This window comes from Scyliorhinus canicula, chromosome 11, assembly GCF_902713615.1.
Source record: "Scyliorhinus canicula chromosome 11, sScyCan1.1, whole genome shotgun sequence".
NCBI classification, from domain to species: Eukaryota; Metazoa; Chordata; class Chondrichthyes; order Carcharhiniformes; family Scyliorhinidae; genus Scyliorhinus; species Scyliorhinus canicula.
In genome coordinates, this window is record NC_052156.1 from 121088035 (window position 1) to 122241467 (window position 1153433).

General features: G+C 46.8%; 6 protein-coding genes and 1 non-coding gene across 13 annotated transcripts; 5 read left to right on the top strand and 2 right to left on the bottom strand.

The window, feature by feature from the left end:
- Positions 1–689: 689 nt before the first annotated feature.
- LOC119973338 (ATP-binding cassette sub-family D member 2-like) lies at positions 690–123457 on the bottom strand. Its single transcript, XM_038811221.1, has 10 exons — positions 122361–123457; positions 106677–106857; positions 95577–95701; positions 81125–81290; positions 79095–79189; positions 43157–43302; positions 37808–37953; positions 18178–18262; positions 8571–8696; positions 690–3728 (listed from the first exon to the last, which is right to left on the bottom strand). Exons 1-10 carry the CDS (start codon positions 123264–123266, stop codon positions 3518–3520), a joined length of 2187 nt encoding a protein of 728 aa, XP_038667149.1. The 5' UTR covers positions 123267–123457; the 3' UTR covers positions 690–3517.
- Positions 123458–150235: 26778 nt separating this feature from the next.
- Positions 150236–346934, top strand: LOC119973666 (uncharacterized protein C12orf40-like). 3 transcript variants are annotated; one of them, XM_038812050.1, is made up of 10 exons: positions 150236–150321; positions 175468–175507; positions 208918–209059; positions 239353–239485; positions 241784–241853; positions 293762–293950; positions 299703–299821; positions 333226–333746; positions 335830–335915; positions 345952–346934. In XM_038812050.1, the coding sequence occupies exons 1-10, from the start codon at positions 150299–150301 to the stop codon at positions 346384–346386; spliced, it is 1758 nt and encodes a 585-aa protein (XP_038667978.1). In that variant the 5' UTR covers positions 150236–150298; the 3' UTR covers positions 346387–346934. The 3 variants fall into 3 exon arrangements, with proteins under 3 accessions (XP_038667978.1, XP_038667979.1, XP_038667980.1); XM_038812051.1 differs by having other exon boundaries at positions 346614–346934; XM_038812052.1 differs by having other exon boundaries at positions 345956–346041.
- On the top strand, positions 229625–229814 carry LOC119974038. The gene has a single exon (XR_005462434.1). It is a non-coding gene; the product is annotated as a U2 spliceosomal RNA (small nuclear RNA).
- Positions 346935–363818: 16884 nt separating the features above from the next.
- Positions 363819–630304, bottom strand: LOC119973339 (proton myo-inositol cotransporter-like). 5 transcript variants are annotated; one of them, XM_038811222.1, is made up of 12 exons: positions 629592–630304; positions 589646–589805; positions 523733–523941; positions 497155–497263; positions 433539–433702; positions 431438–431549; positions 424467–424592; positions 403290–403411; positions 397907–398059; positions 390736–390885; positions 390409–390465; positions 363819–364022 (listed from the first exon to the last, which is right to left on the bottom strand). In XM_038811222.1, the coding sequence occupies exons 1-12, from the start codon at positions 630142–630144 to the stop codon at positions 363898–363900; spliced, it is 2040 nt and encodes a 679-aa protein (XP_038667150.1). In that variant the 5' UTR covers positions 630145–630304; the 3' UTR covers positions 363819–363897. The 5 variants fall into 5 exon arrangements, 3 of the variants coding, with proteins under 3 accessions (XP_038667150.1, XP_038667152.1, XP_038667151.1); XM_038811224.1 differs by lacking the exon at positions 363819–364022 and adding an exon at positions 389540–390080; XR_005462283.1 differs by having other exon boundaries at positions 363876–364022; positions 390409–390885.
- A 61224-nt stretch (positions 630305–691528) lies between these two features.
- Positions 691529–876260, top strand: lrrk2 (leucine-rich repeat kinase 2). The gene is made up of 52 exons (XM_038812210.1): positions 691529–692123; positions 692270–692352; positions 696194–696303; positions 715435–715523; positions 721833–721967; positions 729051–729185; positions 729538–729669; positions 729786–729905; positions 740054–740163; positions 745800–745879; positions 749917–750022; positions 750063–750241; positions 753860–753984; positions 766685–766812; positions 778844–778985; positions 782016–782155; positions 784454–784570; positions 784677–784847; positions 790290–790551; positions 793147–793338; positions 793430–793456; positions 794018–794106; positions 795165–795237; positions 799636–799853; positions 801770–802014; positions 804135–804283; positions 805668–805761; positions 812357–812543; positions 812796–812977; positions 815522–815757; positions 820815–820942; positions 822018–822236; positions 823370–823571; positions 826861–826949; positions 827614–827801; positions 831540–831694; positions 837296–837448; positions 837870–838061; positions 840774–840920; positions 841359–841471; positions 845455–845645; positions 846959–847119; positions 847411–847581; positions 849494–849594; positions 852560–852754; positions 855593–855786; positions 858064–858136; positions 867677–867858; positions 872048–872200; positions 874300–874472; positions 875384–875464; positions 875785–876260. Exons 1-52 carry the CDS (start codon positions 691988–691990, stop codon positions 875904–875906), a joined length of 7575 nt encoding a protein of 2524 aa, XP_038668138.1. The 5' UTR covers positions 691529–691987; the 3' UTR covers positions 875907–876260.
- A 13033-nt stretch (positions 876261–889293) lies between these two features.
- Positions 889294–931901, top strand: LOC119973787 (mucin-6-like). Its single transcript, XM_038812211.1, has 15 exons — positions 889294–889342; positions 896730–896759; positions 900359–900421; positions 900547–900772; positions 907070–907187; positions 911126–911222; positions 911381–911466; positions 912686–912890; positions 913076–913201; positions 924504–924624; positions 924722–924860; positions 924973–925065; positions 925158–925230; positions 925311–925448; positions 931777–931901. The coding sequence occupies exons 1-15, from the start codon at positions 889294–889296 to the stop codon at positions 931899–931901; spliced, it is 1689 nt and encodes a 562-aa protein (XP_038668139.1).
- Positions 931902–932446: 545 nt separating this feature from the next.
- LOC119973788 (mucin-19-like) lies at positions 932447–1061829 on the top strand. Its single transcript, XM_038812212.1, has 54 exons — positions 932447–932633; positions 932958–933049; positions 933312–933450; positions 934914–935069; positions 937996–938090; positions 946946–947072; positions 953309–953555; positions 953637–953695; positions 953787–953875; positions 954892–955040; positions 955137–955275; positions 957889–957990; positions 959878–960063; positions 963580–963819; positions 963933–964089; positions 966712–966840; positions 969619–969760; positions 975996–976115; positions 980666–980694; positions 989705–989740; positions 990992–991009; positions 1002278–1002334; positions 1002425–1002478; positions 1004012–1004068; positions 1004158–1004214; positions 1005837–1005893; positions 1006156–1006212; positions 1006490–1006546; positions 1006637–1006690; positions 1008226–1008282; positions 1008372–1008428; positions 1015825–1015881; positions 1016159–1016215; positions 1016306–1016359; positions 1017895–1017951; positions 1018041–1018097; positions 1019721–1019777; positions 1020040–1020096; positions 1020187–1020240; positions 1021776–1021832; positions 1021922–1021978; positions 1023602–1023658; positions 1023921–1023977; positions 1024240–1024296; positions 1024387–1024440; positions 1025976–1026032; positions 1026122–1026178; positions 1027801–1027857; positions 1028120–1028176; positions 1034209–1034267; positions 1035857–1035958; positions 1045728–1045779; positions 1051687–1051795; positions 1061408–1061829. The coding sequence occupies exons 1-54, from the start codon at positions 932447–932449 to the stop codon at positions 1061565–1061567; spliced, it is 4701 nt and encodes a 1566-aa protein (XP_038668140.1). The 3' UTR covers positions 1061568–1061829.
- Positions 1061830–1153433: the final 91604 nt, after the last annotated feature.

A 1153433-nucleotide genomic window follows, 5' to 3' on the forward strand; every position in this document is an offset into this window, starting at 1 on the left:
CAGAGTGGGAATTTCCGTTTGAGACAAAGGCAGCAGAAAGCACAGCCATCATTGGCGGTGCAAAGAAAACATAGGGTGTGCAAGATACCATAAAACTTGGGGCACAGAAATCAAAGGGGGTTGTGTGTGACAGCCCCTTAATTGCAGTCCACATCTGATTAAGATAATTATGATTCTCCATTTTCTAAAAACTGACCAAATTCAATCTGTTGAAATACACCAGTTTTAAAATATTTAAAGTGAGTGTTAGCACTTTCATCTTAGAATGTTATGTTCAACCCTCACTGCACAGACTTGATTAAATAATACAAGCTGAAGGTGTTAAATTGTGTCCATCACATAAAGAAGACAGAGCCACAAAGTTTCCTTTGCCACGATTCAACTAATGGGGTTGGGAGTTCCCCATGCCCCGCCTAATATTTATCCCTCAACCAACTTAAGTAAAACGTGAATTATTAGTATATTATCTCATTGCTGATTGTGGGACCATGTTGTGCTCATATACCTGAGTTTCTATACATTTACATTACAACAGTGACTACTTCACAGGTACATCCCCGACTATAAAGCGTTTGGGGAACGCTAAAGCTATGAAATTTCCAAACTTGCGTCTTACAAATGTTATGTCCTTTTTGTTTTTAATTACTTCAAAGGTCACAATACTTTATAGTAAAAATTATGGAAAAATGTTAATGGTAAATCAGAAATTTTAATTATTGTAATATAACAGTAAATCTATTGTGTTCTCTGAAATACAATACACATTGTGCATTTACGTACAGATTAAATAAAACAGCAATTTAAATGTCAAAACAGAGTTCATATTCATTTGACGTAAATTTTTGACTCTTTTTAGATTTGCTCTCTGACTGTTTGGTCAAGATATTCCTCTTGAAGATATCTACAAGTCAGATTAAAGTATTAATCCCAAACAGTACAAAATGGAAGTTGAATATAGTGGTATTTCAAGTATACTGCAATTTGGCATCATTTACATATATTGCCTCTGTCGGTAAACCTGTGTGACATATTAAAAATATTCTACGCTATACTTATGTATTACATTTGTGCACGTTTATCCAATTCTCTTACCAATCCTAACACTTCAAAGGAAACTGGGCAATATTAGCTGGCAGTAGCAGAATACTGCATTTGAAATGTTTCAGATAACTTGGATTATTTTTTAAACTACAAATGTGCATCACCTCATCTACATTCGTCATAGTGTGACTATATCGGTCAACGGTAAGTGAGCCTTGATCAAATATATAGCTTCTCTGTAATATTTATCTACTGACAAGAATATTAAGTTTGGCCTACAATTTCCAAACTTGCAATTTGGTATTTGATCTCACATATCCGAATTACCACCTCAAAAATTATAGACATGCAATACATGTAGAGGTAGAAATTTGACTCAGCCGTTGGCACAAAACAGGCAGTAGTTCAGCCACCCATTTCAAAACAGAAATCAATATTCAGTTTCATTGAATATGAATGTCAAATGAATATCAAGTGCTGCATATAACTGGCCATTTTGCATCACCACCGGAGATGAATTTCTACCCATAGTTCCTTGAATTTATTTTCTGTCACAATATAAAATGCAATGAATTTGTAATTATAAAGCTCTTTCAAAACATTACAGGAAGAAACGGCCTTGCTTGTTTCTGATGTACATGCATTTTCTTTCTCTGTCACATCCTGGTCCAGCCATATGAATATTTTGTTGTTGGAGCTAATCACACCGTAATGTTTTCACAGAAATGCATGATCAAAGTTAATTACTGTAAGATTACATGCATCATGCAAAAGATATTTTAAAATACGAAGTTGGTGTTGAGGTACCGTAGTATGATTAGTTAGACCAGAACAATACTTTGTGAAAACCAATATTTTACAGCATACAAACATGCAGTCAAAGACAGAACATTACTGGCAATTTATGTCCCAAGTATACAAACAGTCCATTCATTGTGTTTTACAGTGAAGCAAACTTTATCATGGATATATAAATTACCAGTTTATTTAGAAGTCAATCTTAGTTACACAAAACACTAAGAAATTATAATGGACTAATGACAATTTAATACAATTGATAAAAAAATACAACTCCAAACTTAACATCTTTTGTAAAATCTAAAAACAAATAGAAAGGACACTCACGAGCTTTGGGCAGTACATTTCTGGCTGCCATTTGTATCTTACAATTTAAATACTGGCTTTGATTGTCATTTGAGCTATAACTTTCCTCAGTACACATGTTCCAAATATTCTAAATGGAACAGTTTGCACCAGCAGCATTTTCTGCATCAGGAGAGGTACAATGGAAACATGAACAGCCCTGCACCACAGAAGCATACCTCCAGTTGGCCAACTAATTCATGGTCCACACCATCCTGCATCCTGATAGGGAAGGAAATGGGGTGAAATAAATAGCGATTCAGATGCTCCAGTCGGCAAAGAATTTAAAACTTTAAACACTACAAAAACTTGATATCACAATCTGAAGAGTACCAAACACAAGAGAAAATTGTTTCTGTCCAGAAGAGTTTGGACTCTGATCTGGATAGGTTCTAGTCTATCCATGAACGCTTTTGAAAAGACCAAGTGAACTCAAACATTGTTTTTTTTTTAACAAATTATTAGACTTCAATGGTAAAATGCAGATACAATAAATACAAATAATACTTCCTTTGTTGTAGCAAAAAGTCTGCATTTTATATAAACTGATATAGTATTTATTAATATTTAAGGTAGACCATCATTATTTTGAAAAAGCCACAGAATCAGTAAGCAGAAATTGGTAATTGGGAGCTGCAAGAAATCCAGTTGTGTTCAGAAGTGTTCTATAGTAGTAACAAATAGGGAATTAACATTTCATGCTAAAGCATGGTTAGAATTCTGGACCTCATGCTGTTGAGATCCGTTACAATTCTATTTTTAAAAACTATAAGTATATTTAAGAACCCCTCCTGATCCCTTCTCTTCTCCTCAAACAATGGGTTCTCAGAATTAAAATAAAATACTGTTTGCGGTTGTTGCCCTTCCTGGGCAGAGTGCTGCAGAAGATGATGGTATGGCATCATCCTTGTCAAAATCTAGGCTGGTCACTTGCTGTACTAGATGAAACCTGTTGCCACACTTTTGTTAAAACAAAATAAGGCTCTTTCAATTTGGGCAGAGCCTTGAATTACATTTTGAGAATGGGAACTAATTCCTTGCAAATGTAAATTCTAGTTTCCCTTTAACATTCATAACATTTTTAAGAAAATGCTTCCAAAATAACTGCTAAATGCTCAAATTTCAATAATATAAACCTGGGAAAGAAAGTTAACACATCACAGTATTCAAAAGGAATGACAAAATTACTTATTTAAAAACTAAACTTTATCGTTCCAGAAGAAGCTAGTTAATGATTCTTAATAAATAGGAAATTGTTTGTATTCATTTTGTTTGTCATGCAATTTTTGCGTAGCTCTTCTTGTCACGTTATTCACATTCATCATCAGTGTCATTATTCTTCAATTCTAGTGGTTCGTAGCACAGAGTCTTCTCCCAAAACCCTGCACAGTTCATTCAGTCGCTGTTGCATTTGAGGGACTCCGGCCAGTTGAGACTCGAGTCTCTGCTTTTCTTCAGCCAGTGAAAGTCGTGTAGCAGTGTCCAATTGTTCAAATCGCCAACCACCCTCACCATCAAACTGTAACAAGTGTGTGTGATATTTCCTACAAAAGTAAATCAAATTAACCTCATAAATATTCCTTCCATTCTACAAATGTTCTACTGAAACATCCAGATAAAAATGAAGGACTAGGTTTACTTTTGGTGTTGTTCTGCAACATGATAATTTACTTTGAGGATATGCATCAGCTTCCTCTATATCATTCAGTAACTCAACAAAGGCCACTTACATTTTTTAACTGCTCTAGCATTCAGGAAGAAGTTAGAACAGCTCTTAGTAGTTATCATGGAAGATACAGGGGGACTTTAATTATCGGAGAATGGACAGGGGTAGTAGTACTGTAAAGGTCAGGGCAGAGAGAGTAAGAGTTCTGAGAATTTGATCAGGAGAATTTTCTACAGCAATGGCTGGATTCTTCCGACCCGCCCATTGCAAGAATGCCACAGGCAAGACGTGGACAATGGAGAAGTCCATTGACCTCGGGCAGGATTCTCCGGTCGTCGGGTGGTTGCGGTCGGAAAATCCCACCCAATATGTTTCCAGTCAATGGAGAAGATGACATTGCTACACCCGGTTCTTGAGAATGAGATGGGTCCTGTGGATCAAGTGTCAGTAGGGGAACATTTAGGGGATAGTGATCATTGTATCATAAAGTTTAGGTTGGCGATGGAAAAGGTCAAGGAACAATCCAAATTAAGAATAATTAACTGGGGTCCAAAGAGGTGGAAAAATGGAAGTGTGGTTCTGATGCATATAAATGGGAATCAAAAGTAGACGGCAAGACTGTGACTGAATAACAGGCCAATTTTAAAGAACCAATAGTTCGGGAAGAGTTACTTATTATTCCCTTGAATGGGAAAGGTAGGGCAAAAGAATCCAGAACTCCCTGAATAGCAAAAGAGAAATCAAGAAAATAAAGTATGCTTATGACAGGTAGAGAATCCACAACTTAGAAGCATGCCAAAAATATATGGTGATTGGGGGGGGGGGGGGGGGGGGGGGGGGGGGGGAGAGATGAAAAAGCTAATAAGAGAAGCAAAGAGAGAGTATGAGAAGAAAGTGGCAGCTAACGTGAAAGGGCACAAAAGTGACTTCTGAAGGCATATAAATAGTAAAAGGGTGACTGGGTCCACTTAGGGAGCAAAAAGTGGATTTATGCATGAAAGCAGGCTCATGTTTGAGGTGTTAAACGGATACTTTGTATTGGTCTTTGCCAAGGAAGAGGTTGTGCAGGTCATGGTGGAAGAGGAGGTAATTCAGACACTTGAATGGTTTAAAATTGATGAGAAGGCATTGGTCAGGCTGTCTGCTTAAAGTCGATGAAGCACTAGACTAGATTAGATGCATCCAAGGATACTAAGGGAAGGGAGAGTGGAAGTTATGGAGGCACTGGTCATAATTTCCAATCTATGTTCGACTCGGGGATGGTGCCAGAGGACTGGATAATTGCAAATGTCACACACTTGTTCAAATAAAGGGGTAAAGGTAAGCCTACCACCTACAGATCAGTCAATTTTATCTCTCATGGGAACGCTTCTACAAATGATAATTCTGGACAAAATTAATAGTCACTTGGGCAAATGTGGGTTAATTAGGAAAGGCAGCACGTATTTGTTAAGGGAACACTGTGCTTGAAGTTTCTGATGAGGTAACAGAGTGGGTTAATGATTCTAATACTGTTGATGTGGTGTACATGGACTTCCATTTGGTGAAGTGTTCCACTACAGGTTCGTGAGCAAAGCTAGAGATCATGGAATAAAACGGACAATTGCAACACGGTTACAAAGTTGGCCAAGTGACAGGAAAGAGCATAGTGGTGAAGGGTTGCTTTTCAGACTGGAGGATGGTTTACAGTGGAGCTCTCAGGAGAATGGTGTTGGGGCCCCTGCTCTTCTCGATATAGATTAATGACCCAAATAGGCACAACTTCAAAACTTGAAGTATTGTCGAATGCGAGGAGGATAGTCAAAAGGACACAGACAGATTGGTGGAAAGAGCAGACAAATAACAGATAGAATTTCATTCACATAAAAGTGTGAAGTGATTATTTTGGTACGAAGAACGCAGAGAGACAATATAAAATAAAGAGTAGAATTGTAAAGGTGGTGGTGGAGCAGAGGCAGCTGGGTATAAATCGTTGAAGGTGGTAGGACAGATTGAAAGAGCATAAAGCATACCGCCTTTATCAATGTGGGCATAGAGAATGAAACCAAGGAAGTTATGTTAAACCACTGGCTTCGGTCTCAATTGAGGTTTTGTGCCCAATTCTAGGTACCATACTTTAGGAAGTATTGGGGGCAGCAGGGTAGCATGGTGGTTAGCATAAATGCTTCACAGCTCCAGGGTCCCAGGTTCGATTCCCGGCTGGGTCACTGTCTGTGTGGAGTCTGCACGTCCTCCCACTGTGTGCGTGGGTTTCCTCCGGGTGCTCCGGTTTCCTCCCACAGTCCAAAGATGTGCGGGTTAGGTGGATTGGCCATGCTAAATTGCCCGTAGTGTCCTATTAAAAGTAAGGTTAAGGGGGGGGGGGGGGGGGGTTGTTGGGTTACGGGTATAGGGTGGATACGTGGGTTTGAGTAGGGTGATCATGGCTCGGCACAACATTGAGGGCCGAAGGGCCTGTTCTGTGCTGTACTGTTCTATGTTCTATGAAGGATGTGAAGGCATTAGAAAATGTTCATGAAAATGGTTCCAGGGATGAGAAACTTCAGTCATATAGAAAGGTTTGAGAAGTTGAGACTGTGTCCTTAGAGAAGAGAAGTTCAGTGGAGATTTGATAGAGATGTTCAAAATGAAGAGAGTTCTGGATAGAGTAGAAAGAAGAAACATCCCATTGGTGGAAGGATTGAGAACTAGAGAGTACAGATTTAAGGTAACTAGCAAAAGAAGCAACAACAACATGAGGAAAAATGTTTCTGGGACCCTGGAGCTGTGAAGCATTTATGCTAACCACCATGCTACCCTGCTGCCCCATTTGTCATTTGTCTTAGATCATAGATCATAGAATTTACAGTGCAGAAGGAGGCCATTCGGCCCATCGAGTCTGCACCAGCTCTTGCAAAGAGCACCCTACTTAAGCACACACCTCCACCCTATTCCTGTAACTCAGTAACCCCAGCTAACGTTTTTTGGACACTAAGGGCAATTTATCATGTCCAACCCAACTAACCTGCACATCTTTGGACTCTGGGAGGAAACCGGAGCACCTGGAGGAAACCCATGCAGGCACAGGGAGAATGTGCAGACTTCGCACAGTGACCCAAGCCCGGAATCAAACCTGGGACCCTGGAGCTGTGAAGCAACTGTGCTAATCACTGTGTTACCACGCTGCCCAATGCACTGTCTAACAGTGTGGTGGAGGCAGGTTTCATTGAAGCAATCGAGAGGGAATTGGATTATCTGAGAGCGAAAAATGAGCAGTGATAAGGGAGAAGGCAGCAGAGTGGCACTAAGTTAATTCTCCTTCAGACAGCCAGCACAAACACGACAGGCCAAATGGTCATTTTCTGTTTGTAACTGTTATATAATTCTAAGCAATTATATAGTTATTGGTAAAGAAGAGTGGTCGATACCAAATTAAGAATTATGGAAAACAACAAAGAAAATGTGTTTATATTATCGTGACAGGTACTGGTATTAGCTGAATTGAGGTTGTCCAGGAATTGCTACAGCTTGTTGAAAAGAAAGTGGAGTGTTGGAGCTGGGGTAAGTCAAGAGAGATAGTGAGCAGTGACGGTCAAGGTCTGGAAAGAAGCCGATAGCTTTCATTTGGAAGCATGTTAGAAGAGATAATGGCAACAATAATTGGATTGCCGCAGAGCTTGAACGTTCTCTCCTCTCCTCCCCCCCCCCCACCCACTCAATGCTGCTGTGCATTTATTATGGGGGTCTTCTGGCCCCGGCTACCACAGAAATATACAGTACAGCGTCCATCAAGAACTCCCTTAGAGCACAGCTGAGTTGGGGGTAGTTAGCACATGCCACCTTTTAATGGCACTAGCTGCAATATGATAAGTTAAAGATCTAATCTGAATGGGTGAGTGGACAAATGGGTGAGTTGAATGGGTAGGTGAGTCGGATGGGTTAAGTGAGTGGATAGGGCAAGGGTTAAGTGGGCCTGTAGTTATGATGGGTTTGTAGTCGGGTCAGGGTGTGGGTAGTTGGGCCAGGTTCAGGGAGGTTTGTAGTGGGGTTGGGCTGGGGGTTAGTCGGCTTGGGGTGGGCAGGTAGTCGGGTCAGGGGGTTGTCAGGTCAGTTTTGGGGTAGTCAAGTTAGGTTGTGGAGTGTAGACAGATGAGTAGTCTGGTCAGTGTGGGGTGGGTATAGTGTCACGTTAAATCAGGGGAGGTGATTGGGAGATTGTGGATTTACTCAGATGTTAGACTAGGTTTTAATCTTTCTCTCCAAAATTTCTGGTTAACTACATAGCTAAATAAAGCAGAATTGTCCGTAGTCTATCTCTGGCATTTTGTATGCTGGACCGTGAATGTAACTTGCAGTAAAAGCCATCACAACTGTGATTTGAATTCTGTTCATCAAGTTATTTTCCAAGCGGTAAATTCATGCAGAAATTGATTGCTGATTATGGAGGCTGCATTTCAGCACAACATTTTCAACACATGAATACATTATACCAAAACATTGGGAACATATTCTAATTCCTATTAATATGATTAACCATTTGTCAGAGTCTGATATATTTATTCAGGCATGAAAAACTAAAATATAAATTAAATTAATTCCTCCATTTCTGCACTATTGTGAGGTTGAGTCCGACAACAAAGTTCTGCCAACAAATTTGTTAGTAATGGAAATATTTGATGCAAACAGAACATAGTATGTGTGCATTTTTCTTTCCAGCTTTTGTAAGGGGGTAGGTACTCACCACAGGGATGGCCTGTGAGTAATTGAAAGCAACGAGATTCCGGAATCCTTCGCTGTTTGAAATATCTTCCCTTCAACATCAATGCTTACAGCACTTGTGCATTCATCCAACAATGCATATTTTGGTCTAAACAAACAAATTAACTAAACTTAGTATAGTTCAAAAAACACTAGTACATTTTCAATAATGCATACATGAGCCTGTTTTTTGTTAAACGTCAGCTATTCAGCCCAACTAGTCCATATCATTGTTTATGCTCCAACTGAGACTTCTCCCACGTCTCTTCACCAAACCCTAACAGCATAAACTTTTATTGCGTTCTGCCTCTTGTGTTATCTCTTAACTGTTTTTCATCTCAATATGACTGCAGCTCTTTACTTCATTACTCCCTTCCTCTTTCTTTTTTACCTCCATGTCTATATATACTGCTTCATCTTGCCAACTTGATCCAGCTAAAAACAAGTTTGGATACGATCACTGTCAATTCCAGTCATTGTGAAAAAGAAATGTAATCAAGAAATAAAGAAGGAAAGAATTGCATTTACTTAGCATTCATTTATACTGCCTATCAAGGCCACAGAACATCCCCAAAGCCATTTACAGCCATTGAAGTACTTTTGCAACATGGTCACTATTGCAATGCAGGAACCATGTAGCCAATTTGCACAGAACAAGCTCCCACACGCAGCAAATAATGACCAGATCATTCTTTGTCATAATGACAGAGGGATAAATGTTGGCCAAGATACCAGGGATAACTTAACTATTCTTGAAAATAGTACCATAGGATCTATTATACCTACCTGATAAGGTAGAAAGGGCATTGGGTTAACATCACATCTAAGAGTCAATGGTCTGGATTTTCAATTGCAGGACTGGAGACTGCCACCTCCAGGAAAGTTTGCAATTTTAAAGGGGCCTGCAAGGGGAAGGGGAAAGGGAAACCAGCTTGTCATCAACTAACAGCTTCTTACAGAGCATGTTCAGGGGCATGTCCAGAACAGAATGGGATTTTCGATCTTTATCCCCCCAAACATATCTGAATAGTCTGGTGCACATTAATGCACAGCTGCCAGGATTGCCGGGGAGGGGGCAAAAGAACGTTTTTTAAAAATAATTTAAGGGATGTGGGCCTTGCTGGAAAAGCCAGCATTTATTGGCCACCCTCATTTCTCTTGAGAAGGTGGTGCTGAACTGTCTTTCCAACCACTGCACTCCATGTGGTGCAGGTGCTCACACAGTTCTTTTGAGGGTCTTTTTCCAGGATTTTGACCGAGCGATAGAGAAGGCTGGCGATATATTCCCAAGTCAGGATGGTCAGTGGCTTAGAAAGGAACATCCAGGTGGCGGTGTTCCCTTGTATTTGCTGAACCTATTCTTGTAGATTGCAGTGGTCATGGGTTTAGCTGTCTCAGAGCTTTGGTGAGATCCTGTAGCCTGTCTTTTAGATGGTACACACTGCTGCCACTGTGCGTTGGTGATGGAGAGAGTGCCAACCAAGTGGGCTGCTTTGTCCTGATTGTGTCAAGCTCCTTGAGCATTGTTGCTGCATCCAAGTATTGGGAGAGTGTTTCATCCCACTCCAGATATGCCTTATAGATTGTGGACAGTCATTGGGGAGACAGGAGATTTGTTGCCTCTTGTTTTTTTGTGAAACCTGAGGGGTGAACTGACTCCGGATCAAGCGCTATACCTTGACATGGTTAACATTGGGATCCATTGCCACTTTGTGTTATATTTATCCTCCTGGACTGTTCATGAGCTGCCTGCTTACCCCCCAACATGGCTGCTGTCTGGCTTCACTGCCGAGCTCGCGTCCTGCCAATGAGTCCATTTACATTTTAAATTTTTGCAGCAAGAGCAATACAGTTCAGGCATGAAGTGGGGGACCCAGAATTCATCTGGGTGTCAGATTTTCAACCCCGTTTAGAAAGTCCAGCCCAACATCTGACAGTGCAGCACTCCCTCAGCCTGGATTTTGGCATTCAGGTCCTGGAGTGGGACTTGAACCAACAACCTTCTGACTAAGAGGTGAGAATGCCACCAATACGGCATGGCTGACACAGCAGGTACAAAGATGCACTCAATACAAGCCTAAGCAAATCATTTGAGTCTTGTATGTATAAAGTCACATATGAAATATTTATGTGGTTTTGAAAATTCTGCCTGTAAAAGCTAATGAATTAATTTCAAAATGTTCAGAATTGCACAAGGACCAATAAAATTTACTTGTTTCCATGGCAGAGAATATAACTAAGAAGAAAACATGATCCAGGTCTTCAAAATGTTGAAAACCATAATTTGGCAGCAGAGTTTTTTAAACTTGAGATACAATAATAAAACTAGGCAATGCCAATATTAAGTTAAAGCGCTCAAAAGGTAGCAATAAGATTGCCCCTCCAACGGAGCAGCAAGTTGAACCAAAACCCAGAAAAACAATTTATGCTGTGTCAATTACCACCTTAAAAGAAAGAGTTGAATGGATATCTGGCCAGAAAGGGGACTGTGAATTGTAACTGAAAGTGGAGAGTAGCATAATATATAATAATAATGTTTATTGTTACAGGTAGGCTTACATTAAATGAAGTTATTGTGAAAAGCCCCGAGTCGCCACATTCCGACTCCTGTTCAGGTACATGGAGGGAGAATTCAGAATGTCGAAATTACTTACTGGCACATCTTTCGGGACTTGTGGGAGGAAACCGGAGCATCTGGAGGAAACCCACATAGACACGGGGAGAACGTGCAGACTCTGCACAGACACTGACCCAAGCCGAGAATCGAACCTGGGACTCTGGCGCTGTGAGGCCAGAGGGCTAAATAGGTATGCTACCATGCTGCCCCTATTTTGAGCTCGCAGCCCTGATGACACATCGTCTGCCATCTTTTCCGGGCGCCATATTGAAAAGGCACCCAACATCATTAATCCACTATTGAAGAAAAAAGATGGACCTCCTGAGAAAGAAGATGGACTTCTTGAAGCTGGAAGACGGACCGCTTTGATGACACTGACTCTGGAAATCCACTTGAGATGCTCCCCCCACCCACTGCTGTGGTGTTCCAGGGTCCAGGATTGCTGGCGGCCTCCACTCCGAACTCAGCCCCGGGTATCCTTCAGTGAGTCCCGATATCTGCATGCCACATTGTTCCCTATATGTTTCGCACCTGCATGTTTTCCTGCTGGTCTTGCGGAGAATTGGACATGGGTAGAAGATTCTGGTCACGCCTTCATCTGTATAATATTAGTGTGATGCAGATCAGTTTCACAATCGCCTACAGCACAATTTGAAAATCAGCCTTGGGGGCTGGCACCAGCAGAAGATACTGTGGGAAATTCATGCCGGCATGAAACTGATATTTGCTCTCCCACCAAATTCTCTCCCCTCGCCCGCCATGTGAATCTGGCAGTGGTGCCATGGGAGAATTCCACCCAACGTTTCAGTTTTGACCCATAAAGCAGTATTCCAATACAAGCGCAAATTTGTGGTGTAAATAAAACTAAAAAATGGGCTTCAGACAGCGCTCCCATTCAGATCAGCATCACCGTACTAAATAGTTAAACGAAATAGGGCATTCTATACAAGGTCCACAAACGCTGCAAGGTAATCTAATGCCAAGAACTGTACGGATTTCCATGGAAAAAAATCTTCACATTACATGCTTTAAGAGGATTAAATAATGGACACAAAAATTGGTTGAACTATATCAAGTTCTGAACAGAAAGCATTGAGGATTTAAAAAGGCACAATTTGCAAACAGCTTACATAAAACAGGGCTGTAAAAACCCCAAGTGTAGTTGGGCCATTAAAAACTGAAATACTCTCTACAAATGCCCAAATAAAATAAAATTTGAAACCAACTTTGAAACGGTGCTGAAAGTGATATAGGCTATCACTTGAGAGGACTAACCAAATTGGAAGAATCGCATTACACAAGCATTTTACATTTTTAATTTTAATCTTTATTAACAGAGGCTTTTCATGAACTATTGAGGTTATCTCTGCGAGTGGGAGATCCTGATTTAACAATCATCATCTTTCAATGCAGGCTATCGACTGGAATGCAGGCTTGGATGCAACATTTAACCACCACCCACACCATCACTGGTAAAAGAAGATTTTGCTGATAAGAAAGAAGGATCTTGCTTCTGCTCATGAATAACAATGTGTGACAAATTATGATCTATCACTTTGTCTGATTACAGCATTTAAACTGCACATGGAATTATGATCATGATTTTACCCACTTCCGGGATTAACCTGGGCAGGTTTGCAGGTGAGTGGAGAATCCATGGAGATGTCAGGTATAAATACAATATTCCAGGAGGCAATTAACTGTGAAGTTAACCCATCACTCTGGTTTAGCAGCCAGCAAAAGGGGTTTTCTAAATTGTGTGAAACTCGCCTGACCACCATCTACCAGGCACAAGTCAGCATTGTGATGGAATAGTCTATACTTGTCTGGAGTGCAGCTCCAACAACACTCAAGGAGCTCAACACCATCCAGGACAAAGCAGCCTGCTTAATTGGTACCCCATCAATCCCCTTCAAATTCACTCCCTCCTCGATCGATGCAAAGGCAAGTGTTACCATCTGCAAGGTGCACTTCTGCAACTCACCAAGGATCTTTTGACCGCATGTTCCAAACCTGTGACTTGAACACCTAGAAGGACAAGGACACCAGATACATGGGAAAACCACCACCCGGAAGTTTCCCTCCCAGCCACTCACCATCCTGACTTGGAAATATATGACCATTCTTTCACTGTCATTGAGTCAAAATCCTGGAACTCCCTCCCCAACAGAATTGTGGGTGTGCCTACACCACATGGAGTGCAGCGGTTCAAGAAGGAGGCTCACCACAACCTTCTCAAGAGTATTTAGGAATGGGCAATAAATGCTAGCCTAGCCATCACTGCCCACATCCCATGAAATAATTTTAAAAAGTCAACCATATTGATGGAGGTCCAGTCACATTTAGGCCAGACAAGGTAAGGATGGCAGACTTTCTTCTCTGAAGAACTTCAGTGATCCAGATGGGTTTTTACAATAATTGATGATAGTAAAGCTGTTGATGTGGTGTATATGGATTTCAGTAAGGCATTTGATAAGGTTCCCCACGGTAGGCTATTGCAGAAAATAAGGAAGTATGGAATTGAAGGTGATTTAGCGGTTTGGATCAGTAATTGGCTAGCTGAAAGACAGAGGATGGTGGTTGATGGCAAATGTTCATCCTGGAGTTCAGTTACTAGTGGTGTACCGCAAGGATCTGTTTTGGGGCCACTGCTGTTTGTCATTTTTATAAATGACCTGGAAGAGGGTGTAGAAGGATGGGTTAGTAAATTTGCAGATGACACGAAGGCCGGTGGAGTTGTTGATAGTGCTGAAGGATGTTATAGGATACAGAGGGACATAGATAAGTTGCAGAGCTGGGCTGAGAGGTGGCAGATGGAGTTTAATGCGGAAAAGTGTGAGGTGGTTCACTTTGGAAGGAGTAACAGGAATGCAGAGTGCTGGGCTAATGGCAAGATTCTTGGTAGTGTAGATGAACAGAGAGATCTCGGCATCCAGGTACATAAATCCCTGAAAGTTGCCACCCAGGTTAATAGGGCTGTTAAGAAGGCATATGGTGTGCTAGCCTTTATAAGCAGGGGGATTGAGTTTCGGAACCACAAGGTCATGCTGCAGCTGTACATAACTCTGGTGCGGCCGCACCTGGAGTACTGCGTGCAGTTCTGGTCACCACATTATAGGAAGGATGTGGAAGCTTTGGAAAGGGTTCAGAGGAGATTTACTAGGATGTTGCCTGGTATGGAGGGAAGGTCTTATGAGGAAAGGCTCAGGGAATTGAGATTGTTTTCGTTAGAGAGGAGAAGGCTGAGAGGTGACTTAATAGAGACATATAAGATAGTCAGAGGGTTAGATAGGGTGGACAGTGAGAGTCTTTTTCCTCGGATGGTGATGACCAACACGAGGGGACATAGCTTTAAATTGAGGGGTGATAGATATAGGACAGATATCAGAGGCAGTTTCTTTACTCAGAGAGTAGTAGGGGTGTGGAACGCCCTGCCTGCAACAGTAGTAGACTCGGCAACTTTAAGGGCATTTAAGTGGTCACTGGATAGACATATGGATGAAAATGGAATAGTGTAGGTCAGATAGGCTTCAGATGGTTTCACAGGTCGGTGCAACATCGAGGGCCGAAGGGCCCGTACTGCGCTGTAGTGTTCTATGTTCTATGTTCTGTGGTCATTAATGAGACTAGATTTATATTCCAGACTTAATTGAATTTAAATTCCACCAGCTACCTTTGTGTGATTTGAATCCATGTCACCAGAGCATTAGCTTGGGCCATTACTAATCCAGCGACATTACCATTGCACCATAATCTCCCCTCATTTTCTGGCAATTTTATGTTGATCCATCACTTTCCCAGCGTCATTATATCTCTTTTTCTTCCATGTCTTTATCAAAATAATGTTCTGTTTCCTCTTCTTCATGCGAGTCCATAAGATGTGCTATCCACAAGTTGTTGCTTCAGATAAGGTAGCTGATCACATTATGGGTGCCTACCGTATGGCTGAAGAAATGGTGTGGTTTTCTCACATGTTTACCTGCTTTGCATCACCTGGTTACAGCTGATTCTTCCTCACTGGGGCCTCTAAGGAGAGCATCATGACCTTATCAATGGTTCGCATCTGAAGACTGACCCTTAAGTCACTCTTGATTCTGTTCGTAAGAAAAAAGACCTCTCCACTTTGGCTACAGTCAGTGGTATTATTTGCATTATCTCCAGTAAATGGAAAAAGTTAGAAAACTCGTCTTGCCTTTCTTTGAAGAGTCTACTCCGCAAGGTATGTCATGGCATTGCACTATTGTATTTTTGAACTATCTTCTTTAACCATAGCTCCATCAACCTTGCATCCATTGCAAGGATATCTTTGAAGAGGTCCAGCAGCATTTTCACATTTCCATGATCTTACAGCTCCCGAGACCAGATTTTTGATTAGTTTTTGTCATAGCTACAAGGACGGTGTTGGCTGGCATTGAGCTAAATTACTCTTGTAAGCAGTGGACCAATGGCTCAATATGGTTTCTGCTAAATTGGGAAAAGCCAACTTCACCTTCTGCAACCTCGCAGCACGGTTCGATTCCCGTAACATCCTCCCCGAACAGGCGCCGGAATGTGGCGACTAGGGGCTTTTCACAGTAACTTCATTTGAAGCCTACTCGTGACAATAAGCGATTTTCATTTCATTTCATTTCAATGCCTCTGTCGGTCCCTTAATGGCACTCTTCTCCTATGGATTGTAGCTTATGATCATCACATTCCTGTGTCATGTCAAGAAGGACATCTTGGGCCATTATACTACTGCTAGCCACCTCAAATACACTTACACGGTCTCTCTGGAAGAACAAAGAGAGGGGAGGTTACTCCTCCAAAATGCTGTGGAGGCCAGGAGTGATGTCCTGCTCCCCCAAAGGTCCAGGAGAGTCAGCATAGGGCAGCCAGTGCTGCCTGGGATGAGGTGGCAGCGGCTATGAGTGCCAGGTGTGTGACCAGGAGGACTGGCATCCAGTGCCGGAAAAAAGATCAATGACTTTTGTTGTTACACAAGGTTAAATCTCACGGGATCCAGAGTGAGGTAACCACTTTGGTCCCCAGTTCGTCCTCTCATTTTTGGCTGGCTTTGTACTTCGGTAGTCTTGCCCTGTCCAGTAACAGTCCATTGATGTTCCCACAGTTTCCCCCCCTTCCTTACAGTCTCTGTTTATCAGTTCCTCTAATAGTGAGAGCAGGAGAATAGGGGGCAGCACGGTAGCATGGTGGTTAGCATAAATGCTTCACAGCTCCAGGGTCCCAGGTTCGATTCCCGGCTGGGTCACTGTCTGTGCGGAGTCTGCACGTCCTCCCCGTGTGTGCGTGGGTTTCCTCCGGGTGCTCCGGTTTCCTCCCACAGTCCAAAGATGTGCAGGTTAGGTGGATTGGCCAGGCTAAATTGCCCTTAGTGTCCTAAAAATAAGGTTAATGGGGGTTGTTGGATTACTGGTATAGGGTGGATACGTGGGCTTGAGTAGGGTGATCATTGCTCGGCACAACAACGAGGGCCGAAGGGCCTGTTCGTGCTGTACTGTTCTATGTGAGTCTCGGGGCCCTGGGGTATCCTGCCGTTTCCTTGCAGAAAAAGTGTTTGATTTGGAGGTGCCTGGGTTCCTGTCCTATTGGTGGTTCCAAGTCTCCTGTCAGTTCATTCAGAGTCGCTAGTCTGTCCCCTATGCAAGGACTTTTAAGAATTTTTTTTTTTTTTTTTTTTTTTAAGTACTACAGTCCCAATAATTATGAGCCTTATAGTTAAAAAAAAAATGTACCAGTCTTTTATGGAGAACCTTTCACAATATCAGGCAAAAGGAGCAGTTTTCTACTTTGGATAACTTTCTTTTTGGAAGAAGTTTGCATATAGTATTTGGAACATTTTGCATTTCTAAATTTAGAAATATTCTACTGACTTATTCTAATATCAAGACACACTTGGAAATACATGCCAGTAATTATGTATTTTCACAAGGGCTTATATGTTATTGTCCCATCTCTGGAAACATTTGTTGAGCTTGATGGCGAACCTGCTCTCAAGCTTCTGCCAGTGTCACTCTTGGGCAAAGCTCTGAGCAGAGGATGAGAGTTGCCTACACACAAACCTGTCCCATTTAATGGGTGGCATGGCAGCACAGTGGTTAGCTCTGTTGGTTCACAGCACCAAGGACACGGGCTTGATTCCCGGCTTAGGTCACTGTTTGTGCGCAGTCTGCACGTTCTCTATGTGTCTGTGTGGGTTTCCTCTGGGTGCTCCGGTTTCCTCCCATAAACCCAGATGTCGTGCTTGTTTGGTTACTTTGACATTTTGAATTCTTCCCGTGTACCCGAACAGGCGCCAGAATGTGGTGACTATGGTATTTTCACAGTAACTTCATTGCAGTGTTAACGTAATCCTGCTCGTATCAATAATAAAGATTATTATTACCGAAAGGGTGATCTGGAACTGAGCGCATGTAGTTATTATAGAAAATGTTGTAATACTCTTATGGTTCAACACAACGATGCAGCAATTTTCTGCTGCCAGTAAAACACTGAAAAAAACAGTTCATATTAATGATAATTTAAAAACACTGAATCTCTACAGTGCAGGAGGCCATTCGGCCATTTCCACAAACCCTCTCAAAAAGCACCCTACACCTCGGGTCAGGCCCCACACCAATCTATACCTGTAACCCCACCAAACCTTATGGACACAAAGGGACAATTTAACATGGCCAATCCACCTAACCTGTACATCTTTGGACTGTGGGAGAAAAACGGAGCACCCGGAGGAAATCCATACAAACACGGAGAAAAAGTGCAAACTCGAGACAGTCACCTGAAGCTGCAATTGAACCGGGGTCCCTGGCGCTGTGAGGCAGCAGTGCTAAGCCATTGTATCACCCTGCCGCCCTTACATGGCATAGCATATGACAAAGGATTACAGCAAGTAGAGTTCATATTACATGCCATTTAAATAAACATCTCTGCTCTTTTTGACCAGCTTCCAACATTTCCCTTACACAACACTCACTTGTGATAAAACATTCGTGCCATGCCCATCCTTTGTTTCTCACCCCCAGACAAGACATCCTTCCAGTCAGTAACTGCATCCCATCCTATAGCAATGACAAATAAAACACTATGTAAAATAAGGAAAGAACATGTACTATTGGAAAAGAATCAAAATTCTGTCAAATATTAACAATACAGTCAGTAAAATTAAGCATAATTTCTATTTTTCTTTTAAAAAAAATATCTTTATTCAATTTTACATCTGTACACTACATAATAGGTGAGGAAGATGGTTCATATGTATAATTTACATGCTCCCCTTTCGTCGGCTTTCCACTACCTCCCTTCCCCCCCCCCCCCGCCTTTTTTTGTTGTTTGTGCTCCATCATGGGCCCTTTTTTCCCTCGTAGATACTGTAGGTTCTCTTTTGTTTTGTATTTGTTACTGCTGCCCCTATGGCTTTGTTGGGGAGGGGCCCTCTGGCCCCCTCCTTGGTCTTTTCCCGTGTCCTGTCCTGATGTCTCCCTGGGTCCTGTCTATGCTGCGCCCCCTCCCATCACTTTGTTCCTATCTGTTCTGTGTGGTCCTTTTCTCTGCCCTCATCGACTCCCTTCCTATCCCATATTGGCCTCGAACAGGTCTTGAAACCGGCTGATGAATAACCCCCATACTTTGTGCAAGACCTCATCCGACCCTCAGATGGTGTATTTGATCTTCTCCAGATGGAGAAACTCCAGCTGGTCCACAGTGGTGTGTGGTGCTGCTGATCGCCAGCCGAGCAAGGTTCAAATGCAAGGGCATCAGCCCTCTTCCCCATATGTAGTTCTGGCTGGTCTGAAACCCCGAAGACTGCAACTCTCAGGCATGGCTTCACCCTCGCCCGCACAATCTTGGACAACACCTCAAAGTAGGCTGTCCAGAACCTGGCAAGTCTGAGGTAGACCCAGAACGTGTGGGCGTGGTTGGCCGGACTCCCTGGCACCGTTGACACATGTCCTCCACCACCTGGAAGAACCTGTTCATTCGGGTTCATGTTAGGTGCGCTCTGTGCACCACTTTGAACTGCATGAGGCTTAGTCTTGCTCAGGAGGACGTGGAGCTGGCCCTGCTCAGAACTTCACTCCAGAGTCTGCCCATCCTACTTTTTGAGTAGAATTTTCATCTTTTATTGCTGGCATTTAACTTGTTTGTAAGTATTAGAACATAGAACAGTACAGCACAGAACAGGCCCTTCGGCCCTCGATGTTGTGCCGAGCAATGATCACCCTACTCAAACCCACGTATCCACCCTATACCCGTAACCCAACAACCCCCCCCACCTAACCTCACTTTTTAGGACACTACGGGCAATTTAGCATGGCCGATCCACCTAACCCGCACATCTTTGGACTGTGGGAGGAAACTCACGCACACACGGGGAGGACGTGCAGACTCCGCACAGACAGTGACCCAGCCGGGAATCAAACCTGGGACCCTGGAGCTGTGAAGCATTTATGCTAACCATTGTTCTGGAATTTCCTCCTGCCCTTCACATACTCAAACCCAGTTCAAAATTGCCATCAAAGGAAAATTCACAGTTAAAAAGAATACTCAAATGTTAAAGATTATTGATGAAAAATAAACCAATATTTCCAGGGAAACAGAAAAGACCCGTAGCTCTGACTTTACTAAGGAACAGTTTTTTTGTCTGCTGAGTTTAAAACTCTCCCTTTGCAGTAGAAGTGAAGCAGTGGGATTTGAACTATCATTTTTCACTGGGTGCACAATTGAAAATTGCTATCAGGTCCGGATCATATAACTGGGTTTGAAAAGCATATGCCAAGAAGTATCCATCACTTTGAGTGCATGGTCCTGATGTTCAAGATAAAAATCCCCCGCAGGTTAGCTCCTACCGAGGGCAGCACGGTGGCGCAGTGGGTTAGCACTGCGGCCTCACAGCGCTGAGGTCCCAGGTTCGATCCCGGCTCTGGGTCACTGTCTGTGTGGAGTTTGCACATTCTCCCCGTGTCTGCGTGGGTTTCGCCCCCACAACCCAAAAATGTGCAAGCTAGGTGGATTGGCCACTCTAAATTGCCCCTTAATTGGAAAAATGATTGGGTACACTAAATTTATAAAAAAATAAAAAAAAGGTTAGCTCCTACCGGTTTTAGGTAGGACAATTTAGCTGGGGAGGTTCTTCACTGTCCAGCCTGGAAACCTCCATTTTTTATTTTTTTTTAAAATAATTTTTATTGAAATTTTTACAAAATATAAATGTCTTAACGTCTTAACTCTATTAACAAACAACCGCGGTAACACCCCAAGAACAATACCCCCCAACTTCAAGAGCAACTTCAAACAAAAGGAAAATGAAAAAAAAAAACAAAAGAGCACCCAAACAACAAAAGGGAAAGAGATAGCACCCGCCACCTCCCACAGACCCATGTACACAGTTCTCCCTCCCCCCAATCCAACCCCCCCCCCCCCCCCCCCCCCCGGGATTGCTGCTGCTGTCGGCCTATTTCCCTACCGTTCCACCAGGAAGTCCAGGAAAGGCTGCCACCGCCTGAAAAACCCTTGGACTGATCCTCTCAGGGCAAATTTCACCCTCTCCAATTTAATGAACCCCGCCATATCATTGATCCAGGCCTCCACGCTTGGGGCCTCGCATCCTTTCATTGGGGCAAGATCCTCCGCCGGGCTACTAGGGACGCAAAGGCCAGAACACCAGCCTCTATCGCCTCCTGCACTCCCGGCTCCACTGCAAACCCAAAAATTGCGAGTCCCCAGCCTGGCTCAACCCTGGATCCCACCACCCTCGACACCGTCCTTGCTACCTCCTTCCAAAACTCCCCCAACGCTGGGCACGCCCAAAACATATGGGCGTGGTTCGCTGGGCTCCCCGAACACCTAGCACACCTGTCCTCGCCCCCGAAAAACCTACTCATCCTCAACCCAGTCATGTGGGCCCTATGCAGCACCTTGAACTGTATGAGGCTGAGCCTCGCACAGGAAGGAGGAATTCACTCTCTCCAGGGCATCCGCCCACGTCCCCTCCTCAATCTCCTCACCCAGCTCCTCATCCCATTTACCCTTCAGTTCCTCCACCGAGGCCTCGTCTACCTCCTGCATTACCCGGTATATGTCCGAAATCCTCCTTCCTCCAACCCACACCCCCGAGAGCACCCTGTCCCGTACCCTACGTGGGGGCAACAAAGGAAACCCCTCCATCTGCCGCCTGGCAAACGCCCTAACCTGCATGTACCGAAACATGTTCCCCGGGGGGGAGCCCAAACTTCCCCTCTAACTCCCCCAAGCACGCGAACCTCCCCGCCACAAACAGGTCCCTCAACCTCCTAACCCCTGCCCTGTGCCAGCCCAGAAATCCGCCATCAATGGTCCCTGGGACAAACCGATGGTTCCCCCGTATCGGGGCCTCCATCGAGCCCCCTATTTCTCCCATGTGCCGTCTCCATTGCCCCCAAATTTTGAGGGTAGCCGCCACCACCGGGCTCGTGGCATACCTCGTTGGAGGGAGCGGCAACGGCGCCATTACTAGCGCCTCCAAGCTCGTGCTTACACAAGACGCCGCCTCCATCCTCTTCCATGCTGCCCCCTCCTAGTCCATTACCATCGCTGCGTTGGCAGCCCAATAGTACCCACAGAGGTTGGATTACGCCAGCCCCCCCCCCCCCATCCCTGCCTCGTTCCAGGAACACTCTTCTAACCCTCGGAGTCCCATGCGACCACACAAATCCCGTGATACTCCTGTTGACCCTCCTAAAAAAGGCCTTCGGGATAAGGATGGGAAGTCACTGGAACAGGAACAAAAACCTCGGGAGCACAGTCATCTTAACGGACTGCACCCTCCCCGCCAGTGACAGCGGTAACATATCCCACCTCTTAAACTCCTCCTCCATCTGCTCCACCAACCTTGTGAGGTTGAGCTTGTGCAGGGCCCCCCAGCTCCCTGCCACCTGGACCCCTAGGTACCTGAAGCTCTTCCCTGCCTGCTTCAATGGCAGCCTACCAATCCCCTCCTCTTGATCCCCCGGATGTACCACAAACACATCACTCTTGCCCAAGTTCAACTTACACCCCAAGAAACCCCCGAATTCACTAAGAATCCTCATCACCTCCGGCATCCCCCCCACCGGGTCCGCCACATACAGCAACAGGTCGTCCGCGTACAGCGACACTCGATGCTCCTCCCCACCCCGCACCAGGCCCCTCCAGTTCCCTGACTCCCTCAATGCCATGGCCAGGGGTTCAATTGCCAACGCGAAGAGCAAGGGGGATAGGGGGCACCCCTGTCTCGTCCCCCGGTACAGCCGAAAGTACTCCGACCGCCTCCTATTTGTGGCTACACTCGCCATCGGGGCCTCGTAAAGCAGCCTCACCCACCGGATAAACCCCTCTCCAAACCCAAACCTCTCCAACACCCCCCACAAATACTCCCACTCAACCCTATCGAAGGCCTTCTCCGCATCTAATGCCACCACTATCTCCGCCTCCCCTTCCACAGCCGGCATCATAATAACGTTGAGGAGCCTTCGTACGTTTGTATTCAGCTGCCTTCCCTTCACAAACCCCGTCTGGTCCTCATGAATGATCCCGGGCACGCAATCCTCTATTCTAGTGGCCAGGATCTTTGCCAGCAGCTTAGCATCGGCGTTCAGCAGCGAAATCGGCCTATATGATCCGCACTGCAGAGGGTCCTTGTCCCGCTTCAGGATCAAGGAAATCAGCGCCCGTGACATAGTTGGGGGCAAAGCCCCCCCCTCCCTTGCCTCGTTAAAGGTCCGGACCAACAGGGGGCCCAACAGGTCCAAATACCTTTTATAAAATTCCGCCGGAAACACGTCCGGCCCCGGCGCCTTCCCCAACTGCTTGCTCCCTATCCCTTTGACCACCTCCTCCAGCTCGATCGGCGCCCCTAGTCCCTCCACCTGCTCCTCCTCCACCCTCGGGAATCGCAGCTTGTCCAAGAAGCGTCCCATTCCACCCCCTCCACCGGGGGCTCCAGTACAGTTCCCCATAGAAGTCTCTGAAGACCCCATTAACATCTACTCCCCTCCGCACCACCTTCCCAGCCTTATCCGTCACTCCCCCAATCTCCCTGGCCGCTTCCCGCTTTCGGAGCTGGTGTGCCAGCATCCTGCTCGCCTTCTCCCCGTATTCATACACCGCCCCCTGTGCTTTCCTCCACTGAGCTTCCGCCTTTCTGGTAGTCAATAGGTCAAATCTGGCCTGAAGGCTACGCCTCTCCCCCAGAAATCCCTCCTCTGGGGCCTCCGCATATATCTCCTATCCACCTGCACCATCTCCCCTATCAGTCTCTCCCTCTGCTCCCCTCTCTCCCTGTGGGTTCGGATGGAGATCAATTCCCCCCTCATCACAGCCTTCAATGCCTCCCAGACCGTCCCCACTCGAACCTCCCCGTTATCATTGGCCTCAAGGTACCTCTCGATACACCCCCGAACCCTCTCGGCCGCCACTTCATCTGCCAACAGCCCCACCTCCATGCGCCAGAGCGGACGTTGGACCCTCTCTTCCCCCAGCCCGAGGTCCATCCAGTGCGTGGCATGATCTGAAATGGCAATGGCGGAGTATTCCACATCCTCCACCCTCGACACCAACCCCCTGCTCAGGACAAAAAAAATCAATCCTCGAGTAGGTCTTATGTACGTGGGAGAAAAACGAGCATTCCCTGGCCCTTGGCCTCGTAAACCTCCAGGGATCCACACCCCCCCCCCCCCCCCCCCCCCCCCATCTGGTCCATGAATCCCCTCAGCACCTTAGCCGCCGCCGGCCTCCTACCCGTCCGGGACTTGGATCGATCCAATGGGGGATCCAGTACTGTGTTGAGGCCCCCCCCCCCCCCCCATGATCAGGCCCCCCACCTCCAGGTCCGGAATGCGGCCCAACATACGCCGCAAAAACCCCGCATCGTCCCAATTTGGGGCATAAACATTCACCAACACCACCCGCTCCCCCTGCAGCTTGCCACTCACCATCACATATCTCCCGCCAGGGTCAGCCACCACATTTAACGCCTCAAACGACACCTTCTTCCCCACCAGGATCGCCACCTCCTTCCTCTTCTCATCCAGCCCTGAGTGGAATACTTGGCCCACCCATCCCTTCCTCAGCCGAACCTGGTCCACCACTCTCAGGTGTGTCTCCTGGAGCATGGCCACATCCGCCTTCAGTCCCTTCAGGGCCCGTTTGACCGGCCCATTCAGCCCCCTCACATTCCAGGTTATCAGCCGGATCCGAGGGCTCCCTGCCCCCCTCCCCTGCCGATTAGCCATACCCCATCCCTTGCCCACCCCAGCCAGCGTCCCCCGCTCTGCCAGTTTCCCACGGCGGCAACTCCTCCCCCCCTCCAGCACCCCCTGCGTCCTCCAGCTCCTTCCTGACCGTTTCAGCAGCAACCCGGTACCCCCCCCCCCTCCCACACTAGGCTAGGACCCCTCCTAGCCGCGCCCCATCTCCACAGCACTCCCGTGAGCCAGCTAACTTCTGCTGACCCCGGCGACTCCCGCCCTACCTTCGGCTCCTCCCCCCGTGGGACTGCCCCTCCTCCATTGTGCCCATCAACGGGTCCACCCTCCCCCCCGCTCTTGCGCGGGAAAGGAAAACAGCCAGCAACGACCCGCGCTTCTCAGCCCCGGCCCCGCCCCCACCATCTCACAGCGCGGGAAACCCGCAGAAAGCCCGCGCTTTCGCCCTGCCCCACAGACGCACCAGCTGCAACATGCCGAACTTCACACTCCGTCTGTGGAGCACCGTCTTCGTCTGGTTAAACCCGGCCCTCCGCCTCGCCACCTCCGCACTCCAGTCCTGGAAGATCCGCACCTCCGGGTTCTCCCACTTGCTGCTACGCTCCTTCTTGGCCCACCGGAGCACACACTCACGATCCACGAACCAATGAAACCTCACCAACATCGCCCGCGGCGGCTCGTTCGGCTTGGGCCTCCTAGCCAGAATTCTGTGGGCCCCCTCTAACTCCAGGGGCCCCTGGAAGGACCCAGCCCCCATCAGCGAGTTTAACATAATCACCACATAGGCCGCTAGGTCCGACCCCTCCAGCCCCTCCGTGAGGCCCAGGATCCGCAAATTCTTCCTCCTCGACCGGTTTTCCAGCTCCTCGAACCACTCCTGCCATCTTTTATGGAGCGCCTTGTGCATCTCCACCTTCCCCGCCACGGCCACGACCTCGTCCTCCCTTTCGGAGGCCTGCTGCTGCAGCTCCCGGATCGCAGCCCCCTGGGCTGTCTGGGTCTCCATCAGTTCCCTGTTAGTTACCTTCAGGGACACCAGCAGCTCCAACTTCAGCTCCTGGAAGCAGCGCAGCAGAATCGCCTGCTGCTCCTGGGCCACTTCCTCAGCTCCTCGAGGCCTCCGCCGGCCGCCATTTTATCTTCCTGCCACTGTTTTTCAGAGGTGCTTTCTTTGGTTTTTTCTCTGCCCCACTCCTGGTCCGGACCATGGGACCGTTGGGGTCGACCCCTGTCCTCTTCCCCAGTTGGGATTTGCCGCTACAGCTCCGTTGGGGGCCCTGAAAAGAGCCCCAAAGTCCGTTCTCCGCGGGAGCCGCCAAATGTGCGGCTTAACTGCTCATTGCCGCCACCGGAAGTCCTCCATTTTTTTTTTAAACCTACTCCATTCACCTCTATGTGCATGTGTTAGTGCATTGATCAGATCATCCTTTGTGTGACATAATTGTGCTATCTAATCGAAGACAAATGTGCATCGCCTTTTACATCAGCATAAATATTAGGTTCCCTGTTTCGGATGGAAAAGTGGCTCGAGCAGGGGAATTTCCACTGGAGAAAACCTTCGATTAGGGTGAAAACACAAAGATTTACATAATTTATTTTTCCATCTCTTTAGTTTTAAAGAGGCTAAATTCTGGATAGGAGGTCTATTGGAGGCATCCATCCAAATATTAATTAATCTTTCTCAGGTGTGCACTCATGTGTAGATTTCCAACATTTAATATCTTTGCATGGACTTTCTTCACAGATGTTTGCTATTTGCACATTGTTGCAGCTTTGAAAGCTATGTGTCAGCTGTATCCATCTCAGTTCTTTATCATCTCTGTTCTCTCTATTACATGTGTTGTAGAGTTCTATGGAAATACTTTGATTTATTCTAATTCCCCATTTAAAATCCGGCTAGAATAAGTCCCTTTGCATCCCAGAAAATATCCTCATATTATGGGATATTTTAAATGCAACTGATTCTGCATTGAATATCTGTGAGTGGATGAAAGAACCCTTCTTAACTTTTACTTTCCTTTTTCACCCATACACATCGTTGCTCAAAGGAGAGAGCAGCTGGCGAACTAGTTAAGGTACGATAATAAGCCATCCAGGGGAAAAGCCCAGGTTGGCTTGCCCTATTGGGAAGCAGATGGTCTCCACACAGGCCTCAGTCTCACCAACCAAAACCCTGCCAAGCTGCCACCTGTATTGATTGCATTACCACCAGCTGAACAAAGCTCAGGAAATTGCTGGTGAATTAGCTGCAAGCATGATTACATATCCTGCCACTATATGTACATTACTCTATACATTGACATGTTGCATCACAAGTTAGCCCTGAATTAATGGAACTTGTTGAGAAAATTCAGCTTTCCTTTGGATTTTGGGGGTAAGCAAAATAAATAACTGCAGTTTTGAACTCTACCTGAAATCTATATATTTTTTTTAAAGTATTTTTATTAAGGCATTTATATAAACATTAAACACAAACCATCACAGGAGTAAGAACAAACAGAAATCTCATACAAAATAAATAACTACCCGAACACCCTGAACTCCCTGCCGTTCCCCTTCTCCTGACCTGCCTTTCACATTTTAACTCCATTATCCCCCCGATGAACGGTTTCCATCTCCAGGTAAACCCTTCAACTGACCCTTTTAAGGCAAACTTGATTTTCTACAACTTTAGGAACTCCGCCAGGTCGCTCACCTACACCCCCAGCTTCAGTGGCCCCTAATCCCTCCACTCCAGCAAAATCAGTTTTCGGGCTACCAGGGATGCAAAGGCCAAAACTTCAGCCTCTCTCGCCCCTTGGGTCCCAGGTCTTTCCACTTCTGGACTGAGGGCCACCTTCACCACCTCGGACATTACGTCCGTAAACCCCTGCCAGAACCCCTTCAGCTTCGGACATGCCCAAAACACGTGGACACGGTTTGCGGGCCTCCCCTGTGCACTACCCACACCTGGCCTCTACCCTCTCCCCCCTCAAAGAACCTACTCATTCTGGCTACTGTCATATGCACCCTGTGAATGACCTTAAATTGGATAAGCCCAGTGCATCTACACATTTTTACTTTGCCTGGGTTAACATCATTAATTACCATTTCTAAGAGCCCACAAAAGTTAACTGACTTTTTTTTTAAAAACACACTTGCAGACATAGGGGTGAATTCTCAACTTGAGAGACCATGGGCGGGATTCTCCATCCTGCCGCAACCGTTTTCTGGCGCGGCACATCCTCCCCCACCCCCCGGCAGTGGGACCCTCCGTCCCGGCAGCCAGCCAATGAGGTTTCCCGGTGTGGGCACCCCCACATTGTCAGGAAATCTGCAGGCGTGAGTGCGCTGCCAGCAAAGCGGAGGATCCCGCCAATGGAGAATCCAGCCCAATGTTCTCCCGCCAGAGGAGAATTGCACCCGTTTTATGATCCCCCAGGAGCGCAAATTGGGATGCAATTCCGCATCCCTTACCATGCAAATTTATGCATGGAGCAGAATACGAGGTATTCCCACTATCGAGCCGCCATTTAGAGCGGGCATCCCCTCCCCCCCACAGGGACACCTGCAATAAGAAGACCTTCCTCACCGAGATCCCGGCAATAGGGAGAACTGCCTACCCAGGGACACCTGCAATAGGAAACCCCCCCCCCCCCAATATCACTAAGTACTGGGTTCCATGGCGCATGTCCCACTAATTGCAATGACAGGAAATCACACCCAATTTTGTGCTTGGTAGCTCATTAATTAAGCACAGACTTGTAGCTCTCCAAATCACCTGGAGGGTCGGGTACTGATTCATCCATCCCACCATTATCTGGAGATGCCGGCGTTGGACTGGGGTGAGCACAGTAAGAAGTCTTACAACACCAGGTTAAAGTCCAACAGGTTTGTTTCAAACACGAGCTTTCGGAGCGCAGCTCCTTCCTCAGATGAATTCACCTGAGGAAGGAGCTGCGCTCCGAAAGCTCGTGTTTGAAACAAACCTGTTGGACTTTAACCTGGTGTTGTAAGACTTCTTACTGTTATCTGGAGGGGCCGACGGTCTGGGTGTCATATTTAAATGACACTTAAACACACCCCTCTCCCTCTCGCCAGGACACACACACACACACACACACACACACACACACACACACACACACACACGTCAGTTAGCCACTGGAAGAAATTTGCACCCTACTCCTGCCACGACGCCCTAAGGCCTTGATTCAAGGAGTGCAGCAGCATAGGGATGTGCAGTTTCACAGAATAATAAATACAGCACAGAAGAGGCCCTTCGGCCCATCGAGTATGCACCGACGCATGAAAAGCACCTGACCTGTCTACCTAATCCCATTTGCCAGCCACTTGACCCATAGCCTTGAATGTTATGACGTGCCAAGTGGTCATCCAGGTACATTTTAAAGGATGTGAGGCAACCCGCCTCTACCACGCTCCCAGGCGGTGCATTCCAGACCGTCACCACTCTCTGGGTTAAAAAAATGTTTCCGCGGGGACTTCCGGTGGCGGCGATGCCTGAGTGAGCCGCACATTCGGCGGGCTCTCACTCCGGCGGAGCTTTGGGGCTGATTCCCCACGATAGCGGGACCATGGGGCGGCAAAAAGGCTGCCGCGAAAGAACTGGAGAGCGGGCTGCAGCTGATGGAATCGTGGGAGGCCAGCAGGTAGGGGAAGAGAGAGAGAGAGACGGAGGCAAGGAGCAGAGGAAACTGACCTGAAACGTAAGAAGGCGGACCCACAGACCTTCCTTCCTCCAGGAGAAGAAAAAAAGGTTTGGAGTCGCTGAAGCAGGACAACTTGGACCCACTTCAGATGCCCAGAAGGTAAAATTTAAGGAGCTGGGCGAAGGAGGGCGGCAGCGAAAGTGCTGAGGATCGGGCTGCGGCACATGGAACAGCAGGAGTCCAGAAGGCAGAAGAAGGAGGAGAAAAAGGGACAGAGACAAGGACCTGAAGAAAATTACCTGGGACCTAAGATGGCAGACACACGGACCTCGGACTCAGCAATCCAGCAGGCGCTGGATAACATGCTCCAGGTAATGAAGTCCAGTTTTGAAGCGCTGAAGCGGGACAGCTTGGACCCAATCCAGAAAGCGGTGGATCAGCTGAACCAGAGGCTGGATGCGCAGGATGTTAAAGTTAAGGAGCTGGGAGAGGCGGTGGAGGAGCAGGCAGATGCGCAGACGGTCGCAGCGCTAGAAGTTGACGGCCTGAAAGAGCGACAGAGAAGACTGCTGGACAGAGTGGAGGAGCTGGAGAATAGAGTCCGCAGGAACAACCTGAGGATGGTCGGCCTCCCGGAGGGGGCTGAGGGAGCTGATGCTGCAGCGTTTGTAGCAGACCTGCTGAAGCAGCTGATGGGGGTCAAAGCCTTTCCGCGACCGCCGGAGCTGGAGGGGGCGCACAGAGTGCAGGCAAGGCAGGGGCGGCCGGGCGGACACCCCCCCCCCCCGCCGCCCGATGGTGATTAGGTTCCACAGGTTCGTGGACAAGGAGCGGGTGCTGCGGTGGGCAAAGAGCGCCAGGAGCAGCACGTGGAACACAGTTATCCGCATTTACCAGGACCTAAGCCAAGAGGTGGCTCGGCGGCGATCAGCCTTTAAGAATGTCAAGGAGGTGCTGTTCAAGAAGCACGTGAAGTTTGGTCTGCTGTTCCCAGCTCGCCTATGGGTCACGCACCAGGGTCAACACCACTACTTCTCCGAGCCCGAAGAAGCGATGGATTTTGTGAGGGACCAGGGGCTGGTCCCGAAAGGAGGCCCCAAGGACGCGAATTAGGGCCCGAGGATTACGGTGGGAAGGTACGCCGAATGGGCCTGGACTGCTGCTCAACGGTTTGCTGGGCCAAAGGTGCCGAGCGGAACATTTGGGACTCTTTCCTTTGTTCATGGACATTAGTTTGGGGGGTTAACCCTTTTATGTTGTCTCTCTTTTTTCTTATGGGGGTTTCTTTTGTGCTTTTTCCTCTTTTTTCTGTTTTTTCCTGTTTGGGCTGATTTGTACTTTTTGTGCAGCTCGCGGAAGACACTGGAGCCGGCTTGCCCCAGTGGGTTGGAGAGGGGGATGTGGCACCGGGGAGTGGGGAGGAGGACGGGGAAACAATGGGAATGAGACAGGAAGGCGCCGGAGTGTTGAGTCACCGGGCTAGCAGATTGGCTAGTCAAGGGAGTCAGGTGGGGAGGGGGGGGGGTCACAGCCAGTAGATGGCAGGGGTGGGGGTATCAGGGATGTGGTTTGGGGGGGGTTATTCTGCTGACATGGGAGGGACTTGAAATAGGCACTGGAAAGGAGGTAGAGGGTGGAGGCAGCCAAAGGGCGGGCCAGGAATAGCGCGATGCACGGGCCGGGGGCCGGCCCGAGAAAGGCTATGGCTGACCGGCGGGGTGGGGGGGTGGGTTGTGCCCCCCGACCAGGCTGATCACCTGGAACGTCAAGGGACTGAATGGGCCGGTTAAGAGGGCGCGGGTGTTCGCGCACTTGCGGGCTCTGAGGGCGGATGTAATTATGTTGCAGGAGACACATCTGAAAGTGTCTGACCAACCAGGCTAAGGAAGGGCTGGATTAGCCAGGTCTTCCACTCGGACCTGGACTCGAAGTCCAGAGGGGTGGCAATCATGATCAACAAGCGGGTGCAATTTGAGGCAGAGAGCATATCCGCAGACAGGGGGGGCAGATACCTGATGGTACGGGGCAGACTGGAGGGGAGAAGAGTGGTGCTGGTGAATATATATGCCCCGAACTGGGATGACGTGGACTTCATTAAAAGAGTGCTGGGGAAGATCCCAGACCTGGATTCTCGCAGGCTAATAATGGGAGGGGACTTTAACATGGTCCTTGACCCGACTTTGGATCGGTCATGTCCCAGAACGGGTAGACTCTCAGCACTGGCAAGGGAGCTGAAAGGGTTTATGGAGCAAATGGGGGCAGTGGACCCCTGGAGAGATAGACAGCCAACAGGAAGGGGCTACTCATTTTACTCGCACGTCCATAAAGTATATTCCAGGATAGATTTCTTTGTACTAAGCAGGGACTGTATGGGGGAGGTAAAGAACATGGAACATTCGGCAATTACTATCTCAGACCATGCCCCGCATTGGGTGGACCTGCAGATCGGGGGAGCGAGCCACCAACGCCCGCAATGGAGGCTAGACGTGGGACTGCTGTCGGAGGAGGGGATCTGCGAGAGGCTTCGGAGATGTATGCAAAATTACCTGCAGGTGAATGACACGGGGGAGGTCATAGAGGCGACCCTGTGGGAGGCGCTAAAGGCAGTAGTGCGGGGGGAGCTGATTTCAATTGGGGCCCATAGAGCCAAGGCAGACGGGGCAGAGATGGATAGATTGGTCAGGGAAATGGGTCGGATAGATGAAGAGCACGCGGAGTCCCCGGGGGAGGTTTTACTCAGGGAGAGGCAGAGACTACAGGCGGAACTGGGGGCACTATCCACGAGTAGGGCCGTGGAACAGCTTAGGAAGGCGAGGGGAGTGGTGTACGAGCATGGGGAAAAGGCTAGCAGACTGTTAGCGCAGCAACTCAGGAGGAGGGAGGCGGCCAGGGAAATAGGTAGAGTGAGGGACGGGGGGGGGGGCGCAAAGTGGAGGACCCGGCAGAATTGAATAAGGTATTCCGGGACTTCTATCGTAAGCTGTATACTTCAGAGCCGCCGGAAGAGCCGGAGGGGATGAAAAGGTTTCTGGGCGGGTTAACCTTCCCAACAGTAGGTGGGGGGCGAGTGGAAGAGCTGGGGGCCCCGATTAGAGTAGAGGAGGTATTGGGGGGCCTAAAGGCCATGCTGTCGGGGAAGTCCCCGGGGCCGGATGGATACCCAGTAGAGTTCTATAGGAAGTTCTCTGAGCTGGTGGGCCCGGTCTTGGCGAGGGTTTTCAATGAGGCAAGGGACAGAGGGACCCTGCCGCCGACAATGTCACAAGCCACTATATCACTGATATTGAAGCGGGGTAAAGACCCGGAGGCGTGCGGATCCTACAGGCCAATCTCCCTGATTAATGTAGACGCCAAGCTCCTGGCAAAGGTACTGCCGGTTAGAATGGAGGACTGCGTACCGGAGGTGATTGGGGAGGATCAAACTGGGTTCGTGAAAGGTAGGCAGCTGGCGGCCAACCTGAGAAGTTTACTTAATGTGATAATGATGCCCCCAGTGGGTAGGGAGGTGGAGGTAGTGGTGGCAATGGACGCCGAGAAGGCATTTGACCGGGTGGAGTGGGACTATCTATGGGAGGTGCTCGGATGGTGTGCGTTCGGGGAGGGATTGGTGGATTGGATCAAATTATTATATCAGGCCCCGAGAGCCAGCGTGAGGACCAACAGAGAAGTGTCGGAGTACTTTAGGTTGTACCAAGGGACCAGACAGGGCTGCCCGCTCTACCCGCTGCTGTTTGCGCTGGCCATAGAGCCACTGGCGATTGCGCTGAGAGCCGCAGAGGGATGGAAGGGGATGATGAGGGGCGGGGTTGAACATAGGGTCTCTCTTTATGCAGACGACCTGCTCCTGTACGTGTCGGACCCAGTGGCCGGGATGGGAAGTATACTGGGAATGCTGAGGAAGTTCGGCCAGTTCTCAGGATACAAATTAAATACGGTCAGGAGTGAAATGTTTGTGGTCCAGGCAAGGGGCCAGGAGAACAGATTGAGGGGGCTACCGTTTAAGCTGGTTGAGGAAAATTTTCGGTATTTGGGAATCCAGGTGCACGAGACTGGGGCAGGCTGCATAAGTTAAATTTGACCAGGGTGGTGAAGCAAATGAAGGGAGAGTTTCGAAGATGGGATGCAGTCCCGCTGTCGCTGGCAGGGAGGGTGCAGACTGTAAAGATGACAATCCTCCCTCGATTTCTGTTTATTTTTCAGTGCCTCCCGATCTTTATCCCACAGTCCTTCTTCAAAAGAGTTAACGGGATGATCATGAGCTTTGTCTGGGCGGGAAAATCCCCGCGGTGAAGGCGGCGATGTTGGAGAGGAACCGCAGCGAGGGAGGGCTGGCTTTGCCGAGTCTGATTAATTATTACTGGGCGGCCAACATCGCTATGATAAGGAAGTGGATGGTGGGTACGGGGTCTATTTGGGAGCGGGTGGAGGCGGCTTCGTGCAGGGGCTCCAGCTTGGCAGCCCTGGTCACGGCTCCTCTACCGCTGCCGTCGGCCAAGTACACCACCAGTGGTGGCGATCCTGCGGATCTGGGGCCAGTGGAGGAGGCATGTAGGGGAGATGGGGGCGTCTGTCTGGGCGCCAATCTGCGACAACCATCGGTTTGCCCCCGGGAGTATGGATGGGGGGTTCCGAGTATGGCGGCGGGCGGGGGCGGGAAGGGTGGGTGATATGTTCCTGGAAGGGAGCTTTGCGAGTTTGAGGAGCTTGGAGGAGAAATTTGGGTTGGTAAGGGGAAATGATTTTAGATACCTACAGTTGCGGGACTTTGTTCATAGACAGGTCCCATCTTTCCCACGCCTCCCGCCAATGGGATCCTAGACAGAATAGTCTCTAGGAGGGAAGAAGGGGAGGGTAGAGTCTCGGGTATTTATAAGGTGCTCATGAGGGAGGAAGGGTCCCAGACAGAGGAACTGAAACTTAAATTTGAGGAGGAGCTAGGCTGGGAAATGGAGGATGGGCTGTGGGCAGAGGCCCTGAGTAGGGTAAATTCGACCGCGACATGTGCTAGGCTCGGGCTGATTCAGTTTAAGGTCGTTCACCGGGCCCATATGACGGTGGCTCGGTTGAGCAAATTCTTCGGGATAGAGGACAAATGCGCTAGGTGCGCGGGAGGACCAGCGAACCACGTTCACATGTTTTGGGCATGCCCTAAGCTGAGGGGGTACTGGGAGGGATTTGCGGTGGTCATGTCCCGGTTGCTAAAAACAAGTGTGGTGATGAGTCCAGGGGTGGCAATGTTTGGGGTTTCGGAAGACCCGGGGGTCCAGGGGGAGAAAGAGGCCGATGTTTTGGCCTTTGCTTCCCTGATAGCCCGGCGACGAATACTATTGGCGTGGAGGGACTCAAAGCCCCCAAAGGCTGAGTGGTGGCTTGCGGACATGTCGAGTTTCCTGGGTATGGAAAAAATTAAGTTCGCCTTGAGGGGATCTGTGCAGGGGTTCGCCCGGAAGTGGCAACCATTTATTGACTTCTTTGCGCGAGAGTGAGCGTCAGCAAGGGGTGGGGGGGTAGAGTAGAGTTGGAGGGAAAATATGGCGGGTAGTACCGGTGGGAGAGGAGCGGGCTTGTGCAATATGTTACGATGGAAGTATTGAAAGTACATGGATGTTTGCACATTTTTGCCTTCTTTCTGATGATGTCTGTAACTGTTTATAAAGCCAAAAACTACCTCAATAAAATTGTTTATTAAAAAAAAAATGTTTCCTCAAATCTCCCCTAAAACTTCTGCTCCTAATCTTGAACTTGTGTCACCTTGTAACTGACACTTCAACTATGGAAAGACTGCTCTCTATCCACCCTGTTCATGCGCATCGTAATCTTGTACACCTCGGTCAGGTCACCCCTCAATTTTCTCTGCTCAGCGAAAACAACCCAAGTCTATCTCTTCATAACTTAAATGCTCCATCCCAGGCAACATCCTGGTGAATCACCTCTGCACCCCTCCAGTGCAATCACATCCTTTCTATAATGTTGGAACCAGAATTGCACAGTAATCCAGCTGTGGCCTCACCAAAGTGCTGTACAATTCCAACATGACCTCCCTGCTTTTGTAATCTATGCATCGATTGATAAAGGCAAGCGTCCCATATGCCTTTTTCACCACCCTATTAACCCGCCCTTCTGCTTTCAGAGATCTATGGACAAACATGTCACGGTCCCCTTGTTCTTTGGCTTGTTTATCCATAGAACTGTACCAGGAAATACCAGGAAACTCACCTCTTGTGCCGTGAGAGCAGAGCAGAATAATAAAGGGGGTAAGCGTAGCCTAGATTTTGATAAGGTTCCTCAACGAGGACCATTGCGCAGCCACTGTTGAATTCACTGGATAGGCGTGATTATCACACTGGGGGGCTCGGAGGCCTTTGTAGCCCGGGGTGATCAGGGGCATGGTTGGACAGTGCCCTGGCACTTCTATGACATCAGCGGGCAATGTCAGGGTGGCACTGCCATTGGGAGGGGCCTGAAGGTGGGGCCTTTGGCAACTCCAGAACAGGGTGTCTCTCACTTTGGGGGCGGGGGGGAGGGAGGTCTGATGACAGTGATGGGGAGGGGTCTTTGTTGGATGGGGAAGGTGGTCTTTGCCAGTGAGAAGGGTTTTATATAGTATCGATTTATTCATAATTTTAGGTACTAATTGATGCAATCAGCTGAGTGGTAAAATTAAAAGTATCTTGATTGTGAAAATCCAGTCAATGTTTCACATAATGGAATTAGCCATTATAGTCTAGTGTCTTGACTGTGGGAACCCAGACATTGTTTCAGTCAATGTTTCATATAATCAATCAGCCATTGTTTTCCAGTATATTCAGCGCTAAAAATGTATCAGTTAATCAGTTACAGCAAGATCTCTGGGCCGAGCTGTGGCGTGAGAAACCCATACAGTAATTTTCCTAAGACTGTGCACGCAGATGCAGAGGTAATTTTGATAGGCACCAGTCAATCTTAAATAATGTTCAATGTGTGATGAATAAATCATCCTTTAAGTAACAAACATCATTTTGAACAAACTAGGAGGTCTTAGCTGAGAATTAAAAACCAATGAGAGTAAATGAGGGGTTAAACCAGAGATAAGAATTCCCTTATAATTAGGACCTTGTGGTCAAGGTCTTGATCCTGAATTCCTGCATTTCTGAATTCTTGGATCATCTATCTTTTTGTGTGTGTTCAAAATGATTTCTTTATGCTTTTTCCTGGAGTCCGACCCTTTTATGTCTTGTTTAATATCTCATTTCTAAAGTTTGATTCAGTTGTTAACCAAGTGTATTCAAGTGAATAATTAGCAATAAAATTGTATTTTGATACTGCTAATCCATCGGACTATCGACTCTCATTAGAAGGTAAAATAAGTTTCCCAACAGGGATTCTTAGGGTTTCTCCGAGATCAGGGCGCCCTCGGTCTGATGATCCAGCCTTGTTGGTGACTTCGGTTCCTACAGCGCCACTCCCCCCAGCTCCAACACAATTTTGAAGTGTGGGTAGATTGCAATTTGGATCGCACCAATCTACCCCGCACTCATTTCCCCCAGAGACCACCCTTGGATATTGTTTGAGGGAATTGCGCCCAATATCAGTGACTATTCTTCTAAAAGCTAAGTGACAAGGTATGTAAATCTACCCTTTGGAATTGAGTGACACAATTGTCAGGAATCTGGAGCAAAGCTCTGACAGGAATAACAACAGCTACATAAATTTCATGTGACAAACTTAATACGGTCATTAAAAAAATGTTTCAATATTTATAATTACTGAAAACTGAAACAGAAAGAGCAATGACAGCTGATAAACATTTCAGTATTTCAAACCACTTTTGTCTGATTATTCTTCAATCAATGGTGTAAAAAAAACTAAGGTAGATTTCAAAATGCAATAAAATCTTTGTGTATCTGGCATGTCCGGGAAATGGGTGGTTCCGGTTGAACAAAATGCCAGCTAATGGGGAGTTACATTACTCCAGATACAGGATAAAGTGCAGTATACATTTGCTTAGGCACAGTAATCAAAACTGACTCAATAATTTAATAATTTAAACGCAAAGCCCAAGAATAACTTCTGCAGATTTACAATCTTTCGTGATAACATTTTCTTTTTACAGAATGCATTATCCGAACGCTGAAAGTGATCGGCTCTTAAAACCAAAAAAATCCAGCTGTTGAAAATTCCGATTACTAAACTAGTAAAGAATACTAGTTGGTAGGATGCTGGATAACTGAACCTTTACTGTTTTTTCGATGTTTATCAGTGTTTTAAAAATACCTTGAGTGAATACATGTCTATACAAAAAGAATTCACATATAATCCTGTGCAATCAGCCTTTATGTTATGCTTTGACAAAGAGCCAACCAAACTCGAAATGTTAGCTCCCTTCTCTCTCCACAGATGCTGTCAGACCTGCTGAGATTGCCCAGTATTTTCTGTTTCAGTTTCAGATTCCAGCATCCGTAGTAATTTGCTTTTAGCTTTTATATTTGCCTCGAATTCATGTAACATCAGATTCCCATGGTGTTACTAATGAGTTGGACAGTATACTGTTCTATAACTATTGGGATGACGTTAATATAAACCTATTTGTGACAATAATAAAGATTATTATTATTAGGGTCACTGAATAAAGTTGCGACCATGAGATCAAATCCATCTATGAAATTCAAACGTGGAAGCAAGCTGCAAGAATTAAAGTATCTTACATAAATGTTCTCTAGTAAAATAGCAGTCATTGGTAGAAACCCACTCATACCTCCCTCTCTCTGTACTATTTGGTTCAGGTGAACAATGTCTAGAATATGCTCCAGATCCAGATCTGTGTACTCTTTCTCGTTCATGTCTTCCACAGAGTCTGGGTAGATAACTTGGTCTCTTAGAGTTCCAACAGACATGTAAGGCCTGTGAATCAGATGAAAATAAATAGTTAACCAATTGATAAAGAATGCAATGCATAAATTACCTGCAATTAAAATAGGGTAAATGATTGGGGATTGTCTCAACAAGTGCACAAATCAGACATAGAGATCTGCACATCCAATTTCCAGTGTTCCAATGAACAGGAATCTGCACACCCCCCGCCCCTCCAACTGCCAAGGGGCCAGATTAACTCACTTGGTTCATGATGCAGAGCAAGACCAACAGTGTGGGTTCAATTCCCGCCCCGCCTTCGCAACCTTGCCCCTAGCCCGAGGTGTGGTGCTCCTCAGGTTAAATCACCAGTCAGTTCTTCCGCCCCCCACTTCAAAAGGGAAAATCATCCGATGGTCATCTGGGACTAGTAGTTGAGCCTCCATGGATTTCTTAGTGAGAATACTCTTTATGGAGGCAATGCAACCTCTCCGGACTCAATTCCCAGATTCATTGAGCAGAATTTTATTTACACTAGCCAGGAGTGGGATGGGAGTAAGAGATGGTCAGGAGCCATGAACTGCTTGGGAATCAGTGTGTGATTGAAGTGGGCTTTACAGTAGGTCTTCAATTCAGCCGTGACATTTCTATCTTTCGTGACGACAGAGTCTGAGACAAGTGGATAACAGAAACTACTTTTATTACGAAGTTATCGTATGCACAATACTCCCCAGATCCCAGCCAGGTCAGAGGTGTCAGTACCAAAACTGGCAGTCCCCTTTATTACAGATTATTCGAGTTCCATGAGCTCCCCGCCGCTCAGTGGGGGAGTTCGTACTCCATGAGATTCACGGGGATCCACGAGATTACTTCTACTGGGTAAGTCTCTTACAGGTTACAACATCCCTCCCCTGCCAAGTCCAAAGACTCTTCCAACAATGGTGGAGTAGGAAGATGTCTGGGCATCTTCGTTCGTGGTTGCACCTCTGGTGCCTGCTGGGCCAGACCATGCGGTGTATACCTAGACGGTGAACATTGTTTCGCCACCAAACGCCGCAGTGGAGGTACTGGTGAAGACTTCTGAATGGCGTGTTCCCAGTTGGAGACTTCTGACGCCTGGGTCTCTATGGTCGGAATCCTTATCAACGACCTCTTGTATCTCCGTATCCTGTCCCGTTTGGGGCAATGTTTTCAAGTCTCAAAGAGTCAGAGTAGGCTGGTCAGCAATTGGCTGCTCCCGAGGAGCCCTGGCACTACTGGTCTCCTGTTTCAGATATGATCAACGTGTTTTCTCATGACACGACCTTGAGCTTGAACTTGGTACGATACCAGCCTGTTCTGGTGAAGAATCGTTCCCGAGATCCACTAGGCGCCATCTGCAAAGTTCCAAACATAGACTGCATCTCCTGGTACAAACAGTCTGATCTGCTCGTGTCCATCTGGGCAACACCCTTGCTGCCCTTGGCTGTGGCATGCTTTCCCTCCAATATCTGGAAACGTAAGACTGAGACAGGTCCGTAGTCACCGGTTCATCGACAATTCCACCGGTGCTACTTGGTCGTGGCACGTTGTGTGGTTCGTTGTGTGAGGTAAGGAAGTCACCAGGCCTGGATGGGATGCATCCTCGATTGCTGAGAGAGGCAAGGAAGCATATTGTGGAACCGTTGACAGAAATTTTCCAGTTCTCTCTGAATACAGCATTAATCCTGGAGGGTTGGAGGATTGAAAATGTGGTGCTGTTGTTCAGAAAGGGGAAAAAGATAACCTAGAAAACTACAGATCAGTCAGCTTGACATTAGTGGGAAAACTGATGGCCATAATATGGGATAAGATAAATATACATTCAGAGAAAAATAACTGAATACTAGACAATCAACATGGCTTTCTCAAGCGCAGCTCGTGTCTGACAAATTTTGACGACGTAACACAGGCAGTGGATGAGGTAGTGCCATGGATGTTGTATATTTGGACTTTCAGAAAGAATCTGTTACAGTGCCACATGGCAGGTTGGATAGCAAATTAAAGGCGTATGGGATTGATGGGTCCTTGGCAGCATGGAATGGAAGTTGGCTAAGAGATAGGAAATGGAGGGCAAATATAGATGGGCATTTCCCAGTCTGGAGATGAGTTGAAAATGGGCTCAGTGTTGGACCTTTGCTTTTCTGATTTATATAAATAATTTAGAGGTGGGTGTTGAGGGCAAAATCTCTAAATTTGCAGATGATATAATAATAATCTTTATTGTCACAAGTAGGCTTACATTAACACTGCAATGAAGTTACTGTGAAAAGCCCCTAGTCGCCACATTCCGGCACCTGTTCGGATTTACTGAGGGAGAATTCAGAATCTCCAAATTACCTAATAGCACATCTTCCGGGACTTGTAGGAGGAATCCGGAGCACCTGGAGGAAACCCACGCAGACACAGGGAGAACGTGCAGACTTCACACAGACAGTGACCCAAGCCGGGTATCGAAAATAGGACCCTGGAGCTGTGAAGCAACAGTGCTACCCACTGTGCTACTATGCTGCCCTAATTGCCTACTTCTGCTCCGAATTCCTATGTCAAAGTGAATGTTCACATTTTTTCATATTACACTGCTACCAAATTGTTACCCACTTACTTAACCTTTCTATATCCCTTTGTAGACTCCTTATGGCCTCTTCACAACTTACTCTCCTCGTGTCTTCAGCAAATTTAGCAACCATACATTTGGTCCCTTCATCTAAGACATTGCTATAGATTGTAAATAGTGGAGGTCCCAGCACTGATCCCTGTGGCACTCCATTAGTTCTAGCCTGCCAACCTAAAAATGACCCATTCATCCCTACTCTCAGCTTCCTGCCATTTTACCAATCCTTAATAAATTACCCCCTACGCCATGAGCTCTTATTTTGCTTAGTAACCTGATGTGGCATCTTGCCAAATGCCTTTTGAAAATCCAAGACCACATCCCTTTGTACATATTGCTTGTTACTTCCTTCAAGAGCTCTCTAATTAATTGGCCAAATCTAATTTCCCTTTCACAAAATCAGCTGACTCTGATTGCTTTGGGATTTTCTAAATGCCCTGCTATAACCTCCTTAATAACAGATTCTAGCATTTTCCCTCTGACAGATGCGAGGTAACCAGCTTTCTTGCCTGGTCTATACCTCATTGATTAGGAGTTTCATATGCAGACGGTGACTGGCTCCTAGCCCTCTGCTTTGACCTTTACATCCCAAAATTTCACGATCATAACCTCTCTGTCGCAGTCTCGCTCTTCTAAACTCACTGTTCCAAAGTCTCGCTGCTCCAACCTCCCGGTCTTGAGGTCTAGCTCTTTTAACTTGTCAGTGCCACAATCCCACTGTTTTAACTTCTCAGTCTTGAGGTCTCGCTGTTTTAACCCCTCAGTCTTACAATTTTTGCTATTTTTAACCACTGGGAAAGTCTCATTATTTTAATGTCAGTCCTTAAGTCTTATTGTTTTAACCTCTCTGCCCTGAAGTCTCCTATTTTAACCTCTCTGTCGTGAAGTTTCGCTGTTCAAGATACGAGTCTGTTGTTGGTATTTTTCTTTGAGGGAGATGTGTTAGATTTTCACAGTAACTTCATTGCAGTGTTAACGTAAGCCTACTTGTGACACCAATAAAGGTTATTATTAGAATCACTCTTGTTCAGTTACCATTGTGGGATCTTTTGCGTTCATGTAGAGGGCAGACAAGGCCTCAGTTTGATCGAAGACGCCGCCAACTGCATCGCACTTCTTCACTGACATGTCAACCTAGATTGCATCCTGAATCATTTGGAATGGAGTTTGAACCTATGAGCCTCTGTCTAGTAGCAACTGTGTACAACAAAGAATGATTCACAGCTGGCTGTTTTGGATTGTGATGTTCCTGGATTATTTAAAAAAGGCTCAATAGTTTTAATGGCTCTGGTATCATGCTGAACTCCCCATGGATGATTCCTTTTTGTCTTATCTTCCAAACATGCACACAGCAAAATAAAAACATTATTTCCCATCCTTGCAAAAGACTCCGATTGAACATATTTACGCTCTTTTGAAAGGAACATCTTACAGCAAGTAATCTAATTGACGGGTAATTTGATAAACTTAATTATTCAAACATCTCTATGATCTACATCGAGCCAACAAAATTGAAGAATTATGCAGTATAATTGGGAATATTCTTGAAGTCAGACAACACAATCATTACCTAGCGTATAATTGAAGCACATATCTAAACATATCTTAGCTCCAACATAGTGTTCACACTGGGTGGAACAAAGATCAACCGACGTGAAAAAGACTGGGGTGAAACCAAATGATCCTGCAGTAATATCATTCCATGAACAGAAGATTAAAATTGATATGTATATGCTAAACAGGCAGACTTTATTTCAACATGATTAGTGACTGGTGCCAAGCATCAGGTGCAGTTTGTTAATTTTAGGTTGAGGCCAGGAATATTTTGATTCTAGTGATCCCAGCAGAATGAAACACTGTTTGGGTGTTTGCAAGGCAGCTCCTGTATCAGAAAACTGATAATATCTGTACCAAGGAATGGAGGCAGAAAAAGAGCAAAAGAACATTGCCCAAGGTGGTTTGGTTTCTGTTTTTCTTCTATGGGAAGATTTTGCTGACTACTTGTGGTTGATTTGATTGTTTCTTATGCTCTTAGTTTCTCCTTATAATTATTTTTCTACTTGCTTGCCTCTCATTTCATAAATATCCTTCCTCCAGTTGTTCTGTTTTACAAATCCAAAATTTAAACCATTCAGCTGAAAGAAATATGCACAAATACATGCAATGAAAACAAACCAAATAATTGACCAATATACAACATGTTAGACAAAATGCAAAAAAAATGTTTTTGAAAGATGCAGTATCCACTTATGGATCATCATATGAAAATGAGCTTAAAGTGTGACAGGATTGGTTTCTCATTTGGGGAGGCTGCTAGTTTCTATAATATACCTTCTAATCTTACTGAGGCAACACCACTGTTAATTAAATAGTAAATGCACTTTATGCAGCCAACTACTTAATTATGACTTGCAGAAGCCAACTTTTAGGAAGAATGTATAGATCCAAAATGTCTTGCACCACATAGTCACGTTTTAAAATTTATTCAATAGTACTCTATCTCGGTTTATTTTATCAACAGAAATAGGACTATTTAAAATGGTAGTTGTTGACAAATTGACAACGTTCACAGAATAACAAAACGCTAAATAAAAATTGTTCCAGTGAAACGGAAGTCCTCACCTCTGTGGAATGTAGAACATGTGCTGAGGAGGAGGTTTATACAATAACCCTCCATATACAGGCCACAGACCGCTCAGTATCCTGAATAAAGAACTTTTTCCACAGCCATTTGGACCGGTAATAAGGAGATGCATGCCTTCATCAACCTGCAAAATAATAATCAGATGAACAATTGCAAATTATTGTTCAAGTGTTATTGTATACAAATAATGTCTTTGGGACATGCTTAAGAATAATTTGCAGAAATATATTTTTTAAATCTGTAAGAGATTTGGTTTTACTCTATGGTAGCATACTTTATGAATCTTCCAAATAATATGTTGATAATAGTTGAATTATCCTACACATATTAAGCCTTTGCTTTGGGATGATGAATAGCAGTTGAAAATATAACGGGCGAAATTCTCCGACCCCCAGCAGGGTCAGAGAATCGCCTGGGGCCGCCGAGAATCCCACCCCCGCTGTGGCAGAGATTCGCCGCCACCCGGGAATTGGCGGGAATCATGCACCGCCGATCGGCGAGCCCCCTGCGGCGATTCTCCGGCCCGCGATGGGCCGAAGTCCCGTCGCTGGGAGGCCTCTCCCGCCATCGAGGTTTGAACCACCTCTGGTGGCGGCGGGATCGGCGGTGCGACCGGGCCCCTTGGCCCCCGGGGGGGGGCGCGGGGCGATCGGACCCCGGGGGGGTGCCCCCACGGTGGCCAGGCCCGCGATCGGGGCCCCCCGTTCAGCAGGCGGGCCAGTGCCATGGGGGCACTCTTTCTCCTCCGCTGCCGCCACGGCCTCCGCCATGGCGGAAGCGGAAGAGAATCCCCCAGCGTGCATGCGCCGGTGGTGACTTCAGCGGCAGCTCCCGCTGACATCACCACCGGCGCATGCGCGAACCGGCAAAGGCCTTTCGGCCAGCCTCGGGCCTGAAAGGCCGCTGGTGCTGGTTTTGGCGCCAGTCGGCGTGGTGCCAACCGCTCCGGAGCGGGCCTAGCCCCCAAAGGTGCGGAGAATTCCACAACTTTGGGGAGGCCCGACACCGGAGTGGTTGGCGCCACTCCCCTACGCCGGGACACCCCGTCCCGCCGGGTAGGGGAGAATGCCGCCCCTGATCTTTAAAATCAGAAATAAACCCAATGTATGATTAGTGACGGTCTTCACTTCCATACAGAATTTATTAATATTGCAATGCAGAAATTACACTCGTTCCATTGACAGCCTTTAGTCTCATGATGATGGTTTGTGCAGTGATGGTCTACCCTGTGTTACACATTGCACGGTGTAGCTCAGCATGAGTCCCACTCTGGCATGGCAATCTTTGCCCCATTTGCTGCAAAGAAAGACAACCGTCTGAGAAGGTGCAGAAATACATGCCCTTGGTTTTCTGAGCCCTCTTCCTGACAGCGGAGCTATTTGTTTCTGCTCACCTCTTCCAATACCCTTCTCTGAACAGTCAGCTTCCAGAGGTCTCTGCCGAGAAGTGTTGTCAGTGTCAATGCCTGCCAACTTCATATCTCGCTTGCAGGTGTCCTTGTAATGGTGATATGGATGCCGTGGACAACGTGACCCAGTGGTCAGTTCACTATACAGGAGGTCTTTGGTATATGGCTATCATCCATCCAATGAATATGGCCAACCCAACAAAGACATTGTAGGTTCAGCAAGAAGTGTATGCTGACGGAATGAGCATGCTGTAGGACCTCAGTGTTGGTGATCTCATTCTGCCAAGAGATGCTGAGGATACATCTGAGATAGCAACGGTGGAAACTGTTCAGCTTTTTTCTCCAGGCTGGCATGTGTCATTCAGGCATCACTACTGTAGAAGAGTGCACTGAGGATGGAGATTTGATAAAACACAGTTTGGTGTTCTCAGTCAGGTTGCTCTTGCTTTGCACACTCATATTCAGCTTACATACAACAGTTGCACAATAAAGACTGAAATTGGCAGCATATATCAGAGAGCCAGAGATGTCAATCAAATAATGCTTTCTCTATGGCTCAGATGTTTTAGGACTCTAATGGATGTCTGGGCAATCAACCAAGAATACACAGTGAGACTTGGTTGAGCCCAGAAATCCATTAGACGTTTGAAACACTTGATGACCCAAAGGTCTATGGCAGCAGCAAAGATAAGAGTTTGCAAGCATTCTCTAATTTAAATTTAATGGACATCATAAAATTATGTCAAATTGAGAATCTAAGAAAAACCTGGACAAGTCAAAAGCAAATAAGGGTATTTTTCATAAGAACATTAAGGTCGTAAAGTCCCCAGGGCCTGATAGGATCTACCCCAGAATACTGAGGGAGGCAAGAGAGGAAATTACTGGGGCATTGACAGAAACCTTTGTATCCTCTCTGGCTACAGGTGAGGTCCCAGAGGATCGGAGAAGAGCTAATGCTGCTCCTTTGTTTAAGAAGGGTAGCAAGGATAATCCAGGCAATTACAGACCGGTGAGCCTTACTTCAGTGATTGGGAAATTACTGGAGAAGATTCTTCGAGACAGGATTTACTCTTATTTGGAAGCACATGGACATATTAGCGAGAGGCAGCATCATTTTATGAAGGGGAGGTCGTGTCTCACTAACTTGATCAAGTTTTGAGAGGAAGTGATGAAGATGATTGATGAAGATAAGGCAGTGGATGTTGACTACATGGACTTCAGGAAGGCCTTTGACAAAAGTCCATCATGGAAGACTGGTACAGAAGGTGAAGTCACATGTGATCAGAAGTAAGCTGGCAAGATGGATATAGAACTGGCTCGGTCATAGGAGAGAGAGGGTAACAGTGGAAGGGTGCTTTTCTGAATGGAGGGATATGACTCGTGGTGTTCCACAGGGATCAGTGCTGGGACATTTTCTGTTTGTAGTATATAAATGTTTCAGAGGAAAATGTAACTGGGTCTTATTAGTATAGAATATATAGAACAGTATAGCACAGAACAGGCCCTTCGGCCCTTGAGGTTGTGCTGAGCATTGTCTTCTATCCATCAATAATTAATCTGGTGAGAGCCACAGTGTTTGTGGTGTGATATGATATTGAAATAAGAACCTTGAGATCTTGGTCCCCAAATTATAAGTTTGCGGACTACACAAAGGTGGGTGGAATTGTGATGAGGACTTTAAGAGGCTACAGCAGGATATAGATTGGCTGGAGACTTGGGCGGTGAGATGGCAGATGGAGCTTAATAAGGACAAATGTGAGGTAATGGATTTTGGAAGGTCGAATACAGGTGGGAAATATACAGTAAAAGGCAGGACCCTTAAGAGTATTGACAGGCAGAGAATCTGGGTGTACAGGTCCACAGGTCACTGAAAGTTACAACACATGCAAAGAAGGTAGACAAGAAGGCATACAGCATGCTTGCCTTCATCGGCCAGGCCATTGAGTATAAAAATTGGCAAGTCATGCTGCAGCTGTATAGAATCTTAGTTAGCCAACTCCTGGAATATAGTGTTCAATTCTGGTCACCACACAACAACAATAATAATCTTTATTATTGTCACAAGTAGGCTTACATCAACATGCAACAAAGTTACTGTGAAAAACCCTAGTCGCCACACTCAGGCACCTGTTCAGGTACACTGAGGGAGAATTCAGAAGCTCCAGATTACCTAACAGCACGTCTTTTGGGACATGTGGGAGGAAGCCGGAGCATCCAGAGGAAACCCACGCAGACACGGGGAGAACGTGGTGTGATATGATATTGAAATAAGAACCTTGAGATCTTGGTCCCCAAATTATAAGTTTGCAGACTACACAAAGGTGACCCAAGCGGAGATCGAACCTGGGACCCTGACGTTTTGACGCAACAGTGCTAATCACTGTGCTGCTGTGCCACCGACAACCAGAGGAAGTGGCAGCTTTGGAGAGGTACTGAAGAGGTTTACCAGGATGTTGCCTGGTATGGTGGGCATTAACTATGAGGAGAAGTTGGATAAACTCGGTTTGTTCTCACTGGAACGAAGAAGGTTGAGGGGTGACCTGATAGAAGTCAACAAAATTATGAGGGGCATGGACAGAGTGGATAGTCAGAAGCTTTTTCCCCCAGGGTGGAAGAGTCAATAACAAGGGGTATAGGTTTAAGATGTGAGGGGCAAAGTTTAGAGATGCGCAAAGGAAGTTTTTTTTACATCTAAGGTAATGGGTGCCTGAATAAAATGAAATGAAAATTGCTTATTGTCACAAGTAGGCTTCAAATGAAGTTACTGTGAAAAGCCCCTGGAACAGGCTGCTGGAGGAGGTGGTGGAAGCAGGTGCGATAGTGACCTTTAACGGGTGTCATGACAAATACATGAATAGGATGGAAATAGAGGGATACAGACCCCGGAAGTGTAGACGGTTTTAGGTTAGGCGGGCAGCATGGTCAACGCAGGCTTGAAGGGCCGTAGGCCTGTTTCTGTGCTGCACTTTTCTTTGTTCTTCGTTTTTATTTGAGGTGTAATTATGTATAAAAATGTATTATGGGGAAATAAGGAAGAGGAAATGGAAGGGAAAGAAAATGACAGAAAAATACAAACACATTGGTACATCTGTGTAGTCAAGGCCACGTTTAATCGAAAATTAGCCAGGGTTTTCAACTCCCATTCACATCAGGTGACTTTGCAATGAGAGCAGAAAATTGCATGAAAAGGCCATGTCAAGTTTCAAGTCGGTGTAAAAGCAAGAAGCGATCATCCGCTCACCCTGTCAGTGGCAGGCCATATTTCCCCACTGTTAAATGTTGGGAATCTCCTTGTAATAAATCAGCATCTTATTATCAGTCCTCACATCAAATAATTCATCCACGACGATATGATGTCAAAATGGCGTGATGCACAACTGGTCTCAAAATGCATGCACCTGGCGAGTGGTACTCCCAAGGGTGCTCAGAGGTCAGCACGGCACTCATGGGGGGAAAAAGAATGCCATGTCATGATGATGCTGGGAGTGTGAGCTTTATGCCAGGGTGGCGACAAGGGGTGATTCTGGGTGAGGACCATTTCCTGATGTGCTCACTGTGCACTAGGGAAGCCTCTAAAAACGGCACCTGGATCATCGATTCATTTGAGTTGATGGTGGCCGAATCAGATTCCACCCACCAGTGATATGACGTGGAACCTCTGCCTGCCTTCTTTTTATTTAAAGTCCCACTCTATAAAGCGGAAAAAAATGCAATTGTCGTCAGCGGCCTCAATGGCACTTTTCCCACCCGATATTGTTCTTTGCCGATATTAGAGAAAATCTTGCCCTCCGTATTTATTTTGCTTAGAAGGTTGAAATGTTAAGGCAATAAAGCTGCCAGCTGACATGACTTTCACCCCCCATCATTCATGTTAAAATCCCGTGGGGACCGAAATAACCAAATTTACTGAATTACGCCCAAAATAAGAAATTAGCAACAAAATTCCGCTTTATATAGATTCAACTTTTAACACGAATCAGAACCAGAGCTTGTTACACATGAATGAAGAGACAAATGATACTCAAATAAAAAGGTAAATTTCACTTTGGTCGATAAAGATATGCATTACATGACCACAAGCGATCACATCACTTCCCGCACAAATGCAGCTCCACAATGTGCTGTTCTTTCTTCATGTAGGTTAGTCCAAGAATCCTATTTAACAATATCTTTCCCCTTTGATTTTCGAGATATGATTATCATCACCAGGGCAAATTGTGAACCCTCTCTCCCTCAGGTCACAACAGTCCTGATGGTGTAGCTTTCTATAGTTCATTATCAGCTGGGCCACCCTTTAAGACCCAGTTCGTGATCTGGTCCTCTAACACAAGCTCTCATCTATTTCACATGCCTCAGATATTAATTTCTCTTTTTAGGATTCAGTCCCGTTTCGATTGCTTGTACATCGCTTCCCATGAGCTTCTAGAATTCTGTTTTCCTTCTTACTGCCAAAAAGAAAACCAAACTTCTTATAGAGTTTGTTGGCTTCCACTCACACAAACTTTGTGTTCATTTGTCTGTCTCTACCTTGTTTCTCTTTATGTCTGCATCTGTGCGCTGATTACCTTCATTCTCCAGTTCCTCTTGTTGTAGCTCTCCTGAGTCTGCCACAGAACCTCTATCTTAACCGCCTTCATGCCCAAAGATCACCAGGACACATAAGACTATAAGATCTTGGAGTAGAATTAGGCCATTCTTCCCATCGAGTCTGCTCCACCATTCAATCATGGCTGATATGTTCCTCATCCCGATTCTCCTGCCTTCTCCCCATAATCCTGATTCCCTCATCAATCAATAACCAATCTTATCTTGGTCTTAAAGACCCTCAATGATTTGGCATCTACAGCCTTCTGTGGCAAAGAGTTTGACAGATTCACCATCCTCTGGTTGAAGAAATCCCTCCTCATCTCAGTTTTAAAGGATCGTCCCTTCCTTCTGAGGCTGTGGCTTCGGGTTCTCGTTTGTCCTAATAGCGGAAACAGCCTCCCCACGTCCACTCTATCTAGCCAATCAGTATTATGGCTCAGTATTTCATATTATCCAAGAGAATTGATCCCTTCACAACTGCAAACTCCGACAAGTCATTTTCAGACAGTCGCAATAAAAAACAATTTGAGATTCCAGACATTTTAAATAAATTACAATTTTTCCTTAACTCAGTGACTTCTGGCTCAAAAGTCATTGCATAGTCAAACCGAGGTCACCACCATTAGTTCAATGTTTATTGAAAGTGATTGACACCAAGAAGGAGCAAACATTGAAGTCCATGCATCACCAGGTTGATAAAAATTGAGGATTTATCTTGAGAATTAAAAGTGGTGTCTTAACATTAAAAGCATGCCCGAGAGGCATATGTGAAAGTGAGAAGACGAAGGGTTGCCGAATAAAATTATGATGGAGTTTAATCGAGTAGGTGTAAATATATTTCGACTTGTGTGAAGTCCATAACTGTGGGTCAGAAATATAAGATTGTCACAAATAAATCTAATCGCAAATAAAGTGGATTTCTTTCTATGCAGACAGTGGTTAGAATATGTAACTCACCATCATAACCAGTGGCTGAGGAAAATAGAGTAGATGCATTGAAGATGATAAACAGATCAGGGAGAAAGACACAGAAGCAAATATGGATGAGATTAGATAAAGTAGAAGGGGACGATCATGTGGAGCACAAACACCACCCTGTGTGTTGAAAATTCAATTGAAATAGGACGCAAAAGAATTTAAGAACCTCAAATGCAGCTGACACATTGGTGGAGAGCCACCTGGTGGCCAATGCAGACTAAAATAATCATATTTGCCGATTTCTTGAATTGTTATCGACCAGAAAGGTTAACTCTGATTATCATTCTTCGAATACCAGTTGACCAGCACTTTCCTGCATTTTCTACTTCTATTTTTATTAGGAGAAAGGTTGCTTTCAGTGACGAGAGCTAATATTTGCAATTCTTCTTGGGCTGCAGCTTGACTTTGAGATGGAGTGCAGGAATCAAAGGGAAGCTGCCTACCTCCACCGCAGCCAGCATTGTCTGAGGTGCCTTCTTTTCCCCAAGGAGATGTGATATGCCACATTCTGCAACTGTACTTACAGCCGTAAAGCAGGACGAAAGCAGAATTGCCAGCGGCGAAGATAACCGTAGTCCTCAATTTATATTGCAAGAAGTCTTACAACACTAGGTTAAAGTCCAATAGATTTGTTTTGATTCACTAGCTTTCAGAGCACTGCTCCTTCCTCAGGTGAATGAAGAGGTAGGTTCCAGAAACATATATATATATATATATATAAAAAGATAGACAAAGTCAAAAATGCAAGACGGTACTTTGAATGTTAGTCTTTGCAGGTAATTAAGTCTACAGGTCCAGACGGAGCAACTGGAGAGAGGGATAATCACAAGTTAAAGAGGTGTGAATTGTCTCAAGCCAGGACAGTTGGTAGGAATTTGCAAGCCCAGGCCGCATGGTAGGGGGTGAATGTAATGCAACATGAATCCAAGGTCCCGGTTGAGGCCGTACTCATGTGTGCGGAACTTGGCTATAAGTTTCTGCTCGGCGATTCTGCTTTGTCGCGCATCCTGAAGGCCACCTTGCAGAACTCTTACCCAAAGATAACAGGCTGAATGCCCTTGACTGCTGAAGTGTTCCCCGACTAGAAAGGAACATTCCTGCCTGGTGATTGTCGCGCGATGTCCATTCATCCGTTGTCGCAGCATCTGCATGGTCTCGCCAATGTACCACGCTTCGGGCCATCCTTTCCTGTAGCGTATGAGGTAGACACACTACTCAACCACCTCGTTCAACAGCTCTGCAGCAGACGCTGCAACCTGGAAACCAAGATAGAGTCCATATTCTCAACTTGTGCTCAGGACGCAGCAGACCAGCTGCGAACACCGCCAAACAGATGAGGCAACGATACTACACCACTTATGGGCAGCACAGTAGCATTGTGGATAGCACAATTGCTTCACAGCTCCAGGGTCCCAGGTTCGATTCCGGCTTGGGTCACTGTCTGTGCGGAGTCTGCACATACTCCCCGTGTGTGCGTGGGTTTCCTCCCACAGTCCAAAGATGTGCAGGTTAGGTGGATAGGCCATGATAAATTGCCCTTAATGTAAAAAAATTGCCCTTAGTGTTGGTGGGGTTACTGGGTTATGGGGATAGGGTGTTGACCTTGGGTAGGTGCTCTTTCCAAGAGCCGGTGCAGACTCGATGGGCCGAATGGCCTCCTTCTGCACTGTAAATTCTATGATATGCACACCAAGAACAGGCAGCTTGAGAAACCCGACATCACCACCATCAGCAACCAAGCCTCCCATACAGTACAGGGAAATCTATTGTCAACTTGTTGGACTACACTCTTCAACCAGACAAAATCGAAGTCCTCAGCAGAGGGCTCAATTTCTGCACCACCACCAAAATAGACCCCACCAGTCTCACGGCAGACACGGCGGAATTCATCAGGCGAATGAGGCTCGAGGCTCAGCTGTATTTCATACCAGGTAACACGATGAAGTGGGATTTGAGAAACGGCAAAAGACAGGAACATATCATCATCCTAAATGGTCTTGGCCTAGCTAGATACAATGGCTTCAATCAAACCCCATGTCTCCTTCACAGGACTTGAGATATATAGGCGTGCCCGTCTCCCACCAATACTCTGTGGCTCTTTGCAGTTATGTGCAAATGTGTCCTGCAAGAGAAATGAAGAATGAGAGTGGTTGTCAGGTGTTTGGTGAAGTGCCTACCATATCAAATGACTGCAAGTATGTGGAAGTTGGCAAGGGGTGCTTTAGAGGCTGGTCACACTGACATGTTTATGAGGGTGATGTGGAACATTTGAAATGTTAGGTTTGAGAGCTCTGATTGCTGAATGATTGGTGATGGGACTGTGGTACACTGAACAGCATGAGAGGCTCGTGGTTCAGTGGATAGGAGATTCCCTTTGAAGATGCATTCACTGACTTTGGCCACAGCTGCAAGATCATCGAACTGTATATGGCAATGCAGCCACGTTCCAATGGTCAATCTTTGGAAATTGACCGTCGCCTTGCCTGGTCATATTCCCTCTGCAGAGTGCGCCATCTGAATCCTTTGGTACCCTGCGAAAACATAGCTTTTGTCCTCTTTTTGACTGCCATCAATAAGGCTTCCAAGAACCATGAAGCCCTCACTCTACTCTGCTGCTGCATTACCACTCACTTCCACCACAGCTTTCCTGAAACTGTTCCAGCTGCTGGGGTCTGAGCTCACCTAACCTTTAAGAGGGGTAGGTTGCCTTTACGAAGAGGAGGCTAAATGTATATCATGCTGATTATGGTGCTTTGAAAATGTGTTCCTTCTTCATCAACCGTGATTTCCCACCTACGGTTGTTGACAGGGCCCTCAACAGTGTGCAGTCCATCTCCCTAGCCACTACCCTCGCCCCCTCCCCTCCCTTCCAGAACAAGGATAGAGTCCCCCTCGTTCTCACATTTCATCCCACCAGCCTCCGTATGCAAAGAAAATCCTCCGCCATTTTCACCAACTCCAGTATGATGCCACCACCAAACTAATTTTCCCTTCACTCCCTCTGTCATCACTCCACAGAGACGGTTCCCTCTGAGATAATCTAGTCCACTCCTCCACCATACCCAGTACCTTTCCCATCACCCATGGCACCTTCCCATGCAATCGCAGAAGGTGCAACACATGCCCCTTTACCTCTTCCATGCTTAACATCCCAGGCCCAAAACACTCATTCCAGGTAAGTAGCGTTTCACTTGCATCTCTTCCAATTTGGTCTACTGCATTCGCTGCTCCCAATATGGTCTCCTCTATATCGGAGAGACCAAACGCAGACTGGGTGATGCTTTGCTGAGCATTTTCGGTCTGTGCGCAATCAGGACCCTGACCTTCCCCATGCTTGCCATTTTAACAAAAGACCCTGTTCCCATGCCCACATGTCTGTCCTTGGCCTGCTGCAATGTTCCAGTGAAACTCTAAGCAAGCTGGAGGAACATCTCATCTTCCGGTTAGGCACGCGACAGCCTTCCGGTCTCAACATCGAATTCAACAACTTCAGATGATTAGCTCTACCCCACCTCGACCCATTTGTTTTCACCCCATTACATTTTAACTGTCTTTTATCATTTCTTTCTTTCTTGTCTTTCTTAATATACATTAAACCCCCCCCCCCCCCCCCCCCCCCCCCCCGGCATCTTATCCACCTTTCCTTACCCTTTCTCCTCTTGGCTTCCCCCTTCCCCTCCCCCCACATCTACAGTTCATAATCTGATGTTAGTTTCTCTGCTGTTTGACCTTTCACATCCTTTGTTCTCTCTGGGGACTGCCATTCGCACTCTTTCCCTTTGGTTCCTGTGGCCATTAGCACCCGGTTTCCGTGGGTTTCTGTGGCTATGACTCATCTTTCATTCTCACACCACAGTATAAATATTCCCCACTTTCTCTGTCTGTTAGCTTTGACAAAGAGTCATCGGACTCGAAACGTTAGCTCTTTTCTCTCCCTACAGATGCTGCCAGACCTGCTGAGATTTTCCAGAATTTTCTCTTTCGATGCTGATTATGATTGCTGCCCGCTCCCAGCAGCTGAGCATGAAGCCAGTGAGCAGTATGCTTAATGCTGGGTAGCACTCTACAATCACACTGATGAGCAGTCATCAGCAAATTTACATATGTTTGCCTAATGAGTAATGTGGGTAACCACACATCACAATCCCCACATCTTATGTGGGACTAATCAAATTTCCCCTTATAAAGTTACATTACATTGAAGCCTTCCCGACTAGCACCACCTACAGGACTAACAGGTATTACAGAGGATTTGGTAACCCACTTGTGGATTTCCATAGATATCTTAGATGGTAGAATCAAATATATCATGAGATGAACTAGTTACAAGCAGAATAGCATGGAAAACACCTGCGACGGGGGGGGGGGGGGGGGATAAGTAGGAGAACAAAATAAAATACCTCACTTTAAAATTTTGCTTAAGATAGGCAACAATGGTGCTGTGATGAAGGAGGTCTGGGAAACAGTGGAGACAAGAGATGAAATGATAAAACAGTCCATGTTGATTGCAAGAATCTAATTTTCCAACATTTCTTTGAAGTGAATAGATATTTTCAAATCTAATTAAATGTGCTTGTAACAATAAACATGCCAAAGTTGTGGAAATGGCATTCTGGGTCACACTCAAGAGTCAAATCATTCGAAATAATTAGTTATAAACATTACAGCACATGCCTCTCCCTTCAGAGGGTGATCTTTGAGACCTCTTCCCCACCCCCACAGACCGTGACTTTCCCCCATCTCCGGAACTAATGCCTTCAGGATCGCGACTGTCACCCTGAAACACTGTCACAGCGTTCACTTTACCATCAGTTAAATTGCCGCATTTTTCTTTAATGCAGCTTCCCTTTAAGAGTGGCATCCTGTCTTCAAGAAGAGCAGGCTAGCTGCACCACACAATTTCTGAACAACGGTGTTAAAAAGAATACAGAGGCACAGGACGACTAGGCCAGAAATGACAATCCTGCAGGCAAGTTATGCACCAATCTTACAACCTGCTCGCCTCATTCTGAAAGAGCACAGACAGTTCGTGAATCACAATCCACACATCCAAAAACTGGGTATTCCAATTTATAGATCATTCATTCTTGTATTATGGGCTAACATGCCATATTCTCTCCTATTTGCTTGCTGTAACTGCATGTTAATTTTCTGTCATTCATGTAAAAGGGCTTCCAGGTCCCTCACCAGCTATTAAATATTCTGCTTTTCTATTGTTCCTTCCAAAAGTGGATAACACACTATATTCCATCTGCCATATTTTTTCTCCCTCATTTAATCTGCTGATATCCCTTTGTAGCCTCTTTACATCCCCCTCACAGCTTACTTTTGGGTTCAATACCCATCCTGGCTGAAGTTAACGGATCATGTATGCATGTGGGTGGGAGGCAGGGGTGGAGAGGATGAAGAACGGAGAAGGGGCTTGGAGGTGGTAAGTGGGGAGAAGGGAGGTTGAGGGAAGATCGGCGGGGGGGGGGGGTTTCTGAGCATGGACTGGGAAAGATTAGAGGGGTTTTAGCGGGGTGGTTGGAGCGGGAAGAGGTCACAGTATGGGCTGGTGGGGGGGTTAGAGGGAGGTTGGAGTGGGCTGCGGTGCTGGGTTTAGTAAAGTTGAATTGTTCTGTAAATGCAGTGATTTATTTGCAACCACTTTCCGAACACTGATTGCTCTGTGTCTCCATTTCACCATGGTTACATTCACTCTGCCTACTGCATGTCGGTGTAATGCAAGAAAGACCCTCCAAAAGAGCACCCTACCTAGGCCCACTCCGCTGCCCTATCCCCACAACCCCACCCTATCCAGACATCTTTGGACATTAAGGGGCAATTTAGCATGGCCAATCCACCCACCCTGCACATCTTTAGACTGTGGGAGGAAACCGGAACACCTGGAGAACATGCAAACTCCACACAGATAGTCGCCCAAGGCCAGAATCAAACCAAGGACCCTGGTGCTGTGAGACAGCAGTGTTAGGAATAGGTTAAGAGACATTCAAATTGCATGTCAAGTTGAGTTCAAGTATCCAATAATTGACACCGATATGTAAAGAGGTTGCAGGTGGCACTTGAAATGAAATGAAATGAAAATCGCTTATTGTCACGAGTAGGCTTCAATAAAGTTACTGTGAAAAGCCCCTAGTCGCCACATTCCGGCGCCTGTCCGGGGAGGCTGGTACGGGAATCGAACCGTGCTGCTGGCCTGGTGTGTGTGGTGATAAAGTTTTGTATAGAGTGTGTTCAAAGAAAATAAAAGTGTTTGGGAAAGGAGCAGAACTCCTGACTCTTTGCTCAACAGCAGCCAGTAGTCAACCGTGGTAGCAGAGGATGGGGTTACTGTGAAAAAGTAAAGGGTTGAAAGATACAACTTTTCTAGAAGAAGAAAAAAAAAATTCTGCATCAACCAAGGAGTGGGGAGAAAAATATATGGCTGAACCTAGACTAAAGATGAAGATATGACTATCCGCCATTATTTTCTGAAAGGCAATCGTACAACCAATGGAGAAGTGCAGTTGTTATGTGGACTAAGGTAACAGCCTTGGGAAACAGGAAACAAGGTATGGCATTGGCTCTTTCTCTACCTTACGAGAGTAAAATCCAAAGCAAGTGTTTCTGAACTGGAATTGGAAAAGTTAGACTCAGGAGGAGGTCTGGAGACTCTATGAATAAGATTTATCAAAAGGATGATTTATTAAGTACTTATGAAGCCTGGTCAGAATTTGATAGATTTCGGAAAATGGATGATATCTCTGTTGAGAACTATATAATGGAATTTAGCAGACTATACAAAAGGCTGCACAAACACTGCCTGGAATTTCCACAGTCTGTGTTGGCATTTAAAATACTGGACTGTGCTAGGGCGGGGGCAATATGGATAGGCCTCTGGTTAAGTTTGCAAATAATGATACCTTATTCGACTAGATGATAAAGACCTTAAAAAAGTTCCTGGGGAAACAGTCAATTCCTATGGCTCTTATGGCACAAACGGGTCAGTCAGAAATAAAGCAGACTGTGAAAGATACACTACTGACAGATTGGCAAGATCGTATGGTTACAAACAGGTTAACAGAGTATGGAAGAAGATTGGGACCCAGAAATCACGAGCACAGAAACCCATTTCAATCCTATAACAGGAGGAGGGGCATGGAGAATAGTAATAGGAAAATGAACCCCAGAAATGCCGGGGTATGATAAATCGATATTTTCGGTGTGACTCTCAATATCATTACGCTTTCAATTGTCCAACACGTTATAATAGAGTCTTTGAAGCTAAAAATGACACGGAAGAGTCAGAAAAAGAAAAATATAGACACCAGAAAGACGGCATTGCCCTATTAACGAGCAGTTTTACTCCAGTAAGTTAGTGTTGGTTGCAGAATCCTTCAATTGTGCTGTATTGAACAGTGGCTGCACATCTACTGTGTGTGGAATCGACTGGTTAAAATGTTACCTAGACTCTTTGAATGTTGAAAATCGTAGCAAGGTTAAGGAATTTGAAAGTTACACAAGTTTCATGTTTGGGGATGATAATACCCTGAAGTTGCTGATATTGCAATATTGCCGGAGTTAATTATTTCATTAGCACAGATGTTGTACCAAGTGAGATACCTTTGCTTCTGAGCAGACTGTCGATGAACAAAGCACACATGAAATGAAATTGGATATGGAACAGGATACGGTAAGTTTTTGGAAAGACGGTGGACTTACAATTTACACAGTCGGGACACTATTGTATTCCATTATTGGCAAATAATATTTCAGGTGCCGTTGTTAAGGATGTGTTATTAGCAGCTGGAAATAGGACTTTAGCTGATAAAAAGCTTGTTATATTTAAACTGCATAGGCAATTTGCACATCCGTCTCCTCGGAGAGTGAAAAATTTATGAAAGGATGCAGGGGTAAGGGATGAAAACTATACTAAGCGGATATAACAGGTTAGTGATCGCTGTGAGGTTTGTTGGAAGTACAGCATCATGATTGATAGTAACCCTACCTTTGGCCAGGGATTTTAACAACATTCTGGCCATGGACCTTAAGATCTGGGATAAAACTAGCAATATATTTATTTAGCATTTTGTAGATTTAGCAACCAGAATTAGTCAATCAACCATTGGATGTAGGAAAGAAAAGAGTAATCCTGGGTCAGAACATGGAAAAATGTATAGGGACAGGAATGGGCCCACCAGCAAAATTCCATACAGACAACGGGGGGAGAATTTGCTAATGATGAGTTTAGGAATATGTGTGAAAACACGAATATCACAGTTATGATACGGCCGCAGAAAACCCATTTAGTAATGGTGTGTGTGTGAAAGAAACCATGCTGTAATAGATGGCATGCTCCAGAAAAGTTTGGCAGATCGCAGATCAACCAAATTGTAAGTTAAATTCAGCCTGAGCATGGGTAGTACATGTGAAGAATTTGTTGCAGATGGTTGGGGGATCCAGTCCCCATCAATTAGTGTTTGGTAGAAATCCTAAAATTCTATCCATTTTTGATGACCAGCCTCCAGTTTGGGAAGGGACTACAATTAGCTTTGCCTTTGCTCAACATTTAAATGCATTATATAGCAGTAGAAAAGTTTTTATGGAAGAAGTCTCTGAAAGAATTTGCAGAGCTTAAAGGCATAATGTACGGCCACCAAATACCATTTTTCAGCAAGGAGACATAGTCTACTATAAGAGAGACAATTTTAATGAATGGAAAGGCCCAGGGAAGATCATAGACATAGATGGCAAAACAATTGTTTTGCAACATGGCAATCAGACTATTAGGGTACATTCATCAAAGATAATGGGTACAGATTACAAACTTTCAAATTTAGACAGAGTACACGAACATGATGAGGAACCACGGTCATCTGGTACACACTTGTTACAGAACTATGAGGACCAGTTAACTGATATAGATAGGATTTCTTGTAGAGGGACACAATACATCTGATGAATTTGAACAGGCCATTTTTCCGAAATGACAACTGCCAAAAGTTGATCCAAAAGTGGCATACATTCCTGAAGGGTCCAGTCAATGGAAGGATGCAACTGTTATTAGTAGAGCAGGGAAGGCCACTGGAAAGTATAAACACTGGTTGAATGTACAGCATACAGGGGAGGCGGTCAAGACAATGGATTGGGAACACGAAGTTCAAAAATGGAGGGCACAGAAATGCAGTGCCAGTTCAGACAGTAAATCGGATAGTGAACAGGTTCACAAGAAAAGGTCGAGGACTATTGAAAGGGAAAGATCAAGCAGTAGCAATACAGAACGTGATCCCAGGCGAGATAGGTTGACAAGATCTCGGAACATGGATAAGGCTACAAATGCTACTAGGAGCAGAAGCCCACATGCTCGTGAGATTTTGGTGGCCTCCGATAAATTTGATGAAAAAGTTATGAAAGATGCCAAACAGCAAGAACTGCACAGTTGGGAGTGAACTTCGGGTATATATGGAAGTACTGATAGGGGACAAAGAACTCTATCCCACAGGTGGATTTGCACAGAAAAGGTTCTTCCACGGAAAAGGTTCTTCCGGATGGAACTTATAAGGCAAAAGCCAGGCTCGTGGCAAAGGGTTTGAAGAAAACTTGCAAGATCAAGATTTAAGGGTGGATTCACCCATGGCAGGAAAGGTTATTTTAAAGACCTTCTTGGCTCTATTAACAACAAAGGCAATGCAAATCTATGGATATAAAAGCTGCCTTTTTGCAGGGGCATCAGCTTCAGAGAGACATTTTTCTCCGTCCTCCTAAAGAGGCAGCTAAGATAGAAGGGGTACTCTGGAAGTTGAACAAATGTGTATAAGGATGAAATGATGCGTTTAGAGTCTGGTATTTTACGGTAAGGTCAGTTTTGTTAAAGTTGGGCTGTTGCCAGTTGAAAGCAGATCCGGCAATGTTTTACTGAAACTATAAAGAAATCTTTCTGGCATCTTTATGATGCATGTCGATGATTTTTTGTGGGGTGAGACTAGTGATTTTGTTGGGTTACGGGTATAGGGTGGATACGTGGGTTTGAGTAGAGTGATCATTGCTCGGCAAAACATCGAGCTCAAAACATCGAGCTGTACTGTTCTATGTTTACGTCAGCAATGTTATTTGCAGAGCATCAGCCCAATAGGTCGGGTTTCACAAAAAGACGCAGTGGTTTCAAAGATGGAAAAAGAGCAATGCAAAGTTTGACTGGGCAAATTAATTGGTTAGGTGGAAGACTGGAATGGATGTTAGTTTTGATGTCTTAGAGTGGAATACAAAAATGAATGATCCTAAAGTGAAAGACACAATGAGAGAAAATAAAGCGCTGGTCAAACTAAAAATGTAGGAGTGTGTTTTGAGGTTCCCGGTTTTAGGTGATCTTAGGCAGTTGAAACTCATAGTTTATAGTGATCCGTCCTATGCAAATTTATGTGATGGGGTTTCAAGCACAGGAGGTTTTATAATTTTCCTTTTGGGGAACAGTGGTAAATGTTGCCCCCTTGTGTGGGAAACAATGAAAATAAGGAGAGTGGTCAAAAGCACTTTGGCCACTGAGATGTTAGGCCTTGTAGAGATGGTGGATATGGCCTTTTATATATCCCAGATATTGATAAGACATTTTGGGATTAGGGGATTTGGGTAACATACCCACTTTGTTTAAAAGTGGTATCCTGGGTCTTTAAGAAGAGCAGGCTAGCTGCACCACAACTTCTGAACAGCGCTATTGGGCGTTAAAAAGAATACAGAGGCACAGGACTTGGCCAGAAATGACAATCTGCAGGCAAGTTATGCACCAATCTTTTATGCTGCTCACCTCATTCTGAAAGAGCACAGGCAGTTCGTGAATCACAATCCACACATCCAAAAACTGGGTATTCCAATTTATAGATCATTCATTCTTGTATTATGGGCTAACATGTCATATTCTCTCCTATTTGCTTGCTGTGACTGCATGTTAATTTTCTGTCATTCATGTAAAATGGCTAACTAAGCATGAATATGGACTAAAAGTCTATGTGTAGCTCTCAAATTTTAAATGATTTAAGACCATAATAAATAGGAACAGGAATAGGCCATTCAATCCCTCGAGCGTGCTCTGCCAGTAAAAAAGATGATGGCTGATCCAACATTCCTCACGTCCACATTCCTGCCCTCTCCCTGTAACTCTATTTCCTTACTGATCAAGAAACTGTCCACCCAGGGCAGCATGGGGGTGCAGTGGTTAGCACTGCTGCCACATGACACCGAGATCCCAGGTTCGATCCCGGCTCTGGGTCACTGTCCGTGTGGAGTTTGCACATTCGCCCCGTGTTTGCGTGCATGTTCCAAAGACTCAAAACCATCAGAGAAGAAATTCCTCCTCACTTCAGTCTTAAATTGGCACCCCTTTATTCTGAGATTACACCCGCTGGTCCGAGATTCGCCAGTGAGGGGAATCCTCTCCACATTTACCCTGTCAAGCCACCTAGAGTCCTATATGGTAACAAGACTCCCTCTCATTCTTCTAAATTCCAATGAGAAGAGTCCTAACCTGCAGGATTGTTGGATTTGTTTATCACCATGGGTACCGGGGTACAGTGAAAAGTACTGTTCTGCATACAGCTCAGCCAGATCATTCCGTACATGAAAAAAAATACATAATAGGGTAAACATAAAATACACAATGTAAATATATAGACACAGGCATCGGGTGAAGCATACAGGAGTGTAGTATTACTTGGTAGAGATGTGTGAAGAGATCAGATCAGTCCATAAGAGGGTCAGTTAGGAGTCTGACAACAGCTGGAAAGCTGTTTTTGATTCTGTTAGAGCGTTCTCAGACTTTTGTATCGCTTGCTCGATGGAAGAAGTTGGAAGAATGCGGAAGCCGGGTGGGAGGGGTCTTTGATTATGCAGCTGGCTTTCCCAAGATAGCAGGAGGTGTAAATGGAGTCAATAGATGGGAGGTGGGTTCGTGTGACAGACTGGACAGTAGTTTCTTGCGGTCTTGGGCCAAGCAGTTGCCATACCAGGCTGTGATGCAGCCAGATAGGATGCTTTCTATGATGCATCTTGGTAAGAGTCGATGTGGAATCCGAATTTCACAAGGAAAGATTTTTGGTGATGAGCATACCTAGGAATTTTAAGCTGTCAACCATCTCCACCTCGACCCCGTTGATGCTGACAGGGGTGTTATAATACTTTGCTTCCTGAAGTCAATGACCAACTCTTTAGTTTTGATGACATTGAGGGAGTGATTGGTGTCATGACACCACTCCAGTAGGTTATCTATCTCCCTCCTGTATTCTGACTCATTGTTGTTCGAGATCCGACCCACTACGGTCGTGTGGTCAGCAAACTTGTAGATGGAGTTGGAGCCAATTCTTGCCACACAGTCATGTGTGTATAGGGAGTATAGTAGGGGCTAAGTACTCTACCTTGTGGGGCCCCAGTATTGAGGGCTATCGAGAAGGAAGTGTTATTGTTTTTCCTTACTGATTGTGGTCCATGGGTCAGAAAGTAAAGGATCCAGTTGCAGCGTTGATATGAGCTTAGCTAAGAGTATGGTGTTGAAGGCGGAGCTGTAGTCAATTAATAGGAGTCTAATGTTAGGAGTCCTTGTTGTCGATATGCTCCAGGGATGAGTGTAGGGCCAGGGAGATGCCTTTTGCTATGCACCGGCTGCGGCAGTATGTGAATTGCAGTGGATCTAGGCATTCTGGGAGTATGGAGTAGATGCGCCTCATGACCAACCTCCCGAAGCACTTCATTATGATCGATGTCAAGGCCACCGGACGATAGTCATTGAGGCACGTTGTCTGGTTCTTCTTTGGCACCTTTGCCTAACCTTTGCTCACAAGATAATCCCTTCATACCTGGGATCATACTTATGGGATCATCCCACCACTTATGGTGCTGACATCGTGCTCCAGGGTCTCCACCGCGTTCGCCACCCTAGCAGCATTGGCCTTGGTGCCATGCATTGCCGAATCCATCTCCTGCACCCGTAACCTTTGGGACCATCTGGATTGTCACTGACATCCCCTCTGAATCTCATGGACGCACTCTAGCGGCTGCATCAGAATAACCTGGTCCAGAGGCTCAGCATCTGACTGGGACCAAGTTGGGTCCTGGGGTTCAGCAGACATCAGACTGCTGTCCCCACGACGTCCCTGCCTCCACTGATGTGCATCAGTAACTGCATGGTGCTCACCAGATTGTATCCCAGAAGCCTGTCCACTATTTCCAACCACCAAGGTGTAACTCTGCGCTGGTGGATGGTGGATTTTAATGTCAGACATGAAGAACACATGCGTGAGGGGTCAGCTGGGTGAGCCAGTGATTACCTCTGCTGCGCAGGCCGATCTCGACGTTGGCGCCTGATCTGTTCTCAGCTACCCCCACAACCTCCAGGGCCCGTTCCTTGTAGAGTATGTAGACTCTGATGTCCAGCGCCCCATCACCCATTTTGGCCCTTTCCTGTCTCTTATGGGTCAGCATCTCCTGTGGGGACAAAGAGAGGGCATCTTGAGCCACTTGGGTGCCAGGGTGTGCTGGTGCACAGGCGTGGTATTGTGCTGAGGGACAGGGTTGTGCAGTACCAACCGTAGGCCGCTGAGGTTGAATGGTAGTGTGGCAGGCGGAACCAGTTTCAGGGAGCCGATGCCAACTTACGAGTGCAGCCCAGTGGAGGTCGTTGAGCTTCTTGTGGCATTGGGGCGCGGTCTTCCTGGTTAGACTCCTAGGTGGCACTGGCTGCCCTGTGGCTAAGGTGTCCCCTATGGACTCCACCGTGTCCAACAGTCTGTATCACTGAAAGTGGGGTTGGTCTGCACAGTGGCATGGCTGTATGCTGTCTGGAGGTTTCTGTGGGATCGGTTTAAAAGTTGTCCCCCTCCCCCCACCCCTCCAAACCCATTAATGGGGAGCTGCCAAATGCGGTCCAGGCAAATCAGCTGGCGAGACAGTCATTTCTGGGGTGAAGCCCATGGGGCATTACGTGCCAGAATTAACGTTAGATACCAGTGACAGCCTCATCGGGTCGGCCGTTGGGAAACACCTGGCAATTCCCGATCACTACCACACTTGGAAACTTTTCCGTTAGATTGTGCCCAATATCTTTCCTTAAATAAAGGGACCAAAACTGCTCGTTGTATTTTAGATGTGGTCTCACCATTAGCTTGTACAGTTGCGGCAAGTCTTCCCTACTCTTATACTCCAACACCGTTGAAATAAGTGCCAACATTCCATTAGCCTTCCTGATTACCTGCTGTATCCGTGTGTTAACTTTGTGTTTTGGGCACAAGTAACCCCAAGTCCCTTTGCGTTGCAGCTTCTGCAGATTTTCTACATGTAAATTTGTTTTCCCTTCCAAAATGAACAACTTCACATTTTCCCAAATTATACTCCATTTGCCAACTTTGTGCCCACTTACTTAACTATCAATATCTCTTTGCAAACTGTCTGTATCCCTCTCGCAACTTGCCTTTCCAACTATTTTTATGTCCTTTGCAAATTTGGTTACAGTATATTTGCTTCCTTTCTCCAAGTTACTAATAAATATTGTAAAATGTGCAATTCCAGCACCGATCCCTGTGGAGCCCCATTAGTTACAGGTGGCCAACCTGAAAAAGAGTCCCTTATCCTCATTCACTGTTTCCTGCCCAATAGCCAATTCTCAATCCATACCAAGATATTATCACCCAACACCATGGGTTCTTATCTTATGACAATGTTTTGTGAAATACCTTGTCTGACATCTTCTGGAAGTCCAAATACAACACATCTACTGGTTCCCCTCTATACTTTACATCATCCGAGTCGAGATCGTCTCTCACAATTGTCCTCCTTTCATCTCTTATTAAGAATGTTCCCCCACCAGCTTTTCCTTCCCTCCTGTGCTTCCGAAAGGTCAAATATTAGAACGGTACAGCCTCCCGCTGTCGCTGGCAGGGAGGGTGCAGACTGTAAAGATGACAATCCTCCCTCGATTTTTGTTTATTTTTCAGTGCCTCCCGATCTTTATCCCACAGTCCTTCTTCAAAAGAGTTAACGGGCTGATCATGAGCTTTGTCTGGGCGGGAAAGTCTCCGCGGGTAAAGAAGGCGATGTTGGAGAGGAACCGCAGCGAGGGAGGGCTGGCTTTGCCGAGTCTGGTCAATTATTACTGGGCGGCCAACATCGCTATGATAAGGAAGTGGATGGTGGGTACGGGGTCTATTTGGGAGCGGGTGGAGGCGGCTTCGTGCAGGGGCTCCAGTTTGGAAGCCCTGGTCACGGCTCCTCTACCGCTGCCGCCGGCCAAGTACACCACCAGCCCGGTAGTGGTGGCGACCCTGCGGATATGGGGCCAGTGGAGGAGGCATGTGGGGGAGATGGGGGCGTCTGTCTGGGTGCCAATCTGCGACAACCATCGGTTTGCCCCCGGCAGTATGGATGGGGGGTTCCGAGTATGGCGGCGAGCAGGGGCGGGAAGGGTGGGTGATATGTTCCTGGAAGGGAGCTTCGCGAGTTTGAGGAGCTTGGAGGAGAAATTTGGGGTGGTAAGGGGAAATGATTTTAGATACCTACAGTTGCGGGACTTTGTTCGTAGACAGGTCCCATCTTTCCTGCGCCTCCCGCCAATGGGGATCCTAGACAGAATAGTCTCTGGGAGGGATGAAGGGGAGGGTAGAGTCTCGGGTATTTATAAGGTGCTCATGAGGGAGGAAGGGTCCCAGACAGAGGAACTGAAACTTAAATGGGAGGAGGAGATAGGCGGGGAAAATGGAGGATGGGCTGTGGGCAGAGGCCCTGAGTAGGGTAAACTCGACCGCGACATGTGCTAGGCTCGGGCTGATCCAATTTAAGGTCGTTCACCGGGCCCATATGACGGTGGCTCGGATGAGCAAATTTTTCGGGATAGAGGACAAATGCGCTAGGTGCGCGGGAGAACCAGCGAACCATGTTCACATGTTTTGGGCATGCCCTGAGCTGAGGGGGTACTGGGAGGGATTTGCGGGGGTCATGTCCCAGGTGCTAAAAACAAGGGTGGTGATGAGCCCAGGGGTGGCAATTTTTGGGGTTTCGGAAGACCCGGGCGTCCAGGGGGAGAAAGAGGCCGATGTGCTGGCCTTTGCTTCCCTGATAGCCCGGCGACGAATATTATTGGCGTGGAGGGACTCAAAGCCCCCGAAGACGGAGTGGTGGCTTGCGGACATGTCGAGTTTCCTGGGGATGGAAAATATCAAATTCGCCTTGAGGGGTTCTGTGCAGGGGTTCACCCGGAGGTGGCAACCATTTATTGACTTCTTTGCGGGAGAGTGAGCGTCAGCAGGGGGGGGGGGGGTTAGAGTAGAGTAGGAGGGAAAATATGGCGGGTAGTACCGGTGGGAGGGGAGCGGGCTTGTGCAATATGTTACGGTGGAAGTATTGAAAGTACGTGGATGTTTGCACATTTTTGCCTTTTTTGCTTCCTTTCTGATGATGTCTGTAACTGTTTATAAAGCCAAAAACTACCTCAATAAAATTGTTTATTAAAAAAAAAGAACAGTACAGCACAGAACAGGCCCTTCGGCCCTCGATGTTGTGCCGAGCAATGATCACCCTACTCAAGCCCACGTATACCTATCCCAGTAACCCAACAACCCCCATTAACCTTATTATTTTTTAGGACACTAAGGGCAATTTAGCCTGGCCAATCCACCTAACCCGCACATCTTTGGACTGTGGGAGGAAACCGGAGCACCCGAAGGAAACCCACGCACACACGGGGATATTCCTGAATGTTAAGTTCCCAGTTTTGATCTTCTTGTAACCATGTCTCCGTATTGGCTGAGATCATAGCCATCTACCTTGATTTGCGCCGTTAGTTCATCTACCTTACTCGGAATGCTTTGTGCATTATAATACAACGCCTTTAGGCTCGCCTTTTTGCCATTTTTGATCAACCATAATTATTCTTTGTAATGTGGTCCTATTTGCCTCTCACCCTTGATTAAACTATCTGCCATTTTACTGTTCTTTCCTTTATTACTGCCCTTGTATCCAGTTCTCTAGGGTGCTTCTTCCCTTGTTCTTGCTACTACAGAATATCACCCTTTCAAACTATAAACCAAAAAAGGCCTTACAGACTATAAGTAATAAAAACAGTAAATATATACCTGACCTTGCCTACTACTTACCAATCAGCTCTCTCCCCTGTAACCTCTACTGCTGCAGCAGGGCAAGACCACTCTTTGCAGATTTAAAAAGTTAGAAAGGAAAGGGGAAAAAAAGCACCACTTTCCCCTCTGCACCGCATTCCCACTGTGCCCCAAATTCCCAAGATCCACACTCACTCTGGTTGTGTCTCACTCAGGAAGTGTTTTCTCCCGTTGCTCCTGCACAATGCTCATTGTTTTGTGCAATCTTTGGCGATTGCAATGACGGAAGAGGTAGCAATCAATACCCAGGTTATGGGTTTATATTGGTGCGGCATTGACTATTAAATTGGAGGAATTGTGAAAAGACTGGGATTTTACACCAAACAAAAACCGACCTGCAGGCTTTTTTGCAGCAGCAGCTACAGAAGACAGCCATTAGGACCGGTCCACCAACAGAAAAAATAGCGAGCATTTAAAGCGGGTCCCTAGTTGTCATTCAGTCTGAGGTCATTGCTGCCGTAGAGCTTGTAACCCCAAGATTTAATCTCGCAACCCCAATGGGATTGAGACCCACTGTTTTGGAAGCCCTGGCTTAGAAGGACAATGGCAGTGAGTGCATGGAAATACCGCCACCTCCATGTTTCTCTAACCCCTACCTGCAAACACTGGCATTCCGACATCAACACTGGTCAAAAGACTACAAGTTTCTACCTAACATTCCTGCAGGGTGCAGTGGTTCAAGAAGGTAGTTCACTAATAGCTTCTCAAAAGAAATTAGAGATAGGCAATAAATTCTGACCTTGCCAACAGTGCCCACGGCCCATGAATTAATTTTTAAAATATGAACGATATTCTTGGTTGCTAAGTACTTCAATAAGATCTCTCAAGCCACTAATTCTGAAAAATAGCCACTGAATCTACTTCAGGATAATCTAATTTGGTGGAGACAGGATCTATAACAAGTTCAGCATGAGGATAACGTTACACTTCATTGGAAACCTGCTCTCACATTCCTTTGATTCTTTTGTGTCAAAAACATAATCTGATATCTACAGTACACATGCCAGCGTGAGTTTCTGATTTGTTGTTAAATCTGATGATGATATATTGTCTGTCCAAACACATATTGCCCAATTTTGTTTCCAAACTAAATGGAGCAGTAGCGATATAAATGATTCCTAAAGATTATGGTACCAAATATTGTTTTCTTAAATATTTTTATTCAGTTTTATATATAAAACAAAACACAAAGAAAAAGGAGCAACAGAAGAAACCGCCCCCCAACTCTACTAACGAGTAACTCAATCGTCCCTCCTCAAGGTGAACTTAACCTTCTCAAGATACAGAAACTCCATCAGGTCCCCAGCCACACTGAGGAACACGCGGAGAAGCTGACCTCCACCCCAACAGGAGCCGCCCGTGAACAATCAGCAACATCCACCCCACCTCCTTTTGCAGCTCCAGCAGGTCCGACATCCCAAATATAGCATCCAGCAGATTGGCCTCCAACACCAAGTGCAAGCAAGAAGACCGGTAAACACTGGAATAAAAATAAAAACCATGGCAAAACATTCATCTTTACTGACTGTACCGGGCCAGCCAATGACGGGGGAGACTGTCCCACCTCAACAGATCCGCCTTGACCCTGCCCACCATGCTCGTGAAAGTGAATTTACAGAGCAGTGCCCAATCCCTAGGCACCCCCACCCGCAGATACCTGAAGTGAATAGTCGTCATATGAAATGGCAATACCCCCCAGGCCAGCTCCCATGCCAGGCGGGTGGGGGGGGGGGGGGGGGGGACCAAAAAGCACTTGCTTGTCTCCAAATTCAATGAGTATCCCGAAAACGGCCCAGATCGCTTGAGCAGCCCATTATATCCCCCAACTGTGGGAACGGTTGGAAATACACAGCAGAAGGTCGTCAGTATACAGGGACACCTGACGATCCAACTCCCCATCCTCCTCCCATTTATCAGAGCTCCTCAGCGCAATGGCCAAGAGCTCTACCGCCAGCGTAAATGAAAGGGGGGGGGGTACATGGGATATCCCGGTCTCATTTCCCTACGCAGCTGAAAATATCCTAAGTTCACCTCATTCGTACGAACAGTGGCCTTCGGATCCTTGTATAACTTGACCAATGCCACAAACTTAGGCCCAATCCCAAACCGCTCCAACACCGCAGCCAAATAACTCTTCTCTACCCAATCAAACATCTTCTCCGCATCCAGCACCAGCACCAGCACCACCACCACCTCCTGCTTCCCCCTGTTAATGAGGAGAGCACCATGTTCAGCAAGCGCCACACATTCAAGGCCAACTTCCTACTCTTTACAAATCCCGTCTGATCCTCCCCAACCACCTGCGGGAGGAACCCCTCCAGTCTCAGTGCCAACACTTTGGCAAGAATTTTGGCATCTATATTTAACAGGGATATTGCCGATATAATCCACTCCACTGTATCCTTTTTTTAAAAAAAAAATCTAAATAAATGCCTGTCCCATCGTCTCCAGAAGCGCCCCCCAAGTATCGGGTCCTCAAACATCTCCACCAACATCTGTGCCAGCCTGCCTGAAAACCTCTTACAAAATTCCACTGGGAACCCATCTGGTCCCTGTGCTTTACCCGTTTGCATTTTCCCTATCGCCACCCAAACCTTCTCTATCTCTGTGGGATACACCAGCCACTCCAAAACTCCCTTGTATCCGACTCTACTCCCGGGGGCTGCAATAGATACAAACCTCTTTTAAAACTCCTCAAATAATAATAATAATCGTTTATTGTCACAAGTAGGGTTCAATTAAGTTACTGTGAAACCCTATGCAGCTGCTCTGGCTCGGTCACCAGGCCCTTCACCTCATCCCAGACCTGAACAATCTCCTGGGAGGCTGCTTTCCAGTGGAGCTGTCCCGCTAGCAAGCGACTAGCCTTCTCCGTGTACTCATGCACCACACTCTTTGCCCGTCTCAACTGGCGTACCGTTTTGCCTGTGGATAAAAGATCAAACTGCGCCTGCAGTTCCCTTCTACTGGCCAAAAGGGTGGGACCTTTCTCATACCTCTCCAACTTCCAAAATTTTGTCCACCAGCCAACAGCATTCCCCTCTTGCCTCCCTATCCACCTGCGCCTTACAAGAGATAATCTAGCCACTTACCACCGCCTTCAACACCTCCCATACCACCGACAGCAAGACCGCCCCATATTTATTGAAACCCACATAATCGTCAATCATCTTTGCCACCCTTACACAAAAAAACAGAACCCAAGCAGCCCCACATCCATCCTCCACACAGGCCTCTGTGCAGGCCCTTTCTCCAAGACAACATCGACCAGGTGCGGAGCGTGATCTGAAATAATGATCGCCGAGTATTCCGCTGTCCTCATCCCCGACAACAATGACCTCCCCATAATAAAGAAATCAATCATGGAATATACATTTGCACTGGCCCGGATGGCCGCCAACATCGTCTTCATAAACGCTACCTCATCCCAATTCGGTGCTTACACACTAAACAACACCACCAACCTCCTCTCCAAATCGGCCATTACTATAATGTATCTTCCCCCTGATCTGCCATCGCCTTCTCCATCTCTGAAACGTAATTCTCTTACCCACTAATACCCACTACCCTCCGAGCCCTGCTATCAAAGCCCGAGTGAAAAACCTGGTTGACCCAATATTCCGACGCCTTACCTGATCCTTCACTCTCAGATCGGTCTCCTGCAGTAGCACCACATCTGCTCTCAAGCTCTTTAAATGCGAAAAAACCCTCGCCTGTTTCACCGGCCCACCCAACCCCAGCATGTTCCACGTTACCACTCTGACTGGGGGTCTTTCACCACATCCCCCCTTCTCCTTGCCAAGATCACAATGTGGGGCATATCTGCTTCCCCCATCCCAACCCCCCCCCCCCCCCCAAACATCTTAGGTCCACCATGCACCCAAAATGGCTCCCAGATCCACCCCAAGAATGGGACAAAGCTCTGTCCCTAGTCACCGTCAACCAACTAGCCCCCCCCATCCCAGAAATACCCCAACCACTTCCTCCAGAAATCACTCCTCTCTGCATCTCCCCCCGTTCATATCTCTAGGCCCGTCAAAACATGGCCACACAGGCTCGGCTGGCTGCAGCCTCTCCCTACACCTCACTCCCATTCACTGGGTAAATTAAGTTTGCTGGCAAGGTGGCCCCCACCAGAGCCCAGTCCCCTCCCACATACCTAACACAAAATCCAATACTAAAAACCTCCAGACCCAATCTTTGTAAACAATAATGCATCAACACAAAACAGAGGACGAAACCCCCAACACATTATCACACTGTCCAAAAACCACCCCCTCCCAACCTTAACATGAGAGATCAAATTTCAAACTCAATTCAGCCCCAGTCTTTCAGCCCTCACCAACGCCTCCTCAAAGAAATGGTCCTTGGAGTTTTACGTAACCCTCAGCTTCCCCGGGTAGACCACCCCTCTTGTAAACACCACTCTTGTAAAGAGCTTCCTTTAACCTGTTTAAGGCCATCCACCTTCTTGCCAGCTCCTGGTATATACGAATACCACTGCTTTCCCACCTCACCTCCTGATTCTGCTTGGCCCACCTCAAAGCCCTCTCCTTCATCGGATAGCTGTGAAAGCAGACTATCACAGCTCTTGATGGATCATTCACCTTTGGCTTCGGCCTAAATGATCGATAAACCTTATCCAGCTCAAAGAGGGAGATGTTCTCCTCCTTCCCCAACAATTTGGTGAATATCCCTGAAAAGTACTCAGCTGGCCTCAGGCCGCCCCATGATCCGACGATTCTGCTGCCGTGACCTGTTCTCCAGGTCCTCCACTTTGGCTCTCAGCCCTTTATTATTTTCCTCCACTTTCAGCAGTTCCTCTTCCGAGGAGAGCTGGCTGTTGTGCTCAACAATGCCTCCTCCATCCCTTTCAACACCTCACCGTGCACCCGCACCATTGCCGACATCTAGGGGCCTCACGGTAGCATGGTGGTTAGCATCAATACTTCACAGCTCCAGGGTCCCAGGTTCGATTCCCGGCTGGGTCACTGTCTGTGTGGAGTCTGCACGTCCTCCCCGTGTGTGCGTGGGTTTCCTCCGGGTGCTCCGGTTTCCTCCCACAGTCCAAAGATGTGCGGGTTAGGTGGATTGGCCATGCTAAATTGCCCGTAGTGTAAGGTTAATGGGGGGATTGTTGGGTTACGGGTATACGGGTTACGTGGGTTTAAGTAGGGTGATCATTGCTCGGCACAACATCGAGGGCCGAAGGGCCTGTTCTGTGCTGTACTGTTCTATGTTCTATCTTATCGTATCGTATCGCCAGCGTATCGTCCACTGACTGTTTGAGCATTCCCATTATCTGCTTCTCATGCTGCTCAAAATGCTGAACAAACTGCCACTCAAACTCCACTGCCATCACCTCAGCCAGCATACCCATCATAATGAGTGTAGCCCCGCCTGGCGAGCTTGATATGTAATATACTGGCCAAACTCTGCAACCTACTGTCGAGGTGGAAAATTTAAATGGCCTTAAGATTATTTAGCTCGAGAGATAAAGTGCTTCAAGAACACAAGAAATAGGAACAAATGTCAGTGGTGGGATCCCTCTATCATTCAATAAGGTTATGGTTGATCTTGCACCCCAATTCCACTTTCCTGCCTGATCCCATAATCTTGATTCCTTTAGAGTCCAAGCATCTATCCATCACAGCCTTGGCTAAACTAGAAATGAAGCACCCATAATCTTCTGGGACAGAGAATTCCAAAGCTCACATCATTCAGAAAGAAGAAGTTCTCCATACTTCGGTCTAAAATTATCAACCCCTTATCTTGAAACTATGCCCCCTAGTTCTAGATGCTCCAGCCAGGTTAAAGAATCGATGACTATCCACCTTGTCAAGTCTTCTCAGAACCTTTTAAGATTCAATGAGATCACCTTTCTTTCTTCAAAGCTCCAGAGAGTTATAGGCCCAATTTACTCAACCATTCATCACAGTACAACCTCTCATCCCAGAAACCAACGTGATCCACCTTCCCTGTACCAACTCCAAAATAAGTACATCTTTCCTTAGAGAAGGAGATCAAAACTGCGCACCAGTGTGCCTTATGTAGTCTTGCCAAACGCTAGACACAATTGTTAGCAGGACTTCTACTTATACTCCTGGCTCCTTGTAATAAAGGCTAAAATGTCAACTGCCTTCCTTAATGCTTCCCATATGCATATGCTCATTTTCTCTCAATCTCTTGTACAAGCCACCAATTTCTCAGAATAAACATTATTTTCCCACCATTTAAAAATATTCTGTTGTCCTGTACTTGAAATGAAAAAATGAAATGAAAATCGCTTATTGTCACAAGTAGGCTTCAAATGAAGTTACTGTGAAAAGCCCCTAGTGGCCACATTCCGGCACCTGTTCGGGGAGGCTGTTACGGGAACTACCAAAGTGAAGAACCTCATTTATTCCCAACACAATATTCCATCTGCTGCTTTGTTCCTCACACACCTAATCCCAGGATATCTATTTCAAGCCTCTGTGTCCTTTTCGCAGCTTACTGTCCCACCTAGCTTTGCACTGTCAGCAACTGGATACATCATTCTGTCACTTTGTCGTAAGTAATTTATAAAGACTATTAATAGCGGAGATCACAGCAAAGATCTTTGTGGCAATAGACTAATTACAGCCTGTCACATTGAAAATAACCCGTTTACTCTTGCTCTCGACTTTCTGCCTGCTAATTAATCCTCTATTCATGTTAATATGTTACCCTTACCTTGTGTAATAACTTTCGTGCAGCATCTGATCAAATGCCTTCTGGAAATCCATATATACTATATCCACCGGTTTCCCTTTATCTACCCTGTTAGTTACATCATTTTTTATGATATTGTAAGTGCCCTGTTGTCACATCCCAAATAATTGGGGTTCTTTTCTTACTACACCCAGTGGGTCCTAAACTATGCGGACAAGGCCCGCCCACTCATCCAGTCCACCCTTTTTCCCCTGACGGCCGAGGCTTAACAGGCCTTCAACCGTATTAGAGCCGACATCGCCAAGGCCGCGATGCACACAATCGACGAGACGTTGCCCTTTCAAGTGGAGAGCGACGCATCAGACGTCGCTCTAGCCGCCACGCTCAATCAGGCAGGCAGGCCCGTGGCATTCTTTTCCCGCACCCTTCATGCCTCCGAAATTCGGCACTCCTCTGTCGAAAAGGCCCAAGCCATCGTTGAAGCTGTGCGGCATTGGAGGCATTACCTGGCCGGTAGGAGATTCACTCTCCTCACTGACCAACGGTCGGTAGCCTTTATGTTTAACAATACACAACGGGGCAAGATCAAGAACGATAAATCTTGAGGTGGAGGATCGAGCTCTCCACCGACAACTACGAGATTTTGTATCGCCCCGGTAATCTCAACGAGCCCCCAGATGCCCTATCCCAAGGTACATGTGCTAGCGCACAAGTAGACCGACTCCGGACCCTGCACAACAACTTTGTCACCCGGGAGTCACACGGTTGTACCTCTTCATCAAGGGGCGCAATCTGCCCTACTCGTCGAGGAAATCAGGACAATCACCAGGGACTGCCAGGTCTGTGTGTAGTGCAAACCACACTTCTACCAGCCGGATCGCGCACGCCTGGTGAAGGCCTCCCGCCCATTTGAACGGCTCAGCATGGACTTCAAAGGGCCCCTCCCCTCCACCGATTGGAACACATATTTCCTCAGTGTGGTCGATGAGTACTCCAGATTCGCCTTCGCCATCCCGTGCCCCGACATAACATCTGCCACCGCCGTCAAAGCCCTCAACACAATCTTCGCTCTGTTCGGCTTCCCCGCCTACATCCATAGTGACAGGGGATCCTCATTCATGAGTGACGAGCTGCATCAGTTCCTGCTCAGCAGGGGTATCGCCTCCAGCAGGATGACCAGCTATAACCCCACGGGAAAATGGGCAGGTGGAGAGGGAGAACGGGACGGTCTGGAGGGCCGTCCAGCTGGCCCTACAATCCAGAAATCTCCCAGCCTCCCGCTAGCAGGAAGTCCTCCCTGATGGACTGAACTCCATTCGGTCGCTCCTATGCACTGCAACTAACGACACACCCCATGAACGTCTCTTTGCCTTCCCCAGGAAGTCCACATCCGGGGTGTCGTTCCTGGCTTGGCTCGCAGCTCCAGGATCCGTACTCCTCCGTAAGTACGTACGACTCCACAAGGCAGACCCGTTGGTTGAAAGGGTGCAGTTACTCCACGCTAACCCCCAGTATGCCTACATAGCATACCCCGACGGCCGCTAGGATACTGTCTCCCTCAGGGACCTGGCACCAGCAGGTTCCCCACACACACACCCCTCCGGTCCGCGCACCCAGCAGCACCCCTCCCGGAGTCACCGAGGATCAGACCACCACCGGAATAGCCGCCACCACTGCGTCGCTCCCAACGTCACATCAAGGCCCCGGACCGGCTAAACCTGTAATTGGTTTGGGACTGTTAAAGCACCTTGTACTGGACTTCAACATTTTTTGTGCCTCTGTATATTAAACTTGTTCTGTATATAGTTCTCCGCCACCCCCGTCGGACTCAATTTTAACAGGGGGTGAATGCGGTAATCACCACTGTTGTATATATTACATGTGTGATAAGACCCTATACTGCAGGTACGGGGGTAGACCCTGCTTGCTGCCTCCGCCCAGTAGGCGGAGTATAAATATGTGTGCTCCCCATACAGCAGCCATTTCGCCAGCTGCTGTAGGAGGCCATACATCTTAGTGTAATAAAGCCTCAGTTGTATTCAACTCTCGGCTTTGTGCAATTGATCGTGCATCAGGAGAAGACCTAAGTGGGATCCCTCCTGGGTCCTTTTGTTCTCCAACCTACCTGGTACAGTTCAAGCCCTGTTTGCTGACTGTGATCATCTAGGGATGCCCTGCTGCAGACAGACACGTCTTAAAAGTGCCAAATTCAGCATTACTGTCTCCAAGTCGTCCACATCTTCAAATTGGAAGCATCGAGATCATCAAATTCAGCCTGAAGCCATCCAAGTCATCCAACTACAGACTATTTTTTTATGAACTCTGACAACCTACACTTCCCCATTCTGTAATCTGTGAGTGTATGCGCGCTTGTGCGTGAGAAAGGCGATGCATATTTAATTAATTTAGTTAGATTGGTTTCAGTATTGGTTTCAGTATAATAAAGTTAACCTCTTTGTTGCGCTCAAGAACACCTGATCTATTGGTTCCTTTATGATCACAGCAATGTAATCAGTTAAGTATGAAACAAATCGCCAAGTTCAAATAAAAAGTAAAAGAATTCAACTAAAAAAACCTGCTGCAGTCAGAGGAGAGGGCAAAGTGTGGAGCCACTTCGCCCTTCCTCAGTTAGTTGGTCTTAAGCTAACTGGCCTGCTTTTACCTACTTTTTTTGTCTTCTTCCTTTCTCGACTATGGAAGCTGCTTTGCTATATTCCAATCTGATGGGACCTTTCCAGATCAAGGAAATGTTGAAAATTAAAACCATGCATTTATTATCTCTGCAGCCGCTTCTTTCAGAATGCTAGGATAAAGTCCATCAGACCCTGGTGACTTGCTAGCTTTTAGTTCTAATTGTTTTCCCTGTGCCCTTTCCCAGGTGATGGTAATTGTTTTAAGTTCTTCCTTGACTTTCACCAGCTGATTTTAAAGTATTTTTGTATGTTATTTGTGTCTTCTACGGTGAAGACAATGGCTGAAATTCTCCGGTCATCAGGGTTCACTTTCCTGCTGGCAGTGCACCCCCGTCACTGGATTTCACAGCAGCATGGGGTGACTTCAATGGGAATTCCTGGCCGCGAAACACACGACTGGGGGACTGGAGATTTAATACTTCTGTCATTTGTATTTCCCATTATTAATTCCCCTAGACAAGCTCTCCAGAGGATGGACATTCACTTTAGTTACCTTTTTCCCTTTTAAATACTTTTATATTTCTGGCTAACTTTTGCTCATTCTCCCTAGCACCTCTTCCTCATTACCTTTTTAGTCATTTTTGCAGGTTTTTAAATTCTGGCTTATTTTCTGATCTATCACTAATCTTCACAGAATTGTACACTTTTTCCTTTAAGTTACTGCTATCTTTAACATCCCTCGTCGATCATGAATGGTTCAGTTGTCCTCTGTTCTTTCTATCTCACACGAGTATATCTTTGCTGAACATCATGAAATATCTCCTTAAATGTTCCTCATTGCATTTCCACAGAACCTACCGTTAATCTATTTCTTAGTTCACTTTCATCAGCTATGTCTTTATACCCTTCTATTTATCATTGTTTAAATTTTAAAAGTTAGTGAGACCGACTCTTTGCCCACAAACTGAATGCAAAATTCAATAATGTTATGGGATCACTGCTACCTAGAGGTTCCTTTATTATGCGCCCATTAATTAACACTGCCTCATTGCATACGAGTCATGAATAACCTGTTCCTCAAAGGAATTGTCCTGAAAAACACTCATGAACACATCAGCCAATCTATATGTAGATTAAAGTCACCCATGGTAATTGCAGTGCCTTTCTTAGAAGCCCTCATTATTTCTTCCCATGTACCCCATCCTAGAGTGTCATTATTATTTGGGGGCCTATAAACTATTCCCACTAGTGACTTCTTCCACTTGCTATTTAATATTTATACCCAAACTGATTCTACATCTTGATCTTTAGAAAAAGGTCATCTCTCACTATGGTACTAATATCATCCTTAAGTAACAGAGCAACGCCACCACCTTTTTCTAGTCTTATGTCCTTCCAAAATGTCAAGTACCCATGACTATTCAGGTCCCAGCATCGGTTACTTAGCAACCATGTCTCTGCAATGGCTATCAGGTCATTTATATTTACTTCTACTTGAGCCGACAATTCATCGGTTTTGTTACGAATGCCATAGACATTGAGGCCATTTCGCTATTTTTGCAAACTCTGGCCTACTCTGCTGTCTTAATTTTGTACGTTCTGCCCCTTCCTGCCAACTCCCTTTTTGGCATTGCTCTTATTTCTACCTTGCTCTTTTACCTTGTCCTCTAATTTATCATATTTTCTTTCTAGTGATCCCTCCTCCCCATTATTTAGTTTAAAGCCTCTCGACCTCCCTATTCATACAGCTTGCCAGAATACTGGTCCCAGCACAGGTTCATGTGAAGACTGCCCCAACAATATATCTCCCACTTTCCCCAGTACTGATGCCAGTTTCCCATGAATAGAAACCCATTTCACCCACACCAATCTTTCATACACATTAAATTTCCAAAACTCCCTTTGAGGTTCTGCTTTTTAATTTAGCTCCTAAATAATCTTCGAAATAAAACTCCTTGGCATTAACCATGCCTCTTGTCATCTGATTCCACCTATATTTTCATTAATTATACACAAGCTTTCATCTTGTATCTCCTTGAACAGCAAGAAAAAATAAAAAATGATTTAGAAAAACATTTATTGCAAAACTAGAGACTCCTTGTTTTCTGACTGTTGTGTTGTTAGAAACTTTTCAGGAAACTACTGCTCCATCTTAAAAACCACATATATCTTCCAAACTTTCAACCAGTCTATCAGATAAAAACGGGGAGAGAAAGTTTGTCTATATTTACATTACCAATGCCTTTCCAAGAATCACTTAATTTATATATGTTTCATGCTGACAACAAGATTATCATGAGTGTGAAATAAATTTGCAAGTTAATTAACTACTCCTTCTGAATGTTCATACATATACGAAATAAAGTAGCTGACGTTGAAGGCTTAAAAACAATACACCACAAGTTGTTCTAATGCACAATAATGCAGTGTTATTGTCCAACCAACATTACATTAAATATGCTCAGTTTGAATACTTAAAGCTTACCTTGAAGTTTAAGCTGGAAATAACAACCTCCCCATTTGGGGTAATAATTGGAACATTCTCACAGACAATTCCCACATCAACGTCGATAACTTGTCCTGACAGACAAAATAAAATGAAAGAATTGTTCCAAATAGTACAGAACACCATCGGGCCATTACGTTTGTATCTGCTTGAAAATTCATTAATCGTGCTCAACTTGGCTCCAATACCTACTGCTGTGAAGTATTTCATATCCATACAATTTCTTGCTTGAAAAAATTCCTCTTAATCACCTCTCTGTTCTTTAGTACTAACCCTAAATCGATACCTCCTTTTTACCAATTTACTAACCAATTAAGCAGTCTTTCATATTATCTTAAAGATTTTCATAATGTGACTACAATTTTCTTTTCCCTCCATCTCTACGAATTTGAATTTAAGAACATCTCCCACCATAGCTAGGTTTTTATTCCTCATATCATTCTTGTGAATCCCCATTACTTTTCCATTGGCTCTGATAAACGTGTATACGATGTGGTGTCCAGAACTGAGTAGGATTACAATGTCACTGAACCAAAGCCTTCTATAGGTTCCTCATAATTTCCACGTTTTTGTATGAAATTCTCCTATATATAATATCCAGTATCCAATTTGCCTTGATATGCCAGTTTTCACTGACACTCCCATATTTAAAGATGTTTGTAATCAGAGATTGTGCTGTTCCTCGCTTCCATTACAGGTTCATCTCTTTTTTCCCATATTTATCTACTTCATATTCATCAGTTGAATGATATTTGGTGGTTCAAAAATGCACATCTTATCATGAACCTTTGCACATGCACATTCCAAATCAGAATTTGCATTGCAGTTGAATGTTGAGGGAAAAGCTGTTTTGAGTTTACTGGACATGTGATCATTATTGGGGAGGAGGTCAGGGCATTAGTGAGCTCACATTTCAAAAACAAAATTGTAGCTTTAAATTTCTCGATAGCTAGGGCGGCACAGTGGCTAGCACCACTGCATCACGGCACCGAGGACCCGGTTCGATCCCGCCCACGGGTCTCGGTCCGTGTGGAGTTTGCACATTCTCCCAGTGTCTGCGTGGGTCTCACTCCACAGCCCAAAGATATGCAGGATTAAGTGGATTAGCTACGCTAATTAGCCCCTTAATTGGAAAAAAAAATGTTTTTTTTGTAAATAAAAAATTCCTAGACATCCACTTCCAAATTCAATGATTTCTGGCAATAAATGGCTCACCCAGCTGTTCATCATTCCGTTCAAGTCTGCATCCCCAGGACTTAAAGGAGCAAAGATGAGGGTGGTATCGGGGGAAATGGCCAGGGTTAAAGGCAACAATGGTTTTAATGGGGGTTGGGTGTCAAAGGTGGAAGTGAGGGTGTGGTTGAGCAGATCGGTAAGCTGCAGAAATGTCCTGTGCAAATAGCTGGACAGTTGGAATTTTGAAGGTGTGGTTGTGAATTAATTGAGAAGGAGTTGCTTCTAGGGGTGGGCACAAAAGGCAGGAGGGTTGCGAGGTGGAAGGTGGTGTTGGTGGATAGCAAAGCCAATAAGAAATCCCCTCTCTCAACTGCATCTCCCACTCCCAATAGCCACTCTCCTACCTCCAATTTCCTGACCTACTCTGTCAAGCTGATATAAAACAGCTGGCAGCAGGGAGGAAACATGCTGCAGGACACATTCCAAAGTCTCTGGCCAGGCGCATGTGCAGCATCAATATTATCTTGCACATTTAGTGTGGTGGTGGTGTGGGGGTGTGGGGGGGCAAGGTACTTGGGATGAGTCTTCAGACATCATGCCAGCAGTCACAGTGAATCTAGTGTGGAAATTATGCAGAACATGTCAGACATGTATTAAAGGCAGTAGAGCCAACATTCAAGGTCATCGTTCAAAAACAGATTATGGGCAACAGTTATGAGAAAATATATCCTGATCAGCAATTTTATATTAACATATTTGAATTAATGCATTTGCAGATTTTAAATTCCTAACACAGATCTGAAACCTGGTGTTTTACTTAAACCACTGATTACCTTTTTGTTCCAAAGGACCTTCAATGTGTAATCCATGTTTCACTTTGGTGCAGTCAGTTTCAATTTCCTGATCGACTGTGGACCTCTTATATATTCCCCTCTGAACTTCATCAAAAACAGAAAATAAGTTGTGCACTCGAGCTGTGTAGCCTGCCAATTCAGTGATCTACCAAATTACAATTAGAGTAAAATTAGATACTCTATCATTTGGACAAAACATTATTTCTTTTAAATACAATGGATGATTTACTGAATTGTTTTCTTTATTTCTGGGAAGAAATTTGTTTGTGTTCTGCCACATCAATTCCTGTAAGCCGGTTGCTACCTGTGCAACCCACACAGCTTCCATCATTAATATCTCTGAAGAACACCACACAGACATAGCAAGACAAATATGTCTTCCCATGACTTTAATTTTCATGGTGAGGTAGTACTACAGTGTTGAAGTCATCCTGATACTGAAAAATGCACATAAAAGAATACTTTAAAGGTAAATCCACGCAAATGTCTTTTCTTGCAAGTACTAATAACATTTCAAATCAATTCGCACATTTTATCTGCAGACTGAATGCAGAAAAATGTTGTTGGGCCTAGATCACCCCGTCAGGATTGCTGAGCCATATTGTCCATTTCTTCTGTGGTCTTCAGATTCGAAATAGGCAGAAAAGCATCTCCTGGAGAAGCTCAAAGGACTGATTACATTTGGGGGGAGGAGAGGCCATGTCCCCTTTTATGGTAACTCACATTCAGGTACATTTTTAAATGTACAAACTATGAGTGAGTGAACGGGGGCATGAGCGAGAGAGTGGACGGGGGCGCGAGTGAGAGAGCGGACGGGGGGCACGAGCGAGAGAGCGGACGGAGGCACAAGCGAGAGAGCGGACGGGGGCGCGGGCGAGAGAGTGAACAGGGGCGCGGGCGAGAGAGCAGACGGGGCGCGAGCGCGAATGGGGGCGCGAGCAAGAACGTATGGGGGCACGAGAAAGAGCGGATGGGGGGGCGCGAGCGAGCGAGCCAAGGTGGCAATGCCAAGATGCAAGCTTGTTTCAGGGGGAGGACCAGGGGATCACCCTGCACTGTCCCTGACCACGCTGGCCCCCCCCCCCCCCCCCCCCCCCAAGATGTTTCACCCAAGGCAGTATTCATGCGAGAACCAGCATTTAAATAGCATACTGATTTGATTTAATTTATTATTGCCACATGTATTAGTATACAGTGAAAAGTATTATTTCTTGCATGCTATACAGACAATGCATACCGTACAAGGGAAGGAAGGAGAGACTGCAGAATATAATGTTACAGTCATAGCAAGGTGTAGAGAAAAGATCAACTTAATACGAGGTAGGTCCATTCAAAAGTCTGATGGCAGTATGGAAGAAGCTGTTCTCGAGTCGGTTGGTATGTGACCTCAAACTTTGGTATCTTTTTCCTGACGGAAGAATTTGGAAGAGGTATGTCCGGGGTGTGTGGGGTCCTTAATTATGCTGGCTGCCTTTCCGAGGCACCGGGAATTGTAGAAGAGTCAATGGATGGGAGGCTGGTTTACGTGATGGATTGGGCTACGTTCACTACCTTTTGTAGTTTCCTGCGGTCTTGGGCAGAGCAGGCTCCATACCAAGCTGTGATGCAACCAGAAAGAATGCTTTCTATGATGCATCTGTAAATGTGGGTGAGGGGCGTAGCTAACGTGCCAAATTCCATTAGTCTTCTGCGAAAATAGTCGTTGGTGGGCTTTCTTAACTATTGTGTCGGCATGGAGGGACCAGGACAGGCTGTTGGTGATCTGGACACCAAATAACTTGAAGCTCTCGACCCTTTCTACTTCATTCCCATTGATTTTTTATTTTCTTTTAAAATAATTTCTATTGGAATTTTTTTGAAAAATATGTATCAACAGAACAATAATAACAATAATAAACACCCCCCGGCACCCGTAACAGCGCATGTAACAAACCCCCCCCCCCCCCCCCCCCCCCCCCAAACCCAATAAACAACAAAATAAATAAGCAAATTAACTTAAACAATACCCCCCCTGAGACCGACCCACCCCACCTTTCCCCCCCGGGTTGCTGCTGCTGATGACCTAGTTCCTTATCGTTGAGCCAGAAAGTCGAGGAAAGGCTGCCACCTCCTAAGGAACCCTTGTACCGACACCCTCAGGGCGAATTTGACCCTCTCCAGCTTAATGAATCCCGCCATGTCATTGATCCAGGTCTCCACGCTCGGAGGTCTCGCATTTTTCCACTGCAGCAAGATCCTCCGCCGGGCTACCAGGGACGCAAAGGCCAAAACATCGGCCTCTTTCGCCTCCTGCACTCCCGGCTCCACCCCAACCCCAAATATCGCGAGTCCCCAGCCTGGCTTGACCCTGGACCACCCGCGACACCGTCCTCGCCACCCCCTGCCAGAATTCCCCCCGTGCCGGGCATGCCCAAAACATATGGGCATGGTTCGCTGGGCCCCCCGAACACCTAATGCACCTGTCCTCACCCCCAAAAAACTTGCTCATCCTCATCCCGGACATATGAGCCCTGTGCAGTACCTTGAACTGGATGAGGCCAAGGAGTTCACCCTCTCCAGGGCGTCCGCCCATGACCCGTCCTCAATCTGCTCCCCCAGCTCCACCTCCCACTTAGCCTTCAGCTCCTCTACCAACGCCTCCTCCACCTCCTGCATCACCTGGTAGATGTTAGACACCTTCCCATCCCCGACCCACACCCCGAAAGCACCCTATCCTTTACCGCCCGCGGGGGCAGCGAAGGTAACCCCTCCACCTGCCGCCTAGCAAACGCCTTGACCTGAAGGTACCTTAACATATTCCCCAGGGGGAGCTCAAACTTCTCCTCCAGTTCACCCAGGCTCGCAAACCTCCCGTCAATGAACAGGTCTCCCAACTTCCTAATGCCCGCCCTGTGCCACCCCAGGAACCCGCCATCAATGTTTCCTGGGACAAACCGGTGGTTTCCCCCGCAGCGGGGCCCTTCATTCCCATTGATGTAGAACAGGGGCATGTTGCATGCTCTCCACTACGCTTCCTGAAGTCGATGACAATCTCCTTCATTTTGTTGACATTGCGGGAGAGATTATTGTCGTCGCATCAATTCACCAGATTCTTTATCTCATTCCTGTACTCTGTCTCGTCATTGTTTGAGATCCGACCCACTACGGTGGTGCCATCAGCAAATTTGAAAATAGAGTTGGAGGGGAATTTGGCCACACAGTCATAGGTGTATAAGGAGTATAGTAGGGGGCTGAGGACACAGCCTTGTGGAGCACCGGTGTGGAGAATGATCGTGGAGGTGTTGTTGCCTATCCTTGGTGATTGTGGCCTGTTGGTTGGAAAGTTCAGGATCCAGTCACAGAGGGAGGAGACGAGGCCCAGGTGTTTGGAGATGAGTTTTGTACGAGTAATGGTGTTGAAGGCTGAGCTGTAGTCGATAATTAGAAGTCTGACATATGTGTCTTTATTATTTAAGTGTTCCAGGGTAGAGTGCAGGGACATGGAGATGGCATCTGCCATGAACCTGTTGCAGCGGTAGGCAAACTGTATTGGATCAAGGCAATCCTGGAGTCTGAAGTTGATTCGTGCCATGACTAACCTTCCAAAGCACTTCTGTATGGGCCAGGGTTTAGAGAACCCCAAAGTGTATCATGGAGTTCACCTGACCCACAACTTTTAATAGGTTGTCGTATGGGGATCACGGCCCACTCTACAGGTGCGGTACAGCAGAAATGGAAAAGTATTTTTTAAACCAAAACAATATTTATTCTATGAACTCAAGTTAACCTTTTTAAAACATAGTGAACATCTTAGCAACCATTAATTCCAAAGACTACAACACTAAGTAAACCTTTAAGCTTTCCTTTTTAACATCCATACGACTCAAAACAAAACCTTTATCAGAATCACATCAGGTTAGTCACTACTGAAAACATTTATAATTCTGAATTCACCAAATGATCAAGAGATAGTCTTTTGATGGCAGAGGGAACAGCAGTACACCTGCTCGGTCTGGCTTCAGCTCCAAAACTGAAAACAAAAATAAAAAGCTGACAGACAGCCCAGCTCCACCCACTCTCTGACATCACTGCAGTAGTAAACACCCATTTCTTAAAGGTACTCTCACTACAGATATTTATATACATATCCATTTATAAACACCCATTTCTTAAAGGTACTCTCACATGACACTTTATAATGATGGCTGTCAGAGCCACTGGACGAGTCATCAAGGCACGCTGCTTAGCTTTTCTTTGGTACAGGGATGATGGTCGTCTTCCTGAGGCAGATAGGGAGCTCAGATTGTTGTAAAGAGAGGGTGAAGATGTCTGCGAATACCCCCGCTAGCTGATCCGTGCAAGACCGGAGTGCTCGTCTGGGTACTCCATCCGGGCCAGTGACGTTCTGTGGGTTGACCTTTGAGAAGGCTGCTCTGACATCTGCAATGGTGATCTCAGATACAAGTTCATCTGAGGCTTCTGGGGTGGAGGACATGCTCTCGCTGACCTCTTGCTCAAAGTGTGCATAGAATGCGTTGAGCTCATCAGGGAGGGGTGCGCAGGAGCCGCCGATTTTACATGCCTTCATCTTGTGGCCCGTTATGTCTCGCAGACTTTGCCGTGGTTGGCGGGGGTCCGTGTGGCTAGCCTGGGATGCGAGCTTGGTCCGGTACTGTCTTTTGGCATCTTTGGTGGATCTCCTTAGATCATATCTGGCTCCTTAGATCATATAATAATGATATCAGATGTCCTAAGGTGCTGTGTAAATGCAATACAGAGGAACACAATGATCGTCCAGCAGAGGGCAGTAGAGCAGAGCTACTGATTGGCTGATGCGGGAGAAATTTGCATACGTGCATTGCGGTCAGCGGAACCTGAAGGTGTACCTGTGCAAGAGACCCTAGGTGTTCAAGTGAAGGCAAGCATCCAGCAGAGGGCAGAAGAGCGGAGCTACTGATTGGCTGTTGCGGGGAAAATTTGCATACGTGCATTGCGGTCAACAGAGCTTGAAGGGGATTTGTGGTGGAGCTGTTGTCAAGTGACAGTTAAACCTGAAACACTTCTTCAGTGTTTCCCCCCCCCCCCCCGACCCCCTCCTCTAACCAAAAAAACCTACCCCCTCCTCTAAGCAAAAAAAAAACAACCGCTGTAAGGATCCCAGCTGAGTAAAGATCAAGGTGAAGGCTCGAGGGCAGGTATAAGTAGAAAGAAGTTGAACCGTGATGTCACAGCCTGCACAAGCAGCCTTCAGATTTTCAGCGGGAGCAGTGGCGAGGGGTCGTCGGGAAGGTAAGTTTACCTCTTTAAAAACTTACCTTGAAGAGTGACATCACAGCAAAGCAGTGACCTGATTGGCTGGTAAGGAAATTGCTCCAATTAGCAGTAGCTGGGAGAAATTTAACTCTTTGTGTGTTGGTAAGTATTGTGATTGTTAAGTAGAATCCTTATTCCTTTCACTTATTCATTATTTGATATTACATTTGTAATCAGTTAAGGTAAAGTGTAAAAATGGCAGTAGATCCCAGACCCGTGTTATGCTCCTCGTTCTCAATGTGGGAGTTCACGGACACGGCCGATGCCCCCGACGCCTTCATGTGCAGGAAGTGTGTCCAGCTGCAGCTCCTGTTAGACCGCATGATAGCTCTGCATCTGCGGATGGACTCACTTTGGAGCATCCGCGATGCTGAGGAGGTCGTGGATAGCACGTTCAGTGAGTTGGTCACACCGCAGATTAGAATTGGTGAAGGAGACAGGGAATGGGTGACCAAAAGGCAGAGAAAGAGCAGGAAGGCAGTGCAGGTGTCCCCTGTGGTCATTTCCCTCCAAAACAGGTATCCGATTTGGATACTGTTGGGGGAGATGACTCACCAGGAGAAGGCAGTAGTAGCCAGGGTCATGGCACCGTGGCTGGCTCTGCTGCACAGAAGGGCAGGAAAAAGACTGGCAGGGCTATAGTCATAGGGGATTCAATCATAAGGGGAGTAGACAGGCGTTTCTGTGGTCGATAACGAGACTCCCGAATGGTATGTGGCCTCCCGGGTGCACGGGTCAGGGATGTCTCAGATCGGCTGCAGGACATACTGAAGGGGAGGGTGAACAGCCAGTTGTCATGGTGCATATAGGCACCAATGATATAGGTACAAAACGGGATGAGGTCCTACAATCAGAATTTAGGGAGTTAGGAGATAAGTTAAAAAGTAGGACCTCAGAGGTAGTAATCTCAGGATTGCTACCAGTGCCACGAGACAGTCAGAGTAGAAATTCAAGAATAGTCAGAATGAATACGTGGCTTGAGAGATGGTGCAGGATGGAGGGGTTCAGATTTTTGGGACATTGGAACCGGTTCTGGGGGCAGTGGGACCATTACAAATCGGACAGTCTACACCTGGGCAGGACTGGAACCGATGTCCTAGGGGGTGCTTTTGCTAACACTGTTGGGGAGGTTTTAAACTAATGTGGCAGGGGGATGGGAACCAGATTAGGAAGTTAGAGGTCAGTAAAGAGGCAGCAACTAAAGCCAGTAAGGTACTAGATAATAAACTCAATGTGACTAAGGGGAAGAGTAGACAGGGAAGAGTAGACAGGGAAGAGATAACGAATGCAAAGGGACAGGAGGTCTGAGGCGCATTTGTTTTAATGCAAGAAGTGTAGCAGGTAAGGCAGGTGAACTTGGGGCTTGGATCAGTACCTGGGAATATGATATTATTGGTATTACTGAGACTTGGTTGAGGGAAGGGCAAGACTGGCAACTAAATATCCCAGGGTATAGATGCTTCAGGAGGGATAGAGAGGGAGGTAAAAGGGGTGGAGGAATTGTATTACTAGTCAGAGATGATATCACAGCTGTGATTAAGGAGGGCACGATGGAGGATTTGAGCACTGAGGCAATATGGATAGAGCTAAGAAATAGGAAAGGTGCAGTAACATTGTTGGGACTTTACTACACGCCTCCCAAAAGCGAGCGTGAAGCAGAGGTACAAATATGTAGACAGATTATAGAACAATGTAGGAGCAACAGGGTGGTTGTGATGGGAGATTTTAACTTCCCCAACATTGAATGGGACTCGTGTAGTGTTGGAGGAGCAGATGGTGCAGAATTTACAAGGAGCATCCAGCAGAGATTTTTAGAGCAGTATGTAAATAGTCCAACTCGGGAAGGGGCCATACTGGACCTGGTATTGGGGAATGGTCCCGGCCAGGTGGTTGAAGTTTCAGTCGGTGATGACTTTGGGAATAGCCAAGTATAACAAAATTCGGCAGGAGCTAGGGAATGTGGATTGGGAGCAGCTGTTTAAGGGTAAATCCACATTTGAAATGTGGGAGTCTTTTAAGGAAAGGTTGTTTAGAGTGCAGGACAGACATGTCCCTGTGAAAATGAGAGATAGAAATGGCAAGATTAAGGAACCATGAATGACGGGTGGAATTGTGAGACTAGCCAAGATGAAAAAGGAAGCATACATAAGATCGACGCAACTCAAAACTGATGAAGCTTTGGAGGAATATCGGGAAAGTGGGACAAATGTCAAACGCGCAATAAAGAGGGCTAAAAGGGGTCATGAAATATCTTTGGCTAGCAGGGTTAAGGAAAATCCCAAAGCCTTTTATTTGTATATAAGAGCAAGAGGGTAACTAGAGAAAGGATTGGCCCACTCAAAGACAAAAGAGGGAATTTATGCGTGGTCAGAGGAAATGACTGAGATTCTTAATCAGTACTTTGCATCGGTATTCACAAAGGAGAGGGACATGACGGATGTTGAGGCTAAGGATGGATGTTTAAATACTCGAGGTCATGTTGGCATAAGGAAGGGGGAGGTTTTGGGTATTCTAAAAGGAATTAAGGTGGACAAGTCCCCAGGACCGGATGGGATCTATCCCAGGTCACTGAGGGAAACGAGGGACGAAATAGCTGGGGCCTTCACAGGTATCTTTGCAGCATCCTTGAGCGCGGGTGAGGTCCCGGAGGACTGGAAAATTGCTAATGTTGTCCCTTTGTTTAAGAAGGGTAGCAGGGGTAATCCAGGGAATTAGAGACCTGTGAGCTTGACGTCAGTGGTAGGCAAACTGTTGGAGAAGATACTGAGGGATAGAATCTATTCACATTTGGAAGAAAATAGATTTATCAGTGATAAGCAGCATGGTTTTGTGCAGGGAAGGTCATGTCTTACAAACCTAATAGAATTCTTTGAGGAAGTGACAAAGTTAATTGATGAGGGAAGGGCTGTAGATGTCATATATATGGACTTCAGTAAAGCATTTGATAAAGTTTCCCATGGCAGGTTGATGGACAAAGTGAAGTCGTATGGGGTTCAGGGTGTACTAGCTAGATGGATAAAGAACTGGCTGGGCAACAGGAGACAGAGAGTAGTGGTGGAAGGGAGTGTCTCAAAATGGAGAAAGGTGACTAGTGGTGTTCCACAGGGATCCGTGCTCGGACCACTGTTGTTTGTGATATACATAAATGATCGGAACGAAGGTATAGGTGGTCTGATGAGCAAGTTTGCAGGTGATACTAAGATTGGTGGAGTTGCAGATAGCGAGGACTGTCAGAGAATACAGCAAAATATAGATAGATTGGAGAGTTGGGCAGAGAAATGGCAGATGGAGTTCAATCCAGGCAAATGTGAGGTGATGCATTTTGGAAGATCTAATTCAAGAGCGGACTATATGGTCAATGGAAGAGTCCTGGCGAAATTATAGCTAAATTAGTAACAAATTGGAAATAATACATATTTTAGAAATCAGGAATCTTCAGGGAAACAATTCAAGAGTGGACTATACGGTCAATGGAAGAGTCCTGGGGAAAATTGATGTACAGAGAGATCTGGGAGTTCAGGTCCACTGTACCCTGAAGGTGGCAACGCGGGTCGATAGTGGTCAAGAAGGCATACAGCATACTTGTCTTCATCGGACGGGGTATTGAGTACAAGAGTCGGCAGGTCATGTTATAGTTGTATAGGACTTTGGTTAGGCCACATTTGGAATACTGCGTGCAGTTCTGGTCACCACATTACCAGCTTAAGAGACGGTGCAGAGGAGGTTCACCAGGATGTTTCCTGGTATGGAGGGTGCTAGCTATGAAGAAAGGTTAAGTAGATTAGGATTGTTTTCGTTGGAAAGACGGAGGTTGAGGGGGGACCTGATTGAGGTCTACAAAATTATGAGAGGTATGGACAGGGTGGATAACAACAAGCTTTTTCCAAGAGTGGGGGTGTCAATTACAAGGGGTCACGATTTCAAGGTGAGAGGGGGAAAGTTTAATGGAGATGTGCGTGGAAAGTTTTTTACGCAGAGGGTGGTGGGTGCCTGGAACGCTTTGCCAGCGGAGGTGGTAGAGGTGGGCACGATTGCATAATTTAAGATGCATCTGGACAGATATATGAACGGGCAGGGAACGGAGGGAAGTAGATCCTTGGAAAATAGGCAATAGGTTTAGATAAAGGATCTGGATCGGCGCAGGCTGGGAGGGCCGAAGGGCCTGTTCCTGTGCTGTAATTTTCTTTGTTATTTTGTACTTTAGACAGGGATCTGCTGTTCATAATTGATGGTGAGCATCTAGGTAAATAACCCATAATAAATAATAAAATCTGATTTACATAATTTGTTCTAATTATAAATTGTTATACCATAGGCTTGCCTTTAAAAAGCCTGTTTTCCCCACAGGTATAATCTTCTAGTCTGGACGTGAAGTCTTAAAGAAATTAGATGCAACTGATGTTCTCTGAAAGCATCAAAATAATGCGGCAATCCAGCTATGCTGGACATAAAGATAATTAGCTCCAGACAGCTCAGAATATTCGTGAAAGTTCTACGACATGATTACAAGTTCTGCGACAAAAACTATACTTGGCGCAAACAGATGATAAATAATGCACCAAAAAGCTTTGCAACCCCTAATAACTCACTTACCACATGCATTATAAAGATACTTGACCAGAATTTACCCATTCTTGGGTCTCGCATAAGTCAGAAAACAGCTCAAGCATTGTGGGCTAATTTCATGAGAGAAGCATAAACTCAGAGGAAATACGATAGAAGTTGTTTTAAATTATGTATGGATTAGATACTATGCAGCCTGCTGGCTATTTAAGATGCATATCAATGGAAGGAGCTGGGGGTCATGCATAGAAGATCCTGAGGAACAGATGTTGGATAGATGTTTCTTAACAGTGGGTATAGATCCCTGGGATAAACTATTGAAGCATGTGATGAGTCATGCAAGTTCCGGCAAGAGGCAGACCTTTCCAGTTATGAAAGCTATGTTGTGGGTTTGCTGCAAAAAGCAGCATTTATGGATTATTGTGCTGACATTTGAGCTTTGAGAGAATTTTCTTATGCTTTAATTTTTTTGCCTTTTCTAGAAGATTGCAGAACTAAGGAAGTGGGCCAAGATATACCAAGCTATACGTGGCTTCCAAGTATCTGCCGATCTCTCACAATGCTTTAGTCAATTTGTACAGATCAGTTTATGAGGAATGAAAATGTTCCTGCTGCTATAATAAAGTAAAGTCACAATCAGCAACATCAGGGATCAGCAGCCTTTTCCCCCCTAAAGAGCATTTTTTTTAAATTGGGACCCGCAAGAAAAAAATTCAGTATTTCTAAGCCAAATTCTTGGCAAATTACCAAGTGTCTCAGGTAAAAAGCAGAATTTGCAAATATATTAAATCAAATACATATATTGAATGTGGGTATCAATAGGAGGGAATAGGAGGGAAAAAAAGCTAAATTAAAATGAACCTAACTTTGAATTTACCCATTTATTGACTTTTTCTTCAATTATAATTTTGCCAGTCAAGTCTTTAAAGTAAACTTCAACTTAAGATGCAAAGGATTAATTAAGATGACTTTTCGGCTATTGATTCTTCAGTTAGAAAAAAATTCCAACACAAAGAATATGATCACCTTCGCGATATTCAAAACAATAATAGTGGAAATCCTAAAACCTGTTGAACCAAAAGCATTATCTGTAAACATGGTGTAGCTACACCACTTCAACAGTTTCAGAACACACTGATGCTCTTCATTAAAATTATTATTTGAAAACAGAAAGCGCCTAATAATTAGCTTTATAACCTTGCAATAAAAACATGGCAGGGGGACTGGAGAAGGGGGTAGTATCGGTGTACGGGGCTATTTTGGAAGAGGAGAAGGCACCGCTGGAAGGGATCAAGGCAAAGTGAGAGGAAGAGTTGGGAGAGGGTATGGAGGAGGGGTTCTGGTGTGAGGTGCTCCGGAGGGTGAACGCCTCCACCTCGTGTGCGAGGCTGGGGCTGATACAGCTGAAGATGGTATATAGAGCACACCTTACAAGGGCAAGGATGAACTGGCTCTTTGAGGGGGTAGATGAGATGTGTGAACGTTGCGGGGAGAGGGGGGTGGGCTCCGCAAACCACGTTCATATGTTTTGGTTCCGTCCAAAGTTGGAGGATTACTGGAAGGAGGTTTTTCGGGTAATCCCTAAAGTGGTGCACGTGAAACTGGACACGGGCCCCGGGGAGGCCTTATTCAGGGTGTCAAACCAGCCGGGGTGGGAAACGGGTGCGGAGGTGGGAAACGTTGATCACCCAAAGGTGGACCCTGTTGAGCCCTGACGTGGCGGGGGGGCCTATTGGAATTCTTGACTCTTGAGATGGTTACGTTTGAACTGAGGGGAAAGATGGAGAGGTTCTACAATTCATGGGCGTTATTCATTATGCACTTTTGAGAATTGGATCACAACAAACATTTTGGGGGGGGGGGGGGGGGGGGGGGGGGGGGGACTGTATGCTTTAATGGTGACTATGGGTGATTCCTGATTCCTTTTTATCATTTGTTTATGTTAACATGCGGACTAATGTTTGGGGGTTTGGTGGGAGGATGGAATCATTGTTATTGATATGGGGATTGGCATTGCATTGGTTACTGATTGTTGTTTATTGTTGGATGTAAATTCGGGAGAAAATGTGAAAAGGAGAATAAAAATATATTTTTTTAAATAACGATGAAAAATGTGGGAAATCCAGTAATTTGGAAAGTGTTCTGCTGGTTATATGTTTTTAAAACTATTTTTAAAAAGTTGTTTAATGGAGGGACAGTTTGGCTAGGTTAATGGATCTAGTGTTTTTGATATGTTGAGCCAAGCAACACTGCAAGCAGATGTTTATAAAGTTGGTAACAATGGGGATAGAACATTAAGGGTTTAAAATGTCAGAAGTTCAAAGGAGACGACAATGTGCGAACATTCCACCCCTTCACATCAGGAAGGAGGTTGCAATAAGAAAGCACCTGCAGAAGGTGTACATCAACAAGCCTGCTTCTGCACAAGGACCTTATCAGTCCACCTGCTGCTCACCTCCCATCACGCCAGCCTGTATGACTAAGACCACTGTGCCAACAAACAACAGCAGAGGCCTGCAGCAGGAATGGAACCAACATGCGGCACCCTTAAAAACCATTTCCTCAAAACAGATCCCACCATCCACCCACAAGTTTCAACCTGCCTCGTCAAAATCGGGCACTTCTCAACCGTGTCCGTACTGATCAAGTCCTTTCTGCAGCAAATTGGCACAAGTGGGGCGTTACGGGGAACCTTGGCTGCAGCTGTGGTGCACCCCAATCAATGACTCAGATAACTCAAGACATTCCCCTCCCGGCAAAGTTCAGCCAAGCTCAGAGAGCTCCAATTAGCTATTGTGGAAACTTATTATTATTATTGCCTGGTTTGGTGTATGCTGCACATGCTTAAAAAAAAAGCAGGAATAACTGTTTGAACTACAATCAAGCTGTGTCTGTGAAGAAAGCCTGCTCGAACAACCAGTTGTTTTGTCCTACATCACAAGCAAACCCAACAGAATAACTGCTTGGTGTGGTAACTACTACTAGATGGTGCTTATATTTTATAAAAACCTATAGGTGTTGTTGGGGAGATTTCGCTCTGAAATTAGAGAAATAGGTGTTTGAAAGTGGGTAAAGTTAAGGATACTGTGTATAACCATTGAGTTAGTTCAGCGTACTTCTAGTTGACTATATTATTTATTTTATTGTGTAATAAACATCTATTTTATTTAAAGTCATACAAGTAGTGGGGCCATCATTCTCTGGTTTCCAAATCTTTCCTCACATTACACTAAATTGCAAAATACAGTTGAGACCAGGTGTTTCAGGTTTTCCTTCTGGGATTTGGAAAACCCTGGCATTTACCATCAGCTATACTCTTAACACCAATCACAAAGATATATCAGGACAGATTGTTTAAAAGATAGGTTTTAAGGAAAATCTTAAAGGAGAGGAGAGGTAGACAAATGAGTAGGTTCAGGGAGGGAATTGAACAGCTTAGGAGTTCCTTGATTTTAAGTAAAGTCACCAATGTGAAGTTAAAAAACTGGTATTGCTCAGGTCGGAATTGCTGGAATGCAGAGATCTCAGAGTTGTAGGGCTGGAGGAGGTCACAGGGATAGGGAGGGGTGAGGCCTCCGAGGAATTTAATAACAAGTATGAGAATTTGAAAATCAAGGCATTGTTGGACTGGAATGCAATGTTGGTTAGGGGCAAGTATAGGGGTGGTGGGCAAGCAGCACTTGATGCAAATCAGGACATGGGCAGTAGGGTTTTTGAATACCTCAGGTTTATGGAGAGCAGAGTTTGGAAAATGGGGCATGAGTGCATTGCAGTACTTGGATTTAGAGGAAACAAAGGCAAAGGCAAATAGGGTTTCAGCAGCAAGTAAGCTGAGCGAGTGACAAAGACATGAAATGTTACAAAAGTGGCAGTAGGAATTCTTGGAGCGGGCATGGGGTTGGAAGCTGAGCTGAGGACTAAATATGAGACCAAGGCCGCAAACAGTCTGATTAGCATAAACCAAGAGCAGGAGAAGACCATACAGCCCACTGAGCCTGCCCCACAATTTTCTCAACATTAATTGGAGGAAATTTCTGTTCATCCAATCAACAAGACTGCTGCGTAATTCAGACTATTCAGCTCTGCAACAGTATTGATACAAGTGAAAATTACCAGGCCATTTCTTTTTCTGCCTGCATGTGGATCATTACTGGGGCCTTTAGATACAGCACAATGCAGAGACTGAGGGTGAAGATTTCTTATGTGCTTCTAAAAATAAAATCTACAAGTTTCAGACTTACATAAAAACAGGACAATTAAATTGTCATGCATTTTCTCTGTGTTGTCACAAAATTTTGTCTGGCCACTGCATGTAGGGGACTAATTGCTTTTGCATGCCTGGGGGATTGTAATGTTAATGTAATTGCAAAACAGCAAAGTGAGCTTCCTCATTTTTTCTGGAGGGACTAGATCTCCTTGAAACACTGCTTTTCGGACAAAAGTTAAAATTATATACACTGCACTGCACTTTTCTGGGTTTTTTTTTACAAACACATGAATAAAGCCACCTACATAAATTGCCATTTATTGTGGAAATGGACTGGAACTTCATTCATACTCTTGTGGTGCACAATACCTCTTTGTATGAAGACATAATTCTTTCAATCGCATCAGCTCCAGCAGCCAGCAGATTGCGCGCAGTGGTGAAAGCTTCAGTTCGTTCACTAACCAAACTTACTTGCTTGTGTCCATCTTCTGACTCTTGAAAAACATATAATTATACATATTAAACTATATTTTATGGAAATTAATAAACTGTTTTAATCATATCTGCTCTAAACATGTAATTTCCCTGTTACAGAATATAGCAGCACTGTAAGAGCGTGCAGAATCTAAATTCAGGACAATGCTTTGATGATCCATTTGGTTTTAATTGGAGAACATCGCATTTGTTTTAATCAGTCTTCTTGATATTTGTTGCAAACTAATTTTCAATGCATATACAAGATTTCTTGTTTTCCATCAAAAACACACCATGAATTTTCCTAGAGTTATACAGCATAGCGAGTCATAAAAGGCTTAAAAGTATTTTACAGTTCTGTGATAAATAACAGAGCCAGAAATTGAATTTATCCTCTTTCTCAAGTAATACCAATAGATGCAAACTGATATCCTGCAATTGTGCTTTAAATTGTTCGATGCCTTACAGCACTGACTGTTTTATTAAATGTCGGGGTAGTTGTCCCTACAAAAACTATTATATAACTCATACCCTTCTGGTTTGTTGTGCTGTATGTGGTAATTCCAATTTAAACTAAAAACCGCTGATTAACCAGTACAGTAATGAAAAGTCCTCAAATTAGATACAACATAAAAAACATACTTATTCTGCCAATGATAATTTCCAAATATATTCTATGCTCTTGTTATGAAGCCAACTTGCCTGCTCATCGAGAGCAGAGATTGGGAACTCCAAGTCACGGCAGGCTGGGAGTGGGTTGGGCACGCGCAGTTCACCATTTTGAGTTTTTTGGGCCAAGGATGGGCCCAGCATGTCTGTGTAGAAAGGGAAAAATGGTGCAAAATCATGGGTCAGGATCAGCAGAGCTTCATTGAAGACAAGAATCCCAGACAGGGGACAGGAAAGAGGCCCCAAAAGGGAGAAGGGACAGGTGGAGGTCCCAGTTAAGTTAAGAAGAGAGGAGCAGAGAAAGAGACTCCAAGTAAGAAATGGGTTGTAGTTAGCAAACTTTAAATAAAGTGGGCTCAAGAGCAGCCGTGAAAATCCAAAAAACAGCAGATGGTTGGCGACTCCACGCTCCTGGGGTGAAGGTACCCCTTTGGAGTGGTAGTGTTCTGCTCAGCATGGCCAAAGAGCTGAACTTGTACTTGTGAGTTGGTAACTGAATGCACACTTGGGGAATCAAGGAGATTGGAAGGATATGTGTCCCAAGGGTATGTGTCCTATTGAAAGGACAGGCAGATAGACAAAATGGGCAGAGTTGTATTGTAGTAAGGAATGAAAGTACATCGATAGCAAGAAACGATATAGCGTCGGAAGACATAGAATCCGTGTGGGTAGGGTTGAGGAATCGCAAAGGAAAAAATACGCTGATGGAAGTTATGTACAGGCCCCCCCAGCAGTAATCAGGATGCGGGGCAGAAGATAAACCAGGAGACAGAAAAAATATACAAGAAAGTTAATATCACAGTAATCATGGGGGACTTCAATATGCAGGTGGACTGGGGAAATCAGGTTGGTGGCGGATCCTTGGAAAAAGAATTTGTGAAATGTCTGCATGATGTTTTTTTGGAGCAGCTTTTGGTACAGCCCACTAGGGGACAGGCAATTCTGAATTTGGAGATGGGTAATGAGGCAGACTTGATTGGGGATTTTAAAATGAAGGAATCCTGAGAGGGCAGTGGCTACAATATGATAGAATTCACCTTGTAGTTTGAGAGGGAGAAGCTGGAATCAGATGTAATGGTATTACAACTGACTTCAGTCGTTTGTAAGATTTTAGAGTCCATTATTAAAGATGAGATTGTGGAGTACTTGGAAGTGCATGGTAAAATAGGACTGAGTCAGCACAGTTTTGTTAAGGGGTGGTCATGCCTGACAAATCTGTTAGTATGCTTTGAGGAGGTAAAAAAGAAGTTAGACAAAGGAGGGCCAGTGGGCATAATCTATTTGGATTTCCAGAAGGCCTTTGACAAGGTGCCATACAGGAGACCGAGAAGAAAGACTCCATGGCATTAGGAGTGTAGCCACCTAAGATGGACACTGGGCTACAAAATGGAGAACTGCTAAGGCTGCAGGGAGAAAACAGTCTTAGCAAGGACAAGCAGTTTGCAGAAGACTAATTAGCATTCTGCACTACAGAAACCAGTTTGTGGCCAGGTGCAGAGTGTCAGCCAAAGGTGTAAATGGCAACAAGATCTACATAGTAATGAGGTGATCCAGATCCAGGCCCGCACAATAGAAACATTTAAGTATGAATGGATACTTTTGAGTAGACGCCCAGACAGAACGGCACCATAGTATCCAACACAAAGAACCATAGGTACCGCCCCACCCATCGAGAAGCGACCCTCAGATTGGGGGGTTTGGAAGATATCGATTGGGAAAAGGCCCAATCGATACATGGCAGGTAAAAGACCGCCCCGAAGGGGCACGGACTTTGGGGGACCTATAAAAGTAGACCCCGCACATGGTTCGGTCTGTTTTTGGCTCCGGCTCCCTGCTGTTTTCATCGCTTTGCTGATACATCGCATCCTGACTCCAGTTCCATCACCAGCCGTTGAGCCATCAGCCATCGAACTGTAAGTGCCACTACGACGATCGCTACGGGATCCAGACTTTGCTAGACCCTGACAACTTTAAATACCTGAGAGTTGCAGACCAAGAACGGGACGAAGGCCTTGCTCCCTGACCTTGCCTGTTCCTGTCTAGATAAGTATTTTAGTTGTTTAGTATTAGAAGTAAGTTAGTCTCTTTAGCGTATGCATGTGTATTTATTATATTTGTCATAATAAATATCAATCGTTTGGACTTACTAATCGGTGTACAGATTTATTACTTTGAACCTGACCTTGATATACTTGTGAGGTGTCTAAATACGGCACCTGGCGACTCCTGAGCATAATTACATACACAGAGCCATAGCAGTGTTAAGCACACGGCCTTTAAACGGAGGCGTGTTAATACACTCCAGTAAAACGCGCAACAGGAGCAAGGATAGAGGATTGGCTGGCTGGCAGAAGGCAAAGAGTGAGGATAAAGGGGCCTTTTCCAGCATGGCAGCCGGTGACTAGCGGTGTTCCGCAGGGGTCAGTGTTGGCCCACAACTATTCAGGATATACATTAACAATTTGGAAGGCGGAACTGAGGGCATTATTGCTAAGTTTGCAAAAGATACAAAGATTTGTAGAGGGGCAGGTAGTGTTGAGGAAGTAGGGAGGCTGCAGAAGGACTTTGACAGGCTCAGAGAGTGGGCAAAGAAGTGGCAGATGGAATACAATGTGGAAAAGTGTGAGGTTATGCATATCGGCAAGGAGAATAGAGGCATCGACTATTTTCTAAACGGGAAAAGGCTTAGGGAATCTTAAGCAAGTAGGAGTCCTAGTTCAGGATTCTCTTAACGTTAACATACAGGTTCAGTTGGCAGTTAGGAACACAAATGCAATATTAGCATTAATTTCAAAAGGGCTAGAATACAAGAGCAGGGATGTTCTGCTGAGGCTGTATAAGGCTCTGGTCAGATCCCATTTGAAATTTTGTGAGAAGTATTGGGCCCCGTATCGTAGGAGGAAGCACTGGCCTTGGAGAGGGTCCACAGGAGGTTCACAAGAATGATCCCAGGAATGAAGGGCATGTCATAGGAGGAGTGGTTGAGGACTTGATGGGTGTTTAGAAGAATGATTGGGGGGGGGGGGGGGGGGGGGGATCTCATTGGAAATTCTAGAATACTGAGAGGCCTGGATAGAGTGGACATGGAGGTGTTCCACTAGTAGGAGAGACTAGAACCCCAGGGCACAGCCTCAGACTTTAAAACTGAGATGAGGAGGAATTTCTTCAGCCAGAGTGTGGTAAATCTGTGAAACTCATTGCTGCAGACATCTGTGGCGGCCAAGTCACAGTGTGTCTTTAAGACAGAGATAGATAGGTTCTTGATTATTAAGGGGATAAGGGGTTATGGTGAGAAGGCAGGAGAATGGGGTTGAGAAACATATCAGCAATGATCGAATGGCGGAGCAGGCCCGATGGACTGAATGGCCTAATTCTGCTCCTATACCTTATTATCTTATTATATAGCTGATACCACTGATGGGGAGCCCAAGAAAGATGCAATTGAAGTCACATGAGCAGCAGTTATAATTAAGCATGCAATCTCAATGTTAAGTTGCTATTCACGCGCCTTAACTATTTCTCAGAGCGTCCTTCAAAATGCAGAAACTAGGGCTTCTGGAGTCAGTGGTTGCTGCGCTTTGCACAACATTATAGAGCAGCAAGGACTGCAACTCCAGGTGGGAGGTAATGAGCGCTCAGCATCTTTCGAGGAAGAGCGTGATGGGGAAAACACACCAGCAGCCACACACATTGCTGTCATGGACAGCCTGTTTCAAGCATGTTTCGGTTAAACTGACAGTACAGCCACAGCAATTCTAAACTCACTGTACTCCCCGGCGTCCCACAAACAAGTCATCCTTTCACAGACGCCCATTACTCCTCTTTAAATGATACCATCCTTTTACAAGACAGAAAGCCACTGGCAGACGACACACAAAAATGGGCAATACAAAATAGAGCGGTGAAATTTATTTTATGGTACATAAATATGAAACTGAAATGTGACAATGTAGCACTGTTAATACACCCAAGCGGATATCCCTATGCAACAACAAATAATCTTCCTTTGTCTACTTACTTCTACATAGTGCAGCCCTTGTGGTTGCAACAGGATGAGAGGCAGGCTGCTCATATCGTTACTGCTCAGATGCTCTTGGACGATGTCCTTTGCGTTTGAGAGGCTGGGAAGACCCTGTCGAAGACTTCCCCACCTGCATCTGTACCATCAAGTCAAGAGGCAGCAGGTGGGGCTCAGAATGAGGGGACAGGAGCAAGGAATCAGAAGTGGAAGTGCTTTGAACAAGTCCAACCCTACAAGTGCCCTTTCTCCATCTTCCCGCTCAAGATCACACGCACTTAACCTGCTAGCCAAGAGCTGGAGAGCTCTCTGCTGAGTTTTTCTGCCACATTTTATGTTCCATAAAGGTGGTCACTCTTTCCATGTATGTAGACATCAGTGCCAATGTCTGAGACATCCTAGCACTCGTATTAGAGATGAACTGTTCCAATCATGTACATTGCAGCCTGAAAGACTGACAGGACTTCACACATTTTCCGCTACTGTTCCAAAATACCCTCCTTCATTTGTGGACTCTGAAGCTCAGCGTCTGCATTAAGCTGAGCAGAGCTTTATGGGTTCCGCAGCATTTCATGGGGAATTTCCACTGCTGTACTTGTCTCCACCACTTGCTCTTGCTCATTTCTGCTGTGTGTGATTTTCCATATGACACCCCAAATAGCTGCACTGACTGCGCAAAGAGCTGTGCCTAACTGAGCATCTGAAGGATACACTTGAGTCCTGTGATGGCACATTCTCAAGAGTGACTGGACACCTCTGAGGAATCTTTGTCCTTCTCCCACAACAGCCCTGAAGGGCACGTGAAGAACCCATTGGAGATTAAAGGTATCGACGAATTGAGGCTTCTAAGTCATCGTTGTGCACATTATCGTTTTTATTACCTGCTGACGTCGAGTCAACATTCTGCTGTGAGATATTTAATTTTGTTAGCAAGTAGCCATCTCCAGTGGCCAGGCATGCTGGTGCTCGGTTTATCTCCAGCAGCTCCTTTTGTACAGTTGTCAAGTTGGTGATGAATGAAAAGCCAGCTCCAATCACTGCCTCTCCCTCGTATTGTGTGCTCTCTTCTGCAAGGAGAGAAGAACCTTAAAAGTGTAAGAACACTTTGAGCAATGGAACATTTGTGGAGAGTCACTGCTGTGAGAGACATGTGTGACATTGCAATAATATACGGGTAAGTGTCAAATCCGGATGGAAGGTCGTGTCTTTAGAGAGGAATGGATGAACTTTCATTGGTATGAGTGATGTACAGAAGACATGGGAAAGTAGAGGGCAGCACGGTAGCACAGTAGTTAGCACTGTGGTTTCACAGCGGCAGGGCCAGAGGTTCAATTCCCGGCTGGGTCACTGTCTGCAAGTTCTCCCCATGTCTGCATGGGTTTCCTCCGGGTGCTCCGGTTTCATCCCACTAGTCCCGAAAGACGTGCTGTTAGGTAACTTGGACTTTCCGAATTCTCCCTTGGTGTACCCAAACAGGCACCGGAATGTGACGACGAGGGGCTTTTCACAGTAACTTCATTTTGAAGCCTACTTATGACAATAAGCGATTTTCATTTCAACTTCATTGCAATGTGAGCCTATTGTGACAATAAAGATTATTATTATTATTATTATTAAGGGGTTTATAATTGAATATTCCATGCCACTCACCCTTCCTGCCCTGGTTAGATCATTGAACATTTTGAGGTATTTATCCTCTTTTGTCATTTCCAACCTGCCTGTCTTTATGGCAATCTTCACCCCTCCCATCTGCAGGGAACACAATCCCTGGAGGCCCTTACAGTCCACAGTATCATCTTCAGAGACACATCACTGAAACATGGCCATGCCACATTGAGCCTCCATGTTTACTAGTTTGGGTTGTGTTTACACACTTTTACTATCCTTCATCTAATTCTTGCAGGGTTTCTTCAACCAGTGAAGCTCAGGGACACTGCTCTGGGTCATCATCAAGCCAGTTTGCTCTAATTGGCGAGGAACTCTGGAAATCTAAACACACTGTTTAAACTTGGTGTTCTCACCACACACTGCTGCCAGTGCGAACAGGTTAGGAAGTGAAACTCAACCATATATTTATAGCTCTGTACAAGCAGGCGTCTAGGCAAACACAGAACTCAAGAAGTAAAATTCCAACTCGGCAAAAAACAATAAATGTGAATGGGTGTGTGTGCTGGGACCCAAACTGCAGCCATTAGTCAGTGCAAGTGTAACAAAGTGACTATAAATATTTGTATATTTGAAATAGTAAGTAAAAAGACTTGAGAAAATATTAAAATGAAGAATATTTTACATGCTGCAGAAACACTGGACTTGCTTTCAGATCAGGAGCCATGAAAACCAGAATGTATGTTTGCTTTCATTCTTGTAAGCAACTTCAAGAGGGGCCACTTAAAATATAAAATTTTTAACAAAATCGATTAAAATGTTTCCTCTTCCATGACTGTACCTTCTTGGACACACTCTGAAACCCCTATCAAATGCAGTTTTGCTTTTGTCAATCTAACAGTGTTTAATCCTATCACACAATGTCAAATAGAAACCAAAAACTGAGCCAACAGCCAAACTAGTGTGGGGGGGAAAAAGGCTTTTTTTCCAAGAATGAAAAGGGGAGGCACTGAATGATAAGCTTGTATGTTTTCGGGGGCGGGATTCTCACGTACCCGGCGGGGCGGGGGGTCCCGGCGGGATGGAGTGGCGTGAACCACTCTGGCACCGGCCCGCCCCAAAGGTGCGGAGTCCTCTACACCTTTAGGGGCTAGGCCGGCGCCAGAGTGGTTTGCGCCCCGCACGGAAGGCCTTTGGCGCTACGCCAGCCGGGGCCGAAGGGACGCCGCCGGCGCGATTCCGCGCATGCGCAGGGGAGGGTTCACCTATGCGTCGGCCATCGCGGAGGCTGACACGGCCGACGCGTAGGAAAAGGCCCGCCTGCGGATCGGTGGGCCCCGATCGCGGGCCAGACCACCGTGGGGGCACCCCCCGGGGCCAGATCGCCCTCCGCCCCCACCCCAGGATCCCTGCACCCACCCCCGCCGCCAGGTCCCGCCGGCAAGGGACCTACCTAGTGTAATCTACGACGGCAGGACTGGCAAAGAACCAGCGGGACTTCGGCCCATCGCGGGCTGGGGAATCATCGGGGTGGGCCACTGCGAGCAGCAGCCGACTGGCGCAGTGGGATTCCCGCCCCCGCCGAATCTCCGGTGCCAGAGAATTCGCCGGCCAGCGAAGGGGGATTCACGCCGCCACCACACCCCCCACCCCCACCCCCAGCGATTCTCCGACCCGGTGGGGTGGGGTCGGGGAATCCCGTCCTATATCTTTCCACTCTTCCCCATTTGGAGAATAGTGTGGATTATTGAAAAGATTCAAAGGCTAATTAGCAACCTGATTGGCCATGTTATGAACACATCTTTTGTGGCCATCTTCATGTCCTGGAGTAGGACATGAACCTAGATGATAAATCCAGTAATCATATGTTGAGGAAGAATGAGTCTGTACCTAATCTGTAACTTTAACAGGTCAGTTTCCAAGACGACAAAAGCCAAGTCACAGACTCCCTCAGTTTCTCCCCTCAGTGTCCCTAAGAGCTCCAACTGGGTCGCAGAGGATCTCTTCAATATAACAGCGCCTTTTTGAATGAAAAACAACCATTTCTCAATAAACTGGATTGTCGCGATTCTCCCAAAAGGAGCTCACCGTGCAGAGAAACTCAGATATTCAACGTGACTCGCATTGTATAAGGAGCCTGAACAGGGAACATAACCTTGTTTTGTACAGTGGGGAGGTTTGCTCACCGGACCTCCCCAGTGTAGCCAGAGATTTAAAAATAGCGTCCCAATCTCCGAGGTCCCCAAAATTAGCCCAGATCACTTCGCCGCCACCCGCTAAAGCTAACTCTAATATGCAGATTTGCCAAAAGGTGATCCCGCCTATTGGACCTTGTGAGGCGTGGCAAGCCAGGTCTATCCCGGGAGCAGGTTCTACTGGCTTTCATCGGCCACGCTACACCGCGGCGTGCTACGTTTCTGGTGAAGCGTGGCCATTGGATTTCGCCCTTTGAATTACAAGAACAGAAAAATACAATCTCACCACAAGAATAGAGACGCTACTGCACGTTTTGCTACAATCTTTCACAATTTTGGAGATCCTCACAGAAGTGAGAACGGCAGAAGGCAGTTTGAGGACATGTGGACACAAATGGACTGGAATTTGCATTCTTTTCATAATAACAGCACTGACCTTTCACACAGATAGAGTTCTATGTGAATTAGTAACCAACTAAGACAAAGTACTATGGCATTTTCAAAACCTTGATGCTTGTAAAACATTAATGTTGCTTGACTTGAGTACCAGATTAGAGTTGCATTTTCGTAGAGCACAGGAGGTCATTTGATCCATCTTGTTTGCACCGGCTCTCCAAACGAGCATCATGGCTTAGTGCCATTCCCCTGCCTTTTCCCCGTATCTCTGCACGTTGGTTCTATTCTAGTAACCATCTAATGCCTCAATTGAATCTGCCTCCACCACACTTCCAGGCAGTCCATTCCAGACCCAAACCACTCGTGTGAAAAAGTTCTTTCTCAGATCACATTTCTTCTTTTGCAAATCATTTTAAATCTGTGCCCTAATTTCCAGCAAACTTTGACTTGAAATCTTACTGTGAATTGTTAAATACTGCACCTTCGATTTCAATACATATAATTTATTTGTAAATCTAATCTCAAGACCACTAACATTTTTGGGGGGTAAATCTCTACTGAAACCAAAGAGTTTTGGACAAATACTGTGTGAAAACTCCAATTCCTTCTAGCTGCATTACAAATACTGAATTCTGGTTCCGTACTGAGGTCAACAACTTTTAAACTCAAAGATAAACCAAACCAATAGTCCTGAAAGAAAAAGATTCTAATTTGCCCACATACAAAACATCATAAATAAGAAATATTAATCAGCAACTCTCATTAAGCTAAACATATTAAAACATCATATTTTCAAAGAGAATTTTAAAATTCAGGAACAGGTAATTGAGAAATTAAACACTGATTCTTGGAGGCCGCACGGTAGCACAGTAGTTAGCACTGTTGCCTCACGGCATCAAGGACCCGGTTTGATCCCAGCCCCAGGTTACTGTGCGTGTGGAGTTTGCACATTCTCCCCATGTCTGTGTGTCTCACCCCACAATCCAAAAAGATGTGCAGGATAGGTGAATTGGTCACTCTAAATTGCCCCTTAATTGGGAAAAAAAGAATTAAGTACTCTTTAAATTAAACACCGATTCTTAATTTGGTTCAGTGCAACACCACTTTTTTTTCTTTGGTTAGATATCTAAAAATAAAACTCGAAAGATCACTTGGCATCACATTCAGAAGTCCTCTTCGCTAACATCTGGGGACTGGTGCCGAAATTGGAAGAGCTGTCTCACTGAATGATAATAGTCAGACTCACAGAATCACAATTTGCAGCCAATATCCCAGACTGCTCCATCACCATCCTGGGTATTTTCTTTCCCAACAGCAGGATAGACCCTTGAAGATGATGAGGGCAGGGTGGTGTACCATTTGAGGGAGTGGCCCTGAAATGGGAGTCCGAGACACTGACTCTTGACCCCATGAATTCTCATGGCATCAGGTCAAAAATAGGCAAGTCAGCCTCCTGTTGATTACCACTTGCCACCCTTGTTCAGCTGATGAGTCAGTGCTCCTCCATGTTAAACATCATTTTGAAGAAGCAATCAAGGTGCCATGTAGCACGTAAAACAAAATAAATCAGCAGAGGTACACGGAGACTGTAAACAGTTGATTTTTCCATTCTGTTTGAACTGGCAAGGTTTGTGTTCAGTGGATATACAACATAGTGGGATGTATAAAACATCTTTACTGAGAAGACTGGCATGGCCAATCAATGTTGGATGCTGCAGTGGTCTGCGAGAATTAATAACATTTGCGCTGAGACATAAATACTTGCCTAATGGCTTATTTGTGCCACAGAATCTCAATTTAACATCTCCCAAAAGATCTATTCCATTTAGAGCCCTGCACATTGATGTCTTCAAAGAAATATTACTTTGTCCTACTGGGATGTATTTTTTATATATCTTCTGCACCTACTACCATTGAGCAGAACCAGCACTGTCAGTCTCTAATAAGTATATGGGAGCAGTCTGAATGTTGTTGTGGGGTGCTTTCTGCAGTGGCTTTCCCATAATAGCATCAGTAATCATTAACCAAGCACATTATATAATCGGTCGTAACATTCTGGGGCTCAATACAACACCAAGTTTTTAATCAATTGCTGAAAATTTGCTTCATTACCATTGTCTGCAAAACCTGTTGCTGTGATGATTGGTACTGCTACCATCACTAATCCACTCCCACTCCACACATACTTCATTAGAAACTGCTCCAACATAATGTACCAAAGTCTTTTGGACAAAATAAGATTCATCTGGGCAGCAAGTGACTTGTAGCTTTTTTGTAGCTGGTTCATTTCCACCTACAAAAACAAAATAGAAGACAACAGAAGTATAAATGTTACATATACCAACATTATTTGAAAGTAGTGAAAGTTACAAGTGTAGAACTTCAAACACATGCATGAACGTGTAAGGTTGCTGGAAGTTTGAGCAGTGACTTGAACTTTTGAAGCAACAACATGAAACAAAATAAATACAACTGCAGAATACTAATGGAACATATTACGACATTCTGGGCCACTTGACCCGGAATCACAACACAATTGAAATTAACTATTCATAGAACATACAGTGCAGGAGGCCATTCAGCCCATCGAGTCTGCACCGACCCATTTAAGCCCTCACTTCCACCCTATCCCCATAACCCAATAACCCCTCCTAACCTTTTTTGGACACAAATGCAATTTAGCATGGCCAATCCACCTAATCTGCATGTCTTTGGACTGTGGAAGGAAACCGGAGCATCCGGAGGAAACCCACACAGACACGGGGAAAACATGCAGACGCCGGACCCAGCATGAAATCAAGTCTGGGACCCTGGCACTGTGAAGCCACAATGCTATCCACGTGTGCTACCATGCTGCCCATTCATTTTATTAAAATATTTTGAATATACCTAAAAACTTTGGTGCCCAATAACTACACTCACCAGGTTTGTAAATTTAAACAGAATTAACTTTTATTAATAACTATAATTAAATAAGCAACAAATACAACTGGATAACTATCATCTCACTTCTAACACCCCGCCTTTAACTCGCCCCCACCCTCTACACACAAGACAAACATTGAAGGGAAAGAGGGGTATGAACATCATTAAACTAAAAGACAAAGTCTGTGTTTCAGATGGATGCCTTCCAGTTAGATTTTTTCTCAGTCCATGCAGCTACACCTGCTGAGTATTTCCAGCACTTAGTGTTTTTGTTTTCCAATTATATGGTGCCCAGCTTGGAGTGCAAAACAAGGAAAACATAATTGTCAACAGCAACAGGGGGAATTGTTTTTCCAACAAGTTAGGTTAAAAAACTACGGCCTAGATTTTCACCATGGCAGATGGCCTCCAACATACCACCTCCAATTTCTACGGGGTGGTTCACATTTTGCGCCTGCATGGTTTAGAGATGCAGCTGGCCAGTTAAACCATAAGCTGCCTCCAATGAAGTCGGGTTTTGGTGCTCGAAGCGTATGAAATCCCAGGGGCAGGATTCTCCACCCCGCCAGCCCCATTTTCCTGCGCTGTGCACCCTCGTCGATAACGGGGATTCTCCGTTCCTACAGCCAGGCAATGGAGTTTCCCATTGTGGGCCATCCCATGCTGTTGGGAAACATGCATGCATAGGTGCACTGCCGGTGGTGAGGAGGGTCCCGCCGGAGACTCCAACAAATGCCAAATCGATCTGGTAGGAGGTCTATTCTTCGTGCATTCATTTGCATAGCCAGGGACCACTTAGAAGAGGTGAGGTAACCCTTAGGACCAGGTCTCAGGACATCTTTGAGGAGGGTCTGGAAGTTTAAAAGTGGGCAATGAAATAATATATAAAACTCATTAACTGTCAACCTCTTTGGAATGGGCAACAGATCTGTCAAAACCAGTTGTCAAAAGCACTTGTCGTTTGTGTCAATGGGACCTGTCAAAAATGTAGAAAGGAACTGTCAAAAGCACCTGTCAAAGGGAGCTGTCAAGCCATCATTGCATATAAAAATGCTAGCCTTCAAATCTTTGAAAAGAAATATTTGAAGTTGTAAAAAATCATTGCTTGCCATTTCACTGCATGCTGGCAAAAGCCCTAGGTTTCTATTCCAGGATTGGTGTCGCATGAGTAATTTCACAACAATCCCATTATCACAGAAGGGGGCCTATTATTTCATAGTTTGATTGACAGCTACTAGTGGTTATAAATGTTTTGAAGTGGGACTCCAAATAACATTGCTTATTACATTAAGTGATTGTACATTTGAATGAAATGTTTATTGTAATCAAGGTTTATGTTGTTTAAAGAATGTAAATGTGGTAAACGGGTTGTTAATAATGCATGTGCTTTTTTCGCTCAGTGAATTCTACAGTTGACACTTCAAATTTTATTTTCTAGAACATTGGGGGCAATTCTCCAGCAACATTGCACCCGATGCAAACCCCGCTATCTCGGGAAAATTCCAGGAGAGGCCCGAAATGGAATTTGCGCTGAGCGTCAAACAGTTTCCTATGCTCCTAGCTGATATGATCAGGATCTCAACCAATAAGGGCAAGAAACTGATCAGAGCTCACTCGCATTCATTTTAATCTCAGTAGTGAGATTAAAATTGAACGCACTGACCTCCCGGTATGCGCCTAGCCATCTCTTCCTCCGCCTGCCCCTAGCGGGAGGTTACCCAGGCAAAAATGTCTACAGATCCTTAAGAAAGTGGGGATCAGGCACCATGGAATCCAAGGGGGAGCAAGGTGTGCAAGGAGGTGAGTACCCCTCTCCTCAGACCTCCAGGGAGCACAAGGGCACAGCAGCCACTGGTGAGATGCAATGGGAAGGTCTTCCAACGGAGCGTGGGCTGGAGTGGCGCAGGTCAGGGGTCTGCCCAGGGATGGGGGTCACTTTGGTTCTGTGAATCCTGCTTTCTTCCATGTTCAACACTCCATAACAGGGCAAATCACAGCTCCAGCCTGTCTGTCCCAAAGACCTCTCACAGGACAGAACCATTCTGCAGCATGTCTCTTGGAGAGGTATTTCATTCCCCTTGAAGTTTCAATGGGCTCTGTGGTTTCATTTTTGCAGTATGCCTTGTTTATTTATCTTTCCCTTCACGCTTCAATGCATCTCCATTATGGCTAGCATCAAAGCAGAGTAATGTTTATAAACACACTTGCTCTGATTGACAGCTGCTCACCACATCAAGACTTAACTACTGTGGATGTGGTGAGGAACTGTCAATCATAGCAAGTGTTTATAAACATTGGGAACATCAAAGCAGGATACTTTAGATGTATTTAAGCATGAAGGGAAATATAAATAAACAGTCCACCATGCATCATTGACCAATAAAAATGTTAATCACTGGATAGTGAAATGTATTACTGTGTGAAATTGAATGGAAGATTTGCATTTCAAAGGCCGTCATTGGGACTAAAGCCCTTTCAAGTGTACTTGGCTTTCTAGTTGTAACTTCTACTGCTTTAAAGGTTTCTGTCTGAGCCAGCAGATGTTAGGAAAGGGTAAGTGAGAGTGCAGTGATTTTTCACTGGACTACCCTTTAACTTTCAGGGTGGGGGTCACTGATTTGGGGGGAGGGGGGGTGTTGGGTCACCCTCATGCGTGCGTGCCATGGGAAGGGTTAGCCACTATCCAGTTGTGGAGGGGGGGAATGCCAGATCTTGCCAGCTTGGGGGGGGTCGGGGGACTACCGCAAATGGTGGGCAATACCAGGATTCTGATGGAATTCGGCAAACTCTCCCCATATATTTGCAAGCTTAAGGAGTGACCCTCGCACCTGGGCCCCATTCCCAACGGACACCAGTCCTGGTACTCCACTGGAGGGAGCACTTCGGTTCCAAAATGGAGAATCCCAGCCATTTTGCCTCGCTAGCAGAAATCTGCAAAATATGTGTGTCAAATTGCTAACTTTATTGCAACAGTTCACCTTTAAACACAGAATTTCTAATTCTTTCACCAAAAACGTTTAATAATCAAAATTTCTCACTCAGGAAATAACTACTTAACACCGTTCTTGTGTAAAATCAGGCATAAGAATATCAACACAAATTCTGTCCCGAGTCTGATCTTGTCACTTGTTTATAGTTACAGGATATGAAAGTCGAATTGGGAACGGTTTCCTCCTAAATCTGATGATCACAATATTAGGGGAGGGATAAAAACTATTTCCTTGAAATCTGTGTATTATGATCACAGCATCTATCATTGAAGGGCAGGACGGTAGCACAGTGGTCAGCACTGTTCCTTCACCACGCCAGGTGCTAGGGTCATTGCTTGTGCAGAATCTGCACGTTCGTCCCGTGTCTGCAAGGGTTTCCTCCAGTTTCCTCCAACAAGTCCTGAAAGACGTGCTTGTTAGGTGAATTGGGCACTCTGAATTCTCCCTCCATGTATCTGAACTGGCGCCGGAGTGTGGTGACTAGGGGATTTTCACAATAACGTCACTGCAGTGTTAATGTAAGCCTACCTGTGACACAAATAAAGATTGAAAAAAAACAGCTTCCTGACTCCCAATCTTATTCCTCAACATGTCCTTGTTCAGGTTTCAAATTTTGATGCACTGCCATGTCCATGAATACCACATGTACTGTTCTATCGTTAATGACCTGCTGCTGTTACTCATCAAACAACTCAATCAGGTTAGTCGTACACAATTTGTCTTCAATAAATCTGTGCCAGCTATACTTTATTGGCCCATCCTTTTCCAAATAAGTTAGTTTTGTCCTTGGCAATGGTCTTCCCCCATTAGTTTTCCCACCACTGATGTTTGACTGATTCCCCTTAGTTACTTGATTTATCTCTCCCCTTTTGTGATTAGGGCTCTCACATTTGCAGTTCTCCGGTTTTCTGGTGCCACCCCCATTTGCTTCTTCTAACCTAGAATGTATCACATCTGGACAGGTGACTGCTTACATTTTTGAGTGCTGCCCATCTATTCAGCACTTCCATTTGATCTATTTTTTAATCCTATCCTGTACCCTTTCTTCCTTCTCGTCAATTGTGGCATTAACTTTATTCTCTTCTTCTGCAAGAGGTTGACATAAATGTCTTATATGAAGTAAGTCAACAAGCAAATAGTGACATTCACTTATTTTCAGGGTTGTGAAGGACAAATGGTCTTTGCTTCAGTGTCAACTATTGCTGCCCCAACATCAAACTTTAAAGTTCAAGGATACAATTCTTAACTTTTCTCAATTTAGTACCCAAAATAGAAGTATTTGCAGTTGTTCGAAAAAAGATAAGTTGTGAAAATACTTGGGGATTAACGAGTGAAAATTAAATCTTCCACGTTAAATTTCAGCTCCAGCAGCAGGGCATTACAAATGGAAAAATTAAATGGCTCCTGCAGGAATTGTAATGGTTCAGGGTGCAGTCATACCTAACCATCAATCTTATGGTAGTCACCAAATTCATTCACAATTTGCAGTACTTTGTTACACTAACTGGCTGCAATTCAAATAAAACCGAGACTTTCATACATATACAATTAATTGCTTGAAGAAAGCTACGCTCCCAGCTCACATTCTTCAGTACATTTAAACAAGCACTGATTGACTTTATACCACATAACATGCTATGAATAACACAGAATATTCAGTGGACCAGTTTCCCGCTAATGGAATTACACGGCGGTCAAATGCAAACATTGTGAACCTGCAATTTCTCACCTGCCTGGAAACCATTTGATTCCCAGGAACCAAAAATCTGTCTCCTTAAAGATATTTAATGATAGATCATACGGGTAGAAGAAAGTTCTCCACATCTGAGTTTTAAATAATTGTCCCCTCATCCTGAGATCATGTTCCAGGTTTTCCAGCCAGGGGAACCAACCTCTCAATATCCACCCTATCAAGCTCATTTAGAATCTTGTATGTATTAATGAAATCATCTCTGAAATCCAGAGCCTAATTTATTCAGTCTGCCATCAGGTCAATCCTCACATGCCAGGAACCAATCTAGTGAATTTTCACTGTAGCGCCTCCTAAGCAAAGTAAATATTTTCTTTGATATGGAGAGCAAAACTGCAGTGGGCAAGGAGTGGTCCCACCAAAGCCCTATTGTGGTTGTCACCACTGTTGTATATATCACATGAGATGTAATACGTTAAGGCTCCTGTACTACAGGTACGGAGGCAGATCCCTGCCTGCTGGCTCCGTCCAGTAGGCGGAGAATGAATGTGTGTGCTCACCGAGCTGCAGCCATTTCGGCAGCAGCTGCGGGAGGCTACACATCTCTGCTGAATAAAGCCTCGATTACACTCTACTCTCCTCTTAATTGATAGTGCATCAATTTTTTAAGCAGAGATTTTACAACGATGGATCTCCGCATCAGGCCGGATCGCCTGCAGCTGCACCCTCAAGTAGACAAAGCCTAGTCGGCCTTTGCACATTGGCTAGCTTGCTTTGAAGCCTACATCGGATCTGCGACAGAACCACCCTCAGGAGGCACAGAAGCTCCAGATCCTGTATACACACCTGAGCTCCGATATCTTTCTCCTCATCTGGGACACGCCTACCTACACTGAGGCCATAGCGCTACTGAAAGAGAATTACACCCAGCAGACCAACAAACTGTACGCCAGGCACCTCCAGTCCACGCGGCATCAACTCCCTGGTGAGTCTAACATTCCGAACTCCTAATCAGGGACGCTTTCATTATGGGCATACAGTTGGCGTACATCCGCCAGCGCCTCTTAGAAGGGGCTACCCTCAACCTCACAGCGACCAAGAAACCCGCGATCTCACTAACGGTCGCCTCCCGTAATGTACAAGCGTACGCCCCCGACCCCACGGCACCCCCTTCCTGGACATCATGGACCCCACAATCAAACACCCCATCATGGACCCCACCAGCCAACCCCAAGCCTGCGCCACGCAGCAGCCAGCCAACCCCGGGGGGCCCAAATGCTACTTCTGCGGACAAAGCACCCCCGGCAGCGCTGCCCAGCGTGGAGCGCACTCTACCAGGCCTGCGGGAAGAAAGGACATTTCGCTGCAGTGTGCCAGGCCCGCTCGATCGCCACTGTAACCAGGCCCATTGTTCCTGCACCTCCCACATGTGGCCCGTGGGTGCCGCCATCTTCCTCGCCTCAGACCACGTGCAGCCCGTGGGCGCCACCATCTTGCTTGCCTCAGGACACACGTGCAGCCTGTGGGCACCGCCATCTTCCCCCCCCCATGAGGCCTCGTGCGGCCCACGGACACCGCCATCTTTAACGCCACCCACCACGTGCGCCCCCTGGGCGCCGCCATCTTCCCCACCTCAGGACCAATGCTCGTCGGGCAACTCATCAGGACGCTCATTGCCTGCAACCGCCGCCGACCAGCCAGGGGCCTTCCAACACCAGCTACAGCTTGCCTCCATCACTATCGACCAGTCCCGGCCGCACAAGCTCGCAACCAGTCGACGACGGTAAAGGTCTATAGGCACAAGACATCATGCCTTCTTGACTCCGGGAGCACAGAGAGCTTCATCCACCTTGATGCTGCTCCCTCGCGGTACACCCCATCAACCAGAGAATCTCCCTGGGCTCCGGATCCCACTGCATAGAGATCCAGGGGTACTGCACCACCACGCTAACCATCCAGGACGTAGAGTTCAGTGACTTCCAGCTCTACGTCCTCCCCAAACTCTGCGCTGCCTTGCTACTCAGCCAGGACTTCCAGTGCAACCTCCAAAGTCTAACCCTGAAATTCCGCGGGTCCCTACCATCCCTTACTGTATGCGATCTCACGACCCTTAAGGTCGACCCACTTTCTCAGTTTGCAAACCTCACCCCAGATCGCGAACCCGTCACCACCAGGAGTAGACGGTACAGTGCCCAGGACAGGACCTTCATCAGGTCGGAGGTGCAGCAGCTGCTACGGGAAGGCATCATCGAGGCCAGCAACAGCCCCTGGAGAGCCCAAGTGCTCGTTGTGAAAACTGGGGAGAAAAACAGGATTGTCGTTGACTACAGTCAGACCATCAATCAGTACACGCAGCTCGATGCGTACCCCCACCCACGCAGATCAGATATGGTCAATCAGATTGCACAGTATCGGGTCTTCTCGACAGCGGGCCTGAAATCTGCCTACCACCAGCTCCCCATTCGCATGGCGTACTGCCCGTACACCATGTTTGAAGCAAACAGCCGCTTTTACCACTTCCTTAGGGTTCCCTTCGGCATCCCTAATGGGGTCTCGGTCTTCCAACGGGAGATGGACCAAATGATTGACTGGTATGGACTGCGGGCTACCTTCCCGTACCTGGATAACGTCACCATCTGCAGCCACAAATAGCAGGAGCATGACGCTAACCATTCCAAATTCCTCCACAAAGCCAAACTCCTCAACCTAACGTACAACAAGGAGACGTGCGTGTTCAGCACCAACCGCTTAGCCATCCTCGGCTATGTGGTGCAAAATGGAGTTCTAGGGCCCTCCCCCGATCACATGCGCCCCCTCAGGGAACTCCCCCTCCCCCACTGCCCTGGAACAATGCCTGGGGTTCTTCTCATACTACGCCCAGTGGGTCCCTAACTATGCGGACAAGGCCCGCCCACTCATTCACTCCACCGTTTTACCCCCGACAGCCGAGGCTCACCAGGCCTTCAACCGCACCAAGGCCGCGATGCACACGGTCGGTGAGACGCTCCCCTTCCAAGTCGAGAGCGATGCATCAGACGTCGCTCTGGCCGCCACCCTCAACCAGGCAGGCAGGCCTGTGGCATTCTTTTCACGCACCCTACATGCCTTCGAAATTCGGCACTCCTCCGTCGAGAAGGAGGCCCAAGCCATCGTAGAAGCTGTGCAACATTGGAAGCATTACCTGGCCGGCAGGAGATTCACTCTCCTCACTGACCAACGGTCGGTTGCCTTCATGTTCAATAACACATAGCGGGGCAAGATCAAAAATGATAAAATCTTGAGGTGGAGGATCGAGCTCTCCACGTATAATTATGAGATTTTGTATCGCCCCGGTAAGCTCAACGAGCCCCCCGATGCCCGAGGTACATGTGCCAGCGCACAAGTGGACCAACTCCAGACCCTACACGACACTCTCTGTCACACCCAGGGGTCACCCGGTTCTTCCACTTCATAAAGGCCCGCAATCTGCCCTACTCCATTGAGGTGGTCACGGCTATCACCTGAGACTACCAGGTCTGCGCAGAGTGCAAACCGCACTTCTACCGGCCAGACCACGCGCATCTAGTGAAGTCCTCCGGCCCTTTGAACGCCTCAGCGGGAATTCAAAGGGCCCCTCCCCTCCACCGACCGAAACACGCACTTCCTTAACGCGGTCGACGAATACTCCAGATTCCCCTTTGCCGTCCCATGCCCCGATATGACGTCTGCCACCGTCATCAAAGCACTCAACACCATCTTCGCCCTGTTCGGTTTCCCCGCCTACATCCACAGCGACCGGGGATCCTCATCGTCAGTACCTGCTCAGCAAGTGCATCGCCTCGTGCAGGACGACCAGCTACAACTCCCGGAGAAATGGGCAGGTGGAGCGGGAGAATGGGACGTTCTGGAAGACCGTCCAGCTGGCCCTACGGTCCAAGAATCTCCCGGTCTCCCGCTGGCAGGAGGTCCTCCCTGACGCCCTCCATTCCATCTGATCGCTATTTTGCACTGCGACTAATGCAACCCCCCCATGAACGTCTCCTTGCCTTCCCCAGGAAGTCCACCTCTGGGCTTTCACTCCCCAAAATGGCTGGCAGCTCCAGGTCCCATTCTCCTCCACAAGCACGTGCGGCTCCACAAGGCGGACCCGTTGGTCGAGAGGGTACAGTTACTCGATGCAAACCCGCAGTACGCCACGTGGCGTACCCCGACGGCCGCCAAGATAGTCTCCCTCAGGGACCTAGCACTAGCTGGGACCCCATCCCCCGTCCTTGCCCCGGTACCACCCATCCTCCCCCAGCACACCTCACCACAGCCCCTGCTCCAGGACGATCCGTCCCCCCCTTGGTCCCACCCGGGGATGAAGATGAGGTCTACACGCTCCCGGAGTCAGTGGCGAGCAAGCCGACGTCTGCATTGCCACTGGGACTGCGGCGCTCACAACGGAGGATCAAGGCACCTGATCGGCTGAATTTGTGAACTTTCCCCAAAATGTTAACCTGTGCATGTAAATAGTCTTCCACCATCCCCGCTGGACTCTTTATTTAACAGAGGGTGAATGTGGTAGTCACCACTGTTGTATATATCACATATGAGATGTAATACAGTAAGGCTCCTGTACTACAGTATAGGAGTAGATCCCTGCCTGCCAGCTCCGCCCAGTAGGCGGAGTATAAACTTGTGTGTTCACCGAGCTGCAGCCATTTCGGCAGCAGCTGCGGGAGGCTACACAGCTCTGCTTAATAAAGCCTTGATTACACTCTACACTCGTCTCGTCGTAATTGATAGTGCATCACCTATACAACTGCAGCAATGTTTAATTAGTCTTGTACTGAAAACCCCTTGTAACAATTGCCAGCATGCCTCCTTAATTGCTAGCAGTTCCTGCATGCTAATTTTCTTTGTTCCTTGTACAAGTTCCCCCCCCCCAAATCCCACTGAACATCATTTTCAAGTTTCAAACCTTGTAAAAAGAAATTCTGCTTTCCTATTCTACCATAGTCATCATATTTCTCCATACTTTCCGTTCGCCGTCAGAGAGAACAGAAACGTGGGCGGAAAACCTGTAGAGAATCGAGAAACACTATTCTCTCTGAAGAGATCGCATTTTCCGATTTTCGACTCTATCAACTCTCTCCCTCTCTCCATCATCCCACCCCTCCATCTCCCCCCCCCCCCCCCCCACCCCACGGAGGGACAGTGTAATCCATGCCCAGTCATTTCTTTTCTTTCAGAAGTTGAGATCTGGAGCGAAAACTGGTCTGTGAAACTGGACAGCTGCACGCATATTTTCAGTCTGACCTGATAATTTGAAACAATATAGTAAGATTCCATCGAACATCACTTTGTGTCTTCTTTACAACGGAACGGTAGCAGAGTGGTTAGCACTGTTGCTTCACAGCTCTTGGGTCCCAGGTTCGATTCCCAGCTTGGGTCACTGTCTGTGTGGAGTCTGCACATTCTCCCCGTGTCTGCTTGGGTTTCCTCTGGGCGTTCCAGTTTCCTCCCACAGTCCAAAGATGTACAGGTTAGGTGGATTGGCCATGCTAAATTGCCCTTAGTGTCCAAAAAAGGTTAGGTAGGATTACTGGGTTACGGGGATAGGGTGGAGGTATGGGTTTAAATTGAGCACTCTTTCCAAGGGCTGGTGCAGACTCGATGGGCCGAATGGCCTCCTTCTGCACTGTAAATTCTATGGTTCTATGAATATATTCCCACCTAGTTTTGCATCTTCAGAAAACTTAACAATTTACAAGCTATATTAATGACTTCAACAAAGAGACAGATGAATGTATCCAAAGTTCCAGCACTGATCCTTGTAACACTGTACTGGTCAATTTGCCAACTTAAAATACTTTGTTCCTCAACTCATTGCTTCCTCTCTGTTAGCCAATCCTTTATGTATGCTAATATATAAACCCCAACTGCATGAGAACCTAACATGCCTATTAGCCTTTTGTGTGGAACGTTACCGAATGTCTTTTGTAAATCCAAGTGTGCTACATCTACTGTTTCCCCTTTATGTACATCACCATCGTGAAAATAACTAATTGCTCAATTTTTAAGATGTGCCATTGCTTGCTCTAATATCTGTTCAGGGACATTTGCCCCAGTGCAAACACAGGAATCGGCCCTTCCCTCTCAATGTTTGAACCCTTGAGAAACACAACAAAATATCATGAGAACAAACTTGGGAGTAGAAGCCAATATCATGCTGAGAGTTCCCAATGTAGTGGAGTCTTTGGCATCCTGGTGGACAGGCTGATATGCCCTGCATGCCCTTAATTTACATATCTGTTTTTATTCACCCTCTCCACTATGTAGGTCCATCTCGCCTTCCCCACTCTGCTGATGGTCAGCGATCTTCGCATTATCCATTGCACCTTGCCTCCATTTGCAGTGCTGCAACTGCCAATTGGCAGCCCCAGCTGCCTTACAACCAATTAACTGGCTGCCTCCAGAAAATTCAAGACCAAATTACAGTTCACCGTGGGTCCTGGAACAATCCTGAGATTTGTTTGCTGACCTCAGAAGGAAAGTCAGGCCTGAACTACAGAAACACCTCTTGTTATTCCTCAGGTACCAGGTAACAAGGAAAATATCCAGCCTCCATCTGGACATGTGTCCTCTTAATCTCATACTTTGTCCAACTGGTCCAGTCCATCAACACCTCCCCCTTCAGTATTTCCGTAGCGTACCTATGGTAACATAATGCCATCAACTTCTTTACAGTATATTCGAAACACTTCTTACTACCACACGAACAATCATCACAGTTAGTGCCTGCTGCTTTTCTAAACTGGCTCTCCAGATGTTCAGAAAAAAAAAATTAAACCAGTGCTTTGGGAAGAGCATGCACCTGAAAATTAAAATATCTGCGCTTTTTCAAAGACAACTAATGAACTAAGCAGAAGCTGGGTGTTCTGCAGGGATCTCCCGATTCCCCAAAGCCTTTGTACCATCTATAAGATTTATGTCAGGAGTGCCATGAATTACTTGCCACTTGCTTGATGAGTGCAGCTTCAATGACACTCAAAAAGCTTGATACCATCAAGATAACGCAGCACACTTGATTGGCATCCCATCTATCATCTTAAACAGTCCCTCCACCAAGTGTGTACCATATACAAGGTGCATTGCAACAATTTGCCATAACTTCAATAACACTTCCAAATCATCTCTATTGTCTCGGATAGGGGTAGAAGGTACATGGGAAAGCCACCACCTCCAAATTCCCCTTCAAGTCACACTTTCCTGCCTTGGAAACATACTGCAGTTCCTTCATGGTTGCTGGGCTAAAAATCTGGAACTCCTTCAAAGAGCACAGCGGTTCAAGAAGGTGGCTCATTCGGGATGGGAAATAAATACAGGCCTTGCCAATGAGGCCACATCTCACAAATGAATTAAAAGTAAAGGCGCTGACTGAACTGCTGCTTTATGATTCTAGCGTTTTCTGTTTTGGATTTCCAGGATCGACAGTATTTTTACTTTTATTTCAAAAGAGAAATGTTATAGTTTCCAAATGCATTTAACAATTTTACATTTCAAATAAGACCTGTAGAAATGTTTCATTCAGTGACTTATTTTAGCCTTTTGAGATATGAAGTAAATATGATTGAAAAATCTAAGGTGCTAAACTTTTATGGTCATCTCAATCATTTAAAGAAAGGATCCTCCTGTTTTCAGGAAGTAATGTTCCATAGGGTTTCACTTTATTTTAGTCAGGGTCTGCAGCAGAGGTTAGAGGTTTGCAAGTATCCTAGTTTGACCTCCAGTCCATAAATTGTGCCATCTGTTTGAAGTTGTATTTGGATGTATTGCAACTTGTAAATGCAGGCAATTAGGGAGCCACTTCTCAGAAGACTGTGCCACCAGACTCACTATCAGCAAGTCTGGGCTTGGAACCAGCTGTATGATCCTGGTGACAAGAATCCAAAGCCTACAAACCCTAGCGCCTGTGTCAAATATTCTCAGTCAGATAGAACATTTGCTTGATATAAGTTTTCTTAAGTCTGCATCGAAATGTGCCTTTACTCCAATGTCATTCTGCACAAGCTCTCTACTACATGAATGCAACATTTATATCTTGCACACTAGTTATCTGATTTCCAAGATTAAGACTCCCAAATGGTCTACAATTATGACCAATTTTGTATTGTGTACTCACCTGGGACAGGAGCTGGATTCAGAATATCCAAATTCACTCCACTTAGGATTCTGATATTCAGCCCCACAGTTTGTGCAGGATTCAAACCCAGTATTCAAAACCACTGTGAACCGATATCCTCTACAATCAAAATAACTGCTATATTTAAAGAATGAGGAAAGTACCGCCAATTCAGCTAGCCTCTAGTCAGTTGGAGTGACAGAGTGGACCAATCATTTGTCACTGGATTAGAAAAACTAGGTCACAGAAAGACACAGCCACTATCTGCTCAGCCTATCCTGTAAAAATGTGACTCCAGTAAATAAGCATATACACATTTGTGTGAAGCACAGACAATAATATGGTGCTTTTTCCTCCATCAATCAAGGTCATAATTGGTCGAATGCCACAGCATAACGAAGTGACAGTAAATTTTGAACCAAATTGAAAGCATTAATGAGAAAGGCTACAACTATAGCTGGTACTGCAAATGATATCATTGCAACGGTTCTGAAGAAAGGTCATCAACCTGAGACTTTAATCCTGCTTCTCTTTCCATGACGCCTGGCCTGCTAAATATTTCCAACATTTTCTCTTTTCATTTCTGATTTTCAGTGCCAGTAGCATTTTACTTTTGCATCACGCTGATTCAGTTAAGGATGTTCTTTGAAGTGTAAAAAAGTACATTTGGGTTGTCATTGCAGCAGTACAGATATAGCTTAACCCTGATCAAATCCATGCTACACCTGACTGTATATTGATACCATTGATCAGAAACTGAACTGGACTAGCCAGATTAATACTGTGGCTAGCAGGGCAGGTCCAAGGCTACGAATCCTACGGCACGTAACTCATCTCCTAACCCCCCAAAAACCTGTCAACCATCTACAAGGCACAAATCAGGAGTGAATTGTAATACTTTCCACTTGCCTGGATGAGTGCAGCTCCAACAACACTCAGGAAGTTCAACACCATTCAGGACAAAGCAGCCTGCTTGATTGCTTCTTCTTCCATAAGCATTCAAACACTCCAACATCAACGAAGAGTGGCAGTCATGTGTACCATCTACAAGATGCACTGCAGGAACTCACCAAAGTTCTGTAGACAGTGCCTACCAAACCCATAACCATGACCATTTAGAAGGACAAGAGCAGCAAATACCTGGGAACCCACCATCTGGAGATTCCCCTCCAAGTCACTCACCAGCCTGATCTGGAAAAAAATCGTTGTTCCTTCACTGTTGCTGGGACAAAATCCTGGAACTCCTTCCCTGACAGCACAGTGGGTGTCCCTACACCTGAAGGACTGCAGGGGTTCAAGGCAGCAACTGATCACCACCTTCTGAAGGGCAACCAGAGCTGGGCAATAAATACTGGCCGAACCAGCAATGTCTACATCCCGTAAATGAATTAAAATATATTGCTCATGCAAAAAATGGCAAAATCCTTCCTCTTTAGCATGCACAAAGCATGTCATTGGCAGAATCATAACAATTCTATTCTAATCTCAAATTAATATTCAAAACAAATCTAGAAAGGAAGCTATGTTTTCATAAAGCTTTACTGCTCTGACTCTCTTCTGGGCTACATTACAAACCAAATTTGCCATCACTACAGGGAGGGAAAGCTCAAAACTCGAACATGGAAGTCACTGGGGATTGCTAAAACATTACAAAGCAACAGTTAGAACCTTGCAAACCTCAGCAAAATGTGCTCCAGTGTAAAGTTAATGAATCTTAAATAGGCACTGAAACCAATTCAGCATCTTTTTCAGAAGTCGTATAAATTGTCCAGGCTTTCAACCAGGGATTGCAGCAAAACATATTACACCTATTATTACAACAAAGGGGCAGAAAGGAATTCGTTTTTCCAAAAACATTTTTGTAATGCAAATAATCTAGTTGCTAACTGGCTCATCTTTGAATTCAAGGTATTAGAGTAATTGTAAGGTGTCAGGTGGTGTCTAGAACAATACGCTAATGGCTTCGGTGGTACCATCTTTCATTGTCCTGACAGCCTTTGAACCATCAGTTTAATGAGCTCCAGTTTCACTGTGAAAGTCCTTACCCTGTGTCCCCTGTAAAAAGCAATCTCTTCTGCATTGGCTATAATACGTGAATGGATGTATCTCAAGTATCCCTTCCTCTGGGCTTCTTCGGCCACCAGCTTACCAAACCTCGGAGAGAAGGCTCTCAGCACCCTGGCTGTGGCGTACACCACAAGCCCCGCAAGGAGCGTGGGTCCGGTGGGGTTGGCTCCCCGCGAAGTGGCGGTCTGGATCAGGGTGTAGGAGGTCAGCATCACGTCCAAGATGGGCTTGGTCAGGTTGGAGTAGAGATGCGCGATGGACTGGGAGAACATCATGATGTCCTCCGTCAGCGACTGGTCGGGGTTCTCCAGCCTCCCGTCCATGTTGCTGACCTTGTAGTAGGTCTGGTCGGTGAAGTAGGTGCGGTAGGCGTGATCCACCAGGCGGGTGCGGAATGCCAGAGCCAGCTTGCACTCCAGGTAGCGGATCATGCTGTTGACGAAGGTGGCCGGGATGGCCACCAGCAGCCACTTGACCAGCTTCAGCACGAAGCTCCTGGGCTTCTTCTCCACGATGGTCTTCACGATCTTGCCGTCCAGCCCGGCCACGTAGATGGAGAGGAAGGTCCTCGAAACCAGCGCCAGCGAGTGCAAGCACAGCAAGGCCAGCTCCTTGGTGAGCAGCTTCGGGAAGAGGATCCTGCCCAGACCCACCAACTGCTGCCAGAAGTCGGCGTCGACGGCCGGCGCTTTCTTGGCGGGGCAGCTGGCACCCGCGTGCCGAGGCGCCGGGCCCCGGGGCCCTGCTTTGCCCGGCAGCTGCTGCCAGAGGAGCGGGTACAACCTCCGGGCGCCGTAAGCGGCGGCGAGCAGGAAGGCGGCTCTCCGGGTGGCCCGGGACTTGCTCCATTTCGCCCCGGCCGCGGCGCCCAGCAACTGGTACATTTGCGGCGCCTTTCCGGGGGGGCGGGGAGGGAAAATCAGTCCGAGAGCCGGCGCTGCGGGCGGGCGGTGTTGGCGGAGGGCGAGGGGTTACCGAGTGTCATGGTGCAGAGCGCCCAGTCCGAGGATCCGCACTGGACAAGCTGCCCGCCGGCTCGATCACGGGCGCTGCGGCACCGCGTTCGCCTCCGTCATTCAGCGGGAACGCGCCCCCCCCGTGCGCGCCACCCAGTGTATAGCGGCCACGCGCTCGCGCGCCGCATCCCCTTCGTCACCTTCACCCAATCATAGAATCCCGACAGCGCGGAAGGAGGCCATTCGTCCCGTCGAGTCTGCACCGACCATTCTGAAAGAAAATCCGGCCCTATCCCTGCAACCTCGTAATTACACTTAACCCTGCGCATCCCCGGACCCCCAAGGGGGCAATTTAGTGTGGCAAATGCAGTCTCAAGTAATTCCATATTTCATGTTGGACAATTTCTTGAAGAGTAAAATTCTGGAGGTGAATTCACATGAAAGAGGAAATTATTCAATTGAGAGTAAAATAATCAACCAGCAATCAGAAGTAGACTATACGCAGCTACCAACCTCAACCGTAAGACTTTAACAAATCCATGCTGACTTATTTATTGGCCTGTACTTTTCTAAATGCTAATTTATTTTGTCCTGGTTTATTGTTTCTAAAACATTTCCCATTACTAACACTCTCCCCTTGTTTTTATTATTTGCAATCCTCCAGTTTTCTGTCACTATCCCCATATCTAAACAGAATTGTGGCCAGAGCCTCTGGTTTCTACCTTTATTTCCCTCAGTAACCTCAGATGCATTTGATCTGGATGGGATGGATGAATTTTCCATTTTGAGAACTACCAAACTTTTAAGTTCCTCTTTTTTTCCTATCCAATATCACTCTGACCACCTTTACTGCTACATTGGCAGCATCCGCTTCTCTAGTGAAGACAACGACAAAGTACTCATTTAGTACCTCAGCCATGTCCTCGATCTCGCAAGACTAACATCTTGGGACTGAATTTGCATAAATTTATGACAAACGTCATTGGGGCATACTTGGGTTTGGATTTGTTTATTTTCACGTGTACTGAGGTACAGTGAAAAGTATTTTTCTGCGAGCAGCTCAAACAGATCATTAAGTGCATGGAAATAAAAAAATATAAAATACATAATAGGGAAACACAAGGTACACAATGTAAATACATAGAAAATGGCATCTGGTGAAGCATACAGGAGAGTAGTATTAATCAAGTCAGTCCATATCATAGAATCATAGAATTTACAGTGCTGAAGGAGGCCATTCAGCCCATCGATTCTGCACCGGCCCTTGGAAAGAGCACCCTACCCAAGCCCACACTTCCACCCTATCCCCGTAACCCAATAACCCCACTTAACCTTTTTGGACACAAAGGGTAATTTAGCATGGCCAATCCACCTAACCCGCACATCTTTGGACTGTGGGAGGAAACCGGAGCACCCGGAGGAAACCCACGCACACATTGGGAGAACGTGCAGACTCCTCACAGTCACCCAAGCCGGAAATCAAACCTGGGACCCTGGAACAGTGAAGCAACTGTGCTAGCCACTATGCTACCGTGCTGCCATTGAGGGCATATGAGGGTGGTTTAGGACTCTGGTAACAGCGGGGAAGAAGCTGTTTTTGAATCTGTTTGTGCATGTTCTCAGACTTTTGCATCTCCTGTCCAATGGAAAAAGTTGGAAGAGTGAGTAAGCTAGGTGGGAGGGGTCTTTGATTATGCTGACTGCTTTCCCCAACCAGCGGGAGGTGTAGATGGAATCAATTGATGGGAGGCAGGTTATGTCATGGTCTGGGCTGTGTTCATGACTCTCTGAGGTTTCTTGCGGTCTTGGACCGATCAGTTGCCATACCAGGCTGTGATGCAGCCAGATAGGATGCTTTCTATGGTGCATCTGTAAAAGTTGGTATGAGTCAGAGTGGACATGCTGAATTTCCTTAGTTTCCTCTGTTGTGCTTTCTTGGTGGTAGCGTCATAGTGGGAGAACCAGGACAGATTTTTTGGTGATGTGAACCCCTAAGAATTTGAAGCTGTCAACCATCTGCACCTCAACCCCGTTGATGCAGACAGGGGTCTGTACATTACTTTGCTTCCTGAGGTCAATGACCAGCTCTTTGGTTTTGCTGGCATTGAGGGATAGATTGTTGTCATTGCACCAGTCTACAAGATTCTCTATCTCCTTCCTGTATTCTGACTCGTTGTTATTCGAGATCTGACCCACTATGGTCGTGTCATCAGCAAACTTGCAGATTGAGCTGGAACCAAATTTTGCCACGCAGTCATGTGTGTACAGGGAGTATAGTAGGGGGCTAAATACGCAGCTTTGCGGGGCCCCGATTTTGAGCACTATCGTGGCGGAGGTGATTTTGTTTATTCTTACTGATTGTCGTCTGTGGGTCAGAAAGTCGAGGATCCAGTTGCAGAGTGATGAAGCAAGGCCTAGTTTTTGGAGCTTTGATATGAGCTTGGCTGGGATTATGGTGTTGAAGGCGGAGCTGTAGTCAATAAATAGCAGTCTGATGTAGGAGTCCTTGTTGTCGAGATGCTCTAGGGATAAATGTAGGGCCAGGGAGATGGCATCTGCTGTGGACCGGTTGCGGTGGTATGCTAATTGCAGTGGATCTAGGCGTGCTGGGAGTATGGAGTTGATGCGCTTCATGACCAACCTTTCGCAGCACTTCATTATGATTGATGTCAGGGCCACCGGACGGTAGTCATTGAGGCACATTGGCTGATTCTTCTTTGCCACCAGTATGATAGCATTGTATGACTTCTTACAGTGACAATGGAGGAGACCTCCTCAAGCCTGAGTGGACGTGTGTCACAGGGCATGCTATGATGTGTCCTTTCTTTTTTAAAAAATATTTTTATTCTCCTCATTTTCCACTTTTTCATCAAATATACGACAAACAAAACATAACAAACAAGAACAAATACAATAACAACCACCAAAACCAGCATCCCCTTCAACGTACAAATCCAAACATCTCCCCTACATTCCAAATGCAACAAAACAAAAAAGACCAAAAGACAACCCACGGTCATCCAACCATAGTAATCAATAAAAATGTACTCCCCCCCCCCCCCCCCCCCCGCTCCCGATGGCCACTCCCTCTAACGTTCAATGGCATCCAATTCTTGAAAGTGCAAGATAAACAATTCCCATGAATTGTAGAACCCTTCCATCCTCCCCGTCAACTAAAACTTCTTGAGTGACGAAAATTCCAGCAGGTCGCCCCGCCAAGCTGAGGCGATGTGTCTTTTCACAGACAGAATGGTCAGTTCCTTGGAACACGCTCCAATCAAATTAAGATTATGAAATGAAATGAAAAATGAAAATCGCTTATTGTCACGAGTAGGCTTCAATGAAGTTACTGTGAAAAGCTCCTAGTCACCACATTCCGGCGCCTGTCCGGGGAGGCTGGTACAGGAATTGAACCGTGCTGCTGGCCTGCTTGGTCTGCTTTAAAAGCCAGCGATTTAGCTGAGTGAGCTAAACCAGCAAGTATTAACTGCAGCTGTGTGGGCTCTGGATGATTAAAAAGACTTCCCCCTTGAATAGGCTGGCAGATACCATAGCCTTTGCCTTACAGTGTTGCACTATTCTCTCCAGTTGCTGGGGAGAGGAATAATTACAAAAACATATAAAGTGGGGACTTCACTCAAAGCTTTTGCACTTCTCGTCTGTCACCAACCTCACTCTACACAATGAGTAGCCCACATGTGAGAATCATCAAATGGTTACAGTACAGAATGAAACCATTTGATGCTTTGTGTGTGGAGCAGCTCTCTGCAAGAGCAACTCAGCCAATTCCACTCCCTCACTCTTTCACTGTGACCCTGCATTTTTCTTTGATCCAATTCCCTTTTGAAAGCCATGATTGCATCTGCCTCCACCATGTCTTCAGTCCCATCACTCATTGGGCATAAAAGTTTTAACTCAACACCTTTGGTTCTTTTGCCAATCAGTTGAAATGAGTATCTTCTGGTGTTTCCACCAATAGGATCAGTTTCTCTCTTGTGAACACCTCTATGCCACAGGGGGTAAAAGCATCACTCCAGCTTCATTGGAATCTCGCACACACCTGAAGAAATATTTTTTTGTCATTGTACTATAGAGTGGAAGACCTCACAATTGATGAATATTTCTAGTTGGTTTTGGGGTGCACGGATTGCCACAAATGTCGATTCAACAATGCCATGCACCTGTGGGAAGCCAACTAGAGCTGCAAACCTGAGGAGTATGTCGAACACGGGACACTCTTCGGACCAGGAGGACATGCATGGCGCAGCAGAGGAAAAGATGGCAGAGGGACCCATGGCATCATTGCCCGCACAGTGGTCAACAGAGCAGTTTATCCAATTTCTATCGACTGAATTTGGGAAGCAGAGGCTAGCAATCTCAGAGGATTTGCCGAGAGTGGCAGAGCCAATTTGGGCTGCCTATAGAGAGTGGAACAGAGGTTGAAGGCACAGAATGCAACTCTCCAGAAGGTGGAGGAGATGGTAGCAGATCGCAAAGATCGGATTGCCTCCTTGGAGGTAGAAATGCTGATGGTGGCGGACGGGCAAAAGAGGTTGGAGGAGAAGGTCGATGACTTGGGAAAATCGCTCAAGGAGGCATAACTTGAGGATTTGGGGCTTCCAGAGTTATTGAGGGTACAAATGCCATGGAATATGTGGTGAGAATGTTTGGAAATTTGGTGGAGGGGAGGGTCTTTGACCACCCTCCAGAAATCAATCGCAGCCATTCATCATTGAGGAGGAGGCCGAGACTGGGGAGCTGCCACTGGCAATCATCGTACGACTTCATCGGTATTTGGATGAGGAGGGCAGAGGAGACTTGGGAATGTATCTGGGAAGGGCATACAGCCCTACAGTCTGGGCATCTACCCAGAGCTGGGTGTGGAGCTGGGCCAAGAGAAGGGCCGGATTTAACAAGACCAACGCTGCTCTTTTCAGGGACAAGGTTTTACTGGTTTCTTTGTTTTTTTTGTGTGGGTTGGGACAGCAAGCCTGAGCGATGGAGTTTTCTTTGATTGGGTTGGGGTAGGGGATGGGGGGTGCGGTGGGGTGGATTGCTGATGTTGAAGGTTTCTTTATGGAGTAGTTCGCTGCGGGACATCTTTGGAGAACTGGGAGGAGGGCGAGATGGGAGCTTGGTGGAGTCCATTCAGATTTTGATATGACTGACCGTGGTTTTGGGGAGAACATGGGTGTCCCCGACCAGACTGATCTCATGGAATGTCAGGGGACTAAATGGGCTGGTTAAGAGGTCTTGGGTATGCGCCCATTTAAAAAGTTTGAAGGCAGACGTGGTTTTTATGCAAGAGACTCACCTGAGGGTTAAAGATCAAATGAGACGGAGGAAAGGGTGGGTGGGACAAGTGTTTCATTCAGGATTGGATATGAAGGCGATGGTGCTGATTAGTAACAGAGTGGCTCTCTTAGCGAGTAACATAGTAGGGGACCCAGGGGATAGATATATGAAGGTTAATGGAAGGTTAGAGGAAGCGCCTGTGGTGTTGGTGAAAGTATACACCCCTAACTGAGACAATGTGGACTTCATGAAGAAGGTCTTAGCGAGGACACCGGACTTGGACACGCACTGGTTGATTTTGTGGGGGGGGGGGGGGAGAGGATTTTAACATGTTCTTGATCCTAGGTTGGATCAGTTGTGCCCTCAGTCCTTGGAGGTGTCAGGAATGGCAAAGTAGCTGCTGGAATCTATGGAGAGAATGGGGGGGGGGGGTTTCATCATTGGTGGCTGGGTTCCCGGGGCAGCAGGAATTTTCTTTCTTTTCATATGTGCATCAGGTGTACTCCTGTATTGACACTTTGGGTGTGGACAAGGCTTTGCTGGTAAGGGTGGTGGATTCAGAATATTCGGCGATTGTTGTGTCAGATCATGCGCTGATTTTTGTCAACTTGTGCTTGGAGAAGGAGGGCTCCCAGTGGCCAGAGTGGAGGTTGGATGTGAAGCTATTGGGAGATAAGGGGGTATGTGAGAGAGTGGGGGCGCCTATAGGCACCTATGTTGAGCTTAATAAGAGTGAGGGGGTCTCTCCATCGGTGTGGGAGCTTTGAAGGCGGTAATCAGGCTCATTTCGATTAAGACGCATGGGAATACGGAAGATAGGTTGAAGAGGCAGAGGTTGGTGGAGGCATTTTAGTGGTGGACTGGCTGTACCATCAGCCCCTGGAGAGGGGTTGTTGAAGGAGTGGAATAACCTCGAGATGGAGTTTGATCTGGTGTTAACGGGGAAGGTGGTGGGACAGCTATGCCAGTGAGGGGGGACTTTTATGAGTATGGGGAGAAAGCAGTAGGCTATTGGTGCACCAGTTAAGGTGGCAGGCGGCGGCAAGGGAGATTTGGCAGGTTAAGGACTCTGGGAGCAGGGGGGTCACCGAGCCAGGGAAGGTGAACCGAGTGTTTGAGGCCTTCTTTCGGGGGATGTACAGGTCGGAGCCCCCGGAGAGGGACTCGGGCATGAAACAGATTTTGGATTTCCTGCAGGTAGAGGAGGAGAGGTTGGGTGCTTCATTTGGGTCAGAGGAGTTGATGAGGTGCATTGGGTTGTTGGAGTCTGGGAAAGCCCAGGCCCGGATGGATTCCCAGCGGAATTTTACAAAAGGTTTGTGACAGAGCTGGGCCGGCTCCTAGAGGAATTGTTTAACGATTCATTTGATAAGGGGAAGCTTCAACCTACACTGGCACAGGCTTCAATTGTGCTTATTTTAAAGAAAGATAAAGATCCGGAGGAGTGTGAGCTGATATCGCTTTTGAATGTGGACACAAAGTTGTTGGCGATGCGCTTGGGGGATTGTGTACCAGGGATGATAGCCGAGGATCAAACAGGGTTGGGGAAGGGGCGGCAGTTGTCATTGAAGATTAGGAGACTGTTGAATGTGGTGATGATGCCCCCGATGGGTCAGGAAACAGAGGTCATAATATCTGGGGCTGTTTAGCACAGGGCTAAATCGCTGGCTTTGAAAGCAAACCAAGGCAAGTCAGCAGCACGGTTCGATTCCCGTAACAGCCTCCCCGAACAGGCGGCGGAATGTGGCGACTAGGGTCTTTTCGCAGTAACTTCATTGAAGCCTACTCGAGACAATAAGCGATTTTCATTTCATTTTCATTTCATCTATGGATGTGGAGAAGGGATTTGACCAGGTTGAGTGGGAGTACCTTTTTGAAGTACTGGGGCAGTTTGGTTTGGGGCTGGAGTTTCTTGGTTGGATCAAGATGTTGTACAGGGCCCCCAAAGTGGTGTACGCACAAATACTATAAGTTTGGGGTATTTTTGCCTGCGTCAGGGAACAAGGCAGGAGTGTCCACCGTCACCATTGCTTTTTTCATTGGCGATTGACCCATTGGCGACAGCACTTAGGGCTTCAGCAGATGCCGAGGTATAGAGAGAGGGAGGGTGGAACATCGAGTGTCCATAAGTGCACGACCTCCTACTATATGTCACGGACCTGATTGAAAGTATAGATAGCATTATGGGGATCCTGACAAAATTTTGGTAATTTGCTCCAGGCAAATGATGTGGCTCAGGGTCGGGTTCATCAGCCATGCAAGTATCCACAGAACCCGTGACCAGTAACACAGAGCTTCTTAGTGGATGATCATACTCGTTAGCAAGTGATCACCACATTCTATCTATTATAGTTCCTTTAATGGAATAACATCATCATGACAAACCAAAGTTTAAAACAAAAACCTTCTTTCACTTTCTGTGACTCCAAACTCATTTTATACAGTAAAGTACCTTATTAATGGAATTAAGAGCCTCATGACAAACAAAGTTTTAAAAATAGATATATCTTCCTTTCACTTTACTTGCATTTTAAACATATTTATAAACGCTAAACACAAATAATATAAAACATTATCCTACCAAACAAATGGCTTCCGATGTCTCCTGCCTCTGCTCAATGATAATAATAATAATCGCTTATTGTCACAAGTAGGCTTCAATAAAGTTACTGTGAAAAGCCCCTAGTTGCCACATTCCGGCGCCTGTTCGGGAAGGCCGGTACGGGAGTTGAACCTGCGTTGCTGCCTTGTTCTGCTTTACAAGCCAGCTGTTTAGCCCACTGTACTAAACCAGCCCCTCCTGGACCAAGAATTAGAAGAGCAAATAAAAAGGTGTAAAAACCTGCCTAACATCAGGACAAGTCGACCATGTTAGCGCTGTCCCTTTAATTTACATTCAGCAGGTCCAGTGAAGCACCTCACCCAATCTGCCAAAGACAAGATGGCCAGGAATTTATGTCTGCACATCTGGGTCATCGCGCGACGCATTTGCGGCAGTCCAGCGATGTAAGTCAGGAATCCTACATAAAGTTACAGGCCATTATACCAAAATCATTACTTAAGAAACTTGTAATGATCAACATTACATCAGGGAGACTCTTAAGACGGATATATGCTTAAAATACATAGCAAAATCCAAATGAACTTTAGCTGAAGCTTATTACAGACACTCCAACCCCACTTTTTTATATATGAAAGTACTTCTTAGTGGAATTAACAGTCATGACAAACCAAAGTTTAAAAATGTATTCATATCTTACACTTTCTGTGCATTTTAAACATCTTTTGAACACATTTACAAAAGATTAGCACACCTAAACTATCTCGCTGATATGTCTCCTGTCTCTGCTCGCTGCAGCTAGAACAAAAAAAGCTCTGTAAGTAAGCAGGCATAAATACTTACCTGATATCGGGGCAAGCAGGCAAAGTTACTGTTGTCCCATTTATTTTCATTAAGCTTGTCAGCGCAGCACTTCCATGTGGACACTTAAAACAAAACCGAGTCAGGAGTTTAAACGTGGCATACTTTCAGTGCTCATGTCCGTGCATCGGGACTTCCGCATGGTCCTGATGCACATGTGCAGTGTATGATCTCCACATGCCTGAATATTTAATGGAAGTATGAGCCGAAATTAAGCTCTTCTAAAACTATACCCTAATGTTTACTAATACAAATATAAATCCCTTAAAACTACTGTATCTTTCTTTTCCGAACACAAATCCATACTGATCTTCATTGGTCTATGCTTTTCCAAATGCCAATTAAATTTGTCCAGAATAATTGTCAATAAAAGTACATGTTCCTGAGAGACACAAGTCCCACACTTACCTTATTATGGCTGTCCCCAATGTATTATTGCTGCAGAGCAGCCTTTATAAAAGTTGGTTGGCACACAACTGACTTTTCTCTCAGCCCGTCCATAATATTCAATCCAAGGATAAAATTCTTCACTCACAAGTGAATAACTGTAATTCACGACCTCACCAGGTTGCGGATGGTCCACAGTTGACTGTATTTAAGGCTGGAATAGACAGATTTTTGATCCCTCAGAGAGTCAAGGAATATCAGAAGCAAGCAAGAAAGTGGAGTTGAAGCCCAAGGTCAGCCATGATCACATTGAAGTAGTACAAGCTTGACAGGCTGCATGGTCCACACCTATTCCTTTCCTTGATGTTCTTGTATGTACTGGCACAGTGGCATGATGGTTAGCACTGCTGCCTCACAACTTCAGGGTCCCGGGTTTAATTCCAGTCTCGGGTGACTGTCTGTGTGGTGTTTGCACGTGTTCCCTTTGTCTACGTGGGTTTCCTCTTGGTGCTCTGGTTTCCTCCCACAGTCCAAAGATGTGCAGGTTAGGTGGATTGGCCATGCTAAATTGCCCTTAGTTTCCAAAAGGTTAGGTGGGGTTACTGGGTTATGGGGATCAGGTGGAGGTGTGGGCTTAAGTGGGGTGCTCTTTCCAAGGGCTGGTGCAGACACGATAGGCCATATGGCATCCTTTTCCACTGTAAATTCTATGATTCTGTGAATAACTGTGAACCCAAGGTTAAATATCGCAAAAAAATATGAGTTTACAGGTGAAACGTCTGCATGTTGCAGTACTTTGTGGAAATGATAAGTGAGTGCTGGCTGTGGAACATTCCTCCTTTTACTTTGCAGGTTTAGGTTCAGTGTAAATTCCAAAGATTTTTAACATATATATATGGCAGCACGGTAGCATTGTGGATAGCACAATCGCTTCACAGCTCCAGGGTCCCAGGTTCGATTCTGGCTTGGGTCACTGTCTGTGCGGAGTCTGCACATCCTCCCCGTGTGTGCGTGGGTTTCCTCCAGGTGCTCCGTTTTCCTCCCACAGTCCAAAGATGTGCAGGTTAGGTGGATTGGCCATGCTAAATTGCCCTTAGTGTCCAAAATTGCCCTTAGTGTTGGGTGGGGTTACTGGGTTATGGGGATAGGGTGGAGGTGTTGACCTTGGGTAGGGTGCTCTTTCCAAGAGCCGGTGCAGACTCGATGGGCTGAATGGCCTCCTCCTGCACTGTAAATTCTATGATTCTATGATATTCAGTGAAATATCTGTGGCGGTGGGTGGTGCAGATTGTTGTTGGTGAAAAATCATTATTATTTCTCCTGCTTTGCTGGGTGTCTCTTCAAATCCATGGTCAATCTTCCTGGGAAAAGAATACATCACAATGCACTTTATTTCCAGTTTTGAGACAATAATCAATGTGGATACCACCATCTGATGCTGAAAATAAAGCTGTCATCACAGAGCTGCTTAGGTCACATGTTTGTGAATATTATTTCATTTATAACACCCACATTTAACAAACCATGGACTCTAAATTTAGGCAGTCCACCTAGGGGGGCAGCAGAAATACTAGAAAGAAAGCAAATAGTAAAATATGTGGCTTTTAGCCTGTTGTAGCTATGAGTCACACAAATCCAGTGAGCCCTGCACTCGTAGATAGCAATTTTATTCCATGAACATCAGCATGAATTCACCAATGCTCCAAAGCTTGAGCTGCAAAATTTCCAAATATTTGAAAAGTGTGATCATAAATAGTGGCTTTGAGAGGTTTACATTTCCCATCAGCATGATTTGTGTGAATTTAATTTCCTCATAATGGTTGATTTAAAATACCTTTTTGAGGGGTACATCGAGGTGAATGATACGGGGGACGTCCAGGTGGGGATGGTCTGGGAAGCCCTGAAGGCAGTGATTCGTGGGGAGCTGATATCCATCCGGGCACACAGGGAGAGGAGTGAGAGGGATAGACTGGTGGGAAAGATGCTGGAGGTAGATAGGAGGTACGCAGAGGCACCAGAGGAGGGACTGTTGGGGGAGAGGCGCAGCCTACAGGCTAAATTTGATTTGCTGACCACTAGAAAGGCGGAGGCATTTCGGTGGGAGGGATGCCGGGGGTGATGGAGCTGCTAGCTGAGTTTGGGACCTTTTCAGTCTATAAACTAAATTTAGGCAAGAGTGAGGTGTTTGTGGTGCACCCTGGAGACCAGGAGGAAGGAATTGGTAGGCTCCCGCTTAGGAGGGCAGGGGAGAGTTTTAGGTACCTGGGGGTGCAGGTGGCCAGGGACTGGGGGACTCTTCACAAGCATAATTTTATCAGGCTTGTGGATCAGATGGAGGAGGCGTTCAAGAGGTGGGACATGCTGCCATTGTCGTTGGCGGGGAGGGTGCAGTCCGTCAAAATGACGGTGCTTCCGAGGTTCTTGTTCCTCTTTCAGTGCCTGCCCATCTTCATGCCCAGGGCCTTCTTTAGGAGGGTGACTAGCAGTATTTTGAGCTTTGTGTGGGCACATGGGACTCTTGAGAGCGAAGAGGGTTTTCCTGGAGCGAGGGAGGGATAGAGGCGGGCTGGCGCTGCCCAGCCTTTTGGGGTACTATTGGGCGGCCAATGTGTCAATGGTGCGTAAATGGGTGATTGGGGGGGGGGGGGGGGTGGGGGGGGGGGGGGGGGGGGGGGGGGGGGGGGGGGGGGTACGAGCCTGGGTGCCTTGGCAACGGCGCCGTTGCCGCTCTCTCCTAAGAGGTATACCACAAGCCCGGTGGTGGCAACGACCCTAAGAATCTGGGGACAGTGGAGACGGCATAGGGGGGAAACAGGAGACTCGATGGAGGCTCCATTGGGTGGAAATCATCGGTTCATCCCGGGGAACACTGATGGCGGATTTAGGGGGTGGCAAAGGGTGGGCATCAGTAAATTGAGGGACCTGTTTATTGGTGGGAGGTTTGCGGGCCTGGGGGAACTGGAAGATAAATTTGGGCTCCCCCAAGGGAACATGTTCAGATACTTGCAGGTAAAGGCGTTTGCTAGGCGACAGGTAGAGGAGTTCCCTTTGCTGCCTTCGCAGGGGGCAATGGACAGAGTGCTTTTGGGGGTGTGGGTCGGAGAGGGGAAGGTGTCTGACATTTATAAGGTAATTCAGGAGGTGGAGGAGTCGTCAGTGGAGGAGCTGAAGGCTAAATGGGAGTGGGAACTTGGGGAGCAGATGGAGGAAGGGACTTGGGCGGATGCCTTGGAGAGAGTCAACTCTCCCTCTTCATGTGCGAGGCTTAGTCTCATCCAATTCAAGGTGCTGCACCGGGCCCACATGTCCGGGACTAGGATGAGTAGGTTCTTTGGGGGTGAGGACAGGTGCACCAGGTATTCGGGGAGTCCAGCAAATCATGCCCATATTTTCCGGGCATGCCCGGCACTGGAAGAATTCTGGAAGGGGGTGGCGGGGACGGTGTCGAGGGTGGTTGGATCCAGGGTCAAACCAGGGTGGGGACTCGCGATTTTTGGAGTTGCGGTGGAGCCGGGAGCGCAGGAGGCGAAAGAGGCCGGTATCCTGGCCTTTGCGTCCCTAGTAGCCCGGCGGAGTATCTTGCTGCAGTGGAGACCTGGATCAGTGACATCGCGGGATTTATAAAATTGGAGAGAGTCAAATTTGCCCTGAGAGGATCCATACAAGGGTTCTATAAACGGTGGCAGCCTTTTCTGGACTTCCTGGCTCAAAGATAGGTATCTTTCAATAGCAGCAGCAACCCGGGGGGTGGGGGAGAGGGGGAGGAGAGGGGAGGAGAGGGGGGGAGAGGGGGAGGGGGAGGGGGGTGGGAGAAGGGGAGGGGGAGGGGGGTGGGAGAAGGGGGGGGTTCCTTATTATAGTTTCTATTTTTTTTTTCTATGGTCATGTAACTTAACACTGTGTTAATTTAAGTTGTTGTTAATATGTTGTGTTGTTCATTGAGGAGGGGCGACTGTTTATGATTGCTATCATTATTGTTATTGTTGGTATTTTATTATGGTTCGATGCTGTTGTATAAATACAAAATTTTTCAATAAAAATTACTTTAAAATACCTTTTTGACGTACAGCAGGGAGCATTCCACTTTTCTTACCTGTAGCACAGTTCTTGATGTTAAGTTAAAATTCGTAACCTTTACAACTGAAGATAGTTTGGTTTCATTTCCATACCCACGGCTGTAATTTTCATTTCCTTACCTGTATCACATACGTCATGTGCACAATTAGTGGGCAGAAATTTCCATTTTTCAGTTGGGGACGGTTCCAGCGATGCCCTTCCTACTGACCAGAATGGTGGAAACTTGCGCTCAATTCTGCGCTTGGACACTCATTAATTATGCACTGGCGAGTAACAGGCCAAATCACTTGGCAGGGCGGGAGCTGAATCATCCGCCCACCATCAGCTGGTGGGTTCAATGGTCTGGGCACCATATTTCAATGTCAGTCCACCAGTCATATTGCTCTCTCCGGCCCATCTGTTGCTAGGACACTGTACAGGATGACTGGAACCCGGAAGCAAAAGGCTAGAAGCCTCAAGACGTCTGCACCCTGATTCAACCAACGTACCCTGGAGGCTTGGATTTGAGGATTCTGGGTGCAGAGGCATGTTCTCGACCCAAGTGTGGTGGTTCCAGGAAGCACAGCAACCTCACCTCTCTGACCTGGGATGACATCGTCCAGGAGGTCAGGGTGGCTAGCGCCACATAGTGCAGGTAGTACATAAATGATTTAATTGCTCCACTAAGGTAAGTCCTTTCTCAAGTCTCTCCACTGTCAAACTCTCATCATGGCACAATGTACTCAACAATTGTTCTCTTCACAGATCTCACACATTAATTCACGGGTGACACATATCATCACTCATTCACATCACCACCATCCTTGTCATGTTGTTCACACTCCATCCTCTGTCTCTTGAGGGGAAGGTTCACCACACTCGGGGACAGGCATTTCCACCAATTGCTGCTCCATCCCCTCTGACCACATGCTTTTCTTTTGTCTTCATACAGGCCAGGTTGGCGCATAACAAACAAGAGACAGCTCAGACCTGGGGAGGGACGGCAATATCACTGTCCTCAATGAATTTAAGTAGACTACAACCAATGTTGCTGGTGAAGATAGAGATAATGCCTTTGGTGACATGGGTATTGGCCCCTCCCAACAACCTAGCATATATCACAGCTCCATCACTTCATTACATTGTGACAACCGAAGTGAGGCAAATGTACTCTGAAATAACCTCAGCTCATTCACTTAAACTGTCATCTATTTCTTGCAGGCACGAGCAGATTGTAGCCAACCAGGCAGCTGAGCGGCAGCCCTAGCCCCCAAAGCAGTCTGAGGATGAGGAGCTCAAGAAGATTCATCACAGCGCTCACTCATTCCCTCTACCAGCACAGAGACACACACCTTGGTGCTGGGTGGCTACGTCCTTATGGTGCCCGTCAGGGTGTGTGGCAACGGAGCGCAGAGCTGAGCCCAAATCCAGCAATACCTGCTCGACCAAGGTCTCCATGGTGGCCACCAACCTTCCCATGGTGGTCTCGAGGTGCACACATGTCGGAGCAATGACATCAGATAGGATTCCTCTTTTGTTCACTCTAGTCTGATGAGTGACTCTTGAATTTTTGCCTCACGTTGCATGAATCAACAATGATTTGGCTATTCCCTGAGATGACAGACAATGGCTTTGATGGCGAGCAGAGATGTTTCCAGATGACCTCACTTAATTTTACTCCTCTGGAGCCAGTCAACAGTTAAAGTACCATGGGCATGTCCCTGCACCTTCCCTCCTCCATGCATCAGCAAGCTCATACTGTCCCTCAGCAGGCCCCTGGTTTTATTACACCCCCCCCATCTTCATCTTCCAATGAGTTCTCATCTCTGACAAAGATCACCTCTGCCATAGTCAGATTGTGAAGGGCACAGCAAGCTGCCATCATGTGGGAAGCACTCTCCAGTGTGTAATACAGACATCCACATGAGCAGTCAGGCATTGGAATTGCAAATTCAAGGGGACTTCCGGTTGCGGCTATGCGGAGCTAAGCCGCACGTTCGGCAGCTCCCGCCAGGAACGGACTTTTGGGTTCTTTTAAGGGCCCCCAGCGGTACTTGCTCGACGGTTCTCGACGTGGGAAGGTGTCTGCAGCGGATCCCCAGTGGTCTATGGTCTTGATCAGGAGTGGGGCGAGCAAAATAGTGGTGGCAGCGCCTAAGAAAAAGCGGGGGAAGAGAATCAAGATGGCGGCCGGCGGAGGCCTCGAGGAATGGAGGCAGTGGGCGCAGGTGCAGCAGGAGACTCTCCGGCGATGTTTACAGGCGCTTAAAGTGGAGCTGCTAGACTCGCTGAAGGCGAATGCAGACAAATTGATGGCGACCCAGGGGGTGGAGATACTGGAGCTCCGACACAAGCCTCCGAAAGAGAGGATGAGGCTGCGGCCCTCGAGGTAAAGGTGGAGATGCATGAGGCGCTCCATAAGAAGTGGCAGGAGCGGTTCGAGGAGATGGAAAACCGGTCGAGGCGGAAGAATTTGCGGATCCTGGGCCTCACGGAGGGGCTGGAGGGGTCAGAACTGGGGGCCTATGTGGTTGTTTTGTTGAACTTGCTGATGGGAGCTGGGTCCTTCCAGGGGCTCCTGGAGCTGGAGGGGGCCCACAGAATACTGGCCAGGAAGCCCAAGCTGAATGAGCCGCCAAGGGCGGTGCTGGTGCGGTTCCACCGGTTCGCTGACCAAGAGTGTGTGCTTAGGTGGGCCAAGAAGGAGCGGAGCAGCAAGTGGGAGAACACGGTAGTGCGGATCTACCAGGACTGGAGTGCGGAGGTGGCTAAGCGGAGGGCCGGGTACAACTGGACGAAGGCGGTGCTCCACAGAAAGAGTGTGAAGTTTGGCATGTTACAGCCGGCACATCTGTGGGTCACTTTCAAGGACCGGCACTTTTATTTTGAGTCCCCGGAGGAGGCATGGGCCTTTGTGCAGGCCAAGAAGTTGGACTCTGACTGAGGGTCGGGGGTTTGTAAATAACTGTGTTAACTTTTGGTGGGAAGGGTCTCTGTTTTATTGTGTTTTCTGCTGTTTTAAGCTGGTTGTGTGTTGGTTCTTGGGCGGGTGGGGTGCTGCCTTTTTTTCGTGGGCGGGGTCGGGCAGAGGGAAAGTGCGGGCTTTTCTTCTGTTTCCCGCGTTGAGGGTGGATGGGGGCGGGGTCGGAGCTGAGAAGCGCGGGCTTTTATCCCGCGCGAGAGCGGGAGGGGGAGGAGGAGGGTCTGCTGATGGGTCTGGGGGAGGAGGAGTATCCCCACGTTGGGGGGGGGGGGGGGGTCGGAGGTGTGGCGGGAGTCGCCGGGGTCAGCAGAAGGTAGCTGGCTCACGGGAGTGCTACGGAGGGAGTAACGCGGCTGGGAGGGGTCCTAGCCTGGGGGGGGGGGGGGCATGGGGGGGTACCGGGTTGCTGCTGAAATGGCCAGGAAGGAGCTGGAGTATGCAGGGGGGGCCGGGGTGGGGGTTTGCCGCCGTGGGGAACGGGCTGAGCGGAGGGCGCTGGCTTGGGGCGGGCAGGGGATGGGTTATGGCTAGTCAGCAGGGGAGGGGGCAGGGAGCCCTCTGATCCGGCTGATAACTTGGAATGTGAGGGGGCTGAATGGGCCGGTCAAACGGGCCTGGGTGTTTACGCACCTGAAGGGGCTGAAGGCGGACATGGCTATGCTCCAGGAGACGCACCTGAAGGTGGCGGACCAGGTTAGACTGAGGAAGGGCTGGGTAGGCCAGGTGTTTCATTCGGGGCTGGATGCAAAAAATCGGGGGGGGGGGGGGGGTGGCGATTCTGGTGGGAAAAAGGGTGTCGTTTGAGGCGTCAAAGGTGGTGGCTGACAGTGGAGGGAGGTATGTGATGGTGAGCGGCAAGTTGCAAGGGAGCGGGTGGTGCTGGTGAATGTCTATGCCCCAAATTGGGACGATGCGGGTTTTATGCGGCGTATGTTGGGCCGCATTCCGGATCTAGAGACGGGGGGCCTGATACTTGGGGGGGGGGGGGGGACTTTAACACAGTGCTGGATCCCCCATTGGATCGATCCATGTCCAGGACGGGCAGGAGGCCCGCGCGGCTAAGGTGTTGAGGGGGTTGATGGACCAGATGGGAGGGGTGGATCCTTGGAGGTTCGCGAGGCCGAGGGCCAGGGAGTATTCATTTTTTTCCCACGTGCATAAAGCCTATTCCTGGATCGATTTTTTTGTCCTGAGCAGGGGGCTGATTTCGAGGGTGAAGGATGCCGAGTATTCGGCCATAGTCATTTTGGACCATGCCCCGCACTGGGTAGACCTTGAGCTGGGGGGAGGAGAGGGACCAGCGCCTGCTCTGGCGCCTGGAGGTGGGACTGCTGGCGGATGAGAAGGTGGGCGGGCGGGTTCGGGGGTGTATCAAGAGGTACTTAGAGGCCAATGATAATGGGGAGGTCCGGGTGGGGACGGTTTGGGAGGCACTGAAGGCGGTGATTAGAGGGGAGTTAATTTCCATCCGAGCCCATAGGGAGAGGGGAGAGCAAAGAGGGAGAGGTTGGTGGAGGAGATGGTGAGGGTGGACAGGAGATAAGCGGAGCCTCCAGAGGAGGGACTGTTGGGGGAGCGACGTAACCTTCAGGCCAAGTTCGACTTGCTGACCACCGGAAAGGCGGAAGCTCAGTGGAGGAAGGCACAGGGAGCGGTGTACGAATATGGGGAGAAGGCGAGTAGGATGCTGGCGCATCAGCTACATAAATGAGACGCGGCCAGGGAGATTGGTGGAGTGACGGATAGGGGAGGCAATGTGGTGCGAAGGGAGGTGGACATTAATGGGGTCTTCAGGGACATTTATGGGGAACTGTATCGGTCCGAGCCCCCGGTGGAGTGGGGGGGGGAATGGGGCGCTTTTTGGATAGGCTGAGATTTCCGAAGGTGGAGGAGGGACAGGTGGAAGGGCTGGGGGCGCCGATTGAGCTGGAGGAGCTGGTCAAAGGGATAGGCAGCATGCAGTCGGGGAAGGCGCCGGGGCCAGATGGGTTTCCGGTCGAATTTTACAAAATGTATGCAGACCTATTGGGCCCCCTGTTGGTTAGGACCTTTAATGAGGCAAGGGAGGGGGGGCTTTGCCTCCAACCATGTCATGGGCGCTGATTTCCTTGATCCTTAAATGGGACAAGGACCCCCTACAGTGTGGATCATATAGGCCGATCTCGTTGTTAAATGTGGATGCCAAGCTGTTGGCGAAGATCTTGGCCACAAGGATAGAGGACTGTGTGCCGGGGGTCATTCATGAGGACCAGACAGGGTTTGTGAAGGGAAGGCAGCTGAACACCAATATACGTAGGCTTCTGAATGTTATAATGATGGCGGCGGTAGAAGGGGAGGCGGAGATAGTGGTAGCATTAGACGCGGAGAAGGCCTTTGATAGGGTTGAGTGGGGGTACTTGTGGGAGGTGCTGGAGAGGTTTGGGTTGGGGGAGGGGTTTGTTCTTGAAAATACAGAAAAATGTGTCATTTGAAACATGGAAGTCTGGCAATATCTGGTCTGAGAGGATACAGGGAAAGATCCCACAAATGGTTAATAGCAGCTGCAAAGAGCAGGATTATAAAATGCAGATTCTTTCTCACAAGCAGGCTTATCAAACACACAGGATCATTGTGGTAAGTTAAAACAATGGCTCACACCTTCATTGAAAGTAGCTATCTCAGGAAGCATCTGGAAAGGCATGGATGAGAGTTTCAATTGAATTAAGTGACGAATGTTTAAAACAGGCAAATCTTTCAAGTCATAACCAAGTTAAATTTTAGCATACAGCTAAAAGCAAAGTTTCACACCTTAATTGAAATAAACTCTCTTAGTAAACAGCTGGAAAGGATGGATGATGCTCAGTCGAATTTGGTGTCAATTCTAAGTGTAAAATTCTATGAACATCAAGTCAATTAAAAGAAAATTGGAGACGACCTGTCTACGAGAGACATAATTTAAAATCAAAATCAAAGGCAAAGTTATGAGCTGGGGACAATTATATAATTAAATTATTCGAAAGACAGAAATTAAAAGTAACACCTATTGAAACCAAAGGAACTTTGAACATCACAAAGGATAATGTAATCAGATCTGAGAGGTGACTTTATGCCCAAATTGAATAATTAGTTGTATTAGAATGTTTACATCAAAGATACTTTTTAACAATCAAAGGAAAATAAGTTAATTTACAATAAGGCTCTAAAAACTTAATAATTGTTAGAAAGAGAATATAAACCCGAAGAAAGGGGACAGCCAGCAGAGCCAGCTCTCACAGCTCGGTACATGGGAAGGATAGGACACAGCAACGGAGTTCACCAGCGAATACAACTCAAGAAGACCAGATTTTAAAGAAGATTGATTGTCAAGGTGGGCCTGAAGGTCCCTTCAACCAACAGGAAGGATCCAGAAGCAAGATCTTTTTACCTTTCTGTAAAGAAAGTGTTTGCAGCTTTTAAAAGAAAAAATATATAATAATAAAATAACTTAAACTTTTTAACCTGAAACAGTGGTTATTAGCCTACTTTACTTACTTAATAACGCAGGACCCAGGACATCGATGCTACTAAGGGGTAAGTAGGTAAAATTCTTCGGTGAAGGTATGGGTTATATCAGGGGATAACTTGAAAATATAGTTTGACCTGAATAGCACCCACCGAAGCCTGCATCGGAGTCAGGGAGTGAGAATCCCTGTTCACCGTTTAGAATATCGACCCTTTTTGGTATAGGGGGAATTCTAAGAAGAGTGGTGAGTTTTCAAAAACAGGTTTGTCAGTTGGGTGAGGCTGTTATATGAGGCCCCGATGGCGAGCGTAGCCACAAATAGGAGGAGATCGGAGTACTTTCGGTTGTACCGGGAGACGAGGCAGGGGTGTCCCCTGTCCCCTTTGCTCTTTGCGTTGGCAATTGAGCCGCTGGCCATGGCGTTGAGGGAGTCGAGGAATTGGAGGGGTCTGGTCCGGGGTGGGGAGGAGCACCGAGTGTCATTTTATGCAGATGACTTGTTGCTTTATGTGGCGGACCCAGTGGGGGGAATGCCGGAGGTGATGCAGATCCTTAGGGAATTTGGGGGCTTTTCTGGGTACAAGCTCAACCTGGGTAAGAGTGAGCTGTTCGTCGTGCACCCGGGGGATCAAGAGGAGGGGATTGGTAGGCTCCCGCTGAAAAGGGCGGGGAGGAGCTTTCGGTACCTGGGGGTCCAGGTGGCTAGGAGCTGGGGGGCCCTTCATAAGCTTAATCTCACTAGGCTGGTGGAGCAAATGGAGGAGGAGTTCAAAAGATGGGACACGTTGCCGCTGTCGCTGGCGGGCAGGGTGCAGTCCGTCAAGATGACGGTACTCGTCTAGATGAGGACTCGTCTACTGAGGTAGTATGGGCCGAGGTTAGGAACAGTAGAGGGGAGGTCACCCTGTTGCGAGTTGTCTATAGACCTCCGAATAGTTCCAGAGATGTAGAGGAAAGGATTGCAAAGATGATTCTCGACAGGAGCGAGAGTAAGAGGGTAGTTGTTATGGGGGACTTTAACTTTCCAAATATTGACTGGAAATACTATAGTTCGAGTACTATAGATGGGTCAGTTTTTGTGCAGTGTGTGCAGGAGGGTTTTCTGACACAGTATGTAGACAGGCCAACAAGGGGCGAGGCCACATTGGATTTGGTACTGGGTAATGAACCCGGCCAGGTGTTAGATTTAGATGTAGGTGAGCACTTTGGTGATAGTGATCACAACTCGGTTATGTTTACTTTAGCAATGGGCAGGGATAGGTATATACCGCAAGGCAAGAATTATAGCTGGTGGAAAGGCAATTATGATGCTATTCGGCAAGATTTAGGATGTATAGGATGGGGAAGGAAACTGCAGGGGATGGGTACAATCGAAATGTGGAGATTTTTCAAGGAACAGCTACTGCGTGTCCTTGATAAGTATGTACCTGTCAGGCAGGGAGGAAGTTGTCGAGCAAGGGAAACGTGGTTTACTAAGGAAGTTGAAGCACTTGTCAAGAGGAAGAAGAAGGCTTATGTTAGGATGAGACATGAAGGCTCAGTTAGGGCACTTGAGAGTTACAAGTTAGCCAGGAAGGACCTAAACGGAGAGTTAAGAAGAGCGAGGAGAGGACACGAAAAGTCGTTGGCGGATAGGATCAAGGAAAACCCTAAGGCTTTCTATAGGTATATCAGGAACAAAAGAATGACTAGAGTAAGATTAGGGCCAATCAAGGATAGTAGTGGAAGTTGTGTGTGGAATCAGAGGAGATAGGGGAAGCGTTAAATGGATATTTTTCGTCAGTGTTTACACTGGAGAAAGACAATGTTGTCGAGGAGAACACTCAGGTTCAGTCGACCAGGCTAGATGGAATTGAGGTTCAAAAGGAGGAGGTGTTAGCAATTTTGGAAAATGTCAAAATAGATAAGTCCCCTGGGCCAGATGGGATTTATCCTAGGATTCTCTGGGAAGCCAGGGAGGAGATTGCAGAGCCTTTGTCCTTGATCTTTATGTCGTCTTTGTCGACAGGAATAGTGCCGGAAGACTGGAGGATAGCAAATGTTGTCCCCTTGTTCAAGAAGGGGAGTAGCGACAACCCTGGTAATTATAGACCTGTGAGCCTTACTTCGGTTGTGGGTAAAATGTTGGAAAAGGTTATAAGAGATAGGGTTTATAATCATCTTGAAAAGAACAAGTTGATTAGCGATAGTCAACACGGTTTTGTGAAGGGTAGGTCATGCCTCACAAACCTTATTGAGTTTTTTGAGAAGGTGACCAAACAGTTGGATCAGGGTAAAGCTGTTGATGTGGTGTATATGGATTTCAGTAAGGCGTTTGATAAGGTTCCCCACGGTAGGCTATTGCAGAAAATAAGGAAGTATGGAATTGAAGGTGATTTAGCGGTTTGGATCAGTAATTGGCTAGTTGAAAGAAGACAGAGGGTGGTGGTTGATGGCAAATGTTCATCCTGGAGTTCAGTTACTAGTGGTGTACCGCAAGGATCTGTTTTGGGGCCACTGCTGTTTGTCATTTTTATAAATGACCTGGAAGAGGGTGTAGAAGGATGGGTTAGTAAATTTGCAGATGACACGAAGGTCGGTGGAGTTGTGGATAGTGCTGAAGGATGTTATAGGATACAGAGGGACATAGATAAGCTGCAGAGCTGGGCTGAGAGGTGGCAGATGGAGTTTAATGCGGAAAAGTGTGAGGTGGTTCACTTTGGAAGGAGTAACAGGAATGCAGAGTACTGGGCTAATGGCAAGATTCTTGGTAGTGTAGATGAACAGAGAGATCTCGGCATCCAGGTACATAAATCCCTGAAAGTTGCCACCTAGGTTAATAGGGCTGTTAAGAAGGCATATGGTGTGCTAGCCTTTATAAGCAGAGGGATTGAGTTTTGGAACCACAAGGTCATGCTGCAGCTGTACATAACTCTGGTGCGGCCGCACCTGGAGTACTGCATGCAGTTCTGGTCACCACATTATAGGAAGGATGTGGAAGCTTTGGAAAGGGTTCAGAGGAGATTTACTAGGATGTTGCCTGGTATGGAGGGAAGGTCTTACGAGGAAAGGCTCAGGGACTTGAGGTTGTTTTCGTTAGAGAGGAGAAGGCTGAGAGATGACTTAATAGAGACATATAAGATAGTCAGAGGGTTAGATAGGGTGGACAGTGAGAGTCTTTTTCCTCGGATGGTGATGACCAACACGAGGGGACATAGCTTTAAATTGAGGGGTGATAGATATAGGACAGATGTCAGAGGCAGTTTCTTTACTCAGAGAGTAGTAGGGGTGTGGAACGCCCTGCCTGCAACAGTAGTAGACTCGCCAACTTTAAGGGCATTTAAGTGGTCACTGGATAGACATATGGATGGAAATGGAATAGTGTAGGTCAGATAGGCTTCAGATGGTTTCACAGGTCGGCGCAACATTGAGGGCCGAAGGGCCCGTACTGCGCTGTAGTGTTCTATGTACTCCCAAGGTTTTTGTTCCTGTTCCAGTGCCTCCCCATCCTTATCCCGAAGGCCTTTTTTGGGAGGGTCAATAGGATCATTACGGGATTTGTATGGGACTCCGAGGGTGAGAAGGGTGTTTTTGGAGCGGGGCAGGGATAGGGGGGGCTGGCGTTGCCCAACCTCTGTGGGTACTACTGGGCTGCCAACACAGTGATGGTGTATAAGTGGGTAATGGACGGGGCAGGGGCAGCATGGAAGAGGATGGAGATGGCGTCCTGCATGGACACGAGCCTGGAGGCGCTGGTAATGGCGCCGTTGCTGCTCCCTCCAACGAGGTATACCACGAGCACGGTGGTAGCGGCTACGCTCAAAATTTGGGGGCAATGGAGACGGCATGGGGGGAGGTGGGGGGCTCGATGGAGTCCCCGATACGGGGGAACCACCGGTTTGTCCCAGGGAGCATCGATGGCAGGTTTCTGGGCTGGCACAGGGTAGGTATTAGGAGTTTGAGGGACCTGTTTGTGGATGGGAGGTTTGCGAGCCTGGGTGAGTTAGAGGGGAAGTTTGGGCTCTCCCCGGGGAACATGTTTAGGTACATGCAGGTTAGGGCGTTTGCCAGGCTGCAGGTGGAGGGGTTCCCTCTGCTGCTCCCACGTGGGGTACGGGACAGGGTGCTCTCCGGGGTGTGGGTTGGAGGGGGGAGGATTTTGGACGTGTACCACATCATGCAGGAGGTGGATGAGGCCTCGGTGGAGGGGCTGAAGGGTAAATGGGAGGAGGAGCTGGGTGAGGAGATTGAGATGGGGACGTGGGCGGATGCCCTGGAAAGAGTGAATTCCTCCTCTTCCTGTGCGAGGCTTAGCCTCATACAGTTCAAGGTGCTGCACAGGGCCCACATGACTGGGACGAGGATGAGTAGGTTTTTCGGGGGCAAAGACAGATGTGCTAGGTGCTCGGGGAGCCCAGCGAACCACGCCCATATGTTCTGGGCATGCCCAGCGCTGGGGGAGTTTTGGAAGGGGGTAGCAAGGACGGTGTCGAGGGTGCTAGGATCCAGAGTCAAGCCAGGCTGGGGACTCGCGATTTTTGGGGTTGCAGTGGAGCGGGGAGTGCAGGAGGCGAAAGAGGCCAGTGTTCTGGCCTTTGCGTCCCTAGTAGCCCGGCGGAGGATCTTGCTTCAACAGAAGGAGGCAAGGTCCCCAACTGTGGAGGCCTGGATCAATGATATGGCGGGGTTCATCAAGTTGGAGAAGGTGAAATTTGCCCTGAGGGGATCAGTACAGGATCTTTAGGCGGTGGCAGCCTTTCCTGGACTTCCTGGCAGGATGGTAGGAAAATAGGCCGGCAGCAGCAGCAACTGGGTTTGTTTCGGGGGAAGGGAGAAATGTGTATATGTGTTTATTGGCTATGCCGGGTGTTTATCTATCTCTCCTTTTTGTTGTTACTGGGGGGGGGGGGGGGGGGGGGGGGGGTTGGTTTTGGGGGTTAGTGTGTTTTTCTTTTTGTTGTTGTTAATATTGTTTTCTTCTTGTTATTTTCTGTTTTGGATATGTTTTTGAAAATCTCAATAAAAATTATTTTTTAAAAAGGAATTGCAAATTCAAAAGTCCTGTGGTCTGCTCTATGAGGTACTATGTGGAGGTGTGAGCAGCGTTGTACCTCTTCTTGGCACATGTCTGAGGGCGACATATCGGAGTCATCAGCCAGTGTTTAAATGAGTAGCCCTTATCTCCCTGCAGATGTTCTGGCCCCTAAAAAATCCCAAGCTGTATGTGTCATAGAAACTCCCAGGGTAATGTGCACACATGTGCAGGATGTACTTTTAATGGTCACATGAGTTGCATGTTGATGGATAGGTAATGTTTGCGGTTTATAAATATTGGCAGCTGCTGCCAGGGAGCTCGCATAGCCATATGGGTGCAGCCTATTGAACTCTTGGAAAGCTTGACATAGTTACAAAGCCCATAAATCTTTTAGCCTGGCCATCCTCGCCCAGAGCAAACCTGAGATAATAGTGGGTTTTTCTCCAAAGGGCATCGATCATCTCATTTATGCAGTGATGCATTGCCGCACAGGTCCCCTGTTGTTACCTGGAAAGACCCAGAGCAAATAAATTGAATACTGTCACCACTTTCAAGGCCACTGGGCGGGGAAGCCTCCAAACCCATGTGGATCAGGTCTTCACGAAAACGGTGGCATATGTGATGTCTGAGGTCTCTGATGCATCGCAGGAATACAGGCACCGCCTCTCATTCATTTGTAAGGAGACGACTCTTCGCCGATAAACTTTGTGTGTGGCGAGTCATCCCCATTGCCTAGGCCTCTCCTCCTCAGCTTCGTGTTCATACTCAGGCTCCTTTTGGCCTTGGTGTCCAGGTGGTGCCTCCTGCTGGAGCGGCACGTGCCAATTCCTCTCTCCTTCCTCTCCTCCAAATCTCTTGAGAAATGCAGTTGGGGCCCTGGATCCGTTTGATCTTTTGCCTTAAAGAGATGGTCATAAGGTTCAGAAAGGGAAGCTGATTGAAAGACCTATGGGAGATGTAAGGCTGAGCAGCTTTGGGTGAATTGATTGCAGTGTGCCTGGAGGTGAGCAACATTACATTCCAGAGATATTTCATCTGGAGCCCTCTGGGGTATGATAAGGTGTGATTGAAATTATTAAACCAAAGTAGGTCTGCAGCCACTCTGAATTGGTAGAACAATGACCTTTCAGTTGTTCATAGTCAATGAATTGAATCCATTTGGCCACTGGTGAATAAGATTAATTGTTAAACCATGACTCCCCTTCACTGATGAGATTCTGGAAATGATGCTTTTGTGCCTCCTTCACTATTGCCTTCACTCTCCAAAGCTGCATTCCTATCTTAAATTTTGCTGAGGTTGAAACTTTGATATGAAGCTACTGAGTTCTGCTTATCCCTTTAACAGCAGAAAATGAAATGATTGGCTTGCTGTTGCTTCACGGGCAACAAGGTCGCTGTCCTATGTAACAGATTTTGATCATGACCACTGTGGTGGCACCAACAAGTGAGTATGCATCTCGAGTTGGAGCTTTATAGCCCAATGCAGTGCTCCTCCCACACTGCCTCATTCACCTCCCAATGGAGTCATTGTTCTAGGTTATCAAGTGGTTCACCTTTACTACAGGACAGAGTTTGGCTTTCTTTCCCTCACTGTCCACATGACTCTGGTTTACCTGAAGCCTCAAGATGTGCAGGTAGAACTGCACATTGGCAATTGATTATCTATGTTTGGGGGGGGGGGGGCTATTGGGGAATGATTATCTGTGTGTGTGTAGTGGGTGGGGGAGTTATTGGGATTTGATTATCTGTGTGTGTGGTAGGGGTTTGATTATCTGTGTCTGTGTGGGTGGTGTTAGTTATGATTATCTGTGTGTGTGGTGGGGTATTGGGTTTGATTATCTGTGTGTGTGTGTGGGGGCTCATTGGGGTTTGATTGTGTGTGTGTGTGGTGGGGGGGGGGCTCATTGGGGTTTGATTATTTGTGTGTGGGGGAGTTATTGGGATTTGAATATCTGTGTGTGTGGTGGGGGGCTATTGGGTTTTGATTCTGTTTTTGTGGGAGGGGATTATTGGGGTATGATTATGTGTGTGTGGCTGGGTTGGTTATTGGGTTTTGATTATTTGTGTGTGGGGGGGTTATTGAGATTTGGGTATCAGTGTATGTGTGTGAGAGTGGTTTTGGGGTTTGATTACTGGGGCGGGGCGGTGTGAGGGTGGAGTTGAGATTTGATTACGGGGGGGGGGGGGGGGGGCGCTATTGGGTCTCGAGCTCCCTCCCCCTCCCCCTCCTCGCGCGCTTTTAACGGTCGCCAACCCCGCGCGCTGCATCAGGACCAGGAAAAATCCCGCCGGTTTGGTGGAGCGGGGAAGTGAAGCTGCCGCCATGAACTGGGTTGGGGGGGTTCGGTGAGTTCCCGACAAAGAATAGAGGGGTTGCGGGAGAAGATGAAAGGGCAGAAGTAAGGCAGGTGGTAATGGTGGTGAGTAAAAGTTAGGGGGAAGAGGGAATGAGTGGGGATTGCGAATGAGGGAGGGCAATGAGATGTGAGTGGGAATGGAAGTGGAATATGGGGAGGAAGGGAAAGAGGATTGGGAATAAGGAGCGGGAGGTGGAAGGGAAAGAGGATTGAGGGCACATGGAATAATGGAGAGAATAAGAAGGTGTGGGATGGAAGGTTGGAGGAGGAGGAAAGGGAAATGGGGCGGAGGCAAAAGCAGGGAGGTGAGGAGAATGAGAGATAAAGTAGAGGGAATGAAAATGGGAGAAGGGGTAGAAAGGAGGAGGGAGGAAAGGGAAATGTGAGAACAAGGGGAGGGAGATAAAGGGAGGGAAATGAGAGAGCGAGGGGAGGGAGATAAAGGGAGGGAAATGAGAGAGCTAGGGGAGGGAGATATAGGGAGGGAAATGAGAGAGCTAGGGGAGGGAGATAAAAGGAGGGAAAGAAGGAATTGGGAATAGTGTAGAGGGACTTTAGAAGGGTTTCACAGGACGGTGCAACATCGTGGGCCGAAGGGCCTGTACTGCGCTGCAATGTTCTATGTTCTATGACACAAAGGGTGGGAAGAGGAGGGAAGAACGGAAGAGAAGAGGGATAAAGTGTAGAGGGGCCAGAAGGAAAGGGAGTTTAGGGATTGTGAAAGGAGATAAATGTTAGCTGGAGAGGTGCAGGGGAGGAGGGAAAGGAGGTGGATGGCAAGGGAGGAATGGAGGGAAGAGGGCAGGATGAGAGGTAGAGGGGGTAAGGCTGGCAATCGTAATTATAACTATTATACTGATGAACAATTTAATATGATTGTGAGTTTGGAAGCTGTATTATTTATTCATTTCAATAGTAGAAGTTGAAGTGCAAACTTTCAGACGATCAAATATCTTTGATTATTTGGTAACGGTAAGTAAATACCCAGGTTAATATATGGGAGCTAGTGGCGTAGTGCAGGCATTTTCAAAGTGGGGTCGGGACCCGGATGGGTCGCGGGAGGGTTGCAGAGCCATCCATCACGGCGTTCCCGATCGCGGGTATTCACGCACAACAGCCGCAGCAGCCGAATTTTAACAATGCTGGCTGCGAATGGCTTTAAGAAGACGACCGTGACAAGCCAAAAAAATAGGGGCGCACTGCGCATGTATGCCCGCTCATCAGTGCCCATGCGCGAAGCGCAGCGAGAAGCACCGACGACTCCTGACCCAGGAGAAGATTTTATTTTTTAAAATTCAGTGCAATCTTCCTGCCTGAAATGAGGCGGAGAGCAGGTCACACGCCCCAAACACGGATGTCACGTGCTTTGGGCGTGATTGTGAATCCTCCATTTTGTCAGCAACAAACAAATAAATGAGGACCAAGCGGGCTCATCTCTTGCATTAAAGGTAAAAGAAAATGGCGGGTCGAGAATGTCGACTGGTGTGGGTTGCGAAGGTTGGCCGGCGTGGGTCACTAATGTTGGCTGGCATGGGTCCCGTAGGTTGGCATGCTGGTAAAAATGGGTCCCCGGACAAAAAGTTTGAAAAACATTGGTGTAGTGGTATTTCACTGGACGAGTAATCCAGAGACCCAGGTTAATGGTCTTGGGACCCGTGTTTGAATCCCATCATGGCAGGTGTTGGAATTTAAACTCAATAAAATATTTGGAATTGAAAGTCGAATGTTGACCACCAGTGTTGATTGTCATAAAAACCCTTCTGGTTCACTAATGCCCTTTAGGAAAGGAAATCTGCCGTCCTTACCTGATCTGGTCTGGCCTTCTCGTGACTCCAGACCCACAGCAATATGATTGACTCTTAAATGGCCTAGCAAGCCACTCAGTTGTATTCAACCGTAACAAAAAAACAAAAAAGTAATGAAACAGGACGGACCCAAGCACCTGAAATGACAACTGCAAACGCAGCCTTGACGACCCTGTAACACCCTCCTTGCTAACATCTGTGGCCTTGTGCCAAAGTTGGGAGAGCTGTATTACAGACTAGTCAAGTAACAGCCTTCCATAGTTGTACTCAGAATCATACCTTACAGACGGTGTCCGAGACACCACTCCATTTGTGGGTATGTCCTGTCTCACCGCAAGACAGACCGAGCAAAGGTGGAGGCACAGTGGTATATAGTTGGAAGGGACTTGTCCTGGGAGTCCTCCACATTGACCCTGGACCCCATGAAGTTTCATGGCTTCAGGTTAAACATGGGCAAGGAAACCTGCTGATTACCACATACTGTGCACCATCGTGAATCAGTGCTCCTCCATGTTGAACACCACTTGGAAGTACTGAGGATGGCAAAGTCGCAGAATATACTCTGGGTGGGGGGCTTCAATGTCCATCACCAAGGGTGGCTCGGTTGTACCACCACAGACCGAGCTGGCTGGGTCCTATAGGACATAGCTGCTAGACTGGGACTGCAGCAGGTATTGAGGGGACCAACAAGAGGGGAAAATATACTTAACCTCATCCTCACCAACCTGCCTGATGCAAATGCATCTATGACGGTATCAGTAGAAGTGACAACTGCACAGTCCATGTGGAGACAAAGTCCCATCTTCACATTCCTCCATCGTGTTGTGTGGCACTACCACTGTGCTAAATGGGATAGACTTCAAACAGATCAAGCAACTCAAAACTAGGAATCCATTAGGCACTGTGGGCCATCAACAGCAGCAGAACTCTACTCAACCACAATCTGCAACCTCATGGTCCAGCAGAAGCCCCATTCTCGAGAGCATCCTATCCAGTTGCATCACAGCGTGGTATGGCAACAGCTCAGCCCAAGATCTCAAGAAACTGCAGTGTGGTGAACTCAGCCCAACGCATCACACATGCGTGCCACCCTCCCGTTAATTCTGCCTACACCTCCCGCTGCTCAGGAAGGCAGACAGCATTGTCAGAGACCCCTCCCACACAGGTTTTGCCCTCTTCCAGACCATTCCATCAGGCAGAAGATACAGATGTCTGAAGACCCATACATCCAGACATAGGAACAGCTTCTTCCCCACAGCTACTGGACTCCTCAACGACTCTCGCTCGGATTCATCTGTTCCCTGTAAGAACACTATTCACGACACACAATGCTGCTCTTGCTCATGTATTTGCTTTGTTTGGCCCTTGTTCTGCAGTGTAACCAATCAGTATTTGTCGATGTACTTTGTTGATTATTCATTTTGTCTACTGTGTACGTTCCCTTGGTCGCAGAAAAATACTCGCCCCCAAAAGATGTGGTGCCAGGTCCGTCGTGAACTCCTTATGGGATTCCGCCGGGTAACCATTGGGCCCGGGCCTTCCCTGACTTTATACCCCTGATACTATCCAATACCTCCCTCATCCCCTGTCTCTTCTCTTCCAACTGTGCAAACTCCAGTTCGTCTCAGAACCGTCCCATGTCCACCTCTTCACCACCTGAGTCCGCCCTGTACAGCATTTTATAGTAACGGCTGAACACGTTGTTTATCTTCCCCGGCTCTGACACCACACCCCCTGCCCCAGTCAGTATCTTCAATGTTTTCCTGGACTCGGCCACCTCCGTAGCTGATGTGCTAACATTCGACTTGCCTTCTCCTTGTATTTGTACTGCACCCGCTTGCTCTACGCAGCTGTCCCACCGTCATCCCTGTCGTTAACTTATCAAATTGCCCCTGTAATATTTTTCCTCCTCGTGAATCCCTTGTGGTGGGTGCCTCTAGTACTCCCTATCTACCTCCACTATCTGACTCATTAGCCATATTCCTCCCTCCTTTCCCTATCTGCATGAGCCTTGTATGAGTTAATCTGCCTTCAGACCACCACTTTTAGCACTTTCCAAAATGTGGTCACTGACACCTCCCTGTTTTGGTTCAATTCTACATAATCTTGAAAATGAAAATTGAAAAATGAAATGAAAATCGCTTATTGTCACAAGTAGGCTTCAAATGAAGTTACTGTGAAAAGCCCCTAGTCGCCACATTCTGGCACCTGTTCGGGGAGGCTGGTACGGGAATTGAACCGTGCTGCTGGCCTGCCTTGGTGTGCTTTCAAAGCCAGCGATTTAGCCCTGTGCTAAACCAGCCCCTAATGTTTAATCACAGCTCGCACTTTGTCACAAAACCCTCTATCTGCCAACAATCCCAAATCGAGCCTCCACCCCGGCCTTTGCTCCTGTCCCAATCTAAGCCAAATCTCCAGCCGAGATTACTATCTCTGCGTATTCTGCCTCTTGCATCCCAACCAAAACCTCGCGGCTCACCACAAAAAGTTGATTCTTAAATGCACCAATGCACATGTGATAAAAAGGAATACCAAAATAATTGAGTACTCTTAAATTTTTTTAAAAAGGAAAGAAATCCGTACTCTAAATTTATTAAATAAAAGGAATACTTAATTCCCCCAGGGATCTTGAAGTGCCACGGGTCCACCATATCCATTGTTTCCATAAATCTGCCCAGCTCGTTTGCCATTCATATTCTACCCATTAACCTGGGGCTTGACCTATCTACCCTCTGCTCTAGGACACAAGTAAAATCTCCTCCCATAATCAACTGGTGCATGGCCAAGTCCTGGATTGCTGCCAGCAACCCCCTCATAAAACCTTCATCGTCCCAATTTGGCACATACACATTCATCAATACCACCGGTGCTCCTTCTAATACCCCATTCACCATCACATATCTCCCACCCGGGTCCCTCACTTCCTTCACGCTCATAAACCCTGTTTTCCTACTCATCAAAATTGCCACCCCCGCGACTTTGAATCAAACCCAGAGTGGAAAACATGACCCACCCATCTCTAACCTGGTCCTTCACAGGGAGGTGTGTCTCTCCGCTTTTAAACTGGTTAGGTGCGCAATGTCCCAAGATCTCTTCACCGGTCCATTGAGCGATCGCAAGTTCCATGCTATCAGCTTGATGCACGATCAATTGTACAAAGACTAAGGTTGGATACAACTGTGGATTTATTGCAGTAAGAAGTGTGGCCTCCCACAGCAGCTGGCGAAATGGCTGTTGAATAGAAGACACGCATATTTATACTCCTCCTTCTGGGCGGAGCCAGCAGGCAGGGGCTACCGGCGAACCTGTAGTACAGGTCCTACCTTACATCACCGAGTACAGGTGTAACATTGGTTTACCATATTCACCCCCTGTTCAAAAATGAGTCCGGCGGGGGTGGTGGAGAACTACATAGAGTAGTGAATTTATGTACAGTGTTTTATCAGGGAAAAGAAAAGAAAATGTCAGTTGAAAGTCCGGTGCCACTTAGAGATTCAACTGTCTGGTGTTGTGACGTTCTGCTGGGAGCGACGGAGCGGTGGCGGCGACGTCGATGCTGGCGATGTCGATGCTGGCCTGATGTTGGATGACTCCGGGAGTGTGCCGAAATCCTCTTCATCCTCTGGCGTGGGCAGGGGAAGGAGAGATGGTCCTCGTGGGGTTAATGTTGGGAGCGCCGGGGGAGGGGAGGGTGGCGCCAGGCCGGAGAAGTGTGTATGGGTGGAACCTGCTGGTGCCAGGTCCCTGAGGGAGACGGTATCTTGGCGGCCGTTGGGGTACGCCATATAGGCATACTGGGGGTTGGCATGTAGCAATTGCACCCCAACCACCAAAGGGTCCGCCTTGTGGAGTTGGACGTGCCTACGGAGCAGGACCGTCCCTGGAGCTGCGAGCCAAGTCGGGAGCGACACCCCAGATGTGGACTTCCTGGGGAAGGCAAAAATACATTCATGGGATGTGTTATTCGTAGCGGTGCATAGTATTGACCGGATGGAGTGTAGTGCATCAGGGAGGACCTCCTGCCAGCGAGAGGCTGGGAGGTTCCTGGACCAGTTGAACGGCCCTCCATACCGTCAGTTCTCGCTCTCTACCTGCCCATTTCCCCGGGGATTATAGCTGGTCGTCCTGCTGGAGGCGATACCCCTGTTGAGCAGGAACTGACACAGCTCATCATTCATGAACGAGGATCCCCTGTCACTGTGGATGTACGCGGGGAAACCCAACAGAGCGAAGATTGTGTTTAGGGCTTTGATGACGGTGGCAGACATCAAATCGGAGCATGGGATGGCGAAGGGGAATCTGGAGTACACATCGACCACACTGAGAATATACGTGTTTCGGTCGGTGGAGGGGAGGGGCCCTTTGAAATTCACACTGAGGCATTCAAAGGGGCGGGAGGCCTTCACCAGGCGCGCACGGTCCGGCCGATAGAAGTGCGGCTTGCACTCCGCACAGACCTGGCAGTCCCTGGTGACTGTCCGTACTTCCTCGACAGAGTAGGGCAGATTGCGGACCTTTATAAAATGGTACAACTGTGTGACTCCCGGGTGACAAAGGCTGTCGTGTAGGGCCCGGAGTCGGTCTACTTGTGCGCTGGCACATGTACCTCGGGATAGGGCGTCTGGGTGCTCGTTGAGTTTGCCGGGGCGATACAAAATCTCGTAATTTTGATTTTGCCCCGCTGCGAGTTGTTAAACATGAATCCTACATGAAGGCTACCGACCGTTGGTTAGTGTGGAGAGTGAATCTCCTGCCGGCCAGATAATGCCTCCAATGCCGCACAGCTTCAACGATAGCTTGGGCCTCTTTTTCGACGGACGAGTGCCGAATTTCTGAGGCATGATGGGTGCGGGAAAAGAATACCATGGGTCTGCCTGCCTGATTGAGGGTGGCGGCAAGTGCGACGTCTGATGCAACGCTTTCTACTTGGAAGGGCAGTGTCTCGTCTACTGCGTGCATCCCGGCATTGGCTATATCAGCTCTGACACGGGCGAAGCCCTGTTGTGCCTCTGCCGTAAGGGGAAAGTGGATGGACTGTGTGAGTGGGCGGGTCTTGTTCGCATAGTTTGGGACCCACTGGGCACAGTAGGAGAAGAACTCCAGGCAGCGTTTGAGGGCCTTGGGGCAATGGGGGAGGGGGTCGGGAACGGGGCCCAGAACTCCGTTCTGGACCACATAGCCGAGGATAGCTAAGCGGGTTGTGCTGAACACTCACTTCTCCTTGTTGTAGGTGAGGCTGAGGAGAGTGGCGGTGTGGAGGAATTTGGCAAGGTTGGCATCGTGGTCCTGCTGATCGTGGCCGCAGATGGTGACGTTGTCTAGGTACGGGAAGGTGGCCCGTAAATCGTATCGGTCGACCATTCGGTCCATCTCCCTTTGGAAGACTGAGACTCCGTTAGTGACGCCGAAAGAAACCCTGAGGAAGTGATAGAGACGACCGTCCGCCTCGAAAGCAGTGTATGGATGGTCCGATTTACGAATGGGGAGCTGGTGGTAGGCGGATTTGAGGTCTATCGTTGAGAAGACCCGGTACTGCGCAATCTGATTGACCATATCAGATATGGGAGGGGGTACGCGTCGAGCTGCGTGTACCGATTGATGGTCTGGATGTAGTTTTAACGACTACCACTTGGGGTCTCCAGTGGCTGTTGCTGGCCTCGATGATGCTTTCCCGAAGCAACCGCTGGACCTCAGACCTGATGAAAGTCTTGTCCTGGGTGCTGTACCGTCTGCTCCTGGTGGCAACGGGTTTGCAATCCGGAGTTAGATTGGCAAAGAGGGAGGGTGGTAGGGTCCCTTTACGGTCTTTAGACCCTTTAGGGTCGCGAGGCTGCACACAGTGAGGGGTGGTAGGGGCCCGCCGAATTTGAGGGTAAGGCCCTGGAGATTGCATTGAAAGTCCAGGCCTAGTAGTAGTGCAGTGCAGAGATTAGGAAGGACGTAGAGGTGGAAACCGCTGAATTCTACACCCTGGACCTTGAGAGTGACCGTGCAGAACCCCCGGATCGCGACGGAATGGGATCGGAGGCCAGGGAGATTCTTTGATTGGCGGGGTGGACCGCGAGGGAGCAGCTCCTTACTGTATCCGGGTGGATGAAGCTTTCGGTGCTCCCGGAGTCCAGCAGGCAAGAGGTCATGTGACCGTTGATTCTCATACTGGTCGAAGCGGTCGCCAGGTTGTGCGGACGAGACTGGTCGAGCGTCACTGTGACGAGCTGCGGTCGGTCGTCGCTGGCGTCAGAAGACGGAGAGTGTGGGGGCCCCAGGTCGTGGAATGCTGTCGGCGTCCTTGCCCCGTGGGGAAGACAAGATGGCGGCACCTGAAGATCCTGCGGGGGACAAAATGGCAGCGCCCATGGGCTGCACGTTGCGGGGGCTGGACAAGATGGCGGCGCCCATGGGCCGCGCGTGGTCCGGGAAGGTGAAGGTGGCGGCGCCCACTGGCCGCGTGTTGCCAGGCCGAAGATGACGCTGCCCATTGTGTGTAGGTCAGGGGGGAGGGGGCGATAGCGGCGACAGCGCGGGCCTGGCACACTGCGGCGAATGTGCCCCTTTTTGCCGCAAGCCTTGCAAATGGCAGTGCGGGCCGGGCAGCATTGGCGGGGTGCTTCTGCTGGCCACAGAAGTAACATCAGGGACCCGCGGGGTTGGCGTGTGACTCAGGCGTACTGGCTGGGTAAAGGCCCGGCTGGGGTGGCCGTCTGTGGTGTCCATGAGGGATTGAAGGGGTGGGCCACGCAGCCGGAGGGGTAGGCCTGAGCATTACGTGAGCCGACCGTCAGGGAGAGTGCCAGCTTTTTAGTCTCAGCTAGGTCGAGCGTGGCCCCTTCTAGCAGTCTTTGGCGTATGAGGTCCAACCCAATCCCCGTTACAAACTCATCTCGCACAAGAAGGTTGGAATGTTCGGTGGCCATAGCGGCCTGACAGTCACAGTCCCGGACGAGTTGGATTAGGGCCCAACCGAAATCTTTTTTTTTTTTTTTAAATAATTTTTATTGAAAGAGTTTTTCCATACAGACATTTACCCCTACTAATTTTTAAATTATTTACAACACAATCCCTCTAGGCAAATGTCCCTCCCTCGCCCGCCCACTCGCGCGCACCAGTCCTCCCCCCCCCCCCCCCCCCCCAGGCAACCTTAACAAACAAGGCAGCCTACAGTTTCAGACATGAGCAGCGAGCAGACTTGCCCGCGTTACAGTCGTGCATGTCCCCCCACGACCCTTGCTGCCCCCCCTCCCTCCCCCCCCCCTCCCCTCCCCCCCTCCCCTCCCCTCCCCTCCCCCCCCCCCTCCCCCCCCTCCCCTCCCTCCCCCCCCCCCCCCTCCCCCCCCTCCCCTCCCCTCCCCCCCCCTCCCCCCCCCTCCCCTCCCCCCCTCTCCCCCCCCCCCCTCCCCCCCCCTCCCCCCCCCCCCCCCTCCCCCCCCCCGGGTTGCTGCTGCCACGACCCCAAACGTCTATCTCTGATCTAAAAAGTCAAGGAAAGGTTGCCACCGCCTGGCGAATCCCTGTACCGACCCTCTCAGGGCAAATTTGATCCTTTCTAGCTGAATATAGCTAGCCATATCGTTAATCCAAGTTTCAACGCTTGGAGGCCTCGCGTCCTTCCATTGAATTAATATCCTTCGTCGAGCCACTAGGGACGCAAAGGCCAGTATTCCAGCCTCCCTAGCCTCCTGTACCCCCGGTTCTACCCCGACCCCAAAGATCGCAAGCCCCCATCCTGGTTTAACCCTGGACCCCACCACCTTCGACACCGTCCTTGCCACCCCCTTCCAGAACCCTTCCAGCACCGGACATGCCCAGAACATATGCACATGGTTCGCTGGGCTTCCCAGACATCTGACACACCTGTCCTCACCCCCAAAGAACCGGCTCATCCTTGTCCCCGTCATGTGAGCTCTATGCAGCACCTTAAATTGAATGAGGCTCAGTCTCGCACACGAGGAGGAAGAGTTGACCTTCTCCAGTGCATCCGCCCACGTCCCGTCTTCTATCTGCTCTCCCAGCTCCCCTTCCCACTTGGCTTTCAGCTCCTCCCCTGATGCTGCTTCCGCCTCCTGCATTATCTTGTAGATGTCTGATATCTTCCCCCCTCCGACCCAGACCCCCGAGAGCACCCTATCACTCGCCCCCTTACTGGGGAGCAGGGGAAACCCCTCCACCTGCCGCCTAGCAAATGCCTTCACTTGTAAATATCTGAACATGTTTCCCGGGGGGAGCTCAAACTTCTCCTCCAGCCCTCCCAGGCTCGCAAACCTCCCCTCTATAAACAGGTCCTTCAGCTGCCGTATGCCCACCCTGTACCACCTCTGAAATCCCCCGTCGATGTTCCCCGGGATGAATCTATGGTTCCCTCTTATTGGCGCCGCCAACAGACCTCCCATTTCCCCCCTATGTCGCCTCCACTGCCCCCATATCTTGAGGGTGGCCGCCACCACCGGGCTCGTGGTGTACCTCGTGGGGGGGAGCGGCCATGGTGCCGTTACTAGGGCCCCCAGGCTTGTGTTGCCACAGGACGCCCTCTCCATTCGTTTCCAAGCTGCCCCCTCCCCTTCCATCATCCACTTGCGCACCATTGACACATTTGCCGCCCAGTAGTACCCCGAGAGATTGGGCAGTGCCAGCCCTCCACTGTCCCTACTCCGCTCCAAAAAGACCCTCCTCACCCTTGGGGTGCCATGCGCCCACACGTAGCTCATGATGCTACTCGTCACCTTTTTGAAGAAGGCCCTAGGGAGGAAGATGGGCAAGCACTGAAATAAAAACAAGAACCTTGGGAGGACCGTCATTTTGATTGACTGCACCCTCCCCGCCAGCGACAACGGTACCATGTCCCACCTCTTAAATTCCTCCTCCATCTGTTCCACCAGCCTGGAAAAGTTCAACTTGTGGAGGGTCCCCCAGTTCCTTGCCACCTGCACCCCTAAGTACCTAAAGCTCTTTCCTGCTCGCTTGAAGGGGAGTCTCCCAATACCCTCTCCCTGGTCCCCCGGGTGTATCACAAAAACCTCGCTTTTGCCCAAATTTAGTTTGTACCCCGAAAAGTCCCCAAACTCTGCTAATAGTTCCATTATCTCCGGCATTCCCCCTTCTGGGTCTGCCACGTACAGCAGTAGATCATCCGCATACAGCGATACTCGATGTTCCTCCCCTACCCTAGTCAGTCCTCTCCACCCCCCTGAACCCCTCGGTGCCATCGCCAACGGTTCAATCGCCAGTGCGAAAAGTAGGGGGGATAGGGGACATCCCTGCCTGGTCCCTCGGTGGAGCCCGAAATACTCCGACCTCCTCCCGTTTGTCACTACACTCGCCGTCGGGGCCGAGTAGAGCAACTTCACCCACTTAATAAACCCTTCCCCAAACCCAAACCGTTCCAACGTCTCCCACAGGTACTCCCACTCCACCCTATCGAATGCCTTCTCCGCGTCCAGCGCTACCACTATCTCAGCCTCCCCCTCCACTGCCGGCATCATAATTACATTCAGCAATCTCCGCACGTTCGTGTTGAGCTGCCGCCCCTTCACGAACCCCGTCTGGTCCTCATGGATTACCCCTGGCACACAATCCTCTATTCTAGCTGCCAGGATCTTTGCCAGCAACTTGGCATCCACGTTCAGAAGCGAGATAGGCCTGTAGGACCCGCACTGCACGGGGTCTTTATCCCGCTTCAATATCAGGGAGATCAGAGCCTGCGACATTGTCGGGGGCAGAACCCCCCCCTCTCGCGCCTCATTAAAGGCTCGTACCAGTACCGGTCCCACCAAGTCCACATTTTTCTTATAGAATTCCACCGGGAACCCATCTGGCCCCGGCGCCTTCCCCGCTTGCATCTGACCTATTCCCTTGACTAGCTCCTCTAGCCCTATTGGCGCCCCCAGCCCTTCTACCAGCCCCTCCTGGACCCTTGGGAACCTCAATTTATTTAGGAAGTCCTCCATTCCCCCTCTCCTCGTCGGCGGCTCAGACCGATACAACTCCTTGTAAAAATCCCTGAAGACCCCGTTCACTTCTTGCCCCTTCTGCACTACCTTCCCGCCCCTCTCCTTCACTCCCCCAATCTCCCTAGCCGCATCTCGTTTGCGAAGCTGGTGTGCCAGCATCCTGCTCGCCTTTTCCCCATACTCATAGACCGCGCCCTGTGCCCTTCTCCACTGCGTCTCTGCCTTCGTGGTGGTCAGCAGGTCGAACTTGACCTGCAGGCTGCGCCGTTCTTCCAGCAGCCCCTCCTCTGGTGCCTCCGCATATCTCCTATCCACTTCCAATAGCTCCCCCACCAGCCTCTCCCTCTCCTGCCTCTCCTTTCTTTCTCTGTGCGCCCTTATGGAGATCAGCTCTCCCCTGATCACTGCCTTCAGGGCCTCCCAGACCATCCCCACCTGCACCTCACCCGTGTCATTCAAGTCCAGATAGCTCTCAATGCTCTTCCGGACCCTTTTACACACCTCGTCGTCCGCTAACAGCCCCACATCCAGCCGCCACAGCGGGCGCTGGTCCCGCGCCTCCCCCATTTCCACATCCACCCAATGCGGTGCATGATCAGAGATCGCAATGGCCGAGTACTCAGCTTCCCGTACCCTCGGGATCAGCCCCCTGCTCAACACGAAGAAATCGATTCTGGAGTACACTCTATGGACGTGGGAGAAAAAGGAATACTCCCTCGCCCTCGGCCTACCAAACCTCCATGGGTCTACTCCTCCCATCTGCTCCATGTACCCCCTCAGCACTTCTGCCGCTGCCGGCCTCCTATTGGTCCTTGAGCTCGATCTGTCTAGCCCGGGGTCCAGCACTGTGTTAAAGTCCCCCCCCCATGATCAAGCCCCCTGCCTCCAGTCCCGGAATGAGGCCCAATAGGCGCCTCATAAAACCCGCGTCATCCCAGTTCGGGGCATATACGTTGACCATCACCACTTTCTCCCCCTGCAGCTTACCCTTCACCATCACATACCTACCCTCCTTATCCGCCACCACCTCCTCCGCCACGAACGACACCCTCTTTCCCACCAGAATCGCCACCCCCCCGGTTCTTTGCGTCCAATCCAGAGTGGAACACCTGTCCCACCCACCCCCTTCTCAGGCGAACCTGGTCCACTACCTTCAAATGGGTCTCCTGTAACATAGCTACATCAGCCTTCAGTCCCTTCAGGTGTGAGAATACCCTTGATCTCTTGACCGGCCCATTCAACCCCCTCACGTTCCAAGTGATCAGCCGGGTCGCGGGACGACCCGCCCCCTTCCCCTGCCGATTAGCCATGTCCTGTTCCCTGCTCGCCCCGGGTCGACCCTCCCCTACTGACCCGCTCCCCATGGCGATGTCCCCCTCCCCCCACCTCTCCAGTCCTCCACTTCCCGTTTCTGGTCTTTTCAGCAGCAACCCGGTGTCCCTCCCTAACCCCCCTCCCCCCCCCCCCCCAGGCTAGGACCCCTCCTAGCCGCGATGTACCCTCCATCGTACTCCCGTAAGTCAGCTGGTTCACGCTGACCCGGCTGCTCCTGCCACACTCCGACTCCCCCCGGCTCGGGGGGGGGGGGGGGGGGGGGGGCCTCCCCCCCCCTTGCCACTCCTCCCTGGCCCCGCTCCAGCGCGGGAAAGGTCGCCATTGCTAGCCACGCCCCGCACTCCTCCCCTCCCCCCTCCTCTGCCCCGCGCGCGGGAAAACAGAGGAAAGCCCGCGCTTTCGCCCTGCCACACCCCACCCCGCCATCTTCAGCTCCACCCCCGTCCCCGTCCATGCCTGTAAAGGAACCCCCCCTAGGGGCCCATATCCCCGATCTGCTCTCCCCCCCGTCCCACCTCCCCAACTTAACATTATAAATAACAGATAAATAACAAATAACAATGTACTTAACAGTCGCCCTCTACCAAACAGCATAAATAACCATAAATAACCATGAATAACCACAATAACAATAACTAAGGGAAGTTGGCAAAGGGGGAAAAAACATCAGAAGAAAAACCACAGCAAGAGTTCAAAATCCAAACAGAGAATTCAGCTGAAAGTACCCGAGCGGCTACGGCCGCCAAGTATCCCCTGGGTCTAATTCGAGTCCAGTTTCTCTTCCTGTACAAAGGCCCACGCCTCCTCTGGGGTCTCAAAATAGTGGTGTTGGTTCCTGTAGGTGACCCACAAGCGCGCTGGCTGCAGCATTCCGAACCTGATCCGTTTTGCATGTAGCACCGCCTTCGTCCGGTTGTACCGGGCCCGCCGCTTTGCCACCTCCGCACTCCAGTCCTGGTAGACCCTCACCGTCGAATTCTCCCACTTGCTGCTCCTTTCCCTCTTGGCCCACTCCAGCACTCTCTCACGGTCGCTGAGTCGCTGGAACCGCACCAGCACCGCCCTCGGGGACTCATTTGCTCTTGGCCTCCTAGCCGTGACCCTGTAGGCCTCTTCCAGCTCCAGGGGCGAGGGGACGGCCCCTGCCCCCATCAGGGAGCTCAGCATTTCTGCTACATATCCCGGGAGGTCTGACCCCTCCAGGCCTTCTGCCAGGCCCAGGATCCTCAGGTTCTTCCGCCTCATTCGGGTATCCAGCTCCTCAAACCGGCTCTGCCATTTCAGGTGGAGTGCCTCGTGCACCTCTACCTTTCCCACGAGGACCGTGGCCTCCTCCTCCCTCACAGTCATCTCCTGTTGCAGCTCCCGAATCGACGCCTCTTGGGTCGCCTGGGCTCCCATCAGCCTGGTGGTCGTCGCATTCATTGACTCCAAGAGCTCCATTTTCAGCTCCGTAAAGAAGCGCAGGAGAGCGGCCTGCTGCTCCTCCGCCCATTTCCTCCATTCCTCGGGTGCGCCACCGGCCGCCATTTTGGTCTTCTTCCCCCGCTTTTTTTTGGGAGCTGCTGTTGCTTTCTTTACCACCCCACTCCGGGTACCGACCATAAAGTTGGTCTGGTTCTCTTCAGGGAGCCTTCCCCCACCGGGATTTGTCCTTACAGCGCCGTTGGGGCCCTCCAATCGGCCCGAAAACACCTTTGTAGCAGGAGCAGCCAAACGTGCGACTTAGCTGGTCATAGCCGCAACCGGAAGTCGCCCAACCGAAATCTTCTATGGACTCACCAGGGAGTTGAGAATGAGTGGCGAGTACGTGCCTGGCGAAGAGTGTGTTCGTTTTCTGTGTGTAGTTTTCTTTGAGGAGTGCCATGGCGTCTGCGTAGTTCAGGGCGTCCTTGATCAGCGGAAACACGCTGGAGCTCAACCTTGAGTACAGGATCTGTATCTTCTGAGCCTACGTCGGAGGGATGGTCGCTGAGTTGATATTGGCCTCGAAGCAAGTTAGCCAGTGATTAAAGTCCTTTTTGGCGTCGCTTGATTGCGGATCCAGTTGCAGGCGATCTGGTTTGATTTGAAGGTCCATCTTTTAGAAAATCTTACTGCAATAAATTGATGCACGATCAATTGTACAAAGACTAAGTTTGGATACAACTGTGGCTTTATTGCAGTAAGATGTGTGGCCTCCCACAGCAGCTGGCGAAATGGCTGTTGAATAGAGGACACGCATATTTATACTCCTCCTACTGGGCGGAGCCAGCAGGCAGGGGTTACCGGCAAACCTGTAGTACATGTCCTACCTTACATCACCTAATACAGGTGTAACAGTGGTTTACCACACAGCTATACCTGGGGCTTACGCCTCCATTCCCTTCCACTGTCCGTCATCCTGATCTTTCAGATCTACCCATCCAAGATGGCCCCTTTCTCTGCCCCTGACCATGTTTCCTCTCCAACCTCACTTTGGTGCATCGCCCTCTCTTTACACCCATCTCCTGCCTTTGCCCCCACCCTCACCCTACAATTCCCTCTCTCGGCCTTCTCCCCTCCCTCACTTCCGTTCACCAGCATCACCTGCCAGCATTGCGACTCCTGCCAAAGGCTCCTCCTGCTGTTCCAACCCCCACCCCACCCTCACCTCTCTTCTGTGAAGAAAGGCCCCCGCTGACCTCCCCCTCCCCCACCCAAACAAAGCTTCATCACAGGTCACCTCCCCCAAAGACAAACAAAAAGAAAAAACATAGCCCCAGGAACAGGAGGGGGTGGTGTCCCCTTACAAACTTTTCACCCCTGTTACCCTTTGTCGACCCGACAGTAAGAAAATGAAAAAACCCTCCACATCAGAGGAAAAGAAAAAAAGAACCCTCCTCCAAACCCCACTCTACCCGTGTTCTCAATTACTTCAAAGTGCCAGCACCTCTGCCTCCCAAAATTGTTCAGTTCAGTTCTCCCCAGATTATGCTCCTTGATAAAGTAATTGGCTGATTCTGGGGTCTCAAAATAGTATTCACGGTCTTCATAGGTTCCCATAGTTTCGCTGGTTAGAGCACCCAGACCTCATCCGGCGTCGATACAGGACCGCCGTGGCCATGTTGAACCCCGCACGCCGTTTTGCTAGCTCAGCTCAAATGTCCTAGGATGTTTGGACATGGTTCCCCTCCCATTTGCATTTGCACTTCTTCCTGGCCCACTGCAGAATGTTCTCCTCCATGAATTTGTGGATCCTCATGATTGTGGCGGTGACCCTGCTCTAGGTTTCTGCCTCTGACCTGTGCGCTCTGTCCACCTCAGGGCCTTGTCCAACACCCTCGTCGCCACGAGCCCCGCCAGCATCCACAAACTGTACTTCATGGCACTCGCACATATCACTCCTTCAAGCAGGCCCACTATCCGCAGATTCTACCATCTGAACTTATTTTTCTGCTCCTCCGCCTTGGTTCTCAATGTTTTGCTACGGTCTCCTAAGAGCCCCACCTCTGCCTTCAGTGCCACCACCCGATCGCTGTGATCCAACATCATCTCAATCTCTCAGATCTGCGAGCTCTGTGCCCCCATGCATCTCTGCATCCTCTCCATTGATTCCTTTGGGTGCCACTGCCCATTTGATGGCCTTCGAGCGATGCTCCTGCATCTTCTTCCGCTGCTGGTGGAACTCTTCCTTGATGAAGGCCATCAACTGTTCCATCTGGGGCTTTGCTACTTGCACTGACCCTTCCCTCTCCGCCATCCTTACTCTGGCTGTTGCGCCTCAGGTCCCTTCCAACTCCTTGGCCAGGTCCTTCACCTGCTGGGTTTGATAACCAATAGACATACCACTCCTGGGGGGTGCCTCTGACCTTCAGAAACCCCCGATTTCGGGGAAAAAGACCTTTTTTCTATGCCTTCAAGCAAGAACTGCCCTGTGTGTGACTACTTGCACCATGGCTGTCACTGGAAGTGTCAAACCTTTTCTGATCTTATCAAAATATCTCAAAATTCTTGCTTATCTCTCCACGTCTGGCCTAGATGTCTTGGGTGGTGACCAGAGTATCAAACTTTTGTTCTTTTAAATAAAAGCATAGACAAGGACACGAGCATTACCAAGAGAAAGTTTATCAATTTACTATCCTCCTCTAAACTTCCCCTTCATATTAATGCCAGATTGAAATATTCCATTGAATTCCACCCAGTCTTCCAATTTCCATTTCTTGTCTTGATTTACTGTCTCTATCGTCTACCCTTAATTACTTAATCCTGCCCCAATAATGAGCCCTGGAGAAAACTTGCAGTACAATAAAATATAAAGAACAAAGAACAATACAGCACAGAAACAGTCCTTCGGCCCTCCAAGCTTGCGCTGACCATGGTACCTGCCTAAACTAAAACCGTGTGCACTTAACGGAGTCCATATCCTTCCATTCCCACCATATTCATATATTTGTTTAGATGTCCCTTAAATGCCACTATCGTACCTGCTCCCACCACCTCCCCAGGCAACGTGTTCCATATATTTACCACCCACTGGGTAAAAGAACTTGCCTCGCACATCTAAACGTCTTCATGTTTGAAACATAAGTCAAACATTTCCATTTGATTCCAGGCAGTAACATTTTGATTGCTTTTTCTGTCTTGAATTGCATCTTTTTTTCAAGGTAACTTGCTAAATTATATTGCTTTTTCATATCCCAGAAGTGTCTCAAATTTAAACAACAGTGTTGTTGGCTTTCAGATTTTTGTTAATGTCCAGTTCATCTTTTCTTTGTCTTAAGTTGTAGGATCTCTTCTTCAAAAGAGGCTTTGTACTTATGCCCATGGACACCAGCTAATCTGTATGGTTTTTTTTGGTAAAATATTTTATTACGGCATTTGCGATTTTATAACAGTAACAGTAAGCCATATACAATCAACTATAAACATAATATTTTTTTTTTTACGTCATTGTTCTCGTTACCTGTCAAATAAATTGCACTTTTAATTTCATCCCACCTTGTTCGCTATTACCCATCTTGTTCTTGGTTCTTCATTCACTCTGCCGTATCCTGTCATCACAATGGCCTCCTCTAATCGCTCTTCTCCTACCCTACTCATGTCCTCAACTCCAATCTTCCATAATGTTCATATCCCACTTGGTTGTTCTTCTCGTCCGTAAATACTGTAACCCACCCATTTAAGAAATAGACACTCCCCTTGATCCTTTCTCTGTGTAGAGTCTGCACGTTCTCCCATGTCTGTGTGGGTTTCATCCGGGTACTGCGGAAGTCCTGAAAGACGTGTTTGTTAGGTGAATTGGATATCCTGAATTCTCCCTTAGTGTGCTCGAACAGGCTCTGTAGTGTGGCGACTGGGGGATTTTCACAGTAACATCATTGCAATGTTAATGTAAGAGCACTTGTGGCAATAATAAAGATTATTCTAAAAAGTTTTTTATTATAGCATCTGAGATCATTTTCAATCTTCCCATGTTCAGAATCTGCACTAAGGGGTTTTCAATATGGATTTCCTATATCCAACAGCAACTGCTGATTGCCTGTTGAAGTAACAGACTACAGGTCACTTATAATCTCTATATTGTTGGGTTAGTATGGCAATCTGATCATTCCCATTATTATTACCACGTATGTGGAAGGGGCAAGTAAAATCTGGCAACCCTATTGATAATGCTGTTGCTAGGTCTTGTCCAAGACTGGTGAATGCGACCTAACACCTCTCCATCTATTCTGTCTTTTACAACTGCTCACTGAATGCCCACCCCCGCTTTCACTGGATTTTAAATCAGGCCGAGCATTGCTGCAAAATTGAAGTCTTACAAAGGGGGCGGCACTGTGTTTAATACTGCCCCTCCCAGAGCCAGGGTCTCGGGCTCCACTCCAGCCTTGGGTGACTGTCCATTGGGAGCTTGCACTTTCTCTCTGTACCTGCATAGTTGTCCTCCCACAGCCCAAAGATGTGCAGGGTCGGTATGTTGCCTATGATCAATTACCCCGTAACATCTAAGGATGTGTAGACTAGGTGGGTATATGGGGATAGAGCGGGAGAGTGGGCCTGTGTAGGACGCTCTTTCAGAGGGTTGTTGCAGACCCGATAGATAAATGGTCTCCTGCACTGTTGTGATTCAATGAAACACATTCTCAAATTCCTGAAGCTACTGCAAATCTTGTTCAACTTGCAGTTACCTGTAAAGTCAAATACACAAGATCAATTCTGCTTGGCGCAACATGGGTAATTTCCAATTCCTGTAAAAATATAAATACATCTTCAGCTGTTAACAGGCAAGGATTAATTCTCTGCTCATTTGAAAAAGGTGTGGAGTATAAGTTTCAACTGGACGTCATTATGTCTCCATCTCCCTTTGTTTTGACCTAACCAGGGATCCATTTCCTCTTTACACTCTTTATTTCTTTCGATCTCAGAATTTTTTCTGTCTGTCTTCATGTGTCAGTTGTGTGAGGAATACTTTTTTTTCAACCTGACAAGTTTCAACACAGATCAATCTAACACAGGAATGGCCATAATCATTTTAGATATTCCAAATTCCAATAAATCTTATTGAATTAAAATGATCTCACTCTTATTTGTGTGAATTTGTATCCGGATTAAAATTGTCACATGTTGATCACAAATATCCTGGAATCATGCCTCTGGCCGGAAAAACGTGACTCCAGGTTTTGTTAGATGTTTGCTCAAAGATTACAATTTTGTCAGAAAACATAAACACTTGAAACAGACACACATGAATATCATTCACAGAGAAGCAGCCTCACCATATCAGATGCTTTAAAACACAAATGAATTACATGTGTTTCTGTTGTAAAGTTCCAAGAGTAATTAAAATCTCCAGACAAGGTTAATTCCCCAGTAAGCTATACCTTAACGATAACATGACTCTACGAACATCCACATAAACAAACAAAACTCACAGATTCTTCTGTTCATAAAGTTCAAACAGTTAATCATCAGCCTTCTCTCGCTGTTGCAAATTCTTAAAGAGACACAGGACTACAAACTCTCACTCTCTTGGCAAAAACAAGATACTCCATTCTGCTGTATGATGAAAATTAAATTCATTATTTGATCCATTTATCTTTTTCTTTTCATTTAAGTCAATCTTCAATATCTAATTTCACAGGCATCACTTATTCTTTATAAAATTCAGATCACAAAGACATTTTCAACCAAACTTGTTATGATCTACAAAACCTTTGTTCCCTTATGGGGGTGATGCGATTGCACAACAAAATTCTCCCATTTGTTCAAAGTTTCTATAGAGCGTGCTTGGAATTTCTGCTATTATTATCATTGAGTTCCCATAAATCAAAAATTAAACCTTGTATCAAGTAATTTAGACTGGGAAATTTACAAACCAATCAATTGCCTGCTAAATAGTTAACTTTGTGCTCTAATTTATTTTCCTTTAAACCAATTTCTACTTTGTTATTTAACCAAATTTGTACAAAATCTTAACATTTCATTTTTAACTTGTTTTGAAGAATTTAAATTGGATCACTGCCAAACTGCAAGCTATAAACTGACCTTGACTCAGAACAATACAAGCTTCTATTTCATCTACAACCCAACTCATTCTTTATTTTTTTTATTTTATTTTTATTTAAATTTTTTTTTTAGAGTACTCAATTATTTCTTCCAATTAAGGGGCAATTTAGCATGGCCAATCCACCTAACCTGCACATCTTTGGGTTGTGGGGGCGAAACCCACACAGACACGGGGAGAATGTGCAAACTCCACACAGACAGTGACCCAGGGCCGGGATTCGAACCCGGGTCCTCAGCGCCGTAGGCAGCAATGCTAACCACTGTGCCACCATGCTGCCCAACTAATTCTTTATTTAATAATTTTGTTATGGCATGTTTCTCTCCGCAGGCCACTGTTTCAACAGTCCTGGTCTGGATATGTTTGCGCAGTACTTTCAGTTTGTCTTTCATACGGGTCATTTTTTCCCAGGCCCTTTTAATATCTTCCAAGGATCATTGTCCGATGGACGTACCATATTTTTCCATATTTTTAGGGATTTGAGCCGACTACCAAACCGGAGAAGCTCGAGGTTGTGAAAGAGGGTTACCAAGTCTAAACAACGGCCAAGGATTTTTTTCAATAAAGAGGTGTCCTTACCTCTAGGGCCTGGTATAGGTCCGATGTCCAGATCTCTGGTTTCTTTTCCTCTAACAACCCTGCTTGCAGTGCCAAATTGTTGGACCTCTTGGGCTGGATTCTCTATCCCACCGTGCCACATTTCTGCCGGACCTGCCGGCGGGACTCTCCGTTATGCTGGCCGGTCAATGGGGTTTCCCATTGTGGGACAGCACCACGCCGCCGGGAAACCCCCGGGCACCGGCAAAACGGAGAATCAGGCCGGTTATTTTCTAATAAGAGTCGGGGTCTGGTGATAGGTTTCAAATATAAACAAGTGGGGCAAAAGAAAGAGAACAAAGACGAGAGATAGCACCACGTGCACCAAGGGTTTATACCTGCACGTTTTGGTACCGCCCCCTCTCTGCCTCCTTATTGGCTTACAAATTTTGAATTGTGACTTCTGATTGATGCTCCATACCAGCACTCACATTGGTTTCTAACTTACTGTCTGAGCTTACATTGTTACATTGTCACATTTATAGTCTGGATTCTGAAAAGCTGATGTGTTCCCACAGTGTACTTTCCCACAGTTACAATATTTTCAAAAACTTGGTATTATTTCCCCACCACTGGGGATCTGTTGAAATTTTCAGGATACTGAGAGGCTTAGATGGAGTGGACATAGAGAGAATGTTTCCACTAGTAGGGGAAACTTGAACCCACAGCCATAGCCTTATTCTGAGGGGACAATCCTTTAAAACTGTGATGAGTAATTTATTTAGCCAGAAGGTGGTGAATCTGTGGGACTATTTGCCGCAGAAGGCTGTGGAGACCAAATCACTGATTGTCTTTAAGAGAGAGATACAGAGGTTCTTGATTATTGAGGGTATCAGGGGTTATGGGAAGAAGGCAAGAGAATGGGGATGAGAAATGTATCAGCCATGATTGAATGGCAGAGCAGACTTGATGGGTCAAATGGCCTAATTCTGCTCCTATGTCTTTTGGTCTTATGAGAGTGACTGCCCTTGACATTGAGGCAGGATTTGATCGAGAATGGCATCAAGGAGCCCTCTCAAAACTGGTCAATGGGAATCGTGTACATTAAAACCATCAATGACTCTCATTCCACCCCCCACACCCCCGTCTTCCATCATGAGGTCAGAGGTGTGGATGTTCGCAGATGACGCCACAGCGTTCAGCACCATTCACAACTTCTCTGATAATGAAGCAGTCCATGTCCAAAGTAACAAGACCTAGACAATATCCAGGCTTGGGCTGACAATTGGCAAGTTACAAATGCCAGGCGATGACCATCTCCTACAAGAGAGTATCTAACCATCGCCCCTTGACATTCAATGGCATTATCATCGCTCAATCCCCCACATTCAACATTTTGGGGTTACCATTGAACAGAAAATGAACTGGACTAGCCATATTAATATTGTGACTACCAGGGCAGGTCAAAAGCTAGGAATCCTACGGGGAGTAATACACCTCCTTTATCCCCTCCCAAAGCCTGTCCACCATCCACAAGGCACAAATCAGGAGTATAATGGAATACTGTCCACTTGCCTGGATGAGTGCAGCTCCAACAATACTCCGGAAGCTCAACACCATTCAGGACAAAACAACCCGCTTGATTGCTACCCCTTCCACAAACATTTAATCCCTCCACCACAGTGTCAGCCGCGTGTACCACCTTCAAGATGCACTGCAGGAACTTGCCAAGGTTCCTTTGGCAACACCTTCCAAACCCATGACCACTGCCACCTAGAAGGACAAGAGCAACAGTAATCTGGGAACGCCCCCCACCTGGAGATTCCCTTCCAAGTCAGCCACCACCCGAACTTGGAAATATGTTGCTGTTCCTTCACTGTTGCTGGGCCAACATGCTGGAACTCCCTCCCTAACAGCATTGTGGGTGTACCTGCACCTCGGGGACGGCACCGGTTCAAGAAGGCACCTGAGGATCGAAATAGGGAATGAAGCACTGCATAGGGTCAACTCCACCTCCACGTGCGCAAGGCTCAACCTGACGCAACTAATGGTGTTACATAGAGCAAACTTAACAAGATTCCGAATGAGGAGATTCTTCCCTGAGGTGGAGGACAGATGTGAACGGTGCCAAGGAGGCCTGGCCAACCATTCCCACATGTTCTGGTCTTGCCCCAGACTTGCTGGGTACTGGACAGCCTTTTTTGAGGCAATGTCCAAAGTGGTGGGGCTGAGGGTGGAGCCATGCCCAAAAGTGGCGGTCTTCGGGGTATCAGACCAGCCAGATCGCTTCATGGAGAGGAGGGCGGACGCCCTTGCCTTTGCCTCCCTGATCGCCCACCGTAGAATCCTGCTAGGCTGGCGGTCGGAAGCACCACCCAAAGCTGTTGACTGGCTATCCGACCTATCAGAATCTCTCCAAATGGAGAAAACCTAATTCGCCATCCAAGGGTTGGACGACGGCTTCCAAAGAACGTGGGAGCCATTCGCCCATCTGTTCCGGGACCTGTTTAGCCAACGAACAAGCTGAAGAATAATCAGGTCGCCAAGAGCCAGGGGGAAGTAGCCAAGGCATGAGAAGGAGGGAAAGACCTGGGCGGGTGAGCGGGCAGGGGGGGGGGGGGGGGAGCAATGCAAGGGGATAGCAAACTCGAGAAAAGAAATGTGAACTGCAGGGAAGGGGGGGGGGGGGGGGGGCAGAAGGAAAGATTGGAGGCACAGAATAATAGAGAAGAACCAGAAGGGGAGGGGGAAAGACGAGGGAACACAAACTGGAAGCACACGATATGACAACAACTATGGCAAACACAGTAACGGAGAGTAAGAAAGTACAGGAGGAAGGAATGACGAATGGCCAAAGCAGGGGCGAACGCGCAAGCAACGACAGCAGCGAAGACCGACCGGGAGAAGCAAGAAACAACATCAGGGGCGCCATCCCGCACCCTCTCCCCAACCTCCTGCTACCCAGATCCATGTTTTGTACTACCGGGGGGGAGGTGTTCAATCTCTCTGTACTGGACAAAAAAAATGTATAAAAATGAAAGAAGGCACAAGACAGGCATACAGATGTACTGTAATTGTCTCCCCAGTACCTCAATGTATATAGACCCTCTCAGTTCCCCCACGACGTTTTTATTTACTTGTTAATCACGTGATTTTGCTAACTATATTGCGTTTTTTTAAATCTTGTGTACGATATCTTCTCAGTTTTTTCTTTCTCGTTTATGTACATCTGTAAATACACTATGTTCGAAAACCCAATAAAAACCATTTATGAAAGAAAAGAAACAAGCCTGCTTGCTTGGCACCCCTTCCACAGACACTCCCATTGCCGATGAACAGTGACAGCAGTGTGTACCATCTACACAATGCACTGCAGGATTTCACCAAAGCTTCTTAGGCAGCACCCTCCAAATCCGCGGTCATGGACACCTCGAAGGTCAAGGGCAGCAGCACATGGGAACACCACCACCTAGACGTTCCCCTAGTCACTCACCAACCTGACTTGGAAATAAGTTGCCCGTTCCTTAACTTTTGCTGGTTCCAAATACTGGAACTCTCTCCCTAGCAGCACTGTAGGCGGACCTATACCACAGGGACTGTAGCAGTTCAAGAAGGCAGTTCATCACCATCTTATCAAGGGCATTTAGGGTAGGGCAATAATTGCTGGCCTAGCCAAAAATGCTCACATACCATAAAGAAATATTAAAAAAATGATTATGCTGTACCATACTAGAGTTTATAATTGGGATCTTTTTGATTTACCTTGCTCAGTATTACACCACAGGATCCATCAAATGGTCAGCTTCAAAAAGAATCCTAAAGGAATATATGTTGAAGTAATTTTTACGTCAAAATATTTATTGTTGATTATAGAAAAGGAATGGAAACATTTTCACAAAATTTCCATTGGGGGCGAGTGTTTCGCCCCATGGCTAAAATGATTAACGCATCAGAATTCACTGTAAGTAATTATATTTGTTATTTTATCATAGAAATAGAATCAAGTTGAAGCAACAGAAAAAGCAGCAAAAGGTAAGAGTGAATGGAATATAAAGGGTGATTACCAGCAAAAATTAAAATTATTAACTAGAAAGTTGTAATAAGAGATGCATGTTTTCTCAACATATAGTCCTTATAGAATTTTCCACAAATTGAAAAATGTTGGTCTTGAATTGATAGATAACTATGACCTGATACGTGTGCTATGTATGTAGATTGTGCAGGCACAAGCCCTGCATAATAGGAGCAAAAAATTAAGAGTTTGATCCCCGAACTCGTTCTGCAGTTTTACCAGGCTTTGTATTGGATCTAAATTGATGGCAAAATGTGTATGTGCTCCTTCACATAGTACGTGTATGGATTTTGGGGTGTTCCGGAGTTTGTCTTCACTGTCTTTGGAAATTGTACTAATTTGCTATATCTGGGTATGCCAGAAAATTGCTGGTGCATTTTTAAGCCTGCCAGTTCACAGGCACAGGAATTAGTTTTCCACTTAGCTTAAAGATGCATCAAGTTTGGATTAGTAGGTATAATTTTATTTAAAATTTTCACTTTATGGCTTTCATTTATTTGCTATATTGATTTTAAAACACTGTCAGCCCCTTTGACTTCTGGGCGCTAGAGGATAAGGAGGATTTCCAGAGTTTTCATCAGAAGAATATCTAATATCTTCTTGGACCTGAGGCAGATGGCAGAGTTCCACTAATTGGCTTTGGTCATTTGACAGATTTGACAAAGAAAGCCATTCTCTAGGCTGTAAGTTGGTTTTCTCAGCAGAGGACTCATCTTGAGAGGTTTAAGAAGCAAATGCACAATAACAAACATGCAGGACCAGACTCTATCATCCCAACCCTGAGAAAACTGCCGTTGGGAAGTGTTACAACCTGCCTGCTTACCACTGGCTGGGGACTAATGGCAATCCCACAATCCTTTGGATGTATGAGCTTCCCCAATGAGGGGGCTGAGAAATCATTAGCAGATTCCCTGCATAAATAAAGCTGGCCAGTTTGGAACTGGGGAGAGCAGAGCGAGCAGCAAGGGAAGTTGCTGCTGCTGCTGCTCTTGTTGTTGTGTATATATATCTTACTGTAAATAACTGTTATTTCTTTCTATCCTTCAACTCGTTCTGGATTCTTCGTGGCCCTCACAAAACTGGCGACGAGGGTTAAAGTGAATAGCTGTCTGCACTGCTGAAGTCACCTACCTGGATTTTTGTTGGATACAGGTTGGAAGTTGTTTTCTATTACACCATGCCTCTGTATGGACGTTTGGATGTTTTTGATGCTGCGGTGGAAAGCTGGAACCAGTACGCACAAAGGATGCGTTACTATTTCCGGGCAAACAACATCACCGAAAATGAGCGTCAGGTGGTGATATTGCTCACTGCCTGCGGCCCGCATACATTTGGGGTGATTAGGAGCCTTACGTGCCCAGCTTCCCCGGATATCAAAACGTTTGATGAACTTGTGAACTTAGTGGGGCAACATTTTAACCCAACCTCATCCATGATAGTCCAACGTTACCGGTTTAATACCGCTGAGAGGACCCCAGGAGAATCACTTGCCGAGTTTCTATCCAGGCTACGCAGGATTGTCAGAAATGTTACGTGACCGTTTGGTTTGCGTTATTAACAATGAGGCCACCCAGAGAAAGTTGTTAACTGAGCCAACATTGACTTTTCAACAGGCCATTCAAATAGTATTGTCCCGAGAGGGCGCAGAACGGGGAGTGCAGGAGCTAGAGGCCTTGGAGGTGCATGCCTTGGGGCACAACCCCTTCCGTCCGAAAGCGCCCCCCCCTCCCGCAACCCTGTGGTACCTTGGACGAGGCGACGTCCAGATCGACGCCAGTGGCTGTCGGACATTCCTCCCCGAAGGGAGCCTTCTCCAGAACCAATGGATGAGGAGCCATGTCCGTGTCTGACTTGTGGGCGCCGACCCCATCGCGAACGCTGGTCCTGGGGAGCGCCAGAGGTGCTGTCGTTCTGACAGAAACTGGGGCCAGCCCAGGGGCCATACCTTCCATTTGGATGAACCTGCGGCGACTACTCCCGAGGACATGGAGACGGAGGACGATTGCATGCAGCTGCATTGTGTGGCAGCTCTCCGTGTGGCCCCCATTAAGGTGACAGTACGGGTCAATGGTCACCCGCTTGAGATAGAGTTGGACACTGGCACAGCAGTCTCTGTGATCGCCCAGAGGACATTCGATCGCATCAAGCTGGGTATACAGACCCTTACATTAACCGACACACAGGCCAGATTGGCCACCTACACGGGGGAACCATTGGACATTGCAGGAACTACGATGACCCCTGTTGTTTATGGATGTCAGAAGTGGCGTTTCCCACTTATCGTGGTGCGCGGCCACGGGCCCAACCTAATGGGTCGGGACTGGTTGCGCCGTTTGCGGCTGCAGTGGCAGCACATCCTCCAAACAATTTCTGGAGGGTTGACTGAGGTGCTGGGACGATACCCAGTTTATTCCAGCCCGGTGTGGGGAAAATAAAAGGGTCCGTAGCCCGTATCCAAGTCGAACCAGGAGCCACGCCGCGTTATTTCTGGGCGTGCCCGGTGCCTTACGCCTTACTCGAGAAGGTAGAAGCGGAGCTCACTCGTTTGGAGACTTTGGGTATTATCAGGCCCGTCCGTTTCGCTGACAGGGCAGCACCAATTGTACCTGTAATGAAGCCAGATGCCACATTTCGCTTGTGTGGCGACATATAAACTTACAGTGAATATGGCTTCCCGACTCGACCGATATCCAATGCCTCGCATAGAGGATCTCTACGCGAAGCTTGCAGGTGGATTCTCATTCATGAAATTAGATATGAGTCACGCCTACCTACAGTTGGAGCTGGACCCTGCTTCCCAGCCACATGTAACTATTAATACACACCGGGGCCTGTATGAATATACACGGTTTCCCTTTGGAGTATCCTCTGCCTGCGCTATTTTTCAACGCGTCATGGAGGGCATTTTGAGAGGTTTACCGCATGTCGCTGTCTACTCAGATGATGTTTTGATTACAGGGACGTCGGAGCAGGAACATTTGGAAAATTTGGAGGCTGTCCTTAGACGCTTTTTGGAGGCTGGAGTCCGTTTTCGTCGCATAAAGTGCGTGTTTCAGGCGAAGGAAATAGTCTACCGGGGTTATCGGGTGGACTGCGAAGGTTTGCACCCCGTCGCAGCGAAGGTGCATGCAATTTAACAGGCCCCCGCCCCGACTGACACTTCGCATCTTCGTTCTTTTCTCGGACTCGTAAACTATTATGGGAAGTTCCTCCCCAATCTGGCAACTACGCTGGCCCCGTTGCACCTTCTGCTAAAGAAGAATCACACTTGGGTTTGGGGTCAGCCGCAAGAAACTGCTTTCTGGTGGGTAAAACAATAATTGTCGTCGTCTGGGTTACTAACCCACTATGATCCTGGAAAGCCTTTGCTCATCACATGTGATGCATCCCCGTATGGTACTGGGGCCGTCCTGTCCCACAAGATGGAGAACGGGGCCGAGCGGCCGATAGCTTTCGCCTCCCGCACATTGACTGCAGCAGAAATGAAGTACGCGCAGATCGAGAAGGAGGGCCTGGCAGTGGTCTTTGCGGTGAAACGCTTTCACCAGTACGTGTATGGCCGCCACTTCACTATCGTGACTAATCATAAGCCTCAGCTGGGAATTTTCCGAGAGGGTAAGCCAAAACCGCCCATTGCTTCCGCACGGATCCAGCGCTGGACTTGGTTGCTTGCTGCCTACGAGTATTCTCTGAAGCACAACCAGGAACCCAGATAGGGAATGCCGACGCACTGAGCCGATTGCCTTTATCGACCGGCCCCATGTCGACCCCCACGACTGGTGAGGTGGTTGCAACCCTAAATTTTATTAATACCTTGCCTGTCACAGATCCGTGAGTGGACCCAGACGGAGCCAGTCCTGTCGAAGGTTCGACACATAGTCCTGTATGGTGGGCAGCATAGACAGCTCCCAGGTGAGTTGCGGGCACTTTCCTCCAAGCTGTCAGAATTTAGAGTGCAAGACGGCATCCTCTTGTGGGGGACGCGTTTGATTGTCCTGGAAAAAGGACAGGAGCTGATACTAGACTTGCATAATGGGCATCCAGGTGTGACCAAAATGAAAATGTTGGCCCGGAGTTATGTCTGGTGGCCAGGCCTCGACACCGACATTGAGAAGGTTGCCCAAAACTGCTCCATTTGCCAGGAGCATCAGAGGCTTCCGCCGGCTGCACCCCTACATCACTGGGAATGGCCAGGGTGGCCTTGGGCACGCTGCATGCGGTATTCGCCAGCCGTTTTCAAGGATCCATGTTCCTTCTGTTAATCGATGCCCAGTCTAAATGGCTAGAAGTGCATAAGATGGTCGGCACAACCTCCTGCGCAACAATCGAGAAGATGCGTTTGTCTTTCGGTGCGCATGGCTTTCCCCGAGGTGCTGGTCACGGATAACGGCACTCCGTTCACAAGTGAGGAGTTTGCGAGGTTCATGAAGATGAACGGCATATGCCATATCCGCACTGCTCAATACCACCCAGCTTCAAATGGATTGGCGGAGCGCGCAGTGCAGACATTCAAACGAGGCCTAAAGAAGCAGTCTTCCGGGTCGATGGACACGAGACTGGCTCAATTTCTGTTTTCATATAGGACCACCCCACATGCGGTAACTGGAGTAGCTCCCGCAGAACTCCTAATGGGCCGGAGACTTCGCACCCGCCTTAGCATGGCTTTCCCGGACATTGGCGCAAAAGTACGCAGCACAGAAGAACGGCAGGGACATGGTTTTTCTCGGCATCGGGCGATTCGGCATTTTGCGCCCGTTGACCCAGTGTTCGTTCGGAATTTTGCTGGTGGTGCCCAGTGGGTCCCTGGCGTAATCTTTCGTCAAACGGGCCCTATCTCTTACCAGGTGCAAGCCCAGGGTCGTCTCCAGCGCAAGCATGTCGACCACGTTCGGTCCAGAAGACAATCCCTTCCAAAGATTCCTGCCCCCAGAGGTCATTTCTGCAGCCACAGAGACCAAACACAGTGGAAAGTATTCCTCACAATATTCCTCTGGTGCTGCACTCAAAGCCTGCGCAGGTCGTTGCAGAACCGCGTGGAGATAGAGACGGCGAGATGACGGAGGCAGCAGACTCCGACTCCGAGATGGAGACCCAGGACGCCTAAGAGGGGGAATCATCGGGCTCATGGGCCGTGGATGTACAACCGTTATGCCGTTCATCACGGAAGCGCCGTTCTCCGTCTCGTTACACCCAATCCAGCACTTCGTGCAAACGGTGTCTGGCCTGCGGCAAAATGAGTCAGACGCCCTCCTTCGCCAGGGTCTTCAATGGATTTCTTGGACTTTGGCGGGGAGGGATGTTATTACCTGCCTGCTTACCACTGGCTGGGGACTAATGGCAATCCCACAATCCTTTGGGAGTATGAGCTTCCCAATGAGGGGGGGCGGAGAAATCATTAGTGATGTGTTAGGTACTCTGGATCTGTGGAGACTGCGTTCACCCTAGCAGTAACACATACAGGCTACCAACACTTGAAATAGTACAACACTATTTTATTAAACTAGGAACTGTTGAACATACTTTCACTGTGGGTCGACATTATGTTAGATTAAACTGAAGACCTATGCCTATCCTGACCAGTCTAGACTATCAGCACATGGTAAAGTTCTGTGCTACAAGCTGTGAGCTCTGTCCTTCTCAGAGCCTCATCCCGAATGAGCGGGAAAACTAGTGCCCTCTGGCTTTATAGTGACCGTGCTCTAACTGGTGATTGGCTGCTGTGTTGTGTGTGTTGATTGGTCTTGCAGTGTGTCAGTCATAATATACACATCAGTATATAATGGTGCAGTGTGTGTCTGCACCATTATTTTTTATTTTTTTAATTTTTTTTTTATTATAAATTTAGAGTACCCAATTATTTTTTACAATTAAGGGGCAATTTAGCATGGCCAATCCACCTATCCTGCACATCTTTTGGGTTGTGGGGGTGAAACCCACGCAGACACGGGGAGAATGTGCAAACTCCTCACAGACAGTGACCCAGGGCCGGGATTCGAACCCGGGTCCTCAGCGCCGTAGGCAGCAATGCTAACCACTGTGCCACCGTGCTGCCCATGTGTCTGCACCATTATATACTGATGTGTACATTATGACAATTAGCAGATTCCCTTCTTTAATAAAGTTTGGAACCGGGGAGAACAGAGCGAGCAGCAAGGGAAGTTGCTGCTGCTGTTGTGTATTTATATATGTTATTGTAAATAAATGTTATTTCTTTCTATCCTTCAACTTGTGCTGGATTCTTCTTGGCCCTCACAAAAGGAAGCCAAAAATGAAGAGGAGGTGGATGGGGAAACATAAATTTAAATTTCCCAATCAATTCCCAGCGGCTGCCAATTTGACTGGCATGGAAAATAGGACGTGTTGCGACCTGACACACACTTAAAGTGGGTTCAGCTTTATAAATGTCTACCTTAACTTTGAATTTCCCTGAGTTTGACATATTCAGCAAGGCAGTTGGGTTCTTGTAGCCTGTTTGAAACGTGCTAGGTAATTCAGTTTGTGAATCTTAGGTGAAGTCTGTTGTGGCATCAAGAATCTTTTCCAGGAACATTTAAAAGGTCTTGCCAATTTCAGATTTCATAATTATATGTCATGGTAAGTGAAGTATGTTTTTGATGCAGTGATTGATCTCTATCCTTAAAAGATAAGAAAACATGAAATTGTTCAAGTGGTCCAGATGCATGAGTACCTTCTCCTATGGATACAGGGCATTTTTGCATTGAATAGTATTGAAAATCAGATATTAATGTTTCACCTGAATCCTGTGTTTTAATTTTTAGATTAATTTGAATTCCAAACATTTGTTGAGCCTTTGAAATAAGCTGAACAGTTTGCCTGGATTCTTCGATTGAAATTTATTTGTTCAGTCTTTTAAAAAGTTGAACAAATGGCTAGTCATCTATTCAGTCATCTTCAAGGGCTCGATTGTGCTGGGATCTGATGGGTTTGCATGTACAGTTGTGCAATGAAATTTTATTAGGCTTGACAGAGTTCCAACATTCACGAATATATATTCCCTGAAAAGAGAAAGTTAGGGTAAATAAATCCAGAGCTCCCTTGACAAAAAGGCAGTTATGAATTGAGATAAAGAAGAAAAAGTGTGCTAATGGCAGGTGTCAGGTAGAAAATACAATTGAGAACCAAGAGGAATAGAGAAGGTTCAGAGGAGAGGTGGAAAAGCATATTTGAGAAATGAACAAGGATTATGAGAAAAGACTGGCAGCCAACATAAAGGGGAATCCCAAAATTTTCGATCGGCATATAAATAGTAAAAAAGGTGGTGAAAGGAGGAGTAGGGTCGTTTGGGGACCCCAAAAACAATTTACACAAAGAGGAAGGGGGCATGTCCGAGGTATTAAATTAATACTTTGGATCTGTCTACACCAAGGAGGTCACTGCTAATCAGGCCATGGTGACAAAGGAGGAAACTCTGTCATTAGAAGGATTTTAGTCACAATGTCGGTTAGATTGTCAGCATTTGAAGTTGACAAGACACTGGAATCCAAGGATATTGAAGGACGTAATAGTGGAAATTGCAGGGCACTGGCTGTAATCTTTCAGTCTTCCTTGGGAGGTGCCAAAGGATTGGAAACATTACGCCCTTGTTCAAAAAAGGTTATACGGGAAAGCTCAGCAATTACAGAGTGAGTTTAACTTCAGTTTTGGCAAAGCTTTGAGAAAGTATTATTCGGGACAGAATTAGTAGTCACGTGGAAAAATTTGGGTTGATTAGGAAGAGCTTTTATGGATTTCTAAAGGGGAAATCATGTTTAACTTGTTAGAGTTTTTTGAAGAGGTAACAAAAAGGGTCGATCAGGGTAATGCTGTTGATGTGGTGTACACGGACTTTCAAAGACATTCAGTGCAGTGCCACACAACAGACCTGAGAAAGGATATAGCACATGAAATGAAAGAGACAGTCACAAGATGGATACAAAATTGGCTAATTAATAGGAAAAGGAGAGTAAAGGTCCATGGATGTTTATCAGGCTGGAGGGAGGTTTGTATGCCCGAGTCAGTATTGGGACCCTTGCTTTTCATGATATATATTGATGATCTAGATCTTGGTGTGCAGGGGACAATTTCAAAGTTTCTGGATGACTCAAACCCTTGGATGGCGAAGTTTGTAGAATGGGCAGATAGGTGGTAGATGACGTTCAATGCGGAGAAGTGAGAAGTGATGCATTTTGGTAGGAAGAACATGGACAGACAATACAAAATAAGGGGTAAAATTTTAAGGGGGTGCAAGAGCAGAAGGACCTGGGTTTATATGTGCATAGATCATTGATGGTGACAGGACAGGTGAATAGAGCAGTTAATAAAGCATACAGTATTTTGGACTTTATTAATATGGATGTAGAATGAAGTACAAGAGCAAGGAGGTTATTTTGAGATATTAGTTAACCCTCAGCTGGAATATTGTGAACAGTTCTGAGCGCCACAGTATAGGAAGGATGTGAAAGCATGAAGAGAGTGCAGAAGAGGTTTACCACAATGGTTCCAAGGATGAGAAACTTCAGTTATGAGGACCTATTGGCAAGGTTGACCATGTCCTTCTCGAGAGAAGATGGCTCAGAGGAGTTTTGATAAAGTTGTTCAAAGTCATGAGGGCGCTGCGCAGTGTAGATAGGGAGAAACTATTTCTGCTCGTAAAAGGATTGAGAATGAGTAAGCACAGATTTAAAGTGATTTGCAGAAGAAGCAAATGTGATGTCAGAAAAACCTTTTCACACAGCAAGTGGTTTGGGTCTGGAATGCACTGCCTGGACTTGTGGTGGAGGAAGGTTCAATGACGTCATTCAAGAGCACATTAAATTATTATTTGAATAGAAACAATGTGCAAGAGTACAGAGAAAAGGCAAGAGAATGGCACTAAGTCACAATGCTCATTTTGAGAACCAGAGCAGACATGATGGGCAGAATGGTCTTTATCTGCACCGTAACAATTTGATGATTCTGAAATTTAACAGGAGTTCACTGTAGTGGGTCTCGGTGGATAACCCCTGTCGCCCAAAAGGCAACCCCTCATCCAGGGGTGCGCCTCGAAGATGTCTGGAACTGTCGAGTGTGCCAGGACGAAAGAGTCGTGTACACTGCCCGGGTTCCGGGTGCAGGATGTGCAGCTCATGGTCACACACTAGCTTCATGTCCATCGAGTGGAACCCCTTTCAGTTAGTGAAGATTGGCCCGTCATGGGCCGGGGCTCGTAGGGGGTCATGCACCCTGTTAATCACCCCCTGTACCTGGGGCATCCCGGTGATGACTGCAAACCCCGTTGCCCTGCATTCTGATGGACTTGGTCCACATTGAATTTGATATATTGTGCCGACCGAGAATATAGGGCCTTCGTAACTGCATGGATGCATCTGTGCACCGAAGTCTGTGAGATCCCTCACAGGTCCCCACTCGGCGCCTGGCAGGACCCCGTGGCATATAGGTTCAGAGTGACCTACTCCTTGACTGTCACCGGGATTATGTGTCCTCCCCCATACCACTGCACTACCAGGTGCACCATGATCTGGCAGATTTGTCACACTGACCTCCTGCTTAGCCGGAGTCTTCGACAGCATGCTCGGTCTGGCAGGACCTCAAAGAACAGGTGCTGCCAGTACACACAAGGCCTGATGTGGCACCTCCTTCCCACCTCCTCCTCGGCCTGATGGGCATCCGGCTCTCCATCCTCACCGGCTGCTTCCTGTTCTTCTATGGCAAGGTCCGCTGGTGCAGCATCCTCCCCAAGCAGCTCCTGCCTGTACAGCGTCAGTGCATCACCCAGGGCTGTGGTGGCTAGGATGAATTCCTGGTCGAATTCCAAAGTCCATTGTCTGCAGGGGGTGAAAGCATGGTGTGTACCCCCATGCCCAACCAGGTCCAACAGGCTACACAGTGGCGCCCACCTGCTCTGCAGTCTCTGCCCCTGCATGTCCCTCTCTTGCCACCACCTTCCCCATCCCCACACCCGTCAGTGGTTGTTCCCCCGGTACTCTGCCCTTCGTACCGCAGCCCTGGCCTCGTCGGTGCCCAGCACCATGGGCGTCTCTGGCCACCGCATCCGTTCCTACCGGCAGGGGTACTGGTGGCTGGCTGTACCCATGCCAGGGGTGCGCTCTGCGGCCCCATCTGGCACCCTCCTGTAGTATCTACTGTGGGCATTGCCCTTCGGTGGGCCGTATGATGCCCTGCCGGCAGGTGCAGCCCGTTTGTGTGGGGGAGGGTGGAGTTCAGGGGTGGTGGGGCATCCATACAACCACTGTCACTCTGCGCAACCATGGGCCACAGTGGATGGTTTGGGCTGCTCTGCAAGATGGGCTGCGTCTCCTACCTCCTCTCTCTCCCTCAACAGCTACGACTCATGTTTCCCAATTTTTAAAACCACAAGTGAGACTCGCCATCGGTAATTCCTCCTGGTGGACACAGAGCATCGTGGGAGCCCTGGAGGATTCTGGATCGGCCGTTAATGATATGCCGACAGTGTTTACTGTATGTTGAGAGTAGAATGCATTCATTCCGCTGTCGAGGCACTGGAGCATGGCATTCCGTCATGCGCCCAGCGCCAGCCATGATTTTCGGCTTACGAGGGATTCTCCACCCGATTTTGGCGTTGCTGAATGGAGAATCTTGCCCACAGTCTCCCAAATGGAGAATCCACCCCGGTATCTCTGACAATACAGCATTCTGACAATGCAGTACTCTTTCAATTCTGACCTGAAGAATATGATTATACGCTCAACAAATAGCCTCTACTTCTACAACAACAAGTACAGCAAATAGGTGAAAACATCACCAACTATGAGTTTTCCTTGAAGATACTCAGCATCCTGACTTGGAAATATATTGGCATTCGTTTAAAATCCTGGAAGGCCCTCCCTAACAGCACTGTGAAAGTACCTTCATGACATGGATTATAGTGCTTCAAAGAAGGCAGCTCACTATCAACTTGTCAAGTGTAATGAGGAATCGAGGGCAGCACGGTGGCGCAGTGGGTTGGCACTGCGGCCTCACGGAGCTGAGGTCCCAGGTTCAATCCCAGCTCTGGGTCACTATCCGTGTGCAGCTTGCACATTCTCCTCGTGTTTGCGTGGGTTTCGCCCCCACAACCCAAAAATGTGCAAGCTAGGTGAATTGGCCACGCCAAATTGCCCCTTAATTGGAAAAAATTAATTGGGTACTCTAAATTTAAAAAATAGTGAATGAGGAATTTTCAGTAAAGCTGGCATTGCCACTGATGACCACATCCAATTAATCAATGGAAATAAAATAAAAAATTGACAGATTAATTCACAGAGATTTAAAAAGAGCAGGAGCTTCGAGTCAGAGCAGAGATTAAAAAGAGCAGGAGCTGAGAGTCAGAGCACAGATTTAAAAAGAGCAGAAGCTGAGAGTCAGTGAAGAGATTTAAAAAGAGCAGGAACTGAGAGTCAGCGGGAGATTTAAAAAGAGCGGGTCCAAGCCACAGCGGAGACAGTCTGAGGAAGCAGCACACCAGAGCAAAGTGGAACCGGAGCCGTCAAAAGGCAAGAGGACAGGGAGTGCACCAGAGCCAGTCAGCAGAGGTACACTGAGCAAAAGGGACATCACAGAGAAGCTGTGGTATGATTGGCTGATAAGGGATCTACATTACGGACTAGCCTTAAATATTAGTAGATTGACAAAGGAGTATAATAATTTAGGGACCCTCCAAGAATAATATTTTTTAACAACAAATTAACTACGTTAGAAATAGCAGTCCAGGCAATGTATTGTACTGTATAATGAGGGAGCTGGTAGATCCCATTGAGAGCCACAGTGACTACATCTGCAGAAGTTCAGCTCATAGTTTATGAGCTGTAACCTGAGCGTCAGAAACTGCGATACATCGGGAGGGGGAAAGTTTCATTGATGCTGTGTTCCACGCAATCACACCCTGTAGCTTAAATAATTAAAATTTAGCCACTGGTCAAGGACAAGAGGATGTGACAATAAGTGAGGCAGGTAGAGAGATCCTGAATGTAGCATTGGAGCAGCCTCAGTTCTTGATCTTGTCCACAGGTATGAGGTACATTCTCCCTATATAGATGAGGATGGTCAAACTGACCACTTCACCGTGGTCCAGGAAGCCATTCACGGGCGGGGGGAAGCAGAAAGAAAAGTGATAGTGCTGGGGGATTCGATGATTAGCTGGACAGATAGCATCCTTTGTTTTTTTTTAAGTATTTTTATTAAGGTTTTGCTGAATTTTTCATAATAAAACAGTAGTAACAATAATAACAAAACAAACTAGAGTGAACATTAACATAGTGCAAAAAGAGAATATACAATTAAATAGACATTATCCCACACAACTCAGTCTTCCCACACCATCCCAATGAAGCACTCACCCACCCGCTATGGATTGCTGCTGCTACTGACATTTTAATTTCCCCCGAGAAAGTCGACGAGCGGCTGCCACATCCGAGAGAACCCTACCGTAGACCGTCTTAAGGCACACTTTATTTTCTCGAGGCTGAGAAACCCAGCCATGTTGTTAAGCCAAGTCTCTACACTCGGGGGCTTCGAGTCCCTCCACATTAAGATGTTGGCCTCTTTCACCCCCCTAAACTCCCGGGTCTTCTGACACTCCAAAGATCGCTATCTCTGGACTCGGCACCACCCGTCTGTTAAGCACCTTGGACATTGCCCTCGCGAAACCTTGCCAGAACTCTCTAAGCTCCGGGAATGCCCAAAACATGTGGACATGGTTTGCAGGGCTGCCCTTGCACCTCATACAACTGTCTTCTACCCCAAAAAACTTGCTCATTCTCGCTGCCATCATGTGTGCCTGGTGGATCACCTTACATTGAATTAGACTGAGCCTGGCACATGATGTGGAGGAATTAACCCTGCCCAGGACCTCTGCCCACAGACCCACTTCCAACTCCTCACCTAGCTCCTCCTCCCACTTGCCCTTGAGCTCCTCCACCGGGGCTTCCTCCGCCTCCTGTAGTTCCTGGTGGATATCCGACATCTTCCCCTCCCCCACCCAGGTGCTGGAGACCACCCTGTCCTGTATCCTCAGTGGCGGCAGCCTCAGAAAGGCCACTTCCTGTCTTTTCAGGAAGGCTCGTACTTGCAGATATTTAAAGGTGTTTCCTGGTGGCAGATTAAATTTGTCCTCTAGTGCCTTCAAACTGGGAAAGCTTTCGTCTATGAACAGATCTCCTAACCTTCTGATGCCTGTCCTCTGCCAGCTCTGAAACCCACCATCCATCCTACCCGGGACAAACCTGTGGTTGTTACATATCGGGGTCCAGACCGACGCTTCCTCCACCACCTTGTACCTCCTCCACTGTCCCCAGATCCGCAGTGTCGCCACCCCCACCGGAATTGTGGAGTAATGGGTCGGCGAGAACGGCAAAGGAGCTGTTATCAAAGCTCCCAGACTAGTACCCTGACGTGACGCCGCCTCCAGCTGCTCTCACGCCCCCCCCCCCCCCCCCCATCGCACACTTCCTAATCCTAACTAAATTCGGCAGCGCCAACCCACCCATCCCCCCACCAGACTGCGCTCCAACAGCGATCTCCATCTCCTTACTCACGGGGTCTTATTCGCCCACATAAAGTCCAAAATGATCCTACTCACCCGCTTAAAAAAAGGCCTTAGGGATGAAGATGGGGAGGCACTGAAAGACAAACAAAAACCTGGAGAGGACAGTCATTTTCACGGTCTGCACCCTCCCTGCCAGTGACAGCGGGAGCATGTCCCACCTTTTAAAGTCCCCTTCCATTTGCTCCACCAACCGGGTCAGGTTGAGCCTGTGCAGGGCATCCCATTTCCTGGCCATCTGTATACCCAGGTAACGAAAACTTTTCTCGACCATCCTGAGTGGCAGCTCTTTCAGTCTCTCCTGCCCCTTGGCCTGGATCACAAACAACTTGCTCTTTCCCATGTTCAGTTTAGAACATAGAACATAGAACAGTACAGCACAGAACAGGCCCTTCAGCCCTCAATGTTGTGCCGAGCCATGATCACCCTACTCAAACCCACGTATCCACCCTATACCCGTAACCCAACAACCCCCCCTTAACCTTACTTTTTTATTAGGACACTACGGGCAATTTAGCATGGCCAATCCACCTAACCCGCACATCTTTGGACTGTGGGAGGAAACCGGAGCACCCGGAGGAAACCCACGCACACAGGGGGAGGACGTGCAGACTCCACACAGACAGTGACCCAGCCGGGAATCGAACCTGGGACCCTGGAGCTGTGAAGCATTTATGCTAACCACCATGCTACCCTGCTGCCCCAGTTTGCACCCTGAAAAACTACCAAAATCCCTCCGGATCCGCAGAACCTCCCCCATCCCCTCCACAGGGTCCGAAATGTACAGGAGCAAATCATCCGCGTGTAGCGAGACCCAAGGCCCACCCCCTCCCCGAACCAGTCCCCGCCAGTTCTTCGAGGCTCTCAGCGCCAAAGCTAGTGGTACTATAGCTGGGGCAAATAGTAACGGGGAGAGGGGACACCCCTGCCTCGTTCCCCGGTGAAGCTCGAAGTACCCCGACCTCAGCCGGTTTGGACATACACCTGGTACAGCAATTTCACCCAGCCAATAAAGCCCTCACCAAACCCGAACCTCCCCAGCGTTTCCCACAGGTACTCCCACTCCACCCGGTCAAAGGCTTTCTCTGCATCCATCGCTGTTACCACCTCCGCCTCCCCTCCCTCTGAGGGCATCATAATATTCAAAAGTCTCCGGACATTGGTATTGAGTTGTCTGCCTTTAACAAACCCAATCTGGTCTTCCTGTATCACCCCTGGGATGCAATCCTTGTGGTCAGAACCTTAGCTCGCAATTTGGCATCCCCGTTTAAAAGCAAAATCGGCCTGTATGACCTGCAATGACCGGGTCCTTCCTTTGTTTAAGAATGAGTGAGATCAAGGCCTGTGACATTGTTGGGGGAGGATTCCTTTCTCTCTGGCCTCATTGAAGGTCCTCATCATGAGTGGGCTCAATATTTCCGAAAACTTCTTGTAGAATTCTACCTGGTAACTGTCCGCGCCCGGGGCTTTACCCGATTGCATGCCCTCTGTACCCTTGACAATCTCCTCCAATTCATTTGGGACCTCCAGCCCCCCACCACGTCCTCTTCTACCTTTGGAATCCTAAACTGGTCCAAAAATTGCCTCATCCCTTTCGCTCCCGTAGGGGGCTCCGACTCATGTAGCTTACTATAGAACTCCTTAAAGACTCCATTCACTCCTCCACCAATCTCTCCCTCTCTGCTCTTTCTCTCTTTTCCCTATGGGATCGAATTGAGTTGAGCTCCCCTCTGACAACTGCCTTCATAGCCCCCCCCCCATCTGCTCCATAAAACCCTTCAGTTCCTTAGCCACTGTTGGTCGCTTCCCTCTCCTGGACTTTGTCCGGTCCAGCTCGGGGTCAGTGACTGTGTTAAAGTCTACCCCCATGATCAGGTTGTGTGACTCTTAAGTCCAGGATTTTGCCTAGCATGCATCTCATATATTCGACGTCATCCCAATTCAGAGCGTAGACATTCACAAACACCACCCGGACCCCCTCCCATTTTTTTGTTTCTCTCTTTCTCTCTTTTTCTCTCTTTTTCTCTTTCTCTCTCTCTTTTTCTCTTTCTCTCTCTCTCTCTCTTTCTCTCTCTTTCTCTCTCTTTCTCTCTCTTTCTCTCTCTTCTCCCCCCCCCCCCCGCCAGACCTCGAGGATAGTATACCATCCTGTGTGAGCAGGAGCGAGGGTCCTGCATGGTATGCTGCCTATCTGTTGCTAAGGTAAAGTATATCTAGAGTCTGCTTGAAAGGATCCTGGACATGGAGGGGGAGGATACAGTTGTTGTGATCCATGTTGGCACCAACAACAGTGGCAAGAGTAGGCTAGAGGTCCTGTTTGGAGAATATTAGGAATTAGGAACTAATTAAAAAAAACATGACCTCAAAAGCTTGTCATCCTTGAAATTTGCGGGTACGACGTTGTGGGAATCACAGAGATGTGGATGCAAGGGGCTCAGGGCTGAGATCTAAGTATCCAAGGATAGATGTCCTATTGAAAGGACAGGCAGATGGGCAGAGCTTAGCGGGGTTTCCTTATTATTTCATTAAGAAATGAAATTAATCAGGAGGCGAAAGAGGCCGGTGTGCTGGCCTTTGCGTCCCTAGTAGCCCGGCGAAGGATCTTGCTACAATGGAAGGATGCGAGGCCCCCAAGCGTGGAGACCTGGATCAGTGACATGGCGGGTTTCATTAAGCTAGAGAAGGTCAAATTCGCCCTGAGAGGGTCGGTACAAGGGTTCTTTAGGCGGTGGCAGCCTTTTCTCGACTTTCTGGCTCAACGATAGGGTACGGGGACAGCAGCAGCAGCAACCCGGGGAGGGAAAAGGGGGGGGCCGACAATGACTATGTTTGTTTATTTAATTTTAATATTTTTAAGTTCTTTTGTTGTTCATTAGGGTTGGGGGGGTGGGGGGATGTGATACATGCGCCGATACGGTCTGGGGGTTTCACAGTTATTATGGGTTATTTTGTTGCATTTCATTGTTTGTCGTTATGTTTTATATTTTCTGTAAAAAATTCCAATAAAAATTATATAAAAAAAAAAAAGAAATGAAATTAATACCTAGTACTCGGTAATCGCGGTGTCGGATCATGCCCCACAATGGGTGGATCTACGGTATGGAGAGAGGGCAACGCCTGTCATGGAGGCTGGATGTGGGACTATTAGCAGATGAGGGGGTGTGTTAGTGGGTGAGCAAGTCCATCCCGAGCTATTTGGATGTAAATGATACGGGGGAAGTCTCGGCAGCAACGGTGTATGAAGCTCTGAAGGCAGTGGTTAGACGGGAGTTAATTTCGATATGGGCCCATAGAGAAAAGGTGGAACAAGCAGAGAGGGATAGGTTGGTGGGGGAGATACTCCAGATAGATAGGAGATACTCGGAAACCCCGGACGCGGGGCTACTGAAGGAGCGGCAGAGGCTACAGGTGGAGTTTGGACTGTTATCTACAGGAAAGGCAGTGGAACAATTGAGGAAGGCAAGGGAGCGGTGTTTGAGTATGGGGAAAAGGCCAGTAGAATGCTAGCACACCAGCTGAGGAAAAGGGAGGCAGAGAGGGAGAGGTGGGACTGCGGTCCTGGACCCAGTGGGGGTGAATGAGGTGTTTAAGGACTTTTATAGCGAGTTATATGAGTTGGAACCCCCGGCTGGGGTGGAGGGGATGAGGCAGCTCCTGGGTCAGCTGAGGATCCCGAGGGTGGAGGTTGAACGGGTGGAAGGGCTGGGGGCCCCAATTGAATTTGAGGAAATAATGGAGGGGCTGGAGATCATACAGTTGGGCAAGACCCCTGGCCCGGACGGCTACCCAGTGGAATTCTACAAGAAGTTCTCGGAGATATTGGGCCCACTGTTGGTGAGGGCATTTAATGAGGCAAGGGAAATGGGAGTCCTTCCCCCAACAATGTCGCAGGCCTCGATCACATTGATTCTGAAACGGGAGAAAGACCCTGAGCTATGCGGGTCATACAGGCTGATCTCCCTATTGAATGTGGATGCCAAACTGCTGGCTAAGATACTGGCCACAAGGATAGATGATTGTGTTCCGGGGGTGATAGTGGAAGACCAGATGGGGTTTGTAAAGGGCAAGCAACTCACGGCCAATATTAGAAGGCTCTTAAACGTTATCATGATGCCCTCCGAGGGGAGGGAGATGCAGGTGGTGGATGGATGCGGAGAAGGCTTTGATCGGGTGGAGTGGAATTATTTGTGGGAGGTGTTTGGAAGGTTCGGGTTTGGTCAGGGCTTCATTGATTAGGTGCGGTTGCTGTATCAGGCACCAGTAGTAAGTGTCTGTACGAAACGGCAGATGTCAAGCTATTTTAAACTGCACCGAGGGACAAGGCAAGGGCGTCCCCTCTCCCCGCTGTTTGCTCTGGCCACATTTTGGTATGGGAGTGAATAGAAGCGGCAGCATGTAAGAAGATGTTTGGGGGCACTGATAACGGCATCTCTGCACGGTGGTAGTGGTGGCTCTGGGAGTCTGGGTGCAGTGGAGGAAAGATAGGAGAACGGAGGGAGCATCGGTCTGGGCCCCGATTTACAACAAACATCGGTTTGTGTCGTGAAGACTGGATGGAGGGTTTCGTAGATGGCAGAGAGTAGGAATTGAGAGGATGGGAGATCTATTTACAGACTTGAAGGATTTGGAGGAGAAATTTGGACTGCCAGCAGGGAATGGGTTTAGATATCTGCAGGTACGAGATTTTCTGAGAAGGCAGGTTCCGACCTTCCCGCTCCTGCCACCATGGGGGATACAGGAAAGGGTAGTTTCCAGAACATGGGTGGGAGAGATGAAGGTATCAGATATTCACAAAGAACATATAGAGTCGGTGGAAACACAGACAGAGGAACTAAAGGGGAAGTGGGAAGATGAGCTGGGGGAGAGATAGAGGCAGGTCTGGGGGCGGATGCCTTAAGCAGGGTTAACACATCCTCATCATGTGCCAGGCTTAGCCTGTTACAATTTAAGGTAGTCCACCGGGCACACATGACGGTAGCCCGTATGAGCAAATTCTTTTGGGTAGAGGATAGGTGTGCGAGGTGTTCGGGAGGTCCAACAAACCATATCCATATGTTTTGGGCATGCCCGAAGTTTGGTGGGTTTTGGCAGGGTTTTGTTAAGGCTATGTTCACGATACTTAAAACATGGGTGGTGCTGAGTCCAGAGGTGGCGATCTTTGGAGTGTCGGAAGAGCCGGGAGTCCAGGGGGTGAGAGAGGCTGACGTTTTTGCCTTTACCTCCCTGGTAGCCCGGAGAAGGATACTGTTAATGTGGAGGGACTCTCGAAGCCCCCGAAATTAGATTGCTGGGTTAGTGACATGGCTGGGTTTCTTAGTCGCAAGAAAATAAAGTTCACCCTAAGAGGGTCAATGTTCGGGTTCGTCCGGAGGTGGCAGCCGTTCATCGACTTTCTCGGAGAAAATTAAAATGTCAGCAGAGGCAGAAATCTAGTGGGGGGGGGGGGGGGGGGGGATGGTTAGACTATTGTTTCATGGATTGGGGTGCGAAGAATGTCATAGGGATGGAAACGTTTTATGTACCATGTTTATGTTGCTGGTATTATTATAAAAAGTATAAATACCCTAAAAAAATGTTTTAAAAAAAGGAAATTAAACTAAATCGAAAGCAAGACGCGATACAGGGTCCGAAGGCGCAGAATCTGTGTGGGTAGAGTTGAGGAATCGCAAAGGAAAAAATACCCTGATGGGAGTTATGTACAAGCCCCATAGCAGTAATCCGGATTTGGAGCAGAAAATAAATCAGGAGATAGAAAATGCATGTAAAAAAGGCAATATTACAAAAATCATGGAGGACTTCAATATGGGAAAATCAGGTTGGTAGCAGATTCTAGAAAAAGGTATTTGTGAAATATCTATGAGATTTTTTTTTTGGAGCAGCTTCCCTACTCGGGAAGAGGCAATTCTGGATTTGGTGATGTGTAATGAGGCAGACTTGATTGGGGAGTTTAAGGTAAAGGAATCCTGAGGGGGCAGTGACAACAATATGATAGAATTCACCCTGTAGTTTGAGATGGAGAAGCTGAAATCAAAATGTAAGGATATTACAATTGAGTAAAGGTAACTACAAAGACATGAGGGAGGAGCTGGCTAAAGATGATTGGAAAGGGAGCCTAGCAGTGAAGCCGGTGGAACAGCAATTGCAGAGGTTTTTTGGGGTTATTTGAGAGGCATAAGAGAAATTCATCCCAAGGAAGAGGAAACATGCTGATGGCAGGAAGAGGTCACCATAGGGCAGCCATAGAATTTACAGTGCAGAAGGAGGCCATTTGGTCCATTGAGTCTGTGCTGGCCCTTGGAATGAGCACCCTACTTAAGCCCATGTCTCCACCCTATCCCCGTAACACAGTAACCCCAACTAACCTTTTAGAGACTACGGGGCAATTTAGCATAGCGAAGCAATATAGCCTGCACATCTTTAGTGGGAGGAAACCAGAGCACCCAGAGGTAACCCTTGCAGTCACGGGGAGAAAGTGCAAACTCCACACAGACAGATACCTGAGACTGGAATTGAGCTGTGAGGCAGCAGTGCCAACCATTGTGCCACCGTGCCACCCATGGACAGTGAAAAAGCAAAATAAAAAGCACAATGTGAAGAGGATTAGTGGGAAACTGGAAGATTGGGAAATTTTAAAAAGCAAGCAGTGGACAACTAAAAATGCAAGAAGAGGTTAAGCAGGTGAAGTATGAGTGTAAGCTAGCTAGTAAGATAAAATAAGATTGCAAGAGGTTTGATGCTCGATCAATGACTCCAGAAGCGAGATTGGATGACAATTGAAGGCTTTATTGGACTAGATGTTTCCCCCAGCAGCGTAAGTACAGAATGCAGCTGCTAGGGAGACACAGGCTCTTATACTCCGCCTTACTGGGAGGAACCAGCAGGCAGGCTTCACCAATGATATTGCTGTCTCAGGTACTTCACACACCAATGGTCTTACAGCATCAACCTGGGTACCGTAATACCCCTAATACCGACTACCACAAGGTATTTTTTCCCGATATATATATATAATGTAAGAGAGAGAGAGAGAAGAATGGGCTTTGGACTACTAGAAAATGAGGCTAGAGAAGTAGTAATGGGGAACAAAGAATTGGCATAGGAACTGAGTAAGTACTTTGCATCAGTCTTCGTGGCATACCAGAATTTAAAGGGAGTCAGGGAGCAGAGATGAGTGTAGTGGCCATCACGAAGGAGAACGTGCTGGGGAAGTTGAAAGGTCTGCAGATGGATAAAGAGGACTGGATGGACTACACCCCAGGGTTCCAAAGGAGATAGCTGTGAAGATTGTGGAGGAATTGGTGATGACCTTTCAGAAATCACTGTAGTCAGGATTACAGTGCAGAAGGAGGCCATTTGGTCCATTGAGTCTGTGCTGGCCCTTGGAATGAGCACCCTACTTAAGCCCATGTCTCCACCCTGGAAAATGGCTAATGTAATACCCCTGTTTAAGGAGGGAGGGAAGGAGGCAGCAGATGGGAAATCATAGGTCGGTTAGCCTGACTTTGGTCGTTGGTACGATTTTAAGAGTCCATTATTAAGGATGAGATTGTGGTGTACTTGGACGTGCATGGTAAAATAGGGCTCAGTCAGCGCGACTTCATCAAAGGGAGGCCATTCCTGACAAATCTGTTAGAATTCTTTGAGGAGGTAATGAGGAAGTTAGAAAAGGGAGAACTCGACCTGCTGACCACCAGGAAGGCAGAGACGCAGTGGAGAAGGGCACAGGGCGCGGTCTATGAGTATGGGGAAAAGGCGAGCAGGATGCTGGCACACCAGCTTCGCAAACGAGATGCGGCTAGGGAGATTGGGGGAGTGAAGGAGAGGGGCGGGAAGGTAGTGCAGAAGGGGCAAGAAGTGAATGGGGTCTTCAGGGATTTTTACAAGGAGTTGTATCGGTCTGAGCCGCCGACGAGGAGAGGGGGAATGGAGGACTTCCTAAACAAATTGAGGTTCCCAAGGGTCCAGGAGGGGCTGGTAGAAGGGCTGGGGGCGCCAATAGGGCTAGAGGAGCTAGTCAAGGGAATAGGTCAGATGCAAGCGGGGAAGGCGCCGGGGCCAGATGGGTTCCCGGTGGAATTCTACAAGAAAAATGTGGACTTGGTGGGACCGGTACTGGTACGAGCCTTTAATGAGGCGCGAGAGGGGGGGGTTCTGCCCCCGACAATGTCGCAGGCTCTGATCTCCCTGATATTGAAGCGGGATAAAGACCCCGTGCAGTGCGGGTCCTACAGGCCTATCTCGCTTCTGAACGTGGATGCCAAGTTGCTGGCAAAGATCCTGGCAGCTAGAATAGAGGATTGTGTGCCAGGGGTAATCCATGAAGACCAGACGGGGTTCGTGAAGGGGCGGCAGCTCAACACGAACGTGCGGAGATTGCTGAATGTAATTATGATGCCGGCAGTGGAGGGGGAGGCTGAGATAGTGGTAGCGCTGGACGCGGAGAAGGCATTCGATAGGGTGGAGTGGGAGTACCTGTGGGAGACGTTGGAACGGTTTGGGTTTGGGGAAGGGTTTATTAAGTGGGTGAAGTTGCTCTACTCGGCCCCGACGGCGAGTGTAGTGACAAACGGGAGGAGGTCGGAGTATTTCGGGCTCCACCGAGGGACCAGGCAGGGATGTCCCCTATCCCCCCCTACTTTTCGCACTGGCGATTGAACCGTTGGCGATGGCACTGAGGGGTTCAGGGGGGTGGAGAGGACTGACTAGGGGAGGGGAGGAACATCGAGTATCGCTGTATGCAGATGATCTACTGTTGTACGTGGCAGACCCAGAAGGGGGAATGCCGGAGATAATGGAACTATTAGCAGAGTTTGGGGACTTTTTGGGGTACAAACTAAATTTGGGCAAAAGCGAGGTTTTTGTGATACACCCGGGGGACCAGGGAGAGGGTATTGGGAGACTCCCCTTCAAGCGAGCAGGAAAGAGCTTTAGGTACTTAGGGGTGCAGGTGGCAAGGAACTGGGGGACCCTCCACAAGTTGAACTTTTCCAGGCTGATGGAACAGATGGAGGAGGAATTTAAGAGGTGGGACATGGTACCGCTGTCGCTGGCGGGGAGGGTGCAGTCAATCAAAATGACGGTCCTCCCAAGGTTCCTGTTTTTATTTCAGTGCTTGCCCATCTTCCTCCCTAGGGCCTTCTTCAAAAAGGTGACGAGTAGCATTATGAGCTACGTGTGGGCGCACGGCACCCCAAGGGTGAGGAGGGTCTTTTTGGAGCGGAGTAGGGACAGTGGAGGGCTGGCACTACCCAATCTCTCGGGGTATTACTGGGCGGCAAATGTGTCAATGGTGCGCAAGTGGATGATGGAAGGGGAGGGGGCAGCTTGGAAACGAATGGAGAGGGCGTCCTGTGGCAACACAAGCCTGGGGGCCCTAGTAACGGCACCATGGCCGCTCCCCCCCACGAGGTACACCACGAGCCCGGTGGTGGCGGCCACCCTCAAGATATGGGGGCAGTGGAGGCGACACAGGGGGGAAAGGGGAGGTCTGTTGGCGGCGCCAATAAGAGGGAACCATAGATTCATCCCGGGGAACATCGACGGGGGATTTCAGAGCTGGTACAGGGTGGGCATACGGCAGCTGAAGGACCTGTTTATAGAGGGGAGGTTTGCGAGCCTGGGAGGGCTGGAGGAGAAGTTTGAGCTCCCCCCGGGAAACATGTTCAGATATTTACAAGTGAAGGCATTTGATAGGCGGCAGGTGGAGGGGTTCCCCCTGCTCCCCAGTAAGGGGGCGAGTGATAGGGTGCTCTCGGGGGTCTGGGTCAGAGGGGGGAAGATATCAGACATCTACAAGATAATGCAGGAGGCGGAAGAAGCATCAGGGGAGGAGCTGAAAGCCAAGTGGGAAGGGGAGCTGGGAGAGCAGATAGAAGACGGGACGTGGGCGGATGCACTGGAGAAGGTGAATTCTTCCTCCTCGTGTGCGAGGCTGAGCCTCATTCAATTTAAGGTGCTGCATAGAGCTCACATGACGGGGACAAGGATGAGCCGGTTCTTTGGGGGTGAGGACAGGTGTGTCAGATGTCTGGGAAGCCCAGCGAACCATGTGCATATGTTCTGGGCATGCCCGGTGCTGGAAGGGTTCTGGAAGGGGGTGGCAAGGACGGTGTCGAAGGTGGTGGGGTCCAGGGTCAAACCAGGATGGGGGCTTGCGATCTTTGGGGTCGGGGTAGAACCGGGGGTACAGGAGGCTAGGGAGGCCGGAATACTGGCCTTTGCGTCCCTAGTGGCTCGACGAAGGATATTAATTCAATGGAAGGACGCGAGGCCTCCAAGCGTTGAAACTTGGATTAACGATATGGCTAGCTATATTCAGCTAGAAAGGATCAAATTTGCCCTGAGAGGGTCGGTACAGGGATTCTCCAGGCGGTGGCAACCTTTCCTTGACTTTTTGGATCAGAGATAGACGTTCGGGGTCGTGGCAGCAGCAACCCGGGGGGGGGGTGGAGGGGAGGGGGGGGGGGAGGGGAGGGGGGGGGGGGAGGGGGGGAGGGGAGGGAGGGGAGGGAGGGGTGGGGGGAGGGGGGGGGAGGGGGGAGGGAGGGGTGGGGGGAGGGGGGGGGAGGGGGGGGGAGGGGGGGGCAGCAAGGGTCGTGGGGGGACATGCACGACTGTAACGCGGGCAAGTCTGCTCGCTGCTCATGTCTGAAACTGTAGGCTGCCTTGTTTGTTAAGTTGTTGCTTGGGGGGTGGGGGGGGGTGGGGGAGGACTGGTGCGCGAGAGAGGGCGGGCGAGGGAGGGATATTTGCCTAGAGGGATTGTGTTGTAAATAATTAAAAAAATTAGTAGGGGTAAATGTTTGTATGGAAAAACTCTTTCAATAAAAATTATTTTAAAAAAAAAAGAAAAGGGAGAACCAGTGGGTATCATCTATTTGAATTTCCACGAGGTCTTTGACAAGGTGCCGTACAGGAGAGGCTGATAAATAAGATAAGAGAGCCCATGGTGTTAGGGGCAAGGTACTGCCATGGATAGAGGATTGGTTGACTGGCAGAAGGCAGTGACTGGGGCTAAAGGGTCTTTTTTCAGGACGGCAGTCGGGGACTAGTGTTCAAGTACAGTTTAAATGCTAAAGACATCAAGATAGCAGCAAATGTAAAGGGTGTGATTTTCCCGTCGCTTTGCGCCTGGTGCCAACCCCATTGCGCTGTCATCATCGCAGGAGAGGCCCAAAACAGGCTTTGCACCGGGCATGATCCAGGTAATGATATTTAAATGATGCATTAGGCTCATCTAAATATGCGTGGCCAAGTTGAGGCCGCATTCTCTTGGCCGCAGGGAGTCACTGACCACGCCAGTAAGGTCTCACTCGGGCGCCGCTAAGTGCTGACTTCCACAAGTGGAGACCAGGCGTGATGGCCATTCCAGTGTCTTGGAGACCATTGGAGCCCCCTGGGTGGTTGGGGGCAGAGCCCTGTCCCTGGCATCTGGCCACCCTGCAGTGCCAGGGTGCCAGGATGGAACTGCCAAGGGGTGAGACCTGAGGCAAGAAGAGTAAACAAATTCCTAATGTCTTACAGGAATACTGTCCAAGCTACTGTTCAGCAGAGTTCATCGGCGACGCTGCTGTTCAAAAGAAAACTACAAACTCAGTTTGACTTGTTGGACGGGTTTCTCCATCCCACTGCGCCAGATTTCTGGTTCAGCATGCTGTTGGGATTCTCTATTTTGCCGGCTGGTCAATGGGGTTACCCATTGTGGGGCAGCCCCACACCGTCGGGAAACCCTCGGTTGCCGGCAAAACGGAGCATCCCAACGGCGAAGAATTCTGCCTGTTAACTCACCTGATACTTCAGACATTGTCAACAACAAGCACAAATTGCTAGGAGGGAACAAAACTCTAGAGTGATAGGTAGAAGCTACACCACAAAAGAAAAATGGGGACCTGCTGTGATCCTGGCAAAGACAGTTCCAATATCATACACCATTCAGACGGATGATGAAAGAGTCTGGTAACATCATGCTGATCAGCTACTTGCTTTACAAAATGATTTCACCGATACTTCTCAAGCAATTCTTTCCTTGGAAAATCTAGAGAATTATACTTCGGAACAGAGACTAGACACAGTGACCAGTTCAGATTCTGTTTCTTTTTAAAAAAAATAATTTTTATTCAAATTTTTCAACTACAAATTTTCTCCCAACAATAAAATAGGGGCAGCACGGTGGCCTAGCGGCTAGCACAGCTGCCCCACGGCGCTGAGGTCCCAGGTTTGATCCCGGCTCTGGGCCACTGTCCGCGCGGAGTTTGCACATTCTCCCCGTGTCTGCGTGGGTTTCGCCCCCACAACCCAAAAATGTGCAGAGTAGGTGGATTGAGATAGATAGATAGAGAAATACAGCACAGAACAGGCCCTTCGGCCCACGATGTTGCGCCGAACTTTTGTCCTAGGTTAATCATAGAATTTTGGACAATTTGTCATGGCCAATCCACCCAACCTGCACATCTTTGGACTGTGGGAGGAAACCGGAGTACCCGGAGGAAACCCACGCAGTCACGGAGAGGATGTGCAGACTCCACACAGACAGTGACCCAAGTCGAAATCGAACTTTGGACCCTGGAGCTGTGAAGCAATTGTGCTATCCACAATGCTACCGTGCTGCCCTTAAGAAGTTAACCTACACTCCCTTATTCTACCCTAATCCAAGTACCTATCCAATAGCCGCTTGAAGGTCCATAAATTTTCCGACTCAACTACTACCACAGGCAGTGCATTCCATGCCCCCACTACTCTCTGGGTAAAGAACCTACCTCTGACATCCCCTCTATATCTTCCACCATTTATCTTAAATTTATGTCCCCTTGTAATGGTGTGTTCCACCCGGGGAAAAAGTCTCTGACTGTCTACTCTATCTATTCCCCTGATCATCTTATAAACCTCTATCAAGTCGCCCCTCATCCTTCTCCGTTCTAATGAGAAAAGGCCTAGCACCCTCCACCTTTCCTCGTATGACCTACTCTCCATTCCAGGCAACATCCTGGTAAATCTCCTTTGCACCTTTTCCAAAGCTTCCACATCCTTCCTAAAATGAGGTGACCAGAACTGCACACAGTACTCCAAATGTGGCCTGACCAAGGTTTTGTACAGCTGCATCATCACCTCACAGCTCTTAAATTCAATCCCTCTGCTAATGAACGCTAGCACACCATAGGCCTTCTTCACAGCTCTATCCACTTGAGTGGCAACTTTCAAAGAACTATGAACATAGACCCCAAGATCTCTCTGCTCCTCCACATTGCCAAGAACCCTACCATTAACCCTGTATTCCGCATTCAGATTTGTCCTTCCAAAATGGACAACCTCACACTTGTCAGGGTTAAACTCCATCTGCCACTTCTCAGCCCAGCTCTGCATTCTATCTATGTCTCTTTGAAGCTGACAACAGCCCTCCTCACTATCCACAACTCCACCAATCTTCGTATCATCTGCAAATTTACTGACCCACCCTTCAACTCCCTCATCCAAGTCGTTAATGAAAATCACAAACAGCAGAGGACCCAGAACTGATCCCTGCGGTACGCCACTGATAACTGGGCTCCAGGCTGAATATTTGCCATCCACCACAACTCTCTGTCTTCTATCGGTTAGCCAGTTTGTTATCCAACTGGCCAAATTTCCCACTATCCCATGCCTCCTTACTTTCTGCATAAGCCTACCATGGGGAACCTTATCAAATGCCTTACTAAAATCCATGTACACTACATCCACTGCTTTACCTTCATCCACATGCTTGGTCACCTCCTCAAAGAATTCAATAAGACTTGTAAGGCAAGACCTACCCCTCACAAATCCGTGCTGACTATCCCTAATCAAGCAATGCCTTTCCAGATGCTCAGAAATCCTATCCCTCAGTACCCTTTCCATTACTTTGCCTACCACCGAAGTAAGACTAACTGGCCTGTAATTCCCAGGGTTATCCCTATTCCCTTTTTTGAACAGGGGCACGACATTCGCCACTCTCCAATCCTCTGGTACCACCCCTGTTGACAGCGAGGACGAAAAGATCATTGCCAACGGCTCTGCAATTTCATTTCTTGCTTCCCATAGAATCCTTGGATATATCCCGTCAGGCCCGGGGGACTTGTCTATCCTCAAGTTTTTCAAAACGCGCAACACATCTTCCTTCCTGAAAAGTATCTCCTCAAGCTTATCAGTCTGCTTCACGCTGTCCTCTCCAACAATATGGCCCCTCTCATTTGTAAATACTGAAGAAAAATACTTGTTCAAGACCTCTCCTATCTCTTCAGACTCAATACACAATCTCCCGCTACTGTCCTTAATCGGACCTACTCTCACTCTAGTCATTCTCATATTTCTCACGTATGTGTAAAAGGCCTTGGGGTTTTCCTTGATCCTACCCGCCAAAGATTTTTCATGCCCTCTCTTAGCTCTCCTAATCCCTTTCTTCAGTTCCCTCCTGGCTATCTTGTATCCCTCCAGCGCACTGTCTGAACCTTGTTTCTTCAGCCTTACATAAGTCTCCTTCTTCCTCTTAACAAGACATTCAACCTCTCTTGTCAACCATGGTTCCCTCACTCGACCATCTCTTCTCTGCCTGACAGGGACATACATATCAAAGACACGCAGTACCTGATCCTTGAACAAGTTCCACATTTCACTTGTGTCCTTCCCTGACAGCCTATGTTCCCAACTTCTGCACTTCAATTCTTGTCTGACAGCATTGTATTTACCCTTCCCCAATTATAAACCTTGCCCTGTTGCTCGCACCTATCCCTCTCCATTACTAAAGTGAAAGTCACAGAATTGTGGTCACTACCTCCAAAATGCTCCCCCACTAACAAATCTATCACCTGCCCTGGTTCATTACCAAGTACTAAATCCAATATGGCCTCCCCTCTGGTCGGACAATCTACATACTGTGTTAGAAAAGCTTCCTGGACACACTGCACAAACACTACCCCATCCAAACTATTTGATCTAAAGAGTTTCCACTCAATGTTTGGGAAGTTGAAGTCGCCCATGACTACTACCCTGTGACTTCTGCACCTTTCCAGAATCTGTTTCCCAATCTGTTCCTCCACATCTCTGCTGCTATTGGGGGGCCTATAGAACACTCCCAACAAGGTGACTGCTCCTTTCCTATTTCTAACTTCAACCCATATTACCTCAGTAGGCAGATCCCCCTCGAACTGCCTTTCTGCAGCTGTTATACTATCTCTAATTAACAATGCCACCCCCCCCCCCCACCTCTTTTACCACCCTCCCTAATCTTGTTGACACATCTATAACCAGGGACCTCCAACAACCATTTCTGGCCCTCTTCTATCCAAGTTTCCGTGATGGCCACCACATCGTAGTCCCAAGTACCGATCCATGCCTTAAGTTCACCCACCTTATTCCTGATGCTTCTTGCATTAAAGTATACACACTTCAACCCATCTCCTTGCCTGCAAGTACTCTCCTTTGTCATTGTTACCTTCCCCACTGCATCACTACGTGCTTTGGCGTCCTGACTATCGTCTACCTTAGTTGCTGGACTACAGATCCGGTTCCCATTCCCCCGCCAAATTAGTTTAAACCCTCCCGAAGAGTACTAGAAAACCTCCCCCCCAGGATATTGGTGCCCCTCTGGTTCAGATGCAACCCGTCCTGCTTGTACAGGTCCCACCTTCCCCAGAATGCGCTCCAATTATCCAAATACCTGAAGCCCTCCCTCCTACACCATTCCTGCAGCCACGTGTTCAACTGCACTCTCTCCCTATTCCTAGCCTCGCTATCACGTGGCACCGGCAACAAACCAGAGATGACAACTCTGTCTGTCCTGGCCCTTAACTTCCAGCCTAACTCCCTAAACTTGTTTATTACCTCCACACCCTTTTTCCTACCTACATCGTTGGTACCAATGTGCACCACGACTTCTGGCTGCTCACCCTCCCCCTTCAGGATCCTGAAGACACGATCAGAGACATCCCTGGCCCTGGCACCCGGGAGGCAACATACCTTTCGGGAGTCTCGCTCGCGACCACAGAATCTCCTATCTATTCCCCTAACCATTGAATCTCCTTTTACTATTGCTTTTCTATGCTCCCCCCTTCCCTTCTGAGCCCCAGAGCCGACTCAGTGCCAGAGACCTGGCCGCTGGGGCCTTCCCCTGGTAGGTCATCCCCCCCAACAGCATCCAAAACGGTATACTTGTTTTGAAGGGGAATGGCCACGAGGGATCCCTGCACTGTCTGCCTGTTAGTTTTCTTTCCCCTGACTGTAACCCAGCTACTCTTGTCCAGTACCTTTGGTGTGGCTACCTCCCTGTAACTCTTCTCTATGACCCCCTCTGCCTCCCGGATGATCCGAAGTTCATCCAGCTCCAGCTCCAGTACCTTAACACGGTCTCTGAGGAGCTGGAGTTGGGTGCACTTCCCGCAGGTATAGTCAGCGGGGACACCAGTGGTATCCCTCACCACCCACATCCTACAGGAGGAGCATGCAACTGCCCTAGCCTCCATCCCCTCTTACTTTACAGAATTAGCTGCCCTGTGGACCAACTGGACCTCCGCCCTCCGGCTCTGCTCCCAGTCAGCTGTACTCTAAACTCCTGGTTCCCTTCACGCTCTTTGATAAATATAGGAAATTAAATGAAAGGAGTACCTTACTCCCTCCTCACCTAACTCCCTCAGTCACCAAACTCTCACTGTAGCACTTAAATGCCACAAGCTCAGCACTCAGTGCAAACAAAGTCTGCACTGTATCTAGCCCCTATTTATACTGTGACTCTAGCTTCTAAAAACTGGCCTAATGCAATTAACTAATTAACAAGCTCCAGCTGCAAGTAAGTCCAAGTAGAACCTTGTTTAAAGCTGATTCAAAATTCACCTTCTTATAGACCAAACAGCAACTTTTAAGTTAATTAACTAAATAAAAGAAATACTAGACTTTAAATAACCCTTATACTCCCTCAGTCACCAAACTCTCACTGTAGCACTCAAATGCCACAAGCTCAGCACTCAATTGCCCCCTTAATTGGAAAAAATAATTGGATAATCTAAATTTATAAAAAAAACAATAAAATAAAGAGTATAAAAATAAACAGAAAGAACAACCCCCCCATACAAAGCAATAAATTAATAATAATACAGAAAAAAACAAGAAAGTAGCAAACAAACAGTCGCAAAAACAACCCCCCTCAACAGATCCCTAACACCCTCTAACCCTCCGCCAGAAAATCGAGAAAGGGCTGCCACCGCCGGAAGGACCCTTGTACCGACACAGGACGCCTTCTCCATCCTCTTCCATGCGGCACCCTCCCCCTCCATCACCCACCTACGGATCATTGTCACATTTGCAGCCCAGTAGTATCCACACAAGTTGGGGAACGCCAGCCCACCTACCTCCCTGCCCCGTTGTAGGAATACCCTCCTCACCCTCGGGGTCTTGCGCGCCCACACGAACCCCAGAATACTCCTGTTAACCCTCCTAAAAAAAGCCTTCAGGATCAACTGGAGGAGAAACAAGAACCTCGGGAGCACCGTCATCTTAACAGACTGGACCCTACTTGCCAAAGAGAGTGGCAACGCGTCCCACCTCCTAAACTCCTCCTCCATCTGTTCCACCAACCTCGAAATATTTAGCCTATGCAGGGCCCCTCAGCTCCTAGCTATCTGGACCCCAAGATATCTAAAGCTCCTCATCACCCTCTTCAACGGCAGCTCTCCTATCTCCCTCTCCTGGTCCCCCGGCCGGGTGCAGCACGAACAGCTCACTCTTCCCCACGTTGAGCTTATAGCCCGAAAAATCCCCAAACTCCCCAAGTATCTTCAGCACCTCTGGCATCCCCCCCGCCGGATCCGCAATGTACAGCAGTAAATCATCTGCGTACAGCGACAATTGGTGCCCCTCCCCCCCCCCCTCACAATCCCCCTCCAGTTCTTTGAGTCCCTCAGTGCCATGGCCAAGGGCTCAATCGCTAACGCGAAGAGCAGGGGAGACAAGGGGCTCCCATGACTCGTTCCCCGGGACAGCCGAAAGTCTTCCGACCGCCTCCCATGCGTCACCACGCTTGCCAGATTCAGTTTCTAAGGACTTTACACTACCTATAGTGACAGATACTGGAGTAACTACCCAGGTAGCACCATCTACTGAGGGACAGAGAACACTTCCAAGGTCTTAAGTAGCCATGTCCCAGAACGCCAAATTCAACCAATACGGAATAGATTTCCATCACAGAGAATGTCTTGTTGAATTGTAGATATGCATAGAAATAATGCATAAGTCGATATGTTGTACAAATGTGAATCGTTGTCATTGCAGGTTAAGGCGGAGGGGTGTTATATATCAGAGAATACACCCTGCTGATAAAGCATCATATCATGTACAGTGATATCAGAGTGTTTAGGCAGGCTTTGCCATTCTCCACCTTAGATTGTATGTGCGCACCTCTTAATAAACCTCATTGTGTTTGATAGAATCCAAATGTAGTCATCTTGTCACAGTTTTTGCATCGCATGTTTGTACATGTCAGTATATCGCAGCTGAGTGGCTTAAATTTCATACCCTTAAATCAATAACTTCACTATTGCATGGGCAGGAACTTAATCAAAAAGTAGCAAAAGCAGCATCCAATCATAATTTAAAAACTATAAGAATGGACCAACAAGAGAGGATTTAGTCATCTTCATTAAACCCCCACCTCCTCATCACTATCTTGGGGATTACCAGAAAAGTACTAGACCTGCCATATAAAAACTGTGACCACAAGAGCAGGGCAGAGGTTGGAAATTCTGAGGAGAGTATCTCACCCCCGAGAATGTAAACCTGTCTACCATCTACAAGGCACAAGTCAGGAGAGTGATAGAATACTCTCCACCTTTCTGAATGCAAACAGCTTCAACACTTAAGAAGTTTAACTCCATCCAGGATAAAGCACCCCACTTGATCAGTACCTCATCCACCACATTAAACTTTCATTCTCTCCATTACTGGTGCACAGTGACAGCAGTATCTACAAGATGCAGTGCAATAACGTGCGAAGCATCCTTGAACAGCACCTTTTAAACCAGCAACCATTACCACCTGGAAAGACAAGAAAAGCAAATATATTGAAACACCACTATTCTCATGTTTCCCTCCAAGTCATACATCAGCCTGATTGGAACTATACAATTTTGCCTTCACTGTTGCTGGGTCAAAAAGCTGGAACTTCTTTCACATGGACTGCAGTGATTCAAGATGGTGGCTTACCACCAGTTTCTCAAGAGAAATTAGGGATAGGCAATAAATGCTGAGCTTGCCAGTGATACTCATATTGCTGGAACAAATAAAACAAAGCATAGCAACATGATTATGCAATTTACTCCCTCAATCAGGTTCTTCCAATCAATGAGATTGTGGCTGATCCATGACCTATTCTAAATACCTGCTCCTACCAATTTCCTTGAGGCTTTTGAAAGCCAAAGGTATAAGTCTCATATTTAAAAATTAACAATTTACCTAGCATTAATTGCCATCAATGGAAGGGTCTTCCAAACTCTTACTCTTGTGTGTACAAATGTACATCCTTTGAACTGCATCCTTGAAATGACAGACTCTAATTTTTAAAGACTATGTCCCCAGCCCTAGAATCCCCAGCCAATGGAAATAACATATCTACTCTATCAGTTTCCTATAATATCAAAAATTTTGATCTAGTCGGTCCTTAATTTTCTCAATTTCAGGAATATAATCCTAGTTTGTGTAATTTCATCCCACAATTTTTCAGAAAATCAACATGTTGTGGTATATTATATTAGAAAAACAGTTTTTATGTTTGTTTAGTATTTTATATTGATTATCTTTTAATATCTTTTAAAGGAGTTTTTTGAGAAGAGGAAGCTTAAATCCAAATTTAAACTGTTAGGGTCACCATTGTCACCTCAACAGAATTCTTCGGTCAGCTGGGATCTCCTTACACTCCATATTGTTAACCGAATAGCTGCAAAGAAGGAACCTACGGGTAAGAAAAGTTACTCTTTACTTTCCACAAATGAGATATCTGTCCAATGAATAAGAAAGATACAATTAATTTCCTTAAGCTTTTATGCTATGTATTTGCAATTTAGGACAAATATTTACTGATTAACCAAAACAAACTTTTTAAAAACCTGAATTACAGTTAAGAAAATATGCTTCATTCTCAGGCAACATTTTAGAATAGATTAGATTGAACCTTACAACACAGGGGCTGTTTAGCACACTGGGCTAAATCGCTGGCTTTGAAAGCAGGCCAGCAGCACGGTTCAATTCCCGTAACAGCCTCCCCGAACAGGCGCCGGAATGTGGCGACTAGGGGCTTTTCACAGTAACTTCATTGAAGTCTACTTGTGACAATAAGCGATTTTCATTTAGGGGCTGGTTTAGCTCACTGAGTTAAATCTCTGGCTTTTAAAGCAGACCAAGCAGGCCAGCAGCACGGTTCGATTCCCGTACCAGCCTCCCTGGACAGGCGCCGGAATGTGGCGACTAGGGGCTTTTCACAGTAACTTCATTGAAGCCTACTTGTGACAATAAGCGATTTTCATTTTTCAGAAGCAAGCTGTTTGGCCCGACAGGTTGCCAAACAGATTTAGACCAACATTTTATGCCCTATAGGATGTTCCTTCCAACTTTTTTCATTTGATCCTATCAAGATATTCTTCATTTACTTTTTGTCTTGCACACTAAACTAGCTCCCCCTGATTTGCATTTTTGTTACTTCCATCAACCACTGAACATGACAGGAAGTTGCACAGTCACACTGTCATGTTAAACTGGCATGTTGCCTTTCATCAATAAACTCCCTTTATTTACGACTGGAAGCCTCCAGTGTTTGTCTTGAGTCAACACATTGGCGACGAGGTAAATGTTTTAGATTGGAGCGAACAGTCTTCATGAATTTAGAGTCGGGGGGAAGGCAGGAACAGTTGAGAAATCAGAGAAGAAATCATTTAAACCGTGAGTGGAAATATCTATCATTGGGAAACTAGATTCAGTCGGCCAAGGGGTTGACTCATGGAGTGAGTAAATGGAATGGCTCCAGTTCTTCTTTGTCATGAACCAGATAACAGGCGAGGACAAGCAGAAGGTGGTATTTTTGACGGTTTGCGGGCCCCAAACGTATAATTTGATTAGGGATCCCACATTCCTGGAAGCACCTGTCTCGAAGACCATTGACCCGATAGTCAAATTGGTTAAAGAACATTACACCCCAAAGCCCTCAGTTATCCGGAAATGTTATAAGTTTAACTCTGCATTGAGGGACCACCAAAGAATCGGCCTCAGCCTTCATAGCCAAGCTTCTCCAGCTTGCTGAGTACTGTGAGTTTGGGATTGTGCTGCGTGACATATTGTGCGACCAGCTAGTTTGTGGGATCTGTGATGTTGATATCCAGAAGAAGCCTCTGGCAGAGATAACAATTACATTGGAAAAAGTGATCGAGATAGCTCAGGCAACGGAGTGTGCCATGAAAGGTGCCACTGAACTGTAAATCATGGCTGAAGGGGAGGTTAACTAGTATGGGGCGGTACGGCCACAAAGTCTGCGGCGGGATCAACAGATTCAGCTCTGAACCAGGCATGGTCCTCAGGCAGGACCAGAACCCACAAAATGGGAACGAATCGGGGCGTCAAACCGAATCTGAGGCGGAGTGCTAGCGTTGTGGGGAGGATCACCATCAGAAGATCTGTCATGTTGGGTGTTTGTGTCCTTCTGTGCAACCAAAGGGGACACATTCAAGCACATTGCTGCACAAGGCAAAACCTGTCAATGCAAAACAAAAATCAGCATCTGTTCACTGAACATGGTAGAGAAGAGCTCTGAAGAAGAGCATACAAAGCACCGGTTGAATGCTGTCAAATTGAATAAGATTGCTCCGATTGAAATTGCCTTGAGGGTAAAGACCCCTTGAAATGGAAGTCGACTTCTGGTGGTGGCCATGATGTGAATGGTCGCACACAGAGCAGCTCCTGCTCGAAGCCATAGGAAAGAGCTCTTTTTACCCGTTATTGGGTGTAATTTTGAAGGAAAGCTGTAGTTGAAGATCGGAGGAGTAGTTTCCCCCGGGAGTGATAGGTCCGCTGGTTACCAAACCTGGTAGAAGACGGTGAGAGAACTGGTCAAAGAGTTGGAAGAAACCTGTGGCGCTGCAGCCAGTGTAAGGATGGCAGAGGGGGAATGGCTGGTGCAAGGTGGAAAGCCTGAGATGGAGCAGTTGATGGCTTTTATGGAAGGGGGCTGTTGATGGCTTTTATTTTTTTTATAAATGTTTTTTTTATTGAGTTTTCATATTTTATATATGACAAATTACAAGTTATTAGAGAGAGAGAGAAAAAAAAAAGGAAAACACAAAAATTTAACATGAATATTTACAGGTAAGCATCTTCATAACAATAATTGTGGCCGCCCCCTTTAGCCAGCATACATATTTTACATTCCCCAATATGGCCGAGGCACATGTTTATAGGCATTTATTTATAGTTTGGTTTTGGGCCTTGGCTTGCCATCAAACCCCCATACCGAGCCCGTAGCCCCCCCCCCCCCCCCCCCCCCTCCCTCCCCCGGCTACCTTCCCCCGATTCCCGCCCATTTTCCCCTGGTTCTTGGCCACCCGACTATTCTTCCTCATGTACGTTGGCCACAAACAGGTCCCGGAACAGTTGCATGAATGGCTCCCACGTTCTGTGGAAGCCGTCGTCCGACCCTCGGATGGCGAATTTGATTTTCTCCATTTGGAGAGATTCCGAGAGGTCGGACAGCCAGTCAGCAGCTCTGGGTGGTGCTGCTGACCGCCAGCCAAACAGGATTCTACGGCGGGCAATCAGGGAGGCAAAGGCAAGGGCGTCCGCCCTCCTCCCCAGGAATAGATCTGGCTGGTCTGAAACCCCGAAGACCGCCACTATCGGGCATGGCTCCACCCTCACCCCCACCACTTTGGACATAGCCTCGAAGAAGGCTGTCCAGTACTCCACAAGTCTGGGGCAAGACCAGAATATGTGGGCGTGGTTGGCCGGGCCTCTCTGGCACCGCTCACATTTGTCCTCCACCTCCGGGAAGAACCTACTCATACGGTTTCTCGTTAAGTGGGCTCTATGTACCACTTTTAGTTGCGTCAGGCTGAGCCTTGCGCACGTGGAGGTGGAGTTGACCCTATGCAGTGCTTCGCTCCAGAGTCCCCACCCTATCTCCATCCCCAGGTCGTCCTCCCATTTCCTTCTTGTTGCGTCCAGTACGGTGTCGTCCCTGTCTACCAGTCGGTCATACATGTCACTACAGTTCCCTTTCTCTAGGATACTTGCGTCCAGTAGGTCTTCCAATAGTGTCTGTCGTGGCGGTTGTGGGTACGTCCTTGTCTCCTTTCGTAGGAAGTTTTTGAGCTGCAGGTACCGTAGCTCGTTCCCCCCAGCTAGCTGAAATTTCTCTGTCAGTTCGTCCAGTGTTGCGATCCTGTCGTCCGTGTATAGGTCCCTGACTGTCAGTGTCCCCCCGTCCTGCCTCCACCTTTTGAAGGTGGCGTCGGTCAGTGCTGGTTTGAACCTATGGTTGTTGCAGATGGGAGCCTTGTCCGACATTTTGTACAGGCCAAATTGCTGCCGCAGTTGGTTCCAGGATTGGAGGGTGGCTGTCACCACTGGGCTGGTGGAGTGTTTTTTGGGTGGGGATGGGAGTGCTGCCGTGGCGAGGGCCCGGAGGGAGGTTCCCATGCAGGAGGCCTCCTCCGCACGCACCCACTCGGCTTCTGGCTCCTGGATCCATCCCCTTACTCGCTCGGCTGTTGCCGCCCAGTGGTAGAATTGTAGATTCGGGAGGGCTAGCCCCCCCCTGGATTTTGTTTTTTGTATGACCTTCTTTGGGATCCTAGCATTTTTACCCCCCCATACGAACGCCATGATATGTTTGTCCAGCGCTTTGAAAAAGGCCTTGGGGATGTAGATCGGAATGGATCTAAACAGGAAAAGGAACCTGGGCAGTACGTTCATTTTGATCGTCTGGACTCTCCCCGCGAGGGGGAGCGGGAGTGTGTTCCATCTTTGCAGGTCCTTTTTAACTTCCTCCGTCAGGCTGGTGAGGTTCCATTTGTGGATCCCTTTCCAGTCATGGGCTATTTGGATCCCCAGGTAGCGGAATTTATTTCGGGCTTGTTTGAACGGCAGGCCCTTTAGTGCTGCCCCCCCCCCCCCCCCCTTGCGGGTGTACTGGGAAGATCTCACTTTTGCTCATGTTGAGTTTGTAGCCCGAGAAGGCTCCAAACTCTTTCAGGAGCGCTATGATTCCGTCCATGCTGCTTTGTGGGTCCGAGATATAGAGGAGCAGATCATCCGCATAGAGTGAGACTCTGTGCTCTCTACCTCCCCTTCGGATCCCCCTCCAATTTTTTGCTGCCCTGAGCGCGATTGCTAGCGGTTCGATTGCTAGTGCGAACAGCAGCGGGGACAGTGGGCATCCTTGTCTGGTGCCCCTGTGCAGCTGGAAGTATTGGGAGTTGGTATTGTTGGTCCGTACACTCGCCATGGGAGCGTTGTATAGGAGCTTTACCCAAGCGGTGAACCCTGTTCCAAGCCCGAACCGCTCCAGTACCTCTATGAGGTATTTCCATTCGACTCTGTCAAAGGCCTTTTCTGCGTCCAGGGAGACGATCACCTCTTGTGTTCTCTCCCCGGAGGGGGTCATTATCACGTTCAGCAGGCGCCTGATGTTCGCGGTAAGCTGTCTACCTTTGACGAAGCCCGTCTGGTCCTCTGTGACCACCTCAGGTACACAGTCTTCTAGCCTTTTGGCTAGGATTTTGGCCAGTATTTTGGCGTCTGCGTTCAGCAGAGATATGGGTCTGTATGACCCACATTCCGTTGGGTCTTTGTCTTTCTTAGGTATCAGCGAGATTGAGGCCTGTGCTAACGTGGGTGGCAGTGTGCCCCTAGCTAGCGAGTCTGTGAACATCTCCCGCAGGTGCGGGGCCAGCGCTGTCGCGAATTTTTTGTAGAAGTCCGCCGGGAATCCGTCCGGTCCCGGCGCCTTCCCCGTCTGCATGGAGCTAATGCTCTCCATGATCTCTCCCAGTGCTAGTGGTGCTTCCAGATCCCGTTTTCTGCCCTCTCCCACGACTGGTATGTCCAGTCCATCAAGAAACCGGTTCATCCCAGCCTTCCCCGTTGGGGGCTCCGAGGTGTATAGCTCTTGGTAGAAGGCCTTGAAGGTTTCGTTAATCCTCTCTGGTTCTGTTTCCCACGTGCCTCTGGTACCTCTGATTTGCGCAATTTCCCTGCTGGCTGCCTGCTTTCTCAGCTGGTGTGCCAACAGGCGGCTGGCTTTGTCTCCGTGTTCGTACAGGGCCCCGCGTGCCTGGCGGAGTTGGTGTACTGCTTTCCTGGTGGAGAGCAGGTCAAAGTTCCTTTGTAATTCTTTTCTCTCCGCCAGGAGCTCTACGGTCGGGGCCTCGGAGTATTTACGGTCTACCTCCAGTATGGAGTCGACCAGCTTCTGCCTAGCCACCCTTTCCTCCCTATCTCTTTGCGCTTTGTAGGCAATGATTTCCCCTCTTAGTACGGCCTTAAGCGCTTCCCAGAACGTGGAGGATGAGACCTCCCCGTTTTGGTTGTTCTCCGTGTATTCCGCTATGGCCCGCGCTATCCTTTCGCTGAAGGCCTTGTCAGCTAGTAAGGCACCGTCCAGCCTCCATGTGGGGCGCTGGGCCCTTCCCGTCTCCAGCCGCACGTCCATGTAGTGTGGGGCGTGGTCTGATATCACAATTGCGGAATATTCCACCTTGTCTATCCCTGGAAGCACCGTTTTCCCCACCACAAAGAAGTCAATTCTGGTGTACACATTGTGTACTGGGGAGAAGAAAGAGAATTCTTTCTCCCCCGGGTGGGCGAATCTCCAGGGGTCCACTGCTCCCATCTGCTCCATATAGTGACTGAGTTCCCTTGCCATGTTTGAGGTTTTCCCCGTTCTGGGGTTTGATCTGTCCGTCTTTGGGTCCTGTACACAGTTGAAGTCCCCCCCCATGATTAGTCGGTGCGTCGCTATGTCCGGGATTTCTGCCATGGTCTTTTGGATGAAGCTCGTGTCGTCCCAGTTGGGCGCGTACACGTTAACTAGAACTACCGGCGCCCCATCCAGGGCCCCGCTGACCATGACATACCGTCCCCCTGGGTCCGTAACCGTCTTTGTCGCCCTAAACATTGTCCTCTTGCCAATCAGGATCGCCACCCCCCTGGCCCTTGCCCCATAACAGGAATAATAGGTTTGTCCCACCCAGCCCTTTCTTACCTGCAGTTGGTCCTGCTCCCTCAGGTGCGTCTCTTGGAGGAAGACTATGTCGGCCCTCATGTTTCTAAGGTGGGTGAGGACTCTAGATCTCTTCACTGGGCCGTTAAGTCCCCTTACGTTCCAGGTGACTATTCTGGTGGGGGGCTTCTGCCCCCTTGCTCCTGTGGGGTTAACCATATTTGTCCGGTGGACGCGCCCCTGCCCTCTGGGGTTTCCCTTTGTTAGGGGGCCGTCCAGGATGTCCACTATCACTGCTCTCCCCATGCGGTCGGGTCCCTGCGCTCCAGGGTTCCCCCTTGTCCCGGGGACACCCGCCATGGCCGTCCACTGTGTGTCCGCCACGCGGGTAGTCCCCTGCACTCCGGGGGGCCCCTTCACCCACAGACCGTACTGGGTGGGTGCTTGCAGCGGTTCCCTGTTTCGAGCCCTTGTCCGTGGCACTTTGTGGCCCTATTCCCTTTCTGGCCTCTTTTGTCCCTTCGTCCCTGCATTTCCCCTCCCTGGTCTCTCGCCCCCCGAGTGCCCCCCCCCCCCCCCCCCCCCCCCCCCCGCTCTATCCCTTTTCCCCCCTCCCCTGTATACCCCTCCATTGCCCCTCTCTCCCCCATTCCTGTCCCCATTTGCTCTCCCACCTTTGATGGGTGATCCCCCCCCTCCCCTGCCTGGCGCCTTCCCCCCTGTTGGGGGTGCGCTGCGGCCCTGCTCTGTTGCGCGCCCCCGTCGCTAGCTTTCCTGCTAGCACGGTGGCTCCCCTCTCGGAGGTTGCTGTCCCGCTTCTCCTCTCCCCTCTCCAGTACTCCCGTTCCCTCGTGCCGGGGCCTGGCCTCCCACCTGGAGCGGGCCCTTGGGCATTGGGTTGTGATGGCTTTTATAACCGCAGACCCTCATCAAACCTGCCAACTGCTGGAACCTCGGAACTCAAGCCTCCCAACTGACTCATTCTGTGTGCCTTCTACAGTTGTGCCAGCCTCACACTCGAAAAACAGAAGGCAGTCTGAAGATTATTATTATTATTATTATTATTAACCACCCAGTGGAAGGAACAATCCAGTTGACTCATGGGTGGCACAGTACACAGTGGTTAGCACTGCTGCCTCACAGCTCCAGGGTCCCAGGTTCAATTCCAGCCTCGTGGTACTGTCTGTATGGAGTTTACACTGCCTCCCCATGTCTGCGTGGGGTTCCTCCGGGTAGTCCGGTTTCCTCCCACAGTCCAAAGAAATGCAGGACCATTTAAATTGACCTCCCTCCTGTCTGTGACAGCATCTACTTCACTCCCCTAAATATGGCACAGCATCCACCTACATTAAGTTTTCCCAGCCATGGCAGCCCATCTCTTAGACCCAACTGACTTCAGATGAGTGCAATCAGATGAGAAGCATGAGGATGCACATCAACATCTGATGGCCTTCTTTGAGAATAACACCTTGTAGGAAGGTGGAGCTCTGTCATCAGGGTCGACCTCTTGAAGAGGATGAAAAGATGCCCCCACACACAAGCACAGTGTTCGTCAATGTTGGTTACAACTCATTCACCCTAGTCTACCACACTTACTAAAGTAGAGGTATGTCACCAACCTCAGATCACGCACCTTGGCGTCCGTCAAGCCAGAGATCACCCAAGCCTTATATTTGCTGTTAGGTGAGATTCACACACCTGCTAATGCCAAGGCTCTCTGCACTGCAACCTCTTCCTTCCAGGAATGCTGGACTGTTCCACATTCGTCTAAAAAGACCGGTCTGTAAATCCTTTCCCATTATTTAAGCAAGACGGCCGACCAGATAAGCATTTTCCCAGTACATCCAATTTTCTGCCAGATTGTGGCTAAAGCTCATAAAATAACTGCTAATCTGGATGATGACAACAATGATAGCATTATGGATACTTGTTTATAATCTATAATACAATAGCATCTTTATCATTGTAACAAGTAGGCTTACATTAACATTGCAATGAAGTTACTGTGAAAATCCCCGAGTCACCCCACTCAGGCACCTGTTCGGGTTAACAGAGGGAGAATTCAGAATGTCCAATTCACCTAACAGCACGTCTTTCGGGAATTGTGGGAGGAAACCGGAGCACCAGGAAGAAACTCACGCAAACACGGGGAGAATGTGCAGACACCGCGCAGACAATGACCCAAGAGGGAATCGAACCTGGGATCCTGGCGCTATGAAGTAACAGTGCTAACCGCAGTGCTACTGTGCCACCCGTCAAAGGGGATGGGAATCTGTTGCTGTCTCATTGGAATCAGCTGCTTTCTGCATACAGATCTATCAGTCATCCAACTTAGATACATTCTTGGAGCACCATGATATTCAGGTGAACATCAACAGTGCAGTCATTGGCAACATGGCCCCACAGCAATGAAACTCTGGCCTCGTTAGGAGTTCATCCCAATTAGCTCACAAGGCTGATGGTTCATCGCATTTACACATATTTGGTGGAACACACTTCTCTGTCGAGAGACCATCACAACCTTGCCTTTGAAGGCCTGGTTATGGAGAACCTGGATATTGTGATACCTACAGGCACTCTGTTTATGAAACCAATTATGTGTCTGACCAGCCAAATGCCGAGTGGAAGTGTAGAATGCTCCAGCATCTATGTTCATGAATCTCATCCCTTTTCTAGCCCATGAAAAGTGAGACGATTCCATGTGCTGTGTGCCCCTCAAGGTTAACAAGGGTCTGGCCAGGGGATTTTCATCGAGATGGTTGCAAAAGAACCAACTGGCAGTTTGTACTACATGCTCTGTCATGGTGTGATCTATGTCTATCTGCCCGTAAAACCTCAACTGCCTACAACTACAACTATCCTAGGATGGATTTGGTGCAAGAGCACAGTACAAGCTAGCTCACACCGCCTGGCCACTCTCTCTATTTTCTCTCCACTGGAGGTTTCTGTCATGAGATCTTTCATTGGCGCCTACAAGGTGCTTTTAAAAGTTCTTCAGATGTCTTATATAACCCCTTTGGATGTTGTTTCGGCCAGTCAGCAATCTATAGTAAGGACTGAGTGGACAGATGATCCCCGCACAAGCTATTATTTGGCACAATCTGTTCTTTCATGCACTGAAACCATTACTCTCACCTGTCTAGATCAGTATTTTTCAAACTTTTTTTCCCACCCACTTTTGCCAACTTGCTGACCTTCGGGACATCTTGATCGCTGGCACAGACATGATGGGCCAAAGGGCCTCTTCCTGTGTTGCAAAACTACATGACTCTATGAAAGTAGAGATATATTCAAAGTGCAAAGGGCAGAGGAGAGCCATGAGGTTGATGTCAATGTTTGAATTATTCAAAAAACAAGATTTACGTTTTTTCTAGTACCTTCACAACTAAATGAGCAGAAAGCAGTTTGCAACCAATGAAGTACAGTCACTGCTGTGATGCCAATTTATGCACAGAAAATCCCAACAGCAATGTGAGAAAGTTGGGCTGGATTTTTCCGCCGCAAGAATACCATGGGCAAGAAGCCGACAATGGAAAAATCCATTGATCTCGGGCAGGATACTCGGGTCGCTGGGCGAACGCGCCGGATAACCCCGTCCCAGATATCTGTTTTTGTGATGTTGATTGACGGATAAATGTTAATGAGGACATCAGAGATAACTCCCTGCTTTTATTCGATGTAGTTCCATGGAATCATTTACATCCACATGAGAGGCAGAGCTTCCATGAAACATGGTAACTGGAAAATGGTATTTCTAGTAGGGCAGCATCCCTGCAGTACTACACTTAGCCTAGATATGGAGGTGAACCCACACCCGGTAGCTGTTGTGGAAGAGTCCAAGTGTGACTGTTCTGTGCCAGGTTTAATCTGGTAAATGCAATGAGTTTTTCTGCAGGTGAGGATCGACACCTAGAAAGAAAGAAGACAGATTTCTCCAAACCCTGTTATCTCTCCCACATCTAGAATTCATGTGTAAACTCTCCAAACTGGTGCTGGAATTCCAAAAAGCTCCTTCTAATGCGAGGATCTGTGCTTGAATCTGGTAAATGCAATGAGTTTTACTGCGGGTGAGGATCGACACCCAGAAAGAAAGAAGACAGATTTTTCCAAACCCTGTTATCTCTCCCACATCTAGAATTCATGTGTAAACTCTCCAACCTGTTGCTGGAATTCCCAAAAGCTCCTTCTAATGCGAGGATCTGTGCTTGATTCTCTATAGAAATGGGAACTGAGTATCTTGGTGGATGAACCCGAAAAGCTACTCAATTTAAGTTTAGTTGAGTGAAGAGTCAGATTGATTGATAACGACCCAATGTCCCGTTACTCGACTTCAGTATTGTCCATGTGATGCTTCCAAATTCAGCTAACCATCTGTTTGCGATGTCGGTCAACCTGCCAGTCCACTCTGCTTCTTACTCCTGGGCCATATGTTCTCCTGTATCTCACCTCACCTAAGCCATTTTCATGGAACTTTTCTGTTTGCAATCCTGCTGATCTTACCCATTAGTTGGGATACCTATGTTAATTTCAGGATGCGCCGCAACCCTTTTTATACCTGCCCGCGACCCACCTGCAGGTCGCGACCTCCACTTTGAAAAAGCCTGGTCTAGATGATCAACTCTGGGTTGCTTCACAGATGGTGCTTTTAAGAAGCACAGCATTGCATCCACCCTGTATGTGATCCGTGACAACAAACTTTCAAATCACCTGGTTGCCTTGAAAACTGGATCTCTATCTATTTTGCGGCTTCTGTCAAGCACTTCAGCTCATATATTGTGCAATCCAAGCATCATCCTTGGGATTTCACAGACAACAAATCTCAGGGAAACTGCAGGGGAGAATGTCCTGCCAGTCCCTGCATCTCTACCTTCCTCTCCACTATCAGTTGCTACCATGCCTCTATCCGACTCGTGGATGGACCGTGAGCATCCATTCGGATTGTGCAAGCAGCAATGCACTTGACTATGAGGACTTCATATGCCAAGTCTATTCCTTCATGCACCACACCTCAGATTCCACTATTCACCAGATATCTGTTGATGACATTGTGTAAGGCTCCATTTGACTCCCTTTCACCATCAGGTCAGCAGTCTTAATGTCCCCTCCTTCATCACACATATGCCCATCTGCTGGAATGCACTCGATCTTCAAAGAAGCTTATCAACTTTTGCTATGTGTTATGGGCCAAGTGTTGATTGTTCTGGGTCAGTGTGTTTAACACTCACTTGGCTCTGTTTCTCATTCTAAGCTCTGGAGTCGCCAGGTGCCGTTAATACACCGCCACAAGCTTCAAGGTGAAGTTCAAAGCAATAAAACCGTACACCAATTAGTAAGTCCAAACAACTAGAGTTTATTATAATACAATTATAATAACTACCCATACACACGCTAAAGGATTAAACTTACTCCTACTGCTAAACAACTAATACTTATCTCGAAGGAATTGCAAGGTCAGGGAACAAGGCCTCTTGCTCTGCTCTGGTCTGCAGACTTCGGATTGCTATCAATTGCCAAGGGTGTCAGGAGTGCCTATGTCTGGTAGCGGTCGTCGTCGTTAGGCACTTACTTGTTGGTGGCTGCTGCTCAACGGCTGTAGTAGAAGACAGGAGCCCAGAGACAGGAGACTGAACCATGTGTGGGACCTTTCTTTTATAGGTCCCAGGGGGTCCGCGCCCCTTTGGGTGGACTCCCTTACCTGCTTGGAATCGATTGGGTCTCTTCCCAATCGATATGTTTGAACCCCCCAATCCTAGGGCAGTTCCTTGGTTGCTGGGGCGGTTCTTGGGACCTTTTGTTTTGGGCTTCTCTGGCGCCACTGGGTCTGGCCTTCCATAGAATGTATCGATTTGTGCTTAACTTGTGTCCATTGTATCTGGGACTCGCCCGGTATTGCCTCATTAGTATGTTAACGGGTTTTCTTTCACAGTGCTGTCTGGTCTCTGCAGCAGTAAAAACCGGTTTCTGCAGTTGTCCCAATACAAAATCGCCTTGCAAGCTGCTTGCTTTCCAACATGTCCATTTTCCCTGCATTCTTTGCAATCTTCCATTTTGTGTTGGGCAGTGGCCACCCCAGGTGGCTACACAAGGTTTGGAAAACTCCTAAGTATATCATGGAGTTCACCTGACTTGCAACTGTTTCTCAAATTTGGCTAGGATGAGCACAAGAGCCTGCCTTTCAGATGATATTCAACAGAGATCTTCGGCGCTTTTATTTAAAAAAAACAAATCTTTATTCTATGAATTTAGTTAACATTTGTATAAACACACACGTGCAAGAATTTTTATCAACTAGATACATAATACCCCACACAGCTACAGTAATCTATTTATTTATAACCCTTAATGAGTCCCCCTTAACTGTTCCAATTTAATAACAAGATCCCATAAATCAAAAGCCCCTTTTGCCAAAACAGTAGGTAAATATAACTATTGGTTTTCTTCCTTGGAATGACTCTTTAAAATTGAAAATTGAGAGACAGGCCAAAATACTTCTCCCTCTTATCCTTCTAGTAGCCGAATGTGAAAAAATGAAAGTTAAAACTCCCAGAGCCACAAACCAGCTCAAGGTGAAAGTAAATACTCAGAGCCACAGCCCAGCCCCACCCACACAATGACATCACTAAAGCCCTGTGAAAAGACAAAAAACATTTCTTGAAGGGACACTCCCATGACACTATGTCAAATGCTATATTTGTGTTGCTGCAATTGCACAAGATTATTTGCTCACCATTTGGAATGATAAGCCTCTTGCCCCTCCAGGTAATGCATTATCATTCCATGTGATTATCTGGAAGAACTTATTACTGTACTCCACCTGCGACTTGGTCATCCGTATGCCATGAGCTCAATTTGGTTTGACATTGATGCCTCAATTGAAGGATTACAGCTAGCTGCCATACTTGCACTGCCACCAGATCATCCTGCACACTGTTGTTCCTCCAGTCTTTGGGTGACCCTCTCGTGTTGGTTGACGTCTCATTTGCTGCTGACGAGTGTATGATAATTAATTTTGGTTGTACATGAGTGTGTCACTTATTCCACTGCCACTAGCAAATTTGCCAATGAACGACACTGCCTCTTGAGAGATGCTCTCCTCCAGTAGCATATTGGGCTTTGTCCACTAGCGCCATACAGACTGGATCCTACCCCTTGGTTTTCATTCCTGTTAGAAGAGAAGCTGCTCCAGAGACACTGCATTGCTTTGGCGCTCAGGAGATTGGAGAACTGAAACAACAAGAGGGCGGCACGTTGGCAGAGTGGTTAACATTGCTGTCTCAGAGTGTCAGGGATGTGGGTTCAATTCTGTCCTTGAGTCACTGTGTTGAGTTTGCACATTTTCCCTGTGTCTGCATGGGTTTCCTCTGGGTACTCCGGTTTCCGCCTACACTCCAAAGATGTGTAGGTTAGGTGGATTTGCCATGATAAATTGGCCCTTAGTATCCAGGGATGTGTCGATTAGGTTACGGGGTTGCAGGTATTGGGGGATTGGATTGGTGCAGACTCGATGCTCTGAATGGCTTCTTCTGCACTGCAGGGATTTATGGAATAACCTGGTAGCAGAGAAGGCATTAGGGAATTGACGGATGAGCTCCTACACCATGAACTACATTGGAGGCTACATCACTTCTTCCACCCTTTCTATTGCCACTGTACAACTCAACTCACAACTTCATCCTTGGGGCCTTTCCGCTAGGAAAGGGTTTTCCAAACTTTTCCAGCCACACAATCCTTTGACTCCTCAAGAGTACTGACGGAACCTCTGAGAAACATTCTATTGTATTGAAGAGTTGAACCATGAAAAAATGATTTTCGCGCAACTGGTAAAAGATACAAAAGCCTACTTTTTGTAAGTCTTTTCTATTTCTTACATATATAAGTTTATTGCAATTAAAAAATTATCTAATTTAAAAAGTATTTAAATGTTACCTTTTCCTTCTGGTGGCGGCCATGGTGTGAGTGGTTGCACATTTAGTGGCTCCTGCTCATGGTGGAATATACGGACCTTTTCCCCGGCTAATGGGTGGATTTTTTGATTTAGAAAGGTGCAGGAGGGGTTGTAGGAGAGAGTCCCGCCGGTGGATGGATTTGTGAACCAGAAGTGGCCGAAAAAGAAGGAAACAGTTGGTGATAACTAGAGTAGTGCCTGTGACACAGGGGAAGATGGCAGAGGGTCAGGGATTGGCCCTACCCTCTTAATGGTTGACGGAGCAGCTGATGGGCTTCCTCAATGAGAAGTTCACCCAGCAGAGGAAGGAGAATTTGGAGGACCTGGCGAGGGTGGTGGACCTGATAAAGGCGGGGATCGACTGCATGGAGACGGGGCTGTAGGCCCAGAGCCAGACGATCCAGCAGATGGAGGAGACGGTGGTGGAGCACGAGGAGCAGCTTGCCTTGATGGCAGCGGAGATGGGGATGATGCGTGATCAACAGAGGTGGCTGCAAGAGGAAGTGGAGGACCTGGAGAATCGGTCTGGCAAGCAAAATCTGAGGATCGTGGGACTGCCGGAGTGCAGCGAGGGAATGAACGCCGGTGTGTATGTTGCTCGAATATTCAAGAAGCTGCTGAGAGAGGGTGATGCACGATCAATTGCACAAAGACGAGAGTTGGATACAACTGAGGCTTTATTGCTCTAAGATGTGTGGCCTCCCATAGCAGCTGGCGAAATGGCTGCAGCATGGAGGACACACACATTTATACTCCGCCTACTGGGCGGAGCCAGCAGGCAAGGTCTACCGATGTACCTGTAGTACAGATTCTACCATACATCACCTAATATAGGCGCAACAATGGTTTACCACATTCACCCCCTGTTAAAATTGAGTCCGGCGGGGGTGGTGGAGAACTGTATACAACAAATGAGTTATACATTTAAAATATTGGAGAGAAAAAAAAATGTATTTTGAAGTCCAGTTAGAGGTTTAACCGGTCCGCGGCCTTGATGTGCCACTGGGAGCGACGCAGTGGTGGCGGCGATGCTGATGCTGGTCTGATCTTCGGTGACTCCGGGAGCATGCCGAAATCCCCTTCATTCATCCTTGGGCATGGGCAGTGGGAGGACGAATTGTACTGGGGAGGTTGCTGCTGGGAGCGCCGGGTGAGGGGAAGGTGGCGCCGGGCCGGAGGGGTGTGTGTGCTTGGAACCTGCTGGTGCCAGGTCCCTGAGGGAGACAGTATCCTGGTGGCCGTCGGTGTACGCCACGTAGACATACTGGTGGTTTGCATGGAGCAATTGCATCCTCTCCACCAACGGGTCCGCCTTGTGGAATCGGACGTGCCTACGGAGCAGGACGGGTCCTGGAGCTGCGAGCCAAGTCGGGAGCGACACCCCGGATGTGGACTTCCTGGGGAAGACAAAAAGACATTCATGGGGTGTGTTGTTAGTGGCGGTGCACAGTAGTGACCAAATGGAGTGTAGTGCATCAGGGAGGACCTCCTGCCAGCGGGAGGCCGGAGGTTCCTGGACCGTAGGGCCAATTGAACAGCCCTCCATACCGTCAGTTCTCCCTCTCTACCTGTCCGTTTACCTGGGGGTTATAGCTTGTCGTCCAGCTGGAGGCAATACCCCTGCTGAGCAGGAACTGACGTACCTCATCACTCATGAATGAGGATCCCCTGTCAGGCGGGGAAGCCGAACAGAGTGAAGATTCCTGGACCGTAGGGCCAATTGAACAGCCCTCCATACCGTCAGTTCTCCCTCTCTACCTGTCCGTTTACCTGGGGGTTATAGCTTGTCGTCCAGCTGGAGGCAATACCCCTGCTGAGCAGGAACTGACGTACCTCATCACTCATGAATGAGGATCCCCTGCCAGGCGGGGAAGCCGAACAGAGCGAAGATTGTGTTGAGGGCATTGATGACGGTGGCAGACGTCATGTCGGGGCATGGGGTGGCGGAGGCGAATCTGGAGTACTCATCGACCACACTGAGAAAATATGTGTTACGGTCGGTGGAGTGGAGGGGCCCTTTGAAATCCATGCTGAGGCGCTCAAAGGGGCGGGAGGCCTTCACCAGGCGTGCACGGTCCGGCCGGTAGAAGTGCGGCTTGCACTCCGCACAGACCTGGCAGTCCCTGGTGATTGTCCGTACTTCCTCGACGGAGTAGGGCAGATTGCGGGCCTTTATAAAATGGTACAACCGTGTGACTCCCGGGTGACAAAGGCTGGTGTGCAGGGCACGGAGTCGGTCAACTTGTGCGCTGGCACATGTACCTCGGGATAGGGCGTCTGGGGGCTTGTTGAGCTTGCCGGGGCGATACAAAATCTCGTAATTGTAGGTGGAGAGCTCGATCCTCCACCTCAAGATCTTATGATTCTTGATCTTCCCCGCTGTGCGTTATTGAACATGAAGGCTACCGACCGTTGGTCAGTGAGGAGAGTGAATCTCCTGCCGGCCAGGTAATGCCTCCAATGCCGCACAGCTTCAACGATAGCTTGGGTTCTTTTTCGACGGATGAGTGCTGTATTTCTGAGGCATGAAGGGTGCGGGAAAAGAATACCACGGGTCTGCCTGCCTGATTGAGGGTGGCGGCTAGGGCGACGTCTGATGCGTCGCTCTCCACTTGAAAGGGAGGTGTCTCGTCTACTGTGTGCATCCCGGCCTTGGCGATATCGGCTCTGATACGGGAGAGGGTCTGTTGAGCCTCAGCAGTCAGGGGAAAACGGGTGGACTGTATGAGTGGGCGGGCCTTGTCCGCATAGTTTAGGACCCACTGAGCGTAGTATGAAAAGAACCCCAGGCAGCATTTGAGTGCCTTGGGGCACTGGGGGAGGGGGTGCTCCATGAGGGGGTGCATGTGGTCGGGACTGGGCCCCAGAACCCTGTTCTGGACCACGTAGCCGAGGATGGCTAAGCGGGTCATGCTAAACACGCACTTCTTGTTGTAGGTGAGGTTTAGGAGAGTGGCGGTGTGGAGAAATTTGGCAATGTTTGCATCGTGGTCCTGCTGATCATGGCCGCAGATGGTGACATTGTCTAGGTACGGAAAGGTGGCCCGCAAACCGTACATGTCGACCAATCGGCCTATCACCCTTTGGAAGACCGGAAAGGGAACCCTAAGAAATTGATAGAGCCGGCCGTCCGCCTCGAAGGCAGTGTATGGACGGTCCGATTTCCGTATTTCAGGTTGATTGTTGAGAAGACCCGGTACTGCGCAATCTGATTGACTGTATCAGATATGCTTGGGAGGGGGTTCGCGTCGAGCTGCGTGCACTGATTGATGGTCTGGCTGTAGTCCACGACCATTCTGTGTTTCTCCCCAGTTTTAACTACTACCACTTGGGCTCTCCAGGGGCTGTTGCTGGCCTTGATAATGCCTTCCCGAAGCAGCCGCTGGACCTCGGACCTGATGAAGGTCCAGTCCTGGGTGCTGTACCGTCTGCGCCTGGTTGTGACGGGTTTGCAATCCGGGGTTAGATTTGCGAAGAGGGAAGGCGGATCGACCTTTAGGGTCGTGAGGCTGCACACAGTAAGGGGTGGTAGGGGCCCGCTGAATTTCAGGGTTAGGCTCTGGAGGTTGCACTGGAAGTCCAGGTCGAGTAGAGGTTAGGGAGGACGTAGAGGCGGAAGCCGCTGAATTCTACGCCCTGGACCGTGTGTGTGACCGTACAGTACCCCCGGATCGTGACGCAATGGGATCCGGAGGTCAGGGAGATTCTTTGGTTGGCGGGGTGTACCGTGAGGGAGCAGCGCCTTACTGTATCCGGGTGGATGAAGCTTTCGGTGCTCCTGGAGTCCAGCAGGCAAGAGGTCACGTGTCTGTTCATTTTCACGCTGGTCGATGTGGTGGCCAGGTTGTGCGGAGGAGCCAGGTTGATGGTCACTGTGGCGAGTTGTGGTCGATCGTCACTGATGTCGGATGATCGGGAGCACGGGGTGGGGGGGGGGAGTGGTGGCACAGGTCCTGGAATGCTGGCAGTGCCCATGTGCCCTGGGGGAGACAAGATGGCGGCGCCTGAAGATCTTGAGGAGAACAAAACGGCGGCACCCATGGGCCGCACGTGGTGGGGGTTGAACAAGATGGCGGCGCTCATGGGCCGCACATGTTGCGCGGAGGGGGAAATGGTGGCGCCTACTGGCTGCGCGAGGTCTGAGGGGGAGAATATGGCGGTGTCCACTGGCCACGCGAGGTCTGAGGGGGAGAAGATGGCGGCACCATCTGGCCGCGCGGGGTCTGAGGGGGAGAAGAAGGCGGCGGCCACTGGCCACGCGTGGTCTGAGGGGAGAAGATGGCGGCACCCACTGGCCGCGCGTGATCTGAGGGGGAGAAGATGGTGGCGCCAACTGGTCGCGCTTGGTCTGAGGGGGAGAAGATGGTGGGGCCCCTGGCCACGCGTGGTCTGAGGGGGAGAAGATGGCGGCGCCCACTGGCCGCGCGTGGTCCTGGGAGGTGAAGATGGCAGCGCCCATTGTCCGTACACGAAGGGGGTGGGGGCGATAGCGGCGACTGCGCGGGCCTGGCACAACCGTGGCGAAGTGCCCCTTCCTACCTCAAGCCTTACAAAGGGCAGCGCGGGCCGGGCAGCGTTGGCGGGTGTTGGCTGGCTGGTGCGTGGCGCAGGCGTATTGGCTGGGTAAGGCCCCCGCTGGGGCGGCTGTCTGTGGCGTCCACGATGCATAGTAGGGGTGGTCTGCGTGGCTGGGTGTGTAGGCCTGACTGATGCGCGAGGCAACCGTCAGAGAGAGCGCTAGCTTCTTTGTCTCTGAGAGATCGAGCATGTCCCCTTCTAACAGTCGCTGGCGTATGAGGTCCGACCCAATCCCCGTAACAAAGGCGTCCCGCATAAGGAAGTTTGAATGTTCCGTGGCCATAACGACGTGACAGTCACAGTCCCGGACGAGTGGGATTAGGGCCCGCCAGAAGTCTTCTATGGACTCACCAGGGAGTTGAGAGTGAGTGGCGAGTACATGCCTGGCGAAGAGTGTGTTCGGATTCTGAGCATAATTTTCTTTGAGAAGCGTCATGGCTTCGGTGTAGTTTGGCGCGTCCTGGATCAGCGGAAAGACGTTGGAGCTCAACCTTGAGTACAGTATCTGTATTTTATCAGCGTCCGAGACAGGGCTTGGCGCCGCGTTGATGTACGCCTCGAAACAAGCTAGCCAGTGCTGAAAGTCCCATTTGGCGTCGTTTGATGTGGATCCAGCTGCTCGTGATCCGGCTTGATACGGAGGTCCATCTTTTGAAAGTTTTAGAGCAATAAATTGATGCACGATCAATTGCACAAAGATGAGAGTTGGATACAACTGAGACTTTATTGCTCTTAGATGTGTGGCCTCCCACAGCAGCTGGCGAAATGGCTGCAGCATGGAGGACACACACATTTATACTCCGCCTACTGGGCGGAGCCAGCAAGCAGGGACTACCGATGTACTTGTAGTATAGGTCCTACCATACATCACCTGATATAGGTGCCACAGTGGTTTACCACAGAGGGGGGCGTCTGTACGGCCCTTGGAATTGGACCGGGCGCACAGGGCGTTGAAGAGAAAGCCGCAGGGGAACGAACTGCTGAGGGACATGGTCGCTGCACTGGTTCTTGGACAAGGAACGGATCCTGAGGTGAGCGAAGCAGACGCACTGGACCTGGGGTGGTAACAAGCTGCGTATATATCATGACCTGGGTGCGGAGTTGGCTATAAGGAGAGCGGGCTTCAACAAAGTGAAGGCAGCTCTCTTTGAGAAAGGGGTGAAGTTTGGCATGTTGTACCCGGCGTGCCTGTGGGTGACCTATAAGGGTCGGGAGCTGTACTTCGGGATGCCTGAGGAGACAATTGATTTTGTCAGCGTCAATGAACTGGCAGGAGAAGGAGGACACTGAACTTTGGAGGAGATGTTCACTTTCTGTTCCTTTGGGATTGTTTGGGTTATTTTTTTATTGTGTTTGCGGCCATTGCTGTTTTTGTTCTTGGTGGGGGATGGTGGGTTTCTCTTTTCTTTGTGTTTGCTGGGTGTTGTTAAATTTGCAGTGGGATACGTTTTGAGAAGTTTTGAGTGGGTGGGTCGGGGTGGGAAGGGGTAGATAGGATGATAGGTGCAATGGGTGGGGGCAACCAAGCTAGCTGGGCGGGCTAGTTCCTGGAAGCGCATTGGGGGGTGAGCGGGAGGCAAGTGTGTTGATGGGGCTTGGGGCTGTTTTTCTGTGGTTGAGTGGGGGAACTGCTGATAGGGGAGGGGTTTCTAAAATGTGGTATGGGGAGGGTTTAAGACGGCAGGCGCCCGAGGGCAGGCCTGAGGAGATGCAGGAGGCTGGCCCGGGAGGGGTTATGGTTGATCGCGAGGGTGGAGGGGGGGGCAGTTTTTGCATTCAAGATTAGGTTCTAAAATATCGCTTCTCGGCCTTTTGGCTAAGATCAAGTGTGGTATCTGTTCTTTTGGCTAAGATTGAGCGTAGATTGAGCTTTTTGGCTCAGATCTGGTATGTCTCCTTTATGGGGACCATGAATTAGATTCAATTTGAATTGTTTTTTGGAGCAGGCAAAGAGCTGGATTAGGGGTTTGCCTCTGTCCACATTCTGAGCCCTGGCTGTGTAACTAAGATAAAGTAATTTAAACAAAAAAATCAAAAAAGATTAGGTTCTAAAATGAGAGGGGTGCCGATTTTGATTAATAAACGGGTGTCGTTCAAAGTGGGCGGTATAGTGCCTGACTCTGAGGGGAGATACGTGATGGTGGGCGCGATTCTCCCAAAGGGAGACAATGTGCTGACACCGGAGTGAAAACCGGAGTGTTTCACTCTGGCGGCGGAGGCCGCTCCTCGGCCCCCAGAGGGATCGGAGCGGCGTCGCGTCAATCTCGCGCGCCGGGCCTTGACGCTTGCGTCAAAGCGGCGCCGCCTGAATGACGCGGCCGGCGGCGCCTAAATGACGTTACCCGCGCATGAGCAGGTTGGCTGGCGCCAACCCGCGCATGCACGATTGCCGTCTTCCCCTCCGTTGTCCCGCAAGACATGGAGGATTGATTTTGCGGGGCGGCGGAGGGAAAAGAGTGCGTCTTTCAGAGACGCCAGCCCGACGATCGGTGGGCACTGATCACGTGCCAGACCCCTCTTGAGCGTCCCCCTGGTGCTCGATCCTCCCTTCGCCCCCCCCATAGGCCCCATACGCAGCGGTCGCACGCTGTTCACGCCGGCAGCGACCAGCCTGCCTGTTACCCGTTGAACTCTCGATGAACTGCAGGCTGGCTCTGGACAAGGGTATTTATACAGTAGTCCAGGGGGAGGAGTCATGGGCAGAGCCAAGGGTAGAGCCCTGTACAAACTCCTGAGCATTCCCAGAGCTACTCCCCCTAGTGGCGCTACTGCGCTTACAATGGTATTGGTAAATACAGTGTGAATTACTAAGTTACATTCACCACATTCACCCCCTGCAAAAAAATCAAGTCCGGAGTGGGTGGTGGTCTACAAAGTAAGTCTGTCCAGTGGTCGAACTGTCCACTGTGATCTGCGGAGCACCGGGGTTGCGGCCTCTTGCGGTGGCTGGATGGGTGTTGTGTGCTGGGGTACGATGGCGGACTCCAGGGAGTGTTGTGTCCAAGCTTCATACTTTTCTGGTTCGACTGGGGGCGCTGGGAGCTGGCCGGCGCGGGTGCACGGAACTGGTGGAGCGAGCTCGTGGGCTCGGGAGCGCGAGGGGATGGCAGCATGGGGTGTAGGGTGAGGGGTCCTTCTGTGGGGGTAGAGGGGGCGCTGGATCCGGCGGGTGCCAGATCCCGGAGAGATAATGTGTCCTGACGGCCGTCAGGGAACTCGACGAAGGCGTACTGGGGGTTGGAGTGGAGCAGGCGCACCTTCTCAACAAGGGGGTCGGTTTTGTGTGCCCTGACGTGTTTCCTCAGGAGTACCGGGCCCGGTGTCCTCAGCCATGCCGGGAGTGAGACCCCCGTGGTAGTGCCCCTGGAAAAAATGAAGAGCCTCTCGTGAGGGGTCTGATTGGTCGCTGTGCATAAGAGGGACCTAATAGCGTGGAGCGCGTCTGGGAGGACTTCCTGCCACTGGGAGACTTGGAGCTTTCTAGACCGGAGGGTCAGTAGGACGGTGTTCCAGACCGTCGCGTTCTCCCTCCACCTGCCCGATCCCCCTGGGGTTGTAGCTGGTAGTTCTGCTCGAAGCAATGCCCTTGTCGAGCAGGTACTGACGCAGCTCGTCGCTCATGAAGGATGAACCCCGGTCGCTGTGCACGTAGCTGGGGAAACCAAACAGGGTAAAGATGCTATGCAGGGCCCTAATGACTGTGGGAGGTCATGTCGGGGCACGGGATAGCAAATGGGAAATGGGAGAACTCATCTACGACATTTACAAAGTAAACGTTCTTGTTAGTTGAGGGGAGTGGCCCTTTGAAATCAATCGCGAGGCGTTCAAAGGGCCTAGAAGCCTTGACCAGGTGGGCCCTGTCTGGTCTATAGAAGTGCGGTTTGCACTCCGCACAGATCGGGCAGTCCCTGGTGACGGCTTTTACCTCCTCGCTGGAGAAAGGCAGGTTTCGGGCTCTGATGTAGTGGGCGAGCTGAGTGACCCCCGGGTGGCAGAGGTCGTTGTGGATGACTTTCAGTCGGTCAATCTGCACGTTGGCGCATGTCCCGTGGGATAGGGCATCCGGCGGCTCGTTGAGCTTAATATTAATAATACTTAATATCGTAGCTATAGGTGGAGAGTTCGATCCTCCACCGACGAATTTTATCATTTCTTATTTTGCCCCTTTGCGAGTTATCAAACATAAAGGCAACCGATCTTTGGTCGGTGATGAGAGTGAACCTCCTACCTGCGAGGTAGTGCCTCCAGTAACGAATAGCCTCCATAATGGCTTGTGCTTCTTTCTCGACTGAGGAGTGTTGGAGTTCTGAAGCGGAGAGGGTACGGGAGAAAAATGCGACTGGTCTCCCTGCCTGATTTAGTGTGGTTGCTAGAGCTACCACTGAGGCATCGCTCTCAACCTGGAATGGAGTGGATTCATCCACCGCCCGCATGGCCGCTTTGGCGATGTCCTCCTTGATGCCATCGAAGGCCTGGCGTGCCTCGGCTGACAGGGGAAATCGTGTGGCCCTAAAGAGTGGGCGGGCTTTGTCCGCATATTGAGGGACCCACAGGGCGTAGTAGGAGAAGAAGCCCAAGCACCGTTTGAGGGCCTTGGGGCAATGGGGGAGGGGGAGTTCTAAGCATACGGTCCGGGTCTGGGCCCAGGACTCCGTTTTCCACGACGTAGCTGAGGATGGCCAGTCTGTTTGTGCGGAAAACGCATTTCTCTTTGTTGTAGGTGATGTTTAATTTCTGTACCGTCTGGAAAAAACAGCGGAGGTTGGCGTCGTGGTCCTGCTGGTCATAGCCGCAGATGGTGACATTGTCCAAGTACGGAAACGTGGCCCGCAGCCCGTACTGGTCCACCATTCGGTCCATTGCTCGTTGGAACACCGAGACCCCATTAGTGACGCCGAAGGGGACCTGGAGGAAATGGAAGAGGCGGCCATCGGCCTCGAATGCCGTGTAGTGGCGGTCCTCCGGGCGGATTGGGAGCTGGTGGTATGCAGACTTCAGATGCACCGTGGAAAAGAGCCGATACTGGGCGATCTGATTTACCATGTCTGCAATCCTGGGGGAGGGGATACGCGTCGAGGAGCGTAAATAGATTTCTCATAGAATTTACCGTGCAGAAGGAGGCCATTCGGCCTATTTATGGTCTGACTATAGTCGACAACCATGCGGAATTTTTCCCCGGTTTTAACGACCACCACCTGAGCTCTCCAGGGACTATTGTTGGCCTCTATAATCCCCTCACTGAGAAGCCTTCGGACCTCTGATCTGATAAATACCCTATCCTGCAGGCTGTATCGCCTGTTACGAGTGGCTACGTGTTTACAGTCTGTGAGATTGGCAAAGAGAGGAGGGTGGGGGAGATTCGCAGTGTAGCGATGCTGCAGATAGTGAGTGGGGGCAGGGGCCCGCTGAGGGTGAGGCTCTTAAGGTTACACTGAAAATCTAGGCCTAATAAGAGTGGCGTGCAGAAGTCGGGCAAAACGTAGAGTTGAAATTTTGAGTAGCTAGCGCCTCGGATTGTGAGTGTCGCGGCGGTGCGCCCCTGGATCTGGACAGAATGGGAGCCTGAAGCGAGCGAGATAGTTTGCTGCACGGGGAAAACGGGGCGCGAACAGCATCTTACCAGGTCTGGGTGTATGAAGCTCTCAGTGCTCCTGGAGGAATGGCGTGTTGTACCCGTTGATTTGGACCTCTGCCATTGAATTTCGCAGATGCTTCGGATTGCCGAGTTGCGGGCCGCGTGACGAGCGCCCGGGGAGGTCGTACTCTTCCGATGAGTTGTTCGAGCGTGGAGATGCAGATCGGGCCCGTGGATTGCACGTGGCGGGCGGCGAGGAAGATTGCATCCAAGATGGCGGCCCCATGAGTCGCACGTGGCCAGCCGCGTGGTGGAGGTTTACCAAGATGGCGGCCCCCATGGATCGCATGTGGCTGGCCGCGTGGTGGAGCTTTGCCAAGGTGGCGGCCCCCATGGATCGCATGTGGCGGGAGGGGGCGGGGTCGGGGGATAGGCCATAGAACATAGAACGATACAGCGCAGTACAGGCCCTTCGGCCCTCGATGTTGCACCGACATGGAAAAAAACTAAAGGCCATCTAACCTACACTATGCCCTTATCATCCATATGCTTATCCAATAAATTTTTTAATGCCCTCAATGTTGGCGAGTTCACTACTGTTGCAGGTAGGGCATTCCACGGCCTCACCACTCTTTGCGTAAAAAACCCACCTCTGACCTCTGTCCTATATCTATTACCCCTCAATTTAAGGCTATGTCCCCTCGTGCTAGCCACCTCCATCCGCGGGAGAAGGCTCTCGCTGTCCACCCTATCTAACCCTCTGATCATTTTGTATGCCTCTATTAAGTCACCTCTTAACCTTCTTCTCTCTAACGAAAACAACCTCAAGTCCATCAGCCTTTCCTCATAAGATTTTCCCTCCATACCAGGCAACATCCTGGTAAATCTCCTCTGCACCCGTTCCAAAGCTTCCACGTCCTTCCTATAATGAGGCGACCAGAACTGTACGCAATACTCCAAATGCGGCCGTACTAGAGTTTTGTACAACTGCAACATGACCTCATGGCTCCGGAACTCAATCCCTCGACCAATAAAGGCCAACACACCATAGGCCTTCTTCACAACCCTATCAACCTGGGTGGCAACTTTCAGGGATCTATGTACATGGACACCGAGATCCCTCTGCTCATCCACACTACCAAGAATTTTACCATTAGCCAAATATTCCGCATTTCTGTTATTCTTTCCAAAGTGAATCACCTCACACTTCTCCACATTAAACTCCATTTGCCACCTCTCAGCCCAGCTCTGCAGCTTATCTATGTCCCTCTGGAACCTGCAACATCCTTCCGCACTGTCTACAACTCCACCGACTTTAATGTCGTCTGCAAATTTACTCACCCGTCCTTCTGCACCCTCCTCTAGGTCATTTATAAAAATGACAAACAGCAACGGCCCCAGAACAGATCCTTGTGGTACGCCACTCGTAACTGAACTCCATTCTGAACATTTCCCATCAACTACCACTCTCTGTCTTCTTTCAACTAGCCAATTTCTGATCCACATCTCTAAATCACCCTCAATCCCCAGCCTCCGTATTTTCTGCAATAGCCGACCGTGGGGAACCTTATCAAACGCTTTACCGAAATCCATATACACCACATCAACTGCTCTACCCTCGTCTACCTGTTCAGTCACCTTCTCAAAGAACTCGATAAGGTTTGTGAGGCATGACCTACCCTTCACAAAACCATGCTGACTATCCCTAATCATATTATTCCTATCTAGATGATTATAAATCGTATCTTTTATAATCCTCTCCAAGACCTTACCCACCACAGACGTTAGGCTCACCGGCCTATAGTTACCGGGATTATCTCTACTCCCCTTCTTGAACAAAGGGACCACATTTGCTATCCTCCAGTCCTCTGGCACTATTCCTGTAGCCAATGATGACCTAAAAATCAAAGCCAAAGGCTCAGCAATCTCTTCCCTGGCTTCCCAGAGAATCCTAGGATAAATCCCATCCGGCCCCGGGGACTTATCTATTTTCACCTTGTCCAGAATTGCCAACACTTCTTCCCTACGCACCTCAATGCCATCTATTCTAATAGCCTGGGTCTCAGCATTCTCCTCCACAATATTATCTTTTTCTTGAGTGAATACTGACGAAAAGTATTCATTTAGTATCTCGCTTATCTCCTCAGCCTCCACACACAACTTCCCACCACTGTCCTTGACTGGCCCTACTCTTACCCTAGTCATTCTTTTATTCCTGACATACCTATAGAAAGCTTTTGGGTTTTCCTTGATCCTACCTGCCAAAGACTTCTCATGTCCCCTCCTTGCTCGTCTCAGCTCTCTCTTTAGATCCTTCCTCGCTTCCTTGTAACTATCAAGCGCCCCAACTGAAACTTCATGCCTCATCTTCATATAGGCCTCCTTCTTCCTCTTAACAAGAGATTCCACTTCTTTGGTAAACCACGGTTCCCTCGCTCGACCCCTTCCTCCCTGCCTGACTGGTACGTACTTATCAAGAACACGCAATAGCTGTTCCTTGAACAAGCTCCACATATCCAGTGTGCCCAACCCTTGCAGCCTACTTCTCCAACCAACACATCCTAAGTCATGTCTAATGGCATCATAATTGCCCTTTCCCCAGCTATAACTCTTGCCCTGCGGGGTATACTTATCCCTTTCCATCACTAACGTAAAGGTCACCGAATTGTGGTCACTGTTTCCAAAGTGCTCACCTACCTCCAGATCTAACACCTGGCCTGGTTCATTACCCAAAACCAAATCCAATGTGGCCTCGCCTCTTGTTGGCCTGTCAACATATTGTGTCAGGAAACCCTCCTGCACACATTGTACAAAGAACGACCCATCTAATGTACTCGAACTATATCTTTTCCAGTCAATATTTGGAAAGTTAAAGTCTCCCATACCTACCCTGTTACTTTCGCTCTTTTCCAGAATCATCTTCGCCATCCTTTCCTTTACATCCCTAGAACTATTAGGTGGCCTATAGAAAACTCCCAACAGGGTGACCTCTCCTTTCCTGTTTCTAACCTCAGCCCATACTACCTCAGAAGAAGAGTCCCCATCTAGCATCCTTTCCGCCACTGTAATACTGTCCTTGACTAGCAGCGCCACACCTCCCCCTCTTTTGCCCCCTTCTCTGAGCTTACTAAAACACCTAAACCCCGGAACCTGCAACAACCATTCCTGTCCATGCTCTATCCATGTCTCTGAAATGGCCACAACGTCGAAGTCCCAGGTACCAACCCATGCTGCCAGTTCCCCTACCTTATTTCGTATACTCCTGGCATTGAAGTAGACACACTTCAAACCACCTACCTGAATACTGGCACCCTCCTGCGATGTCAAATCTGTGCTCCTGACCTCTATACTCTCAATCTCCCGTACCCCAAAACTACAATCCAGGTTCCCATGCCCCTGCTGAATTAGTTTAAACCCCCCCAAAGAGCACTAACAAATCTCCCCCCCAGGATATTGGTGCCCCTCAGGTTCAGATGTAGACCATCCTGTCTATAGAGGTCCCACCTTCCCCAGAAAGAGCCCCAGTTATCCAGAAATCTGAATCCCTCCCGCCTGCACCATCCCTGTAGCCACGTGTTTAATTGCTCTCTCTCCCTATTCCTCATCTCACTATCACGTGGCACGGGCAACAACCCAGAGATAACAACTCTGTTTGTTCTCGCTCTGAGCTTCCATCCTAGCTCCCTAAAGGCCTGCCTGACATCCTTGTCCCCTTTCCTACCTATGTCGTTAGTGCCAATGTGGACTACGACTTGGGGCTGCTCCCCCTCCCCCTTAAGGACCCGGAAAACACGATCCGAGACATCACTTACCCTTGCACCTGGGAGGCAACATACCAAACGTGAGTCTCTCTCGCTCCCACAAAATCTCCTATCTGTGCCCCTGACTATTGAGTCCCCAATTACTAATGTTCTACTCCTTTCCCCCCTTCCCTTCTGAGCAACAGGGACAGACTCCGTGCCAGAGACCCGTACCCCATGGCTTACCCCTGGTAAGTCCCCCCCCCCACAAGTATCCAAAATGGTATACTTGTTACTCAGGGGAACGACCGCAGGGGGTCCCTGCACTGACTGCTTCTTCCCAGTCCCTCTTACAGTTACCCATCTATCTCCAGTCTTTGGTGTAACTACTTCCCTGAAGCTCCTATCTATGACCCCCTCTGCCTCCCGAATGATCCGAAGTTCATCCAGCTCAAGGTCCAGGTCCCTAACACGGTTTTTGAGGAGCTGGAGTTGGGTGCACTTCCCACAGATGAAATCAGCAGGGACACTGACGGCGTCCCTCACCTCAAACATTGTGCAGGAGGAGCATTGTACTGCCTTCCCTGACATCACCTCTAGATTTAAAAAAAAAACAAGAAAAAGAAAAAGAAAGGAAGAGCTTACCTGATATTACCTCAAACCCTGCTCCCGCTGAAAGTTAAGCAAATTTAAAGGCACTCACTCACCTTCACGACAGGCCCCTGCTCCCGCTTCCCAATCACCGTGGGGTGGGGGGGTTGGTTACAGGAGGAGGTAGGGTGGGAAACACTCACGAAGTGTTTCGGGTTTAACTGTCACTTGCCAACAGCCCCTCCACAAACCACCTTCAACTTAGGTTGACCGCACTGCACGTATGCAAATTCCCCCAGAACAGCTGATCAGTAGCTCTGCTCTGCTGCCCTCTGCTGGATGCTTACCTTCACTCAAACTCCTTGGGTCTCCTTCGCTGGGCCGCAATGTGGGGAGCGATTACTTTGTGCCGCTGGGGAGTTGGAAGCTGGGGCCCTTTTTGCGAGGCACACTCTCGCATAGTGGCCTTTCCGCCCGCAGCTACTGCAGGTCGCGTTGCGGGCCGGGCAGTGCTGCCGCGGGTGCTGATTCTGGCCGCAGAAATGGCAGGCTGGAGCAGCATAGTGGCTGGCTGGAGCAGCATGGTGGCTGTGCGGCCGCGTGGCACAGGCCTGGGGGAGTCGCCGGTCGGGGGCCCATGATTGGGTCGCGGGGAACGAGGTGAGGCTGCGGAAGGAGACCTCCATCGTGGTAGCAATTTCCGCAGTTGTTTCTAAGTCTTGGGCCCCCTTTTCCAGCAGTCGTTGGCGCACATAATTAGACTTGAGGCCCGCTACAAAAACATCGCATACAGCAAGTTCTCTATGTTCAGCCGCGGTAACCGCTTGATAGTTACAGTCATTTGATAGATTATTGAGCTCTCTTAAAAATTCGGCGAGTGATTTTGTAGACCGCTGGCGGCGAGTCGTGAACACATGGCGTGCGTAAACTTCGTTAATGGGCCTTACATACATCTTATCGAGTATAGCTAGCGCTGCAGTATATGAACCGGCCGAGTTTAGTTGCGTAGAGATTCTGTGGCTCACCCTCGCGTGCAGTAGACTTAACTTCTGTTCCTCTGTTGTTTCGGCTGTGCTCGCTTCTGCCAGTTAGGCCTCAAAGCACCGCAGCCAGTGGGAGAAGATTTCTTTTGTCTCTGAATCTTGTAGGTCGAGTTCCAGGCGTCCAGGCTTGAGGGCTGATTTCATGATCGATCCTGACTGTTCTTAAGTAGATTAAATTGATGGAACCATCAATTCACTAGACACGTGCTTTAAGATATGAACAGTGGTTTTAATCTACTTACCACAGAGCCTGCCTGTTACTCGTTGAACTCTCGATGAATTGCAGGCTGGCTCTGGACAAGGGTATTTATACAGTAGTCCAGGGGGAGGAGTCGTGGGCGGAGCCAAGGGTGGAACCCTGTACAAACTCCTGAGCATTCCCAGAGCTACTCCCCCTAGTGGTCGGATAACGCTACTGCGCTTACAATGGTATTGGTAAATACAGTGTGAATTACTAAGTTACATTCACCACACACTGTTTAAAAGCTTATTTCCTTATTACTCGTTCGATCTTTTGTGTTGACAACAATGATGAGATGACAAACATATAAATGTTGTTTGCTTTTTTATCATAGATATGCCAAACAAGGTCATTCAAGTAGATATGAAGAAAGATACAAAAATGCCAATTCGACAGCATAACATTGAGCTACCAATGTCTCCCTGCTCCACACCTTCTCGAATATTCCTAGAAGAAAGTCAATGCAGGTACTTTTGTTTTGAAAGGTGACCCAATCAAATTTGTATATGTGCTATGATAATACTTAAGTATGTAACAACATAAATAATGATACATCTAATACAACAGTGAGTGAAACATAGTGGTCCTGAATTTCTTTTTAGTCTTTAGTATTTACACTGCTTTGCTGAGCTAGATGAAAAAGATAGAGAAATATGCTGTTATTTTGCTAAATGCAAATTTCTTTGATGATTTTAACAGTGTAAATCTTATGTTAGTCTAAGCCCCTCATTTGCATAGCGGCACTATTCAGACATGGAAGCTTCCCATGTGTAAACTGTTCTTCAATTTGTCTTTAAATCATCTCAAGAACCATCTAATACTTTCCTTTAAACCTTAGACAATTATAAGTAAAGAGTTGGTGAGCTAAAAAGGACACCAACCTGACTGATGAACACAGACGTATCAGAAACTTTCTATAATGCGTTCTTTCACAGTTTTTAAATTACTGACATCTCCACTTTATTTTTCTGTAATGCTTTCTTCTCAGTCCAAAAAAAATTGAGATTCCCAGCTTCCCCCACGCCAAATCTACACACACAACCACTTTAAGACAAGGGATGGTTTGCAAATGGGATAGATTTTGAATAGAATTAGCAACTCAAAACTGGGCATCTATGAACTGCTGTGGGCCATGAACAGCAACAGAATCATATTCAACCACAATCTGCAATGTCTTAGCCTGACATATCACTCACTCTACCGTTTACATCAAGCTGGGGAGTCACCTCTGGTTCAATGAAGAGTGCAGGCATACCTAAAAATTAGTGTGGCATAAAGGATCCATAGCAAAACTGAAGTCAATGGGAATATTGTCCACTTGTTGTAGTCATACTCAGCACAAAGGAAGAAAGCTGTGGTTGTTGGAGGCCAATCATCCGAGTCTCAGGTCATCATTATAGAAGTTCCTCAGTGTTGTTAGTACCCCAGGCTGAACCATCTTCATCTGCTTAATCCGTGACCTTCCTTCCATCACAAGGACAGAAGTGGGGATGTTTGCTGGTGGTTGTACAATGTTCAGTAAAATCCTCATGTACTGAAGCAGTCCATGTCCATATACAGCAAGAACTGGACAACATTCAGGCACCGACCCTAACATGATACACCGACCCCAGGAATCGATGTCCACACCGTGCGCCAATGGGAACATGTAAATGAATGCAAATGGGTCTAAAGTCCCTATAGAGGTCTATAAAATTATAAGGAGAACAGATAAGGCAGATAGTCAACATCTTTTCCCAAATGTAGAGGAGCCTAGAACTAGAGGGCACAGGTTTAAGGGGAGAGATTCAAAAGAGACCAGAGGGGAAATTCTTTCACACAGAGGGTGGTGAGCATTTGGAACGGGCTGCCAGAGGCAGTGGTAGACGGGTACAATGTTAGACAGTTATATGGGCAGGGTGGGTATAGAGGGCATATGGGCCAAATGCGGGCAAGTGGGACTAGCTTAGTGATAGAAATTGTGCAGCATGGACAAGCTGGGCCGAAGTGTCTGTTTCCATGCTGTAAATCTCTATGACTCTAATATTACAATTGATTCCATTACAATTGATGCAAGCTTTTAAAAGCCCTTTTCAAATATTCGTAAAAACAATTATAGATTCCACGGATATTTTCAAGAAATTACAGATTTTCCTTACTGCATGAATTTCAGTCCAATGGTTGTCACGCTCCAAAAATATCCAAATTTACGGATTCTCCCTTGGTGGGATCCTTCGCTTTGCACTCACGCCCACGGGGTTTCCTGGCGGTGTGGGTTGGCCACTATTTGATACCCCATTAGCTGGCAGCAGGAATGGAGAATCCCGCTGCTGCCTGGTAGGGGCTCACCGCGCCGGAAAAAGGGACTGGCAGGACAGAGAACCCGGCCCAAAATCTTTAAAGTTCTGACCTAATTCGCGACTGACTGAATGGTTTCTGGCATATCCACTTTTTTGGGAAGTTTTTGTGGCTTATGTTGTGCATCTCTGTTCTTTTATTGTTCATACTGTAATTTCCTCCCCATTATTTTAAAAGAGAGACTAACAGTTGAAGCTAAATAAATCAGTTAATGTTTCAGTTAAAATAACAGGAATTGAATGATAAATGTTTGTTAAATGTTCATATAACATAGTAATTTCCAGTCTGTATAATATGCTATTCCAGTGAAAGAGTAAGTTTACCTTCTTAACAAATTATAAGTGCAACTGTTTATTTATTGATATCAGTCAATTTTCAAGCTGGTTAACTGTATTTTAAAATTAAAGAATACTTTGTATGCTTCACAGTTCACAGGAGAAAGAATGGAACAGCAGAACAAAACATTTTGACAATATGATAAACTTGAAATATGGAGAGGTGAGTGTCAATCTCAAAATCCATTTGTTGAACCAGAACACTTTTGGTTCACAATTTGAAAAGCATAATAATTGGAAGCAGGAGTAGGCCATTTCACCTTTCAAACCTCATGGTTGATCCTCTATTTCAATTTCATCGTCCCCCACTACCCTCATGGCCCTTTACAACTTTTAGAGTGAAGAAATCTTTCCTCACCTCAGTGCTAAATGCCGACGCATCATTTTGAGACTATCTATGACTGCTTGGTGTGGATTCCCCAAATAGAGGTAACATCCTCAATTCTATTAAGCCCCGTAAAAATATATTTCGATTCGATAGTTCTTCTAAACTTTAGAGAATGTAGGCCTAATTACTCATTTTTTCACAGCCTCTTTATCCCAGGTGTCAGTCTTGAGAAAGTTTATTTCACTTCCCAAAACCAGGGTTTTTCAAACCCAGGGTCATGACCCACGGGTGGGTCGGGGGCGGGTGTCGGCAAGGCTGCAGAGCAATCAGTCGTAGCGCTCCCGATCGCGGGAGAAGTGTCCAACAGTCGCAACCAGCTTTTAGAATGAGAATGCTGCCAGCAGCCACAGAATTTTGCCTTGCCCCATCCGATTGGCACCCAGATTATCCAATGGGTGTTTAGCTTTTCTAACGTCACATCCGACGTCTGATTGTTGCATTGACCAAAGGAGGAGGTGGGAGTGGTATTTCCGGCAGTGGACTGTTCGACCTTTGGGCCCTGAAGGACATGCAGAGCGGCCAAGTGAAGTTTATGTGAGGGTTGAGAATGGTGCGTCATGATGCCGCAGTCAGCAACAGTTCGCTGGCTTTCACAAGTACTTCAATACCTACATCATCACAGGGAGGAGGAAGTATGTGATAGCTACATAAACAGGGATTGCAGTAATTTGTTTATTCTTCAAACAAAGAGATCCAAGAAGAAGGCACCAGCAGCAATCGCAGAATATAATAGAACAGTTATAGAATAGTACAGCACAGAACAGGCCCTTCGGCCCTCGATGTTGTGCCGAGCAATGATCACCCTAGTCAAACCCACGTATCCACCCTATACCCGTAACCCAACAACCCCCCCTTAACCTTACATTTTAGGACACTACGGGCAATTTAGCATGGCCAATCCACCTAACCCGCACATCTTTGGACTGTGGGAGGAAACCGGAGCACCCGGAGGAAATCCACGCACACACGGGGAGGACGTGCAGACTCCGCACAGACAGTGACCCAGCCGGGAATCGAACCTGGGACCCTGGAGCTGTGAAGCATTTATGCTAACCACCATGCTACCGTGCTGCCCATAAATTATGCGTAGTTCTCCACTGGGGCAGAGCAAGTGGAATTTAAGCACCAGCTTGTGAAATCTGTGGGAATGTTTGAAACCTCTGCAATTGTGTCACTAGAATGGCGTATTACAAGTTATCAGTCTTCACAATTAAAACTCATGGGACACCATGTGCTGTTTACAAAAAAGAGAATGCCGTCCACATGCATGCCCCCTCAGGGAAATCCGACACTGCACAGGCCTGGTGCCCAGTGGGGCTGAATGCCACCTCCTGACAGCGCCCTATCCCAGTATCGTCTCATCCTAACGTCAGCGTGCTGCCCCAGTACCGCCTCCTTTTGACGTCAGCATACTGTTCCAGGACCAAATTTCTTACTAAAAATGGCAGTCTTTGCAGCAGAAGTGGTGAGAGAGAGCAGGTCATGTGCCTGGCACATACACTGATGTCATGCGATCCATGCCTTCCTTGCAAAACCTTGAAGGAGAGATTCCTCTGTATTGCAACTGCCAGCAAGCAACAGGACTGTGTGAAGAATTGAAGATGGATCAGGTTGTAATAAGGAAGAGAGGGCCAGAGACACAAACAGGCCTGGATCTCACAACTGAATCTGCTGGAAAGAGCTTCTCAGGAGATTCCATGGCAGGACAAAGCAGTGCAGGTGTAAACTCCAGGGCCTCTGATGAAAAACTCATTAAGAAGAAGCTAAAAGCAGAAGCAAAGATGTATAAAGATGATTTCTTGAGGTTTGACTTTATTCATTGTGCCAGTGAAAATCAAGATGCAATGCCCATGTGCATTATGTGCAGGGAAGTACTGTCAACTGAAAGATGAAACCCTCAAATCTTCAAAAGCATTTAAAGACTAAGCATAGCGCGGTCAGGGACAAACCTCCTGATTTTTTTCAAAGGATGCAGCAAGAACTTAAATCATCAGCTGAAGGCCTTAGCAGAAATGCAACATTTAATGACAAAGCAAGTGAGATCGTGAGGACCAAGCAGGCTCACCTGTTGCATTAAAAGTAATCAAAAATCTAAGTTGCGAAGTTCGGGCAGCGTGGGTCATGAAGGTCGACTGGTGAGGCTCGTAAAGGTTGGTTGGCTGGTGTGGGTCCCGAAGGATGGCCAATTGGTAAAAATGTGTCCCGGGCAAAAACATTTGAGAAACACTGCCCGTAGGCAAGTATATCCTTCCTTAGGCAAGGAAACTAAAACTGTACACAATACTCCAAGCATGGCCTAATTCAGGTCCTATACAATTATAATAAGATTTCTTTACTATTTTGCTTCAAACCAGTTGGATACACCAAATTCTTTGGAATAAAGACTACCTTTGTGAGGGCCACGAAGAGTCCAGCATGAGTTTATAGAGTCAAACAGAAAGTAACTTCTATAAACAACAATATTTACAAGGCACCAGTAGTTCACTACTGGTTCCCTCTCTAGCCAGTGCCAAACCGGGCAGCTCTATGCATATAGCTGAAAGGTTAACAATTCTTCGCCCCCCCCTTTCGGGGGAGCTCATATTCGCCAAGATGCATGGGGTAACCAATTTTCCCCAGCCAATAGGATCTGGGCAGGTTATAACAACTACCATATGATTTGCTTTCCTAACTGCTTGTTGTAACTTTGTGAATTGTGTATAAGGATACCCTTGTGTCTCTGAATATCAACACATCTCAGTCTCACCTTTAAAAATAATTGTTCTTTCCTATTTTTCATAGCTTACCAGTAGCTCTAGAATTTTATAGTAACGGTCGTTATGTGGCCCTTTTATCAGAAACAACTTGATCCCATTTCCTAAATCCCTTTAACTTTTTCAAATTTTTATCCATTTTCTTTCAAAGCACATTTTGTTTCCACCACAGTTTCTGGTAGAATATTCCATATGCTGACAACTCTTATGCAAAAATATTTCCAACACCTCACCCTTTGTTCTTTTGCTCATGATCTTGAATGAGGGTATTCTGTATTACCTGTTCACCGACATGAGGAAATATGTTCCCTAATCATCTCATCAAGATTCCTCATTTTAAACGATTAAATCTGTTCTCAACCTGTTCTGCTCTGAAAGCAAGGATGAGCCGACTGTTTGAGGGGGTGGGGGGTCATAAGTTCTGGTCCTGCCCCGAAGTTGGAGAAATTTCGGGGGGTGTTCTGCTCCAATGAAAAGAGTCCCAGTTTCACCAGTGTTTTTTCATAATTTAAGTCCTTCATCCCCAATATCTAAAATCAGACAAAATATTCTAACTGCAGCGTCACATAACACAGTTGTTCAATGTTTATTGGGTATGTTCGTTAAAGTTCAACAACAATATATTCACTGTATATTTAACTCCAAGAAAGCCTGGCTAAATTGGTTCATTTTAAAATGTAAATATTGGTACTGGGAAAAGTATCTGGGAAGGGAGGAATCCTCTTGTATATTAATCTTGTTGTGCACAGCTGAGGGGTTGAATAAAGAAAGAAGAGCCTGGGGTGCATTCAGAGTCTCATACTTTTTGAAGGTGTTAATGCAAATACTACTTCTGAGGCTAGGAGTAGGAAATAACATTGGAGGTGTGTGTAACATCTGATCCTGAACATTCCTGTTAGTGTGTAGGTAGGAATTAACACTATTTAAGCAAACATAATTTATATTACAATATTAAATACAATGGAGAGGAAGTTATCTCAATTTATTGGGAAGGCAGCAGCCTTGGCCTCTTACTCCATGACCCACATGGCATTCTTCAATATTGAAATAGTTGAAGTGGCACTAGTGCCCCAAGGGCACAGCCTGCCCAGTTGATCTTTCAAAGTCCCTCTCACTAACCTCGAAGGATTTGTGCCAAAATTGAGTTAACTATCCCACAGGCTATTCAAGCAACAGCATAATGGTCATCCTCACCAATTCAAATTTTATGCCAATGTCAGAGACTCTTCCATCACCATCCCTGAGTATGTTCAGATCAGACCTGCCAGAGGTGATAGCACAGTGGTACATATTGGAAGGAAATCACTGTGGAAGTCCCCAACAATGACTCCTGACTCAATGAAGTCTCATGGTATCAGGTCAAGCACAGGCAAGGAAATCTGCTTTGATTATCTCTGACTACACTCCCTCAGCCAATGAACCAGTCCTCCTCCATGATGAATGCCACTTGGAATAAACACAAAGGGTAGCAAGGACACAGAATACACCAAGAGTGCCTTGGCAGCCTCATTATTAATTGAGGTGGCTGAGTCCTGAAGGGCATACCTACCAAACTGGGCCTGTGGCACGCGGTGATGGAATCAGAAAGGACGCAAAACGCCTTGACCTTTCCCTCACCAGTTTACCGGTCACAATCCATCTTTCCATGACTGTATTGGTAGGAGTGACCACTGTACAATCCTTGTGGGGCGAAGTCCTAACTTCACACTGAGGACAACGTGCATCATGTTCAGTGGCTCTGCCACTGTGCTACATGGGATACATTCAGAATGGATCAAGTAGCTCAAATAGTAATCTGTGAAGCACATTGGATTAGGATTCAACCAACATCTATAACCTCATGTTCAAGCATATCTCTCTACCATTACCATCCAGCCCAGGGATCAACTCCGGTTCAATGAGGAGCTCAGAGGAGTATGCCAGGAACAACACCAAGCCTACCTTCAAGAGTCAATCTGGGAAACTACATCACAGGGCTACATGCATGCTAAACAGTGGAAGCAGATTAAATGATCCCACAACCGATGGATCATATTAAAGCTGTGCTGTCCTGCTGCATGCAGTCATGAATGGTGGTAGAGAATTAAACAACTAACCAGAGGCAAAGGCCTCACGAACATACCTGTCCTCAATAATAGGAATTCTCAGCCCATCAGTGCAAAAGAGAATACTGGAATATTGCAACCATCTTCAGCTAAAAATGCCGAGTGGATAATCCATTTCTGTTGCCTCCGGAGGCCCCAGTATCATAGATGCCAATTCTGTTCGCTCCACGCGATACCAAGAAATGGCTGAAGGCACTAGATACACAAAGGATACATGTACTGCTAATATTTGGTGGCACGTGCCTCCCTGGTAGCCCGGAGATGGATTCTATTAATCGAAGCCCTCAAAATTAGAGACCTGGGTTAGTGACGTGGCTGGATTTCTCAGTCTTGAGAAAATAACGTTCGCCCTAAGAGGGTCAATGTTAGGGTTCGTCCGGAGGTGACAGCCGTTCGTCGACTTTCTCGGAGAAAACTAAAATGTCAGCAGAGGCAGAAATCTAGGGGTGGGGGCGTTAGGCTATTGTTTCATTGTTGGGAGTGCGAAGAACGTGATAGAGATTGAAATGTTTTATGTACCATGTATATGTTGCTGTTATTATTATAAAAACTGCAAATACCCTAATGAAATGTTGTTAAAAAAAAATTTGGTGGCATGGGGACTCAGTGTCTCGGACTGCTGCCTCATGGCGCCGAGGGCCCGGGTCGATCCCAGCCCCGGGTCACTGTCCTTGTGGAGTTTGCACGTTCTTCCTGGGTCTCTGTGGGTCTTACCTCCACAAAACAAAGATGTGCAGGGTAGATGGATTGACCACAATAAATTGCCCCTTAATTGGAAAAAAAGAATTCGGTCCTCTAAATTCCTTTCGTTAAAAAGTGCTAACAATCAGGGAATATTACTGAAGATGTGTGCTGCACAACCAGCCACACCTGAAACAAGCTGTCTAGTATTGGTATAACACCGACAATGTGAAAAATTGTCCAGGCTAGTCCTGTCCACAGTAAAGCAATGCAAATCCAATTCAGCTAATAATCATCCCATCAGTTTATTCTCTAATATCAGCAAAGTGATGGGAGACGTCATTTAGTGCTATGGGGCGGAATTCTCCCCCCCCCCCCACGCCGGGTGGGAGAATCGCTGGGGCGCCGAGCGAGTCCCGCCAAGCCGCCCCGTCACCCGCATGCGATTCTCCCATCCCCAAACCGGCACGGCGAGATTCACGGCTGGCTGCTCGGAGAATCGCCGCTCACCGTTTGTAACGGGTGAGCGGCGATTCTCCGGCCCGGATGGGCTGGGCGGCCTGCCCAGTACAACGGGTTCCTGCCGGCGCCGTCCACATTGGTCGCTGCCGGTGGGAACAGCGCGGGAACGCTGGGGAGGGGTCTGTTTTGGGGGGGGGGGGGGGAGATCCAGCACCGGGGGGGGGGCTCAAAAGGGGTCTGGCCCGCGATCGGTGCCCACCGATCGGCGGGCCGGCCTCTCTGAAGGAGGAACTCCTTTCCCCTGCCGCCCTGCAAGATCCATCCAACATTTCTTGCGGGGAGGACGGCAACTGCACATGCGCGGGTTGGCGCCAGCCAACCTGCGCAAGTGCGGGTGATGTAATTTATGTGGCACCAGCGTAAATGACGCGGCGCCGCTCCTAGCCCCCCGGGGGTGGGAGAATAGGGGGCGAGGAGCGGCCTCCGATGGCGAAGTGAAACACTCCGGTTTTCACTCCGGCGTCGGGACTTAGTCTCCCGATGGGAGAATTTCACCCATGAAGTGGGAATTACACACCATTAACTTCACCAATGCCCAGCTTGGGTTGGCCAGGCCCACTTGGCTCCAGATGGCATTGTAGCCTTGGTCCAAAAATGGACGAAAAGCTGTATTCAAAAGGTGAGATAAAAGTTATTGCCCTTGACATCAAACTCAACAACATCCAGGACAAGGTAACCTGCTTGATTGACACCTCAATCTCCACCGTAAACATTCACTCCCTCCATCACTACATAATGGCAGTGTGTGTACCATATAAAAGATGCAATGCAGCAATTTGCCAAGCCTTCTTCGACAGCTCTTTCCAAACTAGCGATCTCTATGACATAGAAGGTGAAGGACAGCTGCTCCACAGGAACAGTACCACCTGTAAATTCCCCTCTGAGCCATACACCATCCTGAATTGAAACCGTATCGCTGTTCCTTCACTATGTCAGAGTCAAAATCTTGGAACTCCTTTCCTAACAGCACTGTGTGTGTACCTACAGCAGATGAATTGCAGCTGTGGTGTTGTGCCTCTGGGTGGAGGGGTCGGGTTATCGGGGGTCACATGACCCATCGATCCAACCGCGGGGAGGCCTTTGAATCGAGTGCAGGGAGCGCACGGATTATTGACACTTGGAATCCAGGAGCTCCTTATCGCCATCCTCTATGTAATTGTTTTTCCCATAATAAACCCCTGTTCTTTTACCTGCCTTGTTGATCGTCAGTTCCTCAGAGGCATTACATTTGTTGATGAGGTAAAGTGGAATATTTTTGTCGTCTGCTGCAAGTCAGGAGAGCAGCCCTTGAATCAACCCTTTTGACAATCAACATTGGAACAACTTGTGAGTGCCAAGATGCCTTTATTTGGGAAGTTGAAACCATTTGACCCTGAAACAGTGGGTCCAATATATAGAATGTCTCCCGATTGTTTATAGGGCTTATGAAATCGGCCGGGGGAGTGGGGGGTGCAGAGGTAAAACAGAAGACAATCCTTCTAACAGCCTGCAGGGCTCACACTTGCTCTGCGGATTTCTCCATTCCTGAGACTAAGTGTTGACGCCTGGGCAGGATTTGTAGACTTCTACGACAGCAAAACTGGTGCTGCAGCTGGACCGATTCAGAGACTGTTGAGAGGCTAGCACCGGTGCCACATAGAGCACAATCGATTCCAGTGAGAAACGACACCTGATTCGTGATTGACACTCAGGAGGCTGATAAGCTACAGTCACATATGCACACTTCACTCCCCAGACACACTATCCCAGCCAACAAGATGGCAGCAAGGAAAGCGGCCCTGAGATTCACAGATGCTGAGCTTGAGACCTTCCTGGCAGTGGAGGATAATGCAGTGATCTGCATATCTGTATTTATACAAGGGGTTAATGCATAGATATAACAATCAAGTAATCACAAGAAGACAGCACTAGAGACAGGTATAAATCGACAGACGGAAGTCAAGATCTGCCATTTCACAGGTACTGGGACTAGGGACCACAAGCAGACAGACAGCTCAGCACAGGTGTAGATAATCATAAGTATTTCTTAATCAATCATGTTCATGTAACATCTGGTGTTGGATAGAGAACAAACTCACAGTTAATTCATCAACGTTACTCAATAAAGTTTGCTTTAATTGGAAGACTACAAGTGTTTATCAACATTGAGTTAAAGATCATTCTGGAATAAACAAGTGAATAAGTTATATTGCACAAAGTAAAACAACATTACGATCAGAAACAGTAATATAACAGATAGCGGAGGCAGTAAGCACCACAAGCTGTAAGAAACAGCACAACCTCCTCAGAGCGGCCAGGGTGAGTACGCAGCACTGTGCCCCTGAAACCAACCCCCATCGCGCACAGCGGTAACCCTATCCTGCCCACCAACCCCCACCCGAACCCTATGCTGCGCCACATGCCAGCAACCATGGCTGGGTGCCCTGGCCACTGAAGTCACCAGCTAACCACCGCTTTGGCTGCATGCGTCGAACTGTCTAACACTGTGCACCCCCCCTCCCCCACCCCGTCCCAGGAGAGGGCCGCCCATAACTGCCGGAAGTGGGAGATTACTGGAGAGGGACGGCCGAACCTGCGGCCCCTCACCGAGGCAGGGAAGCGGGCCTTGGATGTGGTCGGTGAGCCTGAGGAGAGGGCAGTCGCCAGGGTACAGATCTGCATCAGGCAAGGAAGTGAGACCCCGCTGAGTTGTGGTTCCCAGTGATGTATGTCACCCCCCCCCCCCCCCCCCAACACCACCCTCATCGCCACCCAACCTTCACCTCCAACCCCCCTCAACTCCACACCACCCTCACCCCACATCACCTTCAACTCCACACCATCCTCACACCACTCTCACTCCACACACGGCCACACACACACACACACACACACACACACACCCCCCCCCCCCCCCCCCCCCCCCCACTCCTTCCTGGCCAGTGATCTAATCATGCATCCTGTCTTGTGTCTTGCTGGACCTGCTGGTGATGAGGCGGGTCCTTCTGGTGTCGTCAGCCCCCTAGTCCAGCCACAGCCAGCGATGAGAATAATACCGACATGGAGGGCAGCCATTTTCCTGAGACCCAGGATAGCCCGAATCCAAGGATGACACTGATTTCCTGTCACAGTTATCTCCAATACCTTCCACCATCCTAGAGACACTTGAGCACTTTAGTGAAGAGGCTCCTGGGACACTATCTGGTGCTCACCACACAAATGCTCCGATGCATCAGGTGGAAGTAGGAACTCTCGAGGGGGCTGACAGTTGGAGGGTGGGCCGACCCAAGGTACTAGCTACCGCCAGATGAGTTTCGGTCTTCTGGAACGGACAGTCCAATCGGTCGCGGAGATGCAGTCGCAGAGCCAGGGACTGCATGAGGGAATGGGCATCCAGCACCTGCAGATGGAGAGGTCCAACAGCCTGCAGGAGCAGAAGGTGGGTCTGGCCATGCGTGCCATCCAGGCCAACACCACACATGTGGTATCCATGGTGCAGGCCTTGGGGGCGAGGGTTTCAGCTATGGATCAGCATGTCCAAGGCCTGGGGCAATCTGTGCAGGTGTTGGCAGAGGCCCAGAATATAGCTGCCCACTCACAGGCAACCATATACCAGAGCCACATGGACATTGCGGCGGCGCTCCTGAGTGTGGCCCAGTCACAGGCTATAACTGATAGCGTCGACGCAGTTGCCCAGGCTCTGGCCAACATGGCACAGACGCAGAGGGAAGTGGCGCAGTCAATGGCTGATGTGGCACAGATCCATAAGGTGGTAGAGTGGGTGTGAAGAGTGGGCTCGTCTGTACTGGCCGCAGAGGGGGCGCGGATGGGTGGCAATTGGCAAACATGGGTAGGCTTCGCTCAGGAACTGCAGTTCATCCAGCGCTCGCCGCTCCGGTGTCCTACCCCCTGCCTCCATCACGCCCTCCTTCCTCCACCTCTGCCACCCCAGGGATTCAATGGGACCGTGAGATGGAATTATCATAGAATTTACAGTGCAGAAGGAGGCCATTTGGCCCATCGAGTCTGCACCGGCTCCTGGAAAGAGCACCTTACCTGATGGAACCATCAATTCACCAGACACGTGTTTCCGATATGAATATAGGCTTTAATCGACTTACTACAGAGCCAGCCTGTTACCTGTTGATGAACTCTCAGTGAACTGCAGGCTGACTCTGGACAAGGGTATTTATACAGCAGCACTAGGGGGAGGAGTCGTGAGCGGAGCCAAGGGTGGAGCCCTGTACAATCTCCTGAGCATTCCCAGAGCTACTCCTCTTAGTGGTCGGATAACGCTACAGCGCTTACAAAGACATAGTGTGAATTATCATATTACATTCACCACACTACCCAAGGTCAACACCTCCACCCTATCCCCATAACCCAGTAACCCCACCCAACACTAAGGGCAATTTTGGGCACTAAGGGCAATTTCTCATGGCTAATCCACCTAACCTGACTGTAGGAGGAAACCAGAGCACCCGGAGGAAACACACGCACACACGGGGAGGATGTGCAGACTCCGCACAGACAATTACCCAAGCCGGAATCGAATCTGGGACCCTGGAGCTGTGAAGCAATTGTGCTATCCACAATGCTACCATGCTACCGTGCTGGAATAGCCAGCTCACATGCAGGGTGGACACAGGTGCATGGTGGTAAGTGCTGATGTCGGCAGGATTCAGTTGTCACAATGATGCAGAGCACCAGAATTCATCGCAGAGCGGAATGTCATCATCTTCCATCCCATGTCTGCTGTTACTGCCAAACCAGGGCCCACACCTCATAGTGCGGCAGGTATGTATCTCGGAGGGGTTGAGGGGGGAGGGTTGGGGTGGGGTGCAGTGTCCGTGCCCCTGGCCAGTCCCCCGCCGGTGAACTTGGAAGCTATCAAAGAGCGTCATGTGCGCGCTGGCCCTGGCCTCACATTGTGCATCCTCCCATTCCTGTCCGGGCCCCATTTCCAGCCCATTCTCACCCTCCCCCATCTCTTCCTCATTGGAGGAGGCCTGCCATTTATCCTCGTCCTCCAGCATGTCGCCCCTCTGCTGGGCAATGTTGTGGAGGACGCAGCAGGCTGCCATGATGCGGACAGCCCTCCTAGCACCACACTGGAGGGCGCTCCAGAGCAGTCCAGGCACCTGAGCTGCATCTTTAGGAGGCCAAAGCACTGCTCGATCAGGCTCCTGGTCATGACATTGGCGTTGTTATTTCAGGTCTCTGCATCAGACTGTCATGTCCGGATGGGCGTCATCAGCCACCAGCGCAGCGGATAACCTCTATCTCCCAGGAGCCAACTCCCAGCCAGGGGTATGGCTTGAAGAGTTCAGGAATTGGCGGGTGTGCGAGGATGAACACTGCCTGGGTATCAGGCGCAGATATGTATGATGTACATCTGATAGCCATAACCGAGCTACACATTCATCGAGTGGGACCCCTTTCGGTTTGTGAAGATCGCCTGTATTCTGCAGGTGCTCCTCGGGCGACATGCATCCTGGATCCGGTGAATCTCCGTGACAGAGGCGAACCCCGCTGTCCGGGCATCCTGGTGGGCTTGGTCCACATTTAAGTGGATGTATTTGTGATGGATACACCTGTGCACCTAGCTCTGTGAGATCCCAGACAGGACCCCATTCGGCGCGTGGAAGGAGCCCGTGGCATAGAAGTTCAGGGCGATCGTCAACTTGACTGCCACCGGGAGCGGGCGACCTCCCCCATGCCCCCACGGTGCCAGGTGCACCATGACCTGGCAGATATGCCGTAAGGTTCCCCTCCTCAGCCTTCGATGGCATGCCCGGTCTGCCAGGTCCTCGAATGACAGGCGCTGCTGGTACTTGCGAGGCCTCATGCAGCTCCTCCTTTGCACCTTCTCCACTTCCTCGGGCTATTGGGGGGGGGGCCGGCTCTCCATCCTCAGCGGCTTCCTCCCGTTGCTCTGGGGCAGGCTTGCTGCTGGACGTTCCACTGCTGCAGCTTGCTCAACCTCGAGCAACTCTAGCTCGTACAGTCGTCGTGCATCCTCCAGTGCTGTAGTGACTAGAAGGAATGCAGCCATTGCTGGTTGTATTCCAGTATCCATTGACTGCAGGAGATGTTAGCTTGGTGCGTACCCCCCGTGCCCAACTAGGTCCAATGGTCTACACGGTGGCCCCAGTTGGCACTGTGGACTTTGCTCTGCAGGTCCCACCCCATCCCCGCGCCCATGGCCACATCAGCCGGCACTGTGGGGACCTCCGGCCCTGCCACCCTCCCTCCTGTCAGGGTTATCATTGGCTAGCGCTACTCATGCCAGTCATAAGCTCCGCTACTGTGGGTTTTGCCCTTGGGTGGGCCACGTGGTGCCCTTCCTTCTGCTGGTGACCGTTTGTGGGGGGCGGGGGGTACGGCGGAGGGTGTGATGGAGGATGGGGGCTTGGGTGGAGGGTTAGGTTGGTGTGCGGGGGTGGTTTGGTGGAGGGTGTGGGCTGGGGTGCTGAGGTGGGAGAGTGGGGAATAGGGTGCAGGGGTGGGAGTACGCATATGGCTGGTGACACTGCCGAACCAGGGGACGAGGTGGGTGGTTAGTGGGGTGTGCAGCATGATGGCTGCCTTGTGGGCCGCGACAATGGCTGTATGGGCCCGGACATTGCCCCAGTCCCGTGGGGGTCACCTCGGCCCCCCCGGCCCATCCCGTAGTCATACCCCCCCTCCGGTCCTGGCAGGAACCCACATCCCAGTCAGCTCGGCAAGTGTCAGGACAGGCAGCCCACAGTCGCGCCTCTCCTTGTCCTACCTCCTCTCTCTCCCTGATCAGCTCAGCGCCTGTTTCTCAATTTTTAAAAGCACAAATGAACCTCGCTGTCAGGAATTCCCCCGGTGGAGGTGGAGAATTACGGAGCCTCGGAGAATACTGGGCCAGGCACGCTAATGATATGCCAATGGTGTTTACTGTACGTGCGGAGTGGAGCACATTGGTGCCACTGTCGAGGCATCAGAGAATTGCGATTTGGCGTGAGACCGGCGCCTGCAACGATTTTGGTGACAAAACCGATTCCCCACCCAATCGTGTTTCCCGATTCCGGCGTCAGTCGATGGAGGATCCCGCCCATCAACTGATTTGAAGTCTGACTTTGCCAGAGGCTCCAGATACAAAAACATTCGAGCAGCTAGTTGAGAACATTATCACCCAAAACCATTGGTGATAATGCAGCAATATAAACTTAATTCTATTAAGTGAAACCCAATGGATACGTCAGCAGTGTTCATGGCATGGTTAAGGCAGATAGCTGAACAATGTGAATTCGGATTGACACTCAATGAGATGTTCAGAGAAAGGTTTGTTTGTGGTGTGAATAACCTCATCATACAGAAAAAACAATTAGCAGAGACAGAACTTACCTTGACAAGAGCTTTAGAGATGGCCCAGGCTACAAAAAGTGCTGAATAAGGTGCATTAGTGTTGCAAAGTGCGCAGCTTGGTGAGGTCAACCAACTTTGGTAGGAAACCTCAGGGAGTCTTGGAGCCAGGGATGAGGGAGCTAAAAGCAGTGTCAAAGAGCAGTGAGCAAAACAGGGCACAGAATTACAGAAAGTCTGGTCTGCAGACCAAGAAGAATGCTACCGGTGCAGGGGAGGATACCCCAGGAGAGGTGTAAATTTAAATATGCACCGTGTTTTGTAGATTAAACGCAGAGACAAAAAAAGCCTATCAAGGGCCAAATACACCACTACGATCTGAAGAAGAACCTGAAGTTTATAGAGTAAACAATATTAAAGTGAGCCAGTCACCCTCAATTGTAATTATGTTTATCGTGAATGGTCAGCTACTAAGGATGGAGGTGGATACGGGAGCCATAGGAGAACAGACGTATCGGGACATGCAAGGTGGGATACAGCCCCTTAAATTAATAAGCACAATGGCCAGGCTGGCTACATACACTGGAGAAGACTTGAAGATAGTCGGTACCACAGCAGCACCAATAATCTACCAACATCAATTAGCCCAGGTCCTAATCACCGTAGTCCAGGGTCAAGTCTCATGGGCCGAGATTGTCTCCGTCAGATCTGATTAAATTGTTTGGAGATTTTCAGCGTTAAATAAGGCAATTTTCATGGAATATTATGGAAATACCAAGAAGTATTTCCGAACGAACGGGGCAAATTACTGGGAATCAAGGCCAACATCTACGTTGATCCTGAGGCAATACCCAAGTTCAACAGAGTTCAACCCCCCCCGGCTCCGTTTCCTGTGTAATATTGTAAATAGTTTTGTTATTGTCAATATTAATTAAGAACTTGAAGGGATAGGATTGTGATAATGTATCCCTTTTGGGGGGTAGGAGATATCGAGGATCACATAACCCATCGGGCCAATTGCGGGGAGGCGCGCAAATCTTGCGCGGGCTGTTGACAGTTGGACTCTGGGAGCTGTTATGTTTCGAAGCCTTCTTATAGCTGTCCTATTTGGTTTTCCGCAAAATAAACCCATGTTCAATTACCTGTCTCATTGGTTGTCAGTGCCTCGCAGCCATTACAGCAGCAGATCAAACAGGCAGCTCACCACTATCCTCTGAAGAGCAATTAGGAATGGGCAATAAATGCTGCCTTTGCCAGTGATGCTCACATCTGATTGAAGAATTAAAAGAAATCAACTTGCCTTTGGTACTACTCTCGTGAAAGTTCTCAGTTGTGAATAGAGTAGTGAAAAATATCTGGAAACATGAAAACATGAGCGAAAAATAAATGATTGGGGAAATTTGTGAAGAGAGGCAATGTACTTGTCATCATGCTTGGTAAAGTAGGACTCACCAGAGACTATTGCAATTCTCACATTTTGCAATCTCAAGTTATATTGTTTTGGGCCTAATTTGTTTTGTTCTTGTTATATTAGATAGGTTAAATATGATGGAGGGCAATTTTGTCCTTTTTGATGGATTTGAAACCCAGTACCAAATAAGATAAATTTGATTCATTTGATCCGTGAACTGCAGAAACAGATAGATACATTTCACATGTACATGGATTCATTTGTTCAATAATCTCTTTATTACTGTTCAAATTATACCATTTCCACAGCCTTCAGAGAAATAACAAATCCTTCTTGCAGCTAACATCCTAGATTATCACTGTACCTCTGCTCTTACCTGATCACAAAGATGTTGATATTCCTAAGTTGATATTCCTTTTTGTTGGAACCAAGTTCAGGGTGATTCTTCAAAGAATCCGATAAGATTGATGAACTATGACCTGCCTACAACATCGTGGGCTGAAGGGCCTGCTCTGTGCTGTATTGTTCTATGTTCTATGTTTTCGTAATCCACACTAAGCGGCCCTAATTAACTTTCATATCTCCAAGTCCTTAGTAATTTCATCTCATGTTTGAGAGAGTGAATTCTATATTCCATACAGGGATCTTCCCCCCCAGGGAGAAAGGATTGGAGAGTAAGAGTTACTATTTTGTGAGGAAAATGAATCACCCGCCAAACAAGCTTCAGCAATGCAGCAGATGTAATTATCTTCAAGAAGGGAGCAAAATTGTGCTGTGGAAATTTATTTAAGTATTTAATCTTGTCCTTGGCAGTGAAACTCTGACGAGCATTCTCCTGAATTGTCTATTTCTTGTGGTTCTGTCTCGCAGTGACACCATGTAGCTTTAGACCTTCCGGAGGAACCCTGACATGGGGCTGGATTCTCCCTTTTGCTGGCAGACCGGGGGTTTCCGAATTGACCCACTTCAATTCGCATACCGTCGCAACCGGTCCACATCAGACGCCATTTCCCTGGCCCTACACTCATCCCTAGAGCATCTCGAAAACAAGGACTCTTACATCAGACTCCTATTTATTGACTACAGCTCCGCCTTCAACACCATAATCCCAGCCAAGCTCATATCAAAGCTCCAAAACCTAGGACTTGGCTCTCCACTCTGCAACTGGATCCTTGACTTTCTGACCAACAGACCACAGTCAGTAAGAATGAACACCAACACCTCCTCCACAATAGTCCTCAATACCGGTGCCCCACAAGGCTGCGTACTTAGCCCCCTACTCTACTCCCTGTACACACACGACTGCATGGCAAAACTTGGTTCCAACTCCATCTACAAGTTTGCTGACGATACGACCATAGTGGGCCGGATCTCGAATAACGAAGAGTCCGAATACAGGAGGGAGATAGAGAACCTAGTGGAGTGGTGCAGCGACAACAATCTCTCCCTTAATGCCAGCAAAACTAAAGAGCTGGTCATCGACTTCAGGAAGCAAAGTACTGTGCACACCCCTGTCAGCATCAACGGAGCCGAGGTAGAGATGGTGAGCAGTTTCAAATTCCTAGGGGTGCACATCACCAAAAATCTATCCTGGTCCACTCATGTCGCCGCTATCACCAAGAAAGCACAACAGCGCCTTTACTTCCTCAGGAAACTAAGGAAATTCGGCATGTCCACATTAACCCTTACCAACTTTTACAGATGCACTATAGAGAGCATCCTGTCGGGCTGCATCACAGCCTGGTATGGCAACTTATAGGCCCAGGACCGCAAGGAACTTCAGAGAGTCGTGAATACCGCCCAGTCCATCACACGAACCTGCCTCCCATCCATGGACTCCATCTACACCTCCCGCTGCCGGGGGAAAGCGGGCAGCATAATCAAGGATCCCTCCCACCAGCTTACTCACTTTTCCAACTTCTTCCATCGGGCAGGAGATACAGAAGTCTGAGAACACGCACGAACAGACTCAAGTACAGCTTCTTCCCCACTGTCACCAGACTCCTAAATGACCCTCTTATGGACTGACCTCATTAACACTACACCCGTGTCTGCTTCATCCGATGCCAATGCTTATGTAGTACATTGTATATATTGTGTTGCCCTATTATGTATTCTCATGTATTTTCTTGAATTCTGTTTAATTCCCTTTTCTTCCCATGTACTGAATGATCTGTTGAGCTGCTTGCAGAAAAATACTTTTCACTGTACCTCGGTACACGTGACAATAAACAAATCCAATCCAATCCAATCCAAGGTTTCCCGAAGGCATGGGGCCGCCCCACAATGGGAAACCCCATTGACCAGCTGGCATTACGGAGCATCCTGCTGGCGTGCTGAAACAGAAATGTGGCGTGGTAGGACGGAAAGTCCATCCCATGGTCTTTGTTGCCAGGCAAATCCAAGAAAAATATTGAGAACAACACCAGGAATTGCATTAATCGACCTGCAGTGTTAATGTAAGCCTACTTGTTACAATAATAAAGAGTATTATTATTATGCTCCAGAGATTTGGATGTACAAGAAACTCATCACAATCCAGCTATTGCTTAATGGTGATTTAACTGCATCTGTTTCGAGTGGGAGATCTGAAACAGTCCCCTTTAAAATCTGGACCAGTGTCAAGCAAGGCGGTGTGATAACCCCCATATTACTTACAAAAGGAACATCGGAAATAGAAGCGCGAGTGTACCATTTGGCCTGTGGAAACTGCTCATTCAAACAGATCAAGGTCGATCATCTACTACCTATTGACACCATTTTCCCCCACTATCCCCAGATCCCTTGATGTTATAAGTATCAAGAATTCCAAAAATTCAACACCTTCTGTGGGAGCATAAGTTTCTCCCCACCCCCATCTTAAATGGCCTGCCCTTTTATTCTGAGACTGTCCTCTGGTTTTAGACTCAGGAGCCAGGGGAAACATTCTACCCATATTTACCCTAGCGTGCCCTGTAGGAATTTCATAAGTTTAAACAAGGGGCTGTTTAGCACACTGGGCTAAATCGCTAGCTTTGAAAGCAGCCCAAACAGGCCAGCAGCACGGTTCGATTCCCATAACAGCCTCCCCGAATAGGCGCCAGAATGTGGCGACTAGGGGCTTTTCACAGTAACTTCATTTGAAGCCTACTCGTGACAATAAGCGATTTTCATTTCATTTTTCAAGATAATCTCTCATTCTTTTAAACTCTTGAGAATATAGGCCCACTTTCCTCAATCTGTTTTTATAAATTAATCCCGCTATCCCATGGATTATTCTTGTGAACCTCCATTACATTCCCTCTATGGCTAGTACACCCTGCCTTAGATAAGGCAGATGTAGTCTTACCAAGGCTGTACGCAATTGCAACAAGACAATTGTGTAATGTTATTAAAAACACTGGGTTCAAATACATCGAGAATGTATGTTTGCTGAAGCTGTGATTAATGGGTTTCCGGAGGCAGCCATGGTGTGAGTGGTCGCACACAGGGAAGCTCCTGCTTGAAGGCGTAGAAAAGAGCTCCTTTTTACACCAAATTGGGTGCAACTTCGACAAAAAAGTGTAGCTGAAGTCGGAGAAAATGTTTTCCCGCAGGAGTGGCATGTCTGCTGGTTACCAAACCCGGCATAAGAAGATGAAAGATCTGGACAAGAATTTGGAAGAGATCTGTGGCGCAGCAGCCGGTGGAAGGATGGCGGAGGGGGAAGGGCCAGTTCAAGTAGCAAAGCCCTAGATGGAACAGTTGATGGCCTTCATCAAGGAAAAGTTCTGCCAGCAGAGGAAGGAGATCGCTCGAAGGCCATCGAAGGGGCTGTGGCACAACTGAAAGGCTCGATGGAGAGGGTGGAAAAATGTTTGGAGGCGCAGGGCTCACGGATCCGAGAGATTGAGAGGGTAATGTCAGACCACAGCAATCGGGTGGTGACATTGGAGGCAGAGATGGGGCTCTTAGGAGACCTTTGCAATATGTTGAGAGCAAAGGTGGAGGAACAGGAAAATAGATCGAGAAGGCAGAATCTGCATATAGCGGGCCTGCCTGAAGGAGTGGAAGGTGCGAGCGTCACGAGGTATGTTTCGAGAATGGTGGCGGGACTAGTGGCGGAGGGGGATAAAGGCCCCTGAAGTGGACAGAGCGCACAGGTCTCTGAGTCAGGAGCCTTGAGCGGGGGATCCGTCACGGGCGGTGATCGTGAGGCTCGATATGCTTGTGGAGAAGGACTTCCGGTGGCGGCCATGGTGTGAGTGGTCACACATTTGATGGCTCTTGCTCGTGGTGGTATTTTTGGACCTTTTCCTTGGCTAACAGGTGGACGTGTTGACCAAAAAAGCTGCAAGAGGGGTGGAAGGAGAGAGTGTCCTACCAGTGGATGGATTCGTGGACCAGGAGTGGCCTAAAAAGAAAGGAGCAGTTGGAGTGAGTTGGGGTTGTACCTGCGACACAGGAGAAGATGGCTGAGAGTCAGGGTTCGGCCCTACACTCAATGGTCGACGGAGCAGCTGGTGGGCTTCCTGAATGAGAAGCTCACCCAGCAGAGGAAGGAGAATCTGGAGAACCTGGCTAGAGTGGTGGATCCGATAAAGGCAGGGATCTACTGCCTGGAAATGAGGGTGAAGGCACAGAGCCAGGCGATCCAGAAGGTGGAGAAGATGGTGGGGGAGCACGAGGAGCAGTTTGCCTCGATGGCGGCTGATTTGGGCATGATGCGGGATAATCAGAGGCGGCAGCAGGAGAAGGTGGTGGACTTGGAGAACCGGTCCTGCAGGCAGAATTTGAGGATCGTGGTGCTGCCGAAGGGCAGCGAGGGGGCGGACCCTGGCTCGTACATGGTTCGGATGTTCGAGAAGTTGATGGAAGAAGGGGCATTTGAATGACCGTTAGAAGAGGACTGGGCGCACAGGGTGCTGATGAGGAAGCCGCAGGGGAACCAACTGCCGAGGGCGATGGTGGTGCGCCTGCATGATCCCTGGATAAGGAGTGGATCCTGAGGTGGGCCATGTAGACAAGGCAATGTACCTGTGAGGGCAGTGAGCTTTATGTGTATCAGGACCTGGGTGCAAAGCCGGCCAGAGAACGTGCTTTAACAAGGTGAAGGCAGCCCTCTTCAAGAAGGGGGTGAAATTTGGTATCGTGAGCTGTACTTTAGGTCGCCGGAGGAGGTGATGGAATTTGTCAGGGACAATGAACTAGCAGGAGAAGGAGGACATTGAACTGTTGAGGAGATGCTCGCTTTCTGTTCCTGCGGGTTTGTTTTGTATTCTTTTGGGGCCGTTGCCATTTTTCTTTCTGGGGAATGGTGGGTTGCTCATTTCTTTGTGTTTGGGTTGGTGTTGTTATGTTTGCACTGGGATAATCTTTGAGCAGGCAGGAAGGAAATCAGTGGGCGGTAGCATGCTAGGCACCATGAGTGGGGTCTACCAGGCTAGCTGGGCGGGCTAGTTCACGGAAGCGCAATGGGGGGCAAGTAGGTGGTTAGAGTGTGGATGGGGGTTGGGCAGTTACTTTGTGGTGGGGGATATGGGGAACTGCTAACAGGAGAGGGGTTTTTAAAATGTGGTATGGGGGGTTTAAAATGTGGTATGGGGAGACGGTTGGAGACAGTAGGGCACCGAGGGCAGGCCTGAGGAGGTGGGTGACGTGGGCTGGAGGCTGGCCAAAGAGGGGTTATGGAAAAGGGGGTGGGTTGGTTAGGGTTAGACCATGGTGATCACATGGAATGTGAGGGAGTTGAATGGGCCGGTCAAGAGGGCTTGTGTGCCCGCACATTTAAAGAGTTTAAAGGCAGATGTGGAGTTCATGAGGTGGGTGCTGGGGATGATCCCTGAGCTGGATTTGCATCAGTTGATAATGGGGGGGGGGGGATTTTAATACGATTCTGGATCCAAGGCTGGATTGGTCGAGTTCAAGATTAGGGAGGGTGTCGGTGGCAGCGAAGGAGCTGAAGGGGTTTATGGGGGGTGGATCTGTGGAACTTTGGGAGGCCGAGGGCAAAGGAAGTTTTGATATTTTCCCATGTTCACAGGGTGTACTCCCGAATTGGCATTTTTGTGTTAGACAAGACACTGCTGGCGGGGCTGGTTGATGTGGAGCATTGTGCAATTGTTGTGTCGGATCATGCTCCGCATTGGATAGACTTGTGGGTAAATAAAGGTAAATAATGGAGGTTGGATATGGGGCTTTTGTCAGACGAGGAGGTTTGTGAGCGGGTAAGGGAGACCATTCGGGGGGTATGTGGAGCTGAACGACACGGGGGAGGTTTTGGCGGCCATGTTGTGGAAGGCATTGAAGACAGTAGTGAGGGGGGAGCTTATCTCGATACAGCACACAGGGAAAAGGCAGAACGTGTGGAGTTGGAGAGGCTGGTGGAGGTCTCTTGCAGGTGGACAGGAAGTATTCAGAGGCCCTGGAAGGGCGGGGCTGTTGAGGAAGCGGCAGAAACTGCAGATGAAGTTTGGGCTTTTATCCTCGGGGAAAGCTGTTGGTCAGCTGAGGAGGGGAGGGGGTGTTTACGGATATAGGGAGAAGGTGAGGAGGTTGTTGGCGCACCAATTGAGGAAACAGGAGGCGGCGAGGGAGATCGGGAAAGTCAAGGACAGGTTGGGGGGTGGATATGGTCTTGGACCGGTGGGGGTGAATGGGGTGTTTAGGGTTTTGAACAGCAGGCTGTATGAGTCGAAACCCCCAGCTGGGGTGGAGGGGATGAGGTGGTGTTTGGAGGAGTTGGAGTTCCCGAGGGTGGAGGAGGACTGGTGGAGGGTCTGGGAGCCCCATCGGGCTGGTAGAAATGGTGGAGGTGATGCAGTCGGGCAAGGCCCCGTGCCCAGATGGATACCCAGTGTAGTTCCATGAAACATTTTTGGGGGTCCTGGGGCCCTTGTTGGTGAGGACGTTTATCGAGGCAAGAGAGCGGGGCGGGGGGAGGGGGGTACTCCCCCTGACAATATTGCAGGCCTTGATTTTAAAACGGGATAAAGATCTGGAGTAGTGTGGGTCTTATAGGCCGATTTCACTATTAAATGTGGATGCCTAGTTATTGGCCCAGATCTTGGCCTCGGGAATTGAGGACTATGTGCCAGGGGTGATAGGGGAGGACCAAACGGGGCTCGAGAAGGGGAGTCATCTGGCGGCCAACATTAGGAGATTATTAAATGTGATAATGATACCCCCCGAGGAACAGGAGATGGAGGTGGTGGTTGCCACGGACACGGAAAGGGTCTTCGATCAGATGGAGTAAGACTATCTGCAGGAGGTTCTGGGGCGGTTTGGTTTTGGGCAGAGTTTTGTGGACTGGGTTTGACTGCTGTACCAGGCACCGTTGGCGAGCGTGTGGACAAACCTGGTGAGCTCTGACTATTTTAGGCTGCATCGAGAGATGAGGCAAGGATGCCCACTCTCCCCATTGCTCTTTGCCTTGACTATAGAGCTACTGACGATGCCATTGAGAGCGTCGAGGGACTGGCAGGAGATAGTACGGGGGGGAATGGAGCATAGGGTCTCGCTCTATGCGGACGATTTGCTCTTGTACATTACGGACTCATTTGTGGGTATTGGGGGGATTATAGGGATCTTAGAGGAATTTCCCCATTATCGGAGTATAAATTGAACAAGGGGAAGAGTGAGGTCTTTCCGATCCAGGCGAGGAGGCAGGAGAAGAGATTATGGGAGAACCTTGTCGTTCAAGGTGGTGTGGGGGGGAGCTTTCGGTACTTGGGTATTCAGGTGGCGTGGGGGTGGGAGCAGCTGCATAAGTTAAATTTGGCTTGGTTAGTAGAGCAGATGAAGGGGACTTTAGAAGGTGGTATGCGCTCCTGTTGTCAATGGCAGGAGAGTTCAGACGGTAGAGATTACGATCCTCCCAAGGTTCTTGTTTGTTTTTCAGAGGCTCCCAATTTTTAATCCCAAGGCATTTTTTATGAAAGTGAACAAGGTGATTTCAAAGTTTGTGTGGGCGGGTAAAGTCCTGCGGATGAAGAAAGTGCTGTTGGAGCGGGGTCAGGGTGTGGGAGTGGCTGGCTCCCCCGAACTTTATAAACTACTACTGGGCGGTGAATATTGCAATGGTTCGGAAGTGGGTAGTGGGGGAGAGGTCGTTGTCGGAACGGATGGAGGAGGCCTCTTGTAGGGCTACAAGTTTGGGGGCACTGTTAACGGTGCCTCTGCCATTCTTGCCGGACTCTGCCATTCTTGCCGGCCAGGTACTCCACAACCCTGTTAGTGGTTGTGGCCCTGAGGGTGTGGGGACAGTGATGGCAGCATATGGGGCTGGAGGGGGCACCGATATGTGGCAATCACCTGTTTGTTCTGGGGGGGCTGGATGGGGGGGGGTTTCGGGGGTGGCAGCAGGTGGGGATCGAGCGGTTTGGGGATTTGTTCAGAGACAGGGCCTTTCCGTGCTTGGAAGAGTTGGAGGAGGAATTTGAGCTGCCCGGTGGGAACAGGTTCCGTTACTTGCCGGTGAGGCACTTTGTGCAAAGGCAGGTAACAACCTTTCCGCACCTGCCGGCCAGGGCTACAAGAAAGGTAGTGTCGAAAGCGGGAGTATGGGAGGGGAAGGTATCGGAAATTTATAAGGAGCTGCTGGTCTGGGAGGGAATCCCGATAGCGGAGGTGAAGCGGAATTTAGAGGAAGAATGGGGTAGGGAGCTGGAGGCTGGGCTGTGGGAGGATGCCCCGAGGAGAGTTAATGCATCCTTGTCTGCGCTAGGCTTAACCTTATACAATTTAAGGTGGTCCACAGGCACATTATGACTGTGGCCCGGATGAACAGGTTTTTTGAAGGGGTGGAGGATAGATGTGGGCGATGTGTGGTGGGCCTGCGAACCATGTCCACATGTTTTAGGCTTGTCCGAAGCTAGGGAGACTCTGGCAGGGGTTTGCCGATGTTATGTCGGAGGTTCTGAAGGTAAGGGTGGTTCGGACTGCTCGAAATTGGGGGTATGGGTGAGTGGCATAGTTGGGTTTCTTAGGTTTGAGAAAATTAAGTTCGCCCTGAGTTGCCGTTTATCGGCTTCTTTGGAAAGCTGTCACCATAGTTGGGGGGGGAGATTATAAAGAGGAGGCAGGGGAGACGGACAAGGTGGTGGCGGGTTGGTGGGGAGGTTTTGTTGGGGTGTTAGTTATGTAAGCCATGTTAGTTGATTTTGGGGTGTGTAGTTGTCCATTGTGTTAAAATTTATAATATAAATGCCTCAATAAAACATTTTTCAAAAGAAAAGTTTGTGGAGAAGAAGATGATTCTGCAGTGGCCATGGAGAAACGGAACTGAATGGGAGGGGAACAAGGTCCAAATCTACCAGGACATTGGAGCTGAGCTGGCAAAATGATTGACGGCAGATCAGGTTTGGGGTGCTCTACCTGCCGAAGCTTTGGGTGATGTGTGAAGGCTGGGAATACTATTTTGAGACCTCAGAAGCGGCCAATGACTTTTATCAAGGAGAATAAACTGGGGCAGACTGAACTGAACAATTCAACAAGACTGATGTGCTGGGACTTTGAAATAATTTCAAGAGGGCTAGAACACAAGACCAGAGATATACATCTGAGGCTGTATAAGGCTCTGGTCAGACCACATTTGGAGTATTGTGAGCAATTCTGGGCCCCGTTCTAAGGATGGATATGCTGGCCTTGGAAAGGTTCCAGAGGAGGTTCACAAGAATGAACCCTGGAATGAAGAACTTGTCGTATAAGGAACGGGTGAGGAGTCTGGGTCTGTACTCGTTGGAGTTTAGAAAGATGAGGGTGATCTTATTGAAACTTACAGGATACTGCGAGGCCTGGATAGAGTGGACGTGGAGAGGATGTTTCCACTTGTAGGAAAAACTAGAACTAGAGGACTCCATCTCAGACTAAAGGGACGATCCTTTAAAACAGAGATGAGGAATTTCTTCAGCCAGAGGATGGTGAATCTGTGGAACTCTTTGCCACAGAAGGTTGTGGAGGCCAAAACACTGTGTCTTTAAGACAGAGATATATATAGATTCTTGATTAATAAGGTGTAGCCATCGAAGTTGGCCATTCCCTCAATACAAAATGGAGGAACGCAAAGCTTGCAGGTTAAAATGGACAAAGTTTGCAGCAAGCCAATGTGTATTCTGTCTGCTAAGAGAGCAGACAGCACCGAAATGAACATTCCGCATACTAATGAGGCAATCTCCGGGATAGTTAACATAGTAATGGAACGATTCCAGGGACAATGGACACAAATAGGGAAGTGATTGCAAAAGTGTATGGGAAACCAGACGCCCCGGCACCAGCAGGGTTCAAAAACAAAGCACCTGAAGGCCCGCCCAGCAACCGAGGGACAGCCTCAGTATTGGGGGGATTCAAACAAATCGATTGGGAAGAGACCCAATCGATTCCCAGCAGGTAGCAGGGTCCGCCCAAAAGGGCGCGAAGCCCTAGGACCTATAAAAGACAGGTCCCAAACTTAGTTCGTTCTTCTTGTCCAGTCCTCCTCTCTTGACCAGCCCTCTCGACCAGCCTTTTACAGAAGAAGACTTTGACCGAGAGAGAGGAGAGGTTTGGGACAGCAGCCGCCAGCAAGTAAGTGTCTCACAACGATCGCTACCAGAGATACACTCCTAACCCCTTTTTAACCCGTACCAACCTGAAGTCTGCGGACCAGTTCAGAGCAAGAGGCCTTGTCCCCTGATCCGGCAGTTCCCTTTAAGATAAGTATTGGTTTATTTAGTGGTAGGAATAGTTTGGTCATCTTAGCGTGTGCAGGAGTAGATTATAATTGTATTATAATAAACTCATTTGTTTGAACTTACTATTTGGTGTATGGTTTTATTGCTTTGAACTTGACCTTGAAACTTGTGGCGGTATCTTAACGACACCTGGCGACTCCAGAGCTAAGTAACGAAACAGAGCCAAAACGAGTGTTAAGCACACTCACCCAGAACGAGCAACAAAAGGGATCAGGGGTTATGGGGAGAAGGTAAGAGAATGGGGATGAGAAAAATATCAGCCGTGATTGAATAGTGGAGCAGACTCGATGGGCCGAGTGGCCTAATTCTGCTCCTATGTCTTATGGTCTAATTGGGAGTACGGGTAGAATGGAGGTTGGAGGGAGGGAGGGTTCTTCCGATGTGGAGGGCTTTTTTCTTTTTTTTACTGTTGGATTGACAAACGGTAGCTGGGTTGAAAAGTTTGTGAGGGGACAGCTGTCCCCATCTTATTGAAACTTATTGAAACAGTGGGCAGTACAGTAGCACAAGTGGATAGCACTGTGGCTTCACTTCGATTCCCCATTGGGTCACTGTCTGTGCGGAGTCTGCACGTTCTCCCCGTGTCTGCGTGGGTTTCCTCCGGGTGCTCCGGTTTCCTCCCACAGTCCAAAGCCGTGCAGGTTAGGTGGATTGGCCATGATAAATTGCCCTGAGTGACCAAAAAGGTTAGGAGGGGTTATTGGGTTACGGGATAGGCTAGAAGTGAGGGCTTAAGTGGGACGGTGCAGGCCTCCTTCTGCACTGTATGTTCTGTAATGTTCTATCCACTAACACCTGCCTGCAGCTGTGTGTTTTCTTTTCTGTTTGTTTGTTCTTGGGGAAGGTGACCTGTGGCTCGAGATGAGTCTTTGTTTGGGTGGGGGATGTTATGTTTGCTTCCTTGATCATAAAGTACACATAGATCTACAAGTATCTTCTTTTTTTATAAACATTTTATTGAGGTATTTATGATTTTATAACAATAAGAAGAAGCAGTGTACATACAAATATAAATATAGTGCAAAGGCCGTCATCCTCCCTTACAGGTCCCACCTTTCTTACACACTAATCTAAGCTAAACTAAAGCCCCCCTTTCCCCCTCCCCCCCTCCCCCCTGCAGACAGTTAATTTTCCCCAATGAAGTCGGCGAACAGCTGCCACCTCCGGACAAACCCTAACATTGACACTTGTGTTGTTCCTCGTGTATTAATAAAGCTCGTAGTCTCAAAGGTGGAGAAGATGCTTTATTGTGAATTTGTTCTGTCTTAAGAGCTTAACTTACGGCTACCTCAAATGCTGCCTGCTTGTGTCTGTGTCCTGCTCCCAGTTCTGCTTTCCGTGAAGTGTGTCGTCACTTCCTGTCCCTGTGTATATATAGCTCTCCCGTGCTCCCTCTAATGCTTGCTCAGTTTTATTGCATCTACTCAGATCTACAATCACCATATCCCCCCTTTTTTCTTTACATATTTTCTGTACATCGTTAAAGAAAATTGTACAAAACAGTTACTTATGATATGTGTATCTATACAAGTGATGGTGCTATTGCATATTTTACAAAGCCAATTTATATTTATGAGTCCACTCTTAATAAAAACATTTATGAGTCCAAACTTGATGAATTTGTTCACTGAGTTTTTGTCTTTTGTTGTTGTTGACGTGGTGAATGTTGTCGGTGTTCTTGTTATTTTAAGTAACCAATGCGTTTGCATGGTCGAACCACTGAAGTTGACTGACATGGACTTTTTTCTGTGCTTGTGGTATCGATTTAGTATTTCATCTGCCTTGAAAGCTGGTGTGCTTGCTTGTTCTGGAGCAGATGTGAGTTTGTGCGATTCGTTGTCATCCCATGGCATGTTTGTAGTCTTGTCATTGTTTTGCAGTGTGCTGTGGCATTGTCCTTCATGTGTAGAGTTGTACCATTTTGTACAAGTCGTTGTTTCATTGCTGTTGTTTCTGTCGTTCCTGTCTTTGTTGTTTTCGTTGCCGTTCTTGTTGCTGTTTTTGTTGTTTCTGGCTTTGTTGTTATCGCTATCTTTGTTATGCTTCTTGTTGGTTTTATTGTTCTTCTTGTAGTTTTTGTCGTTGTGCTTGTAGTTTTTGTTGGTGCTGTTGTTCTTGTTTCTGCAGTGCTTCTTGCGATTTTTGTTCTTATCGCGCTTCATCTTGCTGTTGTTATTCTCGTTTCTGCTGTGCTTCTTTTGGCTTTTGTTTTTCTTGTTATGCTCAATGAGTGTCCCGTGTGGATAATTTGAGTCATTGTCACAGTTATTGGTGCGAGTGTCCTTTGTGGAATCTCTTGCATTGAACGTTTCCTCTCGAGAATGGTGAGACTGATTTGATGTTTTGCATTGATGCTGGTGACATCAGTCATTTGTGGTGTATTTGATTCCTCGTCTTTGCTTTCTTGGTGCTCCTCTTCTGGAGTCAAATTCTTCATGATTTCATTTGACGCGGTCTCTCTGGACTCTTAGTGCTCCTCTTCCGGAGTCAAAATCTTCATGATTTCAATTGACGTGGTCTCTCTGGACTCTTGGCGCTCCTCTTCTGGAGTCAAAATCGTCATGGTTTCTGTTGATGTGGTCTCACTGAATTCTTGATGCTCCTCTTCGGGAGTCAAAATCTGGATGGTGTCTATTGGCGTGGCCTCACTGGACTCTTGGTGCTCCTCTTCTGGAGTCAAAATCTGGATGGTTTCTGTTGGCGTGGTCTCTCTGGACTCTTGGGTGGCCCTACTCTGTGCTTCTGGACAGACAAGCTGAGAACTGTCAGTCTCCCTGTGATCCTGTACCTCCTGTATGTCGAGTGTGATCACCTTGTCACTGTTTTCGCATGCAGTGGGTAGATGTACATTGTCTTCTTCTTGTTTATGTGAGCTTGGTAGACTTTCATAGTCTGCTTGCGGTTGCTCAGATACGGCGGGTTGACCTTCATGGTCTTGTTCAGGCATGGTGTTCGCCAGGGAGTGTTTGCTTGCTTCCCTTTTGGAGTCTTTCATCACTCTCACTGTGAAGCCTGTCATCGCTCTCTGTGTGGAGTCTTTCTGTGCTCTCTGTGTGGCGTCATCTTCGTCTTGGGTATTGCTGTCATCCAATGTATCGACGATCTGCCATGGCACCATGGTGTTGGATTCATCTACCACGAGTAGATTTGTGTTGAGCTTTGCGACCGTGTCGCTGATGCTGTGATCAGCAGATCCGAATAACTCAGCCATGTCTGAGTAGTATTCTTCGAAAACCAAATCATCTTGGTTGGATTCATCTACCACGAGTAGATTCGTGTTGAGCTTTGCGACCGTGTCGCTGATGCTGTGATCAGCAGATCCGAATAACTCAGCCATGTCTGAGTAGTAATCTTCGAAAACCAAATCATCTTTTTTTGCTTCGGATTTCTTTTTGTTCTCTTCACTTTGGGTGGTGCAGACTGCTTTTTCCAGGGTGTTGTGAGAGTTATTTTCAACTGCTGGTTTAAGTTCAGGCGTTTTTTTGTCTTCTGAGGGAAGAAAATTTGGTTTTGCAGCTTTAAATATCTTGTTTTCAATTTTCGGGCATTTCCCTTTTAAGTAGGCGTGGTCCAGATGCTCAGACGTCATGACGCCCGTGATGTCATGCGTAGGAATGAATCGCGCATGCGCAAATCGGCCTTCCTTTACTGTGCGGTTTTGTGATCCGCGACCAAAACGTTTTGAGACTGCGCATGCGCGGCTTGCGCATGTGCAGAACGCAAAATGGGTGATTGTAACTGCGCATGCGCGGCTTCCGTTTCCTGCGCATGCGCAGACGCAGTTTTTTGTTCTTTGTCAGCCCGAGACTGTAAAATGTGCTCCGACGCCATTTTATCGCGGATTTCAGTGTTTTTTCTTTCTGAAAGTAGTAAGTTACCTTTTCCTTTCGATCTGGACTGGATTTCAGCGTTTTGGCTTTGTGAAAAATTCAAGTTATTTCTTCTTTTTGATCTGTACTTTTCACTCGCGATTTCTTGAATGAACCCTTTCTGTTTGTAGAGTTTTGCATCGCTCAGTTTGGCCTCTGAGCATACCGTGCTGTCAAATTCCTTACAGTACTCTTCAAATTTGTTTAGTATTGTTTGTAAGTTGTTGCTGTTTTCATCTTTTGAGTATTTAAATCCATTATATACTTTCCTAGCTTCATGCCCTGCGATGAGCATTGCTATTTTAATTTCGTCTGAGGCTGCTGCTACATCATTAGCTATGATATAAAAATCGAACATTTGTTTAAATATTTTCCAGACATTTCTTACATTGCCGGTCGTGTCCAGCTGAGGTGGGGTTCCAAGCCACATCCTCGAATAAGCGATGTCTTCCCAAGTCGAATGTCCAGTAGGAGATTTCCATGCCATTTTGTTCTTTCTGTGTCTGCAGCTGAGTTGTCCTGTAGTAAGCGTCTGAAGCCACTGCTGGTACCATGTGTTGTTCCTCGTGTCTTCATAAAGCTCATAGTCTCAAAGATGTAGAAGATGCTTTGTTGTGAATTTGTTCTGTCTTCAGAGCTTAACTTACGGCTACCTCAAATGCTGCCTGCTTGTGTCTGTGTCCAGCTCCCAGTTCTGTCCCTGTGTATATATCGCTCTCCCGTGCTCCCTCTAGTGCTTGCTCAGTTGTATTGCATCTACTCAGATCTACAATCACCACAACACTCTCAGGGCGAACTTGATTTTCTCCAGACCTAAATCGCTGGCTTTTAAAGCAGTCCAAGGCAGGCCAGCAGCTTGGTTCAATTCCCGTACCAGCCTCCCCGAACAGGCACCGGAATGTGGCAACTAGGGGCTTTTCACAGTAACTTCATTGAAGCCTACTCGTGACAATAAGCGATTTTCATTTTTCATTTTTCAGAGAAAGCCAGTCATGTTCGTAAGCCAGATCTGTGACTTTGGGGGCTTTGAGTCCCTTCAAGCTAATAGTATCTGTCTCCGGGCCAGTAGGGAAGCAAAGGCCAGAACGTCTGCCTCTTTCTCCTCCTGGATTCTCTGAGGATCTTCCGACACTCTGAAAATCGCCACCTCTGAACTCGGTGCCACCCTTGTTTTTAACACATTGGACATGACATCCGCAAACCCCTGCCAGAATCCCCTAAGATTCGGGCATGCCCAGAACATATGAACATGGTTCGCTGGTCCTCCCGCACACCTTGCGCACCTGTCTTCTACCCCAAAGAACCTGCTCATCTGGGCCACTGTCATGTGAGCCCGGCAAACGACTTTAAACTGTATCAGGCTGAGCCTGGCACATGTGTACGCGTTGGCTCCACTCAATGCATCCTCCCAGAGACCATCTGCTGGCCTTCTCTCCGTATTCATATATCGCCCCCCCCTCGCCTTACGCAGCTGCTCCACCGGCTTTCCTGTAGTTAACAGGCCAAACTCCGCCTGTAGCCTCCGTCGTTCCCTTAAAAGCCCTGCCTCTGGGGTCTCCACATATCTCCTGTCAACCTCAATTTCGGCAGCGCCAGCCCGCCCTCCCCCCGGCTACGCTCCAGGAACCCCTTTTTTACTCGCGAGGTCTTACCAGCCCATAAATAAATATTTCCCTTATCAGTCGGTCCGTCTCTGCTCTGTCTACCTTCTCCCTGTGGGCCTGTATCGAGATCAGCGCCCCTCTGACCACCGCCTTCAGCACTTTCCAGACCATTGCAGCCGAGACTTCCCCTGTATCGTTAACTTCCAGATAGTTCTATATACATTTCCTCACCCGCTCGCACACCACCTCATCCACTAACAGTCCGACATCCAATCTCCAATGCGGGCGTTGGCCACCCTCCTTGCTCACCTGTAGGTCCACCCAGTGTGGGGCATGATCCGAGACCGTGATCACTGAATCATTCAGTGTCCACTACCCCCGTCAGTAAAGCCCTGTTCTTTTTTTTAAAGTATTTTTATTAAGGTTTTGCAGAACTTTTCATAATAAAACAGTAGTAACTATAATAACAAAACAAACTAGAGTGAACATTAACACAGTGTAAAAAGAGAATATACAATAACAATTAAATAGACATTACCCCACGCAACCCAGTCTTCCCACACCATCCCAATGAAGCACTCACCACACACCCCCCCGCCCCGCCTCCTGATTGCTGCTGCTGCTGACATTTTAATTTTCCCCGAGACAATTTTTTTTAATAAATGTTTTTTTATTGAGTTTTCATATTTTATATATGACAGATTACAAATTATTAGAGAGGAAAAAAAAAGAAAACACAAAAATTTAACATGAATATTTACAGGTAAGCATCTTCATAACAACAATTGTGGCCGCCCCCTTTAGCCAGCATACATATTTTACATTTCCCCATGACAATTGACGAACGGCTGCCACCTCCGAGAGAACCCTAGCGTAGACCCTCTTAAGACAAACTTTATTTTCTCAAGGCTGAGAAACCCAGCCATGTCGTTAACCCAAGTCTCTACACTTGGTGGCTTCGAGTCCCTCCACATTTCGCCCCCCCCTAAACTCCCGGGTCTTCTGACACTCCAAAGATCGCTATCTCTGGACGTGGCACACCTGTGTGTTAAGCACCTTGGACATTGCCCTCGTGAACCCTTGCCAGAAATCGCTAAGCTCCGGGCATGCCCAAAACATGAGGACATGGTTTGCCGGACTGCCCTTGCATCTCATACAACTGTCTTCTACCCCAAAAAACTTGCTCATTCTCGCTGCCGTCATGTGTGCCCGGTAGACCACCTTAAATTGAATTGGACTGAGCCTGGCACATGATGAGGTGAGGCCCTGCCCAGGACCTCTGCCCACAGACCCGCTTCCAACTTCTCACCTAGCTCTTACTCCCACTTGCCCTTGAGCTCCTCCACCGGGGTTTCTTCCGCCTCCTGTAGTTCCTGGTAGATATCCGATACCTTCCCCTCCCCCACCCAGGTGCCGGAGACCACCCTGTCCTGTAAACTCAGTGGTGGCAGCGTCGGAAAGGCCACTACCTTTTTTTTCAGGAAGGCTCGTACTTGCAGATATCTAAAGGCGTTTCCTGGTGGCTGATTAAATTTGTCCTCTAGCGCCTTCAAACTGGGAAAGCTTCCATCTATGAACAGATCTCCCTTCCTTCTGATACCTGCCCTCTGCCAGCTCTGGAAGCCACCATCCATCCTACCCGGGACAAACCTGTGGTTGTTGCATATCGGGATCCAGACTGACGCTCCCTCTTCCGACTATTACCTCCTCCACTCCACTGTTCCCAGATCCGCAGTGTCGCCACCACCACCGGACTTGTGGAGTAACGGGTTGGCGGGAACGGCAAAGGAGCCATTATTAAAGCTCCCAGACTGGGATCTTTACATGACGCTGTCTCCAGCTGGCGCACCCCCCCCCCCCCCCCCCCCCCCCCCTTATCGGCCACTTCCTAATCATAGCTATATTGGCCGCTCGGTAGTAGTTGCCAAATTTCAGTAACGCCAACCCAGCCCCCACCCCCCAACTGCGCTCCAACTTACTCTTACTCGCGATCTTCTTACTCGCGTGGTCTTATTCTCCCATAGAAAGCCCGTAATGATCCTACTCACCTGCTTAAAAAAGGCCTTAGGGATGAAGATGGGGAGGCACTGAAAGGCAAACAAAAATCTGGCGAGGATAGCTATTTTCACGGTCTGTAGCCTCCCTGCCAATGACAGCGGGAACATGTCCCACCTTTTAAAGTCCCCTTCCATTTGCTCCACCAACCGGGTCAGGTTGAGCCTGTGCAGGGCATCCCATTTCCTGGCCATCTGTATACCCAGGTAATGAAAACTTTTCTCTACCATCCTGAGCGGCAGCTCTTTCAGTCTCTCCTCCTGCCCCTTGGCCTGGATCAAAAACAACTTGCTCTTTCCCATGTTCAGTTTATACACTGTGTGGTGAATTATAAATACTAATAATCCACACTGTATTGCACAACATGTGTTGAGCCTGTATATTGTGTTGGATCACGTGTAGTTGCGCGGCTCTACCCATAGGGAGAGATGAGGAGCTTGTACTGGGCTCCACCCTTGGCTCCGCCCATGGCTCCATCCATGGCTCCTCCCCTTAACCGGATGTATAAAGGTTGATGCTGAGAGCCTGCCTGCTAGTTCATCTGGAGTTTATCTCGTCACAGGCAGGCTCTGTTGTAAGACGATTAAAACCACTGTTCACTTCTAACCACGTGTCGCGTAAATTGATGGTCTCATCAATTTAATCGTCTTAGGAAACAGTAAGGAACGACTATGGAATCAGCCCTCAAACCTGATGGACTGGAACTCGACCCACAGGATGCAGAGGCGAAAGAAATCTTTTCACACTGGCTCCGATGTTTTAAGGCCTACCTGGCTGAAGCAAGCACCACAGAAATGACGGAGGAGCACAAACTCAGCCTACTGCACGCAAGGGTGAGCCATCGTATATCTACTCAGTTAAATTGTACCGGCTCATATACAGAGGCCCTGGCCCTACTCGACAGAATGTATGTGAGGCCCGCCATGTTTTTACTACTCGCCGCCAACGCCCCACAGAATCGCTAGAAGAATTTCTAAGAGACTTAAAAGCGTTATCCCGGGACTGTAATTACCAGGCTGTAAATGCTGCTGAACATAGGGAATTTGCTGTCCGCGATGTCTTTGTTGCAGGCCTCAGATCCAATTACGTGCGCCAGCGACTACTCGAGAAGGAGGCCCAAAATTTAGAAGACACTGTTGAACTCGCTACTACTATGGAGGTCTCGTTTCGCAGCCTCACCTCGTTCCCTGCGGACTCCGCGATCCCGTCATGGACCCCCGACCAGCGACTGCCCCAGGCCTGAGCTGCGCAGCCACTATGCTGCCCCAGCCTGCCACTTCTGTGGCCAGTCCCAGCACCCGCGGCAGCACTGCCCGGCCCGCAGCGCAACCTGCAGCAGCTGCGGTCGCAAAGGACACTATGCCAGAGTGTGTCTGGCGAAGAAAGCCCCAGCCTCTAACCCTCCCGAGGCTCAAAGCACTCGTTCTCTGAATTTGCAGGCCCGCAGGCCCCGTAACGCTGCGGCCTATACCTCGGCTCCGCCCCCACCCACCACATGCGACCCATGGCGGATCCCCAACATGTGGCCGACCACGTGCAACTCATGGGGGCCGTCACCTTGGACGTTATCTTCCTCGCCGCCCGCCACGTGCGATCCATCTTGGGCTCCATCCTCTCCAAATTCAGAAACTCTGATCGAAGACTGCGACCTCAGGGGGCATTCACCACGGGGCCACCCCAACATAGCAGACCGAGCCGCCGACTACCCGCAACTCGGCGCAGTCACGTTGGACCAGTCGCGTCCAAAACACCTCCGCAACTCAATGACAACCGTTCAAGTCAACGGGTACAGTACATCGTGCCTCTTCGACTCCGGGAGCACCGTGAGCTTCGTACACCCAAATCTGGTAAGACGCTGTTCGCTCCCTGTTTTTCCTGCACAGCAAACTATCTCCCTCGCTTCGGGCTCCCACTCTGTTCACATCCAAGGGCGCACTGTCGCGACCCTAACGATCCAAGGCGCTAGTTACTCTAATTTTCAACTATACGTCCTGCCCGAACTCTGCGCCCCACTCTTACTCGGACTCGACTTCTAGTGTAACCTCAAAAGTCTCACCCTCAGCTTCAGCGGACCCCTACCCCCACTCACCATCTGCAGCCTAGCCACGCTGCGAATCTCCCCCCTCCACTCTTTGCCAATCTCACTCCGGACTGCAAACCCGTAGCCAATCGCAGCAGGCGGTACAGCCTGCAGGACAGGGTGTTTATCAGAACCGAGGTCCGGAGGCTCCTACGTGAGGGGATCATAGAGGCCAGTAACAGCCCCTGGAGAGCTCAGGTGGTGGCCGTCAAGACCGGGGAAAAATTCCACTTGGTCGTGGACTATAGTCAGACCATTAATCGGTTTACGCTCCTCGATGCGTACCCCCTCCCCAGGATTGCAGACATGGTGAATCAGATCACCCAGTATCGTATTTTCTCCACGGTGGATCTGAAGTCTGCATGCCACCAGCTCCCAATCCGCCCGGAGGACCGCCACTACACGGCGTTCGAGGCCAATGGCCGCCTCTTCCATTTCCTCCGGGTTCCCTTTGGCGTCACGAACGGGGTCTCGGTGTTCCAACGAGCTATGGATCGAATGGTGGACCAGTACGGGCTGTGGGCCACGTTTCCGTACTTGGATAACGTCACCATCTGCAGCTATGACCAGCAGGACCACGATGCCAATCTCCATCGATTTCTCCAGACGGCCCAGAAACTCAACCTCACTTACAACATGGAGAAATGCGTTTTCCGCACGACCAGGCTAGCCATCCTCGGCTATGTCATGGAAAACGGAGTCCTGGGCCCCGACCCAGACCGTATGCGCCCCCTCTTAGAACTCCCTCTCCCTCATTGTCCCAGGGCCCTCAAACGGTGCCTAGGATTCTTTTCATACTATGCCCAGTGGGTCCCTCAATATGTGGACAAAGCCCGCCCACTATTTAAGGCCACACTTTTCCCCCTGTCGGCTGAGGCTCACCAGGCCTTCAACTGCATCAAGGAGGACATCGCCAAGGCGGCCATGCGGGCAGTGGATGAATCCGTCCCCTTTCAGGTTGAGAGCGATGCCTCAGAGGTAGCTCTTGCAGCCACATTAAATCAGGCAGGGAGACCAGTCGCATTTTTCTCCCGAACCCTCTCCGCTTCGGAACTTCGACACTCCTTGGTCAAAAAAGAAGCACAAGCCATTGTGGAGGCTATACGTCAGTGGAGACACTACCTCGCAGGTAGGAGGTTCACCCTCATCACCGACCAAAGATCGGTTGCCTTCATGTTTGACAACTCGCAAAGGGCAAAATTAAAAATGATAAAATTCTGAGGTGGAGGATCGAGCTCTCCACCTACAAATACGATATTATGTATCGACCGGGGAAGCTCAACGAGCCCCCAGATGACCTGTCCCGCGGGACGTGCGCCAGCATGCAGAGCGACCGCTTAAAAGCCATCCACGATGACCTCTGCCACCCGGGGGTCACCCAGCTCGCCACTACATTAAAGCCCGAAATCTGCCTTTCTCCACTGAGGAGGTAAAAGCCGTCACCAGGGATTGCCCGATCTGCGCGGAGAGCAAACCGCACTTCTACAGACCAGACAGGGCCCACCTGGTCAAGGCTTCTAGGCCCTTTGAACGCCTCGCTATCGATTTCAAAGGGCCACTCCCCTCGACTAATGTCATCGACGAGTTCTCCCGATTCCCTTTTGCTGTCCTGTGCCCCGATATGACCTCCCACACAGTCATTAGGGCCCTGCATAGTATCTTCACCCAGTTTGGTTTCCCCAGCTATGTACACAGCGACCGGGGTTCGTCCTTTATGAACGACGAGCTGAGTCAGTACCTGCTCGACAAGGGCAACGCCTCGAGCTGGACTACCAGCTATAACCCCAGGGGGAACGGGCAGGTGGAGAGGGAGAATGCGACGGTCTGGAAGACCGTCCTACTGACCCTCCGGTCCAGGAATCTCCCAATCTCCCATTGGCAGGAAGTCCTCCCAGACGCGCTCGATGCTATTAGGTCCCTCTTATGTACCGCCACCAACCAGACCCCTCAAGAGCGGCTCTTTATTTTTTCCAGGGGCAGTACCACGGGGCTTTGCTCCCGGCATGGTTGAAGACACCGGGCCCAGTACTCCTCTGGAAGCACGTCAGGGCACACAAAACTGACCCACTCGTAGAAAAAGTGCTTCTACTACACTCGAACCCCCAATACGCCTGCATAGAGTACCTTGACGGCTGTCAGGACACCGTATCCCTCCGGACCTAGCGCCTGCAGGATCAAACCCCACCACTACCACCGCTGAGGTACCCCTCACACTACATCCCACCCAATGCGCCACGCTCCCGCGCCTACCAGTTCGCTACACCTGTTCCGCTTGCCCACACCCGCAAGCTTCCAGCACCCCCATTCACCAGTCGAACCAGACGGATACAAAGCTCGGACAGAATCACCCCCGGAGTCCGCTATGATACCCCAACCGACTGTGATCATCCAGCCACCAGAAGGGGCTGCAACCCCGGTGGTCTGCCGATCACAACAGACAACTCGACCACCGGACAGACTGTAAACCATCACCCCCGCCGGACTTGATTTTTTTTACAGGGGTGAATGTGGTGAATTATAAATACTAATAATCCACACTGTATTGTACATGTGTTGAGTCTGTATGTTGTGTTGGATCATGTGTAGTTGCGCGGCTCTACCCGTGGGGGAGATGAGGAGCTTGTATTGGGCTCCACCGATGGCACCTCCCCTTAACCGGATGTATAAAGGTTGATGCTGAGAGCCTGCCTGCCAGTTCATCTGGCATTCATCTCGTCACAGGCAGGCTCTGTAGTAAGACGATTAAAACCACTATTCACTTCTAACCACGAGTCGCGTGAATTGATGGTCTCATCACCCTGAAAAACTACCAAAATCCCTTCGGATCTGCAGAACCTCCCTCATCCCCTCCACAGGGTCCGAAATGTACAGGAGCATATCATCCGCGTATAGCCGATGTTCCACACACACACACACCCCCCCAGCCGCCCGAACCAGTCCCTGTCAGTTCCTTGAGGCTCTCAGTGGCATAGCTAGTGGTTCTATAGCTAGGGCAAATAGTAATGGGAGAGGGGACACCCCTGCCTCGTTCCCCGGTGAAGCTCCAAGGACCCCGACCTCAGCCGGTTTGTACACTTGCTACTGGCGCCTGGGACAGCAATTTCACCAAACCCGAACCGCCCCCAGCGTTTCCCACAGGTACTCCCACTCCACCGGTCAAAGGCTTTCTATGCGTCCATCGCTGTTACCACCTCTGCTTCCCCTTCCTCTGAGGGCATCATAATAATATTCAAAAGTCTCCGGACATTGGTATGGAGTTGTCTGTTTTTAACAAACCCAGTCTGGTCTTCCTGTATCACCCGTGGAACGCAATCCTCAATTCTTGTGGCCAGAATCGTAGCTAGCAATTTGGCATCCACATTTAAAAGCGAAATCGGCCTGTATGACTGATGCACGATTAATTGCACGATTAAAGACTCAGAGTGGGTACAAAAGTGGCTTTATTGCAGTCAGATGCGTGGCCTCCTGCTGCAGCTGGCGAAATGGCAGATCAATGGAGGACTCGCATATTTATAGAGCTCCACTAACGGTTGCGGCGATGTGGAGCTAAGCTGCATGTTCGGCGGCTCCTGCTATTTTCGGACTTTTGGGCTCTTTTTAGGGCCCGTAACGCGCTGGACGGACTTTTCCCGGTGTGGGAAGACAGCAGCTAAGATTCTCTGCCGGTGGATTGACTGGACCAGGAGCGGGGCGGTTAAAAAATCGGCTCTGGAACAGAGAAAGGTGCGAGGGAGGAAGACCAAGATGGCGGCGGACGGGGAATCGGCAGTGTGGAAGCAGTGGGCGCAGGATCAGCAGGAGTTGCTCCATCGCTGCTACAGGGAGCTGAAAGCTGAGCTGCTGGAACCGCTAAAGGCCTCACTTGACAAGCTCACGGCCCAGGGGGCAGAGATCCGCGAGGCCCGGCAAAAGGCCTCGGAGAATGAGGACGAAATCCTAGGCCTGGCGGTGAAGATGGAGTCGCACGAGACGCTCCACAAGAAATGGCAGGCGAGGCTGGAGGAAATGGAGAACCGCTCACGGCGGAAGAATTTGGGGATCCTGGGCCTCCCGGAGGGGCTGGAGGGATCGGACATGGGGGCCTACGTGGTCACGATGCTGACCTCGCTAATGGGAGCGGGGTCCTTCCAAGGGCCCTTGGAGCTGGAGGGCCCCATTGAGTGTTGGTGAGAAAACCCAAGCCTAACGAGCCGCCAAGGGCGGTGCTGGTGCGGTTTCATCGGTTCGTCGACCGAGAATGTGTGCTTAGGTGGGCCAAGAAGGAGAGGAGCAGCAGGTGGGAGAATGCAGAGGTCCGAATTTACCAGGACTGGAGTGCGGAGGTGGTGAAAAAAAAGGCCGGCTATAACCGGTCGAAAGCATTGCTGCACAAGAGAGGGGTGAAGTTTGGCCTGTTACAGCCGGCGCGCCTCTGGGTCACTTATAAAGACCGCCAGTATTACTTTGACTCCCCGGAAGAGGCCTGGGCCTTTGTCCAGGCAGAGAAGCTGGACTCGGATTGAGAGTTGAGGGGGGGTTGGGGACTGATGTACAGTGTTTGGAGGCTCTGTTCTCCCTTGTTCTTTTGTGTTGGCTTTTGTTTTTCGTTTTCTTGTTGGAAAGCTTGTGGGATGTTTTGTAGGCCCATAGTGGCCTTCTCTTCCCGCGTTTTGGGTCGAAGGGCGGGGTTTAAGCTGGTGGCTTTTTCCCGCGCTGGAGTCGGAATGGGAGGGGACTGTGCCGGTCGGGGGGAAGGGTGGTAGTGTTACACCGGGGTGGGGGGGTTCGTTGGGTTGGCGGGAGCAGCCGGGGTCAGCAGGAGTCAGCTGACTTACGGAAGTACATTGAGAGGGGCAACGCAGCTAGGGGGGGTGGGGGAGAGGGGGGTGTTGGGGGGGTGAGCAGGTGGGGGTTTACCGGGTTGCTGCTGGAAGGGCCGAAGGGGAACTGTTGGTATTAGGAGGGGTCGGGACGAGGATCTGCCACTGCGGGGAATGGGCCGTGTGGGGACTGCGGGCACGTGGTTGGCCGAGGAAGAGTTATGGCTGACCGGCGGGGAGGGAGGGTGAATAGCCCCCCGATTCGGCTGGTCACATCGAATGTAAGGGGGCTGAATGGGCCGGTCAAGCGGGCCCGGGTGGTTGCACATTTGAAAGGGCTGGGGGCGGATGTGGCTATGCTCCAGGAGACGCACCTTAGGGCGGCGGATCAGGTAAGGTTGAGAAAGGGGTGGGTTGGGCAAGTGTTCCATTCGGGGTTGGATGCGAAGAACTGGGAGGTGGCAATTTTGTTGGGGAAGAGTATGTCGTTTGTGGCGTCGAGTGTGGTGGCGGATATGTGATGGTGAGCGGTAGGCTCAAGGGGGAGCGGGTGGTGATGGTTAATGTGCCCGCCCCAAATTGGGACGATGCAGGCTTTATGCGGCGCATGCTGGGCCAGTGGAGGAGGAGAAGGTGGAGGGTCTGGGGGTACCAGTTGAGCTGGAGGAGCTGGTTAATGCGATGGGGAGCATGCAGTCAGGGAAGGCACCGGGACCCGATGGGTTCCCGGTTGAATTTTATAAGACGTTTTCAGACCTGCTGGGCCCGCTGCCAGTGAGGACCTTGAATGAGGCAAGGGAGGGGGGGGCTTTGCCCCGACGATGTCCAGGGCGTTGATCTAATTGATTCTGAAGCGGGATGAGGACCCCCTTCAGTGTGGATCATAGAGGCCGATTTCACTCCTCAATGTTGATGCGAAACTCCTGGCCAAGATATTGGCCAGGAGGGTGGAGGATGTGGTGCCGCAGGTTATTCACGAGGATCAAATGGGTTTTGTGAAGGGGAGGCAGTTGAACGTTAATGTGCGGAGGCTTCTCAATGTCATAATGATGTCGGCGGTGGACGGGGAGGCGGAGATAGTGGCGTTGATGGATGCGGAGAAGGCCTTTGACAGGGTGGAGTGGGGATACCTTTGGGAGGTTTTGAAGAGGTTCGGGTTTGGTGAGGGATTTATTAGGTGGGTGAGGCTGTTGTATGATGCCCCGGTGGTGAGTGTGGTGACGAATGGGAGGAGGTCGGAGAGCTTTCGGTTGTACCGGGGGACGAGGCAGGGGTGCCCCCTGTCTCCCCTGCTGTTTGCGTTGGCGATCGAACCCCTGGCCATGGCGCTAAGGGAATCGAGGAACTGGAGGGGGATAGTGCGGGGGGGGGGGGGGGGGGAGGAGGAGCATCGGGTGTCGTTGTACGCAGTTGATTTATTGTTGTACGTGGCAGACCTGGTTGGGGGGGGGGGGATGCCGGAGGTGATGTGGATTCTTGGGGAGTTCGGGGATTTCTCTGGGTATAAACTCAACGTGGAGAAGAGTGAGCTGTTCGTGGTGCATTCGGGGGACCAGGAGAGAGAGATAGGGGAGCTTCCGCTGAAACGGGCGGAGAGGAGTTTCAGGTACCTGGGGGTCCAGATAGCCAGGAGCTGGGGGGCCCTCCATAGGCTCAACTTTACGAAGCTGGTGGAGCAGATGGAGGACGGCGCGTTGCCGCTCCCCCCAGCAAGGTATTCTACGAGTCCTGGGGGCAGTGGAGGCGGCATAGGGGGGAGGTGAAGGCTTCAGTTTGGTCCCCGATATGGGGGAACCACTGGTTTGTACCAGGGAGGGCGGATGGAGGGTTTTTGAGCTGGCACGGCAGGTATCAGGCGGATGGGGGACCTCTTTCTCGATGGGAAGTTTGCGACCTTAGAGGAGTTGGAGGGGAAGTGGGGTCTCCCCCCAGGGAATACCTTCAGGTATATGCAGATTAGGCGTTTGTTAGGCGGCAGGTGGCAGAGCTTCCACTGTTGCCGCCAAGCGGGTTCAGGACAGGGTGTTCTCGGGGACGTGGGTCGGTGAGTGGAGGATCTCAGCAATCTCCCAAGTGATGCAGGAGGGGGAGGAGGCCTTGGTGGGAGAGCTGAAAGAGAAGTGGGAGGAGGAGCTGGGAGAGGAGATCGACGAGGGGACGTGGGCGGATGCTTTGGGGAATGTAAATTCCTCCTCTTGCGCGCGGCTTAATTGAATCCAACTAAATGTGCTGCACAGGGCGCATATGACTGGGACAAGGCTGAGCCGGTTCTTTGGGGGAGAGGACAGGTGTGGCAGGTGTTCGGGAGCCCAGCAAACCACACCCACATGTTCTGGGCATGTCCAGCTTTGGAGGGCTTTTGGAGGGGTGTTGCGAGGACCTTGTCAAGGGTGGTTGGCTCCAGGGTGGAGCCGGGCTGGGGGCTCACAATGTTTGGGGTAGCATCGGAGCCGGGAGTGCACGAGGCGAAAGAGGCCGCTATTCTGGCCTTTGCGTCCCTGGTAGCCCGGCGCAGGATTCTTTTACAGTGGAAGGATGTGAGGCCCCCGGGCGTGGAATCCAGGATCAACGACATGGCTGGGTTCATCAAACTGGAGAGGGTCAAGTTTGCCCTAAGGGGGTCGGTGCAAGGGTTCTTCCGGCGGTGGCAGCCGTTTCTAGACTTCCTGGCAGAGCATTAGGGGGTGGTCAACTTCAGCAGCAACCCGGGGGGTTGGGGGGGGGGTTACTTGTTCGCTATGGGGGATGGGTGTATGGTTTCATGCTCATTATTTTTGTTAATTTTTTGTATTTGGGGGAGGGGGGTGACTTTTTTTCTTTGTTTTGTTGGTTAAAATCTGTTGAAAATTTGAATAAAAATTATTTAAAAAAATATATTTATACAGCTCCTAGTGGGCGGAGCCAGCCAGCAGGGATTACCGGCGAACCTGTAGTACAGGTCCAACCTTATATCCCCTAATACAGGTGTACACAGTAGTTCACCACATTCATCCCCTGTTAAAACTGAGTCCGGCAGGGGTGGTGTGGAACTATATACAGTGTTGAGGATTATGTACAGTGTCTTAGAAAATTAGTGGGGGAGGGAAAAAAATGTCCATTTTAATGGTCCGGTGCTTGTTAGAGGTTCAGTCGATCCGGTGCTTTGACGATTCGCTGGCAGCGGTGTAACGGTGGCGGCGAAGGCGGTGCTGGTCTCACCGACGCTGGTGCTGGCCTGCTGTCAGATGACCCCGGGAGCGTGCCAAAATCTTCTTCGTCCTCTTGCGTGGGCAGGGGAAGGAGGGATGGACCTCGTGGGGTTAATGTTGGGAGTGCCGGGGGAGAGGAGGGTGGCGCATGGGTGGGGAAGTGTGTTTGTTTGGAACCCGACGGTGCCAGGTCCCTGAGGGAGACAGTATCTTGGCGGCCGTCGGGGAACTCAACGTAGGCATACTGGGGGTTGGCGTGGAGGAAGTGTCTCAGCTGCCCAAACCTCTATGGGTCCACTCCCCCCATCTGCTCCATAAACCTCTTCAGCTCCTTTGCCGTTGCTGGCACCTTGCCTGTCCTTGAGCTCGATCGGTCTAGCCTTGGGTCAATGACTGTGTTGAAGTCCTGCCCATGACCAACATATGCAAATCCTGGTCCAGGACCTTCCCCAACATCCTCCTTATGAACTCCGCTTCATCCCAATTTGGCGCGTGAACATTCAAGCGTACCACCGGCAGCCCTTCCAGCTTCCCATTAACCATGATGTAATGACCTCCCACAATCGCAACAATTCGTCCCGCCTCGAATGACACTTACTTATTATTCAGGATTGCAACCCCTCTAGTCTTAGAATCCAGCCCCGAGTGAAATACCTGTCCGACCCATCCCTTCCTTGATCTAATCTGGTCAGTTACTCTAAGGTGCGTCTCCTGTAACATTGCCACATCTGCCTTCAATCCCCTCAAATGCGCGAACACACGTGCCCTCTTAACCGGCCCATTTAGCTCTCTAACGTTCCATGTGATCAGCCTTGTTGGGGGGCTTCTCGCCCCCTTCCCCCTCCGCCAATCCACCATCACCTTTCTTGGGCCAGTCTCCAGCTCTCCATCCCACGCATCCGCAGGCCGCCCCCAGGCTGCCTCCGACCCGACCTCCCTTTTGTCCCACAGCAAAGGTCCCTCCCCTGTCAGCAGGACAGTTCCCCCCTACCCCCCTCTCCCCCAATAACAGCATTATGCAAACCACCCCCTTCAATAAGCATAACATCTGCTCACCCCTCACTGCGCTTCCGTGAGCCAGCCTGCCCAACTAGCTTGGTAGCCCCCGTCCATGGCGCCAGACATTTTCCCACCTATTTTTTCCACCCCCCTCCCCCGCTCGGCCACACATATGCAAAAGAAAACAATCCTAGCTCAGTTGACCGAAAGAAACACAAGAAAAAGCAAATACCCCACCTCACATTCACACCTCCATCCCCCATCAGTACAAATGCAAACTTTAATCACACAAATATGCGGCAGCCCCAGGATCAATACATATGGCATTATAGATATAGTCCAAAAACAAAATCTATATTAACGTGAACGCTGCAGCAAAGTTTAAACACCTCAGTCCACTGCCAGCCCTTTCCTTCAGGCGAAGTCCATCGCTTCCTCGGGCGACTCAGAGTAGAAATGTTGCTCCTCTTGGGTGACCCAAAGACGGGCCGGATACAGCAGTTGAAAATTCACCTTCTTAAAAAGGGTCGACGTAATTTGGTTGCACCCCGCTCTTCTCCTGGCTATGTCTGCACTCAGATCTTGGTATACGCAGGATGCTGTTCTCCCGCTTACAGCTCCACGTCTGACTGGCCCACTCCTTGTCCAGGTACCTGTGGAATCTCACCACCATCGCCCTCATGGGGTTCCTTACACGCGACTTCCTCGTTCGCGCTCTGTGAGCCCCGTTCACCTCCAAGGGTCGGGTGAACGTCCCCTCCCCCATTAGCTTCTCGAACATGCCCGCTATATATGACTCTGCGTCCGCTCCTTCGGACCCCTCTGGGAGACCAACGATTCTCAAGTTCTGCCAGCGGGGCCTATTCTCTAGATCCTCCACTTTCTCCTGGAGCCTTTTCTGTTGGTCTCTCAGCATCTCACCTCCACCTCCATTGCTGTTTGGTGTTCCTCCTGCTTAGTCAGTGCCTTCTCCACTTTCTGGATCTATGTTCCAGCCGAGTGATCAATTCCTTAATCGGGCCCAAGCATTCCTGTTTCTGCTTGGCGAAGCCCTCTCGTATGAACTGCAGCAACTGCTCCGTCAACTGCTGGTTTGTCGAGCCATGACTCCGGTCCTCCGCCATGCTTCCTCCCGCTGCAGCTTCAACCTATGCCTTCTCTGTTCGCCTATTTGTTCCCTTGCAAGCACTCCTAGTCCGCCTCTCCATGCACTGATGTAGGATTCCGCCTCACAATTACGTCCACCATCAATTTTCCGAGTAAAGTCCGTAAAAAAATCAGGGGAAAGGTCCAAAGGTCCGACCCGAGGGGGAGCCACCAAATGTGCGACCTACTCCTTTATGACCGCCACCAGATGTCTGACAAGTATCTATTCTTGATGGTCACCATGCATTTCTATGTACAAATGATTCCGTCTCTGTTACTGTAAAACCATGGAGGGAGATGCCCGTCCTCTTGTCCATCCTATTGCCAAGTGTCTTCCTCCTGTCCATTCCCCTAAATATATATCATTGTGTCGGTGTCTGGTTCCACCTGCTGACGAGGAGGTCAGAACTGTCCCTACATGTATTGATCAGTGGCTATGTACAGTGGTGCTATATTATAGACAAATATATACATTGGTACAACTATGTACAGTTATACATACATATGTCTACACACATATCACCAAATCCCCTCCTTTGCAGAAACATGCTTTTACAGGCATCCTTATTTACAATCACATTTTTGTTTTAAAAATAAATATTCAATCACCAGTTCAGTCTATCTGGCGTTCGCCGTACTCTGGACGAATGCCTGAGGATCAGCTGGGCTGGTGAGCGTGCCATATCTGCATCAGTCACTGACCGTTCCCCCGGCACTAGTGCAGATGCATTGATTGCAGCTGGGTGTGCTGGATTGTCTGTACCTATTTTGATCTTAGGAGTGTATTCAGACTCGTTTGTTGGGTTGAGTACAAAAGGTCACTGCACCTTGAGTAGGGCTCTTCGGTTTCGGCGCAGAAATGAGCCATCCTCGGTGAGCACCCTATACGAGTGGTGACCCACTTGCTGGACAACCGTTGCTAGCCTTGAACACCCTCTACCATTGGGATCCTGGACTAGGACCGTGTCTTGTATTTGCAAAGGCTGGAGAGCCTTTGCAGATCTGCCATATGCTTCCTTCTGTTTTTGCTTCTGTAGGATGAGCTTGGTCTGGAGCTTTCGATCAACTGTGGGGGTCACCATGGAGGGCAGGATTGTCCGCAGCTGCCTGCTCATCAACAGCTTTGCTGGTAACAGACCATTTGCTAGTGGGGCTGACCAGTAGCTGAGCAGAGTGAGGTACATGTCTTCCCCGCTGTCTAAAGCCTTCATGAGCAGCTGTTTAACTATGTGAACGCCCTTCTCTGCCTTCCCATTCGACTGTGGATAGAGCGGTCTCGATGTGATGTGTTTGAAATCATACTGGCGAGCAACGCAGTCCATTCATAATTGCTGAATCAGGGACCATTGTCTGACATGACAATGGACGGCATGCCATGTCAGGCAAAGATCGATTTTACTTGTTGCTTAAAACCGCACCAGTTTGTGTGTCGCTCTATGCTGGTGACCTACTGTTGTATGTTTTGGACCCGCTGGAGAGCATGGAGAGGATCATGGGCCTGTTGGGGAAGTTTGGGGCATTCTCGGGATAGAAGTTAAATGTAGGAAAAGCTAAGTGTTCCTGGTGAATGAATTGAGTCGGTGAGCCAATTTAGGGGGATGCCATTTCAGGGGACTAGAGAAAGGTTTAGATGCCTGGGGATTCAAGTAGCGAGGGAATGGGTGATGCTTCATGAATGGAATTTAACAAAACCGGTGGAGGAAACTAGGGAGGATCTGAAGAGGTGGGACATGCTGCATTTGACTTTGGCAGAGAGGATCCAAGTGGTGAAGATGAACATTCTGCTGAGGTTCCTGTTCATATTCCAGACACTCTCGATCTTTGTACCGAAAACTTCCTTTCGGAAACTGGACACAATTATTTCGGACAGGCTGCCATCGGTTAAGAGGGCCCTGTTACAAAGGCAGTTGCAGCACGGAGCGTTGGCTTTGCCGAACCTGCTACATTATAATTGGGTGGCAAACGTGGAGAGGTGAGGCGATGGTGAGAAGGAGAGGGGGTAGAATGGGTTTGGATGGAGGAGGAATTCTTTACGGGGTCCTTAAGGACTATGTCGACGGCAGCATTGCCAATGGCGCCAAGGAAACACTCAGAGCGCCCTGTAGTGCAGACTACAGTGAAACTCTGGAACCAGCTGAGGAGGCACTTTAAGATAGAGGGGATGTCGATGTTAACATCGTTGTGTGAAAACCAAGGTTTCGTCCCGGGGGCGGATAGATGACACTTATAGGAAGTGGAGAGAAGTGGGGCTGGTTAAGGTGAGGGATTTGTAGCTGGAAGAAGGGTTTGCCAGTACAGATGAAGCCCATTTTCTCAATTTTTCCCTTTATGTTTCTCACATTCCGTCATAATGTGATGACTGCTTCCCAAATGTTGGGTCAAAAACCTGGAACTCCCTTGGTTTTACGTATCTTACTTGTATGCTTCATTACCCAGGGTCAGGTCAGATCTGCTCCCTTATTTGTTGATAAACTAACATACTGTCTGGGAAAACAGTTATGAATGCACTGCAAAAATTGAACTTGCCTTTTCACCACAAATATCTGCTGATCTACATTTCAATACTTAAACTCTACAATTATAATTCATTTATTTAGTTCTTATTGGGATTGAGCATTGCTGCCAAGGACAGAATTTGTTGCCCATCCGTAATTGCCTTTGTGAAGTTAGTGGTGAGCTGCTTGCTTGAACTGCTGCGGTCCACCCAATGGAGGTACATCAGCAGCTGTGAAGGGAATATAGTTCTAAGTCAGGATGTTGTGTGACTTGGAATGAGACTTGCATTTGGGATGTTCCCATGTGTTGGATGTCCTTATCCTTCTTGGTTGTGGAGGTCATGGGTCTGGAGGGTGCTGTGAAAACAGGCTTGGTGAGGTGCTCAGTGCATTTTAGATATGGTACACATTGCTGACACTGTGACCCAGAGTCAGAGGGAGTGAACTTTTGAGGTTTTAAACACATATCTTTACATGTGCTGACATATTTCATATTAAGTTTTCTTTCAATTGATTTACATTTTTAGAGATACTCTGTAATAAAACCAACCCCTTAAGAGCAGTGAAAAGGCATTCTATTTAAAGCATTTTCTTTTTAAGTCCGTCTGCTCCAATGCAAAGTACTATTGTCTCTTATCAATACTTCTGACACTCCTTTCCTACCCTGAAATTTTATACCGGTGCAAATTTAATTGCTAATTCTGCATTAGAAACAATTATTGCTATTATCATTTTTTTATTTGATTCAGATTCATCATTTATATTCTCAATGACCTTATACATTACTATACATAGTGTAGATTCTCTTGGATTTGAAATTTTTCCTATCTTTCTTCCCACATTCTGATAACTTCTTTGGCTACATTGCCCTGTTTAACCTCTGTTTGACCTTACTATTAATACAATTTGACTTTCCTTTCTAAACTACTTCCTCTGGGTTGATTGGCCATGTTAAATTGCCACTTTGTATCAAAAAAAGATGTGTACGTTAGTTTAAAGGGTTATTGGGATAGGGTGGGAGAATAAGTTTGGGTGAAGTACTCTTTCAGAGGGTCAGTACAGACAATGGGCCGAATGGCCTCCTTCTGCACTGTAGGGATTCTATGATTCTATAATCTTGCTTTTCCCTCCACTCTAGTTTATACACTATCCGATAGCTCTAATGACTTACATCTGTATGCCTCATAAACCGCGAGCGGGGGTGCGCTGCCAGAAGGAAAAGAGAATCCCAAAGGTTGGAGAATTCCGGCCAGGACCTGAAAGCCTATTCTTCCCTCTTCATTGGTTTCAAACTGATCCAAATGATATGCTTGCCATGAATTTGTGAGAAATCTTCCGATATAGAGGAGACCACATTGGGAGCAGCGAATGCAATAGACCAGATTGAAAGAGGTACAAGTGAAACGCTGCTTAACCTGGAATGAGTGTTTTGGGCCTGGAATGTTAAGCATGGAAGAGGTAAAGGAGCAGGTGTTACACCTTCTGCGATTGCATGGGAAGGTGCTATGGGTGATGGGAGAGTACTGGGTATGGTGGAGGAGTGGACTAGATTGTCTCGGAGGGAACGGTCTATGCGGAATGCTGACAGAGGGAGTGAAGGGAAGATGTGTTTGGTGGTGGCATCACGCTGGAGTTGGGATTATGCTTTGCATACGGAGGCTGGTGGGATAAAATGTGAGAACGAGGGGGACTCTATCCTTGTTCTGGGAGGGAGTGGAGGGGGCGAGGGTAGTGGCGCGGGAGATGGACTGCACGCTGTTGAGGGCCCTGTCCACAACTGTAGGTGGGAAATCACGGTCGAGGAAGAAGGAACACATTTTCGAAGCACCAGTTTGGAAAGTGGCATCGTCGGAACAAATGCGACGGAGGCGAAGGGGTTGAGAGAAAGGGATATGAAATGGAGAGATAGGGTGTGAAGAGCTGTAGTCCAGATAGCTGTGGGAGTCAGTGGGCTTGTAGTGGATATTAGTGGATAGTCTTATTGCCGGAAATTGAGACAGAAAGATCAAGGAAAGGAAGGGAAGTGTCTGAGATTGTCCAGGTGAAAGTGATGGAGGGGTGGAAACTGGAAGCGAAGTTGATGAATTTTTCCATTTCTGGGCGAGAGCATGACGCTGCACCAAAATAGTCATCAATGTATTGGTAAAGGAGTTGCACCTCTTTCAATCTGGTCTATTGCATTCGTTGCTCCCAATGTGGTCTCCTCTATATCAGAGAGACCAAACGCAGACTGGATGATCGCTTTGCTGAGCATCTTCGGTCTGTGTGCATTCAGGATCCTGACCTTCCTGTTGCTTGCCATTTTAACAAGAGACCCTGCTCCCATGCCCACATGTCTGTTCTTGGCCTGCTGCAATGTTCCAGTGAAGCGCAACGCAAACTGGAGGAACAACATCTCATCTTCCGGTTAGGCACGCTACAGCCTTCCGGCCTTAACATCGAATTCAACAACTTCAGATGATCAGCTCCACCTCGACCCATTTGTTTTCATTTCATTTTAACTGTCTTTTACCATTTCTTTCTTTCTTGCACCTTTCTCCTCTTTGCTTCCCCCTTCCCCTCCCCCCACACCTACAGTTCATCCTCTGATGTTAGTTTCCCTGCTGTTTGACCGTTCACATCTTTTGTCCTCTCTGGGGACTGCCATTAGCACCCTTTCCCCTTGGTTTCTGTGGCCATTAGCACGAAGTTTCCCTGGGTTTCTGTGGCTATGACTCTTCTTTCATTCTCACTCCACAGTATAAATATTTCCCACTCTCTCTGTCTGTTAGCTTTGACAAAGAGTCATCGGACTCGAAACGTTAGCTCTTTTCTCTCCCTACAGATGCTGCCAGACTTGCTGAGATTTTTCAGCATTGTCCCTTTCGTTTCAGATTCCAGCATCCGCAGTAATTTGCTTTTATTATGTTGTACCATAGTAAATGGGCTCAGAGCTCAAAATTCAAATAGAAGATAGCTGCAAATGAACCATACATCAGTGTTGAGTTCCAGTTCAGATCCAGTCACTTGCTTTCTCACTCCACAGGTCTGTCCTAATCTAACTGTCTCTCACCTATCTAAAATATCTCAAAACGATGGCAGTAAAAACAGTTCAGTCACGGGTACCACTTCCAAATCAAGAGCACAACGTGTTTGGCTATGCCCTGCCGCATACTACCATCACATCTGCAGGCCTTAATCCCCACCTAGTAATAATACTTGAGAAATTATCACAGGTTCAGGGTCAGAATATCTACTTTTCACATGCAGCATAGGGATGACACAGCTAGTGACATTAACAGAGTCAGTTGCAACATGCTTATATTGCCCTTTAGGCAATGTTCAATGTTTGTCAAAAGGCATGGCTGAAAACATTTGTTCGGGTAATACTTCTTTAAGTGGTGATTCCCTGGGGGCAGACACCATGCGGCTGCTATCTGTGGCATGCAACAATGGTATCAGTGGAATGAGTTGTGCAGATAGCAGGTCCATAGCACTGCTTGTTTCTGGGGTAGTGACATTAGTTTACATAGCAGCGCTACATGAACAAATTTCTCTCAGAGCCACCTTGTACATAACTATCTTCACTTTAGCAGCCAAAAATGTGGTGATGAGCTGTTCCATCATTTGTATGCAGACTTTATTTTATGCCAGTAACTTGTTACTACTCTCTTTGCAAAGTACTTTTCCCCACTTTCTTTTAAAATGTCTTTATCATTTACATTTACCTGAATTATAATTTTCCAATTGATCACTAAAACTGTGTGTGAAATCAACATGCAACACTTCTGTTGGGTTTTGTACTTGTTTCCACCCATTTGGAATACAGGGTCTGTATTTTGATCACTCTATTCATGAACTACATGCATTGTCTAATCTTGTTATTTTAATAGGTAATTTAATTTAGTTTAGCTTAATTGACATTTACTTCCCTGAATACATTTGTATTTGAAAGAGATTATGAATGTCTTTTGTTTGTTTCATTATGCTCCTAGCTTTCTCCTGTAATGGAATCAAAATCTCTGGAACATAATGTTATGGATACTTCTTTGATGGAAAGATTGAATGGATATCCATTGTTAGATTCATGGACCTGTGCTCAAAGCTATTCTTTACAAGAAAATCTAAGCACAGAACTACCTACGAGTTGGGATTTATCCAATGACAATCGGCAGCATTTACAGGTTTAAATGGTTACATTTGCACTTTTATTTGTTGTTAAGTACCATTTTAGTTCGCTATTGCATGAGTTTTCGTCGTTCGCAGCAAGAAATTGCATCCTCATACTATAATGAAACATAACTGCTCCCACATGAGATGTGCAGGAATTGTGCCAATCTGAATACCTGAAAAAATGGGCCTTCTGGGTCCATTCCTGGACATTCACAAAGTGAGTTGTGGAATGGCTTTGTATCATTCTATAAAGGAACCAGATACAGAGTCCGATAGTGAAGGAGACTACCATTCAATCCCAAAATTCCATAATTGAGATCAGGAGTAACTAAGCCAAGGAAACTTAGCTGCTCATGCTCCTCTCCTGGAGCTTCACTAAACAATTTGTTTCAATTCCTCATCTGCAATGCAACTACCACATAGATAACTGCATAACATGCTTCCAAACAATTATTCCATTACGGAGATTTTGAACTTTGTTGGCATTATTTCCTCATTTGAATCAGTAGGGTAGGCACAACACAATGTCAGTTTGTGAGGATTTGATGTTCTCTTCAACTCACTTGATGTCTTTGTCCATTCTGTTGGGTTTGACTGTGCCATTAGATTATTATTTTATGGTTCTTATCGTACATGGTTGTTAATTCATTATATTGAAGTAAAATATCAAAAAGAAACATTCAAACAAAGCATAAATTACTTTCTTGTCTCCATTTGGTTTCTCTGGAGGCAGTGATACATGCTAGGGTCAGTACCAGGGGTAATTCTCAAGACATTCAAAGAAAGTTGCTTAGATTTTGATTGTATCACCAATAGAAACAATTTTAAATAGTTTACTGTTGATATTACAATTCAAAAATCTCAGCTAGTAAATGTTAACTGGCTATTTGACTGTGGAAGTGATCATAACACAGTTCAATCCAGCACACAAACACTTTCCAGAAGGTGTGAGTACATATTGAAGAAAAATGAACCTCTTGTGGATTTTCCTCTGGTGGATTTTCCTCACTCAGGTCAGTTGAAGTGACCTACTAATAGGGAGACTAGCTAACTGAGCAAAGATCGAAGATTGAAACTAAGTCAATATTCATTTGAGTGACTGTTCTGCATTGGAGTATGTCTTTATGAACTAAGTCGTCAAGGGTCTTGCTGGCTTCTTTGTTTATTCTTGAGATAAGAGCATTGACAAGCTGGTAAGGCTTCAATCCTGATTCCTAGCTGTCTTGAGAAGGTAGGCATGATCATCCTGACTTTGTACAAAAGAATGGTTTATTATACTTCAGACGGCATTGGGAATCAACCCATAGCACCACAGGAAGTCCTCACTTAAAGTTGTAGGTGCAGATCTTCTGGTCCTTGGGTTTTGTACCCTGGAAATTGCACTCCGGGACCCCTCCCACAGAGGTGTGTGTGGGAATTTCCTGGGATGTTTCAACTTCTAATGGGCAATCCCCTGCACCTTGAACCCTCAGAAAACCCAATTTAAATCATAGACTTTGGATGGTTCCAACTCTCTTAGCAGAAAAGGAAAGGTTATATGGATTAAAGCCACTTCTAACTCCTGGGTATCTATGGTACTGACCCGCCCAACTCCCCACTAGATATCCCGACTACTCCCTCACCCCTCCGAATACCTGACCGCTCCCCAACCACCCAATCTCACCCTCTTGACTACAACCTTGCCCTGACCAGCTGATCCCACCCCGACCTATCCTACCCACTCATCCACTTAGTTTACACACTGAAACCGTCTCCTATCAAATTGCCTGGGACCTTTAAACCTACTGGCACGACTTCACTTCCTCTGGTGCTGCTGCACTGCACAGAAACGACTCCAGGAGCAAGCTCACTGCACATTTCTTAGGAGGTCCTGTTCAGAACTATGGGAAAGAAATGTGCAACTCCGGTATGAAAAAAGGAGGGGTGACAATCCAACTGAATCCATTCTGCGGAAGATGGTTATGTTCCTGAAAATTGTGACTTGAAGTTAACCAGATCCTCATAGAAATCAATGTTAAAGCCAGAGATAAGTTCCTTCCGCCATTTCTCATGCAGAAAAATCAATATATACGTTGAAATACTGTACCATTCATGTACAGCACTTTGCATTCCTAGCTGAAATAACTTGCAAAATAAAATATATCACTAAATATGTAAGAAATATAATATACAGTATAATGCAAAATGTTGAAAAGAATCAATATACACTGACCTACAGAACCTTATGATACTTTTACTTTTATTGACCATGATCCATCTAATGGCAGAGGTTGGTCGATGGTCAGTGCAGGTAACATTTGAAGACCTAGGCCTCGTGCACCAACCAATCTCTGACACTGAATGGAGTCCAAAACATTAGCATAGCAAGCACTAACCCTGGGACTGAGATAAGAACAGAGGGCATGTGGCAAAACTGGAGGCAAGGGCATGGAGCAATGCTGGGGTGGAGGCAAGGCCAGGGAGCAATACTAGGAGGCAAGGCTGGGTGCAGAAGGAAGAGGGACTGATGATGAAAGTGGATGTGCTTTGGGAAAGGCAAACCACGGAAGAGGACATCTGTGATATTTGACGTTAAAGTGAAACTAGCAACTTTATATGCATATGTCGACACTATTTTATTCAGGATGTTAAAGTGAAATAATGTTAAGTGAGACAATGTTGAGTGGGAACTTACTGAAAAGTCACATGTAGGCAAGATTGGTAGGAGTCACAAGATCTCATCCGTGAAGGACATTAATGAACCACTTGGGTTTATATACCACTTGGCAGCTTCTTTGCCCATTTATTTTCTTTCCTAACCTCCCAATATCAAATTGATCAAATCATTGTCCTGAAGCAAATTTTCAATTTTACCGTAAAATTGTGGTTAGAATTTTGGCGATAAGAGAGTGGGAATGTGGTGCGGAAGGGGGTAGAGGTGAATGAGGTCTTCAAGGACTTTTACGGGGAACTGTACCGGTCGGAGCCAGCGGGGGAGAGGAGGGGAATGGAGAGGTTCCTTGACGGGCTTTCTTTCCCGAAGGTGCAGGAGGAGAAGGTGGAGGGGTTGGGTGCGCCGATTGAGCTGGAGGAGCTAGTTAAGGGGATCGGGCAGATGCAGTCAGGGAAGGCACCGGGGCCGGATGGGTTCCCGGTGGAATTTTATAAAAAGTTTGTGGACCTAGTGGGCCCCTTGCTGTTGTGGACACTCAATGAAGCGTGGGAAGGGGGGACTTTGTCCCCGACGATGTCGCGGGCGGTGATCTCGTTAATTTTAAAGAGGGAAAAGGACCCCCAGCAGTGTGGTTCATAGAGGCCCATATCTCTCCTCAACGTGGATGCTAAGGTCCTGGCAAAAATCCTGGCCACCAGGATAGAGGACTGTGTGCCAGGGGTTGTGCACGAGGACCAGACAGGTTTCGTGAAGGGAAGGCAGCTGAACACGAATGTGCGGAGATTGTTGAATGTCATCATGATGCCGGCGATTGAGGGGGAGGCAGAGATAGTGGTGGTGCTGGATGCGGAGAAGGCCTTCGATAGAGTGGAGTGGGCGTATCTATGGGAGGTGTTGGGGAGGTTTGGATTTGGTGAAGGGTTCATTATATGGGTAAGGCTGCTATATGAGGCCCCAATGGCGTGCGTGGCCACGAATAGGAGGAGGTCGGAGTACTTCCGGCTTTACCGAGGTACCAGGCAGGGCTGCCCCCTGTCCCCCTTGTTGTTTGCACTGGCAATCGAGCCGCTGGCGATGGCGTTGAGGGATTCAGAGAGGTGGAGAGGCTTGGTGCGAGGTGGAGAGGAACATAGGGTGTCGTTGTAAGCCGATGACCTGTTACTGTATGTGGCGGACCCGGTGGGAGGGATGCCAGGAGTGATGGAGTTGCTAGCTGAGTTTGACGCCTTTTCAGGTTATAAATTATATTTAGGCAAGAGCGAGGTGTTTGTGGTGCACCATGGAGACCAGGAGGAAGGAATTGGTAGGCTCCCGCTTAGGCGGGCAGGGGAGAGCTTTAGGTACCTGGGGGTGCAGGTGGCCAGAGACTGGGGGGCTCTTCACAAGCATAACTTCACCAGACTTGTAGATTAGATGGAGGAGGAGTTCAAGAGGTGGGACATGCTGCCATTATCGTTGGCGGGGAGGGTACAGTCCGTCAAAATGACGGTGCTTCCGAGGTTCTTGTTCCTCTTTCAGTGCCTGCCCTTCTTTATCCCCAGGGCCTTCTTTAGGAGAGTGACTAGCAGTATTTTGAGCTTTGTGTGGGCACATGGGACTCCGAGAGTGAAGAGGGTGTTCCTGGAGCGAGGGAGGGATAGCGGCGGGCTGGCGCTGCCCAACCTTCTGGGGTACTATTGGGCAGCCAATGTGTCAATGGTGCGTAAATGGGTGATGGAGGGGGGAGGGGCGGCGTGGAAAAGAATGGAGATGGCGTCATGTAGAGGTACGAGCCTGGGTGCCATGGTAACGGCACCGTTGCCGCTCTCCCCTAAGAGGTTTACCACGAGCCCGGTGGTGGCGGCGACCCTAAGAATCTTGGGACAGTGGAGACGGCATCGGGGGGGGGAAACAGGGGGCTCGATGGAGGCTCCACTGGGTGGCAACCATTCGTTCATCCCGGGGAACAAGGATGGGGGATTTAGGGGGTGGCAAAGGGTGGGCATCAGCAAATTGAGGGACCTGTTTATTGGCGGGAGGTTTGCAGGCCTGGGAGAACTGGAAGATAAATTTGGCCTTCCCCACATGTTCAGATACTTGCAGGTAAAGGCGTTTGCTAGGCGACAGGTAGAGGGATTCCCTCTGCTGCCGTCGCGGGGGACGATGGACAGAGTGCTTTCGGGGGTGTGGGTCGGAGAGGGGAAGGTGTCTGACATCTATAAGGTAATGCAGGAGGTGGAGGAGTCGTCAGTGGAGGAGCTGAAGGCTAAATGGGAGGAGGAACTTGGGGAGCAGATAGAGGACGGGACTTGGGCGGATGCCTTGGAGAGAGTCAACTCTTCCTCCTCATGTGCGAGGCTTAGTCTCATCCAATTTAAGGTGCTGCACCGGGCCCACATGTCCGGGACTAGGATGAGTAGGTTCTTTGGGGGTGAGGACAGGTGCACCAGATGTTCGGGGAGTCCAGCGAACCACGCCCATATATTCTGGGCATGCCCAGCACTGGAAGAATTCTGGAAGGGGGTGGCGGGGACGGTGTCGAGGGTGGTTGGATCCAGGGTCAAACCAGGGTGGGGACTCGCCATTTTTGGAGTTGCGGTAGAACCGGGAGTGCAGGAGGCGAAAGAGGCCGGTGTCTTGGCCTTTGCGTCCCTAGTACCCGACGAAGGATTCTGCTACAGTGGAAGGATGCAAGGCCCCCCAAGTGTGGAGACCTGGATCAGTGACATGGCGGGATTTATAAAATTGGAAAGGGTCAAATTTGCCCTGAGAGGATTAATACAAGGGTTCTATAAACGATGGCAGCCTTTTCTGGACTTCCTGGCTCAAAGATAGGTAACTTGGTCAATAGCAGCAGCAACCCGGGGGGGGTGTTCCTTATTGTAGTGTCTATTATGTAACTTTATATTGTGTTAATTTGCGTTGTTGTTAAAATGCTGTGTTGTTCATGGAGGTGGGGCGAATGTTTATGATTGTTAATATTATTGTTATTTTTGGTATTTTACTATGGTGCGTTATTGTTGTATAAATTCAAAATTTTTCAATAAAACTTTTTTCAAAAAAAAATAATTTTGGCGATAAGAAAACAAGTTAATTTTTAAAAAAAACTTTCTTTGTTCTAAAATTTGTAGCAACATTTTCTTATCCAAGGTGGCATGACCCCATTGATTGAGACCACAGAACACGCTGCTGTACTGACTGAGCATATTGTGCCAAATTGTAGGAACTTACCCAAGCATTCAAATGGAAGGTAGGTATGATCTGTGATAATAGAGGAGACTTTGGAATTACACTTTTCATACGGCTTTGGCAAACAGGCCAAATGTATTCAAAAGATTGCCTTAAACCAGCAATATCTCCAATGAAAGCTCATTGGCCTGGGCTTTCTGATTAAGGTAGGTATTTCTAGTGGGTAGAATTTATGTCTCCATGACTATGACTGGTCCTTGGGGTTCCAAGCCTGTTGCCCTGCCCTGTCTTCACCAGAAAGTTGCAATAACAGGTCAGAAGCTAATCCTAAACTAAGCTTTTTTTTCTTTCTTTTTTTTATAAATTTAGATTACCCAATTTTTTTTCCAATTAAGGGGCAATTTAGCGTGGCCAGTCCACCTACTCTGCACATTTTTGGGTTGTGGGGGCGAAACCCACGCAGACATGGGGAGAATGTGCAAACTCCACACGGACAGTGACCCAGAGCCGGGATCGAACCTGGGACCTCAGCGCCGTGAGGCGGTTGTGCTAACCACTAGGCCACCATGCTGCCCCAATCCTAAACTAAGCTGAATGGCTGCTGTAAAGGGAGAAAGAGGCAGTTCTTGTGCTGAAATGTTTGCTGTTGTTTTGAAATTTTTAATGCTCTTCCTGGGATCTCTGCCTGACAATGATCTGCATGACACTGATCTATCAGTGACTAGACATATCCTTTTCTCTAGGAAAAACTCAGCGGCCTACTGCTCTGTTGTTTGAAAGCTTATCAGATGGCTACAGCTAGGACAAATTGTGATTTCATTGGACCAGATTTTCAGTACCCAAGACACTTCTTGTTTGACATACTGGAGAAGGTGCAAGAAGCATAATACCTGATATCTGTCAGAAGATGGAACAGGCTGGGTTCTTGCCTCTCGCAAAGTGAAGGCTGAAGAGTAGATCTGATCCAATGGATTTTCTGGAGCATAATATCAGTTTATAATAAAGATGGGTTTTTTTATGTTCCAGTGACGGCCATGTTCGAGTGAGCCGCACATTCGGCGTGCTCTCACTCCGGCGGGGCTTTAGGGGCTGAATCCCCGCGATAGCGGGACCATGGAGCGGTAGGAAGGCGGCCGTGAAAGTGCTGAGGAGCGGGCTGCGGTACATGGAACCGCAGGAGTCCAGGAAGCAGAGGAAGAGAGAGAGAAAGGGACAAAGGCAAGGAGCTGAAGAAGCTGACCTGGGACCTAAGATGGCGGGCACACGGACCTCGGACTCAGCAATCCAGCAGGCGCTGGAGAATATGCTCAAGGTAATGAAAACCAGTTTTGAGTCGTTGAAGCGGGACAGCTTGGACCCACTTCAGAAGGCAGTGGATCAGCTGAATCAGAGGCTGGATGCTCAAGATGTTAAAGTTAAGGAGCTGGGAGAGGCGGTGGAGGAGCAAGCAGATGCGCAGACGGTCGCGGCGTTAGAAGTTGACGGCCCGAAGGAGCGGCAAAGAAGACTGCTGGACAGAGTGGAGGAGTTGGAGAATAGAGCCCGCAGGAAAAATCTGAGGATGGTCAGCCTCCCGGAGGGGGCTGAGGGAGCTGATGCCGCAGCGTTTGTAGCAGACCTGTTGATGCAGCTGATGGGGGCTGAAGCCTTTCTGCGACCGCCGGAGCTGGAGGGGGCATACAGAGTGCAGGCGAAGCAGGGGCGGCCGGGATCAAGGGATCAAGGGCTGGTCCCGAAAAGAGGTCCCACGGGCGTGAATTAGGGCCCGAGAACTACCGTATGAAGGGACGCCGAATGTGCCTGGACCGCTGTTCAATGGTTTACTGGGTTAAAGGCGCCAAGCGGGATCTTTGGGACTCTTTCCTTTGTTTTTGGGTACTGGTTTTTTTCTTTTGTTTTTGTTTGTTTCTGTTTTTTCCTTTTCGTGCGGATTTTTGCTTTTTGTGGGGCTCGCGGAGGGCATTAGAGCCGGTATGGTAACTAAGGGTGGCCAGTCAGCAAGGGGGGTTAAGGACATGGGTTGGGGGGTTTTTGTTTTACTGATGTTGATGCTTTCCTGTGCCGGTGAGTTTGCTCCAGTGGGTTGGAGAGGGGGATGGGGCGCCGGAGAGTGGGGATGAGGTCGGGAAACAATGGGAATGAGACAGGGTGGCGCCGGAGTGATGAGTCACCGGGCTAGCAGATTGGCTAGTCAAGGGAGTCAGGTGGGGGGGGGGGGGGGGGGGGAGCATACAGCCAGTGGATGGCAGGGATGAGATTATCGGGGGATGTTGCTGGGGGGGGGGGGGGGGGGGGGGGGGGTTGTTCTGCTGACGTGGGAGGGATCTGAAATAGGCACTGGAAAGGAGGTCGAGGGTTGAGGCAGCCAAGAGGCGGGTCAAGAATGGCACGACGCATGGGCCGGGGGCCGGCCTGAGAAAGGCTATGGCTGACCGGGGGGGGGGGGGGGGGGGGGTGTGTTGTGCCCCCCAACCAGGCTGATCACCTGGAATGTCAAGGGACTGAGTGGGCCGGTTAAGAGGGTGCGGGTGTTCGCGCACTTGCGGGCTCTGAGGGTGGACGTAATTATGTTGCAGGAGACACATCTGAAAGTGTCTGACCAGACTAGACTAAGGAAGGGCTAGATTAGCCAGGTCTTCCGCTCGGACTTGGACTCGAAGTCCATGGGGGTGGCAACCATGATCAACAAGCGGGTGCAATTTGGGACCACAGAGAACTTAGCCTTTCATTATGCAATACCTTGCCCTACGTTATGGGGCAGTACTTTCTCATTTAATGGAGGACGGGTCCGAAAAACCCATTGGTTTTGCACCTAGGACACTGATAAAGGCTGAAAAGGGATACTCACTGTTGGATAAAGCGAGTCTAGCTATCGTTTTTGGGGTGAAAAGATTCCATCAGTCATTCTATGGTCGTTCGTTCACCACATGTGCCGACCACAACCATGGATGAGTTTTCAGTGCGTCAAAATGTATTCCTCCCAAGTACAGAGCAGGGGAAGATAACGCAAAGGCGGACACGTTGAGTCGTCTCCCTGAACCGGATTTATAATACAAGGTATTCTGTCCTCCTGAGATAATTTTCTTACTCAAGAGATTTGCACATTCTCCAGTAAGTGCAAAGTAGATTATGCAGGTGACGGACAGAGATCTTGTCCTGTCGCAAGTTAAAGATCTTTGATGCAAGGATAGCCAACTATCATAGAAGATGATAAGTTGAAACCTTATATGATATGTAGGGATGAGTAAAGTGTACAGGATGCATTTTTGGGAATCAAGAGGGGCAGTTTCGCCCCCTGGTCATTCGCAAGTCATCGGTGAAATTCATGAGGTTCATCCAAGTACTTCTAGAATGAAAATTCTAGCCAGATGGTATGTTTGGTGGCCTAATATGGATCTGGACTTGGAGAACAAGGGGAAATCCTGTTTGGCATGTCAGATAAACCAGAAGATGGTGCCACCAGCACCACTTCACCCTTGGGAGTAGGCCATGGTCCAGACTGCATGTGAATTTCACGATGAAATCGGGCCCGGCCCCGGTCCGGCGATTCTCCGGGCCCTGAATATCCGCGCGTTTGCGAATTACTCCGCGTGGCTGGGGGGGGGGGGGGGGGGGGGGAGGAGCCATTGCCAGAGGCCTGCCCCCAGCGATCCTCCGCTTCCGACTGGCCTAGTTCCCAACGGCGTGGAACTAACATGCTATGGCCAATCGGGACTCTCGCCTGGTGGATGCGGACTCAGTCCGCGGCCGCGGGGGGGGGGGGGGGGGCAGGGGGTACCTAATGGGTGGCCAGGGGAGAAATTGGGCCGGATGGATTCTCGGGCACGCGGCCGATCAGCGGGGTCTGCATCTTCCCGATACCTCCGTGGTTCGAGTCCGCCATGGCGCTCGGGCTGCTGGAGGCCGCCGTAATGCGCATGCGCGGACTTGAAACTAGAAGTGCGACGGCCCGTATCTGCAGCCAAAGCTGCGTGAAGTACTCTGGGTCCCTGCTAGCCCCTTGAAAATAAGTGAATCGGCTTGTATTTTTTGCAGGATACTCGGGAGTGCAACGTCTGCGTTTTAGGCCAGCGTGGGGACATAGCCCCATTTTGGGAGAATCCAGCCCATGGTCTACCAGATTTGTTTGTTTCGGATAACTATTTGCAAGTGAATTATTTCAAGAATTCATGTAAAATAATGGTATGCACCATGTGCTTACTGCATTGTTTTGTCTGGCTTCAAATGAATTGTGGAGTGAGCTTTTCAACCTTTGAAGGAGGGATTGAAGAGAATGCAGGTCATATTTTGAGCACAAAGCTCTCAAGGTTTCTATTCCATTATCATATCATGCCACAGTCCACAACTGGGCTCTCTGCAGCGAAATTGTTGTTAGATCGAAGGCCAAAGTCTCATCTACATCTGCTTCATCCAGAGCAAAAGTGAGCAGGAGGCAAGAGAAGCAGAAGGAGGGACATGACTACCGCGCCGAGGAGACGTAGTTCAAACTGGATGATCAGGTTTACATTGGGAACTTTCGTAGTAACTGATGCGCTAACAATTGCACACAGAAACACAAAACGGTACAAAAGAGGCTTTATTACCGTGAGATGTTATTCCCTCAACTGCAGCTGTAAAATGGCAGCTCAGGAGATCTCATGGATATTTATACTGCTCCCTGTGGGCGGAGCTAGCCGGCAGGGGCTTACGACAACCTGTAATAGCAGATACTATTGTACATCCCCTAATAGAGGCACACATATATATATATACAGTGGTGGATTACCACATTTACCGCCTGTTAAGAATGAGTCCGGCGGGGTGACGTGAAACTATAATACATAAGCAGTGATTTATTTACAGAGGGGTGGGGAGAAAAAAAATCAGGTGTCCATCTTGCAACCCGGTGCCCATCATAGGTTGAGTCTGTCCGGTGGTCTGACGGTTCGTTGAGAGCGACGCAGCAGCGGTGGCGACCTCTGCACAGGTGGTGTCGACGGCATCGGTGGTGGCGGTGTTGGTGCTGGCCAGTGGCAGGACAACTCCGGGAGCGTGCCGAAATCTTCTATGTCCTCTAGTGTGGGCAGGGGAACGAGGGATGGACCTGGTGGGGCTGATGTTGTTGGCGCCGGGCAAAAGGAGGGTGGCGCGTGGGTGGGGAGGTGTGTGGGCGTGGGATCGGCACTCAAGGGAGCCAGGTCCCTGAGCGAGACTGTATCCTGGCGGCCGTCGGGGAACTCCACGTAGGCATGCTGGGGGTTCGCGTGGAGCAGGTGTACCCTGTCCACCAGAGCATCCCCCTTGTAGAGTCTGACATGCCTACGAAGTAGGATGGGCCCTGAAGCTGCAAGCCACGTCGGGAGCGACACCCCGGATGTAGACTTCCGAGGGAAGGGGGTGTGTTGTTAGTAGCGGTGCACAGCAGTGACCGAATGGAGTGGAGCGCATCAGGGAGGACCTGCTGCCAGCGAGCGGCTGGGATGTTCCTGGACCGTAGGGCCAGCTGGACGGCCCTCCGTACTGTCCCGTTCTCCCTTTCTACCTGCCCGTTTCCCCAGGGATTGTAGCTGGTCGGCCTGCTGGAGGCGATACCCCTGCTGAGCAGGAACTGACGCAGCTGATCGCTCATGAATGAGGATCCTCTGTCACTGTGGATGTAGGCGTGTAATCCAAACAGAGCGAATATGGAATCGAGGGCCTTGATGACGGTGGCAGACGTCATATCCGGGCATGGGATGGCGAAAGGGAACCTAGAGAATTCATCGACCACACTAAGGATGTAGGTGTTGCGGTCGGTGGAGGGGAGGGGTCCTTTGAAATCCACGCTGAAGTGTTCAAAGGGACGGGACGCTTTCACCAGTGTTGCTCGTTCTGGGTGAGTGTGCTTAACACTCGATTTGGCTCTGTTTCGTTACTTAGCTCTGGAGTCGCCAGGTATCGTTAAGATACCGCCACAATTCTTCATAGCGCTGGACAAAGTTATCATGGCGTTCGTATGGGGGGGTAAAATGCTAGGATCCCAAAGAAGGTCCTACAGAAAACAAAATCCAGGGGGGGGCTAGCCCTCCCGAATCTACAATTCTACCACTGGGCGGCAACAGCCGAGCGAGTAAGGGGATGGATCCAGGAGCCAGAAGCCGAGTGGGTGCGTGCGGAGGAGGCCTCCTGCATGGGGACCTCCCTCCGGGCCCTCGCCACGGCAGCACTCCCATCTCCACCCAAAAAACACTCCAGCAGCCCAGTGGTGACAGCCACCCTCCAATCCTGGAACCAACTGCGGCAGCAATTTGGCCTGAACAAAATGTCGGACAAGTCTCCCATCTGCAACAACCATAGGTTCAAACCAGCACTGACTGACGCCACCTTCAAAAGGTGGAGACAGGACGGGGGGACACTGACAGTCAGGGACCTATACACGGACGACAGGATCGCAACACTGGACGAACTGACAGAGAAATTTCAGCTAGCTGGGGGGAACGAGCTACGGTACCTGCAGCCTCAAAACTTCCTACGAAAGGAGACAAGGATGTACCCACAACCGCCACGACAGACACTACTGGAAGACCTACTGGACGCAAGTATTCCTAGAGAAAGGGAACTGTAGTGACATGTATGGCCGACTGGTAGATAGGGACGACACCGTACTGGACGCAACAAGAAGGAAAGGGAGGACGACCTGGGGATGGAGATAGGGTGGGGACTCTGGAGCGACAGCACTGCATAGGGTCAACTCCACCTCCACGTGCGCAAGGCTCAGCCTGACGCAACTAAAAGTGGTACATAGAGCCACTTAACGAGAAACCGTATGAGTAGGTTTTCCCGGAGGTGGAGGACATATGTGAGCGGTGCCAAAGAGGACCGGCAAACCACGCCCCACATGTTCTGTCTTGCCCAGACTTGTGGAGTACTGGACAGCCTTCTTCGAGGCTACGTCCAAAGTGGTGGGGGTGAGGGTGGAGCCAATGCCCGATAGTTGCGGTCTTCGGGGGTTTCAGACCAGCCAGATCTATTCCTGGGGAGGAGGGCGGACGCCCTTGCCTTTGCCTCCCTGATCGCCCGCCGTAGAATCCTGTTTGGCTGGCGGTCAGCAGCACCGCCCAGCAGCTGCAGACTGGCTGTCCGACCTCTCGGATTCTCTCCAATGGAGGAAAATCAAATTCGCCATCCGAGGGTCGGACGACGGCTTCCACAGAACGTGGGAGACATTCATGCAATTGTTCCGGGACCTGTTTGTGGCCAATGTACAAGAGGAAGAATAGTCGGGGGAAGGTAGCCGGCGGGGAGGGGGGGGGGGCTACGGGCTTGTTACGGGGGTTTGATGGCTAGCTAAGGCCCAAAACCAAACTAAATAAATGCCAATAAACATGTTGGGGAATGTAAAATATGTATGCCGGCAAAGAGGGGGAGGCCACAGTTATTACTACGAAGATGCTCACCTGTAAATATATGTTAATTTTTGCGTGTTTTTTTTTCACTCTCTAACAATTTGTAATTTGTTCAATATAAAACATGAAAACTGAATAAAAAACATTTATAAAAAAAGATACCGCCACAAGTTTCAATGTCAAGTTCAAAGCAATAAACCATACACCAATTAGTAAGTTCATACAAATGAGTTATATAATATACCCCTGCAACGCTACGATGATTAAACTATTCCTATCACTAATACAACCAATACTTATCTTAAAGGGAACTGCCGGATCAGGGGACAAGGCCTCTTGCTCTGCACTGGTCCGCAGACTTCAGGTTGGTACGGGTTTTAAAAAGGGGTCAGTAGCGATCGTTGTGAGACACTTACTGTGGTGGTTCTGTCCCAAACCTCTCCTCTCTCTCGGTCAAGGTCTTCTTCGGTAAAAGGCTGGTCGAGAGGGCTGGTCAAGAGAGGAGGGCTGGTCAAGAAGAACGAACTAAGTTTGGGACCTGTCTTTTATAGGTCCTAGGGCTTCGCACCCTTTTGGGCGGCCCCTCTATCTGCTGGGGATCGATTGGGTCTCTTCCCAATCGATTTGTTTGAGCCCCTCAATACTGAGGCTGTCCCTCGGCTATTGGGCGGGCCTTCAGGTGCTTTGTCTTCAAACCCCGCTGGTGCCGGGGTGTCTGGTTTCCCATACACTGTTGCAGCCACTTCCCTATTTATGTCCATTGTCCCTGGGATCGTTCCATTACTATGTTAACTATCCCGGAGATTGCCTCATTAGTATGCGGAATGTTCGTTTCGGAGCTGTCTGCTCTCTTAGCAGACAGAATACACATTGGCTTGTGGCAGCCTGCTTGTGCTGCAAACTTTGTCCATTTTAACCTGCAAGCTTTGCGTTCCTCCATTTTGTATTGAGGGAATGGCCAACTTCGGTGGCTACACCAGGCGCACACGGTCTGGCCGGTATAAGTGCGGCTTGCACTCCGTACAGACCTGGCAGTCTATGGTGGCTGTCCGTTCTTCCTCGATGGAGTAGGGCAGATTGCGGGCTTTGATTAGGTGGTACAAACGAGTGACCCCTGGCTGGCAAAAGCTCTCATGCAAGGCACGGAGCTGGTTCACTTGTGCGCTGGCACATGTACCTTGGGAGAGGGCGTCTGGGGGCACGTTGAGTTTGCCAGGGCGATACAAGATCTCGTAATTATAGGTGGAGAGCTCGATTCTCCACCGCAAGATTTGCCCCATTGCGTGTTGTTGAACATGAAGGCAACCGACCGTTGGTCAGTGAGGAAGGTGAACCTGCCAGCCAGCCAGGTAATGCCTCCAGTGCCATACCGCCTCAACGATAGCCTGGGCCTCCTTTTCAACTGAGGAATGTCGTATTTCGGAGGCATAGAGGGTGCGGGAAAAGAATGCCACGGGTCTGCCTGCCTGGTTTAGAGTGGCGGCAAGGGCGACATCTGAAGTGTCGTTCTCTACTTGGAAGGGCAGTGTCTCATCTACTGCTTGCATACCGGTCTTGGCTATGTCTGAGTGAATACGGGCGAAGGCCTGTTGTGCCTCGGTCGCAAGGGGAAATTGCGTGGACTTGATCAGTGGGCGGGCCTTGTCCGCGTATTGTGGGACCCACTGGGCGTAGTAAGACAAGAACCCTAGGCATCGTTTGAGAGCCTTGGGGCAATGGGGGAGGGGAAGCTCCATGAGGGGGCGCATGTGGTTGGGATCGGGCCCCAGTAGTACATTTTGGACTACGTAGCCGAGGATGGCTAAGCGGTCTGTGCTGAATACGGAGGCCAGGGAGATCTGCTAGTTGGCGGGATGGACCGCGAGGGAGCAACGCCTTACCGTGTCCGGATGAATGAAGCTATCGGTGCTCCCGGAGTCAAGTAGGCAGTAGATTGCGTGGCCGTTGATGAGCACCGTCGTTGAAGCGGTAGCCAGGTTGCGAGGACGGGATTGGTCGAGCGTCATGGAGGCGAGTAGCGGGCGATCGTCCGAAGAGTCCGAAGATTCCGATGCACAGCAGCAGCGACCCGGGTCCCATGATCCAATCCCGAGGGGAGGACAAAATGGCGGCGTCCGGAGTACCTGCGGGGAAGAAAATGGCGGCGCCCGTGCAGCGCACGTTGTGGGAGCGGGGCCAGATGACGGAGACCATGGAGCACACGTTGAGGGGGCGGGACAAGATGGCGGCACCCATGGTGCGCACATTGTGGGGGCGGCAAAAGATGGCGGTGCCCACTGATCGCACGTGGCCCCAGGAGCTGCGGATGGCGGGGCCCATTGTGCGATCGGCTGGGGAGAGAGGGGAGAGGTCGGGCGCGATAGAGGCAACAGCGGGGGCCTGACACACCGCTGCAAAGTGGCCTTTCCTGCCACAAGATTTGCAGATCATGGAGCGGGCCAGGCAGCGCTGGCGGCGGTGCTTCTGCTGGCCGCAGAAGTAGCAGCGGGGGCCCCCAGGTATGGCGAGTAGCGCAGGCATACTGCGCGGGAGCTACCCCAGTTGGGGGGGATCGGTTGCGGGGTCCACGAGGGGTAGGATGGGTGGGCCGTGCAGTATGATGAGTGGGCGGGGTAGGATTGCACGTTACAGGAAGCGGCCGTCATAGAGAGCGCTAAAGTCTTTGTCGCTGCTAGATTGAGCGTGGCCCCTTCCAGCAGTCGTTGCCGAATGGGGTCTGATGCAATCCCTGTCACAAAAGCATCTCGCATGAGGAGATTCGAATGTTCCGTAGCCGAGACGGCCTGGCACTTGCAGTCCCGTACTAGAGGGATAAGGGCCCGCCATAAGTCCTCAATCGACTCACCCGGTTGCTGGACGCGAGTGGAGAGTACGTGCCTCGCAAACAGAGTGTTCGTCGACTGGACATAATTTTCTTTGAGCAGTTCCATAGCATGAGCGTAGGTAGGCGCGTCCTGAATCAGCGGGAACACGCTGGAGCTCAACCTTGAGTTAAGTGTTGTACCTTCTGAGCCTCCAGGGTCCGCTGAGGTGATGTAGGCCTCGAAGACAGCCAGCCAGTGGTTAAAGTCTTTTCTGGCGTTCAGCGATTGCGGATCCAGCTGCAGGCGGTCGGGTTTAATTCTGATGTCCATGATTTGGGAAACCTGACGGTAATAAATTGATGTGCTAACAATTGCAGACAGAAACACGAAACAGTACAAAATAGGCTTTATTACCATGAGATGTTATTCCCTCAACTGCAGCTGTAAAATGGCAGCTCAGGAGATCTCATGGATATTTACACTGCTCCCTGTGGGCGGAGCTAGCCGGCAGGGGCTTACCGACAAACCTGTAATAGCAGGTACTATTGTACATCCCCTAATAGAGGCACATACATATATATACAGCGGTGGATTACCACAGTAACCAGAAGTGGTTACCAGGAATAATCTTAAACCAAAGTGGTCCAGTGTCTTGGGCCATGTGACTGCGACATGGAAGAGTTGTTCGCAGACATCAAGACCATATTCGTTTGCGTTATGACTCAGAGTCAAGAAAAGTTCCAGAGTCAGCAATTATTACAGATAACATGGCAGAAGGAAATGCTGTTTTCAGCATTCACCAGGAAATGATTCCTGTATTTTCAGGCTTGCCAGTTAACTCTGCTGGGAGAGTGGAAGAGGAATGTTCATATTCAAATTCTCAATCTATCTCTTCACCTGCGATGCCAGATCAACCATTAACAAGATTCACCAGAGATTCTGCATCAGTCGCAATGCAATTGCAAAGCTCTTGACAGATCTTGTACAGTTAAGATATTGCTTTTATTGTATTTCTGACCTGATGGGGGATTGCAATTTGGGTGAGAAATGTCACATTTTGAGTATAGAATGTTCTTATAAGCCTTTCGCCTATGTAATTGTTTCCCTGACATCTGTTCATGTTTTTGAGCATGTGCAGGTTTTCAATCTGCAAGAGGCTGACCTGTAAGCAAGACCTGTTTTTACTTGTGCTTCTGTTTTCATCGTTATTGCTGTTAATACTGTTCTGCTGCGTTATTGGCATTGTCCAACTTTGTTGTATATTTATATAAAGACGGACCTTCTTTTAAACAACGCATTTGACTCCCATCTTTGTGGCTTCAAGTTACCACAAGCTCGCTTGATTAACACCTCTTCCACAACCACCATCAACCACACCCTCCATTACTGATGCACAGGAGCAGAAGTATGTCCAATCTACAAGATGCATTGGGGTGACTCACCAAGCTCCTTTGACAGCACTTCCCAAACCTGCAAACACTATCAACTCGAAGGGCAAAACCGGAAGATGTATGGGACACCATCACCTGCAAGTTCCCCTCCAAACCACACCATCCTGACTTGGAATAATATTGCTGTTCCTTCACTGTCGTGGGTCAAAATCCTGGAACTCCCTCCCTAATAGCACCGTGGGTGTCTACGTGGACTTGCGTGCCGGGTCCTTGGATTCATTTCACATTACATTCACCCCACACTCTTCTGGCCTGGGCTTGTGAAATCCTACCAACTGTCCTGGCTTGAGACAATTGACACTTCTTTAACTTGTGATTATCCCTCTCTCCAGTGGCTCCGTTGGGACCTGTAAAGGCTTAATTACCTGTAAAAACTCGCATTCAAAGTATCGTCTTTGACTTTGTCTATATATATGTTTCTGGACCCCATCTCTTCATTCATCTGAGCAAGGAGCTGTGCTCTGAAAGCTAATGATTCGAAACAAACTTGTTGGACTTTAACCTGGTGTTGTAAGATTTCTTACTGGACTTGAGTGGTTCAAGTAGGCAGCTAACCCCCATCTTCTCCAAGGCAATTAGGGATGAGCAATAAAAATTCTGGCCGAACCAACGACACTCACGCCCATTAAAAAAATAAAATACTAATCAAAGCTATTAAGAAGGCAGTGTTGCATTCTTCACTGCGCCTTGTATCTATAAACACATACAATTTAAAAAAATTTTTTAGAGTACATAGAACATAGCACAGTACAGGCCCTTCAGCCCACGATGTTGTGCCGACCATTTATCCTAATCTAAGATCAACCTAACCTACACCCCTTCAATTTACTGCTGTCCAGTGCCTGTCTAAGTATCGCTTAAATGTCCCTAATGATTCTGACTCCACCACCTCTGCTGTAACACACCTCCTCGGAATCCGTAGCAGCCCATTCGCCAGGTTCACATTTTTAAACGGGAGTACTGGCGAGTTGCCATCCTCGCTCATGAGCAAAGAGCCCTGGGCACTGGGCTTGCTGCCCCTATGCTCAGAGGTGGGTCGGGTGGTTGTATCGGAACTGGGGGAATCTCTGCTGGGGAGGCAACCGTGTGCGGGTCCGCCATGCCAACCCCTGGATCATGTGTCCCCATTTCAGGGGCAACCCTAGTCCCTTCCTGTCTGCCCCACCGACAACCCATAACTCTCACTGACCCCAGAGGCCTCTGGCCATGTGGCTGAAGGCTAATGCTAATTGGATATTGATAATCATGGTTAAATGAGCACTTCACACATCACGAACGGATTCCCGTGGGCGGATGTGCAATGTAGCATGTGTGGTTTATTGCCCAGCATCCCAATCAGATCGTTATGCCTGGACATTGTTCCCGGGAGGCAATACCACAGACGCAGCAGGAAACATCCGAACACCCAGGAGATGGGCCCTAGCCCCGGGGAAATGTCCGCAGCCAGAAGATAGGTGAGTGAAACAGGGAGGGGACCCGCGCGGTGTCTGGGGCACAGGCTGTGGGGTCAGGTGAGCAAGGGCCCCTACTGCGGCTGGATGTGCGTGGCCAGTTTTGCGTGGGGAGGTGGGGGGAAGCAATGGGGGAATGGAGGATCCTGGGGTGGAAGGCATCTCTGTTTGTTCGTCTCACACCATCTCCCAATTCCTTACAGATATTGAACGGTATAAATGATATTTTGGACTGCATGGAACTTGTGCAAGTGGCGCTGCTGGCAGGCTGGGTGGCCAAGTGCCGGTGAAGTTGGTGGTAGTAGCAGCATCGACAGAGATTTGAGGTAGCGACTCTTATGCAGGGCCCCATTTCACACCCTGAGGACCTGGCACCCATCAGGCCAGGTTGAGACCCAGAAGGGGTGGTCCCCGACAGCCCAGGGTGTGCAAGCGTGTGCCACAGGATACTCTGCCTCAACAAACAAATGGTGCGGCACCTGTGCCATGTCCACGCGGAGTTGGCACTATCATGTGGAGGCGGAGGTCATCTACTCCCGGTGGCCGCAGCCCTGGACCTCTACACCTCAGGATCATTTCAGGGCTCGAATGAAGATGTGTGTGGCACATCGGACCATCAGGGAGTGCCCTATATCATCCACTCCCCGAATATTCAGCTCTTGTGAAACCACCGCTTTAAGATCATGCACGTTTCTGAACACTTCCCAGATGGTCGCCCACTTTCTGGTAGTCTGCTGTGTCCTCCACAATCTGGCACAGCAGCAAGGTGACGTGCTGGAAGTGGAGGAGGAGGAACATGTGGCCACCTCCAAGGAGGATAGGATGACAAGGTGGCACAGGACCAGCAGGAGCTGGAAGACAATCCTGGTTGAGAACTGGAGGACCAGCCAGCAGCGGCAAGGAATCGGCAAGCCTGGAAGGCCAGAAAGGCACTCATCATCGCCCATTTCATGTAGGACGTGGCCTAGTTCGTCATCACTATCCCCTCCATTCCCACCCTCTTACGGTCTGTGAGAACTCAACGAGGGTGCTGGGACTGTGTTGGCACTGTCAACGGATCGCTGTCTGGGACCTCTGGGACTGGAGGGCTCCGATGCACTTGCCAGCGGCACATGCACAGCCGTGCTATCCTGTTCCGGGTGCTGACTGCAAGACGCAACGTCGTCAGCTGGGTGGAACTCGGGGCAGCTGGTGTTCGCATTGGTGACCCCTCTGTCTCGGCCAACCCTGTAACCTCCAGGGCCCATTTCTCAAAGGTGTTGAGGAGTTTGATGTCCGGCACCCCACTGCCTGTCTGGGCCCTCTCTCGTGCTTGTGGGACAACTTCTCTTGCGGGGACCTAAAGAGGGTATTAGTCACAAGTGTGGTTCACTGTGGGTAGGGGGGAGGGTTTTGGGTGGGGCTTCGGGGCTTGGGGTGGGGGGGATGGTTCGAGTACGGGGGAGAAGATTTTGGGGTGGATGTTGGGGCGGGGGTGTCGTGGATGGGATGGGTGGCCCAGGGCACGGCAAGGTGCTGGGTAGAGACAGTGCCAGGCACATTCCCGTGGCGGATGACCAACTCACCAGTGCGGCCCAGCATAGGTCGTTGACCCTCTTGCGGCACTGAGTGCCCGCCCTCCTGGTGATGCTGCACAAGCTCATGGCCAGTGCCACTTCCTCCCAGGCAGCACTGGTTGTCCGCTGGCTCACTCTCCAGGACCCTTAAGGGTACAGGACATCCCTCTTGGCCTCGACTGCATCTGGGAACCTCCCCAGGTCTACATCCCCAAATTGTGGGGCCGGTAGTCTCAGTGCCATGGCTGCAAGCTGTGTGGGGTTGGCAGTGCAGGAGCAGTTTATGTGCTACTCTACCTATTTAACGGGGGGCTCGCAAGCATGGTCCGGTGAATCGGCTGGCGAGCCTTGATTTGTGGCATGAAGTCAGTGGAGCCTCCTTAATTGGACCAATTAATGTTGGATTGCGGTGACGGCCTCGCTGGGCTGAGCGACGGGATGCTCGCGGCAGTTCCCGCTCGCTACCACACTTAGAAACCTTTTCATTGAATCACGCCATAGGACTCACAGTCAGCTTTGTGCTTGTTCACCTCCGGTGGCCTTGACAATAACTATGGATGCCTAGTCCTTACATTTATGTCCTAATTGTAAGCATAGTTTCTTTATTTTTTCATGGGTTGTGGGTGCCACTGGTCAGCATTTGTTGCCCACCTCTAATTGCCCTTGAACCGAGTAGTTTGATGTCATTTCAGAGGATAACTGTGTCAACCACATTGCTGTGGATCTGCAGTCACATGTAGACCAGACCAGGTAAGGACCTGACCCCAAGAACAATGGTTCATGGTTACCATGACTAATACTAGCTTTTAATTCCAGACTTATTAATTTAATTTAAATTCTACTTGTTGCTATGGTTGGATTTGAACCTGTGTTTCAAGAGCATTAGCCTGGGCCTCTGAATTACTAATCCGTGTCATCACCAGTATGTCACCAGCTTCAGTGGCATGACCACTGCACTGGCAACATGCAGGCTTGTAGGGTCCATGCTGCCTTTGTGCAGCAGATGTGGCCACTGATTATCTGATCCTACATCCATTCTGGCAGTCCTTTGTCAGAACAAGATGCCAATTAAGAACACATGCACTGTAGCACCTAAATGTAATGGATTCTTGCCTGAATGTACACCATTACTTAACTTTAATCCCAGGGCCAAATTCCTTAGGTAATTGACCATGCTGTGAACACAATACTGTGCACAACCATCATTGCCCAGAGAACTTTCACCTGCCCAAGAAATGAAAATCGCTTATTGTCACAAGTAGGCTTCAAACGATGTTACTGTGAAAAGGCCCTAGTAGCCACATTCCGGCGCTTGTTCGGGGAGGCTGGTACGGGAATTGAACCGTGCTACTGGTTCCGCCTTGGTCTGCTTTAAAAGCCAGCTATTTAACCCTGTGATAAACCAGACCGAGTCCAGGACAGGGTAGAGCTCCTAATGTGGCCTGCACAGTGCCAGGACTGTCTGTTCAGTATACCCCAACAGCGTGCCTCATCCCCAGGACATTTTCAATAATATGGCCCCGACATGTGGCTTCAACCCCACGACAATTTCTTCGCTATGCTCATGGCAGTGTGGCCTCAGCTCCAGGACAGTTTCGTCAATATGCCTGCATCAGTGTGGCCTCAGCCCCAGGAAAGACTGTTCAATATCCCTGCAAGCATAGCCTCAGCTCCACGACAGTTTCTTCAATATGTTCCCTGACAGTGTGGTCTCAGCCCAGGACAGTCTCTTCAATATGTCCCCCAACAGCATGGCCTCAGCCCCGGGACAGTTTTTCAGAGGGGGAAAGGTAGTATTGAAGAAGCAGGAGGGTTGCAGAAGGACTTGGACAGGCTAGGAGAGTGGGCAAAGAAATGACAGATGAAATACAATGTGGAAAGGTGTGAGGCTATGTATTTTGATAGGAAGAATGGAGGCATAGACTATTTTCTGAATGGGAAAAGGCTCAGGATATCAAAAGCACAAAAGGACTTCGGAGTCCTCGTTCAATAGTCTCTTAAGGTTAACGTGCCGGTTCAGTTGGTAGTTAGGAAGGCAAATGCAAACTTAGTATTCATGTTGAGAGGGTGAGAGTACAAGACCAAGGATGTACTTCTGAGATTGTATAAGGCTCTGGTCAGACCCCATTTGGAGTATGGTGAGCAGTTTTGGGCCCCGTATCTAAGGAAGAATGTGCCTACCTTTGAAAGTGTCCTGAGGAGGTTCACAAGAATGATCCCTGGAATGAAGAGCTTGTCATATGAGGAACGGTTCAGGATTCTGGGTCTGTACTGATTGGAGTTCAGAAAGGGGGACCTTATTGAAACTTACAGGATACTGAGAGGCCTAGAGAGAGTGGATGTGGAGAGGATGTTTCCACTAATAGGAAAAACTAGAATCCGATGGCGCAGCATCTGTGGAACTCTTGCCTCAGAAGGCTGTGGAGGCCAAATCATTGAGTGTCTTTAAGAAAGAGATAGATAGGTTCTAGATTAATAAGGGGATCAGAGGTTATGGGGAGAAGGCAGGAAAATGGAGATGAGAAACATATCAGCCATGATTGAATGGTGGAGCAGATTCCAAGGGCTGTATGGCCTAATCTGCTCCGATGTCTTATGATCTTATAGTTTCTTCAATATGGCCCCTGACAGTGTGGTCTCAGTCTCAGGAAAATCTATTCAATATGCCCCCGACAGGGTGGCCTCAGCTCCAGGGCATTCTGTTCAATGTGCCCCTGAAAGCTTTAGCCCCAGGACTTTCTCTTTCACTATGCCCAAGACAGCTTGCCCTCAGCCACAGGACAGTTTCTTCAATATGTCCTTGGTAGCATGACCTCAACCCTGGGAGAGTTTCTTCAAAATTTCCCAAGACAGCGTGGTCTCAGCCCCAGACAGTCTCCTCGATATGCCCCCTGATGGCGTGGCCTCAGCCTCAGGATAATCCCTTCAAAATGTCACCCACAGCGTACCCTCAACCCCAGGACAGTTTTTACAATATGCCCTGGCTTTGTGGCTTCAGCCCAGGACATTCTGTTCGATGTGCCCATGACAGTGTGGCCTCAGCCAAAGGACAGTCTCTTCAATATGCCCCCGATAGTGTGGTCTCAGCCCAAGGACTGTCTCTTCAATTTGCTCCTGATAGTGTAGTTTCAACTGCAGGAAAGTTTGTCCAATATGCACCCGACAGCATGCCATAGCCCCAGGACATTCTGTTCGATATGTCTCCAACACCATGGCCTCAGCCACATGACAGTTTATTCAATATGCCCATGACAGCATGGCTTCAGCCCAGGACAATCTCTTCAATATGAGCGGCATGGTGGCACAGTGGTTAGCACTGCTGCTTCACAGCACCAGGGACCCTGGCTCAATTCCGTCTTGGGTGACTTTGTGGATTTACACATTTTCCCCGTGTTTGCATGGGTTTTCTCTGGGTGCACCAGTTTCCTCCCACAGTCCGAAGATTTGTATCTTAGGTAGACTGGCCATGCTAAATTGTGCCATAGTGTCCTAAAGGTTAGGTGGGGTTATGGGATCGGGTGCGGGTGTAGGCCTAACTAGCATGTGCTTTCGGAGGACCATTTCAGACATAATGGGCCAAATGACCTGCTTCTGTACTGTAGGGATTCTATGAATATGACTCCTGACAGTGTGACCTCAGCCTCAAGACAGCCTCTTCAGTTTGCCCTCAACAGTGTGGCCTCAATTCCAGACGAGTTTCCTCAACATGTCCCCTGACAGAATAATCTCCAGCCTCAGGACACTATCTTTAATATGTCCCCTTACAGCATTTTTATTGGGTTTTTTTATCCACGGGTATATTTACAGATATACCCACAGAGAAACCAAAAAGAAATAACTAAAACAATGAAGAGACAATTTCACTATACATGTCCTGCCCGGGGTGGGGGGGGGGGGGGGGGGGGGGGCGTGGCGGGGGAGATGTCTACCCCCCCACCCCCTCTTCTGTCTTTTTTTGGGGGAAAAATACACTCAGAACAAGCAAAGCAAAACAAAACTGGGTGGGCGGTGCATCCGGGCGGGGCCCCTGATGTTACTTGCTTCTCTCAGTTTACGCTGTTGCTGATGTGTTTGCCTCTGCCTCTGTCGTCTGTCTCTCCTTCCTCCTGTACTTTCTTACTCTCTGTTGCCCTGCTATGTTTGTTGTAGTCGTTGTCGTTTCCCGTGCTCTCCTTCCAGTTTGTGTTCCCTCGTCCTTCCTCCCCTCTGGCTCCCCTCTATTATTTTTTGCCCTCAGTCCTTACTTCCTCCCTGGCCTCTGTTCCCTCCCTTCCATGCCCCCTCTCCCCCCCCTCCCTTCCTCTCCCTATGTGCAGCTCTCCTTTCTTTTAAGCTGTGTTTGCCTACCTCCTCTTGAACGAACCCCCCCCAGGTCTTCCCTCACTTCCAACTCTTCTCTCATGTCTTGCATACTTTCCCCTGACTCTTGGCTACTTGTTTATCTGTTTGTTTGTTCGTTGGCCGCGAACAGATCCCGGAACAGTTGGGTGAATAACTCCCATGTCCTGAGGAAGCCATCTTCCGACCCATGGATTGCGAATTTGATTTTCTCCATTTGGAGAAATTCTGATAGGTCAGACAGCCAGTCTACAGCTTTAGGTGGTGCTGCTGACCGCCAGCCGAATAGGATTCTACGGCAGGAGATCAGGGAGGCAAAGGCAAGGGCGTCCACCCTCCTCCCCATGAAGAGATCTGGCTGGTCTGATACTCGAAGACGGCAACTTTCGTGCACGGCTCCACCTTCATCCCCACCACGGACATTGCCTCGAAGAAGGCTGTCCAGTACGCAGCAAGTCTGGGGCAAGACCAGAACATGTGGGCTTGGTTGGCCGGGCCTCCTTGGCACCGTTCACATCTCTTCTCCACCTCCGGGAAGAACCTACTCATTTGGGTTCTTGTTGATGCACAATCAATTTGGACACAAAACGTAGATAAAGTCCGAACGATAGGCTTTAATACACATGAAGTGGACCCGGCAGCAGGCGTACAGAAGAATGGCAGACTGCCGGGGAACACGGGTTCTTATACCCTGCCTCGTAGGCGGAGCTACCTACCTCTCAGCCAATCGGCTGAGAGGCACATGACATACCTGGGCCAATGAACAGTGAGTCCTCTGCACCAATGGCAGCTCACACTTCCAGGTACCGTAATACCCCTAGTCATACTACAACACTTGTTAAGTGGTCTCTATGTACCACCTTTAGTTGCATTAGGTTGACTCTTGCCACACTTGGAGGTGGAGTTGACCCTATGTAGTGCTTCGCTCCAGTATCCCACCCTATTTCAAGCCCCTGGTCTTCCTCCCATTTCCTCCTTATGGCGACTAGTACGGTGTTGGCCCTCTCCACCAGTTGTTCATACATGTCGCTACAGTTTCCTCTACCTAAAATGTTTGCGTCCATTAATTCCTTTAGTAGTGTCTGTCACGGTGATCATGGGTACTTCCTTGTCTCCTTCCGCAGGAAGTTTTTAAGTTGCAGGTATCTGAGTTTGTTGCCCTTAGCTAGTTGGAATCTGTCTGTCAGTTTGTTCAATACTGTGACCCTGCCATTGATGTATAGGTCCCTGACTGTCAGTGTCCCCCCGTCCTTTTAATGGTGGCGTCAGTGAGCACTGGCACAAACCTATGGTTGGTGCAGATGGGGGCTTTGTCGGACATTTTGGTCAGGCCGAATTGCTGCCGTAATTGGTTCCAGGTCTGGAGGGTGGCTACCACCACTCGGAATATTTTTTGGGTGGGAATGGGAGTGCCACCAAGGCGAGGACCTGGAGCGAAGACCCCCTGCCGGAGGCCTCCTCCGCGCTCACCCACTCGGCTTCTGGATCCTTAATCCATCCCATTACCCTTTCTGCTGTCGCCGAAGTGGTAGTATTGTAGGTTTGGGAGGGCTAATCCTCCCTTGGACTTTGTTTTCTGTAGGACCTTTTTTTGGGATCCTAGCATTCTTCCCCCCTCACCCATACAAAAGCCAGATTAACTTGTCCAGTGAGTTGAAAAAGGCTTTTGGGATATAGATCGGAAGTGATCTGAGTAGGCAGAGGTATCTGGACACACATTCATTTGATCATCTGCACTCTCCCTGAGGGAGAGTGGGAGTGTGTTCCATCTTTGCAGGTCCTTTTTGACTACCTCTATCAGACTGGTCAGGTTTCACTTGTGAACACCTGCCTAGTAGTGAGCAACTTGGATCCCCAGGTAGCGGAATTTGTGTTGGGCCTGTTTAAACAGCAGTCCCCCCAGCGCTGCCTCTCCCCCTTGTGGGTTCACCAGGAAGATCAAAAGAGGACACAAATCAGATAACAGAAATTCTGGAAAATGAAAAGTTTAGTGAGAGGGACGAACTGAGGGAGATCAACATTAGTAAAGAAATGGTGCTGGGAAAATTGATGGGATTGAAGGAGGATAAATCCCCAGGTCCTGAGAATCTGCATCCCAGAGTGCTTAAGGAGGTGGTTCCGGAAATAGTGGACACAGTGGTGGTCATCTTCCGGGATTCTATGGACTCTGGAACTGTCCCTGCAGATTGGAAGGTAGCTCACGTCACTCCGATATTCAAAAAGGGAGGTGGAGAGAAAGCAGGGAATTATAGGCCAGTAAGCCTAACATCGGTAGTGGGGGAAATGCTTAAATCCATTATCAAAGACTTTATAGCGCAACATTTAGAAAGCAGTGGCAGGATCAGTCAGAATCAGCATGGATATATGAAGGGAAAATCATGTTTGACAAATCTGTTGGAATTCTTTGAAGATGTAACCAGTACAGTTGACAAGGGGGAGCCAGTCGCTGTGGTATATTTGGACTTCCAGAAAGCGTTAATAGTCCTGCATAAAAGATTATTGTGCAAAATTGAAGTGCATGGGATTGGGGAAATGTATTGAGGTGGATAGAAAACTGGTTGGACCCCAGCTATTCACAATATATATTAATGATTTGGATGAGGGAACAAAATGTAACATCTCAAAGTTTGCAGATGATACCTAGTTAGGTGGGAGGGTGAATTGTGACGAGGATGCAGGGATCCTACAGCATGATCTGGACAGGTTGGGCGAGTGGGCAATTAATGGCAGATGCCGTATAATTTGGATAAGTGTGAGGTTATTCACTTTGGAAGCAAAAACAGGAAGACAGATTACTACCTGAACAGTTATAAATTGGGAGAGGGGAGTGTGCAGCAGGACCTGGGTGTCCTTGTGCACCAGTCGCTGAAGGTAAGCATGCAGGTGCTGCAGGCGATAAAGAAGGTTAATGTTATGTTGAATTTCATTGCAAGGTTTTGAGTATAGAAGCAGGGATGTATTGCTGCAATTATACAGGACCTTGGTGACGCACACCTGGAGTATTGTGTGCAGTTTTAGTCTCCTCTGAGGAAGGATGTTCTTGCTCTCGAGGGAGTGCAGCGAAGGTTTACCAGACTGATTCCAGGGATGGTGGGACTGTCATATCAGGAGAGTTTGACTTGGTTGGGATTGTTCTTGCTGGAGTTCAGAAGAATGAGGGGGGAATCTCAGAGAGACTTATAAAATTCTAACAGGACTAGACAGGGTAGATGCAGGGAAGATGTTACCAATGATGGGTGTTGTGGTAAACCACTGTTACACCTGTATTAGGTGATGTAAGGTAGGACCTGTACTACAGGTTTGCCGGTAGCCCCTGCCTGCTGGCTCTGCTCAGTGGGAGGAGTAAATATGCGTGTCCTCTATTCAGCAGCCATTTCGCCAGCTGCTGTGGGAGGCCACACATCTTACAGCAATAAAGTCACAGTTGTACCCAACCTTAGTCTTTGTACAATTGAACGTGCATCAATTTATTGCAGTACAATTTTCTAAAAGATGGACCTCCGAATCAAACCAGATCGCCTGCAGCTGGATCCGCAATCGGGCGACGCCAAAAAGGACTTTAATCACTGGCTAGCTTGCTTTGAGGCCTATATCAACTCAGCGACCACCCCTCCGATGGAGGCTCAGAAGATACAGATCCTGGGCGAAATTCTCCCATCGGGAGTCCCGACGCCAGAGTAAAACCGGAGTGTTTCACTCCGGCGTCGGATGTCCGCTCCTCACCCCCTATTCTCCCAACCCGGGGGGGGCTAGGAGTGGCGCCGTGTCATATACATACGCCGGGCCTTGGCGCCGCATAAAAGCGGCGCAGCGTAAATGACGTCACCTGCGCATGCGCGGTTGCCGGCCGCCCCGCAAGAAATGTTGGATGGATCTTGCGGGACGGCGGAGGAAAGGAGTTCCTCCTTCAGAGAAGCCAGCCTACCGATCGTTGGGCACCGATCGCGGGCCAGACTCGTTTTGAAGACCCCCCGGTGCTGGAACCCCCCCCTACCTCCTCCCCCCCCCCCACAGGCCCCCCCCCCCCCCCCCCCCCCCCCCCCCCCCCCCCCCCCAGCGTTCCCACGCTGTTCGGGCAGCGACCAGGTGTGGACAGCGCGGGCGGGAACCCGTCATATTGGGCAGGCCGCTGGGCCGGAGAACCGGCGCTCGCTCATTACAAACGGCGAGTGGTGATTCTCCCAGCGACCAGCCATAAATCTCGCTGCGCCAGTTTGGGGGAGTGGGAGAATTGCGTCCGGGTGCCAGGGCGGCGTGGCGGGACTCGCGCGGCGCCCCGCCGATTCTCCCACCCGGCGTAGGGTGGGAGAATTCTGCCCCCTGTACTCAAAGTTGAGCTTCAGCGTGTTTCCGCTGATCCAGGATGCCCCGAGCTACGCAGACACCTGTGGTGATAACCACTGCAGATATGCATACTTGCAGTAGGGGGCTGTATGGCTGTACCTGTAATACAGGTTCTTCCGGTAAGCCCCTGCCGGCTAGCTCCGCCCACAGGGAGCTTGTGTATAAATATGCGTGTGAGTCACTCAGACCCTAGTCTTCAGTTGCAGCCGGTGGTAGTGGTTAAGACCGGGGAGAAGCACATGATGGTGGTGGACTACAGCCAGACCATCAACCGGTACACGCAGCTCGACGCGTACCCCCTCCCACGCATTTCTGATATGGTCAATCAGATTGCACAGTACCGGGTCTTCTCTACTATTGACCTGAAATCTGCCTACCACCAGCTCCCCATCCATAAATCGGACCTTCCCTACACTGCCTTCGAGGCAGACGGTCGTCTGTACCAATTTCTTAGGGTTTCCTTCGCCGTCACGAATGGAGTCTCGGTATTTCAACGGGAAATGGACCGAATGGTTGACCGGTACGGACTGCAGACCACCTTCCCGTACCTCGACAATGTCACCATCTGCGGCCGTGACCAGCAGGACCATGACGCCAACCTTTCTAAATTCCTCCACACCGCATCTCGCCTTAATCTCACGTACAGCAAGGAGAAGTGCCTGTTCCGCACAGAATGCTTAGCCATCCTCGTCTACATCCAGCGACACCCCGGATGTAGACTTCCTAGGGAAGGCAAAAACACGTTCATGGGGTGTACTGTTAGTTGCGGTGCACAGTAGTGACCAAATGGAGTGGAGCGCATCAGGGAGGACCTACTGCCAGCAAGCGGCTGGTAGGTTCCTAGACCGCAGGGCCAGCTGGACGGCCCTCCATACCGTCCCGTTCTCCCTCTCTACCTGCCCGTTTCCCCGGGGGTTGTAGCTGGTCGTCCTGCTGGAGGCGATATCCCTGTTGATGGTACATCCTTTGTATCATAGTTACACATCACCCCCGCCGGACTCATTTTTACAGGGGGTGAATGTAGAACCACTGTAGATATGCATACTTGCAGTAGGGGGCTGTATGGCTGTACCTGTAATACAGGTTCCGCCGGTCAGCCCCTGCCGGCTAGCTCCGCCCGCAGGGAGCTTGTTTATAAATATGCGTGTAAGTCACTCAGACCCTTGTCTTCAGTTGCAGCAGGAGGAATAGCATCACACAGCAATAAAGCCTCGATTGAACTTGCCTCTCGTCTTTGAGTGCAATTGTTATCACCACAACACCATGGCGCTCCTCAAAGAAAACTACGCACAGAAAACGAACACACTCTTCGCCATGCACTTACTCACCACTCGCTCTCAACTCCCTGGTGAGTCCAGAGAAGACTTCTGGCGGGCCCTAATCCCACTCGTCCGGGACTGTGACTGTCACCGAACATTCCAACCTTCTTATGCGCGATGCTTTTGTAACGGGGATTGGGTCGGACCTCATACGCTAAAGACTGCGAGAAGGGGCCATGCTCGACCTAGCTGACACTAAAAAGCTAGCACTCCCCATGACAGTCGCCTCACGTAATGCTCAGGCCTACCCCTCCAGCCCCGTGGCCCACCCCTCCTATCTCTCGTGGACCCCACAGACGGCCGCCCCACCCGGAGCTTTACCCAGTCAGTACGCCTGCGCCACACGCCAACCTGCGCACCCCGGGGGTCCCCGATATTAGTTCTGCGGCCAGCAGCAGCAACCCAGCCAACGCTGCCCGGCCCGCACTGCCATTTGCAAGGCTTGCGGCAAAAAGGGGGACTTTGCCGCGGTGTGCCAGGCCCGCGCAGTCGCCGCTATCACCCCCTCCCCCCTGACCTACACACAATGGGCGCTGCCATCTTCGTCCCGGACCACGCTCGGCCAGTGGGTGCCGCCATCTTCACCTCCCCGGACCACGCGCAACCAGTGGCTGCCACCATCTTCACCTCCCACGGCCACGCGCGGCCCATGGGCGCTGCCATCTTGTCCAGCCCCCGCAACGTGCGGCCCATGCGTGCCGCCATCTTGACCAGCCCCCACAATGTGCGGCCCATCGGCGCCGCCATTTTATCCCCGCAGGAGCTTCCGGCGCCACCATCTTGTCTTCCCAACGGGGCATGGACACAGACAGCATTCCACGACCTGGGCCCCCCACACTCTCCATCTTCTGACGCCAGCGACAACAGACCGCAGCTCACCTCAGTGACGATCAACCAGTCTCGTCCGCACAATCTGGCCACTGCTTCGACCAGTGTGGAGAATCAACGGTCACGTGACCCTCTTGCCTGCTGGTCTCCAGGGAGCACCGAAAGCTTCATTCACCAGATACAGTAAGGCGCTGCTCCCTCACGGTCCACCCCGCCAATCAAAGAATCTCCCTGGCCTCCGGATCCCATTCCGTCGCAATCTGGAGTTCTGCACGGTCACTCACAAGGTCCAGGGCGTAGAATTCAGCGGCTTCCGCCTCTACGTCCTTCCTTATCTCTGTGCTGCACTACTACTAGGCCTGGACTTCTAGTGCAATCTCCGGAGCCTTACCCTCAATTTCGGCGGGCCCCTACCACCCCTCACTGTGTGCGGCCTTGCGACCCTAAAGGTCGACCCACCCTCCCTCTTTGCCAATCTCACTCCGGATTGCAAACCCGTTGCCACCAGGAGCAGACGGTACAGCACCCAGGACAAGACCTTCATCAGGGCCGAGGTCCAGCGGTTGCTTCGGGAAGGCATCATCAAGGCCAGCAACAGCGCCTGGAGAGCCCAAGTGGTAGCCGTTTAAAACTGGGGAGAAACACAGAATGGTCGTGACTACAGCCAGGACATCAATCGGTACACGCAGCTCGACACGTACCCCCTCCCACGCATATCGATCTGGGCAATCAGATTGCGCAGTACGGGTCTTCTCAAAGATAGACCTCAATCCGCCTACCACCAGCTCACCATTCGTAAATCGGACCGTCCATACACTGCTTTCGAGGCGGATGGACGTCTCTATCATTTCCTTAGGGTTCTCTCCAGTGTCACTAATGGGGTCTCTGTCTTTCCAGAGAGATGTGACGATATGGTCGACCGGTACGGTTTGCGGGCACCTTCCCGTACCTAGACAACAATCACCATCTGGGCACGATCAGCAGGACCATGACGCCAACCGTGCCAAATTCCTCCACACCGCCACTCTCCTCACCTCACCTACAACAAGGAGAAGAGCTAGTTCAGCACAACCCGCTTAGCCAGCCTCGGCTATGTGGTCCAGAACGGAGTTCTGGGCCCGATCCCGACCGCATGCGCCTCCTCATGGAGCTTCCCACCCCCACTGCGCCCAGGCCCTCAAACACTGTCTGGGGTTCTTCTCGTACTACGCCCAGTGGGTCCCAAACTATGCGGACAAGGCCCGCCCACTCATTCAGTCCACCCACTTTCCCCTGACGACCGAGGCGCAACAGGCCATCCGCTCGTATCAGAGCCGATATAGCTTAGGCCGGGATGCACGCAGTAAACGAGATACTGCCCTTCCAAGTTGAGAGTGACGCATCGGACGTCGCCCTAGCCGCCACCCTCAACCAGGCAGGCAGTCCTGTGGCATTCTTTTCCTGCACCCTTCATGCCTCAGAAATTCAGCACTCATCCGTCGAAAAAGAGGCCCAAGCTATAGTCAAAGCTGTGCGGCACTGGAGGCATTAACTGGCCGGCAGGAGATTCACTCTCCTCACTGACCAACAGTCGGTAGCCTTCATGTTTAATAACACACAGCGGGGCAAGATCAAAAATGACAAAACCTTGCGGTGGAGGATCGAGCTCTCCACCTATAATTACGAGATTTTGTATTGCCCCGGGAAACTCAACAATCCCCCAGAAGCCCTATCCCGAGGTACATGTGCTAGCGCACAAGTAGACCAACTCCGGGTCCTGCACGACAACCTTTGTAACCCGGGAGTAACTCGTCTGTACCATTTTGTCAAGGCCCGCAATCTGCTATACTCCGTCGAGGAAGTACGAACAATCACCAGGGACTGCCAGGTCTGTGCGGAGTGCAAGCCGCACTTCTACCGGCCGGACCGTGCGTGCCTGGTGAAGGCCTCCTGCCCCTTTGAACGCCTCAGCGTGGATTTCAAAGGGCCCCTCCCCTCCACCGACCAAAACACATATATTCTCAGTCTGGTCGATGAGTACTCCAGGTTCCCCTTCGCCATCCCATGCCCCGATATGACGTCTGCCATCGTCATCAAAGCCCTAAACACATTCTTCGCTCTGTTCGGTTTCCCCGCCTTTATCCACAGTGACAGGGGATCCTCAGTCATGAGCGATGAGCTGCGTCAGTTCCTGCTCAGCAGGGGTATCGCCTCCAGCAGGACAACCAGCTATAACCCCCGTGAAAACAGGCAGGTAGAGAGGGAGAACTGGACGGTATGGAGGGCCGTCCAACTGGCCCTACGGTCCAGGAATCTCCCAGCCTCTCGCTGGCAGGAGGTCCTCCCTGATGCACACCACTCCATCCGGTCACTGCTGTGCACCGCTACGAATAACACACCCCATGAACGTCTTTTTGCCTTCCCCAGGAAGTCCACATCCGGGGTGTCGCTCCCGACTTGGCTCGCAGCTCCAGGACCAGTCCTGCTCCGTAGGCACGTCCGACTCCACAAGGCGGACCCGTTGGTGGAAAGGGTGCAGTTGCCCCATGCCAACCCCCAGTATGCCTACGTGGCGTACCCCGACAGCCGCCAAGACACTGTCTCCCTCAGGGACCTGGCACCTGCAGGTTCCACACCCACACACCTCCCGGCCCTGTGCCACCCTCCCCTCTCCCGGCGCTCCCAGCATTAACCCCACCATCCGTCCTTCCCCTGCCCACGCCCGAGGATGAAGAGGATTTTGGCACGCTCCCGGAGTCACCGAACATCCGGCCAGCACCGATATCGGCCGCCACCAGTACGTCGATCCCAGCAGAACATCAATGCACCAGACTGGTTAAATCTCTAACTGACTTCAAAAGACATTTTTTTTCTGATCAAATACTGTAAATATAAATTCATTGCTGTATATAGTTCTTCGCCACCCCTGCCGAACTCAATTTTAACAGGGGTGAATGTGGTAAACCACTGTTACAGCTGTATTAGGTGATGTCAGGTAGGCCCTGTACTACACGTTCGCCAGTAGTCCCTGTCTGCTGGCTCCGCCCAGTAGGCGGCGTATAGATATGCGCGTCCTCCATTCAGCAGCCATTTCGCCAGCTGCTGTGGGCGGCCACACATCTTAGAGCAATAAAGCCTCAGTTATCTCCAACTGTAGTCTTTGTTCAATTGATTGTGCATCACAGGGGACACCCAAGGTGGCCGCTAACTGTGCATCCGTCACATGGGTAGGCCCCTGTACTCTGGGGTCTCCCTTCGCCCAGAGACAAAACTGGATAGTTACTTGCAGTGCTTCTTTGCTCCTAGCCCCTGGTTGCGGCCCTTTGTAGGCATATTGATGTTCTCGATCTGGTCCTATTTTTACCCCCCCCTCTCCATGTCCCCCCAGTTCCCCCCTTATCCCCCCTTTCCACGCCGCGGCCTTTGTCTGTTGTATACTCTTGAGCTAACTTTCCCCTGGTGTGGTGACCCCCCTCCTGGGAGCTACTGTCTCATTTCTCCCTTTTCCACTCTCTGTAGTTGCTGCCCATTCTTTCCCCATCGTACTCTGCACTCCTCTCGCGTGCCACTTCGCTTTCCCTTCTCCGCTGTTCTCGCTTTCTCGAATGTGGTCAAGATCTCCCGCGTGAAGCTGTCCCTCAGGTGGTGGCTTGTCCCTCATGGTGTGTTTTGCGTGGCGCGGGCGAGGTGGGAGAGGTGCTTCCTCTCCCCCCCTCGTCGGCTTGTCACCGTGCTGTTGCTCCTTGCGAAGGGCCTCTTATCGTTTCCTCTGCTGTTGATTGCCACGACAAACGTGTCTGCCCCAGCAGGGGTTGTAAAGAAGTGTTCCTTGCCTTGGTATGTGACCCAGAGCTTTGCTGGGTACAGCATACGAAAGAGCATGTCGTTGTTGTACAGGGCTGCTTTTGCCCTGTTGAACTCTGCCCGTTTCCTGACCAGGTCAATCCCAATGTACTGGTGTATCCTTATTCTATGTCCTTCCCAGCTGCAATTCTTGGACTGCCTGGCCCAGCGCAGGATTCTTACTCTGTCCTGGTACCGGTGCAGTTTGGCTATTACTGCTCTCGGTTGTTCCCCCGCCTTGGGTTTCGTACGCAGAGACCGGTGTGCCCGGTCTATTTCTGGTGGGTTGGGGAAAGTTTCTCTTCCTACCAGGTTGTCCAACATCTCGGCCACATATACCGCGGGGGCCGCTGCCTTCAATCCCCTCTGGTAGGCCCACGATTCGCAGGTTTTGCCTCATTGAGCAGTTCTCCTGATCCTCAACTTTACCCCTCAGACTGCCCTGCATCATGACCAACCTCGCAACCTCTTTCTCCAGTGTCATGATCTGATCACTGGTCGGTTGTGGCTTTTTCCATGTCCTTGAAGGTAGGCGCTTGGGCTTCCAGTCTCTTCTCCGCTCTGCTCAGTTCGAGCTGTATTTGGGCCAGGGTCTTGACCACTGCGGCCTCATTGTCTGCTTTCACTTCCGCCTTTATCTCCGGTTGGTGCTCCCTCAATGCCTCGGTGAAGGATACCTTCTAGCTCCCACTCCGGTGAGGAGATTGCTCGTGTCTGCCTTGCTCCTTTTGTTTTGGCGAAACTTGCGCTTCGCCGCCTCGTCCGCTGGTTAGGTCGTCCGAGTGTGGCCGTTCCTGGCCCCTTCCACTCCTGGTCTCTGCTTGGCTCCTGGTTTGGCCTTTTCCTGGCATATTTTCTTCTATTACTCCTCTCTTCCTGCCTTCCTCTGACTTATTAAGGTTGCGGAGTGAGTTACTGCATTTTTTTTGGCGGGTTTTCATTGAAAGGTGACTTATTTTTTGTGTACACGGGAGGAGAGCCAGCTGACTTGTGACTGCTTAGCACATCATCCTCACCGGAAGTACAGAGGTCCAATTAAAGCGTCGTAAAAGCCTGGGCTAATGTTTTGTTTTTGTTTGGATTGAAAGGGTTCCCTGTGGAGTAGTTAATTATGTCCCTTGTGTTTCAGCTTGTTAAGATGAGATAACTAATGAGAGGAGCTAGAATACCCGGCATTTCAGTTGGGAAATGGAAGTTAAACTATGAAAACAGTTTCTGAAGACTTCAGCTAGAGTTCCTGAACTGCTCCAACAGGATGCAGGTCTATTACTTATACCAGTGTCAATCTCTTAAGCAAGTGTGCCAAGATCTGCTAACTGTAGTTTAAATTGGATTGAGATCTGAGATGCTTCTGCTGTTTGAGTAGAAGTAAAGATAACAATTAAGGATTATTGTGTTATTACATTGTAAGCTATTTCATTGTGTGTTAAAGATATTTTAATACTGTTAGTAATAAAGTTTGTTTTAATGTACCATATCTCTATTTGTGTGAAATCACTCCTGGACTGAGGTATCCTTTCCTCACAGTCTTACAAAATTAAAATTAAATATTTGGTTTACGGTCCAGTATCCCAGCCACTGTTGGGGTCTGGCCCAGGATTGTAATACCTCAGCCCTAAGACAGTCTTTTCAATATGCCCCCTGATAGCATGACCTCAGCCTCAGGACAGTCTCTTAAATATGCCCTTAGCACCATGGCTTCAGCCCCAGGATTGTCTCGGGTTCTTTCTTGGGCAGTCTTTCAATACTCCACTTCCTTAACCACCCATGGTCCTGCTCTGTCTTCTCCTTCATATGTTATATATTCACCCTAATGCTGCCTTGGTCTACTCATCCCCACTAGTATCCCACCGTCCTTTCCAAGTCCTGCATCTGTCTCCCCCTCACTGGTGATATTGCTGCCTCTGCTTACCCTTGGTACAGCTTGTGGTACATTTCACAGCAAATCTCAGAAAGGTAGTGTCTACCTACCTTTAAGTTATTGATGATGTGATGCTCGTCAGGTGCACGTCACTTATATACAGTCAGAAAAGTAGGGCTGGAGAGTCATGCCGCAGCAGGACTTGAGCCTGGAGAGTCAAGGTATGGCAGGTCCTGGGAGGTCAAAGTTATGTTGAGCCCGGGGAGGGCTAAGTTGTGACGGACGAGGGGAGGGGATGGGTTTGTAGTGAGTATGTGGGAATAAGAATGAATGAGTGAATGTGACAGAGTGACAGACAGTGGGCGGAATTCTCCGGTCACCAACGGCGAAATAGTGTTCGGTAATTGGCCGGAGAATCCCTGTTTGTGCCGAAATCGGAGGCGGCGCCACTTTTACAATGCTCCGGCCCCTCAAAAAAGTATGGACGGCCTCCAGATGTCACCTGAAGTCCTTCCCCGATGCTCCGCCTGAGTTCCTGATGGCGTGGGTCACTCATGCTATTTTGTTTTGTGAACCCGGCGAGATGGCTGCGGACCGAGTCCACCCCTGCCACAGTCGGTGGGAATCGTTCCGTGGGCAGGGGGTCTTTGGCAGGGGCTGGGACACTGGTGGAGGGTGGCCAGGGGTGACGAGGAGGATAGTATGTGGTAGGCCAGGCCCGCGCGCTGCAGACACCATGTTGCATGGCCGCTGCAGGCCGCCGATGTGCGCATGCGCAGCCACGGACCCAGCATTTCTCTAGCTGTATCCGCAGGTAAAGCCAGGGTCTTTATGCTGCGTGCCTGCTAGCCCCCCACCATTCGGAGGATCGGTGCAGCTTTTGTGCCATTTTTTCTGCTGTAAAACGCCACTGTTCCCACGCCGGCGTCAGCACTTAGTCTTCAAATCGGAGGATCCAGCCCAGTGAATATGTGAATGAGAGATTGAGTGAGAGAGAGAAACTGAGTGTGGGAATGAGAGAGGGAGTGAGTGCGTGGGAATGAATGGGAGATTGAATGAGTGTCTGCCTTCCAGTCTCAGGTTTCTCACTCACTCTTAGCACCACAAACCAACGCAAAAGCCCATTCACAGTGTGTGAGGGTGAGTAAGTGAGCCCCTGAGACTGGGAGTGAATCGGACACACACAGACATCCTGTCACACTCGGGTCATTTTTATTAATTACTATTTTTTAAACATAACAATTTATTACTATAACATTGCTTTCCTATTGCTCAGCAATTGTTTATTTTCTTAATATATCAATTTTTAAGAAGTGCAGTTTTTTATTGTGCCAAACCGTGGGCGAGATTCTCCGCAAATGCGGAGAATCGTAAAGGCTGCCGTGGGACAGGCCGTGACCCATGGCAGCCTTCACGCCCACTTCCGGGGCCGATTCTCCCCCCTGGGCGGGGCTAGGAGCGCGGCCCCGTGCGTCACGGCGGCGCGGCCTTGACGACAGTCATCAAGGCCGCACGCCAAGCGTCACGGTGACTGACGCGGCCGATGACGTCAGCCGCGCATGCGCAAGTTGGCGTCTTTTCCCTCAGTCGCCCCGCAAGACGTGGCGGCTTGATCTTGCGGGGCGGCGGAGGGAAAGGAGTGCATCCGTTACGGGCCTATGCCCCCCTTGGCACGGCCGTGGTACTGCCGTGCCAATCGGCCCCCCAGATGCCCCAAACGGGCATCTGGCGCCCGTTTCACGACGGCAGCGAGCAGGTGTGTTTGCTGCCGTGTTGAAACGGGCGTGAAGCCCCGGCCGCTCAGCCCATCGGCCTCGGAAAATCGTCGCTCGCCGTAAAAAGCGGCGATTCTTGGCGTGGGTCGGGCGTGGGGTGGGGAGAATAGCAAGAGGGCATGAAAAATGTCGGGAGGCCCTCCCGCTATTCTCCCACCCGGCGTGGGGGGGCGGAGAATCGCGCCCACGCGTATCTTTCTGAAATTTGCTCATTGTCCCCTTCGAGTGAGCGAAAAGCTTGGACAAGTCTGACCAAGGCAGTGCAGTCCAGATCACAGCAATACTATGAACAAAAGAAAATATCCCCATATCCTGCCTAGTTTTTTTTGCCAAACCTAAACCATTTTTATTGATAGGTTTGAATCAATATGCTTAAAGTTTTGTCATAGAAATTACAGATTTTTTTGGGAATGTAGATGTAGTTTGTTCAGCAACTGCTAATATTCGAGGTAAAAAAGCTAAAGTTTAATAATTCCTTCATTATTGAGAAAATGCCAGTTATTCTCTTCATACAAACATGCATTTAATATATTAATACTTCTTTATTTTTAGGTTGTTGCAAAATTCCTTGACAGAGAGTTCAGGTCTTCATTCAAACAATGATGAAGAATATGCCTTTGCTGTGCAAGATACATTTCCTTTATCTCCGAAAGTTGCAAGCACAAGTCAAAGCATGACTTTCCATGACAGAGATTTCCCTTTGACTCAGTGTTTCAACTCAGAAAGTAGTCAACTTCTATCCAGCCACGTTTGTCAAGAGGAGTTTATGCATAATCTTTTGACTCCAGCTGAAACCAATTTTAAAATAAATGCTCCCTATAAAAGAAATGACATGCCTGGAACATCAGTGATAGGTTCGAAAAGTGTTATTCAAAACAGAAAAAATGAAAATATTTTCATACAACCAGCAGCCAATTTATTTAAAGAAGCAGTTCAGAAAGATAATTTTGGTGAAAGTAATTCACATGATGAGCAGTTTCCCGAAAGCAACTTAGAGTTCAATGTTCAGGAAAACAATGGCTTTTTCAGAGGTTTTGAGGAATCTTGGAGATCTTTGAACTGCAGAGGAACAGGTTGGTATTATGAACTACCATCTGCTACCTTTTTACATGAAAACTTCTATTACTTTGAATTGAAACCCTTTGCTTGGGAGGAAGTGCACAGAGAATACTGGGTTAGGTGAAGATGAGAAAAACCCGTAACTTATACATTTGATTGCTTTCCAATTGCAAATTTTAGCTAGAACTCAGCTCATGGTTTGTATAACTAATGCACACACAATGCACACATTAAGGAAATCAAATAAAATGGGGTGATAAAGCGAAACAAGCAAGACAGGAAACAAATTAATATTCTAAAGATTCAATTTTGAAAGTAAAACACTGGCACTAGCACAAAACAATATTTTCAAGTTCACATAGAGGATAAAGAAGTTTTAAAAAAAACAATATTTCTTGGCTAATAAACTACAAAATATATGTTCATTTTACCATTATATATAAACTTTACCTACTTCCTAGATGTTGGTTTATTAATTTCTGGAATAGACATTGAAGTAATCATGCCTAATTGAGACACAGTGAAGCACATACATTAGGGACATCTAAGTGACTTGCCTCAGATTGTTTTCCAAATATCCTTATTTTCAAAATGGTTATCGCATTTGTATTGACCGAACAATCTTGAAGAACCAGTTGAGATTATGATCACCTGCAACAATGCTAAGAACTAATGTTTTCAGTAGGGATTACAAAACTGATGGTCCAAGTTGAACCCGTACATTGAAGCCTGTTTGTAACAACACTTAAAAAAATGGACTACTAGGGCAGCACGGTGGCCTAGTGGTTAGCACAGCTGCCTCACGGCGCTGATATCCCAGGTTCAATCCTGGCTCTGGGTCACTATCCGTGCAGAGTTTGCACATTTCCCCCTGTGTCTGCGTGGGTTTTGCCCCCATAACCCAAAAATGTGCAGAGTAGGTGGATTGGCCACACTAAATTGCCCTTTAATTGGAAAAAATAATTGGGGTGTGCATATCTTTTGACATAGGAATTCGGAGCAGAAGAAGGCAATTAGGGTGGCACAGTAGCACAGTGGTTAGCACTGTTGATTCACAGCACCAGGGTCACAGGATCGATTCCTGACTTGGGTCACTGTGTGCAGATTCTGCACATTTTCCCAATGTCTGCATAGGTTTCCTCCGGGTGCTTCGGCTTCCTCCCACAAGTCCTGAAAGATGTGCTTGTTAGGTGAATTGGACATTCTGAATTCTACCTCAATGTACCTGAACAGGCGCTGGAGTGTGCCGATTAGGGGATTTTCACAGTAACTTCATTGCAGTGTTAATGTAAGCCTACTTATGACACTAATAAAGATTATTGTTCAGCCCTTTGAGCTGCTCCGCCATTCAATCAGATCTCAGCTGATCTCTTCCTGGTCTCAAATCCATCTCCCACTTGTTGGCTGTATTCCTTTAGTGTTTTTTTTATCAAAAATATATCTACCTCTTTATAAAACTATTTAATGACTCCAATTCCATCGTGTCAACAAGGTTGCTTTTGAAAGAAGCTGCTTCAGGGGTGATTCATACCTTGGATACCAGCATGGACAAAAAAGCGTTCAGTAATCACTCACCAAATGATTTTCAAACTAAAATGTTCAAAGTACGTACTAATTCTAAGTTTAGGGAAAGACTGCGCCCCATGTTTTAAACTGTGAAAGAAAATGGTTACGTTGAAGGCTGCCTGTGGTTTGTAATTTCCAAAATGTCTATGTCTTCAGCGTGTTGCTTATATGATATAAAATATAAATTATTTGGGGTCTCAATATCCATCAAAATTTTTGTCTTTGTGTTAGCAAACAATTAGTCAAATACCACGTGGAAATTAGCACAATCTTGGTAAGGAGTACAATGTGTTGACTATTGCAGATAATTATTGATTTGTGTACTACATTTTCCAGTATTTTGTGTCATTGAACACCATTTTACATGATGAAACAAGTCTGAAATGCAGATACATATGACTGATACTTTCAGTGATAAACTGCATATTCCTGCTTTAAACAGGCAAATTATTGATTCTAGTTATTGATTTTGAAATGAACAATCTTTCTAGTTCTCAAAACTTGAATCAATTAAATCGGTTTTTTTTGCAGTGCTGAATGATTCATTTGAAAGAAGTCAATCTCCCAGCTACTCTCCAAAGGAAACGGAAAGTTGTTGTAGTGTGTTTTCTGACGTGGTGAGTATAGCAGTATCTTTTAGAATTTTGTGATGTCTACTGATATGTTTAGCACTATGATAAACGTGGAAAATAGGTAACAAATAATAAAAATGCTCCTGACCTGACAGTACCAATGCAGAATCATTCGACTTTTCACCCTTTTGTTTTACACTCCGCAATTTTCTGGCAAACACCACTCCTATGCACCACCACCCCTTCCCCGTGTGGAAAATTGTCAGTGCTTCTGCAATTTCCCTTCTCACTTCCCTCACTATCTTTGGATGTATCTCATTCGGCCCTGGCGCCTTAGTAATTTTTAAGTACAGACAGACTATTGAATGCCTCATCCTCGTTAATTTTAAACCACCTAGTGCAAGGACCCTCCTGTTAATCCATGTCTGTCCCATGTTTTTTCCTTTTAATATCTTTTATTCTGCTATTTCAATTTTTGTACATGGACAAAATGTGCCTATGCCTTTAAGATGGACTTCACCTTTAATTTAGAAAAAGGAATCCAGCAGGATGTACTGACATTGGTGATGATTCATCTTGATGGACTTAGCTGGCAGTCAATGACCTATTTACTTTGCTGGGTTCTTAACTGATAACCTATGGTGTGTTGGCCTTTATTGGTAGAGGGATTGAGTTCCGGAGCCATGAGGTCATGTTGCAGCTGTACAAAACTCTGGTACGGCCGCATTTGGAGTATTGCGTACAGTTCTGGTCGCCTCATTATAGGAAGGACGTGGAAGTTTTGGAACGGGTGCAGAGGAGATTTACCAGGATGTTGCCTGGTATGGAGGGAAAATCTTATGAGGAAAGGCTGATGGACTTGAGGTTGTTTTCGTTAGAGAGAAGAAGGTTAAGAGGTGACTTAATAGAGGCATACAAAATGATCAGAGGGTTATGTGGTGATCACAAGTTAACTAGATGCAATACAACTGAGCAAACACTAGAGGGAGCACGGGAGAGCCATATAAATACACCGGGACAGGAAGTGAGGACACACTTCACGGAAGGCAGAACTTGTAGCAGGACACAGACACACAAGCAGGCAGGCAGGCAGGCAGCACTTGAGGTAGCCGTATGTTAAGCTCTGAAGAGAGAACAAATTCACAATAAAGCATCTTCTCCACATTTGAGACTACGAGCTTTATTAAGACACGAGGAACAACACAGGTTAGATAGGGTGGACAGTGAGAGCCTTCTCCCGCGGATGGAGGTGGCTAGCTCGAGGGGACATAGCCTTAAATTGAGGGGTAATAGATATTTGACAGACGTCAGAGGTAGGTTTTTTACGCAAAGAGTGGTGAGGCCGTGGAATGCCCTACCTGCAACAGTAGTGAACTCGCCAACATTGAGGGCATTTAAAAGTTTATTGGATAAGCATATGGATGATAATGGCATAGTGTAGGTTAGATGGCCTTTAGTTTTTGACTTCCCATGTCGGTGCAACATCGTGGGCCGAAGGGCCTGTACTGCGCTGTATCGTTCAATGTTCTATAATCTGTGCTGATTGGTATTGACCGTTCGGGAATGTTCTACCAAGAACAGGAAGCTTCATCTGGTTTTTAGTTTTGTTTTGAACTCAGAGCTGAAGGAGGCTCTTTTAAATTTTCTGTCCCCAATTAGGCAAAATCTCTCTCAATCGCCCAATTGGAGTTTCTATTTTCTTCTCAGTAAAACTGGAGAATATTCTAGTGAATCTGAAAACCAAGTAAGATTACAATTCAGACTGAGGACTGGGTTTGAGGGAAGAGAAAGAAAATCTTGGAGATCCAGACAAGCCACTGGCTGATGGCTGGGTCAGTAGTTTAAATCTTTTTAAAACTCTCAAATGGGAAACTCTATTCTCGGGCGAAATTCTCCGACCCCACGCAGGGTCGGAGAATCGCCTGGGGCCGCCGAAAATCCCGCCCCCGCCGTGGCAGAAATTCTCCGTCACCCGGGAATTGGCGGGGGCGGGAATCGTGCCACGTCGAGACCCCTGCGGCGATTCTCCGGCCCGCGATGGGCCGAAGTCCCGCCGCTGGGAGGCCTCTCCCGCCGCTGAGGTTTGAACCACCTCTGGTGGCGGCGGGATCGGCGGCGCGAGCGGGGCCCTGGGGGGGGGGGGGGGAGGGCGTGGGGCGATCGGACCCCGGGGGGGGGGGGGCACAGTGGCCAGGCTCGCGATCGGGGCCCACCGATCGGCTGGCGTGCCAGTGCCATGGGGTCACTCTTTCTCTTCCACCGCTGCCACGGCCTCCACCATGGCGGAGGCGGAAGAGAATTCCCGGCACATGCGTGAACCGGCGAAGGCCTTTCGGCCAGCCCCGGCGCCGGGCGTCAAAGGCCGTTGGTGCCGGTTTTGGCGCCAGTCGGCGTGGTGCCAACCACTCCGGGGCGGGCCTAGCCCCCAAAGGTGCAGAGAATTCCGCACCTTTGGGGAAGCCTCATCTCAGACAAGCTGTTGGTCATTCTGCTGGAGCTGGAAACAAATAAGAATTATACAAGCCAGAGGCTGTTTTTTTGAGTGAAGGCTCAGATTAATAAAAGTCAAAATGACTCCCCAGAGGAATCCTACAGCCTGGGAGTTCAGATTGAGTTTTTCAGCCAGAAGATCCGCGTTAGCAATCCAACTGATGAGTTCCAATACTCCACGCCCAAGGATGATAGCCAGCTACAACAATTGCAATATCAGAAACTATGACTCTCATCTCTTTTTTTCATTTTAATTGCTATCATTTTACTCCTTTCCCTTCCTGTGTGTGTGTGTCTCTCTCTTGTGTGTTTAGGTAGAGAGTGAGACAGTAAAAGGGGGAGTAGTAGATTAGCTGGCCGTTATTCGATTAGAATTATTCTATGTCTTGTCTCTATTTTTGTTATAAGTAATAAGTTTTGTATTTCACTTACAAGTCTGGTGCCTGTAAGTCATTGGAGCAGTCAAGGGCCAAAGATTTCAGAAATGTTATGTGAATTAATGGTTAATTCACTTGGATTTGGATTTGTTTATTGTCACGTGTACCGAGGTACAGTGAAAAGTATTTTTCTGCAAGCAGCTCAACAGATCATTCAGTACATGGAAGAAAATTAAACAAAATTCAAGAAAATACATGAGAATACATAATAGGGCAACACAAGATATACAATGTAACTACATAAGCATTGGCATCGGTTGAAGCATACAGGGTGTAGTGTTAATGAGGTCAGTCAATAAGAGGGTCATTTAGGAGTCTGGTGACAGTGGGGAAGAAGCTGTACTTGAGTCTGTTCGTGCGTGTTCTCAGACTTCTGTATCTCCTGCCCGATGGAAGAAGTTGGAAAAGTGAGTAAGCTGGTGGGAGGGATCCTTGATTATGCTGCCCGCTTTCCCCCGGCAGCGGGAGGTGTAGATGGAGTCCATGGATGGGAGGCAGGTTCGTGTGATGGACTGGGCGGTATTCACGACTCTCTGAAGTTCCTTGCGGTCCTGGGCCTAGAAGTTGCCATACCAGGCTGTGATGCAGCCCGATAGGATGCTCTCTATAGTGCATCTGTAAATGTTGGTAAGGGTTAATGTGGACATGCCGAATTTCCTTAGTTTCCTGAGGAAGTAAAGGCGCTGTTGTGCTTTCTTGGTGATAGCGGCGACATGAGTGGACCAGGATAGATTTTTGGTGATGTGCACCCCTAGGAATTTGAAACTGCTCACCATCTCTACCTCGGCTCCGTTGATGCTGACAGGGGTGTGCACAGTACTTTGCTTCCTGAAGTCGATGACCAGCTCTTTAGTTTTGCTGGCATTGAGGGAGAGATTGTTGTCGTTACACCACTCCACCAGGTTCTCTATCTCCCTCCTGTATTCAGACTCGTCGTTATTCGAGATCCGGCCCACTATGGTCGTATCGTCAGCAAACTTGTAGATGGAGTTGGAACCAAGTTTTGCTACGCAGTCGTGTGTGTACAGGGAGTAGAGTAGGGGGCTAAGTACGCAGCCTTGCGGGGCACCGGTATTGAGGACTATTGTGGAGGAGGTGTTGGTGTTCATTCTTACTGATTGTGGTCTGTTGGTCAGAAAGTCAAGGATCCAGTTGCAGGGTGGAGAGCCAAGTCCTAAGTTTTGGAGCTTTGATATGAGCATGGCTGGGATTATGGTGTTGAAGGCGGAGCTGTAATCAATAAATAGGAGTCTGATGTAGGAGTCCTTGTTTTCGAGATGCTCTAGGGACGAGTGTAGGGCCAGGGAAATGGCGTCTGATGTGGACCGGTTGCGACGGTATGCGAATTGAAGTGGGTCAAGGCGTTCCGGGAGTATGGAGGTGATGCACTTCATGATCAGCCTCTCGAAGCACTTCATTACAACTGACGTCAGGGCCACCGGGTGGTAGTCATTGAGGCATGTTGCCTGGTTCTTCTTTGGTATCGGTATGATGGTGCTCTTCTTGAAGCAGGTGGGGACCACGGAGTGGAGTAGGGATAGGTTAAAGATGTCTGTGAATACCTCTGCCAGCTGGTATGCGCAGGCTCTGAGTGCACGACCAGGGATCCCGTCCGGGCCCGTCGCATTCCGTGGGTTCACTTTCAGGAAGGCCGATCTGACTTCGGAAACTGTGATGGTGTGTATGGGTGAATAATGGGCTGCTGGGGCACTCGACAGCGGATTGTTGGTTACCTGCTCAAACCGAGCATAGAATGCATTAAGTTCATCGGGGAGGGGTGCGCTGCTGCCAGAGATAATGCTCGGCTTCGCTTTGTAGCCCGTTATGTTGTTTAGTCCTTGCCACAAACGCCGAGAGTCTGTCTGTGACTCTAGCTTAGTTTGATATTCTCTCTTGGCATCTCGGATGGCTTTGCGGAGGTCGTATCTGGATTTCTTGTATAGGACAGGGTCGTCTGCCTTGAACGCCTCAGATCTGTCCTTCAGTAGGGAGTCAATCTCGCGGTTGAGCCATGTGTTGAGACTCCAGGATCTGTGGGGCTGGAATCGACCACACAGTAACCCAGGGTATTGTAATACTCGTGTCTGAATTACTTTCACTTTCACCATGGCCTGCTTAGCATTTTCTTCCTTGGTGGACACACATGGAAAGTATTCATTTAATACTTCAACTATGCCATCTGCCACCATGCGTGATTCCCCTCTTTGGTCCCTCATCAGCTCATCTCAATCTTTTACTATTTATATACCCATAGAAGAGTTTGGGATTCACTTTTATGTTGGCTACCAGCCTTTTTTCCATATTCTCCCTTCACCTCGCTTATTTGCTTTTCACCTCCCCTCTGTGCCTTCTTTATTCAGCCTGATTGTCAATTGTATTCTCCACCTAACATCTGTCACAAGCACACATTTTCTTAAGCATCTTAATTTCTGTCTCCGTTGTCATCCAGGGAGCTGGATGACAAAATTGAGGTATTTTAGGCATATAGAAAAAGTGACATTGTACAGTACAAAAAAGAAGTCAAGACACAAATTACAAATTAAACATCGTACAAACCACGGCTCTGTTCACGCACGGACCTGCCTCAATATCCCCCTACTCTACTTTACCTTTGCCCCTCCCCCCGCTGACGCTTACTCCTCAGCTAAGAAGTCAATAAATGGCTGCCACCTTCGGGCGAACCCTAGTAGCGAACCTCTCAAGGCGAACTTGACTCTCTCTCGGCCAAGAAAGCTCGCCATGTCCGATAGCCATACCTCATCCCTCGGGGGCTTTGAGTCCCTCCGTGCTAACAGTATTCGCCACCAGGCTACCAGGGAAGCAAAGGCCAGAAAGTCGGCCTCTCTCTCTTCCTGGACTCCCAGGTCCTCCGAAACCCCAAAGATTGCCACCTCCGGGCTCATTACCACCCCAGTTTTCAATACCCGGGATATGACATCTGCGAATCCCTGCCAATACCCCCTGAGTTTAGGGCACGACCAGAACATGTGTACATGGTTAGCCGGCCCTCCGGTGCATCTAGCACACTTGTCCTCCAGCCCGAAGAATCTGCTCATCCGGGCCACCGTCATGTGGGCCCAGTGCACGACCTTAAACTGGATCAGGCTGAGCCTGGCGCATGTTGCGGTCATGTTTACTCTGCTCAGGGCTTCTGCTCAAATACCGTCCTCCAGCTCTCCCCACGAGCTCCTCCTCCCACTTAAGCTTCAGGTCTTCGGCCTGCATATCCTCAGCTCCCATTAGTTCCTTGAAGATGTCTGAAACTCTACCCTCTCCCACCTCTCCCACCCCTAGAAACTACCCTGTCCTGCCTCCCCTTTGGCGGGAGACGTGGGAAGGACGGCACCAGTCTGCGTGCAAAATCCCTCACCTGCAAGTATCTAAAGTTGTTCCTCTTGCCAGCCCAAACTTCTCCTCCAGTTCGGAAAGTTCCCTTCCAGGAACAGATCCCCCATCCTCACAATCCCCGCCCTCCTCCACAGTCGATACCCCCCTGTCTATGTTCCCCGGGGCAAATCGGTGATTGCTGCAGATTGGGGTCCACACCGATCCTCTTACCTCCCCTACATGCCTCCTCCACTGGCCCCAGATCCGAAGAGCCACCACCACTATCGGGCTGGTGGAGTACCGTGCCAGCGGAAGCGGCAGAGGCGCCGTGACCAGGGCTGCGAAGCAAGTGCCCCTGCACGAAACAGCCTCCATCCGCTCCAAAACCGACCCCGCACCCACCATCCATTTCCTTATCATCGCTATGTTGGCCGCCCAGTAATAGTTGCTGAAGTTCGGCAGCGCCAGCCCCCCTTCTCCTCTGCTCCTTTCAAGCATCAGCCTCTTCACCCGCGGGGACTTCCCTGCCCATACAAATCCCTGAATAATTTTATTCAGCCTCTTAAAGAAGGACTGCGGGATAAAGATGGGGAGACACTGAAAAACAAACAATAACCACGGGAGAATCGTCATCTTAACAGTCTGCACCCTCCCAGCCTTTGTTTGTTCTTTCAAAGGAATATATCTTGACTGTGTCCAAACTATCTCTTGTAAGATAGACATGGCGGGGTTCATTAAGTTGGAGAGGGTGAAACTCGCCCTCAGAGGGTCGGTGCAAGGCTTCTTTAGGCGGTGGCAGCCTTTCCTGGACTTTCTGGCAGAATGGTAGGGAAATAGGCCGGCAACAGCAGCAACCTGGGGGGGGGGGGCGGGTTTGGTTCGGTGGGAGGGAGCATTGTGTACAGGGGTTTGTTGGATGTGGCGGGTGTTATCTCCTTTTTGTTGTTTTCTTTTGTTTGTTTTTGTAGTTGCCGGGTTGTGGGGGGGGGGGGGGGGGGGGGGGGGGGGTTGGGTTTTGTTCTTTGCTTTTTACTATGGTTGTTCGGTTAATATTGTTTTTGTTGTTAATATTTTGTGAAAATCTTAATAAAAATTATTTTAAAAAAAAGAGTATCGCAAATATCATGAGAAGTCTCACGCGAGATTCAACGGCCTCATCCCGACACCGAATCAGGCACGACGAGAGCACTGAATCCCGCTCAATATGTTAATATGCATTTTCTTTGTTTCTTTACTTTCTTTTCATTTGTGAATCCATGCTAAGAAATAGGGAACATTGGAACAGGAGTAGAGGTTGTTTAATGCCTTGAGCTTGTTCTGCCATTCAGTAAAATCTGGCTGATCCGCAACCAAATTCCACCCACCTTGTCCTATATCCCTTTGTAATTTTGGCTAACAAAAATCTATCAATATTTGCCATTTGTGGAAGAGTTCCAACTTCTGAAATCCTTTATATTTAGAAATGCTTTCCTAATTTCCTCCTTGCTTTAAAGGTTAGACTATAATCTTCTAGTTATTAGACTCCCAACCAGTGGAAATAGTTTCTCTCCATCATATCCACTCCCTTCAATATCTCGAATCTAGTTTCCACAATGTGACCACTTTCCACTCAACAAACATATAGAGATGAATCTAGTTCTAGGAAATTAAATGGGGCATATAGTTGTAAGGTTGAGGGAATAGGAAGAAATTACCTGAATGTAATTAGGCTGGTTTAGCACAATGGGCCTAACAGCTGGCTTATAATGCAGAACAAGGCCAGCAGCGCGGGTTCAATTCCCGTACCAGTCTCCCAGAACAGGCATCCGAATGTGGCGACTAGGGGCTTTTCACAGTAACTTCATTGAAGCCTACTTGTGACAATAAGCAATTATTATTATTGAAGTAAAAATTGAAAGAGGTAGTCACTGAAGAAGCTTGTCATTTCGAGTCAAATAACTAAGGTGAAAGGAAAATCAGGGTAGACAAAACTGACAGAGGAAGTCATCCAGAACAGTGACTAACCAATAGAAGCTTTCAAAGTGGAGATGATTAATGTTAAAATTAGACATACCCACATAAGTAGCAAATGGAATGCAAGACCTTGATTAAGTAGAAAACTGAAATATATAGGGTTAATATAAATAAATTCAAGCAAAGAAAGCATAAAAGCAAAATAATAGGCAGGGAAATGTTTTAAAAACACATTGGTAAGTAGGGAGATTAAATCTAAGGCCGGGATTCACCCTGATATTGCAGATTATTAAATGCCAATATGGGGTGGGAAAAGTAGCATTGAAGTTGCCTATGGCACAGGTTCCATGACACATTCGCTCACCCCACCATCAACTCAGACACTCAATGATCCGGGGCACCTTTTTTTAAAGGCCACCCCAGTGCACAGCAAGTAAACCAGTTTACCCAGCTGTCCCTGGTACGATCTGGGCACAGGCATGACCCTCTCCTCACTGAATGTTCATACACCTGAACTCCCCAGGAGGTCTGCTTACCAGGAGCATGATGTGGAATTTTCACCTGAGGAAGGAGCTGTGCTTTGAAAACTTGTGATTCGAAACAAACCTGTTGGACTTTAACCTGGTCTTGTAAGACTTCGTACTGTACAAGGAGCATGGCTTCAGAAATCAGTTGTACTGCGCACCTTTCTGCAACCACACTGCTGTGGATGGATTTTTGATTGTGGGGAGGTGGGGGAGAGTGATTCCTGTGTTTTGGTCTGATAATAATATGTAAAATTATTATAATGATGGTCCCAACGTGGAAAGTTGGGAAATGTGGCCCGTAACTGACCCGGTTGATGGTGGGGGGGGATGTAAAATTAAATGTTGCTCTTTTCTTGTGATATTTTCCACTCCCGTCACTGAACCCGCCTGATGCAGATAGGAGTGGAGATCCCTGTGCAAGTATACTGTTGTATTTTAACTAGCTAAAGTGCACTTTATCTGAGTGCATTGAATGGGAAGCCATTCTGTTAAGTAATAAGCTTGCAGAGTTATTTGAACTGAAAGAAATAAGTCTTAGCTGTTCATGTCCGATATATCTCGCTAAGTCCAGTCAATGATTTAGAAGTGCACTGGAATGTTGCAGTGTAGCTAGATCATGAGTTGGATTACTGAGTTTGCCACGAGGGTTTGATTCTGTTCCACTGTTTCATCGCCATTTATGTCATTTCGACTTGTTGTTTATTTTCTCTCCATAACATATGAAGGATGATCACTTATTTGTAATTTGCCATTTGAATTATAGGATTTAATCTAGGCAGAAAACATATATTATGAGATTCCCATGAGTGCTTGTTGAACAGCAGAGCTTTCCTTAAAATGTGCAAATGCATTACAAAATGTCCCACTGCATGGGCACGTATCATACCCTATTTGACAATGGGTCTCCCAGTTGGAGATGTAGAGCTCCAGTAGCAGTTTCAATTTTTGCAGTCAAAGTATAGTAGACATTCCCCATTTGTGCACCTGCTTTTATACCCTATCTCTAGGCAACACCTTCCAACAGCTGTCCTCCTAAGCCTCAGTTTGCTCATTAACCAGACAACTGGAAGTTAGATCGATGAGCTAGATTCCCAACAATAAAGCTGGAACCCTGCCCTACTCCTTGTGAGCTGCTTAATCTAGACCCATAAAAGCAGGAGCTTGGGCAGAAACCCATAAGGCTCTTTCCCCAAGATCATGATGGCATGCATTAGATTAATCTCCCTGCAACTATTAGCCATAACTATACCTCAATAGTTATCCTGGAGTGATTTCTAAATTAGGTGCAATAATAATATGAATTGGTTCGCTGCAGTACTCATTTACCAATTATTTTTAATTTTTCAGTCAGAATTAGATGGCCAAATCATGCAGTCAGATGTTTCAGCTACAAACAAAGGCACTGCACTGGAAAAGCGTTTTGATGTCCAGCCTGACAGAGAAAACTTTAAAGTCCAAAATGTCCCACAGAATTACCTCAGAGAAACCAATTGTACAGGCCAATCTTGCTCTTATCCTCTCAGTAAAAAAGTCACTAATGCCTCAATTGCGTTAAACATGGTTACGAGTGAACAGAAGGAAAAGCCAGATCAGTTTGTTCCATCCTCATCAATGAATTGCTCATCAGAGACTACCAACAGCAAGTCAGTTCAGGTTCAAAATGCATGGACACAAACTGAATTTTCACTCATATATATGAAAAGATCAGACATTGCCATACAATGCAACTTGTCAAATGCTACAAAGTGTCTCTCCTGTCAAAGAACCAAGCAGTCTGATTAGTGACAGCAGCAATTTTGTGCATACCATTAGGGGACAGTATAGCCCATCAAATAAATACTCTCATTGTTCTGATGTATCAACTAAGAAACCAGCAGCACTCTCACTGAAAATGATCTAAGTTTTGGCAACAGTTTTGAGCAAATGGATGAGACAAAATGGCTTGAATTCAAAGGAGAAGGGAATACTAAAACTACCACCAACTATAATAATTCTTTGTTCCCCTGTAGCTGCAGCGAGAATGAAATTTAAAGACCAGAGAATCAACAGATAAAACAATCCCTTCAAAATGAAAATGAAGTCTGCAACTTATCTGGAATTAGCAAGTCAGTTGTCTGGAATATACAACGATAAGTCTTAAAAGCAAAGTTATTGCCCTTCATAGTGGCGTTCATTTTTATTTTGGGTAGCTGTGGTTTATATCAGGATGGTGCTTCACCTTTCCTGAGCTTTCATTGTAGCACAACTTTGTCACTCCACTGATGGGTCAGTGGATGCATGCATTGTCTCTAATAGAACTAAGCTATTTGAAAAAATAAATCAAACTTTTGATAACGAACCTGCAATGAGTTATTTCATTCATTAATACAGTGGGAAGTTAAATTGATCTCAGAATGTTTCTACTGAGATAGGTCTCTTTTGCTTTTAATCATTCTGAAATATCCCTCATATGGAATAGTGGGTGGGATTCTCCATCCAGCGACACCAGAATTGCAATTGGGGAGGGGGGTGAATCGTGCGTGAGCCGAAAATCGAGTCTCAACAACAGTGTCAATGCTTTCTACTCTGCAGGTACAGTAAATGTCGTTGGCATATCAGTAACGGGCGTAACCCGGTATTCTCTGTGACTCCCGCAATGCTCTGCCTCCACAAGAAGGAATTGCCCAACAGCAAGATTCACTTATGGTTTTAAAAATGAGGAAACGGGCACTGTGGCTGCTGAGGGAGAGAGAGGACGTAGGACATGTTACCAGAGGTGCGACCGTGGGCTGCCGGTCCAGCTGTTGGCTGGGGCGTACCTGTCAGCGTTGGGGTGGAAGCAGCGAGGGGTGACCAGAGGATGGGCCATGGGATCGGGGTGACCTCCCCGGGACCGGATTGTCCAGACACGGACCGCCATTGCCAGGGCCTACAAAGGCAGCCACCTTAGAACATAGAACAGTACAGCACAGAACAGGCCCTTCGGCCCTCGATGTTGTGCCGAGCCATGATCACCCTACTCAAACCCACGTATCCACCCTATACCCGTAACCCAACAAACACCACCCCCCCCACCTTACTTTTTAGGCCACTACGGGCAATTTAGCATGGCCAATCCACCTAACCCGCACATCTTTGGACTGTGGGAGGAAACCGGAGCACCCGGAGGAAACCCACACACACACGGGGAGGGCGTGCAGACTCCGCACAGTCAGTGACCCAACCGGGAATCGAACCTGGGACCCTGGAGCTGTGAAGCATTTATGCTAACCACCATGCTACCGTGTTGCCTGTTCCTTGCTGTGTACCTCCCTGACTGTGGCCCGTGGTTGCGCAGAGTGACACCGGTCGTATGGGTGCTCCACCGCCCATCCCATCTCTGCCCCACCACCTCCACAATCAGGTGCCACCGATGGCGGGGCATCACATGGCCCACCCAAGGGCAATGCCCACAGTAGGTTCTATGGTATGGCATCAGATGAGGGTCACAGATTGTACCTCAGGCATGGTTACAGCCAGCCACTGGCACCCCTGCCGGCAGGAACGGGTGCTGGGGCCAGAGGTCCCCACGATGCCAGGCACTGACGGTGCCAAGAGTGAGGTGTGGAGGGCAGAGTGCCGGGGTGGGTGTGGTGATGGGGGAGGGAAGGGAAGGGGGACATTGAGGGAGCAGGGGCTGAACTGCAGGCCTGGGCCACTGTGCAGCCTGTTGGACTTGATTAGGCATGGGGGTACACACCATGACAACATGTCTGTCTTTCAATCCCTGCAGACAACAGACTTTTGAATTCAACCAGGAATGGTGGCCTTCATTCTAGCACCGCAGCCCTGGGAGATGTAGTGAGGCTGTATGAACAGGAGCTGCTCAGGGAGCACCCTGCAGCAGAGGAGCCTGCTCCAGAGGAACAGGAGCTAGCCGGTGAGAATGGAGAGCCAGCCGCCCAACTGGCTGATGTTGAGATGGGAAGGAGGCACCGCCTCAGTCTTTGTATGTACTCACAGCGCCTGTTAATCGAGGACCTGACGGACCGGACATGCCGCTGAAGGCTCCTGCTGAGCAGGAGGAGTGTGTGATCTGCAGGATCATGGCGCAACTGGCACTGAGGGTGTATGGGGGAGGACACCTGCTCCCGGTGGCCGTCAAGGTGACGTTCACCCTGAACTTTTATGCCATGGGGTCCTTATGGTGCTGAGTGGGAATATGTCTGGACTCTCACAGATCTCGGTGCACAGGTGCATCAGTGCCATCATGGAGGCCCTACATGTCCAGGTGCCTCAAAACATCCATTTCAATGTGAACCGAACCCACCAGGATACCTGGGCAGCGGGGTTTGCCACCATCGCCAGATGCCCACGGTCCAGGGGTGATCAACGAGATGTCCCCCGATGAGCACCGGCCCAAGGCGGGCTGGTCTTGACAAACCGATTGGGGTTCCACTTTATGAATGTGCAGCTGGTGTGTGACCACGAGCTGCGCATCATGCAGGTCTACACCCGATAGCCAGGCAGTGTGCTTGACACCTTCATCCTGGCACACTTGATGGTTCCTAACACCTTCAAGGCACACCCCTGGGTGAGGGGTTGGCTCCTGGGCAACAGGGGTTATCCCCCGTGGTCATGGTTGATGTCGCCTATCCGGAGGACACAAATCAAAGTGGAGACCCAATACAATGACGCTCATGCATATAAATATAAATGAATGCTGAAAATGATTTAAAATATACGTTCCAAAACAAATGGCAAATATTGAATACAGACGATCTTCCATTGAAGACTATGAACCCGATCGAGCAGTGCATCAGCATCCGGAAACTATGGTTCAGGTGCCTGGACCGCTCTGGAAGGACCCTCCAGTATAGCGCTAGAAGGTTCTCCCACATCATGGTGACCTGCTGTGTCCTCAACAACATCACGTAACAGAGGGGTGACGTGCTGGAGGAGGGGCTGAAGGCCGGACTTTGCCCAATGAGGAGGATGGGCAGGGCATGGGCTCCGGGCTCTCATAGGAGGCCACACAAAGTGCGCGCCAGGGTCGATGTGCAAGGGACACATTAATCGCCTCCAGATTTACCAATGGCATGAACGTCCCATTCCATCCCAGCCCACCAACACGCTGCGGCCAACCACCCACTCCTAAGACCACAGTCCCTGTACTCCCCTCTGGGACTGTACCTTATCACTGAGTGACTATGCCACCTCCCTCTGGGACTGCCTCAGGTCAGCCAGTGCCCGGGCAACGCCGCGACAACTGCAGCCATAACCTATCGTGGCTGGGTCAACCTCTGGAGCGCTGCTGCAATGTCCAGGTACATAGCTGCCTGTGACAGGGCACTGCTCCTGGGCCTCGGCCACCTCTCGTATAGAGTGCCCCAGGCCTTGGACATCCTGACCAATGGCTGATACCTTCCCCCAAAAACTTCCACCGTGGATGCCACCCGTGCCGTTTTGGCCTGGGTGACACGTATGGTCAGCACCACCTCCTGCCCCTGCAGGTGGTTGGAATCCCCGGATCTGCATATCCATTATCAATGGAATCGCCCTTTCTAGAAACCCGAGACCTGTCTGCACGACAACTAGTCCCTGGGGTCAGACCACCCTCTGACCATCCACCTCCTCGGGGGTTCCTACCTCCATCTGATATACCGCTCACATTTGTGGTGCGCATCAGATAGTGCTCCAGGAGCCTCGTCACTGACATGCCCAGTCAAGGTGAGTGTCTCTGGGATGATGGAGTTTGTTGGTGAGAGCTGCAATGGAAAGTCAGTGTTGTCCCCGGACTGGTGATCCAGGGTGTCTCTGCTGATGTTTGGGAGCTCGCCTTGTTGCCTTTTTACACCTTATGCGCACCACAAGCTGTTTCTTATATTGACCAAATGACCACACAACCAGTATGTTTACTCAAAAACACAGTTTATTAATAACACAAGACTTGTATCTCTATTGTTGCTAAATGTGCTTTACACTTAATTGCTCTGTTTAATCACCTTGCCCTAGAGTCGCCAGGTATCTTTATGATACCACCACGAGGTTCAAGTTCAAGTGCTGATCAATAACTCAATACACCAGTTAGTAAGGTTCAAATCAAAACACATTTATTATATACACAGTCAATCGCTACTCATCCATAAAATACTACTAACTAGACTATTTCTAACACTAACAGGCCAATACTTAGCTTTGGAAAAGGGACCCACGAGGTCAGGGGAACAATTGGCCTCTCATTCGATCCTGACTCTGCAGGCTTCCAGCTGGTATGGACTAATGGTTAGGAGTGCCTATCTCGTAGCGTGCGTTGACTGGACGCTTACTTGGTTGGTGAAGCTGCTAGGCAGGTCACGGTCAAGGGTTGTTTCGAGCTGCTGAGAGACCCTGCCAGGAAGCTGTTAGGCCGGTCTCTCCTCGCTGAGAGCCAAGTGCCAAGAAGGACGAATTGAACTTGGGGACTCTATAGTCCCCAGGGGCTTCGCGCCCTTTTGGGCGGACCCTGTACCTGGTTCCAAGTGATTGGACTGAGTTCTGATCACTTGGATCGATTTCTCCAATACTGGAGCTGTTCCCTGATCGCTGGGCGATACCTAAGTGTCCATTGGCCTCCCTTTGTTTTGGATCCCGCTGGCGCCGAGGAATCTGGCTTGGCCTCGATTATCTTAACTGTTTCAATTGTTCCCGGGGATCGCTCATCAATATGTAGATGGTCGTCAGTTTCAGTGCTGTCTGGGTTTCTGCAAGTTTTAATATACAGGAGATTTTGCACCTGCTTGTTTTCCTGCGTTTGGCCATTTCTCCCTGCATTCTTAGCGGATCTCCATTTTAAAGTCGGGAAGTGGTCAACCCAGGTGGCTACACTATGCAATAATACACGTGGCTCCATACTAAATTACACCTAAAACTAGGATGACCTTTACTTAACTTTGTGTCACCGGCACTGTGTGAGATAAAGGCCGGGATTCTCCCCTGCCCGGCGGGGCGGGGGGTCCCGGCGTACCGGAGTGGCAAGAACCACTCCGGCGCCGGGCCACCCCAAAGGTGCGGAATTCTCCGCACCTTTAGGGGCTAGGCCCGCGCCGCAGTAGTTGGCGCCCCGCCGACCGACGCGAACGGCCTTTAGCGCCCTGCCGACTGGCGCGACGGCTGGCCAAAAGGCGCTCACCGGTCGGCGTGAGTCCGCGTATGCGCCGGAGCGTCAGCGGCCGCTGACGTCAGCCCAGCATGTGCGCGGTGGAGGGGGTGGTAGCGGCGGAAGAAAAAGAGTGCCCCCACGGCACAGGCCCGCCCGCCATTTGGTGGGCCCCGATCGCGGGCCAGGCCACCCTGGGGGCACCCCCCCGGAGTCAGATCACCCGGGGGCCCGCTCGCGCTGCCTGCTTCCACCGACCGGCGCGGGGGGCCCGCCAACCGGCGTGCCGCGATTCCCACCCCCGCCGATTCCCGGGTGGCGTAGAATTCCGGACACGGCGGGGGTGGGATTTACGCCGGCCCCGGGCGATTGGGGGGTTGGAGAATTCCGCCCAAGGCCTTTATCCGGGTCCACGTGGTCGGTTGGAAGTTGTTGGGTTTGTCTCAGCTGGGCTTGTCCTTCAGGAATGGTCGCAGGTCCTTGAACTTGGTTGTTCTGCGACAGTTGGTCGCGCACAGGCCAGTCCCAAAAGAAACCAATCTCTAGTGCGCAGGGCTTTTTATCCTTCGTCTCTTTCGAGTCCTTACTCCAGGTCCAATGGATCGATAGGGTTTTGATCACCCTCATCGATCTTAGCCAATTAGGGGGCGGATACCTCGATGACTGAACAGGTCCTAGCTATCATTATCCCAGGCACTTAGGCCTTTCCAAATAAGGGGGGTGGCGCCGGATAGTCTGCTATCGTTGATGGTCCTCAATGCAAATGCTATTGTCTTGGGGAAAATGGTAATAAATTTTTAATGGATGCAAGTTTCAGTTAAGTCTGATTTCTTTGCACAATACAGAGGCTGTGTACCTGTCTGTGTCCCAAATTGACCACAATTCCCATAGTCCTTTGCAGGTGGCCGTTTTACATGCTACAGCCTCACTGTCCGTTGACGACTCCTCACTGGAATTCGCTTGGGGTTGGGGTCGGGGACACCAGAGGGGCCCGCCTCGTTGCCAGGTGATCCTGCAAGACGTGACGCTTGGGTGGTTGAGGACGTGGAAGTGGTGAGCGGGAGATAGGGTGGTGAGGGGTTCATAAGAACATAAGAACTAGGGGCAGGAGTAGGCCATCTGACCCCTCGAGCCTGCTCCGCCATTCAGTGAGATCATGGCTGATATTTTTTGGACTCAGCTCCACTTTCCAGCCCAAACACCATAACCTTTAATCCCTTTATTCTTCAAAAAAACTATATCTTTATCTTAAAAACATTTAATGAAGGAGCCTCAACTGCTTCACTGGGCAAGAAATTTCATAGATTCACAACCCTTTGGGTAATGAAGGTGCTCCTGAGCTCAGTCCTAAATCTCCTTCCCCTTATTTTGAGGCTATGCCCCCTAGTTCTGCTTTCACCCGCCAGTGGAAACAACCTGCCCGCATCTATCCTATCTATTCCCTTCATAATTTTATATGTTTCTATAAGATCCCCCCCGAATCCTTCTAAATTCCAAAGAGTACAGTCCCAATCTACTCAACCTCTCCTCGTAATCCAACCCCTTCAGCTCTGGGATTAACCTAGTGAATCTCCTCTGCACACCCTCCAGCGCCAATACGTCATTTCTCAGGTACGGAGACCAAAACTGAACACAATACTCCAGGTGTGGCCCACTAACACCTTATACAATTGCAGCATAACCTCCCCAGTCTTAAACTTCATCTCTCTAGCAATGAAGGACAAAATTCCATTTCCCTTCATAATCACCTGTTGCACCTGTAAAACAACTTTTTGCGACTCATGCACTAGCACACCCAGGTCTCTGCACAGCGGCATGTTTTAATATTTTATCATTTAAATAATAATCCCGTTTGCTATTATTCCTACCAAAATGGATAACCTCACATTTGTCAACATTGTATTCCATCTGCCAGACCCTAGCCCATTCACTTAACCTATCCAAATCCCTCTGCAGACTTCCGGCATTTTTTGCTTTGCCACTCATCTTAGTGTCGTCTGCAAACTTGGACACATTGCACTTGGTCCCCAACTCCAAATCATCTATGTAAATTGTGAACAATTATGGGCCCAACACTGAACCCAGAGTGACGCCACTAGCTACTGATTGCCAACCAGAGAAACACCCACGGGTTACGTGGGTTTAAGTAGGGTGATCATTGCTCGGCACAACATCGAGGGCCGAAGGGCCTGTTCTGTGCTGTACTGTTCTATGTTCTATGTTCTAAAGCACACAGTATTTGGCACTCAGGCACATGCAGCATAGGCTTGGCAGCTGGTGGTCTTTGTGGCCAGGGCACCCGCACGGTGGGTGGTATGGGCCCTGGCATATGGTGCGGAGTGAGCACAATGCTGGCGAGTAGGGTTAATTTGCCGTCTGGTTGCTGGGAGGTTACTGGTGTGTGGTACAGGGGTTGGTGCCAGGGGAACGGTGCTGGTTACTATCCTTACCGCCCAGAGGAGGTCATGCAGCTTCTTGCTGCACTGCTGTCCAGTCCTGGCGCTGGGGCCCATGGTGCTCACGACCTTTGCCACCTGGGCCTAGGCCCAGTGTACGCAGCGGGTGGCAGCCTACGTCCCAACCCAGGCAACAAGGTGGCCATCCTCTCTTCCACAGTGTTCAGCAGGGTCTCAAGCTCTGCTTCTGTAAACCAGGGTGCCGCTCTCTGTGTTACAATCTTGTTGGCTGGGATGAGTGTGTGGGAGTGGAGAGCTAATATGCGGCTGCAGCTTGTCAGCCACGAGTAGCAATCCCAACCCTGGTGAATCAGGGACCATTTTTCATTGGAATTGATTAAGTTCCATGTGGCACCATGCTAGCCCATTAATGGATCAGGAAGTACACATTCCGATTGGTCGAGGGCGGTGACCCTCAGGCGTTCAAAGGGCCGGGAGGCCTTTACCAGGTGGGCCCTGTCTGGTCTATAGAAGTGCGGTTTGCACTCCGCACAGAATGGAGGAGGTGATGGCTTTTACCTCCTCGGCGGAGAAAGGCAGATTTCGGGCTTTGATGTAGTGGGCGAGCTGGGTGACCCCCGGATGGCAGAGGTCATTGAGGATAGCTTTCAGGCGGTCATCTTGCGCGCTGGCGCATGTGCCGCGGGATAGGGCATCTGGGGGCTCGTTGAGCTTCCCCGGTTGATACATAATATTGTACTTGTAGGTGGAGAATTCGATCCTCCACCGTAGGATCTTATCATTTTTAATTTTGCCCCTTTGTGAGTTGTCAAACATGAAGGCAACTGATCTTTGGTCGGTGATGAGGGTGAACCTCCTACCTGCGAGGTAGTGTCCTTTGCGACCGCAGCTGCTGCAGGTCGCGTTGCGGGCCGGGCAGTGCTGCCGTGGGTGTTGGGGCTGCCCACAAAAATGGCACACTGGAGCTGCATAGTGGGTGGGTGGCTGCGTGGCGCAGGCCTGGGGCTTTCGCTGGTTGGGGGCCAATGATGGGGTCGCTTGGTCCGTGGGGAACAAGGTGAGGCTGCGGAACGAGACCTCCATAGTTGTAGAGACCTCCATAGTTGTAGCTAACTCTACAGTGTCCTCCAAGTTCTGGGCCCCTTTTTCAAGCAACCGCTGGCGCACATAGTTGGACCTGAGCCCTGCCACGTATACATCTCGGACAGCGAGCTCCATATGTTGGGCGGCTGATACAGTTTGATAATTGCAGTCCCGAGCTAAAGCTTTTAAATCGCACAGGAATTCGCCCAGCGACTCCGTGGGGCGCTGGCGGCGGGTCGTAAGAATGTGGCGCGCGTAGACTTCGTTGATGGGCCTCATGTACATTCGATTGAGCATGGCCAGGGCCTCCGTATACGAGGTAGTACTGTTAAGTTGAGTAGAGATACGGTGGCTCACCCTTGCATGCAGTAGGCTGAGTTTCTGCTCCTCTGTAGTTTCTGAAGTGCTTGATTCAGCCAGGCAGGCCTTGAAAGATCTGAGCCAGTGTAGAAAGATTTCTTTCGCATCTGCAGCCTGCGGGTCGAGTTCTAGTCGGTCAGGTTTGAGGGCTGATTCCATAGTAGTTTTCTTCAAGTTTCCTAAGATTATTAAATTGATGTGACCATCAATTCACAAGACACATGATTGGAAGTGAACAGTGGTTTTAATAATCTTACAACAGAGCCTGCCTGCGACAAGATGAACTGGCAGCAGGCTCACGACTGCAAAGATTAATACTTCCGGTTAGTGGGAGGAGCCATGGGCAGAGCCATGGGCGGAACCAAGGGTGGAGCCCAGTACAAACTCCTCATCTCCCCCTATGGGTAGAGCCGCACAACGGCTCGTATACAGAGCCCACAAGGACACAATACATATACTGGAACAGTGTGAATTAGTAGGTTTATAATTCACCACAGAGGAGTAGGTGTGTGGGGTTCTTAGGTTGCCACATGCACCTTTCGCTGTCAATGCTTGGCTTCAGCTTGCTCTCACCAATGAAACCAGAGGTCTTCGGCTCCTGCCCAGATACATTTCCTCCACTTCGGGGGGGTCTTAGACTAAGGATTCCCAGGTGTTGGTGGGGATGATGCACTTTTTCAAGGAGGATTTGAGAATGTCCTTGAAGTGCTTCCCCTCCCTTCTCGCGGCTCACTTGCTGTGTCAGTTTGTTTTTGGGAGTCGGGCATGTGGATGATGTGGCCCGCCCAATGGAGCTGATCTAGTGTGGTCAGTGTTTGTGTTGGGGATGTTGGACTGAGTGAGAACACTGATGTTGGTTCATCGATCTTGCCAATGGATTTGCAGGATCCTGCAGAGGCAGCGCTGGGTGTACTTAGACCATAAATATAGGAACATAATTAAGCCATTCGGCCTATCAGTCTGCTCATTCGATCATGGTTTATAAGTTCCTCATCCCCATTCTCCTGCATTCACCCACGACCCTTGATCCTCTTATTAATCAATAAATCCCCATATTAATCAAGAACACCAGTTTTGGGCTTGAGATGCTGTTACCTACAGGGCTACAAACCAAGGGCTAGAAGGTGGAATTAGACTGAATAGTTCTGAAAAGATTTGGGCAATATAAAATAAGGATAAGCGTAGGGAACTTAGATTCTCGACGTTCTACCATCCAATATGATCATGGCTGATCTCACCATTGCCTCAACACCACATTCCTGCCTGTTCTACGTAACCCTTCAACCCATTACTAATTAAAACTCCTTAACTCCTCAAATTTACTCACTGTCCCAGCATCCACTGCACTCTGGAGTAGCGATTTCCACTGATTCATTACCCTTTGGGAGAAGTAGTTTGTCCTCATCTCGGTTTTAAATTTTCTACCCCTTATCCTGAGACTACAACGTCTCAGTATAGAATGCCCCACAAGAGGCAGCATCTGCTCCACGTCTACATTATCCATACTTTTTATCACCGCGGAGCGGTGATACAGTGGTTAGCACTGCTGCCTCACAGCTCCAGGGTCCCCGGTTCAATTCTGGCCTCGGTCAGGTGACTGTCTGCGTGGAGTTTGCACTTTATCCCCGTGTCAGCGTGGGATTCCTCCGGGTGCTCCAGTTTCCTCCCACAGTCCAAAGATATGCAGGTTCGGTGGACTGGCCATGCTAAATTGTCCTTACTGTCCAAAAGGTTAGATGGGGTTCCTGGGTTACAGGGATAGGGTGGAGGTTTGGGCTTAGGTAGGGTTCTCTTTCCAAGAGCCGGTGCAGACTCGATGGGCAAATTGGCCTCCTTCTGCACTGTAAATTCTATAATATACCCCAATTTGATCTCTCCTCATTCTTCGAAACTCTAGAGAATATAGACCTAAACTGCTCAATCTCCCTTCATAAGACATCTCTGGAATCAGTCCAGTGAATTTTGTCTGATGCCATGACATGCTTCCTCGAATAAGGGGACTAAAACTGTGCACAATACGCCAGGTGTGGTCTCACCAATGCCTTGTACAGTTGCAACAACACTTCTTACCTTTACAGTGCATTCCTTTAGCTATAAATGTCAACATTCCATTTGCTTTCTTTATGATGTGCTCTACCTGCATGCTAGTTTTCTGCGACTTATGCATGAGGACACCCATATTCCTCAGCGCCGGAGCATCTCAAAGTCGCCACCATTTAGATAATAAGCTGCCTTGCCATTTGACCGACCAAAATGGATGTCCTCACAGTTAGCCAAGTTAAACTCCATCTGACACATTTTGTACCACTCACCTAACCCATCTATATCCATTTGTAAGGTTCTTATTTCCTCATTGCAATTACTGTTTCACCTATTTTAGTGTCACCTGCAAATTTGGCTATAAAATCTTCTATCCCTATATCCAAGTCATTAATATGGATTGTAAATAGTTGGGGCCCAAGGACCGGACCCTGTGGCACCCCACTAGTTACATCTTGCTCTCCAAAAAAAGACCCATTTATCCCGACTCTCTGTCTTCTGCCCACCAGCCAGTCATGTATCTAAGCAAATAAATTACCCCTAACCCCATGTGATCTAACCTTGTGCACTAACCTTCCGTGCAGCACCTTCTCAAATGCCTTCCGGATTTACTACATCTATAGGATCCCCATTATCCACGTGGCTTATTACATCTTTGAAGAACTCTGGCAAATTAGTGTGATTTATTACCTTCATAAAACCATGCTGGCTCTGATGGATTGCATTTAAACTTTTTTATATTACTTCCTTAATAATGGATTTGAACAATTTCCCAACAATAGATTTTAAACTAATTGTCTGTAATTTCCTACATTCTGGCTCCCTCCCTTTTTGAATAAGGACATTATATTAGTGTGGTGATCTACCACTGTTTATATATGTGTGTGCTTGCATTAGGGGATGCATGACGGTACCTGTATTACAGGTTTTCCGGTAAGCCCCTGCGAGCTAGCTCCGCCCACAGGGAGCAGTATAAATATTCATAAGTTACCGCCACAATTAGTATTTTTCCAATCCACTGCAACCTTTTCCATGTCCAGGGAATTTTTGCATATTATAAACAATGGATCCACTGTCTCCACTGCCACTTCATTTAACACCCTAGGATGTAGGTCATCAGTGAGCTTTGCATACAAGCAGTGGGAGATGGCACATCTGGAGGGAGGCACAGACTGAGAGCTTTAAACTTGAGAATTTGAAGCAGAGTGGGAATTCGGTGCAGAGCAGAAAGAGGTGCTTTTTGCTTTTTCTCCTTGCTGTGTACTTGTTAAATCTTCAGAGAGGTGTCTTGCCCTGCTGCAGCTGAGGCTACAAGTGAGAGAACTGATTGGTAAGTAGTGGGTAATGTCAGGAAGTCTTCACAACTTTTATTATTTATAGTTTGAAAATATGTTTTGTGGTTTATAATCTGCAAGGGCTACTGGTTATAAATTGCTTTCAAACTGAGGTAATAGGATATAAAAAATATTAAACTTAAAAACAAATTAAATAAAATAGAGATGGAAGGTCAAGTGATGTGTTGTTTCTGCATGACATGGGAGCTCGTGGACCCCATTGTGGTTCCCAGTGACCACACCTGTAGTAAGTGTTGCTTGCTTGAGGAACTCCAGCTCAGAGTTGATGAGCTGGATTCTAAGCTTCGGAGCTGTGACACATCGGGGAGGGGGAGAGGTACCTGGTTACTGTGTTCCAGGAGGCAGTCACCCCTTAGACTAACAAACTTAAATTTGGCTAGTGGTCAGGGATAGGTGGTGTGGCTGCGAGTAAGGTTGGTAGAGGGATCCAGGAGGTAGGGTTGCAGGAGCCTTAGCCCTTGTCCCTGTCCAACAGGTTTGAGATTCTTGCTCCCTGTGTGGATGGGAATGGGGACTACAGGGAGCATGAGCAAATTGACCACATCACCTTGGTACGGGGAGCTGTTCAAGTGGGGGGGGGGGGGGGGGGGGGGGTGAGAAAAGGAATGTAGTCGTAATTGGGGATAGTTAGAGGCATTGACACTGTTCTCTGTGACCAAGATTGAGAATTCCAAAGGTTGGGTTGCCTGCCTGGTGCTCGGCTTCAGGATATTTCATCTGGGCTGGAGGGGAACTAGGAGTGGGAGAGTAAAGATCCAGTTGTGGTCCATATAAACAAGGACGCAGGTTCTGCTAATAGAGTCATAGAGGTTTACTGCATGAAAACAGGCCCTTCGGCCGAATTTGTCCATGCCACCCAGGTTTTACTACTAAGCTAGTCCCAACTGTCTGCATTGCGCCCATATCCCTCTATACCCATCTTTCCCATACAACTGTCGAAATGTTTTTAAAAGACAGTACAACAAAAATTGCCTCTGGCAGCTCATCCAGACAATCAGCACCTTCTGTGTGAATGAATTGCCCCTCTGGACCCTTTTGTATCTCTCCCCTCTCAATTTAAACTTATACCCTCTAGTTTTAGACTCCCCTTTCTTTGGGAAAAGGTGTTTACTATCTACCTTATCCCTGGCCCTTATTATTTTATAGACTTCTATAAGATCAGCCCAAGTCTGATTACCCAATCACAGTTACCCAACCTCCCCTTATAACTCAAACCATCAAGTCCCGGTAACATCCTAATAAATCTTTTCTGCATTCTCTCTAGCTTAATAATATCCTTTCTATAATAGGGCGACCAGAACTGTACACAGTATTACAAGTGTGGACACAGTATTCCAAGTGTGGCCGTACTAATGTCTTGTACAACTTTAACAAGACGTCCCAACTCCTGTATTCAATGTTCTGGCCAATTAAACCAAGCACGTAGATAGGGCTTGAAACTAAATGGTATGTGTGTGTGTTTATGGGGGGGGGGGGGGGGGGTGAAGAGAAGGTAGAAGAGCAGGTTAATGTCAAGGACCTTAAACTAGTTAAAGAGTCAAGGGTTCAGGGGAGGTTAGTAAAGCTTTCAGAATACTAAAAAGTAGGATCTCAAAAGGTAGTAATTTCAGGATTACTACCAGTGTCACGAGCTAGTCAAGAGTGAGACAGTCAGTATAGATAGGATGAATGCGTGGCTCGAGAGATGGTGCAAGAGGGAGGGATACAAATTCCTGGGTCATTGGAACTGGTTCTGGGGGAGGTGGGACCAATACAAACAGGACGGTCTGCACCTGGGCAGGATTGGAACCGATGTCCTGGGGCGGCGGGGGGGGGGGGGGGGGGGGGTAGGGGGTGCGTTTGCTAGTGCTGTTGAGGATGGTTTAATGTGGCAGGGTGATGGGAATCCATGCAGGAAGTCAGAGGGAAGTAAAACGGGGCCAGAAACAAAAAGCAGTAAGGGGGAAAGTGTAAAGCAGAGAAACCACAGTCAAAAATCAAAAAGGGCCACAGTATAGGGTACAGTGACTGAGGAGAGTGTGAAAAGGGAGATGGACAATGTAGGATTGAGGGTGTTGTACCTAAATGCGCGCAGTATATGGACAAGGTAAATGAGCTTGTTGCGCACATTGAAATTGGGCGGTATGATGTTGTGGGTATCACAGAGACGTGGCTGCAAGGGGATCAGAACTGGGATCTAAATATCTAAGGATATATGTCCTATCGAAAGGACAGGCAGATGGGCAGGGGCCGGGTTGCATTGTTAGTAAGGAATGAAGTTAAATCGATAGCAAGGAGCAATATAGGATCAGAAGGAATAGAATCTCTGTGGGTAGAGTTGAGGAATCGCAAAGGTAAAAAGACCCTGATGGGAGTTATGTACAAGCCCCTAGCAGTAATCAGGATGTGGGGCAGAAAATAAATCAGGAGATGGAAAAGGCATGTAAAAAAGGCAATATTACAATAATCATGGGGGACTTCAATATGCAGGTGGACTGAGAAAATCAGTTTGGTAGTGGATCCCAAGAAAAGGAATTTGTGGAATGTCTAAGAGATGTTTTTTTTGGAGCAGCTTGTGACAGACTAGGGAACAGGCAATTCTGGATTTGGTGATGCGTAATTAGGCAAGCATTATTCGGGAAATTAAGGTGAAGGAACCCTTAGGGAGCTGTGACCACAATATGATAGAATTTACCCTGTAGTTTGAGAGGGAGAAGCTGCAATCAGATGTAATGGTATTACAATTAAATAAGGGTAACTACAAAGACATGAAGGAGGTGCTGGCCAGAGTTGATTGGAAAAGGAGCCGAGCAGGGAAGACAGTGGAACAGCTATGGCAGGAGTTTTGGGGGTTTATTAGGGAGGCACAACAGAAATTCATCCCAAGGAGGCGGAAACATGCTAAGGGGAGGACAAGGCACCATGGCTGACAAGGGATGTCAAGGAAAGCATAAAGCTAAAGAAAAGGTATACAAAGTGGCAAGGATTAGTGGGAAGCTAGAGGATTGGGAAGCCTTTAAAAGCGAGCAGAGGGCAACTAAAAAAGCAAAAAGGGCAGAGAAGATGAAGTATGAGTGCAAGCTAGCTAGTAATATAAAGGAAGATAGGAAGAGGTTTTATTTCAAAATATAAAAGGTGAGGGGCAAAAATAGACATTGGACCACTGGAAAATGTGGCTGGAGAAGTAATAATGGGAAACAAAGAAATGGCAGACGAATTGAATAGTTACTTTCATCAGTCTTCACGGTGGAAGACACCAGTGGGATGCCAGAGCTCCAGAACCAGGGGGCAGAGGTGAGTGCAGTGATCATTACTAAGGAGACGGTTCTGGGGAAACTGAAAGGTCTAAAGGTGGATAAGTCACCTGGACCAGATGGACTACACCCCAGGATCCTAAAAGAGATAGCAGAGGAAATTGTGGAGGCATTAGTGATGATTTTTCAGGAATCACTGGATGCAGGAAGGGTCCCAGAGGACTGGAAAGTAGCTAATGTAACACCACTGTTTCAGAAGGGAGGGAGGCAGAAGACGGGAAATTATAGGCCGGTTAGCCTGACTTCAGTCATTGGTAAGATTTTAGAGTCTATTATTAAAGATGAGATTGCAAAGTATTTGGAAGTGCATGGTAAAGAAGCACTGAGTCAGCACTACTTTGTCAAAGGGTGGTCGTGTCTGACAAATCTGTTAGAATTCTTTGAGGAGGTAATAAGGAAGTTAGATAGGAGAACCAGTGGACGTGATTTATTTAGATTTCCAGAAGGCCTTTGACAAGGTGCTGCGTAGGAGACTGTTAAATATGTTAAAAGCCCATGGTGTTAAGGGTAAGATCCTGGCATGGATAGAGGATTGGCTGACTGGCAGAAGGCAGAGAGTGGGGATAAAGGGGTATTTTTCAGGATAGCATCCGGTGACTTGTGGTGTGCCTCAGGGGTCTGTGCTGGGACAACTTTTCACAATATACATAAATGATCTGTAAGAAGGTACTGAAAGCACCACTGCGAAGTTTGCAGATGATACAAAGATCTGTAGAGGGACAGGTAGTGTTGAAGCAGGCGAGCTGCAGAAAGACTTGGACAAGCTAGGAGAGTGTGAAAGAAGTTGCAAATGAAATACAATGTGGAAAAGTGTGAGGTTATGCACTTTGGAAGGAGGAATTTAGGCATAGACTATTTTCTAAATGGGGAAATGCTTAGGAAATCAGAAGCACAAAGGGACTTGGGAGTCCTTATTCACTATCCTCTTGAGGTTAATGTGCAGCTTCAGTCAGAAGTTAGGAGGGGAAATGCAATGTTAGTGTTCATATCAAGAACAGGGATGTACTTCTGAGGCTGTACAAGGCTCAGGTCAGACCCCATTTGGAGTATTATGAGCAGTTTTGGGCCCCGTATCTAAGGAAGGATGTGCTGGCCTTGAAAAGGGTCCAGAGGAGTTTCATGGGAATGATCCCCAGAATGAAGAGCTTGTCATATGAGGAGCAGTTGAGACTCTGAGTCTCTACTTGTTGGAGTTTAGAAGGATGAAGGGGATCTTATTGAAACTTACAGGAAATTGAAAGGCCTCAATAGAGTGGATGTAGAAAAGATGTTTCTACTAGTAGGAAAAACTAGAACCCAAGGCCACAGAGTCAGACTGAAGGGATGATCCTTTGAAACCGAGATGAGGAATTTCTTCAGAGGGTGGTGAATCTGTGGACGGCTTTGCCGCAGAAGGCTGCGGAGGCCAAATCACTGTGTTTTTAAGACAGAGATAGATGAGAAATACATCAACCATGATTGAACGGCGAAGCAGACGCGATGGGCCGAATGCTGCTCCTGTGTCTTATGGTTTTATCAGGCTCTGTGGACTCGTCTGGCTTTAATCCCAATAAGAAATCTCAACACCAGGTTAAAGTCCAATAGGTTTATTTGAAATCACAAGCTTTTGGAACACTGCTCCTGAATCAGGTGAAACTGGCATCTCCACATCATGGCTTCAATCCCAATAGTTGATTGAGTCCTGTTTCCTTGTTGATGTTGATTGTTCTGCGTTCCACCCTTTCTATAACCTTTACATTACTCTTTCCTATAGGAATGGTACTAGTGTCTTCCACTGTGAAAACAAAGGCAAAATATCGATTTAGCATCTCCCACATTTCTGTATTCCCCACTAACTCTCAGGTTTAATCTTCCAACGGACCAACATTCACTTTAGCGACTTTCTTCCCTTTTATGTACTTATAGAAGCTTTTGCTATCCTTTTGATATTTTGTTCCAGCTTTCTTTCATAATTTACCTTCGCTCTTTTTATTACATTTAAAGTAACCCTTTGTTTATGTTTGAAAGTTTTCCAAAATTCCAACTGGCCTTTGCAACATGGTATACCTTAGTTTTTGTCTTTATATTCTCCTTGCTTAGCCATGGATGTTTTCTTTTAACCCTTTTACCGTCTTTCTTCCTCTCTGAAATATATTTTAGTTGTAAGGAATTGAGTATCTCCTTAAACAACTGCCACTGCCCATCGGTATTTGCTCATCACTGTCCTATCTTTTAGCCTTTCTGCCCACTCTACTTGGGCTAAATCTGTCCTCATGCCTACGTAATTACCTTTGTTTAATTCTAGAATGCTATTGTGGGACTCCACTTTCTCACCCCCAAACTAAACTTTGAATTCCATCATAATAGGATCACTATTTCTTACTTGTATTTCTACTATTTCTTAGCTATGAGGTTATTAACTAATTCCTCCTCATTACACAATATCATATCCAGAGTAGCCTGCTCCGTGGTTGGTTCCACAACATATTGTTCCAACAAACAATCTTTAATACATCCACTGAAATCTCCCTCGAGGCTACCTACCCATTTCCAATTTGATTATTCCAGTCTATGCGCATATTACAATCACCCACAATTATTGACGAACCTTTCTGACAAGCCCTCAGTATTTCCTGGTTTATACTGTACCCCACTGCAGAACTACTATTGGGGACCTATCGATAACTCCTACCATGGATGTCCTCCCTTTGCTATTTCTTATTTCTAACCAGACTGATTCCACATCTTGATCTCCAGTGCTTATATCATTTCTCATTACAGAACTGATCCCATTCTTCACCAACAAAGCTACACCACTTCATTTTTCTTTCAATCTACCTTCCCGAAATACTGAGTACCCTTGGATATTCAATTCCCATACCTGGTCTGCTTGCAACCATGTCTCAGTAATCGCCACCAAAACATACTCAATTGTCTCTATTTGCATCATTAACACATTTACTTCTCCAGGGTTTTGAGGTGCCTGTTGTACATAATCCACCTCTCTGAGCCATATGGAAGGGTGGGTATCACTGTGCTGTGTAGACTAAGGTCCAAGTTCCTGGTCTTCAAACACTACCATAAGACCATAAGACATAGGAGCGGAAGTAAGGCCATTCGGCCCATCGAGTCCACTCCACCATTCAATCATGGTTGATTTCAACTCCATTTACCCACTCTCTCCCCATAGCCTTTAATTCCTCGAGAAATCAAGAATTTATCAATTTCTGTCTTAAAGACACTCAACGTCCCGGCCTCCACCGCCCTCTGTGGCAATGAATTCCACAGACCTACCACTCTCTGGCTGAAGAAATTTCTCATCTCTGTTCTAAAGTGACTTCCTTTTATTCTAAGGCTGTGCCCCCGCGTCCTAGTCTCCCCTGCTAATGGAAACAACTTCCCTACGTCCATCCTATCCAAGCCATTCATTATCTTGTAAGTTTCTATTAGATCTCCCCTCAACCTCCTAAACTCCAATGAATATAATCCCACGATCTTCAGACGTTCATCGTATGTTAGGCCTACCATTCCTGGGATCATCCGTGTGAATCTCCGCTGGACCCGCTCCAGTGCCAGTATGTCCTTCCTGAGGTGTGGGGCCCAAAATTGCTCACAGTATTCTAAATGGGGCCTAACTAGTGCTTTATAAAGCCTCAGAAGTACATCCCTGCTTTTATATTCCAAGCCTCTTGAGATAAATGACAACATTACATTTGCTTTCTTAATTACGGACTCAACCTGCAAGTTTACCTTTAGAGAATCCTGGACAAGGACTCCCAAGTCCCTTTGCACTTTAGCATTATGAATTTTGTCACCGTTTAGAAAATAGTCCATGCCTCTATTCTTTTTTCCAAAGTGCAAGACCTCGCACTTGCCCACGTTGAACTTCATCAGCCACTTCTTGGACCACTCTCCTAAACTGTCTAAATCTTTCTGCAGCCTCCCCACCTCCTCAATACTACCTGCCCCTCCACCTATCTTTGTATCATCGGCAAACTTGGCCAGAATGCCCCCAGTCCCGTCATCTAGATCGTTAATATATAAAGAGAACAGCTGTGGCCCCAACACTGAACCCTGCGGGACACCACTTGTCACCGGTTGCCATTCCGAAAAAGAACCTTTTATCCCAACTCTCTGCCTTCTGTCTGACAGCCAATCGTTAATCCATGTTAGTACTTTGCCTCGAATACCATGGGCCCTTATTTTACTCAGCAGTCTCCCGTGAGGCACCTTGTCAAAGGCCTTTTGGAAGTCAAGATAGATAACATCCATTGGCTCTCCTTGGTCTAACCTATTTGTTATCTCTTCAAAGAACTCTAACAGGTTTGTCAGGCACGACCTCCCGTTACTAAATCCATACTACTACAGAGCAGTAGTTTAGCTCTACTCCAGCAGGGAGCTCGTTGAGGGTAAGATGGAACATTGCAGCAAGAAGATCAAGAAGAGCATTGGTGTGATGACACAGCATTGTTTGAGTCTGAATGTAAATTGTGTATGGTGGACCCGTTGGTTAGGATCACGGCTTGCATGTCATCATGGAGCAGGCAGAGGATGGTGGCAAACCTCTAGGGGCAGCTTGGCTCTCTTCTAGGCAATTTCTCAGGAGCACAGTACTGTCGGTGTTGGATTTCCGTACCCCCTCTTTGCCAATTACACCTCCCCAGGGGTCTGTGTCTTTTCCAATTCTTGGATTGCAGATGCCTAGGAGCATCAGCTTGTTGCCCATTGGGACTCAGGCCAAGGATTGTTTGAGGCTGGAGTAAAATTCCTCTTTGGACTTGTCTGTAGCTTCCAGAGGATACATGTGTCAAATCTGCAAATCTGCACTCCTCTGCAACCACCCTGTATCTATGGATTGAAAGATTAAGGCTAGTACTACTCTTACACCCACAGTATCCTAGCATCTCATCTTGTCCTGGTGATTTATCAAAGTAGAGCCAGCTATTCTAATTTCCCTTCTGTCAATTTTTAGTCCATCTAATGCCTTCACCCAGCTCCTCTTTTGCTATGAATTTGGCATCACCATCCTTCGTTAAAAAAGGATGCAAAGTATTTATTTAGTACCTTAGCCATTCCTCCTGCCTCCATGCGCAAATCGCCTTTAAATATAATATAATTGCTTATTGTCACAAGTAGGCTTCAATGAAGTTACTGTGAAAAGCCCGTAGTCTCCACATTCCGGCGCCTGTTCGGGGAGGCCGGTACGGGAATTGAACCCACGCTGCTGGCCTGGTTCTGCATTACAAGCCAGCTGTTTAGACCACTGTGCGAAACCAGCCCCAGTCCCTAATCGGCCATACTACTCCTTTTATTGCCCTTCTCCTATTTATGTACCTATGGAAGACTTGAATTATTTTCTATGCTGGCTTCCAATCCCTTCTTGTATTCTCTCATTGTTGCTTTTATTTATTTTTTTAAATCACTCCCCCTTTGAAGTTTCTATATTTAGTCTGGGCCTCACTTGTATTATCATCTTACCATCTGTCAGACACACCCCTATTCTGCTTCACTTTACCCCCATCATTCTGGGACCTATGGCTTTGTTTGTCCCACCGTTTCCTCTTCTGGAAATGTATTTCAGCAATACCAGAACAATCTCCTTTGTAAAGGCAGTCCATTTTTTTGTTGTAGTTTTGCCTCCCAATCTGCAATTCCAATTGAGCAGGGCCAGGTCTGGTCTTACTTAATTGAAATTGATCCTCCCCCAATTTATTATTTTCACTCTGAATTGCTTCATGTACTTATCCACAACTATCCTAAATGTTATATTACTGTGTCTCCTACATGTTCCCCTATTGATCCACCAGTTCAATTCATTCACCAGAACCTGATCCTTCTCTCACCTTGGGCCAGAAGCAATATGATTTAAAAAAGGTTCTCCTGAACACACTTCAGAAATGTTTCCTCTTTTTACCTATACACTATTTATTTTCCATTCTGCATTAGGATAATTGAAGTCCACCATTATAACTACCCTCTATCTAGTTTTTGTGCCTTTAATTTCCTTGTAACTTTGTTCCTCAATATCTTTCCTGCTCGTGGATAATCTGCAGATAAACCCAGTAGCATAATGAGGCACTACAAATGTCGTTTCTACTTTGATCTTAACCGAGTGGATTCTTTTCTTGACAACTTTAGGAATTCTCTCCCTCCCTCTCCATCACTGTAATCCTTATCAATATTGACACCCCTCTTTTTATTATTTATTCATTCACAGGATGTGGCTGTTGCTGGTTAGCCCACCAATCATTGCCCATCCCTAATTGCCCTTGAGAATGTGTGAACCACTGCAGTCCATATGGGATATGTACACCCAGTGGTGTTAGGAACGGAATTCCAGGATTCTGTCTCAGAAAGAGTGAAGCATTGGGTATTGATTCCAAGTCAGGATGGTGTATGCTTGGAGAGGAATGTGCAAGTGATGGTCTTGCCATACATCTACTACCCTTGTTTTTCTAGGTGGTGGTCAAGGTGCTGCTTTGGTGAGCTGCTGCAGTGCATCTTGTAGATGGTACACATTGCTGCCACTGTACATCGGTAATTAAGCAAGTGAATGTTTAACGTGGTGGACTGGGTGCAAATTAAGTGGGTAAATGGCGTCGAGCTTAGAGTTGTTAGAGCTGCACACAACCAGGGCAAGTGGAGAGCATTCCATGAAGTCCTGACTTGTGCCTTGCAGATGGTGGATAGACTTTGGGGAGTCTAGTAGTGAATTACCCAGCACAGAATTCTCAGGCTCTGACCTGCTGTTGTAACCATATATAGCTGGTCTAGTTCAAAGGAAGATGATTAGATACTCTCTTGTTGAAGATGGTCATTGTCTGGTTCTTTATGGTGTGAATGTTATTGCCACTTGATCAGACCAAGCCTGAGTATTGTCCATATCGTGTTGCATCCAAGAACATGGACTGCTTCACTATCTGAGAAGTCGTGCTTAGCTAATTGGATTGAGATTTTTGATGAGGTGCCACATTTTGCAATCATTCACTTCTGACCTTATGATGGAAGATCATTCATTAGGCAGGTGAAGCTGGTTGGGCCAAGGATGGAACTCCTGCAATTATGTCCTGGGCCCGAGATGATTCCTCCAACAACCACAACAATCTTTCTTTGTGCAAAGTATGACTCCAACCAGTGACAGGTTTCCCATTGATTTTGTTGAACACTTGCTCAAACACTGCCTTGATTCCAAGGACAGTTGCTCTCACGTCACCTTTCTTTCCTTCCCCATCTTTCCTGAAGGTCTTACATCAAGAATTTTCCGTATCCAGTCCTTTTATTTTTTGATCCTGGGCTCGGTTATCACAACAATGAAAACAAAAATACTGGACAATCTCAACAGGTCTGACAGCATCTGCGGAGTGAGAACAGAGCTAACGTGGAGTATGGATGGCTCTTTGTCAAAGCTGTTGTCACTAGTCTGCAGCTCACCAACCTTATTTCCCACACCCCTTGCATTCAAACCTAATTTAGACCTTATTGCATTTATTCCTTAACAAAATTTATTATATTTTAATCTAATAAATAATAAAGTATGTAGACCAAAGAAATGCCTACCCAGTCAAGCTTCTTGCAGACATAGCAATGATATTCAGGAAGAAAAATGTGCAGCCAGTCACAGCATAGTGAGGTTAGTCTTGTATAGTTTTCCATTCATAATGCAGGCACTCAAATGTGACTTCATGTCTGTTCAAAGTCCAATCAGTAGCTACCACCTCTTATTAATAATAATAATAATTGCTTATTGTCACAAGTAGGCTACAATGAAGTTACTTGAAAAGCTCCTAGTCACCACATACCGGCACCTGTTCGGGGAGGCAGGTACGGGCCTCTTAATGTTTGGTAGTTGTACCCTTAGTAGTTAACATAGCTTTGGTCTCATTACCCACTTTGTTAAAACAGCCTTAATGAGGCTTCTTTTATACCAAATATTTCTCTAAACAGCTATTAACTTCAAAGATTTTCTCAGTCTATCCAAGACCCAATATTGTGGACAATTACATACAAGCCTGTCATGCTTTCATCTGGAGATCTGATGATTATTTTTTCCCGCAGCATCTTGCTCCTTTCTCTGGGAGGTTCATCTTTCACTTCCCTCAAACTCATAAAATAGACTATATGAAACAGTTTTTGTCTGATAAGCAATTCTCATCACCAGCCCTCAAACTCTCCAACTCTTGTAGCAGTCTTGCTTGTGTCATGTTTTGATACGTTCGCTGAAGTCATGCTTTGTGTTATGAATAGATGTTCAGGTGCTTAATTATGTATAATATTCTAAGTAGGTGAAAACTTCTTAAGATGTTGAAGCCCTAAAAGCATAGCACTGAATAATCAAGATACTGATCCCTAAACCCACAGGACTGATATAAAAGGAAAGTAGGAAAGTCTGTCAACTTTAAAAGGATGTGACAGAGCAGATTTACAAAATGACACTACATGGTACAGAAAACTGACAGTAGGGCATAGGGCTACAACCAAACTAGCAAAATTATCAATACAGGAAGCTTTTCCTACTCCTGCTCCTAGTTCTCCTACTCCTGCTCCTAGTTCTTATGTTCTTATTGTTTTTAAGGTAAAGATAGATAGTTTTTTGAAGAATAAAGGGATTAAGGGTTATGGTGTTCGGGCCGGAAAGTGGAGCTGAGTCCACAAAAGATCAGCCATGATCTAATTGAATGGCGGAGCAGGCTCGAGGGGCCAGATGGCCTACTCCTGCTCCTAGTTCTTATGTTCTTTTTCACACAGTCAATAGGTGTGCTTTTGAATAGTGTAATGGATGACAATGTTAGAAATGCAAGTCCCTTTAAGAGTAAACTAAGTAATACTTCAGAGTGAATTGAGAGCATCTTCTGCTCATTGAAGTCTGTACTTAAGAACTGGGCTTTTCCCCAGCCTCTGGACAGGGAGATGATCCAGAAAGAAAGAACGGAAACTAGTATGTGTACTGAACTATAGTATCACAATAATAAAAAGTTGTGAATCATCAGAACAACCTTCTGCCTAATTCGGTAAACACATCTTCACCGATAAAACAGTAGACACAAACCCTAAAATAATTTTAACAGTTAAGGTAATGTTCTTTTTATTTTTATTCTTTCATGGGATGTGGGCGTTGCTGGAAAGGCCAACATTGCCCAGCCTTAAATGTCCTCCAGAAGGTGGGGCTGAGTCCACCTTCTTGAACCGCTGCGAACCGTTGCAATCGATGGGGTGAAAGTGCACCCAGAGTGTTGTTCGGAAGGGAATTTCAGGATTTTGATCCGGCCACGTTGAAGAAATGACAATGTTGTTCCATATCAAACTGGTATATGGCTTGGAGTTGAACATGCAGGTGTTGGTGTTCTTCTGCATCTACCGTCCTTGTTCATTTAGGTGGCAAATATTGCAAGTTTGGAAGATACTTTTGTAAGAAGCTTGGCAAGTTTCTACAGTGAGATACTTTTGTCAGAAGCTTGGTAAATTGCTGCAGTGTGGTGCTTTTGGAAGAAGCTTGGTAAATTGCTGCAGTGTGGTGCTTTTGGAAGGAACTTGGCCAATTACTGCAGTGTGAAAAAGGTTAAAATATCAGAAGCATATATGGTGTCATAGAGGTCTACAACAGAAAAGGCCCTTTGGCCCATTGCGCCTGCCCCGGTCAAAAACAACCTCCTCAGTATTCTAATCCAATTTTCCAGCATTTGATCCCGCAATGTGGGCATGTGAATTTTTTTCAGAATGTATGCGATTACATTTCAAAGTCAAAACATACCAAGGTGGCATGATGGTGCAGTGGTTAGCACTGTTGCCTCATGGCACTGAGGAGCCGGGTTCGATACCAACCCTAGGTCACTGTCCATGTGGAGTTTGCACATTCTCCCAGTGTCTGCGTGGGTCTCACCCCCACAACGCAAAGATGTCGAGGGCAGGTGGATTGGCCATACTGCCCTTTAATTGGGAAAAAAAAATCAAAACATTCCAGAAATCATGAATCACACTTCTGAACATGATATAAATTGTGAAGATGCCAACAGTTCTGATCAAGATTGATGAGATATGTATGTGCAAGGAAGGGCAACACAGTGGCACAGTGATTAGCATTGTTGCCCACGCGCTCAGGACCCGGGTTCGAATCCCTGCCCTGGGTCACTGTCCGTGTGGAGTTTGCACATGCTCCCCGTGTTTGCAGGGGTTTCACCCCCATAACCCAAAAATGTGCCGGATAGGTGGATTGACCACAGTAACTTGCCCCTTAATTGGAAAAACTAATTGGGTACTCTAAATTTATAAATAAAATGTAAAAAAATGTATGTGCAAGGAAACAACAGCATAAGAACATAAGAACTAGGAGCAGAAGTAGACCATCCGGCCCTTCGACCCTGCTCCGCCATTCTATAAGATCATGGCTGATCTTTTCGTGGTCTCAGAACCACTTACCCGCATTCTCGCCATATCCCGTAATTCCTTTATTTTTCAAAAAAACATCTACCCTATCTTTAAATATATTCAATGAAGTAGCGTCTACTACTCCTTTCGGTAGGGAATTCTATACTTTAACCACCCTCTGAGTGAAGAAGTTCCTCCTTGATTCAGTCCTAAATCTGCTCCCCTAATCTTGAGGCTATGCCCTCTTGTCCTATTTTCACCTACCAGTGGAAACATCCTTTCTACTTCTATCTAATCCATTCCCTTCAAAATTTTATATGTTTCTATTAGATCCCCCCTCAACCTTCTGAATTCCAGTGAATATAATCCCAATCTACTCAGCCTCTCCTCATACGATAACCCCCTCAACTCCGGAATCAGCCAAGGTGAACCTCCTCTGCACCCCCTCTAGTGCCAGCACATCCTTTCTCAAGTGTGGAGACCAAAACTGCACACAGTACTCCAGGTGTGGCCTCACCAGCACCTTGTACAACTGCAACATTACCTCTCTACTTTTAAACTCAATCCCCTTCGCAATGAAGGACAAAATTCCATTTGCCTTCCTAATTAGTTGTTGCACCTGCAGACCAACCTTCTGTGACTCATGCACAAGTACACCCAGGTCCCTCTGTGTAGCAGCATGCTGCAGCTTTTTACCATTTAAGTAATAATCCGTTCTATTGTTACTCCTACCAAAATGCATGACTTCACACTTATTGACATTATACTCCATCTGCCAGACCTTTGCCCACTCACTCAATGTGTCAATGTTCCTCTGTAAGGTTTTACAGTCCTCAGTACACTTTGCTCTGCCACACACCTTCGTGTCATCTGCAAACTTGGATACCTTACACGTAGTTCCCAACTCCAAATCGTCTATATCAATTGTAAATAATTGTGGTCCCAACACCGATACCTGAGGCACACCACTCGTCACTGATTGCCAGCCAGAATAGCACTCATTTATTTCCACTCTTTGTTTCCTGTTAGACGACCAATCCTCTATCCATGCTAGTAATCTACCCTTAACACCATGCATCCTTATCTTATGCAGCAGCCTCTTGTGCGGTACCTTGTCAAAGGCCTTTTGGAAATCTAGGTACACCACATCCACTGGGTCCCCTTTGTCTACCTTCCTCGAAATGTCTTCATAGAATTCCAAGAGATTCGTCAAGCATGACCTGCCCTTCATGAATCCATGCTGCGTCTGTTCAATGGGACAATTTCTAACGAGGTGCCCTCCTATCTCTTTCTTGATAATAGACTCAAGCATCTTCCCCACGACAGAGGTTAAGCTAACCGGTCTATAATTCCCCATCTTTTGCCTACTTCCCTTTTAAAACAATGGCGTCACATTTGCTGTTTTCCAATCCTCTGGGACTGCCCCAGTGTTCAGCGAATTTTGGAAAATTACCGCCAGTGCATCTGCTATTACTCCAGCCATCTCTTTTAGTACCCTGGGATGCATTCCATCAGGGCCAATGAGACTTATCTATCCTGAGCTCCATTAGCTTGCCCAACACTTTGCTCTTTCGTGATAGTAATGGTTTCCAGGTCCTCACCTACCTTCTTCTCTCGATCAATTGCTGGCATGTTATTAGTGTCCTCCACTGTGAAGACCGATACAAAATATTTGTTCAATGCCTCCGCCATTTCATCATATCCCATAACTAAATTACCACTCTCATCCTCTAACGGACCAATGTTTACTTTAGCCACTCTTTTCAGTTTTATATAATTATAAAAGCTTTTGCTATCTGTCCTTATATTCTGTGCCAATTTTTTTTCGTGTTCTATCTTACTTTTCTTTATGGCTCTTTTCGTGGCTTTCTGCTGACCTTTAAAGTTTTCCCAATCTTCTAGTTTCCCGCTGATCTTGGCCACTTTGTAAGCCTTCTCTTTCAATTTGACAGCCTCATGTATCTCCTTAGACACCCATGGTAGATTACTTCTTTTCTTACAATTCTTCCTTCTCACTGGAATATACTTTTGTTGAGCACTATGAAAGATTTCTTTGAAAGTACTCCACTGCTCCTCAACTGTCCTATCATAAAATATTCGTTTCCAGTCTACTTTAGCGAGGTCCTTCCTCATTCTATCGTAGTCCCCTTTGCTCAAGCATAGGACCCTGGTATTGGATTCTATCATCACACTCTCCATTTGTATACTAAATTCAACCATGCTGTGATCACTCCTCCCAAGAGGATCCCTAACGATGAGGTCATTAATTATTCCTGCCTCATTGCACAGGACCAGATCTAGGATAGCTTGCTCTCTCGTCGGTTCCATTACATATTGTTCCAAACTATCCCGGATACATTCAACAAACTCCTCTTCAAGGCTACCCTGACCGAGCTGATTTGACCAATCTATCCCATGGACAAGTTGACTCCAGATGAGGAGCACCAAGAGTTCATGCATACATCCGATCATCAAACAGGAACTAATATCACAAAGCCTGACAAGACATCAGATAATCCTAAGGACACGGATGGTAAACAAGTCAAAATTGAATCAACCAACCAGATGCTGGCGTGAACATCAGAATGAAAAGAACAAAAGCATTTACACTTCAAGAAGGTCGAAGCATATGCATCCTTAATTACTCAGCACTTACCAACTACTGGAAAGAAGGTGCAGGAAATAAAGCAAGTCCAGAAATGAGATGAAGAATGTCTTCAAATCAGGGAATGTGGAAGGAAGGCAGACTATATCCCCAGTAATCCAATACTACGCTAGTACTTGAAAGAAAGTGCAAGTCCCTCAGACACATTGATGATTTACAAGTCTTCAACAAGAGTAAATCATACAGACAGCACTTTGGTTTGAAATTCCTCAAAGACTTCACCAAGGTCACCTAGGAATAGCAAACTGTCGTGGACAACAATCAGTCTAGTGGCCAGGCATTACTCGCTCTACAGAAGAAATTATTTCTGTCTTATTTGTGCCGTTAACATTCATGAACAGAAAGAATCTTTAATACCTTCCATCTTTCCATCAAGGCTTTGGGAGTGCCTGGGAATGAACTTATTTGAATTGAAGAGGAAAAATCTTATCATCATGATACTCAGTGGATTGAAGTAAACAGATTACGTTTTTGCTGTGATACTATCATTCAATCCCTCAAGATAATTCATTCAATGCATGGCATTCCAAATATTGTAATAGCTGACAATGAGCAGCAACTTGCAAATGAGCTATTGCAAAATTTTGCAAATGAATATGGCTTTGTTCATGCAATTCGCTCACCTCACTATCAAGTGAATGGAGAATCTGAGGTACGAACCACAAAGGATTTATTAAAGAAAAACAAATACCTTACTTTAGTTCTTGATCCTCACCATTACAGACCATGGTATCATAAGGAGAAACTGGTGCCTTCATACTTGGGGGGGGGGGGGGGGGGGGGGAAGAGACGACAATTGAAACTTGGACTTACTACTCAGATCCTGAAGAAGGTTTGCTAAAAAACTACAGCCACCTACAAGAAGATCACTCGTGTTGATAGAAGGGAGTGTACTGAATATCCTCGACTTCAAAAGATCAGGACCAAATCAGAGAGTTGGTCAAGATGCCTCAGAGGCTAACCCTGTGAAGTCTGAGACCTTGTTGGGGGGAAGAGGGAATTCAATGGATAAAGGTTCGCAGAAATAAATAGATGAGCTGATAACATTAGTAGCATACATTATGCTGTTTTAATAATGAAATCAGAGAGATCTGGAAGAGAAGCTCTAATCTCACATGGAGGTCCAAATGTGATCCAAGTACCTGCTGTAAATGAACAGTTATGGTTTGAGAGATCACAGACTCGAGCAGCATACTTTTGGAGACTAGTCAATCCCCCTAATACTGTGTAACCCCTCCCACACAACAAAAGGGAGTGAATGTTAAGTTGGTGGATGGTACAAGTCAAGTGTGTTGTGTTCCCTATTTATTTATATGACTTTTCTGTGGTTCCCTTTAGTGGTAAGAAGCATTAGCATTAACTTGTTAACTCTTTAAATCCCAGTCAATATACATCATTATATCTCACATACATATCATTACATCCCGCTTTTTTCCCCAAAGAGGTTTAGAGATTTCTACAAACGTGTATAGGAAGAAGCATTGTATGTTCTTTACCTGAAATGGAGTACGGATATTGTACAGTAAATAACAATTTTTTAACTTTTTACAGTCCACAAATTGAGTTTGTACTCAGTCTTTACGGTGGTAGTGTTTTACAGTACCAAGTCATTAGTCCAAGTCATCAAATGTTCGAATGGTTGAACCGCGTTCGTTATCTGACATGGTTTCTTTCTGTGCTTGTGATGTTGCTTTCGTGTTTCCTTTGCCTTCAAAACCTGTTTGGTATCTAGATTTTTTAGCAAGAACCACCACTTCCAGACCATTGGAATGCTGTTGTTTCTTTCCAAACAACAAGCCAAGACGGAACTTTCCACTCCTGTTCTTCCTTACATTGGTTCCATTATGCGTGAGTTTTGTATTGCCTACACACGCATCTGTCCGCGTTACCTCGACCGTTAGCTGTGTTTCATATACTTTCCTGCAGTCCTTTGCTGTTGCCATCTGGATTGCTTTCCATGGTTTGTCCAATGTGACTGGAAGTTTCAACACTTTGTTGTCATTCAAGTGCCATGTGTTATTGAATTGTCCTTTGGTATCACAGCCGTACCTCTGAGTATATACTGTACATAACATAAGAACATAAGAACTAGGAGCAGGAGTAGGCCATCTGGCCCCTCGAGCCTGCTCCGCCATTCAATTAGATCATGGCTGATCTTTTGTGGACTCAGCTCCACTTTCCGGCCCGAACACCATAACCCTTAATCCCTTTATTCTTCAAAAAACTATCTATCTTTACCTTAAAAACATGTAATGAAGGAGCCTCAACTGCTTCACTGGGCAAGGAATTCCATAGATTCACAACCCTTTGGGTGAAGAAGTTCCTCCTAAACTCAGTCCTAAATCTACTTCCCCTTATTTTGAGGCTATGCCCCCTAGTTCTGCTGTCACCCGCCAGTGGAAACAACCTGCCCGCATCTATCCTATCTATTCCCTTCATAATTTTAAATGTTTCTATAAGATCCCCCCTCATCCTTCTAAATTCCAACGAGTACAGTCCCAGTCTACTCAACCTCTCCTCATAATCCAACCCCTTCAGCTCTGGGATTAACCTAGTGAATCTCCTCTGCACACCCTCCAGCGCCAGTACATCCTTTCTCAAGTAAGGAGACCAAAACTGAACACAATACTCCAGGTGTGGCCGCACTAACACCTTATACAATTGCAACATAACCTCCCTAGTCTTAAACTCCATCCCTCTAGCAATGAAGGACAAAATTCCATTTGCCTTCTTAATCACCTGTTGCACTTGTAAACCAACCTTCTGTGACTCATGCACTAGCACACCCAAGTCTCTCTGAACAGCGGCATGCTTTAATATTTTATCGTTTAAATAATAATCCCGTTTGCTGTTATTCCTACCAAAATGGATAACCTCACATTTGTCAACATTGTATTCCATCTGCCAGACCCGAGCCCATTCACTTAACCTATCCAAATCCCTCTGCAGACTTCCAGTATCCTCTGCACTTTTCGCTTTACTACTCATCTTAGTGTCATCTGCAAACTTGGACACATTGCCCTTGGTCCCCAACTCCAAATCATCAATGTAAATTGTGAACAATTGTGGGCCCAACACGGATCCCTGAGGGACACCACTAGCTACTGATTGCCAACCAGAGAAACACCCATTTATCCCAACTCTTTGCTTTCTATTAATTAACCAATCCTCTATCCATGCTACTACTTTACCCTTAATGCCATGCATCTTTATCTTATGCAGCAACCTTTTGTGTGGCACCTTGTCAAAGGCTTTCTGGAAATCCAGATATACCACATCCATCGGCTCCCCGTTATCTACTGCACTGGTAATGTCCTCAAAAAATTCCACTAAATTAGTTAGGCATGACCTGCCTTTAACGAACCCATGCTGCGTCTGCCCAATGGGACAATTTCTATCCAGATGCCTCGCAATTTCTTCCTTGATGATAGATTCCAGCATCTTCCCTATTACCGAAGTTAAACTCACTGGCCTATAATTTCCTGCTTTCTGCCTACCTCCTTTTTTAAACAGTGGCGTCACATTTGCTAATTTCCAATCCACCGGGACCACCCCAGAGTCTAGTGAATTTTGGTAAATTATCACTAGTGCATCTGCAATTTCCCTAGCCATCTCTTTTAGCACTCTGGGATGCATTCCATCAGGACCAGGAGACTTGTCTACCTTTAGCCCCATTAGCTTGCCCATCACTCCCTCCTTAGTGATAACAATCCTCTCAAGGTCCTCACCTGTCATAGCCTCATTTCTATCAGTCGCTGGCATGTTATTTGTGTCTTCCACTGTGAAGACCGACCCAAAAAACCTGTTCAGTTCCTCAGCCATTTCCTCATTTCCCATTATTAAAACTCCCTTCTCATCCTCTAAAGGACCAATATTTACCTTAGCCACTCTTTTTTGTCTTATATACTTATAAAAACTTTTACTGTCTGTTTTTATATTCTGAGCAAGTTTACTCTCATACTCTATCTTACTCTTCTTTATAGCTTTTTTAGTAGCTTTCTGTTGCCCCCTAAAGATTTCCCAGTCCTCTAATCTCCCAGCAATCTTTGCCACTTTATATGCTTTTTCCTTCAATTTGATACTCTCCCTTATTTCCTTAGACATCCACGGTCGATTTTCCCTCTTTCTTCCGTCCTTCCTTTTTGTTGGTATAAACCTTTGCTGAGCACTGTGAAAAATCGCTTGGAAGGTTCTCCACTGTTCCTCAACTGTTCCACCATAAAGTCTTAGCTCCCAGTCTACCTTAGCTAGTTCTTCTCTCATCCCCTTGTAATCTCCTTTGTTTAAACACAAAACACTAGTATTTGATTTTACTTTCTCACCCTCCATCTGTATTTTAAATTCCACCATATTGTGATCGCTCCTTCCGAGAGGATCCCTAACTATGAGATCATGAATCAATCCTGTCTCATTACACAGGACAAGATCTAGGACCGCTTGTTCCCTCGTAGGTTCCATTACATACTGTTCTAGGAAACTATCGCGGATACATTCTATAAACTCCTCCTCACGGTTGCCTTGACCAACCTGGTTATACCAATCGACATGTAGATTAAAATCCCCCATGATAACTGCTATATCATTTCTACATGCATCAGTTATTTCTTTGTTTATTGCCTGCCCCACCATCTCGTTACTATTTGGTGGCCGATAGACTACTCCTATCAGTGACTTTTTCGCCTTACTATTCCTGATTTCCACCCAAATGGATTCAACCTTATCCTCCATAGCACCGATGTCATCCCTTACTATTGCCCGGATGTCATCCTTAAATAACAGAGCAACACCACCTCCCTTACCATCCACTCTGTCCTTCCGAATAGTTTGATACCCTCAGATATTTAACTCCCAGTCGTGACCATCCTTTAACCATGTTTCAGTAATGGCCACTAAATCATAGTCATTTACGATGATTTGTGCCACCAACTCATTTACTTTATTCCGAATACTACGAGCATTCAGGTAAAGTACACTTATGTTGGTTTTTTACCTCTGTTTTGAATCTTAACATCTCCAGTTTTATTCCTTTTGTTATTACTGGGCCTATTCACTGTGCTCCCCTCAGTCACTGTACCTTGTACTGTCGCCCTTATGGATTTCTGACTATGTCTTCTCTGCCTTGCACTTTACCCCTTACTTCCTTTTGTTTCTGTCCCTGTTTTACTACCTTCCAACTTCCAGCATTGGTTCCCATCCCCCTGCCACATTAGTTTAAACCCTCCCCAACAGCTCTAGAAAACACCCCCCCTAGGACATCGGTTCCAGTCCTGCCCAAGTGCAGACCGTCCGGTTTGTACTGGTCCCACCTCCCCCAGAACCGGTCCCAATGCCCCAGGAATTTGAATCCCTCCCTCTTGCACCATCTCTCGAGCCACGCATTCATCCTATCTATCCTGACATTCCTACTCTGACTAGCTCGTGGCACTGGTAGCAATCCTGAGATTACTACCTTTGAGGTCCTACTTTTTAGTTTAACTCCTAACTCCCTGAATTCCGCTTGTAGGACCTCATCCCGTTTTTTACCTTATTCGTTGGTGCCTATGTGCACCACGACAGCTGGCTGTTCACCCTCCCCCCCCAGAATGTCCTGCAGCCGCTCCGAGACATCCTTGACCCTTGCACCAGGGAGGCAACATACCATCCTGGAGTCTCGATTGCGTCCACAGAACCGCCTGTCTATTCCCCTTACGATCGAGTCCCCTATCACTGTAGCCCTGCCATTTTTCTTCCTGCCCTGCTGTGCAGCAGAGCCAGCCACGGTGCCATGAACCTGGCTGCTGCTGCCTTCCCCTGGTGCGCCATCGCCCTCAACAGTATCCAAAGCGGTATATCTGTTTTGCAGGGAGATGACCGCAGGGGACACCTGCACTGCCTTCCTACTCTTGCTCTTTCTTTTGGTCACCCATTTTCTATCTCCCTCAGTAACCTTCACCTGCGGTGTGACCAACTCGCTAAACGTGCTATCCACGACCTCCTCAGCATCGCGGATGCTCCAAAGTGAGTCCATCCGCAGCTCCAGAGCCGTCAAGCGGTCTAACAAGAGCTGCAACTGAACACACTTCTTGCACGTGAAGGAGCCAGGGACAGTGGACGTGTCCCTGAGCTCCCACATCGCACACGAGGAGCATGACACGGGTCTGGGATCTCCTGCCATGTCTTAAACCCTTGGTAAACTTAAACAACTAGAATTTCAAAATAAAAATAAATAAATTAGACAATGAAAAGAAAAAGAGAGACTACTTACCAGTCACTTACCAGGGTTAAAAAGCACCTCCTCACACTCTGCACTGAATTACCTCACTGCACCAAATTACCAAGTTTAAATCTCTCACTCTGTATGAGTCTCACTCCGGATGTGTCTCCTGGAAAAGTGCTCGCTTACTGTTTGCGCTCTCTGTCTGTCTTTTGTACAGACCTCAGCTAACCGATGACTCAAAAAAAACCTTAACTTCAAAGAGAATAATACAATGTGCCCCTAAACAGGCCTCAACAGGCCTCAGGTGATTGACAGATAACTGCCTCTCAGCAATTAGGGTGGGGGCAGCTTCAACCAATCAGACACTAAGCTCCACACTGCACTTTTAACTGAAAAACAGCAGAATTAGATTTTCCACTTACCTTTGCTGATTTACCTCACTGCACCAAATTACCAAGTTTAAATCTCTCACTCTGTATGAGTCTCACTCCGGATGTGTCTCCTGGAAAAGTGCTCGCTTACTGTGTGCGCTCTCTGTCTGTCTTTTATACAGACCTCAGCTAACCAATGACTCAAAAAAAAACCTTAACTTCAAAGAGAATAATACAATGTGCCCCTAAACAGGCCTCAACAGGCCTCAGGTGATTGACAGATAACTGCCTCTCAGCAGTTGTAGTCCCATAACTATTCTTGGTGCTCTCAGGATCAGTTCATTTTCACTTGATTCAGTTTTGACTTGTTTACCATCTGTGTCCTTAGGATTATCTGATGTCTCGTCAGGCTTTGTGATATTAGTTCCTGTTGGATGATCGGATATATGCATGAACTCTTGGTGCTCCTCATCTGGAGTCAACTTGTCCACGATGTCATTTTCTTGTAGGCTGTTCATAGTTGATGTGGCTCTCAATTGATCTGTTCACTGTTGCACTTTCATTGTTATGTTCTTGTTGGTTGTTCACACTGATGTGTGCTCAACTAGATAAACCTTCATAGTCTTCTTTCATTGCTCTTCCTGTGGAGTCTTTCATTGTGTAAATGGCTTGTTCATTTGTCAGATTACTGTCCTCATCGGTGATTGTGGTCTAATTTCTCATGGGCAGGTACAATGATCCTCTGTCTTGCACTATCTGGAACATGTCGTCGTTTAACAAGGTTCAGGACTACGCATGCAATTGCTCCCAACAGGGACTTGCGCTTTGTGCCCACAATGCCGAATTGAATGATGTGACTTTGATTGTGAACCCATGCTTCTAGGTTACATACCCCTAAAGTTTCAATCGCAATCCCCCTGTACTCGATCAGCCGGTTCTGTAGATCAAAAACGGTCGATGGAACTCTCAGGCAGTTCAGATCGGAGAGGCGAAGGAAATTGCCACTTGTCCCGGTGATTAATGTAGCACTCAGCATCACTGGAATTGTCTATTCATCTAGATTTGGAACAATTGTGATTGGGTTTGCTTTTTCAGCTCCTGAAATTTCCTGTGTACCTTTGTCTACACTTTCAATTATATCCATATAGAATATATCTTCCACATCTATTTCACCTTCTGTGATGTTCCACTCTTTATTATTAAATGTTAAAATTTTCTTCTTGCTATATGCTGCAAACGTCTTGCTCAATGGTGCTACAAAGCTATTCTTTCAAATTCAGGCAATATTCTGCCATACAAGGTAAATTCCCTCTCTTCGGTGCCTTTTGAACTTTTTTTTCGATTGCTGGGCCTTTTTTCTGTAAGTGGGTGTGGCCACGACATCTGCACGTCATCATGTTCGTGACATCATGCGCAAACATCCATTGCGCATGTGCAAATCAATCTCCGTCTGGAATGCGCAGAACAGTCATCTCCCGAATCACGTCTTTTTTCATTTTGTAAGAAGTCTTACAACACCAGGTTAAAGTCCAACAGGTTTGTTTCAACCACGAGCTTTCGGAGCGCAGCTCCTTCCTCAGGTGAATGGGGAGGTATTCATTTTGCGAATTGGTTTGGCAAATGCACAGAACGTTCAACGCCCAAATCTCGCTTTCTTTTCAGGTGCGCTTGCACAAACTGGTTTTCTTTTCCAGCTCACCATAGTTCTAGCTGCATCACAGCTTCAACGGAGGCAAACTTTTTTTTACTTTGCCGATTCAACATTTCAGCACTTGTATTTTTAGATTCTTTGCTTGCACGGGATATATTATTGGGATCTTCTAGCATTACTTTTTGTTGCTTTTGCAGTCGTTTACACAACTTTTCATTTCTTTTAAGCTCACAATAGATAATAAATTTTTTAATGACTACTTCAAATTTATTTTTTCAACTTCACTGTCAAAACTTCTATAGCTTATGGTCAAGCCATTAGTAGCAATAAAGCAGTTTTATGCTTATCACTGGTTGCTTGGCAGTTTGAGGAGAGGTACTGTTTAAACTCTTGTCTGAAAATTTTCCATTTCCAGTGCACATCTACATTACCCGATATCCCGAATGACTTTGAAATCTGAAGACCTTCCATGAAGTTTCAGCTGGGTATTTCCCTTTCTGATGCTGCTGGTTGCTGCTCTTGGAGTCGGATTGTTGTTACTGGAGTCTGGTTGAGATTTACTTTTTGCACATTTTTTTCTTTCTTCGAGCAGAGAGTCTTTCTTTCTCTCTAAACGAGCAGAGTCTTTCTTTCTCTCTAAACCGTACTAATCTACTCTAGGTCTAATCCTGGTACCATGTTGTGTTCTCTATTTTGCTTTACCTGGATGGCTTGGATGCGTCGTGTTGAATAAAGAACACACAGCTTTGTTAACGAACTAACCATACATTTATTACATTACTAAGATTCAATCACATCCCTAAAGTAGAAGGTTTCTGTATTAAACTATACTATCTCTGACTAACAGAACTCTCAAGTACACAACTGCTCTCTATGCTTGTCACTCTTCTAACTCCTAGCTCCCAGAATCCCCAAGTCACATGCTATGTAAATGACTGTTCTGTGGTTCCCTCTAGTGGTAAGAAGCATTACCATTAACTTATTAACTCTTTACATCCCAGTCAATATACATATCATTATAAAGCGGGCCGCTTTGTCCTGGATGGTGTCAAGCTTCTCAAGTGTTGTTGTAACCACTCATTTAAGGCACTTGGGGAGTATTCCATCACACTCCTGACTTGTGCTTTGTAGATAGTGGACAGAACTTTGGGGAAACAGTAGATGAGTTACTCATTGTAGAATTCCCAGCCTCTGACCTGTGTAACATTTAGTACAGATTCCTTTATTAATGTATTAAATCACTTCAATGTGCTTAAATAGAGTTTTGTTTTCGAGTTCATGTTATGCTGCAAGCTTTCTCTTAACACTTTGCCATTAATTTCTTAAAGAGTCTCTAGCAATCCCTATGGATGGTGTGAATGGGATAACATGCCACAGGACTAACATTTAGCCGTTAATTACTATAATACTGTACTTTTGTCCACGAGATGCCCGATCCTGAAAACCAGTAAACATAACAATTGCTTTTACTCATGCTATAAATAAGTTTAAAAAACCACAAATGGAGAAAACACAAGAATTGATAGTACGAGTAAACAATTAGGCAAAAAAATTAAAGTAGAACACATTTGTTACCTTGTTCAGTTGTCTGCAGAAAGTCATTTGTGGACTGCATGATGTGATATTTGTACATGGATAAGGCAGCCTTGTCAACTGCATCACTGGGGCTATCTTTTAATTTAGACTATACCAAAAGTCAACTGAACATATTGACATTTAAATTCCATGGTTTCACTTCATTGGCATTCCGGCAGCTGCACTTCCTCATCCTAAATTGCATGGCTGAAACTGAAACTGATGTATCGTACCTGCAGGGGCAAATTACTTTAACTGTCAGAGTATAGACAGAAGGCGCCTGGGATTGAAATTCTTTTGGCATGATATTGGGCATGCGATTTACAGCATATCCATACCTCTTGGAAATGAGGGGGTTAAGACACAAAATTCATCGACCCAAATAATTTCATGCTGCTCATCTCTATTTCAGTTCAGGTGTCCTTTGTATATTTCAAAGGCCCAATGCCAGGGGGCATTCTTCCCTGTTCCACCTGGTCCAAGTTTGTGTGGACCAATGCTGAACGGCTCCCAGCTGGGGACTCCCTGGGAAGACTGTTAGATGCTAGGAGGCTGGAAATCCAGGGCGAGTATGGCTAAACAGGTTTAAAACCTGCTTAGGTGCGTGCAGCTTGGTCACGCACATTGTGGGCGGGATCCCGATTTTGCTGCCTCATGAGGTCCGAGTAGATCTCACAAGGTGTACTGACTGCTGGGAAGCCCATGGGAGACTTTGTGCTCCTGTTTGGGCATGACACGGCTGGTAGATCGCGCACGTCATGTTTACAGATCGAGAGAAAAATATCCCTCATTTATTAGCTACACAGATTGTCTCTATGGCATCTGACCATCTATTTGGTCCGAAGGTAAAGTTAAAATGGGAGTCTAAGAGACAAATAAATGCAATCTCAACCTTATGTGATGAGCCTAAGGAATTCTGAAGAAAACAAAACTCTATACAAAATTGCTAATATTTTATTACTTGGATCTTCCTGTTAGTTTGATAATGGTTGTAGAGACTAAAGAAAACACATCTCTGAAAGCACTTGATAACACTATGAAATATATTTTCTGTTTCTTAGCACCTAGTTTTTTTGAATTTGAAGAGCATCAACTTGTATGTAACAAATTTGGCATTTATAGTCAAGCATTCTTGTACAGTACCTGTATGATATTGTAAACATCTGTTTGCATTTCAGTGGGAATTCTAAGTTAAGGAATTCAAAACAGGAATCCTCATTCAAACAGAGGTTTTGTTTTTGGAGAGGAAACATGCATTTCCTAATACCAAGCATAGCTATAAACTAATTTGAAGATTTTAGGTTTAAATAAAAATATCTGGTAACATCTGTATCAGTTACTTCTAAATAAAGCAGGTCCTTGTCATGCACAATACTGGTACAGTTAAGATATTTATGTTTAATATTTTGTAAGTTAAGATCATATTTAAGTTTGAAGTCAACACAATTATGTAGGTAATCAGTTCACATTTATTTTTTCCCTTTACAGGTTCATTTATGAATCAACAGAATCCATGAAATAGATCCATAATTTCATAGAAGTATACCTATTAAAACATGTACAGTAACATGATGTAACAAATATAGCTTTAACTTTACAACACTAAATGTACAAATATTTCAGATTTTAATAAAGTTGTATTTAGGTCCCCTCAGAAGATATAGATATCCCCAGTACCCATTAATAAAAATTGAATACGTCAGAGTTGCCAAGATAGTTGAATACTACATCATATGTTGATATATTCTCATTTCCCTACAGTTCTCAAAATTACAGGATTTTTTACAGAATCAAATTTGATCATTTGTTTAAAATGTTACAAGAGGATTGGTTTATTGAATGTTGTACAACTTAAATTCAGTTTTAAAAATCTTACAAATAATTTTGGTCCGTACCAATTTTAAACAGAATGTAAAAAATGCATGCATAATTGGAAAAATGAATTCCTATTCAGATTATTGGTCAGCTTCACTGGAGCATCAGCTTTAGTGTGTTAAATAATGCTGTACTAATGACTGCAAATTCCAGTTTTTAAGATTTAGAAATTACAATAGCATTTATATTTTGTTCTTTTAATTACTTTTTTTTCATAATAGCTTTGAATTCTTTGAATATCATTAAAATGATTACCTTGGCAATCCCACTATATTCAACCAGCTACACAAGTACGTTATGAAAAATGTTACTGTTGCACCTCCGTCATCCAGTTATGTCCCACCAGATGGTGATTTAAACATACAATTCAAATATTACAATACCTTCATTGCACTGCAATGTTGAAGTCAAATTCATAATTCAGGGAAGTTTGCAATTTCTTGATGCATTAAACCAACAATAATATTTCCACATGTACAATGACATGTATTTCTGCATGGAAAATATCCGTAACTAACTTATAAATTAATAATCTTTGAATAGTCTTTCTGGTATCAACATTACATCACTATCTTATATATAAATATACTGTTACAACACAGAAGCATTTAGTATTTTGATTGTGTCATGTAGCAGATGGACAGTTGAAACACTTTACTATTGATGTATTAACATGTTTCCATAGATCAAATTTTAGAATATTCATATGAAAACATTGCAATGATTAACAAGCTAATGTAACTTGGTTAGGCTGTTACCTAGAAAATCTCCAGACAAACTTATTTAACTCACTTAGAAATACCTGGTTAAAAAGTGAACTAGCACGTTGTGAATATACAAGTTGCTGCCGTGAACATGAAAACTGTCACTAGCAAGATTTAAATTATTTTCTTTTTGAGCAATAGTGACATGAGGCACTCTGAACATGTAAAGCACAGCCACAAAGAGTAATGATTTTCCTGCTACTGTAATAATTAATCTCAACTTCAAGTACCCTCCTACTGCACCAAAATATTTTTTTCACAGATTGTTATAGCTGCTTTGAATGAGACAGTCAATGTCATACTGACATGTGCAAATCATGGGATACCAATCAATACCTGGGCAAATGTCAAATTAGTCTGGGATTCTAAGTTGCAAAGGATAAAGAGTTCACTGAGCCAATTGGCGTCGATCAATTGTAGTAAGCTCCGATTATTCTCTTACTTTTGGTATGAAATAATTAGGATATTACATGCAACATGTAATAGCTTTGGTTTGAAATGTTAATATTTTAATGCTTTTACAGTTTTTCTATTTAACAATGATTTACATTGTGCATTTCGGAGGACTGAATTCTGGTTTACATTATCCTCTGGTTCTACCCATTTTTAAATTGAATGCACATTATACAAAGGAATATTTAAAATTACTTGACATTGTAACAAAACATTCTGATTGGAATGTGTTTTTGGTCAGTTCAGTTCTTTCCTTATAGTGATGCAAAGTATATGTATAATTAGCAACTCTCTTCATAACTTCACAAATTAAGTAGGTACATATTATTGTAGTGCAGCACTAGCTTCGATGTAGATAGAGTGTAAATTAATTAGATGTTAATTTAAGGTGCCTAACAAAATGGTGCCGATTACTGCAAGTTCATCAATTGGAAAATCCAAGGCCAGAAATCAACTAGTATTTGGTTCTCACTGAAACCTACTATCCAATTGTTACATAATATTTTACTACACTAACTTAACTCTGATTCTATACTAAAAAACAAAATACCTCTGAAGGGTAACATTATATTCAAATAAGGCAGACTTTTCTTGCAATTCCTTCTACATGTACATTTTTCACTAGAAAAAAAGAACAGATGCTGGAATGCCCAAAGTTTAAGAAAACCGTTCTTTGGTAAAAGGTTAACTAGATGGTTGGCTTCCAATTCCAACAAAATATGAATCTCCAATCAGATCATAATATATGTTGCATCAAATGACATATGAAAATGCATACCCTGACCCAATGGATACTTGTAGTATTTTCTCCAGTCCCCTTTTGTCACTGGGAAACATTTACAGAGCTGCTACAATTTCAATTTGAACTGTCAACCCTCACAAGCACTCTAACATGATTGCTGGCACTGTTAGAACATTAAAAGGCCACATGTGCTAACTTGTTAGCTATGCCAACTGCAAACAACACCACCAGTGCAGATTGCATGCTGAAAAGAAAGCATTTCTAGATAAACAAGTGAACAGAACCAATCGGAGATAAAAACCTGTATTTCAGTGATTTTAGAAAAATAGAGATTTTGTAATCATGCATTTGGACATCACTAATATTAACTTTCAATGAAAGCTTTTCAAATGAAACCTAAAAAACATTAATAAATATCAGATTTGTAACTTAATAGAGTACCCAATTATTATTTTTTCAATTAAGGGGCAATTTAGCATGGCCAATCCACTTAGCCTGCACATCTTTAGGTTGTGTGGTTGAGACCCACGCAAACACGGGGAGAATGTGCAGACTCGACATAGACAGTGACTCAGGCTGGGATCGAACCCAGGTCCTCGGAGCCGTAAGGCAGCAGTGCTAACCACATGGCCAATCCACTTAGCCTGCACATCTAATTTGTGTGGTTGAGACCCATGCAAACACGGGGAGAATGTGCAGACTCCACATAGACAGTGATCCAGGCTGGGATCGAACCCAGGTCCTCGGAGCCGTAAGGCAGCAGTGCTAACCACTGTACCATCGTGCCGCCTTTCAGTTCTATGGTTATATATTTGCAACATAGAGTAGGGAAATGTGTTTTATTAAGTTGAAAGAAAATGGAAAATTTACTGAACAAAAACATCTATAAGTTGTATTAAAATAAGTTTTCCACATCTAATCCCATTATAGACTTTATGCCAGTGATGTTCGGCACTGGGAATGTAATTTGCGTCCACAATTAGGTAGAATTTTTAAGTAATTCTTTTAATTTTTCCCTCCCCTTCAATGCTAAAAGTTATATTCTAATAAATTTAGGTTCAAAAAGCATTCATTACCAAGACAGGCACGTGTTTTGCCAAGTTTGTTCTGTATCTGTTTGCTAGATGTATGTGAGTGGGTGAAGATGCCAAACTTGATCTTTCTCTTGCTTGAGAAAATTCCTCAACTTCTTTGAACACCTAGACAAGATCAGTGTTTTGCCAAAGGGGAGAAAGGTATAAACATCCTAGGTGTCATAGCATATTGGTAGACTAATATATATCACTAGGCTACTGCAAATAACTTTGCTTTAGCATACCACATATTAGAGCACTGTCAAAGTTAATTTGGCTGCCTTATTTCCAAAAGGTTATATTTGAGAATCATTTGGATGCAAAACATTATACCAAGTTGATCTAAAATGCTTTTACGCTGCATCCTTTATCATCACCTCAATATTAGAAAAAGTACCTAATGTCAGCAGCAAATAACATTATCAGTAAATTCAGAATACGTTTGTTTGCCCACCTGTGTACCATACAATGTCATCTTCATTTTCTGTCCTTTGACAAAGTGGACTAGAAGCTATAAAACAAAAGTACAACTGTTTACAAAGACTCACTGGAGTTAGAGATTTAGAAGTATAGAATGACATTGTTTAAATCAGAAGGAGCATATAGGTGCAGAATCACACATCAAGTCAGAAACAGGGTAGATGGACACCAATATTCCTTGATTCATAAGAGGACTGAATAATAAAGAACACCATACTAGAATATCATTCTACATCAGAAGCATCATTATCAGAAAGGTGATAATTGCTTCCTTTCACTCGAATATATTCAATGTGCCGACCTTCATCAGACTCCGAAAGGCCACATGTGCACAGCTTGTTCTCAAACAAGCTCTCAATTTCCTCTAATTTTATTCCTTTAGTTTCGGGAAGACATCCATAGACGAAGAATAATCCCAAAGTGGTTAGTCCGGAATACAGGAAGAAAACACCTGCAACATAAAGTGCAAAGTAAGTAAGTAACTAAGTAATAACAGAATCCATAGAATCCCTACAGTGCAGAACGAGGCCATTCGGCCCTTGAACCTGCACTGACCCTCTAAAAATGAGAAATAGAGTGAGGAAGGAAATTAATTTGGCTGAACAGATTTATTTATACTGGAGAGTTTATGCATGGATTTGCCACGATATAATTTGCACAACGCTAATTGCTCACAACAATGAAACAAGATGGAGGCCTGAGTGAATCAAATGCAATCAACGCTCATTAGGCAATAAGCAACAAGTTTTAAAATTTAGAGGTGAGGGAAAGTATTTTCCAAGATACTCTAACATTTCAATTTACATTGCAAGCCAGAAACTCAATGTTAGACCTTGAAGGTTCTTGAATAACACTGAAGTATTAAACTTGCATTGCACTAACATAGCATAAACGGCTAGATTTTTGTTTGCAATTAGACTTTTGCAAGGAGGATGAAATAATGACCGGGAACCCAGAAATTGTAGTTGGGGGAAAAGTTGAGGAAAATGTCAATTAAGAAGACATCACTAGGGATCTGTCCAATTAGGGACAACAGTTGGGCTCCACAGCTAGAGACGACAATTGGAGCACCCAAGGTTCTCGATGGCCACTGGCAGAAATAAACACTATGAACATGGTAGGAAGGAGAAGAGATTGTGTCAAGATTATGATGCCCTCTTAAGGCTAGAAGGTTTAAAAATAAAATGTGGCCATTGTCGCAAAGCCAGCTTTGTGGAAGGGGCAAAATCCTTCACAGACTGACATGGCTGCAGCTGTGAACTTCTATCAATAATGGCTGCAGCAAGGAGAGGATGCAGATAAATGAGGCATGGATTGCCCATTGGGAGGCCACCATCTGACAGACTTCAGACTCAGCAGCCTGTGAACCAAGGCAATCGGTACGTTAAATTGGCCGCCACTATCCCCCTCCAGCAACCTTCCTCAAATTAAGTTGGAAGCAGGGACATCCTGGCAGACCAGCAAGTCGGCCAGCAGTGTGAAATCACCAGTTTCCGAACATTTTACCTTTGCTGGATGGAAATTCAGTCTTGTATATGCTGCTCATAGATGAATCACAAAAATTCAGCATGCAGGTGTGGTAATTATCAGGGGCAATAGAAAATTGACCTTCCAAAGTATAAAATGAGGGAAGCTTTGCTAAACTGTACAGGGCATTAGCAAGACCACACCTCGAATACTGTATACGGTTTTGGTTTCTTTATTTAAAGAGGGATATCCTTGCACTGAAGGCAGTTCAGAGAAGGCTCACTAGTATTGATTCCTGGAATGAAGTGGGTGTTGACTTATGAGGAAAGGTTGAGAAGTTGGGCCTACACTCATTAAGGTTTAGAAGAGAGTTAATCATGAAGCATATACAATTCTGAGACAAGGTAGACGCTGAGATTATGTTTTGCCTCGTGGGAAATCTAGGGGGAAGTCTAGAAGTGAAGGCAATGTAAGAGGTCTCCCATTTAAGAAAGGATGAGGAGGGATTTATTTTCTTAAAAAATCATTAATCGTTGGAATTCTCTACCCGAGAGAGAAATGCAGGCTGGGTCATTGAATATATTCAATGCTGAACTAGACAGATTTTTGACCTACAAGTGATTGGAGGGTTATTGGGAACAGGCAGAAATATGGAGCTAAGACCATAATCAGAAAATCTTATTAATTTGGATTTGCTTTAGTGTCACGTGTACCGAAGTACAGTGAAAAGTATTGTTCTGCGTACAGTCCAGACAGATCAATCCATACATGAAAAACATAGGGCATACATAAATACACCATATAAATACATAGTTACAGGCATGCATCGGGTGAAGCATACAGGAGTGCAGTACTACTCAGTAGAGAAGATGTGTGAAGAGGAAGAAGCTGTTAGTATGCATTCTCAGACTTTTGTATCTCCTGCCCGATGGAAGAAGTTGGAAGAGTGAATAACCTGGGTGGGAGGGGTCTTTGATTATGCTGCCCGCTTTCCCATGGCAGGGGGAGATGTAGACAGAGCCAATGGATAGGAGGCGGGTTCGCGTGATGGACTGGGCTGTTTTCACGACTCTGTAGTTTCTTACATTCTTGGGTCGAGGAGTTGCCATACCAGGCTGTGATGCAATCAGATACAATGCTTTCTATGATGCATCTGTAAAAGTTGGTAAGATTCAATTTGTGAAGCTGAATTTCCTTAGTTTCTTGAAAAAGTATAGGCATCATTGTGCTTTCTTGGTCGTAGCGTCAACGTGGGTGAACCAGGACAAATTTTTGGTGATGTGCACACCTAGGAATTTGAAGCTGTCAACCAACTCCACCTCGGCACCATTGGTGCAGTTGGGTGTGTACAATACTTCGCTCCCTGAATTCACCAGACAGGGGTGTGTACAATACTTCGCTCCCTGAATTCAATGACCAGCTCTTTAGTTTTGCTGACATTTGAGGGAGAGATTGTTGTTGTTACACCACTCCCTCCTGTACTCTGACTCATCATTGTTTAAGATCAGACCCACTATGGTCGTGTCATCAGCAAACTTGTAGATGGAGTTGGAGCCAAGTTTTGCCACACAGTCGTGTGTGTATAGGGAGTATAGTAGAGGGGTTAATTATGCATCCTTGCGGGACCCTGGTAGTGAGTTGTTGTTTATCCTTACTGATTGTGGTCTATGGATCAGGAAGTTGAGGTTCCAGTTGCAAGAGGGAGTCTTAGGTTTTGAATGGTAGAAGAGGCTCATGGGGCCGAATGGCCCGCTCCCACTTCATATTTTGAATGCATGTTCGAATTTAGATGCTGCATTCTGAATTTCTATTCAGTTCAAGGTTGACTCTTCATGAGGTACTTACATGCTTATAAAATACAAGCCTTCATAGCATTAGAATAATTTGCATATGTTATTATTGTTTACCATATGTAAGCAGGTGAACATAGAACATAGAACAGTACAGCACAGAACAGGCCCTTCGGCCCTCAATGTTGTGCCGAGCCATGATCACCCTATTCAAACCCACGTATCCACCCTATAGCCGTAACCCAACAACCCCCCCCTTAACCTGACTTTTTTATTAGGACACTACGGGCAATTTAGCATGGCCAATCCACCTAACCCGCACATCTTTGGACTGTGGGAGGAAACCGGAGCACCCGGAGGAAACCCACGCACACAGGGGGAGGACGTGCAGACTCCACACAGACAGTGACCCAGCCGGGAATCGAACCTGGGACCCTGGAGCTGTGAAGCATTTATGCTAACCACCATGCTACCCTGCTGCCCCAAAGTGAAGTTCGACATGTTGCCGCCTGCGCGCCTGTGGGTCACCTACAAGGACCGGCATCACTACTTTGAGTCCCCGGAGGAAGCGTAGGCCTTTGTGCAGGCTGAAAAGTTGGACTCGAACTAGAGATCGGGGGCTGTGGGAGTTTTTCTATTTCTGTATCATTGTTTATGCTGTAGCGGGTTATTCTGTTTATTTCTGTTTTTTCTCTCGCTTTCGGACGATGTGGGTTATGGTTTTGTGTTCTAAGGTGGGTACTGGGGTTTGTGGTTGATCTGTGTCTTTGTTTGTACGGAGTTGGTGGTTGGGTTGGGACTGCTGTTTGGGAGCTGCGTTGGTGGGGTGGGGCAGTGTGAAAGCGCGGGCTTTTCTCTGGTTTCCCGCGCTGCGGGACGAGGGGGTGGAGCTGGTGGCGAGGGGTGTGGTTATTAGACAGGGTTTCCAGCGCTGAAGCGGTGCCAAGGAGCTGATGCAGGGGAGAAGGGGTGACCTCATATCGGGAGGGGTCGGAGTTAGAGCGGGAGCTGCCGGGGTCAGCAGAAGTCAGCTGGCTCACGGGAGTACAGTGGAGGGAGAGTCGCGGCCAGGAGGGGTCCTAGCCTGGGGGAGGGGGGTGAGATACCGGGTTGCTGCTGGGTTGGCCAGGGAGGAGTTGGTGCGGGTGGAGGAAGGCGCAGTGGAGGAAGGCGCAGGGAGCGGTCTATGAGTATGGAGAGAAGGCGAGCAGGATGCTGGCGCATCAGCTTCGTAAGCGGGACGCGGCTAGGGAGATTGGTGGAGTGAAGGATAGAGATGGGAATGTGCTGCGGCAGGGGGCAGAGGTGAATAAGGTCTTTAGGGATTTTATAGGGAACTGTACCGGTCGGAGCTGCCGGCGGTGGGAGGGGGAATGGAGAGTTTTTTGGACAGGCTCCGATTTCCAAGGGTGCAGGAGGAGCAGGTGGAGGAACTTGGGGCACCGATCGAGTTGGAGGAGCTGGTCAGTGGGATTGGCCACATGCAGTCGGGGAAGGCGCCGGGACCGGATGGGTTCCCGGTTGAATTTTATAAGAAATACGCGGACCTGCTGGGCCCCCTGTTGGTTAGGACCTTCAACGAGGCATGGGAGGGGGGTGTTCTGCCCCCGACGATGTCTCGGGCGCTAATCTCCCTGATCCTGAAGCGTGATAAGGACCCCTTGCAGTGCGGATTATACAGGCCGATTTCACTGCGGAATGTAGACGCCAAGTTGCTGGTGAAGATCTTGGCCACTAGAATAGAGGACTGGGTGCCGGGGGTGGTACATGAAGATCAGACGGGTTTTGTGAAGGGGAGGCAGCTGAACACTAACGTGCGAAGGCTGCTAAATGTGATAATGATGCCGGCAGCAGAAGGAGAGGCGGAGATTGTGGTGGCATTGGATGCGGAGAAGGCCTTTGACAGGGTTGAGTGGGGGTACTTGTGGGAGGTGTTGGGAGAGGTTCGGGTTTGGGGTGGGGTTTATTAAATGGGTGAGGTTGCTGTATGAGGCCCCGATGGCGAGTGTAGCGACAAATAGGAGGAGGTCCGAGTACTTCAGGCTCCACCGTGGGACGAGGCAGGGGTGCCCCCTGTCCCCCTTGCTGTTTGCGTTGGGAATTGAGCCTCTTGCCATGGCTCTCAGAGAGTCGAGGAGGTGGAGGGGTTTGGTGCGAGGTGGGGAGGAGCACCGAGTGTCGCTGTATGCGGACGACTTGCTGTTGTATGTAGCAGACCCGGTGGGGGGAATGCCGGAGGTGATGGAGATTCTTGCTGAGTTCGGGAATTTCTCGGGATATAAATTGAACCTGGGCAAGAGTGAGCTGTTTGTCGTACACCCGGGAGATCAGGAGGAGGGGATTGGTAGGCTCCCGCTAAAGAGGGCAGTGAGGAGTTTTAGGTACCTGGGGGTTGAGGTGGCTAGGAGCTGGGGGACTCTGCACAAGCTCAATTTTACTAGGTTGGTGGAGCAGATGGAGGAGGAATTTAAAAGGTGGGACATGCTGCCGCTGTCATTGGCGGGTAGAGTACAGTCCGTTAAAATGACGGTGCTCCAGAGGTTTTTGTTTTTGTTTCAGTGCCTCCCCATTTTCGTTCCGAGGGCCTTTTTTAGGAGGGTGAACAGCAGCATTCTGGGATTTGTTTGGGCGCACGGGACTCCGAGGGTAAGGAGGGTCTTTTTGGAGCGGGGCAGGGATAGAGGGGGGCTGGCGCTGCCCAACCTCTCTGGGTACTATTGGGCGGCTAACGTCTCGATGGTACGTAAGTGGGTAATGAATGGGGAGGGGGCAGCATGGAAACGGATGGAGATGGCGTCCTGTGGAGGCACGAGCCTGAAGGCACTGGTAACGGCGCCGCTGCCGCTCCCTCCAACGAGGTACACTACGAGCCCGGTGGTGGCGGCTACCCTCAAAATTTGGGGGCAGTGGAGGCGACACGGGGGGGGGGGGGGGGGGGAAGTGGAGGGCTCGGTGGAGGCCCCGCTGCGGGGGAACCACCGGTTTGTCCCAGGGAACATGGATGGCGGGTTCCTGGGGTGGCACAGGGCGGGCATTAGGAAGTTGGGAGATCTGTTTATTGACGGCAGGTTCGCGAGCTTTGGTGAACTGGAGGAAAAGTTTGAGTTCCCCCCGGGGAATATGTTCAGGTACCTTCAGGTCAAGGCGTTTGCTAGGCGACAGGTGGAGGGGTTCCCTTTGCTGCCCCCGCGGGGGGTATGGGATAGGGTGCGTTCGGGGGTGTGGGTCAGGGATGGGAAGGTGTCTGACATCTACCAGGTAATGCAGGAGGTGGGGGAGGCGTCGGTAGAGGAGCTGAAGGCTAAGTGGGAGGTGGAGCTGGGGGAGCAGATTGAAGAAGGGACATGGGCGGACGCCCTGGAGAGGGTGAACTCCTCCTCTTCATGTGCGAGGCTTAGTCTCATCCAGTTCAAGGTGCTGCACCGGGCCCACATGTCCGGATCTACGATGAGTAGGTTCTTTGGGGACGAAGATAGGTGCGTCAGGTGTTCGGGGTGTCCAGCGAACCATGCCCATATGTTCTGGGCATGCCCAGAAGGAGGAGTTCTGGAAGGGGGCGGCGAGGACGGTGTCGAGGGTGGTGGGATCCAGGGTCAGGCCAGGCTGGGGACTCGCGATATTTGGGGTTGGGGTGGAGCCGGGAGTGCAGGAGGCGAAAGAGGCCAATGTTTTGGCCTTTGCGTCCCTAGTAGCCCGGCGGAGGATCTTGCTGCAGTGGAAAGATGCGAGACCTCCGAGCGTGGAGACCTGGATTAATGACATGGCGGGATTCATTCAGCTGGAGGGGGTCAAATTCGCCCTGAGGGGGTCGGTACAAGGGGTCTTTAGGAGGTGGCAGCCTTTCCTCAACTTTCTGGCTCAACGATAAGGTACTAGGTCAGCAACAGCAGCAACCCGGGGGGGGGGGGGGTTTAGGGGGATAGTGTTTAAGTTAATTTGCTTATTGTGAATTTATTTTGTTGTTTATTGGGTTTGGGGGGGTGGGGGGGGTTTGTTATTTGCGTTGTTACGGGTGCCGGGGGGGGGTGTTTATTATTATTATTGTTTTGTTGATATATATTTTTCAAAAAATTCCAATAAAAATTATTTAAAAAAAAAATAATTGTTTATCATGTTATTTTTCGAACTGAGGTCACTGTTGAATGGAGTATAAAAATTTAATTTAACAATTATATATTAAAATAGAAAATGTTGTGAAATAAAATTCACCCCTACCATAATAAGTAAGATGCTGTGCCAAATGCAAAAATGACACTGATACAAGGACATTGAAAATCCAGTTGACTCCAGAAGAACAAGCATTCCCGGTACTTCGTGCCCACATTGGATATATTTCAGAATTCACCGTCCAAGGCATAGAACCCATTCCTGAAAAACAACAATAATCTTGAGCACTATTGATACAAGTATTTCCAATTTCCAGATAAAGGTTTTCCTGACAATGGCCAAAACTTTCCTGTCAAGGTAACAGGGAGTCTAATGGTGTTCATTGTTCTGTATGTGCAAATCAAAACACAATTTCAATCAAAAGCAGATGCATAATTAGTAGTGAAGATCTAGAAATAGCTTTTTAAAAATAAATTTAGAGTATCCAATTTTCTAATTAAGGGGCACTTTAGCATGGCCAATTCACCTACCCGGCACATCTTTTTGGGTTGTGGGGCTGAGACCCATGAATACACGAGGAGAATGTGCAAACTCCACACGGACAGTGACCTGGGCCTGGGATGGAGTCCAGCTCCTCGGCACCGTGAACCAGCAGTACTAACCACCATGCCACTGTGCTGCCCTAGAAACTGCTGTTCTGGGTGCACTATTCACAAAAAGGGTGTAATATTCTCTTGCATAGTAGATACAAACTAAACTTACACAAAGTTTGGCTTGCCATTTCAGTCCATGTATCATTTTAAATAATGTGATAAATTAATTGTTGTCAACTGATCCCTGGTATTGGAAATTAACTGTTACTAGTGTGGAGTCACGTTCCTTCAGTTTTTAATAATGAAGTTTTTTAAAAAATCAATAATATTTTTGTACATTTTCATTCTGCTTCTTAATTCCCTCTCAATTCCTTTGATATTATTAGATTTAATTTGTTATTTCAGCAATTATTTAGCAATCCTTCAATCTGATAATGCAGTTCCTTACCCTGTCCACACCTTAAAAATATTCAATGACCCTGCCTCCATTGCTCTCTGGAGAAGATAATTCCACAAGCTAACAAGTCCTTGAGTGCAAAAAAACTCCCTTATCTTCATCTTAAATGGGAGATCTCTTTAAAAAAAAAAACTGTACCCCCTAGTTCTAGTCTCTCCCACAGAAACATCCTCTCAGCATCCATCCTGTCATGTTCCCTCAGGAGCTTGTGTTTCAATTAGATCACCCCTCATTCTTCTAAACTCCAATGACTACAGGTGAAATTTGCGAAACCTTTCCTCATAAGATAACCCCCTTTGTTCCAAGAATCAATTGAATGAACCTTCTCGAAACTATTCAAATGCAATTAGACTCTTTCTTAAGTAAGGGGACTAAAACTGTACACTGTACTCCAGGTGCCTTTCAGAGGGCACTGTGCTGTTTCCATTTCAGACGTCAATACAATTTCCAGGGCAAGATCGAAGAAATTAAACAGGCAAGACGAACAAAAGGTTAACCCTTTGTTATCCTCGTGGAATCAATTCTGCGGCAATCATTTTTTGATTATTACTCCATAACTACAAATAGCATTGAACAATTAACACCTGGCCATTAAAAACTCCTGACAATAGTACAGAATAATCCCCTGTAACCTGGAAACTATTCGTCAGAAAGGAACAGTCAACCAGGAAAGGTGGCATATCAAGAATCTCATGAAGGCATTCTCTTTGCAGCGGAGCTTGGGAGATAAAAGTGCAAGAAGGAGTGAGACTGAGAATGGAGCTGGGAGGTTAAAGGAGCACGAGGAAGAGCAAGACTGGGTGCAGAGCTGGGAAGATAAAAGAGCATGAGAAAAAGGAAGACTGGGAATGGAGCCGGGGAGATAAAAGAGCATGTAAACAAGTGCGTCTGAGAGCAGAATGCCAGTTTTGAGTTTGGAGCTCTTGAGGTGATGCAGGAAGAGGGAGCAGCTGATTGGGTGAATACAGTTGGGTAAGTATTTATCTCTATCTCTTATAGTTTGTAAGGTCCATATGTTGCACTCTACAGTTTGTAAGGGATATATTGTAGTAATGAGGGCCAGAGAAAAAGGGCCCCTAGAGTTATTGAATTTTTTTGATTTTAAGTATCTTTGAAAAGGTTTGGGGTAAGTATGGCAGGAGATCTCAAAGCCATGGTGTGCTCCTCCTGCTGTATGTGGGAAATCAGGAACATTCTCAGCGCCCGGGACCAGCATGTGTGCAGGAAGTGTCCCCAGCTGCAGATGTGTGCAGGAAGCCCAGCTTTCAGAGCTGGAGCAGAGTCTGGCGAAACCATGTAGCACCCTCGAGGTGGAGAGTATTGTGGAAAACACGTATAGAGAAGTGGTCACACCATAGGCTAAGACTCCACAGGCAGGAAGGGAATGGGTGACCACCAGGCAGAACAAAAGGACTATGCAGACAGTGCAGGAAGCTCCTGTGGAAATTACCCTGCAAAACAGATATACTGCTTTGGATAATGTTGGGGAGGAATGGTCTCTCAGGAGAAAGCAGTGACAAATTCATTGCACCATGGTTGACTCTGGAAGGAGTAAAAAGTGTGGGAATGCAATAGTTATAGGAGATTCAATTGGAAGGGAAATAAATAGACAGTTCTCTGCTGCAAATGAGACTCCAAAATGTTGTGTTGCCTCCCTGGCACTAGAGTCAAGGATGTCTCAGTGGCTATAAGACATTCTGGTGGGTGAGGGTGAACAACCAGTGGCTGTGGTACACATTGGAACAAATGACATAGTAAAATAAAGCGATGAGGTCCTAAAAGCAAAATATCGCAGAGCTAGGAGGTATGCTGAAAAGTAGGACCTCAAAAGGTAATGGTCTCAGGAAAACTAGCACCGCCATGTGTTAATCAGAGCAGAAATAGCAGGAAATATCAAATGAGTAAGTGACTGAAGGAATGATGCAAGGGGAGGGATTTGGATTCCTGGGACCGTGGGAATGGTTCTGGGGGACAGACCAGTACAAACATCTGGGCAGGACTGGGACTGACATTCGAGGGGTTTATTTATTAGAGTGGTTGGGCAGGTTTTGAATTAAAATGTCAGACAGGTAGAAACCTATGCAAGGAGTCAGAGGAGGGGAAACACAGACAAGAACAAAAGACAGAAAAGGGAATAAGAAAAGGGATTGATAGAGAAATCAAGGGTCAGGATCAAACAGGGCTACAGTGAAAAATAATGGAAAACGGGACAAGGAATCTGAAGAAGAAAAGTCTTAATGCACAGAGCATTCAAAAAAAATGGATGAACTAATTATCCAAATAGATTTAAACGGGTATGATATAGTCAGAATTACGGAGACATGGCTGTCAGGTGACCAGGGATAGGAATTGAACACCCAGGGATAGTCAGTAGTTAGGAAGGACAGCCAAACGGGAAAAGGATTGCATTGCTGGTTAAAGAGGAAATTAACGCAATAGTGAGATAGGATATTATTTACAATGATGTGGAATCTGTATGGGTAGAGCTGAGAAACACCAAGAGGCAAAAACATTTAGTGGGGGTTGCACATAGACCCCCATGTGCAGTTAGCTGCTGAAATCCAGGAGCTGCTGCCAGATACCCTATTCTTGCACAGGATATGCTGCTGCAATCCGCACCAATAGCCTATCACAGAAATAAATCCAATAGCTGAAAATTGTGGTATTTACTCACTGAGTACACCACAAAATGTTAATTTTGCATATTCAGGAGGAAGTGAATTTTTTAACCACGAGAATTCAAACACCTTACTGAGTTCTGGAAAGGCGACTCATTCCTTCAAAACGTGGTGTGGGAGATTCTTTAAAAAAATTAAAACAATTCATTTTACTGTTTGCTTCTGATCTTTTTTTTTTAAACAACATCTGTCTTTCCCAATCTTCATGTCACTTTCTGTACACTATTTAAATCTAATTTATGCTTCCAGGTTTAGGAATTGGTCGAAGAGCCTTACTCTTTCTTGTCCTGCTCATTGATCCCACAGAGTCGCTGTACTGGGCACCGCATTGAATTGTTTGCCCGATTATCAGCTTCATCTCAACCAGCTAAGTGCTGGAAGGTGTAATTGACAGTGCTATCCATCAAAATTTATTCAGCAATAACATGCTTATCAATGCTCAGTTGGGGGTTCACCAGGGTCACACAGCTCCAATCCTCAATGTAGCCCTGATCCAAACATAGGCAAAAGAGCTTTCAATAGTATGGTGAGAGTGACTGCTTTTAACATCAAGGCAGCATTTGACCTAGTGTGGTATCAAGAACTCTCCACTATCTGGAATCAATTCCTGCACAAAGGAAGATGGGTGTGGCTGTTTGCACCACCACGACATTTTAAAAATTCATTTTAAAGGATGTGGGTGTCACTCGTTAAGCCAGCATTTATTTCCCATCCGTAATTGTCCTTGAGAAGGTGGTGGTAGTTGCTTTCTTGAACTGCTAGAATCCATGTGTTACACTTACACATAGTGATGTTTGGGAGGGAGTTACAGTGACAACAAAGGAATAGTGATATAGTTCTAAGCCAGGATGGTTAGTGATTTGGAAGGGAATTTCCAGGTAGTGGTGTTTCCATGTTTCTGCTTCCCTTGAGCTACTAGGTAGTTTTGGAAGGTGCAGCTTAAGAAGCTGTAGCGAGTTCCTGCAGTGCTTCTTGTTTATGATACAAACTGCTCCCACTGTGCATTGGTGGAGGAAGGGGTGAATATTTGTGGAAGGGTGTTAATCAAAGGGGCAGCTATTCCCTGGATGGTACTTTGGGAGTCAGGAGGTGAGTTACTCGCCGCAGGAATCCTAGCCTCTGACCTGCTCTTGGAGCAACGTTACTGAGATGGCTGGTCCAGTTTAGCTTCTGGTCAGTGGTAACCCCCAGGATTTTGATACTGGCAGATACAGCAATGGTAATGCTATTGAATGTCAAGGGACTATGGATAGATTTTCTCTTTTTGGAGATGGTTATCGCCCAACACTGGTGTGGTACAAATTGCCATTTGTCAGCTCAAGCCTAGATATTCTCTAGGTCCTACTGCATTTGGAACAGTGAACATTGTTGCAGGGGTTCGTCACCAAATCACATCCCATGAATGAAAAGGAAACAAAAAGTATTGAAAATCTACACTCAGGAATACTGTGCGAACACTGAGCATATCTCAGCAACATGAATAGTGTACAATTCCTTCATCACCCTGACTGCAAAATCTGAACCTCACCAATTGCAACTTTAAGTCATGTTCTATTTATGCAGAATAGATTTTCCTTCCACTTTGTATGTTATTTACAGCACAAGAAGCCATTTGGCCCATCGTGTCTGCACCAGCTCCCAAAAAACCTAGCTTGTCCCATTAAAATGAAAAAATATGCAATATTTAATTAGAACTCACTACTATTAATTAATATGGTACAATACAAATAATTGAAAGACTATCATATTAAAGTAATTCGTACCAGGTGCAAAAAAGATAAGGTAAAGGATAAGACCCAATAACGCTGTCCAGGAATATACTGTGGGGCAGAAGTTGTATGCCCAAGATAATCCTTCCTTCTTAAACTCTGAAGCATTGCTGCATCTACGAAAAAACAATAGAATATTGTAATGGAGAACATCATTCATAAAATAACTGATATGAAATCGCAAATTTGAAAAATAATCTTAAAATTCTCAAAACACAATTACAGGGGCAGCGGCGGCCACCAGCTCCCACCAGCTCCCCATGAGACCCACCTGACAATGCCGCATCTCTGAGTCAGTTCCCGGAAGAGGGTGGCACGGCGGGGCATGTGCTGCCGGCAAGTGGGCTGGGGCCTCTGGCCCCAGGGCCCACAGAAGATGCCCATCATGGACATTAAAGGCCACAGGATATGGTAGGCAACAGGCTGCCTCCAATTCGGATGTGCATCCTGGGGACACACCTAGTCACGGCGGTAGAGCATGAAAAGTTAAGCAGGCTGAGAAACACAGAGGGCACTGGGGGTGGGTGGGAGGGGTGCGAGATGGAGGATGGTGAGAGGGGTTGGGAGAATGGGGCAGCACCATCGGTGGATTGGGGCTGTTGGGAACACATGTCCAGCCTTAAAAAATATGACGTCTCTGGCATTTTCTTCCGCAATGCGGGCAGAGAACTATTCCCCTGCCCCAGCTCCCTGGGCATGGCGGTCTTGACTGCCTCTTTGGACCGCAACCTGCCCCCGCAGGACCAACACTCAGGCGGTTATCATCACCACCCTGCTCTCAACAGTGACCTGAGAGCACAGACACAGTCCCATCACCCTGGAGTAATGTTACACAGACCCTGGGAGGGTGGTCCTGCAGGTCTGTCCCGGGCTTGTCCTCCAGCCTCTCCTGGTCCAGCGCCTCCTCGGTGGTGGCCACATGTTCCTCCACCTCCAGCATGTCACCCCACTGCTGAATCTCTGGGGGGTGGCTGCATGTACCCCCAGAGTATTGGATCTCCGCATCGGTCATCGGCCTCTGTACTGGTGTCATTAGTTAGATCCTCAGTGGGTACCCCTTATCCCCCAGAGCCAACTGGCCATCCTGGGGTGTCCGTCAAAGAGGGTGGGGTGTCTGACTGCCCCAGGATGTGGCTGTTGTGCACACACCCTGAGAAGAGTGCAGACATGTGCATGATCTTCATGTGGTGGTCTCACATGAGCTGGACATTCAGGAAGTGGATCCCCTTCCGGTTGATGAAGGGCACTCCCAGGTAGCCTGGTGAGCACAAGGCGACATGCATGCCATCTATTACCCCCTGGACCTGGGGCATCCAGGCAGTGGCTGAGAATACTTCTTCACGAGCATCTTGTTGGACCTGGTCTATGTCAAAGTTTATATAGTTAGCTGTCCAGGCAAATAGGGCATCCATGACCTCACGGATGCACTTGTGCGCTGCAGCTTGTGAGACGCTGCACAAGACCCCATTCAAGTCTTGGAATGATCCTGAAGCATAAACGTTCAGGGCTGCGGTGACCTTGACAGCCACCGGGAGCAAATATCCTCCAACACCACATGGTGCCAAGTCCGCAAGAATGACACAGGTGCCTCACCGTCCCCTTGTTGAGGTGGAACCACCAGTGACACACGTGATGCCTGTACACCTTGGGCTGTTGCTGTCTTCCCCCCTCTGGGTCTGTTTATCTGATGGGCTACCAGGGCAGCACGGTAGCACAAGTGATTAGTACTGTGGCTTCACAGCGCCAGGGTCCCAGGTTCGATTCCCTGCTGGGTCACTGTCTGTGCGGAGTCTGCACGTTCTCCCCGTGGATTTCCTCTGGATGCTCCGGTTTCCTCCCACAGTTCAAAGACGTGCAGGTTAGGTGGATTGGACATGATAAATTACCCTTAGTGACCAAAAACGGTTAGGAGGGGTTATTGGGTTACGGGGATAGGGTGGAAGTGATGGCTTAACTGGTTTGGTGCAGACTCGATGGACCGAATGGCCTCCTTCTGCACTAAGTTCTATGTTCTATTTTCTAGGTCCTCAGGGTGTGGGGTGGGGCCCTGCACATGGACCGCTGCCGTGAGCCTCTGTTGACGCTATTACCGCCATCTACTCCGGCATCTGGCCGCCTGGCATGCTATCAGCCTGACAATGGCAGCCGAGGCAGGATCCAACATATCATCCATTCCGTGTAATATCTGTAATGAATTGGAGAGGGTGTGAGACTGACAAACAGCAGTGTTTTCCACCCCGGGACACTCTATTCCCCCATTGCGCCCCCCACCCCATACCCTGCCATCCGACACCCCCTACCCATGCACCCCCGGCCACATCGGGGGTCCCTGGTCACCGGACCCCAGACACCCACACATGACGTTACCTGAACCAGGTGCTAGTCCCCTCCCGGTGCACATACCCACCACCTGGTCACCGAAATGTCCTCACTACTGTGGTCCAGCCCCTGGGTGTTCAGATGTTGCCAGGTGCATCTGTGGTGTTGCCTCCCGCAGTGTTCAGGCACAGTGTCCAAGCATCGTGATCTGATTGGGATGCCAGGCAATATCTCCCACATGCTACATGCCACGCCTACTCACGGGAATCCATGAGGGAGCTGTGAAGTGCTCACTCAAGTACGATTGCCAATTCCCAATGAGCAATTGCCTTAGCCACGAGGCAAGAGGCCTCCGCTGTCAGTGAAAGTTATGGGTTGTCATTGGGCCAGACAGGCAAGAGTTGGGGTTGCCCCCGGAATGGAAACACACGATCCAGGAGGTGATATGGCTGACCCCATCTCGTTCCCCACCCTCCCTACCCTGCCCAGAGGTGGGCACTCTCCCACCACCGATGGCGAGCTACCCCGACCGAGACCAGCCCCCTGGGGGATCCCGGCGCAGCAACCCAAGTGCCCCTGGGCTCATTGCCCAGGAGCAAAGATGGCTACTAACCTGCTCGGATCCCAATCGCAGTCCTTCCGCCAACTTCACATTTAAAAAAGTTGTACTAATCGATGCCCGCGTGACCACTTGCTGCGGAGGGGCAGTAGATCACGGGAGGCCGTTAGATAGGGGGTTGTTCCCACTAATTGTATGAACATTGGCCTTAAGTGGTGATTATTGGTTTCTTGCCAGACTACGAAAATTTCCTGATTTCTCCAACAGGAGCGGGCCAGTTAGATCGTAAACCGGTACCCGGCACGTTTCTCATTTTTGGCCTCTCCGGCAATCTAACAGCCTCAACGTGGCCATTAAATCATGCTCTTATTTTCAGTAATTGAAGTTGCACAGAACAGCGCACAACAAAAACAAAAATACGTAAATATTGTCAAATTTATTTCCGAGCATTACAGTACAGGGCGGCATGGTAGCACAGTGGTTAGCACAGTTGCTTCACCGCTCCAGCGTCCAGGTTCGATTCCCGGCTTGGGTCACTATCTGTGTGGAGTTTGCACATTCTTCCTGTGTCTGCGTAGATTTCCTCCGGGTGCTCTGGTTTCCTCCCACAGTCCAAAGATGTGCAGGAGAGGTGGATTGGCCAGGCTAAATTGACCAGGCTAAATTGCCCCATAGTGTCCAAAAAGGTTAAGTGGGGATACGGGGATAGGATGGAGCTGGTGCCTTCGGTATGGTGCTCTTTCCAAGGGCTGGTGCAGACTCGATGGCCTTTTTTCTGCACGGTAAATTCGATGATACACGAGCACTGATATTCATTCCCCTATTAAAATATTGACATTAATGCAAGCTTCTGTGTATTAGCCTGTGAATATAAACTTCAGCTATGCCATGAAAAGAAGCACATCACCACAAGCAGACAGCATTTCCAGAGGCAACGATCAAAAACCAGATGAAATTGAATTTACCTCCTCTACATTATTGCTTCTCTACAATACCTTTACATGATTTGCCACTCAAACTAAATCTCAGATTCCTCATATCCTATTTATGTCAGCCACTCACCCCCTTTCCAATACATTTTTTTGTATTACACATTATCAACAGGCATTAAACTTTCCACTAGTTCACATAATATAAATGATGACATTTGGCCCATTTTAGTTCACCTCTCTAAACAGGATTCTCCATTCTGCTGGTAGCACACCCACGCCCTTGGGTTTCCCGGCAGCGTGAGTGGCCACAATGGGAAATCCCATTGACAGGTGGCCGGAACGGAGAATCCCACGAATGTTGAAGACGCGCCAGCGAGGAACACCCGGCTGCCGAACCGGGGAAACCCGCAGGTCCTAACCCCGCCAGACAGCAGTGATGTAAAAGAAAATTCAGACTCCAGTTGTCCACTTCATCATTGTTTGCATTAAGAACAAAATGCTGATTAATTCTAAATTTCCCCTTTCTTAGTTTGAATTTGTGCCCCTCTTTGGCTTACTGTTCCAAATTAAATGCATTACTCTTCCAAATTTATCTTTCCATAGTGTTTACTTTGCTTCTCAATCTATGGCTATTTAAGCTGGAAAGGTTTTCCAATTTATTTTTAAGAAAAGCAAAATAATGCTTGTGCTGGAAATCTACTGAAAATGCTGGAAATATTCAACAGTTGTGGCAGCACAAGTGGAGAGAGAAACAGAGTTAGCTTAAACGCCAAAAGTGATGAAAGGTCATGTGAAATGTCAACTGTTTAAACTCTCCATAGATACAGTGTAACCTGCAGAGTATTTTGACATTTTCAGTTTTAATTTAAAAAATTCAAATAGTTAATTTAAAAACAGACATATAGTAGTGTCAATATTTATTTTTGAGGCACACACCATCACCTTTCCCACCCCAACATAATTTCTCCAGATATATTGTTTTTCTTTCTTTTATCTATTTTCAGGATTTACAAAGAATCCCCACAACTTGGAGCTTAACTATTAGTCATTTGCATTCAAGATCTTAGGGTTGAATTTCGTGTTATGTGGTGGTGTGAAACGCATGATATGGTTAGCACTGTTGCTTCACAACTCCAGGGACCCGGATTCGATTCCCGGCTTGGGCCACCATCTGTGCAGAGTCTGCACGTTCTCCCCATGGCCACGTGGGTTTCCTCCAGGTGCTCCGGTTTCCTACCACAAGTTCCCAGAAAGACGTGCTGTTAGCTGATTTGGATATTCTGAATTCTCCTGCAGTGTACTTGAACAGACGCCATAGTGTGGCGACTAGTGTGATTCAGTAACTTCATTTGAATATTAACGTAAGCCTACTTGTGACAATAAAGATTATTATTATATCTGATTGGCCTGTTATATGCAACACAATATTCAGTTCCACTGCAGTCACTGGAATTAAATTTCAGGTGATGTGTATAGAGGGCTGCCTATTCAACGCAGTTCATTTTGTGCCACCTCCTGAAACAAAATTTCTATCCTCTTGCATTTCCATTGCACCTTGCATGTCCTTTGCCGTATCCCAAAATGAAGCACTTCTGATATATTTTTGCAAACAAGCAGCTAGTTTACATACAGCAATATTTTGCAAACAGCAACAACATAAATGTTTATCCTGCATTTGTGGTGCTTGTTAGGATTAGCCAGGACATTAAAATTCCCCTCTTATTCTTCAATCTTTTACACCCACTCAAACAGGCATACTTAATTTCTAACTGGAAGATGACGCCTCCATCAATGCAGTGCTCCCCAAGCACAGCAATGAAGTACTCGATTACATGCTCAAGTTATAGTTGTTTAATCTATACTATTTGTCCAAGGCACATATTAACTGCAAGCATTGATAAAACCTTTAAATGAGGTTTGCTTGTCCTTCACTGAAATGCTGTTGAACGAGACCAGGCATACCAGAAAATGAGGTGAGTAACCGAGTAAGACTTCAACATAGAACATGTATGCTTGCTAAACAGTCGCAACAGCCTGCTGCAGATACAGCCAGGTAATTCCACAACCAATGCGTCAGATCAGGATTCTGCAATCCTGTCACACCTGATAAGAGGTCCAAATTTACCTCGCCAGGCAGTGGTAGGAGTGGATTGCACATGAACAGTCCAGCATTTGAGATCTTTGGTCCAGGGACAAGTGCCCACTATGCCTGATTGGGGGGGGGGGGGGGGGGGGGGGGAGAACAGCACAAAAAACTAGTCATATGACCTAGGAGTGGGACACCATATCAGAGAGGAGTACCAGGACAGGGTATCGGTAGAGGGGATGAAGTTCAAAATAGGGATCTGAGGGATAGGGGAAGGGAGAAGGTCCCAGAGAGTGAATTGGGGAAGGAGCCACCAGGAGCAGACAACCAGTAGCAACTACTATGGAGAACAGCAAAGACCAAGCAGTAGAAGTGCTGCGGTTGGCAGGTTCAAGTAGCGAGGGCTGTGAGGAAGCTCTGAGGAGCTGAAAAAACAGTGGAAGTTGATGACTCTATGCTATGAGCCATTGGGAGTGAAGGTAACCTATTGGAACAGTGGTGTTCATCTCAGCATAGTTCAAGCTGAAGCTGTGCTTGAGAGTTGGTGCAGCAATATGGACTCAGGAATCTTGGGGAAATGTATTTTCTGTTTTAGCCCCCAGGGGGCAGACACTCTGGCTATCATGGGAAAATGCATTGGTAAGGTCAGGGTCACTTTCAGGATGAAGCCTCGATGATGATGATGATATTGCCATTTTGAAATGCCAGGTGTGCAGGGGAGGAGAACTGGCTCCACTCTATTCAACCTTTTCATATGGTCACAGCAGAGGTTTAAGTTTCTTCTTTGCAAGGATATGTATGCCCTTTTCAAATCAGAATGTATTCATCTATTTTAGCTGAGAGTAATAGGGAGCCAATCAATAAGGTTCTCTTGAGTCAAGAACAAATTTAATTACTAAACCCAAGAAAAATAACAAACATAACAGCAAGGACTTAGTTATCATGCAGTCTTTCGCGGTCAAACATACACAGAGGTATCAGAAATAAGGAGAGTTAGAGTCCAAAAAAAAGGTAACATAATATGCAGTTAGGAGTCCTTTGATTGTGCTTTGTCAGGAAGCAGGGGTAGCTTTAAGAAATCTATGTTTGTATTGTTGGATATTAGAAATAAAGGTATTGATTTAGGAGAGTTTAATTTAGTGTTTCTGTGTAAGAAAGGGTTAAAATTCTAGTTAGGTTAATGTTAAAAAAGGTGTTTGCATGTATGGGTATTTTAGTTTAATGTCACATTGTATATTTGTGCTTAGAGTTTATGATGTGAAAGACAAACAAATGTAAAGAAGGACAGAGCTGTTGCTTGGCAATCAAGAGCCACGTTTAAGTTTGAAGAACCTTTTGAGTTTAGTTTTAACTGGATCCAAGGCAATTGGAGCTTAGCAGCTAATGAGGAATCAGCTCTCACAGTTCTACCAGAAGCAGTGTTAGGATCCTGGACGAGAGCCCAACTATTTGCAATTTGCAAATCTGTGAGGAAAGGTGACTGTACTACAGGAATGATAACACTGACCAAAAGGTATCTTTTATGTTAAAAAAAACTTTAATTTAAACACAGAATTTACCACATTGGCAACAAAGAATTATCGTTACAGATAACAGTTCCAACAGCTCAAAATAAAAACTTAAACTTACTCCCTGCACCTGCCACTATATATTCCAATTAAGCAAAGAAATGTAGTTCAAATATTCCTTAAGTTAACAATCAGGTTTACTTGCTTTTCTCTGTGCAGAGCCCCGAGAGACAAACTTTTAGGAGCAAATTAAAAGGCATTTCTTGGCAGATTAAAATCCTGTGGCAAACTGAAACCACAGGCAGACCTGACTCCTTCCCTTAATTACATCTTTTGTACCAAAGAATAAGGCATTCTTCTGTCTCCTTCCACAAAATGTACCATGACCTGATTAGCCAGGACCAAATACAAGGGCGCGGTGTACCGGTCACGTCACGTTCGCGGTTGAGCGTAACGCAGCCAATAAATTGCGGGAGACACCAAAATTGGGAACCGCGCCGTGCGCCAATTGGTTTACGACCTAACTGGCCCTCTCCAGTTGGCGAGATGAAAATCCTGCCATGGCGTGGCGAGAAGCCAATAATTACCAATTAAAGCAATTCTCCAAACAATTAACAGGAACAACCCCCTATCTAACAGCTTCCCGTGATCTAACTGCCTCCCCAGCAAGTGGTCACGTGGACGCCAATAGGTACACATTTTTAAGAATGTGAAGCTGGTGGAATAGTTGCTGTGGGGATCCAAGGAGGTGGGTAGCCATCTTTGAACCTGGGCAGTGAGCTTGGGGACCGTGGGATTGCTGCTCCAGTGCTCGAGAGAAGGGGGTGGGTTGGGGTGGGGGGGACGCCACCGTGGGGGAGTGGGTATCCCAGCACCTGCAGCTCTGCCATGACACCCATGGATTGTCTGTACCCATAGCTGGGACTCTGGCTACTGCCCATCTGTCCCACTGACCACTCATAACCCCCACTGACCATGCTCTGGGCACATAGCTGAAGGCTACTGCTAATAGGGTATTGGCAATCGTGGTAATGTGAGCACATCACAGCTCCCAAGTGAATTCCCGTCGTTACACGTGCCATGTCAGTGAGAGCTACTGCCCAGCATCCCAACCAGACCATGAGGCCTGGACACCTTGCCTGAACACTGGAGGCGTCAAAACCACAAATGTAAAAGGCAGCATCCAAAAACTGGACCTCAGCATTGGGGACATCCTCACAACCAGAGGGTGGGTGTGAGCACCTGGAAGGAAACCAGTGCCCAGTCCTGGTAATGTTATCAGTGGGTGTCTTGGGTACAGGCTCTGGTACCTGTGGCCACCTGCTGCGGCTAGGGTACATGGCAGGGTATGTTGGACACCATCCTAAAGGATGGCAGGGGATGGGAAGGGGAGCCATGGGGGAACCGGAGGTTACCGGGCTGTAAGCCAACACTGATTGACTGTCCCTCACTCTCTACAATTCTTTAGAAATTACACAATATGGATGATAAGCTGCCATCGTGGTGCAGTGGCAGGCCAGTCAGCCAGACAATGGAGAATGCCGAGGCAGCAGCTGCGGCAGAGGCGGCCCATGTGCAGAGCCCTACCCAACACCCTTAGGACCCGGGCGCCCATCCGGCCAGGGAGGGGCCCAGAGAGGGAGGCTGGTAATGGCGCAATCTGTGCAGGTGTTGCTGGTCTTTCGAACAGATGACAAACAGCATGTGCCACAGGAGGCTTTGCCTCAGCATGGGAATGGTGCAGCACCTGTGCCTGTTCTGGTTTAGCACCGCGGGCTAGACAGCTGGCTTGTAATGCAGAACAAGGCCAGCAGCGCGGGTTCGATTCTCGTACCGGCCTCCCCGAACAGGTGCCACTAGGGGCTTTTCACAGTAACTTCATTGACGACTACTTGTGACAATAAGCGATTATTAATAAATTATTAATATCCTTGTGGATGTGGCACCAGGTGGAGAAGGAGGATACTCGCTCTCGGTGGCCTTCAAGGTCACCGCAGTCCTGAACTTTTACACCTCAGGATCATTCCAAGGCTTGAGCGGGGACTTGGGCTGTTGGTTGAGAAATGCTGCAAAGTGCATCTGTGGAGTCATGGATGCCCTGGACCAAGCCCACAAGGTGCCCGAGCAGCAGGATTCTCTGCCACTGTCAGGATGCCCAAGCAGGGTAGCATGGTGGTTAGCATAAATGATTCACAGCTCCAGGGGGGGGGGGGTTATTGGGTTAGTGGATATCTGGGTTGAGTGGGGTGATCATGGCTCGGCACAACATTGAGGGCCGAAGGGCCGAAGGGCCTGTTCTGTGCTGTACTGTTCGATGTTCTATGTTCTATTCAAGGGGTAAGATGACGTGTATGTCGCCTTGTGCACACCAGGGCGTCAGGGAGTGCCCTACAGCAACAGGAAGGGGTTCCACTCCCCGAATGTTCAACTTGTGTGTGACCACCACATGAAAATGATGCATGGGGCATACTTCTCAGGGAAAGTGCACAATAGCTACATCGTGGGGCAGTCCGAGATCTCCAGGGTGACTGGGTGAGTCTTGGGGAATAAGGGACAATTAGGATCCTGGCTGATGATGCCAGTACGGAGCTGGAAACCGATGCGGAGACCCAATATAACAAGGCCCAGGCCACCACCCGTGCTGTCATTGAGCAGCGCATCGGATTGTTCAAATTGTGGTTCCGGTGCCTTGACTGCTCTGGTGGTGCACTTCAGTACACTTCCGGAGGGTCGCCTACTTTGTGGTCATCTGCTGTGCCCTACACATCCTGACACAGCAGTGGGATGACTGGAGGTGGAGGAACATGCGGACACCTCCGAGGGGGAGGAAAAGGAGGTGCCAGACCAGGAGAGGCTGGAAGACGAGCCCGGGAAGGACTTGCACGACCAGCCGGAGGATGGAGGACAGATAGCATCGGCGAGTGTCCAGCATGCCCGGAGGTCCAGGGCAGCCCTCACCCTTGCCCGCTTCACATAGGAAGTGGCTAGATCCGTCATCCTACCTCAATTCCCCCTTCCCATCCACTGTCGAACCACACGTGCCTCACCGTCCTCCCACCCCACCCCATCCGCACCCACTCCCAACCCCAACCGCCTTGTTCCACCCTTCCAGGGTCTGTGTTGCATCACTCCAGGGTGATGGGCCTTTGTCCGCATTGTCAGCGGGTCCACGTTGAGGGCAGGTTGATGATAACCCGCTGTGAGCTAAGCACCAGTGCTCCTCATTATGCCATAGTCTGATTCCTGTTAAGTGCGCACTCACACCCATAACCTGCCATAACATGGGCCGCCGCCTCTGCCTCGGCATTCTCCATTGTCTGGCTGACTGGCCTGCCACTGCACCACGATGGCAGCTTATCATCCATATTGGGTAAAGGGCAGATCCAAGACCACCTTGGCTGGGGCAGGGGGTTGGAGGTTGGACTGCATTGCGGAATTACGTGCCAGAGGCTTCACATGTCTCGGATGCAACATGTTTTATTGGTGTACAGTTAAGACCCCAACTCCCCCTAGCTTCCTATGGTGTCGCCCCCCCCACCCCGCCCCCCCACCCACTTCCCCAACCCCTTCTCCACCCCAGTGCCCTCTCGTCCTGTTCGATGCCTGTAGGGGCACCTTGGGACGAAGCAGCTGGACTAAGTTCCGGATGTCCTTGCCTCATCTGGCTCTGCCAGCCATGGCGGCTCCCCACCATCGTGTTGACGCCCTCAGCGATGCCCCTCTGTAAGCAAGCCACGTTCTGCAGTGCCTTTGGAGTGCTTCAGCAATGCCCACCTGAGACTGGGAATGCTCTGCAGAGCCCCGGCGAGGTTCACCTGAGACTGGGTCATGTCCCCCAGTGTCTGGGTCATACTGCCGAGGTACTCAGCCATGGCCATCACTGACTGGGCAATGCCTTGGTGACTTCCACTCATTGTGCCAATATTGTACACCAGACTCTCTACCATGGGCGCCACCTGAGCAGTGTTGTCCTTGGTGCCATGCATTGCCGGGGGTATCTGGTGCACCCTCAGCCTTTGGGACTCCTCCAATCTGCTGTGGACCCGTTAGAGTGTTGCAGACATCTCCCTCTGAATCTCAGCCACACCCTATCAACTGCAAGAGCCTCGGGTAGACCTAATCCAGAGGTTCAGCATCTGACTGGGACCCAGCTGGATCCTGGAATCCAGCAGATTTCTGTCTCACCTGGATGTCTCTGCCTCCACCTGATGTGCATCTGCCACTGTGTGGTGCACACCAGAATGTGCCCCAGAAGCCTGTCTACGGCTGTGTCTCAGCATGCTGGCGCAAGGTGGGGATGACAGTTGTGACGCAACTATTATGGTGGCATCCTCAGAGCTCTCCTCCGAGGTGTTCTATAGGGAGGCTTGGGGGGACCACCTTGGATGGGCTGGTGCCATTGGATGGAAATCCTAAGGAAGAATGGACATGTGGCCAGTGGAGGGGGTGGGGGGGGGGGGGGGGGGGGGGGGGGGGGGGGGGTGGAAGGTGGAAGATCAACATGCTGGCATGTACAACTCACAGGTGACCGGTCATCTGAATGGGAGCCAGTGATTCCTCACCTCTGCGGCGTAGGTTGGTGGCCGATCTGTCAACTGCCATCCCAGCAACCTCCAGGTCCCATTCCTCGAAAAGGTTCAAGGATCCTGATGTCAGGCAAGCTGCCGCCCATCTGGGCTCTCTCCCGTCTCTTATGGGCCAGCTTCTCCTGTGGGGACATCATGAGTCGCATGCTTCATGCACTGGGGAAGGTGGGGGGCATGGTTACCAATGCTGGCTATGGGTGGGGTGGGATGTGGCATGGTGCTGGGCGGGGGCAGTGCCAGGCTGTAGCCACCTAAGATGGACAGTGGGCTACAAAATGGAGAACTGCTAAGGCTGCAGGGAAAAACCAGTCTTAGCAAGGACAAGCAGTTTGCAGAAGACTAATTTGCATTCTGCACGTACAGAAACCAGTTTGTGGCCAGGTGCAGAGTGTCAGCCAAAGGTGTAAATGGCAACAAGATCTACATAGTAATGAGGTGATCCAGATCCAGACCCCACACAATAGAAACATTTAAGTATGAATGGATACTTTTGAGTAGACGCCCAGACAGAACGGCACCATAGTATCCAACACAAAGAACCATAGGTACCGCCCCACCCATCGAGAAGCGACCCTCAGATTGGGGGGTTTGGAAGATATCGATTGGGAAAAGGCCCAATCGATACATGGCAGGTAAAAGACCGCCCCGAAGGGGCACGGACTTTGGGGGACCTATAAAAGTAGACCCCGCACATGGTTCGGTCTGTATTTGGCTCCGGCTCTCTGCTGTTTTCATCGCTTTGCTGATACATCGCATCCTGACTCCAGTTCCATCACCAGCCGTTGAGCCATCAGCCATCGAACTGTAAGTGCCACTACGACGATCGCTACGGGATCCAGACTTTGCTAGACCCTGACAACTTTAAGTACCTGAGAGTTGCAGACCAAGAACGGGACGAAGGCCTTGCTCCCTGACCTTGCCTGTTCCTGTCTAGATAAGTATTTTAGTTGTTTAGTATTAGAAGTAAGTTAGTCTCTTTAGCGTATGCATGTGTATTTATTATATTTGTCATAATAAATATCAATCGTTTGGACTTACTAATCGGTGTACAGATTTATTACTTTGAACCTGACCTTGATATACTTGTGAGGTGTGTAAATACGGCACCTGGCGACTCCTGAGCATAATTACATACACAGAGCCATAGCAGTGTTAAGCACACGGCCTTTAAACGGAGGCGTGTTAATACACTCCAGTAAAACGCGCAACAAGGCACATGGTCATCAGCAGTGGGGGTGGGGGGTAGCAGGCTTGACAGGACAGGTGCCAACATACCAATGCGGCCCAGTGGAGGTTGTTCAGCTTTTTGCATAACTGGCAGTCCTCCTGGTCATGCTCCCCATGCTGATGGCAGTTGCCAATTCCTCCCAGGCAGCACTGGCTGACCCACTGAGCCCTTTGGGGGAATAGGGTGTCCCGGCTCAACTCCACCACGTCCAACAGTCTGGGGAGGTCTGCCATGCCGCATTTGGAGCTGGTCTCCTTGGTGGCATGCCAGCATGTTGTGTGGGGCTTGATCTGCTGGATCGGTTTAAGTGCTACTCCCCCTCATTAGTAGGGGCCGGCTGCGGAAAATCAGCTGGCGTGACATCATTTGCAGTGTGAAGCCCGTGGGGCCTCGTTAAGAGGACCTGTTATCGTTAGATACCGGCGATGGCTTCACCAGGTCAGCTGTTGGGAAACTCCCGGCAATTCCCACGTATTACCACACTTAGAACAAATTTGGTTAGATCACGTCCAATATCTCTCATAAATTATCGACACCCCAGGGAGTAAACCAAAACAATGTTCCATTAGCCAGCTATCTGTAAAACACTCAATGCTTCTCAAATCAATTAGTATAACATTCCCCCTGCAGAATTTACTTTTACGACCCCTTAATCACCGTTCTATCAGACATACTGGTAAATGGTTATTTAAATGGTAAAAAATTGCAGCATGCTGTTGTGCAGAGGGACCTGGGTGTCCTTGTGCATGAATTGCAAAAGGTTGGTTTGCAAGTGCAGCAGATAATTAAGAAGGCAATTGGAATTTTGTTCTTCATTGCTAGAGGCATGAAGTTTAAAAACAGTGGTTATGTTGCAGCTGTATAAAGTGCTGGTGAGGCCCCACTTGGAGTACTGTGTATAGTTTTGTTCTCCTTACTTGAGAAAGGATGTACTGGCACTGGAGGGGGTTGCAGAGGAGATTCACTAGGTTGATTCCGGAATAGAGAGGATTGGCTTATGAGGAGAGACTGAGTACACTGGGACTATACTCATTGGGATTTAGAAGAATATGGGGGGCATCTTATAGAAACATACTAAATTATGAAGGGAATAGATAAAATAGACTGGAGGGCAGCACGGTAGCATTGTGGATAGCACAAATGCTTCACAGCTCCAGGGTCCCAGGTTCGATTCCGGCTTGGGTCACTGTCTGTGCGGAGTCTGCACATCCTCCCCGTGTGTGCGTGGGTTTCCTCCGGGTGCTCCGGCTTCCTCCCACAGTCCAAAGATGTGCAGGTTAGGTGGATTAGCCATGATAAATTTCCCTTAGTGTCCAAAATTGCCCTTAGTGTTGGGTGGGGTTACTGGGTTATGGGGATAGGGTGGAGGTGTTGACCTTGGGTAGTGTGCTCTTTCCAAGAGCCGGTGCAGACATGATGGGCCGAATGGCCTCCTTTTGCACTGTAAATTCTATAAATCAAAGTGGCAAGCGTAGCCTGGAGGCAGAGTTCATTGAATGCATGGAGATTATTTCTTGGAACAGTATGTTGGGGAACCAACCAGGGAGCAGGCTACTCTCGATTTGGTATTTTGTAATGAGGAGGGATTAATTAATGTCCTCATAGTTAACGATCCATTAGGGAGTAATGACCATAGTATGGTAGAATTCAAGATTCAGTTTGGGGGCGAGAAAATAGAGTCCCACATTAGTGTTCTGGAATTAAACAAAGGAAATTATATAGCCTTGAGGACACATTTGGCCCGTATACACTGGACAAGAAGGCAAAAAGGTAAGACAGCTGATGAGCAGTGTCAGTTGTTTAAGGAGATGCTCAATTCCTCACCACTAAAATATATCCCTGTGAGGAAGAAAGATAGGAAGAGGATAAAAAACATCCATGGCTAAACAAGGAGGTCAAGGTCATTATAAAGACAAAAACTAAGTTATATCATATTGCAAAGGCCAATGGCAGGCTGGAAGATTGGGAAACTTTCAAACATAATCAAAGGGATACTAAAAGAGTAATAAAAAAAGCTTAGGTAAATTACAAAAAAAAAGCACAGAACATCAAAAAGGATAGCAAAAACTTCTACAGGTATATAAAAGGGAAGAGTGTCACTGAGGTGAATGTTGGCCCCTTGGAAGATGAAACTGGTGAGTTAATAGTGGGGAACACAGAAATGGCAGAGATGCTAAATCAATACTTTGCCTCAGTTTTCATGGTGGAGGACACTAGTACCATTCCTACAGGAACAGGCAATTCAGAGGTAATAGAAAAGGTGGAACTTGGAACAATCAGCATCAATAGGGAAATGGTACTCAACAAATTCTTAGGGTGACACACAAGTCCCCAGGGCCTGACCGCCTACAGCCTCGGGTGTTAAACAAAGTGGCAGCGGAGGTAATGGATCCATTGGTTATGATATTCCAAAATTCCATGGATACGGGAAAGGTTCTAGTGGATTGGAAAAATGCTAACGTAACGACCTTGTTCAAAAAGGAGGGAGGCAGAATGTGTGAAATTACAGACCAGTTAGTTTAGCATCTGTTGTTGGAACATTGTTGGAAACAATTATCACAGATGTAATATCAGGACATTTGGAAAGTCAAAACGCTATCCATCAGAGTCAGCATCGTCTTATGAAGGGCAAATCATGTTTGACTAATTTGCTTTAGTTCTTCGAAGATGTCACAAGCAAAGTAGATAATGGGGATCCCGGAGATGTTATCTGGACTTCCAGAAGGCATTTGATAAGATGCTGCTCAGAAGGTTAATTCGCAAGGTGAGGTCACACTGGATTAGGGGTAACTTATTAGTTTGGATAGAAGACTGGCTGATGAGAAGAGACAGAGAGTCGGGATAAATGGGTCTTTTTCTGGATGGCAAGATGTAACTAGTGGGGTGCCACAGGGTTTGGTCCTTGGGCTCCAGCTACTTACAATCGATATTGATACAGGGATAGGAAGTTCTATAGGCAAATTTGCAGATGACACAAAAATGGGTGGGACAGTAAGTGCCAATGAGAAAAATGGAGGGGGATCTGGGTGTCCTTGTGCACGAGTTACAGAAAACGAGCATGCAGGTCCAGCAGATAATAAGGAAAGCAAATAGAATGTTGGCATTTATAGCAAAAATAATATAAAGGTAAGGAAGTGTTGTTGCAACTATACAAAGCATTGGTAAGACTGCAACTGGAGTATTGTGCATAGTTTTGGTCCTCTTACTTGAAGAAAGATGTAGTGGCATTGTAGGCAGTTCAGAGGAGGTTCACTAGATTGATTCCAGAGATGAGGGATTTGCCGTATGAGGAGAGACTGACAGTTCAGACCTATACTCTTTCGAGTTTAGAAGAATGAGGGGAGTTCCAGAGGACTGGAAAGTGGCTAATGTAACACCACTGTCTAAGGAGGGAGGCAGACGACAGGAGATTATAGGCCGGTTAGCCCGAATTCGGTCATTGGTAAGATTTTAGAACATTTTCTTTCAGAAAATGTGCTTGAACAGAGTCACAAGACTGTCAATTAGCTTTTGACAACAGGAAAAAACATTTCTTAAACATAAAAGTTTAACTGTAATACAATAGAAATCCATAGAAGTTCAATTGGGTTGCATCTGCCATGTCGTTTCAGTGTGGTGTGTGTGGCCACAGTTGGTCTATTGGTTTGCAAGGTGAGTATTTACTGTGAACATTATAGCACAAGATTTATTTTGTAACTGGTGTTATCATTAAAATCTGCCCACATTTGTGAAGATTTAGGTGAGTGTAGGAGCATTGTATTACAGCTAAACTTTTATGTTTAAGAAATGTTTTTTCCTGTTATCAAAAGCTAATTGACAGTCTTGTGACTCTGTTCACGCACATTTTCTGAAAGAAAAGTAGAAGTTACAGTCTTTTAAATCTGGGTTCCATTCTGGTACCAAATAATGTCAGATGTAGATAATATTGTTATTATTATGAGATTTCAGTTTGCTGGTACAGTTTCTGGTTGAGTGGACTTTAAAACTGGGTGACATGCTTATTCCAAAAGAGAGAGGGAGAGCAAGCGCAGCTCTAGGCACGTTTCCTCTGCTGAAGGCTTTCTAATCACTGCCTATGTCACTTGTCATCTCTCTCCAATGGCGGGCAGCCTTGACTTGAAATACTTCATCGATTATGTATTTCCAAGATATTTTGGATGGATCTGCCTGTGGCAGCCATTGTTTCAATATCAGTACTTTTCATTTTAATCTCGTCCGGAGATAGTTACAAATTTCAATTGGTATCTGGATTATAGGGATTGTCTTTCCCTTCTCATTCCCCATAGGATGATTTATTGGTTTCTCACCTCCATCTTCGATTGTGACCGTGCACTTTTAAGCAGTTTGCGCCATTTTTGCAGTTTAAGCAGTTTTGCATTGTTGAAATTTTTTGTGGTGTGACACAGGAGGGATAAGGAACATGGAATTGTTCATGAATGGAGAGATGTGATTTATCATTAATTATTTAACGTAAAGCTCGATCAGAAAATGTACAAAAATGTTATAGGCTCCTTTTCTCTTGCTGTTGCAGCTCCTCCTCAGTTTCTCACCTGTTTGGTGATGATCAGATTATGCAGCACATTACCACAAATTTTGATACTGGCTAAGCGGAGTACCACAGACTCCTCCAAAGCAGTCCAAGCAACAGTTTTCTGTGTCCACATGTGTCAGTCCCAGACCAAAGTCATGAGCCATGTCTTTTGTGTACCCAGTAATCAACCTTTGATTTGCTGTGGAGGTTCAAACACAGGTCAAAGGAAGAAATTGTGACCACTGCCAGAATAAAGGATATTCATCTGCATAGTGCGCTGCATGCGTTCACATTGAGAGAATGGAATTCCTTTATTTCTTCAAATGCCAGTTGACATAAAGCAAACACCTGATCATTATCAATAAAGAGCCTCCGTGACCTCGCTTGTAAAGCAGTGCACTACAAATTGTGAGATGTAGCTGATATTACCAGCAGCAGCCTGGAAAGAGCAAGATCCATACCAGAGCCACAGTCACCTTGATAGACACAGGAAAGGCAATCCTCGCCATGTTTTTGGATTGTAGTTGCGGATGCAGCATTGGGCAGATTTCAGTCATAACTACTGTAGTGAAGTGAAGTCTTCTTAAGGTTTGGACCTTGGTGAATTTAAAGGAAGAGGCTTGCTCCCTTAAGATCCTCGATAATATGTATCCGGCTCAGAGCCCTCTTACCCTCCCCTTCCCTCTTATAGTGCTATGATCTTCATTGTTTAAGCTGAGTATTTAGCAGTGTTTGAGACTTCAAAATAGTTTCAAGAAATTCACACTTCAGTCATTTCAAAGCGCTTAATTAATTTTACACTTCGAAAAGCAAATTATATTTGTAATGTAGTAACAGATAGACACACAATTGTTTAAAGCTGTGCAATAAAAATACTGTAAGAAGTCTTACAACACCAGGTTAAAGTCCAACAGGTTTGTTTCAAATACGAGCTTTCGGAGCGCAGCTCCTTCCTCAGGTGAGGTAACCTCGCCATTCACCTGAGGAAGGAGCTGCGCACCGAAAGCTCGTGTTTGAAACAAACCTGTTGGACTTTAACCTGGTGTTGTAAGACTTCTTACTGTGCTCACCCCAGTCCAACGCCGGCATCTCCACATCATAATAAAAATACTGACCAAGGTGAACAATATTTTTCTATAAGCATTTTAAATTAATTTTAAAATATAAAAACTGCAATAAACTCACTTTTCAGTTATTTCAAATTATGTTTTAAGGTTTGATAGAACACAAGGTTGTATAGTAGTTGAGTTTCTGCTCAGTGGTATTCTAGCAAAATTTGCACAAAATTGACCAATCCAGGCACTAATTGGCACCTTTAAAAATCTTTGATTTATTAATAAGAAATTGACCAATAATGATTTTGTATAGTTTCTTAAGTTGTTTTCATAGGCTGGATATTGATTGGAAATGCTTTTTTTCAGCTGTATTAATGAAACTGCACCAGGTTACCACATTTAATATATCATTGAAATTGTTATTGCAAAAGCTTTTTAAAAATTCTTTGTTCTAAAGCATTGCCCAGATATGGTTTATGGGAGATTTTTGTTTCAGCAAAGAGGTTTGAGCAGAAATTTAAAACAAACTATTCAATAAACTGGAGCAATTTTGAACACAATTTGCACTTAGATCACCGATTGTAAAAATCTCTATCCCCCAATGTTCAGCACACACATTAATGCAAAATTGATGATTAAACAATCATATATTTAAATAGAATATTTGACATCTCAGCTTTTCAAAATATTTGGTTGCATCTTTCTGCACAGGAGCCATAACATTGTAGTAAACAGAAAGGTTGCAGCTCCAAAACAACTGTCAAAACCAACACAATGTCAAAAAAGTAAACCCTGAAAGTATTAAGGAACCCTAAATCCCTACCATCCAAACGATGGGATAGTGAAGAGCATTCCACAACTACCAATTTTCAAATGACATGAGCTGCTATGATGATCTTGCATAGGATACAAATAATGGCCTTGATTTTCTGAGCCTGTGTCTCTGGTGAAGTTGAAGCTAAAGATTTCATACAATAATGCCATCAGTACTGAACAAGCATCCAGCAGCCATGAATTTAATTCAGTCATGGCAAGTTGTGAAACTCAGTTCCATAAAACCGATCATTTGAGATTTTAGGAACAACAAAAAAAAATGCCCAAAAAAGCCGTCGGATTGTTGAAAGATCTAACTAATTTATAGTTGGTTGGGTTCCTCAAGTGTGAGGTAGTTAATAAATGAGGTAAATTGACCATTCTTTTAAAAGGATATATTTTTCCACATCTAACCCTCAAGCCCCCAAGAGGGACAAAATATTGGGCTGGATTCTCCGTTGTCAGGATTCTCTGTTGCGTCGGCAGCCTACCCACACCCGGGGATTTCCCAATGGCGTGCGGCTGCTCACAATGGGAAATCCCATTGGTCAGGTGGTGAGACGGAGAATCCCGCTGTCGGCAAGGGCCCGCCGCACCATAAAACTGGTGCGCCGGGACAGAGAATCCCGCCAATTAAGTTTGTTCAGTTTCACGTGGAAATTAACTGACCAGGTTAAAAATCCTGGGCTCCACTGGTAGAGGATGTTGTGTAAATGAAAGATGCATTAACATAATGGCCTCCTTCTGCACTGTAAATTCTATGATAAGCTGGGCAAGTATTCATCTGTACCACCTAGCTGGGCTGTAGAAGGAAACTGATTCAGGGGTTCACATGCCTAACCCCAACCCTAATTATTTTTAATGATGCAAAAATCAGGTGGGGCTCCACTGCATTCCCCCTCACTTCTTTCTGCTCTACCCAGATGAAAATCATCCGATGGGTCTGGGAAGTTATAAAATTAGACTGTAATCTGGTTAAGCACATAGAATGTGGAGAAACTATCAAGCTAGACTACATGTAAAAGTGAAGCCAGCACTACAGTTAAATAGTTTAAGATAATTCCACCCCCCCACCCTTCACCACAATGAAAATATGGGGTCTCAAATAAACAAAACGCAGGAACTAGGAGACAGGCTGATCAGCATCTGAAAAGGGAAAATACCAGGTTCATATTTCAAGATGAGGCCATTCGTCAAAAATATTCTTAAAAAGTTATGAAAATCAATCTTTTCTGACTTTCTCTGTGTATCAGTTAAGTAATCTAGCTTCTCTTATAGTCAACAAATACTGCTCGGGGCAGCACGGTGGCAGAGTGGTTAGCACTGCTGCTTCACGACGCTGAGGACCTGGGTTGGATCCTGACCCTGGGTCATTCTCCGTGTGGAGTTTGCACATTCTCTCCGTGTCTATGCGTGTCTCAACCCCCACAACCCAAAGATGTGCAGAGTAGGTGGATTGGCCACTCTAAATTGCCACCTTTATAGGAAAAAAGAAGAATTGGGTACTCTAAATTTGAAAATAAATAATTAAAATATACTGCTCAGGTTCCATACCTGCCCCAGGCAGCCATTGTCTCAGATCTGTTGCTGACAGGAACACAGGACGACTCAGTAACATTGGGACTTTCCATTTTAAAACAAAAGCCGCAGTTCGGGTCCAACATACAGTTGTTGCAAGATCTGGAATTAAGAAATGAAAAACATTAAAATTGTGATTTGCATCAAAATAAACATTCACAACAACAACTTTTATGGGAATTGTGGCATAGTGATAATGTAACTGGATCAGCAATCTAGACGCCCAGACTAATATGCTGGAGGCATGTGTTCAAAACCCGCCATGACAATTGGAGAAAATGACAATAAATGAATTTATAAATCTGGAGCAAAATGAGAGTTTCATTGTTCATGACTACTGGATTATCATAAAATAACAGCAGTTTCACTCATGTCCTTTAGGAAAAGAAATCAAATCTTCTGTCTAACCTGGTCTAGCCTCCATGTGACTCCAGACGCAGAGCATTGTGGTTGACTCTTAACTGCCCTTTGGAATGGCCAAGAAAGCAAATCAGGTTCAGCAAACGGGTAAAAAAAAAGTAAAAAAGGAATAAAATCAACAGACCATTCAGCATTGACCGAGGCACCGTAGCTCAAAACGGAAAACCCAGCCCAGTCAACCCTGCTAAGTACTCCTAACAGCTGCACAAAATTGGGAGCGCTCTCCAACAGATGGGTCATACATTAACAGCCTGATAGGGATTAGGAAAACAAATGTAGTTTGATGGGATTTTGTGTTTGTATTGATAAACATTAGAAATAAGGTATAGTTTTAAATGGGTATAATTTAATCTTTCTGTGGAAGGAAGAGTATAACCTCTAGTTAGATTCATGCTGGACAAAAGTGTTTGCATGGGGGTTGGTTAAGTTCCAACTATATTTCTATTGTGCTTAGACAGGGCTGTTGTCTTGAAGTCTAAATAAGACAGCAGAAGAATGTGGGCATTGCTTGGAAACTGGAGGCCCTGTTCAGTGAAAAAAGCTCATAAATCCCTAAAATGCAGAAGACCATTCGGCCCATCGAGTCCGCACCGACCCTTCAAATGACCACCCTACTTGGGCACAATCCCTGCATTATTGGGCAGCACGGTAGCACAAGTGGCTAGCACTGCGGCATCACAATGCCAGGGTCCCAGGTTCGATTCCGCACTGGGTCACTGTGCGGAGTCTGCACGGGTTTCCTTCGGGTGCTCCGGTTACCTCCCACAGTCCAAAGGCATGCAGGTTAGGTCAACTGGCCATGCAAAATTGCCCTTAGTGTGCAAAAAGTTTAGGAGGAGTTATTGGGTTATGGGGATGGGGTGGAAGTGAGGGTTTAAGTGGGTCGGTGCAGACTCGATGAGCCGAATGGTCTCCTTCTGCACTGTATGTTCTATGTATTCCTGCAACCCCACCTAAGAAACAATTTAGCATGGCCAATCCACCTAACCTGCACATCTTTGGACTGTGGGAGAAAACTTTAGCACCTAGAGGAAACCCATTCAAACGCAGGGAGAATGTGCCAACTACACACAGAATCGAACCCGGGCTGCTGGCGCTGTGAGGCAGCAGTGCTAACCACTATGCCACCGTGCGACCCCTTGGTCTTGTTTAGCTTAATTTGTTGGCAGTTGAAGGAGAACAGCACGGAAAAAACATCTCTCAACTCTTCCAGAAGGAAGACGGAATAGGATGGGAGCTGCAAAGAGGCAGGCTTCCCAAAGAACCAGTTACAGTCCAGATAACCAGGGACGTGAGACAGAAAGAATGTCTTAAGACGACTGAAATTAAGTGAAACGAGACCATCCTCAGGTTGGTGTCAGAGTATTTTTCCAAAGAATTCAAGGAAGAGTAAAACTGAGTTAAATAAACATTTACAAGATTTAAAGTGGGAAAGCAGACTTCAGAGATCAATCAAAAGTTTGAAGCCATTTTAATAGAACACAAGTTAAAGCAATTGTGAACAGTTTGTACAGCAGGCAAGACAAAAAAATCCTAAATGGTGTGGTGCAAAACCTGGATACTAGATTCACTGTTAAAAGTGGAGCAAAAAAGTTGTTTTAAGGTGTCCGGATTTGGAATGCACCAATGGAAATCATTATTGTGAAAGAAGATTTTAAAGTGTGTTTTGGGAATGGAGTTTGGAAACTTTCATTTGACAATCATTTGATGGCGTTCTGAAGAGAAATCTTGTAACTTGGGTTCAGAGTGGAGTGTGCATTTAACTACAGCCTGTGTGCTTAAAAGGACTTTGTGTCACTGAGACCATTGTAGCTTAAGATGTACTAATTTGTGTATTTGTTAATTAAGGGGGGAGTAAGGGAGGATTTTTTAGTTTTAATAAATGTCTTTCTTCTTATTGTTAAAGCTAATTAGCTTGCCTGTGACTCTGTTCCTCAATGTTTTATTTAAAAAAAGTAAAATTTACCGTCTTTTGAGACAGTGTTCCATTCTGGGATCTTCCCGTCCAGTTATAACATCAACTGGGACCGTAACACAGGGTCATACTCTCAGATTTGTACATTAGAGCCAATGTCTCAGACTCCTCCTCACCATTCCTTTGTAAGTTCTGTCATACCAACAGGACAGGCCCACAAGAGGTGACAACACGGTGTACACAGTCAGGCGATTATGGCCTTGTGAGTCCTCAGCTCTGGATCCCATGAAATGCCATGGGATCAGGTCAAAAATGACAAGGAAACTACATGCTGAATACCACCTTCCATCCTCCCTCAACTAATGAATCAGTGCATTTCCTTGTTGAGCACCACATGGAAAAAGTACTGAGGGTAGCAAAGGCACAGAGTCAACCCCACAATATCACTGAAATAAATCCTCAGGTTGGTGTCTTTGGCCCAACTATCTTCAGTTGCTTGATGACACCCTCTCCATCATAAGGTCCGAAGTGGCGATGTTCACTGATGATTGCACAATGTTCAGCACCATTCCCAACTCCTCAGATACTGACGCAACCCATTTTCATATGCAGAAATACCTGAACATCATTCAGGCTTGGGCCAATAAGTGGCAGGCTACATTTACGCCAGACAATGAGCGTCTCCAACAAGACAGAATCTATGCATCATCCCTTGACATTCAAAGGCATTGCATCACTACATTTTCCCCATCAAAATCCTGGGAGAACCACTGACCAGTAACTTAACAGGCTGATGAGAGAACACCAGAAAGGCTTTGGCAAAATATGTTCTCCTGGGATTTGCAAACAAAATGGTGGAATTTGTGCAGTATTGAGACATAAAGGGTGGATACCTTATGAGAATTTTCCCTGATTGAAGCCAAGAGGGAAGTAAAGAGAAAAATTGATGTGGATTGTTAAAGGTTTAAAGACAGAAATTCAAATAAAGCTGCAAGTGGATAAAGAGAAATAGCTGAATGATCTGTTTTAATGAATTAGAAACGGAGAATCAGAAAGACAATACATGGACACTTTTCCAAACAGTTCTATCAATTAAATGAAAGTTTCAACCTCGCCTGCATCACATTGTCACATTCTGGCAAGACTGAAATGGAAGCAAAGAAAATTGCTGCACTAATGGTGCAAATATTGAGTACCTTTACAAGGGTGACTGAGTAGGAATTAAAAGACCAAGTTGAAAATGCGTCTCCTCTACTTTGAGCTAAGGTAAAGGGAGCCACTCATTAGATGGCCAGCCATAGGGCCATGGGTGCCAACGATATACCAGTAGAATTGGGAGAATTGTTAGTGGACAGGATGTGTAGAATTTGTGTGGCACTGTGCGAGACTCGCCATCAACCAGAGGAGTGGACTGACTTTACCTTCCCTTCAACCCTCTTCTGAAAAAAGTTGACCTGACCTGAAACAGTGCACAAATTCGAGACCAAATGCTTCGATCTCCTTCACTTGGTTCATCCTGGAACAGATCCAGAAAAAGACACAGTGGGATCGCTGATGAGAAAGCTAGGTTTTAATGTGGAAGAGGAAACAGAAATTGGATCACTAATCTTAGAATCATAATATGGAAAGTTCAGAACGTCAGCAGCTAACATACATGCGACTGATTGATTTTGAGTAGGTATTCCATTCAGTCTCACATGAAAATTCTGGTTGACAATGTGGGATTCCACCACATTGAATTGCTAGCTAAGCTTTATTGTAAGCAGTGATAAGGGTCATATCTGCCAGCATACTCTCAGGATGGTTCAGCATCAAAAGGGTGTTAGATGGGGGCATGTCCTCTCACGATATTTATTCAACATCCTTACAGAAATGGTTGCATGAGAGACAGTTGATGAGGCCGTTGAATCTTGCAAGAGGCCTGGATCGAGATTTGTGACGCTTGAAATGCCACGCGAGATTCAATAGAATCTTGCAGTGCATCGCGATCTGGATCTTGCTCTCACTGGGCGAGCATATTCAAATGATCCATCAGGCTCATTTAAATATGTGCTAGCCCAATTCACCTCAGATTCAGTGGATTTGCAAGAGGGGCCTGAACTGGGTGCCATTTGGTACTGGTTCACAAAGTCATGAACTAGTCATGATGGCACCTTTAGGGTCTCACTGGGGAGTTGAGGCTCCTGGGTGGTCAGGCACAGGGCAGGGTGGCATCCTGGCACTCCCCCTATCACCCTGGCAGTGCCAACCTGGGCACCCTGGCAGGGCAGGGTGCCTGCGTGGCACTGCCAGGCTGGCAGACACTGCCAGGGTGGCAGTCTGCCCAGGTTGCCTGTGCCAGGGGTCGGGCCGGGGGCAACCTTGCCCATAAAAGATGGGGTGAGGGAGGGGCTCAAGGACCCCAGAAGAGTTTGAGTTGGATGAAGTGGGCAGGTGAGTCCGGGGATTACAGTGGACTTAAAGAGTGGCCTCTTCGGGGAGTTCCTCGCCGAGGCCCAAAAAACCCAGCAAAATACCATTGATGGTGGTATCTTTCTCGGCGTGCTGTCGATAAACATCCCACTATATGCGGACTTTAACTTGAGTCGCAGAATCGTGCCCTTTGTCTTCTAAAAGTCTTTGCGTGGCCGATGACAATATATGGCTGTGAAGGTTGGACAATCAAGAAGAGTGTTAAAGCTCAAATAAAAGCATTTGAATTGAAAGGACTTGGACATATATTACATGTCATGGATCGGCAAGCGGACAAATAAGTGGTTGCTCGAGAAACCGGTGTTAAGAGGAATTTAATCAAGGCAGACCTTCTTCAGTACTGTTTTGTCAGAACAGGAGTGCTGCTTTGTGTGCATTTGTGTTCCTTAAGTTGGAGTTTGGTGAGTGAGTTCAGTGAAGAGGAAAGGGGGCGATCCTTGCAGTTTCTACCTCTTCTCAGCTGGCTTTTACTTTGCTATAGGGGACAAAGTTGATTGGAAAGATAACTGGTAAGTTAGTTTACATAGTCTAATTGTAGTTTTCAAAGTTATGGTATGGAGGTTTTGCTTGGCCCATGGGAATCGGTCCAGGTGCAGCCCCAGCAGTGACCACCACACACCAGTTGAACTGCAGGCCTCCAGATGGTCAGCAGCTCCTGGCAAGGGCCAATTAATTGACTACTACTGACAAACTGGCCACCACAAAGTGGGTTTCCAGCCTCTTTCCACTCACTTTCTACAGAACCCCCTACTACAATGACTAAATCCAGCCCCAACTCTAGGCAGGATTTTCCACGCATCCCTGCAGCTTGTTTCACGACTGCAGAGATAGCAGCATCTGTAGGGAGAGAAAAGAGCCAATGTTTCGAGTCCAGTGACTCTTTGTCAAAGCTAACAGACACAGAAAGTGGGAAATATTTATACTGTGGAGTGAGAATGAAAGAGGAGTCATAGCCACAGAAACCCAGGGAAACGGGGTGCTAATAGCCACAGAAACCAAGGGAAAAGAAGGCTAATGGAAGTCCCCAGAGAGAACAAAAGGTGTGAAAGGCCAAACAGCAGAGAAACTATCAGAGGGTCGACTGTAACAGATGTAGATGTGGTGGGAGGGGAAGGGGGAAGCAAAGAGGAGAAAGGGTAAGGAAAGGACTCGAAACATTAGCTCTTTTCTCTCCCTACAGATGCTGCCAGACCAGCTGAGATTTTCCAGCATTTTCTCTTTTGTTTTAGATTCCATCAACTGCAGTAATTTGCTTTTATCCAGTTTTTCTTTGCACATTTCCTCTATGCTTGGGTGGGTTTGCTCCCACAATCCAAAGATGTGCAGGGTAGGTGGACTGGCCACACTAAATTGCCCCTTAATTGGAAAAAATGAATTGGAAAAAAGAAAAAAGAAACTCGTGGCAGGAATTGCAGTCAGCGGACCAGAGAATCCTGCGGTGAGAACGGACAGAAAAGTCGGACCTCAGTTTCTCAGACTTGCTAAGTATATCCATAATTTTCTGGAACTGTTTGTTGCTTAAAAATCACAGCTTCACTTTTCAATTGAAGTTAGATAATAAGATTAGTGATAAATGAATGATGGTAGCTTCTCGCAATCTAAATACTTTGGAACGTCAGCAGTGCCCTTTAGCATGGCTGCTATTCCAGCCTTTAAAAAAAAAAATTTAGGGTACCCAATTCATTTTTTCCAATTAAGGGGCAATTTAACGTGGCCAATCCGCTTACCCTGCACATCTTTGGGTTCTGGGGGCAAAACCCACGCAAACACGGGGAAAATGTGCAAACTCCACACAGACAGTGACCCAGAGCCGGGATCGAACCTGGGACCTTGGCACTGAGGCAACAGTGCTAACCACTGCGCCACCATGCTGCCCAAACTAGTCCAGTCTTAATATGTCCTTGTTCTTAAGATCATTTTAGTCAAATTATCTCATTACATCCAAGAGGCAACTGATTTTGGAGCCAATTAACAAACTTGCTACTTCTTGAGAAGTGTCAAAAGTTAACTCAACTTTTGTTTTGTTTCCAATGGACGATTTTGCACGTTTAGATTTGTGGTAGCATCCTGACAAAAATGGAATCCTGTATACAATATAAAGAAGATTTGCATTCTTGAAGGTACTAAAGGAAACACTCACTTGTATTGAACACAGCTGCTATTATGGCCTGAAGGATGGAGAGTTATAGATGGTGAGGCTCGGGCTGATAACAAGAATCCAATTCCTAGAATCACAAGGCTCAATGCGGTTCCTGCAAACAATTCACAGAAACAAATCAACAGAATCTTACAGTTAGAGACTGCATCACAAATTTATCTCCTCAAATTAGGTATGCTGCTTATATTTTAAGAGGAAACCTGTAATCAACACCGGTAACTTAACCAAAATAACTGGTGGAAAGTACACAAGGGGAAGTAACCTCAGGTTGGATTCTCCTTTTTTGCGACTAAGTCCCAGCTCAAACGTAAAATCCGCGGGTGTTTCACGACAAGAAAATCGGTGCCCACCCCTCACCGATTCCAGTACCAGTGTAGGGCTAGCACCAGCGCCAAGCAAAACTCCCGTGGATCGCGCTGAAAACAGCCGGAGAATGGCCGGGAAACCTAACCTGCCAACCGTGACACGACAGCCCTAGCAGAAGCTCCCACTGGCCAGCGGCATGGATCTCAACCGAGTGTGGCGGCGCTGGACACTGTCCACAGCCGGCACACCAGGATCCCGAATGCTGGAACCATACGTGTCCTGTGCCGTCGGGAACTCGGCCCATCGGGGGCAGAACATCGCGGGTGAGCTGGCCAATGACACGCCAACGGCATTGAAACGACGTGTGTCACGATGACACCATTTTGGACTTTTATCATAGAATTTACAGTGCAGAAGGAGGCCATTTGGCCCATCGAGTCTGCACCGGCTCTTGGAAAGAGCACCCTACCCAAGGTCAACACCTCCACCCTATCTCCATAACCCAGTAACCCCACCCAACACTAAGGGCAATTTTGGACACTAAGGGCAATTTATCATGGCCAATCCACCTAACCTGCACATCTTTGGAATGTAGGAGGAAACCGGAGCACCCGGAGGAAACCCACTCACATACGGGGAGGATGTGCAGACTCCGCACAGACAGTGACCCAAGCCAGAATTGAACCTGGGACCCGGGAGCTGTGAAGCAATTATGCTATCCAGAATGCTACCGTGCTGCCCACTTGGCGGAGCATGACCCCTCGTATAGAGGATTGTTTCCTGGAGGTAATCGGGGAAGAGCAGACGGGATTTGTGAAGGGCAGGCGCTTGACATCCAATATTAGATGGCGTCTTAATGTCATAATGATGCCAGCTGAGGGGCGCGATTTTGAGGTGGTAGTAGCCATGGACGCGGAGAAGGCTTCCGGGTGGAGTGGAAGTACCTATGGGACATTTTGGCATGACCCGCTAAACGTCTTTTACTATTTATGCTTCAGATTTCCACTGCCTGCAGTTTTTATTACTAACATTAAAAATATATACTGGCCAAAATAATCAAAAATGAATCTGTATCATTAATTATAGTCTGATTGGATGTTGGAATTACTGCGTGCTGAGCATCAGCAGATGTGCAATATGCAGTTGTTGTATTTAAGAAAACAGATAAGCAATTTAAATGCTGAGGCTTAAGATCTCTCTCCGATACTTCTCACTGCTCCCAATTCATTCATATTTAATCAAATAGATATTTAACTGACTCACATAATTAGTTGTGTTGTTACCAATCATGATTATTTTTGCCAGATCAAAATGCAGCACTAAGGTCTTTGAAACAAGATGTTACTATTGTACTATAAAGCTCAGAAAAGTAACTGGAGCAGAAGAACACTGAATTATTGTGTCATTAGCATCTGCAAAATAGAGTAAAACTCCACCTGCTCTATCCCACCAATATGCAGAGTCAGAACTGAACACCCACAATTGCTGACTTTTTTGAAGCCAAATTACCACTGACTTGAAATCTGATTAAAATAAACATCAGCAATATTTAGGTCTCCTGTAGACCCCACAACATCATAATTAAGAAAAAAGGCTTGAAATTAGGCTTGGCATTGAGTCTTGGCTGTGATTGCTAAGAGGTGATATCACAAACATGAGTCTTTTTGGAAGTGTAGCTTCATCTTGACCTCAATTGCATTTTTGCATGAATGAAAATGGCAGTTTCTTTTTTTGCAATTGGTATGAATATGTAGATTGAGGAAATTGCTTTACTGACCTGTGAGACTGCCCAGGGTGAGCTTTCTGCGCCCTACTTTCTCAACTAGACAAACTCCAACCAGTGTAAAAATGAAGTTTGTGAATGCTGTGACTGCTGCCAACCAGATTGCTAATGTGTCATCTTGGACTCCTGACATCTGCAATATGGTAGCACTGTAATACCTGGAGGTGACAATGGAAGGAAATGTATAATTAGTGCTGTAGCCAATCCAACTCTATTAACCATTATAAAATAATCATGGCCTATTCATAGAATTTACAGAGCAGAAGGAGGCCATTCGGCCCATCGAGTCTGCACCAGCTTCTGGAAAGAGCACCCTACCCAAGGTCAACACCTCCACCCTATCCCCATAACTCAGTAACCCAACCCAACACTAAGGGCAATTTTGGACACCAAGGGCAATTTATCATGGCCAATCCACCTAACCTGCACATCTTTGGACTGTGGGAGGAAACCGGAGCACCCGGAGGAAACCCACGCACACACGGGGAGGATGTGCAGACTCCGCAGACAGTGACATGCCACATTTCAGGTTCACCCCTCCGTTTCGCCGGCTGGTCAATGAGGTTTCCCATTGTGGGGCAGCCCCACGCCGTCGGGAAACCCCCGGCTGCCAGCAAAACGGAGCATACCGGCTGCGGAGAATATATCTTCCATCTAATGCTGTTTTAGAACTAATTGGGGGTGAAACTGACCTATACCATCAGCGTGAAACAAACTGTAGTGAACCAGCAGCTGTATTTTCACTGTTCCCAATCTTTCCACTGAGATTAACATAATAATAGTTGACATGTTCTTTGGAGACGTGCTTGCTAGTCTCAATGCTGCTTTTACATGGTTGAAATTTAAATTCTTGACAATATTTTGCAAGTCAATAGAAAATAAAAACTGGCATGGTAAAAGGTTCGCTGCCAATTTGTTACAAGTTCATTCGTACTACTGGCACAGACCAATTTCACCCTGAGTTATCTTTTTCATTGAGCAAAGCTTGACCCTTTTGAAATATGAGATTGGTAGAAAATGTATGGAAACCACTTAATAGATAATAAAGACAAACTCCAATACTTAGTTTTAACTGCAATAATGCAACACAAGTTCTCAAGCATCATAAATAGATAACAGACTCCCTGGCCTGGAACTTTTTCTCAGCCGGGAATCAAAAGTCTGACCAATGAAAGTTGCGATCCCACTGCCCAAATGGTTGTGCACGCCCACTTGATTTTCACCCCGCTGAGCCGGGGCAGGCTGGAATTGGGATCACGGCCTCCCAAAGGAGGGCAGCACACGATTAATGGTGTCAGTAGCAGAGCCAGGCCCAACCTGTCCTGCGCATGGGTACCAGCACGCTACCTGGTCACGATATTAAATGGTGTAATATTCAGGAAGGGACCAAAAACTTTGCAACAGGTAGCTGAACTTTGGCTTCTGACTGTATATTGTTGCTGTTGATATCATTGATTCACTGTGAAAGCTGGTCCATTGTGAAGAGTCCTTTCATGGCCTCCCTACCTATTGCAGGATCCATTGTTGCAATATGTTTATGAAGATCCAGCTCTGAAGATGCTGCCACACCAGCTTATTGCTGCTTTCTTCCCTGTCTATATCTACAAATGAACATGCAGTTTCTCATAGACAGCTCTGCAAGTGGGCACAACACCCCAGTTCAGGTGTTTCATTCCACACTCAGACCTTCACTCCACTGTCCCTTACAACCACTGTTTGCCTACATGATTAGAGGAAGCTAGGCGCTGAGTCATCCCATAGCTACTTGCTGCTTTACCTCATACCAAGGGATGGGTTCCTCAAGGAGCTATGGCCCATTACAAAGTAGCCCTGCAGCCTCAACATATGTCACCATGTCAAGGCTGCAGCAATATTAATGGTTTGCCGAAGGAGATATCATCCAGGAGATCCGGGACATGCTGGCACTACGATTTACAAACCAAGACCTGGATATCCTGGTGAAGGCAGTGAGCAAAAGGAGGGACATCCTCTTCATTCTGGCTAGACGTCCATCAGCACTTCCACAAGGACTTGGTTGGAAATTGTAAGGATATTCAGTGCATCAAGGGAGCCTGGTACAGCTGGGTCTAATGCCACAAGCACATCATTGACCAAATGATTTCTGGCAAGATGAGTGAGATTTCCCAGTGTCCCTCCTTGGATTGTAGCATGCAATGCCTCTGGGGAATTCAGGCTCTATGCAATCCTCCACCTTGGAGGACTGTGCATCCAGATCACAGGCACCACAACTACTGCCAATACTTAAGGCTGCCAAATAGAATATTCTATTTCCAAATGCTGGTGGAGGAGTTATGCTTCTCCATGCAACAAAGATTTGCCTCATCACACACTCTCCCTTTTGTCCATGCAGGAGAAGCAGGTGCACAACACTGATGAATTAAAGACGGCTATGGAAATCACCAGATTGCCATTCAGGGAATGTGCTGGTGACAGAAAATCCCCCTTCTAGGTACACAAAGCTATGGAGGAGGCATTCTCAGGAATAGTGTTGGTGTCATGGTCATGGGTGAAGGGGAATGGTTTGTTTAAGGGGCGGGAGTTGCCTTTGAACAGTGTAAAGGTGGAATTGCATTTGTGGGGAGAACCGAGACGGACAGCATGCTGAACACGACATGCGGTGTTCAGATACGTCCATGAGGAATTATAAGGGCTCCAGAATTCCCATACTTTCATCGGTTCCTCTCAGATTCCAGAATGTGGTTCCATGCCCAGGAGCTGAGCAGCTCCTTGGATAACAGGAAGAGGGAAACCTGTTCGAGGAAGCAGCTCTCCACCACATTAGCTCACAAGGCAGAAGCTCAGAAACTTGCAAATTGGTGAGTTTAGATTTGACATGTGATATGCTCCACACCCAAAGTGTGCAGGAGTCGTCAAAAGCATCTGTGGACAGTTCACCTCAGGAGGAGAGAGGAACATTCGCAGTAACACTCTATTGGGTAGTGAGCAAGGGCCTTGGGAGTTTCAGTGTTTATCTTTATTCTATATTTGTGTGCATCGCTGTCAGGCCAACATTTGTTGCCCATTAACTGAAGCCATTGCAGGGAGCACTGAAAGAATCATAGAATCCCTGCAGTGCAGAAGGAGGCCATTTGGCCTATCGAGTCTGCACCGACCCTCAAAGAGCATCCTACCTAGGCACACTGCCCTGCCCTATCCCCGTAATCCCACCTAACGTTTTGGGCACTAAGGGACAAATTAGAATGATTAATCTACCTAATCTGCACATTTTTGGACTGTGGGAGGAAACCGGAGAGCCAAGCACATTTTTATGGATCAGGAACCACATGTAGCCCAGGTCAGGTAAGGAGTGTAGAATTCCTTCCCGAAAGGGAAAAACCTAGAAAGGGTTTCATAGCAACCAATGATAGTTTCATGGCCACCATGTCTAATTCTAACTTTGTTTTCCAGACTTATTAATGGAATTCAAATTCCACCAACTACCATGGTGGGACTTGAAGCAGTGTCTTCAAAGCATAGTCCAGTGACATTCGCACCATACTACCATCTCCCTACAAAACCTATAAGTGCGTGCCAGAGTTCTGAGGCATCAAGAAGGCTACGGCAGTGATGTGCTCAACATATTTTGAGTTCAATGCATAAGGTCCACCCGTAAGAGAGGGGCCAATCTTACGGAGGGATCACATGCTGCAGCACCTGGAGTGCATGCAGCAGCAAGGAGATCTGTGCCAGGTGCATAGCTTTGTATCTGGAGTGAGTATGGAGGTAGGGTCCCTGAACTATTAGTGTTCCAGCAGTGGCTACATAGAATGCCAGCTGTGCCCCAACAGTAGACCCGTTCAAACCATCAGGAGAGCACACAAAGGCTGAGGATGATCCAGGGGAAGAGGAGGGTTCAATGCTCTTGGAGGGAATCTCGCCATCCTCAGCCTCTCTTGTTGGGAGCCAAGATCAAGAGATGCAGACAGTGCAGGTCCAGGAAAGGCTCCCACGCATGACTACACAATGAGGTCAACCTCAGTCCTCACAGCTGAAGAGCCAAAGACACGAACAGGCTGCCTCCACCTCCTCTGAAGCAACAATTGGAACACTGCATAGAAGTGCCCCAGTGTGGCAGATACCGCATTGGCTACAGCACTTAAAGGGAGATTGTGGTGTGTCGAACATGTGTATTGTGTATTTTGGATGGTTCCCTTGTGGCGGTGGGGTTTAGATAATTTGAGATATTGCGTTTAGACTTAGGTAAGGAGGTCATGGGATCTGAGTGGGACAGAATTAATGGAATGTGCCAGGTCTGTAGCAAGCAGTTTTGGCTGTAGGATGTTTTAAGTCTGACAAGGGCAGCAGGATTTCCAGTTTGTACCTGAAAGGGTCTTTCTCTACTTTTATGAAAATAAATCTCTACACAATAGTACAGCAAGTGTCCCTGTGTTTGCTAACATTATTTACAAGTGGTTGCGGACCTGTAATGACTTTGCTTAATAGGAGATAGAGAAGGTGTAAATTAGTAGTTAAAGTGTTTCCTTTTATTTTAAGAATTGTTTAAGCTATTTTCAATTATGTTAATGTGGTTAATCCAGTGGTAATAATAAAGTTTGTTTTAATATAAAGATCCCTGTATGTCAGCATCCTTCCCTCAGTTTACAAATTTAAAAATTGCTGGGGTTTCTCGTCCAGTTTCCTAATATAAATGGGGGTCTGGTCCGGTACTGTAACAAAACAAAAATGTCTACGGCAATGATAAAATAATTGGTTTATGCAATGGCCTGCATACTATTTAAATGATTTACGTCAATAGTTAAATACTATATATGCAGAGGCCATCAAGGTCCCACCAAGGACTGCCGGGACCGCAGCAAGTAGAACTTCCTTAAGGGCCGACTTGAGCATGAGAGTAAATGTGTTGTGGCAGCTCCCAAGATGGCACGCACAGATAGGAGGTTCTTCCGATGGTTGCACACAAGCTGCAGATTTATTAAATGGTAGCCTTCCTGTTGGAATGAGCTCACCGTTGGGGCTGCGAGTGCAACCATAACATCCTGGAACTAGGGAAATTCAGCTACGGAACCGAACCCTTCTACATTTCTGAGGCCATATCCATTGAGAAGCTATGAAGTCAGTATCTGTAACAGTATGAATGGTCTGAAACAGCATGTAGGGTATTTGGAACAGCATGGAGGCATCAGAGAGTAGCTGGCTGGGAGATCCCACAGAAATCAACATTACAGTTCTGAAAAGGAACCCGAGGCAAAGTCGTCGGGGGCCACTGTAATCTTCAATGTAAATAACAGGGCATGAAATTGGATGGAAGTAGAGGAATGGTCTTCATTCAGGAGGACACAGAAGATGCACACCATCTCCCTGGAAAGGCAAAATTTCCTTCTGCACTGGTACGCTGACACCTTCAGGAAGGTGAGCCCGTTCTGATGCACACATTGCTCTGGGTATTCTCTGCTCGTTCTCGGTGCTGACTGCACAATAGGGCATTAATTCCTTTAGCCAGACTTCACGAGTCTATTCTCTAAGAGGTTTGCCGCTAAACATGGATGCAGCTCCTAACATCTACAGCTTTTCGAGCACAGCTGCACAAACGTCCAAATTCCACCAAGTCACTCAAATTCTCCATCTGTGGACTGCTCAAATGCACTCCCAATGTCAATTTGTGGGCACGTCGGGTTGTCTTGTTTCCCCAGCAGTGAAAAATGGACAACGGTAGAAATGTCATTGGGAATCACACACATGGGACTTCCCACCTGATGAGGGCTTGTCCCGTGTAGAGATGGGAAAATCAGGCCCCCTACAATTATATTACTTATGCTTCCAAAAAAATTGCTAAAAGTCCCAAGTAAAAAATGAAATGAAACAAAGATTACAAGTAGAGTGTGAAATTGGAGAAAGAAATTTGGTTAATAGACATTAGATCAGGCTTGCATGGGTTGGGGTAAGAGTGTGAAAGAGAGGAAAAGCGTGGAATGAAGCCAAAGCATCAACCCATTCCTGATCTGTATCAATAACCTGGCGATCAAGACAAATTGGTTCATTGTGACTGACTAAATGAAATTCTCTTATTATATTGTGGAACTCCAGGATATTTAACAAGAGGTTTTGGGTGCGATGCGTCACATTCCAGCCTGCACAAGTGCTATAAACATGTTGTTGTTTGATATACCAAGCTTTTTACATTACCCTGAGAAAATGTTTCCCTTCCAAGATTTATTGACAAACACCTCATCTCCTTATACTGCCAAACAATTATCACAAAGGCATTAATGATAGGAACACATCAAAAAAGAATGAAATACTCAGAGACTAATGCCAAGTAAATAAAAGTTGTGATAATCAGAACCACCAAATCATTCTTTTCAAAGTTACACGCAGCAAATGCTGGCGCGGAACATTTGATAGCTGTTTATTTTTTTATTGAACAGTAACATCAGCCATCCTCACATTGACTGATAAACATATGAATTAGGAGTCAATCATCCATTTCTTCGGCATTCAGTTAGATCAAGGTGGTTCTTCTAGCTCAGCTATAGCACCCTACGCTCTCCTTTTTCCCCACAATTCCTTTTGTATTTAAAAATATGTAATATTGATCTATGACCTTGAATATACTGAATTATGGAGCATTCACAGATCTCCACGGTACGGAATTTCAAAGATTTACACCCTGTGAATTTCTCATCACAAACCTAATGGTCAGCTACTTATTCTAAAACTCGGATTCTTAATTCTTGACTACCCAATCAGGAGAAACATCCTCTCAGCATCTACCCTGTCAAACCCGTTAGGAATGTTATATGTTTCAATCAAATCACTTGATAGATGAGCGAGTGTTGGGGTCAGAGGGGCATTTTTAGGATGGCAACCTGTAACTAGTAGAGTGCCACAGGGGCCACAATAATTCACAACATATAATAATGACTTGGAAGAGGGAAGTGAATGGACTGTTGCTAAGTTGGCAGATGACACAAAATAGGTGGGAAGGCAAGGGGTGAGGATGACACAAAGAATCTTCAGAAGGATTAGACAGGTTAGGTCAGTTATGTGAGTGGACAAATACTTGACAAATGGAATATAATGTAAGAAAATATGAAGTTATGTAATTTGGTAGGAAGAATAATGGTGTTGAATATAATTTAAATAGAGAAAACGAGGGCAGCACGGTGGCACAGTGGTTAGCACTGCTGCCTCACGGCACCAAGGGCCCGGGTTCAATCCCGGCTCTGGGTCACTGTCCGTGTGGAGTTTGCAAATTATCCCCGTGTTTGCGTGGGTTTCTCCCCCTCAACCCAAAAATGTGCATTTGTGAATTGCGCTTTCACGTATCTGATCGTCAGTCCAGAAGTAAAACACTCGAACACGTCAGTAACGAATATTCGTTTATTTACGGCCGGGACAAATCTCTAAGCAGTCGGGTAACCACCTTCGAGAAGTGCCAAAATCCCAGAATAAGGACGGTATCTTTATACATCTTACAGCTTAGGGGTGGTCCCTTTAAATTCCTAGATACACCTATGATTTGGCAAGGATCCAGAACATGTACATATATGGAATTATTCTTCGAGGTCGGGAGGTTATTTTTGACATAATCATTAGCACAAGTCACTATCAATATTAATACAAAGGTTTTTGTATCCCATGGCCATATGGCTCAACTCACTCCAAAGACAGTCCCTCTTACATTTCAATGTTTATTTGTTCCAACTGGTCAAACGAGCTTAATTATGTTATCTCTGCAATAAAGTAACGGTTCCCATTCATTCCATTCTTTGCCTTTTTGACCTCTCTGCTTTTACAGATACGGGTCAGAACATTAATTAGTACCAAAGTCACACTCCCTATATTCCATCCCATAACCTTCTGACATCTTTGCTTTTACAGATGCCGGTCAGACACACTCCCTTTATTTCATCCCTTGACCTGTTGACATCTCTTTCACAGAGCTTTTCAGAACTGTCATATTAACCCTATCAGCGAAGTTCCAAATGAAATCCACTTCTACACATTGACCACACGAAATTGTCCATTAATTGGAAAAAATGAATTGGGTACTATAGATTTAAAAAAAAATAAAATAAATGGAGAAAAGTACAGCACAGAGGGATTTGGGGTGCTTGTACATAAATTACAAAAAGCTAGCATGCAAGTTCAGCAGGTCATAGGGACGACAAATGGGACGCTAACCTTAATTTCAAATGGAATGGAGGCGAAAAATAGGGAAGTCCAGTTAAAACTATACAAGGCGCTAGTTAGACTGCACCTGGAATACTGTGAGCCATTTTGGTCCCCTGTTAAGGGGAAGTCCCGCCCCCTTGTTACCGGGGAAACTCATATCATAGAATTTATAGTGCAGAAGGAGGCCATTTGGCCCATTGTGTCTGTACTGGCCCTTGGAAAGAGCACCCCACCCAGGCCCACACCTCCATCCCATCCCCGTAACCTAGTAACCCCACCCAAACATTTTGGACACCAAGGGCAATTTAGCATGGCCAATGCACCTAGAACATAGAATATTACAGCACAGAACAGGCCCTTTAGCCCTCGATGTTGTGCCGAGCAATGATCACCCTACTTAAACCCGCGTAACCCGTAACCCAACAATCCCCCCATTAACCTTACACTACGGGCAATTTAGCATGGCCAATCCACCTAACCCGCACATCTTTGGACTGTGGGAGGAAACCGGAGCACCCGGAGGAAACCCACGCACACACGGGGAGGACGTGCAGACTCCACACAGACAGTGACCCAGCCGGGAATCGAACCTGGGACCCTGGAGCTGTGAAGCATTGATGCTAACCACCATGCTACCGTGAGGCCCCTAAGCTGCACATTGCTGGACTATGGGAGGAAACCGGAGCACCCGGAGGAAACCCATGCAGAAACGAGGAGTACGTGCAAACTCCGCACAGACAGTGATCCAAGCCGGGAATCGAACCTGGGACCCTGGAGCTGTGATGCAACTGTGCTAACCACTATGCTACCGTGCCCCCCCATTGAAGGGCATGGGGAACCGGATAGTCCTGATGCAGTGGCCTTCATGGAGGATTATAACACAAAGAAAGGAGCTGGTTCTTCGATGGGCAAGTGGGCATCGGGATGTCAAGTGGTAAGACCGCTCTATTGAGCAGTACCAGGATATGAGTGCGGACCTAGCTAAGAAATGAGTCACTTTTAATGGAGTGAAATATGTCCTGTACAAGAATGGAGTCAAGTTCGGGATGGTTTATCCAGCTCACCCCCGAGAAAAAGACCACCTTTTTGATTCAGAGGGAGATGCGGCTCCTTTGGCCAAAAGCAAAAGTTGTGAGCTGTTTAGTCTGTTTTATAGCTCTGTTTGCAGGCACTTTGTATTTTGTTTCTTTTCATACTCATTATTTAGGGGAAGCATTTTGGGAACAGTGACCATAATTCAATAAGTTTTAAGGTACTGTTGTATTAAGGATAAGAATAGTCTATGGGTGAAGGTGCTAAATTGGGGGAAGGCTAATTATAACAATATCAAGCAGGAACTGAAGAATCTAGTTTGGCGGTGTATGTTTGAGGGTAAATCAACATCTGGCATGTGGGAGGTTTTCAAACATCAGTTGATAAGAATTCAGAACCGGTATGTCGCTATGAGGAAGAATGATAAGTATGGCAAGTTTTGGGAACCTTGGATCATGAGGGAAATTGGGGGTCAAGTCCAAAAGAAAAAAGAAGCATTTGTAAGGGCTAGAAGGCTGGGAACAGACGAAGCTGGTGAGGATTATAAGGAAAGTAGGAAGGAACTTAAGCAAGGAGTCAGGATGGCTAAAAGGGGTCACTAAAAGTCATTGGCAAACAGGATTAAGCAAAATCCAAGGCTTTTAATATGTATATGAAGAGCAGAGGGTAGCCAGGGAAAGGGTTGGCCCACTCACGGACAGGGGAGAGAATCTAGTGGAGCCAGAGGAAATGGGTGAGGTACTAAATTAGTATTTTGCAGCAGTATTCACCAAAAAGAAGGACTTGGTGGATGAGGAGTTTGTGAAAGGGTGCGTAGTCTGGGTCACATTGAGATCAAAAAGGTGCTGGGTGTCTTAAAAACATTAAGGTAGAGAAATCCCCAGGGCCTGATGGGATCTACCCCAGAGAACTAGGGAGGCAAGGGAGGAAATTGTTGGGGCATTGGCAGAAATCTTTGTATCCTCACTGGCTACAGGCGAGGTCCCAGAGGACTGGAGAATAGCTAACACGGTTCCTTTGTTTAAGAACGGTAGCAAGGATAATCCAGAAAATTACAGGCCTTACGCCAGTGGTGGGGAAATTATTGAAGAGGATTCTTTGAGACTGCATTTACCCCCATTTGGAAGTAAGTGGATGTATTTGCAACAGGCAGCAGGGCTTTGTGAAGGTGAGGTCGTGTCTCACTAACTTTGGATCGAGTTTTTTGAGGAAGTGACGAAGGTGGTGATGAAGATAGGGCAGTGGATGTTGTCTGCATGTACTTCAGTAAGGCTTTTGACAAGGTCCCTCATGACAGGCTGGTACAGAAGACGAAGTCAGACAGGATCAGAGGTGAGCTCGCAAGATGGATACAGAACTGGCTCGGTCATAAAAAACAGGGTAGCTGTGGAAGCGTGCTTTTTTGAGTGGAGGGCTGTGACTTGTGCTCTGCAGGGATTGGGCTGAGACCTTTGCTGTTCGTAGTATATATAAATGATTTGGAGGAAAATGTAACTGGTTTGATTAGTAAGTTTGCGGATGTCACAAAGGTTGGTTGAATTGCGGATAGTGATGAGGACTGTCGGAGGATACAGCAGGATATAGATTGGTTGGAGAGATGGCAGATGGAGTTTAATCCGGACAAAGGCGAGGTAATGCATTTTGGAAGGTCTAATACAGGTGGGAAATATACAGTGAATGGCAGAACCCTTAAGGGTATTGACAGGCAGAGGGATCTGGTGTACAGGTCCACAACTGAAAGTGCATTGCAGGTGGAGAAGATAGTTAAGAACGCATACGGCAGGATTGCCTTAATCGGCCGAGGTATTGGGTATAAAAATTGGCAAGTCATGCTGCAGCTGTATAGAACCTTAGTTAGGTCACACTTGAAATATAGTGTTCAATTCTGGTCGCCACACTATCAGAAAGATGTGTAGGCGTTGGAGAGGGTACAGAAGAGGCTTACCAGGATGGAGGGCATTAGCGAGGAGGAGAGGTTGGATAAACTTGGTTTGTTCTTACTGGAATGACGGAGTTGAGGGGATGACCTGATAAAAGTCTACAAAATGATGAGGGGCATGGACAGAATCGATTTTCAGAAGCTTTTTCCCAGGGTGGAAGGATCAATTATTAGGGGACATAGGTTTAAGGTGCGTGGGCAAAGTTTAGAGATGTGTGTGGGTAGATTTCCCCCCCCCCCGAACAGAGGGTAGTGGGTGCCTGGAACTCGCTGCTCGAGGAGGTGGTGATAGTGACATTCAAGGGGCGTCTTGACAAATACATGAATAGGATGGGAATAGAGGGATACGGACCCCGGAAGTATAGAAGGTTTTAAGTTAGACGGGCAGCATGGTCGGTGCAGTATTAGAGGGCCGAAGGGTCTGTTCCTCTGCTGTACTTTTCTTTGTTCAGATGTATCCTTGATGCCTTTAGGTATATTTGAGAGATTTCTGCTGGTTGTATCTTACATTAACCTATTTCTCTTTGTGTTTTGTCATCTGATGCGACCTTTAGTCGCTAGCGTGGCATGGTAAGTCAAATAAATTTTTACTCTCCAGTTGAGAGTCTCCTGGCTAACAAGGAACGTTAGATAATGGGAGTGGTATTAGAGGGTTTGCTACAGTTCATAACAATATTTTAAAAAATTAGATTAGAGTTTGTGTTTAGTTTTGTTTATTTAATTGTAGGCGCTAGGGTAAGTTGTTTGAGTGTGGTTAAACGCAACTGTGATGGCATTTTTGGGGTGGGTTTCTTGAACCACAGTTTGGGACAGCATGGTGGCACAATGTTTAGCACTGCTACCTCACAGTGCCAGGGACCCGAGTTAAATTCCATCCTGTGTGGAGATTGCACTTTCGCCCCTTGTCTGCTGGTTTCCTCAGAGTTCTCCGGTTTCCTCATATAGTCCAAAGACCTGCAGGTTAGGTGGATTGGTCATGCTAAATTGCCTCTTAAGTGTCTAAAGGTGCGCAGGTTATGTGCGGTTACAGGGATACGGTGTGGAGTGGACCTATTTAGAGTGCCCTTTCAGAGGGTCGTGCAGGCTCGATGGGCTGAATGGCTTCCTTCTGCACCATAGGAATTCTATTCTATGGTCTACTATCCACTAACAAGGCTGTACGTCAGTAACAGAGATACTTTCTATGAACACAGGAATAAGGCCAGTCGTCTTCTGGCTCACCAACTCAAACGTCAAGCGGCCTCCAGTGAAACCCCCAGATATTGAATCCGGGCAGTGACCTAATTTTCACCCCTTTCCAAGTCAATGCAGCTTTTAAATCCTATTACTGCGTCCTGTATAAAGCAGAGACCCCCCCGGACAAATCGGTCATGTCTGAATTTCTGGACAGTCTTCCTATTAAAGCTGTTGAAGTGGATAAGAGCTGTGAGTTAGATCCCATTATGCCCTGATGAGATCTTAAAATGTATTGGGCTGATGCAGGCTAGCAAGGCCCCTCTCCCGGATGGCTCTCCTAACAAATTTGATAAGAAGTTCTCGGAACAGCTCGCACCTTTGTTATTAGATATGTTTAATGACTCCCTATCCAGAGTTTCATTGTCTCTGACCCTTACACCTCTATTTCTTCCATCCTTGAAAGGGATAAGGACCCAACCGAGTACGGTTCATACCGACCCATTTCACTTCTAAACACGGATGTTAAGTTGCTCGCTAAAGTTCTAGCGCTCGCCTTGGAGCCTTGCCTTCCCAGAATAATTTTAGGTGGATCAAACAGGCTTTGTTAGGGCAGCAAATATTGGCCAATATACGTCGCTTTTTAAATGTTATTCTTTCCCCCCTCCCCTACAGCGGAGCCTGAGGTAACAGCTTCTCTTGATGCTGAGAAAGTATTTGACAGGGTAGAGTGGGAATATTTATTTAGATTCTCGGGAGATTTGGATTTGGCCATAAATTTGCCTCTTGGTTCTGCTCATTATATAATGCCCTTACGGCCAGCGGTTATACGAACACTTTATATTCAGACTACTTCCTCTTGCATAGGGGCACTAGGCAGGCTGCCCACTTACTTCACTCTTATTCGCTCTGGCAATAGAACCGCACTCTATAGTCTTGAGGGCCTCTAGTCAATGGAAGGGTATTAGTTACGAGTGGAATTTTCCATTTCTGAGACTAAGTATTGACGCCAATGCAGAATTAGTGAGCTTTCATGACACAAAAACTGAGGACACATCTGCACCGATTCCGCTACTGCTGAGGAGCTAGCACCGTGGAACACAAATCGATTCTAATGAGAATCGGCGCTGAATTTGCCGGTTTCGCCACTCACACTCAAAGGCTGACAAGCTGCAGCTGCATACACACACTGCACTGCCCACCCACTTCATCCCAGCTAACAAGGTGGCAGTAAGGAGAGCGGTGCCAAGGTTCGCGGACGCAGAGCTCGAGGCCCTCTTGGACGCAATGGAGGAGAGGAAGATTATGCTGTACCCCGGACCGGGAAGAAGGCTGCCAGCCCCTGCTTTGGGCGACACCATCCAGACGGACCAGCAATGCCGGAAAAAATTGCACGACCTCCTCAGGGCAGCCAGGGTGAATAGGCAGCGGTGTGCCCCTGGCACTAATTCCCCCCCCCCCCCCCCCACCCGCTCAACCTGGAGGAAGGCTGAACCCTCACCATGCACCACATGTTGGTACCCATAATGGCCACCAGGTGATCTGGCCACTGAGGCCACCAGCTACCCACACCCAGGGCTGCATGCGTTTGACTGTCTAACACTGTCATTTTCTGACCCCAGGGACTAGCTGCCGTCCAGATGTGTCTCAGGCTTCTGGAACAAACAGTCCCATCTATAGTGTAGATGCAGTTGCAGAGTCAGGGACTGCATGATGGGTTGTCGACGAGCATCCAACACCTGCAGGTGCAGTTGGAGAAGTCAAACCATGAGCAACAGCAGCAGGTGGTGTCGACAATGCGTGCCACCCAGGCCAACACCACACCGGTGGTGTCTGCTATGGAGGTGTTGGGGGAGGCAGTTTCAGCTATGGATCAGCATGACAAGGCTTGGGACATTCTGTGCACAGGTGCAGGCCCTGGGCAGTGTTGTTGTCTCTCAGGCAGCCACCTGGAAATGGCATCAGCGTTCCTGAGCATGGCCCATGGCTGGGAACATCGGCAGCATTACCCAAGTGCTGGCCGACATGGCGCAAACAGAGAGGAAGGTAGCCCAGTCCCAGAGGGAGATGGCGCAGTCACTGGCTCATGTGACATAAACCCAGAAGGTGGTGGCACAGTCCCTGTGCTCCATGGATCTTGGGGTTGAGATCAGAGTGGGCCTCAAGGACTGGCAGTGCCAGGTGTGGGGGACCCTCAGGGGATGGCACTCCTCACATCTTCGACCCGTGGAGTAGCCCGGGGGCCACCGGGCACCCAGAGTGAGGGGGTAATGGGGCCCGTGCCGGTGAATCCCCCTCCCCTCTTGCACCTGCTGTATCGTAGAATTTGAAGTGCAGAAGGAGACCATTCGGGCCATCGAGTCCGCACCAGCCCCTGGAAAGTACACCCCACTTAAGCCCACACCTCCACCCTATCCGCGCAACCCAGTAACCCCACCTAAGCTCTTTGGATACTAAGGGCAATTTAGCGTGGCCAATCCACCGAACCTGCACATCTTTGGACTGTAGGTAGAAGCCAGAGTACCCGGAGGAAACCCACCCATACACGGGGAGAACATGCAGACTCTGCACAAACAGTGAACCAAGCTGGGAATGGAACCTGGGGCCGTGGAGCTGTGAAGCAATACTGTGCTACCATGCTGCCCAGGTGGGCAGAACGGGGTGGCACCACATCACCCGGGAATCCCGAGCAGTTGTTGGGCCCATCCAGGCCCGTTCGTCCGAGAAGACACCCGCCAACAGGGACCCAGGTCGCTGGGCAGGAATCACAGAAAGCTGCCTCCAATTCCTGCTGTACGATCAGGGGAACCAGCGAGATGTAGCATTAAGGCCCAGAGGCCAAGAAGTTAAAACACTAGTTCAGTTGGCACGGGTGCAGGGCACAGTTTAGTTATAGGGGCTGGGCACAAATCTGTATATATTCGTCCACATTAAACACCTGTTACTACCGTTACAACCTGCCTCGGTGCTCTGTCTGAGGGATGGGCTGGTTTGGGCACCTACCCCCCTGACTGTTCCCATCACCGACACCCCAGGGATTCAATGCGACCGTGTGATGGAATGGCCAGCTCACATGCAGGGATCACCCAGGTGGACAGTGAAAAGTGCTACCAAGGGCAGGAGTCAGACGTCATCAGACAATGGGGATCACCACAGCGCATCGCAAAGCGGGTTTGTCATCGTCTTCCATCCCATGGACGAGACCCGATGTTACTACTAACCCAGGGCCCACACCCCGTAGTGCAGCAGGTATGTATTACGGAGGGGGTTGCAGACAGGGTATGGCTCGGGGTGGTGGTGGTGTTTGAAATGTGTTGTCCCCCCCACAGTCGGTGAACCTAGACCCGATCAGAGCACGCGTCCCGTGCACGTTGGCCCTGTAGCATACATTGTACGGCCTCCCATGCCTCGGCTCCATGTCCTGCCCACACTCACCCGCATCCTCCTCATCAGACAAGGCGTGCCGTTCCTCCTCCTCCAACACATCGCCCCTCTGCTGTGCGATGTTGTGGAGGACGCAGCAGGCCGCCACAATGCGGGCGACTCTCTCAGCATCATATTGGAGGACCCCCCCAGAGCGGTCCAGGTACATGAACTGCATCTGACGCACCGCTCAATCATGCTCCCGGTCGTTGTAGGGGGTCTCTGTGTCAGTCTGTGTGTCCAGATAGGTTTCATCACCATGACTACAGTGGATAACCCAGGAGACAACCCGCCAGCCGGGGTGCGTCATGAACATGTCAAGAATCGCCAAGTGTGCCAGGATGAGTCGGGCACACTGCCCAGGTACCGGGCACGGACGTGTATGATGTATCTACAGGGGCCCGTAAGGGGACATGCATCCCGACAATCACGACATGGACCCGGGCATCCCACTGATGGTGCCGATCCCTGCTGCCCGGGCATCCAGGCGGAATTGGACCACATTGAAGTGGATGTATTGAGGCAGCTGGGCATACAGGGCCTCCGTGATGGCACAGATGCACCTGTGCACTGAATGTCCCCAGTCGTCGCCTGGGAGGACCCCGTCGCGTAAAAGTTCAGGGCGACTGTCACCTTGACGACCACCGGAAGTGAGCGTCCTCCCCCCTACCCCTGTGCTGCCAGGTGTGCCATCATTTGGCAGCTGGAGTGTTCGACGGCATGCCTGATCCGGCAGGTCTTCGAATGATAGGTGGTGCCGGTACACATGAGGCCTCATGCGGCACCTCCTTCTCGGCCTCCTTCTGGGCAGCCGGCTCTCCAACCTGGGCGGCTACCACCTGCTCCTCTTCTGCCCCCTCTGTTGATGCCTGCTCTGCAGCTGCACACTCCGCTGCTGCAGCTTTCACCTCCTCAAGCAGCGCCCGCTCGTACATCCCCCAGGGTTGCGATGACTAGCAAGGCCACCATCGCTGGTTGAATTCCAATATCCATTGACTGCAGGGAAAGGACAACATGTTCGCACGGTGTGTACCCCGTGCCCAACCAGGTCTTACACTTAGAGAAAAGTAAGTTCACCATCGGGGTTCTGTGGAGAGGTCCTACCTGAAATGGCAACTATTTATTTCCTATTTTAAGGAGCTAGACAATGTTAGCTGTTTCTGGTAAAAGTAAAACATTTTTTTGTTATTTATAATTTTTTTCATTGTTGTGTTTTAGTTGGTTGTTTTTATTATATAAAACTTAAATAAACTTACTCTTTTTAAAAAGGCATGCTAAGGTTAAGATGACCGGTTTTTAATCAGTAAAGGAATTAGGGTTATGGGGATAAAGCGGGAAAGTGGAGTTGAGGATTATGAGGATCAGCCATGATCTCATTGAATGGCGGAGCGGACCCGAAAGGTCGAATGGCCTGCTTCTGCTCCTACATCTTATGGCCACCTCTCATTCTTCTAAACTCAAGAGAATGAAGGCCTAGTCTATTCAATTAGTTCCCACTGGATAAAAATTATTTTCCCAGGAATCAGTCTAGCGAACCGCTGCTGCACTCCCTCCAAGTCAAGCATATATTTTCTTTGGTAAGTAAAACAAAACAAACTGTACGCAGATATGATTTCACCAATGTTCTATTATTAATTGTAGTCAGGCTTCCATTATGCTCCAATTTCCTTGGGATTAATGGCAACATGCCATTGGCCCTCCAAACTGCAATTTTGTTTTTCTATTTTTTCCTATCAAAATAGATAATTTCATATTTGCCCATATGATATACGTGCTATGTTCTTGCTGACTCACCTGTCAACATGCTCTTGCAACTCGTGTCCACCTTACAGCTTACTTTCTCATCAAACTTTCTATTGTCAGCAAATTTGGATGTTACACATGATCCCAGTCTTCTAAGTGATAGCAGAAGTTAGAACCGAGAATCAAGAGTGTCTGTGGTGTAGAGAAAGGAATGGAGACATCCAGTAGCAGTTGGCCAGCAGAAACTGCCAACTACTGTGCTGTAATAACAATTAGTCAGCTGGAGCAGAACAAGATGCTCAAAATTTGGCATCAGAATCAGATCTCACAAGAAAGCAGAAAGAGTATTAAAAAGTTTTATATTATATATATTTCAAACCAGCGAGATTAACATATGGTTCTATATGGTGCTAACCACAGTTTTGGTGATATAGGTGCATTTATTTCCACATTTATTCAGCAGGTGTACAAAGTTTTTGCAGTCACAACCATAAATGCATCTATCTAGTGCTATATATACTGAACCACTTGAAGACACATGCTTGATCTCCGTGATCCTTTGTTAGAGCAACCCAACCTTCAAACACAAGCTGACGGTTACTATTGGCCAGAAACTTAACTGAAATATTGGCCAGAAACTTAACTGAACCAGCAAGATAAATACTGTGCCTACTAGAGTTGATCAGAGGCTAGGAATTCTGAAGCAAGTAACTCACCTCTTGACGCTACCAAATCCTATTCACCATCTAAGTGACAAGTCAGAAGTGTGCTAGAATACTCCATCTACTTGGATGAGTGCAGATCAAGAAGGTTCAAGAAGCACAACACTATCCAAGACAAAAAGCCTGATTTATTGACTCCTCATCCACCATCTTGAGCAGTAACTATTCCCCCATTTCAGCGTTCAGAAGATACACTGCAGCAACTCCGCAAAGTTCACCTGATGCAGTATTTTCCAAACCCGTGGCCTGTACCATCGAGAACAAGATGACAGATGCATGTGAACACCACAACCTACAAGTTCCCTTCAAGTCATCCTGACTTAGTGTTGCTGTTCCTTCCATGTCGCTGGGTCAAAATCATGGAACTCATTCCCTAACTGAACCAAGAGTGAACCTACACCACAAAGGTGGTGTTAGGGCCATGTTTCAGAGTATCCCAAATCATGGATTTTGCACCATTTCGTACTAATAACTACATGCCAGTCATATTTTATTCTCCCTGATTTGCTATTTTGTTTTTATAAATTTAGATTACCCAATTATTTTTTCCAATTAAGGGGCAATTTAGTGTGACCAATCCACCTACTCTGCACATTTTTGGGTTGTGGGGGCGAAACCCACGCAGACACGGGGAGAATGTGCAAACTCCACACAGTGAACCAGAGCCGGGATCGAACCTGGGACTTCAGCGCCGTGAGGCAGCTGTGCTAACCACTAGGCCACCGTGCTGCCCTGCTATTATTTTCATAGGTCAATAGAAAAGGAAGAGGAGAGGATTGGAAAGTTAAATAAAATAGAGAGCAACTATTTATTAACTTTCTTAATTGTAGGTGGATGGATAAGGATTCATTGTTGAAGGGACAAAGCATTTTTCATTTTGATTTTTAAACTTACTGCAGATTTAATTTGCAAGTTACGAATAGGAAAAACAAAATATGAAAATGAAATCTTGTAATCCTCCAGGGAATAACAGTAGAAAACAGACATCACTAGAATATTATTCAATTGAATCAAGTGAATATTTCCAGGGAAATTATTCTTATACAACAACGCATGACATACAACCATAAATTACCTTTACAAACAACCGTATAACTTTTGGAGGCTAAAGAATAGCCACAGCAATATTTACTGAAAAAACTGATTGTACAGCTCCAAATAAATGAGGCAAAAATCACGACCACACTCAACCTGGCCCCCTCTCTCCCCCCAATGGAAAAACTCTTCATATTTCTGGAAATGTTTCTGTTTCTTCCAAAAGCCTATGCATCACTGCATAAAGAAACAAACAGGACGCTTATGATTTTACACTTTACCACATCTTTGTTTGATTTACTTTCAGTGAGTCCAGTAACATAGTGGTTATATCACTGGGTTGGAAATTCCAAGGCAAGGCCTAATGAACTGGAGACATGCTCTAACTATTTGGAGGCATTCATTCAAATTCTACCACAGCAGCTGGATAATTTAATTTCAGTTAAATAAATAGGAAATAAAAGCTAGTATCCGTAATGGTAACCATGAAACCATCAGATCGTTGCAAAAACCCATCCGGTTCACTAATATCTTTAAAGGAAGGAAACCCGCTGTCCTTCCTTGGTCTGGTTTATACATGACTCCAGACACACAGCATTCTGCTTGGCTCTTAGCTTCACTATGAATTGGTCTCGCAAGCCATTCATTTGCATTCAATAAGGTGCACACAATCTGCTTCTCACGAGCAATAAAGGGTGGGCAATAAATGTCAGTCTTGCCAACAACACCTGCATTCTGCAAATAAAAAGGTCAAAGCCACAAAAGAAAGTTTTTTCTCCATTAAGTGACTGTCATTCAGAAAAGGAATTTATAGTAACTAAAACATTTTGAGATGATATATTACCATGTAATAAGGTGATCGGAGGGCTGCACGATGGTGCAGTTGTTAGCACTGCCGTGTCACGGCACTGAGGACCTGGGTTCGAGCCCGGTCTCAGATCACTGTCTGTATGGAGTGTGCACATTCTCCCTGTGTCTGCCTGACCTCACAACCCAAAGATGAGTAGGACGATTGGCCATGCTAAATTGCCCTTCACTTGGAAAAAAATGAATTGGGTACTTTAAATTCTTTTTTTTTTTAAAAATAAGGTGATTGGGAGTTCCCACTTTCGGAAAAATGAAACCAAACATTGGTATCTGATCCCACGCAACCCTGGCAACAAGCTGCAAGATAGTTCAAGTCCCACTCCAGAGATTTCAATACATAATCTAGACCACCATTTCAATGCAGTACTGACGGAATGCTGCACTATTGGAAGTAACAGCTTTTGAATAAGTTAAACCAAGATTTTTTTGTTTTAAAGACAATTTTATTGAGGTATTTTTGGCATGTAAAACAATGACATTGTATAGTACTGTACAAAAGGAAAAGCAAGTAATGCGTAGTACAAACCACAACTCCGTTCTCGCAAGGGCCTGCCTAAACCACCCCCGACTCTACACTACCCTAGCCCCCCCCAACCGCCCCCCCTCCCCGCTGACGATTAATTCTCCGCGAAGAAGTCAATGAATGGCTGCCACCTCCGGGCGAACCCTGATAGCGAACCTCTCAAGGCGAACTTAACCTTTTCTAGACCGAGAAAGCTTGCCATGTCCAATAGCCATGCTTCGGTCTTCAACCTCCATACCAACAGTATTCGGCACCGGGATACCAGGGAAGCAAAGGCCAAGACGTCGGCCTCCTTCTCCTCCTGGACTCCCGGGTCCTCCGACACCCTCCCGCTAGTGACAGCGGGAGCTCATCGCAACTCCGAACCTCCTCCCTCACTCGTTCCACCAATCGGGACAGGTCGAGCTTATGCAACCTGCCCCAGTCTCATGCCACCTGTATCCCCAACTATCTAAAGCTTTCTCCTACCAGCCTGAACGGCAACCCCTTCAGCCTACTCTCCTGCCCCCTCACCTGACTTACGAAGATCTCGCTCTTAGCCATGTTCAATTTATATCCTGAAAACCGGCAAAATCTCCTCAGGATTTCCAGGATACCGTCCATCCCCACCATTGGGTCTGACACGTATAAACAGCAGGTCATCCGCGTATAACGAGACTTTATGTTCCACTCCCCCTCGGACCAGCCCTTTCCAGTCCCTTGAAGCTCTCAGAGCAATTGCCAGCGGCTCTATAGCCAGCGCGAACAGCAGTGGGGAGAGAGGGCAATCCTGTCTTGTCCCGGGTGCAGTCTGTACCGCGGTGCAGTCTGAAGTAATCTGATGTCATCCTGTTCGTCCTTACACTAGCCTCTGGGGCCTGATAGAACAGCCTAACCCAGTCAATGAACCCCTCCCTGAAATCAAATCGTCCCAGCACCTCCCACAGATAGCCGCACTCGACCCAGTCAAAAGCCTTTCCTGCATCCATAACTACCACTTTTCTTTGCCTCTCTGCACTCCGGGGGCATCATGATCACATTAAGCAGCCTTCTTAGATTGGCCGCCAATTGCCTACCCTTTACGAACCCAGTTTGCCCTCCGCAATTACATCTGGTACACAGTCCTCAATTCTAGTTGCCAAGATCTTGGCCAATAACTTAGCGTCTGCATTGATCAAGGACATCGGCCTGTACGACCCACACGCCTCCGGGTCTTTATCCTGTTTCAGAATAAGGGAAATAGTGGCCTGCGACATCGTCCGGGGTAGAACCCCTCTGTCTCTTGCCTCGTTGAAAACTCTAACCAGCACCGGCCACACTACTTCGGCAAAAGTTTTGTAAAGCTCCACCGGATACCCATCCGGCCCCGGGGCTTTACCTGACTGCATGACCTTCAGGCCCCCCAATGCCTCTTCGATCCTGACCAGGGCCCCCAGTCCGTCTACCAACCACCTACCTACTCTTGGGAAAGTGAGGACGCCCAGAAATCGCCTCATCCCCTCTGGTCCCTTGGGGGGTTCCGAAGTGTACAGCTTACCATAAAGGTCCCTAAACACTTTGTTCAGCCCTGCCGGTCACCCACCAAATTTCCCTCCCCATCCGGTATCCTTCCTATCTCCCTAGCCACTTCTCTCTTCCTTAGTTGTTGCGCAAGCATTCTGCTGCCCTTCTCTCCATGCTCATAGATCGCTCCTATTGCCTTTCTAAGCTGCTCTATAGCCTTGCCTGTGGTCAGCGCCCCAAACTCGGCCTGCAGCCTCTGTCATTTCCTGATTAACTCTGGCCTCGGGGACTCCGCATAGCTCCTGTCTGTCCGTAAAATTTCCTGAACCAGTCGGTCCTTTTCTGCCCTATCTGTCTGGTCCTTATGAGCCCAGATTGAGATCAGCTCCCCTCTCACCACTGCCTTCAGTGCCTCTCAGAGCACTGCTGCTGAATCGTCTCTGGTATCATTTACCTGCAGGTAATTCTGCATGCATTTCCTAAGTCTCTCACACACCGCCTGTGTAGCCACCTGGGGTGGCCACGTCCCGATTCCAAAATGGATACTCGCAAAGTGTGCAGGGAAAAATGGACAGCACTGGAGAAAACAAGCAGGTGCAAGGTTTTCTCTGTATTAGGACCTGCAGAACCCAGACAGAACTGAAACTACTAGCCATTAGCATAGTAATGAGCTATCTCCGGGGACAAAAAGAAACATTGAAACAATCGGTGCTGGGACTGACTTCCCGGTGCCAGTGGAAGCTAAAACAAAGGCAGGCCAACGGTTACATAGGGCCCGCCCAACGATCAGGGACAAACCCCGTTATTGGAGAAAATCAATACGAACGATTGGGACATGGTCCAATTAATTGGGACCAAGTCCGGAGGCCGCCCAGAAGGGCGCGAACCCCTGGGGGCTATAAAACAGAGTCCCCAAGGTCAGTTCGCTCTCTTGGAAGATCTCTTCACCTTCACTTCTGGCTCTCAGCGACGACAGGCCGCCAAGCACCAACCAAGTAAGTCTAAGGTCAACGCACGCTACGAGATAGGCGCTACTAGCTATTATTCCGTACCAGTTCAAAGCCAGCAGTATCAGAACCGGAAAACGGCCATGGTTCCTCTGACTGAGTGGGCCACTCGAAGCTAAGTATAGGCTTTTAGTAGTAGTTGTAGTGTAGCAAGTAGAGTTTATGCATGAGTAATAACTGACTGGGCGCGATTCTGCGCAACGGCCGACGCCGGCGTGAAACCCGGAGTGTTTCACGATGGCGTCGGAGGCCGTTCCTCGCCCCTTATTCTCCCCCCCCCCCCCCCCCCCCCCGGGGGGCTAGGAGCGGCATTGCAGTGAACTCGGGCGCCGGGCCTTGACGCTGGCGTCAAAGCGTCACGCCGAGAATGACGCGGCCAGTGGCGCCTAAGTGACGTCAGTCGCGCATTCGCAGGTTGGCCGGCTCCAACCCGTGCATGCGGGGTTGCCGTCTTCCCCTCCGCTGCCCCGCAAGACATGGCGCTTGAACCTGCGCATGCCCCCCATTTTTGGGGGGGTGGGAGAATCGCGGGGGATGCCAGAGCGGCCCTCCCACGATTCTCCCACCCAGCGTGGGGAGCGAAGAATCGCGCCCCGTGTGTGTAAATAAACGTGTATTGAAATCAAACTTACTAACTGGTGTATCGAGTTATTGATCAGTATTCGGCTTTGAACCTTGTGGCGGTATCAGAAAGATACCTGCCGACTCTTGAGAAAAGGTAATTAAAACAGAGTAAATTAAGGGAAAGCATAAGAAGCAACTCCTCGTCCGCAAGCAATCCAACTTACAACCTCCATTGTGGACGCTGAAAGCTATCCTTACAAATCCGTAAGTCTACCCAGTGCGGAGCATGGTCCGATATGGTAATTACCGAATCTTCTGCCCCACCATCCCGGCCAGCAAGTCCCCACTCATGACAAAGAAATCAATTTGGGAATACACCTTATGGACGTGGGAGTAATACGAAAACTCCCTCGCTGACGGCTGGCTAAATCTCCACGGATCAGCGCCCCTAATTTGCTCCATGAACCCTCTCAGTTTCTTTGCCACCGCTGGCAACCTGCCCATTTTTGAAGACGACCGATCCAGGCTCGGGTCCAGGACTCTGTTAAAGTCCCCACCCATAATCAGTTTCCGTGAGTCCAAGCCAGGGATCTTCCCTAGCAACCTCCTGATAAAACCACATCGTCCCAATTAGGGGCATTCATATGACCAAGATTACTCGCATCCCTTCGAGCTTACCCTTAACCATAACAAATCTGCCGCCCTCATCCGCAACTGTACCCTCCACCTCAAATTGAACCCTTTTATTAATCAGGATCACAATCCCACTAGTCTTAGGTCGAGCCCCGAATGAAAGACCTGACAACTCAGCCCTTTCTTAACCTTACCTGGTCTGCCACTCTCGGGTGTGTCTCCTGCAGCATGACTACGTCCACCTTCAGAACCCACAAATGCGCGAACACACTGGCCCGTTTAGCCTTCCAACATTCCAGGTGATCAGCCTGGTTGGGGGGCACTTTTCCCCCCCTTTGCCGATCAGCCATCCCCTTTCCTTGGCCAGCCCTCCAGCCATGTGTCACGCTTCCTCTGGCCCACCTCCTGGTCGGCTCCACCCATGATCTCCCCACTGTTGCCATGTCCAGTTTTTCAGATCAACAGTCAGCAGATCAACTCACCCCCCTCCCCTCCCTCCCTCCAGTAACACCATCCTACCATTTAACCTAACCCCTGTTCTAGTCTAATTAAATGAATCCCCCCTCCCAACCTGGCTTCCGTTGACTAGCCCACCCAACTAGCCTGGTGGTTCCCAGCTTCAGCGCGAGCGCGTCTCTCGCCTATTGTTCCCTGGCTCCCCTCCCCCCGGCCCATCCATACTGTCATAATATCCACTCACTTATATCATGAGATGCAGACAGGCAGTGATTGACACACAGGATAACCAATGAACACACAGGACATAGAACAACCAATCACCAGACAGGACACCACCACTATAAAGCCTACAGGGCATTAAGGCTCTCCCTCTCTCACAGGACACAGCCAGGGAGATAGTTGCAGTGCACAGGCCAATTAACATCATCACCATGTGATAGAGAGCTAGTCTGGTCAAGCCAGTAGGAGGTTATCAGTTAGGTTAATAGAGTGTCAACCCACAGCAGATTATGTACAGCAATCAACAGGTTCAATAAAACAGTGTTGGACCATCTCCTGTGTCGGAAGCCTATTTCTCGTTTTACTGCATCCAGTTGCAGCCGATGTTGGACCAACACAGATAACACATCACATACCACTTCCCCAAACCAGCCCTGCTTAAGCACATAGGGTGGAATTCTCCCAAAGACCCGACTCCGTCGTGAAACCCGGAGAGGTTCATGACGGCGTCGGAGGCCTCTCCTGGCCCCCTATTCTCCCCCCGCCAGGGGGCTAGGAGGGCCGTGCCGGGAAACTCGGCTGTGGGGCCTGGTCACTGACGTCAAGGCCCGGCGCGCCGAGAATGACGCGCCTAATAAAGTCAGCCACGCATGCGCGGCTGATGTCACGACGGATGACGGCAAACCCGCGGTTGCCTTCTTCCCCTCCGCTGCCCCGCAAGATGTGGCGGCTTGATATTGCGGGGCAGCGGAGGGGAAAGAGTGCGTCCCATTGAGACGCCGGCCCGACGATCGATGGGCACCGATCACGGGCCTGTCCCCTCCAGAGCACGGTCGTGGTGCTCAGTCCCCTCTAGGCCCCCCACAAGCCCCAAACGGGCATCTCACGCCGTGTTTACGACAGCATCGACCAGGTGTGGTTGCCGCCGTCGTGAAACAGTCGTGAACGGCAGGCTGCTCGGCCCATCCGGGTCGGAGAATCGCGGGCGGCCGTGAAAAACGGCAGCCCGCGATTCTCCGAGCGGCGTGTCGCAAAATGCGACATGGCATTTTGGGGGGGGGGTGACAGAATCGCGGGAGGTGCGACAGCGGACCTCTCACGATTCTCCCACCCGGCGTGGGAGCGGAGAATTCCGGCCATACTCTATACAAGTCAAAGACATCCCCAACAATCGTGACATTTAAATCAAACAGAAAGAGATAAGAAGTACCAGGCACTCTCAGCCCTTCCCCCTCCAAACACAGAAGATTGCAAAAAAAATAATTCCCCAAAATCCACATCATAACCACACCTTTTTAACTATTTTCTTTTTTATTCTCACCCTACCAAACCTCCAACCAAAAAAGAAACCCAAAAAGGAAACATTCAGGGAAACCACGAAAAAGAACAAGAAAAACACATCGCAACCAAAATACATCCACCTAGAAAGGTTGAAAAAACAAAAAGAATGGACCCAAGCATGCAGGCATCTCTCAAAATGAGAGACAAACAAAATAGACTTAAAAGTTCTACCATGAGTCCAAGTGTCCTCAGCTCAGAGCCAGCCCTTGCTTCTTAACAAAGTCCATCGCCTCCTTGGGTTCCTCGAAATAGTGGTGCTGGCTCTCTTACGTAACCCAGTCGCGCCGGAAAAAGCAGTCCAAATTTCACCTTGTTCTTACACAAAACCTCTTTCACCTGTCTGTAGCCTCCCCTCCTCCTGGCCACCTCAGTGCTCAGGTCTTGGTAAACACGCAGGGTGCTACTGTCCCAGGTACAGCTTTGTGTGCTCTAGGCCAATTGCAGAACCCGCTCCTTGTCCAGGTACCTGTGGAACCGAACCACCATCGCTCGTGCGGGGCCCCCTCGTCGCGGCTGCCTCACCTGTACTCTGTGTGCCCTGTCCACCTCCGGCGGGCGAGGGAATACCTCGTTCCCCAGCAGCTTCTGGAACATATCTGCCACATTCGCGGCAGCATCCAGCCCCTCAGCCCCCTCCGGGAGGCCAACAATTCTTACATTCTGCCGTCGCGATCTGTTGTCCAGGTCCTCCAGCCTTTCCAGGAGCACTTTTTGCTGATCCCTCAACCTCTGGATCTCCACGCCGCCACCGTTTGAAAGTCTGCCTGCTCCTCCACTCTCTTCTCCAGCTTCTGGAGCTTCTCAGCCTGGTCATCCAACCTTTTTTCCAATAGGTCCATCGATTTCTGGAGCGGCTCCAAGTTATCACGCTTCAGAGCTAAAAAGCCCTCCTGCATGGCCTGCAGCAGCTGCTCCATTGTATGCGGGGCTGTCGGTGCCTTGCTCTGGACACCGGTCATATTGGTTCTCTCACAGCTACCCCCCGTGCCCTTTTTTGACCACTTCTTCTGCTATTTATGGTCCCTCCGGCTTCTTAAGTCCATATAACTCTGTGGGTTCCGCGCCCGAGTGCTATTGCTTTCCAGTTCCACGCTCAAAAGCGCAAAAAAGGTGGGGGAAAAGGTCCAAAAGTCCGACCGAAATGGGAGCCACCGAATGTGCAACCTACTCCCTCATAGTCGCCACCGGAAGTCCGTTAAACCAAGATCTTGTCTGCCTTCTCAAGTCTATGTAAAATATCCCATAGCACTATTTTGAAGAACAACAAAGGGGTGCCCAGTTCCAAAGTAATATTTAGAATTTAGAACAGTACAGCACAGAACAGGCCCTTCGGCCCTCGATGTTGTGCCGAGCAATGATCACCCTACTCAAATCCACGTATCCACCCTATATCTGTAACCCAACAACTCCCAACAACTTCCTCAGGTGCTGCATTGCAATCATTGCTCTCATAGCAGCCAATGGCTTCATGTTGTTCTCAAATCTTAAACCATCAGCGTATTTCCCTCTTTGCTCTTATACCCTCAATTCCAGATGTTCTTCTTTTTCTCGTATGCATCTGAAAAATGAAAAAATGAAAATCGCTTATTGTCATGAGTAGGCTTCAATGAAGTTACTGTGAAAAGCCCCTAGTCGCCACATTCCGGCGCCTGTCCAGGGAGGCTCTTACGGGAATCGAACCGTGCTGCTGGCCGGCTTGGTCTGCTTTAAAAGCCAGCGATTTAGCCTGGTGAGCTAAACCAGCCCCGTAGAATTGTAGTTGTCCTTGGTGATCATATGTAAAAGTTCTTATTCCCTGCTTTGCTCAAAACCTGATGATTTGGGTAAGTTGTCTGACTAATCTTCATCATACGTCTCAGAAACCATGGGAGTGATATAAGCACCACGTTGTGCCCACTGCCAAACTGGGCATGCTGGCTGAATCGCGGGAGACACCAAAATTGAGATTTGCACTGGGCACAAAACATTTTGCAATTCACCCTGCTTGCTCCCAATGGAGATCCGGATCTCGCCCAAAATGGTGAAAAGGACATCGAGCCTAATTTGTATTCATTTCAATCTATTCAACCGACTCTCCAGTGAGAAGTAACATGGGCATTGTTTCGCACTCATTTACTAATACGGCAAGCTGGTGCAATGGCTGCAGAGGAGAGGTGAGGAGGTGAGTAACCTTTTCCATTTACCCGCTTCCAGGTCAAGGGCATCAGGTGGTGATGGATGCTCTGTATACCTGGGTGTCCTCTTCGATCTGGACCAGGCCCACTAAAATGCCTGGGCTGCAGAATTCACCACCGTTGTCGGGATGTCCCAGGTCCAGGGGCAGCAATGGCACGCACGTCGCGCTGCGAACACCGGGGCATCAGGGTGTGCCCTATATTAACAGGAAGGAGTTTCACTCCCTGAATATTCAGATTGTTGTGGCCACTGCCTGAGGATCATGCATGGGTCTATGTACTACCCTGGGAGCGTGCATGGCAGTTAAATCCTGAAGCACTCAGAGATCCCTGGTGTTTTGGAGGACGACCCCAGGATGACGGGTTGGGGGGGGATGAAGGGGGGACTCCATGGCTGATGACCCTGGTGCGGATGCCCGAGTCAGAGACCTGATATAATGAGGCCCATGTTGCCACCCGTGCATTGAGCGGTGCATTGGGCTACTCAAAATGCGGTTTCAATGCTTGGACCCTTCTGGCGGGGCTCTACTATACAGCCCCCAGAGGGTCTCATGCTTTGTGGTGGTCTGCTCTGCCATCCACAATTTGGCACAGCAGTGGGGCAACAGACTGGAGGAGAGGGAGAAGGACATGCGGCCTCTCTGAGGAGAAGGACCAGGAGTACAACCTGAGGCCAGAGGATTGAGGACATGTGGCAGCATGGGTCCGACATGCGAGGAGGACCGGGGGGTATCATCTGCAGATTCTCCCGAGAAGAGGCTATGTCCGTCAGATCAGTAGCCCCTCACTTCCAACTGCCCCAAAATCACACCACCTTCATCCCTGACCACACTGTTCCCCCCCTCCAAGGGTCTATCTACATCATTCCAGGGCACTGGGCCTGTGTTGGGGTTGGCATCGGGTATACAAGGCAGGAGGGTGATGGTCACTCGCTGTGAGATACGCTCTAGCACTCCTCATGATCTGATTAAGTCTGACTCCTATCTTTCTGCTGACAGCACACACACACCCACCCTCATCATGGAGTCTGCATCAGAGGCTTTTGATCTTGGACTACTGTGGTGCTTTGGGGCGGGGGGGGGGGGGGTGATGGGTGATGTAGACAGGCCCGCTGTGAAAGCTAAATTGACAGAGGCTTCACTTGTCTCAGGTGTGAATTTTGTTAATGTGACAAATGTCCATTCCCCCTAGCTTTGGCTAGTAATCTCACCAGTGCCCACTCAGTGCTCCTAACTCTTGATCCTCGATGGTCTCGTGCTAGATCTAGGATGTACAACAGTAATGGAGGCAGCCATGGGCAGCACGGTGGCGCAGTGGGTTAGCCCTGTTGCCTCACGGCGCCGAGGTCCCAGGTTCAATCCCGGCTCTGGATCACTGTCTGTGTGGAGTTTGCACATTCTCCCCGTGTTTGCGTGGGTTTCGCCCCCACAACCCAAAGATGTGCAGAGTAGGTGGATTGGCCATGCTAAATTGCCCCTTAATTGGAAGAAATTAATTGGGTACTCTAAATTTTTTTAAAAAGTAATGGAGGCAGCCTGCTGCTTTCCGTGCCCTGTGGCATTTGATGCCCTTGGCTGATGTCCTCTGTAGGGCCAGGATTGGAGGGACGTAGCCGACTTACTGGTGTTACAGGTGTCACCATGCCACCCTGTCCTACCTGCTGCCCCCAAGCGGGGGGGATTTTCCTTGGTGGCAGGCCCCGGGATGGGCTCCACCCTGAGGTTGCCGTGGGGTCCTGGGTGACTCCATGGGACAGAGAGGCAGCTGATGTGAGCTCCAGAAGCCTCTGAGTCACCTGGCACTACCAGTCCTCAAGGCTGCCTATTGCCTGCACCGTGGCGTCAACACCCTCAGTGACTGGGCCATGATCCCAAGTGTTACAGCTGTGTGCTATCACCTGCATCAGCTCTGGAAGAACCTTGCCCAGAGGCTTTACATCTGGCTATGACCCAGCTAAATCTAGGATCCCGCAGACCTCAGACTCCTGTCTCCCTTGGTGTTCCTGTCTCCACCTGATTTGCATCAACAATTGTGTGGTGCTCAACAGATAGCACCCCTGAAGCCTGTCCACTAACATCGTCCATCGAGGTGTGCTGGTGGAAGGTGCGGGTGATAGCTGTGTCGCATTGCCAGTGTTCTCCTTGGAGCTCTCTGGGGGGGGCAGGTATGACTCCGGGTGGCCCAGCTTCATCAGATGATGATGCTGCAAGGACATGGACATGTGATCAGTGAAAGGGAAAGGTTGATTTTATGAAACATCACCAGCTCACTTGAGACAGGTCATCTTGATGAAGAGACAGTGGATCCTCACGTCTCTGGCACAGTCCAACCTCATCATCAGTTACTGCTCTCTCCTCGAGAACCCTGTGATCTCCTGGTCCGGATCCTCATAAGGCGAGGACTTAGATCTCTGGGACTCCCTCCTCCCCCCTCATATTCGTCCTTTTTACGGGCTATCTTCTCCTGCAGGGACAAAGAGAGGACATTGTGAGCTGCACGCTTGATGGGTTGGGGGGGGGGGGTCTATTGCATGTGGCATGTGCGGGCTGTCGTGGTAATTATAATAAAGACAAATTCTTCGAGATTCGATTTAAGGAAATTTATTTGCGGAGAGGAGTGGTCTGGCTGCATAGCCATTCCACAGCACTCAGATTCGACCGAAGAAAGCATATCTTTATAGTCTGAAATAACAGTTTGAAGTAAACAGCCATGTTTATATTAAATAGACCTTGGAAAGTACGTACGATGAAATACGTAGTATGTATGTTCTTGCCCTTAGCTAAAAACACCTCGAGTACGCATTTTGTTATCTTTCGGAGGACAATGTTTCATAATAAGGCCGAGACCATAATTCTAAGCAGTATTTTGTTTACGTTACCTGACCTACCTTTTCATTCAAAAGCAGTGTTAAACTATAGTCAAGCATTTCCCAGCATGCTTCTAAGTGGGCAACTCATTAATTTCCCTTCCACATGAGCACTGTAACTATGAAGGTGTCGTGCTGCGCGGGGGGTGGGGAATTGGGACATTGAAATGAAATGAAAATCGCTTATTGTCACAAGTAGGCTTCAAATGAAGTTACTGTGAAAAGCCCCTAGTCACCACATTCCTGTTTGGGGAGGCTGTTACGGGAATTGAACCGTGCTGTTGGCCTGCATTGGTCTGCTTTAAAAGCCAGCTATTTAGCCCTGTGCTAAACAGCCCCTGTGGAGGGGTGGCAGGCGGGATTGATGCAAAGAGAGAGCTGGTAGCTTAACCCTGCAGCTCGTTGGAGGTTGCTCGTCTTCTTCCAACATTGAACGGCGGTCCACCTGGTCATGCTGCCCGTGTTCACTGAACCTGCGCTGCCTCCCAGGCTGCATTGCTGACCCTGCTATTGGTTCTCCACATTCCTTGGGGGAACAGGGTGCCCCGCCTCTCATCCACGGCATCGAGAAGCCTGATCAGGTTGGCATACCCAAAGTGAACTGGTCTACGCGCTGCCTCTTCATTTCTTGACTGGGAGTGAGTGCTGAGGGAGCACTTAAAAGCAGCTCCCTCTTGTTTAGCGGCGAACAGCTGAGGTGCAAAACCAGGCAAATCAAACGGCAAGGGAGCCAGGCATGTCAAAATTCACTCGGGGCTCATTTTCTGCACTAAGTGTGGGTGAATACATTGCTCAATCTCGCCATTGTAGCCGATGCTAAACACACTGCCAAATTCACCCAAAATGCCGATTAGAAATATTTTGGATGAATTGCGCCCCATATTTCTGTCGCCTCTTATCTTTCATTGCCTTATTTGCTTATTTCAGGTTATTTGCTAATAATTCCTCCAAATAACATTTTATCTAACATTTTTCATAACTGGTTTGATTCAGCTTCAATTGACACCCAAAACTCCCATATCCATATTTTTGTGATCTAATAACTCTTTACATCTAAATTTTTCTTCTATCCAAAGCTTTGCTCCTCAGGTGAAATCTAAATCAAACAGGCCCACCCACCACATTTTTGATTCATCAAACAATAGAAATTATATGCCAACTCTTATTTTCAAGCCCTTCGGTAATTCTCGCTATTTTCTAGGTACCCCCTAAACAATTTTGCTCCAATTAATAAATAAATAAAGTCGCCATAGTCCCAGATGGCCATAGGCTGCTTTCCCCTTTGAGGAGAGAGCTGACTGGTGATGATTTAACCTGAGGATCACACCTCAGGCAAGCGGCAAGGTTGAAAAGGCATGAATAACCTCAGCCGGTATGGGGATTGACTCCATGCTGTTGGCCTTGCTCTGAATCACAAATTTCATTATCTGCATCACTATTTTCAATGCTGTTGTGTTTAAAAATCTGTGACAATCTGTTTTAAAATATATTTAAGTTGCACTTGATCTCTGCTCAACTCAAGCTCCAAGAATACAACTACTTTGGCTGTGGGCAGGATTCTCCAGTCGCCGGTCGAACACGGCCAGAGAATCCCGCCTGAGATCAATGGATTTGTCCATTGTCGGCGTCTCGCCATGGCGTTCTTGCAGCAGGTGGGGCGGAAGAATCCAGCCCTATATTTCGGGTCACTTTTCTCCAACATGTATCTCATTTTTGCTTTGTTCTTTAAGATTTTAGTTTAGACGGGCAGCATGGTCGGCATAGGCTTGGAGGCCCGAAGGGCCAGTTCCTGTGCTGTACTTTTCTTTGTTCTTTGTTGTTCTCACATTTGATCTAAAGTGAACTGCATTTTCCACATCACTGTCCACTGTCCAAATTTAAGCAATCTCCTACATTAACTCTCCATTTGTCCCTTAATCTTACCTGGTTAGTAAGTGTTGATATTTCCTCCAAGTTCAATTCATAGCCATACACAGCAAGGTAAAAAAAGGGCCAACAAAACCCAGCAGCAGAAAGTCCACATGTTCCTTTCATTTGTTCGTACACTGTGGGGCTGGTTTAGCTCAGTTGGCTGGACAGTCGATTGTCAACATGTTTTGTTTGAACAAGTATTATCAAATACACTGGAATTCATTTGAGAAATGAATCAGCTTGTTGTTCTAGAATTGACATTTTAGTGAGACCACGTTCATCAGTAGGCTTTGTGTATAAACCCTTTGCGAAAGTGAAAGTGAAAATCGCTTATTGTCACGAGTAGGCTTCAAATGAAGTTACTGTGAAAAGCCCCTAGTCGCCACATTCCGGCGCCTGTCCGGGGAGGCTGGTACGGGAATCGAACCGTGCTGCTGGCCTGCTTTCAAAGCCAGCGATTTAGCTCGGTGAGCTAAACCAGCCCCATTAGCAAAGACAAACATATTCCTTTGTGCAAATTTTCATCTTTACTGCTCTTATATTCCCAAGTAAAAGCATATAGGAGACGGTGGCATAGTGGTAATGTCACCAGACTAGTAATTCAGAGGCCCAGGCTAATGCTTTGGTGACACAAATTTAATTAATAACTCTGGAATTTTAAACAAAAAACAATTTTGGTATTGATGACATGAAATAGTGACATTGTTTGATTCAATAATGTCCTTTAGTGTAGGAAATCTGCCACTCTTAACTGATCTGGTCTACATGTGATTCCAGATTCACAGCAGTGCGGTTGGCTCTTAAGTTCCTTCTGAAATGGCTGTGGCAGCCACTAAATTGTGCCAAAACTGTTATAAAGTCTACAAAATGGAACAAAACTGGACAGATCACCTGGCATTGACCAAGGCACCAGAAATAACAACGGCAAACCCAGCCAGTTGTCCCTGTAGAGTCCTTCTTACTAACATTGCAGGCTTGTGCCAAAATTGGGAAAGCTGTCCCACAGATTAGTCAAGCAACAACCTGATAACAGTTATATTCACAGAAAGGTGGCAGCACAGTAGTATACAGTTGGGAGAGAGGTGACCTGGGCATTCTCAATCAACTCTGGACATGTGAAGTCTCATGGTATCAGGCCAAACATGGACAGTTATACCACTTGCTGCCCCCCGCCTTCAGCAGATGAATCTGTATTCCATGTTGAACACCACTTGCAGAATGTGGCACGGGCACAGAGAACATTCTGGGTGGGGGACCTCAATATCCATCACCAAGAGTGGCTCAGTAGCATCACTACTGACTGAGCCCTAACAGATACCGCTGCTAGACTGGGTCTGCGGCCGGTGGTGAGGGGGCAAACACGAGGGAATAACCTATGTGACCTCATCCTCACCAATCTACCCATAATAAATGCACCTAGCCATTACAGTATTGGTAAGAATGACCACCGCACAATCTAGTGGAAGCAAAGTCTATTTTCACATTGAGGATACCCAACAACTTGTTGTATGGCAATAGCATTGTGCTAAACAGGTGAGATTCAAAACAGGTCCAGCAACTCAAAACTGGGTATTCATGAAGCATTGTAGACGATCAGCAGCAGAGATGTATATAACCACAATCTGTAACCTCATGGTCTGGCAAGGGATGTGCAGATAGGATAATGGGGATAGGGCAAGGTAGATAGGGGAAAGAGGACCTGGGTAAAGTGCTGTTTTGGACAGTCAGTGCAGAATCAATGGGCCGAATGGCCTCCTTCTGTACTGTAGGGATTCTGTGATGATATCCTCCACTCTCATTACCATCAAGCCAAGGGATGAACCCTGGTTTGATGAAGTGTGCAGGAGCAGCACCAGATACACCTGAGAAATGGGGGAGAGGATGATATTTATTTTTTTTATAAATGTTTTTTATTGGGTTTTTCAAATATGGTATATTTACAGGTGTACACAAAGAAGAGGGGGGGGGGGAAGAGAGAAGGCAATACAAACGCAGTAAAAACAACAATGCTATATAATTGTCAAGATCACATAAATAAACAGTAAAAAAACCAGGGTGTGGTTTCATGCGAGTGTACCTTTAAGAAATGGAGGTTTATAAAATAGCTGCAGTGGATGTACCTTTAAGAAATGGGTGTTTTTCAGTGATGTCAGAGTGTGGGTGTAGCTGGGCTGTCTGTCTGCTTTTACTTTGGATTTGCAGCTACAGGGTGTGTTTAGTTTAGTTTTAGGTTAGGAGAAGCTGCAGTCACAGCAAGATGTGTATGAATCTCTGCAAGCTTATGAATGTTCATTTGGTGATTTCAACGTGGTAACTGTTCTCAGTAGTGAAGTTAAACATGATGTCTTTCTGTACAAAGGGTTATTTTTGTCTTATGGATGTTGCAAGGAAAAGATTCAGAGTTACTTACAGAGTACTGTATTCTTTGGGGGATTTATCGATGTTGATAGTTGTTAAGATGTTTACTGGGGGTTTATAAAGTGTTAACTGGTTTCATAAATAAACATTGTTTTAATTTAAAAGTCCTGTAGATTTATGTTGCATCACACCTGCAGAGTGGGCCCATGTGCTCCCCATAACCACAATCTATTCAAAGTTGTGGGTCAGGTGAACTCCATGATACACTTTGGAGTTCTCTTAAACCCTGGCCCATAACAGTGGGGAGGTAAAAATTGGGGCAGTGTATATACATCGAGGTACTAGCGAGACAATTCTATTTTATCTGTATACATGTCTGGGGGGGGGGGGGGGGGGGGGGGGGGCATTTCTGTTCTACTGTTTTTCTTCAACAAAGAGAGTACCTACAACACCAGTAGCACAAAATATATCTGGGTGGGGGGGGGGGGATCTCAATCTCCTTTCCTGCCCCCATGCCTGAATCGCACACACCTTGCTCTTTCCCATATTTAGCTTGAGCCTGAAAACCGCCCAAATTCTTCCAGTCCCTCCATAGCTCCAGCCATCCCCCCAACGGGTCTGTGATATAAAGGATTAAATCGTCTGCGTAGAGCAAGACCCTATGCCCCACCCCCCTTTCACTATCCCCCGCCAGACATTCAATGACGTAAGGGCCATTGCCAAGGGCTCGATGGCCAGGGCAAAAAGCAGTGGGGAAAGCAGACATTCTTGTCTTGTCCCTCTACAAAGACTAAATATTCTGACCGGACCTGGTTAGTTCTTGCATTCGCCACCAGAACCTGGTATAGCAGCTGGACCCAATCCACAAATCCCTGCCTGAACCCAAACCTGCCTAGAATATCCCACAGGTACTTCCACTCCACCCGGTCAAAGGCCTTTTTTGCATCCATGGCTACCACCATCTCAACCCCTCCGTTGGCATCATTATAATATTTAAGAGCCATCCAATATTGGACGTCAGGTGCCTCCCCTTCACAAATCCCGTCTGGTCCTCCCTGACTACTTCCGGGACACAGTCCTCTTTACGCGTGGCCAAGATCTTTGCCAGCAATTTAGCGTCTACATTCAAAAGGGAGATCGGCCTGTATGATCCACAGCTCTCTAGGTCCTTATCCCGCTTCAATATGAGAGATCTCGATGCTGGTGATAACATTGGGTGGAGCACTCCCAACTCCTTAAACACATTAAAATCCTTAACCAGGAGCAGCCCCAGTAACCCAGAAAGTTTTTTGTAGATCTCCACCGGGTATCCATCAGGTCCCAGGGCTTTACCCGATTGCATCGCCCCCAATCCGTCTATCATCTCCCCTAGCCCAATTGAGCCCTCCAGGCCTTCCACCAATTCCTCATCTACCTTCGGGAACTTTAGCCTCCCCCAGAAATTGCTTCATACCCTCCTCCCTGGCTGGGGGTTCCAATTTATAAAGTCGACTATAGAATTCATGAAACACATAATTTACCGCCCCAGGGTCCACCACCACATTCTCCCTCATATCCTTTACCTTCCCAATTTCCCTCGCCGCCTCCGGTTTCCTCAGCTGATGTGCTAACATCATACTAGCTTTCTCCCCATATTCGTAGATCGCCAATTTTACCTTCCTCAGCTGCCCTTCTGCCTTACATGTGGACAGGAACCCAAATTCCATTGAAGTTTCTGACGCTACTTCAGGAGCTCCTCATCCGGAGACTCCGCATATCTCGTGTCCACCTATAAAATTTCCCCGACCAACCTATCCAACTCCGCCCGTTCAGACTCCTCCCTGTGGGTCCGAATCGTGATAAATTCCACCCTGATAATTGCCTTCAGTGCTTCCAAAATCACCCCGGCCGCGGTCTCACCTGTGTCGTTGCTCGGTATGTACCCTCGGATGGCCTCCCTCACCCGCTCACAGATCTCATCCTCCGCTAGCAGCCCTACATCTAACCTCCATTGTGAACGCTGGGTCTTTCCTGTGCTCACTCGTAGGTTTATCCAATGTGGGGTATGATCCGACACCACGATTGCTGAATATTCAGTGTCCGCCACCCCAGCTAACAGCGTTTTGTCCAGTACGAAAAAGTCTATCCTGGAATGCACCTTGTGCACATGGGAGTATGGGAGTAAAATAAATATTTCTTGCTACTTGGTCTCCCAAATCTCCATGGATCCACCCCTCCCATGCGCTCCATGAACCCCCACAGCTCTTTCGCCATGGCTGACACCTTTCCCGACCTGGAAATCGACCAGTCTAGTCTCGGATCCAGAACAGTATTAAAATCTCCCCCCATAATCAGCCAGTGCGAGTCCAGGTCCGGAATCGTCCCCAGCACTCTCCTGACAAACGCGATATCATTCCAGTTTGGGGCGTATATATTCACCAACACCACAGTGATTCCCTCCAGATTCCCACTAACCATAATAAATCTTCCCCTCGGGTCTGTCTTGTTATGCTCTTGGTGTAGCATAAGCGGCTTCCTTCATGTGCACTCTGGCAAAGGAAGGTTCAGATGTGGAGATAACTTCAACACGTTTATTAAACTATTTACAATTCTCTTACTCGGGTTCGCCACTATTGTTAATCTTTCTATAGCTACTCAGGCTGACTAACCAGTCTGCTACAATCCATGTGGTGGGTGTGATATTGAATCAACCCTGTGTCTCTACTCACTGATTGTCTCCACTGGAAAGAGGAAGATCATGTGTGTTGTGTCCTTGATATATGGGTTGGTGTAATGCCCTCCTGTGGTGGTGTCACCTCAGTGTGTATAGTGAATGCCCATTGGTCGTGTCCTATCTAACTGACCTATTGGTCGAGTGTCTGTGTCATGTCTCTGGTGCTCCCTTTAGTGTCTAGCTAGTCTACATGTATTTACATTATCCCCTTGTGTATTTACAGTGATGCATATCACCACAGGCCCTGTCTCTATCTTTCCCACCACAAATGCCACCTTTTTGTTATCCAGAATTGCCTTCCCCCCTTGTTTTAAATTCCAATCCTGAATGAAACATCTGCCCGACATGTCCCTTCCTCAGTCTAACTTGGTCTCCCAGCTTCAAGTGCGTCTCTTGCAACATGGCCACGTCCACCTTCAGCTATCTCAAGTGTGCGAACACACTGGCCCTTTTGACCAGCCCATTCAGACAACGCACGTTCCACGTGTCCAACCTGGTCAGGGGGCGCACTACCCCCCATCCCTGTCGATCAGCCTTTCTTAGGCCAGCCCTTGGCCCATGCTCCGCACCTCACCTGGCCCGCTCCCCGGCAGCTACCATCGTTCACTCTCCTCCTCCAACACCTTGAAAGTCCCTTCCTTGTCAGCAGTCTACACCCCCTCCCAGCTCAGTTCTGTAGCCACCGAAGTTGGCCACTTCCCGACATAAAATGGAACACTGAGTTGCATGCAGGGAAAATTGGACAATGACAGAGAGGCAAGCGGGTTGCAGAACCTCTCTGTGGATTCTGTCTGTGAAGAAACCAGACAACACAGAAACTAGCAGCTTGCATACTAATTGAGCGATTCCCGGTGATTCCCAGGCACAATGGACACAACAATTAGAAGAGATTGAAACATTCTATAGTAGGTCAGACATCCCGGCGCCAGTGGAGTCTGAAACAAAAGGATACAAACAAGGTAGAAAGCACCGCCCAGTGATCGAGGAACAGCCCCGTTATTGGGGAAATTCAAATCAATCGATTGGGAAGAGACCCAATCGATTGCAAGTTTATAGAGGGTCCGCCCAGATGGGCGCGAAACCCAAAACAGTATAAGACCGAGACCCCGACCCCAGCTCTCGCTCTTAGCCAGCCCTCCTCGCTCTTAGCCGGCCCTCCCAGCAGAACACCTTTGCAGCAGCTCTCCAGGACCGTGAAAAGGAGGCCTGGCCAATTGCTACACCGACAAGCAAGAGTCATACAACGCACGCTACGAGAGTAGACACTCCTGACCCCTTTAGTCCACACCAACTGGAAGCCTGCGGATCCAGGACAAAGCAAGAGGCCATTGTTCCCTGATCCGGCAGCTCCCTTATTCCAGATAAGTATTGGCTTAGTAGTGGTAGGAACAGTTTAGTCTTAATTTTATATGCATGAGTAGCAAATAGCTGTGTAATAATAAACGTGTCTTGTTTGAACTTACTAACTGGTGTATTGAGTCATTGATCTGAACTTGAACTTGAATCTTGTGGCGGTATCATAAGGATACCTGCTGACTCTAGAGCTAAGGAATAAAACAGAGCCAATTGAGTGTAAAGCACACTCACCCAGAACGAGCAACAGTTCTACACAGACAAGATTCAAGGTCCTTATTTTCCCATCAAATTATTGTCCTTCATAAGGTCCGCCACGTCCTCCGGCAAGCCAAAGTACAGCTCCCGACCCTCATAGGTCACCCATAGACAGTGTAAAGCTGTCCAAACTTTATTTACTTCTCATACAGGACCGCCTTGACTTTATTAAAACTCGCCCTCCTCTTTGCGAGTTCTGCTCCTAAGACCTGATACACCCAGATCTCAGCATCTTCCCACATGCACCATTTCGTCTGCGTGGCCGACCTCATGATGCATTCCTTGTCCAAGTACTCATGCAGTCGTGCCACCATCGCCCTGGGGAACTCACACCCCTGAGGCTTACGCATAAGCCCCCCGTGGGCCCGGTCCACCTCCAGTGGCTTGGGGAACAGCCCTCCCCCATCAGCTTCTCCAAATTCTTCCCCACATATGCACCAGAATCTGCTCCTTCCTTCCCCTCTGGCAGACCAACGATCCAGATATTCTGCCTCCAAGAACGGTTCTCCAGGTCCTCCACTTTCTCGAGCAATTGTTTCTGTTGGTCCTGTAACATCCCGATCTCCGCTGCCATCGCAGTGGAGTGCTCCTCTCGTTCAGACTCCAGCTCCTCCAGCTTATGGCTCACCTGTATCTGGGTCGTCAATCTCTCCTCCACACGGTTGACCACAGCCCTGATCGAGTCCACAGAGTGTGCGGAGGACCTGGCCCGGGCGATGATGTTGAGTGAACTTCTCGGTCAAGAAGCTCACCAACTGGTCCGTGGACCACTGAGGTGGCGAGGTCAGACCCCGCCTCACTGCCATTGCCTCCCTCAAACTCTGGTCCGCACTTCCAATCAACTTTTGATTCCTCCCTTTTCAATTTTTCCCTGGGCGCAGTTTCATAAACTAGGGGTCACCTCCTTCTCTTCTCTCTTTTACACCTTTATTTTGAAAAGTTCCTGTAGAAATTCAGTTAAAAAGCCACAAAAAGACCACCAAGAGCGGGAGCTGCCAAATGTGCGACCTTTCTCTTCGGGCACAAGTAGCACAAGTGGATAGCACTGTGGCTTCACAGCACCAGGGTCCCAGGTTCGATTCCCCACTGGGTCACCGTCTGTGCGGAGTCTGCAGTTTCTCTCCGTGTCTGCATGGGTTTCCTCCGGGTGTTCCAGTTTCCTCCCACAGTCCAAAGACGTGCAGGTTAGGTGGATTGGCCATGATAAATTGCCCTTAGTGACCAAAAAAGGTTAAGAGGGGTTATTGGGTTACGGGGGTAGGGTGGAAGTGAGGGCTTAAGTGGGTCGGTGCAGACTCGATGGGCCGAATGGCCTCCTTCCGCACTGTATGTTCTATGTTTTCAATCCATAGTCACCACCGGAAGTCAACAGGACCACATTTAAAAGTCTTATGATGTTGGCCGACAACTGCCGGCCCTTGACAAACCCTGTATGGTCCTCAGAGATCAACTCTGACAAGCACACCTCCAGAAGTGTCACCAGGATTTTAGCTAGTACACTTGCATCAATATTCAACAGTGCAATAGACCTGTAAGAACCAAACTCCACGGAATCCTTATCCTTCGGGATCAAAGAGATTGATGCCTGTGCCAAAGTGGCTGGAAGCCTTATACAAAATTATCTCCTCCCTGACCAGTCTTCAATGTTTCCCAGAATGCGGAGGGCGAAACCTCCCCATTCTTAAGTTCCACATAGTTCCGAAAAATCTTCAAGGAGCGTTGTTTTCAACCTCCATGGGGGATGCTGGGCTCGGCCGGCTTCCAGCCGTATATCCACATGGTGTGGACAGTCTGATATTACAATCATCAAGTACCCAAACCCGGAGCACTTGCAAGAAGAAAAACTCCCTCTCCCTCAGGAGGCGAAACCTTCATGGATCCAACCCCCACCTCCATCTGCTCCACGAATCCTGCCAGTTTCTTCACCATCCCCAAAGTTACAAAAGATTTGGGACCTAACCTTTCAATCCTTGGGTTTAATACACAATTAAAAGTTCCACCCATAATCAATTAATGCAATTTAGTTCAGGGATGGTCGGCAGCACCTTCTTGAGAAGGTCTGCGTCATCCCAATTTGGTGCATATATGTTCACTAAAACCACCAGAGCCCCACCAACACGCCACTCACAATCATGTATCTCCCCCACGATCCGGCTTCTGTAAAGGCCATCCTCCTGTTAATCAACACTGCCAACCCCTTCACCCTCACATCGAAATTGCAATGGTACACCTGCCACACCCATCTCTTCCTTAGCCCAATCTAATCCCCAACTCTCAAATGCATTTCCTGCAAGAAAACTCTGCCTTCAAATGGCCAAACACCCAGGACCTTGTAACCAGACAGTTTAACTCCCTCACGTTCCACGTAACCACCCTAACTGGGGGTTTCTGGACTCTCCCTGACCGGAGTCAGCCATATCCCACCTGTGAGGAAATCCAACAGGGCCCAACCTACCTTGATTCCAGGCTTACCAAAATGGCTGCGGTTACCACCTTCACACAAATCCATAAACAAAGAGACCTTCATCGCCAGCACTACCCTCCCCCAACCACTCCCATGCAACAACCCTCCCCATTCCCCTCCCTCCTTCGAACTTCAGAAAAAGAAACTCACCCAACTCCAAAGCGTGCCCCCCCCCCCCCCCCCCCCCCCCCCCCCCCACCCAACAAGCCTGCAGCCCTCTCCCTCAATTGCCTCCCATTAACTAGCATACCTGTTAGCAGAGTGACCCCTACTTGGGGAATGAGGGAATAACAAAACAAAACAACAAAAATAAAAGCACCAATCCGAACCGTACCTTCTCTTGCTGCCTTGCCCTTGTTGAACCCCGCTTAACGTTTTGGCAATTCTGCCCCGGTATCTTAATAAATTCAGATGGGATGGTTAAAATTCCCTCCTTTACCAGATACCTATGGAGACAGACTACGACCGCCCGCAGTGGATCCCCGGTTCTGGGCTTTTGTCTCAGCGACCTGCGAGTCCAGTCCACCTCAGGAGGGTTCTCAAAGACCCCCTCCTCCACCAACTTCCTGAACATCTTCACCATGTACTCTGTGACATTTGTACCTTCAATACACTCCGGTATCCCAACAATCCTCAGATTTTGGTACCTGGACCGGTTTTCCATCAATACCTTTTGAATCACCGTCATCTCAATCGCTTCGGACAGGTCCTCCAACATCGCCAGTTTTTCTTCTGGAATTCCCATGCGGAATTCCACTAACTTCTCAGTTGTCCATTTGGAGTGCATCAACGACACCACGTGCTCCGCCATCTTCCCTTCCTCTCTGCTACGAGGAACTTCTGAATCTGATCAGGGGCCTTAATTCGACTTCTGTCTCGTGTTGTATCCTGCAGATATCCACATCTGAAGAGGATCCAATAAATTTCAATTACCTTACCTTTCTTTCCAAAACTGCGCTCGTTAACCAGTCACAAAGGGCCAAAAACCAAGTTCCCAAGCTGGAGCCACCTTGTGTGCAACCGCTCACCTCATAGCCGCCACCGGAAGTCTTCTCCGTGTTGAATATCACTTGAAGGAAGCACTGAGCGCACCACCAGAGTACTACCAATGCACATGGCTTTAATGTGTACTTTTCACAAGCACTTCAGAAACTCGCTAAATTGCTTTAGACAGCACCTTCCAAACCTGTACCTCTACCAACTCAGCAAGCAAGAGCAACAAAGACATGAAAATACCAGTACCTGCAAGTTACCTTCCAGGCCACATGCCATTGTGATCTGGAATCACCTTGTTGTTTTTTCACTGATGCTGGGTCAAAACCCTACGTCCCCAACAGTATTATGGATATATTTACACCTGATGGACTGCACCTGTTCAAGGTGGTGGTTCAGCAGCTTCATTTGAAGGGCAATTAAAGATGGCAATAGATATTAGCCTTGCTAATGATGATCACATCCCAGGAACAAATAACAATGAAAATTGCATTTTTTCACCATTTTTCACTCTGACTGGTACAAGCAGAAAATGCCAGGATGAATGGCGATTCAGAAAATGCCAAGATGAACGACAATTCAAACAGTTTCTGAATTAATAGGTAAATTTAATCATGCCAAGATAAATGTGGTATTCAGTCAACACTGAAAGCTGCACTACCAATCTATATCAAAATACATATATGCATCAAGCAATAAAAGATTTTATAAATGCAAACTATATTTTGTGAACTTACAGAATTGTTATTTTTTTGCTTAACCCGAAGAAAGAGTACAAATTCTACGTTGCACAAAGTAATAATCCCGAAACTCATGCTGCATCTGTTCTGCTGCAGACTTCATTGCTTCCTTATGGACAGCATAAATCCTTAACAAATCTAATTTTCCCAAACTATACAACTTTGTAGTTCCACAAACACATTGGCTAATGACAATCCTTCACGAATCCCAATACCAGGGAAGTATTTGGAGAAAAGGATATTCAAATTCAGTGACCAATTGTACAAGTCCATGGCAAAGAAAGAAACTTCTAATAACATTGAGAAGATGCAATAAAATTCTTAGCCAATCGGTATAGTATACATGAAGATTACTTCAATCTCCCTGAAAGTGGATTGAGCAAATACTAATGAGATGATACTTCGTACAAACCATAAGGTTTTTAATTTAAACAGTTTAATTCATACATTTAAAAATGAATTTAACATGTCTTTAAGAAGCTTAAAAAAAATCAATAAACACCCTATTTAAGTAACTCCCCTGCTTCCTAACCTTCACAAGTCTTTGCCGAGACCTCTCTGCCTCAGTTTCTTGGTTTCAAAAGCTTGACTGCCTACCAACGTCTGTGACTTTCCTCTATCCCTCAATGTTCACAGGTAGAAATAGTTCAAAGACCTACAAATGTAATGGAGGGAAGTTAATTATCAATTATAGAAACACGCTGACAAATTGATTATTTTCACTCTACAAAGAAATATCAAAGCCATATCATCTTAACCTATTTTAATTGCAGGAACAGTTTGCTTTAAAACCCAATATTTAAAGCAACTCTTTTTACAATACACAACCAGGACCTCCTGCAACCAATCTGGTGCCAAACATAATGCTTCAGACAGCAGGTCAGGCAGAAAAGAACAAACAAGTTATTATATAGGCAGCACGGTAGCATGGTGGTTAGCATAAATGCTTCACAGCTCCAGGGTCCCAGGTTCGATTTCCGGCTGGGTCACTGTCTGTGCGGAGTCTGCACGTCCTCCCAGTGTGTGCGTGGGTTTCCTCCGGGTGCTCCGGTTTCCTCCCACAGTCCAAAGATGTGCGGGTTAGGTGGACTGGCCATGCTAAATTGCCCGTAGTGTCCTAAAAAGTAAGGTTAAGGGGGGGTTGTTGGGTTACGGGTATAGGGTGGATACGTGGGTTTGAGTAGGGTGATCATTGCTCGGCACAACATCGAGGGCCGAAGGGCCTGTTCTGTGCTGTACTGTTCTATGTTCTATATGTCAGGTATAGACCTTTTGTCAGAACTCGAAGATGAACAGCATTTAAGAAGAAACAGAACAAAGGAATACGAAGTGGAAATATACGTGCGCATGCAAGTGAAGAGAGATAAAATGAAAAAATAAGAAATGATCTGGGACAATAAAAGGAATAATGTGAGAAAGTAATAATATTTATGAGACACAGAACATGTAAATACCTGAGGTGGGAGGTAAGGCAGGTAGAAATTAAAACAGGAACGAGCGATTTAGCCATCTCCTCGGTTTCATTTAAATACCCGAGTAGATTCTATTTTTTTCATGTGTCTAATACCTAGTTCTAGCAAACAAAGTCAGAGCTCCCTGGATGACAAAAGTGAGAGGAAGATTAAATAAGAAATCGGTGCAAATGACAGGATTTCAGGTTGATAATGTCCTCTCCAGGACTTCCGCTGCTGGCTATGGGGGAGTAGGTCGCAAATTTGGTGGCTCCCGTTTCGGTCGGACTTTTGGACCTTTTTGCACCTTTGAGAGCGGAACTGGAAAGCAATAGCACTCAGGTGCTGAACCCATACAGAGTTGTATGGATTTAAGAAACCGGAGGGACCGTAAACAGAAGAAGTGGTCAAGCAAGGGCACGGTGGAGGCTCAGAGAGACCAATATGGCCGATGTCCAGAGCAAGGCGCTGACAGCCCAGCATACAATGGAACAGCTGCCACAGGCCATGCAGGAGGGCTTTTTAGCTCTGAAGCGTGATAATTTGGAGCCGCTCCAGAAGTCGATTGACCAATTGGAAAAAAGGCTGGATGATTAGGTTGAGAAGCTCCAGAAGTTGGAGAAGACGGTGGGGGAGCAGGCCGACTTTCAAACGGTGGCGGCGTGGAGATCCAGAGGTTGAGGAATCAGCAAAAAATGCTCCTGGAAAGCCTGGAGGACCTGGACACCAGATCGCGCCGGCAGAATGTAAGAATCGTTAGCCTCCCGGAGGGAGCTGAGGGGCTGGATGCTGCCGCATATGTGGAGGGTATGTTTCAGAAGTTGCTGGGAAACGAGGTGTTCCCTCACCCGCCGGAGGTGGACAGGGCACACAGAGTACAGGTGAGGCAGCCGCGACGAGGGGGTCCCGCACGAGCGATGGTGGTCCGATTCCACAGGTACCTGGACAAGGAGCGAGTTCTGCAATGGGCCAAGAGCACACAAAGCTGTACTTGGGACAAAAGCACCCTGTGTGTTTACCAAGACCCGAGTACTGAGGTGGCCAGGAGGAGGGGAGGCTACAGGCAGGTGAAGGGGATTTTGTACAAGAACAAGGTGAAGTTCGGGCTGCTTTTTCCGGCGTGACTGTGGGTTACGTATTAGAGTCAGCACCACTATTTCAAGGAACCTGAGGAGGTGATGGACTTTGTTAAGAAGTAAGGGCTGGCCCTGAGCTGAGGACTCTTCGACTTAGGGTAGAACTTTTAAGTCTATTTTGTCTCGCTCTCATTTTGAGAGATGCCTGCATGCTTGGGTTCGTTCTTTCAACCTTTTTAGGTTGATGTATTTTGGTTGCAATGCGTTTTTCTTGTTCTTTTTCGTGGTTTCCGTGAATGTTTCCTTTTTGGGTTTCTTGTTTGGTTGAGGTTTTGGTAGGGGGAAAACATAAAAAAGAAAATAGTTAAAAAGGTGCGGTTATGATGGGGGTTTCTGGGGTATTTTTGCAATCTTTTTCTGTGTTTGGAGAGGAAGGGCTGAGAGTGCCTGGTACTTATCTCTATTTGTTTGATTTAAATTGCATGATTGATGGGGATGTTTCTGACTTGTATAGAGGTTTTGTAGGGCTGGTTTGGGGAAGTGGTATGGATGGGCCAGGGAACAATGGTGAGAGATGCGCTGGCGCCGAAGCTGGGAGCCACCAGGCTAGCTGGGTGGGCTAGTCAACGGAAGCCAGGTGGTGGTGTTCATATAGTTAGATTAGAGCAGGGTTTAGGTGGCAGGATGGTGTTGCTGGGGCGGGGGGGGGGGGGGGACATTGATCTGCTGATGAGGATGGATATTGGACATGGCAACTGTGAGGAGGTCATGGGTGGAGCCGGCCAGGAGGCTGACAAAGGATGTGCGACACATGGCTGGGGGGCAGGCCAAGGAAAGGGGATGGCTGATTGGCAAAGGGAGGGGTGCGAAGTGCCCCCCAACCAGGCTGATCACCTGAAATTTTAGAAGGCTAAACGGGCCAGTGAAGAGGGCGCATGTGTTCGTGCATTTGCGGGTTCTGAAGGCGGACGTAGTCATGCAGCAGGAGACACACCTGAAAGTGGCAGACCAGGTTAGGCTAAGGAAGGGCTCGGTTAGTCAGGTCTTTCATTCAGGGCTTGACACTAAGACTAGGGGGGGTTGCAATCCTGATTAATAAAAGGGTTCAATTTGAGACGGATGGTACAGTTGCGGATGGGGGCGGCAGACTTGTTATGGTTAGTGGTAAGCTCGAAGGGGTGAGAGTAATCTTGCTTAGTGTGTATGCCCCTAATTGGGACAATGTGGATTTTATCAGGTGGTTGCTGGGGAAGATCCCCGACTTGGACTCGCGCAAACTGATCATGGGGTGGGGGGGGGTCTTGGACCCGAGCCTGGATCGGTCGTGTTCAAAAACGGGCAGGTTGCCAGCGATGGCAAAGGAACGGAGAGGGTTCATGGAGCAAATGGGGGGAGCTGATCCGTGGAGATTTAGCCGGCCGTTGGCAAAGGAGATTTCGTACTACTCCCACGTACACAAGGTGTATTCCCGAATTGATTTCTTTGTCATGAATAGGGACTGGCTGGCCGGGATGGTGGGGGCAGAATATTCGGCAATTGCCATATTGGACCATGCGCTGCACTGGCTAGATCTACAGATTTCTTAGGATAGTTTTCAGCGCCCAAAATAGAGGCTGGAAGTTGGATTGCTAGCGGATAAGGCGGGGTGAGAGACTCAGGAGATAGATGCAGAATTACCTGCAGGTAAATGATACCGGAGAAGTCTCAGCAGCGGTGCTCTGGGAGGCACTAAAGGCAGTGGTGAGAGGGGAGCTGATCTCAATCCGGGCTCATAGTTACAGGACAGATAGGGCAGAAACGGATCGACTGGTTCAGGATATTTTACGGACAAACATGAGCTATGCGGGGTCCCCGAGGCCAGAGTTACTCGGGAAACGACAGAGGCTGCAGGCAGAGTTTGAGGTGCTGTCTACAGGAAAGGCCATAGAGCAGCTTAGAAAGGCAAAAGGCGTGATATACGAACATGGAGAGAAGGCCAGCAGAATGCTTGCGCAACAACTAAGGAAGAGAGAAGCGGCTAGGGAGATAGGAAGGATAGTGGATGGGGAGGGAAATCTGGTGGAGGACCCGGCAGGGCTGAACAAGGTGTTTAGAGACTTTTATAGTAAGCTGTACACTTCAGAATCCCCCCAGGGGACTGGATGGGTGATGCGACCATCAATTCACACGAGACGATGAGTAGAAGTGAACAGTGGTTTTAATTAGCGTGACCTGTGTCTGCCTGCGACTGCTCTGTACTGAAAGCCGCCTTTAGGCTGAAGATCTGTATACCTCCCCTGAGGGGGCGTACCCATAGGCGGAGCCCACAAGGGCATCAACATAATACAATAGTGTAATGCAATACAATGGTGAATGGTAGCAGTAATACATTCACCACAAGGGGATGAGGCGATCCCTGGACGGACTGACCTTCCCAAGAGTGGGTAGTGGGTTGGTAGACAGACTGGGGGCCCTGGTCAGGATCGAAAAGGTATTGGGGGGCCTGAAGGTCATGCAGTCGGGTAAAGCCCCGGGGCCGGATGGGTATCCGGTGGAGTTTTATAAAACGTTTGCTAAGATAGTGGGCCGGTGCTGGCCAGGGTTTTAACGAGGCAAGAGACAGAGAGATTCTACCCCCGATGATGTCGCAGGCCACTATTTTGCTTATTCTGAAACGGGATGAAGACCCGGAGGCTTGTGGGCCTTTCAGGCCGATATCTTTGATCAATGTAGATGCTAAGTTACTGGCCAAGATCTTGGCGACCAGAATTGAGGACTGTGTACCGGACGTAATTGCGGAGGACCAAACTGGGTTCGTAAAGGGTAGCAACTGGTGGCCAATCTAAGAAGGCTGCTTAATGTGATTATGATGCCTCCGGCGAGCAGGGAGGCAGAGACAGTGGTAGCTATGGATGCGGAAAATGCTTTTGACCAGGTCGAGTGGGACTATCTGTGGGAGGTGCTGGGACGGTTTGGGTTCGGGGACGGGTTCATTGACTGGGTTAGGCTGTTATACCAGGCCCCAGAGGCTAGTGTAAGGACGAACAGGACGACATCAGATTACTTCAGACTGCACCGCGGGACAAGACAGGGTTGCCCTCTCTCCCCACTGCTGTTCGCGCTGTTTATAGAGCCCCTGGCAACTGCTCGGAGAGCTTCAAGGGACTGGAAAGGGCTGGTCCGGGGGGGGGGGGGCATAAAGTCTAGTTATACGCATATAACCTGCTATTATACATATTGGACCAAATGGCAAGGATGGACGGTATCATGGAAACCCCGAGGGAATTTGGCCGGTTTTCAGGATATAAATTGAACATGGCTAAGAGCGAGTTGTTCGTAATTCAGGCGAGGGGGCAGGAGAGTAGGCTGAAGGGGTTGCCGTTCAGGCTGGTAGGAGAAAGCTTCAGATACTTGGGGATACAGGTGGCACAGGACTGGGGCAAGTTGCATAAGCTCAACCTGTCCCGATTGGTGCAACGAGTGAGGGAGGAGGTTCAGAGTTGGGATGCGCTCCCGCTGTCACTAGTGGGGAGAGTGCAGACTGTTCAGATGACGATTCTCCCGAGATTCGTGCTCATATTTCAGTGTCTCCCCATTTTCATCCCGAGGTCCTTCTTTAAGAGGCTGAATAAAATAATCCTGGGATTTGTCTGGGCGGGGAAGTCCCTGCGGGTGAGGAAGGTGATGCTCAAAAAGAACAGAGGGGAAGGGGGGTTGGCGTTGCTGAACTTCAGCAACTACTACTGGGCAGCCAACATAGCGATGATAAGGAAATGGATGGTGGATTTGGGAAGCGGATGGAGGCTGCTTCGTGCAGGCGCACCAGTTTGGCAGCCCTGGTTACAGCACCTCTGTCGCTCCCGCCAGCACGGTGCTCCACCAGCCCTATAGTGGCAGCCTCTCTTCGGATCTGGGGCCAGTGGAGGAGGCATATAGGGGAAGCGAGAGCATCGGTGTGGACCCCAAACAGCGGCAATCACCGATTTGACCCAGGGAACATGGACAGTGGGTATCGACTGTGGCGGAGGGTGGGGATTGCTAGGGTGGGTGATCTGTTCTTGGAAGGGAGCTTCCTGAGCATGAGGTCGTTAGAGGAGAAGTTTGGGCTGGCGGGAGGGAACGACTTTAGATACTTACAGGTGCGTGATATTGTGCGCAGGCTTGTGCCGTACTTCCCACGCCTCCTGCCAAAGGGGAGGCCGGACAGGGTGGTATCGAGGGGAGAGGTAGGTGAGGGTAGAGTCTCAGATATTTAAACTAATGGGAGCAGACGATACACAGACTGAGGACCTGAAGCTTAAGTGGAAGAGGAGCCGGGGGGAGGGGGAGAGAGAGAGAGAGAGAGAGAGAGAGAGAGATGGAGGACGGTATTTGGGCAGAAGCTCTGAGCAGAGTAAACACAACCTCAACATGCGCCAGACTCAGCCTGATCCAGTTTAAGGTCGTGCACGGGCCCACATGACGGTGGCCCGAATGAGTAAATTCTTCGGGCTGGAGGAGAAGTGTGCCAGATGCGCTGGTGGGCTGGCTAATCACATGCACATGTTCTGGTCGTGCCCTAAACTCAGGGGGTACTGGCAGGGATTCACAGACATCATGTCCCAGGTTTTGAAAACTGGGGTGGTAATGAGTCCTGAGGTGGCAATCTTTGGGGTGTCGGAGGACCCGGGAGTCCAGGAGGAGAAGGAGGCCGACGTCTTGGCCTTTGCTTCCCTGGTAGCCCGGCGACGAATACTGTCGGCATGGAGGGACTCGAGGCCCCCGAAGACCGAAGTATGGCTATCGGACATAGGGAGCTTAGAGTAGGGGGTGGTTTAGGCAGATCCTTGCGAGAATGGAGTTGTGGTTTGTACGATGCGTTATTTGCTTTTCTTTTTGGACAGTACTATACAATGTCTTTGTTTTATATGCCAAAAATACTTCAATAAAATTGTTTATTAAAAAAAAAGATAATATCCTCTATAGTAAGTAAACCTCTGTTAAATCGATGGAGATCCTGGGCTGCCCAAAAGTCAGGGTTTCCCTCTCAACCTCCCTGGTCAAGTCCAAATAAGTACAAAGCACTACATTTGGCACTAGCTTGGTTGCAGGAGTTTCCAGAAAAATTACATATTTAGACATCTGTCTGCCTTTGGACTCCTCACCAGATATTTTGTCATGATTTACTCCCTTGGAGAGGAAGTCTGTCCAAAAGGTTGATGTGTCTCGTGTATGGGTGAAAAGAGTTTGTATGCTTTCTGCTTTTGTGAAAAAGAGCTAAACGTGAATGTCTTTCCCATTCAGTACACAGCCTCTCTCCATTCGCAAATCTTCAGGCTGTGCCTCCTCGTGGTAATACACGAAAACTAGATCCTGCAGCCCAAGGCTAAAACTTCAGAGCAAGTCTGATGAAGTTGGACCCCAAAAATGCAGAGTGCAGGACTACTGGCACATGAATTCACTCTGGCACTCATGAATAAAACTCCCAGCTATGGGAGAATAGCTCCACTCCCTTGTGGATACATCAGGAGAGTTGAAGTCTGGATGGGACTCAAAATGTAAAAATATGTAATCTTTCCAGGATCTCCTGCAACCAATGTGGTACCAAACAGAATGCTTTGCATTCCTTTAGACTCAACCAGCAAGGCCAAGAGGCCAATGTTTGGGCAACCAAGGCTCTCCATGAATTTTGCCTAGGTGTGCCCTGAAGACGACAGTCCAGTTTCACGGCAGATCATTAACACAACATTGGAGACAGCAGTTAGGAGTTACAAATCCAACTCAAGTGGCAGAGAGGATGTGCGCAATGGGCGGTCTCCCTTGGTGGGAGGGACCACTGCATCCCACTGATCAGCAAACACCCATTCCAAGACGGGCAGCTGTTGAATAGTAATGTGCTGATCCATCATAGTCTATTTGCTCTAATGGAGTTTAAAGTCTGCTCAACAAGTGGATGGATGTCCATCGTACCAAAGAAACAAAATTAATGAAAAGAAAGAAGGTGCCAACTCTTCCATTGGCAAGCTGAAATGTCAGGACCATGTGCACAGGACTGACAGATGACATGTAGCTGGTCAATAACGCGTGCAAATTGGAACATACGTAGGAGAAACCAGCTACAATGGTGCACTTTCAACTAATGGGAAGGAATAAATACTAGGCTTGCCAATGGTGCTCACATTCCATGAATGGCTAAACACAAAAAAGGACATGAAGAAAGACGACAGAGGACGTATTCAACATAGATCCATTCTGACCAGGGTGGCCATGATCAACTCATTCGCCTGCAATGCCAATAAACAGAACCCGAATAGCCTCTTTATTTATTTTTCTTTTGTTACTGAACAGGAAATTCTTGCTTGCCCATAATGATAAAATAAAAGTCAATGCAAAATAAGCATTCTAAATAAAACTTATACATTAAATCTTGTTATATTACAGACAACTAGCTACGAAGAATCCCTATTCAGTCTTCCGAGTATCTTATCTGTCAGGTTACCCCCAATGCAGTGTCACCCCAGTAGTTGTAATGTGGTTGATGGAAGGTTGCAAACTTTCAGTGGGGATGGATGCAGCTTGCTTTGTAGGTTGTCCAAACTGCTTTAGGACTAGAAAACCAAACTTTGGACTATGGTGCCAACTCTTCCATTGGCAAGCTGAAATGTCAGGACCATGTGCACAGGACTGACAGATGACATGTAGCTGGCACACACAGCCGAAATCTAGTCTGGTTGTTCAATGGGCAACAACGCTTGACTGGTAGTGGTGGGTGAGAAAAATGGTGAGAGGATAGGAAGTTTCTGCCTCATTGAACAATTGCCACCCCATGAGGCAGCACTTCAGCAATCCTCGCAATCTGTTGGACTGCTGTTGGATCTGCTGGACAGCTGTGACACTTTGCAAGCCCCTCTGAATACTGGCATCTAACTCCGATGGCAAAAATTACACTTTGCAAGACAAATGTCTGAGTTTCCACTGCAACAGTTAGTCATTAGGTAGCTTATGTTTGTTTTTACAGAAGAAACAGAGGTAGCAGCAGTTGACCATTAGATGCTGCAGTATGGTATCCACAAATGTGTTACGTATCATAGAATCTCTACAGTCATTCTCGATGTCTCACTTCTAAGTTATCCTACTAAAGTATGCTGGGTGTCATTATCTGAGCTGGTGACTATCAGTGTTAACAGTGTTTCTTCTTCATCACTTATTCCTGCTTTTCCATAACTGCCTTGTCAGGTTGTCATTCTTAGGTATCTGAAAGAAGAGCACAAAGGCAGTGTTGTGGAAAGGGAAGGTAAAGCAAATGGTGCAGACTTGCACCATCTGCAGCTTGTAAAGCAGAAGAGATTGTGAGCTGAGAGGGAGTTGGAATGTCAGAAGGAGTTTGAGCCATTAAAATAATGACACCTTCAAATGGTTTCAGCCCTGGCATGGCTGCTCCAATGATGCCAAGCATAAACTCCTTCACTGCGGTGAGGGAACGTAACTTTGTCCGTCCCCATTGGTTAGATGCTGCTTCCTGAAATTATGCACCCCTTTTCTTTTCTTTGCTCTTATTCAAAAAAACTACAGCTATGAAACAATTTTACAAATGTTAATTGTAGTTTGAAACTTTTGTCATGAATCATTGAAGCAGATTCATTAATTCTTTCAGTAGGGAATGAGCTACTTTGAAAGAAATACAAAATGATACGAAGAGGAAGCAACGGAATGAGATTAGATTAAATTATTAATGTAGATAAAAAATGGTGCAAGCTTGATGAACCAAATAGTTTGTTCTGTACTGTGACATTTAGGATTCTTCCAACATGCTAAAATTCTTCAGACTGTTTAATTATTTCATAATTTGACACGATAGAACTGAATCATTGAAGTATAGATACAACCAACCTATCAACACTACCATACAAAACACAGTTAGAGAGTAAATGGGATTGCTTGCCACCGTTCTTCCTCTCTTTTTAAAAAAATAATTTTAATTCAAATTTTCAATAACAAAATACAAAAAGAAAAGAGGAAACAAACCTCCCCCCCCCCACCCTATATACAAGACAAAAGAAATAAATGAACACCCGTCATCAATACTGAACAAATATACACACCCCGTCAGAGACGAAACCGCCCGCCCCCCCCCCCCCCCCCCCCCCCCCCCCGGGTTGCTGCTGCTATTGGCTTTTTTCTACCGCTCTGCCAGGAAATCTAGGAAGGTTGCCACCTCCTGAAAAACCCCTGCACCAATCCCCTTAGGGCAAATTTCACCCTCTCCAATTTAATGTACCCCGCCATATTATTGATCCAGGCCTCCACGCCCGGGGGCTGCACATCCTCCCACTGAAGAATAATCCTCCGCCGGGCTACCAGGGACGCAAAGGCCAGAATACCGGCCTCTTTCCCCTCCTGCACACCCGACTCCTCTGCAACCCCAAATATTGCTAGCCCCCAGCCCGGTTTGACCCTGGATCCTACCACCCTCGACACCGTCCTTGCTACGCCCTTCCAAAATTCCTCCAGCGCTGGGCATGCCCAGAACATATGGGTATGGTTTGCTGGGCTCCCTGAGCACCTAACAACCTGTCCTCACTCCCAAAAAATCAGCTCATCCTTGTCCCGGTCATGTGAGCCCTATGCAGCACCTTAAATTGTATGAGGCTGAGCCTCGCGCAAGAGGAGGAGTTCACCCTCCCCAGGGCGTCCGCCCACATCCCCATCTCTATCTCCTCCCCCAGCTCCTCCTCCCATTTACCCTTCAGCTCCTCCACCACTTGGTACATTGCCGAGATCCTCCCCTCTCCAACCCACACCCCCCGAGAGCACCCTGTCCTGGACCCCACATGGCGGCAGCAGTGGAACTCCGCCACTTGCCGCCTGACAAACGCCCGTACCTGCATATATCTGAAGGCGTTCCCCAGGGGGGAGCCCGAACTTCTCCTCCAATTCACCCAGGCTCGCGAACGTCCCATCCACAAACAGGTCCCCCATCTTCCTAATACCTGCCCTGCGCCAACTCAGGAACCCGCCATCAATTCTCCCCGGGACAAACCGGTGGCTCCCCCGTATCGGGGATCTCACCGAAGCCCCCACCTCCCCCCTGTGCCGCCTCCATTGCCCCCAAATCTTGAGGGTAGCAGCCACCACCGGGCTCGTGGTATACCTCGTTGGAAGGAGCGGCAGCGGCGCCGTCACCAGCACCTCCAGGCTCGTGCCCACACAGGACGCCACTTCCATCCTCTTCCATGCTGCCCCTTCCCCCTCCATCACCCACTTGCGCACCATTGCTGCGTTGGCAGCCCAGCAATACCCACAGAGGTTGGGCAGCGCCAGCCCCCCCCTATCCCTGCCCCGCTCCAGAAACACCCTTCTCACCCTTGGGGTCCCCTGCGCCCAGACAAACCCTGTAATGCTCCTATTAACCCGCCTGAAGAAGGCCTTCGGGATAAGGATGAGGAGGCACTGGAACAGGAACAGAAATCTTAGGAGCACCGTCATCTTAACTGATTGCACCCTACCCGCCAAAGACAGCGGCAGCATGTCCCACCTCTTAAACTCCTCCTCCATTTGCTCCACCAGCCTCGTGAGGTTAAACGTGCAAGGCCCCCCAGCTCCTGGCCCCCTAAGTACCTAAAGCTCCTCTTCGCCCTTTTTAATGGGAGCTTATCAATCCCCCCCTCCTGGTCCCCTGGGTGAACAACGAACAGCTCGCTCTTCCCCATGTTGAGCTTGTACCCTGAGAAATCCCCAAACTCCCTGAGAATCCTCATTTCCTGCGGCATCCCCCAACCGGGTCCGCCACACACAACAGGTCATCCGCATAGAGCGACACTTGGTGTTCCTCCCCACCTCGCACCAGCCCCCTCCAGTTCCTCGACTCCCTCAACGCCATGGCCAGGGGTACAATTGCTAGCGCACAAAGCAGGAGGGACAGGGGACACCCCTGCCTCGTCCCTCGGTATAGCTGAAAATACTCCGACCTCCCCCTATTCGTGGCCACACTCATCACCGGGGCATCATATAGCAGCTTCACCCACCTGACAAACCCCTCCCCGAACCCTTTCAGCACCTCCCACAAGTACCCCCACTCTACCCTATCGAAGGCCTTCTCCGCGTCCATTGCCACCACTATCTCCACCTCCCCTTCTAACGCCGGCATCATTATAACATTCAAAAGCCTCCTTATGTTAGTATTCAACTGCCTCCCTTTCACGAACCCCGTTTGATCCTCGTAAATAACCTGCGGCACACAGTCCTCTATGCTTGTGGCTAAAACCTTCGCCAACAACTTGGCGTCTACATTTAAAAGTGAGATCGGCCTGTAAGACCTACACTGCAGGGGATCCTTGTCCCGCTTAAGGATCAAGGAAATCAGCACCCCCGAGACATCGTCGGAGGCAAAGCCCCTCCTTCCCTTGCCTCGTTGAAGGGCCTAACCAACAGAGGGCCCAGCAGGTCTGCATACGTCTTATAGAATTTGACCGGGAACCCATCCGGCCCCGGCGCCTTCCCCGACTGCATGCTCCCTATCCCTTTGACCAACTCCTCCAGCCCAACCGGCACCCCCAGTCACTCCACCTGTCCCTCCTCCACCCTCGGGAATCTCAGCCGGCCCATAAAACGCCCCATCCCCCCCTCCTCCAGTGGGGGTTCGGACCGATACAGTTCCTCATAGAAGTCCCTAAAGACCCCATTGATGCCTACCCCACTTCGCACCACATTCCCTCCCCTATCCTTAACTCCACCGATCTCCCTAGCCGCATCTCGCTTCCAAAGCTGGTGCACCAGCATCCGGCTCGCCTTTTCCCCATATTCATACACCGCCCCTGTGCCTTCCTCCACTGAACTTCCGCCTTCCTGGTGGTCAATAGGTCGAATTCGGCCTGGAGACTACACCGCTCCTTAAGCAATCCCTCCTCCGGAGCCTCCGTGTACCTGCTGTCCACCCTCACCATCTCCCCACCAACCTCTCCCTCTCTCTCTGCTCCCTCCTCTCCCTATGGGCCCGGATGGAGATCAACTCTCCCCTAACCACCGCCTTCAGCGCCTCCCAAACCGTCCCCACTCAGACCTCCCCATTGTCATTGGCCTCCAGGTACCTCTTAATACAACCTCGGACCCGCCCGCCCACCTCCTCGTCCGCCAGCAACCCCATCTCTAATCGCCAAAGTGGGCGCTGGTCTCTTTCCTCCCCCAGCTCGAGGTCCACCCAATGCGGGGCGTGATCAGAAATGGCTATCGCTTGGCAGCACGGTGGCCTAGTGGTTAGCACAACTGCCTCACGGCGCTGAGGTCCCAGGTTCGATCCCGGCTCTGGGTCACTGTCCGTGTGGAGTTTGCACATTCTCCCCGTGCCTGCGTGGGTTTCGCCCCCACAACCCAAAAATGTGCAGAGTAGGTGGATTGGCCATGCTAAATTGCCCCTTAATTGGAAAAAATTATTGGGTAATATAAATTTAGAAAAAAAAAGAAAAAAAAATGGCTATCGCCGAGTACTCAGTATCCTCCGCTCTCGCAATCAGCGCCCTACTCATAACAAAAAAATCAATCCGGGAATAGGCCCTATGCACATGGGAGAAGAATTAAAATTCCCTGGCCCTCGGTCTCACAAACCTCCATGGGTCAACAACCCCCCCCCCCCCCCCCCCCAAATCTGGTCCATAAACCCCCTCAGCACCTTAGCCACCGCTGGCCTCCTACCCGTCCTGGATCTGGATCGATCCAGTGCCGGGTCCAGCACCGTGTTGAAATCTCCCCCCATTATCAGGCCCCCCGTTTCCAAGTCTTGAATCCGGCCCAACATAGAACATAGAACAGTACAGCACAGAACAGGCCCTTCGGCCCTCGATGTTGTGCCGAGCAATGATCACCCTACTTAAACCCACGTAACCCGTATACCCGTAACCCAACAATCCCCCCCCATTAACCTTACACTACGGGCAATTTAGCATGGCCAATCCACCTAACCCGCACATCTTTGGACTGTGGGAGGAAACCGGAGCACCCGGAGGAAACCCACGCACACACGGGGAGGACGTGCAGACTCCACACAGACAGTGACCCAGCCGGGAATCGAACCTGGGACCCTGGAGCTGTGAAGCATTGATGCTAACCACCATGCTACCGTGAGGCCCCATGAAAATCGCTTATTGTCACGAGTAGGCTTCAATGAAGTTACTGTGAAAAGCCCCTAGTCGCCACATTCCGGCGCCTGTCCGGGGAGGCTGGTACGGGAATCGAACCGTGCTGCTGGCCTGCTTGGTCTGCTTTAAAAGCCAGCGGTTTAGCCTGGTGAGCTAAACCAGCGCCGCATGAAACCCGCATCGTCCCAATTCGGGGCGTATACATTGACCAGCACCACCCGCTCCCCCTGCAGCCTGCCACCTACCATCACATACCTCCCGCCACTGTCTGCCACAACATTCGATGCCTCGTACGACACCCTCTTTCCCAACAGGATCGCCAACCGCCCGATTTTTTGCATCCAGCCGCGAATGAAACACCTGGCCTACCCATCCCTTCCGCAATCTAACCTGATCCGCCACCTTCACGTGCGTCTCCTGAAGCATGACCACATCCGCTTTCAGCCCCTTCAGGTGCGCAAACACGCGGGCCCGTTTGACCGGCCCATTCAGTCCCCTTACATTCCAGGTTATCAGCCAGATCAGGGGGCTACCTACCCCTACCCCCCCCCGCCGACTAGCCATTACCCTTCCTCAGCCCGCCACGTGCCCGCGCCCCTCGCTCGGCCCATTCCCCACGGCGGCAGACCCCCATCCCGACCTCCTCCAGCTCCCTCTTGGCCATGACAGCAGCAGCCACCCCCCCCCCCCCCCCAGAGCTCCATTGCACTCCCATAAGTCAGCTGACTTCTGCTGACCCCGGCCACTCCCGCCACTCCTTCGACCCCTCCCAGCGTGGGGCTTCCCTTCCTCCCCATTGCCCACCAGCAGGTTCTCCTCCTCCCCCTACCACTCAGCGTGGGAAAAAGCCCGCGCTTCCCAGCTCCGGCCCCGCCCCCTTCAGCCCTCAGCGCGGGAAGAAGCCCGCGCTTTCCACCTACCCGGCCCCGCCTCCTCTGACGCTGCTCCCTTTACCAGCATGGTCCCCCCTTCCCACCATCGGCCCCCCACATTGTAGGTCCGTCCCCCTCCCCGAGCCCATCTGACAGACCCAAGCAAAAACAGTGCCCCACCCACCCGAAAAGCAACAAAGAACCAACAATAAACAGAGAACCCCCTCCTCAAAATGTAACACAGCTACACGCAAACCCCCGTACCCAACCCTCAGTTTGAGTCCAATTTTTCGGCCTGTACGAAGGCCCACGCCTCCTCCGGGGACTCAAAGTAAAAGTGTCGGTCCTTGTAGGTGACCCACAGACACGCCGGCTGCAGCATGCCAAACTTCACTCCCTTCCTATGTAGCACCGCCTTCGTCCGGTTGTACCCGGCCCTCTTCTTTGCCACCGACGCACTCCAGTCCTGGTAGATCCGTACCTCCACGTTCTCCCACCTGCTGCTCTGCTCCTTCTTGGCCCACCTGAGCACACACTCCTGGTCAGCAAACTGGTGGAACTGCACCAGCACCGCCCGCGGCGGCTCATTAGGCTTGGGCCTTCTCGCCGGTACTCTGTGGGCCCCCTCCAGCTCCAGGGGCCCCTGGAAGGACCCAGCTCCCACCAGTGAATTTAGCATGGTGACCACATAGGCCCCCACGTCCGACCCCTCCAGGAGGCCCAGGATCCGCAGGTTCTTCCGCCTCGAACGGTTCTCCATCTCCTCGAACCGCTCCTGCCATTTTTATGGTGCGTCTCATGCGCCTCCACCTTCACCGCGAGGCCTAAGATCTCGTCCTCGCTTTCGGAGACCTTTTGTCGGACCTCTCGGATCGCCACCCCCTGGGCCGTCTGAGTTTCCAGCAGCTTACCAATTGAAGCCTTCATCGACTCCAGCAGCTCCGTTTTAAGCTCCCTGAAGCAGCGCTGAAGAGCCTCCTGTGGCTCCTGCGCCCACTGCATCCATGCCGCCTGGTCTCCACCCGCCGCCATCTTGTGCTTCTTCCCTCGCTTCTGCTTTGGCTTTGCTACCACTTTTTTTCTCGCCCCACTCCTGGTCCAGGCCATACACCACTGGGGAAATGTTGCTGACTCCTTCCCACACCGGGAGACGTCGAAAAAGTTCCGTTGGGGGCCCTTAAAAGAGCCAAAAAGTCCGTTCCTAGCGGGAGCTGCCGAACGTGTGACTTAGCTCCGCATAGCCGCAACCGGAAGTCCCTTCCTCTCTGTCTTAATGGAAGTTCCATCTTCACCACTCGTCTCACCACATTTTCTTCTTCTCTCCACAAAAGATCATGCCATTTCACCCTCTTGACTATTTTCTTCGATGCTTCTATTATCTTCACTGACACAACCCCCCCCCCCGGTGCATTAAAACCTTATTTCACCCTTATTGTCATTTCATACATCCATCTCAGCATCAGCATTTCATTAGTATCCAATTGCTGTTTCTCGCTTCCTGATATTGCTCAAAATTCTGCATCAAATAACAAGATCGGTCGTATAACTGTCTTGTAGATTTTTCCTTTCAGTTTCAGCAATACTTTTCTTTCACATAGCACACCATAGCACTTCTTCCAATTTTTCCAACCAGGCCAAAGCCATGGCTTAGTTTCCATTTCCATACTCCAACTTTTGCCACTGAGGCCAAGGACTTGAACTACTTACTTCCTATATGTCAACAGCCATAATCTTTACACCTTCAATCTGATTCACTTCCCTCGACTTAAACGGTCAATCAATATATATATTTTTTGTCTACCTGGCTTCCCTATGCCTGTTTTCTCCACTTCTCCATATACTCAGCCATGTTCCAATAATCCCCATCATATAGCTCAACGTCATTGACCATTGCACTTACTGTCTCCCTTAAGACAAAGAGGCTCAATGACCATCCTTTTGATGTCATAACTCTCACTCTCCTTCCTTTTTACTACACTGCTTCTTACTCTTTTGCACATATCCTGGAATAATCATACACACTTCTCAGGGACTCCACAAATTCTAACATATATCCAGCTTTCCTCACTAGGCACCAATCATTAGCCTTCTCCAGATCGATGGATACAGTCTTATGTTGTATTAGGCTTCCTGATAATAGAATCATAGAATTTACAGTGCAGAAGGAGGCCATTCGGCCCATCGAGACTACACCGGCCCTTGGAAAGAGCACCCCACTCAAGCACATACCTCCTCCACCCCATCCCCTTAACCCAGTAACTCAGTAACCCTAATTAATCTTTTTGGACATTAAGGGCAATTTAGCATAGTCAGTCCACCTAAACCGCACATCTTTGGACTGTGGGAGGAAACCGGAGCACCCGGAAGAAACCCATGCACACACGGGGAGAATGTGCAGACTCCACAGACAGTGACCCAAGCCGGGAATCAAACCTGGGACCCTGGATCTGTGAAGCTTCTATGCCAACCACTATGCTACCGTGCTGCCCCCAATAGTGATATTTCACCCTTACTCAAATCAAAAAAATGGCATCGCTGAAGCTTCTTCCAGGCACGAATCCAAACTCACCTTGATGTATTTTCCCTAAGGTCTACTCCTGCTCCGATTTTCTCATATCCTTAACAGGTGGATTATGGTGTTAACAATGGTCACCAACAGTGCAATGCACCAGCCAATGCCTTTCTTTTAACTTCAGCAGCAGAGGGTATCAGCACAAACTGCACGGTCAAGTATCTGAGCTGATAGTTTGGGTGTGAATTGGATTTACAAATTACTTTTAAAAAACTTACAGTTTTTCCAATGCATTATGGTTCAATTTCTTGAGTATATGAAAGGAGGTTGGGAGCAGTGGTGGCAGGTGGCAGCGAGGAAGTAAGAATGCATGCTTATGTCACATACAGAAGAGGGTGAGATGTGATTGAGGTGGGATGCAAAAAGGAATATTAGATAGGAGGTTGATTTCAGCTCCACCAATAGCCACAATGTAGGAATTACTACTTTAATAATGGCCAGGACAGTCTCTTCCATAGGACATGCAGCTGCACCTGCCCACCTCTGCTCATCCCCTACCACCTTAGATTATGAGCACCTTGCCCTGTGAGAGAAAGCATGTTGAGATGTGGCTGCCATGGTTAATAAGCTGGAAGTGTGTTCAAGCAGTAAGATGTAGGTGTACGGCTTGCACCTGTGTTAACTACACGATGGTATAGTGTACCTTGTTGATAGATGAGGGATGGACGAAGGGGAAGTTCGCAAATTGAGCTTTGTCTGAGGCTTAACACTGCATCTAAAAATGCATTCACGAACCATGATCAGTCATGAGGTCATGGAACTATGGCATTGACCTCCACTATCTTCTCCCATTTCTTCCTGTGCCATGTGTCTAGAGGATCTGCTGGTCCGCTGCAGATACAGGACATCTCACCTACTTTCCAGCTTGTGCACCAAGCCTTCCAGTGCAGCATCCAAAAACATTGGAGCTCACTCTCTCCCATGTTGTGACATTCTTCAATGTTTTTCAGGTGCACCCCATCCCACACATCACCTTCCGTTCAAGAAGTGCAGTTTAGCTAGAAGTTGTACAACCACTTATGATATTGATTCTCTACTGATCTGCTCAGTTAATCAACAACACAGTTGCCACTGCTAGATACCAAAATCATTGAAAAGAGCAAGTAACAAAGGTTGGCCTGCAGCCTGTATCATAACTAATGGGCATGGGATTAATTGCACAATGCAATCCCTATGTTCATTTTTTGATAGCCTTGAATTTAACCCCCAAAATATTTTGTCCACTATTTCAGAGTCTTCCTGGCTGCCCATAGCACACTAATAAGTTCTTTATGAGGCACAGAGAGCTTTACTCCGGATTCAGAGTGTTATTTGCAATATTATAGAGAAAAACATCTAAAAATAAAATCAATATTTAAAGAATCCTGGAAGCATAATTTCAGGAGGGAATTAGGTACATACATGACTGTGTTGATACCAGAAAGTTGCTGAATAAGCTGCAATCCACATCCAACTATCAGCGCTCTACGGGTTGGGGGGTAGGTTATCATCTTCCACAACACGGTATCACCTATTACAAAGGAAAAATCACATCACTGATATAAACATAAACAACAGAACCCATAGGGCTTCCACCATATTTACAGCTCCAGAGTTGTAACGGTCACAAGTGCAAACTAAAACAAGAACATTCAATACTTTGTTCCCAAACAAAAACAATTTCTTGAATGATTTAATTCACAATGAATTCCATATAGACTTTTGGCAACCTTTCTGCCAAATTCCCACTGAGCAGAAAATGATAATCTATTACAGAAGTGCCTCTCTTTTATTCTCCCCACTACCACTTTAACACAGCAAATGCTCATTTCTAGAGGCAGATGTCAAAAAATGTAATTTATCTTCACAATAAGAAATCTAAAGCAGCAATGTGCTCCCATTGCCCAGCATACCAACGTATGCAAAGCACCTATCAGCTATATAAATTTGTATTCTTCAGAAATGCTTTCCATAGAAGTAGGAACAGATTTAAAAGTATCAACTGACAGTCTCTATTAAAACATTTAACCAAGAAAGTAAAGACAGATAATTCCAGCAACAAGTTGAATAGTAGAGGAAGTTGAAACTTCACGCTATGATTTATTTAAACAAAATTAGTATTTTTATGCTGACAGGATATATATTTTTCAGCATTGAAAATAATGTAGGGTTGAGAAATTGAGATAGTTTAAATAATTTATATTTATATTGTGGGTATTAGAAACAAAGTATAAGTTTAATTTGTGTTAATTTGTGCTAAGAAGAGTAAAAACTTAAATTTAGCTTCAATTTGTACAAAACAGGCCTTTAAGTCTTACTTTTAGTTCTATTTTAAACTTTGTCTTCATTATTATTAAGTGTTTACAGCATAACCTTAAAGCATTACAGGCGCAAATGAAAAAGCTGTCACTCAACAACCAGAGGCTCATCCTGGGACAGCAAGTACCTTTGAGTTAGTTGTACATTAGAGCCAGAAAAAAGCTGGACACAAGGAAGGGAACTGCAGAAAACAGATTTCCCAAAAGAACAAAAGGAAGTCCCAAAAATTAGGGGGTGACGACAAAAAAACAAAGGAACATAAAGTTGAACATTGTCCTGTTCAGTAAAATTAGTCTAAAGCAGAGAAAGGGCTCGGAGTTAAAGAAACAGCTGGAAGAACCAGACTTAAAGTCGGCTAGCAAGACCCAGACATCCAACGTGGTCCTAAGGTTTGTGAATCTTAATACAATCTGTGAAGTTCTGTTGCCATGGCTGGGTATCTGAGGGATTGTATAGAAACATGAATGGACCTGCTGATCCAGGACAGGGGAATACTCAAAGAAGGTTGAAATCCTGGATGAGGATCCTTGGTGAATGATCAAAGAGAAAGCATTGTTTGGAAAAGGATGCAAAGCATGTTCTTCATGATTGGAGTTTGGCGATCCTAGTGTGGAAGTCAGAGTTCCAGTGAGACATGTTCGCTGTGTGCAAAAAGCATTACGATTTGATGAAGAATCCACACAAGTTATGTTGGGTTGCATCTGTCACTTGGTTTCAGAGTGTGGCATGTCTGGCCACATTTTGTCTATTGGTTTATATGAACCATGTACTTACTGAGAACATTAGAGCGCAAGATCGATTTTGTAACTGGTGTTATCCTAACAATCCTGTATATATCGGTAAAGTTATAGCTGGGTGAAGGAGTAGTGTATTGCAGTTGATCCATTTTTGCTTAATAAATGTTTTATTCTTTTGTTAAAAGTTAACTGGCAGTCCTGTGACTTGATTCATCCGCATTTTTAAACAAACAAAAAGAAAATTAAAATCTACCGAGCGGAGATCGCAACATTGTTAATCAGTAAACGATTCAAGAATGTAACTAACACCACCTGGAAACGCTCAGCAAATTAAGTTTTAATAACTCTGTTCTGACCACATTTTCATCACTATATTAAAGCATGATCACTAAAAGTGGATTTCAGTGTCCAAGATTTTTAATCAGTCTTTCTCGAAAGGAAACTTCAACAACAAAACAATATAAAATCAAATGCACAATTTATACTAGTGATGGTGGACGCTGGCTAAAATATATACGAGAGAGAGAGAGACAGATGGAGGCAGAGACCGAAAAAGGAAGAGAAAAATACTATATTGCCAAATGGAGCAGGTAATGCTTTTATTAGATACCACATCTACTTTTACTTTCCTTTAGTCTTCATGGTTATGATTGTATTCATACTGACTCACATGCACACATGAAAAGAAAGGGAGGTGGGGCAACAGGGTGAGAGCATAGTCGAGACAGAGGAAAAAACAACAGTAACCTTCAATCATAATGGTCACTGTATAAAGTGCTTGAACAACTGTAAATAAGCTAATTGCAACACATTGGCCAAATCCAGATCTTAAGTGTCATGGACAACAAACTGGTATAAAAATATTAATAAGCTCTCTAGGGGGACTTCTGTACACATCATTTTGTTCGGCGTCCTTTGGCAAATTTGTTAAATCCATGACAGGCAAAAACAGATCGTGTTTTATCGTAAACTGATCACTCATTCGTGGAAAAATAAAAAATAATAATGGCAGTGTGGATCTATGACAATGCAACATTGGCATTTAAAATAGTAGCCAGAATTTTGTATGGTTTTGAATGTCGCCTCTATTTATTTCAAACACATACGATAGCCTGGGATTTGCAGTCAGTAGGAAAGGAAAACATTTCCTTTTTATCTAAAGTTTTAGCGGTCTCTTTTCCAATGTCAATTTAGATTCGGCACCTTCTGCAGAATTGGTGTGAGGTCCAGCAGCAGGTTAAAAGGCAACAAGGCTGGTCAACTAGGCGTCACAGACGGCAAAACCGGAAATAGAAAGCAAGAAATAGAAATTGCATGATCGGAAAGCATAAAAATGATCGTGACATACATATGAAATTAGAGTGAGGAATTTAAATAGCAAAACACAAACTCACACAAGTTTACAACATCTTACTTTCCTTGAGTGAATGAGACTACACACTTGATCCACAAATATTGTCAGGGCCAAATGGGTCAGCTGTAATAATAACTTAAAAACTCAGTTCCTCCTAATTAAACAAGGCATAACATTTTCAAACTGGTCTTTTGAGCAACAATAGTTACTGATCAGTTGACGTCCATGTCTTAACAGCAAAAACTGTAACAGCACAAGATTTGGAGGAGCGGTTATCTTTAACAGCAACACAATCGTAAAATGATTGATACAGAATAGATGGAGGCCATTCAGCCCATTGTATATATGTCAGCACTTTATCTCACTGCGCTACTTCTTCTCTATAGTCATGTAAAAATTTCCCCTCCATATGTATCTGCAAAGAGGCGAGAAATAAGTCAGTTTTAACTCATTAATAATGGTGAGTATCAATAATCTTTCCATTATTACCGCCACAAAGACCAGGCCATTATCTTTTGAACTCAAGAGGGTGGGAATTGCTGGTTCACCAGCCGCGTGTTTCTTGGCTGCATGTCGTTCGCTGGTGGTGGGATTCTATCTTCCTGCTACTTGCCAATGGGATTTCCCAATGTAACCACCATATGCTGCTGGGAAACCTGCAGGTGGAAAAAGTGAATAGCAACGTGCTGAGAATTCCAGCTAGAATCTTTACCCTTTCATGAAATATTAGTAGTCTCTCACACCCCTGTGCTTTCAAATTTAACAAATTTAGCCATAAAACTTTATGGCCAATCTGTCATTGTGTTTGCAAGACAACCTACTTTTCACACATGCAGTTATCCTTAGTTGCAATTTTTTCTTAAAAAAACAATTTTATCTGATTTGTTTCTTGTATCTCAAGTCTAAATCGTGGACAATCCGTTCAATCCCTTTATAATGTCCTAGTTAAATTTTATTCACTGATCTTTAGAACCACAGCTGCACTGGGAAGGAAAGCGAAACATGGATCAGTTCAACATCAAATGAAGCCAAGAGGTTTAACAGGCAAACTGCACACAAGATTAGTAAGAGAATGGGGTGAGGGCTAGAATCTCAATGTGTGTAACGTGACAAGACACAGTCTTAAAAACTGGCATGAAAATATATTTGACCCTTAGTGCTGAAGTTATAGACCCCATTGGTCCATTTGTAATTTGTTCTGGCATGCACTCTGGTAAGATTAATTTATTGCATCTTCTAGGTTATATTCAGCCTCTTCTCTTATGGCAGATTTATTACATTGTCAAATCAAAATGTTTCAACCTGTCACAGAAATTCATTCCAGACGTTACAGCCTGAAATGTAACAATGTTTTGGAGCACTTTTGAGCAATATTTGTCACTTGTTGTTATACATTAGATATTAAAATGTTCAATGTGTAAGGAATGACTGCTATTGATATTATACAATCGAACTCTGCTTCACAAGAGGTGTATTCATTTAATCCAGCACTTTGTGGCTGCGATATTCAGAACAAAAATAATGAAGCTTGTGGATGCCATCAAATCGCAGATTAAAATTATTCTAATTTGATAAAGTGATTCAATTTTCTGTTTTTGTTTCATCACACCAAACTTACTCCAAAGCCCTGAATTTGCATCTCTCTCTCCTCTAGTTCCTACTTCCCCCATGCTTTCTGTGAACTCATCGTGGCCATGAAATTCATCTCCTGTGCACTGACGAGTCAAATTTCCCCTCTTGGACTCCATGTTAGCTGATACTGTTAATGGTTTGAGCTCCTCAAGTGTTGTCACGCTCTTCTTCAAATCTGCCATCATCATTATCTCTGCTCAAAAAAAAATGACCCTTGACCCCCATCACCTTGCAAACTACCACACCATCTCTTTTTTAAAATTCTATCATGGGATTTGAACATCGCTGACAAGGCCAGCGTTTATTGCACATCCTTAATTCTCCTTGAATGGAGTGGTGTGCTACACCATTTCAGAGGGCCGTTGGAGTCAACCACATTGTAATGGGTCTGGAGTCACATGGAGGCCAGACCAAGTAAGGATGAAAGATTTCCTGAACCAGATGGGTTTTACGACAAATCGATTATAATATCATGGGGCACGGTCTTCCAGCCATGCTCCACCCAAAAAGAAGTGCACTGCGGAGCAATGTGGCCGGTAAATGATGGGAGACCCCGCTCCCAGGATCTACCCGGCTTACTACGCCTTGCGAGATATCACGCTGTGAAACCAGTTCATTGTGGGCAGGATTGCTTTTTGGCAAATCTGCATTTTCTCACTCTAATATGTGGTTCCCCGAGGTCTCCAAGGTGTTGGTATCTATCCCCTTCATCTTGGAGACCTTGGGCATTCACCATTCAGTACTGATCCCCACAAATGGGGACCACATGGAACGGCACTCGTGGGGGTCTGCCAGGGGATCAGAGGGGCTTGCCCTCTGGGCAGGGTGGCACCCTGGCACTGCTGCTGGTCCGGCCTGGCCCAGGTCTGGGAGAATCCCTTCCACGGTTTTTCAAACTGTTCGTCACGACTTGTGGGTGGGTCGTGAGCGGGTGGCGGAGTGGTCGCGGTATTCTCATCGCAGGAGGTGCCCAACAGCCAGCCCGCTTTAAAGTTAAGAATACTGGCCGCGACCGGCCTTGAAATATGAAAGATGGGGGGGGGGATTCTCCTGTGCGGGAACTAAGTCCGCGCCGGCGGGAAAACCGGCACAAACCACTCCGGCGTCGCCAGCCCCGAAAGTGCGGAATTTTCTGCACTTCCAGGGGCTAGGTGGACACTGGAGGGGTTGCCGCCGCTCCAGCCGGGGGCTAGGTGAACGCTTGAGGGGTTGGTGCCGCGCCAGCCGGCACCGAACGATCTGCACGAGTTAGCGCATGCGCTGAAGAGCCGGCGTGATCTTGCGCATGCGCAGAACCGCCGGCATGCTTCCGCGAATACGCAGACCGGCCGGCGCATTCTGCCGCACTCTCAGGTGGTTGTCTTCTCCGCGCCGGCCATGCCGGAGCCCTACAGGGGCCTGCGCGGAAGTAAGGAGTGCCCCTACGGCAGGCGCCTGCCCGCAGATCAGTGAGCCCAAATCGCAGGCCAGGCCACCATGCGGGCACCACAGGGTTGGATCCCACTGCGCCCTCCCGAGGACCGCACCAGCCGACTTACACCGTGTGGGACATGTCTAATCCACGCCGGCGGAACTAGCCAGAAACAGATGGCCGCTCGGGGCCCAGAGAATTGTGGGGGCGGGGCGCGGCCACGGCCCCCGACCAGCGCGGTGTGAACCCCGCCCCAAAATCAGTGCCAGAGAATAGGACAGCCGGCATCGGGGCGGGATTCGCACCGTCCCCCGGGGATTCTCCGACCCGCCAGGGGGTCGGAGAATCCCGCCCGGAATCTTCCTGCTATAAGCGGCTGCAGAGAGCAGGTCAAGCACCCAGAATGTACACGGATATCGTGCAGCTTGTACGTCCGTGCTTTGGCCGTGAAATCATGGATGATAGATTCCTCGATTTTGTAGTTGCTAGCAAACAAGAAACAGAACTGTGAGGAACCGAAGATAGATCGTTCTGTAATGGGGAAGAGATGGCCAGAGACACAAACAGGCCAGATTCACAACTGAATCTGCTGCAGTACGCTGTTCAGCAGAGTCGACAGCAGGACAAAGCACTGCTGGTGTGAACCGTATACTGAGCTCCAGGACCTCTGGTGAACAACCCATTAAGAAACAACTGAAATCAGGAACAAAGCAGTAAAAAGATGATTTCTTGAGGTATGGCTTTGTTAATTCGGGGCTGGATTAGCACAGGGCTAAATAGCTGGCTTTTAAAGCAGGCCAATGCAGGCCAGCAGCACGGTTCAATTCCCGTAACAGCCTCCTCAAACAGGTGCCAGAATGTGGCGAGTAGGGGCTTTTCACAGTAACTTCATATGAAGCCTACTTGTGACAAGAAGTCATTTTCATTTCATTTCATTTCATTTTAATTGTGCCATTGCAAATCAGGATGCAAAGCCCATGTGTGGTATACGTACGGTAATACTGGCAAATGAAAGTTTAAAACTCTCAAAACTTCAAATGCATTTGAAGCCTAAACATGGCGAGTTTTAGGACAAACCTCTTGATTTTTTTCAAAGGATGCAGCGAGAATTTAAATCATCAGCTGAAGTTCTTGGCAGAAATGTAACATTGAATGACAAAAGCAAGTGAGATTGTGAGGACCAAGCAGGCTCACCTGTCGCATTAAAGATAAATGACAATGGTGTGTTCCAAAGATCGGCCGGCGTGTCACAATGATCTGCCAGTGTGTGTCGCGAAGGTCGGACAGTTGGTAAAAGTGAGGCCGGGAAAAAAAGTTTGAAAAACACTGCTCTAGAATGTATTGCTTATTGAAACAAAAACAGCTAATCATAACTTTTGTGGAAGATTGGCGAATTTTAAATTTTAATCTGCCCATGGACAAAATAATAGTGCTCAGAACAGTTTGTAAGCTGCCTAGTACAAAGTAAATTTAGAGGGAAGATCCAATGTAAAATGGATTTCTGCATTTTCATCTCACACATAGAATGCGGGAGAGGAAAAGGGTAAATAATCCTAGTGTGGTCTGTGTTTCAGTTTAATGTGCTACATTCTGCTGCCCTGCTCCATGAGTTAGTTTCTTTCCAATCCAATATATCGACCAGCTTGCTTGGCTTTTAGGTTAGATTTCTGTCCCAGCAAATCTTTTCTACCTTTATTCTTCGACAGTCATCAAATAATGTTACAAAACTACACTTTCCAGATGTTATGATTTGAAACATTACATCACTGAGCATCATGAAGAACAGGTGGTGGAGAAAGAGAGACAAGACACAAAAAAAAGACAAAGCTTTATGCAATCTATATAGTACATGTGACAACACCCAATTCAGGAGATAATAAATTCTGAAAATTGGTTCTATGACTTTCAAAGTTAATTAAAACTAGTTCCAGTACAACTTACATCCCAGTTATCTTTTCTAAGAAGCGATTATTAGCTTCCTCCAGCTTTGACCATTTTTAGTGGATCTACATTCACTGCATGAGCTGGCACCTGATTTGCAAGGTCAGCAATCCTCAGGGAAGAGAAAAATCTCCCAATATTTAATCTAGTTCTATGCTTGCATAATTTATATACACGTCCATTACTTGCTATCTTAATGTATTCAAATAATCTAGAACTATGTACAATTTGGTCAGCATTTTAAATGCTTCTATAAAATCACTCCAAAAGTCCATACATTTCATCAGTTTTCAAACAAGATTTTACGGGAACGCCCCTCTTTGAAACTTTGTCAACTACTTTATTTCTTACTAAAAGTGATAGAACCAGAACTGAATGCAGATGTTTCGATGGAACTTAATCAAGATTTGAATCTATGATTTTCGCTTATTTTGGAATTGTCCCAGCTATATATCCTGATACTCTATTTGCTCAAACTACAGGCTCTCCAGATTGGTTGTCAATCATTTGACACCATGTGTTATAACATCCGGAACTCTTTCTTTCGCAACAGATTTAAATTTTGTGACGAGGGGTGATTTTTTTGTCTAAGCGCAGGTGGTAGGCAGTTCCAGCAGCGCCATTCCTGCTGGCTGGAATGGTGAGAATTCCCATCCGATTCCATGCTTGGACAAGGGAGTATCTTTCCAGGTCACCTGGCAGGTCAGGAGTCCAGTCCTCTGCACGGTGTAAAATGGTGAGATCAAAGATCCCAGAAGCATTATTAAACATCAGTTCAACAAAGTCATATCACTCTCTCCAGCCTACCTATTACCAGGAGACTGCAGAATGTCCGGAACACAGACACAAAAGGCTAGCAGTCTCAAGAAGAAATCTGCTCTCTGTTTCAACCACTATGCCTTCAAGGCCTTGAATCGAGAAATACGGGTGCAGAGGCATGCCCTCCACCCAAGTGATGGCTCCAGGAAGCACATCAACCTCATCTCTCCAGCATGAAGGCTGTTGCCAGCAGGTTAACACAGCAGCCACACCATCAGAAAGTGCCATGCAGTGCGGAAGCAGATAAATGATCTTACCCGTTCCAAAGTCCTCTCTCACCTTCCTGCAATATTGAACTGTTATCATATCTTGTACTCAACCAGCAACTCTTCACAGATCTCTCACACCCATTAACGTGGGACACATATTAGGCAGCACGGTGGCGCGGCGTAGAGTGGCTGTTGAAAGCTCCCGGGCTCTACCCAGCTCTTCACGCCTCACGAGATCCAATCTCACGAGACGTTGCAATTTGAATCCTGTCCTCAATGGGCGAGATCACCTTTTGGCAAATCTGCATATTAGAGCGAACCAGTAAGCCTGACTCTAATATGTAGATTTCTGAGGCTTTGGGATTCAGCCCCTCGCCTCAGAGACCTCGGGTGAGTGAGATTCAGCAATGACGAAACAGCACTCGTGAGGGTCTCCCAGGGGATCAGAGGCCCCTTACTGCATGCCCTTTGGGCAGGGTGGTGCCACTTGGGTACCCTGACAGTGCCAGCCCGGTACCTTGGCAGTGCCACCTGGGTGCCGACCTGCCACTGCCCAGGTGGCACTGCGAGCTGGCGCAGGCACTGCCAAGGTGCCAAGTTGGCATTGTTTGCACAAACAGGATCGGGCAGGGGTCCCTCTCATGGTGCGTTTGAGCTGGGGTTGGTGGGAGGGGGGGGGGGTTGTTTTGTGGGCCTCAGAAATGGGGATGCCATTTAAAACTGTCGTCCTGATCTCTCGATGCAATGGGGAATTCCGGCGAGTGGTGCTCCCCACTGTAGGAAAGGAGGCTATATGCGGTCAGGAAACAGATGGCTAAACGCACTCGCTTGGGGACTTGTTCTCTTTTGGGAGAGTCCAGCTCTTTAACATCATCACAATCCCATCAATCATGTTGCTCACACTCCATCCTGTCCCTTCTGAGCAGGGCTCACCACACACAGGGTACATATCTTTCACCCAAACTGTACTCCACCATTCTCTCATCACTTCATTCATCTTCATACGGGAAAAGCTAGCACACAAGGGAAAGTGAGGCAATATTAGGGAGGGCAGGCAGAGATGTTCACTCTCAGCAATTCTAGGAGGTTGCACAGAGTTTGCCAGGGGTTACAGACATGGCTCCAATGAGGAAGGGTACTTTGGCCTCGCTTAACACCATAGTATGGATCTCAGCTTCATGACTTCCTGAAATCTTGACAATTAAAGTGAGTCAAATGTACTCATCCACTGAAGCTGTTTTCTTGCAGGCACGAACAGATCGTGGCCAGCCAAGCAGATGAGCAGCACCCCAAGCCCCCAGAGCGCATCTTGGAAAAAGGGACTCAGGAAGAAAGGTCACAGCGCTCAACCCCCTTCCACCAGCACAATGACACACACCTTGGTGGGGCATTGCTGTAGATTAGACTTGGGGTCACTTTTTAAAGCACAGCTCACAGACAGGTCCCCTCAGCAGTCAGAGGTAGGGACAGTCTAGGTCTCCGGTACTCGAAGGGCTGCTGAAAACTAGCCACCCACTCAGTCAGATATTACACATCTAAAAATGGTTGTCATCTCAATGGTGGAGATGCAATGCATCAGCAGAACATCAGGAAAGAGTAGGACCCATTAGGGACCAAGGGGGAAATCTGTGGTTGGAGCTGGAGGACATTGGTAGGGTATTGAACTAATACGTCACATCTGACTTAATCCAAGAGAACGAGGAGGTAGATATGGAACTCAGGGAAAGTGACTGTGAGGTTCTTGAGCAATTTGTCATAGGGAGTAAAAAGATGTTGGCAGGCTTAAAAGTGGACAAGTCTCCAGGTCTGAATGAATTGTGCCAAGGATGCTGTGGGAGGTGAGGGAAGAGATTGCAGGGGCTCTGACCTAAATTTTTAATACCTCTCTGGCCACGGGGAAGTGCCAGATGACTGGGGAACAGCTAATGTGGTCCGACTATTTAAAAACAATTGTAGAGATAAGCAAAGAAAGGTAGATTGGGAGCAAAAACTTTAGGGTAAGACGAGTGAGGAACAGTGGAGGACTTTTAAAGCGATTTTTCAGTGCTCAGCAAAAGTATATACCAGTGAAGAGGAAGGACTGTTGGAAAAGGGTTAATCAGCCATGAATATCTAAGGAAATAAAGTAGGGTATCAAATTGAAAGAAAATGCATACAAAGTGTCAAAGATTAGTGGGAAACTACAGGAATGCGAAATCTTTAAATGTCAACAGAAAGCCACGCTAAAAGTGATAAAGAAAAGTAAGCTAAATTATGAGAGTAAACTAGCTCACAATATAAAAACAGATAGCAAACGTTTCTACAAATATATAAAACAAAAAAGATTGGCTACGGTCAACGTTGGTCCTTTAGAGGATAAGAAAGGGGATTTAAAATGGAAATGAGGAAACAGCCGAGGGATTGAACAAGTATTTTATGTTGGCTTTCAGTGGAAGGCACAAATAACATGCTAATAATTGATGGCAAGGTGGCTATGGCAGGTGAGGGTCTAAAAAATGATCATCACTAAAGAGATAGTGTTGGGCAAGCTAATGGGGCTAAAGGTAGACAAGTCTCCTGGCCCTGATGGAACACATCCCAGGGTACTAAAAGAGATGGTGGGGGAAAATTACAAATGCGCTTGTGACAATTTACCAAAATTCGCTGGACTCTGGGGCGGTCTGGGTAGATTGGAAAACAGCAAATGTGACGCCATTGTTTAAAAAAAGGTGTTAGACAAGAGGCAGGTAACTCGGCCAGTTAGCTTAACTTCTGTAGTGGGGAAAATGCTTGAATTGATCATCAAGGAATAGTGAGACATTTGGATAGAAATTATCCCATTGGCAGGTGCAACATGGATTCATGAAAGGCAGGTCATATTTAACTAATTTATTGGAATTCTACGAGGACATTATGAGTGCGGTGGACAACGGGGAACCGGTGGATTGGTGTATCTGGACTTCCAGAAGGTATTCGACAAGGTGCTGCACAAAAGGTTATTGCATTAGCTAAGAATGCACGGCATTACGGGTAACGTATTAGCATGGGTAGAGGATTGGTTAACCAACAGAAAGCAAAATGTGGGGATAAATGGGTGTTTTTCTGGTTGGCGATCAGTGGCTAATGGTGTGCCTCAGGGATCAGTTTTGGGACTGCAATTGTTTACAATTTATATAGATGATTTAGAGTTGGGGACTAAGGGCAGCACGGTAGCATTGTGGATAGCGCAATTGTTTCACAGCTCCAGGGTCCCAGGTTCGATTCCCGCTTGGGTCACTGTCTGTGCAAAATCTGCACATCCTCCCCGTGTGTGCGTGGGTTTCCTCCGGGTGCTCCGGTTTCCTCCCACAGTCCAAAGATGTGCAGGTTAGGTGGATTGGCCATGATAAATTTCCCTTAGTGTCCAAAATTGCCCTTAGTGTTGGGTGGGGTTACTGGGTTATGGCAATAGGGTGGAAGTGTTGACCTTGGGTAGGGTGCTCTTTCCAAGAGCCGGTGCAGACTCGATGGGCCAAATGGCCTCCTTCTGCACTGTAAATTCTATGACTCTAAGTGTAATGTGTCAAAGTTCGCAGATGACACTAAATGGAGTGGTAAAGTGTGCAGGACACAAAGTCTGCAGAGGGGCTGGTTTAGCTCACTCAGCTAAATCGCTGGCTTTTAAAGCAGACCAAGCAGGCCAGCAGCACGGTTCGATTCCCGTACCAGCCTCCCCGGACAGGCGCCGGAATGTGGCGACTAGAGGCTTTTCACAGTAACTTCATTGAAGCCTACTCGTGACAATAAGCGATTTTCATTTTCATTTTCAATTAAATCATTTACCATTATTTAAATGGTAAAAAAATTGCAGCATGCTGCCGTGCAGAGGGATCTGGGTGTCCTTCTGCATGAATCACAAAAGGTTGGTTTGCAGGTGCAGTAGGTAATTAAGAAGGTAATGGAATTTTGTCCTTCGTTGCCAGAGGGATGGAGTTTAAAAACAGGGATGTTATCTTGCAGCTGTATTGGGTGCTGGTGAGGCCACACCTGGAGTATTCTGTACAGTTTTGGTCTCTACTTGATAAAGGATGTACTGGGACTGGAGGGGTTTGTCGAGGAGATTCACTAGATTGATTCTGGAGTTCAGAGGATTGGCTTATGAGGAGAGACCGAGTAGTTGGAACTATACTCATTGGAGTTTAGAAGAATGGGGGGGGGGGTAAAGATCTGAGAGAAACATAAAATTATGAAGGTAATAGTTAAGATAGGAGCAGGAAGGTTGGTTCTACTGCCGGGTGAAACTAGAACTAGGGGCAGAGTCTCAAAATAGGGGAGCGAAGGCAGTGGGGTGGCACAGTGGCCTCACGGCACCAAGGTCCCAGGTTCGATCCTGGGTCTGGATCACTGTTCATATGGAGTTTGCACATTCTCCCAGTGTTTGCGTGGGTTTCACCTCCACAACCCAAAGATGCGCAGGATAGGTGGATTGGCCATGGCTAAATTGCCCCTTAATTGGGAAAAAATGAATTGGGTACTCTAAATTTAAAAAAAAAAAAAATGGGGAGCAAATTTAGGACCGTGTTGAGGAGGAATTTCTTCACCCAAAGGGTTGGTAATCTCTGGAATTTCCTGCCCAGTGAAGCAGTTGATGCTTCCTTGTTGGATGTTTTTAAGGCAAAAATAGATTTTTGAACAGTAAAGGAATTAAAGGTTATGGTGAGCAGGCGGGTAAGTGGAGCCGTGTCCACAAAAACTGAATGGCAAAGCAGGTTTGAGGGGCCAAATGGTCTACTCCTGCCCTAGTTCTTATGTTCTAAAGTGGCAGATGGAATTTAACCCTGAAAAGTGTGAGGGAATACACTTTTGAAGGCGTAATTTGACAAGGAAGCATTCAATGAATGGCCTGACACTGGCAAGTTCTGAGAAACAAAGAGATCTTGGCGTGTTTGTCCATTGATATCCAAATTCAGAAGAGCAGGTTAATGGGGTGGTGAAAAAGGCATAATAATAATTTTTATTGTCACACGTATGCTTACATTAACACTGTAATTAAGTTACTGTGAAAAGCCCCTAGTCGCCACATTCCGGTGCCTGTTCGGGTACACGGAGGAAGAATTCAGAATGTCCAAATTTCCTAACAGCTCGTCTTTTGGGACTTGTGGGAGGAAACCGGAGCACCCGGAGGAAACCCACGCAGACACAAGGAGAACATGCAGACTCCGCACACACAGTGACCCAAGCCGGGAATCGAACCTGGGACCCTGACGCTGTGAAGCAATAGCGCTACCCACTGTGCCATATAGGACACTTGCAATTAGGGGCTGGTTTTGCACAGTGGGCTAAATGGCTGGCTTGCAAAGCAGAACAATGGCAGCAGCACAGGTTCAATTTCCATTCCGCCTCCCTTAACAGGCGCTGGAATGTGGCGACTAGGGGCTTTTCACAGTAACTTCATTGAAGCCTACTTGTGACAATAACCGATTATTATTATTATCAACCAAGGCATAGGTCACAAAAGTAGGGAGGGCATGTTGGACTTGTATAGAACTTTGGTGAGGTCACAAGGCCACTGCTGTACTGTGTGCAATTCTAGTCACCACATTATAGGAAAGAGGTGATTGTACTGGATGGGGTGCAGAGTTGATTCACCACAATGTTGCCTGGGGTGGAACGTTTAAGTTATGAAGAGATTGAATAGGCTTGGGTTGTTTTCGCTGGAGCAGAGAAGACTGAGGCGCGACCTGATTGAGGCGCACAGGATCATAAGGGGCATGGACAGGGTGGATACAGAGCAGCTGTTCCCCCAAGTTGAAGGGTTTGTTATGAGAAGACACAGTTCAAGATGGAGAAATAGGTTCAGGGGGAATCTTGAGGAATAAGCTTTTTACCCAAAAGAACGCACTGCCTGTTAGCGTGGTACAAGCGGGTTGCCCTACTTGGATGAGCACTTGGCACGTCATAACATTCAAGGCAATGGGCCAAGTGCTGACAAATGGGTTGGTCATTTGTAGTCGGGTCAGATGTTTTTCACACGTCGATGGAAACTCGAAGGGCCAAAGAGCCTCTTCTGCACTTTATTATTCTGTGATTCAGTGTTTCAGAGGTTTTAAGAGTCACTCATCAATCTTGGACAAACTTGGAAGTTTCTGTTCACATTCAATCTGATGTTGTGGCTCTGACATGCAAGCGTCTTGAGGCAACCATAGGAAGGTTGGCAACCAGCATAGAGATATTGGTCCAGCAGGTGTGGTTGGATTTCTGCTTGGCCCTGCACTGATGGGCACCATTAAGAGCTAGACGACATGGGGACAGAGTACCTTGACCTGTCTCCAGGTGCCCCATCTCCCCCAGGAGTTGGGGACGCTCTGGCACCCACAGGGAGGAACAGCAACATTTGGGCACCCTGTAGTCCTCCTTGCAGGATAGTCGAAGAGTATGCAGCCACTCATTTAGAGTCCTCTCCCTATGCCCACACCCACTCGAGCAATGCAGGCCATCGAGGAAGATTCTGCCCCTGAGCAGGAATACATTGAGGCCATGGCCCCCCAAGGTACAAGACAACAGAGGACATTTGCCAAATTCATCACAAGCATCGAGACATAGCAGTAAGCAAGCTGCCTCTGCTGTGAATGTTTAGGCTGCACCAAGGCAAAGTGGTAGGTTAAGAAAATTTGGGGCAGCACGGTGGCGCAGTGGGTTAGCCCTGCTGCCTCACGGCGCTGCGGTCCCAGGTTCGATCCCGGCTCTGGGTCACTGTCCGTGTGGAGTTTGCACATTCTCCATGTGTTAGCATGGGTTTCCCCACAACCCAAAGATGAGCAGGGTAGGTGAATTGACCATGCTAAATTGCCCCTTAATTGGAAAAAATGAATTGGGTATTCTAAAATAAAAAAAAGAAAGAAATTTTGATGTCACATCTGGTTTATGGGTGCGCTATAACAAAATAAATTGCACTTACAGAAACTCATTGCACGAGTATGTGAATCTCCTGGTCAACTGAAAGTGTTTTGATTTTGTACTTTGGAATCCTCTCATCTCGAGTTTCAGCCTTCCTCTCACTCGAGTGTCCCATAATGTGACGTCAACCTCAGTGCAACCCTTCTCTGGACACTTGTGCGCATCAGGGAGAGGTGTGTAAATCTTTATTAAGAGTGCATGATGGGAAAGTTTTGAATCCTTATTCCTCAAGTTGAGGACTGCAATAGTTGAGCACAGTTCATCAGCAATGGTACTGAGCAGCAACTAGGTCTCCCCAGAGTTAATGTCCGAACCACGCATGCACATTACGATGAGAGCCCTAGGCTGGTCTGCATCTCATTTGTGGCAGTATTCGTAGCATTGCATGGCATCGAAAGTGTCAAGCCTAATCTCACATAACTGACACTCAGTTAACAGGGTGAGCACTTAGCTAGTCACCGCTGACCAAAACTAAAATCCTGGCGCATCAGGAGTTCAGAGTTTGCAATTGTGAATGCAGGACTCGTTCTCTCAGTGATGGTTTGGCCATCGCCGGAGATGAAAGGAAATGGCTTGGAGGCGAGGGGAGATTATCTGACTTACTTTTACTCTTCCTGGAACCGGTCAGCGATCAAAATGTCATGGGCACACCTCTCAGGGTTTTCCTCCTCCATGTTATCAGCAAGCTCATACTGTCCCTGAGCAGCCCCCTGGGTTTCCTGTACCTCCACGTCTTCATATTCCAAGGAGCTCTCATCCTCTGACAAGGGTTCAACTCTTTGCATTGCCAGATGGTGAAGTTCACAGCACACTGATGTGGGGAACCTTCTCCGGTGAGTATTGCAGAGAGCCATCGGAGTGGTCCAGGCATCTGAATTACATCTTCAGGAGTCCTATGGTGTACTCGATGAAGGAGCATACGGAAGTGTGAGCAGCATTGTATCTCTCCTAGCCTCAGGTCTGAGGGAGACATACAGGAGTCATCAGCCAGTGTTCAAGTGGGTAGCCCTTCTCCACCAGGCTCCAACCCTGCAAATGTTCTAGCCCCATAAAAATCCCAAGCACTTGGGAATGACGGAGGGTGTAGGAGTTATGTCAACTTTCAGAACACGTGTTCAAGATGTGATTATGATGGTCACACATTAGTTATCCTTGGAATAGTAACCTTTGCAGTTTGAAAAAAATTCAGGCTACTGCCAGGGATCACATATAGCCCAACTGGTGCAATTTATCAGACCCTGCGCTCATGGGAAGCCCGAGATAGCTGGGAAGCTGGTGAATCTTTCAGCCTGGCTATATTTGTCCAACGCAAACCTGACATGATGGGCATTCCTTTAAAGGGAATTAGTTTCTTCCTTTATGCGGTGATTTGTTGCCGACTGAGAAATACTGCACAGGTCCCCTGTTGATCCCTGCAAAGACCTAGAGGCAAAGAAATTGAGTGCTACTATCACCTTCAAGGCCACTGACAGAGGAAAGCCTCCGACCTTAAGTGGCATCAGGTCTTCATTAAGAATGGGGCATTTGTGGCGGACCAGGGCTGGGATTCGTCGATTTTGCGGGCACATTCTAAGGCCGGCGTCAAAACCGGCGTGAGCGACGAAAGGGGCCAGCACGGGAAGTGCGACGCCACGGTTCTGAACGCCGTCACAGATGCGCGCAGCGTAATTGACGCCACGTCGCTGTTAAATAGATGGCCAACGCGGCAAGATAGCTGCCTGCCACGCAGCGCCAAGGTTCCAGGATCGTGACATGGAGATGCTCCTGAACGCCATGGAGCAAAGGAGGAAGGGCCTGTACCCCGGACATGGGCGCAGGGTCGCAGCCAACACCGCCTTTCGCCTGTGGAGAGAGGTGGGAGAAGCCGTCAGCGCTGTGGGCATAACACCCAGGACAGGCAGCCAGTGCCACAAGAAGGTCAATGACCTAGTCAGGGCGAGTACCCCCCACTGAGCCAATGGCACCCCCCCCCCCTCTGCATGGGGGGGGGGGGTGGGGGGGGGGGGGGGGGGCGGTACAAGGATGGCCTGTGAACCTATGCGAGGAGAATCATAATGGGGGGATTTTCAAGCCCTTCCAGCTAGCAGGATCATCCGGGTCTGCCAAAAGCAACCTCCATGGGGAGTTCCCAGCAGCGAGACAGACAAGTCATACAAAATTCTATACACTTCAGTGGGACTAGGAGATCCCACTGTTAGTCAATGGAGAGCTGCCAGTGCCACGGGGGAGGGGGTGGTGAAAATCCCAGTTATTGTGGCACCATACGTTCCAGGAGTCAGTGTCTAGAGAAAGGCTTTTGTGCTACAATCCCTAGGTGTCGTCATCGTACAACATTAAATCGAACAGAATGAAATGTACACAGCGATGTTTTGGTGACAATGAACCTTAGAAAATATCTAGCATAAAAACCTCAAAACCCGACAGCTACATTTAAAAAAATGTACATCTGGATCGAAGTGAGTAGACTCATTTACAGGGTTGGTCCATGGTGCACAACACAGTAAATGTTTTAGTAAAGCCCTGAAAATCTAATTATCTCACCCCATCTTGTGCTAAGACACTGATTTGAGCTGACAGTCTCCAACTATACAATTTGAAATGCTAAAAGTCAAGGACTCTTGGGAAACACTCATGGTTTATCACCATGACAACTGCAACAGCAGAATTAAATGCATTTATCTGAAAACAGAAGTCAATGTTTAACTGTTAAGGGACTTTATTTTGATATCAATAGCTAGTGCTACAGTACTGCACTCTTTAGTTAGTATAAGTGATACAATGTTACCAAAATGGAAAAATAAAAAAATACGTTCTTAGCGCCCATGATCGGTTGTAGTGGCATTATGCACTGCGACAATTGTAAAGAAAACAACCGGATAATTCGGGTACTGTTCCATATGACAAGAAAATAAATCCAGAACTTATTTTTTCCAATGGCAAATGAATAGATTTCTGCTGAACCATAAAGGACAGCTGCCAGAAGTCACATGACCACAGGGTTAGTCCTTTTGTCTGGGAGAGACCATCAGTTCCTCGTTCAGTCTGTGGAACCTCATGCCTTATTGTACACGCCCCTTGTAATTAACAAAAACTGAGGAAGTGCAGCCAACTCTCTCCCCAACCAGAATTATCACAAAAGAAAGAGATCAAAACTCATACTAGAAGAGATGCTAATAGTTACCTGGTGTCTCTCCCCTAAGAAGGAATAATGGAATTCTGGCCAGAAGCACTGAAACGGAGTTTTAAGCTGCAATTAACTATTAATCACACAGAACTCTGACCTCTTAGGACAATTTTAACATTACATTGTTAGCCTCAAAAGCAGCTCTCCCCGCACTCCCACCCCAGCAGCCCTCACCGAAGAAACAGAACAACAGCCTACCCCTCCAAGCCCATCTCTGCTGGAAGATTTCCTACCGCAACTGCAGAACTGACCGAGTCTTGGGGTGTCTACTTCATGGTATCAACACCAACTGTAAAGCAATTCTACAACTCCGATTTTTGAAATAAATTAACATTGAGTTTTTTAAATATTTCTTTATTCTCCTCCTTTTTCACATTTTCTCCCAAATTTACACCCATCAACAATAAACAATAGTCAGTAACAAATATGTCAATCCCCATATCAATAACAACGATCCCATCCTCCCACCAAACCCTAAACGTTCACCCGCATGTTCACATAAACAAATGACAAAAAGGAATCAGGAATCACCCATAGCCACCATTAACACACCCCGCTCCCCAACTAATGTTCGATGTTATCCAGTTCTTGAAAGTGCATAATGAATAATGCCCATGAATTGTAGAACCCCTCCGTCCTTCCACTCAGTTCAAACCTAACTTTCAAGAGTCAAGAATTCCAACAGGTTCCCCCCCACCACGCCAGGGCACAGGGTGGAGAGGTTGCTCTCAAACCCATCAGGATCCGCCTTCGGGCGATCAACGAGGCGAAAGCTACAACATCTGCAACATTCTGAGTTAATCATAACATTGGGTTTGCTGTAGGTCATTAGTAAATTGGATCACACAAACCAAGGGTATGGGAAAACATGCCACCACACACTTTAAAAATAATTCTAAACACCTTTGCCTCCTGACAGGTGGTGAGAGGAAATAAATACAATAATGTTGTAACACGTTTTGGAGTGGACTGCAGCAAGAAAGATCTTGTTCAGCTATAGTTATTGTAAATTTAAGTTAGTAACAGTTTCTTCTAGAAGTTGGGCTTTGGTTAAATTGAATATACCCACAAACTCCATTACACAGTAGCCATCAACGTTTATCAGGTTTTGGCAATTTGGTGAGCTATTATATTTACAGCAAAATAGTGGAACAATAGCTTCCAGTATGTAAAAAGTATTACAAAAATGAAGTCTGTGGTCAAAAATGTTAAATGTGCCCATTGCATAACAATGCAGTCCCAAATGAATGGGATTTGAATTGATTATGTTCTGCTGCTGCGGTCTAGCTCAGAGTGAATACTCCATTTGTAGACATGACGGAAAAATGAACTCATGCATGCATCAAAAGGTATGGCAATATACTCTGTTTATACCCTAGTCAACATGCTGCCTCATTAACTAATTTGATTTCTCAACGGGTGCATGGAAACCAGGTTAGTTGGGTCTATGGTAGCTTGGGCAGCATGGTAGCATAGTGGGTAGCAATGTTGCTTCACAGCCCCAGAGTCCCAGGTTCGATTCCCAGCTTGAGTCACTGTCTGTGCAGAGTCTGCATGTCCTCCCTGTGTCTGCATAGGTTTCCTCCAGGTGCTCCGGTTTTCTCCCACAGCTCCCGAAAGATGTGCTGTTAAGTGAATTGGACGTTCTGAATTCTCTGTGTACCTGAGCAGGTGCCGGAATGTGGCGACTAGGGGCTTTTCACAGTAACTTCATTGCAGTGTTAATGTAAGCCTACTTGTGACAATAAAGATTATTATTATTATTCAAAAGTATAAGGCCTCCTCAACCAAACCTGAAATGGGTTTCCACATAGGTCAAGCGCTGGCTCATTGTGGAAGACTCTGGAAGGTGCAAGATCTGGAGTTAGCACTTCTGATTAATTGCTTTTCGTGGATTCAAGACTGCTCCTTCAAACTAAAAACAGTTCCACATCATGACTAAATTTTTCTTCCCCGTCTAATTACTGAATAGATAGCATACCGAATAGCTGAATATATAAAATTGAATAAGGGCATTATTGCAGCATAAAGCATGGATTGAAAGCAAGCCATTTGACCACCATGCCTGCTCTTTGCCAGACCGTGTATGACCTGTGCAGTCACAGTCCTTTATACAGTCATACAGAATTCTGAAATAGATTTAAATTCACTACAAATATATGGCAAAACAATTTGCTGAATTACAATCTGCTTCATCTCAGAGGTACATCAATTTGCCAGGAGAAACACAGATAAGTGCCTACAATGTCAAATTCATAACGGATTTCACTTTTGGTACGACTCAGGATACACCATAGTAGAAGTAGAGGGTGGGCAGTAACAATATACTTCTGAATATTTAATTAATTCAGATTTGACTTTTTACGTCTGCACTGAGTACTTCAATGATGTAATAAAAAGGGCTAGTAACTGATCTCTTTAATAATTGCTCAAGAAAAAAACTTGGCAACAGCCTTTATCTATGAATCCTTTCCTCCACCTAACCAATCCTTCCCTCCACCTACCTGCATTCTCATTATAACCCTCCTTTTTCAGTCTCTACCTATATCTTTATATTTTCTGTTGTGGGTTTACTGCTTTGACAATTTTGCATTCTCCTATATCTATTAACTTTAACATGACTGCCCATTACTGATAAACAAGGAACTTTTAAACTTCCGTGGTGACTCCTACATATGACAACATTCCAAGGGACAAAGCCCTCATTGTAATGAAACATCAAGATGGAAACCATTTTCTTTTCAAACTGAAATATGCCAGTAGACGTCACTACAAAGAAATAGTAACTTCCAAGGTACTGCAAGGGATGCTAATTATGAAGACCCAAGTTCTATAGCCAATTTTCATACGGTTTCTTTCTCAGCCCTCCAACTCTTCCTTGACTAGCACCTCAACCACTAAATCACGAGCAGATCCAGTTGGCTAAAGGTAGTCCATCTTAAACACCACTCATTCACCAAGAACTTTTGGGAATCCAACCAATCTGTTTTCTTCCTTATTTTAATCCTATTTATGCCATCACCCTAACTCTTACCAACTTCTGATTTTTCTGCGGATCTGGACTGCACCTCCCTTTTCACCCATTCAGTGCTTCAAATGGTCCTCCTTAGATTTTTCTCTTTTAACTCTAGAATTTTCATCCGACTCTGCAAATAAGCTTTCCCCAAACTAATATCTCTTATCAAAGTCACAAATGACCACGCAAAAGGTATATAATCTCTTCGCATCTCTCTCAACCTTGACACACCCATAGACATGGTTGACTACACCATTCTATTTTACAGCCCCTCCATCAGCGAACTGGGTGGGACTGTACTCACCTGATTGACATCGGACTATGAATAAATTGTTTAGATTAGACTCCCTACAATTCAGAAGGACGCCATTTAGGCCACTGAGTCTGCAACAACCATCTGAAAGAACACCCTACCGGCCCACTCCCCTGTCCTATCCCCGTAATTTTGTACACTGAGGGACAATTTAGAGTGGCCAATCCACCTAATATGCACATCTTTGGACTGTGGGAGAAAACCAGAGCACCTGAAGGAAACACATGCAGACACAAACAGTCACCCAAGGTTGGAGCTGAACCCAGGCCTCTGCCGCCTACCTGTAATGGTTTATCTTTACTCTCTTGGATTGTTATTTCTGGTGTCCCAAGGACCTAACCTTGGCTTCCCCCAATCCATTTCTCAATTTCATGTTGATCATCAATTACATAATTCAAAAACACCAACGGCAGTTTCCACATGGGGCTTTTCACAGTAACTTCATTTGAAGCCTACTTGTTACAATAAGCGATTTTTATTTCATTTTATTTAATTGACAATGCCCAGTTCTACTCGGCCATCACCTCTCTTAAATCCTCTAAATGTCCAGCATCCAATAGCAGAGGAGATAAAATGTCCTTCAATTAAATATTGGGAAGACCAAAACCATTGCCTTCAGTCCATTCCTTAACAAGAGCCTACAAACCCCTTCTCTGGCAACTCTGAGGCTGGAGCATCGTATTCAACTTTGGTGTCATACTTGGTCCCACAATGAACTTCTAACTACCTATTCTTCCATCAATAAGAACACCTCCAATGTCTAACTCTGTGTCCACCCCTGCCTCAATTAGCCTGCTCCTGGAAGATTCATCCCTGGACTTGACTATTCCAACACAGTCCCGGTCAATATACCACATTCTACTCTCCATAAACTTGAGGCCATCCAAATCTCTGCTGTCTGTGTCCTTACTTCTACCAAGTGCCGTTCACCCACTAACCCTGTTTGTGCTGACGTACATGGGCTCCTTGTTGAACAAGGATGTCAGTTTTACAACTGAGGTTTTATTTTTGAATTCTTCCATGCCTTTGTCCCTCCCTATCTCTCCAGTCCCACAACCCTCCAAGATATTTGGGGCAGCACGGTAGCATGGTGGTTAGCACAAATGCTTCACAGCTCCAGGGTCCCAGGTTCGATTCCCGGCTGGGTCACTGTATGTGCGGAGTCTGCACGTCCTCCCCGTGTGTGCGTGGGTTTTCTCCGGTTTCCTCCCACAGTCCAAAGATGTGCGGGTTAGGTGGATTGGCCATGCTAAATTCCCGTAGTGTCCTAAAAAGTAAGGTTAAGGGTGGGGTTGTTGGGTTACGGGTATAGGGTGGATACATGGGTTTGAGTAGGGTGATCATGGCTCGGCACAACATCGAGGGCCGAAGGGCCTATTCTGTGCTGTACTGTTCTATGTTCTATATTGTTGTTCCTCTAATTCTAGCCTCAAGTATCCCCAACTTTAATTGCTCTGCCAATGCTTCACCATTAGCTGTTGTGCTTTCTGCTGTCAAGTGCCGAATATTGGGAAGTTCCTCCCTAAACCTCACTTTCCTCCTTTAAAATGCTCCTCAAAGACCATCTCTGACTAAGTTTTTGGTCGTCTGCCCTAATATTTCATGGCTTGGTGTCAAATCTTTCCTTAAAATGCTCCTGAAGAAACTGGGGAAACTAAATTATGTTAGCAGGCTCAAAGGGCCAAATGGCCTCATCTTCTCCAATCTTCTATGTTTCTGTATGTTTCTATGTTTCCTGCTCATATTTTTTTTTTAAAGGTACTATAAGAACGAAAGTTGTTTAACATCCTTTTGTCCTGGTTTTGTCGCCTCACCTGCTTCAATGATCGCAATTTCAACATCAATGCTTTTGCAAAGTTTTCTTTAATTGAGATTTTCCCAACATCTACAGTTGACAGTCTTCCAATGTTGACTGCACTATCTGGGCCTCCAATCTTTTAACCTTCGTGATAACAGCGTTCCTCTTCTCACTTCACTCTTCTATAATTTCTGAAACCTACAACTCAAGAGACTGAGCAAAGCATCTGAGATTTCCTTGCATTAACTTTGAAGGTTTCGTTAGAAAGAACTAAGACGCTCCTGTAATATTGATCTGACTCTATAGTGTTGATGGGCTATGTTTCCTCATTTATGACTGAAATTCATTTCAAAGAAGTTTACCAAAAGCCTGCTCAGAATTCTAGAACACTAAGTTGGTGCCTAAGGTAAGGTCTATGAGTGGTTATTTATCCTGTCCTGACCTCCCGTCTAAATGCCCAATCGAAAAATTTGATGCTGTTCAAGCTTGTGTTGTGCTTCATTGGAACATTGGAGCAGGCCAAGGACAGAAAGGTCAGTGCAAGCAAGGTGGAGAATTAAAATGACAAGTGACAGCAAGCTTCAGGTCCTGTTTGCCTACTGGAGGTATCCTTAAAATGGCCTTCCATTTGGTCTCCCCAGTTTCAGGGTAATGACATTGTGAACAGCAAATACAGTATATTAAACTGGAAGTACAAGCAACTGATTTGATTTGTCATATGTACCGAAGTATTGTGAAAAGTATTTTTCTGCGGCCGAGGGAACGTACACTGTACATACATAGTAGACAAAAATAATAATCAACAGAGAACATTGACAAATGGCACATTGACAAACAATGATTGATTACAGTGCAGAACAAGGGGCCAATCAAAACAAAGACATGAGCAAGAGCAGCATCGGGCGTCGTGAACCGTATTCTTACAGGGAACAGATCAGTCTGAGGGGGATTCGTTGAGGAGTCTTGTAGCTGTGGGGAAGAAGCTGTTCCTATGTCTGTTGTTCCTAGGATGCTCTCTATCGCACAGCTGTAGAAGTTTGTGAGGACTGATGCAGACATGCCAAATTTCTTTATTATTTCCCAAATTTTTATTTCACTTGAAAGTCTGTGGGCCTTGGATGGTGACAAGGGAGGAGGTAAAAGGCTGGGTGTTGCATCTCTGGCGCTTGTAAGAAGCTGATGTAAGAGGTGTAGTGGGAGACTGAGTGGACTAGGGTGTTACAGAGGGCACCTTTTTTTTAAAAAAAAGGGCAGGAGTGTTTTGGGCAGCATCATACTGGAAGTTACAGAAATGGCAATGGCACAGGATTACTTTGCATTAGCATTATTATTAGCAATATTTTGCTTTTATATTTAAGGAAAAACCTATTTTGCTTGTGCTATAATTCAACAATATTTGTAGAAGTTATACAAGGAAAAATATTTTACAAAATGTACATCAGAGCCCTCAAACGTACTACAGACCATTTTATTTAAAGTAAACACACTTTGATTAGCAGAATATTGGTCTTTCGAGATTTAAACAATTGGTATAATTCTGTATGGCAGTGTTTCACATCAATGAAGTGAAAAGGAATAGCCATCTAGTGACAACTCAAATAAGCATGGTACTGATATACTCAATTATTGAAATTGCATCTGCAGAAAATGTAAGTCCATTATTACCACTGACAAAAATTATCATAGAATAGAATTTACAGTGCAGAAGGAGGCCATTTGGCCCATCGAGTCTGCACCGGCTCTTGGAAAGAGCACCCTACCCAAGGTCAATACCTCCACTTAATCCCCATAACCCAGTAACCCCACCCAACACTAAGGGCAATTTTGGACACGAAGGGCAATTTATCATGGCCAATCCACCTAACCTGCACATCTTTGGACTGTGGGAGGAAACTGGAGCACCCGGAGGAAACCCACGCACACACGGGGAGGATGTGCAGACTCCACACAGACAGTGACCCAAGCGGGAATCGAACCTGGGACCCTGGAGCTGTGAAGCAATTGTGCTATCCACAATGCTACCATGCTGCCCCAAAAATGTATAGAACAAAAATTCTAATAAATAGAATGTGAAGAGTTATTGCTTTTTAAAACTGAGACTTCTCCAACAAATACATCCCACAATTACTTTCAACTCCTATTCAGAAGATCTGCTACATTTTGTATACATTTTCTTACTCCATTAAAGAACAGTGCAAAATAACTCAGTTTAAAACAGAGTTCATGGAACTGAAGTAGGCTGAAAAGAAACCAACCAAGTGTTAGGCTCCCTCTGTTTGCCCCGCCAAAAAATAAAGCAGGAAATAATTAAACGGCCAAATACTTTTATTACTAGGGCATTAACAAGCTTACCTCCTGCTGCTTCTCGCTCTTCTTCCTCAATATTATTTTTGATAAACTCGTACTCATCATCAATATTTTGAGTTCCTCGAATCTGACTCAGGACTCTGCGTGCTTTTTGAGTCTTGCCTTTTTGCATTAACCATCGTGGACTCTCTGGAAGGAAAAGGAATCCCACGAACTGGATAATGGCTGGAATAGCTGAAAGACCAAGCATGTATCTGGAACAGCAATTACAATATTAGGGGTAAACAAATTTGCTAGTATATCGTTATTTTGAAAGTTACTACAGATCCAAAAGAACAATTATTAAATCATAAAGTTTACACCAAAGTAGGACACAATGCAAATTAATTAAGCAGACAATGCAAAGCATTGATCCAGCGACTTTTATGCTCCTTTTGTCGCAACATTCATTGATGTAACATTTTCAACACTGAAATATGACAATTCAGACGTGAGAATCAATCCTGAACAAGGATTGAAACATTTTTGGTGGGTTTTGATAAACATTTCTAGTGTCTAGCATCAAATAGAAAAAACTCTTCCACAGCAGAGGAAGAGGAAAAAGAATTCAAAGGTAAGCAGGAAAAGAAGAAGAAATATAGTGGAGAGTGGGGAGGAACACTGAGAAGGAATGGTAGATAAGGCTGAGGAAAGGGTGAAGCCTAACGGTTAGCTAAAGGGAAAATTCAACAACAAAAAAAATAGGTAGCCTTGGTGAGGAAAGGACTTACAGCAAAGCCAGCCAAGAGTTCTCTCACTGAAAGGTCTTTGAATTGTAGTTCAACTCAGCCAAAAACAAGATACCATCTAACTTTGTATACCATTTGGGACAGGCTGAGCAAGATGGCAAGGAAATAAATTAAACCTACTAAAATGTGTTGATTTGACAGGAGTTGGAAAAAATGACTTTGGCCTAGCAAAGTTACGCTGGAGAAATTTCTGGCTCATCCTCGATTTAGTTGGGCAGCACCATTGTATTCTCTAGTCAAGATCAAATTGGGACCAATTACCATACCTGTGGAAGTTTCCTCTTGCCGCTGAGGGGTAGTGCATTAGAAGAATCATGTGGGGTCCAGGACAAAACATTGGGGAAATGCTCACTGTGCCATTGCTATTGAAAATGATACTGGGGCTGCACTGGGACAATTAATCTTTGACATAAATGAGGGCAGTGGACTGAACAGGACATTGATTGTATCAATTCTCACTGAGGCATCAAAAGAAGCCACAAACAGATATAATTTGCTACATTGACAGTACTGCAAGCAGGTTAGTCAGTAGATTGAAATAATGCAAAATTGGAATGGTGTGGGCAATATGTTAGCATGGACAGAGGATTGGTTAATCAACAGAAAGCAAAGAGTAGGGATAAATAGGTAATTTTCAAATCAGCATGCTGTGACTGGAGTGCTGCAAGTTTCAGTCCTGGGACCTCAGCTATTTACAATCTATATTTATGACTCAGATGATGCAATAGAGCGTAGCATGTCTAATTTGCACATGAACAAGTTCTGTGGGAATGTAAGGTGGATGTAAAGATGCTGCAAGTAGATATAGACAGGTTAAGTCAGTGAGCAAGGTGGCAGATTAAATATAATGTGGGAAAGTGTGAGGTTACCCACTTTGGTCAGGAGAATAAAAGAGAACATATTTTCAAAAACCGTAAAACTTGAAAATCTTGATGTTCGGAGGGGCTTATAAGGAACACAAAGTTAACATGCAATACAGCAAGCAATTAAGAAAGCAAATGGCATGTTGATTTTTGTTGCAAGGGGCGATTGAAGTACAAGAATAAAGAAGTCTTGTTACAATTGTATAGAGCTTTGATGAGACCACACGTAGTAAACTGCAGTTTTGGTCTCCTTATTGACTTGCATTGGAGGAAGTACTAATTCACGAGAGTGGTCCCTTCGATGGTGCTTAATAAATTGGGTTTGTTTTCTCTGGAGTTTAGAAGAATTAGAGGTGGTCTAATTGAAACATACAAGAACGGGGCTTGATAAGATGGATACCATGAGGCCGTTTCCCTGGCTGGGGTCTCTAGAGCACAGGGTCTCATTCTCAGGTTCAGGAGGTGCCGCCCCAATTTCAGATTCCCCTTTGCAGTATCTGGACAACCCCAACGCTCTAAAGTTTCAACTGGGGTCCTCAAACCCCCCTTCATCCCACCTCATAATGGCAGAGCACCCCCGAGCCCGATCCACGGCACGGGAAACCTGGCACCTGAACACCTTGTCACTGCCAACCTGGCACACTGGCAATGCCCCTGCCAGCCTGGCAGTGCAACCTGGCCAGGGTGCCAGGTGGCAGTGCCAAGTTGCCAGAATATCACCCTTCCCAGAACCCAACCATCCGGGGGGGGGGGGGGGGGGGGGGGGGGTCTCCGATCACCTCAAGAGGCTCCCAAGTTCATTACACCCGGTCCACATTTGTGTGGGCCAGTACTAAACAGTGCCACGGCGAGGTCTCCCAGGTGCGGGTATTCGATTCCGGGTCTTGGGAGACCCCAGGAAAGTGAAGCTAACTGCCCACTTAAATATGCAAATCAGCATCCTGCCCAGTAAGAGTGAGATCCAGATTGCAACGTCTCGCAGAATCCTGTTAGATCTTGCGAGGCATCCCAACAGCTGCAAATCTCACGAGTCTTAATAGCCTTGTAGCGTCTGAGTCAGGCATGGCGAGGCCGTTTGATTGGGCCCAGTATGGCGATGGGCAAGGGATTGGATGCAACTTTGAAGCACAGGAAAAAAGCATGAGGGAGGACCAAGAAGGGATATTCACAATTTTCTGGATAGAATAAAAGTCCATGATCCCTCAAAGCTGTAGGTGAGGTTCGAGCAGAAGATGGACGAGGAGTGGGAGGCATTTATTTCAAAACTTATCACAGCTTTCAAGGAATTATTGAGTGCAAAAATTTACTAATTAGTAAGGACAGCTCAATGAACTAAAGCAGTAAGCATAGGAAACATCAGGATAAGTGTGCTGAAAATAAAACCCGAGAACCTAGTTAAGTAAAGCAAGTATAAGGACACTAGGGCAAAGAAAAAAAGAAAAAGCCATAATTTCAGTGGTGCTGCTGAAAAAGAACTATAAAAAGTATTGCTGTTCTGTTCCCAAATTCCTCTCAACTGACAATTTTCGCCCTACCTTCTTAAGACAATGACAAATAATGGGATTGAAGATATTTGATGTCCCCAGTACTTCACCCAAGCCTTTTTCACAAGTCTGTTAAATGAGCAATGGCAGGCTATAAAATACAGTTAAGCATCAACTTGACCTAAACCAACATAAACATAGAATTTAGATATAGAATTTACAGTGCAGAAGGAGGCCATTTGGCCCATCGGGTTCGCGCCCGAAAGACCAACCCAGCTAAGCCCATACCTCTATCCCATCCCCACAACCCAGTAACCCCATCTAACCTTTTTGAACACTATGGGCAATTTAGTATGGCCAATGCACCTAACCTGCACATCTTTGGGATGTGGGAGGAAACCGGAGCACCCGGAGGAGACCCACACAGACACGGAGAGAACGTGCAGACTCCGCACAGACAGTGACCCAAGCCGGGAATCAAACCTGGGACCTTTTTCGGAAAAGGAGCAGAACTCTTGACTCTGTACTCAACAGCAGCCAGGGTCTAACATAAGCAACTGTGCTAACCACAGTAAGCTAGCACTTTTCCAGGAGACACATCCGGAGTGAGACTCATCCAGAGTGGGGATTGAAACTTGGTAATTTGGTGCAGTGAGGTAATTCGGTGCAGAGTGTGAGGAGGTGCTTTTTAAACCTGGTAAGTGACTGGTAAGTAGTCTCTCTTTTTCTTTTCATTGTCTAATTTATTTATTTTTATTTTGAAATTCTAGTTGTTTAAGTTTACCACGGGTTTAAGACATGGCAGGAGATCCCAGACCCGTGTCATGCCCCTCGTGTGCGATGTGGGAGCTCAGGGACACGTCCACTGTCCCTGGCTCCTTCACGTGCAAGAAGTGTGTTCAGTTGCAGCTCTTGTTAGACCACTTGACGGTTCTGGAGCTGTGGATGGACTCACTTTGGAGCATCCGCGATGCTGAGGAGGTCGTGGATAGCACGTTTAGCGAGTTGGTCACACCGCAGGTGAAGGTTACTGAGGGAGATAGAAAATGGGTGACCAAAAGAAAGAGCAAGAGTAGGAAGGCAGTGCAGGTGTCCCCTGCGGTCATCTCCCTGCAAAACAGATATACCGCTTTGGATACTGTTGAGGGAGATGGCTCACCAGGGGAAGGCAGCAGCAGCCAGGTTCATGGCACCGTGGCTGGCTCTGCTGCACAGCAGGGCAGGAAGAAAAATGGCAGGGCTATAGTGATAGGGGACTCGATCGTAAGGGGAATAGACAGGCGGTTCTGTGGACGCAATCAAGACTCCAGGATGGTATGTTGCCTCACTGGTGCAAGGGTCAAGGATGTCTTGGAACGGCTGCAGGACATTCTGGGGGGGGGGGGGGGGGGGGGGGGGGGGGTGAACAGCCAGCTGTCGTGGTGCACATAGGCACCAACGATATAGGTAAAAAACGGGATGAGGTCCTACAAGCGGAATTCAGGGAGTTAGGAGTTAAACTAAAAAGTAGGACCTCAAAGGTAGTAATCTCAGGATTGCTACCAGTTCCACGAGCTAGTCAGAGTAGGAATGTCAGGATAGATAGGATGAATGCGTGGCTCGAGAGATGGTGCAAGAGGGAGGGATTCAAATTCCTGGGGCATTGGGGACCGGTTCTGGGGGAGGTGGGACCAGTACAAACCGGACGGTCTGCACCTGGGCAGGGCTGGAACCGATATCCTAGGGGGGGTGTTTTCTAGAGCTGTTGGGGAGGGTTTAAACTAATGTGGCAGGGGGATGGGAACCGATGCAGGAAGTTGGAAGGTAGTAAAACAGGGACAGAAGCAAAAGGAAGTAAGGGGAAAAGTGCAAGGCAGAGAAGACATAGTCAAAAATCTAAAAGGGCGACAGTACAAGGTACAGTGACTGAGGGGAGCTCAGTGAATAGGCCCAGTAATAACAAAAGGAATAAAACTGGAGATGTTAAGATTCAAAACAGAGGTAAAAAACCAACATAAGTGTACTTTACCTGAATGCTCGTAGTATTCGGAATAAAGTAAATGAGTTGATGGCACAAATCATCGTAAATGACTATGATTTAGTGGCCATTACTGAAACATGGTTAAAGGATGGTCACGACTGGGAGTTAAATATCCGAGGGTATCAAACTATTCGGAAGGACAGAGTGGATGGTAAGGGAGGTGGTGTTGCTCTGTTATTTAAGGATGACATCCGGGCAATAGTAAGGGATGACATCGGTGCTATGGAGGATAAGGTTGAATCCATTTGGGTGGAAATCAGGAATAGTAAGGCGAAAAAGTCACTGATAGGAGTAGTCTATCGGCCACCAAATAGTAACGATATGGTGGGGCAGGCAATAAACAAAGAAATAACTGATGCATGTAGAAATGGTACAGCAGTTATCATGGGGGATTTTAATCTACATGTCGATTGGTTTAACCAGGTCGGTAAAGGCAACCTTGAGGACGAGTTTATAGAATGTATCCGCGATAGTTTCCTAGAACAGTATGTAATGGAACCTACAAGGGAACAAGCAGTCCTAGATCTTGTCCTGTGTAATGAGACAGGATTGATTCATGATCTCATAGTTAGGGATCCTCTTGGAAGGAGCGATCACAATATGGTAGAATTTAAAATACAGATGGAGGGTGAGAAAGTAAAATCAAATACTAGTGTTTTGTGTTTAAACAAAGGAGATTACAAGGGGATGAGAGAAGAACTAGCTAAGGTAGACTGGGAGCTAAGACTTTATGGTGGAACAGTTGAGGAACAGTGGAGAACCTTCCAAGCGATTTTTCACAGCGCTCAGCAAAGGTTTATACCAACAAAAAGGAAGGACGGAAGAAAGAGGGAAAATCGACCGTGGATATCTAAGGAAATAAGGGAGAGTATCAAATTGAAGGAAAAAGCATATAAAGCGGCAAAGATTGCTGGGAGATTAGAGGACTGAGAAATCTTTAGGGGGCAACAGAAAGCTACTAAAAAAGCTATAAAGAAGAGTAAGATAGAGTATGAGAGTAAACTTGCTCAGAATATAAAAACAGACAGTAAAAGTTTTTACAAATATATAAGACAAAAAAGAGTGGCTAAGGTAAATGTTGGTCCTTTAGAGGATGAGAAGGGAGTTTTAATAATGGGAAATGAGGAAATGGCTGAGGAACTGAACAGGTTTTTTGGGTCGGTCTTCACAGTGGAAGACACAAATAACATGCCAGCGACTGATAGAAATGAGGCTATGACAGGTGAGGACCTTGAGAGGATTGTTATCACTAAGGAGGGAGCGATGGGCAAGCTAATGGGGCTAAAGGCAGACAAGTCTCCTGGCCCTGATGGAATGCATCCCAGAGTGCTAAAAGAGATAGCTAGGGAAATTGCAGATGCACTAGTGATAATTTACCGAAATTCACTAGACTCTGGGGTGGTCCCGGTGGATTGGAAATTAGCAAACGTGACGCCACTGTTTAAAAAAGGAGGTACGCAGAAAGCAGGAAATTATAGGCCAGTGAGCTTAACTTCGGTAGTAGGGAAGATGCTGGAATCTATAATCAAGGAAGAAATTGTGAGGCATCTGGATAGATATTGTCCCATTGGGCAGACGCAGCATGGGTTCGTAAAGGGCAGGTCATGCCTAACTAATTTAGTGGAATTATTTGAGGACGTTACCAGCGCAGTAGATAACGGGGAGCCGATGGATGTGGTATATCTGGATTTCCAGAAAGCCTTTGACAAGGTGCCACACAAAAGGCTGCTGCATAAGATAAAGATGCATGGCATTAAGGGTAAAGTAGTAGCATGGATAGAGGATTGGTTAATTAATAGAAAGCAAAGAGTTGGGATAAATGGGTGTTTCTCTGGTTGGCAATCAGCAGCTAGTGGTGTCCCCCAGGGATCCGTGTTGGGCCCACAATTGTTCACAATTTACATAGATGATTTGGAGTTGGGGACCAAGGCCAACGTGTCCAAGTTTGCAGATGACATTAAGATGAGTGGTAAAGCGAAAAGTGCAGAGGATACTGGAAGTCTGCAGAGGGATTTGGATAGGTTATGTGAATGGGCTAGGGTCTGGCAGATGGAATACAATGTTGACAAATGTGAGGTTATCCATTTTGGTAGGAATAACAGCAAACGGGATTATTATTTAAACGATAAAATATTAAAGCATGCCGCTGTTCAGAGAGACTTGGGTGTGCTAGTGCATGAGTCACAGAAGGTTGGTTTACAAGTGCAACAGGTGATTAAGAAGGCAAATGGAATTTTGTCCTTCATTGCTAGAGGGATGGAGTTTAAGACTAGGGCGGTTATGTTGTAATTGTATAAGGTGTTAGTGCGGCCACACCTGGAGTATTGTGTTCAGTTTTGGTCTCCTTACTTGAGAAAGGACGTACTGGCGCTGGAGGGTGTGCAGAGGAGATTCACTAGGTTAATCCCAGAGCTGAAGGGGTTGGATTATGAGGAGAGGTTGAGTAGACTGGGACTGTACTCGTTGGAATTTAGAAGGATGAGGGGGGATCTTATAGAAACATTTAAAATTATGAAGGGAATAGATAGGATAGATGCGGGCAGGTTGTTTCCACTGGCGGGTGACAGCAGAACTAGGGGACATAGCCTCAAAATAAGGGGAAGTAGATTTAGGACTGAGTTTAGGAGGAACTTCTTCACCCAAAGGGTTGTTAATCTATGGAACTCCTTGCCCAGTGAAGCAGTTGAGGCTCCTTCATTACATGTTTTTAAGGTAAAGATAGATAGTTTTTTGAAGAATAAAGGGATTAAGGGTTATGGTGTTCGGGCCGGAAAGTGGAGCTGAGTCCACAAAAGATCAGCCATGATCTAATTGAATGGCGGAGCTGGCTCGAGGGGCCAGATGGCCTACTCCTGCTCCTAGTTCTTATGTTCTTAACCACTGTGCTACCACGCTGCCCTATCATTTTAGCAGAATTGTGTTCTCAGACAGCACTTTGCATGTACTAGCTCCAATTTAATGCCTAGCATTTGAAAATGAAAACCGCTTATTGTCACGAGTAGGCTTCAATGAAGTTACTGTGAAAAGCCAGATTCCGGCGCCTGTCCGGGGAGGCTGGTACGGGAATCGAACCGTGCTGCTGGCCTGCTTGAAAAGCCAGTGATTTAGCCAAGTGAGCTAAACCAGCCCATTTGCTACAAATGCTGCATTCTTCATACTCTGAGTAAAAGGTTGGGTGACTGCTCTGCCTAATCTCTCATTTGCAAGCACCTGATATACCTTGGCTTGCAGCAACAACTTCCAACTCATTCGCATTCCAGCCTCGCCACCTTTAGTTTCTATGCAAGCTTCATGAAAAATATCTCAATCATGAGGTGTTATGTAAACAACTGTGCATTCACATTACCCTTTATTCAGAATGTAAACAGTTGAAGCACCATCTTTAAGACTTTGGCATCATTCCTAAAAAGAGTCTGTATGGTTACAATACTTAACTGTTCAAGTGTGTGTGCCATTTGTAGGTTTGGGCCTTTGGACAACATAATGTAACGGAATTACGGTATCCACTTCAATATGGCATCTTACTCTAAGTCATAGAATAGAATTCCTACAGTACAAGAGGCTATTCAGCCTATAGGGTCTACACCGACCCTCCGAAAGTGCACCCGACCTAGGCCCACTCCCCCACCTAAGAATTTGCACACTCGGGGGCAATTTAGCACGTCCAATCAACCTAACCTGCACATCTTTGGACTGTGGGAGGAAACCGGAGCACCCAGAAGAATCCCATGCAGACATGGGAGAATGTGCAAACTCCACACAGACAGTCACCCAAGGCAGCAATTGAACCTGGGTTCCTGGCACTGAGGTCGCAGTGCTAACTACTGTGGCACCCAGACAGTCCCAAAACTTACTTTCTCAAGTTCTCCTATAACAATTAACATTCTTGTACAGACAGAAACAAAGCATTTAATGTTTCAGGACAATGACCCTTCATCAGAACTCTTTCTCTTCACAGATGCTGCCTGACCAATGTGGTATTATCATAAATTTAAGAATGGCAAGAGTTACTAAAATGTCTAGAATAACCACCAGAGGGGGCTACAGTTACAAGTACACAAGGTATTGATGCTAGGCCTTCTGAGAGAGAGTAGTGGTTAGCTAGAGACAGACAGAAGTAAAGATAGTGTGAGTAAGAGCCAATCATAGTTTATATCAGTATTAAGATTAGTTGTAAATAAGTGTAGTTTATATGTTAATAATCAATTGTGTATTATTTAGGAGTACGTGTCAAATACAAATTAGTGCTAATAAATTTATAGCTTTGTTCAAGTTCAAGCTATTTTCTGGTCTTTGGTGAGTTGCCTTCTTCCAGGTCTTACTGCATTTAAAGGCCTCACAGATGAAAAGTTCTCATCTCCCCATCCTCCCAATCCCTTCGGCCCAGGGGCCACCCCGACATGGAACACGTCAGCCCTCCAGCTAAGCACAGCTCCCCCTGAGGGGTGGTGCCCCACGCGCACTGGTGCAGCAGTTCCAGTGTCCTTGAGCTGCACGCTGGAAAATGGACATGGCTATTCACCTCCTCAGTTCCCTTCAGCAGCTATTGCTCCAGCTTCACATTTAAAAAAAAGGGAGTACTAAACGACACCGACGTTATTTCTCACTGGGGAGCCGGTTAAATCCCGGGAAGCTGTTGCATTTGACTTCAATCTCATTAATGAGATGGAAATGAATGCAAATAAGGGTTAATGATATGCTCGCTATATTTGGGTATTTAGGTGTGATCCTTATCTCACCATCTGGAATGGTCAGGTTAGATCGCAAACCTCAATTTTAGCCTTTCCTGCTATTTAACTGGCACGCCCAGAACTGTACCAGGTGCAATGCGGTGGTTAAATCTTGCCCCATTTGTATGTAGTCCAGAGATCTGCAGGTAAGATGGATTGACCATGCTAAATTGCCCCATGGTGGCAAAGGATGTGTATGTTAGGTGGGGTTGCGGGCCTAAGTGGGTGCTCTTCAAGAGGATCAGTACAGACTCGATGGGCCAAATGGCCTCCTTTTCCTTGGTAGGAATTCTAAGCTGCCTCTGTCTCCATGACCTCCAGAAACCCTCCACAAGATCAGCCCGCTAGTTCAGACTCTCTCACTTGCCAGCAGGAGACTCTATCTGTCGATTCCTTCGAGTTCCTGCATTAAATTCAACCAAATTCCCACTTTTCCTGTATTTCCAGGCTACTGACTCCCACTCCCTCCTCAACAATATTGGGCCAGTGCATAACTTAAGGAGTCAATTTAAAATGTGAACTAATTATTTACCATAACAGCATATTTATCAAATAGAAACTCCCAAATTATAAATTAGAACATACTGCATTTATTTGAAAAAGCTTCATAAATGTCATGTCAATCATGGCAGCGTTTCAAATCCCTATATACTTATTAAAGGGAATGAATTATTCTGAAAAAGGTCAGATGAATGTGACAAAACCTTTTCAAATATCACATATCCTAGGTCTACATTTCTGGAGCCATTATGCATTATGATTTCATAATAGTGAAAGCCTCTACTGCCGTTAACATTAATACTTAATATAGTTCACAGTTGAAGCAAAGATATTTATAATAAACTTTATAAATGATAATTTCTTACAATTGGATTGCCCAAAAAATTTCCCATCTATGCTATATTGCTGTAACCCATTGCTGTATATTTTCAGATTTCGTGAAGAGCACAAATGTTGACAGGATTTAATCATAATTTTCTTGCTCGAATGTTGACAGATAGCTACTATTGGGCCTCATGTCAAGATGAGGGGGGATCACTACGGCCAGTTATGGCTGATTTTCACCTTTATTTTATTTGTGTCATTGTGATTTTTCCCCCCTACTGTGAAGAGAACTGGCTGGGATATCTCCCAAAGGGGACAGAAACTGCTTGGAAATCTTGTCTTTGCCTGGTCTGCTTAAAGTAGGGCAACACTGCATTATGAGTATTGGGAATTAGAGTCATGAGGACAGTTTCATTTCTACTTTGGTGAACTTCCTATATCAGCCACTTTAGCATACGGTCATGCTGATAATATACATACCAAGCATTTTAGTTGTCCACATATAGAGAAGTGGATAGCAACCTGTGGCGAAATTAGTGAGAGTGTCTAAAGATGTGATTGAACTGATGGTTTTCAATAAATTTTCAAAATTAGGAGAAGCAAAAAGTGTTGGAACTTATGGAGATAGTTCTAAGTGCAGGACTGAAATAGCCAAAGACGTATAGTGATAATGCAGCAGAGGGTATCAGCTAAAGTAAGCTGTACACAAGGATTTTGAATTAAATGCTAGCAGAATCAGTGGACAGGACTTTCCATTTGGGTCATAACTTCAGTGCCTGTCCACCGGTGTTCCTATACCCATATCAACATCAAAATTTTGTCCAAGGAGCCAATGGAAGTCAACAACGTACCCCAGTCCATCATGCAAACCAGCCTCCCACCCAGTGACTCTGTCTACAATTCCCGCTGCCTCGGAGTCTACAATCCCCGCTGCCTCAGAAAATCAGCCAGCATAATTAAGAATCCCAAGCACACCAGACATACTCTCTTCCACCTTCTTCCGTCAGGAAAGATATAAAAATTTGAGGTCACGTACCAACCGACTCAAGAACAGCTTCTTCCCTGCTGCCATCATAGAATTTACAGTGCAGGAGGCCATTCGGCCCATCCAGTCTGCACCGGCTCTTGGAAAGAGCATCCTACCCAAGCCCACACCTCCATCCTATCCCCATAACCCAGTAATCCCACCCGACACTAAGAGCAATTTTGGACACTAAGGGCAATTTAGCATGACCAGTCCACCTAACCTGCACATCTTTGGACTGTGGGAGGAAGCCGGAGCACCCGGCACACACGGGGAGGACGTGCAGACTCCGCACAGACAGCGACCCAAGCCGGGAATCGAACCTGGGACCCTGGAGCTGTGAAGCAATTGTGCCAACCACTATGCTACTGTATTAAGTTGATCTTTTCTCTACACCCTAGCTATGACTATAACATTACATTATGTAGTCTCTCCAATGTACGGTATGCGTTGTCTGTATAGCATGCAAGAAACAATACTTTTCACTGTATACTACTGTAATACATGTGACAATAATAAATCAAATCAATGTAGTGGCTGTGGACCTAAAAAACAAAATGAAGTGAAGGAATTTTGAACAAGTTAGTATGATGATGGCATCTTGGGAGACCATGGGCTGCACGCAGGGCATATGTCACTTTTGTATTGAACATTGAAAAGTGAATAAATAACAAATGTAAGTAAATGAATCTTCAACAAGTTTGTATATATGGCAGAAGTGTATAAGATTATGGGAGGCATAGATACGCTGGATACAAAGGCACTTTTTACATTAGTAGAGGGGTTAATAAGCATGGTACGGTAAGAGGTAGAAGGTTAAGACGGGGGTTAAGGAGAAGGCTTTTCCACAAAGGATAGTGGGAGTCTGGAACTCACTGCCAGAAAGGGTGGTTGAGTCAGAAACTCAGAAAATTTAAGAAATATTTAGATGTTTCCTTGCGCTGCCATAATTTCCAGGTGTATGAACCAAGCATTGGGAAAAGATATTAGTATAGTCATAAGCTGAATAACCTCCCTTTGTGCTGTAAATGTTGATGTATCTATTAATGCATCTCATGAGGACGAGCCAGTTGACGCGACCAAATCCAACTCATCATGAACTATGAACTATGGATCATAAATCTCTCCTACCCATTTTTTTTACAATCATGAGGATTAAAACATGATGATGTTTTGGACGGTCTTCAAATTGAGTTGAAAATGGAGAGATCACGTGACAATTCCAAATCCTGTCTTACAACAAGACACTTGCTGAAAGTTTTCACACCTGGGCACAAAAAGCCAATGACAGCTTTTAATAACGACAGTTATTAAGCGTGTTGGGTCCAGGTTTTGGGGCAGAAGGAAAAGTGAGGGAGGAAACAAACAGCAATTGGTGCAGCCAGCAGACCAAAGTGGCTGCAGGTTCTTTGCAAGCCTAACAAAGCTAGGTTGAGGAGGGAGAAGCTAGTAAAAGAGACCCATCCCACAGCCAAGGAATCCGGAAGATTCTGCCAAGCTCAACGGAGGAGAGCGGGGTAGAAAAGAATAATCATCGGAGCAAGGTCTACTGCTGGTAGCCAATTTTGGAAACTCTCCAGAAACGGTGGGAAGTGCCTGGAGCTCTGAAATGGTAAAATATGAACCCATTGGAAGCTGGAAGAGAGAATGGACTGTTGGGATAAGTTAGAAGGTACAAATTGCCGAGAAAAAGTATTTAGTTTTGGTACTTTTATTAATCTGTTACAGTAACAATTTTAGGTGAAATCTTATGTCACCCTTTTCAGAGATAAACTGGAAGTTCAAAGTTCTATTTAAATTTTTCAGGCTCTACAGGGATAGCAACCCATTATACCCAAGTGGCTCGCTAAATCAACCCCTTAATTGCATTGATAGTAAAGACAGCCACTCTCATTACATCCATGGAAAAACCAGCGCCTGTTCAGGGAGGCCGGTATGGGAACCCTGATAAACAGACACACAATTCTTCCTACTTGTAACCCTTGCGTGCAGACCTGGTGCACTTCCTCTCCCGCGGACAGACCAACAACCAACTCTATTGTCCCCCCCGGGCCCAGGCCAGATCTGACATGGGCAGCACGGTAGCATAGTGGTTAGCACTGTGGCTTCACAGCGCCAGGGTCCCAGGTTCGATTCCCCGCTGGGTCACTGTCTGTGCAGAGTCTGCACGTTCTCCCAGTGTCTGCGTGGGTTTTCCCCGGGTGCTCAGGTTTCCTCCCACAGTCCAAAGACGTGCAGGTTAGGTGGATGGGCCATCCTAAATTGTTCTTAATTTCCAAAATGTTAGGTGGGGTTATTGTGTTGGGGGATAGGGTGGGAAGGCTTAAGTGGGTCGGTGCAGGCTCGATGAGCTGATTGGCCTCCTTCTGCACTGTATGTTCTATGACACCCTTACCACCCTACGAGCACATCCAATGTCCTTCCTATTCCTCCCCACCGCAAGCAGACCAGATGTACTCCCCTCCCACGTCACGTTCGACCCAACGTCCTCCCCTCTTTCCTCCTGCCGGGAACAAACCCAACGTCCTCCCCCTTTCCCCCTACCACGAGCAGACCCACAACCTTCCCCTTCTATCCCCAGTGAGCAGACCCGATGTCCTCCCCTTTCCCCACTTCGCAAGCAGTCCGAATATCCTCCCCTTTCCCTCCGCCGCAAGACCACCCAATGTTCTCCTCTCTTCCCACTGACACGAGCAGACCTGCCGTCCTTCCCCTCTTCTCCTCCCCCCCCCCCCCCCCCCCCCATGAGCAGACCCGACGCCCTCCCTCTTCCCAGCCACAGCGAGCAGACCCTTGCTACCCACCCCCGAGCAGACCCAAAATCGCCCCTCGGCGAGCAGACAGGACATCCTCTGCTCTTCACTCCCCGGTGGGCAGACACGACACCCCCTCCATGAGCAGACATTAGGCCGATACTCTTTCCACACGCACACCCCCGCGAGCATCCGTTTCCCCCTGCCTGCGAGATCAGACACCCTCCTCCTTAACCCCCACCACACGCAGAACCGACACAATTCCCTCTTCTGCCTGCCCACAGACAGACCAGCCACCTTCCCCTCCTCTCCCCACCGTGAGCAGACCACACCCACCCCTGTTCCCCACTACTACCCCCCCCCCCCCGGTGAGCAACCCAGACACATCTCCTCCCTACAGAGCAGACCAAACACCCCCTCTTTAAACCTACCAGGTAGTACAGCAACAAAAAAAAGGGAGGTAACCTTCATGAGCTTGCCACTGTTGCACTTCACTGTGGCCTGCAGGAACTCTTAATGCAAGCCCCAAGCAGCTCCAGCCAGCAAAGGTTTCATTAAAGTTTTGTAGAGTTGGTACAGTCGGGTAGTAGTTATAACCCAATGTTTTTGATATTAGAAAAGTAGCAAATGCATCTGAACCGTATTTAATGAGGGTTTAAGTAAACCTTTTGCAAAGATCATGACACCTACTGGACAAATATGTGCAGTTTAAACCAAACAATCTTGCAACCTAATTAAGTGATTATAAATCTGAATTAATAATTACAGCCACGCAAATAACTTTTGCCCTACTGTGGAATATTTTCAATTAATCGGAGGCAAGGATGGGATACAATGCAAGGCCATGTAAACGTCCTTAGAATGACAACTGTATCATTTTTAAAATTAGATTCCAACAACACCAGTGAAATTATGCTAATTTCATTCAGATCAAAAGTGATGTGATTCACTTACAGCAACTCATCAGGGCTAACAAGGAATAAAATAAAAGGAAACTATTAACAATAAGCATGCAGAAATTTAAATGAAAACAATGGTTAGCTTTCTTGAAAACATTACATCAAGTGAAAACTTCTAATTTTCAAACCTATTCAAAATATATTAGCCACATTACTTTTGCACCTGCTGACTTCAAAAACATATGAATTCAGAAGCTATGGGCACACATCCAAATCTTCAGGGGGAAAAAAAAGTGATTCAGTGGCCTGAATTTCACTGGCTGCACGAAAATGCCAGCAGCAGGCCAAATCCGAAGCCCCACCCCTGGACCCGGCCTCCGCTACTTTAATGGTGGGGAAGGGGAGGGGAGTAGAGAATTGAGGGCAGTTTCTGAAAAAGCACATTCATGGTTCCTTTCCCAGATGCAACTACCCATATAAAATCAACACCTGCTTCTACTCAAGTGTGATTTTGGTTAGGTAGGCATCAGAGACTCAATTTGCAGATTAGACCTGTTAGCAGCAGTTCTGAAACATATGGATTAATTTGGATAGCCTTTAGAAATGGCCCTGGAACATCTTTGGGACAAGTCGTGCTCACTTTGGAAGAGGTTGGGTCCCTTTGGGAGAGATCAGTTGCCCTTCGGGATTGGATATGGTCCTGGAACACCTTTGGGAAAGGTCAGGTGCAATGCCGCACGCTTTAGGGCTGTTAAAATGAAGATATAATTGTGCATAAGATCATTGGAATTTTATCCTGTCAAAGCCCATTGGAATTTTCAAAGCATCCACCGGAACATAGGAACAGGAGTAGGCCATTCAGCCCCTCTAACCTGTGCTGTAATTCAACGAGATTATGGCTGATCTGTGGCCTAACTCCATATACCTGCCTTTGGCCCATATCCCTTAATATCTTTGCTTAACAAAAATCTATCTATTTCAGATCTTAAACTAATAACTGCTCTAGCACCAACTGCTGTTTATGAGAGAGTGTTCCAAACCTCAACCACCCTTTACATGAAGAAGTGTTTCCTAACATCTCTCCTGACCAGCCTGGTCCTAATTTTTAGACTATGCCCCCCTAGTTTTAGAATCTCCAACCAGTGGAAATAGTTTATTATCTACCCTGTCTTTTCTTTTAATATCTTGGAAGATTTCGATCAGATCACCACTTAACGTTCTAAATTCTAGAGAAAACAGGCATAATTTGTGTAATGTCTACCAGTAACTTAACCCTGTAGTCCAGGTAACATTTTTGTAAACCCCTGTGGTCCAGGTAACATATTTGTAAACCTACCTTGCACTCCTTCCAAGGCCAAAATATCTTTCATATGTTCTGCTGCCCAGAGCTGCTCACAGTGCTCCAAGTGGGGTCTAACCAGGGTTTTGTATTGCTGCGGAATAATTTCTGTGTCCTTATATTCCAATCCTCTAGTTATAAAGGCTCGTATTCCATGAGCCTTTTTGATTATTCGCCCGTGGCATTTTAAGGATCAATGCACCTGAATCCCAAAGTCTATTTGGACATCCACTGGAATATCTAAATTTCCCTCTCGGGAGCCGGAACTTCACCAACTCCTCCAGCCTAACAAACCTACCCTCCACGAACAAATCCCTAAACCTCTCAGCTCTCCCCCCCCCCCCAAAAAAAAACCTAATGCATTGGTGCGAACACTTGCAGTGGGGGCCCTTACAAATACCTAATCCACAAAATGAATTTAGGCCCAATACCAAACCACCCCAAAACCTCAAAAAGGTACCCCACTCCACCCGGTCAAACACTTTCTCTGCATCCATAGAGATGATTACCTCTGGTTCCGGTCTCGATGAGTGCGACAGCACCACATTCAAGAGTCTCTGATGTTGGTCGACAGTTGGCGGTCCTTAACAAATCCCGCTTGATCCTCAGAAATTACCCCCAGCAGGCATCCTTCCAAACGAGTTGCCAACACCAGCATTCAATGGAGAAATGGGTCGCTGTGACCCACATTCCACAGGATCTTTATCCTTTTTCAAGATTAAGGAGATTGTTGCTTGCACCAGTGTTGTCAGTAAGACCCTGGGACAGAGAGTCATTCAACGTGTCAAACAAGACGGACCGTACGGTGGTGTAGTGGGTAGCATAGAGTCATTACAGTGCAGAAGGAGGCCATTCGGGCCATCGGGTCTGCACTGACCTTGCAAAGGAGGACCTAACCTCAGCCCACACCCCCACCCTATCCCCATAACCCAGTAACCCCACATAACCTTTGGACACCAAGGTGCAATTTTATCATGACCAATCAATCTAATCCAGTGTTTTTCAGCTTTTTTTCAGGCGACCCATTTTTACAAAATGGTCACCTCTCACGACCCATACCACATTCGCAATAGATTCTCCACAGTTACTTTTTAAAACATCTGTATTACTGAATGTAAAAAATTGGAAATAAAAATATATTTTCTGTTTTTTGTTATTTGGAGATCTAAATAACTTGTAATAAAACTTTTTGCACAAATCACTGTGCTAGACTTTTGATCGCAGATTCCCGAGGTGTCTTGAAGGCGGAATGAGGAAATTCTTGGAAATACGCCTGGATTTTGGGCTATGAGAAGGAAGGAGACTCACCATTGATCGCAAAGTCAGTCTCACTGAGAGAGCGACTGATCTCAGAACGTTAAACAGAAAGCGGCTCCCCATTTTAAATATACATCAAACCCCTTATGGCACACACAGCACAACTTTAAACTAAATCTGATTGTCAAGGTTAAGAGTAACTGAAACTCAACAGACATCAACAAGATTAAATGTCGCAGAAATTGAACCAACACTGACAATGTTAATGGTAATAGAAATTCAAGATTAATTGACAATGGTAACAGTGGCAGACATTAAACATTCATTCGATTCGGAACATTAACCCTGAAGTGGGTCTCTTGAGTGTTCATTGATTCTGTGCTTCCTATGAGCTGTACTTGAACAATGCATTTTGCCCCCGACTGCGATGGGTGGAGTTCCCAAACCCATATCCAACACCCCAGAACCGAGTTCAGAATGGGGCAAACATAAATCAGCTTTGTGACAATGGACCAATTGAAAGGCTATGCGTTACTGACTGGGGTACTTGTGGAAACATATTCCACTCGGCAGTCTCTGGGTGCGAGATGCAAGCCTGGGATAAAAAAAGCACAAAGCACTGCTGGAAACTAACTTTGTGCAGGAGGAGTATCTGCAGGAAATTAATTTAAATATAATTGATTTTTTTTCTTTTAAATTATTCAGTTGTAGGTGCAGGTGCTAACTAACCTGACTGATCAGCTGCTGCAGAAATGGGAGTGGCTGCTGGAGGCTGCATCGGTGGCGGTGACTGTAACAATGACCCAGGGAGGCAGAAGGTCCACGGCACAGACCTCTACATCAGCCTCATGTGGCCATACACTGTATTGCAGGGAAAATTTACCCAGGGAGAAAATGATAAAAAGGTCAGGCGATCCTTGGGGATCATTGTTGGAGACCATTTTACATCCCGCGAACCACCCATCACGACCATCACTTTGAAAAACACTCAACTAACCTACACACCTTTGGATTGTGGAAGGAATCCGGAGCACCCGGGGACCCCGGGAGAATGTGCAAACGTCAGTCACCTAAGGTTGGAATTGAACCCAGGTCCCTGGTTCTGTGAGGTAGCAGTGCTAACCACTTGCCGCTTCAAGTCTACTATTTCCCCATTATCAATGACAATATCTCTATTTTCAGCTTTTAGTACGCCTACATTGTTCTTGACCACCTGCTTTCCCTTTCTTTAACTATAAAATTTCTTCTTATTGACTTTGATGTCCCTTGCAAGTTTCCTTTCAGAATCTTTATCAGTAGCTCTTATATGCTGCTATGTGACCCTTTGCTGGTATCTGTATCTATCCCATTTTTCCGATCTGTGATGTGTTTTGCAATTTTCTAAGCCTTTTCTTTTAGTTTTATGCTGTCCCTACCCAATTGTCCATAGCTGTTCTTTTGTCAAATGGAGCTTTTTCCTCTCAGGGGTATACTCGCTCTGTATCTCGTTAAATGTTTCTTTAAATATTCTCCACTGTTCTACAGTCAGTTTGACCCATTAACAGATCTTCCCAGTTTACTGCGAACAGTCTTTATCTCATCCTGTTAAAATCAGCCTTACCCAAGTCTAAAATTCTATTAGCTGGAACTGTCAAGGGATTGAATTCTGCTGAGCATTACATTTTTCTGGAGTTAAAAAAACCCCGATATTTCACTCCGTTAACATAAACCTGACAACTATCACAATAGGCTTTGTGTTGCATGATTGACTTTTTAACCTGACATATCACAGTGGGGTGTCTGCTTAGTGAGCAGTTTAACAGGCAACTCCAAGTGGTTCGAGAATGGAAGTTTATCTTCATAAAAGTTAATTGAAACAATTTCAAAGTTTAAAAAAAATCAATGAGTGCTTTTTAAACTAATGACATCATCAAATCACAACTTTATTTTATGTCAGCACAGCTCCTCAGGTTTGCCCATGGTGGATACTAGATGAGTTGGCATGAGGGACACAAAGGATGGTGGATAGGAACAGGAGTAGGTCCGTTGAACTTGCTCTGTCATTCAATAAGAGCATGGCTGATTGCACACTAAAATGCCTTTTACACAAACTATCCTCCAAACCGTTCACATTATTGTTAATCAGAAATCTATCAATATTAACCTTAAATAATACTCAATGACAGAGCTTCTGCAGCCCTCGAGTTGAGAATTCCAAAGATTCACTACCCTTTGTATGAAGAAATTTCTCCTCATCTTGATCCTAAGTGACTTCCCCCTTATTTTGAAATTGTGCTCCTTGAATCTAGAGCCCCCAACCAAGGGAAACACTCCCTCCAAGCTAATGATATCCTTCAGAAGTAAGAGGACCAAAACTGCACAAAGGACTCCAAGTGCGGTCAAACCAAGCTTCTATACAATTGAAGCAAGACCTCACTACTCCTGCACTCAAATCCTCTTAAGATAAAAGCCAGCCTTCCATTAGCCTTCCTAATAGCTTGTTGAGTCTGTATGTTAGCCTTAAGTGACTTACCGACAAGGACACTCGGGTCTCTTTGCCTAATGTCTTACCATTTCTTACCACTCTACAAAGTGGTTATCTCACAGTTTTCCACATTATAGTCCATCTGCCATGTTCTTGACCACTCAAGTCTATCCAAATTCTCCCGCAGCCACTTTATGTCTTCCTGGGGCGTGAGATAGTATCAGTGAACACTAAGTTGGCATGAGGCTACAAAGGTCCATGGGTTGGCGTAGGGAGTATGAAGGGCCAGGAGGGTGGGTGGAAGGCATAAGGTGGCATAGGTTAGCATGGAAGGGCACGGGAGTGTTTGGGGAGGGGGAAAATGGTGAGGGATGGAGGTCCCTTTTTTCCCCTGTTCATTTTTAAAAATAAAACTTCACCAAGTGCCCTGCATGGAAGCAGGCCTTTGTGCACCCACCTCTATACTTGTATCAGAGGGTGAGGGGCCTGACTTGCAATCTGGCCTGCCCCAGAATGAAAATTCAACTTTTTTTCCTGGGTTGGTTTCATGAAGCCAGGCTTTATTCCGTCTCTAGGATTGATTTTCAGCACGCATTGCAATTGGACTAATTTTATTTTATTATGCTGTACATTCTAAACTTAAGCCATTCTTACAGGTTCCCTACCTGCTCTCAGCTCAAGTATGTTTCATGACATTTGGAAAGACCTTGAGGGTAAAACAGAACAAAGTTTGTACAGTAGCTGTATGAAATACACTAAGAAAACAGAAATAGGTGTCTTTCATTTAACCATATTATGTCACCAAAAATCAGTTAAACAAAAATGTAACAGTTGAAAAGCTTTGTTAATCTTTTTAAAAAATAAATTTAGAGGACCCAATTTATTTTTTCCAATTAAGGGGCAATTTAGCATGGCCAATCCACCTACCCTGCACATTTTTGGGTTGTGGAGGCGAAACCCACGCAAAGCACGGGGAGAATGAGCAAACTCCACACAGACAGTGACCCAGAGCCGGGATCGAACCTGGGACCTCGGCGCTGTAAGGCGGCAGTGCTATTCACTGCGTCACCGTGCTGAAAAGCTTTGGTTTTTTTTTATAAATGTTTTTTATTCAGTTTTCATGTTTTATATTGAACAAATTACAAATTGTTAGAGAGAGAAAAAAAAACACGCAAAAATTAACATATATATTTACAGGTGAGCATCTTCGTAGTAATAACTGTGGCCTCCCCCTCTTCGCCGGCATACATATTTTACATTCCCCAACATGTTTATTGGCATTTATTTAGTTTGGTTTTGGGCCTTAGCTAGCCATCAAACCCCCGTAACGAGCCCGTAGCCCCCCCCCCCCCTCCCCGCCGGCTACCTTGCCCCGACTATTCTTCCTCTTGTACGTTGGCCACAAACAGGTCCCGGAACAATTGCATGAATGGCTCCCACGTTCTGTGAAAGCCGTCGTCCGACCCTCGGATGGCGAATTTGATTTTCTCCATTTGGAGAGAATCCGAGAGGTCGGACAGCCAGTCTGCAGCTCTGGGCGGTGCTGTTGACCACTAGCCAAACAGGATTCTACGGCGGGCGATCAGGGAGGCAAAGGCAAGGGCGTCCGCCCTCCCCAGGAATAGATCTGGCTGGTCTGAAACCCCGAAGACCGCCACTATCGGGCATGGCTCCACCCTCACCCCCACCACTTTGGACATAGCCTCGAAGAAGGCTGTCCAGTACTCCACAAGTCTGGGGCAAGACCAGAACATGTGGGCGTGGTTGGCCGGGCCTCTTTGGCACCGCTCACATCTGTCCTCCACCTCCGGGAAGAACCTACTCATACGGTTTCTCGTTAAGTGGGCTCTATGTACCACTTTTAGTTGCGTCAGGCTGAGCCTTGCGCACGTGGAGGTGGAGTTGACCCTATGCAGTGCTTCGCTCCAGAGTCCCCACCCTATCTCCATCCCCAGGTCGTCCTCCCATTTCCTTCTTGTTGCGTCCAGTACGGTGTCGTCCCTATCTACCAGTCGGCCATACATGTCACTACAGTTCCCTTTCTCTAGGATACTTGCGTCCAGTAGGTCTTCCAGTAGTGTCTGTCGTGGCGGTTGTGGGTACGTCCTTGTCTCCTTTCGTAGGAAGTTTTTGAGCTGCAGGTAACGTAGCTCGTTCCCCCCAGCTAGCTGAAATTTCTCTGTCAGTTCGTCCAGTGTTGCGATCCTGTCGTCCGTGTATAGGTCCCTGACTGTCAGTGTCCCCCCGTCCTGTCTTCACCTTTTGAAGGTGGCGTCAGTCAGTGCTGGTTTGAACCTATGGTTGTTGCAGATGGGAGCCTTGTCCGACATTTTGTTCAGGCCAAATTGCTGCCGCAGTTGGTTCCAGGATTGGAGGGTGACTGTCACCACTGGGCTGCTGGAGTGTTTTTTGGGTGGGGATGGGAGTGCTGCCGTGGCGAGGGCCCGGAGGGAGGTCCCCATGCAGGAGGCCTCCTCCGCACGCACCCACTCAGCTTCTGGCTCCTGGATCCATCCCCTTACTCGCTCGGCTGTTGCCGCCCAGTGGTAGAATTGTAGATTCGGGAGGGCTAGCCCCCCCCTGGATTTTGTTTTCTGTAGGACCTTCTTTGGGATCCTAGCATTTTTACCCCCCCATACGAACGCCATGATAAGTTTGTCCAGCGCTATGAAGAAGGCCTTGGGGATGTAGATCGGAATGGATCTAAACAGGAAGAGGAACCTGGGCAATACGTTCATTTTGATCGTCTGGACTCTTCCTGCGAGGGAGAGTGGGAGTGTATTCCATCTTTGCAGGTCCTTTTTTACTTCCTCCGCCAGGCTGGTGAGGTTCCATTTGTGGATCCCTTTCCAGTCATGGGCTATTTGGATCCCCAGGTAGCGGAATTTATGTCGGGCTTGTTTGAACGGCAGCCCCTTTAGTGCTGCCCCCCCCCCCCCCCCCCTTGCTGGTGTACTGGGAAGATCTCGCTTTTGCTCATGTTGAGTTTGTAGCCCGAGAAGGCTCCAAACTCTTTCAGGAGCGCGATGATTCCGTCCATGCTGCTTTGTGGGTCCGAGATGTAGAGGAGCAGATCGTCTGCATAGAGTGAGACTCTGTGCTCTCTGCCTCCCCTTCGGATCCCCCTCCAATTTTTTGCTGCCCTGAGCGCAATTGCTAGCGGTTCGATTGCTAGTGCGAACAGCAGTGGGGACAGTGGGCATCCTTGTCTGGTGCCCCTGTGCAGCTGGAAGTATTGGGAGTTGGTATTGTTGGTCCGTACACTCGCCATGGGGGCGTTGTATAGGAGTTTTACCCACGCGGTAAACCCTGTTCCAAGCCCGAACCGCTCCAGTACCTCTATGAGGTCTGAAAAGCTTTGTTAATCATAAATAATTTCATAGCCAACAGCTTTTTAAAATAAAATGTAATTCACGAGATGTGGGAGTCACTGGTTGTGGTGAATCATAATAGCATAATTCACACTGTTATCACACATGTACCATGCCTCTGTAAGCTCGGCACACGAGCAGTGGCGCGGCTCAGCCACTAGGGGGAGGTGCACTGGGAATGTATGGAAATTTGTACTGGGCTCCGCCAATGACTCCCCCCCCCCACTGGTTGTATAAAGCTTGGCAGTCGGAGCCTGCCTGCCAGTTTATCTAGAGTTCATCTCGTCACAGGCAGGCTCTGTTGTAAGACGATTAAAACCACTGTTCACTTCTAACCACGTGTCGCGGGAATTGATGGTCTCATCAATTTAATCGTCTTAAGAAACAGTAAGGAACGACTATGGAATCAGCCCTCAAGCCTGATCGACTGGAACTCGACCCACAGGATGCAGAGGCAAAAGAAATCTTTTCACATTGGCTCCGATGTTTTAAGGCCTACCTGGCTAAAGCAAGCACCACAGAAACAACGGAGGAGCAGAAACTCAGCCTACTGCACGCAAGGGTGAGCCATCATTTATCTACTCAGTTAAATTGCACCGGCTCATATACAGAGGCCCTGGCCCTACTCGACAAAATGTAAGTGAGGCCCGTCAATGAGGTCTACGCGCGCCACATTTTTACTACTCGCCGCTAGCGCCTCACATAATCGCTAGAAGAATTTCTAAGAGACTTAAAAGCCTTATCCCGGGACTGTAATTACTAGGCAGTGAATGCTGCTGAACATAGAGAATTGCTGTCCACGATGTCTTTGTTGCAGGCTTTAGATCGAATTACGTGCACCAGCGACTGCTGGAGAAAGGGGCTCAAAATTTAGAAGATACTGTTGAACTCGCTACAACTATGGAGGTCTCGTTTCGTAGCCTCACCTCGTTTCCTGCGGACTCCTCGACCCCATCATGGGCCCCCGAACAGCGACTGCCCCAGGCTTGCGCCGCGCGGCCGCCCAGCCACCATGCTGCCCCAGCCTGCCACTTCTGTGGCCAGTCCCAGCACCCGCGGCAGCAACTGCCCGGCCCGCAACGCGACCTGCAGCAACTGCGGGCGAAAAGGTCACTACGCCACAGTGTGTCTGGCAAGGAAGGCCCCGGCCCTTAACCATCCCGCAACACAAAGCAACCGCTTTCCGCACTCGCAGGCCCACAGGCCCCGGAACGCTGCGGCCTATACCCCGACTCCGCCCGCCACGTGCGATCCATGGGGGCCGCCATCTTGGCGGACCCCCACCACGCGGCCGACCACGGGAGACTCATGGGGGCCGCCATCTTGGACTCCATCTTCCTCGCCGCCCGCCACGTGCGATCCACGGGGGCGGCAATCTTGGGCTCCATCCTCTCCAAACTCAGAAACTTTGATTGAAGACTGCGACCTCAGCGGACACTCATCACGGGGCCACCCCAGCGCAGCCAACCAAGCCGCCGACTACCCGCAACTCCACGCAGTCACACTGGACCAATCGCGCCCAAAACATCCCCACAACTCCATGACGACGGTCCAAATCAACGGGTACAGCCTTTTCGACTCCAGGAGCACCGAGACCTTCGTACACCCAGATCTGGTAAGACGCTGTTCGTTCCTTGTTTTTCCTGCACGGCAAACTATCTCCCTCGCTTCGGGTTCCCACTCTGTCCACATCCAAGGACGCACCGTCGTGACTCTAACGATCCAAGGCGCAAGTTACTCTAATTTTCAACTATACGTCCTGCCCAAACTCTGCGCCCCACTCTTACTGGGACTCGATTTTCAGTGCAATCTCAAGAGTCTCACCCTCAGCGGACCTCTACCCCCACTCACTATTTGCAGCCTAGCCCCCGCTGCGAATCCCCCCCCCCCCTCCTCTCTTTGCCAATCTCACTCCGGACTGTAAACCCGTAGCCACTCGCAGCAGGCGGTACGCCTACAGGACAGGGTGTTCATTCGAACCGAGGTCCGGAGGCTCCTACGTGAGGGGATCATAGAGGCCAGTAACAGTCCCTGGAGAGCTCAGGTGGTGGTCATCAAGACCGGGGAAAAATTCTGCATGGTCGTAGACTACTGTCAGGCTATTAATCGGTTTACGCTCCTCCACGCGTACCCCCTCCCCAGGATTGGAGACATGGTGAATCAGATAACCCAGTATCGTATTTTCTCCACGGTGGATATGAAGTCTGCATACCACCAGCTCCCAATCCGCCCGGAGGACCGCCACTTCACAGCGTTAGAGGCCGATGGCCACCTCTTCCACTTCCTCCGGGTTCCCTTTGGCGTCACAAATGGGGTCTCGGTGTTCCAACGAGCAATGGACCGAATGGTGGACAAGTACAGGCTGCGGGCCACGTTTCCATACTTGGACAACGTCACCATCTGCGGCTATGACCAGCAGGACCACGATGCCAACCTCAATCGATTTCTCCAGACGGCCCAGAAGCTTAATCTCACGTACAAGAAGGAGAAATGCGTTTTCCGCACAACCAGACTAGCCATCCTCGGCTTTGTCGTAGAAAACGGAGTCCTGGGCCCCGACCCGGACCGTATGCGCTCCCTCTTAGAACTCCCCCTCCCTCATTGTCCCAGGGCCCTCAAACGGTGCCTGGGGTTCTTTTCATATTATGCCCAGTGGGTCCCTCAATATGCGGACAAAGCCCGCCCACTATTTTAGGCCACACTTTTTCCCCTGTCAGCTGAGGCATGTCAGGCCAAAGCAGCCATGTGAGCGGTGGATGAATCCGTCCCTTTCCAGGTTGAGAGCGATGCCTCAGAGGTAGCTCTTGCAGCCACATTAAATCAGGCAGGGAGACCAGTCGCATTTTTCTCCCGAACCCTCTCCACTTCGGAACTTCGACACTCCTCGGTCGAAAAGGAAGCACAAGCCATTGTGGAGGGTATTCTTCACTGGAGGCACTACCTCGCAGGTAGAAGGTTCACCCTCATCACCGACCAAAGATCGGTTGCCTTCATGTTTGACAACTCGCAAAGGGGCAAAATTAAAAATGATAAAATTCTGAGGTGGAGGATAGAGCTCTCCACCTACAAATACGATATTATGTATCGACCGGGGAAACTCAACGAGCCCCCAGATGCCTAGTCCCGCGGCACGTGCGCCAGCACGCAGAGCGACCGCTTAAAAACCATCCACAATGATCTCTGCCATCCGGGGGTCACCCGGCTCGCCCACTACATTAAAGCCCGAAATTTGCCTTTCTCCACCGAGGAGGTAAAAGCCATCACCAGGGATTGCCCGATCTGCGCGGAGTACAAACCACACTTCTACAGACCAGACAGGGCCCACCTGATCAAGGCTTCTAAGCCCTTTGAATGCCTCGCTATCCATTTCCCCTCGACTAACCAGAATATGTACTTCCTAAATGTCATCGACGAGTTCTCCCGATTCCCTTTTGCTATCCCGTGCCCCGACATGACCTCCCACACAGTCATCAGGGCCCTGCATAGTATCATAGTATCTTCACTCCGTTTGGTTTCCCCAGCTACGTACACAGCGACCGGGGTTCGTCCTTCATGAGCGACAAGCTGCGTCAGTACCTGCTCGACAATGGCATCGCCTCGAGCAGGATTACCAGCGATAACCCCAGGGGGAATGGGCGGGTGGAGAGGGAGAATGCGACGGTCTGGAAGACCGTCCTACTGACCTTCCGGTCCAGGAATCCCCCGATCTCCCATTGGCAAGAAGTCCTCCCAGACGCGTTCCACGCTATTAGGACCCTCTTGTGTACCGCCACCAATCAGACCCCTCACGAGCGGCTCTTTATCTTTTCCAGGGGTACTACCACGGGGGTTTCACTCCCGGCAAGGTTGAAGACACCGGGCCCAGTGCTCCTCAGGAAGCACGTCAGGGCACACAAACCTGACCCGCTTGTGGAAAAAGTGCTCCTACTGCACTCGAACCCCCAATACGCCTTCATAGAGTTCCCTGACAGCCGTCAGAACACCGTATCCCTCCGGGACCTAGCGCCTGCAGGATCAAACCCCACCACTACCACCGCCGAGGTACCCCTCACACTACATCCCACCAACCTCGCAGCGGCCCACACCCACCTGTTCGGTACACATGTCCCGCGCGTCCGCACCCGCAAGCTCCCAGCACCCCCACGCCCCAGTCGAACCAGACGGGTACGAAGCTCGGACAGAATCACCCCCGGACTCCGCCATTGTACCCCAACCGACCATGATTATCCAGCCACCAGAAGAGACTGCAACCCCGGTGCTCCGCCGATCACAACGGACAACTCGACCACCGGACAGGCTCAATCTGTAAACCATCACCCCCGCCGGACTTGATTTTTTACAGGGGGTGAATGTGGTGAATCATAATAGCATAATTCACACTGTTATCACACATGTCGTACCATGCCTCTGTAAGCTCGGCACACGAGCAGTTGCGCGGCTCTGCCCCTCGGGGGAGGTGTACTGGGAATGTACGGAAGTTTGTACTGGGCTCCACCCATGACTCCTCCACCCCACTGGTTGTATAAAGCTTGGCAGTCGGAGCCTGCCTGCCAGGTCATCTAGAGTTCATCTCGTCACAGGCAGGCTCTGTTGTAAGACGATTAAAACCACTGTTCACTTCTAACCACGTGTCGTGTGAATTGATGGTCTCATCACCGGTAAAGCTAGCATTTATCGCCTATCACTAATTGCCCTTGAGCCAAGTAGCTTGTCATGCAATTTCCGAGGGCAGTTGAGAGTCTGTGTCTGGAGTCACATGTAGGCCAGACCAGGTAGGGATGGCAAATTTCCTTCGATGAAGGGCATTAATGATCTAGTTGTTTTTCAATGACAATCAATGATAGTTTCATGGTCACCATTATAGAACATAGAACATAGAACGATACAGCGCAGTACAGGCCCTTCGGCCCTCAATGTTGCACCGACATGGAAAAAAAAAACTAAAGGCCATCTAACCTACACTATGCCCTTATCATCCATATGCTTATCCAATAAACTTTTAAATGCCCTCAATGTTGGCGAGTTCACTACTGTTGCAGGTAGGGCATTCCACGGCCTCACCACTCTTTGCGTAAAAAACCCACCTCTGACCTCTGTCCTATATCTATTGCCCCTCAATTTAAGGCTATGTCCCCTCGTGATAGCCACCTCCATCCGCGGGAGAAGGCTCTCGCTGTCCACCCTAATGGCGACTAACTTTACAATTCCAGATTATTAATTCAATTTAAATTTCATCAGCTGCTGTGATGAGATTGAACCTTTATCCCCAGAACATTAGCCTGGACGTCTGTATTATTTGTCCAGTGATAGGACCACTACACCACTCCCTCTCTTTGACAGTTCCAATGAGCTGCAGAGAACCACACAATCTCCTGCATAAGAACACTTCCAAAGTTATAAACTATCTTGGACAAATTTTAAGTTATTAGAAATTCTGAAATACACTACACTTGTGATGAATGTAGGAATTTCAGATATATTGCATTATAGGCATGGTGCATAAAGGTTAAAAGCCTGGGTTAGTGTTTATATGACTGCTGCAGTAGTGCTTTTAAAAACCCTGGTTTGAAAGAGCCAGAAGTACAGTTAAAACATTGTAATGGCTTGGGTTAATAGATTTTGATCTTAGATTAAGAGGGTTCCCTGTGCATTTAATTCGAGACCTTTGTGTTCAGTTAGTAAGAAGATGCAACTAATGGGAGGTGCTGGGAACTAGGCTGGCAGAAAGGCAGGCAGTTGGGAGTTGATTTCTGAAAGTCTAACCATGAAAACAGTTTCTGAAGACTTCAGCTGGAGACCCTTCACTGTTCTGACAGGATCTTAAAACAATCTCAAAGAACATCTCTTAAGTAAGTATACCTGGGTCTGCCAATTGTATTTAAAACTGGATGTGCCTGATGGTTCTGTTGTTGTTTGAATGGAAGCAAAGATAGCAGTTAAGGATTACGGTGTCTCTGTATTGACTAGCGTTGTTTATGGGTTAATTGTATTTTCTGATGTGATGTTAAAGATATTTTAAATATTGTGCTGGTCATAAAGTTTGTTTTATGTACAATATCCCTATTTTGCATGAAATCATTCCTGAAGCGAGGTATCCTTTCCTTACAGTCTCACAAAATTAAAATAAAAGATCAGGGTTTCTGTCCAGTATCCGAGCCACTGTTGGGAGTCAGGCCCGGGAAATATTTTCCAAATGTTATACTCATTCAAAACCAAGAGACCTGTATCCTATATGGCACCAAATTCCACTCATTCACCACTTTTCTCACAATCTATATTAGTTCCTAGATCCCTCTGCCTCAAATATTACGATTTTCTTGAGTTTACATTCACTCATGATTGTGCCCGTCTGTTCCTGGAACGTCGTTCAACCCGACAACCTCAAGGGTCTACTGACACACTGTGTATGTTACTGGACTCAATCTAGAGAGGAGTTCCAATCGACCATGGCAACTCGGGATTTTAAATTCCGTTAATCAAATAAATTTGGTATCAACAACTAGTACTAGTAATGGTGACCAATGTAATAAAATGAAATTGGCTCACTAACCTTCACTATACTTTTCTTCCCCAATCTGGCCTATGTGGCTCAGAACAACAGCAATGTGATTAACTTTTAACTGTACTGAAATAGCCTAATAAGCCAGTTGAACTCAAAAGACAGCTCTGTGCTATCTTCGATTTTGAATCAGCAGTAAATGTTGACTTTGTCAGTGTTATAACCTGCCTGCTTACCACTGGCTGGGGACTAATGGCAATCCCACAATGCTTAGGGAGTATAAGCTTCCCCAATGAAAGGGGGGGGGGGGAAGGGGGGGGGGGGGGGGGGGGGGGGGGGGCGGAGAAATCATTAGCAGAGTCCCTGCATAAATAGAGCTGGCCAGTATGGAACCAGATAGAGAGGAGTGAACAGCAAGGAGTACTGCTGCTGTTACATGTAATTGTAAATTAAGTTATTTCTTTCTATTCTACAAACTCGTGCTGGATTTTTCGTGGCCCTCACAAAACTGATAACGAGCGTCAAAATGGATAGCTGTCTACACTGCTGAAGCCACCTCCCTGGATTTTTGTTGGATACAGGTTGGAAGTTTTTTTTCTGTTACACCATGCCTCTTTATGGACGTCTCGATGTCTTTGATGCTATGCTGGAAAGTTGGAACCAGTATGCACAACGGATGCATTACTATTTCTGGGTAAACAACATCACCGAAAATGAGCGCCAGGTGGTCATTTTGCTCACCACCTGTCGGCCGCATAAGTTTGGGGTGATTAGGAGCCTTACCTACCCAGCTGCGTCAGACACCAAGAAGCTTGATGAACTTCTGAACTTAGTGGGGCAACATTTTAACCAACCCCGTCCACGGTAGTCCAGCATTAACGGTTTAATACCACTAAGAGGACCCCAGGAGAATCCCTTAAAACGTTTCTATCCAGGCTACGCAGGATTGCGGAGTACTGTGACTATGGTGAGCCTTTGTCAGAAATATTAAGGGACCGTTTGGTTTGCGGTATGAACAACGCGGCCACCCAGAGAAAGTGTTAGCCGAGCCAACATTGGCTTTTCAATAGGCCATTCAGATAGTATTGTCCCAAGAGAATGCAGAACGGGGAATGCAGGAGCTACAGGGAATGGAGGTGCATGCCTTGGGGCGCAATCCCTTCCGCCCAAAAACGTCTCCCCGCACCCCTGCCATACCTTGGGTGGGGCGCTGTCCAGATCGACACCAGTGGCCGCTGGACGTTCCTCCCCAAAGGGAGCCTTCTCCAGAACCGATGGATGAGGAGCCATGTCAGTGTCGGACTTGTGGGCGCCGAACTGTCGCGAACGCCAGTCATCGGGGTGCCAGGGGCACTGTTGTTCTGACAGAAACTGGGGCCAGCCCAGGGACCGTACCTTCCATTTGGATGAACCTGTGGGGACTACTCGCGAGGACGTGGAGACTGAGGACAACTACCTGCAGTGCATTGTGTGGCAGCTCCCTGTTTGGCCCCCATTAAGGTGATAGTACGGGTCAACGGTCACCCGCTTGAGATGGAGTTGGACACTGGCGCAGCGGTCAGCGGGCTCCAGTAATTGCCCAAAGGACATTCAACCTCATCAAGCAGGGTATACAGACACTAACGTTAACTGATACACAGTCCAAGTTGGCCAACTACACGGGGGACTATTGGACATTGCTGGAACTACGATGACCCCTGTTGTTTGTGGACGCCAGGAGGGGCGTTTCCCACTTATCATGGTATGCGGCCACAGGCCCAGCCTGTTGGGTTGGAACTGGTTGCGCCATTTACGGCTATAGTGACAGCACATCCTTCAAACAGGTTCTGCAGGGCTGATGGAGGTACTAGGACAGTACCCATACGTATTTCAGCCCGGTTTGGGGAAGATAAAAGGGGCCTTGGCCGGATCCGGGTCAAACCAGGAGCCACGCCGTGGTATTTCCGGGTGTGCCCGTGCCTTGCACCTTGTTCGAGAAGATAGAAGGGGAGCTCACTCGTTTGGAGTCCTTTGGTATTATCAGGCCCGTCCGTTTCCTTGGCTGAGCAGCGCCAATTGTACCTGCAATGTACCAGCTCAACCGATAGCCAATGCCCCGCATAGAAGATCTCCACACGAAGCTTGCAGGCGGTCTCTAGTTCACAAAATTAGATACGAGTCACGCCTACCTACAGTTGGAGCTGGACCCTGCCTCCCGACCATATGGAACTATTAACACACACAGGGGCCTGTATGAATATACACAATTGCCCTTTGGGATATCCTTTGCCTGCACTATCTTTCAACACGTCATGGAGGGCATCTTGAGAGTTTTACCGCGTGTTGCTGTCTACTTCGACGAAGTTTTGATTACAGGAACGTCGGAGCAGGAACACTTGGAATATTTGGAGGCAGTCCTTAGACGTTTCTCAGAGGCTGGAGTCCATTTACGTCGTACAAAGTGCATCTTTCAGGCGAAGGAAGTGGTCTACCTGGGTTATCGAGTGGACCAAGAAGGTTTGCACCCCGTCGCAGAGAACGTGCGCGCAATTCAACAGGCCCCGCCCCAACTGACACTTCGCACCTTCTTTCTTTTCTTGGCCTCGTAAACTATTACGGGAAGTTCTTCCCCAATCTGGTAACCACGCTGACCTCACAAAAGTCAGTAACTCCCAAATCCTGTGAGTGAATGTAAAAATCACTCAGAATCTCCATTTCTCGGAGTCTTTTGTCTCATCCCCGTTCCCTTATCCCACCATTGTTGTTGTCTTCTGAACCACTTTGTTCTCGTGCTTAATTCCTTTTCCAAACTTCTATTTTATTCCCCTCCTTTTTGACAGTGCTCTTGCTATTTCTTTTGTCTCAGTTGATAATTGATGCTGAACAGCTGCTTTAAGTGCACTATTTGCATTCATATAGCATCATACAAAAGAGGAGAAGTCCTGGAGCCCACTCTGCCATTCTGTAAGATCATGGCTAATCTGCTGGTGTTGTGGCAAAATGGACAGCGGCCTGGATTTTAGGCCCGATAAAATTGGACACTTTAAATTAAGTATTGGACATTTTAAATCAACCCACAACCAGCTCCAGGACTGGCCAGATGGAATTCAAACTTGGCCAAGTTTGAATACACTGAACTCAAGACAAACTGCCAAGACAGATCTGGACCAGCACTGTCAAATCACCCATCAGAAGACAATTGGTCCTATTCATATGGATTGATTGCCCAGATAAAGCTAGACATTCTAGCACCCAACTTTCCCGCCGTTACCATATTTGGAGAGAGTTTACATGCAAACAACATACCAAGAGATGGACACCTGGGGTTGTCCTGCAGAGTTACAATCGGCAACTCCCTTCGGTGTTGCCCCTGCCCCGAGACCTCATTGGCTGAAGGTCAGAGAACATTCTGGAAAGGCAAGAGGAGGGGTATAAAGATCAACCGTCCTGGACCTTCCCCAGTGAAGACTCGCAGAGATAGCAGAAAAGATTGGATGCCCAACCAGAGACAGAAGGAAGCAGTGTGCGAGGCCCACCTTCGCGGCTAAACGCCCTGAGGAATCGAGACTCAGGGAATCGGAGCCACAGCTTGACTGGGTCCATTCACTCAGGTAGTATTAAGAATCTTGTGATCATCTTGATCAGCAAACGAGTGGCATTCGAGGCAAGGAGAATAGTGTCAGACAAGTGGTGAGTGGGAAGCTGGAGGGGGTGCGAATGGTACTTGTGGATGTGGAATTTATGAGGCGGGTGTTAGGTAAGATCCCAGACTTAAGAGTCACCTAACCTGATCATGGGAGGGAACTTCAACACAATCACTGATCCGGAATTGGACCGGTCAAAATCCAGGACAGGGAGGAGGCCGGCTGCGGCAAATGAATTGAAGGTTTTTATGGAACAGATGGGGGGAGTAGACCTATGGAGGTTTGCACGGCCGACGACGAAGGAGTTTTCCTTTTTTTCACATGCCCACAAGATATACTCTCGCATTGACTTTTTTGTTCTGAGCAGAGCGCTAATACCAAAGGTGGCGGATATGGAGTACTCGGCAATTGCAGTGTCGGATCATGCCCTGCACTGGGTAGATCGACGGGTTAGTGTGGAGAGAGGGCAATGCCCGCTGTGGAGACTGGATATAGGGCTGCTAGCGGACGAGGCGGTCTGTGGGCGGGTTTAACAAGTCCATCCAGAGCTACCTGGAAACAAATGATACGGGGGAGGTCTCTACAGCGACGGTCTGGGAAGCTTTGAAGGCAGTAGTCAGAGGGGAATTAATTTTGATACGGGCCCACAGGGAAAAGGTGGAATGGGCTGAGAGGGATAGATTAGTGGAGGAGATACTCGGAGGCCCCGGATGCGGGGCTACTGAGGGAGCGGCAGAGGTTACAGGTGGAGTTTGGGTTGCTGACCACAGGGAAAGCAGTGGAACAGTTGAGGAAGGCAAGGGGGCGATCTACGAGTACGGGGAAATGGCAAGCAGAATGTTGGCGCACATGCTCAGGAAAAGAGGGGTGGCCAGGGAGATAGGTAAAGTAAAGAGTAGAGACGGTAATACTGTCCTGGACCCAGCGGGGGTGAATGAGGTGTTCAAGGACTTTTATAGCAAATTATATGAGTCGGAACCCCTGGCTGGGGTGGAGGTGATGAGGCAATTTCTGGATCAGTTGAGGTTCCCAAGGGTGGGCAGGGAGCCCCAATTGAGATTGAGGAAATAATCAAGGGGCTGGAGGGCATGCAGTCGGGCAAGGTCCCGGGGCCTGACGGCTACCCGGTGGAATTCTATAATAATGCTTTATGTGGCATCTTATCAATTGCATTCTGGAAATCCAAGTATGGTGCGCCTACAGGTTCTTCTTAATATACAGCCCATGCTACTCCTTCAGAAAACACCAATAAATTTGTAGCAGTGGTTAGCACTGTTGCTTCACAGGCCAATGTCCCAGGTTCAATTACCAGCTTGGGTCACTGTCTGTATGGAGTCTGAACTTTTTCCCCGTGTCTGCGTGGGTTTCCTCCGGGTGCTCCAGTTTCGTCCCACAAGTCCCGAAATACGTGCTAATAGGTAATTTGGACATTCTGAATTCTCCCTCTGTGTACCCAGCCAGGCGCCGGAATGTGGCGACTAGGGGCTTTTCACAGTAACTTCATTGCAGTGTTAATGGAAGCCTACTTGTGACAATAAAGATTAAAAACCATGGGCCAGACTCTCCAATTCTAAGACTAAGTGCTGACGCCGGCATGGGAACAGTGGCCTTTTACGACCGAAGAAAGAGTGCAAAATGGCCACCGTTCCCCCGTCTGGTGGGAGGCTAGCAGGCACGAAGTGTAGAGCACCCGGCTCTAGCTACCGATACGGCCGGAGAATTGCCGGGTCCGTGGATGCGCACAGCGGCGGCCTGCAGAGGCCGCGCCGTGCAACATGGCGCCGGCCGCACGCGGACCCGGCCTGCCAAATATTGCCCCCCTTTGGCTAGGCTCGCCACCCTCTGACCACCCCTCACAAGTGCCCCCTGCGAAATCCCCCCTGCCCGTGGACCTGTTATCTCCCGACTGTGGCGGTGCTGGACTCAGTCCGCAGATGCCACGCTGAGTTTCTGACAAAAATAGCATGAGAGACCCATGCTGTCGGGAACTAGGCCCATCGGGGACGGAGCATCGGGGGGGGGGGCGCCTGAGGTAACGGCCGGAGGCCGTCCATATGAGCCGATGACTGCAAGTTGGCAACAGGTTTTCACTCGAGCCCTGGAATGACCTGGTGGCATAGACATTGAAGACTGCAGTGACCGTCACGGCCATCGGGAGCAGGCGTCTTCCTCCTCCATGGGGTGCCATGTCCATGAGGACATGGCACAGGTGCTGCACTGTGTCACTGTTGATGTGGCGACTAGGGGCTTTTCACAGTAACTTCATTTGAAGCCTACTCGGGACAATAAGCGATTTTCATTTCATTTCATTTTCTGCGGCATATGCTGCCTGTTAGCTCATGAAAGGACCAATGATGCCTGTACAACTCGGGCTGTCGCTGGTGTTGGGGGACATTTTTCGATACTGGACTATGATATAAATTATAGGTGGCTCTGTAACTACATTTTTGCTCCTATGTTACTTTTGAATAGTTCTGTTGAGACACAAGGTACTCATTGGCTTAGATGCCTGTTCAGAAGAGGCAATTTGTAGAAATTGATAATGTATACACAATGCTTGTTAAAATCAGAAAGGACACAAAATGGCTGTTAGCTATTATAGCAATACAAAAGACAAAATATAGCTGAACTAGCCACATTCCTGAACAACAAGTTACAAACTGTGTAAACTACTTCTTGAGAACCTGGCGTGGGTATGTATAGGGAGTATTTTAACAGCTGCTAATAACAGCTTCGCAGAACAAAGAAAGGACATATCCTTATGTTCGTCTTGAGTGACTTCTGAATGAAGTTAGGGGTGGCTAAGACAACGGCCACTTTAACCATGTATGTGATAACTGGGATGCTAAGAAAACTGATTGACTACATGTAATGAATTGTGACACGAATATAGTTGATTGATTGTATGTAAATGAGAATACAACTAATTCCGCCTGTTGAATCTGTATTAACCCAATGCAAACCTTAGCTCAAGTGAGAAAGAGGATTGCGAGGCTGTGGAGCTTCCAATATTTCTCCCAGATCTGATATAATATCAGAAAATATCCCCCAACACCAGCAACAGCCCAGGTTGTGCAGGCATCATTGGTTCCTTCATGAGCTAACGGGCAGCATATGCCGCAGAAGACTGCATCTCAACATACCCTCACCCTGCTTCTTTACTCACTCAAAAAGGCCTGCATGTGAATATTTTCACCTCTAACAGCTGGCCACCCCTTCAAGTGCCCTCCTCAGCTTGATGGGCGGCCGGGTCTTCGGGGTGTGCGGTGGGCCCCTGCAAACGTGGCGCGGCCTCCAGCCGTTGTTGTCGTTTTTGCCTTTGACAGCATCTACCCGCCTCGGCTGCCACAATGAATGAATGCAAATTAGTGTTAATGATATTGTCCTCATTTTTGGGCGAGATCCGTAATTCATCATGGAGAGAGGGTTGGGTGAATCACAAAATGGTTCATGCCCAGTACAAATCTAGATTATCCCACTTTTCACACGGATCTGTGTCGACGCAACACGGTTGCTGAATAGTGTCCAGACTCGTGAATTTTGGAAAATTAACACCAATGATCAATTACAACACCAAAACATCAATTTCCACATTTGCCACTTTTAAAAATCCCCTGTGATGAAGTCCATCAGGATCTGGAGACTTGTCAGTCCACATCTCCAGCAGTTTATTTAGTACCACTTACTCTGTTATTATAATTTCACCAAATTCCTCTCCCTTCCACCTCCTGCTTTACAGCTAACACTGGAATGTGTTTTTATATCTTTTGCAGTGAAGACAGAACAAAATATTTGTTCATTTGATCTACTATTTCCTAATTATCTACCATCAACTCTCAAGGGAACCAACCAATGGGCAGCATGGTAGCACACGTGATTAGCACTGTGGCTTCACAGCGCCAGGGTCCCAGGTTTGATTCCCTGCTGGGTCACTGACTGTGCGGAGTCTGCACGTTCTCCCAGTGTCTGCGTGGGTTTCCTCCGGGTTCTCCGGTTTCCTCCCACAGTCCAAAGATGTGCGGGTTAGGTGGACTGGCCATGATAAATTGCTTGATGGGCCGAATGACCTCCTTCTGCACGGTATGTTCTACGTTCTACAACACTCAGTTTACTTAATTTTTTCCTTTTTCAATACCCTTTGGAACTCTTTGCTATCTGTTTTACATTTTCAGCTAGCTTTCTCTCGTACTCAATTTCTTTCTTCTGCTTAACCTTTTAGTAATTGTCTGCTGTTCTTTATTTCTGACCAATCATCTGACCTGCCACTCACCGTTGCACAGTTAAATGTTTTTTTCGTCAAGTTTGTTGCTTTCCATAATTTCTTCAGTTAACCACAAATTGTGGGTTGCTATCTTAGAACTTTTCTTAACGGTAGGAATATACTTACTGAGTATTTTGAAATGTCCCCTTTAATGTCTGTCACTGCTTCTCCACTGATTGATCCTCTAACCAAGCATCCCAGTTCACTCCACCTAGCTTGGCTTTCATGTACACATAGTTACTCTTATTTAAGTTTAAAAATACTAGTCTTAGACCCATTCGTCTCTCTTTGAAACAAGATGTGAAATTCAATTACATTGTGGTCGCTGTTAGCCTAGGGTGCTTTTACTCAGATCACCCTGTCACATTACACAATACCAAGTCTAATATAACCTACTCTCTGGTTCAATTACATTGTGGTTGCTGTTAGCCAAGGGTGCTTTTACTCAGATCACCCTGTCACATTACAAAGTCTAATATAACCTACTCTCTGGTTGGTTCCAGAACATGTTGTTCTAATAAACTATTCCAAAAACATTCTATGAGCTCTTCATCCAGGCTAATCCTGCCAATCTAGTTTATATCTAGATTAAAGTCACCCATGATTATTGCAGTCCCTTTATGACAAACACCCAATATTTGTTCTTGTATACTTTATCCTACATTGTGGTTACTGTTAGGGGACCTGTATACCACTGCCACAAATTACTCCTCTCCTATTATTCCTGATCTCTACCTAAACCGATTCTACACCTGATCTCCTGAACCAAAATAATTTCTAACTATTGCACCAATATGATCCTTGATTAACCATGCCACCCATCCACTTTTACCTCGCTTCCTATTCTTCTTGACTGTCCTATACCCCTCAATATTCAGGACCCAATCCTATTCACTCTGCAGTCACATCTTCATAATGGCCAGCAGATCATATTTATTTACTTTAATGTGCGCTTTCAATTCATTTACTTTGTTATGAATGCTAAATGAACTCAGATACAGAACTTTTTGTTTTGTCTTTTTGTTATCTTTGCAACGTCTCGTCTTGACTGTTGTATTCTTAGGTCGTTTCCATCTGTCCCTCCCTGCTATTCCTTGATCCTCATTTCTCCATATTAATACTTGAAAATGAAAAAAAAAATGAAAATCGCTTATTGTCACGAGTAGGCTTCAATGAAGTTACTGTGAAAAGCCACTAGTCGCCACATTCCGGCGCCTGTTCGGGGAGGCTGTTACGGAAATCGAACCGTGCTGCTGGCCTGCCTTGGTCTGCTTTCAAAGCCAGTGATTTAGCCCAGTGTGCTAAACAGCCCCTTTGTTCTTCTGTTTGTTCTTTGTTCTTCTGCCTTGACTATATGCCTCAATTTGCTACATCTACCCAAAATTTACATTTCACCCCTTGTTTAGCTCAAATCCCTCTCAACATCCATAGTTATGCAGCTTGCAGGAATACTGGCCCCAGCATGATTCAGGTGTAGACTGTCCCAACGTACAGTTTCCGCTTTCTCCAGTACTGATGTCAGTGCCCCATGGACCAGAACCCATTTCTCCCACACCAATCTTTGAACCATGCATTAAATTTCTCTAATCTTACTCGCCCTATGCCAATTTGCACATGGCTCAGGTAGCAATCTAGAGATCGGGACCTTTGCGGTTCTGCCTCGGTCCTCATGCTGACTATGCAGAACCTGTTCCTCATCATGCCCATGTCGTTGGTACCGACATGGTCCGTGACAATCAGATCCTCCCCTTCCAATTGCAAGTTCCTCTCCAACTGAGTAAATGTCCTGAACCCTGGCATCAGGCAGGCATCAAGGCTGCCTGGTCTCTGGTCATTGTTGAGAACAGTGTCAATCCCCCTCACTATACTGTCCCCTACTACCACTACATTATTTTTGCTCCCCTCACTTCAATTACATCCTGCCATGGTCAGTCTGTTCATCTATCCTTCAGCCCTAACTGAAAGAACCTCAAACCTGTTGGACAACTGAAGAAACTGACATGACTGCAACCTTGGCCTCCTTTCCTGCCTCAGCTGCAGTCACACGCTCTTGTCCCTGACCAACTTCCAAATCAGAGGACGCTATTTCTAAGGGGGGCAGGCACAATTCCTGGTCCAAAGCATTTAGGTAACATTCTCACTGCCTGATGTGTCCAGCTCAATGACCGAGTACCAGTCCCTCAAGCCGCCTTGCTGCCTTTGCCCTGGATCACTGGTATCATGGAGTTCCCATATGCTGCCAATATGACACATCAACTGTCCTGCCATCCTTGTGTTTTAAATAACAACTTCATTATTTTATTCAATTATTTATTTTATATATTCTATTAATCTTGCCACAAATTCCTGTACCGTTTTAAACTTTAATAGAATAGACATTAACCATTCAGTTGACACTTGCCAGATAGTCAACAAACAAGCTTCTTCGCCTGAGTAGAGCAAGAAACAGTTCCTGTTGGTCGAGAATGTTAGAAAAAGCAAAGGAGCACCTCCCTCCCCTCTCAACTCCCTCAACTCATCAAACTCCCAGCACTCCATTAAGTTCAGTAAGAAGTCTTACAACACCAGGTTAAAATCCAAGACATTTGCTTGGAGTCACTAGCTTTCGGAGCACAGCTCCCTCATCAGATGAGTCTCACCAAAAGCTAGTGACTCCACAAAAACCTGTTGGACCTTAAACTGGTGTTGTAAGACTTCTTACTGTGCCTACCCCAGTCCAGGGCCAGCATCTCCACATCATGGCTTCCATTAAGTTCACACTGAATAAAAGCAAATTACTGCATATGCTGGAATCTGAAACGAAAGAGAAAGAGATTTTCCAGAATTTTCTTTTAAGTTCACACTGAAGTTCTCACTGAAATGTCTGAATTTATATTCTCTGAAAATAAAGGCACGAGTTGAGCCCAGGTACAGAAAAAAAAGTTGAAGCCATCGACAGTTGCTCCACAGGGGTTGGGGCCATCTTGCTTTTTGGGCCCCTGGATGCGATTTAGAGTTTAAACAGTACTTGCAGTTAAATGTTAAACACAAATGATATTAGGTATTTAGAAAAAGGTTTAAGGTTCCCTCAACTCATTAAACTGCCAGCATTCTGTATCAGGGTCGCTCTCCAATCCGTACTGGAATGTCTGAATTATTATGCTCTGAAAATGAAAAGCACTGGCGAGCACAAGCACCAGACAACAAACAAAAGGAGCCAAGAGAATTCAAAGGATTCAACAGGCCGATGAGAATTTTAAATTGGGTTACTCTTGAACCAAAATCCTATGTAGGTCAACAAATGATGGCTGAGCAGGACCTGGTCTAGGATGGGATAGGAATAGCATGGTATTGAAATCATCTGTAGTTTGAATGTGGAGGTTGGGAAGATGTGCAGGAATGCAATGGATGAATCAATTCTAACAATGCCAAACATATAAATGAGAGCTTCAGCAGATAAGTAGAGATGATGCTCAAGACAGAGAAGCAGGTAGTGTTTGTGATGGAGGGGATATGGGGTCAGCTTAGGGTAGTAATAGGATCCAGAGGTTGTAAACAAACTGCTTCAACCCTAAACTGTGGATGAGGCTTAGTGGAGGTAATGGTGATGAAACTGATAACATGGTAAACATGGTCACAAGGGTATGGAGACTCTGGTAGGGGTGTAAGTCTGTAAGCTGGCCGCAAATTGTGACTTATCCAAGAGGGGAATGGTCAATGAAGGTGCAGAAGAATAGAGTAGAGCTGGTCATCATCAGAAGGTTTTTTCCCTCTAAAATAGCATTTTGGTCCTAATTGTGTATCTTCATTATGGGTTTGAAGATTTCTTGCTCATTTCCTGACCCCCCCCCCCCCCCACCCCAACTTAAAATCTTTATTTTTAATGAAATCTACACAAGTTCTGAAGAACAGTTATTTATTCTGTAGTTAGCTATATAAAGACATTTTAGAAGGGCTATCTATCATGACTGGCATGGCCTAGTTTTAGGCCCGACTAAATTGGATATCTTAAATTAAAGAATTGGGCACTTTAAATCAAACTGCAGTAAAACCTCAGGCAGGCTGATGGGAATTCAGACTTGACCAAAGTCAAATACACAACCTACAGATGAACTCCCAGAACATGTCTTGAGCTGCCCAGTCAATCATTTCAATGGCTCATACTGTCCATACCATACAGGTGCATGGATCTTACTCAATTGGAGACATTAGCCCTTATCCACCTGGTCTATGCTTTCAATAGGAGTCTGCTTGTCACCTGCATAGAAATTCTTTTGAACAAGCAAATATTTAGGTCTGCTGTGGGACTGAAGTTCATTTTCTTTCCCTCAGTTATACTGAGAAGTCTACAAATTGCCTGTGCCTTTTGTACTTCCAACTGGACTTTGACTATTTGTGCTGCTTCAAATTTAACTTGTCCCTTTATGCAAGATCCTCAAATAAAAATCCTCCATGTCTAAACTTATGTGGAGCATAAGTATCAGCGACTTGTTGGGCCAAATGGCTCATTACGGTGCTGTAAAATACTAATAAATGGTACAAAACAGAAACCCCTTCGGATGGACTAATTCATACCATCACAACAAACTGACTGATATGTTGCACTCCAAGGTGTGTGTTCCTGTGACAGAATTCATTCCTTCAGGGCACTGATCCCGAGAGTAGAGGGGACGGAGTATTCGGCCATTGCGATTTTGGATCACGCCCCGCACTCGGTGGAGCTGGAGTTAGGGGAAGAGAGGGGCTAGCGCCCGCTGTGGCGCATGGACGTGGGATTGTTGGCGGATTAGGAGGTCTGTGGGTGGATCTGGGGGTGTATATAAAAGGTATATGGAGGCCAATGACAATGGGGAGGGTCTCGGTGAGTGTGGTCTGGGAGGCGCTGAAGGCGGTGGTTAGAGGGGAGCTAATCTCCATCAGGGCTCACAGAGAAAAGAGGGATAGGAGGGAGAGGGATAGATTGGTAGGAGAGATACTTGGAGTGGATAGGAGATATGCGGAATCCCCCGAGGAGAGGCTGCTGAAGGAGCGCCGGAGCCTCCAAGCGGAGTTTGACTTGCTGACTACGGGGAAAGCGGAGGTCCAGTGGAGGAAGGTACAAGGAGCAATGTATGAATATGGGGAGAAGACGAGACTGGATAGGTTCCCGATTGAATTCTATAGGAAGTTCTCGGAACTGTTGGTTCCGTTGCTGTTGAGAACTTTTAACGAGATGAGAGAAAAAGGAACTCTTCCCCTGACGATGTCACGGGCTCTGATCTCGCTTCATCTCAAGCGGGACAAAGACCCGCTGCAGTGTGGCTCGTATAGGCCAATTTCACTCCTCAATGTGGATGCCAAGTTGTTGGCAAAGGTCCTGGCCACTAGGATTGAAGATTATGTCCCGGGAGTGATACATGAGGATCAGACGGGAATTGTGAAGGGCAGGCAGCTGAATGCAAATGTGCGGAGGCTCCTGAATGTGATTATAACGAACCGGTTGAGGTTAGAGTACTTTAGACTGTACCGTGGAATGAGGCAGGGTTGCCCCCTGTCCCCCCTGCTGTTTGCCGTGGCGATTGAGCCACTGGCCATGGCGCTGAGGGAGTCCAGAAGCTGGAGGGGTTTGGTCGGGGTGGGGGGGGGGGGGGAAAGAGAGAGAAGAAGAGCACCGTTTCTCACTATATGCGGATGACCAGCTTCTATACATCGCAGATCCGGTGGAGGGGATGGGAGAGGTTATGCAGACCCTTAGGGAGTTTGGAGACTTCACGGGATATACGTTTAACATTGGGAAGAGCGAGTTCTTTGTGGTGCATGCGAGGGGCCAGGAAAAGAGGTTGGAGAAGCTGCCGCTCAAGATGGTGGAGAGGAGTTTTCGGTATTTGGGTATCCAGGTGGCCAAGAGTTGGGGGGTCTTCCATAAGCTCAATCTGGCGTGGTTGGTGGACCAGATGGAGGAGGACTTTAGGAAGTGAGACATGCTACCACTCTCCCTAGCGGGCAGGGTGCAGTCTGTCAAAATGATGGTCCTCCCTAGGTTCTTGTTCATGTTTCAGTGCCTGCCCATCCTCATTCCCAAGGCATTTTTCAAGCGAGTGAGCAAGAGTATTATGGGATTTGTGTGGGCCAATACGACCTCGAGGGTTAAGAGACTGTTCTTGGAGCTTAGTCGGGGTCTGCCAAATCTCTGCAGCTACTACTGGACAGCAAACATGTCGATGATTCGAAAATGGATGATGGAGGGAGAGGGGACGGCATGGAAAAGACTAGAGGCGGAGTCTTGTGTAGGTACTAGCCTGGGGGCACTGGCGAAGGCACCGTTGGCGCTTCCACCGACGTGGTATACGAGCCCGGTGGTAGCAGTGAGGCTGAGGATTTGGGGGGAGATGGGGGTCTCAGTCTGGTCCCCGATACGAAACAACCACAGGTTTGCTCCGGGCAGGATAGATGGTGGGTTCCGAAGCTGGCACCGGGCAGGAATTAGAAGGATGGGGGAATTATTCATTGACGGGACTTTTGCCAGTCTGAGGGCATTGGAGGAGAAATTTGGGTTACCCCCGGGAAATGCCTTCAGGTACATGCAGGTTCGGGCATTTATCAGGAAGCAAGTAGGGGAATTCCCGTTGCTGCATGCCCGTAAGGATACAGGACAGGGTGATCTCGGGCGTGTGGGTCGGAGAGGGTAAGATCTCGGAGATATACCAGGAGCTGCAGGAGGTGGAGGAAGCCTCAGTGGAGGAGCTGAAGGGCAAGTGGGAAGAGGAGCTGGGTGAGGACCTATGGGCTGACGCCCTGGGCAGCGTCAATTCCTCCTCATCGTGCGTCAGGCTCAGCCTGATCCAGTTTAAAGTGGTACACAGGGCGCATATGACAGGGGCTAGGAGGTGTACGTTTTTTGGGGTGGGCAGATGTGTGAGGTGAGCCCAGCTAACTACGCCCATATGTTCTGGGCGTGCCCGGCGCTTGCGGAGTTTTGGAAGGGCTTTGCAAAGGTTATGTCTAAGGTCTTGGATACTCAGGTAAAACCAAGCTGGGGGATAGCGATATTTGGGGTATCGGAAGATCCGAGAGTGCAGGAGTCGAAAGAGACCAGAGTTCTGGCCTTTGCCTCCTTGGTAGCCCGGAGAAGGCTCTTGCTATTGTGGAGGGACGTGAAGCCCCCAAGTGTGGAGGCTTGGGGCAATGACATGGCAGGGTTTCTCAGGTTGGAGAAGATAAAGTTCGCCTTGCGTGGGTCCTTACAAGGGTTCTCCAGGTGGTGGCAACCGTTCCTTGGCTTTCTTGCGGAGCGCTAGGTGGAGGTCAACAGCAGCAGCAACTCAGGGGGGGGGGGCTGATTTATTTTCCTCTTTGTAAGGGGCACTTGCCCTATTTTGTTTTGAGTTGGCTGTTAATTTGTTGAACCGTTTATTGTTTAGTAGGTTAAGTTTTTCTGTTTGGTTGGCATGTTGCCCTTTTTTTCTTTGTATTATTTTCCTTTTTGGAGTGTTTTGTAAAATTATTGAAAAACTTTGAATAAATAATTTTTTTTAAAAAGAATTAATTACTTTAAGAAATTAGCCTTTTAGCACATACCCGAGCTCCCTCTAAAAAACTAGATTTCACTTTGTAAGGACTCTTCCTATTGCTTCCCTTTTATCGCCACCTTTCTTTATTTTTGCAGTTATCATTTTGATCTTTGGATGCTTAATGGGCATAAGTCGAGAAGGGGAAGTGAGGAATTCAAAAGTTACAAAGAGAACAGCCGAATTCGGCACCCGAGAGATAGGTGGGACTCGGTTTGATTGGTTGGTCGGAGGCCAGTGAATTGGTCAAAAGACCATATTGTGCCCGGTAACGGGCGGTGATTGGGTCCTGTCTGAGTGGGATAATTTTCAGAGAGCCAGGGGAAGAAGTGTGGGAGTCCTGGATGGTCAGAGGAAAAAGCTGCTTGCTATCTCCCTCGTGTTTTCTCCAGAAAAGCTGCATACTGTACACAGAATCTGAATAAATCTAAAGTGAAAACCTTAAACTGAAAGCCTAAATTGAATAAAAGTGTGCTGTAAGACAACCATCTGACTTTTATCCCTTTCACTTATTATTTTATAACCCTCCCCTCTGTGTTTGTGTGTCTTGTGTCTGTGTATAGATAAAAAGGGTGGGACAAGTTTAAGCGGGGGCGGGGGGGGGAGAGATTAAGAATTAAATAGTTAACTTGTTGTATTTGCTGCATATTTAATCATAGTTCTTGTTATTAAAGTTAATTGTGTTTAAATTTTACAAACTTGGTGACTGTACGTATTGGGGAGCCAAGGGCCAAAGACTTTGGGTGTTTTCTAAGATCTATTTATTAATTTCAATTGTGTTACGACTCTGGGTCAAGGGCTAGAATTGATTGCGCACTAGCTCTAGGGGGTCGTAATAACTTCATATTCTAAATATGGCATCACCAACATCAGAGGTAAATAATTCACCTCCTTAAACTTCGTAAATCAGACACTCATTTATGCATGCTTACGCAGTATCCGCAGAAAGAAAACATAGAAGGTATGCACGGCATCTGAATCAAATGTATTTGTTTCTTGTTTTATTTGCTGGAGTATGAGAAATAATTTGCCTCAGGATTGTGATTGAAGGGTCTGTACTGTTAAAAGGGTATATAAACTCTGATATCCAATCAAGTATATAAATGTAATAATTCTTTGTAATCATTAGACGAAACACAAATTAAACTATTTTACAATATTCAAATCTAAATTCTTTTCTGGTCATTCTTGCCCTCTCAAACTTATTTTCTCAGCTCAAAGACTTCTTTAAGGAAATAAAAGAATTTATATTTCTGTAGTGCCCATCACAATCTCCAAATCTTCCTGGGCAATTTACAGTCAATGAAATACTTCCGAAGTGTGTCACTGTTTAAATGCTGCAGTCAATTTGTGAACAGCAAGATCCCACAAACAGTAATGAGGTACTTCACCACATCAACATTACATCACTGCATTCTACTTCCCTTTTCATACTTGATCAGGTATCTTCCAAAATAGCCACATCTGCTTCCTCAGTAGCCTTCACCAGATCAGTTATTCCACATGGACTCCAACAGAAATTCTATCTTTCATGCTTTGGATTCACCCATGATTATAATTTCTTGAAGATTCCTTAAACTAACTAACTTGCCACATCCAGAGATCTACACACAACATCCATTGACTTTATCTACACTCTTCCAACTTCTTCCATCGAGCAGGAGATACAAAAGTCTGAGAACACGCACAAACAGACTCAAAAACAGCTTTGTCCCCACTGTTACCAGACTCCGAAACGACCTTCTCATGGACTGACCTGATTAATACTACGCTCCTGTATGCTTCACCCAATGCCGGTGTCTATATATTTACATTGTGTTCCCCAATGTATTGTTTTTTATTTTAATATAGTAAATGATCTGTTTGAGCTGCTCGCAGAAAATACTTTTCACTGTACCTCAGTACACGTGACAATAAACAAATCCAATCCAATAATATGCTGCTGCATACGTATTCTTGGTCTCTCGCTTCAGCAGCATGAATCCAATTGATCCTAAAGTTGTCCTAGTCAGAATTCCACTTCAACTTTCCCGTCATCCAGTGCTCTAACAAAACAAGTCAATCTCAGATTGATTTCCCCTTCCAATCTCACCCCTCGTCATGTTTTCACTACCCCTGGACCAAAGGATCAATTCTCAGCAAAGGCTTCAGCTTCTTACCCTTATACCTGACCCGCATTGAATTTTGAACTCAGCTTTTCTCATGTTCTTCAATCTAACATATTGTCTCATTGTAGTTATTTTATTCTCTCTGGTCTAAATCTAACACATTCAAAACTGCTGACAAATGTGGTACTGTTATACTTTGGCAAACAAACTTTCAACTAGCAGAGACTGAAAGCAAACTGTATTATGTCCTCCTAGTTCCCCGAATCATGGTCACAACACCAAACAACTTCCAAGACTATCACTAATTTCATCTCCTCTGGGATCTTCCCTTCATGGCCTCCAAACTCAGCCCCCACACATAGCTCTATCCTGGAAGGCCAATCATTTCAGCCTATCCTGCCTCACAAAATTGAATCACTTTCTAGAGACTATTTTTTTCTCACCTTATCCAGACACTTCCATCTAATTCTGTAATACCTTGAGAACACACCTGCTCTTGTTTGGGTAGTATCATGGAATATGTTATGTTCCCCACGAGGGCAGACCAAGCTTCAGTTTAATGTACCATCCGAAAGACTAAACCTTCAATATTCTCTCTGTTAAGCTCAGATAGTAACTATATAATAAAAACTAGGAAGCAGGTCTTGACTTCTTTGACTCAAGTTTAGCATGTTCAGCAATCACTTCTCCACCTGTATCCCCTTTATACATTGCTGCAGTCTATTAAACAATTAAAACCCCAGTTCTAACTTAAGCACTAGGGGACATTAACTCTTTCCTAACTCTCTGAGCACTATATTGAAGTGCCAGCCTGGATTATACACTCACACTTCAGGAGTGAAGCTTGAATCAATAACGTTATGACTCAGAGACAGGGGGACTCATGGAGCCAAGCTGGCGCCTAAATCAATTTGATACAAAGCCCTCGGTCCGAAATAATTACAAATCCTGACATTTCAGGTGGAATCAAGTTCCTGGGAACAGGCCACCATTGCGTAAAGCACATTAATCATAGTAATCAAGCTATTCCAAGAATCTGTGTCTGGTCACCCGTGAGAGAGTGAGATACTTACAACTAGCAAATTATATTTTTTGTATTAAATGAAAAATAAAACATACACCATTGTCTTCTCTATTCACTCTTTTCCTTTGAATTGCCATTTGCAAGTGTTTTTTTCATACAACACCCAAAAGCTTATTATCACTAAGTGGAAGAGTTTTGGAAATTATATCTGAATCATTTTGAAAAATAGAGTCATTTGTTATGATCTTCTTCACCAGTTCCTGAAGAGATTAAAAACCATTGACTGCAACTATATTCCTGTGAGGTTACTGGACTTGCAGTCTCACAGCTGCAATGACACTGGACAAACGGCCTCTTTGATGTTGCATGGGAGGGCCATGACACAGATCACTGCTGTCCAGATAACAGCTCAGGACTGCAAATGCATCCGGATAGGGGCAATAGCTCACTCCTTGGGGAGTGATAACATGTCGGAAACCAGAAAGGCAGAACTCAAGTTGTGAGGGGAAGGAAGGATGCCCCTGTTCCCTGCCCAGATACTCCACTGTGCAGTAATAAGTGCCCAAACAGCTCCTTCAGAAGTATATTGGGATGGTAGACCACTATAGCTGCGTTGCAGGTCACCACAGCTGACCCAAGAACAATTAGAGGTATTAAGTAAATAGGACATGGTGGTGATTATTGAGCCAGTTAAAGTTCAAATCCAACAAATTAGTTTCCACCTGTAAGAAATTCAGACCGTTTTAAAATTCAAAAGATTGAGCTGGAGGTTGGAATCAAGCTGTGCCTTGTCAAGGGCAGAGAAAGTGTGCAGTTTGGTAACAATCCAATTTGAATGTTCAAAAAATTTGAGTTAAATTAAATGAACTGTCAGATTTATTTCAAATCTGGTTAAGTAACAAACATTGGGAACTGAAATCAGTTTAAAAGAAGAGAAAACAAAAAAAAGAAAAAATAAATTGGAGCAGAATTGAAGAAAAATAGAAAGATAAGTTTTTTAATTATGTAAAGTGATTCAATTGCATAGTACATTTTCTTCGCCACCCCTTTTGGTTCTGTATAAAAGCCTTTTCAACATTGATTTGTTCCCAGATCGCCACACAGCTTTTGGATGTAATTCGTACAAATTAAGTTTCAGTAAGTTTTGATAGCTATGACTGCAGGTGGTAATGTGTTTGGGTGAGAATGTATTTGAGATTTTGAATCAACAAAGAATAGGTGATGCCTATAAAATCAGGCATTCGAATTGGCATAAATGGAACAAAAATCATTGTAATGAAGGAGAACGGAGAATCTTTGTTTATATTTTAATCAAGGGATTGTCAGCTTGCAAAGCTCTGCCTCCAAGAAGCTAGAGCCGCGAGAGAATGCCAAGAATTAACTGTTCGAAAATTATGAGCTGAGAGAATCCAAGTTTTGTTTGTTTATGTGGATGTTCGTAGATCTGTGTTAATGTTTATTTTGGGCTACATTCGTTAAGGTTTATCTTTTCTGGGAAATTCATCTTAGCTTGCGTTTTTGAATGCTGCCATTTGGGAAGTTTAAAACAGAACCAGAAGAAAGCTTACGCAATTCATTTTGGTTATTGTTGTTTCAAAGCACCTGCTGTGATACTCTGGGTATGGATGATATTCATGTGTTGTATGATTCAAGCTTTAATGATTTATGTTTGATATTGTGATTTTAAGATCATAGTTTAAGTGATTTAAATCAAACAACTAACAAAAGGGAAATATAATTAATAAAACTTTCTTTTCATAAGTTATCAACCTGGATTCATGTTTAGTGCCCAGAAGTATGATTCCAGGGTATTTTCATAAACGTGGAAATTTTAATTTGGATGCAGTTTCATGCACGAGATGGTTTTAATTTGATAGGGTTAATTAAACCTTGGGATATTTGAAATGACTGTGACTAATTCTGTGTTGGATTGATATTGGGGTCAAACTTCTTGTCAGAATCAAATGGCATTCCTGACATAATTGGCACAATAAAAGGAAAATTTTCAGATTGTATTGAAAAAAAGTATAAAGGAGAGATGTTTTACATAAAAAAGGGTCCCTGACCATGTTCCTGTTAGATTAAAAGGATGATGATGTAATGTTCAGATGAATTAACCCATTTTGCCTCAAGCGAGATGGGTCTTGTGTTTTGTTTTACAGGTAACTGTAAGCAGAACAAGATTTACATTAGCTTTAAGAGTTTGAGAATTTATTTGTGGACTCTTCTATGCAGCAATAGTCAGCTCGATTCAAAATCTAATGGGGGGGGCATCTGTAAGGAGTTACAAATGACAGAATTGACAGAGGACTGCAAGGTTGCATTCACCAATCTTAAGCAACTCCTAGCAATAGCACTGGCATTAGGGCTGCCAGATCGGCCTTGCCTATTCCATGTATACTGTCCGAATAATGGGAATTTCTACACTGTTGTAGAGACCATGGAGATTATAAAAGTGATCTGTAGCTTATTACTGGAAGAAGAAATCAGCAGTTGCTACCGTATATAGAACACATCTCAGTGCAGATTCTGAACACAGGAAGATTGAAAATGGTTTCAGATGCGAGGAGGGCTCAATGGGGGAGCTTTCTACTCCCACAAACAGGCAGATTGCCATAGTTAGGCAAATAACCCGATGGGATATGTGAAATTTGAGGGAAAGGACAGAAGTCTGAGCACGCACGAGCAGACTCAAAAACAGCTTCTTTCCTGCTGTTACCAGACTCCTAAATGACCCTCTTATGGACTGATCTCATTAACACTATACACCTGTATGCTTCACCCGATGCCGGTGTTGTTATGTAGTTACATTGTGTACCTGGTGTTGCCCTATTATGTATTTTCTTTTATTTCCTTCTCTTTTCATGTACTTAATGATCGGTTGAGCTGCTCGCAGAAAAGTACTTTTCACTGAACCTTGGTACATGTGACAATAAACAAAATCCAATCCAAATCCAATGTTTGTGATGTGCAGATGGGAGGTGAGGAAGCGAATAGAGTAAGGGAAGAGCCGTTGGAGGAGGCCGATGTGACCCAGTTTGTTGACGGGTTGCAGCGGAGTGAAAGGGGAGCCAAAATCAAGATGGGGGATAGTTGAACAAGGTGGAACAAAATTAAAATTGGAATCCCTTTCATGGATAATGTGAACGACATGATGATTTAAAAAAAAACTGACATTTAAAGATTTTGAGAATACAGAAAACAGAAAAAAGCATACACACGGATATAAAGGCATGATTTAACCATCGCGTTGTGTCCGGTGTCGATCTGGGCACACCAGTTTAAATAGCGGGAAAGGCCAAAATAGAGATTCGTGCCGGGCACAAATCAGTTTGCTATCTAACCGCCCGCTCTCGATGAAGAGTTCGGGATCACGCTCAAGTATGGGGAGCAACAGAAAAAAGCATACACACGGATATAAAGGCATGATTTAACCATCGCGTTGTGTCCGGTGTCGATCTGGGCACACCAGTTTAAATAGCGGGAAAGGCCAAAATAGAGATTCGTGCCGGGCGCAAATCAGTTTGCTATCTAACCGTCCGCTCTCGATGAAGAGTTCGGGATCACGCTCAAGTATGGGGAGCATATCATTAACTCTCATTTGCATTCATAGAACATAGAACACTACATAGAACATAGAACACTACAGCGCAGTACGGGCCCTTCGGCCCTCGATGTTGCGCCGACCTGTGAAACCATCTGAAGCCTATCTGACCTACACTATTCCATTTTCATCCATATGTCTATCCAGTGACCACTTAAATGCCCTTAAAGTTGGCGAGTCTACTACTGTTGCAGGCAGGGCGTTCCACACCCCTACTACTCTCTGAGTACCCCCTCAATTTAAAGCTATGTCCCCTCGTGTTGGTCATCACCATCCGAGGAAAAAGACTCTCACTGTCCACCCTATCTAACCCTCTGACTATCTTATATGTCTCTATTAAGTCACCTCTCAGCCTTCTCCTCTCTAACAAAAACAACCTCAAGTCCCTGAGCCTTTCCTCGTAAGACCTTCCCTCCATACCAGGCAACATCCTAGTAAATCTCCTCTGAACCCTTTCCAAAGCTTCCACATCCTATAATGTGGTGACCAGAACTGCATGCAGTACTCCAGGTGCGGCCGCACCAGAGTTATGTACAGCTGCAGCATGACCTTGTGGCTCCGAAACTCAATCCCCCTGCTGATAAAGGCTAGCACACCATATGCCTTCTTAACAGCCCTATTAACCTGGGTGGCAACTTTCAGGGATTTATGTACCTGGATGCCGAGATCTCTCTGTTCATCTACACTACCAAGAATCTTGCCATTAGCCCAGTACTCTGCATTCCTGTTACTCCTTCCAAAGTGAACCACCTCACACTTTTCCACATTAAACTCCATCTGCCACCTCTCAGCCCAGCTCTGCAGCTTATCTATGTCCCTCTGTATCCTATAACATCCTTCAGCACTATCCACAACTCCACCGACCTTCGTGTCATCTGCAAATTTACTAACCCATCCTTCTACACCCTCTTCCAGGTCATTTATAAAAATGACAAACAGCAGTGGCCCGAAAACAGATCCTTGCGGTACACCACTAGTAACTGAACTCCAGGATGAACATTTGCCATCAACCACCACCCTCTGTCTTCTTTCAGCTAGCCAATTACTGATCCAAACCGCTAAATCACCTTCAATCCCATACTTTCTTATTTTCTGCAATAGCCTACCGTGGGGAACCTTATCAAACGCCTTACTGAAATCCATATACACCACATCAACCGCTTTACCCTGATCCACCTGTTTGGTCACCTTCTCAAAAAACTCAATAAGGTTTGTGAGGCATGACCTACCCTTCACAAAACCGTGTTGACTATCGCTAATCAACTTGTTATTTTCAAGATGATTATAAACCCTATCTCTTATAACCTTTTCCAACATTTTACCCACAACCGAAGTAAGGCTCACAGGTCTATAATTACCAGGGTTGTCTCTACTCCCCTTCTTGAACAAGGGGACAACATTTGCTATCGTCCAGTCTTCCGGCACTATTCCTGTCGACAAAGACGACATAAAGATCAAGAACAAAGGCTCTGCAATCTCCTCCCTGGCTTCCCAGAGAATCCTAGGATAAACCCCATCTGGCCCAGGGGACTTATCTATTTTGACATTTTCCAAAATTGCTAACACCTCCTCCTTTTGAACCTCAATTCCATCTAGCCTGGTTGACTGAACCGGAGTGTTCTCCTCGACAACATTGTCTTTCTCCAGTGTAAACACTGACGAAAAATATCCATTTAACGCTTCCCCTATCTCCTCTGATTCCACACACAACTTTCCACTACTATCCTTGATTGGCCCTAATCTTACTCTAGTCATTCTTTTGTTCCTGATGTACCTATAGAAAGCCTTAGGGTTTTCCTTGATCCTATCCGCCAACGACTTTTCGTGTCCTCTCCTCGCTCTTCTTTACTCTCCCTTTAGGTCCTTCCTGGCTAACTTGTAACTCTCAAGTGCCCTAACTGACCTTCATGTCTCATCCTAACATAAGCCTTCTTCTTCCTCTTGACAAGTGCTTCAACTTCCTTAGTAAACCATGGTTCCCTTGCTCGACAACTTCCTCCCTGCCTGACAGGTACATACTTATCAAGGACACGAAGTAGCTGTTCCTTGAAAAAGCTCCACATTTCGATTGTACCCATCCCCTGCAGTTTCCTTCCCCATCCTATACATTCTAAATCTTGCCGAATAGCATCATAATTGCCTTTCCCCCAGCTACAATTCTTGCCTTGCGGTAGATACCTATCCCTGCCCATTGCTAAAGTAAACATAACCGAGTTGTGATCACTATCACCAAAGTGCTCACCTACATCTAAATCTAACACCTGGCCGGGTTCATTACCCAGTACCAAATCCAATGTGGCCTCGCCCCTTGTTGGCCTGTCTACATACGGTGTCAGAAAACCCTCCTGCACACACTGTACAAAAACTGACCCATCTATAGTACTCGAACTATAGTATTTCCAGTCAATATTTGGAAAGTTAAAGTCCCCCATAACAACTACCCTGTTACTCTCGTTCCTGTCGAGAATCATCTTTGCAATCCTTTCCTCTACATCTCTGGAACTATTCGGAGGTCTATAGACAACTCCCAACAGGGTGACCTCTCCTCTCCTGTTCCTAACCTCGGCCCATACCACCTCAGTAGACGAGTCCTCAAACGTCCTTTCTACCGCCGTAATACTTTCCTTGATTAACAATGCCACCCCCCCCCCCCCCCCCCCCAACACCTCTTTTACCATCTTCTCTGTTCTTACAGAAACATCTAAATCCTGGAACCTGCAACAACCATTCCTGTCCCTGCTCTACCCATGTCTCCGAAATCGCCACAACATCGAGTTCTCAGGTACCAACCCATGCTGCAAGCTCACCCACCTTATTCCGGATGCTCCTGGCGTTGAAGTAGACACACTTCAAACCAGCGTCTTACTTGCCGGTGTCCTCTTTCGAACTTTTAGCCCTATCCCTGACCTCACTACGCTCAACATCCTGTACACTGGGACTACAATTTAGGTTCCCATCCCCCTGCTGAATTAGTTTAAACCCCCCCGAAGAGCACTAGCAAATCTCCCCCCCAGGATATTGGTACCCCTCTGGTTCAGGTGAAGACCATTCTGTTTGTAGAGGTCCCACCTACCCCAGAATGAGCCCCAATTATCCAGGAAACCAAAACCCTCCCTCCTGCACCATCCCTGTAGCCACGTGTTCAACTCCTCTCTCTCCTTATTTCTCACTTCGCTAGCACGTGGCACGGGTAACAACCCAGAGATAACAACTCTGTTTGTTCTAGCTCTCAGCTTCCACCCAGCTCCCTGAATTTCTGTCTCAAATCCCCATCTCTCTTCCTACCTATGTCATTGGTACCTATGTGGACCATGACTTGGGGTTGCTCCCCCTCCCCCTTAAGGATCCCAAAAACACGATCAGAGACGATCCGAGACATCACGAACCCTGGCACCTGGGAGGCAACACACCAACCGTGAGTCTCTTTCGTTCCCACAGAACCTCCTGTCTGTTCCTCTAACTATGGAGTCCCCAATGACAAGTGCTCTGTTCCTCTTCTCCCTTCCCTTCTGAGCAACAGGGACAGACTCTGTGCCAGAGACCTGTGCTCTATTGCTTACCCCTGGTAAGTCGCCCCCCGCAACAGTATCCAAAACGGTATACTTGTTATAGAGGGGAACGACCACAGGGGATCCCTGCACTGCCTGCCGGTTCCCTTTCCCTCCCCTGACGGTAACCCAGCTACCTTCTTCTTTTACCTGAGGTGTGACTACCTCCCTATAACTCCTCTCAATAACCTCCTCCGCCTCCCGAATGATCCGAAGTTCATCCAGCTCCAGTTCCAGGTCCCTAACGCGGCTCTCGAGGAGCTGGAGTTGGGTGCACTTCCCGCAGATGTAGTCAGGAGGGACACTAGAGGTGACCCTTTCCTCCCACATTCTGCAGGAGGAACATTCAACTGCCCTAGCCTCCATTCCCACTGAACTAACTTCCCAACTACTGAAAAATAAAAATAAAAAACTTGTTAGTTTAGCAATCCAACGGACAGAACTTTTTTTTTGGTTAGAGGAGGAGGATGGGTGGGAGACACTACGTAAGTAGTGTTTCGGGTAAAGCTGTCACTCGAGAACAGCCCCTTCACAAACCACCTTCAACTTACGCTGACCACACTGCACGTATGCAAATCTCCCCGGAACAGCCAATCAGAAGCTCTGCTCTGCTGCCCTCTGCTGGATGCTTGCCTTCGTCGAACTCCTCGGGTCACTTGTGCAGGTGCACCTTCAACTTACGCTGACCGCACTGCACGTATGCAAATCTCCCTGGAACAGCCAATCCGAAGCTCTGCTCTGCTGCCCTCTGCTGGATGCTTGCCTTCCGTCGAACTCTTCGGGTCACTTGTGCAGCTGCACCTTCAATTTACGCTGATCGCACTGCAAGTATGCAAATCTCCCCGGAAGAGCCAATCAGAAGCTCTGCTCTGCTGCCCTCATTTCCATCTCATTTGGGCAGCAGGGTAGCATAGTGGTTAGCACTGTGGTTTCACAGCACCAGGGTCCCAGGTTCGATTCCCTGCTGGGTCACTGTCTGTGCGGAGTCTGCACGTTCTCCCAGTGTCTGGCTGGGTTTCCTCCGTGTGCTCCGGTTTCCTCCCACAGTCCAACGGTTAGGTGAATTGGCCATGCTAAAAATTGTCCTTAGTGTCCAAAAAATGTTCGGAGGGGTTATTGGGGTTTGGGGGATAGGGTGAAAGTGAGGGCTTAGGTGGGTTGGTGCAGACTCGATGGCCGAATGGCCTCCTTCTGCACTACGTTCTATGTTCATTCATGAGACTGAAGTCAAATGCAACGGCCTCCAGAGAATTAACCCGCTCTCCAGCGAGAAATCATGCAGGTGACGTGTAGTACTCCTTTTTAAAAGCATGAAGCTGGCACAATAGCTGCTGAGGGGAACTAAGGTGAGTGGCCATTTCCAGGCATGCAGCTCAAGGGATCTAGGTTTTGTCTGCGAGGCCTTCAAGCCATCTTTTAAATATTGCGCATACCCATAACAGGGGTAACTACTGCTGCTGCCCGACTGTCGTACCAAACATTTCCAGGGCAAAGCCCTGACATTGGTTCAATGCTGAAAGTCACTTTAACTCCCTTTGACTGTGAGCAACCTCTAGCTTCACAGCAGAAGGCTATTGCTAATGAGAAATTGGCCTTGTTAGTTGTGAGCGCACTTCACGGCTGCAGGTTTTATTTCCTGCTTGCTCCTGCTGTTGTGGCTGCAGATGCCTGGGGCTGCTGTTGCTGTATCCTTCCTTTCCTGTAGCTGGAAAGAAGTACAATTTTTTCTGTGAAAGCTGGGTCCTGGGACACCATGTACAAGTCCAGAGAGTAATCCGATTTGAAGCAAGAAGACTCTGCATGACGTGGTGCATGATATTGTTCCAAATGGACCACCAGCTAATGCCTTTGCAGAAATGTTTTCGCAGATTGCTGATGCTTTTGGTGCTGGTGTAGCAAATGCTGCATGTACCAGGCATGTCACCACGGGTTAAACACGCTGGGAGGCAGTGGAATATGTGGATGTCAGGATTTGGTTCCTGTGAACTTGGGCCGTGTGGGAGAGCCTGCATAGCTGCGGCTCCCGGACAGAGAATGGCACTGATACATGGAACAAGTCATACATTGATGGACAGATCTCTTCGATGACAATATTCGGGGAATGATAACACATTCTCAGACTTATCCTCAATTTCTATTGAGGAATCTGCGAGAGGTGATAACGCATATTTGTTATTTTTTTGTAAAAATGAGTTGATATAGCTTTGCATTGGTACCAATATGGAACGGTAATGTTTCCTTGTTGCTTAATGGTTAGCGTGATATGTGGAACATTATGTAGTCGATTTTCAAATATTTGTTACTGTTCACCATTTAATAAACAAAATAGTCCCAAGTGGGTACACACACACACAATTTCTCAGACGATGATTATTGCATCGCATTTCAATCAAACTTTTAACCCTAAACAGTTTGCCTGAACTCCAGAAGCATCAACACCACAGAGGCAGCAACCAACAATCAAACAATCAAGGGCAGGGCCTCAACATTTGGGATATCCTCGCGACCATAGGGTAAGTGTGCGGATCAGGGGAGGCACCTGACACAGTCTCCCTAATATTCACGGCAGGAGTCTGGGGGTTTGGGGCTCCTGCTGTGGCTGGGGGTGACTGTATAGAGCGAGGTTTTCTAGCACAACTGGCTTGGTGAATGGCACTCAGAGAAGGCGAGACATGCAAGGGTGGGAGCCCTAACTGATTGTCCGTCCCTCTTCTGCAATTCCTTAAAGATATAACAGTATGTTTGGTTCTGTCACTCCTGCAGAGGCTGCCCTTGTGGTGCTGGGGGCAGCGACGCAGCCAGACACCATAGAAGGCAGCAACAACATCGACTGGAGGAACCACCCCATGTGGAGGGGTGCGCCGCACACCCTGAAGACCCGAATACCCATCAGGCCGAGGAGGACCACAAAGAGGACGCAAGTGACGGCCCACGGTGCACAGACATTGTTGATCTTTCGAGGAGATGAAGGACAGCATGTGCCGCAGGACACTCCGTCTCAACAAAGAGAGAGTGCAGCACCTGTGCCATGTCCTTGCGGACTTGGCACCCCGTAGAGGAAGAGGGCACCCACTTCCGGTGGCTGTGAAAGTCACCACAGCCCTGAACGTATATGCAACTGGTTCATTCCAGGGCTCGATTGCGAGCACTTTTCAAGCTACAGCCCACAATCCGCGAGGTCACAGATGCCCTGTATGCCCGGGTATCAGACTTTTATCAACTTTTGAGTTGGCCGAGGCCTACCAAGATGTCCAGGTTGCAGTATTCTATGCCATCACCGGGATGCCCCAGATCCAGGGGATAATCAATGGCATGCATCTTACCTCACGCTAGGGCATCAGGGAGTGCCTTTCATTAACAGGAAGGATTCCAATCCCTGAATTTTCAACTCGTGTGCAACCACGACCTCCTAATCATGCAAGTGTCCACCTTTCCCAGGGAACACGCAAGACAGCTCCAGACTGGGACACCCGGAGAACCAGTGTCTTCAAGGACCACCCAAGGATGACGGGTTGACTGTCGGGGGATAAGGGGTAGCCGCTGATGTCCTGCTGATGACCCCCCCCTCCCCACCCCAAGAGGGTCGTCTGCTTTGTGGTGGTCTGCTGTGCCCTCCACAACATGGCACAGCAGCAGGGCAACATACTGGAGGCGGACCACGAGGGAATGGAGGAGCCTGGGGAGGACCCACAGGACAAGCCGCAGGATGGAGGACAAGTGGCGGCAAGCGTCCGGCATGCCTGGATGACGAGGGAGGCCCTCATCTTCACCCGATTCTCATAGGATGAGGCTTTATCTATCTGCTCAACTCCTCTCCCCCGATCACTCCTTCCCCCCCCTCCCTCGCATTGCCCTCCATCCCACCAATCCACCATCCACCCACTCCTTTTACTGCTCCTATGCCCACTTCCCCCAATCTTCCCTCTTCCCCCCTATTCACCGCTCCATCCCCCACCACCCACTCGCTTGTTCCACCTTCAAAGCCTCTATGTAGCATCAGCCCAGGGTGATGGGCCTGTGTCGGCACTATCAGTGGGTCAATATACAAGGCAGTAATGATCGCTAGCTGTGAGGTTAGCTCTGGTGCTCCTTAGTTTATACCAAAGTCTGACTCCTGTCTTTATGCTGACACCGTACTCATACACATCCTCCAAAAAGAATCTGCATCGGGGGTGTTTTATCTTGAACCACTGGTGGTTTGGGGGGAGGGTATCTATGGCAGTGGGTTCGGAGGAGCAAGCATGAAGATCGAATGTGGGGAGGGTGCGAGGTGATAGCCAGTGAATTGTGGGGGTGGGGGGGTTGAGAATTTGACAGGTGGCAGGCGGAACTGATGCCAGGAGAGAGGTGGTAACTTACCCTTGAGCTCGGTGGAGATCATTAGTCTTCTTCCAACATTGTATGGAGGTCCTCCTCATCATGCTGCCCATACTGACAGCCACTGCCACTGCCTCACAGGCACTATTGGTGACTCTGATGCTGGTCCTCTGATCCCCTCGGGCGAACAGGATGCCCGTCTTGCACTGACAGCATTGAGAAGCCTGGTCATTCCCAAACGAGGAGCAGGTCTGCGCGCTGTCATGCTTGTGTGTTGACTGAGAGTGAGTTGCGAGGGAACGTTTAAAAGAAGCTCCCTTGTTAGCAGCGAGACACTGAGGCACAAGTCAGACGAATCAGACGGCAAGAACCCTGTAATGGCAAGAAGCTTGGGGGAGGGCTCATTTCCGGCACTAAGTGCTGTTAAATACAGGCCACAATCTCTCTAACTCAGCCATCGAAAAACACCCTGTCGAAAGGTCCCAACATCACACTTAGAAAGGTTTCCATTAAATCACACCCTAAGTTTATTTTGAAGAAGAGATTAACTAAACATTAATGGAAATCTGAAAGCCAACAACACTATTGTTTGAATTTGGGACAAATCTAAGATGTGAAAAATGTGATTTGGCAAGATGTGATGTCATTTAAGACAAAGAAAAAGCAATCAAAATGGGTTACTGCCTGGAATCAAATATTTCGGTTTCGATGATATTACGAAGATATTTTATTGAACTGCAAAATTTCTCCAGGGCTTGTGAGTGGGATAAAATAATAACTAGTATGATGCACCAAACTGGAGAGGATTAATTGAGGGGAGAGGATTAATTGAGGGTAGAAGATTGAGACAGGGAATCAAAATAGCAAATGGGAATTGGGTAAAGTTCAATGGAATGTTTCAATATGGCAATTATATATATGTTCTAGCAAAGGAAAGTCGAGAGGAAGCTAGTAAATTTATAAACTTTCTCTTGTGTCCTCTATATGTTTTTTTTAAGAGAACAAAATTTGATTTTGGTCACCACCCAAAGTATCTGGACAATTCGTGGAGAGATAAGCAATAACTTTGAGCGCTTTTGATAAGATCACAAAGGTTTCAATAAAGTGTGGCATGACATTTGGGTCACAGTGTGCGGATTAGTTACGTGTGAATAATTAAATGCAGGAAAAACAGACCAAAAGATTTTGAAGTATTTGCAATTATGCATTGGAGAGCAGGTCTCGGGCATGCAGACTACTTGACAAACAACATGGCATGAAATGGTTAATAATGCCAATAGAGTGAAACACCATTAAAGGATCAAGGCACTGACACATTCTCCATGGGGAAACAGATTTTAAACAATTGGGATAGAATCATCACACCTATACCCGTCAAAACGAGCAAAATTAAATGGAAAGGCTAAATAATTTGGATTGGAACAATGAAGGGCATTGAGGTAGCAAGTAAACCTGGTGAAGAGTATCCACAAGGTGGATACAGATGAATGGGGATCTGAAGGATATGTTAAGTCCATGCATGATGTTATTTTGCATGATATTGAGTGGTGATCTGCAGGTGAGGAGTGTCAGAGAGAAAGGAGCATCAATCTAATCAGAGATCACATTATAATGGAATTTAACAAACATTATGTGAAGAGGAAACAAATCTGAAAAAAGTGGATTTTCTTGTACCGATCATATCATTCAAGGGCTAGAGAAAGAAAGAAAAAAGAAAGTGATCAAGAATAATAATGAGAAAAGGGTAAAGGAGTAAGATCTCACTCTGTGATAACCCGGAACTTTTACTATACATGACTCAAGTTGAAATGGCATGAATTTCCCATGTGGAATAAGTAACATAGCAAATGGTAAAAATTTAATCAACACTGGGACACAAGCTCAAACATAGAAATTGACATGGAGAAACAATCAATTACTGGTACAAACTACCTCCCTCACAATTAAAATGATCAGTTCTCGTCTCTAAATTCAAAATCTAATGTGCTAAGAAAACCAAGTATTAAAATATTCAGTCACATGCTAAAAAGAATAAGGAAGTGAAGTTTATAAAGCAACTTAAATATTTAGCACTCTACCACTTTCTCTAAAGCACAACTACGAACTAGTCCTATGCCTTTACAACAAATCCAATCCTCACTTAGGGATTCTGAAAATTACATTTTTAATAAAAGGATGCCCTCACACTAAAAAAACCCTACCCCTGTTACAAATGATTAACCAAGATGGCCAGCAATTAGGATTATTTCCCTTTTCTTATTTTTCTTTCCTCAAGGTCTTACATTTTTTATATATATCTTTTTTAGTTACAAGGCCAATGCACAGAGTGGAAGGGGCAAGCCCCTAAATCCATCTCCTTCTTTGTTCCAAAAAACAATTCAAATTGCATTCAATTCATGGTCCCCACCAGAGAGACATACTAGATCATAGCTAACAAGAACAAGCACTGCACCTGATCTCCCACAAAATCCTATGCTTGCAAGGCGTCTACAATAGCTATATAAAAATGCAAAATCTATCATTACTCCATTTTGACACTCATCAACTAGTGACCCATCTAGCAAAAGATGATTGACCTGAAACTTTAACTATGGCCGATCTACCTGCCTCGTCGCGCCAGACCCGGTGACACAACGAGGCTGTTAAATCTCGCGAGAGATTTACAACGTTTGTTACTCCTCGCGAGGTCAAGTGTTGCGTCCTGAGGGCGGGATCCAGATTTGCATATTCAAGTAAGCAGTTAGCCTCACTTGAATGTCTATGCCAGAGTTTCACCAAGACGCGGGATCGAACTGCCTCGTCTGCAATATCTCACCATGGGGCCATTGAACACTGGTTTCTATAATTGTGGACCAGGCATAGCAGCATTTGAGGGGGTACCTGGCATTCCCGATGTCACCCAGGCATATTAAACACTGCAAGCATGGCACCCTGGCAGTGCCAGGGTTCCCTGCTGGCAATACCAGGCTGGCATGAGCACTGCCAGGTGCCAGGCTGGCAGTGCCAAGGTACCTATGTGCCAGGTTTCCCATGCTGGGATTAGGGCTCAGGTGCCCTTATGAAGTGTGGTGCGAGGGAGCTCAAGGACCCCCTTATCGGTAAGTTTGGGCATTGGTGGGGAGCCGCAGTGGGTGGTTGAGAGCTGAGCTCATTAGTGCAGGAAATGAGTCTAAGTGCTGCCTCAGCAAGAAAAAGCAGCAGAGCCCAGTTAATAGCAGGATAGTACTCAACACTGCAAGCACCAGCAAACAACCCATTAAACGGGCCCAAAACGGGACTTTTTTCCCCTCCCCATTAAATCGTGCCCAATGTTTCTGATTCAATAAATACTACCTGCCCTACTGAGAATCTTCAGTGTTCTCTGGTTATGAACTACTGTCAGGATGGTGTTTAACCAAAGGGGCATCACAGCCGACAGTCCTGCTCTATGTCCACGTATATACTTAGAAGAGTCAGTAATTTGGAACATGATCGAAGGAACTGTTTTAATGGACTTCATGCAAACTCAATACATATCAGCTTAGAGAACTTTCACATTGGTAGGATTCAGCAACTGACTAGATACTTCCTGAACCCAAAGAGAAGAAAGTGGGGAGGAAAAGGCGGAGAAGTTTTAATCGTGTGTTTTTTAAAAATGTATTTTTAACGAGTCTTATTTCTCTCTCACACTTTGGATCTCCGCCTCAAATGTAGTTCGTCCATATCTAAGGCAATTTGCATTCAGGCCTCAACCAAAAGCGGTTCTTTGGACCCCACTGAAATTTATCATAACCAATTTGTTTTTTCCCCCAACCCCCGAAAAGAAAAACCCAACTTTGTTTAACACCTATTGTGCAGCATGTGTCAAATCATTTCATGAAGCAACATGCTATCCTAAAAAATATTGTTTCCAGTAACATTACAAATTTCCATCTCCTTCAAGCACACCATTTCATAAATTTACCTCCCCCTCCAATTTCATTCTGGAAGGCTCATTCTGTACACATTTCTTTATATTTTTTACTACTTGATATTCATCATCTACACCTCAACTTCCATATCGGCTCCATCTTGAGGAAACCAAATGTAAAATTTCCAAGTTTGCTGATGACACAAAACTGGGTGGAACCGGGAGTTGTGAGGAGGTTTCACGGTGATTTAGACAAGTTGCGTAAGTGGACAAACACATGGCAGATGTAATACAACCAAGCTAAATGTGAAGATATACATTTCGGTGCGAAAAACAGAAAGGAAGAGTATTATTTAAATGTTGATTTATTGGGCAGTTTGGATGTACAAAGGGATCTGGGTGTCCTAGTACTCAAATAAGTGGAGAGGCAAGTACAGCAAGCAATTAGGAAGGTAAATGATATGTTGAATTACAAGAGGATTTGATTTCAGAAATAAGGATGCCTTACTGCAGTTATGCAGAGCCTTAGTGAGACCACAACTGGAGTATTGCGTGCAGTTTTGGTCTCCCTACTTAAGAAAGGTCATACTTGCCATAGAGGGAGTGCAGCAGAGGGTCGGTCACTAGGCTGATCTAGAGTATTAGCCTGCACTCTGAATTATTAGTTCGCAAAATCTTTCACCACAAATATTTCCTGTCAGTCAACATTATATCCATGTTGCCACTGTCACTTCTATTCCGCAGGCTTTGATTGTGCGGCCAGCCTGTCATGTGACACTTTAGAAGTTCGCGTACACCCCATCAACCATATTACTTACCTTCATCAACTGTCTTCCATTACCTCATTAAAAAAACTCAAGTAAATTGGTCAAAACACAAATGTCTTTCTTTAATTAATCCACATTTGTCCAACAGGCTGCTAATCTTGTCGCAGATTATAATTTGTTTGGGTTAAATTGGTCCGTTGCTGCTGGCTCCATCAGGTTGGTAGAAGTTAATTAATGTTATTTACTAAGAAATAGTTTGTTCAAAAAGTGCATTATGCGCTAAACAGCTGTGGATAACACCCTCAGCATAGTCAGCTCAAACCATAACAATGGTCAGAAGTTTACATTTCCCCAGATGGGTTCTGAGATGGAGGGGGGAGCGTACAATTGCATGGATGAGATACCCTCCGGGATCCAGCCCATCCTGACCCAGATTTAATTTCAAGGTGGGGCAAGCAGGGCCCTGGGTGGAAACCTGCCCTTTCTCTGATTAAGGCCCTTGCAAAGCCAATTTATGGCCACATAAGGGTCCTTTCCCATCAGCCTCAATTTTTAGGCAGCAGACATGGGTCAGAGCAAGATGGGGAACTGAAAAATGAATGAATCTCCATCTTGGCAAGAAAGAAGGGCCTCAATTTGAAGGCCCATTCAGAGTCAGGGCACCCTTCCCTTCGGGCCCTGTGAGCTCCTACTCTCCCTCCACCCCTTCCCACGTGCCCCCGGGACTTAACTCAAATGCGATCTGATAAGGCAGGTTATTTGCCTATTAAGATGGATTTTAAATGGCTTTCATTTTATTTTGAATTCCAGGTACATCAATTCACATGTATTTACTCTCAGGGGGAAAAAAAACAATTTTCTGAAATGTTCAACTATCAAAACAGATGGGATTTTTTCTGTATTGTATATCACTCAAATATAAGCCTTTAAATACTTCCTAGAATAAACAACATTAATTGATTTGAAACCACGTACCTCCAGCCATTTCTTTCAAGATAGCTAAATGCTCCATCAACGACACTTGCAACAAATTGTCCTCCAGTAATGAAAAGGGTGTTAATGGTAACTAATCGTCCTCGGAGATGGGAAGGTGCAGCCTCTGCAATGTATACGGTCACTGTCATGGAAGCCAGTCCTAGGGAAAAAATGAACATGCAAAATTGAAGACATCACATGCAATTAGTACATTTTTTTAAAAATAAAAGCGTTAAACCACAGTCAATTCAAATAGAAATAACTTTGGGCCGTGACTTCTGATGGAGTGGAAATTGAATCAGATTGCCACTCTGCTTGAAATGACATATCTGGAAATCCACGTGATCCCACCTTGCCCGACCTTCCAACTCAGGGCAGGCCAGATCTGTATAGTACAACTAGCTCCTGGAGCCTACCATTATAGGGATAGTTGGGAGTGGTTGAGTACATGTTACCCATTAATTAGAGGTGGTTTGAATTTCAACTTTCTCTGGGTAATCATTGATGTAACACAGTCAAAACCGCCCAAAGTTTGATTTTAAATCGCATCTTTGGATGGTTCCCAGTGTCATAATATACACACAAGTATAGGATGGTGCACAAACAGACACTGACTGACACACTGAATGACCAATCAACACACAGAACACAGCAGCCAATCACCAGACAGGACACGGCCACTATAAAGCCAGAGGGCACTAGTTTTCCCGCGCTCTTGGGATGCAGCCTCTGAGACAGCCAGAGCCTGTTAGCAGCAACACGAACATCCACCATGTGGTAGCAGGATAATCGGGTCAGGTTAGCCTCAGGTCTCCAGTCAACTCAGCATAGTGTCAACCCACAGTTCAAGTATGTTTAACAGTTCATAGTTCAATAAAATTGAGTTGCATTTCTACAAGTGTTGGAAGCCTGTCTCTCTCACTGCTATGGTAAACGCAATTAGTGCAGTCTTCGCAGACCCAGCATACCCAACACATCATGGTACCAGTGCGTGATGTTAGAGTTTGACGGACCTACCCTGAGATAGTTTGCCTTTGACCAGCGATCAGCCATCCCGTAATATGGACAGCGTCCGCCCTCCCCCGCCACTCCATGTCGCCGGCAACCTCGGTGCCAACTGGAAGATTTTTAAGCAGAAGTTTCAGCTGTATCTCGAAGCCACTGAGCTCGAAGCCGCCTCAGATGCCAGAAAGATTGCTCTCTTTCTCTCCATGGCCGGGGACCACGCCATCCAAATTTTTAACTCCCTCACATTTGCTGAAGGTGAGGACAAGTCCAAGTTCAAAACTGTCCTGCTCAAGTTCGACAGCCACTGTGACATCGAAGTCAACGAGAGTTTTGAACACTGTTTCAACAGCGTTTGCAGGGTAAGGATGAACCTTTTCAATCTTTCCTAACCCATCTTCGCATCCTCGCGCAATCCTGTAATTACAGCTCCGCCTCCGACTCCATGATCCGCGACCAGATCGTTTTTGGGGTGCACTCAGACCCCCTACGCCAGCAGCTCCTTAAAGTGAAGCAGCTCACCCTCGCTATAGCCATCGAAACCTGCGTTCTGCATGAGCACGCTACTAACCGGTACTCGCACATTAAAGCGGCAGAGGCGCGGCAAGGCCCCCTTGATGCGGAGCGGGTGCAGGCCGTAAAACAGCTCCAGGGCCTGAGTCTGGATGAGGGCAGCCATTTTGCGCGCTTTTCCCGGGCTCCCAAGCATGCGCGCAATGACCGAGGGGGCGGCGAGGCAGAGGACCGAACTGTGCAGGTGCGCACAATGTTCGACCGCACCGCGCATGCGCGGTGGCGCATGGAGCCTCCTGACGTCTGCGTCATGACGTGCAACAACTGTGGCGCCTCCCACTCAAAGCGCCAATGTCCCGCGAAATCTCGACGCGGTCTCCAGTGTGGCAAGCTTGGGCACGACGCAGCCCTGTGCAGATCTGCTCAACTACCTGCCTGCCATCGCTCCCAGCAGCAGCGCAGGAATGTCCGTTCCGTGCAACAACCAGTTACAGATTCAGACCCAGACATGGTTCCAGACCCCGACATCGAGGATCTCAAATCCCCATTCCGGGTGGGCATCATCACCAAGCATACAATGCTTTCCCAAAAATAGGCCATGCCCTTCTCAGTGATGAGCATCGATCTGGACGACGAGTGGTCTGCCACCCTTACGGTCAACAAATCTCGCATCGGATTCAGGCTGGACACCGGCGCTTCAGCCAACCTCATTTCGCAGTCTGACCTGGGCAACCTCCACGTCAAGCCGACCATCCTTCCATCCGCCTGCCAGCTTCTCGACTACAAAGTCAATGCCATTGCTGCCAGTGGCTCATGCCAGCTTGTGGTGTCACACCGTTCCTTAAAAGCCACCCTGCGCTTCGAGATTGTAGGGTCCACCAAAGCTTCCCTGCTCGGTGCTCAGGCATGCAAGATCCTGAATCTCGTACAAAGGGTTCACTCTATGTCGCCCGAGACATCAGCCTCACCAGACGCCGACTTTCAGACACAACTGACAGACATCATTGCACGATACCACAGCATCTTAGAGGGTATGGGCACACTCCCATACACGTACAAAATTCTTTTAAAACCGAATGCCACGCCTGTGGTCCGTGCACCCCGCCGGGTGCCGGTTCCCCTGAAGGACCGCCTCAAGCAGCAGCTGCAGGACCTCCAGGACTAGGGCATAATTTCTAAAGTAACGGAACCCACCGATTGGGTCAGCTCCATGGTGTGTGTTAAGAAACTGTCAGGGGAACTGCGCATTTGCATCGACCCTAAAGGTTTGAACCATAACATCATGAAGGAACACTACCCGATCCCAAAGCACAAAGAGCTCACCTGAGAAATGGCCCGCGTCAAATTTTTCACAAAGTTGGACGCATCCAAGGGGTTCTGGCAGATACAACTTGACGCATCCACTCGGAAGCTCTGCACCTTTAACACCTCATTTGGCCGGTATTGTTACAACCGGATGCCGGTTGACATCATCTCCGCCTCGGAGGTGTTCCACCGAATAATGGAGCAAATGGAGGGCATCGAGCGGGTGCTGGTGTACGTCGATGACATCATTGTCTGGTTCACCACTCCGCAGGAACACATCGATCGACTCAGGCGCGTGTTCCAGAGGATCCACGAGCATGACATCCGCCTCAACAGAGCCAAATGCTCCTTTGGTCAAGCAGAAATAAAGTTCCTCGGCGACCACATTTTGCAGTTTGGTGTGCAGCCGGATGCAGACAAGGTGTCGGCAATCAATGCCATGAAGACACCGGAGGACAAGAAGGCGGTCCTCCGCTTCCTGGGGATGGTCAGCTTCCTGGGGAAGTTTATCCCCAACCTGGCATCTCACACCACAGCTCTCCGCAATCTTGTGGAGAAAACCACCAACTTCCAGTAGGCCTTCCCGCTCACGAGCGAGAGTGTCGTGAGCTCAGGGCGAAACTCACCAAGGCTTCGGTATTGGCATTCTTCGACCCTGCCAAGGAGACGAAGATCTCCACAGATGCGAGCCAGTCTGGCATTGGGGCAGTGCTCCTCCAACGCAACGACTCCTCCTCATGGGCCCCAGTCGCATATGCACCGCGCGCAATGACGCCCACTGAGCAACGCTATTCTCAAATAGAGAAAGAGTGCCTGGGCCTCCTCACGGGAACTGTCAAATTCCATGACTACGTAATGGACTCCCCAAATTTACGGTCGAAACGGACCACAGGCCACTGGTCCACATTATACAGAAGGACCTCAACAATATGATGCCGCTCCTGCAGCGCATCCTCCTCAAACTCAGGCGGTAAGACTTCAAACTGGTCTACACCCCGGGCAAGGAGCTTATCGTGGCCGATGTACTCTCCCGATCCGTCACTACGTATTGCGAGCAGTCGGGCTTTGTTTGCCAAATTGATGCCCATGTCGAGTTCTGCGCATCTAATTTGCCCGCCACTGACAAACGAGTCATCCAGATTCGTCGTGAAACAGTCAAGGATCCTCTGCTCCAACGAGTCATGCGCCATCTTACAGATGGGTGGCTCAAAGGTCAATGCCCGCAATTCTACAACATTAAAGATGATCTGGCAGTGGTAGATGGAATTCTGTTGAAGTTGGACAGGATCATAATTCCGCAAAGCATGCAGGAGCTCGTCCTTGATCAGCTCCATGAGGGTCACCTGGGGGTGGAGAAGTGTCGCCGCCGGGCCCGTGAAGCAGCGTACTGGCCTGCCATCAACCAGGACATCGCCAACGCTGTTCTAAACTGCCCGACGTGCCAACGGTTCCAGCCGGCTCAGCCGAAAGAGACTTTGCAGCCACATGAACTGGTGTCGTCCCCATGGACCAAGGTTGGCATTGATCTCTTCCACGCACAAGGCCGGGACTACGTCCTTATTGTGGATTACTTCTCTAACTACCCAGAGGTGGTTAGGCTGCATGACCTCACATTGGCAGCGGTCATCCGTGCGTGCAAGGAGACCGTTGCTCGTCATGGCATTCCACTCACGGTTATGACCGATAATGGCCCGTGTTTTGCCAGTCAGGAGTGGACCATGTTTGCCCGGCGGTATAATTTCACGCACGTCACCTCGAGTCCCCACTACCCCCAGTCAAATGGCAAAGCAGAAAAGGGGGTACACATTGTCAAACGACTCCTGTGCAAAGCGGCTGATACGGGTTCAGACTTTTACCTCGCACTACTAGCCTACAGGTCGACTCCTTTGTCCACGGGCCTGTCCCCAGCACAATTGCTAATGAACCTCACATTACGGACAACGGTGCTTGCAATACACATCCCGGACCTTGATAATTTTCCGGTCCTGCAAAGAATGCAACTGTCTCGGGCCCAAAACAAGTCGGCGTATGACGCCCACGCCACGGATCTCCCTGCTCCCGTCCCTAGAGCTTGGAGGTTATGGTCCAGTGAGGTTAAAGGGCACTTTCTTAACATGTAAACCAACAGCTGTTGTACATGCTCAGTTAAAGAGAGGAAGTCAGGAAATTGCTGCTATCAGAGATGTCCTGCTCCACCAAAAACTGTGCGATACCAGTTTGCATCATCTGACTCACCATTCAAATACATTAAACAATGTGAAGTTGCTGAACTTTGAACTACACTTACCAGTAAAATTTAGAGATTTTCCATTTACATTTAAGTATGCTTGTAATGGTCTTAATTACTGCCAAATAACTGACACTTGCCGCTTAAAAATCTGCACTGCTAATTAACAATTCTTTAACTTAATTTATTGAGGAGATAGATAGTTCCTTGCCCTATTCGCACCAAGAGCCTTGTCAAGGATGCAACACTTTAGATATTTAGCCAAAAGGAACTTCCAGCACAAAACCCCATAGATAGTTGATGGGCAACTGTAAGTGTATCTAACAGTGCCTGTAAAATCCAGCCCAATTACTCCCAGAAGAAAAGGGCACAAATGTCAGAACTGCCACTCTGTGTTCTTATAATTATGTTTTTTGGGAAGTCATTGTCCCAGTAGACCAACTGACTCAATGAACAAGATTGGCTTATCAGAAAAACTTTCTTGTAGTGGCCTTTGAAATTGGTCTGAATAGTCCCAGGTTGTCTGTTAGTAGTTCCTTAGGTGTGACATTCCCAAAATCAAGTATTATCTTGTTTTGGAGACTGCTGGGATAACTCCCAGAAAGAGCAGAAATGTCCAGTTTAATAATAAGAAATAGCAACAAGGATAAAGGTTTTAAATATATACAATGCTAGGTTTCTGTTCCAGCAGAACCCAATAATGTTTCCAGTAACATTTTATGCTCACCCATTTTTCACAGTAGAATTCTATTTATCAACCCCTCCCCAAGAGGCAATTTGAACCATCAACAAGTTTGAATATCAGCATGGCACAGGGAATTCAAACATGTCCATACCAACAAATGACCTCCCCACAACCCCAAACACAGGTTTTGGAAATACACCACTTCCAAACTCTTCTCCAATCTGCACAGCATCCACTTAATCTAACCTACGTTTCTTCTTCCATATGACTTTTCAAAAATGTAACAATCACAAGAAACTGTATCAAATGCCTTCAAAAAATTCATGCTATTGTTGGGATCAGTTAAAGAAAAACAAAGAACCCAAATAAGATGGTCATTCTCTTTAGTAGGAAAGAAAGACAAAAATGAGAAAATATGTAAGCTTCCTACCGCAAAATGAAAATCAAGACTCAAGCAGAACAGTTTTGCTTTAAAAAGGTTTATTTTATGTAATAACAGTGGCCACAAAAGCATTGCGTATGTAGGGATAGCCTCAAAGAATTGCAAAGCAAGGATCGAACTTTCTAGCCTTCAAGTATCAAATCTGTGATCTTCTAGTGAATCTAATTGCTGTAGTTGGCAGCACATTTCCTCTACTCTTATTTTACCCTCCAAACATTGAAGCAAAACTATGGGGAAAATTGGTCTCCCACAATTTGAATGTTACAATTGTTTGTACTGTAACTGCAATTTTCATCTTCCATGGTCAGACAAATCACCAACCAGTTTGCAGATACCTTTTGATTTAATTACAATAAACGTTTTGAATCAAAAAGGCTTCTTAAAATTCTGAATGGCTAGATGCCATGTAAAAAAACACAAAAAGCTCCCTATTATTCATCATACAATGGGAACAGGGAAAGACCATTTAGCCCCACAAGCCTGTTCAACCGTTTAGTGGGATCATGTGATCTAACACGATAAACCTATTTTTGTCCTGTATCCCTTTATGCTTTTCATTAACATCAATTCTAGTTTGTTAAAGATATTTTCAAAATTCTGCTTATGGGAATGTTTCCCAACTTCATTCCTGAATTAGCTCTCATTTTTAGGCTTGGTCACTTTGTCGTTGATCTCCAAACAACTGAAATTGTTCAAACCACCCTATCTTGAAACCTTGCATCAAATCATTTCTTAATTTTAATTCCACAAAATAACTCACATTTGTATGATCACACCTCAATAATTTAACCCTTGCAGCCCAGTTATGACTTAGTAAATCTTTGCTGCACTCCCTTCAGAGCCAACATTCTTCAGAAGATATACTGCACAGGGCTAAACAAGATCCACAGGGCTAAAAAAAGATCCACATGTATGCGTTAACCAGGGCTTTGTATAGCTGTGGCATGGTTTCTAACCATTTGAATTCTAGTCTTCTAGATACAGCATATCAACAATCTTTTTGATTATTTCTTATGCATGTCCTTAATATTTTAATGATTTATGTAGATGGATTGCTAAATCTCTTTGGAACTTCACTACTTCTAGCTCTTCAACATTCAGAAAATACCTTGAACTGTTATTGTTAACAGTTATTTTTAGGTAGTTGATCTCACACTTGTTTTTATTGAAACCCATTTACCAGTTTTTATATTTCACTTAACTATTACGATCTCTTTGCATGTTTATGTTTCCATCTTTATAGCTTAGATTGTTATCTCTATGACAATGGAAAACGGAGATAAAAGAATGGAAAGCCACAGATCTAAGTCATTAATAAATACCGTGAAAGGTTGAGACCCCAACAAGGGCCCCTGGTAGGACACCACTAGTTAAATCCTGCCAGTCAAGTAGCTGTCCACTATTCTTGCTCCATGACCTGCTCAGTTAATTCCATACACTTCAACTTGAACAAACGTCTCTCATTAAATGCCTTCTAGAAGTCCAAATAAATTATGTCCACAAATATTTCTGTGTATGCTGTTCCAGTCACTACCACAAGAAGTTGAATAAGGTTGGTCATGCATGACCTACCATTTAGAGAACCTTGCTGGCTCTTTCTGAACAGCTGAACAAGTTCAAGGTATTCAGTCACTCTACCTTAACAGTAATTTTCAGGCATTATTTGTTAGGCCAATTGGTTTCCAATCTCCTGATTTCTCTATGTCACCTTGCATAAATAGCAGAGTGACATGTATAATTTTCTAATCTAAAGCAAAGTTTTCTAAAGGGAGAGATGATAGCTTGGAAGATCATAGGGCATCTACAATGTACTTATCTACTTCTTTAAAACTTCGGATGGAAGCCATCTGGTCCTGGAGTTCCTTCACTTTTCAAATCCATAATTTTCTTTGTTACTCTTATTGGGCTTTAGCAAATTACCATTTATTGAGGTGTCTGGCACACCCTTCTTCTGTTGCAGTTACTATGCTATCTTCATTTTTATTCACACTACCGTGCCCATCTCAGCCCTCCCTCCATTTACTAGTTTAAACTCCTTTATCTAGCCAACTTATACTTTCCCAGTACGAAGCTGGCCCCAGCCCAGCTTCTTCCAGTATAAGTCAGTGCCCCACTTCTTCAGCCATGGTATTAACCCAGGTATTCTGATTATCCCTACGCCAATTTGCACATGGTTTAGGTAACAATGTAGAGATTATAATCTTTGCAGTCTTGTTTTTGGTAAATTCAGCAGCTGGAATTCTGAACAGAGCCCCCTATCAACTTTTCCCTTAGTTGCTGGTCTCAACATAGACTGCAAAGACTGGGTGCTCCCTGGGAGTTGGAAGCTGAATTGTGGGAGGAGGCTCTGAGATGGTTGAACGCATCTGCTTCATGTTCAAGGCTTAGCCTTATTCAGTTCAAGGTAGTTCACAAGGCACATATGAACGTGGGCAAGATGAGCAGGTTTTTTGAAGGGGTGGAGAATAGGTGTGGGCGTAGAGTAGGGAGGGCCCACAAATCATGTCCAGATGTTTTGGGCCTGTTTGAAGCTGGATGGATTCTGGCGGGGGAGTTGGAGACATTATGTCAGAGGTCTTGAGGGTGAAGGTGGTCCCAAATCCAGAATGGCAATTTGTGGAGTGTCAGAAGACCCAGGAGTCCAGGGGGCGAGAGAGGCCTTGGCCTCCCTGGTAGCCCAGAGACAGATTTTATTGGAATGGTGGGGTTCGAGGCTTGGGTGAGCGACCTAGCAGAGTTCCTCAGGCTGGAAAAGATTAAGTTCGCGTTGAGGGGGTCTGTGGAGGGGTCTGCCCGGAGATGACAGCCGTTCATCAACTACTTTGAAAATAGATAAGATGTCAGCAGTTTGGAGGGGCGGGTGGGGGTTGTTGGGGGGTTAAAAAGGAGGTAGGTAAGGTGGAGAGCGGAAGGCGGGACAGTGGGGTGTTAGATATTTATTTTCTTCGGTTATTTATATTCCTGTTTGCTTGCTTTTTCTTTGTATGGTTGTGTTTGATGTATACATATATAAATGTCTCAATAAAAAAATGTTTTTAGACTGGATTCTCCCCCTCTCTCTTCATACCTTAGGAAGGATATTTTGGCTTTGGAGGAAATGCAATGTAGGTTTACAAGCATGATTCCTGGACTTTAGGGGGTGTTAATTATGAGGAGACGTTATACAAATAAGGCCTGTTTTCTCCAGAATTTAGAAGGTTATGGGGTGATCTGGTCAAAGACTTCAAGATATTAACAGGAAAAGGCAGGGTAGATAAAGATAAACTGTTTCTACTCATTAGACATGGGGACAAAGTCTAAAAACTAGTGCATTCAGGAGAGATGTTAGGAAGCACGTTTACACACTTGGAACTCACTACCACAAATTATTGCTAGATCAGTTGTTAATTGTAAATCTGAGATAGATACATTTTTGGTAAGCAAAAGTTATTAATGGATATCGGCCAAAGGCAAGTATGTGGGGCGCAATTCGCCGATGTCACGCCAGGTGGGAGAATAGCGGGCCGCGCCAGTTTTTCACGCGACTCCGGTCCAACGCGCTCCCGCTATTCTCCCAAACAGCCAAATCTGTTCTGGTATGTTCCGTACGCCAAAACCCGGAGAATCGCCCGATGCACCCAAAATGATTCTCCGGAATTCCCGCTATTCTCCGGCCCGAATGGGGTCACGCCGTCGCCGCAAGTCTTCAAAAACTGGGGAAGGCATCCCCGAGAACGCAGCGGCCAGTGGGGTGGGGGATGAGGAGAGAGAGCGAGTAGTGGTGGGGGGGGGGGGTGGAAAAGAGAGCAAGTAGTGGGGGGGGGGGGGGGGAAAGAGAAGAGAGAGAGCGAGTAGTGGGGGGGGGGGGGGAGGAAAGCGAGTAGTGGGGGGGGGAGAGCGCGAATAGTGGGGGGGGAAGAGAGCGAGTAGTGGGGGGGAAGAAAGCGAGTCGTGGGGGGGGGGAAAGAAAGCGAGTAGTGGGGGGGGGGAAAGAAAGCGAGTAATGGGAGGGGGTAAGAGAGTGTGAGCGGAGTGGGTCGTCCACCCCCAGATGCAACATCTCATCCGCCCTGCCATGGTGATGAGGACATGGCTGCTGGTTGCCCTGTGGCTGATGGGCACAGGCCACTGACGCACTGGTGAGGAGTATGTATTGTTAACTGCCCGTTGGACGCAGAAAGTGAAAAGGTGTTAGGCTGGCCCCGTGTCAGCAGCGCGACCAGCCCACCAGGACACACAGGTATCCCGTGGCAGGCGGCTGCAGAGGTGTCGACTAATGTGGTGGTATGGCTAGCAGACCTTGCAGCACCTTAAGAGGTGTGCGACTATTGGGGCAGAGGGCTCGCTGACCATTGGCTCTGGCTGGTCATGTGCCTCTCTGCCAATTGGCTGACGCGAGGCTGGTGGCTCCTCCCACGGGGAGGGGTATAAGTACCATCGCACCTGGCAGTCGGCCATTCTGTGTAAGTCGACTGCAGGGTTAACATCTAGCTCATTAAAGCCAAAGTTTTGGACTCACTCTGCAGCTCGTGTTTGAATTGATGGTATATCAACAAACCTCCGTCTAACATGTCGTTTCTCTGCCCCCCACCACCCTTCTGTAGGTGACCATAATGTATTCGAACGGAACGGCTATGTTCAGCGCAGTGGTTGGGGCTGCTGCACTGCAGTTGGACATCCAGCAGCGTCATCGCACAATGGATGCAGGGGCAGCTGCAGCAGAAGAGGGAATGGCTGCGGAGTGGCCCGTCGTCGCCGTACAGGCCGCAGGCGCTCATGGCCGGCATGTCCAGGGGGATGCCAAGGGGAACATTGACCCCCAAACGCGGAGGACGGCACAGGATGTGGGCACTGATGTAGAGTAGCATGGGAAGGGGGGGCGGGGGGGGAGGAGGAGACATTGATGGTGGAGCCAGGGCGCCAGAGGCGACGATCGAGGCCTAGGGTGTACCGTGCCCGGATCTCTTTCGAGACACTGCTGGACATCACCTGCAGGAGGAGGCTCTGGTTCAGCAGAGAGATGGTCGCACATATCTGCCAACCCGTATCGCACCTCGCCCCACGTGGAACGGGAGGAGGACACGCGATACCGGTTGCCGCCAAGGTGACGGTGGCACTTAACTTTTATGCTACCGGCTCCTTCCAGTCTCCGAGTGGGGATCTATCCGGGATATCGCAGGCATCGGTCCACAGGTGCATCCGGGATGTGACCGACGCCCTGTTTGCCATCGCAGACCTCTACATCATCTTTCCCTAGGACCGAGCAAATCAAGAAGCACGAGCCCGTGCATTTGCCAACGTGGCTGGGATACCGATGGTCCAGGGAGTGATTGATTGTGTTCACGTCCCCATGCGCCCGCCTGCAAGCAACAGTGAAGTGTTCATGAACAGGAGGGGGACATACTCCATGAACACCCAGGTGGTATGCGACCCCCACATGAAGATCATGCACGTGTGCGCAAGGTTCCCTGGGAGTGTGCATGATGCGTACATTCTTGCGCAGTCGTTCATCCCTGCTATGTTTGAGGGACGGCTCCCCCGGCTGAGGGGCTGGGCGACAGGGGTTATCCACTGAGGTCTTGGCTGATGACGCCCATACGGAGGCCTCAGACCAATGCGGAGACCCTTTATAATGAGGCCCATGCAGCAACCAGGGGTGTGGTGGAGCGCTGCTTTGGTCTTCTGAAAATGAGATTAAGGTGCCTGGACCGCTCCAGAGGGGCCCTGCAGCACCAGCCTGAGAGGGTCGCTCGCATTATTGTGGTCTCTTGAGAGCTGCACAACATTGCAATGCAAAGGGGAGATGCCCTGGTGGAGGAGTCAGAGGGAGAAGCCACTGGCAGTGGTGCCAACACGGAGGAAGAGGTGGAGGAGGTTGCTGGTGCGTCGGGCGCAGCACACAGACACGACCCGGGTGCTGGTAATATCCAGGAGGCTGCACGACAGCACCGGTGAGGACAGCAGGCACGTGACGCGTGCGACGGCAACGCTAAACACTACCACCTGCATCACCAGTCGTGCAGACGGTCAGCACACAACTCCCACCCACCACCCCCGTGTACACTGCTCCACTTCGAGATCACCCTTACCACTGAGGCAAAACAGTATGGCACGACATTGATGGCTGTGTCAGCGGGTGTGATCAGTGCCATGTTGAATGATGACAGCCCGCTCTGCGATGAGCTGAGAGCACAGAATCGTTAGACAAAGTCTGACTCATGGCAATAGCTGAACCATCCATCTTCGTGGTCACTGAGTTCGTCAGGGACACTCCATCACGTGCCCGTAGCTGGCGTCGGAGTGCCGAGGACTACGGTATCCGACTGTGGGGGGGGGGGGGGGGGGGCAGGGACTGCACACCCAGCATCGAAGTTTCACCGCTCAACCCCAGCGACTCTCGGTCACCTTCACGATCCCCGTGGCAACGGAAAAATCACAGAGTCTTACAAGTTAGGTGCAACAGTGAGTTTAGTGGTAAATATTAAGTACAGATGCCCTAGCCCCTACAACTAAACTGTGCCCTTCACCCGTGCCAACTTACTATGTGTCCCTCTCCATTGCCTTACGGGCCCTACCACTACGTCTAAATGAATCCCCAGATGGTACAGCAGGCGTGGAGGCTGACTGCTGAGAATCACACCCCGTGACATGTCTCCCCGTCAGCACTCGTTTCCTGGGGCGACCCGGCCTTGATGGGCCAGGCTGCTTTGCGGGCGTTTCGGATGAAGTGGTGCCACTCTGCTCTGCCCGCTGCCCACCCAATGCACCAGGGATGGGACGCGGGGAGGCCGAGCATTCAGGGACGTCCCATGATGGAGTTAATGGGACGGGCCCCGGAACCTCCTCTTCCCTCGGGGAGCCTGGTGGCCCCCGGGCCTCACTGTGGGACGGAGGTGCGAGCAGGGATGTGCCCCGTCGCCCCACCAACACCTGGCGTTGCCAGTCCTGGAGGCCTGAAACGGTATCGACCAGGGTCCGAACGTTCGCAGAGATGGAGTCCAGGGAGTGAGACATTCCCGCCAGGGACTGTGCGACCTCAACCTGCGAGTGCGCGACGCCCATCCAGCACGTGCGTCAGGTGGTCGATGCTCTCCGCGACTGACTGTTGGGACTCTGCAATGGCGTGCTGGGACTGGGCCATGGCCTGGTGAGACTCGGCCAGGGCCCGTAGCGCGCCGGCAATGTCATGTTGGCTCTGGCGCATTGCTGCCTGTGAGAGGGCAGCCCTCTCCAGGGCCGTGGATGACGCGTGCACATGAAGCCCAATGCCTTGCAGAACCTGGCCCATGGCCGAACCGTTTCACCCATTGCCTCGACCGCGGACGCCACCCGTGCAGTGTCGGCCTGGGTGACTGCCATGAGTGGCACCACTCCCTGACTCCTCTAACTGCATCTGCAGCTGCTGGAAGACAGCCCTCATCCCGTCATTGTGTCCCTGGGTTTCAAAATGCATCGGCTGATCAGGTGGGTCCAGGAACCCAGGAAACGTCTGGGTGCCAGCTGGATGCTGGGCCTGGGCTGCCCTCCGACCGTCCAGCCCCTCGGCTGCTCCGACCTCCACCTGCTGTTCAGGCTCAGCTGTGTGGTGCACACCAGACCGTGACCCAGGAGCCTCATCACTTAATTGCCCAACCGAGGTGAGCGTCTCTGGGATGGTGGATGGTGTGGGAGACAGCAGTGCCGCAAGCTCTAGGTCCTCGTCCTTCAGAAATTCAGCAGTGTCCTGGTCCCAGTCATGTCCCAGCGCAGGGCGCACGCAGCCCATGTATGGTTCAGCATCAGGTGAGTCCGTTGACTGCGTCGCCGTCCTCTGTGCGTCTGGGTCCACTGACCCCGTCCTGTCCTATCTCACGGCACGACCTTCGGGCAACGCACAGCCATGAAAGTCGTCACTGTCCGTCCTCTGTACGTCCTGCTCGAGAGTCCCGGATTTGGAGGATGGCACTCCTGGCCGACCTCCTGCCACCCTCTGGCATGCGGCCCTGGGTGCGGTGGTTGTCGTGGATGGTCGCCTGTGTGTGGCAACAGACGGCCCTGGACATTTGTCAGCACCCCCTAGGGCGTTCAGATATTGGCACAGGTTGGGGGGAAAGTTGCAGCTACACCATGGCATCTCTCCAGGGTGTCGCAGCGCTCATGTGGCTCTGTGACAACTTTGTTAACCACCCTCCACTCACTCTCACCCCCCCTCCACCTCGTGCCTGGGGGAGAGGTGGGTGATGAGGGACATTTGGGGGGGGGGGGGGGGGGGAGAAAGAGTGTTGTGACCCAGGGGCACCCTCGTGGCACTTATCCTGGTAGCCCCGGTGGGGTTGTGGAGTTTCTTGCGGCACTGCTCCCCAGACCGAGGGGTCTGCCCCACAGCACTGACTGCCGTACCCACCTCACGCCAGGCCCGTCGCACAATGCTGGAAGGGTGGCGATGCCCTCGTCTTGGGCAGATGATGCCCCTGCGCTGCTCCACCTCATCGAGGAGAGTCTGTAGGTCCATATCACGGAACCTCAGGGCGGCCTTCCGTGGCTCCGACATTTTCTCCCCCCCCCCTCCTTTCTGTGCGTGGATCGCGCCCTTTTATGACGCGGAGCGGCATCATTCGGGCGTCGCACGCTTCCGACGTCGTCGCCCCCCCTCCCCCCCGTGTTTCGCGCGGCCCCGATGCTAGCCCATTCCCGGGGCCAGAATAGATCACGATCGGGGCCGTTTCGCGGCATCGAAGAATCGCGCCCATGGAGTTACGCCACAGATCAGCCTTGATCTAATTGAATGGCACAGCAGGCTCTAGGGACTGAATGGCCTACTGCTGTTCATATGTTCCGAAGATTTCTTCCAGTCGGTTTGAGATGTTATGTATCTGGACACCAAGGCGGAACCATGCTATGTGGAACTTTTGATCCCAGTTACAATGAATGCTAACCATCCTCAATCGTTTATTCCTGCAAATACCACATTACGTTTCCTCACCACCCCATCCCCGCCTTCTGTTACAAGGTGCCATAATTAACACCCAGGCAGTATTTCCAAAAGTCAACACTTGGACTGGATTAGTTTCTGTGGATTCTCATTCTCTCTCCCTTACCTGACTTTCTCCTTACTCAATAAACTATTGGTCACGCAATGCCTGATGAAGATCTGGAGCAAACGATCGAGATATTCCTCCTCCTCCCTTTTGTGTCAGAGTGTCTCTAACTCTCACTCCAGCTCACTAACTCAGCTGATGATATTTGAGGCCAAGATATCGACTGCAATCATGATCACACAAGTCAATCTCACTATCCATAAACTTCCACATATCGCAGTCCAAACACAATGTGCTCTATCATATCAGGTCAATATTTACTTTAAGATAAACATTTGTAGATTATTTTTACCTTCAAACTATTTAACGGTGTAGTGAATACAAATAAAATCTAGTCACTAAAAAACAAACTAAAGTAACTGCTTACACAAACCCAGAAATATATGAGTCAAACTAAGCATTTAACTTCAATTTACTAAGATTATATAGTACTGTGTGGGTGAATATTAAAGCAGTGTATTTTTTAAAATAAATTTAATAAATTTAGAGTACCCAATTATTTCTTTCCAATTAAGGGTCAATTTAGCATGGCCAATCCTACACTGCACATCTTTGGATTGTGGGGGTGAAACTCACGCAGACATGGGAGAATGTGCAAACTGCACACGGTAGACCCAGGACCAGTATTCGAACTCGGGTCCTTAGCGCTGTAGGCAGCCGTGCTAACCACTGTGCTAACCGCAAAGGCTTTTGACAGTGAATGGGGAGGCCTTGTGGAATGTCTTCGCCAAACTTGGATGCACTGAAAAAGCTGCAAATAGAATACAGAAGTTTCACGATGCAATGATGACCAGAGTTAGTGATTATTATGAATACACTGATCCCATTGATGTAACAACTGATGTAAAGCAGGGATGTCTCACCCAATCCTCCATCCATACTAACATATTACCCACAACATCATGAGGTTTTCTTTTAGGAGGCACCTTATTGAATGTTTTTGCTCCCTAGCTGGGGAATTTAAAACACTGGGAGCAGTCTCAGGATAGCAAGGGGAGGGGCTGTGGTATTTTGTGAACTAAGATGAGGAGAAATTTCTTCACTGAATGCTGCAGCAGATTATTTTCAATGCTAAATTAATATATTTTTGGCCTCAGGGAATCAAGAAATGTGAGAAAGAGAAAGGGAAAGAGAAAAGGAAAGTGAATAAGTACTGATCAGCCATATTTGTGTTGAATGGCAGACAAGGCTCAAGAGGCCACCTCTACTCTTCCTTATGCACAATTGCACACAGGTGCAAGGCAATGACCATCTGTGGCAAGAGAAACTGTAACCTTCTCCCCATCACATTCAATGGCATTAACATTGCTGAACCCCCACTATCGTAAACCTGGAAGCTACCATCAGCTAGATACTGTACTAGACTAGTCACATAAATAACGTAGCTACAATTCTTTGGTGAGTAGCTCACTAAAGCCTTTCCTCCCATCTATAAGATACAAGTCTTACTGTGAAGGAATACTTTCCACTTGCCTGGATGAGTGCAGCACCAACAACACCCCAGTGCCTACAAAAATGAAATGAAATGAAATGAAAATCGCTTATTGTCACGAGTAGGCTTCAATGAAGTTACTGTGAAAAGCCCCTAGTTGCCACATTCTGGCACTCAAGTTCAAGAAGTTCGCGAATAAGTGTTATGACATTTGGGCAATGCTCAAGTGGGCAGATGAGTTACGATGAATTAAATAATATGCAGGACACAATTTCAAAATAGGGTTTTGTGGTACTTGCAATTATGCACTGAAGAGCAGTTCTCAAGCATGCACATTACTTGACAAACGGCATGGCATGAAACGGTTAATGAGGCCAATAGAGTGAAACAACACCTTTCAATTATCAAGGCACTACACATATTCCATAGAAAAACTGATTTTAAAACAGTTGAGATAAAAATCATACACACCGATATCTGTCAAAATGAACAAAATAATAGTGAAAGGGTAAATCATTTGGATAGAAACAATTAAGGGCCTGGTCGCAAGTAAACATGTTGAGGAGAAGTCCATGCATGATGTTATTTTGTATGCTTTTGAGTAAGGTGATCCGTAGGCGGGGAGAGTCAGAAAGGAATACGAATCTAAGTTAGAATTATTCAGAGATCATATACAAGTTATAATGGAATTTAACACAAATTATGGAAAGGGGAAACAGAAATTTAGGGGAAACAGAAATTTAAAAAGGTGGATTTTCTTGCTGAAAAGATCACTCACACTCCAGGGTTAGAGAGAGAGAGAGAAAGCAATCAAGAATAATGAGACAAGTTATTTTATATAGACTTTTGTGTAACATAAAAGAAAATAACTCATTCCAAGTAACCAGAGAGGAGTAATAGCAACCTTTAGATAACCTGTCCAAAACATTAAGTCACTGATAGGCATCTGATTTATTACTAATTAAATGAGAGTCTGAGACAATGGCCAATTATGGAGATATCAATGCGTTATTGTATCTCAGCAATAAGTAACAGAAACAAAGGTTAATGAGAGGGATGGTCCCTCAAATATTTTACACCTTCAGCCAGTCATGGCGTAGTGGTTAGCACTGCTGCTTCACAGCACCGAAAACCTTGGTTCAATCCCGAGTCACTGGCCGTGTGGAGTTTGCACATTCTCCCCATGTCTGCGTGGGTCTCATCCCGACAACCCAAAAGATGTGCAGTGTAAATGTATTGGCCATATCTTTTTATTAAAACAGTAAAAAATATATACAAGGCCAAACGGTACAAACACTAATTTTGTGTTGGAGAAACAGGGTACCCTCCCCTCAGTACCAATGTACAGAAGAGTTGAAAGCTCTGATTATTAAAACAGTTCACAACACATTTCTACAAAAAACAAATGGTACAAGCGCTAAACTTTGCGCTGGAGAGACCAGATACCCTCACCTCTGTACCAACAGAGGGGAAAAGAAGCTGGGGAGAGCGGGAGTTGGGGTGTTGGTGGAGAGGGGCAGTAGGACACTGCCTGAACTACGGAGGCAGAAAAACAAAAGAATCTTCAATTATGATGTGCCAGATTCCAGAAGACCCCAGAGGGGGTGAGGGGCGACACTGTGACCCCTGCACCCCACTGCAGAGAACCTCATGAGCACCCTCCACTCCCGACACTGGGCGGCTGATAGCCTTCGGACAGTCACCCTCCGGACCCGAATCCTCCACCACACTCAGTGCAGCGGGCGACACGGGCCCATCAACCAACCTAGGGTCTACCTTGATCCCGTCACCCGGATCATCGACAGGTGGGATCTCCTCAGGCTCCTCGCGGGAGTCCCGGGCCAGCCGAAGGCGGTGCTGCAGATGCCTGCTCCGTCCTGCCACCCAGTCACTGGAAGGCCCCGAAAATAACTCCGGAAACAGGTCCAGGATGGTGGCAGGGGTGCCTGAAGACATGCTGAATTGCCGAGACTTTTTTTTTTTAAAAAGGCCAGTCAGAAGGATTAGGGGCCCCGAGCTTCGAGCTTATTTGATTTAGAGGACTATGAGAAATGATATCAAGAGATGATAATCACCCTCGAGAAACCATTTAGACCAAACAAAGTAACAAATATCCCATTTGTTTAAAACCACCAATGGCTGGGCGGGGGGGGGGGGGGGGGGGGGGGGGGGGGGGGGGGGTTATTATATTGGAATTAGTTATAAAAAACTTTAGTTGACCACTAAGTACTGAAGGGGGTTAAAGCTCTTCTGTATTGATCTGTATTACACACACAAGCTGTTTAGCTGAAGTTGCTACTGCAGTGAAACCATCCCAATAACACATCTTGTTGTTGATGGGGCCTAGGGAAAGGGAGGTCACATATGGTTATTCTCAATGATTGCAATAACAATGTGGGATACTCTACCATTTATTATGATGCCAGGGTGTCTGGAGATAATGGAAGGGAGGCGAGGATCACCTGTCTCTTGTGGCATTCATACCACGAGAGGAGCCATTAAACTGCAGGGATTCCTGACATGGAGTGTGATTAATAGACACAAACCAGATAATGGACCACCAATATAAATAATTGAAAGACGTTACAATTATTTATATTGATGGTCCATTATCTGGTTTAGTATAATTAAGCATACATGCATACACTTGTTGTAACTAGTTAATTGTTCTCATATACTATGCATGATGTAACCTTAAATCGATAGTCGTGATTGGTTGTAGTTAATTATTAACAAATGTACTCCACAGGGGCTGGTTTAGCTCACTGGGCTAAATCACTGGCTTTTAAAGCAGACCAAGCAGGCCAGCAGCACGGTTCAATTCCCGTACCAGCCTCCCCGGACAGGCGCCGGAATGTGGCGACTAGGGGCTTTTCACAGTAACTTCATTGAAGCCTACTCGTGACAATAAGCGATTTTCATTTTTCATTTCATTGATTGGTATATGCTAATTTCTTGCAATCTGGATATAACTGACCGCACAATCCTTGAATCAACGCTCTCTCTGGCATGGCAGCTTGGAACATCATCAGCCCAGCTATAGCTGTAATTAAGGCTTTGTTCATAACTCCCCAAGAGTCTTTGGTATCTCATAAGCGTGAGGGCAAAGTACACTAATTGCCCCTCAACAGTGTGGGTTGCAGTGGTTCAAGGCAGTGGCTCATCACCACCTTCTCGAGGGCAATTAAGAGTGGGTAACAAATCCTGGCTTAACGGTGATGCCCACATCCCATATAAAAGTGAATTCTTAAAATTCATTTGTACAGGCACAGCTATGTCCATTGCACTGCTCGGTAAACTTATCAAGAGACAGAGTTGCATAGACCTCACCAAGTTTCTGAATTCCTCCAAGGACCTAAGGCAAATTAGTTCTTGGAGAAGCAGGTAAAGGATATTCAAGAACAGGATTCAGAATACCTGTTAAAACTGAAATTATCAGATGATGGATAAATCTTTTTGACTTTAACCACAAACTGATGATAAATTGTCATGATGTACCAAGATTAAATTTACATCCAGCAAAGGAGGACCAAGAGACTGATGAAGAAAAGGAGAATAGGAATGTGAACTTGCACAAACATAAAAATGGACTGTAAAATCTTCTGCAGGTACATTAAAAAGGAAACATTTGGCTGAGACAAATGTGGGTCCATTACAGCAGAGTCAGAATTAATAATGGGGAACAGAGAAATGGCAGAGAAGCTAAAAATTATTACTGAAATCTCCCAGATTAGAAATACAAGGGACTAGGAATAATGAGGAATTTAAGAAAATTTGTATTAGTATGTTTATATTGGGTAAATTCACACATGTTGCTCAATTCCAAATTTTGAAAAATATCTGTTAGGAATTCTCTTCAATCAACTTCACTGGCACATTTGGACAGCATTTGTCAGAACTTGGTTTGAGTTTAGCTTCACAAACACTGTGCTTCAGATTGTGATTGATTAATGGGTCAATTGAGGATAATATTGTACCTCCGGCATGTGTAAAATTGACGTTATTCACTTCTGAAATGTATCAATGGTAATAATCAAGCCTAAAATCAGCGACATTCCCTTCAATAAATCTGACAGTGTCCAAAAGAAATTCCTCAAAAAGGAACATGCAATTATCAATATATTTGGTTGGTTGACTTCTCCCGATGAATAGAGAAGTATAATGAAATTGTAGTTTCACAGATTGCATCACACATATTGCATGTAATTGAAAGAGATTGAGTCAAATCAATTCAGTTGATCAAATAATTTCTTCAGGACAAAAATTTGTTACTGGAGTGCTTTAACACTTGTTTAGTAACTTGACGACGCCGGTGGTAAATGAACATTAATTTATTAAACTATTTACAGAGTTCTGCTCAAAGCAGCATATCGTTCCCAGTACAGTCCTTGCTGGGAGAACTAATCACACCAGGCTCTGCTTTGGGCCAGCTTTTATACTAGAGCATGACGAGCCCCAGGCAGGTGGCCTCTGCCCCCTATCAGGGGGCTCTTACTCCACGGGACCCAAGGGGAGATCAATAATGGTTTCTCCATAGTCCTCATGAGGGTTATGACACCCCACCCAAAAGTCCAGTTTCAGCCACCAATGGGGAGAGCCCTCTGCACCGCTTTGCCCAGAGCTGGGCTTCGGCCTGTTGCAACTCTGGATCGGGTGGAATGTATTAATTTGCTGAACATCGATTTCTGGCTGACCACTGTTACCGCTGGGACCCCAGTCCCCGATACTCCCTCATCTGCCGGAATGGTTGTGTCTACATCCTCCTCCTGCTGGATCGGACATTGTGACCCAGACAGCTTGGTCCCCAGGCTGAGGGGCGGTTATTGTATTGGCGGAGACACCAATACTGTCAGTTGGGTATCTGGCTGTGTGGGTTCCAAGTTCATCAGGTGGTCCAAGGGTTTGCAGTGGACCTTCCCTTGAATCTGGAAAGATGAAACTGGCCCGTTCATTCCAGTACTATTCCTGGGAGTCACACCCCTCCATTACCAAAATTGCGAGCGAAGACCGTATCCCTGTCGTGAAATGTGCACCCAGGCAGACTCAAAATCAGGGCACCTTTTCGGCATTTCCTGGTGTACCTCTATCTTTCTGCCATGACTTGGAAACGTCAGACTCAGCCGGTTCGAAGTCTGTGATCCATTAATAGCTCCGCTAGGGCGATTACCATCATGACATGGGGTGCTGTGCGATAATTAAAAAAGAACATCACCAGTCGTGTGTCCATCAACCCTGTGAATTGCTTCTTTAAGCCCCTCTTGAAGGTCTGAACTGCTCTTTCGGCTAGACCACTGGAGGAGGGATGAAATGGAGCAGTTCGAATATGCCGAATGCCATTTCTCTTCATATGGCAAATTCTTAGTTAGTGAACAGCGTCCCATTATCCAGCGTCCCATTATCCATCCCAGGACCTCAGGAATTCCATGGTTGCTATTTTTTTTTAAAAAGGCCCAGAGCTGCTCTGTCATGGCTCTGGACATCGTGTTGGCCAATTTACACACCTCTAGTCATTTCACGTGAGCATCCACGAGCACAAGGAGCATGGAGCCCATAATGGTCTTGCAAAATCCGAGTGCAGGCATACCCATGGATATCCTGGATATTCTCAAGAATGATGGGAGGATGCCGGAAGGAGTTTCTGATGCTCCTGGAACTCCAGGTAGCTGTGCACGGCCCTTTCGATGTCCCCATTGATACCAGGCCACCAGACACAACTGCGGGCCAACATTTTCATTTCAGATGCTCCCAGATGGCTACTTTGAAGGTACTGTAGCAGGACTTCCTGACCCTGTGAGGGGATGAACATGTGGCTTCCCCCACAATGAGACACCCTCTACTACACGGAGCTAGGCGAACGTCTGGGCGAGAGGGCCGGAGGGGTCTCCTTTTTCCCGCCGCTCAATGCGAGGCAAAACTTCGCCGGATCTCGCTGTTTCTCATGTGCATCTGAGCAGCCATCACTGGCAAGGTATCCATTAAATTGAGAGCTGCAATTACTTCATTCACCACAGGAAGGGTTGGCTGCTCACAGGCAACAGCAGACGGCTGAGAGCTTGCGCATGAGCAATTTGCATGCCCAGCAGTTCCGAAAAATCGAGGCTGAGCCTCAGGATCCACATAGATATGGGCTTTGCACCCACCTTTATCCTACCCAAGCCCTCCTGGAACACCTAGGAGTATTTACCCAGCAGGTCATGCAGACTTCCGGTGCCCATTCGAAATACCGGTTGCCAGCCTTGCACCAATAAATCTGGTCCCAGTCCCTGCACCACAACCAACGGAAGGCGAGCCGACTGTTGCCCACGCATTACCAGAGTCACAGCGGTCCCCACAATTTTTAAAAGGCTCCCAGTGTAGATCACAAAGTGTCAGTGGCATGATCCCTGCACCAAGCCACCAAAATGTGCGGTGGTCCACAATGGAGACAACACCACCAGTGTCCATTTCTATGGCCACCAAATGACCATTAACCTTAGAACTTAGAACAGTACAGCACAGAACAGGCCCTTCGGCCCTCGATGTTGTGCCGAGCAATGATCACCCTACTCAAGCCAACGTATCCACCCTATACCAGTAACCCAACAACCCCCCCATTAACCTTATTTTTTTAGGACACTAAGGGCAATTTCGCATGGCCAATCCACCTAACCCGCACATCTTTGGACTGTGGGAGGAAACCGGAGCACCCGGAGGAAACCCACGCACATACGGGGAGGACGTGCAGACTCCGCACAGACAGTGACCCAGCCGGGAATCGAACCTGGAGCTGTGAAGCATTTATGCTAACCACCATGCTACCGTGCTGCCCCTGTAGCATGAACCGGATCAATGTTACATGTGAGCCGTGACAGTTCAATTGCATTAAATAGTCCTCCTCATCCGGGGTGCCCACATGCAACGTCCTGTTTCGCATTGATCTGAATGGTTGCCATGGACGCATTCTTTGCGTCAAAGCTGGCAGCCCCGACCGTCACGAGTTCATCTCCCAAACAACTGGCAATGCGGCCGGCTGTCCCCGTCATCCTCGGGGGGAGTTTTCAAATCTAGAGCGGGTTCCGTCAATAGCTTCCTCTGTGTGGCTGTGTTGTTGATGCCGCACACGAGTCTGTCCCTCAGCATCTCAGAGAGGGATGGCCCAAACTCAGTATTCAGCCAGATGTCTTAAATGGGTCAACAAGTCAACAAGTTTGGGGCAGCAGGGTAGCATGGTGGTTAGCATAAATGCTTCACAGCTCCAGGGTCCCAGGTTCGATTCCCGGCTGGGTCACTGTCTGTGTGGAGTCTGCACGTCCTCCCCCTGTGTGCGTGGGTTTCCTCCGGGTGCTCCGGTTTCCTCCCACAGTCCAAAGATGTGCGGGTTCGGTGGATTGGCCATGCTAAATTGCCCGTAGTGTCCTAATAAAAGTAAGGTTAAGGGGGGGGGGGGTTGTTGGGTTACGGGTATAGGGTGGATACGTGGGTTGAGTAGGTTGATCCTGGCTCGGCACAACATTGAGGGCCGAAGGGCCTGTTCTGTGCTGTACTGTTCTATGTTCTAAGTCAGTAACTTATTCTCCCAGAGACCACACTGCTGTGTTAAAATAATGCCGCTGCATAATTACGGATGCCATAGGTATGAATGTTCTGAAACCAATGCACTTAGCTCATCAAAAGATTTGGAGTCCGGCAGCGCCGGATAAGTCAGACTCTTTATGATTCCAAACATTTGGGCCTCAGAGGACTTTCTGATGGTCTTCCCCAAAATCCTGTTTTCCTAGAAAAAGTTCCTCTTGGGTTCCACATTGTGGTTCCAATGTTTCAGGCCTGTGTCAAAGGCTTCCAACATTCCGAATAACGGCATCATAAATGGTTACAACAAGTTCATATTTTTCCCCTTATTCCTCATATGATGACATCTTATCATGCTTAATCAACAGACAATTGCATCCACCATAAGGTTAACTAGTCCAAAGCTGTCACAAGCCCATTAACCACATTACCACACAGCACATTAAATGCAAAACCTTTGTTTTCAAATACAAAGCTCGCAAAAGCCTTTCCCCACCCCATCTTTGAAATCTCCTGCAACTGCCTTTATATTACCACTATCTACATATTATATTTCCAATAAACTGTAAAAGAATGCCTATTCATTTAAATCCAAAGCTTTTTCTTCATCGGTATTGCTGGTGAAAACCATGCTCCACCTCATTGTCGCAATCTCCTTTATATTACCACATATTACCCTTCTGATTGAACGTGAAAAAAAGCACCATTCTGCCAAATTTGTTTACCTCAGCATAGTAAGTAGTGCACTTAGCCGTGCTTTCTTTAAAGTCCTTCCTGAAACCTGTCTTTCACGCACCCTCTTTAAAACTCCTCAAAAACCCACCTTTTCTCCTAGCTAATGGTTCACCTTATGATTTCCAACTTCCTAGTTCGAGATTAGTTTTCTTCGCCCCCTATTAGTGGCTGGTTTAGCACAGTGAGCTAAACAGCTGGCTTATAATGCAGAACAATGCCAGCAGCGCGGGTTCAATTCCCATACCGGCCTCCCCAAACAGGCGCTGGAATGTGACGACTAGGGGCTTTTCACAGTAACTTCATTGAAGCCTCATTGTGACAATAAGTGATTATTACTATTGAAGCACTTACTAATTTTTATTAAGCAAAATGTGCCAGTTTTTGTGTTTCCTACAGCATTTTCAGCTAGCCAACATGGACACAAGGACAGCTCCATAGTGCACAGTTGTTGAGCCGTGCAAGCTGTTGCAGAGAAAATAAATGTCATGTTCTGTAGACCGTCCAAAGTGAATGATGGACTACAGAACATTTAGTTTATATAATTTATTATTGTGTAATTGCATGATAAGATAACTAGGTTAAATAAAATAATAAACTACTAACACTAATTAACTATAGCACAGTTATTGCAGAATAAGTCTATCCACCAGCACGACCTACTCCCAAATTCCAAATCGCAGGTGGTGGATTTACACTGCCACCTGGTGGTCGGAGGTCATGCATAATATTATGCACAAACTTGCTTTATGCATATCACAATAAACAGCTCAATTTTAGCAAAAATTTTCAATGTTATGTTGAACAGTCTCAAAATGCACATTTCCTTATAAAAGCATAAATGTTGTTACAACAAAAGCTACAAACTAAAATGTTAATGCCCAAATAGGGGGTATGAAGGGTTGCAATAATAAGACAGCTAAGTGAGTAGACTTTTCATAACAACAGAATAGATGTTGCCAAGCAACAATAAATCAGTCACCTCTTCCTAAGAGCACAGAGGTTGCATCTGTGCAGCAACAATGTGCTCTAATGGTGAAGATAACTTATTTATTTAAGCTTAAACTGTAGTTGGAAGGTTTTGGGTTCAGTCCCCATTTCAAAAACTTGAGCACATAATTCAGGTTGACAATTTAGTAAAAGACTAAGGGAGTGGTGCATTGTTCGAGTTGATACCTATCCGTGAGACATTAAACCAAGGCCCCATCTGCTAGTTTAGGTAGATATTAAAGATCCCATTGCACTATTTAAAGAGTGGTGAAGTTTTCCTGGTATCCTGGCTAACATTTAACACTTGCGATAAACATCTCCAAAAATACAGTTCAACAGGTCTTGTGGGACTGACTGTGTACAAAATGAAATCTGCTACCATGTGCTTATGAATGTTAAGCTATTTTAGTTTGCAGTGAGTCTTGCCTCACATTGATTGCCAGAGATTTAGGTAATATGTTTGCAAAACACACAAGACACAAAAATCATAAGGGTATGCCCTATCCTTGTATTACAGTATCATTATTGTAGATACAGGGCTGTCGATATCAATTCCCATAAAATAAATGTTTATGCCACTTAAGGAAGCAAATTATGACACTGAATTTGAGGCTATCAAGAACTTATTGGATTTCATAACACCTGCTTCTGGAAAAAAAAACAGGTTGTCCAGTTGTATGAACTTTGAGTTCTTGCAATGTTGGACTAGAAAGTTGTATTGCTCAATTGAGCCAGGGTAAAAAATGGCCCAGTGGAATATCAATACAAATTCATTAGTTATCCTTGGCGGTGGCCACAGATTTCAGCTCATACACACCATAGCAGGTATTTAAATACCACCCTACTGTACTCAGCATTGGGACAATTTAAAATGTCAAAAGGTTTATAAAAGTGCCAAAATAAAACTGAAGCAACAGCAATTTTTTATGGTTGAGTTAGAATGCTGTTTGTAAGATGATGCAACACAAACCATAATGCATGAATCCAAATCTGCTGTAACAAGGGATCAATCACCAATTTGATAGGACATTAAATATTGCAAGTGTTGATGTGTTCTCAGGTGGTCGTTGCAACTGATGCAATATATTTGCAAACAGTAGACACCAAACTCAATTCATTGCCAGCATTACTTTAACAACCACCCGCCCCACCTGCCAACCAACAAAGCCTGCCTAACAGTTCAAAAATAAATTATCCCAAAAAACAATTTTAAAAATGCCTAATTAAAGGAGAAAATGGTAGATTTTTATTTGCACCTTGAATTATTTTTTAAATTAAATTTAAGAGTACCCAATTAGTTTTTTACCAATTAAGGGGCAATTTCATGTGGCCAATCCACCTAACCAACACATCTTTGGCTTGAGGGGGTGAAACCCACGCAGAAACAGGGAGAATGTGCAAACTCCACGCGGACAGTGACCCAGGGCTGGGATTCGAACCCCGGTCCTCAGCGCTGCAGTCCCAGTGTGCCACGTGCCGCCCCTGTACCTTGAATTCTCAAGTCTATAAAACAGCACAGAATAATGTACAAAACTAGTGTTTCCAAAACGCTACACATTTTCTCCTTTGTTGCTCGTTTTACTGGAGTGTGATTAACACGCCTCCGTTTAAAGGCCGTGTGCTTAACACTACTATGGCTCTGTATGTGTAATTATGCTCGGAGTCGCCAGGTGTCGTATTGAGACACCGTCACAAGTATATCAAGGTCAGGTTCAAAGTAATAAATCCATACACCGATTAGTAAGTCCAAACGATTGGTGTTTATTATAATAAATATAATAAATACTCATGCATACGCTAAAGAGACTAACTTACTTCTAATACTAAACAACTAAATACTTATCTAGACAGGAACAGGTAAGGTCAGGGAGCAAGGCCTTCGTCCCGTTCTTGGTCTGTAACTTTCTGATTCGGCAAAGTTGTCAAGGGCTAGCAAGGTCTGGATCACGTAGCGATCGTTGTGTTGGCACTTACAGTTCGATGGCTGATGCTCAACGGCCGGTGATGAAACTGGAGTCAGGATGCGATGGAACAGGTCTGGGTCAGAGTCTGGAAGCAACAGACCGAGTCATGTGCTTGACCTTCTCTTTATAGGTCCTAGAAGTCCGTGCCCCTTGGGGCGGGCTCTTTCACCTGCTAGGTATCGATTGGGTCTTTCCCAATCAATATCTTTCAAACTCCCCAATCCTAGGGTCGTTTCTCAATGTTTGGGGCGGTCCCTACGGCTCTTTGTTTTGGTTGCTTTGGCGCCATTCTGTCTGGGCGTCTATGGAAAAGTATCCATTGATACTTAAATGTTTCTATTGTACCCGAGCCGGGATCACCTCATTAATATGCAGATCTGTTTCCCATTTGCACCTTTGGCTGAAACTCTGCAACTCTTTGGAAACTGGTTTCTGTACGTGCAAAATGCAAAACAGTCTTTTGCAAGCTGTGTGTCCTCACTATGACTGTTTTTCCCTGTGTTCCTTGCGGTTCTCCATTTTGTAGCCCAGTGTCCATCTTAGATGGCTACACCTTCAAATTCAAAATCATTGGTATGCATGTAATGGGCGGTGCAGTAGCACAATGGGCAGCACGGTAGAACAGTGCCCAGCACTGTTGCTTCACAGCACCAAGGAACCAGGTTTGATTCCCAGCTTGAGTCACTGTCTGTTTCCTCCCACAAGTCCCGAAAGACGCGCTTGTTAGGTGAATTGGACATTCTGAATTCACCCTCAGTGTACCCGAACAGGTGCCCGAGCGTGGCAACTAGGGGATTTTCACAGTAACGTCATTGCAGTGTTATGGTAAGCCTACTTGTGACACTTATAAAGATTATTATAATTCTTTTGTTCTAAAATCCACCATGAGCCTTCCATCAAAAGTGACACTGACGCTATTTATCAACTGTTAAACAGACAACAAAAACATTTGAATGGCAGGGGAGGGAGAGGAAAGAGGAACTATTTATATCTATTTCAACATTGGTTAACTAGTTAAATTCAAATCAGAGCAAAGAGAGGTCATTTTGATAAGTGCTGGTTGTAACAAATTACATAATGGCAATGATTTTTTTTAAATTGGGGAAAAATTCCTAACTATTCAAATGGAACAAAATTTGTGCCACATATGCAATTTGACAAAGTCACTATAGCACAGGAGGTGGCAATCTCGTCAGTTCCATTTGTTCACTTAATACCCATCATCCTGCAAGTTTATTTCCTTAGTCTATCCTCTGACCTTTTGAATTTGAGTGTGGTCAGTTCACTTTTGGAACCTGACCCCACATCTTCAGATAATAATTGCCGAGAGGAAACCTGTAGATCAGAAAAGGTACTAGCCAAGAATTGCATCTCAGAGAGACTCCTGACAGTTCATTGGGCAGAAAAAAACATTACTGGAGATGCTCTAGTTACAACTGGAGAGAGAATGGAACCAAGTGAGAGCAGTCACACTGGACAGAGGAGGTGTTGGAGCAGGATGGTATTGTCAACAATGCCAAAGGCTACATGGAAACTGAGCAGGATGAAGTTAGTGCACCATGGTCACAATCAGCAAATGACATATCAACCAGTCATTACCGCACGGAAGGAGGCTATTCGGCCAATCAAGTCTACACCGGCTCCATGTGTGACAATCCAGTCAGTCCCATCCCCTACTTTATCCCCATAACCGTACACATTTATTTTCTTCAAGTGCCGTTTCAATTGGTTTTGAAATCATTTATCATCTATGTAGCATGGGAAGAAACCAGATGAGATTCAAACATGCATTCCTACTATGTTTTACAAAATGCAGACATTCAGTGCAAATTGCATTACATAAGCACAGTTCAAACCATTTCCCAATCATTTTAAGCTACCATTAATGTTAAAGCACAGCTGATGGTAAATGCAGAGCTGTTCATACACCAGAAATGAAAATTGCTTATTGTCACGAGTAGGCTTCAAATTAAGTTACTGTGAAAAGTCCCAAGTCGCCACATTCCGGCACCTGTTCGGGGAGGTTGTTACGGGAAGCTTGAACAGCCGCGCCACATTTATTTTATTTTAATTTGTAGTTTGAGGAGGGTTGAAACCCATAAAATTATGCCTCCAACCACTTATGATTTCCATTAAATAAATGCTTAATAAGATGGGGAAAAAATAGAATTACACTTAAACACATTATTGGCTTCACACAATACCAATTCTAAAGACATTTCCACACAATCTTAATCTAACTACCTCTCGAGCTAACCTTTCCCATATTTGCTTACAACTCCTTACAGACTTTAAAATATATAGAAGTCCAGTATTTTTTTTTTACCTCAGAGTGCCTTTAATTTCTCCTGGGGTGGGTGTCCTTTGAGGTTAACAGCAGTTGTCTTTTCAGATCTGGCTTTGTTCACACTGCTTGTAACACCCCGTTTAAGAAGAGGGGATGAAGAAGAGAGCAATTATAGACCAGTTAGCCTGACTTCGGTCATTGTTAAGATTTTAGAGTCCACTATTGCACAGTACTTGGAAGTGCATGATAAAATAGGACTGAGTCAGCACAGCTTCATCAAAGGGAGGTCATGTCTGACAAATCTGTTTGAATTCTTAATAATAATCTTTTATTGTCACAAGTATGAAGTTACTGTGAAAAGCCCCGAGTCGCCACATTCTGGCACCTGTTCGGGTAAGCCGATACGGGAATTGAACCCACGCTGCTGGCCTTGTTCTGCATTACAAACCAGCTGTCTAGTCCACTGAGCTAAACCAGCTCCTCAATTCTTTGAGGCAACAAGGAAGTTAGATAAAGGAGAACCAGTGGATGTTATATATTTAGATTTCCAGAAGGCCTTTGACAAGGTGCCATATAGGAGGCTGTTAAATAAGTTAAGAGCCCATGGTGTTAAAGGCAAGATATTGGCATGGTTAGAGGATTGGTTAAATAAGAGCAGGGATATACATCGGAGGCTGCATATGGCTCTGATCAGACCCCATTTGGGAATATTGTGAGCAGTTTTGGGCCCCATATCTAAGGAAGGATGTGCTTCCTTACTAGAACGTGACAGCACAGCTTCAGACTGAAGGGACAATCCTTTAAAACTGAGATGAGGAGAATTTCTTCAGCCAGATGGTGATGAGTCTGTGGAACTCTTTGTCACAGAAGGCTGTGGAGGCCAAATTACTGAGTGTCTTTAAGACAGAAATAGACAGGTTCTTGATTAATGGGGGGGGGGGGGGGGGGGATCAGGAGTTATGGGGAGAAGGCAGGAGAATGGATTGAGAAACGGATCAGCCAAATTGAATGGCAGAGCAGACTTGATGGGCCGAACGGCATCTTTCTGCTCTTAGGTCTTATTACCATATCAAACTCAGTTTAGATTCCGTGATCTTGTCTTTCGCTTTAATTACCAGTCACAAACTCTGATAGTTTAAAAAATGACGAGAATATTACCAGGAGAAATATATTACAATTTCTTCCGTTTTCCTGTATTTACAAATATTCTGAGGCACAACATAGGACAATTGAAACATACTTGTGAGAAACAGGTGACTTTCAATCTATGTTTCTGAACTTTTATACCAGTGGGGGTTTTCTGTAACCTCATGTCTATGTCTGTTTTAGATTAATTGACCAAGATTGTCACGCTTAATCACCAACTCTTATTACATCTCATGACTACAAGGATGTCAGAATGCTGCGGTCTTTTTTATTTAGTAATTCCGAAGTGGAGCTGAACACATCCTATTGTAGAAACACAAAAACGTAGAAAATAGGAGTAGGTAATTCAGCCTTTTGAGTCTGCTCCTCCATTCAATATGACCGTGGCTGATCATCTATCTGAACACCATACTCCTACTCTCTCCCCATACCCCTCGACACCCTTACAGTCTGGGGATCTATCTATTTCCTTTTTAAATACATTCAGCGACTTAGTCTCCACAGCCTTCTGTGATGGAGAATGCCACAGGTTCAGCAACCTCCGAGTGAAGAACTTTCTCCGTATCTCTGTCCTAAATAGCCTATTCCATATCCTGAGATGGTGACCTCTTGTTCTAGATACCAACCCCCAGCCAGAGGAAATATCATCCCTACCAGTTTGTCCAGCCCATCAGAATTTTATACGTTTCAATTAGATTACCCCCCCCCCCCCAATTCTTCAAGATTCCAGTGAATTCACACGTATTGAACCAAATCTCTCCTCAAATGATAATCGCGCAATCCCAGGAAACAGTCTGGTAAATCTTCGCTGCACTCCCTCTATGGCATATATACCCTTTCCTTAAGCAGGACACCAATACTGTATAAAATACTTCACGAGTGGTCTCACCAAGGTCCTGTAAAGCTGCAGTACATCCTTGCTCGCATGCTCAATTCCTCTTGCAATGAAGGTGAACATACCATTGTCTTGGGAATCCACACACGTTTTAAGCTTTTATTGTAGCCATAAATATTTTTAGTCACACGTGTTCCTCATGTTCTGTTGGAAGTATTAACTGCAAGATTATTTTCCACTGAATTTACAGCTACCGTGCTGCTGTGCCTAGTCTGTACATTCAATATTTGGAATGATTACATTAACATATAGGAATGCAGAATTTACAGAACGCAATAATCTTATTTTAGTGCTTAAAACGGGGTTCTTCACATAACACTCACAAGAATGCTAATTAATCCTTAGAAAATAAATTTTTATAGCGTATCACTAGATCTCCCCAAATCTTCCTAATCGCCCAAGCAACAAAATCTTTAAATCTAGCAAATTACTTGAAGTGCAGCCAAAATATGCGCTCAGGTCTCTTAAGAGGTAATTACTAAATTACTTTATAGTTTATTTTGATGTCGGCAGGGGGGGGGGGGGGGGGGGGGGGGGGGGGGGGGGGGGGGGGGGTGAACATTCATCAGAACTGAAAGAACACCTCGCTCTACTTTCAATAATGGCCACCTAAACTTGTTAAGCAGGACCATCAAAAGTGCAGCAAAACCCTCAATCATGATTTTGTACTCAATTGCATAATGAGGCTGGAACTGAGCCTTCTCGTTCACAAATAAGAATTCTACCAGCTGGGGCAGGCTGGCACTGTTTTACAAATAGAATTACAACTGCCAGCACTTTCAGTAACGTAAACTTAAAACACAGGGAAACACGAATCAACATCAACCTAACGTTCACAATATCAAGAATGCTGTAGTGCGAAAACATATACATTCACATCCTACTGACTAAAATCAAGTATATCAAAATTTATTGGAATTAAAAATCCTATTACTTACAACATGAACATTTAATTAAAAAAATTTCAATGATGCTCAATTGCCAAGTTCCTGATTTCAGCTGCAAGGATACGGAATATAGGCAGAATGTTTTCATGCAGGAATAAAAGTTAGAATTTGAGTTATTGTCAAACTGTTGTTTCATGATCACAGTTCCACAAATTGGTTAAATTTCAGGGGCAGGTTGCATACTTGGTGTCTCATCTTTAAGACAGGTATGGCCTGATTATATTTGCATGCCAGCAGCTTTTAAAATACTTGACAAAATTATCTGCAGCAATTAATATCCAATTCTATGAGTCTGGCTATTTGTTCAGGGGATATCTTGAAAAAGCATTGGGAAAATCCTTTATAATTTAAACAATACAGGAGTCATACCAGTTCAAATATCATGCCACACATTTATTACAAAATAGTGCAGCAACGCAATATCACTGCCACCTCTGATCATAGCTGCCAACATGGAGTGATCACAATTACTTATTTGTAATTTTGGGGTTGAGGGTATCACTGGCAATTGCTCGAGATGATTATGAGCTACCTTCGTAAACTATTGCACTCTGGATGCACCCACAATGCTGTTTTGTAAGAAGTATCAGGATTCTAACTAAACAGCTGTGAAGAAACATTGAGCAACTTGGAAGTGGATGACTTCTTGCATAACTGCTTCTATTGTACTTCTAGGTGTGAAGATTGAAGACTTGGGAGTTGCTATGGAAGGAGATTGTTGGTCAGTTGGCAAAATTTGTTTGGGACCAGAATTAAAGGTACATATCATAGATGTTGTAGGGCTGGAGGGAGATTATAAAGCGAGGGGAGGGGTGAAGCAATGGTGTGAGGGCCTTGGAGGAATTTGGAAAACAGGATTAGATCACGAGTGACAAGGTCTGGTGCAAGATTCCGGGTATGGCCAAAGATTTCAATGGTCCTCAAGTTTAGGAGGCTAGAAAACAGGAGGCCAGCATGAATGTTAGAATAGTTAAGTCTAGAGATAAAGGCACTGATCAGAGTTTCACCATTGAGGTGAGCGAGGCAGAGTCAGGCAATCATACTGAAGGCATGAATATGTATTCAGAAGTTTGTCTTGGGGACACATATGAACCAAGATTGCAATTAAGTCTCAGTCAAATTGTCAGAGAAAAGGATGGAGTTGGTGACCAGCAAACAAAATTTCAAATGTGGATCAAATGCAGTGACCTTCGTCTCCCACATTTCTACTTAGTTCCCATGTTTGAGACACACAAAACAGACAAAGCCCTCCATTCTCTCTTGTCCACAGCCCATTGTGTCTGTAACCAGGCCCTTGGAAGGAGCACCCTATTTAAAACCCACGCCTCCTCCCTATCCCCATAACCCAAACCTAACCTTTTGAACAGCAAGGGCAATTTAGCATGGCCCATCCACCTAGCCTGCACTACTTTGACTGGTGGGAGGAAAACCAGAGCACCCGGAGGGAAACCCATACAAGACATGGGAAAAATGTGCAAACTCCACACAGACAGACAGTCATCGAGGATAGAATTGAACCTGGGTCCCTGGAACTGTGAGGCAGCAGTGCTAACCACTGTGCCACTATGCCGCCCACTGGAGGTTGATGACAGTTTGATGAATATAATGAGCGTTCAAGCATTTCCCATGGATTACGAAATATTTGGCATAGGTCAAATGCATTCAATCTTATTCAAGGGTCATTAGTTTAGTATAGCTTTGGTAGTGGTTACAACCCCGACACCTCACCCTCTTCCCATGGCACCTTCCCATACAATTGCAGGTGTAACACCTGCCCTTTTACCTCCTCCCTGATTACCATCCAAGGGGCTAATCACTCTTCAGATGAAGCAGCTCTTCCCATGCACCTTCTTTAATCTGGTCTATTGCATTTGTTGCTCGCAATGCCATCTACTTTACATTGGAGAGACTGGGTGACTGCTTTGCAGAACACCTTGGTCCGTCCGCAAATGGGATCCAGGACATTTTGCCATTTCAACTCACCCTCCTGCTCTCATGTCCACATGTATGTCCTTGGCCAGCTGTAACATTCCAGCGAAGCCCAGGACAAACTGGAGGAACAGCACCTCATCTTCTGATTAAGCACATTACAGTCTTCCAGATTTAACATTTGAATTCAACAACTTTCAGACAGTGAACTCTCTCAATAAAAGCAAATTACTGCAGATGCTGGAATCTGAAACCAAAGAGAAAATGCTGGAAAATCTCAGCAGGTCTGGCAGCATCTGTAGGGAGACAAAAGAGGTATTGTTTCCAAGTCCAGATGACCCTTTGTCAAAGCTAGAACTGAGATTTTCCAATATTTTCCCTTGTGAACTCTCCCCTCCACCTGCACCCCATTTTTATTTCTCTCATTCATTTGGAGGGGTTTGCCTTCTCATCAACAGCCTGGTGCTTGGATGTGGTGACCCTGCTGACTTACTCCTCCCGGGCCTGGATACCAACTGTGAAGTGCCATCCATACTATATTCCAACGCGAGTTCACTTCAGTCATTATCACAGCGATCCACAGGCAGAAGTGAGGAAGGCGCTGGACAAATTGTACACAGTTATAAATAACTATGAACAGAACACCCGGAGGCCTTGTTCATCGTGGCTGGAGACTTCAACAAGGCCAACCTCCAGCGTGTACTTGCCAAAATTCCACCAGCACATCTCCTGTCCCACCAGGGGCGACAACACAATTGACCATGCTACTCAAAAATCAAGGGGCGTCTACTGTTCCATCCCCCGACCACACTCAGGGCTGGTTTAGCACAGGGCTAAATAGTTGGCTTTTAAAGCAGACCAAGGCAGGACAGCAGCACGGGTTCAACTCTTTCCAGCCTCCCCAAACAGGTGACAGAATGTGGCGGCTAGGGGCTTTTTACAGTAACTTCATTTGAAGCCAACTTGTGACAATAAGCGATTTTCACTTTCACTTTCGGAAATCAGACCATAAGACGGTGCTTCCTTCTCCCGGCATACAGCAGAAAACTCAAGCGGGAGAATCCAGCAAAGAAGGTTGTGCAGTGCTGGTCCGAGGAAACAGAAGAGCTCTTACGTGACTGCTTAGAGATAGTGGACTGGTCCATATATAGGAACTCAACGACCAACTTAATGAGTATGCCACCACCGTCACAGATTTCATCAGCAAATGTGTGGACGACTGCGTGCCAAAGAAAGCAGTATGTACGTTCCCCACCGGAAACCATGGCTCAATCGCAAGATTGACTCCCGACTGAAGGACAGATCTGAGGCGCTCAAGTCAGAGGACCCTGACCTATACAAGAAATCCAGGTATGACCTCCGCAAAGCCATCCGAGATGCCAAGAGACAATATCAAACCAAGCTAGAGTCACAGACTCTCGGCGATTGTGGCAAGGACTAAACAGCATAACAGGCTACAAGCGAAGGCCGAGCAGTATCTCCGGCAGCAGCGCACCCCTCCCCGATGAACTCAATGCATTCTATGCTCAGTTCGAGCAGGTAACCAACAATCCGCTGTCAAGTGCCCCAGCAGCCCATAATTCACCCATACCCACCATCACAGCTTCCGAAGTCAGATCGGGGCCTTCCTGAAGTGAACCCTCAGAAGGAGACAGGCCCGGGCGGGATCCTGGTCGTGCACTCACGAGCCTGCGCGGACCAGCTGGCAGAGGTGTTCACGGACATCGTTAACTGTTCCCTACTCCACTCCGATGTCCCCATCTGCTTCAAGAAGCATGCAACGTGCCTCAATGACTACCGTCCGGTGGCCCCGACTTCAGTCCGTAATGAAGTGCTTCGAGAGGTTGATCATAAAGCGTATCACTTCCATACTTCCAGAACACCTTGATCCACTGCAATTCGCATACCATCGCAGACCGATCCCACAGCAGACACCATTTCCTTGCCCGACATTCATCCTTAGAGCATCTCGACAACAAGGACTCCTACATCAGACGCCTATTGATTGACTACAGCTCCGCCTTCAACATCATAAATCCCAGCCAAACTCATATCAACGCTCCAAAACCTCGGACTTGGCTCCCCACTCTGCAACTGGATCCTCAATTTTCTGACCAACAGAGCAAAATCAGTAAGAATGAACAACAACACCTGCCCCACATTAGGCTGCGTACCTAGCCCTCTACTCTACTCCCCTGCACACACAACTGCGTGGCAAAATTTGATTCCAACTCCATCTACAAGTTTGCTAACGGTACCACAATAGTGGGTATGGGCCGGATCTCGAATAACAACGAGTCAGAATACAGGAGGGAGATAGAGAACCTAGTAGAGTGGTGCAGTGACAACAATCTCTCCCTCAATGCCAGCAAAACTAAAGAGCTGGTCATTGACTTCAGGAAACAAAGTACTGTACACACCCCTGTCAGCATCAACGGGGGCAGAGGTGGAGATTGTTAGCATTTCAAAATTCCTAGGGCTGCACATCTCCAAAAATCTGTCAACCCACGTCGCACTACCACCAAGAAAGCACAACAGCGCCTATACTTCCTCAGAAAACTAAGGAAATTTGACATGTCCACATTAACCCTTACCAACTTTTACAGATGCACCATGGAAAGCATCCTATCTAGCTGAATCACAGCCTAGTATGGCAACTGCTCGGCCCAGGACCGCAAGAAACTTCAGAGAGTCGTGAACACCGCCCAGTCCATCACACAAACCTGCCTCCCATCCATTGACTCCATCTACACCTCCCGCTGCCTGGGGAAAGCAGACAGCATAATCAAGGACCCATCCCACCCGGCTTACTCACTCTTCCAACTTCTTCCATCGGCAGGATATACAGAAGTCTGAGAACGGCACGAACAGACTCAAAAACAGCTTCTTCCCCCGCTGTTACCAGACTCTTAAATATCCCTCTTATGGACTGACCTCATTAACATTACACCCTGTATGCTTCATCCGATGCCGATGCTTATGTAGTTACATTGTATACCTTGTGTTGCCCTATTATGTATTTTCTTTTATTCCCTTTTCTTCCCATGTACTTAACGATCTGTTGAGCTGCTCGCAGAAAAATACTTTCACTGTATCTCGGTACACATGACAATAAACAAATCCAATCCAATCATTTTCATTTCTGACAATAAACAAATCCAAACCAATCATTTTCATTTCTTCCATCCATTTGTTTTTTTTCTTCACCATTGCCCCCTACACCCGTAAGCCATCTGTTCCCTGTTCCAAATAAGAAGTCTTACAACACCAGGTGAATTCACCTGAGGAAGGATCAGTGCTCCGAAAGCTAGTGTTTGAAACAAACCTGTTGGACTTTAACCTGGTGTTGTCCTTTCTCCACATCACTGTTCCAAGTTGTCCTTTGACACCCTGCTTACTTTTGTCCTGCCATTAACACATTCTGAGGGCAGCACGGTGGCGCAGTGAGTTAGCCCTGCTGCCTCACGGCGCGAGGTCCCAGGTTCGATCCCGGCTCTGGGTCACTGTCCGTGTGGAGTTTGCACATTCTCCCTGTGTTTGCGTGGGTTTCGCCCCCCACAACCCAAAGATGTGCAGGCTAGGTGGATTGGCCATGCTAAATTGCCCCTTAATTGGAAAAAATGAATTGGGCACATCTAAATTTATTTAAAAAACATATTCTGATCTCCTAATGTACCACTATCAACTATTAACATTTACATTCCTTTGTTTTTTCGGTCATCTTTGGTCAATCTTCACGGGTCACTGCCTTCTATCCAGATCCAGCCCAACTGCTCCACACAATTCCCACCCACAACGGTATAAAGCTAACCCTATTCCAGTTCTCTCTAGCTTTGATGTGGGCGATGCCGGCGTTGGGACTGGGGTGGGCACAGTAAGAGGTCTTACAACACCAGGTTAAAGTCCAACAGGTTTGTTGGAATCACTAACAAGGGCAGCACGGTAGCATAGTGGTTAGCACAGTTGCTTCACAGCTCCAGGATCAATTCCAGACTGGGTCACTGTGCAGAGTCTACACGTCCTCCTGGTGTCTGTAAGGGTTTCCTCCCACAGTCCAAAGTGCGGGTTAGGTGGATTGGCTATGCTATATTGCCCTTAGTGTCCAAAACATGTTAGTGGGGGTTACTGGGAGTTACGTGGTCTTTCCGTAGGATGCTCTTTGTAAGGACCGTGCAGACATCAATGGTGCCGAATGGCCTCCTTCTGCACTGTAAATTCTAATGAGTCTATGACTAGGCTTTCGGGCCCAGCTCCTTAATTTTTGACTCACCCACATTGAGCTGGCTGAATGAAGGAGCTTTGCTCCGAAAGCTAGTGATTGCAATCAGCCTCCCAGGCGGGCGGTCCGGGCCATCAGTGGAGTTATTGACACGGGTGTGTATGACAGCGGGGCCGGAGTGGGGAGCTGTGGCAGTGGTGCTGACTGGGACCAGTGTACACGGTGTAAATAGTTTTTGTTCATAAAACAACCAGTCTCTTAAACCTCTGCGGGCGTGGAGACGACATGAGTGAACGGTGTGGGGTCTCACACACTTGCCCCCCGCGTTTGCCCACTACAGCAGTCAGTGATGGGGTATTTTGTGTCGACTGTAGCGCGGTGACGCTGGGAGTCTGCTCCTCCCCTCGACCCCGCCCAGCAGCTCGGTCGGTGCAAGGAGTGTGAACCGGGACCTCGGCGTCCGGGATCCGCGACCACCGGGAATGCAATCCAGAGTCGGATCGGGGTGAGTAAGGAGACACGGAGGGGGGACGGACGATCTTTGCAGCTCCTCTCACCAGTAAACAATCTCCCCTTACACACCCACCCACCCCCCGGGCAACCCCGCTCCACTCCGGGACTTACCGATGCCTAATCCCACTACAATGCGCCCGGTCAGCAGGGTGTAACGGTCGCCGCTCGCTGTCATCACCGCCGCCCCCGCCGTGAAGAGGAAGCTGGCCAGCAGGATGCAGGGTCGCCGGCCCCAGCAGCCGTTGAGGAGGCCCCCGGCCAGCGCCGAGACGGCGGCCGCCCCCACCGTGGCCGACACCACCAGCTCCTGCCACAGCTCGTTGAGGGCGAACTCCTTCTTGAGCAGCAGCAGGGCGCCCGACACGACGCCGGTGTCGTAGCCGAAGAGGAAGCCGCCCAGGGCGGCGAACGTGGCCAGGAGGTAGATGAAGCGCGGGTTGTCGCCGCCTTGGAACTGCCGGCGGGCGGCCCGCTCCAGCTCGCCGCCGGCGGCGGTGGCCATGGCCGCCGAGGGCCGGTTGTTGTTGTTGCTATTGCCTCCGCCGCCGGCCGCTCTGATCAGAGTGCGCTCGCCCGGCGCCTGCCGCTGTCCCTCCGGCCGGATCCACCGCTCTCCGCTCAGGTCCCGGAGGCTGCACTCAGCGTCGCTGACTTTACGGGACATAAGGAGCCGGGAGTTGGCCGAGGGGGGAGCGGGGAGGGGGCGGCGGCTGCTGCTGCTGCTGGAATGTTCTGGACCGATCCGGGTAAAGGTGCTCGAGCTAGCTCGGACCGTCCACAGGCGCGCGCGCTGCTCCTCTCTCTCCGCTGCTCAACTCGTTCAACTGGCGGGGCGGGGAAGGGAAAACATCCAAGGCGGTGAAGTAGACGCGCCTCCGTCACGTGCCAGACATCTGAATCCTGGAGGGCGGCGATGCCCGGAGATGTTGTTAAAGTGGCCGGCCGGCGTTCGCCGTCATTGCTCTCCAAACTGGCCGCAACTCGCTGCTCCGCGCCTACACCCGGACCTTGCTGTCGAGAAGGACCCCCACCCCCTCAGACCTTGCTGTCAAGAAGGACCCCCACCCCTCAGACCTTGCTGTCAAGAAGGACCCCCACCCCTCAGACCTTGCTGTCAAGAAGGAACCCCACCCCTTGATGTCAAGAAGGACCCCAAACCTTGCCTTGCTGTCAAGAAGGACCCTCCCCAGCTTACTGACAAGAAGGACCCCCAACCGCCCCACACCTTACTATCAAGAAGGACCCCCACCTTACTGTCAAGAAGGACCCCCAACCTTGCTGTCAAGAAGGACCCCCACCCCAACCTTGCTGTCAAGAAGGACCCCCACCCCAACCTTGCTGTCAAGAAGGACCCCCACCCCATCCTTGCTGTCAAGAAGGACCCCCCCCCAGCTTACTGACAAGAAGGACCCACACCTTAGTGACAAGAAGGACCCCAACCGCCCCACAACGTACCGTCAAGCAGGACCCCCACCTCCAACCTTGGTGTCAAGAAGGACCTCAACTTTCCCCCCCCCAACCTTGCTGTCAAGAAGGAGCCCCATTCCCCCCACCCCAGATCTTGCTGTCAAGAATGATTCCCACTGCCCCCATCGCTTGACCTTGTTGTTAAAAAGTTTTTAACATTTATTTATTTAAATTTCTCTTGTCCATCCCTTGTGTATATTTTTGCTCTCTAAATTGATTGAAACATGAATGATGGTCATAGAATATACAGTGCAGAAGGAGGCCATTCGGCCCATTGAGTGCACCGGCCCTTGGAAAGAGCACTTTACCTAAGTCCATGCTTCCACCCTATCCCCGTAGCCCAGTAACCCGACCAAACCTTTTGGACACAGGGGCAATTTAGCATGGCTAATCCACCTAACCTGCACATCTTTGGAATGTGGGAGGAATCCCAGAGGAAAGCCACGCAGACACTGGGAGAAAGTGTAAACTCCACACAGACAGTCACCCGAGGCCGGAATTGAATCTGGGACCCTGGAGCTGTGAGGTAGCAGTGCTAACCACTGTGCTACCATGCCATCCGTGCTTCTCAATCCTTGTTGTTCTGTCTGTTAGAATTCCTACCTGCTCAGCTGCGTGTTGGCTGTTCCTGAATGTCATGTGTCCCTTAATAGAGTGCCAGATGCAACGTCACCCCAGAATGGGAAAGTTGGTGCAACAAAGCTGTGGGCAGCCTTCTTTAGGGTCAGGAACAAAAAGTCATTTATCCGTTGACTGCAAATGCTGGCCAATATTATGATCCCTGCTTTTTTTTTAAATAGTCAGGTGTTTTCTGCTCCACGTCAGGTGGAAAACAACAAGGTAAAGCTGTTTATCTGGGAATCAGTCATTGCCTTGTGAAGAATTTTTTTATATTCCCAGTTTCTGCATTATTGATCCTTATTTAGTAAAATGTTAATCTTGTATTACTTTGACATCAGTTTACATCAATTATATTTCAAATGTTGTGCAGCAGGCAAAACAGTTAATTATATAGTATATAGCTACATGGTGTGAAGAACTTCTGTGAAATAATAAATTGTTTAGACCAGAAAAATTATCTGTAAGCTATTAGAGAAAACGAGCATTGGAAGATTAATTTGAGAACGTACAGCTCCATCTAGAGGTGCATCTACCATCAATTGAAAACATTCCTCCGATTCTGCCCTTTTTGCCCAGTGCTCATAATAATAATCTAGTGTCACAAGTAGGCTTACATTAAGAATACAATGAAGTTACTGCTTCAGGATTGAAAACAGAGGGTGGAAATCTCCCATCGGGAGACAAACAGCCGGCGTCGGAGGCTGCTCCTCGCCCCCTATTCTCTCGCACACACACACACACACCCCCCCCCCCCCCCCCCCCCCCCGGGGGCTAGGAGCGGCGGCGCGTGAATTCCGCACACCGGGAATGACGCGGCTGCAGGCGCCGAAGTGACGTCAGCCGCGCATGCGCAGGTTGGCCAGCGCCAAACCGCGCATGCGCGGTTGCCGTCTTCCACTCCGCTGCCCCACAAGTCATGGCGGCTTGATCTTGTGGGGCGGCGGAGGGAAAAGAGTGCGTCTTTTAGAGACGCCGGCCCGACGATCGGTGGGCACCGATCGCGGGCAAGACATCTGCTGAGCACGCCCGTGGTGCTCGATCCTCCGCCCCCCACAGGCCCCACACTCACCGGTCGCGCGCTGTTCACGCCGGCAGCGACCAGTTGTGATTGGAACCAGTCGGGTTCGGCAGGCCCTTCGGCCCATCCGGGCCGGAGAATCGCCGGTCGCCGTGAGAAACGGGGAGCGGCCTGTCGCAAAACGCAACACGCCATTTTGGGAGGGGGGGTGGGAAATCGCGGGGGGTGCCAGGGCGGCGTGGCGTGATTCGCCCGGTCCTCCCGTGATTCTTACCCCCCGGCGTGGGGTGCGGAGAATCACGCCCAGAATATTCCTCCTTCCCAAGTTCTCAAAAATGCAATACAATCAAAGAACTTGAAACAGAATAGTGCAATTGTAGTGTCATGTGATTTAAATAAAAAAAGTGACTATTTTCTTGTAATTATTTTAAAATGACATTTACTAATTGTTACATTTAAGTAATTTTCATTAAACGACAATCCAAAGAGCTATTGATTGCAGCGTTTTCTTTTACAAACTGCTTTGTTCCTAATCTTAGGTCATTTTCAGGCAAAGCCCATTATTGTGCACCCTGCTTTTTCCATGTATTGGCTTATATGCCAGTTAAATTCCAATGGTGCTACCCTGCAAGCAAAAAGCCCATTATTTTAAACAGTGTGTGATTGTAATGTAAGTAACCAGAAAAAAGATTAATCTCAAAACTTATAGAAAAGAAAGGTTTAAAAATGTATCTGTTAACGTTCAGTCACAATCAGAGGCATATCTTACAATCAATTGTAAACATTCTTCTGTGTATACCCTTTTTGTCTAGAACTTCAGGTTCTTGATTGAAAACAAAATGTCTGTACTTTCCAGGTCACAGGTTAACGCTGTCAAATAAATTGAAAATAATTGGAGGCTGTGTGGCTTAAATAAACAATAGACTGGTAATAGTTCCACAATTATTCAGCAAAACGATATTACAAAATGTCGCATGAAATACTGTGATTTTTTTTAAATTCCCAAAAAAAATGTTGTTTGCAGTCTTTTCACAACTGTTCATTAACTTTGTAGTCTTAGCCAGAGCAACGAGAGATATTGCTGAAACAGCAAAAGTCATCCAGACTTGAATCGTTAACTCCCTTTTCTCTCCACGGAGGCTCAGACCTGCTGAGATTGTCCAGTATTTTCTAATTTTGTTTTAAATTCCAGCACCCGTAGTAATTTGCTTTTATGTTAAGAATTTGCTGAAGCATATTATCAATGATTATTAGCAAAGGGTACTCACTTTTATTTTATTTTTTTTAAATTTAGAGGACCCAATTCTTTTTTTCCAATTAAGGGGCAATTTAGCATGGCCAATCCACCTAACCTGCATACCTTTGGGTTGTGGGGTGAGACCCACGCAGACACGGAGAATGTGCAAACTCCACATGGACAGTGACCCAGGGCCGGGATCGAACCCGGGCCTCAGCACGTGAGGCAGCAGTGCTAACCACTGCAGAACCGTGCTACCCCTACTTTTGACAACAATCTACTTCAATAGTCTCACTCCGGACTATTTTTCTTGTATTTCTAATGACCCACATCCCCATGCCCCTTACAACCAGACTTTGTATTCACCGTGGAAGAAACCGTCACGATTTTGCTTATATTGCTATTTGCTTCAGTTATTCTGTAGCTGTTGAATTGCTCAATCACTCCCTCATCCCCACATTTGATGCATTTAGTCCTGAGCAGAACCATTACTTATTTCCCACTCTGGTGTTTCAATGGTCTCATCTTTACTTCTTCATTGGGCAGCACGGTAGCATGGTGGTTAGCATAAATGCTTCACAGCTCCAGGGTCCCAGGTTCGGTTCCCGGCTGGGTCACTGTCTGTGCGGAGTCTGCACGTCCTCCCCGTGTGTGCGTGGGTTTCCTCCGGGTGCTCCGGTTTCCTCCCACAGTCCAAAGATGTGCGGGTTAGGTGGATTGGCCATGCTAAATTGCCCGTAGTGTCCTAAAAAGTAAGGTTAAGGGGGGGGGGGTTATTGGGTTACGGGTATAGGGTGGATGCGTGGGTTTGAGTAGGGTGATCATTGCTCGGCACAACATCGAGGGCCGAAGGGCCTGTTCTGTGCTGTACTGTTCTATGTCCACCTGCCCAGAAGTTTATCCATCTTCACCATATATTAGCTGAATCACCATTCTTGACTGAAATTCCCCTGTACCCTATGATTATCCTTGAAAGAAAAGATAACTTATTTTCTCAACTGTCTCCTTTAATGCTCTATTCACTGCCTCAACTCCCTTATGTTTTCTTTCTCATCTATATGTCCTCCCTTGGTAACATTACCCACAGGCATGGCGCTGGGATATACACACATGCAAATGTCAACAAGGTCTACTGCTGCACCTCCATTCTCAAACTGTTTGTTTTGTCAGATTACTTGTTGACCAGTTTTGGGTGAACAGTTGGAAGACATCAGACAGAAAAGACTGTCTTCCATCTGCAGACGTACATTGTGATCTTTGCCAGCTCCATGCAACTTCTAGATTGTTATCTGTATCTTATCCAAGCCGTTTACAATATCAGCCTCAAGTTGCGCTATCAAACTTAGATTCTCAGCATCACAAATTCAATCTACCTGCACCTCCTTAACAGTGCCGCTGTCCCTACCTCAGTTGACCAGCTTCTGATATCCTCAGCCAGGTAGGGATCGTAGTCAACTTTTCTCCCTAAAATCCACCTAATTTCCTTCAAACACTCCCTCAAAGTTACTTATGTCATGGAGGTTTACAGCATAAAGACAGGCCCTTCAACCCAACTTGTCCACAATGCCCAGTTTTTAGCCACTAAGCTAGTCCCAATTGCCCACATTTGGCCCATATCCCTCCATACTCATCTTTCCCATATAACTGTCTAAATGCTTTTTAAAAGACAAATTTGTACTTGCCTCTACTACTGCCTCTGGCAGCTCGTTCCAGCCACTCACCAACCACTGTGTGAAAAATTGCTCCTCTGGACCCTTTAGTATTCCTTCCCTCTTCCCCCCCCCCCCCCCCCCCCCCCCCCCCCCCACCCACCTTAAACCGATGCCCTCTGGGAGTTTTAGACTCCCCTACCTTTGGGAAAAGATGTTGACTATCTACTTTATCTATGCCCCTCATTTGTTATAGACCTCCAGAAGATCACCCCTATGGGAGAAAGCTCCGGGGGAAAAAGTCCCACTCTGTCCAGCCTTTCCTTATAACATTAAAACCATCAAGTCACAGTAGTACCCGAGTAAATTGTTTCTGCGCTCTTTCTAGTTTAATAATATCCTTTCTATAATAGGGTGATGAGACCTGTACACAGTATTCCAAGTGTGACCTTACTAATACCTTATACAACATCAACAAGATGTCCCAACTCCTGGATTCAATGTTCTGACCAATGAAACCAAGCATGCCGAATGCCTTCTTCACCCCTCTGTCCATCCGTGACTCCACGTTTTTAAAAAATATATATTTTTATTCTCCTTTTCTCACATTTTCTTCCAAATTTACACCCAACAATAATCAGTAACGAAGGCAATGTCAATCCCCATATCAATAACAACAATCCCATCCTCCCACCAAACCCCAGACATTAGCCCACATGTTAACATAAACAAATGACAAAAAGGAATCCGGAATCATCCATAGCCACCATTAACACATACAGTCTCCCTCCTCCCAGACCCCCCTCTAATGTTTGATGTAATCCAATTCTCAAAAGTGCATAATGAATAACGCCCATGAATTGTAGAACCCCTCCATGCTTCCCCTCAGTTCAAATTTGACCTTCTCAAGAGTCAAGAATTCCAATAGGTTCCCCCGCCACACCAGGGCACAGAGTGGAGAGGTTGATCTCCACCCTAACAGGACCCGCCTTCGGGCGATCAACGAGGCAAAGGCTACATCTGCCTCCACACTCGTTTCCAACCCCAGCTGGTCCGACAACCCAAATATGGCCTCTTGAGGGCCCAGGTCCAGTTTCACGTGCAACAGAGATTACCCTAAAAACCTCCTACCAGTAATCCAGCTTTGTACATATGACTGTGGTTTGCAGGTCCCCCCGCCCCTGCAACGTTCACACACATCTTCTACCCCTTCAAAGAGCCGGTTCATCCTCGCCCTCGAGAGGTGTGCTCTATATACCACCTTTCAGCTGTATCAGCCCCAATCACGCACACAAGGTGGAGGCGTTCACCCACTGGAGCGCCTCGCACCAAAACCCCTCTTCCATACCCTCTCCAAACTCTTCCTCCCACTTTGCCTTGATCGCCTCCAGCGACGCCTTCCCCTCTTCCAAAATAGCCCCGTAAACCACCAATACTACCCCCTTCTCCAGACTGCCTGTCGTCAGTACCTCCTCCAGCAATGTGGAAGCCGGCTCGACTGGGAAGCTCTGCATCTCCTTTCTGGCCAAGTCTCAAACCTGCATGTATCTAAATATTTCCCCTGCTCCAGCCCATACTTCGCTCCTAGCTCCTTCAATCCTGCAAACTGACCCCCAAGAAACAAATATTTTAGTGTCCCAATTCCTTTCTCCTCCCATCTCTGCAAATTTCCATACCACTTCCCTGGCTCAGCATTTCCCCTGCCCCAACCCGAAGTGCTGGCGAAACTGCCTCCAAATTCTCAACAAAGCTATTACTACCGGACTCCCTGAGTATTTCCCCGGGGCCGTCGGCTGTGGCGCTCTTGCTAGCGCCTTCACTCCCGACCCCCTACACAAAACTCTCCTCCATTCTGACCCATTGGGAGTCAGCCCCTCTAACCCAGCTCCGTGCCATCTCCACATTCGCTGTCCAGTCATAATATATCAGGTTTGGAAGACCCAAACACCCTGCCTGCCTTCCTCTCTTATTCTAGAGTGCACCTTTCTAATTCTGGCCACCTTCCCGCCCCATATGAACGAGGTAATAGAACATAGAACAGCACAGTGCAGACCCTTCGGCCCATGGTGTTGTGCCAACCATTTATCCAAATCTAAGTTCCACCTAACCTACACCCTTTCAATTTACTGCTGTCCATGTGCCTGTCCAAGAGTTGCTTAAATGTCCCTAATGACTCTGACTCCACCACCTCTGCTGGCAGTGTATTCCATGCACCCACCACTCTCTGTGTAAAGAACCTACCTCTGACATCTCCCCTATACCTTCCTCCAAGCACCTTAAAATTATGTCCCCTCGTGACAGCCATTTCCACCCTGGGGAAAAGTCTCTGGCTATTCACTCTTTCCATGCCTCTCAACACCTTGTCCACCTCTATGCGACCTCCGACCAGCTGGTGGCGTCAGGCATCGGTCACGTGATGTGAGACACTCGCCAGTTGGTAGTAAGGCGTACAACAGGACAGTCACACATAGAACAGATCCAGGAGAGTTCACCGAATTCATTTAGTAACTTTGTATAGTAATCTGTCACCAATCATCCCTTCAATCTCTAAAAACAATGCCTTTGGCAGGAAAATCGGCAGGCATTGGAAAATAAACAGGGATTCGCGGCAACATTCATTTTAACCACCTATTCCCGACCCGCCAGTGACAGAGGGAGACCGTCTCACCTTGCCAGATCAACTTTCACCCTCCCGACCAAACTTGAAATGTTGTACCTACGGAGCAAAGCAACCTTCGCCCCCAGGTATCTGAAGTGAGTCCCTGCCCTACTAAATTTAAATTAAACTCCTTCTGCCATTCAACAGCCCACTCGCCCAATTGATCAAGATCCTGTAGCAATCCTAGATAACTTTCACTGTCCACTATACCACCAATCTTGGTGTCATCTGCAAACTTACTAACCATGCCTCCTAAATTCTCATCCAAATCATTAATGTAAATAACAAATAATCGTGGACCTGGCACTGTTACTTCACAGCTCCAGGTTGATTCCCGGCTTGGGTCACGGACTGTGCGGAGTCTGTACGTTCTCCCCATGTCTGCATGGGTTTCCTCCGGCTGCTCCAGTTTTATCCCACAGTCCAAAGTTGTGCAGGTTAGTTGGATTAACCATGCTAAATTGTCCTTGGTGTCCAAAAATGTTAACTTAGGTTACGGGGATAGGGTGGAGGTGTGGACCTAAGTACGGTACTCTTACCAAGGGCCAGTGCAGACTCAATGGGCCGAATAGCTTCCTTCTGCACTGTAGATTCAATGGTGCCTGAGGCACACCGCTGGTCACAGGCCTCCAGTTTGAAAAACAATCCTCAACAACCACCCCTTGTCTTCTGTCTTCAAGCCAATTTTGTATCAAATTGGCTACCTCACCTGGATCCCATGAGATTTAACCTTATGCAACAACCTACCATGAGGTACCACGTCAAAGGCTTGCTAAAGTCCATGTTGACAAATGTTTAGTTGTCTTTTCTAATGTCTGCTTGGCTTTATGCCCATTTTTGTGTTTGTTGCTAGTCCTTTTGGATGCCCTAGAATGCTTTTATATGTTAACAGTGATGCATAAATACAAGTCATCCTTCAACAATCCACCACTACTACCAGGCTGTCAGCACACACACATGAACTTGATGGAAATATCATACTTGGCCTAATTTTCTTGCTTCCTCGTTGACCAACCTACTGAAACTATGTTGGCTCCCAGATAAAAAAAGACATGAGTGCAAGGTGATATGTGCTGCTGAAAACTAGAATATAGTTAATTTGCACATGATAAATTGGTCAAAACAAGATTATCAAGTCACAGTGAAGTGAGAGAATTTTTAAAGTATAAAATATCACCTAATAAACTGGGTGGTCATTTAACATTGTTTAACAGGTTGTACTTCTCATTTCAGCTATGGACAATGGGGCATGTGAAAACCTGGAATGGAATCATCTTGTAGGCTTCTCTTGGCCTCAGAATTTTCTTTGGTGCAGACTCCTCAGATTTGTGTGTTGTCAAGGCCGCTGTAGTTCTCAGATCCTGGTTAGGTGCAGATTCTTCCTTTTGGATCTTCTCTCTGCAAACACAAGCATAGCATAGTTTTAACTTCCTTTCTTAACAAGCTAATGTGTTCCCTCAACAAGCCATATAAACCATTTGAGCCAATTGATCAGTTACCATAATAAGTAATTGATCTCTGACATGTGGTGTTAAATTTGATTCTACAACATTCTGATGAAAGCGAATCCTTACACACCAGACATATTATCAATTATGCATTGATTTTGATTAATTCATACATATTTATGCAGTTACAAATACACATGCAGACTAACGTTACAAAAGTTCACTTTAGAATCTACACTATGGTATTTGAACTTACATAGACATGTGTTAAAGCTACACATTTTGAATCCATAGTTTAATTTCTCTCCAGAGTGTGATTCTAAAATATGATCCTCTCCAAACAATTCTGTGTGATATCATTTAAGAGACTGGGAGAAAGTTGGACATTTTTTTTTTATTAAGCCACAAATTTAACAAAGTAGACCCATGGAAGAGGTGTGGAAATCAGTTAGTTTCACAACCAGATTTATTTTTCAATTCCTTCGCAAGTTGTTGCAGGCATCATTGACAAAGTTAGTATTTGTTACAACTTAAATTGCTCCTGAGAGGTTGGTGATGAACTGCCATCTTGATTTGCTGCATTGTGTGCAGTAGGCAAACACAATACTGTTAGAGAGATTCTGGAATTTTATCCAGTGATATTGAAGAAACAACATTATGCTTCCAAGGTATGATGCTAAATGACCACGGGTAATGTGCAATTGATGGTGTTTTCTATATATCTGCTATCCTTCTAGATGGTGGAGGTTGTGGTCTGGCAAGTGTCATTGAAGGAGGCTTAATGGGTTGTTGCAGTCTATTTTATAGATGATACCCTTTATGTTCAACAGCATTATCAGTGTTGAATCACCCACTATCAACATCCTGTGGATTATCACTGACCAGAAACCTAACTGGACTAACCACCAGAAGAGGAGGTCAGAGACTAAGTATTCTGCAACGAGTAACATACTCCTTGTTCTCCAAAGCCTGTTTACCATCTACAAAGCACAAATCAGAAATGTGATAGCAGGTGCTCCACTTGTCTGGATGAGTATAGCTGCAACAGTACTTGACAACAACCAAGAAATCAGGCTGCTTGATCGGCACTTTAAACGTTCACTTCCTCCGCTATCTGTCTGCAGTATGTACTATGTACAAAATGCATTGCAGCAATTTGCCAAGTTTCCTTCAATGGCAACTTCCTCAACGTCTACTAACTGGAAGAACAAGCTAATGTTTTACCTTAACTTTTTGTAAGAACTTTCAAGGGAGATTGGGAATGTAGAAATAGTTTGCAAGCACTGTAAGGTAAAGGTTTTTTTTGAGAAGAGGCATAATGATTTGAAGGTGACAGTACCAGAAGAAAGAAATATTGACAATATCTGTTAACAGATCAGAAGGGGAAATTGGGGTGCTAGTAGTTTAGTATGAATGTGGTTGAGAGAGCAGGAGTTGGCTCTCATGGACAAGCAGAGCTTGGAAATGGTTTAGTGGGAGAAAGAAGGGAAACTAGAGAAAAATGTGAGTTTGGGACTCAAATAGGAGAGAACATTAGAGGAAATTTGACTCATTAGACGTGTGTGAAAGGAGGGATGTGGCAGAGGCAGCTGATAGGATGGTCTCAATATTAACAACAAATAAGTTGATCAGCTCCAACCTCGCATTGTTGGGGATGTGGGTGGAGGAGATGGGGCTAGATTGAAGTACGCAAAAAAAAGGAGTATCCATGAATAGTGAGCACTTTTAGCAGCTGAGAGCAGAACCTGATGGTGCTTTATGTGGTCCAGCCATATCTGGCACTAAATGGTTTCACCAGTTGTTTATCATATTCATTCAAGACTATGTTCCCATGCACTTGAGGAAGAGAAGATGAAGACTGTACCAGGGAAATGTAATGTTTTTATTGAGGATAAAACCCAGAGGTTGCAGTGGAGCACATGAGTATCTGTAGACGGCACAACATCTTTATATTTTCTGTACTACTGATTTGTATTTGCTTTTGAATAAAACAGTGCTAATCAACAAACTTGCATTTTTATAATATATTGCACAACTCCTGTACATTGCATATAAAGCACTCCAGAGCCAGAAAAGTACACTTTCAAGTATAGTCATTGTAATGATATAATCAAACACAGCACCCAATTTATGCACCACACAACAAACAACATTGAGATCAATGACCAATTCAACTTTTAGTGATGTTGATTGAGGGATAATTGTTGGCCAGGATACCGGAAGAACTCGCCATATCATCATTGAGTGGTGCTGCGGGTTTGTCTGCATCTGTGCTGGACAACCTGCGGCTCGGGGGGCCATCTGGTTTCTGAGTACAGCCCATGAAACATTTTGTTGACCATTGCCCATGCATAGGGTTGCCACATTCTGCTGATTTCTGTCCGCGTAAGGTTTTTTGCCTACCGGTTTAAGTGAACTGATATGCACGTAAAGCAAGGGCAAATGAAGTGAGGTGAATGCTGATTGTACACAACACTGACAGAGCACCATGTGCTCCCCATGCATCCAAAGTGTAACATTTTATTTTTGTTTTTATATCATTTGAAGTTGATAAATCTATTACTATATAAAAAAATAAGCTTTTTCTATAACTCATGAAATACTTGGTGAAATAAAGGCATGCATGCTACTTCAGTAGGTGTTCACTGATGAAATTAATGGCTCAGATGTTTTATGAAGTGTAAATCACCATTGGGTTACCATTCTGCTCCTTTTAATTTACCCAAGTTGGGAGCTGCACATTTCTTGCCTGACCTGAGACATGTGCAGCAGAGCAGTGAAATCACAATCCCTTTCTCCAGCAGTTGCTGCTTTAAAGTGGTAAGTTTAAAGGTCCATCACTTTGACAGTACAGAAGGTAAGTGGGTGAGGGAGTAGGTTGGTCATGGGAGGAGTTTGTGGCAGGGGTTCAAGTGGTCAGGCATTCGAGGCAGTCTGGGAGGGTGGTGGATCAGGAAGGTCGGCAGCTGGGGTGGAGTTGGAGGTTGGGGTATGTGGGGGTTTGTCTGGGGTGAGGGATGTCAGTGTGGGCGGCAGATTGGTGGGGGCGCTGTGGAGGATAGGGATTGTGGTTGAGTGTTTGACAATAGTCGGGGAATCCAGTGAGGGGTCTGGCCGGCGGAGGGGGTGGGGCAGTTGTATACTTACCCAGGAGTTAATCCTAACTTTTCCTGGGTAACAATTCTGCTAAGAGTCAGAACTATCATGGAGGAAAAAGAAACATGACAGCCATCTAAATCATTGCTAGAAAGGAGCAGGAAAGATGTATTTCCATGGAAGCAAAGAGTGTCTTCAACTGAAGGCAAACCTGAACAAAGTTACCTCCAGAATTCTACCAGAAACCGCCTAACTTCAAAAGGCCACAACGTTCAACAACCTATGTCTCACAGACAAGCCAAGGAGTTAATTGGATATTCTTTTATACAACTTTAACTATCTGACTTCTGAGATGTAACATGGTAACAATGTGAAACTGCTTACTTAACCTGTTTTTGAAATGTTTGAGATACTTGTCTTTCGAGGGTAATTTTAGATAGACCAGGCACTTTTCAGAAGTGGGATGTTTGCTGATTATACAATGTTCAGCATCATTCATCACTCCTCAAATACTGAAGCAAACTGTGCTCGAATCCAGCGAGCCCTGTACAATATTCAAGCTTGGGCTGATGTATAGTATGTGCCAGGCAATAACCATCTCCAACAAGAGAGGATCTAACCATCTCCCCTTGACACTCAACAGCATTACATCACTGAATTCCCCACCATCAGCATCCTCAAGGTTACCATTGACTAGAAAGGTATGTGACTGAACCAGCAACATAAATACTCTTGCTACAAAATAAAGTGAGTAACTTACCTGTCGGCCCAAAGCCAGTTCACTATCTACAAGTCAGGAGTGTGATGGACTACTTTCCACTTGCCTGGACGAATGCAGCTCTAACAATCCGGAACCTGATGTTACCGGGACTAAGCAATCTTCTCAATTAGCACCCCATCTGCTGCCTTAAACATTCATTCCCCCCACTATGACTGCACAGTCGTAGCAGTATGTACCATCTCCAAGATGAGTTGCAGCAGCTCGCCAAGCCTCCTTTGAAAGCTGCTCTCAAACATGTGACCTCTGCCATCTAGAAGGTCAAGGGCAGCAGATATATCAGAACACCAGCACCTGAAAGCTCCCTGGAAGCCACACACCATCCTGACTTGAAACTATATAGTTATTACTGACACTGAGTCCAAATCCTGCAACTCACTTCCCAGCAGAACTTTGGGTTACCTACACAAGATGCACTGCAGTAGTCAAGAATGCAGTGGCTCATCAATTAGGGATGGGTGATAAATGCTGCCCTTGCCAGTATTGGTTTGATTGGCTCCTTATTAGCAACTAAATACATTTGGGTTTAAAAAGATAGTTATGGAAAAAATAATTTTTTTAAATCTGTGGCGACCAACTGAAGGGGCAGTAAAGAAGTGGAGCCAACTTGAACTTCATCACCTGATCATAAATAAATCTAATTTCTGAGATTTGTGCACACAGACAAACAGAATCAGAGTGTGGAAAGTAAACTGATCCTTTGAAAACAATTTAAGAACTGCAAAAAGGTTTTATTGAGTCTCTAATACTAAAATGTCCACAACTGATGCCAGTGCGTTTCTAGAAGAGGGGGAAGTTACTTGTCAGGAAAATAGAGGTAGTTTTAAGGGATTTATATTTGTATTAAATATTAGAAATAAGATCCAGATTTAAGTAGGGTCAATTTTTTTGTTGTATAAGCAAGGGTAAACCTGTAGTTTGAACATAAGAACAGGAGTAGGCCAATCAGCCCCTCAAGCCTGCCCTCTCATTTAATTAGATCATGGCTGATCTGTGGCCTAACTCCATATACCTGTCTTTGGCCCATATCCCTTAATATCTTTGCTTAACAAAAATATCTGTTTTAAAATTAACAACTGCTCTAGTTTCAACTGCTGTTTGTGGAGAGCGTTCCAAATCTCTACCTTTGAATGAAAAAATGCTTTTTTTTGGGATGACATTTTATTGAAGCATTTGTCATTTTCAGTTTAACATCTCTTAAACAACCGCGCGGGCCGACACACTTAAAGAAATGAAAAAAAAGCAACCTACAGAACAACACCCCCTACTCCCCCTCCTCTATTCCCGAGCTGCCCGTAAATTATACTCTCTGTCCAGTTGTACCATTGCCATGCCTCCTGTTTCCCCCCGGCCCCCCATTACTGCTGACATTCAGTCTTCCTTGCAGTAGTCTATGAACAGCTGCCATATCAGGGCAAACCCTTGAGCTGACCCTCTCAAAACGAATTTAATGTCGCTCCATCCCAGCAAAATCCGTGTCCGGGCCACCAGGGAGAAGGAGGCCAGAACATCGGCTTCCCCCCACCCACTGGCCTCCGGATCTTCTGATACCCCAAATATTGCCAATTCTGGACTCGGAGTTACCCTTCCTTCCAGGACTTCTGACAAAACGTCCGCAAATCCCTGCCAGAATCCCCTCAATTTTGGACATGCCCAAAACATATGTACATAGTTTGCCGGGCTACCCCCACACCGCCCACATCTGTCCTCCACCTCCTCAAAGAACTTGCTCATCTGGGCAGCCGTCATGTGGGCCCTGTAGACCACCTTGAGCTGGATCCAGTTAAGTCTGGCATACAACGAGGATGAATTAACTCTCTTCAGGGCTTTTTCCCACAGTTCGAATTCTATCGCCCCACCCAGCTCCTCTTCCCACTTTCTCTTCACCTCCCTGATAGGGGCCCCTTCTCACTCCATCAGCTCCTTGTATATGTCAGAGACCCTCCCCTCTCCACCCTCTGTTTTTGACATCACCTTATCTTGTAACCCCCTCAAGGGGAGGCAAGGGAAGCTAGGAAACTGCCTCCGGACAAAATCCCGTATCTGGAGGTAGTGAAACCCTATCCCACCCAGGAACTCAAACTCTCCTCCAATGCCTCCAAGGTTGGGAAACCCTCCTGAATGAATAGGTGCCAAAATCTGTCAATGCCTGCCCACCACCATCCCTCATAGCCACCATCCCCCCCCCCCCCTTCCCGGGGCAAACCGGTGATTGTTACAAATCGGTGACCACACTGACACCCCCTCCAATCTCATGTGTTGCCTCCATTGCCCCCACACCCTAAGGGCTGCCACCACCACAGGGCTTGTAGACTACCGAGCCGGCGAGAACAGCAGAGGCGCCACCAGCAAGATCTGAAAATCCGTACCCTTACAGGATGCCGCCTCCAGTCGCTCCCAGACCGACCCCTCCGCCACTACCCACTTCCTGACCATCGATATGATGGCCGCCCAGTAATAGTTAATAAAACTCGGGAGGGCCAAGGCCCCTCTCCGCGACCACGTTCCAGGAGTGCCTTCTTTAGTCTCGGGGTTTTACCCGCCCACACAAAACCCGATATCGCCACGTTCGGTTTCCTGAAAAAAAATTTTGGGATAAAAAATCGAAAAACATTGAAAAAAGAGCAGTCTCAGAAGGACTGACACCTTTACTGTCTGGACCCTCCCCACCAGCATCAGTGGGAGCATGTCCCATCTGCAAAAATCATTTTTCATTTGATCCACCGCTTTGTCCAGACTTAATTTATGGAGCTGCCCCCAATCCTTAGTCACTTGAATCCCCAGATACCCAAAACTCCTCTCAACCACTCTGAACAGCAATTTCCTCGGTCTCCTTTCCTGTCCCCGTACCTGGATCACGAACATCTCGCTCTTTCCCATATTTAACTTGTAGCCTGAAAATCTCCTAAATTCTCCTTGTACCTCCATGATTTCAGCCATCCCCCCCCCAAACCGGATCTGTGACATAGAGGAACAAATCATCCTCATATAGAGAGAGACTGAGCTCCAACGCCCACTCCCCCACTATCCTCTACCAGGCATTTGATGATCTAAGGGCCATTGCCAAGGGCTCTATGGCCAGAGTAAACAGTAATGGGGAGAGCAGACATCCCTGTCTTGCCCCCTTGCAGAGACTAAAATACTCCAACAGGACTCGGTTGGTTCTTATATCTGCCACCAGAGACTGATATAACAGCCGGACCCAATCCACAAATCCCTGCCCGAACCCAAACTTACCCAAAATGGCTCATAGGTACTTCCACTCCACCCGGTCGGAAGCTTTCTTCACGTCCATGGCTACTACCACCTCAAAATCAAATCGCGCCCCTCCGCTGGCATCATTATGACATTAAGAAGCTGTCTAATATTGGATGTCAAGTGCCTGCCCTTCACAAATCCTGTCTGCTCTTCCCCGATTACCTCCAGGAAGCAATCCACTATACGACGGGCCAAGATCTTTGCCAACATTCAGCAGGGAAATTGGCCTGTACGATCCACAGTTCTCCGGGTCCTGATCTCGCTTCAGGGTGAGATAAATTGATGCCTGTGATAGCGTTGGGGGGAGTACTCCCAGCTCCCGAGATTCGTTAAAAGCCTTAACCAGTAGCGGCCCCAGTAACCCAGAAAGCGTTTTATAAAATTCCACTGGGAATCCATCAGGTCCCGGGGCCTTACCCGATTGCATCGCCCCCAACCCGTCTATCACCTCCTGAGCCAAATTGGGCCCCCCAGGTCTTCCAACAACTCCTCATCTACCTTCGGGAACTCCAGCCTCTCTAGAAATTGATTTCATACCCTCCTCCCCGGCTGGGGGTTCCGACTCATATAACCGACTATAAAATTCATGGAACATGTCATTAACCACTACCTTCCCTCTCAAATCCTTTATTTTCCCTATTTCTCTCACCGCCTCCTGCTTCCTCGGCTGATGTGCCAGCATCCTGTTGGCTTTCTCCCCATATTCATATATTGCCCCTTATGCCCTCCTCAGCTGCCCCTCCTCCTTACCTGTGGAAAGGAGCCCAAATTCCATTTGGAGTCTCTGACGCTCCCTCAGGAGCTGCTCATTCGGAGACTCCGCATACTTCCTGTCCGCCTGTAAGATTTCTCCTACCAATCTGTCCAGCTCCACCCGCTCAGTTTTCTCCCTATGGGTTTGGATCGAAATAAATTCTCCTCTGATAACTGCCTTCACTGCCTCTCAAACCACTCCTGCCGCTGTCTCTCCGATACCATTGTTTTTTATGTACCCCCGGATGGCCTCCCTCAGTCATTCACAGATCTTATTGTCCGCTAGCAGCCCGGTATCTAATTTCCACTGCGGCCGCTGAGACTTTCTCGTGCTTACCTGTAGGTCTACCCAATATGGCGCATGGTCTGACAGCACAATTGCTCAGTGTCCTCCACCCCAGCTAACAGTGTTTTATCCAGTACAAAGAAACCTATCCTGGAGTATACCTTATGCACATGGGAGTAAAATGAATATTCCTTGCTCCTTTTGGCCTCCCAAATCACCACGGATCCACCCCTTCCCAAGTGCTCCCTGAACCCCCGCAATTCCTTCGCCATTACTGATACTTTCCCTGACCTAGAACTCAACCTGTCCAGTCTCGGATCCAGGACCATGATGAGGTCACCCCCCCATAACCAGCCGGTGCAAGTCCAGGTCAGGGATCTTTCCCAGCACCTTCCTAACAAACAAAACATCATCCCAGTTTGGGGCGTATATATTTACCAGCACCACTGCCATTCCCTCCAGCTTCCCACTGACCATAATAAATCTACACCCGGGTCTGCCTCTATCCTCCCCACCTTAAATGCCCCCTCTTGTTAATCAGGGTGGCCACCTCCCCTTGTTTTAAAGTCCAGTTCCGAATGAAACACCTGTCCGACCCATCCCTTCTTCAATCTGAATTAGTCTCCCAGCTTCAAGAGTGTCTCCTATAGCATAGCCACATCCGCTTTTAACAGTCTTATGTGTGCGAATACACGGCCCTTTGGACCGGCCCATTCAGTCTACGATCATTCCATGTAACCAGTCTGGTCGGGGGTGCTCTCGCTTCCCCTGTCGATCAGCCATGACCTTTCCTAGGCCAGCCCTTAACCCACGCCCCGCACCTCCCTTGGTCTGCCCCTCAGCAGCTTCCGCCCTCTGCTCTCCATCTCCAATCCCACAAAAGTTCCTTACTCGTCAAAGAAGTGCTTCTTAACACCTCTTCTAGCCCTAGTTTTTAGACTATGCCCTCTAGTTTTAGAATCTCCAATCAGTGGAAATAGCTTATCTTTACCCTGTCTTTCCCTGTTAATATCTTAAATATTTTCATCAGAATAATCTAAATTCTAGAGGAAATCGACTTAATTTGTGTTATCTCTCTTTGTAACTTAACCCCAGTAATCCAGGTATCATTTTTCTAAGTTTACGTTGCAATCCCTCCAAGGCAAAAATATCCTTCCTATGGTGTGGTGCCCAGAACTGCTCACAGTACTCCAAGTGGGGTCTAACCATAGTTTTGTATAGCTGCAACATAATGTCTATGCCTTTATACTCCAATCATCTACATATAAATGTTAGCATTCCATTAGTCTTTATGATTATGCACTTGTTTGTGGCGTTTAATAAGGAGCCAATCAAACCAGGCACTCTAGTCAAAGAAAGAGTAAGTTTATTAGTTACTGTACCTGAGAACAAATAATAAAGACATAACACCTGAACCCCCAAGTCTCCTTGGATATCCACTGTATCTGACCTCTTTCCATTTAGAAAGTACTCTGCTCAATCCTTTTTTTGGCCTGAATTGGATAACCTCACACTTGCTTACATTCAATTCCATCTGCCGCAATTTTGCCCATTCACCTAGTCTGTCAATATCTCCTTGCAATTTTGTGCTATCATCTAGGCTGTCTACAATGCCACCTAAGTTTGTATCATCAACAAATTTGGACATGTGACTTTCGATGCTATCATCCAAGTCATTAATGAATAATTGAGGGCCCAACACAGATCCCTGTGGTACAGCACTGGCCACCTTCTGCCAATTAGAGTAATTACCCATTATCCCCACTCTCTGTTGCCTGCCACTCAATCAATTTCCTACCAATATCAATAATTTCCCTCAACTCCATGGGCTTCCACCTTAATTAACAGTCTCATCAAATTCCTTCTGGAAGTCTATATAAATAACATCCATAGGCATTCCCCTGTCCACTACCTTAGTCACTCAAAAAAATTAATAAGATTAGTCAGGCAGGACCTTCCCTTTACGAATCCATGCTGGCTTTCCCTGATTGACTGAATTTTTCGATGTGTTCAGTTATGAACACCTAATTATAAACTGCAGCTATTTCCCCACCACAGATGTTAGGCTAACCGGTTTGTAATTCCCTGGTTTGCCCTTTCACCCTTCTTAAAAAGTGAAGTGACCTGTGCAATTTTCCAATCCAGAGGGACTAATCTTAAATCTAGGGAACTCTGAAAGATTATAGTCGGGTCATCTACAGTGTGATCTCCTATCTTCTTTAACACCCTCGGATGGAAACTGTCAGGTCCTGGGAATTTACCACTCTTTAGTTCCATTAATTTCCCTGTTACTGATACTGAACTTATATTAATTGTGTTACGTCCCTGCGCCCCATCGACTATTAATTTTTTCAGGACTCCCGGCAAGTTTTCCTTCTTTTCAATTGTACATACTGAGGCAAATTAATTGTTCAAGGGAAGCATGGTAGCATAGTGGTTAGAACAGTTGCTTCACAGCTCCAGGGTCCCAGGTCCGATTCCTGGCTGGGTCACTGTCTGTGCAGAGTCTGTACTTTCCCCCCATGTCTGCGTGGGTTTCCTCCGGGTGCTCCGGTTTCCTCCCACAGTCAAAAGATATGCGGGTTAGATGGATTGGCCATGCTAAATTGCCCTTCGTGTACAAAAAGGTTAAGTGGGGGTTCTGGGTTACGGGGATAGGGTAGATATGTGTGCTTGCGTAGGATGTTCTTTGTAAGGGCTGGTGCAGACTCGATGGGCCGAATGGCCTCCTTCTGCACTAAATTCTATGATTCAACATGTCTACCATATCTCCATTATCAATGACAATATCTCCATTTTCAGCTTTTAGTGGGCCTACTTTGCTCTTGACCATCCACTTCCCTATAAAATTTCTTCTTACCGATTTTTGATATCCCTTGCAAGTTTCTTTTCATAATCCATTTTAGTAGCTCTTATAAGCTGCTTTGTAAACCTTTGTTCGTCTTCATATCTGTCCCATTCTCCGGATCTGTGCTATGTTTGGCATTTTTGTTATCCCTTTCTTTAAGTTTTTGCCATCCCTAACCTCTAGTTGCCCATGGCTGTTTTTTTTTGTCAAGTGGAGCCTTTTTCTCTCATGGGTATATATTTGCTCCGTATCTCGTTAAATGTTTCTTTAGATATTCTGCACTGATCTTCAGTCGTTTGACCCATTAACAGATCTTCCCAGTTTATCATGAACAGATTCTGTTTCATCCCATTAAAGTCAGCCTTACCCAAGTCTAAAATTCTAGTATAAAATGCAACACTGAATTCAATCATGTTGTGATCACTATTTGATGAATGTTTGTGCACAGTTAGGCTACTAATTCAATTACTCATAACTCAGGGGCTGTTTAGCACACTGGGCTAAATCGCTGGCTTTGAAAGCAGACCAAGCAAGCCAGCAGCACAGTTCGATTCCCGTACCAGCCTCCCCGGACAGGCGCCGGAATGTGACGACTAGGGGCTTTTCACAGTAACTTCATTGAAGTCTACTCGTGACAATAAGCGATTTTCATTTCATTTTCATAAATCTAATATTGCCTGTTCCCTTGTTGCATCTAGAACATATTACTGCAGGATACAATCTCAGACACTTTCCAGAAATTCACTATCTCTCTGACAGGTGCTCAGTTGCCTATCCCAATCTATGTGTATGTTGAAATCCCCCATTAATGCTATTCTGCCTTTGCTACACATTTGTCCCATTTCTACATTTATGCATCTACCCCCTCAGAGCTGCTACCGGGGGTCACTGCACAATATCCAATACAGTTTTAGATCCTTTTTTGTTCCTCAGTTTCACCCATATGGTCTCCACTGGATGCTTTCCCCTCATTATACCCTGCCTCACCATTGAGGTGATCAGTAAGGCTACTCCACCCCCTCTGCCATCCTCTCTGTCCCTCCCGTAAATCAATGCATGTTAGACAAAGGTGTTCGCATCAGAGGTGGGGGGGGGGGGGGGGGTCCAGATAAAACCACCTCTCTTGTGCTTAGAGAGGTTTAGCATGAAATAAAAGCTTGGAGAAGTAAAACGTCATTGCTTAGCAACCAGTGGAACCTTTAGGATAGGAGGGTTTTTGTGATTGTGTTTTTAACTGAAAATAGCAGTTGGTTTTAGAAGGCTTGAGCGGGAACATCTCTCAGCTTTGTAAGACGAAAACCCATACCATGGAGCAATGGTTAAGAAAACAAGTGTAGGAAACTTAAACAAAAGCTAGTTCAGGAAACTAGAGAACTTAAGAGAAGTTTCCAAGCAGTCTGAAGTTAAGGAACAAAGAGGAACAGGATACTGAGAGTTAAAGCCAGACTGGGAAAGAGGAGCTGATGAGGTTGACTACAGACAAGCCATATATCTGAAGCAGTTATAACATTTGGTACCCTTTTTTCCAGTGTTTGAAGCAACAGTATTCCACTGGGGACTGAGTGCCTAAGTCTGTGTAAAAATATATAAGACAAAGGAAACCTGAAAGAAGAGGTGAAAAATCTTGTGTTAAATTCCCTGTTATAAAGTGGAGTGGAAACTTTGATAGGGTAGTTGGAAAACCTGGAATGATTCTTAATGCAAACAGTTGGTGGAAAGCATTGTTTGAAAGAAGATTTTGAAGTGTGTCTTTTTGGAGTGGTGTTTGGAGACACATCTAACAATTATCTGGAAGGATTATGAAAGAAATCCATGGAAGATCAGTTGAGTGACATTGGCCATTTAGCTTTCGAGTTGGATGTCATCTTTGAATACAGTACTCATTTGTGAAGCGAAGCGGGGAGTAAAGAAGTATTGGATTATAATCAAACTTTTCATGTCCAATAAATGTTTTTTTCTTCTTGTTAAAAACGAATTGGCAGTCACCAACTGGGATCGTAGCATATTTAAAAGTTCTGTCCCTCGAAGAGCTACAAATGATGGGCACTGTGAAATTAGAGTTTCACCCAAAAATCATAACATGTATGACCTAAGAATTAGATTACAAACCTAAGGCAAGAGTAAGAGCAAAAATGTAATTAGCCAAAATACAACTAAAACAGAGACTATAAGAGTTATAACTCCAAGCATTAGAGAGAGAAAAAGAGAGGAAAGAGAAAGTGAAAGAGAGGAATCTTCCCAAGGGAGACTACATGAGCATGGAAAGGGAGGTAAACGCAGCCAGGCAGGCAGTAATGCTGGCTGATGACCATGAGCCACAAACCCTCATGACAATTCACCCCATGCAACTGAAAAGGGTAGAAGGTGGTAGAGTGATAGGAAACTGAGTACCCATGGGAGAGAAGGGACAGCTGGAAATGCAGGGGCCTTTTCTCAGGCTAGAAAGGACAGTGCTGAGAAGACAAGGGAGTCCAGGAAGCCTGTATGTGTTTAACTGCCAAGAGATAGGATACTTTCATGCTGATCGCTGGAGGTTTTGGAAAAAAAAGTGGAATTTATTGGGGCACATATGCAGAGAATAGGAATCAGCCAGAGATGGTAGCAGACCAGGCGATGGCTCTGACTGCAACAGTAAATCTTCACAGATGAATGTCAGTGAGTTTAAAAAATCTCTGAGAGTTACAAGGATTTTGTGTCAGAAGGAAGAATAGCCACATTTCTCCAGGGTGAGACAAGTAAGCCTATAGTGATACTAAGGGGTACAGGGCCCAGTCAAACTACTGTTGGGAAAATGTACGACTTTCCCACCATAGAGTGCAGCAAGTGCCAAGGTGTTGGTAAAGGGTACTGAAGGAGGATACATCTCCTTATACTTAATAAATGTGCGTGCAACCTTGTTACAGGACTGGTGACTGTGGGATTCATCTAGATCGACTTGTTCCTTGGCAATAATGTAGCAGGATGAAAAGCGGTAGCATCTCCAGTGGGCTCAGAGGAGCCGAGCAAGGTCAGGGTGACGGAACAACTTCAGAAGAGGTGTGCCTGGCATTTTCCTTCACTGTGCAGAAACCTGGTATATGGCCAGGCAAACTCTATCAAAGGAGACTGAAGTGGTGCTGCGGACAGATGACCCTGCCGTCTGGTTATCTGAAAACGTTTCGGGAATCTAGAAGATCCTAAGAAGGTAATAAGTAGGTCTCCCTTGGTTGCGACTTAGCAAGCTAACCTGCTGTTCAAAAAAATAGCTCTGACGGCCCAAACTGAAGCTCAGGCAGAGGCAATCCCTGAAAGCTACTACATTAAAAATTAGGTGTTGATGAGGATTTGGAAACCCTCTCACAGACCTGCAAATGAGGAGTGGACAGTGATCGACCAGGTAGTGGTGCCACTGAGGTACCATAAGGAGATATTAAGACTAGCAGAGAAAATTCCCAACTTTTAGTCTCTGTTTCCGATGCACTATTCAGCAGCAGATGCTGTTTACCCTGTTCACAGTAATTGCTGACAGATGATTGTCAGGTAGCCTTCGCTGACAGTTGCTGTTCATTAATTTGCATTTTTAAAATATTTATTAAAGTTTAAAGTCAAATTGAAAATGTTAGAGTGAGTTTCAGTTTGAGATATACTCACTCACCACTAGAATTCAACTCTCCAAACTCCCAACTTTTAAACTGTTTACAAATACGCTGTGTGAACACATTTTCAATGGCTTAATCCTTAATTCTATTCTACATATCCATCACTTTTCATTTTTCCTAACATATACCTTTATAGTGCAATGCACTGTTTGAAGGGGGGGGGGGGGGGGGGGGGGGGGGTCCAGCGATGACTGAATAGCTAGGATGCCACTAAAGTAGTTTCACATAAGTTAGTTTATTAAGGATTGAGATTAATTATAGAAAGTGTACTGGATAATCATTATTAACCATTAAACCTGTATTTTAGGATAGGCCAGAAGGCATGATGGGATTTAGGCTAGATAACGTGCCCATGTTTTTGAGATAGTATGCAAGTTTTTATCAGTGGCCTCCGATATCCTCTGGAGGCAAAAAGGAAGTCACTTCTGATATCCAGTCATTTTGAAACAATCCATGGAGTAAAGAGAATCCCTGTTCTGCCATCCTGTCCCTCATGAACAATGGGTGCACAGGATGCTAAGATGGGGAAAAACAACTTCGGATTATTAAGATTGACGTCAAGTCTTTTCTAAACGCAGCTAACAGGATGGGGCTCAATCATGGGTTGATCACAATTTTATTGGATAAAGTTTAAAAATGGCAGCTTCAAGGATTGGATCGAGTCCAACTGGGGTGGGCTATTGATTTTTGGAAATTGTATAATTGATATTAGGGGCCTCACGGTAGCATGGTGGTTAGCATCAATGCTTCACAGCTCCAGGGTCCCAGGTTCGATTCCTGGCTGGGTCACTGTCTGTGTGGAGTCTGCACGTCCTCCCCGTGTGCGCGTGGGTTTCCTCCGGGTGCTCCGGTTTCCTCCCACAGTCCAAAGATGTGCGGGTTAGGTGGATTGGCCATGCTAAATTGCCCGTAGTGTAAGGTTAATGGGGGGATTGTTGGGTTGCGGGTATACGGGTTACGTGGGTTTAAGTGGGGTGATCATTGTTCGGCACAACATCGAGGGCCGAAGGGCCTGTTCTGTGCTGTACTGTTCTATGTTCTATGTTCTATGTTCTATATGTTTTTAATCAGTGTTCAGTAGATAGATCTTGGCAAACACCCGGATTTAATTTCATGTACACAACTCAAGCTTGAGAAAATAAAACAATCTTATCCAGATTGTTGCCGTGTTTGTTGCTCTCTGTACTGAGATGAGCCACAGGGAAGGACTCTACGTGGAAGCTGACTCAATACACAGGTCTTAAAATCGCTCCTACTGTTAGTTTTAATGCATAAGTGCTGATCTATGTTTTAACCTGTCTTCCACCAGTCATGTTTCCCAAACACAGAAGTCCTATTTTCACCATCTGCAATGAATAATTTCATATACATTGTCTGTAATTTAATGTTGGGGCTTTTGAACTACAGAAGTAATCCAAGAAAATTGTTTCCTTTGCTACTTCTCAGCCTTAATCGATCCCCTAGTGATTCCTCATGAATTTATCAAAGGTTTTCATCTGATATGCATCTCAAATTTATCACAAGCTATTTCCTCCTTTAGTGTAGGTTTAATTTGGTTACCATAACACACCATAATGCTGATAAAATAAATCATAATACATTGTACAGAAAGCAAAAATATATCAAATTATCAAGAAATCATGAACTTAAAAGATTTTGCAGTTCTCCTTTTATTATTATCCACTTATTTGCTCAGTGTTATTTCCCACTGGCTCTCAGTTGTGTTTATCTCAAAGGAACGTAGCCTTCAATCTGGAAGTCCAAATTCTATGTCCCTGTTTAATTTAAACTCAATTTCTCTGATAAGTAGCAGTGTGTATCTATTTAGTTGCATTGATGAGTCAGTTTCTCTTTGGAGCTTATGATTAAAAGGTATCCTCACTCTCCTGAGTCATGTTAACCATTTCATGTTGCACTGTTGTTAAGTAACTGAGCAAGTCAATGCATCTTCACCAGGAAAGTTTGCATACTAGATGCCTCACATGCACCATATCACATTTGCGTGCACATGCACCAAGATCATTGCTATACTTGTCATAAGATACAAGCCATTTCTGGGTTTTCAGTCATCCAATCAAAATATGAGGGGTGTTTGTAGAACTTTGCTCATCTCCCTATACATGGTCTCAAAATCAGACAGTGGCCAGGCTGTTAAACAAATTTTCACTTCATTGTTCAAGATAGGCAAAGACACAAAGCTATCAATTAACTGTTCTCAACACTTACTGGACTTTAATTAGAATGTACATCAATATCAAATTTATATTTTTTGATTAATTCTGCTCAGGTGATTTACGTTGTGCTTCTTAATCCTTTCCTCCATATTTGGGTACTGACTTCACCCATATATCATCGAGCTGCACCTTGGGAAAAATTTCCATTTAGTCGTCTAATTTCTTGGTTTCTATCATATAAGCTCAATCACTTTTTCTGATCATATTTTACACGTCCAAATGTATTACCATTCCATTTCATGCATGAAATAGAGGAGCTTTACTGCCCAATAATATGATTATTGCCATTAAATAAAGTTCTCAAATTAATTCAAGTTATCACGGGATCGAGAAGGTGACAGAACAGAAGAATGTGCCATTCAGCCCCATATCTGTGCTGGCTCTCCAAAGGAGCATTTCACCTTGTGTCAGGTGCCCACCTTCTCTCGTAGCCCTGCACTTTCCTCCTTTTCAGAAAGTAATCCAATTTGTGTTAACTATAAACAGAAATATTGTATGTTAAAATGTTATTGTATAAATTTGTTTCGGGACTCTGCAAACATTTGCAAATAATAAATAAGGATCATCAATTTTTTTTATTCATTTATGGGATGTGGGTGTTGCTGGTTAAGCCAGAATTTATTGTACATCCCTAGTCGCCCTTCAGAAGGTGGTGGTAAGGTGCCTTTTTGAACTGCTGTAGTCACTGAGGTGTAGGTAAATGTACAGTGCTGTTAGGGAGGGAGCTCCAGGATTTTGACCAGCGACAGTGAAGGAATGGCAATATACTTTCAAGTCAGGGTGGTGAATGACCTGGAGGGGAACCTCAGGTGGTGGGGTTCCCAGGAGTCTGCTACTCTTGACCTTCTAGATGGTAGAGGTATGAATTTGGAATGTACTGCCTCAAGAATCTTGGTGAGTTACTGCAGTGCATCTTATAGATGGTTCACATGGCTGCCAGTGTTTGTCAGTGGTGGAGGGATTGAATGTTTTTGGAAGGGGTAGCAATCAAGCGGGCTGCTTTGTCCTGGATGATATCAAGCTTCTGGAGTGTTGATGGAGCTGCACTCATCCAGGCATTTTGTTCTCTCTTAAACTGTAACTCCTACAAGAACTTGCTCTGCACATTTCTGCAAGTGAACGTGTAGCCTAATCATTGAATATTGACATATCGTTCTTGGGATCATGGGTTGTCCTTTGGAATTGAGGACGACCCGCTTCCACTCAGTTTCTGAGATGACTGTTAAATCCAATGTGTAATATGCAGATTCTGATACATGCAGGGCAGGTGGTGATTGAAGGGTCAGGAAGGTGAGTTGTTTGAATGTTTCTCTGCTCGCTCTAATCCCTCAATTTCGTCTCTGCATGTTCCTGACTTAAGTGTCCCTGTGTGTTTGGTGTCTCCTCAAATGAACCTTCTTCATTTCGAATGGTCAGAAGCCAGGATTCCAATTAGTTAGCAAGCATGCTTGATCTCTTCAGGGATGCTTTGACGATATCCCAAAAATGTTTCTGCTATCCTCCTAGGAGTCTCTTGACATAACCAAGACAAATGAAATGAAATGAACAGATGTTTGTTAATTCTGCTTAAACACTTCTTGGACTTCTCTTTCAAAATGTCCCACTATAATATTCCTGCGCCCTTTCTATCATTTCAAACTTATCCCAATTCCAGAAAGCAATCTGGTTTGTTTACAAGATTAAAGGATATTATGTCCTTTAATGCAACAGTCTCTCTTCTTGACACCATTATAGATTCTAACTGGACTGGTATTATTGGACTTACACGAGTTGTCTATGTTCAATTTAATTTCCTGTCCTTGAGAAAACTTTCTTTACAAGGACCACTTAAAGTGGGAATCGATTTTCTAAAATATGAAACCTTCATGATATGCAGGCATGTACATAATAAGATGCAGACAGGCAGCTAATGAACACAGAGAACAGGACATAACCAATCAGCAGGCAGAATACTTGGGGTTGGTTTTCCATCATAAAAGGCGCGAGGCACTCACACTCCACTTTTTCCACTAGGGGCATCTACAGAGTGAGTCAGGTGCATATATTACATAACACCTACAGCACGTGGCTAAGAGCTAGTCTGGTTCAGTCAGACAGAAATCACACTTCGGTTAGCAGAGAGTCGAACTCACAGAGAACTGGGCTAACTGTGTGGCAGGTTCCATACATCAAATTGAACTAACTTCAAGGTCTGACATATATTTCAGTTATAGCTGCATCCAGTTGCAGCCCGTGTTATCTCAGTGTGCTTAACATGACAGAAACAGCTTAAACTTCAGATACGTTTTCCTTCACGAAAGCTCAAACAGCAACTTCTATCAAATTATTCAAACAAATTTACTTTCATAAACAAATTATGCCCAGGCTTGGTGGTTTTGTGGAGGAGACTGAAGTGCTTGTAAGTACATTTGACTGTAACTTTTGGATCTCCATCTTCCCACCCTCACCTACCCATCAAGGGACCCATCTCAAAAGAAAGCAAACAACTCTGAAGTGGTTAAACAAATGTTCACCATGCTGTGACACTTGAAATTCATCAACGTTTGCAAATAAGTGCTTGAAATTTGAACAATACTAGAACTCCTATTGTATCAATAATTAACCAGTTACTCTGTGAAGCTACTTTTATATCCATTTTAGTTCTGGGTTGGGAAAAAAACTAGGAGATCTTCCAGGTCCCAACCCTGAACTGTGTCTATAATAGATGGACAATGCAATTTTAAAAGAATAGACCACGTAATGGGCTGAGGTTGAGATTGCTGCCCAATTGGCAGGGGATGCAGGGAGGAGGTGGGAGTCAGACAAAGTGGACTCAATTTAAAGGGAAATTGCAACCAACATGGTGCTGGCCACTTGAGACGGAGGAGAGAGCAAAGCAGGAGGCCAGCACCAGGTCAGGCACTTATCCCTAGGCAGCCCCATATTTTTCAAACACCTCGCTGGATGTGTTTTTGGAGATGATGGGAGCAAGAAGAAGCATTTTTCCTGAGTGTATCTGGAACAGCCTCCCAGTCAAATGAAGGAGGAATGGCTGGGGGTGTATCCCATTGTGAGGAGCCAAGCCAAGGCCTGTTGATTATAATGTCAAACCCATGCTGCAAGCACTTCCATGACTTTGTTCGAAGTGACAAATTTGTCCAGTGATAACTGACATCATCTGAGAGGCCTCCATGAGTGTAGTCACCAGCATAAACACAAGTTGAGAGGCTGAAGGGCACATAATACTGCTAAATATAGGAGAAATTTGTGCATTACTGAGCCCTAAGCAAAACCTAGAAATCTAGCGCTATTGTGGAGGAGACTACACAAACTGTCAAATCTCATGTGATTGTTCCATTGGCAGTGTTGAGGGGGGAGAACTTTGTCTTAGTATTCTCTTCTTTTCTTGACCTACAAGAGAAAAAAATCAGACAAGAGGGAGGGCTTGATTCAGTGGTGAAATGCCCCGGCTTTCTAGGTTAACATCCATGGAGGAGACGGCCCTTCATTTAGCAAGGGTAGCATCACATCAAGGACTGGTGACAAAGAGATGTGAATCCTTCAAAGACAGTGTAGAATGATCTCAAAATAGCCATATGAAGTGGAGTGTACCCCTGCCCCGTCTATGCCGTGCCAATGTATCAAATGTAACGCCATGATTCAGCTCTGCAGAAGCATCTGCTGACAGAGGCAAGTTCTCATGTTCCCCTTCTATGCCTCCTTCAGGGCTGATTGTGGAGGGGGAGCCTATGTCTGCAAGAGGCATGTCATTTTTTGGAGGATGAAGCATCAGAGCCTATACCGTCACATCATTCAGGCATGCCCTCCACCAACGCAAATCGAATCACCTCAGTGGGTGTTCAATCCCTCAATTAACAATGAGGCCACCACCCAGAGAAAGTTGTTAGCCAAGCCAACGTTGACTTTTCAACAGGACATTCAAATAATATTGTCCTGAGTGAGCGCAGAACGGGGAGTGCAGGAGCTACAGGGAATGGAGGTGCATGCCTTGGGGTGCAACTCCTTCCATCCAGAGTAAATGGAACAGCATGAATTGTACTGCATGGGAGAGCAGGAGGAGGTGCATGAGGTAGAGACAGCTGGAGGGCAGATATAGGTATGGTAAGCTGTGTGGAAATGTACAGTCTCAGGAGATACCCACAAAGGTTCTTGGACCAGGAGCATGAAATATATAGGAGTTCAATGAGGTTCTGCAGCGTCATGAGCACTGGAATGGAGGACTCCAACCTCATGTGTTCTGTTACTGTTATAACCTGCCTGCTTACCACTGGCTGGGTACTAATAGCAATCCCACAATCCTTAGGGAGTATGAGCTTCCCCAATGAGGGGGGGCGGATAAATCATTAGCAGAGCCCCTGCATAAATAGAGCTGGCCAGTATGGAACCAAGCAGAGAGGAGTGAGCAGCAAGAGAGTACTGCTGCTGTATATATATGTAATTGTAAATAAATGTTATTTCTTTCTATTTTACAAACTGGTGTTAGATTCTTCATGGCTCTCGCAAAACTAGCGACGAGGGTTAAAGTGGATAGCTGTCTACGTTGCTGAAGTCACCTCCCTGGATTTTTGTTGGATACAGGTTGCAAGTTTTTTTTCTGTTGCTCCATGCCTCTGTATGGACATTTGGATGTTGTTGATGCTGCGCTGGAAAGTTGGAATCAGTACGCACAACGGATGCGTTACTATTTCCGGGCAAACAACATCACTGAAAACGAGCGCCAGGTGGTCATTTTGCTCACCGCCTGCGGCCCGCATACGTTTGGGGTGATTACGTACCCAGCTGTGCCGGACACCAAGACGTTTGATGAAATTGTGTCCTTAATGGGGCAACATTTTAACCAAACCCCGTCCACGATAGTCCAGCGTTACCGGTTTAAAACCGCTGGAGTACCCCAGGAGACTCCCTTGCAGAGTTTCTATAAGGCTACGCAGGATTGCGGAGACAGTGACTATGGTGCGACCTTGTCAGAAATTGGTTTGCGGTATTAACAATGAGGCCACCACCCAGAGAAAGTTGTTAGTCAAGCCAACGTTGACTTTTCAACAGGCCATTCAAATAATATTGTCCTGAGTGAACGCAGAACGGGGAGTGCAGGAGCTACAGGGAATGGAGGTGCATGCCTTGGGGTGCAACTCCTTCCATCCAAAAGCATCTCCCCACACCCCTGCGGTACCTTGGGCGGGGCGGTGTCCGGATCGAAGCCAGTGACCGCCAGACATTCCTCCTCGAAAGGAGCCTTCTCCAGAATCGATGGATGAGGAGCCAAGTCAGTGTCGGACTTGTGGGCGCCGACCCCATCGTGGACGCCGGTCCTCGGGGCGCCAGGGGCGCCATCGTTCCGACAAAAACTGGGGCCAGCCCAGGGACCATACCTTCCATTTGGATGAACCTGTGGCGACTACTCCCGAGGACGTGGAGACGGAGGACGACTGCTGCAGCTGCATTATGTGGCAGCTCCTCGTGTGGCCCCCATTAAGGTGACAGTATGGTTCAATGGTCACCCACCTGAGATGGAGTTGGACACTGGCACAGCGGTCTCCGTGATCTCCCAGAGGACCACATCAAGCAGGGTATACAGACCCTTACATTAACCGATACACAGGCCAGGTTAGCCACCTACATGGGGGAAACATTGGACAGAGCTGGAACTACAATGACCCCTGTTTATGGATGCCAGGAGGGGCGTTTCCCACTTATCGTGGTGCGCAGCCACGGGCATGGTTGCGCCATTTGCGACTGCAGTGGCAGCACATTCTCCAAACAGGTCTGGAGGGTTGACGGAGGTACTAGGACGGTACCCAGATGTATTACAGCCCCATTTGGGGAAAATGATCTTGATCCGTAGCCCGTATCCAAATCGAACCAGGAGCCACGCCGTGCTATTTCCGGGCGCGCCCGGTGCCATACGACTTGATCGCGAAAGTAGAAGGGGAGCTCACTCGTTTGGAGTCCTTGGGTATCATCAGGCCCGTCCATTTCGCTGACAGGGCAGCGCCAATTGTAACTGTGATGAAGCCAGATACCACAGTTCGCTTGTGCGGCGACTATAAACTTACAATGAATATGGCTTCCCGGCTCGACCGATTTCCAATGAAGATCTCTACGCGAAGCTTTCAGGCAGCCTCATGTTCATGAAATTAGATATTAGATATGAGTCACACCTACCTACAGTTGGAGCTGGACCCTGCCTCCCAGCCATATGTAATTATTAATACACTCCGGGGCCTGTATGAATATACAAAGTTGCCTTTTGGGGTATCCTCTGCCTGCGTTATCTTTTGTGTCATGGAGGGCATCTTGAGAGGTTTACCGCGTGTTGCTGTCTACTTAGACGATGTTTTGATGATAGGGACGTCGGAGCAGGAACATTTGGAAAATTTGGAGGCTGTCCTTAGATGCTTTTCAGAGGCTGGAGGCCGTTTACGTCCACAAAGTGCGTCTTTCAGGCGAAGGAAGTAGTCTACCTGGGTTATCGGGTGGACCGTGAAGGTTTACACCCCGTTGCAGAGAAGGTGCGCGCGATTCAACAGCCCCCGCCCCGACTGACACCTTGCACCTTCGTTCGTTCGTTTCTCGGCCTCGTAAACTATTACGGAAAGTTCCTCCCCAATCTGGCAACTATGCTGGCCCCATGCACCTTCTGCTAAAGAAGAATCACACCTGGGTTTGGGGTCAGCTGCAAGAAACCGCTTTCTGGCGGGTAAAACTGCAATTGTCATCGTCTGGGTTACCAACACACTATGATCCTGGAAAGCCTTTGCCTCATCACGTGTGATGCACCCCGTATGGTATTGGGGCCGTCCTATCCCACATGATGGAGAACGGGCCGAGCGGCCGATAGCTTTCACCGCCCGCACATCGACTGCAGCGGAAAAGAAGTACATGCAGATCAAGAAGGAGGGCCTGCGGTGGTCTTTGCAGTGAAACGCTTCAACCAGTATGTGTATGGCCGTCACTTCACTATCGTGACTGATCACAAGCCTCTCCTGGGACTTTTCTGAGAGGATAAGCCAATACCACCTATTGCTTCCACACGGATCCAGCGCTGGGCTTTGTTGTTCGCTCTCTACAAGTATTCTCTGGAGCATAAAGCAGGGACCCAGATAGCGAATGCCGATGCGCTGAACCGATTGCCTTTGTCGACCAACCCCATGTCGACCCCCACGACCAGTGAGGTGGTTGCAACCCTAGATTTTACTGACTCCTTGCTGTGTTGTTACTCGTGTCTTAATAAAGCTCGTAGTCTCAAATGTGGAGAAGATGCTTTATTGTGAGTTCGTTCTCTCTTCAGAGCTGTTTCCTAAGGTTACCTTCAGTGCTCCCAGCTGGTGTGGGTGTATGTGTCCTGCCCCAAGTTCTGCCCTCTGTGAAGTGTGTCCTCACTTCCTGTCCCCGTCTATTTATATGGCTCTCCCGTGCCCCCTCTAGTGTTTGCTCAGTTGTATTGCATCTAGTTAACTTGTGATCACCACACTTGCCTGTCACGGCATCACAGATCCGTGAGTGGACCCAGACGGAGCCAATACTGTCAAAGGTTCAGCACATAGTCCTGTATGGTGGGCAACATAGACAGCTCCTAGACGAGTTGCGGGCATTATCCTCCAAGCTGTCAGAATTTAGCATGGAAGACGGTATCCTCTTGTGGGGGACACGTGTGATTATCCCGGAAAAAGGACAGGAGCTGATACTGAGAGACTTGCAGAATGGGCATCCGGGTGTGACCAAAATGAAAATGTTGGCCAGGCGTTTTGTCTGGTGGCCAGGCCTCGACTCCGACATTGAGAAGGTGGCCCAAAACTGCTCCATTTGCCAGAAGCATCAGAAACTTCCGCTGGCCGCACCCCTACATCACTGGGAATGGAATAGCCAGGGTGGCCTTGGGCGCGCCTGCATGCGGATATCGCCGGCCCTTTTCAAGGATCCATGTTCCTTCTATTAATCGATGCCCAGTCTAAATGGTTAGAGGTGCATAAGATGGTAGGCACAACATCCTGCGCAGCAATCGAGAAGATGTGTTTGTCTTTCAGTACGCATGGCCTCCTCGAGGTGCTGGTCACGGACAAAGACACTCTGTTCACAGGTGAGGAGTTTGCGAGGTTCATGAAGATGAACGGCATATGCCATATCCGCACCGCTCCATACCATCTGGCTTCCATTGGGTTGGCGGAGTGCGCAGTGCAGACTAAAGCAGCAGTCTTCCAGGGGCAGCACAGCAGCCCCATGTGGATAGGACTGTGACTTCACAGCGTCAGGGTCCCAGGTTCGATTCCCCGCTGGGTCACTGTCTGTGCGGAGTCTGCACATTCTCCCTGTGACTGCGTGGGTTTCCTCCAGGTGCTCTGGCTTCCTCCCACAGTCCAAAGACGAGGAGGTTAGGTGGATTGGCCACGCTAAATTGCCCTTAGTGTCCAAAAAGATTAGGAGGGGTTATTGGGTTACGGGGATAGGGTGGAGGTGAGGACTTAAGTGGGTCGGTGCAGACTCGATGGGCTGAATGGCCTCCTTCTGCACTGTATGTTCTCTAACACTGGCTCGTTTTTTGTTTTCATACAGGACCACTCCACATGCAGTGACTGGGGTAGCTCCCACGGAACTCCTAATGGGCCGGAGACTTCGCACCCACCTTAGCATGGTTTTCCCAGACATTGGCGCAAAAGTAAGCCGCACTCAAGAACGGCAGGGACATGGCCTTTCTTGGCATCGGCCAATTCGGCAGTTTGCTCCCGATGACCCACTGTTCGTTCAAAATTTTGCTGGTGGTGCCCAGTGGGTCCCTGGCGTTACCTTTCGCCAAACGGGCCCTGTCTCTTACCAGGTGCAAGCCCAGGGGCGTCTCCAGCGCAAGGATGTAGACCACATTCGGTCCAGAAGACCATTTCTTCCAAAGATTCCCCGCCCCCGGAGTTCACTTCTACAGCCACAGAGACCAGACACAGTGGAGAGTATTCCTCACAATCTTCCTTTGGTGCTGCACTCAAAGCCTGTGCAGGTCGTTGCAGAACCGCGTGGAGATAAAGACGTCAAGATGACGGAGGCAGTGGACTCCGACTCCGAGATGGAGACACAGGACGCCTCAGAGGTTGAGTCCTCGGTCCCACTGGCCGTGGATGTACAACCGTTACGCCGTTCATCACGGAAGCGCCGTTCTCCGTCTCGGTACACGCCACCCGATCCAGCGCCTCGTGCAAATGGTGTCCTGCGGTAAAACGAGTTCGACACCCTCCTTTGTCAGGGTCTTCAGTGGATTCCTAGGACTTTGGGGGGGAGGGATGTTATAACCTGCCTGCTTACCACTGGCTGGTGACTAATGGCAATCCTACAATCCTTAGGGAGTATGAGCTTCCCCAATGAGGGGGGGGCGGAGAAATCATAAGCAGAGTCCTTGCTAATGTTCCCAGTATGGAACCAGGCAGAGAGGAGTGAGCAGCAAGAGAATACTGCTGCTGCTGTTGTGTGTATATATATATATATGTAATTGTAAATAGATGTTATTTCTTTCTATTCTACAAACTCGTGCTGGATTCTCATGGCCACAAAAGTTATGTCCTGGGGTTTTGAGTGCATGACCTCCTCCATTGGGAGAGTGGCCAATCTTGTGAAGGTCATATATGGCATCATTCGGAGTGGATGCAGGAGCAGTGCATTGACATGACACTTTCTGTAACATTAACTGGTCAATGGTGTATGGAGTTGGATCCCTTGATGATATATCCATGAATGGGCTGAGGTGGACACAGATGATGAAAAGGGGGCCACTCCTCATGCGATGTCATCATCATCACCCACCTCCTTGGACAATCTGTACAGCAAGGCCCCGTGACAGGCTGAATGTGCATTGACCCGAGTACAGCTCGGATGTGTACCCAGTGGAACTCCATATCACGGACATCTCTGTCTCTTTTACCCTCATGATCCTTATTGGCTCACTAATCCTGTCCAACTGTCCAGATGCAGTCCAGATGCTCAGGGAGCTCTGGTATAGAATCATAGAATACATACAGTGCAGAAGGAGGCCATTCCTCTCATCAATTCTGTACCGGCCCTCCGAAAGAACACCCTACCTTGGCCCGATACTCACCCCATCCCCGTAACCCAACCTAACCTTTGGACATTAAGGGGCAATTTAGCATGGCCAATCCACCTAACATGCACACTTTTGGACTGTGGGAGGAAACCGGAGCACCCGGGGCAAACCCACGCAGACACTGGGAGAATGTTCGAACTCCACACGGTCACCCGAGGTCAGAATCAAACCCGAGTCGCTGGTGCTGTGAGCCAGCAATGTTAACCACAATGCTACCAAGCCACCCTAACCACTGTGCCACCGTATCAACCTATGGTATGAAAATACTCATTACAAGCAGGAATAGGTCATTCAATCCCTTGAGCCTGCCCCGCCATTCAAAAGGATCATGGCTGATCTGATTGTGGTTTCAACTCCACGTTACACCAGCCATCCATAACCTTTGAGTTTAACCTTAGTTGATGAATGTAATACACAAGCCTCTGAGCCTTCTTCTATTTATGCAGTCTTATGATTATCTCCCTTGGCCAAATGGGCTCCCCACAATGTGTTGCCACTTCCTCCTGATTAACTTGTTTGAGAAGCTTTGTGGTTCCTGTGTCTCCTTTCCAAAATAACAAACGGCTCCTTAACAAGCTCTTAATTAGCTTCTTTACATTATCAATTGCTAATCCCTTTTTGGGTGGGTTTCCAGGTCTCTCTTCCCAATGCTGGTATCAAAATTGTCATACACTGGTACCGTATCCATGGTTCCTCTTCTTCCCGGAACTCCTGCAATACTGGCAATGGCCACCTATCCTAGTGATTCACAAAGCTGCTGGCCTTCAATTGGCTGGCATACCTATGGAACTATCACTTTATATCAATTTAAGGACTGTCGTCCAAAAAACCAAAGTGTGGTATGCCAGCAGTGGGAGACGTCAGCCAAGTGCAGGTGAGCTGAGCGCCAAAGCATAGGTTGAGGTTGGGATTCCACCTTCAGTGTATAATCCAGCCCATTCATACAGACATTTTAAAGAGACAGAATTAGTCATAAGGCCTTTTAAAGAGACATGGGGCGGGATTCTCAACGGCGTCAACATGGCCTCAGGATCAGCAATTCAGGCCCCTACAGGGGGACAGCACGGCACTGGAATGACAGGCTGTCCCTGGATCCTTCAACGCTGGATCCCCCACAGGCTGTCCCTGGATCCTTCAACGCTGAGGTCCCGCCGGGTAAGACCAGGTTAGAACGGCGCCGGCGGGACTCGGGTTTTTTGGTACAGCCGCTCGGCCCATCCCGGGCGGTGAATCGACGGGGGGACCCATAGAGCGGTCCCCAGCTGGCGCCGCGCCAACCACACCAGCGCCAATGGCGCTGATTCTCTGCTCTGCGGGGAATTATGTCCCAGCGTCGGGGTGGAGTGGCGCGATTCGCGCCGGTCGCAGCGATTCTCCGGCCCGGCCCCGGGCTGAGAGAAACCTGCCTATGAATTTACACACACTTTTTAAAGAGACAGAGCACTGTAAAATGGCAAAATTCTTGAACAAGAAAAAGTGAAGTTCCTTGGCGGGATTCTTCGTTTGCTGGCGCCGAAATCGGGAAACGCAATTGGGCGGAGAATAGGTTCCAATGCAGAAATCATGACAAGCATTGATTTAACGCCAAATCACAATTCTCCATCACCTGAACAGCGACGTCAATGCAGTCCAGAATGATCGAACAGTAAACACCATTAGCGATCCCGAACCGGTATTCTTTCCTCCAATGGTCCGAGTTCCCAAATCGTGAAACCAGCGATGTGGCTAATGAGGTAGAGAGAGGAGGTAGGATTTGCAGACGCGCGGCTGTGGGCTGCTAGGCTGGATACTGGGCGGTCTGGCTGGGGTGGGGGTTGGGGTGAGGGTAATGGGGAATGGGCTGAATGGCTATTGTGACCCCCATGGGACTGGGGTGGTGTCCAGGCATGGTCCGCCATTGCAGCATCCTGCAAAGCAGCCATCTTTCTGCACACCCAACTGACCACCTACTTTGGCCCCTGGTTCTGCAGAGTGACACCGGCTGCATGGGTGCTCCTACCCCCCATCCCTGCACCCCCTCATCCCACCCTCCACCATAACCCCCCTCCCCCACACATCACCACACACCAACAGGATATTAGGGGGCCCACCCAGGGCAATGTCCACCGTAGCCCCTACGGGGCACTGGATGATGCCGTGAAGTGTACCGCTGACATGGGCTGCATCAGGCGACGGTACCCTTGGCATCAGGAATGGGCACCAGGCCAGAGTCCCCACGGTGCCGGTCAATGATGGGGCCAGGGGTCCGGTGCCAGAGCCCGCAGTGCTAACCGGGCCACCATGAAGCCCGGTGGACCTGGTTGGGCACTCGGGTATGCACCATGCTAACATGTCGGCCTTTCACCCCATGCTGACAATGGATATTGGAATTGAACCAGAAATAGTGGCCTTCCTGCTAGTCACCACAGCCCAGGCTCCCCTGCCACTTGGCTCTGCCAGTCATGGAGGCCCGCTCTGGTTCGACCAGGGTCTGCATGTGCGCGGCGATGGAGCACAAGTAGTGGGATTGCGCCACATCACCCTTTGACTGTGCCACCGCCTTCTGGGTCTGTGTCACATCAGCCAGTCACTGTGCAATCTCCCTCTGGGACTAGGTCACCTCCCTCGATGCCACGTTGGCCAGTGCCTGGGCAATGCCACTGACGTTCCCAGCCATGGTCTGCTGAGACTGGGCCACGCTCAGAAGCACCGCTGCAATGTCCAGGTGGCTCTGGCACATTTCTGCCTGTGAGACGGGAAGCCTGTCCTGGGCCTCAGCCAGTGCCTGCACAGAATGCCCCAGGCCATGGACATGCTGATCCATCACCAAAAGCGTTGCCTCTAATGTCTCCACCGCAGATGCCACCCTTGTGGTGTTGGCCTGGGTGGCGCGCATGGCCAGCACCATCTCCTGCTCCTGCACACGGTTGGACTTCTCCACCGGCGCCTGTAGATGCTGGATGCTCACCGACAATACGGTAGCATGGTGGTTAGCATCAATGCTTCACAGCTCCAGGGTCCCAGGTTCGATTCCCGGCTGGGTCACTGTCTGTGTGGAGTCTGCACGTCCTCCCTGTGTGTGCGTGGGTTTCCTCCGGGTGCTCCGGTTTCCTCCCACAGTCCAAAGATGTGCGGGTTAGGTGGATTGGCCATGCTAAATTGCCCGTAGTGTAAGGTTAATGGGGGGATTGTTGGGTTACGGGTATACGGGTTACGTGGGTTTAAGTAGGGTGATCATTGCTCGGCACAACATCGAGGGCCGAAGGGCCTGTTCTGTGCTGTACTGTTCTATGTTCTATGTTCTAATACCTCATGCACACCCTGGCTCTGTGACTGCAGCTCCACAATTGATGGGACTGTCTGTTCCAGAAGCCTGAAACCTATGTGGACGGCAGCTAATTCCTGGGGTCGGCCTTCCCTCTGACTGTCCGCCCTCTCGGGAGTTCCTACCTCCAACTGATGTACTGGAGCAGCTGGAGAGCTAGTGTCCAACCACCGAATCACATCTAACGTTGCACACTATGTTTTGAGTGTTGCAAGCACGGGATGTTTGTGTACAGTCTGTACTTTGCCTGTTGTGAACAGCCAAAAGGACGTGCTGTTTGATATAAACAGCCAGTCATTGCGATGTTTGGTCTGCATAGCTGGCATCATATTAGCAGTGAAAGTCAGATATCACATTACTGATTGGTATTTTAGGCCGAACATCTTTTTGGCTTGATGGCAGCATCTCCTCAATGGAGAATATGGGCTATTAATGGGTCTAAGGTGGCTACTTTCAATTGGATGTGATTCTGTGATTGTATAGCACTTACTAAACACCATCTTGTTGGGACACTATCTGATGCGCACCACACAGCTGCTCCGGTACATCAGTTGGAGGTAGGAACTCCCAAGAGGGCGGACAGTCAGAGAACACAGTGCCCAGACTACTTCAGATTACACTGGAAGGGTGTAAGGTGCCTCAAAGATTTGAGCAACAGGTGAAGCTATTGATGTGTTGGCTGGGCCTATGTGGATTGCGATTGATGCAGTGTAGAGAGAGACAGACTTCCAACACTTGATGAGATGCAACACGATTTTATTTAACATCTAACTATATTACATGCTTAACTGTGGGTTGACACTATGCTGATTTGACTGGAGACTTGAGGCTAGCCTGACCAGACTAACTGACTACCACATGGTGTTTGCACTGGCTACTGCTCACGAGCTCTGACTGTCTCAGAGGCTGAATCCTGAGAGAGCGGGAAAACTGGTGCCCTCTAGCTTTATAGTGGTTGTGTCCTGTCTGGTGATTGGCTGCTGTGTTCTGTGTGCTCACTGGTCAGCCTGTGTGTCAATCACTGCCTGTCTGCACTCCATCATATACATGGATGTACATTATGACATCTCCCCCCCCTTTTTTTAAATAAAGTTTGTGTTCAGGCAATAAATATTGAGGTGCGTGTGCGTGAAGATATGGATATGTATGTGACTATATACAGAATATGCTAACTTATATACATAGGAAGGTGTCGCTAGTGCAGATATAGGGCAGATAAAGCAGTAAAAAAAACACTATTTACAGATGTCAAAACGATGAGGTAACAAAGTTATGCAACATTCAGTCTATAAGTTTAGTCTCTGTGGCGGGCGACAAATTCTGGTTGACCGAATGAGCATTTGACTCTCTTGAGTCGGAGGCCACGCTCGTAGATCCTGTGGAATACCTTGAGGCGATCGATGTGTTCTTGAGGAGTTGTGGACCAGATTATGACATCGTCGATGTACATTCGCACCCCCTCCATCATTTGTTTCATTATGCGGTGAAATACCTCTTGAGGCAGAGATGATGCCAAAGGGCATTTGGTTGTTGCAGTAGCGACCGAATGGGGTATTGAATGTGCACAGCTTGCGACTGGACGCGTCCAGCTGTATTTGCCAGAACCCCTTGGAGGCGTCCAGCTTTGTAAAGAATTTGGCATGAGCCATTTCGCTGGTTAACTCTTCTCGTTTTAGTATCGGGTAATGTTCCCTCATGAATTTGCGGTTTAAATGACAGCTTCTTGACGCAAACCATGGAGCTAACCCAGTCCATGGGTTCCGTGACCTTTGATATGACGCCCTGGTCCTGGAGGTCTTGCAACTGCTGCTTGAGGCCGTCATTGAGGGGTGCCGACACCCGACGCAGTGCGTGAACCACAGGGGTGGCATTTGGTTTCAGCAGGATTTTGTATCGGTATGGGAGTGTGCCCACTCCTTCAAACACCCTATGGTATTGCGCTATGATATCATCAATTTGACCCTGGAAGTTTTCATCAGGTGAGGCCGTCGCCTGTGAGAATGACATGGTGTGGACTCTTTGAACCAGGTTCAGGAGTTTGCAGGCCCGAGCACCGAGCAGGGAAGCTCTGTCAGGTCCTACGATCTCAAATCGCAGTGTCGCTTTAAGTGACCTATTGGATACTCCAATTTGGCATGAGCCATGGCAGCAATGGCATTGCCATTGTAGTCAAGGAGCTGGCAGGCCAGTGGAAGAATGCTTGGTCTGACGCGGATCGTGTCGAGATCGGATTTCGAAATGAGGTTCGCTGAAGTGCTGGTGTCCAGCTTGAAACGGATGCGAGCCTTGATAACTGTAAGGATAGCACACCACTCATCATCCGGATCAACGCTCAGGATTGGGAGGTGTTTCACCATCTTTGAGAAAGGCAGTGCATGCCTAGTAATGATGTACACCCGGAATGGGGATTTGAGGCACTCGGCGTCAGCATCTGGTGGGCTGTCGGGGTTGGAGTCTGGCACGGCCTGCTGTACCGAATGGACGCTTCTGCGCCGTGGCTGGGATCGCTGGATGCTGGCCTGTGTAGCAGATCTGCAAAGGGCTGCGTAGTGGCCAAGCTTGCCACACTGGAGGCAGCGTCGTGATTTTGCCGGACATTGCCGCTTTAAATGGGCGGAGCCACAATTCGGACACGTCATGACGCCAATGTCAGCACGTTCCGTGTGCCAACGCGCATGGGCAGTGCGGTCGAATGACATACGCACCTGTGCAAGCTGGTTGTCAGTCTCGCCGTCCCTCGGTCATGGCGCGCATGTGCTGGAGCCCGGGAAAAGCGCGCAAAATAGCCACTCTCATCAGGACTCAGGCCCTGCATTTGTGTGATGGCCTGCACCCATTCTGCCTCGTGGGGGTTTAGCTTTGCCGTTTCTGCTGCCCTGATGTGGGAGTACTGATTGTTAGCATGCTCGTGGAGAACGCACGTTTCGATGGCGATGGTGAGGGTGAGCTGCTTGACTTTCAGGAGCTGCTGGCGAAGGGAATCGGAGTGGACCCCGAAAATGATCTGATCCCGGATCATGGAATCAGCTGTCGAGTCATAGTTGCATGACTGCGCGAGGATGCGGAGATGGGTCAAAAAGGACTGAAAAGGTTCATCCTTACCCTGAAGCCTCTGCTGGAAAACGTACCATTCAAAGCTCTCATTCACCGCAATGTCGCAGTGGCTGTCGAACGTCAGCAGGACTGTTTTAAATTTTGTCTTGTCTTTGCCTTCAGCGAATGTAGGGGAGTTGTAGATGTGGATAGCGTGGTCACCGGCTGTGGAAAGGAATAGCGCCATCTTCCTGCCATCCGATGCGGCCTCGAGGTCGGTGGCTTCGAGATAGAGTTGGAACTTCTGTTTGAAAATCTTCCAGTTTGCACCAAGGTTGCCAGCGATGCGGAGCTGCGGAGGAGGGTGGACGCTGTCCATGTTACCGGATGGCTGATTGCTGGTTAACACTGATTACCTCAAGGTGACTCTGTCAATTCTCAGCATCCAGACCTGGTACCATGATGTGTTGGGCAGGCTGGGTCTATGTGGACTGCGTTTGATGCAGTGTAGAGAAAGACAGACTTCCAAAACACTTGATGAGATGCAACACGATTTTATTTAACATCTAACTATATTGCATGCTTAACTGTGGGTTGACACTATGCTGACTTGACTAGAGACCTGAGGCTAGCCTGACCAGACTAACTGACTACCACATGGTGTCTGCACTGGCTACTGCTCACGAGCTCTGGCTGTCTCAGAGGCTGGGTCCCGAGAGAACAATATTCTGGTAGAGGCTAACCTGGTGGTATAGATGTCCATCATCATTCACTTGTGTTGTGGAGAAAAGTACAGCTATTCGACCTCAGTATACTTTATTCAGCCATGAGAAACCAGACAAAGATTCTTGGCGGAGAGGATTCAGTTTATTCAAGCTACAGCTAGGGCCTCTGGCATTCCAAGTGGGACACAAGAGAAGCCCAGATTTGATGATATACAGACAGTTATATTTCAAGATTAAATTACAAGAAATTAGCAAATAACAAATATTTGTTACTAGTTATCTATGTCCAATCAGGATTATTGATTAAGGTTACATCATGCATAGTATATGAGAATAAGTAACCAATCACATTAAGGGTACGCATGCTTAATTAAACGATCCAATTATTACACAGGCATGTATGTTTGCAATTAGTGGTATTCATGTTTCTAGGGTGTAGCACTCTTCACCTTCCCCCTTCCATTTTAATGGCTCCTGTATGCCATCCAACTATACTACCCACTGTTTTTTTTAAATTATAAATTTAGAGTACCCAATTCATTTTTTCCAATTAAGGGGCAATTTAGCGTGGCCAATCAACTTAGCCTGCACATCTTTGGGTTGTGGGAGCGAAACCCACACAAACATGGGGAGAATGTGCAAACTCCACATGGACAGTGACCCAGAGCTGGGATCGAACCTGGGACCTCGGCACCGTGAGGCAGCAGGGCTAACCCACTGCGCCACCGTGCTGCCCGACTACCCACTGTTATCGGCAGACAGATTGAAGCCACAGCAAATGATACAGTGCCCACATTGATCAACAAACCTTGAGACTGAATACCTGCAAATTCCACCCCCGGAAACTGGGCTCTTCAGAAACAAACTGTGTCCTTGTAACAAACTTAGCAGTTTGTTTTTAACTGTGTAATTCTATACCTTCTCCCAGTACGATGGAATTAAATGTTTTAAACTGGCTTCAGTGTAATATCTAATGCTGCCCAAAAAGTCCTCTTCACTTGCTTTTGCACCGTTTGCCTCTGTTTATAAATATACTCCAAATTAGGAAAGTTCCACCTGTCACATTAATTTAAATTGATGGTTCCAAAGAATTATATATATTCTTCACCAAAAAAAAGAAAATATGTTTCTTTAATCTTGCTGAGTTACTTTCCTCTCTCATTAACTTGTTCTGTATTATCATCAGCCCCCTCATCAGAAGATTGGGCAGGAGACCTATTCTGTGCCATTGTGGTGACAATGCAACATTGGCATAATGGTTCATCTGAAACTGAGTGTGAAAGACAGAGAGCTCCTGTTCCAATGTGATCATAGTGTAGAACACAATGGACCGCAACACAGTTTACTGGAGACTACCTGGAATCCACAGACTAAGATTGCTGTTATAGTGCGGGGTGCAGTGGTTGCTGAGTGAGTGCTTGCTGAGAAGGTGAATTAATTTTTAAAAAACTTACTGTTGGGGGTTTCCAGCTGAATCCGGTCGGAGTGAGGACAGAGTGACTTATGGGTAAGTAGGAAATATTTAAATTGTTTGCGCGGGCTTATAACAGCTGATTGCTGTTATAGTGCAGGGCGCAGTGGCTGCTGGTTAAGTGTTTTATTTTTACCTGTATTTAAGCTGGGCAGTTCCTAAACCCGAGACACTATACTTGTAGTGTTCCCCACCCTTCCACCTCCTCTATCCTAAGGGGTTGAGTGAATATCAGGTAAGCTCTTTCTTTCTTTTTCTTGTTTTATCCGCAAGTTATCTAGAGGGGATGGCAAGGAAGGCAGTGCAATGTTCCTCCTGCAGAATGTTTGAGGTGAGGGACGCCATCAGTGTCCCTGCTGATTTCACCTGTGGGAAGTGCACCCATCTCCAGCTCCTCAGAAACCGCGTTAGGGAACTGGAGCTGGAGCTGGATGAACTTCGGATGATTCGGGAGGCAGAGGTGGTCATAGATAGTAGCTTCAGTAGTTACTCCGAAGAATGAAGATAGATGGGTGATAGTGAGAGGGGCTGGGAGGAAGCAGTCAGTGCAGGGATCCTCTGTGGTTGTTCCCCTCAGTAACAAGTATACCGCTTTGGATACTGTTGGGGGGGTCCTACCAGGGGTAAGCCACGGTGACCAGATCTCCAGCACTGAGTCCGTCCATGTGGCTCAGAAGAGAAGGGGGGAGAGCAGGAGAGCAATAGTTATTGGGGCTCGATAGTTAGAGGGACAGATAGACGGTTCTGTGGCAATGAAAGAGACTCACGGATGGTATGTTACCTCCCGGGTGCCAGTCTCGGAACGTGTTTTCAGAATCCTTAAGGGGGAGGGGGAACAGTCACAAGTCGTGGTATACATCGGTACCAACGACATAGGTAAGAGAAGGGACAGGGATTTAAAACAGGAATTTATGGAGCTGGGGTGGAAGCTGAGAGCCAGGACAAACCATGTTGGCATCTCTGGTTTGGTGCTGGTGCCATGTGCTAGCGAGTTGAGGAACAGGGAGAGAGTGCAGATAAACATGTGGCTGCAGGGATGTAGGAGGGAGGGTTTCAGTTACGTAGATAATTGGAGCACAATCTGGGGAAGGTGGGACCTGTACAGACAGGACGGTTTGCACCTGAACCAGAGGGGCACCAATAATCTGGGAGGGAAATTTGCTACGGCTCTTCGGGGGAGTGGGGGGGGGGGGGTTTAAACTAATTTGTCAGGGGGATGGTAAAACGAGCTGTAGTCCAGAAGCCAGTGTTGAGAGTATTGAGGTACTGAGGAGGGTATCAAGGTCACAGGAGTGTACCGGCAGACAGGCAGTTTGAGGGGGATCTGCCGACTGAGGTAATATGGGCTGAAGTTAGAAATAGGAAAGGAGCAGTCACGTTGTTAGGAGTTTTCTATAGGCCCCCAAATAGTAATAGAGATGTGGAGGAAGAAATTGCAAAACAGATTGGATAGGTGTGGAGGTCTCAGGGTAGTTGTCATGGGTGACTTTAACTTTCCAAATATTGATTGGAACCTCTATAGGTTGAACAGTTCGGATGTGGCAGTTTTTTGTACAGTGTGTACAGGAGGGTTTCCTGACACAATATGTGGATAGGCCGACAAGAGGTGGGGCCACATTGGATTTGGTACTGGGTAATGAACCAGGCCAAGTGTTAGATTTGTTTGTGGGAGAGCACTTTGGAGATAGTGACCACAATTTGGTGTCTTTCACTATTGCAATGGAGAGGGATAGGGCCATATGGCAGGGCAAGGTTTATAATTGGGGGAGGGGTAATTATGATGCAATTAGGCAAGAATTAAGGAGCATAAGATGGGAACAGAAACTGTCAGGGAAAGGCAGAAATGAAAAGTGGATCTTGTTCAAGGAACAAATTTGCGTGTCCTTGATAGATATGTCCCTGTCAGGCAGGGAGGAAATGGCCGTGTGAGGGAACCATTGTTCACAAAAGAGGTTGAATGTCTTGTCAAGAGGAAAAAGGAAGCGTATGTAAGGATGAGAAAACAAGGTTCAGTTGGGTCGCTTGAGGGTTACAAGGTAGCAAGGAATGAGCTAAAAAAAAGGACTTAGGAGAGCTAGGAGGGGGCATCAGAAGTCCTTGGCGGATTGGATCAAAGAAAACCCTAAGTCTTTTTACTCTGATTTGAGAAATAAAAGAATGACCAGGGTGAGGTTAGGACCGGTCAAGGACAGTAGTGGGAACTTGTGCATGGAGTCAGAAGAGATAGGAGAGGCATTGAATGAATACTTTTCTTTAGTTCACCAAGGAGAGGGGCCATGTTTTTGAGGATGAGAGTGTGATACACGCGGGTAGGCTGGAGGAGGTTGATGTTCTGAGGGAGAATGTATTAGCAATTTTGAAAAACCTTAGGGTTGACAAGTCCCCAGGGCCAGATGGGATATATCCTAGGATTTTTTGGGGGGCAAGGGATGAGATTGCAGAGCCTTTGGCTTTGATCCTTGGGTCCTCACTGTCCACGGGGATAGTGCCAGAGGACTGGAGAGTGGCGAATATTGTTCCTCTGTTCAAGAAAGGGAATAGGAATGACCCTGGTAATTATAGGCCGTTAGTCTTACTTGGGTGGTTGGTAAGTTAATGGAAAAGGTCCTGAAGGATAGGATTTATGACCATTTGGAAAGATGCAGCTTAATCCGGGATAGTCAACATGGATTCGTGAAGGTTAAGTCTTGCCTCACAAATTTGATTGAATTCTTTGAGGAGGTAACTAAGTGTTTAGATGAAGGTAGAGCAGTTGATGTCGTATTCATGGATTTTAGTAAGGCGTTTGATAAGGTTCCCCATGATCGGCTCATGAAGAAAGTAAGGACGTGTGGGATAGAGGGAAATTTGTCCAATAAGTAACTGGCTATCACATAGAAGACAGAGGGTGGTGGTGGATGGAAAATTTTCAGACTGGAGATCAGTTACCAGCGGTTTACCACAGGGATCAGTGCTGGGTCCTCTGCTATTTGTGATTTTTATCAATGACTTGGAGGAGGGGCTGAAGGGTGGGTCAGTAAATTTGCTGATGACACCAAGATTGGTGGAGTAGTGGATGAGGTTGAGGGCTGCTGTAGGCTGCAAAGAGACATTGAGAGGATGCAGAGCTGGGCCGAAAAATGGCAGATGGAGTTTAACCCTGATAAGTGCAAGGTGATTCATTTTGGTAGAAAAAAATTTGAATGCGGATTACAGGGTCAATGGCAGGGTTCTGAGGAATGTGGAGGAACAGAGAGATCTTGGGGTTCATGTCCGCAGATCTCTGAAGGTTGTCACTCAAGTGGATAGAGCCGTGAAGAAGGCCGATAGTGTGTTTGCGTTTATTAACGGGGGCTTGAGTTTAAGAGCCGTGGGGTTATGCTGCAACTGTACATGACTCTGGTCAGACTACATTTGGAGTATTGTGTGCAGTTCTGGTTACCTCACTATAGGAAGGATGTGGAAGCATTGGAAAGGGTACAAAGGAGATTTACCAAGATGCTGCCTGGTTTGGAGGATAGGTCTTATGAGGAAAGGTTGAGGGAGCTAGGGCTTTTCTCTTTGGAGCGGAGGAGGATGAGAGGCGACTTAATAGTGGTTTATAAGATGATGAGGGGGATAGATAGAGTGGACGTTCAGAGGCTATTTCCTCGGGAGGATGTAGCTGTTACAAGGGGGCATAACTATAAGGTTCAGTGTGGGAGATATAGGAGGGATGTCCGAGGTAGGTTCTTTACTCAGAGAGTGGTTAGGGTGTGGAATGGACTGCCTGCTGTGATAGTGGAGTTGGACACTTTAGGAACTTTCAAGCGGTTACTGGATAGGCACATGGAGCACACCAGAATGACAGGGAGTGGGATAGCTTGATCTTCGTTTCGGACAAGGCTCGGCACAACATCGAGGGCCAAAGGGCCTGTTCTGTGCTGTACTGTTCTATGTTCTGTAGTAAAACTTAAATAAAGAACACACGTTAATAAAATCTAAATTTGGGCCATTTTTGTCACCCCCATGATAAATATTGGTATGTATTTGTCATTTCTTAAAAATAAAAATCCCTTCATCTTCTTGATGAAGTAAAAATGTAGGCTAGTTTTCTGAATTACACAAGCTTGATATATGAATCAATGTGCAGCCATTTGGGTTAATCACTTTCACAATTTTCTGGGCTGCTTTGCGGAACATGATTCTAATAGCACAGGGCTAAATCGCTGGGTTTGAAAGCAGACCAAGCAGGCCAGCAGCACGGTTCAATTCCCATACCAGCCTCTCCGAACAGGCGCCGGAATGTGGCGACTAGGAGCTTTTCACAGTAACTTCATTTGAAGCCTACTTGTGACAATAAGTGATTTTCATTTCATTTCATAATCTGTAAATATAAATCATGAATTAATTAGCATTATACCTTGAAGCTAAAACAATAGAATGCGTTTGGGTGACAAGCAATTAAATCATTTCCGATCAACATTCTTCCATTCTCATAAAATTGTCCCATTCAAGAAACACGCGATGGTGGAATATATGGAACAAACTATTCATGTACAACATAGGAAATCAGCCTACTTGTGTACAGAGTAGCTTTTCAGTTTCTGTATCTATTTTTCAAGAGCTTCAAATGACTTGTAAACCGGGCTTCTTTGTACACCCAAGTTTGCCTACATCAAAGGTGCATGTCACAAATAAGTTTTCATGATGTACCTGTCCCTAAAACCTTTGAAAACAGTCTATTTATATAACTTCAAAGATACTTTTTTCAAACTAGACCTCCTAATTTAACAGCTCTCAAATCCTTTGAGGATTTTATTAATGTTCACTAATTCCTTGCACAAATGTTTCTTGTAGAAAATACTCCAACATTAGAAGTCCTGTTTTTTTCTAAGATCCCTCGCTGCTATCTTGTTTATCTTGGAAAGTTGTTTGTTAAAATAAATTGTGATGCATGCAGGGAGTAGTTATATATTATACTTAGTTGTAGTAATGTTAGAAAAAAACCTTGTTCAATAACATACAGGCTATGTGGCTACTGAAGCTGTATTTAAGGTGTCATAAAAGTGAGTTAATCATTGATTTTACCAATTTGTTTGCAGTTTGCTTTTGGAGGTTCCCTGTGGTGTAGACAATTAATGAGGTGTGGTGTTTTGTCCTAGCTAAGCAGACAAAGGTACATCTTAGTGAGATACCGATGATGTAATTAATCGGAGGAGCCAGGCCTGTCTGTGATTTTGGCAGTTCAGCCATAGGATTTGAGTCTGACAAAACAGAAGGATTTTAAGGTTGTTCCTGAAAGGGTCTCACTCCAAAGGCCTGCACAGAGAACAACAAGTAACCCTTATTGCTAACTTGATTTATGAGTGGATTTTGAACCGTGTTGGGTTGCTTTGTTGGAATATGTGGCAGGTGTAGATATTGAGTTGAGGTATTCCCTTTTGATGTTAATGTGGTTAATTCTGTGTTTAAATTAAAGTTTGTTTTAACATAAAAGATACCTATTTGTCAGAGTCATCAATCCTGGGGTGAAGTATTCTCTCCTCACAATTTTACAAACGGCAAATTGTTTGGGGTACTGGTTTGGTATCCTAACAAAAATTGGGGTCTTGACGCTATCCCAGCAGAAATAAAGATCTCTTTTACTCTCGAAGATGTCTAACAAGAGGCTGGGGAATATCTATGGATGTATTTTGCATGGACTTCTGAAGGCATTTACTGGAACTCTCCCACAAAAAGTGTAGATGCCAGCTCAGTTAAATCTGAGGCTTATAATTTTTGCTACACAACGATATTAAGGAATGGGGAGCCAAGGTGAGTTGATGGAGTTAAAGTTAAGATCAGCCATGATCTGATAGAATGGTAGAATAGCCTCAAGGGGATGAATGGCCTTCACTTGTTCCTATTTCCTAAAAATATTTCTGACAAAGCTTTCCACTCGATTGCTGCTAGAAATCATAAATTACACTCTCAACAATTTATACAATTGCTAAATTTCCCGGCTTCTCTCTCTTTGACTTAATGGCAAGAATCTCTACTGTCCTGTATTTTACTGCATTTCCAACAACCCAAAACCAATGCAGATCACAAGCCACTTCATATGGTTCTCCTGAAGATATCGCAAGCTGTTCATTTTTCCTTCAAGTTCTACCCTCTGCAACATTTGTATAATACTCTTGCAAATTAATACAAATATTAACTCTGACATTTGTATTGTCCATAATATAGTTAAACTTTCAATCTCCTGGTGCATATGCAGAACTTAGAACTTTCTGAAGCCTGCTTATCAGTCGCTTTTTCAGTAGTCACTGCATGTGCATCTGATTTCTGGGTTTCCCAATGAATTAACACGTGTGATTGTGTTGGTGACCCATGTGAGTCAATTTCAGCTGGGCCTCCTAAAGGGGAACTGCAAAATAGAGGAAGCAACTGCAATAATGGAATCCAGTCATAGCAAAGCTGTGCCTCAATTCACAAAGGCCTCCCTGATGCTGTAAGCTGTAGGAGCTTGTATGGAGATTCTCTTCCCTGCCACAAAGAGAGGAAAAGCCAGCTTCAGAGAACAAGAACACATAGCTAGACATGCTGTGGAGGTTAGCAACAGGGGTGTGGAGCCACACTCCTGGATACAATGAGAAGTAGGATAATGACCCAAATGACCCCGCGGCACAGTAGCACAAGTGGATAATACTGTGGTTTCACAGTGCCAGGGTCCCAGATTCAATTCCCCGCTGGGTCACTGTCTGTGCGGAGTCTGCACGTTCTCCCCGTTTCTGCGTGGGTTTCCTCCGGGTGCTCCGGTTTCCTCCCACAGTCCAAAGAGGTGCAGGTTAGGTAGATTGGCCATGATAAATCACCCTTAGTAACCAAAAAAGGTTAGGAGGGGTTATTGGGTTACGGGGATAGGGTGGAAGTGAGAGTTTAGGTGGGTTGGTGCAGACTCGATGGGCCGAGTGGCCTCCTTCTGCACTGTATGTTCTATGTTCTCCACACCTTGTGGTCCTGCATTTTACTTTTCAGTTGCTCATAAGAGCCTCCCATTTTCAACTTCAATGAGAATTACCAAAATAGAAAAAGAATACCAGGTGATTTCTCAGTGCCTTCCACGTGTGTGCTTAAAGGAAACACAAGTCTTCTTTATGTAGGATTCTCCGCCTATAAGCAGCATTGTCCTTTGAGATGCTAGCTCTTCTGCTATCACCACCGAAAATTCACTGGGTCCCCAATGGCCATGGCTTGTAATGCTGAGAATGGGATCCATAGCTGGACCTGGCATGACTTATAAAGGGACAGAGACGCCCACCCCCTGAAGTCTCAAATGACCCTGCTACCTTAAAAAATTGAATACAATGACAGATTCAACTACATCCCATGGGTATATTAATCTAATCCCCTTACTCTATCCACATACACTTAATCCTGCACATCAGACCTCATAGCAATTTACTATTGCAGATACACCATCCCTTTCATTCCTTGCACTTCCTCACATTCTCATTTGACATTCTATTTTCATCTTAATGCAATCGAAGCATAGAAGATAGAAGCATGAGAAGGCCCTTCGGCCCCTCGGGCCAATCAATATGATAATTTCTGATTCTTTATCTCAATGCTATATTCCCCCTCTCCACCCATACCCTTTGACTCCTTTGGTGTCTAGAAATCTATTTATATCCTTTCTAAATATATTCAGGCCTCCACAGCCTTCTGCGGTAGAGAATTCCACATGTTAACCACCCACTGTGTAAAAAAAAATGTCTCCTCATCTCAGTCCTACCTCGTATCCTCAAGTTGACCCTTTGTTCTAGGTTGTCCAGCCAGGGGGAACATCATCCCTGCATCCAGGCTGTACAGCTCTGTCAGAATTTTACATGTCCCGGGTGGGCGCCGCCTGACCTGGAAATGCGTAATACAGCTTGTGATGATGTCGGGCACACACTTGGGGCGAAGGGGATCAAATGAAAAGGAGGGGAGGTAGGATTAGATATTGAATTGGATGATCAGTCATTATCATAATGAATGGTGGAGCAGGTTCGAAGTGGGGTACCTCAGACTGAAGGCTCCTTAAGATTTGGGGCACCTTCTCATCTGAGACTCATGCCCTCCTTCCACCCTGGCCTACCTCCCAATGCTGCAATCACCCCCTTCTGAACTCCCCAAGGCATCCCCAACCATCCCGAACCCAGGACTCATCTTGGAACAGTCCCGGGACGTTGTTCCAGGCCGAGCGCTGCAGTACCTCTTCTGGCCGTTATGAAATGAAATGAAAATCGCTTATTGCCACAAGTAGGCTTCAAATGAAGTTACTGTGAAAACCCCCTAGTCACCACATTCTGGCGCCTGTTCGGCGAGGCTGGTACGGGAATTGAACCGTGCTGCTGGCCTGCATTGGTCTGCTTTCAAAGCCATCTCTTTAGCCCTGTGCTAAACCAGCCCCATAGTGCTACGGCACTGTGCTATGGCACTATGCCTGGAAGGGGTGGACAGCTACCAGCCAATCAGATTAGCCAACAACTCTCCAAAGTGTAACTTCTGCTTTCCTCCCACGGTCCAAGGATGTGCAGGTTAGGTGGATTGGTCATGCTAAATTGCCCTTAGTGTCCAAAAATTGCTCTTAGTGTTGGGTGGGGTGACTGGGTTATGGGGGTAGGGTGTAGGTGTGGGTTTGGATGCGGTGCTCTTTCCAAGAGCCGGTGCAGACTCGATGGGCCGAATGGCCTCCTTCTGCACTGTAAATTCTATGATATCTATGATACTACCTTTGAGGTCATGCTTTTTAATCTATTTCCTAGCTCTTTGCATTCTGCTTGCAAGACCTCATTCTTTACCTATGCCATTGGTAGTGATCTGGACCTCGACCTCTGGCTATTCATCCATCCCCTTCAGATTGTCCTGCAGCCACTCAGTCACATCCTTGACCCTGGCACAGGGAGGCAACGTACTATCCCGGTATCACATCTGCAATAGAGTCCCCCTAACACTATTGCTCCCTCACTTTTTTTTCTCCCCCTCTCCATGCAGCTGAGTCACTTGTAGTACCACGGACATGGCTCTTGCTGCATTCCTTTGAGAAATCATCTCCCCCAGCAATCCAAAATGGAAAATCTGCCAGAGACAGAGATGGACCTAGGGGGTTTCTTCATTATCTACTGTAGTCTGATCAGATCACTGTATGCACTATCCACGAAGGTCTCCGTCCTGTGGACACTGAACAGTGACTCCACCCACTGCTCCAGAGCCAAAATTGAGATTGCGAGTAGCTGCAGCTGGAGACACTTCCTGCACACATGGTCACCTTAGAGACTGGAAATATCCCCGACTTCCCACATCATACAGGAGGATCATTTCATGTGGACGAGCAGCCCTACCTTGTCTTACCCTTAAATGATTCCCTTTTCTTTCTCCGGTTTAAACGATATAGGCTAGGGATCTTAATTTACTTCTTATACTTCAACACTACGTAATCTAAACAAAAGACCAATTTTTACTTTAAAGACTGGACAGTTAAAATACTCACCAGGCGGGGCAGCACATGGCGCAGTGGTTAGCCCTGGGACTGCGGAGCTGAGGACTCGGGTTCGAATCCCGGCCCTGGGTCACTGTCCGTGTGGAGTTTGCACATTCTCCCCATGTCTGCGTTTGTTTCACCCCCACAACCCAAAGATGTGCAGGTTAGGTGGATTGGCCATGCTTAATTGTGCCTTCATTGGAAAGAAAATTATTGGGTACTCTAAATTTATATAAAACAAAAATACTCACCAGGCCCTACTTACCAAGATCACTGCTCTTATGGCACTGACTGCCAGTCCCACTCAGTGAACTTATGTTTCCCCTGTTTTCTCTCTCATGGAACATTTCAACTCCTGGTCTCCAATTAGCTTTTTCCCCTGCAGCAATCTAAAAGCCAGCGACTGGAAATTGAAGGAATATAGATAATGGAAGGAGCGAGTACAGGAGCAGGGATGTCTTGCTGCAGATGTACAGAGCCTTGGCGAGATTGCACCTGGAATATTGGGTGCAGTTTGGTCTCTTTACCTGAGGAGGGTTATTCTTGCTATAGAGGGAGTGCAGCAAAGGTTTACCAGGCTGATTACTGGGATGGTGGGACTGACCTCTGAGGAGCGAATGAGTCGGTTAGGAGTATATTTGCTGGAGTTCAGAATAATGAGGATGTTCTCATAGAAACTGACAAGGTTCTAACAGGGCTAGACAGGGTAGATGCAGGAAGGATGTTCACAACGGGAGGGGAGTCCAGAACCTGGGGTCACAGTCTGAGGATACGGGGTAGACCATTTAGGACTGAGATGACAAGAAATTTAATCACCCAGAGAGCAGAGAGTCGAAGGAATGTACTACCATAGAAAGTAGTCGAGGCCAAAACATTGTGGGCTGGATTGTCCGTTCCTGAGACTAAATGTTGATGTTGGCGCAGGATTCGTGGAGTTCCACGACAGGAAACCTGGCGCTGCACCTAGACCGATTCAACAACTGTTGGGTTAGCACCAGTGCCACGTGGAACACAATCGATTCCAATGATTTGCGATTGACACTTGGGAGGCTGACAAGCTGCAGCCGCATATACACATTACAGTCCCCATACACACTCATCCCAGCCAACAAGATGGCATGGTTGCGCTGGAGTGTGCCTATCCTGCTGATGGGTCGCCTGAGCCAGAGGGCGCCAAGGGGGTTGCCCTGGGGGGGGGGACATCCATACGACCTGTGGCCCTAAGTTCACAGTGGGCTGTCAGCGGCATGCACAGCTGCAAGGCTGCCTTGCAGGCCGCGGCAATGGTGTTCTGTGCCTATCCATCCCGACCCCATAGCCCACCTCCTGGCCACCCCCCTGCTACTCCCCCTGGCGCTGGTAGAAGCCTCCAAGCCTGGGGCACAACTGTCAGCAAACTATGGCGATGTCCGACACTTTTCGTACCCCCCTCTCTCCCTCAACAGCCATGACGCCGGTTTCACAACTTTTAAAAGCACAAGTGAACCGCGCCGTTGTGAATTTGGCCCATCGGAGGCAGAGAATCTCGGAGGCTCTGGAGAATACAGCGTTAGGCCCGCTAATGATATGCAAACGGTGTTTACTGTACGTGCGTTTCAGACACATTGACGTCGCTGTCAAGGCAACGGAGATTTGCGATTTGGTGTCAAATCTGCACCCGCTGCAATTTCAGCGTCGGAATCAATTCTCTGCCCAATCGCATTTCCCGATTTTGGCATTGGCCGACAGAGAATTCCGCCCTGTATATTTTCAAGAAGGAGTTAGATATAGCTCATGGTGCGAAAGGGATCAAATGATATGGGGGGGGGGGGGGGGGGGGGGGGGGGAGAGAAAGGTGGTATCAGGCTATTGAATTGGATGGACAGCCATGATCTTAATGAATGGCGGAGCAGGCTCAAAGGGCCGAATGGTCGACTCCTATTTTCTATGTTTCTATATATTGCCTCGTATATCAATGGCTGGTTCTGCCACTGCACACATTGAAATGAAGCAGCCTTTAATGGGGTCCTCATGGGTCTGCACAATGCAGAGGGCATTTGCCAAGAACATCTCAGCAGTCACAGCACAGATCTGTGCAGCCTGCAACTCCTTCTCCACTGAATCCACAGGAATTGCACCACAAAGTGCAGGGTAAAGAAAGAGTAAAGTTACAGGGCAGGATTCTCCAATAATGGGGCTATGTCCCCAAGCCAGCGGCAAAAAGTGGATATTTCTTAAGGAAAGTCCAGAGTGATTCTCCAATTTGCTGGGGGCTTGCAGGACCCCAGAGTGCTTCCTGCAGCTCTGGCTGCGGATACGGGGCGCTGCACTTCTGGTCGGGAGTCCGCGCATCCGCAACGCGGTGACCTGCGATGGCTGCCCCGGGCGACATGGCGGACTCACACCACGGACCATGATGGACAAAATCACCCATGGATTGGTGCCGTCTGATTGCTTGTCTGGCCGTCTGTGAGGCCTCCCCCGGTGAAGGATTCCCCCCACCAGGGCGGCCGTGGACTGAGTCCGCTTCCGCCACCGGCCGTTCCCGGCAGGCTAAATGTGGTTAGAACCACGCCGTCGGGAACTTGGCTAGTTGTCCTTGGAGAATCGCAGCGGGGGCCTCTGTCAATGGCCCCCTACCCGCGCTGTGTAGACTGCGCGCGCTTTGTGGCAATTCTCCGGGAAGGCGTTGTGCCAGATTTCAGCGTCAACGCCCATTCTCCGTCCCTGCGCCGATTGCGATTTTGGCGCGGAGGCTCGGAGAATCCTGCCATGTAGTTTCACAAAGGTATTCACATGGGTGTGTAACACAGTGTTAGGTTATTACGTTTCTGTTTATTTTTTGAACAACATGAAAATAGTTTCACACCCTGCCTAATTTGCCTGTTACTTGACAAATGGTTTTCTCACTTGTGATGAAAGGCAAGACAAAACTTAAAGCTGCATTATGGGTGTATGTGATAGGGATTATAAGGCTTATAATTACTTTTACTTTGGGCTAACAGTATTCATTTCACATAGAAAATGATTAAAAGCAAGCACAAGCATACACTTAGAGTTGCCACTGTGAGTAAATATATTTCTGGAGGTTTCAGCACATGTCCTCATGTCCCAGCCATTAGTCAGCCAGCACGTCCATTCTTGTGACATACTCCATTCCGACACCAATTGGAAATCACTCATTACCCAATTCAATGATATTTGGCTGTCAGTCAAACAGCTCCCCCCTCCATTTTCAATATTTGGATATCTGGCAAAGAGAAATATTCAAAGAAAATTATTATTTTTAATGCCCTTGAGTTTTTCCTCCAGGGTTGCACACAAGACAGGCTGGGAGATTGATCTTCAATTCCTGGAGACTCTCGGCCAATCCTGGAGGGTTGATAACCCTACATGCATAGTTGTTTTGGCCTCAACTACTTTCTGTGGTCGTAAATTCCATAGGCTCACCACTCTCTGGGTGATGAAATGTCTCCTCATCCCAGTGCCAGCCTTCTGTCTTGCAAGACAATGGTTTGCATCATGGTAGTCAACTCTATGTTAAGTATCACCTTCTGTGGCTCAGGAGCCCTACTTTAGCATTGCATTCTCTGCCGCATTTGTTGCAGAGGAAGAGAGTGGATTGAAAAGCTGCCCATTTTGTTGGCGTCTGTGTTCTTTGGGCCTTCCTCTTGGCCAGCTGAGCTATTGGATTCTGCTCACTTCTACCTATGCCCTTCCAAACAGTCACCCTTCAGAGGTCATGACTGTCAGTGATGATCCCTTATTTGTTTGCGTCATTTCTGCCATCTTGACTGTAGATAACATTGTTGCAAAGGCATGGACGTCCATGAGGTTGTAACCCAGTGGCCAATTCACTGTACATAAAATCTTTGGGTATAGGGCCATCATCCATCCAGCACAGACGTCATGGGCTTAGCAATGGGCAGCAGAATAGCACTGTCGTTAGCAAGGCTGCCTCAAAGCATCAGGGACTTATGTTTGAGTTCGACCTTGGGTGATTGTGAGGAGTTTGCACATTCTTCACATATTTGCCTGAGTTTCCTCCGGGTGCTCTGGTTTCCTCTCATTCCAAAGATGTGCAGGTTAGGTGAACTGGCTGTGCTAAATTGCCCGTTAGTGTCCAAAACGTTAGGTTGGGTTATGGGGATAGGGCAGGGTGTGGGCCGAGGTAGGGTGTTCTTTCGGAGGGTTGGTGCAGACTCCATGGGCCAAATGGCCTTTTTCTGCACAATAGGGATTCTAGGATTCTATGAGTGTATGCTGATGGAAGTAACATCCTTACACACATTTGTAATTTCACTTTTGAGTGGTCAGTTCTTCTTTCTGTGTGACCACTCAAGTTGCCTAACTGGCTCACTTCAGTAGAAGTGTGCCACTCTTCTTGGAAAGTCAGCTTCCTGGCATTCTTTCAAATGTGTATTGTCCCCAAGGCAGGCCAGCCTCCCTTGTTGAGATCTCCTACCCTCCTTTTGTGATGTCTGAGAAGTTTGTAGAATTTGCAGAAGTTTGCTCATTTGTAAAGCTGGGAGAATTGTTTTTTTTAGAACTCTGAAGGCTCACATCCTCATCTCAGAATCAGATGTCTCAATCGTAAGTCTTTCAGTGTGATATTCTTACCCAATTTTTCTCACTGATTGAAAATAAAAATCATCCAGTAAATGTGTTAGATCAACAAGTGTTAAAACAAATTACCCATGAACATTTCTCGGGCGAGATTCTCCGTTTCCCAATGGCAATTTTGTTATTAGCGATCGAGTGGAGAATCCCTTTTTATGACCGCTGTTTGACGCAGTTTCCGCATGCCCCTGCCCCTCCAAAATGGGGTCATTGTGGCACGTGGCGCACGCTGTTGGAATGGCCCCAGCACGTCACCTAAAGGCCCTCCCCAATGCTCCGCCTTCGATGGGCCGAGTTCACAATGGCATGGGAGATATGTGGTCCCAGCCATGTAGGAACCTGGCTTGGCAGCTGCTGACTGTACCAGCGCGCCATAGTTGGGCGGGAGCTGTGCTGCTGGTCGGGGAGGCTTCCGTGAGGGCTGGGGGGCCTGGTGGGGGTTGGCGAGGGGCTGTCCAGGCGGCCACTATCTGGCAGGTCGGGTCTGCGCACTGCCGGCGGACCATTGTATGGTGCGACCGCTGCAGGTCGTCACCGTGCGCATGCACGGCTATAGGCCCGGCCATTCTCCGCCCGTTTATTTTGTGGAGGCCGGGCGTTTTATGTGGCGTGGCAGCTAGCCCCTCACTGGTTGCAGTTTGGTGATGGGGCGGCGCTGTTTATTTTTCCACATAAAATGCCACAGACCCTCCGCACTTAGCCTCAGAATCTGAGAATATGGCCCTCATCTTCTCAAAGCATTTTGTTGCATTACCTTTGGTCAAACTTCAGTGTTACCTCATCAAAGTCTGCGAGAAACTGCACTCTCCTCCACGATGATTTGTTGGTGTTATCGGAAGGGAGTCCAAGTAGTTTCAGCTTGTGTCTTCCATTTAGGTGCACTGGTGCCACTTAACTAAACAATACCCTTATGAGGACAGCCTGGACCTCCCAAGCCACAAGATACACCACTGCTGTAGCCATGGTCAAATTGACTTCCGCCTCTTTCACTTCACATTACTCCTCCTGAAGTGGACAGTCAATGCACTCCTCACACTGCTTAAGGAAAGCAAAATAAGTGCACCCATACTGATTTGATCTGACAGATAGATCCTGGAGACATGCAAACCTCTAGTGAAAGTAAACTCCAATGTGGTGAAAATCACCTTCAAAGTAGTAGATCTGATCGGCAAAGTATTGGAAATCATCTCCAAAGTAGTGAAAGCACACATTCAGCACAACTATCAAAACAATCCTTGCACTAAGGCAAGGAGGTAGTTGTGAGGCCTCAGTTCTTGAGAGGGGGTTCTGCCTCTCATCTCCATAGTCTCAACTCCTTGCCTTCACTGGCGAGTTCCAGGAAGCACAGGGAACCCGTACATCAGCAGTTAAGGTTAAAAATTCCGTGAGCTTAGCTGTGAATGAGGTATTGACACATTTAAATTGGCAGCCCACCTCTCCCCAGGGGGTTTCTTACACACAGCCGGATACACGCTGCTGCTAAACCTGGAACCAGCGGTTTCCTGCTGCTCTCTCAATGTCAGTGCTTTTAGCAATGACCCACTATAAAATCCACATGCTCTTCGAAATTATAACTTCTCGCACGCTATCAAGATTCTATTTTCTCTTCTCTTTCACTTACCGATAATCAAACCAGGCGCTGGATTTGTTTTTTTTGTTGGGGGGGGGGGGGGGGGGGGGGGGGCACACCTTGATAGTCATGTGTATGTGACTCATATTTCTGCTTTACTCATTTGCAGCCCACTCACTGATTTTGGCACATGTATCCAATTCCAGTCCCAAATGTACCAAATGTTTTTTTTAAATCAGAAAATTGATAACTTTCTCTCAACTCTACAGAGATGAACCGTTTGGTCTGTTAAATGACATTTTTAAAAAAGCAACAACTTGAATGTATAGAGCACAACTTATTGCATTCGGCCCTCCTAAAGGGCTTCATGACCAACTATGGTCAGTGTTGATATGTGGCAGATAATGCCAATCTGCCCGAAGGTGATGTTGATGGAGGGTAAACACCGGCCAGGATTTGGGACTCTTTTGATGTAATGCAATGGGGTCTTCTTCTAGGTCCAACTAGGAGGGCTCTTAGTTCAACGCCTCAGTTGCTGCTCATTACTGAACTGGAACTTCAGCCTGGGTTTATGTGCTGCTCAATGCTCAAATCAAAATTTTTAATCAATTGTGGGGGGGGGGGGGGGGGGGGTGGCGGAAACTAGGCAGTCAGAGAGGTGACACTGAAATCCAGCGTTGAACGTGACAATTTCCTTCTGGTGTCCGGACCAAAAATTGCAGAACAAGGTGCCAGACAAGTGAATGGTAAATAGGGTGAAGGGGGTGGGGGTGAGAAAGTAAACTCCATATCAGCGATTGCCTGTCATTTCGGTGATACGTCTGTGGGCTGTTTTTTTGGCAAACTGTCAAAACTTCCTTCGCTGCCCGCGGCCAAGGAGAGGGAGTGTCCTCTTTCTCTCGCATTATCTCTCTCTCTCTCTTTGGAGAGCCTGCCTTTTGAGGCCGCTTTTGCACTCCTCAACAACACCAACGCGGATTTCACTTTCCCAAACAAACGGAGCTGGTGCCTGGTTTAAAAAAAAAGAGTTGATCGAACATCGCGCGGCCCCGGCGATTGAAAACTTTGGTAACTCTGCAAGATTGTCTGCAAGGGAGGCTCCCACTCGCTTCAGTCCCAGTGTCAAATCGCAGCCAGTTTGCCGGCGGAGGAAGTCGTGCGACGCCGGTTAAAGGCTGGCCGCTGTCACAGGCCGGCCAGATGCTCTTCCTGCCCACGTTCGAGCATGAGAAGTGGCCGACGCTGAGAAGCGACGACTAACCATGGCGGGCTCGGAGCAACGGGAAGAAACGCTGAAAAAGCTCATCGTCCGCCTCCAGAACGTCGAGCAGGGGAAAGAGGTCAAAGCTTTGCTTCAGATTTTGGACGACTTGACTCTCCTCACCACCGTTCAGAATGGTAAGCGGGCTCGGGTCTGAGAGTTTTGTTTATGTGCACACATGTGTCGATATATATAGATATATTTAAAGTAATGAATCCGCGATCGGAAGACAGCCCGGACGTATGTGTTGATGCCCAGTCCTGATTGTTTACACTTCACACAGCCTCGACTTTATTCGGAAATAAGAACGTCCACATGCCGTTGCTGTTGATTCTGGAATCGTTTACCGATGTCCCCATCCAGCAGGTAAGCCCTTGTCGGCTTTTATAATTGTTATGACCTAGTTTCCATCCACCTCAAGTTAAAGACGATGCCTGGCAGTGGCGAAGAGTTAACTAGTTTCGTTTTGGTCCAGTTTTGTTCGGCATCCCAAGGTTTTCTTTTTAAGAGCTTTAACATGCCGTTTGGGTTTCAATCTTTAATGCAGCAAAATCCTCACGTTAATTGTTGCACGTACCGGCGTCCACAATTGACAAGTGGCCTGGACCATGTTGACGTACTGGCATGTCACTTTTGCGTGTCATTGAAAATGAAGCGGGTCTCTTCGTGTCCCGCCCCCCCCCCCCCCCAACACCTTTTAAAGTTCGCTAAATATTTTCCCTGAACAACCTGTGTGTGTCTCAAATGGGAGATTAATGTCTTCTTGCCAAAATAGCCTGGACTCTATGTAGATCATGTTTGTTACTGTCACTCCTCCATCGAGGCAAGAAGTTCTGAGAATACTTCAATAAACTTGTAAGTTATATTGCAGGAACTCTGCACCTGACAACACTTGAACTTGAGAACTCTGCATATGACACAATGCAGAGAGCAATATTAATTGGCCTACCTGCTGTAAACTCTCCGCTGATTAGGAAACTCCCGAAGTGGTTTGTGGGCTCCGTTCCATTGATATGATTCAAATAAAAGAGCAGGAAACTACCCGAGGTTAATTGATTAAGAAAACAATATAGTGGTAGAACCGGCAAAACAAACATAATTTGAGGCTATCTTTTTTACTTTATCTGCACGTTCTCCCGTGTCTTTATTGCCACAAGTGGGCTTATATTAACAATGCAATGAAGTTACTGTGAAAAGCCTCCAATCGCCACATTCCGGCTGGCCTGTTCGGGTACATAGCGGGAGAATTCAGAATCAGAATGTCCAAATTAGCTAACAGCAAATCTTTCGGGGCTTGTGGGAAACCGGAGCACCCGGATTAAACCCAGGCAGACACAGGGAGAGCAAGCAGACTCTGCTCAGACAGTGACCCAAGCCCGAATCAAACCTGGGACCCTGGCGCTGTGAAGCAACAGTGCTAACCACTGTGCTTCCGTGCCACCCAACTTCATTGCAGTGTTAATGTAAGCTTACTTGTGACAATTAAAGATTATTATTATCATTATGTTTCCCCTCACTTGGAGAGGTGGCAACAAGCCCACATTTATTGTGGGACTGGAGCCAGTTTCGGCCAAACCAGATATGGTTTACTTTCCCTGAAAGGCATTTGGATTGTTACAACAATCTGCCGATCTTATGATCATGCCTGTGCACAAGATACCAGAAGATGCAAAGTTCAAATACTCATTTGATAGCACAGAACTCAAGTATTGCTGAAAAAAGAGACATCCTGTTGCAATTTTTAATTGCTCTGATCAGGTCAGATGCAAGAATGCTAAATTTCAAAGGAAACAACAATTTACACTGCACAAGCAAAAGGTTCTGATCGGTTGGCAAATTGACTCTTGAGGTGTTGCCATGGAGAATGCACCAAGAAATTATCTCCTACACTCTTGTTGAACTAATAAAAGGGGCAATATCTGGTCATGCTCTGTTCCCTGCTGTGGACAGGTTCCTGCGTGTCCCTATGTAGCTTCTAACAAGCATAGGTGAACCACATTGCGAGTTTGACTGATTATCTTAAATTGCCTGTTAGGGTAATTGTTAACACAGGCTGGAATTCTCTGGCCGTTGGGATTCCGGGCAGCATGAGGTGGATTCAATGGGAAATCCAACTGACAAGCAGTGTGAAGGGAGAATCCCACCACCAGCGAATGGTTCCCCTTCGAGAAACACGCGGCTGGGGAACCGGAGAATCCTGTCTACATTTGGGATTATTCGACAAGTACTGCCCAATCGTGGAATCATATGAGATTTGCAAGTACAGGTTGGTTGAGTATGATCAGCACTCTGCTTATTACAAATAGCCAGAGGGAGGTACCTGTTTGGATTCTTATATCTCCACGTGCTATAAGATTGACATCATTGGCAATCTTGTAAACAGGGCCTGAGTCTTTTGCTTACCGTAGAAGCTTGACACTGATATAGGGCTCATCAAAGCTAACCTCTGGAACAATGCCTACTGCAATCAGATCATTGTTTCCCGTGTGTTGTGCATAACAAATGGACATAAGGTTCTGAAAATTGCCAAGTTTAACTCAAATTTTCCTGGAAGGACAGGGGCTGAATTCTCCACACCCTCATGCCGAAATCGTGGCCTGCGCAGGGATGGAGAATCCTTGTTCACGCAAGAAATCGGGACCGGTGGCAGTTGACCGATTCTGCAGGCCCCAAAAAGGCCGCCTGGGATTACCTGGGACCATTGCCAGAGGCTGGGTCAGCCATTCTCTGCCCCCGACCGGCCGAAGTCCCGATGGCGTAGAACTAATGTGCTCCAGCCTGTCGGGATACTCGGGTGCAGCTGTGAAAACAGTCCACGGCCGCCCTGGTCGGGGATGGGCCGTTCGGAGACCAGGGGGGGAGGGCTTTTAGGCGGCCAGGGAATGCTTGTATAGAGGTTGAGAGTCGGGCGCACGACCGATCGGGGGGTCTTGTTTTTGGGTCGAGCTCCGCAGTCCGAGTCTGGCATGGAGCATGGAACAGAAAGTGCGTTGGCCCATAAATTCAGCAAAAGCTGCGAGATCTACACCAGGCCCCTGCTAGCTCCCTGCAGTGCTGGGAATTTGTTTTTCAAGTTTTTCTGCCGTAAAACTCTACCATTTTGACGCCGGCGTGGGGACATAGTCCGAATAATGGAGAATCCAGCCCCAAGTATCTCAAAAATTTGAGCGACAAGTGAAGGCAGCCCTTTTATTCTGATACTATGAACTGGCAACAAGAATGGTATTTTCCATTAACAGGATGCTGCCCTCAAGCCAAAAGGATATTCTACTTACCAAACAACTGAGTAATGTGGTCAATAAATGTCAGTATCCATGCAATACCAGGCTCACAGGTGATACATCCCAACAACTGGCAGATTGCATGAAACAGGACCCAAATGTAACATTTCATTTGAAAGATGGCGCCTCTGTGCTAGCCAACAAAACATATCTTGCTAACTATGCACTCTCTCACTTTTTTGCCTTTGACAAGAAAATATAAAAAGCCTTTTCTGGAATTAGTTATCTAGTGATAAAAGTACAAGCACTTAAGCTTTGCTTGTTGACTTCCATAGCTACTGCCAATCTGTTGAGCAAATTGAGCATCAGGAATGTTGGGATGGGGCCTTCAGTATGTGTTCACTCCTCAATTTTCTTCCCAAATTGTTCAGTATATCTGTCCATTCCTTGGGGCGGCCAGCAATCTAAGGGTTATGTTGTTAAATACAAAACCAATTTTATGGAGGAGCAGTTTTTAATACAAAATACTGCAATTTTGTTCTGAAATGAGTCAAGCGCCAACATCTGGATTACCAAGGTTAAAATGGAAGAGGCATTTTTTTCTTCTTTTCTTGTAACTTGTATTTAACCCACCTGGATGTATTTTACATTTTTTTTAAATGACTTCTTGGAGCCTGTCCTGATAAAGATTTCAGACTTGCTTTTAATTAAAGTGCAAAAGAAATATAGCCCTCTTGGATATTTGAATGCCATGGCCTTTTATCTTTTTCATCGTCCAAAATGTGTTCGACCAAATCTCTCGGAGAAGTTTGTTATGAAGCTTTGCATTGTGCCAAAGTTATTGTTGAATTATTGTGTATTTCTGTTAAAGGATAGGTTTGAAATTGTACTGTGAACAAAGGATAAAATGAACAGGAGCAAATGTATGTTAATGTTACTCAAGGTAATGATCGCCATTGGATGTTTTCCTTCCTTACTTTGTTCAGGCAGGTTGGCTTTTACTCTGTAAACTGATGGAGCTGTGTCCAGAGATAATTAACAAATTGGCTACGCCCCAAGATATGGGAAAGGATTGGGATGTTCTCGGAGTGCATCAGTAAGTATTTTCTCAATTCATATGGCAGGATGAAATGTGTATGAAATAATTCCAACATATTTTGACTTGACCAGATTCTAAAAATAAATTTGCAGTAGAACAGAAAGGCTTTCACTTTCTATTTGAATAGTGCTTCATGATTTTAAAAATGGGTGGAATTGCAGTGTGACAAATTAGACAGGTAGTATCCATTTTAAAATTTGGACATAGGGTTCTATAATGAAAATATAAGGACATAAGAAATGGCCAGGACATAAGAAATAGGGAGCTGGAGGTTTTCATTTGACCCTTCCAGACTACACCACAATTCAACAAGGTCATGGCTGAACTATCTTTACTCCACCTTTCTGTTCTATTTCCATATCCCTCAATTCCCTTTATATCCAAAAAACAAAATCTATTAAACTTTGTTGTGAATATAGACTATCTGGAGCACTTTGAGTGGATTTCACCTCACTCGTTGTCCTAAGTGCCAACCCCTTATTCTGATATTGTGACACTAGGGGAGAATTCTCCTCCCCATTTTCAGTGGGCGGAAGTGGCGGCAAGGGTGTGAAATTGAGGGGGAGTCCCAAAACGACTTTCCCACCAGTGATATTTCCCGACTCAATTGTCTCTCCCGGCCTCTGCCAAGGATGTAATGGGGTCCCTCTTGTTGTGCCTAAACCACAGTGTGTTTTAACCCGTATACGGTGGATAAATGACTACAAGTCTGATTCATGAAACAATCAATATTTATTCACCAACACACAATTGTTAAAATTAGTCAATCATGCACACATACAACTTAAGTTAAACTACAAAGCAAGTTCGCACAAGATCTTAACTTCAAGTAACCGACAAGTACCGGACAGATAAAAGGCCTTTATCTGTGACCCATAGTCTTGCAGTCCTCGAAGGTTGGTTGTTGGTCTTCCTCGTCCTTGGCTCTGGTCTTCCCGCTGCTGGTGGCATGGATTGTCTTCCTCTTTGGCCGGTGAAGGGTCATAGCTGGTTGCTGCTGTACAGAGAGAGATTGAGGGGCTGCACAGTACTGTTTATCCCTGGTAAGTTTGTGCCCGTTTGGGCGGTCCCAGGTGGATTACCAATAAATCATTCAGGGCTCAATCACCCTGATCGATAAAGTCCAAGCAAGGACCGCCACCTTGATGGCGGGGCATGTCCTTACAGCCCATGTCTGTTAGAGTCCGAGGACTCCCAACAGCCAGCGGGCGATAGAGGAGCAGATAGGTAGACAGATTTTGGAAGGGAGTAAAAGAAACCGGGTTGATGTGATGGGAGACTTTGGACGGGAGTCTCCGATATTGCGGCAGAGTGTCCGCGCCGTTGGGAACGCCATCGCGTTTTACGACAGCGTGAAACAGCTGCGGGCACAATCGATTCAGGCCCCAAAAAAGGGTCAGCAGCAGGGCCGTGAGAAACGCGGTGGGCGTGGCGCCAGAGCAGCGGCGCCATTGCGCGACTCCCGGCTGACGCTGCGTAATTTAAAGGGGTTAGAAGATGGAGGGGTATGTGTCAGGGGGTGAGCGATATGTCGAGCGATAGAGATGGCTGAACCCCACCGTGCCACTCCCAGGTTCCAGGACAGTGATCTAGAGACATTATTAGACACAGTAGAAGAGCGCAGGGCCATCCTGTGCCCAAGACGTGGGCACCGGAACCCGTCCAGCACTGTGAAGCACGGCTGGCGTGAAGTGGGCACTGCGTTTGATGCTGTGGGGCTCACACCACGCTCTGGTGACCAGTGCCGGAAGAAGCTCCATGACCTCATGAAAGCTGCCAGGGTAAGTACCCCGAGAGTTCCCCCGGGCCACATCCCACCCCTTCCTCGCCCCCCACCACGTTTCGTGGGAACCACCCCCTCCGCCCGCCCATGCAGGAGGGGGGCACCATGTTGCACCTGACCCATATGGGCAACGCACCCCCCTTGAGAGCTGCCATGGCGTGGTGCCCAGTGTCCCCCACCCAGTCATAATGTTGCCAACATCTGCCTGTCTTGATGCTGACTCCACTTCCCCCTGCAGGACAAGATAGCTCACAACCACCGTGAGCGTACAAGAACCGGAGGGGGATCACCTGAGCTTCAACCCCTCACCGTCCATGAGCAGAGGCTCTGGACCTCGCTGGGGGAGCCGCCACTCGGGAGGTAGTGCCATGCCAGGTCAGAGGCGCAGGACCAAGTGAGACTCCCCTGCCTGGCTACATTCCCGCAGCCCCTCACCTCTCCCCCCTCTCACACTGCACCCCCTACCAGTGCCCCTAAACCCCCCCCCTCAACCCACCCCCTGACACATACCCCTCCATCTTCTAACCCCTCCTCACACTCCACCCCCTCACACTGCCCCCTTCACCCCCTCACACCCGACTCTGCATGTCTAATGATACATGCCTATTGTGTTCTCCAGGGCCAGGAGCCGATAGTCCAGGGACGTCTCAGACAAGCCCCAACCGTCCAGCTCCAAACTCATCCGCCCAGAGGGACGCACGGCAGAAACGGGAAGGAAGACGGACAGGAGGACCCTCTTCTGAGCCCGGGGCACTGGAGGGGGATGCACAGAGGCCAGACAGAGACGACACTGACGAACACAGGACGGACAGTCAGGAGACTGATGGACGTGAGACAGACGAGGAGAGGGCTGCGAGCCAGGACAGTGATGAAGAGAGGACGGGGACTCTGGACAGTGACATACCGAGGACGGCCGGTCAGACGATGGACAGACCGGACACGGCACCTAACATGGGCTGCGGACTACATGCATCGGTCCAAGGATCGACCCAGAAGACCCCAGACCTGGGGACAGATGAGGACCTCGAGTTTGCGTCACTGCTGTTACCTACAACATTCACCATCGCAGATACACTCACCTCGGTTGGCCATTTTAGTAATGAGCCTTCTGGGTCACTGACTGGTGCGCACCACACTGCCGAACCGGTACAGCAGGTGGAAGTAGGAATAGCCGAGGGGCTGGACAGTTGGAGGGCAGGCCCAGCACCCAGCTGTCGCCCAGACGGTTCACGGGTTCCTGGGCTTACCAGACCCACCCACAAACCCGATGCCTTTGGAAACCCAGGGAGTGGGCAACGGGTTGACGGCCATCATCCAGCATCTGCAGACGCAGTTGGAGGAGTTCATCCACATCCAGGAGCAGGGCGTGGTGCCGGTCATGGCTGCCACCCAGGCCGACACTGCACGGGTGGCATCCGCGATGGAGGCAATTTGGGCAACGGTTTTGGCCATGGGTCAGGTTCTGCAAGGCGTTGGGCTTCATGTGCATGCGTCATCCGTGGCCCAGGAGAGGGCTGCCCTCTCACAGGCAGCCATGTGCCAGAGCCAACTAGACATTGCCGCTGCGCTCCAGGGTCTGACCCAGTCTCAGCAGCCATCGCTGGGAGCATTGCTGCCTTACGCACTTGCTGGATGGTGTCGTACAATCACAACAGGAGGTGACACAGTCGCTGACAGGGATTACGCACTTCCTGAGCTCCATCGCTGCAAACGTTCAGACGCTGGTCGATGCCGCAGCTGGGCCTCCAGGACTGGCAGCGCCAGGTGTCGGTGGTGCCACGGCGCTTGACTCCACTCGCATCACCGTCCCATAGTGAGGCCCGGGGGCCACTGGGCTCCCCAAGGGAGGAGGAGGTTCCTGTAACTCCAGCAAGGGAGGTTCCGGAACACTTGGGCTCGCCCCGTACCATCCCTGGTGCATCTGGTGGGCAGCGGGCAGGACAGGGTGGCACCACGCCACCCAGCATGCCCGCCGAGCAGCCTGGCCCATCAAAGCCGGGCGGCCCCAGGAAACGCGTGCCGACGGGGAGCCACGTCGCAGGGCAGGAGTCTCAACAGTCCGCCACCAGTCCTGCTGCACCGTCTGTGGAAACACCAAGGCGTAGTGGTAGGGCCCGTAAGGCAAAGAAGTTAGACACGTAGTAAGTTGGCACTGGTGCAGGGCACAGCTTAGTTCTAGGGGCTAGGGCAGTTGTCTGTGAATGTCACAAATAAAGTCACTGTTGCACAAAACCTAGATGACTCTGCTCTGTCTGGTGCCGGAGGGGTCGTGAGGGGGACTGAGTGGCGCTGGGGTCAAAGTTTGCTACAATGGTGATGCCGGGTGTGTGTTCCCCCCCAAACCTTGTCGTCCTCGGCACACCGATGCCAGCTACCCCACATGGGCACGTGATGGAGTGTCTGTGACGCATACAGGGACCACCAAGTTGGAGGATTTAGCTATGGCCATGAGTCAGACATTGTCTAACAATCCGGAGCTCACAGCTCATCGCAGAGCGGGCTGTCATCACTCAACATGGCACTGATCACACCCGCTTACGCAAGCAACTGTGTGATACCATCCTGTTGTGCTGCAGGTGTAAGGTGCTGTGAAAGTGGTGGTGTGGACGCCAGGGTTGTCGGATGGTGTGGGATTTGGGGGGTGCTGGGTGGTGCGTTTGTGCACAATGGTGGTGCAAGTGCGGCGATCAACACCTCGCATGCTCGCTCTCCAAGCCGGTGGCGTTGTGCAGCCTCCCGGCCATATGCATCCCCAGGACGTGTCTGTCCCTCCCGCCAATCCTCCTCCTCTTCCTCCTCATATGCAGACTTGTCACTGACATTGGGCTCCACCTGTGCCTCCTCCTCCAGGACATTAACCCTCTGCTGGGAAATGTTGTGTAGCACACAGCAGACAACAAATACGCGGCTGGCCCTCTCGTGATGGTACTGCAGGACACCTCCAGAGCAGTCCAGGCACTTGAATCTCATCTTCAAGAGGCCAAAGCACCTCTCCACAACACCCCTGGTTGTAGTGGGTTTCCGCGTTGGTCTGTGGCCTCCATATAGATGCCATCAGCCATTACCGCAATGGGTAACCCCTGTCGCCCAGCAACCAACCCCTTAGCTGGGAGGTGGGGGTGGGGGGTGTGTGTGGGGGTGTCCCTCGAACATTGCAGGGATGTACGATTGCACCAGTATAAAAGCATCATACACACTGCCGGGGTACTGGGCGCACACATGCATGATCGTCATGCGATGGTTGCAGACCACCTGAATGTTCATAGAGTAGGTCCCCTTTCTGTTCGTGAAAACTTCCCTGTTCTCCGAGGGTGGGCGCATGGCACCCAATCAATCCCATCCTGGACCATCGGTATCCCGGCCACGATGGCGAATCCCGCTGCCCGGGCACCCTAGTGTGCGCGGTCCTCCGGAAACTGTATGTACATGTCAGCGATGGCATCGGTCATGGCTCGGACGCACTGCTGCACCGATGCCTGTGAGATCCCGGATAGGTCCCCGCTCGGTGCTGCGAAGAAATTGAAGGCGACCATCACCTTGACGATCACCGGGATAGCATGTCCTCCCCCTGTTCCACGTGGTGCCAGCTGCATCATGAGGTGGCATATATGTGCCAGGGACTCCTACTTAATTGGAGTCTCTTCCTGCATGCCCTGTCTGGCAGGTCTTCAAATGACATACGGTCACGGTAGATTCGAGGTCTCATGGGGCGCCTCAAGTGCCTTGGCACCACCACCTGCTCCTCCTCCTCCCCTGCACCCCATCAAGATCATAATCCTTATCCTGTGCATCCTCGACGATGTGGTGGTCATTGTCCCCCTCCTTTTGCACATGTCGGGCGTGCGGGCCTGCAGCCTAAGCGGCTGACACGGGGCCCTCTGCAGCCACTCCCTCTGCTGCAGCCGCCGCTGCTGCAGCTGACCTGAGCTGCCTGCGTTGATGCTGCTGGATGGCCACCTGCAGGGCAGTGGCTCCTGCCAGGGTGGCAAACATAGCTGGCTGGTGAGCAAACATGATCTGCCGGTGGGGGGGGGGAAACAACATGGTTAACGATGGCGCTTGGACACCTCGACAGCCAGGTTGCCATGGGATACATGTGTGCCCCGGTTGCCTGGTCTCACAGGCACCCTGACCCTTGCCCACAGTCTCCGTCCACCGTCCAGTTCACCCCGTCCCTCCTCATTGCTGAGCCTGTGGCCTTTGCCCATCAGCATAACCCCAACCCCCACCACGGGCATGACTGCATCCTTTCCCCCCCAAGGGCATGGTGGGATCCTGGCCCCACCCCCCTGAGCGTGGCGGCACCCTTCCCCAAACCCCCCCCCCCCCCCCCCCCCCCCCCGCCAGCACCGGCCGTGGACGCCAAAACTCCAGGAACGCCGGCCTCTCACCATTTTACTCCTCATCGTCAGCAAGCACAACTGGCTGACAAATTTATTTAGCAGGGGTGAACAGCGAAGGCGTGACCTGGGGTTGTCGGCCTAGTCAAAAAGAAAAAGGAGGCATTTGTCAGGGCCAGAAGGCTGGGAACAGACAAAGCCTGTGTGGAATATAAGGAGAGTAGGAAGGAACTTAAGCAAGGAGTCAGGAGGGCTAAAAGGGGCCACGAAAAGTAATTGGCAAATAAGGTTAAGGAAAATCCCAAGGCTTTTTACACGTACATAAAAAGCAAGAGGGTAGCCAGGGAAAGGGTTGGCCCACTGAAGGACAGGGGAGGGAATCTATGTGTGGAGCCAGAGGAAATCGGCGAGGAACTAAATGAATACTTTGCATCAGTATTCACCAAAGAGAAGGAATTGGTGGATGTTGGGTCTGGAGAAGGGTGTGTAGCTAGCCTGGGTCACATCGAGATCCAAAAAGACGAGGTGTTGGGCGTCTTGAAAAATATTAAGGTGGATAAGTCCCCAGGGCTTGATGGGATGTACCCCAGAATACTGAAGGAGGCAAGAGAGGAAATTTCTGAGGCCTTGACAGAAATCTTTCGCTCCTCACTGTCTTCAGGTGATGTCCCGGAGGACTGGAGAATAGCCAATGTTGTTCTTTTTTTTTCAGAAGGGTAGCAAGGATAATCCAGGGAACTACAGGCCGGTGAGCCTTTTGTAAGTGGTAAGGAAATTACCGGAGAGAATTTTTTGAGGCAGGATCTACTCCCATTTGGAAGCAAGTGGTCATATTAACGAGAGGCAGCATGGTTTTGTGAAGTGGAGGTCGTGTCTCACTGACTTGATAGAGTTTTTTGAGCAGGTCACAAAGATGATTGATGCAGGTAGGGCAGTGGATGTTGTCTATATGGACTTCAGTAAGGCCTTTGACAAGGTCCCTCATGGCAGACTGGTACAAAAGGTGAAGTCACACGGGATCAGAGGTGAGCTGGCAAGATGGATACAGAACTGGCTAGGTCATAGACGGCAGAGAGTAGCAATGGAAGGTTGCTTTTCTGATTGGAGGGCTGTGACTACTGGTGTTCCGCTTGGATCAGTGCTGGGACCTTTGCTGTTCGCAGTATATATAAATGATTTGGAGGAAAATGTAACTGGTCTGATTAGTAAGTTTGTGGACAACACAAAGGTTGGTGGAATTACGGATAGCGATGAGGACTGTCAGAGGATACAGCAGGATTTAGATTGTTTGGAGACTTGGGCGGCGAGATGGCAGATGAGTTTAATCCAGACAAATGTGAGGTAATGCATTTTGGAAGTCTAATACAGGGATGGAATATACAGTGAATGGTATAACCCTCAAGAGTATTGACAATCGGAGAGATCCTGGTCAAGAAGGCATACGGCATGCTTGCCTTCATTGGCCGGAGCATTGAGTATAAAATTGGCAAGTCATGTTGCAGCTGTATAGAACCTTAGTTAGGCCACACTTGGAATATAGTGTTCAATTCTGGTCGCCACACTACCAGAAGGATGTGGAGGCTTTAGAAAGGGTGCAGAAGAGATTTACCAGGATGTTGCCTGGTATGGAGGGCATTAGCTATGCGGAGAGGTTGAATAAACTTGGTTTGTTTTCACTGGAACGAAGGAGGTTGAGGGCCGACCTGATAGAGGTCTACAAGATTATGAGGGGCATAGACAGAGTGGATAGTCAGAGACTTTTTCCCAGGGTAGAGGGGTCAATTACTCAGGGGCATAGGTTTAAGGTGCGAGGGGGAAGGTTTAGAGGATATGTATGAGGCAAGTTTTTTACTCAGAGGGTAGTTGGTGCCTGAAACTCACTGCCGGAGGAGGCGGTGGAAGCCGGGACGATAGTGACGTTTAAGGGGCATCTTGACAAATACATGAATAGGATGGGAATAGAGGGATAAGGACCCCGGAAGTGTGGAAGTTTTTAGTTTAGACGGGCAGCATGGCCGGTGCAGGCTTGGAGGGCTGAAGGGCCTGTTCCTATGCTGTATTTTTCTTTGTTCTTTGTTTGTTCTTTGAGGCACATTGGCCTTTCCAAATAAAGAAAATAGACACCATTGATTCTGATACTTTATAAGTAATTTGCATGTAAACCCATTGTCCTGGAATGGCCTTTTGATGGCCTTTTTCCTGTGTTACTTTGCAAACTCTGGGCTGCAGCTTTTGTTTATTCGGAGCTGCAGCTTGCCTGTCCTCGAACTTGGCCACTTTTCCCAGCGTCCCTTGCCGGATGCCATTTTAGGTGGCCACATATCCCTCCTCTTGATTCTGAACGCGAAGGTGGTGGATCAGAGAGTCAGGACCAATACCTGCCCAGCATCCCAGTCACTGTCAGTCAAGTAAGTCCCAGTACACCTACACACTAAGTTCAGTAACATATTTAGCACTACTAAAATTTAAAATTTACATACACACAAATAAATGTAAAATCATACACTTATAGTTTCCATACAATAGTGCAAATAAAATAGGAGTCCTGAAAGGCTCTTTAATTTTGCATAATTACATTCTGGTGCTGAGCAATTTTTGCTTTCCATCAGCGGAATTTAACTAGGAGGATGAGGTAGATTAAAGTGAACAGCATTAGGATTACAGTCAGGTGTGATATGAGGCGAACGAATAGTTGTATTTGAATGTTTGAAACCAGTTCTAAAAATCATCCCACCAAGTAGTAGCTTTAATTTCTGTAATTTGCTTTGTTACTTCCTGAGTTTGTTGGATTACTTTAGTAAAGTCTTTGTGTCGCCAATTTTAGCCGAATTTGGTGTAGTTCCTCAGGAAAGGGTTTTAACGCAGTGTCGTATTTTTTGTAATATTCCCCCAAGTTCTGTTAGAGCTCTTCAGTGACATTTCCATCCACTCGTTCCATCTTGTGTATGTCAATCAGCTGGATGAGGCCCGCCCTGGCCGATATGTCTGGTTTGATATAGAATGTGCTTTTGTGAATGTCGCAATGTGCCGTGCCATACTGATATTGTTTCAGGGAGGTGGTCAGGCAATACTCTCCTGTTCTCTTGTATGCTACTCGAGTGATGTCTGTGTTAAAGCTGTGTGCCTCTATTGTGCAGTTTAAAGTGGTATTTGTTCGGAAGCCACACAGTGCATGCTCATTTAGATGGACTGGATACGGGCATGCAATTATCTCGTCCATTTGCTGACATCTGTCCAGAGTAGTGCCTATGAGTCGCCCTTCCTTTTCTACTGCGTATGGTAGAGTGCCGTCGTGCCCTATCCAAATGTTCTCGTGAATGGTCCCTATATTGTTCACCTCAAAAACCCTTAATCCAATCCCTTCACCAGTGATGGTGGGAAGCCCTAAGATCAACCCTAGAGCCGTCTCTGGCGTCTCCCTGCTGTTGTCATTGAACCAGACTTTGGTTAACTGTCTCATTTGACAGCCAGATAATTTTGGATGATTGCTCCCGGTGAATAAATGTTCTATCTGCTTGTCTCTAATCCAAGATGGAGCCTGCCCCATGTGAACCTGATCTAGATTCTCCCTCAGTGGTCTGTCATCTACTGTCAATATGCACTACACAGGGTCCGGTTTTGCTGCTGGTCATTGTCTTCCAATTTCTCCGGGATAATTTGGTTGATAATCCTAGCATGCCCCTCTAATACAATTACCAGGGGACTGTTAGCTCCATTCCCAGTCAGTTCCAGTCAATGATTGTCATCATTGATAGAATATAGAGCCTGTTTAACGTGTCGGGACAGGAATCTAAGTTTGTTATGCAAATTAGCCAAATCGAGGGAGTTAATAGTCAACACACCTGCCCCGTATGCTGTAGCTGCGTCGTTTACCAGTCCTCTTTTAACTCTGTCTTCCCTCTCGTCCATTCCTACCGTTCATCTTTCATCTTAACAGTCTGCGAGTCAAGTGGAGGTGTAGTCTTTTAAGTTGGGGAGAGCACCACTCTGGTAGTTGGGTCCCAGCTGTGCCCACCGCCACAGGTACCAATTCAAGGTGAATGTTGTCATACAGGATTTTCCCTGTGTGTTTTAATACCAATCCTTTTTGTGGTCCGGGATTGGCTTCAGGACGAATGGAGTGAGGTGTATCTAGTCCTGAACTCATAGAGGTAAAAATTCCCTCCTATGAGTGTCCCATCACCTCTACCCAAGTTCCAATCCTTTTTCGGGGCTATTAGCAAGTAATCCAATTTTGGGACACCTGTTACTTGAAAAACCCCACCAATCCCTTTTTATGGTGATGCTCAGATAACATTCAACTGAGGTTGCATTTGTTTTTTTGTACTGCACCCGAATATAATACTCATATTGGGGTGTATCCTTAGCACCCAATCCTCATATTCCCCTGTGTCAGGTGGAGCAAACCAAAGGTATCTGGGGTATAAAACGTTTATATTACTGGAATATCCTGAGGTTTGAATCCGGTGAGTCTGATGATGAATATGATGATGTAGGTTCCAGGTTACATCTTGTCATCATTTGTTAATGCCCTGAGGAGATCAAGCATAATTTATGTTGGTATCTTATGCTTAATGCCTGCATTTATACTGTCACTGTGCATGACTGCCCCCCTTTGTTTTTTAGAGAACACAACCATGTAATGGTTGAGGCTTGGAGTGGTCGGAAAACAACCTTACCTTAACTGACCGAATTTTAGGGCAGTCAGTTTTTTTTTCCTGGGAGCAAGTAGGTTTCTTTAACAGGCTGAAAATTAGGGCAGTCCCTTTTATTCTAGTAGCAATCGTGGTTGGCCTTTTAAGCGTAAATAGCATTTGGAGTTGGTCGTAGAAGAGGGGAAAACAAGAGAAAGGTGAAGAAAACAAATCTGTGATCTGCAGATACGGTCTCGATTCCACAACCAAACTGTGGTGTGGTGGTGGCATTGGTGTAGTGGGTCGAGCCCTGCCTGGGCAGATGGTGAAATTTGAAATCAGTGAGCACTGGAGTGGTTGATAAGAAGCTCTTCCAGACATGTGGTGATCTGTAAGGAAATAGCTGTGACGAGGAGTGCTGCTGGTACCAAGTACCTGCTGAACCAAGCTCAACTGACCTTAATACCTGCACACCAACTCAATCATTCATGAGTCTGTCAAGGATGCAGCTGCTACAAGGATGGACATTTACATTGTTTGCAATGTGTTGAAATGCCGAGTGCGGGAAGGGACCATCCTGTTGTAGATGAAGTGTGGGTGGAGTTTACCCAGGGGCGATGATGAAGATGAAGTGATTTTACTGCAAAAACACCAGATACAAGAGTGGTGTATGTCACTGGTCGTGGACAGGTGGGAGGAATGATCTGTCTAGGCATGGACAATGAGAAGGAATTATTGGTGTGGGTGACTAGTTTGTGACAAAAGGAAGCTGGGACCCGGCAGGGCATCTGCTGTTACCAAGGGTAACGAAGGTGAATAAATCATGGCATTGACTACCATGGCGAAGAATTAATTTATAGGCATGGACGATGAGGACAAATAAGTCATGGTTTTGACTACCATGGAGAAGAATAAAAATTTAGCGATCCTCGGCCTTGATGACGTTTAAAAATGTGTGGAGCACAGATGGGTGGTGGTGGGCAGGTTTCATAAAAATTCTTGTATCGTTGTATTGTGTCACAGACGTGTTGAATCTCATCAAGTGGATACCACAATTTTCTGCACTCCACATAACGTTTTGTAGCATTCCTAACAGAGACTCATCTGCAGAATCACACATCTCACAAGGTTTCCAAAACACGTCTGCTCATTACACCACTTTGTGGGGTTCATCGTGGCAAGGCCTTCGCCTTCCTCATCTACTCTAACCAATCGCCGGGTGCGGTCCCTTATCCAGGAGGAGGATTCGGAAGTGAGTTTTGAAGTAGTCTGGTGCCGTTTGGTGGAGGTTGGACTGTTATGGCTGGGGCTAGTGGGGCTTATGCTGACAGGCGAGTAAAGAATGTCCTGTAGGTCGCTACAGTCTTCCAAGGTACATAGGTCGGTGGGGATTTCCTGTTCGGGTCGTGTGTATGGGGACGCTGTAGACGTGGAAGGGGCTATTGGCTGCAGAAGGGCAGTGATGTAGGAGTTAGGGGATGTTGGGGCGGTGGGAGGGGAGTCGCCCTCTCCTATTGTGACTTAAAGATGGTGGAAGTGGTTGTTTTGGAGTCCATATGCTTTAAGTTGGTTGTTGTGGAACCAACTGGTCTTCCAGTTAGTGTGGGTGTCTTTAGACTTGGGAGGAAACTGGGGCATCCGGAGGAAACCCACTTGGACACGGGGAGAAAATGCCAGCTCCGCACAGACAGTGACCCAAGCTGGGAAATGAACCTGACACCCTGGAGCTGTGAAGCAACTGTGCTAACCACTGTGCTACCGTGCATCGTCACGCAATCCTGGCCAGCAACATAAGTTTTTAAGGTGTTCTGTTGTAGTGTCCATGCCTTGGTGTCCCTGTTCATCGTGGAACTAGTAGAGAAGCTGATTTCTGTCTTGGATGGGGATGTCGTAATTGCTGTCTTTTAAAATTAGGCCGTTCTGTATTTTGAGCTTGTCCTTCCATTTATCATATGGGGCTAGGTAGGTGCCATCTAGGATTTTCTTAAGGGATCCATTCGTGCGTTGGGCCTGGGCTAGGTCGGCTGTATTGGTCTGGGAGACGGTGACTGCGCCTATGGGTTTGCCTAGGGGTGGCTGCTAAAGGTATCCGTTAAGTTCGCCAGCCTTGCAGTTTCTGGGTGGGGAGGTTTGGTGATGGCTCTTGACTTTAGCGATGCTGTATGTGCAGTCAGCGGCTTCCGGCAAAATATATTTAAATAATGGGGCTGATGGTAGAGGCTTTCTGTCTGCTGAGACAAAACCTCGGGCTTGCCATAGCGGAAAGAGCTCTGTCAGGCTGTTACATACATACTGTCAGAATGTATGTTGGCAAGGGTGGGCAATGAGATGGCATGAGTGCCGACATAAGCTATTGCGCCTAGTTCGGCGATCCCTTCCAGTGGGCGTCCCTGTGCGTCCTCCATATAAATTCCACAATCAGCGATTCTATTCACATCCTCTATCTTGTTGAGACATCTACATATATCCGTAGAGCAATGCCCATTTTTTGGGTGGCTGCCTGTTTATTGCCTGTCCGTGGTTCTAGTGGTTTGGGAATAAACGGGCCTTAATTCAGTTACTGCGGCTGTGTGCTGTGCGGTCCACTTCCAAAGGACGTTTTTATTTAAGTGTTGGACAGTGGAGCGGTTTTGGTGGCAAATCCATCAATTTGGTTCCTACAGTACGTTACCAGGCCTAGGAAAGATCGGAGTGCACTTACATTTTGGGGTAGTGGCAGCTGCAATACTATGTCTTTCTGCTTCTGTTCAAGTTACTTCTTTCCGTGTGTGACGATTGTCCCTAGGTATAGGGCCTTGGACTTCATTATCTGTGCCTTTTTGGGATTGTCTTAACAGCCGATAGAGTGGAGCAGTGCAATGGAAGGGGAGTTGTGAAAACCCTACGGGAGACAAGTCCAATTGTTGGCCTTAGAATGTGAAGGCAAACTTATACTGGAAGCCTCGATCTAATGGTATAGACCAGAAACTATTGCTGAAGTCTAGCACGGCGAGAAATTTGTCTGCATCCCCTGCTTCATCATGGTTGCGGGGCTTGTAGCTATGGTGGAGGCTGTGAGTAGGGTTACTTTATTTAATTCTCGATAATCAATTGTCAGACTCCATGATCCACCTGGTTTCTTGACTGGCCAAATCGGTGCATTGTTTGCAGAGGCTACTGGTCTGAGCACTCCCTGCTGTAATAAACTGTTGATTACCTTAGCTATCTCTGTCTCTGCCTGTCTGGGGAAGCCATATTGTTTCTGGAGTTTCGTGTCTGGCCCCTCGATTAGCACCTCCCCTGCTATCTCTACACAGTCATGTTTATGTCTGGTAAACACCCCTTTGTTCCTTTGAAGGATTTCCCTAATCGTCGGATCTGTGCTAATTCTTAAGGGATCGATTGTGGTCCCCCTCTACCCTAATTTCACCATACGGGGCCCTGATTATCCCTCATCGGATGCATGTTGACTTCCCTGTCGGTGTGGGATGGTGGATCCTGAATTGATTGTTCCCACACTCTGGGTAATCGCCGGAGAACCCATGCCTCAATGTGGGCTCGGTTGGGTCGAAATTCACCGAGGCTCTCTTGCCTGGCTTTGTGACGTGGGAGACTAGCGTCCTTGCCCATTTGGAGGAGTAAGACTCATCTAATTCGGAGCATTCTAATTTTCCATACACTCCTTTAAAATGTATCCAGAGGCGACTAGCAATGGCGGTCAGGTGTTCCCCTTTACTTATTCTTCCATCTACAGGATCTCCTTTATTGTACCCTACTGTGGCGGTCGGTATGATTGTTGGTGGAGGTGGTTGTGGGGGATCCCAACTCTCGATTCTCATGACATACATTTTTTCGTTCTCCTGTGCCTCTGCCCAATCTGCTCTCTCGTCCTCCTCTTCCTCTACTGTCCCGAAAGTACACATAAAACCATCTTGAACCGAGAGTAATGATTCTAATTTGGTAATTTCTTGCTGGCACTTGGAGTGGTCAGCTGTTGTTTGATGCTGCTCTTTACTAGCCTGTTGGAGCGCTTTTAGTGCTGCCTGCAAGTTGGTACACTTCGGTTCTAGGCGGGTGACCTTGTTCTCGGCTTCGTATCTTACCAAGGCAGCGCTTTGGGTGTCTTGGTAGGCTTTCTCACATTGGTTCTGGATGCTGCCTAAATGTACCAGTTAGTCTGGTTCGTTCGATTTAGGTCACCTATCTCCCTGCCTTTTTCAGCTCACATTTGTTGGAATCTTTCTTACTGTTCTCTCAATTTCCTTATCTCCTCCTGTCTTTCTTCTTTCAATTTCTTTATCTCTTCTTGCCTTTCACCTTTTAATTTCTTTACCTCCTCCTGCCTCTCGTCTTTTAATTTCTTTATGACTTCCTCCCTTTCCTCATTTATTAGTTTGATCTGTTCCTCCCTATCCTCCTGCAACTACTTTGCTTTGTCCAACTCTTCACGCATGGTCTTTAGGACCTGCTCAGTGCCTATTAATTACACCAAGCAGCACACTACGGCTATCGCCTTTTCATACTTTGCTGCGCCGCTTTCCTTGCACTTTATTCAGCTCCTCCCAATTGGTCTGCCCTATCGCTCCGGGATCTGTTTCTGCATTTAAACAAAACTCTGCCCATAGGGGCCATCCTTTCCTCTTAATATAATCTCTGATCTTTTCCTCCCATATGGGACACTTGCCTGTCTGGGGACTTGACACCTTTTGGACAAGAGGTAGGGAGTCGATTGATCAGCAGGTAAGGCTTGTGGGCTATTATCCAGTCCAAAAAGGTGCAGGTTAGGTGGATTGATTGGCAGCACGGTGGTGAGTGGTTAACACTTATCAACACAATACTGCATCTGCCATGTTTTCTCTCACTCACTCAAGTTGTCTAAATCACTTTGAATCTTTAGTTCCTCCTTGTCATGCACAATTCCACCTAGCTTTGTGTGATCAGCAAACTTGGAATTATTACATTTCAAACTCTCAACCAAATTGTTGATATATATTGTGACTAGCTGGAGCCCAAGCATTCTTCCCTTGTAGTACCCACTAATCACTTCCTTCTACTCTGAAAAAGATCCATTTGTTCGTACTAGGTTTCCTGTCTGCTAACCAATTGCCAGTATATTACCCCAATTCTATGCGCTTTAAATTTGCCCACTAATGTCTTATGTGGGACTTTATCAAAAGGTTTCTGAAAATCCAAATATACAACATCCACTGGTTCTCTTTTATCTATTTCTACTAGTTACGTCCTCAAAAAAACTCCAGTAGGTTTGTCAAGCATGATATCCCTTTAATAAATCCATGTTGACTTTGTCTAATCTCTTTAATATTTTCTAAGTATCCTGTTATTACATCCCTTTATAATGGATTCTAGCGTTTTTCCTATTCCCTAGTACTGATGTTTTGCTAGCTGGTCTGTAATTCCCTGTTTTCTCCCTTGCTCCTGTTTGAAATAGTAGGGTTACATTTGCCACATTCCAAGGTGCTGGCACTGTTTCAGAAGTCACAGAATTTTGGAAGATGACATCCAGCGCATCCACTATTTCCATGGCTACCTACTTCAGTACTCTGGGATGTAGATTATTCAGACCTGTGGATTTATATCAGTTTATTAATTATATAGATACAGGAAGGGTGTTCTCATCGTTGGGGAGGGGTTTCTACCTAGGACCACGGGAAACAGTCTCAGAATACGACGCAGGCCATTAGATGAGGAGAAATTTCTTCAGTCAGGATGTGTTAAATCTTTGAAATTCTCTATCCCAGAGGGCTGGCATTGAATATGTTCAAAGCAAGAGGTCGATATATTTCTGGAAACCTATGAGATTTAGGGATACGGAAAGTTTGCTGAAGATGGCGTTGAGGTAGAAGATCAGCTATGATCTAGTTAAATGGTGGATCAGGCTTTAGCGCCTGCTCTTGCTCCTATGTTCCTATTTTTGGAATATTTGGTTCCCATACTTGGTCACATTTATAAAAATATCTCCGTAATGGTTATTAGATGAAATCTCTTAATTTCTACCTATGCAATTAACTCAAATAATTAGTTGTGAATGATTCACACATTCAGATATATTGCCTTTGACTGTTAGAATTTTCTCTGAGGTCTTGAAAGACATTAATGCTCTATTACATTTATTACTCTAACTGTCCCTTCCTGACCAGCGCTGCTTTTTTTTAAACACATATTTCCCTGGTTGAGTTTAAATTTACTCTTTTGTGAATCTCCCTCCCCCACATCACCTCACTTCCTTTCTTAGTTTATAGCCCTCTCTGTCTATGGCGCTAGTTATTCCATTTGTCAGGACACTAGGCCCAGCCTGGTTTAGGTGGAATCTGTTCCAATGGATCAGTGTTAGTGCCAGTGGTTTATGAAGCGAAACTCCTGCCACTCATCTGCCATATATTTAACCTTCTGAATTGTTTATCCCTAAACCAGTTGGTGCATGCCTCAGGCAATAATCTAGAGATTATTGCTTTTGAGGTTCTGCTTTTAATTTGTATCATAGTACCTCAAACTGTCTCTTAGCAGAGCATCATTCCTAATTCTATGCCACGTACACATTAAAAGATAAGGATGTAGAAAGTAAAAATAAGCATTGAAATCTCTCTATGCAACTTGTTCCAAACAACTCTGTGTTCCAACCTCCATTGTCTGAAACATGGGGCAGATTTTCTACCTTGCCATGCCACATTTCTATTTCACCCCGCTGGTGGGATGCTCTGTTATGCCGGCTGCTCAATGGGGTTTCCCATTGTGGGGCAGCCCCATGCCATCGGGAAACCCCCCGGGCTACCAGCAAAACGGAGCATCCTGCCGGCGGAGAATCCAGCCCATGGTATTTGGTCTTGATTCCATGTGCAAACCCATGAAAATTTAAATAGCAATGTGTTCTATAGTATTATGCTCCTATTTTCATAAAACAGAATACCTCCCAACTGATTGGAGAAATGTAAAAGTAGTTTTGTGCTTCATGTGGAGCAAAATTAATTAGAGCTTATTTTAATACATCAATAATTTAACTTAATGTATGTATAATTCTGTTCTTATCTAACATTGGGATCATCCTGTTTAATTTCTAATCTGTAATGGCAGTTTTTCTTCTGTCCCAGTTTATTCCCCATTGCTTATTTCCCCTTGTTACACTCTTCATTGTGTTTTGTACATGTTTCATTCCCCTGTGTCGTAACTTGGTTCTTCACTCCTTAATTCTTAATGATTTTCTTCTTTTGTTTTTTTTCCCCTCCTCAATTGTCACAAGATTTTCTTAAGATTCCAAGCAATTTCAAATAACTTAATGTACAACTTTGTTAAAAGCACTGCCTTATATAGTACCATCAGGGCGGGAGGGATCTCTAGTTGCAGTTTAAGAAAAAATATCAGTAGCATCAAATGTCTTTTCGTATCAAAATTGTATTTTATAAAATGTTATTAACTGATTGGTGGTGTCTATATGTCGGTGTCTATATGCACAACCTTCTTGGCGATACTCTCCACTTTGAGCCGGCAGTTTGCGGTGTCAATGGTAGCCATGAAATGGAGATGCAAACTGCCGGCTCAAAGTGGAGAATATCTCCAAGAAGATCGCGCATATAGACACTGACATCACTCACCTGATGAAGAAGCTGTGCTCCAAAAGCTAGTGATTCCAATCAAACCCGTTGGACTTTAACCTGGTGTTGTAAAACTTCTTACTATATGTAATGAACAGCTTTCTACCTTTTTTCATTAGAAAAATACAATTGCAATTTAAAGATGCATATTGAGCTGTTTTTATGTGGCTCATAATCATGATTACTTGCTTAAAATTATTTCACATACTTTATTAACTTTCCCACCACGGTTCTTTGCATCCCTGAATACATTGTGTCTTGCTGTGTTTTAGTTTGGCAGGTCACCAATGGCTCTCCATTGTGACTATTATCCCCATATGAACAAGGATAATGAGTGTCAGCACACTATTCTTCTGAAGAGCACATTAGAGCCAAGCCTGATTTCTGTCTGTGAAATTTGAATGGAATAACAAAAACTTAAAACTCGTCAAATGGAGACAAATTATTGATGTGTTTCATTTACCGTCACAGAAGTAACTTGGTCAAGTATCTTGGTACTCTGAAGATTGTTCTTGTTTTCAGCTTGACTGACATTTTTAAATTTTCCGTCCTTAGTGAGTGTACTTGACTGAAATTAGCTAACACAACACAGACCTTTGGATATTTGTATGACTTTGTTAAAAGCATTGCCTTATACAGTACTATCAGGGTGGGAGGGATCTCTGGTAGCAATTTTTAAAAAAATCAGTAGCATCAAATATGGTTTTGTATTGAATTTGCATTTTTAAAATGTTTTATTGCAATATTTGACTTATTTTTTTCTCTCTCCCTCATTCATATTTTAGACAGATCCTGAATTTGTTGAAATCTTACAATTTTAACTCTACCATACTGCTGATTGGCCTTAAGGTGTTAACACTCCTTGTTCATTCAGGTACAGTAATACCAGTTAAATTCTGAAAAATAACATTGTTAACAATGTATCATTTCTATCTGTATATTTTCTGACTTTGATTTACTTGTTTTCCTTGTTTTTATATAAATATAATTCTCTTCTAATTAGGATAGTAATTGTTGCAGGAGAATAGAGGATTTAAAAAATAATAATCTTTATTCATGTCACAAGTAGAATTACATTGTAAGCAGGCTGCCCTTCTCAAGGGAAATTTGAAATGGGCAATGAATGCAGGCCTATCCAGCGACACCCATATCCCATGAATACATTTTTAAAAGCAATGTCCAACACAGAAGATAAGTGTGAAATAGTTGTACTTTCATTCAACAACTCAAACCTAACAGTCCCGAGACCCTGTAATATTGGTGACTTCTCCCAATAGGTTTCTTTGGCACCACTCCACTTGGGAGCAGTGGAATAGGAAAGGGATGGGAAAATGGAAGTCAAGGATTAAAAAAAAGTATATTCATTGAGTCAAATATTGGGGGAATTATGATTTAACAATCCACCTTTTTTGTATTTCTATGTCCTTGGCACTAATAGTTAATTTGGACATTCTGAATTCTCCTCTGTACCCGAACAGGCGCCGGAATGTGGCGACTCTGGTTTTTTCACAGTAACTTCATTGCAGTGTTAATGTAAGCCTACTTGTGACAATAAAGATTATTATTATTGTTATTACATTAACACTGAAATTGTAGGTAGTTGTCAAGCAGTTGGATGGACATGCATTGTATAATTTGCAAATTTTACTTGATTTGAGTCTGAATGTTAGAGAGACTATTAAATAGTTTGCAGTTTTCTTTAAGAACTGGTTGTATGGTGCCTGTGGTTATACATTAGAATTGCTTCTACAATAAACCTTTGATTCATCTGTGAGGAGAAAATCCATGCTTTCTAATACACACCAATGATGTCACGAGGCTATGTCTCGTTTTGAAAGTATGATTTTTCAACTGTTAATTGAATGGATATTTTGTAATTTGAACTGAGACAGAGCAAACTGTTGAAACATGCAAGGCCACATTCCAAGGTGGAGGTGAGAAACAAACAAGTCATCCTTGGGGGAATGTGAAGAGAGAGAGTTTTCGTATAATCCAGACACCTATCGAAATTCAGCTCTCCAAGGAAGAGACATTAAAAATGCAAAGTTATTGTAACAAAGGCTGCCCACTCAAAACCTTTAGCAAATAAACAACGGGTGAAATGTTTCAAGGCAAGGCTGCCCAGCCACTTGAGATTTGTAAGTGACACAGCCGGTATCAAGAAAGTCTTCAGCAGAAGAAACAGGTTGAATGCTGCTTTCTATGCTCTCTCTTGTGGAATAAGTGTGTTGCCTGGTTCCCCCATATTTCTGTTACATGTATGCATGTGGGTCTGAATGATTGCATGCATTTGTTTTAACTTTTCTGGGGTTTATTTCTTAATTAATTTGCTCTTTTTTTGACTCAAGCAAACCTTATTTGGTTGATTCCTTTTACTCACAAGTTAAGTAGTGAAATATATTCTGATTTGCCGGTGAAGGAAATACTTCAAACCTTTTGTTGTGACCAACAAAGGGAGTTGAATAGAGGTGAGCCAGTTCACTCTTTCTCACCTGGTTGTGACAACTGGGGGCTTGCCTGGAATTGTTCCCACAGGTTGACTAAAGAATTCGAGTGTGAAAGTAAATTGTTCCTTCAAAAGCAATTTAAAACTGCAAAACGTTTTCTTGGGTCTGTATACTGAAAAGCATTCCATGTCAATGCTGTCAAAGAACAGGATGAGATAACTGCCGAGAAGCTAAAGGCACTGTCCTTGGAAGAATTAAAAGATGTGGCGGGGAACTTGGAGGTAGAGTTCTGCCCGAAAGTTAAAACAACATCCAGCGGTGGAAACTGAGGCAGTAAAACAGAGAAATAAGCCATAAGGAAATTGAATTTGGATCAATGGAATTGGAACAGAAGGAGCAGAAAGAATTCCGGGAAAGAGGAAAGGGAGTTTAAAGTTAAACAACTCAAGCTAAGAAGGACACTGTGCCCATGGAGCACACCCCTAGCTCAGACTTAACGGCTGAAGTATTCAGGTTTGCCCATTTAATCTCAAAGTATGATGAAGAAAAGGTGGATGCCTTCTTTGTCTCTTTCCAAAGGTTAGCACCATAGTTAAAGCGACTCACCCAATAGTGGCCCCTGCGATTGCAGAGTAAGCTGACAGGAAAAGCTAATGAGATTTATTTTCTCTTGCCTGATAAAAAGTGCAATAAGCTATGAGGCAGCAAAAAGAGCTATTTTAAATGCGCACCAGTTAGTGTGGGAGGCGTACCATCACAATTTTCACATCTTCAGGTAGACCAGATGCATTTGAAATTTGAATGGCTTTAGCAGCTCACTTTTGACCGATGTGTACAGGCGCTTAGAATTTAGGCCAACTACGAAAACCTTTATGAAATGATCCTCAAGGTGTTCAAAACCTCCATATCCTTCGCATGGAAGAACAGCGTAACAGGGGCCAGACATTGCAGCAGTCCTAGCTGAAGACAATGGACTTGTCCACAAACTTTAATTCCAAAAGACAACCTTCCCTAGTCACCCCCAACCAACCCACAAAGGATAGATTATGGGAGAGTGATAAGATGCTGAGCCCTCATATGAGAGAAGGAACAGCTGGAAAGGAAGTGAGCCATCTTGAGACTAAAAAGGATGCTGTTGAGAAGAGAATAAGGCCAAAAAACTAGGATAAGGCTACCTGTTTCTCAGAGGCCATTCTCCTGAGAATCATATGTGTCAAAATAGTGGTGAGAGAATTAACAAAACTCTTTGCTTGATATGGACTGCCCACTGAAAACCAATCAGATCAGGGTTCAAATTCTATGTCCTGAATTTTCCGGAAAGTCATGGGTAACGTGGATGTAATCCAGCTGAAGTCCTCAATGTATTACCACAGTCAGAGGAGGCTCTAGAACAGTAACACCCAACCCTAAAAACCATAGTCAGTACATATTGCCACGAGAATCCCCATGGCTGGGATATAAAGGATTAGGTTTTCTTCTGTTCGCTATCAGAGACTCGCCCAATGAGTTCATCGGTTTTATTATATTTGAATTGGTTGATGTATACCAAGTGTGAGGTCCTGTGACACGAAGCAAAGAGATTTTTTAAAATGAGAAGATGGTATCTCCATGTAAGATTGCGTAACTGTGTTCCGTGAGCGACTCCGAGAGCCTGTGATGTGGTTTGAGTAGATTTAATCTCCCACACAGCTTTAAACACAAAACAGGCAGATGAACATGCCTTGACTTGAACCTTTCAGCCAGGTACAAGCACTACATGCTTGTAATCCTTCCAGTGTTGGGTAAACCCTAGTTCTGTGGCCCATCCAGAGTAGCAAGGAAACCTGGGAAGGTAAAATACCTACACCGCAGATCGCAGGAAAAAGCTAAAGCTGTATCATGTAAACGTCATAAAACAATATCACAACCAAGAAGGGGACAAACTGGTAATGGTATGTCCAATAACAACATAACGGAAGGACAAGAGGAACAGTGAGGACGAATGAGAGGAAGATGATATTCTATGATATGTGGGTGAGGTGAATTTCATTTTGTTCCTGATGATACGGGGGTGTCATGAAACTATGCCCCTTTATCTTTTTGAAAATATAATTTCCAACTTTCAATTCACTGAACATTTTGCAATTTGAACTGAGACAAAACAAATTGCTTAAAAATGCCTGGCTCAGGTGAAGGTGAAAAACAAATAAGTCACCCTTGAGAGCATGAAGAGAAAACTATACTTTCCTATAATCCAGACACCCATTGAAACTCAGACCTGTTTAAGGAAGACACATTCATTATCCAGCACTTTGTATTTTTAAACAATTGTTGCATCAGACACTTGCACCCAAAACTTCTTGGAAATATCCAATGGGTGACATATTTCAAGGAAAGGCTGCCCAGTCATTTGAGATTGCATGTAACACAAAGGAAATAAGTTGAACGTTGCTTTCTATCCACTCCCTTTTGGAATAAGTGTGTGCCCAGTTAGAGAAGCCAATTATACAATAAACCGACCAACAAACTAGGATCTTGTAATAATTGCAAAATCTTCTATATCTGACCGCATCCAAGAAACCAGCAACCTAAATTGGCTGCAGCATTTAAAATCTACGCCTCAAGGACAATCAAATGACATTTAACCATATTATTCTTTTACCTTTTATATTGGACCCGAACTCCCTCTTATTTCTATTTCTTGTATATGTGTGTTAGTTTACTTGTGTTAGTGCTTAACAACTTGGCTCTTTCTGTGACTCGAAAAAACCATGTTTGGTTGACTCTGTTTAATAAATAGTTAAATATAATCTGATTTGGAAAAGGCATATGCTTGTGAAAAATAAACTTAAACCTTTGTTATGACCAACTAAGAGGGTGAATAGAGGGGAGATAGTTCATCTCTGCTTACCTGGTTGTAACATTAGCCTCAGATCAAACAGGTTTCGATCAGATCTGTTTAATTACCTTATAATATTCTTCTGTTTTAACTGCAATCGTGTCATCTCATGAATTCAATCTTAATTGGCAAAACCTATCCCAATTCATAGGAATAGGTAGTTCAGCCCCTCAAAACTGTTGTGCCATTCAAGTAGATTGTGGGTGATCTGAATTTCAATCTAGTTACCTGATTTTGCCCCATAGTCCTTGATACTCATTACCAAAAAAACATTGATCATAATATGAAATTTCAATTGACCTACCGCCTAAATTTCAGAACCTTTCTGAGTTTGTGCAAGCGATGTTGTTCATCATGCTAAATAAGAATTAAAATGCTGATTGCACAATCTAATAGACCAGGACAATTGTAGTCAGCAAAAATCAAAGTAGGTTGTGCTTTGACAAATCATAAGCCTGACTGGTAAGCCTACTGAACCATGACCGCCTGGTTATCGATTTCAGATTAATTCATTAAACTTGTAATTAAGTACTGGTTATTAATTTTTCATCGTACATCAAGTTTCTGAGCATGTTGGTAGATTTAAACCCCGCCAATACAAAATCAGAACCAATAAAAGTGCTGTTCTTATTGTGGATATGTTTTAAAATACATTATTGTATATGGAAAAACGCAAGTACAAGGATTCTTATCCTTTGAAGAATTCAGATGATTGATAAGCTAGCTATTAATTATTCTCTCTACCTATGTCTATTATCTGTTTTGCACCGTGTTAAGAAATGTTACAATGGTCTCTCGATCTTCAATGATGTAGCTTTAATCTTTAATTATCATTTGCCTCAATAAAGATTTGGAAAGTTTTTTTCCCAGTATATTGTACAAGGTTAAGAGGGAGTATAGCTTGTAATCTAATTGTTTGTGTGTAGGGGATTTAAATAACCATGAACTACTTTAGCTCGTTTTCCTAATGGCTTACGGTAATGGACAGGAACATTTGGATAAGCAACGCTTGTTATTTGTAGTCAACAATGTAAAATACTCATAAGGTTAAAAAATCAAACTGGAAATCTGAAATAACAGCATATGCTGGAATCTGCAACAGTTTGATCAGCAGCTCAGCTGGGCCCTTCCTTCAGAACTCAGAATTTTGTGTTAAACCATTTTTACCCAGTCTAAATGACAATAAATGTATTTATGAAGAAGACTTTCATAATTAATTTGTGCATGTACCAGTTATGAACTTTTAAAAAGACCACGCTCTGCCTAGTTTATGTTTACCCCACAATGAATCTTTATTCTTTGGGTTTTGTTTTTCATTCTTGGGATCTGGGCATTGCTGGTCGGGCTAGCATTTGTTGCGCATTCCTAATGCCATTGAACTGAGTAGCTTGGTCAGCCATTTAAGTTGGGTGGGGGGGGGGGGCGGGGGGGGCGGGGGGCATCGCTGTGTGGTTCTGGAATCATGTAGGCCAGACCGGGTAAGGACAGCAGATTTCCTTCCCTGAAGGATAATGGTGAACCAGATGGGTTTTTTACAACAATCGGCCATGGTTTCATGATCATCATTAGACTTTCAATTCCAGATTTTTATTGAATTCAAATTTCACCATCTGCCATGGTGGGGTTCGAACCTGGGACCCCAGAGCATTACCCTGGGTATCTGGATTACTAGTCCAGTGACAATACCATGACATCACCATCTCCCCAATATTTTTAGTTAAAAGGATTCGAAAGCAGATTGAATATTTGCCTTTGTAGCTCGGTTATTTCCATTTTCTTACATTGGAGCAATGTTGTCTTTTAAGTTCTGTGAAAACATCTTTTTTAAGAAATTGTTGCTTTTGAAATCACACCGCAGATGAAATTTCATTATTGCTTCGAGATGAAGATATGGATGTGTTTTCTTTGGTCCTTGATGGAATGAAATCATTTGCTGACCACTGTGAAGTTCAGATACATGGATGTCAAGTGTTGTACGCACTTTTAGAAAAAGGTAATTTGGTGGAATAAATATTCTAGAAGCAGTATCACTGAAAAAAATTGTCGAAGCTTTTATCTTGTGCTCATCAGAACATTCACAAGATTATCAAATGTAAAGGGAACAACAATTTATACTTCATGAGAAAAGAGTATGATTGATTGGCAAGTGGACTTTGATTTGTAGAGGTATTGTCATAGATAATGTAATAGTTAACTGACAACTGACAGTTAACTTCCAATCTTTAAAAAAATTCAAACCAGGCAGGTTGATTCTGATTGGTCACACCATTTCCCCGAGGAATGAACCAGAATATAGATGTTGCCTCAAACAAAAATAGAAAATACTGGACAACCTCAGCAGGTCTGACAACATCAGTGGAGAAAGAAGCAAGCTAACATTTCGAGTCTGGATGACTCTTTGTCATGGATGTTGCCCATTTTGTTCAGTTAAAACAGGTGTAACATGTGTACATGTTCTTTCTGTTTGCCATGAATAGGACTCTGTGTACTAATATATTTAGCTTCTTAAGTGCATCACACTGCGAGCCCGACTGATGATGATGTTCTCAGTGTAATTTGTAGCACAATCAGAATTGTTTTGCAAAATGTTGTCCAATCACAGAATCACAGCTAATGTTGGATGATGTGTATTGAATTTTGAAATCAACAGGTACAGTCAGTACCTTGCTTGTTGTGAACAGCCGAAGGAACATGCGTTTGATATGGGCTGGCATTCTCCATTTCTCGCTGCTGCGATTGGGAATCCCAATCCCGAAATAGTGATCTGCATGCATTAGTGTGCAAGTAATGGGCTGGAAGCTTGATTTTTCCCCCACCGCACGTTGCTCTGACCCCCGCAATGGGAAATTCACCAGACGGGCTTTGGTGTAAGTATGACCAAGCGTTACCCTGGCACTGTGGACTCTGATGGAGTTCAAGGGGGTCGTTCCACAGGTGATGTGCCTCTCTGCCACTGCCAGGCTGCAGAAGAGGGGTTACGCAAGGGTCCTGGGGGTTGGGTGGTGAGGGCTGTGGATGAGGGTTGACCCCAGGACCCTCCCCACCCATCCCTTGGGATGTGGGTCCCATATTTGGTCTGCCCCTTCCAGCACTAGGCAACCTGAAGATCACCCTTGGCCTGATGATCACAAGCAGCTCTCTGCTCAAAAGCATCCTCCTGGTATAACTTTTTAAACTCTGTAGCTTTCTCAGCCTGAACTGCTCTGCCTGACAGCTGATGAGCAGTCCAAGTAGTTCAGTGAAAAATCAATGCAGGAACACCTCTTTCCTAACATCTGCTCCCTCGGACAAATGCCTTTAAAATAGCAGCTTTTACTAGTCCAGATGCTTCTTCAAAAGCTCACAACACTTGAAAAGGTTTATAATCCCCTGACACCCTTTGAAATGCCATGTACCCATTCAATTTCACAGAGCAATACCTCTTAGTGGTCTGTGATTGACAGCATTATGGTTCAGACACTGCAGTTCTGGGGGTTTGTATATTTAACTTTCCCTTCAGACTTGAATAAATCTCAAGTATCCTGCTTTGATGCAATCACAATGTTTATAAACACTCTTGCTATGTTTGACGCTCCGGACCATATCAAGGCAACCAAGTGCATGAGCATTGGGGGGTGGGGGGGGGGGGGGGGGGGGGGGATGACCCATGGTAGAGGAGGATGCTCCTCTTTGACCATGGTTTGGGGGTGCCCACCTTATCGAGGTGGGGGGGGGGATTAAATCAAGATTTACGCTGTGGGGAAAGGGGGGTCTGCTGCTGGAGACTGTTATTTGGCTGCCTGCTCATAATGGCAGCTCGATACAGGAATTTGAATGGAATCCAATGGTCTCCACCATGCATAAATATTGCATGGTCAAGGACTATGTCCTGCACCTGGCACTGCTCCGAGCGCCAGCCGAGACCAGTCCCAATTCTCTTGCGAGAGCACTTAGACTCTGGAACGCAGAATCCTGCCCATGACCTACCAATTTTTAGGATGTGTGACCTGCATACGTAAGTTCACAGAAGCATGGAAATTCATAAATCACACTAATCATTTGTGTGGAAGCTCAAATGCTTTTTGGCTTGATCCCACCACTCATGTTGCGACTGCATAGTAGCACCAGGAAACAATTTCAACTGTTGCTCAAAGCTTTGAGTTACTTTACCCTTCTGAGGTAGACCGGTACTTTTCGGACCAAAGTGCCGATCTTGGGTAACAGGTGAAGCTAGCTATTTCACATATGCCCTAAAGACTAGCAAATCGTATCAAACACCATGTCCCTTCGGCTCGTCACATCAAGCAGTGTACTGATCGTACCCAACCAGTCTGTGCTTGCAAACAAAAGTGAACATTAGCTGTGATTCTGCAATTAGGCAACATTTGTTTAACAAAACTGAGTGTCCGAATAAATAAGTTGATAATCAATTTAATTCTATTATTATGGGCCAGAGTTTAGAGAACCCCAAAGTGTACCATAGAGTTCACCTGACCCATAACTTTGAATAGATTGTGGTTATGGGGAGCACAAGGGCCCACTTTACAGGTGTGATGCAACAGAGATCGACAGTACTTTTAAATTAAAACAATGTTTATTTATGAAACCAGTTGACACTTTATAAACCCACAGTAAATATCTAAACATCTATCAACACCATCATCCCGACAGATACAATATTCTATAAGTAACCCTTAATCTTTCCTTGCAACATCCATAAGATAAAAGACCCTTTTTAACACCGAGATCAGATTCAAATTCTCTACTGAGAGCAGTTATCACTTTGAAATCACCCAAATGATCTGGAGACAGTCTTTTGATTGCAGAGATCCTGAGACAGCTGCTTGCTTTTCCTGCAGCTAGCCAGCTCTCAAAACAAAACTAAAACACACCCTGTAGCAGACAGCCCAAAGCGAAAGTAAAAGCAGACAGACAGCCCAGCTCCACCCACACTCTGACATCACTGATAAACACCCATTTCTTAAAGGTACATCCAACACAGGTATTTTATAAACACCCATTTCTTTTTTAAAAAAATATTTTTATTCTCCTTTTTCACATTTTCTCCCAAATTTACACCCATCAACAATAAACAATAATCAGCAACAAATATGTCAAACCCCATAACAATAACAACGATCGCATCCAGCCACCAACCCCCAAACATTGGCCCGCATGTTTACATAAACAAATGACAAACAGGAAACAGGGATTACCCATAGTCACCCTTAATACACACAGACCACCCTCCCCACCAACCCTCCCACCCATCCCCCCCCAACTAATATTCGATGTTTCCAGTTCTTGAAAGTGTATAATGAATAATGCCCATGAATTGTAGAACCCCTCCATCCTTCCCTCAGTTCAAACTTAACCTTCTCAAGAGTCAAGAATTCCAACAGGCCCCCCCACCATGCCAGGGCACAGGCTGGAGAGGCTGCTCTCCATCCCAACAGGATCTGGGGGGGGGGGAATAGGGGGCGAGGAGCGGCCTTCGACGCCGTCGTGAACCTCTCCGGGTTTCACGACGGCGTCGGGCCTTGCGGAGAATTCCGCCCTCTGTATATCCTTTCTGGCAAAATCTCGAACTTGCATGTTTCTAAACATTTCTCCCTGCTCCAGCCCATACTTAGCGTCCAGCTCCTTCAATCCTGCAAACCAACAAACCTAAGAAACAAATCTTTTTGCATCTTAATCTCCTTCTCTTCCCATTTCCGGAAATTTCCATTCCATCTCCCTGGCTCTCTGTGGTTCCCCCGAATCGGCATTTCCCTTGACCCTGCCCCCAACCCGAAGTGTTGGCGAAACTGCCTCCAGATTTTCAATGAAGCTATTATTACCGGACTCCATGAGTATTTCCCCGGAGCTATAGGGAGCGGCGCTGTTGCTAGTGCTTTCAGTCCCGACCCCCTGCACAAACTCTCCTCCATTCTGACCCACTGGGAATCAACCCCTCTGACCCAGCTCCGCACCTTCTCCACATTCGCCGCCCAGTAGTAGTACATCAGGTTCGGAAGACCCAAACCCCTTGCCTGCTTTCCCCTCTGTAGCAGCACCTTTCTCATTCTGGCCACCTTCCTTCCCCATTTGAACGAGGTAATCCTTCCCTCAATCTCCCTGAAAAAAGCCTTTGGCAGAAAAATTGGTAGGCATTGGAAAATAAACAGAAATCGCGGCAACACATTCATTTTAACTGCCTGTACCCAACCCGTCAGTGACAGAGCGCGACCATCCCACCTTGCCAGATCCAGTCTACCCATGTAAGTGAAGCCTTTTGGCCTTGGTATCATTCCAGTAAATCTGTACACCTGCTCTACATTCTTGACATTCTTCCTAAAGTGTGGTGCCCATAAATGGTCAAAACACTTCAGATGGACCAAACTAATGTTTATAAAACATTAAGGTACAGCTTAATTTCCTTGCCTTTGCACGATATGCTTCTGGTTGTATAGCCAGGGATTTTTTTCTTAACTACCTTCTCAACTGACCCAACTATCTTCATAGACTTGTGAACATATACCTGCAGATATATCTGTTCTTGCATCCTATTAAAGATTGCACTCGTTACTTTATATTTCCCCTCATTCTTCCGACTGAAAAGAATTTCATTTACCATGTGTCTTCCCATTTCTATGACCTCATGCAGACTATTCCTATCTTCTCCATCGTTTCAACATCTTCAAATTTTTTGTCATTTGCAAACTTTGAAATTATGCCTTGTATAGTCAAATCAAAGTCATTAATTAGTACCAAGAAGGAGAGTTGTCCTAAGACCTATCCAAGGTGGATATCACTGCACGCTTCAGTCTGAAAAACTACCTTTCTCTGCTTTGTGTCCCATAGGCAATTTTGAATCTGCACACACTGCCTCTTTAAACCCACTGGCTTCAATTTAGATGAAAGTCTATTGTGCATTATGTTATCAGATGGCTTTTGATAGTCAGCCTATACAAAATCAATCATCGTACTTTAATTAACCTTCTCTGTTACTGCATCAAAGATCTCAGCCAAGTTAGCCAAACATGATTTGCCTTTAAAAGTCCATGCTGGCTTTCCTTTATGAACCACTATTTTTCCAAATGCCATTATACAGGATTAATGGGTCTGAAAGTATCCTGACCAATTGCATAAGGTTGAATTGCCTATAAATGCTATTTTTGTCCTCCTCATTTTGATCTAGGTATATAACATTTGCAATGCTCCAGTTGTGTTGCATCACTCCACATTTAAAAGAGATTGGAAGATTATGGCCAGAGCTTCCCCAATTTCCACCCATTGTTTCCTCAGTCTAAAAAGCATTCCATCTGGGCTGGGTGACTTTTCCACTTTAACCACTGCAAATCTTTAAGGTCCCCCTGTTTATCTATTTTTATCTGATAGAATTTTTCTACTACCCCCTCTTCCTCATCCTTTGTTCTGATATTGGCTGTTAACCATCAAAGAGGACAGCTACAAAGTACTGCTGCCTTGTCTTCTCTCTCCACAAGAACATTTCTATCTTGACCCCCTCATCATCCACATATATTATTTATGCATTTATAAAAGATTATAGTTTACATTTTTATGTTACCTATTAATCTATTCTCATAAAATCATTTTGCCTTTCTTATTCCTTTATGTATGTATACTTATATATTCAGATTGGTAACCTACTGAATGTTAAAATCACCTTTATCAAAACTTCACTTCTGCTTCAATTCTATTTCTGCATCTTCAGTCATCGAGGGAGTGTTAGCTTTGGATGTATTTTATTTTCCCTCATATGAATGTGCCTGTTCTGTGCCTAAACTATTGCCTCTTTAAAAACCCAACGTTCATTCATTCAGCCAGTCCCCTTTTTCGATTCACCAAAATTAGCTGTCCTTTCATTGAATGTTGTGACATTTAATTTTCTGTGCCTTTTTCCATAGTTATTCTAAACCTAATGGTGTGATCAGTATTTCCCCTGTGCTCCCCCACTGAAACATGCTTCACTTGCACAACTTCATATCCCAGAACTAGGTACTGGATAACACTATTTCCTTCTTTATTCAGCTGGAAATGCACTGGTCAAAAAATTCACTAGCATGTCAGGAATTTCTTCCCCTCTTTGCCCTTGCCCTTTTTCACATTTTCTTTATCAATCAATATTGAGATAATCGAATACCCCCATTTTTCACTGCAGTACAGTTCTTGCATATTTCTGAAGTTAACTGGAAATTTTGCTCCTCTATCTTCGTCCCACTTCTTGATGACTTATAATCTTCATCCTGCAGTGTAATTGCTCATTTTATGTTCCTTCATTCTAACAAAACTGGTTTTAAGTTTGTTCCCTGAAGTACATCATCCTTTTTTGTGTTGTAACAGTACATTGTCTAATATTGCCATTCCCTCCCTATTTTGCCCCTTTCTATCTTTCCTAAATACAGTGTAGCCAGGAATATTAAGTACCCATTCTGTCCCTTGTTTGAGCCAGGACTCCATTATTACCACACCAAAATGTAAGGTGGCCACTTGTCCACATAACTTCCCAACCAAATTTATTGTCATGTTCTGTCGTCTTGCTGTTGCAATGATGCTCACAGAACTGCTGATGACTTACTTAGAAAGATGATATATTAGTTAACACGTGGAAGGATAACATACAGAATGCTATACAGACGAGGTTGCTCTGGAACTATCCAATGTGTGACTGTCCTTGTGTACGCCTTACTACCAACCGGTGAGTCTGCCACATCACATGACCAAGGTCTGACGCCACCAGCTAGTTGGAGGTCGCATTGCTAACCGCATACAATCTTATTCACAGACATATCACCTCGTTTATCATGCCCTCACTATTTACCCACGTGCACTACAAACCCCTCACATTTCACCCTTGTCTGATCACGCTTATTTCTGGACTATTTATTTTAATGCTCTTTGTTTCTCCCTGTCCTCTGTCCATTTTGTTCCTTCTGTCTAATACTTCAACCTGGTCCCTCATACTGCAACAACATTTAACTTCCTGGCCCCAACCTTTTGAGGTGCAATCCATTCATCTCTTACAAGTTCCTTCCTGGCTTGAGGCTCCTATTTGCTTTGATTACTTATCCTTAATGTTTGATTTTGATTTAAGTTCCAGATGAGCAGGTGATTGAATTTGTAGAAGGGAAAGATCACTGGGTCATTTTAAAAGCCATAAAAAACTTTCATGAACATGAAGGTATGGCACTCCATGGCCTGAGAGCTCTGTTTCCTTTAGCTGGTCCACGTAAGTTGATTTTCTTAATAAAATCTCTTCCAAACCATTTATAAAATTGTTTGCAAAATGATTGTTTAAATTGTAATTATTGGGATGGATGAGCAAACAATACTCCTGCTTAATGGTTTCAATAGCTGCTAATTTGAGTTATCCAGGGATTGACACTTAACAATTGCAAAATGAGAAAAATTGAATTATTGAATTAATTATTGAATTATATGTCACTACATAAAGTGTGACGTCAAGGCCATTTGATAAATCTGCAGCCAGTTACTTAATGATACATGCTCAAACAATTATTGGAAGGAACTGAGAATTAGCTTTTCTACATGCAAAATTAAACATAGATTTTTATTTTCAGAAAATAATGTAGAAATTCTGATGTCTGGAAATGAAAAATGTTACAGTCTGGTAACTGGTGCAATGAAAAGATTTCCTGACAACGAGACAATTCATGAAATTGGTTGCTGTTTACTACAGAGGTTTACACTTGGTATGTTTAATTTCTTCACGAACGTTGCTTTAGTTTTAGTTAAATCTCTCCATGTTGGAAAATATTTGATTGTGAAGAAAAATTTTAATAAATGGAACTTAATTTTTGTTTTCCAGATAGCTTTTACTATATTTTGTTACTGAATGGAGCGCACAAGGTTGTCATCAATGCAGTTCTAAGATATCCACAGAATGGTACAGTGCAGGCTGCAGCCCTCAGCACTTTGGCTCTTTTAAGTAAGCAACATTCCAAAAATAGGTTAAGCTTCACAAAAAAGATTTATATGAAATCGTTCAAAACTTTGTTCACCGCTGTGGAGCACAGCGTCCAGGAATGCAAATGCTCTTAATTAGCCTTTGAAAGCCACCTCACAGAAGGTTTTGATGCTTCTCTTGATATTTGTAGCGTCTCTTCAGAAAAAAAATCATGCCCCCTTCCTCAACAACACACTAACCATTTAGAGACACCAGTCCGTAACTTGGTACTTTTATTCAGTAGAATGGCTGCAATTGTCCAAAGATGTGCGGGTTAGGTGGATTGGTCACGCTAATTTGTTCTGTTGTGTCCCAGAAAGTTAGGTGGGGTTGTTGGGTAACAGGGATAGGGTGGAGGTGTGGGCTTAGGTAGGTGCTCGTTCAGGGGCTGGTGTAGACTCAATGGGCCGAATGGCCTCCTTCTGCACTGTAACTTCTGTGGAATCTATGAAATTGGGACCTCTGCAAAGAGGAAGATGGGGATTATGGCTGTCCTAGAACCCAGGGCACCTAAAAGGAAAATACTGCAGATGTTGAAAATCTGGAATACAAACCGGAAGGTGCTGGAAAGGCTTAGCGGGTCTGGCATTATCTATTGAGACGTGCAAATAAGCCCTCCAACTCTGCCCAGACCCCTTGAGTTTTGCTAGCCTGTTTTAATTCCATGACACCTACAGAAGCTCCAATGAAGTGGTCTGTGATTTAATTTATAGGAACAAAATAAAATTTCCACAAAAATGATCATGTGGAACAACTTTTTCAAGTCACATCCAAATTAAATGGACAAAAATGGAATCTGCTAGTTGCACTAAAATTAAATGTGGAAGTACAGAACAGGTTTTTCAGCAGCCATAAAGAGCAAAATGAGGTTAACCTTTCAGACGAAGGACTCCGAATCTGTTAAAGGACTGTCCCACAAGGCATCAAACACCTTCTCGTTTTAACAAATTCTGAATGATCCATAGATTCACGTCATTTTCTATTGTGTTCTTTTTCAACACTAATCATCATTTATGTCCCTGTCAAATTGCTGCTCAAAAGCTAACAGTTAGGCAGCCAGATTAATTTTGACAATCTCTTCCTTTACCAGGTGTGGTTTCATTTCCAGCTCAAATACCACAATTTGCAAGCGAAACCTCAGTTTCTGAGTGATTAATCACTCGCTGCAATGATTGTGGCCGAAATTCTCCATTTGGGAGACTAATTAATCGCGTCTGATTTGCCCTCGCGGTGGGATTGCAAATCCAGAGATGATTCCCTTTCCATTGCCATGCAGATTTATGCATGGCGGGGATTGCGTGGGATTCCCTCGCGACACCAGGTACCGGGTCGCCATTTTGAGCAGGCGGCTCGATAGCGAGGTCCGACGGCTCCCTCCACTGCAATGCAATTCTGCAACTACCCCCAGCAGCACAGGATTTTTTGGGTCATCAACCCCCATCCACACCTTGCAGTACGAGGGTGACCCGTCCGCCATTACAGCGACCCCCTCCAGAGATCTCTCACAAATGAGACTGCCACCAGAATCGCCCTCCATAATAGAGACCTCTGCCTGGAAGCTCCCATTACAGAGACCCTTGCCTTGGTGTCCCCCATAACAGAGACCCCTGCCTGGCAGCTGAAGAGCAGTCCACACCGAGAGAGTGAAAAGCATGACTGCTTTAAAATTCACCTGTGCAATACAACTGTTGGCTCAGGCAGAGGAACCAGCACCTGTGAATTCCTGAACACATGAGCGGGTTTAACCCACCTCAGATCTTTGATCTGCAAGCCTTTCATTCATTAATCTATGTGAAATAGATTTTACTAAGCTGTGATTGACAGCGTCCACATGAACCCAGCTGTCTGGATTGTTTAATCTCATTTTCCTTCACACTTGAGTGGAGGTCAGGTAGTCAACTGGGAAACTAACTGCAATGTTTATAAACATCTCGCTATGGTTGACAATTATTGGACCACATCAAAAACAGCTCGGTGATTTATGCAGAGAAAGAGAGGAAGCGTCCAGGCAGGAATCATTCATGGGGGCTTTGAGGCAGCGGTCTCTGGAATGGGGGGTCTCCAGGCAGGGGCCTCTCATATGCGGGGCTTCGAGGCAGGGTCTCTCTTTTGGAAGGGTTTCTGTTGGGGGTCTCTATAATGGAGTGTCTCTGGTGGGGCCTCAGTAATGGGAGGATCTCTAATGGGAATCTCTCTTATGGGGGTTTCTTTCAGTGTTTCTGTAATGAGGGGTCTCTGGTGGTGGGGATGGTGGACAGAATCTGGTGGGAGTGGGGTGGGTAGGATTTGCATTGACATAGAATTTACAGTGCACAAGGAGGCCATTCGACCCATTGAGTCTGTACCAGCCCTTGGAAAAGAGCACCCTACCCAAGCCCACACCTCCACCCTACCCTGTAACCCCACCCCACTTTTCATTTTTTAAAATTATTTTTATTCAGATTTTTATCAAAACAAAATTTTTTACATAACCATTAACAACATTTAACAAAACAAGGTGAACGTCAACATTATATAAAGAGAAGAAAAAAACCCCAAGAATATGCAGTCCATGAACATTTCCACCCCCCCACCCCACACCCCCCACCCCCGGGTTGCTGCTGCTGCTGACATTTTTTTTTTGGAAATGTTTTTATTGAGTTTTCATATTTTATATCCAACAAATTACAAATTATTAGAAAAAAAAACACGCAAAAATTAACATGTATATTTACAGGTAAGCATCTTCATAATAACAACTGTGGCCACTCCCTTTAACCGGCATACATATTTTACATTCCCCAATATGGCCGAGGCACATGTTTGTAGGCATTTATTTACAATTTGGTTTGGGGCCTTAGCTTGCTATCAGACTGTCGCTTGCGGCTTTGTCCTTCCTTTTTTTTGGGAATAATTTTTATTCAAGTTTTCAACAACAAATTTTATCACAACAGAGAAAAACAGTAACCCCTCCCCTCCAATACAAAAACAATAAATTAACAAGAAAAAGAAATAAGCGTAAAACCATGAGAACAAACCCCCATAACAAACCCGTAGCCCCCCCCCGGCTACCTTCCCCCGCTTCCCGTCCATTTTCCCCTGATTCTTGGCTACCTGGCTATTCTTCTTCTTGTTCGTTGGCCACAAACAGGTCCCGGAACAATTGCATGAATGGCTCCCACGTTCTGTGGAAGCCGTCATCTGACCCTCGGATGGCGAATTTGATTTTCTCCATTTGGAGAGATTCCGAGAGGTCGGACAGCCAGTCTGCAGCTCTGGGCGGTGCTGTTGACCGCCAGCCAAAGAGGATTCTACGGCGGGCGATCAGGGAGGCAAAGGCAAGGGCGTCCGCCCTCCTCCCCAGGAATAGATCTGGCTGGTCCGAAACCCCGAAGACCGCCACTATCGGGCATGGCTCCACCCTCACCCCCACCACTTTGGACATAGCCTCGAAGAAGGCTGTCCAGTACTCCACAAGTCTGGGGCAAGACCAGAACATGTGGGCGTGGTTAGCCGGGCCTCTTTGGCACCGTTCACATCTGTCCTCCACCTCCAGGAAGAACCTACTCATACGGGTTCTTGTTAAGTGGGCTCTATGTACCACTTTTAGTTGCGTCAGGCTGAGCCTTGCGCACGTGGAGGGGGAGTTGACCCTATGCAGTGCTTTGCTCCAGAGTCCCCACCCTATCTCAATCCCCAGGTCATCCTCCCATTTCTTTCTTGTTGCGTCCAGTACGGTGTCGTCCCTTTCTACCAGTCGGTCATACATGTCGCTACAGTTCCCTTTCTCTAGGATACTTGCGTCCAGTAGGTCTTCCAGTAGTGTCTGTCGTGGCGGTTGTGGGTACGTCCTTGTCTCCTTTCGTAAGAAGTTTTTGAGCTGCAGGTACCGTAGCTCGTTCCCCCCGGCTAGCCGAAATTTCTCTGTCAGTTCGTCCAGTGTTGCGATCCTGTCGTCCGTGTATAGGTCCCTGACTGTCAGTGTCCCCCCGTCCTGCCTCCACCTTTTGAAGGTGGAGTGAGTCAGTGCTGGTGTGAACCTATGGTTTTTGCAGATGGGAGACTTGTCCGACATTTTGGTCAGGCCAAATTGCTGCCGCAGTTGGTTCCAGGATTGGAGGGTGGCTGTCACCACTGGGCTGCTGGAGTGTTTCTTGGGTGGGGATAGGAGTGCTGCCGTGGCGAGGGCCCGGAGGGAGGTCCCCATGCAGGAGGCCTCCTCTGCACGCACCCACTCGGCTTCTGGCTCCTGGATCCATCCCAATACTCGCTTGGCTGTTGCCGCCCAGTGGTAGAATTGTAGGTTTGGGAGGGCTAGCCCCCCCCCCCCCACTGGATTTTGATTTTTGTAGGACTTTCTTTGGGATCCTAGCATTTTTACCCCCCCCCCACACGAACGCCATGATAAGTTTGTCCAGCGCTTTGAAAAAGGCCTTGGAGATGTAGATCGGAATGGATCTAAACAGGAAGAGGAACCTGGGCAGTACGTTCATTTTGATCGTCTGGACTCTCCCCGCGAGGGAGAGTGGGAGTGTGTTCCATCTTTGCAGGTCCTTTTTTACTTCCTCCGTCAGGCTGGTGATGTTCCATTTGTGGATCCCTTTCCAGTCATGGGCTATTTGGATCCCCAGGTAGCGGAATTTGTGTCAGGCTTGTTTGAACGGCAGCCCCTTTAGTGCTCTCTCCTCCCCCCCCCCCCCCCCCCCCCCCCCCCCCTTGCGGGTGTACTGGGAAGATCTCGCTTTTGCTCATGTTGAGTTTGTAGCCCGAGAAGGCTCCAAACTCATTCAGGAGCGCGATGATTCCGTCCATGCTGCTTTGTGGGTCCGAGATGTAGAGGAGCAGATCATCTGCATAGAGTGAGACTCTGTGCTCTCTGCCTCCCCTTCGGATCCCGCTGCTGCTGACATTTTAATGTTCTCCTAGAAAGTGGAGGAACGGCTGCCACCTCCAAGAGAACCCCGTCATGGACCCTGTCAAGGCAAACCTTATTTTCTCGAGACTGAGAAACCCAGCCATGTCACTAACCCAGGTCTCTACACTCGGGGGTTTTGTGTCCCTCCACATTAGAAGGATCCGTCTCTGGGCTACCGGGGAGGCAAAGGCCTCTTTCGCTTCCTGAACTCCCGGATCGTCTGATACACCAAAGATCGCTATCTCTAGACTCAGCACCACCCACGTGCTTAGGATCTTGGACATTGCCTTAGCGAATCCCTGCCAGAATCCTTTTAGAGCCAGACATGCCCAGAACATATGGACATGGTTCGCTGGGCTTCCTGCACATCTCGCACATCTATCCTCAACCCCAAAGAACTTGCTCATTCTCGCTGCCGTCATGTGTGCCCGATGGACCACCTTAAACTGAATTAAGCTAAGCTTGGCACATGATGAGAAGGAATTAACCCTGCTTAGGGCCTCCGCCCACAGGCCTGCATCCAGCTCCCAGCCTAGCTCCTCCTCCCACTTGCCCTTAAGTTCCACGACTAGGGCTTCCTCCGCCTCCTGTAGCTCTTGGTAAATGTCCAACACCTTCTCCTCCCCAACCCAGGTGCCAGAGACCACCCTATCCTGTATCCTATGTGGGGGTAGCAACGGAAATGTCACCACCTGTTTTTGTAGGAAGGCGTGTACCTGAAGGTATCTGAAGGCATTTCCAGGGGGCAGATTAAATTTCTCCTCCAGTGCCTTCAAGCTGGGAAAAGTCCCGTCTATGAACAGGCCCCCCATCCATTTAATACCTGCCCTGTGCCAGCTTTGAAACCCTCCGTCTATCTTGCCCGGGACAAATCTGTGATTATTACGTATCGGGGTCCAAACTGAGGCTCCCTCCATCTCCCTGTGTCTTCTCCACTGACCCCAGATCCTTAGTGCCACCGCCACCATCGGACTTGAGGAGTAGCATGCCAGCGAGAACGACAGAAGTGCCGTTACGAGTGCTCCTAAGCTGGTGGCTTTGCATGAGGCCACCTCTAACCGCTCCCACGTCGACCCCTCCCCCAATACCCATTTCCTAATCATGGCTATATTAACCGCCCAGTAATAGTTGCAAAAATTCGGCAGCGCCAGCTCACCCCCCAACTGCGCTCTAGATACAGTCTCTTTACTCGCGGGGTCTTATTTGCCCATACAAATCCCGAAATGATCTTGTTCACCCGCTTTACCAGGATGTTGCCTGGTTATGGAGGGAAGATCTTATGAGGAAAGGCTGAGGGACTTAAGGCTGTTTTCGTTAGAGAGAAGAATGTTAAGAGGTGACTTAATTGAGGCACACAAGATGATCAGAGGATTAGATAGGGTGGACAGTGAGAACCTTTTTCCTCGGATGGTGATGTCTAGCACAAGGGGACATAGCTTTAAATTGAGGGGAGATAGATATAGGACAGATGTCAGAGGTACGTTCTTTACTCAGAGAGTAGTAGGGGCGTGGAATACCCTGCCTGCAACAGTAGTGGACTGGCCAACACTAAGGGCATTCAAATGGTCATTGGATAGACATATGGACGATAAGTGAATAGTGTGGATGGGCTTTAGAGGGGTTTCACAGGTCGGCGCAACATCGAGGGCTGAAGGGCCTGTACTGCGCTGTAATGTTCTATGTTAAAGAAGGACTTAGGGATGAAGATGGGAAGGCACTGGAAGACAAACAAAAATCTGGGGAGGACCATCATCTTAACAGCCTGCACCCTCCCCGCTAGAGAAAGCGGGAGCATGTCCCACATTTTTAAGTCCCCTTCCATTTGCTCTACCAGTCGGGATAAGTTAACCTTGTGGAGGGCATCCCAGTTTCGAGCCACCTGTGTACCTAGGTACCGGAAGCTCTTCTCTACCATCTTAAGCGGAATCTCTCCCAATCTCTTCTCCTGCCCTTTAGCTTGGATCAGGAACATCTTGCTTTTCCTCTCGTTTAATTTGTACCCCGAAAGGTTACCGAAGTCCCTCAGAATTTGCATGACCTCCCCCATCCCCTCTCGTGGGTCCAAAATATACATGAGTAGATCATCCGCGAAGAGCGAGACTCGGTGCCTCCCCCCCCCCCCCCCCCCCCCCCCCCCCCCCCACCCCACTGAACCAACCCCTGCCAGTTCTTTGAAGCCCTCAGCGCTATGGCCAATGGCTCTATTGCAAAGGCAAATAGTAATGGGGAGAGGGGGCACCACTGCCTCGTTCCCCGGTGGAGCCTAAAATACACCAACCTCACCCTGTTCGAGCATACACTTGCTACGGGGGCCTGATAAAGTACTTTGACCCATCCTATGAATCCCTCACCGAATTCTTAGCATTTCCCACAGGTACCCCCATTCTACCCAGTCGAAGGCTTTCTCTGCATCCATCTCAGCCACTACTTCTGCCTCCCCTCCTTCTGAGGGCATCATAATAATGTTTAGGAGCCTCCGTACATTGGAGTTCAGTTGCCTGCCCTTAACAAAGCCTGTCTGATCCTCCCCTATCACTCCAGGGAAACAGTCCTCTATTCTAGCGGCCAAAATCTTGGCCAGCAATTTGGCATCTACGTTCAAGAGCGATATCGGACTATAGAACCCACATTGTAGCGGATCTTTCTCCCATTTGAGAATGAGTGAGATTGAGGCCTGTGACATCTGGTCCCTCTTTAGCCTCGTTAAAGGTCCTTAACAGGAGTGGACTCAACAGTTCCGAAAATTTCTTGTAGAATGGGCAGCACGGTAGCACAAGTGATTAGCACTATGGCTTCACAGCACCAGGGTTCCAGGTTCGATTCCCTGCTGGGTCACTGACTGTGCGGAGTCTGCACGTTCTCCCCGTGTCTGTGTGGGTTTCCTCCATGTGCTCCGGTTTCCTCCCACAGTCGAAAGACATGCACGTTAGGTGGATTGGCCATGATAAATTGCCCTTCGTGACCATAAAAGGTTAGGTGGGGTTATTGGGTTACGGGAATAGGGCTTACCTGGTTCAGACTCGATGGGCCAAATGGCCTCCTTCTGAACTGTGTGTTCGATGTACTATGTAATTCTACAGGATGCCCGACTGCATACTCCCTAGGCCCTTAACAATCTCCTCCAACTCTATCGGGGCCCCCAGTCCCTCCATCAGATCCTCTTCCACCTTTGGAAACCTCAATTGGTCCATGAATTGCTTCATCCCTTCCCCTCCCGCCGGGGGTTCTGACTCGCACAGTTTACCATAAAACTCCTTGAAGACTTTGTTCACTTCCTCTGGGTCCAAGACCGTGTAACCTTCCTTATCCCTAACTCCCCCAATTTCCCTCCTACGAAGTTGGTGCACCAGCATTCTACTCGCTTTCTCCCCATACTCATAGACTGCCCCTTTTACCTTTCTCAGCTGTGCTACCGCTTTCCCTGTGGTCAGCAGTTCAAACTCCGCCTGCAATCTCCGGCGCTCCTTCAGTAGCCCCATCTCGGGGGTCTCCGTGTAACTCCTGTCTACTCTGAGTATCTCCACAACCAGCCTCTCTCTCTCCGCTCTTTCTTTCTTCTCCCTATGGGATCTGATAGAAATTAACTCCCTCTAATAGCTGCCTTCAGAGCCTCCCAAACCGTAGTCGCTGTTACCTCTCCCATATCGTTTGTTTCCAAGTAGTTTTGGATATTCCTATTTATCCGTCCACAAACCTCGTCATCCGCTAGCAGTCCCACATCTAGCCTTCAGAGTGGGCGATGCCCTCTCTCTTCACCAAGTCGCAAGTCCACCCAGTGCGGAGCATGGTCAGAGACTGCAAAGGCCGAGTATTCTGTCCCCTCCACCCTTGGGATTAACGCCCTGCTCACAGCAAAAAACTCTATATGAGAATAAACTTTGTGGACGTGGGAGAAAAAAGAGAACTCCTTTGCCCTCGGCCAAGCGAACCTCCATGGGTCTACGCCCCCCCACCTCTTCCATGAAACCCCTCAGTTCCTTAGCCGCTGCTGGTCGCTTTCCTGACCTGGACTTTGACCGGTCCAATACAGGGTCAATGACTGTGTTGATGTCACCCCCCATGATCAAATGATGTGAGTCTAAGTCCGGAATTTTACCCAGCATGCGTCTCATGAATTCAACGTCATCCCAGTTCGGGGCGTAGACGTTCACTAACACCACCCGGGTCCCCTGCAGCTTCCCACTCACCATTATGTACGTGCCGCCTTTATCAGCCAAAATAACCCCTGCCTCGAATTCCACCCGTTTACTGACCAGAATTGCCAACCGTCTGGCCTTTGAATCCAGCCCCGAATGGAACACCAGGCCCACCCACCCCTTTCTCAATCTTGTTTGATCTGCGAGTTTTAGATGCGTCTCCTTAGCATGGCTACGTCTGCCTCTAACCACTTTAGGTGCGAGAACACGCGAGCCCTCTTGACCGGCCCATTCAGACCCCTCACATTCCACGTGATCAGCCTAGACAGGGGGGTTAAACCCCCCCCCCCCCCCTCCCCCCCCCCCGCCGCCGCCGACTAGCCATCCCCCTTTTTCGGCCAGCCATGAGCCTGCGTCCCTCACTTACTCGAGAAAGTTGGCTCCTCTTCTGCCCACTCCACTTTTCTTCGGACACTAAGGGCAATTTGGCATGGCCAATCCACCTAACCTGCACATCTTTGGATTGTGGGACGAAACCGGAGCACCTGGAGGAAACGCTCACAGACATGGAGAGAACATGCAGATTGCGCACGGACAGTGACCCAAGCCGGGAATCGAATCTGGGACCCTGGAGCTATGAAGCAACTGTGCTAACCACTGTGCTACCGTGCTTCCCCCTTGTGGGGTCAGGGTGGCCCTCCGATGGACCTTGGGGGAAATTCCCTTAAAGAGTTAACCCCTTGGAACATTGAGAAGTCTAACACGTCAGAGACATGGTGGAAGATACCTGCACCAATTCTTGCTCACGTGAATCCCGGCCCAGAGGACCGAATGTCCACCCGGGCTTGGAAAATCCAGTGTCCAGCCCATTAATAGGATGCAAATGGGTCAATTTAACCCATTAGCATCCTCCCACAGGCGGGGTTGCGAAAATTGGTGCAAACCTTGACAGCGGGGCACAGGAGCATCAAACACAGTTTTTGGCTGATGCTGGTTTCACCGCCGCTTCAGGACCTCCACTACAGCAGGCAGCGGAGAATCCAGCCCAGTTTCCTTTTAGATTCAGTAAAATTCTAATATCTTCATGTCTCTTTCCAAAGCTGAAACAATATTTGTGAACAAGGGTCTTGAAGAAGGAAAAGATGACCTCAGCTGGACAGAGGCCTGCTGTCGAGCTTTGGATTCATTCAAGGAGAATGCAAAAGTCCAGGTGAGGGTTATTACTCTTTCCTCACTTGAAGTGTTTAATTTTTAGTCTCTTTTTAAAATAATTAACTATTTTAACATCTGGGACACAAACCAATATTGGCTTGTTTTGAAAGGTTTCCTGTAAGGCATGATGTTGTTCTCGAGGAAATAAATCTGATGTATGCAACTAAAACCAGCGTGGATTTGTTACACTTAAAACAGGGGTGGGCAAACTTTTCCGTGCAAGGGCCACATTCAGAAATTCACAATTCACAAAGGGCCGCATAGTATATTAAGTAAAATAATTACTTCACCCGGTTATGATTCTGGGCGCCTCATATAGAACAGTACAGCACAGAACAGGCCCTTCGGCCCTCGAAGTTGTGCCGAGCAATGATCACCCTACTCAAGTCAACGTATCCACCCTATACCAGTAACTAACCCAACAGCCCCCCACCATTAACCTTAAAAAAAAAATTAAAAAAAAAAAAAAAATTTTTTTTTAAAATAAAAATTTTTTTTATTTTTTTTTTTAATGACTTGGTGGGCCGCAGAAATACCTTTGGCGGGCCGCATGCGGCCCGCGGGCCGTAGTTTGCCCACCCCTGACTTAAAAGCTAGCTTGTGTTGATCTTACAAGGTCAAAGTTGATAGTGAAAAAAACGTGAACAATGAATATCCAGCTCATCGTTTGTAGGACATCCGGAGAGAAAGAGTCCAAATCTCCATTAGCAACATCGATTATTCATATGAGTTACAGAAGAGTAGCTTTGAACATAAAATAATTTGTTTGCATTTCTGTTTCCCTCATCTGAAAGCATATTAAGTTGCCATACAGATAGTGATTCAGTGTGTGCGTGTGTGTGCGCGTGCATATGTGAACATATGTACGTGAACTGAGAGGTGTATTGTATTGTGTGATATTACAATCTTGTCAGGGACAGTCAAACAATACAGAAGAAACCTGACCTCCCAGCAATTAACCGACTGAACTAGGCCGCAATATTTCATGTTTTTAAATGAGAACAAGCTTTTATTATATATCAACCTCCCCCCCCCCCCCCCCCCCACAATAAACACTATAGTTTACAACTACCTATAGATGAACTCCCTTTTACTACTCGCCCTGCCCCAAGAATTCTTTAATACATTCCAGCAATCTTGAAGGTTCATTCAGTTTGCAAGCAACCAACGGATGGGTAGGTTCTGGAATTCAGTTTAACTGTCCCCAGTTTTCGCTAATGCAGAATTTTTCAAAGTGCGGGTTCCGGCCCATGGATGGATCGCAGGCAGGCGTTGGGAATGTCATGGAGCAATCGATTGTGCCGTTCCCGTGGTGGTCCCAGTCACGGGGGAAGCGCCCGATGTCCACTCCCGGTTTTTAAATTGAGAATGGAAACCGTTGCAGCCTTATAAATGAAAATGTATGAGGCAGTGTGCAGTCGTCGGGTCAGAAGTGGTAGCAGAGAGCAGGTTACGCGCCCAACACATTACACTTGACGTCAAGCACTTTCCATGTACGTGCTTTTGGCACCAAATCATGGAGCAGTGTTGCTTCCATTTTCCAGCTGCTGGCAAGAGGACTGTGAAGATGGATCGTTTCTGTAAACGTAAGGGACATCCAGAGACTCAAATAGGCAGTGTACCTATTCGACAGGATCTCACGACAGAATCTGCTGGAGAGATCTGTTTAGGAGAGGCTCAGGCGGGACAGAACAGTGCTCGTGTTAGATCTATATAGAGCTCCAGGGCTTCTGGTTAACAGCCTACAAAGGAGAAACTTAACTCGGGAACAAAGCAGTATAAAGACGATTTCTTGAGGCCTAGTTTTGTCAATTGCGCCAATGCAAATAAGGATTCAAAGTTCATGTTATATATGCAGGGAATTACTGGCAAATGAGAGGAGAATTTTCAGATTTTGAAAGAGAAGTGGTGGCTGAAAAATTCCTTTATAGATTGAGACCCTAGAGTCAGTTGTTAACTTACAACTGACTCCAAATGAAAAGACTATGCTGCTGTAGCTGATCTGTGATACCACATTAAAAATACACTAAAAGTTTGAGGCTGTCAACATTCTGGAGTAGCATCTCCCAGAAGTGTCTAGTGCTGGGTAAAACACGTAGTTTGTTGCTTTTGCCCTGCTCAACGACCTACATGTGCGAGGTTAGATTTTCCATTTTCATGAAGGTGAAGACGGCACAGAGGAACTGGCTGAACTCTGCACCCGATATGCACATTGCCCTCTCCTCCTTTGAACCTGCTTCAAGTGAGATCGTGAGGATTAAGCAGGCCCCCTTTTCGCATTAAAGGTAAGCGAACGTGGCGTGTCGTGAAGGTCGGCCAGCATGGGTCGCAAGGGTCAGCATGGATCATGAGGGTCGGCTGTAGGCCGGCCAGCGTGAATCACAAAGTACGGTTGCCGTGGGTCGTGAACGACAGATGGCATGGGTTCAATAGTTTGGTCGGTTGGCAAAAGTGGGTCCCTGAAATAAAAGCTTGAAAATCACTGCTTTAACCTTGTGTTTAAGGTGTTGTTAATAACTATTGTTAGTCTTCTGAGGTAATTTAACATGAACTTTATTCGAAATGTAACAAAGAATAAAGACATAGACTGAGATTTCATCGTTGCCACGAGGCTGCGAGAGAGAACCTGATCATGATAGTCGAGTAATTTCACATCACATATGGATTTACATATGGATATTAGCCATTTTACCAGCAATTCTCTGAAGTAAGATTCTATGGGGGGTCCTCCCATTAACAGTTTGGCTTTGCAACACTATTTTCATTGCAGACCACATGATTGTGGATGCCTCAGCACCTTGTTCAGATTGTCAGCAGATCCCCAAATTCCTTCACATAGCTGTCCAAGCTATGTCCTGTAACTGCTTTCTGCCACAAGGCTCTGTGAGGAGCACTTTGGATTTCTTCAACTAGCTGCATGCAAGAGCAAATCTGCCAGCTGCTTTTCCACTTTGAAATCTAAACTGAGATAGAGCACCACCTATATTCCACACGGTGAACAATGAAGTTAATAATTTCTCTGCTAGATGAACACTTATTTTCTTTGGCTCTCCCACTCACAGAGCTGTAGTCTACACCTAGACCAAAGCTGAAACTGCCTATGTCAGTTTGGCAACCAATTTGTTTGCCAACATACTTACACAAATTAATTAAACTTTTTGTTTCATTCATTCAACAGATGTGGGCTTTGCTGGCTAGGCCAGTTTTTATTGCCCATTCCTAATTGCCCTTGAGAGGATAGTGGTGTAGATGCACCCACTGTGCTGTGAGAGAGGGAATTGCGGGTTTTTGACTCAATGACAGTGAAAGAATGGCGCTATATTTCCTCGTCAGGATGGTGAGGAGTTTGAAGGGGAACTTGCAGCTGGTGGTATTCACATGTATCTGCTGCCCCTGACCTTAGTAGTGGTCATGGGTTTGAAAGGTACTTTCTAAAGCAGGCTTAGATAATGCTCCGCCCTGAATCACCATCATTTTGACAATGTGGTATGCTTTGGGATGATTCAAACAGAAATGCAACAAACTATTTTACCCTCAAGGCCACTCTTTGATTCTGTAACCCATATGAATGATCTGTATTCCGAATGGGTTTTTCACCCTTTCTCCACTACAAGTTTAGAGGTGGATCATTTATTGATTAAGCACTTTGACCTTGCAGATAAACACGCTTAAGTTTTAAGTGTAACAAATCTAGGCTTGTTTGGGTTACATTTACATCAGAGTTTTTTTTACCAGTTTCTCAACAAGATGCCCATTTATCGTATATTTTCAACCACTAGTTTATATTCCTGAAACTAAAGGTTATATTCTAAAACTTAAAAACTGTGAATTAGAGGTAACAGACATGCAGACTATGATGTAACCAAGCTTGATCCCTGCTCATTTACTGTATTTGATTGATGTCTGTTGACATAATTAGTTGGCCTACCCATTTTTTCCCAATGGATGGGGAATAAATGTCTAGGGTTCCCATTTCTGATTACTATCCAGTGATTCCAGATGTAAAAGAATATACTTATGGGCACTGGTGAGGAAATTATCAGACCTGATTGTGATGGCTCTTGTCAAGTATCCAGTGTTCAGGCTTATATGTGACTAGGCAGTGAAGAGTCAGTGATAGCAATGGAACTGAGCTAAGTATTAGATGAGAAGGGGAGAAAAAGTTAGCATGTAAATCAATAGTGGAACAAGTAGAAGTGATAGCATACTTTTCATTGGATGCAAACGACCCTGAAATGTGTATTGCCCAGAATCATAGAACCATAGAATTTACAGTGCAGAAGGTGGCCATTTGGACCTTCGAGTCTGCACTGGTCCTTGGAAAGAGCACCCTACCTTCACCCTATCCCCGGAACACCACTAACCTTTTTTGGACACAAAGGGCAATTTAGCATAGCCAATCCACCTAACCTGCACATCTTTGGACTGTGGGAGGAAACCGGAGCACCTGGAGGAAACCCACGCAGACACGGGGAGAACAGTGACCACACGGACAGTGACCGGGAATCGAACCTGGGACCTTGGAGCTGTGAAGCAACCGTGCTAACCACTGTGCTACCGTGCTGAAGGGAAAGACTCATTTGCTACTCTATCCAAAGTTTCAGTTTTGTTGTCCACTGATTCACCAAATCGGTCTTTAGTCAACTGTAATAAAACTGAGGCTGAATTTGCATCCTGTATGGCCCTCGATAGTGCCTGTGGTACTTGCTCAAAATAATTGCCAGGATTTTTTTAAAAAGTGCATGATGGAATATTTATATTGTTTTGTCATGCAGACCCATTATACTACAATGGGACCTATTTCTTTATGACTGTGGAAATTGGGGTATATAATAAAAATTGATTATTCATTCTTAAATTTCAAGTTTCTGCACAAGTGTGTATTTAATTTGCATCTGTAGATAAAACATTCATATTTCTGTCCCCCAAAGAGGAGCTTGCATGATGTCTTTTAAGAATGTGGCTGTTATTAAAGTTATTCTTTCCTCTCTGCACAAAACACGCCTTCACAATACTGGAATAGGCCTTCTCACTCATGGAAATTCGAGTGCCAATTCTTCAAAAAATCTTTGGTTTGGAATCCTAGATTCACAATCAGTTACCATTTTGAATCTTCGCTCATTGTGTCCAAACATAATTACACTGATAAAAGTGTTTAATAGTTGTGCTAAACTGGTGCAATCTGCAACCATTGCTTCAAATTAATGTGTTTAGGCATTAAAAAGTGAATTTCACAGATCATTTTGATGGAGGATATACATTCAAAATTGGATCATTTGCAAAAAGTCTCTTATAAATAGGTTCCTAACCTGTTGCAGCTGTGAATGGAATAAAAGGTTTATTTCTGTAAACTGCAGTTCCCAGGCCTACATGTTCCATTGCCACAACAGAGATGTTTGTTTTTCCAACTTGCAATTAAAATTTCCCTCTTAGCACAGTATACAAAAGGACATGCAATGATGTTAAATTGGATTGGCAAAATTCTAAATTTCAAAGAATAGATTAAAGTGAACACATCTGAAATAGATGATTCTGGTTGTAACAAGGTGAACATGCAAAATACTAGTTTACAAAACATGCAGAACAAAGATCAGCATAGAAGTGATCACTTGTTGTGCAATATTCTTCTTTCAGGAAGCAGCTTGTTGGGCACTGTACAATCTACTTTTGCATCAGAATGATCTTCATGCAAAGTTTGGAGACGAAGATGCGTGGTATTGAAATTTTAGTTTCTTTTAAAATATGCTTAGCTGTAATTTTAGTGCTTTTGTAACTGAAATGTTTCTGTTTTTATAGTAATTCATTTGATGTGGGCATTGCTCCAATCCTATACGCCCTTGAGAAGGTGGTGGTCAGCTGCCTTTTTCAATTGCTGCAGTCCATGTGTAGGTATACCCACAGTGGTGTTAGGGAGAGAGTTCCAGCGACAGTAGTGGATCAGTGATGCATTTCTAAGTCAGAATGATGTGGTTTGGAAGGACCTTGCAGGCGATGGTGCTCCCATGCATTTTATGCTCTTGTCCTTCTAGGTGGTAGTGGTCATGGGTTTGGAAGGTTCTGTCTCCGTATCCTTGGTGAGTTCCTGCAGTGCATCTTATTGATGATGTGGAGATGCCGGCGTTGGACTGGGGTGAGCACAGTAAGAAGTCTTACAACACCAGGTTAAAGTCCAACAGGTTTGTTTCAAACACGAGCTTTCGGAGCACGGTTCACCTGAAGAAGGAGCCGTGCTCCGAAAGCTCGTGTTTGAAACAAACCTGTTGGACTTTAACCTGGTGTTGTAAGACTTCTTACATCTTATTGATGGTATATATGGCTGCCACTGTGCATCGTCGGTGAAGGGGTACCAACCAAATGGGCTGCTTTGTCCACTACAGTGCCAGGTTTTGAGTGTTGTTGGAGTTTCATTCATCCAGGTGTAGCCATCTCAGATAGCCACCTGCAAAGGACCATGGGAATTATGGCCCACCCAGGACTCAGACACACTCAGAGCTTTTGTGTGTATTTGCAACCCAGATAGCTAGACACGATCGAAACCCCCAGCTCGTTTGCATTCTAATGGCCCATTTCCCCAGAACAAAAGGACTGTACTCAGGTAACCGATACAGATGCAGACTAACCGGCGCCACCCCCTTTGCTAAGAAAGCCCAAACAGCCAAGGTCAAGACCGCTCAGGACACGCCCAGCCATCGAGGCACCCACCCCTTTATTGGCCAAAATCGAAGGCAGTGATCGAAGCCTGTCGAATTATTGGGTTCAAAGCCAAGGATCGCACCAAAGCACGTGAAATCCCAGAGGGATAAAAAGAGACACAGCCGTGTGTTCGGTCTCTCTTGACCCCGGTCTACGCCTAAAACCAAGTGTAGCATTATGACCAGAAGACAAGTTCAAGACCAACGATCCCGACCAGATGGATGAACCCAGCAGAAACAAAGCCACGTTTACCCAGCCACGCAAGATCCGAACAAAGGCCTTGTTCATCTGCAAAGAGCGGGTTGCCCTGAAGTTAAGTATAGGTTATTGTAGTTGTTAGGTGTTGTTTAACTTGTAGTGTTTATGTTGCATGTCAGAGTAATCCTTGTGTGTAAATAAACTATCTTTGAACTTGAACTGAATAACTGGTTATTTGGTCTTGATTGATATCCGGTAAAGCCTTGTGGTGATATCATTTTATACCTGGCAACTCTGAAAAGCAATATTATCATTAATAACTGCCATATCTAGTTAATTTGGCAACATTATTGGTGACTCCGGTGCCGATTGGCAACACAGGCAGGGAGATAGTATTCCATCACACTTTTGACTTGAGCGCAGACATAGTGGACAGGCTTTGCGGAGTCGGGAGGTGAGTTATTCATGGCGGAATTCCTAGCCTCTGACTGGTTCTTGTAGCTGCAGTATTTATATGGCTAGTCCAGTTGAGTTTCTGGTGAATAGTTACTCCCAAGACGTTGATAGTGGGGGATGGTAATGCCATTAAATGTCAAAGGGTAATGGTTAAATGTGCTCTCGTTGGAGATGGTTATTGCCTGGCACTTCATGAATGTTACTTGACACTTGTCAGCCCAACCCTGGATATTGTGCAGGTCTTGCTGCATTTGGACTCTGGCGAATTTGCAAATGGTAGCGAATTGTGCAATCATCAGTGAACAGCCCCACCTCTGACCCTGTGATGGAGGAAATATAATTGATGAAACAGCTGAAGGCAGTTGGGCTACCCTGACTACCCTGAGCAACCTGTGTAGTGATGTCCTGGAGTTGAGATGATTGACTTCCAACAACTGCAACCATTTGTTTTGTGCTGGATATAACTAACCAGTGGAGAGTTTCCCCCCCAGCTTCTCATTGACTTCAGTTTTGCTAGAGCTCCTTGATGCCACACCTGATCATATAGTGTCTTGATGTCAAGGGCAGTCACGCTCACATCATCTCTGGAGTACAACTCTTTTGTCCATTTTTGAACCAGGGCTCTAATAAAACCAAGAGCTGAGTGAACTGGCGCAACCTAAACTGAACTTCAGTGAGCAGGTTATTTGCTAAGTTGATGACCTCTTTCATCAATTTATTGCTGATCAGCAATAGACTGATGGGTAGTAAGTTTTGGCTAGCTTTGGATTTGACCTGGCTTTTTCTACACAGGACATATCTGGGCAATTATGAACATTGGATAAATGCCAGTGTTGTAGCTGTTCTCGGAACAGCTTGGCTAGGGGTGCAGCTAGTTCTGGAGCACAATCTTCCATATATTGATGGAATAGTCAGGGCCCAGTGAAGAATATTGCAGAATCCAGTGCCTTCAGTCATTTCTTGATATCACATGGAGTGAATCAAATTGGCTGACCGCAGACATCTGTGATGCTGGCGACCTCCAGAGATGGATCATCCACTTCTGACTGAAGAATGTTCAAATCTTTTGCATGGATGTGGTGGACTCTGCCACCACTGAGGATGGGTTAATTGTGAGCCTCTTCCTTTAGGGAGTTGTTTACTTGTCCACCACTATTCACAACTAAATGTGGCAGGACTTCATAGCTTAGATTTGATTGATTGGTTTCTGGATTGCTTAGCTCAGTCAACTGCATACTGCTTGTGCTGTTTGGTAGATAAGTCCTGCATATATTCTTGTGGTTGCAGCTTCATCACGTTGACAACCTCCATTTTATGTATGCCTGATGCTACTCCTGGAATGCCCTCCTGCACTCGTCATTCAGTCAGGATTATCCCCTGTTTAGTGGTAATGGTAGAATGGGCGATATGCCAGGCCATGTGGTTAGGTACAATTTTGCTGCTGCTGGTGGGTCCACATCAAGGCATCTCATGAATGCCCAGTCTTGAGTTGCTAGAATCTATTTGTTCCACTGGCCAACATTTAATATGGTGGAGAATCCTCCTCAATGTGACGACAGGACTTTGTCTCCACAAAGACTGTGCAGTTGTTGCTCCTGTCATGTGGGCAGATTGGTTGGTAAAGGATTGTTGGTTTCCTTCCCACCTGCTGTAGACCCAGTCTAGCAGCGAAGTCCTTTCGGACTCTGCTTGCTCTGTCTGTTATGTTGCAGCTGAACCACCCTTGGTTAAAGTCCACACCCAGAGTACGTTCTGTGCCTATTCCACCTCAGTTCTTCCTCCCAGTAGTGTACAACGTGGTATGATTTGCAGCAGGAGGTTTACTTGCAAATGTTTGACTGGATGTCATGGGACTTCATGGGTCTGGAGCCGATGCTGTGGGCTCCTGGGCCACTCCCTACTGACTGTGTCCACTATCTGTTGGGTCTGGTGCGACAAGACAAACCCAGGGATGATGATAATTGTGTCTGGGACATTTCGTGTAATGTCTGGGACATTATATGCAATGTATGATTCTATGAGTATGACTAAGTTGTTTGATTAGTCTGTGTGACAGCTCTCCCAATTTTGGCATAAGTCCCAGATGTTAGTAGAGAGGACTTTTCAGGGTCTTTTTGGCTGGGTTTACCATTGTAGTTTCCGGTGCCTATGTTGATGCCAGGTCGTCCATCTGGTTTCATTCAGATGAGCTTTCCTGACAATCAACAATGGTTATCATTAGACTTTTTATTGAACAAATTCAAATTCCACAATCTGTTTGGTGGATTCAAACTTGGGTTCCCAGAGCATTAACCCTTGGTCTCTGGATTACATGTCCAGTGACATTGCTACTACGCCACTGGGCCCCAGTTTATTCTATAGTTCTGACTGGAATGCGTTCAAGTAATATCTTATTGTATTGCAGCTACCCAGTTCACAGAATGATGATGGCAGCCATGTTATTACATTCCAATTCAAAAGAAGTGTTTCGAGCAGCAGCCAATGCGCTGGCGACTTGGCAGACCAAAGCGGTAAGTTAAAAATTAAGGAACATCGAGTAAAGTATTAAAGCAACTAATTTTGTTTCTTTATGTGTTTAATTTTCTTTTGTTTAACAGCACAAGTAAGAAAGCTTCTGTTGGCAAAAGGGATACATATGAACATTCTAGACCTAATGAAAAAAACACTCAGACTCTTGTGATGTCCTGGAAAGTGCTTGCAAGTTCCTTAATAAAGCTATTTCTGGGAAGGTAAATGTTTATCTTGGTTGTTTTTCTAGATGGCATAATGCTTTTAAGAGCTGTTTCCTCATTTCTCCAGTTGACATTGCAGCACCTATTTACCTGTGTCAACATACAAATGCTGATGAACAACAATCAGCCAGGTGAGTGCTCGTTTGAAGCTGGTAATGGGGAGAAGTCAATAAAGCTGGTATCCGGTATCTTTTTGTGCGAAAACAGAAAATGCTGGAAAAACTCTGTAGGCCTGATGATATTTGTGACGAGAAACAGCGGTAACATTTCAGGCTGATGATCTTTCATCAGACCCAGTGCTACAGATATGAAGTTTTATAAGATTGGCATGTTTTCAGACTGTGTCTTTAATTTAAGATAAAATTAAGGGGTCATATGGCATGTTCTGAAGTCGGTCTGACAACAGGCCTGTGTGTGAGAGCTGTTGGAAGATGAAAGGTTTTGCTGGGAAGAAATTCATACCAGGAGACGATAGCAGCAGCATCTGCAGTTACAGATGGTCAGATTGCTCATCTTCAGAGTACTGGGAAGGTGTTGAGGATGTTAGATTGTAAATGGTTGTACTTTGAACTGTCAATCTAATTCCAAGATAGAATGGGGTTGGAGTCTAAAGGATAGCTAATTAGTATTCCTACATGGTTACAAGGCCTATGTGATTCATGTTGCTATGGAGATGGGCTTTGAAAGGAGAAAGATATCCCTGAAAAACCTTACACACAGGTTGTCTGCTCGGATCAGGGAGAGAGGGAGCAGCTAGAGGCCAAATGTTTCTGTGGTTCACCGCACAGGACTGCGGATGGGAGTTCTTGCTTGGATTTGATTGGAAAGACTAAATATGTGAGAATTCGATACAAGGCTGGAAGATGTGCTTCTCTCATGCTGGAGAGAAAAATTTCTGAGAAAACGCTCACTGTGAAAGACAGTTTTGGGGTTAAAAGTTACCAGGCTGGTAAACAAAAGGAATGAAAATAAACTGTTGGGACTAAGAATCACTTTGGACTTTGTCCATGAAAACCAAATTACTATGTTAGAGACAGTGTAAAGTATACCCATTAAATGTTTTTTTTTGGTTATTTAAAAGTAGTGTTCTGTTCTTATAGTATAGGTTGCCTACCAAAGAAAATAGTGTTCAGTCAATAGTGCTTTTAATCTATTACAAGTCTTAAAACATGAGATCTTGTTAAGTCATCTTTTCAGCTATCAATTGGAAGTTTGAATTTGTCTTTTTAAAGCTATCGGGTGGGATTCTCCGCCCCGCCACGCCACATTTCTGCCCCGACCCGCCGGCGGGATTCTCCATTATGCTGACCAGTCAATGGTGTTTCCTATTGTGGGGCAGCCCCTCGCTGTCGGGAAACCCCCAGACGCTGGCAAAACAGAGAATCATGCCGGCGGAGAATCCCGCCCATTATCTCTACATGGGTCATAACACCTCATGGAAAAATCATCGGCCTGAAGCATTAACTCTGTTTCTCTCCATGGATGCTTTTGGACCTGCGGAATATTTTCAGCATTTTCTGTTTTGTTTTCAGATTTCCAGAATCTGCAGTATTTTGCTTTTGTCTGGTATCTTTTTGGTTATCCATTTTTTAGGGGAATGAGCAAACCTCCAAATAGCAACATTGCTGGAACAAAAACTCTGGGTGTGTGATATGGTAAATAATTCTACCCCTGAAAGATGCTGAATAATTGTGCTTCATACTGTACATTCAGTTTTTCTACGTGCAGTTGAGGTGTTCATGGGGTTTCTATGACACTCTGTCCTCAGGAAAATACATTTTTTGCCCAGCTCTAAGCGATGTAGCAGGAACTGGTAGACTGAGTGTTGGTGTTTATTTTTCTCTCTCTTTGGTTGCCACATTGTGCCTTTACCCTCATGTCAAAACCGAAATCAGGAAAATGCTGGTGGTGAGGTTCACTTATTGCACCTGACTCTAAATTTCAGGAAAATTACACACTGGCTGATAATTCTACAATGATAAGTGATTAATATACCATTGTGACTCCATTTGTAAACATATTGCAAACTGTGACGTTTTCGGCATTCCCTGTGATAATCTCAGTTGTGAAAAAATAAAATGATGTCAGTTTTTGACTTCCTTGCAAATAACATTGATTTAGAAATATGATGTTGTACCTTATGCCATCATAATTCTAGTTTGCAGTATTCCGATTTAAAATTCAGTGGGTGATTCTTTTATAAGTGATGTACAGTAGTGAGTACATACATATATATTGTTGTCAAGGGGATATTCAGCCCTAAAAGAGTTGGTGTGTTTCTGTTAACAGAATCTTTATTACTGCCATGACATTTCATTAAACATGCCACTGACTTCAAGCAATGAGTAATTATGTTTTTTTTATCTATAAATATCCGAAGAATTTGCTACATGTCATGAACTTTAAATAATGAGTAATATTTTTTATCAACCTCTAAATATTCTATGATTTTGCCACAAGCATGCACTGTCACTCTTTGTTAAAACTGAAAAAATAAATGGAAAGGAAAGCCAGTTACTTTGACAGAGTTCTGCTGACGTTGGTGGAAGGCCACAATTTCAGAACCAGCTGCCCATCAGGCAGTCTGATTTAATCAGTCATCCTCCATTACCTCAGGATCTATTTACAGCAGTTAGACATTGTGACCTTTCAGCTCCATCTTAGAATCAGTACTGTACTATGCATTGCATAATAGAATATCTAAAATTGCATGTTCTTGCCATTGTCGAGAACACAGAAAAGCTGCTCATGAAGGTAGACTATGTTAACAGAAGTAGAATTTAGAATACTTCCTTAAAGTTTGGGATTTATTTTTTAAATATTTGTGCTTACCGCATTAGATTACCTTGTGAATTAAGAGATGGATCACTTTCTAACCTTTTGGGTGTAGTGCTCAGCACCAATAACTCCCAGCTCAGTTCCATTTTATGCTCTTTGCAGAGTGAAGCATTTTGTGAACGTGGCCTCAAAAGTGTACCTCCCAGAATCACAAGTCCAATTCCTATGACATCAGTCGGATTTCTAAGTTTTAGACTCCTCCTGCTCTTGTCGTTTTTTAGTTTTTACACAAGAGTGTGGTGCGTGCCTGTAACGAGCTGCCGGGGGAGGTGGTGGAAGCAGATACAATAGAAATGTTGAAGAGGCATCTTGATGAATACGGGATGGGAATAGAAGGATATGGACCCCGGAAACACAGAAGGTTTTAGTTTAAATGGACATCATGAAGGGCCTGTTCCTGTGCTGTATTGTTCTTTGTTCTTTGAAATTCCAGATTTAAATTTAAAAGTCTACGTTCTGGGGCTATGTGCATTGGAAAGGGATTTGAAACTGTCCAGAACCATTCCCCTTAGATTCTCACAGTAGAAAATGAGTGGAAGGTTCTATCCAAATAGTCCGTTTTGGATTCAAACCTAAATTCCAGATGTGAATGGATAGTGCAAAAATAACTACAAATGCTACTTTTGATATATTTAAATTGTACAATGGCCTTAGGAATATTTTGTCCCTTGAAACCCTTTAATGATGTAAAAGCAGAATTCAACAAATTATCCTCCATAATATATTTTTATTTCACACCATTAATAAATGTGCTGTAATCATTTCATGTATTTTCAGTACTCTGAGTCTGGATATTATGAGATTAACTTCAAGGAGAATAGTGGACACATTGAAGATCAGTTTGCATAATTCTTCAGTACAGCTTGAGGCCCTTCGGGTTATGGCACATATTATTTGCCCTGGTAAGTGAAGGAAAAATAAATTGATCTGGTTTGTGTCTGCGCGTCTGCTGAATTAGTGTGATGAATGGAAAATAGTGATTTAAAAAAAAAATGTATTCATTTATTAGCATCTTGTACCCTATTTCACATAATTGTTCCTTTATTTGTGTTGATGGGCAAGGGTTACTTGAAAGGCTTGTGATTTGTTTAAGAACCGGGGAATTTCGCTGGAGGTTTAGTTCTAACCGGAGACCTGAAATCTGGATGACCTGAGGTTTGCATGGTTCACATACTATAATTTTGTGAAAGTCACTAAAGGCTGTTTCATTTACAAATCTTCAACTCTGTGGTAGTTTCGGAAATTGTATTTTAACTCCTTTGAACCGGATTTCAGTCCAATTATTTTAAATTATTTTGCTGTATTACTTCACTTCTATAAAAATACCTGCTCAATTAGTTTTGGTCTACATGCTTTTCTCAGCTAAGTGGCCTGTTCTGCTTTTTGGAAGTGTGGCATCTCATTGACCTATGGTTCATTAGAAACCAGCACTAGTGGTTAATTTAATCCTGGACATGCTATCCCACATATGGAGGGTGATTTTGAGCTCGCGTTAGCTATCAGAATAAACAGCAACCAAAGAGAAAATGCTGGAAAATCTCAGCAGGTCTGGCAGCATCTGTAGGGAGAGAAAAGAGCTAACGTTTTGAGTCCAGATGACCCTTTGTCAAAGCTAAAAGACGGAAAGTGGGAAATATTTATACTGTGGAGTGAGAAAATGAAAGGTGCATCTGCAATAATTTGCTTTTACCCAGCATAAACAGCAATGTGGCCACATAACCTTGTGAGAATTGGAAAACTGGGTTCCTGTCGGCAAGATTTTATTTTACGATGTTTCCACGCCCCTCGCTGGTGACATCATGAGTGGGGACCTCATTTAAATGCATTTAAATAAATCAAAATGTATTTAAAGGACTTCCCGCAATATATTCTCTCCAGGTAAGGAATTCCCACATCAGCAAGGTTTGCAAAATGGGAATTAATCGAGGGGAACCCCCCCAAGGATACTAAGGTGAGTTTTGCACTCAGGGGCATTGACAGTGTCCTGAAACTGTCCCTGGCACCCTGGCAGTGCCATGGTGGCAGTGCCAGGGGACTGTACCAGTGCGGGGCCTCTGGGAAGCCCCAATTGGAGGGAGGGTGGTTCCAATGTGAGGGGTAGGATGTCCTGGTGCTTGTGCGGGGGGGGGGGGGGGGGGGGGGGGGGGGGGGGGGGGGGGGGGTGGGGGGGATTGCCGTGTTGCTTGTGGGTGTATCCTCCTTATGTGTGGGGTGGTTGCCCCAGTGCCTGTGTGGTGGGGAGGACTTCCCCGTGCTTGTGAGGGGCTCCCTTGTCCATGGGAGGGAGTTTCTTTTCAACGCAGGTCAGGGCGCCCTTAACAAAAGAGCACCCTGATCTCTGGTGCTGGAGCTGCTGACTCTATCAAGCCCTGCCCCACTAGCATGAAAGCAGAAACGACTTTGTGCACAGACTGGCAGAGAATCTGGAGACAAAACTCGCTGTGCAGCTGGAGAGCTACATGCCGAATTTCTCGGTGAAACTGACACTGAAAAAATATCGGAAGATTCCACTCTTCACATATGCGAGCAGGCAGGTTTTGGATTAAAAACTTGAAAATCTTGGAAATACTCAGTAGTTCCTGCAGCATCTGTAGAAAGAGAGAGTCATGGATCATCATTCTGAAATGTTTACTGTTTCATCAAAACTGTAAGAAGTTTAGAAGTTTCAAATAAATGCATGGGCTGGGAACATGGAAAAAGACAACGGGCTGGATTCTCCGATTTCCAGACTAAGTGCTGACACCGGCGTGGGAACAGTGGCGTTTTACGCCAGAAAAAAACGTTGCAACAACTGCACCGATTCCGGGACCGCTGGGGGGGCTTGCAGCTGTGCCAGGTAAAACTCCTGGCTCCCATGCCAAAAACGCCTGGAGAATGGCCGGGTCCGTGGCCGCGCATGGACCTGGCTTGCCAAATAATGACCCCAAGTAACCCCCCGGACCACCCCAACCAGTTCCCCAGCCCTTGCCGAACCCCCCCCCCCCCCCCCCCCCCCCGCGGTCAGCGGCATGCCCCCCTCCCGACTGTGGTGGTGCTGGACACAGTCCACAGCTGCTACGCGTGGTCCACGGAAAAAAAACCCATAAGTGTTCTGCGCCATTGGGTACTCGGCCCATCGGGGGTGCGTACCGGGGGAGGGCCTCGAGTGACGACTGGGGCCGACCTGACGACACGTGGCATACTCTTTGTATGCCGTTATTGAAGGGGAGGTGCATCGTAAAAGTGGCCCGCCCCCGATTTAGGCGCAATCAGGGACTCTTCAGCTGATCGGCGAACGAGATTTCGGCATCGGCGTTTTGAGAATCCTGCCCATGAAGTTCTTTTATAGGGTGGAATGTAGCAGAGATTAAATGATAAAAGGGAGAATCGTGCAGCACAGAATGAAATGGTAATGGGATAAGTTAAAGGAACAATGATGGATTTAAAGGAGGTGTGAATGGGAAATGCACAATCATTGCCAACAACTGCTTTCCTAAAATAGAGGTGGTGGTGGGGGAAAATGTTATGATCTGAAATTGTTGAACTCAAGTGTTGAATCCAGAGCTTGTAAAAGTGCCTAATGAAACGATAGATGTGTAGTTCCTCAAGTTCAAGTTGAGCTTAATTGGAACTATGCAAGAGGTGAAGGACAAAGGTAAAAGTGGGAGTGGATGGAAGAATTAAAATGGCAGGTGACTGGAAGCTCAAGGCCATTATTACTCATTGAATGGAAGTGTTCTGTAAAGTGGCTACGCAATCTGTTTTTGATCTCCCCAGTGTTCAGGTGAGTACATCATGAGCATTGAATACAGTGTACTACATTGAAAGAAATACATGTAAATCACTTTTTAAAAAATTTTTTAGAGTACCCAATAAATGTTTTCCAATTAAGGGCCATTTTAGCGTGTTCAATCCACCTACCTTGCACATCTTTGGGTTGTGGGGTTGAAACCCACGCAAACACAGGGAGAATGTGCAAACTCCACACGGACAGTGACCCAGAGCCGGGATTGAACCTGGGACCTCGGCGCCGTGAGACTGCAGTGCTACCACTGCGCCACTGTGCTGCCCATGTAAATCACTTTTACTTGGAAGAAATGTTTGGGATCTTGAACAATGGAAAGGGCGGAGGTAAAATTGCAGGTGTAGCATCTCCTGCGTTTGCATGGAAAGGTGCATTGGGAAGGCTTGTGGGGGGTGATTGAGGAATGGAGAAGGGTGTCTTGGAAAGAACAGTCCCTTCGGAATGCTGAAAGTGGAGGAGAGGGGGAAATGATTTTTGTTGCGCCATGCTGGACACTCGCAAATGTTGGAGGATGACGTTTGAATGTAGAGACTGGTTAGATGGAATATAAGAATAAAGGGAGGTTAGTTGTTGTTCTGGGAAGGAGGAGTAAGGGGTGAATGAAAAATTCAGAGAAATGGATCAGAGAAGTTCAAGAGCCCTGCCATGTGGGGGGAAGCCTCAGTTGAGGAAAAAGGTAGATGTATCAGAAGCTCTGGTATAGCAGTTGACATCACCAGAGCACATGCAATATCAATTGAGGAACAGAGAAAACAGGGAACAAAGTGGGAGGAAATGTGGTCACTTTAGATGTGGCAATAGGCTTACAGTGGATATTGGTAGATAGCTTAACCCAAGAAATGGAAACAGAGAATTGAGGGATGGAAGGGAAGAGTCAGAGATGAATTATGTGTAGGCGAGAGAAGGGTGGAAATTGGAATCAGGGCTTATGGAATTTGGGCTGCATGTTGATTAGCATTGCTGCCTCTCAGCGCCAAGAACCCGGGTTTGATTCTGGCATTTGGTGACTGTGAGAAGTTTGCATGTTCTGCCTATGTCGACATTGGATTTCCTCCAGGTGGCTCGATTTCCTCCCACTTTCCGAATATATACAGGGTAGTGGATTGACCAGACTAATTTGCACCTTAGTGTGCATCTTATGGGGTTTCGGGGATAGGGTGGGGGTAGGGTAGGGCGAGGTAGGGTGCTCTTTCAGAGGGTTGGTGCATACTCGATGGACCAAGTGTCTTCCTTCTGCACTGTAGGGATTCTGTGGTTTAAAAGCTGCAATTAACTCAACTTCCAGTTCAAGATGAGATCAAGAAGTGGTACCGATTTTAGTCAGCTGGAGGAGTGTGCTGCTGGATAGGGACCGATTAGGCCTCTGATCAAGGAAGAAGCTTGGAGCACTTGGGCCATCCTGATGGGGGATGGAGTTATAGAGAGATTGGACATCCATGGTGCAAAAGAGCTTGTTAGGACCTGGAAACTGTTATGCAATGCAGGCTTTGGAAAAGTCTTTGTAAACAATATTCAAGAGGCTCAACACCATCCAGGACAAAGCTGGCTTGATCCCCTTTCCACAAACATTCAAACCCTCCACCACTGATGAACAGTGGCCACCGTGTTTACCATCTACAAGATGCACTGCAGTGATTCACCAAGGTTCCTCAGACAGCACCTTCCAAACGCATGACCACTACCGTCTAGAAAGACAAGAGCAGCAGATACCTGGTACACCACCACCTGGTGGTTCCCATCCAAGTCACTCACCCTGTCTTGGAAATATATCGCAGTTTCTTCACTGTCGCTGGGGTAAAATCCTGGAACTCCCTCCCTAACAGCTCTGTGGGTGTACCTATACTTCATGGACTGCAGCGGTTCAAGGAGGTAGCTCAACGCCACCTTCTGAAGGGCAACTAGTGATGGCCAATAAATGCTGGCAAAACCAGTGACACCTACATCCCGTAATTTAAATCTTTTTAATAGGGAGACAAAATAGAGTCAAGAGAGGAGGAAATAATTTCTGGTGGGCAAACAGTCGGCTGAAATTATTACTTACTAGGGCAGCCTTGTTGTGGCTCTTGGAAAGTAGGTAGAAACACATTGTGCAAAGTAGGAAGCTATGATTTTGAAGGCTGTGGAGGTTAAATTTCCAGAGGAGATGAGGTGACAGCCTTTGAAACAATGGATTGATGTTCGGTGGTGAGATAATGGTCCAGGGAGAAGAAGGAGGAGGTGTCCGGCGGTTTCGATAGGATTTCCATGACACAATTACCAGGCAACCAGGCACTTACCTGGACACTGTCAGGCTTCCCGAAACACCACAATAGAGTGGTAATACCACCCCTGAGAGTTGCTGACCAGTCAGAGGTAGGTTAGAGTAAGTGAGGAGAGTGAAGCAATTGAAACAGCTGATGTCACAGTAGCAGTTCTCAATGGAAAGCTAAAAGAAGAGCAAGAGATCTGAGGTCATCGATCATGAAACACCCAAGTCTCCTTTTGAAAATGATCTTTTATAGAGAACATAAAGAAACTGTGGGTGAGGATAAAGGGTACTTTTTCAGGTTGGTGACCTGTAATCAGTGGGATTCCAAAGGGATTAGTGCAGGGACTGTAACTGTTTAAAATATATATCAATGACTTGAAGGAAGGAAGTGAATGTACTGTAGCCAAATTTGTAGACACCACAAAAATAGGTGGAAAGGCAAGTTGCGAGAGGAATACAAACAGTTTGCAAAGAGTTTTGATAGGTTAAGTAAGTGGGCAAAAAGTTGGCAAATGGAGTATCATGTGGGAAAATGTAAGTTGTTGATTTTGGAAAGGAGAACAAAAGAACAGTATTATTTAAATGAAGAAAAGCTGCAGAAAGCTACAACAGAACGGGACTTCGGGTTACTTGTGTCTGAAACACACAAAGCTCGCACACAGGTGCAGCAGGTAATCAGGAAGGCAAATGAAATGTTGGCCCTTATTTCAAGGGGTTTGGAGTATAAGAGCAGGGAAGTCTTGCTGCAACTGTACAAGTTACTGGTAAGACCACACCTGGAGTACTGTGAGCAGTATTTGAGGAAAGATATTATTTAGTTGGAGGTAGTTCAGAGAAGGTTCACTAGTATGATCCCCCGATAAGGAGGGATTGTCTTGTGAACAAACGTTAAGCAAGTTGGGTCTCTACTCATTGGAATTTAGAAGAATGAGAAACATATAGAATGAAACATATAGAATTCTTAAGGGGCCTGGCAGGGTAAATACTGAGATGATGCGTCCCCTCACGGGAGCATTTAGGAGCAGAGGGCATAGTCTCGAAGGGGTGCCAATTTAAGACTGAGATGAGGAGGAATTTCTTCTCTCATTTTAAAAAATATTTTTATTCTCCTCCTTTGTCACATTTTCTCCCAAATTTACACTCACCAACATAAAACAATAAGCAGTAATGAATATAATGTCAACCCCCATATCAACAACAATCCCATCCTCCCACCAACCCCTAAACAACTGCCCGCATGTTAACATGAACAAATAACAAAAAGGAATCAGGAATCACCCATAGTCACCATTAACACATACAGTACCCCTCCCCCAACCCTCTCAACCACCACCCCACTACAGTACCCCTCCCCCCAACCCTCTCAACACACCCCCCCCCCCCCCCCCCCCCCCCCCAGAAGCCACGGATGAACTTGTATCTGGAATCACCACTGCAGACGTTAGAGCAGCCTTCTTGAAGGTCAACCCATGGAAAGCCACTGGCCCGGATGGGGAACCCGGGCGAGCACTCAAGTCTTGCGCGGATCAGCTGGCGAGGGTATTCGCAGACATCTTCAACCTCTCTTTACAACAATCTGAGGTCCCTATCTGCTTCAAGAAGATGACCATCATCCCTGTACCAAAAAAAGTCAAGCAGCGTGCCTTAATGACTATTGTCCAGTGGCTCTGACATCCATCATCATGAAGTGCTTTGAAAGGTTAGTCATGGCACGAATCAACTCCAGCCTCCCAGATTGCCTTGATCCACTACAGTTTGCCTACCGGTGCAACACGTCCACAGCAGACGCCATCCCCATGGCCCTGCACTCTACCCTGGAACACCTAGATAACAAAGACACCTATGTAAGGCTCCTAATTATCGACTACAGCTCAGCCTTCAATACCATCATTCCTGCGAAACTCATCTCCAAACTCAGTGGCCTTGGCCTAGGCTCCTCCCTCTGCGACTGGATCCTGAACTTTCTAACCCACAGACCACAATCAGTAAAGATAGGCAACAACACCTCCTCCACGATCATCCTCAACACCGGTGCCCCACAAGGCTGTGTCCTCAGCCCCCTACTATACCCCTTATAGTAAGAAGTCTTACAACACCAGGTTAAAGTCCAACATGTTCGGGCAGCACGGTAGCACGGTAGCATTGTGGATAGCACAACTGCTTCACAGCTCCAGGGTCCCAGGTTCGATTCCGGCTTGGGTCACTGTCTGTGCGGAGTCTTCAAATCCTCCCCGTGTGTGCGTGGGTTTCCTCCAGGTGCTCCGGTTTCCTCCCACAGTCCAAAGATGTGCAGGTTAGGTGGATTGGCCATGATAAATTGCCCTTAGTGGCCACAATTGCCCTTAGTGTTGGGTGGGGTTACTGGGTTATGGGGATAGGGTGGAGGTGTTGATCTTGGGTAGGGTTCTCTTTCCAAGAGCCGGTGCAGACTCGATGGTCCGAATGGCCTCCTTCTGCACTGTAAATTCTATAATTCTATGTTCGTTTCAAACACTAGCTTTCGGAGCACAGCCCCTTCCTCAGGTGAAACTCAGATTCACCTCAGGAAGGAGCAGTGCTCCGAAAGCTAGTGTTTGAAACGAACATGTTGGACTTTAACCTGGTGTTGTAAGACTTCTTACTGTGCTCATCCCAGTCCAACGCTAGCATCTCCACATCATACTCCTTATACACCTATGACTGCGTGGCCAAATTCCCCTCCAACTCGATTTTCAAATTTGCTGATGACACCACTGTAGTGGGTCGGATTTCAAACAATGATGAGACAGAGTATAGGAATGAGACAGAGAATCTGGTGAACTGGTGCGACGACAACAATCTCTCCCTCAATGTCAACAAAACGAGGGAGATTATCATCGACTTCCGGAAGCGTAGTGGAGAACATGCCCCTGTCTACATCAATACGAACGAAGTAGAAAGAGTCGAGAGCTTCAAGTTTTTAGGTGTACACATCACCAACAGACTGTCTATGTCCCCCCCATGCCAACACTATAGTTAAGAAAGCCCACCAACGACTCAACTTTCTCAGAAGACTGAGGAAATTTGGCATGTCAGCTGCAACCCTCACCAACTCCTACAGATGCACCGTAGAAAGCATTCTTTCTGGTTGCATCACAGCTTGGTATGGAGCCTGATCTACCCAAGACCACAGGAAACTACAAAAGGTCGTGAATGTAGCCCAGTCCATCACGCAAACCAGCCTCCCATCCATTGAATCTATCTATAATTCCCGCTGCCTCAGAAAGGCAGCCAACATAATTAAGGACCCCACGCACCCAGGACATACTCTCTTCCACTTCCTTCCGTAAGGAAAAAGATACCAAAGTTTGAGGTCATGTACCAACCGACTCAAGAACAGCTTCTTCCCTATTGCCATCAGACTTTTGAATGGACCTACCTCGTATTAAGTTGATCTTTTCTCTGCACCTTGCTAGAACTGTAACATTATGTTCTGCAGTCTATCCTTCCTTCCTTATGTACGGTATGCATTGTTTGTACAACATGCAAGAAACAATACTTTTCACTGTATACTAATACATGTGACAATAATAAATCAAATGAAATCAAATCACTAATGGTCGATGTTATCCAATTCTTGAAAGTGCATAATGAATAATGCCCATGAATTGAGGAACCCCTCCATCCTTCCCCTCAGTTCAAACTTACCTTTTCAATAGTCAAGAATTCCAACAGGATCCCCCGCCACGCCAGGGCACAGGGTGGAGAGGTTGCTCTCCAAGCTATCAGGATCCACCTTCGGGTGATCAACGAGGCGAAGGCTACAACATCTGCCTCAGCACCGGTTTCCAAACCCGGCTGGTCCGACACCCCGAATATGGCCTCCCGAGGGCCTGGGTCCAGTTTCCCGTGCACCACTTTAGAGATCACCTTACAAACCTTCTTCCAGTAATCCTCCAGCTTTGGACAGGACCAAAATATATGAACGTGATTAGTTGGGCCCCTCCACAACGTTCACACACATTTTCTACCCCCTCAAAGAGCCGGCTCGTCATCGCCCTTGTGAGGTGTGCTCCATATACCACCTTCAGCTGTATCAGCCCCAATCATGCACACAAGGTGGAGGCGTTCACTCTCCGAAGCACCTCACATCAAAACCCCTGCTCCACACCCTCTCCCAACTCTTCCTCCCACTTTGCTTTGATCCCTTCCAGTGGTGCCTTCTCATCTTCCAAAACACTAAACCGCCGACACTATCCCCTTCTCCAATCCCCTTGTCGTCAGCACCTCACCCAGCAATGTGGAGGCCAGCACCAGCCGGAAATTCTGTATCTCCATCCTGGTAAAATCATGAACCTGCATGTATCTAAACATTTCCCCCTGCTCCAGCCCATACTTTGCTTCCAGCCCCTTGAATCCTGCAAACCGATCCTCAAGAAACAAATCTTTTAGTGTCTTTATCCCCTTCTCCTCCCATTTCCAAAAATTTCCGTCCCACTTCCCTGGCTCAAATCTGCGGTTCCCCTGAATCGGCATTTCCCTTTACCCTGCCCCCCGACCCGAAGTGTTGGTGAAACTGCCTCTACATTCTCAATGAAGCTATTATTACCGTACTCCCTGAGTATTTCCCCGGGGCTATCGGGGGCGGCGCTGTTGCTAGCGCCTTCAATCCCGACCCCCTGCACAAACTCTCTTCTCTCATGGTTTTGAGTGTTTGGAACTTCTTGCCACAGAGAGCTGAGGGGGCAGAGTCCTTGTGTATATTTAAGGTTGAGATAGATAGACTCTTGATCAGGGAATCAAGGGTTACCGGGAAAGAGCAGGACGTGAGGAATATTGGATCAGCCATGGTCCCATTGAATGGTGGAATAGGCTCGAGGGGCTTATCAGGCAAAGAGCTGAGGAAGCTCAAACTATAACATAATAATCCCTGCAGTACTATCGCAGTACTAACCTGGGAAGCCATGGTGAAGTAACACTTTGAATGGAGTGTTGTATATAGGTGAGAATATGTCAGCATTCCATCAAGCACTGAGTGTGGAGAATTCACTCAATAGCTGTGATTTTAAAGGTTGGGCATAACTTTAGTAACTTTTGTGATTTTTGCCTCGTACTGTGACATTTAATCTCAAAGTTTCTCAAAGGTTATGTAACAGTGCACTTTGCTAATTCACAAGATCCGTCCAATACTTGAAAGATGCTTGAAATCTGCAATCATAAGATAGCTTGAATTGACAACACTACTTATTTAAAAAAGATTGCTAGTTAAATTAGGAATGAGACATATTGTAGTGGTGGTCAATATCAAGTTCATTAAAATAATTAAAATAGCTTCATTTTGAAATGCTGCATTATTAAAAGTTCTTCATAACCTTTCCATTGTTGTAGATTCAGAAAAATCGTGATCTTAATTTTTTATTCATTAACTGTTGCTCATTGTGTCTAGCCCAGTGACCAACTACCAGCTTCTACTTGTATACTGGCCTATGAATGGAAACTGCTGCAGTATTAACACCAAGAGCAGACTTCAAATGCTGTTAATGACAAGGAGTAGCGCGGGGATCAACATATCTATGTTCAGAGTAGAAAAATTAGACAACAGTCTCTCTTTATGTATGCACGTGCGCAAATCTCGATTTGAGTTGAAAGGATGACATTTTATTTTGGCAGGCCAACAAATTGTAATGTTGATGGCATTCTTGGCAAATGCTTCATTTGCGAAGCTGACCTTGAAAGAACTCTAAAATTCAAAGGATAAGTTTTTAAACAGTGGAGATTGCCAGTAAACTAAGGAACCTATTTTTGAACTCTCTTATCCATTGGATTCCCTGTCTAGACTTCTCTGGCCTGAATCTACGAATTTGTGTACCGCTAGTGACACTACAATGTAGGAAAAAGCTGACTTATGTATTCTGTTAACATTAAAGATTAATTTAACTGATTGTGGCACAGTGAAAATGCCACTAGACACGCACTCCAGGGACCCAGTCCAATGCTTTGGGGCGTGAGTTCAAACCTCACAATGGTAGCTGGTGAAATTTCAATTCAATGTCATAAACAAATCTGGAATTGAAAGCTAGTCTCAGTAACGGTGACCATGAGACTATCATGAATTGTCGTTTAAAACTCCAATTGGTTCACTTATGTCCTTTAGGGAAAGAAACCTGCCGTCCTTACCTCATCTGGTCGACACGTGACTTCCTGACCCATAGCAAAGTGGTTGACTCTTAACCGCCCTCTGAAAATGCCTAGCAAGCCTCTCAGTTGTAAATGGCAATTAGGGATGGACAGCAAATGCTGCACCCCCCAGCTACATCATATGAAAGAATTAACATTTAAAAAAATGATTGGGCAAAATAAGAGTTTTTCACTTTGAAGAACGTTAGATACCGACAGAGTGGGAAAAATATGGAAAATATTAAAAACAAAATCAATTCTGCAAAGTAAAGAAGATTCCTATAAGTGTAAACAAAGAGAAAAGGATAGTTGTGGGTTGATAGTTGCAAATATTGTCATTATTCTGAAGGGTGTACTGAAATATCAAATACTATGAGGCCTTTGTGACACTGATTGGGTTAAAGTTGTAAAATTCAAAGATTAAATAATGTAGGCAAATGGTTGTATAATCTGGATCATCTTTTTTAATTGTGGAATATTTATGCAGAACTTTTCATCAGGACATTAAGGATGTGAAGTCTAGGATAATAAATATTGCACAATCCAGGCCCCAACAGTGATTATGATATTGGACCGAAATCCAGTGGAAAGAATACTTCACTCCAGGAGTGATTGCATGAAAAAATTGGGATTTGGTATTTTAAAGCAAAACTTTGTTATTAACACAATATTAAACTCTTTAACATCACATCCAAAAATAGCTTACAATTACCTCTTAAACAATATTGCTAAATACAGTAAATACTATCTCTATTCTCAATTAAATAACAAGAAAGGAAAAACATACAGCTCTCAATCCATCCTCAAGTAATCCTTGCTTTCCAGAACAGATTTGGCTCTTGTTAGAACCTCTGCAGACTCGGGTTGGATGTCTTTAAAAGTTGTTTAATCCGGTTTGTATTGCTTCCCCCTTGTCCTCTGAAAAGTCTGCATGGCGTTAAACACTATTAATCTTTTTTATTTACGATCCTACTGTGAGAGCAAAAGACTATACTTGTGGTCTAAAGGGTGGTCAGATCAGAACTCAACTCAAAAGCTTTCTGAATACCTTTAGTTCCATCATCTTGCCAAGCTGACAACAAATTAACTCCCCAGACTGAAAACAAATTAACTCCCCAGGGATTCCCCACAGTAAACAATAGTGCATTAGCCCAGACTTTTACGATGGTCAATTTCACCTTTGGCTCCTAAAAGCTTTCCGCTCTTGCAAAACAAGATTATTTTAAAAGCATGACTATTGCAGTCAAACACATTCTAACCCAGCCGTTTAACCCTTAAATGGCCAAATGTTTATAATGCAAGATATCTAAAATCCTGCATTTATTACATCTTGATGAGCTAAATGTTTTTTTTTCTCATTTCATATTGTTTTATTTTAATTTATTCTGAACTGCTCTTAATTGGATATATTTGTTTTACTACCTTGTGTCCAAAGTTACTCTGAAAGAGGACATGGTGGATGCAGAGCAAGATACGAACGAGTTGGAATCAATGCAGAAAACAATTAAAAAACAGTGTTTGCCAGATGGGTTTCATGGATTGATTCTCGATGCTATGAATAAGGTAAGATCAGAACAAATCTGTGGTCTATATAACATGGGTGTAATTTGACCAAAAAATGGCAAAGTCTCGGGGAGAAAAACGGAGTGAATCCCGCCAATGGAATTGACAGGATTTCTCATGGAATCTTGAACCTCTTGAGATAAAAACTAGTGAGTGGGCATGGTTAACGTCATCACGTTGGCGAGGCGGGGTTTCCTAGAACCAGGAACCGGCTTCAAACATATGGGGGCGCCATCTTAAAAAGGTGACCAGCGCTGCAGACGAATGGTACACAGGACACATCTCAGACGGCTCCGGGCTCTTCCTTCCCCAACCCCACCACCACTGACAGTCATTGTCAGCAGATTTCCCTTCCACACTGCCCACCACATGCATATACACCCTGCCATGGGGCTCCCACTCGGGTGCCCTGGCAGTGCCAACTCGGTTTGCCAACCTGTGCCACTGATGTCTCTCTTCCCCTAGAGGCTATATCCCCAGAGGGATCCACTCGACTGCCTCACGTCTGGTTAGGTTTGGTGTGTATGTCACAGGCGTGACATCGTCAAGATTTCATGAGGCCTGGAGGGAGTGCTCGCTAATGACATGCTAATGTATTAAAACGAGGTTCCAGAGCACATGCTGTGCAATTTACACTACTCCACAGTTGAATGAGCCAGCGAGAGGTTTTCTAAAATTAATTTACAGGATGTGGACAATGCTGGCTCGGCCATCTTGTGTGAAGTGACACCTCACTTCTGACAGACTCAGCAAATTATTAGACGGCAGGAACATAGAAATTCAGACTTTGGCTTTTTATCTTATTTCCAAAACGGAAAAGTGATTTAATCTTTCATGTGCATGACTATCAAAACTGTTATTGCGGGTAGTACATAACCATTGCAAATCATTTTCTTGTGGGCTGAGTGTAACAATGTTTGTTGACAGATTTCACTGCCTCAGTATTGTCACCGCCTCCTGCACCAAAACCGAAATCATTCTCTGTATTCATTTGAACCATATTCACATTTTGCACTTGGTTATCTAAAATATTCAAGAAATTATTTCCTCTATTTTCTCTCTATTGCGTTAGCCGGCACAGGTCCCAAAACTGACCTAGCAGCTGTAAAAGTTTCCAATTAATGGCTTATTTTGAGTTTCAAAGAGTTTTCTGTTCTGCTTATTTATTGGGACTTAAGCATAGAGTGAATCAAGTGCCTCTACCACTTTGTGACAGAACCATTAACTGTTTTTGCACATTATGCTGACATACAGCAATATGGAACTGAACGGCAAGTGCATCGTACTTTTGAATGACTGTGTCACATTGTGTTTTGCAGAGGTGTTGGTTTTACTAAATTCAAATTGGGATGATTCTCTGGCCCAGTTGCGCTCTCGCTCGAGTGAAACAAGGCTGGTGAATAGTGGGAGAGGCGGAAAAGAAGAGCCACGGCGGGCATCAAACCGTTTGCGATGCAACCTGCCCGCTCCCGTAGGCGAAATCGGGATCTTGCTGTAGCATGGCAAGAAACCAGTTATCACCACTTAAGCCCTATTTCCATACAATTAACGGGAGCCACCCCATATCCAATGGTCTCCCGTCATTCATCAGCCTCCCAGTAAGTGGTCACGCTGGCATCGATTAATACTCCTTTTGAAAAACGTGAACCTGGCGGATGGGCTGCTGTGGGGAGCCAAGGAGGTGAGCAGCCATCTTCGCTCACAGGCAATGAGCCCGGGGGCACTGGAAGGGGGAGGCAGCTGGGGGTGCAGCCATGGGGGATGGCGGGGTGGGGAGGGTGGACGTGCGGCGGGTGGATTGTGGGTTCACAATGCCAACCCATGGACTGTGTGTTCCAGTACCGGGGCGACCCAGCCCCTGCCTGTCTGCCCCGCAGATCGCCCACAACTCCCACTGACTGTGCGGCTGAAGCCTATTGCTAATAGGGAATTGGCAATCTTCACACATCCCAAGTGGATCCCTGTGGGTGGTCGGGCCATCTAGCATGTGGGGCTTATTGCCTAGCATCCCAGTCACACCTTGATGCCTAAACACTGTTCTTGAACACTGTGGGAGGTAGCACCACGGATGCAGCAGTCAACCTCCGAACACCCAGGTGTTGACCCTTAGTCTGTGTTCTGGCAAGAGGTTAAACAGTCACGTATCAAACAATCTATGCTGAATTTATGATTCAACACGATTTATTCACTAAACTTGCATCAAATACACCATGTATTAAAACCTTACGCTATACAGCTGATCATAATTTGCCTCAAGACTCACAGCTTCAGACATAACTAGATATTTTCCCTTTGAACTAAAATGGCCAAATTCTTCTCGGAGGTCTGTTCTGCTCTCTGAGCCTTCACTCAGGGTGCTACATGTACGAGGTTGGTCATAGGTCTTTGCTGAAGCAAAAAGCCTTTGAAGTTGGTTCTTATACTCTACTGACCTGCGTCTGAGAACTTGTGTTCTATTTCAAACTGTTTAATGACATTTTTCTTCTAACCACAGTTTCATATTGCAGATATTATGGTCAAAGGTGTCAGCTCAGTCTCTGCTTTGCATATCGCAAACTTTTGATCTGTGCATTGAAAACTCGCCTTTAAATAGGTCGTTGGTTTACTGGTCCTTGAATGTGCCCATTTCAAGTTGGCCCAAAACTTTCCATCATGCCTGCAATCAGTCATTTTATCATAAACAGGGCCTTATTGCTAAACAGGGGATGGGCCCCAGTCCCGGGAACAAGTCCGAGGCCGGATACATGTGGGCTGTCCTATCGAGTTGGGAGGGGGGGGAAGGGGTGCATGTCTGGGGGGATGGGATATGGGATTGGTGGTGGGCCCGCATTGCGGAAAAAAGAGCCACAGGCATCATACTGGTTATGTTGAGGGTATTTTAATGTTCCGCGTTCAAGTGTACACCAGTTCCCCAATATCCCAATGGTGCTGCCACACTATCCCCATATCCCCACCTTCCCTCCCTCCTGCCAGTGCACACTGCACTCCCTACCCCCATCACCCATGCCCTCAGTGATCCCCAATGTACTCTATGTCTAAGTGTATCCCCAGGATACGCATCAGAGGTGAAGGCACCAGCTGCTTACCTCATTCTGTGGCCTTCGATACCCCTGGAGGGCTCTGGTGCACCTGTTGGCGGCGCATACGCAACTGTGTCTCCCTGTTCTGGGCACTGGCGGCTAGACAATGTCTCATCAGAGGGGTGGAACTTGGGGGAGCTGGTGGCTGTCGTCACCACTACTGGGGCGGGTTTGGGTTGGCACCCAGTGCCCCCTCCTGGTTGGTGCCTACAGGGCCCAAGGGTTCACCTCGGGATGGGGGGGCAGCAGGATTGAGCCACAGATGCCCCTGCAACATCAGGCCCTGCCAACTCTGGTGGCTTCCCAATGTCTGCACCATGATGTTGATGCCCTTGGCGATGTTCCTCTGTTTGGGCCATGTTTTGCAGTGCCCCAACCTGTGACTGAGACAAGCTCCTCAGCACTTTGGCCATTCCCATCTGAGAGCAATGCCTCATCAAACGTCAACCAGGTACTGGGTCACGTCTCCCATTGAATTGAACAGTCTACCGAGGTCCTCGGCCATGGCCGTCGCTGACTGCACCACGCTTTGGACACCTTCACTCATGCTGCTGACGTCATGCACCAGGCTCTATACTGCAGTCGCCACTCTAGCAGTGCTGGCCTCGGTGCCACGCATTGCGGGAGATACCTCCTGGGCCCGTAGCCTCTGGGACTTGCCAATCAACTATGGACCTGCTGGAGTGATTCCCTCCAAATGTCCCGGCCTCTCCCTAACTTATCCATCAGCTCTGGGTAAAGTTCTTCCAGAGGCTCAGTATCTGATTGGACCCAGCTACGTGCTGGGATCCAGCAGCCCTCCAACTGCTGTCTTGCCTGGCCATTACTGCCTCCACCTGATGTGCATCAGCAACTGTATGCTGCCCACCAGATTGTGCCCCATGAGCTTGTCCATTGACGTTGCTCATCGAGGTGCGTGTATCTGCATTGGTGAAGGACGGGGATGATAGCTGTGATGCATTGACTGGCATCCTCGGAGCTCTCCTCCGAGGTGGTCTCATGGGAGGCAGGGGAGGGAGACCACCCCGGCTGGTCTGGCGCCACCGGCTGGAGGACCTGCAGGATAATGAACACGTGGTCAGTGTGAGGGATGGGTCAGTCTGTATGGCAATAGCAGCTCACATGTGACAGTCCATCCGGGTGGGGCCCGGTGGATCCTCACCTCTCCTCAGTGCTGGGAGGGTTGGGGTGAGGGAGGGGGGTGTAAAGGGTGGGTTGTGGGGTGCAGTTGGAAGGTTGTGGAGGAGTCTGGTTGCGTTGGGGGGTGGGAAGGATCTGGGGGTGGGGGGGGGAGGCGGGAGACCGCCTTACGGCACTGGAGGCCAATCCTCCTGGTCACGCTGCACGAGCTTACAGCAGCTGCCACTTCGCCCCAGCAGCATTGGCTGTCCTGTGGCTCTCCCTCCAGGACCCCTGGGGAACAGGATGTGCCTCCTGGCCTTCACCATATCTAGGAGCGTTCGCAAACTTTGGGGCTGGTTGGCTTGGCGCCATGACTGCGAGCATCATGGGGTGAGTTGTGCAAGTGCTGATTAAGTGCTGCTTGACCTTGTTAGTGGTAGGGCACTGAAGAGCATGGTATATTTTACCAGGACCATTGTATTGACATTATTCCGCGCAGCCCAATAATGTAATATTGAGCTATATTCATGAATGTTCAAACAATTTATTTTATTAAATCAGATGACATTTTGGTTGCCTATTCATGTGCCATCAGCGCAATGACCAGTCAGTGCTACAGATGTGACTTGCAATATGATCTGGCATCTACTCAGCATAATGCTATGTATGGCTATCCTCAAGATTGACCACTCTTTCAGTGCAGGAGCTCATGCGGTCATATGCCTGAGCCATATGCCTCTTTCAATCCCTGCCCAAGGTTCTGCACTACCTCCAGGAATTGTGACAGGGAGTGGGCACACATCTCCCATTGCTGCTTCGGAATGACCCACCTTCTATGTGACTTCCGAAGCTCTCCCCAGTTCAGCAAGGTGGGAGCTGACTTCCATCCACTGTGAGCAGTGGCCTACAGTTACCTCTGCCTCTGTTGCCTCCGCCTGCTCACTTGAGGAGAGCTGGTCACCTTATATCAGGAGCTATCCTGCCAGCAAGCGACTGGCCTTCTCCCTGTACTTGTATACCACACCCTTCACCCGCCTCACTTGGTATAACGCTTTCCCTGGAGATAAAAGGTCAAACTGCGCCTGCAGTTCCTTTCTACTGGCCAAATGTTCCGGAGTGGGATCTTCTGCATACTTCCCATCCACTTCCAAAATTTCATCTACCAACCGCTGCTGTTCCTCTCTTGCCTCCCTATCCACCTGTGCCTTAAACAAAATGATTTCTCCCTTTGCTACCGACTTCAGCGCTTCCCATATCACCGACGGCGAGACCGCCCCATTTTTATTGAAACCCACATAATCATCAATCACCTTTGCCATCCTCACACAAAAGCCCGGATCTGCAAGCAGCCCCACATCCATCCTCCACCCCGGCCTCTATGCAGGCCCCTTCTCCAAGACCACATTCACCAAGTGCAGAGCGTGATCTGAAATAACGATCGGCAAGTATTCAGCTTTTCTCACCCCCGACACCAACAATCTCCCCATGATAAAGACATCTATCCTTCAATATACATTATGCACTGGTGAGATAAAGGAATACTCTCTCCCTCTGGATGCAAGAATCACCACAGTTCCCCCTTCCCCCCCCCAGAAGAGGTCCATGAGCGTGGGTTAGATCGATTCATCACTGCAACACTGTATTTAAAATTGACTGATGCATGTCCACGCTCGGGATGGCCGCCAACATCCTCTTCATAAACTTTACATCATCCCAATTTGCGACATACACGCTAACCAACACCACCAACCTCCCCTTCCAAGTGACCACTACTATAAACTATCTACCCCCCTGATCTGCCATCATCTTCTTCATCTGAAACCTAACACTCTTACTCACCAATATCGCAACCCCTGGTTCCTGCAATCAAAGCCCGAATGAAACACCTGACTCGTCCAAACCTTCTGAAGCCGTACCTGGTCCTTCACCCTCAGATGGGTCTCCTGCAGCAGCACCAAGTTGACTCTCAAGCTCTTCAAATGTGAAAAGACTCTTGCCCTCTTCACTAATCCACCCAACCTCTGCACCATTCTCACCCTCACTCCCCCTCATCCTCCTATCAGCCATAACCATCCAGTGGGGCATACCTGCCCCACTATAACTTTGTGGATCTACCATCCCCTTAAAATGGCCACTGGTCCCGCGAATGAGACCAAGCCCTACCTATAGTCATCGTCAACCAACTACCTCTCCCCATTTCAGAAATCTCCCCAAACACTTCCTCTCAAAACCGCTCCCCTCTGCATACTCCCCATCCCCCCACCATTCACATCTCCTAGGCCCATTGAAACATGTCCACACAGGCTTGGCCAACTACGGCCCCGCCCTCCACCTCACTCCCATTCACTAGCCGACTTAGTTTTGCTAATGAGGTGGCCCCACCAGGGTCCCATCCCCCCCAAAACACAACAGAGAAAGCCCCCATCCAGCCCTTCTAAACAACCAAACATGCTAAACACCAAACTAAGGGGGTAAAAACTCCGACCCATTATCCCGCCGTCCCCAAACCATCCCCTTCCAACCATAAAGAACAAAGAACATACAGTGCAGAAGGAGGCCATTCAGCCCATCGAGTCTGCACCGACCCACTTAAGCCCTCACTTCCACCCTATCCCCGGAACCCAATAACCTCTCCTAAACTTTTTTTATGGTCACTAAGGGCAATTTATCATGGCCAATCCACCTAACCTGCACGTCTTTGGACTAACATAAGAAATCGAAATCTAAACTCAGTTCAGTCCCAGTCCTTCAGTCCTCATGAACGCCTCCACTTCTTCTGCTGTCTAAAGAAATGGGGTGGGATTATCCGGTTGCTGACGCCGTTCGACGATCGCCGCTTTTGCAATGCTCTGCCCCCTCCAAAGCGGCATACTCACAGAGTACGCCACGCGCCGAATCCACGGCCTCAGAAAGTTGCCTGAGGCCCACCCCCTAATGCTCTGCTCTCAACCGGCCGAGTTTCTGACGGCATGGGTCTCTCATGGCCTCACCTGTCAGGAACTTGGTATGGCGGCTGCGGACTCAGTCAAGCGCCACCATAGTCAGGAGAGGGCTGATCCGCGGGCAGGGCGGCGCTTTGTCAGGGCCTGGGGGCACTGTTGAGGGGTGGTCCAGGGCTCGCGAGCCTGCCAAAAGAGGGGCACTATTTTGCTGGCCGGGTCCGTGTGCGGCCAGCGCCATGTTGCACGGTGTGGCCGCTGCAGGCTGCCGCCATGCGCATGCGTGGCCACGGACCGTATCGGCAGCTAGAGCGGTTTGCTCTACGCTGCTCGGCTGCTAGCCCCCAGCTACATGGAAGTTTGGTGGCCGTTTTGTGCCGGATTTTCGGGCGTCAGATGAAACTGTTCCCACGCCAGCTTGAGGACATAGCCTCACAATTACAGAATCCAGCCCATGGTCTTGGAGTTAGAGTTGGTCTTGGTAACTCTCAGCTTTACCGGATAGACCATCCCAAATTGCACTTCACTCTTGTGAAGGTCTGCCTTCGCACTATTAAAGGCCGCCCGCCTTCTTGCCAGATCCACAGTGATTCCTGGTATACAAATACCACTGCCTCCCACTTCACCTCCCGATTCTGCTTGGCCCATCTCAAGACCCTCTCCTTCATCTGATAGCTGTGCAAGCAGACTATTACAGCTATTGGTGGATCATTCGCCTTTGGCTTCGACCAAAGCGACTAATGAGCTCTATCCAGCTCAACGAGAAGGTGTTCTCCTCCTCCCCCCAACAACTTGGTGAACACCCTCATCGGCCTTTGGTCCTATAACCCCTCAGACAGTCCCACACTCCGAAGATTCTGCCGCTGTGGCCTGTTCTCTTGGTCCTCCACTTTGGCTCCTAGCTCTTTATTACTTTCCTCCACCTTCTGCAGCTCCTCTCCCATCGAGACAAGCTGGTCGCTGTGTCGCGACAATGCCTCCTTCATCCCTTCAACACCTTACCATGCTCCAGCACCATCTCCGACATCTTTCGAAGAGCCTCCTTATCAGGGCCAGTGTATCCTCCACCAGCTGTTTGAGCGTTCCCATCATCTTCTTCCCATGTCACTCAAACTGCTCCTTAAACTCCACCGCCATCACCTCGGCCAGCGTGTCCGCTGTAATGGACGCAGCCCTACCCGGCAAGCTTGCTCCTGCCTTTCCTCCCACAGGCCTCTGCTCTGAGTTCAGACCTACAGGCGGACTAGCGCTCGTTCCTCTACGTGCCATATTCTTCCATTGGGATTTTGGCATCCTCGAATTCCCACAACGTTATTGAAGACACCTCATATAAAAGATCCCCCCCAAAAACTGGGTGCAAAGGGCCAAAAAATTAGAGCTCTAGCGGAATCTAGCGACCTCCACCTGCATGTCGCCACCAGAAGTCCTGTGAGCTTGTATAGATAATTTAACCAAATGTGGAATACTTTGAAACTGATTAGTGGTCATTTTAATGCATAAATTGAAACATTGTACTTGTCCTCTTGTGATGGATTAAAATGATTGTCTCTGATCCCGGTCCCGTGTCACTATCTGTGTGGAGTTTGCACCTGTGTCTTTGTGGGTCTCACTCCCACAAACCCAAAGATCTGCAGAGTAGGTAGACTGGCCACGCTAAATTGCCCCCTTAATTGGAAAATTCGGTACTCTAAATTTATATTTAAAAAACTGATTGTCTCAGCTATTTTTAGGGTTGGTGTTGATGTTTACAAGATAACAAATTGGTTTAGATGAGGAAGGCCCCGAGGGCCATCAGATCTCATTGCATCGTCCTTCCATTATAATATCCAGCTGTTTCTTAAATTAATCCAGTGTTCTGGCCTTAATTATCCTTCCTGGCAGCTGATTACTCTTCATGAGAAGAGACACTTCCTGACATCTGTTCTAAATTTGCTCTTCATAATCCTCAACAAATGGCACCTGATCCAGCTACCTGGGCATATCTGAAGTGCAGCTTTGCACTTAACTTTTCTGTCCCATTTTAAATCACTTCAATATCCGTGTAAAATTGTTTCTGAGAGATCTGCTTCAAGACTGCAGAGCTTCAGTTAATCAAATGCATCAATATTATCTTCGGTTGTTTTCTATACTTTAATGACCGGTTATATAAAGTAACATTGGGCAAAAAATAGCTGTTGCTAGGTTTTGACATTATATGCTCCAATCAGTATTGTCGTCACTACAAAGTAGAAATAAGGAAAGTCCATTTCAAATTCTCCAGCTCGCCATCTGTTGACTCATGATCACGTTTTAGATAATTTCATCTCGCTCTTGCATCTCCCTGACTCTGAAATTAAGCCTTTGTCTCCTTGCCCCTGTGAGTGAGTTCAGGTGATGCAAAATGTAAGTAAGCATGCAGGAACTGTGGCAGAATCTAACGAACTGTAACATAACTCCTTGTTTCTTTCCTACCAGTTCGTTAAAGGTCTTTCTAGTTGTTTCCGTACGCTGTCAGGTTTCATGGCTTTTATTGGGGATGATTTTCCATGACAAACATCTACTGTTGATTATTTGAATACGTAACTCATGTTTAAAGGGACCAATTTTTCAACAAGTAAAAAACATTTGGAGATGTGAATTTAAAGTCAGATGGCTCACTGGAGGTGTTTGGTCCTGGAAATTAAAATTCGTAATTTGGTGGCATGTTTCTAATTTATTGTTGAAATTCTTTCAAGGGATGTGGGTGTCACTGGCAAGATCAGTGTTTGTTGCCCTTGAACTGAGTGGCTTTGGTGGCTTCCTTGGCCATTCCTCTCATTGTCTCAGAGAGGCTATTACCACTGGGCTCGAAGAGAACCTAATTGGAGAAAACGGAAGAGAAGCAGTAACAAGTGCCCTCAAAGTCGAACCCATACAAGAAGCCTTCCCCATCCGCCCCCAAACAGACACTTATCAATAACCCACCCCTGCAATTTTGCAATATTTCCTTGCCAGTAATAATATATCAAGTTAGGTAATGCTAACCCCCCCCAAAAACAAGAGTCAAAATTAACTTGTTAACCCCAGTAAAAAAGACAATTTAAAAAGAAGGACTGGGAGACAGTGAAACACACAAACACGACTCTTGGAAGAATGTTCATCTTAACCGTCTGAACCCTCCCCGCCAAGGACAATGGGAATGCGTCTCATCTCTTCAAATCCACCTTCACCCCCTGTACCAGACTGGCCAGGTTCAATTTATGTAACGGGGCCCAGTCGTGAGCCACTTTTATTCCCATATGGGTGGCCCAGTAACGCAGTGGTTAGTACTGTTGCATCACAGCACCAGGGTCCCAGGCTCGATTCCTGGCTTGGGTCACTGTCTGTGGGGAGTCTGTAAGTTTTCCCTGTGCCTGCGTGGGTTTCTTCCAGGTGCTCCAGTTTCCTCCCACAAGTCTCGAAAGACGTGTTGTCAGGTAATTTGGACATTCTGTATTCTCCCTCTGTGTACCCGAACAGGTGCTGGAATGTGGCGACTAGGGGCTTTTCACAATAACTTCATTGCAGTGTTAATGTAAGCCTACTTGTGACAAACATTATTATTAGGTACCTAAAGCTAGTCCTGGCCAGCCTAAATGGTTGCCTCTCTAGATCAGCTGCCTTCCCTGGAGGTTTCACCGGAAAAATCTCACTCTTGTCCATGTTCAGTCTATATCCTGAGAAGGAACCAAACTTTCCAAACACCTCCATCATCTTCCCCACCCCGGTAACCAGCCGCAGCTTTCTCCTCAGTCCAAACCCATATTTAATATCATACATTTCAGGGAAGAGAATAACAAAATGTACACACACACACCCTATCCCTCTTCCCCAAACATTTCCACCCATGCAGTAAAAAGAAAAAACAAAAGAACCACAAATCCATAAAAAGGGCACAAAAATATCAAAACACATCATAAAAATGAATAATTAAATGTGATCAGGAACATCTACCTCAGTCCACACTTCTTCACAAAACAATTCACCTCCTCGGTGATTAGTTAGTAGATTTATTAAGTTAATATTTTTTAAGAAAATTAAAAATATATGTTTTGCTGAACATTTTAGCTCTCACCTTCAATCCATGTGTAGGTCCCGATCTTTAATTTGTTTTATGTAACACACTTAAGTGCTTTAGTTTTCTGATTGGGAGTATATTGAAATAATTTAAATTGTATTTTTGAACAGCCTGATGTCCTCCCTCCAGCTCCATGCCTTAAATGCCCAGTAAAGAACATTGTAGTACCACTGCACAGATGTAGAGGTGACAGTCCAAAGAAGTGCAGGTTAGGTGGATTGGCCATGCTAAATTGTCCTTTGTGTCCAAAAGGTTAGATGGGGTTACTGGGTTATGGAGATAGGGTGGAGATAAAGGCTTGGGTAGGGTGCTCTTTCCAAGACCCACTGGAGACTCAATGGGCCAAGTGGCCTCCTGCTGCATTATAAATTCTATGATTCTCACCAGATCGATCACTGGAGCATTTAATTCATCATCAATGCCAGTGCCCTTGCTTCACCGCTTATTGCAAAATCCAGCCCTTAGTGTCTTATAATACCGGTGGCTATGAGTGAACCATGACTGCTGAATATTGTGACTGTAGTCAATTCTATAGAAAGAGACTGGTGACCAGAGCTCCCACTCAGAATGTGAGATGTGTGCAAGATGCTTCTGCAGCGAGGCACATGGTTAAGTATCATCGGTGTGTCCGGTGGAACAATAATCTCTTGTTTTTTGGGACTCATGATATTAGAGCAGAAATAATATAAAATTATTTTCTGGCAGAAAAGGCACTTTGCTTGTAAGAGAATACTTCATGGTGTAGCGCTAGTCTAATTTGTGCAATTCTTTTGTTGTTAAATGTATTGATGTCAATGTCATTGCACATTTTCCAGTTCATTGCGCATCCAGCTATCCAACATTGTGGCCTTCGATTACTTTGCTCCATCACTGATCATTCAGGTGTACCAGAAATGATGAGAAGAGGGGCTTTAGTCACTGTGATCCATACTTTGCAAATGCATCCTCATAAACGAGGTAGGAAAAGTAAATGTTATTGTCAACTTTTATTCTCAGTCTTGGTGTTTATAAAAAATTTTTTATTGGAAAAGGAAATTTGTATTGACAGCAACCATGTTATTCTTCATGGGTAAATAACTTGTTGACTCTCAAATGAGGCAGAGTAATGAAATACAAGATTTCCATTTTTTTCAGTCTTGTTCTTGCAACTGGCTGTCTGTCTCCCCATAGGGAAGGAGAGAAAGCAACAAAAGCTATTGATGGGTGTGTGAGGATGGAAATGTAGTGCAGGACCAAACCCAGGAAGAAGTTGGAGGAGCGTATCTACCTTCGACTACCCCATTGAATGCATTGGCATGGTTTTCTAGGCATAATCTAACCAAATTGCAACACAGTCCCATGACGAGCGCATTTAGCCGGATGTTTCCTGGTGTTCGCTGCGCCTAGAAACACCACGCTATCTACCGGGTCTTTGTTTCAATCCAGGGCCTCAGCAGAGAACCTGGCACTGCAACCTGGGCATCTTGGTAGTGCCAGGCTGGCACCCAGGTACCACTACCAGGGTGTCAGGCTAGCAGTGTCAAGGTATCCAGGTGGCACCGACAGCATCAGGTGCCATTCTGCCTGGAGGACAATCACCTGGGGACCTCTGATCCACTGGGAGACCACCGTCAAGAGCTGTTTCATCTGGTCCCCATTTGTGGGAACCGGTAAAAAATGGTGCTCACCTGACATCTCTGAGGCGAAGGGGTTAGAGCGAAGCTATCTCGCTCTAATATGCACATTTGCCAGATTGTGATCCTGTCCACAATGGGCGGGATTCAGATTGTGTCATAGAGTCATAGATGTTTACAGCATGGAAATAGACCCTTTGGCTTAGCATGTCCATGCCACCCAGTTTCTATCACAAAGGTAGTCCCACTTGCCCGCGTTTGGCCCATATCCCTCTACACCCAGCCTGCCCATGCAACTGTCTAACTGCTTTTTAAAAGACAAAATCATAGCCGCCTCTACCACTGCCTCCAGCAGCACGTTCCAGATGCTAACACCCTCTATGTGAAGAAATTTCCCCTCTGGTCTCTTTTCTATCTCTCTTCTCTCACCTTAAACCTATGCCCTCTAGATCTAGACTCCTCTCGCAAGATCCCAGTAGATCGCATGTTCGGGCGCAATGCATCTGGTAAAGTGCGCTCTATGTGTGAGACATGTCAGGGAAATACAAGTTGTATTTGTTGCCAACTTCTTATCATGGAGAGAACTACTCCGCTCAAAATGTTATCTTTCACATCCATATTTTTGCATGACCTCAACATGGAAATGAAAACAAATATGGTACAAGTAGCAAAATAAACAATTGTTCATCAGGTATAGCAGTTGAATGTCTGAATGCCAAAGAACAAAACTAGCTGTGAAATGAGACTGTTTTGCACAGGATTTTATTCCACAATGATTTTGGTAGTTATTGCGAAAACGGATGATTGGAATGGAGATAATCGAAAGTCTGCAAAATAGATTTAATGTTGCAGTAAATAAACCTATGACTGTCTCTTGATCACTATTTGTTTCGGATTGGATTTGTTTATTGTCACGTGTACCGAGGTACAGTGAAAAGTATTTTTCTGCAAGCAGCTCAACACTTAGTACATGAAAACAAAAGAAAGTAAAAAGAAAATACATAATAGGGAAACACAAGGTACACATTGCAATTACATAGACAGCGGCATCAGGTGAAACATACAGGAGTGTAGTATTAATCAGGTCAGTCCATAAGAGGGTTGTTTAGGAGTCTGGTAACAGTGGGGAATAAGCTGTTTTTGAATCTGTGCGTGTTCTCAGACTTCTGTATCTCCTGCCCGATGGAAGAAGTTGGAAGAATGAGTAAGCCGGGTGGGAGGGGCCCTTGTTTATGCTGCCCACTTTCCCAAGGCTGTGGGAGGTGTAGATAGAGTTAAAGGATGGGAGGCAGGGACTGGGCTGTGTTCACGGCTCTCTGAAGTTTTTTGCGGTCTTGGGCCGGGCAGTTGCCATACCAGGCTCCAATGCAGCCGGATAGGATGCTTTCTATGGCGATAGAATCATAGTGACTTTGAACCTGACTTAAAACCGTGCTGACACAGGAAACCTATAAAGAAAGAAGAAACCTTAATTTGCACAGTGTCTTTCATTGCCTCTGGATATTCCAAAGAGCTTTACACCCAATTTATTAATTTTGAGCGTAGCCATTGTCATTTTGAAGGCAATTGTGGCAACTAATTTGCTAACCGCAAACTCTGACAAGCAGCATGAGGTAAAAACCTTGGCGTTTGGTATTGGTTGAGCGATAAATGTTGGCAAGGACACCAGGAAAAACTCCAATGCTCTTTTTTGAATAGTGTCATGGGACCTTCAACTGTGCAGCTATGGCTGTTTTTATGTGCAGCAATCGTGGGAGAGGCTTAATTCATAACTTGCTGTTGAGGTAAGAGTGGTAGCCAAGGCAAGAATTCTGTGCATTAGCTCCAAGTATTGCAGTACTTCAAATAGTTAATAGGCTAGCTGGACCACATTATGTTAATGTATTTATAGTTGTTCTTGGGATGTGTGTAATGCTGGCAACACTACATTTATTGCTGATGCCTGCTTGTCTCAAAGCAGTGGTAGTCGGCCTTTTTCTTGAATTACTGCAATCCTTGTGTTAATGTTGTTACCACAATGCGGTCCTGGGTAGGAAATTCCATGATATCACCTCGCAAGATGAGGATACCCCAGATGGTATACGCGCAAATCAGGATACTGTGTGGCTTTGACATGATGATACACCTGTACTCCACCTGCCCTTAGCTTTTTAGAAGTTGTGAGGTTGGGTGATGCTGTGGAGGTTGCTGAATCCATAACCATTCTACCATGAGATGTAACCATAATTGAAAACAGTTGATTTTAGTGTTTTCTGTATAGGTAGTTGCTCCAGTGAGCCAAGAGAACAGAATGTAAGGAATAACTATTGCACAAGTGTTTAACCTTTCTCACATTAATTAATCATTCACTGTGTTTCACATTTTTTTGTTCCAGAAATTCAGTACCTGTGTTTGAAACTTCTGGGGATTCTTGTTCCGAAGAAAGATTTATGTCCTTCCCTCTTGGGTTTGGTGGCAAAGATTTTGGTGGAAGCATTACGGAGATATGAAGAGGATGTAGAAGTGCAAATGCAGGTAGGTTATTGTAAAAGCATAATTGCGTGAAAGCTAAAGAAGAAGTGATAATACTAATTTTGGGTTATTTTTAAATAATTCTTGAACACATTTCAGTTTTGGGTTTTTAAAGGAAGGCATATTTTGACTTTTCGGTTAAAATTAGGATTTGTTATGTGCTGATGAGTCAAATTTAAGTGTTTTCCCCAAAGACTTATTCAGAATTGATACTTTGTTGGTTTGTCTGTGCATGAAGTCTCCAGTCCCAGGTACTTTGCGAGAGGGAATAGGGGAAATGCATAATCATTTCTTCACAGTTATGCTATTGCACACATAGACACTGGGCATGGTGCTTTCTTGGCATTGTAGCTGTACAGCATTCACTTTTGGAAGTAAACAATGTTACTGAAGGGAAGGCTATCTATTTACAATTCTCTTAAATTCTGAATGAGAACTTGAATTCTATTTAGATTAAGGGATTGTAGATGCTCTTCCGCTTGTCTCAAATGAGCTCAAATGAATTGTGCACAGTTCCAATCTATTTTTGAAATGAGGTCTCGATCCATAGTCGAGTGCACATGCATAGAGAACAAAAGCAAGGAAGCTGGAGGGTGCAGAAAAGATTTATTCAAATGGTACCAGGATTGAGGGTCATCCTCAATCCCCAGCTGTGGAATAGCTGGAGTTGCTCTCCTGAGAGAAGAGAAGGACAGGAGGAGATTTTGTACACAGAATAATCAGTAGTTTTAATAGAGTAAATAAGGGGAAACTGTTTGCAGGGTCGCAGATTTAAGATGACTGGCAAAAGAACCTTGAGTATATTGAGTTCTTGTGATCTGGAGTGCATTGCTCAAGAGGATGGGGGAAGCATATTCAACAATAACACTCAAAAGGAATTGGACACTTGAAGGGAAAACATTTGCAGGGCTATGTGGAAAGAGAGAGGGAAGTGGGATTAATTATAAAGTTCTACCAAAAAGCCGACAAGGGCAAAATGGGACAAATAACCTCCTTCTGTGCTGTATCTTTCTATGTATCTGAGTGCCATAATGGCCAATAGATTATCACTGTCACTCAAACCACATTTCAGGTTAATGAATGACAGGAAGATGGATACAGAGAAAGAATACTCTAGTTAAGATGTATTTTTCGCACGCGGTACCTTGATGGGAGATTGACGAATGTGCTGAATGAGACATGTATACCTTTGTGCTTGTGTTGGCAGTGCAAAAGTGAGGTTGCCTGTCTTTGCAGTAAAGTATCATTTGGCTGGCAAAACATTGCAGATCCTTGCCCCACCTTTGATATGATTTCACCCATTAATGCAATATTAGAACATTTAAATGGTTCTTTTACGTTCTTTTGTATTTATTAATTAACTTTGAAAGGCAAGGGCAGAATTCTCTGCTCCCGGGTAAAATCGGGAGGGCCGTCGTGAACTTGGCCGAGTTTCACGACGGCCTCGGAGGCCGCTCTTCGCCCCCTATTCTCCCCTCCCGGCGGGGCTAGGAGCGGCGCGCCTTAACTCTCGGCCGCGGGGGCGTAGCGGCAAGTATGACGCGGCCGGCGCGCCTAATGACATCAGCCGGCACCAACCCGCGCGTGCGCGGCTGACGTCATGACGCTGATGGCACGAACCCGCGCATGTGCGGTGGCCGTCTATCCCCTCAGCCGCCCCGCAAGACGTGGCGGCTTGATCTTGCGGGGCGGCGGAGGGGAAATAGTGCGTCCGATTTGGACGCGGCCCGACGATCGGTGGGCACCGATCGCGGGCCTGTCCCCTCCCGAGCATAGTCGTGGTGCTCTTGCCCCAAACGGCCCCCTAGAAGCCCCAAACGGGCATCTGGCGCCCGTTTCACGACGGCAGCGACCAGGTGTGTTTGCCGCCGTCGTGAAACGGTCGTGAACAGCCCATCGGGGTCGGAGAATCGCCGTTCGCCGTGAAAAACGGCGAGCGGCGATTCTTCCGGGGCGGGATCGCGGGGGGCGCCAGGGGGGTGTGAAAAATGTCAGGGGGCCCTCCTGCGATTCTCCCACGCCGCGTGGGGAGCGGAGAATACCGCCCCTCAGGTTTGATGTCATTATTAAATAACCAATTTATCACCTGCCTCATTCACACGTTTGAAATGTTTAATCAGCATTGCGATTTTTCAACACGCGATTCACTGCAGAAGCCTTGACAGAACTGAATAGCAATGTAGCTTCCTAAGACATTTCTTAACCTAAAATTTCAAGGGCATTGAATCTAGAGGTTGAAAGTAATTTTACATACAGTAGAAATGCTTATTAAATTGCAATTAAATCCTTATTTCTTTTTAGGGTATCCAAGCAGCTTTGACGTATTTCAAAACCATACCGTCTTCTTGTGAAATTTTCTTCAAGGAAGATATTGATAGATATATTTTTCAGCAGGTGACAGATTGCAGAAGCAAACAGGTTATTTTAAATTTCCTTCTCATTATCAAGAGTTTAAGGTGCTTTACTTTGAATTTAGTTTTGGCAGTTGTTTTATGCTGCTCTTCTTTGTTGTTGAAATGATTAGCTACAAAGACTCCTCTTCAAATGCTTGTCTAAGTTGACCATTGATCGTGGAATAACAAATCAGATGCTTGAGAATGCTTGCTCAGAAAACAATGTCATGATGGCAGAATATTTAATCACCTTGGAGGCTGATGTCAATTACAAGTCTAAAAATGAATCACTGATTTATCAGGTAAATATCATTTTATTAAAATGTTAAGTCGGCTGGAACTCTATTTCTGCTCTCAAGAATGATTGTTTGCCAAATTTCAACATGGCCAGTCATAGGATTGTGGCCCGAGTTATGAAACATGGGCATAAATGGATATTTCGGCTTCTATATCAAAACAAAAATTGTTTGTTGGTAATTTTGTCACTCAAAAATAAGAGGATTTGGGTTGGGTGGGAAGTTGAAATGTTAAACAAAATTTGAAATCTGAATCCAATGTGCCTTGAATTTGCCCACTTTCGGTTTTAAAGGATGCAAGGCAGAATAAGGAACAGGTGACTAATCCACTCCCGGTAGGCAGGTCAGACATTAAATATTTTAAAGAGGCTATATACCTCTGTTTCAACAAGGTTTCTATTTTAACGTCTGATAGCTGGGATTTCTGGGTCATGGGAAACCTAGCAAGGAAAAAGAGATGATAAGGACTGTATCTATACAGTAAGCACTTCTACAAATACTTGTGAGTCATAAGGAGCAGATGCATTTCCTCCAGGCCCAACAGGCTAATCCTGTAAACCTACCCTCAATCAACAGCCTCAACAACTTTGCTGACTTCCTCCCAGTCCCCATCCCAATTTGCAGTTGCTGATTGTTATATTGTCCATATCTCAACATCCAGGGTGACACCACCCAAATCTGATTTGGGAAGTTTCCAAAGTGTAGGAAGTAAGCTCTCAGCAAAAGTATTGTGGGAAAACCCTTGCGCACTGGTCACCATCATCTAGATTCTATGGCTAGTAACGTAGGCGACCATGGTTTTCCAGACTTTCTAATCTTAGTAACTGTGGATTAACCTAGTTGGAGATCTGGTTGAACCAGTGTCGTCTAGCTACTTCCTTCACTGTGAGCCTCTCACACTTCTTCCATTAATCGTTCCAGAGGTGATTAAGTACTCCAACTCTTCTGCACGAATATTATATCTGAAGAACTTCATACACTGTTTTTGAAATTATTTAAGACTTCTCTTGGTCTTCCGGTCCCATTCAGTATCACATAGTTATTTCTCCTTGCTTCATTTGCTCAAGCATCTCATTTCAAAACTGTTGATTTTTTTTTGTTCCTCTTTCCCAAGCTTCGCACTCATAATTCATTACCTATCAGACATCAGACTCAAGCTGACATTTGTTAGAATGTTGCTTAATTTTTTGAAAATATTTTTGGCTTGTGCAATACTTCTTCAGATTTGAGTACTACTTTTGACATCTGATGATACTGTGCTTCCTAGATAGTTGAATTGTTTGATGTACTCTAACTTCGTTCAATTTACTTTGCGAATTGGAATGTTATTTTACTTTGTCATTGCCATAGTATATGTTTACTTGCAGTTGAGTGTAAGACCATGTTTACCACTTTTCTAGGTATTGACTAATTTTTTGCATGTTTTCATCTGTTGCTACAACTACAATTGTCGTCAGCATAGCAGATATTATTGATGGCTCTCCCTCCTAATATTATACCATCCATCCCTTCAATTCCTCTGAGAATGTGATCACTGTAAAGGAGGAAATAATCTAGTAAGAGATTGCAACCGCGTCTAGCTCCACTTTTGATCACTTTCCAGTTACTGAATTCGTTTTCGTAGATGTTTGCCACAACCTGATTCCAGTAAATATTCCCAATAAATCGAAGATCTTTCCCATTGATGTTAATATGTTCAATGAGATGTTTCTGTTGGGCTTTATCAATTGTTGTAGTACAATCAATAAAACACAGGTAGAGGTAGTTTTACATTTCAATGGCTCTTTCTCGAAGGCTTTTAAAAGATATATTACATTTTGTGTTCCTTTATCGTCTACAAAGCCACACTTTGCATCTGAAATTTCTGTTTTAATTTTCTCTGTTATTCATGGATTCTGGAGATAATCTTTACGACGTGACACATCAAACTGATTTTTAAATAGATCTTAGTGATTAAAACAGACTTTTATTAGGTCTTCAGGGGTAATGTTAATGCTGTAGATCTCGATTGATGATAATAGTCAGTTTTTCTGTTCCTAACTCTCCTGTTGCTTCAATAATCTCATGTCATTTCACCCAGTCCCACTACTTTCCCAATCTTCATCTTCAGCATAAGTTCTACTTCTCGCCTATGTCTTCATTTTTGATTAGCAGTCAAGGTCCTGGATCATGGCTGTACAATCTTCCCATATATTCACAGCCGTCTTTATCTTATTTTGCCCCTTTCCCTTTAGAATCAAACCACTCGTTGCTTTCAACCATCCACTGGGGCTACAAACTGTTCTCCTTCTGGAAATGCCATTATCAACCTGGCAAATTTTCTGAGGAGATGAGTTTTTCATTATCTCAATTGAAATGCATTCAGCCATTTTTATTTTATCTGTGATGCATTTCCTTTTTATTTCTGAGTTGTTTGTTGTATTCTGATTCTGACTATTTCCCCTTTCGTCCATCGGCTCACATGGTTTTTTCTGTCATTCATTTTTGCTTGAAGTGTTTCACATTTGTAGGAACCTAAACTTTGGTACTTTCCATTAAAATCTCCTTGAACATGTTGAATTCCACTCGATGTTTGTTACACCTGTGCTGCTTCAAGTGGCTCATCACCTCCACTTGGAATGCATTTTAATGAAGGACTCCTTCATTCATTAAAGATCCAGTCTCCTTGGATTTCCTTTACGAGGAATCTTTGGCTTGACACTCATTGTAGCAACCTTTAGTTTGTGATTGCTGTCACAGTCTGCTCCAGGGTAGGATTTTTATTTTCTTCTTTTTTTAAACTTTAGAGTACCCAATTTATTTTTTCCAATTAAGGGGCAATTTTGTGTGTTCAATCCACCTACCCTGCACAGCTTTGGGTTAGGACCTCGGCACCTTGACTGCAGTGCTCCCATTGCGCCACCGTGCTGCCCCACAGGATAGGATTTTGACTGGGTAATGAAGTTTCTGCAATGTCTGTAATAAAGGTGATCTGATTTTTTGTTTGGTTGCTGGGACTCTTCCATGACCAGATTTGCCTGGGTGATGCTTAAAACCATGGCCGGGATTCTCCTGCAATTAGCGGGACGGCACGACGCCGGCGCCAATAGCGGCGCGAACCACTCCGGCGTCGGGCCACCAGAAGTTGTGGAATCCTCCGCACTTCCGGGGGCTAGGCCGGCGCCGGTGTGGTTGAGGCCACGGCAACCAGCGTCGAAGGGCTGGCGTGGGTTGGTCAGCCCTTCGTTCCGTGCATGGACAGAACCGCCAGCGTGTTCCTGCGCATGCGCACGGGGGTTCGTCTCTGCGCCGGCCATGGCGGAGCCTTACTGAGGCCGGCGCGTAGAGAAAGAGTGCCCCCATGGCACAGGCCCTCCCGCTGATCGGTGGGCCCCGATCGTGGGCCAGGCCACCTTTGGGGCCCCCCCGGCGGCCGGATTCCCCTGCGCCCCCCCGAGGACTCCGCTAGCCGCCCTCCAAGCCAGGTCCCGCCGGGATGGACCATGTACACCACGCAGCGGGACTGGCCAGGAACGCGTGGCCGCTTGGCACATCGGGGCCCGGAGAATTGCCAGGGGGGCGCTGCCAACGGCCCCCAACCGGCGTGGCCTAAACCCCGCCCCGCCCGCAAACCGTCGCCGCAGAATACGGCAGCCGACGTCAGAGCGGCCGAGCGGGATTCACGCCGCCCCCTGGGAATCCCGCCCCATGTGTTTGAAATAACTTGATTGTTCCAACAGTCCCGATCGACCCATATGTCACTTTGGTTGTTACGCTCTGAGACCATGTGGGCCCACAGTATCTTGTACATAAGCGCCGTCTAACTTTGTATTTGAGCCCTCCCATGACAATGCTGAGGATATTTTGAGAAACACACTGTTGTCTTCCGTGATTTAGTTGTGATGTGGAGATGCCGGCGTTGGACTGGGGTGGGCACAGTAAGAAGTCTTACAACACCAGGTTGAAGTCCAACAGGTTATTTAGTTTGACTTAGTGTGATTTATTTGCTCAGAAAATACTTCAATGTCCCTATTTGACACACAGTGGTTTAGGGCATATATTTGTATAATGCTCAAGTTGAAAGGAGTACCTCATATTCTGAAAAGGAAAGGTCTCTCAGAAACAGCCCAATGTACTAAAAAGGGTTTGCAATGCTTTTGATCAAAGGTCACTCTCACTCCTTTTTCATATTTATTGCCACCTAAGTAGATAATGGCTCCATCCATGTCTTGGTACTTCACAGCCCCCCTTCCCCCTTACTTCACAGAAACTAAGAATATGGATTGACAATCTGCACATCTCTCGAGTGGCTTTTTCTGCTTGGTATAATGCTCTAATGTTCCAAGTAATTTTTTGGTGTAAGTTTACTTTTCTTGTGCTTGTTCTTAGAGCTTTTGAGGCTTGCACAGCACCATGATGATGGCCCGGGTTGTCTTTCTGTTCATGGTTGCCTGTACGAAGTTATTGATGAGTGGGGCCAAGCCCATTTACATTGTTGTCTAGATAAGAATTGTTTGTGCTGACCATATTTGACAAGGGAAAAGGGAAGTCTGAGGTGGTTTCCCATTGCCTTTCTCGTGTGTTTGGAAGAAACGTAGAAACGTAAACCTTCTTCCCAGAAGATCCTCTGCTTCCCACTAGCCAGCCACTGTCCTCCGAGATTGCAACTCCTCTGCCTTCACTACTGTTGAATCTGCTGTTTGTCATCACATGTAACCCTGCGCATAGGACCTTTCCTGGTACAACTAACCAGGTTAGCTGGATCTGCAGCTTGCAAAGAGGCAGGGTTGAGTATGCACTGGCGATCATTCAGATATCACTGCCATTGACGTTTCCATTAACAGGTTAAAAAAAGCAATGAGTTCTGAGAACTTACTATATTCTTGTTTTGCTTTCAGTCACGATTTTCAGGATGCATAGGTCACGATGATAAAGTTAAATATGTTGAAATATCAGTCCAGTTGCGTAATTAGCATTTTAAAAATTGGTAAGTAGTCTAACAGGCCACCAAGTTAATTCTAGCAGTCAGTATGTTTGAGCCAATAGATTGGTTTGCACTTTTGTCAGGTATAGCCCACCCAGCACTGGCGATTTGCAGCCTGCACCTAAACCCATACACTCCTTCATGTCAGGGGCTGGTTTAGCTCACTCAGCTAAATCGCTGGCATTTAAAGCAGACCAAACAGGCCAGCAGCACGGTTCGATTCCCGTACCAGCCTCCCCGGACAGGCGCCGGAATGTGGCGACTAGGGGATTTTCACAGTAACTTCATTGAAGCCTACTCGTGACAATAAGCGATTTTCATTTTCATTTTCATTTCATTTTCATGTTAAACCTCCCCCCATTATATGAGGAAAGAATGCAATGTGCTTTGTTTGGACCCCGAGAAGAATAAAACTGCTTCCTGTAATTTTGTTTGGTTATATTAATAAGACTTGAATTTTAACAGCTTCTTGATGGTTTTCATAGGCTTGTAAGCAAAGCAACAACCCATTGTTAGTGGAGCTTTTGCTCAACAGTGGAGCACGTGAGCAAGATATTCGGAAAGCATTAGACGCCAGCATTAAGATGGGTGATGGTAAAATCATAAGCGTGCTTTTACGAAAACTTGGACTGGACCAAAACAATAAGGCCATTTGCCTGGGTGGACTTCATATGGGCAAGATTGAAGCTGCTTGGCTACTTCCATTGTTTCCTGATGAAAGGTTTCCCATTTCAAAACGACAATTGAGTAAGTCCATGAAAAGATGATTTGACTTTAATAGATTTAACAGTTAATGTCAGTGAGGAGTGTAACTAATATTTTCTGAGTGTGTTGTGTTTATGCTCTGTTTTTCATAGAATCCATAGAATCCCTTCAGTGCAGAAGGAGGCCATTTGGCCATTGAGTCTGTACTGACCGTCTGAAAGATGAGGATGTAACTACCAGGCCCACACCTCCGTCCCACCTAACCTTACATCTCCGGACACTATAATAATAATATAATAATCTTTGTCACAAGTAGGCTTTTATTAACACTGCAATGAAGTTACTGTGAAAAGCCCCTAGTCGTCACATTCCGGCGCCTGTTCGGGTACACGGAGGGAGAATTCAGACTGTCCAAATTACCTAACAGCACGTCTTTCGGGAGGAAACCGGAACACCCAGAGGAAACGCACGCAGACACAGGGAGAACAGGCAGACTCCGTACAGACAGTGACCCAAGCCAGGAATCGAACCTGGGACCCTGAACTGTTAAGCAACAGTGCTAACCATTAAAGGGCAAGTTGGCATGATCAATCCACGTAACCTGCATATCTTTGGACTGAGGTAGGAAACCGGAGCACCCGGAGGAAACCCACGCAGACACAAGGAGAATGTGCAAACTCTACACAGATAGTGACCCAAGGCTTAGTTTTTAGAACAACTGCCAAGGATTGCAACATAGTAATGTAACTCTGCTATTAAAAAATGCAGGAAGGGCAAATGGGGAACTATAGGACTTTTAGTCTAATATCAGGAGGCAACATGGCTCATTCTCGTAAGCATGTGATAACAGAAAACTTTGAATATCATTATATGATTTGGAAAAGCGGATTTATGAAAGAAAAATTGTGTTCGACAAATATGTTTGAGTATTTTGAGGATGTAACTAGCAAGATGGTTAAGGGGGCACCAATGGATGTGTCCTTTGGATTTTCTATCTAACTTCTGCTTCCTTCTCAGGCTGTTTACAATGTATATAAAGGTGGATGACCTGTTCCTAAGTGCAGTTCCGAACTTGTTGCTCAGCTGTCTACTAAGGCATTCTGATGATTACCCTACATCTAATTTCGCCCCATTACTCCTCCCTTGCACCAAGGTTCCTGGCCACTTGGCATCACAATGATGCTGCTGACAGCGGAGTTCAGCCGGAGAGGGGATTTCATCTGAATTTCAAGCCACACGTTAATGCTTATATTGTGTCATCTTTATTCAAGACACCATGAATCTTAATGTTATGTGGCCCCACCTATTCCTAGAAACTCAAGTCTAAACCATGCTTTAGAATCATTTCTTAATTCACTGTATGTATAGCTATATTGTGGCTTAACAATAACCTTCCCATTTTTTATCATTTTGATATGGTGATTATTTGTATGCCATCTTTTGTTGGCTTGAACAAACAATAATTCCTGTAACCCAGGGAAAATTGTGATTGCTATTTCTGCAATTCATCAATTTGTGCATTTGGAAACTGGTGTAACCAAATTATTTTCCCAATATGATTTTAAGTGCGTTTTGTTTTAAAAGGATTTGGAGGCATACATATTGCTTCTAAATGCTTTTTCCCCACAACTTCCACTCATTCCTTTTGCCCAATTCATAAGAGCTACTGTAATGATTTTCGTACAACCTGCCTCAACTCCACTTGCTTTAGTTCTGGAGGCAGACCAGTGTGCTCCATGCTGTGTGTGGGTATTCCTGAAGTAGCAAGTCCAGTAGTGGCATTAGAACGAGTACTAATTGACCATAATGATGGGATCAGAAACATGGGCGGGATTCTCTCAGCCCAGGCCAGGCCGGAGAACCACTGGGATGGGCGCGACTCCGCCCCGACGTGGGTCCCCCGATTGTCCAGAGAGCGGAGAATCGTCACTATTGCCGCCGGTGCGGTCGGCGCCGTCAGCGCAGTGTTAGTGGCCCCCTTGGCGATTCTCGGCCTGGGATGGGCCGAGGGGCCACGCAAAAAAACCCTGGGATGGGCCGAGCGGCCACGCAAAAAAACCCAAGTCCTGCCGGCGCCGTTCACGCCTGGTCTTACACGGCAGGACCTCGGTGTGAATGCATCTGACCTCGGGGGTGGGGGGGCCTCCACTGTGGCCTGGCCTGCGATCGGGACCTACCATTCGGCGGGCCGGCCTCTCGGGCCGAGTGTCTCTTTTGTCTCGCACCGGCCCCTGTAGCCCTATGCCATGTTGCATCGGGGCCGGCGCGGAGAAGAGAGCCACCGCGCATGTGCGGAAACCGCACCAGTCCCACTGCGCATGTGCGCATTGGCGCCGGTCCCACTGTGCATACGCAGACCTGCGGTCCCCATCTGACGCCAGGGATTGGCAGCTGGAGTGGCGTGGGTTGCTCCAGTGCCCTGCTGGCCCCTGTAGGGGTCAGAATCGCTGCTTCTGAGGTCATGTTGACGCCGTCGAGAAACACAACGGCGTTTACGACGGCGTCAACACTTAGCCTCAGGATCAGAGAATCATGTGCTTTCGCATATCAATGTCTATTGCTGGACTGGTTTTGAACCATTTTCTTTTTATGGTGGACAAACTAACGATCATTAACTTCCATGCTCTATTGGCACAGGTGGCTCCTTGGCACAACTTTTGCGAAAGGATGGGACAGGATCAGCACTATCACAAATGCAAAGTTCAAGGACAAATTCAGAATTGAGCTTCTCTGAGGAAGCATTGGACAAGAGCAATGATTACACTGCGTTATCAGATGTGTCAACTGATACAGAAGAAAGCAGCCTATTCGATGACTTGGAAAGTGAAGGTTTGCTTCTGATAGATGCTTCAACAATTTTGCTGATTTTGTTTTTTGCTTTGTCACCAGTTCATTGTTGGTCTTTGTTTCTTTTTTACAGACACAAAGTATTATCATCAAGTCAGGAGTTAGTCATAGTGTTCACTTGCCTGTTTTAAATGCAGGAAATTAGTTTGAACATTTTTGAACATTTATGCTGTTGCTTGCATTGTTCCATTGACAATTATGACTATTTTGCTTGCCTTTGTTAAAAAGAACAAATGTTTTTGCATGAAATTCTACAAAAATGTTTGGTGTATGTTTCTGTGGCAGGAAGCATGGGAAAATATATGGACCTATCTACAATTTTGCTCTACACTGCATGTTGGGGATTTTATTTTCTGATGACTGAAATGTGGAAGGCAGAATTTATAGGCGCTTGCATGTGTAAACCAAGCAAACATTGATATTTGGTGTATTGGAGTTAAAAGTTTGCATTTCTTCAGCTTTTAGTTAATGTAAATGTAACCTGCATGGCTCAACGGAGAAATTCAAACTTTTAAAAAATCTTTCCCTCCACCATTGGTTTATGTTTGAATTGCAAAAAGGTTGGCTGTGTTCAATGTGTGCTACAAACCAGTTTCTCTGCGTTTCCATTTCCTCATTGATTGTACATATCCCAAAGTACTTTTTTTCTTTTTAAATTTAGGGAGTTATGTTGTAGTTCAAAATCCAAACTACCTGTGTACTGGAATGCACAGTGAGTCTACAGTTAATTTGTGTCACAGCAGCTCTCTGGTACGTTAATTAAATGGAGTAGAAAAATAATGCAAAGTAATGCCAGTATTCTATCTGGTATGCTTCCCATTTTTAGTGGCCATACTTTTTTATTCCCCACCTCTGCTGGTTTCCTGCTTGCTTTCTAATTAATATTTGCTAATTGCTCATTAGTCGGGAGTAATCATGATTCCACAACATACATAGAAAATAATGGTTTCACACCAAAAACTGAAATATGAAGTATCCAAGTTTAAACTAACTCCCAACTATTCAAAAGTTTGAAAGAACGATTAACACTTCAAAACTACAAATTCAGAATGCAGCTGGCCGGAGGGGCTTCAGAGAGGGCTGGGGGCCTGGTGGGCATGGCCCGGGGGTGTCTATGGGTGTCCAGGGAGGCACTATCTAGCAGGTCGGATACGCACGCGGCTGGTGCCATGTTGTACGACGCGGCCGCTGCAGGTCGTCGCCGTGCGCATTCGTGGCCACGGACCCGACGATTCTACAGCCGTTTATTTCGGGCAGGCCGTGTGTTTTACGTGGCATGACTGCTAGCCCCTCCCGGTCAGAGGGTCGGTGTTGGGGCCTCGCTGATTTTTTCCGTTGTAAAATCAGACACTTCCTCCGGACATGGCCTCAAAATCGGAGACTCCAGCCCCTGATCTGTGAGCACCCTGTCAAACCCTTTCATAACTTTAAAGACCTTTGTCATATCACCCCTCAGTCTTCTCTTTTCTGAAAAAACAGAGTTCAAGCCTGCTTAACCTTTCCTGATACGTATATCATCTCAATTCTGCAATAGCTTTTGTGAATCTTTTATCACTTTCTCCATTGTCCCTGTAACATGGTATATTTATCATCTGCCAATACCCTGTTTATAATTTGGGCATATTTACAAAGAACAGCAGTGACAATTGTTACTTAATAAAACATAACTTCTGGGCACTAATAATCTGAGGTGGAGCATTTTTGTGCAGTAGTAAATACAATATTTTGTTTTTAAATGTTAATAATAGAATTAATTTTGTGCAAATGTTTCTAATGCATTTTTTAAACCAATTTGTTTGCACTAATAGAGTTCACTTGATGATGTTGAGCCTGCAGTTAACCCAAGGCGGAGACTTATTTCTCATGTGTTTCTTAAACCAGGTAACAAAAATAAATCTAAACTTTGAACTATGCGATGTGAAACTATTCCAAATCTGCACTGATACAAAATTCATTATTTCAGAAAAACCTACAGCCTTCATTTAAATTTATTACTGCAATGACTGTTTCATAAATTATTCTTATAAATTATTAATGGGGAGTTTTTGCTCCCCATTGCCATCACCAGAGTTGCAATCCATGGGCGATATTCTCCGACCCCCCCCGCAGGGTCAGAGAATCGCCCGGGGCCTGCGTAGATCCCGCCCCCGCCGTGACCGGAATTCTCCGCCACCCGGGAATCGGCGGGGGCGGGAATCCCGCCGCGCCAGTCGGCGGGCCTCCTGCGGCGATTCTCCGGCCCGCGATTGGAAGGTGCTGGCGAAGGAACCTTGTTGAGTTCCTACTATGCATCTTGTAGATGGTACACACGGCTGCCACTGTACGTTGGTGGTGGAGGGACTGATTGTTTGTGGAAGATATAGCAATCAAGTGGGCTGCTTTGATCTGGATGGTGTCAAGCTTCTTGAGTTGCACTTGGAGCTGCACTCATCCAGTGGAGAGTATTCCATTCCACTCCTGATTTGTGCCTTGTTGATGGTGAACAGGCTTTGATGAGTCAGGAGGTGCGGATTCCTCACCTTTCACCTGCTTGTGTAGCCACAGTATTAATGTGGCTAGTTCAGTTCAGCTTCTCGTCAATGGTAACCCCCCCAGGATGTTGATAGAGGGGGATTCAATGATGATATTGCTGCTGAATGTCAAGGGGCTATAGTTAAATCTCTTGCTATAGATGATCATTGCGAGGCATGAATGTTACTTGCCACTTGTCAGCCCAAGCTTGGATATTGTCCAGATTTTGCTGCATTTTCCCGTAGACTGCTTCAGTGTCTGGTGTCTGAGGAGTCGTTAATGCTATTGAACATCGTGCAGTCTTCACCGAACATCTCCACTTCTGACCTCATGATGGATGGGAGATCATTGATGAAACAGCTGAAGATGGTTGAGCCTAGGACACTCTACTGAGGAACTGGGCCTCTGACCTCCTCATCAAGCGAGAATACCACTGTATCACTGCCTTCCCATGTTTGTACCAAGGCTGTAAAGGGGTCAGGAGCTCAGTGGCCCAGGCAAAACCCGAACTGAGCGTCGGTGGGCAGATTATTGCTGAGTAAGTGCCATTTGATAGCACTGTTGATGATACTTTTCGTCCGTTGGCTGATGATTGACAGTAGACTGGCCAGATTGGATTTGTCCTGCTTTCTGTGCATAGGACATAACCTGGGCAATTTTCCACATTGCCAGGTAGTTGCCATTGTTCTGGCAAGTTCTGGAGTACATGTCTTCAGTATTATTGCTGGAATATTTTCAGGGTCTATAGCCTTTGCAATTGAATTGGCTGAAGACTGGAATGCATGATTGTGGGACCTCAGGAGGAGACAGGGATGGATCATCCATCCACCCATCACTTCTGGCTGGAGGTGGATATAAATGCTTCAGCCTAGTCTCTGGTAAGATGCACTCCTCTCAAACATTCAAGTGAATGTTTGTTGATTGTTCCTCAAAATCTCTCCAGATGATTCATATACTGTACGTCGCCTTGTGTCACTGAACTCCGGCTTCCTCATGAGTGATTTCAAATTCCGCATTGAGAAGTCACATTTTACAAATCTTCGTTTAACATTGACTCTTACCAATTTTTACAGATGCACCATAGAATGCATCCTATCTGGGTGCATCACATCTTGGTATGGCAACAGTTCGGCCCAAGACTGTAATAAACTACAGAGAGTAGTGAACACAGCCCAGTCCATCACGTGAACCCGCCTCCCATCCATTGACTCTGCCTACTCCTCCCCATGCCTTGGGGAAGCGGGTGGCCTAATCAAGGACCCCTCCCACCCGGGTTATTCTCTCTTCCTATCGGGCAGGAGATACAAAAGTCTCAAGATACAGATTCAAGACCAGCTTCTTCCCCACTGTTACTAGACTCCTGGATGACCCTCTTATGAACAAACTGATCTTTCCAATCATCTTCTCTACTGAGTAGCACCGTATGCTTCATCCAATGTTTATGTCTATATATTTACATTGTGTATCTATCGTATGTGTCATGGGCCAGGGTTTAGAAAACTCCAAAGTATATTATGGAGTTCACCTGACCTATAACTGTTTGTTGAATTTGGCTAAGATGAGCACAAGAGTCTGCCTTTCAGGTGTTATTCAAAGGATTTCTTAGGCGCTTTTAATAAAAAAACAAGCTTTATTCTAAGAATTTAGTTAACATTTGTATAAACACTCAGAGCAAGAATTTTTATCAACTACAAATATAAAGACCCCACACAACTACAGTAATCTATATATAACCCTTAATGAATTCCCACTTAACTGTTCCAATTCAATCACGAAATCCAAGTAAAACCAGAAACCCTTTTTCAAAGGTGTGGCCCAGCACACAACAGTCTCACTGTCTTTAAGACTTGTTATTGATACTCTGTTCCCCTTTTCAAACAGCAGGTTTGAATTCCTTCCAGAAAGCAATTATCTCTTTTAAGTTACCAAGCAGTCTGGAAACAGCTATTAAAATGTGTCTGTGTCCACAGCATTCAAACGTGAAAGCGAAACCAAAAAAAACTCCCAGAGACCACAACCCAGCTCCATCCACACAATGACATCACTGAAGCCATGTGATAAGACAGAAACCTTTCTTAAAGGGACACTCACATGACATATGTCTGATGTTTTTCATGTATGGAACGATCTATCTGGACTGCACGCACAACAGTATTTTCACTGTACCTTGGTACATGTGACAATAAACCCAAATCTAAATTTCCTTTCACTTCTTCCATCAAGATTTCACTTTCAGGTTTTACACCTCTCCCGTCAGATTTATTTTGCCTTAAAGGCTTTTACACAAACATGAGATCCAGCCACCGATTTCCACAATTATTTCAAATAATGTCAACCAAACTATAATAATTTCTCCCAAACCTTAGCAGAACTGCAGATATCTTTTTGGTCTCTCAGGATTCAATACCTTTTCAACTCTCTGAGACTTTACTGAACCGTAATCTATTCTGGTTTTCTCTGTTCCGTTAACTCCAATCCTTCTTGGAAACTTTTCTTACTTTATCTAGTTTTAACTAGTTGGACTTCGGGCATCTGTTTTCTTAACTATTATTCTGTAGTATGGAATTTCTTCACACAAGGCTGAGAGAGATGTTCCTTCCCTAGCCTTCTAAAACCAACTGCTTCTAACAGAGCTGTGAGAGCTGCCTTTGCTCTTCCCACCTATCTCTAACTGCAATCAAATTAGCTAAACTAAAATTTAAAAGCTTCAAAAGCTTGCAAGGACGCAGTTGCTAAGCAACAACTTTACTCTTCATGCCGGAGCTCTCTCTTAGCACAATAGAATCACAGTTTGGACTTGAAACCAACCCCCATGCACTCTAACTAGTGTTTTACTCTTCCATGCACAGAAATATTAAATTAAACACACTTAAAACTATACTTTCCGCGTGACCTGACAAATTGCAACAGTGTTCCATGATAGCAGGTTTAGCCAAGTGCGCCAGGAAACACCACGCTACCTATCGGGACTTTGTTGCAATTCAGGGCCTCAGCAGGAAATGCTCTGCCGAGACTGCACTTAGTCCTGTTTCCTGCATCGATGATCTCTGCTCGCGGAAACTCCTCAGTGCAGAAAGAGATCAGGATGCCATTTTTAATTGGCGCCCAATCTCTTGAGCCCTTGACATGTCACCAGAATCGGCCCAAAAGCCCCAGCTCACTTATAAAGGGGTCCACTGGCAGTGCCAGGTGGCATTGCCAGCCTGGTACCCTGGCTGGCAGTACCAAGGTGCCAGGATGCCAGTGCCAGCTGCCAGGTTTGGTACCCACAGTGCCAGAGTGCCACCCTGCGAAGAGGGCAACCTCCTGGAGTCTCTGATCCACTGGGAGACCCCCCCCCAAGGGCCCCTTTTGTGGTCTCCGAGGGGAAGGGGTCAGATGCCCAGGCCTCGGTAGATCAGGCGAGCTGCATATTAGAGTGAGTCGAACTGTCCCGCTCTAATATCCAGATTTGCCAGATGGTGATCCTGCCTACAATGGGCGGGATTCAGATCGCAACGTGTCATGAGATCGCCTTAGAACTCGCAAGGCATGGCGAGCCGGTAGATCCGGGAAGAAGGATCTGCCGGCACCTTCCAGCCCACCACCTTTTCGGCACAAGGTGACCAGTAGATCACGCCCCTTTTTTCGAATATTTACCAATACAAGTATAAATGCCATAAAACTACCCTTTTCTCCAAAGAATTTATATCAAAAAATTCATGAACCAATCTTAAAATTTGAGGAAACTAATTATGCAACTTAAAAAATATGTGTGCTTAATCCTAGATTGTGCGTCAAAAAGACCCTCTTTTGGAAATGGGCAAAACCAGTTGCAGCTTGCTTCTGAGACAGAATTCATCTGGTCATTGGATCTTTCTGCAAATGACTTAGAAAATCTAAGCTCCATCAGTGAAAAGTGTTGTATTGCTGCACAACTTGCACAAGTACAAAAGCTGGATCTAAGTCAAAATAATTTAACTGACGTCTCCCAAGATTTGTGCACTGTAAGAACTGCAATGTATCTTTTTCACACTTATTAGACACCACAGTTTCCAGGCATTTTTAATCAATGAGCATTGTGTTCTAGCTTTTTGAGAACAACGTGTAACATGGGAAAAAGGAAAGAATAATTTTGTTCTATTGGCATCCATTGTAAAGCCTGTGCTGCCCTATTAGAGTATGAGGTAGCAGTCTTAACTGCACTACTGATTTGAGTAAAGAAAGAGCCTGCTAAATTCATCTCCTTATCAACATTTTTTCAATCCCACCCACAACTGCCTTCATGCTCTTAAAATACCAGCACCTTTAATGGTTTCGGGTCCACCATTGCCCCTGGCCTCAACACTGCTGCTATAATGGCGAGCGCCTTTTCCTTCATTGGGGTAAGGAAAAGGCTGCCTACCTATCCTGTCGTCATCACCCCCCCTCCCAAATAGGTGCGGCTGCCTGTGTTTGTGCACCATTTTGTTCTGCAAGAGAAGAGGGAAGTGCTTCAGTGAGTATGGTGTACTTTGTTTGGGTGATGTGGATGTCATGGTTGAATAGCTGACAGCAGGTGCATGGTATGAGATATGGTTATGACACTTGCATAAGTGCATTGGAACATAGGAACAGGAATAGGCCATTCAGTCCATCATGTCTGCTCCACCAATCATGTGAGGGTGCAATTTCATGTGAATGTTAGTTACAAGTCATGATTGATAGTCATAGAATTTACACTGTAGAAGGAGGCCATTTGGCCCATCGAATCTGTACCCTGCCCTTTGAAAGAGCACCCCATTTAAGCCCACACTTCTACATATCTCCGTAACCCAGTAACCCCACCCAACCTTTTTATTTTGGACACTAAGGGCAATTTAGCACGGCCAGTCATCCTAACCTGCACATCTTTGGACTGTGGGAGGAAATCGGAGCACCCGGAGGAAACCCATGCAGACACGGGGAGAATGTGCAGTCTCCGCACAGACAGTGACCCAAGCCGGGAATCGAACCTGGGACCCTGGAGCTGTGAAGCAACTGTGCTAACCACAGTGCGGCCGTGCTGCAAAAGTGATTGATAGTTAACTGATAGGAGTGCATGGAGCAGTGTGTGTGGCTAGTTGTGCATTTGAAGATGCATTCACTGACCATTATCACATATGTAGAGTCATTAATTCTTTTTGGTACTGCACGCAGGTCCTTTGGCTAGATGCTTGGCATCGAGTGCCATGGCTATCTGGTCCTCATGCAAAATTATTCTTGAAGGCCTTCTTGTTGCCTTGGGCTGATGACATCGCTTCTCCTCTCCATCCCCTGCAACAAGGCCCCAGGGTAGTTTGAAAATTTTGGAACATGCTCTTTGTCATGTTGCGCAACTCACTTATCTTTCCCTGGTCAGAATCAGTTGTTAGATGACTTCAAGTGCCTGCTCCAGATACCTCCCTTTTAGAAGGTGCAGGTTGGCTTTATTGTGCAGATTAACATGTGATAGCCTCACAATTTTGCACCCTCTACTCAGACAGGCAGTAACACAGTAGCACGCTTGGCTCTGGCTGCCTGCTGCAATCATTTAAATGAGCAGATAGCTTAATGTTTGTGTGCTGCCTGCCTTGGAAGCAATGGATGTGGTGCAACCTTGGCTCATGATCCCCATGCCAATTTTGGGGCTCTTTCCTTTTGGAGAGCTGAGTTATAGAATTCATCAAATAAAGAAACAGATGTTTTAGAAAGTGACATGATGATCATGCCACATTAGACACATTTAGTGCACTTGTCAAATTAGTAGCCTGTGAGCATTTGAGGATATGTTAAATTGGAAAATACTGACACCGAAGTAAGCATTTCTAATGCAACCTTATGGGGAAAACAAATCACTTACAATTGATTTTATTTGATATAGGATTTGTCATTCTCTAATATGGTTCTCTTATTTTTCCCCTAGATTCTTGAGTGCCTGACTGACTTGGACATTAGCAATAACAAGTTCACCTCCTTTCCTTCATGTTTGCTGGAAATGCAGTCCATTACCTCCCTTGATATCTCCAGAAACAACATCGGCCATTCTCTGACTACGAACGGCAAATGCCCAACACTGAAAAAATTAAATTTGTCGCATAATCAACTCTCCTCTTTTCCAGAGTGTCTTAATAAAACTACAGAAAAATTGCAAGAGCTGTTAATTAAAGGGTAAGATTTTAAAAAGAGTTTTCTGCATATACGCCACTCTGGTTATTGCCAATGAGATTGTTGTTATTTAAAGCAGGATAAATGCCTGTTATTTAAACAGGTGGCACTGCCAGCTGGCAGGGGCACTGACAGGATGCCAGGTTGGCACTGCCAAGGTGCGAGGCTAGCATTTTCTGTGTGCTGGCGATCGGGTGGGGGGGGGGGGGCGTGATGCCCTGAGTTGGTATGGGGGGGTGTATGGGGGAAACTGGGGACCCTCCCATAGTGCATTGGGGCTTGGTGGGGGTGTTAGGGATTGCATCGGGAGCCTTAGAGATCAGGTTGCTATCTCTCGCTTTACTGAGGAGTTCCAGTGAGCTGAGCTGCTCGGGGTAGAAAACGGAGCTGTGTGCAGCTTCGGTCGCGCCTTCCCCACTGAGACACCTTATTTAACGTGGATGGCATTGTATAGCCATGTATTTCTTGGTGCTGCGAGCACTGGGAAATGTGTGGCTAAACACGCTCGCTATGGAACTTTGCTCCCATTGAGTTGAATTTTTATTTTTTTCGTTCATGGGATGTGGGCATCGCAGGCTGTGCCAGTATTTAATGCCCATCCCTAATTGTCCTTGAGGGGGTAGTTAAGAGTCAACCACATTGCTGTGGGTCTGGAGTCACATGTAGGCCAGACTAGGGAGAGATGGCAGATTTCCTTCTCTAAAGGACATTATGAACAGATGGGTTTTGCGACAATCAACAATGGTTTCATGGCCATCATTTGATTTTTAATTCCAGATATTTTATTGAGTTTAAATTTCATCACCTCCCATGGTGGGATTCAAACCCGGGTCCCCAAATCATTATCCTGGGTTTTTGGATTACTCATCCAGTGACAACATCACTGTCCAACTGCGCCCTTTGAAATGTTTTGGTTGAATCGTGGCCATAGTGTTGACAATGGGTAGAATCATAAAAATATTGAAACAAACTAATGATCAGAGACATGAGTTAATAATAATTTTTATTCGTGTCACTGAAGTTACTGTGAAAAGCCCCTAGTCGCCACACTCCGGCGCCTGTTCGGGTACACGGAGGGAGAATTCAGAATGTTCAATTCACCCAACAAGCACATCTTTCGTGACTTGTGGGAGGAAACCAGAGCACCTGGAGGAAACCCACACAGTATGGCAGCTGGGAATTTAAATTTAATTAAATACATTTGGAAAAAAGATAGTCTCAATAGTGGTGAAGATATAACAATCGATTGTTGTGAAAATCCTTCTGGTTCACTAATACCCTTCAAGGAAGAGGAACTACCATCTTTACCCGGTCTCGTCAAACCCGCAGCAATTGACTCTTAACTGCCCTGTGAAGCAGCCTCGCAAGCCACTCAGTTGAGGGCAGTTAGGGATCAGTAACAAATGATGGCAATGTCAGCATATGTACATTCAAATAATGAATAAAAACAGTTTTGTCCCATAATAAGGTAAATTGAAAAAAATACCTATTTTTGTTTGTGCTGTATAATATTTGATATTCCTGCTTGGGGGTGAAAGAGATTTTGCTCAGCCATCAACAGTATTTCAAACTAAATTGTGAAAACATATCTTTCTGTCTGAGCTGGCATGGATTTGTGTGTGGCTGTATTATCAAAATATACATTACAATTATTTTGAATAAAATCTGAGGTGGAGGCCAATGGACAAAATGCAGCTAGTAAAGTTTATATAATTTGAGAACTGAATTTGCCAGCCCCGTGCTCTCCCCCTGCCCTGGGAGGTCGGTTAGCTCAGTTGGCTGGACGGCTAGTTTCTGATACAGAGCATTGCCAACAGCATGGGTTCAATTCCTGTACCGGTTGAGGTTATTATCAAACTTGTCCCTCACCTGAAGTGTGCTGACCCTCAGGTTAAATTACCACCAGTCAGCTCTCCCTCTCTCAAAGCAGCCTGTGGTCCTCTGGGACTATAGTGACTTTCACATTATTGTTGAAATGGTCCCAGAGCTTTGAGAGATCCAGTTCAGATCAGGGATTTGATGTGATTTAATATTTCAAATATGCATGCCTTGAGCTAATTTTTTGTTTGTAGATTTGGAAACTTACTTTTATTTAAATTGTTTACTTTTTCTCCATATTTCAGAAACAAAATGAGGACAATTGTATCTTTGCTATGTTTGACTGAGCTTAATCTGTTGGATCTTAGTCAGAATTGCATTTCTACCATAGTGGATACATTTCTGATCCAGTGCTCAAAGCTGGAAACATTCAGAGTCTCGGAGAATCATCTCAGTAAGTATATTTGTGCAAAAATTGCAAAGGTGAAATAGATTTCTTGATGTGATTGTGTACTTTAGTCAAAAGGTTATAGGCATTTTACAGCACAGAAGGAGGTCACCCAGCTCATCAAGTCTGGTGATTCTCTGCAATAGAAAATGAGCCTTTCCATGTAGCCCTACACTGGTTTCCCCTTCAGGTGCATATCCAATTACTTTTTGTATCTGTCTTCCACCACCCTTTTAGGCAATGCATTCCAGATCGTAACCATTTGGTGTGTTTAAAAAAAATCCTTCCTCATCATTTCACCTTTGATTCTTTTGCAAGTCACTTTAAATCTGTCATCTCTGGCTATCAAGCTTTCTACCAATGGGACCAGTTTACATCAACTGTGCTTAGGCCCTAACAGGTCTATCTCTTGAGATGTGAAATATGAGTTTAAAACTGTCTAAAATAGTTAATTACAATCCTGTGCTGAAGCTCTTGGATCTTGAACACTCAACCTTCTGATTCGGAGGCGACAGTGCTACCATTGAGCTCAGGTTAATACGCCTGGAAATCCCAGCTGCGTGTTACCGGCAGCGTGCTGTTTGCTGGCGGCGAGCTTCTTTACTCCTGTCGGTTGTCAATGGGATTTCCCATTGAAGCCACCGGGAAACCTGCGGTCCAGGGTACGCTGCTGACAGGTACAGAATCATAATGGCCTGAGAATTCCAGCCCCAGTCTGCTGCCCTTTTAGATTTCTCCGTTGATTTGCCTGACTTGCATTTTGTGCTTCTCTGAGGAACAGCCAACCATGCTCCTACAGATGGGGTGGGTGCTTTTTGAATTATCATTTGAAATCACTTCAAAAAGTCTTGGGTTTCTGCTCTCTCTTGGCATCTTTTATCCTCAGTAAATTTCTTAATGAGAACTGCATGGCGTTTCTACACTGTACTTTCTTGGGTTACAGCTAGCACAAAAGATCTGAGGAATTTTACATGCAAGTTATATTCAGCGCAACTCGAATTTCCACTATAATTTGTGCTTGTTAAAAGAAAGCACTAAAAGTATGCCCCTCCCCCCTTTGCTTGGTTGACTAATTCTCCTCGTTTATGGGCCTATGAAAAGGTTCAAAGAATAGATAGGGAAAAAGACACTGTGCTATACAGCACTATTTGTAATAGAGTGCAGTGTCCTATCAGTACATTATTGTATTTGTTGGGCTTTGCAGAAAGGTTCAGAATGTTACATTATGTTGCATTATAAGACAGTTAACTCTATTTTTCCTTTCCTGAATTTGGAAAATATTTTCCATCCTGTTGTCTACCGTGTATTTATTTGAATCGGGTTTGTATCTTTGACAACCCAATTCAGACCTTTTTTTGTGAGTTACTGATTGGTTATTTCACTTTAACAGGTATGTTGACTGGTTTGCCGTCAAAAATGACTACAATCGATTTGGCCAGCAACAAGTTTGACACAGTTCCCAAAGCAATTCTCAAGCTTCAACAGTATGTCCTTTAGCCTGTCAATCATTCTTTATATCTTTTTGAGTGTGTGTGAGTGAATGAATGTATCACCAGGAACAGGGATGCCATTGCCAAGAGTGATATGTTTTTTGATTTGGTGTTTGCATCAATCATTTCTAACTACAATATAACATGACCTGAGAATGTAGCAAAAGTCCCATTAGTCTGAACTAACAAATTTGCCTAACCCTCATTTTCAAAGGTATAGTCTCCTCAGCGCCCTTAATTTTTTTTTCCTTTCCCCACCAACCATACTTATGGGCCGGGATTCTCCAATATCGCGGCCAAGTGTTGACGCCGGCGTCAAAAATGACGCGAGCAACGCCGGCGTCAACGGGCCTCCAGGCCCAGTAATTTTCCTATTCTTCGGGGGCCAGAAAGGCGCCAAAAGCTGGCCCTGTGCATGTTTGCTGACTCCGTGCCGGCCCCCGCGCAACATGGCAGAGTCCTATAGGGGCCCAGTGTGGAGGAACATAGACCCCCCTGGAATGAGTGCGCCCGCTGATCGGTAGCCCCCGATCGGGGGCCTGGCCACCGTGGAGGCCATCCCCGGAGATGGTTCTCTCCCCCCCCCCCCATTGACAGCGGGGTCCTCTGTCCCTCCCAGCCAGCCAATGGGGTTTCACATTGTGGGCACCCCCACACCGTCGGGAAATCCATGGGCGTGAATGCACTGCCAGTGAAACAAAGGATCACGCCAACAGATAATCCACTCCTTGAACTGTCAGCATATAAACATTGCTTTCACAAGGGTATTTAACTTAATCCTCCCAGGGGAAGGGGTATGGAATTAATTTCTTTAACAGCTAATTTTGTAAACGTCACAAAACAAATAGGGAGGTGATGGCATAGGGCTGATGTTACTGGACTAGTGATCCAGAGGCCCAAGCAATGCTCTGAGGACCTGGGTTCAAATCTTCCACCACAGCAGTTGGTGGAATTTAAATTTAATTAATTCAATCTGGAATTAAAAATCTAAGCTAATGGTGAATAGAAACCCCTCTGGTCCCCTTTAGGGAAGATAAGGCTGTTCCTGTCTAGTCTGGCCTAACTGTGACTCTGAGCCCGCAGCAATATGGCTGACTCTTAAATACTGACTTATAGATTTACGGTGGCGGCCATGGAGTGAGCGGTCGCACATTTGGCAGCTCCCGCTTGTGGCGTTTTTTTCGGTCCTTTTCCCCGGTTGCCGGGCAGATATTTTGGAGGAAAAAGGTGTAGAGGTGGTGGAGGAAAGTTATACTCCACTGGTGAGGTCGGTGGATGGATTACTGGACCAGAAGTAGGTTTCGAAGAAAGGAGCTGCAAGAGCAAGAAACTCTTCTTACGACACATAGAAAGATGGCGGAGAGCAAGGGGTTGACCTTACCAGCCCAATGGTCAACGGGGCAGCCGGTGGACTTTCTGAATGAAAAGTTCAGTCAGCAGAGGAGGGAGACTCAGGAGGACTTGGCGAAGGTGGTTGACCCACTGAAAGTGGGGATCGACTATGTGGAGCTGAGGCTGTACTCCCAGAGCCAGGCGATCCAGAAGGTGGAGGAGTAGGTCGGGAAGTACAAGGAATAGCTTACCTCGTTGACGACCAAAATTGGGATGTTGAGGGAGACCCAGAAGTGGCTCAAGGAGAAAGTGTAAGATTTGGATAACCGCTGCCGAAGGCTAAATTCGAGAATTGTGGGGATGCCAGAGGGTATCAAGGGAGAGGACGCAGGCGCTAATGTCGGCAAAATGTTGGAGCAGCTAATGGGGGAGGGGGCCTTCAACCAGCCCCTGAAGGCCAATCGGGCACTGATGAGGAAGCCGCAGACGGAAAACCGGCCAAATTCCACTAAAATGTTTATTATCCTCCAATACCACTCAGTGGACCCGATAAGATAAGTAGTAGATCGTCCGCGCATAATGAGACCCTGTGCTCCAAGAGATGGGAATTTCTCCCTTTGTCACTGGCGGGGCAGATGCAGACCGTGAAAATGACGGTTCTCCCGAGGTTCTCATTGGTTTTCCAGATCCTTCCAATCTTTATTCCAAAGGCCTTTATTTTTCAGGAAAATTAATGCTTTTAATTTGGGGTTTGTGTGTGGGGGGGGGGGGGGGGGGGGAGTGGGCGGTACGGTAGCACAGTGGTAAGCACAGTTGCTTCACAGCTCCAGGGTCCCAGGTTCGATTCCCGGCTTGGGTCACTGTCTGTGTGGAGTCTGCACGCTCTCCCTGTGTCTGCGTGGGTTTCCTCCGGGTGCTCCAGTTTCCTCCCACAAGTCCCGAAAGATGTGCTGTTAGGTAATTTGGGCATTCTGAATTCTCCCTCCGTATACCCGAACAGGCGCTGGAATGTGGCGACTAGGGGCTTTTCACAGTAACTTCATTGCAGTGTTAATGTAAGCCTACTTGTGACACTAATAAAAATTATTATTATTTATTAATTATTTATTATTTAAAAGTTACTCCATGTGATCTATGGTGGTGGCGGCATTGAGGGTGTGGGGAAAGTGGCGCAGCAGCTGAGGTTGGAAGGTGCCGTGGTCTGGGCACAGATTTGTGGGAATCATAGATTTGCACCGGGGGTAGCGGTGGGCGGTGATCACACAGTTTGGGGATCTCTTTACAGGGGGCAGCTTTTCGAGTGTAGAGGAATTGGAAGAGGAGTATGAGCTGCCCAGTGGGAATGGGTTCCAGAACTTACAGGTTTGGTATTATGTTAGGAAGCAGTTGCCGTCCTTTTCTGACCTGCCGCCCCTGGAGCAGCAGGACAAGGTATTATTGAAAGCAGGTGTTGGAGAGGCTACGGTGTTGGAGATTTTTAAGGAGTTAATGGACTGGGAGGGAGCCCCGATAGGAGAAGTTAAACTCAAGTCGGAGGAGGAGCTGGGGATGGAATTAGAGGATGGGTTGTGGGAGGAGGCTTTGAGGAGAATGAATTCATCCTCTTTGTATGTTAAGCTTAGCCTTATTCAATTCAAAGTAGTCCATAAGGTCCATGTGACGGTGGCTCGGATGAACAGGTTCTTTGAGGGGGTGAAGGACAGGTGTGGGTAGTGCGCGGGGAGGCCATGCACGTTTTGGGCTTATCCGAAGCTGAAGGGGTTCTGGCAGGGGTTTGCAGACGTAATGTCCGAGGTGCTGAAGGTGAAGGTTGCCCCGAGTCCAGAAGTGGTGATTTTTGGCGTATCGGAAGACCCAGGAGTCCAGGGGGCGAGAGAGGCCGATATTTTGGCCTTTGCCTCTCGGGTAGCCCAGAGATGGATTTTGTTGGAATGGAGGGACTCGGTGTCACCGAAGCTGGGGATGTGAGTGAGCAACCTCACGGAATTTCTTCCGCTGGGAAAAAAAAATCAAGTTTACCTTGAGAGGGGGTTGCCCGGAGATGGAAGCCGTACAATGACTTCTTCAAGGTTAGTTAAGACGTCAGCAGTGGGGGGGGGGGGGGGGTTGTTCTCTTTTTGGTTTTGGCTGTGTTTACTGTATATATATATATAAATGCCTTAATAAAAATATTTTAAAAAAAATAAATGCTGATTCATATTGAGCAAGCCATTCAGGAAACAAAGGATTGAAATCAGATGGCTCATCGACACCAGAAATGACAAACCCAACACAATTCTCCTTACCAACACCCACAGGCTCCCATTGCAAAATTGGGAGTGCTATCCCACAGAATAGTCAAGCCTGATATTGCCTCTTAAGATATGATTCAGTGAGTATGACTTGTGCCCCAGATATCACCATCACCAAAGCTAATGAGGTGTGAGTTACCCTGGAAGTCTATCACCATGGGACATTTGGATGAATTTTGAAGAGTGTAGCAACTTTGAATTGGGAATCCATGCTGGCCATGCTCTCAGTATCAGCAGCAGAATTGTATTCAACCATAATCTGCAACCTCATAACCATTGTAAAGACCCCTCTTAAGTCACCGCTTAGACTTCTATTTTCTACATGAAAGCTTTAGACTTTCCTGATCGTTATAACCTTTCTGATGGTATCCTTTACATCCTTTTGATGTAATTCTACAAGATGCAGGATTTCTTCACAACAGCATTTACTAAAGCCAAACAAAGTAAACAAAGGTATTCCTGAATATCCCCTTAAAAATCTTTGATTGTTGCTTTTTAAAAATAATTTGATTGTATTCCTGACTGGGGTCTTATGCCCTGATCCATTGCACCATTGGAAATGTTTTACTTGATGCACGTTTCATGTGTGACAGTCTGTTTTCCATATGAACCATAGTGTTGCATGTGCTGAATGCCATGCTTCTCCAATGTCTTAAACAACTATCTGTTAAATTAGTCTTGCAGATTCACTCAGTTGCCTGAATCACAAACTGTGACTCCACAAAAAACAAACCAATCAAATATTTTGCTTTTCAAAGCCAATTTGTAGCAACAGCTGGTACAAAAAAAAATAACAGCAATCTTTGAACATGCTTGTTTCCTCAGCTTAGCAACTATGTTCAAAGTCCTAAAATAGAATTCATAGCATAGCTACAAAACCTGAAATCCGAATACATTTGTCCGGGTTCTGCTATAAATCTATTCTGTTGCCTCAACAACCTAGAAATTCATAGAAGCCTGAGGCTTGGGTTTGTCCTTACCTTCCATTATGCCTGCCCACCTAATATTCTTATAGCATGTGTTGCTGCCAATGAGTTACCTCAACTCCTACAAGGAATTTGGAATTCTGGAATGTTTTCAATGCAACGTCATCAAAAATAAATGAAGTAACAATATTAGGAGCTTATAATAGTCAAACAAACCACTGGATCTTGTTCTCTTTTATCCAGTTTATTAGAGAACATAGAACATTACAGTGCAGTACAGGCCCTTCGGCCCTCGATGTTGCGCCGACCTGTGAAACCACTCAAAAGCCCATCTACACTATTCCCTTATCATCCATATGTCTATCCAATGACCAAACTTTCAGGGATCTATGTACATGGACACCAAGATCTCTCTGCTCATCCACACTACCGAGAATCTTACCATTAGCCCAGTACTCTGTCTTCCTGTTATTACTTCCAAAATGAATCACCTCACACTTTTCTGCATTAAACTCCATTTGCCACCTCTCAGCCCAGCTCTGCAGCTTATCTATGTCCCTCTGTAACTTGTAATATCCTTCCGCACTGTCCACAACTCCGCCGACTTTAGTGTCATCTGCAAATTTATTCGCACGCCCTCCTCCAGGTCATTTATAAAAATGACAAACACCAGTGGCCCCAAAACAGATCATTGTGGTACACCACTAGTAACTGGACACCAATCAGAGCATTTCCCATCAACCACCACCCTTTGTCTTCTTCCAGCTAGCCATTTTCTGATCCAAACTGCTAAATCACCCTGAATCCCATGCCTCCGTGTTTTCTGCAATAGGGGGTGATAAATTTTCCCATTTCTGACAGTAACATAAAATATTGGGAATTGACATTTCTGATTGTGTTCACAAATTCAATTGCTTGCTCCAACCACAATCTTTTCTTTTTTCACTCTTGTCCCCTTCTTCACAAACATTAACCAGCACTGGGGCCTACAGATGCTGCTGCTGCTCAAATTCCCTTGGCACTCTCCATGTCCTGCTCAGTCCTGTGCTGCACCTCTGTGTCCAGACCTGTTTTTTTAACACTATTAAATATTCACCAGCTACCCAAAGGTGTTCCCTGTAAGACCACCCACTTTATTTTTGAATACCTAGCTTCAGTCTCTCAATCTTTTCCTGTATCTATTACCTATTCCCTTCCCTACCTGCCAATTCTATCTAGGTACTTTACCCATGCCATCACCGTGAACCACAAAACTCCGTGAGGTGCCTCACGCAGGATATAGGTCACTGAATCAGACAGTGCTGGCTTGTTGTTGGATATTTCAACTACGCATAGCATTCTCAGTTTATCTTTTCGGGTTTCCTTTCTTTGCTGTTAACTTGTAGGTGCGTGTATTTCAAATGGCCTCACTGCTTTGGTGAGCACTTTTGAAATCACTGATAATGACACATTAGCTGTGAAACTAAAGTAACTTGTTAATTGGTTGCGTAATACTCTGTTGGCTTTGTAATTAACATTGATTACATGAAGAAAAAAGCAGGCAACTACACTCCCACTCAACGGAGATAGAATTGCTCCATTGCCAGCAGGTCATTTAAAAACACAAGAGTTGATCACAAACATGACATATCTTCCATCTCAAAAAAACATTTAAGCAATTTTGTTATTTGATTGAACATTAAGTTAAGTTGAAAGGAATTTTTATGTTGAACTTGATTAAATATCTGAACGGAGAGTGGCGTGGAAAATGGTTCTGAATAAACAAATTCTGTATTCCTTCTTTCCTTGGTGTTTAAGTGCCCTCTTAATTATTTCTACTGGCTGTACAGTAGAACTGCTATGGTTAAACTGTAGAGATTTGGATGATTTTTGTTGAGTTAAATTCATTGTTCTGGAAAAATCTGAGAGCCAAGATATGAAAATGCTTGGAAACGATGTAGATCAAATCATTTATTCATGCTTTATTGTCCCTTGTAATTAATCAGCAAACATTTAATATTTTTTCAGCCGATGATTTGTGATGTCTTTTTCTTTCTCCAGTTTAAGGAGTGTGAACCTAAGTCACAATAAAATATCAGAGCTCCCTGGACCTGCACATTGGGAGTCGTCAAGTTTAAGGGAACTGATATTCAACCATAACCAAATCAGTGTTTTGGATTTGAGTGAAGGAGCAAACAAATGGTCAAGACTAGAAAAGCTGAATCTTAGCAATAACAAATTGAAGGAGGTGAAATACTTTGTTTTACTTCAGTAAATTGGAAAATAAATGACCTGTTATTCGATTACTTGTTTCAATCCTCGTATAAATTGGAAAAAGTGTGATTAATGGATAAACATAACAAATACTTTTCTTTAAAGCTGTGCTTTGCTACAGTTGTGCATTCATGTTTGGCATTTTAAAAAAATTTCATGTTTCGATGTATGAAATATTGAGTTAAGATGTAATCGTTTGGATGATTTTTTTTTTGGTTGCTTCCAGCTACCTCCTCAAATTGGCCAGCTAGAAAACCTAACATCTTTAATCCTGAGTTATAACTCCGACTTGAGGTCCTTGCCAAATGAAATGGGGAAGCTGCAAAAGTTGTGGGAGCTTGAACTCCAAGGGCTGTTTCTGGATTTGGATTTAAAACATGTCGGCAGCAAAACAAAAGATATTATAAGGTGACTATCTTTATGTTCTTTTGTGTAACCTAGGGAAACCAGGCGAGGGCTGTGCAGGTATCTCACAATACCATCTGAGTATTACATGTCACTATTGATGTTTAGTGCAGCTGTGTGAAATATGAAACTAATCTTGATGGAAAATAGCATGACTGGTGAGTGTATGAAGGCCCGAAGGGGAGATTACTGCCTTGTCTATTCTAGGGCGCAATCAAACCAAATGGGAAATATAAAAACAAATGAATGCGGATGCTGGAATCTGAAACGAAAGAGAAAATGGTGGAAAATCTCAGCAGGTCAGGCAGCATCTGTAGGGAGAGAAAAGAGCTAATGTTTCGAGTCTGAAGACTCTTTGTCAAAGCTAACAGATGGAGAAAGTGGGACATATTTATACAGTGGAGTGAGAATGAAAGATGAGCCATAGTAAATTTTCCAATTTACTGAAGTAAAACAAATGGGAAATATGTCCCATAGAGAGCACATTTAGTCGCATGTTTCCCAGCTCTCACAATGCCGAGAAACGCAACATTATCTAACATGATTCCAGTTAGATAGGAGGCCACAGTGGGGAATGCGCGGCTGATGCCGCACTTACTCCATTTCCTGCACTGAGGAGCCCCGCTCACCGAAACTCCGCAGTGCATGGAGAGATCGAGATGTCATTTTTAAATGGCGTCCTGATCTTTCAAACCCCTGATGCGACCCTCATTCCATCTGGTTCCTGTTTGTGGCGACCATCACTGAACAGCACTCGCCCGAGGTCTCCAAGGTGAAGGGGATGGATCCCAATGCCTTGGTTACCGCAGGGAATTGCATATTAGAGTGAGACCAGCTGACTCTCTCCAATATGGAGATTTACCAATAAGCAATCCCGCCCACAATGGGCGGACTTCACATTGCGACTTCTTGTGATATCACATTAAGTCTCATGAGGTGTGACAAGCCAGGTTGATCCAGGGAGCGATAGTTACCGGCCACATTGTGTCGCAGCGTCCTGTTTTTTGGGCGCAGCGTGGCCGGTAGATCACGCCCATAATTCCATTTAAGTCAAATGTTTTGTAGAACTCAGTAGGTCAACAATTTGTGGGCACAGTGCAATGGCATCCGTAATTGGAGCTAACTCAGGCAGATTAAAATTTGAGAGTATTAGCTCTGCATTAATATGCATTGGTCCAGATATTACTGAGTGGCGAAAGAATGCCTCTCGCTGTTCACTTCATGTACAGTAACCCAGAGACTTTTCACGGGCTAGGTTGGTGGAAATGTCTACACAAGTCTGAACCAGCATGGTGTCCTCTACTAGGGATTGCTGATGTCTGTGTGCAGTATGTGCAACAGAAAGACTCTTCAATGAATCAGATTTTAAAAATCCTCACTGAGACACACAGACTGGAAATTTGGAAGTAGAAAACAGGAAATATAAATAAGTTTTAAATAATTGTACAGGAAACAAACTAAATATTGGAACATGTGCAAGGGATTAGGGAGAGACATAAAATAGAAAAACTATTGGTGCAACGCAACCGGAAACATTTCTCTGTCTGGCTTCAAACGTGTTTACTGGGGTGTTTCCAGCACCTGCAGCGCTGAGAAAGACCCTGCTGTTCAGCGGCACTTTGCCGGGTGTTTTTGGCCTCAAAGAGAACCTCCTCGTCGAAGCCGCAATTTAGTCATTTTCTGCACTTTTCAGAAAGACTACCTGTGGATCAGGGCGTCATTTATAAAGGCCCAACTCCTGGCATGGGCAACCTGGCACTCGGGCACCTTGGCACTGCAAGTTTGGGACCCTGGCCACCTGGGACACCCTAACAGTGTGCTGGGGCAAGTGCCAAGATGCTAGGCTGGCAGTGCCCAGGTGCCAGCAGGAGTGCTAGGGTGTTACCCTTCCCAATGCCTGACTACCAGGGGTTTGAAATGGCCTGGGGAACCCCCCCATGTGCCGTTACACATGGTCTAGTTTGTATCAACCAATACTAAATGGTGCCCTGACATCTCTCGCAGGCACAGCCGGTGAATCTCAGGCACTAGGAGAATCCAGTGAAAGCGTATTTAAATGAACCAAATGGATAATTTAAATATGCACACTTGGATCTCACCCAGCGAGAGGAAGATCCAGATCACAGCGCCTTGTGAGATTCCGAGTTGTTTCAAAAGTCACAAATTTTGCGAGAGGCCTCCATGAGATTCAACGGGCTTTCTCCGACACCATGTCAAGCTCGACAAGGCCACTGAATTGCGTCTTATGTTTTTAAAATCTGCAATATGAATTTTCTTCTGAGGGAATGAGACACCATATTTGTAAAATTATTTTATCCAGGGCCAGAAATGTTTTCTATTAGTTTTTGCCATTTGGTTGAATCAGTATGATAATCACACTCAGTTCATGCCATTATCGTGGTTCTTTGCAGATCCCTCTGTGATTTCAACAGTCTCCCTCCACCATCTGCTCTGTTCCCAGCCTGAATAAATATTGCGCCAAATGTAATTTAACTGTACTTTGATCAACTTAAAATTTATACATCTTGTTTACATGTCTCATTTTAGATTTCTACATCAGCGCTTGAAGAAAGCTGTGCCTTATTACAGAATGAAGTTAATGATAGTGGGAAATGCTAGTAGTGGTAAAACAACATTGCTTCAACAACTGATGAAATGCAAGCAACCAAATCCAGGGCCAGAGAAAGCCACTATTGGAATTGATGTTAAAGAATGGCCAGTTAATGGAAAAGAGAAAAAAGGGAAGAAAAATCAATACATGTTGAGTGTCTGGGATTTTGCAGGTAAATTGTTTGTTGTCTTTTATTTAGGTTAATTTCCTAGAATTTTAAATGCTCGACTTTATTTTTGCTTCCTTCCATTAAACTCCACCTGCTAAACATTGGTTTGCCAGTTTTCGGGAAATTCAGATTTATAACATGCCCACACCAGTACTGTTGGAGGTGAGCAGCATGTAAATTTGGTGCGTCCACCTCATTACTACGATTGTAGCATTGGGCAAAGTATATGTCTCACTTCTGGCTGCCTTTTGTTCAGCAGGCAGCCAGACAACATTGTGCTAATAGCATGTGGAGCAACCAGTCTGCTCTTCCCAAAGGTAATCTGTCCATTTTAAAGAAACATGTCACTGAATAATAGTAATGTAATTTAAAACATGGAAAATGAAACACAAAGGAGTAGAGATGGTTTCTACTATGATGAATGTCATGTTAAAGGCACTAGTAGTAGTGGAGGGCAAGGGGAGAGACACCATGGTTCCTGGCAATCAAGGGTCAAACTCAGAAGGGTCAGGGAGCAGGTGGCAAGGGAAGTAAATCCCTGATATCTGGACTTGAGGACCTGACAGTTATACCATGAGAAGTCAAATGACCCCTAACATGTGGTCAGTGTCAGTGAATGCAACTTCACATGACATCTACTCCAATATCAGTAACATGTCTTGCTGCTCAGTGCACCTCACTCCATCGCTTATCAGCAGCACTTCTTGTCATTTGGGACATGCACCTAATACCTAGATATTCCACCTCGTCTTCTTATACCTATCAATGCTGTCAGTCTCAAATCAACCTCTTGCTGGCTCAACATCCCTCCAGCTATTTAGCTACAGCAGATACATGACCCAAACACAGCACTACCTTCTATGGAAGGCAGGTTTGTTTTGCTGCAGGTCCACAGAAACTACTGAGCAGTGAGGCAAAATTTGAATATGCGTTAAGTATGAAATGCATTTATATTTCTCTTGTCTTATTCAGTTTGAAAACAAAGTGAGAGCTAGTGCTGTTTCTGCAGCTGAGCTGTGAGCCTTGTGCCAGTCACTTCCACGTTTACCTTTGGTGGGTTGGGGGTGGAGGGTGCTGTGAACCTTGAATCTTCACTTAGAATAATCCCCGTCACTGATGCTCCTCTCTTGTTTAGTTATAACATGCTGCGATTAGAAGATACTTGAGGTACTGCCTTCCAGAAGTAACAATAACTTATTAATGGCTCAGACCCACAAATTGACAGGATTTGATGGTGGAGTAGCAATGGCCAGGAACAGCTGGAAGCTGGCGAGTGAGTACAACTGGAGGCCCCAGAGATTGAACTGGAAACGCCATCTTAGTGCTCAGCAGTGGAAGCCATTGATCCCAATCCTGAACTTTAACAAAGAGAAAATCCTGTTTACATGTAGTCTGTGCGACCACATTGGAAATGTTTGGTGGGGGGAAGTAAGACAGGGTTGAAATTTGAGTTCAAACATTAGTTGCTGATTTATTTGTATTTTTACCCATCCCTCGTTCCTGCAAAAAAGCACCAATGAAAGCCGGAGATCTGTGGTCAGTGGGAGTGACTAAATCCACCAACGAAAGGTCCCCACAAAAACTTTGAAAAATTTGTGTCAGCTGTAAATCTCAGCAAATTTTAACAGGCAACTAGGAGGAGAATATGGGTGGATTTAAATAAGGTTTATTTTTAAAATTATGTAGAAAGAAGGAACTGGAAGATAGAATTGCAACGTCTCATTATTACAGATTAGACTTTGAAGCGTCATTGAAGAGGGCATTTTTAGATGTTAAACATTACACTGCAATCCGTTTATAAGATCTCGCTCCATTATTTACTGGAGAGGTTAAAATCTTCAGTTCTGATTGTGAGAGACAAGTTGCTAATGGTAAGAAGACATCCTGAGGACGTAATCTGCCTTGGGGCTAGTTCCCAGGCAGGATCTCCACAGGTGTTACCTCCCAAGGTCGATATAACAACATGGGACTGTCAACCATTTGCTCTGTCTCCAGAACGTCTGCCGATAACGACAGGGAGGGACCACTAAAATTATTAATTGCAAGACAGCATACCCATGCCTTGTACTGATTCATAGTATAATTAAACATGCAGACCGGTGATGTGATTGGTTGGTTATTTTCATAAACTATGCATGATGTAAACCTTTATTAAAAAAATATTTTATTAGGGCATTTGCAAGTTTTTATAATAATAACAATAACAGCGACATAAACATGGTACAATAAATATTTCCACCCCATCACAATTTTTACACACTCCAACCATAAAACAATTGTCCGGCCCTCTTTCCTCCCCACTTTAGAATTCTGCTTCTGCTGACATTTTAGTTTTCCCCGAGAAAGTCTACGAACGGCTGCCACCTCCGGGTGAACCCAACCGTTGACCCTCTTAAGGTGAACTTTATTTTCTCGAGACTGAGAAATCCAGCCATGTCACTAACCCAGGTATCTACACTCGGGGGCTTCAAGTCCCTCCACATTAATAAGATCCGTCTCCGGGCTACCAGGGAAGCAAAGGCCAAGAAGTCGGCCTCTTTCGCCCCCTGCACTCCCGGCTCTTCTGACACTCCAAAGATCGCCACCTCCGGACTCGGCACCACCCGTGTTTTGAGTACGTGGACATTGCCCTAGCGAAACCCTGCCAAAACCCTCTAAGCTTCGGACATGCCCAAAACATGTGGACATGATTTGCTGGGCTTCCCGCACACCTCACACACCTGTCCTCTACCCCAAAAAACGTGCTCATCCGGGCCACCATCATGTGTGCCTGGTGGACTACCTTGAATTGTATGAGGCTAAGCCTGGCACATGATGAGGATGTGTTAACCCTGCTTCGGGCCTCTGCCCACAGACCAGCCTCTATTTCTCCTTGTAGCTCGTCTTCCCACTTGCCTTTAAGCTCCTCCACTCCTCCGATTCCAAATGTTCCTGGTTGATATCTGATCCTTCCCCATTCCCACCCAGGTACTGAAGACTACTCTATCCTGTATCACCCGTGGCAGCAGCAGCGGGAAGGCCGGAACCTGCCTTCTCAAGGAGTCTCGCACCTGCAGTTACCTAAACCCATTCCCTGCTGGAAAATCAAATTTATCCTCCAAGGCTTTCAAGCTGGGGAAGCTCCCGTCTGTAAATAGATCCCCCATCCTCCTAATTCCTGCCCTTTGCCATCCGGAACCCACCATCCAGCTACCCGGTACAAACCAATGATTATTATAAATCGGGGTCCAAACCAATGCTCCCTCCACTCTCTTAGATCTCCTCCACTGCCCCCAGATTCAAAGAGCCACCACCACCTGACTTGTGGAGTATAGGGCTGGCAAGAATGGAAGAGGTGCCGATAGCAGTGCTTCCAAACTTATGTCTTTACATGATGACGCCTCCATCCACTCCCATACCGACCCCATCCCCACTACCCATTTCGAATCATGGCTATATTAGCCGCCCAGCAGTAATTGCAAAAGTTCGGCAGCGCCAACCCACTCCCCGACTGCGCTCCAGCAACACTTTCTTCACTCGCGGGGTTTTACCCACCCACACAAAGCCCGCAATAACCTTATTAACCGCTTGAAAAAGGTCCTTGGTATGAAGATGGTGAGGCGTCGAAAGACAAAAAAAAATCTGGGGAGGACCGTCATTTTCACGGTCTATACCCTCCCCGCCAGTGATAGCGGGAACATGCCCCATCCCTTAAAGTCCCCTTTCATTTGTTCTACGAGTCAGGATAGGTTTAACTTGTGCAGTGCCTCCCATTCCCGGGCCACTTGGATTCCCAGATACCGAAAGCTCATTCCTACCATTCTAAACGGCAGCTCTCCCAGTCTCTTCTCCTGCCTTTTGCCTGGATCGCGAACATCTCGCTTTTCCCCATGATCAACTTATACCAGAAAAATTACAAAATTCCCTGAGGATCCGCATAACTTCCCCCAACTGGTCTGAAATATGCAAGAGCAGGTCATCTGCGTAAAGCGTGACCCGGTGCTCCACCCCACCCTCCTCCCCGCGAGACTCGGTGCTGAGGCTACACTACAGTTGAATAGCAGTGCAATTTTCCTCACTACAGTCATATTAAGCTAGTGCCTACAATCACTGAAAACGGGTTACATAGGAATTTTCAACAGAATCTGGCAGCGTATTAACATAGTTTATCATAGAATTTACAGTGCAGAAGGAGGCCATTCGACCCATCGAGTCTGCACCGGCTCTTGGAAAGAGCACCTTACCCAAGGTCAACACCTCCACCCTATCCCCATAACCCAGTAACCCCAGCCAACACTAAGGGCAATTTTGGACACTAAGGGAAATTTATCATGGCTAATCCACCTAACCTGCACATCTTTGGACTGTGGGAGGAAACCGGAGCACTCGGAGGAAACCCACGCACACACTGGGAGGATGTGCAGACTCCGCACAGACAGTGACCCAAGCCGGAATCGAACCTGGGACCCTGGAGCTGTGAAGCAATTGTGCTATCCACAATGCTACCGTGCTGCTAATACACTGGATTTTTCCATATATTTCTGTGACACTAGTGAGATATGATGGATAATGAAAGAGCAGCAGCTCGAATAAAATACTTTCTTTATTGTACAGGCATTATTTTAGTTGTTTGAAAAATGAATTCCAGAACATCACAAGTGATTAGGTTTATGTTTTTCAAAATTGAAGTATTTTCATGGGTTCTTACCCATGTCAAAGCTTTTCTGATATGAACCCTGGTAATATGTGTACATCACAGTTCATAACATCAGATGAATATGCTGAATTATTTTGAAGTCCAGAGAACACATATGGCAGGTAAACCAAGCAGATTCTCATAGTACCTGTAGTGCATACCTTATTTGAATGTTTTAAATTATTTTTCATCTCTACATTGTACAAATATATTAGCTAATTTGCATTAAAATTGAAGTTAATGTTCGACTTTTCATAATGTTAAATATTTATCAAAACTTTAAAAGCTATATGGATAAGCATCCTCGATAAATCAGGCATAAAATACTGGTATAAACTGACAATATCTATTTTAAGAAAATAATATTGCTGTTTTATATTCTAAGGACAAGAAGAGTTCTACAGTACGCACCCCCATTTTATGTCGACACGAGCCCTGTACCTTGTTGTTTATGACCTCAGTAAAGGAGTTGGTGAGATTGACGCTATCAAACATTGGCTGTTCAACATCAAGGTATGAGAGAAGGAGTGTAAATATTTCCTTTCTTAATCATGTCTGATTGTACTAAAAAATCATCCAGTTAATCGTCAAATTTAAAAGTAGAAACTGCCAGGTCCAAATAGGAGAGATCTCTGTTTGATGCTCATATAAAATTTCATCTCAGCCATGTGGCCCCTAATATTTTCTCAAGTAATTTGTACTCAAGTACATTTTGCCACGTTGCTAATAGCAATCTTGCTGTGGATTGCATCTTTCCATCTTTCATTGGATTGAAATTTACCAGGGAGACAGGGTTCCAGCAGCCACCCAGTGTTAACGCAGGGGGGAGGGGGGGGGGGGGGGCATCTGTGCTTGGCCAGCTCGCCCTACAGCCATTTAATGACCAGTAGTCCTTTACCTGGTCTGAGACAGGACTTTCACTCCCGTTGTTTAGGACGTCCCATCTCTGGGAACTGTCAGGTATTCAAAGAGCCAGCATACCTCTTGTCCCAGCATGCACCATGGGCAAAGTTGCCACTGCCAGTACTGCAAACAATCCCAAACAGGAAACAGTGATGAAATCTGCACTTTTAGGTACTTCCAGAGTCTCGACAAGGCCTGAGAGGATGGGGGGGGGGTCAGAGGAAATGACATGGGTGGGGCATGAATACTGCGTGCCTGAACTTGAGGCGTCCCTGCTGACCTGGCGATAATGCCACTGTAATCTTTGCCGTAGTCAGTTACTTGGACTTAAGAAAGGCTCCAGATAAAAGCTTGGGATCACCCAAATATGGAACTTCACTGATAATTCTCTGATGGGCAAAGTAAAAAGGAATTCCTCAGTGGCCACAGGGATTTTGTACCATTTCAATCTTGTATAGAGCAGAAGAAACTGGGAAATTTCACACACATATTTGTTGATTATAAGAGAAAATAAAAAATGTCAAACTCTTAATTTGCTGCGACTGGCCTCAAAATGCATTGGCGTTTGAATGTTTAAGCTCACATTGTAAGATAGATATAAGGTTAATTTAGTTATCATTACTATTTTTGTGTTTCCTAATTGTTTCCTAATATGCATTATCTTTATTTCCCTTTCTATTACTAGGCACGTGCCTCATCCTGTCCTGTAATTCTTGTTGGCACTCATGTTGACATGACCAATGAAAAACATCAGCAAAACTGCATAACCAAAATTAAGATGGAATTCCTTCAGCAACACAATTTTCCTCCTGTCCGTGATTACCATTTTGTGGTGGCCACAGAAGAATCTGACTCCCTTGTAAAACTACGTCGAGCCATTATTAATGAAATACAGACTTTCAAGGTACACAAAAGAATTGTTATGAAGACTGGAGTTGTGTGGCGTGTGTATGTGTCAAGCATGATAACTGCTGTCTCAAACTGCAAGGCTTTCAGCAGGTTTGGTTGAATAATTAGTTTCATTTGCTTTTCGTCGGTCTTAGCACAATCTCATGACTCTGGGAAAATATTATTTGATGACTTTAAAATTTATGTTCCAATGAACTTACCACAGATCCCCTCTTTGCATGCTTCCATAACAAATCTGCTGAATGCCAGATGGTGACCGCAGAGGGCATTCTTTAGTCATGAGAATCCTGGTCTCTAAAATATTTCAGCTTTCGGCGTTCAGTTATGGAAGATCTTCACATCTGAGAATGTCTCATTTTTATTTTAACAAGGGAAAATGATTTGCATTTCTGATACTGCGCATTAATTAAAGGACATTGGGTCCCTGGAAATAATTAGACAGCAAGTAACTCAGAGTAAATAATTAATTGCGAGACTGAAGCTCGTGTGGTTTATAATCACCCGTGGGTTCAGGGGCACGATATTTATAGAAATGAATGCAGCTCTCTGCATACTCCGATTCCTTGATGCAAAACTACCTTCATGTCGAGAACAGGCAATTACTACAGGTTCTTCTGAAAGGCAGGGAGAAAAATGCTCTGAGGAAGTCATTTTTAATGTTATTGGTTATTTTCCATAAATTGCCACGATATCACAGAGAGAAGAATCCTTTGAAGTGAAGGCTTTGAATTCAGCTCAAATTAAATTATTGGTAACTGCAGTGTTTCAGGTGATTATCTTTCAAACTGATAGAATTAAGCATGAATGTCTCTTAATTATGCTCATCATCCTTCTTCCCGCACAAGCAGGATTTTTGCATAATGAGGAGAACCGTTTAAAGTTTAAAGATCAAATTTATTAGGCATAAGGAGTACAACGAACGTTGGAGCAAGTCTTTGTACTGAATGTACAGGAATAGAGATCTTTGCTGGCAGCTCAATTTAAATATTACTTTTGAATTCCAAATTCTAATCTTTGTGGTCTTGTTGCTATTCATGCAGCTTATTTGATCGCCTACTTTCTTGGTGCAGCAGTAGCAGGTTCTGACTCAATAAATGAGGTCCTCATTTTCAAACAATATTTTTTCAGATCAGAGACCAGCCAGTAATGGGTCAGCTCATACCTCACAGTTATATGGAATTGGAAAAGAGGATTATACAGGAAAGGAAGACTGTTCTGACAGCATTCCCAGTAATTCATCAGCAGCGGCTTCTGGAAATAGTTCAAGAGCATCATTTGCAGTTGGATGAAAATGAGCTGCCCCATGCTGTTCACTTCCTCAATGAGTCTGGTATTTTTAAATTTTAATGTCTTTAAATGGCCTGAACCAGCAATCGAATGGTGTGTGGAGGAGAATTACACTGCCTAATTAGTTTTGTGTGTGTTAACGGGAAGCAAATTTATGCGCATGCAAAAAGAGAGAAACTGGTTTATTCCAGGTGGCATAAATGAATACTTTTCTGCAAAATAATCATTGATTTTAAATGAACTGTTTACATTATAACAGCTGGTGAATTTATTTTTGTGTCACTTTCTCTTCTTGGACATTCATCTTGTTTAACACATTCATTCAAGTGTTGTACTCTGCCCCCTGCGTCGATGACGCTGCCAACTTCTCTGGTATCCGCCTGCCTCAACACCATGAGGGCAGCCTCTGTAGGACCGACAGCACCAGCCATATTGTTATATCTGTAAGGAGATGGAGAAGGAGACAGACCAACAATCAATTAGGGCTTCCACCCCGGGACTCTCAAACCATCCACGTGTCTCCATACTTGCATGTATGGTATACATACTGCCATCCAGCGAGCCAGTTGTGCTGGAAACCTCACTCTGCACACTTACCCCTCGCCACAGCAGGAGCTCCTTGACCCCAGAACTCTGCCGGGAACATTAGGGAGACCGTGCTCAGTTGCCCTTCCCGAATCACACACTTACGGTACTGATGTGAGGATAACTCCAGTGCTGAAGTCCAGTCTTGAGTATTTGATTGTTGGCTGCTGCCTCTATGATGCTGTTGCTTCTAGAGTTCAGGCAATTTGTTCAGGTTTCAAAGTTTGATTGAAATGCGATGCAGTAATCATCGTCTGAGACATGGCACGTGTACCCACGAGAAGCCACTTGAGAATATTTTATGTACTAAATGGTCAACAGTAACAAAAATTTGAAAATCAACTGCGTAATATTCCACATATCACACTAACCATTAAACAACAAGGAAATGTCACCATTCCATATTGGTACCAATGGAATGCTATATTAGCTCCTTTTCACAAAAGTAAAACAAGCACACGGTATCACCCCTGGCAGGTTACTCAATAGAAATGGAAGGTAACCCTAAGAATATGTTATCATGTCCAGGACCTTGTCGTAGAAATGATCTGTTCATCAATGTGTGACTTGTTCCATGTATCAGTGCCATTCTCTGTCCAGGAGCTGCAACTGTGCAGGCTCTCCCACACGGCCCAATCTCACCAAATCCTAGCATCCTCATATTCCACTGGCGCTCAATGTGCAGTGTTTACCCCGTGGTGACGTAGCACTCACCACACCAGCAACAAAAGCACCAGGAATCTGCAAAAGTGGGCGGTACGGTAGCACAGTGGTAAGCACAGTTGCTTCACAGCTCCAGGGTCCCAGGTTCGATTCCTGGCTTGGGTCACTGTCTGTGTGTAGTCTGCACGTTCTCCCAGTGTCTGAGTGGGTTTCCTTCGGGTGCTCCAGTTTCCTCCCACAGTCGAAAGATGTGCAGGTTAGGTGGATTGGCCATGCTAAATTGCCCTTGGGTTGCGGGGATAGGGTGGAGGTGTGGGTTTAGGTGGGGTGATTGTTCCATGGGCTGGTGCTGTCTCGATGGGCCCATGATTCTATGATTAACTGAAAGATATGCAGGGTAGGTGGATTGGCCACGCTAAATTGCCCCTTAATTGGAAAAAATTAATTGGGTACTCTAAATTTATTTAGAAAAAGGAACCTGCGAAAGCATTTCTGCAATTAGATTAGAAGGTGGCCCATTTGGAACAATGTCACGCACCAGGTCCCGCAGTGCCTCCTTGCTTCAAACTGGATTGACTTCTGGAATTGCACACCCCCCCTGAGCCCAGTGGTCTAGGACCCAGGTATCTTAGAAAAATTTGGTCTTCTTATTGGCTACAGAAAAGGAAGGAGCAGCCTCCAGGCATTTGCAGTTGCCAGCAGGAGCAAGCAGCAAACACAACCTGCAGCTGTGAAGTGCTCTCACAACTAACAAGACCAATTCCTCTTCAGCAATAACCTTCAGCTGTGAAGTAAGAGGCTGCTGTCAGTCAAAGGGAGTTAAAGTGACCTTCAGCATAGAATCAAGTGCAGGGATCTGTCCTGGAAGTGTTTGGTAGTACAGACAGGCAGCAGCTGTAATTGCCACTGTTATTGCTATCCACAATATTTAAAGACGACTTGAAGGCCTCACAGACGAAAATCCCCCCTCCGATCTTGAATGTGACAATCCTCCCAACCAAGCCCAAAGCCCAACCCTGCTGAGGTCCCCCCCCCCCACCCCCGCCCCCGCAAGCACTGGGGCAGTAGCTCCAATGCTCTTGAACTGCATGCCCGAAAATGGAAATGGATACTCACTTCCTCAGTTCCCCTCAGCAGCCATTGCAGCAGCTTCAGGTTTTTAAAGGGAGTACTAAGCAACGCCAGAGTGATTTCTCACTGGGGAGCTGGTTAATACCCGAGAGGCCTTTGCATTTGATTTCATTCTTGCTAATGAGATGAAGATGAGGGTTAATGATATGCTCACCATATATGGGTGTGATCTGGAACTTGCCGTTGCGAGCGGGCCAGTCAGAGATCAAAGGGCACGGCTCTCGCTTTTGGCCTTTCCTGCTATTTAACCAGCATGCCCTGATCCATGATGGGCACAATGCGATGGTTAAATCAAGCCCCTAACCGCTAGAACCCTCTCCCTAAATCCCTTTACTTTGCACTCCCCTTTTAATACCCTTCTTAAAAAGCAGCTTTTTGAGTGAGGTTTTGCTGACTTCATCTAATATACATTGCTTTTGGCTTGGTGTCCATTTCGGCTTTGTGCGTTCTCTGTGAAGCATTTTGGAACATGGCCACCAACAGTTATTATATAACAAATGGCGCAACCAGGAAAAGAAGAATGTTAATGGATGCCCAGGTTCCTCCTTAACTTCCATTCAAAAATGATAGAAAATTCAGTTAAATACACTTGCCATCACTCTAACTATGCATGCCCAATTGGGAATCAAGATGCTTCATAACTAGCCCTTGTAGATAAAATCGATTTCACAAAAAGGGAAAATACAGTCAGTAGATTATTAGGGACTGGCTCCATCGAGATGGAATGTACATGTTTGTTTTGGCCTTCATAAACTGAAAAGGCCGCTTTTAGCCATGTAGCTCCATGCAACGGGGGGGGGGGGGGGGGGGGGGGGGGGGGGGGGGTGGATACAAGAAAAGTGCTTTGCAACATATTGCAAGACACAGAGGTCAAGTATTACATCAACCTTTCATTATGGTTTAGCAGGAGTTTAAATATTGAGTTATTTTAAAGGTGAGTTTTCTTTTTGCAGGTGTGCTACTGCACTTTCATGATCCAGCTCTTCACCTTCGGGGTCTTTATTTTATAGATCCACAATGGCTTTGTAAGACGATGGCGCAGGTACAACCCTTCAAACATTTTTGCCTTGTAATTATGCCGTGCAATGAGTAATGTGCAAAAGTCTGTTCAGTCCTGTGGGATTCCTTTTACCTGCTACTTTAACTGAGGCACCCGTTAGATATTAATGGAATAATATTTACAGAACTTAATTTGATGGTCTTGGATTCTGAGAAAACCATTTTGTGAAAGCCAATATATGTCGCGAAATCCATGGGCTGGGAAATCCATGGACATGGCCACAATCAGGTCTTGATCTTATTGAATGGTGGAATGTTCTTGAGGGCCCAAATGGCCTACTCCTGGAACTACTTCTTATGTTCTAAATTATCTTTCAAAGAGTGTGTTTTTTTGATCGTCTTTAAAGACCTACCAGAGCAATTAACAAAAAAAAACTTTTTCTTTGCACATTACTTGTTTGATGTTATTGCCTCGTATTATGCAGAAAAATGCAAAAACACTTGTAGCATTTCTGAGGGTTAATGGGCACATGATCTGCGATTCGTCACAAAGAGCAGAGTGAACATGACAGAGGCCTAACAATGGATTTGCTGCATAGTGACCTTGGCCAATTGGTTATGTGTTTGAAAATGGAAACACTGACTTCATGTGGAATTGCTCCAACATGTTATAAATATCAACCAGTGTGTATGTTTTTCAAAATTAGATTGTGACTGTCAAAGCAGCAAGTTTTCCAAAACATCCTTGTGGAATTATTTACCGATCAGATGTTGAGAAGCTTCTCGCCCAGAAAAATAGCTTCCCTCAGAATTACATGTCACAGTACATAAAACTCCTGGAAAAATTCCAAATTGCATTGCCTTTAGGAGAGGAACAACTACTTATTCCAAGCAGGCAAGTCTTGAACGAAATCCCATTAAGTCATCAAGTATTGAATTTGTGGGTTGACATTCGTTAATCAAAGGATTTTATATTCACAAAAGGATGAGACATAATGGTTTGGCATTGTGGTTGTGCGGTGTGGTGTCAATTTAGAGGACTTTAACTCCAACATTAAAGGTGCTTGAATATTGTGTGTACAACATGAACATTGTGTGTATACCTTGTTCTCATTTAGTTACATTAGCAATAGCCTTGTGTTTTGAATGTGCTTTTTGTATTATGGTATTGAAGATTAGTAATTACTTAGTTAATTCCTTATTGATATTTGTAATCCGAATAATTACATTATGGTGCTCCCTTTGTAGCTTCCTATCTGCACCTAACTATTTTAAAAAACTTTAATCATATTTAGAATCGAATTCTGGATCTTAATTTGAGCAGTTAAGCAGTTTCTTCACCAGTTACTTTGGGCACGATTCTCTGGCCTCGTTGCGCTCTCGCTCAAGGGTAACGAGGCCGGTGAATAGCTTGAGAGGCCAAAAACGCGATCTGTGCCTGGCGCCAAACAGTTTGCGATGCAACCGACCCGCTCTCGTAGGGGACATTGGGATCTCGCTGTGGCATGGCGAGAAACCAATCATCACCACTTCAGCCCCATTTCCATATAATCAATGAGAGCGACCCCCATATCCAACAGCCTCCCGTCATTCATCGGCCTCTCCAGCAAGTGCTCACACTGGCGCCGAATAGTACTCCTTTTTAAAAACATGAACCTGATGGAAGGGCTTGCCACCCCAGTGCTTGGGGTGGGGGGGGGGGGGGGGGGGGGGGGGGGGATGAAGCTTGGTTGGGGGTAGGGGACCCTCTGCAGGGGTGGGCTGCCATAGGGGGTGGTGGGGAGGCAACCGCTTGCGGCACCAGCATGCTAACCCCTGGATCTTGTGTAACCAACCGTTCTGGGGGCAACCCTTGTCCCTGCCTGTGTGCCCCACTGATCACCCATACCCCCCCCATCGACTACTGAGGCCTCTGGCTGCGCGGCTCAAGGCTATTGCTGATAGGGAATTGACAATTGTGGTTAAGTGAGCATTTCACACATACCAAGTGGATTCCAATGGGAGGGCGGGCTTTGTAGTATGTAGGAGTCATTGCCTAGCATCCCAATCACACCTTAAAGCCTGGACACTGTGCTTGAACAATGCAGGAGGTAACACCACACACGCAACATCCGAACACCCAGGGATGGGACACAGCTCCGGGGACATATCCATGGCCGGCGGGTGGTGAGTGTCAAGGGGAGGGGGAGATGCCTGGAGATATGGGCAAAGGTTCCAGAGGTTGGTCCGCGTTGCGGAAGAAAGTGACAGAGGCATCATACTGGTTGTGCAGAAAGGAGTTCAATGTGATGTACAGTACCCCACTCCCTGTGGTGCCCCCCCAAATCCTTCCCTCCTCTCCCGGTGCCCTCAGTGATCTTCAACGTGCTTGGCCTTCCTAGCCCTATCACTACGTCTAGGTGTTTCCCTAGGATGCACAGAGGTGGAGGCTGCCAGCTGCTTTCCTTGTCCGTGGCCTTCGATGCATCTGGCGGGCATCCTCTGGAAGCTCTGGGGCCGCAGGACTCTGGCTCACTTGTCGGCAGCAAATGCACAGCCATGCCACCCTGTCCCATGTGCTGAACTCGTGACGCGGCCTCATCAGATGGGTGGAACTCAGGGGAGCTGGTGCCCACCATCGCCACTCCATGGGAAGTGTATGGGCTGGCACTCAGCGCCCCTCCTCCTGAGCGGTGGCCTTGGGGTCCACCTTGGGACAGAGGGGCTGTTGGTTCAAGCCCCGGCTGCCCCTGCATTATTTGGCTCTGTCAGCCCTGGCGGTTTCCCATGATCTGCACCATTGTGTCGGCGCCCTCAGCGATGCTCCTCAGTGACTGGGACATGTTCTGCAGTGCCTCACCCATGCCCAGTTGTGATTAGGGAAAACTCCGCAGCACCTTGGCCATGCCCATCAGAGATTGGGATATGTCCTGTAGAACCTCATCAAGGTCAGGCTGGTGCTGGGTGACATCCCCCAGCGAGTTGGACATTCTGCTGAGAAACTCAGCCATGGCAGCCACCGACTGCACGACGCCTTGGAAACCTTTACTTGTGCCAATATTCTTCACCATGCTCTCCACTGTGGTCACCACCCTAGCAGTGTTGGCGTCGAAGCCACCCTTTGCTGCCGCCATCTCCTCCGCCCCTAGCCTCTGCGACTCCTCCAAGCGGCTATGGATCTCCCTCTCAATGTCCAGGTTGGTCCCTATCATCTCCATCATCTCTGGGTACCTGTGTACCACAGGCCCAGCATCGGCTGGGTCCTGGGATCCTGCAACCCTCCGACATCTGTCTCGCCTGGGGGTTCCTGCCTCCACCTGATGTGTATCATCAGCAGTGTGGTGCTTAGCAGATTGTTCCCCAGAAACCTTTCCCACTGATGTGTATGTATCAGTGCTGGTGAGGGGTGGGTATGACAGCTATGCCGTGACGACAATGGCACACTTGGCGCTTTCTTCCGAGGTGTTCTCCTCAGAGTCAGAAGAGGGGGCCGCCCGGGATGGGCAGGCATCGGCGGCTGGAGGACCTGCGGGAGAATGGACATGTGGTCAGTGGGAGGGATGGATCAGTCAGTCAGTAAGGCAATCACTACCCACATTTGACATCCTCCCGGCGGGTTCCTCACCTCTGTGGAGTCCGCCAGCCTCTGCCTGGGTGACCAATCTATCCTTGGTCACCCCAGTCTCTTCCGGGGCACACTCCTCGAAGGAGGTGAGGTTCTTATGCCCGGCATGCCATTGCCAGTCTGTGCCTCTCCCGCTGATTGTTGGAGAGCTTTTTCTGCGGGATTGTTAGCCACATGTGTGGTTCACAGTGGTGGGAGGGGGGGGGTATGAAGGCGGGGTTGTGGGGGGGGTGGGGGGGGGGGAATGTTGGTTTTTACTCATCGTTCTGCCCGGTGTAGGTCATTGACCTTCCTGCACTGCTGGTGATTCCACAAGGTCATGCTACTTGAGCTTACGGCCACCGCCACCTCAGCTCAGACAGCACTGGCTGCCTTGTGGCTCACCCTCCGGGACCCTCGGGGGAACAGGACATTTCTCCTGGCCTCCATCGCGTCCAGGAGCCTCCCCAGGTCAGCGTCCCCAAAACTTGAAGCTGCTCTCCTGGGTGGCATTGTTGCAAGCTGGCTGGGGTTGGCTGAGCAAGTGCAGTTAAAGTGCTGCTTGATCTTGTTAGTGGGGGGGGGGGGCCTGGCGAGTGCGGTGCCAGCGAATCAGCTGGCGAGCCGTTATTTGCCGCGAGAAGACCGCGAGGCCTCGTTATGAAATTAAATGAAATGAAAATTGCTTGTTGTCACGAGTAGGCTTCAAATGGTTACTGTGAAAAGCCCCTAGTCGCCACATTCCGGCGCCTGTTCGGGGAGGCTGTAACGGGAATCGAACCGTGCTGCTGGCCTGCTTGGTCTGCTTTCAAAGCCAGTGATTTAGCCCTGTGCTAAACAGCCCCTAAGTGGACCAATTAATGTTGAATTGCGTTGCCGGCCTTGCTGAGCCGAGCGCTAGGAAGCTCGCGGCAATTCCTGCTCGCTAGCACACTTAGAAATGTTTCCGGAGAACTGCACCCTTTATTTTTAAAGATGACTTTAAATACATTTACTGCAAAAGATAGTAAAGCTTTTATCATGTTTTTTAATTAATTTTATTTCTCTTAGCTTACCTGACCAGAGACCTGTAATTGAACTCCCACATTGTGAAAACTCTGAATTGATAGTAAGGCTTTATGAGATGCCATATTTTCCAATGGGATTCTGGTCCAGACTTATCAACAGGTTACTGGAGGTTTCTGCTTATATGCTTCGTAGACAAGGTAATTGTCAGTCAAACCATTTTTTCAGCAAATAATTGATGAATTATTTTAAAGATGCATTTGATATCTTTGCAGGACAAAAAAGAGGCTGTGTACAGCAGGTGGAGTTCAAAGTACCCAATTGAAAACTATTTTAATACAGTTTAACTAATATACATACACACAAATGGCCACAAGAGGGTGCTTTTACACCGCTCCCTCCTTCATGAAAAAGTTACACAAATTCACATTCCATACCACTTGCATGCATTTCTTGTTTTCATTTATTTAGAAATCCAACATAACCACTAGTTTCCTATTCCTCAGGGATACTTCCCCCCCCGATCCAAACTTCCAGATCTGATTGACGGACATGAGTCTGAGGAGGAATTTTCTCCAACATGGACTGATTTTGCCCTTGAATCTTCCACTTCATCAGACATGTCTGTTTGCCTCTCATTCGGATCTGAACTGATTTCAGGCATAATGTGATTTAGAGTAACTATTGCTACTCTACCTGTATCCCAACTATCCATTTCCTCAGTCTCATTTGACTTCCTTCTTCTTCATGAAACTCTGAAGGTAAAACATGATCTACATGTACAAGTCTAACCTTTCCACTACCAAACATCTTGATCAAATATGTGCGAGGCTCACATATTTTCATGACTCTTCTTGGTAACCACTTCAACCAATTATGATGAGGTTCTTTCACCTTAACCGTCTGCTTCAACTTTTGAAAACTGTTCTAAACAAAATGAAGGTCTGCTGTCAGGCACAATTTAAATTAGGAACCCATAAACAACAAACAAACTACACAAAATATTCGGAGCTTTGCTAGTTGTTTGATTCATCGGAAACCCGTCAACCCACTTCAGTGATTGCCGTTCAGGTTCTGCAAGATCTATGTGCAACCTCTGCCACTCTTACGTAGTCATTTCCATGGTTGCTCTGATACAGATGCTACCTTGTCTCCAGCTTGGCATGCTCTACACTGTTTTACTCTGTCGTCTATAGGACGTTTTACAACCAAGGCCACCAAATATTGGTTCTCACGACACCCTTTGCCAAGTTCATTCCCAGGTGTTGATCATGAAGATTAAAGCAACTGCGATTTGCATCTTTCATGAATTACAACTCTGGCTCCCCACATAACACATCCATTATCAACTAACAACTCATTCTTATGCATAAACAATGGTACAGTAGTAAAGGCCCCAAAAAAACATGAGCCCAGATATTCTGAGGATGTGGCATATTTTATATTGCTTGGTAGAATGTAACCCAGTTTGTTTATCCTGTGATCTGAGTACTCTGTAGAGTTTTGAAACATATCACATTTATACGATTTTGTCTGAACTCAAATGTTTTTGAACGTTGGAGCACCTTATTCAGCTTGCCATCACAAGACTGTTTGGAGTTGAAATACGTATGTCATCCAAATGGCTGAATTCCTTGCAAAATTTATCACTCCCTTGGAAAATTCCAGGGGCTGAAGAAACACCAAATGGCAGCCTATGAAACTGAAATAGACTCGGGTTTATTAATAGTTAGATATGACTTAGACTCATTGGGCTGGATTCTCCATTTCTCGCTGGAACTGAATTGCTTGTGGTCTGCGCTGGCACTTAAAGTCGCACTCAGAAGCGCTTCATTTTCCCTTGCCATGCAAATCTATGCATGGTGGGGAGTGCAAGGGATTCTGTTCCGAATCCTGCTATGTGGCTGCCATTTGGAGCGGGTGGACCGATACCGAGATGCGCCGCTTGGCCTCTCTTCTCCACCGCCTCCCTCACAATGTAAATCCTGACAACCACCCGCTGACAAGTAGGGACACCCTCTTTCGCCCCCCCCCACCACACCATGGGAATTGCTGGGTTACCCCCTCACAGCACGCACGAATAAGGGTGACCCAACTCAACCCCCACCAGAACTCCCCCATAACTAAGACCCCCCATATCTAAGACCCCCCCCAATATTCAAGACCCCCCCCATATCAGAGACCCTGCCCATATCAGAGACTCCACGCATATCAGAGACCCCGCCCATATCAGAGACCCCGCCCATATCAGAGACCCTGCCCATATCAGAGATCCCCCATATCAGGGACCCCCCCATATTAGAGCCCCCCATATCAGGGACCCCCTCCATATCAGGGACCCCCCCCATATCAAAGCCCTCCCTCGATATCAGAGAACTCTGATATTGGAGACCCCCCTCCCAAATTAGGGATCCCTATAAATCAGAGACACCCCCAATATCAGAGAAGCCCCCAAAATCAGCGAACCACCCCCAATTCAGAGACCTCCCCAATATCAGAGACCCCAGTCTGGAAGCTAAAGAGCAGTCCAGGCAGAAACAGTGAAAAATCACTGTTTTTTCACTCACTTGCCCCATATACCTGCTGCCTCAGACAGATGTCCAGAACGCAGCAACTGTTACTTCAAAGAAAGATAAAACCACATCACAAGGCTTTAAACCCCCTACGCTGCACATCTTTGGGTTGTGTGGGTGAGACCCATGCAGATACAGGGAGAATGTACAAACTCTACCCGACCAGTGACCCGGGGCCAAGATCGAATCTGGGTCCTCAGTGCCAGGTTCTCGCTAACCACTGCGCCACTGTGTCGCCCCCGGCTTCTAGTCACTTTCAAAGAGAAAAATAAGCTACTAGACAACCAGATATCTGGATATCTTAGAACTATCATCATAGAATTTACAGTACAGAAGGAGGCCATTCAGCCCATCAAGTCTGCACCGGCCCTTACAAAGAGCAACCCACTCAAGCCCATGTATCTGCCCTATCCCCGCAACCCGGCAACCCCCACTTAGCCTTTTTGGACACTAAAGGCAATTTAGCATGGCCAATCTACCTAACCCGCACATCTTTGGACTGTGGGAGGAAACCGGAGCTCCCGGAGGAAACCCACGCACACACAGGGAGGATGTGCATACTCCGCACAGACAGTGACCCAGCCGGGAATCAAACCTGGGACCCTGGAGCTGTGAAGCAATTGTGCGAACCCTATGCTACTGTGCTGCCCATTTATTTTATTTTAATTTCCCTTCATGCTTGAATGCATCTCAAGTACCCCACGTTGATCCTAAGTCTCATGTTTATAAACATCTAGCTATGATTTACTGCTCCTGACCACATCAAAAGTAGTTAAGTGCTTTCTGCTGAGACAAAAAGGAAATGAAAGCACTTAACTCCTAGATCGGGTGCCAGGTCATCTTCTAAACCCCACGTATTCTTATGCTGCTATCTGACTTTGGTTCTATCACTATCGGAATTGCCCAATTGCTCTGTTCTACTTTAGAGATAATGTTGTCAGTTTGAAGTCTTTTCAATTCTTGCTCTACTTTCCCTTTTTAGAGCATAGAGTACTGGATGAGTCCTGCAATAAACTGGTCTTGTGTTCCTGTAGACCTGTATGTTGGTCTTGAATTGCTTTGTATAGGTTTCATTAAATGCCTGAGGGTGCTTGAGAATCACATTGTCTTGCTTCGTGAAACTTTTTTCTGTATGAGAAAACCCTTCAGTGCTGTTTACCAAATTCTTCCTAATGAGGCTGGTTTTTCGACTTTGACCATAATGATGGGCAATATTGCACATTGCTTCTTATGACTGGAACCGACACACTTCCCAATATGGGAATTTGCTTTCATCTATAACTTCACAATTCTATGCATGATTTCTACTTGGATGATGCGCCCTGTGAATATCTATTGGACACCCTTGTGCTTCAGATTCTATCCGTCCCAACCAACCCCTCATTGATCTGGTGCTCCTAGACAACCATATGCAGTTTTCTCCAGCCAGTGTTTTCCCAGTTTACATTCCTTCAACATTCCTTGGCAAACTAATCCTTTTTCTTGCAGCTATGGCACCCTGTCTTTGCAAGTGGACATCCTGTGCTTAATGTTGGCCTAAACACAGGTAACAGGATCTTTTAGTGTCTCTGCTACTACTAACTGCTGTTATTATGGTCTTCTGCTTACTCAGCCGCAACTTATTTACTTCAGCAGACGGCTGGCATTTGTTAACTCTGATTTCTCTCGAGTCACATTCCGCTGTGCCCATGGACAGTGCTGTTTGGAAAACTATGTCAGAGGTTAACTTTGGCAGTGTCAGCAACCTAATGTGAATGCATTTGATTTCAAAACTGTACCCACAGTGTTCTCTCTTGAAATTCTCCAAAATTATAACGGATAGCTTTTTCAAAGCCGCAATAAAGACTCCAATGCTCTCAGTGGGCAATTGATTCTTGATTTGAAAACAATGGCTTCCTGCAGTCTTCAATGGCTTGGGACTGTTGTGCTCAAGCCAACACAAAGTGTCTGAGAACGGTGTGCCTCTTGGCTGAGCAGGGACGAGCAAACTCTTGCGTATGTTATACACTCCTGGACAAATATCTCCCTTTTCCTTTACTGCCTGATTAACAGCCAGATGATCAGGAACACCAAAGATATTATTAGCAGCGAAAAAATATCTCTAGCCACTCCACATGCAGGCGCCTTTGTAGATCAGTACACCCACATGTACAAACAACCTTTCCCGAAGGCTAGATTTTTAAAACTATTCATCAGTTTAACAAAAAACTGTCAATTCCTCTACTGCTTTGCAGCAAGCATCTCCAACCCACATGTTTTCAGCTAGGGCATTGATCCCACCTCCCAAACCCTGACAATTTGATCACATATACATACATACACACACAAATGGTCATGCGGGTGCTATTACAGGAGACACTGAGCATTAATATTCTATTAAATGACGGGTAGAAGAAGAAAGCTTTTTAATATTGATTATGTGGTTGACACCGGTAAAGCTTCACTTAACAACCATCCTCATTATCCAGTGGTGATTAAGATGGAACTTTCATCATATTGACCACAAAACGCTTCAGGAAAGGGATATATGGTCTGAGTTACGATGTTGAGACTTGGAGAGGAACCAGAGGTGATGATGTTCCCATGCTCCTGCTGCTCTTGACATTGGTGAGGTGGGTCACCAGAGAAAGAAAGTGATTTTATTGCAAATATTTGGTAAGTGGCTGCAATGCATGTTGTAGATGGCACAAACTTGCAGCCGATAGCGATGAGTGGTGAAGAATATTGATTTTTCAATGCAGTGTCAGGATGGCAGTCACGGGGGACTACGGTGCTCTGAATGGTGCAACAATTGAATAATCATAACCCCTCTGAAGCTCTTTACAGCATTCCTATTGCTCCATTTAATATTGCCTCTGCAACGAATTTGTTGAAACATTTTTAACATGAATATTTTCTTCATACTGCAGCATTTCCTTTCTTTCTTACTGGTATTTTAGTATTTGCTTGTATCCATAATGTTGAAAATATTGACTTCTGATAGCCATGGTATTACAACTATCAAAGACATTCGGAATGCAAAGCTAAATATTCTGGAATTATTTATCTGGTTTAAATTATGTTGTTAATCCAGCCTGACATTCGCTTATCAATAATTGAAGAGCAGATTGGAAACTGCTAACCAAATGCAAGAAATACAATTTGAAAGTTAAGAAGTTTTGCTGTATGGATGGGAATGATGAATCAAAGAATTAAGATGCATAATTGAAACAAACAATGTTCTTTCAGGTGGAGAGAAACCTTTACGTCCTAATAGGACATATTGGAGACAAGGAGTCTATCTAATCTGGTCACCAGAAGCCTACTGCTTGGTTGACTCAGCTGTGCTAGACAATAAACCACAGAGTATTCTCAAAATAACTGTTCCATGCTGCAGGAAAGGTAAGTCCCTAATTTCCACCACTTACATCTATTTTTAAATTTTTATTGAGGGGTGAGTAGGGGGTTGATTCTTTTGTTAATTTTTTTATCTAATACCAGTTGTGTATACATTAGTATACGAAGGATACAATTTTCTGCCCTGAGGGCAGTTGCAGTAGGGAATTTAATGACTATGCTGTCCATGTGAGATTCTTTCTGAGACTTTGGGGTACTTGATGGAGATTTTGACTTTGCATTTAATTTGTCCTGTTACCTGTGCTGGTAGGATTTGAGTACAAAGTAAAGAGCTACAAACTACTTTCAGAGACACAGCACAATGCTTTTAAGGTCTTTGGAAGTTATATTTAAAACTCATCAATTTGCTGCTTTCTTTCCAAAATCACAACATTTTGCTCTGTTTCTGTTGCATAAAAACGAGCAGGATTCATTTTGCTGGGCCAGATTGTAGATCACATTGACTCTCTGTTGGAAGAGTGGTTTCCAGGGTTATTGGAGACGGACATAAGTGGTGAAGGAGGCACTCTTTTGAAGAAATATGCTTTGTATAGCTTTGAAGACGATCAAGAATGTCAGCAGATTCTACTAGACGACTTGCTAGATATTGCTGAAGAAGGTACTCATTCCTATGTGATTAATTATGTCTTGATAATTAGCACTGACAATAGAACTCCAACAGAGTATAATTCTTCACATTTGAATTATGACAATCATCCATCGTATAATCATAAATTGTCCCATTCTGAACTTCTATTGTACTTGAAGAGAACATTTTCAATTTTATCATTGAAGCATAGTAACTAGTGATCATAATGGGAGCAATTTGAAATGATAAATTAAGTTAATTGCTCATGAAGCATTTTGCACAGCAATGAAGTGTATTGGCTTAAATGCATTTAAGTGATCACATATTCAAAGCAATGTGTTAAATGTAATACTATTATTGCTCATAGGCTGGTTTATTGTAGCAATAGTGAGAAAAACTGTATGATGTAATTTGTACTGTTAAAGTGTAACTTAATAGGTTTTCTTTTCAATTGTTGTCATTTTGAGATGTGTTCAGGCCACTGTAAATGATTTATTATTTAGGCCAGCAGTATAATGCTATTAGCAATGAAATCTCTTCACTGGTAATTACGCATCACGTTTATGAAATGCACCAACAACTGATTTCTGTGCCATGAGCTGCTCCCAGCACAAATCAAACTGAAATTAAAACAGAAAAGGCTGAAAATCAGGAAGGAATGTAGGTTCTGGAACAGAATAATTAACTAAATAACCAACCTATTTACCTTTCTTACTGCTGCTGTACACTCTCTTAAGTGCTTTTAGTTTGTCATTAATTCCCAAACCCTGACATTTTAAGAGGCCACATGTTATTTGGTAATAAAAATCTAAATGGAGTAGAGGAACACATGGAGCTGGGAGTACAAAGATATCAATGACTGAAGGTTGTGACACAAATCAATAAGGCCATATGTGAAACAAACCAGGCACTAGAATTTATTTCTGCAGGGATAGAATTGAACAGTAGTAAAGTTATGATAAACTTTATTTATACTTGGCCATTGGTTAGACTCCACTTTGAGTACTGTATACAGTTCTTGTTGCCATACCACTGAAAGGAGATAGAGGCACTGGAGAGGGCACCAAAAAGGGTATGTATTTACTTTGGCAAGATGGTGATATGTAGGAGTCCCATCACTTTCCTGCCTCCATCCTCATAAAGTCCGTGGCGAGAAGGCCTAAGGTCCATGATTGAGGCCCTTTTCACCCACTTAAAGGCCTCATCCAGCCACCACTGGTATAAACCCAGCAATGAGCAAGCCTGTCGCCAAGCATGAGACATGACGAGAAAACAGGTGTTGTTGCATGTGGTCTTCCAGGGGTTCCCCTCGTTCAAAGCCACTCAGAGGCTGATTGAGAGACCTAGCATCAGGAATGGGGGACCACCGAGAGCCAGCCACCTGCCCATGCTGCCGATGCCCTACACATTCTCCTGCATGAACCCTACCCTGCAAAATCTCTCCCGCTTTCACTTGCCTCTGGCCTGGATTACTCCATGATCTTGGTCCTCCAGTGGATGTTGTTCAAGTAGCAGCCACCATCTTCCCAGTGGCACTGTTGAGCAAAAAAGCTGTCAGCATCTGATTTGCTGGTATCTCTCAGTGGGCAAGTCTACGTCTCTGGGGGCCTGATCCCATCGCATGCACGGTGGTGGCCTGTTAATTGCCTAATTGGTTCAATTTTTGGCAGGCCTTGCCCAAAGGAGGCAGTGCAGCAACTGAGACCTCATTGCCTCCATTACGTTTTCCCCTTTGAGTGAGGTATTCTTCCTTAGGTGTTCTGCAATATCGTTCTTCAGGATAAACACTAACATTTCCTCCATAACCAATGTCAGGTTCACTTGGTCTGTAATTTGCATGACATTCCTTCTGCTCTTTTCTGCAATTCCTGATTCTAACAATTCCCTAAAATTCCCAGCCGGAATATAACTGATTTCATTGAACAATTTCATCTTGGTCCGAGAACCTTATCTTCTGCCTTAAACATTTTGCCCACGTCTTTTGTCATTACATACTGTTTGTCTTAAAATGTTCTGCTCATTTAACTGAAAATCAGACCAACCCTACTGTACAAAACATGCCAGGAGCAGCACCAGACATGCCTTAAGAATTAGCCACAAACCTGGTGTTACGCCCCTGCATGCTAAACAAAACAAGCAATTTATAGATAAAGTTGAGTGGCCTACAGCCAATAGACCAGAGTAAAACTCTCCAGCGAATCAGTTGCTAAAAGTAGTGGTCAGTTGGCATTTCACAAGACAAGGCTGCATGAACATTGCCTACCTCAGCTGTGGTGAAGCTCATGATCTGTGGGAAACGAGGCTGACACATAAGCCATAGATGCTGGGTCAATGATCCGACTTGGCCTTCTCACAAGGCCCGCGTCGACACCACCACCACCATCAGCCACAGTAAATTCAGCCAACTGCACAGTGACACGAAAAGATATTTGGATATTGCATCCTGGGTCTTAATAGCATTCCAGTTATAAACGATTTGCGATCTTAAGCTTAAAATTGGCTCCCAACTGCCGTGATGAATTTGCAGTGCCATTATCACTCTAGCTATGTATTAAGTATGGATTGTTTAAATAGAAAACAGACTGCTAAGAATAGTTTGTGTATGTGTTTCTGTACATGTCACTTGAATATCTGTTCTCAACCGTACCCGAGTAAATGTAGGAGTGGCAGGGAAAGTGGTTCATTTAATGTGGCAAAGGGATATTTAACTATATTTAGCTATTTTTGTGCTTTCTTCTAAAGGTGATTTTTTGACTTGTCCCACTGATAGAAGCAACAAGATTTCCATTTCACAAGTTGCGCCAGACCTTGTGCTAGTTGATTTACCCAGGAACATTATGCTGGATATTAACCATCTTAAGCTTGAACAAACGCCTGATTTTCTGCTGGGTAAAACCTAATTAGGATGATTTCTATGGTTTATTCTTTCTGTTGTAAATTGTAAAACTGCTAAATCATCTTAAAGCTGAAAGGTCTTGATTATGTATTTAATAGACGCAATAATACGACAAACATGAACTGCTCATTTCTAATCTGATGTATACTAATAAAATATTGTTGCAAATGTTCGCAAATTAACTGGAATCCTTTACATTGTGAACATTGGAGCAGACTGATCTGATTGTTAAGTTTGCTTGAATTTTTTTTTCATACTGAAATAGTTTCAATCCCATTAAGGAATTAATCCTGAATTTGATCATCTTCTCAATACATACCTATTTGGGTTTGTTGGAGAATTCATAATTACATCTTATTAAAATATTGATTTGAAAAGACTGCATATTCCTTGGTAAAATGTCAACCTGAACTTGTTCTTTTCTTTTAAAGGCGATGGCGGGTTTGCATCTGTCTACCGGGCAACTTACAAATGTAGAGAAGTGGCTGTTAAAATTTTTAACAAGCATGTGTCACAGATGCACCTACACCGTCTGCTGAGACAAGTATGTAATAAAAATTGGATTACATAGTGCACTGTTGTGCTTCATGGAAATTATAAGAGGAGTGCTTTTAATGTAAAATGTAAACAAAAATTTAAATTAGTTAACTCTTGATTTCTATTTTCGCTTCTGTGGAGATATCTCACATTCGTTCCCCCTGCAATGTACTGCCGTGATTATTCACACAATATTTAGTAGGCGCCAAATTTTCCATTTTCTGATGTCTCCTGATTCCCTATCCAAATGTCACTCTGTGGAATTCCTAACACAGCTGCTCACGGGCACTTGAAAGTATAAGTTACTCCTCAAAATAAGAAGACTTAATTGAAGGGCATTTGCAGATTTATTAAGCATATGATAGCTACTGTTGGGAAGAATGCTGATGTTACCTGTGACAGTGTCTCAAAACCCAGAAGCATAATTTGAAACACTGCTTCTTAGTGGTGCATGTTTGTTTGGAATAATGTGAGGAACAATGTACAATCCGATGAGGAATCTTTCCAGTTGTTGTGCAAACATTTAATATAGAATATTTATTAAAGTAAAAGAAAATAAATAAAAACATGATACTTGGGTATATTAATAACTAAATGCATCATTTTATCTGAAGGGTGGCATGGTGGCACAGTGGTTAGCATTGCTGCTTCACAGCTCCAGGGACCCGGGCTCAATTCCAGCCTCAATTGACTGTGTGGAGATTTCACTTTCTCCCCGTGTCTGTGTGGGTTTCTTCCCACAGTCCAAAGATGTGCAGGTTAGATTGATTGGCTATGCTAAATTGCCCCTTAATGTCCAAAAGGTTAGGTGGGGTTATGGGTAGAGGGTGAAGGCGTGGGCTTAAGTAGGGTGCTCTTTCCAAGGGCAGGTGCAGACCCGATGGGCCGAATGGCCTCCTACTGCACTGTAAATTCTATGATTCTATGCCTCTCGCTCACAAAATATACCCACATTTCCTGAACTCACTGAGGCACACCTTTGCCCCAAGTGGCATCCAATTTTAGTAACAATGTAGGTTAAATTCATTTAATAGTTGCCACACAATACTGTTGAGCTGATCAAGTCTGGGAAAACATCTCTTCCTGGTTCAGTGAAGGCACAAAACTGCGTCTTTGAGAGGAGAATATCTGCAATCTGCCGTGGCTCTAAATGTTAACTGGAATAGGCCTCTATGGCTCAGATCATAGATGGAACTGGTCTGTCAGACTGTTGGATGGAGAACTAGCTAACTTCCCTAATGAGGGTGCTAGCTAGCATTTATACTGTTCAGTCTCTTTGATATCCCACCCACTGGATTCAGCTTTTTACATCTCTCAAAATCCTTGCCTTTGGAAGCTATCATTTGTATTGCCCCACTAATCTGATATGGCCATTTGCACATCAATATCTCTAAATGCCTGCTAAATGCCGGCAAAATCGCATCTCATTATTCCTCTAGACGCCTGCTCATCTTGTTATGTGTCTGTTATTTTGTTTTCATCTTAAGTTCACTGTTGAATTCATTAATTTCCCAAATTCTTAACACTATTGACCATAATTGAACATACATAATTTAACAATATCACCAACGAGTTTTTATCTCGAGAATCAGGTTAACAGGAAAATGGTCAACTGATGAGACCTCAGCGAATTCTGAGGTTTTTCTTCCTGTAATGACTGTTTTGTTATTTCCCCCCAACTCTTTTCTGTTTTTGTATTACCTATTGCACCTTTCACATTTTTCGTGTCCCCTGTTGCTGACTTCCATATCCTGATGATTTGTCAATCAAATCCTTAGCATGAAATTAATTACAGACCATCAAAAGGCATTTTCACAATCTTGCTCACATGTTAACTTCCCATCTCATTATACCATAGTTATTTTAATAGATGTCACCTTTTAGTGTTGCGTTTGCATATGGCCATTTATCGATCAAGCAACCATCATCAACTTCAGAGAAACCTGACCATCTTACTATTGTCTGATCTCTTTGACTTTGAAGTTGAAAGATAAATAATTTATTCAATGGTGTTCTATCTGTATAATCCATCTACAAACACTCAAGTTCTTTTTACAGTCTCTCTCCATCTAAAGGGATAATCAAAATTCTTGCGATTTCAGTTCCAATTAAAACTTTGCTGGATACAGTTAAATTCATATAAAGAGAAATCAGTAGCAGTCGCATTTGATTGATTCTTTTCAAACATTTCATGTTTGAAAAGCAGGGTAGCATGGTGGTTAGCATAAATGCTTCACAGCTCCAGGGTCCCAGGTTCGATTCCCGGCTGGGTCACTGTGTGTGTGGAGTCTGCATGTCCTCCCCCTGTGTGCGTGGGTTTCCTCCGGGTGCTCCGGTTTCCTCCCACAGTCCAAAGATGTGCGGGTTAGGTGGATTGGCCATGCTAAATTGCCCGTAGTGTCCTAAAAAAAGTAAGGTTAATGGGGGGGGGGTTGTTGGGTTACGGGTATAGGGTGGATACGTGGGTTTGAGTAGGGTGATCATGGCTTGGCACAACATTGAGGGCCGAAGGGCCTGTTCTGTGCTGTACTGTTCTATGTTCTATGTTCTATTTCCTCTTTGGAGACCGGCGATATTTCAGGTCAACACTTATTATTACTTTATCAGGATCATGGACAGGATTCTCCGATCCCCTGCCGGGTCAGAGAATCGCCGGGGGTCGGTGTGAATCCCACCCCCGCCTTCCTCCAAATTCTCCGGGCCCCCAAAAATCGGCCCACCGTGAGTTGCGCCGCCCGCCTCGGTGAATGGCGGGTTCCGGCGGGACTCAATGGGCCCCAGGGCTGCCCGAATTCTCCGGCTCGCGATGGGCCGAAGTCCCGCTCGTCTTTTGCTGGTCCCGCCAGCATAAATTGGAGTAGGTCCCTTATCGGTGGGAACTGGCGGTGCGGGCGGCCTCTGGGGTTCTTGGGGGGGCGCGGGGGATTGGCCCCAGGAGGTGCCCCCACGGTGGCCTGGCCCGCGATTGGGGCCCAACGATCCGCGGGCGGGCCTGTGCTGGGGGGCCACTCTATCCTTCCACACTAGAGGCTGTACCGGTCCGCTCTTCCCGGTGCGGAAGCAAAGCCCTCTGCACATGCGCGGGGATGATGCCAGCATGCGTTGGCACTCCCGCGCATGTGCCAACACGCGCCGGCCAGCAGAGGCCCTTCGGCGCCGGTTGGCGTGCCGCCAAGCCCCTTTCCCACCGGTGCGCAAAACACTCCGGGGCGGGCCTAGCCCCTGAAGGTGCGGAGGATTCCGCACCTTTGGGGCGGCCCGACGCTGGAGTGGTTCACACCACTCCGACCTGCCGGGACCCCCCGCCCCGCTGGGTAGGGGAGAATCCCGCCCCATGTATCTATCTCAGTGGACTCTGTCATGCAAATTTTCACCCACTTGTTTATGATCCAAAAATATTATGGCAATGATTGCACTCTAAGTGTAGCACAGTCACCTGGACGTAAAATGCTGTTTGCCATGTTACATGTACATGTTACATTCAAATGACCTGAATTGGAATTTACAATTTTATGTCTTTCTCCAAACCGTTGCGATCCTTTCATTAAAAAAGTAAGTTTTCTATGGAGTTAATGTTGATTTACAAAATCTGCTTTCACACTCTGGGAACCACTTTATTCTTTGCTTGTTGTTGACATGACTAAACATGTCTGAGACCTGTTCTTCAGTACATCTTCAAGAACTCGACATGTTGGTTGTGTTGCTTGTAACGTATTACAAGATCACGGCATAGATGTGATAGGATACAGGCCTTTGTTGAGCCTTTCAGGCATTTGTATCAATGGATTTTGGAGAGTGAACTAGTTAATGGCAGTTTTACAGTCGCCGATATTAGCTAAAGTAGAAAGTTAATGGAAAACACTTAATGGATCTTCATGGAAAACCACTGCAAATTTGAGTGTAATTTGTTCTCAGTCACCCAAAATGAAAACTCTTCCCCATTGTTTTTACCGACAGAGAATTAATTAATTTCAATTCTCTAATAATCAGGAACTTGCAGTTCTTAGTTATCTGCATCATCCCAGTTTGGTCTCTCTATTGGCGGCTGACTTTCGACCTCGAATGTTGGTAATGGAATTAGCACCCAAAGGTTCCCTGGATCTCTTGCTTAACCTTGAGAAAGACCACCTTAATCGAACACTTCAACATCGGATTGCTCTACATGTGGCTGATGGCTTAAGGTAGCTATAATTCAAAACATTGCTGCTTCCTATAGTTAGCACCAACAGATTTTGGTGTAAAAACACAAACTATTGTAATATTAGATTTTGTTTTAATTTGTTAAGTCTTATCATGGTAAGAAAACTTACATTACAGCTAAAACTACTAATTTATCATTGTTGTCAACTGCATGCCATAACTTTTTTATTTTTTATTTCTTAGAAGAAAGAAGATATTTGATAGCATTACTCAAAAAATAGCTTCTATGTATTTTGTGACCGTAGACCCATCTTTTAAAAAAAAGGGTTAGTAAAAAATATAAATCTGATAACTCATTGTGATGTTACTCACATCATCTAGAGTGGTCTCTTTATTATAGGGTTAGTCTAATTCCCCTACTAATGGAATATTCCATTTGAGGTTCATAACATTATCTATAATGATCCATATATTTACAGAACACAATTGTACAATGGTTCCTGTGCAGAATGTGGCCATTCGGCCCATATCAGGCCTGTGCTGGCTCCCTGAAGAAGTAAATGCGGGATCAACATGATTTTTTCTATTGAGGGAACGGCCCTGGACAGTAGATCCTTCTTCACAAAATCTGCCTGCCTTGCCTCCTTCCTTATTTCAAACAAGTTCTGAAAATCTTGATCTTTGAGTGTTCTTTCTCTTCTAACATTGCTGTTTCTCCTACTGCTCTGAATTTTTGATTTTCCTTTACTCTGAAACATTTTTCTATACTTGAAGAGTGCGAAGTATGAAGTAATAACAAAATAGTGTGTATTTGAAGTTTGTCACTGATTTTTTTTATCAGTATTATTTAGAAAAGTTGACCACTTCATAATATTTCATTCAGAACAGAGGTGAACTTTAAAAAAAATTGATATCTTTGTTTTCTTATGGTGTTTGTTTAACATTTCTTTCTTACACATATATTATGGCATAGGGTACTCATGAAATACACTAGATATGAGATTAGTATGTCTTCAAATTGCTTCTTGATAATTATACCCTAGCAATTAATCCTTGCGTTAATGCCTTCTTGCACTGAAAGTTGCTGTTCGTACAAGCAGAATAAACATCAGGAATAAAACCCCGAGACTTTATAAAACGATAACTAATAACCTGAAGTGATTTCCAAGCTTTAGTGTAATCGTAGGCCAAATTCAGGCGATAAATATTAACCAAAGGTTTCTCATGATTAATGACTACATCCAAATCTACCAGTTAAGTTGTTGCTTCACCACTTCAAGGTATAAATTCTGTCAAATGATTGATTCTGTTTAGCCTGTAGCTGTGTTAATGCATTATTAATATTATTTGCCAGATACCTCCATTCATCAATGATAATATATAGGGATATGAAGCCTCACAATGTACTGATGTTCAGTTTGAATCCTAACTCTGCGATAATTGCTAAAATTGCTGATTATGGAATTGCTCAATACTGCTGCAGAATGGGAATCAAGAGCTCTGAGGGCACACCAGGTAGAACATTATGCATTTGTGATCCACTGAAGTATGTTTTATTTGAGAATAATTAGCTGTTTTTAATTCAGTCTTCAAGTTTCTCTACTCATAAATGTAGTATGTTAGCCATTCTGTCAGCGTCACCTACCTTTTAGATCAATATGCACGAACCTGTAAGAAAAACACTTGATGAAGGGCAGATAAAATTTGTTTCTGAACTTGTGTACCTGTAATTTAAGGGAATGATGAATAAATATCTTACTTTGATTGCATTTTTGAATTTGCATAATTATTACTTTTGTTTATTAGGATTTCGAGCACCAGAAGTTGCAAAGGGAAATGTCATTTATAATCATCAGGCTGATGTGTATTCCTTTGGATTGCTTTTATATGATCTGATTACTAATGGTGAAAGAATCTCAATTGGAATGAAGTTTCCAAATGACTTTGATGAGATGGCAGTTCAGGGAAAGTTGCCAGGTAAGCTTGTTAAATTGGTGAATAAAACCATAAGACGTAGGAGCAGAAGTAGGCCATTCAGTCCATCAAGTCTGCTTCCCATTCAGTTATATCATTACTGATCTGAAACAATCCTCAACTCCACTTTCCCGCTTTATCCCCATATTCCTTGATTTCCTTACTGATTAAAAATCTGTCTATCTCAGTCTTGAACTTATTTAACGATCCAGCCTATATAGCTCTCGGTGACAAAGAATTCCACAGAATCACTACTCTCTGAGAGAAGAAATTGCTCCTCATCTTGCTCTTAAATGGATGGCCCTTACTCTAAGATTATGCCTTCTCATCTTAGACTGTAATGAACTCCAATTGGCTTTATTGGTTGGCCAATTGGAGTATGAGCTCCCTCAATGATAGCTCATTGAGGGGCCCCATATAAGCACCTGTGTAGGCTTTGTGAGCCAGTCTTAAGTTGACTGGACTGCTAGCAGCACTGTTTGTAGCTGCTCCTGTAATATCGTTATTGTAAATAAATATTGGTGTGGTGATGGAACTCCTGCCTCCCGTGGATTACCACATAGACTCTCCCATAAACGGTAACATCCTCTCAGAATCTACTCTGTCAAGCCGCCTGGGAATCCTATATGTCTCAGTAAGGTCGCCTCCCATTCTTCTAAACTCCAATGAGTACAGGCTCAACCTATTCAACCTTTCCTAATCAGAAAATTACAAAAACAATTGTCATTTAACTTTAATTGGGAAAAAAAAAGAATAATTTCTTCTTCAAGCCAGTTCTTGCTGCCGGTAAATATTGGCTCAGCCATGTGACATAACACAGAGACCATTTTGCTTTCCTCCAGAGTGAAACAGTTGCATAGAGTTTGGTGATTTAAGCTTTTTATTTCAAGGTAGCGGTGTGGAATACCCCAAGTCAGTGTCTTATGCACCAGCAACAAGGCAAAACTTAAACTGTTCAAAATATCTGCTAAAAATAGTCTTTCTGTTACCTAGTTTCGTGCGATGTTTGCGTGTTAGGGGCATTTAGTTGCCACTAGTACAATCTAAAAATATCATCAAACTCATACCGAATCAAACTCAAATGGTTGGTAGCCCAAGGAGCCACAAATATTCTGTTGAGCAAGACTGGCTTGATTCACAGAAGATTGCCATTACTTTATCAGGTCAATTACTGAGAACAAATTATTGCCTTTGTTGAAGCCATGGCCTTCTATTTTCTACAGCACAAGTTTCTAGAATTGAGGGCGAAGTTACATATAAAACACAAATGAAAAAATATTAGGGCGGTATTGTGGCATAATGGTTAGCACTGTTGCCTCACAGCTCCAGGCATTCGGGTTCTATTCCGGCCTCGGGTGGCTGTCTGTGTGGAGTTTGCACTTCCTGCCTGTGTCTGCGTGGGTTTCCTCCAGGTGCTCCGGTTTCCTTCCACAGCCCAAAGATGTGCAAATTAGGTGGATTGGCCATGCTAAATTGCCCCTTATTGTCCGAAAAGTTAGTTGGGGTTAGTGGGTTACGGGGATAGGGTGCAGATGTGGGCTTAATTAGGATGCCCTTCTGGTGCTCTTGCAGGTGCAGACTCAATGGGCTGAATGGCCTCCTTCTGCATTGTAAATTCCATGAAAAGGGCCTTGGCTCTGCAAACTCAAAACATACTTCACTGTTTCTTATTCCCAGTAAAGATCTCCAGACACATTCAAAACCACCCAGGTTCAAAACAAAAAATCATCAACCGAATCATGGTTCTCCGCAGATGTTGTCTGACCTGCCGTGTACTTCCAGCATCTTCTGATTTTATTTTTGATTTCCCGCATCTGCAGCGTTTTACTTTTACACTCTTTGTGGCCTTTCTGAGCATGAAATTAAATACTTTTAAATGTTTTTTTTTGCTTAACTCGTGTTCTAACAATTTTAGATCCGGTCAAAGAATTTAACTGTTCTCCGTGGCCTGGTATCCAGACTTTAATCGATGATTGTTTGAAACAAAACCCTGATGATAGGCCTACAGCTTCTCAGGTAAGAATATATAAAGGTTGAAAAGTATGCTTTAAACAGGCACCAAAATAATCAACCAAATAATAATAATGGAGGTTACATAATATTTTGTTCAATACAGATATATTTTTGTCATAGGTGTTTTGCCGTTTGGAAAATTGAAGCAATGGTGACTATTATGGAGGATATTAGCTGTATATTGCAATTCATTGCTGGCAGCACTTGTGAAGGAGGTAGTTTTGTGCTTGAACATGTCCTTGTGTTCAGTAGTAGAAATTAGTTCTTGGCCATATCAACAGATGGTGAGGAAACACGTATAAATTCCTCTCACACTCTGCATAGAGTAAGTTCTATGTGCAACGAACTTTGTTCGCTCAAGATATTCTGTTCTTGATTCATAAAATTAAGTAGTGATCCAAGTGGGGTCAATAGTGAGGAACTAATTTGGCGAGGAAACAAGTTCAGTTGTTTTAAAAATAAAGCACACAAAGTGCCGAAATTTGTAAGGTGAAACTATCTAATCGTCACAGGCACTGCTAACAAAACCATGGGCTGGATTCTCCAATAATGGGACTATGTCCCCACTCCAGAGTGAAAACCCGGGCATTTCATTCTGGACTTTCCGGAAGGAAGTCCCCAGAGAATCGCCGTGGGGCCTCTGTCAATGGCCCCTTACCTGCGCCGGATAGACTGCGGGCGCGATTCTCCGCAAATGCGGAGAGTCGTGAAGGCTGCCATGAAAATGGCCGTGTTTCACGGCAGCCTCCGCGCCCCCGTCCGGGACCCGATTCAGCTCCCCGGTCGGGGCTAGCATCGCGGCCCCGTGAACTACGGCATCGCGGGCTTAATGAATTTCGCTAAGCCCGCGCGCCAAAGTTAGCGACGGCTGACGCATATGATGACGTCAGCCGCGCATGCGCGGATTGGACGGCTCCAACCCGCGCATGCGTGGATGACATCATCCGCACATATGCATCAGACCCGCGCATGCGTGGTCCGTAATGCCCCTCAGCTGCCCCACGGACTGATCCAGCGGGGCGGCGGAGTAACAAAGAGTGCGCGGGGTAAGTACCCGCTGCCCGCGATCGGTGGGCACCAATCGCGGGCCCCTGCCACCCTTGGCATTAATCTTTGTTTATAACGTTTTTTCATTTTTCCACTTTTTTCCCCTTCTCTCTTGTATGGTTTTGACCAGATTCTTTAATGATTTTTCTTCTACTCATTCTTTATCTTTTTCAAATTTAACATTGTGCATCCGCTGTGTAATTTTGTTGAAATTAATTCATATGCAAATGTTTGAAATGGCTTTTAGCATTCTATTAATACAAGTTAATTGTGAATGAAACAGTGTACATAGGGCTACCTGTTGAGAGCCTGTTGTGGGTGGGTAGAACTATCTGTTATAGTTGAGGTTGCTTCCCAGTATTACTCATTCTCAATGCAAGTTCGCTTGCATTCACAATATCATTTACCCTATCACTTAAAAATGAATGTTATGAGTTTCATATGTGAATTGTAAATGCAACTGGATAATGCTTAAGATTACTCCATAGGGGCATTCAATGGGCACACTGTGCCCAAAAAGCAGCTTACCCCGGCGCAGCAAGGCCGTTTCCGGGATCTACACGACTTGCAACTCCTTGCGTGATCTCACGGGATGTTGCAAGGTAAATCCTGCCCATTGTGGGCGGGATCACCTTTTGGGAAATCTACATATTAAAGTAAGACAGCTAGTTGTACTCAAATGTGCAGATTCCCAAGGCTTTGGTTTTCACCTCCATTGCCTCGGAGACCTCGGGTTCAACACTGGTCTCCACAAACAAGGACCAGATGGAACAGCACTCATGGGGGTTTCCCAGGGGACCAGAGGCCTGCAGCTTTGGGCAGGATGATGCCCTGGTGCTGCTGATGCCACCTGGGCACCCTGGTGTGCTAGCCTGGCACCTTAGCAGTGCCACCTGGGTGCCAGACTGACACTGCCAAGGTGCTCAAGTGGCACTATCAGCTGGAATGGGCTCTGCCAGGTTGGCACTGCCAAGCTCTGCGCCAGCCCCGCCGCAACATGGCGTAGGGCTATAGGGGCCAGCGTGGAACACAAGAGACCCCCAGCCTGAGAGGCCGGCCCGCTGATTGGTAGGCCCCGATCGCGAGCCAGGCCACAGTGGAGGGCCCCCTCCCCCTCCACCAGACTGCCCCAGATAGAGGCACGCCAAGGTCCTGCCAGGTTAGACCACATGTGGACGCCGGCGACGGGACTCGGACTTTTTGTACGGCTGCTCTGCCCATCTCGGGCGGAGAATCGCCAGGGGGAGCTGCGTAGAGTGGCCCCCGATCGCTGTCGCGCTGACCGTTCACCGGAGAGTCGGTAGACCAGCGTAGGGGTGGCGTCGCGCGATTCGCGCCCAGCCCGGCCTGGGCTGAGAGAATCCCACCCTGGGTCCCTAGAGCTGTGAGACTGCAGTGCAAACCACCCTAATTCAATTGGACTGACTCTTTGGTTCCTTATCCCACTGGGGTCTGATGGGTTGGGTTTACCCCACACTTTGTGAGAGTTTTAACTCCATAGTGTGCATGGCATCACCAATCAGTTCTCCTGCCTGATTGGCAGGTTCGGCCTCCAGTAAAGTAATGGGCGCGGGGGGGTCTTGTTTTAATAGGGTTGCCTCCCGATCATGAGGAATGGGAGGACAAATGGTGGGAGAGATTGGAGGCTGGGGACGGATCAGTGCCTGGGAGGGGGCTGGGTAGAGAAGGTCAGTAGCCTGGAGTGGGGAGAGGTTGGGAGATCAGTTTGTGGGATCGATGCCTCTGGTTGTGGATTGGACACCTGGTCTTCTACTTGGTTAGAGAAGCGAGTGGCTTTCAAGAGACCTGGTGGGAAAACAACGTGCAAAAAAAGGATAATTTGAATATATTCAATGTAAATGGAACCAAAAAAATTTTGTTTTCTTTTGAGTGGTTTCTTATGTGTCCTTCTTTTCTCTAGGTGTATGACACTCTGAACTCAGTAGAGTTACTTTGTTTGAAGAGAAGGATGATAGTACCCAGTAATCTCACAGCAGATTGCATGGTAGCTACCAACTCAATTTGCAGAAAGCCTCGTGTCTGGATTGGCAGTGGGAAAAGAGACAAGGCACAACTCTCCTGTTTAGAACTGGATTCAGATGTTCCGGCTGTCGTGGTATGTGTAAAGGAAAATATGTAATATTTAACTAGAAGTGAATTGAAATTCTAGGAAGGAGCATTAATGACTTGGATGAGGGTCGTGAACACACTATTTCCAAGTTTGCGGATGACACAAAAATATGTGGGAAGCAAATAGTCCACAGAGGGATATAGACAGGTTAAGTGAATGGGCAAAAACTTGGCAGATAATATAGTGAAGGAAAATTTAAAGTTATGCACTTTGTTAGGAAGAAACGAGGGGATGAATATCATTTAAATGGAGAAAGACTTCAGAAAGCTGCACCCCCCGGAGGATTTTGAGATCCAGGTGCATAAATCACAAAAAATTAGCATGCAAGTTCAGCAGGTAATAGGGAAGGCAAATTAAATGTTTACTTCAAAGGGAATGTAATAAATAACATAGGAAAGTCTTGCTAAAACTATACAAGGCATTACTTAGACCACACCTGGAACACAGTGAACAGGTTTAGATCTCTTATCTAAGGAAACATGTACTGGCATTTAGGAGCAGTCCAGAGAAAATTCACTAGGTTGATCCCAGATATAATGAGGAGGTGTTGAGTAGGTTGAGCCTGTACTCATTGGAGTTTAGAAGATTGAGAGGTGACCTTATTGCGACATATAGGATTCTCAGGGGGCCTGAAAGGTTGTTTACCTTTAGAACATAGAACATACAGTGCAGAAGGAGGCCATTCGGCCCATCGAGTCTGCATCAACCCACTTAAGCCCTCACTTCCACCCTAACTTCGTAACCCAATAACACCTCCTAACCGTTTTTGATCACTAAGGACAATTCTATCATGGCCAATCCACCTAACCTGTACGTCTTTGGACTGTGGGAGGAAACCTGAGCACCCGGAGGAAGCCCAGCAGACACGGGGAGAACGTGCAGACTCCGCACAGACAGTGACCCAGCGGGGAATCGAACTTGGGACCCTGGCACTGTGAAGCCACAGTGCTATCCACTTGTGCTACCGTGCTGCCCTCAAATGAGTCCCACTTCCGAGAAAGCCGTGGACCGACGACCGACGACGATGAGATTCAAACCCACGTGTGGATTAGCAGTCCATCGCCTTAACCACTCGGCCACCTCATGTTGATTTGATTTTGATTTGATTTGGTTTATTGTCACATATTGTACAGTGAAAAGTATTTTTCTGTGGCCAAGGGAATGTAAACAGTACGTACATAGTTGACAAAAAACGAATAATCGACAGAGTACATTGACAAATGGTGCATTGACAAACAGTGATTGGTTTCAGTGTCGAGCAAGGGGGCAAACAAAGCAAATACACAAGCAAGCAAATACATGTGGGAGAGTCTATGACCAGAGGACATAATCTTAGAGTAAAGAATCGCCCATTTAAGACGGCGATAAGGAGGGATTTCTTCTTTCAGAGGGTTATGAATCTGTGAAATCCTTACCGCTGAAGGCTATTGAGGTTGATCCAGTAAGTAGGTTCAATGCTGAGATAGACATTTTTAATTAGTAAGGCAATCAAGGATTATGGGGATAAGGCGGGAAAGTGGAGTTGAAGATTATTGCATCAAATCAGTGATGATCTCATTGAATGGCGGAGCAGACTCAATAAGTCAAATGGCCTATATCTGCTCCTATGCCCTTACATAAGTAGTGCTTAACAGGAAAATGGTGGATCTACAAAGAATATTTACTGTCCTAAATTTTGCCTTTTGAATATCGTAATTTCTTTGCTGCACTTGTTTTCTTTCATTTTTATCTTGAAATTTCCAATTTGTGAGTTTGCTGTCTTCCTGTCTGTTCCATATTTAGAAGGGTAGACTTGTGGATGACCAGCCTATGCACAAGTTGAAATGGCTTTCGACGTCTGTGATATCTTATTGAAAGCTATATGTGCATAGATTTGCATTCTGACAATAACGTTTTAAAAAAGCGATTTAAAAAGCACGAGGGAGGGGCACTCAGATTAAGCAAGTTCAGCATTGCCAATTTGGGGAATTTCTCATTCTTGTTATTCCTCACATGGATATGAATGGGCCTCCACCACCGAGGGAGATGACTAAATGCTTTAAAAACTTTGAACATTATCACAATGACAACATGAGCTAAATAATGTCTCCCTCAATTCAGTAGACTGGGCTTTGTTCTGTTTTAGCATTTTTGTTTGTCTTTCATCATTTAAGTAGCTGTATTTTGTTTAAGGGAGTCCTTTTTAATGGACAATAGGCATTGCAAGTTTGTTCAGTGTTTTAGTTTCAGTTTTCGGCCAATACTCTGGCTTTGAGATACGGACTTGATTTTACTGTGGGCTTTGGGACCTCGTCATTGGAACCATTAGACAGCAAAGGGACTAGCTCGATGGTTTTACTGGAGGTGGCCATTGTAAATTAAGAACGGTGGGCAGGTTCTTGATGTTGCATGGCCATTCGGATAGCTGGTTCGTCTGAAACCTCAGCAGTGCGAGGAGAGGTGGACACTAATGAGGCAGGTAGGAGACGTCAGGGGAGGTCTACCTGTATCAAGAACACATATCTCTCATGTCTCTGTTTTTGAATTACACACCAGGCCTCAAACTGACGCTGAGTATTAAACCATGAAAAAGCGTATCACTGAACAGAAACACCCATTACCTTGATCAGCAAAAAATCAATTCACTCAACTCCTAAGCCTTGTTGTTAAAGGTGTAGGAAGTATGAAAAGTAATACTGTAAATATTTAAGTGACATAAATGTTTATCAGAAATAGCAATGAACAATTGTGTCCTGTTTGCAGTGTTTCACGTCATCATTCATCTAATCTCTTCATTATTCATCTAATATGCCTTTTATCCTAATCCAATTGATGTTTTGATAGAACATTGAGGACAACCGCATTTTGTGCCTGGCACTGGTATGTGTGATTGGTGAAGAAGTTAACTGGGTTGTTGCTGGTACTCAGTCTGGACATTTGTGGATAGTTAACACGGAGAATGTAAAATCTGTTCATCAACTTCGGAAGATGTCTGATTCTATTACTTGTTTGTTCTGCACACATCATTCCAAACATAGGTAAATATGTCTTTAAGCAGTTTTTTAAAAAGTGCTAATGTGATGCTTTTAAAAAATCCAGGCACCACATCAATCAAAATCTAGGATTTCAAACTTTTTAACTTCTCCATTGGGATTTTCTGATTATAGCAGGCTAGATGCATAAGATGATAGATGATAGAGTGGTTCCAATCTAGAGTTTTTTAGCTAGGTTTTCCACAGCAAACATTAAAGGCAAAAACCTAGCCCGAAGTCTGAAACTAGATGAGATTATAAATCAACATTTTTTTATTAAATTGTGAACAGCAGTTATTTTTAATGAGAAGTTATAGTGTTATCCTCCATAATTATAGAATGGCAGCGGTCCAGCACTACTCCATCACTGAAACTCAGTTAAATATACAGCAAAACCGAAACAGAGACTACCAAAAAATTGACACCTGCAAAAAGAAAGCGCTTATTCACAATCCTAAATAACTTGCATTATGATAGATGCAAACTATACCTTGGACACATGCAACCTGAAAAACAGCATCTTTGTTTGCAGCTGAAAACGCTGGACACAGAAGTGAATGTGATGTGCCACAGGTGAAAAATATAACATCTGCACAGTGGAGATATTTTCACCAACATCCATAGTGGCAGGAAACTGATCTGTCTCCGGAATTGAATGATTGCACAGATCTGCCCGAGGGATAGATGTTTCTCCGTTGCTGTGGATGTTGGGTGAAGCCAGAAAGGCCAGAAACTTCACTGGGGTGACTTGTACTCTCTCGAAATGGGGCTTGGGTCCCCAGCGCACTACCTATCGATGACTTATATGTGTCAAATGATTAGATTAAATTTCTCACCGGTGAATGAACTGTCCTGTGATGTTACCTGACCATGCTGCAGATGAGAGGGATCTGGGGAGAATGCTAATGTTCAGAAGGGAGTTTAAAGAGGGGTGGTCTCAGTATTCAGGGAGGTTTCTGTAAGAGGGGACTCTGAAGTAAGGTTGAGGGGTTCCTCAGCATTTTAAAAATTTCTCAGCATTTCAGGGTAGGGTGGGAGGGGGTGGAGGGCGAAGAGGCTGTAGTGTCTCTGAAATTTATGGGTTACGGGAAGACAGGGTCGGGGATACTAGGGAATAGAATCTTTGGAAGCGCAGGAAAAGGTTAAAAGAATGGACTGTATGACCGGAGAGTGGACCTTTTACCAGTGGTGGTGGTGGACACCAGGATTCTCTGTAGAGCCAGGAAGAGCAGTACCACCAACATGGGAGTGGCAATGGTACTGAGAGGGTTAGAACCAAAGAGGAAAGGGAGGAGAAAGGTCACAGGATCCTCATCATTTGTTCCTAATTTTAAATGAAGTCAAGTTCAGAGCAAATGAGAATGGATGCACATTGTAGAAGCCACTGTCTGGGAGGAAAGCTCTGGTCAGGTTGCAAGCAGTGGGAAATGTGCAAGCTGAGCAGTGGAACCCAGTACAAAACATGCGAGTAGCTGGTGAGAGTGGGTAAAATGTAAATCTATGATTGGAGATCGTGTCCTATTCTACTGGCAAATTAGGCACTAATGCGCTGCCTCTCAAACGCTAGCAACTGCAGCACACAGAGGGAAGGTGTGCAGGACAGGGGTCAGCAGGACATTAACGAATTCCTCCTGGTTTGGCTGCAATCTGCCAGGAAATTTAGCCCCATAGCAGCCGTCCATTCAATGCTGGTGCCAATGTCGCAGATCCCAGGATGAGAACATCTTTCCCTCAATGAAAAGGGACCCTGAGGTGGTAATGAACTGAGAAACTGAACAAAATGGGAAAATGAAATGAAATCCCATCCCAATGGCAGGCTGCAGAATTAGACATGATCCCAAGTTAGAGAAAATTTCAAAAGAAGGATTGCTTCAGGAAATGCAACCAATCCCACCATAATGGGCTTATCTGGTTGACTGTACATGAAATTATTATTTTTAAAAGAAGGGCATTGGAAATAAAGGATACATAATGCCCCTTACGTATCTCTAAATGGCAGATTATCATTCGAGTGATAAAACAGGGCATAGGATATGTTTAGCATTGATGCATGTATATTTTGCATTTAGTCCCCCAGACCTGTGAAATACCACTCAGGGAGATGGGACTTTGTCTTCTTGGGATGTGTGAGTCCCTTGCATGGGCTTATTTTATTACCCATCCCTCACAGCGATACTTTCCTTTTCCTCATAGAAAGGTACTGCAAACATTCTGCAATGCTTTTGTTTGGATAGAGGTTGATAAGCGATTTTATGTATTCATAAAAACGTTTTATGTTCTTAGCAACGAAGAACATTTCCTGTTCGTGGGGACAGCAGATGGCAAACTTGCCATTTTTAAGGATACAACAGTAAAAGTAAGTTTTTATTGAAATATATTAAAAATGCATGATGAATAATTCAACTCTCACATTGGATTTTATATCCTGGAAGTTTAGCTTCAAATCCATTTCCAATGGAAGCATAAGGGGCCATGGGGTTGGGTGGAAGGGTAGAAGTTGGCATTGGGTGTATGAGGAAGATCTATTGAATTTACCTTTTTATATATAGGTCCTACCGTGCAGACTATGGACCACTCTGAAGAAGATATATACAGTTCAGCTTGTTTTGCAAAACTCTCAAATTGTAAATCATATCAGATTCTACAGACGGCAAGAACAAACACTTTAAATGGTGAATTCAGAAAGTTAATTAAGTGTTTAAAAAAAGTAACAAGTCAGAAAGATAAAACAAAAAACAAGTCAGATAGATAAAAAGCTAAGTGTCAGTTGACAGTAGTTAAGTGTAGTTGGAGGTGGAGCATGGCTAGGGCCCCAAGGTCGCACATCGCCCCGGTAACCCGCCCCTCCAGCTTTCTCTCCACCCCAACCCCCCCCGCACCCTGTCCCCACCTCTGCCACCCCAAGAGTACTCCGGCACTGGTGCACACGTTGTGCAGCCGACTGTGCCTGCCCGAACCCCATGCCCTGCCCTTCCTGGCCCTCTTCTGCACCCTCCTCATCGGACGAGGTGTTCTCCCCCTCTGTTGCTCGATATTTACAGTGCAGAAGGAGGCCATTCGACCCATCACGTCTGCACTGGCCCTTGGAAAGAGCACTCTACCCAAGCCCATACCTCCACCCTATCCCCATAACCCAGTAACCCCACCCAACCTTTTTGGACACGAAGGGCAATTTAACATGGCCAATCCATCTAACCTGCACGCCTTTGGACTGTGGGAGGAAACCGGAGCACCTGAAGGAAACTCATGCAGGCATGGGGAGAACGTGCAGACTCCGCACAGATAGTGACCCAAGCTAGGAATTAAACCTGGGACCCTGGAGCTGTGAAACAACTGCGCTAACGATTGTGCTACCGTGCTGCCCCCATGTTGTGAAGGATGCAGCATACCACGATGATGTGGGGGACTCCCCTTGCACTTATACTGGAGGGCCCTCCAAGAGTAATGCATGCATCTGAACCACATCTTAAGGATGCCAATACACCGCTCAATCATGCCCCCGGTCGCTGCATGGACGTCATTGTAGTAGGTATCCAGGCTATGGCCTCCGGAGAGGCATCATCAGCCACGACTGCAGCGGGTAACCCCTGTTGCCCAAGGGCCAATGTTGCTCCTGGGGGAGAGCTTTGAAGGTGGCAAGAACCGTTGAGTTTCCAGGATGAAGGCGTGATGCACATTGAACGGGTATCAGGCGCAGACGTGCATGTTGTGTAGCTCATGGTTACACAACAGCTGAAAGTTCGTCAAGTGGAACCCTTTTCGGTTTGTGAAGACCGGCCCATCATATGCTGATGCTCATGGGGAGACAGGCATCCTGTCGATCACTCCTGGACCCGGGGTATCCCAGCGACGGTGGCGAACGCGCTGCCCGGGCATCCTGGTGGGCTGGGCCCACATGGAATTTGATATATTATACCGACAGGGCATATAGGGCTCCGTGATGGCACAGATGCACCTGTGGACCGAGGCCTGTGAGATCCATAACGGCGCTTGGAAGGATCCCGTGCTGTCACCTTGATGACCACCGGATGTCATCCCCCACCGGATGTCCTCCTCCCCACCACCTGTTCGACATGTTGGGCGGCCGCTCTCCATCCTCACTGCCTGCCTCCTGTTCCTCTGGGCCAAGCTCCACTGCTGCAGGGTCCTCCCCGAGCAGCTCCTAGTCGGGCTGCGTCGGCAAGGATGAAGACTACCATTCCTGGTTGAATTCCGAAATCCATTGTCTGCAGGGGGTGAAAGGCAGACATGTTTGCATGGTGCGTCTCCCTGTGCCCAACCAGGTCCAATGGACTTACACGGTGGCTCCTGTCTGCACTGCAGTCCCTGCCCATGTTACCTTTCCAGACTGCTTGGGAACCTAGCATTCTATCATTTGCATAATTTAATACTAGTATACTTGAAATCTAGTGTTAAGTGTTTATAATTTTAAAACATTATAAACCTTTGTAGGTTGTGTTACCAGTGTTATTGATTAATTGCTTACTCTTTAATTGTCTCACAATTAAGGCTCTCTATTTAACTAATGTGACTGGTTTCCAATAATGCAGTAACTGGTGTAGAATTTTTAAAAATTTCTTCTGACTATGTTAAGTTTATTATGCTAAATAACATATTGATTTGGACTACAAAATGATTGTTAGACTATAACTAATGAATTTAAAACTACCAATACCATGACTCTTTTAAAAACCTGGCCCGACTGCATGAACATTGTGGATGAGTATGAGGTGCCTATCTCTATAATGGGGCCAGCCAGGTTGGATGCAGCCTTTGACAGGAAGTAACCTGTCAAAGGTGCTACCAAAAATCTGACAGTCCAGGAATGGGGTCGGGAATCCCAGAATCAGGACCAGCCTACCATTTTTAAAGGGCTCCTGAGTCAACTCTACCTGGTGAAAATACAGGCCAAAGAAACAAAACTCTGCAGACCATTTACATGAAGTGTAGCAGGACATATTTTTTAAAACTGGAACTGTGGTTGATTCAGTATGTGCATAAATGAGCAAACAGAAATAGTTGCAAAATGCATGCTTAGTTACTCGCGCACATTAGGCTGTATGGTAAGCGTTCCCTTCAAACTTCCAACGCATGAAAGGTTTTTCTCTGATTGCTGGACAAGTTGGGATATAAAAGGTGAGATCAAATGTGCATGGGATGGAAATCCTGTAATTCTAAGGGTGGAATTGTCCCTGTATTTCACTAAGTGCGGTAGCGGGAGTGGAGATCAGCACTTCTCCTGTCAGCTGCAATGACAGGTTTTCGTGCTTATCGTCCCCGGCCCGCCTCATAAGTTTAGCATCCACCTGAAACCCATCGGATTCTGGTTCGTCCGCCCCTATGTGATCTCAATGCTTCATCACTCCTGCCACCATATTTAAACGGCCACAGCACACACAGCTTTTAATGCTTATAGCTGAAGAGATGGCTCCAAAACGTAAAAGGAATGCCGCAGCCAGGTTTAGCGATGCCTCACTTGCACACCTGCTCATTGCAGTAGAGGTCCTCTACTCCTGTCCTAGCTTCAAGTGGGGCAGAAACATCACCAATCTGGTGTGGGAGGCAGTGGCAATGGTGGTCAGTGCAAATATGACCCAGAAGAGGTTGGCCACCAATGCAGAAAGAGGTTGAATGATATCCATTCTGCAAAGGAATGTCAACCAGCTCATTATTCAAAACCCACATACTCACAAGGCCATCACACATCCACAGGGATTCTCACATTGTCACCTCAGTGGGCATTACCACTCACTCCCAGAGTGCTAAAAGAGATGGCTAGGGAAATTGCAAATGCACTGGTGATAATTTACCAAAATTCACTAGACCCTGGGGTGGTCCCGGCAGATTTGAAATTAGCAAACGTGACACCACTGTTTAAAAAAGGAGGTAGGTAGAAAGCAGGTAATTATAGGCCAGTTAGCTTAACTTCGGTGGTAGGGAAAATGCTGGAATCTATCAACAAGGAAGAAATAGTGAGGCACCTGGATGGAAATTGTCCCATTGGGCAGACACAGCATGGGTTCACAAAGGGCAGGTCGTGCCTAACTAATTTAGTGGATTTATTTTGAGGACATTACCAGTGCAGTAGATAATGGGGAGCCAATCGATGTGGTATATCTGGATTTCCAGAAAGCCTTTGACAAGGTGCCACACAAAAGGTTGCTGCATAAGATAAAGATGCATGTCATTGAAGGTAAAGTAGTAGCATGGATAGAGGATTGGTTAATTAATAGAAAGCAAAGAGTGGGGATTAATGGGTGTTTCTCTGGTTGGCAATCAGTAGCTCATGGTGTCCCTCAGGGATCAGTGTTGGGCCCATAATTGTTCACAATTTACATAGATGATTTGGAGTTGGGGATCAAGTGCAATGTGTCCAAGTTTGCAGACGACACTAAGATGAGTGGTAAAGCAAAAAGTGCAGAAGATACCCGAAGTCTGTAGAGGGATTTGGATAGGTTAAGTGAATGGGCTAGGGTCTGGCAGATGGAATACAATGTTGACAAATGTGAGGTTATCCAATTTGGTAGGAATAACAGCAAAAGGGATTATTATTTAAATTATAAAATATTAAAACATGCTGCTGTGCAGAGAGACCTGGGTGTGCTAGTGCATGAGTCGCAAAAAGTTGGTTTACAGGTGGCAACAGGAGATTAAGAAGGCAAATGGAGTTTTGTCCTTCATTGCTAGAGGGATGGAGTTTAAGACTAGGGAGGTTATGCTGCAATTGTATAAGGTGTTAGTGAGGCCACACCTGGAGTATTGTGTTCAGTTTTGGTCTCCTTACCTGAGAAAGGACGTACTGGCACTGGAGGGTGTGCAGAGGAGATTCACTAGGTTAATCCCAGAGCTGAAGGGGTTGGATTATGAGGAGAGGTTGAGTAGATTGGGACTGTACTCGTTGGAATTTAGAAGGATGCGGGGGATCTGATAGAAACATATAAAATTATGAAGGGAATAGATAGGATAGATGCGGGCAAGTTGTTTCCAGTGGCGGGTGAAAGCAGAACTAGGGGGCATAGCCTCAAAATAAGGGGAAGTAGATTTAGGACTGAGTTTAGGAGGAACTTCTTCACCCAAAGGGTTGTGAATCTATGGAATTCCTTGCCCAGTGAAGCAGTTGAGGCTCCTTTATTAAATGTTTTTAACTTAAAGATAGATAGTTTTTTGAAGAATAAAGGGATTAAGGCCGGAAAGTGGAGCTGAGTCCACAGAAGATTAGCCGTGATCTCATTGAATGGCGGAGCAGGCTCGAGGGGCCAGATGACTTACTCCTGCTCCTAGTTCTTATGTTCTTATGTTCTTTATCACACACACCCTCACATCTCCATGTTGTCTCATTCCCTCCGCTGACCTCATCCCCGTTCCATCCATGGATCCACACACCACCACCAATGCTAGCCTGGGCAGGGGTTAGGGGAGGAAGGGTGGCGGGGTATTGAGGGGGAGAGGGGGGCAGAACTCAAGGTGCTCAGTGGCTATGAAAACAAAACCAACCCACTGGCTGGAGATATCATTGACCATTCCTGCAGCGATAGTGCAGTTGGCGGAAAGCACCCACAAGAGGCTCCTGCACCAGATCATCTCTGTCAACGCTATTGTGAATACAAGAAGAGAAAATGCTGGAAAATCTCAGCAGGTCTGGCAGCATCTGTAGGGAGAGAAAAGAGCTAATGTTTCGAGATCAGATTACCCTTTGTCAAAGCTAAAAGGCATAGAAAGTGGGAGATATTTATACTGTAGGGTGAGGGAATGAAAGATGAGTCATAGCCGCAGAAACCAACGGAAAAGAGTGTTACTGGCAGTTCCTAGAGAGAATAAGAGGCGTGAAAGGCCAAACAAGGGGGCAGTGAAGGGGGAAGCAAAGGGGAGAAAAGATAAAGAAAAGGAAGATAAGATGGGGGATATATATATAAAGAAAGACAAGAAAGAAATAAAAGTTAAAAGTCAGTTAAAATGAAATGGAATGAAAACAAAAGGATTGATGTGGGGTAGAGCAAATTGTCTGAAGTTGTTGAATTCGATGTTAAGGCCGGAAGGCTGTAGCGTGCCTAACCGAAAGATGAGATGCTGTTCCTCCAGTTTGGGTTGAGCTTCGCTGGAACATTGCAGCAGGCCAAGGTCAGACATGTGAGCATGGGGGCAGGGTCTTGTGTAAAAATGGCAAGCAACGGGAAGGTCAGGGTCCTGAATGAACACAGACCGAAGGTGCTCAGCAAAGTGATCACCCAGTCTACGTTTGGTCTCTCTGATATAGAGGATACCACATTGGGAGCAGCAAATGCAATAGACCAAATTTAAAGAGGTGCAAGTGAAATGCTGCTTAACCTGGAGTGAGTGTTTTGGGCCTGGGATGTTAAGCATGGAAGAGGTAAAGGGGCAGGTGTGTTACACCTTTTGCGATTGCATGGGAAGGTGCCATGGGTGATGGAGAGGTGTTGGGTATGATGGAGGAGTGGACTAGGTTATCCCGGTGGGTATGGTCTCTGCGGAATGCTGACAGAGGGAGCTGTGTTTGGTGGTTGCATCACGCTGGAGTTGGTGAAAATGGCGGAGGATTAGGTTTTGAATACGGAGACTGGTGGGGTGAAATGTGAGAACAAGGGTGTCTCTATCCTGGTTCTGGGAGGGAGGTGACAGAACGAGGGTAGGACATGGGAGATGGACCGCACGCTGTTGAGAGCCCTGTCAATGCACTGTTTTGTGTGTTACTTGGCTGCCGTGCACACAATCTTCACTCTCTCTCTTAGGCACATCTGCCAAGCGGCCAACACCTTCAGACAATTAGGATCCCAACTCCAGCCCGAGAGCACCTTGGATGAAGTCCTGGAGGACAGCACCTTAGAAGATCCATCACAGCACTCGCACACATCCTTCACCAGTGCTGACACACATTTCTTGGTAGGATCTAGATCTAGAGCAGGCTTTGCTCGCAGTCTGGTGAGAACAGCACACAATCAATTAAGCAGCAGGCGGAGGCAGGACTCTGAAGACTGCTGGAGGCCACAATTCTGCTAAGTCTGAATCAGATGGTGGGCCTCCACACTCGGTCCCAAATCAGTTTCTGGAGTTGCAGTGATAAGCATCAGGAAGCTGCATACAGATTGCAAGGACAGTTGAGCAGTCCCTCTGCCTTCAGTCCAAGGTGATTGTGCTATTATGCCAACACACTGAGGAGAACACGGGCAGGATGGTGGTCGCCACGAAGATCATGGTCACGACATCGGCCCTGTACTGCTACACGAACTGAACTCCATCTGAGTTGACCTCCAACAGTGTCAATGCAAGATCCCACACAACTGCTCCTTTTCCTCAGGGAGTGATCCAGGATCTCTGGCCATTTAGGGAGAAGGACTAGCAACTAAACAACTAGTTGACTCCAGGAATGCCCCACTGATCCAACTCCCCTCTTCCTGTAGCCCATCAGCTCCAGCTCCACAGGCTGAGGAGGGTGCTCCTGCCCCACATCAGGGCTGTGGCCCTCTGGTCTCAGCTCTCTAGAGGACATCCGCCAAGATCAACACAAACAATAGGTCATAGCAGTTGGCAGGCTGCCTCCACCTCCACTCTAGATGCCGGGGAAGCACCAAAATGTAAGAAAAGTAAGAAATATTCAGAGCACAATGGTGGTACAGGTGTCAGCATGATGTGTATAATGTGCACAACTGTAAATAGAATATGACCATTCCACATCTCCTCTTGTGTTTGCGCCCTTTTAATTGAGAGCTGTGTTGCAAGCAATCAGGTAAGACACCAGGGCCTCTCCATCCACTCGTTGCGGATGCCACTATCATGAGCATGTAGTGTACGAAGGGCTGAATCCTCCGTCGCGTGCCACCAGTAGCGGAGTTACCGACGAGGCAGATAATCCAGCGTCGGGGGGGAATGCTGCCCCCCCCCCCCCCCCCCCCCCCACACACACACCACCACCAAATCCCATCCCTTGGGCAGTCAGCTGGCACCCAGTGTGCCTACAAAGCTCCCAGCAGCAGGGCCTGTTCTCATTATACTGTTTCTCTGATCATGGCAGGTAGGAAGATGGTGGCAGTGGTGATGAGCTCTCACTGCCAGATCAGTTTGGACCCTCCCTGTGTGAGTTTGGAAATCCCTCACCCATCCGCTTCATCACCAGGAAGTGAACGTTAATATTACCCTTCCTCACGGACCTGTCTGCCCTCCCCCTGAATCCCTTGATCCCTTGATTGTCCTTGTGGTACATATCCAATTGTGAGTCCATGGACATTCGGAAGTGGAGGTGCCTAAGCCCTATGTCCGCCTAAGCCCTCAACATCATGATGCTAATAGAACCGATAAACATGTACCCTCACATGCTGCCCTTTCCCTGCAGTCACTGAAAAGACGGCCCGCCTTACCACTGGTCTGATGAGCTGAGCCTTTGTGCTAGCCCCCCTGAAACTAACATGTTTTTGCCAGCAAGGCCTGGCACTGAATGCTGCAAGTGCTGCCTGATACAGGGCGGGTGATCGGTCCTTGAATTGAGGAGCAAAGGGCTGGTCGCTGGGTGCACTTTGCTTCTGTACCATTGAGAAACACATCGACGGGATTACATCTCATACAGCCTTGTGATCTAGCGGGGGTGGGGGGATTGATTTTGGCGTACAAACAAATTGAAATTCAATTCCTGACCTTCAGTAGCAGGAAACGTGACCCCGCACTGAGAGTAGGAGCGGACCATTACAAACTGGTTTGATGATGAGATAAAACTGATCTTTGAAATCTCAGAAGATTTCCTGTTCTCACCTGACTTGACACCCATCACAAACGACAGAGGAAAATCCCAGCCTAAATCGTTGACTCCATTTTAAGAGGCATTCTCCAAATTCTGAATCTGTGATACATGGGGGGAGTAAACAAAACCAGAGGCTTCCAAGCTAAGGGCTGCTAGTAACCATTTGCTGTTTTCTGTCTATATTCTCTTCTCCTCATGCAAACATTCCAACTTGTCAAAATGACACTAGCTGTGATTGCATGAAGAAGTGTCATAAAACCAAACTACAGCATGCACAATTTTTCTGCTAGCGTCAAACGTCATTCGATGTGTAAGGAGTGGACAGGGCTAGCCAGGGTAGCAATGTATGTCATAGCATCAGGTGCATGATCTATCTCGTGACCTCGTACTGGGTTACGTCAATGCCAAAAGGCCTCCACTGAGATGTGATAGACAGTTGCCTACCTCAATTGCCCCTGCAATCAAAGGAATGTTAGGTTAGGTTCTAGCATGCTTGACTCATATAATATCAAGAGGGAGATTTAGGCTAAAATGTACATTTGCCTATACGCTCCTCATTTAATGATCTCCTACTAGTTTTTGTTGCATAGCTCTGCACAGCTTGCTGCTTTTACCATTGATGCTATTGTGGACATTTTCTACATTTTAGGTTTTGCATTATAGGAGAATGAATACATGGAGTTATTCTGCTGCAATTATAGTAGATATAATTCACAGCCTATCTTTCTATTAACTTGGTGGAGGTCTAACATTCAGCTCATGTGCAGGCATACTGCACAGGTTTACTCAGAACACACTTCCAAAGTGTATTTATTAATTCCAGTAGTACTGACCGAAGCCCTCAAAAGAACAACAAAAACTTTTAATTACTCGGACATTCCTCATTTTAATTCAAGGGAAAACCTCACTTAAGACAAACCTTCTTCAATTTGATGGAGTATTGGTATGTCTGTGTGCATTTGGGTGGGTCTTTGAGTGGTTTACAGAACCAGCGAGATTGATCATAGCTTATTGTAGGTGTGGCTTTGAAGAAGTCTTTTGGCCACAGTAAATGTAAAACCAAGGTTTCTGACCAATATTGTGAAACTGTATGATCCTATACTTTAAGCAACATAAATAGTAATTTTTTCATACATTCTGATCCAACAGTATGAAGATGGTGCACCTCTGAAGGTTGTGGATATAGGTGACATCAGTACTCCTTTGGTATGCCTCAGTGTTTCTTCCACTTCAGAACAGGTAGTTTTCTGGGCAAGCTGTGGAACGAAGATCGTATCACTCAGCAGCGATTTTGCAGTTCAGAAGGTGATAGACACAAAAACAAGGAGTCTGTAAGTTACTAGATTCTTTGATTAAAATTGAGGCTTTTTGATTATTTGCTTTGGCTATAAACTTTAAATATGATTAACTCAAGTATTTTAGTCCATCATGCCAGCATTTAAACCGATTATTTTCAGTGACTTTTTTATCTCCATTTATTCTGAAGTGCTGCCTATCTATGCTACAACAACCTACAGTCACTTTAAATGAACCGTTTTAAAATACTGCAACTTTTTCACCTGTAAATGATGGTTGTCATCACCTTGTGCTATCTCTGCAGCTCCCAGTATGATTACGATTATATCCGATTTAACTCATTTGATGGTTTAGTGATTCACTTTTAATTTGCAAGTATGTTGACAAAACACCCAGCCGGGGAGGAGAGCATGCGACGGTTCCTGGATGGGCTAGAGTTTCCCAAAGTAGAGGAGGGGCTGATTCAGGGCTGGGGCCCCAATTGGGCTGAGGGAGGTGATGGAGAGCATGGGGATGATGCAGATAGGGAAGGTCCTGGGGTCGAACGGGTTCCCAATAGAGTTCTATAAAAAGTTTAGGGCGGACCTAGGACCACTGCTGGTGAGGGAGTATAATGAAGCAAGGGAGAGGTGGGGGGGGGGGGGTCTCTCCCCTACATTGTCATAGGCTTCTACCTCCCTGGTTATAAAAAAGGATAAGGATCCAGAACAGTGTGGGCCGTACTGCCCAATATCGTTACTGAATATAGATGCCAAGTTGTTGGCAAAGGTGTTGGCAATCTGAATTGAGGACTGTGTCCAGGGGTGATAGGCGAAGATCAAAAGGTTTTGTAAAGGAGAGGCAGTTGTCGGCGAATGTGAGGAAGTTCAGAGGGGCAGGAGGTGGAGGTGGTGGCGATGATGGACGCGGAGAAGGCGTTTGATCGGGTAGAGTGAGAGTATATGTTGGAGGTGCTGGGGCGGTTTAGGTTTGGGCAGGGGTTTGTACATTGGGTCCGGCTGCTGAATAAGCCGCTGATTGTGAGTGTGCGGACAAACTGAGCGGGTTTGGGGTATTTCGGACTGCATCGTGGGACGAGGCAGGGGTTCCCGCTCTCCCCGTTGCACTTCACCTTGGCAATAGAGCCGCTGTCAATGGTACTTAGGGCATCGAGCGACTGGAGAGGGGTTGAGCAGGGTGGCGTCAAGCACTGGGTCTTATTGTTTGCGGACGAACTGCTACTGTATATTTCAGACCCGGTGGGTAGCATGGGAGGCATCATTGGGATCCTGGGGGAATTTCGGCAGTTCACAGGATACAAATTGAATATGGGAAAAAACAAGGTGTTCCCGATTGAGACTGGAAGGCAGGAAAGGAGACTACGCGGGTTACCATTTAGGGTGGTGGGAGCGAGTTTTAGATATTTGGCCATCCAGGTGTGGTGAGGCTGGGCACAGTTGCACAACGGAACGTGGCTCAGTTGGTGGAGCAAATGAGGGCAGACTTTAAGAGGTGGGATGTGCTGCCACTGTTGCTGACAGAGTGGGTGCAGACAGTAACAATAACAGTGCTGCCAAGGTTTCTATTTGTGTTCCAGAACCTCCCATCTTCGTCCCCAAGCCATTTTGTCGGAAGGTCAATGGGCTTATTTCTGGATTTGTGTGGATGGGGAAGACCCCACGGGTTAGGAGGGTTTTCTTGGAGTGGCGGCGATCTAGGGGGTGGGATTGGCGAATATGATGAAGTGATGAATTACTACTGGGTGGCGAATATTGCTATAGTTAGGAAGTGGACTGTGGGGGAGGGGTCATTGTGAGGACGGTTGGAGGTGACATCGTGTAGGGATATGTGTTTAAGGGTATTGTTGTTAGCATCTTTGCTGTTCTTGTCGGCCAGGTACTCCGTGAACCCAGTGTTAGTGTGGGGGCAGTGGCGGCAGCATCTTGGGCTGGAGAGTGCCTCGATGTGGGCCCCGAATTTGTAATAACCATAGGTTTTCACCGGCGGGTCTGGACAAGAGGATTTGGAGGTGGCAGCAGGCAAGGATTGAGCGCCTTGGCGATCTGTTTATAGGGGGCAAATTTGCAAAGTTGGAGGACCTGGAGGAGGAGTATAAGTTGCCCAGGGGGACGGCTTTAGGTACCCGCCGGCTCAAGACTTTGTAAGGACAGACGTGCCGTCCTTTCCTGGGCTGCCCTGCAGGACAAAGTGCTATGGAAGGGTGAAATGGGGGGGTGGGGAGGGAGTGGATGTCAGATATCTGTGAGGAGTGGGAGGGTGCCCTGGTGGGGGATATTAAGCGTAAGTGGGAGCTGGGAGGGAAGATGGGGCTGAGACATTGGCGGAGGGAGAACACACCCTTGTCATGTGCATGGCTAAGCCTCATCCAGTTCAAGGTGATACATAGGGCTCATATCACAGTGGCGAGGATGAGTAAGCTCTTTGAGGGGGTAGAAGAAAAGTGGGGGCAGTGCGTGCGGGCGGGGGGGTGGGACGGTTCACGAATCACGTCCAAATGTTCTGGGTGTGTCTATGATTGAGGGGGTTCTGGCAGAGATTCTTGGATGTGATGTGTGAGGTCTGGGTGTGGAAGTGGTCCCGAGTCCGAGGTGGTGATATTTAAGGTGTTAAAAAACCCGGGAGTCCATGGTGTGAGAGAGGCCAATGTTTTGGCCTTTGCTCCCCTGAAAGCCCAGAGATGATTTTACTTGGTGGAAGGACTTGGAGCCGCCGAAAGCAGGGTGAGCGACCTGGCAAAATTCCTGAGGTTGGAGAAGGTTAAGTTCGTCTTGAGGGAGTCGGCAGATGGGTTTACCTGGAGGTGGAAGCTGTTCATTGATTTTGTTAAGGAGATTTGAGAGGTCAGCAAGAGGGAGAGGAGGGTGAAGGGGTTAAAATGGGTAGGTGGGATGTGAGGAGGGATTGGCATCAGGGGAGTGGGGAAGGGAATGGATGATGGTTGTTTATTGAATTGGTTGGTTGTTTTTCTGATTCTGATTGTATATATGAAAATGCCTTGAATAAAAATATTTAAAAAAAATTATGTTGATAAAATATAATGGACTCAGGCCCGCCATAAAGACTATTCTGTCTACTTATATGGGTATGTGCACCGTCCTTGCCAGGTGTAAGATAGAGTCAGGTCCGCCAACCCTGAACCAGAGACGGACATGGGGTGGGCTGAGCGCCATATCGGGCTGCATAGAATATTTGCCTCAGTTCTCTGGGACTCTGTCCCCTTTATTTTAGAAGTTGCTGGAACTTATGCCCCCAACAACCCCCCCCCCCCCCCCCCCTCCCCCTTGACCCCTCATAACCTCCATTCCACCTCCATAACCACTCACCCATCTGGAGATGAGAAAATTTAACTTGTAATAATTTAATCCAGGTCTTGCTTCTCACAATTGACAGTCGAATAAATCCATTTAAAGCTTTTAAATCTCAAGTGGTAAATCTCTTATAAGAACAGTTATTTGATTCAGTAGGCAGATCAAAGATAGTTGGCTGGATTCTCTGCCAAAGGGATGCTCCATTTTGTCGGCAGCCCGGGGATTTCCCGACAGCGTGGGGCTGCCCCACTATGGGAAACCCCATTGACTAGCCATAATGGAGCATCCCACCGGTGAGGTAAATCAGACATATGGCGTGGCGCAGTGGAGAATCCAGCCCAGCATATCCTTTAGAAGTATCTTTTAAGTTGTCAAACAAATTGTGAGCTCAGAACACCCAACTGAGGTAATTGTCAAATGGCAACAAAGATCTCAATTGAAACTGCATAACCAGTGCTACTTTATTTTCTAATGTATACCTGTCAATCAAAGCAGTCCAGCAGAGGGTATTTTTAAACACTCACTGACAGTTGCAGTAAGTTTAAAGAGCAGGGCATTAAAAAAAATCTTCAGGTCATGACAGTTATACAGACTATATTTGTCCTTGAAGAGTCCTGCTGAGCTTGGATTAACCACCTTGGTGAATAACACCCCACCCCCTTTCCCTCACAAATAAAAATCGGATCTGTTGACAACAGGTGTGGGTGTTGCACCCACCATTTTTAAAGGTCCATGGAGTCTTCCAAAATTCACAAAACTTTGACCCTGTTTAACCATTTCAAAATGGTCTCAATTATACATATCATAGGACATATCAGTCTGAGGAGGATGATTTTCTGAAATGTTAATTTATTTTGCTTGTACAATGAATGATAAATTTAAGATGATTCATTGCATCATTTCCACTGTTTTTCAGAAAACACCAAAAATATTACAGTGATGGAAATATTATCACAATGATAATTGATAAATATATTTATCTGGCAAAGAAGGACAGCCACGTTGTTGAACTTTGGGACAAAAAGTCATACAAAATTAGTGCGTCAATTGATTGTGCTTCTATTCTTAAGTAAGTATTTTATTGATTTCAATTTGTCAGGAATGCTCCAGGACATCAGTTTGAATGCCAATCCCATTCAAATATTATCGCAATAGCTTTTAAAAAAAAGTTATTCATGGAACATGGACAGTGCTGGTAAGGGTGGCATTTTTTGTCTGTCCCTAATTGTCCCCAAGAAGCGAATGGTGAGATACCTCTTAAGCTGCTGCAGTTGTGTGGGAAGGTGCTCCCTCAGTGCCATAAGATAGGGAATTCCATGACTTTTGTCCAGCAACAGTGCACAGGTTAAAGATAATTTGGGGGGGGGGGGGGGTTTGATTAAGTTCTTTTGAAAAAAAAGACATTTTAAATTAAAATCTGACGGTGAAAGCTTGATGGTTAAAATGAGACGATTATAGGTCAAATGGAATATATTTGTAAAAGTTATCTTGCCAGTGTACGGTAACAGCCTTACATCAAATCGGGCTAGAGTGTCAACATTCGTACCCGATGAGTAGAACACCTGGCACAAATTGTTGTTTCCTATAGCTACCTAGCTGTGAAATAAATAGTATCAATGTTTTATGATCCTGAGACGGGATTCGCTTCACCCCGCTCTGCTCCAGTACATCACCAGCTGCTAAAAAGCATGTTGGTAGAAACCCACCGATACCCTCTGTCCACTTAGTTGGGGGAAAATTTCATAGCAGAACATCAAATTGAAATTCTGAGTGAATAAGCCCTAGTAGAGCTGCTGAATGTAGAGTTAAAATAATGCGGTGAGGTTTACATGTTTGGCCACGCGAGAAGCAGTTGAGGCCATCCTTCGGGGGGGGGGGGTGGGCACTGTGCCAACCTTGCAGTGCTAACCTTTACTGGGACAGTGCCAGGGATGGGTCCTAATGGAAGCCCCATTCGGGGGGGGGGGGGGGGGGGGGGGGAGCAGGGTGAATTGATTTGCGGTGTGGGGGGGCGGGGGGGGAAGCAGCAAACATTGAGTTGGGGGGGGTAGAGTTAATGCCAACGATACGTGAAAAACTGCCGATGAATGTCGATACCTCCGTGATGGGTGCTGGAACCATTATGCTGCAGTTCAGATTGGGGCGCCCTTTAAAGCTGGCACCCCAATCTCTGTGCACCTGACTGCCTGCCCCACCTGAATTATGTCGCAAACCATGCCCACTCATTTTGTTTTCTCCAAGAGACTCAATGTTTGGACAGAAAACTGGGGCTGTATTCTCCGAGCCGAAATTGTGATCGGCGCGGGGGCTGAGAATGGGCGTTTACGCCAAAATCCGGTCCGATGCCGCTCCCGCGATATTCCGGTCCAAATAGAATCACTCACGAATTGCGGGTGTGCGCGAACTACGCAGCATGGGTAGGGGTTCATTGACCTTCCCCCCCCCCCGCCCCCGTGATTCTCTGAGGAAAACTGGCCGAGTTCACAACGGCGTGGTTCTCACCACTTATTGGCCGGGAATATCGGGAACGGCCTGCGGCAGCTGCGGACTCAGTCTGCGGCCGCCCTGGTGGGGGGCGAGGGGATCGATAACCGTGGCGGGCCTCATGGACGGCCGGGGGGGGGGGGGGGGGGGGCGATCGGGCGTCACGGACCCGCGGCCGCGCGTGATCTCGGATGGGGGCCTACATTTCTGGTGCCGCTCCGCGGGCAGCCATTGCAGGCCGTCGCCGTGTGCATGCGCGGACCCCCGACTGGAGGTGTTGGGCCCTGTATCCGCAGCCAGAGCTGCGAAAAGCACTCCGGGGCCTTGCTAGCACCCTTCAGGTAGGAGAATCACTCAGGACTTTCTTCAGTAAAGTCCACAGTGCTTTGTTAGCGTTTTTACGCTGGCGTGGGGACATAGCCCCATTATTGGAGAATCCCGCCCTGGTCTTTGCAACAGGATGGTTACCATCCAGTTTTTAGTCTTGAGCCAGAAACTGCCACATTCTGGTAAGATTCCACCCAACACAGTTTTATGTGAAATTTTATCTTCAAAATTAAAATATATGTCATCATGAGTAATTATTTTTCTATTGATTATTTTAAATTAGCTTGAAAGGGGAATAAATTTTGCAATGCGGTTTAAAAACTCAAACCTTTTGTTTTTAAATCTTAATTTTCCTAGGAATGACACGTATTCTGCCAGAGTGAAAGCACTTCATCTTCAAAAGGCAACTTGCCTTTGGATTGGAACAGGAGGCGGTGACGTCCTATTATTAGATCTTTCCACTCATCAACCCATCCTGGTCATTGATAAATGTTGTCATTCAATTAGAAGTATGGTGACAGCACAAATTGGTAAGCCTTTGTGTCTGAGGAACTCTATTCATTGAATTCAAAGATAGGCTTAAGGTATCTTGAGAACAGCTGATATAATTGTAAAAACTATATGTGCATTTGTTTTAACTTGGGAATACTTGTTATCTTTTGGCCAGTTATTAGAAAATAATTGTAGCAGGCGGCATGTGGCGCAGTGGATAGCACTGGGACTGCGGCACTGAGGACCCGGGTTCGAATCCCGGCCCTGGGTCACTGTCCCTGTGGAGTTTGCACATTCTCTCCATGTCTGCGTGAGTTTCCCACAACCCAAAGATGTGCAGGTTAGGTGAATTGGCCATGCTAAATTGCCCCTTAATTGGGGAAAAAAAAAATTGGGTACTCTAAATTTAAAAAAATAATAATTGTAGTCACAACTGATTTAAATAAAACAGCTGGGGTCAGTAAAGTATCTCTAAACTTTTCCAGAGTAAATGCTATCTTGTTTGTTAGTGAATAAGATAGCCTTGTGGGCCTGGCACATTGGCACATATTGTTTGGTGCTGTTCCCTTCCACTCAATTATTCACATTCTGTTACATTTGCAGTTCTAACTATATATGCCAAGGAAATCTGCTCATCATTCTTAGTATGCAATACAGTAGATGATAAAAGGGTAGTCATGGATTTCTTCTGCTAGAGCAGTTACGACTGCACATCCACTGCAGGGAGAGTATAGTTACATCGATGTTTACATAGTGTCAATTTTTAAATTTGAACAGAAGGTCTATAATAGGAAATGTTCATGGGAAGCTTATGCAGAGGACAGATGTATAATAAATAATAATACATTCTTTTAATCTTTAGAATGCATGCATTGTTTTTATTAAAATATCCAAATTCTTTGTCCTTTAATATGTTTAATGCTTTCAAGCATTTTCTTTAAATCTTTAGAAAAGGGACACCTTCGCACTGTCATGTTGATCCTAGGAAATTTCTATAAGGATTATGATGAAAACAACAAACAGCAGAGTGGTACAGTTAATTTTATGAATATTCTATTGCAATAGTTTTAGAGGCAAACTGAACCTCTGTAAAAATATTAAGTTAACTTTTGGATGCTGTACAGCTGCAGTTGTGTAATTAAGCAAAGATTTCAATTTACATTATTGCATTGGCTAACATAGTATTCTATCATTGTTATAATTATACATTGCCAAGTTTATTAATTTACTGTGTTAACTATTTCATGACTCAAAGCCGCCAAACTTAATCTTGTGTGAAGGTTACCTATTAGCAATAACTGACGCACACTCTTTCTTGTTATTTCAACTGCTTTTGATTTCATGTTTCAGGATTGCAATCACAGCTGTTTGTTTGGGACATGAATCTTCCTTATGAGATCCAGAACCTGAAAAAGCACACAGATATGAGAAGAGAAATCATTGAAAAAATGAGGACTGGTTCATTGGAATGAGTGCACATTAGCAAATACACTTGTATACATTTTCTTCAATTAATTTAATGTTTTGTGTTAATTGAAGATATGAAATGGTAAACCTAACGTTTCAGCATTCTAGGTAAGCCATAAAAAGGTATTTTCAACATTGGATATTGCACACATAGGAGCCAAAATGCCTCATATACTTGTTCCATTGTGGAAACTCCCCTTGTAGAGATTGAAAGTAGTGACGTTGAGAAATCGTGCTGTTGTCCAAGCAGTCATATATTTTTGTTACTTTGTCATGAAGTTAGTTTAAGTATCTATATCTCTGAACTTTAGCACTTGTAATACAGCAGTAATATAAATAAATTTACAATTTGGATACTCGCCTAACCTGATTGATTTGTCAGTACAAGTGAATTCAGAAGTTAATGACCTTAATATAAAGTTGCGTGCCTTAACAGTACTGGTACCAGTACAACACTGGTTTTCGAATCCAAGAACATTCCCAATGGGATATTGCCATGGTGAGATCTGTGCCCAGCCAATTGATTCATTATTGAAACCTCAGGAATCTTGAGGGGTTGCCAAATTACAATAAACTGTGAATGTTCCTGATCAGTTGTTGGGAATGATGCGAAGAGCTCATCAGAAAGAGGGGCTAAATCGCTGGCTTTGAAAGCAGACCAAGCAGGCCAGCAGCACGGTTCAATTCCCGTAACAGCCTCCCCGAACAGGCGCCGGAATGTGGCGACTAGGGGCGTTTCACAGTAACTTAATTGAAGTCTACTCGTGACAATAAGCCATTTTCATTTTCATTTTTTTTTCAAAATGCAGCTAGTGATGTCTGGTGACTGGTACAGTAAAAGGGAGTCTGAATGCTAGTAACTGAATGAATGGGCGACATGGTAGCACAGTGGGTAACACTGTTGCTTCACAGCTAGCACGGTAGCATGGTGGTTAGTATAAATGCTTCACAGCTCCAGGGTCCCAGGTTCGATTCCCGGCTGGGTCACTGTCTGTGCGGAGTCTGCACGTCCTCCCCGTGTGTGCGTGGATTTCCTCCGGGTGCTCCGGTTTCCTCCCACAGTCCAAAGATGTGCGGGTTAGGTGGATTGGCCATGCTAAATTGCCCGTAGTGTCCTAAAAAGTAAGGTGGTGGGGGAGGGGGGTTGTTGGGTTACGGGTACAGGGGGGATACGTGGGTTTGAGTAGGGTGATCATTGCTCGGCACAACATCAAGGGCCGAAGGGCCTGTTCTGTGCTGTACTGTTCTATGTTCTATGTAGCTCCAGGGTGCCAGGTTCGATTCCCTGCTGGGTCACTGTCTGTGCGGAGTCTGCACGTTCTCCCCGTGTGTGCGTGGGTTTCCTCCAGGTGCTCTGGTTTCCTCCCATAGTCCAAAGATGTCCGAGTTAGGTGGATTGGCCATGATAAATTGTCCTTAGTGACCCAAAAGGGGATAGGAGGGGTTATTGGGTTACGGGGATAGAGCGGAGGTGAGGGCTTTTTAGTGGTCGGTGCAGACTCGATGGGCCGAATGGCCTCCTTCTGCACTGTATGTTCTAATGACTGGACATTCAAAGCTCCGTTTGTTGACTTTTAAGGTGGCAATGCTATTCTCGAAAGTTGGTAATTGAGAATTTCCCTGTTTGGTGTTCCAGGGAACTTTCTACAGACAACATGCCTGGCAAGATATAGCAACCACATTTAACTCGCTAATCACAGTCTGCCTAGGGACAGAGATTAGAAGGTGGAAACCTTCAATAAGCTGCCACAATTAGACTAAATAACAGTTCCATTTATCAAGTGTCCGCCACAAGTATTACCAAATAGCAAGTATTACCAAATGGATGGTTGTATATGCACTGCTGGATCTTGCAAACTCTCTCAAGACCTTGCAGTCTAACCATGCAACCCACAAAGGTACATATTTTCGCTGAAAACTATTATAATAAGCTTGGCACATCAGAAAATACAAAGGATTTTACACATAAAAACACAACATAGTTTCATGATGCCTTTATGATGAGTGTCAGTTTCGACAGGTCTATCACTACCCATGTGCTCTTTCAATTTGCAACATACCCGGAATACTCCTCTGAAAAATAACACCTCCTGCAAGGGAACAACTCCATACATGAGGAAGCTTCAGAAATTATGCGTTTGTGACTCCAGTGAAGAAAATTACATCCTACAATCTTCTGTGTTAGAGCAGCTCTTCTCCAGGGTTCAAATCCCACCATGACAGATTTGAATTTGAATTCAGTAAAAATGTAAAGATCTAATGAGGACCATGAAACTATTGTCAATGATTGTGAAGACCCATCCGGTTCACTAATGTCAATTGCTTCACAGCTCCAGGGTCCCAGGTTCGATTCCCTGCTTGGGTCACTGTCTGTGCAGGGTCTGCACGTTCTCCCCGTGTCTGCATAGGTTTCCTCCGGGTGCTCAGGTTTCCTCCCACAGTCCAAAGATGTGTAGGTCAAGTGGATTGACTATGCTAAATTGTCCTTAGTGTCCAAAAAGGTTGGGTGGGGTTACTGGGTTAAAGGGATAGAGTGATGGTGTGGGCTTGGGTACGGTGCTCTTTCCAAGACCCGGTGCAGACTTGATGGGCTGGAGGGCCTCCTTCTGCACTGTAAATTCTATGACCTATGAAGGAAATCTCTGTGCAGACTTGGTCTTTCCTACATACGATTCCAGGCCCGCAGTGGTTGACTCTTAAATGCCCTCTGAACTGGCTTTGCAAGCCACTCAGTACAAGGGCAATTAAGGCTGGGCAACAAATACCGGGCCAGCCAGAGACCCCCACATCCCATGAAAGAATAAGGAACAAAAAGAATACACAGGCACACAAACGACATACATAGTTAGCAAATAGCAGTGCAAGATTTGTTGGAATGTTTCTCTTGAAGTAGCTATTGCAACATTGATCACATTTTTACACTTTTAAACCTGCAAAAGCAGCTTGCAGTACTCCAAGTGGGCCAGAACAAGACTGTATCCTCTGCCACTTTTTAAACCATTGTTTGAAGGGATTATCAGAGCTGAACATGTCCTGGAGGATACAGTTAACGAGGTTGAGGAGACAGCTACTGGTGAGTGATAGATGAGGAGGAGATTATGGTGGTAGGAGAGGAGGAACAGCGTCTTTCTGGATGATGGCAAATATCACTGTCTTTTGGGAAATGGCAGCATAGTGAAGATGAAAACGTGGGCAGCACATTAACTTGTGGTACAGAGGACGCCAGACTGAAGTTAAGCAAAGATAAAAAGAAATTGATTGCACAGCTAATGCAGCCCAAACTGTAATGGGAGAATCATCCCTAATGTGCTGGTTAACTGCATCAGAGGGTCTTCCTCACCAACTGGCCTCCTTCTGACATGTAGCTTGACTCGGCAATTCTGACAGCCATTGGTGGGAAAGCTTGTCCATTTCTGTAGACGGGTTAGTGACATCATGGTGGGTGCGGTCAATCTGTGCTGCCTTTTCTTTGCACCATGAAATATGGATTGCGAGGGAGGGGTGGATTGTGAAGCATCTGCCGGTGAAAAGACAATAATCTTAAGGGTGTTTCAACTTGCACACCTCTGGTTAGTCACGTCCTCAGGTGGTACAAATGTTGATATTGTGGGAGAAGGATTGGTACTCACACCATCTTTAAATATCTTTGATGTAAAGAGTTTCTGTGTAACCAGTTCTTGATATTAATAACAAAGATTCATGTATATTTAATGAGCTTCCCACTGAAAAGGAATGGGAGTGATTGATACACAGATATAGAGGGTAGGGCAGCATTTTCAGCTGGGATCAGACATGGCTGACAACTATTTGTCGGGCGCCGCCACAGTTGGGGGAGCCATTCCGCTGGCAGGGGGGGCTTCGGCGGGGGCTGGAGGGACTGCGGGGGGGACGGGGGTGGCGAGGGGGTTAAAGGTGGCAATGTTTGGCAGGCCAGGTCCGCGTGTGGCCAATGCCATGTTGCACTGCATGGCCGCCGCCGTGCGCGGCCACAGACCCGGCCATTCTGTGGCCATATCCACAGGTAAAGCCAGGGGCTTTCCACTGCGCGGCTGCTAGCTCCCACCGGGCGGAGGATCGGTGCGGAAGCAGCGCCGAATTTCTGGTCGTAAGACCAGACCGATCCTCCGGACATAGCCGCAGAATCGGAGAATCCAGCCCATGGAATCCAGGCAGGATTGAAATTCATTACTTTGTATTTCAGCCCTCTTGCGATAAAGGCCACATTACATCAGCCAATTTGATGGCCTCTATTACCATACACACACATCTCTTCTCGGTGCCTTGCCATTAAGAAAACATTCAAGTTTGTCTTTCTTGAATCCAAAGTAAATGATTTCACACGGCACTCAAACTGCCACAGTTTTGCAATTTACTCAGTCTGTTCATTACCCTCTATAATCTCTTAGGGCCATCTACACAGCTTACCCTGCCTCCCAACTCAATGGCAACTAGAATAAACTTGGCTATACAATTTCCAATTTCTTCATTCAAATCATTTGGGCGATGTAAAAAGAAAATGGAGCCAGTGCAGATCCTGCCAATTAGCGTAATGATCATAATCCCTAATTTCTCCTACCTTTAATCAATTAGCAACTCATGCACAAGGTTGCAGCAGATTTTATTTTTGTGAATAATTTATTCTGTGAAACTTTATATAATGAAGTCCATATAGACAACATCCATAAACATTCCCCCATTTCCAGCATGTTGGGATCTCATCCAAAATCTCAGCTCGATTAGTCAGACATAACCCACCTTCACATCGGGGGAGGAGCTGAGCGGGAGGAATCCAGGATGCAGTCTGGGATGATAGGTGGTATAAAACTTTCCTCAGGGATCTGCGGCCTTCACATTTGAGAGCGGAGATAAGCGGGAGAAATCTGGAGTGCAGTCTGGGAAGGTGAGTGGTGTCTGTGAGTCTCTCTGTGGTTTCAAATTGTGGGGGGAAGAAACTGACAAGCGACACCACAGTAAAGCTGTGACCCGATTGGCTGGTAGGGAATCTGTGTTAAATAAGAAAAAAATAATTGAAAAACTGATTAAAACTAATTAATTAACTAGGTAGAGGAGTAACTAAACCTGAGGGCGGAGATTAGTATTTAGCATTTAATTTTACAGTAGAAATCTAGCGCCAGGGACCATATAGTTAATTGTAACTTAATCTAAGAATTTAAAAAGTATTTATTGTAAATTAACTAGTGCTTAACTCTCACTCAGCGGGGTGCAGTGCTCTAACTGTGAGATGTGGGAGGTCCGTGATGCTTCCAGCATTCCGGTTGTCTACGTCTGCAGGAAGTGTAACAATGGTTTGGTTGGAGCGGCAGTTGGATGCTCTTAAGATAATGCAGGTGGCAGAAAGCATCATAGACAGGAGCAAAGTGCAGGCAGAAAGATGGGTGACCGCTAGAAAGGGCAGGCAGTCAGTGCAGGAATCCCCTGTGGCTGTCCCCCTCTTTATGAAGTATACCATTTTGGATACTGTTGGGGGGGATAGCTATCAGGGGAAAAAAACAGCAGCAGACAGAGCGGTAGCACCGGTGCTGGCTCTGATATTCAGCAGGGACGACCAAAGTGCAGGAGAGTTGTAGTTGCAGGGGACTCTATAGTCAGGGGCATTGATAGGCACTTCTGTGGACGTGAAAGAGACTCCAGGATGATATGTTTCCTTCCTGGTGCCAGGGTCCAGAATGTCTCTGAAGGGTAAGGGGCATTCTGAAGGGGGAGGGTGAACGGCAGAGGCTGTGATACATATTGGTACTAATGACATAAGCAGTAAGGGGGACAAGGTGCTGCAGCAGAATTTCAGGGAGTTAGGTAGAAAGTTACAAGACAGGACCTCGGGATTACTCTCTGTGTCGTGTGCGAGAGGGGGAACGGGGGCACGATAGCGGCAACCGTCCTGGACTGACACACCGCTGCAAAGTGGTCTTTCTTGCCACAAGCTTTCCAGGTCGCGGTGCGGGCCGGGCAGTGTTGGCGGGGGTGCTTCTGCTGACCACAGAAGTAAACAGCGGGGACCCCCAGGGAGGCGAGCAGCGCCGGCGTCGTCTGCGTGGGCGGCTGCTGGGGGAGCCAGTTGCAGGGTCCACGAGGGGTAGGACGGGTGTGCCTGCGGGGCCATTTGCGGGGTCCACGAGGGGTAGGACAGGTGGGCCGAGCGGCTAGCGGAGTAAGATTGCGCACTATAGGAGGCGGCCGTCATGGAAAGCGCCAGAGTCTTTGTGGCCGCGAGGTCGAGGGCGGTCCCTTCCAGCAGTCGTTGCCGGATGGGGTCCAATGCAATGCCTGTAACAAAGGCATCGCACATGAGTAAGTCAGAGTGTTCCGTGGCTGTGAGGGCCCGGCAGTCGCAGTCTCGTATAAGGGCCCTCCAGAAGTCCTCAATCGACTCACCCGGCTGCTGGACGCGAGTAGAGAGTTGATGCTTCGCAAACAGGGTGTTTGTCAACTGTGCATAGTTCTCCTTGAGCAGTTCTATAGCTCTGGTGTAATCAGTCGCATCTTGAATTAGCAGGAAGACACTGGAGCTAAGTCTCGAGTACAGGAGTTGCTTTTTCTGAGCCTCCATCGGGGGAGGGTCAGCTGAAGAGATGTAGGCCTCGAAGACTGCAAGCCAGTGAACAAAGTCTTTCCTGGAGTGAGGCGATTGCGGATCCAGCTGCAGACGGTCAGGCTTGATCCTGATGTCCATGGTGTACGGAAAATCACACAGCAATAAATTGTGGCGCTAACAATTGCACTCAAAGACGAGAGACATGTACAATCGAGGCTTTATTGCTGTGTGATGCTATTCCTCCGGCTGCAACTGAAGACTAGGGTGTGAGTGACTCACGCATATTTATGCACAAGCTCCCTGTGGGCAGAGCTAGCCAGCAGGGGCTTACCGGAGGAACCTGTATTACAGGTACAGCCATACATCCCCCTACTGCAATATGCATATCTACAGTGGTTATCACCACACCGGCCGGCAAAGTCCTTTCAGCCCCGGCTGGCATGGCGCCAAAGGCCGTTCACGCCAGCCGGCAGAGCGGGAACCACTCCAGCGTGGGCCTAGTCCCTTAATGTGAGGGCTTGGCCCCTAAAGGTGCGGAGACGTCCGCACCTTTGGGGCAGCCCGACGCCAGAGTGGTTCAAGCCACTCCAACATGCCGGGACCCTCCGCCCCGTCGGGTGGGGGAGAATCCCGGCCCATGTTCCGTATACTGTGTGCTTTTTGGTACAACACTCTCAGTCCTGCATTGACCACCTCCCTTCTCACACACTTGTCACCTTTTTTGCTCTGCCTGAGGGTGATGTTATTCTCTTAATTTTGTTCTCTAGTCCCCCTTCAGTTATTACACCTTCTAAGCTAACACTCTGGGCCCACCCCTCTGCCATACGAGTTTAAATCCACCCGAGTGACTCTAGCAAACCTCCCAACCTCCCGATGGTGCCACCTTCCCCCTCCATCGGTGCTCTCACAGTGATCCTCAGTCTTCCTAACATGCTCTGCTGCTATGTCGAGGTGTTTCTCCAGGATGCACATAAAAGGTGGAAGCAGCCTGCTGCGTATTGCGTCCCGTGACCTTTGATGCCCTTGATGGGCATCCTCTGGAGGGCTTGGGGATGGGGGGCCCCTGCTGACTTGCCAGTGGGACTTGGTTTGCCGTGCACCCTGTTCCACACGCTGACTCCGAGATGCATCGTTGTCAGGCGGTGGGGGGGGGGGGGGGGGGGGGTGGCAGTGAGGGTGTGGGGGGGACTCAGGATGCTGGTGACCGCCACCAACTCTCTGTAGGAAGTTTCCAGTTTGGCCTCCCGTGCTCCCTCCTCCTGGTCAGTACCCATAGAGCCCTGGGCATCGCCTCAGGTCACAGGCAGCTGGATTGAGCTCCGGCTACCTCTGCATCACCTGGCTCTGCCAGCCCTGGTGGCTTCCCAGTGTCTGCACCATGGTGTTGATGCGCTCAGCAATCCTACTCCGTGAGCAGGTCATGCTCCACTGCCCTCGCCAGCGTTCACGTACGTCTGGGACATGGCCGTCAGCGATCGGGACACGCTCAGAAACGCCTCAGCCATGTCCCCCTGAGACTGGGACATGCAACCTGGCACCTCGGCAATGCCCACCTGAGTCTGGGACATGCTCCTGAGTGCCTCGGAAAGATCTACTTGCTTCTGGGAAACGTCACCAGCTGGGCCACGTCTTGGACACAATCTCTCATGCTGCTGACATTGTGCTCCAGGCTCTCCACTGTGGTTGACACCCTAGTAGTGTTGGCCTCAGCGCCACACATTTCTAATGCTATCTCCTGTGCCCGTAGCCTTTGGGACTCCTCCAATCAGCAATGGAGCCGCTGTAGCGTCGCTGACATCCCCTCTGAATCTCACGGTCGCATTGGCTCTGGGATAGCCTGGTCCTGAGGTTCAGCATCTGACTGGGACCCAGCTGAGTCCTGGGATCAAGGTAATCTCTGGCTGCTGTCCCCCTGGACATTCCTGCCTGCATCTGAATGCACCTGTAATTGTGCGGTGCTAACCAGATGCCCTAGATGCCTGTCTATCAATGTTACCCACCAAGGTGTGTGTCTCTGTGCTGCTGGAGGGTGGGGTTGACAGCTATGATACAATGATGGTGGCATTCTCAGAGCTCTCCTCTGAGATGTTCTCTTGGGAAGCGGGGGTGGGTGGGGGAGGGGGGCGGTTTCAGGGGCAATCAGGTTGGGCCGGGGTTGTGATCATGCAGGAGAAGAGACATTTGGTCAGTGGGAGGGAGGGATAACTCACGTGTGACAGGTCATCTGGGTGGGGGCCGGTGGATACTCATCTCCACGGTGTAGGCCAAACTCGACATTGGTGACTGATCTGTTCTCGGCCACTCCAGGGTAGTCGGGGGGATGACCCTGAGGTCCGGCACACCACCACTTGTCTGGGCCCTCTCCCATCTTTTGAGGGCCAACTTCTCCTGTGGAGACAGAGAGGAGGCATTGTAAACTGCACGTTTCATGCATCACGGCGGGGGGGGGGGGGGGGGGGGGTTAGGGGGTACTTGGGCTTGGCAGGGGATAGGCATGGGCACCAATGCTGGTCATGGATGGGGTGTGCTGGTGGATGCCAGGCAGTGCTGTGACATGTGGCAGTATTGTGCTGGGAGCGGGGGGGTGGACGTTAGCGCAGGGCCGTTTCGGGGCCCCCGGGGCTAGGAGGGGGGACTGGTGCCAGGCGCCCACTGGAGGTCGTTGAGCTCTTGTGGCACTGGGTGGCGGTCCTACTTGTCACACTCCCCTGCAACTGCCTCCCAGACAGCACTGGCTGCTCTGTGACCTCCGACCCCCTCCAGGGAATAGGGTGTCTGGCCTTGACTCCACCGCGTCCATTAGTCAGGCCAGGTCTGCATCTGCAAATCGTGGAATTGGTCTGCAAGGTGGCATGGTGGCTTGCTGTCTGGGGTTTGCTCTGCAGGACCGGTTTAAGTGCTGCTCCTCCTCGTTAGCGGGGAGTTGCCAAGCATGGTCCCGGCATTTCCCGCTTGCTACCACACTTAAAACAAATCTAGTCAGATGGCACCCTTGAACAATAACAAAACAGCTACTTCAGATACAGAGAAATATAGTCTAGCAATATAACATTATTGAACTGACCACTGTTATTAGTGTTTGAATCAAATTAGGTGAGTAATAAGGTGCAAAAACCCTTGTGGAAGGAGTTTATGAATCACTCAGCCTTACAAACAGGTACAGTTTTAATTTGCAAACAGGTAACTCTTGGAGATTGTCAGTGACAGGGAATTTGTGAGAGTAATTATAACAGCGTCATCTGGTTAGATTACTATGGGACATTTTTCATATTTTAAAATAGCCAGAAGCATTTCTCTTCCATCCCAAAGAATACATTACTGAAGCACTTACGTGTAATATGTATAATCCGGTTGCAATGTACTGAACCTATGAGAAAGCTAATAGTTATTACCAAACAATGCTCACAAGCATTATCATACAATAATTAATTAAATGTTAAAGTGACAAGATGCCACTTGACATTTTGTCCTCTGTTGACATCAGCACCTGTTCTTACGACTTACATTTAATTTTAAGCAATTTTATAGAAATGTTGAACTGAGTGAATATTTGTGAAAGGTGATGGGAAATTTAAGATCTATTTTAAACATTTTGAGTCCTCTCCGTCCATCAGAAACTTGGCACAGACTCAATATCCATAGCGAGTCGAAATACATGATTCTCTCCAGCATGATTGGTTCTTGGAACCTACCCCCTCCCTCAACCTCCGCCAGTGAGGTAATGGGGATGGTACCGGGAAAGCCAGTAAAATTCATGGTAATACATTCTCATTTCATTTTCATGTGGGGGTGGGGGGGGGGGGGGGGCGTGCGGGGATAGTTCCCGCAGCAACACGTCTCCACTGAGTCATCAGTGTGGGAGTTGGTAGAAACATAGTGTTGCCACTCTCACACTGCACAGGGATGAAGCGCTGAGTGTGCCCGTGGGTTTGCGGAACATGGCGCCATGAAATGACAAGATGGAGGATCTGGCGATGACCAAAGTGATGTGTCTACATACAGTGGTGAGCCATCTAAAGTAGTGCCTTTCTTCACCCATGTCCTCAGTTTCCTACTCTTCCTCACCCTCCTATTACATTTAGGTGTGCCCAGGATCTGCCCAGGATCCATAGCTGAGGTTGAGGTGGTCTGCCGCCTTCCATATCCTGCTGCCTGAGATGGCATTGGTGGGAGTCCCCTGGAGGGCTGGACCTTGAGGATCTGGGCATACTCTCAAACAGCACAGGTGCTCCAGTGCTGTCGTCCTTCGTGTGCAGGGCTGGAGGTGTTTTTCTCCCAGGGAAGGGCGTGGTTAGATCGGCTGGACAACCCCACCCAGGTGCCATGGGTGGAGGGCCCTGGGCTGTGCCCCTAGTGATCCTCTTCTCTTTGGGTGTGGAGGTCCCTGAGCTTCTCCATGGGGTAGAGGGGCAGCTGCTGCTCTGGTGCAGACGCTTTTGGATTCCCAGCACAACAGCACCTTCACCAGGAAAGTAAGGCCTCAGCGATAGAGGTCATGCCCTCAGCCATGGAGCGGATACCCCGCCATGGAGTGCATGATCTACACCAATATCTCCACTGCGGACGCCACCCTCACAGTTTTGGCCTCATTGCGTTGGAATGACAGCACCATCACTTCGGACTTGAGGTGATTGGTCATAAATCCTTTCTCACTGTCCAAAATGCTCTTTTTTCTTAACAATATTGCAGACATTCCAACCCAGTTAAAATTAAGTTATTTAAACAGAACTATTTATTATAAACCTTTGATGGCAAATCAGTAAGTACAAATATCATTGAAAGTGACTTCCACTTTTCGTGTGGTATTGCTGTTTGACCAAATGTTGGTCTTAATCTCGTGTGGTGGGATGCAAAGGGGTCAAATTTGTTCAATGGTTGTAGAACTGCATTCTGTGCCCTACAAAAAGATGTTGAGGCTTGGCCATTTGACACCACAAAGGGGGCTGGTTTAGCACAGGGCTAAATCGCTGGCTTTGAAAGCAGACCAAGGCAGGCCAGCAGCACGGTTCAATTCCCATACCAGCCTCCCCGAACAGGCGCCAGAATGTGGCGACTAGGGGCTTTTCACAGTAACTTCATTTGAAGCCTACTTGTGACAATTAGCGATTTTCATTTCATTTCAAAGCCGGCCTCTTGTGCCCATTCTTAATTCTGTATGCAGTTTGTTTCACTTTCTGTGTGTTACACCTTATTGAGATAATTTGCACATAATTCTAAATTAATATTTGTGTACCACAAATTATTTTAAAATCCATTGTTTTAAATCCTAGAATCCCTTCATGTATTTAACCATCAGGAATCAAATGGAGTCTCTTTTGGTTTGAAATTGGGCTGGGCTTTGACCAGCCCTCTAGAACTGGTAAAATGGCAGGAAAGTCTAATGCTGTTCTGCTGCCGTGGGACATTCCCAGAAGTGGGAATGGCAGCAACATAGCCCACTGGCGACTGGAAGTAGTGGGCTAATTATTTTAATTAAGTTGTTAATTGACAGCCACTCTCTACATGGTTGACGTTTCCCTGACATCAGCATGGTGCCCCACTATGTAAGGAGATCACCAATCGGTGACCAAGAGTGCGGTGGGAGACGCTTCCTTCTATAACCAACAGAACGCTCCCTGTCCCCCCTGTCCTCTGCCCCCGCTGGCAATGGCCACCCCTGCGGGAGGGCTCACCTTTCAATTGCCTGATCTGCTTGCACATTAACAAAAGTACTTGATCACCCTACATGGGTACCACAACAGGGAGGCACCCTTTCCTTGTCTCTGCAGTCTTTTCTATTGGTGGAGCTGTCAGGTTGCTAGTCTTCTGATTGAACCGTCAGCTCTAAGATGTAGGCCGCCGACCTGAGTTGGATGGCTGCCAGTAAAATCACCCCAGGTTCCGGTTGTCCTCCAGCTGCGGGGTCATGACTTGCTTTTGGTCCCATTGTCGGGACTTCCTCCCTGCTGGTAAGATCCATCCCTATATTACATTTGCTTTAATGAACGATAAATCCACACTCATTTATTAGTCTGATGCACTTTCAGAATAAATGTCTCCTCTTGACCTTGTCAATGAGATGTTAACATTTCATGGGTGATTTATGGGTGCTCCACAGTAGGGCATTTACTGATTAAGTTGTTTGGCATCTGGTGCAAATAGTTGGAGTGTGTGCCACAGATGACTAGATATAGCTCAAATTTGCAGGTGAGGTCTCATGCATGCCGCAAAATAAATATTTGCATATTCCAGGGGCCAACTGTATGAATTTGATGTTCTGGTTGACCATCTGTGGACCCTCCCCATGGGGATGGCTGTTAGATCATCATTATAATAAATGGCCAGATATAATTTTGTTACCCCATTTATGTTGAGAAGATGCAAATAAAATTAACTCTCTTTTAATTGTGAAGTCCTTCCAATGTCCAGCTGACTTTTGTGAACATTTCAATGTTTCCCCCCCAAAACCTATTGGACTTGCTGCCTCAAAACCCACCTCAGCACTTTTTGAGTCACCTGCCCAAACCTTTCTCCCCTCCCTGCATTGTGTCCACTTGTTGTCTCTGGAAAGCACTTTGGGCCATCATGTTATTTGAAAGGTGCTATAGAAATGGAAAATGGTCAATATTTTTGTTAATCTGTTTACTGTTGTGTAAAAGGTACATATCAAAGTTGCAACCTTTATTTACATTAAGAATGTAGCGAAGTTGAATGCACGGCATAATTTTATGCGTTGAATTCATCACTTCTTATTTAACTTTCTCATTCTATGCAAATCTGATTGGGAGCAGTTAGGATATAAAAGACTTCAATGAGGAGCCAGTTAGCTCACTGTTGCTGCTCAGTCTTTAACTGAAACAATGAAATACTTCATGCTTTCTGTTTTCTGGGTTCTGATTCTTTTTGAAGGTAAGTTATTTTTCCCCACACATTATTGTGTCTAACACCTAAACAGAAATAATATGAAATATATATTATGTTAAAAACATATTCATATTTACCTGTTTTATAACAATTTATTAAATGCTAATGACCAAGGTAACCAAGGATGGGAACTAAACATTGAGGGCTATTCAGTTTTTAGGAAGGACAGACAGTAAGGAAAAGGCGGTGGAGTTGCATTCATGATGAAATAAGATATTGATACAATATTGAGGGAAAATATTAGCACAGACAATATGGAATTTGCATGGGTTGAGTTAAGAAACACCAAGGGGCAAGAAACATTAGTTGGGGTGGTATTTAGACTCCCAAACCACAGTGGTAAAGTCGGGAATAGAGAGGCATGTGATAAAGGAACACCTGTGATTATGGGTGATTTTAATCTGTATATACATTGGGTGAGTCAAATTAGTCACAGCAAATAAAGGAGGAATTTCAGCAATACGTAATGGTTTTCTGCACCAATACGTTGAGGAACCAATAAGGGAGCAGGCCATCTTAGACTGACCGTTGCGCATCGAGAAAGGATTAGTTGGCAATCTCGTTGTGAGAGAACTCTAGGAGACGGGTGACCATATTATGGCCGAATTGTTTATCAAAGCGGATCGTGGGGTAGTTGATTCTGAGACCAGGGTTCTGAATCTCAATAAAGGCAGCATGAGTTGGCTATGAAGGACTGGGAAACATTACTGAAAGAAACGACAGTGACCAGGCAATGGCAGGCATTCAAGGAATGAATAGGTGAACTCCAAAAGTTGTTTATTCTTATTTGGCACAAGAATAGGAAGGAAACTGATGCCAAACGGGGAACAAATGAACAAATAAATGGCTGCGGAACTAAATTTGTACTTTGCTTCTGCCTTCACAAAGGAAGACATGAATAATGTACCGGAAGTTCTGAGAAAAAACATGCTTCAGTGAGGATCTGAACAAAATTAGTATTAGTAAAGAAGTAGTTTGAGTGAAGTTAATGGGATTGAAGGCGGATAAATCTCCAGGGCCTGATAATCTTCATCCCAGAGTACTTAAGGAAGTGACCCTAGAAATAGAAGATCCATTGGTAGTCATTTTCCAAAATCTTTTGGACTCTGGAATGGTTTCTATGGATTGGAGGGTAGCTAATATAGCCGCGCTATTCAAAAAGGGAGGGAGAGAGAAAACAGCGAGCTACAGACCACTGAGCTTAACATCGATGGTAGGGAAATTGCTAGAGTCCATTATCAAGGATTCCATATCACAGCATTTGGAAAGCAGTGGTATAATCAGACAAAGTCAGCGCTGATTTACAAAAGGGAAATCTACTGGAATTTTTTGAAGATGTAACTGGTAGAGTTGATCAGAGACAACTGGTGGATGTGGTTTATTTGGACTTTCATAAGGCTTTCGACAAGACCTCACATAGCAGATTATTATTATGTAAAGTTAAAGCACATGAGATTGTGGGGGGTGGGGAGGGTGATGTCTTGAGATGGATAGAAAGCTGGTTAGCAGACATAAAGAAAAAGTTGGAATAAATGGGTCTTTTACTGACAGACAGGCAGTGACTAGTGGGGTACCGCAGGGATCTGTGTCAGGACCCCAACTGTTCACATTAAATATTAATGATGTGGATGAGGGAATTAAATGGATTATCTCCAAATTTGCAGATGATACAATGTTGGGAGGTGAGCTGTGAGGAGGATGCAGAGATGCTTCAGCGGGATTTGGACAGGCTGAAAGTGTGTGGGCATATGCATGGCAGATGAAGTATAGTGTGGTTAAATGTGAGGTTATCCTCTTCAGTAGCAAAAATAGGCTGGCAGATTATTATTTGAATGGGTGTAAATCAAGAGCGCTGGATACTCAGCGAGACCTTAATGTTCTTGTGCATCAGTCATTGAAAGTAAGCACGCAGGTTCAGCAGACAGTAAAGAAAGCAAATGGTATGTTGGCTTTCATAGCAAGAGGATTTGAGTATAGGAATAGGGATGTTTACTGCAATTGTATAGGGCATTGGTGAGAACACATCTGGACTATTATGTGCAGTTTTGATGTCCTTATGGAAGGATGTTCTTGCCATGGAGGGAGTGCAGTGAAGATTTACCAGGCTGATTCCTGGGATGGCAGAACTATCACATGAGGAGAGACTAAGTCGGTTAGGATTATCGTCATTGGAACTTAGAAGAGTGAGAGGGGATCTCAGAGAAACTTATAAACTTCTAACAGGATCAGACAGAGTAGATGCAGAAAGAATGTTCCCTACGGTGGGGAGTCCAGAACTAGGGGTGATATTTTGAGGGTAAGGGGTAAACTTGTTAGGACTGCAGTGAGGAGAAATTTATTCGCCCAGAAAGTGGTGATTCTGTGAAAATCACTACCGCAAAAAGTAGTTGAGGCCAAAACGTTGTGTAATTTAGAAAAATAAATTAGATATGGCTCTTGGGGCGAAAGGTATCAAGGGATATGGGGGAAAGACGGGATCAGGGTATTGAACCAGACGATGAGCCATGATCATAATGAATGGCGGAGCAGGCTCGAAGGGCTGAATGGCCTCCTCCTGCTTCTATTTTCTATGTATGTTTCTATGAAAATTAATATAATTTTCCAAGAGTTCAATGAGCATGAACAAGTAAATCATGCAAAGATTTTGTTTTCTGGGCATCGATTCAAAACTTGCAAAATTCAACTATCTGCATTATTATTTCTTACATACACAAGAGGAAAAACAAGATAAGTTATGCCTTGCATTTTTAACTTGTAAAAGTCTGTTCCTATATTTTGAAAGAAAAATAACATTTTGTATTTTAACACCCAGGTATATAGGAAATTAAGCTTATAGCCTCCATAATTACCTGTCTTCATACCAAAAGTGTATATTTTCATTTTCCCAATATTTTATGAGTACTTTTTAAATGATCATTTTCAATGCTTTGCGATATAGGTTACGAGCACATGCTAAATAAAGTATGCAAGTATAGTTTTCATTCTTGACTTTTTCTTTGCAGCAATTTTTGAAAAATTGATATAATGTCAAAATAACAAATTAATTTATTTCCACAAAGTAACATTACAAACATGCATTACTATATTGACTATCCACCCAATTTGGAGTTATCTGTAAATTTAGAAATTGTGATTTTGATATCAAAGTTACAGTTGCTAATGTCATTTGTGAGCAGCAGTGATCCCAGCACTGATCTTTGTGGAACACCACTATCTACCCTCCATCACTACAAATAAGTATTTCTACTCCTACTCTCTTGCTTTCTATCTTGAAGCGAGCTAGCAATCCATCCCGTAATTTGTCTCATACGTCCACATTCTCTGATACTTCTCATTAGTTGTGAGGCATCTTATCGATGACCTTTTGAAAATCCACACTAATTGCAATTCCAGTAACAGGTGAGTGGTGTAACACTGTCAGATGCCAGGTGCTAGAGAGCGTACTCTCAGAGTAAGGGGGCGCCCATTTAAGACAGAAATGCGGAGGAATTTCTTCTCTCAGGCGGTAGTAAATATGTGGAATTCTTTACCCATAGAGTTCTTTACCAAAGAACGATAGAGGCTCGGCCATCAAGGCTGAGATAGACAGAATTTTAATCAGTAAGAGATCAAAGGTTATGGGGACAAGGCAGGAAAGTGGAGTTAATGATTCTATCATATCACCATGGTCTCATTGAATGGTGCAGCAGATTCGATGGGCAGAACAGTCTTATGGTTTTATGGCCCCATTCTTTGACTTACACAGCATTCTCCTGCGCAGCATGCCTCAAGTCAACTCAGCTTGAAACTCCACACATTCCTCTTTGCTGTAGCATTTCACATCCCCAATTGAGCAGACAACATTACCAATGACCCATGCCGAACTGTACTTTTGCACCCATACCTCACAGTCACCATGTGCAAATAAATGTTGTCCTTCGTTCCTCTGAACAGAAGCCATTCCTTTAAAAAAATATATTTTATTCAAAATGTTTTAATGAATACAGAATGATAAAATAAAACAAAACACACCCTCAAGCAAAACCATATCCCCCCAACACTCCCCTCCCCAACAGCTGACGGTGACTAGCTCTTTAAAAAACAGAATGAAAGGATGCCATCTGTTATAAAAGCCCTCAACTGCGCCCCTTAATGTATACTTAATTTTCTAAAAATACAAAAACTCCACCCATACCAAGGCATTGGATGAAGAAGCTGACCTCCACTCCATCAGCACCTGTCTGCGAGCAATCAGTGAGGTGAAGACGAAGACATCTGCCCCCATACCCATCTGCAGCTCTGGCTGGTCTGACACCCCAAATATGGCCACCAGGGGACTGGGTTCAATTGCATCTGGAGAGTCGTCGACATGGTGCTGAAGAAGGAAACCCCAAATCTCACCAGCTCAGGACATGTCCGGAACATATGCACATGATTTGCCAGACAATGCTCACACTTATCTTCCACCCCCTCAAACAACCGACTCATCTTAGCCTTACTTAAGTACGCCTGGTGCACCACCTTTAACTGTATCAACCCCCAGTCTCGTGCATGACGAAAAAGCGTTCACCCTATGCAAGCCTCACACCATACCCCCTTATCAAATTCCACCTCCAACTCCTCCTCCCGCTTGGCCTTAGTCCCCACCAGGAATGCAGTATCCTCTGCCATTGCCCTCCCATAAATTCCTGAGGTGCACCCCTCCTCCACCCTCTCTAACAATGAGACTGGCGGCAATACTGGAAACGATGCAAAGAACTTCCTTGCAAAGTTCCTCACTTGCAGATATCTAAAGTTCTACAACTGTGAAAACCCAAACTTCTCTGATAACTCCTCTGGACACGCAAACCATTCCTGCAGGATCAAGTGCCCCAACCCTTCCACCCTCTCATCCACCCAAACTCGAAACCTGGCGTCCGATCTTGCCGGCTCGAACATTACAGGTTGGTGCCAGCTTCGACATCCTACCTAATTAAAAATGCTGCCATAATTGCTGCCAGATTTTCAACCTTGTGACCACCATCTGGTCACCCGAAAAATTCCCTGGAGAGAACGGAAGCTGGCCGTCGCCAGCGCCTGCAGCCCTGATTCCCTACATGGACCCGATTTCATCCTCACCCAAACTGCCTCCTGGTCCCACACCAGCTCAACATCTTCCCCTGATAAAAGATCAGGCTCGGCAACATCAGCCCCCAAATTGCCGGTTCTTCTGTAGGACAGTACTCTAAATCCTAGCAACTGTACCTGCCCAAATGCAGAACAAAATCTGTCTCTCTACCCCCACAAAATACGCTTCTGGCAAAAAAAACCGGCAAGCATTGGAACAGGAAGAGAAACAGTGGCAGAATGTTCATCTTCACTGGCTGCATACGGCCTGTCAGGGACAGAGGGAGGCAATCCCACCCCTGTGGGCCTTAACTCTACCCACCAGACTCATAAAGTTTAACACCCGAAGCTGAGCCCAATCCCACGCTACCTGCACCTCTGAGTACCTAAAATGCATGCCCGTCAAATGAAATGGCAAGCGCCCCAGATTAACTCCCTTCACTGATGGGATGACCAGGAAACACTCACTCTTCTCAAAATGTAACTTACACCCAGAAACCACACCAAACCACTTCAGCAGCGCCATTATGCTCCCCATTGAAGGGACCAGGTTGGAGACGTACAAGGGCATCAGCATACATGGACCCCCTATGCTCCATCCCCCCCCCCCCCAACTATCTCCCGCCGCTCCACCAAATTCCTCAGTGCGATGGCCAAAGGCTCAATCACCAACGCAAATAAGAGAGGAGCATAGGGCATCCCTGCCTCGTTCCCCTGTGCAACTGAAAATACTTTGAACTCATACTATTTGTGCAAACACAAGCTACGTATAACAGTCTCAACATGACACAAACCTGGGCCTAATCCCAACCGCTCCAAAACCTCAAATAGTTCCACTCTACCCTGTCAATGATCTTTTCTGCATTCAGTGCCACAATGAATCACTACCCCCCCCCCCCCCACATACACACACAACAAACCCCTCACACACAGCTGGTGGGGACAGAACCACATTTAACAGGTGTCACACATTAGCGGACAACGACCCAACTTTCACAAGCCCTGTGATCCTCCCCAACAATGTTTGGGAGACACTCCCCCAATCCGAGTGCCAGTACCTTCGCCAGGATCTCAGCCTCTACATTCAATGAAGAGATTGGCTGATATGACTCATACTCCATTGAGTCCTTATCCTTCTTCAGAAGGAGCGAAATGAATGCCTGCATCATTGTCTCTGGGAGTGACCCACGAGCCAATGAATCATCAAATGTCTCCACGAGCAGCAGTATCAACCAGTTGGTTAATGTTTTATAAAATTCCACCCTGAACCCGGTTGGCCCCGGCGCCTTGGTTGACTGCATATTTCTGATTGACTTCCAAACCTCCTCTGCGCCCAGTGGCTCTTCTAACCCATGTCTGACTCACCCTCTGGTGGTTCCGTCCCATACACCCTCTCATAGAATGCCTCAACACCCCATTCATCTTCTCAAGCCACCAGCCTACTTCTCATATCCTGCACTTGAGAAATCTCTCGAGAAGTCGCCTGGCATCTCAACTGGCCAGCCAACAAGTGGCTAGTCTTTTTCCCAATGTCGGACATTGTCACCTAGCCCGACACAGCTGATGTACCACCTTATCCGTAGTCACCAGATCAAAAACAAAGTCGACATCCACCATTCTGAGTTCAGACCAAGGCCTTCTGCCTTCACAAACGCCTTCGCCCCCTCCGCCACCTTCAAGAAGTGATCCCTAGAGTTGTGCGTTACCCTGAACCCATCCCTGCCGACGGACTAGCGCTTTCACCTTTCTTCAAAGTATTCCTTCTTTGTTCTTAAACATCCACTCATAAACGACTTTCAAACGGAACAGGTTTCCATGCGAATTCCCCCCAAAGAACAGGCGGAGAAGGTCAAAAACCAATGACTCTGGTGGGAGCTACCCAATGTGTGACCTCTTTTTGCATGTTGCCACCAGAGGTCCCCAGGAACCATTCCTAACAGCTCCACCTTCCTGCCTTCTCTCCTTGCAAGAGACAAGATCGCACAACTTGGCACAAGTCAGAGATGTCAATTTGTGGGAGGCAAGAAAGAGTGGGCTCCCACTTTGTCAGTCGCTAGCAATGTATGGTCACCTGGTTCATTCAGAGGAAGATCTTGCACCATCAAGAAGATCTGCCCTCATTATTGCAAGCTTTTATGTTACCAACTTTGTCACAAGAATATATTTACAATAGCATTATTTATTCCCACATTTGTTTTATGTTGCATCATTATGTTTAGTTAAAGCTAGTTTATTAATACCTTTATAAAAATGCTATAAGATTCTCCTTTTTCTTTACATTTTTCAGGTTTTCCTGAGGGAAGCAGTCAGAAAACTGGTAAGTTCAGAGGTTGAGGTTCACACCAGCTTGTGCGAAGTTCATTCATCTCCAGGTCCAAAAACTGCAGAAATTCTTATCTCCCACTTGCAACTCCTCAGTGCCTGTTGTTTTACACATTGCATCTATTGTTTTCATCTCCCTCCCTTTCTATTTAAAATAGTTCAGAAATATTTTTAAATATTTGAGAAATGTTTTATATTCAAGGTGTAACGTAAATATGGTTAGGAGTTGTGGCTTTATTTCAAACATACAAATTAGGAGCAGGAAGTCAGGTTGGTCACAACTCCACATTTCCCCTTACTTGTAATAACCTTTTGATTTCTCTATTCTTCAATAATTTGTCTACCTCGGCCTTAAAGATATTCAATGACCCTTCCCTCTCTGGTGATAATTCACAACCCTCGACAAGGAAAAAATGTTTCCTCATCTCCACCTTAAATGGGAACATCCAATTGTGCCCTCTAGTTCTCGTGTCTCTTACAAGGAGAAACATCATTTCAGTGTCTCCCTGACAAGACCCCTCAGAATCCTGTATGTTTCAATGAGATGACCTCTTCTTGATTTTAGTTGACTTCTTAAGCATTATTGACTTAAGTAATAATGCTAGTTACACTTGATTACAACTCATAATGATACATTTTCTCGGGATTTAATGTTGTCGGCTGAAATTCTCTGGCCATTGGGGTTCTCTGTTCCTGATGGTAGTACACCCCAACCCACAGGTTTTCCCACAGTGTTGCTTCAATGGGAAATCGAGAAATAATGGGAAATAGAGAATCCCGCCCTCATGCCACAGAGAAACTGGCAGATGCGGGGAAAGAGAATCCTGCCCATAGATATGAAAAATAAACATGTTGATCAAGATTAAAGCAGTAATTCCATCATGGGTTTTAGTATTCTGTCTGCCTTGATAAGGGCACAAGAAATAAATCTGGACTGGATTTACTGATCAGCAGTTGCGTCCGCTCTTCTGTCTCTATATAGGTCCCACTGCAGTATTTTATTTTTATCTTCGTGCTTCCCCACAAATCTCCTAAACCCAATGTCCCCTGGCATTGTTCAATGCTTACATCTGATGGCACGAATGATGTCAGAAAGATGGAATTAAAGGATTGAACCTAACTTTATTTTGCAAAATTATACTTTATTCATAAAATATCTGGAAGAACATTTCAAACTGGCGATCGCACAAAGAGAAAAAGCCTGCCCTTGATTTTTTTTCCCCATTTGAATTTCTCTCGGCAGTATTTTGAAGGGCGGAAAGGGATTTATTTTCTTTCATCATAAATGTTTATTGTAAGACTCCAGAACAAACTGGATGATCAAATACAATATTGAAAATATTCCTGCTCCTCAAAAAGAGTAGAGTTTGGCTTTGCTGCTTTCCCATCTTAAAGGCCATTCAATTTTTCAGTGCCTCCGAATGGAGACAAGTCCAAGTATTTGTATCCCTTGTTGCTACTTGGTTTGACACATTTCATACACAGCGTATAAGCTGATCCATATTCAAAGGTCGACTTATATACTGCAAAATACAGTTTAAATTCTGGTCTTGGGTACAGAGAGCACAATTTCAAAGCTTACAGACAGTATAAAACTAGACAAGGCAGCAATTGATAGGCAGGATCTTACTGCTCCACCGATTGTGCACTCGCGGTGGCGAGGGGTGCATTCAGCAGGAAACCCTGTTGACAATGACAGGACCAGATGATCACGCCATAAACCACTGGTGAGCCGCCCTCCACCGTTATGGAACACGCCACAGAGGGGAGGAAAATCCTGCCCAGTGATTATAATAGTGTCAGATTTCACAAGGATATCAATAGATTGGTGAGGTGGGCAGACACGTGGCCCGTCCAACTTAATGCTGATAAATGTGGTGTGATACTCAGAGGCAGCACACAGTATTTGTATGTTCTAAATGGTACTATTTTGAGGGGGTGTGAGGACAGAGGGCCCTGGGTAATAAATGCAGATATTCTGGTGGGGTGGAAGTTAGAGAGATGTGGGCGGCATTCTCCAAACCTCCACGCCGAAATTGGGATCGGCGCGGGGGCGGAGAATGGGTGTCGACTCCGAAATCCGGCGTGATGCCGCTCCTGTGATTTTCCGGTCCCCGGAGAATCGTCGCGAGTCACAAGCAGTCTACACAGCGCGGGTAGAGGGCCATTGACAGAGGCCCCTGCTGCGATTCTCCAAGTGTAACTGGCCGAGTTCCCGACAGCATGGTTCCCTCATGGTCCCACCCGTCCGTAACTCGGCATGGTGGCTGCGGACTCAGTCCGTGGTCGCCCTGGTGGGGGGCAGGGGGATCCTTCACCGGAGGGGGCCTCCCAGATGGCTAGGCTATCGATCGGGGGCCACCGTTCTGCGGGCTCGCTCATTCTCAGGGGGGCTTTTCTATTTGGTACCGGTCCGCGGTGTGGGTTCGCCATGTCGCGCAGGATGCCAACGCAGGCCGCCGCCACACACATGCGTGGAACGCCGATCGGAAGCGCAGGGCACTGTATCAGCAGCCGGATCTGCGGAGACTACGTCGGGGCCTTGCTAGCCCTCTTCAGATAGGAGAATCACTCTGGACTTTCTTCAGGAAACTCACTTCAACTGGTAACCATTATCTAATTCCTAATCCTTCACCTTAACTTGTCTGCAGCCTCTACACACACACAATACAAATAAACACAGAGAGGGAGAGAGGGGTAAAAATAGTAAGGGTGGAAGTCAAAAGATAAGAGTCTTTGTTTCAGATGGTTGTTTCTGGTACCTTTGCTTTAATCCGGTGTTTCAGTTTGAGTTTTTTTGCTTTTCTGCTCTGCTCATGTAGCCTGGCATCTAATGTGAGCCCACCCAGAGACCTCACGGTCACCCCCTCTGCTGGCCCTATGGAGTAACCTGCTCCCATCCATTTCCCAGCTGCCGCTCTGAAAGGGCAATCCCTCAGTGGTTCTATTGCCACAAGCCCAGCAAGGAGGACATGGGAAGCACTGCTGCCTACCAGCCACCAAACCCCTTTAAACCTGGAGGCTCAGAGACATGAAGGGCCGTTATGCCCTGCAAGCAACTCCAATCCCGCGATGCCGAGACTGAACCCCCACCCACCCAAACTTGAGTTGAACCTATCTGGGTCCCTCCACATCCCCCCCTCTATAACTGACACCCTGGATGATAATGATGACCTGAGCGCTCACCTCCAATATCTCCTTCGGAGGTGAAGTTGGCAGATTCTCGTTTTTATTCGGCTGTTGTAAACCGTGTTGGCGCGACCAATGAATATTCAGTGGGGTGGGAAGTCCTGGTGGGAGGGCTCACTAATGATATGTTAATACATTTAAATGAGTTCCCTGACCTTCTGTGGGGTTATCACGTTACGCCATCGGCAAGGGGCCAGGAAAATCTGAAAATGGGATCCCACCGGCGAGAATCATGTTTCCTGATTTCCTCCCACGTCGCTGTCCTCACCGATGGCTAACCCAGTTTCAAAATTCCGCCCCATGTGACAACTGGTTTAAAAGAATATCAGCAGGAATATTAGTTTTAATATTAAAACATGTAGAATTCCCATTGTTTCTAATCCTAATTTACTTATATTGTGCTAGAATGGAACTCTCGACCTAATCCAGACAGCGTATTAGCTGCTTCGATATCGAATAACAATTCCAGTGAGTATACATTTGTTCTCTCATTCTGGAGTTTGAATATTTAAGTATACCTTTTTTATCCCACATCACATTGAACAATAGATTTTGACTGTTTTATTATATGTCATTCCGTGCTTTTCTTTCAGGTGTCTGTGCAATATGGGGAAAGGGAGCTGTCAGGACATTTGACAATTATTTTTACCACTTTGCATCAACTTGCTATTTCACTTTGACCTCCGTTTGCGAAGACCCCAACGTTTTGAATGTAAGGATTCGCCACACAGCATCTGGCCAACTGCAACATATTTTTATGGAAATAGAAGGTGCCATGATCTCTGTCAAAGATGGGGAAATTATGATTAAGGGTTTTGTGTAAGTTCTGCTTTGATTACTTCTGTTTTTTTTAAAGATGTAATTTCAAAAATCAAATTCTGGCCCTTAAGTCACATATGATTAGCCAAAACACATTTGTGCCAAAGTCAGATGAATTGGTCCAACCCTTGTTTGCTGAGCTGCTTGCACCAGAGTTTCATGAATTAATTCAATTGCATATCCATTGGAGGAGTCACTGGTGTAACTGTCCATGTAAGGTCGGTTTAATTTGCGGGCCTGCTTGGAAATTAGTTTCAGCCTTAAACAAAAACTGCTTTCTCTCAAGTTTGCAACATAGGGCAGGGTCGCAAAATGCGAAGCGAAATGCTTAGTGAATTGATGCCAATCAACTTGCTTTGATGCTTCATGAGTTTTATTGTGCCATTTTTAAAGAACACCTGACATTGAAGTGCTCAGCAGAATCAGCTAGAGAAGGCAGGATCAGGAGAGACAGGGCCAGACTCACCGATTTTGAGGAGAAGCGCGGAGGATCCGAGGTGTTTTACGTGAAAAAAAGGGCGGCGTCCCCTCACCGATGCTGCGACCGGTGAGGGGCTAGCAGCCGCACCACGTAAAACTCCCGGCCTCGACGAAATAAATGACCGTAGAATGGCTGGGTTGCTGGCTGCACATGCTCACGGCGACGAACTGCAGCGGTCGCGTCGTGAAACATGGAGCCGGCCGTGCGCGGACCTGACCTGCCAGATAGTTCCTCCCCTTGGCACCCCCTGGCCACTCCCCCCTAGTACCCCCAGCCCTCATGGAAGCCCCTTCGGCAAGCAGCACCGCTCCTACCCGACCGTGGCAGCGGTGGACACAGTCTGCAGCCGCCATACCGGGTTCTCGCACGGCTGAGACCAGATGTGAACCACGCCATCGTGAGTTCTGCCCATTGGGAGTGGAGCATCGGGGGATGGCCTCCAAGTGACGCGCTGAGGCCATCCCAACGGCGTGCGGTGCATGCCGCGATGACACCTTTCGGAGGGGGCGGAGCATACGAAATCTGCGTCAAACAGGCACCGCACCCGATTTTGTCGTAAAAAGGGTTTCTCTGGCCGATTAGCATCGTGGAATGGAGAATCTTGTCCAATGAAAAGGTCACATGGCGGGAGTCTCCGCTTCTGAGACTAAGGGCTGGATTTTCCGATTTTGAAGCTATGTCTGGAGAAAGTTTCTAGTCTTACGATAAAAAAGTCGGCGCCGCCCCCGCACTGATGCTCCGCCCGGTGGGGGGCTAGCAGCTGCACCATGTAAAATCCTTGGCGTTCCTGACAAAAGGACGGGGAATTGCTAGGACCGTGGCCGCGCGTGCGCACAGCAATGACCTGCAGCGGTCACGCCGTACAATATGGCGACGCCCGTGCATGGACCTGGCCTGCCAGATAGTGCCCCTTTGTAACCCCCCCCCCGTCGCCAACCGCACACCGCCCCCCACCCGACCCCCAGCCCCTACCAAAGCCACCCGGGTCAGCGGAACGGCTCCCCCTCCCCCCCACCGACTGTGGTGGCGCTGGACCCAGTCCGCAGCTGCAATGTGAAGTTGACGAAAACTCAGAGCACAAGTAATCCATGCCTTCGGGAAGTTGACCCATCTGGGGCGGAGCATCAGGGGAGGGCCTTCGGGTGATGGCCTGAGGCCATCATAATGACGTGCAGAGTACTCACTGATGACGCCATTTTGGAGGGGGAAAGGCATCTGAAAACAGGCGCCGTCCCTGGTTTTGGTGTCAAAAGAGATTCTCCGCCCGATCGGCGAATCCCACCCTAATCGTTGACGCCAACGGAGACTCCGTGGACTTGAATGACAGAAAAAATCATGCCGCACCTGGACCGATTCCTCTATCGTTGAGGGGCTAGCACTAGTGCTGCGTGCAACACAATGAAAAATGGTGCAGGATTCACCGAGTCCGTGATCTTCACTCAGGAGGCTGACAAGCTACAGCCGCACATACACATTACGCTTCCCACACACACTTATTGCAGCCAAAAAGATGGCGCTGGTTGTACTGGAGTGTGCCAATACAGCTGATGGGTCGGCTGGGGTCAGAGGGCACTGAGGTGGGTGCCCTGGGGGAAACACCTATACGACCCGTGGCATCATGTTTAAAGTGGACTGTTAGCGGTATGCGCAATTGCATGGCTGCCTTGCTGGCTGCGGCAATAGTGCTCCATGCCCGTCCACCCTGTCCCCACAGTCCATTTCCTGGCCACCCCCCACTACACCCACAGCCCTGGCAGAAGCCCCCCGACCAGCAGCACAACTGTCAGCAAACTATAGTGATATTGGACACTTTCCGTACCCCCCTCTCTCTCTCAGCAGCCGCCATGCCGATTTCATGATTTTTAAAAGCAGAAGTGACCCATAGCGTCGGGAACTCGGCCCATCGGAGGCAGAGAATCGCGGAGGTCCTGGAGAGTACCGGGTCAGGCCCGCTAATGATATGCAAATGGTGTCTACTGTACGTGCGGAGTGAAACGCATTGACTCCATTTTCGACGTGATGGAGAATCGCGATTTGGCGTCAAATCGGCACCCGACGCTATTTTGGCGCCAGTAGCTATTCTCCGCCCAATTGCTTTTCCCGATTTTGCCGTTAACAAACGGATAATAACCACCCAAGGTGTCTTCAATAATTTAAATAGTGGACAGGCTTACTGCTGGCGTCCATTGAGTGGAACCTCCAATAAATTTCTCCTGTGCCATCAGTGTTCACTAAGTATCAACTCTTTCACCCACAGAACTATTGCCCAGTGCAGCAAGAAATTCAATCGGCACAACAACATCTGCAACAGCTCCCTGACTAAGAAGCATTCAGTGCCCCCACCTCCACCTCCACAGAAGCACAGACTGCTGCTCTGATGGAAGTATGTGCGCGGGTGGTGGTGGGGATTAGGTATCAGAATAGACAGCAACGTACATACTGACTTCCAGACTATGCTATCTCGCATGAGGGCTCCTATCTCTCATGGCTTTTAGCTTCTGATTGCTGCCGTTATTTCAGCCATCCTATTCACCAGTAGGGACATTAATTAAGGGCCAGGTGGGTTGACTGGATGGCGACCAACCTGAGGCTCCCATCTCAAGACAGCAGTTACCACACGACTGACCAGCAACAAGCTCCAAAGATGCATCCTGCAGTCCCTCCCTTTCAGAAGAAATAAGCAGGACAGAAGTACAGCCCCATAACCATTTTGCAGAATGTAATCAACCAGTTACCTCTTGTGGTGCACATCCACAGATTGCATCTAGGAAAGACACAAGAATAAAATGTCCCTTTCCTTTAACTGTGCAGAGAAAGCAACATTTTAGGAAAGATGTGCTGTGTTCACATATTGCTTTATTCCTAATGGAAATTACTGTCAGAGAGGAAAGGGTGGACTTAATTGGTACTGAATTATTCTTATTGATGTGATCATGTAACAACAAAATATTGATTTCTGGGGTGGTGCCACGTTGGCTACATGTACAAACTTAGTTGAAATGTTACCTTTCCAGAAATGCAGTGTGTTAGTGTTCCAGTGCACTCTCGCCTGGACCTGGAAAAATTCATCAACTTCGCTTCCAGTTTCCACCCCTCCATCACTTTCACCTGGTCCATCTCAGACACTTCCTTTCCCTTCCTTGATCTTTCTGTCTCCATTTCTGGCGATAGACTATCCACTAATATCCACTACAAGTCCACTGACTCCCACAGCTATCTGGACTCCAGCTCTTCGCATCCTACACCCTGTAAGGACTCCATCCCTTTCTCTCAGCTCCTTCGCCTCCGTCGCATTTGTTCCAATGATGCCACTTTACAAAATGGTGCTTTGAAAATGTGTTCCTTCTTCCTCGACCGTGATTTCCCACCTCCAGCTGTGGACAGGGCCCTCAACAGTGTGCGGTCCATCTCCCGCGCCACTACCCTCGCCCCCTCCACTCCCTCCCAGAACAAGGATAGAGTTCACCTCGTTCTCATATTTCATCCCACCAGCCTCTGTATGCAAAGCATAATCCTCTGCCATTTTCACCAACTCCAGCGTGATACCATCACCAAAGACATCTCCCTTCACTCCCTCTGTCAGCATTCTGCAGAGACCGTTCCTTCCAAGACAATCTAGTCCACTCCTCCACCATACCCAGCACCTCTCCCATCACCCATGGCACCTTCCCATGCAATCGCAGAAGGTGTAACACCTGCCCCTTTACCTCTTCCATGCTTAACATTCCAGGCCCAAAACGCTCATTCCAGGTTAAGCAGCATTTCTCTTGCATCTCTTCCAATTTGGTCTCCGCATTCGCTGCTCCCAATGTGGTCTCCTCTATATCGGAGAGACCAAACGCAGACTGGGTGATCGCTTTCCTGAGCATCTTTGGTCTGTGTGGATTCTGTGACCTTCCTGTTGCTTGCCATTTTAACAAAATACCCTGCTCCCATGCCCACATGTCTGTTCTTGGCCTGCTGCAATGTTCCAGTGAAGCGCAAACCAAACTGGAGGAACAACATCTCATCTTCCAGTTAGGCACGCTGCAGCCTTCCGGCCTGAACATCAAATTCAACAATTTCAGATGATCAGCCCCACCTCGACCCATTTGTTTTAATTTAATTTTAACTGTCTTTTACCATTTCTTTCTTTCTTAATATACATTTAATTCCCCCCCCCCCTCCAAGTCTTATCCACCTTTCCTGAACCTTTCTCCTCTTTGCTTCTCCCTTCCTCTCCTCCCACACCTACAGTTCATCCTCTGATGTTAGTTTCCCTGCTGTTTGACCTTTCACATCTTTTGTCCTCTGGGGACTGCCATTAGCATTCTTTCTCCTTGGTATCTGTAGCCATTAGCACCCGGTTTCCCTGGATTTCTGTGGCTATGACTCATCTTTCATTCTCACTCCACAGTATAAATATTTCCCACTTTCTCTGTCTTATAGCTTTGACAAAGAGTCATCGGACTCGAAACGTTAGCTCTTTTCTCTCCCTACAGATGCTGAGATTTTCCAGCATTTTCTCTTTCGTTCCAGTGCATTATGGGTTGGCAGGAACAGTAGTTGGTGAATTGCCTTCCTCTGATTGAATGGGTGCTGATTCATCTGTGGTGTGTCAATGCTACACTCTATTTTCCTGCACTTGTAACCTCCAAGATGATGAATATGTGAAATGTGAATCCAGTACTGCTCAGAGTCAGTAAATATCCTGATGATTATAGAAATGATACAGTAACATAATTGTATATGTAGAGGCAGCTATTGGGTGATACTGTTGTTCCTGCTGCCCAATCATGTGCCAGGAGGCCTGGTCAATTTTTTAATATCCTTATTGGGCGCTCATTCGTCTGATGGTGACTTCCCCTAAGCTGCTGCTGGCAAAATATCCTGGCTCCATTGCAAGGCAGATTTATGCAAAAAACGTAGAAAAGAATTATGATTGGGGAGTATGAATGGGCATAATATTGAAGGAATCCCTCATTCCTAAGCACCTGAATCTCTGTTTCGGCACATTGGTGCCTTGCTCCATTATGGCCTGCGTGCTTCCATGGCTTATCAGAGCTGGAATTCTTGGGTGCAGATTGGTGATCATGAGCCATGGGAGTATCAGGTCGGCCTTGTCCTCAAACCTGCTGCCAAGCTTGATCAAAATCTTTCCTGTCCATCTTTGAGGCAGATGTGGACTCAATTCAACATCTCATGCGGTAACTCAGACTGCACACTATTTCTTCAGCATGCTGTAGGAATGCTAATTTAGATGCTGTGTTAAAGTTTCTGAATCGGACTTGAACCAAAGACCTTCAGATTCAGAGTTGAGCGTGTACCACTTTCTGTAAGCTAGTTAGTAAGTGAAATTTGCTTTAAGTGCTAATTCCTTTTTATATTAGGGGCAGCAGGGTAGCATGGTGGTTAGCATAAATGCTTCACAGCTCCAGGGTCCCAGGTTCGATTCCCGGCTGGGTCACTGTCTGTGTGGAGTCTGCATGTCCTCCCCCTGTGTGCGTGGGTTTCCTCCGGGTGCTCCGGTTTCCTCCCACAGTCCAAAGATGTGCGGGTTAGGTGGATTGGCCATGCTAAATTGCCCGTAGTGTCCTACAAAAAGTAAGGTTAAGGGGGGGTTGTTGGGTTACGGGTATAGGGTGGATACGTGGGTTTGAGTAGGGTGATCATGGCTCGGCACAACATTGAGGGCCGAAGGGCTTGTTCTGTGCTGTACTGTTCTATGTTCTATGTTCTATCTATGTTCTATATTATTGAAGGAACTTTTCCCAAAACATTTTCACAGTGTTCGCATAGCAGGACTTACTTCTTTTGTTACTATCTTTGTTTCATAGTGTAACAGTGCCATACGATGACAAGGTCATCAGTGTTCAGCCATATGGAATTTACGTAAAGTTTTCAAACAGGAAGGGCACCATATCTCTAATCTGGGACTTGAAATCTGCACTGTCGGTAAGTTAGTTTCAAACATGCTACTTCTGGGTTTAGCCTGTTTCACATGCTTCTCAAACTGGGTGTAGCATAAGTTGCCTACTATTCAAATCTGCACCTGCGCAGGGTTTTGTGAACTCTGTGTACCTTTGAAAATCAGGAACCTTCTTCTGATTTTTACCTTTCTTTGATATCAGTTTGGATGTTCAGGTGTCATAAAATCCACAATCATTAAAGATAACCAAATGTTACAATAGAACTGTGACCGTCTTGCTCCTTCACTAACATGTATTGAGCAAAAAAAAAAAATTATTTAGATCTGTTCACCTTGCCATCATCTGGAAAGTTAAGGAATCAACGTTTCAAACCATTGTCTTTACAATCTGCAACATTAGGTGCAACATTATTCTATTTCAGAATTATTGAGATGTTTCTTTCACATTTTAGGATTGCTCATTGTTTTGTCATTAAAGAACATCTTTGAATGATGGCATAACATTTGCAATTCATTAAATATTTTTTAAAAGTTTAGTGTACCCAATTCATTTTTTCCAATTAAGGGGCAATTTAGCGTGGCCAATCCACCTACCCTGCACATCTTTGGGTTGTGGGGGTGAAACCGACGCAAACATGGGGAGAATGTGAAAACTTCACGCAGACAATGACCCAGGGCCGGGATTCGAACCCGGGTCCTCAGTGCCGTAGGCAGCAATGCTAACCACTTTGCCACTATGCTGCCCCAACATTTGCAATTCTCCAGTTCTCCAGCACCATCTCTGTATCTAATGAGTATTGGGAGAGTATGGCCAGTGCCTCTGCAATTTGTACCCATTGTTTCTTCAGCATCGCCAGATGCATCACATCTGGTCATACCTCTTCTTCATCAAATTTTGAATCCATCTCAGTGAAGACATACTTCCATTCTATCTTTAAAAGCATCTTCTTCCTTGGTATAGACAGATGCAAAGTATCTACTTATTATCTCGGCCATGTCCCTGCCTCCATGAATAAATCCCTTTTTGTTCGCACATATCCTTTGGCTGCGTTGTCATTCTCTATACACCTATAGAAATGCTCATGGTCTCTCTTTGCTTCACTTTCTTTTTTCACTTTACCTCTGAAGTTTCTATATTGAGCCTGGTTGCCATTTGCATTATCAGCCTGATAACTGTGATTCACACCCTTCTACTGCTTCAACTTACTCTCGATCCTGTTCACCATCCAGTGAGTTCTGGCTTTGTTTGTTCTACCTTTCCCCTTTGTGGGAATGCACGTTGACTCTGTCTGAACCATCTCATCTCTCCTTGAGGATAGGTTGTATGGAATGGGGCCTATGGGGGGGGCGGGGGTTAGAATAATGGGAGGTGATCTCATTGATATATGCAAGCACGATACGGTAGCACAGTAGATAGCACTGTTGCTTCACAGCTCCAGGGTCCCAGGTTCAATTCCCGGCTTGGGGCACTGTCTGTGCGGAATCTTCACGTTCTCCCTGTGTCTGCGTGGGTTTCCTCCGGGTGCTCCGGTTTCCGCCCACAAGTCCTGAAAGACGTGCTGTTAGGTAATTTGGACATTCTGAATTCTCCCTCGTACCTGAACAGGCACCAGAGTGCAGTGACTAGGGGCTTTTCACAGTAACTTCACTGCAGTGTTAATGTAAGCCTCCTTGTGACAATAAAAGATTTTAAAAAATGATTCTCCAGCCGATGTGTTGAAGCTGTTTCCCACGACTGACAAGTCTACAACTGGGGGGGTTTTCACTCTGAACATTGGGCTTACTTGCACAGACAGTTGGCATTTGTGATAAATAGTGTCATTTGTTTCCTTTTGAGAAGTGAAAATAAACTAATTAGGTTCATCAATGATAGAGAAGCAGGCATGAGGTCACCAGGACAATTATGATCTTACTGTCCCCTTTCCAAATTCTTATAACACCAGATTAAAGTCCAACAGGTTTGGTTCGAATCACTAGCTTTCGGAGTGCAGCTCCTTCCTCAGGTGAATGGGGAAGGTGCTGCGCTCCGAAAGTTAATGATTCGAAACAAACCTGTTGGACTTTAGCCTGGTGTTACAAGACTTCTTACTGTGCTCACCCCAGTCCAACGCCGGCATCTCCACATCTTTCCTAATTCTGACCTTGCTTTGGCTGTTGAAAATGCAGCAACGGGTTTCTGGCTATCCACCACTGTTGATTCATTGCTCCCAAAACAGACAACACACTTTGAGTGAAGAAATATCTGTGCCATAGAGAGAAAACCCATTAAAGCATTGCTTGTAAATGGATTGATGGCTTTGCCAAATATTTTCCTCATATTGGAATGATTTAGAACTGTGGGAGAATTACATTTGGACATTGTCCAACATATGAGTCAGGTTTGGCCATTCCAAAAAAACATCAGCTGGATCGTACTGATGTGGTCCATGTGTCTTTTGGCAGATTTTCACAGTATTTATTTTTCACCTGTCCTGCACCAAAGCTACAATGAGAAACTTGATTCTGGAGGCAGAAATACAAATAAGAGGCCACACATTTTATGTGAAGAGTTATATTTCATTACAGAAGCAATTCATTAATGCCATGATAATTTTGTTTCCTTTTGTAGTTTGTTGTACTGCAAATTATTTGGCACCATAAGTGCACATATTGTATGCAGTTGGCGAAATAAGAAATAATAATAATACAAGGTGATGAATGGTTTTAAAATTTATTTTCAAAATATCATTTTTCTGTTTCTCCTTTTAAAAATAAATTTAGAGTACCCAGTTCTTTTTTTTTCGAATTAAGGGGCAATTAAGGATTGAACCCAGGTATTCGGTGCTGTGATGAAGCAGAGCTAACTATTGGGCCATCATGTTGCCTTAGATCATTTTTATGTTCTCAATTTCCTGGGCATGTACTTGTTCAAGAGGGTTTCTGGTGTTCAGAGCATTATAGTATCTCTTTAATCCAATTCAGTTAGAATCATAGAATCCCTATACTGCAAAGGAGGCCATTCAGCCCATTGAGTCTACACCAACCCTCCGAAAGAGCACCCACCCAGGCCAACTCCCCCCACCCCCTCACCCCATTCCCGAAACCCCACCTAACCTTTGGATATTAAGGGACAATTTAGAGTGGCCAATCTACCTAACATGCAGACCTTTGGACTGTGGTAGGAAATCGGTGTACCTGGAGGAAACCCGCACAGGCACGGGCAGAACATGCAAACTCCACATAAACAGTCACCCCAGGTTGGAATTGAACCCGGGTCCCTGGCACTGTGAGGCAGCAATGCTAACCACTGTGCCACCGTGTCACCCTTAATACCACAATGGCCAGATTGTGCAATTAGAGCAATTTATATTGTAAATGGTGGAATAATTTCCAATAGAATGCTCAAAGAAAGGGCACAGTCACAACAGAGTTAAACAAACAAGTCCTCAGGATCACATTAACTCTAGTATTAAACCCTGAAACCAACACATTTCAGAATCCAATGAACATTGTGATGTGAATTGAAACTGCCGATACATCTATTTGCCAGCTGAAAATCAGGCTAATTGTCTTAGGCTGCTAAGTTAATTTGAATGTGTACAGCAGAGTTGTCCCTGCTACATAATGTGGATTCTTCTGTTTTTGTTCAAGATTATATAATGCTATATGAAAGGAGGCAAGGTTTAAGATTATTCCGGCACTTACATGCCTGGATTGTTGGAACCGGCAGTGCATTGTGTGCCATTTGTGAAAAGGTTCTCACTGATACTCACTGTTGCGGCAGTTGACGGGATGGGGGTTGGGGGGTGTGGGGGGTCTGGGGGGTGCGGTGGTGGTAATGGCAAAATACTTGCAAACATGTAAGGTTTATTTTTGATACATGTTTTCTTTTATGCTTTGAGGATATATTATCTCCATAAGATTTCACAAAACTGTGAACACGTTCTATGAGTTACATCTAATACTTTATTGCTTTTGTTGTCAGGTAACTCTTGATGCTCAATACCTAGGGGGTTTATGTGGCCTCTGTAGGGATATTAACCACAACAGTAATGTTCCAGAAGAGCTATTTAAAGCTGAGCGTAAGTAAAATTATAATTTTTTATCATATGAAGATGATGAGTTAAATCTGTCATGCACTAATGTTGCATATTTCACTTGTTTGATAAACATTAATACGTTGAATCAAATTAATGAGAAAAGTTATGGTTACTTTCTCACTGCACTATGCTTGTTCTAGGTGTAATATATTCATCACAGCTGAGTGATTCACGGGAACTCTGTGTGACTACAGTCTCTGAGCAAACAAAGTGCGCATTGGCCAGTGTAAGTTATAGCCTCAGGAGAAAACGTAAGACAATATTATAAAGAAGGTTTTATAGAATTGATTAAATAGTTAATTCACTGTCAACACACTGGGGTTACCACAGTCCAGAAAGTGAAATGGACAGTCATATAAATACTGTGGCTACAAAAGCAGGTCCAAAGCTTAGAATCCTGTGGCGAGTAACTCACCTCCTGTCTCTCGAAATTTTGTCCATCATCTACAAGGCACAAGTTAGGACTGTGATGGAATGTGATGGATTAGCACTGTTGCTTCACAACACCAGGGACCCAGGTTCGATTCCTGGCTTGGGTCACTGTGCGGAGTCTGCCCGTATTTCCTCTGTCTGTGTTGGTTTCCTCCGGGTGCTCCGGTTTCCTCCGATAAGTCCTAAAAGATGTGCTTGTTAGGTGAATTGGACATTCTGAATTCTCCCTCGGTGTACCCGAAAAGGTGCTGGAGTGTGGTGACTAGGAGATTTTCACAGTAACTTTATTGCAGTGTTAATGTAAGCCTACTTGTGACACTAGTAAAGATTATAATTATTCTACTCCCCATTTGTTTGGATGAGTGTAACTCCAAGAACACTCAAGATGGTCAACATTGTTCAAGACAAAATAGCTTGCCTGAATGGCACCCCATCCACCAACTTAAGCATTCATTCCCTCCACCACTAACGCACAGTAGTAGCAATGCGAAGAAACAGTGCAGAAGGAGGCCATTCAGCCCATCGAGTCTGCCCAACCCACTTAAGCACTCACTTCCACCCTATCCCCGTAACCCAATAACTCCTCCTAACCTTCTTTTCAAAATGAAAATGGTCGCTAAGGGCAATTTATTATGGCCAATCCACCTCACCTGCACATCTTTGGATTGTGGGAGGAAATCGGAGCACCTGGAGGAAACCCACACAAACACGGGGAGAATATGCAGACTCCACACAGTGACCCAGCAGGAAATCGAACCTGGGACCCTGGCGCTGTGAAGCCACAGTGCTATCCACTTGTGCTACCGTGCTAATCCAATCTTGGGCACCAATTGACAGAGCTAAATATTTGGGATCTCTACCTCCTAGAGATCAACTATTTAAAACTATGTAGCCTTGCTGCACAGGGCATTGGCTAACTTCCTGCTGTTTTTTCAATTATTTATTTAATGCAAGACTCTGATGGAGATTTGTGTTCATATAATTATTTTTGTGATTCTTTTTTTTCTGTTCAGAACTGTTCAGAAATCTCAGATGTTTTCCTGAACTGTACTGACCCTACCATTCAGAAGAATTATTTGGAGATGTGTCAGAAGGATGCTTGCACTTTCATAGGCAACGAAGTTAATTCTGTTTGTGCCCATTTTGAAGAAGTTGCACGTCAGTGTGGAGCTGCAGTTAGTGAAGAGTGGCAGCAATGGCGGCAATCCAAAGATTGTGGTAAGTTCTATCTACAGCGAGCAGCCAGTTTGTGAACTTTAACCATACTCTTTTAGAAGTGAATGTAACTTCTTTTCTTTTCAATCTCATGCCACTTAAACTAAGAAAAACAAATGTTGTAAATTTTAGCTGCTTAAGAACATCATCTAGGTCAAATGATAAAATTAACAATTTCTCATTTTCAGCACAAAAGGCCTGTCCAGGGAATCAGATATACAAGGAATGTGGCCCTGCCTGTATTTCAACCTGTACCGATCCAAATCCTCAACACCATTGCCAACAGTGTGTGAATACGTGCGATTGTCCACAGGGTAATCTGATTACATTGTTTGTCACAATTCAGTTTGCTTGAGATTACTGTGATGGCTCGAGGCAATACGAGAGAGGCTTTCACTGTAAATGAACAAAGGTTTCTTGGTAACAAGTAAGGGTAAACTGTACACAGGCACAGAGTCACTAAACTGGTCTTCACTCTCTGGCTCCAGGGTCCACTTTGCCCTGGGACCCCTTCCCAGGGCCCCGTGCGTTTTCCCCATTGGCCTGGTTTCTAGCGCTGCCACGTCATAGCCCCTAAGCCAGTCATATGGACCGCGAGGGCTCGCCCCTTAAAGGAGCCGCACTACCATAATTATATTTTATATAATCTCAATGAACACAGGTAAATATATGATTACTATCCATCATTAATGCTTGTTGGCATTTCTGGAGCATTATTCAGTGTAGTGCTACTTTAAACCATGGATTACAGGATTTATAATGGCAGCGATGCCTAATCAGATCAGGCCTGTGTCTTCCTTGTGATCCATCTGGCAATTCTACTTGCAGCTTCACTAAATATATCTGAATGAGGAATTGGCACGTTAAATTCAAGATGTTAAACTCACAGATCAACAGGGATAAGTTAGGTCGATATAAGTGACAGTTGTTTTTATTCTAAATTCATCTTGGAGATGTGGGCAAGGCTGGCATTTATCACCCCTCCCCGATTGCCCTACAAAGGCAGCACTTCTTGAATCACTCCTTTGAAGTGGTTTAATAGAACTGAGTGGCTTGAGAAGTCGATTTGGAACAAGAGTCAACTATAGGCTTGTCTAGATGAACCAGCTCAGATTTTATGACGCGCTATGGTCATTTGTCTTGATCCAATCTTTTTATTTCCAGAATTTTTAAAAACTGAATTTAAATTCTCGAACTGCTGTGTTAGGATTTTAACTCACGTACTTGGGTTTACTAGTCCAGTAAACTGACCATTGCACATTGGGACCCTTATCTGTTGTCAGTGATAGTTGATTGAGCAAGCTCTTGCTTTTTGCTGTATTTTATTCAAAATCTGTTACATCCCTGTATGTTTCTGTTCAATACTCTTTAACTCCAAGTTGGTGTGTTTGCCTTTGTTCCAGCTTCTCTGGGACATTAATCTTCAATCTCTGACTGCTGAGTAGAGATTATTTTACGTCTGATGGATGCTGAAACATTCATCCTGCAGACCCATCTCCTCCTGACATTAGATGTAAACCTACACCTTTCAAACTCTTCCAGCAGCTTTTTGAAGTTAATTAGTTTCCTGTAGGATTCTGGCGCTGACTTGATTCAGATCTGCACTTTGTAATAGGCACTCTTTTAACTTCAGAGAGAGAGAGATAAATATTTACTGTTCTCTTCCAGCCGTGCTTTTAGATGCTTTAGTTTCTTTTCTTCCTCCTCCTTCCTGATTCTGCTTGGCAGAACCCGTTTTTAAAACTCCTGTGTGTATCTCCCAGAAAATAACTCAATTAACATGTCTTGAAGTCATTGTTGCAGACCAAGCAATCCAATTATTTGATTGTTATATCTGTGAAATCTTTGACATATTTCGAGACAGAAATTAATAGGAGATGAAGTTATTTCACCTTCCACAGCAGGTTCTGAATGTTTGCTGAGTGTTGACTGGTTAGCAGTTTCAATTGTCTTGCTCCAACTACAGCCAATCAAAGTCCAGCATTTTGCACTATTAATGGTTTCTTTTCAAGAGAGTCCCTGTTAAAGTGGACCTTGACACCCTCCTAACTCCAAACAAGGTTTGAAACTCCATGCAACAGGGCTGAAGTGCAATTTATAGAGACTTTTCCCAGAAAAGTGAACAACTTACAGTATCAGCCATCAGGTGACTCATGGCAGCTATCTTTGGATCAGTGTCTTTTCTTGTATCTTTTAAAATATATATATATTTTTAAATAGAATTTTAACATCAGTGCAGTGCAAGGGTCAGGCATGAACATCTCCAACAAGAACGAATCTAACCATCGTCCCTTGTCATTCAGTGGCAGTATCATCGCTGAATCCCCCACTATCAACATCCTGGGGGTTACCTTTAACCAGACACTGAACTGGACTTGCTTATAAATAATGTGGCTATAAGAGCAGGCCAGAGGTTAGGAGTCTTGTGGTGAGTAACACACTTCGTGATTCCCCAAAGGCAGTCCAGACCCAGCCAGCAACACCCACATCTAGTTAAATTAATTAAAAAAATTCAGTGGGCAGGATTCTCCGGTCTGCATCGCTGAAATTGCGTTCGGCGAACGGCCGGAGAATACCCGTTTCTAACCAAGTAGAGGGCAGCGCCGCTTTCGTGATGCTCCGCCCCTCCAAAACATATCAATGGTCTCAGGACGTTGCCTGGGACCCACCGCCAAATCTCCCCCCCCACCCCAACCGGCCGAGTTCCCAATGGCGTGGGTCCCTCATGGTCTCAACCATCGGGAACTTGGTGTGGCGGCTGTGGACTCAGTCCAGCGCCGCCACAGTGGGGGAGAGCCAATCTGTGGGTAGGGGGCACTTTGTCAGGGGCTGGGGGCACTGTTGGGGGATGGTGCAGGGCTCGCGAGTCGAACAAATTGTTTTGCAGGCCGGGACGCGCGCCGCCGGCACCATGTTGCACGGTGCGGTCGCTGAAGGCCGCCGCTGTGCGCATGTTCAGTCACGGACCTGGCAATTCTCCGGGATGTATCGGCAGCTAGAGCCTGATGCTCTACACTGCTCGGCTGCTAACCCCCAGCCAAATGAAGGAGCGGTGGCCACTTTGTGCCGAATTTTAGGGTGTAAAATGCCATCGTTCCCGCACCGGCGTGAGGACATAGCCTCACAATCGGAGAATCCAGCCCAATATGTCTGTGGTTAGATGGTTAAGTTGTAGATAGATTTCATTCAGTCATGATTTCCCATCATGATGAAAGTTTCCATTGCCGTGCGCAGTGAATCCCACCTCCTGCTCCTTTGATGCTATTCCCACTAAATTAAAACAACAATTTGCAGTAGTATAGAGCTTTCAACATGATAAGTTTGACCAACTAACTTTGCTTCTGATCCCATGCTAGCTGACCCAGTGAGCAGTTTTCCTCTTCACTAACTGCTTACCTCCCTTGTGGAATGGCTTTCATCACTTCCTGGTATGAAAACAATCCACTCTTGACCCCTCTGTCCTTGCACATTATCACCCCATCTTCAAGTTCCATTTCCCTTCAAAGTCCTTGAACATTTTGCTCCATTCCAACTCTCTCCTTATTCTTCCCATATGCTTTGCAGTCAGATTTTTCTGTCAATGGACCTAACCAAAGCCACAAATGATGGACAGTCTGTCCCTCAGTGACATCATCCACAGGCATAGCTTGCTCACATTTGCTGATGGCCTCCAAATTTACCTCCCCAGCAGGTCACATGGGGAGCACTTTTACTAAAAGGGAACAAAGTCCCATAGCGAGCGCGTTTAGCCACATATTTCACAGCGTTCGCAGCGTCGAGGAACATATAACGCCACTTGAATTAGCTAAGGGGCCTCAGCCGTGAACGCGTTGCCAAGGCCACACATAGGGCGGGATTCTGCAGGAATCGGCGGGGCAGGCAGCTCCGGCGCCGAGGAGTGGCGTGAACCACTCAGGCGTCGGGTTGCCCCAGGGACTAGGCCGGCACCAGGGTGGTTCGCGCCGCCCCGGACAGCGGGGAAGGGGCTTGGCGCCAAGCCAACTGGCGCCGAAGGGCCTCCGCTGGCCGGTGCCCCCCCCCCAAGGACCCCAGAGGCCGCCTGCGCAGCCAGGTCCCGCCAGTAAGTACCTACCCTAATCCACGCTGGCGGGACCGGCTGAAAACGAGTGGCCACTCGGCCCATCGCGGGCCGTAGAATTGCCTGAGGATTCGCTGCCAGCGGCCGCTGACAGGTGCGGCGCGATTCCTGTCCCCTGTGAAATCCCCGGCGCCGGAGAATTCGGCAGCTGGCAGGGGAGGGATTCACGCCGCCGCCCGATGATTCTCCGACCCGGCGGGGGTCAGAGAATTCCGCCCATAGTCCCATTTTGTGCACTGAGGAGCTTTGCTTGTCAAAACTCCTGTGGTGGCCCCATCTCTGAGGCTCCCAATGCGACTCCTGACCCTCACCTCAAGCCTCAATGTACGGTCCCCATCCTCTCCCCCCCCCCCCCCCCCCCCCCCCCCGCACCACCCCAACAAGGTACCCCCCACCTGATCAACAGCACACAAAAAAATGTCTGCTTGGGATCATGGCAGTGCCAACCTGGCACCCTGCAGTGCCTATGCCAGCTAGCAGTACCACCAGGACATCTCATCAGTACCAGACTGGCACCTAGGTGACACTGACAGGATGTTAGGCTGGCAGTGCCAGGTTACTACCCTGCTCAGAGGGTATGCACCTAGGGACTGCCAATCCCCTGGGAGACCCCCACAAGTGTTGTTTCATCTGGTCTTTGTTTCTGGAGACCAGTGTCAAACAGCACTCACCTGAGGTTTCTATGGTAATAGAGATTGATCTCACACCTCAGGTAACTCGGGAATCTGTACTTTAAGGTGGGACTAGCTGTCTCCTTCTAATATGCAGATTTGCTAAATTAATCCCACCCACAATGGGCGGGATTGACATCTAAACGTCTCGTGAGATCACGTTAGATCTCATGAGGTATTTTGAGCTGGTAGATCCTGACAGCGGGGTCTCCTGGCTTCTATTGGCCATGCTGCATCTTGGCGAGCTGCTTTTCGTGTGCAGCATGGCCATAACATTGTGCCCATGATCTTTCCACTGTCAAACTGTTTGTTTAACATATAATCTCCAATGAGCATAATTTTCTCCAAGATCAATTTCACCATTGCTCCTCCTGCCCCAATCTCTGTAGTTTTGCAATGAATTCAGTATTCTTCCTCAATCAATATTTCAGGTTACCTCAGACATTTTGGAGGTTCCTGTCCTTTTTGATACTGAATGCAGCTTCTGACATCATATCATCAACACCATAAAGAATGCCTCGTTTCACCTCCCAAATATTATCTACTTCACCTTCTCTGCTGTGGAAACTTTCATCTGTTCCTTTTTTACAGGGTGAAAGAGAACTACTGAAACCCATGTTCTCTTTCCTATTATGTGTAATCAGTCTGCTTTTGAAAAGTAAGACGTGCATGTTTCTTAATGCTTGGGCCTGTGAACAATTTGACAAACCAGCAGCAAGCTTTTTGTTAGTTTAAATAACTATAATTATTCAGTCAGGCATTTAACCCAAATACTAGTGCTGCATCCTCATTCACACAGTCACACACACCACACACTCAAGGAAAGTACAATTAAAAAGAATGGTAGAATGGTTCACAGTAACATGTTAGAGATAAAAGAATAGTTCAAATTCATGTGATTGACTCATCTTGGGAAACATATATTGCAGGCCTGATTAAAGAATAACAGTCCCGAGGCCGTCATGAAACTCGGCCGAGTTCACGACGGCCTTCCCGATTTTTCGCGGGAGAGGAGAATTTCGCCCTTCCACTCTATCCAGTCAAACGCCTTCTCGGAGTCCAACACCATGACTACCTCTGTCTCCTTCCCCTTCGCGAGTACCATAACTCCATTCGGAACCCTCCTAATATTTGAGAAAAGCTGCCTGCCTCTTACAAACCCGGTCTGATCTTCCCCTGTCACCTTCGGGAGGCATTCCTTCAACCTACCCACTAACACCTTTGCCAGTACTTTTGCATCTACATTCAAGAGTGATATGGGCCTATACGACCCAAACTCTGTTGGATCCTTATCCTTCTTGAACAATAAGGAAATTGAAGCCTGCCTCAAAGTCTGCGGCAACACCCCCTCCCCTATCGCCTCCTCAAACATCCCTACCATCAGCGGTGCCAACTTATCCCTAAATTTTTGTAGTACTCCACCGGAAACCCATCCAGCCCTGCTACCTTCCCTGACTGCATCTTCCCAATCGCATCCTTTATCTCCTGCTACCCTATCATCCCCTCCAATGTGGTCCTATCCTTCCCCCCAACCTCGGATATTCCAAACCATCCAGGAATTCCTGCATTCCCCGATTCTCCCCCGGTGGTTCTGACCTATACAATCTCTCGTAGAACTCCTCAAAAACCCTATTAATCTCGTCCGGAGTCACCACCAACTTCCCTGCCCTATCCTGTACCTGGACAATTTCCCTTGCCGCTGCCTCCCTCCGAAGTTGGCCTGTCAGCATGCGCGCTGCCTTCTCTCCATACTCGTAGACTGCCCCCCTAGCTCGCCTCCTTGTGGATAGCCGATCAAAACTTGCCTCAGCTTCTTCCTCTTTTCCAACAGTGTTGGATCCACATCCTCTGCATACCTCCTGTCCACTTCCAGCATCTCATCTATTAACCTTTGCCTCTTCACCCTCTCCTCCTTATCCACCTTTGCCTTAAATGATATCACCTCCCCTCTCACTACGGCCTTCAAAGCATCCCATACCACCGCCTGCGAGACCTCACCCATACAATTCAACCGCACATATTCCTCAATCACTTTTCCAATCTTAGTACAAAACACTTGGTTCCCCAACAGGCCCACATCCATTCTCCACCCCCGCCTCTGCACTATTCCCTTCTCCAACACCATATCCACCCAGTGTGGTGCATGGTCCAATATTGCAATTGCCGAATATTTCGACCTCTTGATCCCAGCCAACAGCGACTTCCCCAGCACCAATAAATCTATCCGCAAATAGGCCTTATGAACCGAAGAGAAGAAAGAATACTCCCGCTCCACCAGTTGCAAGAACCTCCAAGGGTCCACTACTCCTATTTCTACCCTTAGCCCAGCCAACGCTTTCGCTCCCCCTGACTGGGTAAGCGATCGCGGTTGTGACCTATCCAATTTTGGCTCCTGCACCAAGTTCCAGTCTCCACCCACTATCAATTCATGTGAATCCAAGTCGGGATGACCCCACACACTATCTTTACAAACTCTGCATCATCCCTGTTGGGACCATACATGCTTACCAACGTTACAAACTCCCCTCCAATGCCCCTGTCACTATTACATATCTACCTCCCTGATCTGCCACAACTTTCTCCATTTGCAACCTCATTCATTCTTTTATTCCATACGATTACAAGCCCTGTGCCCTACTATCGAAGCCCGAGTGGAATACCTGACTAACCCAGCTCTTTCTAAGCCTCACCTGATCCTTCGCCCTCAAGTGAGTCTCCTGTAGCATTGCTACGTCGGCCTTCAAGCTTTTCAAATGCGCAAGTCCCCTCAACCTCTTCCCTGGGATTCCCAACCCTCTCAAGTTCCACGTAACTATCCTAACAGGGGGTCTCTACCCCCCCCCCCCCCCCCCCCCCCCCCTCTGCTTATCCACCACCGTAATCATAATTACGGGCCCTACCCACTGAACTTGACCCATCCCTATCCATTGTTAACATCAAACTGCATCCCCTCTCCCAGAATCCCCCTTACACTCGCTCTCGAAGAAACCCCACCCAGTATTGATTCCCCCCCCCCCCTTTTCTCACCTCCTAGGCCCATTGAAACCTGCTCACCAGGCACCAATGACTTTTCCAATGTTTTATCCCCACTTTTTATTGTACCTTTTTACCCTTATAATTTCCCGTGTCCACATTCATAAACTTGTCACCTGTGCAAGTACACAATCAGGCCAGAAGATGGCTTACTTTTCCTAATATTGTTTGTTCCATGAGTTTTCCTTCTAGTAAACGGCAGTCCCAGTTAAGTTAAAAAATCATCCTTTATATTATATACATGCGTGAATAAACATCTATATAATTAAATGCTGCAAATATCTGGTTCGAATCCCAGCCCTGGGTCACTGTCTGTGTGGAGTTTGCATATTCTCCCCATGCCTGCATGGGTTTCACCCCCACAACCCAAAGATGTGCTGGTTAGGTGGATTGGCCATGCTAAATTGCCCCTTAATTGGAAAAGAAAAGATAATTGGCTATTCTAAATTTATTTTTAAAATATGTTGCAAATATAGTTTATAAGCACATATATATCTCAATCTTTGTAGCCTTTCTCTCCCTTGCAGCAAAGCACACTGAGGGCACTGGGGGAGGGGGTAAGGGTAGGTAGGTGGTGAGGAGGGGTGTGGGGGGGGGGGGGGGGGGGACCTGCACCATCGGGAGAGTGGGGTCCTGTATTGAACAATAAAACACCCTTGTGACCAATAGGATGCCTCTTCCACTTCCGCAATTCATCACCGCGTGCAGGTGATGGGTGTGAGCGAGCACACAGCAGACAGGCAGGGGGTCAGACTATGGCATTGATTGGGGAGCACCAGCGTCTAGCTCTCTGCGGGTTATCATCATCACCACCCCCTGCTCTTGATAGTGACCCGCTGACAGTGCTGACACAGTCCCAGCACCCTGAATTGATGTAACATACCCTGGGAGGGTGGGAAATGGGTGGTGCGTGGGTAAGGGTGCGATGGTGGACCAGGACACGAGCTAAGTGAATCTGGCGAGTATGAGGGCCTCCCTGGCCCTCCCGGCTTGCCGGACCCTCACTGCTACAGCGTGTCCTGCAGCCTCTGGCTCGGCCTTAGGTTCCTCCCCGCACATCCTCATGCGCCTGCTGGTCCAGCGCCTCCTTATCATCCTCGTCCTCCTCGTCCTCATCCCCCTCCTCCTCGGAGGTGACTGACATGTTCCTCGTCACCAACCTCCAGCTCGCCGCCCCACTGCTGCCAAGTTATGGAGGACACAGCAGACTACAACACAGAGGGTGACCCTCCGGGCGATGTATTGGAGGGGACCTCCGGAATGGTCAAGGCATCGGAACCGCATCTTGAGGAGTCCGATGTACCACTGAATCACAGCCCAGGTGGGTGCATGGGCCTGGTTGTACTGGGTCTCTGCTTCGGTCACCGGCCTATGTACTGGCATCATTAACAATGTCCTCAGTGTAGCTATCGTGCACACTCCCCGGTAAGCTTGCACACACGTGCATTATCTTCACCTGGTGACCGCAGACACGATGTATGTTGAGGGAGTGGAACTCCTTTCGGTTAACATAGGACACCCCCAGGTGGACCGGTGAGTGCAGGCGACATACCTGACATCTCTGACTCCCTGGACCTAGGGCATTGCGGCTATGGTGGAGAAACCTGCTGCCCAGGGTCCATGTTGGGCCTGGTCCATGCCAAAGATGATGTAGTCTTCCACAGGGCATTGGTGACCTGCCGGATGCACCAGTGGTCTGTGGCCTGTGCGATACCATACAAGTCCCCACTTCAGCCCTGGAATGATCACGTGGCACAAATGTTCTGGGCTGCAGTGACCTTGACAGCCACCAGGTGCCGGTGTCCTCCTCCTCCATGTGGTGCCAAATCCTTGAGGATATGGCACAGGTGTTCCTTGTTGAGATGGAGCCTCTTCTGGCACGTGCTGTCCGTCATCTGTTCAAACGACCAACGATGCCTGTACATCCTGGGCCGTCATGGGACTCCCCCTCTGGGTTCCTCCCTGGCCTGATGGCCGGGTCCTCAGTGTGTGGGGCAGGGTCCGGCACATGGGCCGCTGCTTCTAGCATCTGCAGACGCTGCTGCTGCCGCCTTCTCCGGCATCTGGCCGCATCGTGTAGCACCAGCGCCACTAGGGCAACCTCTGTGTCCAACACCTCTGTCATAGCGTTCAATATCTGTAAGGCATTGGGTGAGGGTGTTAGATTGACAACAGTATGGCTCCCACCTCGAGATTCTCCATTTCCCCACTGATACCCCCACCACCCTACCCGGAACGCCCTGCCAACGTATTCCAGGCTGCAGCGGCGCCCCTCACCGGGCCCCAGAGCCTGTACCCTGGACACCCGCTCACAATGTCAACCGGACCGGGTGCTGGTCCCCTCCTCATGGCACTGACCCACCCTCTGGCCGTGGTAATGTTGCCTGGAGCTGTGCTTCATCCCCTGGGTGTTCGGATGCTGGCTGCTGCGTGTGGGGTGTTGCCTCCCGCAGTGTTCTGGCAGTGTCCAGGCATCAAGGTGTGATTGGAATGCTTAGTAATGGCTCCCATATGCTATGTGGCCTGCCCACCCACGGGAATCCACTTGGGATATGTGAAGTGCTCACTTAAACACGATTGCCAATTCTCCAGAGGCTATAGCTTTCAGTCGCGCAGCCAGAGGCCTTGGCAGTCAGTTGGGGCTATGGGTGGTCCGGGGACAAATGGGCAGTGATAAGGGTTGCCCCAAGAATGGGTACATATGATCCATGGGTTGGCATGGTGGTGCTGCGAGCGTTTTCCCCCGGCTGCGCCCCAACCCCTCCCCTCACCGTCCCATGGTGGCTGACCCCTGCGGAGGGTACCCCCACCCCCAGCAGAGGGCCCCCAACCCCACTGAGCACAGGGGCAGCAAGCCCAGCGCCCCAGATTCTTTGCCTGTGGCAAAGATGGCTACTCAGCTCCTTGCAGAAGCCCGTCTGTCAGATGCACATTTTTAAAAAGAGTACTACTCGGCGCCAGTGTGACCTCTTGCTGGGGAGGCCGCTAAATCACAGGAGGCCTTTAGATAAGGTGTGGCTCCCATTAATTGTATGGAACTGGGGCTTAAGTGGTGATAATTGGTTTCTCGCCACATTTCGGCGAGATCCCGATTTCACCTACGGGAGCGGACCGGTTGAATTGCAAACTATTTGCCGCCTCATGCGGTTCCCGTTTTTGGCCTCTCACGCTATTCACCAGCTTCGTTTAGGCTTGAGCGCGAGCGTAACAAGGCCGGAAGATCACGCTCATTAACTCTGTTTCTCTCTCAACATACGCTTCCAGGCCTGCTGGATATTTCCAGCATTTTCTGTTTTTACAACAGAAAGAGGTTTGCTTGTCTCTCAATCTGTTGATCGACCATATTCAATGCAAAGGCTTTCAAATCAAATATAGTTCCAAGCAACAATTCATCCTATGTTGGACGTATATAATTAGTGATTTAAAGGAAAAGGAAGGTTGATGAGTTCTAGTGTAGCATAATCCTGCAGCCGAACACACCATCTTGAAAATCAAAAATTACCTTTAATCAGCAAAGGTTCAGGGTTCATCAGAAATATCTCAAAATTCATACTTGGTTATAACTTGGCTTCGCATCAGCTGTTGACAGACGACATAACAATGATCAACCAATAAATTTAAATTCACAAACACCCTGACAATCGCAATAAATCACTCAGCTTTTTGTAAGAAAATCTAATCATGTTTTAAAGCTACATCAAGCTAGTCGAGAATTTCCATTGATTTCTGTTTTTATTCTGGCAAGTTAAAATGGGTTCTACATCTTTAAATCGCTGTGCAATTTTTTACTGAGATAATTATTTTATCCTTCAGGGACAGTTCTTGATAACATAAGAAAAACAGACAGCTGTATCTTGCAAATGGAATGTCCTTGCACCCATGCTGGAACTATTTACGTAAATGGACAAAAAAGAACTGACTACTGCCAAATATGGTAATGGTGGCCACTTCAAGCCATATACTGTTGATCAAATTAATTTTCAAACATTTCAGCAAAGATTTGTTATAAATGTATTCTCCTGTACTTTTAGCACCTGCATTGGCGGGGAATGGCATTGCACTTCTCTTAACTGCCCTCATGTGTGCAGATTCGAAGAAGGAAGCTATATTACAACATTTGATAGCAAAAGCTATCAATTAATGGGAGATTGTTCATACATTGCTGCATTCGTAAGTGATCTTTTTTCTGCATTGGCTGCTGCAGTCCTAGTTGCTTAAAACATGCACATAATAATGCCCGCTGAATCAATGTCTGAGACTGGCTTTTTAAATTGCTATTTAGACAAATGAGTGGTTAGTCAAGGTGGAGATGCATCCGTGTATGGAAGGACATCTACAGATCTGTTTGGAGAGTGTTGTGTACACTCATGCTGAGGCAAGTATTTTACGATTGCTTATTTCCAAACTTGCTTTCTTCATGTTTTCTTTATTAAATTATGCCAGACCATGTTTATTTTTCCTTTGTAGACCGAATATTGCATCAAAAAGAATGGCGTTGTCAGTGTTAATGGAAATTTAATTCAAATGCCATTGAAGCAAAGTAAGAGAACTTGGTTTATACTCTTTAAGATGAGAGAATAATTTCCTCAACATGTGTTTAACTTTGTTTTACTTTTGCAGGTGGCACAAAAATCTTTCATCAGTCCTCGAGTTACATTCAAATATCAACGGACAAAGGGCTCAACATGCAGCTGTACATCAATGAGATTGCCCAGCTTTATATTTCACTGTCTGACAATCTGAAAGGCACCGTGAAAGGTACAATTCACATGTAATTCACTGAATATATCAACTTCACTTGCTCTGTGAACACGCTGAGAAGATGTATCCTCTTGTGGGAATTTAGAACAGCAAGAAGTCTTACAACACTAGGTTAAAGTCCAACAGGTTTGTTTCAAACACAAATGTTTCTGGAACATACCTCTCCATTCACCTGAGGAAGGAGCAGAGCTCTGAAAAAGAAAAAAAAAGTGTTTGAAACAAACCTGTTGGACTTTAACCTGGTGTTCTAAGACTTCTTACTGTGCTCACCCCAGTCCAACGCCGGCATCTCCACATCATCAGAATTTAGAACAAAGAATAAAGAACAAAGAACAAAGAAAAGTACAGCTCAGGAACAGGCCCTTCGGCCCTCCAAGCCTGTGCCGACCATGTTGCCCGTCTAAACTAAAATCTTCGACACTTCCTGGGTCCGTATCCCTCAATTCCCATCCTATTCATGTATTTGTCAAGATTCCCCTTAAACGTCACTATCGACCCAGCTTCTACCACTTCCTCCTGCAGCGAGTTCCGGGCACCCACTACCCTCTGTGTAAAAAACTTTCCTCGTACATCTCCTCTAAACCTTGCCCCTCTCACCTTAAACCTGTGTCCCCTAGTAATTGACCCTTCTACCCTGGGAAAAAGCCTCTGACTATCCACTCTGTCTATGCCCCTCATAATTTTGTAGACCTCTATCAGGTCGCCCCTCAACCTCCGTCGTTCCAGTGAGAACAAACCGAGTTTATTCAACCGCTCCTCATAGCTAATGCCCTCCATACCAGGCAACATCCTGGTAAATCTCTTCTGCACCCTTTCTAAAGCCTCCACACCCTTCTGGTAGTGTGGCGACCAGAATTGAAGACTATACTCCAATTGTGGCCTAACTAAGGTTCTATACAGCTGCAACATGACTTGCCAATTCTTATACTCAATGCCCCAGCCAATGAAGGCAAGCATGCCATATGCCTTCTTGACTACCTTCTCCAACTGTGTTGCCCCTTTCAGTGACCTGTCGACCTGTACACCTAGATCTCTCTGACTGTCAATACTCTTGAGGGTTCTACCATTCACTGTGTATTCCCTACCTGCATTAGACCTTCCAAAATGCATTACCTCACATTTGTCCGTATTAAACTCCATCTGCCATGTCTCCGCCCAAGTCTCCAAACGATCTACATCCTGCTGTATCCTCTGACAGTCCTCATCGCTATCCGCAATTCCACCAACCTTTGTGTCGTCTGCAAACTTACTAATCAGACCAGCTACATTTTCCTCCAAATCATTTATATGCACTATGAACAGCAAAGATCCCAGCACTGATCCCTGCGGAACACCACTAGTCACAGCCCTCCAATCAGAAAAGCACCCTTCCATTGCTACTCTCTGCCTTCTATGACCTAGCCAGTTTTATATCCATGTTGCCAGCTCACCCCTGATCACGTGTGACTTCACCTTTTGTACCAGTCTGCCATGAGGGACCTTGTCAAAGGCCTTACTGAAGTCCATATCGACAACATCCACTGCCCTACCTGCATCAATCATCTTTGTAACCTCTTCGAAAAACTCTGTCAAGTTAGTGAGACACGACCTCCCCTTCACAAAACCGTGCTGCCTCTCACTAATACTTCCATTTGCTTCCAAATGGGAATAGATCCTGTCTCGAAGAATTCTCTCCAGTAATTTCCCTATCACTGACGTAAGGCTCACCCCCCAGTAGTTCCCTGGATTATCCTTGCCACCCTTTTTAAACAAAGGAATAACATTGGCTATTCTCCAGTCCTCCGCGACATCACCTGAAGACAGTGAGGATCCAGAGATTTATGTCAAGGCCTCAGCAATTTCGTCTCTTGCCTCCTTCAGTATTCTGGAGTGTATCCAATCAGGCCCTGGGGACTTACCTACCTTAATATGAAAATGAAATGAAATGAAAATCGCTTATTGTCACGAGTAGGCTTCAAAATGAAGTTACTGTGAAAAGCCCCTAGTCGCCACATTCCGGCGCCTGTTCGGGGAGGCTGTTACGGGAATCGAACCGTGCTGCTGGCTTGCCTTGGTCTGCTTTCAAAGCCAGCGATTAGCCCAACACCTCGTCTTTTTGGATCTCAATGCGACCCAAGCTATCTACACACCCTTCTCCAGACTCAACATCCACCAATTCCTTCTCTTTGGTGAATACTGATGCAAAGTATTCATCTAGTACCTCGTCCATTTCCTCTCGCTCCACACATAGATTCCCTTGCCTGTCCTTCAGAGGGCCAAACCTTTCCCTGGCTACCCCCTTGCTTTTTATGTACGTATAAAAAGCCTTGGGATTTTCCTTAACCCTATTTGCCAATGACTTTTCGTGGCCACTTTTAGCCTTCCTGACTCCTTGTTTAAGTTCCTTCCTACTTAATTTAGTAGTGGAGGGCACAGTTTAAAAATAAGGAGTCGCCAATTGAAGACAGAGATGGGAATTTCTTCTTGCTGAGGATTGTTAGTTTTTGGAATTCCTTTTTCCAGAGAGAAATGGAGGCTGGGTCATTGAATAAATTCAAGGCTGACTTTTTTGGATCAACAAAAAGAGTCCTGGGTTAAGGGGAACAGGTAGGAGAGTTTACACCACAGTCAGAACAGCCTTGATCTTACTGAATCGCGGAGCAGGCTCAATGGGCCAAATGATCGAATATCGCTCCTGTTTCTTATGATCTTTCATGACAATAGGGTCACTTAACTTGGAGGAATTAAGTGAATAACTAGACCACAATGATGCTGTCTTTTAAAAAAATAAATTTAGAGTACCCAATTATTTTTTTCCCCAATTAAGGGGCAATTTAGTGTGGCCAATCCACCTAACCTTTGGGTTGTGGGGATGAAACCCACACAGACATGGGGAGAATGTGCAAACACCACACGGACTGTGACCCAGGGCCAGGATTCGAACCCGGGTCCTCAGCACTGTAGTCCCAGTGCTAACTACTGCGCCATGTGGCGCCCATATGATGCTGTCTTTCAGACCAAAACCTTTGAGATGCTTTTGAGGCATAGTCCCCTCAGGGTATAACATTTAATGAAAGATAAATGAATGAACAATATAGCAATAACAGTAAAAAGTGATAACTAGCTTTGGATGACGGGTAGATTTTGACTTTGTGCGAGAATGTAAAATGGGTGATAATGAGTCAGTAGTTGGTTTTACAACATTGAAATCAATGAAATTGGGAGAGATAGATTGATTCGTTATCACCTATTTATGCTGCCATGCAAAGTTTATCTTTTGTGTTCCAATGCAGCTGCAAAGGTTAGCTACAAAATATCATTGTTAATTGAGTACTTATAAATTAGCATGGAAGATCTTTGGAACCTTATGTAGTGAGGAGATGGAAGTTGTGGAGTTGGCATGGTGAGGAAGTGGGAGGAAGACTTACAGACATTTAGAATTCTTTCTACCACACATGTCTCAAGAGAAGTTGCAATATATTAGAGCCCATGGTGTCTATAACTCCAGACAGAGTATTTTAAAGCAAAGGTACCTGCTAGCTTATCTTCATATTTCCTTTGATGTGTTGGGTTTAAAATCCCTTGGGGCCAATGCGATTGTGCTCCTCAAATTCAAGAGCAAGAGCAAACAGAAACCAATCTGTCATCAAGCATAAAGGGATGGAAAAGCCAGTTTCAGTGACCAAGGAATGGAGGTCCTTATAAATGTATTCCGATCAGTGAAAATGACCAGAAACCTGCAATAATATCTAGGAACGTGGCAGTAAACTGTTGCCTGCAAGGTTCCACTTCATTCAGCCACAAAGGCAAGATCCTCAGTGTGCAGATGGCATGAAGAACCAACCATGCTGTTTTCAATACCAACATTTGATTGTAATCGCCCAATGGAAAATGAGCAGCAGGAGCTTAAAACCCACTGCTTCAACCCGGGCTGGTATTCTATAGGTCCCCAGACTTGGACTTGTGCGCTGTGAGCCTCGGCTGTGGCCCTTTCCTGTTCTATAAATAAAAGGCTATTACTACGCACGGTAGCATGGTGGTTAGCATAAATGCTTCACAGCTCCAGGGTCCCAGGTTCGATTCCCGGCTGGGTCATTGTCTGTGTGGAGTCTGCACGTCCTCCCTGTGTGTGCGTGGGTTTCCTCCGGGTGCTCCGGTTTCCTCCCACAGTCCAAAGATGTGCGGGTTAGGTGGATTGGCCATGCTAAATTCCCCGTAGTGTCCTAAAAAGTAAGGTTAAGGGGGGGTTATTGGGTTAGGGGTATAGGGTGGATACATGGGTTTGAGTAGGGTGATCATGGCTCGGCACAACATCGAGGGCCGAAGGGCCTGTTCTGTGCTGTACTGTTCTATGTTCTATGTTCTATGTACTACATTGGCGATGGAAAGTAAACATGCTTTTTTCTCCGAGCAACCTTCATTGTTGAGAACAAGCTGTTTCTCTGGTAAGAAAAAAAAAATGCCCTCTGCTCGGTAAACACTATGATGTAAGCAGAGAAGACTGGGCCAATACACAGAAAGCATGCATGACTTCTTTTGGGTTAATAAAATTGAGGGAGATGAAAAACAGAAAGTGTTCTCACTTCAGCTTGTGGGCTTACAGTAAAACTCACAGCACTCCAATGTGGGCAGGGAGGTGGTTGGTGCATACTGAGAGGTGATTGTGGTGTGCGAGCACCAATCAGAGCCTGGAAGCTCTGAATTTGCTGATAGGCTCATTTTCTATCAGCAGACAATACAGAACAACATCAGGCTCTGATTGGTGGACTCCTCTTTAGAGCAGGAAAACTGTTCGCCAGACATGGAGCAGTGGCGGAGATTTAGAGCAGTACAGATGAATCTTCCAAATTGATATGAAGTTTCTGAACTTTCTTTGAGTGAAGTAGCAGCCAGATCCCTGACATCCAGCCCAGCGGGCAGCCTGAGGGAAAGGTGAGGTCGTCGGCCTAACATCGGGGTGAGAGCTTGCAAAGCTTTCAGTGGGATGACTCTCGAACTGCAGGTCAGTGTTGAGGTGGTGGTGGGTGGGCGGGTGGGTGGGCGGGCAGCTAGTTGGCCAGCCAACCAACCAACCAATAGAGGCCAGGTCAGATAAAGCCAGCAGCCCGGCGCACACACGTGGTCATTAAGGCTCGAGGCTGTCCACTCTAGCGAGAGCCAAGAGGTGAGTTGTGGGGAGAAGCGAAGGGCAGGCAAGCACCACTGTCATGGTTTTTGGGGAGCAACAGCCAGCAAGGCAACTCAACCAGAGCCAGAGGCCAAGGCTGAGAATGAGAGGCCTAAGCCGAGGGCATGCCAGATAGCCAATAGCAGGAGCCAGGCAGCCAGCCAGGGCACATGCGGTCGTTGAAGCTTAAGGCCCAGCCACCTGGGCGAGAGCCGGGAGGTGAGCAGTCAGGAGGTGAAAAGTCAGCCAAGCGCTGGGGTCATGGTTTTTGGGGAGCAATGGCGCAGGGAAACTCAAACAGAACAAAAGGCCAGGGCTGAATTGAGAGATGGCCGGCATCTGGATTGTCGAGGGCGAGAGCAGAGGCCAGACCAGATAACCAGCAACAAAAAACAAGCAGCCAGTGAACCATCACTAGAATCAGGGAATCATAGAATCCTACAGTGTAGAAGGAGGCCAGTCGGCCAATTGAGTCTGCACAGACCTTCTAGAAGAGCACCCTACACTATCCCTGTAACCCACTAAGGGGCAATTTAGAATGGCCACTCCACCTAAACTGCACATCACTGTACTGTGGGAGGAAACCGGAGCACCTGGAGAAAGCCCACGCATACATGGGCCGAAAGTGAAAATTACCCAAGGCTGGAATTGAACCTGGTTCCCTGGCACGGTGAAGCAGCAGTGCTAATCACTGTGCCGCCGTAACTAGTGCACCTTCAAGCTTTGGTTGTCGAGGGGAGTAGTTGTAGGGCTGTAGGGTGCCAGGGCTGAGGAGGGCAAATTTATTTTAAAAATTTGTTCATGGGACGTAGGCGTCACTGGCTCTGCCAGCATTTATTGCCCCTCCCTAATTGTCCTTGAGAGGCACTTAAGAGTCACCCACATCGCTGTGGGTCAGGAGTCACGTGTAGGCCAGACCAAGTAAGGACGACAGATTTCCTCCCCTACGGACATTAGTGAACCAGATGGGCTTTTACAACAATCGGCAATGGTGTCATGGTCATCATCAGAGTTTTAATTGCAGATTTTTATTGAATTCAACTTTCACCATTTGCAGTGGCGGGATTTGAAACAGGGACCCCAGAGTACTCTGGGTCTCTGGATTACTAGTCCAGTGACAATACCATTATGCCACCGCCTCCCCTGCTCTTTCTGAAATTAATATTTGTTGAAATCAAGATAGATCAATCAATATTAAGGGACACGATCAATCTGGCAGTCAAAAACACAAAAAGTCAAAAGCGAGGGAAGAGGATGAAACTAGGCAAAAAGACAGTTTGGCACTTTACTTTGAGACGGTTTGAAGTATTGAGCAGTGGCAAAACTGCACAACATCCTCAACAACAAAATCCACCAAACGTTTTGGTGATTTGTCTGATGATGTCCACCTGCTGATTTCCGGACACAACACTCTGCCTGAAAAACCTGAACAACAAGCGGATTCTGAAATGGAAATGGTAGATACTGCTCAAGCTCATTCTTCTGCAGCTGAAGTGAGGGAAGCATCCGACCTGAAGACATTGCCTTCTGGCCAAAATCTGTTCCATTGGATATGATTGAATATTTCATAATAAATAGATCAGAGCATAGGTAATATGGAAAATTTAAGTAAAGATTTTGAGATTCAAGGCCGAAAGCCGTTTATAAATCTTCATGAGTCTCATTTTCTGAGGGTGAAGATAAATGGCATGAAGGAAAGGAGAAATAGTTTGATTTTTTTCAGAAACCTTGAAGGCAGCCTACTGTTACATTTGGCACTAGTGAAAGGAAACAATCACTTATTGATGGGTACTCTGACTGGAAAAATGTTGGAAGAGATCATGAAACTTCCAAAACTTATATTAAGGCTATGCGTGCGTTTGTTCAAAGCTGTAAATTATCTGGAATAATTGATTCTGTGTTATCGGCTCAGTTTGAGAAGGGATATTCTTACTGGAGGAAAGTGCTGAGACATGTTCCTGCCACACTCAAACTGCTGTCTTCCTTGGAGCTTCCGTTAAGAGGACATGATGAGTCATCAGTGTCAAGTCGAAGAGGTAATTTTTTAGCGTGCCTTGAATATCTCAATGAATTTGACGAGCTTCTCAAAGAGTATTTGAAAAGTTAGCAATATTGCGCCTCAGAGACCAACTTTTCCACGCACCAAACCTATGATTACTTCATCATTATAATGGCAGAGTGACTCAGAAACCAATTCACTAATGAAGTCAAAGATGCCAACTACTATTCCACAATAGTTGATTCAACACAAGATCTGAGTCATGTGGACCAATTAACATTGATTTTAAGATATGTGACCAGAGATGGTGAGGCTGTTGAGCGATTTCTCTGCTTTGTCAAGCTACAATCCCACATTTTAGGTTTGGACTTCAAAAATTGTCGTGGACAGAGCTTCGATAATGGTGCAAATACGGCAGGAAAATATTCAGGTTCAGAAACAAGACTAAACAATGTAAGCCCCTGTGCAGTATTCATCCCATGTTCCCAAAACTTCTCGAATTTAATCTGCAATGCAGCAACTGAATAACGTGAGGCAGCCTTGCATTTGTTTGACTTTGTTCAAAACTTGTATGCCTTCTTTTTTGGTTTCCACGCATTGGTGGAATATTCTGCAATCACACTAGGAGCAGGCACATGGAAAACATTTGATAGTCAAGAGAATTTGTGACACCAGGTGATTCGTTCGTGCAGATGCTGTTTTGACTATTTCTCAGTGGAAACAGAGGCACTACCGGGAGGATGTAGACATGGATCTTTTTGAAGATGAAGTGAAACAATTAATTAATTTCATCGATAATGATGAGCTCTGCACTTCGAGATCACCACCTGATTTGCACAGACTTCTATGTGATGGTTTGCAGGCAACCTTTTTGCAAATGTGGAAATCATTCTGAAAATAATATTAACAGTACCTGTCACAGATGCTTTCGGTGAATGTTCTTTCTGTGTATTGAAAAGAGTGAAAACTTTTCGGTGAAGTACGATGAGTCAAGAACATTTGACAAGTTCAGCAATACTGACATTTAAAAAGGCATCCTTATAAGGTTTACCTTCTGTGCAGAAGAGTAGTTATCTAAATTGTCATGGATTGCCAACAACTGATGAAGCAATACAATCTAAAACATCTGTCCCTCTACCTTCTCCTCTAGTCTAAATTCTGTTTTTCAAGAGAGAACATATGCTGGTCTGACATAATGACTGGTGGTCACATGTAGGCAGTTATAATCGGTGAGTAACCGCCATCTCCCATCGTTCTCAATACTGGCCTTCAGAAAGTCCCTTCTCTTCTGTACAAAAATTGGAATCCTGCCAGAACATTGCAGGCAAAGCCACTGATATTAGACTTACTGGATACTCCAGTTCATTAGAGTATGTACTCCTGCACTGGGGTTTTACTGGCTCATTCAGTCCTGCACTCGACTTTTTGGCTTTAACAGAGCAGGGAGAATCCTGGGGGTGCCTGTCACCGAATGTTTGGCTAGATTGTGAAAATTGGCAGAACATTGTGAATTTGGACCATCCCTAAATGAAATATTGCGAGACAAATTGGTATAATAGACAACTTGACAATCCCAAAAAAATTATTGGTAGAACTCAACCTGTATTTTTACAAGTCATTGAAATAGCTTCATTACTGCAAAATGCAGACAAAGGGGCTCAGGACCTACGAGGGGCATCAGCCAGCAATGTCCTCTGGTTAGAGGGAGGGACCTCGTGGACCATTCCTCAATTTAGGACACTGTTAAAAAGATGTCAGCCAGTCCATTACAATATCAGAGCTCAACCTGGCAGTCAAGGGAATGCAATGATGGCCCCAAGAGTACTAGGGAACATGCTCCGGAAGGTTGCAAATGCCAGACAATAGACTATTGTAAGCATTGCCAAAACAAAATACATGCTCTTCAGGGAGGGTGTGGTGGCTAGTGCGGGCATACACTGTCTGTAGAGTTTGCATATTCTCCCCATGTTTGTGGGTCTCACCCCCACAACCCAAAGATGTGACGGGTAGGTGGATTGCCCCTTAATTGGGAAAAAAATTAATGGGGAACTCTAAATTTATATAAAAAGAAGGACCTGCTGCCAAAGTTCACAGTTACCCCCTGTCGACCGTCAAAATTTGGAATATGAGATTTTACTTTGTTTCATTCTTCTTTTCTGCTCTGTCGCATCTCTCCGACTTCCCTTAACCGCACTGACCTCTCGTGAATGTTGCTGTCTGTTTGTTGCCCATGCAGCCCTAAAGATCAATGACTACACTTGAGATGGTGCAGTGGTGGAGATTGGTACATTCTAAAGTGCATTGTTCTCTTTTCTAGGGCTATGTGGCAACTTCAATGACAAAATAGATGACGATTTCCTATCATCGGAAAACATTGTGGAACAAATGGCAATTGCGTTTGCTCATTCTTGGAAGGCTTCACGGTGTACTTATGAAGTGACTGCGCCCCCTCCATGTCTCAGTTCAGAAAATGGTAATACTCCGTCTCAAAATACTTTTGTGTTCTATTGTGTATTTCTTTTTAAATTAGAGTTTTACGTTTGGTAACATGATGTAGTTTTATAGTATTTATAATTGGGGGGGACTAGGGCTTGTGGTTCGCAGGGCGAGGGGTACTCAAAGGCTTCTGAACATTGTCTTGAAGTGGATTTAGGTTAAATGTCTGATCTTTTCATTCCTGTCAGTGTGACGTGTTCCCAATTTCCTGCTCAGGTCAGCCTCCATTTCCTCTCTGGCGGGATATTGCCCCCTTTAATACATTCCTTTCTTTAGGACCCAGGCTGCTTCCTTTGCCTGAACCTTATCCTCCTCATCTTGCACTACATTGGTGGCCTCACCTTCCCACATGCTCATTGTCTTTTATATTACTGAATTCTGGTATTGTACCAAGTCTGAAATGACCTAGAAAAGCAGCGCCTCCCGGAATTTGATATCCCTGTGCCTTTCCCTGGCTTCACTTCGACAGCATTTGTTTTTTAACGTGCAGTAAGAGATTCATCTCCTATCAAGGCACATTGGAAAATTGTAGGAAGCATTAGGGCCTCACTCAATTCATATCTGCCACTTTCTGGTGGATTCCGCCAGTTGTCCACTGGACTTATGGCAAGAGCTTGTCAAAAGCCCTGTGGATCTCTGATATCTTTTGGGTCTGTTTATCTATTAATTTATTTATCTTATTTTAGACAATGACCTCAACATCTTGCTTATATGTATGTAATATCTTTAGCATAGAAAAAACTCCAATTTGTTCACCTTATTCGGAAATCCCAGTGTCTAGCCGTCTGTTTAATAATAATAATAATTATTATAGCTGATTGTCACAAGTAGGCTTCAATGAAGTTACTGTGAAAAGCCCCTAGTCGCCACATTCCGGCGCCTGTTCGGGGAGGCCGGTACGGTAATTGAACCCCCGCTGCTGGCCTTGTTCTGCATTACAAGCCAGCTGTTTAGCCCACTGTGCTAAACCAGCCCCTCTGGTCGGATGGTGTGAAGCTGGATTTAATAGGATGCTAGGGTCTTAGAAAATCTGGGAAGCTTACTTTGGAGTTGTCACTTGCTGCACAAGGAGATAGGAGTTGATACTGCAAAAAAAACACCACAAATTTAAAAACAGCTTTTGAATGTGTTTGCAACCATTTCACTTTTTCTTATTTGAACATGTAGGTATCCATAAAACCATAGAAACGTTATAGCACTAAAGGAGGCCATTTGGCCCACCTTGTCCATGCCAACATGAGGACACTAAGGTGCTCTTTCTAATCCCTCCTTCTTGCACCTGGACCACAGCCCCGTATCTTACAGCATGTAAGTTGCAGACCAAGGTACTTTTAAAAAGAGTTTAGAGCCTTTGCCACCAACTTGGTTGGAAATTCCATATACCCACAAAAATGTTCTTCCTCATGTCCCTTCCGCACCTTCTGCCACTTATCTTGAATCTATGACCCCTGGTTCTCGAATTTTCCGCCAAGGGAAAGCTAATGGCATGCAGGCCTTCATAACGAGAAGATTTGAATATAGGAGTAAAGATGGCTTGCTGTAGTTATACATGGCCTTGGTGAGTATTGATGACCTTGAGTATTGTGAGCAGTTTTGGTCTCCTAGTTTGAGGAAGGACATTCTTGCTATCGAGGGTGTCCAGCAAAGTTTCACCAGACTAATTCCCGGAATGGCAGAACTGACATATGAAGAAAGACTGGATCGACAGGGCTTGTACTTATTGGAGTTCAGAAGAATGAGAGGGGATCTCATAGAATCATATTAAAACCTGATGGGACTGGACAGGCTAGATGCGGGAAGAATGTTCCTGATGTTGGGGATGTCCAGAACTAGGGTTCACAGCCTAAGAATAAGGGGTGAGCCATTCAGGACTGAGATGAGGAAGTACTTCTTCTCTCAGAGAGTTGTGAACTTGTGGAATTCTCCACCACAAAATACTGTTGGGGCCAGTTCGTTGGGTATATTCAAGAGAGAGCTGGGCGTGGCCCTTGTGGCTAAAGGGATCATGGGTAATGGAGAGAAAGTGGGGGAGAGATACTGAATTTGTATGATCAGCCATGATCATATTGAATGGTGGTGCAGGCTCGAAGGGCCAAATGGCCTACTCCTGCACCTATTTTCTGTGCTTCTATTTTATCCTGTCCACTACATCCCTTATTATTTTCTTCACCTCAGACTTTTTTGTTCCAAGGAAAATAACCCCAGACTTTCCAATCTCTCCTCGTAGCAACACTTTTCTGGCAACATTCTTGTAAGCCTCCTCTGCATTTTCATAGATTTCATAGAATTTACAGTGCAGAAGGAGGCCATTTGGCCCATCGAGTCTGCGCTGGCTCTTGGAAAGAGCACCCGAGCCAAGCCCACACCTCCTCCCTATCCCCATAACCCAGTAACCCCAATTTTGGACACTAAGGGTAATTTAGCATGGCCAATCCACTTAACCTGCACATCTTTGGACTGTAGGAGGAAACCGGAGTACCCGGAGGAAACGCACGCACACATGGGGAGAACGTGCAGAATCCGCACAGACAGTGACCCAAGCCGGGAATCGAACCTGGGACCCTGGAGCTGTGAAGCAATTGTGCTAACCACTGTGCGACCATTTCTCCACAGCAATTACGTCCTTCCTGTAATGTGGTGACCAGAACTGCATACAATACTCCACTAGTGCCCTCACCAGTGTTTTATACAATTCCACATATATTGTTTTATTAAATGACTTACTTGCATTGTACAACAGTTCAGGCGCTTATCATAGCTTTAATCTCCCTGAGGTGAATCCTAGTAAAGTTATAAGATCACCAGTTACAAAAGATTTTTTAAAAAACTAACATTATAACATTGCTGAATTAATTGCTGATCTGTAAAATAAATTTTAATCATATCTGAATTTTACCTTCTAGAAATCTATGCCAAGCAGCATTGCTCCCGATTAAAACAAGCTGATGGCTATTTTGCTAACTGTCATTCCAGAGTGAATTACGAGAAATACTATGAGGTAAGAATTCTCCCTAAGCCTTTCCAAGTTCAGATACTATTATTAAATTTCTATTTCTATTTCTATTTATTCCCACCTTCCATTGAAAAGTCATCTGGGACCTTCATTTAGTGTTGGTAACATTGATAAGCTATTGTGATCTGTAACTCTGCAGTTCTATGTTCCTGCCTCCACCTGATGCGCATCAGCAACTGTGAGGTGCTCAGCAGAATGTGCTCCAAAAGCCTGACCATTACCGTTGCCCATTGAGGTGTGCGTCTCTGCGCTGGTGGAGGGTGGGGATGATAGCTGTGACTCTTCAACAGATGCGCATCAGGTGGAGGCAGGAACGCCCAGGCGAGACAGCAGTCGGAAGTCTGCTGAATCCCAGGACCCAATGCACAGCTGGGTTCCAGTCGGATGCTGAGGCTCTGGAATAGGTTTACCCAGAACTGATGCAGACGTTAGGGTGTGGCCAGAAGATTCAGAGGGGGATGTCAGCGACTCTCCATTAGGTCCAAAGGCGGTTGGTGCCGGCAATGCGTGGCACCGAGGTTAACACTGCTAGGGTGGTGACCGCGGTGGGGAGCCTGGTGCACAACGTATGAAGGTGTCCAAGACGTAGTTCAGACGGTGGTGGCCATGGCTGAGGGCGTCGGTAGAATATCATGGCGGACATGTCCCAGTACCAGGTAATGTCCCTGGTGCTGGGACCCAGGCCCTGGGTGTTCGGACGTTGGCCGCTGCATCCGTAGTGTTGCCTCCCGTAGTGTTCAGGCACAGTACCCAGGCATCACTGTCTGATTGAGATGCTAGGCAATAACCCCAAATGTGGATCCACGGGGATCCACTTGGGAGCTGTGACGTGCTCACTTGAGAATTATGACCAATTCCCCATTAGCAATAGCCATCAGCCGTGCAACCTGAGGCAACCTGAGTCAGTAGGAGTTATGGGTGGGGCAGGTGGACAGAGGCTGTGGTTGCTCCTGGAACAGGACAACCCGATCCAGGGGATTTGCTGGGGAGGCCGTTAGATCACGGGAGGCCGTATGTTGGCCTTCATCGCAAGGCAATTTCAGTACAGGAGTAAAGCTGTTTTGCTGCAGTTGTATATAGAGCCTTGGTGAGACTGCACTTGGAGTATTGTGTACAGTTTTGATCCCCTTATCTAAGGAGGGTTCTACTTGCCATCAAGGGAGTGCAACAGAGATTAATGAGATTAACCGGTATGTTACGATCCCCGCACAGTAGATTGTAACTTGAGTTTTTGTTTAGAGCCATGGGCGAACTGAGTCTCGGGCCTGCTGGTTAACTTTATACAGAATAACAAAACATTTTTTAAACACAAAAGGATCAACTATACCACACTACTCCTTAGCCCCTGTTATATCTTTACAGGTATATCCAGACTTATAAGGATTACACAAACCACAAAATATCATAAAATCTAATGTTCTCAGTAAGTGCACTGTTCACGTAAACCAATCGTTGAAATGTGATCTGACACACCACATACTGAAACCAAGTGACAGATGCCACCCAAATCAACTTTTGTGGATTTTCTATCAAACCCCCCTATGTGCTTGTCACATTGTCAGCTAACTTCTCTCATTGGAACTCTGGCTTCCACACGAGGGCCTCCAAACTCTATTCTTGAAGTACACACTTTGGAATCTTCTCCTACACAGGGCTTTCTCTCAGATACCTTCACCAAGGATCCACATCCAGGATTTCAATCTCTCCTTTCAGTATTCCTCTACCTTGGCTTTTCATATGCTTTCAAACTTCCATGCAATCTCTCAGGTACGCAGCCACACAAACGTAACACCATTGCTTCACAGGCTGTGTTCATTTTAGCGCTTTATATCAAAATTTACAAACTAGAATAAAAATAATAACAACAAAATACATGTATCACAGGTTGCCACACCATCTGTGATTATAGTCCTGGTAATAGTGTTTCCTTTTTTACATTGGTGTACATAGTACAGAGAACACATTATTTACAGTGGAAAAAGCAATATTGAACCATCGATTACAGGAGATGAGAAGGGTGCTCTGTCTCCCCGGTCTGTGCCCCTCCAGGTGTAGAGCCTGCCTCCCCATTTCTTTACTGTTCTGTGTGTGTTCCCTCCCTTCCCCCCAGCTGTTGTACCTTCCCCTCCCCCTGTGCCCCCCTCAGTCCGAGGGAGAGTCGTTGAGGAGACTCGTAGCTGTGGGGAAGGAGCTGTTCCTATGTCTGGATGTGTGGGTCTTCAGACTTCAGTCCCTTCATCCTGATGGAAGGGTCTGGAAGAAGGCAAAGCCTGTGGGGGAGGGTCTCTGTAGGACGGTTTTCTGCACCTTAGAGACTTTTCCATCCCAGACAAAGGCCATGATTAGCTTATCAACCCTGGTGAAGAAGCATTTGGGGATGAAGATTGGGAGTGAACTGAATATGAAGAGGAACCTGGGTAGCACGTTCATTTTGATCATCTGCACCCTTCCCCACAGAGCGGCACAATGGTTTGAACTGCTGTCTCACAGCTCCAGCGATTCTGGTTCAATTCTGGCCTTGGGTGACTGTGTGGAGTTTGCACATTCTGCCCGTGTCTGCGTGGGTTTCCTCCGGGTGCTCCGTTTTCCTCCTACAGTCCAAAAATGTGCAGGTTAGGTGGATTGGCCATGTTAAAATTGCCCCTTAGTGTGCAAAGTGTTTGGTGGGGTTACTGGGTTATAGGGATAGGTTGGAGGCATGGGCCTAAGGAGGGTACTCTTTCTGAGTGCTGGTGCAGACTCGATGGGCTGAATGGCCTCGTTCTGCACTGTAGATTCTATGATTCTATTCCCGCCAGTGAGAGCAGGAGTGAATCTCATCTTTGTAGGTCCCTATTCACCTCCTCCAGTTGTGAATTATCTGTATTCCCAGATACCAGAAATTGCACAGTCTGTATTAATGCTTCAGCTTCACTGAAACTTACAAAATTCTTACAGGGCTGGGCATGGTGGGTGTAAATCAGGCGTGGGATTCTCCCATCGGGTGGCTAAGTTCCGACGCCGGCGTAAAGACGGGAGTGTTTTACTCCGGCATTGGCGGCCGTTCTGATTCTCCAGGCCACAGTGGGGTAGCATGGCGATCCCTGCGATCCCGCAGTTGGCCCAGTGCCAACTAGCGCATGCGTAGTGGCCTTCTTCCCCGCGCCGGCCCCAACGCCAAATGGCGCTGGGGTACAGGAGCCAGCGCGGAGGAAAGGAGAACCCCCGACAGAGAGGCTGGCCCGTCCCGAGCGCGGGCTAGGCCACTACAGAGTCGGACCCCCCCCCCACAGGCTGCCGCGGACCCTTCAATGCCGAGGTCTCGCTGGCTCAGAGGATATCAGAATGGTGCCGGTGGGACTCGGCTTTTTATTGACGGCTGCTCGGCCCATCCAGGCCAGAGAATCGGTGCGCCGGCCCGTGCCGGCCTGGGCCAGAGAGTCGGTGCATGGCCAGACCGGTGGCGCCCCAGTGGCGCCAATTCTCCGGTCTGCGGAGAATCGCGCCCCGGCATCAGAGTGGCGTGGTGCAATTCGCGCGGCCCACCGGAGTTTCTCCAACCAGGCGGGGGGTCGGAGAATTCCGCCCAAGAAGTTTCCCCTGGCTGTTGAGTCGAAAACGAGGGAACATTGGGCGGGATTCTCCCCTACCCAGTGGGGTGGGCCGTCCTGGCGCCGAGGAGTGGCGTGAACCACTCTGGCGTCGGGCTGCCCGGAAGGTGCTAAATCCTCCGCACCTTCAGGGGCTAGTCTGGTGCCAACCCTGCCAACCGGCGCGCCAGGGGCTTGGCGCCACGCCAACCAACGCCGAAGGGCCTCCGCCAACGCGTGCTGGCGTCATCCCAGCAAATGCGAAGGGGGGGTTCGTCTCCACACCGGCCTTGGTGGAGGTCCACAGCAGCCGGTGCAGAGGGAAAGAGTGCCCCCACGGCACAGGCCCGCCCGCGGATCGGTGGGCCCTGATCGTGGGCCAGGCCACCATGGGAGCAACCCCCGGGGCCAGATCCCCCCGCCCCCCCCTCCCCGAGGACCCCGGAGGCCGCCCGCAGAGCCAGGTCCCTCCAGTAAGTACCAGGTCTTATTTACGCCGGCGGGACCGGCCTAAAATGGGCGGCCACTCGGCCCATCGCGGACAGGAGAATCGCAGGGGGGGGGGGGGGGCACTACCAAAGGCCGCCGACTGCCGGAATTCCCGACCCCGCCAAACCTCCGACGCCAGAGAATTCAGCAGCCAGCGGGGGCGGGATTCACACCCCTCCCCCCCCCCCCCCCCCCCCACCCCGGCGATTCTCCGGCCCGGCGGGGGATCGGAGAATCCTGCCCATTATACCAGGATGTGGGGCAGGCCATTTGAAACTGAGGTGAGGAGGAATTTCTTCATTCAGGTGGTGGTGAGTCTTTGGAATTCTTTACCCCAGAGGGCTATGGATGCTCAGTCACTGAGCTTGTTCAAGACGGAAATCATACATAAAAAATAGAAGCAGGAGGAGGCCCTTCAGCCCTTCGAGCCTGCTCCGCCATTTATTATGATCATGGCTGATCGTCAAGTTCTGTCCCCTGATCCTGCCTTCCCCCCATATCCCTTGGTACCTTTAGCCCCAATCGATAGATTCCTGGTGACTAATGACATCAATGGTAGCGTGGAACAATGGTGTTGAGGTAGATGATCAGCCTGGATTTACTTGAATGGTGACAGATCAGGCTCGATGGGCAACTGGTTGGGTTGCAGTTCCCATTTTCTGCACAGAATTACAAAGTCCGCTTTGATCAGTGTTGCTACTTGTATCGTTTTAAAACAAGTCCCCTGACACAGTTCAGCACGTCTGTGGCTCGTTGGTGAAGTTGTGGCTAGCTGTCATTCAATCACAGTTTTCTGTTGTCATGACACTATTCAAGAGATAAGTTTGGAAATTCCTTTTCAGAGTAAGTGTTGTAGGAACTCTCCTGCCCAAAAAGCAGTAGATTCATAATAACAATGAATAAGTGTGATTGATCGATTTTGGCGAGCCAAGGGTATTAAAGATTATGGAGCCAATACAGGTGGATGGAGTTAAGATCGGAATCAATCAGGATCTCACTGAATGATTTTACAGGATCTAAAGACTTCTGATCGTATTGATCATGACAGAGCACACTATTAGTACGTTAACTGTTTGCTTCTGTTGTCTGGGTCATTTTGGAGGGTGTTTGGTGTTTACTTCAAGTAGATTTATAGATGTGGTGGCAATGTGCATCCTTCATAATGTTATCCTGTAGAGAGGCTTGTAAAGGCAAAAAGACTCGGGGGTTTAAATGGCAACTTTCCCACATCAAAACCTATCAAAGCATACAACTGGCAAAGAAATAGGTTTCTTTTGAATTGTAGTAACTTGTTATATAGGAAAGGAGGCAGCCAGATTTTGCTCAGCAGGGTCTCAGACAGCCATGTGATAAGGATGTTGGCTGAGTGATAAATGTTGTCCAGGCCACGGGGAAGACAACCCTGCGAACAGCATAATGTTATCCTTTATATTCACCTGAGAGGACAGACATAATTCGCGTGTAGCAAGGTCATCGATCCTCAATGTAGAAAACGAAACAAAAATGGAATCACGTCATGCAGAGGAGCAAACAGAGGAGCACTGTTCAGACAAGGGGCAATGGAAATCTAGAACTTTCTCACCCTACAAGGATGCTGAGTCAATTGAAAATGTTCAGATTCAGATGCTACATTTTTTATTAGGTAAGGGTATCAGGAATGTGGAGCAAAGGTGGGTAAATAAAATTCCACCATGATTTAATTAAATGGTGAAATAGGTACTGCTGTTGAAAACTCACCACTATTCTTAGAATTCCCCCTATACCAAAAAGGGCCGACATTCTAAATGGTGAACAGGGATTCTCACTCCCTGACTCCGATGCAGGCTTCGGTGGGTGCTATTCAGGTAAAACTATATTTTCAAGTTATCCCCCAGTATAACCCATACCTTAACCGAAGATTTCATCTACTTACCACTTAGCAGCATCGGTCCTGGGTCCCGCATTGCTAAATAAGTAAAGTAGACTTTAGGAATAAACCACTGTTTCAGGTTAAATTAAGGTATTTTATTATTATATTTTTTATTTTAAAAGCTGCAATCACTTTCTTTACAGAAAGGTAAAACGATCTTGCTTCTGGATCCTGCTGGTTGGTTAAAGGGACCTTCAGGCCCAACTTGACAATCAATCTTCTTTAAAGTCTGTTCTTCTTGAGATGTATTTGCTGGTTAGCTCGGTTGCTATGTCTTGTCAATCCCATGTACTGAGCTATGAAAGCTGGCTCTGCTGGCTATCTCTGAGCTGACTCTGAGCTGATTCTGCCTCCTCTTTAAATTCTAGTCTTCCTTAGATGTATTAGCTGTTTTAGCTCGGCTGCTATGTCTTATCTTTCCTATGACCGAGCTGGCTGTAAGCTGACTCTGCTTCTCTTGTTCCTTCTCTGCTTCTCTCTGAGTTCTGGTTCTGCTTCTGCTCTGGTCTCTGGGTTTATTTTCTTTCTAACAGTTATCATGTTTTATGACCTTATTGTAAAGTAACTATTATTTCATTTTGATTGTAAAAGGTATCTTTGATCTAAACATTCTACTACAACTAAGTATTCATTTTGACATAACCTCACCTCTCAGGTCTCTGATTACATTGTTTCTTTTGTGATGTACAAAGTTCCTTTGTGATATTCAAAAATGCTTTGATTTCAATAGAGGTGTGAATTTTGGTTTGGTTACTGTCATTTCTATAGTTTTATTTTCCAATTGTGTCCCCAGCTCATAATTTTGACTTTGATTTTGACTTTAAATTATGTTTCTCATAGACTGATAGTCTCCAATTTTCTTTTAATTTACTTGATATCGGCAGAACGTCACACTTAGAATTGTCAGCAAATTCAACTGAACCTCATCCTTTTCTTTCCAGCTGTTTACTAAGATAGTTAATTTCAATGAAGGTATGAAACATTGCTTTTAGCTGTATGCTAAAATCCACTTGGTTATAACTTGAAAGACCTGCCTGTTTTAAACATTCATCACCTAATTCAACTAAACTCTCATCCATGCTTTTTCAGATGCTTACTAAGATAGTTACTTTCAATGAAGGTGCGAACCATTGTTTTTAGCTTCATACGAAAATCCTGTGTGTTTGCTAAGCCTGCTTGAAAGAAGGAATCTGCATTTTATAATCCTGCTCTTTGCAGCTGCTGTTAACCCTTTTTGGGATCTTTCCCTGTTTCCTCTCATGTTTCTCTCAGACCAGATATTGCCAGACTTCCATGTTTCAAATGACACATCTTTCCATATTTCCAATAACAGTACGAGGAGCTGAAAAGTCTATCCATGTTCATGTTCCAAAGTAACGGCAGAAATGGGAGAAGGGTGAGGCAGCTGAACAGCAAAAGAGTTTTTAGACAGTTTATTGATTCAATAAATGAGGACAAACATTGTGGTTTCTGAGTGCACTCAACAATTTTCATTCTCCCGTATGGCATAGTTTAAAAAAAATAAATTTAGAGTACCCAATTCATTTTTTCCAATCAAGTGGCAATTTAGCATGGCCAATCCACCTGGCCTGCACATCTTTTGGGTTGTGGGGGCAAAACCCACGCAAACACGGGGAGAATGTGCAAACTCCACACGGACAGTGACCCAGAGCCGGGATCAAACCTGGGACCTCGGCGCCCTGAGGCTGCAAAGCTAACCCACTGCGCCACCGTGCTGCCCCCATATGGCATAGTTTAACACAACCATGACTGGGATTGCCTTCATGGCCGGAAGTCTCCGGCCTTTGGGATTTAATTTTCCTGCTGGCAGCATACCACAGCCTGCGGGTTTCCCAGAAGTGTGGGGTGGCTTCAATACCAAATCCCATTGACAAACACGGGAAGAGAGAATCCCACCGCCAGCGTGCCATCGAGAAAATCACAGCTGGGAGACTGGAGAATTCCACCCAGATCTCTCAAACAAAACTACTTATTTTACAAATCATATTTATCAAATTCTCCAAGTTGCCTATTATTTGTCTATTATTGTAATAGAAGCAGTGAATATTGTAATCTTGGCCCATCTTGCTCCCTTTCTCTTCAGGTACCAGGCCCTGAAAGGGCAATGGCGATTTTGATGTTCTTCGTGTTGTTTATTTCAGGATGGTTGGCGTAGTGTTCACAAAGACCACGAAATAGCTTGAACTTAAACAAAGCTATGATTTTATTCACACTACTAAACTGGGATTCAACACTTAGTCCTTAAGAATGCACAATTGATCAATAACATCTAATTACACTCATCTATTGCTAATCTCACTAACTAGTATAAACTATAATCTAACCTTACTCACACTCTGGTCTTATGACCATCACTAGCTATCTTCTGCATACACTCCTCCCCTAAGGTCTAACATTACTGCCTTATATGATAGTATCTGTAGCTTCCTCTAGTGGTTACTCTCAACACTACATCAACTCTCGCAATGTTGATAGTTATGATAATACCACAGTGACCATGGACCTTTGTGTTGGTCCGCAGTTATGCTTGGCAAGGAGTACTGTGATTTACTGTTCTTGTCCCATATTCTCTTGGCCAGTTCCTTCAAATGTGCTGCATCAATGACTATTTGTAATAAAGCTAACTTTCTTCCTAAATTCTCTTAATTTCACTCCTGAGTCTATACTTCTTGCTACTGATTTCTCAACCACAGAAACCAATCCATCATGATTTACCCTCACAGGAAACCTCTGCTGGACCCTCTGTTTAGTACCATAATGTATATTTGAATTTAAGTAAAATAGCTGCAACTACAGAGTTAATAAAACACTTCAGAAAGAAATAACTCCTTTAAATTTGCCCATTTCCTCAGATGTGCATATCTTCCTCGTGCATCTGCCTGAACATTGATGACTGTATCTGCTCAGCAATTGAAGCATATACCCATGAGTGTGCTGTTCGAGGTGTTGCTGTGGTTGACTGGAGAAAAGACATGTGCAGTAAGTTATCACATTTTCTTCAAGTATTAATGGTATTGCAACAACAGCATATCAAAAATGTTATATAGATTTTGCAACAAAAAGAATAAAATGTTCATCACGTATAACCAGAAAAATAAATTCAGTTGAGGCACCTCGGTCCTAGGCTGAGTGGCAGCCCACCTTGAATAAGCAAGCATGAGGCCCCAGAAATTCAACTCCCAGCCTTAATTTGCAAAGGTACGCTATCTTCCACTCGCAATATTGAAGCAGTAGTCTGGAGAGAAACCTGGCACTAAGTCACCTGGAGGGGGTCCATGATTCAGGAAAAGGCGTGTGGGACAGTGAATTTTAATAGGACCCAAGCCAGTTGATTAAGCTGGAATCAAGACACAGGGCCTTTCTTGATTAACTTCATTGCAGTGTTAATGTAAGTCTATTTGTGACAATAATAAAGATCATTAATAATAAAGATTATTAGTATTGATTTGTTTAGTCTCACAGCTCTCCTCCCACACAACCCAGTGTCCCAGCCAGACCCTGGTTATATGCGCTCAAAGATAATTAATATCCATCACTTTTTTCTCTTCACCTTAATATAATTGCCATGACATTAACAAACCTTAATAAGACAGATGGAATACAATGTTGCCAAATGTGAGTTCATTCATTTTGGTAGGAATATAGTAAAATGGATTATTATTTAAATAATAAAATATTAAAACATGCTACTGAGCAGAGGGACCTGGGTTTCTAGTGCATGAGTCACAAAAAGTTGGTATGCAGGTGCAACAGGTGATTAAGAAGGCAAATGGAGTTTTGTCCTTCATTGCTAGGGGCATAGCCTCAAAATAAGAGGAAGTAGATTTAGGACTGAGCTTCGGAGGAACTTGTGGTAGTCACCACTAACTGTATATTAGATGGAGTACCTGTATATTAGATGTAGTATGGTAAGGCTCCTGTATTAGAGGTACATGGGTAAATCCCTGCCTGCTGGCTCCACCCAGTAGGCGGCGTATAAATGTGTGTGCTCACTGGAGCTGCTCACATTCTGGTAGCAGCTACAGGAGGCCACACATCTTTGCTCAATAAAGCCTTGATTATTCACTACTCTCGTCTTTGTAGTAATTGATAGTGCATCAATTTATTGAGCAAAGATTTTACAGCGATGGAACTTCGTATCAAGCCTAATCGCCTACAGCTGCACCCTCAAGCAGCCAACGCAACGTCGGCCTTTTTCACTGGCTAGCCTGCTTTAAAAGCGACCTCCGATCATCGGCTGAACAACCCTCGGACGCACAGAAGCTTCAGGTCCTTTATTCACGGGTGAGCCCTGATATTTTTCCCCTTATCCGCGATGCGCCCACTTACGCTGAAGCAATGGAGCTCCTGAAAGGACATTACGTTTGGCCGGTTAACAAACTCTACGCCAGGCACCTCCTGTCCACGAGACAGCAACTCTCTGGTGAGTCCTTAGACGATTTCTGGCGTGCCCTGCACATTCTGGCGAAGAGCTATGACTGCCAGGCAGTTTCGGCATTCGAGCATACAGAACTTTTAATCAGAGACGCTTTTGTTACGGGCATGGGGTCCGCGTACATCCGCCAGCGCTTATTGGGAGGGGGTACGCTTGACCTTGCGGCAACCAGGCAGCTCGCAAATTTGCTAACAGTAGCCTCCTGTAATGTACAGTCATACGCCCCCGACCGCATGGCACATTCATGGACATCGTGGGCCCCACCAGCCCACCCCAAGCCTGCGCCGCGTGGCAGTCAGCCAACCCCGGGGGGCCCAAATGCTACTTCTGCGGGCAGACCAAACACCCTCGGCAGCGCTGCCCAGCGCGGAGCGCAACCTGCAAGCCCTGCGGAAAGAAGGGACATTTTGCTGCTGTGTGCCAGGCCCATTGATCACTGCTGTTTCTAGGCCCATCATTCCTACACCCACCATGTGCAACCCGTGTTCGTCCCCGCAGAACATGTGCATCCCGTGGGTGCCGCCATCTTCTTCTCTACAGACCACGTTCGGCCCGTGGGTGCCGCCATATTTAACGCCGCCCGCGATGTGCGCCCCGTGGGTGCCGCCATCTTCGGCATCATTTTGGAAGGCGCCTCAGGATCCTTGCTCGTTGGGAACTTTGCCTGGCCGTGCATTGCCTGCCACCACCATCGACCAGCCCTGAGCCTACCAGCACCAGCCGCAGCTCGCCTCGATCTCCCTCGACTAGTCCCGGCCTCACAACCTCGCAACCACAACGACTACGATGAAAATCGATGGGCACAAGACTTCTTGACTATGGGAGCACGGAAAGCTTCATCCACCCCACTATGGTAAGGCACTGCTCCCTCGCGGTGCACCCCGTTACCCAGAGAATCTCCCTGGCCTCCAGATCCCATTCCGTGGAAATCCGGGGGTACTGCATCGCAACCCTCACCGTTCCGGGCGTAGAGTTCAGTAACTTCTGACTCTACGTCCTCCCCACCTCTGCGCTGTCCTGTTACTCGGTCTGGATTTCCAATGCAATCTCCAAAGCTTAACTTTAAAATTCGGCGGACCCCTACCACCCCTCACCGAATGCGGCCTCACGACCCTTAAGGTCGAGCCACCTTCCTTGTTTGCAAACTTCACACCGGATTGCAAACCCGTCGCCACCAGGAGCAGACAGTACAGTGCCCAGGACAGGACCTTCATCAGGTCGGAGGTCCAGCGGCTGCTGCGGGAAGGTATCATTGAGGCCAGCCACAGCCCCTGGAGAGCCCAACTGGTAGTGGTAAAGACTGGGGAGAAACACAGGATGGTCATTGACTACAGTCAGACCATCAATCGGTACACGCAGCTTGACCGTACCCCCTCCCACGCATATCTGATATGGTCAATCAGATTGCACAGTACCGGGTCTTTTCCACAGTGGACCTGAAATCTGCCTACCACCAGCTCTGCATCTGCAAGGCAGACCACCAATATACTGCATTCGAAGCAGATGGCCGCTTCTACCATTTCCTTAGGGTTCCCTTCGGCATCACTAACAGGGTCTCGGTCTTCCAACGTGAGATGGACCGAATGGTTGACTGGTACGGACTGCGGGCCACCTTCCCGTACCTAGATAACGTCACCATCTGTGGCCATGATCAGCAGGACCACGATACTAACCTTTGCAAATTTCTCCACACCGCCAGACTCCTTAACCTCACGTACAATAAGGAGAAATGCGTGTTTCGCACCAACCGCGTAGCCATCCTTGGCTATGTTGTGGAAAACGGAGTTCTAGGGCCCGGCCCGACTACATGCACTCCCTCATGGAACTCCCCCTCCCCCATTGCCCCAAGGCCCTGAAACGATGCCTGGGGTTTTTCTCCTATTATGCCCAGTGGGTCCCTAACTATGCGGATAAGGCCCGCCCACTCATTCACTCCACAGTTTTCCCCCTGACAGCTGAGGCTTGCCAGGCCTTCAACCACATCAAGGCAGACACTGCCAAGGCCACGATGCACGCGGTCGACAAGTCCCTCCCTTTCCAGGTCGAGAGCGATGCATCGGACGTAGCTCTGGCCGCCACCCTCAACCAGGCCTCCGAAATTCGTCACTCCTCTGTCGAAAAGGAGGCCCAAGCCATCGTGGAAGTGTGCGGCATTGGAGGCATTACCTGGCCAGCAGGAGATTCACTCTCTTCACTGACCAACGGTAGGTTGCCTTCATGTTCAATAATACACAGAGGGGCAAGATCAAAAATGATAAAATCTTGAGGTGGAGGATCAAGTTCTCCACCTACAATTTCGAGATTTTGTATCGCCCCGGTAAGTTCAACGAGCCCCCCGATGCCCTATCCCGAGGTACATGTGCCAGCACACAAGTGGACCAACTCCGGGCTCTACACGATGGCCTCTGTCGCCTGGGAGTCACCCGGTTCTTCCACTTCATCAAGGCCGGCAACCTGCCCTACTCCATTATGGAGGTCAGGGCTGTCACCAGAGATTTCCAGGTCTGCGCGGAGTGCAAACTGCACTTCTACTGGCCGGATCGAGCACACCTGGTGAAGGCCTCCCGCCTCTTTGAGCGCCTCAGCATGGACTTCAATGGGCCCCTCCCCTCCACCGACCGAAACATATACTTCGTGGTCGATGAGTACTCCCGATTTCCCTTCACCATCCCATGCCCTGATATGACTTCTGCCACAGTCATTAAAGCGCTCAACAGCATCTTTGCCCTGTTCAGTTTCCCCGCTTACGTCCACAGCGACCGGGGATCTTCCTTTATGGGCGATGAGCTGTGTCAGTTCCTGCTCTGCAAGGGCATTGCCTCAAGCAGGACGACCATCTACAACCCCCGGGGAAACTGGCAGGTGGAAAGGGAGAATGGGACGGTTTGGAAGGCCGTCCTGCTGGCCCTACGGTCTAAAAATCTCCCGGTCTCCCGCTGGCAGGATGTCCTCCCCGACGCACTCCACTCCATCCGATCACTACTCTGCACTGCAACTAATGAAACCCCCCATGAACATCTCTCCAGGATTTCGCTCCCAACATGGCTGGCAGCTCCTGGACCCATCCTCCTCCGCAAATCCACAAGGCGGACCCGTTGGTCGAAAGAGTCCAACTACTGCACGCAAAGCCGCAGTACGCCTACGTGGCACACCCTGACGGGTGCCAGGACACAGTCTCCCTCCGGGACCTGGCACCAGCTGGATCCCCACCCACGGCCCACCACCCGACACCCCCCCATCTGATTGCCCTGGCGCCACTCACCCTCCCCCCCAGTGCACCTCACTACAGCCCCCACCCCAGGACAATCCATCCTCCCTCTGGTTCCACTCGGGGGTGGTGGAGACGAGGACAACACGGTCCCGGAGTCACCGGTGACCAAGTCGGCGCCCGCATCACCACCGGGACCGAGGCAATCACAGCGGAGGATCAAGGCACCCGACTGACTGAACCTGTAAATTTTGCCTGAACTGTAAATGTTTCCACCACCCCCCGCCGGACTCTTTTTTAACAGGGGGTGAATGTGGTAGTCATAACTAACTGTATATTAGATATAGTACCTGTATATTAGATGTCGTACGGTAAGGCTCCTGTACTAGAGGTACATAGGTAAATCCCTGCCTGCTGGCTCCGCCCAGTAGGCGGCGTATAAATGTGTGTGCTCACTGGAGCTGCTCTGGGAGCAGCTACAGGAGGCCACACATCTTTGCTCAATAAAGCCTCGATTATTCACTACTCTTGTCTTTGTAGTGATTGATAGTGCATCACTTCTTCACCCAAACGGCTGTGAATCTTGTGAATTCCCTGCCCAGTGAAGCAGTTGAGGCTCCTTCATGAAATGTTTTCAAGGTAAAGATTGATAATTTATTGAAGAATAAAGGAATAAATGGTTTGGGCAGGAAAGAAGGGCTGAGTCCACAACAGATCAGCCATGATCTCATTGAATGGTGGAGCAGGCTCGAAGGACCAGAAGGTCTACTCCTGCTCCTAGTTCTTACGCTCTTATTAACAGTGAAGGTCTCAACTTTTAGTACTTCCTTCGTATTGCTTGGAGGAGCAAGGTGGGGGCCCAAATAAACATTCCTCCTCCTCCTCGAACCCATGGAAAGCAAAGAAAGGTTAAAATAAATTACTTTCTTGTATCCTTTTATGCAACTGACTCCTTTTTCATCTAGCCTAAACTATGGCATTCCCAGACAGACCTCTGTTTAAGATACCAGTCAGGCCCTGTTGAACCTTGTTGGAGAACACTACTTCTCGATGTCCTATGCGCCTGATCAAAAACTGTGCGAAGAGAACTGGACCTTGGTGAACAAGTGACTTTAACTGTTCGCCTGCAGCACGGACAGCATTAAATGCATCTGCTATGCACTTGCATTTTCAAAAGGACTGCTGACAAGATTTCACATCAGGTGTTAACAGCCTCGGAAACTTGGAGTAGGCTATGAAATATGGTAAAATACAGATAAGGCCCGATTTTAATGCTGCGCAAGTGGGTGGAGTTTGAATGAGTTAAAATCTTGATAGTAACAGACATGCGTAACATCCTTTGAGGAGTCAGTTCGTGCTTGAATATTTTAGAATTGTTAAAATTAGTTCAAGCTTCAGTAAGTTGCATTATTTCTGTGCAAGAAAGTATGGGTAAATGCATTTGTCATTCAAGCACAATTCTGGTGCATTTGAAATTATCAATGTCATATTTTCCTGCATTAATTAGGATTAACTTCTGTGGTGCATTTTTATTACAATTCTACCACTGACGCTTGTGCTATTTGTTTACAGGAGTGAACTGTCCTGAAACCCAAGTGTTTCAGTATAACATGAGGGCCTGTAACCAGACCTGTAGATCGTTAATGCAGCATGATTTTACCTGTGATGTTGAAGCTGTCCTGGTCAGTGGCTGTGGCTGCCCTGAAGGAACATACCTGGATCACGATGGAACCTGTGTAGAAAAGGAAGAATGTTCATGTTATATTGCTGATAGTATGATTAAGCATGGACACAATGCAGCTGTTCAAGGTGCCATTTGGTAAGTAGTTTCCTTCCACACAGACAAATTGAGCATAAATAATGAGCAGTGTAAAATAAAATAACTTTTTCCATTGCGCAGCTTCTGCAAAAGTGGAAATCTCAGCTGCTCCTACACAAAATCTGAAGATTCCAAAGAAGGTAATCTATTTTCTGTCAATTACATTTCGTTATCATTGGCACATAAAATTGAACTTTTGCTCCAACTTAAATTGATCCTTTTTTCCATTAGATTGCCCTGGAAAAGTACTTTTGAATTGTGTTGATGCTCAAAAACAGAGTTGGTGTGCAAAGTCATGCCAAAATTTAAATGTGCCCTGTGTAAGTGACATTCAAATATTTTGCTCATTTGTAACCGTTTACACCAAAGAGCGATTAAGTATGTTTTTAATTTGCTTGAGATTCAGGGAAAAAAATATTCAATATCCTCTTGTGCTAGTGGCATGTTTATCTTTCCAAGGGTACGTTTATGGGTTCTTTTGCTTGTATGAACCTAATTCAATTACTTCTAATTCGTAAAAATAGTTGACTTTCTATTTTATACAATCTGTAAACCCAGTCAACGATCATTAGTGTTTTTCCATTTAAATATTGGGACCACTCAAACGTTGACACTTAACTTCATGGATTTAGTACTGTACATGCCAGTATCCAAATTCATGGCTGAGTGCTCCGGGTGCTCTGGTTTCCGCCCACAGTCCAAAGACGTGCAGCTAAGGTGGATTGGCCATGATAAATTTCCCTTCGTGATCAAAAAAGGTTAGGAGGGGTTATTGGGTTACGGGGATAAGGTGGAAGTGAGGGCTTAAGTGGATCAGTGCAGACTCGATGGGCCGAATGGCCTCCTTCTGCACTGTATGTTCTATGTTCTATGAGTCAGAGCTGATGAAAAATTTCCTGGTGCTACCATTTTCATGGCTCAGTAAACTGACTACTCCCAACATCCACTCTTCCTGCTGTTTTACCTTGTTTGCTGGCTTAAGCATCTTCCTGTGTCCTGGCCGTTCAGCTACTCTGCATTTTGTTCAGGGTGCTCCGCTTCAGGCATGATATATTGAATTGAGGGGGTTACAGTACTGAGTTATCAGGACACTATAGATTAAAGTGCTATATAATGATTGGACAAAATAAGCTTGTATTCCCTTGGGTTTTGAAGGTTGCATGTTGACCTAATCGGTCATTATACGATTCTATTGACTGGATACAGAGAACACTCTTTCCAGAAGTGACAGTATGCAGAAAAGGAAACTGGCAAAATCTAACACAGCCTTGCTGGTTATGAGAGAGTGTACCTGTAGATGATTATTAAAATAGTATTGCCCTTTATCTCTTTAAAGCCAAGTGTGTGTGTTCCTGCCTGTGTCTGCCCGGACGATCAAGTGGAGGATCAATTTGGTAACTGCGTTCCACGTGAACAATGTCCGTGTTTTTATGGTGATACCTATTATAAAACTAACAATACAATCCACGTGGACTGCAACATCTGGTAAGATAAAACTCAAAACAAATAATAAATAAAATAATGCATCATTATCTGAATGACATTGTAAAATATGTTGGCATTGCATTCTTTTTATTAAAGCACATGCCGAAGTGGATCATGGCAATGTAGTCAAAATGAATGCACAAAGACTTGCCTGGTTTATGGAGATGGCCATTATTTAACCTTTGACGGACGAAGGTGGTTCTTTGATAGCAATTGTGAATCCATTTTTGTTCAGGTGAGACCTAATGTAGAAAAATAAGTTAAAATGTTAACGCGTGGGATTTTCTGCCCCCCTGTTGTGAATGTATAATATAAATTCACACTGTGTATCACTGTGTCCCTGTGGGCTCCATCTGTGAGCCGTTGCGCGGCTCTGCCCTCAGGGGGAGATGAGGAGCATGTACAGGGCTCCACCCTTGGCTCTGCCCATGGCTCCGCCCATGGCTCCTCCCACAACCGGAAGTATAAAGTGCTGCGGTCTTGCGAGCCTGCCTTCAGTTCAGCTAGTCGCAGGTAGGCTCAGTTGTAGGTCGATTAAAGCCACAGTTTACTTCTACTCGTGTCCTTGAGTGAATTGATGGTCGCATCACCCCCTCAGACAATATCTGTGCTGAAGTTAGTGACAAAAATATAAAACCATGTTTAGAGATTTCAAATATTAAATTTAAACATGAATTACAAAATAGAAAACATAAACACATAAGATTACTTTCAAGCAATTAAGTAGTTCTACAAATGTTTCTACAAAAGGGGCGGGATTCTCCGAACACCCGCCGATCGGAGAATCGCTGGGGAGCAGCGTGAATCCTGCCCCCGCCGGCTGCCGAATTCTCTGGCACCGGGGTTTTGGCGGGGACGGACATCACGCCGTGCCGGTCAGCGGCCGCTGGCAGCGACCCCCCCCCGGCGATTCTCCAGACAACAGTGGGCCAGTCCCACCAGTGTAAATTAGACCTGGTACTTACCGGCTGCACGGGCGGCCTCGGGGCTCCTCGGGGGGGGGGGGGGGGGGGGGATCTGGCCCCGGGAGGTGTCCCCACGGTGGCCTGGCCCGCGATTGGGGCCCACCGATCCGCAAGCCGGCCTGTCCCGTGGGGGCACTCTTCTTCTGCGTCGGCCGCTGTAACAGTCCGTGATGGCCGACGCGAAGATGAAACCCCCCTGCACATGCGCTGGGAGGACGCCAGCACACGCTGGCGCTCCCGCGCATGCGCCAACTCACGGCAGCCGGCGGAGGCCCTTCGGTGCCGATTGGCATGGCGTCAAGCCCCTTCCGCGTTGGCCGGCGTGGTGCAAACCACTCTGGTGCCGGCCTAGCCCCTGAAGGTGCGAGGTTTCCGCACCTTCGGGGCAGCCCAACGCCAGTGTGGTTCACGCCACTCCTTCGCGCCGGAGTTGCCCGCCCCGCCAGTTTTTGCAGAATCCCGCCCAAGTTTCTGCTAATTTAAACCAGATCTAGATCCCTTTTAGGTAACAGTCCTCTTAGATCTTAGCTCCAGAAATTCCATTAAAATTATCCACTGTAGCTACGGGGGAAGCATTTCACAGGTTGCTCCCTCTTTCACTCGATACTGGAAAACCAAAGCTTGTATCGAAACCTTGCAGAAACAACACTTTTCTGAGAGTGGCTTCAGGCTACTTTCTTCACAGGCCTGTTTCACCTGTTCTTATGGGGATCTCATGGTCACACCTCCCTATGCAGTCTTCAATCTCTCTTTAAATGTGATCTTTAACTCTATTGTTTTCACATCCCTTAGGACGTTCTCTTTCCCAGAATACACAGATCTTTCATGTTATTTTACGGCTACGACTTTTGGGTGACAAATTTAACACTTTGCTTTATTCATTTGCCAATTGTCCATTTTCCATTTGAAATGCAGCAGCTTAACTTCAGTCACCTCCACATGGGCTGCACAGTAGCAGTGATTAGCACTGCTGCTTCACAGCGCTAGGGCCCTAGGTTCGATTCCTGGCTTGGGTTGCTGTTTGCACAATCTCCTAGTATCTGCGTGGGTTTCCTCCGGGTGCTCCAGTTTCCTCCCACAAGTCCCGAAAGACGCGCTGTTAGGTGAATTGGACATTCTGAATTCTCCCTCTGTGTACCCGCGACTAGGGGCTTTTCACAGTGATTTCATTGCAGTGTTAATGTTAGCCTACTTGTGACAATAAAGATTATAGCTTCCTAACCCAAATTTTAATTCACCTCACACAGGTTTCCCTTCTTCAAAATGCTTGCTTTCATACCTAACCCTTTTTTTGATGTTTTAATCTTGTAGTCTAATCGTCTTCAGTCTAATTAAATTAGTTGCACTCATATATCACAGGCGTCAGTCTGTTTCACTGTATACCACAGTGATATTGGGAACATATTGAAAAATATATTTCATCACGCTATTACCACTTCCCTTTTTTCTTGCCCTGCATCTTTTTAGTAATTTAATCGCACCTACATTCCACCCTACCACAGACCTTCCCTCTTATTCTTTCCTTCTCCCGCCCCTTCTCTTGCCTCTGTACTTGTGACAAACATGTTACGAAATGGTTCCATGTCTGATGAAAATTCATCAATCTAAAATCTGAAAGGATTTCCTGAGGATTTTCAGCATCTTCTGCTTTTGTCATAGAACTAGGTGAGACATCTCAGACTTTGGCCAGGATCCCCCCCCCCTCCGGGTTTTCTGGCGGCAGAGACAGCTCACCATTAGCCGGCGGTGGGATATTCCGGTCCCGCCTCAGCCATTCGCATTGCTTGGTGGCCGTGCCACTGGGGAACCAATGCGGGTGGAGGGCATCTTCCGCGGGGCTAGAAGACTATATTTTAATCTCTATTTTAAATTTTAAATTTTAGAGCAGCTTTGAAGGACCCGATTCGTTTCAAATTTTAACCGAGAATTTGCCTTGCTGTGAAAATGGTGTGACATGTTCAAGAGCGATCAGAATTTTAATTGAGGTATGTGTTTTTGTAATGTTTAAGCAGCTGCTGTTACTGCTTAAATATAAATGCATGTTTTGAAAGTATTGGAGCAGTTCTTGGGTATCCGACAGCGGGAAATCAGAAAGGGAAGGTTGGTGTGAGGGAAGGGGGTAGACAAGAAGGAAGAGATTCACGTTACACCATATAAGATGAGGACAAGGTGAGTGTTAAGAAAGGGAATAAAGCAGGAGCATACTGTCATCCTCTATGTTCTCAGTGATTCCAGATGTGACAGACTCTGAAGCAAATCGGCCCCAGGATGCTGAGAGCCATTATCTTTGTAGGACTCAGGTGCTACAGGTGCCCTTTGTCTCCTGCCACTTCTGTTAGCTCCCTTCTGCTGTGTGCCACTTGTCCCACCACAAGAGAAGGGGAAGAAGGTTGATGGTTGTGTTTTTGGGTGGAGTGTATAGCTTTAGCTTTATAGAGGCAGCAAGAGAGGTAGGTGTAAGGGTGCTCCATTGGTAGATGTGTAAAGCAAATGTCTGGATGTGAGGTAATAGGGAATTCTGCTGGGTGATTGTTAAGAGGTGTAGTGCATTGAGCAGCATGAGAGGTGAGAATGTGGTTGTTTGGAGATGCCATGTGAAGATGCATTTGCTGACTTTCACCTGCTGCATGAGCTCAATAGCAATACGACCAGGTCTTCAGGATCAGACTCCGGTGTTCATCGCTCTGACCAACTGCTCCTATTCCCTACCGAGAGTGGCCTGGAAGGCTACCTGGGCTTGCTGAAATTTGGGGCCTGTTGGCATGGTGCCAAGCCCCTTCCTGCCGGCTGGCGTGGCGCAAACCACATGATATCATGTAACTGATGTGGGTCTGGCCAACCAGTAGGATATCCAAAGGGAAATCTATGTCTCTTCTGAGGGAGGGGCTCAATTGGATTAAGTTATATCTGGCACTTAACTCACCAGGGTCAAGTCTTGCCCAGTATTGAGGAACCTCGGGGTGGAAGTCCCACCCTTCAGAGAGCTGCTGGTCGATCAAAGGTCAGCTGCTTACATTGCAGGCAGTTCCGCCAGGAGCAGTAGCTGCTGCCAGCAATGCTCTCGGAATATCACCAGGGATTTTCAGAGGCTCCCTCGACCCAGGTGGGTGAGGGCAGGATGAACATTGCAGGGAGTGGATCATGGGACAGGGCTTTGGTGTCAGGTGGCAAGGGCAGGATGGTGGCTTGCAGCAGCCACCCCACTTCCCAATGCTGTGTCACTCAATCAGGCACTCAGGGGCTTTGAGAGAGGAACCTCCCCTAAAGTGCTTGGGGCAAACCCGTCAGGTTTGCTGGGCAGCCTTTGGGAAGCACGGGAAAGCTGTGCTACCAGTGGGTGAATTTCTCCAAAGGGTTCCTTCTGGCCCTCAGTTTAATCAGTTGATCTTTACCTGTCACTGGGAGACAGATGCATGGCCTCTCCCGTGATTACATAAGCGCCGACTGTTATGTTTCCCGCTGCGACAGGCTACATTAAATTCAGGCCACTGTGATTCTTCTCTTGCTGACTGCTAATGCACCTGGAGCTGCGAGTCTTCTACCATCCTCTGCTCTGGAGTTCCATTTGATCAATTTTAAATTCCAGAAACTTTATTCAGTGCAGCTTTCCTTTAAGAAGGATGGTATGTCTTTAGGAAGAGCTGACTGACTGGACCAAGTGCCAGCAGTACAATGCTGGTAGGCCTGCTGCAAAGCAAAGAGGAACCAACTGAGCCCCAGGCTATGATCATGAAAATGCCGAAGGCCGCCAACCTTCATTAAAACCAATTTGGCCAGAACGCCGATCGCAACATCCATGCTCAAAAATGGGCAGACGGATTTTTAGCACTGTTTAAACATAATTTATTTTCTTCTTCAACATATTCTTATAGGATACGGAGATCAAGCTACTTGATGGGAAAGTACATAATACATATTCTAATGAAACACAATGCAGAGAAGATATCTATTCAATGCACATCGTCGGATTTTACTTAATTCTTGAATTTGCCAATGGAATAACAGTGATATGGGATAAAATGACCAGATTTTCGGTGGCACTGACTCCAAAGTGGCAAGTAAGTGCACTTCAATTTTTTCTTTGTGTGTCAAGTATTAGCAAATGGGAATTAACCCCATAAACAGAGTGAAGGCCTTAATGGGTTTTGAGAAATTGACATATTTCACCAAATATTATTGATCAGAAAATAATGAGGAATTCCACAAAACACATCCTAACTATGGAATGCCTACTGATACATCATTGAAGATAAATGCTGTGCCAGTCAGGAGCTGCGCTACCAGGGATATGTTAACATTAATGAGTCTACAACAACTTCAGTGAAATTATTGTTATTGAGCATGTAAATAACGAGTGGAGAGAGTTAATTGACAAAAAGCTAGCAGAGGCTGTTCAGTTACGTTACGGTTCTTCAGCATTCATTTATTTTTGAACATAAATTTAGTTGAGAATTACCTGAGATTGTAATAATTGATTAAATGAATAGTTGACGATTTAGCAGCATTAGTCTCCAAGTTGGCAGTTGACAATTTTTCCAAAACCTTTCCAAACAAGCTCTAATAAGTTGTCATGGATGAATTGGCTTTCCTGCCTTGCTCTCGCAGGAAGGTCTTCGCGTTTTGATATATTTGATCAATGGACCTTGGCTGCAGATTCTTCATGTTGGTCGGTGCATCTAGACTAGTGTTGGCTTTGATCTCAGTTCATTTTATCAGAATTAAAGCCTTTCCTGTAATCTAAGTTGAAGAGGATTCCCACCTTGGACCTCGAATGATTAGCATCAATAATATTTGCCTGGAGGATTTCTGCCATAAACCTCACTGGGTTTGCTGGGCAGTGTGCAGCGGTAAGGGAATATATTGGAATTCTTGCACGAACTGACTATCTGTCTTCGACACCTTACTGCAATAATGCACATCGATTGATGTATCAGGTCAGCAGAGACTGGTCGCTACATAAATTCAAGGTTGCATTCACTTTATCATCCGCACATTTTGTTGATTGTTAAACTGGCTGAATTAAAATAACTCTCCATAACCTTGGGTGAAGCGTAGCTTTCTAACATGTTGCTTTGTTCAAAGCAAGAAGTCTTACAACACCAGGGTGAAGTCCAACATGTTTGTTTCAAACACGAGCTTCCAGAGCACTGCTCCAAGGAGTTTGAAACAAACACGTTGGACTTTAACCTGGTGTTGTAAGACTTCTTATTGTGCTCACCCCAGTCTAACGCCGGCATCTCCACATCATGGCTTTGTTCAAAAGCCAACGTATGCCCTCATGAGGTCAATATATCTGAAGGAATAGGTATTGATTAGCAAAGCTTTGAACATAGAACATATAGTGCAGAAGGAGGCCATTCAGCCAACCGAGTCTGCCCGACCCACTTAAGCCCTCACTTCCACCCTATATCTGTAACCCAATAACCCCTCCAAACCTTCTTTTGGACACTAAGGGCAATTTACCAGACCAATCCTGCACATCTTTGGACTGTGGGAGGAAACCGGAGCACCCGGAGGAAACCCACGCAGACACGGGGAGAACATGCAGACTCCGCACAGACAGTGACCCAGCGGGGAATCGAACCTGGGACCCTGATGCTGTGAAGCTACAGTGCTATCTACGGTGCTACCGTGCTGCTGACCTTCTATGGTGTCTCCCAATTCTTCATTCCAGTGGCTCTTTAACGCTATCCACATTATCATCATGCTCATGATTCAGAAACAACTATGTTCCTGCAAAGAAATTCGTTCCTTCCCCCAAAATGTTTTAAACTGTAAAGTTCAGTATTATTAAGTGCCTGAGATATAAAATTTCTTCAAAGTTTGTCTTACTGCCCAATTTGCAAAAGACAAACAGATTTGCAAGAATACCTGAAACTGTGGCCTCCATTCTGCTCTCCCACCTTTGGGTCACCATACACTATATCCCTCAATGGCTCATCGCTGGCTTTTGGGCCCAATGACTGGGTCCCGATTGTGGTCTTAAAATTTTGTCCTTAATATGTGGTAACTTTAACACACAGAGTAAATGTAACCTTTTAAAGATCAAATTGTATTGGCCATAGGTTTGATTATAATGTAGTATTACAGCTTAATTTAAACCATGTTTGTAATTTTGTTACTCTTAACAGGTTTTTCAACTGATATCTACAAATGTGTACAAATTTTTCTTTTGAATGTCAACGATAAACTTTAATGAATTGTGAATCAATTGTAATATATTGGGCCCAATTTTAGCCCTGTGCAAATGGGTAGGTTTTGAATGGGTTAAAATCGGGCCATTATCTTTTATTTAATTGGAATACAACTCAGCTACTACAATCCTTAGTTTTGGGTGACGATTTTTTAGTTTGGCTTGTTGCATTTTATTATAATTCATTTGAAATGGTACTTTAATTACAAAATCTGCTGCGCATGTTTTACAATATACACCCATTATATTAACATGAACCGGACTGTTGCTTTTGCACCCATGCTATCAGCATCCAAAGACAAAGAAGAGACATTTATATACTAAAGAATTGTAGCACTATTTATTCTTTGTGTTTTGTAAAAAAAAAGTCACTATTTATTTGGCAGGGTAGGAGGAAGGGATGGTTAAAATTGAGCAGTGAGTTATATGGTTTATTTCAATGTTGGAAATACTTTATTTAAAGACTAATGAAGAATTTTGGCATCATATTGGCAATTTTGGCAGGGGCCGGGGTTCAATTCCGGCCTCGGGTGACTGTGTGGTGTTTGCACTTTCTCCCTGCGTCTGCGTGGGTTTCCTTGGGGTGCTCCGGTTTCCTCCCACAGTCCAATGATGTGCAGGTTAGGTGGATTGGCCACGCTAAATTGCCTCTTAGTGCCCAAATGGTTAGATGGGGTTACTGCGTTACGGGGATAGGGTGGATGCATGGGCTTAAGTAGAGTGCTGTTTGCAAGGGCCGGTGCAGAATCGATTGGCTGAATGGCCTCCTTCTGCACTGTAGGGATTCTATGTAAAATTGCAATCAGTGTACCGTAAAGGTTCTTCTATGATGCAAATGCAAAGTTATTTTAATATTCCAATTTTAATTATTGTAGTTTCTTGATACCAAATAAAAAGAACAATACAGCACAGGAACAGACCTTCGGCCCTACAAGTCTGTACCAGTCATGATCCATCCTTGGGCAAAGCACTTGGCACTTCTTAGTGCTGTATCCCTCTCTACCCATCCTATCCATGTATTTGTCAAGATGCCTTTTGAACGCCGTTAATGCACCACAACCTCCCCTGGCAGCGTGTTCCAGGCACTCACCACCCTCTGTGTAAAAAACCTGCCTCGCACATCTCCTCTAAACTTTGCCCCATGGATCTTAAACCTATGGCCCCCAGTGACTGACCCTTCCATCTTGGGAAAGAGTGCCTGCCCATCCACTCTACCCATGCCTCTCAAAATCTTGTAGACGGACATCAGGTTGCCTCTGAAACATATGACATGGTTGGACGTGATGAGAAAGGTATTTTGTCCTGGGGAAAATATATATTCAATAAAAATTTTACTGTTCTCAGTGATTCATTCATATATTCTTTTGAAAATGTATTACAGAACAAAGTAGTTGGCCTCTGTGGAAATTACAATTCCCGGACTGAAGATGATCAAATGACAAAGTCAAAATCATTGGTTACCAGTGTTGTAGAATTTGCAAAAAGCTGGACATCTCCAAAGCCATGCTGTTCATCAGTCACCCAAGTTTCTCCTTGTGACAGAAATCCATATTGTTATGCATGGGCAGCAAGGAAATGCGGCATTATTAATGGAGCCATTTTTAAAGAATGCCATAAAATGGTAGGAATTAATGAGTGTCTATATTAGGAGTTGCATCAACAAAGTTTTAAAATAAAAAGAGATGAGGCCTCTGTTCATGTGCTTTCTGACACTCTGGTCTAACACCCCATCAGGTTGACCCACAGCCACACTACGACTCTTGTGTCAAGGAAGCATGTGCCTGTGACATGGAAGGAAGATTTCTGGGTTTCTGTACTACAGTGGCAGTGTATGCAGAAGCTTGTAGTAAAGCTGGTATTTGTATTGACTGGAGAACCCCAGAATCATGTCGTAAGTAATGACTTTCATCATGCACGATAATCAAGGACCAGTTTAAGGGAATATCAGTGTACTTTTAATAACTCAACAAGTTGAGTTCCGAATATCATCTGAAAGAAATTCCAACTTTGCAGGAGATGTTTAAAATACAAATGTATTTCCCCTCCAATCAAGGACCACAATTCTGTCTCTATAGCGTTGACAGACGTCCTTTTCTGGTCAACAATGGGCCTGTTCAGTGAACAGTTCTGTCAGAAGCAATGTACATCCTCACTCCTTTGAACCTGTTGATCAGATGACACCAGCCAGGATTATTAGTAATTTGATTTGCTCAATCAATATGCACATTAAGGTCACCCATAAATACAGATATTCCTTTATCGGATTCTAATAATCATAGAATCCCGACAGTGCGGAAGAGACCATTTGGCCCATCGAGTGCACTGATACTCTGAAAGAGAACCATACCTAGGCCCACTAGCCCACAACCCCACCTAAACTTTGGACACATCTTCGGATAGTGGGAGGAAACCAGAGCAACCGGAGGAAACCCATGCAGATACGGGGAGAATGTGCAATCTCCAGACAGTCATCCAAGGCTGGAGTTGAACCCAGGTTCCCTGGTACTGTAAAGTGGCAATGGCAACCACTGTGCCACCTTGCTGCCCATTAATCTTTAATTTCCTGTTTAATACCATCCCCAACATCACCGCTACAGTTTGGGGGTCTATATACAACCCCCATTAATGTTTTTTGCTCCTTGGTGTTTCTCACCTCAACTCATACAGATTCCACAATGTTGGAGTTAATATCCTTCCATTGTTACATTAATTTCCTCTTTGACCTGCAAAGTAACCCCACTGCCTTTTCATTTTAGTCTGTCTTTCCTAAATGCTGAATCCCCTGGATGTTCAATTCCCGTCCCTGGTCATCACGCAGTCATGTCTCTGTAATCCTGACTATTTCATACCCGTTTCCATCTATTTGTGTGATTAACTCAGCTGCTTTATTGCGGATGCTCCGTGCATGAAGGCACAAAGGCTTCAGGCTTGACTGTTTAACATTCCTTGTCCCATTTCCATTATTTTTAACTGTAGTCCTGTCTGATTCTGGCCCTTGATTTCACCGTCAATCACTCTTCTTAGTCCCCTTTTTGTCTTTTATTTGCATCCTTGTTTCCTCTCCCTCTCACTCCGTGCTTAGGTTCCCATCCCCTTGTCATTTTAGTTTAAATCCTCCCCAACCACTAGAGCAACTGCTCCGCTAAGTCATCAGTCCTGGTCCTTCTCAGGTGCAACCCGCCCAATTTATACTTGTCCAACCTCCCCCAGAACCGGTCCCAATGTTTCAGGAATTAGGAACCCTCCACCATGCATCATCTCTTCAGCCACATATTCATTGGAGATATCCTGCTATTTCTGATCTGACCAACACGCGTCCCTGGTAGCAATCATTACCTTTGATTCTGCCCCTCAACATACTTTTCAAATTACTTTTGAGAGGCCACTCCACCCAACAGTATCCAAAGTGGCATATCTGTTTGTGAGGGGAATGGCCATGAGAGATTCCTGCACTGTCTGTCTAGTCCTCTTGCTCTGCCTGGTGGTCACCCATTCCCTTCCTGCCTGTGAAGTCTTAGATTCACCCCTACCCGGCGAGGCGGGGGGTCCCGGCGGGACGGAGCGGCGTGAACACTCCGGCATCGGGCCGCCCCAAAAGTGCGGAATCCTCTGCACCTTTAGGGGCCAGGCCCATCTCGGAGTGGTTTGCGCCCCGCCGGCCAGCGGGAAAGGGGCTTGGAGCCATGTCAACCGGCGGCGAAGGATCTCCGCCGGCCGGCGCAAGTCGCCGCATGCGCGGGAGCGCCAGTGTGTGCTGGCGTCATCCCCGCGCATGCGCAGAGGAATTTGCTTCCTCACCAGGAATGGCGGAGGACCACAGCATCCGGTGCGGAAGGATAAAGTGCCCCCACGGCACAGGCCCGCCCGCGGATTGGTGGGCCCCAATCGTGGGCCAGGCCACCGTGGGGACACCTCCCGGGGCCTGATCCCCTCATTCCCCCCCCCCCCCAAAACCCTGGAGCCCGCCGGTAAGGGACCTACTCTAATTTACGTCGGCGGGTCTGGCAACGAACGGGCAGGACTTCGGCCCATCGCGTGCCTGAGAATTCGTGGAGCCCCGGGGCCCATTGTGTCGCGCCGGTCCCCGCCATTTTCCGACGTGGGCGGTGCGATTCACACCGGGGCAATTCTTGGGGGGGCGGGAGAATTTTGAAGATGGCGGGGGCGGGATTCACGTCGAACCCCGGCGATTCTCCGACTCGGTGGGGGGGTCGGAGAATCCTGCCCTTGATGTCACCTCTGAACTCCAAGCTAGCACTCTAATTTCTCACTGCACTCTCCCGTTGGTTTCACCCTCCCAACAGTCAGCTCTCCAATCTTGTTGCCTCTACTCCTCTACCACTAGGTGGTGCTCACAGCTTGGCAGCTTGTCATCTCAACCTGTGTTTCTTTTTTTGGAAGGGCAGATATTTCATTTGATTTACTGGCATGCTCTCAATTAGAATATTCCACAATAGTTTTATTCTTCTTGTGGTATTAAAGTATTATGCATTGTTTATATTTTCTATTGCAGCTATATACTGTGACTATTATAACCACGGTGGTGATTGCAAGTGGCACTACAAACCATGTGGGACAAAGATAACTCCAAAGATGTGCAATAACCATCCTGTTGCAGAAACGTTCTCCAAAGTTCTTGAAGGTTTCATTTCTTTTATTCTAGTTAGTCTATGATTTAGTTATATGTGATATGTCGCAGAATTAACTTCTCAAAATATCTTGCAAGGTTAATAAGACTAAGTTCATTTGAGTATATACATCGTGGCTTAAAAGTAATGATTTGGCAAACATTGCCTCAAGTCTATCCTGAAAATTATTTCTATAATCTGAAATTGTCATTGAATGACATGTCTGTTTTTAATTCTCAAAAAGCACGGTTTCTGACGCCTCAGTCTCCACATGATGGACTGCTACTTAAGAGGGTGCACGTTAACGTACACAGTCTACAGATTACGCATGAACTTTTCACATTAAGGGTTTAAGATAGCTCAATATCATTGAATGCTGCGAATAGGAAGTTTGATGTAGGCAGGTTTTTGCAGTGGCATCTCTCAGCTGGCCATTCTGAGATGCTCGCCTTGGAGGTCAGCTCAGTGGGTGCTGAATGCTCTTTCATGCTTTCCTTCTTCTAACGTGGCTATTCCTGGCTGTGTTTCCACATTCTGTCCCCTGTAAACTTTTTAAAAAAAATTTAGATTACCCAATTATTTTTTCCAATTAAGGGGCAATTTAGCGTGACCAATCCACCTACTCTGCACATTTTTGGGTTGTGGGGGCGAAACCCACGCAGACACGGGGAGAATGTGCAAACTCCACACAGACAGTGACCCAGAGCCTGAATCGAACCTGGGACCTCAGCGCCGTGAGGCGGTTGTGCTAACCACTAGGCCACCGTGCTGCCCTGTCCCCTGTAAACTTGAGGCCATCCAAAACTCTGCTGGCCTAAATTGCATCAAGTCCCCTTCAACTGTCATCCTGTGCTCATCATGACCACATTAGTTCTTATTCAAGCAACGTCTTGATTCTGAAATTCTCACCCTTGGTTTCAAACCCATCCCTCACCTCTACCTATCTCTGTAATCTCCTCCAGTCCCAAAACTCGTCAAGATAGCTCCACTCATCGAGTTCTGGTGTGGATCTTGTGTATCCCTGATATGAATCATTCCACCAATAATAATCAGCCCCAGGCTCTGCAATAACCGCCCTACACTTCTCCATCTCTCTACTTCACTTTCATCCTTTATGACAATACATAAAACCTACCTCTTTGACCAAGGTTTTGGCCACCTGACCTAATATCTCCTTATGTGACTTGGTGTCATACTTTATTTTATAATTCTCCTGTGAAGTGCTTTATTACATTAAATGTGCTATATAAATATAGATTGTTGTCAGATGCCTTCCTTAAACTGGCCCAAGAACAGAGCTGCAGGATACATCAACATACATTTCCATTGAATTGGTGGCTTTAATAGGACCTGAATGTGGCTTCAGTGAACCCTCAAGGCCTCACTGAACTTTTGAAATAGCTGAGCTAGCCACATGCCTCTGCGTTGAAATATGTCAATGATCCCATGTTGCTCTCCTGTTGTTTGCAACAGCTGAGGGAGTTGACTTTGCCTCCCCTCAGCTTGTTACATGTTATTACGTTTTACTTGAAGACTTAGCTAGGTTTCTGAGTTCTTTCCTTATCATTGAAATATTTCATAATGCTCCTTGCATCATTTCGTAGCATCCCTATTGTGCAGAAGGAGGCCATTCAGCCCCTTATGTCTGCATCAATCCTCCGAATGAGCACTCCCCCAGGTCCACTCCCCCACACCATCCCTGCAGCTCCACCTAACCTGCACATCCCTGGACACTAAGGGGCAATTTACCATGGCCAATTCAGCTAACCAGGACATGTTTGGACTGTGGGAGGAAACCAGAGCACCCGGACGAAACCCGGGCAGACACGGAGAACGTGCAGACTCCACACATTCACCCAACGCCGGAATTGAACCTGGGTCCCTCACGCTGTGAGGCAGCAGTGCTATGCTAACCACTATACCACCGTGTTGCCCTAGCATGTACACCGGCAGTGTGCAGACCTAACCTACATATCACTGCCTCTCGCATGTTTAACCAAGAAAGATTTCCTATGTGTTGTGAAATGTATTTTTAATGCATTTATAATTTCACTATGCAATGACTGGAAGGAATCTTCCCACCAATTTGTTTCTGAGGGTGAATCAGGAGAGCCAATTTTAACTTGAAGTAGAGAACTGGCAGGCGTGTCTGCTGCTCACCTACAGTTGCTGCTATGAGATCTGAACCATTTGGAAGCCGAGACCATGATTATGTGCTGATGGCTAACAGTAGCCGACATGTGGGCACTCTGCTGCAGCTCATGAGTGGGCATGATGTGGCAGCTTTCCAGTCTATTTCTTGCCTCTACAAAGTGCAAAGTATGGCCCTGCTTATTCAACAGCCAAAATGCCACAATACTCTTCAAATAATTGACACATCATTAATGGAATGGAAGTGATTGCCAGCAGCCAGTTTATGGTTGGCAGTTGCTTGTTGGGGGAGGGGCAATTGGTCACATTGCCCAATGCCCACTTGATATGGCAAATAGGGCAAACAACAGGACTACATGGTCTCGGTAGTAGGCTGCTGCAGTTTGAGAATTGGAGTCCTAGCCCAGTGTCAGGACACTATTTGGCATGTTCAGGTACAAAGGGGTAGACCATGAGTAGTGCACAGCCTCCCCATCTGCACAAAGTGAGTGGGCTAAATTGTGGCCCTTAAAAATATAGTCACTCATGAAATTATCCTCAAAAGGTTTGTGTCAATAGATAGGCAAAATGTATTTCAGCTTTAGTAGCTTATTTAGGTTTAATGTCTCAGACTAATTTTACTATTTTCTTTTAATGTACAGGTTGTTATGCAAATTGCCCTAATCATGCTCCTTACCTGGATGGAAATATGATGAAATGTGTTCCCTTATCTGAGTGTACCTGTTATTATAATGGACTATTAATGCAACCAAATGAAGTGTATATTACGAACTGTGGACAATGGTAAAGTATCACATTATTATCGATTTCTCAATGATGGGCGCGATTTAACTAAATAGGATCAAAGTCCCAAAGCCCGTTTAGCCGTGTGTTTCCCGACGCTCGCAGTGAGACATCGGGACGCTATTTCTCCGGAGCCCAAATGCGACCCTCGACCTACCCCAAGCACCAACTCACTATGAGTGGTTCCCTGGGCCTGCTCCAACATCCGTGCAGGGCACCCTGGCGAGATTGCTCACGTGGAGAAAATGCCAGCTTGGCACTGCCAACCTGGTACCCTGTCCTGCCAACTGGCAGTGTCACCTGAACACCTTGGCAGCATCAGGCTGCTCCCAGGTGGCACTGCAAGGGTGCCAGGGTGCCCAGGCAGCACCAATAGTGCCAGGATATCACCCTTCCTAGAAGGCAAGCACCTAGGAGCCTCCGATCATAGAATTTACAGTGCAGAAGGGGCCATTCAGCCCATCGAGTCTGCACCGGCCCTTGGAAAGAGCACCCCACTCAAGCTCATGCCTCCACCCTATCCCCATAACCCAGTAACCCCGCCTAACCTTTTTTGGACACTAAGGGCAATTTATCATGGCCCATCCACCTAACCTGCACCTCTTTGGACTGTGGGAGGAAACAGGAGCACCTGGAGGAAACCCACACACACGGGGAGAACGTGCAGACTCCACACAGACAGTGCCCCAAGCTGGGAATCGAACCTGAGACCCTGGAGCTGTGAAGCAACTGTGCTGACCATTATGCTACTGCGCTGCCCTACGAGTGCCATTTTGTCTTGTCCCCGTTTGTGGAGACCGGTATTGAACGGCACTCGCCCAAGTACTCCGAGGTGAAGGGGATTGACACCAACGCCTCGGGTGTCTCGGGAAACTGTGGGCGTGATTCTCCGAAAACGGGAGAAATCGTGAGGCTGGCGTCAAAAACGGACGGGTTTGACGCCAGCCTCCGCCCCCCCCCCCCCCCCCCCCCCCCGACCGGGAACCGATTCTGGTCCCCGGTCGGGGCTAGTATGCCGCGGCCGTGAACTCCGGCATCGCGGGCTTAACGAATTTCGTTAAGCCCGCTTGCCAGAGTTTGCGACGGCTGACGCATCACATGATGTCAGCCGCTCATGCGCGGATTGGAAGACTCCAACCCGCGCATGCGCGGATGACGTCATCGCGCATTTGCGCGAAACCCGCGCATGCGCGGGCCGGGATGCCCTTCAGCCGCCCCGCAAATGTATACAGTGGGGCGGCGGAAGGACAAAATGTGCCCGGGGTAAGTACCCGCTGCCCGCGATCGGTGGGCACCGATTGCGGGCCCATGGCACCCTTGGCACGGCCGTGGTACCGCCGTGCCAATCGGTGCCATGGTTCCCAAGATGACAACTTTACGGCCGTTTTTACGAACGGTCAGACCAGGTGTGTTTGACGTTCCTAAAAACGGTCGTAAAGGGCTTGGACTTCGGCCCATCGGCCAGCTGAGAATCGCTGCTTGCCGTAAAAAAATGGCGGGCAGCGATTCGTGTCGGGAGGCGGGCGTGGGGGGGGGGGGGGAGAACAGCGGGAGGGCGTCAGACCAGCGTGGCGTAAAAATTTACGACCCTCGCAATTCTCCGCACCATCGTGAGTGCGGAGAATCGCCCCCATATTAAAGTGAGATTATCTGTCTCACTCTAATATGCAGGTTTGTCAAAAAGTCATCCTGCCCACAATGGCTGGGATTCACGGTGCAGTCTTGCGAGATCGCATTAGATCACGTCAGGTGTTGAGAGCTGCGTAGATCCCAGGAGAGAGGTCTCCTGGCTTCTGTAGGCCACGTTGGTCGTGACATGCTGCTTTTTGGGCACAACATGGCCGTTCGATTGCGCCCAGTGTGTTTGATTGTTCAACCTTAAACCTACTTCATGTTGAAATAAAATTATAATAAATGCAATTTGTAGTAACCAGGAAAAGCTCAGATATCCAAGAAACATATCCCTTTTACAGAAGTTTTCAAACATTCCGATGCCCTCAATATATTCTTAATGTTGTCCTTGGGAAATACTTGTTTGTCTGTTGGGTCCATTTACACTGTTTGCTTTCATGATAACATAATCTTCAAAATTCTTCATGTTGTGATTTATGCCTTGGAGATAGGAGGAGATAGCATCAGTTTCTATGTCTTTTAAAAAAAATTTAGAGTACCCAATTCATTTTTCCAATTAAGGCAAAATTTAGCGTGGCCAATCCACCTACCCTGCACATCTTTGGGTTGTGGGGCGAAACCCACGCAAACACGGGGAGAATGTGCAAACTCCACACGGACAGTGACCCAGAGCCAGGATCGAACCCGGGACCTCGGCGCCATGAGGCAGCAGGGCTAACCCACTGCCACCGTGCTGCCCTCAGTTTCTATGTCTGAACAGAAGTTTTAGCCAATGGCTTCAGCTGATTCTTTCAGTTTATTTTCTCTTTATCCACGTTGACTACTGGAACAAAGAACAGTTTCTTCGTCACTGGGTCAAAATTGTGGACCTCCCTACTTGCCAGCACAGGGAGTACCTGTAGCACATGGACTGGCTAATTACCATATTTCCAATGCTGACTGGGGATGAGCAACAAATGCTGTCCTTGCCAGTGACGCCCAGGTCCTGTGAATTAATCCAACTCTCCTGCCACCCCCCGTATACCATTTGTTCATGACTCTGTTATGCCCATTTCACATTGAGAGTCCAGGGTAATTCTCTGGGGACCTGGGTTCAAATCCCACCACGGCATTGGTGAAATTTGAATTCAATAAATAACATGGAATTAAAAGTCTTATGATGACCACAAAACCATGGTTAATTGTCGGAAAAACCCACTTGGGTCACTAATGCCCTTTAATACCTGCTCTGGCCTACATGTGACTCCAGAGCCACAGCAATGTGGTTAACTTTGAAATGCCACTCAGTTCAGGGGTAATTAGGAATGCGCAACAAATACTGGCCCAGCCAGCAATGCCCACATCCTATAATGATTTTATAAACAAATTTGCATTAACGCCTGTGGAATTAAATCTGCCACCTGTTGTTGCAATTGCCTAAAATAGCTAAACCTTTCTAATCAGGGGCAGGATTCCCGGCCTCCCAGCCATGTGCTTCTTGGCGGATTTCCCACTAAGCCAACTCAAGACACCGGGAAACACATGGGTACGCTGCCGGAAAGACCAGAGAATCCCGCCGCCAGAGAATTCTGGCCCTGGTCAGATTATTCATAATTCTCTGCCCTTTCTTCTGTTTCTGCTATCCTCTTCAAATTTTGAACATCTTCCTACGCCTTGGCTGTACCATTAGTATGCATGGAAAATAGGGAATGTCTTGGGCAGTCCCTCAGTGGTGAGGATGACTTGTTTCCACTCCAGGGAGGTGGGTTCCAAGGTGGCTGAATAGCCCCATCCTGGATCCACAGATTCTACCACAGGTTTGGTTGGTGGTCCTTGATAAGGTGGGTCGGTGGGACGCTTCTTCCGCTGTTTACGCTTGGCCTCCGTGTGCTCCACCCTACAACTCTCAAGGTGATTGACACTTTCGTGGATGCTTTTTCACCAGTTTGTCCATTCTGAGGCAAGCGATTCCCACTTGTCGATGGGAATGTTACATTTATTTAAGGAGGCTTTCAGAGTGTCCTTGTAGCATTTCCTATGCCCTCCTAGTGAATTCTTGCCATTGTGTTGCTCGGAGTAGAGCACTTGTTTGGGAGTCTTGTGTCAGGCATGCGGGCAATGTGGCCCGCCCATCACAGCTGGCCGAGTGTTACCAGTGCCACAATACTGGGGCATTGGCCTGGGAGAGGACGATCACATTGGTATGCCTATCCTTCCAGAGGATGTGCAGGATTTTCCCGAGTCAGTGTTGGTGATATGTCTCCAAGGATTTGAGGTGTACATTGCTCATGTTTCTGATGCATGCAGGTGGGTGGGGCCCACAGCTGCTCTGTAGGCCATGAGCTTGGGGCTGGGTTTGAGGTCTCGATCTTCGAATACTCTGCTCCTCAGGCGTCCAATGACTGCACTGGCACATTGGAGTCGATGTTGCATTTCGTTGTCAATGTCTGCTCGGACCGAGAGGAGGCTCCCAAGGTATGGGAATGATCCACATTGTCCAAGGGCTTACCGTGGATCTTGATGATTGGGGGGGCAGATCTGTGCGGCAGGAGTGGCATTAGAGAGAACCTTTGTTTCTCGGCTGTTTAGTCTGAGGCCCATTCTCTCATATGCATTGGTGAATGCGTTAACTATGGTTTGTAGATTGGCCTCTGAATGTGCACACACACAGGCATCGTCTGTGCACTACAGCTTGATGACAGATGTTGGCGTGGTCTTAGAACCTAGAACATACAACATACAGTGCAGAAGGAGGCCATTCGGCCCATCGAGTCTGGGTTCTGGCCCGGAGGCGTCGGGGATTGAACAGTTTCCCACTTGTCCGGTAGGTTAGCTCCACTCCAGTAGGGAGTTTCAGGGTGACTGGGTGGAGTGTTGGTGCGAGGAAGATGGAAAGAGAATTGGTTCGATGACACTGCCCTGTTTGATCCCAGTTTGCACATGTATTGGGTCTGTGGTGGTTCCATTGGTGAGGGCCATGTCATTGATGAGGCTTACATGTCATTGTAGGGCAGGCGAATGTTGACAAACTTCTGCAGGCAGTGAATTTGAGGAGGATGCTCCACAACCCCTCATGGTTGACAGAGTCGAAGGCCTTGGCAAGATTGAAGAAGGCCATGTACAGAGGTTAATGCTGCTCCCTGCACTTTTCTTGGATTTTCCAAGCACTGATGATCATGTTCATTGAGCCTCTTGAAGGACGGAAGCTGCAGAGTCTCAGGGAGGAGCTCTTCAGCCACTGGGAGGAGGCGGTTGAGGAAAGTTCTCGCAATGACCTTTCTCATGGCAGGGATTAGGGAAATCCCTCTGTAATTTCCACAGTCAGACTGGTCTCCTTTCTTGAAGATGGTCACAATGGTAGCGTCTCTGAGATCATCCGGCATGCTCTCTTCCTTACAGATAAGGGTGATGAGGTTGTGGATTCTTGTCAAGAGTGCCTCTCCGCCGCATCTTAGTAATTCTATGGGGATTCCATCTGCGGCAGAGGCCTTGGTGTTCTTCAGCTGTCGGATGGCTTTTGTGACCTCACGGCAAGCTGGGGTTGAGTGGAGGTGGTTTTGATTTGATTTAATTTATTATTGTCACATGTGTTAGTATACAGTGAAAAGTATTGTTTCTTGCATGCTATACAATGTATACCGTACATAGGGATAGGATTAGAGGGCGTGCTGGGCACAGCTTGCAAGAAGCCACCTCGCTCTGGCGCCATGTTGGAATTGGTGACAGGTAGCATGTTGCAGGATGGTGTCAAGAATGGTTGTGTTGAATGGTTGGTTGTGCCATCTCCCCATCAGGCGTTGACTACCTTTCTGATGAGCGCCTCTCCACTTTTGGCTCTCAGTGGGGGTGGTCCCTGGTTACTCAGATCGTAGAGGGTTTTGATTGTGAAGAAGCGGCGCATATCGTGGTTGTCGGCAAGTTGCCGGGTCTCCCGCGTGACCACCATCTTTTCTATAGGTCATGAGTTCTTTGTTGCACCTCTACCTTCAGTTACCATCAGGCTTGTTTCCTCTCACTCATGTTTTGGGTGAAGCTGCTAGTCAGGAACGCCTTACGGTCAAGGAGATCCTGGATCTCCTGATTGTTCATGTCAAACCAGTCTTGGTGTTTCCTGGTCAAGGGTGCGAGCATCTCCCTGCAGGTGCTGACTATAGCGGCTTTGAAGGTGGACAAGGAGCTGTGGGCATTCTGAGGCTCTGGCTCATTGGTTGACACCAGGTTACCTGTGAGGTGCCGACTCGGGGTCTTTGAGTCCAGCGACATTGAGTCTCCTGTGGCAGAGCTTCTTCCGCCTGTGCCGGTTTGGGGCCAGGGTGATGGAGATGGTAGAGCGGATTAGTCGGTGGTCAGTCCAGCATTTTGTTTTTCAATATCTTCCTTCTCTTTGTCTGTTCCAGTAGTATGCATGGAAAATAGAGAATGTCATGACTAAAGCGACATGTAAAGTTCCTCATTGATGCCAGCTCTTTGATTCCTGGTTTTAAACCTTCTGTTTCATTATTTGCTACTTCAGCCATTGATCACAAATGTAGGACCTTGCCAAACTTTCTGAAGCTAACCATTAAATAATTCAGTTATGAAAGATATAGGGTGAGATTTAACAAAAATGTCCAATTTTGAACAGGTTTGGGTGTTTCTCGGCACCTGCATCGCCAAGAGTAACCCTGCTATCTAAAGGGATGCTGCCATTTTACTTGGTCTCTGCGGGGAATGTCCCATCAAGGCTATACTTACATCATTTCCTGCACAAATCTCGCAGTCCTCGCAGACCCAGCATACCCAACACATCATGACCGTGAGTCATGTTAGAGTTTGACGGACCTACCTTGAGTTAGTCTGCCTTTGACCAGCGATATGCCATCCGGTAAAATGGATAGCGCCCACCCTACCCCGCCACTCCGCATCGCCGGCAACCTCGGTGCCAACTGGAAGATTTTTAAGCAGAAGTTCCAGCTGTATCTCAATGCCACCGACCTTGAAGCCGCATCGGATGCCAGAAAGATTGCTCTCTTCCTCTCTACAGCCGGGGACCACGCAATCCACATTTTTAACTCCCTCACTTTTGCTGAAGGTGGGGACAAGACAAAGTTCAAAACAGTCCTGCTGAAGTTTGACAGCCACTGTGACATCGAAGTCAACGAGAGCTTTGAACGCTATGTGTTCCAGCAGAGGCTTCAGGGTAAGGATGAACCTTTTCAGTCCTTCTTAACCCATCTCCGTATCCTTGCGCAATCCTGCAACTACGGCTCAACTTCCGACTCCATGATCCGTGACCAGATTGTTTTTGGGGTCCACTCCGATCCCCTTCGCCAGCAGCTCCTTAAAGCAAAGCAGCTCACCCTCACCATCGCCATCAAGACCTGCGTCCTACATGAGCACGCTAACAACCGGTACTCCCATATCAAGGCAGCAGAGACGGCGCGGCAAGGCCCCCACGAAGCGGAGCAGGTGCAGGCTGTAAAACAGCTCCAGGGCCTGAGTCTGGATGAGGGCAGCCATTTTGCGCGCTTTTCCCGGGCTCCTGCGCATGCGTGCCATGACCGAGGGGACGGCGAGGCCGAGGACCGAACTGCGCAGGTGCGCACATTGTTCGACTGCACCGCGCATACGCGGTGGCGCATAGAGCGTCCTGACGTCGGCGCCATGACGTGCAACAATTGTGGCTCTGCCCACTTAAAGCGGCAATGTCCCGCGAAATCTCAACACTGTCTCCAGTGTGGCAAGCTTGACCACTGCGCAGCCCTGTGCAGATCTGCTCAACTGCCCACCACACATCGATCCCAGCAGCAGCGCAGGAACGTTCGGTCAGTACAGCAACCCGTTGCAGACTCCGACATGGTTCCAGATCCCAACACCGAGGATCTCACATCCCTATTCCGGGTGGGCATCATCACCAAGCATACGATGCTTTCCGCAAAAAAGGCTAAACCCGTCGCAGTGATGAGCATTGATCCAGACGACGAACGGTGTGCCACCCTTACGGTCAACAAATCTCGCAAATGCTTCAGGCTGGACACCGGCGCTTCAGCCAACCTCATTTCGCAGTCTGACCTGGATACCATCCACGTCAAGCCGAACATTCTTCCATCGGCCTGCCAGCTTCTCGACTACAATGGCAATGCCATTGCTGCCAGTGGCTCATGCCAGCTTGTGGTATCTCATCGTTCTTCAAGAGCCACCCTGCGATTCGAAATTGTATGGTCCAACAAAGCTTCCCTGTTCGGTGCTCAGGCCTGCAAGATCCTGAATCTTGAGCAGCGGGTTCACTCCATGTCGCCCGCTGAGGCATCAGCCTCGCCAAATGCAAACTTCCAAATCCAATTAAATGACATCACAGCACGATACCACAGCGTCTTCGAGGGTGTGGGCACACTCCCCTACAGATACAAGATACTTCTGAAACCGAATGCCACACCTGTGGTTCATGCACCCCGTCGGGTGCCGGCACCCCTTAGGGACTGCGTCAAGCAGCAGCTGCAAGACCTCCAGGGCCAGGGCGTCGTTTCTAAGGTCACGGAACCCACGGACTGGGTTAGCTCCATGGTTTGTGTCAAAAAACCATCAGGGGAACTGCGCATTTGTATCGACGCCAAAGATTTGAACCGTAACATCATGAGGGAACACTACCCTATCCCTAAGTGCGAAGAGCTCACCAGCGAAATGGCTCACGCCAAGTTTTTCACGAAGCTGGATGCCTCCAAGGGGTTTTGGCAGATACAACTGAACACATCCAGTCGAAAGCTCTGCACATTTAACACCCCGTTTGGTCGTTATTGTTACAACCGGATGCCCTTTGGCATCATCTCCGCCTCGGAGGTGTTCCACCGAATAATGGAGCAAATGATGGAGGGCATCGAGCGAGAAGGTGCGAGTGTACGTCGATTACATCATTGTCTGGTCCACGACTCCCCAGGAACACATTGGTCACCTCAAACGAGTGTTCCAGAGGATCCACGAGCATGGCCTCCGACTCAACAGAGCCAAATGCTCGTTCGGTCAACCAGAATTCGTCGCCCGCCACAGAGACTGAATTTATAGACTGAATGTTTCATTGCCTTGTGCTTCGTTTACACATCTGTACATATTGTTTCTTCCTAATTTGTTGTATGCCCTCTATCTGCACTAGACACCTTCCCATGTAAATACGTTCACGTATTTTGTATATAGTCAGGCTCCTACTCATGTAAATACGCTCACATACTTTGTACATAGTCAGGCTCATACACATACTCACTATTTATTGACATATACACATTTTTTAAAAGGGGGAGATGTCATAATATACACACAAGTATATGATGGTGCACAGACAGACATTGATTGACACACAGGATGACCAATGAACACACAGAACACAGCAGTCAATCACCAGACAGGACACGGTCACTATAAAGCCAGAGGGCACTAGTTTTCCCGCTCTCTTGGGATGCAGCCTCTGAGACAGTCAGAGCCTGTGAGCAACAACTAGAACATCCACCATGTGGTAGTAAAATAGTCTGGTCAGGTTAGCCTCAGGTCTCCAGTTAACTCAGCATAGTGTCATCCCACAGTTAAAGTATATTTAATAGTTAAGAGTTCAATAAAATAAAGTTGCATTTCTTCAAGTGTTGGAAGCCTGTCTCTCTCACTGCTGTGGTAAACACAGTCCTCGCAGACACAGCATACGCAACACATCAAGACTCTGCTGGTATTGTGGTAGGATGGCAGGGGATGGGGAGGGGTGGTGCATGGTTGTGCTCGAGTTTGAATTTAAATTATGGGCATGCATGTGCACACTTCTGCTTCACAGCACTAAAGGGAAGCTGTTCCTGGTTAACCTGTCTAACTGTAATGGTCATGGAAATAATGCCACAATGTTTTTCCAAGCATTGCCTAGTTCTCACCTCATCCACCTGAAATGGATAAAATAGTAATTCACTAGTCTTTCCAACTGGATGTGGATCCTTAAAGATGGATTTTAATGGCGCTCCCAGGGGCAGCGCCAAGGTGCCAGGACAGTGCCAGGGTACTTGTTGGGCATGCCACCCTCTCCTGGAGACTCTACTTTCATGTGTGCTCCACAACCAGCTTCCTTTGCCTGGTTCCCGTTTATAAAAACTTGTTGTAAACCTTAAGATCTCAATTGGGGGGAGGTGGGGGGGGGGGGGGGGGGGGGGGGGGGGGGGGGCAATCTGAAAACGAGATCTCGCTGGTAAGTTTCTCATGTTCTGACTTTGGCGGGATTTTGTGCCCACATCACCATTTGGGAGGTTGTTGCCAGTATGATTGGATAGAACCTGCCACTCTTCCCTTGGGCTCTTCTCATTCTTTGCACAATTCATTTGATGCATTTCATCATCAGCATTATTGGCCTGTTATTTTATTCACCCAATCAATAGGAAATGCATTAAAGACGTACACACTATGTGGTAGAATTTGTCAAGCGCTTATACACATTGTTTGTATGATTAAGAATTGCACAAACTGCTCAGTGACATTGCAGATATTGTTGACTGTCTCCCTTACCTTATTTGGAATGCCTCTAATCATATAGAACACAGAGTAAAGCTATGTGGACCTGCTTAAATGCTTAAAAAGGGTCTAAAATGAGCTTCAATGCAATGTTTCCCAGGGTAAATGCATACCCCAATGCTGTTCATGATGGCAAATGACTCACCGTCCTAACTTGGAAATATATCACCATGCCTTCACTATAGAACATAGAACAGTACAGTACAGAACAGGCCCTTGATGTTGTGCCGAGCAATGATCACCCTACTTAAACCCACGTAACCCGTATACCCGTAACCCAACAATCCCCCCATTAACCTTACACTACGGGCAATTTAGCATAGCCAATCCACCTAACCCGCACATCTTTGGACTGTGGGAGGAAACCGGAGCACCCGGAGGAAACCCACGCACACACGGTGAGGACGGGCTGACTCCACACAGACAGTGACCCAGCCGGGAATCGAACCTGGGACCCTGGAGCTGTGAAGCATTGATGCTAACCACCATGCTACCGTAAGGCCCCTATCACTGAATCAAAATTCTGGAACTCTCTCCTTGACAGCATTATGGGTGTGCCTACAACACAGCTCACCACCACCTTCTCAAGGACAATTCGGACTGCCAATGAATGTTGGACGAGCCAGCGACATCCCATAAATGAATTTTAACAAGTCGTTTTGATCAAATTTGAGCAAAACAAGCAAATTTGTTCAATGAACAAAAACATGAATTGTTGTTAAAATGAAGGCCAATTTGCTATTACTTTCCCCCAAATGAATATTTTAATTTTATATCTTACAGTACGTGCCATAATGGAACCACAATCTGCAGTAAGTATGAGCTTGAATGTTAAAAAACAGTGCTGTTAGTCCCTCTATCATTCTAATGGATTAGGAAGAGGAATGCAATTGACTAGCTGTGTTCAGGAAAACCGGAACTACATGTGGTGTAGCGGTCAATCTTTAAAGGGGCCACTGCAAGGCACAAGGGATAAGATGGATTTTTAAACGTATATTTACCTGAACGTGGATTCAGGAATGGCCAAATGTTTTTCAGTGTCACATACAAACATGCAGCCCATTATCACTCCAACACCTAACTAGAAGTTAACCTTTTGAAATATTCATTGTCAATTTAGATATAATGATACTGAGCACCACAACATACAATTAACATATATTTCAGTTCAGAATATATCCGTTTTGTGAACTGAGTAAGTCATATTTAAGCACATAATTAGTTGTAGCATTTTGTCATGCACTTCTCATTGATTATGATTCGAAAATTGATCAAATAATCATGAGGAAAAAAAATCCCCCAGTAATTTTTGATTTTGTATTGATGACCATGAGATATGTTTGTCAGCACATTGCAAGGATAGCCTCATTTTAAAGACACATTCACAAAATTTTAACTCCTTCTGCCTGGCTGAAAAGGTTTGCACAGGAGCTAAAACCACATGATACCATTTTACTGCTCATTTCCTAACAATCGACCTTAGTGGGGATCAGTGCTGGGACCTCAAGTGTTTAAGATTTATATTAATAACTTTGATGAAGGGACCAAATGTTTTGTAGCCAAATTTGTTGATTGCACAGAGATAGGTAAGAAAGCAAGTTGCGAATTGACACAAAGGAAGAAACTCTCTGCTCCAACTCACAACGGCAATCGTGGAGGGCTTGGGAGCAAGATATGTCAGGAGGCCAAGAAGCAGTTTCCCAGTGACAGGGAATTAGTTTGGAATCTTGTTCTCCTGACCTTCATGGCAGCTTAAAGGCAGGCCAAGTGCCATGTGGAGCTGCACATCATGAATTCTCAGCAAAAGACCAACACACCTGAATCTTGTTATACGTCACAAAAAGTCTAGCATGCAAGTTCAGCAGGAAATTGGGAGGCAAATCAAATGTTGGCCTTCATTTCGAATGGAATGCAGTATAAAAATAGAGACGTCCTTTGAAAACTATACAAGGCACTAGTTAGACCACACCTGGAAAACTGTGAACAGTTTTGGTCCCCTTTTCTTAAGGTAAGCTATACTGGCATTGGAGGTAGTCCAGAGTTGGTTCACTTGGCTGATCCTGGGTCTGGAGGGATTTTCTCTGAGGAGAGATTGAGTAGGTTGGGCCTGTAATCAGTGGAGTTTTGAAGATTGATAGGGGACCTTATTGAGACAGACGATTCTCAGGAGGCTTGACAGGGTAGATGCTGAGAAGATGTTTCCTCCTCTGGAAGAGCCTAAGGTCTGAGGGCAGAATCAAATAGTAAGGGGTTGCCCAATTAAGACAGAGATGAAGAGGAATCTGATCTCTCAGAGGGCAGTATATCTGTGGAATTCTTTACTGCAGAGAGCTGTAGAGGCTGGGTTGTTAAGTATGTTCATGGCTGAGATAGGCAGATTTTTCATCAGTCAGGGAATTAAAGGTTATATGGATAAAGTGGGAGCAGGCAGCACGGTGGTGCAGAGGGTTAGCCCTGCTGCCTCATGGCACTGAGGTCCCAGGTTTGATCCCGGCTCTCGGTCACTATCTGTGTGGAGTTTGCACATTCTCCCTGTGTTTGCGGGATTTCGCCTCCACAACCCAAAGATGTGCAGGCTAGGTGGATTGGCCACGCTAAATTGCCCCCTAATTGGAAAAAATGAATTGGGTACTCTAAACTTATTAAAAAAAAAGATAAAGTGGGAGTGTGGAGTTGAGGATAATATCAGATCAGCCACAATCTCATTAAATGATGGAGCAGACTCGATAGGCCAAATGGCCTACCTCTGCTCTTACATATTATGGTCCTATGATCCAATCTATAGGGCAATCATGTAATGAAACCTATAGTATGTCACAAAGTTTTGGTCTCTTTATTTAAGGACAAATACACTTGCATTGGTCACTTGACCAATTCTTGCAATGAACAGAGTGACTTAAGAAGAAGGTTTGGGCCAATACTCATTTTAGTTTAGAGGAGTGTTATGGGCCAGGGTTATGGGCAAGTGTATGGGCAAGTGTATCATGGAGTTCACCTGACCCACAACTTTTAATAGATTGTGGTATGGGGAGCACACGGCTCACTCTACAGGTGTGGTACAGCAGAAATGGAAAAGTATGTTTTAAAAGCAAAACAATGTTTATTCTATAAACTCAAGTAACCCTTTTAAAACATACAGTGAACATCTTAGCAACCACTAATTCAAAAACAGCCCCCAAAGAATACAACACTACGTAATGCTTACGTTGTCCTTTTAACATCCAGAAAACTTTCAAAAGAAACAACTTTTAACAGAAGCACATCAGGTTAAAGTCACCAAACAGTTATAATTCTGAACTCAACAAATGATGAAGAGATAGTTTTTTCATGACAGAGAGATCAACAGTACAGCTGCTCTGTCTGGCTTCAGCTCCCACCCTGAAAACAAAACTAAAACACACCCTGCAGCAAACAGCCTAAAATGAAAGTAAAAAGCTGACAGACAGCCTAGCTCCACCCACCCTCTGACATCACTGCAGTAATAAACACCCATTTCTTAAAGGTACTCTCGCGACAGATATTTATATACACAACCATTTATAAGCAGCCATTTCTTAAAGGTACTCTCACATGACACCTCGCCCCAAGAAAAAAAATAAACCATCAACTTCAAGATGGTTTCATTTTCCACCTTTTCACCATCCTTTAAGAAATGCACACAGATAATATACTTTATCGTTTCAAAAAACAACACACGTAAACAGGTATAATAACATAGTCCATTTTTCTTTCTGCCTCCAACTGAAATCCTTCTTGATTGACAGTCTCTTTGAACAAGAAGGTCCCTGAATGATCCGTCCATTTCTTTACGCCTCGGCATTTCTGTTTAAAGTCAGATACTTTAGTTCAATTTGATCACAGAGTCCCTTGCAATTCTCCAACACAGGAGCATAGGTTATCACAGCTTTCAGGCAGTCAAATGCCTGTTGAAAGTCTGCTGTCCACTGAAATTTTCAACGTTTCTTCAGCAAGTCCATCAGTGAAACCACCATGCTCCAAAAATTTTGACAAATGTTCGATGAAATCACTCATGCCAAGAAATCTAATATTTTCCCTTCGTTTCGAGAGTATTGAAAACTCCTCAAGGAAAGTGACTTGGGCTTTTCAAAATTCACTTTTGGCTAGGTTTACAGCCAAACACGCCCCCTGAAGTTGATCAAATAACTCCATCAGATGTTTTACATGTTCTCTCCATGTCTGGCTGAAAACTACCAGATCGTCGATGTATACCGCAAAATTGGGTAATCCTGAAACAACTTTGTTAGTTAACCATTGAAATGTGGCTGGTTTTTCATGCCAAATGGCATAACTTTGAATTCGTATGTACCATCTGGAGTCATAAAATCTCCTTCGCCTTTCGGATAAAGGTACCTGCCAGTAACCTTTAAGTAAATCCAGTTTGGAAATAAAAGCTGATTGTCCCACTTTCTCAATGCAATCCTCCAAATGTGGGATAGGATAAGAGTCCATTCTTGTAACTGCATTAACCTTTCTATAATCCACACACAACCGTTGGGTACCGTCTGGTTTTGGTACCATGACTATGGGTAAGTTCCATTGACTGCAACCTACTTCAATTATGCCATTTTTAAGCATACTCTCACTCTCTTTGGTAACCTGTGCCAATTTTAAAGGGTTAACTCTGTATGGATGTTGTTTGATTGGAACAGCATTTTCCACAACTACATCACGTATAACCATTTTAGTACTTCCCAATTTATCTCCACAAATATGCCCATGTGATATCAATAACTCTTTCAAGTCAGTTTGTTTTTCCTCTGGAAGGTAACTCAACAATTCATGTCAATTTTTAAGAATATCCTTGTTTCCCAGTTTAATTTGAGGTGTGCCAAACTCACAGTCATTTGGATTTGTTCGTCACTTTGAGTTAGAATCATTAAAAGCTCCTTTTTCTCTCCTTCCCTTTCAAAGTAACTTTTTTTAAAATTTAGAGCACCCAATAATTTTTTCCAATTAAGGGGCAATTTAGAGTTGCCGATCTACCTATCCTGCACATCTTTGGGTTGTGGGGGTGAAACCCACGCAGACACGGGGAGAATGTGCAAACTCCACATGGACAGTGACCCAGGGCCGGGATTCAAATCCAGGTCCTCAGCGCCATGGGCAGCAATGCTAACCACTGTGCCACCGTGCTGCCCCTCAAAGTAACTTTTAAGCATATTCACATGACTCACTCGGTGAGTTTTCCTTCTATCCGGCATATGTACCACATAATTGACCTCACTTAATTTCCTTTCAATCTGATAAGGTCTACAAAACCTTGCTTCTAAAGGTTCACCTACCACTGGTAATAACACTAAAACTTTATCTCCAATGGCAAAACTACGAACTTTGGATTTCTTGTCCTCTACCCTTTTCATCACATTTTGTGCAGCTTTTAAATTTTGTCCAGCCAATTCACCTGCTCTATTTAGTCATTCCCTGAAATTTGACACGTAATCCAGCAATGTAATTTCCAATTTCTCACTCACCAATTTTTCCTTAATCAATTTAACATAAGAACTAGGAGCAGGAGTAGGCCATCTGGCCCCTCGAGCCTGCTCCGCCATTCAATTAGATCATGGCTGATCTTTTGTGGACTCAGCTCCACTTTCCGGCCCGAACACCATAACCCTTAATCCCTTTATTCTTCAAAAAACTATCTATCTTTACCTTAAAAATATGTAATGAAGGAGCCTCAACTGCTTCACTGGGCAAGGAATTCCATAGATTCACAACCCTTTGGGTGAAGAAGTTCCTCCTAAACTCAGTCCTAAATCTACTTCCCCTTATTTTGAGGCTATGCCCCCTAGTTCTGCTGTCACCCGCCAGTGGAAACAACCTGCCCGCATCTATCCTATCTATTCCCTTCATAATTTTAAATGTTTCTATAAGATCCCCCCTCATCCTTCTAAATTCCAACGAGTACAGTCCCAGTCTACTCAACCTCTCCTCATAATCCAACCCCTTCAGCTCTGGGATTAACCTAGTGAATCTCCTCTGCACACCCTCCAGCGCCAGTACGTCCTTTCTCAAGTAAGGAGACCAAAACTGAACACAATACTCCAGGTGTGGCCGCACTAACACCTTATACAATTGCAACATAACCTCCCTAGTCTTAAACTCCATCCCTCTAGCAATGAAGGACAAAATTCCATTTGCCTTCTTAATCACCTGTTGCACTTGTAAACCAACCTTCTGTGACTCATGCACTAGCACACCCAAGTCTCTCTGAACAGCGGCATGCTTTAATATTTTATCGTTTAAATAATAATCTCGTTTGCTGTTATTCCTACCAAAATGGATTTACCTCACATTTGTCAACATTGTATTCCATCTGCCAGACCCGAGCCCATTCACTTAACCTATCCAAATCCCTCTGCAGACTTCCAGTATCCTCTGCACTTTTCGCTTTACCACTCATCTTAGTGTCATCTGCAAACTTGGACACATTGCCCTTGGTCCCCAACTCCAAATCATCAATGTAAATTGTGAACAATTGTGGGCCCAACACGGATCCCTGAGGGACACCACTAGCTTCTGATTTCCAACCAGAGAAACACCCATTTATCCCAACTCTTTGCTTTCTATTAATTAACCAATCCTCTATCCATGCTACTACTTTACCCTTAATGCCATGCATCTTTATCTTATGCAGCAACCTTTTGTGTGGCACCTTGTCAAAGGCTTTCTGGAAATCCAGATATACCACATCCATCGGCTCCCCGTTATCTACTGCACTGGTAATGTCCTCAAAAAATTCCACTAAATTAGTTAGGCATGACCTGCCTTTAACGAACCCATGCTGCGTCTGCCCAATGGGACAATTTCTATCCAGATGCCTCGCAATTTCTTCCTTGATGATAGATTCCAGCATCTTCCCTATTACCGAATTTAAACTCACTGGCCTATAATTTCCTGCTTTCTGCCTACCTCCTTTTTTAAACAGTGGCGTCACGTTTGCTAATTTCCAATCCACCGGGACCACCCCAGAGTCTAGTGAATTTCGGTAAATTATCACCAGTGCATCTGCAATTTCCCTAGCCATCTCTTTTAGCACTCTGGGATGCATTCCATCAGGGCCAGGAGACTTGTCTACCTTTAGCCCCATTAGCTTGCCCATCACTCCCTCCTTAGTGATAACAATCCTCTCAAGGTCCTCACCTGTCATAGCATCATTTCTATCAGTCGCTGGCATGTTATTTGTGTCTTCCACTGTGAAGACCGACCCAAAAAGCCTGTTCAGTTCCCCAGCCATTTCCTCATTTCCCATTATTAAAACTCCCTTCTCATCCTCTAAAGGACCAATATTTACCTTAGCCACTCTTTTTTGTCTTATATATTTGTAAAAACTTTTACTGTCTGTTTTTATATTCTGAGCAAGTTTACTCTCATACTCTATCTTACTCTTCTTTATAGCTTTCTGTTGCCCCCTAAAGATTTCCCAGTCCTCTAATCTCCCAGCAATCTTTACCACTTTATTTAAGTGGTCCTCTTACCTCATGACCAAAAATTAGTTCAAAAGGACTAAATTTGGTTGACTCATTAGGTGCATTCCTAATTGTAAACAGTACAAATGAAATTCCTTTATCCCAATCCTTTATCTTGACAATAATTCGTCAACATTGTCTTTAATGTCTGATGCCACCTTTTTAAAGCTCCCTGTGATTCTGGATGGTACGCAGTTGATTTAAATTGTTTTATTCCTGAGCTATCCATAACTTCTTTGAATAACCTTGAGGTAAAATTTGATCCTTGATCCGATTGTATTTCTGTGGGAGTCCATATCTAGTTAAGAATTCAAGTAACTCTTCCATAATCTTTTTAGCTGCAATATTACATACTGGAATGGCCTCTGGAAACCTAGTAGACGCATCCATTATAGTCAAAAGATATTGATTCCCACTTTTCGTTTTAGGAAACGGTCCTACGCAATCAATCTCTTTTTCCTCTCTCTCTCTTTCTTTCTTTTTCCTCTCTCTCTCTTTCGTATTCAAGCTGCTTTAATTCTTTCTCATATTTCATTTGTTTAATTTGCAACTGAATTTTTGCTTTTTCCGATGAGTCAAACTGTATCTCAGGCAACTTTAAATGATTAGCCACCACCATAATTACCTACTCTTTTCGCATTTTGTCAGGTAATGTTAACTGCACTGTTTTTGCCAAATCTAACAGTCTGCTTTTAGTCTCTGTCCATAAGGTACTGCGTGCGACCATCTCTACCCCCAAAAACTTCAGAGCCTCTGAAAGAGCCATTGTCCACAACACACTCCCTACTTAAACTGAAATACCACACCTGAAAAGCAACCACAATATGCTCACCCCACACAGTCTTTAAGTTCACAAATCCAACCCAATAGATTGACTTTTATCCTGGATGAGCCCCCAATTTGTTATGGGCCAGGGTTTAGAGAACCCCAAAGTGTATATTATGGAGTTCACCTGACCCACAACTTTTAATAGATTGTGGTACGGGGAGCATACAGTTCACTCTACAGGTGTGGTACAGCAGAAATGGAAAAGTATGTTTTAAAAGCAAACCAATGTTTATTCTGTAAACTCAAGTAACCTTTTTAAAACATACAGTGAACATCTTAGCAACCATTAATTCAAATACAACCCACAAAGAATACAATACTACGTAATGCTTACGCTGTCCTTTTAACATCCAGAAGACTTACTAAAGAAACACCTTTTAACAGAAGCACCTTAGGTTAAAGTCACCACTGAAAACATTTATAATTTTGAATTCACCAAATGATCAAGAGATAGTCTTTTCATGGCAGAAAGATCAACAGTATAGCTGCTCTGTCTGGCTTCAGCTCCCACCCTGAAAACAAAACTAAAACATACCCTGCAGCAAACAGCCTAAACCAAAAGTAAAAAGCTGACAGACAGCCCAGCTCCACCCACTCTCTGACATCACTGCAGTAATACACACCCATTTCTTAAAGATACACTCACTACAGATATTTATATACACACCCATTTATAAACACCCATTTCTTAAAGGTACTCTCACATGACAGGAGTAACAGTTGATCTTACTGAAACAGATCAGGTTCTGAGGGTATTAAAGCAAGATACTGTGGATGCTGGAAATCTGAAATAAAAACAGAATTATAAAAAAAATCCTAATTAAGGGGCAATTTAGCGTGGCCAATCCACCTACCCAGGCTGGTATCGAACCCGGGTCCTCGTCGCTGTGAGGCAGCTGTGCTAACCACTGTGTCACCATGCCACCCCAAAATAAAACAGAAAATGCTGGATAAACTCAGCAGGTTTGGCAGCATCTGTGGTGATTCCTGTCGATGGGCTATGTGGACTCAGAACATTAACTTTGTTTGTCTCTCCACAGATGCTGCTATTTGTTGTGTTTATCCATGATTGTGGGGGGCCTTGACAGGATTGTTGCTGAGAGGACAGTTCCCCTCATGAGGAAAATTAGAAGGGGGGCACAATTTAAAAACAAGGCATCTCCCAATCAAACTGCACATGAGGAGGAATTTCTTCTCTCAGACTGAGATAGACACATTTTGTGACCAGAAAAGGAGATGAAGGTTATGGATAGGGGTGTTAGACAGGAAAGTAGATTTAAAACCTCAATCAGATCAGCCATAATCTTACTGAATAATGGAGCAGTTTCAAGAGGCCTAATGGTCCACTCCAGCTCCTATTTATGTTCTTAAGTGTTATGACTGGTTACAGTGTGATGGTGTGTTTTTAGTAATAGGTTTAAAATGCTTTTCTGTATGTGGTGAATCACAGCAAATCTCTTAATATTATCTCAATTCAGTTGTGCATGCTTTTGTTTTTCTTCAGAAGAAATAACGACAACAGTGCCAACCACTACACTGGGTGAGTCCTTTTTTCCCCAAAATGCATTCGCAAATAATTTAACAGAAGTGTACTCTTGGAGCTTCTGCTCCTGTTCAGTACAAACCCATGACAGTCGCATTCTCAACACTTGACCACTATTGTTTAGGAGAATGCAATGTAAATCTCCGCTTATTTTTTATATATAATATTTCTTGCTCAACGTGTGTCGCATTGCTTTCTGGTGAAATTCTACAAGAGTAGTTTCGAAATTGAATTGGAGATTGTGATTTTGAGTGTTATTAACGTTGTTCAGAAGGAACAGTTGGAATAGTGACATAGCAGCACAGAGTATTGCTTGCTTTACAGAACAGATATGGGCCGGGATTCTCCGAAATCCTGGCCAAGTGTTGACGTGGCGTCAAAACCAGCGTGAGCGACGCTAGCATCAGCGGGCCTCCAGGCCCAGTCATTCTCCCCTTCCTCAGGGGCTATAACTGCGCCGGATTGCTGTGTGCTGCTCCGGTGCTGAAAGCTGGTGCTCCATGGCCGGCACGGGTCCATGAATGTGTGCCGAGGCCGGCGTGGGTCCGTGCATGTGTGCCTCTGCCATCCCCGCAACTGCCCCCGGGCAACATGGTGGAGCCCTACAGGAGTCTGGCACTGATGTGTTATCTGTGTTGGTCTAACATTGACTGCAACTGGATGCAGTAAAACGAGAAACAGGCCTCCGACACAGGAGATGGCCCAACACTGTTTTATTGAACCTGTTGATTGCTGTACATAATCTGCTGTGGGTTGACACTCTATTAACCTAACTGATAACCTCCTACTGGCTTTACCAGACTAGCTCCCTATCACATGGTGATGATGTTCATTGGCCTGTGCACTGTGACCATCTCCCTAGCTGTGTCCTGTGAGAGAGGGAGAGCCTTAATGCCCTGTGGGCTTTATAATGGTGGTGTCCTGTCTGGTGATTGGTTGTTCTGTGTCGTGTGTGTTCATTGGTTATCCTGTGTGTCAATCACTGCCTGTCTGCATCTCATGATATACATGAGTGGATATTATGACAGGCACGGGGAACATAGGCCCCCTCCCGGAATGAGCGCGGAGAATCGGCGCGGGGGCCGCTTTCAACGGCCCCCAACCGGCGCTGGGTCAGGGAATTGGCGGCCCGGCGGTTATTCTCCGACCTGGTGCGGGCTCGGAGAATCCCGCCCATGGTTCCAGTTGGAACCTCTTCAGACTCTGGCTGAATACCTTCATAAAACTGGTTCACCTGTTGTGTTTCAGCTTCTTCCATGTCCTCAGGTAAGACCGCTCTGCTTTAAATATTTTGCTATTTTCCTAACTATGCTACTGTAAGAGAATTGTGGACTCAGTGTTAAACAGATCAGACTTCAACTCCTCTTCAAAGATTTTCAAAAATGTCTCTGCATCCCGTAGCTCAACCAAGAACTGACCATCTCCCAAGCTGTAAAACAACTTAGCTCTTCAGGCTGAAAGCACATTAATTCCCAGGGACTTTCCCCCGTTGAACCACAGTGCATTAGCCCGAGACTGAAAACCACATTCTTCTGGTCAATTTACCTTCTGGCTCCTAAAGCTCCCAGGCCCTGCAAAACAGAATCATTTTTGAAACATAATACTCCTAAAATCCTCAATTTGTCATACCTCTCCCCTTAAAAAAAAACCTTCAACGTTAAACATTTCTTAAGATTACATACAACGTATGCTCTAAAAGATGTAGGATTTTACATTTTTTTAACAGGCAAACATAAACATAAGTATATTAACTTCCCACCCTCTACCCACACACACAAGCTAGACAAGCACAGAGGGGTGGGGCAGAGAAGGGGTAAAAATAGTAAGGATTAAGGTTCAAAAGATAAGAGTCTCTTCTTCCAAAGGTGGCTCTGTAGCACACTTTCCTTGCAGCACGCTTGCTGATTATAGTCTCTGGTTTAGTGCTGGTAATTATCTTCCTTGCAGAGTCATTCATTCAGAGTCCCAGCAGGTTAGAACATTTAGTACTCCCTGGCAGCAGGCTTTCTGGAGGGCCACTTTATTTCTGCTCAGACTGGACCTCTAGCCTGAGGTTCACATTCAGCCCTATATCTTTCTGACATCTTTCCGTTAAACCATTTCATCTGTCACATTAAACCTTGCCTTCACCTCATGGTTTGAGTTCAAGCATTTGCAGTTTTGAGAGAATTGCACCCAGTTTTACCAGAGAAAGAGTTATCCCTCAGTATGGAGAAGATGTGTGAAATCCATTTGGGGAGAATTAATTAGAACCCACCATCCAAGCTGAAGAATCAAAATGAAACCAAATTGGAACCTCGCGACTCTGAGAACATTCCAGTGGGATCATATCCAATCACCACCTGTTACCGGGCAGAGGGCAGCCTTTTGGACCCAGTCATTGGCCTCCAGCAAAATCAATCAAACCGAGTCAGCATTGACATTGGCCAATGTCAAAATACAGTCTAAGTCAGCACAGCCTTTCGGATCCGGCTGTTTGAATTGAAGGTACAGTGTGCTTACAGGCTGCTTTGCCTTAAAGTCGCAGGTCCATTAAATATCCATGGATCAAAAATGTAACAGCAAAAATACAAGGAAGGGGAAATAAGTGAATAAACAGGGAATAAATAGGAAGGACATTTACAGCATGAATTTCCGGTAGAACCCCTTCACGCCCAGAAATCTCAGAATTTCTCTCTTAGTTCATGGTATTGGAAATTCTCCAATAGCTTTTGTCTTCACGTTCCATGGGGCCATTTGACCATGTCCAATTGTGTGGCCTAAGAAGGTGACTTGAGCTTTTGAAAATTCACACTTAGCCAAATTTACCAGAAATCCAGCTTCCTTTAATCAGTCACATCATTTTTATAGATGTTCAAAATGCTCCTTCCATGTTTCACTGAACACTACCAAATTGTCAATGTGCAATGCACAGTTGTTTAGTCCAGAGATGACCTTGTTGGTTAACCTTCATTCCAAATGGCATGACCTTGAATTGATACAGACCATTTAGCATTACGAAATCCAAAACTCCTTTTGCCCTGTCTGATAAAGGTACTTGCCAATATCCTTTAAGTAAGTTAACTTGGGTCATAAAATGTGCTTGTCCTACCTTTTCAATACAGTCTTCCAAATAAGGGATAGTGTACAAATCTGACTTTGTAAGTGCTTTAACCTTTCTATAGTCCACACACAATTGTTGTGCTCCATCCAGTTTTGGTACCACGACAATTGATGAGCTCCAATTGCTGCAAGTCACTTTGAAGATATTATCCTTCAGCATGTTGTCAATTTCCTTTTGTACCTGTGCTAACTTAAGTGTATTGAGCCTGTATGGATGCTGTTTAATGGAAATAGCATTTTCTATATCTGCATAATTCCTTTCGTACCTTCCGATATATTCCCACATACAATCTACGTGACTGTAATAAATCTTTTAGGTCATTTTGATTTTCTTCCGGAAGGTAACTCAATAATTTATCCCAATTTTTTAATACTTCATGATTATTCTATTTAATTTGAGGAATGTCCAATTCAGAATCATCTGGATTTCTGGTTGCGGTGATGCGGAGCTAAGCCGCACGTTCGGTAGCTCCCGCTATTTTGGTCTTTTGGGCTCTTTTAAGGGCCCTTTGTGGTGCTGGTTGGACTTTTCCCGGTGTGGGAACACGTCCACTGCGCTTTTCTGCCGGTGGATGGACTGGACCAGGAGCGGAGCGGTTAAAAAATCGGCTTTGGAGCAGAGAAAGGTGCGAGGCAGGAGAAACAAGATGGCGGCGGGCGGGGAGCCGGCAGCGTGGCAGCAGTGGGCGCAGGAGCAGCAGGAGCTGCTTCAGCGCTGCTTCAGAGAGCTGACGGCTGAGCTTTTGGAACCGCTTAAGGCCTCGCTGGACAAGCTCATGGCGACTCAGACGGCCCAGGGTGTCCAGATCCGGGAGCTACGGCAAAAGGCCTCGGAGAGCGAGGACGAAATCCTAGGCCTGGCAGTGAAGGTGGAGTCGCACAAGGTGCTCCACAAGAAATGGCAAGCAAGGCTGGAGGAGATGGAGAATCGCTCCCGTCGGAAGAACTTGCGGATCCTGGGCCTCCGGAGGGGCTGGAAGGTTCGGACTTGGGGGCCTATGTGGCTGTGATGTTGAACTCGCTCATGGGCGTGGGGTCATTCCAGGGGCCCTTGGAACTGGAGGGTGCCCATCGAGTGCTGATGAGGAAGCCCAAGCCGAATGAGCCGGCCAGAGCGGTGCTGGTCCGTTTTCACCGCTTCGTTGACCATGAGTGTGTGCTGAGATGGGCGAAGAAGGAGAGGAGCAGCAAGTGGGAGAATGCAGAGATTCGGATTTATCAGGACTGGAGTGCGGAGGTGGCAAAGAGAAGGGCTGGTTTTAATCGGACAAAAGCAGTGCTTCACAAGAAGGGGGTGAAGTTTGGCCTGTTACAGCCGGCACGTCTCTGGGTCACTTACAAAGACCGCCAGCTCTACTTCAATTCCCCGGAGGGTGCCTGGGCTTTTGTCCAGGCAGAGAAGTTGGACTCGAACTGAGGACTGGGGGGCTGGGGACTGATGTACATAGTCCGGAGGCTTTGTCCTCCGTGGTATCCTTTCGTTTTTCTGGTTGTGGTTGTTGATGTCTTTTTGCTTTTTTTTTGCTTTTTTGTGTTTTTGGGGCTCTTATTTATTCATTTTGGTGCTTTCTTGTTTTTTCACTGGTGGAGGGCTGGGGAGCTGTTCGCGGGCCCGCTGGGTCACGTGCCCTTCTTTTTCCCCGCGTGTCGGGTCGGGGGGGGGGGCAGGGTCTGAGATGGAAGCGCGGGCTTTCTTCCCGTGCTGGAGGAGCAGTGGGCGGGACCGGCACTGGGTGGGGGGAGTGGTGGTTGTGTTGCACTGGGGAGGGTCATTGGGGTGGCGGGAGCAGCCGGGGTCAGCAGGAGTCGGCTGACTTACGGAAGTACGATGGAAGGGATTACGCAGCTAGGGGGGGGGTGGGTGGGGGGGTGGGGGGGGGGGGGGGGAATAGGGGGGAGGTACCGGGTTGCTGCTGGAGGGGCTGAAGGGGAACTGCTGGCGATGGGGGGAGTTGGGAGGAGGGTCTGCCACCATGGGGAACGGGCCTGGGGGGTTCTGCGGGCACGTGGTGAGCCGAGGGAGAGCTATGGCTGACCGGCGCAGAGGGCCGGGGAGGACTCCCCTGATTTGGCTGGTCACATGAAACGTGAGGGGGCTAAATGGGCCGGTGAAGCGGTCCCTAGTCTTGGCGCACTTGAAGGGGCTGGGTGCGGACATAGCCATGCTCCAGGAGATGCAACTTACGGTGGCGGACCAGGTGTGGCTGAGAAGAGGTTGGGTTGTGCAGGTGTTCCACTCGGGGCTAGATGGGACGAATCGAGGGGTGGCGATTTTAGTTGGTAAGAGCTTGTCGTTTGTGGCGTTGAGTGCGGTGGCGGATAGCTGTGGCAGATACGTAATGGTGAGTGGTAGGCTTCAAGGGGAGCGGGTGGCTCTGGTTAATGTGTACGCCCCCAACTGGGACGATGCAGGTTTCATGCGGCGAATGTTGAGCCGGATTCCGGACCTGGAGTCGGGGGACTTGATTTTGGGAGGGGATTTTAATACGGTGCTGGACCCAGCTCTGGATCGTTCGAGGTCTGAGACGGGCAAGAGGCCTGCAGCGGCCACAGTGCTGAGGGGGTTTATGGATCAGATAGGTAGATCCTTGGAGGTTTTTGAGGCCGGGAGGTAGGGAGTTCTCCTTTTTCTCCCATGTCCACAAGGCTTATTCCCGGATTGATTTTTTTGTACTCAGCAGGGCGCTAATCCCGAGGGTGGGGGCGGAGTATTCGGCGCTAGTCATATTGGACCACGCTCCGCATTTGGTGGACCTGGAGCAGGGGGAGGGGAAGGATCAACGCCCACTGTGGAGGCTAGATGTGGGACTTCTGTCAGAGGAGGAAGTATGTGGGCGGGTCCGTAGGTGCATAGAGGGGTATTTGGAAGCTAATGATAACGGGGAGGTGCAAGTTGGGGTGGTCTGGGAAGCATTGAAGGCGGTGGTTAGAGGGGAACCGATATCTGTTCGGGCGCACTGGGAAAGGGGGGAGAGGGCTGAGAGGGAGAGGTTGGTGGAAGAAATTGTAAGGGTGGACAAGAGGTATGCGGATGTCCCGGACGAGGGGCTTTTGAGGAAGCGCATAGTCTCCAAGAGGAGTTTGATATACTGACCACCCGGAAGGCGGAGGCGCAATGGAGGAAGGCACAGGGAGCGGCACACGAGTACGGGGAGAAGGCAAGTCTGATGCTGGCCCACCAGCTCCGGAAGCGGGAGGCAGCGAGAGAGATAGGGGGAGTTAGGGATGTAGGAGGGAACCTGGTGTGGGGTGCTAAGGACATTAATGGGGTATTCAGGCCCTTCTACGAGGAGCTGTACCGGTCGGTGCCCCCTAGGGAGGGGGGCGGATGGACCGCTTTCTGGACAAGCTGGAGTTCCCAAGAGTGGAGGAGGAGCGGGTTGAGGGGCTGGGGGCCCCAATCGAGTTGAAGGAGCTGCTTGAGGCACTGGGGAGCATGGAGACAGGGAAAGCACCAGGACCTGATGGGTTTCCGGTGGAGTTTTATAAGAAGTTCTCAAACCTGCTGGGCCCGCTGTTAGTGAGGACCCTGAATGAGGTGAGGGAAGGGGGGGCTTTGCCCCCGACGATGTCCAGGGCAATAATTTCACTGATTCTGAAGCGGGATAAGGACCCCCTCCAGTGTGGGTCTTACAGGCCGATCTGGCTCCTCAATGTGGATGCAAAGTTGTTGGCTAAGATACTGTCCAGGAGTGTGGAAGATGTGGTCCCGTGGGTTATCCATGAGGACCAGACGGGGTTTGTGAAGGGGAGGCAGCTAAATGTCAATGTGCGGCAGCTTCTTAATGTTATAATGATGTCGGCAGCGGATGGGGAGGCGGAAATAGTAGCATTGATGGATGCGGAGAAGGCCTTCGATAGGGTGGAGTGGGGCTACCTGTGGGAGGTGCTGAGGAGATTTGGGTTTGGTGAAGGATTCATTAGGTGGGTGAGGCTTTTGTATAGCGCTCCGGTAGCGAGCGTGGTGACAAACGGGAGGAGGTCGGATTTTCGGTTGTCTCCCTGCTCTTCACGTTAGCGATTGAGCCCCTGGCCATGGCGCTGAGGGATTTGAAGACCTGGAGGGGGATTGTGCGGGGGGGATACATTGCGGATCAGGCGGGGGGGGGGGATGCCTGAGGTGTTGAGGATACTTGGGGAGTTTGGGGATTTTTCGGGCTATAAGCTCAATGTGGGAAAGAGTGAGCTGTTTGCGCTGCACTTGGGGGACCAGGAGAGGGAGATAGGAGAGCTCCCGTTGAAGAGGGCGGAGAGGAGCTTTAGATATCTGGGTGTCCAGATAGCCAGGAGCTGGGGGGGCCTTCATAGGCTAAACTTTTCGAGGCTGGTGGAACAGATGATGGAGGAATTTAGGAGGTGGGATGCGTTGCTACTCTCCTTGGAGGGCAGGGTCCAGTCGGTTAAGGTGATGGTGCTCCCGAGGTTTTTGTTTCTCTTCCAGGTCTCCCCATCTTGATCTCGAAGGCTTTTTTTAGGAGGGTGAATAAGAGTATTCTGGGGTTCGTGTGGGCGCGGAAGGCCCCGAGAGTGAGGAGGGTATTCTTGGAGCGAGGCAGGGAGGTAGGTGGTTTGGCGCTGCTCAACCTGTGTGGGTACTACTGGGTTGCAAATGTGCCGATGATCCGTAGGTGGGTGATGGAGGGGGAGGGTGCCGCATGGAAGAGGATGGAGGTGGCGTCCTGTGTGGGTACGACTTTGGAGCCACTGGTGACGGCCCCGCTCCCACTCCCCCCCGGCAAGGTATTTTACGAGTCCAGTTGTGGCTTCCCTCAAATTTTGGGGCCAGTGGTGGCGGCATAGGGGGGAAGTGTAGGCCTCAATCTGGACCCCGTTACGGGGCAACCATCGGTTTGCACCAGGGAGAATGGATGGTGGGTTTTTGAGTTGGCATAGGGCAGGCATCAGGCGGATGGGGGACCTCTTCCTCGACAAGAAGTTTGCAACTTTAGAGGAGTTGGAGGGGAAGTGGGGTTTTCGCCCCGGGAATACTTTCAGGTATATGCAGATTAGGGCATTTGTTAAGCAGCAGGTGGCGGAGTTTCTGCTATTGCCGCAGGATAGGGTGCTCTCGGGGACATGGGTCGGTGAGGGTAGGATCTCAGCAATTTATCAGGTGATGCAGGAGGGGGAGGAGGCCTTGGTGGAGGAGCTGAAAGTGAAGTGGGAGGAGGAGCTGGGGGAGGAGATCGACGAGGGGACATGGGCAGACGCCCTGGGGAGGGTGAATTCGTCCTCTTCTTGCGCTCGGCTCAGCTTAATTCAGCTAAAGATGCTGCATAGGACGCATATGACTGTGACCAGGCTGAGCCCGTTCTTTGGGGGTGAGGACAGGTGTGGGAGGTGTTCGGAAGTCCCAGCAAACCACACCCATATCTTTTGGGCGTGTCCGGCTTTGGAGGGTTTCTGGAAGGGTGTGGCGGGGATCCTGTCCAGGGTGGTTGGCTCCAGGGTGGAACCGGGCTGGGGGCTCACTATTTTTGGGGTGGCATCAGAGCCGGGAGTGCAGGAGGCGAGAGAGGCTAGTATTCTGGCCTTTGCGTCCCTAGTAGCCTGGCGCAGGATCTTGTCACAGTGGAGGGACGTGAAGCCCCCGAGCCCGGGATCCTGGATCAGCGACATGGCTGGGTTCATTAAACTGGAGAGGGTCAAGTTTGCCCTGAGGGGGTCGGTGCATGGGTTCTTTCGGTGGTGGCAGCCTTTTCTTGATTTTCCGGCGGAGTGTTATAGGGTGGTCAATATCAGCAGCAACCCCGGGGGGCGGGGGGGGGGGGGGGGTTTTGGGGGGGGCGGGGGGGGAGAGGAGGTGGGGGGGGGCGGGGGGGAGAGGAGGTGGGGGGGGGGGGAGGGGGGGGGGGAGGGGGGGGGGCTACCAGTCTGTTTCGGGGGATTGTTTTTGTAACTATGTGTTTGTTACTTTTTTTTGTGTAGTTAATTTATTGCTTTGCATGGGGGTGGAGGGGCTTTTGTTTCTGTTTTGTTTATTTTATTGTTGGGAGAAAATGTGTTGTTGAAAAATTTGAATAAAAATAATTTTTTTTTAAAATTCAGAATCATCTGGATGTATCTCTTCTCCCTATGTTACAATGACTAACACCTCCTCCATCTTTCCTTCTCTAACAAAATATATTTTGAACATATTAACATGACACACTCTGAGCTTTTCTTCTGTCTGCTGTTCTTATCCAATAATTCGCCTCACTCAATGTCCTTTTGATTTGATAAAGCCCACAAAATTTTGGTTTTAATGGTTTACCTACCACATTTCACCAGATTCTCTGACCTTACGTTTCATAATGGCACACTACTACTCCCACCAATAATTCCACGTTACCACCTTTTCTGGCAATACACCTTCCAAACTGCATATCTCCTTATCTCTCACCATTAAAAATTGACTTGCTCCTGTATCCCTTAAGATCTGTATCCCTTCTGACCAGTCCACCTTGTTATCACAAGTAAATTTTACCCTCACAAATAAACTCCTGAAAAAGTTTTGATACCTGCTTAACCACCGACGTCTGAACAGGCTATAAACTCTGTTGCATCTCTTCCTCTGGGATGTTGGTTTTTCCTCTTACTGTAATAAAGCCCTCTGGCTTTTCCTGTTTTAGAACATAGAACAGTACAGCACAGAACAGGCCCTTCGGCCCTCAATGTTGTGCCGAGCCATGGTCACCCTACTCAAACCCACGTATCCACCCTATACCCATAACCCAACAACCCCCCCCCCCCTTAACCTTACTTTTATTAGGACACTACGCGCAATTTAGCATGGCCAATCCACCTAACCCGCACATCTTTGGACTGTGGGAGGAAACCAGAGCACCCGAAGGAAACACACACACACAGGGGGAGGACGTGCAGACTCCACACAGACAGTGACCCAAGCCGGGAATCGAACCTGGGACCCTGGAGCTGTGAAGCATTTATATGTCCAACTTTATTACAATGAAAAAACTTAAGTTTTCTTATCTCTCCAGCACTATCATAGGTTTCCTTTTTACTCTGAGTCAGACTGTCCGTAACATCACCAACCAAATCTCCTTTGCACTGACCATCTGTGTATTTCTTATTTCCCCAGTTTCTGTACTTCAGAGATTGTAAGTGATGTTGAAACTAAACTTTCCTTTATGAACTAATTCAAAATCATCGACATTTCTGCTATCTGTCCAGCAATTTTAACTTCTTTCTCTTCCACATGAATTCTCACTACTGCAGGAACTGAATCTTTAAATTACTCCAAGATAATTATTTCCCGAAGAGCATCATACTTTTGGGCTATTTTTAATGCTCTTATCCACCTATCAAAAGTATTGTGTTTAATTATTTTGAATTCAGCATATGTCTGAGTTCCTTCCTTAGTTTTCTAAACTTTTGTCTGTGGTGTCTGGCACTAATCCATGTGTACTTAATATGGTTTTCCTCACCTCATCATAATCCCTAGATACCTCCTCTGGCTGTCATGCAGTTTACTAGCTCTAGCTACCAACTTGGTTTGAACCAACACTACTCACATAGTCTTTGGCCAATCCCATTGTTTATCCACTTTTTCAAATGAGATGAAAAAGGCTTCCATATGTTTCTCATCAAATCATGGCAAAGCTTGAATATATCAAAACATATCCCTACTAAGCTTTTGACTAGGAAATATTTCTTCTTCATTTAGACCTTCCTCAGCTTCTGCCTTTAACTCAATCCATTTAAATTGATGTTCTGCTTGCAGTGCCAGATTTCAAAGCTGAAATTCTCCCTCTCTTTACTTACAACTTTCTTCCCTTACTAATATTTCCATTTTTACCTCAAACCTTCCTCTTTTCATTTCCTTTTGCAAAGCTATCTAATTTTCCTTTTCTTCAGCCATGGCCAATCTCTCATTTTCCATTGCTTCTATTTCCTATTTCTTCACTTCTATTTGGAATTCAATTATAGCTAATTCTAATTATTCAGGCTGTGCCTCTGGAAAATTTAGATTTTGAGATATGGCTGGTGTTAGCACTGCTTTTCTCACAACTTTTGACAGTGGTGAGGATACTGGACCGAAGCGATTTTCATTTTCACTTTAATTTCAAGATGTGTGAAGAGATCAAATCAGACCATTAGTCCATCAGTGCATAAAAGAATCGTTTAGGAGTGTGGTAGCAGAGGGGAACAAGCTGTTTCTGAATCTGTCAGTGTGTATTCTCAGACTTTTGTATCTCCTGCCGAGGGAAGATGTTGGAAGTCTGAATTATCCGGGTCAGAGGGGTCTCTGATTATGCTGCCCGCTTTCCCAAGGCAGCGGGCGGTGCAGACAGAGTCATTGGATGGGACGCGAGTTTGTGTGGTGTAATGGGCGGTGTTCATGACTCTCTGTTCATTCTTCCGACCTTGGGCCGTGAAGGTGGCATACCAGCCCTGGGTCACTGTGTGTGGGGATTGCTAATTCTCCCCATTCCTGCGTGGGCCTCACCCCATAATACAAAGATCTGCAGGTTCTGTGAATTGGCCACGCTAAATTGCTCCCTATTTAGAAAAATAGTTGGCTACTCTAAATTTAAAAAAACAATTCTGACAATGGGATTAGTGGTGAGAGTTTGCTTTTTCATTGGTCAACTAAGAGCAATTAGAAAATGCTTTATTTCCGCTTGTGTTCAATTTGAGCTCCGAAAATGAGGTCCATTGTGCTGAATCTTGTTGGTGTTTTACTTGCATCGATGAACATTGATAAAGGTTTACGCATATTTTGTTACAACTACTCATTGCATTGGTATGGGAAAAATGAATAATTGGTTGAGATACCCAATGTCTGGCAGTAATTGTAACTTTCAGAAACGGATGGTGCACTGAATAATGTTTATTGAGGAAATTTGCCCCTACCAGTGTTTGACAGGCAGTATGTGTGTTTAGGAAATGAGTATTAACATTTATGATTCCACGTATTTGAATCTTGCATTTGTATTTATATGAACGAGCGGATTGCAGCCATAGAAGCATGGAACCATAGAATCCGTACAGTGCAGAAGGAGGCTATTTGGCCCATTGGTTGAGCCCAAAGGATGCTAGTATCTATGCATTTCTTTGATACCAATTGCAGCAGTGTATGAATAGTCGGTTCCATTTTCTGTGCTATTTAGTGCCAACAACAACTGCAGCAAGTACAGGACCAAAAACTTCACAGACCACCACTGGTGGTGAGTAATGTTTAAACTTCTGCAGGCAACTTCTTTAGGCAACTTTTTCGAGACTGTGGGCTGAAGAGTAACCTATGAATTTGTGGGAGGGAATTATTGAAATTATATTTCGGTATGGATCCTTCTTGCTCCTTACTGATGTACATGCATTTGCTATTTGATGATTTGACTGAAGTAATGATGCTAGTATCTATACATTACCATGGAAACCAATTGCAACAGTAGTTTATGAATAGTCTGTCCCATTTTCTGTGCTATTTAGTGCCAACAACAACTGCAGCAGGTACAGGACCAACAACGTCGGTGACCACAACCAGTGGTGAGTAATGTTTTTATTCTCCTCACCACATTACGATTAATATCTGTGACTTGTGTATTAATATTGTTTCATGTTATTTCTGCAACCTAGTGCCAACATCAGTAACATTCACAGGTATCACTGTTTCTGAGACTGGAATTACAGGTGAGCAGAGCTTCTTTGTGACAATAAAACTGTTGTTAATTGAGAGCTATGTGTGATTTTTAACTACACACATGTCCAGTGTTACATTGTGCGTAAAGAAACCAGTAAGATAAGCAAATCTATTTTTTCTGAAATGACTGTGAACTGTGAGTGAATTTATTGTCATTGTCATACGATTTTTGTGCTGCCAATGTGTCCCTTCCAAAGGACGTGTTATTGGCATGTCATCGTCGTTCAGCTTATATTCAGTCCATTCCAATAGACGTGAATTTAATCAGTAGAAGTTGAGTTGTTCCATGTTGTATTTGGTCATCGCCTTCTTGGTTGAATGTGCCTCATGCTCTTGTTCTGATGTGGATATTCCATCCACTTTTCATTGTCCAGTAATTGGAATCATGATTGCGACCTGTTGGAGTAGATATCTGGCATTATCAATGATAACGTTTGGGAGAGGATTGCGTTTCAGAACAAAATTGTCGATTGTAATGGTTCCTGTCCAATGTGTTCCTGGTGCCCACTTGAGAGTATTTATGGCAACATTTCAAAACATAAAAAGATAGCATCAAGGAAGTCTTGCAAAATGAGTTGATGGATGGAAACCTGGGTTTTGATAGACTGAATTTGTGTTTTGAAAGTGCAAATTGAAAATAATATTTGACATTTACATTTTGCAAACGCATTTTGAAGAACTAGGAGTTTGGTGCCATTAAGTTTAGATAGATATACCATTTATTTGCATGAATGATGTTAGCTGAGGCAACAGGAGAAATGAAGAGGACAGAAATGCACGTTTTTGCTGAGATATAAAGGACATTCTTGAAAGGATCTCATTTTTAGACTTCCAAAGTAAAGAGTCATTTATATTGAATTTGGGGCCTGTTAATTCTTGTATTTGAAATTGATATTCAGAACGGCTCATGAATTATTCTTACAAACAAAATAACAAAAGTGCTCATTATTGGTAAATTGATGAATTCCTGATCATTAATTTCACTTGTTCAGTGAGATTTTTGAATTGCACCCTTAATTTTTGGAAGGTTAATCATTTAGTAGCCTTTAAAATTGAGGCTTTACAGATAAACAACATCAAAATCTTGTTGAGAAATGTTAATGTGGCGATTGCTGACACCAAGAGGATTTCATTGTAGCTGTCTGAAACGTCGTTGGCTTTTGCAGGCAATATGGTCGAGGAACTGCTCTTGTTGGTGCCTTGATCGTTATATGGCCCGAGTAAGGGCAGAAAGTTTTTGTTTTAGTTCGGCCTTCATAATCCACACAGGCTTGGAGGGCCGAAGGGCTTGTTCCTGTGCTGTACTTTTCTTTGTTCCTCATCTTTCTTCTTTGATGTGTAACCACTGCAATTGCGGGAGGGAATTGTTGATTTTAGACATTGGCTAGAGATATCATTCTGTTCCTGCTCAAATGTGAAGTCTTTCCTACTTGACTTAATGATGCTACAATCTAAAAATCATCTTGGAAACCAATTGCAGCAGGAGTGAATAAATATTCTGCGCCAATTCTCCTTCTATTTAGCGTCAGCACCAATGAAAGGAACTGGAAGACCTACAACTTCAGAGACTACCATGAGTTGTGAGTACTGTTTCTCTCAACTTTGCCACATGAAATTAATTTCTTTCATTTGTGGATCAATATTGTTTCATATTTGCTCTGCTACATAGGGCCAACTGTAACGAGTGTGTCAGGGGCGCCTACTGTTTCTGAGACTACAGTTATTGGTGAGTCGAGCTTCTTTGTACATTAAAATCTGATGCTAAATTCGAGCAACATATGACATAATACTCTGCAGTAATTTTTCTGCTAATTTGGACCAGCAGCAACTTAAATGATAGTCACTGCCGTTATTTTTGACAATGGGTGCGGCACAGTGACGCAGTGGTTAACAATGTTTCCTATGGCGCTGAGGATTGGATTGAATTGGATTAGTTTATTGTCAGGTGTACCGAGGACTGTGCAAAGTATTGTTCTGCGTGGAGCTCAAAAAGACAATTGTGCACATGAAATGAAAATACATAATAGGGTAAACATGAAATGCACAGTGTAATTACATCGACACAGGCATTGGATGAATTATGCAGGAGTGTAGTACTACTCAATAGTGAAGGGGCTTGTTTAGCACAGTGGGCTAAATAGCTGGCTTGTATAGCAGACTAAGGCCAGCAGCATTGGTTCAATTCTCGTGTCAGGCGCAGGAATGTGGCGACTAGGGGCGTTTCACAGTAATTTAATTTGAAGCCTAATTATGACAAGAAGAGATTTTCATTTTCATTTTAATTTCAAGATGTGTGACGAGATCAGATCAGACGATTAGTCCATCAGTGCATAAGAAGATCGTTTAGGAGTGTGGTATTAGCGGGGAAGAAGTTGTTTTTGAATCTGTTAATGCGTGTTCTCAGACTTTTGTATCTCCTGTCCGATGGAAGTTGTTGGAAGTCTGAGTTAGCCGGGTGAAAGGGGTCTCTGATTATGCTGCCCGCTTTCTCAAGACAGCGGGAGATATGGACAGAGTCATTGGATGTGAGGCGGGTTCATGTGGTGTAATGGGCGGTGTTCATGTCTCTCTGTTCTTTCTTCCAATTTTGGGCCGCAAAGTTGACATTCCAGGCTGTGATACCCTGGATCGATCACAGCCCTGGGTCACTGTGTGTGGGGTTTGCTAATTCTCCCCATCTCTGCGTGGGCCTATCTCCACGACACAAAGATCTGCAGGTTTTGTGAATTGGCCACGCTAAATTGCCCCTTATTTGGAAAAATAGATGGCTCCTCGGAATTAAAAAAAACCAATTCTGACAATGGGATTAGTGGTGAGAGTTTCCTTTTTCAATGGTCAGCTAACAGCAATTAGAAAATGTTTTATTTCCGCTTGTGTACAATTTGAGCTACGAAAATGTGGTCCATTGTGCTGAATCTTGTTGGTGTTTTAGTTGCATCGGTGAACATTGATAAAGATTTACGCTGATTTTGTTACAACTACTCATTGGATTGGTATGGGAAAAGTGAATGATTAGTTGAGATACCCAATGTCTGGCAGTATCAATTGTAATTTTCAGAAACAAACGGGGCACTGAATAAGTTTTATTGATGAAATTTGCCCCTGCCAGTGTTTGACACTCAGTATGTGTGTTTAGGACGTGACTGTTGACATTTATAATTCCACGTATTTGAATGTTGACCTAGCGGATAGCTGCCATAGAAGCATGGAACCATAGAATCAGTACAGTGCGGAAGGAGGCCATTTGGCCCATTGGTTGAGCCCCAATGATGCTAGTATCTATACATTACATTGAAAACCAATTGCAGCAGTGTATGAATAGCCTGTACCATTTTCTGTGCTATTTAGTGCCAACAACAACTGCAGCAAGTACAGGACCAACAACGTCAGTGACCATAACCAGTGGTGAGTAATGTTTAAACTTCTGCAGGCAACTTATTTAGGCAACTTTTTTGAGACTGTGGGCTGAAGAGTAACCTATGAATTTGTGGGAGGGAATTATTGAAATGATATGTCGGTATGAATGTTTCTTGCTCCTTACTGATGTACATGCATTAGCTAATTGATGATTTGACTGAAGTAATGATGCTAGTACCTATATATTACCTTACAAATCAATTGCGGCAGTAGAGTATGAATAGTCTGTTCCATTTTCTGTGCTATTTAGTGCCAACAACAACTGCAGCAAGTACAGGACCAACAACGTCAGTGACCACAACCAGTGGTGAGTAATGTTTAAACTTCTGCAGGCAAATTCTATCGGGAATTTGTTTGAGACTGTGGGCTGAAGAGTAACCTATGAATTTGAGGGAGGGAATTACTGAAATAATAGTTCCCTATTAATTTTTCTTGCTCCTTGCTGATGTACATGCATTTGCTACTTGATAATCTGACTGAATTAATGATGCTAGTATCTATACATTACCATGGAAACCAATTGCAACAGAAGTTTATGTACCAATTGCAACAGAAGTTAATGTACCATTTTCTGTGCTATTTAGTGCCAACAACAACTGCAGCAGGTACAGGACCAACAACTTCTGAGACCACCGCCAGTGGTGAGTAATGTTTTTATTCTCCTCACCACATTACTATTAATATCTGTGACTTGTGTATTAATATTGTTTCATGTTCTTTCTGCAACCTAGCGCCAACATCAGTGACATTCACAGGTATCACTGTTTCTGAGACTGGAATTACAGGTGAGCAGGGCTTCTTTGAGACGATAAAACTGTTGTTAATTGAGAGCTATGTGAGATTTTTAACTACCCACATGTCCTGTGTTACATTGTGCCTAAACCAACCAGTAGGATACGCAATCCTATTATTTGTGAAATGACTGTGAACTGTGAGTGAATGTATTGTCATTGTCATACGATGTTTGTGCTGCCAATGTGTCCCATCCAAGGGACGTGTTATTGGCATGTCATCGTCGTTCAGCTTATATTCAGTCCATTCCAATAGACGTGTATTTAATCAGCAGAAGTTGAGTTGTTCCATGTTGTATTTGGTCATCGCCTTCTTGGTTGAATGTGCATCATGCTCTTGTTCTGATGTGGATATTCCATCCACTTTTCATTGTCCAGTAATTGGAATCATGATTGCGACCTGTTGGAGTAGATATCTGGCATTATCAATGATAACGTTTGGGAGAGGATGGCGTTTCAGAAGAAAACTGTCGATTGTAATGGTTCCTGTCCAATGTGTTCCTGGTGCCCAGTTGAGAGTATTTATGGCAACATTTCAAAACTTAAAAAGATAGCATCAAGGAAGACTGCCAAAATGAGTTGATGGATGGAAACCTGGGTTTTGATAGACTGTATTTGTGTTTTGAAAGTGCAAATTGAAAATAATATTTGACATTTACATTTTGCAAACGCATTTTGAAGAATTAGGAGTTTGGTGCCATTACTTTAGGATAGATATAGCCATTTATTTGCATGAATGATGTTAGGTGAGGCAACAGGAGAAATGAAGAGGACAGAAATGCACGTTTTTGCTGAGATATAAAGGACATTCTTGAAAGGATCTTATTTTTAGACTTCCAAAGTAAAAGAGTCATTTATATTGAATTTGGGGCCTGTTGATTCTTGTATTTGAAATTGATATTCAGAACTACTCATGAATTATTCTTACAAACAAAATAACTAAAGTGCTCATTATTGGTAAATTGATGAATTCCTGATCATTAATTTCACTTGTTCAGTGAGATTTTTGAATTGCACCCTTAATTTTTGGAAGGTTAATCATTTAGTAGCCTTTAAAATTTAGGCTTTACAGATAAACAACATCAAAATCTTGTTGAGAAATGTTAATGTGGCGATTGCTGACACCAAGAGGATATCATTGTAGCTGTCTGAAACATCGTTGGCTTTTGCAGGCAATATGGTCGAGGAACTGCTCTTGTTGGTGGCTTGATCGTTATATGGCCCGAGTAAGGGCAGAAAGTTTTTGTTTTATCTTGGCCTTCATAATCCGCACAGGCTTGGAGGGCCGAAGGGCCTGTTCCTGTGCTGTACTTTTCTTGGTTCTTCATCTTTCTTCTTTGATGTGTAACCACTGCAATTGCGGGAGGGAATTATTGATTTTAGGCATTGGCTAGAGATATCATTTTGTTCCTGCTCAAATTTGAAGCCTTTCCTACTTGACTTAATGATGCTACAATCTGAAAATCATCTTGGAAACCAATTACAGCAGGAGTGAATAAATATTCTGCGCCAATTCTCCTTCTATTTAGCGTCAACACCAATCACAGGAACTGGAAGACCTACAACTTCAGAGACTACCATGAGTTGTGAGTACTGTTTCTCTCAACTTTACCACATGAAATTAATTTCTTTCATTTGTGGATCAATATTGTTTCATATTTGCTCTGCTACATAGGGCCAACTGTAACGAGTGTGTCAGGGGCGCCTACTGTTTCTGAGACTACAGTTATTGGTGAGTCGAGCTTCTTTGTACATTAAAATCTGATGCTAAATTCGAGCAGCATATGACATAATACTTTGCTGTAATTTTTCTGCTAATTTGGACCAGCAGCAACTTAAATGATAGTGACTGCCGTTATTTTTGACAATGGGTGCGGCACAGTGATGCAGTGGTTAACAATGTTTCCTATGGCGCTGAGGATTGGATTGAATTGGATTAGTTTATTGTCAGGTGTACCGAGGTACAGTGCAAAGTATTGTTCTGCGTGGAGCTCAAAAAGACAATTGTGCACATGAAATGAAAATACATAATAGCGTAAGCATGAAATGCACAGTATAATTACATCGACACAGGCATCGGATGAATCATGCAGGAGTGTAGTACTACTCAATAGTGAAGGGGCTTGTTTAGCACAGTGGGCTAAATAGCTGGCTTGTAAAGCAGACTAAGGCCAGCAGCATTGGTTCAATTCTCGTGTCAGGTGCAGGAATGTGGCGGCTAGGGGCGTTTCACAGTAATTTAATTTGAAGCCTAATTATGACAAGAAGAGATTTTCGTTTTCATTTTAAATTCAAGATGTGTGACGAGATCAGATGAGACGATTAGTCCATCAGTGCATAAGAAGGTCGTTTAGGAGTGTGGTATTAGCGGGGAAGAAGTTGTTTTTGAATCTGTTAATGCGTGTTCTCAGACTTTTGTATCTCCTGCCCGATGGAAGTTGTTGGAAGTCTGAGTTAGCCAGGTGAAAGTGGTCTCTGATTATGCTGCCCGCTTTCTCAAGACAGCAGGAGATGTGGACAGAGTCATTGGGTGTGAGGCGGGTTCATGTGGTGTAATGGGCGGTGTTCATGTCTCTCTGTTCTTTCTTCCGATCTTGGGCCGCAAAGTTGACATTCCAGGCTGTGATACCCTGGATCTATCAGAGCCCTGGGTCACTGTGTGTGGGGTTTGCTAATTCTCCCCACCTCTGCGTGGGCCTCTCTCCACGACACAATGATCTGCAGGTTTTGTGAATTGGCCACGCTAAATTGCCCCTTATTTGGAAAAATAGATGGCTCCTCGGAATTAAAAAAACCCAATTCTGACAATGGGATTAGTGGTGAGAGTTTCCTTTTTCATTGGTCAGCTAACAGCAATTAGAAAATGTTTTATTTCCGCTTGTATACAATTTGAGCTACGAAAATGTGGTCCATTTTGCTGAATCTTGTTGGTGTTTTAGTTGCATCGATGAACATTGATAAAGATTTACTCTGATTTTGTTACAACTACTCATTGGATTGGTAAGGGAAAAGTGAATGATTAGTTGAGATACCCAGGGCGCGATTCTCCGGACTCACGACGGTTCGGAGAATAGCGGGCGTCGGAAATTTTTACGGCGACTCTGTTCCGACGCCCTCCCGCTATTCTCCGAACCCCGCAAATTGTCGGAGTCGCGTTTCCCGACAAACGCCTCCTTCCCGCCCCTGACACGGCCAGAATCGCCACTGAGAGCCCCCCCGCTATTCACCGGCCCGGATGGGCCGAAGTCCCGACGTCATGGCGCCCTGTTTGGACGTCGTGAAACACACCTGCTTTTTAAATTCGTCAACCAGTCGGCCTGGCTGACGACTGCTTGGAGGAGTTCAGGGCACCACTCTGCACACCGCTCAGCGCACCGTTCAGCGCACCGCTCGAGTCTGGCCACAACGGGGAAGGCATCCCTGGGAACGGGAGGGGGTCCAGAACGGGGGCAGTGGGGGGGAGACGGGGGAGGCAGTGGGGGCGACGGGGGAGGCAGTGGGGGAGACGGAGGGGGCAGTGGGGGAGACGGAGGGGGCAGTGGGGGAGACGGAGGGGGCAGTGTGGGGGAGACGGAGGGGGCAGTGGGGGAGACGGAGGGGGCAGTGGGGGAGATGGGGGAGGCAGTGGGGGGCGACGGGGGAGGCAGTGGGGGAGACGGGGGAGGCAGTGGGGGGCGACGGGGGAGGCAGTGGGGGAGACGGGGGAGGCAGTGGGGGGCGACGGGGGAGGCAGTGGGGGAGACGGAGGGGGCAGTGGGGGGCGACGGAGTGGGCAGTGGGGGGCGACGGAGGGGGGGGGGGTTAGGTAGAGAGTGAGCCGTCCAACCCCGTAACAAAATGTCTGCCACCATGCCATGGTGTGCAGGTGACGAGGACACGGCCGCTGGTTCCCCTGTGGCTTCCGGACACAGGCCACTGACGCACCCATGAGGAGGCCATAGTTTACTGGCCGTTGGATGCAGAAAGTGACCAGGGGTTAGGCTGACCGCGTGTCAGCAGCGCGACCAGGCCACCGGGACACACCGGTATCCCATGGCTGGCGGCTGCCGAGGTGTCGACTAACGTCCGTCTAACATGTCCCGTTTCTCTGCCTCCTACCACCCTTCTGTAGGTTAGCACGATGCATGGGAACAGAACGGCTATGTTCTGCGCAGTGGTTGGGGCCGCTCTACTGGATTTGGAGATGCAGCAGCATCCACACCCACAACCCGCAGTGGCTGCAGGGCCAGCTGCAGCAGCAGAGGGAAGGGCCGAGGAGTTGCCAGTCGTCGAGCAGCATGGGGGGGGGGGGAGGAGGAGGAGGAGGAGGAGGAGGAGGAAGAGGAAGAGGAGAGAGTGAGGGTGCAGCCACGGCGTCAGAGGCGACGACCAAAGCCGAGGGTGTACCGTGTCCGGGTCTCTTTCCTAACAATGCCGGACATCACCTGCAGGAGAAGACTCCGGCTGAGTAGGCAGACGGTGATACATATCTGCGAACTCCTGTCGCACCTCGCCCCACGTGGAACGGGGGGAGGACACGCGATCCCGGTAGCCATCAAGGTGACGGTCGCTCTGAACTTCTATGCTACCGGCTCCTTCCAGTCTCCGAGCGGGGACGTCTCTGGGATCTCCCAGTCATCGGTGCACAGGTGCATCCGGGATGTGACCGACGCCCTCTATGCCATCGCCGATCGCTACATCACCTTTCCCGAGGACCGAGCAAGTCAAGACTCACGAGCCCGTGGATTTGCCAGTGTGGCCGGGATACCGAGGGTTCAGGGGTCAATCGACTGTGTTCACGTCCCCATGCGCCCGCCTGCAGGGGACAGGGACGTGTTCACAAACAGGAGGGGGACATACTCCATTAATGTCCAGGTGGTATGCGACCCCCACATGAGGTTCATGAACGTCTGTGCAAGGTTCCCAGGGAGTGTGCATGACTCCTACATACTAGCGCAGTCGTTCATCCCTGCGATGTTTGAGGGACGTCCCCCCCCGGCTGAGGGGCTGGTTGCTAGGTGACAGGGGTTATCCGCTGAGGTCTTGGCTGATGACGCCTATACGGAGGCCTCAGACCAATGCGGAAACACGATACAACGAGGCCCATGCAGCAACCAGGGGTGTGGTGGAGCGCTGCCTTGGCCTCCTGAAGATGAGATTCAGGTGCCTGGACCACTCCGGAGGGGCCCTGCAGTACCAGGCCGACAGGGTCGCTCGCATTGTAGTGGTCTGCTGTGCGCTGCACAACATCGCGATGCAGAGGGGAGATGACCTGTTGCAGGAGGCGGAGGGAGAAGCTAGTGGCAGTGGTGCCAGCACAGAGGAGGAGGAGGAGGAGGAGGAGGAGGAGGAGGAGGAGGACGCTGGCGGAGTGGCGGGCGCAGCACGCAGACACGACCCAGGTGCTGGTGATGTCCAGGAGGCGGCACGACGGACCCGGCAAGGACGGCGGGCACGCGACGCCATGGTGGCAGCACGGTTCACGCATCGCATGTGACGTCCCCGATGAACACCAAACCACCACCTGCATCGCTAGTCATGCAGAGGGTCACCACACAACTGCCACCACCACAACCCCCCCCACCCTCCCCCCCCCCCCTCAGTGTACACTGCTCCACTTCGACATGACGCTTATCACTGGGTACAGACGGAATGGCACAACATTGATGGCTGTGTCAGCGGGTGTGATCAGTGCCATGTGGAATGATGACAGCCCGCTCTGCGAAGAGCTGTGAGCTCAGAATCGTTAGAGAGAGTCTGACCCATGGCATGAGCTGAACCATCCACCTTGGTGGCCGCTGAGTTCGTCACTGACACTCCATCACGTGCCCGCGTGGGCTAGCTGTGGGAGGGGGGTAGGGGCAGGGACTGCACACCCGGCACCGAGGTTTCACCACCCGTCACCCCCAGCGACACTCGGTCACCATCACGATTCCTGTGGCTGTGGAACAATCACACGGTATTACAAGTAAGGTGGAACAGTGCGTTTAATATTAACAATTATTTACAGGTGCCCTAGCCCCTACAACTAAACTGTGCCCTTCACCCGTGCCAACTTACTCAGTGTCTATCTTAGTTGCCTTACGGGCCCTACCACTACGTCTAAGTGAATCCCCAGATGATACAGCAGGAGTGGAGGAGGATTGCTGCGAATCGCCCCCCTCGACTCGTTTCTCCTTGGCCAAGCGTTTCCTGGGGCGACCCGGCCTTGATGGGCCAGGCTGCTCTGCGGGCGTCTCGGGTGACATTGTGCCACCCTGCTCTGCCTGCTGCCCACCCGATGCACCAGGGATGGGACGGGGGGAGGCCGAGAATTCCGGGACGTCCCGTGATGGAGTTAATGGGACGGGCCCCGAAACCTCCTCCTCCCTTGGGGAGCCCGGTGGCCCTCGGGCCTCACTTTGGGACAGAGGTGCGAGCGGGGAGGTTCCCCGTCGCACCACCGACACCTGGCGCTGCCAGTCCTGGAGGCCTGCAACGGTATCCACCAGGATCCGAAGGTTTGCAGAGACGGAGTCCAGGGAGTTAGACATTCCCGCCAGGGACTGTGCGATCTCAACCTGTGTGTGCACGACGCCATCCAGCACATGTGTCAGGCGGTTGATGGTCTCCGCGACTGACAGCTGGGACTGTGCCAGCGACTGCTGGGACTGTGCTATCGACTGCTGGGACTGTGCCATGGCGTGCTGCGACTGGCCAATGACCTGCTGAGACTCGGCCATGGCCCGCAGGGCGCCGGCAATGTCGGTTTGGCTCTGGCACATTGCTGCCTGTGAGAGGGCAACCCTGTCCAGGGCCGAGGATGACGCGTGCACATTAACCCCAACGTCTTGCATAACCTGACCCATTGCCTCCACCGCGGATGCCACCCGTGCGGTGTCGGACTGGGTCTCTGCCATGAGCGGCACCACTCCCTGCTCTTGGACGCGGTTCGACTCCTCTAACAGCGTCTGCAGAGTCTGGAAGGAAGCCCTCATCCCATTATTGTTTCCCTGGGTTTCCTGAGGCATCGGCTGTGCGGGTGGGTTGATAAACTCCAGGAACTCAGAAAACGTCTGGGAGCCAGCTGCATCCTGGGCCTGGTCTGGCCTCCGCGAGTCCGGGCCCTCTGTTGCTCCGACCTCCACCTGCTGTACCTGCTCATCTGTGATGTGCCAACCAGACTGTGCCCCAGGAGACTCATCACTAAATAGGCCCGCCGGGGTGTGTATCTCTGGGATGATGGATGTGGTGGGAGAAAGCAGTGCCGCAAGCCCGACGCTCTCAATGCTTAGGTCCTCGTCCATGGTGTGGGGCTGCTCAGCGACAGGAGGGTTGTCCCTGGCCATTTCTGGTGGTGGTGGTGGACTTCGAACCCTCTGTGCGTCCTGGTCCGCAGATTGGGTTGGGGCGGATAGGGCTGCCCGCTGATCGGGCACCCTCTGTTGTGAGGCCCCGGGTGAGGTGGCGGCAGATTCCTGTCTCCGTCTGCAGCCAGACGGCCCTGGTCGTTCGGCATCACGTCCTAGGGAAGAGAATGAGACGGGTTATTTCGATTTGCTCGGCAGGCCGCTGGACGGTCCCAGTGGGCAGGGTGTGTGAAGGGACAGAGGATGGGGAGGTGTCCCAGTGGGCAGGGTGTGTGAAGGGACAGAGGATGGGGAGGTGTCCCAGTGGGCAGGGTGTGTGAAGGGACAGAGGATGGGGAGGTGTCCCAGTGGGCAGGGTGTGTGAAGGGACAGAGGATGGGGAGGTGTCCCAGTGGGCAGGGTGTGTGAAGGGACAGAGGATGGGGAGGTGTCCCAGTGGGCAGGGTGTGTGAAGGGACAGAGGATGGGGAGGTGTCCCAGTGGGCAGGGTGTGTGAAGGGACAGAGGATGGGGAGGTGTCCCAGTGGGCAGGGTGTGTGAAGGGACAGAGGATGGGGGAGGGGGGGGTGTTTGTCAGGGAGGGTTGTCTCACTTGCTGCAGTTCCGCCAACCTCGCATTGCGCGATATCGCGGGTGGCAGACCCCCCAACAAGGTCCAGTGCCCTCTGTTCAAAGGTGCTGAGGGGGTGCATGTTGGGCGAACCCCCTCCAGTCTTGTGCCGCTCACGGTGGTTATGACCGGCCTTGGCCTGTTGGGGGAGGGAACATAGGTAGATCATTACAAAACGGTAGGTATCAGCAGTCCGTTCAGATACTGGCACAGTTTGGGGGGGGCAAGTTGTCATCAGATGATTGCATCTCTCCTCGGGGCCAGAGCGCTGGGTCTGTGACAACTTTGTGAACCACCCTCAAATAACTCTGCCCCAATCCCTCTCCCCCCCCCCCGGGCAGTTAAGGGGGAGGGATGGTTGTGACTAGGGGGCACCCTCATGGCACTTACCCTGGCAGACCTGGTGAGGTCGTGTAGCTTCTTTCGACATTGCTCTGCTGAGCGAGGGGTCTGCCCCACAGCACTGACGGCAGCAGCCACGTCACGCCAGGCCTGGCGTACCGTGCTGGCAGGTTGGCGATGCCCTCTCCGCGGGCGGATGATGCCCCTCCTCTGCTCCACGGCATCAAGCAGCGCCTCGACGTCTGCATCTATAAAGCGAGGAGAGGCTCGCCTAGGCTCCGACATCCTGCCCGACAGATTCTGTGGTCGCCCGCGCCTTTTTACGGCGTCGGGCGGCGTCACATGGGCGGGTTCGTGTCGTCGTCGCGTTCCGTCGTCATCACGCACGTAATTGACGCGGCCGCGCTACTAGCCCATTTCCAGGAAGTGAATCCGTCGGGAAATGAAGCCTTCGCGACCGTCGTAAAACGGTCCCGTTTTTTACGACTGTTTGCCGACTTTCCGCGGGTGCGGAGAATTTCGCCCCCAATGTCTGGCAGTATCAATTGTAATTTTCAGAAACGAACGGTGCACTGAATAAGTTCTATTGATGAAATTTGCCCCTGCCAGTGTTTGACACTCAGTATGTGTGTTTAGGACGTGACTGTTGACATTTATAATTCCACGTATTTGAATGTTCACCTAGCGGATAGCTGCCATAGAAGCATGGAACCATAAAAACAGTACAGTGCAGAAGGAGGCCATTTGGCCCATTGGTTGAGCCCCAATGATGCTAGTATCTATACATTACATTGGAAACCAATTGCAGCAGTGTATGAATAGCCTGTACCATTTTCTGTGCTATTTAGTGCCAACAACAACTGCAGCAAGTACAGGACCAACAACGTCGGTGACCACAACCAGTGGTGAGTAATGTTTAAACTTCTGCAGGCAAATTCTATCGGGAATTTGTTCGAGACTGTGGGCTGAAGAGTAACCTATGAATTTGTGGGAGGGAATTACTGAAATAATAGTTCCCTATTAATTTTTCTTGCTCCTTGCTGATGTACATGCATTTGCTACTTGATAATCTGACTGAATTAATGATGCTAGTATCTATACATTACCATGGAAACCAATTGCAACAGAAGTTTATGTACCAATTGCAACAGAAGATAATGTACCATTTTCTGTGCTATTTAGTGCCAACAACAACTGCAGCAGGTACAGGACCAACAACTTCTGAGACCACTGCCAGTGGTGAGTAATGTTTTTATTCTCCTTACCACAATACTATCAATAACTGTGACTTGTGTATTAATATTGTTTCATGTTCTTTCTGCAACCTAGCGCCAACATCAGTGACATTCACAGGTATCACTGTTTCTGAGACTGGAATTACAGGTGAGCAGGGCTTCTTTGAGACGATAAAACTGTTGTTAATTGAGAGTTATGTGAGATATTTAACTACCCACATGTCCTGTGTTACATTGTGCCTAAACCAACCAGTAGGATACGCAATCCTATTATTTGTGAAATGACTGTGAACTGTGAGTGAATGTATTGTCATTGTCATACGATGTTTGTGCTGCCAATGTGTCCCTTCCAAGGGACGTGTTATTGGCATGTCATCGTCGTTCAGCTTATATTCAGTCCATTCCAATAGACGTGTATTTAATCAGTAGAAGTTGAGTTGTTCCATGTTGTATTTGGTCATCGCCTTCTTGGTTGAATGTGCATCATGCTCTTGTTCTGATGTGGATATTCCATCCACTTTTCATTGTCCAGTAATTGGAATCATGATTGCGACCTGTTGGAGTAGATATCTGGCATTATCAATGATAACGTTTGGGAGAGGATGGCGTTTCAGAAGAAAACTGTCGATTGTAATGGTTCCTGTCCAATGTGTTCCTGGTGCCCACTTGAGTGTATTTATGGCAACATTTCAAAACTTAAAAAGATAGCATCAAGGAAGACTGCCAAAATGAGTTGATGGATGGAAACCTGGGTTTTGATAGACTGTATTTGTGTTTTGAAAGTGCAAATTGAAAATAATATTTGACATTTACATTTTGCAAACGCATTTTGAAGAATTAGGAGTTTGGTGCCATTACTTTAGGATAGATATAGCCATTTATTTGCATGAATGATGTTAGGTGAGGCAACAGGAGAAATGAAGAGGACAGAAATGCACGTTTTTGCTGAGATATAAAGGACATTCTTGAAAGGATCTTATTTTTAGACTTCCAAAGTAAAAGAGTCATTTATATTGAATTTGGGGCCTGTTGATTCTTGTATTTGAAATTGATATTCAGAACGACTCATGAATTATTCTTACAAACAAAATAACTAAAGTGCTCATTATTGGTAAATTGATGAATTCCTGATCATTAATTTCACTTGTTCAGTGAGATTTTTGAAATGCACCCTTAATTTTTGGAAGGTTAATCATTTAGTAGCCTTTAAAATTTAGGCTTTACAGATAAACAACATCAAAATCTTGTTGAGAAATGTTAATGTGGCGATTGCTGACACCAAGAGGATTTCATTGTAGCTGTCTGAAACGTCGTTGGCTTTTGCAGGCAATATGGTCGAGGAACTGCTCTTGTTGGTGGCTTGATCGTTATATGGCCTGAGTAAGGGCAGAAAGTTTTTGTTTTATTTCGGCCTTCATAATCCGCACAGGCTTGGAGGGCCGAAGGGCCTGTTCCTGTGCTGTACTTTTCTTTGTTCTTCATCTTTCTTCTTTGATGTGTAACCACTGCAATTGCGGGAGGGAATTGTTGATTTTAGACATTGGCTAGAGATATCATTCTGTTCCTGCTCAAATGTGAAGCCTTTCCTACTTAACTTAATGATGCTACAATCTGAAAATCATCTTGGAAACCAATTGCAGCAGGAGTGAATAAATATTCTGCGCCAATTCTCCTTCTATTTAGCGTCAACACCAATCACAGGAACTGGAAGACCTACAACTTCAGAGACTACCATGAGTTGTGAGTACTGTTTTTCTCAACTTTGCCACATGAAATTAATTTCTTTCATTTGTGGATCAATATTGTTTCATATTTGCTCTGCTACATAGGGCCAACTGTAACGAGTGTGTCAGGGGCGCCTACTGTTTCTGAGACTACAGTTATTGGTGAGTCGAGCATCTTTGTACATTAAAATCTGATGCTAAATTCGAGCAGCATATGACATAATACTCTGCAGTAATTTTTCTGCTAATTTGGACCAGCAGCAACTTAAATGATAGTGACTGCCGTTATTTTTGACAATGGGTGCGGCACGGTGACGCAGTGGTTAACAATGTTTCCTATGGCGCTGAGGATTGGATTGAATTGGATTAGTTTATTGTCAGGTGTACCGAGGTACAGTGCAAAGTATTGTTCTGCGTGGAGCTCAAAAAGACAATTGTGCACATGAAATGAAAATACATAATAGGGTAAACATGAAATGCACAGTGTAATTACATCGACACAGGCATCGGATGAATCATGCAGGAGAATAGTACTACTCAATAGTGAAGGGGCTTGTTTAGCACAGTGGGCTAAATAGCTGGCTTGTCAAGCAGACTAAGGCCAGCAGCATTGGTTCAATTCTCGTGTCAGGCGCCGGAATGTGGCGACTAGGGGCGTTTCACAGTAATTTAATTTGAAGCCTAATTGTGACAAGAAGAGATTTTCATTTTCATTTTAATTTCAAGATGTGTGACGAGATCAGATCAGACGATTAGTCCATCAGTGCATAAGAAGGTCGTTTAGGAGTGTGGTATTAGCGGGGAAGAAGTTGTTTTTGAATCTGTTAATGCGTGTTCTCAGACTTTTGTATCTCCTGCCCGATGGAAGTTGTTGGAAGTCTGAGTTAGCCGGGTGAAAGGGGTCTCTGATTATGCTGCCCGCTTTCTCAAGACAGCGGGAGATGTGGACAGAGTCATTGGATGTGAGGCGGGTTCATGTGGTGTAATGGGCGGTGTTCATGTCTCTCTGTTCTTTCTTCCGATCTTGGGCCGCAAAGTTGACATTCCAGGCTGTGATAACCTGGATCGATCACAGCCCTGGGTCACTGTGTGTGGGGTTTGCTAATTCTCCCCATCTCTGCGTGGGCCTCTCTCCACGACACAAAGATCTGCAGGTTTTGTGAATTGGCCACGCTAAATTGCCCCTTATTTGGAAAAATAGATGGCTCCTCGGAATTAAAAAAAAACAATTCTGACAATGGGATTAGTGGTGAGAGTTTCCTTTTTCATTGGTCAGCTAACAGCAATTAGAAAATGTTTTATTTCCGCTTGTGTACAATTTGAGCTACGAAAATGTGGTCCATTGTGCTGAATCTTGTTGGTGTTTTAGTTGCATCGATGAACATTGATAAAGATTTACGCTGATTTTGTTACAACTACTCATTGGATTGGTATGGGAAAAGTGAATGATTAGTTGAGATACCCAATGTCTGGCAGTATCAATTGTAATTTTCAGAAACGAACGGTGCACTGAATAAGTTTTATTGATGAAATTTGCCCCTGCCAGTGTTTGACACTCAGTATGTGTGTTTAGGACGTCACTGTTGACATTTATAATTCCACGTATTTGAATGTTGACTTAGCGGATAGCTGCCATAGAAGCATGGAACCATAGAATCAGTACAGTGCAGAAGGAGGCCATTTGGCCCATTGGTTGAGCCCCAATGATGCTAGTATCTATACATTACATTGGAAACCAATTGCAGCAGTGTATGAATAGCCTGTACCATTGTCTGTGCTATTTAGTGCCAACAACAACTGCAGCAAGTACAGGACCAACAACGTCGGTGACCATAACCAGTGGTGAGTAATGTTAAAACTTCTGCAGGCAACTTATTTAGGCAACTTTTTTGAGACTGTGGGCTGAAGAGTAACCTATGAATTTGTGGGAGGGAATTATTGAAATGATATGTCGGTATGAATGTTTCTTGCTCCTTACTGATGTACATGCATTAGCTAATTGATGATTTGACTGAAGTAATGATGCTAGTATCTATACATTACCATGGAAACCAATTGCAACAGTAGTTTATGAATAGTCTGTACCATTTTCTGTGCTATTTAGTGCCAACAACAACTGCAGCAGGTACAGGACCAACAACTTCTGAGACCACCGCCAGTGGTGAGTAATGTTTTTATTCTCCTCACCACATTACTATTAATATCTGTGACTTGTGTATTAATATTGTTTCATGTTCTTTCTGCAACCTAGCGCCAACATCAGTGACATTCACAGGTATCACTGTTTCTGAGACTGGAATTACAGGTGAGCAGGGCTTCTTTGAGACGATAAAACTGTTGTTAATTGAGAGTTATGTGAGATTTTTAACTACCCACATGTCCTGTGTTACATTGTGCCTAAACAAACCAGTAGGATACGCAATCCTATTATTTGTGAAATGACTGTGAACTGTGAGTGAATGTATTGTCATTGTCATACGATGTTTGTGCTGCCAATGTGTCCCTTCCAAGGGACGTGTTATTGGCATGTCATCGTCGTTCAGCTTATATTCAGTCCATTCCAATAGACGTGTATTTAATCAGTAGAAGTTGAGTTGTTCCATGTTGTATTTGGTCATCGCCTTCTTGGTTGAATGTGCATCATGCTCTTGTTCTGATGTGGATATTCCATCCACTTTTCATTGTCCAGTAATTGGAATCATGATTGCGACCTGTTGGAGTAGATATCTGGCATTATCAATGATAACGTTTGGGAGAGGATGGCGTTTCAGAAGAAAACTGTTGATTGTAATGGTTCCTGTCCAATGTGTTCCTGGTGCCCACTTGAGTGTATTTATGGCAACCTTTCAAAACTTAAAAAGATAGCATCAAGGAAGACTGCCAAAATGAGTTGATGGATGGAAACCTGGGTTTTGATAGACTGAATTTGTGTTTTGAAAGTGCAAATTGAAAATAATATTTGACATTTACATTTTGCAAACGCATTTTGAAGAATTAGGAGTTTGGTGCCATTACTTTAGGATAGATATAGCCATTTATTTGCATGAATGATGTTAGGTGAGGCAACAGGAGAAATGAAGAGGACAGAAATGCACGTTTTTGCTGAGATATAAAGGACATTCTTGAAAGGATCTTATTTTTAGACTTCCAAAGTAAAAGAGTCATTTATATTGAATTTGGGGCCTGTTGATTCTTGTATTTGAAATTGATATTCAGAACGACTCATGAATTATTCTTACAAACAAAATAACTAAAGTGCTCATTATTGGTAAATTGATGAATTCCTGATCATTAATTTCACTTGTTCAGTGAGATTTTTGAATTGCACCCTTAATTTTTGGAAGGTTAATCATTTAGTAGCCTTTAAAATTTAGGCTTTACAGATAAACAACATCAAAATCTTGTTGAGAAATGTTAATGTGGCGATTGCTGACACCAAGAGGATTTCATTGTAGCTGTCTGAAACGTCGTTGGCTTTTGCAGGCAATATGGTCGAGGAACTGCTCTTGTTGGTGGCTTGATCGTTATATGGCCCGAGTAAGGGCAGAAAGTTTTTGTTTTAGTTCGGCCTTCATAATCCGCACAGGCTTGGAGGGCCGAAGGGCCTGTTCCTGTGCTGTACTTTTCTTTGTTCTTCATCTTTCTTCTTTGATGTGTAACCACTGCAATTGCGGGAGGGAATTATTGATTTTAGACATTGGCTAGAGATATCATTCTGTTCCTGCTCAAATTTGAAGCCTTTCCTACTTGACTTAATGATGCTACAATCTGAAAATCATCTTGGAAACCAATTGCAGCAGGAGTGAATAAATATTCTGCGCCAATTCTCCTTCTATTTAGCGTCAACACCAATCACAGGAACTGGAAGACCTACAACTTCAGAGACTACCATGAGTTGTGAGTACTGTTTCTCTCAACTTTGCCACATGAAATTAATTTCTTTCATTTGTGGATCAATATTGTTTCATATTTGCTCTGCTACATAGGGCCAACTGTAACGAGTGTGTCAGGGGCGCCTACTGTTTCTGAGACTACAGTTATTGGTGAGTCGAGCTTCTTTGTACATTAAAATCTGATGCTAAATTCGAGCAACATATGACATAATACTCTGCAGTAATTTTTCTGCTAATTTGGACCAGCAGCAACTTAAATGATAGTCACTGCCGTTATTTTTGACAATGGGTGCGGCACAGTGACGCAGTGGTTAACAATGTTTCCTATGGCGCTGAGGATTGGATTGAATTGGATTAGTTTATTGTCAGGTGTACCGAGGTACAGTGCAAAGTATTGTTCTGCGTGGAGCTCAAAAAGACAATTGTGCACATGAAATGAAAATACATAATAGGGTAAACATGAAATGCACAGTGTAATTACATCGACACAGGCATCGGATGAATCATGCAGGAGTGTAGTACTACTCAATAGTGAAGGGGCTTGTTTAGCACAGTGGGCTAAATAGCTGGCTTGTAAAGCAGACTAAGGCCAGCAGCATTGGTTCAATTCTCGTGTCAGGCGCAGGAATGTGGCGACTAGGGGCGTTTCACAGTAATTTAATTTGAAGCCTAATTATGACAAGAAGAGATTTTCGTTTTCATTTTAATTTCAAGATGTGTGACGAGATCAGATGAGACGATTAGTCCATCAGTGCATAAGAAGGTCGTTTAGGAGTGTGGTATTAGCGGGGAAGAAGTTGTTTTTGAATCTGTTAATGCGTGTTCTCAGACTTTTGTATCTCCTGCCCGATGGAAGTTGTTGGAAGTCTGAGTTAGCCGGGTGAAAGGGGTCTCTGATTATGCTGCCCGCTTTCTCAAGACAGCGGGAGATGTGGACAGAGTCATTGGATGTGAGGCGGGTTCATGTGGTGTAATGGGCGGTGTTCATGTCTCTCTGTTCTTTCTTCCGATCTTGGGCCGCAAAGTTGACATTCCAGGCTGTGATACCCTGGATCGATCACAGCCCTGGGTCACTGTGTGTGGGGTTTGCTAATTCTCCCCATCTCTGCGTGGGCCTCTCTCCACGACACAAAGATCTGCAGGTTTTGTGAATTGGCCACGCTAAATTGCCCCTTATTTGGAAAAATAGATGGCTCCTCGGAATTAAAAAAAACCAATTCTGACAATGGGATTAGTGGTGAGAGTTTCCTTTTTCATTGGTCAGCTAACAGCAATTAGAAAATGTTTTATTTCCGCTTGTGTACAATTTGAGCTACGAAAATGTGGTCCATTGTGCTGAATCTTGTTGGTGTTTTAGTTGCATCGATGAACATTGATAAAGATTTACGCTGATTTTGTTACAACTACTCATTGGATTGGTATGGGAAAAGTGAATGATTAGTTGAGATACCCAATGTCTGGCAGTATCAATTGTAATTTTCAGAAACGAACGGTGCACTGAATAAGTTTTATTGATGAAATTTGCCCCTGCCAGTGTTTGACACTCAGTATGTGTGTTTAGGACGTGACTGTTGACATTTATAATTCCACGTATTTGAATGTTGACCTAGCGGATAGCTGCCATAGAAGCATGGAACCATAGAATCAGTACAGTGCAGAAGGAGGCCATTTGGCCCATTGGTTGAGCCCCAATGATGCTAGTATCTATACATTACATTGGAAACCAATTGCAGCAGTGTATGAATAGCCTGTACCATTTTCTGTGCTATTTAGTGCCAACAACAACTGCAGCAAGTACAGGACCAACAACCTCAGAGACCACCACCGGTGGTGAGTAATGTTTAAACTTCTGCAGGCAACTTATTTAGGCAACTTTTTTGAGACTGTGGGCTGAAGAGTAACCTATGAATTTGTGGGAGGGAATTATTGAAATGATATGTCGGTATGAATGTTTCTTGCTCCTTACTGATGTACATGCATTAGCTAATTGATGATTTGACTGAAGTAATGATGCTAGTACCTATATATTACCTTACAAATCAATTGCGGCAGTAGAGTATGAATAGTCTGTTCCATTTTCTGTGCTATTTAGTGCCAACAACAACTGCAGCAAGTACAGGACCAACAACGTCGGTGACCACAACCAGTGGTGAGTAATGTTTAAACTTCTGCAGGCAAATTCTATCGGGAATTTGTTTGAGACTGTGGGCTGAAGAGTAACCTATGAATTTGAGGGAGGGAATTACTGAAATAATAGTTCCCTATTAATTTTTCTTGCTCCTTGCTGATGTACATGCATTTGCTACTTGATGATTTGACTGAAGTAATGATGCTAGTATCTATACATTACCATGGAAACCAATTGCAACAGTAGTTTATGAATAGTCTGTACCATTTTCTGTGCTATTTAGTGCTAACAACAACTGCAGCAGGTACAGGACCAACAACTTCTGAGACCACCGCCAGTGGTGAGTAATGTTTTTATTCTCCTCACCACATTACTATTAATATCTGTGACTTGTGTATTAATATTGTTTCATGTTCTTTCTGCAACCTAGCGCCAACATCAGTGACATTCACAGGTATCACTGTTTCTGAGACTGGAATTACAGGTGAGCAGGGCTTCTTTGAGACGATAAAACTGTTGTTAATTGAGAGTTATGTGAGATTTTTAACTACCCACATGTCCTGTGTTACATTGTGCCTAAACAAACCAGTAGGATACGCAATCCTATTATTTGTGAAATGACTGTGAACTGTGAGTGAATGTATTGTCATTGTCGTACGATGTTTGTGCTGCCAATGTGTCCCTTCCAAGGGACGTGTTATTGGCATGTCATCGTCGTTCAGCTTATATTCAGTCCATTCCAATAGACGTGAATTTAATCAGTAGAAGTTGAGTTGTTCCATGTTGTATTTGGTCATCGCCTTCTTGGTTGAATGTGCATCATGCTCTTGTTCTGATGTGGATATTCCATCCACTTTTCATTGTCCAGTCATTGGAATCATGATTGCGACCTGTTGGAGTAGATATCTGGCATTATCAATGATAACGTTTGGGAGAGGATGGCGTTTCAGAAGAAAACTGTTGATTGTAATGGTTCCTGTCCAATGTGTTCCTGGTGCCCACTTGAGTGTATTTATGGCAACCTTTCAAAACTTAAAAAGATAGCATCAAGGAAGACTGCCAAAATGAGTTGATGGATGGAAACCTGGGTTTTGATAGACTGAATTTGTGTTTTGAAAGTGCAAATTGAAAATAATATTTGACATTTACATTTCGCAAACGCATTTTGAAGAATTAGGAGTTTGGTGCCATTACTTTAGGATAGATATAGCCATTTATTTGCATGAATGATGTTAGGTGAGGCAACAGGAGAAATGAAGAGGACAGAAATGCACGTTTTTGCTGAGATATAAAGGACATTCTTGAAAGGATCTTATTTTTAGACTTCCAAAGTAAAAGAGTCATTTATATTGAATTTGGGGCCTGTTGATTCTTGTATTTGAAATTGATATTCAGAACGACTCATGAATTATTCTTACAAACAAAATAACTAAAGTGCTCATTATTGGTAAATTGATGAATTCCTGATCATTAATTTCACTTGTTCAGTGAGATTTTTGAATTGCACCCTTAATTTTTGGAAGGTTAATCATTTAGTAGCCTTTAAAATTTAGGCTTTACAGATAAACAACATCAAAATCTTGTTGAGAAATGTTAATGTGGCGATTGCTGACACCAAGAGGATTTCATTGTAGCTGTCTGAAACGTCGTTGGCTTTTGCAGGCAATATGGTCGAGGAACTGCTCTTGTTGGTGGCTTGATCGTTATATGGCCCGAGTAAGGGCAGAAAGTTTTTGTTTTATTTCGGCCTTCATAATCCGCACAGGCTTGGAGGGCCGAAGGGCCTGTTCCTGTGCTGTACTTTTCTTTGTTCTTCATCTTTCTTCTTTGATGTGTAACCACTGCAATTGCGGGAGGGAATTATTGATTTTAGACATTGGCTAGAGATATCATTTTGTTCCTGCTCAAATTTGAAGCCTTTCCTACTTGACTTAATGATGCTACAATCTGAAAATCATCTTGGAAACCAATTGCAGCAGGAGTGAATAAATATTCTGCGCCAATTCTCCTTCTATTTAGCGTCAACACCAATCACAGGAACTGGAAGACCTACAACTTCAGAGACTACCATGAGTTGTGAGTACTGTTTCTCTCAACTTTGCCACATGAAATTAATTTCTTTCATTTGTGGATCAATATTGTTTCATATTTGCTCTGCTACATAGGGCCAACTGTAACGAGTGTGTCAGGGGCGCCTACTGTTTCTGAGACTACAGTTATTGGTGAGTCGAGCTTCTTTGTACATTAAAATCTGATGCTAAATTCGAGCAACATATGACATAATACTCTGCAGTAATTTTTCTGCTAATTTGGACCAGCAGCAACTTAAATGATAGTCACTGCCGTTATTTTTGACAATGGGTGCGGCACAGTGACGCAGTGGTTAACAATGTTTCCTATGGCGCTGAGGATTGGATTGAATTGGATTAGTTTATTGTCAGGTGTACCGAGGAATGTGCAAAGTATTGTTCTGCGTGGAGCTCAAAAAGACAATTGTGCACATGAAATGAAAATACATAATAGGGTAAACATGAAATGCACAGTGTAATTACATCGACACAGGCATCGGATGAATCATGCAGGAGTGTAGTACTACTCAATAGTGAAGGGGCTTGTTTAGCACAGTGGGCTAAATAGCTGGCTTGTAAAGCAGACTAAGGCCAGCAGCATTGGTTCAATTCTCGTGTCAGGCGCAGGAATGTGGCGACTAGGGGCGTTTCACAGTAATTTAATTTGAAGCCTAATTATGACAAGAAGAGATTTTCGTTTTCATTTTAATTTCAAGATGTGTGACGAGATCAGATGAGACGATTAGTCCATCAGTGCATAAGAAGGTCGTTTAGGAGTGTGGTATTAGCGGGGAAGAAGTTGTTTTTGAATCTGTTAATGCGTGTTCTCAGACTTTTGTATCTCCTGCCCGATGGAAGTTGTTGGAAGTCTGAGTTAGCCGGGTGAAAGGGGTCTCTGATTATGCTGCCCGCTTTCTCAAGACAGCGGGAGATGTGGACAGAGTCATTGGATGTGAGGCGGGTTCATGTGGTGTAATGGGCGGTGTTCATGTCTCTCTGTTCTTTCTTCCGATCTTGGGCCGCAAAGTTGACATTCCAGGCTGTGATAACCTGGATCGATCACAGCCCTGGGTCACTGTGTGTGGGGTTTGCTAATTCTCCCCATCTCTGCGTGGGCCTCTCTCCACGACACAAAGATCTGCAGGTTTTGTGAATTGGCCACGCTAAATTGCCCCTTATTTGGAAAAATAGATGGCTCCTCGGAATTAAAAAAAACCAATTCTGACAATGGGATTAGTGGTGAGAGTTTCCTTTTTCATTGGTCAGCTAACAGCAATTAGAAAATGTTTTATTTCCGCTTGTGTACAATTTGAGCTACGAAAATGTGGTCCATTGTGCTGAATCTTGTTGGTGTTTTAGTTGCATCGATGAACATTGATAAAGATTTACGCTGATTTTGTTACAACTACTCATTGGATTGGTATGGGAAAAGTGAATGATTAGTTGAGATACCCAATGTCTGGCAGTATCAATTGTAATTTTCAGAAACGAACGGTGCACTGAATAAGTTTTATTGATGAAATTTGCCCCTGCCAGTGTTTGACACTCAGTATGTGTGTTTAGGACGTGACTGTTGACATTTATAATTCCACGTATTTGAATGTTGACCTAGCGGATAGCTGCCATAGAAGCATGGAACCATAGAATCAGTACAGTGCAGAAGGAGGCCATTTGGCCCATTGGTTGAGCCCCAATGATGCTAGTATCTATACATTACATTGGAAACCAATTGCAGCAGTGTATGAATAGTCTGTACCATTTTCTGTGCTATTTAGTGCCAACAACAACTGCAGCAAGTACAGGACCAAAAACTTCAGAGACCACCACCGGTGGTGAGTAATGTTTAAACTTCTGCAGGCAACTTATTTAGGCAACTTTTTTGAGACTGTGGGCTGAAGAGTAACCTATGAATTTGTGGGAGGGAATTATTGAAATGATATGTCGGTATGAATGTTTCTTGCTCCTTACTGATGTACATGCATTAGCTAATTGATGATTTGACTGAAGTAATGATGCTAGGACCTATATATTACCTTAGAAATCAATTGCGGCAGTAGAGTATGAATAATCTGTTCCATTTTCTGTGCTATTTAGTGCCAACAACAACTGCAGCAAGTACAGGACCAACAATGTCGGAGACCACCTCCAGTGGTGAGTAATGTTAAAACTTCTGCGGGCAACTTCAATTAGCTAGCAATTAGAACATGTTTTGTTCCACTTGCGTACAATTAGAGCTACGAAAATGAGGTCCATTGTGCTGAATCTTGTTGGTGTTTTACTTGCATCGATGAACATTGATAAAGATTTACACTGATTTTGTTACAACTACTCATTGGATTGGTATGGGAATAGTGAATGATTAGTTAAGATACCCAATGTCTGGCATTTGAAATTTATATTCAGAACGACTCATAAATTATTATTTCAAACAGAATAACTGAAGTGTTCAGTGATGTTAAATTGATGAATTCTTTATCATTAATGGCACTTATTCAGTGAGATTTTTGAATTGTACCCTTAATTTTTGGAGTTTTATATTACATCCATGGATCCTTACTGTGGTGAACGTATTGTACCAACCATTCACCACTGTTTTTCATTGTATCACGCTGTTGCCCATGTGGGCTCCACCTATAGACCATTGTACTGTACTACACGGAATGTATCATGTTGGTGCACTTGTGGGCTCCACCCCTTGCTCCGCCCCCTTGAGGGGAGGTATAAAGAGCAGCTGCTCTGTAGGCGGTTCTCACTAGCAGAGCAGTGGCAGACCGGCACTGTTCTAGTCTATTAAAGCCACTGTTCACTTCAACTCTCTGTCTCGTGTGAATTGATGGTCGCATCACTTACAAAATGGAGGCCTAACACCTATCTCTCCATCTCCATTGGCCCTGTCTAAGTGCACCTCTGCCAGCTGGGCTGCCCACCCCTTTAATTCAGTGATTTGTTTCAAGTGTGACTGGCTCCCTCCTCCTGTGTTCTTGCTCTCTTGGCAATTTTGGCTTAACGTCTGCCCAAAACGAACAGACAAGATGGCATTAAGAGGAATTGTATGTAGCAATTTCACGTATTCTTCTCGTGCTTCCAGTCTTACAAATAACCCAATAGATTGTGCGGGTGTTGATTGATGCTCTGGAGATTGTCCAGAAGGGGTCTGGACCAGCACACTCCAGAATAGTGATCCCATCCCGGTATAACGATAAGACTGAGAGAGGCATGTCATTTGTGGTGTTTTCTGGTGCACTGAGCATCTCATCCCCCTTCCAGATAGCATGTGAGCTCTCTCTGTGGAAAGGTGAGGGAGCCATCGTGATCTTTCCACCTGCAGAGCAGGTAGATTGCAATGGGGCAATGAGGCATGACCTTATTTCCTTGCTACTGTGGCTCATGTCTCCTGTAACATTCATTGAGGTTGGTGTAAGCAGCTGAGGGTTCACCTACTGTGGTGAATTTATGTCATTCAACCCCTTGCGGCACTGGAGATCTGACCTGGTTATGGAGACCCTGGGCTCTGATTGCTCTGGAAACCTGCACCCATGCAGGGTTGGTCTCCCTGCTTTGTTTCCTCCTCGTCCCTCCTGGCCTCCACTGTATTGAAGAGAACGCCTGGAAGATATTGCTAAACTTTGGCACTGGAGGACCCAGTCCACTACTTACCATCACAACCTGTATGGTAAGTAAGTTTCAGTCGGGTCGACTTTTTAATATAGCACTTGGATACGATGGCGGCGAGTACATCATCCAATCCGCCCTGCTGTGATAGTTCTGGAAATCCTTGACTACGTAACCAACGAGGCAGGGGCCATGCACATTTCCATTGGCCTCCACAGCTGGAACTGTTCTTCGTCCCACCCTGGCCTCAGACAGGAGAATTTCGCCCAGAGTGCACATGAAGAAAATAGAAGGGGGTCGTAAGAGACACTCTGAAGTAATCACTGATCATTTTCATGTTCATATTTATTGGATGATTCAGACTGGCAGAAGGAGCCTGGAAGATAAGAACAATTTCCTGAATCAACAAGTTCGAGAGCCAACTGGAGAGAATACTTTCCCAGGCCCGATAATGTGCAAGTTTTGCTGGAGTTGTATGGGGCATTGGTGAGGTCACATCTGCCGCACTGTGGGCAGTTTTGGTCTCCTTACTTAAGAAATGATATAATTGCATTAGAAGCAGCACAGGGAAGGTTAATTTGACTAATTTTTGGGTTGAAAGGATTTCCTTATGAGGAAACGTTGGATGAGCGAATCCATTTTAGTTTAGAAGAACAAGAGGTGATCTTATCGAAATATTGTAAGGTCCTGAGGGTATTTGACAGGTGGGTTGGTCCCCTTAATGGTGAAACCAGCAGGCACAACTTAAACACAAAGGTCTCCCATTTCAGACATGCGATGTGGAGAATTGTTTTCCCTTAGAGGTTTGCTTTTTTCTGTGGCAAGCTCTTTTCCAGAAGGCAGTGGAGGCAGGGTCAGTGAAGGTTTTTAAAGGTGAATTAGATACTTGACTGACCAGGAAGTCAAAGATTATAGGGGTGGACTGAAAACGTAGAGTTAATTGAGGCCACAATAAAATCAGCCATGATCTTATGAAATTACTGAACACATTGGAGGGACAGAATGGCCTACACCTGCTCCGTTTTTGTAATTTCTTAATTTCTGATTTGATTCTCTGTCTTGTGCTCGCTTTACTTAGGACAAACAACAATAAGTACACCTTCTGAAACTCAAAATACTGATAAGTCATATTTTTCTTCCATCATATATTTTCTCTGCTAAACATTCCCAGTAAAGTGTCCTGATACCGGTACATAAATTCTTTGTATATTCAGCTCATCCACCTTTTGTTATTGTTTCTCCTCCTGCACCTAGTGGTGCACATGGTGGACTTTCATCTGTTCCCACAGAGAATATTACCTGAAACAGGTCGCTAACCTCTCTCCAGAGGCAGTTAGCCTGAGGGGGGGCGCCACTCCACATCAAGCATGGCTGACCAAGACTGAGTCTCTCTCATTCTTCCCACGTGCCATTGGCCCGGGTTGGAAAGATTTCACAGGTCGTTACTCAACCTGTTGGCCCTGTTGTGAACACCCCTTTCTTGACCATCAGCTCCTGGTGTGAGACGTTTCACCGCGAGCTTCTGGTTGAGAGGCAGCAACACTATCCATTGACCCCAGAAAACCTCTGTGCCCATCCACGTGGAAGTGTACATATCAGCACTAGTTGAGTTGTGCTATATTGCTGGTGACAAGTTTCTTTCATTCATTGCACTGGCTTTGTTTTTTTATGGGAAACAAGTAGAATGATAGAAAATAGTATAAGTTTAATGTAATATTTAAAAACATTTTCTGTGCCCTGTGCTAATTTCTGTGAACATAAGCATGTTGGCCTTTCCTTTCCTCACTGAGTTATGATGTACCTTTATTTTGGGGTTGAGTGAATTTTGAATTGAATATCTTCTGAAAAAATGTATGTTACCTGGTATTCCATATCTCTGGAAGCCAGAGGATTGACAAGCTCTATTTGTATTTCGAATCTCAGAGCGTAATTTAATGCCTCACCAAAGCCAGGTGCAGACAGTAGAGAGTAGATTTGCGACGCCCACAATATTTCATTTCTGTTCTGAATGTGATCCAAGGGAAGAAGGCTTGTAGATGGCCTTTGCATTCACGATGAAATGGAGGCCCTTCATCATAGAATTTATAGTTAATTCGACCCATCGAGTCTGCACCAGCTCTTGGAAAGAGCACCCTACCTGAGCCCACACCTCCAACCTAACCCCCTAACCCAGTAACCACACCTAACCTTTTTGAACACAAAGGTCAATTTATCATAGCCAATCCACCTAACCTGCACATCTTTGGACTGTAAGAGGAAACCAGAGCACCAGGAGGCAACCCACCCAGACACAGGGAGAACGTGCAGACTCCGCACAGACAGTGACCCAAGCTGAGAATCGGACCTGAGACCCTGGAGCTCTGAAGCAACCGTGTTAACCATTGTGCGACCGTGCTGCCCACCTCAAAGTCTCATCAGACCTCCACTGGTATTCAGTCAGCAGTGCGTGGGGCCAGCATCTCACGGGTAGCCTAGGGGGGGGGGGGGGGGGGGGGGGGGTGGTTCCTATTTATCGGGTACTTAGCATACTCTGTACCTGATCGAGGGGGCAGTCATTGGGAAGGGATGATGGTGGGTGTTGCAGGGGGCGTGCTTCTGAGTACCATAACAGCACATCCCGCTGATTCCTCCAAAGATACCCAGCCTGCAATCCACATCCAGTTTTTACTCACCTGCGGCTTGGATGCCTCGATGTTCCTGGGCTTTTGGTGGATACATCACTAGGAGGTCACCGGTCCCCTAGTGATACTGTTGGCAATGAGTTGGTTAGAAGCTCTCATGGGGTGGGGCAGGGTGGGAGGGGAGATTGGATTTGTTTGTTGAACATGCTTTTTCCATCCTCTGAATTGACATTGGTGTCAAAGAAAATAAGTGTTCAAATGGAGAAATTAATGAAGTAATAATAAGTGGAGTGTGTTGAGTAAAATCTTTGAATTACCCACTTTATTCTTTGCAAAATAAGTCATGTTATATTTTTAAAAATGTAATTTTAGTTGAAAGCAGCATCTAATTATTGTTGATGAAAGCTAATCACTTGTTTTATAACACCGTGGTAGTCACCCTGTCACTGTTCAAAAAATCACCTGTGTTTGTAGGCAACCTGAACCAAGAACTGTTCTCAGGCTCAGCCATTACAGGCATGAAGTAATGGCTGTGCCGGGCCTGACTCAGGATGATAAGGGATCGGTAAATCCCGCGAGAGGCCTCTTGCAAGATTTACCCAGCTCATTACGCCTTGCGAGATCTAACAGGATCTGGAGAGGCGTCGCGATCTGCATGTTCAAGTGCGTAGTTAGCCTCACTTGATTATGTCTACGCCGGATCTACCCAGCACCCCTTGCCTCGGAGATCCCGGCCGAGCGCATGCACCAGGTGGAATGGCACTTGCAGTTTATCCTCAGCTATCAGAGGCCCCGAGTGGTAGGCCAGGGCAGTACCCTGGCACTGCTGATGTGGCGCTGTCTGGGCACCTTGGCAGTGGCAGCCTGGCACCCTGACAGTGCCACCCAGGCACCATGACAGAGCTACCCTGGGTGCCACTTTGGCATTGCCAGTTTATAATGGCTAGGGTGCCAGGCTGGCAGTACCAAGGTGCCCAGGTAGCATCTTTCCCGTGCCAGGGATCCGGCTCAGGGGTGCTCTATCCTTATGAGGTAGGGTAAGGTGGCTTGGGAACTCTTAATCATTGCATTGGGGGTCCCGGGGTCGTGTTGGGGGTTTGAGAGATCGGGGTATTGCCAAGGTACCTGTGTGCTAGAGGGAGTGCCAAGGTACCACCGTGTCTTCCCCTGACCACTGATGAGCCGAATGGCTCATTTAAATATATTGATCTGGATTACACCCAGTGAGGATGAGATCCAGATCGCGACCTCTCACCAGACTCCGTTGAAGCTTGCGAGGATTTTCAAGCGTCGCAGATCTCACGAGAGTCCTTTCACGAGACTCAACGGCCTCGTCTCAATACCAGGTCAGGCACAACAAGGCCGTTAATTCGCCGTTGAACCAATATCTACTGAGACCAGATACCATGGTGGCTAGAATTCTGTGGCCGGTTTTTGAATCTCAGTCAGTGCTGCCTCTTGAGGGCAGCACGGTGGCGCAGTGGGTTAGCCCTGCAGGCTCACGGCGCTGTGATCCCAGGTTCGATCCCGGCTCTGGGTCGCTGTCTGTGTGGGGTTTGCACATTCTCCCCGTGTTTGCGTGGGTTTCGCCCCCACAACCCAAAGATGTGCAAGGTACGTGGATTGGCCATGCTAAATTGCCCCTTAATTGGAAAAAAATGAATTGGGTACACTAAATTTATTTAAAACATTAAAAAAAAAATGCTGCCTCTTGAGCCTAATGCCTAAGTCAATACAATATAAACTTGTTGTATAATTGAAGGTCGCCTTGATATCTTTGATTAAGCAGATATATCTAAGACTCTTCCCTACATTCAGCAGATGGAGCTTAAATTCTGCCCTCTCTCCTCCTGAAATTCTATCCATCATCTATTGGGTTTATTTCCTACCGATGCATCTATATTTTGGCTAGTTTGATTATTGTCTCAATGTTTATTTGTTGTTTTCAAGGCTTTACCCAGTCAACACTTAACGTTCCCAAGACTGAAACCACAGTACCTGCATGTAAGGTGTGTCATATATATTTCTGATAAAACAAGACTTTCTGTGTAAGAACCATTAAAAAATATATTGGTATCTCCTTAACTTTCACTCAGAAGAATCATAGAATCCTGACAGTTCAGAAGGAGGCCATTCGACCCATCGAGACTTCACAGGCCCTTGAATGAGCAGTGTGCCCATTTACGAGTGTCCACCTGCCCAATCCCTGTAATCCCATAACCTAATTTGCACATCCCTGTGTCATAATATACACCAGTATATCATGGTGCAGACACACACTGATGGACACACACAGGGACCAATCAACATGTACAAACACTGCAGCCAATCACCAGTTAGAATACACACACTATAAAGGCAGAGGGCACCACGGTTCCCACTCATTCTGGGTGCTGCCTCTGAGTGTAACAAGAACTCATCCAGCCCAGCACAGACTTACAACATGTGCTGAGAGAATCAACTGGTTTGGACAAGGCTTAGGTCTCTAGTTTAAGTTAGCATCACTTAGACCCACAGTCATCGTGTGTTAGTTAGTTAGAAGTAGTTAATAAAATTGAGTTGAACCTTCATCAATGTTGGAAGTGTCTGTTCATCTCTCAAGTCTACACTAGCCAACACTTGACCCTGGTCATCAAGGGACAATTTAACATGGCCATTCTACCGAACCTGCACATCTTTGGACTATGGGAGGAAACCAGAGCACCCGAAGGAAACACACGCAGACATAGGAAGAATGTGCAAACTCCACATAGTCACGCGAGGCCGGAATTGAACCCGGGCCCATGGTGTTGTGAGGCAGCAGTGCTAACCACTGTGCCGCCCCTCTACCCCCCTCTATGGTAGAAATTCTGCCATAATATGATAGAGTTTCTATTCATATATGTAAACTTTACTGTGGTCAGCCTGGAACAACATCTTAAACTTAGCAGGAAGACATCCTGTGTTTATTGTTCATACATAGCTTTGAATACACAGCTTGGGTGAAGCCCAAGCAATATGAGATTACCTCTTCCAGATAGACTCACACTACAACAGAATCTTGGCATCTCTGTCAGTTTATTTCTGTGTACTTTTATTTTCTAAAATGTTTTGTTTTCCAATTAAGGGGCAATTTAGCATGGCCAATGCCTACTCTGCACATAGAACATAGAACATACAGTGCAGCAGGAGGCCATTTGGCCCATCGAGATTGCACCGACCCACATTATGCCCTCACTTCCACCCTATCTCCGTAACCCATGACCCCTCCTAACCTTTTTGGGTCTTTTTGGGTTGTGGGGGTGAGACCCACGCAGACATGGGGAGAATGCGCAATTTCCACACGGACAGTGACCCGGGGCCGGGATCGATCCCGGGTCCTAGGCGCTGTGAGGGAGCAATGCTAACTACTGCCCCACCGTGCCGCCCTGTTTATTTTTGTGTACTATGTTGACATTCGTTTTTAAAAAAAAGTTCTCATTATCATGTTTGTGACCTCTGTTCACTACTTTAAGTCTGAAATGTAAAATTCCTACCCATTCATTGTGGTCATTAAATTCCATCCTTGTCATTTTCACACAATCACAGCTTTTTTTTAAATTGTGTTTTTCATTCATAGGATGGACGCGATCCTAATAACTCATGCATTTACTACAGCTGTGAAGACAATGTCGAAATTATTCACGAAACAACCTGTCCGGAAACCAAGAACTGTTCTGAGGTTGGTACTGTGGAAGCGGATATGCTGTAATACACTGCTGTTACAAATTTAAGGCTGAGCAGTTGAGTTTGATTTGCAGACCCAGCATTGCCTATTTACCATGTTTTCTGTTGTTTGACCAATATTCTATCCATTCTGAACCATTTCCTTACTTTTATGCCTGGATTTTTCCAAACTATACCTCAAACAAATAACTTAAATGACACCTAACTGAATGCCTTCTGAAACTATATTCTCTCTATCTATCTAGAGAATCACCTTATCAAATCTCCCACCAAAATTTGTTCAACTTTACTTGCTTTCAAAAAATGATGCTTCCTGCCCTGAATGAACCATAAGGTCATAAGACCATAAGACATAGGAGCAGAATTACGCCATTCAGCCCATCGAATCTGCTCCACCATTCAATCATGGCTGATATGTTTCTCATCCCCATTCACCTGTCTCCTCCCCTTAAGCCCCATCCCCTTATTAATCAAGAATCCGTTTTTCCCTGCCTTAAAGACACTCAGTGATTTTTTTCTCCACAACCTTCTGTGGCAAAGAGTTCCACAGATTCACCATCCATTGACTGAAGAAATTCCTCCTTATCTCAGTTTTAAAGGATCGTCCCTTCATTCTGAGGTTGTGCCATCAGGTTCTAGTTTTTCCTACTGTGGAAGCATCCTTTCCATGCCCACTCTATCGAGGCCGCTCAGTATCCTGTAAGTTCCAATAAGATTCCCCTCAACCTTCTAAGCTCCTCAATGACAAGCTCTTCATTCCAGAGATTATTCTTGCAAACCTCCTCTGGACTGTTTCCAAGGCCAGCGCACTCTTCCTTCGACATAGGGCCCGAAACTGCTCACAGTACTCCAAATAGGGTCTGACCAGAGTCTTATACAACCTCAGAAATCCATCTCTGCTTTTGTATTCAAGCCCTCTTGACATGAATGCTAACAATGCATTTGCCTTCCTAACTGCCGACTGAACCTGTACGTTAATTTTAAGAGAATATTGAACTAGGCCTCCTAAGTCCCTTTGTGCTTCTGATTTCCTAAGCCTTTTCCCATTTAGAAAATAGTCTATGTCTTAATTCTTCCTACGAAAGTGCATTGCATAGCCTCACACTTTTTCACATTGTATTCCATCTGCCATTTTTTTGCCCACTCTTCCAGCCTGTCTAAGTCCTTCTGCTGCCCCCTGCTTCCTCAGTACTACCTGGCCCTCTTCATTTCTTTGTTTCATCTGCAAACTCACCAACAGTGTCGCCAGTTCCTTCTTCCAGATCATTAATATATATCGTGGAAAAAGTGTGGTCCTAATACTGACCCTTGAGGCACACCACTAGTCACTAGCTGCCATCTTGAAAAATAGCCCCTTTATCCCACTCTCTGCCTTCTGCCAGGCAGCCAATTATTATCCATGCCAGTATCCTACCCTTAACACCATGGGCTCTTACCTTCCTTAACAGCCTCCTATACAGCACCTTGTCAAATTCCTTCTGGAAATCTAAATAGATCACATCCACTGATTCTGATTTGTCCATCTTCCTTGTTACCTTCCCAAAGAATTGTAACAGGTTTGTCAGGCATGACCTCACCTTGACGAAGCCGTGCTGACTCAGATATATTTTATCATGCACCTCCAAGTACTCCGCAATTTCATCTTTAATAAGGGACCTCAAAATGTTACTGATGACCAAAGTCAGGCTAACTGGCCTATAATTCCCCAACTTCTGCCTCCCTCCTTTCTTAAACAGAAGTGCTACATTAGCCATTTTCCAGTCCTCTGGGACCCGCCCTGCCTCCAGTGATTCCTGAAAGATCACCACCAATGCCTCCACATTCTCCTCAGCTATCTCCTTTCACACCATAGAGTGTAGTTCATCCGGTCCAGGTGACTTATCTATCTTTAGATCTTTCAGTTTCCCTGATCTTTCTCCTTAGTAATGGCCACTACACTCACCTCTTCCCCCTGATTCTCTTGAAGTTCTGGTATCCGACTGGTGTCTTCCATCGTGAAGACTGATGCAAAGTAACTATTCAGTTCCTCTGCCATTTCTTTGATTCCTATTGCTACTTCTTCAGCCTCATCTTTCAGTGGTCCAATGTCTATTCTTGCCTTTCTTTTACCTTTTATGCATTGATAAACACTCTTGCTATCTTCATTTATATTAATAGCTAGCTTACACTCATTTTCATCTTCTCCCCCCCTTATTGCTTTTTTAGTTGTCCTCTGCTTGCTCCTAAAGGCTTCCCAATCCTCCGGCTTCCCACTGATCCTCGCCGCCTTGTATGCTTTTTCTTTTGCTTTTATGCTGCCCTTGACTTCCCTCTTCAGTGATGGATGCCTCATCCTCTCCTTAGCATGTATCCTGCTCCTTGTGCCTCCGGAATAACCCCCGAAATTCCTGTCATTGCTGTTCCACTGTTTTCCAATCTAGGCTCCCCTTCCAATCAACTCTGGCCAGCTCCTCCCTCATGTCTATGTAGTTACCTTTATTATTCAATTGTAATGTTGATACATCTGATTCTAGCTTCTCCCTCTCAAACTTCAGGGTATATTCTATCATATTGTGGTCACTGCTCCCTCAGGGTTACTTCATCTTAAGTTCCCTCATCAAGTCTGCCTCATTACACATCACCAAATCCAAAATTGCCTGTTCCCTAGTGGGCTCTGTCACAAGTTGCTCCAAAAAAAACATCTCTTAGACATTGCACATATCTCTTTTCTTGGGATCCACTACCAACCTGATTTTCCCAGTCGACTTGCATACGTATTGAAGTCCCCCATGACTATTGTAATATTGCCTTTCTTATATGCCTTTTCTATCCCCTGATGTATTTTCTACCCCAGATCCTGACAACTGCTAGGGGGCCTGTACATAACTCCCATCAGGGTATTTTTTCCTTTGTGATTCCTCAACTCTACCCACAGAGATTCTATGCCTTCTAATTCTATATCGCTTCTTGCTGTCGATTTAATTTAATTCTTTACTAACAATGCAACATGCCCCCTCTACCCATCTGTCTATCCTTTTAATGGGACACATTTCCTTGGATATTTAGATCCCAGCCCTGATATTCTTGCAGCCATGTCTCTGAGATACCCACAACATTGTATCGGCCATAGGCAGCTGGTTAAGTGTATTCCTTGAAGAGTATAGAGGTGGTTGGAGTAAAGTTGAGGGGAATCAGGAGAGCAAAAAAGGGACATGAGATTGCTTTGACATATAAGGCAAAGGAGAATCCAAAGTGCTTCTACAAATAAAGGGGGAGAGAGTAGGGCCTCTTAAGGATCTACAAGGGCATCTATGTACGGATCCACAAGAAATGGGTGAGATCCTAAATGAATATTTCACATCAGAATTTATGGTTGAGAAAGGCATAGATGTTCGGGAACTTGGGGAAATACACAGAGATGTCTTGAGGAGTGTTCACATTACAGAGGAGGAGGTACTGGAAGTCTTAAAGCGCATCAAGGTAGATAAATCCCCGGGACCTGATGAAATGTATCCCAGAATGTTGTGGGAGGCTCGGGAAGAAATTGCAGGTCCCCTAGCAGTGATATTTGAATCGTCGACAGCCACAGCCTGAAGACTGGAGGGCAGCAAATGTTGTGCATTTGTTTAAGAAGAGCTGTAAGAGTAAGCCTGGGAACTACAGACCAGTGAGCCTTACTTCTGTATTGGGTAAATTATTAGAAGTTATGCTGAGCGACAGGATCTACAGACATTTAGAGAGCAAGGACTGATTAGGAAGAGTCAGCATGGCTTTGTAAGTGGAAAATCCCAAATTCTTTTTTTTATACCATTTTATAAATATTTTTATTCTCCTTTTTCACAATTTTTCTCCCGGATTTACACCCAACATCAATAACCAACAACAAATATCTCAAACCCCATAACAGTAACAACGATCCCATCCTCCCACCATGCCCAGACATCAGCCCGCATGTTAACATAAACAAATGACAAAGAAAACAAATTTGATTGAGTTTTTTGATGGGGTAACCAAGAAGGTAGATGAGGGCACTGCAGTCACTATTGTCTACATGGACTTTAGTAAGGCCTTTGACCAGGTAGTGCATGGTAGGTTGTTTCATAAGATTAAATCTCTTGGGGTCCAAGATGAGATAGCCAATTGGATACAAAATTGGCTTGATGACAGAAGACAAAAGGTGGTTGTAGAGGGTTGTTTTTCAAACTGGAGGCCTGTGACCAGCAGTGTGCCTCAGGGATCAATGCTGGGTCCACTGTTATTTATTTTAATGATTTGGATAAGAATTTAGGAGACATGGTTAGTAAGTTTACAGATTACACCAAAAATGGTGGCATGGTGGACAATGAAGAAGGTTAACTGGCACTGCAATGGAATCTTGATCAATTGAGCCAGTGGGCCGATGGATGTGAGCTGATACATTTTGGTAGATCTAATCAGGCAGGACCTACTCAGTTAATGGTAGCATGTTGGGGAGAGTTATAGAACAAAGAGATCAAGGAGTACAGGTTCATAGCTTCTTGAAAGTGGAGTCACAGATGGACATGGTGGTGGAGGCAGTCAATATGCTTGGTTTAATTGGTCAGAACATTGAATACAGGAGTTGGGATGTCTTGTTGAAGTTGTATAAGACGTTAGTAAGGCCACACTTGGAATACTGTAAGAAGTCTTACAACACCAGGTTAAAGTCCAACAGGTTTGATCTTTAACCTGGTGTTGTAAGACTTCTTACTGTGCTCACCCCAGTCCAACGCCGGCATCTCCACATCTTGGAATACTGTGTACAGTTCTCATCACCCTATTATAGAAAGGATATTATTAAACTAGAAAGAGTGCAGAAAAAATTACTAGGATGCTAACAGGACTTGATGGTTTGAGTGAAAAGGGGAAGCTGGATAGCTTGGGACTTTTTTCCCTGGAGCGTAGGAGGTTTAGGGGTGATCTTATAGAGGACTATAAAATAATGAATAGCATGGATAAGATAGATAGTCAACATCTTTTCCCAAAGCTAGAGGAGTCTAAAACTAGAGCACATAGATTTAATATGAGAGGGGAGAGATAAAAAATGGTCCCGAGGGCGCAATTGTTTCACACACAGAGGGTGGTGAGTGTTTGGAACGAGCTACCAGTGGCAGTAGTAGAGGCGGGTACAATTTTGTCTTTTAAAAAGCATTTAGACAGTTATATGGAAAGAGGGTATAGAGGGATATGGGCTAAATGTGGGCAATTGTGATTAGTTTAGTGGTAAAAACAGGGCGGCATGGACAAGTTGGGCCGAAGGGCCTGTTTTCATGCTCTAACTTTTCTATCGACTAATTTGGATATGCGCAACAAGGATTTACCTTGTTCCGTATACTGCGTCCATTTATGTACAACACCCTCAGTCCTGCATTGGCCACCTCCCTTCTCATATTTGTCCTCTTTTTTGTTCTGCCTGAAGTTAGATTCCTGCCACCTTCGATACTCTGTTCTAGTACATGTTCGGAAACTTTACTAGTCTCTCCTGAGCCCTCAGCCGCTTTACCAATTTAAAGTCTTCATCATTAACCTGCACTTCTACCTTCTCCTCCTTTAACTTTGCTTTTCTAATTCTCCATACAACATAACCCCCCCCCCCCCCCCCCCCCCCCCCCCCACTATTTAGTTTAGAGGCCCATCTATAGCCCTAGCTATGCGATTCACCAAGTCTCTGGTCCCAACATGATTCAGGTGAAGATCATCCCATCGGAACAGGTCCCCTCTCCCCCAGTACTGGTGTCAATGTCCCATGAATTCAAACCCATTTCTCCCAAACCAATCTTTGAGCCACGCATTTACCGCATTAATCTTATTGACCCTATGCCAATTAGTTTGTGGCTGAAGTAGTAATCCACAGATTATTACCTTTTTGGTTCTGCTTTTTAATTTACTTCCTAGCTGTTCATACTCCCTTAGCAGAACCTCTGTTCTTGTTCTACCTATGTCGTTGGTACCTACGTGGACCATGACAACTGGATCTTTACCCTCCCACTCCAAGTTCACCTGCAGCCCAGATGAGATATCCTGAACCTGAGCACTAGATACTTTTAATTAAGAATCTTTGTGCATATTTATTGTTCTTACAAAGGTAGACCACAAATGATGCTCAACTTACTGGTCGACTTACTGCTCCCCTTTTTATCCTTCTTGATTAAAAATATGACCTCAGAAACTCTTCAATCTAATTTTACATTACATGAGAATGGGAAAATTGTAACTAAGACCCTTCCTGTTTCCTATCTGCACCATGGGTTAGAGTCACCTCATGTCCCACCAATTGTTTTTCGGAATCTTTTACAGTTATTTTGAACAATTATCCTACGTCCTTCCTGTGAACCAATATCTTCACTTAATCACCATTTCAAAAAACCATTGGCACATATTTATTTAATATTTGTCATAACTTGATGCTTAACAATTTAACTCCTTCGCACATGAGCAATTCTACTTTCTTGAGCTGCTACTTTACCTTTTATATGCAAGTAAGATGTCTTGCTATTTCCTTATTATAGTATCAGCTTGCCTTTTCTCTTACAGTGATCATAGAACATAGAACAGTACATTACAGCACAGTACAGGCCCTTCAGCCTACAATGTTGTGCCGACCATTTATCCTAATCTAAGATCAACCTGACCTACAATCCCTTCACTTTACTGCTGTCCATGTGCCTGTCTAAGAGTCACTTAAATGTCCCTAATGATTCTGACTGCACCATCTCTGCTGGCAGTGCATTCCACATAACCACCACTCTCTGTGTAAAGAACCTACCTCTGACATCTCCCCTATACCTTCCTCCAATCACCTTAAAATTATGTCCCCTCATGACAGCCATTTCCACCTGGGGAAAAGTCTCTGGCTATCCACTCTATCCATGCCTCTCATCACCTTGTACACCTCTATCAAATCACCTCTCTGCCTTCTTCGCTCCAGTGAGAAAAGCTCGAGCTCCATCAATCTTTCTTCGTAAGACATGCCATCGAGTCCAGGCAGCATCCTGGTAAATTTCCTCTACCCTCTCCAAAGCATCCACATCCTTCCTATAATGAGGCAACCAGAACTGGACACAATATTCCAAGTGTAGTCTAACTAGTATTTATAAAGCTGCAGCAAAACCTCACGGCTCAATCTCCCTCTTAATGAAAGCCAACACACCATACACTTTCTTCACAACCCTATCAACCTGGGTGGCAACTTTAAAGGATCTATGTTCTTGGACCCCAAGATCCCTCTGTTCCTCCACACTTCCAGGAATCTTGCCTTTAACCCTGTATTCAGCATTCAAATTCGACCTTCCAAAATGATCACTTCACATTTATCAAGGTTGAATTCCATCTGCCACTTCTCAGCCCAGCTCTGCATCCTGTCAATGTCCTGTTGTAACCTGCAACAACCCTCAACACTATCTACAACTCCCCCAACCTTTGTGTCATCGGCAAACTTTTTAACCCATCCTTCCACTTCCTCATCCAAGTCATTCATAAAAACCTCAAAGAACAGAGGTCCCAGAACAGATCCTTGCGGGACACCACTGGTCACTGGTCTCCAGGCGGAATACTTTCCATCCACTACCACTTGCTGTCTTCTTTCAGCCAGCCAATTCTGTATCCAGACAGCCAAATTTCCCTGTGTATCCCAGGCCCCCTAACTTTCTGAATGAGCCTACCATGGGGAACTTTATCAAATGCCATACTGAAATCCATATGCACCACATCCACTCCCCGACCTTCATCAATGTGTTTTGTCACATGCTCAAAGAATTCAATGAGGCTTGTGAGGCATGGCCTGCCCCTCACAAAGCGATGCTGACTATCTTTAATCAAACTATGTTTTTCTAAATAATCATAAATCCTATCTCTCAGAATCCTTTCCAATATTTTGCTCACCACAGACGTAAGACTAATCGGTCTGTAATTCCCAGGGATTTCCCTATTCCCTTTCTTGAACAGGGGAACAAAATTCGCCTCCCTCCAATCATCCGGTACTATTCCAGTGGAGAGTGAGGACGCAAAGATCATCACCAACAGCGCAGCAATCTCCTCCCTCGCTTCCTGTAGTAACCTTGAGTATATCCCGTCAGACCCAGGGGACTTATCTATCCTGATGCTTTTCAAAATTTCCAGCACATCCTCCTTATTAATATCAACCTGTTCGAGTCTATTAACCTGGTTCACACTGTGCTCATGAGCAACAAGGTCCCTCTCTCTAGTGAATACTGAAGCAAAATATTCATTTAGGGCCTTCCCCATCTCCTCAGACTCTTGGCACAAGTTCCCTCCACTATCCCTGATCAGCCCTACTCTCACTCTGATCATCCTCTCATTTCTCACATAAGTGTAGAACGCCTTGGGGTTTTCCCTAATCCTTCCTGCCAGGGCTTTTTCATGCCTCCTTCTAGCTCTCCTCAGTCCATTTTTGAGTTCCTTCCTGGCTACCTTGTAACCCTCTAGAGCCGGTCAGATTCTTGCTTCCTCAACCTTAAGTAAGCTTCTTTTTTCCTCTTGACTAGAAGCTCCACTTCTCTTGTCATCCAAGGCTCCTTCACCTTACCATTCCTTCCTCGTCCCAGTGGGACAAAACTATCCAACACTCGCAGCAAGTCCTCCTTAAACAACCCCCACATTACTGTTGTGCATTTCCCCAAGAACAATTGTTCCCACTTTATGCTCCTGAGCTCCCGTCTAATAGCAGTATAATTTCCCCTCCCCAAATTAAATACTTTCCCATACTGTCTGTTGCTATCCCTCTCCAGGACTATGGTTAAGGTCATGGAGTTGTAGTCACTGTCACCGAAATGCTCTCCCACCGAGACATCTGACACCCGGCCTGGCTTGTTGCCGAGCACCAAGTCCAATATGCCCCCCCCCCCCCCCCCAGTTGGCCTATCGACATATTGAGTCAGGAATGCTTCCTGTACACACCTGACAACATCTGCTCCATCTCTTATTGCTTGTTAGCCTGTACAAATTACTTCATTCTCTATAGTCCTAAGATGTTCCCATGGGTAAATTTTCCAATCCCGCCCAGGAATTGTAGTGGGTGGAACGGAAAATCTGGTAGACTATTTAAAGGTCCGTTGACCTCGGGCGAGAATTTCCAGTCTCGGGTTGAAGCAATCACAAACTCTCGCCTCTTATATTTACCTATAATATTGTTAGCCCCAACTTCCTTATACAGCAACCTTTGAAGTTTAATCTTAGAGGTAATTTTGATATCTGTTATGTTTTTATACATAATCTATTTTACATCCTTATCTGTGAGATGTTTCACTTCTGCCATAGATAAATACCCGCAATTCATTTGTGTATCTTCCTGTGTGTTTTGTGCGTTTCTAATCACGGTTTCTGCTGATATTCTGATTTATAAATTATCCACATGGACTCGGCAATGGCTCAAAGGTTATATGCACCAAGTAGTGTTTTACTTATATCCCAGATTTGATTACTTATTTATGCTCAGAATGTTTATCGCGTGGCAATGATGAGATCACCTTCGTGGGCCTCAATGTGAAATGAAAATTCACCAGGGTTCCCATTCCTGTCATAATCTAGGCATTCTCACTGTGGCAAACACGCATATCAACATCAGACCAGGGTTGGCAAAGATTACCCCCCACCCACCACTATTAAGTGGCTTATTAAAATGATTGCCTAATCCCACACATGATATGTATCAAATGGGTGATAGAGAGGAAGGAAAAATGGGAAAAATAATGGTACACTTTAGAGTAACATGCATGTTAATTTTTCAATGTTTTTTTTTCTGTTACTAGTCTGAAAAAATCTGGGATGAAATTCATTGCTGCTATTCCTGTCCGGAAAAAAGTAATTATCTCATATTTGTACATTACAATTGTTTTGCCTTTTATTCTTCATTAAAGATGCAATATCAATGTCGGTCAAATTTAAAGGAGACATTTTAAAACATAACCATCTTGTAAAGTCATGCATTCATAACAGAGACAAAGGAGGAAATATCCAACTTTACAAAGCTCTTTTTTCTAACCGTGCTACAGAAGTATACTGCTATCAAAGGTATCTATAGGTTCTTTCTCAAAGGATAGAGTTAGAAGGCCTTGAATCACATTTCTCACTCCTTTCTTTGTCTTGTGAGCCTATGAAAGTGTTTACAACAATGTTATGATAACATTTAGAAGAAATAGTTCTTCCTTCAAACAAATATCAAGGAAATAAGCAATTTTGGGCCCCATACCTCAGGAAGGACATACTGGCACTGGAGCGGGTCCAGCGGAGATTCACACGGATGATCCCAGGAATGGTAGGCCTAACATACGATGAACGTCTGAGGATCGTGGGATTATATTCATTGGAGTTTAGGAGGTTGAGGGGAGATCTAATAGAAACGTACAAGATAATGAATGGCTTGGATAGGATGGACGTAGGGAAGTTGTTTCCATTAGCAGGGGAGACTAGGACGCGGGGGCACAGCCTTAGAATAAAAGGGAGTCACTTTAGAACAGAGATGAGGAGAAATTTCTTCAGCCAGAGAGTGGTAGGTCTGTGGAATTCATTGCCACAGAGGGCGGTGGAGGCCGGGACATTGAGTGTCTTTAAGACAGAAATTGATAAATTCTTGATTTCTCGAGGAATTAAGGGCTATGGTGAGAGAGCGGGTAAATGGAGTTGAAATCAACCATGATTGAATGGTGGAGTGGACTCGATGGGCCGAATGGCCTTACTTCCACTCCTATGTCTTATGGTCTTATAAAAACGTTCAAATACAAGCACATAATCCAGTCTATCGACACATCGTTCTTTTTCTTCTTTCCATGAAAAAGTATTCACTGATGTATTTAAGAATGGTAACCAGACACAATTTTATTAATACTGCAATCACAAACAATAAACATTTTTAATCAAATTGTCTAGTCGAGGAACCTACTTTTAAGTAACACAAGAACCTATTCTGAACCATTTACTTTGTGTACACAAGTCAGTTACTTAATTAAAACTAAAATAAAACTTTTTAAAACATGCTTACTAGAATACAAGAGTAGGGGTGTGCTTCTGAGGATGTATAAGGCTCTGGTTAGACCCATTTGGAGTATTGTGACCAGTTTTGGGCTCTGCATCTAAGGAAGGATGTGCTGGTCTTGGAAAGGGTCCAGAGGAGGTTCACAAGAATGATCTCTGGAATGAAGAGCTTGTCAAACAATATATTGTTGAGGGGCAGTGGTGGACTCTGGGTCTGTACTCGGAGTTTAGAAGGATGAGGGGAGATCTTATTGAAACTTACAGGATAGTGAGAGGCCTAGATAGAGTGGGCGTGGAGTGGATGTTTTTACCAGTAGGAAAAACTAGAACTCGAAGACACAACCTCAGACTGAAGGAACTCTTTGCAGCGAGCGGAATGGAGACCAAATCATTGAGTGTCTTTAATACAGAGATAGATAAGTTCTTGATTAATAAGGGGATCAGGGGTTATGGGGAGAAGGCAAGAGAATGGGGATGAGGCCCATATCAGCCATGATTGAATGGTAGAGCAGACCCGATGGGTCGAATGGCCTAATTCTGCTCATATGTCTTCTGGCATTTGAACCTAAAAACACGTTTAATGGAAGAACTTTGCACTAGGGCTATAAATGGGTGCAATTGACAGAAACTCAGTCTGCTAATTAATTTGACGTATTGTCTGTTTAGTGGTGGGTCGACTTCCATAAGATGGTTTTGTTTCAGTAAAGATTGGAAAATTGATTTGTACACCTAAAATTCCTCCATCTTTTACACTGGCTGCAACAATTTTGGACAAATTTCCTAGACTGGTAAAACCAGTGTAACCTAGCCACAATGCAATCCCATTATTTTGATCGGAGGAAGAAGCCAGTTTCCCAGTCAGGGCCAGGATCAGGTGAAAAGGTTTTTAAACCAACACTAAAACTTTCCTCTGCGTTCCCGGTACCTGTTGGTAATATATTGTTTGGATCTTATTGGAAACATGACTAGTCGGTGCAACCTTCAGCATGTTAGCTAGTTCTTGCTTTTCCCTTCGAAACTCCAAATGACTTCCTGTTATATTCTTTGTTTCGGCAAAGCGAAAATGTATGGAGGTGCCCACACTCTAGATTCTTGTAAAACATGATGAGAGGTTTATTAAGAGGTATTGCTCAGACAATCAAAGATGGTGATCTGTCCAAAGCCCACGCACACAGGCACGATGAGGGCAAGGCAGTGGAATAGTGGTATTGTCACTGGATTAGTAATCCAGAAACCCAGAGTAATGCCTTGGGGGTGATGGTGAAATTTGAATTCAGTTGAAAATCTGGAATTAAGTCGAATCATGACCCTGAAAGTATTGCCAACTGTCTTACAAATCTCAAAAACCCATCTGGTTCACTAATGTCCTTCAGGGAAGGAAATCTGCCATCTTTATCTGGTCTGCCGACATGTGACTCCAGAGCCACACATCGATGCAGTTGACTCTTAATTGCCCCCCTCTGAAATTGCCTAGCAAGCCACTCAGTTCAAGCACAATTAGGGCTGGGCAACAAATGCTGGCCCAGCCAGCGACACCCACATCCCGAAAACTAATAAAAGAAAAACACTGCTGACATCACTCCGCATTACGTAATGCATAACCAGCGGGAATGTGCTCCCTGATATATAACACTTCCTTCCTTAAAGGTTTCTTTGCTCCTTGTCGATTCTACTGCTGTATTATTGGAAGAATGTGTGGAATCCTGTGCACTCCCCAAAGGTCGAATTTCATGGTGGAGTCATTAATCAGGTGGGAGGACAGCTGGGGCAACTGCCACTTTCCTCCCTCCCTGCTAAGCATGCGGTGGGAAGACCTACAGAGGGTTTTCCTGCAAGTCTCAACAACAGAAATTAAGTCTCTCAAATGGGCAATCAATGCTCACTGTATGGCCTCATCTCGATCTCTCTAGTATTAACCCAGCTGTGGAAAGTGGGGGCTAGCCATTTGGGAAGCTTGATCAGTAATCCATGTAGAATTGCTTGTGGGTGCCCATGGGTCAGTGGGTCCCCTCATTCGAAAGCATAGTGCTAGATTGAGGAATGCAGCATCGGGGAGGGGGAAAGATATTGAGAGACACCCTTTACAGGTGACCCCCCTCCCCTGCAGTCCCCAACCCATGATCCACATTTTCGCCGTAACCTCATGTCTGGTATGGGATTCAGTGATGTTCTGAGGCCTTGGTTGGGATTCCTGCTGGCAGCAACTACCGCCTCCCCGGTTCCATCCTCTGATTGGCCTCCAACCCTCAGCGGATCGGATTTTTTCTCCCAGGACCCTTGATCAAAACAAAAGGATTGCTGCTGGCCTGTCAAGTGCCTGAAAGTGGAACGAGATATGGTGGACCTTCCCACAAAGAAGATCCATTGCCAGCAGCAGAGAGCCTTTTTACCTTCACAAGACTCTGTACAATTGCTGTTTCCCTCTCTTTCTGCCACTTTTGTTGCACATCATTTTTGTTGCCAGTGGGATTCCTCTGAAGAAGATTCACATGGAATTGAAAAATTAACTCTGTTTCTCCCTCCATGAGTCCTTGAGTGCGACCGGACCTGCTTAGTGTTTCCAGCATTTTCTGTTGCACTTGGAAAGTGATGGCTGTATCTGTGATGGGGCTCTTCCAGTTTCCATTTTGGGAATATCTGACTTGCCTGATCAGGAGTAGAGCCTCTGTCTGTTCCCACTCCCCCCCCCCCCCCCCCCCCCCCCCCCCACTCCCCTCCTTAACAAAGAAAGTGGCACTGGGTGTTGTGGGGTCAGCAGGGGTGGGGAAGATCATCTGTGAGAGAAAGAGAGAGAGATTGGGAGAGTACTTTGAACAGAGAATATACTCTCCCTCAACATTATATTCAAGCAAATGACTGCAGATGTTGGAATTTGAAACAAAAACAGAAAATGCTGGAAAATCTCTGCCGGTCTGACAGCATCTGTGGACTCCAATGGAGTTAATGTTTCGAGCCTGGATGACTCTTCATCAGAACTAGAGAGAACTGGAAATAGGATGATATTTATATAGTTGTTGGTTGGGGGAGGGCGCATGGGGCAGTAAGGGCTGGATTGAGGGCCACTGATAGGTGGATGTTAGGGAGAGATTGACAAAGATGTCATGAACAAAAGACAAAGGGAATGTAAATGGTGGCAATCAAGGCTGAGAAGGGTGCTGATTGTGGCACATTAAGAGATCAGAAAGTGTTCATGGCACAACAAAGGTAAGTAGTGTGTCAAAGGGCAACCTGGAACAGATGGCCCAAGTGGAGTGGGGTGGAAAAAGGGGTAATAGTGGTCAGGGACCAATGAGATGGAAAAAGGAGGTGGAAAAATGAATCATTGAAAGTGTTGTAGATGGAGGCAAAGACTCCACGAGAGGCCAGGATGACAGGGTACAACTCACTTTATTCCACATTAGTCACAATAATCGCTTCACACTTCACACCCCGCAGGGTCTCCTTCCAGGTCGGGGTTTATATTCTGTGTGGAATTCCTCCAATTAGGAGGGAGCTCCACCCACTAGTCACCTGAGTAGCTCGTGCTCAGGTATGTAGGAGGGGAAGCGGATCCTATACAGCTCTGTCCCTGTAGGGGGTCGTAACAGAAATAAATCAAAATAAATTGATAGAAATAAAAATGCGTTGAAGGTGGAGGAGAAAGTTCACAGTTTGAAGTAGTTGAACTTAATTTTGAGTCCAGAAGGTAGTAATGTGCCTAATCGGAAGATGAGGTGTTGTTCCTCCAGTTTGCCCTGGACTTCACTGGAATGTTGCAGCAGGCCGAGGACAGACATGTGGACATGAGAGCAGGATGGTATGTTGAAGTGGCAAGTGACAGGAAGGTCTGGTCCTGCCTGTGAACGGACTGAAGATGTTCTGCAAAGCGGTCTTCCAGTCTGCGTTTACAATTCAGTATAGACGTCATTGGGAGAAGTGAGTGCAATAGACCAGATTGAAGGAGGTGCACGTGAAGCATTGCTTCACCTGAGAAGAGTGTTTAGGCCCTTGGATGGGGAGAAGGGGGGAGGTTCTGGGGTTATGGAGGAGTGGATCAGAGTATCCGGGAGGGAACGGTCCCTGTGGCATTCTGACAGGGGAGTGAAGGGAAGATGTGTTTGGTGGTGCTACCATGCTGGAGTACGCAAAACTGGCAGAGGATAATCCTTTGAATGCAGAGACTGGTGAGATGAAAAATTAGGACAAGGGGAGTTGCAAGAGTGGGGGGGGGGGGAGGGGTGAGAACAGAGGTGCAGGAGATGGGACGGACACTATTGAGAGTCCTGTCAACCACAGTGGGTGGGAAACCACGCTTAAGAAAGAATGGGGACATGTCAGCAACACTGTTTTGGAAAGTGGCATAATTGGAACAGATGCAAAGAAGGCGAAGGAACTGAGAGAATGAGATGGAGTCTTTCTAGGATTTGGGGGTGGTGAAGAGCTGTAGTCAAGTTAGATGTGGAAGCTGGTGGGCTTGTAAGGAGACCAGTAGACAGTCTATCCCCAGGAATGGAGATAGCGAGGTCAAGGAAGGGAAGGTAAGTTGGAGATGTAACATGTTAAGGTGATGGAGGAGTGAAAGGAGCGAGGTTGGAGTCAAGATAGGAAAAAGTCAGTTCAGTGGGGCAGGAATAGGCTGACACAATGGACCTACTGGGACAGTCCTGTTTGTGGATTTGGGGAAGGCCACTCGTCCTGTTCAATTCCACGTTGCGATGACTGCTTATTTTAATGTTAATTTACTGTTCATTTTCACAGAAACACAATGCAAACCCAGATCTTACAATAAAACTGTTATAATCGAATCCTGTAAAGAAGTTGAAATTGAACTCCAAATCTGTGAAGGATATTGTGGAGGATCAGCAGAGTAAGTAGTATCTTCACTAACTTTTCTAATTAAATAGGAAATATTAGCAACCGCTGAGGAGTGAATAATTCAAAGGAAATTAATATCACTAAAAAATTACAGAGTGACTATGGCCCTTAAATCCCGGCAGTACTTGTGAAAAGATGGAACGGGCAATACTGCTGAACCAACATTCACACCAATTTGATTGATTTTGTGTTGATTGTTCCAGAGGTATGCTCCAGGATGTTGTTTTCAACTTAATAAGAAGTCAACATTATGGACCTTTCCAATAATTTATTTCCTGGTCTATAAAGCTGTGATCGTGTGGCCCCTTTAAGGGTTTGGGATTTGGCCAATTATTAATTGTATAGAAAATAGTTGTCCACTAATTATGAACACAAAATTCTATTGATTGTAGAAAGCAATTCACATTAATATGGGGTGGAATCCTCACATCAAAATAACAACTAGCCCTTCCTTTTCAATCTGTCATGCCACTCAGCATCCGCCAGGGTCCTCGACACGTATGCAACGGGCTTTTCTGTGCCATCATCCCATCAATGTGAGAGGATGACATCCACTCCAAATGGGGAGGCATCACACATCAGGATTAACTGTGGCGGGGTCATAATGGACCAGTATACTTGAGGACAGCAGTCGCTGTTTTAAGTTCACGAAGGCTTCATCCTGGGGTTCCTGCCCTGACTACCTTTTGATGTTTTTTCAGTAACATGTGCCGGGGTGATAAAAAAGTGGCCAGATTTGGGATGAAGTTCCCATAGTAATTTATCAGACCTAAAAGACTTCAAATCTGTTATTATTCGAGGGTCAGCACCCGCTTGATGGCCGTGACTTTATCCTAAGCAGGGTGCAGGCCTTTCTTATACACCTGATACTCTATGTAGATTACCTTGGCTGTCTGGAATACACATTTCTCTCTCTTGTGATGCACGCCTACGCTGCAAAATTGCCTCACGGCCTGCTCCAAGTTTGCTGTTGTTCAGTGGCCCCTATGATTAATACATCGTGAGATATATTGCTACGCAAGGCCGCCCTTGGAGAATATTATCCATGACACACTGAAACATAGCACGTGTCAACAAGACTTTTAAGAGCAGGTGCGTATATTCGTACAGGCCCTTATGGGTTTTAATTGTGACATACTTTCTGGATGTTTTATCTAGTTCAAGCTGGCGGTAGTCATGGCTCACACCCAGTTTTGTGAAGATTTGACCACCTGTCTATTTGGCCTGTAAACCCTCTATATGTGGCATGGGGTATTGGGCTTGAGGGCGGGGACCACTGCTACAGCACACTGCGTGAACTGTACTGGCTGTATTACCCCGAGGCTTCCCAACTGCTCGCTATCTGTCTCTAACTTTGCAAACAATAAACATGGGACTGCCCGTGTCAGGATCCACATAGATCTTGACTGTCGCTCCTTTTATTTTTACTGAGGCCCTCTGGGAATACTTTGGGGTATTTGTTGATAACCTCATACAATCCACCGATCCTTAATGAAAAAATTCCCAGCCATGCCAGTCGTATTTTTTGGAGCCAATCCTTGCCCATGTAACTAGGTCCTGATCCTCACATGACAATCAGTGGGAGTTGTGCCGACTATAATAATCTTTAGTATTGTCACAAATAGGCTTACATTAACACTGCAATGAAGTTACTGTGAATATCCCCTAGTCGCCACACTCTGGCGCCTGTTTGGGTACACTGAGGGAGAATTCAGAATATCCAATTCACCTAACAAGCACCTCTTTTGGGACTTGTGGGAGGAAACTGGAGCACCTGGAGGAAACCCACGCAGACACAGGAAGAATGTGCAGACTCCGCACAGGCAGTGTCCCAAGCCGAAATCGAACCTGGCACCCGATTTATCATTTATAATAATCTTTATTGTTGCAAGTAGGCTTACAATAACACTGCGATGAAGTTACTGTGAAAAGCCCCTAGTCGCCACATTCTGGCGCCTGTTCTGGCACATTGAGGGAGAATTCAGTATGTCCAAATGACCTAACAGCACGTCTTTCGGGACTTGTGTAAGGAAACCGGAGCACCCGGAGGAAACCCATGCAGACACAGGGAGAATATGCAGACTCCGCACAGACAGTGACCCAAGCTGGGAATCAAACCTGGAACCCTGGCGCTGTAGAACATAGAACATAGAACGATACAGCGCAGTACAGGCCCTTCGGCCCTCGATGTTGCACCGACATGGAACAAAACTAAAGGCCATCTAACCTACACTATGCCCTTATCATCCATATGCTTATCCAATAAACTTTTAAATGCCCTCAATGTTGGCGTGTTCACTACTGTTGCAGGTAGGGCATTCCACGGCCTCACCACTCTTTATGTAAAAAACCCACCTCTGACCTCTGTCCTATATCTATTACACCTCAATTTAAGGCTATGTCCCCTCATGCTAGCCACCTCCATCCGCGAGAGAAGGCTCTCGCTGTCCACCCTATCTAACCCTCTGATCATTTTGTATGCCTCTATTAAGTCACCTCTTAACCTTCTTCTCTCTAACGAAAACAACCTCAAGTCCATCAGCCTTTTCTCATAAGATTTTCCCTCCATACCAGGCAACATCCTGGTAAATCTCCTCTGCACCCGTTCCAAAGCTTCCACGTCCTTCCTATAATGAGGCGACCAGAACTGTACGCAATACTCCAAATGCGGCCGTACTAGAGTTTTGTACAACTGCAACATGACCTCATGGCTCCGGAACTCAATCCCTCTACCAATAAAGGCCAACACACCATAGGCCTTCTTCACAACCCTATCAACCTGGGTGGCAACTTTCAGGGATCTATGTACATGGACACCGAGATCCCTCTGCTCATCCACACTACCAAGAATTTTACCATTAGCCAAATATTCCGTATTCCTGTTATTCTTTCCAAAGTGAATCACCTCACACTTCTCCACATTAAACTCCATTTGCCACCTCTCAGCCCAGCTCTGCAGCTTATCTATGTCCCTCTGTAACCTGCAACATCCTTCCGCACTGTCTACAACTCCACCGACTTTAGTGTCGTCTGCAAATATACTCACCCATCCTTCTGTGCCCTCCTCTAGGTCATTTATAAAAATGACAAACAGCAACGGCCCCAGAACAGATCCTTGTGGTATGCCACTCGTAACTGAACTCCATTCTGAACATTTCCCATCAACTACCACTCTTTGTCTTCTTTCAACTAGCCAATTTCTGATCCACATCTCTAAATCACCCTCAATCCCCAGCCTCCGTATTTTCTGCAATAGCCGACCGTGGGGAACCTTATCAAACGCTTTACTGAAATCCATATACACCACATCAACTGCTCTACCCTCGTCTACCTGGTCAGTCACCTTCTCAAAGAACTCGATAAGGTTTGTGAGGCATGACCTCCCTTCACAAAACCATGCTGACTATCCCTAATCATATTATTCCTATCTAGATGATTATAAATCGTATCTTTTATAATCCTCTCCAAGACTTTACCCACCACAGACGTTAGGCTCACCGGCCTATAGTTACCGGGGTTATCTCTACTCCCCTTCTTGAACAAAGGGACCACATTTGCTATCCTCCAGTCCTCACTATTCCTGTAGCCAATGATGACCTAAAAATCAAAGCCAAAGGCTCAGCAATCTCTTCCCTGGCTTCCCAGAGAATCCTAGGATAAATCCCATCAGGCCCCAGGGACTTATCTATTTTCACCTTGTCCAGAATTGCCAACACTTCTTCCCTACGCACCTCAATGCCATCTATTCTAATAGCCTGGGTCTCAGCATTCTCCTCCACAATATTATCTTTTTCCTGAGTGAATACTGATGAAAAGTATTCATTTAGTATCTCGCTTATCTCCTCAGCCTCCACACACAACTTCCCACCACTGCCCTTGACTGGCCCTACTCTTACCCTAGTCATTCTTTTATTCCTGACATACCTATAGAAAGCTTTTGGGTTTTCCTTCATCCTACCTGCCAAAGACTTCTCATGTCCCCTCCTTGCTCGTCTCAGCTCTCTCTTTAGATCCTTCCTCGCTTCCATGTAACTATCAAGCGCCCCAACTGAAACTTCACGCCTCATCTTCACATAGGCCTCCTTCTTCCTCTTAACAAGAGATTCCACTTCTTTGGTAAACCACGGTTCCCTCGCTCTACCCCATCCTCCCTGCCTGACTGGTATGTACTTATCAAGAACATGCAATAGCTGTTCCTTGAACAAGCTCCACATATCCAGTGTGCCCAACCCTTGCAGCCTACTTCTCCAACCTACACATCCTAAGTCATGTCTAATGGCATCATAATTGCCCTTCCCCCAGCTATAACTCTTGCCCTGCGGGGTATGCTTATCCCTTTCCATCACTAACGTAAAGGTCACCGAATTGTGGTCACTGTTTCCAAAGTGCTCACCTACCTCCAGATCTAACACCTGGCCTGGTTCATTACCCAAAACCAAATCCAATGTGGCCTCGCCTCTTGTTGGCCTGTCAACATATTGTGTCAGGAAACCCTCCTGCACACATTGTACAAAGAACGACCCATCTAATGTACTCGAACTATATCTTTTCCAGTCAATATTTGGAAAGTTAAAGTCTCCCATAACAACTACCCTGTTACTTTCGCTCTTTTCCAGAATCATCTTCGCCATCCTTTCCTCTACATCCCTAGAACTATTAGGTGGCCTATAGAAAACTCCCAACAGGGTGACCTCTCCTTTCCTGTTTCTAACCTCAGCCCATACTACCTCGGAGGAAGAGTCCCCATCTAGCATCCTTTCCTCCACCGTAATACTGTCCTTGACTAGCAGCGCCACACCTCCCCCTCTTTTGCCCCCTTTTCTGAGCTTACTAAAACACCTAAACCCCGGAACCTGCAACAACCATTCCTGTCCCTGCTCTATCCATGTCTCTGAAATGGCCACAGCATCGAAGTCCCAGGTACCAACCCATGCTGCCAGTTCCCCTACCTTATTTCGTATACTCCTAGCATTGAAGTAGACACACTTCAAACCACCTACCTGAACACTGGCACCCTCCTGCGAAGTCAAATCTGTGCTCCTGACCTCTATACTCTCAATCTCCCGTACCCCAAAAGTACAATCCAGGTTCCCATGCCCCTGCTGAATTAGTTTAAACCCCCCCAAAGAGCACTAACAAATCTCCCCCCCAGGATATTGGTGCCCCTCAGGTTCAGATGTAGACCATCCTGTCTATAGAGGTCCCACCTTCCCCAGAAAGAGCCCCAGTTATCCAGAAATCTGAATCCCTCCCGCCTGCACCATCCCTGTAGCCACGTGTTTAATTGCTCTCTCTCCCTATTCCTCATCTCACTATCACGTGGCACGGGCAACAACCCAGAGATAACAACTCTGTTTGTTCTCACTCTGTGCTTCCATCCTAGCTCCCTAAAGGCCTGCCTGACATCCTTGTCCCCTTTCCTACCTATGTCGTTTGTGCCAATGTGGACTACGACTTGGGGCTGCTCCCCCTCCCCCTTAAGGACCCGGAAAACACGATCCGAGACATCACGTACCCTTGCACCTGGGAGGCAAAATACCAAACGTGAGTCTCTCTCGCTCCCACAAAATCTCCTATCTGTGCCCCTGACTATTGAGTCCCCAATTACTAATGTTCTACTTCTTTCCCCCCTTCCCTCCTGAGCAACAGGGACAGACTCCGTGCCAGAGGCCCGTACCCCATGGCTTACGCCTGGTAAGTCCCCCCCCCCACAAGTATCCAAAACGGTATACTTGTTACTCAGGGGAACGACCGCAGGGGGTCCCTGCACTGACTGCTTCTTCCCAGTCCCTCTTACAGTTACCCATCTATCTCCAGTCTTTGGTGTAACTACTTCCCTGAAGCTCCTATCTATGACCCCCTCTGCCTCCCGAATGTTCCGAAGTTCATCCAGCTCAAGGTCCAGGTCCCTAACACGGTTTTTGAGGAGCTGGAGTTGGGTGCACTTCCCATAGATGAAATCAGCAGGGACACTGACGGTATCCCTCACCCCAAACATTTTGCAGGAGGAGCATTGTACTGCCTTCCCTGACATCACTTCTAGATTAAAAAAAAACAAGAAAAAGAAAAAGAAAGGAAGAGCTTACCTGATATTCCCTCAAACCCTGCTGCCGCTGAAAGGTAAGCAAATTTAAAGGCACTCACTCACCTTCACGACAGGCCCCTGCTCCCGCTTCCTAACAACCGTGGTTTTTTTTTTGGTTAGAGGAGGAGGTAGGCTGGGAAACACTTGACTGTCACTTGACAACAGCCCCTCCACAAACCACCTTCAAATTAGGCTGACCGCACTGCACGTATGCAAATTTCCCCAGAACAGCTGATCAGTAGCTCTGCTCTGCTGCCCTCTGCTGGATGCTTGCCTTCACTCAAACACCTTGGGTCTCCTTCGCAGGTTCACCTTCAAATTAGGCTGACCGCACTGCACGTATGCAAATTTCCCCAGAACAGCTGATCAGTAGCTCTGCTCTGCTGCCCTCTGTGAAGCAACAGTGCTAACCACTTTGCTACCGTGCTGCCCATGGACTACTGTCCATAAGATTGCGGTGGCCTCCATAATCTTCAAAGGTTCTCCCAGTATGTGGCTAGTCTGGGCCTTGTGCTTCTTAGGTTTAAGAGCAGAATACTCATTCAGAGATTCTGGAATGTCTGTTCCCCATGACGGAGACATCAGCTCCTGAATCCAGTTCCATCTCTAAGGAATGAACGTTGATAAGCAGCCTTATCGGGGTGACCTTGGTAATGATGATGCAGTTTGATTGCATCATTTTATCCTTTAAGGGCTGGTATACTTGCAAGGCATGGGACTTAGGTTGTTTTGGCTTATGGCCTGGGCAGCATGTGCACTGATTCTGGCAACCTTGCCTAAGTAATGCCCTTCAACAGCCTGCAGCAGCCCTGCGGCTGACACTCCGGGAATGTTTCGAGAGTATATATGGGATTATCCAGCCCTTTTGAAAAGGTAGGATGCCCTTCCGGAATGTTGAGTTGATGATGGGCGAGGCATGTGGGTGCCTTCCCTGGATACGTTGGCTTCTATGTGAGGATCCTTCCGCCAACCTGAGGATGCTACTATCTGTTTCCATTGAAGTTCTTGCGCCCCTTTCTCACAATTCTCCAGGGACAAAGCTTTTTCGATAGCCTTTTTGAGGTCAAGGTTGGGCTCCGCCAGTAATTTCTTCAGGATTGTAACGTTGTTAATTTCACACACTAGCCCATTGCCTCGCATCTCGGTGAGGGACGGGCATATTTGCTGTACTCTGCCATTTTTAGCAACCGAGCAAAAATTTCCACAATGGGGACTCCGGGGATGTCCCAGCTGTGTTAAAATGGTAACGTTGGAGGATTTTGGAAGGCTTTGGGTCGTAGAGGTTTCCCACAAGTTCTGTGACCTCGTCGAACATTTTGGTGTTGGGGCCGCTGGATAGGTTAAGCTTTAGATAATGCGAAACATCAGGGCCCCACATGCTGTTAGGAGGATTACCTTTTGTCTCTCATCCACTTCAATGCCATTAACATGAAAAAAGTAGTGCAAGTGCTCGACATACTGGTCCCAGTCCTCTACCTTTGCACCATATGGCTCAAGTCTTCCAAAGAAAGACATTGCCGGAGATTTTCTCTTCCCGGAGTTTTCATCTGATGTTTAAAAAAAGGCTGCTCAGAATCCCATGCTTGATCCTCATCGCCAATGTAATATTTCCAGGAAGCGCAGACGGAAATGCAAAGCAGATTTATTCTCCAACACAAATAAAGCTGCAGCCACGATGGATGAAACAAATGTCCCATGCCAGGACTATCGGGAACTGCCAGTTTGGGTCTGGGGTCGATATTTAAGGCCCCGCTGGTGAGCCCCTATTGGGCAGGTCTCCGCCCGCTCGACACGGGAACTCATATTCTATGAAACTCAATGGGCGATCAATCAATGATTGGCGGTGGTCTTTGTGAGGATTATGAGACAGCTCACAAGGAATTCATTGAAGATGGAATTGGGAAAAGAAAGAACTTAATTTATACAGTGCTGTCCATGATCTCTGGATGTACCAAAGTGCTTGGCAACCAATTAAGAATTTTTGAAGTGAAGTCACTGTTGGAATGCAGAAAGTGAGAGTGTAAATTCAAAAGGTTATGGTTATCCTGCCAACTATACAGCGCAAAGGGAAGTGAATGGTGTTCATTTCAGTGAGTGGAAATTGACTTCCAGAAGATTGCGGAGATTGGATGGCAAAAAGCCACTGAGGGATTTAAAGATTATGAGAATTTTAAAATATCTTACATGTAATAAGCTGGAGGACCAGGACTCAGTGCGAGTTTGCGAAAATGGAGGTGATGGGTGAATAGGATTTTGAGTAGACCATGTCTTTTTGTCTGGCATAGCATTGGACAACTTAGAGTCTCAGGAGACCAAAAGGTAGTGGGTGGAATTCTTCCAAAAATGATGTGTCAATTTGGCCGGACAAACCGGTGAGAATCCTGCCAGTTATTCAGGCACGATTCCCATCGCAATCCACCCATCCTGAGTAATTTTGTTTTGGAGCTTGGGGAGATTCCTGCCAGGAACTAATGGCATTGGCCAGGCTGGCTCCCCAGAGAAAGGTTGCCCCAATCTCCAGCCAAACCTACAGCTGCCACCGACAGACCCTGGCAGTGCCAACCTGCCAGGGTGCAGACTCTGACCCTAATTACCCGGGGTCTCCAATGGCCTCCAAGCCCCACAGTATGGTCACCATGTCTGGTCTCCATTGGTGGAGACCAGTTGTGTTTCTCGCTGGCCTCGTGCTGCGCCAGAGGGGTGGGGGTGGGGTGGGGCAGAGGCGGAGGTGAATAGCTGGAGCCAGGAGACTCCAGCTAAAACGCGGAAATTCATATATAAATGAGTTTAGATACTCATTCAAATATGCAAATCTGATTCACGCCCAGCAAGGAGTCCAGTTCTGCATTTGGCGTGAACCCGTTTGGGCGTTCTCCCGCTATTCTCTGGGAATAGCGAGAGGTGTGCCGGGTGCAATACCGGGGGAGTATCACCCCCAATCATTTAGAGCAATCATGTCCGGAGGTGATGGAGGCATGAATAAGGATTCAAACAGCAGAGGAACCCATGTAGAATAAAGGACAGTGGGCAGAATTCTGGTTCTGGCAGAAAACCAGTAGTGATTCACTCTGGCCTGACACCACGCCACCAGGGAGTCAGCATCACACGGGGCTGGACTGTACGGCAAAAAGCAATTGAATTATATTAAAATAATGGAAATCCCGTCACTGGAGGGGGGGGGGGGAATCTCAAATCGAGGTCACCCTGGCTCAAATCCCGTTATGGCCCTCTCGTGAGATTTAGCGGCCATAACGGGATTGCGCGTTTGCCAAACGGGCTTGAAAGATTGTGCCTTGATAATGTTATTAGAGAGTTGTTGCTTTATCTCTGAATGTTGTTCCCTTCAAGGATTCCCTGCTATTTTCCACTTATTGGTTTAATTGAACTTATATTTTCAGACATTCAATATAATTTCTAATGGTAGCGTATGAAAAATATGCAACATTGAAGGCTTTTGATTTTTAGTTCAATGGTGTTTGTGTTTGTATCCCTGTAATGGATGTTTTTATCATCTTTCAGATATGATATCACCCTGAACCGAATAAAGCACATCTGTTCCTGCTGTTGTGAAGATCAAGTGGAAGAAAGACAATTAGAACTTCAATGTGATGTTTTACATAACACCTTCAACTATATTTACATCAAGTCATGTACATGCATTGAATGTAATGATAATTAATGATGTGGAAGTGGATTAACTCAGCGATATGCAATCTGTACGGGTGATTTGGGAATATAAAATTAATCCAAATGGGGAAAGATTTTTTATGCACGCTAGTTGCTAACTTTATCTTAATAATATGATACATGACAAGAATGTGAAAATCTAATTTCAAGTAAAATATTCCTCTCTTGTCTGAGGTTTGTGGAATCTTTCCTTTGTTTTGCAAACTTATTCACTTTTATGTAATTATAAATGATAATAAATGCCTTTAAACACATTGAATTTATCATGTAGTTCTCTTATTACAAGTTTTGATGAGCTTTGGCCCCAAATTTACAGAAAGTACTGAGTCACAAGGTTTTAAGTCAAACTTCAGGAACTGTCAATGGTACCTGACAGCTTCTTCTCTGAGCATTATTTCAGTCACCCAGACACTATTTGAACTTCGTTCCAAAAAATACTTCTGTTCTTTCTCCATTCCTCTTCCCACCTGGGCACTATTCCTTTGGTCTTACCCTCCCCATCTCCTACTGAACATGGCTCATACACTTTGCCCCTTTTTACTTTTCCCTACCTCTCCTCCTCAATCCTCTTTCTCCATTACTTATTTGTCTTCTCTCTCCCTCTTCCGTGCTTTCCACCTTTGTGCTCCAATTTGGGTCTCCCTCAGGCTGATATAATTATCTCTCCACCCTCCAATTGCCCTGTATTACATTCGATCTGAGCTTCCTGTGTGCAAGGTGCTCCAATGACCTGAACCAAGTGAACAATCTCTGCGACAGAGCAGGTAGGCCTAAAAGGTTTGTTGATATTGGGCCTTGAGCCCCATTTACATTAGGCTGGTGAGCTCTGGAACCATGCCAGGTATTCACAGGCAGCCCCGTGGCAAAAATGTTTCACACAATAACGCATAGAAATGAAGGGCACCAGGAAAGCTTGTCCAAACTAGTCTTGCAAAGCTGAAAAAGACTTTCAGTATTACTGGTGCCTGTATGACCGATTTATAATTTATAATAATCTTTATTGTTGCAAGTCGGCTTACATTAACACTGCAATGAAGTTACTGTAAAAAGCCCCTAGTCGCCACATTCTGGTGCCTGTTCGGGTACACGGAGGGAGAATTCAGTATGTCCAAATTACCTAACAGCACGTCTTTCGGGATTGTGGGAGGAAACCGGAGCACCGGGAGGAAACCCACGCAGACACAGGGGTCTGTGCAGACTCCGCACAGACAATGACCCAAGCTGGGAAGCGAACCTGGGACCCTGGCACTGTGAATGAACAGTGCTAACCACTGTGTTACCGTGCAGCCTGTTTTTTTTACTGGCATTTATAAATATTTAACTGGTTTTTGTTTCATTGCTGCAGACATCCTTCAGGTAACTACTTAGAGTGAATGCAAATGGTGGGGCTGGGTTTAGGGAATGACAGCCATGAGAGGAGGATTGATGGAGGGGACGGGGGCATCATCTGGAAAAGGAAACCCAATAAGAAGAATGGAAACTTATGGAGGAGTCCAGCTGGGGCAAGGTGGACCTGGAAAGGGAGGTAGAACAACTGGAAAAGAGAGGGCAATTGGGATATAAAACATAAAGAGGGAGAGGAGAATGATTCGGATTACGGGGGTAGTTGGAGGGACAGGGCTCAAGTTCAATGCAGCAGCTCCAACAATACTTAAGAAGGTCAACACCATCCACAACCCACTTTATTTACACCCCATCTATGACCTTAAACATTCACTCCCTCTGCCTCTGATGCACAGTGGCAGAAGTGTATACCATAAGCAAAATGCACTGCAGTAGCCCACCAAGAATCATTTGGCAACACCTCCACAACTTCTGTCATCCAGAAGGACAAGAGCTGCGGAAGCTTGGAAACAGCATTGCCTACAGGTTCCCCTCCAAGCCACATGCCATCCTGGCTTGGAATACGAACACACAAATTAGGAAGCGGAGTAGGCCACTCAGCCCCTCGAGCCTGCTCCCCCATCCAATAAGATCATGGCTGATCTGCTTCAACCCCACATACCTGCCTACCCGTGATAACATTTCATCCCCTTGTTAATCGGGAATCTATATAGCCCTGACTTAAAAATATTCAAAGACTCTGCTTCCATTGCCTTTTGAGGAAGAGAGTTCCAGAGACTCTCAACCCTCCGAGAGGAAAAAATTCTTCTCATCTCTGCCTTAAATGGGTGACCCCTTATTTTTAAGCAGTGTACTAGATTTTCCAACAAGAAGAAACATCCTCTCCAGATCCACCCTGTCAATACCCCTCAGGATCTTAAAGGTTTTGATCAAGTTGCCTCTAAACTGTAGTGGATACAAACCTAGCCTCTCCAACCTTTCCCCTTAAGACAACCTGTCTATTATTTGTATTAGTAGAGTAAACTGAATTGCTTCTCATGCATTTACATCTTTTCTTATTCAAGTGTCCCATTACAGCACACAATATTCCAGATGTGGTTGCCCTGTACAGCTGAAAAATAATCTCCCTACTTCTGTGATCAATTCCCCTCACAATAAACAATAACATGCTATTGGCTCTCCTAATTACTTGCTAAACCTGTATAACACGTCTTTTGTATTTCAGCCACTGGGATACCCAGATCCCTCTGCACTTCAGAGCTCTGTGATCTCTCAGTGTTTAGATTAAAAGCTTATTTTTTTTACTCTTTTCTTCCTGTCGAAATGGACAATTTCACATTTTCCCACATTATACATTTAACCTATCTATGTCCCTTTGTAGCCTCCTTATGTCTTCACAATTTACCTTCCTACCTATCTTTGTAATGATACATTCAGGCCCTTCAATCCAAGTCATTTATATAAATTGTAACATGTTGAGGCCCCAACACTCTGACTCCCCATCGGTCTCCCAAACCAGGTGACCCATATGCTGCTGTGTTGCCCTTAAAGGGACTATCACCACAAATCACCACAATCCTTAAATCCTTTATGCAATCCTCAATAACTAAATTACTCAGTCATAAATTCTAACTAAACATGAATTGGGCAATTATAGATCAAATCTTTGAGGCGTTTTTATGTTGCCTGTAAACTGGCATAATTCTGTTTTCTGAGATGCTTCCACAGGAACGACATCAAAAGGACAGCAATAGAGCATACCTGCTCTGGTAGATAGTTCATCATTACTTGTTTCCATGGAGACAGATCGGTCAGGTTACGGGTTCAAAAATATTTCTGATGGCCCAACACTAACCATTCACTGGGGCGTCTCTACTCTTCACGTGGTTCAAATGTTTTTTGAGTGATCGTCCCTCCACATCCACTTGGTATGGCAGGGGTCTGGTCTTAGAGACGATGGGGGGCAAATTTGAGTCAGTGTTAGCCATCACCGGGTGAAAAATGTGGCGAGAATCAGAAAACGTGATTCCCTCAAGTGAGATCGTAATTTCTGGTTTTCCAGACCTCTCGCCACAAAATGACAAATCCACCATGGAGTGCCGGGAATCTCATTTAAATCCATTATAATATCATTGGGGCGCCCTCCCTCTGGGTTTCCCCACTCACTGAATATTCATCAGTTGCCGGCGTGATGTCGCATCGCCATGATTTACTACACTGTATAAAAACACGAACCTGGAGACCTCACGTCTGAAGGGGATATCGGAGGTGAGCACTCACGTCACCATTACCATCCAGGATGCCTGTCAAGAGGGGGCATTGGAGAGGACGCATGGACCTGAATAAGTTCAACTTGAGGCCGGAGAGGTGGTTCAGTCTTAACATCTCGGCGGCTGGAGTCACTCCTAGGCTTTAGCGGCACTTTGTGTCTGTGAGCCTCGAGGTTTAAAGGGAACTGGCAGCTGGTTTGCAGGCAGCACTTCCCATGTTCACAAGCTGGGCTTGCGGCGATATCACCGCTGAGGGATTTCCCTTCCAGGGTGGCAGCTGGAAAGTGGGTGGGAGCAGGTGAATCCATAGGGTCAGCACTGGGAGTGGGTGAGATCCAGCCAATGAATGGACGTATCATGGGGTTCACAAACGCTGGTTGACAAATCTCAGTCACTATTACCCCCTCGGAGGTCAGAAATCCTGGTGTTTATATCCACCTTAAGTCTGCAGTGGGCACGCTCTCAGCACTTTGTCAGCCGTTGGCACCCTCACCACCCAAGCAGAGTGGCAGACAGAGGCCTGAGCATTCATGTTGTTGTGGGAGGGGTTTGGTCTTACACTCCATGGATGGGGAGGGTTGGGAGGGAGGGCTGCGGTGGGGTGGGACCTCTGCCAGCCGTGTCATGTCTTTATTGCGTTGTCAGTGTGGGAGATGGGAGGGACATAGCGTTGCAATTCTCACACACTCCACACGGAGTGTGTGCAGGGGTTTGTGGAGCATGGTGTCGTGGAATGAAACCGTGGAGGGTCTGTACAAATGGGCAAAATGATGTTTGATACAAGAGCAATATTGCAATGGTGACTTATCCCTATTAGTGGCTAAGTTCACCAATACGCACTAGATGCCTGTCGTTTCTGACTCTTCCGCGCTCTCTCGTCATGCCTAGATGTATCTCCCAGGATGAGGATGAGGTTGAGGCCGTCTGCTGCCTTTCAAAACTTGTTGCCTGATTTGATCTTGGCGGGCATCCCTTGGGGAGACTGGATCTCGAGGGTCCGGGCCCACTTTCAGCTGCACAGATGTTGTAGTGCTGCCCTACTCGGTGTGGGGGGCTGGAGGTGTGTCACTCACAGGGATGGGGAACGTGTCAGATGGGCTGGACATCCCCAGGTTCTGCTGGATGTACGGCCGGGGACTGCGCTCCATCCATTCCTCCTTTCTTCATGTGCCCGGAGGTCCCTGGGCTCCTCCATGGGATAGAGGGGAAGCTGGGGTGTGATGCAGAGGCCCCGCCGTTCTCCACCACTGACACTTGTGGATTCCTACTCATGTCTTCACCATGCTGTTAAAGCACTGCACTGTGGATCTGATGCCCGCAGCCATGGAGACCATGGAGCTAATCCTGAAGTGGACATGTCCTGACATGAAATGCACATCCTGTGCAAAGGTCTCTACTGTGGCCGACCCACTCGCAGTGTTGGCCTAGTTGTGTTGGAGTGATGGTACCATGTCATTGGACAAAAGGCGGTGGGGGTCCTCCAGTTGGCCTTGCAGTCCGAAGAGGGATGTTGTAATCCGTTCCTGGTGCCCACGACTCTGCCGTTGCAGTTCCACCAGTTCTGGGATGACCGGACCCAGGATTACATCTTTGGCCTGGGGCTCCGGTGAGTCCTGGGCTCTGGTATTCCCCTAAGTGCCGATTCGCTGGGACGTTCTTCCTTCTGCCTGCTCTGGATCTTCAGCTGTGAGATGCTCACGAGTCAATGACCCATAAACCTGCCTACTAGTTAATCCCACCATGGTCTGCGCTGGTGGAGGGTGCGCGTACCAGCTGTGACGTCTCCTCGATGCTTGTTTCCCTCGGAGTTGCACAGGTCTAGGTTGCCCAGAAGGCGCGAGGAAGGTCTAGGTTGGTCGGCTGATTGACCTGTAAGGGAAGTGAGATGGCATTTGTGCATCTCGGCGATAAATTATAGGAGATAGTAAACTCACGTGAGGCTTGTACCATAACTGCGTGTCTTGACGGTTCTCACTTCTGTTTGCTGCCCTCACTTAGACCTATGCACAGATGTGGCCCTGCTTATCGCTTGCCAGCTCAATGGCTCTTCCCTCAAAGAGCGAGCCAGCGTGAAATGTGTCCAGATCGGGTGTGTGAGGCCAGCATCAGTGGGACCATGCCGGGCGCCATGTCTAATCTCTCTACCAGGGAACCACTAGACTAAGGGGACACTGAGGCAGGTGCACTGTCTTATAGGAGGAATCGAATGATGCAGAGCCAGGGCAGGCAAATGATGAGGACGAGGAGGCTGAAATGAGGAACCAGGGAGGCCTTGATTTTGCGTTCCTTCAGATGGGTTCCCAAGGCTTGCCTTCTGTCTGAGAACAAAGACACCGCCTCCTTTCCAGAAATCTCACACAAAACTATGCCATGAGCCCAATATCGGATCATTACCTCAGGAATAAAGTTTGCTGCCCAAACGTCTTTCACCAGGCACTGATGAGGTAAACATCCATCGAATACGCGGGACACTCCAGGCTGTTGAACAGAGTAATAATTTCTCTGATGATGTTTAAGTTAAACCAAAACAAAATCCAATCTGAATTAATTTATACTTGGGATATGTACAAAGAAATAAACGTCACCTGTGCAAATCCATTGCTGTGCTCACTATTTAATAAGTCTTCATTTGTTATGTTACAATTAAGAAATCCCCTCCTCCCCCGTCACTGACAGCGACTTCAAGGGCAGATTGTTCACCATGTTGCCTTGTTGGCCCAGATGACGTTGACAGTTATCCCAGGCCAACAAGTTCTGAGCAGGTTCTGTCTGAGAGGTTGTGTTCAGTGACATGGCTGGGAAATCCTCAGTTGGCATGGACTCTGAGGATGGTACGGTGACCAAAGAGATGAGAGACAGCCTACCCGCCAGCCTGAAGTATGTCTGGACCTCTCTGCTCACCGTTAATAGATGAGGACCCATCTGGAAGACTGGGTGCTGCACCATCTCCCACACCGGCTATGACCTCCTGAGATCATTGCCTGTGTAAGGGCTTGTTACAGGTCCAAGCATAACCTCAGGAACCCCTCATTCTGTCTCTGGAACAGCTTCTCCATGAGAGACGCCACCCTCTCAATGGATGAGGGTGTGTGATTGTAGCTCAGGATCAACACAGTGTTCATTCTCTACATGGACTCTTCCATGACATCAAAGTGACTTAGTGATTGTACACTTTCTCAGAATTACTTATAAGATGACTTGGCATTCCTTTCACTCCCTGCCTGTCCTTTTGTCCACTGAGCTCTTACATTCCTCACTGATATCAGCCTCTCTGTGACCTGAGGACCTTCCTTGTTAAGCTCCAATGGTAACTCTATAACAGCTAGAAAACAGGACTTGACTTCTTCAACTCCAAGTTTATTGTGTTCAGCAATCCTTTCTCACAATGTCATCTGTACCCCTTTATATTTGGTTCAGTCTATTAAACAATAAGTGTAATCTACTAAACAATTAAAATCCCAATTCCAACTGAAGTATTCGGGAATATTAACTCTTTCCGAACATTCCTCCTTGCTCACATCCAAGCTCCAGGGCTCCCAGCTCATAGCTGGCCAGGATTGTGAGGTTCACCAAGCCACCACAAGTGGCAGATCTCTCAGTGTTGCTATGGCTACGTTTCTCCTGTAAGCACAAAGCTCCATTCAGTACTCAACTCTCCACCGCCAGCACCATGCCATACTATTCATGCTTCCTTTCATCCCTGTTAACCACGTGGATGTTTCCAATCCTTTTGCACATCTGACCCTTTTATGCACCCAGTGTTTCTGACCTTCTCTCCAGACTGAACACACAGGGCAGAGATGTGTTCTGAGTGTCCCTGATTCGTGCACCTATGAGTGCAACCATAGACAGGCACCCTTCCACATTTTTCTACACTGTACCATGCTCACGCAGAATTTGTCCTTGCTGACTTCAGCTGCCATCCCATGGAGAGATGGGTGGTCTCCATCTTCCATCCCGCAGCATCAGGATGTTCCTCCTGGCTGTCACCCCCCCCCCCCCCCCCCCAACCCACCCACCACCACCACCTCCATCTCCACATGGGCCTGCAGGAAGCTATTTGAAAATCTGGGCTTTTGTCGCACACTTGGAGTACCCTCCCGCCGGGAGTGTCTTCCGGATGCTGCCACCACTATGATGCAGATCTCCCTCTGCCTCCTCTGTTGTCTTCAGTTACCTCTGGCAACCACCTTTAAACTTTATGCTGGGCTGCCGAGCACGGAAGCTAACAATATTGCCGACACTCACTCAGGCAGATATTGTCGGACACCCCCGGAGTGGTCCAGGCATTGGGACCTCATTCGTAGTAGGCTGATAGTCCTTTGCACCACCCGCGCTTGTGGAGACATGGCAGCAATTGTACCTTTCCTCAGCCTGTGTTCCCGGGTGTCTGAGTTGCATCATCAGTCACTAATCACCCAGCAACCATCCGTCAAGGCGAGCTGGAGCAATGAACAGCCTTGGCATGTGTGAGTGGCACAGTATGTAGGCATCATAGGAGCTGCCAGGGTACCTCGCACACACCTCTGGGATCTGGGGTCACAAATAATTTGGAGCTTGATACCCCTTCCTATTGACAAAGGTGGCCGGTTGGCACGTTAATGACCACATGGGTGCAATCAATGGCACCCTGTATGCGGAGTATCATGCAATTTCTGAAAATCTGGCCCATTCAGCTTGGCTTTGTCATCCTGAAATGCTTGAGTATGTTAACCTGCCTAAACAGACTGTCAGTCACCAGCCAGATGTAGCTCTGTGCAGATGACTGGGAGACTCTGCAAAGGTCACCCACTGACCCCTGTAATGATCCAGAGGCACAGTTGGTAAAGGCGAGAGTGACCTTTACAGCCACGGGCATTAGGTGTCCACCCACAAATCTGGAGGCCACCTTTGGCCCAATCATCTAGCATATGGATGTGGCGGCTTCCCTTGAATGCTGAAGTCTCTGGCAGCACTGGACCTCTGTCATGTTTAGGTAGGTGGGTCGTTGCTTGTACACCCTGGGAGCTAGATAGTGGCGTCTTCTGAGCAGGAGCTCATTCTGAGCAGGAGCTGGTTGCAATACTTCCCAGCATACAATCTGTCAGACTTGATGGATGCGAGGACATGTCCTCTCACTGGGGTAGAGGTGGCATGGTGGTATTGTCACTCAACTTGTAATCCACAGATCCAGTTGTGTGTGTGTAAAAGTGTGTATGTGTATGAATTTGTGTGTGTGTATGTGTGTATGCGTGTGTGTGTGTGAATGCATGTGTGTGTATGCGTGTGTATGTATGTGTGCGTATGTGAATGCATGTGTGTGTGTGCATGCATGTGTGTGTATTTGTGTGTGTGTGTGTATGTGTGTGTGTATGTGTATTTGTGTGTGTGTGTGGGTGTATATGTGTGTGTCTGTGTGTATTTGCATGCGCGCGTGTGTGTGTGTGTGTATGTGCATGCGTATGTATGTGTGTGTGCATGTGTGTATGTGTTTGTATTTGCACGCGCGTGTGTGCGTGTGTGTGCGTATGTGTGTGTGTGTGTGTATGTGTGGGTGTGTGGGTGTTTGTGTGTGTTCGTGCGAGTTGGTGGTGGATAGCACAATTGCTTCACAGCTCCAGGGTCCCAGGTTCGATTCCGGCTTGGGTCACTGTCTGTGTGGAGTCTGCACATCCTCCCCGTGTGTGCGTGGGTTTCCTCCGGGTCCTCCGGTTTCCTCCCACAGTCCAAAGATGTGCAGGTTAGGTGGATTGGCCATGATAAATTGCCCTTAGTGTCCAGAATTGCCCTTAGTGTTGGGTGGGGTTACTGGGTTATGGGGATAAGGTGGTGGTGTTGACCTTGGGTAGGGTGCTCTTTCCAAGAGCCGGTGCTGACTCGATGGGCCGAATGGCCTCCTTCTGCACTGTAAATTCTATGATATCTATGATGACCTGAGAGAATCATAGAATCCCTACAGTGCTGAAGGAGGCAATCGGCTCATCGAGTCTGCAGAGACTCTCTGAAGGAGCACCATACCTTGGCCGAGTCCCTATCCTATCCCCAGAACCCCACCTAGGGGCAATTTAGTACGTCCAATCCACCTAGCCTGCATATCTTTGGACTGTGGGAGGAAGCAAGAGCCCTGTAGGAAACCCACAACGACATGGGAAGAACGTGCAAACTCCACACAGACAGTCACCTGATGTTGGAATCGAACCCGGGTCTCTGGCGCTGTGAGGCAGCAGTGCTAACCACTGTGCCGCCCCGGCAGTACTGCCAGGACGTACACCTAACTTGAGTATACAGTTGCCGATCACTTAAGAAGCTGCATTACAGGTATGAAGGCTGAAGGGCAGAAGAAAGATCCATTGTGAAGCTTACAAGGACTCCAGTAGAGCATGTGGAGGTCCATTGCGAGACTCAGTTTAAATCAGGGTCGAAGGACCGAACCAGATCCTAAAAAGGTGAAATAAGATTTGAAATTCAGCGCAATAATCTGGCAGCACTGGCGGACTGGATTATTTTAATGAGCTCAGCTTGAAGAATGCTGCAGCCCAGATTCAGAGTTAGTGTCACAACACACGACGACCGTGTGCAAATGGCAAAAAAAAATGAATCAAGAATCAGAGGAAAAAATCAGCTTCAATTCAATTCTCCAAGTCTTAGAAAGCAACCGGCTGACCAAACGGACCTGTTCAAAAGATTTTCTGCAAATTGTTGAAGTTTAAAACAGCTTTGTCGCCATGACAGCGGACTGCCAAATCCTGAGCACCCGGAGGAAACCCACACTGACACGGGTAGGACGTACAAGCTCCGCACAGACAGTCACCTCAGGTCGGAATTGAACCTAGGTCCCTGGCGGTGTGAGGCAGCAGTGCTAATCACTGTGCCATCATGTCACTCCTAACCTACTTTAGCCTAAGAAAAATGAAACCAGGAGTGCCAAAAGCGGGGGAACCGATAGGCGTTTTGGAAATTATTATGCAGATTGGCTGAAAGCTGTAACTATGGTGATATTAAGATACAGCTCATAAGAATGGCTGATGATATTCTTTTAAACGTACTCCAATTTAAAGAAGATCTGACTTTGAAAAAAGCCATCCAAATCTTCAGACAATCGCAAGTCCGCCAGCAAAACCAACCCATTTTGAATGGCAGATGTGAGCAACCCCAACAGTCCAACTCAGAAAGCAAAACAAAGGCAAAGGGACTACAGCAGGGGTGGGCAAACTTTTCTGTGCAAGGGCCACATTCAGAAATTCACAATTTTAAAGGGCCGCATAGTATATTAAGTAAAATAATTAATATTTAAAATAGCCAAAATAAAAGGTTTTTAAAGAAAAAAAAGTAATAAATTTTTATTAATTAATATTTTAAAGTAGAAACTTTACATGAAACACATTTATTTGAAAAACAAAGTAACTCAGTTTAAAGAAAAAAAAGCAATACATTTTTATTAATTAAAATTTTAAAGTAGAAACTTCACATGAAACACATGTTGTGCTGAGCAATGATCACCCTACTCAAGTCAACGTATCCACCCTATACCAGTAACCCAACAGCCCCCCCCCCCCCCATTAACCTTAATTTAAAAAAATATATATTTAAAAAAAAAAAAAAAATTTTTTTAATGACTTGATCTTGGTGGGCCGCATAAAGACCTTTGGCGGGCCGCATGCGGCCCGCGGGCCGTAGTTTGCCCACCCCTGGACTACAGGGAAAGAAAAGCAATACCCAAACAAAGCATAAGGTGGCACCAAAGTCTGCAGATGAATGAGCAGTGTCCAGCAATCACAGTGTCGCACTTTTACTGCAACCTTATGGGGTACTTTTAGCACAGTGGGCTAAACAGCTGGCTTGTAATGCAGAACAAGGCCAGCAGCGTGGGTTCAATTCCTGTACAGGCCTCCCTGAACAGGCGCCGGAATGTGGCGACTAGGGTTTTTTCATGGTAACTTCACTGCAGCCTACTTGTGACAATAAGCAATTATTATTATTATTATTACTTTTGATACTCTGCACTTCTCAAGGGTTTGGACTTATACATCTTTCCAAATGAGTCCAATCAGTAGATGAGCCAAAGCTAGAAGAAGTCCGACAATGCTTCTTGGAAGAAATGAAGGACGCCAGATTCACATTATGGAATGTTGACATAGTTCTAAATGGTCACCTCATGAATTTTAATTTTGAAACAGGAGCCAGTGTGATGCTCCTGTCTGATCAGGAACTGTCACTAAAAGACATCTGGCTATGGATGAGGCACACCACTGTATGGTCCCAGAGAAATTCAACTGCCAGTTATTGGCATGATTCCAGGAGCTGCTACTGTTTGGCAACAAACAAATAATCAAAGATTCTTTGTCATGGATAAGCAACCCTTTTCGCTCCTGAGCAAAAATGCCTATGTTGCTGTCAATCTCCTCAGTGGTGGGAAGACGTCCAAACAACCACTCTGGTCAGCTACATTGCATTGGACTCTCCTGAAAGTCCATCAGCGCTGATGATCTCGACTAGAACATCAGTTCAGAATTGCCCTCGCTCTTTGCAGAGGCAGTTATTCCAGCTCCTTTGCAGATGGCACCAAGCCAGCCAAACCTCCAGATGTGCACCAACAAACTGAAAACAGGAGATACAAGGGGGGGGGGGGGGGGGGAGCAGCTAGAGATGGCAGAGCCCCAACTTCAGAGTCAAACTGTGGATGTCACAGAACCAGGAGAAATTATTGTAACAAAGCTGGAGCTTCAAGCTCACACGCACAACATGGAGTTGATCCTGGAGCAGGGGAGGAGAGACCATCAACTCACCAAGACAAAACCCAGCGAGTGCACAAGAACATAAGAACTAGGAGCAGGAGTAGGCCATCTGGCCCCTCGAGCCTGCTGCGCCATTCAATGAGATCATGGCTGATCTTTAAGGAACTGAGTGCCGCGTTAGAAGCCAAACTGCAAGTTAAGTCCAAGGATGACGAACACACAAACATATGGGAGGTAAACCTTTAAATTCCAGGAAGAACATGGTGGACTTCACTGACAAAGAAACCCCAAGTCTGCTCGATGAATGACCGGAGTGTACATTCTCTCCCACAGGAGACAGGTAAGCCCACAGAATCCGACAAAGGAAGACCGATTTTGACAAAAAGAAAAATGCAACACTAAGGAATATAAGAAGTGGACCAGATGTTGACACCCAAGTATTTGAAACACCAGGTACTAACATTTCAACTCCACACCAATTAATTTGACCCAAACCAATCGAGATTACCACATCTTCAAACTCAAAGAATGAGATCTGGAAGAGTCATGAAACATCCAGACCACCAGAATCTGTAAAGTCAGAGACTTCTGGGGAGAAGGAGTAACATGTAAGTATTATTGTAAATACATTTGCATAAAGGCTTGGAGGGGATGGTGTGGTATCAGGGTGTTCAGGACTGTAGGGGTTATTGTAGGACAGGCGAAATAGTACTTCCCACGTTATGATATCGTCACATGGGAGTAGTAGAGGATAGTTGTGAGTTTGATAGAATTCAGCTTGGACATAGCATCCAGTTAGGATGTATGTTTACAGGGGTGTTATTCATAAACTCTTATTATTCAAACATCCAGTCTCTAGACTTCTCCAAGAGATAATATACAATCTTACAACAATGTCTAACATCATAATTCTCTTTTTCCTTTTTGCGCGACATCTGCCTCACCTTCTTTCAATCATCTGCTTTAGCAAGTTCTCCTGCCTTAGAATATGACCAATCCAATTTTAAAAAAATAAATAAATTTAGAATACCCAATTATTTTTTCCAATTAAAGGGCAATTTAGCATGGCCAATCCACCTATCCTGCACATCTTTTGGGCTGTGGGGATGAATGTGCAAACTCCTCACGGACCAATCCAATTTTGTTGCCTTTTGTGATATACCAAAGGACCGTTCCTCCTCCATTCATTCTGAGAACATCTTCATTATATTTTCTCCAATTCATTCACTTCATCCTTCTGAACCATGTTTCACAACTCTTTGCGTGTCCACTTTTCTCAAGGTTAAAGATCCCTGAACACTCCAAATCAGGGACATGATTCTCCTCTTCCCCTACGCAGAAATCACATTCGGCGACTGGACAGCGAATCTGTTTTGGCGCCAAAACCGGGGGCGGTGCTGGTTTTCGGTTTCTCCACCCCCTGAAAAGCGGCGTACTCGAGCCAAGTATCAGGGATCACCCGCGTTGCACCATCCCCGACCGGCCAAGTTCCTGACGGCGTGGGTTACGTGTGCTCACAACGTTCGGGAATCTCGCGTGGCGGCTGCGGGGACTCAATCTGGCCCGCGGGCGGGGGGGGGGGTTCATTCAAGGCTGGGGGCACTGTGGGCGGGCGGTCCGGGGTGCGCAAGTGGCCGAAGGGGGGTACTACCTTTGCGGTCAGTGTCCGCGGGCCGAGTCTGCCATGAAGCACGGCGCGGTCGCTGCAGGCCGCCGCCATGCGTGTGCGTGGCTACAGAACCAGAAATGCTCAGGGCCATATCGGCAACTAGAGCTGCAAGCTCTATGCTGCCTCCCTGCTGGACCACTGTTTTCACGCCAGCGTGGGAACGTGGTCTCCCAAATAGAGAATCCAGCCCCAGATCTTTGTTAATTTTTTTTCTTTAAGATCACTACTCATTCTAATGCCAGGCAGTTCTTTTGCGGGATTCCCCATCCCTCAGACTCATGTTGACGACGGGGAAGGATTTGCGGACCTTGACGACAGCAAAACTGAGCAACTGTTGAGGGACTAGCATCGGCACCAAGTGAAAATCAATTGATTCCATCAAGAAACGGTGCCGGATTTGCTGGATTTGCGATTGACACTTAGGAGGCTGACAAGCTGCAGCCGCATATACACACTTCACTCCCTACACCCAACATCCCAGCCGATGTGAAGCAGTGAGGAGAGCCGCATCCCCCACCTCCGCCACCCCAGGGAATCAATGGAACTGTGTAATAGAATGGCCAGCTCACGTGCAGGGATCACCCAGGTGGACGTTGGAAAGTGCTACTATGGGCAGGAGTCAGACGTTGTCGAACGATGTATAGCACCAGAGCTCATCACAGAGCTGGTTGTCATCATCCTCCATCACATTCCTAACCTGCTGTTACTGCCAGCCCAGGGCCCACACCCCGTAGGGAGGCAGGTAGGAATCATGGAGGGGGTTGCAGTTGGGGGGGAGGTGGTGGTTGGCCGGGTGAAGGTTGGGGGTGGGATGCAGTGTCTGTGCCCCTCGCCAGACACTCCCACATTCCCCCCTCCCTGTCGGTGAACCTGGAGACAATCAGAGAGTCCTTGCGCGTTGACCCTGGCTCATACGTTTTGCAGCCTCCCGTGCCTGCCTGGGCCCAATGCCCTGCCTATCCTCACCCATCCCTTCATCCTCCTCGTTGGACGAGGCCTGGCAGTCATCCTCCTCCTCCAGCACATCGCCCCTCTGCTGCACGATGTTGTGGGGACGCAGCAAACCGCAACCATATGGGCGATCCTCCCAGGCCCATACTGCAGGGTCCCTCCAGAATGGTCCAGGCAGCTGAACCATATATTCAGGATGCCGAAGCACCGCCCCTGGTCACTGTATGGGTGTCGTTGTAGCGTATCTCCGCGTCAATCTGTGGCCTCCGGATAGGCATCGTCAGCCACGACCGCAGCGGATAACCCCTGTCACCCAGAAGCCAACCCCACAGCCAGAGGTGTGCCTCGAAGAGGCCAGGTATCGTCGAGTGTGCCAGGGTGAAGGCATCGAGCAAGCTGCCTGGGTATCGGGTGCAGGCATGCATGATGTGCATCTGGTGGTGACACACCAACAGCACGTTCATCGAGTGGAATCCCTTTCGGTTTGTGTAAAGTGGCCTGTCATCTGCAGTGACATGCTCGTAAAGTGACATACATCCCGCCGATGACCCCCTGGACCCTGGGCATCTCGCAGATGGCGGCAAACTCCGCTGCCAGGCATCCTGGTGGGCTTGCTCCACATTAGAATGTATGTATTGGGCTGACTGGGCATATAGGGCCTCCGTGATGGCACAGATGCGCCTGTGCACTAAGCTCTGTGAGATCCCTGACAGGTCCCCACTCGGTGCCTGGAAGGAATCCATGGCGTAAAAGTTCAAGGCCACCGTCACCTTGGCCGCCACCAAGAAGGAGTGTCCTCCCCCATTCCCCTGTCATTCCAGGTGCGCCATGGTCTTGCAGGTATGTTGCACTGTCACCCTGCTCAGCCGGAGTCTCCGACGGAATGCGCAGTCCAGTAGTTCCTCAAATGACAGGCGCTGCCTGTACACATGAAGCCTCATGCACCTCATCCTCTTCGTCCTCCTTGATCTGTTGGGTGGCCGGTTCTCCGTCATCACTGGCTGCCTTCTGTTCCTCTGGGGAACGCTCCACTGCTGTAGCGTCTTCCTCCTCCTCCAGCTCGTACAGCCTCAGTACCTCCCCCAAGGCTGCGGCGATTAATAATAATAATCTTTATTGTTGACTTCCCGTGGTGGCGATGTGCTGAGTGGATGCACATCAGGTGGCTCTTCTCCAAAACGAACCTAACAGAGGCAATGTATTGGGAATTTCAGCTTAAAAAGTCCACCAAGACCCGGCGAAAGGCACACAAAATAAATTTGACTGGAAATAATAACAGATAGAGGGGAGAGCGAGATGTAAGGAGCAGCAGCGAAGGAAAAGCGCAGGAGCGACGGGTGCTCAGGCAGGCGGCCCCACAAGGCGGGACGGAGATTCAGGCAAACCTGGAAGGGAAAAAGCTGGTAAGCCAAACAGCGGAGCAGGAACAGGACACGGTGACCATCCCACCCACCCCCTCCCACACAGGGGGAAGAGTGGAGAAGCGTGCTGAAAAAGGAGCTCTACACGACGATGATGGAGTGCTGTCGGAGGCGACAGACAGAATGCAGCAAAGCATCGAAGGCCTGGGAAGGAAGGTAGAAGCACAGGAAAACCGATTCTGGAGTTTTGAGAAGGCCGCCTCGGCCCAGAGTGACAGGATTGTAGCTCTGGAAACTGAGGTTAGAAGGTTGGTAACGATCCAGGGGAGCCTAAGAGGGAAAGTGGAGGACCAGGAAAACAGGTCCAGACGGCAGGATGTCAGAATAGTGGGTCTGCCAGAGGGGATAGAGGGCTGTTACCCAACGGGCTACATCGTCCAAATACTGGGCAAGCTAGGGGGAAGGGAGGGATTTCCAAACCCCCCAGAAATGGACAGGGCGCACAGGTCGCTTCGACCCAGGCCCAAAGCCAGGGATCAGCCAAGAGAGAGGACAGGGCAGAAGGGAGGGAAGAACACGGGGGGGGAGACAGAGGAACAAGGGCTAGGGAGGGGAGAGGGATAGGGGAGGAGCGCAGAACAAAAGAGAAGCAAAGAGAAGGTTGAGGTAGAGAAACAGAACTACACAGGCCTCGGCAGGCATGGAGCAAGACGAGGAACAAAGGTGGCACTGCAAACAGCTAATTGGGAGGGCATCAAGGCTATGGGAGACCCTGGAGTGCAGAGACGCATCCACGTGGCGTACACATAGCTGGCGGCCATGTTGGGTGCCCCCTGGACAAAGGGAAACCCTGGAGCGCTGGGGCCCAACCTCATGGTGAGAGCGGCGACTGTGGCCATTTTGGATGGCCCCCTAACAAAGGAGTGCAGGGGCACATCCACCAGGTAAATATGGGTAATCCTGCAGGACCCGGGGATCAGACATCCCCCCACCAGGATTCAACAGACCATTGAAAAGATCCAGAGTCTTCCCCTACCTAAGAAGCCTAAAAACAGACATAATATACTTACAAGAGACGCACCTGAGGGAGAAGGACCGGTAAGGAAGGGCTGGGTGGGACAGACATACCACTCCTGTTACGGGAAGAGGACTAGGGGGGTAGCAATACTAATTAACAAGAGGATGAGCTTTACAGAAATCAAGACAGTTACGGACCCAGGGGGATAGTACGTCATGGTCAGCGGTGTCCTGGAAGGGGCACCGGTCGTACTGGTAAATGTGTATGCTCCCAACTGGGACGACACAGAATTCATAAAGAAGACCATGGCAGAAATCCCCGACCCTGACACACACCACCTGATTATAGGGGGCAACTTCAACTGTGTACAGGTCCCACTGACCGACCGATCAAACCCCAGAACAGGGAAAATGACTGGCCTGGTTAGGGAACTAAGCGCTTTCATGGAGCAAAGGAATTCTCATACTTTCCACAAGTGCGCAAGGTGCATACCCGTATCAACTTCTTTGCAATGGGGAAATCAGTGCTTCCAGGGATCACGGGAGCGAGATACTCCGCGGTCGTTATCTCCGACCACGCTCCACATAACAAGGATTTGAGGTTGGAGACAGGCCATGCCCAGCGCCCAACATGGAGGCTCGACACGGACCTCTAGGCCGATAAGGCCTTCTGCCAAAAAACATCGCGGGCCATCGGCATGTTGTTGAAAATACAGAAAAATGTGTCATTTGAAACATGGAAGTCTGACAATATCTGGTCTGAGAGAAACATGAGGGGATACAGGGAAAGATCCCACGAAAGGTTAATAGCAGCTGCAAAGAGCAGGATTATAAAATGCAGATTATTTCTCTCAAGCAGGCTTAGCAAACACACAGGATTCTTGTATTAAGTTCAAACAATGGCTCACTCCTTCATTAAAAGCAACAATCTTAGGAAGCATCTGGAAAAGCATGGATGAGAGTTTCAATTGAATTAAGTGACGAATGTTTAAAACAGGCAGGTCTTTCAAGTCATAACCAAGTGAAATTTTAGCATACAGCTAAAAGCAATGTTTCACACCTTCATTGAAATTAACTATCTTAGTAAACAGCTGAAAAGGAAAGGATGATGTTCAGTTGAATTTGGTGTCAATTCTAAGTGTGAAATTCTACTAATACCAAGTAAATTAAAAGAAAATTGGAGACAACCTGTCTATGAGAAACATAATTTAAAGTCAAAATCAAAGGCAAAGTTATGAGCTGGGGACAATTGGAAAAATAATACTATACAAATGACAGGAATTCAAAGTAACACCTCTTGAAACCAAAGCATATTTTGAACATCACAAAGGACAATATAATCAGGTCTGAGAGGTGAGGTTATGCCCAAAATGAACACTTAGTTGTATTAGAATGTTTAGATCAAAGATACTTTTCAACAATCAAAGTGAAATAAGTTAATTGACAATAATTGTTAGAAAGAGAATATAAACCCAGGGAGCAGCAGCAGAAGGGGAGGAGAACTCAGAGAGAGGAGAGAAGCAGATTCAGCTCTCACAGCTCGGTCATAGGAAAGATAAGACATAGCAGCCGAGCTTAAACAGCTATACATCTAAGGAAGACTATAATTTAAACAGAAGTTAGAGTCAGCTGAGAGATAGCCAGCAGATCCAGCTCTCATAGCTCACTACATGGATCGACAAGACACAGCAACGGAGCTAACCAGCAAATACATCTCAAGCAGACCAGACTTTAAAGAAGATTGAATGTCAAGGTGGGCCTGAAGGTCCCTTCAACCAACCAGCAGGATCCAGAAGCAAGATCTTTTTACCTTTCTGTAAAGAAAGTGATTTCAGCTTTTAAAAGAAAAAATATAATAATAAAATAACTTAATTTAACCTGAAAAAGTGATTATTCCTAAAGTCTACTTTACTTACTTAGCAATGCAGGACCCAGGACATCGATGCTAAGTGGTAAGTGGATAAAATCTTCGGTCAAGGTATGAGTTATACCGGGGGATGACTTGAAAATATAGTTTGACCTGAATGGCACCCACCGAAGCCTGCATCGGAGTCAGGGAGTGAAAATTCCCTGTTCACCATTTAGAATGTCGGTCCTTTTTGGTATAGGGGGAATTCTAAGAATGGTGGTGAGTTTTCAAAAGCAGGCGACTACGTTAGTAACAACCAAAATGGGAAGGTCTCACCCTCCACGTTCTGGGAGGCACTGAAGGCTGTGATTAGTGGAGAAACCATAGCCTACAAGGCGAGCAGAGATAGGGAAGAGAGGGTGGCCAGACAACAAATGGCGGACTCCATCCTGGATGTCGACAGAAAACATTCCGAGGCCCCGACCGTAGAGCTGCTGGCGGAGAGAAAAAAGCTGCAAATGGAGTTTAATCTGCTATCCACAAGGAAAGCAGTATACCTGTGGTAGTCACCACTGTTGTATTGTATATACTGCATACGAGGGTATTACGGTAAGGCCCCTGCACTACAGGTACGGGGGGGTAAACCCCTGCCTGCTGACTCCGCCCAGTAGCCGGAGTATAAATGTGTGGGCTCTCCGAGCTGCAGGCATTTCGGCAGCAGCTGCGGGAGGCTCCACAACTCTGCGTAATAAAGCCTCGATTCCTCTCTACTCTCGTCTTGTCGTAATTGTTCCTCGACGAACTAGAACTACCAGTTGTGGGGGAAGACAGATGGGGGGAGCTGGAAACACCAAAGATCTGGAAGAAATCATGGAGAGCATCAGCTCCCTGCAGGCAGGCAAGGCACCGGGACCCAATGTGTTCCCGGCGGACTTGTACAAACACTTTGCACCAGTCCTGGCCCCACACTTAAGGGACATGTTTGTGGACTCACTGGCAAGGGGCAGCCTGCCCCCCATGCTAGCGCAGGCCACAATTTCACTGATACCCAAAACAATAAAGACCCGACGGAATGTGTATCATTCAGACCCATTTCACTGCTGAACGTGGATACGAAAATACTCGCAAAGATCCTGGCCAAAGGCAGGAGGGCTGTGTACCAGAGGTGGTTGCAGAGGACCAAACGGGCTTTGTCAAGGGTAGGCAGCTCACAGCGAACATCAGGCGACTGCTGAATGACACACCCCCCCACCCCCCCCCCACCCCCCCGGTGAGAGAATGAGAGAACACCAGAGGTGAACGTCTCCCTGGAGGCAGAAAAGGAAGGAAGTGGGGGAACCACAAAAGAAAAGAGGAGGGAGGGGGCTAAGCTCCACTTTCCCTGAAAATAAAAACAAACCACAGCTGAAGCCGAGGGGGGGGGGGGGGGGATAAGGGGCGGGGGGGGGGGGGGAGGGATAAGGGGCGGGGGGGGACAGACAAGGGGGGTACTATCGACCAATCCAGCGGGCAACAAAATATTTCTAGGGTCAATTAAATGAAAGACTAAATAAATCTCTCTGTAGAACAAAGTAAAAAAACGCAGGTAATAAAAAAGGATGTAAATAGACAATTGTTTATAAATATGAGAAATGACAATAAAAAGATTTTAAAAAAATAATGGGCGAAATTCTCCCCCCCCCACGACGGGTGGGAGAATAGCGGGAGGGCCTTCCCGACTTTTTTGACGCCCTCCCGCTATTCTCCCCCCCCCCCGCCGAAATCCCGACACGAATCGCTGCCGCCGTTTTTTTACGGCCGGCAGCGATTCACAGCTGTTAGAAGGGCCGAAATCCCAGCCCTTTACGACCTTTTTACGAACGGCAAACACACCTGGTCCTGCCGTTCGTAAAAACGTCGTGACCACCTGGAAAAAAATAACCATGGCACCGATTGGCACGGCAGTACCACGGCCGTGCCAAGGGTGCCATGGGCCCGTGATCGGTGCCCACCGATCGCGGGCAGCGGGCCCGATGCCCGCGCACTATTTGTCCTTCCGCCGCCCCGCAGTATCAATACGCGGGGCGGCTGAGGGGCAACCCGGACCGCGCATGCGCGGGTTTCGCGCAAAAACGCGATGACGTCACCCGCGCATGCGCGGGTGGAGTCTTCCCACCTGCGCATGCGCGGCTGACGTCATATGACGCGTCAGCCGGCGCTAAGTCCGACAAGCGGGCTTAACGATTTTCGTTAACCCCGACTTGTCGGAGCCTCCGACGTCGGGCTGCTAGCCCCGACGGGGGACCAGGGGCGAAATTCTCCGCACCCGCGGAAAGTCGGCAAACGGTCGTAAAAATCGGGACCGTTTTACGACGGTCGCGAAGGCTTCATTTCCCGACCGATTCACTTCCTGGAAATGGGCTAGCAGCGCGGCCGCGTCAATTACGTGCGTGATGACGACGGAACGCGACGACGACACGAACCCGCCCATGTGACGCCGCCCGACGCCGTAAAAAGGCGCGGGCGACCACAGAATCTGTCGGGCAGGATGTCGGAGCCTAGGCGAGCTGCACCTCGCTTTATTGATGCAGACGTCGAGGCGCTGCTCGATGCCGTGGAGCAGAGGAGGGGCATCATCCGCCCGCGGAGAGGGCATCGCCAACCTGCCAGCACGGTACGCCAGGCCTGGCGTGACGTGGCTGCTGCCGTCAGTGCTGTGGGGCAGACCCCTCGCTCAGCAGAGCAGTGCCGAAAGAAGCTACATGACCTCACCAGGTCTGCCAGGGTAAGTGCCATGAGGGTGCCCCCTAGTCACAACCATCCCTCCCCCTTAACTGCCCGGGGGGGGGGGAGAGGGATTGGGGCAGAGTTATTTGAGGGTGGTTCACAAAGTTGTCACAGACCCAGCGCTCTGGCCCCGAGGAGAAATGCAATCATCTGATGACAACTTGTCCCCCCCCAAACTGTGCCAGTATCAGAACGGACTTCTGAGACCTACCGTTTTGTAATGATCTACCTATGTTTCCTCCCCCAACAGGCCAAGGCCGGTCATAACCACCGTGAGCGGCACAAGACTGGAGGGGGTTCGCCCAACATGCACCCCCTCAGCACCTTTGAACAGAGGGCACTGGACCTTGTTGGGGGGTCTGCCACCCGCGATATCGCGCAATGCGAGGTTGGCGGAACTGCAGCAAGTGAGACAACCCTCCCTGACAAACACCCTCCCCCCCCCCCCATCCTCTGTCCCTTCACACACCCTGCCCACTGGGACACCTCCCCATCCTCTGTCCCTTCACACACCCTGCCCACTGGGACCGTCCAGCGGCCTGCCGAGCAAATCGAAATAACCCGTCTCATTCTCTTCCCTAGGACGTGATGCCGAACGACCAGGGCCGTCTGGCTGCAGACGGAGACACGAATCTGCCGCCACCTCACCCGGGGCCTCACAACAGAGGGTGCCCGATCAGCGGGCAGCCCTATCTGCCCCAACCCAATCTGCGGACCAGGACGCACAGAGGGTTCGAGGTCCACCACCACCACCAGAAATGGCCAGGGACAACCCTCCTGTCGCTGAGCGGCCCCACACCCTGGACGAGGACCTAACCATTGAGAGCGTCGGGCTTGCGGCACTGCTTTCTCCCACCACTTCCATCATCCCAGAGATACACACCCCGGCGGGCCTATTTAGTGATGAGTCTCCTGGGGCACAGTCTGGTTGGCACATCACAGATGAGCAGGTACAGCAGGTGGAGGTCGGAGCAACAGAGGGCCCGGACTCGCGGAGGCCAGACCAGGCCCAGGATGCAGCTGGCTCCCAGACGTTTTCGGAGTTCCTGGAGTTTCTCAACCCACCCGCACAGCCGATGCCTCAGGAAACCCAGGGAAACAATGACGGGATGAGGGCTTCCTTCCAGACTCTGCAGACGCTGTTAGAGGAGTCGATCCGCGTCCAAGAGCAGGGAGTGGTGCCGCTCATGGCAGAGACCCAGTCCGACACCGCACGGGTGGCATCCGCGGTGGAGGCAATGGGTCAGGTTATGCAAGACGTTGGGATTAATGTGCACGCGTCATCCTTGGCCCTGGACAGGGTTGCCCTCTCACAGGCAGCAATGTGCCAGAGCCAAACCGACATTGCCGGCGCCCTGCGGGCCATGGCCGAGTCTCAGCAGGTCATTGGCCAGTCGCAGCAGTCAGTCGCCGAGAGCATCAACCGCCTGACACATGTGCTGGATGGCGTCGTGCACAATCAGGTTGAGATCGCACAGTCCCTGGCGGGAATGTCTAACTCCCTGGACTCCGTCTCTGCAAACCTTCGGATCCTGGTGGATACCGTTGCAGGCCTCCAGGACTGGCAGCGCCAGGTGTCGGTGGTGCGACGGGGAACCTCCCCGCTCGCACCTCTGTCCCAAAGTGAGGCCCGGGGGCCACCGGGCTCCCCGAGGGAGGAGGAGGTTTCGGGGCCCGTCCCATTAACTCCATCACGGGACGTCCCGGAATTCTCGGCCTCCCCCCGTCCCATCCCTGGTGCATCGGGTGGGCAGCAGGCAGAGCAGGGTGGCACAATGTCACCCGAGATGCCCGCAGAGCAGCCTGGCCCATCAAGGCCGGGTCGCCCCAGGAAACGCTTGGCCAAGGAGAAACGAGTCGAGGGGGGCGATTCGCAGCAATCCTCCTCCACTCCTGCTGTATCATCTGGGGATTCACTTAGACGTAGTGGTAGGGCCCGTAAGGCAACTAAGATAGACACTGAGTAAGTTGGCACGGGTGAAGGGCACAGTTTAGTTGTAGGGGTAGGGCACCTGTAAATAATTGTTAATATTAAACACACTGTTCCACCTTACTTGTAATACCGTGTGATTGTTCCACAGCCACAGGAATCGTGATGGTGACCGAGTGTCGCTGGGGGTGGCGGGTGGTGAAACCTCGGTGCCGGGTGTGCAGTCCCTGCCCCTACCCCCCTCCCACAGCTAGCCCACGCGGGCACGTGATGGAGTGTCAGTGACGAACTCAGCGGCCACCAAGGTGGATGGTTCAGCTATTGCCATGGGTCAGACTCTCTCTAACGATTCTGAGCTCACAGCTCTTCGCAGAGCGGGCTGTCATCATTCCACATGGCACTGATCACACCCGCTGACACAGCCATCAATGTTGTGCCATTCCGTCTGGACCCAGTGATAAGCGTCATGTCGAAGTGGAGCAGTGTACACTGAGGGGGGGGGGTTTGGTGGTGGCAGTTGTGTGGTGACCCTCTGCATGACTAGCGATGCAGGTGGTGGTTTGGTGTTCATCGGGGATGTCACATGCGATGCGTGAACCGTGCTGCCACCATGGCGTCGCGTGCCCGCCGTCCTTGCCGGGTCCGTCGTGCCGCCTCCTGGACATCACCAGCACCTGGGTCGTGTCTGCGTGCTGCGCCCGCCACTCCGCCAGCGTCCTCCTCCTCCTCCTCCTCCTCCTCCTCCTCCTCCTCCTCCTCCTCCTCTGTGCTGGCACCACTGCCACTAGCTTCTCCCTCCGCCTCCTGCAACAGGTCATCTCCCCTCTGCATCGCGATGTTGTGCAGCGCACAGCAGACCACTACAATGCGAGCGACCCTGTCGGCCTGGTACTGCAGGGCCCCTCCGGAGCGGTCCAGGCACCTGAATCTCATCTTCAGGAGGCCAAGGCAGCGCTCCACCACACCCCTGGTTGCTGCATGGGCCTCGTTGTATCGTGTTTCCGCATTGGTCTGAGGCCTCCGTATCGGCGTCATCAGCCAAGACCTCAGCGGATAACCCCTGTCACCTAGCAACCAGCCCCTCAGCCGGGGGGGACGTCCCTCAAACATCGCAGGGATGAACGACTGCGCTAGTATGTAGGAGTCATGCACACTCCCTGGGAACCTTGCACAGACGTTCATGAACCTCATGTGGGGGTCGCATACCACCTGGACATTAATGGAGTATGTCCCCCTCCTGTTTGTGAACACGTCCCTGTCCACAGCAGGCGGGCGCATGGGGACGTGAACACAGTCGATTGACCCCTGAACCCTCGGTATCCCGGCCACACTGGCAAATCCACGGGCTCGTGAGTCTTGACTTGCTCGGTCCTCGGGAAAGGTGATGTAGCGATCGGCGATGGCATAGAGGGCGTCGGTCACATCCCGGATGCACCTGTGCACCGATGACTGGGAGATCCCAGAGACGTCCCCGCTCGGAGACTGGAAGGAGCCGGTAGCATAGAAGTTCAGAGCGACCGTCACCTTGATGGCTACCGGGATCGCGTGTCCTCCCCCCGTTCCACGTGGGGCGAGGTGCGACAGGAGTTCGCAGATATGTATCACCGTCTGCCTACTCAGCCGGAGTCTTCTCCTGCAGGTGATGTCCGGCATTGTTAGGAAAGAGACCCGGACACGGTACACCCTCGGCTTTGGTCGTCGCCTCTGACGCCGTGGCTGCACCCTCACTCTCTCCTCTTCCTCTTCCTCCTTCTCCTCCTCCTCCCCCCCCCCCATGCTGCTCGACGACTGGCAACTCCTCGGCCCTTCCCTCTGCTGCTGCAGCTGGCCCTGCAGCCACTGCGGGTTGTGGGTGTGGATGCTGCTACATCTCCAAATCCAGTAGAGCTGCCCCAACCACTGCGCAGAACATAGCCGTTCTGTTCCCATGCATCGTGCTAACCTACAGAAGGGTGGTGGGGGGCGGAGAAACGGGACATGTTAGACGGACGTTAGTCGACACCTCGGCAGCCGCCAGCCATGGGATACCAGTGTGTCCCGGTGGCCTGGTCGCGCTTCTGACACGCGGTCAGCCTAACCCCTGGTCACTTTCTGCATCCAACGGCCAGTAAACTATGTCCTCCTCACGGGTGCGTCAGTGGCCTGTGGCCGGAAGCCACAGGGGAACCAGCGGCCGTGTCCTCGTCACCTGCACACCATGGCATGGTGGCAGACATTTTGTTACGGGGTTGGACGGCTCACTCTCTACCTAAACCCCCCCCCCTCCGTCGCCCCCCACTGCCTCCCCCGTCTCCCCCACTGCCCCCTCCGTCTCCCCCACTGCCTCCTCCGTCTCCCCCACTGCCCCCTCCATCTCCCCCACTGCATCCTCCGTCTCCCCCACTGCCCCCTCCGTCTCCCCCACTGCCCCCTCCGTCTCCCCCACTGCCCCCTCCGTCTCCCCCACTGCCCCCTCCGTCTCCCCCACTGCCCCCTCCGTCTCCCCCACTGCCCCCTCCGTCCCCCCCACCGCCCCCGTTCTGGACCCCCTCCCGTTCCCAGGGATGCCTTCCCCGTTGTGGCCAGACTCGAGCGGTGTGCTGAGCGGTGCGCTGAGCGGTGCGCAGAGTGGTGCCCTGACCTCCTCCAAGCAGTCGTCAGCCAGGCCGACTGGTTGACGAATTTAAAAAGCAGGTGTGTTTCACGACGTCCAAACAGGGCGCCATGACGTCGGGACTTCGGCCCATCCGGGCCGGTGAATAGCGGGGGGGCTCACAGTGGCGATTCTGGTCGTGTCAGGGGCGGGAAGGAGGCGTTTGTCGGGAAACGCGACTCCGACAATTTGCGGGGTTCGGAGAATAGCGGGAGGGCGTCGGAACAGCGTCGCCGTAAAAATTTCCGACGCCCGCTATTCTCCGACCCGTCGTGAGTCCGGAGAATCTCGCCCCAGAATCGGTCCCCCGTCGGGAAGGGGCGCGATGCCGTAAAACCCGCCCGGGTTTTACGGCAGTTTGACGATTTCTCCCGTTTTGGGAGAATTTCGCCCAATATTCTTTATTGTCACAAGTAGGCTTACAATAACAGTGCAATGAAGTTACTGTGAAAAGTCCCGAGTCGCCACATTCTGACGCCTGTTCGGGTACACGGAGGGAGAGTTCAGCATGTCCAAATTACCGAACAGCACCTCTTCCAGGACTTGTGGGAGGAAACCAGCGCACCTGGAGGAAATGCACGCAGACAGAGGGAGAATGTGCAGACGCTGCACAGACAGTGACCCAAACCAGGAATCGAACCTGGGACCCTGGCGCTGTGAAGCAACAGTGCTAACCATTGTGCTACCGGGCCGCCCTCGGAGGAAAGCCACCATTTCTGGTTGAATTCCAATATCCATCACCTGCAGGGGGTGAAAGGCCGACATGTTAGCATTGTGCATACCCCTATGCCCAACCAGGTCTAACAGGCTACATGGTGGCCCCGGTTGGCACTGCGGAGCCTGCCCGACATGTCCCCCCTGCCCCATTCCCGCACTGCAGGCCCTACCGGTGTCTGGATCTGTCTGGGCCTCTGGCCCTGCCGGCTGTCCCTGCTGTCAAGGGTACTACCAGCTGGGGCTGCCCTTGCCAGTGGTGCACTGAGCGATCCTCAACCTGCGCCCCCCACCCCTCCCCCCGCCCCCTCCGTAGAGGCTACTGTTGCTCTTGGGTGGCCCACATGATGCTCCGCTGGTGGGAGGCGGCCGGTTGGGGTTGTGTGGATAGTGGGGTGGCATCTTGGAGGTTGGGGTGCTGGGGGTGGGAACACTCATACGGCCTGTGGCACTCTGCAGATTCAGGGGCAAAGTGGGTGGTCAGTGGGATGTGCAGCAAGATGGCTGTTTTCCAGGTTGCGGCAATGGCGGTACTACTCGGACACTACAACAGTCCAGTGGGGTGGTCACCCTGGTCCCACTGCCCGTTTCCCCATCACCACCTCCACCCCTTAGCCCTGGCATGCTACACCCCCCAGCCAACCCGGACAGTGTCAGGTCAGGACCGGCAGCCCACGTTCACACCTCTGCATGTCCCACCTCCTCTCTCTCCCTCATGAGCCACGGCGCCCATTGCTCGAATTTTAAAACCACAAGTGAACCTTGCCGTCGGGAATTCACCTGGTGGAGGTGGAGAATCGCGGAGGCCCCGGAGAACACCAGGTCAGGTCCGCTAATGAGATGCCAACAGCATTTACTGTGCGCAAGGAGTGGGACGCATTGAAGGCGCTGTCGATGCACCGGAGAATTGTGATTTGGTGTGAAACCGATGCCCGGCACGATTTTGGTGTCAGAACAGATTCTTCGCCCAATCACATTTCCCAATTTCGATATCAGTCAGTGGAGAATCCCACCCCTTTATGTTTGGCATTCCAATTCTTGCTGATTTAGCTGTGGCAGTACCCACCCTCTGACAAAATGTTTTCCAAGGCACACAAATTGTAATATTGGTTGGAGTTGTTGCACATTTGTCTTGGCTTTTACTTTCCCACCATTCTTTCTTCCAATATTCATAACTTACGTTTCTGTCACGTAGGGAGTCAATCTGTACACTTTCACTGCTCCATTCATTCTATTAATTAGTGTCTGTAAATCTTCTGCTATAATAACCACTGGTCCTGGCTGTCTGTAAATCTCACCACCTTCACTAATTGACCTACTTTGGCGGATTTCCAGAAAATCTGGTGCTTATTTTATCATGGCTTCTGCATAGGTATTGAAGAGCAAGGTTGATAGTAGACAGCCTTGCCTTATCCCATGCCAAAATCAGCAGATAAATTTTAACCAAATGCTATACTGGTTTTAGCAGTCTCTCCTATGTAAAGAGCAATAACTATTTTATTTTATCTCTTTTAGTCAACTCTTATCACCTCCAGAACTTTTATTTTTCATGGCATGTTACCGTCCCTGGCAAGGCCACCAGTTATTCCCCATCCTAGTTGCTCGTTAGAAGGTAGTGGTGAGCCACTTCTTGAACCACTGCGGTCCTTCTAGCATTGGTACATCAACAACTTTTACCAGTTCACCTGGTCATAAGCTTTATCATAATCCACAAAGAAGACTCTGAGACCATAAGACCATAAGACATAGGGTCAGAATTAGACCACCCAGCACATCGAGTCTGCTCCGCCATTCAATCATGGCTGATATTTTTCTCATCCCCATTCTCCTGCCTTCTCCCCATAACCCCTGATCCCCTTATTGATCAAAAGTCTTTCTAGTTCTGTTTTAAAGACACTCAGTGATTTGGCCATCACAGCTTCCTGAGGCAAAGAGTTCCACAGATTCACCACCCTCTGGCTGAAGAAATTCCTCCTCATCTCTGTTTTAAAGGATCATTCCATTAGTCTGAGCTGGTGTCCTCTGCTTCTAGTCTTTCCCACAAGTGGAAACATTCACTCCAGGTCCACTCTATCCAGGCCACGCAGTATCCTGCAAGTTTCGATAAGATACCCCCTCATCCTTCTAATCTCCAACGAGTACAGACCCAGAGTCCTCAACCACTCCTCATACAAAAATTCTTATTTCAAGGATCATTCTTGTGAACCTCCTCCGGACCCTTTCCAAGGCCAACACATCCTTCCTTAGATAAGGAGCCAAAACCTGCTCACAATACTCCAAATGGGGTCTGGCCAGTGCCTTATATAGCCTCAGAAGTACATCCCTGGTCTTGTACTCCAGCCCTCTCGACATGAATGCTAACATTGCATTTGCCTTCCAAACTGCCGACTGAACCTGCACGTTAACCTTAAGAGAATCGTGAACAAGGACTCCCAAGTCCATTTGTGTTTCTGATTTCCTTAGCATCTTCCCATTTAGAAAATTGTCTCTGCCTCCATTTCTACTTCCAAAGTGCGTAACCTCACAGTTTTCCACATTGTATCCCATCTACCACTTCTTTGCCCACTCTCCTAGCCTGTCCAAGTCCTTCTGAAGCCCACCTGCTTCCTCAATACTACCTGCCCCTCTACAGAGCGTTGTATCATCTGCAAACTTAGCAACCATGCCTTCAGTTCCTTCCTCCAGATCATTAATATATATTGTGAAAAGTTGTGGTCCCAGCACCGACCCCTGAGATACACCGCTAGTCACTGGCTGCCATCCTGAAAAAGCCTTCTGCCAGTCAGCCAATCCTCTATCCATGCCAACATCTTACCCTGAACACCATGGGCTCTTAACCTATTTAACAGTCTCCTATGCAGCACCTTGTCAAAGGCCTTCTAGAAATCTAAATAAATCACGTCCACTGGTTCTCCTTTGTCTAACTTCCTTGATACTTCCTCAAAGAACTCTAACAGATTTGTCAGAGATGACCTCCCCTTGATGAAGCCGTGCTGACTCAGTCCTATTTTATCATGCACTTCCAAGTACTCCGTGATATCATCTTTAATAATGGACTCTAAAATCTTGCCAATGACCGAAATCAGGATAACCGGCCTATAATTTCCCGTCATCTGCCTCCCTCCCTTCTTAAACAATGGTAATACATTAGCCACATTCAAGTCCTCTGGGACCCTTCCTGCCTCCAATGATTCCTGAAACATCATCACCGCTGCCTCCACAATCTCCTCAGCCATCTCTTTTAGAACCCTGGAGTGTAGTCCATCCGGTACAGGTAATTCATCCACCTTCAGACCTTTCAGTTTCCCTAGAACCGTCTCCTTAGAATGGTCACTGCACACACCTCTGCCCCCTGGTTCTTCTGGAGCTCTGGCATCCCACTGGTGTCTTCCACCATGAAGACTGATGCAAAGTAACTATTCGGTTCATCTTCCATTTCTTTGTTTCCTATAATTACTTCTTCAGCCACATTTTCCAGTGGTCTATTTGTGCCTCTCTTTTACCGTTTATATCTAGAAAAATCTCTTCCTGTCTTCCTTTATATTACTAGCTAGCTTGCACTCATACTTCATCTTCTCTCCCCTTATTGCCTTTTAAGTTGTCCTCTGCTCACTTTTAAAGGCTTCTCAATCCTCCGGCTTTCCACTAATCCTCGCCACTTTGTATGCTTTATTTTTAGCTTTTATGCTGTCCTTGACTTCCCTCGTCAGCCTTGGATGCCTTGTCCTCCCCTTAGCATGTTTCTTCCTCCTTGTGATGAATTTCTGTTGCGCCGCCCGAATAACCCAAAAAAAATCCTGCCATTGCTGTTCCACTGTCTTCCCTGCTAGGCTCCTTTTCCAATCAACTCTGGCCAGCTCCTCCCTCGTGTTTTTGTAGTTACCCTTACTTAAGGGTACCCTTACTTAATTGCAGGGTAAATTCTATCATATTGTGGTCACTGCTCCCTCAGGGTTCCTTCACCTTAAGTTCCCTAATCAAGTCTGCCTCATCACATATCACTAAATCCAGAATTGCCTGTTCCCTAGTAGGCTCTGTCACAAGCTGCTCCAAAAAAACATCTCTCAGACATTCCACAAATTCCTTTTCTTGGGATCCACTACCAATCTGATTTTCCCAGTCCACCTGCATATTGAAGTCCCCCATGATTATTGTAATATTGCCTTTTTTACATGCCTTTTCCATCTCCTGATTTATTTTCTGCCCCACTCTACCCACTAAGATTCTATGCCTCCTGATCCTATATCGCTCCTTATTATCGATTTAACTTCATTCCTTACTCACAATGCAACCCTTTGCCCATCTGCCTGTCCTTTCGATAGGACACATGTCCTTATATATTTAAATCCCAGCCCTGATCCCCATGCAGCCATGTCTCTGTGAAGCCCACAACATTGTAGCAGACAAAATACAATGTGCACAACAAGCTCATTTACCTTGTTCCGTATACTCTGCGCATTTAGGTACAACACCCTCAATCCTGCATTGACCACCTCCCTTTTCACATTTGTCACCTTTTGTGCTCTGCCTGAGGGTGATGTTGTTCTTTTATTTTGTTTCTTTATTTTCCCTTCACTTATTACACCTTCTAAGCTCATTTTCTGGTTCCCACACCCCTGCCATGCCAGTTTAAATCCTCCTGAGTGAATTTAGCAAACCTCCCAGCCAGGATATCGGTGCCCCTCCAATTTAGATGTAACCCGTTCTTCCTGTAAAGGTCCCACCTGCCCCGGAAGAGAACCCAATGGTCCAAAAATCTGAAACTCTCCCTCCGACACACCAGTTTAGCCATGTGTTTAGCTGCACTATCTTCCTATTTCTCACTTCACTGGCACGTGGCACAGGGTGTAATCCTGAGATTACAACCTTAGAGGTCCTGCTTTTTAGCTTACTGCCTAACTCCCTGAACTCCTTCTGCACGACCTCATCACTCTTCCTGCCTATGTCGTTAGTACGTGTGTGTACTACAACCTCTGACTGTTCACCCTTGCCCTTCAGCATGTCCTGTGTTCGTTCAGAGACATCATTGACCCTGGCACCAGGGAGACAATATACCATCCTGGAGTCTCTTTCACATCCGCAGAAGCACCTATCTGTGCCCCTGACTATAGAGTCCTCTATAATTATTGCTCTCCTGTACTTTGCCCTCCCCTGCTGTGCAACAGAGCTAGTTGTGATGCTACTGTTCTGGCTGCTGTTGTTTTCCGCTGATAGGCTATCCCCCCCCAAAAGCATCCAAAACGGTATACCTGTTAGAGAGAAGAACAACCACAGGGGATTCCTGCGCAGACTGCCTACCCTAACTAGCGGTCACCCATCTGTCTGCCTGCACCTTTGGTGGGACCATGTCTCTATAACTCGTACCTGTGACGCTTTCCGCCACCTGCATGCTCCGAAGTGCATCCAACTGCTGCTCCAACCGAACCACGTGGTCTGTGAGGAGCTGCCATTGGTTACACTTGCTGCAGATGTAGTTGACCGGAATGCTGGAAGCGTCACAGATCTGCCACATCTCACAGTTGGAAAACTGCACCTTGCTGAAAAACATTTAAGCACTAGTTAGTTAATTTAAAATAATACTTGAATTATTGGTAGATTCAGTTACAATGAACTATATGGCCCTGAAACTAGATTTGTACTGTAAAATTAAATACTAATCTCTGCCCTCTGGTTGAGTTACTCCTCCACCTAGTTTATTGATAAGTTTTAATTAGGTTTTTTTCTTCAATGTTACTATTTTTTCAAATTTAAAAGATCTCTCCCTGCAGATTGACAGTTGCAAGCCAGAAGAAGGAAAACAAAACAATAGGGAAAAAGCACCTCCTCCCACTCTGCACCGTTACCTCACTGCATCAAATTACCAAGTTTCAACATTACTCTAGCTGTCCCCTGACTCAGGATGTCTCGAATTCACCGTGCGCAAAGCTTACTGAGTGCATTTTGTGTCTGTGTTTGTATAGAACTCAGATAAACAAGATGACTCACACTATTTATAGAAGAAGAAGTGGTACACTTTTTAGAATCTGATTCTCCTTTCACTTAAGACTCTCATCACTGCTATAATGTCTCGTGGTTAACAACCCTTCCCAAAAGTGAGTTAATCACAGCTGATGTAATAAGAACATAAGAACATAAGAACTAGGAGCAGGAGTAGGCCATCTGGCCCCTCAAGCCTGCTCCGCCATTCAATGAGATCATGGCTGATCTTTTGTGGACTCAGCTCCACTTTCCAGCCCGAACACCGGGCCGGAATAATTTGCTTTGGCTCCCATTCTATTTTCTAGGATCTTTCACATTACCTTGGATGCACGTGCGATTAAAGCAATGCTCTTCACATCTTGTGGCATTTGCCTTCTTCTCCAGTGAGTCCATTGCTCTTCTAAAAATGCCTTTGGGTCATTCTCCCTTGCTGTCCATTGTCTTACACAAGTTAATTAATTCTCTTGTCGCCTTCCCTCCAAGCACTTTGATCATTTCTGCAATGATTCCCTCACATTGTTCTACTGTTCCTGGCTTCAGTTCTTTTATAGCGCTAAATATTTCTCACCCCTGAAGATTAGGGTCCTATATAATCCTGGGAAACATCTTCTTTCTCTGGTTCTACTCTGTCAATTTACCAGCTTTGTTATTCGGGTTTTGATGTACGATTTTCATTATTCTTTCTTACGCCATCATTTTCTGAGCAGTCTCAATTTCTATTATCAGTTCCTCTTTTGAGCTTGTTTGGCTCTCCTTCCCCAGGCCAATTTCTTTATTTTTCTCAGAGAACCCGTCTGTTCTTCTTTTTTTTTTTGCGATTGTTTCAATTCACTGCACTGCCTTCTCCACCAATTCTCGCTTGTCTGGTCAGCCTCTCTGAGCTCATTGTTTATTTTTCTGCACATTTGTTTAACTTCATTTGTGCTTTTGTTCGATACAACATTCCTTCTTGCAGGAGATGAGCAGAGCTAAAGTAGCATTGCCATAATGTTGAATAATGAAATGGCAATGTATGATGAGAATTGATGCACACGGTGACAGACTGCTGAAGGTGGGTCCCCATGCTGATTCCGGGGATGTTGTTGCTATCACAATGTACGCTCCCATTGCAGAGCACTTGGATGAAGAAGTGGTGACAGAGGACAGAAAGAGGAAGAACTGGTATAAAAGGAAGATGGAAACAACTTGCTCGCGATCATGGGAGACTGAAATGCTAGACGGTGAAACATAAGTGATGATGAAATAGGAAACCATGCACCTCGTGTCAAATGCAACAGAGGAGAAGGGGGCGGCACAGTCGCGCAGGGGTTAGCACTGCTGCCTCGGTGCCGAGGCCCCGGGTCCGATCCTGGCTCCAGGGGTCACTGTCCATGTGGAGTTTCTACATTCTCCCGATGTCTGCGTGGGTCTCACCCCCACAACCCAAAATATGTGTGGGATAGGTGGATTGGCCATGCTAAATTGCCCCTTAATTGGAAAAAAATGGAATTGAGCACTTCAAATTGATATAAAAGAAACAACAGAGGAGATACTCATTGAGCCGTATAGAAGATGGAAACTATGCATCACTTTAAGTAGAATTTAGATATGATCTGAGAATCTGAAGATGCACCATATTGATTCCATCCTTTGATCATATCAAACAGAGATGTCAGTAGAGCATGAAAAATTCAAGAGGAAGTAGTCTCTCCCTATCCATTCTATCAGAATCTTTCATAGTTTTAAAGGTTGTTAAATACCACCCCTCAGCTTTCTTTTTTCAAAAGGAAAGAACCCCAGCCTGCCACTCCTTTACGGATATGCATAGCCAAGCATTTCTGATATTAATGTTGTAAATCTATTCTGCACACTCTCCTGTTCCGTGACATCCTTTTAATAGTGCAGCAACCATAACTGCATACAGCACTGTAAGTTGGTTGTAAACAGAAGGCAGCACAGTTGCGCAGTGGTTAGAACTGCTGCTTCACGACACCGAGGACCCGGGTTTGTTCCCGGCCATAGGTCACTGGCCGTGTGGAGTTTGCACATTCTCCCCATGTCTACGTTGGTCTCCCCCCTATCATTCAAGTTCCTGCTTTGCATTTTTATGACTTGTAATTCCAAGTAAAAATGAGTAATCCTACAAATAATAAGTGACCTTCAATTGGTCACGCCAAAATGTATGTAACAGGGAATCCAGTCTTGCTGGTTGTACAAGAGTTGTTTGAACAGGTGGTGAACAGGACCAAAGAGGCATTGCTATAAGGTTGAGTAATGAAGGGGCAGTGTATGATGAGAATTAATGCATATTGTTATGACACTCTGGGCGATCGCACCATCAAATCTAGCCTCACGTGACCCAGAATTGCAACGCAATTGAAATTAACAAATAATTCTTAGAAAATACCCATAGTCCCGGGTCTTTGGCTGTCGACAGGTTTGTAAATTCAAACACAATTTTTTATCAATAACAATATCTCTAATTAAATATGCAACAAATACAACTGGTTAATGATTATCTAATTCCTAACCCCTACCTCTTTAATTTTCCCCCAACCTCTACACACACAGACACAAGACAGACAAAGAAACACAGCGGAGAAATAAAGGGTGTAAAAATAAGTATGAAAGTAAAAAGATAAGAGTATTTATTTCAGATTGTTGCCTTCCAATACATCTTTCTTCAGTCTAGATTTTCTTTTCAAGGTTTTTGCTTTCAGTCTGTTATGGTTCTCACTATTGACTCATCCAAGTTTCAAGAACCTTAAGAACATAAGAACTAGGAGCAGGAGTAGGCCATCTGGCCCCTCGAGCCTGCTCCGCAATACAATGAGATCATGGCTGATCTTTTGTGGACTCAGCTCCACTTTCCGGCCCGAACACAATAACCCTTAATAATCTCAAAGGTCCATTGAACATCCATGGATCAAACAAGATAGCCATCAAGGAAAAAAATGGGAAATGAGGGAATCAACAGGAAGGGCCCTTACAACTTGATGTGTAGTGTCATCAGCAGAGTGTTCTTGGGCTATAGGCAGATCACCATCTTCCATTTCATGAGCAACACCTCTCAATAAACCTCTCATTGTGTTTTACAATAATCCAGAGTATGGGCAACCCATTACCTTTTCTGTATAAAAGAGAAACCAGGTGACAACAATGGACACAGGAAAAATCATTGGAGGAAAAGAAGAATTTGTTGACTAACAGTGAGACGGCATCGGGAGCAACGGAAGATTCTCTGGACCAGATGAAGGGGGTGTCCTGAGGTGAGACCCCTTAAAATTGAATAGCTAGGATAAGACTAGAATAGTTCCACATAAGCTAGTTTATTAAGGATTTAGATTAATCATGGAAAGTACACCCAGTAATCATTATTAACCATTAAACATTTATTTTCAATAATAAGCATTCAAACTCTTTCCACAAGTCGTGGCTACAATGCATTAGGGGATTTATGCTTGCTAACTTGCCATGTTGTTTGAGACAAACAGGACTTGGTAGAAGTAGTGTGGTCAGTAATAACACAGTCAGCTCAGTAAACAGTTCTTATCAGTGCCTCCTATTATCCTATCTTAGCCAATCCACGGTGTAAAGAGGAACCAATTTTGGCATCCTGCACCCAAGATGAACAATGTGGTAGGCAGGAACTGGCTGCGATAACTAAGATGGGAATGTCAGATAAACAACTTTATAATGGACACAGTATCCGAGTAAACAACAGGTGGCAGGATGGGGTTAATCATGAGCTGATCACAGTCATCATTTTGCTTAAAGTAAATTTCACTGCTCAATAAAAAATTGACAGCTCCAAGGATTTGATCAAGTCCAACTGAGGTGAGCTATTGATATTTGATAAACTGTGTAATTGGCCTGTTTGTACAAGTGTCCGCAGAGTGATTTTAACATTTATGCAGATTTGTCTCCCATGTACATTGTCCAAGCTTGGAAAAATAAAGCCGTCTTAACCGGAGTTGGTGTGTCTGCAGATCTATGTGTTCAGCTGAGCTGTAACTTAGAGGGAGGAATCCCACGTAAAAGCTAGCTCAATACTCAGGCATTGGAAACGCTCCTACATCAGAATCCCACACACAGACGTCGGACAAAGCACTGCTGGTGAAGCCAAATGTTTATACAATAAATGTTCTGACTGAAGCTGTGAGTAAGAAGAACAATAGTTAGGGTAGACTTACTTGCATTGAAGTGCGTGGGGTTGCAGGCACCATGCATGTGGCTGAGCTGAACAGACAGTGGAGGGTGGGGATTTCAAAGTCTGCCAACTCTGCATGGGCCACAACCTGGGAGAAAAAGTCAAACTACAATCAGAGAAAGTGGAAAATAATTCCTAGTTGCTGCAAAAGGAATTGTTTGTTCCATACTTTTGTAAAAAGGTTTCCTTTACTCCACAACAGACTGGTACTGGGTGTCACAGATAACTGCGGGTATCTCTCGCTGCAGATGTTGAATCCAGAATACGGAAGTGTCGCACTGGGACAGCTTCGCAAGGGAGAGGGAACAAGTATCACTGTTTATGCCTAACCAGTGGATTTGTCCTCATGCCGCGTCCTTTACCCTGACTGCCACCTACACCTGTGTGAGTCTCTCTCTCCTGTTGATGGTGAAATGTCACACGGAAGTGCCCCACTAGTGCAACTTCACAAGAGAGAGAGAAAGAGGGACCACTGTTTATCTCCAACCAGTAGCCTCTCTTGAGTGAGCGTGTTCGAAACACTTGGATTCCTTTTGGGTCCTCGACTACGGAATTATGTTCTGGCAATTATCGTGACTCAACCAGAGCGGACAGTGAAAGAAAGTTGAGACTACAATAATAGTAAACTTACAAATAAATAATGTATTCAAAAATATTAGGCACGCCACAACTCAGACTATAACACGCAAACACCGGTTATAAAATTACTATGGGAAGCAAAAAACTAAAAGGCATATCGCAAATTCTTACTTTTACTCAATTTTACTTAAGCACACACAAACATGTATATATATCCACTTACCCACCCCAACCTCAACAATGTAACCTAATTGGGAGTGTCTGTGGGCTGAGAGAGTATACTTATCATTCCCAGGAAGAATAGTTAAACCGGCACAAATGTCTCTGGCTCTTCCTCAAAACTGACTGGTCCGTTTGGCTGCTGGGCCTTGATCCTGTGTAGTCTGGTGATCATGACCTTCTGTCTTGCAGTCTGGTAGAAACCCCGTAGCAAGTGAAGAGAGAGCAAAGCAAGAGAACAAGAGACTCTGAGTCCTGTATTTTAAGGGCAAAAACCTGAATGGAATTGACTGGCCCCTCCCACAGGTTCCAGGACAAAGGCCTGCTAATTGGCGGCAGGATAAAATTAATTTGATGAGTTTCTCCACAAAATGTTCCACAATGTCTCCGGAGACCGCTGTTCACTTGAAAATGGCTCAAGTGGACGTTGGGGACAACTTTAATCATCTTCCCATCAGTATAGTGCGATTCCGTCTGGCCAGGGCCAAACTCATTTCCATCCCATTGTTTCTCCTGGAGTGAATTCGGTCCATGCAGATCTTCCTGCATAATTGTTCGTTGGCCCTGTCATGATTCGTGGCCCTCCTTTGCTCCTATCCAAGATGAGTCTCAGGGATGTATATTCTGCTGTTTGCCTGCAGACATGGTTTGTTTTCTGTACAGCATTTGTCCTTTTAAAATAGAATATATCCTTTCCAAATCTTGTCCAGTTTTCTTCAGTTTTGTTCAGATTTTTTGTTCCGCTGATGAGTTGCAATAACTTACAGATGCCCCTGTGATACAATCAGATCCTGATCAGACTGTGTCGGCCAGAGACGGTAAGCAACTCCATCAGCCTCAGAAACTGCGTTCCCAACGACCCCTTATTTCTAAACTAAAATAAATTAACAATAGAAGAAAATAACTCTTCCTTTAACAGAAGGAACTAGAAAGCTATATATATGTGGGAGAGAGTTCATGAGAGCAGCTGGAATTACTGGAGGCTATTTCTGTGTGGTTTGATTAATCATTCTCTGAAGTTTTGCTGTCTCCCTCAGCCGTTTAAAGCTGCAATTTGTTATCAACAGGTATATCATAATCAATAATTGACAGGTTAGCAGTACATGTGAGGTGATTCGGGTCCAGGCTGGGATCAGTATCCATGTCTCCAAAAGGTCGATGCCTATCACAGTGTGCTCCCACACAACAGCATATGGCGGGACCTTTCTGTGATGAACATGTACTCCCCCATGAATGACCCCCACGTTCTCAGCCCAGTACAGGGATTGGATTGGATTTGTTTATTTTCACGTGTACTGAGGTACAGTGAAAAGTATTTTTCTGCGAGCAGCTCAAACACATCATTAAGTACATGAAAATAAAATAAATTTAAAAAAAACATAATAGGGCAACACAAGGTACACGATGTAGATACATAGATACCGGCATCAGGTGAAGTATACAAGGGTGCTGCTGTGTTGATGATCCCATCACTGGGATCCTTACAACTACCCCCAAGATTGTGTGGTTGGATTTTCCACAATCAACTGGCACTGGGTACGCCTCGGAAGCTACACGAAGCTGGCAGGAACTCAAGCTACTGTTGTAAGGGTGCAATGCTGTTAGGTGCTGGTTGCTGATCCATGAGGGGACCTGACCTTGTCTTAAATCTTCCAGATTGTTCCACCCCTCCCCAGCAACCAAGTCTCATACAGCCCACACGCCTCATTCTGTACAGCCTGATCGGCTACATTCCGATCTCTAATTAGTGCATTTATTGTTTCAGCATGCGTTTCCAATTCAGCTAGAATTTCTTTTGAATGTAGAGTCATCACGACCTCTTTGTGTAACCCCGACCCCACCAGTGTTTTCGTCCCCCAAAACCTTTCTGAGCTGGCCCTGTAATTTGTAAATCAGTAGAGCCAGTTCTACATTATCCATACTGTTGATACTGGATGCTCCAGTATTAAAAGCTGTGAAAGTGTTGCTATCCACCACGTGCCATGGCCTCCCAGGTCCCATAGTAAAATCATCCTCCCCTTTATATAATTCCTCAATGTTGATGTCACTGAAATCTAGGTTGTAAAATTTTTGGAACATGTCTTTTAGTAGGGCTTGATACAGCAATTCTGTCTTGCGAGGGCACCATGCAGGTAATCCTACCGCTGTTAGAATTATAACGACTAAAGCCACAGCGTAATGCACCCCTGGTATAATAGCGTCTTGGTCAGTATCAGCACTGCTCCATTCCCGGGCCCCCTGGTGGTGGTTGGACAATTGTGAGGGTTGATCGGTTGGGCTGTGGGTAGGAGTTTCTTCACCTGAACCAGCAGTTTGGTGGCTTTCACTGCATTCCCTTCCCAGGGAGTTCCACATACCTCCCCGCTGCGGTCCCAATTTATCTCGTTCCCGGGATCCTGCCACCACCTAGAAACGTAATTGATGCCACTTCGGAACATAGCTTGTCAGACCCTCATAGAAACAAATACAGCCCCTGGTCGTACGCCCACCATTTTCCCCAACCTACTGTGACCTCCTCCCGGTGACCCCGTGATGGTCCCCGTGTCATTGTCCAGTCTTTCCCAGTCTGAGGACCGGTCCCTCATGTCCAGGCTCAGCTTCCTGAGCCACCACCATCTCTGAAAAGGTACATCCCCTTTACAGGTTAAACACACACTCCTGCCCTCAGTCACCCTAACCCTGACTGTCACCACTTTAATTTCCAAAAAGGGAACTGATGCTTCCCCATAAGCCAAGCTCTTGTGGCTGGAGAATCTGGTTGAATTCGATCCCAGTTATCCAGGCCACCTGAACTGAACTGCACAAAAAACTGCTAGGAGTTGCCTCTCGCAGACTGAAAATCCTTGCTCTACGGGGTCTAAAAGTCGTGAGGCATAAGCCACGGGTCGTAGCTGCTCGTGCTGTTCCTGAAGGAGCACGGCCGAGAGGGTCAGATCTGTGCTAGCTACCTCTATTGCATAGGGGGAGAGTTGGTCCAGAACTTGTAGCGCGGGTGCTGTGCTAAGGGCCTTTTTAAATTCTTCCACAGCCTCTGTATGCTGCGGAAGCCATTCCCAAGGGGCTCCTTTCTTAAGGAGGTCTGAGAGTGGGGCTGCGTTTGTCGCAAAACCATCGATATGGTTCCGACAGTACCCAACCAGTCCTAAAAACGACCGGAGGGCTGAAACATTCTGGGGAAGGGACAATTTGACAATCGATTCAATTCTTTTGAACTCGATCTCGCGTTTGCCGTGCGTGATGACTGTACCCAAATACATCACTTGGTTCTCTAATATTTGGGCCTTTCTGGGGTTTACTTTACATCCGATTGAGTTCAGAAGTTCCAGGAGTTCAGCCAGAAGCGTAATGTGCTCTGCCTTGGTGTCTGTCTGCAGTAATAGGTCATCCACATACTGTACCAGACATTCGGGTCGGGAAAATTTGACTAATCAATTTGCCAGCTGGCGGTGGAAAATGGAGGGGCAATTGTGGAATCCTTGTGGGAGGCATGTCCACGTATACTGCTGTACTTTAAATGTGAAGGCAAATTTGTACTGGCATGCCTTTGCCAATGGGATTGACCAGAAGCCATTGCTAATGTTCAATACCGTGAAATATTTGGAGTGGAGTCCCTGCTTGAGCATGGTCTCGGGACTTGTTGCTACCGTGGAGGCTACTGCTGGGGTTACTTTGTTGAGTTCCCGATAATCAATGGTCAGACGCCATGATCCGTCGGGCTTCCTCACTGGCCAAATAGGTGCATTATTGGTCGAGGCTACTGTCCTAAGTACCCCTTGCTCCAATAAGCTTTCTATCACTTTTCCAATTTCTCCCTCTGCTTCTAGGGGAAATCGGTACTGTTTCTGGTCTCGGGTCAGGTCCAGTAACTTGAACTTGTCCAGTCATTCTGCCGCAGTCGTGCCGGTGACTGGCAAATGCTGTCCTGTGTCAGTTCAAAACTGCCCTAACTTGTCTGTCCGTGCTAAGCGTGGTCAGGTCGAAACAATAGTCGCCTACTGCGGTAATCCGATTTGCATACTCTCCTACTGTGAGAGTTGCGGGTGCTCTGTCCGATTTTGCCATTCTCCAGACACACTGGTTTACTGGATCGAACGACAGGCTATGGACACTCATGAAATCAATACCCAATATGTGTTCTGCTGTGCAGGGTAGATTAACTAAAACAATGGGGTGTCTGGTGGTGATGTTCCCTAGCTGAATGGAAACAGGGGCTGTAATGTGTCCCTGCTGCGAGTGACCTGTAAATTTGCTGAGTGTAATTGTGGATGTGGTCGGCCACGTGTCTGCCTGTGCTGTGGTGGTGGAATTAATTGTTGTGCGGGACCCTCCTGTGTCCCAAAGTAATTCTATGGGCTTCCCTCTAACCTTCGCTGTGACTACCGGCCTTCCGGATTGGTCCCAGAGGGTGTCACAGACCCAAGTGGGGGAGCCCGAACACTGACAGTCCCTTCCGTCCACATTGGTCTGTCCTGACTGTGTCCCTATACTATGGATTGGCTTAGGTTTGTTTCTCTTCAGAGTGCCTGTCTGCTGGCCTCTCTGAGATCTCTGTGGGCCGTTGCATTCCCTTGCAAAATGTCCTAATTGACCACAGTTGTAGCATTCCTGCGACTTCTGTGGGGGGCTGTTCTTTCCCTCGTTTACCCATGCGGGGTTTTGGTGCGCTCTCACTGCCTGAATATCCGCTGCAGCCTGAGCTTCCTCTGGGGTCTCTACTTTAACTTTGCCCTGGACAGATTGTTCCCAAGCGCAGGACAATCTTTTCAGAACCCATTTCTCATTATGGGCCTCTTCTGAGGGGTCGTAACTATTACAAACATTTTGTCCTGCATCTGTGGCATGGGAGATTATGGTGCGGGTCCATTTAACCATATTGTCTCGGTTTAAATGTGCGCGGTCTAATTCGCCAAAAACGGCAGTGAAATGGATCCACAGCCTTCCTGCGAATGCTGTGGGATGCTCTGTCCTCCTTTGCCTACATTTATTTAGGCCTTTGACTGGGTCTCCTCTATTGTACCCTATCGCGTCTAAAGTGGATGTATGCATCTCTTCTAGTGTGCCTCCTCCAACGTTCTGTGGGTCGGGGAGGGCTGCAACTACTGATGAGTCTAAACTCCACACAGTGAGCTTCACCTGCTCTCTCTCATCCAGGCCGTACATGGTAGCCTGCTGTTTCACTTTCGCAAAACATTGGTGGGGGTCTGCGGTGGGGAGAAACGGGGTGATTGTCTCACACGCGTCCCTGAGTTGCGTTACAGTTAAGGGGGTGGTGTAGGTGATGTCGGGTGCGCCGTCTGTGGTTGCCTTTCTTTGGGTGGTGACTGGGTTCATAGGTGCGGGTGCTATCTGATCTGTGGGGGGTTGGGGTGCTTTGCTCTTCTGTTGCGCTGCTGGCGCACATGTTCCCTGAACATAGCGCTGCATTGTCTCGCTCAATTCTTGCCAATCTGGGGCATTCTCCTCATCTAGCTGTGTTCCAAAGGGGCTTTGGAACCCATTCTGCACTGAAAGCAACGATTGCAGCTCTGCAATCTGCTTCCTGCATTTTGCGTGGTCCACTGTGCTCTGTCTTTGCTCAGTGGTGGCAGCATGGAGTGCTCTTAAAGCTGCCTTTAGATCAGAGCATTGCCTCTGCAATGCCTCTACCTGCTTTTCTGACTCTTCTCGTATCAGGTCTGCGTGCTGCACATCTTGATAGGCTTTTTCTTATTGGGTCTGGGAACTACTCAGATGGGCTTGACACGACTGATGTGCCCTCTTGGCATCATCCACCTCTCTACCCTTCTCTGCTAGCTTCCCTCTTCGTTCGAGGTTTTCCCTTTCGATGTCCCTGACATCCACTTTACTCATTCTGTTTCTCTCCTCTAATTCTGCTCGGAGCGTCCGAATGACCTCCTCTGTGCCTCGCAATTGTGCCAAACAGGACACGATTGCCATCGGCTTGCGTGCTTTACTTAAATTCTTTTTATAAATTTGAGAGAGGTTTTCCCACCAAGTATGTCCTATACTCCCGGGACCTGTCTCCTCATTCATACAAAACCCATTCCAAAGGGGCCATCCTTTCCCTTTGAGATATTCTCGGAGTTCCAGCTCCCATACAGGACACTGGCCTACTCTGCTACTGCTGGTCGCTGCGACCACGAACTGCTCTGGGTTCATGAGGCGTTCCATTGCCTGCATGGCCATTTCCTCTTTCTGTCTTTAATTTGGAACAGGGGATGATCAGGTAATGTTTTAAAATGCGGGTTTTGCTATGTTCCGATTATAAAACTCCCGACAGTTTGTCGCAACACAAAAATCTCTCAGTTTAACCTTACAACCCTGTTAGTTACGCAGGCACAAAACACACTTCCGAATTATCGTTATTGAATTGAACTCCTTGAACACTTGTGGTATTTCCTTTTTCCCAATTAGATTTCCAATTCAAATTTCTGGGTTCTCTCGGAGTGGGGGGGCCACTTCTAATCGGATCCCACCCGAGTCGCCACTAAATGTTGCTCGTTTTGGGTGAGTGTGCTTAACACTCGCTTTGGCTCTGTTTCACGTTCTAAGCTCTGGAGTCGTCAGGTGCCGTAAAGACACCGTCACAAGTCTCAAGGTCAAGTTCAAAGCAATAAAGCTGTACACCAATTAGTAAGTCCAAAACAATTAGAGTTTATTATAACACAATTATAATAACACTCATGCACACGCTAAAGATTAAACTTACTTCTACCACTAGACAACTAATACTTAGCTAAGAAGGAACTGCGAGATCAGGGAACAAGGCCTTTGTTCTGGTCTGGTCTGCAGGCTTCGGATCACTATCAGTCGGCAAGGGTGTAAGTAATGCTGGTTTCAGGTAGCGGTCGTTGTTTGGCACTTACTTATTGGCGGCTGCTGCTCAACGGCTGATGTAGAAGACAGGGGTCTGGAGGCTGGAGTCGGAGGCCGGAGACAGGAGACTGAACCATGTGTGGGACCTCTCTTTTATAGGTCCCAGGGGGTCCGCGCCCCTTTGGGCGGGCTCCCTCACCTACTGGGGATAGATTGGGCCTCTTCCCAATCGATATGGTTTGAACCCCCCCCAATCCTAGGGCCGTTCCTTGATCGCTGGGGCGGTTCTTAGCGCTTATTGTCCTGGGCTTCTCTGGCTCCACCGTGTCTGGTCTGCTATTGAATGTATCGATTGATACTTAATTTGTGTCCATTGTACCTGGGACTGGCCCGGTATCACCTCATTAATATGCTAACGGCTTTCCATTTACAACGCTGCCTGATCTCTGCAGCTGTCGGGAAACCGGTTTCTGCAATTGTCTCAATGCATAATTGCTCTGCAAGCTGTTTGCTCTTTAACATGTCCGTTTTCCCTGCACTCTTTGCAGTCTTCCATTTTGTGTTCGTTAGTGGCCATCTTAGATGGCTACAAGTAGCACTGCGCTCAGACTATCACTACTGGTGGCTACCTCCAAGAAAAATTTCCCCATGGGCACAATCGCTCCCAGGGCTGGAGCTTTCTGCAGATTTTGTTTTAAACGGACAAGGCTGCTTCATACTGCCCATCCTATTCCCAGTCAACTCCTTTGTGTAGGAGTCTGAGCAGAGGATCTGCTGTGGTGGCATAATCCTCTAAAAAGTCCCTACGGTAGCCCATGACCCCGAAGAAGGATCTCACTCCCCTTACGTTGGTTGGGACAGGGAGCTCCTGCACTGCCTTCCTCCGTGTCTCATCTATTGCCCTCTGTTATGCTCTGATTGTCAGCCCCAAGAATTTCACCTCCCTTAACCCTATTTGTGCCTTTTTGTGGTCAACCTTTAGACCACTTTCCCTGGGCAACTCCAGCAATTCATTTACCAGGGGGCCATGCTCCTCACCGTTATCAGTGAACAGCAACACATCATCCATGTATTATGTGAGCCTGTGGGATTTGCTAAACTCCTTTAGACAGTGTGCCATATATTGGCGGAATATGCTTGGGATGTTGTGAAAGGCCTGCGGAGACAGCTCGAGCTATACTGTTGCCCTCTAAAGGTAAAGGCAAATTTGTACTGATCCTCCTTTCTAACCAGGGTGGACCAGAAGCCGTTTGAAATGTCCAAAACTGTGAACACAGACACGGATGCTGGGAATTCCCCGAACATGTCTGCCACCGCTGCTACGGTTGGAGCACAGGCAGGAATGTGTTTGTTGAGGACTCTGTAATTTACTGTGACCCACCAGGAGTTGTCTGGCTTTCTTACTGGCCACAGGGGTGAATTAACATTGGTGGCTATGGGTCTCAGGATACCCTGTTTTACCAGCGAGTTCAGGGCGATTTCCAGAATCGCTTCGGCTTCCCTGGCGAAGTTATATTGTTTTTGGGGTCTGGGCATGGGATCCCCGTCAACTCTGACCTCTGTGCCCGTGACCATCCCACAGTCATGCTTGTGGGTGGCAAATGCTGCAAGGTTTTGCTGCACAAATGCCCGATACTCTGCCGGGGTGTTTTTAATCAAAGGCTCCAGGCCATAACCCTCCTTCGGTTTCACAGTACACCGAGTCCCCCTTCCCGGCATCCCTTCTATGAGCATCATCTCTCTTTCTGCCCCCTCACTGATTGTACTCCACAGACAGTGGTTTCTCTGGTCCACTAAGACCTGATGAGCCACTATAAAATCAGTGCCTAGTATGCCCTTCCTGCCCTGCTTCCAACTCATCAGGACACACTTCCACTCTGTTTGGAGTGCTCCTAATCAGATGGACAGTGGGACCGAGAAAAACCCAGCCTTCTCATTTCCTGTGATGCCAACGAGGCTGTAGGCCACCCCGTTGGATAGAGGGGATGTTCGGGGATTGTCCGTGTGGACTATAGTGCTGGAGGCACCTGTGTCCAGCAAGTAACTCCCTACTACATCCTGTACCTCCATCTGGACCCAAGGCCCTCAGCAAGGGCCATATTCTCGTTGGCACAGATAAGTGGGCTGTTTCGTGGGCAGTCATAAGGGTCTCGGGGATATGGTTACTAGTGTGCTCTGGCCTGTTGCCATAGCTACCTGTCCAGGTTCTGTGGTTTTATCTTGTATGGAGGACATCAAATCTTCCATTGAAAACATCCCTAATCATGGTTCCCCTTTCGGTGGAGTTGGGGTTATTACTCCAGGAGCCTTTTTCTCAACCTGCTTGTTTGAGCTTCTGCAGTCTCTCTTGTAGTGACCAGGCTTCCCACACCCATAGCATAGTGACTGCTTATCAGGGACTCGGCTACCCTCCTGTTTCCATTCCCTTCTCCTCGGGGGTGTTGGCGCAATTTCACGTATCTTTCCCCTGGAGGGCTTCTCCCCTTCTCCTTTTCCATTTCGGTTTGCTAGGGTGAGCTTCCTGATCACCACATTCTCCATAAGATTAAGGTTTTGGGGGTCGAACCAATTTTCAGTTTTGGCTCTAATTCTGGGTAAACAGTTGAACACTTGTGTTTTCAGCCAGTGGGCTGTTCTCCCCGTCTAAATTATTCCTGTCAAGGGCAGCTCCGCAAGATCCCTCATAAATCGCCCACAGTCGTTCTGCGAACTTGTCTGTGGACACTCCTACCTGCTGCTTTGTCTCCCACACCCTTACAAATGGGCTACCCTGGTTGAGTCCCATAGCCTTTAAAAGGGCAGCCTGAGCTGCCACCACTGTCGCTAGGTCTTCACCCTTGCTGCGAGCTCACTGCTTTATAGAGGTAGGCGACCAGGGCCATCAGCAATAGCCTCACCCTTTCAGTTTCATCGCAATCATTTATGTCGGCTGCCTGCTGCACCTTCATAAAGTGTATGGAGGGGTCCCCTGTTCTGGTTAACTTTGGTATGTGAGTCACTATTTCCCGTAGGGCATGAGTCCCATGGGGAACTATGATATCGTTCTCCTATCCGCCTGTCCCACTGGGGCAGCATACTTGCACTGCCTTACTGAGCACATCTGTCCCACGTGGGGCTTTATCCTCCCTTGCTTTCCTAACTCCGGCTCCCCTACCATGATCAGTAAACCCACCTCCATGTGTGCTACACATGGAGGAGATACCAACAACTGAGGGTGCTCTCCTGACCCTCCTTGGACCTGTCCTTCGCTGGACACTCCGAACCCCACCTGCTGACCCGGACACATGACCGGCGCCTCAAGTGGCGGTCAAACCCCCCTTGCCCCTGGGTTATCATCTGCTGTCTGAAGCCCTTCATCTCCTGGGGCCCTCCCGGCCTGATCAGGCAGATCCATCCCTTTACCTGGGACAGAGCCTCTTCCAGCTTTTTGATCCTCAGCTGACAAGGTCTGTGGTCGCTACCACCCAGCTCACTACATGCTACTCTGTAAGCTGCTTGTATGTCTTTAAACTTCCCCTCCAGCCTTGTACCTGTGGGTACCCTGTGAGTGGAGTTCCTGGAATTTCCTCTCCCTCTCCTTTGCATCAGTTTACTGGCATTGGAGATATTCCTGAGTCTTTCTGTTTGACTCATTTACCTGCTGAATAAACAGCCTGGCTTCAGATAACTCCAAAGGGGCATCGCCATAATGTTGACTAATGAAATGGCAGTGCATGATGAGAATTGCACATGATGACAGACTGCTGAAGGGGACCCCATGGTGATTCCGAGGATGTTGTGGCTATCGAAATGAACGTGCACACAGCAGAGCAATTGGATGAAGAAGTGGAGACAGAGGACAGGAAGAGGAAGAACTGGTATAAAAGGAATTTGGAAGCAATGTGCTAGCGATCATGGAGACTGGAATGTTAGACGGTGAAACACAAGTGGCAATGAAATAGGAAACCATGAGCCTCATGTCAAACGCAACAGAGGAGAAGGGGCGGCAGTGGTTAGCACTGCTGCCTCATGGAGCCGAGGACCCAGGTTCGATTCCGGCCCCAAGGGTCACTGTCTGTGTGGAGTTTGCACAATCTCCCCATATCTGTGTTGGTCTCACTCCCACAACCCAAAAGATGTGCAGGGTAGGTGAATTGGCCATGCAAAATTGTCCCGTAATTGGGAAAAAAATAATTGGGTACTTTAAATTTCTAAAAAAATATAAAATATTTAGACATAAGTTCTTTACTTTTCAAATTTATTCAGTTCCTGCTTTGCGTTTTTATGACTTGTAATTCCAAGTAAAAATGAGTAATCTTATAAATAATAAGTGTCCTCCCTTTGTTCTGCCAAAATGTAATTGTAGGTAACAGGGAATAAATTCTTGATGGTTGCACTGGTTGTACAAGAGTTATTTGAGCAGTTGTGAACAGGACCAAAGAGGCATTGCTACAAGGTTGAGTAATGAAGTGGCAGTGTATGATGAGAATTGCTGCATATTGTTGCGACACCCCGGGCGAGTGCATCAACTCTGGAGCCACATGACCCAGAATCGCAACACAATTAATATTAACAAATAACTCTTAGAAAATACCCATTGTCTCGGGTCTTTGGCTGTCGACAGGTTTGTAAATTTAAACACAATTAATTTTTATCAATAACAACATCTATAAGTAATTATGCAACAAATACGGCTGGTTAATGATTATCTAATTCCTAACCCAACCTCTTTAATTCGCCCCCGACCTCTACACACACAGAAGACAGACAAATAAACACAGCGGGTAAATAAGGGGTGTAAAAATAAGTATGAAAGTAAAAGGATAAGAGTATTTATTTCAAACCCAACCTCTTTAATTCGCCCCCGACCTCTACACACACAGAAGACAGACAAATAAACACAGCGGGTAAATAAGGGGTGTAAAAATAAGTATGAAAGTAAAAGGATAAGAGTATTTATTTCAGATTGTTGCCTTTCAATACATCTTTCTTCAATCTAGGTTTCCTTTTCAAGATTTTTGCTTTCAGTCTGATTCGTCCAGGTCTCAAGATCCTTAAAGGTCCATTAAACATCCATGGATCAAACATGATAGCCATAAAGTAAAAGAAATGGGAAATGAAGGAATCAACACGCAGGGCCCTTACAACTTGATGTGTCGTGACATCGGCAGAGTGTTCTTGGGCTTTAGGCAGATCACCATCTTCCATTTCATGAGCAACACCTCTCAATACACCTCTCATTGTGTTTTACAAGAATCCAGAGAGTGGGCAATACATTACCTTTTCTGTATAACATCCAGAAAAGAAAACTGGTGACAATAATGGAGGCAAGAAAAATCACTGGAGGAAAAGAAGAATTTGCTGATTAACAGTGAGACAGCATCAGGAGCAACAGAAGATTCTCTGGACCAGATGAAGGGGGTGTCCTGAGATGAGACCCCTTAGAACTGAATAGCTAGGATAAGACTAGAATAGTTCTATATAAGTTAGTTTATTCAGGATTGAGATTAATCATGGAAAGTATACCCAGTAATCATTATTAACTATTAAATGTGTATTTTCAGTGATCAGCATTGACACTCTTTCTATAAGCAGTGGTCACAATGCATGATGGGATTTAAGTTGGGATTTAAGCTTGTCCATATTTTTGAGACAAACAGGATTAGGCAGAAGTAGTGTGGTCAGCAATAACATGGTCAGCTCACTAAACAGTTCTTATCAGTGCCCCCAATATGCTGTTTAGACGATCCATGTTGTAAAGAGGAACCAACTTTGGCATCTTGCCCCTTGATGAACAATGCAGTAAACAGGAGCTGGCTGTGATAACGAAGATGGAAATGCCAGAAAACAACTTTATAATGGACAAAGTATCCGAGTAAATAACAGGTAGCAAGATGGGGTTAAATCATGAGCTGATCACAGTCATCATTTTGCTTAAAGTAAATTTCACTGCTCAATATAAAATTGATAGCTCCAAGTATTTGATCAAGTCCAACTGGGGTGGGCTATTGATTTTTGGAAAGCTGTAAAATTGGCCTGTTTGTACAAGTGTCATCAGAGTGATTTTGACATTTATTTCGAGCTCTCTCCCATGTACATAGACCAAGCTTGGAAAAATGAAGCCGTCTTAACCGGAGTTGGTGTGTCTGCAGGTCTTTGTGTTCAGCTGAGCTGTAACTAAGAGGAAGAAACCCCATGTAAAAGCTAGCTTGATACTCAGGCTTTGGAAACCCTCTACACCAGACTCCCACACACAGACATTAGGTGAAGAACTGCCGGCGAAGCTGAATGTTTATAAAATAAATGTTCTGACTGAAGATATGAGTAAGAAGACTGACAGTTAGGGAAGGCTTACTCACATTGAGGTCCTTGTGGTTAGAGCTGCAGGGACCATGCATGTGGCTGGGCTAAACAGACAGTGGAGAGTGGGGATTTCGAAGTCTGTCGAATCTGCCACAACTTGGGGGGGGGGGGGGGGAGTCAAACTACAATCAGACAAAGTAGAAAATAATTCCTCGTTGCTGTCCAGGGAGTTGTGTGCGCCATACGTTCCACTATAAATTGGAAGGCAGACCCGAGGGATTGGGATCCAAAATGGCAGGAAAATGATCATCAAGGATACATTTGATGATGATTGTGAGACATGCAATTCATAGTAGGAAAGATTCCAATTAAATCACATGGCAAATCAGGAGGACCTGAAGGTCAGAGCATTACTCAGCTCAGTCGTGTGATGACTGGAATACCTTTGGAATATTGGATTCCACGTATTGGACAATTTGAGGGTTAAAACCTCGGGTCAGAGTCTGTTTGATTGCAGTGGTAATTTAAAAAAAAAATAATTCTGTTTTGCAGGAGCTGGGTGCTTTTAGAAGGTCAGGTTGACAAAATATTGCATTTTTCAGTCTGGGTTAATGGACTATGGTTTGACTGGGGAAGTCCTTGGGGAGTTAATGTGCTTTTTATCCAGCAGAGATAATTTTCTTTTCAGTCTGATGTGGTCTTTTCTGAGTGGAGCCAAGGAATGCAGAGAGACATATTGAAAAGCTTTAGAGAAGCAGTTTATTGGAGAAGGCTTTGGAGAGAGGAGTTGAATCCTGATCTGCCTGATGCGGAGTCCATCATTTTCACACAATAAGGTAAATTGAGGGCTGTATCTTTATTTTCTTGTTGATTAATGGGAAATTGAATAGTAATGTTTAAGTTGTAATCGTAAGCTGTTCTTTTCGAGTGAACATTTAAAAAAAAGTTATTTTGTATTCATAATAACGTTTTGTTTGAAAAATAACCAAGCCCTATTACTTCATGCAATCAGTCCTGGAGTGAATCATTCTTTCTGCATAGTCTTACAAATCAACTAAAATATTGGGGTTTTGGTCCTGAATCCTAATCACTGTTGGGGCCTTGTTTGGGAATGTAGTAGTAGAATGTAAAGCACTTGTGCTGCTACAAAATTTAGTTTCCCAAACAAAGGCTGCAAGGGCACAATCATGTCACCGATGTACGTAGGCTGGACACTCAGCAGGGGAATGCTGGGGCACGACAAGGCATGTTTGGCTCAGAAAAGCTCTCTTACCTCCAGACTGTGCAAGAATAAAAGCAAACACAGCTAAACAAACTAGTTGTGTCTATTAATTAGTGGATGAAGCTCAAATTCAGTCAAAAGTGAACATAACTGAGCTACTGCAGGAACTGAAGCCAGATGGTGATCAACAATGTTTTTTTGGCATTTCCATAAACTCTAAGGTCATGGCTTTAAAATGGAAGTGGATATGAGTGCAGCAGTATTGTGAATAGCTGAGACAATTTATCATAAAAAGTTGAAGCATCTGCCTTAACAACAACCAAAAGTGATCCTAAGGACGTACACTGAAGGGGTTGCACCATTAAGAGGATGCATTATGGTGAGAGTAGAAGCAAATGGGCAGATGCTGAAGTACCTCTTCGCATTGTCTGTGGAAAGTTTCCTGCTCTATTTGGCAAAGTATGGTTGGCTAAGATTAGGCTTAATTGGGAAGCAGTAAATTAACTTGTGGATTCAAAGAGCAACAAGCTACAAGTTCTGATGAAATATGAGAAGATGATCGAAGATTCGCTAGGTCCTACGACTGAAGTTGAGGTCCACCTAAAAATGAAGCTAGACAGCGCATCCAAATGTCTCAAGGCTAGAACCATGACATGTGCAATTAGACCAAATGTTGCACAAGAAATAGAAAGGCTAATATGAACAGGAGTCATTGAACCTGTTACAAGTGATTGGACAACATCAATAGTTCCTATTTTAAAACACAATGTTTCAGTGAGGCTTTGTGGAGTTTTTAAAACAACTATCATCCCAGTGTTATGTGCAAATCATCATCCACTGCTGCTCAATGAAGACTTGTTTGCTGGACTTTTCTGAAGGCAGAAAATCAGTAAATTGATCTTTCAGAGATATCTGCAGATGAATGTGGTGGCTGAATCACAGCCACCACTCACCATTGTGACGCACAAAGGTCTGTTTTATTACAGAAGACTTCCTTTTGCAATAACATTTGCGCCTGCTCTTTTTCAGAAATTAATGGATCAAATTCTAATTGGGCCGAATGGTTATTTAGGAGACGTACTCATCACCGGTTCAAGTCAACAGGAACACTTGGAGAATTTGGAAGCTACACTGAAGCGTTTATAGAGTCACAATCTGAGAGTTAAAAATGAAAAGTGCAATGTTTTCAAGTCATCCATAAATTACCTTGGTTATATAATCTACAATTATGGCTTACATAAAGAGTTGAAGAAAATGTCACCAAGCGTAGCAGCATCTGTACACAAAATGTGTCACAATTCAGGTTGTTTTATGGATTGATCAATTATGATGGTAAATTTGTGCTGAATTTAGCAACACAATTGAAACCATTACAAACTTTATGATGTACCAAACAAGCATGTCACTGGTCAGAAGGATGTGAAAATGCAAACAGTGAAGTGGAAGAAGCTTTACAACAGTCAGAGTTGCTGGTTCATAATCCCAAGATTAAGTTCCAGCTTGCTTGTGATTCGTCACCTTATGGAGTTGGGGCAGGTTTCTCACACATTATGACCTCAGGAGAGAGCCCACTGACAGCATTTCTCTCACACACTTTTACTAGTGCAGAATCAAATTAAGTTCAGCCAGAAAGACATGCTTTGAGCAAAATGTTTGGTGTAAGAGGGGCCATCATTACCTTTATGGGCATCATTTTACCCTTTTTAAAAACATTTAGTGCACCCAATTCATTTTTTCCAATTAAGGAGCAATTTAGCATGGCCAGGATCCAGGCCTCCTGCGCTACATCACACAAAGACTTGAGTTGACAGTACAGAATGGAATTCTATTGTGGGGAATCCATGCGATGATTCCTCCGAGCTTGAAAAATAGGATTCTTGGCATGAGTCACATACTGATGTGGTAAGAATGAAGGAATTGGCACGTAGTTATTTTTGTCAGTCAGGATTAGATGCTCAAATTGAAGAAAAGTAAGGCAATGTCAATCCTGTGCACCTGTGGGGATTATCGACACAACTATGGCGGAGAATACGCATCGATTTTGCTTGCCCATTGGAGGGTCATATGTTCTTAGTGATTATGGATGCACACCCAATGACTAGAAGCAGTGATAATGTATTCAATGGTGACTTCCGGTGGTGGCCATGGAGTCAGTGGTGGTATATTTGGCAGGTCCCGCTCATGGTGGTCTTTTTGTGGCTTTTACACCAGTTTGTCGCAGGGATTTTGGATAAAGAGGTACAGAATGGACCCCTAGTTTATGGAGCTGCAGTTCAGAAGTGTCCGGAAAAAAATTAACCAGTTGATTGCGGCGAATTAGGAGCGGACAACACACATTGAGTTGGTGGATGGGCAGGGCCTGGCTCTGCCGACTTAGTGATTGATGGACAAGTTGGTGAGATTCCTGAATGAAAAGTTCACCCAACAGCGGTAGGAAAGTTTGCAGGACCCGGCCTGAGCAATGGACTCGATCAAGGCAGTGATGGACTGCGTGGAAACGAGACTGGCAGCCCAAGGACAGCCGATCCAGATGTTGCAGGTGCTGATGGGGAGCATGAGGAACAGTTCATCTCGATGGCAGCAGAGGTGGGGCTGGTGCGAGACCAGCAGAACCGACTGCTGGAGAAAGTGGAGGACCTAGAGAACTGTTCTCATAGGCAGAACATCTGGGTGGGCTTGCTGGAGGGAATTGAAGGAATGTGTTCAGCTGCATATGTTGGGAAGATGCTGGAGAAGCTGCTTGGGGAAGGTGCGTTTGATCGGCCAATGGAGGAGGAACGGGGCCACAGGGCACTGATGCGCAAACCCCGGGGGGGGGGGGGCAAGCCGCCGAGGGCGATGGTGGTATGATTGCATCGGTTCCTGGACAAGGAACGCCTCATAAGGTGGGCCAGCCAGTTGAGGTGATGCACTTGGGAAAGCTTCGAGATTTGGGTGTACCAAGGCCTGGGAGCAGAGCGAACGAAGAGGAGGGCGTGCTTTAATAAGGTCAAGTCGACCCTGTACAAGAAGGGGGTTAAGTTTGGTTTACTGTACCCGGCTCTGGGTGATGTATGGGGACCGGGAGCTGTACTTTGGCTCAGCGGAGGAGGCAGTGGACTTTATGAAGGAGAATGGACTGGCAGGAGAAGGAGTTCCTTGAACTTTGATTGAGGAGAACTGAACTGAACTGTGAATAACTTTGGGGTTTTAGTTGTTTGGGTTTCTCTTGTTTTTTCCATTTCTCGATTCTGTTCGGGGTTAGCCTGGTTTACAGTGTTTTCTAAAGGAATGAGGGATGGATCTCTGTGTTCGGACATTGGGAGGGATTGTTTGTTTGTTTTTACTTCTTGCCTTTGTTTTGACTGTTTGCACTAAGAGCGGGAGAGCGGAATCAGTGCGGGGTAGGATGCTGGGCACCATGGGCGGGGGCTGCCAGGCTAGCTGGCGGGCTAGTTTACGGAAGCAAAGTGGGGGATGAGCTGAAGATTGATGTTGCAGCGGGGATGGGCGGGGAAGTGGTGGTGATGGGTGGGGGGAGCGGGGAGTATGCTGATGACTGGGAGAGGACTTTCAAAGCGGAACATATGCACATGATTCGCAGGGCCTCCCCCACAGTGCTCACACCTGTCCTCGACCTCCTCAAAAAACCTGCTCATCCGGGTCACAGACATATGAGCCTTCCTCCCCTCTGTTTATTTCCCAAAAGAAAGCAATCTTCAAGCCCACAAGAAACCAGTTCTTCCCTTGCCTGGACTGTAGGTTGCAGAGCAGTAGGTTGCAGTTTTGGCAGCCTTCTAGATTGCCGTTGACACAGCCCATTTACAGTGCCCATTGCCACATGCACGGTTGCCGCATCTTCTACACATTACAAGCCGTAAGTACACCTGAAACCTCAGATCTTATCCATAAAATATGTGCTCCTGTAACTCTCAGTTGTGTTCCAATTAATTTTCAAAACCTTTATTTTGCATTAATTGCTGTCGCGATTGATTGATTCACTCACCAATGCTTCTCTATGATCTGAGCGTATTTTTTACTTGCCCAATCTCAATGATTTCCAGCCCGAGTGTTAATGATGGTTTTGTTCCGACCTCCAAATCTTCGTTGATAGCTGCTTAAGGCCCGAATCCTCATTGATGGTTTATCTCTAGCCGAAATCTCATTTATAGTTGTTTATGGCCCAAATCCTGGCCACCAGTGTTTTCTTTTGTTGTATATTTATTGCTAGCGGCAAAGAGAAAACAAAGTAGAAGTGCCATGCTCTAGGTTCCTAAAAAATATAGTGAAGGGTTTATTATGAAATGTTGATTCCATAGAGTAAGATGGTGAACTCTGTCCTAATACTATCTAGCAATCCATTCTGCCACTTGTTCCTTGATTTCACATTCACTGATCTTATTTATTAGCCTTTTATGGGGCACCTTATTAAAGGCCATTTGATAATTCAGATAAATTACATTTTCTGAATTATCATTGTTTATTATCTCTAGCCTCTTCAAAAAAATTACATAAAGTTGATCAAACAAGATTTTGCTTTTGAAATCTATGCTGAATACTCATAATATTTTTCATTTCTAAATGTTCTTCAATTCTGTCCTTTGAGAGGGTTTCCATTATTCTTTCTACCACTATATGGACATATTATGGAGATGAACCTCCTTGGAGTGGAATCAGTGTAAGGTTGTCACTCCGTTCCCAGTTTCTTCCCTGAATTCCTGTCTTTCCCAACCTTCTGCAAGATCTGTGCACCATACCGACAGACCTTGGTGAGGGGGCAGGGCCTCAGGGGGTTTCAGCTTCGAGGCCTGTCGAAGGCCTTTGGGGTTGGGGGGCAGTCAGGTCTCAGGGGGAGATTGGGGGTGATCAGTCCTTGGGGTGGGGGTTGGGGGATAGGGTCAGGCTTTGGGTAAAAGGTCCCCTGGTGTGACGATAGCCCTGTGTGGTATCGGTGTGCAGCTGTACAATAGTTATCCAGAGATTTTAATTTTTCCAACTTTTTATGGATAAATAATGGTGTGACCCAATCCGAAGTTAGCAGTTTATATTGCCGTTGAGGATGGTTCCCAGTGCAGGGTAATTGCCCAGGGGAAGTTTGCACTTCCGGGCAATTTTTGTGCAAAACCTTACCTGGGAACCTCTGAAGGGGTTTTCCCAGCACATCTTTGGGGTATGCACCCAATAAAACACCGTGGAGCTTGGACATTACAGTGCATTTTGCCTCCCTTCTTTTATATATTAACTTAGTTTTCACCATACTCATGCCCTTCCCTATCATCAGCTTGCAGTGTATTATTGGCTCTATTGCCTAATGTTCCCCTGCTTTTACTTCTCTTATCTTCTCTGGTTCATTCCCCTTATTTGATCCAATGGTGAATTTTCCCTTGCTGGGTTTTCTACGTATTGAGTTAGAAAGAAGTCTTGTACACAGGACGTGCATGAGCTCCAATCCCTTATACCCTTTACCTACCTTTTCTGTCCAATTAATATCAGGGGAGTAGAATTTTCCCATGATTATTATTAATTGCTTCCTCCAATTTGTCTGCATATTTCTTCTTCCTTCAATATTAGGTGGTCTGTAGACTGCACCTATTGGGTGATTGATTCTTTATTATCTTTTATTTTTTTTATATGGATTTTATTTTTGGCTTGCTGATAGCTGTGCCCTTTTTTACTACTTCTATTATATTATCCTGAATAAGTGCAGATACTCCATTTTCCCCTCTATGTTTTTGAATTATATTATATCCCGCAATGCTATATCTCAGTCTTGGTTTGCGTGTAGGCATGTCTCACTAATCCCTACTATATCTTGATCCTTGCAACGCATCAATGCACCCAACTCCCCTCTCTTTTCACAGGTGTTGGTGGAATTTTCAGGCAGCATCGGAACTTTCCGCCCGATGTCAATGGACCTTTCAATTGTCTAGTACATTTTCCGTCCCTCTCATGCTGATTCTCACGATGGGCGGGACCAGAATGTTTGCTCCATGGACTGCATTGCTGCAGAGAGATTTTAACTCATTTATAACAGGATTTCCTCATATTTATGGTCAATTACTTTTGTAGGCACCTGCCGATGGATTCGCCATTGCCTGACTTTGGTAGCGAGTTACCAGATCGGCTGGCGAATGGAACGTCAGCTGAAAAATGGGATCGGCACCAGCACTAATCCTGTTTCAATGCTCTGGTTACCACCAGCGGCGGCAGCGAGCTACAGGCCGCACATGGGCGGGATAATGCAAATTACCGATTCACATCTACTTCCATGCAATTAATGGGCTGGAAGCCTGAATCTCCACACCACCCGCTATTATGCACTGATCCCCATAGGAAGAAATCGTCGTGGCAATATAGTGGTGTAAGTTCTCCCAAGCATGGCCCTGATGCGGTGGACCCCGTGGTGGGTCAAAGGAGTCAGTACCTAACTGAGGTGCCCCCCCCCAAAATCCATTGGAAACCGCCGCTCCTACCCATTATGCAAAACCTGTACCCCTCCAAACCCCCCCTCCCACCAAAGACCCCAACAGAGACCCCCAACAGAGACCCCCATCAAGAACTCTTGCTTTCCACTGTGAAAAAGAAAAAGTGAAAGCACTTAGCTGCTTTTGTCACAATGAGGAACTGTGAAGTAATACAAGAGTGTTTATTGTGGTTAGCATCAGAGGAGGGTACTTCAAGTGTGAAAGGAAAGATGTCTTTGGAGTAATAAAACTGTTAATCACTGGCTAAGCAATGGACAGCTGCATGAAATTCAATGGAATATTAGAATTTCAACATCTGTGAAGGGATTTGAAGTCCTTTGAAGTGTACTTGGCTTTGAAGGAAGCCTCTGACACTTGTAACAGTTGATGCTTTATGTAAAATGAAATGAAATGAAAATCGCTTATTGTCACAAGTAGGCTTCAAATAACGTTACTGTGAAAAGGCCCGAGTCACCACATTCCACGCCTGTTTGGGGACACTGATACAGGAATTGAACCGCGCTGCTGGCCTCCCTTGGTCTGCTTTAAAAGCCAGCTATTTAGCCCTGTACTAAACCAGCCCCACCACACACACACTCCACTGGTCCCTCCCTCCACACACACACTCCAGTGGTCCCTCCCTCCCACTGCCGGGGTGCCTCTGCTGGGGGAGGTCACTTTTGGGGGTGGAATCTGTCGTGGGCGGTCTCTTTTAGGATGAGTCTCTGTCGGGAATGGGGGGGATCTCTGTTGGGGGTGGTCTCTGTCGAAGGGGTCATTGTCAGGGGGTTCTCTGTTGGTGAATTCTCTGCAGGGTGGAAGCTGTCGGGTGGGGGTCTCTGTCGGGGGGAGTCGCTGTCTGGAGGGGCCATTTGGCGGGGTGCCTTTGTCAGGGGTGGAATTTATCAGGGGGTTACTAGGGGAGGCTTCTTAGGGTGGCTCCCTGTTGGGGGGACATTTCTATCACAGGGGTGTCTGCCAGGGGGTACCTGTCCGGGGGAATCTCTCAGGGCGCGGACTCTGTCAGATGGGTCTTTGTCAAGGGGCTTTCTGTCAATAGGATCCTGTTAGGTGGGGATCTCTGTCGGGGGGATGTTTGGGTCACGCTCAGCATGCATGTGCTGTGGGGGTGGGGTGAAGGGGGGGGTGACCCATTATTCCCACGGTTGGAGGGGGGAGGATACCCCTACCTGTCAGCAGCGGAGACAGGATTTGCATTGTGGGATGGAGGAGTCCTGCCACCTGACCTTGCTCAAAATGGCGGCCTAGGATTCCAATGGAAGCCGGCGACCTCTCCCCCATACATCAATAAAGGATAAAGGAGAGGGAATTGCACCTGGGCACCGCTCCTCGTGCCAGCGTGGAGCAGCAGTGAGTCTTGCTGGCGGGAGCATGTAGTTTCTACAAAGGAGAATCTAGCCTCTGTTCTATTACTCTATTTCCTTGCTGTCAATATCCTGATTTACTTCATTCTTTTCTATTCTGTTCTGCCTTCATTTATATTTATGCTGCTTACATTTCTTGTAGATCCATTTTACTGGCTTTAAACCGGCCCCATCTTTCTACTTATCATTGAAAAGGAACGCCTCTTGTTCACACACTTAGCCATGTGTTAAGATGTTCAATTTGTATGTGGTTTTGGCAACAATCCAGAGATTATTACTCTTGAGGTTCTATTTTCTAGTTTACGCCCTAACTCTTGACACTCGTTCAACAGAAGCTCCTCCCTGCCTGTTGTTTATTCCAACAAGTACTATGACAGCTGGATTTAAAAAAAATAATAATTTAGAGTATCCAATTCTTTTTTTTCAGATTAAGGGGCAATTTAGTGTGGCCTTCATCTATCCTGCACATCTTTTTGGGTAGTGGGGGTGAGACACATGCAGACGTGTGGAGAATGTGCAAACTCCACTCGGACAGTGACCCTGGGCCGGGATCAAACCCGAGTCCTCGGTGCAGTGAAGCAGCAGTGCTAACCACTGCACCACTGTGCCGCCCTGACAACTGGATTTACCCTTTCCTTTCCAAATTTTCATTTGAGATGTTGTGAGTGATGGACCATCAATTCACATGAGTCGAGTTGTAGAAGAGAACAGTGGTTTTAATAAGCTAAGAAGTATGCCAGCCTGCTGCTGCTCCCGCACTGTAAGCTGGCCACAGGTCTGCCAATTATATACCTCCCCCGAGGGGCGGATCCACAGGAGGAGCCAACAGAAGCATCAACACAACAACAGTAAGTAATAGTGAATAAGAACAACAGTGAACATATATACAGTGGCGGATAACAGTAGGACAAATAACGACTAACGGTAAATATATATATAGTAGCAATACGTGGTTCACCACAATCACCCCCAGTTAAAAGAAAAGTCCAGGGGGGGTGAAGTGGACTCACAGGTTGAGTCTGTCGGGAGCCATGGGGCGGAATTCTCCGCTCCCCACGCAGCGTGGGAGAATTGCGGAAGGGCATCCTGACATTTTTTTACACCCCCTGGCGCCCCCAGCGATTCTCCACACCCCCGCTCGGAAAAATCGCCGCTCGCCGTTTTTCACGGTGAACGGCGATTCTCCGAGCCCGATGGGCCGAGCGGCCGGCCCTTCATGCCCGTTTCACCACGGCAGCAACCACACCTGGTTGCTGCATTCGTGAAACGAGCGCCAGATGCCCGTTTGGGGCATCCAGGGGCCCGATAGGGACGGGAGCACCACGACTGTGCTCGGGAGGAGACAGGCCCGCGATTGGTGCCCACCGATCGTTGGGCCAGCACCAAACAGACGCACTCTTTCCCCTCCGCCGCCCGGCAAGATCAAGCCGGCACGTCTTGCCGGGCGGCTGAGGAGAAAGACGGCCACCGTGCATGCGCGGTTCGTGCCGTCTGCGTGATGAAGTCATCCGCGCATGCGCAGGTTGGAACCGGCAGCCCACGCATGCGTGGATGACCTCACAAATGCGCCGTTTTATGCGTCATTTCCGGCGTGACGAGGTCGCGGCTGGGAAAGACAGAGGCCCGCTCCTAGCCCCCCTGGGAGGGGGTGAATTAGGTGCGGGGAGCGAGCCCCGAGGCCGTCGTGAACCTCGGCCTATTTCACGACGGTCATCCCGATTTTTATCAGGAGCGGAAAATATCGCCGATCTTCCGCTGTGATCGCCTCAGCCCGGCTGCGGTGTGGGCACGGGTGTTGGGACCTTCGACTCCGGGAGCTTGTCGTCTGCAGCTTCATTGCTATGTGTTGATGGAGAGGGAGATGGTGTAGGGGTGGGGGCGGTGGGAACGGCCCCAGGGAGGGCTGCCAGTGCCAAGTCCACCATATTCGAGTGATAGGCGGTGTAGGGGTGGGCACTTTGATGATGGTTGCTGGAGAACCTGCGGGTGCCAAATCCCGGAGGGAGACTGTGTCCTGCGGTCTGTCATGGTATGCCACGTATGCATACTGAGGCTTTCCATGGAGGAGCTGAACCCACTCGACCAGGGGGTCGGACTTATGGCTCCTCACATGCTGCCTGAGGAGGACAGGCCCTGATGTTGTCAGCCAGGACGGAAGCGAGATCCTGGGGAAGACAAGCAAACGTTCGTTAGGGGTCTCGTTAGTGGCAGTGCAGAGAAGCAACCAGATGGGGTGGAGCGCATCGGGAAGGACCTCCTACCAGCGGGAGACTGGGAGACTTCTAGACCGTAGGGCAAGAAGGACGACCTTCCAGACCGTTGCATTCTCCCTCCCCATCTGCCCATTTCCCCGGGGGTTGTAGCTGGTAGTCCTGCTTGAGGCGATGCCCTTACTAAGCAGGAACTGACGCAGCTCATCGCTCATAAAAGAGGAGCTCCGATCACTGTGGATGTAGGTGGGGAAACCGAACAAGGTGAAGATGCTGTGTAGGGCCTTGATGACAGTGGCCGAAGTCACGTCGGGGCATGGGATGGCAAAGTGAAAATGGGAGTACTCATCAACGATGTTGAGGAAGTATACGTTACAGTCAGTGGAGGGGAGGGGCTCTTTGAAATCGATGCTGAAGCGTTTAAAGGGGAGGGAGGCCTTCACCAGGTGGGCCTTGTCTGGCCGATAGAAGTGCGGTTTGCAGTCCCTGGTCATGGACCTGACCTCCTCGGTGGAGTAGGGCAGGTTACGCGCCTTGATCAAATGGAGAAGCCGGGTGACATAGGTAATTGTGGATGGCCCGAAGTTGGTCTTGTTGTGTATTGGTGCATGTACCGTGGGCATCTGGGAGCTTATTGAGCTTCCCAGGACAATTCAAGATATCGTAGTTATAGGTAGAGAGTTCGATCCTCCACCTCAAGATCTTGTCATTCTTGATCTTGCCCCGCTGTGTGTTATTGAACATGAAGGCAACCGACCGTTGGTCAATGAGGAGAGTGAATCTCCTGCCGGCCAGGTAATGCCTCCAATGTCGCACAGCTTCCACAATGGCTTGAGCTTCCTTCTCGACAGAGGAGTGTCGAATCTCAGAGGCATGGATGTTACGGGAAAAGAAAGCCACGGGCCTTCCTGCCTGGTTGAGGGTCGTGGCCAGGGCAAAGTCCAATGCATCACTCTCCACCTGGAACGGAATGGACTCATCCACAGCATGCATCGTGTCCTTGGCAATGTCTGTCTTGATGCGGTCGAAGGCCAGGCCGGCCTCAGCCGTCAGGGAAAAATGGTGGATTTGATAAGTGGGCGGGCCTTGTCCACATAATTGGGGACCCACTGGGCACAGTAGGAAAAGAACCCCAGGCATCTCTTCAGGGCCTTGGGGCAGTGGGAGAGGGGAAGTTGCAGGAGGGGGCGCATGCGATCGGGGTCAGGCCCTAGGACTCCATTTTTCATGACATAGCCAAGGATGGCGAGTCGGGTTGTGCGGAAAACGCATTTCTCCTTGTTATAGGTCAAATTAAGGAGTTGGGCGGTGTGGAGGAATTTCTTAAGGTTAACATCGTGGTCCTGTTGATCATGGCTGTAGATGGTGACATTACCCAAACACGGGAACGTGGCCCGCAGCCCGTACTGGTCAACCATTCGGTCCATCGTTCATTGGAAGACCAAGACCCCATTGGTGACGCCAAAGGGAACCCTGAGGAAGTGATAGAGGCGGCCTTCTGCCTCGAAGGCAGTGTAGTGGCAGTTCTCTGGGCGGATAGGGAGTTGGTGGTACGTGGACTTCAAGTCTACCGTGGAGAAGACCCGGTAGTGCGCAATCTGGTTGACCATGTCAGATATGCGGGGAAGAGGGTACGCATCGAGTTGCGTGTGCCGGTTGATCATCTGACTGTAGTCGACGACCATCCGGTTCTTCTCCTCGATCCTGAGAATCACCACTTGGGCTCTCCAGGGGCTGTTACTGGCCTCAATGATCCCTTCCCGCAAGAGTCGCTGGACCTCCGACCTGATAAAGGCCTTGTCCTGAGCACTGTATCATCTGCTCCTGGTGGCAACGGGCTTACATAGGGGGGTGAGGTTCACAAAGAGTGAGGGAGGCGCGACCTTCAGGGTCGTGAGGCTAAAGATGGTGAGAGAGGGCAGGGATCCACTGAACTTCAAGGTCAGACTTCGGAGATTACACTGGAAATCCAGTCCTAATAGGAGGGGAGCGCAGAGATGGGGGAGGACGTAAAGTTTAAAGTTGGCGTACTCGACGCCCTGTATCACAAGGTTTGCGACACAGTACCCCTGGATCTGCATGGAATGTGATCCGGAAGCAAGGGAGATTGTTTGGGACACAGGGAAAATCCAGAGGGAGCAGTGCCTTACCATATTCAGATGGACGAAGCTATCCGTGCTCTTGGAGTCGAAGAGGCAGGATGTCTCATGCCCATTGACCTGGACGGCCATCATAAAGTTCTTGATGTGATGGGGCCGGGACTGGTTGAGTGTAACAGAGCCGAGCTGTGGATGACTGGTCCGGTCGGCGGTAGAGGGGCGGTCCCAAAATGGGGGCCTCCATGAGTCGCACGTGACGGGCATCGTCAAAAATGGCGTTGAAGATGATGGACAAAATGGCGGCCCCCACGGACTGCACGAGGTGGGTGACGCATCAGAAGGGGGTGGTACCGGCAAGGCATGATGCCACACTGCAGGATCTGTGAGCTTCAGGTCGGGCCTGGCAGGCTTTCGATTTGGGAACTTTCAGTCGGGCCAGGCAGACTTTGGCAAAATGTCCCTTCTTACCGCACTTGTTGCAGGTCGTGTTCCGAGCTGGACAACGCTGCCTGGGGTGCTGGCCCTGGCCGCAGAAGTAGCAGAATGGCCGCCCGGAGGTGGCGGGATGGGACACTCCCATAGCTTATTAAATTAATGGACTATCAATTCACACGAGTTGAGTTGTAGAAGAGAAAGGTGGTTTTAATAAGCTAAGAAGTATGCCAGCCTGCTGCTACTCCCACACTGAGAGCTGGCCACAGGTGTGCCAATTATATACCTCCCCCGAGGGGCGAAGCCACAGGTGGCGCCAATAGGAGCATCAACACAACAGTAAGTAATAGTGAATAAGAACAACATAGATACAGTGGTGGATAACAGTAGGATGAATAACGAATAATGGTAAATGTATATATAGTAGCAATACGTGGTTCACCACAGTGAGTTATCCCTTGGCTGAGCACTGAGTGAGCAAAATACCTTCAAAGTCCTCATTCTGCAAATTATGCTTTATATCCTCTTACTTGTATGTTCCTGATTACTACCACATTTATTTTATGGTCTTTGCCCCACTGTAAAGCCTTCTGTGTCAGTGCCTTGGATTGTGGCTACCCTCCTTGCAGTCATTCATCTTGTTCTCAGAGGTAGCAGGTGCATCGTATCTGTTGGACAGGACCAGTGTCTGTAGGGCTTCCTTCTAAACCCATTCTAAATCCTAACTGCCTAGCTCCTTATCAGTTACACATTCCCTTTCCTGAACCTGGGCTGGATTCCCTGGTTCCCCAGCTGCGTGTCTCTCGGTTGTGCATTATTCACTGGCAGCGGGATTATATACTCCGGCCGCTTGTCATTGGGATTTCCCATTGAAACCACCCCATGTTGCCAGGAAACCCATGGGCGGGGGTGCACTGCTGGCTGGAAAAGTGAATCGCAACAGCTGGAGAATTCTGGCTCCTGTGTTTTGGCTGAGGTGTGTCTCTATTCTGGGTAAAACTGTCCAGCAATTCACCACACTCCCTGTTGTGTCAGAGTCTCTTCACCATGCACTTCAGCTCAATGACTTTGAGCCACTTTGCTGGATTCTCCATTGTGAGTCCACCCCACTACCATGGCTAGCGAGAATGCAGAATTTGGCCGTGCTGCTCGCTGGTGGTGGGATTCTCTACTTGTCAATGGGATTCCCGTTGAAGTCATCCCAGGGCGTCAGGAACCCATAGGGTGGGCCGTGCATTGTCTGCACACTGTCAAAACTCCAGGAACACTGTGACTCAACAATGGTTGAACTAAACCCAGAAGTGAAAGGATTGATTTGCATGATGTGGAATGCACCTTCAGGCCTTCCAGCACTACCAAGTTGGCTCATCCAGGAAGTACAAGTGAAAAAGAAACAGCTCATCAAATAGCCCCTGTATGACCTACATTCCTTTACCATCTCTGGGCGTGCCATTCACATGCACACATAGACACAAAGAAAACTGGAAGTAAGCCAGGCAACTAATTTACTCTAAGCACGGTCAGCCTTTCCAGTGCAGCCTGCTTATCAATTTCCATCCCATCACCATCGCCACTTTTACCAATATTTTGTTAGCATTGTCTTCCTTATTAAACACTGAAAAAAGTACGCATTTTGTATTCCCTTCTTGCCCTCCACCCCTGTGCACATGCAACCTTTTTTTTTCCGGAATAGGCCCTACCTTACATTTTACAACCCAATTGCCATTTTCATGCCTGTGAAATGTTTTTGGTTAGCTTTTATATTAAATACCATTCTATTTTCATATTCCCTCTTTGCCAGATCTATTTTCCTCTTCACTTCACGGCATAACTCTTTGTAGGGCAGGACGGTGGAGCAGTGGCTAGCACTGCTGCATCAAGGTGCCGAGGTCCCAGGTTCCATCCCGGCTCTGGGTCACTGTCTGTGTATAATTTGCACATTCTCCCCGTGTTTGCGTGGGTTTCACCCTAACCCTAACCCCAACACAAAGATGTGCAGGGTAGGACATGCTAAATTGCCCCTTCATTGGAAAAGGGTACTCTAAATTTATTTTTAAAAATAACTTTTTATTTAGCCTGATTCGCATTTGACAGGCATCATGCACCTTTTTTGGATTCATAGAACTATAGCATCCCAATAGTGCAGAAGGAGTCCATTCAGCCCATTGGGTCTACATCGGCCCTCTGAAAGAGCACCCTACCTGGGCCTACTCTCCCACCTTATCCCTGTAACCCTCTAGCCTGCAAATCTTTGGCCTGTCGGAGGAAACCAGAGCTCCCCACGCAAACATGGGGTGGAAACCCAAACTCCACACAGACAGTCACCCAAGGCCAGAATTGGACCCGGGGCTGAGCACTGTGCCACTGTGACGGCATATGCTATATCTCCCTTGCCCTGGCTTTGTTTCCCCTGTTTCTCCCCTGGAATATAGCTAGCTAGTATCTGAAACATCTCTTCCTTAATGATCACCCATTGTTCTGCTGCAGTTTTAATGTCAAAGTTTTGTTCAATTTTACTCCAGCTAAATCCATCTAAACCCATTGAATTTATCCCTCTTCCAGTTTAAAAGTTCTATTTTAGTTTGTTCCTTGCTATTCTCCATCACTAATCTAATATTTATGGTATAATGATCACTATAACCCAAGTGCTTTCCACTTGGCCCACCTCATTCCCATTGGATCAATTACATACTGGTCAGGGAAGTTCTCCCCAACGTATTTCTGAAATTTCTTCCCCTTCTTACTCTTGATTCTAACATTTTTCGAATCAAATTTGGGCAAACAAAATCCCTCAGTGTGTGAGGTCCATGCAACAGTCATCCAACCCGACTGTCTTATCCCCTACTGAGGGAGAGGGAGCACACATTGTATACCGGCAAGCTTCAGGCCTTCCACGAGCAGTGGGTGCAGTGGGGACTGGGGTGCATCATCACCCCTGGGATTGATATTTGGGTTTAGTTAGTTAAGTTTCCTTTGAGGTTTTGTTTCAGGTACTGTGCTTCGCAAGGGGCTGTCACACCCCCACATTTAAAATTTTTTTTAGAGTACCCAATTCTTTTTTTACACTTAAGGGATGATTTAGCGTGGCCAATGATGAGTTGCGTACTCTGGATCCGTGGAGACTGCGTTTACCTCAGCAGTAACACATACAGGCTACCAACACTTGAAATAGTACAACACTATTTTATTAAGCTAGAAACTGTTGAACATACTTTCACTGTGGGTTGACACTATGTTAGATTAAACTAAAGGCCTATGCCTATCCTAACCAGTCTATGCATTCAGCACATGGTGAAGATCTGTGCTGTAAGCTGTGAGCTCTGTCCTTCTGAGAGGCTGCATCCCGAATAAGCGGGAAAACTGATGCCCTCTGCCTTTATAGTGAGTGTGCTCTAACTGGTGATTGGCTGCGGTGTTGTGTGTGTTGATTGGTCTTGGTGTGTGTCAGTCAGTGTGTGTGTCTGCACCATGATATACTGGTGTATATTATGACAGCCAATCCACCTACCCTGCACATCTTTGGGTTCTGGGGGTGAGACCCACGCATATATGGGGAGAATATATCTCCACACGGATAATGACCTAGGGCAGGGATCGAACCAATGTCCTCAGCGCCATGAGGCAGCAGTGCTAACCACTGCCCGACCATGCCGCCCTCACCCCCCACTCACTTTTGTTTAATTTATTAATCATTTGTTTAATTAAAGGTAAGATAGCCATTCTATATTTCCTGATCTCTAATTTCCCTGTCTGTCTGCCTGTTCTCTATTCTATCACAATCTCTCTCTGCACTATTGGAAGGGTGGCTGGTGTGATAGAATGCGCACAGTCATGTGATCATACACTCTTTCATTGTCATCCCTAACCAAATAGATTTTGCCTTTGCCCCCTCTTTCCAATACTACAACATTTTGGCAAATCAGTTCTCCAACCCCATCTTTTCCCTTTCCTACCTATTATATTACGTTGTGCAATATCTTGTTACTCATTTGCTTTCTGTAGGAATGGTCATATGCGCAATGTTCAGTAACACTCAAAGTTTTCAAATAGAGCAAATACTGTTTATTGAGTAACGTTAATAAATGAACTATGAGTTTGTTCACTCTTCAATAACTAACTGTAGATTAGATTAACTGCACCTGCACACTAAGCTAACTCTCTCTCACTCTGTTCACTATTTACTTCTAACACAAAGAGATGGAACTCTCTCTGACTTTATCTTTTATACCCATATCTGGTCCTGCCATTTAGTGGTCATCTAGCACTTGCTTATGTATATTAATGATGTGGAGATGCCGGCGTTGGACTGGGGTGAGCACAGTAAGAAGTCTTACAACACCAGGTTAAAGTCCAACAGGTTTGTTTCAAACACGAGCTTTCGGAGCACGGCTCCTTCACCTGAAGAAGGAGCCGTGCTCCGAAAGCTCGTGTTTGAAACAAACCTGTTGGACTTTAACCTGGTGTTGTAAGACTTCTTACTATGTATATTAACCCTCTACATTCACTCAGATATACTGATCATTACACTACTTTTGTTGAACATTTTGTTTCCATGAGTACTCTGCACCCAATCCTCTCTATTTTTAAGCCATGCTGCCATCATTGCCAAACATCAGAGGTAGAAACTGTTTCATTTTGTGGAATGGGTGGTAGGAGGTGGTGTTTTCATGATTTAAATTCTACTTAAGGTGTAGTCGTATCAGGTCCAATGATTATGGAAAACATTCATTATTCAGCTGTGACCCGGTTATAAGGATTTATACCCTTTTAAGATAGAATAAAAATATCAACAAATAAAGCAAAATTAACTGAGGTGACGGCCTCTGGTGGGGCACTGAACTAAAATAGAATTTCAAAAGGAAATTTAACTATTTAAATAAAAATGTCATTCCTGGCGGGGGGTTATGCACCTGAGTACATGGCACCCATCACTGTGGAAGGACTGGCGCGTGCCAATAGACACTGCGTGCTCCCTCACCAAGGCCATCTGGATGTAAATGTAGCCACGGTAGATTTGGCAAAAAGTTTGGTCAGACCACCTCCTCTGCTCCCTGTTGCCGAGACCAGTAAATGGTCACTTTTGCCAGGCCCAGCAGCAGGCTTATGAGGAGGCCGTCCTTCCGCCTCACACCCACTCTGCACTTGGTGACCAGAATTAGGAGCACGGGGCTAAAATGCAACCAAATGTTCAGGAGCAACCCCTTCAAATAACGAAAAAGGAACTGCAACCTCGGCCAATCTACATAAATGTGAAACATGGACTCCCCTTGGCTGTAGAAAAGGAATGCGGCCTCGGTGTCCGTGAACCATCTTCACCTATGATTACGTGGCATGACACTGCTGCATGTAACAGCCTCCACGGCGTGTTCTCAATGAAAAAAGGGAGGAGCCCCACATAGAGAGTCCTCCACTGGTGGCCTGCCCCACTGCCAGGTGATAGAACAGAATGCGAAGGCATGTCCTGATGATGGAGGAAGGGAAGAAGGTGGACGGTGTGCAGCAGCCCACACAGGAAAACCCTCCGCGCTGAATGAAAAGGCAAGGAAGGAATTTCCGTAAGAAGGCTAAAATTGTGGAGTTGTGGCCCCCACCCCCCACCGAGAAAGGCTTTGAGGTGCAGGACCAATGTGGAATTCCGTCCAAATAGAGGCCAGTTTGGACAGGAGTCCACTGCACGCTTGAACCACCTCAACACCATGAGTGGTGTCGGGGCCGAGTACCAAGGTTTTCAGGCTGTGGATGGCTTTGGCCGTGAGCTGGTCATTAATCGACGGACACCTGGCTAATTCTTGTGATGTTGTCCAGCGTGCTCCTCCGCCATCCAGGACAAGAATTTGAGAAACGTGAGAAACGGCGAGTGGCGATTCTCCAAGCGGCCTGTCGAAAAACGCAACACGCCATTTTGGGGGGTGGGAGAATCATGGGGGGGGGGGGGGGTGCCAGGGTGGCATGGCGTGATTCGCCCAGCCCTCCCGCGATTCTGCCACCCGGCGTGGGGTGCGGAGAATCGCGCCCCAGGTATCTCACTACCGCTTAGAACATAGAACATAGAACAGTACAGCACAGAACAGGCCCTTCGGCCCTCACTGTTGTGCCGAGCCATGATCACCCTACTCAAACCCACGTATCCACCCTATACCCGTAACCCAACAACCCCCCCCCCCCCCCTTAACCTTACTTTTTTTAGGACACTACGGGCAATTTAGCATGGCCAATCCACCTAACCCGCACATCTTTGGACTGTGGGAGGAAACCGGAGCACCCGGAGGAAACCCACGCACACACGGGGAGGATGTACAGACTCCGCACAGACAGTGACCCAGCCGGGAATCGAACCTGGGACCCTGGAGCTGTGAAGCATTTATGCTAACCCCCATGCTACCGTGCTGCCCCTAAGACTCTTTGAAGACTCTAGGATAGAGTCCATTAGGACCCATGGATTTTTCAGCCTCTGCTCCAACAATTTGCTCAATATAATTTCCTTAGGAATTGTAATTTTCTTGACATCCGTCCCTCCCTCTCAATTCCTGATTTACTGCCATTTCTAATATATTTCTACGGTGTTTAATAGAAACATACTTACAAAAACCACGATGGTCCTTGTTTGACGAAGGAGGCTGAGGAAGAGAAATTTGACTGCACTCTAAGCAGGAGAGAGAGTGAGTACCGATTCTGTGAATTTGCTTCTCTTTTTATACATATATATTCCTATTTAGTGTATGGTCTTCCCTGTGTCTTATCTCCCCAACTGAACAAGTTCCTAAAGCCAAATGGCCAGGTTTGTGGTTCAGCAAAAAAATGTGATTTAATTTTCTTTGTATCAGCTTGAGTGTCAGATGTTTAAAATGTATGGTCGGACAGGGAGCTGTTAAAGACACATCGCCACTTTTGTTTACTTCTAATGTGTCAAGATTCTTAACTATACAGATGTCCAGATAGCCACTATTAAGAATGGTGTCAGAATGTATAGAGCTGGACAGGAAGATTGCTTAAATAATTGCACTTGCTTTTTCTATATCCTGTCCCACGTTCCGGTTTGTGGTTATAATTGCAGTAAGGTAATTAGAATTATTTATGATCTGTCAATGCAAGGATCTTGCTGATGCCTTGCATTTGTCTAAGGTGACTTAATAAGTCTAAGGATTGGCTAATGTTTCTGCAGCTACGTACTGACTTTTGAAAGATCTTTCTGCAAAAGTGGTTTTCTTCCACTTTGAATTAAAGCACTTTTTGTATTAATTTCTACTTCTTAGTCAATTACGAGGGGGCATAGGTTTAAGGTACGAGGGGCAAAGTTTAGAGGAGATGTGTGAGGCACAGAGGTTAGTGGGTGCCTGGAACTCGCTGCCTGAGGAGGTGGTGGAAGCAGGGACGATAGTGACGTTTAAGGGGTATCTTGACAAATACATTAATAGGATGGGAATAGAGGGATATGGACCCCTGAAGTGTAGAAGATTTTAGTTCAGATGGGCAGCATAGTCGGCACAGGCTTGGAGGGCCTTTGTTCTTTGTTCTTTATAAGTGTCTTTATTCTAATTTGAATTCTGCGGAGAGTGTGATATCACAACACCATCCTTGCTGTGTTGGCCTGGGTGGCACACATGGTTGGCACCACCTCCTGCCCCTGCAGTTGGACTCCCCCAACTGCGCCTGCAGGCACTGGATGGTTGCTGACATGCCCTCCTGTAGTCTCCGACTCTGCGCTGCATCTCCGATATTAATGAGACCACCCTTTCCAGAAGCGCAAGGCCTGTCTGGACGCCACCTAGTCCTTGGGGTTGGGCTGCCTTCTGACCATCCGCCCCCTCGGGGGCTCCTAACTTCACCTGATGTACCGTTGCACATGTGTGGTGTGCATCAGATAGTGTCCCAGGAATCCCTTCGCTATAATGCCCAAAAGAGGTGAGTGTCTCTGGTATGGTGGAGGGTGCCGGACAGCAGTGACGAAAAGTCATTGTCGTCCCCGGACAAGCGCTCTGGGGTGTTGTGAGGTTGCAGTGGGGGGAGCGGGTCACCAACAGGTTCTGTCTCTGCGCAGGTCAGCCACGGGTTGCGGCTGGGAGCATGGGATCCCAGATGGATCCGCCTCGGTCGCCAGGTGATCCTGCAACTCAAAAGACAGGTTGCATGGTAAGATCGTGGGTAGGTGGCGTAGTGCGGGGGGGAGGAGTGATGCATGTGCCATAGGGACATCGTAATTAATTGGAGACTCACTTGGATCTCCGGTGCCATTCTCTGCCTCGGCGACTGCCCGCTCTCCAACCCCGCCGACAAGGTCCAACACCCTCTGCTCTGCAACGGTGAGGGGCTGCAGCTCCGGCGGGACCCTCCGGTCTTCACTCTCTTCCTGTGGCTGTGGGCCCCGTTCGTCTTGGGGGACGGATAATGCACAGTGTGAGACACTCGGGTGTGGGTGGCACATGGGAGGTCTGCGGCCAGTGGCCTGCGTGGAGTTCAACGTCAGAAAAATTGTCGCCACACCCGCACCACATTCCGTTATCGGTGACGGGTAAGCAACAGCGTCACATGGAACAAGAGCAGAACACACGACAAACGGTGTGGGAAACGTCGGGTCCGTGATTGACACTCGCAGGGCTGAGAAGCTGCAGTCGCGCTTAAACTATACATCCCCCCCCCCCCCCCCCCCCCCCACATACACCCTGATTGCAGCCGGAAAGATGGTATTGGTTGTGCTGAACCACCCATAGAGCTGATGGGTCAGCCGGGGCCAGAGGACCCCAGGGGATGCCGGGGGGGGCGGGGGGGGGGGGGGGGGGTTCACCTATATGACTCAAGCCACCAGCTTTATAGTGGGCTGTCAGCAACATGCGCAGCTGCATGGTTGCCTTGCTGGCAGCGGTAATGGTGTGGCATACCCATCCACCCCGACCCCACAGCCCACCTCCTGGCCACCCCCCAGTGCTCCCCCCAGCCCTGCACCCCCTTCCCCTCCGGTTAGCGGCATGGCTGTTGACAAAGTATGGCGGTGTTGAACACTGTCCATATGCTCTCTATCTCAGAAGCCACCAAGCCAGGTTCACGACCGTTGAGAGCACACGTGGATTGCGCTGTCGGTAACTCGTTCCATTGGAGGTGGAGCCTGCTAATGAAATGCAAATGGGGTTGCATTACGCCTGGCATGTGTTGCAATAATGCCATTTTTGAGGAGGTGGAGCATTGTGAATCGGCATCAAACTAGTGCCTGCCGCGACTTCCGGTGGTGTTCGCGAATGGGTCGGCCACATCGAGAGGAGCACCCGCCGGTGTCCACTGTTTACGAAGCTTTCGGGGGTTTCCGCGTTTGTTCACTCTCCCCCCGATTTATGTCGGCCTTTAGGGCCATCCTGGGCGCCAAGCTGGACCGGTTTGGCAACCGGCATGGAACCCCGCACGAGTGTCGAGCTGCCGGAGCTGAGGGGTCGAGCCCTTGGTGCGCGCCATTTGGAACGGCGGGGCCGGAGCGAACTAAACACATGGCTGTAGAGGTGGCAGGCCTGAAGCCAAGGCGCATTGTAGTGGGGATGTTGCACATCCAGTGGCTCCCGCTTACAATGTGTTTTTAAGAAGTCTGAAGTCCCGGGGGAAGTTTTTTTTACATTGGTGGGGTTGCACTGCTTATGGTGGAAAGGATGACCAAGGTGATGGCTGTGGAGCTGGAAAGCAGTTTGTGGGCCACATGGAGGAGTTGAGGAAGGAGATGGCGGTCGCACTGAAGTCATTGATGGAGGAGGCAATCGCCCCGGTGAGGGTAGCTATGGCAAAGACATCATCTCCCTCGATGGAGGACGAGCTGTGGAGGGAGCTGGAGGTCAACAGAGGACTCCAAGCAAATCTCGTGGACTTGGAGAACCACTCGAGGTGACACAATCTGAGAATTATGGGCTTGCCCAAAGGGACAGAGGGCTCGAGGCCAACAGAATACTTTGCTAAGATGCTGGCGGAGATGATGGGGGAAGGTGAGAACTCCTCCCGGTATGAGCTGGACCGAGCTCATCGGTCGTTAAGACCAAAGCCCAAAGTAAATGAGCCGCCAAGAGCAGTAATTATCTGCTTCCATAAATACCACATGAAGGAGAAGGTGTGAAGCTGGGCGAAGCAGAAGCGGGAGGTGCAGTGGGCTGGTGCTAGAGTTCGGATTTACCAGGACTTGACAGTGGAGTTGGCAAAGAGACGAGCGGCGTTCGGCTGAGTAAAGGCAACAAGGGGGTGCGATTTGGTATGGTACACCCGGCGAAGCTGAGGGTAACGTATAACGCCAAAGATTTTTATTTCAAAACAGTGGAGGCGGCTGAGTCGTTCGTGAAGGCAGAAGGCTTGGGACAGACGTGAGGATCAGAGTTGGAAAAGAGACTGTGGACTGTGATTGGGGAACTGGAAAATGTATAAATGCTATAACTTTCTTTTCATTGACCTGTATTGTATTTTACTTGACTTCACATTGTTATAGAGTTTAAGTTTTGTTTGGGTGGATTGGAATTCTTTGTTGCGATTATATGTTATTTTAGTGAATTGCATGGATTGGATTGTTGTTTTTTTTCCTTCTGGGACTGGGTGAGAGTAGACGGTATGCTTTGCATGGGGGGGTGGGGAGATACCCTTTGTATGGGGGGGGGATTCTGGGAGGGGGAAGGGGTTCGATGTTAATAATGGATAGAGGCGAGTCAGGCTCATGGGGCAGGACCTGGTGGTACGGTGATGGTGGACAAGAAGGGTGGGGTTGAGAGACCCCCAGTTAAGATAGTCACGTGGAACACAAGGAGGTTAGGAGGTCCAGTCAAGAAGTCAAGGGTGCTTGCGCATCTTAAAAGTTTGAAAGCTGATGTAGCAATGCTGCAGGAGACTCACTTAAGGGTGAAGGACCAGGTGAGACTTAAAAAGTGCTGGGTTAGTGATGCACGATCAATTGCACAAAGACTCAGATTGGGTACAACTGTGGCTTTATTGCAGTCAGATGTGTGGCCTCCTGCTGCAGCTGGTGAAATGGCAGATCAATGGAGGACGCGCATATTCATACAGCTCCTACAGGCGGAGCCAGTCGGCAGGGGCTACCGGCGAACCTGTAGTACAGGTCCTACCTTACATCCCCTAATACAGGTGCACACAGTGGTTCACCACATTCACCCCCTGTTAAAAATGAGTCTGGCGGGGATGGTGTGGAACTATATACAATGTTGAGAATTATGTATAGTGTCTTAGAAAAGAAGTGGAGGAGAGAAAAAAAAATGTCCATTTTGACGGACCGATGCCCGTTAGAGGTTCAGTCGATCCGGTGCTTTGACGATTCGCTGGGAGCGACGTAACTGAGGCGGCGATGTCGGTGCTGGCGATGCTGGTGCTGGCCTGCTGTCGGATGCCTCCGGGAGCGTGCCAAAATCTTCTTCGTCCTCTTGCGTGGGCAGGGGAAGGAGGGATGTGCCTGGTGGGGTTAATGTTGGTAGCGCCGGGGGGAGTGGAGGATGGCGCCTGGGCGGGGAAGTGTGATTGGTTGGAACCTGACGGTGCCAGGGACTCCCTGAGGGAGACAGTATCTTGGCAGCCGTCGGGGAACTCCACGTAAGCACACTGGGGGTTCGCGTGGAGCAAGTGTATCCTGTCCACCAACAGGAGTCGGACGTGCCTACGGAGCAGGACCGGTCCTGGAGCCGCGAGCCAAGTCGCGAGCGACTCCCCGGATGTGGACTTCCTGGGGAAGGTAAAAAGACGTTCATGGGGTGTGTTATTCGTAGTGGTGCACAGTAGTGACCAGATGAAGTGTAGTGCATGAGGGAGGACCTCATGTCAGCGGGAGGCTGGGAAGTTTCTGGACTGTAGGGCCAGCTGGACGGCCCTCCATACTGTCCCGTTCTCTCTCTCTACCTGCCCGTTTCCCCGGGGGTTGTAGCTGGTCGTCCTGCTGGAGGCGATACCCCAACTGAGCAGGAACTGACGCAGCTCATCACTCATGAATGAGGATCCCCTGTCACTGTGGATGTAGGCGGGGAAACCAAACAGAGCGAAGATTGTGTTGAGGGCCTTGATGACGGTGGCAGACGTCATATCCGGGCATGGGATGGCGAAGGGGAATCTGGAGTACTCATCGACCACACTGAGAATATACGTGTTGCGGTCGGTGGAGGGGAGGGGCCCTTTGAAATCCACACTGAGGCGTTGAAATCCCTGGTGACTGCCCGTACTTCCTCGACAGAGTAGGGCAGGTTGCGAGCCGTGACGAGGTGGTACAGTCGTGCGACCCCCGGGTGACAAAGGCTGTTGTGCAGGGTCCGGAGTTGGTCTAGTTGTGCGCTGGCACATGTACCTCGGGAGAGGGCGTCTGGCGGCTCGTTGAGCTTGCCAGGGGGATACGAAATCTCATAATTATAGGTGGAGAGCTCGAATTTCCATCGCAATATTTTATCGTTTTTGATCTTGCCCCGCTGTGTGTTATTGAACATGAAGGCTACTGACCGTTGGTCAGTGAGGAGAGTGAATCTCCTGCCTGCCAGGTAATGCCTCCAATGCCACACAGTTTCAACGATTGCTTGGGCCTCTTTTTTGACGGATGAGTGCCGAATTTATGAGGCATGAAGGAAGCGGTAAAAGAATGCCACGGGTCTGCCTGATTTAGAGGGGCTGCAAGGGCGTCACTTTCTACTTGGAAGGGCAGTGTCTCGTCTACTGCGTGCATTCCGGCCTTGGCTATGTCTGCTCTGATACGGGTGAAGGCCTGTTGTGCCTTGGCCGTGAGGGGAAATTGGGTGAACTGCATGAGTGGGCGGGTCTTGTCGTGGGATGTCATTGGCGTTCCTGCCTCATGGGGAAGACAAGATGGCAGTGCCTGGGGAAGTCCTGCGGGGAACAAAATGGCAGCGCCCATGGGGCGCACACTACGGGGGCGGGACAAGATGGTAGCGTCCATGGGCCGCATGTTAGTGGAGCTGGACAAGATGGCGGCACCCATGGGCTGCACGTGGACTGAGAGGAAGGAGATGGCGGCGCCCACTGGCCGCACGTGGTCCCGGGGCGGACGATGGCAGCACCCACTGGCCGCACATGGCCCCGGGAGGAGAAGATGGTGGCACCCATTGTGCATTTGGCAGGGGGGAGGGGGCGATAGCGGCAACTGCGCGGGCCTGGCACACTGCGGCGAAGTGGCCCTTTTTGTTACAAGACTTGCACGTGGCGGCGCAGGCCGGGCAGCATTGGCGGGGTGCTTCTGTTGGCCACAGAAGTAGCAGTGGGGACCCTCGGGGTGCGCGGGTTGGCGTGTGACGCAGGCGTATTGGCTAGGCAGGGCCCCAGCTGGGGGGGTCGTTTGCGGGGTCCAGGAGGGATAGGAGGGTTGGGCCGCGCGGCGAGAGGGGTAGGCCTGAACATTATGGGAGGCGACCGTCATGCAGAGCGCTAATGTTTTTGTCTCCGCTAGGTCGAGCGTGGCCCCTTCCAGTAGTCTTTGTCGGATGAGGTCCGACCCAATCCCCGTTACGAACGCATTGCGCATGAGGAGGTTGGAATGTTTGATGGCTGTAACGGCCTGACAGTCACAGTCCTGGACGAGTGGGATTAGGGCCCGCCAGAGATCTTCGATGGACTCACCAGGGAGTTGAGAGCGAGTGGCGAGTATGTGCCTGGCGAAGAGCGTGTTCGCTTTCTGCGCGTAGTTCTCTTTTAAGAGTGCCATGGCTTCCGCGTAATTCAGGGCGTCCTGGATCAATGGGAACATGCTTGAGCTCAACCTGGAATACAGGACCTGTATCTTCTGAGCCTCCGTCGGTGTGGGGTTCGCTGCGTTGATATAAACCTCAAAGCAAGCTAGCCAGTGATTAAAGTCCTTTCTGGCATCGGGCGAGTGCGGATCCAGCTGCAGGCGATCTGGTTTGATTCTGATATCCATCTTGTTGAAAATCTGACTGCAATGAATTGATGCACAATCAATTGCACAAAGACTCAGATTGGTACAACTGTGGCTTTATTGCAGTCAGATGCGTGGCCTCCTGCTGCAGCTGACGAAATGGCAGATCAATGGAGGACACGCATATTCATACAGCTCCTACGGGCAGAGCCAGCCGGCAGGGGCTACCAGCGAACCTGTAGTACAGGTTCTACATTACATCCCCTAATACAGGTGTACAGTGGTTCACCACAGTTAGTCAGGTGTTTCACTCTGGATTTGACGGAAGGGCTCGAGGGGTAGCGGTAATGGTCAGCAAAAGAGTACGTTTCCAGATGGAGAATGTGGTTGCAGATCAGGGGGCTAGATATGTTATTGTGACAGGTGTGCTGGAGGGGAGGTTAGTGGCGCTGTTAAGCTGTTAAGTGTATATGGTCCCAATTGGGATGATGTGGGATTCATGAAGAAGGTGTTTGGGGCCATCCCCGACTTGGACACACACGAACTGAAGCCAAGGTTGGACAGGTCACGGCTACGCTCGCTTTTCCCATCGGGGGGGGGGGGGGGGGGGGGGGGGGGGCGAAGGCGTTGGCTGGGCTAATGGTGAAAATGGGAGGGGTGGACCCTTGGAGGCTTCTGCACCTGAGGGAGAGGGAGTACTCGCTTTTCTCGGCGGTCCATAAGGTATACTCGCGGATCGACTTTTTCATGGCGGGGAAGGCTGTGCTGGCTGGGGTTAAGGGGTCGGAGTACTCGCCAATTGCAGTATCAGATCATACCCCACATTGGATACTGGAAAAGGGGGTAGTACAGAGGCCAGAGTGGAAATTAGATGTGGGACTGTTGGGGGACCGAGAGTTCTGTGACAAAATTGAAAAAGTAATTGAGGAATATGTAGGTTTCAACTGTACGGGTGAGGTGTCGAAAAACTTTTCTGGGAGGCTCTAAAGGCGGTGGTGAGGTGATCTTGTTTAAGGCGAGGGTGGACAAAGAGGAGAGTTTGGAACGGCAGAGGGTAATAGATGAGCTGTTCAAGGTAGATAGGAGTTATGCAGAAGATGGGGACCCAGCGAAGTTGGAAAAGAGGAAGGAACTACAGGCGAACTTTGACCGACTATCTACCAGGCAGGCAATGCGCCAACTGAGGCAAGCAAGGGGTGAAGTTTACGAGCATGGAGAGAAGGCGGGACATAGGTTTGCGGGTCAGCTTGGCAGGGAGGCGGCGGTAAGGGAAATTGTTCAGGTGAGGTACAGGGCAGGGAAGTTGATGGTGCCTCCGGATCAGATTAACAAGGTCTTTGAGGAATTCTATGAGAGCTTGTACAGGTCAGAACCACTTGGGGGAGACCGGGAGATGAAGGAATTTCCAGATGGGCTGGAAAACCGAGGTTAGGGGAGGGGGACAGGGCTACAATAGAAAGAGCGATAGTGGAGCACGAGATAAAAGATGCGATTTGGAGGATGCAGTCTGGGAAGGTGGCAGGGCCGGATGGGTTTCCGATGGAATAGTATAAAAAATTCAAGTATAAGCTGGCACCCCTGATGGTGGGGTTGTTTAAGGAGGCAGTAGGGAAAGGGGTCTTACCACAAAATTTAGGGCAAGCATCAATTTCCCTGTTGCTTAAAAAAGATAAGGAATGTGATAAGACCTGACGGAGCGTGGGTCGTATAGGCCCATATCACTTTTAAACGTGGATGCAAAATTATTGGCGAAGGTACTGGCAGGTAGGCTGGAGGGGTGCCTCCAAAAGGTGATAGGTGAAGATCAAACAGGGTTTGTGAGAGAGAGACAGCTCTTTTCGAACGTTAGGAGGGTATTGAACGTGGTTTTGGCACCGGCGGAGGGGAAGGAAACAGGTGGATGTGGCATTGGATGCCGAGAAAGCGTTTGACCGGGTAGAATGGGGGTACTTGATGGTAGTTCTGGAGTGGTTTGGGATTGGCCCACGATTTGTGGACTGGGTAAAGCTACTACATAAGGAGCCGAGGGCGAGTGTCCGCACAAATAACATCAGCTCAAGACACTTTACTCTCCACCGTGGGACTAAGCAGGGATGTCCTTTGTCCTCCCTGCTGTGTTCACTCACGATTGAGCCATTGGCCATTGCGTTAAGAAGTTCGGTGGTATGGAAAGGGATAGTGCCGGGGACAGAGCGTAGGGTGTCCTTACATGCCGATGACTTGTTGTTATACGTGTCTGAACCGACTGTGTCAATAGGGGGAATATTGCAGCTGCTTCAGGTATTTGGGTCTTTCTCGGTGTACAAACTAAATCTAGACAAGAGTGAGTATTTTGTGGTGTCTCAGCCGGGGGTGGGGGCAGGGGTGGTGGGCTGCCATTCCGTAGGGCAGAGACTCACTTTAGATACCTGGGGGTGCTGGTATTGAGGGGAGGGGTGGGGGGGGGGATGCTCCGTCGGTACAACATTTCTAGTTTGGTGGGGTGAAAGCTGGTATAGCAAGGTAGCTAGAGATGGTCTCCCTTTTGTCACTGGTGGGTCGGGTGCAGGCAGTTAAAATGAACGTGTTGCTGCACTTTCTGTTTATTTTCCAATGCCTGCCGATTTTCCTGCCAAAGGCATTTTTTAGAGAGATTGAAGGAATGTTCGAAGATTGAACGGTATTAAGACACTAAAAGATTTGTTTCTTGGGGGTCGGTTTGCAGGATTGAAGGAGCTGGGAGCGAAGTATGGGCTGGAGCAGGGGGAAATATTTAGATACATGCAGGTTCGAGACTTTGCAAGAAAGAAAATAATAATAACAATAATCGCTTATTGTCACAAGTAGGTTTCAGTGAAGTTACTGTGAAAAGCCCCGAGTCGCCACAATCTGGCATCTGTTTGGGCAGGCCGGTACGGGAATTGAACCCACGCTGCTGGCATTGTTTTGCATTACATGTCAGCTGTTTTGCCCACTGTGCTAAACCAGCCCCTCGTTTACAGAGCTTCACGGTTGAGCTGGCGTCCACATTACTGGAGGAGGTGCTGACGATAGGGGTCCTAGAGAAGGGGGTAAAGTCGGCGGTTTACAGGGCTATTTTGGAAGAGGAGAAGGCACCACTGGAAGGGATCAAAGCAAAGTGGGAGGGAGGAAGAGTTGGGAAAGTGTATGGAGGAGGGAACTGGTGTGAGGTGCTCCGGAGAGTGAACGCCTCCACCTCGTGCGCGAGGTTGGGACTGATACAGCTGAAGGTGGTATATAGAACACACCTCCCAAGGGCGAAGATGAGCCAGCTCTTTGAGGGGGTAGAAGATGTGTGTGAACGGTGCGGGGGTGGAGGGTGTGCCCTGCAAATCACATTTACATGTTTTGGTCCTGTCCAATGCTGGAGGATTACTGGAAGGAGGCTTTTAGGGTAATCTCCTACGTGGTGCACATGAAACTGGACCTGGGCCCTCGGGAGGCCATATTCGGGGTGTCGGACCAGCCTGGTTTGGAAATGGGTGTGGAGGCAGATGTTGTAGCGTTCGCCTCGTTGATTGCCCGAAGGTGGATTCTGTTGGGATGGAGAGCAACTTCTCCACCCTGTGCCCTGGCCTGGCGGGGGGACCTGTTGGAATTCTTGACTCTTGAGAAGGTTAAGTTTGAACTGAGGGGAAGGTTGGAGGGGTTCTACAATTCATGGGCGTTATTCATTATGCATTTACAAGAATTGGACAACATTGAACTTTAGGGGGGTGGGTTGGGAGGGTTGGGGGGAGGGGTCTGTATGTGTTAATGGTGACTATGGGTGATTCCTGATTCCTTTTTGTTATTTGTTTATGTTAACATGCGGACAGTTGTTTGGGGGTTGGTGGGCGGATGGGATTGTGTTATTGATATGAGGATTGACGTTATATTCGTTGCTGTTTATTGTTTATTGTTGGTGGGTGTAAATTTGGGAGAAAATATGAAAAAGGAGGAGAATAAAAATATTTTTTTAAAAACCCAAAAAACTGATGCCTGCCCTGATTTCGGCGCCGGGAGCTATTCTCTGCCCGATTGCACGGCCAAATTTCGGCGTTGGCCAACGGAGAATCCCATCCATATGCTTCAGTGAGGAACGGAAGATAATTAGTATTCATAAAGATCTCGTTTTGGGAAAAAAAATGGGATTGAAGGCAGACAAATCTCCAGGCCCAGCTACTTTTCCAAGAGTACTTAAGGAAATAGCCCGAGAAATAATAGATCCATTGGTGGTCATCTTCCAAAATTCCTTTGACTCTGCAAAGGTTCCTACAGAGGTAGCTGATATACCCCCACTAATCAAAAAGGGACGTAGAGAGAAAACAGGGAATGATAGACCAGTGAGCTAAAATCGGTAGTAAGGAATTTGCTAGAATCCATTATCAAGGATTTCATAGCGCAGCATTTGGAAAGCAGTGATACAATCAGACAAAGTCAGCATGAATTTATGAAAGGGAAATCATGCTTGACAAATTTACGAGAATTCTTTGAAGATGTAACTAGAAACGTTGACCAGGGAGAACCGGCGGATGTGGTTTATTTAGACTTTCAGAAGACTTTTGACAAGGGCTCACTTAGCAGATTATTATGTAAAGTTAAAGCACATGGGATTACGGGGAGTGTCTTGAGATGAATAGAAAGCTGATTAGCAGGCAGGAAGCTAAAATTTGGAATAGATGGTTCCATTTCCAATGGCAGGCAGTGACTAGTGGGGTACAGCAAGGATCTGTGCTGGGACCCCAACTGTTGACATATATTAATAATTTGGAACTAAATGTACTATCTCCAAATTAGCAGATGATAGAAAGTTGGGGGGGGGGGGGGTGGGAGGATGAACTGTGAGGAGAATGCAGGAATGCTTCAGCGGGGTTTGGACAGGCTGAGTGAGTGGGCATATGCATGGCAGATGCAGTTTCATGCAGATAAATGTGAGGTTATCCACATCTGTAGCAAAAATAGGAAGGCTAATTATTATTTGAATGGGTGTAAATGGAGAGAGTTGGATACTCAGCAAGACCTTGGTGTCCTTGTGAATCAGTCGCTGAAAGTAAGTGAGCAAGTAGCACTTCCGCCATACAAGTGCCCACCAATGAACATCTGCAACATGAGATGATCCAACTATCGCCCCTTGACAGTCAATAGCATTATCATCGTTGAATCACCCACTATAAACATGCTTATCATTGACCAGAAACTGAACTGGAGTAGCGATATAAATACTGTGGCTACCAGAAGAGGTCAAAAACTTGGAATCCTGTGGCGAGCTACTCACCTCCTGACATCTCAAAGCATGTCCATCATCAACAAGGCACAAGTTAGAAGTGTCATGGAATTCTCGCCACTTGTCTGGTTGACTGCTTCTCCAAAAACACTCAAGAAGCTCAAAATCACTGAGGACATGGGAACAGCTTGATTACTATCCCTCCACCACCAATGCACAGTAGCAGCAGTGTGTACCATTTAAAGATGCACTGCAGGAACTCACCAAGGCTCTTTCAACAGCACCTTCCAAACCCATGAACACTACCATCTATAAGGATAAGGGCAGCAGGTACCTGGAAACCCCACCAACTGGAACTCCCCCTCCCCCTCCCTATTCACCATTCTGACTTGGAAATATATTGGCATTCCTTCACTGTTGCTGGGGCAAACTCCTGGGACTCATTTACTAGCAGCACTGTGGGTGTACCTACACCTCAAAGTCTGCTATGGTTCAAGAAGGCAACTTACCACCACCTTGAGGATGAGCAATGAATTCTGGCCAAGCCAGAGATGCCGACATCCCACAAATGACTAAAAGAAAATAGGAGGAACTTCTTTTGCTTGTCGAGCAAGGTACCTGAAAAACATCAGTCAATGGTCATTTTGCATTTGTAATTTTGTCATTGATTGAATAACAATCAGTAACAGTCAATGATTTTTATGGAGAAGTTCCCGACAATGTAAAACTTTAGATGATGAGAATTGGAAATTATTAACATGAACAGAGTGTTTCTTCCTCATCTTTAAAGTAATATCTCTTTTTCCTCTAAATTGTTGCATCAATCCATCAAACTTAAGATTTAGTGAGTAACTAAAAGTCCAGCTGCTCATTTCTCTGCTGTTGGGGTTCAACGTTTTAATTGGCCAATTGACTCACATTTCTGTCATGGAGTAGTGAGCTCACCTTTAATGCAAACAGTAGCTATGACTTTAGGTGTAAAATTATTGATTTTTGCTCTGAGTAAATGAAAATGTTCAAATAAATGTATCATGCCAAACAGTAAAGATTATGGCGTGGACTTTTATGGCCTTGCCGTGGCGGGACTGGCACGGGAGTGTGAGGCAGGTCAGCTAAAGGTCCTCTGACTTTTGGCAGAACTGGACGATCTTGAGAGAGGGAGGGGGTGAGAAAATTCCACCCGAAGATTCTCTTCATTCGTTGATCATAGTATCGATCATAAGGAAGGGTCCATGACTGTGAAAGGTTCAGCGAAATAATGGAAAATAAACTTTTACATACTGTTTAATGAACAAATGATAACCTTCATCCAACATAATTTTTCATGAAATTTTGACAATTTGCAACCTTTTTGTGAGCATGTTGATGCACAAATGAGTATTCTATAATTTTCCACCCCATTCTGTCCATCATGTGAAAACGTCTGTGTGTCGGAAAATGAAATTTCCCGGTTGGGGGTGGGGGGGTGGGGGGGGTGGGGGGGGGGGGGGGGGGGGGGGGGGGGTGGGGGGGGGGTGGACGGGGGGGGGGAGAGAGAGAGAGAGCGGGGGGGGGGGCGGTCACCTATACGACCCAGGGCACTAGGTTTAATGCAGGCAGTCAGCGGCACGTGCAGCTGCATGGCAGCCTTGCTGGGCTGTGGTAATGGTGTTGCATACCTGTCCACCCCGACCCCACAGCCCACCTCCTGGCCACCCCCTCCCCCCCCACTATTCCCCGCGGCCCTGGCAGAAGCCACCCGGCCAGCGGCATGACTGTTGGCGAAGCAGGGCGGTATTGGACACTGTCCATATGCTCGCTCTCTCTCTCGCAGCGGCCACCACGCCAGGTTCATCCGTAACGTGGCACATTGGAGGCAGATCATCGCGGGTGGGCCCGCTAATAAGATGCGAACGTGGTTGAAACTATACGCGGCACACGCGCAATGATGCCGTTTTTGAGCAGGCGGAGCAGTGAGGAACTGAAGGAAATTAGTATTCATAAAGAAATTCTGTGTAAATTAATGGGATTGAAGGCAGACAAATCTCCAGGGCCTGATAATCTTCATCCCAGAATACTTTCGGAAGTGGCCCTAGAAATAGTAAATCCATTGGCAGTCATATTCCAAAATTCTTTGGACTCTAGAATGGTTCCTACAGATTCGAGGGTAGCAGATATAACCCCGCTAATCAAAAAGGGAAGTGGAGAGAAAACAGGGAACTATAGACCAGTGAGCCTAACGTTGGTAGTAAGGAAGTTGCTAGAACAATTATCAAGGATTTAATAGCACAGCATTTGGAAAGAAGTGATAGAATCAGACAAAGTTAGCATGAATTTATGAAAGGGTTGACAAATGGTTGACAAATTTACTTGAATTCTTTGCAAATGTAACTCCTAACGTTGACCAGGGAGAACCGGTGGATGTCGTTTATTTGGACTTTCAGAAGGCTTTCACATAACTGATTACTATATAAAGTTAAAGCACATGGGATTGCAGGGAGTGTCTTGAGATGGGTCCTTTTCCCATGGCAGTCAGTGACTAGTGGGTTACCGCAGGGATCTGTGCCAGTGTCCCAACTGTTCACATTATATTTTAACGATTTGGATGAGGGAACTAAATGTATTGTCTCCAAATTTGCAGATGATACAAAGTTGCGTGGGAGAGTGAGCTATGAGCTTCAGCGGGGTTTGGACAAGCTGAGTGAGTGGGCATGTGCATGGCAGATGCAGTTTCATGTCGATAAATATGAGGTTATCTACTTTTATAGCAAAAATAGGAAGGCAGATTATTATTTGATTGGGTGTAAATTGAGAGAGCTGGATACTCATCGAGACGTTGGTGTCTGTGCATCAGTCACTGAAAGTAAGTGCGCAGGTAAAACAGGCAGTAAGGTAGGCAAGTGGTATGCTGGCGTTCATAGCGAGAGGATTTGAGTACAGGAATAGGGATGGTTTACTACAATTATCTAGGGCATTGGTGAGGCCACATCTGGAGTGTTGTGAGCAGTTTTGGAGTCCTTATCTGAGGAAGGATGTTCTTGCGATAGAGGGAGTGCAGCAAAGGTTTAGCAGGCTGATTTTTGGGAGGGGGGACTGTCATATGAGGAGAGACCAAATCAGTTATGATTATATTCATTGGAATTTAGAAGAGTGAGAGGGGATCTCAGAGAAACTTATCCAACAGGATTAGACAGAGTAGATTCAGAAAGAATGTTCCTGATGGAGGGCTGGTTCACAACCATCGATCATAGTTTGAGGATCAAGGGGTAAACGTTTTAGGACTGAGGTGAGGAGAACTTTCTTTACCCAGACAGTGCTGTATCTGTATAATTCTCTACCACAGGAAGTCGTTGAGGCCGAAATATTTAATTTCAAGAAGGTATTAGGTATAGCTCTTCAGGCTGAAGGGATCAAGGGATATGGGGGGAAAGCGGGATCAGGATATTGAACTTGATGATCAGTCATGATCATAATGAATGAAGAGCAAGCTCAAAGGGCTGAATAGCCTCATCCTGCTTCTATTTCCTACTTATGTTTGGATGTATAACTTGCTCACGGATGCTCAGTTTGGTTTGGTCACTCAGGTGATTCAAACATGGACAAAAGAACGGACTGCCAAAGGTGAAGTGAGAGTGACTGCCCTTGATAATAGTGCAGCATTTGACCACGTAAAGCATCAAGGAGCCCGAGCAAAACTGCAAACAATGTGAATCATGGGGGAAAACTCTCCGCTGGTTGGAGTCATGCCTGGCAGAAAGGAAGATGATTGTAGTGGTTGGAAGGCAATCATCTCAGCTCCAGGACATCACTGCATAAGTTCTTCAGGGTAGTGTCTTGGGCACACCCATCTTCAGCTGCTTTTCAATTGTCATGTGAGAGTACCTTTAAGAAATAGGGGGTTTACAAAAGGAATGATGTCAGTGAGTGGGTGGAGCTGGGCTGTCTGTCAGCTTTTTACTTTTGTTTTAGGCTGTTTGCTGCAGGGTGTGTTTTAGTTTCATTTAGAGAGCTGGAAGGTAACTCAACAATTTCCCCCAATTTTTAAGAACATCCTCATTTTCCAATTAAATTTGAGGTATGTCAAATTCAGTCATCTGGATTTTATTCGTCACTTTGAGTTAGAATCATTAACACCTCCTCCATTTTCTCTCCTTCCCTTTCAAAGTCCCTTTTAAGCATATTCACATGACACACTCGGTGAGTCTTCCTTCTACCTGGTATTTTTACCACATAATTTACCTCACTTAATTTCGTTTCAATCTGATAAGGTCCATAAAATCTTGCTTGAAAATGTTCACCTGCCACTAGTAACAATACTAAAACTTCATCTCCACAGGCAAAGTGGAGGAAAAATGGACTGAAGTGGAAAATAACTTATTCACACCAAAGACTTGAGTCAAGTCAATTTATTGGTAAAAGCTTTTGGGAGAAAGCCAGGTACTCCGCAGTGCTCATGGTCACCTTCTCAATTGTACAATGGCTATTAGCCTCTTTTATACATGTACATGGGTTAGTTCCTAATTAGCTGGGGGGGTGGGGGGGGGGGGGTTACATACACGGCCAATTACCTCTCCCCCTAGCAACCATTAGCTTCCAATCACATTCCTCTGAAATCATTCGTTATCTAATGCTCGCAACTCTTTGTTCACAATTACAAGGATAACAGATGTCTCAAAAGTTAATGGTCAGTTTGTCAGCTACAAAATGACTCAGCAATTAATCGGAACATTGCAGATGTTTTAGTAGGTCAGTTAGAGAATGGCTCACCACTAACCCTACTTATCAGGTAATTGCAGAACTAGATTGCCGTGGTTGTCAGTCCACACTATTGCAGGCATGAGATAGTAATTAAACATAATAAAATAAAGAGATTAAATGAATAATCTCTAATGTAAATTTCCCTTAACACGGACTGACCTGAAAGAGTTATTGATATCACAAGGGCAAGTTTGTGGAGATAAATTGGGAAGTACTAAAATGGCTATACATGATGTAGATGTGGGAAATGCTGTTTCAATCAAACAACATCCAGACAGAAGTAACTCTTTCAAATTGGCACAGGTTAACAAAGAGATTGAGAAGATGCTTAAAAATGGCATAATTGAAGTGCTTTGCAGCCAATGGAGCTCATCCATAGTGATGGTACCTAAACCAGACGGTACCCAAAGGATGTGTGTGGACTACAGGAAAAATTAATGCAGTTACAAGAATGGACTCTTATTCTATCCCATGTTTGGAGGATTGCGTTGAGAAAATGGGACAATCAGCTTTTATTTCCAAACTGGATTTACTTAAAGGTTACTGGCAGGTACCTTTATCCGAACGGGCGAAGGAGATTTCAACTTTTGGAACTCCAGATGGTATATACCAATTCAAAGATATTCCATTTGGCTTGCAAAACGCCCTAGCCACATTTGAACGGTTAACTAACAAAGTTGTTTCAGGATTATCCAATTGTGCGGTATACATCGACAATAATTTTCAGCCAGACATGGAAAGAACATTTAAAACATCTGATGGAGTTATTCGATCGACTTCAGGAGGTGGGTTTGGTGATAAACCTAGCCAAAAGTGAATTTGGAAAAGCCCAAGTCACTTTCATTGAGGAGTTTCCGATACCCTCGAGACAAAGGGAAATAATGCGAATTCTTGGCATGAGTGGATTTGATCGAGCATTTCTGCAAACGTTTTGCAGCGTGGTTGCTCCACTGATGGACTTGCTGAAGAAATGTCAAAAATTTCAGTGGACAGCGGACTTTCAACAGGCATTTGACTGCCTGAAATCTGTGATAATCAATGCTCCTGTGTTGGAGAATTACAAGTGACTCTGCGATCAGATTGAACTAAAGTATCTGACTTTAAAGAGAAATGCCGAGGCATCGAGAAATGGATGGATTGTGCAGAGACCTCCTTGTCCAAAGAGATTGTCAATTGACAAGGATTCCAGTTGGAGGAAGAAGGAAAGAAAATGGACAATATTATTATACCTATTTGCGTGTGGTTTTTTTTCAAACAAAAAGTATATTTACTGTGTGTATTTCTTAAAGGATAGTGAAAAGGTGAAAAATGAAACCATCTTGAAGTTGATGGTTTATTTTTATTTCTTGGGAGGAGGTGTCATGTGAGTGTGCCTTTAAGAAATGGGTGTTTATAAATAGGTATGTATATAAATATCTGTATTGAGAGTTCCTTTAAGAAATGGGTGTTTATTACTGCAGTGATCTCAGAGAGTGGGTGGAGCTGGGCTGTCTGTCAGCTTTTTACTTTCATTTTAGGCTGTTTGCTGCAGGGTGTGTTTTAGTTTCGTTTTCAGAGCTGGATAGCTGCAGTCACAGCCAGAAGGTGTATGAGTTTCGCTCTGTAATCTAAAGACTGTAAATCGATCCTCGTGATTTAAAACTAATAATAGTAGTGACTTTAACCCGATGTGCTTCTGGTAAAAGGTGTTTTAAGTCTTATGGATGTTAAAAGGAAAGCTTAAAGGATTACTTAGCGTTGCATTATTTTGGGGTTGTATTTGAATTAATGGTTGCTAAGATGTTCACTGTATGTTTTAAAAAGGTTAACTTGAGTTCATAGAATAAACATTGTTTTGCTTTAACAAATACTTTTCCATTTCTGCTTTACCACACCTGTAGATTGGGCCGTGTGCTCCCCATAGCACAATCTATTAAAAGTTGTGGGTCAGGTGAACTCCATGATACACTTTGGGGTTCTCTAAACCCTGGCCCATAACACAATGAACTTCCTTCCATCACAAGGTCACAAAAATTCTATGAAGGTCAGAAGTGGAGAAGTTCACAGATGACTGCGCAATTTTCAGCATCATCCAAGACTCCTCAGATACGGAAGCATTCCATATCGCCACAAGACCTGGACATCCAGGCTTAGACTAATAATGGCAAGTAACATTCACGCCACACAAGCACCAGGTAATGAACATCTCCAATATGAGAGGATCTATCCATCGCCCCATGACAGTCAATGGCATTACCATCACAGAATCACCCACTATAAACATTCTTATCATTGAACTGAAACTGAACTCGAGTAATGATATAAATACTGAGGCTATCAGAGGAGGTCAAAAACTTGGAACCCTGTGGCGGCTAACTCACCTCCTGACTCCCCAAAGCATGTCCATCATCTACAAGGCGCAAGTTAGGAGTGTAATGGAATACTCTCTACTTGCCTAAATGACTGCATCGCCAAGAACACTCAAGAAGTTCAAAATCCTCTTGGACAAGAAAACCACTTGATTACTATCCATTCCACAAACATTCAATCCCTCCACCACTGATGCACAGTAGCAGCAGTGTGTACCATTTAAAGATGTATTGCAGGAACTCACCAAGTCTCTTGCGACAGCACCTCCAAATCCACTATCATCTATAAAGATCAGGGCAGCAGATGCCTGGGAACCCCACCTCCTGTAAGTTCCCCTCCCAGTCATTCAGCATCCTAACTTAGAAATATATTGGCATTCCTTCACTGTCGGGGCAAAATCCTGGAACTCATTCACGAGCAGCACTGTGAGTGTCCCTGCACCTCAAACTCAAGATGGCAGCTTACTATCACTTTCTCAAGGGGAGCTAGGGATGGGCAATAAATGTTGGCCAAGCCAGAGATGCCGACATCGCATAAATGGCTGAAAGTAAATAAGAGGAACTGCTTTTGATTGACGAGCAAGGTACCTGAAAAATATCAGTCCACGGTCATTCTACATTTGTCATTTTGTTTTACTACTTCTCCTTGTCCTTCATTGAATATGTT

What these genes read in the sequence shown, in the direction of transcription:
- LOC119973338 (XM_038811221.1), bottom strand. Translation starts at nt 123,266, where the DNA reads ATGTACCAGTTGCTGGGCGCCGCGGCCGGGGCGAAATGGAGCAAGTCC. An exon ending in TTATGTCTTCATACAAAGAG is followed by an intron (nt 81,291 to 95,576) that starts GTATTGTGCACC and finishes GTAATTTGGTAG; the next exon opens with ATCACTGAATTGGCAGGCTA. An exon ending in GCACGAATGTTTTATCACAA is followed by an intron (nt 8,697 to 18,177) that starts GTGAGTGTTGTG and finishes TTGTTTGTTTAG; the next exon opens with ACCAAAATATGCATTGTTGG.
- LOC119973666 (XM_038812050.1), top strand. Translation starts at nt 150,299, where the DNA reads ATGAACTGGGTTGGGGGGGTTCG. An exon ending in AACAGAAAAAGCAGCAAAAG is followed by an intron (nt 175,508 to 208,917) that starts GTAAGAGTGAAT and finishes TATCTTTTAAAG; the next exon opens with GAGTTTTTTGAGAAGAGGAA. An exon ending in ACAATCGGCAGCATTTACAG is followed by an intron (nt 293,951 to 299,702) that starts GTTTAAATGGTT and finishes TAAAATTTGTAG; the next exon opens with CAACATTTTCTTATCCAAGG.
- LOC119973339 (XM_038811222.1), bottom strand. Translation starts at nt 630,144, where the DNA reads ATGTCCCGTAAAGTCAGCGACGCTGAGTGCAGCCTCCGGGACCTGAGC. An exon ending in AGAGCGAGAAGCAGCAGGAG is followed by an intron (nt 497,264 to 523,732) that starts GTAAGCTTGTTA and finishes CCTTTGTAATAG; the next exon opens with GTGATACCGTGTTGTGGAAG. An exon ending in TCTGGTATCAACACAGTCAT is followed by an intron (nt 433,703 to 497,154) that starts GTATGTACCTAA and finishes TGTCACCTCCAG; the next exon opens with GTATTACAGTGCTACCATAT.
- lrrk2 (XM_038812210.1), top strand. Translation starts at nt 691,988, where the DNA reads ATGGCGGGCTCGGAGCAACGGGAAGAAACGCTGAAAAAGCTCATCGTC. An exon ending in ATGAATCACTGATTTATCAG is followed by an intron (nt 784,848 to 790,289) that starts GTAAATATCATT and finishes TGGTTTTCATAG; the next exon opens with GCTTGTAAGCAAAGCAACAA. An exon ending in AGTCTCGGAGAATCATCTCA is followed by an intron (nt 804,284 to 805,667) that starts GTAAGTATATTT and finishes TCACTTTAACAG; the next exon opens with GTATGTTGACTGGTTTGCCG.
- LOC119973787 (XM_038812211.1), top strand. Translation starts at nt 889,294, where the DNA reads ATGAAATACTTCATGCTTTCTGTTTTCTGGGTTCTGATTCTTTTTGAA. An exon ending in GGTTCTGATTCTTTTTGAAG is followed by an intron (nt 889,343 to 896,729) that starts GTAAGTTATTTT and finishes TACATTTTTCAG; the next exon opens with GTTTTCCTGAGGGAAGCAGT. An exon ending in ACTGACTACTGCCAAATATG is followed by an intron (nt 924,625 to 924,721) that starts GTAATGGTGGCC and finishes CTGTACTTTTAG; the next exon opens with CACCTGCATTGGCGGGGAAT.
- LOC119973788 (XM_038812212.1), top strand. Translation starts at nt 932,447, where the DNA reads ATGCGTGCGTTTGTTCAAAGCTGTAAATTATCTGGAATAATTGATTCT. An exon ending in TTCTGAGACTACAGTTATTG is followed by an intron (nt 1,004,215 to 1,005,836) that starts GTGAGTCGAGCT and finishes TGTGCTATTTAG; the next exon opens with TGCCAACAACAACTGCAGCA. An exon ending in GTCGGTGACCACAACCAGTG is followed by an intron (nt 1,023,978 to 1,024,239) that starts GTGAGTAATGTT and finishes TGTGCTATTTAG; the next exon opens with TGCTAACAACAACTGCAGCA.